At 42.9% G+C, this 1,153,433-nt stretch overlaps 3 protein-coding genes, 1 non-coding gene and 1 pseudogene across 4 annotated transcripts; all 5 read left to right on the top strand.

Moving 5' to 3' along the window:
- The first annotated feature begins 226,568 nt into the window (after positions 1-226,568).
- Positions 226,569-1,072,991, top strand: LOC126268115 (uncharacterized). Its single transcript, XM_049973639.1, has 14 exons — positions 226,569-226,821; positions 606,237-606,273; positions 849,509-849,573; positions 881,528-881,585; positions 894,120-894,282; positions 967,205-967,292; positions 972,909-973,014; positions 996,995-997,146; positions 1,003,256-1,003,432; positions 1,004,911-1,005,123; positions 1,026,255-1,026,375; positions 1,036,634-1,036,740; positions 1,062,465-1,062,592; positions 1,072,166-1,072,991. The coding sequence occupies exons 1-14, from the start codon at positions 226,698-226,700 to the stop codon at positions 1,072,175-1,072,177; spliced, it is 1,551 nt and encodes a 516-aa protein (XP_049829596.1). The 5' UTR covers positions 226,569-226,697; the 3' UTR covers positions 1,072,178-1,072,991.
- On the top strand, positions 678,816-678,933 carry LOC126268249 (5S ribosomal RNA; annotated as a pseudogene).
- Trnas-cga (transfer RNA serine (anticodon CGA)) lies at positions 907,227-907,301 on the top strand. The gene has a single exon. It is a non-coding gene; the product is annotated as a tRNA-Ser (tRNA).
- On the top strand, positions 1,019,020-1,021,450 carry LOC126268116 (uncharacterized). The gene has a single exon (XM_049973640.1). It carries the CDS (start codon positions 1,019,600-1,019,602, stop codon positions 1,021,304-1,021,306), a length of 1,707 nt encoding a protein of 568 aa, XP_049829597.1. The 5' UTR covers positions 1,019,020-1,019,599; the 3' UTR covers positions 1,021,307-1,021,450.
- A 37,617-nt stretch (positions 1,072,992-1,110,608) lies between the features above and the next one.
- On the top strand, positions 1,110,609-1,121,619 carry LOC126267537 (aurora kinase C-like). The gene is made up of 7 exons (XM_049972838.1): positions 1,110,609-1,110,979; positions 1,111,072-1,111,167; positions 1,112,007-1,112,198; positions 1,112,271-1,112,405; positions 1,112,512-1,112,670; positions 1,118,144-1,118,375; positions 1,121,049-1,121,619. The coding sequence occupies exons 1-7, from the start codon at positions 1,110,894-1,110,896 to the stop codon at positions 1,121,145-1,121,147; spliced, it is 999 nt and encodes a 332-aa protein (XP_049828795.1). The 5' UTR covers positions 1,110,609-1,110,893; the 3' UTR covers positions 1,121,148-1,121,619.
- Positions 1,121,620-1,153,433: the final 31,814 nt, after the last annotated feature.

Genomic DNA, 1,153,433 nt, shown 5'->3' with positions numbered 1-1,153,433 from the left:
TGGTACACGCCCGCCTCCAGATCTTCTACAACGACCATCGGACGTCAGGTGGATCCTCTCTTCGGTGAAAACAGACCTAACACCACTGGTCCACATGCCACTCACACTTTCTTCGCGCACCACAGCGCTAGTGTGTACCTGTTGATGCTCGTAATATACGTGTAAAGACATGTTGAGCGTGTATGCTGTCTTGCTCCATGCGGTCCTGCCGGTTGCCTCTAAAATACCAAAGAGCGTTTCTGTTGCTTTCTCCTCGTAATAGCTTTGATCCATAATTTATAAATAGCGCTCTTCGGTTATTGTTACTGGCAGCGGGGGATGTCTACCGAGCAGATGTAAGCTGATTTTGTGCGTCGTCTCACTAGCTGACTACTTCACTTGCCTTTAAGTGGCAGTTTGGTTGGTTGGTTTGGGGAAGGAGACCAGACAGCGTGGTCATCGGTCTCATCAGATTAGTGAAGGATGGGGAAGGAAGTCGGCCGTGCCCTTTCAGAGGAACCATCCCGGCATTTGCCTGGAGTGATTTAGGGAAATCACGGAAAACCTAAATCAGGATGGCCGGACGCGAGATTGAACCGTCGTCCTCCCGAATGCGAGTCCAGTGTCTAACCACTGCGCCACCTCGCTCGGTAAGTGGCAGTTTAGTAGAGATCTAAGCTCGAAATGACCCTTCGAGACATACCGACATAATGAATAATTTATAGAAACAGTATTGCCAGTGTACTGCTGGAGACAATACAGGTCAGTGAAAGTGGAACAGGAATACATTTAGACAAGGCATTGAGAAAGGAACGTCCATAGTATGTTTGAGGACCCATTCCAGCCCTAGCCCAAAGTGATTTACCGTAAGCCGCCTGGCCTTGCAAGTTTTTTATTACCAGTCCTCTCGTATGCCACAGTTGCAACCCGTGCTCCAGAGATCTTGGTGGTTTACTACTGTGAACTGACATAAGGCAATTCGCGTTTTAGCAACGCCGACTGCTTTTGAATTAATTTTGTCAGAGCGTCAATTGGAATAAAACGACCGTTAGGGCGGGTTAAAGTTCACTGGAGACACTTTCAATGATGTGGCTGATGAGCCAAACCATTGTGAGATCCCGCTTAATAGCGAGTCGGTGCACCTTTGGAACGCAGTGCAGCTGCGATTCTGCGTTGCATGGATTCATCAAGCCCTTGGTAAGTTTCATGGCACCAGATGTCTACAAACAGGAGGAGCGTTTCCCCTAAATTACGCACCGGTAGTTTGTGGGTACAGAATTCATGCCTGATCCCATCCCTCATGTGTTCCACAAGGCTCAAATCGAGCTACTTTGGTTGCCAACACATCATTGAGAAACTTCCTGGCAAATTTAAACTGTCTGCCCGACAGGAGAGCTTCTGTAAAGTTTGGAAGGTAGGAAACGGATACTGGCAGAAGTAAAGCTGTGAGTACCGGCCGTGAGTCGTGCTTCGGTAGCTCAGATGGTAGAGCACTTGCCCGCGGAAGGCAAAGGTCCCGAGTTCGAGTCTCGGTCGGGCACACAGTATTAATGTGCCAGGAAGTTTCATATCAGCGCACACTCCGCTGCAGAGTGAAAATCTCATTCTGGAAACATCATTGAGAGTTCACTACCATGCTCCTCAAACGACGTTAGTATGATTCTGGTCTTACGATACCGTTAGCGTCGTGCTGAAAACGCCATAGCCGTTGGGGAGGACATCAAGCGTGAATGATGCTTCGGTTACTACCACAAGTAAATGGAAGCCCGGGTAAATGTACCCATAGCGTAATACAGGGTGTTTCAAAACTAATCATCCGATTTGGCACGTCTATATTACTGAAACTAATAGAAATATACAATGATTTTTGTTTTTTGATGAACGAGAAACTCAAAAAGTTTTTTTTTTTCATGCCTTTCCATAGGTGTTCAGTATGCCCTCTTGAGGTGCACGGCATGTGTCAGTGCGGTATTCAAATTGTTCCCACACTGCAGCGTGTCTTGAGTTACAGCTTCCACAGCTGCTGTTATGCAGTTTCTCAGTTCACTTTTTGGTGTTGGTAACGGAGGCACATAAACAGAATATTTTATAAACCCCTACGAGAAATAATCACTTACAGTCAAGTCCGGTGACGTCGGAGGCCAGTAACGCAATGCTGAATCATTTGATCCAGTGTGACCGATCCATCGTTCAGTAATCCTTTGATTTAAAAATTCCCACACTTCCAGATGCCAGAGTGACGGTGTCCCATCCTGTTGGTAAATAAAGTCGTTCGAGTCAGTCTCCAGCTGTGGGAAGAGCAAGTCCTCAAGCATATCGAGATATGTACTCTCGCAACAATGTTCTCGGCAAATAAAAATAGACCATATACCTTTTCCCGTGAAACTGAACAAAACACATTAAATTCCGGGGATTCCCTCTCATTTTGTAGAAGTTCGTATTGTTGTTACGTGCCCCATATTCTAACATTATGACGGTTCAGCTTTCCATTTAATTCGAATGTTGAGCCGGCCAGTGTGGCCGAGCGGTTCTAGGCGTTTCAGTCTGGAACCGCGTGACCGCTACGGTCGCAGGTTCGAATCCTGCCTCGTGCACGGATGTGTGTGATGTCCTTAGGATGGTTTGGTTTAAGAAGTTCTAAATTGTAGGGGACTGATGACCTCAGATGTTAAGTCCTATAGTGCTCAGAGCCATTTGAACCTTGTGGAACTATGGCGGACGCGTCTGTGTCAGACACTCGGGGACGGCAAGGCGATTTGCCTTTACACAAACAACCTGTTTCTCGGAAGAGTTCACGCCATCGTGTAATACTCTATGCTGTAGGAGGATCCACACCATACCTAGTACGGAAGTCACGCTGAACAGTTATTACTGACTCTGACTGCGAAGAACGTAGGACGCAAAACGCTTCCTGTCGTCACGACACCAATTTTAGTAGAACTGAAGTGGGCGCGCACTGCTGCTACCTAGCGGGAACTATGTAAAACTTGACAGTTTGCTCTTTCCAACAGTTCGTTGTTCACTCACATACATCAAGTAACATACAACTTATGATTTTTTTTTAAATCGGATGGTTCTTTTTGATACATCCTGTACTGTGCCGCCCACCCCCCTCTCTCGACCACAGCCCGTGGCGCAGCAGTCCATGTTTGCAGCAGCCTTTCGCCTGGGTGACCATGGTCAGGACACGATCGTCTACCTGGTGTAACAGGAATCGTGATTTATCCTACCAGCTGACATATTGTCATTGGTATACGGTCCAATGCCGATCATCCGTTGGCGACTGCTTCAGTAATTGACGATGTCGTTGTGTTGACATGGTTATAAGTACGAATCGTCTGCTCCGGAGCCTCGTGATAAACAATATGTGCTGACGGCGTGGTCAGAATGACTTGCGACTGCACCAGAATAGTATTCTACTTTCAGTTCTTCCACAGATTACCACCTATTCTGTTGTACTGAACGTGGAAATCTCCGACGTGCACGTTCTGAGATAAGGGTCTACGGCAGTCGTCTTGTCGCCTATTTGTGGTTCCGCCGTCATTCAACTAATTTCCACAGAAGCTCGCCACAGCAACATGCGAACAACCATCCACCTTTGCCGTTTCCGAAACAGGCGCCGAGCCATAACAGTCTGCTCTTTGCCGAAGTCGGTTAAATTTCCCGATCTGCAGATCGACACTAAAATAATTCCCCATTCGTCTCTCCTCCTTATACATTGAAGCACCAAAGAAACTGATATAGGCATACGTACTCAAATACAGAGTTTTGTAAACAGGCAGAATTCGGCGCTGGAGTCGGCAACGCCTATAGAAGACAACAAGTGTGTGGCGCAGTTGACAGATCGGTTACTGCTGCTGCAATGGCAGGTATCACGATTTAAGTGAGTTTGAACGTGATTTTATAGTCGGCGCACGAGCGACGGCATACAGCATCTCCGAGGTAGCGATGAAGTGGGGATTTTCTCGTACGACCATTTCACGAGTGCACTGTGAATATCACGAATCCGGTAAAACATCTAATCTCCGACATCGATAGGACCGGAAAAAGATCCTGCAAGAACGGGACCAACGACGACTGAACAGAATCGATGAAGGTGACAGAAGCGCAACCCTTCCGCAAATTGCTACATATTTAAATTGTGGGCCATCAATAAATGTCAGTGTGCGAATCATTCAACGCAACATCACCGATATGAGCTTTCAGAGCCGAAAGTCCACTCGAGTACCCTTGATGGCTGCAAGACAGAAAGCTTTACGCCTCTCCCGGGCCAGTAAACACCCATACTGGACTGTTGATGACTGGAAACATGTTGTCTGGTCGGACGAGCCTCGCTTCAAATTGTATCGAGCGGATTGACGTGTACAGGAATGGAGACAACCTCATGAATCCATGGACCCTGCATGTCAGCAGGGCATTGTTCAAGCTGGTGGAGGCTTTGTAATGGTGTGGGGCACGTGCAGTTGGATTGACATGGGACCCATGATACGTCGAGATACGACTTTGACTGTAGACACGTACGTAAGCATCCTGTTTGATCAGCTGCATTCATTCATGTCCATTGTGCATTCCGACATACTTGGGTAATTCCAGCAAGACAATGCGACACCCCAAACGTCCAGAATAGCTAGACAGTGGCTCCAGGAACACTCTTTTGAACACTTCCGCTGAACACCAAACTCCCCAGACATGAACCTTATTGCGCATATCTAGGATGCCTTGCAACTTGCTGTTAAGCAGAGATCTCCACCCCCTCGTACTCTCACGGATTTAGGGACAGCCCTGCAGGATTAATGGTGTCAATTCCCTCTAGCACTACTTCAGTCATTAGTCAAGTCCATGTTACGTCGTGTTGCGGCACTTCCGTGTGCTCGCGGGGGTCCTACACGATATTAGGCAGGAGTACCAGTTTCTTTCGCTGGTCAGTGTGCACGCGTTTCCTAGCGTGTTACATGACCTCAGCGCTACCAGGAGGCAGTCAGTCTCGCGGTAGGCATTGGTCATATGGCTTGGTTAATGACTGGAAATCAAAATGTCAGTAAACCAAAAGTCTAAGTAACATGCACTTTTACTAATAGGTTACACGTTTTCGTGCACTGATCAGCTTCAGACTTGTTGAACATCCACCAGCATCACGCAGCTACTTATCAGAACCTTTGTAAGATATCGCTGTCATTAAGTGACATGTACCAATTAGATATTGGTATTACTCTCCCCCCCCCCCCCCTCCTTCCTCTAGTGTCTGCGTTACTATGGTGAAATGCTACGTAGAGTCCCGATAACGGTCAGCCCAAAGAAATCCGTAACCTATTACTAACAATGAAATGTGACTCAGACTTTTGGATTGTTTACGTGACTTCTTACTCCCTCCGTTTCAGTTGAACGTATTAGGCACTTTATATTTTACAGATTATGAGAACTGTCATCTAATTTGTGTGTGATTCTGAGAGCAAAAAAAGGTGGAAAAGATTATCCTTTCTTCGCAGGGGGACAATAGCATCGTGCATCGTGCATGGTACGTTCTTGTGGCTTAATTTGATGTTCTTTACGAGGCCGAGACTGTCAGAATGGTGTGCATAGGTTTATTATTACAGCCGACAGATATGAAAGTAGTATCAACAATCTTGAAGTTTCCTTTGAATGTGTAGACGAAACGCAAAGCTGATAGACAGGGAGCAAAATAAATTAATAAGAATCTTGAAATACACAGTTTTGCTACTAACAAGAACAGCTATGTTAAAAGAATATTTTCAATTCACAGATGAGGAAGAACAAGCAAATAATTGTTCCCATGAGAAATATATGTTTTTCACTTCCGTTAAGATGAAAGAAAGGTCTCTATGCTTTATATTTTATCGTGTGCTGAAGAGTATTCATTTGGGTGAGACAGATGAGTCTGGAAAGCACTCTTATTTTGTGGCGACCTTTGTTACCTTTCGGTTACTATTTTCATATTATCCTTTTATCTGCGAATGCTCCGTCTGACACGTGAAGGTTCTCCAAATCTTCAAAGCCAAGTCGAACAACATGACATACTCTCACAGAAATATTTTTTTACAAAAAATGTCTTTGAGATTAACTCGTTGTTGTAAGCAAACGTGGATGTCAGCGGCTGAAGTTTTGTAGGGGAGTCACAGCGAGACGCGTTAGCACGCTGGTTCCGGGGTTCGGGGTCCAATCCGCCCAGGGAATTAACGACGAGGATGCGGTCTTTAGGCAGCTTCCCTCATCTGATAAGGCTAACTGCGGGCTGGTACCCCTGAGTCCCTCCTGAGACACACGATCGGCAAACTTTTGTAAAACGTTCACATCCTACCATACCGGATAACACTAGGCGTAGACACTGGCTGTAGATTGATAAAAATGAAGAAAACAAGATCAAGTCGCATGTTCCGTTAGAACAAATGAAAGACCATGGGTTTTTCATATTAACATGTAGAGAAACTTCAAAATGGAGAGGCCATGGGATGAGTTGCAGCCGCCAAGCTAGTACCAGTCAGTCGCCCAGCTCGTTGATTGGAAAGAGGGAAACATTACATGCGTAAACTAAGTTGACACTCGGCGCGGGGGCTGATGGGAGCGACTGTAAATTGGAAATGCCTTTAGGTCACGCCCACTGGCTAACACGCCGAGTGTCAATTTCGTTTGCACTCCGTCTTCAGGCCACAAGTTGCCCATCGGGACCATCCGCCCGCCATGTCATCCTCAGATGAGGATGCGGATAGCAGGGGGGTGAGGTCAGCACATTGCTCTCCCAGTCGTCAGGATGGTGTTCTTAGCACTTGTAGTAAATGGTTCAATGCAGCCAGGGAAGTTTCATGATTGTTCTGAGGACTGATAGAACAGCTACAGAACTACGGAATACCTACTTCACCATGACACATTCTCAACGGACTATACAGCGAAAATTTGCGCTTGGTGATTTTAGTCAAATGACAAGGACAAATTCAGATAATTCGTACGATTCATGCTGCGATTTACCTGTAGATTAAACCCCTTGTAATGAAAGAGATTTGGAAAAGAAGTAACTAATGTCCAACCACTCGCAATTTCTAAATAACGCACAAAATGAACATTTAGAATTTTGGTTCTAGACATCGTAACAAGATTTCGTATCGCTGAAAGTTTACCTAGAAAAGGAGAAAAGGGTAATAAATAGCAAATTTGTCAGGAAAAGCAGCGCGAGATTAGCCGAGCGGTCTCGGGCCCTGCAGTCGTAGACTGTGCTACTGGTCCCGGCGGAGGTTCGAGTCCACCCTCGGGCATGAGAGTGTGTGTTTGTCTTTACGATAATTTAGATTAAGTAGTGTGTAAGCTTAGGGACTGATGTCCTTAGTAGTTAAGTCTCGTAAGATTTCACACACATTTGAACATTTTTTGTCAGGAAAAATAAAACCAATTAAATAATTAAAATGTTTGTTTTCCAACAGAGTCACAGCTACGTTAATGGATGACAGGTTTCGACTGTCTCAAACGGCCCTGTTCAGCTCTATTAATGGGAATTAAAACTTCTGTATAGTTTTAGACCTCATATATAAAATACATTCTGTTTTATAAAATAATGATATAATACAATACTTGCGCTCAGCTACAGCATAGGAAGACCACGAACTGTCGCTGATGCACACGTATTCTGCTATGTCTAGTGTAACAGGATCTAAAACTAAAACTGGAGTACAAATTAATCCACTATCAACATATCCCCCCCTCATGAACCATGGACCTTGCCGTTGGTGGGGAGGCTTGCGTGCCTCAGCGATACAGATGGCCGTACCGTAGGTGCAACCACAACGGAGGGGTATCTGTTGAGAGGCCAGACAAACGTGTGGTTCCTGAAGAGGGGCAGCAGCCTTTTCAGTAGTTGCAGGGGCAACAGTCTGGATGATTTACTGATCTGGCCTTGTAACACTAACCAAAACGGCCTTCCTGTGCTGGTACTGCGAACGGCTGAAAGGAAGGGGAAACTACGGCCGCAATTTTTCCCGAGGGTATGCAGCTTTACTGTATGATTAAATGATGATGGCGTCCTCTTGGGTAAAATATCCCGGAGGTAAAATAGTCCCCCATTCGGATCTCCGGGCGGGAACTACTCAAGAGGATGTCGTTATCAGGAGAAAGAAAACTGGCGTTCTACGGATCGGAGCGTGGAATGTCAGATCCCTTAATCGGGCAGGTAGGTTAGAAAATTTAAAAAGGGAAAAGGATAGGTTAAAGTTAGATATAGTGGGAATTAGTGAAATTCGGTGGCAGGAGGAACAAGACTTTTGGGTAGGTAAATACAGGGTTATAAATACAAAATCAAATAGGGGTAATGCAGGAGTAGGTGTAATAATGAATAAAAAATAGGATTCCGGATAAGCTACTACAAACAGCATAGTGAACGCATTATTGCGGCCACGATAGACACGAAGCCCACGCCTATTACAGTAGTACAAGTTTATATGCCAACTAGCTCTGCAGATGATGAATAAATTGATGAAATGAATGATGAGATAAAAGAAATTATTCAGGTAGTGAATGGGTGTCTGGAATTCGAGAGTGGGAAAAGGGAGAGAAGGAAACATAGTAGGTGAATATGGATTGTTCCTAAGAAATGAAAGAGGAAGTTGTCTGGTAGAATTTTGCACAGAACATAAGTTAATCATAGCTAACACTTGGTTCAAGAATTTTAAAAGAAGGTTGTAAACATGGAAGAATCCTGGAGATAGTAGAAGGTATCAGATAGAGTATGTAATGGTAACACAGAATACTCTCTTTCAAATTCTGAAGGTCGCAGGGGTAAAATACAGGGAACGAAAGACTATTTACAATTTACACAAAAAACAGATGGTAGCTATAAGTGTCAAGGGGCATAAAAGGGAAGCAGTGGTTGGGAAGGGAGTGAGACAGGGTTGTAGCCTCTCCCCAATGTTATTCAATCTGTATATTGAGCAAGCAGTAAAGGAAACAAAAGAAAAATTTGGAGTAGGTATTAAAATCCATGGAGAAGAAATAAAAACTTTGAGGTTCGCCGATGACGTTGTAATTCTGTCAGAGACAGGAAAGGACTTGGGAGAGCAGTTGAACGGAATGGACGGTGTCTTGAAAGGAGGATATAAGATGAACATCAAAAAAAGCAAAACGAGGATAATGGAATGTAGTCAAATTAAGTCGGGTGATGCTGAGGGAATTAGATTAAGAAATGAGACATTTAAAGTAGTAAAGGAGTTTTGCTATTTGAGGAGCAAAATAACTGATGATGATCGAAGTAAAGAGGATATAAAATGTAGACTGGCAATGGCAAGGAAATCGTTTCTGAAGAAGAGAAATTTGTTAACATCGAGTATAGATTTAAGTGTCAGGAAGTCGTTTCTGAAAGTATTTGTATGGAGTGTAGCTATGTATGGAAGTGAAACATGGACGATAAATAGTTTGGACAGAATTGGGGAGAAGAGGAGTTTGTGGCACAACTTGACAAGAAGAAGGGACCGATTGGTAGGACATGTTCTGAGGCATCAAGGGATCACAAATTTAGGATTTGGGGGCCAGCGTGGAGGGTAAAAATCGTAGAGGGAGACCAAGCAGATTCAGAAGGATGTAGGTTGCAGTAAGTACTGGGAGATGAAAAGCTTTCACAGGATAGAGTATCATTGAGAGCTGCATGAGCCGGCCGCGGTGGTCTCGCGGTTCTAGGCGCGCAGTCCGGAACCGTGCGACTGCTACGGTCGCAGGTTCGAATCCTGCCTCGGGCATGGATGTGTGTGATGTCCTTAGGTTAGTTAGGTTTAAGTAGTTCTAAGTTCTAGGGGACTAATGACCACAGCAGTTGAGTCCCATAGTGCTCAGAGCCATTTGAGAGCTACATGAAACCAGTCTCAGGACTGAAGACCACAACAACAACAACAACAACATCAAAATCTTGTGATGGTTAAAAAGCAATATAAATCTAATTCATTATCTGAGTTAAACTGTTAAGATGAAGAGCATAAAAAATTATGTCTAAAGTATCATTACTTCGTTGTTACATACGTAATTCGTACTTGTTTTTACGACGCAAATAGCACAGAAATTGTAAAAAACTGACGGATTGTTAGGTCAACTACACTAGAGGACGCTTGTTCTTCGATTGTTGTTTTGTTTACACCGCAGTCAATTGACTCTCGTAAGCGTCAGCAGCAGGTTGTGCCTGTAGGAGCAACAGTTGTTGGTTGGTTAATGCCCAGCAGGAAGTCATTATGTATATTGTAATACTAGTCCATGACGAATTTATTTCGTTCATTCAATATTTCATCCGATTCCTTCCTTGTAGCTGAATAAATTTCTAGCTCCTCCATTGGATCCAGATCTTAAATTTTACAGAAGATTTAACTATTATTTTGATATCTGAAAATGGCCTTACGAAAGAGTGAAAACTAATCATCTGTAAAGATAATTGTGATTATATTTGAAAATAAACATTTTAACTATTTTAACAATCACGGGCACCTCCAGACGATAAATTAGGAAAATTTTGTACTTTATACAACAAAAATACTGCTTCAAATCAGCACATTGTTTCTCGTCGTTGCTCTGTTTGTCGAAGCGAAATCTGTGGATTATCGTATATTAACATTTACGTTAGTAAAACCGTCCGCCGAAGCTTCCAAAACTTCAGCAGGAATATTTCCAATTTTCGTGAGACGTTAACTGTGTGTTTCGCAATCTTTGGGTAGGCCGGTTCTCAGCATGTAATTGCAAGTAATCAGTCTTCCGACTAGAAGACGTAGTGGCAGTTAATATGGCCCTGTGACAATCCTATTGTATGCATAATTAATGAAGGCACCGGCGACTATTCGCTAAGCATCAGACATACATTTGCGTATGCACAATGAAATTATATGTTGCCATTCATCAATTATATGTGTGTAAAGAGCTAAAAATGTGATATATTAATATTTCGTAAGCTCTTATTTACGAAGTTTGTATCGTGCAATTGAAACTTTAAGCATCCCGGTATACTCTGTATGGAATAACTTCTGCACATCTGTGGCCATAGAAACCTATCTCACAGAACTTTTCTATTTCACTGATGTATCCTTCGGTAGAATTTGACTATACAAGAAATCTATAGCTTTCCCCGTAACCGGATTTCAAGCAAGACAACCATTTCCAAAAATTTGTTAACAACTACCGCACATTCTGCGTGGCTCGAAAAGTTATTTATTTCTTTGTAATGGACGTCGCTTAATGAAACCATTGAGGCTTGCTAAATGGTTAGAATTTCATAACAGGAAACTTTCTGAAAGTTAATAAATTTTCTCCAAGTAAAGCTTTTAGTCGAGAGACAACATTTTCCTGTAAAGTCTGTTGGAACAACATAGTGACTCAGGTTTCCATAATGTTTTAGAGGTTCTGCCACATCAGTGACGAAACAACGACGACTCCAGAGAAAGAATGTTGATCGTGAAAAAACGTCACTTTTTCGCTTTCAGAAGCAAGTGAGATGTTCACTGAATGTCTACACGATACTGTTTGAGGAAGGCATTTGGTCACTACATGAATATGTTATTCAGTGTAGGAAGCGAAAATGAGCGACTTTTTTTAAACAGAATTATGTTGGTATTTGTTGTGAAATGGGAAAAAGTCTTCACAAAAATCGATGGCAATGAATATGTTGCTCAGAGGTCACAGACATGAGGATTAAATTTATTTTCTTCCTTCCGATAAAATCTGATTCTCTCAGTGGCATGACTGAAACAGATTCAAGGCATCATATTATACTGTGCTTACTAAAGAGGAAATGTTGGTCACAGAAAATATCTACATCTACATGTAGATATTATCTACATCTACATGACTACTCTGCAATTCACATTTAAGTGCTTGGCAGAGGGTTCATCGAACCACAATCATACTATCTCTCTACTATTCCACTCCCTAACAGCGCGCGGGAAAACGAACACATAAACCTTTCTGTTCGAGCTCTGATTTCTCTTATTTTATTTTGATGATCATTCCTACCTATGTAGGTTGGACTCAACAAAATATTTTCGCATTCGGAAGAGAAAGTTGGTGACTGAAATTTCGTAAAAAGATCACGCCGCGACGAAAAACGTCTTTGCTGTAATGACTTCCTTCCCAATTCGCGTATCATATCTGCCACACTCTCTCCCCTATAACGTGATAATACAAAACGAGCTGCCCTTTTTTGCACCCTTTCGATGTCCTCCGTCAATCCCACCTGGTAAGGGTCCCACACCGCGCAGCAATATTCTAACAGAGGACGAACGAGTGTAGTGTAAGCTGTCTCTTTAGTGGATTTGTTGCATCTTCTAAGTGTCCTGCCAATGAAACGCAGCCTTTGGCTCGCCTTCCCTACAATATTATCTATGTGGTCTTTCCAACTGAAGTTGTTCGTAATTTTGACACCCAGGTACTTAGTTGAATTGACAGCCTTGAGAATTGTACTATTTATCGAGTAATCGAATTCCAACGGATTTCTTTTGGAACTCATGTGGATCACCTCACACTTTTCGTTATTTAGCGTCAACTGCCACTTGCCACAGCATAGAGCAATCTTTCCTAAATCGCTTTGCAACTGATACTGGTCTTCGGATGATCTTACTAGACGGTAAATTACAGCATCATCTGCGAACAACCTAAGAGAACTGCTCAGATTGTCAACCAGGACGCTTCCCTGGGGAATACCTGATATCACTTCAGTTTTACTCGATGATTTGCCGTCTATTACTACGAACTGCGACCTCCCTGACAGGAAATCACGAATCCAGTCGCACAACTGAGACGATTCCCCATAGCCCCGCAGCTTGATTAGAAGTGGCTTGTGAAGAAAGGCGTCAAAAGCTTTCCGGAAATCTAGAAATACGGAATCATCTTAGGATCCCCTGTCGATAGCGGCCATTACTTCGTGCGAATAAAGAGCTAGCTGCGTTGCACAAGAGCGATGTTTTCTGAAGCCATGCTGATTACGTATCAATAGATCGTTCCCTTCGAGGTGATTCATAATGTTTGAATACAGTATATGCTCCAAAACCCTACTGCAAACCGACGTCAATGATATAGGTCTGTAGTTAGATGGATTACTCCTACTACTCTTCTTAAACACTGGTGCGACCTGCGCAATTTTCCAATCTGTAGGTTCAGATCTATCGCTGAGCGAGCGGTTGTATATGAGTGCTAAGTAGGGAGCTATTGTATCAGCGTAATCTGAAAGGAACCTAATCGGTATACAATCTGGACCTGAAGACTTGCCCGTATCAAGCGATTTGAGTTGCTTCGCAACCACTAAGGTATCTACTTCTAAGAAACTCATGCTAGCAGATGTTCGTGTTTCAAATTCTGGAATATTCCATTCGTCTTCCCTGGTGAAGGAATTTCGGAAAACTGCGTTCAATAATTCCGCTTTAGCGGCACAGTCGTCGATAACAGTACCATCGTCACTGCGCAGCGAAGATATTGACTGCTTCTTGCCGCTTGTGTACTTTACATACGACCAGAATTTCTTCGGATTTTCTACCAAATTTCGAGACAATGTTTCGTTGTGGAACCTATTAAAGGCATCTCGTATCGAAGTCCGTGCTAAATTTCGCGCGTCTGTAAATTTTAGCCAATCTTCGGGATTTCGCGTTCTTCTGAACTTCGCATGCTTTTTCCGTTGCCTCTGCAACAGCGTAGGGACCTGTTTTGTGTACCACGGGGGATCCGTTCCATCTCTTACCAATTTATGAGGTATGAATCTCTCAATTGCTGTTGCTACTATATCTTTGAATTTGAGCCACATCTCGTCTACATTTGCATAGTCAGTTCGGAAGGAATGGAGATTGTGTTTTAGGAAGGCTTCTAGTGACACTTTATCCGCTTTTTTAAATAAAATTATTTTGCGTTTGTTTCTGATGGATTTGGAAGAAACGGTATTGAACCTAGGTACAACGACCTTGTGATCACTAATCCCTGTATCAGTCATGATGCTCTCTTTCAGCTCTGGATTGTTTATGGCTGAGAGGTCAAGTGTGTTTTCGCAACCATTTACAATTTGGTGGGTTCGTGGACTAACTGCTCGAAATAATTTTCGGAGAAAGCATTTAGGACAATATCGGAAGATGTTTTCTGCCTACCACCGGTTTTGAACAAGTATTTTTGCCAACATATCGAGGGAAGGTTGAAGTCCCCACCAACTATAACCGTATGAGTGGGGTATTTATTTGCTACGAGACTCACACTTTCTCTGAACCGTTCCGCAACTGTATCATCGGAGTCTGGGGGTCGGTAGAAGGATCCAGTTATTAACTTAGTTCGGCTGTTAAGTATAACCTCCATCCATACCAATTCGCACGGAGTATCTACTTCTACTTCAATACAAGATAAACCACTACTGACAGACACAAACACTCCACCACCAATTCTGCCTAATCTATCTTTCCTGAACACCGTCTGAGACTTCGTAAAAATTTCTGCAGAACCTATTTCAGGCTTTACCCAGCTTTCTGTACCTATAACTATATCCTCCTCTGTGCTTTCGATTAGCGCTTGAAGCTCAGAGACTTATCCAGCACAATTACAACAATTTACAACTATAATTCCGACTGTTCCTTGATCCAAGCACGTCCTGTATTTGCCATGCACCCTTTGACATTGCAGCTCACCCCGTACTTTCCCGAGGCCTTCTAATCTAAAAAAACCGCCCAGTCCACGCCACACAGCCGTGTAGCCGCCAGCTGAGTGTAGTGAACTCCTGACCTATTCAGCGGAACCCGAAACCCCACCACCCTATGGCGCAAGTCAAGGAATCTGCAGCCAACACGGTCGCAAAACCGTCTGAGCCTCTGATTCAGACCCTCCACCCGGCTCTGCACCAAAGGTCCGCAGTCGGTTCTGTCGGCGATGCTGCAGATGGTGAACTCTGCCTTAATCTCGTAATTAAGACCGGCAGCCTTCACCAAATCAGATAGCCGCTGGAATCCAGAGAGAATTTCTTCAGATCCAAAGCGACACACGTCATTAGTGCCGACATGTGCCACCACCTGCAGCTGGCTGCATCCTGTGCTCTTCATGGCATCCGGAAGGACCCTTTCCACATGAGGAATTACTCCTCCCAGAATGCACAATGAGTGCACACAGGATTTCTTCCCCTCCTTAGCCGCCATATCCCTAAGGGCCCCATTACGCGCCTAACATTGGAGCTCCCAACTACCAATAAGCCCACCCTCTGCAATTGCCCGGACCTTGAAGGCTGAGAATGATCCTCTGAAACAGGGCAGGCAGCTGCATCTGGCTCAGCCAGAGACAGTGCCTGAAACCTGTTTGTCAGACGCACCGGGGAGGCTTTGTGATCATCTGATCAGCCTCCGGGGACGGCTTTCGCTACCTGCCACGCCTTGGAACGACCTACCAATCAACCACAGGCGAGGGCTCAGCCCCACTGCGGGCAGCAACCGGGGCAACCACAGCGGCAGACCGATCTGGGGACAGACGGGACGAGGTTGACATCCCCGTGATACCCGAGTCCGGCTCCCCACAGTGGTGCCCATTGGCAACAGCCTCAAGCTGCGCGACCGAAGTCAGTGCCGCTTGCAGCTGTAAGCGAAGGGATGCCAACTCAGCCCTCATCCGAACACAGCAATCGCAGTCCCTGTCCATTCTTATCGATGTTGAACAACAGTTACTGAAACACGAGTCCGTGCCTAGATAACGCAAGCAAAACACGCAAAGAATGTATCGACTAACCTGTACAAATGCCCAACGACTGCAGTACAATCTGCCTGAATTTACGATTACAGTAACTGAAACTCGAAATTACACCTCCTTTACAAAACTCACACGCAATTTAAGTAAGAATCTACCAAGTAAACACTAAAGCGCGATTCTACAACTCTCAAATACTATAATACGCCCTAAATATATGAATTAAACAATGCAAGTACCCAAAAAGACGAAAAGAAATTAAGAATTAAACTATGTAGCAAATAAGTAAGCTAGGGGTATACGAGTTGCTGCTGGCAGCTGCTTATCCAACGGCGGCAGGGAGCACACTCACTAAAAGCCTATGAGAATGTATGAAAAGGACGTACAGTTCATGACACAAATTTCCAAGTAAATCCATTCTGTGACATACCTCTATAACCAAAATCATAATAAGTCCATATTCATTGAATGTGTTTGTACAAGTAACTACGGGCACCACTGTGCTCCAAAAGAATTTCAAAACATGATACGAATAGGTGTATGGCGGAGCTGGAACGCTCCTGTCTTACATTTACTGACTCGTCGTTTCACCTTCACTATGGACAGCGTAGTTGTGTGTAGGATATGACACAATTACTGCTGTATAGGTATTAGAAAATAATGAGAGAAGTTTGAAAATCTTCGGAAAAAATATGCTGTAGAGAGAACTGAAGATATTGCGCTTCAAAGTTCACACAACAAGAGCTCCAAGTGCTGCTTCGTGTTGTGTTTAGTTCTCCACTGTTACTACTGGTCACGGGTTTGGACCGGCGGGCGGTAGCTGGCAAGGCGGTGAGGATGGGGAGACTGGGAGGTTGAGGAGGAGGAGATAAAGTTTTCAAGATAATATAGAAAGTGTGGATACTAACCTTGCCTTTGGAAGCCACAAAGTTATGGAACTGAGTAGAAGGGAACGCATTTTGTTCGGATAGTAACAATTATCATTACTGAAGAAACATTTTTAATTCGTTAATGAAGAAACATTAGTTTTTATTTTAAGCAAACATCATTACTTTGAATCTAATATAATTTCACTGCACAAGAAACAAGAAAATACTTTTGTGATGAAGATACTTTTCCAGGTGTTTATAATTGTGGTGAGTCCTTTGGAATATGGCAGATAGCTGATGACTGCAGTTCTCACTGGTTCACTTCAGTTAGCTGAGATAGATATTTAAATTTAATTAACTTCACTGTTACGTTCAATGGATGACACACGTAAGTGAACCCATAAGCTCAGATTAGCCTCTTGGCATATTATGTTGTTGGTGAGTTTTTTTTCTGGAACGTTTAGTCAAATTGCAATCGTAGGACAACCTCTTCGTTTCTGTACCTTTATCCTTCGCCCTATTGCAGGTCCAGTAACTCAAACTCTGTTGCTACTAAGTCCTTCATAGTCGGCAGTGAAACGAGACAGCCATCATTCGCAATCATCATAATTAATCTTACATTTCCAACTGAGGGGAGAGGGACGAAGGATACGGTATTTTTCTTCAGTAATTTGATGTGAGCGGATATTTTAGTGTCACGGCCTTTGCGAAACCGTCGCTAAAAACAGTCTGCTCGTGTACAATATTGTCAAGTCGACAAGAGGCGCGCTACATTCAAGCAAGATTTCCATGCCGTTCACGAGTCGGCTTGCGGCCACCCCGTAATGTGGCGTGCCCATAAGGTGTTCACCATAGTCAAGAGTAACTTTAAAGTTACATGAAACAGAATATTTTTATACAGTTGTACTGTAGTACGCTATTCCATAGGTCATGGCTACTGTAATACAACCACGAGATAATGCTGAACAATACGGCGTCACGAATCAGCGTATTGGGCGATGCAGTGTAGATAAATAGTAATTATTAAAAAATAATGATTGTTATTATTAATGGATTAGGGGATTTGTCGTGAAGTCATTTGAGTCTCAGAAATCCAATGGCTGTCCACGTTATGAAATTTTTTAAGTCAGTTATAAAGGCCTTAGCATTAATGGTCAATTTCAGCTTAAAAACAGAAACTTTTTCGATGGATTTCGGCCTGTTCTTAACTTGGCGTAGCGGCTGCATCGGGTTTCCGCGCTATTTCGTAGCGTTAATTTTCTCAGAGACCCCATCTGTCATTGTCCTACTATAATTTGCGTCGTAGCTTTGCTCATTACTTGCATATGTTTATTTGCTTTATTGTAATTCTGGTTATGTTACTATTTCTGTAATGTTATTTTAACGTAATTTTATTAAAATGTTAGGGCTCTTTCCTGGTTGGCACCGTTTCTGATTTGAGCGCTACCAGGGCTTAAGTTTCGTGCTGGCTTGTCTCTTCTGTCCTGTTAGTTGTCTGTATGCAAGATTCACGTCTACCTTAGATTTTATAGTGATCATTTTTACTATTGACTAAGCCATGTGGCTATGCCAAAGTATTTGTATCGATCATTTTATTGTTGACTAGTTCTATGAGTTCGTTTATTTTTCGCGCAGTATGAAACATATTTCCACTGTATGTAGTTTTTGATGTTTCTTTCTGCTGAACGTATGACTTACATGTACTCGTTGCAATATATCTATTTTTAGGTGTTATTACTATTTCTGAGGAAGGCAGGCATGTATCTATCAAATGGTTGAAATGGCTCTGAGCACTATGGGACTTAACTTCTGAAGTCATCATTCCCTAGAACTCGTTGTAGTCCTTTCGGAAGACGTATGTAGGGGGGAATTAATTTGTTGTTATATTCTTCCTGGGAACCACTCTCCCAAATTTCAACAGCAAGTCTCTCCTTCATGCAGAACGTCGCTCTTATTGCGTCTGCGCTGGAGTTTGTGGAGATTCTCTGGTCAAATGGTTCAAGTGGCTCTGAGCAGTATGGGACTTAACAACATCTGAGGTCATCAGTCCCCTAGACTTAGAACTACTTAAACCTAACTAATCTAAGGACATCACACACATCCATGTCCGAGGCAGGATTCGAACCTGCGACCGTAGCGGTCGCGCGGTTCCAGAGTGTAGCGCCTAGAACTGCTCTGCCACCCCAGCCGGCATGTATCTATCGAAACCTACGTAGAGGTCTGAAGAAACTTTTGACGTGCACTTGTCTCGCTCCATGATTCCCATTGTATCCATAAATCTACAGATGCTGACTGCTGCCGCTTTCAAGATTTTAAGTTTTTAAGTCACAGTGCCGCGAATAGTGGCGCCTTCGCATCGACACGCTTAGAAAAACACAAAAACTGTGTACGCACTGGCATTCCAAAGTGCGAGCAGAGCGATGCCTGTTGTGGGAAGCAGTCGCTCTTGGTGAAACCCTCAGAGACTGGTTTCAGTCTCTGGATGCACTTAGGTCTTACCGGTAGTAACAGTGGCGAACGATGACAACGAGGTTCCGTAGGCTATCGACAGCGCGCACAGTCACGTCTGCTTTTGAGCTCTTATATCTACGAATAGAGCTAGTTACAACGGCACACAGAGATTTTGTTTTTAGTTTATTGAACAGTGACTAATGTTTCTTCAACACCGAATTGGAAATCTTAGCCTTATGTAAAAGCAGAAAGTATGCGCAGAACTGAAGTTCTCTCACTGATTGTAGGACATCAGGCATTCAGTACGAATCGAACGTTGTTACGAAGAAACAGCACAAGCAACGCTAACCATGCTGAAGCCAATCTGTGTTATTGGTATCATCAATAGGTTTTGATAGTTATAACCCAGGTAACATTCAGATTTCTCACTCTGATTCAAATTCACTCCACGTTTGCTGATCAAACCCAAACGATTAACACAATGGCTTCCTCGGTCTTCTGCTATAACTCTAAACGCGAGATTTTGAACTTTCACGCAATCGCAAATAATAAAGTCCATATTGGTTCCGTTTCAAGATTGAGTTGGTAGTGGAGGGCCCGTCAGATCAGTCTAGTTACCTGCAGGTATGTAATTAAGAAATTAATATCCATATCCAACATAAGGTATTATGTCTAACGGGAAAGCAGGAAGGGCGTGGTTTACGTCCAAACTTTTACCATCCAGATGTCCTTCAGAGGGATAACGAGACTGAGATGACTCGTTTTAAAAAGATCCCATTCACCCCAATCTGGGCTCGTCCGCCATCTCTAACGACCTCGTCGTCAACGGTAAGGTAAACGCTACTTTCTCGTCCTGTTTTTGGTTCATTTTCTATAAGTAGGGGATAGCCCATGCTTCAAGCACGTGAGCCAAAACATAATGACCACTGTCCACTACGATAAAGAATGACGTCTAGCTGCGTTGCAGGCACGTGATGCGGTAATAAAAGCAGATAAGCGAAACAAAGATGAATGAGGAAACATTCTAGCAACGATAAGGGCTGCAAATGGGGAAATAATCTGACGTAACCGATTTTCACATAGGGCAGATTATTATGGCCCGGCTCCCGGAACGAGCATCTCGAAAATTCCGCTACTGGTCGGGTGTTGCAGTGCTCCTGTCGTGAGCAGAGGTGTGCAAAATAACTTATTGGGAGTATTTAAATTCAAAATAGAAATACTTTGTTATTTATTTATTTCAAATGCAAATAAAAATGGTTTTAAATAAAAGCATTCAAATACGCAATGCAAAATAAGTATTTTCATAACAGCTTTATTTAAATAAAATACTTCTAATCAGTGAGCAATTTATATGCTATTTATCCATTTATTTCGCTGATTTTTATACCAAGAACTGTTCAGATATTTCATCCTCCATGTTCCGTTTATATGGCTTCGTTATTATTCCACTAAAGAACATACTCGTTCAATAGGACCATAATTTGGTAAACAAGCATCATACTTAAGGGAAAAAAATTTGCGGTTGGATATCTGTTCAAGGAATATAGACTACTGCCATTACCTTTTAAACATTTTAGCGTTTTCATATCTATTGTTGTGTTACCACTGTCACTGGTTACAGAAGAATGAAAATCCTAAATAAACATATGATAAAAGACTGAAACTTTTTTTATCAGGATGTTGCTTGTTATTCCCATCTTCTTCTTCTTTCATCTTCTGCACTTCTGAAATAAACTGTTTTTTAACGTATTCTCCACTAGACTTTGGCAGCCATTTCAATTTGAAAAATGTTTAACATATGGATGCTAATATGCTACACTTTGTTTTTGGTTCCTCTAATCTGTAGAACCTCTCAAATTGTCTACTTATACTTTCTTAAATAACTTCTATCAGTTCACAACAGTACGTAGGTATATTCGTTTGCAAGCTGCTTTGCATTCTTTGCATTCTCATTAGTTCTGACAGAACATCCATAGCAGATATCTTTGTCCTCTTCTAAACTTCTGACGTCGTCAGCATTAGGTTTTGAACAGCTTACGTATTCATTAAGAAATTCTATTTCAATTTCTTTAGAAGCTGCTAATACAAGTTCTAATACAAGTTTCTCTTAAGGTATCCTTGATTGTGAATAGATCTTGAAAAGAATTATAGAATGAATTTCATAGTGTGGAACATGGATGAGTAGGGAATTTTCCAGTTGATACTAAGTATGTTCCATAAGATGTAGGAGATTCTGAATACAGAATCCAAAGTTCTTAACATTCTGACATGACTGCATCATAAACTCATAGACTTTTTGTATGAATTACTTTGATATCTGGCCGTGTACCTATCTCTTGAAGTTATTAAACTCCCTTCTTCATTCAATTTTTGTGGCGTTATTAGATGATTTCGGTACGTTTTACATTAAACAAGCAACATTGGTAAACTTAAAACGTGTACTTATGTCTTACTGCCTTATCTGATAATTAGGGTCATGGTCATATTTGCTTGACAGGTATGCCTTTGACGCTTACTGCGCCATCTGCATCCGTCGTGGAACTACTTTTGTTTTACAAATGGCTCATTAATTGAATGAAAACTACCAGGTATAAAATAAAAGAATTCAAGAGAAGCATTTTACGTTTTACAAATACAAAATATCTATATTTTAAGTATTTCAAATTAAATAGAAAAAGCTTTTTGAAAAAAGTATTTAGATTGCAAAATAAAAGCATTTATCTTACTTTTTATATTTGCATTTCAAACACATGTATTTCTCATAATTCACATCTCTTGTCGTGAACATATGTGGAAAGTGGTTGAAGAACACTGAAACCTCGGGTATGAGACGTCCATGCCTCATCCCAGAACGTGGAGGTTCGCGTGCTCTGTAAACCAGGATATGTGATGATCTACGGCAGATCACACAATGCTAGTGCAAGGATACGGGTTTCGCGGCACACAGATCAGTGTACAGTGTTGAAGACGGGGCTACGTAGCTGACGGCTCCTAGGTATTCCCTTGTTGACCGTGGATCGATGTAAACATCTCTCCTGGTCGGATGAATTGCGCTTCTTATTACACCAGGTCGATGCTAGTGTCCGGATACATCGTCATTCAAGCTATCGGTTGCTCGAAATATGCACCGCGCGACGGACGCAGACCAATGGGGACATTCACACGGTCTTCCACCGCAGCTGCGGTAGTAATCGCAGGCGCCACGACAGCTGCGGACTAAGTGAGCATTATCGTGGACCACTTCATTCCTTCATGCTTGACGTCTTCCCCAGCGGCGATTGCATCTTCCAACAGGACAACTGTCCGAGTTACTAGGCCAGACTCGTGCTGTAGTGATGTTCTGTGCATCATAGTGAACTCGCTTTAATTCTTGGCCCCCGAATTCAACTGATGTGAACCAGATGGGACACATCTGAGTCGTTATCGGGTGCCTTATCCACGCCCAAAAGCGAATGGTACGTATTTTACGGGACTTGCATGATCTGTGAAGAGTCGTTTGGTGCCACAGACGTCCAGAAATGACCAATTAAGACCGTTTTTTAACTTAGCAAACATATCTAAAACTCCAGTTATCATTGTTCTGTCTTATTAGAAGTGTGTACTAGGGAACAGGCAGCGAGAGAGTTCTTACGCGGCTTGCGTTTTTTAGGTGCACTGCACTTTCCCGGAATTTTCCGAAGAAATCGAAGTCTCCCTTTCGTCCATTGTAGAAATGATTTGTTGTGGTCTTTAGCGTATACATTAATAGCGTCAAATCCCTAAATTTAATCTTTTAGACAGTTTTCAGAATTTAATAACTTACGTCGTAAAACGCTAGCTTTTTTCGGCCTATCGAGTGTTCACATAACTTATAGGACTTCAGCCATGAAACTTCCTTTAACAACTTCCGATTATTCGTTACGTGAATATCGTCCTGTGTTCAAGGCAAAAATAAAATCAGAGATCGCTTTGCATGACAACTTCAACAAAATCAACATGAATGAGCGGTGCTAACAGCAACCGGAAACTAAAGACGGTGAGTATAGAAAGGCCATACATGCTGTTCACAGTTAACACCTCCACACAAATAAAGACAACCAGCTTCAGTTACTGACAACAGCGAAATATTAATTAACGGCGGGTGCGTGCGTATTACGAACTCGTCCTTCTGTTGTTCGACTGCGAAGAGGGTAGGATTCCAGAATGAATTTAAGCACAACCTCCGTCACTCTTTATAAGGCAAATTAGCAGTTTCACCTCAACAGCTTCCTTGTAGCGCTATCCCTGTAACTGGAAGTGCGCCTCAGACTCTCTGTCTTGCACATTCCGTGGGATGGCCAGTGTCAAGACAATGTCCTGCAGCTGCTCGACTCTTGTAAGCGTTTGTAACACCACCTCCACAATTTTTGATGGCTCTGAATATGTCCTATCAACCGATGCCTAATTCGCTCAGTCCGGAACCGCGTGACTGCTACGGTCGCAGGTTCGAATCCTGCCTCGGGTACGGATGTGTGTGATGTCCTTAGGTTAGTTAGGTTTAAGTAGTTCTAAGTTCTAGAGGACTTATGACCGCAGCAGTTGAGTCCCATAGTGCTCAGAGCCATTTGAACCATTTTTGTTGCCTGATTTTACTCAAGGTTAGGCCTGGACTTCTAGTCTTCCAAACTCTGCTCAGTATCTCCCCATTATCTGCGCGATCCACCCTGCTAATTGTCAGTATTCTTCTGCAGCACCACATTTAAAAAGTCTCTATTCTTTCCCTGTATGAACTGCTTATCGTCCACGTTTCTCTTCCGCACAAGGCTGCTCTCCAGGCTGACAACTACCGGAAATAATTCGGACAGAAGGTTGTCTACTCCAGGAGCCTTGATTCAACTTAGATGTTTCAGTGCTTGTCATATTCTTTCGACATTTCATCTTCATCGACTGCCTCTTTCGTTTCTATAAGATTGTCTTCAAACACATTTCTTCACAGTTTCAGCTTTCACTTCTTTGCTTAGTTCTGGACCGCCACCTGAGTTCTTGATATTCTAATAGTTTCATCTCTTCTCTCCAAAGATCTCTTTAATTTCCCTCTAAATGGTTTCTATTTTTCCTCTAGTTATACAAGCTTCCACTGCGTTACATTCGTCCTCTAGCCATTTCAGCTTAGCCATTTTGCACTTCTGTCAATCTCTTTTTTAGACGCCTGTATCCTCTTTCGCCTGCTTCATTTACTACATTTTTATATATTATGCTTTTCTCAGTTAAAGTCAATATATTTTGTGTTGTCCATGAATTTCTACGAGACCTCGTCTTTTTGCCTATTTTAACCTCCGCTGCCTTCACTGTTTCATCTCTCGAAGCTTCTCTGGCATTTTATTACACTGTTTCAGACATATGTTGCCTAACACTCCCTCTGAATCTCTCAATAATATCTCTTTCTTTCAAGTTATCCATGTACCATCTCCCTAATTTCCTATCTTTGTGCAATTTCTTAAGTTTTAACTTAGAGTTCGTAGCCTATAAATTTTGGTCAGCGTCCACATCTGCCTCTGGAAATATCAGACATTTTAAAATGGGGTTTTGCAGTCCGTGTGTTACCATTATATAATCAATATGAAACATTTGTGTCCCCAGGTCTCCTCCATAGGTACAACCTTCTTAAAACAATTGTTAGCGATGTGCAAAATTCTACCAGGAGGGCTCCTCTTTCATTCCTTTCTCCTTGTCCATATTCTAAACTTACATTTCCTTCTAGACCTTTTCCTACTATCGGATTCCAGTCTCCTATCACAGTTATATTTCTCTCCCTCTTAACTATCTGAAGAATTTCTTTTACATTAGCGTGCATTCTTTCAATATCTTCCATCATTTTTGGAGCTAATACTCATATAAACTTTACGACGGTTAAACCAGTTAAACGCAGTTATGGCCTTACTACCAGCTCTGGCGAGTAAAACCAGTTACGACACTACGGATAAATTGTTGTGGGCAATGTAAAACTAAAACTTCACTAACATGTTTGCTTCAAGTCTATAGGAGGGGAAATGATGACGACGTGCGCCGTCATTTTTAAGCCCAAATCTTTGACAAATAAACGTTGAAGAAACCGTTAAATACCAGAAAGAACCAGCCAGCAAAAATGAATATGAGTCTAATATATAAAAGTAATTAAAATATGAAGCCACTGATTGAAAATCCAGCAGGGTAGGTTAGTAATGTAGGCTAAAGCAAACAGCTGAACATGTTTATTAAAGAAATATGCACAAAAGTGAAAGTTACCATATATAAATTTTAAAAAGATAATTCTGTTGAACAGTAATTACCTAAGCAGTGGGAAAAATAGTCATGTGGTGTGAGGAGAGTATTTAAACACAAAAGCAGCCAGGAATGAAGTACATACACCAACACACTAACTCTGAAACATGAGCAGCAAATTCTTAACGTTCGTCAGCGTGAAAACCTAAATAATAGTCGATACGAAAATTAGTGATCATTAATGACCATTGTTGTAGCGGCAGATACTAACGATTTCGTTACTCTATTATAAATAATAAGAGCATCTAAATATTACAGTTAACAGATTTCTTAAACTAGTTAATCAACGTTGAGGCCAAGTGGTCTCACAAAACCTATCACTGAAGACCATACAAATATTTCTAAGTTTCTTCAGAATTTACAGCCCAGAACTCTCAAGAATTTTTTTCCAAGATTCTTTAAATCTCTAAGTATTCAACCTGTAAAAGTTTTTAAGTTCAACAACCTCTCTCTTAAGCTATATGGCATGCTGGCCGCACCATATAATTGACCAATTTACCACTGTCAACGATCACCCCACGAAGGACCCTAACAAAAGCCTGTGTTTAATGTGGCGTTTACAAAATAACCACCATTCAATTATAAAAGACAAATACATAATGTCAGAACTCTCCATCACATTGAAAACAATATAGTCAATCTAACGCCATTCCTTGCGTGGTATAAGGATTCAGATGTCGATAGTAACAATCTGAGGGCAAAACAGAGGAGGGCAATTCTAAGCATTGTTATGAGACGAGATTTGTCTGCGAGAGTGGAAGTAGTAGCGTCGATCGAGAGCTCGGAGATAGAAGACGTGTCACGCTGCCCTCACGTCGGTGATGGCATATCTTACCACACTCGAGGCCTGATTTCATTTACATAGCCAGGAGAGATTTAAATGGTTTAACTGCGCTTGAAGATGGACTTCAAGACAAAATTCGCAAGCATAGCGCAAAAGCAATTGCAGGGTTAGGCTCGTGATTGTTAGTCTGAGTTTGCAATAATCCCATGTTTACCTGTCAGTTAAAGAAGCTTCCTTATCCGCCACATAATAATAGTTATTCCCCACATCCAAATATCGTGCTGTGGTTACTAAATGTTATGTAACTTTGAAATAGAAATAATTTGTTAATCTGGCTCTCAGCCATTATTGACACATATGTCGTTGTCATTGCTATTATTAATACTTGTTCATGGTGATTCTGAAGTGTTAAACAGACTTAATTGATGAAATCCCTTCTCTAAAGTTATTTAGTAGTTAACAAGATCCAAGCAAACTCCTTTTTATTCAATTCATTCTTTGTAACAATAAGCTTTATCCGCTGCTGCTGCATGCTGCAGGGAATTGCTGTAAACCACATGGAAAAAGGCAGTCATCTAAAGAGATGAGTGCAAAATTTAGGGCCAAAACAGAGACACTGACACACCACATGTCATGTCCTCTAATCAAGTAAATTCCGTTGCACAAGTCAGATTCTGTATGATTTGTAAATTCTTGTTCAAAAATGCATGCAGATAACTTAGATATTTACTGTCGCAGGTTTCTGTAGTTTTTCATATTCAAGCACGCACTCAGATAGCTTATCCGAATGATAGTTTTAAGTTTTTTATGTAACGATGTGTTGAGGGCTGAAATGACAGTGAAACTGACACTCCTACAACAAGCACACAGTGTTATGCAGGTTAAATTACATTTACTGATAGCTCAGGTTGCTTATCGAGTCCATTTTCACTGACGAACATAGGCATATTGGTTGCAACTATGTTACAATACATACAGTACACTAGTACGTAGGTAAATGTCATGGTCAGTTTGCGACAGCCGGCCTGGGTGGCCGAGCGATTCTAGGCGCTACAGTCTGGAACCGCGAGACCGCTACGGTCGCAGGTTCGAATCCTGCCTCGGGCATGGATGTGTGTGATGTCCTTAATTTAGTGAGGTTTACCTAGTTCTAAGTTCTAGGGGAGTGATGACCTCAGAAGTTAAGTCCCATAGTGCTCAGAGCTATTTGAACCATTTGAACCTCTACCAGAATGTCTACAGATTGTTATAAAAGTCATTAATAAATTACGCAAGTTAACATCGAATATAGATTTATGTATCAGGAAGTCGTTTCTGAAAGTATTTGTTTGGAGTGTAGCCATGTATGGAAGTGAAACATGGACGATAACTAGTTTGGACAAGAAGAGAATAGAAGCTTTCGAAATGTGGTGCTACAGAAGAATACTGAAGATAAGGTGGATAGATCACGTAACTAATGAGGAGGTATTGAATAGGATTGGGGAGAAGAGAAGTTTGTGGCACAACTTGACTAGAAGAAGGGATCGGTTGGTAGGACATGTTTTGAGGCATCAAGGGATCACAAATTTAGCATTGGAGGGCAGCGTGGAGGGTAAAAATCGTAGAGGGAGACCGAGAGATGAGTACACTAAGCAGATTCAGAAGGATGTAGGTTGCAGTAGGTACTGGGAGATGAAGCAGCTTGCACAGGATAGAGTAGCATGGAGAGCTGCATCAAACCAGTCTCAGGACTGAAGACAACAACAACAACAACAAATTACGCAAATGCTTGCCCACATCTAATCCTACAATATGTTGAAATTAATGACATAGTACAAATATGTCTTAAATCATAGGGTTGCTTTAATGTCAGGAATATTGTGTAATGGTTTGGGATACTCATACCAGAGCACGTTACATTTATATGACGAGAATGCGCAAGAATGGCACTATTTACACGTAAATTTAATAAATTGTTTATAATTGTTTATACATATGCTTGCTTCTAAAAGTACAATGTTTTGCTTATTGTACATATATATTGTCAACTTTCATAAGACATTTTGCTTGTTGATTCATTTGTTATTAATTTTATAAATTATTAATCTTATTGCCAAATTCTTCCTGGAAATGTAAGACGTTAAGCAAATAACTCAATCAATTTTTCCTTCTTGTTCTTCCAATAGGCTTTCATTCTTTCCGAAAAGGCTTGTTTGCGCTCATACAACCACCTTGGTGTGTACTGTTTTTCTTTTGGTTGCTAAGATATACCTTCCCATTTGTCTACTTTGTGTCTGAACATGTCTTTTTCTAGAATGTCCACTGGTCTTACTTTTGCATTATTTATGTCCTTTCGAATTTTATCAAGTCAAGGTGTGGAATTCTTAAGTGCGCTTACATAATCTATTATTCTCTTCGTCAATCGATTTTCTGGTAGTCGGCCGAGAATTTCATTCGCTTTTCTTAATATAAATTTCGATGTTTGAAAACTTTTCTGGTGTTTTAATTGGTTGTAGCCTATAACCGTCTTGGGTATGTCTTCCTCCTACAATTTATCTGATGATCTTTCTCTCTTCTTTACTGATGTCTTCAAGTTGTTGAATTCTGTTAAGGGTTAGCGTTTCACTTGCGGAGAGGGTTGCTGGTTTTATGACAGTATTGTAGAGTCGAATTTTTTCCCCTCTTGAGACTGGTTTTTTGTTATAGACGCTTTCTGTTAACCCTAAACCTTTATTAATTTTTTGGAGGCGGTGTTACTGTATAATTTTTTCAACACCTGTCGGTTAGGTGAATTCTTCAAGGAATTTAGATTATGGCGCCCTGTTAATTTCACCATATTTTCTTTTCAAGCTTGGAATTCCTGTTTTTGAACAAAAGAATTCAATTTTCTCAAATCAAATTTGCAAACCAATTTTTCTGCACATTCTTTGAGTTTTTCCAGCTGTTTCACTGCAGTCTCCTCATCCTATGTTAGTATCACAAGGTCGTCCGCAAATGCAAAATATGGTATGTAGAGATTTTTTGGCAACGCCCAGTCCCATCGGCTTCCAAGTCCAACATTTCTAGAGCTCTTTCTCCCATTCTCCAATAACTTTATCTAGAACTGCGTTGAACAGAGTAGGAGAGAGACCTGTTTAAACGTCGAGGGTTCTGAGATCTCGTCCATAAATTTTACTTTCGATTTCGTGCCCATTAGTGTTTGTTTTATGATTTCTCGTATTTTGGGTTCTAATCCTCTCTCTTCTAAAATCTGGAATAGTGAGGACCTGTCTATTGAATCGTATGTTTTTGAAATCTACAAATCTACCGGTTTTTGACACAGACCTCGCAATTTGAGTATGGTTTTGAAGTTGAAAATTTGCTGCGGGCATGACCTGTTCGGTCTGAATCCTGCTTGATATTCTACTACTTTGGTTTGTAATTGCTGTTCTATTCAGGAGACAAGCTGATAGAATTTTGTAGGTGACTGGCAGGAGAGAGATCCCCCTATAGTGGTCTACATCTGATATACTACCTTTTATATGTAGTGGATGAAGAAGAGCAATCTTCCAGTCATCCGAGATTTTTTCGCTTTGCCAGATGTTTTGGATTATTTAAGTAATTTCTTTGAGCCAATTCGGGCCTATATTTTTCAAGAAGATTGCTACAATTCAGTCCTCCCCTGAAGCGTTATAGCTTTTAAGTTTGTTGATGTGTGCGTTACTTTCTACTTGTGTTAGTGGCGACGAGTTCGGTGGTGCCATTTCTAACTGAACTTTCGGGAATCTCTCTTTGGGTTCTGGACAATTTAAAAGCTGTGCAAAATATGTGGCTGCGACTAGATAATTTTCTTTACTTGTCAGGGCCAAATACTATCTTGTTTTCGAAAGCAAAGGTTTTGTGGTGGGTACCCTTTGACCTGGTGTGCGAAGCTCTTGTAGATTTTGGAGTTTTCTTCTATTGGCTTCAGTTGCTCACTGACTTATTTTCGTTTAATGTGTCTTAAAATCTTAGAAGTCTGTTTGCGCATTACGGGAAATTTCTTCTGTGTTTCTTCTGATTTGTTGCAGCTGTAATTTTGAAATGCCTTTCTTCATTCTTGTAGTGCGTTCTCGCATTCTTGATTCCACCAAGCGTGTTTATTTGAGAAGAGGAATCAGATGTTTTGCTGTTTTGATGATTTTTGTTTGAAATTTCTCCCAATCTTCTGCGTTTTGTTCTTCCCATTTTCCAGTGATGTTGGAGTCTTTATTTTGTGTAGCTCAAATTTTGGGATCAGTGTTATTTTTCTTTTGAATTTCCTCTTGGATGTGAATTTAATTTTTATTATGGTTAAATAACGATCCGAATCGATATTTGCCCTCTGCATACTTGCACATCGTGAATTTCGTTTTGGTAGTCATATGATATTGCAAAAATATGATCAATCTGAAATTCTCCCAAATGATGGATGAGTGATCACCACGTTTTCTGTTTTTTTGGGATGTTTCCGAAGTGAGGTTCACATAATTTTTGGGTTGTTTTGTTCGCCTAATTCAATGAGTCGTGTGCCATTTCAATGTGAAAATTTGTGTGCTGTATAGTTTCCTACTGTCTTCTTGTATCTCTGCCAATTTGTGGATTGAAGTCACCGAGTAGAATTTTCACATCTTATTTTGGAATTTCGGCCATCTCTGTTGAAAGTTCTTCCCAGAATCTTTCTGTTTTTTAATTTTGTTACTATCAACTTTTGTTGGTGCATATACATTAATAAAGGTGTAGGTTTTGTTTGTGTGTTTGATTCTGAGGGTCATTTGTCGATTGTTGATGGGTTTCACATCTGTTACTGAGTCCAGAGCTTTTTGTCTACAATAAACACCATTCCAAAAGTGCTGCTCCTTTGCCAATTTTCTTGTTTGTTCCACTTTTGAAGGTCCTATAATTATTGTAGTCTATCGTTTCTGACACTGTATAACGTGTTTCCTGTAAGGCGAAAATCTGAATTTTCTCCTTCGTGAGTTCTGTTGTGTGACTGTGTAATTTTACTGCTTGTATAAGCGTCTGAATATTGAAAGTGCCCATACACCTGTGTGTTTTCCGCGGAAGTTTACCAGAGCACTCCGACTTGCTCTCTCGTATAAGTCTAGAATCCGAATGCTTGGTTGCTACTTTGGAGTGGGTGAATAGACCAGCTGGGGTAATTTTGTCATTACTTGTACAAGTAATATTTGCTTGTCATCAGTTGTCTAGCTTTGCTAGTTGTGTAGAACCAGGGATTGTGAGATCCGAGAACATGAAACTTCCTGGAAGATCCCAGAACATGTTTAAAGCCGCACCTCCTGGTGAACAGACGCTGGCCATACTGCCTCTTGCTCCAAGTCAGACGCAGCATGGATTCTGGTTATCATTTTGGTCTGCGGGTTGTATTTTATTTCCCACCTACCCGGAATATCTACCCAGCACTCCCCTATCCGCCACCTGGGACGTGCCAGATGGGGGTTGAAAAACCCCCACATTGGTTAATTTTATAAATTATTTTAATTAAAAACATTTGATACTTGTAAAGTGTATGATTTACAATCAAGGTAAAAGTTGCAATGATCTCGTCTCATAGCCCTGATTTCTTTGGTGTACCTAGTTTTCTCGTAGAATGTCTGTAAGGGCTGTTATGTATTTTTCAGTCCAATGTGTTCGCTTCCCTCCCTATCCTCCTGGGATTTTCCCTGTGCACCGACTGTGGCCTGCTATGTCCTGCATGCTTGTACCCGTACCTGGTTCCTCCAGCCAGCTACCTGATTCGCCACAGCCGACCAGCATCATTACCAAATACACTCGTCACTGCCTTTCGTCTCCAGCCCAGCCAGTCATAATATCACAACTTGTACAACTGTGGTGAGTGTTGGCTTCTTGTCTGTCTTGGCTACGATAATACGTTTCCTGTGCTGTCCATAGTAACTCACCTGCATTTATAGTTCCTTGTTCATTATTACACCTACTCCTGCATTATTCATAAGTGATTTTGTAATTATAATCACATACCTACGTGACCAGAAGTCCTGTTCATCCACTGACCACACTTCATTCATCCCACTATATCTGATTTCAACCTGTCCGTTACTGTTATGAAATTCTCTAACCACTCTACCCCTTAAGCGTTCTATTATTCCTTGCTACGATCCATCTGAGAACGACATAATCCTGAACAGTCCTCACCCTGAGAAACGAATGGGAGACTACTTTACTTTCATATTTTACCCAATATGAAAGCATCACAAGTTAATCATGCAGAAGAACTACTTTCCCTCAGATTTCAGCCGTTTGCAGTACCAGCACAACAAGGCCACTTTGGTTGATGTTACAAACCAAAATCAAGCATGTAGACTGTTGTCTCTGCAACTCCAGAATAAGCTGCTATCCCTCTTCAGGAACCACTTGTTTGTCTGGCCTATCCACCTTCACAGTGGAGGGTATATCAGACGGATAGAACTGGGATGTTTTTACAAAACTGGCTAAGCGTGAAGGGGACTTGAACACTGGGGGTTCCATACAAACTTAATCATGTATATGTATATGGTGACTCAAGAGTAATTGAACACACCTCGTGGGTATAATCAATGCATCAAAACAATAGATAAAGTTAAATAAAGTTTTATCTGAAATTGCTTTGTTTCCGAGTTATGACGCATAATGTCATTTGTGAAAGGAATCACATCATGACGGCTTTTGGTATGCTATGTTCGCCTGCATATCGACTGATGTTAATTTGTACACGCCTCTACACTGCTGTGGGTGTTCCTCAACCATCTGCATGACGCCTCCTTTGGAGACAGCAATTCAACCCATTTCACCTGCAGAAGGTACAGGAGCTGACACCTGCAGACAACCCTAGACGTTAGAATTTCTGTCAGTGGTTACTCGAGCGCTGCGCTGGTAATCCACTGTTCGGTCGTCCGGTACTGTTTGTGGATGAGAGCCTCTTCACCCATGCGGGTAACGCATAACATACATAACGCTCATAACATACATTTGTGGGGGTACGAGAATCCTCGTGTAACTATGGTAGGACGGTATCAACACCGTTTTGCAGCGAACATTTGGAGAGGAATAGTGGACAGTCAGTTTACTGGGACCGCACGTTATTCCGCAGCGCCTGGCTATGCAGAATATGCCTACAGTTTTTGGAACATGAATTGGGTGGGCTGCGTCATGATGTCCCACTCACTACACCAACCAACTTACAGTTTATGTACGATAGTGCCTCTACACATTTCAGTCGGCAGGCAAGAGAGTGTCAAATGTGTTCATCCCGATAAGTGGAAGGTCGTGCAGGACGAGTTACTTGGTCAGCCAGATCTCTGAATCTTAACGCCTGAAATGCTGTTTCTCGGACTGTCTCAAGGTGCTTGTATATGGTGTTTCAATTGATAATGTAGCACAACTACAGCAGTGAACTGAAAATGACTGTGCAACTGTGCAGAATGAGAAGAGTAGAACATGCAACATCCCGAGAACGGGACTACATCGAGTACGCCACTAGCTCCGTATACATGGACATCATTTTGAACACGTTCTGCGTTATAATTACAGCATGCAGTTTTGCTGAATTTCGGATCCCTATGTGTGTCTTTGCTTTCTGACAGGAATTAATTTTGTATTGTTTGTGTTGCACTTGTAACTAATACTCTACTGGATAACACTGAAATAAAGCTATTTCAGACAAGACTTTATTTAATATTTTTAATATATTTTGATGCATACATTACACTCGTGATGTGTGTACAGTTACTTTTGACTCACCCTGTGTATATACTTCATCCATCCTGGGAATCGAGAATATTAATGATTTTTGCCTTTCATTGGTATCGATACTGGGAAGATATTGATTCCAGGAATACCAAGGCCATATTAAAATCTCTTTAGTAGTTCCTCATACTAACCAAAACATACAAAAAGAAACGAGCAGGGGTCTTCAGTTTATGAATCTCGAGAGAGGAGATTTAATAAAACATTATTATTTACTTACTTAAACATAACCACAATTTACATTTAGGTATATTAGCATGCGGCAATGTTCGTCTATTATGCTTATGATGGATGATGAATGCAGCGTGTGTTCAAATGTTAAAAGATTTTTTGTGTCATATAATTTCACTTTAACATTTTTCAGATGGTTCAATTCACTTGTCCTGTGAAACCTTGCTTCTTGTCCAATTTCATAATACTAGATTAGCGCGAAGTATCCGGTAGGTTTCTATGAGTGAGTTGCTAGTTTCAAAATATGTCACAAAAATGGTCCATGCTTACAATTTTTGCGCGTCAAGAGATCATAGACCTTAATATGTGTTATAAGTTTGAAGTTGATACGCCAAACTGATCCAGAGAAAAACGGTCTTAACAGACAAACAGATGGATAGATGGATTAAAAAATGAGAAAAAATATTTTTTCGTGCTATGTAGTAACAAATCGATAATTTTCGGTTATGCTTTTGCTTGCACTGTTAAACCTTGCGTCTTGCCTAATTTCATGATTCTAAGTCAACAGGAAGCACCCTATAGGTTTTGATGTGTGAGTTTTCGAGTATCGAGTGACATCAATGGCCGTTTCTTTTGATTGAAGTGAACTATAAGCTTAAATTTTTTACCCTTCCAAGGAACCGTAGACCTTAATAAGCGACTTAAATGTGAACTTGATACTCCTACCGGTTCTTGAAAAACGAGTTCTCAACAGTCAGACAGACAGACAGGTAGACAGACAGACGGACAATAAAGCGATCTTGTTTTTACAGAATGAGGCATGGAACCCTAAAACTATGCATATACTCGCTGCCATAAGATCAAATAACAAAATTATGGTCTACCTATATGCAAACAAGAACGCATGAAAACTCCAATCCCACCAACTCCATAGCAAAGTCTTCCAGAAAAGGACTGGCAACAATAGGTGACAAAGGGCTCATTACTGCAACTCCATCTGCCTCACAAAACTGGTCACTGAATAAAAGGTAGTTGGAAGTCAACACATTTAGTTAGTTGAATAGCAAACCTAACTTAGTTAATCGTAACGAATCCGATAGAAGAATTTGAGAGAAGTGTGAGACACAGGAGATAGTCAAGATAATCCCTGTAGTATTGTCCAAAGATCGTGGTGGCACGCCAAAGTCTGAAACACACATCTATACCACAGACAATCTGTAACAGCGAATGGAAGGTGCTCCTGTAGACTTGTCCCCTCTCGCTGTACCGCAGGGCCATCGCATGGGGGTCGATATAGAGCCGAGCACGGACTTGCGCTGTCCCAGCTCGTGACCTCCTATAGAGCAGTCAGCATCATCTAGTTAGGATACCACAACTATACAAGTGTCAGATGAAACCGTACTTTTGTAAACCTAAAACTTGTACTAAAGAGAAGAGTCTGTAATTGTGTGCATCAAGTGATGCTTTACTATTCAAAAACAGTTGTAAATATTTGACCCATTCCTGTGGCAATGGATTGTATAAATTTAAGTAAACCTTTTTGTCATACTTGTAACAAAGCGAATTAGTGTTTCACATACTGTAGTTACGATCAGCCATCTTCCAGAGCGATCAAAGAACTCACAGTTACGACTGAACGATTGTAGTTTTGTCAGGTCATAACAATCCCTCTAATCCCTCTAATCGTCCCATGACATCTCTTGACTGTCTAATGTCATGTAAAACTGAACTACTAATAGGCTAAATAGAGTATCAACGTGTTTTGCTACCTGGTGTGTTGGAGTACCTGTTTTACTGACAATGGGCATAAGAGGTTGTCAGTAATAGAACAGCTTCAGCATACCGTGCAGGAAAACACTTTGCTACTCTATACAGCCCACTAGTAGTTCATGTGTATATCACATGCCTGGTGAACTCTTTAGAAAAATGTAGCGAGGAATGGTTCGGCTCAGTAAGTAACTATGAGAGTACAGATATAAAGGTATCGAGGTATTTGAGTCACTTTCACTTTTTCAGATGTGGCAATATTTGTCAATGTGAATAACACCGAGTTGCACCGTGATTCGGAATCCACGTTAAACTGCAGATCCCCCGAAAACTGGCTGGGTAAGTGAGTCAACGGTCTGACGAAGGAATTGGCATACCACTTCCAATAGCACCGTGCCTACCTAAGCAATGTGGCGTTCAAACCAACCTGCGATTTGATTACAGCCTTGTCTGCTCATGCTCAAAAACTAAACTTGTTAATATGTTGCGCCCTCCGTGTTAAGATTCACAATTGTTCAAGGAGCTCCGTACCAGCTGAAATCCTCAAATTTTCAATTTCTGTTTTTTACATTGATCTTAATCTACTGAATTTCCTGTTTCCGCCATTATATTTTTTGCCTTATTTCTGGTTTATTCATTCATTTAAACAAACAGCTGTGTGGACGTAACCATTGTCGATAAATATGAAGAGTTGAAGAAGCTAAGATTCGTCTGTTATTTAGGAAATGGGGATTCAAAAGCTTTAGTGGTGTTAAGGAAGAGAAGTCATTTGGAGAAAATATAACCATCACTAAACTGGAGTGTCGAGATCATATACAAAAGCGAACGGATATGAGCGTGTGACGACTGAAAACTGTTACAAGGGAAAGACATTGGAAGACAACAGAGGACTAGATGGTAAGAACAGATTCACAGAATCTATCATGAGTAAAATCCAAAATAATTATGGTTTAACCATCGGGCAAAATGTCAGTAGCATATTAAGGTATGAGAAAAGCTGTATGGGCAGTTTTGTTTCGCCTCTCTTCAAGAAACGATAAGTCCATTCATGGATTATGCCCACCATTCATGGTGCAAATCCAACAGAGCACAGAATAATGGTGAGAAATTTATTCATAAACCAGCTAAATCTTTTGAAATAGTTTAGGTCTCGAAAGAAACTTTTAGAGATTTGTCAGATTATCGAAGAAATTTCTTCATGGCCGCACCCAGAATCCTAACGGGTCCATCAACAAAGTAATCTGAGCCAAAATTCTCAAGACACTGTCTGTGTCAATAAGTACGCTGCATTTTGGTGTCATTGATGCAATGCCAACTTTCGATGAAGCAAATGTTGCAAAATGTGAAGTTCTGATAAGATTACTACAAACTGTTGGTCGTTTCGCAGTGAAAAAAAAGTTACATTTAGTTAAATAAAGAGTCAGGGTCTCAGGGAGAGCTATTAGAGACCTTGAAACAAGGGCAATGTAACGCAGACGTGCAGGAAACACGATTGAAGAGGATGCAAACAATCCATCTTATCGAACTGAAATGCACTGATAACTTTAATGGCTGTTTCCCGCAAGCTGTACTTTCTAAGAATAAAATGTACTTTTTCTCAGCTATAACTTGTCAGAATTTGTTCAAAATTACATGATACACTAATCGGAGAGTTGTGCATATTTTAACGCAGGTCTTTTACTACTTCGTAGATCTCAGAGAAGTTAGGAGTTTCCATGCATAGAAAAATACACATTTTTTTATTTTGATGCCCACTTTCAACAAAAAATAATTATTTTCGTAAAACTAGTCAACACTTTTAGAAATCCTTTTGTTAAAGTTGCTAGAACCGTGTAACCTAAAATTCATAATTTTGTACAAACGTTTATTCGCAATAGTTTGTGGCAAATGATACCTTTCATTTCAATGTATTTTACGTTATTTAATACAGGGGTTACCAACATGCCCGGACCTCCTTATTACGTTTATGTTCCTTGAGACATCAGTCAATAAGCTATCGACCGCACTTGGTGCAATTCTTAATCTTACGTGCACACCACACACGGCTGCTGTATTTAACCCCTGCAGTCCGTCGCTTCTCTCTGTCCTTTAGCATTAGGTACAGGTAAACGTTTGAGCGGGCAGCTAATGACTGTACCGCTATACTGAGATGAGCAACTGCAAAAAACACGAACAAATGAGCCAGTAAAAGAATTGTGACGGCTGGCTGCGACGCCGTTGTAGAGTCAGTTCCACAGGAAAGTGTACGCCGCTCGTAAATACATGTTCACATGAAAATACATGTTATTTCTAATAATTAATCCAATTGTCATTATTATCAATTATAGCTTGGCCCCTTTTGACATGCTTTCCACGAGATTTTATGCATATTCTCTCCGCAACGATCTCCATATCGTCGTGATTTTATATGACAGCTACTTTGGCTTTCCTTTAAGCTTCGTCTAAACTTACGAGGGTGAGTCAAATGAAAACCTCAAACATTTTTTTAAATATTATTTATTGTGCAGAAGTGGTACAAAGCTTATCACTTTTCAACATAATCTCCCCCAGGCTCAATGCAAGTCCTCCAGTGCTTACAAAGTGCATAAATTCCTTTAGAAAAAATTCTTTTGGTAGTCCGCGCAACCACTCACGCACCGCGCGGCGTACCTCTTCATCAAAACGAAACTTCTTTCCTCTCATTGCGGCTTTGAGTGGTCCAAACATATGGAAATCACTTGGGGCAAGGTCGGGTGAGTATAATGGATGAGTAAGACACTCAAAATGCAGGTCTGTGATTGTTGCAAACTGCTGTACAGGCAGTTTGGGACCTTGCATTGTGATGTTGCAAAAGGACACCTGCTGACAGCAATCCACGTAGCTTTGATTTGATTGCAGGCCGCAGATGATTTTGTAGGAGATCTGTGTATGATGCACTGGTGACTGTGGTCTCTATAGGCGTGTAATGCTCCAAAATGACGCCTTTTTCTTCCCAAAAGAGAGTCAGCATAACCTTGCCTGCTGATGGTTCTGTTTGAAATTTCTTTGGTTTTGGTGATGAGGAATGGCGCCATTCCTTGCTCGCCCTCTTCGTTTCCGGTTGGTGGAAGTGAACTCAGGTTTTGTCCCCAGTAACGATTCTTGCAGGGAAGGCATCACCTTCTCGTTCAGAGCGCCTAAGAAGTTCTTCACAAGCACCAACACATCGTTCTCTCATTTCAGGAGGCAGCTGCCGTGGCACCCATCTTACAGACACTTTGTGAAACTGGAGCACATCATACACAATTTGGTGTGCTGATCCATGAGTAATCTGTAAACATGCTGCAATGTCATTCAGTGTCACTCGGCCGTTTTCCTTCACTATGGCTTCAACTGGTGCAATGTTCTGTGGAGTCACAACTCGTTGTGCCTGACCTGGACGAGGAGCATCTTCCACTGAAGTCACGCCATTTGCGAACTTCAAACTACTTGCTGCTGTGACAAACATGCATCACCGTACTGAACCTTCATTCGTCGATGTATTTCAATAGGTTTCACACATTCACCACGCAAAAACCGAATAACAGAACGCTATTCTTCCCTGGTGCAAGTGACAAGTGAGTCGGCCATCTTTATACTGATACTGCGACGGCATGTGTGAATCTGCACTATGCTGCCACCTACAAGCCATTATGCACGCTGTTTGTAGCACGCCTACCAACGTATAGGATAACGGCGCGAAATTTCGATTTGTTACTACAAACTTAAGGTTTTCATTTGACTCACCCTCGTACGACCAAACGTTGTCGATCGGATTTGCATCCGGAGGCGTTACAAGCCAACCCATCGGGGGCACCCCACTGTCTTGCTTCCACGCTGTACAGAGACGGATGCGATGTTTCGGAGCATTATCCACTTGAAGCGCCCAATTTGTCTCCTTCGAATCAAATAGCTTCTTAACGGACCTCAGAAGGCATTTTTGATAAGTACTGCACATTTTTTCAGCGCTTCAATTCGCTGTAATAGCCAAAACTGCAACCGATAAAAAGAAACATTCAGCTGTAACACTGTTCATCTAAGCGCACTGACAAGGGGAGGCCACGACGTTAGGAACGCGGTTTTACTGCAAACTTCGTACACTCGTAGTACTCCACGAGGATATCAAAATGTGTAAGAAGTAGCGCGTACTTCTCAAGCGTTGTTGAGAAAATCACTAAAGAATTTCTGTCGTCAGATAGATACACCTGTGCGTGGCCATTTTTACCGTGAAGCGCCGGCAGCGGAGTGGATGCCGGAACGGTAACTAAGCGTGTTCGGAAGAGGGTTATCAGCCCGCTGTTATAAAAGAAAATGAGTTAACCGATCAAAGACGAACTTAAAGGCACGTTTTACGACGTCCGCTCCGAGCACATACAACGAATGAAAACGAACAAAAATGAGAATTAAAAAAAGTGGTTAGCGTTCAAGCCTCATAATCGCTGGGTCGCTGGATCGAGGCCCACTTGTCAGGTTTTTTTTCTGGCACAGTCACTTTCTTTACTATTTATATTACAGTTGATGTAATGAGAAAAATACGTGTAATCGGATGAACCTTTATTAAATTTACAATGTTATTTGGCAGTCTACAAATTTTTATTATCACAAATAATATAATATTCATAACTACCGACTATTAAACGGCCAAACGCATCAAGTGATACTGAAAATGTCTGCTCGTCCGTAATTTGAGAAATCCCTTATACCTGGAAGGAGCCCAAAACGACTTGTTACCTCCAAGTTTTGACCGGCATAGACGGTTTTCGAAAGATGTACAATTAATCGTCGCTTTCGACATTAAGATACAAGTTGCGGGATAGTATTTTTCCTAAAAACATGAAATACAAAATTAAACGGCACCAGCTGGATTGCATAAATGTTATGTTTCCGCGGACGCTAGGTCTTTTGAGGTTTTCCGTGGAAAAACAAACCTTGTTAACATTTTCAATAAACCTCTCTTTCAGCCTATAATTTGGAAGCAAACCATGCATAAAGCAGCATTTCCTTAAATATCGGCGCTGATCATTGGTCTTCACGAGAAGCAATTTCTCGCTCTCTTTCGATTAAATACGAACAATTTTGAAGACACGGACAAGCATACATTTTCAGTATCATTTGATGCGTTTGGTCGTTTACTAGTAGGTAGTTATGAATATTATATTATTTGTGATAATAAAAATTTGTAGACTGCCAAATAACATTGTAAATTTAATAAAATGTTCATCCGATTACACGTATTTTTCCCATTACATCAACAGTAATACAGGGTGTTACAAAAAGGTACGGCCAAACTTACAGGAAACATTACTCACGCACAAATAAAGAAAAGATGTTATGTGGACATGTGTCCGGAAACGCTTAATTTCCATGCTAGAACTCATTTTAGTTTCTTCCACCTACGCTCAATGGAGCACGTTATCATGATTTCATACGGGAAACTCTACCTGTGCTGCTAGAACATGTGCCTTTACAAGTACGACACAACATGTGGTTCATGCACGATGGAGCTCCTGCACATTTCAGTCGAAGTGTTCGTACGCTTCTCAACAACAGATTCGGTGACCGATGGAATGGAAGAGGCGGACCAATTCCATGGCCTCCACCCTCTCCTGACCTCAACCCTCTTGACTTTTATTTATGAGGGCATTTGAAAGCTCTTGTCTACGCAACCCCGGTACCAAATGTAGAGACTCTTCGTGCTCGTATTGTGGACGACTGTGATACAATAAGCCATTCTCCAGGGCTACATCAGAGCATCAGGTATTCCATGCGACGGAGGGTGGATGCATGTATCCTCGCTAACGGAGGACATTTTGAACATTTCCTGTAACAAAGTGTTTGAAGTCACGGTGGTACGTTCTGTATGTTTCCATTCCAAGATTAATGTGATTTGAAGAGAAGTAATGAAATGAGCTCTAACATGGAAAGTAAGCGTTTCCGAACACATGTCCACATAACAGATTTTCTTTCTTTGTGTGTGAAGAATGTTTCCTGAAAGTTTGGCCGTACCTTTTTGTAACACCCTGTATAAATAGTAAAGAAAATGACTGTGCTAGAAATAAAAAAAAAACACTGAAGAGCGGGCCTCGATCCTGCTACCCAGCGATTACAGGGCTTGAACGCTAGTCACTCCGTTGCCGGCGCTCCAAGGTAAAAATGGCCACGCACAGGTGTATCTCTTTGGCCATCGAAATTATGTTGAAATTTTCTCAATAACGCTTCAGAAGTATGCGCTACTGGTTACACATTTTGTTGTTCTAACGGATTACTACGAGTGTACGAAGTTTGCAGTAAATCCGTGTTCCAAACGTCGTGGCGTCCCCTTGTGAGTAGAGATTCTACACCACTACCAGAGGTGTCGCTGCGAACGTTACATTTAAAATTACGGCGTATGGTTTCTTGTGGAACAGACTGTAAGTTGCGCTTGCCCCCAAACGATCGTTTTTCTAGTCCACACGTGTTTAAGTAATTTTTGTACATTGAGACTCCGGGTCGCCTGGCGCTTCTTGCACAGCAGAGAAGCGCCTGGCGGACATAAATGTTTCGTCCGCCCGCACCGCGCGGCGTCGGCACCCCATGATGAACGGCGGCGCTTATGGCTGTTGGCCCTGCGCGTGCCGCTTGGCCTAAATCTTGTTACGGCTGGCGCCGCATTCCACGATCCCCGCCTGTCGCTGCGCCCTCACTTTTTAGCTTTCTGCTGGGACCGCCGCACCCCAGCTCCGCGTCGGGCTGGAATTAACGCCCTGTGTCAGCCACGCGCAGAAGACCGTCTGTTCGCGGCCAGCACTTCCTCATACAGCGCCTAAACCTCTCAAGGAACCCCTTACTCATCTTCTCGGAGAGTTTCGAGACCTTGTTTTCACCCGTCGTGACAAGAGCCCCGAATAACGACACTGTAGTTAAAACTGGCTTCTCCTGAGTTGTAGGACGCGCTGACATCTGACAGTGGTTTATAGATTCGGCAATGAATCGTGAGTTGTTGCTGTGAAAATCCGAGACCAGTTATTTCAACGAAAAGATTCATGGACATCTTGGCGACGACATTGGAAAATAGTTATTCACTTTCTGATATATGCAGAAATATATCTCTGCGTACACCCTACGCTCGGGGTCCTGAATAATTTGTGCTGAAGGTTCTAGGTTTCGCCGCCCGATTATAAATTTACCCGTTCACTGCTCCATCTGCTCACTAACTCAGAACATAAAAAAACATTAAAGCAGAAACGCTTAAAAAAAGATTAACGCCACCTAATACCGTGGGCCCACAGAAATACTATGTCGTTTCACGCACTTTTTGTAACACCGAACAAAAATCGATAATACGAAAAGATTTCGCTTCTCAGACGAACAAATGCACTTGCTTTCTGCAGTCGCCACATCTTTCAGATTAACTGGCTATTCCTTTTCGTTAGACCGAAAAAAGTAAACAATAGTTACTAATGTTAATATGTAACACTAGTTTTTAGGTCAAAACACTTCTATCAGTTTTCGAATTCAATATTGATGAGTCAAAGCCGTTGAAATTTGTGCCTTAATCACGGAATTTTGTATAATTTTTTGTCATGTTTCCTTCGGTATCGGTACTGTAAATTTATTTTCTACGCACAATGGAAGAGGAGTGTAGACGAAAACGAACCACGATATCGACGAACATGAAGATCGAGTTGGTGAAGGCAGTTGATGAAAAACGGAGACTAAATCGGAAATCTGTGTAGAGTTCGGCATTGCCGACTGTTCTGCCGCAGCTAATTAAAAGCAGAGCTCAAATTACGGCAATGTTTACGAATAATAGGTTCAAGGCAGGGAGAAAACTTATGAGGACGTCTAAATAAGGGGATCTATAGATTGTGTTGCTTATTTGCTTCATACAAGTTTGTTCGCAGAATGCTCCCTTATATCGATCTTTATTGCTGAGAAGAGCTCATTAACGTGAAAAACAATTGAATATATAATTTTCTCCAAACTCAGTATGGATGGAACGTTTCATGAAAAACAACAACATCTTTTAATAAATGTTTGCCATGAAGCTAAATAATGATTTAAGCAGTAAAACACTGCTTCAATTGTAGTTCTTTCATGCACCGCACGACTCTTTTCGAGAATTTATTCTCATTATCAAGTGGAAAATCTACATTTGCATTCGATGGTTGCATGTGTATTGCTATGCTTTTCTCGCCCCGCAGTCGTTATTTTGTATTTATAAGGTAACGTGCCGGTTCATTGAGTGGTGGTTTGCATGTGTGTGGATTTTTGCACAATTAAGAGGGCACAATACCTTACAGCCACAAAATAACGAATAAGGCAGAACAACACAGATGCAAAATCACATAAAATAACAGTGAAAATATTTGCTCTTGATAATGAGGATAAATTCTCTTAACAAATGGATTAGGCTTTCAACAGATGTCGATTACGCTGAACTAAATTAAGGTAAATAAGTTTTACTGTCCTTGACTGCAGACCGGTTGTAGTGTAGTTTGCCGGCCGCTGTGGCCGAGCGGTTCTAGACGCTTCAGTCTGGAACCGCGTGACCGCTACGGTCGCATGTTGGAATCCTGCCTCGGGGATGGATGTGTGTGATGTCCTTAGGTTAGTTATGTTTAAGTAGTTCTGAGTCTAGGGGACTCATGACCTCAGATGCTGAGTCCCATAGTGCTTAGAGCAATTTGAACCAGTTTTGGAGTGAAGTTTGCCTTCAGTGCAGGAACTATAAGACGCGACAGATGACAGTCGATAAAAAATGGTTTATTTTACAGCCGTGTATCCAATAAAACTATATTCTTTAAGCGAAAATAGCGTACGGTGCGGAAATCCTCTAAGGAGAGATTTATTGTACTGGTAAGACGCAATTAAGACTGATCTTAAAAACAGTCCATATTTGTTTCTTGAAGTTTCTCCCGTAGATAAAATTTCGGGTACAGATAGCCGTACCGTAGGTGCATCAGTAATGCTGGGGTATCTGCTGAGAGACGAGAGAAACATGCGTTTCGGAGAGGGGCAGCAGCCTTTTCAGTATTTGCGTAGGCAACAGTCTGGATGACTGACCGATCTGACCTTGTAGCATCAACCAAAATGGCCTTGCTGTGCAGGTAGGCCTACCGCGAACGGCTGAAAGTAAGGGGCAACTGCAGCCGGAATCTTCGCCAAGCGTTTGCAGTTCTGCCAGCCGCCGAGCCGAGAGGACGCGCAGCAGAGCAGCAGCAGAACTTCTGCGATAAATTGTAAATTAATTTAGTCTTTGTTTTTTGTTCACGTGCTTCTGCAAAGAAGTGAACTGTACGTGTGTATTTTACTGCGTAGACTCGTAGTCAGAAAATTAATCGTAGTTTTTATTGTTGCGTAAGTCTTGTGAATAGAGAAATCTGCTCAACAACTTTTAGCGTTGCGTTGTTCACCTTTGCCCGCAGCTCGTGGTCTTGTGGTAACGTTCTCGCTTTCCGCTCACAGGGTCCCGGGTTAGATTCCCGGCAGGTCAGGTATTTTTCGGGTTGACGGGGTGTTGTGGTGTCGTCTGCATCATCATCATCCTTCGTTCACATTACGGTCTGAGGAAGGCAATGGCAAACCACCTATGCTAGGGCCCTAACTAGTACGGCGGTACGGGTCTTCCGCGTCGTCCCCTACGCTCCTCGGAGTATGGGACCTCATCATCATCATTCTCCTTTGGTATATTTTCAAACTCAGTAGCGCCATTTGAGACCTTATATCTAATTATACACAGTACGATATGGCTAGGGACTGTGCTTGTTGTGATCGCACACAAAGAGAGTTGGCTGCTTTCCGTAAACACCTGGAAGCTGCGTTGGCTACCGTCGACGAGCTTCTAGCTAATGCTCGAAATTGCGGTGACGTCGGGGTGCCAGTGATGAGTCATGTGACACCTTTGGTGTCACTGCAATCCTCTGATAAGCCGGACGTCACTGCGGCTTGCGATGCGCAACATCTGACCGGTCCGTCCTCACTCCAGAGTGGGTGGTGGACAGTGGTGGGTTCGCGTGTCACTGGACGGAAGGCGGAAGAGGGAGCAGGCTGGCTCCGTACGTCTTAGTAACAGGTACGAGGTGCTTACCAGTGTTGATGATAACTCTGAGCCAGCACGGTATGCCTCTCCTGTTGGGCCAGCGGTCGATTTTCCTGCCCGGTCCAGACACGTACAGAGGGTAGATATGGGAGCTCCAATGTTGGGCGGGTGATGGAGCCCCTCAGGAAGATATCAGGCAATGCGGGAAGGAATATGTGTGCGTTATGTTTGCCGAGAGGTCTCATCCGTGATGTGGAAGAGGCCCTGACGGTGGTTATCGAGTGCATTGGGTGCAACCGGCTACATGTAATGGCACATGTCGGCACGAATGACGGCTACCACTTGGGTTCTGAGGCCATCCTCGACTCATTTCGGCAGCTGACTGATTTGGTGAAGGCAACTAGCAACGCGCGCGGGGTGCAGGCTAGGCTATCTCTTTGTAGCATCGTACCCAGGTTGATCGCGGTCCTCTGGTTTGGAGCAGAGGCTAAGACGGCTCTGCGACGGTATCGGATGGCAATTTCTCGACCTCCGCTGTCGGGTGCAGAATTGTAGGGTTCCCCTTAACAGGTCAGACTACTAGGGGAGCGGAGTACGTGTGGCGTGGACATGGAGATTATTTTAGGTTAGAGGACCCCTCCTTCGGGAGCAAAAAACGATTTGCCTGTTAAATCAGCCACAGCGACGTCAAAAAATCTTTGTCCTCGCAGATCAGAGACAGAAAACATTAATATGATTTAAGTAAACTGCAGGGACATTCAAGGAAAGGTCCCAGAATTTGTATCGCTTATTGAATGTTATAATGTACAGATAGTATTGGGAACAGAAAGCTGGTTGAAGTCAGGCGTCAATGACGAAGAAACCCGCTTCTGAGTGCTACTGACAACATGTCTCGTGCTATGATGTTATTTATACACTCCTGGAAATTGAAATAAGAACACCGTGAATTCATTGTCCCAGGAAGGGGAAACTTTATTGACACATTCCTGGGGTCAGATACATCACATGATCACACTGACAAAACCACAGGCACATAGACACAGGCAACAGAGCATGCACAATGTCGGCACTAGTACAGTGTATATCCACCTTTCGCAGCAATGCAGGCTGCTATTCTCCCATGGAGACGATCGTAGAGATGCTGGATGTAGTCCTGTGGAACGGCTTGCCATGCCATTTCCACCTGGCACCTCAGTTGGACCAGCGTTCGTGCTGGACGTGCAGACCGCGTGAGACGACGCTTCATCCAGTCCCAAACATGCTCAATGGGGGACAGATCCGGAGATCTTGCTGGCCAGGGTAGTTGACTTACACCTTCTCGAGCACGTTGGGTGGCACGGGAAACATGCGGACGTGCATTGTCCTGTTGGAACAGCAAGTTCCCTTGCCGGTCTAGGAATGGTAGAACGACGGGTTCGATGACGGTTTGGATGTACCGTGCACTATTCAGTGTCCCCTCGACGATCACCAGAGGTGTACGGCCAGTGTAGGAGATCGCTCCCCACACCATGATGCCGGGTGTTGGCCCTGTGTGCCTCGGTCGTATGCAGTCCTGATTGTGGCGCTCATCTGCACGGCGCCAAACACGCATACGACCATCATTGGCACCAAGGCAGAAGCGACTCTCATCGCTGAAGACGACACGTCTCCATTCGTCCCTCCATTCACGCCTGTCGCGACACCACTGGAGGCGGGCTGCACGATGTTGGGGCGTGAGCGGAATACGGCCTAACGGTGTGCGGGACCGTAGCTCAGCTTCATGGAGACGGTTGCGAATGGTCCTCGCCGATACCTCTGGAGTGTCCCTAATTTGCTGGGAAGTGGCGGTGCGGTCCCCTACGGCACAGCGTAGGATCCTGCGGTCTTGGCGTGCATCCGTGCGTCTCTGCGGTCCCGTCCCAGGTCGACGGGCACTTGCACCTTCCGGCGACCACTGGCGACAACATCGATGTACTGTGGAGACCTCACGCACCACGTGTTGAGCAATTCGGCGGTACGTCCACCCGGCATCCCGCATGCCCACTATACGCCCTCGCTCAAAGTCCGTCAACTGCACATACGGTTCACGTCCACGCTGTCGCGGCATGCTACCAGTGTTAAAGACTGCGATGGAGCTCCGTATGCCACGGCAAACTGGCTGACACTGACGGCGGCGGTGCACAAATGCTGCGCAGGTAGCGCCATCGACGGCCAACACCGCGGTTCCTGGTGTGTCCGCTTTGCCGTGCGTGTGATCACTGCTTGTACAGCCCTCTCGCAGTGTCCGGAACAAGTATGGTGGGTCTGATACACCGGTGTCAATGTGTTCTTTTTTCCATTTCCAGGTGTGTATGTATTTGACGATAGCGGTGCTTATTTGGCATTTAACATTTGACAATGCCAAAATGGCTGCAGTACGTTAGGACTTTGTTTTTATAAAACAGATCAGATGATGGTCATTATAGACCGAACCCTGTAATCTATTAACAAAAGGTTTGTGACCATAGACGTAAATTAAAGGGAACTTATTGAAAAAGTGTTTTTTTTTCTTCTCAGAACAGTGTAATTTATAATTTAGAGCTCGCGCAGCCCGAAAAAATGGTTCAAATGGCTCTGTGCACTATGGGAGTCAACTTCTGAGGTCATCAGCCCTCTAGAACTTAGAACTACTTAAACCTAACTAACCTAAGGACATCACACACATCCATGCCCGAGGCAGGATTCGAACCTGCGACCGTAGTGGTATCGCGGGTCCAGACTGTAGCGCATAGAACCGCACGGCCACTCCGGCCGGCCGGCGCAGCCCAGGATTGCAATTTTCTTGCCTACTGTGGTCATCCCTTTCCCTTACAATACATACTCCTGCATAACAAACTGACAGTACTATGAAGTATGTCAATCAAGTTACTGTACAGCGTGATTCACCTGCACCAGCCGACAGAGTTTATACAATCTGGAAAGCCTCCAGAAACCAAGCACGAAATTGTCATATTCTCTTGCCCACTATACGCAAACTATTATACAGGAGAAAATATGAACAGGACCTTTTTTCTAAGGAATTTAATGTAGTTAAAATCTATACTTGAATACATTTTCATTGGAGGCAGCGGTTTTCGAGTTACAAGAGAAAAAAAAGTGTTTGAAGGTCACTTCTCTACGTGTTTCTTCAATAATTTTAAAGCTACGGCCTCTAGCAAAAACGTATCCCAGTATGAAATTTAACTATATTACATTTCTTAAAAGATATACTGTACTTTTTCTGTAGGATTAATAATCAGCGTGTAGTAAGTGAGAGAATATGATATATTAAAACATTGTGTGTTGCATAAAACCCATGGGTAGTGGCAGCTAAATCGCCCTGAACGTTTGTGTCACTTCGAAAAATGTGCCCCACTAGCAGGTCACAACAGACAGGCCGTAAACGAAAGGAATGTAGTTGAAAATGTAAATCAGGTACGTCCTTCAAGATGTTCTTCTAAAGATGACGATTTCTTCTTCGCTGCAAAAGATACGCTCGGCCCTCTCTTGGTGATGTAACGGTTATGATTACAGGAAAATGAAGATTTAGGTTCAAATGGCTCTGAGCCCTATGGGACTTAACGTCTGAGGCCATCAGTCCCCTAGAACGTAGACCTACTTAAACCTAACTAACCTAAAGACATAACACACATCCATGCCCGAGGCAGGATTCAAACCTGTGACAGTCGTGGTCGCGCGGTTCCACACTGAAGCGCCTAGAACTGCTCGGTCACAACGGCCGGCGAAGATTTAGGACTCAGTAAAGAGCGCTTCAATGTACTTCTTTTCGGCATTTTGTCATCTATATTGCGAGCAGTGAACCAAGCTACGCAGACTGCCTTTCATAACATAAACAAGGCTCTACAATCGCCACCGTAATTCGCTTCGGCCATTACAGACACGTCCGTTCTTGACAATGGACAGCACACAAGTCATGAAATGCACCCTTGTGATGTAATTAACACTTTGAATGGAAATATTCAAATACATGCGACCGTGATTGACTACTTCCGTCACATATGCGACCATTCACCTCGGCATTCGCCTCACGAGAATTGTCAAATGTGATGAACTGTGGTCATTCCACTATCATACGACATTTGTGTGGAAAGTGGAAGGTCGCAATCTCCAAAATTGGATATATTGGTACAGCATGCTCAAGCCAAAATCACAAAAACCAGTGGGTGGACAAATGTGCATCCCCGCTCGTTCGTTATTAATTCACTCGTGAACAACATCGACAATATCTTGTAACGAGGACTGGTGTCCTTATGCTAACAAGGAAAACAAAAGGAATGGCTTAGACCAAACAAAGCAGCAATTCCTCGTACAATGACCTGCACGCTTCCACAAAAGAAAATGGTATGCTTCTGGTGGAACAAGGGCGGTGTGGTATAGAACGAACTGCCTTCCCCAGGTGTTACCATTCGTAGACAACAGATAACACAGACTGCGCGTGACGTCATTATACCCTGAAACCAACACCTAAGTCACGTGAGTCGGGGCAGGACGCCAAGTTTATGTTACTACGCACGGTGTGATGTGGAGTTGACACGGTTATTCTCATTTATAGCTGTATTTAACAAGAAAATAATTTGCGTTATTGCTATTACACATTTAGTAGTGCAATTAATCTGATTTCTCTGAAATTCTAACATTAATGCGATGGTTATCGTTTTTACATGTGGCCAGGTGAAACGTAAGGACAGTTCTGTTTACGAGCTACAAAATAACAGTTCTTCAGTTAATGTACATCCAGAGAAGCCTTGTTCTGACCCTACACGCTTCATAATCTGATGGAAACCTCAATTGTGAGAGGGAACTATTTCAAAATCCTTGCAGAGGTATTTCCATGAGTTGAAAGTTTGGTTGACTATTAATCCTTGGATGCAAAACTAAGATTTTAAGATTAATATCTAGCTCACTACACAAATATAATCAACGTTTAGTAATATATTATGGTTCCTATCTTGATATCGTTTCGGTATCTGTACTGGACAGAGAAAAAGTCAGAAAATATATGCGCTTATTTTGTGTAAATATCTGGCATTATGTACATAAACGAATTTCCTTTCTTACAACAGCATATAAAATTTCACACACGTTCTTGTGGAATGGTTAGAAACCTAATGCTGCGTGTGGAATTATTACTTTGTCTCCCACTCATGTGGAAGTGGTGAACTACTAGAATTCATAGTGCCAAAAAAGTCTATTCACAAAACAGCAATTATTCTGTCGCTTGTTAAAAAGAACTTTCAATACGTTTCAACTTGATCACACGTAAAAACGATAACCATTGCTTTATTATCAGGAATTTCGGAGAAAATACGTTACTGTACCACTACACGTGTAACGGTAGTATTACACTTCGTTGAATTTTCAAAATCGTTGCTTGATTTCAGCTATAAATGGGAAAAACTGTAACTGTCAGCTTCACTTCACACAGGGCGTAAAGACAGGAACTCGGCATTCTGTCCCGAGTCACGTGAGTTAGATGTTGGTTTCAAGCCTCAACACGCCAGAGATAGGGACATGTGTGGCCTATGCTATATATGGTCTATTTTATCATCACTGCTCACTTTGTCGACTACTGAGACGTCTTGGAGACGCAGTCCATGAACAACGACCGGGAAGGCTGCGGGAAGTAATGCTACGATCACGGCCACACACATTCTGCAACACTGACAAAATACGCTGTACAAGAGTTCGATTGGGAAGTCATTCCGCAGCCATATTATTCACCTGATCTTGTACCCCCAGATTTTCATATTTTTGGCTCTCTATCGAACGACCTTGGAGGAACCTCCTTTCGGGATGAAGATGAGCATCGAACATGGCTCGACGAGTTCTTCGTCTTAAACCACGTCATCTCTGCGGCTGCAGAAGTGGCACACTATAGCAAATAGTGAAGGAGAAAATATTATTGATGACTTAAGTCTGTGTTATCAAATGGCTGCAAGCACTAAATCATCAGTCCCCTAGACTTCGAACTACTTAAACCTAACCAACCTAAGCACACCATACACATCCCTGCCCGAGGCAGGATTCGAACCTGCGATCGTAGCAACAGCGCGGTTCCGGACTGAAGCGCCTAGAACCGCTCAGCCACAGCAGTCACTGTTGTGTATTTCTGTTGTGTTTATTAAACTTGTGGAAAAACGCTATGAATTTATGCACCAACCCTGTAATTCGATGGATATTCGTATACCATAAATGTTACAACTAGCCACCTACCAATTACGGTGCTTATCAGAGTTTCTTCACTGGTAACAGCATTCAGAGAGTGAAAAGTTAAAGAATGTTCATGTTCTTCAGCACTGTAACATCACATCTTAGCTGACTGCTATTGAAATCGAAATAAATGCGCATTAACATGGAAAATCAGGACTAATGACTTCCAGTATAAGGGTGCTATAGAAACGCAGCGAGTTCAACAGGCGACAGGAAGTCACCCGAAGGGTACTTCTTGGAACACGCAGTATTACATCGAGAGAAAGCTCTCCTCTGGACAGGTAATCGGGAGAAACCACATTTCATTCCGTCGTTATAGCTGATAGACACCGGAATTTAGATTTTAGTCTTGTGATTGGCACCATGCGCCATAACGTTCCGTGAGATTAAAAAAAGGTGACGAGGAAGTGAATGCTGACGGGCGGTGTGTCCGTGATAGACGTGGCGGCTGTGAAGAAGAGCCGAGCCGCCTGCTGCCGGGTAATTGGTGGCTCAGCGGGGAGCTGGCGGCCTCTTGTGGTGGAAAGAAGCTTCCCAGGCGCTCTCACGTGACCGTACAGGCACGCCGTGCAAGTCACCGCCCAAACACCGCGCCAGCCGATCACTGGTAACGCTCTGAAGTCCAATAACATCGCCTCGATCATGCACACTCACACGAGCAGTGTAAGGGCCACAGGAGCACGAAAGAATTATCATCCTAATGAGAAGATGAACAAAGTGAATAGTAATTGAAATAAGTTCTCAGTGGAGTCAGTACATGTTATTGAGGACTTTTGCCGATGGCCATTAAAATTGCTACACCACGAAGATGACGTGCTACAGACGCGAAATTTAATCATCGGGAAGAAGATGCTGTGATACGCAAATGATTAGCTTTTCAGAGCATTCACATAAGGCTGGCGCCGGTGGCGACACCTACAACGTGCTGACATGAAGAAAGTTTATAGCCGATTTCTCATACACAAACAGCAGTTGACCAGCGTTGCCTGGTGAAACGTTGTTGTGATGCCTCGTGTAAGGAGGAGAAATGCGTACCATCATGTTTCCGACTTTTATAAATGTAAGATTGTAGCCTTTCGCGATTGCGGTTTACCGTATCGCGACATTGCTGCTCGCGTTGGTCGAGATCCAATCACTCTTAGCAGAATATGGAATCGGTGGGTTCAGGAGGGTAATACGGAACGTCGTGCTGGATCCCAACGGCCTCGTATCACTAGCAGTCGAGATGACAGGCATCTTATCCGCATGGCTGTAATGGATCGTACAGCCACGTCTCGATACCTGAGTCAACAGATGTGAACGTCTGCACGACAACAACCATCTACACGAACAGATTGACGACGTTTGCAGCAGCATGAGCTGTCAGCTCGGAGACCAGGGCTGCGGTTACCCTTGACGCTGCATCACAGACATGACCGCCTGCGATGGTGTACTCAACGACGAACCTGGGTGCACGTCATTTTTTCGGATGAATCCAGGTTCTGTTACAGCATCATGATGGTCGCATCCGCGTTTGGAGACATCGCGGTGAACACACATTGGAAGCGTGTATTCGTCATCGCCATACTGACGTATCATCCAGCGTGATGGTATGGGGTGCCACTGGTTACACGTCTCGGTCGCACCTTGTTCGTGTTGACGGCACTTTGAACAGTGAACGTTACATTTCAGATGTGTTACGACCCGTGGCTCTACCCTTCATTCGATCCCTGCGAAACACATTTCAGCAGAATAACGCACGACCGCATTTTGCAGGTCCTATACGGGCCTTTCTGGGTACCGAAAAAGTTCGACTGCTGCAGTGGGCAGCACATTCTCCAGATCTCTCACCAACTGAAAACGTCTGGTCAATGGTGGCTGAGCAACTGGTCCGTCCCAATACGCCAGTCACTACTCTTGATGAACTGTGGTATCGTGTTGAAGCTGCATGGGCAGCTGTACCTGTACACGCCATCCAAGATCTGTTCGACTCAATGCCCAGACGTATCAAGGCCGATATTACGGCCAGAGGTGGTTGTTCTGGGTACTGATTTCTCAGCATATACGCACCAATATTGCGTGAAAATGAAATCACATGTCAGTTCTAGTATAGTATATTTGTCCAATGAATACCTGTTTATCATCTCCGTTTCTTCTTGGTGTAGCAGTTTAAATGGCCATTAGTGTATGTAGGAATACTTGATGATGATCAATTATTTCCGCCTTCAAAAATCTCGTGAACTCATTAACATCGGGGTTGGTAATAAAGTTTCAATTATCACCTCGTAATATACTCTTTAAAAAAGAAAAAAAGTAAGTGCTTCAGCAAGTTAATACCGCTTTGGCCTACCATGGCCCTTACACAAGCAATAATTCGGCTTGGAATTGATATTCTCAATTGGGGAAATATCCGGCGATGTTGCTGGCCAAGACAAGGTTTGGAAAGCACGAAGACTAGGAATAGAAAGTCTCGCAGCGTGCGGGCAGGTATTACCTTGCTGAAATGTAAGCTGAGGATCGCTTGCCATGAGGGGTAACGAAACGTGGCGTAGAACATCGTCGACTTACGGCTGTGCCGTAAGGCTGCCACTGGTGACAACCAACGGGATCCCGCTATGAAATCAAATTGCACGCCAGACCATCACTCCTGGTTGTCTAGCCGTATGGCGGGCGATAGTCAAGCCGGCATCCCCCCGACGTCCAGGAAGTCTCGAGACAAGTCTTCAGTGGTCATCGGGACAGTTCGAAGCGGAACTCATTACTGAGGACAATTCTACTCCAGTCAATGAGGTTCCGTCGCGAATGTGCCCCACGTTACTGCATACTGGCTACTACTTGGTGTAAGGTCCATGGCAGTCGACGCAAGGGGCACCGTGAGGTCAGCTTCCTTTCTGTGATTCGCCTGTTACTGGTGTTACACTCACGCACCAGCTGCATAATGATGAAAGAGGGATGCTGAATGCCTCTCTGACGATTTCTCAGTCCTCTCGTTCTGCCGTCTCTCTAGGTCGAGAGCTTCGTTTTTGACGCTGTCTTCATCGATGGTTCATCCATTCTTGCCAACATCGGCGGATAGTGGCATCGCTCCTACTCAGATGCCGAGCGATTTCCCGAGAACCCCAACCAATTCGTTCCTTTTAGCCCAACTAAGATTTTCCGTCTCAAATGCTGACATCTGTGTGTGCTGTTCACGCACCTGGCACAAGAGGCAAGGTTCCTGTCCGACTGAGCAGACTGAATGAAATTCGCAGAGAAATTATACCGTGTTATCTAAGTTTACTAGCCGTGCCAGTTGCGCCGTGAAATTGCCCTAAGCTTCACACATTCATCCATCGGCCGCTCAATTTTACAAGTTTGCGTTTGCCGTCGATACGTGTATAAATATCAGTTTGTGATCAATTAGATAAACCCTTTATGATGCGACGTTTTTTTATGTCTTAGAGTGCATGAAGTTTCTTAATCAATTTTTGGTTGTTTGCAGTTATATTCTGTAGTCTTGGAACCACTGAAATACACATGGTTGTAGCACTTCGCTAGATGAGGCAAAACAAAAAGATAAAGTGGCGTATCATGCGGTGATTCGTGTTCTGCATTGTAGAGAAACAACACTGAGGTGAAGGAAGTGCAGGGCATCAATGCAGCATCGTATGAAAGAGAGTTTAGGTGTTTCAGACGGCTACAGAGCAGTCACACAAGTCTCAATGAAGAAGAAGGAAGAGGAATACCATCTATCTATGAAAACCGGGAATCGTAAGAGGAGTGGCGGGCGCTATATTACAATTAAGCCGATAGAGCAGGAAGTGAAATCTGCGATACCTCACAACCGTCCAAGCAGCCCGCCATCCGATGTAGCAGCGGAAATGTTGCAGCTTTGTCAGGGGAGTACAGGTAACTGCTTTAGCCACCTAATCATTATGTCCGAGTGCTGGATGAACCAGTATGACCCAGAAACAAAGAAGCAAAGATAGCACTGGAAGCATGTGGGTTCTCCACAGCCGGAAAAAGGCCCACAATCATCGAGCAAGACACTGAGTGTTTGTTGGGTGCTGCCATAGTGTGGCGCTACCAGCGTATGCTTTTAAGGGGCCAACCATCACAGCAGTATACTGTCGAAATCTACCGACGAGACGAACGCGGAAAGCTGTCCAAGGGGGTGTTGTTGTTGGATTACAACATCCCACCGCATTTTGCACGGTATAAAGTGCTGCTTCTTTGGACTCAGCCTCTGCATTCTCCGGATATGGCGTCCAGTAGCTTTATTCCCTTCCTCGGATGAAGGAACCATTTCGCCGCAGGCATTAAATCTACATCTACATTATTACTCTGCGATTCATAATTAAGTGCCTGGCAGAGGGTTAAATGAACCATCTTTAAACTACTTCTCTACCGTTTCACCCTCGATCAGCGCGCGAGAAAAACAAACACTTGAATCTTTCCGTGCGAACTCTGATTTCTCTTATCTTGTTATCATGATCATTTCTCCCTATATAGGTCGTTGCCAGTAGAATATTTTTACACCCTGAGGAGAAAATTAGTGAAAATGGACTGTTGACGACTGGAACATGTTATCAAATTGTATCGAACGGATGGACGTGTACGGGTGCTGAGACAACCTTATGAATCAATGGACCCTGCACTTCAGCAGGGGACTTTTTAAGCTGGTGTAGGCACTTTAATAGTGTGGGGCGTATAAAGTTGGACTGATGTGGCACCCCTGATACGTCTAGATACGACTCTGATAGGTAATACGTGAGTAAGCATCCAGCCTTATCACCTGCATCCATTCATGTCCACTGTGCATTCCGACGGACTTGGGCAGTACCAGCAGGGCAATGCGACATCCCTCAAGTCCAGAATTGTTACAGAGTGGCTCCAGGAACACTCTTTTGACTTTAAATACTTCTAATGACCGCCAAACTCCCCAGACATGAACGTTATTGAGCATATCTGGGATGCCTTACAACGTGCTTTTCAGAAGAGAACTCCACCCCCTCGTACTCTCACGGGTTTACGGACAGTCGTGTACCGCAAGTCTCTAGAGGAACTGAAGGTTCCAAATGATTGGAAAAGAGCACAGGTAGTTCCAGTTTTCAAGAAGGGTCGTCGAGCAGATGGCCTATATCTCTGACATCGATCTGTTGTAGAATCTTAGAACATGTTTTTTGCTCGCGTATCATGTCATTTCTGGAAACCCAGAGTTTACTCTGTAGGAATCAACATGGATCATGTGAGACCCAATTCATTTTATTGGTTCATGAGACCCAGAAAATATTAGATACAGGCTCCCAGGTAGATGCCATTTTCCTTGACTTCCGGAAGGCGTTCGATACAGTTCCGCACTGTCGCCTGATAAAAAAAGGAAGAGCCTACGGAATATCTGATCACCTGAGTGGCTGGATTGAAGAGTTTGAAGCAAACAGAACACAGCATGTTGTTCTCAATGCACAGACGTCTACAGACGTTTGGGTGGCCTCTGGCGTGCCACAGGGGAGTGCTATGGGACCATTGCTTTTCACCATATTTATAAATGACCTAGTAGATAGTGTCGGAAGTTCCATGCGGCTTTTCGCTGGTGATACTGTAGTATATAGAGAAGTTGCTGCATTAGAAAATTGCAGCGAAATGCAGGAAGATCTGCAACACATAGACACTTGGTTCAGGGATTGGCAACTGACCCATAACATAGACAAATGTAATGTACTGCGAATACATAGTAAGAAGGCCCCTTTATTGTATGATTATATGATAACAGAACAAACACTGGTAGCAGTTACTTCTGTAAAACATCTCATATTATGCGTACGGAACGAATTGAAGTGGAATGATCATGTAAAATTAATTGTTGGTAAGGCGAGTGCCAGGTTGAGGTTCATTCGGAGAGTCCTTAGAAAATGTAGTCCATCAACAAAGGAGGTGGCTTACAAAACGCTCGTTCGACCTATACTTGAGTATTGCTCATCAGTGTGGGGTCCGTACCTGGTCGGGTCGATATAGGAGACGGAGAAGATCCAAAGAAGAGCCGCGAGTTTCGTCACAGGGTTATTTGGTAAGGGTGATAGCGTTACGGAGATGTTTAGCAAACTCAAGTGGCAGACTCTGCAAGAGAGGTGCTCTGCATCGAGGTGTAGCTTGCTGTCCAGGTTTCGAGAGGGTGCGTTTCTGGATGAGGTATCGAATATATTGTTTCCCCCTACTTATACCTCCCGAGGAGATCACGAATGTAAAATTAGAGAGATTCGAGCGCGCACGGAGGCTTTCCGGCAGTCGTTCTTCCCGCGAACCATACGCGACTGGAACAGGAAAGGCAGGTAATGACAGTGGCACGTAAAGTGCCCTCCGCCACACGACGTTGGGTGGCTTGAGGAGTATAAATGTAGATGTAGTATTCATGGTGTCAATTCTCTCCAGCACTACTTCAGACATTAGTCGAGTCCTTGTCACATCGGATTGCATCATTTCTGTGTGCTCGCGGGGGCCCTGCACGATATCAGGCAGGTGTACAAGTTTCTTAAGGTCTTTAGTGTATAAGATGAGAGGAATTATATTGAACGTGAACTACGTCCTAGAGCCAATACCCATGATATCACGGTCCAGTTACATTTGGAACAACTTTCCTCAGGAGAGGACACAACGCCTCGATGACACCGTTTCCAATCGAATCCACGCCAGAGAGGGTGCAAAGTCATACCGATAAATGGGCTCATTCAGTTAAGCTCCTTGTAGATTTTACTCGATAGTGTAATCATGAAACAGCATCACATATCCTCTGAGCCCGAGATGTTTCATTTCTTTTCCTCCTCCCATTTTGGGTAATTCACTTTTTCCTAGGCAGCGTATAATAAACCTCCTTGAATTATTTCCCTCTCTGTAAGATTCACAGAATACAAATCATGTAATGCTGCATAATTCCACTATATTGCAGCTAACAAGAGCGAAAAAGACCTCACCGATGGATTACCTTCTTTGGCAGTTATTTATCATTTAAGATTAGTAATTTCTGATAGGTTCAGGTACCTATTTATGGAATACTGATATTACTGGAACATTCTATTTATGGCTATCAGGCAAGCAGTTCAGAGCTGTCAGTACTTCCAAGTACTCAATGTACGAGCCTTCAGTATTAAGTGTTAGTTCCTGCTGACGGTTCTTACGTCGCATTGGTACTTGACTCCTTATTTTACATGTCAGTATTCATTCAGTTGGGTCGTACTGTGATATCGGGATTGTATTTATCATGCAAAGACAAGCAAGAGAAATGGACAAATCTAACACGTAAAACCGAACGTTTTTTAAGTCAATAAGTTGGAAAGATACCAGTATCAGTAATAGCAGAACTATTTGGAGAATAGATCCTCAATAATAAATAGACATGAACTACGCAAATTTGCCTCTTTCAGAAATTTTAAAATTACCGGTACATTTCACAGAAAGAAAGACGTTCACAAGTGCACTTGGAGTGCATGAGGATTGAGGCTATACACTAATTGACGATAAAATTAGGAATCGTATGCAAGATATCCACCCCCAATGAACCATGGACCTTGCCGTTAGTGGGGAGGCTTGCGTGCCTCAGCGATACAGTTAGCCATACCGTAGGTACAACCACAACGGAGGGGTATCTGTTCAGAGCCCAGACAAACGTGTGGTTCCTGAAGAGGGGCAACAAACCCTTTCAGTAGTTGCAAGGGCAACAGTCTGGATGATTGACTGATCTGGCCTTGTAACAATAACCAAAACGGCCTTGCTGTGCTGGTACTGCGAACGGCTGAAAGGAAGGGGAAACTACGGCCGCAATTCTTCCCGAGGGCATGCAGCTTTACTGTATGATTAAATGATGATGGCGTCCTCTTGGGTAAAATATCCCGGAGGTAAAATAGTCCCCCATTCGGATCTCCGGGTGGGGACTACTCAAGAGGATGTCGTTATGAGCAGAAAGAAAACTGGCGTTCTACGGATCGGAGCGTGGAATGTCAGATCCCTTAATCGGGCAGGTAGGTTAGAAAATTTAAAAAGGGAAAAGGATAGGTTAAAGTTAGATATAGTGGGAATTAGTGAAATTCGGTGGCAGGAGGAACAAGACTTTTGGTCAGGTGACTACAGGTTTATAAACACAAAATCAAATAGGGGAAATGCAGGAGTAGGTTTAATAATGAATAGGAAAATAGGAATGCGGGTAAGCTACTACAAACAGCATAGTGAACGCATTATTGTGGCCAAGATAGATACGATGCCCATGCCTACTACAGTAGTAGAAGTTAATATGCCAACTAGCTCTGCAGATGACGAAGAAATTGAAGAAATGTACGATGAAATAAAATAAATTATTTAGATAGTGAAGGGAGATGAAAATTTAATAGTCATGAGTGACTGGAATTCGAATGTAGGAAAAGGGAGAGAAGGAAACGTAGTAGGTGGATATGGATTATGGCTAAGAAATGAAAGAGGAAGCCGCCTAGTAGAATTTTGTACAGAGCACAACTTAGTCATAGGTAACACTTGGTTTAAGAAACATGAAAGAAGGTTGTATACATGGAAGAACCCTGGAGATACTAAAAGGTATCAGATAGATTATATAATGGTAAGACAGAGATTTAGGAACCAGGTTTTAAATTGTAAGACATTTCCAGGGGCAGATGTGGACTCTGACCACAGTCTATTGGTTATGACCTGTAGATTAAAACTGAAGAAACTACAAAAAGGTGGGAATTAAAGGAGATGGGACCTGGATAAACTGAAAGAACCAGAGGCTGTACAGAGTTTCAGGGAGAGCATAAGGGAACAATTGACAGGAATGGGGGAAAGAAATACAGTAGAAGAAGTGTGGGTAGCTTTGAGGGATGAAGTAGTGAAGGCAGCAGAGGATCAAGTAGGTAAAAGGATGAGGGCTAGTAGAAATCCTTGGGTAACAGAAGAAATATTGAATTTAATTGATGAAAGGAGAAAATATAAAAATGCAATAAATGAAGCAGGCAAAAACGAATACAAACGTCTCAAAAATGAGATCGACAGGAAGTGCAAAATGGCTAAGCAGGGATGGCTAGAGGACAAATGTAAGGATGTTGAGGCTTATCTTACTAGGGGTAAGATAGATACTGACTACAGGAAAATTAAAGAGACCTTTGCAGAAAAGAGAACCACTTTTATCAACATCAAGAGCTCAGATGGAAACCCAGTTCTAAGCAAAGAAGGGAAAGCAGAAAGGAGGAAGGAGTATATTGAGGCTCTATACAAGGGGGATGTGCTTGAGGACAATATTATGGAAATGGAGGAGGATGTAGATGAAGATGAAATGGGAGATACGATACTGCTTGAAGAGTTTGACAGAGCACTGAAAGACCTGAATCGAAACAAGGCCCTCGGAGTAGACAAAATTCCATTGGAACTACTGACGGCCTTGGGAGAGTCAGTCCAGACAAAACTGCACCATCTGGTGAGCAAGATGTATTAAACAGGTGAAATACCCTCAGACTTCAAGAAGAATATAATAATTCTAATCCCAAAGAAATCAGCCGTTGACAGATGTGAAAATTACCGAACTATCAGTTTAATAAGTCACAGCTGCAAAATACTAACACGAATTCTTTACGGACGAAACGAAAAACTAATAGAAGCCGACCTCGGGGAAGATCAGTTTGGACTCCGTAGAAATACTGGAACATGTGAGGCAATACTGACCTTACGACTTAGCAGAAAGATTAAGGAAAGGCAAACCTACGTTTCTAGCATTTGTAGATTTAGAGAAAGCTTTTGACAATGTGGACTGGAATCCTCTCATTCAAATTCTAAAGGTGCCAGGGGTAAAATACAGGGAGCGAAAGACTATTTACAATTTGTACAGAAACCAGATGGCAATTACAAGATTCAGGGACATGAAAGGGAAGCAGTGGTTGGGAAGGGAGTAAGACAGGGTTGCAGCCTCTCCCCGATGTTATTCAATCTGTATATTGAGCAAGCAGTAAAGGAAATAAAAGAAAAATTCGGAGTAGGTATTAAAATCCATGGAGAAGAAATAATAACTTTGAGGTTCCCCGATGACATTGTAATTCTGTCAGAGACAGCAAAGGACTTGGAAGAGAAGTTGAATGGAATGGACAGTGTCTTGAGAGGAGTATATAAGATGAACATCAACAAAAGCAAAACGAGGATAATGGAATGTAGTCGAATTAAATCGGGTGATGCTGAAGGAATTACATTAGGAAATGAGACACTTAAAGTAGTAAAGGAGTTTTGTTATTTGGGGAGCAAAATAACTGATGATGGTCGAAGTAGAGAGGCTATAAAATGTAGACTGGCAATGGCAAGGAAAGCTTTTCCGAAGAAGAGAAATTTGTTAACGTCGAGTATAGATTTAAGTGTCAGAAAGTCTTTTCTGAAAGTGTTTGTATGGAGTGTAGCCATGTATGGAAGTGAAACATGGACGATAAATAGTTTGGACAAGAAGAGAATAGAAGTTTTCGACATGTGGTGCTACAGAAGAATGCTAAAGATTAGATGGGTAGATCACATAACTAATGAGGAAGTATTGAATAGGATTGGGGAGAAGAGAAGTTTGTGGCACAACTTGACCAGAAGAAGGGATCGGTTGGTAGGACATGTTCTGAGGCATCACGGGATCACTAATTTAGTATTGGAGGGCAGCGTGGAGGGTAAAAATCGTAGAGGGAGACCAAGAGATGAATACACTAAGCAGATTCAGAAGGATGTAGGTTGCAGTAGGAACTGGGAGATGAAGAAGCTTGCACAGTATAGAGTGGCATGGAGAGCTGCATCAAACCAGTCTCAGGACTGAAGACCACAACAACAACAATATGCAAGATATATGTGTTTTTTGGGGAAGCTACATATGTAGCGTCCACTTTTCTTTAGGCCGTGAGACGAGGCTACTGTCACTTCGGAAGAAGACAAAGAAATTCCAAAAAAGCCACTATGTGAGGTATTGAAAGTACATTTCATTTTGGCATATAGTATTAGGAAACTTTATCAGTACAGACTCAAAGAAAATCGTGTTTCACTACCGTACCAAAGAGATTTCAATACGGAATTGGATAATATCAAAACCTGCATCATTGAAGCAGCCTCACAAGCACTTGGTAAAATGAAGGTAAAAGACGGTACGAAACGACTCAGAATTTGGAACACAGAAATTAAGGAAGCCATTAGAGAAAAAAATAGCTGATTTGAAGTTTCTACTGACAAAAGCAACAGAAAGCTGGGAAACTTACAAAATAAAAAGAAATGTAGTGAAAGATTTAGTGAGCAAAGCACTGCAAGAGTCTTGGGACTCGAACATAAATGTTTTAGAAGACAACGTACACGGTAGACAACAATGTACATACGAAGTCATCAAAGCCCTCGACAAGGAAGAAAAAGACACTGCCTTTCTGAACATTATACCCAATGAATAATGCATAAATTATTGTACAGACTTGTTGTGTACACAGAAGGCCGAAGATGACCCAGAAAGAAGTATGTACAGGGAAACAGTAGATACAGTTAGAGGCATTGAAACCCATGAACGACAGAACAGCTACTGGAATAGATGGAATAAATGCAGAGCTAATTAAATATGGAGGGTTACCACTAGTTGAAAGACTTTTACAATTAATAAATGATCGTTGGGCGAACTGCAAGATCACAGAAACTTGGTGCACAGCAGAAGTAATCTCTCTCTTTTTAAAAAGGGAAACGCAATGACTGTAAAAACTATTGATTGCGGCATCAGTCTTCTAAACAATGGCTACAAACCGCACATAAAGATAATCAATAACCGCACAAAGAATATCACAGAAGTTATTATTTCTGTGGAACAAAATAGATTTATATTAGGTTGTTCACGCACAGACGATTTGTTTGCAGTTATAAACGTTATAGAGAAATACAGAGATGTAAATATAGAAACCCATGCCTTTATTCACCTTGAGAAGGCTTTTGACCAAGTGAGCCGTGATAGCCTATGGAGGGTTATGTCTGAATGTACATATCCGTATCACGTAACAGAAGTGAAAAATTTTCACAAAATATAATTATTAGAAACATAGGTATTAATCGATTATCACAAGTAATTATTAACCAAGGAGTTAGACAAGCATGTGGACTATCATGTAGTATTTTTAATATTTATTTTTACTTCATTTTTCTCAAATGGAAATTTAAATTAATCCAAGAAATTAGATAAGAATAAGAAATACCTTAATGTACTTTTGTTTGCTGATGACATTGTTATAAGTCAAAAGAATGCAGGTGACTTCCAGAGATCAGCATACCAGCTGAAAGAAATTTGCAAGAAGTACAGCTTTAAAATTTCTAGCAACAGCACAAAAATAATCGCATTATGAAGAAAATATCCAGTCAAATCAAAATTTTTTTGTGTAATTCAGTTTTAGAACAAGTGTCTGAAATCTTTTGTTTAGAAGAAAATTAAAAATTTTCACCATGAGTGAAAATTTTTAACAATTTCGTGAAGATTGGAGACAGGCCCTCACGAGAATGTCAGGTCACAAAATTCCACAGAAGATCCTGAACTACAAGCCGAATGGGAAAAGAGGTATTGAAAGACCTCGAAAAAGATTTGTGAGTTCGGAACAAGCAACACCGTAATCCCTGAAAGGATGGTTCAAATGGCTCTGAGCACTAAGGGACTTAACATCTGAGGTCATCATTCCCCTAGAACTTAGAACTACTTAAACCTAACTAATCTAAGGACATCACACACATCCATGCCCGAGGCAGGATTCGAACCTGCGACCGTAGTGGTTGCGCGGTTCCAAACTGAGGCGCCTAGAACCCCTCGGGCACAAGGCCGGCCATGTTTCATTGTCAGATGCTCATGTGTGTGACAGTGCTGAAAGAGGCATCCCTAAATTAGCTAATAATAAGGCAAATCGTTTTCAAGGTCACTTCCAACTACTAGGTGGTTACAGCGCTGCTACTCACCGAGATCCAGTGTGGATGGGAATTATCGTATGGTTAGCGACACTTGGTAAATATGCTAATGCGTTAATGAGGAATCGATTTACTACGGTAAAAATTAGCTCCAGTTTTGGAAACCACGTGCAGATCTGGCGCTGTACACTGTATGTATGACGGTATGACATCCACGCTTTCATTTGACAAGTCATAACGTGAGTCAGAAGTATGTCTATAGGGAAGAGAGACCGTGTGTTTTTAGTGAAACTGTTTTATGTGAATAACAGTGCTGCACTGACAAAGTATCGTCGACTGAAAGATCTGAGTATAGGTTCGACGTAATTAAATGCTTTAAAGAAGATGGCATGAAATTCGAAAACACGGGTGAGCTTCGCGTGGTCCTTGGAAGAGGAAGGCATCATATCCCAGAGGAAGATATTGACGAAGTCTCTGGCATTTTTCTTCCATTCACAGCACTAAATTTGCATCTGGTGGCCAAAACTGGAACTAATTTGTTTTCCAAGGTAAATCTGTCCAGTATTAACAAATTAGCGTATCTATCAAGTTTCGCTGCTATACGATAATTACAACCGACGCTGGACCTCCACCAGTAACTGCACTGTAATTACACCAACTGATAATATAGGTTCGTTTTACGATGACTAGCTATGCGAATTACTGTTTGTCATGTGTTTGTAGGGACTTAAAATATGAGAGGAATATTATTAAGTTATCGTCATTTGTCGGAACATTCGCAAAATCATTATTTAAATATTATCATCTTGCGAATGTTTAGGTTGGGAAGGGAGTGAGACAGGGTTGTAGCCTCTCCCTGATGTTATTCAATCTGTATATTGAGCAAGCAGTAAAGGAAACAAAAGAAAAATCCGGAGTAGGTATTAAAATCCATGGAGAAGAAGAAAAAAAAACTTTTAGGTTCGCCGATCATATTGTAATTCTGTGAGAGACAGTAAAGGACTTGGAAGAGTAGTTGAACGGAATAGACAGTGTCTTGAAACGAGGATATAAGGTGAACATGAACAAAAGCAAAACGAGGATAATGGAATGTAGTCGAATTAAATCGGGTGATGCTGAGCGAATTACATTAGGAAATGAGACACTTAAAGTAGTAAAGGAGTTTTGTTATTTGGAGAGCAAAATAACTGGTGATGGTCGAAGTAGAGAGGATATAAAATGTAGACTGGCAATGACAAGGAAAGCGTTTCTCAAGAATAGAAATTTGTTAACATCGAGTATAGATTTAAGTCTCAGGAAGTCGTTTCTAAAAGTATTTGTATGGAGTGTAGCCATGTATGGAAATGAAACATGGGCGATAAATAGTTTGGACAAGAAGAGAAGCTTTCGAAATGTGGAGCTACAGAAGAATGCTGAAGATTAGATGGGTAGATCACATAACTAATGAGGAAGTATTGAATAGAATTGGGGAGAAGAGAAGTTTGTGGCACAACTTGACAAGAAGAAGGGACCGGTTGGTAGGACATGTTCTGAGGCATCAAGGGATCACAAATTTAGGGTTTGGGGGCAGCGTGGAGGGTAAAAATCGTAGAGGGAGACCAAGAGATGAATAGGCTAAGCAGATTCAGAAGGATGTACGTTGCAGTAAGTACTGGGAAATGAAGAAGCTTGCACAGGATAGAGTAGGGTTTGGGGGCGGCGTGGAGGGTAAAAATCGTAGAGGGAGACCAAGAGATGAATACGCTAAGCAGATTCAGAAGGATGTACGTTGCAGTAAGTACTGGGAGATGAAGAAGCTTGCACAGGATAGAGTAGCATGGAGAGATGCATCAAACAAGTCTCAGAACTGAAGACCACACAACAACAACAACAACAACAACAACATAAAGAAAGGATAGTGGCCTGAAATACGATAAGCTCTGCAGAAACAACTCTGAAGTACCAATATTTGTCCATTTCAGGAAAATGCAGAAAACCACTGATATTTCAAAATCAGTTGTGAGAATTATGCAAGAACAGTTAGTGAACATCAAGTAACTGTAATCATGCGAAATTCAGATAGGACAGCCTGGATTACGTTACCTCATGTTAGCGTATACTTCAGTGCGCACTTTAATTACGATTGTTCTGAACCATGCGAATCTTTATCTATCAAGATTTCAGTACAATAAAGGATAAACTCATACACCTACTAATAACCGCAATATTTTACCATATTTGCATAGAAAATGTTTGATAATATTGAACTAGACAAATAATTGAACATTACGAAAAGAAATTATTCTTCGCAAATAGTAATGAAGCACATTGTTAATAAATTCTGAACTGAAATATACGATGTTAATTTACTTAGTGATTTAAGATTAGTAAGTTTTTGGACTAGACAGAGGATTACACACAATGTCCACTGATTACGTGTATATAAGCATACAAAATTCAATTTTCACTTAATATATTGACAAACGTTGCAAATATCAGTGATCCATGTCTTAATACAGTTTTTGATATAATTAAGACAAGCAGTAGGCATTCGTAAGCTGGCGCAGATACTGTCGTCGAACGCTGAATTCAGTTCTGGAGCAATCAGCCCATGGTTCCTTCATCAAAAGTTGTAGATATCGAACGTCCTATGCAACTGTCGAACGAGGACGGCGTCTACTGTGTAGGTTCTCAACACTCCCTGTCAATTAGAACTTTTTCCATGTCCGCTCCGCAGCATTTTTACTCCCGTACACACTTGAAGCAACTACCTTGATTGATAAGCTTTCTGCATGTGATGTGGCATTGTGGGTCCGATAGGTAGGTAGTTATCATTGTTACTGTGTGTATGTTTACAAACTACGTAAATGACGACCTTCCGTTCGGTACAGGAACGGTCACTATAGCGACACACCTGCTTAATTATCTGGGAGATGTAAAACTTAATAGTTTACTGGTACGTCCACTTCATGCAATTGTGTTGTAGCAAGTGCAGATAAGTTGCAATTAGTCTATACAAGAAAATACTCAATTCCACCAAATCGGTCACCTTAGAGATTTTTTGGTCATTTGGACACTCATAGAGCATGACGGCAGTACATAACATACAGATTTTCAAGGACTCCTGACTTTAAAACGAACACAATTCGGAAAGACTACTGGTCAGCCCGTGTCTTGGTTTTTTCTTTGCTGTTCGGGTGAGAACTCTACTGACCCTATTCTTCGCCACAGGAAATTAAAGAAAAGTTCATTTTGCTATTATAATGAATGGAGGAACAATTTTAGTATTGCAACTTTTGAAAAGGCAATTATTGCTCTGATCAAATGTGAGCACGATAAATATTTGAAATATTTTTCAGTGTACTGTTTTATTAGGAAACGTTTAGGATGGATTTCCATTGTCGATATTCCGATATTCGTATCAGAACCAAAGAAATCCTCCTTATAATCTTGGTCGGAACTGAAGGAGTGGAACTACTTTTAATCGTTTCTAAAACAATGTGGTCCACTGTCCCAGACAAAAATATGAAAAAAGGGTGAGGATGTAAGTGTTTTTTATTTCGCTAGAGAGATTTTTTACTCAACGGAGTAGAGTGGGCTGTTTGAGAACAGCACGTCATTACAGAGCCTGGGTTCTTTTCAGTCAGGCATCAGATTAGCTAGCACCGAGGTAAAGTGGTTCCCAATTCGCAAAAAAACGGGAGGGACATGCCAGTTACAGCATTTCTTACAACCAAGAGGAACTACCCAAGGAACTTGGTCAGAACCGGGGGATATAAACTATTTTTAATTTATTTGTGGGACAATATTGTTGATTTTAAATCTCGTTCAGTGACCTAAATTCTCGTATAATATATCGAATCAGTACAACACATTAGGTTAACTACATATTCAGTGTGGGACACAGGCTACTAGAGGCAAAAATAAAACAAACACAACTGCACAAAGTTAATGGAATATTTTTTTCAATCGTCTTTTGCACCAATGAGTACTACAACACTTCACTTCTGCGATAGTTAATTTACAATAAAGTGGAATTTTCGAATTTCGCTGTATTTACGAAGAATTTAAATGAACAGGACCATTCAGAATAACGGTAGCTCCTACTTACAAGTTAGTTTAATCAAAATTACTTCGGTTTTGTATAGAAGTTGCCGACCTTATCACCCTTGCCTGCACAACGCAAAGGTTCAGCTTCCTCATTTAATGTGGTGGGATTTGGTGGCGTATTCAATAAAGAACAAGTTTCAAACGATAGCACTGTTGTCTTTTCAAACAGCAAGCGGGGCGTGAAATCGCAGTTTCCGGTTTTGATTCCTCTAGTTGTCTTTCTATGGTAGGATAATTTCAAGAAGTGGTCAGCATAGTTACCTTCCCAAATGCTGCTGGATGCCAGTGACAATTTTTGTCAGATTACACTCTCAAAAAAAAAAAAAGCCTCTGAAATCGTTTAGCAAAACAATGACGGCTTGCGCAAGTGAACTATATGCAGGATTGTAGGGGCTTGTTCATCGGATGATGTCTAAAGCAATGTTCTGTACAAAATATTACTTTGACACACATTTTTCACTTATTGTACATGTTTCCAGCCATACAAGATTATTTACAACGCATATGGGAACAAAAAATGTATTTTCACATTAAACCCATTTATTTTCGTGCTTGTACCGCACCACAAAAATAAAAAAAAAAATAAAAAACAGGAAATGTTGGCCAAATGGTTTACTATAACAAAGGTGCTGCATCAATATTCTTTTTATTTCAGTTTCGTCGAACTATGGACCACATGGAGAAATTTTCTAATGATTTTGTCTTTTTTTCTGATTTTCGGTCTTATCAGTATTTCTTCATTCTTTCACTGTGTTCTTCATGAAAATCTCCAAACTTCGTAATCTTGTTCCGAATCGTCATCTTTCTAGTATTGCTACTTTCGTAATGTTTTTCACTTCCCTGAACCAACTGATCTGCTTTGGGAGATTTTTGTCGAAATGGTCAAATAATTTTTTATCAGTCTTTCCGGGAACATTCGAACCAAGTGCCAAGTGACCGTAAACCCAAATTCTTCTTCGCTTGAGAGCATCACATAATTTTCCAGTTTGTGTACTGATTTCTTCATTACTTCTTTTCGTCCACAGACACCCAATTTTTCTCGGGCCGAGTATTTTCCGTAGTATCTTCCTTTCCTCTTTTTTTCAACTCTTCAATTCTTCTCTTTTTTGAGAACTAAAAATTCCGATGCATAGTGGCACTCTGCTTTTATGACAGCACTATAGTGTCGGATTTTTTTATTGAATGTGTTTTTCTATTGTAAATGTACGCCGTTAACTGACACGAGATTTCCAATTTCTGTGCTCTGTTTTTGTATGCTACTTTATCTAAACCGTTTGGATGTATTATTTCCGCTAAGAACATAAATTTACTCACTTTGTTGACTCTGCTATATCTTATGCTTAGGAATCGTGTAGTATTTTTAATGATCGTTACGACTTCCGTTTTTTAGGAAGAAATTTGTGATCCATCCTCTTCTGCCGTCTCTTTGAACAAGTGAGTTTGCCGAGTTGTATCGGCATTTTCTGAAAATCTTGCTAAATATTCTGCAAAAACTACATATATCAATATCACGTTCGTGGTTCTTATATCCCAGTCTGAATGCTTAGATTCAGTTTTCTTGATGTCTAGGGTGCATTTCCCTCGTTATTATTTATATTAATACTTAACGAACACTTGTTGATCTCCTCGCCGGCCGCGGTGGTCTCGCGGTTCTAGGCGCGCAGTCCGGAACCGTGCGACTGCTACGATCGCAGGTTCGAATCCTGCCTCGGGCATGGATGTGTGTGATGTCCTTAGGTTAGTTAGGTTTAAGTAGTTCTAAGTTCTAGGGGACTAATGACCACAGCAGTTGAGTCCCATAGTGCTCAGAGCCATTTGAACCATTTTTTTGATCTCCTCCACGCAGTTTTCCAATATCCATTATTTGTTGTATTTTCTAATTTTAGCTACCATTCAGTGTACACGACATCTTGTGTCAAGGTGTGAAAAAGAAACATTCCAATACTGGTTACTCACTTTTATATGGACGATAGTGGTCTGTTTCTCCAGTGTCATGGTACTGTCACGCACAATGAATATGTTCCCCTAGAGCTCTTCAGAGCAGGCGATAAGTAAACACATACTTCATGGTGCGCAGTTATGTGATTTGCACACCCTTTGCGGCTAGATTTTGGCGTATACGAATATCTAATTAGCGACCTCATAGCTGAAAAGCATACGATTTTGCTCCTTTCGGAGAGTCGGAGTTGCTTTGGTTTTTCTGACATTCGGATGCTGTATTTTTAAGGCACTCCATACTTGATGTTTTTTTCTCCATGCTACCCCAATTCTATTTCCCTCTTGCATGTGCATGCTGGTTCATTCGTTTTTAAGCCCGCTACAACAAGGCTTGAAACGCACTTGTCAGAAACGTCAGAGGCCAAATTAGTTCTGCTAATGAGCAAGTTAATTAGAAAATCCATTCAAAATGTTCTGAATGAAGCTGGAAATTGAGGTTTTACAGACGACGAAATTGCGTCCGCCCTGGTGCGCGTGTTTTCTTGATAAAGAAATCATCATATTTAAAAAAAACTACAAATGTACTAAACAGTTCTACTTTGAGTGTGGTTGGTACTATATATTTTTGTGAAAGCCTATTTGCATGTGGAGATGGATTACGTGACAATGATGGAACAACATTACTACACACTACAATAAATACCCACAACAATAAAAGAAACGGAAGAGTCCTTCGGTCATGGAGTACTCACCCGCCTCCTCAACCTACTATACTACTTCTATAAAGCAAAGTGAATGGTTTACAAAGCTTGGATGATATTTGTTATCTTTCTGAAATGTTTGATTTGCATAGTGATATATTAAATTGATAAATTTTTTTTTTACTTCGCCGGCATTTCGTGGTCGTGCGGTAGCGTTCTCGCTTCCCGCGCTCGGGTTCTCGCGTTCGATTCCCGGCGGGGTCAGGGATTTTCTCTGCCTCGTGATGGCTGGGTGTTGTGTGTTGTCCTTAGATTAGTTAGGTTTAAGTAGTTCTAAGTTCTAGGGGACTGATGACCATAGATGTCCCATAGAGCCATTTGAACTTTTTTTTTTACTTCACGTTATTTATTTCATCAAAATATATTTTTTATATGTGTGTGCAAACGTTATACATTTATAAGTGTTATAATTTAAGTATTTGCGCAGGAAAACTAGTATCATTGTAGTAAGAGGAAGAGGGAGGTGGAGACAGCTGAAGAAAACTGGCCGGCCGGAGTAGCCGTGCTGTTCTAGGCGCTACAGTCTGGAACCGAGCGACCGCTACGGTCACAGGCTCGAATCCTGCCTCGGGCATGGATGTGTGTGATGTCCTTAGGTTAGTTAGGTTTAATTAGTTCTCTACGTTCTAGGCGACTGATGACCTCAGACGTTAAGTCGCATAGTGCTCAGAGCCATTTGAACCATTTTTTTTTTTTTTAAGGAAACTGATGTGAAGAGACGATTAATGACATTTGTTGGACTGGTTGGTGGCACGAGTTGGGAGAAGCACAGTTATAGTAAAAGACACTAAGAATTTACTGTTGTGTAAAGGGAGTGCCGAATGTTGAAGGACTGTGGAGTTGGGAGAATAGCAGCGGCTTTCTGAGAGACAGATCGGAGACTTATTGCACGAAAGAGTGATTACGTAAAGTTACAATAAAGGACGCTAAAATAATTAATAATTTGTGTATAAAGTGATTTAAAGTGAGCCTTGATGGAGTTCGAAGAGAAAGATTTAAAAACAACTGCTAAAATGTGTGTGTTCTCCGTCTACTATGCTTGAACAAGAACGAATGTTATTTGAAAAGTTACTTATACGAACAATATCTTGGAAAGAGAACATCAAGTGAATAAATTTTGAGGAAACAGCACGTCGAATTCAGTGTAATTATTAATCAATAAATGACTACCTATTTTATTCTATTAAAAAGTCCATTAAGTCCCACTATCATTTAAAAAATCTCAGCTTGCAAACTATTAGAGCATCGTGGTTCCTTGCATAACTTTTAGCAGCTCTCAGAGTTCTTTCCTGTTATGCCATTATTTCAGTCTGTGTCTCACGTTTTGCTCGTAGATCATAAATGCGATATTCGAATTCTGCACGTGTACGCTTCAGCACTACAGCAAACACAGTTTTTATTGTTTCATTGATTCGTGTACGAAGGGTGGCAGTGTAGCTGAATGGTGTTGTGAAAATCTGATGCTTGACGTAACCCCACAGAAGGAAGGCTACTGGCGTGACACTGGGAGAGCGCGAGGTCATGCGAGGGTATCATTGCGACCCAACTACATCTCAAGAAATGAGTCATTCAGCACTTCCCGCACGTTCAAACTCCAATGTGGGTATGCACTGTCACGCTGGATGATACCGAAGGCTGCACTTTTGTGGTAGCAAAACTGTTCGATCGTGTTGATTAACAATATATCGTAGAATATTAAGGAATAAAAAAACAGAAAAATATGTAAAAATAAATAGTATAATTTCCTGTTATGATTTTCTCTATGATTAAAAATGTGCCTATCACTCTATCTTTCATTAGGCCGCTTTAAACATTAACGTCCGGAATATTACGAATGTGTTGCGTGGGTTTTCGGAGTCTAATGTTGTGACGAGTCACCTGTCCAAAAATGTGGAACATTGCTTCATCTGGAAACAGACACTTTTTCAGGAAGTTAACGTCAGCATCTATGAAGGCCCAGCATGGAACACGAGAATGTATACCGCAGAGGACGACCGTCTGGCTGCAATGCTTGGCCCATTTGAACTTTGTACGCCAAAAGTTGAATTGCTTATGTAACACTATATGGACACTTGATCTTGTTCCCTACAATTCGCGTGATGCACGACGAATTGACTTCTGGGGGCCTCGTTGAAATGCAGTTTGCTGTCTGCCAAAATGTGTTTCAGAGGCAGCCAGCCCGCTACGAGAAAAGTCTTTGACGCCGTCTGTATCTTTAAAGTTTTTGAACGACCTCAGTTCATGCCGGTGGTGTACTCCCGTGCTGTCTTTGATAACTCGGCAGCACCGTTGTCAAGATTTAGACCCTGCATACCAGACGACGTATTACGCTTTCTCTGTCGTCCTTTTCACGCACCTCAAGCCAAATCTGCAACAAAAGTCAACGGAAAAAACACTGAAAGCTGCAGAACGTTTTGCAACTAATCACGAATCTCTGTCTCTAATAGTTTCCAAGTTATGATTTTTTTAGTGTTAGGAGCACTAGACATTGTATACTCCTGGAACTGGCGTTTTAATATCAAGCAGTATCTAGCACGACCTAACATACAGCTGATTCTCATAAACTGATAAATTACAGCATTTAATCTCTTATTCGCCAACAATCAGTAATGTTAAGGGCAAACTTCGTGATATTCAAGAAGCAGAAATAGAGAGCCAATGACAGGCGCTTCAGACGCTCATAAAATACGTTACCAGGTAGGACAGATATTGTATTCACATAGTGAACTCTCTCGAAAGAAGTACCAACAAACAGCGTCGTGATGTAAATAAACGAAACCCTGTATCAATTACGAGATCCATCAGCTCATTCAAACTGTTGAACTACTATTACATTACAAAGACTGCTTTCATTAATCGGACGAGATAAGATGAAGTCGTACGAACTCTCTCACAGCGAAATTGCACGAACACTAGCCATATTTAGTGGGTAGTTCTGGATTTTGTCAGAATGCACAGGTGATAAAAACGTATGAGACAGGCGAAATACCTTCAGACTTCAAGAAGTATATAATAATTCCAATCCCAAAGAAAGCAGGTGTTAAAATTCTTTAACATCGAGTATATATTTAAGTGTGGTGAGCAAATGTATGAGACAGGCGAAATACCTTCAGACTTCAAGAAGAATATAATAATTCCAATCCCAAAGAAAGCAGGTGTTGACAAATGTGAAAATTACCGAACTATCAGTTTAATAAGTCACAGCTGCAAAATACTAACACGAATTATTTACAGAAGAATGGAAAAACTGGTAGAAGCCGATCTCGGGGAAGATCAGTTTGGATTCCGTAGAAATGTTGGAACACGTGACCTTACGACTTATCTTAGAAGAAAGATTAAGAAAAGGCAAACCTACGATTCTAGCATTTGTAGACTGACAGAAAGCTTTTGACAATGTTGACTGGAATAGTCTCTTTCAAATTCTGAAGGTGGCAGGGGTAAAATACAGGGAGCGAAAAACTATTTACAATTTGTACAGAAACCAGATGGCAGTTATAAGAGTCGAGGGGCATGAAACGGAGGCAGTGGTTGGGAAGGGAGTGTGACAATGTTGTAGCCACTCCCCGATGTTATTCAATCTGTATATTGAGCAAGCATTAAAAGAAACAAAAGAAAAATTTGGAGTAGGTATTAAAATCCAGGAAGAAGAAATAAAAACTTTGAGGTTCGCCGATGACATTGTAATTCTGTCAGAGACAGCAACGGACTTAGAAGAGCAGTTGAACGGAATGGACAGTGTCTTGAAAGGAGGATATAAGATGAACATCAACAAAAGCAAAACGAGGATAATGGAATGTAGTCGAATTAAGTCGGGTGATGCTGAGGGAATTAGATTAGGAAATGAGACACTTAAAGTAGTTAAGGAGTTTCGCTATTTGGGGAGCAAAATAACTGATGATGGTCGAAGTAGAGAGGATATAAAATGTAGACTGACGATGGCAAGGAAAGCGTTTCTGAAGAAGAGAAATTTGTTAACATCGAGTATAGATTTAAGTGTCAGGAAGTCGTTTCTGAAAGTATTTATATGGAGTGTAGCCATGTATGGAAGTGAAACATGGACGATAAATAGTTTGGACAAGAAGAGAATAGAAGCTTTCGAAATGTGGTGCTTCAGAAGAATGTTGAAGATTAGATGGGTAGATCACATAAATAATGAGGAGGTATTGAATAGGATTGGGGAGAAGAGAAGTTTGTGGCACAACTTGAGCAGAAGAAGGAATTGGTTGGTAGGACATGTTCTGAGGCATCAAGGGATCACAAATTTAGCATTGGAGGGCAGCGTGGAGGGTAAAAATCGCAGAGGGAGACCAAGAGATGAATACACTAAGCAGATTCAGGAGGATGTAGGTTTCAGTAGGTACTGGGAGATGAAGGAGCTTGCACAGGATAGATTAGCATGGAGAGCTGCATCAAACCGGTCTCAGGACTGAAGACCACAACAACAACAACAACTGGTAAAACTACAGTGTTGGAAATTCATGCATACAATGTAAATTTACTAGACATCGTTGCTCGCTATAAATCGATGACAAGTGTGTATTTTGTTGAAAATTATATGTATGTTACACAAAAGTAAAGATTACTATAAGAAAATGATTGTAAGAAATGGGAGGATAGCTATAAGCTGGTATAGTTTTATAGTATATTTACAGTTCCCGTTCAATCAGATGTGCGTACTATGTGATCAAAAGAATGCAGACACCTATTAGTGACATTAATATGGTGTACGTCCATCCTTCTCCTTCATCACGTCTTCAGTACTGCTCGGGACGCTTTCTGTGAGATGTCTTGAGTGTCTGTGGGGGGAATGGCACATCATTTTTCGTCCAGAGCTGAAACCAGACATAATAATGACGTTGAATCCTGGGATCTGGAGAAAAATTGACGTTTTAACTAATGACAAACATTCTTCCTTGGTTTCAGATCGGAACTCTGAGCAGTCGAAACCAATTCAGGAATGCTATCTATCTATCTATATCCGAATTCCGCTCCAGCTACTGCCGGGCCTGGGTGCTGACGAGTCCTCTCCATTTGGCTCGGTCCTCCCACCACTTTTCTTCCTCCTCTTGCCGCGATGTCACACCTCTCCTTTCCACAGATATTCTCTCTCTCATTTTCCACCATGTTCTTGGGCGCCCTCGAGGTCTTTCCCCATCCATCTTTAGTTCTTCCATAATTTGGGGGAGTCTCTGCCCATGCATCCTTTTAACATACCCATACCACCTTAATCTCTTTTTTTCAATTTCTTCTCTCATACTTCTCTACATTCCTTACTCTGTTCATTCTTGTTTTCCCTTAACTGCCCTGAGAAATTTCATTTCCCCTGCTTGCAGTCTGCTCCAGTCTCTTTCTGTCATTCTCCATGTTTTCCCACTGTAGGTGACAATAGGGAACTAAATTCTTATACATAAGGAGTTTTACTTTTTCTGAAACTTCCGTATTCCAAATCAGGTGTTTTATTGTTTGGTATAAATTGCCTCCCTTCTGTAACCTCCTATTAATTTCGTTAGTTATTCTTCCATCCCTAGATATTTCACTCCCTAAATCAGAGAAACTCTCTACCACTTTGAGGGGTTCTCCATTCAAGGTAATAATTCCGTTGATCCCTTTCTCTCTTCCAAATACCATTACTTCACTCTTATCTTTATTTATTTTTAATCCATACCTTTTCATTATTTCCTTCCACGCATCAACCTGTAACTGTACATCAACCTCTATATCACTCTGTATTACCATATCATCTGCAAAAATCATCTTCTTGTCTTTTTCTTTTACTATATCTTTAGCTGCCCTGTTTATTCCCTCCATCACAACACTAAAAGGTGCAGGAGATAGAATACTTCCTTGCTTAAGTCCTTGTCTTATTTCTAAACATTCAGAGTTCCCCAATGGTGTTCTAATTCTACAATTGTGTCCTCTGTTCCTTTGTCTTTATTACATTAATGTAACCATATTCTATATCTATCTTCTTCATTTCTTCCCGGTGTCTTTCCCTGTTAACTGAGTCATATGCCTTTTCTATGTCTATCAAAACCATTATCACCCTTTTGTTATACTTCCAACTTTCTTCCATCAGTTGACGGATAGAAAATATCAGGTCTATCGTGCTTCTTCCTCTCCTAAACACATTCTGTTCTTCACTCAGCTCATGTTCTATCTTTTCAATTCGATTTAGTAAAATTCTTTCAAAAATCTTGGCTGTATGACTCATAAGAGTTATTCCTCTGTAGTTTTTCAAAGTCTTTTATTGCCCCTCTTGAAGATGGGAACAATGTCTCCTGTTCTCCAGTCGTCAGGTATTGTACTATTTCTCCACACGCTTGATAGTACTCTATACAGCGACTGCATTCCCACTGGACCTGCTGCTCTTATCGTGTCCACTGATACTTCATCAGGTCCTGGGGCTTTCCCCCCATTCATCTTCTTCACAGCTTTTTCCATTTCTTCCCGTGCAATTTGTCCTAATTCTGCTTCCCAACTTCTCTCAATTTCTGCATTATTTTTTGTTTCCTCATGTACCTGCTCCTCAGCATTTAACAGTTTCTCAAAATGTTCTTTCCAGAGATCTTTTATATTCCCTGGATCTTCAATCACGGTACCGTCCTCTTTTTCCATCTTTACTGGTACTTCGGAAGCCTTCCTTTTATTTTTCATCACTTTATAGAATTTCAGGAATGCTATTGTTTATAAATACTGCCTCGAAGATGCCGCTTTATCACTCGGTGCGTTGTACTGCTGATACAAAAGACCGTCGTCTTTGAACTGTTCCTCTTCTTTTCGCAGTACAGAAGGCTTTAAAATGTGTTCAAATCCTTCCGAATTTGGCGTTTTCTGATGTTCAGTGGTGGACTATACCCTGATCATGAAGAGCACCTCCTTCGTTCATCAATGTTGTTACTACACATGATACTCCTCGCCCTTAACATACCAAGGCTAAGACGTCAACATCGTTTACACAGCTGCCCTCTTCTGTCGAACCCATGTAACACCTCAACATACTAGTATAGAAGGTTACTCAAACTAGGTTCTTCGGACATCAAGAAGTATATTTAAATTAAACAATTGTTGTTGGCGTGCTGCTTTATCGTCAAAGCTGACGAGCTGAAGAATATGTAAAAATCAATTCCGTGCCATGGCAGCAGTGAAAACTACACGACGGATATTTTCGTCTGTTCTTGACGTTGCAATAATTATTTCATTTCGACAGCGAAGAGGCCAAGCAAACAGTAACACTCCAAAAGACGCTCTCAGTTTGACAGAATCTACATCTGTTCAAATTCTCATTCTGTTCAGACTAGCATTAGCACTGTAATGCTGAACGACATGTGTCGATTTAGCATCAGTGAAGGTGTAACTCGTATCGTATTTACAATTTGGTTACCAAATGTCCTGTCGAAAACTTCGGACATTGTGGGGTGGGTGCGAGATTACCTACGTGCGTTGGCACGCGAGATCTTTTGGCAATGTTATATTGACGACTGTGAGTCACCGCTAAACTGAACTTGTTGAATTACGTCCTGACTTTGCTATAAACTCCTATCCTACATACGAAACCTCAACAGAATTTTCACTATCAGTATTACTTTCTTCTGAACTCATCTACATATACATCTACATCTACGTGATTACTCTGCCGTTCACAGTAATGTGCGTGGCAGACAGTTCAATGAACCACCTCCAAGCTGTCCCTCTACCGTTCAACTCTCGAACGGCGCACGAACACTTAGATTTTTCTGTGCGAGCCCTGATTTCTCTCATTTTATCGTGATAATCATTTCTCGCTGTGTAGGTGGGTCCCAACAGAATGTTTTCGCAATAGGAGGAGAAACCTGGTGATTGACATTTAATGATAAGGTCCCACCGCGACGAAAAACGCCTTTGTTCTAACGATTGCCACTCCAATTTACGTATCATGGCTGTGGCACTATCTCAACTATTTCAGGACAATACAAAACGAGGCGTACTTCTTTGTACTTTTTCGATGTCATACGTCAGTCTCGCCTGATGCGGATCCCACACCGCACAGCAATACTCCAGAATAGAGCGGACAAGCGTGGTGTCAGCAGTCTCTTTAGTAGACCTGTTGCACCTTCTAAGTGTTCCGCCAATGAATCGCAGCCTTTGGTTTGCACTAACCACAACACTGTCTACGTGATCGTTTCAGTTTAGGTTATTTTTAATTGTAAACCCTAAGCATTTAGTTGAATTTACAGCCTTAATATTTGAGTGACGTGACGCGTAATCGAAATTTAGCGGACTTCTTTTGGTACTCATGCGAATAACCTTATACTTTTCTTTATTCAGGGTCAATTGTCACTTTTCACACCGTACAGATATCTTATCTAAATCATTTTACAATTCGTTTTGGTCATCTGATGACTTTACAAGACGGTGAATGACAGCATCATCTGCAAACAATCTAAGAGGGCTACTCAGATTATCTCATATATCGTTAATATAGATCAGGAACAATAGGGGCCCTATTCCACTTTCTTGGGGAACGCCGGATATTACTTGTGTTTTACTCGATGACGTTCCGTCAGTTACTACGAACTGTAACCTTTCCGACAGGAAATCACGGATCCAGTCGCACAATAGAGGCAATATTCTATAGGCACGCAGTTTGGTTAGAAGACGCTTGTGAGGAACGGTGTCAAAAGGCTTCTGGAAATCTAAAAATATGAAATCAATTTGACATGTCCTGTCGATAGCACTCACTATTTGATGAGTATAAAGAGCTAGTTGTGTTGCACAAGAAAGATATTTCCTGAATCCGTGCTGACTGTGTGTCAATAAATCGGTTTCTTCGAGGAAATTGATAATGTTCGAACACAGGATATATTCCAAAACCCTGCTGGAAATAGACGTTAATGACATGGGCTTGTAATTCATAGAATTACTTTTATTTCGCTTTTTGGGTTCTGGTGTGACTGGAGCAATTTTCCAGTCTTTAGGTACGGAACTTTCTGTGAACGGGCAGTTGTATATAACTGCTAAATATGGAGCTACTGTACCAGCATACTATGAAAGCAACCTGAACGGTTCACAATGCGGACCGGAGGCCATGCCTTTATTAAGTGATTTAAGCTGCTTTGCTACACCGAGGATGTATTCTTTCTTGTTTCATTAAGTGGCACTGTCATCAGTGACTTCAACGTTGTTATCGCGCAGTGAAGGTATTGATTGCGTCTTGCCACTGGTGTGCTTTATGTACGACCAGAATCTCTTTGGGTCTTCTACCAGATTCAGAGTCAGATTTTCGTTGCGGAAATTACTATAAGCATCTCTCATTGAAGTATGCGCTATATTTCGAACTTCTGCAAAACTTTGCCAATCTTGGGGATTTTACGTTCTTTTAAATTTGGCATGCTTTTTTCGTTGCTTCTGCCGCAACGATCTGACCCGTTTTGTGTGCCATAGGGGATCAGTACCATCGCATAATAATTTATTTCGTATATATCTCTCACTTGTCGTCGATACAATCTCTTTGAAATCATTCCACATCTTTTCTACGCTTCGAGGTTATCATCCGATTGTGACGCATCTTCTTGCGGAATAAAATTCTCACTAGGTTCTCTCATAGATATTCCAGATCACTGAGGTCCCATTCAACTAGCATCTGATGAGTGTCATCATCTAAGATTTGTTTGAAGGTCATTTTTAAAAATTTCTAGACTTCGCATTAGGAAACATAGCAAAAAATAGTCCATCATAATACGCATGATGAGCCTACTTACGTAATAAATATCTTAAACTGATGCAGGAAATACACAAACCATGAATAAATTTCTCCTTACAGCTGCAGCAATATCACCAAAAGTTTCTCTTTGGGGCCCCAAGAGATCCCCGCTTGGCATGTTAAGAAACAGCGTATTGCAAGTACCGGGCGATTAAAAGTCAGTATAAATTTGAAAACTGAATAAATCACGTAATAATGTAGATAGAGAGGTACAAATTGACACACATGCTTGGAATGACATGGGATTTTATTAGAACCAAAAAATTACAAAAGCTCAAAAATGTCCGACAGATGGCGCTTCATTTGATCGGAATACCAATAATTAGCATAACAAAGTAAGACAAAGCAAAGATGATGTTCTTTACAGGAAATGCTGAATATGTCCAACATCATTCCTCAACAATAGCTGTAGTCGAGGAATAATATTGTGAACAGCACTGTAAAGCATCTCCGGAGTTATGATGAGGCATTGGCGTCATATGTTGTTTTACAGCATCCCCAGAGATGTCGATCGATCACGATACACTTGCGACTTAAGGTAACCCCAAAGCCAATAATCGCACGGGCTGAGGTCTGGGGACCTTGGAGGCCAAGCATGACGAAAGTGGCGGCTGAGCACGCGATCATCACCAAACGACGCGAGCAAGAGATCTTTCACGCGTGTAGCAAACTCTTTTTTTTTTTTGTTCTAATAAAATCCCATGTCGTTCCAAGCATGTGTTTCGATTTTTACCTCTCTATCGACATTATTCGGTGGTTTATTAAGTTTTCAAATTTATACTGACTTTTTGGTCACCCGGCACATTACTGGCGTCCCGGAGGACAGGCTCATTGCCTGACCTGGCAGCAGAAGGACGACGCTGCTTACGGGGCAGGCAGCACGTCGTCTTGTCAGACGACTCCCAGTTCCGAGGTTTAGCGTAGCGCCAGCAACCGGTCTCCAGCCTTGCGTTATCTATTCTGCTTCTAGTGTACGGGTAGCTTATTTTTCTTGCAATGAATTTTGTATTAGGAATATTTTTAATCTTTTATTTCCGATTTAAGAGTTACAAAAATAATTCTATAATGAAGCTAACTGCAATTTTCAGTTCCAACAATCATTTTTACGTTGTGATTGCCGCTCAGGGTAATCTCAGTTGTCAAGTTACTAAGTAACGTACTTATGTACGCATATTTGTTCTGGTACTTTACTCTTCCTGTATTTCTTTCTTTTTAAGCGGATCATCTAATGATAACTTCGCAGTAAGTCTATATTGGTAATGATGCCATTTGAATGACCTGAGGCTGAAAAGTATAACAAAAGAGGTCACCATTTTTTCCTATGACAGTAATTACTAGGCTTATACAACTAGGCTTAGTCTGTGTAAATCTCACTGTAAATGCTGAGTGTCCCTAAACTATCTTTAAAACTTTATACTGTGAGAGCTTTGTAATAATAATAGATGATACTAACTGATGACACAAGATAACTCATTAAATTTTGTTGCTTCAGTCATACTCGTCAGTGCATACACCCGCAGTGTTACGAACAACGTCCAGTCTGTATTCAGTTTTCCTCCATGTATACTTCAGGATACTTCATGTATACTTCAGGACATGTTCAATTTCATTGCGAAAACGTGTCTTCAAGTTCCATAAGTCTTTAGCCTTTGTTCAATGCGCGTAATCATCTACAAAATTCCATAGTACCATAGTACAATTCCTGTGGATGGTCCTCTTGCAAGGGCTCGATCGTATGTTAAACTGTTGTCGAAAACGCCTCTGAGTCACAACAAGGCTTTTCGTTTCATGAAAAAGTAACACAATTGCAGATCGTTGATGTGTCGTCAGTCTTCCATTGTCAGCCATTGCTGCTTACTAGTCTCCTAGCGTCAGTATCGAGAATTACACGTCATTTCGCAGCTCATTTGTTTTTTCAAGCTCTGCTGGTTTTGCTGTAGAGATACCAGCGGGATATCTAATGTTGGTCGTAAATTGTGAAAGAAATAATTGGTAACACATTTCGTGCGCCACCCTGTATGTCAAGCCTGAATAATTTGTATGCATGGTGGATCCCTTCCCTAGTGTGTCGGGAACTGTCGCTGTACTTGGATGTCGGATGAAACGGGCTACTTACTGGGCTTTCTCGTGTGTCGTTTTTCTCTACAGTAAAGGAAGTAATGGGCTATCTTTTCACTTGTTGAAACCACTTTTTGTCACCACTTTTTGTTATCTAATATAACTTTGTAGTTGTTAAAGTCTGAAGTTTTAACGATAATTTATAGGCGTCCTGCATTCTGAAAGTTAAGAATAACGTTTTTTTATCTTTATTTTGGCATTGTTATAACTTCTGACTAGCACTCTACAAGTATCATGAGCAGTGGAACCTGTCGAGACGCAAAAAATGGCTGGTGGTCGGTGGCCTCTGCGACGGCGAAGTGTTTTCTGAGGCAGCTCTCTGGGGGACCCCTGTTCGATGGACGATGAATTATGAAGGATGCCTGATTACAGGGGCGCCGGCCCGCTGGGTGCTCGCAAGTCGCGGGCACAGCGGTTGAACACTCCCAACAGTGAACGGTACAGTTTGATAGTTCGTAGCACCTTTAGCTAGCAACGAATGGCAGAACTGCTAGAATGTAACATCCTAATGACACCGTGATCTTAATCATTATTTATGATCAGTCCAGGGAAAGGTTTGCCCGCCCCATTGGTGAAAAGCTGTTCTCGTAACTTGTATAAAGTATTTTAACGTGAGGCTCAAGCAGTGGTCGAACACACGCGAGCGTTGCGAAGTCGCAACATGGAACATCACGGCAATAAAGACATGAAGACAAGATATGTACAGAGCTATAACATACAGACAAATCATGCGCACCATGATGTCGCACCGAAATAGTTCACGCCTGCAGACAGTCAAAACAATAAACAGTGTTCCAAAGCGGACCGTAGTCGTTGTACTTTCCCCAGCAGCACAGACATAAATTAATTATACGCACATTCCTCTCGGGCAGTGGGTGTTGTGTTGTCCTGTCTTCGTACCATTAATACTGACCTCCGCGGTAGCTACACGGCCAACGTGGCGGATTGCTAACCGAAAGGGATAGATTTCGATTCCCGGCCATATCGTAGATTTTCTCCCCTCGGTAGCTGGGTTTTGTGTTTTCATTACGTTCATATCGTCATAGATAGTATTCCACTGTTGAGATGGCTGTAGGAGCACGTCCGGAAACTCAATAAATTTAAAAAAAAAAACATCATCACTGACACGAAAAAGACGTGTCACTGGCGGCGCATGACAAGTCTTCAATATACGTAACTTCGTACCAGGGTACGATTTCACACTACTGTATGTTCTGAGATGTCGAAATAAATGCTGTCGTATTGTCTTTCCACAGTCGAAATGGCTATATAGGCAAGGTTCGAAAACCAACTTAAAAAAGAAAGATTACACGCAAGCCACAGACGTTGTCCATATTGAGCACTATTAATGTCAGTAAAAACCTGCAGGAATACTCTATATACAGACATTTGAGTTTCTGTGTGTCCTGTTTTCGTGCTGTTCACTTCGGAAACCACGCAGGTACTTATAAACACCGCTCTAAACCTAGTTCTATAAGTCTAGTAACTTCTCTGTGAAGACAAATAAAGTTAATTTTAGCCATAATACAGCATATAAAAGAAGAACGTTACAATTTAGTTTATAATACTTATGAACCATTGAAGATATCTTACACTGATTACGACGTGAACTGTTAAACATCAGGGTCCAGAGACTTCGCCTGCATCCTGCAGTAACTGATGTAAAGCAGCGCCACCCACGTCATTGAAATACAAAGTCATGCTCCTAATTTCATCCGTGAAAACTTATAATGATGTTAAAATAAAAAAAAACTATGTTAACTTTCTACATCTTTATTCTTCGTGTCTACGCCTCTCTTTCTGGACGCAGTCACCCCGGCGACGAACACATTTCTGCCAAAAGAAAGAGCAGTTTATTGACATCATCACTGTAGAATGTTTGACATTGCTGACGGAATCGCAACTGCACCTGTGCTTACACCGCTTCATCAACTATCAAAGTGAAGTTCTCGAAGTTGTTCCTTATATTTTGGAAACGCTCCGAGCACTGACACACACTGTGAGGTCAGTAACACTGTTTCCCTCATTACGTGCACGAACAATCCAACAACGCAGATAACTAATGTCGATAGAATCATCAATGCACACAGGTTTCATTTTTCTACGGACTTCAGTCGGAAAGCAAATTTTCTGTACTTAAAAACTCTCACCGACGTAGTTATGTTAGACATCACAGATTAAGGGCTACAATTCGAAGACCTCTAGCAGCAGAGGGTTACAACTTTGGTCAGCAAAACGGAGTAAGTCGACCGAGTAATGTGTCTGACAAGTGATACCTCAACCGATATTGAGCACAGAGTAAAAATTCGGAGGCTACTTTTTAGCGCGGCCTAATATTAACTTTTTGCTCTGTGTTGTTGCCCACTGCTGTATCCAGCTTTATGAGCTACATCCATATATCTTGCTTATACGTTAGATAATTACTCACGAATCTTCAAAATGTTATCGAATGGCAGTCATATGGTTCATCACATTCTCGAGCAAAAAAATAAATAAATAAAAAAGTGGTTCAAATGGCTCTGTCCACTATGGGACTTAACATCTTAGGTCATCAGTCCCCTAGAACTTAGAACTACTTAAACCTAACTAACCTAAGGATATCACACACATCCATGCCCGAGGCAGGATTCGAACCTGCGACCGTAGCAGCCCCGCGGTTCCGGACTACAGCGCCTAGAACCGCACAGCCATCGCGGCCGGCATTCTCGAGCACTATCATCCACTGGCATTATTACGTCTACGTAGAATGCTGAAAATTTCTCAAAGCTTTGTCAAGCTGGGCCTTGCTTACAGTTCATATAAGTGACGTCAATTCCCACACAAAAAAATTCAAATGGCTCTGAGCACTATGGGACTCAACTGCTGTGGTCATTAGTCCCCTAGAACTTAGAACTACTTAAACCTAACTAACCTAAGGACATCACACACATCCATGCCCGAGGCAGGATTCGAACCTGCGACCGTAGCAGTCGCACGGTTCCTGACTGCGCGTCTAGAACCGCGAGACCACCGCGGCCGGCTAATTCCCACATATTGTTTCAATTAGGCTATCTTTCACAGTGGTAATTTGCTAAGCACTACTACCTAACTGTGACGTGGTCATTCTCAAGTTCATGACACATGTTGGTATTAGAGAAAAATCACACGCTATACGTAACTGCACGTCACCTGGTCCTGTTTATGTATCAACACTTACCAAGCACTTCAGAATGAGCAATTCTCGTCGCTGTATGGTTATGGTTAACAGGGTACCAACAGCCTGGCGTAAACGGCGTCGTTCTTCAAAAACATTCACATTTTTGGGTGGTCCGTCCTATTCAGCTATTAACACGGCGGCGTTGGTTTAGTTCCAGCATCTTAGTTACAGATTTTCGGGACGTAGAATGTGTCTGAACTGACGTTTGCGAACGGTTTCAATCGAATCACTACATTTATCTAGAAACTGCATTAATGAAACACGAATAAAAAAATCTAGGATCCACAGAAGTAGCACCGTAGTTAGAATAATCGACTCGCATTCGGGGGGAAAACGGATCAAATCCCTGCCGAGCGATCCAGATTTACGTTTCCGACGATTTCCCTAAATCATTCCATGGAAATGCTGGGATGGTTCCCTTGAAACGGCTCGGCCTACTTCTTTCATCATCCTTTCATTATCCGAGCTTGTACCCCGCCTCTAATATCCACTCTCTAGACGAGACGTTAAAAGTCTACCTCCCTTCTCTAAGAAATCTGTAGAATCTTCAGTTTCAGTTATGTCGGCCAGGGATCACTAATAAGTCCTTGGCGTCAACCGAAGTAAATCACTGGCAGGTAATACTGTTTCAGACGGAAACTATTTAGCTTATTGTGAATGTTTGCGGAGGTTGCATACACACAAGCTCCTTGCATTCAAATTTTTATTAAAAATACTGAAGTTAATTATCCATTTTAATACGTAATTCCGTTCTAGCACGCGTAAGACTCTAGTACCCTCACAAAGTGTCATCTTCAAAACAACTACTGACACTTTTGCAATTCTACACAGTTCAAAATAAAGGAATCATTCTCTTATAAACCTTCACCAAATTAGGATGAATTTCTGATGGCGATGAACCATCTGAAATAAGAAATACATTAGTGCATACACGCCCGAAAGAACGTTGCATTGAACTTTGCAGACACGTTCAGATAATGAAGTGCAGTAACGTATTTGGTTCCAAAACCAAGGCAATTTGACGAGAAAACTATATGAGTCTCTCTCTGCAGAGGAATCACAGAAAGTGTGATAGCGTGGCAGTTAAGGTTAAAAAAAAAATGGTTCAAATGGCTCTGAGCACTATGGGACTTAACAGCTTAGGTCATCAGTCCCCTAGAACTACTTAAACCTAACTCATCTAAGGACATCACACAACACGCAGCCATCACGTGGCAGAGAAAATCCCTGACCCCGCCGAGAATCGAACGCGGGAACCCGGGCGTAGGAAGCGAGAACGCTACCGCAAGACCACGAGATGCGGGCGGCAGTGAGGGTTATCCACTTGAACGAAACATGTGAGGTGCAACTATTTGAAAATATGATACTTGACCTACATTGTTGGGCGACATTCAAGAGCATAACAAAAACAAAATTTCGTTGGCATGAACAGCATCTTTGAATCTGATGAGAATTTATTTTCTTTTTGTCCTCCACATGACTGTGAGCAGTGCTTTACGCGTTACGATACTAGTCGCTCCTAGGTAGGATGATGGGTTTTACGGACTTCGCCGCTCACCAGTTTTGTGTTATCAAATGTATACATGCAATTATGGTCTACCGGGTTTTATCGCTACGTGCTACTAGTGCAGTATGTTAGCTGGAGTTACGGAGGAAGCGAGCGTTTTACTGTCGCTTGTTTACATGTCCTACTCCGTGTTTCCGCGCAGTTACAGCGCTCGCCTTATCTCGCAGTATTGTTTACCGGAGCGCAGGGGGTAATGACCACGAGCTGAATGCTGACGGCTCGTCCCTATGTTTAGCCGCAGAGGCAGCCTTCAAAGTGCGCTGCCAGAGGCCATCCGGCCCACCTGCTAGCAGCTATCCCCACTACGTCACTGTCAAATGTCAGCCCGGCAGCCGTCGGACGCTGCCGAAGGCACACAGTCCGTCACAGCGCCACACCAGAGACCGCTAGGGCAGTTAACACCTACCGACCGAGGACGCAGCCCAGCCTAATACTACAGACGTGCACTTGCAGAACTAAAACAGTGGGATGTCTTGCAAAAGCACAACAAGATCTTATAAAACATTGTTTGCTAGAGGAATCTGCTGCCTGAGCGTATGGGCTGAATGACAAAAGACTTCCAACGCTTTAATTTCATGAAAGATTCAAGATATAGAAACGAAGTTTCTTTCAACTCATAGTAAACGGAGAAGTGTATAATTCGGTTGGCTGGGCAATACTGATAAACCTTGTATTAATCGAGATACTGAAGAAGGTACGACTTTCCACACGGAAGATGTCCTTTTTATTAATGGCTTTCCAAGGCTCTTGAGAACATGAGTACAGTGATACAACGTTTGTTAATGTTGACGTTGAAACTTCTCGCAAAAACATCCGGAGTGTTTGTTAAAGTCAGAAGGCTGTTGTAGTGAAACACGGCAGTAGCATGACAGTGGAGGTTCTGGCTCAAGAGATGCTACCAAACCTCATTCCCCTCTGCCTCTACTGGTCGAGAATAAAGTGTTTTTGTTCAGTAATTCCCCTATTATTCTGAAACAATATTGTTCTCTTATCATTTCTGTTGACTGGTTTTTCACGTCCCCCCTCCCCTGTTTTTCTGGAAAAAAAGGGTACTGCCACCAAAGGTCACCCCTTCAACTCTGCGTTTCCCGGTCTAGAATAGAGAACATTATCCCCCATACCTGTGCTTGTGACCTGGCAGTGGTGTGGCATAGTAGTACACACAGAGCTACAGTCACCTAACATGGAGGCTTGGAGACGCCGGGAGTGGAGTGGCAGACTGACAGTGGCAGTGGCAGCAGCAGCATCAGTGGCACAGAACGTGAAATTCCTTCCATGGTGTAATGATTGTTTAAATAAAGATGTCATAAATATCCCTGTCATTCTCCAGCATAGTACTGCTGGACACATCAAAACTTAGGGGAATTGGACTTTCAGTTAGAAGAAGCAGTTTGTGTGACATCAGGGAGGTGGAAAACACAGTGACTATCTTGAGTTCCATAAGTTACTTGACTACAGTAAATAACCTTGCATGTCTGAGTGAATAATAGTTTGGGGAAAATAGGTTAAGTAATGTTTCATGTTCTTGAAAGTAGGTCAGCAGTAAAGTTGAGACTTGTTACTATCTGTAGGGAAAAATTTATGTTTACGTGTCCTGGAAATAGCCAACAGGCTAAAACAAGTGGAAAACAAACATTTTTTATCTAACAAAAAGGTTTGGATCTACAAGGGAAATGAACACATTTTGTCCTAGTTTGAACAGCAGCCCATAAAGGCTCAGACTGCCACGAGCGCTGGGGAAATTGCAGGAAATCTGGCAACAATGCAGGCTGACCCAGTATCCCAAGCCAGCTCTCCTGAAATTTTTTGAATTTCACACCATCAGGACAATACACCATCTTGGATTTTTCAGTCTCCCACCAATGTACACATACAGCCCTACTTCCACAGTGACATCATTGGAATGCTGAGACATTCAACACCACAATTCGGATATTTTGAATTTCCCATCAAATTTTGAATTTCCCACCACTGAGTTTCCTGCAATTTTATGCATAGGGTGAAGGAAGTGCAAATTGCAGTAGTGTTAAAATGAAAAAGTATTTTACATTAAATGCAGGGCATTTAATACAGAAAGATAACGATAAATAAATAGGATTTTGTGAATTTCCGTCCTACAAACTTATTGTATACGAAGATAGAGAAATAAACGTGGGCAATAAAGTATTGAAATTCTTATCTACTATTTGAACAGTGATGACAGTAAACTGAAATTTATTAATATTTACTGCTATGAACAGCATTGACGATTGTACATATACACTATACTATAAGATTAGTAACCAAATCTGCTGATAGGTGCACAAACATTATTTATGTTGGAGTAGCGAAAGTGCTTTCTAGAACTTTTTCAGAAAAGGAACATAGACAACTCAGTGTGCCCATTAAAGATATTACAAGGGGAAGTGTTTTTATGTCCACATATTTCTACATCCTGTAACAGCTTCATATTGGCTCTCTTGTCTGCTCAAAGGAATATTTTCATGTTGCTCTCAGTGATTCTCACTGAATTGTATTCTTCTACAATGTGAGCTGCAAATGTAGATTTGTTCAAGTTTCCAACCCTTAATGCATCAAGATGTTCTTTGTACCTAATCTCAAAACTTCTTCCTGTCTGGGCAATGTCGAATTTTGTGTACAACAACATATTCCTGATGTACTGTAGGGGGCCTTGGAAAGACTTATATCTTCGATCACTTTTTGCTGTAATTTCCTATTAGAAGAGAAGCTTATTTTAATATTTGTCTTTTTAAATAAATTTGAAGTTTGGCATGAAAGTGGGCCTACGTATGGGGTAACGGTATATTCAGATTTGGCTTTGCAGGAGGCCAATGTACATTGAACTGCTATTCTGTGCAGCTGTAGTTTTTCGTTTTTATTTTATTGAGGGGTTTGTCTATTATTATAGGATCATAGCCATTATTATGAGCGACTGTTTTAACTACATTGAAATCATTGAGTTCATCTGTGTGAGTCATAGCTCCTTCTTGCATTTGGTATATCATGACTGAAATATGACATTTTGTTTCACTGGGATGACGTGAGGCATTGTCATTTCTGACGACTGTGGTGGTCTGAGAAAAAGTATTTAACTCCCTAATACTTCTGTTTAGCACTTTGTCTCCACTAGTGTAGTAACATGCAGATGAATGTTCTATTTTCTCCTCTCAGATTGTTTGCCAGTGAATGATCATGTGAACTTATCCATACTGTAAAGTATAATGGTGAAATTATTAGCTATGCAGAGTGGTCGCGCGGTTTGAGGCGTCATGCGCGGCCACCCCCGCTGGTAGTTTGAGTCCTCCATTGGGCATGGATGTTGTTCTTAGCGTAAATTAGTTTACATAGTGTGTAAGTCTAGGGACCAATAACCTCAAGAGTTTGGTCCCTTAGGAATTCTCACACATTTGAACATTTTGATTACTTAGTTGTTTTACTATATGTACACACATGACATTTTCTTTTAAAAACCCCCTGAATGTTCCACCAGTACTGACCATCATTCAGCTCCCTCGTTTTATTGTTATCCGAAAAACTGTACCGTGAATGATTTCAACAATCCCCAGATAAAGTTGCAAATTCATTGAATATCATGTCAGTTCCTAGATGTGCATTCTAAGGCAGTAATAAATTTCACTTTTTCTGTCCATTCTCGAAATGAACACTGTCTCGATCGGTTCACAGTGAAGTTTTCGCTGTGCAGCAGAGTCTGCACCGTTATGAAACATCCTCACAGATTAAAACTGGAAGTCAGGAAGAAAGGAAATGAGGTACCAGCAGAAGTAAAACTGTGAGTATGCGCAATGAGTAACGCTTAGGTAGGTCAGTCAGTAGGGCACTTGCCTGCAAAAAGAATAGGTCCCAACTTCTAGACTTGGTCTGGCTCACAGTTTTAATCTGACGGGAAGTTTCACCATCTTGATGCATTAGCAGGGACATGGTACATTCATCTTCCCACAGACACACAGGCCAACAGTATCGATCGGACACTGTCTGGCAGTAGTGATCCAGTCTCCTTATTCTGTTTTTCTGAACTATTCTCGGCCCTATGAGTTACAACGAAGTCCTCGTGAAGACATTTCGTTCACCCACTCCTGTTGAATACTACAGGACTACACTAGCATATAGGTTTTTTTATGGAATAAAGTATAGTAGTGTCATACACATATTTCTATTATTTCGACAAATATCATGATGTATACACATACTCGAATAAGAATGCAGTTCTGTACCTGCCTCAAGTGTAGTAAACTCATAGATAGTTATGTGTACTGATGTGCAACAGGCATAGAAATATTTAGCTACAATTTCTTCTGTACAATTCGGAGTTTTCTGTGACAGTCCACAGAATTACTGTAAGGTTTACAGCTAAATCTCTGGGTACTTTTTAGTGTAACCGCTATACATCAAATTCCTGAATCTCTGATCCTAAATGGGAATCGATTCCATTTCGTTAAAAATTGAGATTGTTTGTGGGAAGTAACCATCAATTATTTTTTGATCACCTAGTATCACTGCAGGTGTCTGAGTATTTCGAGGATCATGCCTGCAATTGCGATTGAATTGTCACCCAGACTGTGTCACTCTATAGAGGGTAAATTCACTTGGGCGCCATAATAACATGGGTTTTCAAAATCTTCTGATGGCCTGAACTCATAAAAAAAGAGCTTTCTGATGCTGACACATTTACTTCCACCTGAATTTAGAATGAAAGACATATTGAAAATTTATATATGTACTTCTGTTGAAATGTCTTCAGCAGATGTACTGCACAACATCATCTGGAAATAAGAAAATAAAACGAGTTTTAACGATGCACATGTAGAACACACATATATGCAAGAACATTGGTGATACTTACAAAATGTCAGCTGTTTAGATGGAGCCTGACGTTTCATCTTGACTAGTCGATCACACGTGTCTAACTGAAATCATTACATATCAGATTGAATTGGTCAATTTAGCAAAAATATGTGTCATTCAGCTATTGTGGTTACATGTGTGGGAGTACTTAATGTTAAAATCTTTGCTAGTACAGAAGATTGTCTTCAATGTATAGAATGGAATAGTCCTACAGCACTATTTGGAAGCTACTACAACTGCTACTAAATCAACTGTGCTACACCAACCACACATCTTTATTCACTATTTAGAGAGATAATGGTCTATGAAGACGGCTGTTAATATATGATTATCACATTCAAGCTTCTTTATTCGTTTATTTGCTACTAGTTTTGAATACTGTATTCTTTGATTAGCTCATGGGAAGGTTTATGTATTATTATTTGACGAATTTTCTCGTTCTGGGTGCGCTAAAATTTATGCATTATGTGGAATAACTTAAAACAGTAAAACCCTGGCAAGTGAATTTTTGTGAGTCTGCCATAACTAGGCCTGCACGTCGCCATATAACTGAGTGTTTTCCCTTGTGAATGAGTAATAGAGAGAGGAAAACATATCTTTTATGTTCGCTGGAAATGGGTCATAAATATTTAATCAGGCTGGTCTCTACCAGCAGGGTGAAACAAATCATAATTGGGTTCTTAAACATAACCCGCAGTTTAAACAAACATCCTTTATATTCGTTATAAGTAGCATCCATGCTAACTGGATTTCAGTTTGGAATGTGTTACAGGCATAGGAGGAAACCGAAAGCTTAGCCTGAAAGATAACTTGTTTCCAACAGGCAACTTTGAAGATGTAAGAGGAAACAAACATCTTTTGCCCTGGCTGTGAATAACAACTCATGCAGATGTAGACATATCTGGGAAAAACCATATTTTTTCTCAGCTATGAATAGAAATGAAGCCATTGTAGTGTGTTTGATTAGTAATTGAAATGTGATGGGTTCTTAGTTCGAACCAAGCCGTTGCTTAAATTTTGAACAAAAATCATCAGTAATGATGGCCAAAGACATCTGGCATAAGAAATCAACCTCACTTTAACATACCTCTTGTTAACCGTCCTTGTACCACTGGGGTCGATACGACCTCACAAACACATTTGAAATATATATCTCCCTTGTTTCACAACGATTATTTTCAAAATTTATGATTTAGTCTCTCTACGTTGCTTGTATGCAATGACATATTGTTTAGTTTTACATTTAAAACATATTAAAGCTTATTCATGGGCTATGCACTAAGTACCACAGGAGTCAGGATGACCGCAATCAAAATTTTTGTTTTGTTTCTTGATTGTAACATTATGAAAACAGAATGACGAATGTTACATTGAACAGATATTATACAAAGCATCTGCATCAATGAAACTGCCATGTACCACTTATTATTTATACCCATTGTTGCTATTTCTTGCCTCAGCCATTGTTGTGTATTGCCTCACTTGTTGCTAGTCTTCTGCCTCAGTATGTGTAAGAACTACATAATTACTAGGAAACGTTTGACTAGTGCTGAAATATAAGCAATTCTGAATGAAGATGAGGAATTAGGAGATATAGCGTGTGATTATGATGAAGAAATTGATGGTATTATTTCTGGAGGTAGTAAATCAACTGAATATTCTGATGCAAATATTGAAGATTTGGAAACTCTATTCCCTGAAGTTGCTGACATCTCAAATCAGAATGTTGTGAAAAAGTTTTATCTATTATAGTTTGGATTTAAACTTGGTGATCAAGATAAATCTTGGGCGCCACATAAGGCATGTTATGTATGTGTTGAAGATCTGAGAAAATGGTCAAAAAAGGAGAAAAAAGCCTTTAGATTTGCTGTTCCTATGACATGGAGGGAGCCAAGAAATCATTCCGATGATTGCTACTTTTGCAGTGTTGATATTACTGGTAATAATCCGAAAAACAAGAAGGTAATAAGCTACCCTAACCTTCCATCCGCCATCCGACCAGTAGGGCATGGTGTAGATTAGCCGATTCCTTAAATTCTATTCCAACAGAAGTATTTTCTGATATACAATCTTTTAGATGACCCAGATCATGACGAATTCCATTGTAATACAGAAAGTTTAGAGCCCAAATTGTTTACTCAGACCAAGCTTAACGATTTGGTTAGGGATTTGGGCTTAACGAAAGAAAAAGCTGAATTGCTTGGCTCTAGATTAAAAGAAAAGAACTTATTGACAGTTGGAACCAGTATATACATGTATAGAAAGAGAGAGAAGAAAATTTCCAAGTTTTTTCAACTACAAAGTGATTTAGTGTACTGCTCAGACGTTCCCGGTCTGATGAATCTGTTTTGTACTGAATACAAAAAGTAAGACCGGAGGCTGTTTATTGATTCATCCAAAATTAGTGGTGAAAAAACGCTACCAATACAACTGGAACACTAACAGGTTGGGGACTACTATGGGACACTTCGCCGAGAAGCTCAGTAAGTGACTCATCGTATAAAAAGCTACACAAGAAGCTTCAACGAAAAAAGAGAAAGAAAATACAAACCAATTCCAGCTGACATGTGAAACCTCTGTTAACACATATCAATGGTTTAAGTAGCTTACTGTAAATACAAACCATGCTTATATTGTAACAAAGCATTTCATTAATTTCCTCATTTACTGTATAGCATGGGATTTTTATACTACATAAGAAAAAGCATATTGATCGAAAACTATGGGTGATACAAAAAAAACTAAGGCTAGATTTATATTAAGATCATTAAAATCTATAAAGATCAGCAATCAAAGGAAAAAAAGGTTTTTAAAAAATATTTTTTCGTTGGCCTGTTTGCAAAACTTTAATGATAGTACTAATAATAATAATATGTAAGTACATACGTAAAATAGTAATCCCTTTTTTCAGGTCAAGAAATGGAAATGTTACACGGGAAAAAATACAGTTAGATTACATGGGAGACAGCCAGCACAAAATACATATGACGGCTCCAGGTCCCATGTGTCATACTGTAAGAAACGTAAATACTGTGCTGTCAGGTTTTGAATTATTTATGAAGCCCAGCATTTTCCAGATTATTTTGAAGTGGACCAACGAAGAAGGTAACATTACTTTCGGTAACAAATGGACAGATCATGATAGAGAAGAATTTGAATGCTTTCTTGGCCTACTTATTCTTGCAGGAATGTACATAGGTCACAATGAGGGCATCAAAGGTCACAATGAGGGCATAGTGAATTTATGAAACTAGGAGGATGGCTAGAAACCGCTTTAAAGAAATATCTCGCTGTATTCGGTTTCATGATGCACAGCACCTGCGACAGAACCGTAGCCCTGATAAATTGGCTCCTATAAGGGATTTATTTGAACAGTGAGTTAGCACATTACATTATGCATACGGACCACACGAGAATATTACAGATGATTAACAACTGGTAATTTTTAGAGGTAGGTGTCCATTTGGCCAGTAAATCCCCTCAAAATCTTGACAGTATGGCATAAAGATATGGGCGGCATGTGACAGCAGTGGTAGAAATGTTAAAGCATATAATTTCTTTAGAAATTTGGAGTTGACAGAGGAAATAGAAGGAAAACAAATGGCACTGCTAGGAACACTAAGAAAAAGATGTCGTGGACTAGCTGCAGAATTTATGAAAGTAATGGGAAGAACTGCAGCTTCGTGTCTCTTCTGATTCCAGGAATCAGATACAATAGTCTCCTTTTTCCCAAAAAAGGGTAAGATTGTGACATGGTTGAGTACTAAGCATTTCAGAGAGGAAATAGGTGATGGCGAAGCAGCAAAACCTATTATAATTCTAGACTATAATGCAACTAAATCAGGTGTAGACACAGTGGACAAGTTAGTCAAGACCTACACCGCAAACGTATGACAAGAAAATGGCCCATGGTTATTGTTTGTAATATTTTGGATATTAGTGTCCTATAAATCTTGATTGGATTAAAAAAAAGAAAACAGCTACAAAAGAAGGGAATTTCTTCTGGAAGTGGGTACAAGTCAAGTACAGGAAAATAGAAGTCGGCACAGCAAAGCTTCTCTTCCTCGTCCTCCTCCTTCAGCAGAAGTGCATACGGGGGCAAAACGTGGACGGTGCTCCCTATGCGCACGTTCAGTGGATAGAAAACATTCAGAAACGCGCAGAAGATGCTTTGCTTTTGTCTGTAAGGAACATTCAGAGTTGCTTTGTTTTAAATGTATGGACTTATAAGATCAAGGATTAAGACAAGATCTGTGCTTGCGAACATAGTTTATCTGGTTTTAATCAGTAATGTATGCTTTTATGCCAGTTCATTAAAGTGAATAAAGTACTGCCACTATATCCCGTGTTAATTACTTGGGGTCGTATTGACCCCAACGATACTCAGTGTAACAAAAAAATTCTGGTAGCAGCAGCGTTAAAAGCACTTGTAGTTGGCAACAGGCACTTGCAGGTGGGCTCTGTGTAGGTTAACGTGAGGGCTGGTCCCTTAACTGCGTAGTCCCCAGAAGGGAGGACGGAGGGAGGGGGCGGCGGTAGTGGAGCCCGCAGCTTTACATGCTTCCCGGGGCTCTCCTCGCATTTTCCTGCATCCTGTTTGCCTTCTAAAACAGCAGTAGGATTCAGTTAGGTTTTGGCACCTTTGCATGAGAAGATGCAACATTTATCGTCAGGATCAGCCGATGATTCTCACTGATCGTAGCTGCACTGCATTATCTAACACATTTGACGAAAGGAATTACACTCATGCAGTATGGAGGACTGGTAAATATGCACATACGCACTCTGATGTTCAGTAAAAAATTTGATCTGTAAGGCACATCTAATTCAAATGCTCTATGAATCATTCTACTCCAAACTTAGCCCCCAAAAGTACAAACATATTCTAACTGTACCAACCTCATCACGAGAAACCTACAAAAAAAGAAAAAAAAACACTTACTGCTAAATACATACAACAACTTTGACAATTTGAACACCTATGACAAGACAAATTGCTTCCTTAGTGATGCTCATCTCTATCAAAAGATCGTCTCCGAACTAGTCATACACTGCCGGAAAAAAAAATTGTGTCCATCGAGAGACGACATCGATAGTAAATAATGTACTGGTAATGATCTCAACGTCACCCGCCAGCAGGTAGTGTAGTGGTGTAGCTGCCAGAGCGCCATTTGTCTGTTTTTTAATGGGGAATGCACACAGCCAGATGGATTTGTTGGGGGCAGTCGTGTGGGGCAAGCAGGCAACCATGCCACAGAGATGCGCAAGTGCTACCTACAGTCGACTGAATGAGTTTGAAAGGGGTGAAACAGTGGTCTTCCGATTGACAGGGAGGTCCTGTCAAGGAAATGCCACGCAAGTTGGATGTGCTGCGTTAGTTGTGCAACGATGCTGGTATCAGTGTTCACCCGAAGATTCTCACATTCACAGCTCAGGCTCTGGACATCCACGCAGCACACGCACCCGCCAAGATCGTCGTATTGAAAGAACAGCAGCGGCAGATCGTATAGCTACCACAGCTCTGATAAGAGGGCTTTCTAGCTCAGACTTGTCAACAGAAACTGCTGCGAACTGATTGTTAACAGTGGGACTGCGGGTACTCACACTTCTAGCCTGATTTCCACCCACGCTAGGTCAACATGCACTGCTCGACTGGGTCCGTCAGAGTATCACTTGATAGATGGACTGGCGCACCGTGGTTTTCGGCTGTAAAAGCAGATTCTGCCTCCACGAAAATGATGGCCGCTGTCTCATACAGTGTATTTGTCTAAGACACGTTGGCTCCAACCCAGGCTTTATGATCTGGGGTGCGATAAGCTGTGAGCTGTGCACGGCTCGCGTTTATCGCACTTGTTATTTGTCATCTTCTATTATGGTACTGCCGCCTCGTTTTGTTATTCCATTTACTGGCATCAATAACTTCCTGCTTAATTTGCCCGTGAGCGGCAGCAGCAGCACGTATCGATAAGAGCACTGTCGTACCATCTCTGGAGCGACCGATAGTGTTTCCAGGTCATCGGGTGTCTCGCAGTCAGTTAGAGACGGACCAGCAGTGCAGACGGGATGCGGCAGCAGTGAAGTCGGGGACGGAGTGCCGGTGAGGCGCCGACAGCCAGTGCTCGTCGACCGCTGGCGACGCACATGAACTGTCCGATGGAGGGAGACTGGAGCAGAACGACCGTTGGTTGGTCGTTTGTTTGGTCGTCTCATCGGACGACGTATATTTGGTCCTTGCACCGTTTCCGGGCCTGGGCAGTTGGTCGGTTGACGGGGAGCAGCGAGGAAATCCCCGCGGCGAGTATTTTGGCCGGGCCTGCTGGTGCCCTCTATGCAGTGTCGGAGTCTCTGGTGATGTTCCCATTGCTACGAGGTCCGTGGCTCACCGATCCTGGACATGAAAGTTGAGTTTTGACTTAATCTACCAGCAAGTCACGATTGCTCACATTGTGTCGCTTCGAGTTCTTTGTTGGCTGTTTGGATATTCCCGTGAGCAACAACGTTTTCAAGTTGGCAAATTTTAGCCATCCTCTGGTAGAGTTTGACTGTTCTTGGTTATTTGAACTGAAGGGCCTTGTGGCCGTTAATGTTGCGGTTACTTGCTCAGGCTGTTGATGTAAATTCAGGCATTGTATCTTCCTCATCCTGTTGTCACTGTCCAGAATGGTGCGTAGTTTGACAGGTCAATGAATAATTGGTTGTGGGCGCCAATACCTTCTACGTTGTTCCATTGAACTCCCTGTTGTGTGCTGGTCGGGTGAAGCAGAGCTTATCTTGTTGGTGGGTCCATTTACTGTATGTCAGTTGTGTTGTCGTCAGATCGACAATGGTTGGGCCGACTTCCTGTCTCACCTAAGCGAGCGTCAGTGTTTGAATTCCTGGCCGACCCTCGGAACTTCTGAGCGCCCTTGGGTGTTCTGCCTTTTCTTGTTTGTTCTTGTTGTTTGTACTTGTATGGCTTCTAGCCGATTTTTAGATTAAGGTTGTTTTGCCCTTAAGGCGTCAGATGGTTTGGACCTTTAGTCTAATTTAAAAATTGTTTAAGGCAAAGCCTATGGCATTTTCGAAACTAATGTTGTTGAGTCTTAAGTGTTAGGCCTTCAGCCGATTTTCAGTTTAAGTTGTTTTGCTCTTAAAGTGTCAGATTCTTTGGGCCTTAGCCTAATTAACAAACTGTTCTAAGATAAGGTTTGGCCTTTTAAATTTCTGATTTTGGTTGAGCTTTAAGTTATTGGCTTTCAGCCGTTTTTAAAATAAAGTGGTCTTGCCTTTAAGGCATGAGATTGAACGGCGCATTCAGCCGCTAATTAAGTTCCAACACTAAAGCTGTGTTTGTTTTAAATTTCTTTGCTCTTGTAATGTTTGATCAAATAAAAGGTTGTATGTTCGTGTGTAACTGACAGCCGCGTATTTTGTCCCCTTTCCACAACTTAAACTACCTGTCCTGTCCTGCGGGTTTAGCAGGACGTCTCAAGCTGCAAATCTCTTTCACCTCTACACAGTAGGTGTAGAGTGTCGTTAGACCTGCTATTTTGCCGTTCTTCCGATAGGAAGATGATGTGTTGCTCCAACAGGATCAACTTTGCCAAATCTGCCTGTGAAGGTGAACATTCTCTGCCAGATTTGCAGCAAGTTTCCGGCAAGGACGATCGGAATTTTCTCCAAGCTAGTATGTGTGATATATGATGGGACGGGAAGTGATTCATGCGACTCGTCAGCCAACAACTCTTACAGAACAACGTGAGCGGGTCGAGGAGGTGTGGACTAACGTATTCCAGGACAGCGTTCTCCATCTGTACAAGCGACTGGATTCCGGAAGCAGTGCCTTCATTGCTGCGCATGGAGGCTCCACCACATACTAATATTAGTGTTTCAGCATGGTTCAATACCTGGTACCTCAGAACCGCTAGTACTTTTCATCTGTAAACTTAATCATTTCATGTACACCATATGCGTTGTTGCAAAAATAAATCTTGATTGAATTGGATATCTCTGAAAGGATGTACTATTTTTTTCCCTGGCAGTGTATTTTACCATACTCATATTGCAGACATGGTTCTTACTTGCGCTCGTTTTCTGTTCATTATTTATTCTATCTTGCTGACTACGGCCCAGAGATGGGTTCTGTATTTCAACTATCTCCACTGCTCCATTTTGCCACTCCTCCATCCGTTTTTACGTGTCATTGTTCAGATGGGGTCTCTTCGCATGATGTCTGGGTCTCTGACATCTCTAATTACTCCTCTGATTTTTAAACCTGCTGCTGTTGCTATTCTCTAATGCGTTGCCACTCATGCGCTCATTATCCTGTGAGTCTCTGTACTGGTATCTTTCTGTCTCAGAACTCAATCACCCATCTTCTCACACATACTCATCGCGATCCATTAAGATTAATTTAAATGCCTTTTGAGCAGAGAACTCTTGTGCTATGTACGCACTGTGTTAATGCCAGTTGAATCAGATCACCCCTGCCGTATTGATGGTCAAAATGCTAATTCCATTTTAGCGACCCTTCGAAATACTTTGAGAGATGTCTGAGGCGGAGTGTTTATTATGCACCACACTTTTTTATATAGCAGACCTCTACAACTTCATAACTTCGGATTACATTTCAACAAAGGCTTTACAGTGTCTTGTGACTGGCAAAATTTTTGCGATTACATCTCCACTTATGTGGCTACTCGTGAGTTCCAAGTACCTCTGTGTTGGTCACGAGATCAGCAGGCTCTCCTTAGACCGCCTAGTGCATACCTTGAAACGTCCCCTTAGAAAAATTATACAAGACTGTGCTTATACTGAAACACAATACTTTTGGCGCAGAGATTTGGCAAATCCTGAGCTACTAAAGAAGTGCTTACATGGGAAGATTCAGAATGTGAATGAGTCCTTAAATAAGGTTGTGTAGTGTCGTGTACCTAAAAATGTATTTGTTGGCCTTATGACCCTAAAGTTAGCAGTTCTGGAGAAGCTAGTGGTAAGGTTTGGACAGACCACAGCTAAAGGACTGTGGGAACTGGATGAGTTTCGTGTATGTGAAGCAGAGTTAGCTTCTCAGAAAATGACAAAAGAAGCAAGAAAGAAAAAGAGGGGGCCTAGCACTGGACTGTTGTGATACTGAAGAAGACACAGACTATGGGCCAGGGCAAATATAACGCATAAAAGACGCACAAATGTAAGTCTGTATAAGAATTTATAATAAGAAAGTTTTAAATCTCAATATCTCTGTACATTTTCTGCAATAAATGACCCATTTTCTAAAAAAAAAGTGCTGATCGTTGAGACATGAAATTCTCACAGCATGCCAAGTGTGAGATTAAACACGTATGTAACTATAGTCATTAAAATATCCTGAGTTGTGTTGTTTTCATGTTCATTTATTTAGAATATTTTCTTAAAAAAATTGAGTGTTTGAAAAAAAAAAGATTACATGCTCCCCAATACAATTTTAGTAATAATTCTAGTTCAGTGTATCTAGAAAGGTGCATTCCATAATTATGGAAAATTGTAAGATGGTGTCTTAAAAAGCTTCCAAGATAATGGGTCATAAAATTTGATAATTTAACATTGGCGGCATAGGACATGCAATGTCCCCTTAAAGCAGATGAAGAGCAGAAAAGCAACATGACGAGATAATATCAATGCATAACTTCTAAAATGCAGAGGACTAATGTTAGAACCGAGGCTGTTCCATTTATTAAATGAATATCAGACTATCAAGAATGAAGGATGATTCCCCACTCTTGGAGGGTGGAGGATGTAATATCAGTCTATAGAAATTGAACTAGAAATGGTTATGAAAGTTACAGAGGAGTAAGCCCTTGAACACGGACTGTAAATTATATACTGAAATAATTAACAACAGACTGAAAAGAATAGCTTATGCCCTTTTACTGGAGGAACAAAATGGTTTTAGGAAAGGACGATCATGCAGTCTACGTCTATATCATATTCAGCAAGCCACATAATAGTGTGTGATGGAGGCAGTGACAGATTACAGTAGTGCAGCACACAACTGAAAAGTGAGCACAACGTAACCTGGAGATTGCTGTTGCTAAACCTCTGAGGTATAGGGTCGTGGTCCAAAACTTTTCTGTTCCTAACGTTTCGTCCGAAATTGCACTGGAATTCTTCAGAGGCATTGGTATTCATTTGAGCCTTGCAAGACTCAACGCAAAAGCAAGATCTGCAGCATAGTTCTCTCCTCGATAGGTTGGCCTCCCTGTACCAAGCATGGTGGTGGGGCTTCTCAGTTCGACTAAATGACCAATACTATGGAGTGAAAGCTACCATCTTTGACATGCTGGTTGAGCAGTGGTGTGTCATATCTACCTTTGATGGTCGACCAGAAAAGGCAAAAATGTCATACTCAATTGCACTATGGAGGCAGCACTTCCTGCCCTTCAGCCACGCCAGGAGCCAGATATTCCCACCAAAGCACAAAGTAGGACACAGTCTTACTTTCGCATAAACTGCCCATCTCCTGGGCAGGCTCGCCTCTCCTTCTGAGATTCACTGACTGCCTTCTGCCGACGACATGACCTAAAGACTACAAAAGATGTACACATTTCCAGTGCTAAAAACGCAAAACCTTCCTCCGAAATAACATATCCTGTACTCTCAATAAATAATCACCAAACAGTGAGAGAAAATGAAACAACACCGCTTAGTGATACGTGACAGTGATGTAACATATGAACGAAACACAAATATGTACGTAGGCAAATAAGCATGAGAGTTTGTAGGACTGAAAAATGAGATTGGATGGAAAATAATTTAAGTTCTAGGGGACTGATGACCTAAGGTTCTAAGTCCCATAGTGCTCAGAGCCATTTTTTTGACTAGGGGTCCGCCAAGGATTTTCGGCTGTAGAAAGGGACCGCCAAGGATTTTCGACTGTAGAAGGGGTCCGCCAGCTGAAAAAGTTGGGAAGCCCTGCTGGAAGGCAATAAAGTGTAAGACGACGAGTATCAGATGACTCAATAAATGGTAGATATTGGTTCTCGCATATTTAAATAATCACTTGATCGAAAGAAAGGCTTGCTCTCATGGATAAATAATTGCAAAAGTAACTCCCTCAGACGCACCTGAAAAGTCATGTAATACTGAATAACGCCAGTGTAATGCAAGCAAACAATGATCTCACGATAATTATGGGCGCTGCAGCTTAGACATGCACAGCTCAGTAAAGAACAATGCACATGTCTGAACTTTCAAAGAGCCAACAGGCTGTGTGATGTCAATAGCTTCAGGCGGCGACCAAGAGAAGTGTTCCCCTCTTCATACGGCCATATCCAACTTGAAGCTCTGCGTCAAATCACCTGATTGGCTGACGAAGCTTCGCACTCAAAATACAGCTTGACGATATTCTTTTACGGCGCTCAACCAAATATAAGACTTTTCTAGTAGGGGAAAAGATGCACGACGGAATTTTAATTTCAGGTTCACTAACCTTTCTACCTAAATTGAACCCTTACTAAAATTCAGGGCAAATAAATCCGTAATGGAGCAGTGGACATAAGAGTTTTCTGACGAGAGTGTCGTATGTGGTGCAATACTCAGAAAGCTTTTGTCTCAGCTGATTCTGCCAGCGAAAGCTTACGCAATTACATAACAGACAGATTTCGGACCTACAGAGGAACAGTCTCGGGGAATCTGATTGATGCAGCTGCCATTTTGAGAGGTTTTAACGATATGCCGAAGATGACGGAGGCATTTAGATTCAACGTAAAAATTGCATCTTTCTATTACTCGAGGAGGCGCAGTGATACAGTGACGTCTGTGTTTCGGTGACTGAGGCCAAGACAGGCTGTTAAACGTCTGTGGACATAAAACCTTGTCTGTCCTCCAAGTGGCAGCCAGAAGTCCTTGGCCACTGCTCCTCCCAGTATTTGGTGCTGGGCCTGTTTTCTGAGGTCGGAATCTCACTACAGAGTGGACACTCCGAGGTCGTAAAACCCCAGAGTACAGCCTCCTGAGCCTCACTTTCTGCCAGTTTTCGGGTCAACGGTTCCAGAGAGACAACTCCGACACTAACACTCTATGCTCTTAGCACTTACTGCCTTGAGCCAAATTACAGTTTATTAGTCCATTACGTTGAGCAGAAGATGGGAATATCACCCACATGCAATATGCGTGACTACGTCATCCGTTTCTGTGAAATGACTTTTCAGACATGTAGTTAAGAAGTTACTGCAACCTTTCCCCCCTCCTTTCTTTCCCACCCCTATCGTTATATCACTGGTTCACCCCTGTCTAGCGTGTTAGGATTCACACACGCATTCAAATGTACACATCATCTTAGTAGCGTAAGTTGGGTTTAAGGCATTTTGTAATTCGTGTGTTGTCGATTCTCTGCCAAAGTCTGTCTCGTAAGTAATAGTAGAAGTCATCGAAAGCACTTCTCGGCTGTTTATTTGTGAACTTTGATAGGGCACACTTCAGTTTTAGTCATTACTTTGTTTTATCAGTGTCGTATTCGCTATCCACTTTGCTCAGTCAATTAATTAGGACCCCTGAAAGTAGGGACTAGCTCAATTGCCATCCACGGTCTAGACTGACAAGGAAACGACGTGACATCGTCTTTTACAGAGAAGAAAATCGCACTAGTAAAATACCAGCCCCAGAAATCGAGCGTGCATGAAACTTTCGGCCATAATTCTAGCAGTATGCTGTTATGAAGTTCTGAATTTACAACCTTTAAACTTCACGCGTTCCGGTTGTTTGTCATTCGCTCCTGCCTAATGTCCGACACGAAGTGATAAAGTGAGCTTTCCTATTGGGGGAATGTTGACAGCACGGGGAAAAAGTGAGGGGCGGATATCACGTCTGCCAAATGTGTTTTGAAACCTTGTTCAACTACACGTTGTTTTTCGTGAAAAGAGTGCGTAATGTGTCAGCATACTATGTCTCAAAACACGATGAATGTATATCTAAGCAACTCAACAGTTATTGTGAAATGGAGTAAATTATTTTCGATTTACAATTTAATCATGACGAACGCCGCTACGGTCGCAGGTTCGAATCCTGCCTTGGGCATGGATCTGTGTGATGTCCTTAGGTCAGTTAGGTTTAATTAGTTCTACGTTCTATGGGACTGATGACCTCAGAAGTTAAGTCCCATAGTGCTCAGAGCCATTTGAACCATGACGAACGCAACTCCTTCGCTTTAGCAGTGTCAGCTATTCAGTCCACAGATATTAACGCACAACAGCGATATTGATAATTAAATAGCACTACGCTACTTCTTTAGTGACGCACTCATTCATTTCATTAATTTACACTGCTTTTGTGAGTCGCAACACAGAATTGTTGAAGGCAAAGAGATCTCTGACACCAGGCACTGTTTGGAGACGGCGCACTTTGACACAATGAACAAAGTCGTATCGCTTGTTAGTTCACCGACTTTGTGAACGTTAACCTCTCATTCACTTCGCTAGGGGAAATACTTGGTGCTTGGGCGTTAGGTGACTGCAATGGGACGATGGCCTAGATTTTCTCTCAAAATCGCTGTGGCTGATATGTTTCTAGAGTGTTTTCTTGTACTTAAAATACGAGGTCAAGTTGGTGACGTTCCCTTGTGAGTAAGATATCAAATAAATCCTTGTTGGTTGCAAATTTCCCCTCCAAAAGGGAGGGCCAGTTAGCTGCAGCCAGGGAAGTCTGGGATGAGCTGTTTACAGCCTGCCGCCTGGTTTTGGACATATAGGAGGGTTACAGGTTCACTAGTGTCGGTTCCAGGTAGTGTTTGAGAAGACAGCACTCCCGATGTCTTTCTTCATTCTTCCCAAATCTGTGCTTGTGTTCCGCCTCTAAAGGCATTGTCGCCTGTAGGCATTTTGGCACACTATATGAGAACAATAACAGCTTACAATGATAACACATCAATTACAGTGCATCAGAAGTTTGTTAAGTAATAATCCGTCACGTTTCCTCACAAATAAAATTGGAAGCGCGAGTAGGACTTGCGCACTTGGTGTTCCGTACGGACTTAATTATGTATGTAAATAGCTCATCCATTTGGAGAATCCAGAATCTCTAAAATTTTTGCCTCTTATCGGCATTGATACTGGAAAGTTATCGGTCCCAGGGATCCAATAACGTATACAAATTTGTAGAGTACTTGCTGAGACCAGTCCGGACATACAAAAAGAAACGAGCAGGGGGAGTTTAGTTTACGTATGTAGAGAGAGAGTATTTGATAAAATATTTTCGTTTACATAAAAGACATGACTAAAACTTACATTTTTTTTATTTTGACGGATGATGAATGTGATATAAGTTCTAATCACAAAAATATGTATATTTTAAGTGATATAATTAAATATTAACAATTTTCTAATTTTTTCATTTACTTGTGCTGTGGAACCTCGCTTCTTGCCAAATATCATGATCCTAGGTGAACGGGACGTACTCTCTAGATTCTGATGGATGAGTTTGCGAGTATCAAAATATGTGGCATGGGTGGACGTATCCATTTATTGCTTTGACCTAGAAGCTTAAATGTTTTACCCGTCAAAAAACCGTAGACCTTAGCTTGTGACATAAAACTGAACTTGATTAGCCTTCCCATTCCTGATAAAACAGCGTCTCAGCCTAAGGAAAGGGACACAGGCGTATAAAAACGACAAAAATATTTTGTCTTGTGATTCAATAAAGAGTAACAATTTTCTGAAGTATTCCTTTACCTGTACTATAAAACGTGGCTTATTTGCAGATTTCATATTCTAAGTGAAAGGAAGCTCCCCATATGATTTGATGGGTGAGGTTCCGAGTACCAAAATGTGTGACACAAATGGTCGTACCTTTCAACTACATTGCTTACAAGCTTAATATTTTTACATCACCAAGGGACCGCAGACCTTAGCATGTGACATAAATTTCAACTTTATAAGCCTACCAGTCCCTGAGAAAAAGCGTTCTAAACAGTCGGACAAACAGACAGGCGGAAACACAACAAAGCGATCATGTAACGGTTCCGTTTTTACCGATTGAGGTACGGAACCCTAAAGAAACAGCAAGTAAGTAGCAAATTAACTAGGGGATAAAACATGAGAACTCAACAAACTATAATGTCTCTCGGTTATCGAGTGAGTGTACAGTAGTCGGCTTCTGTTTTATTTCCGCTTCTGCGTCACTAGCAACAATTTGGGCGAAAAATCTGAGGTTTAAATTTTACCTTAAGATTAGATTACATTAGATTTACTTTCATTCCAATTGATCTGTAGTGAGGAGGTCCTCCAAGAAGATGTCAGAGAAACAATAATACATGACATATATTTACAACTAAAACAAATAAGCTAATGTACCTTCCACAGGTCCCAAGTGGAATGATCGTCCGTTTTTTTCTTTTTAATACTTGTGAAGATTATTTTTATTTTTAGTATTAATTCCATGAACTGAGCTGTTGGTTTGAAACAGTGATATATCGTTAATGACAAATTTCATTAAGGAATAAATATATTGGGAAGCAGTAGCTAGTATTCCTAGTTCCCTAAACAGGCCTTCGCAGGATGTTCTTGAGTTCACACCACGTACTCGTAAAACTCTTATTGCACGTTTTTGTGCCCAGAAAACTTTAGCTTGGCTTGATGAATTACCCACAAAAAATAATCCGATAATACATTATGGACTGAAAGTAAGCATAGTATGCCAGATTTTTCATTTTTATATCCCCTATGTCTGACAGAATTCGCATTGCGAATAGAGATTTGTTTAGAAGCTTCAGGAGTTTTGTGGTATGCTCCTCCGAGCTGAATTTATTACCAAGGAGTAATCCCAAGGATTTAACACTGTCCACTTCTTCTACCTGCTTGTCATCACATGTCAGGCTTATACTCATGTGCCTTAACACACATCAAGGTTAATTTAGACGCTTTATATTCGTACCTTCTGGAAAACTATGGAATCTTCTGATTCTGGAAAAAAATGAAAAAACTCACGTGGGTTTGAATCCGTGAAGTCTACGTGCAAAACAGTAATCCAATAGTGGTAGAAATAAGAATAACCACATAATTTCTAATTAAGCTTGTTGGTGACTCGATGTTTTCAGATACTGTGTAATGGTCATTCTGTCTTAGGTTACGGCTTCTTACTGTCAAGTCCTATAATTCTTCTTGAAGAAATTGTTGCAGTTGTTGGCCCACGTGAGACTCTGATGCATATTTTTATTGCAGACGCATTCTTTTACTTGTTGTGCTCTAGTCATAACCGCCTTCAGCGTGTGTTACTAATCTGAGTAAAATTGGTATACGCTGTGTTAACTACTGTTTGCCTATGCTTTTAGGCTCACCTTCATACTGTGGCATTTTTTTCCTATTTATTCAGAGATAGCCAATGCAAGTACTTGATTCTGCTGATTTACGTTAACGTTGCCCTGGGCGCATACATTAGTGAAATACTGTAGTGCCTTTTCCAGTACTGTCTTGTTTTGGGTGTGTCATGATATATTTTTTATACTTTATTAAGGGCCTGGAAACCAATCTGATGAGAGGCCAGACCAACGTGTGGTTCCTGAAGAAATACAAAATCAAAAATGGGTAATGCAGGAGTAAATTTAATAACGAATAAAAAACATAGGAGCGCGGGTAAGCTACTACGAACAGCAAAGTGAACGCATTAATGTAGCCGAGATAGACACGAAGCTCACTCCTATCACAGCAGCACAAGTTTATGTGACAACTACACTCCTGGAAATTGAAATAAGAACACCGTGAATTCATTGTCCCAGGAAGGGGAAACTTTATTGACACATTCCTGGGGTCAGATACATCACATGATCACACTGACAGAACCACAGGCACATAGCATGCACAATGTCGGCACTAGTACAGTGTATATCCACCTTTCGCAGCAATTCAGGCTGCTATTCACCCATGGAGACGATCGTAGAGATGCTGGATGTAGTCCTGTGGAACGGCTTGCCATGCCTTTTCCACCTGGCGCCTCAGTTGGACCAGCGTTCGTGCTGGACGTGCAGACCGCGTGAGACGACGCTTCATCCAGTCCCAAACATGCTCAATGGGGGACAGATCCGGAGATCTTGCTGGCCAGGCTAGTTGACTTACACCTTCTAGAGCACGTTGGGTGGCACGGGATACATGCGGACGTGCATTGTCCTGTTGGAACAGCAAGTTCCCTTGCCGGTCTAGGAATGGTAGAACGATGGGTTCGATGACGGTTTGGATGTACCGTGCACTATTCAGTGTCCCCTCGATGATCACCAGAGGTGTACGGCCAGTGTAGGAGATCGCTCCCCACACCATGATGCCGGGTGTTGGCCCTGTGTGCCTCGGTCGTATGCAGTCCTGATTGTGGCGCTCACCTTCACGGCGCCAAACACGCATACGACCATCATTGGCACCAAGGCAGAAGCGACTCTCATCGCTGAAGACGACACGTCTCCATTCGTCCCTCCATTCACGCCTGTCGCGACACCACTGGAGGCGGGCTGCACGATGTCGGGGCGTGAGCGGAAGACGGCCTTACGGAGTGCGGGACCGTAGCCCAGCTTCATGGAGACGGTTGCGAATGGTCCTCGCCGATACCCCAGGAGCAACAGTGTCCCTAATTTGCTGGGAAGTGGCGGTGCGGTCCCCTACGGCACTGCGTAGGATCCTACGGTCTTGGCGTGCATCCGTGCGTCGCTGCGGTCCGGTCCCAGGTCGACCGGCACGTGCACCTTCCGCCGACCACTGGCGACAACATCGATGTACTGTGGAGACCTCACGCCCCACGTGTTGAGCAATTCGGCGGTACGTCCACCCGGCCTCCCGCATGCCCACTATACGCCCTCGCTCAAAGTCCGTCAACTGCACATACGGTTCACGTCCACGCTGTCGCGGCATGCTACCAGTGTTAAAGACTGCGATGGAGCTCCGTATGCCACGGCAAACTGGCCGACACTGACGGCGGCGGTGCACAAATGCTGCGCAGCTAGCGCCATTCGACGGCGATCACCGCGGTTCCTGGTGTGTCCGCTGTGCCGTGCGTGTGATCATTGCTTGTACAGCCTTCTCGCAGTGTCCGGAGCAAGTATGGTGGGTCTGACACACCGGTGTCAATGTGTTCTTTCTTCCATTTCGAGGAGTGTAGATAGGTTAAAGTCAGATATAGTGGAAATTAGTGAAGTTCGGTGGCAGGAGGAATAAGACTTCTGGTCAGGTGAATACAGGGTTATAGACACAAAATCAAATAGGGGTAATGCCGGAGTAAGTTCAGTAATGAATAAAAAACATAGGTGTGCTGGTAGGCTACTACGAACGGTATAGTGAACGCATTATTGTGGCCAAGATAGACACGAAGCCCACGCCTACCACAGTAATACAAGTTTATATGCCAACTAGCTCCGCAGATGACGAAGAAATTGAAGAAATGTATGATGAGATCAAAGAAATTATTCATATAATGAAGGGAGACGAAAATTTAAGAATCATTAGCGGCTGGTATTCGATAGTAGGGAAAGAAAGAGAAAGAATAGTAGTACGTGAATAAGGAATGAAAGAAGAAGCCTGTTAGAATTATGCAAATAGCATAACTTAATCATAGCTAACACTTTGTTTAAGAATGATGAAAAAAAGTTGTTTACGTGGAAGAGGCCTGGAGACACAGGAAGGTGTCGGATAGATTATATAATGGCAAGACAGAGATTTAGGAACCAGGTTTTAAATTGTCAGACATTTCCAGGAGCAGATGTGGACGCTGATCATAATCTATTGATTGTGAACTGTAGACTAAAACTGAAGAAACTGCAAAAAGGTAGAAATTTAAGTAGATGGGACCTGGATAAACTGAAAGAATCAGGGTTGTAGAGAGTTTGAGAGAGATCATTAGGGAACGATAGACAAGAACGGGTATGAGAAATAAAGTAGAAAACGAATAGGTAGCATTGAGAGATGAAATAGTGAAGTCAGCAGAGGATCAAATAGGTAAAATGACGAGGTTTAATAGAAATTCTTAGGTAACAGAAGAAATAGTGAAATTAATTGGTGAAAGGAGAAAATATAAAAATGCAGTCATGAAGCAGGCAAAAAGGAATACAAACGTCTGATCGATAGGAAGTGCAAAATGGCTAAGTAGGGATAGCTACAGAACAAATATAAGGGTGTAGAGGCATGTATGAATAGGGGTAAAATGTAAGATGGGAACCACCTGTACGTGTATCAAGAGCTCTGGTGGAAAACTAGTGCTAAGCAAAGAAGGCAAAGCTGGAAGGTGAAAGGAGTATACAGAGGATCTATGCAAGGGCGATGTACTTGAGGGCAATATTATGGAAATGGAAGAGGACGTAGATGAAGATGAAATGGAAGATACGATACTGTGTGAAGAATTTGACGGAGCAGTGAAAGACCTAATTCGAAACAAGGCCCCGGGAGTAGACAACATTCCATTAGAACTACTGATAGCCTTGTGAGAGTCAGCCGTGACAGAACTCTACCATCTGGTGAGCAAGATGCATGAGACAGGCGAAATACTCTCAGACTTCAAATTGTTCAAATGGCTCTCAGCACTATTGGCCTTAACATCTGAGGTCATCAGTCCCCTAGTCTTAGAACTACTCAAACATAAATAACCGAAGGACATCACATACATCCATGCCCGAGGCAACAGTAGCAGCAGTGCGCTTCCGGACTGAAGCGCCTAGAACCGCTCGGCCACAACGGCAGGCCCCTCAGATTTCAAGAAGAATATAATAATTCCAAATCCAAAGACATCAAGTGTTGTCAGGTGCGAAAATAGCCGAAGTATCAGTTTAATAAGGCACGGCTGCAAAATACTGACACGAATTCTTTACATATCAGTTTGGATTCCCTAGAACTGTTGGAACACTTGAGGTTATATTAACTCTAAGACTTATCTTAGAAGAGAGATAAAGGAGAGTCAAACCTACGTTTCTAGCATTTGCAGACTTAGAGAAAGCTTTTGACAATGTTGACTGGAATACTCTCTTTCAAATTCTGAAGGTGGCAGGGCTAAAATACAGGGATCGGAAGGCCACTTACAATTTGTACAGAAGCCAGGCGGCAGTTATAATACTCGATGGGCATAAAAGGGAAGCAGTGGTTGAGAAGGGAGAGAGACAGGGGAGTAGTCTATCCTAGATGTTATTCTATCTATATGTTGAGCGAGCACGAAGAAATAAAAGAAAAATTTGGAGTAGGAATTAAAATCCATGGAGAAGAATTAAAAACATTGAGGTTTTCCGATGACATTGTAATTCTGTCAGAGACAGCAAAGGACCTGGAGGAGCAGTTGAACGGAATGGACAGTGCCTTGAAAAGAGGATATAAGATGAACATCAACAAAAGCAAAACGTGGATAATGGAGTGTAGTCTAATTAAGTCAGGTGATGTTAAAGGAATTAGATTAGGAAATGAGATACTTAAAGGAGCAGATGAGTTCTGCTATTTAGGGAGCAAAATAACTGATGATACTCGAAGTAGAGAGGTTATAAACTGTGAACTGGCAACGGCAAGACAAGCGTTTTTGAAGAAGAGAAATTTGTTAACATCAGGTATAGATTTAAGTGTCAGGACATCTTTTCTAAAAGTATTTGTTTGGAGTGTGCCATGTATTGATGTGAAACATGTACTATAAATAGTTTGGACAAGAAGAGAATAGAAGCTTTCGAAATGTGGTGCTGCAGAAGAATGCTGAAGATTAGATGGGTAGATCACGTAACTGATGAGGAGGTACTGTTTAGGATTGGGGAGAAGAGGAATTTGTGGTACAACCTGGCTAGAAGAAGGTATCGATTGGTAGGACATGTTTTGAGGAATCAAGGGATCACCAAGTTAGTATTGGAGGACAGTGTGGAAATTAAAAATCATAGACGGAGACCAAGAGATGAAAACACTAAGCACATTGAGAAGGCTGCAGGGTATAGTAGTTACTTAAAGAAGCTTGCACAGGATAGAGTAACATGGAGAGTGGAATCAAACCAGTATGTGGATTGAAGACCTCAACAACAACAATGGAAACCAATCAGATGAATATTTGCACCTAACGAACGGCACCTGGAAATTGAAGGAGCATTGCAAAAGGGAAGGAAACGTTTCTGATGATTTTGATTGATGATAATAATTTCTAACGGTGATTTGGCTGCCAGGTGAAATAGGCAGATTTTGTTCAACATACGGTTATGCTCATTGATAGTTTGTGTTCTGAGTACAATCGGTGTAAGATATTGATGATTAAAACCTATTTTGTGGTGTCATTACCTACTTTTACGGTGGAGTCTTTCTTTTAAAACTTCAACCTTAGTAGAATATTATCAGCAGTACCGTTACCTTACCCAAAGATTGTAACTTTCGAATATTCCGGTGTTTGTAGTGCGAGTTCAATTCAGACAGGTTACTTGATGCTCTTGTGAATAACTGTTTATTGACTTCAACTTACTTTTAACTCTTTGCTACTGAATCAGTAATTGTTTTAATAGCAGTCTATTAATATTGAGCTACTGCTGGTTTGAGTAATTATCATGTTTTAGCACAATAATTTGTTCTTTTGAGATGTTTGATGAGTACTGTTCATTCGAGCACACAGTTGTAATGTAGGTGTGAATTTTTTAATAAATCTCTTTTATTAATGTGTCTGTCAATGAATCATTGCTACCCTTTCCTAATTTATGGACCCCTTGTTTCTGCAACGTATACTACTGTCCATAAGAGCATTTCGACAGAGTGGTGATATGCAAATGAATACAACTGTTCGGTGTTTAGGAGTCTGCCTGCAACACTGCGCGCCATATACGTAACTGTGTACACATTCTGGTTGCATGAAAAAACTTTCTTCCACAGGCCATTGGTTTCCAGTAGCAGGCGCCTTGCTTACAGTATTGGTCGTAGCGGAGAAGTTGTGCGTGCAGTGCCCGAAAGGTTTCGGTTATCGTTTGCGGGTGTTTCTGCGAAGCGCGACCAGCTCCCGCGCCGGAGGCGGTTCAGGAAACTTTTCCCATTAGTGCGGCAGCCCTGCAGGTGGAGACCCCTAAACGCGAGGAAACGGGTGCGAGGCCTCTCGCATATGCAGAAATTCCCACTGTGCTTGTGACGTCAACTCGAGGAATGCTTCATCTCCATCTACATCTGTCTGAGAGACGAAGGTATTTAAGACTATCACATAGTCTTTACAGAGGGTTGGTGAAAATGCACCCATCCCATCCATCCCTCATTTCAGTTACTCCTCTAACGGACAGAATTAATCCCCCACATGTTCTGTTAGGGACAGATCTTGTAGGTGACGGACTTATCTGAGCACTACGAAGCCAGTTCATAGAGTCACATGCCATGAGTAGAAAACAAATTGTCATGTTGAAAAATGGCACCACATTACTGTCGCGTGAGAGTTAACACACGAGGATGCAAGACGTCTATGATATATCGATATGGCATCAGAGTATTCTGAAACACTACCAGCCGTGAACTGAAGTGATACCCGATATTTCTCCACACCATGAAGTCTGGAGTAACGCTGCTGTCCCTCTCCAAAACACTGGAAGAGCGGTACCGCCACCCTGCGCCCCCGCCACCTCAGGTCGCCGTTGACGATGATCATCTAGGACAGCGCAGAACACTGAGTGATCACTGACCAGTGCGACGTCATTCATCAGCAATTCATGCTCTCAGGTCACGGTACTAGTCCAACGCACACTTTTTTGTTGCGGTGTTAAAGGCAACCTACACATGTGTCGGTAATTCTCTAGCCTGACTGCTGCTTGTCTCCAATCAATTGGGTGGGATGACACAGGATGTTGGAGGAAGTTCATGACCTCTTGCAGTAAGGCAGGGGCGAATATGAAGGGGTTATCTTGAGCCTGGTTCACAATACGACGACGCTTCCTTCTGCTGGCCAGATGTGTTGGACCAGAAACTTGATGACGAGCACTGCTACTCTCACATTCGCACGTAGTCCAACAGTTGGCGACGGTCACATCCAAACGCCCCACAGATCTGTACATCGCACTTTGCGACCCTGACGGTCGGAAGGGGACCCACAATGAGGCCCCTTTCAAACTCTATCAGCTGCTGATAACACTGTCTCACACGTATGCAGCATCACTGTATCCTTCACACTGACCGATAATCATTTGACACTGATCATGCCCCTTATACACGTTAACAAGCTTGTTCGAACGACACTAAAGTATTCTAGTGGCAATTCTCCGAGGCCGTGCTCAAAAAATGCTTCCTGTTCTTAATATCAGTTGAGGAATTACATGTCATGCATATTACTCGCCCGTCTTTCCCACTTCCCTGACACAAGTTGTTGCCTTCTGCCGCTACAGGGCTCCCAATGCGTGTAACCTGGTGACGTGTAGCGTAACTATGTCGTTGCGCGAGAGAGGTTTAGAAAACTGAAAGCACTAAATCGAAGGTTCTGTTCACACAAGGAGCATCTTCTTCTTCAACACGAAAATGCCAGACCACACACGAGCGCTACGACATCTGCAACAATCCGACGCCTTGGGTTCACTTTCACTGGTGATCGTCCATACAGTCAGACTTGGCTCCATCCGACGTTCATCTGTTTCCAAAACTTAAGGAACACCTTCGAGGACTTCCCTTCGGTACTGATGAAGCGGTGCAGCCGGAGGTGAGGCTGTGGCTCAGTCAACAAAGTCGAATATTCTACACTGATGGTATCAACAAACTGGTCCCTCGTTGCGAGAAATGGATGATTGTTTTGAGGAATTAATTTGTAGATATGAAGAATAAAGATGTAGAACGCTAATATAGTTTGTTTTATCTCAAAAGCTTTAGGAGTATTCACATAAAATATTAGGAGGCATTACTTTTCAGCATGCCCTTGTACCTATTACAGAGAACTGTAACTCTAAACATTTACGTACATGCCGATGGGGTGTATGCATACGAAGTTCCATTGATATAAGATCACATCTGCTGTGTGCTTCACTTCTTTTGTAATACAGAATATGTTACTTGTCCTTACACCCTGGAATGTTACGAAGAAGTATTGGTGGTTAGCAAATTTCTGCCATAAATTGCTAGACGAGGCACCTGCGGCGTTATTACGAAGCAGATAGAGGCTGCAGAGGACAATGGTGATGCGGGCACTGTTCCATGTAAATAGTGAAACGATTCTGGACTTGTGTGTGTGTGTGTGTGTGTGTGTGTGTGTGTGTGTGTGTGTGTATGTGTGTCTGTGCGTGTGTCTGGGTGTATATGCTTACATTCAAGGTCTGATGATTCCTTCTGTTTGTTACATATGGTAGCAAAAAGCAAAATTTACAAATTTTTCATTGGGTCTGATGGACGACGATGTGATGTAAATGTCGTGTGACTAGGGCCTCCCGTTGGATAGACCGTTCGCCGGGTGCAAGTCTTTCGATTTGACGCCACTTCGGCGACTTGCGCGTCGATGCGTATGAAGTGACGATGATTAGGACAACACAACACCCACTCCGTGAACGGAGAAAATATCCGACCCATCCGGGAATGGAACCCAGGCCCTTAGGATTGACATTGTGTCGCGCTGACCACTCAGCTACCGCGGGCGAACATGGACAATGATGATAGGTTCATTGAGTAAACATCCATTCTCACTTCCGTACTGTATATGTATTTGGGACACAAAATATAAAATGTATACTTACACAGTACTTTTTAATGATTATTACGCGATGAGAATCAGCCACCCACCATGCCAGCAGAGTGGTGAGTGAGGGTTGCAGAGCCAACATCAATGACCGATGAAGAATGTGTCTGTATCAGTCAATATTCTATATAGCTACTGTTGCTGTTGTCAAAAAAATCACACTTACATGATTCTCGCCTTGTTTTTGTGCGGGAAAACTGGATGATGAGTTGCTGGTGTGAACTCTGTAACTGGCACCAATCATCTTATCTTGAATTCCTGAGGTCGGAACCAGGCCTACTTGGGCTCCGGAACCAGTGCCCAGCAGTCCATAGCAGACGTCAGAGTCACTAGCCGACCCATTGTGGACTGCTGAACTGGCGTCTACCTCACCTAGAGGGTTTACAATGGTAATGCACATCTGTAGGCCAGAAACAGTTCCTCAGCCTGTATTAAAGGCCAAAATCAGTGGCACCAGGTGTGTGATGCCACAGAATTAGCTTTACAGTGACATGGGATGCACTTGGGCATAGTGTCGTTCAGTCCAGACTCGACAATTTCGTTGAGCATCAAGATCCAATCCTGTTTCGCTATGCATGTCAATATATTTGGGAACGAGAAAGGCCGCGCTGGATTAGCCGAGCGGTCTATGGCGCTGCAGTCATGGACTGTGCAGCTGGTCCCGGCAGAGGTTTGAGTCCTCCCTCTTGTGTGGGTGTGTGTGTGTTCGTCCTTAGGATAATTTAGGTTAAGTAATGTGTAAGCTTAGGGACTGATGACCTTAGCAGTTAAGTCCCCTAAGATTTCATACACATTTGAACATTTTTTTTTTTGTAAGATGGCAAGAACTATTCTCCTTATATGAAGTCATTAAACATCATATAACTCACGTTGAGCGAACAGTAGGGCGAACAAAAATGACTGACAAGGCACAATGCATCTTGTAGAGGGTACAGTATGGACGTATTGGAATAATTAATGTCGGGTGATGGTTTTAAAGTAATTCACACGACATGAAAACTTTGTGGAAACGCATCGATTTACTGGAGGTTAGTTTACCCCAGGGAAGTACTCAGAATTGACCGTGGCCGCCTTGGGAGTGGCTAAGGGAAGCGACAATAGGCAGCTTATGGTGGCTCATGCTCTGAGAAAGCGGTAACGCGGCGTGAAGAAGAGTGACAGTGAGTGGGTGGTTGATCACAACTCCATGCTGGTGTACTGGGAAACAGACGGAGAACGTTACACCTGTTGATAAATGTCCATTGTACCGTTTCCTGTGAAACATGCGAGAAAGCTGCGCAAAGCTACGGTGGAGCGGTCAACAGAGGTCAAAATAGGCCCGTTTGTGACTATAGCAACTTCACGGTGAATTCACGGTCCGCAGAGTCTGAAGTAAATCAGGTGAAGAGCGACAGCATGAAATACGCCGGCCTTCGCTGGGAACGTAGGACCAAGGAATTTGAGGTACTCTCCTGGGAGTCAGAATTCCGGAAAAATTGGTGTTTGTGCAGACGCTAACCTTGATGGGTGGTCTGGGAGGAGCGAAATAGCAGAATTTGAGAGGAAGGGAAATTTTGTAGGAATTTGTTCACTTCCCAGAGCAGGCATTGGTCGGCACTGGGAAGCAACGGATAATTAACGTGACCTGCAGTGCAATTGGCGTAAGTGATTTTGCTGGAGGGCAAATCGAGGCGAAGAGCGGACTGTGAGAAGTCTCCATAGAGGTCTTCCATTCCCAGCTTGCCTAGAGTGCGGATGTGGCGTTCTTGACTCAGCTTGCCTGAGAAAGAGTGAGCATCTCTGCAGTTATGGACTTAGCAAAGGGAACGATTGAGCTTGGAGATAGGATTCAAATGGCTCTGAGCACTATGGGACTTAACATCTATGGTCATCAGTCCCCTAGAACTTAGAACTACTTAAACCTAACTAACCTAAGGACAACACACAACACCCAGCCATTACGAAGCAGAGAAAATCCCTGACCCCACTGGGAATCGAACCCTGGAATCCAGGCACAGGAAGCGAGAACGCTACCGCATGATCACGAAATGCGGGCTTGGAGATAGGAAGTTTTGGTTCAGCTATGTACTGAGCAAGATAGCTACGAGTGAATAGACGAGTGGAGCCTTGCAGCACCACAAGGTCGGCTGACGTCCACACAACGACGATGCTCTGCCACGCTGTATTCGGTGATATTGCGCCTGCTCCGGCCACTGATTAATTTGTTGGATCATGTCAGCAAAGTTTCCACGAGGGTTTCATGGGCCATGTATTGTAGAATTCTTCTCGGACTTCGCATTATGCCTGGGTCAGTTGATAGGAATTACTTTTGAGCATCGCGCTTTACTCCACGCAGACGCAATTTCAATGTTATGTCATGATTGAAGGTCTTGAGTTAAAATAAATTTATGCTAGTCGACTGCATCTGTTTTCAATCAAGTAGTTGAAATCCCAAGTCACTTTCTTGATTAATTTTATGTTCCACATTTGCATCTGGTGTTCAATAGCTGAATAAAACATCAATGTGCATTCCTTTTTAATTAAAACTGATCAATTCTGAACAAATTAGTGTCAACACTGCCACCGCAGTTCAATCAGGAGTCATACGGCCATATTACTTTTTTTGCTTTATCCGATATTGCAGCAGTTTGCACTCTGTGTTGATTTGTTAGTCAGTTAGTTGGAGTGAACACACGCCAAAACCAGCTACGTGACAGGTGAGGTGTTACATTTTGAACGAGAAAGATCGTTGATGATCCGTGATTTACCGCCATAAAGTACAGCACTATATTTTGTTGCGACTTAGCCATCATGAGGAATGGAGTCGTTGCTACAGTGCCCATACATTTGTTGAGGCAGACTGGTGAGATACCATGGGCCGCTCCACTTTCAGCGTGGTATGAAAAATCTATAAAAGAAACGATACAGACCCGTTTCTCAGAGTTTGAAGAACATGAGTCAGGGTAATCCGTAAATAGGGTTATGTGGTTGGGCTTTCGAGTATGTATTTATGATCCATTACGTGGAGGTTCTTCCTATTTCCCTCGTCTGAGAAATATAGCTGATAAAAGAAAACCATTACTAACGTGAAAAATTCTGACAACGTGAAAAATTCTGACATTTACTTTGCATGGTCTCTTCCACCTTACAGGAAAAATTCGCTTTGCACAAGTAAGTACTACATAGCCTACACGGTATTCATACACATTATAAACATTATGGAATTGAAGTCACATCTAACCTCAGGAAGACGCGAAATTTGCAAGGTAAAATCACAGCCACATTTTGAAATGTGGGAGATAATTCAGGTGTAGGAAATGTCTTGGAGGTAGACTTGATGCATCCTGACAGTTCACATGACGAGCACACGGATATGCCGCTGAGTTCAGAGCACCATATATCTTCCAAAGTTCAGCGACGGATAAAAATATAATATATTATACATTATAGGAATCACATCCGACGTTACAATTTAGATTTGGGTTTGCTTAGTGTTACCTGCATTATCCATTCCAACCAGAGCCCCTGGTTGGAGGACTATGTACAGATTTAAACACCAGTAAAAGATCTGTGCATTGTACATTTTAGAAAGATTTCTTATAAATTAAATCACAACGCATTTCTTGTAAGACGATGGAGAACATTCGAAAACACCATAACATTTAGTCGGATGAAGCCATAGGGGTTCGGGACAGGACAATGCATCGCCAAGCCTCATTTCAAATGGGCTACCATCTTCCACGAAGAATTTTTTGTGGCTCTAGAAATGGCGAAGGTTGCAGTACAGTTCATGAAACCTGTTTCTGTTTGTATGTGTGTATTGGACTTATCAAAGCTGCACATGTATCTTTCTCATGAAACCTGTTTCTGTTTGTATGTGTGTATTGGACTTATCAAAGCTGCACATGTATCTTTCTCACTATGAGTTTGGAAAGAGTCATTTTGAAGACTCAAAGTTGCGCAGCTTGATTTACCGGGTGAAAGACAGTGAACCATATAAGGTGATAAGGTGCCATTGGAATGGGGGAGAGACTAGGGCTGGGGTTGAGTGGGTTGTGATCTGAGACATGACATTGAGATATGACCTTGAGGAAGACCGAGAAAGAGGTGACCGTAAGCTGTTCTTTAATACCCCTTAAATAGACTATTACTTAACGCTATTATATCAGTTGGGCTTCAGAGAAATCAGAGGAACAGCCACATTAAGGTGTTTGTACACACAAACAATTAACCTGGGAACGCGTGGTTGGATCGTGAAGTCGAGTGGATGGCTCAGTGGTGTCTGGTCTTCTGTGAAGCACACAGTGCAGATGGTCTCTGAATGCCAGTAAGTATGTATGTATCATTTATTAACAAATGTAAAAACCACTAATTGTAATTACTTCATTTCTGAAGCTGCAATTCCTTAAATAACTTTTCAACAGAAGCCGACTCTTCTACAAAGTCGGTCATTACGACACATTTGCTTCTGCCGACCATCTAACAGAGACTGTTAGGCCTCGAAAACCGTTGACCTCTTCAATGATTGCCTTCATAGATGTTTTTGCCCCTATGTTGTCAATCCAATTGGCCTTTTTATGAGCGCTCCTCCTCCTCTCTAACACAAGAAAGACAGAAAAACATGTCTTTCTTAGGTTTCCTGGTAAGGTCAATTTCTGCACAGCGCTATGAGTGACATCATCTTTGTCTCCTTGACTGACTCTATTCTTAACAGAGGCGCTCTCTTTCCCTGCCCCAAAAGATTCAATTGCGCGAATTTGTCTCAGCCCGAGGAATTGAATACTAATCTCGCATATTCCCTCATCTACAGTTTGATTACGGAATTACTTTAAGGACTTTCTCTATAAATATGTAATGATTCCTCATTAGCTCTCGCCTGAGTGTAAAAATGAATCAATATATCTGTTTCGCTGCATCATGATTTCTAATGAAAAAGACACTTTTATTGGGAAGTTATCGCAACTGGTTTCTGATCTAAAAACCAGCCTTTCGCTGTTTATTACAAACTTGTACATTGAAGCTTCGCCCTTTGGTCATATAGTGGTGTGATTCCGTAAGATGAAGACAGTATTTTATGTTTTGAATTGAAAAATCAGAGGGAAATATTTTGTGTTTGACCAGTCGCGCTGGCAATTGTCTTTCGTTCGATAACTATACCGTTTGACGAGTAACTTTGATATCGCATGTTCCCAAGCTAAGCAGTCGTTGAATATTTAGAATGTAACTTTCCAGAACGGACTCTGATAATCGTGCAATAAATGTGGATTTCCGCAATTTTCTTAATAATGACGATAAAACCACGATTCTCATTTCATAACACACGGTGCACGGCTAAGATTACATTTCAATACAAGTTTTATAGATTACCTGTAAACAGTTGTTGTTTTTAAGTTATAATCCTTATAACTGTTCTACACCTAAATGTTTTCAGTTTCTAAAAAGTTTTCTTCGTGTCTGGCTACGCAACAGTACAGCATAGCTGTAAGCGACCAGCTCTTGAAGGAGAGGAATAGCGTCGTTAACGTAGCTCGTGATATACACTCGTCTCAATATTATGCAGGTTTAATGACGTGCGAGGCAAATGAAACTGTACGATGGCTTTAACGCACCTGGAAGGGATATTATAACTTAACGACTTCTCTGCTTTAAGTGCAGTTGTTTCATATATCTAATTTTACCTCAGAAACGAACTGTACATGTATGTTCTATGGTACAAAAGCATAAACCGCTGTTCAGAAGGGCCATTGAAGTGGAATTTAAAGACAATAGATATGGAATCAGTACTGTCATCAAGGAAACTTTCTTAAGGATTTTCCAAACAAGATGCAAAGTAGTGACAATTAACAATTTACATGAACGCTAGTCTGTCAAAATGAGAAAATTTTGGTATGCACACAACGGTAGCCACTTACGATGTAGTCACTAAAGTTAAACGCTTCTATTATTTTTATGAAAAGTGGATGTAATATTCCAACTCTCCCTCTCCCTCCCTCATCCCCTCCAACAAATACATATTACTATGAAATATCAGTTTACACAAGATTCTTGGTTGCTTTTACTTTATGTAATTTCAATTATTGAGCATGCACGAAAGTAAAAGCTTATAATAATGACATGATTACCATTCCATCAATGATAAATGAGAAATCATTTCCTCAAAGTGACATTCTAACTAGTGCGCTTTATACAGTTTAGTTTTGAACTAAGACTGAATGATATTCAGTTTATAGTCACATTAGCATTAAGGGTAGACCCAGTGTGTAATAAACCATTTCCCTCAGGGTATAATCCAACCAGTATCCGTGTTATTCAAATCTAGTTTCTTTTAGTGCATACACTCAAGTGACGGACATTCTTAAGAGCATAACAGTCTCTACTCGCTACCGGTAGAAGACTTTCCCCTGACTCTAGAAGTTAGTTGGACAATCGCTGGAATCGTTAACGTAAAAAAAAAACCCTCTGCAATGGATATCTCACACGTAATACAGGAAAGTAATCGCAGCAATTTTCAAAATAATCAGTCCATTCGAAAAATTAGCAGGAAATTAATGAAAAATGGTAAGAATATGCAATAGAAAACGCTGATAGCGAAAACTAAGAAAAGAATGCTCACGCATCTCCTCTTATAGGCATGTGAAGTTCTGTGGGAGGCTGGTTAGCTGTTCGAAATAAACCTGGGATCTGGGGTGGAACTTAAGTCGACATTAGCACCGTAGCGGTATCAACAGAGCAACACAATCAGAAGTAAAATACGTAATTGTTCACAGGCAAACGAGTACTATTCAAGACAACTGGAACAAAATACTTTTTGCAAATGATCTGGCTTTTTTTGGCAAAGTGTTATCTAACAAAACTATGCAGTGGAAAGCTTTCAGTAGTAATGTGACGGAACATAAATATGTTAAGGTGTCAAAAGAATTTTGTCTTAAACGATGCGACAAAAATTAAAATAGCAAACCTACGGAATTTTTTATGTGGTAAGATTACAGAGCAGTAATTCGATGTCCTGGGAAAATGTACTCTTACAAGTGTACAGAGAACGTGTAAAGTGTAATACAGTACAATACCAATTTTTGGAGAAAAAATCTCATATGGTTTTTTTCAGTGTCTTCTTAAGCATCAAATTTTCATCAAATAGTTCGATAATCTTCACCATTGTACTCATTTCGCTATTCTAAGGCGCGTCAATACCTGGGTTTTCTTTTCATGGTGTTAGTCATTTCTGATGTAGAGGCAAGAGGAACTGCAATGTTGATTTCATTGTCAAATTAGCCATCGCAGTCGTCTACATCAGTGCGATTTTTTGACCTCCGAAAGGTCTTCATCAGTCTTAATTCTCTCTTTGCACAGATCATGACCGACTGTAACAAATTTACCCAGTGACACTAAATAACAATCTAATAAGATGCAGCCTTTCAATATTTCTCTGCCAGCGTGCGTAAAAATATTAATTTACATTATCTGTATTTTAAAATAAAAAACACGAAATTATGTTGACACCAAATTTATAATTTCGACACACGGTTCACCTACTTCGACATACGCACCATAGTATTCGAAGACTAAAGTGTTCTGACAATGTAAGTACGTGAAGATAGGCGTTTATGTAATAACTATTGTTTACGGAAAAAGATAAGCCAACATACATTACCTGCAGAAATCAGGTAAATTTTTTTGCACGAGAGGAAAATTCTTTGCGTGTTAAACGATTCTTGTTGCGTTTTAACGATAAAAGTACGAAACTACACAGTATTTTGTAGGTACTGCAATATTACTTAGGGTTAACTGATTCTTCACGTTAAGCATTATGAATGTGTTTACTGCTCAGTCAAATGCTGATAAAATATCAGCCTTCTGGAAAGAACGGTCGCTGGGCCCCTGATGTTGAGATATATGAAAGCATAAACCTAACGAAGTGTTTAGTCTTTGACTACACGAATAAAAACTCATAACTGAAGCCAATCATGACGAGGTCTTTGGAGGAAGAATGAATCGGAAATGGAATACACAAACTCTGTTGTAGGTAAATGAAGCTATAGGCTTCTTTTTATTTGTGAATTACCGGGAAACAGTGGATTGTATACAAAAGAGGGGACATTATTATATTATGGGGCCGAAGACGTTGCCGTGTTTGATTACTTGTTTGTTACTACAGGCCTATCGGCGTAATTGGCACCTTCAGGTTGTCTGTGAAAAGTACGTAATTTTGTAAAATATTTCAAATTTTTAAGTAGATATTGTTGCCTATTATGGAATTATGGTTTGCAACGTACATGAAGTCCTTGATGTCCATATATCATCGATTTTTTCAGTTGCTGTCGCACTATTGGACAAAATTTCTCCTTTGATGCTGTTGGAACTATATTAGATGTTAAATTTTTTGGAGTAGTTACACATGTACTTGTTGAATTATGACAGTTTATTACATAATGACATTTCGTGACAGGTATAATGACAACTGAGTCGGCAATGTTACGTGTTTAGAAGCTGTTTGCTTCTTTGTTATTCTCTAGGTCATATCTTTGACCCTGTCACCCAGTTGTATTACTTGTATGAATCTAGTTTACGTGATTCCAGGTCGTATGTAATATAATACTATTGTTTTTTGTGGAATTTGAGACATCTATGTCGTTTGGATTTCAAGACCAGCCCACATACGTAGCAAACCATAATTCCATAATAGGTTACGTTATCTACTTAAACATTGTACAAACTATGCACTTTTCGTGGATAACCTGAAGAAGGCAGTCATACTGAAATAGGCCTATAGTAATAAACAATATAATCAAAGACAGCAGCGTCATAGGTCTCGTAACATAATAATTTCCTTATCCGACATATGCGACGCAGCGGGGCCAAAAGTACAGAAAGTGAAGACGTTTTTCGGTCTATACTGGAATACTGCAAAGAGCGTGGGAGATCTACATTCGGTTGACCTAATGTGGCGTGTTTCCTGAACGGTGGTGCTGGGGGTCATAGACTTCAGTGGACTCTGGGAAGTGTCCTGCAGGAACCTCAAGGAAAATGTCATACACCTTGTAACACAACTGCTAGGAAAAGTACCATAAACGTTTTCCAGAGCAGAAGCTAAGTCTATTGCTTATTATTCCACTTACCTCAATCGTGAAGTCCTGAAAGCCAAATTAGAGTAATAAGCCCAAGCATAGAGTACATAATAGTATTCGCGCTTCTTATGCTGTGAACTTTTGACTGAAGTGAAATGAAAAACCTTCATATTTGATACAATGAAAGCTACCTTTGAAAATAGTTATATGCAAAGTATAAAAGGAGGAAGCGGAAAACAACTTAAAACCGTACTACAAGGAAAAGAGATAAATTATTAATTTATGTAAATTAACTAAAGCTGAGTCCAAAATTCAAGAAGCATTTGGTTGTAAAACTGACGGGAGCCTGCTTGTTTCCGCGTTTCCATCGGGATAGCATTTTCTTAGCTCTTATTATTTCTGCCTTCCCGTGGTGTTTTAACAAAGTGTATTTTGCCAGCACTAAACTGCAGAACTCACTCCAAATTTACGAACGATAAAAAGAGGATTCTGTTGCGAATTGGCAGCGAAGAGAAAGTGCCAGCAGCGGCCCTCGTAAAGAAAATATTATAATGTAGAGCCGCGAGGCGGCACTTTTTCCTTTTTTTGCTGTACTCCCCTCCCCCTCAGTAAAACTACGCGCTCATTCACGACTCTGTTCAGCCTGAATTGTGTTCGAGGCATTTACAACCTACAAGAAGCGTCCTGCCTTGATATTCACGGAAGGGTGAAGCGCTATTTCTGTGGATATAATGACTTTAGTTATAACCGAAAAGGAGCTTTTTAATTGCTCGTTAAGCTGAAGACCATATAAAATCAGAATAAACGAGATCATTACATTAGGAAACTGTGTTAAATTGTTAATGCATCAGGAAGAGAGGCTCTCGTCCACAATAATCAAGGTATTTACGAACTAAAAGGAACGTCTAATGAAGCAACATTCTGCCATATATTTTTATCACTGCCTCCACAACCTGTCCTAAAATAAGGATTGTGCCTGCAGAAATGTATTCTGTTTATTTTACGGAGTTATCTTTCTCTATCGATGAAGGCTATTGTTCAGTGACTCCTACAAAGTAAAAACACATGTACGAGGCAATACCCAAAAAGATCGGAATTACTTTTTAAAAGCTATATATTTTCAAATTGTTTACAAAACAACCGCACGCCCATTACAATTAATACATTTGTTCAACCTGTGCTTCCAACAAGCGAAACATTTTTATAGTCATCTTTAGAAGTTGCTAATAGCTCATCCATCGTTTCTTTCTTGACTTCTTCAATATTATCAAATGTGTTCTTTCATGCCCCTTTTCATGAGTTAAAATAACAAAAAGTCACACAGAGCCAGGTCAGGCGAGTAAGGGTCGTGGGGCAGCGGTACCATGCCATTTTAGCCTAAAACTGTCTAACAGAAATGACGGGATGTGCAGGTACGTTGTCGTGGTGAAAGAACCTGTCTCCTATCTGCCACAAATCTGTTGAACAATTTTGATCAATTGTCTGTCGACCGTCTGTGAGCTCAATTTCTCTCGTTTTTTTCAGTATTTTCGTCGATTGAGGCAGTTAACGGACTTCCAGGAGAGGTTTATCATCAATCGACATGTCGCGACTTTTAAATCGAGCAAACCATTCGTACACTTGAGTTTTTTCCGTAGCGCCATCTTGGTAAGCTGTTTTAAACATTAAAACGGTTTCAGCAGCAAATTTTGCTTAGTAGAAAACAAAATTTCACAGCTACACTTAAGGTTGCCAACATAAGAAACGAAACAAGAGCAAAACAGGGCTAGCAAAAACAACCACTGCAGATGAACAGAACAACCAGGTCGACAACACAGGCGGCACTGAACTGGCAAAGGGATATACTGAGGCATCAAGGGATCACCAATTTAGTATTGGAGGGCAGCGTGCAGGGTATAACTCATAGAGGGAGAGCAAGAGATGAACACACTAAACAGATTCAGAAGGATGTAGGTTGCAGTAGGAGTGGGAGATGAATTTTGCACAGGATAGAGTAGCATGGAGAGCTGCATCAAACCAGTCTCTGGACTGAAGACCACAACAACAACATATATATATCCCTCGTAACACATAGGCGGTGTGTTTAGAACTATAACGAAGGAGGTTAATAAAGTACTCCGGAGTTTTACGAAAATAATACATGGGAAAGTGTCATTCCACTCGTTCAGACTCCAGTAGGAAAGTGGCGTGTATGGTAATACCATACCAAATCTACATTCTCATATACCATAGATACTGATGTGTCTAAGGAAGGAGTTGAGCACAACCAAAAATTGCCGAATGGCTATTATTTCTGTTTATTATGATTAGCGATAATGAGCAAATCAATCTCTAGACGCTAAATTTTCTCTCTAAGTGATTGTCGCCGCGAGGAGTGGCCGAGCGGTTTGAGGAGCTATGTCATTGATTACGCCGCCCCTCCCACCGGGGCATCGAGTCCTCTCTCGGGCAAGGATTTGTATGTTGTTCTTAGCATAAGTTAGTTTGAATAGTGTGTAAGTTTAGAGACCGATGACAGCAGTTTGGTCCCTTAGGAATTCACACAGATTTGAACATTTTTTAAGTGACTGTCCCTGGCCCAGCAGAGTGAAATTTATTTAGGGAAAGCCCACATTCGCGCAGCTTCAAAAGAGAAGGAACGATTGTGGTTACAGAGGGAGCAACATCTCAATCTGACAAGAATGAATAAGGAGGTAGTGGCACTATTTGAGCAACTCACAGACATTCATCTGGAGTGGTCTAAAAATACCTAGGTACACCAGAGTTTGGATTACTGGACAAAGATTTGACTCTCGCTGCTCTGCAAGGACGAAAGGAAAAGGTAATTAGCGACGAACAGCGATTTCATCTTTTGCGTCTTATGAAGTTTAAACTTCAAGGACAGCAGATTTTTTTGCACTTCACCAACTGCAATCGTTCAAATTTGTTCGTTCCTGTTTCACTTCCTTTCGGTCTTAAGCTAAATTTGATACTAAACAGTATCTCCAATTGATTTAATTATTCGTTCACCAAATCCCCACCATCGAACAGTTATTCTGTAGTTTATCAGTATAACCGTTGCGTAGGCATGTCGTTCCTTTATATACTGCTTCGATATCACCTCTAGGTAGCATTTCAGTGTAACTGACAATATAATGCTCTCGAAAATCGGTATAAACAATCCGCTTTTACGTGCAAGGTTTACGGTATGTACACCAAAGTAAACAGGCACCGTCTTTCAGGTTGCACAACATATAGTATCACTTCGTGGACAAATTTATAGAAATTTTAACGGTATTTGCTGTTGTCTCATTTGTTGAAACTACAGACTCTGAAGACCAGTTCCACCGTAGGATAATTTCGGAGATAGCAAATTTCATACATTGTTAATGTTTCAGAAACTACACTCTCATTCTCTTAGGTACACAAAACTCTAGTCTTAAACTCACACATTGTTTGTAAAACTTAAGTACATCCAACTCGTTCACGTTCTGACCGAAGCCACATTCAACACACGATGGTCCGTGTTAGAAACAAATATTTTGTTTCGCACTGTGTCACACGTCGGCTGGTGATGTACTACGGTACCAAATTTGAACATTCTTATGTTATTGTGTTCGACTGTTATTTTCACGGTATCTCATCTTTTTCAGTAGAAGCAGTTTAGTTGTGGCTTTAGTCGAATAATAAATGCGATCATATCATAAGGCACGTTTAGCGAGGAACCTTACAGCACACAAAACAGCGTGATTTCGTAGGTTCTGGGACAGTGTTCTACGTTTCAGGTTATTTTTTCAGTTAATTTCAGACACTTGAATGTTTATTTGTTAAGTGTAATCAGTTCAGCTTCTCTCTCTGATACGTTTCATGAGATCATTGTCGACTAAATAGGAAAAGCAGATTGCTACTTCCTTCATGACAGATCATTCCCTGAGGATGAACCTTGGTGTAGAACATACTTTTTCTATAACTAATTGTATATGCTCACCCCACTTCAAATAAATCCGAAAAAATATCCTCTAGAAATTTTACTGCCGTGATTGTTTCAGTAGTTTCGTTAGGAAAGATGCAATCAAATTAACATAGAACTTTTCGCCCATAGTTACCTTTGTCTGTTGATCAAATAATTAATGCTTACGTACATGATCAAGCGATTGTTTAAATTTCGTGTATTGTCAACTTATTTATCAGTTTTCTCCGTTGTTTGATGTGTTTCTCAAACAATTACAGTATTTGACGTACTTGAGAGAAATTCTTTTATATGGCCGCTTTGGCAAATAAGTTGACCACCTAAGTTCCCTTTGTTAAACGAAGCAGAGTTACTTACTAAACTTCGAAGCTGGCGGATCGTAGAAGTTTTATATTTCGCAGCGCATTTTGACGAAAAAGGATTGTAGTTTTTCTCTTTGAATCGTGAGTTATGGAAACTAAGATCAAAGGATTACATGGCCAAAAACCAAAAATCATAAGACATTACGTAAGTTGTACTTCCCTACATAAGTATTACGCAGAATGATGAGGTAATACACTCCGAGGAGTGTAGGGGACGATGCGGGAGACCCGGACCGCCGACTAGGCAAGTTCCTAGCGGAGGTGGTTATTAAGCAAGAAGACGTACGGAAAATAAACAATTTTCTAGGCAGGACATACATTGATGACCCAAAACATTATGGCCACCTGCAGAAAAGCTTATTTGTCCGTCTTTGTAATGAAATACATCACTGATTCTGCGTATCAAGGATCCGACAATTTGTTAATAGGTTTATTTGGTATTAAGCGCATACGCACAAGTCATGTAATTCGCGTAAATAAAGGGCCGCTCATTTGCGAACGCTCTGATGTCACCTGATAGCGACGCAAATGGATTCCACAGGATTTACATCAGGCAAATTTGTCGCGAGTTCAGTAAAATGCTTCTCAAACCACTGCAGTACGGTTCCGGTTCCGAGACACGGACAACTGTACTGCTGAAAGATGACATCCATATCTACGTGATTCTGCTGTTCACAATAAAGTGCCTGGCAGAGGATTCAATAAACCACCTGCAAGCTGTCTCTCTACCGTTCCACTCTCGAACGGCACCCGGGAAAAACGAGCACTTAAATTTTTCTGTGCAAGCCCTGATTTCTCTTATTTTACCGTGATGACCATTTGTCCCTATATAGATGGGTACCAACAGAACGTTCATGAAATTTGATCAGAAGATCCTGTCGCATCGAAAAACGCCTTTGTTTTCATGATTGCCACTCCAATTCACCTATCATGCCTGTGACACTATCTTTCATATTTCGCGAAAATACAAAGTGAGCTGCCCTTCTTTGTACTTTTTCGATGCCATCCGTCAGTCTCAACTGATGCAGATCCCACACCGCACAGCAGAACTCCAGAATGGGGCGGACAAGCGTGGTGTAAGTAGTGTCTTTAGTAGAGCTGTTGCAACTTCTAAGTGTTCTGCCAGTGACTCGTCCTGTTTGGTTTGCGCTACCCACAATATTATCTATGTGATCGTTCCAATTTAGGTTATTTGTAATTGTAATCCCTAAGTATTTAGCTGAATTTAAAGCCTTCAGATTTGTGTGATTTATCGCGTAATCGAAATTTAGTGAATTTTTTTTCACACTTTTCTTTATTCAGGGTCAATTGTCACTTTCACGCCATAGAGATATCTTATCAAAATAAATAATTTTGCTAGTCGTTTTCATCATCTGATAATTTTACAAGACCGTAAATGACAGCATCATCTGCAAACAATCTAAGACGGCTATTCAGATTGTCTCCTATGTCGTTAATATAGATCAGGGACAATAGAGGGCCTGTAACAGTTTCTTGGGGAACGGCGGATATTACTTGTGTTTTTCTCGATGACTTTCCGTCTATTACTACGAACTGTGACCTTTTTGACAGGAAATCACGAATCCAGTCGCACAACTGAGGCGATACTCCGTAGGCACGCAGTTTGGTTAGAAGACGCTTTTGAGGAGCGGTGTCGAAACCCTTCCGGAAATCTAAAAATATGTAATAAATTTGACATCCCCTATCGATAGCACTTATTACTTCAAGAGTGTAAAGAGTTAGTTGTGTTTCACGAGCACGATATTTTCTGAATCCGTGCTGACTAGGTGTCAATAAGTCGTTTTCTTCGAGGTATTTCATAATGTTCGGATACAGTGTATGTTCCAAAACCCTACTGGAAATCGACGTTAGTCATACAGGCCTGTCAGTAAAGACATCAAGCATGAAGGGATGCAGGTGGTTCGCAACTGTCAGCGTTTCTTCGATTACTTCGTTAGGTCCCATGCAAGCGCACGAGAATGTCTCTCACAAAATAATGCTGATCCCATCAGCCTGAATCAGATCCGCCGTTCACCTGGAGGAAAACGTTCGTGGAGACGACCAGAGATCTAGTGTAGCCACGCCAGAGACGCCACAGTTCACCGTCTCTCCTACTATACAGAGCAGGCGAGTCTCCGAACCCCACATTCGGTGAGGAGCCGTCGACGTCCAACCATTTAGCGCCTTGTCGTGAAATTTCCCGTTTGTTGTCACTGTGTGCTGGGGTACTGCGAACACCATTTTCTTGTGTGTATTTTCAGTCAGAAAGCCGTGTATGCAAACATGTGCACGATCTCTTGTTTGCAGTTTGTTAGCGGTAATATTAATTATTTGCATCCAGAAAGTTTTTACAATTTTGGCGACTACACAAGATAACAGGCTCAGATATATTTTTTTTATTACTATCGCATCAAGCAGTTATGTAATTTATACTTGACTCTTGAGACAGCTTTCAATCTCAGAAACTGTGGTGTATTCAGCACTCTTATTTCACTTCTTTTTCCGTTTTTATAATATTTATGTTATTTGCAACTCGCCAGTACTTAAACCTGCAGATACTTCCACACTATTCCGACGACTAGCTCCAATATGTAATCATGGGTTTAGTGTATCTCGCAATTTTATAAAAACATCATTACTTCACGTCTTTACGTTTTTATGCTCCTCGCAAAAAAGATGAGAATCTGTCAGCATAAATTCTTCTTTTCCAGGTTTCACAAACAAAAACTTACTTTCAACTTTTTTCAGTAAGAAAACTGCACGGTTACAACTAGTTGCTTTCATGATTCATGTGAACTCCACATCACAAACATCCTTCAGATCAGGAAGCAAATAGCACCTCAACATTACAAAACTTAAAATTATACATCTGTTTTCGTTGGTTATATTAAAATTTGAAATTTTTTCCTTTCTCTACTTACATTAACAATGCCCACAGAAAAACAGAATAAATCGGTGCTGTTTTCTCACAGTGACTGCCTGTCAGCAAAATACGTCCCTCTGGCCGGCAAGGCAGCGCCATGGACGACCCCAGAGTACGTGCAGCCGTGTTGATCCTAAATCCGCAGTTCAACATAAAAAATAAACATTTTCTCATTATTTCATACAAACCATAATCTGTAAAAACTGTTTAGTGACATTTTTAAAAGTCTGCCTTATATCGCCCATGCCGAAAAACTAGCAGTGTGATAAAAAAATTTCTCATCACATGGTTCACACGTTTTCACAATAAAGGCACTCAGTGTACGAGATACAGTGTAGGACATAAATTTTAAATCTTCGAAATCTGCTCCAGTTTCCAGATATATCACTGTTATAGATAATTGTTGGGAAATTGGAATAGATTTGCGCAAAACTGTGTCTTTTTTATAGTGAAGATGAAGTAATTCTAACCAATTATTGAAAGTCTGACGTCCATTCGGAGAAAACTGATGTAATCATAAACTTCTGCTTAATCATAAACTTCTGGCCAGCCGGAGTGGCTGCGCGGTTCTAGTCGCTGCAGTCTGGAACCGAGCGACCGCTACGGTCGCAGGTTCGAATCCTGCCTCGGGCGTGGATGTGTGTGATGTCCTTAGGTTAGTTAGGTTTAATTCGTTCTAAGTTCTAGGCGACTGATGATCTCAGAAGTAAAGTCGCGTAGTGCTCAGAGCCATTTGAACCATTTGAACTATAAACTTCTGCTTAATTTGTTTTTATACACTGTCAGAAAAAAGCGGAAACACCAAAAAACAATTAATGTAGAGTAATTATATTCCGGAATACATTGGTTTAGGTAACATATTTAAGTGATTAACACTGCAACATCACAGGTTAATGTAAGTGCGAGACAGATCATTGCAAATGTGAAATGTCAGTTTGTGGGAAGGAGTTCGATACCTCTAGCACTTGGTCGGTCAGTAGAGGGACGTTTAACGCTGTTTGTGGATGACAATGAAATTTTTTCCGGTGATGGCCCATATGTGCTCGATCGAAGAGAGTCTTTGTGACCGAGCAGGCTAAGCAACATGTCGACACTCCGTAGAGCTTGTTGGGCTACAACAGTGACACGTGGGCGAGCGTGTACCCTTTGAAACCCACCACCGGGAATGGCAGCACAACAGCTCGAATCAGCAGGTTGACGTACAAATTTGCCGTCAGGGTGCGTGGGATACCCGCGAGAATGTTTATGCTACCATACGAAACCGCACCCTGGATCATAGATCCAGCTGTAGGCCCAGTGTGTCTAGCACACAAACAGGTTGGTTGCAGGCCCTTAGCTGGCTTCCTTCTGACCAACACACGGCCATCACTGGCACCGAAGCAGAACCACCTCTCATCAGAGAACACAACCGACCTCCACCCTGCCCTCCAATGAGCTCTCGCTTGACACCACTGAAGTCGCAAATGGAGGTGGTCTGAAGTCAGTGGAAATTCATACTACAATGAGTCTGGGTCGGAGCTGTCCATGAAGTAATTATGGTACCAATTGCTGCTCAAACTGGTGCACCAGAGCTCCACGCAGTACTCGATGGTCGTCCCTCTGGTGCCACGTGGACATCCGGAGCCCAGTCTTCCTGAGGCCGTAGATTCTCGTGACCATCGCTGCCTGCAATCACGTACAGTGGCTACATTCCTGCCAAGTCTTCTTGCAATATTGCAGAAGGAACATCCAGCTCCCTGTAGCATTGTTACACGATCTCGTTGAAACTCTGTGACGTGCTGACAATGGCGTCTTTGTTGCCTCAAGCACTTTCTTGACTAACGTCATCTCACCACGTTCACTCTCAAAGGTAACTAATGTTCGCGATCTTTACGCCGTTTATTTAAAGCAAACCTAATTTACATTCTCATATTTGCGGTACTAACGTCGTTTTTATGCCACTGGCGCGAAAGCTGAATAGACATAAGAGGAAAACCGTGCCAACCCCAGCTGTCAGTTGGTTTCCTCCGGAAGACGATGGCGGGGATCGTCATAGAAAACTCTAGAATTTTATTCGAATTGACATGAATTAAAAACCGATAAGATTTTATTCAGAAATCATATCTCAGATGTAGAAATGAGTTTCGTTTATGTTGAATGAATGGCTCTGAGCACTATGGGACTTCTGAGGTCATCAGTCCCCTAGAACTTGGGACTACTTAAACCTAACTAACCTAAGGACATCACACACATCCATGCCCGAGACAGGATTCTAACCTGCGACCGTAGCGGTCGCACGGTTCCAAACTGTAGCATCTAGAACCGCTCGGCCACCGTTTATGTTGCACAACTCCTTCTTTGTGCTGTGTGTTTTTTTTTTTACGTCTGTGTAGTTCATAAACAGTGCTAAAGCCAATGCCAGAAATTCTTTCTGTTTAGTTTTTCACGATGCGGTATAGAGATCATAAGAGTTGCTTCAAAAGTGAGGTTAACTTCGAAAAACTTTGTTTGTACACCTCACCACTTGTTTGACAAGTTCGTGAAAAGCGAAGAGCGAATTTGAGACAGATATTTTACAGTTTATATGGACGTCTTTATGTTCCACCGACGTACCTGTATACCTACAATAATAATAATAATAATTAAGCAGCTTTGAATGTTTCATACTACCACACCCTGCATATTTGGACCACAAGGTGCAAGGAAATAAAAACCTGGTACAATTGTATAAGTTGGGGAATCCTTGCACTAAGTGTCTCTCTCTCATCTCCAGATTTTTAATCCTATAGAACGCGCTAAAACTTGTGTGGTGGTAGAAACTATTAACTTTATCAATCTGGCCCTGAGTGAGCCACACTCGCACACAAAACTGAACAACTGGGAGAGGAAACGAGCAGTAGCCGTGAGTAGCAGCCTCCTGGTTTTAACGCTTGAGCTGCACTGATTTACTGCACGTCTGGACGGGGTGTACACGCCACACTGACGCCAAATGTGGCAGCGCTGAGGTACCGTTACTCTTTCACCTGCTCAGAAACATCCAGTTGTCTGGCGTTAGTTGATCCTCTGATCCCCTTTGTAGTGGTCTGCTTCGAAAATATTTCCCTTTTTATTTAACGTGTAAATGGCCCACTTCTTCGAAACTGCAGCGGCGGTGCTACTTCTAAATGCACATTTTTTTCTTCATTGTGGCAGTTTGCTATTTTTACTTGACACTAATAACAAAGAAATGCAGTGTGATAGCATTTTCATGCTCACTCGGCCTCACCAAGTTGATCCCAGTGGTTACCGTCTCCACCTGATGGAGGTATACATATACAATGTGTAGGGGGCATAACTATAAATTTATGGTGGTTGTTTTTATTTCTCTCCATCGAACAATCGTCGACAAACATGTCACAAACATTACGACCTGATATTTCCTGCTATAGCTGCACCATTAAGTAAACTACTCATCTCATTATAGACTTACCGTCTTACGTCCACGCATCAACACCTGAGTTGCTGGCCAGGGAAAATTGAGCATTAATGGGTTGCTCTTGCCACATGCCCTGGGAGGTACTACGAGTATCGGCCTAAAAACTTATGAATTGTAAGAGCTATAATTATTAGTCTGTAAATGAAGTAAATACTGATTTAATGTCGTTCAGTACACCGTCCTAAGTCACCAATCGATACATCTGCTACACCCTGTATTACCACATAAAACACGGTTAGTGACTGCTTTTGAACCATCCACTCATTTACAATACACAATTAGAGAAACGCCCTCACACTGTGAACTACACATCTAAAATTTGATAATGTTGTTGCTAAACTCTAATGGCGTTGCTGTACTTGAGTTTCTCCAGGCGCATAAAATGTTAAGACAATTTATGGATATGCAGACACTGACATTTACAGATGGCTGATATTGCGACAAATGTATAAAACGTCATTTTCAAGCCAAAAATGCAATAAAAGAGTGCTGTGCAAGGAACCTGTAACTTCCATAGCGGAGCCAAGCTCACCAAGAATCACAACACGAAAACTGCAGAATGTAAACAACCAGTGCTACCATACACCCAAAGACGACCAACCTAAGAAGTAATCAATAGTGAACATTAGTTAGCAACGAGTGAGCAGGGAGCAATAGCTCCATCCGTTTATTGTTTGTTTGTTGTTACTTGTTGTCAGAAGGTAGAGAGGAGCAGCTGTCAACAGTTTCATTCCCATGTTTTCTGTTCCACAAGTAGGTATGTCACAAGCGCTCCGACATACTCTCACTCACCACTGCGACTTTCACACTGTGTGTTAAGAAGTTATGGCCAGTTCGTGGTTAGAGGTCGGCCAGCTCAATACACAATTTTCCGCTCGCCGTTATACTTGCATGCCATTTTCTAAGCCATTATTGGATATCCAATTGGAACACACTTGCGAAAACTGGCACCACGCAGGGAAGCCGTACTGTACACTACATGCAGACAAAGCTATACACACCCCCCACACAGCGAGAAGGAGTTGTTGTTGTGTTGTTGTGGTCTTCAGTCCATGCTAATCTATCCTGTGCAAGTTCCTTCATCTCCCAGTACATACTGCAACCTACATCCTCCTGAATCTGCTTAGTGTATTCATCTATTGGTCTCTCTCTACAATTTTTACCCCCCACGCTGTCCTCCAATGCTAAATTTGTGATCCCTTGATGCCTCAGGACATGTCCTACCAACCGATCCCTTCTTCTAGTCAAGTTGTGCCACAAACGTCTCTTCTCCCCAATCCTATTCAATACCTCCTCATTAGTTACGTGATCTACCCACCTAATCTTCAACATTCTTCTGTAGCACCTCATTTCGAAAGCTTCTATTCTCTTCTTGTGCAAACTATTTATTGTCCACGTTTCACTTCCATACATGGCTACCCTCAATACAAATATTCAGAAACGACTTCCTTACACTTAAATCTATACTCGATGCTAACAAATTTCTCTTCTTCAGAAACGCTTTACTTGCAATTGCCAGTCTACATTTTATATCCTCTCTACTTCGACCATCATCAGTTATTTTGCTCCCCAAATAGCAAAACTCCTTTACTACTTTAAGTGTCTTATTTCCTAGTCTAATTCCTTCAGCATCACCCGACTTAATTCGACTACATTCCATTATCCTTGTTTTGCTTTTGTTGATGTTCATCTTATATCCTCCTTTCAAGACACTGTCCATTCCATTCAACTGCTCTTCCAAGTCCTTTGCTGTCTCTGACAGAATTACAATGTCATCGGCGACCCTCAAAGTTTTTATTTCTTCTATCTGGATTTTAATACCTACTCCAAATGTTTCTTTTGTTTCCTTTACTGTTTGCTCAATATACAGATTGAATAACATCGGGGAGAGGCTACAACCCTGTCTCACTCCCTTCCCAACCACTGCTTCCCTTTCATGCCCCTCGACTGTTTTAACTGCCATCTGGTGTCTGCACAAATTGTAAATAGCGTTTCGCTAGCAAAAAATAAACGAAAGTTGGTATAGGTGAATCTACATATGAAAGATGATGTCTACTTACATTTCGTGCCAGTCGCATAAGAGTGACTCTAGTATCGCCACTTTGAGGATGAAGATCAAGATTGCATTAAATAGACGCTGTTATGGTCGTGAGCGTTAGTTCCCTTTGACACTGGAGGTGGTGAGTTGTTAGTCAAGGATGCCTCCACGATGAGAAAGACGCCATTATCAGCACCAGAACGAGTTTGAACGAGGCTGTGTAACAGGACTGCGAGAAGCTGTATGTTCCTTCGGTGATAATGCAGAAAGACTTGGCGGGAATGTAGCCTCTGCACATAATTGCTGGCACTACCGAGAGGGAAGACCATGTTGTTCTCATATGGCTCTGTCGCATCGTATTGCGTGTGCAGCTGCAGTGTGAGCAGCAGTTGGTACCACACTCACGCGAGGAACTGTTACAAATCGGTTACTTCAATGACAGCTCTGAGACAGACGCCTTATAGCGGGCATTGCAATAACCCTAAACCACCAACATTTGAGACTTCAGTGGTGTCTAGCGAGAGCTCAGTGGAGGGAGGGTGCAGGTCTGTTGTGTTTTCTGATGAAAGCTGGTTGTGCCTCTGTGTCAGCGATGGCCGCTTGTAGGTTAGAAGGAGGCCAGTTGAGGTCCTGCAGCCAAGCTGTTTGCGAGCAGGACACTTGACCTGTATCTGGAGCTACGGTGTGTGGTGCGATTTCGTATGACAGTATGAGCACTCTCGACGTTAGCCCACGAATCCTGACTGCGAAATCCTACATCAGTCTACAGATTCGACCTCACGTGCGGCCATTTATGGGTAGCATTCCAGGGTGAGTTTTCCAACAAGGTAACGTTCACCCATACACCACTGTTGTAATTCAGCATGGTCTTTAGAGTGTCGACATGTTCCCTTGGCATGCTCGATCACCAGATCTGTCTCCAATCGAGCACATATGGGACAACTCCAGCTTCATTCACAAACGCATTAACCATGCTTGTATTGACAGACCAAGTGCAACAGGCATGGAATTCCATCCTACAAACTGACATACCTCACTTGTACGTGACAATGCATGCACGTTTGCATTTCATATTATGGCGCTTACAGCTGTTACTAATGTACCAGCATTTCACTTTTGCAATGACTTATGTCATTCCAACATTAACCTGTGATCCTACATTATCATTCACTTACAAATGAATTCACGAAATTTCAGTACTATCCGTTAATTAACTCTCGGTGTTGAGATTTTCTTCCTTCAGTTTAGTCTTTGACTGACAAGTCGTCCGACAGCTTCGCTGCAGCCCACCACGAATTGCTCCCTTGTGCTAAGCAGCAGCGAAGTACTTAAAAACTGAATGTTTGAGTTCAGCTGTAAAGCGTTGCTAGGTAACACATCTTGTAAATGCATTGGAAATGGTAGAAGAAGATTCGGTCTCTAATTCCGATCCGCCACAGAATTAGTCTTCCACGAGGTTTACTTCTGATTCTATAGAGTATTTTGTGTAATCTCCGTAACGACGACACAAAAGATAAAAGATATTTTGGACCGTGGCTGACGCAAATATTCTTCCTGGAATGCACCTACAAACTAAGGAAGAAATGATACGATTCATAATTGTATTAAGTATGATCTGCAACGCCCTGTTCCATAATTTCGGATGCTTGTACACTGAGGTTACAAATACCGTGGGCCAGCGGTACGAACATATACAGATAACGGTATAACGGTAGTATCGCGTACAGAAGATGTGAAAGGGTAGTGCACTGGTGAAGCTGTCATTTTTTCACAGGTTATTCATGAGAAAAGGTTTCCGGCTGGATTATGGCCGCGCGAATTAACAGACTATGAACGCCTGATGAGACTTGGAGTTAGACGCATGGGACATTCCATTTCGGAAATCGTTAGGGAATGCAATATTACGAGATCACGGTGTCAAGAGTGTGACGGAAATATAACATTTCAGGCCTTATTTTTCATCACGGATAAAGCAGTGACCGAAAGCCGTTGTTTAACGACAGAGAGTAGCGGCGTTTGCGTAGAGTTGTCAGTGCTAACAGACAAGCAACACCGCGTGAAATAACAGCGGAAATCAATGTGAGACGTACGACGAACGTACATGTGAGGACAGTGCTGCAAGATTTGACGTTAATGGGCTATGGCAGCTGACGACCGATGCGAGTGCCTTTGCTAACAGCGCGACATCGCTTGCAGCGTCTCCCCGAGGGTCGTGTCCATGTCGGATGGACCCTAGACAAGTCGAAAACTGTGGCCTGTTCAGATGAGTCCCAGTTTCAGTTTTAGGAGCTGATGGTAGGGTTCGACTGTGGCGCAGACTCCAGGAAATCATGGATACGATTTGTCAATAAGGCACTGCGCGAGCTGGTGATGGCTCCATAATGATGTAACCTGTGTTACGTGTAATGGACTGTGTCCTCTGGTCCATCTGATCCGATCACTGACTAGAGATGTTCGGTTCCTTGAAGTCCACACAAGCATGGAATTTTTATGGATGACAATGCACCATGTGACCGGGGCACAATCATACGCGACTGGTTTGGAGAATATCCTGGACAGTTAGAGCGAATGATGTAACCACGAGTTCGCCTCACATGATTCCCATAGAACATTTGTGGGACATAATCGACAGCTAAGTTTGTCCACAAAATCCTGCACCACAAACAGTTTCGCAATTATGGACTACTACAGAGGCAACTTGGCTCAACATTTCTGCAGGGGACTTCCAATGATATTTTGAGTCCATGCCACGTCGGGCAAAGAAAGGTCCTTCACGATATTAGTAGGTATCCCATGTCTTTTGTCACCTCAGTGTATGTCGATGCATGTGTGGATGTATACAGTAACACTTAATAAAGTCTCAACGATTCATAACCAACACTTTCATTTAATTTAACAGTTTAGTCAGGTTCCTCATAATCGATCAATAACAGTTCATTTGTATTAAAAAGCGAAAATTTGTTATTTATCTGTTGCTTAACTGAACACATTTCTTTCTTTTTCCGCTTACGAGATTTAGAGTGGGAGAAGATTTTTATGCAATTTCTGTGATAGGAAATACTGACACTTGTCTTCCATCAACCAATTCTTTTTTCAAATCTAGACAGTGAGAATGTAAATTTAAGAAGTGACCCACTTAGTTCATTGTTAGTTTTGTTTTCAGATTGCAGGAGATCTCTATCCTGGGCCTTACGTCTGCTGGAGTTTTGTTAAACACCATTACACAACATCCACTGAGGCCAGTGCTAGGAGGCACAGCTAACATGATCATGATTTTCATGCATTGTACTGTGTTCTATGTAAATCGCTGATAAATTGGAAGCCTCCATAAACATTATTAAGGCGTAAACTTGTCGGTAAGAAACAGTCTCGGCAATAATAATAAGGTTATGTACTTTACAGAGTATTGTTATTACTCCCTTCAGTCATGATAAAAAACATTAAACTAAATTTGTGAACCCTGAAAATGCAGATTTCTTCCTGAAACAATAAAAGGACAATAAAAAATAAGATATGGTTAGATGATGGACTTTTTTCATAATTTTTTTATTGTATTAACTTGTAAAATAGGATGGCAGAAAGCAGGCAGTTCAAGTATGTTCTTTAAGCTAGGACCATTACCGCCAACCAAATACAGTGAAACAAACGTCTGATTTCCAAATCTGCTTACCTATATTCCATCCTTAGTTTATTAATTCATTTGTTTTTTATTGTAGACTGATTGAATATTACTCTTAGCAATTTGACAGAAAGAGTCTCAGATAATGTCTGGTGCTGGGACCATAAAATGACCTGTATTCATCTGAAGTACTCCCGACCGCGTCCACATGATACTGAGAATTAAGCTGTTTGCTGAGAATCAGTTTCAGCTTTGTTCAGTTATCATACAGATTTCGGCTTGTCATTTAGCATATCTGCATTTGCGTTTATGACCAATGTAACTGTCATTAACAAATACTACTGTTTATGATAAATCGTTTTAAAAACATTTGAATATGATTAATAAAATCTAATAAAAATGCAGCAGTCATACCATCATACCTTAATACTGTTGTTTTACAAGTAGTATTAAATTTTAATCGCATCAAAAGTCCTGAAAACATTCACCTAAAATACCAGCAGGTCATTCCCAGAGCCCCCAATCAAAAGGAAAAGTATAGTTCTACTCCATAGCATAAGTAAAGTCGAGTAATGTTTAAATGCACAACCGTAGGGCACGGGCGATAAGAACATCTTTCTTGGTTGTTTATCTGTTTGGACAATATAGTGCTGCAGTGAACGAGCCAATTGTGCGTAATAGAGGACAGCGTTGAAAATGAGGAAGTTTCCGCATGGGTTAGTTTCTGTGACGCATGAGCTACGCAATTGGCATCTCTTAACGTGTGTAATGTGAAGCAAGGATCAGCAGCTCAATAACAGGGAAGTGCTACACACTTTTCCTCCACGAAGTAGGCGTGTTGGATATCCAAAGAATCTCAGTAAGACATAAAAGTTCTTCATTTTTGTTCTTCTGTTAATTATCGGGATAAAACTAGCACAAAACCAACTTTTTTCCGATTCCTCGGCACTTTCTAATTGTATGCATGCTTCTCATATCTACTGCTAAATGGATTCCTGACTTAAATACAAAAGGCATTTCATTAGCACATGTCACACCACCATCTCATTCCATCTCATGAATTTCCAAGTACTTCCTTCATCGAGAGATCTGTAGAACATCTTTTCATGTTCAGTTTTTAACATCCTCCGTAAACTCTTCAAATGCCAATAAAATCTTTATTGTCCTTTTTCGGCTATCTATTTTCTGTCTTGAAATTAGAAATATGCACCTTATGTACAGTTTTTTGAAATTTCTTTCACACTTCTGGTTCACAGGCAGACATTATAAGGTTTATTTTGTTCAAGAAATTGTTTCCTGTTTGTTTCTCATTTACTTCTGTTATATCCCTTGCGGTCCCCAAGTACACTAACTACGGTGCTATCTTACCTGACGTAGTATAAAGGCGACGTTGATAGCTGTGGAAAGGAACATAGAAATATACAGTGTAGCTACAAATCAGCGTTAGCTGCACATCAAGAAGCAGCTGTAAAAGATGTATCGCATTCTGATCAGAAGGCCAAGGAATCGACTAATTGAAGTGTTTCAGCTCAACTACATACTATTCTGGTCTTCGTCTGGGGTACAATGAAAATGAAAATGTATTGAAGGATAATAAATATCTCTGGCGGACGACGTCACATCCTTATCTGCTCTAGGGTAAACGAAAAAAAACAACCTAAATCAGTGTCACCAAACAGCAGTTTAAAGTCTGCTCCTCACGAATATGCTGACATCAGCACAATTTGTTCCAGCAATAGGAAACGGTAGAATTTACATTAAATGCAAACTTTTGGGATGTTGCGTGCGATTTCTAGGAAATAATGATGCTACAGATCGCAAAGCACATAAACCATGGCAGTCAAGGACAGGTTTCTGTTAATATGACACTTATCATCGAAAATATCGCAAGAATGCTGCAGTGGTGCCCATATCGATAAGATACATACCCCCCCCCCCCCCCCCCTCATGAACCATGGACCTTGCCGTTGGTGGGTGGCTTGCGTGCCTCAGCGATACAGTTAGCCGTACCGTAGGTACAACCACAACGGAGGGGTATCTGTTGAGAGGCCAGACAAACGTGTGGTTCCTGAAGAGGGGCAGCAGCCTTTTCAGTAGTTGTAAGGGCAACAGTCTGGATCATTGACTGATTGGCCTTGTAACAATAACCAAAACGGCCTTGCAGTGCTGTTACTGCGAACGGCTGAAGGCAAGAAGGGGAAACTATGGCCGTAATTTTTCCCGAGGGCATGCTACTTTACTGTATGATTAAATAATGATGGCGTCCTCTTGGGTAAAATATTCCGGAGGTAAAATAGTCCCCCATTCGGATCTCCGGGCGGGGACTACTCAAGAGGATGTCGTTATCAGCAGAAAGAAAACTGGCGTTCTACGGATCGGAGCGTGGAATGTCAGATCCCTTAATTGGGCAGGTAGGTTAGAAAATTTAAAAAGGGAAATGGATAGGTTGAAGTTAGATATAGTGGGAATTAGTGAAGTTCGGTGGCAGGAGGAACAAGACTTTTGGTCAGGTGAATACAGGGTTATAAACACAAAATGAAATAGGGGTAATGCAGGAGTAGGTTTAATAATGAATAGGAAAATAGGAATGCGGGTAAGCTACTACAAACAGCATAGTGAACGCATTATTGTGGCCAAGATAGATACGAAGCCCACACCTACTACAGTAGTACAAGTTTATATGTCAACTAGCTCTGCAGATGACGAAGAAATTGAAGAAATGTATGACGAAATAAAAGAAATTATTCAGGTAGTGAAGGGAGACGAAAATTTAATAGTTATGGGCGACTGGAATTCGAGTGTAGGAAAAGGGAGAGAAAGAAACGTAGTAGGTGAATATGGATTGGGGCTAAGAAATGAGAGAGGAAGCCGCCTATTAGAATTTTGCACAGAGCACAACTTAGTCATAGCTAACACTTGGTTTAAGAACCATGAAAGAAGGTTGTATACATGGAAGAACCCTGGAGATACTAAAAGGTATCAGATAGATTATATAATGGTAAGACAAAGATTTAGGAACCAGGTTTTAAAATGTAATACATTTCCAGGAGCAGATGTGGACTCTGACCACAATCTATTGGTTATGACCTGTAGATTAAAACTGAAGAAACTGCAAAAAGGTGGGAATTTAAGGAGATGGGACCTGGACAAACTGAAAGAACCAGTGGTTGTACAGAGTTTCAGGGAGAGCATAAGGGAACAATTGACAGGAATAGGGGAAAGAAATACAGTAGAAGAAGAATGGGTAGCTCTGAGGGATGAAGTAGTGAAGGCAGCAGAGGATCAAGTAGGTAAAAAGACGAGGGCTAGTAGAAATACTTGGGTAACAGAAGAAATATTGAATTTAATTGATGAAAGGAGAAAATATAAAAATGCAGTAAATGAAGCAGGCAAAAAGGAATACAAACGTCTCAAAAATGAGATCGACAGGAAATATAAAATGGCTAAGCAGGGATGGCTAGAGGACAAATGTAAGGATGTAGATGCTTATCTCACTAGGGGTAAGATAGATACTGCCTACAGGAAAATTAAAGAGAGCTTTGGAGATAAGAGAACCACTTGTATGAACATCAAGAGCTCAGATGGAATCCCAGTTCTAAGCAGAGAAGGGAAAGCAGAAAGGTGGAATGAGTATATAGAGGGTCTATACAAGGGTGATGTACTTGAGGACAATATTATGGAAATGGGAGAGGATGTAGATAAAGATAAAATGGGAGATACGATAATGAATGAAGAGTTTGACAGAGCACTGAAAGACCTAAGTCGAAACAAGGCCCCAGGAGTAGACAACATTCCATTAGAACTACTGACAGCCTTGGGAGAGCCAGTCCTGACAAAACTCTACCATGTGGTGAGCAAGATGTATGAGACAGGCGAAATACCCTCAGACTTCAAGAAGAATATAATAATTCCAATCCCAAAGAAAGCAGGTGTTGACAGATGTGAAAATTACCGAACTATCATTTTAATAAGTCACAGCTGCAAAATACTGACACGAATTCTTTACAGACGAATGGAAAAACTAGTAGAAGCCGACCTCGGGAAAGATCAGTTTGGATTCCGTAGAAATACTGGAACTCGTGAGGCAATACTGACCTTCCGACTTATCTTAGAGGAAAGATTAAGGAAAGGCAAACCTACGTTCCTAGCATTTGTAGAATTAGAGAAAGCTTTTGACAATGTTGACTGGAATACTCTCTTTCAAATTTAAAAGGTGGCAGGGGTAAAATACAGGGAGCGAAAGGCTATTTACAATTTGTGCAGACACCAGATGGCAGTTATAAGAGTCGAGGAACATGAAAGGGAAGCAGTGGGTGCGAAGGGAGTGATACAGGGTTGTAGCCTCTCCCCGATGTTATTCAATCTGTATATTGAGCAAGCGGTAAAGGAAACAAAAGAAAAATTCGGATTAGGTATTAAAATCTAGGGAGACGAAATAAAAACTTTGAGGTTCGCCGATGACATTGTAATTCTGTCAGAGACAGCAAAGGACTTGGAAGAGCAGTTGAATGGAATGGACAGTGTCTTGAAAGGAGGATATAACATGAACACCAACAAAAGCAAAACGAGGATAATGGAATGTAGTCGAATTAAGTCGGGTGATGCTGAGGGAATTACATTAGGAAATGAGACACTTAAAGTAGTAAAGGAGTTTTGCTATTTGGGGAGCAAAATAACTGATGATGGTCGAAGTAGAGAGGATATAAAATGTAGACTGGCAATGGCAAGGAAAGCGTTTCTGAAGAAGAGAAATTTGTTAAAATCGAGTATAGATTTAAGTGTCAGGAAGTCAATTCTGAAAGTATTTGTATGGAGTGTAGCCATGTATGGAAGTGAAATGTGGACGATACATAGTTTGGACAAGAAGAGAATAGAAGCTTTCGAAATGTGGTGCTACAGAGGAATGCTGAAGATTAGATGGGTAGATCACATAACTAATGAGGAAGTGTTGAACAGGGTTGGGGAGAAGAGAAGTTTGTGGCACAACTTGACCAGAAGAAGGGATCGGTTGGTAGGACATGTTCTGAGGCATCAAGGGATCACCAGTTTAGTATTGGAGGGCAGTGTGGAGGGCAAAAATCGTAGAGGGAGACCAAGAGATGAATACACTAAGCAGATTCAGAAGGATGTAGGTTGCAGTATGTACTGGGAGATGAAGAAGTTTGCACAGGATAGAGTAGCATGGAGAGCTGCATCAAACCAGTCTCTGGACTGAAGACCACAACAACAACAACGTACACCACAGGAAAAAAACAATAATAATACTATTAAAGCACCAAAAGAGAGAATTTGTGTCTTATATAACGACACAAGTTAGCGATTAACTCATCTAAACTCATATAACTGTATGTTAAAATTAATAGTCTCAGCCGGCCGATGTGGCCGAGCAGTTCTATGGTCTACGGTCTACGGTAGCTGGTTCGAATCCTGCCTCGGGCATGGATGTGTGTGATATCCTTAGGTTAGTTAGGTTTAAGTAGTTCTAAGTTCTAGGGGACTGATGACCTCAGATGTTAAGTCCCATAGGGCTCAGAGCCATTGGAATAGTCTCTTAATGTCATCCACGCCACAATTTCGTTAACTACTGCTAAAATTTTAATTGCAACACTCATGTAAGTTATAAACATCATTATTGGGTATTCATTAGAGTACAAAGACTAATTAATCAACATTCATAGATTGTACTGTAGGCACTTTGAAGAGCATAGATTCTTTTAAGAATTAAAATAGGCAGTATTAATGTTCCACAATGTTTATTTTATACTTCATTATGAACTGGTTTTAAGTTTTTCGGACATCATCAGACAACTGAAGACTGAACAGACAGTCCACAAAATATCAGAGACCTATATATAGGTTGCTATTTCTAAAGATAGGTGACCATTTTAAAACTATACATACAGGAAAAGCAAACTGCAGTGCATCATTTTATATGGCTACAAAACAAGAAAAATTCTGTAATGATGGACTGAATCTTTTAATCTCTAAGAATGTGCATATAAATCTCTGAGGCCACTGACTGACTGACTGACTTGAAAGTATTGTTCTTCTAACGGTGTACAGATATCGGTTACGATCTCTCTACTATATACAAAAATATGTTTTTAGATGCTATTGTCGTTTGTAATTCCATTATTTAAAATTCAGAAGTCTTCAGAAGAGAAATGAGAACGTGAATGAAAGTAGAAACGATATTCGAGAGTCTGTCATGTGGCAATTGAGAAACCCCTCTGCTTTTGTCAATGCGACTTATTTCATAACGCAGTCCGAAACTATTCACTTGCCGTAATAAAGCCTATATACATCTGCTAGGAAGCAAATAGAACAGTTGTCGCAAATGAAACGGACCCCAACATTCATAAAACGTTCCAAGAATTCCTAACTTTAAATTAGGAAATATCCCTTGACTTTAACAAGCAAAAAAGTTTACCAGTATTTTGTGTATAGTTACGAGACCTTGACAAATATCTTTATAACTTGTTCAATACAGTATATCTTACTTGTAACTGTAGAGTTTAAAGCATTCAATGCATCATTTCAGAATATTTCTTGTTTTTGAAACTGAAGCATTACTGTTTGTGTTTTTGATATATACAGTAGTAAAACGGTCACATATCTTTGGGAGAACAAACTTTATACAGACAGAAGCCGTCTCTGATTTTTTGAGAACTTTCTGTCCAGTCTTAAGTTGTCTGGTTATGCTCTACATAGCATGCCAGTGCGTAACGAAATGTAAAAGAAATATTGTGGAAGATTAATACTTTGTTATTTCTCTTCGTAATAAGACTACGCCATTGTTCTGCGTATACTTATGTTAAGTAATGTCTTTTTACTGTAAATGTCTGATAGTGATACATCAATATAACTTAAATAACGAATCAACATGCTGTGACTGTTAATGGCTAGGAGAACATACCAAAATCTAAATTTTCTGACGAAATAACAGCCACACAATTTGTGAAACTACCACGACGTAGCAAGATAAGTAGTTAAATCGAAAAGGTGAAACGTTCGGTTCTGCTGGGGTACTGGCTAACAGACCGGTTAGAATAGTCTACATAATTTATTTTCGTTTGGAACAATGAGAGGACAATTGGCGAGTGACCGTTGTATAACATTCCCACTCACTCATACATCTGCCAATTTATCGTTATAAGTACTGAAATTTATTCGGACAGTTGTACTAAGATTCGTCGACTGACCCTCTTCTGTGTTCCTGGAACAGCTTCATTGTCTCGTAAACGACACGCCACGGGTTCCAGTCCTATCGGCGGCATTAACGTGGATTTTACTGTCCAGCTACAGTGTGAATACTTCAGGGTGACAGAATACTACGATATAAACCTTATCTATATGTGGGACCAAATAATATAAAGGAAGCATGAATGTATCATTGGTACAAGCTAGCTTAAAAGTAAGATTGCCAAGCTATTTTTTTTAACCAGAGATTCACTCCTAGAGTACACCCTGTAAGATTCAGTGACGCTGCAAACGCGTGCTAGACGCAATCTTCAACTTTGATAATTCAGTCTGCAACAGATGCAGACTGAATTATCTCGGACTAGAAGATCGCTATGTGTAACGTTTCAGAATGTCGTAATGGGCAACTCGCACGATGTGTCTCGTTTACCATCGTCAATTCACACTGCTACAAATAATATCCAGAGCAAGAAGCACGACCGTATGACGATGCTTTCACTTCCGACTGTCCGACTGCCGCAAAAACTCACAAACGGATGATACGGGAATAAGCACCTGCGTTAATAGAAAACAAGGCACCAGTGTCTGATCACATTCATACACTATTTTACGTTGAATACACCAGCGAGTTAATCCCCTTCTCTAGTTCATTTTCACTGAAAATCTCGCGAGCAGTGAGTACTGCGACGCAACATAAAGAGCTCATGTCACACAGGATTGCAAAAATTGTGAAAGATAGGTATTCTTGAAGTAACAGAAGAGTCCCTTAAAAAACAGTAACCATTGAGAACTAGCTAGGTTTTTGTTTACGGACCATATCTTCTACTTAAACGACTTATTACGTAGAGTCAGCACCACTATCAGATTATTCGCTAACAACGCTGTTGTCCACAACTTTTTACATCCTGGGGCTGGAGTAGAACTCGTCTCATAAAGGGTACAGTGTTATTTTAAATTATAGTATGCATATCTCTCACATTTCCTGCCACTATAACAAGTGATCTGTTGCTACTATCTTGAATTTCTTATATCTGGAGTAGGGGGTTAACACAAATTTCTCACCTTTTTAGCTTGAAGTAATTTGCGAATTCTCTGACAAGTTTGCAAATTCCTGTCATTTTTACATAATATAAGATCTCTACACTCTCTATCTTGGATATTTAACTACGTAGTACAAGTGTATTATTTCCACCATCATGGATTTTCCCGCAGATTATAACAGAAGTGGGCGGAAGGGGCCGACTTCAGCGCCACTATATGTGACGTCATTGGTGATTAGTCAGACGTACCGACCGTAATCATACTATATAAGTAATAACGGCATTCTTTGAACGGTAACTAAATGCATGAATTAATATACAGTAGAAGACTGTTTCAGGAGACTGCAGTTAACCTTAGCTCGATTCTGAATTGTGACGGCTAACGTTCTGAGTGACACTTTCAAAAGAAGTCAAGATTTGTCATTATCAATTTCGTGTGTTGAAATAGTCATATTTTACAAGAAGATTAAATATTCCCATTGAATACGAATCCAAGGATTATTACACGCTTCTCGAAGTAACTGCTTTATAGTGAAATTCGCGGTAATCAGAGATTATGCTCTTTGTGTATAAATTAGCCGTGCACTCCTGTTTTACAACTCTTGCATACAGTATATTTCCACATATCATACCGCCAAATGATACGTAATTTCTAGTTTCAACGTCATAAGGTCCGTTAGCTCCAGTACTGACTTAAATAATGCAATAGAAAACAGTGGCGATGTAACAAGAAATGTTAGGAGTTACAGGGCTTAGTCTTATCATTACTTCAATCATGGACTGTATTCGCTAAAGCGAGCACCATCATACGGAACGTAGAAACTTCCGTTACGACTTGGTAGAAAATCCTAAGAAATTTTGGTCTTATGTCAAAGACAAAATGTCCAGACAATCTGTGATCAAAATGGTACTGAAACAAAGGATGACAGACTAAAGGCCGAAATATTATATGTCTTCTTCCAAAACTGTTTCACAGAGGAAGACTGTACTGTAGTTCCTTCTCCTGATTGTCGCACAGATGACAAAATAGTAGATATCGAAATAGATGACAGAGGGATAGAAAAACAACTAAAATCACTCAAAAGAGGAAAGGCCGCTTGATCTGATGGGACACCAGTTCCATTTTACACAGAGTACGCGAAGGAATTTGCCCCCCTTCTTACGCCGGTGTACCGTAGGTCTTTAGAAGAACGTAGCGTTCCAAAGGATTGGAAAAGGGCACAGGTCATCCCCGTTTTCAAGAAGGGACGTCGAACAGATGTGCAGAACTATAGATCTATATCTCTAACTTCGATCGGTTGTAGAATTTTGGAACACGTATTACGTTCGAGTATAATGACTTTTCTGGAGACTAGAAATCTACTCTGTAGGAATCAGCATGGGTTTAGAAAAACACGATCGTGTGATACCCAGCTCGCCCTATTCGTCCACGAGACTCAGAGGCCATAGAGACGGGTTCCCAAGTGGATGCCGTGTTTCTTGGCTTCCGCAAGGCGTTTGATACAGTTCCCCACAGTCGTTTAATGAACAAAGTAAGAGCATATGGACTATCAGACCAATTGTGTGATTGGACTGAAGAGCTTCCAGATAACAGAACGCAGCATGTCATTCTCAATGGAAAGAAGTCTTCCGAATTAAGAGTGATTTCAAGTGTGCCGCAGGGGAGTGTCGTAAGACCGTTGCCATTCATAAACATAAATAACCTTGTGGATAACGTCGGAGTTCACTGAGGCTATTTGCGGATGATGCTGTAGTATATAGAGAGGTTGTAACAATGGAAAATTGTACTGATATGCAGGAGGATCTGCAACGAATTGACGCATGGTTCAGTGGCAATTGAATATCAATGTAGACAAGTGTAATGTGCTGCGAATACATAGAAAGATCCTTTATGATTTAGCTACCATATAGCAGGTCAGCAACTGGAAGCAGTTAATTCCATAAATTATCTGGGAGTAGGCATTAGAAGTGATTTAAAATGGAATGACCATATAAAATTAATCGTCGGTAAAGCAGATGCCAGGCTGAGATTCATTGGAAGAATCCTGAGGAAATGCAATCCAAAAACAAAGGAAGTAGCTTACAGTATACTTGTTCGCCCACTGCTTCAATGCTGCTCAACGGTGTGGGATCCGTACCAGATAGGGTTGATAGAAAAGATAGAGAAGATCCAACGGACAGTAGCGCGCTTCGTTACAGGATCATTTAGTAATCGCAAAAGTGTTACTGAAATGATAGATAAACTCCAGGGGAAGACTCTGCAAGAGGGGCGCTCAGTAGCTCGGTACGGGCTTTTGTTGAAGTTTCTAGAACATACCTTCACCGACGAGTCAAGCATTATATTGCTCCCTCCTACGCATAACGCACGAAGAGACCATGCGGATAAAATCAGAGATATTAGAGCCAACACAGAGGCATACCGACAATCTTTTTTTCACGAACAATACGAGACTGGTATAGAAGGGAGAACCGATGGAGGTACTCAAAGTACCCTCCGCCACACACCGTCAGGTGGCTTGCGGAGTATGGATGTAGATGTATGGTTCAAATGGCACTGAGCACTATGGGATTTAACATCTATGGTCATTAGTCCCCTAGAACTTAGAACTACTTAAACCTAACTAGCCTAAGGACATCACACAACACCCAGTCATCACGGATGTAGATGTAGATTATATACATAGTTCCTAATAGTCTCTGCCTATTCTCCGAACATTTTTCTGTTAGAAACATGCAGCATAATATTTATCAGGAATGTTTTCCAGTTAATAGTAGTAGCTTCATATCACAAGCACGGCAAGTTCTTCTTTGATATGGTGTTTCGAGTGCATATAGCGCCTTACTGCTGGGTGCAAAAATGTAAGAATAAAGCATTAAGATAGTTGTATTAGCTGTAATTGCTGTTTACCTCTTTTATGACTAATGTGACATAAATTTTGTGCTTCTCTTCCAGAACATAATTTTATTTGCCCGATAGCGTACATTTGTTGCCTAGTTATAGCTTGCTCATATATTTTATTCGCTCAGTTACTTGCTTGCGATAAGTTAGACCCTTCATAACCTATCTTAGATGGGAACAGACACTTTACACGCTAGAACAAACCTTTTTACAACACTCCATAACAATTAACGGCGATTCATGGGACGGAAGAAGGTGAAGTATTAAAGAATATTAAAAGAGAAAGGCAGAAAGAGAGGCAGTGAAGAAGAGAAGAGTAAAGGATCCTGGATAACTAGTCAGAAGAGTTGAAAGGACGTCATATTCCGCTTATTGGAGCCAAGTGTTTCACTTTTGTAATTGCAGTTTTAGAGTTAACACTATTATCAAGCACCTACAATAATACAAATGCACTTCCAGAAATATAGTGACGTTTGTAGGACTTGATAATTGCGTAAACGATGAAAGTGCAACAGCGAAAATAAAACCCTTGGCAGCGATAAGCAGGATATAGCGTCCTACCAACGAATTATACGGGCTGTCTACCCAGATTACAATACATTGAAGTGACAACAGTCGTGGGATAGCAATATGCACACAAGGTATAAATGGGCAGTATATTGGCGGAGCTGTCATTTGTGCTTAGGTGGCTCATGTGAAAAGGTTTCCGACTGATTATGGCCGCACCAAGGCAATTAACAGACTTTGAAGGCGGATCGGTAGTTGAAGCTAGATGCATGGGACATTCCATTTCGGAGATCGTTAGGGAATTCAATATTTCGAGATCCTTAGAGTCAAGAGAGTGCCGAGAATAGCATATTTGAGGCATGACTGACGGTCTTCACTTAACGACAGAGAGCAGCGGCGTTTGCGTGGACTTGTCAGTACTAGCACACAAGCAACACTGCGTGAAATAACCTCAGAAATCGATGTGGGGCGTACGACGAACGTATACGTTAGGACAGTGAGGCGAAATTTGGCGCTAATGGGCTATGGCAGTGGACGAGCGACGCGAGCGCCTTTGTCAGCAGCACGAAGTCGCCCGCAGCACCTCTCCTAAGCTCGTGTCCATATAGGTTGGACCATAACCTACTGGAAAATTGGTGCCTGGTGAGATGAGGCCCGATGTCAGCTAGCAAGAGCTGATGGCAGGGTTTGAGAGTGGCGCAGACCCCACCATGGACCCAACCTGTGAATAACACACCGTGCAAGCTGGTGGTGACTCCGTAACGGTAACGGGCTTTGTTTACATGAAATACACTTGGTCCTCTCAACCAGCATGAAACAATCCTTGACTGCAAATGTTTATGTTCGGGTAGTCGGAGACCATTTTCAGCCATTCAAAAATGGACTTTTTATGGATGACAATGTGACATGTCAGTGAGCTCCAATTTTTCGCTATTTGTTTGAAGAATATTCTCGACAAGGCGAGCGATTGATTCAGCCACCCAGGTCACTAGATGTGAATCGCATCGAACATTTATGGGATACAATCGAGAGGTCAGTTCGTGCATAAAAAGCTGAACCGGCAACGCTTTCATAATTGTGAACGACCATGCATTCAGCATGGCTCAATATTTCTGCAAGGGAGTTCCAAAAACTTGCCGAGTCCACACCACATCGATTTGGTGTACTAGGCCAGGCAAAAGGAGATCCGACACGATATTATGAGCTTTCACATCACTTTTATCTCCTCCTTGCAAATTAATAATGTAGCGGGTTACCTCCTCCAGTGGGTAGATGAGGCATTTCCAGTCCGTTTATTTACAACTTACTATAGAAGACCTGTGCCCGCATCTCGTTCGTTAGTGGTGGACGTCGAACCCACGCAGTGGGGTGTTTGGCTTCCTATTTGACGTCGTGTTTCGACATTCCTTATGTCTTTGACTTCTATATCTTGTTATCTAGTATTCAGATCTATGGACGCTGATTTTTATTCCCTTTCATGATTCTGTGTGCAGTTGGTTATAGGACCACTATTTCCCAAAATAGGTGTAGACACATCTCCAAAGTTGTCCCATCGCTAAAAATTAACACAGCATTCCTTGTGCTGTTATTGTGCTATCACTAGGTTTATGAGTTATCTTCGTTGTACCTACAGACGTTATATTACTGTGTGTTGCGCTGGCTGCCGGAGGTATGCGTAAGATTTCCACTACAGCATCTTGGTGGAGTAGTAGCCTATTTTTACGCTGTAACATGTTACTCGATTGCGTGTGAGTAGACATTCTTATTTTAGTGTACTTGAGGGATGTCAAGTGTAGTGACGGTACTTACGACTACAGAGAGCGGCGCACCGCAATCGATAAGCCACACTCGAAACACTCGTAGCACAGCACCTGTATGGGTTGGCGTTATGAGCTATACCGAGGTCCACCAGGAGCCGCAGCTGCTAGCCCATGGCCTTCACGTGTGTGGAAAGCGATTGGTCGATGCCTCGTTAAATATCGGAGCACTGAGCTACGGTGGAGAGTTCTCTGGAGAGCGCCGAATCGTGTACAGTCTCCAGTTACCACCGAGTCTACAAGTTGCAGTGTTTGTCCGACGTCTGCGAGACTTAGGCTCCGTAGGCGTCGTAAGCTAGAGGTACTGTGACAGGACTTAAATATTTTAGAGAACTATTAATAATTGTGCTACACATCTCACTAGAAGAAGCCTCATTTGAGTATTTCTTCATATTTAATAAATATCATTTTTTTACTAAGTGTTGGGAATCTTTCTGATAGAAGATAATCTACACCATACTCCCGCAGTCTCAACAGCGGAGTTAATCACAGGAGATGTAGTGCTGTACTATTAAAACTACAATAATTTATAAATTATTCATAAAGCACGTTTCATCACATACCTGTACTGTGTTGTTATCTTATTATACATTGTATTTACTATCCATCAAATGCCATTTCAATGCCTATTGTTCCTTGTATGACATGAGTATGCTAGACCGTTTAGTTCTTCTGCCAGCCAGAAATGACGTACAATTATCTTGGGTCACTCAGCTCCTCATTCCGAGATTTGCTCATTATTGCGTATGCTTTTTCAATACGTGACCCCGTCGATACAACTGAAAGCTGTTGTATGTGTGTTCATTGTTTTGCAACTGCTACATAGATGTTGTGCCGTGCCCCCGTGTTTAATTTCGCGTAATTCCTGCGCATTTGGAATACCTCTGGCCGCAAGAGCGCATAGAGCGTGACTGTCGCCGGTAGGGGGCAGGTCGGAGGAGAAGGTATTTAAGGGCTGTGGCGACCTTTGGAGAGTGTGGCACGGGTGTCGAGGAGCGCAAGGGAGGGGGCGTGTTGTTGTGGCTGAGGTCTGCCGTGGCTCCTTGGCAAGAGTGGTGCCTTTGCTGGTTTAGCAGGGCCGAGTGTTGGTCGCAGCCATAAACATTGCTCCTTAAAGGCTACTGCGGCAGGACGCACAGTATTCGGCATGTCCTCTGCTATTGAAGTTGCAAGCAGTTTGTGTCCATTGTGGTGCCGGGTTGGAGTCCGTTCTGACCTTTGCAAGTACTGGACGCGGTGGCGTGTGCTGGATTATACCGGTAGGTTGCCGACTACGAGTAATCTTTGTTACATCCTTCCCTCGGCGCTCTCTCAGCAAGATTTTGTCAATGGGCGCGGGATTTTACGAGAAATCACGGTGATCATCAGATTAGTGTGCACATCACTTGGTGTCGCGCGGTGGCTATTTTGACTCCATATCCTGATTGCCCGTTGTTATGTACATAAATCTGTTATTAATGAAGGTTTTGCTTGGTACTACTTGAGTCCAATTCTTGATAGAATTGTGTGTGTGGGGCTTGTGGCTGTCACTATCCCAAAATGATTTTAGAATCTAAGGGTATAGAATGTAGACGAAATTCTTCTGACTTACGAATTGTACGAGGGCTGTTCAATAAAGAATGACTATAATTTTTATGATCATAATTTCTGGCGCTAAAATTTAATCTTATGATATTCTGTTAGCTTAATGTGCAACAAACACGCCGTAATAGTTTCATTGTTGGGACTCCTGGTTCCCGCTTGCGAGCGGCAGGCAAGGTCAGACATGTTCATATCGCATACTGCTGGAGGTAAGACGCGAGGAACAATATGCGGCTTTGAAATTCTGCTTTCGTCTCATCAAATCTTCAGCTATACAATGTAACAGGAGGCCTATAGTGAGAGTGTTCTTCCCTACAGCACAGCTCGAACGAGGTTTAAAATGTTTAAGGATGGAAGACAATAAATTTCCAAGGAAAGGGGACCCGGTGCTCCAATTACTGCTCTCACCGAAGAAAACATCAACACTGCTGCTGTCATTATGGGAGAGGAACGACGGATTACCTTAAGATCACTTTCTGAAATAGTGAACGTTTCATTGGGTGCCACCCACACGTTGGTGACAGAAAAATTACATATGACACGTGTTTATTCGCGATGGGTTCCAAGACTGTTAATTCCCTAACAAAAGAAGATTTGCGTGCAGGTCTGCATGCAGTTAAAGTTAACAGAAGATCCGGAGAGTCTTTCAAATGTAATCACTGCTGATGAAACTTGGCTTCATCATTTTGATCCTGAGAGCAAACAGCAAAGCGCAGTGTAGAAAATTCCTTCGTCACCAATCCCCAAAAAAGTAAAAGTGGTTGCTTCTGCTGGGAAAGTTATGGTCATTTAATTCTCTGATATTCATGGAATGGTTTATCAGCAGTTTATACCTGCACACACATCAGCAACTGTGAAATAATGCAGGGATGTCCTGAAAACATTGCAAGTCATATCAGGCGCAGAAGACCACATTTCCATGAAGCAGGCTGGATGCTGCGCCACAATAATGCGCGGCCGCATACTGCCAATGTTGTTGCTGAATATCTTGCAAAAATCAACGTGAAGTCCATCCCTCACCCTCCCTATAGTCCGGATTTACCCACAATGTGACTTTTTTCTATTCCGTAACATGAAGAAATGCTTTCGTGGAAGGCATTATCAATCATCAGAAGCAGCGGTGAAGACTGCGGAGGCTATTTTGAAGGACTTCTCAAAAAATGGTTTTCAGCATGTATTTGAAGATTGGCAGAAACGCTGCGACCAGTGCATCGCATTCATGGGAGACTACTTTGAGAAGAACCATCAAAATTATGAGGATGAGTAAAGGTACATTGTCAATATATATATACATAAAATCATTCTTTATTGAACAGCCCTCGTATTTGATAGTCAGTGAAAATGGTTGAATCTAGCTATCTTATTTCGGAGGCATGTCTATAGTTACCAGTTGGCTAGTATCACGAGCTCGAGCTGCTTACTAAATTCTATGCATCTACAAACAACACTAAAGAATTTCTGCATTAGTAGTACGTTAATTTTTTTACTGAGTAATTAACATGTTCTCTCTGTTTTACAGGATACGTGATGTTATCTCTTGCTAACTGTGATCTCGCCAGAGATGCCTGAGTACTATGACTGAAAATTTTAATGACGGTTTCTAGTACTGTGGTAACGGCAACGGCCGTCCTATGTTAGTAGAGAAGTAGGAATTATTCCTACTGTCGTCACCTCTGCCACGACCTCTGTCATCATAAATTTGAACCTCTTTTGTCAGTAATTTTGCCTTCTTCGAAGGCCAATGGTTGATATTTGTGACATAATCATTTGGTCAAATGTTTCACTGTCTGTAATGTAAATGTATGTTCTTTCTGCATTTAATAATCTGTACACAAAAGGAAATGATTTTTTACTGTTGCGCTTTTGAGGCGTTTATCATCAGTTGGTTATTGAAATTTATTCTTTTCGGTCAATGTTATTCTTGGATTTTTGCCTTTTAAAAATAAATTCATTAGTGTTTTTAGAAAAGTTAATAAATTCATTACGGCTCAGTACCTTTCCACTCGATGCCAGCTCCCTACCGCATTTCAGATGGCTATCTACAGGTTTCCTGTCAAGTATGTATCATCTGGCTGCTAGTGGTGTCCTATTTCGTCTAACACGCAGGTTCTAATATAGTTTTCTTATTTGCCATGCGTTGTATGTGGGTATATGTATTGGCCACCCTACGACCGATGGTATCATAAGAGACTTTTGTGGATTAGTTTTGTTCCTGTTGGTTGTGCTGTACGTTCACTGGAGTTCTGTCCATACGTTATTCCTTACTTCTCATGACTTGTTACTTATTCTTAATAATTTACCCTATGCATGACTACATTGTGTGCATAGATTTATTATGTATTTGTCATGAGCTGGAGAGGTTGTGTTTACAATTACTTTAGAGTATCCTACGCATTTTTAAGGTTGTCGTTTTTATGTTTACTGTCCATTTAAGAATTTTCATTTTACTCATATATGTACCTATTCTAGATGCGATGGTTGGATCTTAGTAAGCAGGCAGTCTAACTTTGAATGAACGTATAACTGTTACACTGAGTGCGTCTACTGTGAGATAGAATTAGTCTGAGTGTTCACATTTCACTAAATATTTGCGACTGATTCAACATATACGATTGACTGCTCTTACTGAGCAACGCACCTGTTGTAGCTGTTTGGGGTTTAACACAGAATTAATAGCGGTTATTTTATGGTTTCATGATCTCCCTGGTAACGTGAATCGGTGTAAGTGGTTTGTTCTGTTTACTGTTAACATAATTTTAATCTGTAAAAATTAACTTTGACATTGTTCTCTTTTTTTCTAGGATAACTAATGCTTTTATCATATTTTCTGTGCGCAGGGCATGATGACGATGGATTGCATCACCAAAACCGGTAGATAGATACAGATAATTCTCATGTATTCATCAGCTGTTGTCCCACTATCCACGTGAGGTTGAGCATCGTCGTTCGAAGGTGGTTAGCAAACTGGGCAGGTGGCCTGCCCTATGGCGTGTGTCGGCAGCAGAAACATCTGGGTACAAACCCTAACCTCTTTTCTGGCTCGTGGCATCTGGCATCGCCAGATGTCCTGTGGATCAGTGGCTGGGGGAGAAGGGGGCGGGCTCGGTTGTTCGACCCTCATTCTCTCAATCCTGTAGTTTGACCTTCAAGCAAGTGGTCCTATAGGACTGCAAATGGAGATAGCTACTCCACTGAATGGCGGGTGAAGGACGACAGCGGTTGCGGATTCGATGCCATTTGCTAGCTAAAACTCCATATGAACAGGTCTCGAAAGGCTCAACGGTACCGACCGCCCACCTTGTATTCCTCCGCTAACAGGCGCCACTGGATGCAGATAGCGAGGGGCATGCAGTCAGCGCACTGCTCTCGCGGCCGTTGCCAGTATTCATGACTGGATCCGCCTACTTTTCAGTCAAGTAGATCCTTAACTGCCCTCACAAGGGCAGTCTGCACCCTGCTTACCAACAGTGCTAAGCAGACCAGAATCGTCACCCATTCAAATGCCAGCCAAGCCCAACAGCTCTTAACTTCGGTGATCTGATGGGAACCAGTGTTGCCACTACGGAAAGGCCGTTGGGCACTTGTCAACTGGAAGGCCAGCATTTATACTCGCCAGCGCAGGAATGTCTGTGAGCAGACAACCAAGGTGTCACGTACTCCGGTTGCTCCAGTGCTGCTGAAGTGTATCGAGTTTTGATAATATCTTTGGTTATTGACGGACTGGTCCTGCTGGTCTAGCGAGATGGGCGTGGTGACGAAGTGCTGCACTAACTGACTGTCGCAAGCCGCACACTTAAGGATATGAGCGTTTGTAGAGGTCTGTGTCGCTACAATAAGTGGCAGAGATTGTCGATAAAAACTGAGAAGTAAAGTTGTCTTGTTTTCTCATGTTAAGTAACAAGTAGTTCCAAAGTTGTGAGTTTTAAACAGTATGCTTAGATGTTTCTGGTATAGTGTGGAAGAAATAATGTTGTAGAATGTGAGGATTGGTTGTCTTTAGTGTGATTTTTTGTAGGAATGCAATGTCTGACGAGAGAACTTTGGTGTTGTGATTACTGGAGGAATGATGCAGCAATAGCGCCTGGAGTGTACTATATTGTAACCAGGCTGTGTACATTTGTAGTACATTAGTAGTCAGCTGTAAGCGACAACTGTCCCGGAGCTCATTCAGCTAACGTATGCGACCACCAAAGGGTGCAGCTCGCCGTGCTGCGGCTTGATTGGTGGGATCGCCGCCAGCTGCGCCGTGCCGAGAAGAGAAGAGAAGAGAGCTGTCTCGGCTCGTGACGGGAGTGTAGGGCGGCGGCCCTCCTCAACGGCAGCTGCCTCAGCCCGTCCGCTGGCGAGCAGCACGCACACATTTTTCTCGCCTAAGCCCCGCCACGGCTGTCCGTCTCGCTGTCACTGCACAGTTGTATGTGGCACAGCAGGTGCCGGGCCGTTTCTACCGCCCCTCACCTAAGGGACGGCACCGCATCCGTCTGCTGTCTCTCCACCGTGGCGTCTGCGTACCGCTGTCACCGGGAGGACAACAACCATTTCCTGTTACCGGGAGAAACTGAGGACATCCTTTTCCACAGGATTCAAGGAGTGATCTGCAATCCACTTTCGTTAATCTCTTATGACTATGGGAGCGTATAATCTCTTCTTTCTCATCTTATTATATAACTAGCTGTATCCACCCACGCTTTGCTGTGACTCAATCTGCTTGAATGGAAAAGAAAGAAAAGAGAAAGCATACATTTCTAATATGTGTGGGAACTGGATATGTGTCCTAGTCACCTTTCCTCTCTGCTCTTTCCATCTCGCCCTCCCCCATTCCTTGCCCATCTCCTACTCCTCCCCTCTTTGTGACCATCATTTCCTGCTCCTCTCTCTGTCCATCACCTCCTCCTCCACTCTCTGTCCATCTTCTCCTCCTCCTTTCTCTCCATCTCTTGTTGCCCCATGTCCCCTCCCTCCTCTCTCAGTCCATCACATCCTCCCTTTTTCATCTTCTTCTCCCCCCTCTCACTCCATCTCCTCCTGCCCCATCTCTCCGTCTATCTACTTCCATCCGTTTCCTGTGTCCATTTTCACCCGCCCTTCTATCTTCTCTTCTTTCTTCCCTTTACACTGAACATTGTTTATTGCAAATTCAGATTCTGTGGTAGTATTCTAATCATAAACCAATAAGCTATAAATACAAATTTCCTGCTTGCTAACAACGTTTCACTATTGTATATTTTATTTATATATTAAAAAATATAAATTCAATTTGTGTCTAAACGTTAATTACTGTAGTGTGTAAAAATTTGAAAGATGCGTTTTGAGTTTATTGGTTACATATATTGTAGAGAATTAGGTACCTAAAAGCACACCTGTATTAGAATTCAACGTTGTGTCAAAATTCGAAAACAATTGGTCAAGAATTTTCATAGATGAACGTTTTGAACAAACAAACATTTATATTTTTATTTATATAGCTTTACTTTGCAACATCTCAGTATATGCGCCAGTGCTACGAAAATAACCAACACTGTCACCTGTGAAAATATTTCAATTTTTGTAATGTCTATCTGAAAAAGTATTCTTTTAAGTATATTTCACTGATTTATTTTGGATCCTTTTGTTAAAGATTTAAATTAAATATACTCTGCCTGACAAAAATGTTAAGCATCCTTTAGACATGTTTGGATGTCTTCACACTCAAACGCACCTTAGCGTCTGTGTAAATCCTGCAATTCTCTGTGACAGGTAGAAAGACCAGCAAAGCACATGAGTATTGTTTGAATTTAGTATTGTTACCAGCCGTGGTACGGTATATGAAGAGTGTGAACAGCATCAAATGCTTAGTGGCCACTATGATGGATAGGAATGTACGCGTGTGAGGAAACATTATGAGTGCCTGACAGAGTTTTAAAGGCTAGTCGAATCGCTCAATATCAAGATTTCTGATGCATCCAGATCTGACAGAGGCCTGATAGTAGACTCCATGGAACACGAGGGAAGGCTTATTCGTCGTCAACATTCCTGTCGATAACGTCTGACCACCATAAGGAAACTTCGCCGTTTCGTGCACCATGCATGTCGTAACGCCGTCAAGGTATTCTTCTGGCATCCGAGAATAAATAGACGTCTGTAACATTCTGTGTCATCCTGCACCATTGGTAGGAGACTAGCAGCAGCCAGTCTACAACATTTATGTCCCATGCATAGGTTGCCATTAACAACACAAAATAAACGGCTGTGTTTGGAATGATACCGTGACCTCAAAGCATGAACTGCTGATGAAATTGGTCATTTTGTGTTCAGGGATCTGTTGCTGTTCTGCATTATCCCAGAAGACCATCGTCAGCGGCGACCTTGGAGGCGGTACCCCTCTTCCATTGTTTTGGAGAGTCACAGCGGTGTTACTCCTAACGTCTAGGTGTGGGGAACCATTGCGTATGACTTCAGGCCATGGCTGGTAGTTACTGAGGGAACTATAACGGCACAACGATACGTCATGGACATCCAGCGTCCTCATGTGTTGCCTCTCGTGTAGTGTGAACATGACTTTGTGCCATTTTTCAACAGAACAACTCCTTCCTACAAATAGTGCGTGACTCTATCAATTGACTGTGAGGTGTCTAGGTACCCCCATGGCCAGCACTCCTGTCTCTGATAGAACATTTGTGGGGGCAGCTCAGAGGTCAACGTCATCCCATTAGCAGCATTCCGGATATCAAGGATCAGCTACAAAACTTGTGGGCGAGCTTGCCTCAGTAGAGTATACGATGGATTTGTGACACACGTCCTAACCGAATAGGTGTATGCATCCTGCCCAGAAAGGGTACAACATTTTGCTAATAAGTGGGGTCATGCAGCCAAGTTCTTGCTAAATGTGACTCGAATTTACAGTCACTGAAGTAACATCACTCATTTCCTCAACCGTTGAACTTTCATTTCGCTTCCTCCTCCCCTCTTGGGTTCCTCCAATTCCTTTGTCAGCCAGTGTAAATAGTAGTATGTATAGTATGAAAGACAATATCTATTTGTAGATATTTCGTTAGAATTTAAGTGAGACCAACACTAGGTATTTTCTCGTGTGCAAGAATACGAACACTCTGTCAATAGCCGACTTTGTCTCTGAATGACAGTGCTATGTAATGTGGGTGCTGAGATGAAGAAATGTGGATCAACATAAATAAAATGTCGGTATGCTTAGAGGATGGGAAGCTGTCTGTTTGAAACCAAGTCATTAAAGAGCTGAGTTTCTCTTCAGGCAAATGTCCTAGCAGGCTGGTAGTGAGGGGATGAACCCCTATTGGGAATGTGTAGGTATGGATAATTCTAGTTCCAGTTAAAGCCTGATGGCCAAGGGAAAAGTAGCTGTTTAATGCCCTGGAATATTACTCACAATATTTCATCTGAGACACTGCGATAGAGAGAAACATGCCAGTCCACCATTTCAAATTAAGGTGCCTACTTCAGTAACACGTATGTCCAGCAACACATATACCCTATTTGATCAAAAGTATCCTGACACCTATTAGCGTACGTGTTCCTCCCTCTACAGTTTGAACCCTGTTGGGTACACTTTCAATAACGTGTCTCAACGTCTGTGGATGAATGGCAAGACATTCTTCCTCAAAAGTAAAAGCCATAGAAGGTTGTGATGCTGAACGTTATGGTCTAGAGCGAAGCAGTGGTTCTGACCAATTATAAAGGCATTCCTACGGGTTCAGGTGGGGGCTCTGAGCACGAAAGTCCATTTCAGGAAGGTTATTGCTCACATACCTTTTCCTCAGAAATGCTGCTTTTCGACATGGTGCTTTGTCATGCTCCTACAAACTATCATCGTGTTCGAACTGTTCGCCTAATGTATGGAGCACATAATGCAGTAGAGTGCCTGTCTGTCAGGGTATCAGGTCTACCTGATCTTGATTTGGCTGTGGTTGTTCTTGTGGTGTCACCGCCAGACACCACACTTGCTAGGTGGTAGCCTTTAAATCGGCCGCGGTCCGGTAGTATCCGTCGGACCCGCGTGTCGCCACTATCAGTGATTGCAGACCGAGCGCCGCCACACGGCAGGTCTAGAGAGACTCCCTAGCACTCGCCCCAGTTGTACAGCCGACTTTGCTAGCGATGGTTCACCGACTTCTACGCTCTCCCTTGCCGAGACGATAGTTATCATAGCCTTCAGCTACATTATTTGCTACGACCTATCAAGGCACCAGTATCCGTACTATTGATATTGAGAATCATGTAACATAATGAGCGACGTTCTCCACGAATAGATTAAAGTTAAATATTCCACCATCTACGTCCGTTTTTCTCAATTCTAGTTCCCTTGTCATGTTCCAGACCTCACGCCAGCGTGCGTGAGCTAAAACGCGTGCATTTCGTCCTCCTTTAGTTATACGGGTTGGCTCTCCTGCCAACCACAACACTTCCTTCTCGTTTCCACTTCACAATCACGTCACCAACAGTCGACATGGCTAGCTTAGAAGGGTTGAAACGCTGCTTCTCGATTTGTTACTTAGATGATATCCAACGACTAGTTCACGTTAGACACTTGCTGTCTTACATAGGCATTGCCGACCACAGCGCCGTATTCTGTCTGTTTACATATTTCTGTATTTGAATTAGCATGCCTACACCAGTTTCTTTGGCACTTCAGTGTGTATATTGCGGATACGGGCAAGTCTTCGGTGTCTCACCTGAAATTGATTGGCAGGTCATGTCGTGCGATGAATTAAAAGACGACCGGTTACATGCCCAAAATTTGTGTGAACGATATTTTGGCTACTTGCAGGTGGTGAGCTACCCTTCTTTTTAAGCCCCAGTGCTAGCCCTGTGAGAGGCTGGTGGTTCTTAGTGTACAGCTTATTGAGTATAGATGTAGATGTAGGATATCCGTCAAAATTAATAGAAATGTAGCTCAACCTGCCTCCAGATCGTAAATGTATAAACCTTAGTGGAAAGTTGTAATCCACTAGCACGAAAGGATTCTCATCAGTTATAAAGATAATGAAAGATTTAGGGTCTTTGAACATCATGTGACTCAGTAACATCATGTCTTACATTCAGAAACTTTCTGCACTGCTATGTTATGTGCTTACAAACAGTATTCTTGCCCAATCAGACTGATCAAAAAGGAAAGCAAATCATACTTCAGTGACTGAAGAGAATTTACTGTGTCTCATTGCACTCATGTTATTTCCAGTGTATCACGGAAAGTGAGGGCGAAAGCGGTGTTTAGAAATCGCATCTCAGCCTGTTGTCTTTGCTTCTGTAACGTATTTTTCCCGGAAGACAGTGCAATATGACTGAATCGTTCCTTACAAAACACAGTAAATAGTTTCACAGACGTATGGTAAGTCGCAGCTACAGATCCATCAAAGTGAACTAGTTATTCACTGGACTCCACAGCACAACAATGATTAAAGTGGAGGAACTTGGTACAGGTCCTCAGTGGAACCTGATGCGCTACTCGCTGGTTCAAATGGCTCTGAGCACTATGGGACTTAACATCTGAGGTCATCAGTCCCCTAGGACGTAAAACTACTTAAACCTAACTAACCTGAGGACGTCACACACATCCATGCCCGAGGCAGGATTCGAACCTGCGACGGCAGCAGTCTCGCGGTTCCAGACTGAAGCGCCTAGAACCGCTTGACCACTACTTGCTGAACAGAATAGCACTATCCCTTCCTGTCACCTGCTCGTTTAGAGCGGACATCACAAACTTGGCTTGTGAAGTGAGAGTATCATCGCGACAATGTTCAATTTCAAATACTTTATCAACAACAGTCGTTCTCGTAAACAGGTCACCCTTTTTGTAATTTCATACTGTTTTACACACTGAAGACGTATGTATGAACCTCCTTTTCCGCCCCAGTATCCTAACATGTCATCAGCTTGGATCATGACTTCAAGTAGGTCTGAGTTTACACGAATCACGAACAGGTTGCGATCACAGTTTAATCTCTGACCCCTTCCTCCTCTCCAAATTTGCATTTCAGCAACACGACTTGCGTTTTACTAAGAATCACGTAGTACCGTTTCACAGATTCGAAAACGGTTGTAACCACTTTTACGTTGATTATTTCATCTTTTTCAGTGATTTATTTCCAGTGTTGCCTGGTTAACAAATTATTTTGGTGATTATAAAAACTATAGACTCAGAAGGCGAAAATTTCTACACCACTTGACTGTGTAAGACACTATACAATTAAATCATTCGTTCTCAACAACAGTTCTGTGCCACCTACATCTGCACAACACGATGTTTGCATGTGTATTCTTCTGAAATTCACTGGATTGTAATTTATCTGCGTAAAGGGGGAAAATCAGGGGACGTCTTAACCTTGTGGGCAGATGGGATATTATGCCAACTTTATATCCTGTTTTGCATCTGCTTCCAATTCCAATGACTCTGTTTGGCCACAGAAACTCTGCTACAGAAATCACAGTAATATTTCCACCGGCTAACGCACACAGTACAAGATGTTATGTTGTCATGGAAAGCCCGGAAACCTGTATTTCAGGCTACAGCCTAACAGTGAGATTATTTATCTACATCGGATTCTTGCTTACCATAAAATGTGGAACGTATTATCTTGTAACACTGATTATTATTGTCCCAGAAAAAGAAACATGTAAGGAAATTAATGTATTTGGTGTCACATTTTTAGTTCCGAATTTTGGTTTTTGATTCATTGTAATTTCAGGTTGCCAAGCAGCGATGAGGTGTAGTAAAGAACAACCTTTATATTTCTGAGTAGATGTTCGTTGTTACCTCTGTGTATTGCTTTACTAAAAATATGCTCCATGAATCACTTAGAATATAACACGTGTTGGACACAGAACATCTCACGGAAAGACTTCTGACAGTTTAACTGTTTTACTCAAATTATCGGTAATCTTCAGTGATCTAGTGTATATTACCTTATCGTAAGTTGTGAATGTAGTAACAGGTGGAAACAATAGAGTTTGTGTTACATACATGTCTTGTAGGAGTAGTTCCTCTCAGTAAAAGAGCGAAAATAATAGTTGCTCGGGGAGGAAGTTGCAATCAGCAACTTCCTCTCTGGTAGGTATCTGCGGAACTTTCACTACATGAGGCTATCTGGGTACGAGCAGAAAGTTTGCTCTTAACATACGGTTGGGCTGTCCCCAGTCTTTTATGCATACAGACTGCTTTGGTAGGTACCGTCTATCCAACGAAACCTTTGCTACAGTTTCCATGAAATAACTGTGCTTTTTCTGGGTGTACCTAAGTCACGAACATCATTAACTGAATTTATTGAGCTTCTACACTTCTTACTCCAAGAAATACTTGAACAGTCGTCGAGTAATATTTGTGGATTTAGCACGTCGTTATTTCTGGGGTCCCCTCAATGTGATTTTTATATCGTGTGAGTGAGTGACACACACACACACACACACACACACACACACAGAGAGAGAGAGAGAGAGAGAGAGAGAGAGAGAGAGAGAGAGATGGAGAAAATCTTCATCCCAGTACCTTCATGTGGGGAGACTAGTCAGTAAGTTCACATTTATAGAAAGAGGAAACTGGCAATGCTGTTAACTGAAAGCGTGAACCAATTTGTAGGTTCTAAAAAGAAATCATTTATAAAAATAATACATGAGTTCGTTCAAATGGCTATGATCACTATGGGACTTAACTTCTGAGGCCATCAATCCCCTAGAACGTAGAACTATTTAAACCTAAGTAACCTGAAGACATCACACACATCCATGACCGAGGCAGGATTCGAACCTGTGACCGTAGCGGTCGCGCGGCTCCAGACTGTAGCGCCTAGATCCGCTCGGCCACAACGGCCGGCAATACGTGGGTGTCTATCAGTTTAAGAGCTTGCTGTGCAATTTTTGTATTGGATAAATAGTGCGTAGTGTAGTCAACACAGGAAGGTCGCGTTACAACGTGCCCTCAACACAGGTATGCGCCACCGAAACAAAGTGAAAAAGTCATAATTTTCTCAGAGAAGTATTTATGCGTAGTTCTAAAGAAAGGAAATATATTTAGCATAATGTGCAATCTCCTTAATTAACGTTGATTCAATGGATTCTTCATTTGCGACTTATAAAACTTGTACGAATAACAGTGTATCTAAACGCGGCGTCTTGCGTTGCTAGGAAACGCCAGCTTGAGAACAAAAGCGTTTTCTTCCTAGCAGCTCAGCTTCTATAATTGGTTCATGCTTTGTGCGGTCTATAAATAGTGAAACAACCAGTCATACAAGTGGTCTACATGGTGTTCCGGATTTTCCTAAATATGTTTTGGGGTTATTTGTCGTAAACAGAGTATATTATTACTCATCTTACAAGCTGTTAAACATCTATCAGCCTTAGTATTTTATGTCGTTCTGTAATATGAATTTTAATGTCTGTTACTTGTGTTTAAGCTAATGTGAAGATTAATTAACCAGTCGTTACTAGCCTAAGGATGAAAAGTAGGACTTTGTCAAAGATTTGGTTCTTTTTCTTGACACGCCTTCCCTGTGTACTTATAGCCTATCAGTCACTGATTTTGTAACTAACATGTCGTAAATTGTCATCCTGTTTTGTAATGAATACTGCTCTCCACCGGCAACATGTTAGACTGTATATCAATGCTATATGCTGTTTATTACTTTAATACATCAGCGAAGGTACCAGTGGCATGGATGAACTATCACATATGCATTAGTAATAAAATGATTCCATGTAGCTGATATAATTTGTAGCGTGACTTATATAAGGACCAAGATGGCGTATATTATACTGCCCCAATGTCTGACGCGGTATGAAATGCGAGTGATTCATAGTGTCGAGGCGCATAAGAAATGAGCATCCAGAGAGTGCCGTAATTAATAGCCGACACCGGCACGGGTGAAAGCATATGTTAACAGGAACAAACACATTCCATTAATCATTGATCCGAAAAGGAGGCGTTTGTGAGATAATTTCGAAAGTGCTTTCACGGTCCATCACCAACTTTGGTATGAATTATTGCCCTCGCTAGTACAAATTTGCTTGAGATGTGAACCTATTCCGTTTAATTGAGCTCAGATTTCACAGATGTTCTGTATTAAAAGAATTACAGTGATAGAAAATTTTTAATCTTATGCTTGAAATGGAGGAGGTTAGTGTTTAACGTCCCGTCGACAACGAGGTCATTAGAGTCCGTTGCTTTTAATCCTCACAATATTTTGAAGTAAAATTTACACAGACGTTAATCTTGTATGTTGTAATATTCAAAGACGATTTAGCCAACATCTCGAGCAGCGTGCTTGCGTTGTAGTTTAGGTGGCTTTCGTAGGTCGATGTGAGGCTGTTTCCCGGCTTGATACCCCACAAGTGTCCTATATCAAATTGTCCGTCTCTACTCCATCCAAAACACTGCGGTATGTTGTAAACAGTTCTCGTTTACTCGCTGTATACACAATACAAGTTGAAACTTACGCAGCTCAAGTGAATAAAATCAGACAATGTAGCCTATATGTACTTGGTTTAAACGCTTCAGAATGTCGTTATCTGTACTGCTTCAAGCGTTTCTGTTAAGATTTGCCATATCTTTCACTGCAACACAGTAGATGTGCTAAGAAGCATAAAGGCCTGAAGCACACTATCGTCGGGCTCATGTGGAATTGAATATAAGGGAAATCGGTTAGACAGCTATCTGTGAATGTTCACAAATACGAGGTGTGTCAGAAACGTCATGAGACTAACAACACTGCGAGTGAACGATCTACCAACGCTGTGTTGATTTGCTTGTGTAGACCGGTGTACTCATCCCTTCCAGATGCTCAGCCAGAGTTTAAGCTCCGTACAGCCATATTTTTGAGAGGACCATCAGTGAAGTTGTGTTTTTGTTGTGTGTTCTGAAAATAGAACAGCGGAATTTAGAGCAAGTTCGGTCATCAAGTTTTGCATTAAGCTTGGAGAACCCACGAGCGTGACTGTTTAATACTTGAAACAGGGCTATGGGGAACATTCCTTATCCAGAGCACAAGTTTTTCGTTGGCACAGATCATTTTTGGAAGGCCGAGAACACGGTGCAGAAGAACCTGACGAAAACGCTGGACGTGGCCGTGCTCTTGTGAGATTCATCCAGGACAGGCTTCAACAGAGTGCTCTATACAGATATCTTTGAAAGGCTTTAGAAAAGGGCGAATAGAGTGCGATCGGACATTGCAGATAAATAGATGTCCATCAGGACGATTCGCCATGCCACATGGAAACCTCCATCATGGAATTTTTCACCTCAAAAGGCCTTCCTGTTCTTCCACAGCCCCCCTTTTTACCTGATCCGAACTCTTGTGACTTTTTTCTTTTCCCGAAATTGAAAAAAAAATGACTTAAAAGGGCGTCATTTTAGGGCTCTGGAGAACAATCCGAAGAATGTGACCAAAATGTTCAAGTCCCAACCAATTGAAGCCTTTCCGCGCTACAACCAAGTCGGGGAACAAGTACTCTGCTGGTGTATAGCTGCCGAAGGAAACTACTTTAAAGGGGACAATACTGTTGTTTAAAAATTACTGAAAGCTCTGGTAGATGAAAAATCGGACTCATTACTTTTAACACAAGTCGTTCAATAGTACTTCAGCAAGTTACATGTCGCAATCTACTGTCCGCCCGTACGTGGAGTACTCCTCGAATTTAAATCCAATGCTGCACTCACCTCTGCAGCGCATAACAAGTTCTTTCAAAGACCCCACTCACTCCAGATCATCTCGAAAATCTTGACAAGACTGCACAATTCGCTGCTACATTTCTTTAACAGTATCCACGGGAGTGCAGTATACTTCACTTCAGGAATGATCCCAGGGAGAAAAATTCAGATGAGTGTGATCAAGCGACCGTTTACGTCGAAGTACAGACCCTGCACGACCTGTCCATCTTGGAACACACTGGAGCGTTAGATGGCGTCGTACGTCACGATCAGTATATGGCAGTGCCCCATCATGCACGTTCCTCATTTCCCAAACATAAGAGGCGTATGGAATTTGAGCGCTGTTAAAAGGAGAGTTGATGGAATTATGTTAATACTTTATACTGAAGTCAGTGGCCTATCGTAACCACAGATTGGCAGTTATCTTGCAAACGGCTCGTTTGCGGACCCGAGTCACGGGTACGTTGCTTGTATACATTCACCCTTGTCAGTTTACACTACTAATTACGATGCACTCTGAATAATATTACAGGCAAGAGAACACGAAATAAAACGAGTAGTTAAATATGACGTGTTAACGATAACCGTTTATAACGTGCCACAGTGATGCACACAGAGATGAACAATTTGATATAGATTTGCGGGCCGCTAAGCCGGGAAATAACCTTAAATTGGCCTACAAAAGCCATGTAAACCACAGTGTATGTGTGCCGCGCGAGCTTTCCAATACCCTCTAGTTCTCTTACGCCACCGGCTTAGTCGGCTGTTTTAATTAAAACTTTTCGGTAAGGGTAATGAAACAAAAAATTATGGTAGACGTTAGGCAGAAACTAATTATGTTTGCAATTCGATCTAAGCTTAGCCCTTACAAGCACAGTAGTTTCGTAGTTAGAAGCACAGACAAACTAAACGATATAATTGTTAATTTTATGCTATTAATGTTCACAATATTTTGAGGCAAAGTTTACACAAACGTCAGTCTTACATTTAAGTGCAAGGACAAGAGGTTATTCATGACCTATTTTAGCCAGAATTGTGAGCGGCGCACTTGCGCTGTGGCACAGATGGCTATTGCATGTCAGTCTGTTTCCCGGCTTGATAGACCACAAGTTCCCGATATAAAATTGTTCGTCTCTACTTCGTCCACACCACTGCGGCACGTTGTAAACAGTTGCCGTTTTTACCCAGTGTGGGTAAGAGTTAAAACTTTTGCAGCCCAGGTAGACTACAACAGGTATGTGTTTGATTTCAATACGTCAGGATGTCATTAGCTGTATCGTTTTCAATAATTTCTGTTAAACTTTGCCGTAACTGAGAACCATAAGAGCCTACAGCACACCGTCGAGGGGCTCACGTGGAAGTGAATGTCAAAGAAATCAGTGAGACACCTATAATGAAATTTTCACTCTACAGCGGAGTGTGCGCTGATATTAAACTTCCTGGCAGATTAAAACTGTGTGCCGGACCGAGACTTGAACTCGGGACATTTGCCTTTCGCACGCAAGTGCTCTACCGACTGAGCTACCCAAGCACAACTCACCCCCTCTCCTGACAGCTTTACTTCTGCCAGTACCTCGTCTCCTACCTTCCAAAGGTTCGCAGGAGAGCTTCTGCAAAGTTTGGAAGGTAAGAGACCAGGTACTGGCAGAAGTAAAGCTGTGAGGACGGGGCGCGAGTTGTGCTTGGGTAGCTCAGTCGCCGGCACGGTAGCTCAGCGTGTTCGGTCAGAGGGTTACGTGCCCTCCGTAATAAAAAACTGAGTTAATCGATCATCAACGAATTTGAAAGGATGTCTTATGACGTCCGCCCCGAGCAGACGAAACGAACAAAAGCGAACAAAATGTGATTAAAAAATAAATAAAAAAAGTCGGTGGAGCACTTGCCTGCGAAAGACAAAGGTCCCGAGTTCGAGTCTCGGTCCGGCACATAGTTATAATCTGCCAGGAAGTTTCAGTGAGACACCATCTTCTTAATATTCAAATATATGACGTGAACCCAGAGCACAGATAAAGCTAGCTCACCATAAGATAAACAGATGTCAGAAGCATGCGTAATTGCTGTAATCTCAAAATCGACAATGGTGCTCCTTAGGCTCTTATGCTTCACAGCGCCACAATTAATTTCTTCTTCACACTCCAGAATAATCAGGGAAGTAGTACTGTGTATCCCATAAACACAATGCTTCGATAGATCCAGATCCTTTTGCATGATCTAACATTACTTGCAGTAACGCCGAATTTAAATAATACCTACGTCGTAATTTTAGTTAGGCTATCCAGCATAATGTGAAATTATGTTACCACTCAAATGGTTAATATATTCCTTATCTTTAAACGTGTATTTACGTGGATTCAAATGAAATTTGCCGTAATTTGTAGTTATATCCTGATGTCAACTTGTTCGCTATCGGGTATAACAGAAAAAAATATGCCATGCTAAAATTAAACATCGTAGATGTTCTGTATATGGTTAACACACATATTCAGCTCATATCAACGCTAACAATTTTGAACACGATTCTGTATAATCCTGTAGTTAACAATTGCGATAAATGTGATGAACAAATCCTAGTCTGAAAGTTCACCTCAAATGAAAGGTAACATAATTCTGAACACAATTCTGATTTATCCTGTAAATCTGGTAAACAAATATCATTCTTTCAGTCACTCGATAACTACATAGACCTGATGATCTTGCATACGCTGTAAGCTAAGAAAATTATTCTGTTCTTCAGTACAGGTAGGCTCCAAAGAGCAAGATAGCTTCAGCGTTCCATCTCCTTGGCCCCCTTCTACCCCCATTTCCTTCTCCTTCTCCTTCCCCTATTCCTCCTCATCTCTGTCCACCTCCTCCACTTCCCCACCCACTGTCCATCTGCCACACCCCCTCTTCCTGCCCATCTCATCCTCCCTCCTTCTCTGTCCGTTTACTCCTCTTTCATGTATATACTCCTCTTCCCCCTCGCCCTGTCCATCGACTCCTCTTCCGTTCCTTTGTCCATATTCTTCTTCTCGCATATCTCCTGAGCTATGTGTTACAAAATGAAATAATTTTGTAGGTACATTCAGCAGCATATGCGCATACTGCCCGCTAAATGCGATGCGAATACCGTTAGCAGCAATGAAACTATACATGTAAACGTACGACAGTTTTACTGCATGAACAGCGAAAATGTAGTAAGCGATAAAATGTTTTCTTTTCACAATTTTGTACGAGTTGTCGGCGAGAAGACGTTTCATAATGGTTTGAAATTATGTGTAAAGTTTGTTGCAAGTCATTAAGTTCTGTCTTTTTTGAATAGTTCAAATGGCTCTGAACACTATGGGACTTAACATCTGAGGCCATCAGTCCCCTAGACGTGGGACTACTTAAACCTAACAAACCTAAGGACATACATACATCCATGCCCGGGGCAGGATTCGAACCTGTGTCCGTAGCAGTAGCGCGGTTCCGGACTGAAGCGCCTAGAATCGCTCGGTCACAACGGCCGGCTTTCCGAATAGTCTGTAGTGCACATAGCAGCTACAATCGCTTAGTAGTGGAGAGGCTTCAGGACCAGATGACATGCCTATAAGATTCTATAAAGATTATGCGAAAGAACTTGCACCCCTTCTAACAGTAATTTATTGTAGATCGGTTGAGAAACGAAAGACACCTAACGACTGGAAAAAGCGCAAGTTATTCCCGTTTTTAAGAAAAGCCGTAAGACAGATCCACAAAGACCTATATCGTTGACGTCAATCTGTTGTAGAATTATGAAACGTGTTTAATGCTCAAGAATTATGACGTTCTTGGAAAATAAATAGCTCCTCTATGAAAATCAACACGGATTCCTCAAACAGAGATCCGGGGTGACTCACCTCTCTGTTCCTCCATGACATCACAGCGCAGTGGTAAACGCGCTCAGGTTGATGTCGTCTTCCTTGAATTCAGTAAGGCATTTGACACCGTCCCGCATTGCCGTCGTTTAATGAAAAAAATACGTGCTTACTGGGTATCGGAGCAGACCTGCGATTGGATTCAAGACTTTTTTGCAGATAGAACTGAACACGTAGGCCTTAACGGAATTAAACCGACAGATGTAAAGGTAATATTCGGAGCACCACAGGAAACTGTGATAGGATCGCTGCTGTTTACAATATATATAAATGATCTAGTAGAAAGAGTCGGATACTCTTCAAGGCTATTCGTAGATGATTCAGTTGTCTATACCAAAGTAGCAACTCCAGAAGATAGTAAGAATCTGCAGAACGACCTGCAGAGAATTGATGAATGGTGCAGACTCTGGTAGTTGACCCTGAACGTAAATAAATGTAACATATTGCGTAACATAAGAAAGAAATCCACTACAGTAAAGCTATACTATTGATGACAAACAGCTGGAGACAGCGTCTGCCGTAAAATATCTAGGCGTAAATATCCAGAGCGACCTTAAGTGGAATGACCATATAAAACAGTGTGAAAAGCAGACACCAGACTCAAATTCATGCGAAGAATCTTAACTCATCCACGAAAGAAGTCGCTTTTAATGCACTTGTTCCCTGAATTCTTGAGTATTGTTCATCTATCTGGGATCCCTATCAGGTAGGACTGGTAGAGGAGATAGAGCAGATCCAACGAAGAGCGGCGCGTTTCGTCACAGGATCGTTTAGGTGGCGAGAGAGCATTACGCGGATACTAAACAAACACCACTGGCAGACGTTACACGAGGCGTTGTGCATCACGGAGAGATTTACTATTGAAATTTCGGAACAGCACTTTTCAGGAGGATCAGACAACATATTACTTTCCCCCACATACATCTCGCGTATTGACCACGAACAGAAAATTTGAGAAATTAGAGCCCGTACAGGGCTTACTGACAATCATTCTTTCTACGCACTATTCGCGAGTGGAACAGGGTTGGAGGGATCAGATAGTGATACCGAAAGTACCCTCCGCCACACACCACTAAGTGGCTTGCGGAGTATGATGTAGATGTAGCAGCTACAAAATTTGCAAAGAGTACATTATGTAACAACTCGTGTGGAAGTATGGAATAAGTATACTAAAGTTAGTATAAGCACTGTGTTCATTACTCTGAACAGTATCACATAGCGCATATCCAAGAAAAACAGTGTAACAAATGCGATAAAGTTCAAAAGTTTAAGAGTAAATAGCTCTTTCAAAAATTTAATACACTTACGGGAGAAAATCAGAACAATAAAAAATAATGTAGAGTCATATTAATTGACTAACATTGCAGGGCCACAGGTTGATGTAAGCGGGAAATACTCCATCGCAAATGTGAAATGCTGGTCATTAATAAACGGCGTAACCACATTGAGGTTGTATGCAAGGATGCAGATGTGCATGTATAGTACTATATAAACTGGTGCCGGATGTCCGTTTGTGGGATGGAGCTCCACGTCTTTTGTAATTGGTCGGTCAATCAAGGGACTGTAAAGGCTGATTGTGGATGACGCTGGAGTTTTCGTCCGATGGTGTCCCATATGTGCTCGATTGGAGACACATCTGGTGACTGAGCAGGCGAAAGTAACGTGTCGATACCCTGTAGATTGTGTTGGCTTACGACGACGATATGTGGGCGAGTGTTCTCTTGTTAGAAAACACCGTCTGGAATGCTGTTCGTAAGTGGCAGCACAACACTTCGAATCCGCAGATGAGCATACATATTTGCGTACAGGGTTAGTGGGTTAATCACAAGAGTGCTCCCGCTTTCGTACGAAATGACACCGCAGACCATAACTCCAGGTGTAGTTCCAGGGTGTCTACCACGCAGGCAAGTTGGTTACAATTAAGCAACTGGCCTCCTACACAATTCTTCCTTTGTCAAAGTTGCTTATGGCAGCGAATTTTCGTATTTAAGGCCCGTTTCTTCGATAGAGTGATTCTCTATTCGCTCTGCTCCGCTTAAATACTTTCCTTACAGCGCCACGTCACGTGTCCACAACGCCACCACGTAGCGTTCAAGCTCAGTGTGGACAACGTTCGTAATACAAGGTGTTTGTAAATGAATATCTGGGCTTTAACGCTTTGTAGTATTTATTATATTAAACTTACAGTTTTAAATGATATGTCAAATGAAAGAGCAACTCAGTTTTATCAAGAACCTTATAAATTTTAAATAATAGCGAAGTACGCGATTGGTTGAACTTCACTGTACCCAAGCGCTGGATGGGTCGCAAGGGGCCCGATGACAGGTCTTGCTTTGCATGGCCTCCACGTTCTCCCGATCTAACGCTATGCGATTTTTTCCTTCATCAAGGATCGTGTGTATGTGTCTCCACTACCGGCAGACCTCCCTGAATTAAGAAACCGGATTGAAGCAGCTGTTGCTACAATCACTGAAGACTCACTTATCAACGTTTGGGAAGAACTCGGCTATAGACTTGATGTGTGTCGTGTGACAAATGGTGCTCACATTGAACATTTATAAGGTTCCTGGTAAAACTGTTTGAGTTGCTCTTTCATTTGACATATCATTTATAACTGTAAGTTTAATATAATAAATATTACAAAGCGTTAAAGCCCCGATATTCTTGTATTTTAGGTCTTCAGAGTATATTAAGTAAATTTTGTATGCGTCCTGGCTGCCACGTAAATTGGCAGTCCTCGGAAAGAATGGTTGTAATCTAGAGACGTCTTCGTCATTTAGTTTAAATGCAGCGTAAGATCGGAAACTCTCAACCATTAGGTGGCTGAGCAGGTTAAACATAACTGAAAGGTTTACACGTGTTGTCAGTAAACTCTCAAAAGAACTGATCAACTCTGAAAAACAAACTTGCAAGGGGCGCAGTAAACCGTCCTCCACTGAACATTTAGTTTATAGTCTTCGCCCATGTACAGTCAAAGGCTCAAGGTTATAAGAAAGCAGTTGCAGTGACATGGTTTCGAGAGACTGTTATGGCATTCTCTGTGTTGATTTATATTGTCACTGGTGGAAGGCGCAGATCGCGCAAGATCTGGAAGGGGACTGTTAACAGTTCCAATTAACGTATGGTAATTAATGTAGATATAGATAGCTAATGACTGTGTCTCTGAACAAAATGTCGATGTCAAATGAAGCCCATTTGCATGTAACAAATAGACGAAGTAAAAAACAAATAATGAATAGTACCTACAATTGAAAAAGTGTCAGAGCGGGATTCGAACCTTTCTTTCCTTCAACTGCAAGTAATCGCCTTAACCATTAGGAAACTGATCAGGCAAGCACATCTCATTGTTTACACGTATAATTTCATGTCATGGTGTCTTCACTGATTTCATCCCGAACGATACATTCACTTCATTTCACTGCGTGTAAATTCAGTTAAAAAAGAAGTGTCGTTACTCGATTCTCATTAACCCTTAACGTCCTTTAGAAAGCAGGAACCGGATAGTATGGCGTGAAGCTATGTCTGATGGGATCATTGGGCTATGTACTTTATTTTTCAAATGACGAGCAGAACGCAATGACTACCACTTCGAATTTTTGCTATTGACACGCTGCAGTGTAAAATTTATCATGACGCAAGGTTTCAACTGAATGGTACGATATTGCACACTGTAAGGCGATCGATGACGGCGAGAATTTTTTGGTAATCGTGGCATTTCAAGATCTTGTGACAACTTAGGATACAAAAATTACCAGGTTCTTTAAATGCTGGTTAATTTCTTGTGAGGGTACCGAAACTGTCGGATATACACGAGTCAGCCAAAGACACAGAGTATAATAAGCCAATGAACTCACAACACCAGAACTGATAGATTCCAGCGTTGAAAGGGTGAGTCAGCACCAGATTCAATCAATTTATACTTACAGGGGAAAACCAACCAAATAACGGAAAATCAAATTTCAGACACTTAGTTATAATTTTGTAATTTCTGTTGCGAATAAGTGTTAATTGTAGGTTTCCTGGGTTGTTAAAAGTTGAATCATGCTTGCAGATTACATCTGTATGTCTGAGCAGGACTCGCACTTGGGATCTTTGTCTTTTCTGGGCAAGTGTTCCACCGACTGAGTTATCCAAGCACTACTTACCACCGGCGCTCACAGCTTCACTTCCGCCAGTATCTCGCCTCCGGCCTTCAAAACTACACAGAAGTTGTCCTGCATGTTTTACTGCACTAGGACACCAGGAAGAAAGGATATTGCGGAGACATGGCTTAGCGAAATCCTCGGTTGTTTCCAGAATAATTTTTACTCTGCAGCGGAGTTTAAGCTGATTTGAAACTTCCTGGCAGATTAACGCCGCATGCCGCACCGGCATTCTCGTTTGTTTTGTCTCATTCTGTAATTTCTTGTTGACATATTTTTGGGCCTCCTTTGCTGTTCATAACGAAGTAGCGCACTTCATAATCGTAAACAAGTATCATAAACTTCTGAAGTTTTTTTTTTTTTCTATGGGACTTAACATCTGCGGTCATCAGTCCCCTAGAACTTAGAACTACTTAAACCTAACTAACCTAAGGACATCACACACATCCATGCCCGAGGCAGGATTCGAACCTGCGACCGTAGCAGTCGCGCGGTTCCGGACTGAGCGCCTAGAACCGCTAGACCACCGCGGCCGGCCATCTGAAGTTACTAGAATGTAAAGCGGTCTCTCAGCAGTAGCGCTAACCGATACAGGACCAATCTCATCTTTTAGCTGACTCTCTCTTAGCCCTGTATCATAGTGTCTCTTTTATCGAGAGTTAAATCTGAGGACCATATTTCCTGCGTCTGTTCTTGGTGTCTCTAACTGCCTCATTTTCGGAATACTCACTGTGACGGGAGCTCGTGGGCTTGATAAACATGTATTTACTATTTGAGAAAATTCAGATACTTTTTCTCCAGAGGGGAAAGGACGATGGGAATTCATAGAGAATGACACTCTGTCGTGATTTGGGAGCGCTGTGGGGACCACGTGAAACCCGTTTTGGTAGGCCCTGTTTCAGTTATGACTGTAACCCCATAACTTAATTTCCTTTTCGAGAAAAACTTGTTACACGAGGTGCGAGATGCCACGGGATTATAGAGACTATTATAACGGACACCAATCACTGTTCATTAGGCAATGGGCAATCAAGTTTTGAAAGAAGACATATACTTTGAAAGGAGCGACAAAAGACGTTGGGCAGGAGTTGGTACGATTTTACGGCGCTCCAGAGAGCATTTAAGTGCATTTACATTTTGTGCTGTCTGGCGACATGCCGGAAAGGGTTACACACCGAATTCATTTGGGGAACGTCAGCAATTCAGCTCTCGGCCTCAAAATCATAATACATGTTCCGCACGTTTTATACAGATGTTTTCCACGTAGTTTCAGATGGTCAGTCACTAGGTAGTATAATGAATTTATTGTGAACCATTCCTGTCAAGAATGCGACTTCATTTTAGTACTTCGTTAGGCGGTACTGAAACACATCGGAATAGCATTACCTCTGTTGCCTTGAATGATTTCTGTTAATCTTATTGTAGGTCCCATGGCAAGAAAGTTGTTATTTACTGACAGTTATGTAGTTCACATCGTTAACTTAGCTAAAAATGGCCAAAATTCCATAGCACAATTTAACGCTATGAGGAGTAACGCCGAATTTTAATAAAATTTTTGCCGAATTTTGGTTAGGCTTTGTTTAAGAATTACATTAATTATTATACTTCCAGAGATTCGGTACTATTTTTAATGCATTTCAGTTCGACAAGATGCATTTTCTGAAAATCATTCAAGACCTGTCACCAACAGAAATAACTTTCAAATATCCTATTAGAATCTTCAGTATAACGTCAGGAATATTACCCTTTCACACCTCCTACGTTTCAAAGGCCCAGGAATAAAACTACAGTTGATATGATAATGAAATTTCACCATATACCAGGGCATCTCAGTGAATTTATTTAATAATCATCAGGCCACATCTACAAGTAAACCATCTGTACCACGAAGAATATCGAATCTGTATTTAATTTTTCGCCATGTTCTTTGTAGCATGTCCTCTTTAACCGTTACAGTCGCATCAATGATACGTCTTAACATAAGAATATTGTTCACTTTGGTCGTATACACGCATCCCTTCACGAGTCCCCACAAGAAGAAATCCAGTGGGGTGGTGATGGGGTAACGTGGTGGCCAGACAATGGATCTCTCGCTTCTGATTCAGTGATTGGGAAATTTCGTATCCAGCAATTTGTGAACAAACGTTGACCAGTGCGGCGGATCTTCATCTTTATGTAAGATAATGTTGGGTTGTAAGCTTGTACCTGAGAGTATGCAAAATCATACAACAAGTGCGATACACCGACGCATTCACTGCGTTTTCTGCAAAGAAAAACCATCCAACAATCCTTTCGTGCATGCGTCTACACAAGACGTTCAGTATAGTGCTATCACAAACGTGTTCAATGATAGCATGCGGATGTTGCGAGCCACAAACGCGAACATTATGCCGATTAAAGATGCCTGTAATATGAGAGGTTGCATCATTTGAGAATAAACATCTTCCCAGGAAGCTGGCATTCACGTCAATACGCTGCACCATATCCGTAACAAGTTGTTGTCGGCATGGTTTGTCGTTCGGCATCAGATGTTGCAGAATATGAGGGTTTTAAGCAAACACACGAAGACGCTGGTATACTACACATACTAAAATACTGCCTTCACCGGCCTGTGTCCTTAGTACAGTGCATGTACCAAGTAGCAGTTCGCCTGGGAAGCGAAGTATCCGGAGACGAACACCGACTAAGTGTAACAACAAACGTGATTCATCCGACGAACTGACACTCTTCCTTCGATGCAGGGCGCAATCAATTGAAATGTCTCGCTCCCCAAGCTTCTAGATGCAGAGCACGTTTTTTCGTAAACTCCGTGTAGAACCTTCTTGCTCCAGTGTCCTTGTCTCTGTAAAGCGATCTCAGTTTCTTTTCTACCTCCTGGTCGCTTATTTCGATATGTGTTATTTTGACGTTCGTGCGACGATGTAAAAGGAGAATCATATTGCAATGCGTTCAGTCGAATTAACATCAGCCGAATTTGGTGGCTAAAACGTCAACTGGGATTCACTCTCATGCTCTTGAAACTATTTTATCAAGATTCTGACCTTGTGACACAAACATTTACCCTGCTCGAAGAAGCCATCGCTGACATGCAATACTTAAAGAATGTTTTGAAAAAAAAAATGTTCTGTTTTGTAAACGGTTTAGAAAAGTTGGAAAGTGTTTTATTTTGGAGAAAGGCGTGTCCGTATTTCGGCCTTCTCTGAGTAATGCTCCGTTTCGACGCCATAATGATCACAGAATGCCTCAACAGATGGCTTCAATCGATGTTCCGGTTTAATGTGAAACCGAAACTACTTAGAATTTTCTGGCGAGTCGGTAGACACAGTCTTACTTTCGAATTCGTTGAATGGTTCATGCTCATTTCGACATCGTTTGTTTTAGTCTGTCTGTGAGGCTTTTGCTACATTTAAATTTGCAGTCACACTCTCTTTTGCTCCCGTAGCACCTTCATATTACGGCTATTGAACCACAGTGGGCGTTTCCCATCCTTCACAACTTTTCTCTGCTCATACGTGTCTAAAATGTATTTTACAGTATTCTTGAACTTGTTCCATTGGTGCTTAACATTGTCAGTCATGGAGATGAAAGTTTCATGCTGACAGCTCAGGTTATCTGAAATCTATTTCTTGTCAGTCTTGCTGCACTGGCATTTGAAATGGCAAATTTTGACTGGTTAAATTCTATTAATAACTGTTGAAACACTGCGTCACCTTTACGCAAATCGGAGCGACGTAAAATCTGTTAGCGGCAAATACTACCTTTCTTTATATCCCCATTCACAACCGTATTCAGTGACTTTACGGCCTTATCATCACCAATTACCTGTTCTACGCTGAGTCGAAATGTCTGTCCTGTTGGTGCCCAAAAGATCTTTTATTTTCAGAAGTCCATTTTCTAATTAGTTACTCAAGGTAATTTTTGGATAAGGCATTTTGAACAATTTCCCTACCACCTGCATTAATCACTTGAGGATCCCAGTCTTTAACTGGTAAGTTGAAATATCCACTTGGTACTGTAACATGACCAGGGAACTGACGTGAAATCTCCTCCGTTTCCCCCTCAAACATTATGCTACTATCGTTTCTGAGGCAGGGGGTCTATAAACGCATCCTATGGCCTTGTTTGATCCCCCTTTAAAACTTATCTTCACATGAAGTATTTTGAATTATTAATCAGTACTAACCTTGCTAGTTGTTATAGTATTTTTACGGCTAAACACCACTCCACCACCGGCGTTCGTCCTATCTTTCTGGTATACAGTCAAATCAATATTTAGAACTACAGTGCTGTTAAGATTGGGTTTGTCAGGTTTCTGTCGCTACTACTTAAAGTTGTAGCCGTTCATAAGAGAGACTTTCCGGGACCTTTCCCTACAGGCTCCTGCACTTAACTAATACTACACTACTGGCCATTAAAATTGCTACACCTACGAAGATGACGTGTTACAGACCCGAAATTTAACCGACAGGAAGATGTTGTGATATGCAAAAGATAAGCTTTTCAGAGCATTCACACAAGGTTGGCTCCGGTGGCGACACCTACAATGTGCTGACATGAGGAAAGTTTCCAACCGATTTCTGATACATAAACAGTAGCTGACCGGCGTTGCCTGGTGAAACGTTGTTGTGATGCCTCGTGTATCGAGGAGAAATGCGTACCATCACGTTTCCGATTTTGGTAAACATGGGATTGTAGCCTATCACGATTGCGGTTTATCGTATCACGACATTGCTGCTCACGTTGGTCGAGATCAAATGACTGTTAGCAGAATATGGAATCGGTGGGTTCGAGGGGGTAATACGGAACGCCGTGTTAGATCCCAACGGCCTCGTATCACTAGCAGTCGAGATGACAGGCGTCTTATCCGCATGGCTGTAACGGATCGTGCAGCCGCGTCTCGATCCCTGAGTCAACAGATGGGGACGTTTGCAAGACAACAACCATCTTCAAGAACAGTTCGACGACGTTTGCAGCAGCGTAGACTATCAGCTCGGAGACCATGGCTGCTGTTACCCTTGGCGCTGCATCACAGACAGGAGCGCATACAATGGTCTACTTAACGACGAACCTGGGTGCACGAATGGCAAAACATCATTTTCTTGGATGAATCCAGCTTCTTTTTATAGCATTATGATGGACGCATCCGTGTTTGGCGACATCGCGGTGAACGCACACCGGCGTGATGGTATGGGGTGCCATTGGTTACACGTCCCGGTCACCTCTTGTTCGCATTGACGGTACTTTAAACAGTGGACGTTACATTTCAGATGTGTTAGGACCCGTGGCTCTACCCTTCATTTGATCCCTTCGAAACCTTAAATTTCAGCAGGATAATGCACGACCGCATATTGCAGGTCCTGAACGTGCCTTTCTGGATACAGAAAATTTTCGACTGCTGCCCTGGCCAGCACATTGTCCACATCTCTCACCAACTTGAAACATCTGGTGAATGATGGCCGAGCAACTGCCTCGTCACAATACGCCAGTCACTACTTTTGATGACCAGTGGTATCGTGTTGAAGCTGCATGGGCAGCTGTATCTATACACGCCATCCAATCTCTGTTTGACTCAATGCCCAGGCGTATAAAGGTCGTTATTAGGGGCAGAGGTGGTTCTTCTGGGTACTGATTTCTCAAGATCTATGCACCCAAATTGCGTGAAAATGTAATCACATGTCGTTTCTAGTATAATATATTTGTTCAATGAATACCCGTTTATCATCTGCATTACTTCTTGGTGTAGCAATTTTAATGGCCAGTAGTGTATATTAACCTTTTCCTTCTCCGCTCTGTTATGTTGAATGCTGCAGTCTTTAAATAACAGAGTTGTATTTTTCCCTGCCTGAAATCATAACATATCTTATCCAGCCTGTGAAAGGATTTCTCTATCCCATCTATGGAGAAGATCCAAGAATCTTCTCCCGAATGCCTTTCCCTGATCGAAAGCGAAACTGTAGAAGATAAGTTGATTTTGGATCACTCCATTTTCATTTGAAAAAGCGCACTTTGACTGTTTCTATCCTGTTAACAACTGGTGAAACACTGCGTCACCTTTATTTGGAAAGGAATGACGTAGAACCTGTTACCGACAAATACCGCAGCTACAGTAGTTGGCGTGTCTAATGAGCAGAACGACATTTTTCGCCGTCTTTTATAATGCTATTCCAAGTACTGCAATACACTGCAGACACAACATTCATTCTTCGAGTTCACGGAATTATTATGGTTGACTTAGTTGATACAATTTTATTAATATGATTGGAAAGTGTATTTGACTATATGTCGGCCATTTAGAATGTGGTAGATACTATAACGACGTAAATGTAATAACTAATATAAAAACACACACACACACACACACACACATATATATATATATATATATATATATATATATATATATATATATATCGTTTATTGATAACAATTGGATTGGTATTTGCTTTTTATGTGATAACTGACTCAACCGAGAAATCACTCTTTATAAGTTTTTGTTATTTCAGCCACACATCTTTCGTTTCTCGGCCGTCTACAGCGAAATGTAATTAATAACTTGTTTTCATGTAAATATTCCAGAGGTTGGACAAGATATTTGTGAACAGTTTTTACTTTAATTTCAAAATTATGTTGTCACATTATAAGTACCAACCAAATCATACACTACAAGAAAATGAAGATACTTCACAAACAAAAAAAGCTACATGAAAACAGCTGACATTTTAAAAAAATGTTTCATTTTATCACACAAGTCCATATAAAGGAAAATAAGAATATTGAAGGTAGCAAACAAAAGTATCTATGTTACTCTTTAAGGCTAAGTATTTATTATTTTTATCAATACAGATGCTAATTAAGAATTATTACTTTCACATGGTAAATATTTGTCTGCTATTCTATTTCAGGGTTCTTTACAGTTACCTGAATCCGTCACGTACTGTACGTAATTTTCGATAAATATGATTATTTAACAGCAACATGCGAGAAGCTCATTTGCATTAGTAAAGTATTTATTTGGTAGAGGTAGCAGTCAAATTCGATTTATGTCTGAATCAATGGTAACAGGTATGTGATCATTCACAGTTTTGTAGGGACATGGACTACATATTTCGTGTAGTATATAAATATCTGGCCAACGGCCTTGCCGCAGTGGTAACACCGGATCCCGTCGGATCACCGAAGTTAAGCGCTGTCGGGCTGGGCGAGCCCTTGGATGGGTGACTATCTGCTCTACCGAGCGCTATAGGCAAGCGCGGTGCACTCAGCCCTTGTGAGGCAAACTGAGGAGCTACTTGATTGAGAAGTAGCGGCTCCTGTCTGGGAAACTGACATACGGTCGGGAGAGCGGTGTGCTGACCACATGCCCCTCCATACCAGCATCCAGTGACGCCTGTGGCCTGAGGATGACACGGCGGCCAATCGGTATCGTTGGGCCTTCCAAGGCCTCTTCGGACGGAGTTCAGTTTTTAGTTTTAGTATATAAATAACTACATGCTATCTGTAGGGTATACGTCGTTGGCTAAAATCTCGAAGGGTATCCCGTTACACAGTACTCCAATAAACATTTGGACGGACATAGGCTATATATTTTTTTTAACTAATCCCGTACAGGTTTTCAGTTAAAACTGACTTCGAGAAAAAACTGCTGCGCTGTGTAAATGTGTTGTTTAGTTTTCCTTTTCGCAGTCAATTTTAGCTACGATATCAATCCATTTAAACCGTCAGCCAAATTGTTTCTTCTACATATTTTTTCTCCTTGCAGATAATTTTCAAGAAAATTTACATACACAAGAATGTGCTGTTCGTTTTATTCCTCGCAGTCTGTTTTAATAGAAAACAGGGAAGATGCATTTAGGCTTATCAGCTAATGATTAGAATACCGTTAGAAATTTGAACATGGTAGTCCGAACGGTTTGAAGATTTAAAAAACAAAAAAACAAAAAAAAACGCGAAATACTATCGTTGAAGCTACTATCCTCAGAGAGCCAGCAGATGGAAAGGCCCTTATCACATCACCACGTATATTAACGACCCAAATCGATTTACCCACTCATTGCAAGCAACTTCAGTTTCGCTTCAAGGTTTCCTTTGGAAGACCGATAAACAAGGTTCAAAGTCAGAGAGCTGGGGATGGGGATGAGGGGCGGGTGGACAGAGAGGGCAGAGGAAATGAACGTAGAGAGAGAGAGAGAATGGGTAGATGGACAGAGAGAGTGGGGAGAAGGATAACAGAGAGAGAGAGAGACAGGAGGAGACGATGGACAAAGAGAGGTGGAGGAGATGGGCAGAGGAGAGGCGACGGAGATTAGGACGTACATCCGATTCCCATACATATGTAGCAACTGCGGGGCATTATGGGATTCGCTATCGTCTAGTAACTGCAGTTAAACTTCGGTTTTGCTTCAGTACAGAGCTGTATAGCAAGCACGTGACTCGAAAGTCGGGAAGAGCGTTGCACTCTGGGCGAGTTTTCGGAGTATAATAGAAATTTAATACATTGTAATACATTTGGAAATAACAGCTTTCACTTTATGTTTGTTGTATACTTTTTCTGAAATTACAAAATTACTCCGGATATGTAATATTTTTCCAATTGTCAAAAACTGTTCCAAGGTATGATTACTAACCTACGAAAAAATAGTCTGTTCGAATTTAAAAGTGCTGCAATCGAGAAAATGTTAAGAATGCCGTCTCTAATAGACTACTACACACCAATAATCAGTAAGTGAAATCAAATTAAGAAAAAGTATTATCAGAACCCATTTACAAGCTAGAAACATTTTGAAAGAGTAGATTTTGAAAACTAACCAAAATTTACACTTTCAAAACGCGGAAAATTGTGAGGAATTAAAGAAACTCCGTTCATTTGCAACTATCTCGTGTTCCACGATAAAGTTTCCATTTCAACGTACAAGATGGAGCATGACTGACAAAGTACGCCTTAACTGCCCATGGGACCAATTTTAGAAGTATACAGAATTTTTCCAACCACAAAACTCTGAAGAGTTAACAATATGCTCCAAATAGATTTAATATATTATACTTCCTTTAAATACAACGAACTTTTAGTAAGAGTATTTACAAATGCTTCAGAGAAACAAACTCGTGTCTCACAACAACAAAACCAGTGGAAAATGCAACAAACTGCTCACGGCAGTATCTAGCGCGTTTTCCTTAAAGTTGTACTAAAATCAGTCAGTAGACTGGAACACCGACCAGGAAACATATGTTGCTATGAGTACTATCTTCCAGGTACAGCACTCTCGCCTACTTATCGAGTTTAATTCATCGAGAATGTCAAAACAAATGCATTCGCAATCATAGTTCTTAATACTGTAAGGTGAAATGTAGCACAAATATTCAGTTCAGCAGCTATATTGACAAATTTATCTTTTCTAACAGAAAAAAATTATGTTTCTAGTAAATGTTTCATCAAAACGATTTCGAATGACATTAAGCTGGAGACAAGACGAAATCTGGATTAAATTTCGTAGACGATTTGTGTTGGCCTGATGTTAGAAAACGCTAGCAACCAAATATTCACTGATATAGACGGTATTCCGTGTGCAGATCAAGCGCAGGTCCAGCGCGGCGTGGCTACCAACACTGATGAGGTAGACTCCGACCGCCCCCATACGCTCCGGTCCGTTCCTCTGACTCTTTCGGATGCAGTACCCGTTTCATCCAGACTAGAAGAGGTTGCGTTTGTGCACGGTTTCGTGGTCAGATGCTACGCATACAGCAGTGTTTAGTGCTATACAACGTAACGATTTTCTCCGACTTCCTTCCGAGACCACTACAGATTCGGCTAAATCGATATTTCCCTTACAAAAACAGACGGACGACCGAATGTACATGCGGCGACCGCATCCCAGTTTCACGATATTGGTTCTCGGACAACGCCGAGTACAGAGCTTGCATCACTCAGTAGCCACAAATTTGTAATCGCAGCAGTTAAGTATACCACATTACCGACTGGAAACACATTTTCTTTAATATGAGAGATCCTCTCAGCTCAATGGCAACCACAACAATGTGCATTTCTTGAGCGCAGTAAAGCTGAACGGCATGCGCTCGGTGTTTGACCGGGACACCACACTGTTTAAGCAGCTATGATCACACGGCTGAGAATAACTCAGTGCTGTTTCGTGCCGGCATTTTAGCAGGTTCTTCATCTAGACGCGGTCGGACGAGGCAGTGGTGGCCAGCCGGGATGTCTCGGGGACGGTGTGCTGGCAGTTCATCACAATTAGCGCCGTGGCTCTGTGACGAGACGACAGCGACTCAGCGAAAGTCTGCGCAGCCAGTGCTTACGGAAAATTATGTTTGGCAAAGAGATCTAAGGATGCTACTGCAGCACCAACAATCTGAAAAGAAGGTGCAACGTACTTCTATACAGCTTAGGCTCAAGGAAAGGTTTAATTTTGGATCACGAAGTATGACAATGGGTAGACACAAAAGCATATTTTGTAAGTCGTAGAGCTAGTGTGTATTTAGTGAGAGAAAATAGGAGTGCAGGGATCGATGACCTATGATGCAGTCGAATTATTAGAACATCATCCCACGATTCCTGATGAGCCACTGATGGTATTAAGATATGGTGTGAGCGTAGGCTACACATTGAGGATAGCAAAAAGTAATGTTCTCTTATGGTAGTTTGTTGTCTAACTATCTTGATTAAGTTTGAACTGTTTATGAATACCCATACCAATATATACTGCTATATTTTAGTATCCTTAATAACACGTTGTTGAATCCTGCTTAGTCCTCGAATATAGGGTGTCTAGGAAACCTCCTTTCTCGGATCGCTAGACAACAATTCAAACAAATCATATTAATGAGTTTTACTACGGAAAGCAAATGATAATAATTAACCTCGAGAATTACAGAGATGTTTCGAAAGCAAAGGGCAATTAAACAATAGGCAAGTTTCTTCAGAATAGACATTGCTACGTACCAGAAGCGAAATGGCTAGTCTTAAAGCTATTCTTGAATTGGGCTGCGGCCAGTCGCAACTGCTGTTGCGTTGTCGTCCTGGAGATTTCGGTCAGCGTGCGATATGCTGACGACTTCTTCACAGCCATCTCTGCTCTCATTTCCAACTGGCGTGCCGGCGCTTGACTTTACGCCGTAACACACATGATGTTTCAAATGCTTCAAATGGCTCTGAGTACTAGAACTTAAGAACTACTTAAACCTAACCAACCTAAGGAAGTCACACACATCCATGACCGAGGCAGGATTCGAACCTGCGACCGTAGCGGTCGCGCGGTTCCAGACTGTAGCGCCTAGAAGCGCTCGGCCACCCGGCCGGCCATGATTTTTCCTGGTCGGCGTTTCACCTATTTTAGAATCACATTAAGGAAAGCGCACTAGATACCGCAGTGAGCAGTTTACAGCGTATTGTGACGTTTCTGTTGTTGTGAGACGTTGTTGTTGTTGTTGTTGTTGTTGTGGTCTTCAGTCCTGAGACTGGTTTGATGCGGCTCTCCATGCTCTATCCTGTGCAAGCTGCTTCACCTCCCAGTACCTACTGCAACCTACATCCTTCTTAACCTGCTTAGTATACTCATCTCTTGGTCTCCCTCTACGATTTTTACCCTCCATGCTGCCTTCTAATACTAAATTGGTGACCCCTTGATGAATCAGAACATGTTCTACCAACGGATCCCTTCTTCTAGTCAACTTGTGCCACAAACTCTTCTTCTCCCCAATTCTGCTCAATACCTCCTCATTAGTTATCTACCCATCTAATCTTCAGCATTTTCTGTAGCACCACATTTCGAAAGCTTCTATTCTCTTCTTGTCCAAACTATTTATCGTCCATGCTTCACTTCCATACATGGCTACATTCCATACAAATACTTTCAGAAACGACGTCCTTACACTTACATCTGTACTCGATGTTAACAAATTTCTCTTCTTCAGAAACGCTTTCCTTCACATTGCCTGTCTACATTTTATATCCTCTCTGCTTAGAACATCGTCAGTTATTTTGCTCCCCAAATAGCAAAACTCCTTTACTACTTAGTGTCTCATTTCCCAATCCAATTCCCTCAGCATCACCCGACTTAATTCGACTACATTCCATTATCCTCGTTTTGCTTTTGTTGATGGTCATCTTATATCCTCTTTTCAAGACACAGTCCATTCCGTTCAACTGCTCTTCCAAGTCCTTTGCTGTCTCTGACAGAATTACAATGTCATCGGCGAACCTTAAAGTTTTTATTTCTTCCCCATGGGTTTTAATACCGACTCCGAATTTTTCTTTTGTTTCCTTTACTACTTGCTAAATATACAGATTGAATAACATCGGGGACAGGCTACAATCATGTCTCACTCCCTTCCCAATCGCTGCTTCCCTTTCATGACCCTCGACCCTTATAACTGCCATCTGGTTTCTATACAAATTGTCAATAGCCTTTCGCTTCCTATATTCCAGTCAACATTGTCAAAAGCTTTCTCTAAGTCGACGATTGCTAGAAACGTAGGTTTGCCTTTCCTTAATCTATTTTCTAAGACAAGTCTTAGGGTCAGTATTGCCTCACGTGTTCCAACATTTCTACGGAATCCAAACTGATCTTCCCCGAGGTCGCCTTCTACTAGTTTTCCCATTCGTCTGTAAAGAATTAGCGTTAGTATTTTGCAGCCGTGGCTTATTAAACTGATAGTTCGGTAAATTTCACATCTAACAGCTGCTTTCTTTGGGATTTGAGTTATTATATTCTTCTTGAAGTCTCAGGGTATTTCGCCTGTCTCATACATCTTGCTCACCAGATGGTAGAGTTTTGTCAGGACTGGCTCTCCCAAGGATATCAGTAGTTCTAATGGAATATTGTGTACTCACGGGGCCTTGTTTCGAATTAGGTCTTTCAGTGCTCTGTCAAACTCTTCACGCAGTATCATATGTCCCATTTCATCGTCATCTACATTCTCTTCCATTTCCATAATATTGCCCTCAAGTACATCGCCTTGAATAGACTCTCTATATACTCCTTCCACCTTTCTGCTTTCCCTTCTTTGCTTAGAACTGGGTTTCCATCTGAGCTCTTGATATTCATGCAAGTGGTTCTCTTTTCTCCAAAGGTCTCTTTAATTTTCCTGTAGGCAGTATCTATCTTACCCCTAGTGAGATAAGCCTCTACATCCTTACATTTGTCCTCTATCCATCCCTGCTTAGCCATTTTGCACTTCCTGTCGATCTCATTTTTGAGACGTTTGTATTCCTTTTTGCCTGCTTCATTTACTGCATTTTTATATTTTCCCCTTTCATCAATTAAATTCAATATTTCTTCTGTTACCCAAGGATTTCTACTAGACCTCGTCTTTTTACCTACTTGATCCTCTGCTGCCTTCACTATTTCATTTCTCAACGCTACCCATTCTTCTTCTACTGTATTTTTTTGGCCCATTCTTGTCAATTGTTCCCGTAAGCTCTCTCTGAAACTCTGTACAACCTCTGGTTTTGTCAGTTTATCCAGGTCCCATCTCCTTAAATTCCCACCTTTTTTCAGTTTCTTCAGTTTTAATCTGCAGTTCATATCCAATAGATTGTGGTCAGAGTCCACATCTGCCCCTGTAAATTTCTTACAATGTAAAACCTGGTTCCCATATCTCTGTCTTACCGTTATATAATCTATCTGATACCTTCTAGTATGTCCAGGCTTTTTCCATGTATACAACCTTCTTTAATGATTCTTGAACCAAGTGTTAGCTATGATTAAGTTATGCTCTGTGCAAAATTCTACAAGGTGGCTTCCTCTTTCATTTATTAGCCCCAATCCATATTCACCTATTATGTTTCCTTCTATTCCTTTTCCTAATTCGAATTCCAGTCACCCACGGCTATTAAATTTTCGTCTCCCTTCACTATCTGAATAATTTCTTTTATCTCATCATACATTTCATCTTCATCATCTGCAGAGCTAGTTGGCATATAAACTTGCACTACTGTAGTAGGCGTGGGCTTCGTGTCTACCTTGGCCAGTGTAACACACTGCAGAGGAACAGCAAACTTCGTAACAATATGTTGACTAAGAGACCATTCCATATAATTATAGGCAGTACCACAAGTGCCAAAGAAGACCTCAACAATAGAATACCTGAAGGCTGAGTCCTAGCTTCGGTGCTACTCAGCTTGTATATCGCAGATATAGCAGTCAATCAGTCGTGGAAATTTGGTTATGCTGATGACTGGTTGATAGCAACAGAGTACAGACAAATCGAAGCCATCGAAGAAATATTAACAAAAGACTTTAACGTGCAACGGAACAACAGCATCTAACAAAGACTGCAGCTAAACTGGGGTCAAGGAATAATAAGCTTTACAAATTATGTGGTACAACATGAGAGTCAGCAGTTTCTACCTTACGAACATCTGCTCTTGTCTTTGTCTTTTCATCGACAGAATATTCCAGACTTGTCTGGATAAACGGCAGCCATACGAAGCTATTAGATACACAAATATATCAGACAGTAGGGATTGTTACTAGCACAATGAAGTCCACACCAGTATACCAGCTACCTACTCTGAGCTGCTTTCCACCATTTAACCTGAAAAGAAAAAAAATAATCATCCGTGGGAATATAAGAAAATCTGCAACAAACAGCAGCTTTGTGAGTACATACCTGCTTCCATAATCAACAAATCCTCTCCATACATTCTCCACACAGAACAGCTAGCTATCTGGTGGACCATAGCTTCAATCTCCACGAAGCTCGGACGCAAGAACGGTATAACGACACTTCATCACAGCTCCATAGCTTTCTAAAAACCAAAAACAAACCATGAGAACCTGATCTGCCCCAGAGGCGATGGAGTATATTCAACAATGCATGGACGAGCCGTAGGAGATGAAGTGACCTACAACTAACTATGGGGACAGACTGCCACAGCGAAGCGCAGCTGTTGCTCTCTAAGATAGACAGTCAGATATATTGTTGAAGAGTGTCCTCAAACTTCGTACCCTGGAAACCCCTTTGAACTTCTTGGACTGTGCGGCATGTGTGATAAATTGTGTAAATAATACGTGCATAAATTGGTAAATTATGCACTATGTTATTTGTATTTCTGAAGTGATGAGTAATTTCTCTATAAATGATGATAAACTGGCAAGGTTGTTTACTGCAACTTGCTCTTACAGTACCTTGGTTCGTATAAATCACCTGAAACGAGCGAATATTCGTGTTTATCGCAACACTGTGAACACGATGGTAGATTTAGACATTTATTTAGAGACATAGGGCTCAATCAGTTGGATAAGTGATGTGGAGGAAACAGGCCCTTTGCTTTATGAGGGTAAGATCCCTAGAGTATCCTGCAGCGATTCATGGAAACGTCGGAAAGCCTAACAAGAAAGGCAGGAGAAACGGTGGCGAGTTCTAATCACGTTCCTACCAAGTAATGCTCCAGTGGCTTATTTAACGTTGGGTCGTTTTCGATGTTCCTTTTAGTAGAAAGGAGGGAACAGCTACAAGGTACGAATTCGAAACCTCTGTTTAAGATTCATTGCATATTAACCTAGCTTTGTAAACAAACACATCCCGTTAAAGAATGGATACAGCCTATACTGTATATCGGACTGATGTGGTATCTTCGGTCAGTAAAACGGTAACTGTTGTGAACCGCTGTCGTTCATATGTTTACAAGTAATCTAGTTGATAATGTGGGAAGTTCCATGAGCCTGTTCGTGATTTATACTGCTGTATCACAGATGTCCGAACGCTAGAAAATTATAGCGAAATGTACGAAGACTTGCAGAGGATAAACGCTTGGCGCAGTGTTTGGCATTTGACCGTCAACATAAAAATATGTAACACACTGCGTATAAATAGGCCGAAAGACCTATCATTGTGTGATTACACGATTGACATGCAATGACTGGAAGAGATCACATTTGCAAAAATCTGACAGTAAATACACGGAGCAATTTAAATTGGAACGACCTGATAAAATTAATCGCAGGAGAGATAGACCCCAAACTGAGATTCATTGCAAGATTCCTCAGGAAATGTAGTCCATCCACGAAGAAAGTTGCCTCATTCGATCGATACCTTGAATGTTCCCGTCAGCTTGAAATCTTTAGCAGGCAGAACAGACAGAGGGAACAGAGACGATTCAAAGAAGAGTGGCACATTTCGCCACTAAGAGCGAAAGCGTCAAACGGATACCTGTCCAGCTCCAGTGGTACATGATGCAAACGAGGTTTGACTTATAATGGTGTGATTTACTTTCTACAACCCAAGAGCGTACGTGCAAGAGTCAGTCAGTACGCTTTTGTTACTACGTATATCTTGCGATAAAATGATGAAGGCAAAATTACAGAGATCACTGAGACTTATCAACAATTATTCTTCCCGCGAACCATTAGCAAATGGAACAGAGAAAGTGAAAAACGACACGGGTACACAAAGTGCAGTTGCCACACACAGTAAGTTGTCTTACAGAGTACAGGCGTAAAAATCGAGGAAATTTAGGACTTCGAGATAACAGGGAATGAATGCACTTCATGACACAAAGACGTTACCTACTCAGTTATTTCTGGATGCTCATTTATACATCCCATTTACAATCAACCTCCATTCGATATTTTCCTATTCTGATTACTTCTGCGACTGAAAGTGAAGAAGCGAGAAGTGACAACAAAACGAACACTGCTACTTACGACCGTTGCAGTGGTCAATCAAGTCAAGCTGCCTCCTTCGAAAGTGGTAGAAATAGCATTAGGAATTGCTGTGGACTTGCTGACGCTTTTCTTTTTTTCTCTCTCTCGTCTTTTCTTTCTAGCGGCAGCCTGGCGCCGTAACACTTCTGACGCACGACATCGTATTTCAATATTTCAAGTTAGTTTTACGACAATTAATTACAGAACAAGAAGAAAACAAGCAACTGTAGGTATGTGTCGTCAATCAAGTAGTTAGCAACTCCGGTTCGACGTGAGTTTATCTCCAGCTGACTGGACAAATATCTCGAAATACAGTTCGTATGGAAGTTTCTACGCATCGTTTGCCGTACAGGTTGCTGGGATATGGGAAATGAAAACTGACGAAAGGTAAAACTGCAGTGTTGTGTTAATAATAACGTTATTCATCATCGTTGTCCCCACCTTTAAACCAGCAACTTGAGAAGGCTTATATGGACAGGGTGACCAGAATGGCAGATCTCCAGTAAGATATTATCAGTTAAGTTTTAAACCTACTACTTGCACAAGTATTGGAAGATAAATGTTCTTCCGCTTCGTAAGCGAGGCCCCTTCCCCCTTCATAACGTCGGTACACCATTTTCGTGGTATACAGATGAATGTACGTCATTTACATTAACCAACGATTCCATGCATACGAGTATCGATGACTGCTTCATGGATTTAAATGCAGTTTGAAACGACGTATTTAAATGTTTCTTATCTGTACTACTACATAAAGACCAGTCGCAGTTTAACGCTGTTACTAAATATCTCGAAAAGTTCTTGACCGATTTACTTGGGATTTTTTATGATACTCTAGTAAACGTTCGGGCGGTCAGGGACGACCCATGTTTTATAATACATATGATACATAAATACACTTGGTGTTTCACTATTCATGTCGCAAACTTCTAGAGATTTTATAGGCGACTTAGTAGATCAACGTTTACACAGAAATCGGTATTCATAGACGTCATCCAATGACGCTGCAGAGCGTCAGAGTTATAGGTGCCGGCGCTTGTAAGGGCTTGTATATACAGGGTGAAACCGTGATGGTGTTACAAACTTTTAGAATGATGGAAAAGGATAAATGTACCAATATGAGATGAGGTTCCCTGTGCCAGAATCGAACGAGTAGGAAGTTGAAAGCGAAAACCGTTCTGATACCTCTGACAGCGGGATACACGTACCGGTATTGTTGTTGGTAAGATTGGCGGGTAGAAAACTTTCAGAAGTGGTTGTACGGACCTAAGGAAGGAAAAAATGTCCACTGAAGATGGGCTCTAAAATGCATACCTGAGGGGCTGTGAGCACTTGTTCACCTTCGCTACTGTGAAACACATCTGCTATATTCAACAAGTGCTGATACTTCTTAAGGCATGCATTTTAGAGATCATGTTTACTGGACATTTTCCCTTGTTTTCACCCACACTACCACCTCTGAAAGTTTCCTACCCTACAGTCTTAGCAACAGCAGTAGCAGTGCATGTATTCCACTGTCTGAGGTAACAGAACGGTTTACGCTTATAACTTTAGACTCGTTCGTTTATGGTACAGGGACTCTTGCCTCAGACTGATACATTTATCCTTCTCCATCATCCTAGAAAGTTTGTAACATCACCATTGAATCACCATCTATATACACACATTCACAGGCCTCGGTGCTTATACTTTTGACGCTGTGTAGCGCCGTTGGATGATGTCTCGGAATGTGGATTCCTGTGTAAAATGTGGAATGTGGATTCCTGTATAAAATTTTATTTACTATGTCCCCTATACAACCTCTAGAAGTGTGCAACTTGATTTGTGAAACATCTTGTATATACAGGGTGCTCTAAAAGTTCCTTTGCAAACTTCTGTGGCTTCTGGATGGAACTGAGTAAATACTATTTTGAGTTGAAACCCATGCCCAGGAACGTACCGTTTCCGTTGTACAATCACTTAGAAACAAGTTGAATATGAGACCACTTTTACAAGTAATTTATAAGGCGTGACCTAATGTACGAATTGTTTTACAATTCCACTCATTAAAAAAATACAAAAGGAAAATTAATCAGTTTTCATAAGCGCTGTTGTTTACAGATACTGTTTTTGACGTTTTCAAATGAGAGTTAGCATTTTGATACACTACAAGTGAAGTTCGTCGTAGCGATCACCAATTTCGGTGCACACGTATCTACGAATGATGTTATGGTACATATGCTCTATCACACCTGGTGTCTGTGCAGTTTGTATTGCTCGAGTGTTTGGGATCCGTATCAGCTCAGCTTAAGGAAAGACATCGAAGCAATTCAAAATCGGGCTGCGAGATTTGTTACTGATGGAACCCCGCGACCGCTACGGTCGCAGGTTCCAATCCTGCCTCGGGCATGGATGTGAGTGATTTCCTTAGGTTAGTTAGGTTTAAGTAGTTCTAAGTTCTAGGCGACTGATGACCTTAGAAGTTAAGTGGCATAGTGCTCAGGGCCATTTGAACCATTTTTTTTTTGTTACTAATCGATCGAACAACACGCATGTGTTACAAAGATGCTTCGGGCACTATAATGGGAATCCCTGAAAGGAAGGCGACATTCTTGTCGAGGAAAATTACTAAGAAAATTTAGAGAATCGGCATTTGAAGCTGACTGCAGAACTAGTTGCCTCCAACATACAATGCGTGTAATGGCCACGAAGATAAGATACGAGAAATTAGAGCTCGTACGGAGGCATACAGACAGTCGCTTTTCCCTCGTTCTATCTGCGAGTGGAACAGGAAAAGCAATGACTCAGTGGTGCGAGGTACCCTCCGCCACGCGCCGTAATGTGGGTTGTGGAGTATCATGTAGATGTAGGCGTAGATGTCAATGTAGATGTCTTGCAGTGTCCACAACTCGTGCCACCAGATCTTCTTCTATCTATACAGGAGTCTCATCGACAAACCCGTCATTCGACTCCAGAGGAAAAACTCCAGTGGAGTGAAATTCGGTAACCAAGGATGCCATGCGATTGAACTACCTAGGCGTATTCATTTGTGTCCGAATTATTGGTCCAGGTGACCAGATGATCATGACGTGAAAAGTGAGCGGATGAGCCGTCATGCTGAAACCACATGTCTTGGTCAATGTTCCACGGCACAGCATCCGACAACACGTCTACTGCTGGTAGGAAAGTGAAGCAGATGGGATCCGTGAACGTTCATGGAAGCAATTGCGGTCCAGTCACATGACCATCCAGAATAGACCTGCCCACAAACTGATACTAAATCTGTGCTGGAATCCCTGGACATGTGTGGCACTAGGGCTGTCGTCCGCCCAGACATTGCTGTTTCGAGAACTGAGAACACAATCCCTAGTAAATTTACATTTATCTATAAAGAAAATGTGCCAGGGAAATATTAGGGGCTTGTTGATGCACCAGCGTGAAACTGCGTACAGAACTCAACACATGGTGCACAATCGGCTAGCATTAGTGACTGTAGGCTTTGGAGGTGGTATGGATGTAGTTGTTGGTCATGCAGAACATACCAGACGTTGCTTGGAGCAACACCCATTGCGCGCACACATTTGCTCGTGTACTCGTTGCCGCATTGTCTTCAACGTGATTCAGTACGATCTTTTGCATTTCACGTGTGCGGCGTCTCGTTGAACCACCGCAGTCACGCCTGCCGACGCTGAAGGCACTCCTTTGTCAAAGCCGTTGTGTAATTGTGACGAAAAGGGTTTGTGATAGAGTCGGAGGTAGTGGATGACGATCATTCTAAAGGCGACGAGCAGCCCTTCCATTAACGTGAGCTTTGCAAAGCAGAAGAATCATGTAGTTCTGTTCTTCAAACGTGTGCTCAACCATGTTGCTCTAAGACCCATAGACACATGAAATGGGGCTCGAGCCAGGTTGTTGGGTACCTGCCTGGCAAACATGTTTTCAAACGGCAGCAGCACCGAAACGGTACTTTTCTAGATATGGGTTCCAATGCAGAATATTGCCTACTCAATCCCCTTTGTAAGGGAATTTTGAAAGTCACCTGTATACACTACATAAGGAGAAACGTGTTTGTCAATAACCTCGGAAAGTTCTTGACTGATTTACGTATATTTTAAAACGAATTTAATAAACATTGGCAGACGTAGGCTACATATATTGTAACATATGGGCTATATAAGTATGTACGTATAAAATCTACACATCTAAATAAAGACAAGTTGTAGTTGAAAGTTTTTACCAAAAATTTCGAAAAGTTGTGGACCGACTTACTTCAAATTTTTGCACGATACGCTAATAAACTTTCGTTCGGATTTAGGTTACACTTTTAATGTATGTGGTATATAAGTATGTATGTACTATATAAATGGGAAACATTGTTAGCAAAAATTCTCGCTATCGGTTTACTTCACATTTGTACACGATACTCTAACAACCATTCAGGCGGAAAAATGCTACATATGTTTCTTAAATATCTATGGTATATAAGCGTATGTGCACTACATGAAAAAGACTTGTTGCTAAACATCCCGAAAAGATTTTGGAGGATTTTCTTATACTTCTTGTACAATACTCAAATGTTTAAATGGACATAGGCTACATATCTTTTCTTTTACCGTTTATAAATATGTATTACTATGCAATTGGGAAACGTAGTTAGCAAAAAACTCGAAATGTTCTTGGCCGATGTACTTCAAATTTTTGTTCAGTACTCTAATAAACATTTGGACGCACAAAGCCTATATTCATTGTAATATGTGTAATATGTATGTATCAAATAACAGATATACGTTGTTAGCAAAAAAATCGTAAAGTTCTTGACAGATTTAGTTAAATTTTTTCACAGAATCCTGCTGAACGTTCGGACTACGTAAGGACAAGACGTAGTTTAGTGTTATTACTAAAAACCTCGAAACGTTCAGATTGTTACTCAGTACTGTAATAAAGATTCAAATGGTCATAGGCTATATATTTTTTGGACGAAAGTGCACAGGTTTTCAGTTAAAACCGACTGAGAGAGAAAAATTCAATGCCGAACAGTGGAAATGTGCGCTTTATTTTTCTTTCTCGTCGTCAATTTTAAATACGATATAAGGGCACTTAAGGGGGGTAGGACGTCAAACGGGCCAACTTAGAGCAGGAGAGGCACCACAGGACATTTTAATTTCCACTGTCTATACTTTTACAAATAAATTCATAAAACTTTAACAGCATGACCACGAAGGATTCAGGATTCATACTCATAGCAGTGGAAGCTCAAAAAGTAACAAAACACTTTTTTTTACGTGTGACATTTCATCATTTTTTTCACTTACTACTGGCTGCATTTGTTGCTATAGTTACACTTTTCTTCCTAAGTAAGACAGATTCTTCAATGACTTTTGCACAGTATACAAACCATACTTGCAGGTGTCTGAAACTCTAGAATCTATTTAATTTATGAAAAAATGATTGAGCTGTTACGTTTTAAACTTTATGTTTAGAAAAAAATCAAATTTTGTAGTTAATTATCTCAATTTTTACCACGGTGTGTATGCTGTGCAAAATTCATCAAAGAATCTCTCATACTTGTGAAGAAAAATGTACCTATAGCAACAAATGCAGCCAATATTAAGTGAATAAATGATGAAATTTCATATCTAAAAAAATTATTTTGTTATGTTTTTGAACTTCCGTTGCTACGAGTGTGAATCCTGAATCCTTCATGGTCATGCTGACAAAGTTTTATGAATTTATTTGTAAAAGTATAGACAGTGGAAAATAAAATGTCCTGTGGTGCCGATCCTGCTCCAAGCCCCCCCTTTTGACGTCCTACCCCCCTTAAACCATTGGACAAATTGTGTTACCTGTATACATATTCTTTCTACTTACATATGACTTTAAACATAATGTGTATACACAACAATGTACTGTTTCCTTTAATTCTTCGCATTTGATTTTAACAGAAACCAGGAAAGTTGTATTTATGGGCTAAGAGCTTAGATTAGAATACTACCAGCCATTTCCAGGCTACGTTTATGCAAAATACTGTCACTGAAGCTGCTATCCTCACAGACCTAGGGGGCCGAGAGCTTCATCTCATAACCCGTATACCAATGAACCCAAATGATTTACCCCTTTATTTTAATTGACTTCAGTTCACAATCAAGGTTTCCTTTGCAACACCAACGAACAAGGCTCAGGGTTGGAAAGAAGAGGAGGCGGACAGATAGGTGGAGGAGCAGATATATATATATATATATATATATATATATATATATATATATATATATATATATATATATATATATATATGAGAGAGAAGGAGATGGGCAGGGAGAATGGCAGGAAGAGATGGGCAAAGAGAGGGCAAGGAAGGGATGGCCAGAGGGAGAGGTAGGAGGAGATTGCCAGAGGGATAGCAACAAGAGGGAAAGCGAAGAGGAGATAGCCAGAGGAAGGGGCAAGACGAGGTCACCAAAGGGTGTGCAGGAAGATATGGCGAGACAGAGGGGAAGGAAGAGCTGGCCAGAGGGAAGGGGAGGAGTAGATGGCCAGAGGAAGGGGCAGGAAGAGATGACCAGACAGAGAGGAAGAGGGGATGGCCAGACAGAGGAGGAGGAGGAGCAGATGGCCTACAGGAGGAGGAGGAGATGGCCAGAAAGAGGGACAGAAACAGATGGTCAGACAGAGGGGAAAGAGGAGATAACCAGGCAGAGTGGAACAAAGAGATGGCCTGATAGAGGGGAAGAATAAGATGGTGAGATAGAGGGGCAGATGTGAAGGCCAGACTGAGAGGAAGGAGGACATGGCTGGACAGAGGGGGAGAAGGAGATTGCCAGAGAGTTGGGCAGGAAGAGATGGCCAGAGAGATGGGCAGGAAGAGGGGGCCAGACAGAGGGTAAGAAGGAGATGGCCAGAGGGAGGTGGAAGAGGAGATGGAGGGGAGGTGGAGATGGCCAGGCAGAGAGGAATGTGGAGATTGCCAGACAGGGGGGAAGGAGTAGATGATGAGAGGGAGGGGAGAACGAGATGGCCTGAATGAGGGCCAAGAAGAGATGGCCATAGGGGGAGGAGGAGATAGCCAGAAAGAGGGGAAAGATGACATGGCCAGAGAAGGGGGAAGGAGGAGATGGTCAGAGGGAGGGGCTGGAAGTGATAGCCATAAAGAGGGGGAGGACGAGATGGCCAGACAGAGGGGAAGGACGAGATGGCCAGACAGAGGGGAAGGACGAGATGGCCAGACAGAGGGGAAGGACGAGATGGCCAGACAGAGGGGAAGGACGAGATGGCCAGACAGAGGGGAAGGACGAGATGGCCAGACAGAGGGGAAGGACGAGATGGCCAGACAGAGGGGAAGGACGAGATGGCCAGACAGAGGGGAAGGACGAGATGGCCAGACAGAGGGGAAGGACGAGATGGCCAGACAGAGGGGAAGGACGAGATGGCCAGACAGAGGGGAAGGACGAGATGGCCAGACAGAGGGGAAGGACGAGATGGCCAGACAGAGGGGAAGGACGAGATGGCCAGACAGAGGGGAAGGACGAGATGGCCAGACAGAGGGGAAGGACGAGATGTCTAGAGAGAGGGAGGAGGAGGTGATGGGCAGAGAAAATCGGGAGACAAGATGTACATTCAATTCCCAAACATATACAGCAATTGCGAAGCATTGTTCATTTTTGCCAGTATAATACAGGGTGTTTATAAATGAATATCGGGATTTTAACGTTTTATAATATATATTACATTAAACTTACAGTTATAAATGATATGTGAAATGAAAGAGCAACTCAAACAGTTTTTCCAAGAACCTTATAAATGTTCAATGCGAGCACCATTTGTCACACGGCACACATAAAGTCTATAACAGAGTTCTTCTTATTCATTGGTACCTCTGGATGTGTCTTCGGTGAGGTTGTGCTATAAATTTATTTTTCCCCAATCGATTGATTATTTATTTCATCTGTCCATATAATACTGAACATTCTTCAGAAGCACATCATTTTAAGACCTTCCATACTGATGTTGTCTGTACTACTTGTTTTTCAGATTTCACTGCCTTGTAAAACTACACACCTTCAGAAGTAATGATTTCTTGACGCTTAAACTTATACTCAGTGCTAATAAATTCCTTATTTTCAGAAAGGCGATTCTTGCTATCGTAAGTCTTAATTTTATACCATCTTTACTTCGGCCATCGTCGTTTATTTTGGTATTTAAAATGGGAAACTCATCTGCTGTATTACATTTACTGTCTCATTTCCCAATGATTCCCTCAGAGTCGCCTCATTTATTTGGACTACATTCCATTACCCTTGCTTTACTTGTGTTGATGTTCATCTTATAAGATATTTTAAGACGCTATCAATTCTATTCAACTGTTGTCGGAGTCCTTCTCCATCTCTGACAAGTTTATAATATCGTCACCAAACCTAAGATCTTTTACTTCCTCTCCCTGAAATTTAATTGTATTTGTTACGTCTCTTTGGTTTCCTTTACTGCTTGCTCAGTGTACGGATAGGATAATATGTAGAACAGACCACAACCCTTTCTCAGTTTTTTGTCAGTTAATGCCTCCGTAGCAAGTCTTTAGACTTATATATAACTGCAGTCTGGTTTCTGTACAAGTTATAAAGCTAGAATCCAGGTGTTAATGACTCCTCTTCCTACGAAAATCATTCTCGTACTTATGACTCTTACTTCATGATACAGTTATGGCTAATAATATATAATAGTGCGGGCCACAGATGTTTCTTCCAAATGGCGTTTGGAAAGTGTGCTGTGATATTACATATTCTCGGTACATCCTAGTCTAAAGTCGCTTCTACTTTCGTTTAGTCGTGTGTGGACACATCTCATACATTAGAAAACAGCTGCACCAACCTCTGAAGACGCCCTATATATCTGGTGGGACTTTGTCCGTCGTAGAGGCGAATAGCTGCTTTACTTTTGTTATTAGTTAATGTGTAATTCTGATTCTAAATCCATCGAGGAGTTTGTCAAAACTTTATTTCACGCTTTCTTACGCGCGATACAGAAGCTGTGACTCTTGTTTCTTTACAACTCTTGCTCCTCTACTGATAACGAGAAGGAGCTGCCCGGCGCATTTTCTTGACAGCGCATCCGGTGCCTGTATTAAATTAACATAATGTCTTAGTTTATCTTCCGGGAGGTGAAGATCACAGATATTCCACTCACGAAATACACTCCTGGAAATGGAAAAAAGAACACATTGACACCGGTGTGTCAGACCCACCATACCTGCTCCGGACACTGCGAGAGGGCTGTACAAGCAATGATCACACGCACGGCACAGCGGACACACCAGGAACCGCGGTATTGGCCGTCGAATGGCGCTAGCTGCGCAGCATTTGTGCACCGCCGCCGTCAGTGTCAGCCAGTTTGCCGTGGCATACGGAGCTCCGTCGCAATCTTTAACACTGGTAGCATGCCGCGACAGCGTGGACGTGAACCGTATGTGCAGTTGACGGACTTTGAGCGAGGGCGTATAGTGGGCATGCGGGAGGCCGGGTGGACGACGTATCGCCGAATTGCTCAACACGTGGGGCGTGAGGTCTCCACAGTACATCGATGTTGTCGCCAGTGGTCGGCGGAAGGTGCACGTGCCCGGCGACCTGGGACCGGACCGCAGCGACGCACGGACGCACGCCAAGACCGTAGGATGCTACGCAGTGCCATAGGGGACCGCACCGCCACTTCCCAGCAAATTAGGGACACTGTTGCTCCTGGGGTATCGGCGAGGACCATTCGCAACAGTCTCCATGAAGCTGGGCTACAGTCCCGCACACCGTTAGGCCGTCTTCCGCTCACGCCCCAACATCGTGCAGCCCGCCTCCAGTGGTGTTGCGACAGGCGTGAATGGAGGGACGAATGGAGACGTGTCGCCTTCAGCGAAGAGAGTCGCTTCTGCCTTGGTGCCAATGATGGTCGTATGCGCGTTTGGCGCCGTGCAGGTGAGCGCCACAAACAGGACTGCATATGACGGAAGCACACAGTGCCAACACCTGGCATCATGGTGTGGGGAGCGATCTCCTACACTGGCCGTACACCTCTGGTGATCGTCGAGGGGACACTGAATAGTGCACGGTACATCCAAACCGTCATCGAACCCATCGTTCTACCATTCCTAGACCGGCAAGGGAACTTGCTGTTCCAACAGGACAATGCACGTCCGCATGTATCCCCTGCCACCCAACGTGCCCTAGAAGGTGTAAGTCAACTACCCTGGCCAGCAAGATCTCCGGATCTGTCCCCCATTGAGCATGTTTGGGACTGGATGAAGCGTCGTCTCACGCGGTCTGCACGTCCAGCACGAACGCTGGTCCAACTGAGGCGCCACGTGGAAATGGCATGGCAAGCCGTTCAACAGGACTACATCCAGCATCTCTACGATCGTCTCCATGGGAGAATAGCAGCCTGCATTGCTGCGAAAGGTGGATATACACTGTACTAGTGCCAACATTGTGCATGGTCTGTTGCCTGTGTCTATGTGCCTGTGGTTCTGTCAGTGTGATCATGTGATGTATCTGACCCCAGGAATGTGTCAATAAAGTTTTCCCTTCCTGGGACAATGAATTCACGGTGTTCTTATTTCAATTTCCAGGAGTGTATTACATGTCGAATGTTATTTGGGGCACTAACAGACCTAGCTCTTAAAGGGCAAACCGTCACAGTAGCGTACTACCGAAATCTGCTACGGGATAACTAGAGGCTGTCAAAACGAAGCGCCGCAGAAAGCTGACTGAGGGAGTGTTACTCTTTCTAAACAACGCCGTACCTCATTCTGCACAGGACACTAGCACATGCTGCTTCTTTGGGCTATCAAATTTACCTTATCCCCCGTATTCCGTCAACGTGACATCCAGTGACTTCTTCTTTTTTCCCCGACTGACCAATGCATTGTGCTGTAGACAGTTCCAGAAAGACGGTGAGGTGATTTTCGAGGTGGAACATTTTCTGACTAGCCAGAACCTTCTGCAACGAAGGTCTCCACCAAATCATCCACTGATGGGAAAATTTATCGCTCTGAAGGATAATGAACATGAAGGATGACTAACAGATCACTAAGTTTCGGTGGAGCAACTTTATTCTTTTGAGGTGTCAATCAAAACTTGATTGCCACCTCACGGAGATGATGTTTTCATGAATATTTTACAAATGTACAGGGGTAATGGAGAACAAGTGCATGAATGTGCATTAAGGAAATTTTTTTCATGGAAAGATTGAGCCGAAAACTATGAAGCCAAATGTCTTGTGAAACAGTTCTGCCAACGGAATGCGATAAACTAAAAATCCATAGTCGTATGACGCAATAAACTGATTTATTATGAATGGGCAGATGTCAATGAAGTAGGATAGATAGATCAGACCAACATGTAGGTGTCCGTCATAAGAGTTTGGGTAGAGTATAATCGTGTAATGTGGCGCAGTGGCAAGCCACTGGGCTCGAATCCAGAAGAACTAAGATACAAATTCCTCTTCACCATACATAATTACACTCATGAAACGAAACATTATGAAAATCTGCTTAATTCCGCCGTGGTCTATCTGTGGAACTCAAGGCAGCAGCGATTCGACAAGTCCTGGGAATGTTTCTGGACTATAGGCACCTGATGCCTACGCATAGATCAAGCAATTCTCATAAATTACGGACAGGTGATTCGTGGGCGCAGCGCCCGATAGCGTCTCACGCGTGTTCCATCAGCTCGAGATCAGCTGTATTTGGCGGTCAAACAATCAGCGTGAGATCACTATAATGGTCCTAAAATCACTGTGTTGCGACACGGACTGTTATCCAACTAGAAGATGCGGTTAAAATCTTTCCTTTCTCAGATTAGATTGTGTCAGAGGATTTCCATTTTTCCGACACGTATTGGCGCTTGAATGATTTGCCATTTGTGTGTGATTTTTTTTTCCACCGTGTACAAACTCAAGGGATTGATTGATGAGAGGATACGGAACAAGAAAAATCTGATCAACTTATGTTTGAAAATGCATGGCTTCCAAGCTAGACACCATTTATTCATTCATACATTGTTATAGAGTCTGCGGTCTAATACGCGCTGTGCCATACAGCCACAGTTACAGTATGTGTTGAAAATGGTTTCCATGTGCCTTAACGCATGCGTGTACGCGTCGTAGTGTGTTCTGTCTCGCACGTGCACATCGGCCAGGCTCCATCAGAAAAGTGTCAAAAGCAGCATCAATATGCTGCTTCAGTATCTCCACATCTAGAATGGGCTCTGGATAAATGATGTTTTATAGACGGCCCCGTAACCAGAAGTCGCATGGCTTGAGATCCGGTTAACTAGCAGGCAATACAGCTGGATCCCCTCGTCGATCCAACGATCAGGGAAGATACGATTGAGTTGCGTCCGGACGTTAACGGCGAAGTGGGCTAGAGCACCTTCATGTAGCAGCCACATAACCCTTCGAATCACCAATAGTACTTCCTCTAGCAGGCGAGGCCATGTCTCCCGCAAGAAAAGTCGATAGTTCCGGCCTGTTAGGCGACGTGGAAGGAAAACTGGTCCCAAAATACGGTCGCCAATTTTCCCGGCCTACACATTCCGGCAGCACTGACGCTGGTGATTCGCTGTCACCATATCATGGGGGTTATGCATACTACCCTAAAGATGACTATTATGGAAGTTTGAGATACCACTTCAGTGCGGAACCACGCTGCTGCTACGGTCGCAGGTTCGAATCCTGCCTCGGGCATGGATGTGTGTGATGTCCTTAGGTTAGTTAGATTTAAGTAGTTCTAAGATCTAGGGGACTGATGACCTCAGATGTTAAGTCCCATAGTGCTCAGAGCCATTTGAACCATTTTGAGATACCACTCCGCGTAAAGGTGGCCTCATCTGTGAATAGGATGGATGACACAAATCACTCAATCGTGATTGTCTGTTGACAAAACTGCTTCCGTTGTGGAAAGTCTGTCCCTAGCAAGTCCTGCACACGCTGTAAGTGATAAGGGTAGTGGGGAATGTTCCACACCGTCGTCTGGCTTACCCTGTCCTGGCGGGCCAACTGCCTGGTACTGACACAGTGGTCGCCTTCCACAGTGTTAACCACATTTTCCTCCAAGTCTGGCGTTCGAAAATTTCTGCTACGTATTTCATGACTTCCAGCTTCCTGAAACGACCGTGCCTCAGACAAACGCCGAAACACTGTTGCAAATGTTGAATGCTGTGGTTGCTGATACAACCTTGCTGCCCGCCGCCCGTTGCCATTTGCCTTTCCGTAAGTAAACGTCATGTCGGCCAGCTCTCGATTCGAGTACGGAACCATTGTATACAACGCTGTATTCCACTACAAGATGAGTTAGCAAGAGAAATGAATCGCACACAACATTACTAATTACTAAGGCACGAGAGGGCGCTAGGGCATGCCGTATAAGGAACGGTACCACCATCAAGGAGGAAACCATTCATACTGCAACTGTGTCTGCGTGCTACAGCGCATACTAGACCGGAGTCTCTGTAGCATTGTACGATTGAGTAAATCACCTCTTTGATGGAAACAGTGCATTTCCGGACATAAGTTCGCTAGATCGTTTTTGTTCCGTATCGTCTCATCGATCAATCCCTAGAGTTTGTACACGGTGCAAAAAATCACCCTGTATACTTTCCTTGCCGCGTTATGTCTTCACAGCACCACCAGCCGGCAGTCGCAGCAGGCATAATGTTGTAGTTGGTCAGTGTAGATTGGCCACGGTTTTCATAAATCACTTAAGGAGAATTCCAGGATGGTTCCCGCTAAAGGGCACGATCTTGCCCTGAAACTCCAGAAGTCACGTCGTTGACAGGCTGATAAACGCTAATCTTCCTTCCCTTCCAACTACGCATCGCTGACGACATGGTGTGCACACTGAGATGGGCGATACTGATGTAAATCTTTATAATACGACACAGTTTTGAAATGTGTCGTCGAACAGTTCCAGTGAAACGCTCTTGCACTCGTTTATGGAATTCGCGGACATCATTTAGATGTACGAACAAGCAATCGGGCACTGTACGGCAGCTGACAAATTCTATGGGGCTATGAAACTACCGAGGATATACACTACTGGCCATTAAAATTGCTACAGCAAGAAGAAATGCAGATGATAAACGGGTATTAATTGGAAAAATATATTATACAAGAACTGACATGTGATTACATTTTCACGCAATTTGGGTGCATAGATCCTAAGAAATCAGTACCCAGAACAACCACCTCTGGACGTAATAACGGCCTTGATACGACTGGGCATTGAGTCAAACAGAGCTTGGATGACGTGTACAGGTACAGCTGCCCCTGCAGCTTCAACACGATACCACAGATCATCAAGAGTAGTGACCGGCATATTGTGACGAGCCAGTAGCAAGGCCACCATTGACCAGACGTTTTCAATTGGTGAGAGATCTGGAGAATGTGCTGGCCACGGCAGTAGTCGAACATTTTCCGTATCCACAAAGGCCTGTACAGGACCTGCAACATGCGGTCATAACTTATCCTCCTGAAATGTAGGGTTTCGCAGGGATCGAAAAATGCTTCAAATGGCTCTGAGCACTATGGCACAACATCTGAGATCATCAGTCCCCTAGAAATTAGAACTGCTTAAACCTAACTAACCTAAGGTTATCACACACAACCACGCTCGATGCAGGATTCGAACCTGCGACCGTAGCGGTCGCGCGGTTCCAGACTGAAGCGCCTAGAACCGCTCGGCCACACAGGCCGTCTTCGCAGGGATCGAATGAATGGCAGAGCCACGGCTCGTAATAAATATGAAATGTAACGTCCACTGTTCAAAGTGCCGTCAATGCAAACAAGAGGTGACCGAGACGTGTAAACAATGGCACACCATACCATCACGCCGCGTGATACGCCAGTATGGCGTTGGCGAATAAACGCTTCGAATGTGCGTTCACCGCGATGTCACCAAACACGGATGCGACCATCATGATGCTATAAACAGAACCTGAATTCATCCGGAAAAACGAAGTTTTGCCATTCGTGCACCCACGTTCGTCGTTGAGGACACCATCGCAGGAACTCCTGTCTTATGCAGCGTTAAGGGTAACCGCACCCATGGTCTCCGAGCTGATAGTCTACGCTGCTACAATCGTCGTCGAACTGTACGTGCTGATGGGTGTTCTCTTGCAAACGTCCCCATCTGTTGACTCAGTGATCGAGACGTGGCTGCACGATCCGTTACAGCCATGCGGATAAGATGCCTGTCATCTCGACTGCTAGTGATACGAGGCCGTTGGGATCGAGCACGGCGTTCCGTATTACCCTCCTGAACCGACCGATTCTATATTCTGCTAACAGTCATTGGATCTCGACCAACGTGAGCAGCAATGTCGCGATACGATAAACCGCACTCGTGATACGCTACAACCCGACCTTTATCAAAGTCGGAAACGTGATGGCACTCATTTCTCCTCCTTACGGTAGGCATCACAACAACGCTTCACCAGGCAACGCCGGTCAACTGATGTTTGTGTACGAGAAATCGGTTGGAAACTTTCCTCTTGTCAGCACGTTGTAGGTGTCGCCACCGGCGCCAACCTTGTGTGAATGCTCTGAAAACCTAATCATTTGCATATCACAGCATCTTCTTCCTGCCGTATAAATTTTGCGTCTGTAGCACGTCATCTTCGTGATGTAGCAATTTTAATGGCCAGTAGTGTATAAGTTGCGATCATGTTTCCAGGACTCTTCCGACGAAAAGGGAGTCCATGTGTTGCTACCATACAAAGACCGACTTTAAGGAGCAGTATTTGCTGGCGCAGATGGGAAGTTTTCGCTATGAATTGTCGTGAAACATCCTGATGAACCAGAACACAAAGACTCTGTAAAGAAAGTACGAGGGCTGCACAGAAAGTAAGGAACGATCAGTCACGAAATGGAAACCACCATGAAAATCATAAGTGTTTTATTTGCCGACTTATACATTTGACGTCCTCCCCATGAACCATGGACCTTGTTGTAGGTGGGAGGCTTGCGTGCCTCAGCGATACAGATAGCCGTACCGTAGGTACAACCACAACGGCGGGGTATCTGTTGAGAGGCCAGACAAACGTGTGGTTCCTGAAGAGGGGCAGCAGCCTTTTCAGTAGTTGCAAGGGCAACAGTCTGGATGATTGACTGATCTGGCCTTGTAACAATAACCAAAACGGCCTTGCTGTGCTGGTACTGCGAACGGCTGAAAGCAAGGGGAAACTATAGCAGTAATTTTTCCCGAGGGCATGCAGCTTTACTGGATGATTAAATGATGATGACGTCCTCTTGGGTAAACTCTTCCGGAGGTAAAATAGTCCCCCATTCGGATCTCCGGGCGGGGACTACTCAAGAGGATGTCGTTATCAGGAGAAAGAAAACTGGCGTTCTACGGATCGGAGCGTGGAATGTCAGATCCCTTAATCGGGCAGGTAGGCTAGAAAATTTAAAAAGGGAAAGGGATAGGTTAAAGTTAGATATAGTGGGAATTAGTGAAGTTCGGTGGCAGGAGGAACAAGACTTCTGGTCAGGTGACCACAGGGTTATAAACACAAAATCAAATAGGGGTAATGCAGGAGTAGGTTTAATAATGAATAGGAAAATAGGAATGCGGGTAAGCTACTACAAACAGCATAGTGAACGCATTATTGTGGCCAAGACAGATACGAAGCCCACACCTACTACAGTAGTACAAGTTTATATGTCAACTAGCTCTGCAGATGCCAATGAAATTGAAGAAATGTGTGATGAAATAAAAGAAATTATTCAGATAGTGAAGGGAGACGAAAATTTGATAGTCATGGGTGACTGTAATTCGGTAGTAGGAAAAGGGAGAGAAGGAAACGTAGTAGGTAAATATCGATTGGGGCTAAGAAATAAAAGAGGAAGTCGCTTGGTAGAATTTTGCACAGAGCACAATTTAATCATAGCTAACATTTGGTTTCAGAATCATGAAAGGAGGTTGTATATATGGAAGAACCCTGGAGATACTAATAGGTATCAGATAGATTATATAATGGTAAGACAGAGATTTAGGAACCAGGTTTTAAATTGTAAGACATCTCCAGGGGCAGATGTGGGCTCTGACCACAATCTACTGGTTATGAACTGTAGATTAAAACTGAAGGAACTGCAAAAAGGTGGGAATTTAAGGAGATGGCACATGGATAAACTGAAAGAACCAGAGGTGGTACAGAGTTTCAGAGAGAGCATAAGGGAACAATTGACAGAAATGGGGGAAAGAAATACAGTAGAAGTAAAATGGGCAGCTTTGAGGGATGAAGTAGTGAAGGCAGCAGAGGATCAAGTAGGTAAATAGACGAGGACTAGTAGAAATCCTTGGGTAACAGAAGAAATATTGAATTTAATTGATGAAAGGAGAAAATATAAAAATGCAGTAATTGAAGCAGGCAAAAAGGAATACAAACGTCTCAAAAATGGGATCGACAGGAAGTGCAAAATGGCTAAGCAGGGATGGCTAGAAGACAAATGTCAGGATGTAGAGGCTTACCTCACTAGGGGTATGATAGATACTGCCTACAGGAAAATTAAAGAGACCTTTGGAGAAAAGAGAACCCCTTGTATGAATACCAAGAACTCAGATGGAAACCCAGTTCTAAGCAAAGAAGGGAAAGCAGAAAGGTGGAAGGAGTATATGGAGGGTCTATACAAGGGAGATGTACTTCAGGACAATATTATGGAAATGGAGGAGAATGTAGATGAAGATGAAATGGGAGATACGATACTGCGTGAACAGTTTGACAGAGCACTGAAAGACCTGAGTCGAAACAAGGCCCCCGGAGTAGACAACATTCCATTGGAACTACTGATGTCCTTGGGAGAGCCAGTCCTGACAAAACTCTACCATCTGGTGAGCAAGATGTATGAGACCGGCGAAAAACCCTGAGACTTCAAGAAGAATATAATAATTCAAATCCCAAAGAAAGCAGGTGTTGACAGATGTGAAAATTACCGAACAATCAGTTTAATAAGCCACAGCTGCAAAATACTAACTCGAATTCTTTACAGACGAATGGAAAAACTAGTAGAAGCCGACGTCGGGGAAGATCAGTTTGGATTCAGTAGAAATACTGTAATACGTGAGGCAATACTGACCTTACGACTTATCTTAGAAGAAAGATTAAGGAAAGGCAAACATATGTTTCTAGCATTTGTAGACTTAGAGAAAGCTTTTGACAATGTTGACTGGAATACTCTCTTTCAAATTCTGAAGATGGCAGAGGTAAAATACAGGGAGTGAAAAGCTATTTACAATTTGTACAGAAACCAGATGGCAGTTATAAGAGTCGAGGGACATGAAAGGGAAGCAGTGGTTGGGAAGGGAGTAAGACAGGGTTGCAGCCTCTCCCCGATGTTATTCAATCTGTATATTGAGCAAGCAGTAAATGAAACAAAAGAAAAATTCGGAGTAGGTATTAAAATCCATGGAGAAGAAATAAGAATTTCAATGTCATCGGCGAACCTCAAAATTATGTCAGAGACACCAAAGGACTTGGAAGGGCAGTTGAATGGAATGGACAGTGTCTTGAGAGGAGTATATTAGATGAACATCAACAAAAGCTTAACGAGGATAATGGAATGTAGTCGAATTAAGTCGGGTGATGCTGAGGGAATTAGGTTAGGAAATGAGACACTTAAAGTAGTAAAGGAGTTTTGCTATTTGGGGAGCAAAATAACTGATGATGGTCGAAGTAGAGAGGATTCAAAATGTAGACTGGCCATGGCAAGGAAAGCGTTTCTGAAAAAGAGAAATTCGTTAACATCGAGTATAGATATGTGTCAGGAAGTCATTTCTGAAAGTATTTGTATGGAGTGTAGCCATGTATGGAAGTGAAACATGGGCGATAAATAGATTGGACAAGAAGAGAATAGAAGCCTTCGAAATGTGGTGCTACAGCAGAATGCTGAAGATTAGATGGGTAGATCACATAACTAATGAGGAAGTATTGAATAGGACTGGGGAGAAGAGAAGTTTGTGGCACAACTTGACCAGAAGAAGGGATCGGTTGGTAGGACATGTTCTGAGGCGTCAAGGGATCACCAATTTAGTATTGGAGGGCAGCGTGGAGGGTAAAAATCCTAGAGGGAGACCAAGCGATGAATACACTAAGCAGATTCAGAAGGATGTAGGTTGCAGTAGGTACTGGGAGATGAAGAAGCTTGCACAGTATAAAGTAGCATGGAGAGCTGCATCAAACAAGTCTCAGGACTTAAGACAACAACAACACATTTGACGTACCGTTGTAGCAACTCTCTAGTACCCTCGTCGTAGAACGCAGCCTCCTGTGCTTTGGGATCCTTTTTCTACGCTGGATTGCAGCTCATTGTCTGTGCCAAAATGCTGTATTCACAGCCACCGGTTCATCTGAGCAGAGATGAAAAACAAAGGTAACCAAGTCCGGGCTGTATGATGGGCGATGAAACACATCCCATCGGACATGCTACCGAAGTCATAACCTCAAATGGCTCTGAGCACTAAGGGACTTTACATCGGAGGTCATCAGTTCCCTAGAACTTAGAACTAATTAAACCTAACTTTGATAACGACATCACATACATCCATGCCCGAGGCAGAATTCGAACCTGCGACCGTAGCGGTCGCGCTGTTCCAAACTGAAGCGCCTAGAACAGTTCGGGTAGAGCGGCCGGCGAGTCATAACCGTATCTGACATAATGCTGTTAAAAAATAACAGGTTTCAGTCGCAGTCTTCAAAGATGTGTAACCAGAATTCTTGGGGGATATTCTTTTGGTAACACGACGTCGTATGTACTTTCAGCACGACATAGCTCCTGCATATTCCTCACTGAAACGTGTCGTGGGTGCTAGATCGGTCAACGTGGAGTCATATCTTGGCCACCGAGGTCACCCGATCTCACTCCATTATATTGTTTGTGCGGTTGGCGTAAGAGCAAAGGCCACGGGCGCAGAGTGGACAGGAAGGAGAAACTCGTCGCTCGTATTTTGAATGGTTGTGTTCACGTAAAAGACCCATACGAATGAGCTCAGATCAGCTTCATTTACTATCACCTGCATTTGTCCTGTTAGCTATTGTTTTCTTTGATTCCTCGGAAATTTTTAAGAACAGGAAACACGTTTATATGAATTTTTTCAAAATCACTAATACTATCATCCCTCACAGCGTGAAACTTCCCTTCAGACTCTCCTGCAACTATGTATGGAGGTTCCGAAAAGAATGAACATTGCCGCATGACATTCGTCGTATTCGTACGGGCGCAGCACCTGGTTTTATGACATAAGGAGTCACTGGGTACACAGGAGGGTCACATCTGGCTCGCATAACTGGCAATTTACACAGCAGGTGTTGAAGTGCTGACGTTTAAAGCCTGGTTGTTCTGTTCTACAGTGGAGGGGACCGTGACGTTATCTTTCAAAAGTAATGCAAGACGACATGTTTTGCGTGCTATCCTGACCTACCTCCACAAGCTGTTGCTGTTGCTGCACATTCTTCATATCTCTGACACACTGAAAACACCTTATCGTGGGTTGTCGAGAGTTCGACGCACCACCACTCGCCAGCCAGTACGACTGATGGACTCTGCGTTTAGTTTAACCAGCATGGAACATAGAACCCGGATGTGTTATGCAAGCACATTTCTATTCAGTCACTAGTCTGGTTATAGCTACTGGTGCGGCCAGAGGTGGCATCTCTGCGTACTAAATGACGCCCACTATGTAGTCCAAAATCACATCCAATGTAATCATGTATTGTATTTGTTATAGTGTACACCCACAATACGAGCGGCGTACAATTAGTAGTACAGCACTTTTCTTTTTAAGCAGGTTGGTTTTATTCAGGATTCCAATACACCAAATTATTCCCCTCTCCTTTGACTGAAAATTCCTATTTTGCAACATAATCCCTGTTCACTTCGACGACCTTAACATATCTCACTGAAAGTGTCTGTGTCCCCACGTTTTACCATTCTACTGTCGACATCTGAGCGCCGGCCGCTGTGGCCGAGCGGTTCTAGGCGCTTCAGTCTGGAACCGCGCGACCGCTACGGTCGCAGGTTCGAATCCTGTATCGGGCATGGATGTGTGTGCTGTCCTTAGGTTCGTTAGGTTTAAGTAGTTCTTAAGTTCTAGGCGCCTGATGACCTCAGATGTTAAGTCCCATAGTGCTCAGAGCCATTTGGACCATTTTTGGACATCGGAGCCAACATGTTGCTGATTAAATAAGTTCCCTGTCATCCACGTGTTGCTTCCCCCTGAATGTATCCGTCGTTGGTCAAAACAGAAGGAAGTCAGTAGGTGGGAGATCCAGGCTGTAGGATGGATGAGGAAGAAACGTCCGATGAAGTTTTGTGAGCTCCTCTAGGGTGCACAGACTTGGGCGGGGCCCAGCGTTGTCATGGAGAAGGAGAAGTTCGTTTGCATTTTTGTGGCAACGAATAGGCTGAAGTCGTCCGCCTGCTTAGCTGGGTGGTAACATGCTCGCCTCCCATGCAAGTGAGCCCGGGTTCGATTCCCGGCCGAGTTGGAGGTTTTCTCCACTCGGGAACTGAGTGTTGTGTTGTCCTCCTCATCATTTCATCCTCATCTCTGGCGTCGGCTGATATAAGACTTGCACTTGGCAGCCGAACTTCCCCGGATGGGGCCTCCCGTCCAAGGATGCCATACGCTCATTTCATTTCACGCTGAAGTCGTTTTTTCAGTTTCTTGAAGGAAACCCAATACACTTCTGATGTAAACGTCGCACAATGAAGTTGGACATCAAACAGACTGTGACTATGACATTACTGGCTGATGGTGCGGCTTTCTTCAGTTCAAGTCACGTATGGAACGTGGGAAGAAGAAAGGCTTAAACGCCTCTATATGCGATGTAATTACTCTTATCTTGTCCTCTCGGCCCCTTAAGCGGAATACTTAAGAGCTTGTAGCATACTCCTAGATTCATTAATTACAGTTGGTTTTTTGAAATTTAGTATGTAGTCTTTCACGAGATATTAATATTTCATGACAAACCACAGTCTGAAAATTTGAAGTTTTTGCCTGAAATTCAACTCAAGTGTACTGTGCAAAGTGATACATGGAAATTTGTTCCGGACTGGGACTCGAACCCAGATTCCCCGCTTATCGCGACCGGTCGCCTTACCATTTAGCTTATCCGAGCACGTTCACTAGACTGACGCAAACTTCCATAAGTTTGCACACTCATTTATTTCTTCTCATAGATTATTAATTCATGGGCGAGAGTGTGTAAATTAACAATCTATGAGAAGAAATAAATATGTGTGTGGCATGTGGAAGTTTGGGTCGGTTTGGGGAAAATGCTCAGATAGCCTAAGTGGTAAGCCGACCAGTCACGATGAGCGAGAAATCCGGTTCGAATCCCAGTACAGCAAAACTTTTCACGTGTAGCTGTAGGTAGTACATGTATACATGCTACAGTTAAACTGAGTTTCAAGAATAAAATTTACGATATATTTTGCGTCGATCTTCGAGAGGCGGGCAGTTCAAGTCTATCAGCCTCTTCACAACTCACTGCCCTGAGTCAAACAAACCTCTGTCTTTTCGTGCTAGCCTACTTCGTATGCGTTCAGTACATCCTGTTAGACCCATATAGTATGGGTTCCACACATTTGAACAGTGTTCTAGGATGAGTCACGAAAGTGATTTGTAAGCAATCTCTTTTGTTGATTGCATTTCCCTAGTACTCTACCAATAAACGGAAATCTCCCAGGTGCTTTAACTATGTGATCGTTTCAACTTAACAGCAACAGCAACAGCAACTTCAATAAATTGCACACACATTCTGATGTTTGCCATCTTATGCGAGTTAAGAACTTGGAGAGACGCTCCCTCCACACGTCTCTGGTTTTGCAGCCCTACTGTTCCGTGCCCTCTTGTGATGTGATTACAGAGGAGTGCAGCATTGACATGTGTGTGAATAAAATAGAAAAGGTTCCTCGAAGACAATGCACTTTATTAACACACTTCATGTCACCTGTACACTTTTATTGACCATTTTAAAAATGTACTTGTACAGAGGCAACCTGCGACATATTCCCAGGCATCTGGAGGCAAGCTACCCTTTCGACGCCTCTCTGATTCTGCATACCTGCCAGCAGGTGATAACGAAGCAGCGTAGTGTCACTGACGTGAAAGGTGTGAAAGCGTTCCCTGCCTCGGCCCCTCCTGCCGAAAGTTGGAGTCTTCCCTCGGGCATGGGTGTGTGTGTTGTTCTTAGCATACGATAGTTTAAGTTAGTTTAAGTAGTGTGTAAATCTAGGGATCGATGACCTCTGCAGTTTGGTCCCTTAAGAACTCACACACATTTAAAACATTTTTTTGTTCCCTGTCTGCATGCACCTGGGATTCGGTCAAGGGTTGTCTCTGTATAGGAACAGCTTTAAGGTGCTTAGCAAAGATGCGCAGGTTCGAGCTTGGAGGATCTCTGAGAGACCTTTGTCGCTTTATTCATGCATATATCGAAGTCACAGTTCTTCGTGATCACGACACAGGAGGGCGTGAAACTGGAGGTCTGAAAAAGCATGAAAACTCGTTGCTATTTCAGTTCATGTTTAAATTTCATTGAATGGTTTAGGAACGACCCTAGTGGTTTAATGCTGTAAAACACAGCAAAAATTATGATAGCGCTACACTCCAAAGAGTTGTAATCTCGTTCAAAGGGGTTACAGAACCACGGTGTCCTCAAAGAAGGTTTGAATCGTCCATTGGGTTTCGCAGTTTCGAAGGTCGTCAAAAATGTCATCCTGTTGTTCATTATACTGCGTACTGAGTGGGAATCAGCTCCCCAAAGGAAAGAGTCTTATTGGCGTCCACGCCTCTGCGGTCTTATCTTATCGATTCTGAGCGGCGGCCTGTCTGAAATAATGTCCTCTGTTACTCGTAAGAAAAAAGCGTGATTTCAATGCTGGGTATTACGGTTCTGACCTCTATGATGGAGGCGGAAAAGGGGCTAAATGTGAGTAAGTGCTGGGTGGGGAAGTGGGGGGGGGGGGGGGAGGGGGGGAAGAGAGGTGTAACGGCCTTCCCATCCAATGTGATATCATTAATCCACCTTACACCTCACGTGGAACTTATAGGCTCTGGCCTTTTTTCTCATGTGTTGACATATTGCTATTTGAAGAGTTGCCTAGCGTGAGGATGACATCGCAAGGCGCCACGTTTTTGTGCCATCACAAGGAAATGTTCCAGGCACTTTGGAGCCAAAGTTCAAACTTCTCCGCCGCAATGGAAGATAATTACGGAGTTGCGAAAAAGTGACCCATTAACTGTGTTGCACACTGTAGGGAAGTGCATCATTTACGAAAAGTCTGCGTTGACTCTTAACATTGACTGCCAGGTCACTCATATACAACATGGATAGTTGGGGTCCCATACATTTCCGTGAAACCCACCCAAAGTTACTTCTATATCTGCCGATGATTTACCACCCAATATACGAGGGTTATATGGAAATTAAGGTCAGATAGATCACGAAACGGAAACGAAAGTGAAAATCGGACGAAGCTTTGTACAGATGTGTTGGGCGGTGTCTCTGGTACAGCTGTCGATCGCCTCACGCCGTTCTTTTCAGTTCTGAGCACACAGTGAGTGCGTAAAGATGCCTAGAACAATAGTCTCTCGCCAAGTATGGGTACCCACTGTGAGGTTTCGCCTGATTTCAAGCAACCTTACATAACGTACCTGTTAAGCATATCCTTCTTCATGAGAATTCTCTGCCACAAACTGCAGAGACAATGAGAATGCCCCTATAGCGTTTTAGATGGGAACTATTTCATTGCCCACCATACAGCTCGGATTTGGCTCCCTCTGATGTCCATCCCTGCTCACTTGAACCGCTGGATATGAAGACACCATTTTGGGACAGACAACGAACTGCACATCGGCGTAGAGAAGTGGCGGAAAACACAGGCGGATGCTTTCTATGAGAGAGCATTGAAAAGTTGGTACAACGCTAAATGTGTTGCATCACCGTGGTTCTAGGAGCCCCTGACTTTTTACGAGGGTCGTAACTTAATTAGTGGCTACTATTTATTCACGTTGTTGTTGTGATCTTCAGTCCTGAGACTGGTTTGATGCAGCTCTCCATACTACTCTATCCTATGCACGCTTCTTCATCTCCCAGAACCCACTGCAACCTACATCCTTCTGAATCTTCTGAGTGTAGTCATCTCTTGGTCTCCCTCTACGATTTTTACCCTCTACGCTGCCCTCCAATACTAAATTGGGATCCCTTGATGCCTCAGAACATGTCCTACCAACCGATCCCTTCTTCTGGTCGAGTTGTGCCACAAACTTCTCTTCTCCCCAATCCTATTCCATAGTTCCTCATTAGTTATGTGATCTACCGATTTAATCTTCATCATTCTTCTGTAGCACCACATTTCGAAAGCTTCTATTCTCTTCTTGTCCAAACTATTTATCGTCCATGTTTCACTTCCATACATGGCTACACTCCATACAAATACTTTCAGAAATGACTTCCTGACACTTAAATCTATACTCGATGTTAACAAATTTCTCTTCTTCAGAAACGCTTTCCGTACCATTGCCAGTTACATGTTTGCACCTGTCACTGTTCTTCGGAGTAGTCACCAGCGTTGTGTAGAACTCGTTGCCAGTCATGTGGAAGGCGTAGTATACCGTTAGCAGAGCCAGTTATGTTGATGGTGCGAATGTAGGGGTCTATTGCCTGTCGAATCTCTGGAACAGTTCTGAAGCGAATGCCACGAAGTGGTTCCTTCATCTTCGGAATCATATCAAACTATGGTTGAAGGTATACTACTTCCAGTTCTATCGACCGGACAGAGCAGCCTCAGCTTGCGCTGTATGCGCCCGCGCATTGTCGTGCAAAATGATGGGTGGATTGCGCAGAAAGTTCCGCCGCTTCTTTCGCTAAGCTGGTCACAGTTGATGCTCCAAAAACAAACAGTAATACTGTGTATTGACGGCCTGCCATGGAGGAACGTAATGCGTTAGGATAACACCATCACAGTCGTATACGAGAATCACCAAAACTTTAGACCGCGCCATTCGCACCATCAACAGAACAAGCTCTGCTAACGGTGTACTACGTCTTCCACACTGCTGGCAACAGGTTCTTCACAACGCTGGTGACTACTCTGAAGAAAAGTAACAGGTGCAAACATGTGACTCTTTTGTATCGGTTGTGAATAAATAGTTACCACAATTTAAGTTCCAAACCTCGTACCTAAAAGTGAAATAGAGGCATGCAAAAACATATAAGCTCTTCTTATTGCTCTTGGAAACAAAAAATCGCAAGCTGTACAATAATAATCTACATTACCTGAATTTGTGTTTCAGATTGCAGCTTACACCAATATCTCTAATACCTAGTAACACCTACTCTTTCACTGATGTGTCCCTGTATTCGTCGTGGCATACTGTCCAGTACATCATCAAGGCACTGTTGGTCCAGATTGCCTCACTCCTAAACGGCGACTTGGAGTAGATCTCTGATTGGTTGGTGGGTCATCTCGTTCATAAACAGCCCTTTTCCGTGTATCCCAGGCATGTTCGATTGGGTTCATGTGTGGAGAACATGCTTGCTATTCTAATCGTGCGGTTTTGTTTTCATGGAGGAACGCATTCACAAGCTGTGCACCATGAGTGCGAGAATTATCGTTCATTAAGACGATTCCCTCTCTGAAGTACTGCCGATATTCTTGCTTGCACTATATGGTGGAGCCCGGCATCCCTGTATTGTATAGCTGTTTGATTGGCTTCAATGACCGCCAGTGCCGTACGTTAGCCCCAAATAATACCACCCCAAAACCTGAGGGAACCACCACCATGGCGCACTCGCTAGACAGTGTGCTTAAGAGGTTCTGCGTGACCAGACTGCCTCCAAAAACGTCCCTGTCTATTGTTTGGTTGAAGGAATATGCGAGTCTCATCTGCGAACAGAACTTGATGCAAGTTCTGATGGTCGGCCGGGGTGGCCGAGCGGTTCTAGACGCTACAGTCAGGAACCGCGCGACCGCTACGGTCGCAAGTTCGAATCCTGCCTCGGGCATGGATGTGTGTGATGTCTTTAGGTTAGTTAGGTTCAAGTCGTTCTAAGTTCTAGAGGACTGATGATCTCAGAAGTTAAGTCCCATAGTGCGCAGAGCCATTTTGAACCAGTTCTGACGATTACATTCAGCATGTTGTTGGGTCCATCTGTGCCGCGCTGCATGATGTCTAAGTGTCAAAGATGGACCTGGGCATGGACGTTGGGAGTGAAGTTGCACATCACGCAGCCTATTTCGCACAGTTTGCACCGAAATCATTATTCAGCTTGGTGGCATACCTCTCAGGGTTCCTCCGAGCTAAAATACGTAAGTACCAGTTATCAGCTGTAGTAGTAGCCTTTGGACGGCCTGAAGGAGGCAATTCATCGAGAGTTCTTTTATCTCTGCACCTCCTCCATATGCGAACGACATTGCGTCGGACCATTCTGAGACATCTAGACACTTCCCATGACGAGATCCATTCCGGACTTTGGAAATGACCTTCTAAGCATGGTGGAATTGCAGACATCAGGAGTGTTATGACTGGAACAGATTCGCTGTCTTACCCATTTCGTCGGAAAAGGCACCGCGAATGCGTGATTGTTTACATCTTTGTGCGGGTTGACAAACATCTGTGAATCATATAAGAGGCTGTGTTTTTTATGCAGGTTGAAAAGTATTTAAACCGACAAACTCTGGGAGGTTGTAGGGGAGATCAAAACAAATATTTTTCCCTAATGTCATTTTTTCCTATGAGGAGTATTTAAACCGGTAGAGGAAGATTTCTCTGGTCGCAAATTAATTAAACCAAGAAACACTTTTCCATTTTTTTATGACCAAGCGACGACACATTAACACAACCCAATTTCAATTACATTAGATTTTCAAAAATGCGTCCATAGACACGTAAACAAAGGTTACACCGTCGGATCATGTTCTGTCTGACACGGGCAAAAACCCCAGGAGTATCCTGAATTGTTCCTGCTGCTGCTGCTGCTACTATCCGGGCAAACAGATGCTCTTCTGATGCAACAGGAGTTGCGTAAACAGGAGTGCCCATCTAGCCCCAGAGAGGACATACCTGTGGATCGAGAAGGCCATGGTGCAGGACCACCTCTGCCAATCCACGTTTCTGGGAACCGTCGGTCCAGGAATCGACACACACGACGACCGAAATGTGCCGGCGTCCTGTCATGTTGGAACCAAATGCGCTGTCTTGTAGGGAGCGGGACGTCTTCCAACAATTTTGGCAATGCTCTGGCGAGAAAATTGTAATAGTGCCTGCCATTTAATGTCCTAGGTAGCAGATACGGCCCAATTAAACAGTCCCCAACAACACCGACCCACACATTAACGAAGAATTGCACTGATTGCAGCATTCCGCTCCACATGCTGCAAGACAACTTCCTCAAATTGCAGCGTTCTTACAGTGCGACGGCGTCCCTGTCCTGGTAATCTGCTAAATGACCCCGTCTCACGCAGACGTTGGTACACAGCAGCAAAGGTCGTATGATGCGGGATACGGCGATTAGGATATTGTTGTTGATACATCCGCTGTGCAGCTCGTCCGTTGTGGTGCGCTACGTAGTACCCACCAACCATATCAGTGTACTCACTCCGGGTGTATCGCTCCGTTAGTAAACATAGACAATGCACTACTACACTGGTGGACAGCAGTTGCCTACAACTGAAGAGCGTAATACGCACTCTAACAAAATATCGTAATACGGCCTCTGACAACTGACGAGTGTGATATGGCCTCCACCGATTTAGATAATGCTCAAGGAAAAAATGACATTAGGGAAAAATATTTGTATTGATGTCCCCTACAACCTCCCAGAGTTTGTCGGTTTAAATACTTTTCACCCTGTATAATATACACATTCAGAGTGAATGTTTGTTAGTGGAACCGAGGTGATGCAACCCTTTTTTTATGTATGTATATAGAGAAGTAGCCGGAATATGTAGCGAACTACTGCAAATGGAACATTTTGATGTTCACCGTGGTTTCCGTTTCGTGACCTATCGGGCCTGCCTGTCCGTAGAGCCCTCGCAGCATTCTGTGTCCTACCTACCGAGGAATCCTCGAGCCAGTCACGTGGTGAGGGACTCCCTCCACGGAGTGGCATTGAGAGTGCATCCTCGGGACGGGGACGGGGACGCCCGCCGGCGGCGCGGCGCGGTGCGCAGGCGCCGCCTAGCCGGCGGAGTGTCGGGCCGAGCTGGCGCGGCCCGCCGCCGGAGTGGGCTCAGTCGCGATGCGGCAGGCACGCGCTTCGCACGCCACCGGCGCGGTCCGGCCGCCGCTGCTGCTGCTGCTCCTCCTGGCGGCGATACTGGCCGCTGCCGGCGCTACGGCGCACGCGCTCCAGGACCCCGCCGGTGAGTCCCGCCAACACTCTCACCTCTGCCGCGCGGCGCCTTATGATTGCAGCTCACCTGTTCACGTCTTAACTGCGGGACCCTGTGCAGTCCTACCTGTGTCTTCAGATATTATAATAAAACTGTCATAATCAAGGCACCAATGTCGTCTGTCGCCAAGCCATAGTACAGGTGGTACACGAAAAACCGGGCCCGAGTACAGACCGCTCTCCAACTACACACGAGCTGATACAACAACAAAAAGATGAACATGTAATAATTAGATACAAAAACAATAACAAATGAGCCAACGCAAGCGACAGCATTGAAATAATAGATGACAATTGACTGGCAACAATGAGCAGTCTAGTAGTCGGGGCTGGTTTTCCTTGCGCCACCTTGTATGGAAATTGGTATAAAGGCACTCAGTGCCCTGTTGTATTACAGTTCTGTTAGTATTTTGTCCAACCTCTGTCATTCCTAGTTATGTCACAATTAATTAACACACAATTGGTTCACCTCTTACTTTAGCAACAGGCAGCAAAAGGTCATTATTCACAAGGTTGATAACGCCTTTGATGTGGATCTGAGTGGGGTCCTGTCAAGTTTGGGGTGCCCCAGGGGTCAGAGTTGGGGCCACTCCTGTTCCTTATTTATATAAATGATATGCCCTTTAGTATTACAGGTAGCTCTAAAATATGTTTGTTTGCTGATGACACTAGCTTGGTAGTAAAGGACGTTGCGTGCAACATTGGCTAGGTTTCAAATAGTGCAGTAGATGACCTCAGTTCATGGCTTGAAGAAAATAAACTAATGTTAAATACAGTAAGACACAGTTTTTACAGTTTCTAACACACAATTCAACAAAACTGACCTTTTAATTTCACAGGACGGGCATATGATTAGTGAAACTGAACAGTCCAAATTTCTAGGTGTTAAGATGGCTAGTAAGCTGTCGTGGTAAGCCCACGTTCAGGACCTTGTTCGAAGACTTAATACTGCCATTTTTATTATTCGAACGGTATCAGAAATGAGTGATATTCCAACACCAAAATTAGTCTACTTTGCTTATTTTCATTCGCTTATGTCGTATGCTATTATATTTTCGGGTAACTCTTCCCATACTACAAGGATATTTTTGGCTCAGAAACGGGAGGTTCGGGCAATAAGTGGCGTGAGTTCACGAACCTCTTGTCGACCTCTGTTCACGAGTCTGGGTATTTTGACATTGGCCTTTCAATATGTATATCCCTCATTGTCGTTTCTTGTTACCAATATTAGCTTATTTCCAAGAATAAGCAGCTTTCACTCCGTCAATACTCGGCAGAAATCAAACCCTATTTGGATCGGACATCCTTAAATCTAGTGCAAAAAGGTGTGTAGTATACTGCTGCATCCATTTTCAATAAGCTGCCACTCGAATTCAAAAATCTTAGCAGTAATCCACGCGCTTTCAAATCGAAACTGAAGAGTTTCCCCATGGGTCACTCCTTCTATTCTGTCGAGGGGTTCCTTGAAAGTTTAACCTGATTCTTATTGTATTCTGACAGTGTTTAGTTAAACTTATGGACTGACTTTTTCAGGTTCATGAACAGTTATTTTTATCTGTTATTACTTTTGTGTTGTAATTTCATGTACTGACACGTTTCATGATCTTGGACATTTGCTCCTCAATTTGGTCCTACGGAACTTGACGTGTGAATAAAAAAATAAATAAATAAAAAATCTCAAATTCTCTTCGGCACTGATATTGTTAGGGCTTCTATTTCTTGCAGTAAATTTGTACCCCACCCGTCACACATCGCTCTTTTCAGCTCACATACGACCTCAAATTTCCTTTCATTGCGATGATCACGCCTTGCCAGTATTCCCCCAAAGTTTTTCCGTGGCGTTCATATCCGGGATACGTGCCGGCCAGGGCAAGACATCGTTATCTTTACCTTCAAACCACTTTTTTGTTGCAGCAGAAACATGAACAGATGCATCATCTTGTTGAAACATTACACTTAAGTCCCCTAGTAAGTCATACGTTCTGATCAGTACTGTCGCTAGCATTCTAGTGTTCAGCCAAGGAATGCGTGATCTACCTTTAGCGCAGGAGGCTGCCGAAATGCTAACACTTCCACCACCAAAATGTCTGCCCATTCTTGCCTGATAGTCAGATCCTGCCAGTAATACTGAAACGCACCCGGTGCATCTAAATTAAACTTATTCTCATAAATGAAGATCACTTCATCCCATTCTGAAGTCCATGACAAGTATTTTTCAGCAAACTCCGCCCTAGCCTATTATGTTTGGGTGCTACAGCACTTTGCTGCAGTCGTTAGCTGAATGCAAGATGTTTGTAATTTAACAAAATTTGTTGTACCCTTTCTGGCAGTAAATCAACAGCAAGTTGAGAAGAACAACGGTTTGTCCTCCTTGCTTTCCGCAAAAGTAACCGTTTAGATGTCTAAGATAATTTACTACTTTGCCCGTATTTTCCGTTCTGTCCATATCGGCCTCCCAATCTAACGAAATTATCGATGACAGTACTGGAACGGTTCAACTTCTTGGCAATTTCACGATCAGAGTGCCCCCCATTGCCTTGCACGAGCTGAGTTTTGCGTTTTCATCACACGATAACTGTTTCCCGCGTGGCGTGTCACAGTCGTGGCATATGTATATAACACGCATTGCCATTAATAGTCTCTTTCCTACCCTTCATTAAACATGCGTAAGCATACACTAACATTACACAGAGCCGACTGCCTTTATGCCAAGTTCCACCCTCTACCATCTGAATCCTTGATGTTTTGTTATATGCTGTACTACTGACATCAAATGCGACTCTGTTTGACTGCATTAGTCGGTATCTCATACATTTGCATATAATCCGTGTACAACTACTCCATCCTGCAAATATCGACCCAATTATAATGATGTCACTACATCAGTTCGGAGATTACGATGCACCAGTTGTCCAAATATTTTACTTACTTTAAAACATCAAGATGTTCTGGAAGACATGATGGTATTATCAAGATCTTAAAAGTTTCATGCCACTAGGCACAGTCAACAATAAGCAAGCATAACAAGATGCTATAATTTTTGGTAGGTAAACGATAGTTGACTTCCTTATTTATCAGAGCTCTGTGAGAGTTTTAAATGCTAACAGTAATTGCGAACGTTATACTATGATACGTAAATGGAGTATTAATACAAGGTGTTCGGAATTTCCCATTACAAACTTCTAGGACTTGTACAGGACAGTAAGTAAATAATATTTTCAACAAGAACCCATGTCCTGAAACGTACCGTTCCCGTTCTCGGCAGTTTCAATTTAGATGTTTAACTCATCCACTCCTGCTTGAAAAATTGTGTTAGAGGAGAGGTAGTACAATTATTAAGTAACTATTCAAAAGGAAACATTACGAAACGTTCTTTTATCACTTGACCACACTTGTTTGTATTAACACTTAAACGTTAGGTTCTGTACGTACACTACGCTGGGTTGTTTTTTTTTTTTATTAATGTGAACACGTAATGTTTAAGCGTTAATATAAACGGATGTGCTTAAGTGATAAGTGAATGTATCGCTATGTTTCCTTTCGAATTATTATCCAACAACTGGCCTGGTTCACGCCTAATTCAATTCCTCGAGCAGAAGTGAATGGGTTAAATATCTGAATTGAAACTGTACAAGAAAGGAAATGGTGCGTTTTCGGAAATGTGTTCCTGCCCAAAATATTATGTACTCACTCCCCTCTACAAGTTCTATAAGTTTGTAATAGGAATTTCCGAGCACCGTGTATATTTGACAATGCATATATGCTGCTTGTTTATGTTGCATTTTTAAATTAAACAAAGCCCACATTTGGACAATTGGTACACCACATTACCCAACTGACAAGACACCTATATGTGACAGGGATTTTTCCATAGGTGTTATGTTGAAAATGGTGATTGATATCTGACTGACAGATTGTATTTATCATGCAGGTAAGAATGTATTTTCAGCAGATGAAAGTGTAATGTAAAGAGAGTAGTGGTAAATTTCATGTCGCCACGTTAGACGTGCGCGGCGTACTTCCCGTACCTTTAGAAGAAGTAAATAAACGTCAGCTGATGATGACACGACTATAATGAAACATCTTTGTGGTAGAACAAGCAAACAGTGTCTCCTTTTATGAATACAGATACTATTAGAAAGATAACTTCCAGCTTTATGAAACCGCAAATGTTTGTCTTATTGCCAGCATTTGCAGCAGTTCTTCCTAAGTTCTTCTTCAATTACGATCAACGTGTAAATAAGAACAAATATTATCCATCGTTTGCAACTGAATGTTTATTTGGGTTTCTTCATGATAGACCAGCAGGCAAGGCTATGTCCAATGAAATGCCTAATTGTGACATGCCGGGCGGGGAAGCCCTAGACCTAGGGCGCCTTGTCACAGCTTCCCCCGTCAGAAGCAAGAGTCCCCTCGGGCATGGATGTGTGTGTTGTTCTTACCATAAGTTTAAGTTAGACTAAGTAGTGTGTAAGCCTAGGGACCGACGACCTCAGCAGTTTAGTCCCATAGGAACTTATCACAGATTTCCAAAAAAATTCCAAAATTGTGACATAAGACCAATCGGAAACCTATATTGTGTTCTCTGAAAGTATATTAAACAGCACCTTCCATTACGGATATTCGCTTTTTTATACCCTGTGAGCACATCTACAGGTGTATCTAGGTAGGTACTTTAGTTTTCTTGCTCTGGAGCGATATGATGCTTCAGAATAATGCGTTCCGAATAATATGAATAGATCATTCGTAGGAATCATGTTTTTGTTTAACACCGATAACCGTGTACCACTACACATCTGTTCGCGCCAGCCGGGGTGGCTGAGAAGTTCTAGGCGCTACAGTCATAGTGCTCAGAGCCATGTGTTCGCTCCTGTCGCAAATGTTTGTTTATAGATAATATCCAGATATATTCTGCTCAACCTATCAAGAGGGCACTATTCTGAAGCAGCATCTACCTCAAGAAGAAAACTAACGTAGCTATATAGACACATCTGAAAATGAGGCCACAGGGCCTGAAATGCTAAGAGTAGGGTAATAAAACAAAAAATGTTAGTGACTGATGGCGGTATTTAATAGTTTATTCAGTACAGTCATTTCCGCAACCGCTGAAGAGGCCAATGGGCACACGGAGAAAATAGGAAACATAAAAGTAAGGGATTATCGAAATTCAGGTGCGCCCTTTATACAAAACAACCATTCTTCTTCATGCCTAGACGCCTAGACATGTTTCAGCTCCTTTGCGCTATTATCATGGGGTACTTTTAATTAGATCTGTGAAATGCAAACATGTTTTAAGTAATAATTATTGTTAAGGAATTTGGTCTAAATAAATATTATGTATTGTGGTTATCACCTTGTTTACCACAAATTTGGGTTTTGCAGGGACTTCTTTACGGTATTATGTAGCTTTCCATCTACAACGAAATGATGGCAGTGCGAGTTTGATTGGCAAACAAGTCGCTTTATGTGTAGCAGATGTATATTTCCACAACAGATAAACACAGAGACGAGAGCAGATATTACATCTACATCCATACTCCGCAAGCTACCTGACAGTGTGTGGTGGAGGGTACCTTGAATACCTCTATCGGTTCTCCCTTCTATTCCAGTCTCGTATTTTTCGCGGAAAGAACTGTCGGTATGCCTGTGTGTGGGCTCTAATCTCTCTGATTTTATCCTCATGGTCTCTTCGCGAGATATACGTAGGAGGGACCAATATACTGCTTGACTCCTCGGTGAAGGTATGTTCTCGAAACTTCAACAAAAGCCCGTACCGAGCTACTGAGCGTCTCTCCTGCAGAAAGAATTCACAAAATGTAGTCGCAAAAGATTTTCGTGCAAAAAAATTAAGTTTATGAATAAAGTTGTTTTTCATCTCACTAACCGAACATTTTACAGAAATTAATAAAATACCCAGCAATGATGTCACGAGGTGCTGAAATATTTTTGGCCATTAAGAACAGTTGTTTTATAACAGGCATTGTGAATATCCACAACACTTACTTTTGTGTGTCCCTTATTTTGGTGTACCCTGGCCGTTGTCTCTTACGTAGGCACTCGCTGAACCCGATGTATGTTTCCAGTTAACTGTGAGTCACAGTTAGGGATTTCGCTGGACGTGATCTCGCTTGCAATACTAATACAATCATTGACTACAGCAATATTATCCTACAAGGCCTCTCTCAGGAAAACTCGCGACGTCTGGACCTGGTCATGAATTCCTGCGTCCGATATATCTGTGACGTTCGACTTTCTGATCACATTTCACCAGCATATGCAAAATTGTCCTGGCTGCGAGCAGACAAACGCAGAGATTTCCATACGCTCTGTCTCATCTACTGCCTTAAAAGTGTACACTGTCCTCATATCTCTCTTCGTCCTTAATGCTTATGTCGGAACAACATGACAGACTCACGTTCCCTTCATAATAAAATCCTCTCTGTTCCACTGCATCGCTCAGTCACCTTCTCCAAGTCCTTTACAGTAGTAGGAACCCGACTCTGGAATAACCTCCTTCGTTATGTTAGAGAACTTAAAAACATGTCCGGCTTCAAAAAACAGTTAATGACGTATCTACTTAAGCAACAGTAATGCCTTCCTCAGTACATGAATGCACTTCACCTCATTACTTCCCTCTTCCCCCTCCTTAAATCTCCCTTCCCCAAAACTCGCTATAGTAGTAAACATCTACTTTACACACCAACATATTAATGTACATCTGCACAAATCTTCATTACTATTGCGAATTTTTCTCATGTTTATCATTATTATTTGATCTTTTTTTTTTACTTTTATTGCTTTTATCATAATTTGTATGTATCGCACCTGTTGTAAAAATACTGCCAGCACTTACTTTATTAGGTCTTAGTCATTGCTCTTTAATCATATTGTCACTAAAGTAATCTAATTTTCTTATTTAAACTATTGTCATGATGTAACTCTGATGTGTGAAATGCTGCATGTGTGAAACAATGGTCCGATGTAAGAGAGGGCCTGATGGCCCTAATCTAATCAGGTTAAGTAAATAAATAAATAAAATACAAACAAGTGAAACAAGTCTGGTTGAAAATGAAATATACATTTAGTTGCTAACGACGAATAATATTTATTCACAAAACTCGATAAATTGACTGAAGCAGCAAATAAGGAAGAGTCTTTGCTAACATTATCAATATGACTGACAAATATTTGTAATTTCATAAACCTTTTACGTAATGTCTGTACAGAAGAGGAAGCAAATATTTTGGAGTTATTTTTATAATATTGCTGAATACAAAACGACTGGCTTCGTATAAGGACAGATGGTTCGCTTATTCTAGCATAAACATATATCACTGTCGCAGTGTCATCACCAGTTGATGCTACTGTTTCTCCTAAGGACACGGGAAGTATGTGAAAGTGTGACCTTTTGCCAAGAAAATTACTGTTACTTTTCACATTACACGTACGTCAGTAAAATATCACCTTACTTTACATGTTGTATAAACAGGGACTGTCTGGCTTTGTCTATTTCAGGGCACTTATACACGGAGCATGCCGTCCACAAAGTTAATAACATTGGGTTTAAAACTTGTTTCGGCGACCGTTTCCTATCTTCACATACATCCATAGGCAGTACCGTATTTTGGGTGCAGCACTGGATACAACTTTCAACCACGAAAGGCTCGACTGGGAAATGGGCGGTTTACTCGGAACATCGCTTGAAAAACTACGTTCGTAACTGATACCTGAGATACAAAATATTTTTCGAAACTAGCTGTAATCCACGTTCATAATAGTATTTGTTTGCAATATCATAGGTCGGATTGAGTTTATGCTCCGTATTTCAAAAACTGAAACCACAAACAGCTGAGTGTCATGCTTCGCTAAATACACTGTGGAACAAGTGGAGAAAAGAGTTATTCACAGATGCAAAGCTGAATACAGTTGGCAGTACTGAAATATAGACAAATATAGCAGTTTTCCACATATGATCGAATAAGTTTATTGGTTACTGGAAATTATTCTAATGACTCAATTTATAATGCCCATTTACATGGCTTCAATACTCGCTTTCTCCATTACGTTTAGTCTAGGGAGTGTTAAACTGCGTGCTTGTTAATAATTAATTATACTCACGTCATGTCACATAATCTGCGACTTTTGCCAAAGATACAGAAGCGCACTTTTGCCGCATTCATAAAAGCCTTATCCGGCATAGTTTCATTGAAACAGCTTTACAGATGAGGCAGATTCTTTGAGTTCCTGATCACTCAGTCTCGCAACTACGTGCATGACTTGGTGTTCTCTGAAATTAATGCCAATGTACTGAGTTTCCTTGCGGAACTTCCGCCACTTAGCTAATCAGCTAATTCCACGTACAGTTCTGTGCTACAGATTTGCAACTGTTCTGTATAGTTCCTCTTTTTGAGTTATCGTAACTACGATAAGTTAATAGAATCTTTTTCCTCGTTTGACTTCTTTCACTAAACAGTTTAGCATGGCGGTGAAATAGTGAAATATTTGAATTGGAAGAGGGTTGGAGACCCGGTCTTTCCCTGCAGAATTATATCGTTCTACGAAAAATCGAATAAGATCTATTTGCACAGGCCATATACTATATTATACCCGACCAAGAGGATTCTCTACCTCGATAAATAAAAGATCGAAGTATTCAGTTCATTCGTGAAATTGTTTTCAAAGCTCTGATTGATCAGCAAAAAGATTTAAGGTAAAATTGACACTTGCGTGACTCGTATTTACTGTGTAACGACTTTCCAACCGTGAGATCTCCCAGTAGGTACCTCTGGGATCTCGCCAATAGTCACTTCAGCTACCAGGAAAAGTATTTATCTGTGATGTTAGTCCTTCTACGGTTAGCAACCCAGTCGGAGTATGCTCGAATACGGCAACAATTTCAAACCACCGGAATGTCTTCATAATCCTTAGGCAAAATATTAAGCAAAAAAAATCATTATGTCGGTTGCCAAATACAGCGACATGTGCACCATAACAGAATAATTTTACACACTTACTAACAATTTCGAAAGCTGTACCACTTTCAAAAGACACTGAGGCATAAGGACATAATCCACATAGTTCTCGAGCACATATTTAAGAGAATATCAGAGAAACTGATGAGGTAGCTTTTCGAAAATGTTCATATCTACAATGTGGTCCTAGAGTACAGATAAACCTGATTCACCATAAGATTAACAGATGTCAGAAGCATGAATAAATGTTACAGTCACAATCGACGATGATGTACCATAGGTGTTTATGGTTCTCTGCGACTCATATTTTAACAAGGATGCATTTTATGCATCCTCAGCAACCGTAGTTGCATATAATGAAGTAGTACGTTTTTCAGATGAAATTAAATTTCTTTTATGCAACTGGTTGCTTATTATTTCGTTATATACATGGAGTGATGAAAGCAGTTGTATCTCTACGATCTTGTGCTACGCGGGACGTCTGGTGAATTACACATTGTTAAAAGCAGCCAACGGCATCTCCATAGAAGTGACAACTAAGTAAGCACTTGATACGGATGTCAGGATGTATTGATCGACTTCCAGAGTCCAGTGTACTGAAACGTATAATGTTGGCCCAGTGGAAGCACTGATGGTAACTAAGGCAGTACAAGGACGTCATAGTCCATAGAATAGATATGTTGTATGATGCCCCCAAACCTTTATGGTAAAAATTATGCCGACTGTAGAGCATTACAAACTGAATACTTCGAGTTTAGAAAATACTAATTACTTTGTGTTCTGCCTTACGGCAGATCTTGTCATGGGGGAAGCCTCGTCAGAGAGGTTCACCGCATGAGCGTCTAGGAAAGTGATTCCAGTGGTGGTTTCCCGTTGCCTTCCAGTGATGATGATGAAATGATAATGAGGACAACACAACACACAATCCCTGAGCGGAGATAATCTCCGATCCACCCCGGAACCGAAACCGGGCCCCTTGACGTGACAGACCGCCGCGCTGACCACTCAGCTATCGAGGTGACCGGAAATGAATTCTTAGTATTTTTCATTTATTTATGAATGTGAACAACTCACGCGTTATATGAACAAAACTATAGTCGCTCACAGCAGCTGTGAGGGCCGTCGTTGTCTACGTATGCATTAGAGTGGTGAGGTCGTCTACTGCCCAGGCGCTCAGGAAGGCTGATATCAAAACTGGACGGTGCACTGCCGTGTTGCTACATCCTGTCGCGGACTGTAAACAGCCAGTTTCTGTGGTAGCGCATCTAGAAAGGACAGCCAGTTCTTTCAGACGAGGTCGCACCAGGCAAAGTTCCTTTAGTTGATTTTGCGCAAATCCAGTCCACAATTTGTTACAGATCCGTCACTGGTAGTCCGACAGAAGCGTGGCGAAGATATTTTCCTCACTTCAAACACAGTTTTGTAGCAGATGAAAACATCACGTTTGAACATCCGCGAACAGTAGAAACTGAAAAAAAAAAAAAAAATTGTCACTGTAGATCTGCAAAGGGTAACTCACTGATAGGACTGAACTGTTGGTTCCAAATCGATTGGTTCCATTGCATGCACATTTTGTTTGTATATTGTGTAATTGTCGCTCCACCATTACACTCCGCCGGCCGGAGTGGCCGAGCGGCTCTAGGCGCTACAGCCTGGAGCTGCGCGACCGCTACGGTCGCAGGTTCGAATCCTGCATCGGGCATGGACGTGTGTGATGTCCTTAGGTTAGTTAGGTTTAAGTAGTTCTAAGTTCTAGGTGACTGATGACCTCAGCTGTTAAGTCCTATAGTGCTCAGAGAGCCTGAGTCAGCATTTACTCTCCACACTGCATTCTCTGATGAGTCTTCTCCTTCATGATCCAACAACGTCTCGTCAAATTGTACTGTGCGAACAATTCGCTGTCGACAACGTTGACCAGCGCCCTGTGGATTCATCGTCCTCGTTTCTATACGTTTTTGTTCACCGTAATAACTTTCATCTAGTTGTGATGACGCCTGTTGCGAAAATGTTCAGGGTTCGTCCGGCTTTCTAGGCATCACAATCAGGCTGTACCGTACAGTTGAAGCATTTCTGCAAGTTTCTGTAACAAGTACTGCAGCATATCCAACAACCAGTCATCGTAGGGTAACAACCAGTAACAATATTTGTGTATAGTAATTTTACAACTTTACCGTATTTTCGACACATTCCGAGATACTGTGCACATCTTCGCACATCAAGTGATACAAAGTACTCGGCGCCTAATTACGAACCAGCACGTCGTTTTGGCAAGAAATATGGTATATGTATACTTATTTCCCGTTTCTATGTAGACAGGCATATGAAACTTCCTGGCAAATTAAAACTATGTGCCAAACCGAGACTCGAACTCGGGCCCTTTGCCTTTCGCGGAGCTACCCAAGCATGGCTCACGCCCCTTCCTCACAACTTTACTTCCACCGGTACCTCGTCTCCCACTTTCCAAATTTCACAGAAGCTCTCTTGTGAACCTTGCAGAACTAGCACTCGTGGAAGAAAGGATCCTGCGGAGAGCTTCTGTGAAGTTTGGAAAGTAGGAGACGAGGTACTGGCGGAAGTAAAGTTGTTAAGAGGGAGCCTATGTCGTGCTTGGGTAGCTCAGTGGTAGAGCACGTGCCCGCGAAAGGCAAAGGTTCAGAGTTTGAGTCTCGGTCCGAAATACAGTTTTAGTCTGCCAGGAAGTTTCATATCAGCGCATACTCCGCTGCAGAGTGAAAATCTCTTTCTAGACAGGCATATGATGTTTAACTAATTTAAAACATTGCAACTAGACAACAAACTAGGCATAACCAAGTTAAGAGTTTTCGTAATAGTGTTTTAAGTATTTTATGTGCCTCGGTACCTGAACATGGGCACCAGTTGTAACGAACCTATAACTCTATTCTTTACTTAAATGTCATGTACTTTGATCGTTTCACTACGAGTAGCTGGGAATGCTTGCTAAACTGCGTGACCTTGCTACAACCTTGAGTGGCTGTCGCACCGTCTAACTACGAACTCGCAAAAATTAATAAAGTTTACACGTCGAGAACTGTTTATACATAAACTGAATTCTGTTATTAATGTCAGCCGCGTGTGAACCTTTTGATTATTGATAAAATTATAATTATAGGTTTGATAATCAGATTTTCCCATTAAAACACAGTGCCAGTATTTAGGACCGGGCCTGGAACCAGTACAGTTCACCGTGAGTATTTTCCTTCTGAAAATAAATAATTCTGCCTTCAGATTCGGTCGTCAGTCCGGAAGGGACAAATTATTAACATAATTCTGTTCATTTAACTTGAAATAGTTAGTGCATTTATCTTCAAATAAATGTAGCTTTAATTCTAGGGCTAGAATTAAACTTACAAGGTATTTAAAGTCTGTCTTTCTATATATATCACGTTTAGGGACACGTTTCAAACAAGGTGACGCAGTTAGAAGTGAAACGGTTCAAATCCGTATCTAGCTATCTTCGTCTGGCCTTCCCTAAATCGTTCAAGGTATATCCCGGGATGGTTCCTTTAAAGAAGGGCACGGCTGATTCTCTCTCTCATCCTTTCGTAATTCGAGGTTAGGTTCCACCTCTCGTTACCTGCTGTAGACGGGACGTACTCTAATTTTCCTTCCTCCCTTTCTTCCTTCTTCCCTTTTCAAATAGAATTAGTTTGTTTATTAATATCAGATTGAATTTAGATTTACATGAAACGTACTCCCCTTTCTCGAGTACTGACAACCATGAGCTATTTAACGGAATGACGACAGTGAAACTTTGTGCCTGTCCGGGACTCGAACCCAGGTTTCCCGCTTATCGCAAGCGGTCGTCGTACCATTGGCTATACGAGCACGACTCACAGCCAGGCCCATACTTTCATATGTCGTCACCCATGTATTTCATAACGCCTACAATCTCCAAAGTTCCTGTTTCTGCATACCGTACTTCCGAACAACACAGGCACTGTAATATCGATTTACTTTTGTCATGGAAAACTAAGCAAATTAATTTAACCAAGTTCTGTTACAATACCATCCATAAAATTTCCATTTCTCCGCTTCCTTGTGTAAATTAATGACACAAATTTTACATTAAATGCAGTCCCTTTCCAAGTTAATAAATAATATTTTTATACGGAATCTAAGCAAACGCTACTATAAGGCATTTGCAAAAAGAAGGTAACGCTTTCGAAATTAAATTATTATTGTTCCGAAACAAGCAAGCATCAACCTTACTTTCAAAAAAGCACTGTATCTGCTGTGACAATGCTAAGTACGAAGTAAACTGTTAGTAGCTCGCCTTTTCAGATGCAGATGAGTTCAGAGCATGGTGCAAATGTGGTTTCGTAGTATCTTCAAGTCTCATGTTGGTTGGTTGGTTAGTTGTTTTCGGGGAAGGAGACCAGACAGCGAGGTCATCGGTCTCATCGGATTAGGGAAGGAAGTCGGCCGTGCCCTTTCAGAGGAACCATCCCCGCATTTGCCTGGAGTGATTTAGGGAAATCACGGAAAACCTAAATCAGGATGGCCGGACGCGGGATCGAACCGTCGTCCTCCCGAATGCGAGTCCAGTGTCTAACCACTGCGCCACCTCTCTCGGTGGTCTCATGTTATTCAGTTAGCAAACACTACTTATTCTGTATCTTTTGAAACCATTCTTGATATACTAATGGTGAAATTCTTGCAGCACCGTATTATGACTGAAATATCTTGCATCCACAATTACAATTTACATGAGACGACTTATTACTGCAAAAAAATGCTAATTATCGACTTTTTCCATCAACAGCACAAAATAGCAAAATCTCGTAGAGCGCACTATAACGTGTACCTTACCCAACCACTGCTCGCTGGGTACTCCCTCCACTGCAATCTGTCTGTCTCTCACTTCAGCCAAAGGAAAGGTCCGTCGAGAAATGGAAAAGACAAGGCCGCCGCCAAAATCTACGACGACACTGTGAGCTTCACATTTCTCCCAAAGCAAAGGCGTTCCAGAAACGAAAGCGACAGGAGAGACAGTTAAAAGGCATAATGGCTTCCCTGGTCCGATAGTTGAATGTCACCATTTTTTTTACATTAAGTTGTTGATTCCTCTGGAAGACAGCAGACATTGAAAATTATGATTGTTGAAAATACGTATGTGCATGAAATGTGCCGGCTGCTGTACCGAGCTGTTCTAGACGCTTCAGTCTGGAACCGCGATCTTGCTATGGTCTGAGATTCGAATCCTGCCTCGGGCATGGATGTGTGTGATGTCCTTGGGTTCGTTAGGTTTAAGTAGTTCTAAGTAGTTCTAAGTTCTGGGGTACTGATGACCACAGAAGTTGAGTCCCATAGTGCTCAGAGCCATGTGACCCATTTGAACACAATCATGGGAAACTAAGTCGGGCCTGGTATTCTAGCTGTAAAGCGCTTGCCTGGAAACCGAAATGTCACGGTTCCGAATCCCGATCGAACCACGGAAATTTTTCAGTCCGCCTTTAAGTAAGTTTTCACCTCTGAGTGGTCTGAAGATTTCCCAGAAAGGGCTCGTGGTTCGCGTTCCAAGTTGAACTGTAGGTCCCCTTTTCCGATTATGATTACTAGGGTAGGTTAGGGACATGCAAGCCGCCGATGGGGCGACCAGTTCCAATACTTACACCAAGAGGTTCAGCCACACCGCGTTATTATTATTGTTATTTTTATTACATTATTGTTAGGGGAAAGCAGCAATGCCAACCTTGCAAGTGATTATTTGGTAAATCCTACACCGTTGCAATGGACACATCATATAGGACTCTCCATTGTTTTTCCAGGGTAATATTGATGCAGTAGATAGTGAAACATAAGCAGTTTACAGTTGTTTGATTCACAGACATTGTTGAAATATTAATTTACTATCATTCGTTCCTTATTTCAAAACAGCCAATTTTTTATCCTCTACCTACTATATAATTAGTGCCTTAGCATTTACTACACGTTGTATACTATGCTAATCAAACTGGTACAGTGTCTGATGACTTGACAGGAGAAGAAACAGGAGTCGAGAGGGAAGATATAGGGGATCCAGTATTAGAATTAGAATTTAAAAGATCTTTGAACAACTTAAGATCAAATAAGCAGAAGGGATAGATAACATTCCATTGTAATTTCTATAATCATTGTGGGAAGTCATATCAAAAGGGACCATTGACTTGACGTTGGTATGCAAATATATGAAACTGATGATGCGCCATTAGAATTCGAAAAAAACATTCACACAATTCCGAAGGCATCAAGCGCCGTCTGGTACGAGAATAATCGAACAATCAGCTTCACAGCTGATGCATCCAACTTTCCTATAAGAATAATATACAGAAGAACGGAAAATAAAATTTAGGATTTGCTAGATGACCATCTATTTGGCTTTGGGAAAGGTAAAGGCATCAGAGGGACAGTTCTGAAGTTGCGGCTGATAATCACGGCAAGACTGAAGAAAAATCAAGACACATTCCTCGGATTTGACGATCAGAAAAAGAATGTCAAATGTAAACACCTTTCAGGCTGTGACATATAGAGGGGCCTGAAGACGGCGTAATATGTCCCCGAATTGGTTCCTCAATAAAATAATGATTTAGAAATTTAGACGCCTGAAACGTGTTTGGATTTTACAGTATGTACTGAACAGCCGAGGTCCTGCAGCCATCTGTAAAAAAGATGGACTTACAGAGACGTAGAAAAAAGCGTACGACAATGTAAAATGGTGTAACGTGTTCGAAGTTCTGATAAAAATAGAAGTAAGCTATATGGAAAGAGTTTTCATGTACAACATGTACAAGAACCAGGAGGGAACAACAAGACTTGAAGACCAAAAACGAAGTGATCGAATTGAAAAGGGTGTAAGGCATGGCTGTAGTCTTTCGCCTGTTTTGTTCAGTTTGTACATCGAAGAAGCAATGACGAAAATAAAAGATAAGATTCGAGAGTGGCATTAAAATTCAAAGTGAAAGACTATCAACGATGCGTTTCACTGATGATTGCTATCTTCATTGAAAGTGAAGAATTACAGGATCTGTTGAATGGAATGAACAGTCTAATGACTACACAATATGGACTGAGAGATAAACGAAGAAAGACGAAAGTAATGAGAATCAGCGCAAATAGCAATAGCGAGAAACTTTGAATCAGAATTGGGGGATCACAAAGTAGTTAAGGAATTACGCGACCCAGGCAGCAAAATAACAAAGATGTATGGAGCAAGGCGGACATAAAAAGCAGGCTAGCACTGGCAAAAAGGACATTCCTGCCCAACAGAAGTCTGTTGGTATTAAATATAGGCCTCAATTTGAAGAAGAAATTTCTGAGACAGTACGTATGGGGCACAGCATTGGATGGTAGTGAAACATGATCTGTGTTAAAACCGGAACAGGAGAGAATCGAAGCATTAGAGATGTGGTGCTACGGAAGAATGTTGAGAATTAGGTGGCCTGGTAAGGCAAGGTCTGAGGAGGTTCTCCGCAGATTCGGCGGAGAAAATAATATATGGAAAACACTGACAATAAGAAGGGACAGGATGATAGGCCACTGTTGAGACATTAGGAAATAATTTCCATGATACTAAAGTGAGCTGTAGAGAGTAAAAACTGTAGAGGCAGACAGAGATTGGAATACATCCAGCAAATTAAGAACGCAGGTTGAAAGTGCTACTCTGAGATGAAAAGGTTGGCACTGGAGAGGAATTCGTGATGGGCCTTATCAAACCAGTTAGAAGACTGATGACAAAAAAACTGTCTGATGTCCGTGAAAAAGTATGTCTCTATGAATGGTGTGCACAAAAATGGTTGGCTAATGGGGCGACACGAAATGTAGCGACCTCTGCACAGCATATAACTCACAACCAGGCCATGTCCGCGACAACTGCAAAAGAATCTTTTTGTTCTATATTCACGGAAATGGCGGACTGTCATTTTCGGTACCAAATGATAATTTATAAAGCAGGCATTATGACTGGTTCTCATCTAACTGACGAACAAGTTCCAAACTATTCCCAGTACGTGCCTTTTTCTCTCCGTCGCCAGTTTTCACAGCTGTGGTATACTTTGCATTTCACGAAAGAGGAAAGGCTGCACCATGAAAACTTGATTGGTTAGTGCTTTATATGCGCCAGCTCGCACATTTAGCGAAGGCTGAATAAAAATATTTTTTCTTTGGTTTGCTTCGATATATTCATCAAATCATGCGCTATTCGGGACCTCATTGATCAGTTTACGTATGATCTTCTTCGTTTTTATAGCATTTGCAACGAAAGGAGACGTTTTCTATTTCTTTATACTGATGCTAACTTCGAGCGCGATCTGTGCTGGTTAGTTTTCACGCGGCGGTACTCTGCCATCTCACAGGAAAAACGGCAGAGATGTTTGTTTACAGATGCAGCGATGGAAGAGCTAGTTGTGATGACCTCTGCTGACCAGTCAAGCTCGTTATTCGCAGAAACGTAGCGTAGTTTCCTTCCTTTTCTCCACGCATTATGGTTTAGTGCGAGCAAATGAATGATTTCAGCTTTTCCCGAAAATGAAAGGAGAGACTGTGCTTCACGAACGTGTTGTTTGTTGATGCGCTGAGAGTCTCAAGAAGTGCTTACAACACTGTCTTCTACTCCTTACATGGTACTATGCGCAGTTTTAAACATGATAGAAGCTTATCTTTAACACATTTTGTTCCAGCGTCGATTTCCTTCACTTTGAAAAGAGTCCTTTAATACGTCACTGTAGTTTGCGTCACAGTGCATAAAAATTAGTTACTAATGTGAATTACTTGCTAGAACTGTTTTTCGTGTTTGTTCTTGTGGCCTTCTTCTGCTTGTCGTACACACGGATGAAGCTGAAATGTGGGTGATCACGCCGGTAAACGTAGGGTCAGCGGCGACATATTTTCCTTGCATGTGACTTTCACAAAGCAGAACGCGACGTATACATCAGACAATATAGCTTCCCTAAATATCTGCCGCGTACTTTCCAATATGGCTGATAAAAGAGAGTGAAAGGAAAAAATTAAAACACCGTCACCCACCGATGTAGGAAGTGATGAAATGTTTACGCGAGGAATCGTAACGTAGAAGCTACTCTATTGGACAATTAGTATTTACTGTTGTAGTGGTGGTTTACGTACGGAGAACTCTCTTTGTGAAAATGGCACAGAGGAAGCAATTTATTTCTAACAGTCTAATAAAAGGGCCTGCATCTCTATGTACAGTTGTACTATTATTTTCTAAGCACCCGACCTTGCTGACGTTTCTTAGTTATTAACACGAATGTAACTAATGTGCTGCCGTTTATTCTATAATATTAGATAACTGAACTGGCACTGTACATTTTAGTCAAATGTAATTCTGTTTTTATTCTTTGAGCTTGGTATTCGTATACACATGTCAATATGTCCATCACTTTTATTTATACCCTGGTAGCGACATGAACATTAACAGAAAATTAAAAATACACACCCACGCCAGAGGCGGGGCCGAACCCATGACACTTGCAGTTGAAGGCTGTGACTCCACCTCAACACCATGAATAACGACTTCATATAGCGGAAGGCGAAATCTAAAATAGTAAATATATTCTTCTTCGTCTCGTTCTTCTTCTGCGGTTCTACAACTAATGATGAGTCTTGGCCTCTTCAGCTATCTTCTTCTGTATATCTAGGTACGTTGCAATCATTTTTCTGTTCCTGTAGCCCATCTTCCGAAGGTCTTCTATGACTCCGTCCTCTCATCTAGGTTTTCGGTCGAGCACGTTTTCTCTGTCCACCTGGCTTTCCATGCAAAATCTTTTCTGAAATTTCTGTATCATTCGTCTGTGCCACGTATCCAATCCACCATAGCCCTGATTTCTTCACGGTTGTTCTAAGAGGCTGGTCTTTGTAGAAGGCGTACAACTCATACTTGTAGCTCCTCATCCATATTTCCCTTTCCCAAACTGGGTCGATGATTCCCCTGAGTATTCTTTTTCCGAGTGGATCCAGCGATTCAGTATGCTTTGCTTCCCAGGTTTGAGGCGTAAGTAAGCGCTGGTCTGATCACTGTTTTATAAATGGTTATTTAGTGGTTCTGGACAGGAGCCTTGAAGATAGGAGCTATGTTATGGTGAAATAAGCTTTATTGGCTGCAATTAGTCTCTGCTTTCTTTCGTATGAGGTATCATTTAGCCTGGTTACAATCGAGCCCAAGTGCTTGAAATGATATTCTCTTTCAAAAGTATAACTAACCATCGTTATTTCGGCTGGCCTGTTCTCCCTTTGCGCTTTCCCAGCTGCTAAGTATTTTGTTTTCTGCTTATTGATATTTAGTCCTATATTCCTGCCGACCTGTTCAAGTGCAGTGAATGTCTATTCCATTGCCGCCAGAGTTCTTGCTACTATGTCGATGACATCCGCATTGACCAGTATCTGCACAGTTTTATGAAAACTCGTTCCCTTGTTCAAGATATTTGCTTTTATCATCGCCTTCTCCAAGGCGGCGTTGACTAGACGGCATACCAGCGTATCACCTTGGCGTACTCCATTTTTAATTTCCAAAGTATTGGACAACAATCCTCCAGTTCTTAAATCACTTTGCATTCCTCTCATTGTCATCCTTAGTACTGTTATCAGTTTTTTTGGATTACGCAATTGACCTAGAGGTTGATATAGCTGCTCTCTGTCTTTGCTGTGACTCCACCTCAGCGCCATGAAGAACGGCTTCATATCGCGGAAGGCGAGATCGAAAATAGTAAACACATCACCCTGCACAAAATTTATCTTCTTGAAGGTATGAATGTAGCGTCTCGTCAATTCGTCGACGTTGCGATCATTAAATTCGGAGCACTATGCGAGGTGAACAAGCATGGAGGGGTGCCGTGGCCTTGACGGAGCCTTCCTTCTATTCGTCTGAAGCTATAAAGGGTACCAACTGATAACCTATATCGGGAGGGCTGCGGCTCTCACGTAAACAGGTATAAAGTATTAACAATTTCACATGATAACCTTCTTCCTTCTTATAATTGTAGAATCTTTACACAATTATCAGTTGTTTGCGCGGGCTGACGGCGTTCCTGAAGCAACAATGACATCTTATGGGCTGGAGGAATCCTGTGTTCCTGATTTGTCAAAATGGATCGAATTAACCGCAGCCACCACCTTAAGACATTTCCGTGATGCACAGGGCGAAAAAAACTACGTATGCAGATTTTGATAGTATTTAGAGGAGATAAAAGGAAAAACTTTTTTACATAACGAAACTGTCATAAAAAAATTTCAAATGTGTGTGAAATCTTATGGGGCTTAACTGCTAAGGTCATCAGTCCCTAAGCTTACACACTACTTAACCTAAATTATCCTAAGGACAAACACACACACACCCATGCCCGAGGGAGGACTCGAACCTCCGCCGGGATCAGCCGCACAGGCCATAACTTCAGCGCCAAAGACCGCTCGGCTAATCCCGCGCGGCGAAAATGTCATAAGTAGGCCGTTTCCCAGACAGGAATGCTTGAAGGTTCTAATGGTATTGATGTTCACAGACGGTGTTGAAACCAGTATGCGATGAATATTGTTTTAGAAATGTTACTGAAAATATCGTCTCTTTGCATTAATACACAAGTAATATTTGCTTTTTAACGATTGTTTAATACGCTCAAAAGAACCACGTGTGTCCCAGATAATGACTGCAGCTTCAGCAAAACAGTCAACCAACCCTTCTGGAGTGTTATCTGTGTCTCGTGCAACAAATGCTTCACATACCCCACAAAAATAATCTCCTTAGCAGTTAGCCGGTTCTAACATGATGACTATGGTACTGGGCCACCCCTCCCAATCGAATAAGAATGGAAAACGTTGTTTACATGTCGTTCGATATCAACGGCGAAGTGACCCCGTCATGTAGGAACCATAATCGTGGCCCGACTGCTAGCCAGAGATTCTGCAACATTTCCGGTAGCTTTGGATTGGTGCATACGTTCGTTGCGTTTTCCGATAAGTAACACGACAAATACACGAAACAGATACTTTATTCATCGATAGTATATTCTCCTTCACTATTTTCAACAGTCTCCTAACGAAGAGTTAGCTTTCCGATTCCGTGACTGTAGAAATTACATGGTTTTGAGGCGAAGAACTCGTCGAAAAACGTTCGGAGCGCATTTTCATCCGGAAAGGAAGTTCCTCGAAGGTTGTTGGATAGAAAGCGGAAAAATCTGAGGGCGTAAGACCAAGTGAATGGGCTGGGTAAGGAATGACTTCCTGGGCCAACCCCTATATAGTGTTTCTCGTCAGTCTAGCAGAATGCGGACAGGTGTTAACGTGGAGTAGCATCACTTCACCCGGTCTTCCTGGTCGTTGTTCCTGGATTGCGTCTGCAAGCTGTTGACAATAAATGTCAGCACTGACGGTTACTTCTCGGGTAAGCAATTCGTAATATACCACACCGTCGCCGTTCCAACAGATGCTTAACCTTATTTTTTGTGGATGTGCGCAAGTCTTTCTACGGGTAGTTGCAGCTTTTCTTGGGTTCAACCATTCCTTTCTTTTCCTTACGTTAGCATTAAGACACCATTTCTCGTCACCAGTAACGATAGAGAACAGGAATGGTCTGTGTTGTTCGCGAACCAACTGATAATGAGCAAGCACAGATGCACATACGATCACCTGCTGTTCTTGTGATTTTGGCTTACATCATTCGGCGCCCAAACATCGGTTTTTTGAACCTTCCCCACTGCATACAAATGTTGGACGATGGTGGTATGATCGCACTTCATCACATCTGCGTTATCGAGTAAACTGACATGAACCATTGTCGCTTAATGGGTTTAAACGATCTTCATCAGATCCCGAAAGTCTTTCTGAATGTACAGAGCCACTAATGTTAAAACGATCCTCCTTAATACGAGAAAACAATTCTCTTGCCGTGCTCTGTCCAATGGCGCTATCCCCGTACACGGCGCAAATGTTTGTGGCTGCCTCCGCTGCTTTCAGCCCTCTATTGAACTCAACATGCGAAACAAAAACGCTACCAACTTGTGTACCAACTTATTACTTCAATGAGAAAGATACGATAATTTCCGCGACTGAGCCTGTTAGGCAAAATATACATCCCAAATGGCCAGAGGGATATTATCCCTGACATGTACTATAATTGTATGTGAGAGTGTAACACACGAGCTGCCTTAGCACTTTCGAGCGCAGAAATGGCTACTGCGGCTGAACGTTAGTCTAACGTAAAACCAGCGCCGAATCCTTCAAAAATTCCTAGCGCTGAAACGATGCAATTGTAACATTTTTGTCACATAAAAAATTATTTTCTTATCTATTCTAAACAATCTAAAATTTTGTATACGTAGTTATTCGCACCCTGTATGTTGTGTGCTCTAAATGCTGCCACGCCTTCTTTCACCTGAATGAATATGGTTCAAATGGCTCTGAGTACTATGAGACTCAACTGCCGGGGTCATTAGTCCCCTAGAACTTAGAACTACTTAAACCTAACTAACCTAAGGACATCACACACATCCATGCCCGAGGCAGGATTCAAACCTGCGACCGTAGCATTCGAATGAATATGGAAATCCATCTAAACATCGTAATCGTGCTGTACGGTATACCGGAGCAACGTTCTTTAATCCACGACTCGGATTGGAATCATGTGGATTTCACTCTGACGCACCGCTTGCTAGCGCTCAAAGCCCGGCAATACGCGAGCAGGTGATGCCATTTCATTGTGAGTGGCAAATCCTCGCTTTGGCCCAACACGCCTTGATCCGTTATCAGCGGATGAGCGGAAAGCGGCAGGCGTCAATTTTTTACCGCGGGCCACGACGGCGCGTGAATTGCCGCGACCTTGCGCCGTCATTGCGAGTGCTCGCCGGCTGCGGCTGCAGCGGCGCACGTGTTTGACACAGAAGCGGCGGGCGTCGCGATGCGCCCGTGACAGTGCGAAGTTATTTTGGCCGCCCTCAGGTTTGCCAGGGGAGTCGCCCCCGTTGGCAAAGGTGGCTCCCCGCTAGCTGTCCGCCGACTCACATTCAGAAATCTCTGCGTTACGGCGTGGAGCAGCACTGACGGTCCTACATTTGAAAAAAAAAACACTGAAGCGCTAAAGAAACTGGTATATGCATGCGTATTCAAATACAGAGATATGCAAACAGTCAGAATACGACGCTGCAGTCGGCAACAACTATATACTGTAACAAATGTCTGGCGCAGTTGTTAGATCGGTTACTGCTGCTACAGTGGCAGTTATCGAAAGTTAGGTGAGTTTGAACATGTTGTTACAGTCGGCGCACGAGCGATGGGGCACAGCATCTCCGAGGTAGCGATGAATTGGGATTTTCCCGTACGACTATTTCACGAGTGTACGGTGAATATGGTTAAAATGGCTCTGAGCACTATGGGACTAAACATATGAGGTCATCAGTCGCCTAGAACTTAGAACTACTTAAACCTAACTAACCTAAGAACATCACACACATCCATACCCGAGGCAGGATTCGAACCTGCGACCTTAGCGATCGCGCGGTTCCGAACTGAAGCGCCTACAACCGCTCGCCACAACGGCCGGCGAATGACAATCGAGAAATACAGGAGTTGAATTTCTACGTTATAACTGGCGAAATTAAAAATCTTTCTTAAGCATGTCACTCAAATATATGCAATTGCAGCAAACGCAAGTGCATTGGGACGTATTGCCTGATTCAGCGTATCTCCGCTATGGAGAAACAGCATCCCGAAAATAATAGGTCTCAACGCTATCACTGCCAACAGAACAAGATGAAAGAACCAAGACTTTACTGGCTTGGTTCATTTATCCGTAACAGCGTTAACTCAGGATTCCAAAAAGAGATCTCCTCCACCCCCGTACATAGGACCAAAACTCCATGCGGCATATTACGAAACCTACACAATTTCCATGTATATAGACACTTTACAAGGTGAACAGATGATGCGATCTTGCCACATTCCCTAAAAGTGTTGGACCCTGCACGGATTCGTCGATAGCTAACCAATATTGGTTCAAATGGCTCTGAGCACTATGGGACTTAACAGCTGTGGTCATCAGTCCCCCTAGAACTTAGAACTACTTAAACCTAACTAACCTAAGGACATCACACACATCCATGCCCGAGGCAGGACTCGAACCTGCGACCGTAGCAGTCGCACGGTTCCGGACTGCGCGCCTAGAACCGAGAGACCACCGCGGCCGGCTTAACCAATATTGGATCGCAAGAAATATATTCGGAGATATGTGATTGGCGAGAGGAATATTTGGCTGATATAACCCAATACATTGTACTGAACTGCGAGTGCTCCACAGAACCTAAAGTATCATCGTGTATACCCAAAGGAAGTGAAATATCACTTAAAAATTTCAATGTGCATGAAAGATAGATCAGCGGTGCTTCCCGATGCATTTGTGAACAGGAAAGTATCGTTATTAGACGATCGTATGAATAGCAGAAAGACCTGGAGAAAATTTCCGCTTGAAAGTTACCACTCCTCCTTTTCCTAACCACAATTGTTCGTACAGGAATGTTTGTAGTACTGTTTATTTCCTGACATATACCATCATCATCATTTTTCTGGGCCGTTGTCCCACTTCAACGCGGGGTCCGTCCTATTACTATGGATTTGGCAATGTTAGTGTCAGAGGGTAGCCAGATGCCCTTCATGTCGCCACCCCCTACCCCCCGGGACAGAAGTAGTGTACCCCAGCTGTCTGTGTAAGCCACGAAATAATGCGAACGTTTTCAGATGTCTGCGAGTCGTGTAACTGAGGCGGGACACATGGACGAGAACGGTATTCACCTAGCGGGATGAGGAAAACCCTTAAAAACCACATCCAGGCTGGCCCGCACACAGGCCTTCGTGGTTAATCCTCCTGGCGGCTTCGATGCGGGGATTCCCTGACATATACCCTACAACAGAAAACATGACTTATGCACAACGTGATCCGAGTTTACGACTAGTAATATGAAGATGGTAAATATACCACAACGTGTAACAACCAGGGAAAGTTACTCGGTCGTAATACCATTTGAAATACATATCTGTAGTGCAAACTGTAAACTCCACGCTACACGAGCTAAAAGCATGATAAGATGCACGTTGTATGTCCAACAAGCTCCAGTAATGTACCTTACTAGCGCTCACATCTCACCACCCAATAAACTGAGTGCATAATTCCTATTGAAGAAAATTATGAATTGCCAATTTGTCGTCTCCACCGTCGGGGGACCTCCGAATCCTTCATCAGTGACAATCTTACCGTATGTGCTGAAAGTCACCCATAAAAAACAAATCTAAGAGAACACGCCTGAGCAGTGTGGCCGTTAAGCAACATGCAGCGTATATTCTATAGATACGTTGTCCCACGGGACCAAGTATTGAAACTCCAACAGGGTGTGGTTACACGTCGTAGAATTGGTAAATCAGGAAAAATGGTGCCAGACAAGAATTCACATAGATAAATTAAACTCAAATCCCGCATAATTGACAGGAAGTTAAATTTATAATTCATCCCTGGTGGCTGTGAACACAAATTCGAAATGGGCTATACTTAAATCCCCTCCGTGCAGTAGCTTAGAACCACGCCATCGAATTAACATTCTCTAGTCTGTAAAACGTAATTTCAAGTTGAACGTTGAAGTGACATTCGAGTGCAGGATATATGCGAAGGTACGTGAATTTAAGTGACAGCTACCATCAGTACGGAAAGTGATTACAAGAAACAGCAACATAGTAAAAAATAGCAGTATGTGAAGCCTTAATGGTTGTGCCTACGTTCAATCTAAGTTGGTATAATTCTTCATACAATGTCGGTCTCAGCATTGGGGAAACTGGGTAGAAAATCTGCAAGAAGCAACAGACCTCAGGAATGCGTGCCAAACGTACTGTTTGGAATTCACGTTGAGATACCGAGCTGGTCATTCCACACGTTGCGTCGGCTGCCGTTCGAGATTGTCATTCTCATCATGTGCCGTAGCGTTGTCGCCTTGTGGATGATTTCATTTTGTACTGCATCGTCTTATGGTAGTGGACCAATGATATTATTTCTATAGACTTTCACAATAAAAGCATGATGGCCGGCCTACACTGCCAGATCAAAAGTAGCCGTACACCCCTATTTACTGCGGAATTCACCGTTAGATGACGTGAGAGGTCAGTATGGAAGGAAACGGGGAGTATTGTCTTGTCAATAGAGAAGTAATAACAGCAGAATGGGTCTGTCAGGAGAGCTTACTGATACCGTACGTGGACTAGTCGTTGGATGTCATCTGAGTAACATCCATCAGGGACCGTGTTGACTGTGACTGTGACTGTGAGGCAGAAAACTAAGGGAACGACCACAGCTAAATCAAGCCCAGCACAGGTACCGTCGAGCATTGCTGATGATGACTATAAAAAATTACATGAAATCTGAAGGAATCACTTGCTAGTTTCGAAATACTGGTAGCAGTTCAGACATCACAACGACTCTTGAATAGTCTCTCTTCATATTCCACATTTCTCACTCTCTTAAATGAATGTTTGACAATTCGGGTAATCAATCATCTACTTGTTGTTTCACTTGCTGAGCGGATAATTTTTCTTACTCTTTCCAATACACCTTTTAACAAATATTCACAGAAAAATACATCATTTTTGAAAGTAGTACACCAACTGGTATTGAGAAAGTGAGAGAGCAAGGCTCGGGCAACTAACTTGAGTCCAGCTCTAGTGTCCAGCACCCGACATCACTACCTCCCCTGGTTCGGTTCTTTGGAGAATAATGGGCATCATTCCTCCACAGAAATTCAGACACCTCACTGCAAGCATCACCAGCAGAGTTCAAGCCTTCCTGAAGGTGAAAGGTGGACACGTCCCGTATTAATATCCAGTAATAAATGTTCGGACACTTTCGATCAGACAGCGTAGCACCACGCACCTACGGACACCATCACGTCCGGCTGCATCCATTTTATGTCTGTTTGGCGGATGGTAACGGCTTCCAGCACTTTGTCAAATCAAAATAATCGTGTTTTCACTTTCTAAAATGAGTCTCATCTATGCCGAGAACGCTTTTCCATTGAACTGCAATGCTTTGAACGGGTTCAGGTGACCACAACTCACGTTCATATTTGACAATCAGTGGGCGGTACACACAAGGCTTATACACACCGCCTTCAGAGAGCTATCTGCACACAATACTGGGTGATATCACACTTCCGCCGGCTGCAGTAAGAGGAGGCAGTGATATTCCTTCTCGTAAGTAACAGCTAATGTCGGTCAATGGCATGTAACGTAGACTTTGTTTATGTTTCCCTTGCGCTTCAAAGTGCCTGATCGGTAATCAGGATTTCGTGACGCCGTGTATCAACAGCGGAAGAGCAAATCTTTAGTGACGTTAGCACCTGTGTGTACGTTATATATGCCTGCAGGCAGTTCATCGGGTACTTGATGCCTCCAGGTTCATTGTAGGCATATATATATATATATATATATATCAAGTAAAGTGAAGAAGCTCCACAAAGTTACACACACACTCGTCTATCAGGCCGACAGAGACACCAGTTATCACAAAGTGGCGTAGACATCGCTGTTCCATTTAAAGCGTCATTACCATGAACAGCTACATATAGTTGCGTTTTGTGTCTATGCATCAAGAGATGATGCACTTTGTAGATGGTGGTGAGCACAATTAGAGCTAAGCATGGCACATGATTTTTCTAAAACAAAACGAGGACGATGTTCTCACACCCGTTATTTATGGATTTGAAAATGGACCATGTCCGAAACCATTGGTGCTGGAAATTTTGGAAATTTTTGGTAGGTTCTATGGGACCAAACTGATAAGCTCATCGGTCCCTAGGCTTACACACTACTGAGTCTAACTTAAACTAACTTGCGCTAAGGACAACACACACACAACCATGCCCTAGGTAGGACTCGAACCTCCGACAGGAGGAACCGCGCGAAGCGTGGCAATGCGCCCAAGACCGCACGGCTACCGCGCGCGGCCATCGGTACTGTATAAAGTTAGTTTTTAAAACACAACCCTTTTGAATAATGTATTTCCTCAAAGGTTTAAAATACTTTGGACGCCGTTTCAGCAGAGCAGAGAACCAGTGTCCAAACACTCTTGCTACAGATCGTTTCGCTGCAGATAACGTTCTGCTACGGACGCAGGCAATATGACATCGTCACGGTGTTTCTTTCTTTTCGTCTGCCAGGATATTTTTCATTTATAATGTTTTTGTCAAAAGATTAACTATCATATTGATGACTGCTCAGTTAAACTGTCGTATGAACCGTCCCTTGCTTCATGAAAATAAACTATCCGTTAGACCTGTTGGTAGCAAAAGAATTCATTGACAATTTTTTTTTCATTTTCGTCATTTTTGTGGCTATAGTGTTCGTAGTTGCTGTGAAAGTATTCAAAGTATTTCAAATTCATCTTTCCATTTACCATGTAAGGCAGTTGTAATAAGACATTATCAAATATTAAGACGGGAAACCGTTCCCATGTTAGGTTGGAACTGGAAATGCACTGAGGTGACAAAAGTCATGGGATACATCCTAATGTCGTGTCATGCCTACTTTTGCCCGGCATAGTGCAGCGACTGAACGTGGTGTGAACTCAACGAATCGTTGGAAGTCCGCTGCAGAAATGTTGAGCCATATTGCCTCTGTAGCCGTCCATAACTGCTGAAGCATTGCCAGTGCAGGATTCTTTGCACCAACTGACCTCTCGATTATGTCCTATAATTGTTCGATGGAAATCATGTCAGCCGATCTGGGTGGCCAAATCATTCACTCGAGTTGTCAAGAATGTTCTCCAAATCAATCGTTAACAATTGTGGCCCGGTGACATAGAGCATTATCATCCACAACGTGAAGTCGATGACTGGCTGCAAATGGTCTCCAAGTATCTGAACATAACCATTTAGAGTCAATGATCCCTGTGTTGGACCAAAAGGCCCAATGCGTTCCTTGTTAACGTAGCCCATACCATTGTGGAAACACCACCAGCTTGAACAGTGCCTTGTAGATAACTTGGGTCCATGGCTTCGTGGGACTTCGCCACATTCGAACACTACCATCAACACCTACCAACTGAAGTTGGGACTCATCTGACCATCCACGGTTTCCTAGTCGCCTTGGGTCCAACCGTGATGGTGACGAGCGCAGGAGAGGCGCTACAGGCGATGTCGTGATGTTAGCAAAGGCTTTTGCGTCTGTCATCTGTTACCGTAGCCCATTAACACGACATTTGGCCGCAGTGTCCTAACGGATACGTTCGTCATACCTCCCACAAGCATTCCTGCTGTTATTTCACGCGGTGTTGCTTGTCTGTTAGCAGTGACAACTCTACGCAAACGCCGCTGCTCTCGGTCGTTAAGTGAAAGCCTTCGGCCACTGCGTTGTCCATGGTGAAAGCAAATGCCTGAAATTTGGTCTGCTCGGCACACTCTTGAAACTGTAGATCTCAGAATATTGAATTCCTTCAAGATTTCCGAAACAGAATGTCCCATGCTTCTAGCTCCAGTTACCATTCCGCGTTCAAATTCTGTTATTCCCGTCGTGCAGCCATAATCAAGTTGGAAACCCTATCACGTCAGTCAGTCACCTGAGTACAAATGACACCTCCACTAACGCACTGACCTTTTGTGCCTTGTGTGTGCGATACTACTTCCATCTGTATTTGTGCATACGGCTGACCCATGACTTTTGTCACCAGAGTGTACTTTGATGTAACCAAGCGTTGTCTTGCAGACCATTAGCACGAAAAGATCTAAAAATTTTGTAAAGTGTATTTCAAAGACAGCACTGCAATTTCCAGAAAATGTTATGTAGTATTCTGCTGATATTTAGAGAATTCACCTAGGCGCGAATAGTATAAAGAGTAAATCTATTTCGTTACTTGTATGTGCATTGGTCACGGTGTTTCTTCTTTCTTTTCGTTTCCAGAGACGTTTTGCATTTGACAGTTTGGTCTAAACATAACGTGTGACGCTGAAAACTGCTCAGGCAATATGGCCCTGTTTCATAAGAATAAATTATCTATCAGACGAGTGGGTAGCCAAAAAATTCAACTGACCAAATTTTTAAATTTAGCCATTTGTGTGGCCACAGCGTCCGCAGTTGCTACAAGATTATTTAATGTCTTTCAATTTCTTATTTCCACCTACCAAATAAGGCAATTACCCGGGGTTGGAACTTTAATAGTGGCAACCATTTATTTACAACTTGTACAAAATAGATACGTGTTTCAAAGTTTTACTGAACTTCAAAGTAGTCACCAGCATTGTGTACAACCCGTTGCCAGCGATGTCGAAGTCGTAGGATACCCTTAGCAGTGCCAGTTGTGTTGGCAGTTCGAGCGGCGGGGTTTATTGCCCGACGAATTTGTAGCAGTTCTGAAGCGAATGCCGTGAAATGTTTCCTTCAGTTTAGAAATCGAGTTGCACTTACTAGGGTTTAAGTCAGGGGAGTGCAATAGGTAGTATAGCATTTAGCAGCCCCATCAGTCAAACAAATCAGTAACAGCTTGCACTGTACGTGTTTGAGCATTGTCCTGCAAAATGATGGTCAGGTCCTGCAGAAAGTATCATCACTTCTGTCTCTAAGGTGGTCGTAGGTTGTGTTCCAAAAATGAACAGCATAGAGACAGAAGTGTTGACACTTTCTCCAGGATCTGATCATCATTTTGCAGGACAATGCTCAAACACGTACAGTGCAAGCTGTTACTGATTTGTTTGACTGATGGGGCTGCTAAGTGCTATCCCACGTACTGCACTCCCCTGACTTAAGCCCTCATGAGCTCAACTCGATTTCTGAACTGAAAGAAACACATCACGTCATTCGTTTCAGAACTGCTACAAATTCGTCGGGCAACAGACCGCGCCGCTCGAACTGCCAACACAACTGGCATTGCTAAGAATATCCTACGACTTCCACATGGCTCCAACAGGTTATACACAATGCTGGTGACTACTTTCAAAGTCAGTAAAACTTTGAAACACGTATCTATTTTGTACGAGCTGTAAATAAATAGTTGCCCTATTAAAGTTCCAACCCTCGTATAAGACGCTAACAAAAACAAAAACCTGCACCGTGTTATGGTGCAATATAACGAAGAACTTTATTACACTAGGTGTTACAAAAGCGCGTTACTATGCTGTCACAATTTTTAACGAATTTATAAATAATTCGGAGAGCTCTTAGCGTCCTGCAACAAATAGCGATCAAATAACTTTCCAAATCAGCTTTAGGACATCACACCGTCATCTTTCCTGCTTCAAAACCAGGTTTCTTCCAGTTGATCTTCCGGTTTGTGGAGCGAGTGGGAGCGGTGTCGCGTTGTAAACGGAATTATGGGTCACGGGGTAACGCACTGCAATGTGGCCGGCTATTGTATGCAGACGGTTCGCTGCCCGCCAGCATTCTCGTGGCCATTCAGGAGCTCTCACTGTTCTCTGGCGCTCTCCCACGTTTGTCCTCCGAGCCTCGCCGCTATGTCGCTCGCGCGGGCCTTTTGACGGCATTCAGTTTCTCCGCGTGGCGCCCTTAACAATAGACGCGACGTCGACCCACAGAGTAAATTGTGCAGCGGCCGTCTTCAGTGTTTACGACTTCACAGAGGTTGTAAACAAGGAGACTATCACGTCCCCTCGGTGGCGTCCCCTGCTAGGATCGCAGATATACGAGAATGAGGGCTCGGGAATTGAACTGTCCGTTTAGGAATGCCATGCATCAAACAGAGCACCTCTTTAAGATGTCAGGCGCTATAGGAAGACGTTTCGTAACCGTGAATTACAATGTGGCTATTACAGGTAATTCGCCGGTGAGAATATTTTTACATAGAGGAATAATTGGAGAGTGCTCTAAGTTTATAACCTGATACATATATGAAGATGGTATCTGTTCTTTCTGACATGACCGAAAGAACAGATACCATCTTCATATATATATATATATATATATATATATATATATATATATATATATATATATATATATATATATATATATATATATATATATATATATAGTGTTAAGGCTCACCGGTCATTTGACCATATTCTTCTGTGCGAATGCACGAACAGTGCCCTAACCCTTAACGGAATTGGCGGTAAAGCCGCGAGTAATGGGTATATGGGTATAACGGGCAGGAGCACTATGAATATAGTGCGGGACAATAAGTTGGGTCACACGGGCGACGTTCCAGAGACAAGTCCCTGCAGTCGCACTATCCTCCGTGTCCTCGGTGGCTCAGATGGGGCCGGCACGGTAACTCGGCGTGTCCGGTCAGAACGTTAGCTGCCCTCTGCAAAAAAAAAAAAAAAAAAAACGTTAATGGATCAACGACGAACTGAAACGGGTGTCTTGCGACGTCCGCCCCGAGCAGATACAACGAACAAAATGAGATTAATAAAAAAAATGAAATGGATAGAGCGTCTGCCATGTAAGCAGGAGATCCCGGGTCCGAGTCCCGATAGGGGCACACATTTTCAGCTCTGCCCGTTGACTTACTTCAACGCTTGTATGCAGCTAGAGGTATTCATTTCACTCTAATTTAGAAACTGATTTTCTTGTCCCACCAAAACACATCTAAACAATGCGCCTCCACTGTCCTTAAATGATAAAGGCGTGCTCACCGAACTTTACCTAAGATGTCACTGAACAGTAGTATTGATGCGCCACGTAGCTGACATAATTATTTCCCGGCCGTTAACGACAGCGTTCGAATTTGGAGCCGCTTCTGTTTTTTCAGGTAGCTGTTCAGTAGTTCTTCTTACGCTAAGGGGACCTCATTTCACTACTCTAATCAAATCGTAATATCTAGCTCTTTTTTTTGTGAAACCAGGACCTACGTATGGCGCTCATGTAAGCTGACCAATCAGGTACGGAGGCGAATGCTTGCGATATTGGTGCGGGTTTCGTACAAACTGAGAACGATTTTATGTTGTCGTTGTGGTCTCCATTCTGAAGACTAGTTGGGCGCAACCCACCTTGCTAACGACACAGTAGAGTTTCACGTCCTCATTAATATGGCCGTCAGTCAAAAACCTGAGTTACCATCTTTTGCAGTGCAGACCTGCAGGAAGAATCTCAGTGAGGTTCTGGAAGGTACCGACATGGCTCCCATGCTACTCTAGTGCCGTGGCCAGTAACGCTAGGTTGAGGATTCAGGCGCGAACAGCCCGATCGATGTGGTCCCACAGATTCTTGATTCGGTTTAAATGAGGAATCTGGTGGCCAGGTTAGTACGGTAAATTCATCCTGGTGCTCTTCGAACAAGTGCACTGCGAGTTGTGTGATACGTTGCGTTATCCTGCTGGTAAGTGCTCCCGTATTGAGGAAAAATCGTCGGCCGGAGTGGCCGAACGGTTCTAGGAGCTACAGTCTGGAACTGCGCTACCTCTACGGTCGCAGGTTCGAATCCTGCCTCGGGCATGGATGTGTGTGATGTCCTTAGGATAGTTAGGTTTAAGTAGTTCTAAGTTCTAGGGGACTGATGACTTCAGAAATTAAGTCCCATTGTGCTCAGAGCCATTTGAACCATTTTGAGGAAAAATCAAACTGCATGTATGGGTCGACATGGTCCCCAAGGATAGACGCATACTTGTGTTGATCCTTGAACCTTCCAGAATGACGTGATCACCCAGTGAATGCCGCGAAACATTCGCCAAACCATAATGTTCCTTCCTTAGGCTTGGACTCTTCAGACGATTGTTGTATGGTGTTTGCTTTCAGTACAGTGAAGCATAGAACGTGATTCATCTGAAAGAAACTATATGTCCCACGCTCGGTATACGTCAAGTCGCTGTATTGACATGCAAATGCCCGCCTTCATCGGCGATGAACAGCCGTCAACAGGGGTACATGGACCAGGCGCCTGCTGCCGAGGCCCATACGCAGCACGGTTCGCTGAACAGGCAGCCCCTTGGTTCATCTGAGTGACCAGTAGCTCAACAGTTGCACGTCTACTTCTCCGCAGCCATCGTCCACCCCTGTTACCTATGGCATCTTTCTGCACCACAGCTGCCCGCTGTGACCGAGCGGTTCTAGGCGCTCTAGTCCAGAACCGCGCTGCTGCTACGGTCGCAGGTTCGAATCCTGCCACGGACGTGTGTGTGATGTCCTTAGGTTAGTTAGGTTTACGTTGATCTAATCTAGGGGACTGATTACCTCAGATGTTAAGGGGGGTAGGACGTCAAACGGGCCGACTGCGAGAAGGAGAGGCACCACAGGGCATTTTAATTTCCACTGTCTATACTTTTACAAATAAATTCATACAACTTCAACAGCATGACCAGGAAGGATTCAGGATTCATACTCATAGCAGTGGAAGCTCAAAAAGTAACAAAACACATTTTTTTACATGTCAAATTTCTTAATTTATTTCACTTACTACTGGCTACATTTGTTAGTATAGGTACACTTCTCTTCCTAAGTAAGAGAGATTCTTCAATAACTTTTTCACAGCATACAAACCATACTTACAGGTCTACTAAACACTAGAAGTTATTTAATTTATGAAAAAATGAATGAACTGTTACGTTTTAAACATCATGTTTAGAAAAATTCAAGTTTTATAGTTAATTATCTCATTTTTTCCCACAGGTTTTTAATAGATTTGGAAAATTCTAGTGTTTTATACACTTGTAACTACTGTTTGTATGCTATGAAAAATTCATCGAAGAATCTCTCTCACTTAGGAAGAAAAGTGTACCTATAGCAACAAATGCTGCCAGTAGTAAGTGAAAAAATGATGAAATTTCACATGTAAAAAAAATGTGTTTTGTTACTTTTGAGGTTCCAGTGCTATGAGTATGAATCCTGAATCCTTTTTGGTCATTCTGTTAAAGTTTTATGAATTTATTTGTAAAAGTATAGACAGTGGCAATTAAAATGTTCTGTGGTGCCTCTGCTGCTCCAAGTCGGCCTGTTTGACGTCATACGCCCCATAAGTCCCATAGTGCTTACAAGGGAACCTCCCCATCGCACCCCCCCTCAAATTTAGTTATAGCTTAGCACAGTGGATAGGCCTTGAAAAGCTGAACACAGATCGATCGGAAAAAAGTTGTGTGCAACTATGAAAAAAATAAGCAAAATATACAAACTGAGTACTCCATGCGCAAGATAGGCAACAACAAGGATAATGTGAGCTCCGGAGCACCTTGGTCCCGTGGTTAGCGTGAGCAGCTGCGGAGCTAGAGGTCCTTGATTTAAGTCTTCCCCCGAGTGAAATGTTTACTTTCTTTATTTTCGCAAAGATATGATCTGTCAGTTCGTTCTTTGACGTCCCTGTTCACTGTAATAAGTTTAGTGTCTGTGTTTTGCGACCGCACCGCAAACTCACAGTTCGGAAAATATTCGTTGACCTTGTTATTGAAGTAGTGAGCTATATTTGCTGGATTCATATTGCGCACGGAATAAATCTCGCGTATTTAATGCACTCTCGTCCAAAGTAGCGAACAGCCAACTGCCAGCCAGGGAGCCTCGTTAGCAGGAATACTGTCTTCCGTGCGCTGTAGTTGACTGATGTCGTGTGTTTCGAAGTTTGTTTAGGTGTAGCGTCCCCATACTACGGTGCAGTTACCTCGCATCAGACGGACGGCCGGACAGATAATAATTATCTGAAAATAAAAAAAATCAAACTTTTCACTCGAGGGAAGACTTGAACCAAGGACCTATCGTTGCACAGCTGCTCACGCTAACCACGGGACCACAGCGTTCCTGAGCTCACACCGTCCTTGATGTTGACTATCTTGCGCATGGAGTACTCAATTTGTATATTTTGCTTATTTTTTTCATAGTTCCACAGAACTTGTTCCTGTTTTCGCAGTTGATCTGTGTTCAGTTTTTCAAGGCCTATCCACTGTGCCAACTTATAACTAAATCTGAGGGGGGTGCGATGGGGAGGTTCACTTGTTAGAGCCATTTTGTGCACCGCAGCTGTCTCGGCGCCAATTTTGCGCACTGCCGTTTAACCACGGCGGAATCCGAAAAGTTTACAAATACAGCCGTTTCGGAAATGCTTCCACCCTTAGCCCGAAAGCCAATGGTCAAATCCTTCAGGAGACATCAGATGAATCGCCCCATTTCCACGTTATGACAACGATTGCATTGTTTTCCGCCCACTCTCCCCCATGCTTTATATACCTTCCATTCCTACTGCTGCCATCTGCCGCCTGTGAGTGGTTACTGCACTTTGATGTGAAACGTAGGTGGTGATGACATTAATATGACTGTACCCGTGTAATAGCTGTAGTTTCCCTTTACCTATGGCTGTGCTTTAGTATCATCATAGCAAACCCATGTTGGATAATGCTAAGAGGACAGATCAGTGATTCATCCAGACGGCTGCGCATGCAACTACTGAAAAGGCAGGCACGATATGTTAGTCCGACCTCTCCACAGACACCCCTACGATGTGGTTGTTGCAACTACGATACGGCTATTCGTATCGCTCAGACACGCAAGTCATCCCACCAAGGTACGGTCCACGGTCCGTGTGGAAAACAATTTTATGATCGCGAGACATTCGATTCCATGCTGACGTAAGCGTCTCCCAAGTTATCGCTCTCTTGACACACCACCTCTGCAGCCCCCGGAGGACGTATGAAAACTCTTATTCAGACATGACCTTCAAACGTTCGCCAGTTTTTACATCGAAGTTTGATGAACCGAAATGCTTGCTGAAATTTCAGATCGCAGAGAATAAATAGGGTAAAAGCGAGGCTAGATCCTGGACTATGAGGAGGTTGTAAAAAGCTTTGTAGTTCATTTTTGGCCGACCACTGTACTAAACTGGTCGAAAATTAATGGTGTGCATCATTGCGGAGTGGTCGACAGTCACACAGACACATATGTGAGCGTTTTACGTGAACATTTTCAGCGAAGAGTTCCAGAAAATGGCAGAGTTATGGTCTGGAAACTAATGTTCATGAAGGAATTTCATTTTGATAAATCTTTCGAGGATAATCAAAGAATGAAACCGATCTAGATGGCACAACGGGTAAGTTGCAAAATGGATGTTCGGAGGAAGCTAAATATCCTCATGAGACATCCAGAATCGTCCCAAAAAAAAAACGATCACAGCCGCTTCCTCTCCCTGTTCTGATCAACTTCTCCTGCACCGCAACGAATTTGACATCGACGAGATTTTATTTTTAAGCTTTCTTCCTTCATCCTACAAGAATAGAAATGAGCATAACTAACATGTTTGACCTTCTTTGGTAGCGACATGTGCCGTGGTACTTAAATACTGCGCTTGCGTATTGGCTTGGGGTGGTAATGATGCTACCAGCTTTCATTATCGTGATTATGAAACTTACACAGGAAATTGCATCTACTTTCATCTACATCTACATACACGCTCCGCAAACCACCGTACGGTGCATGGCGGAGGGTACCTTGTAACAAAACTAGTCGTTTCCTTTCCTGTTCCCCTCGCAAATAGAGCGAGGGAAAAACGCCTGTGTATATGTCTCCGTAGGAGCCCTAATTTCTCGTATCTTCGTGGCCCCTATGCGAAATGTATGTTGGCGGCAGTACGATCATTCTGCAGTCAGCTTCCATCGCCGGTTCCCTAAACTTTCTCAACAGTGTTCTTCGGAATGAATATCTTCTTCCCTCTACGAATTCCCATTAGATTCCCGAAGCATATCCGTAACATCTGTATGCTGATCGAACTGACCTTCTGAATATCTAGCAGCTTGCCTCTGAATTACTTCTGTTTCTTCTTTCAATCCTACCTGGTGCGAATCGCAATCATTCGAGCAGTACTCAAGAATAGGTCGCTCTAGCGTGCTATATGCTGTGTCCTTTAAATGTGAACCACACTTTCCTAAAACTCTCCCAATAAACCGAAGTCGACCATTCGCCTTTCCTAACACAATCCTCACATGTGCGATCCACTTCATGTCGCAACGCTACGTCCAGATATTTAAACGACGTGACTGTGTCAAGCAGGACACAACTAATGCCGTATCCGAACACGACGGGTTTGTCTTTCCTACCCATTCGCATTAACTTACATTATTCTACGTTGCCGGCCGGTGTGGCCGTGCGGTTCTAGGCGCTTCCGTCTGGAACCGAGTGAACGCTACGGTCGAAGTTCGAATCCTGCCTCGGGCATGGATGTGTGTGATGTCCTTAGGTTAGTTAGGTTTAAGTAGTTCAAAGTTCTAGGGGACTGAGGACCACAGATGTTAAGTCCCATAGTACTCAGAGCCATTTTATTCTACGTTAATATCCTCCTGCCATTCATCACACCAACTAGAAATTTTATCTTGGTCATCTTGTATCAATCTGCAATCACTTATCTTCGAAAGCTTCCTGTACACCACATTATCATCGGCGAACAACCGCAAATTGCTGCCCACCCTGTCTGCCAGATCTTTTATGTATTTGGAAAAAGGCAACGGCCCTACTCACCGTCGAGGACAACATATGGAGTTCTATTACTTAAGAAGTCTTCGAGCCAGTCACATATCTGGGAGCCTATTCTGTATGCACGTACCTTCGATAATAGTCTGCAGTGAGGTATCGTGTCGAATGCTTTTAGGAAATCTGGAAATATGGATCTGCCTGTTGCCCTTCATCCATTGTTCGCAGTATACCATGTGTGAAAAGGGCGAGCTGGGTTTCGCACGAGCAATGCTTTCTAAAGCCGTGCTGATTCATGGATATGAGCTTTTCTGCCTCTAGGAAATTTATTATAAAATTGTTCAAATGTGTGTGAAATCTTATGGGACGTAACTGCTAAGGTCATCAATCCCTAAGCTTACACACTACTTAACCTAAATCATCCTAAGGACAAACACACACACCCATGACCGAAGGAGGACTCGAACCTCAATACGTTCTAGAAAGTTTGCAAAATACCAATTTTAAGGATATTGACTTGTAATTTTGAGGGTCCTTTCTTTTACCGTTCTTATATACTGGAGTCATCTGCGCTTTTTTTCCAGCCCCTCTCAACTTTGCGCTGCTAGAGAGATTCGTGATAAATGCAAACTAAGTAAGGGACTAATGACGTAGAGTATTCTTTGTAAAACCGAATTGGGATTCCATCTGGACCTGGACACTTATTTGTTTCCAACTCTTTCAGTTTTTCTCTACGCAGGTATGCTTATTACTATGTAATTAATACGGGTCTCAGTTCGATGGTCAAACGACGATACGATTCTCCTGTGTGAAAGATTTCTTAAAGGTGGAATTTAAAACTTCGGCCTTCCTTTTGCTGTCCCCTACTGTCAAACCAGACTGGTCAACGAATGACTGGACGGAAGCCTTAGACCTGCTTAGCGATTTTACATAGGACCAAATTTTTTCGGGTTCCGCGCCACATCTTTAGCCAAGGTAACACGGTTGTAGCTGTTGTATGCTTTGCGCATAGATATTTTCAGACTCACGAATCTCTACTAATCTACGCCTGTCGTTCATTTTACGGATCCTCTCTTGAACCGAGAGTACAGCAGCCTTTGCTTCCTTAGAATTCTCCAAATTTCGTTATTAAACCGCGGTGGGTCTTCTCCGTCCTTAATGCATTTACTAGGCACATATTTGTACAGATCATGTTTTACAATCTTTTTAAGCTATGGTCATAATTTCTCTATGTCCAACATTCTGAAACTAAATGATTGCAGTTCATTGCCTAAGTGAGATGCTAACAACTGCTTGTCTGCTCTTTTTAGCAGCAACACTTTCCTAGCCTCTTGACTGATTTATTAACTGCCGAACCACAGTCGCTATGACGACATCGTCACTAGTTACCGTCTCCATACTGACACCGTCTATAAGGTTCGGCCTGTTTGTAGCTACAAGGTCCGAGATATTTCCCTTGCGTATGGACTGCCAAACTACATTCATGCTCATAAATTAAGGATAATGCTGATACATGTTAAAACAACGCTCCGGTGGGCGGTTTGCGGGCTTAAATCACATCGGGGTATGACCATGCAGTGCATTTGACCTGCGGTCGCCGCACGGTGGCGCTGGCAGCAGTCCCCACACGCAGAGGTGTGTTGGTGCATGTCAGAGTACGGTGCAGCGAGTAAGTGTGCAGACGTTTCCAGACGTGCTAATGGTGACTGTGTGTTGAAAATGGCTCAGAGAACACATATGGATGACGTTATGAGGGATAGAAAACTAGGGCAACTGGAGGCTGGTCAAACACAGCAGGTCGTAGCACTGCCCTCAGTGTGCCACAAAGTGTGATCTCAAGATTATGGCAACGATTCCAGTAGACAGGAAACGTGTCCAGGCGCTACAGTACGGGACGTCCACAATGTGCAACACCACAAGAAGACAGATATCCCACCATCAGCGCCCGCAGACGGCCACGGAGTCCTGCAGGTAGCCTTGCTCAGGACCTCACCGCAGCTACTGGAACAGTTGTCTCCAGACACACAGTGTACAGACGACGGAACAGACATTGTTTATTCGCCCGGAGACCTGCAAGGTGCATTCCACTGGCCCCTGGTTTCAGGAAAGCCCGTAAGGCCTGGTGTCAAGAACATAGTATATGGTCATTCGAACACTGGTCCAGATTATGTCCACGGACGAGTCCAGGTATAGTTTGAACAGTGATTCTCGCCGGGTTTTCATCTGGAGTGAACCAGGAACCAAATATAAAACCCTTAAGGTCCTTGAAAGGGACCTGAATGGAGGTCGTGGTTTGATGGTGTGGGATGGGATTATGATTGGTGCACGCACACCCCTGCATGTCTTTGACAGACTAACTGTAACAGGTCACATGTTTCGGGACGTCATTTTGCACCAGTATGTCCGCCTTTTCAGGGGTGCAGTGGGTCCCACCTTCCTCCTGATGGATGATAACGCACATCTCCACTGAGCTGCAATCGTGGAGGAGTACCTTGCAACAGAAGATATCAGGCGAATGGAGTGGTCTGCCTTTTCTCAAGACCTAAACCCAATCGAGGATGTCTGGAACGCTCTCGGTCGACGTATAGCTGCACGTCTTCAAACCCCTAAGACACTTCAGGAGTTCCGACAGGCACTGGTGCAAGAATGGGAGGCTATACCGCAGCAGCTGCTTGACCACCTGATCCAGAGTCTGCCAACCCGTTGCGCGGCCTGTGTACGTGTGAATGGTGATCATATCCCATATTGATGTCGGGGTACATGCGCAGGAAACAGTGATTTTTTGAAGCACATGTGTTTCGGGACCGTAGACTTACGGATGTGTGTAGTGTGTGTTCCCTAGGTGCCCATGCTATTAGCGCCAGTTTTGTGTAGTGCCACGTTGTGTAGTACCACATTCTGCATTTATCCTTAATTTATGAGCATGAGTGAAACTACTCAAGACAGGTTTTTGAGTTGGAAATTCTCATAAATAACTTACGAGGACATATCTTGCGTGTAAACGAATGTGAAAAGAGATGAATCTACATCCACGAGGAACGTTTATCTCTGCCAGTGTATTTAGCCTTTTTCATGGAGAACCACCTTCACTAACTTCAGCCATACTGCTCATGATCTAGAATGTGACATTGGTCGTAGCAGTTGGTACAGGTTATTCATCTTCATATCATCTATAGTTCAATATTTTCTGCTTCCATGATGGATTTCTACAGAAGGAAGCAATAGTTCCAAGCCATTAAGTAACTCTACTTTTTGCTGTTTACTTGTAATACTAAGCGTCGATGTTTATTGTCAAGAGCATCTCTCTCTCATCGTTATATTGACATAATTATGTGGCACTCCCTGAGAAAAGAAAGGAAAATGATCTCGCTCTTTGTTCATTTGTCCTCGCACCTAACAATATTCTGCTCGTATCATGATGGCAATACAGGCATCAAACATCATTGTTTATTCACTCTTCACTGCACATAATTTGAAAAGTCCCCTGTGAAAAATTATACACGACTGTGCTTAAACTGACACACAATATTTTTAGCGCAACGCAATCTGACTTTCAATAATCCCTACAAAAGAATGGCCCTGACTAACATTAACCTATACCTTTCACAAATCACTTACCTCACAAAAAATCTTCGTTACTCGAACTACTGCAATACAGCGAGCACCACTACTGCCAGCTAAATAAAAGATTCTAACTACGGAAGGCACTAACTACTGATAGGTATAGTTAGCAAATGAAAGATTTTAATAGAGAACAAACAGTGTATTTACCTTAATAGTCAAAATATATATGATAGTTCATGACATCCAGACTTACAAATTACAAAACTCCGCCATCTCTCTCCCCACGTCCACCACCGCTGGCGGCTCACCTCCAACTGCACAACGCTACGCGCTGTTAGTTTCCGGCTGCCGCTGCCCAACACTACAATGGCGAGTATTACAACAATGCCAACCAGCCACAGACTGCATACGGCACAGCCAGTGATTTTTATACAGAGCGCTACATGGCGGCGGCGTTACCAATTAAAAAACCTAAACAGCCTACTTACAAATTAAAGATCATACACTACACATCAATATTATAACTTACAGAAGCCATCAAGTGAAGTGGCTCTTTGGATAATATAGTGAACTGGCACTAGGAAGGCCCTCAAAATATTGACTTTCCGTGGTTCACAAAAGCCGCCTGAAGTGAATGTTGGGATTTTTCCTTCACCCGGTATGAGCCTGGTCTTCATCTGTAATAGTCTTGTCGTTCACTGTAATCTGCCTCTCCCTCAATCAGAATTCCTCAGCTTGCGTGGTATCTCTCCACATATGTCCATATTGTAATTCTGAACATTTGTTAAGAGGGTCAGCCTCGCTCATCGAGCGTCGGATCTGCTTTCTTTTTTTATCTATTTATTATTATTGTGATGTGTGCAAAAAGGAAAAGTGTCATATGCGCAGTACTTCGGTATCCAGTCCAGAAGATCAGAACATACTCAACCAGCAAAAATTTGGCTCAAGCTCACTGTGCAGGTTGACAGTGAAACACTTTCGAAAGTACAAGCGTACAATAGCAGGAGTGAGAGACCCAGTACAAAAATAGCATGCTGTGTTGAAGGTGAAAAAAAGGTCGTTACTTGGCAAGGCGCTGTCGATTGTTTATTAGGGCACTCAAGGTTTTGTGTACGTTGACTTTATGGCTAGATGCACACGATCGAGTAACAGCCGCACGTGATTCGCAGCGTCAGAAATCGTTTCAGTGCACACACGGCGGCATCGCAGCAGTAATCGCGCAGCAGTACTGGCCTGGGAGGATGCCAGTATGGACTTAACCAGAAGATATACAATAAAGCAGCGATGACACTGTATCGAAGGAAGTAACAGAACATGTTTGTTACTATGGAAGACTTGTATGTTTAGATGAAAAGGTTTTCGCTAGGAAGCAAAACATTTGCTGATTAGAGCTATTTTAAGTCCCGAACAACTACATTCTATCAAAAACGCCATCATCAGAACATAAACATAAAATAGTTTAACATAGATTAAACAGAATCCCACTCAGCAAGAGAAACTATGAACAAAAAATGAGTACAACCACACAAATAGGTAGGAACAACGGGTATGATATACATGTGGTACACAGGATCAATCAAAAAATAAAAACACAAATAAAAAACAAACACAACATTTCCACAATACAAAAGAACTCACAAGCTGAAAACTTACAAACACGCACAATGACAACACGACACAGAAAAAAACCAGATGGTACACGATGACCTACATACATAAACCAACACACAGAGTTGCAAACATCCTAAAGAGACAGGGCTTCAAAATAGCATATAAGCCTGGGCAAACCCTTCAATCACACCTAAGCCAGCCAGCTACCAAGAGGGACAAATTCCAACAATCAGGAATATATAAACTTGAATGTCAAAGTTGTGATACAGTATACATAGGCATGGCATGCAGGAATTTTGAAACAAGATAGAAAGAACATACCAGATGGAAGTATGAAACAAACCATTCCACATTTGCAGAGCATTTAAAACACTACAACCATCATCCTACAAACATGGAACAAGAAATGAAAATAAAAACTTCCACATCCAGAAAGCCATAGCAGAAAACAAACAAGTGATAAATGAACAAACACACATCAGCACAGGCTCCCTACTACACTTAATAAGGGAAATGATAACATAAAACAAAAAAAAAAACCTTCCCCACACCAGAACAGACCACAGATACTTCAATAGTTACACTCATAAGTTTGGCAATAACATTCGATCTTTGACAAAAACATTTGACAGTCGGCAACAGAAACCAAAACATTGCATTAAAACAAGCGTTCAGTGCATAGTGCTGTGGAATGTGGAAAAAACTGCATATTAGCGTTCATAAGAAGAACAACAACACCAAAAATTCAACAGGAGCGTAATATGTAAGAAATTGTCCACGCAACCTGTAAGTACAGTTCAAAACATTACTACTTCATAGGAAATACGAACCACCAGAACTGATTATAACCTATAGGCACAGTGACGAAAATGTAAATAAATTAGCTAACATATGTACATATTCCAGGCTTCTGATGATGCCTTGCAGAAAATAAAGGCGAAACGCGTATGGCACTAAAATTGTGTTTTACTCAGTTGCTGTCAGACGGTCTATAAGTAAAAATTATCAATATACCGTAATAGTTTAACAGTGTTACTTGCCCATACTGCTACTGATCCGGTTTCGCAGAAAACCCTCAAAAATCCCGGTGTAAAGAGTGTTTTGCAAAACACTCACCTGATGATTGCCGAATGGTTGTCAGCCGAAATACCGTGGAAAGAAGTCGACGTTATCCGGCTGAAATCCCGAAACTTCACGGAATACTCTCACAGTACTTTTAATGATACATCCCGCAAGTGAGTAAAAGTACGCAAATGTCATAATTCGAATTCCGAAACGCTGAACGACGCCCCATACGAAAGTCGCGAAGTGACACTGCAGATCGTTCTTAACCCTTTTCTGGGATAGGAATAGTCTGTAGGAATTCAAGAAGAAAGTACCGTAGGATGTAACAGAGTTAAAGGAAACGAAGTACACGAGATATGAGGGAGGGTCGTCAGTCGTACGTGGATAGCTCAGTAAGAGCAGTGCCCGTTGGAAGCAAGTGCCGGCTTCGAGTCCCAGTCCAGCGATATCATATCTCACAGAAAGCGCAAAACAGTAGGCATTGAAATGTGGAGGGCGAGAGGTTCTAAGGCTTGGGCTTGCTGCTTACGATCCTTAAAGTGATTCTTTCAAGAGAACGTAAAATGTTAGACTTTGTAGATGATCTAATCATCTTATGATAACAAATGCTGCTTTCGGGGAAATTCTTTGAAAGAAACTATTGGCATTTTTAAAAATAAAACTAGTGACTTGCCCTGGATTCTCACAGGTAGCAGTAAGTGTCTACGGCCGGATGACTTGTGTGACATAGCGGTATTAAATTCTACGTATTAACCTTCCTCGTGAATTAGTTTATCTATTACTGAAAATCGTATCAAGCGAGTTCAACAGATCTTGAGGATAGCCCTCACACGCAAACATAAAAATGTGTTGGGTACAGGTGCTGTATGTATAGATATGTATGAATTCTGGTCAAGCTTCATCGCTCTCGGTACTTGCGGTGCTGATTACATTACGGCTTTTCCCGCCAGGTACCATTTCCTCTTGTAACGTCTCCTTGTTTGTCTTCGGCTTATTTTTAGCGTTATCTTCTCTATGACGGCGCACTTGCATATGATATTCTCATTAGATACAATAACGTCCAGAGAGATGAACTAGGCCGTGTTGAAAATTGTTATGCCAGCGCGGGCCTATGTTGGTCTCTCATGAAAAATTAGTAAAACGTTTCACTTTCTTGAGTAAAAAAAATTAAACAGCTTGAGGCATGTAAAGCTCTCTTGTAGCGCTTTTTAAAATAAATACGTAAGTTTGATTTACAACTGTTGTTGTGATTTAATTAAGGTTGAAAGTCAGTATTGAATTTTGTAAGAATTTTTTCCTTCTGTTTCCAAGGATCGGCAGCATTACTTCCCGACCGCAGTTGAGATCATACACAAACAGATATTTGATAGATTTTTTGAGGCCTTCTACATCAACAGACGGCTGAGGAGGTGGTACCCTGTAGCTGACCAGATAATAGCTTCCGTGTTGCCACGAGATGTCATTCCAAACGCCAATTAAATGTACACACTCATCATTGTACACTCTTTAAAAAGATAAAAAATAGAGAAAGAGAGAGAGAGAGAGAGAGAGACAGAGAGAAGAAAAAAAGCTTCACAATTTGTCCAAGTCAATTAAGTGTTGGTACACCTCTGGCCCTTATGCAAGCAGTTATTCGGCTTAGCATTGCTTGACATAATTGCTGGATGTCCTCCTCAGGGGAGCAGTTCTAGGCGCTTCAGTCCGGAACCGCGCTGGTGCTACTGTCGCAGATTCAGGTCCTGCCTCGGGCATGAATGTGTGTGATGTCTTTAGGTTAGTTAGGTTTAAGTAGTTCTAAGTCTAGGGGACTTATTACCATATTTCCATTATTATTTTCATAAAATATCGGTTCATATCGGCGAAAATTTTCTCACCGATACTTAGATAACGAAATGTCAGTATCAGGTGCTAATATTTTTTTTTATTTTACATTATATTCTTTCGTATTTTTCGGTAAATGTTGGCAATAATTATTTTGAAATTGTATTACAACACAGTTTTACTCTTACCGTGTGAAGGAGTCTTCCTATTCTTGAGCTTTCGTCACGTCCAGTCTATGTGATGAAGTATAGGTGGCACAAAAAAGGAGTCCCATTAAAATGGGGGTGGCGGAGTGAACAAAATAACAAGATCTCCAATGTGAAGCAATAGCACACTAGACGCTTTAAAAACCAATTTTTGGCGCAACTAGCGTTTTATTTCTTCACGTCGGCAATCTTCAAAAACAGGTGTTGAAAAAAATTAACGAAGATCTAAATGACAAGGTCGGTCTTTCTTCGGGCAGAGACGTGTGAGGGGAAATTCTGACGTAATCGGCTCTCGGCGCTACCAACGGAAACTGTAGCATATAACTTCACCACCCATTTTTGACACTAGAACTGCTACGTCGCTGGCGTATGGAGAAATTAAAAACCAGGGATGTCGACATGAATTGTTCCGGACATATCCGATAAGTGACGAAACCGAAAGACGGACCCATCGGACACCTTTTATTGTGCCACATATACGCTGTTACCGTCGCTGGCGAAGTGCTAATCGCCAAGGGTGAACGTGCATTGTTTTACTTTCAGTTCTTGCTCTAAGGGGTATAAGAAGACTGCTAGCTTGTTGATGTACAGAATATCTAATAATAAATAGGCACTTAAATATACAGCTCTAAAACTGGCAGTATATTTACAATGTGCAGCTGATAAAGGCTCGTAAGTAGATACATTTTCCGTATCGTGGGCCGACAGCGATATTTTTCAAATATCGATGTATTAGATTCCAGATCTTTTTAAAAAATATCAACAGTCCTAGTAGGAACTCTCCCGGTGTGCGAGCCGACGTTATTTTGCTGAAAAGTAAACGCAAGATGCTTGCGACGTTCCGATCTTTGATAGCCACTGCGCTGTAAGGGTGTTACTTATGACAATACAGGAGTTCTGCAATGAAAATAAATGGCACCCCAGACCATCGCTCGTGGTAGTCGTGCCGTATGGCGGGCGAAAGTGATGCTGGTATCCCACTGCCGTCCAGGGCGCCGCCCTGCAATAGTTTCCGAGATTAGCCTTCACATACGGACAGGGCACTTCAACTTACAAGGGGAGGCCACGACGTTTGAAACGCGGATTTACTGTAAACTTCGTACACTTGTAGTACTCCACGAGGACAACAAAATGTATATGCAGGAGCGCGTACTTCTCAAGCGTTACTGAGAAATTCGCAAGATAATTTTGGTCGTCGAATATATATATGTGGGTGGCCATTTTAACCATAAAGCGACTGCAGCCGAGTGGTGACGGCACGGTAGCTCAGCGTGTTCGGTCAGAGCGTTAGCTTCCCTTAAACAACTGAGCGAACAGATGAACGAACAAACTGAACGGGTGCCATCGGACATCCGCCCTGAACAAATTGAGCGAACAATATAGAACAATTTTCTTAAGGCGCTATTAAAATACACTCGATACTGCATAACCAATTATCAGCGCCGATTTTTAAGGAAATACTGCGTTATGCATGGTTTGCTTCCAAACTATCGTCTGAAAGACAGGTTTTTGAAAATGTTAACAAGGTTTGTTTTTCCACGGGAAACGTCAAAAGACCTTGCGTATGCGGAAACATAGCATTTATTCAATGCAGCTTGTGACGTTTAACTTTATTTTTTCCATGTTTTTACGAAAAATAGCGTCCTGCAAGTTGTACTCGTAATGTCTAAAGCGACGATTAAATGTACATCTTTCGATAGCCATCTGTGCTGGTCAATACGTGGAGGTAACAAGTAGTTTCGGGCTCCTTCCAGGTATAAGGGATTTCTCAAACCACAGACAAGCATACACTTTATGTATCATTTCATGCGTTTGGTCGTATACTTTTCGATAGTTATGAATATTACATTACTTGTGATAATAAAAATTAGTAGACTACCAAATAATATCGTAAATTTAATAAAATTTCACCCGATTACACGTATTTTCCCCATTATATCAATTGTAATGTAAATAATAAAGAAAATGACTGTTGAAAATAAAAAAAAAACTGACGAACGGAACTCGATCCAGCGATCCAGCGGCTTGAACGCCAACACTTCAAAAAAAAAAAAAAAAACTTGTTCGTTGAATTTGTTCAGGGCGGACGTTCGTTGACACCCGTTCAGTTTGTTCGGTGATCCGTTCGCTCAGTTCTTTTATTATAGAGGGTAGCTAACGCTCTCTCTCTTTTTTTTTAGTCTCATTTTCTTCTAATTTGTTCGTTGAATTTGCTCGTGGCGGACGTCCGATGGCACCCGTTCAGGTTGTTCGTTGATCTGTTCATTCAGTTTCTTTTATTACAGAGGGCAGTTAAACCCTCTGACCGAACACGCTGAGCTACCGTGCCGGCAGGCTCTGGCCGAACACACAGAGCTGCCGTGCCAGCAGGCTCTGGCCGAACACACAGATCTACCGTGCCGGCAGGCTCTGGCCGAACACACAGAGCTGCCGTGCCAGCAGGCTCTGGCCGAACACACAGAGCTGCCGTGCCGGCAGGCTCTGGCCGAACACACAGAGCTGCCGTGCCGGCAGGCTCTGGCCGAACACACAGAGCTCCCGTGCCGGCAGGCTCTGGCCGAACACACAGAGCTACCGTGCCGGCAGGCTCTGGCCGAACACACAGAGCTGCCGTGCCGGCAGGCTCTGGCCGAACACACAGAGCTGCCGTGCCGGCAGGCTCTGGCCGAACACACAGAGCTACCGTGCCGGCAGGCTCTGGCCGAACACACAGAGCTACCGTGCCGGCAGGCTCTGGCCGAACACACAGAGCTACCGTGCCGGCAGGCTCTGGCCGAACACACAGAGCTACCGTGCCAGCAGGCTCTGGCCGAACACACAGAGCTGCCGTGCCGGCAGGCTCTGGCCGAACACACAGAGCTGCCGTGCCGGCAGGCTCTGGCCGAACACACAGAGCTACCGTGCCGGCAGGCTCTGGCCGAACACACAGAGCTACCGTGCCGGCAGGCTCTGGCCGAACACACAGAGCTACCGTGCCCGCAGGCTCTGGCCGAACACACAGAGCTGCCGTGCCGGCAGGCTCTGGCCGAACACACAGAGCTGCCGTGCTGGCAGGCTCTGGCCGAACACACAGAGCTGCCGTGCCGGCAGGCTCTGGCCGAACACACAGAGCTGCCGTGCCGGCAGGCTCTGGCCGAACACACAGAGCTACCGTGCCGGCAGGCTCTGGCCGAACACACAGAGCTACCGTGCCGGCAGGCTCTGGCCGAACACACAGAGCTGCCGTGCCGGCAGGCTCTGGCCGAACACACAGAGCTGCCGTGCCGGCAGGCTCTGGCCGAACACACAGAGCTGCCGTGCCGGCAGGCTCTGGCCGAATACGCTGAGCTACCGTGCCGGCAGGCTCTGGCCGAACACACAGAGCTACCGTGCCGTCACCACTCGGCTGCAGCCGCTGCATGGTTAAAATGGCCACCCACAGATATATATTCGAGGACCGAAATTATCTTACGATTTTCTCAGTAACGTTTGAGAAGTAGTGCTTACACACGTTGTTGTCCTCCTGGAGTACCAAGAGTGTACGAAGTTTGCAGTAAATCCGCTTTCCAAACGTCGTGGCCTCCCCTTGTTAGTAATGTGCTTCGATCTAGCCTCGTGAGTTCGTTTCTTTTCTGGGTGGGTAACACCGTATTGAAAGGTGGCTACACTGAGTCACAGCGCTATAGATTGTACCAAAGAGTATTATTCAGCCGCCTCCACTGGCAGTGATTGTTCAGAAGTTGCTGTGGGCAGTTGGATAGAGTACTAGTTGTGAGCATATCGTGTGCAGTTGTTATGTTGGGCAAGACACCATATGTTGTTCGATGGGGGATGTTGTAATGATCAGCGTGTATTTTTCGTCAATATATATGAAGGTAAAGAATTTTTTATTTCAAATGTCCTAAATAACAATGACTCTGGGTCACAGGTTCAGTCAACAAAGCATCTGGCTCGTGCTCTTGTATTAGACTGTAATTCTCGTTTCTATATGCAATTATAGTATTTCTGGTTTTTTTAATTACTTCATTGTAAATGGCGTTTAAAGCATGTTGTCGTATTGAGGAAGAACAGTGCCAGATGTGTACGTTGAATCACACTTCCACACTCAGAACAGTTACACTTATACTTTCTTGTTTTGTAGCTTTTATAGTTGCTGGGGACTTAATTAATTAATCGTGTTAACGGAAATTTCTTTTCATTCTTGTTGTCATTCTATGCAGTCAGATTGCGAAGTAATACTAGTCAGGACCAACCGGTTACAAGACTTCGTAATCGGACAAACAGCGACTAAAATTAATATTATTTGCATTTTATTTAATTAAGCCCCCATGCAGTATCTTTCCTTGATCGAAGTGTTATAGACTACGTAGTTAAGGTAAGATAACGATCTGAAGTACAACATACAGCCGATATTTTTCCTCCGTACCCACAATGAGAGGTATCACTGCAGATTGATCGGAACAGCACTGATACAGCTGATACAGTAGCCTACGGTATGCTATTAGCAGTAATGCGCGGAGTACAGTTGTGGGCAAAAAGCGCCTGATCATGCTTTTTGCGACGTAAACAATGCAGGGTATTAAATCTGGTGGTGGGGACGGGTTATCGGTGAGCGCCGCGCAATGGGTGTCCGCCCAACTGTGGCGACAGCTAATTGACTCCGGCCCGCGCTCTGTTTATCGCTGGGACCGGCGCGCTCTTGTTCTTTTTGCACGTGAACTGCACCCCGGCCATCACGGCTGCAAATAGCTCACGCAGCCCAGCACTGCCGCCGCAGCTAGACGACTTTGATTAATGGCGAGCCGGCGCGGCTCTAGCCTGCGAACTCCTGCGTTCGCCCGCTGAGGCTGCCTCAGCTTGGGGTAGGAACTCGGCTGCATTCGACAACGCTGGCCACCTCGAGACGGCGCCATTATTCCTACACACACCGCTCCCTCCCACCCTTCCTCCTCCGAACAACATTCCTGTACGAATTCTTTCCAAGCAATCCCATTAAAGTGCTTAGAGATAATCGGACAGCCAAGTTAGCCCGCACTGCGGAAAGGCCAGTTAGCAGTTTGTACATATTTGGGAATTCTACGAGAACCGGTCAGACGACGGTTCCATGAGCTTCAAGTAGATCTCTCTGCCTCTGATTACGCAGTTTGTAACACGCCCGGGAGTACAATTGGGGTTGGGGGACTCTTAAACTGGTTGTCGTTTCTGCTTTTCTTGACCGTGCGCCCTGTCTACACCTGGTAATCCCGCGGCGGCCGTACTGCTCTGCTCCACACTGCTACTGGCTTGCCTGAAATTATCTATCGAAATATGCAATCGGGTTTAGGGGAGCCACTCAACGTTAAAACACAATACTGTCCTATGTCTGGTATGAACACCTATATTCTGAGACGATATGGAAACCACAAATTGCGCTATTTACACTCTAGATCGTAAATGTTATCTCAATTAACAATCTTGATGATTAACAGTATCATTCGGAACAGCGTACACGCAACCGACACGACGCGGGTGATTGTTGACGATGCGGAAGCCGAATGATCGAACGAAAGTTCTTACCCTCGTCGCACATACAGATACCTGGTAATAGTCCTCCCTGTCACTAGTAATGGTATAACACTGTTTGTAAAGTTAATTTTTCAGTTCTCACTTGTACGAGCGTGCGCGTAACGGTCGCAGCGCGGCTGATTGTAGATAATCGGAAACGCGATGATCGAACGCACGTCCTCACGCTCGCTACAAGACACTGGCACTTGACTCCACTCGTTTATGGTAACTAATTTGTACTGATTCACATCAGTTCATTCTGGGAGACCGAACTCGGCGCGGATGATTGATACTGAGCGACACGCAACGAAAGGATACACAAATACATTATCGGCGGCACTGCTCATTTTAATTACATCTTGACGCACTTTCCTCAGCATTACTTCCATATTTAACCACTTTACTGTAATAGCACTTGTAGCAGCACTTCAACCTGAATACTAACAATGCTTCTTACACGCAGAGTTACACACTACACAACATATGTTTCGTGTCCCGTGCTCGACTCTCTAGACGCGGCTGCCCGCAAAGATACTCTACAACTAAACCAGCGATATGACAGTACACTTACAAGTTGTCGACTGGGTGTACGCGTAATCTGACACCTTTCTCTGTGTCCTCCTCCTTTTCTTCGTGTAAGGGTCCCGCGGTCTCTCCAGTTACCCGTTACAGAATAATAATGTCATTATGATCTATTCGATTTGTTACCCAGTCACCTTTGTCTGCCTGAAAATACCCTGCAACAGAGAAAAAACTGTAATATGAAAACACGAAAACGTGAAATACAGATACTGAGTAACGCGACAGTACCGTAATGTTTACTAGCAGGGCGACAGTTATTGAATAACGTGAAATAAAATCGCCATAACTTCTGGACTGTTTGCGTTAGGACGTTCAAATTGCGTGGTTGGCCGCGGGACATGAGAATTAGTATGTGCTGTATGGTTGGGCTTAGCGACGAAGCCCACTTTCATTTGGATACATTCGACAATAAACAAAATTGGCACTTTTGGGGAACTGGGAACCCGAATTTCCCGCTCGAGAAGTCTCTTCACCTTCAACGGGTGACTGGACTCGCATTCGGGAGGACGACGGTTCAATCCCGCGTCAGGCCATCCTGATTTAGGTTTTCTGAGATTTCCCTAAATCGCTGCAGGCAAATGCGGGGATGGTTCCTTTGAAAGGGCACGGCCGACTTCCTTCCCCGTCCTTCCCTAATCCGATGAGACCGATGACCTCGCTGTTTGGTCTCTTCCCCCAAACAACCCAACCCAACCCCTCAACGGGTGACTGTATGGCATTAATGTCCAGTCAGGAAATAGCTGGTGCGATATTCCTCGATGGCACGATGACTTCCGGATGGTACGTTAAGGTTTGGAAAATTATTTCATCCCCATTATCCAAAGCGACCCTGATTCCGACAAGATGTGGTTCACGTAAGACAGAGCTTGACCCCATCGAAGCAGGAGAGTGTCTGATGTCTTGGAGGAGCACTCTGGCGACCGCATTCTGGCTCTGCGGTACCCAGAAGCCACTGGCATGGGCCTCCATTGGCCGCCATATTCTCCGGATCTCCTTTTTATGGAGCTGTTACGAAGACAAGACGTACTGCAATAACCCCAAAACCATTGCTGAGCTGAAAACAGCCATTCAGGAGGACATTGACAGCATCGATGTTCCGCAGTCCTGTGCGTCATGGATCTCTATTCTTCTGCGCCACATCACCGCCAATGATGGCAAACATGTCATAACCTAAATCGTAGTATCTGTAGTGATGTTCACATGTTGAATAAACTGTCTACGCGCCGTAGTTTTAACTAATTTGCGTTTTTTTCATATAGTTCAGTTATTGTTACCCTGTATAATGTTATTATACAGTGTGTGTAATGGAAATACGGCTTATACAATAACATGATGTGTTTTACATGCCTGGACGGGCTAAAGGTAGTTAGCTAGCCGTTAGTTACATGTTCCGTAGATCACGTTAACGATTCTTTTTATCGAAATGATGAGGAACATGTCAGTTTACAGGATGTGTATACATTATTAGCTTTAATATTAATTAAAACATTCCCATTTTTAGTCCCACTCATGTAACTGCGAATAACCTTTTTTTTTCCATTGGCTGCCAGTATGCCAGTATTTAAGTAGAAACATATTGAACTCTTTTCTGAGCCACTGACAGCTTTAACATGGCGTAATAAAGGTATTTTTTCCCCATAGTGTTGTTGGGACGGACAGCAGTGTCCTCAAAGTTCGATGGATTACCTATGACGAATTTCGTTGGCGAATATTTGTATTGTGGCGACGCAGGTAAAATGCCTAGCCCCTTTAAAAGGTACCTACATGACGTTCGTGGATGAATACCATACATATTCTGACTGTCCTCTTTTGTGCAAGCAAAGCTTTCTTATTCTGTAAGACATTACTGAGTGGAAATATGCAAAATATGCCTCGAGGTTGATACGTTTGTTTCCAAGAATAGCAATTATATGAAGAGCAAAAGTAGATGAACTTAATTGTTTGAGAAGCTCAGTAATATGCTACTTCCAGTTAAAGTTATCATCAATACGTACCCCCAACAATTTGGAACACTGCCGTATTTATTTGACACCTACTCATGTACTAAATCAATTGTTGGTTTGAGTATTTGTTGTAGATAAACCAATATAGCGTGTTTTTTTTCAAAATTTAAGGAGAGTCCATTTTCAGAGAGCCACTTGATTATTCTTTGGAAAATATCGTTTACCAGCTGTTCTATTGCTTCGCCTCTAATGAGATTTATTATAACGCTACTATCATCTGCAAAAAGTAACAATTTTGCTTGTTGAGTGTTAAATGTAAGGTCGTTGGGCCCAAAATTGAACCTTGTGGGACTCTCTTTGTGATTATTTTTCGTCCGATTCATCAAAGTTTTCTACTTTTTAGACGTTTCTAACTTATAAGTATTACATGCCTCGAAGGATTAAAACGACTATCACATCGAATGTCCATCTATAGCGCTTGTCACATTGTGTGTGTGTGTGTGTGTGTGTGTGTGTGTGTGTGTGTGTGTGTGTGTGTGTGTGTGTGTGAGAGAGAGAGAGAGAGAGAGAGAGAGAGAGAGAGAGAGAGAGAGAGAGAGAGAGAGAGAGAGAGAGAGCATTACGAGATGTGGACAAGTGTAATGTATGGATGTTTGGGTTAGCCCTGGAGGTGTCTTTGCATAGCCAAAGTTGTTAAAGTGACCCTCTCTTTAAGCGGTAGATCTGGGTTCGAGTTCCGGTTAGCGCAAATTTTCGTACGTCTCCGATAAACAGTACAGCTGGAATTAATTCTGATTTTCAATTTGCAAATTAAATTTCGTAATGTGTACTGTAATGTGGCAGCCATCGCTGTGGGGTTGACTTGGCAAAGCGTCGTTGTGCCGCTCTCTGACTGCATTCATTGAACTCATACGTGCGGTACAAATCGGCCAACTTATCGATAAGTGACCTATTCACACTGCTGCGTATCAGTGTTAACGAAGAGATAACACTGCCGGAAAAACAAATCCGGGACAGAACGAGCAGTAATGAATGCAAAGTAGGCATAACTGCTGTCAAGAGCATTACCGTGACTGAATGGAACGAGTTTTTTTTCCAAAGAAGACACAAGCGCAAACCGCCGATATTGCATTCTTGTGCAGATATTTTCGGATGCAAAGATGAATTGGAGTAGGAAAGCAAAACAAATGCACTTGCTCTGTAATGGGCCTCCAGTGACCACGGATTTCTTATCTCAGAGTACTTAGAAAATACAGACTTGAACAACGTCCGAAATGTTGTCTGAGGAACTCCGATTCACCATGTACTGCACATTGAGAACGAATTATATGTACACTGGTGACTGAACTTACCATCTACAGATTAGCTGTAGACTGTCTTTTTTCTTGGAGGATCGAAACTTCCAACACGTAGCGTTACTGGCGGCATAAGACAGATTTCAACATCAAGACTGTCGTTAAATTAAAGAAACGCTGACTGAATAATGTAAAGGCCGATTTCCGCTAGGGTTTCATGAATTTTCAGCAGCTTGTAAAGGAGGGTAGCTCCTAATTAATCAAGCTTAATTAGATGGCTCGTACCGGTCTTGTTTAAATTATTGAAATGTAGTAAATCTTCTGTTCTTTATTTATGAGGTACTCCGATTAAGTGTCAGACTTCCTACTCTGTGACTGTGACTGAAAACACAAAAAGACCTCGGCTGTTAAAGGTTAGCGAAAAGCTGGAGATTCGAGAAACTACGCATTAAACATCTAATAAAATATCATAAATTATACATTTCAGTTATATGCAATGTGATTTTTAGGGTTCCATACGTCAGTCGGTAAAAACCGAATCCTTATAGGGTCATTTTGCATGTCCGTCTGTCTGTCTGTCTGTCTGTTTGCTGTCTGTCCGACTGTTAAAACAAATTTTCCTCCGGAAATGATATCTCAAACATTGAGGTGTACGGCGTCTTGTCACTGTAAAACATTTAAACTGCTAAGTCTATGCAATTAAAAGGTACGGCCGTGCATGTCCAATGTTTTAATACTTGCAAACTCACTCATCGAAACCTACAGCGTACTACCCGTTGACCTTGCATCGTGAAATGTCCCGAGAATCAAGGTTTTACGCTGCAACTAAAGGAAAAATACCCCCAAATTGTCAAATTGTAATTGTTTCACACAAAAAATATCTTTTTTGCCATTATAACTAACATTGCAACCATCATTCGTCAAAAGCTTAATAGAAAAATATTACTGCATGTAGACAAAAAGTTTAAGTTGCAGCCGTGTTTTAGTAAGTAAGTAAAAACATTTCGTTAAATCTTTTCTCTCTATATTTCTAAACTGAAGTTCCCTGCTTGCTTCTTTCTGTATGTCCGGGCTGGTCTCAGGAACTGCCGTGGAGATTTCGATACGATCTTGGAATTCCTGTGAGCGATGTCGTGCCAATATTGATATCGATAACAGGCATAAGTCATAGAAATTCTCGATTTCTGGGATTGATGAATTACATTTCTACATAATTCAGTTTGTACCAAACCCTGACCGGACGAGTCCTACCTGCTATTGGCCAATTCTTTTTTTTGTACTATTAGTCATTGTTTTCAAATATATCTGCAGTAGCGACATATCCTTAAAATGGTAACTTGTACCAAAACAATTATTCTTAAAAATACGTCAGCGGATTTTCTTGCACACCCAGTGCACTTAACATGGTAAGAATTGATTTACCACTGTTTACCTGCATTGTGAATTAACGTAATATTACTGCGTAATTCTCAAACCAGAAATTTAAAATATCTAAATTGTCTCAGTTCTTTATACTAACACCTGCATTAACAACTTTTGCAATTATAGTGCGCTACAACCTCAAAACTCACTCTAAGACTCAGCACAATATAAAATTAATTTTAGCGAACGCTTTCCTACAGCAAGTACACAGTCTTAAAGATGGCCCTTAACATTTACGCCATCACTTCGTCAAGTAAATTGACCTACACAATTATAAGAGACACAATTAACTTTGCCGACTTCTTTCAATAAATATTAAAATGTTCCTAAAAAGAATATCTTTTGATGCGCATTCGCGTTCAGGGACACATTCACGACCTTTACTAGAGTCGTAGTTATCCACGCCATCCTCAGGTTCGTACAAATCGTCCCTGAAAAGCATTCTCCTGACACAAACACCACACACACTACTACTAATGGCAGCCACGTTTCTGGCACTTTAACGCTGTTTATACGCTCACGTCCTGAGAGAGCTTCCATTAGCAAGAATCTGAAATTAGAGTTAGAGCTACCATTTCTCGGTTTATCGTGGAACTACCAACTGAAAATAACAAAAGAACATCATATAACATGTTTTAGTGCAGTAACTCTGTTTCTCAACGACTTCCCCTTACTGTTGCTTATAGATGATGTCTTTAATTGTGGATGTTTCCCTTGAATTGACATATTTTAAGAGTGGTATTCATTCTGACAATTCGTCCTTAAATATTAGTTTAGTATCCTCGTCAAACACAATACTTCGGGTCAAGACTCTGAAGCGGCGTATTAAATGCCAATCATACCAATTGGTAATCAATATACAGTAAAAACAATCCTCAGCCAATTAATCCTGACTGAACAAAACTAGGTAACGCAAATTGAAGACGAGGTACAAATAATGTATCACTTTCAAGACACGAGAACGGTAATTCGGCAGTACTACATAAAAGAACTGGGACATACTTGTGGAATCAGCTGTAGAGGAATCATTCACCATACATCGCAACGACTGTCGAAATTACACCCTAGGGGAGTACAAACGCAAATTGCTGCAGATTTCAATGCTGTGCCACAAACAAGTGTCAGGGTGCGAACCGTTCAACGAAACATCGTCGAATTGGGGTTTCGGATCCAAAGGTCCACTCGTGTACTATTGATGACTGCAAGCTTTACGTATCACCTGGTCCCATCAACACCGACATTAGGCAATTGATGACTCGAAACATATTGCTGGTCGGACGACTCTGGTTTCAAATTGTATCTAGTGGGTGGACGTGTACGGGTATGGAGACAACGTCATGAATCCATCATATAAAATTACTTATTGGTAAGGCGGGTGCCAGATAGATTCATTGGGAGAGTCCTTAGAAAATTTAGCCCATCAACAAAGGATGTGGCTTACGAAACACTCGTTCGACCTATAATTGAGTATTGCTCATCAATGTGGGATCCGTACCAGGTCGGGTTTACAAAGGAGATAGAGAAGATCCAAAGAAGAGCGGCGCGTTTCGTCACAGGGTTATTTGGTAAGCGTTACGGAGATGTTTAGCAAACTCAAGTGGCAGACTCTGCAAGAGAGGCGCTCTGCATCGCGGTGACCAGGTTTCTAGAGGGTGCGTTTCTGGATGAGGTATCGAATATATTGCTTCCCCCTACTTATACCTCCCGAGGAGATCAGGAATGTAAAATTAGAGAGATTCGAGCTCGCGCGGAGGCTTTCCGGCAGTCGTCCTTTCCGCGAACCATACGCGACTGGAACAGGAAAGGAAGGTAATGATAGTGGAACGTAAAGTGCCCTCCGCCACACACCGCTGGGTGGCTTGCAGAGTATAAACGTAGATGTAGATGTAGACCCTGCATGTCAACAGAGAACTGTCCAAGCTGTCGTAGCTCTGTAATGGGGAGGGGGGGTGGGGGGCAGGGAGGATGTGAAGGTGGGTAGTGCAGGTGTGGGACCTATGATACGTCTAGATACTACTCTGACAGGTGACACGTATGTAAGCATCCTGTCTCATTACCTGCTTCCATTCATGTCCATTGTGCATGTCGAGTGACTTGGGCAATTCCAGCAGGACAATGCGACACACCACACGTCCAAAAGGGGGTTGCTACGGAACACTCTTCTGGCCACCAGACTCCTTAGACACGAACATTATTGAGCATATCTGGGATGCCTTTGGATCGTGCTGTTGAGATCTCACCCCTCATACTCTTATGGATTTGTCGACATCCCTGCAAGATTCACGGTCTCAATTCCTTCCAGCACTACTTCAGACATTAGTCGAGTCCATGCCACATCGCATTGCAGCACTTCTGCGTAGCCACGGAGTCCTACACGATATTAGGCAGGTGTAGCCTACCAGTTTCTTTGACTCTTGAATGTACTTATAGCGCATATTCTAGTCCATTGTCAAAGAGTTGCTCTGCCGGCTAGATTATACTTCTTACACCGTATTACATCCGGGGCTCAGCCAGCAAGATAAATCGACGCTCGTGGTGAACGCCCGCAGATGTTCGCTGTGCACGCCAGTAACGCCGATGCAGCATCGATGCAGCCTTATGGGTGGCCGGGGTCGAGGCGAGCGCGGTAGGGTGCCATCTATTATGCAGCAGGGTCACCGGCCACCGGATACGGCGCCAAATGGCCAATTAATCCTGGCTGGCGCTCGGTTTTGCACGATAATCAGCGGCGGCGCCGCGGGCAGTTCGGGACGCCGGCTGCGAATTTACTGCGACACGCCGCCGCAATTGATTCGGCTCGCCTACTTGCTTCCGACGACTACCGCGGTCTGCCCAGGGGGGACGCAGATCGGCTACTTACAAATATCCACATAACCGATGCATCATTGCAAGCTAGAAAATACACTACCTAACAAAAAAGTAAAACCGGCAGAAGACGTGGTCGGATGTCAGAGTGACTAAGTACATGTACACACTACCGGCGGCTATGCAAGTGACTACGATTTCAGTTATCTGTAAGTAGAACGGGCACCAGAGTGGATTAGTGTTCTGCGTGTCTAGTGTAATTACCCAGCCTGGTAGGGTACATAAGAGGCGTGAAATGAACCAAACACTGAGGCCACAACAGCCGTGGGACACCTCCTAATATCGTGTCGGACCTTCTTTTTCTCAGCGTGGTGCAGCATCTCAACGTGGCATGGACTGAACAAGTCATTGGTTGTCCCCTGCAGAAATATTCAGCCATCCTGTCTCTATAGGCGCTCGTAACTCCGAAACTGTTGCCGTTGCAGGATTCTGTGCACGAACTGACCTCTCGATTGCGTCCTATAAATGTGATTCATGTTGTACGAACTGGTGGCCAAATCATTCGCTCGATCTGTCAAGAACGTTCTTCAAACCAGTCGGGAGCTATTGTGGCCTGGTGACATTGCGCATTATCATTCATAAGAATTTCATTGTTCTTTGGGAACATGAGTCCGTGAATGGTTGCAAATGGTCTGCAAGTCGTCTACGGTCTAACTGATATGGTCACGAGCCCAGGAGATTCGTTGCAGGCGGTCGGCCACTGCATTGACAGCGGTGAGAGCTAATGCCTGCAATTTGGTATTCTCGACTCATTGTTGAAACGTTGACGATGATCCGTCCGTCGTAAGGGGCAGTTAAAATCTATCGTCCTCTTGGTGTTAACTGAGAAGATAAGCTGTGTTTAGACACTGCATTTCAGCGTTTCCCTTCTCTCATCATCACACAACATAAACGTCTCACCTTACTATATACGCATCCATACGTAAAGTCACCTAAACATAAAACATTTAATACATATATTTCATACACAGACAAAAAAAAGAGGCCATTTTCCGCCGAGGATGAAAACCTTACATATTGCTAGATTTCTTGTGGGACGATGCTAGTAATAACTTTCTGTACACGTACATAGTAGCATTATCAAATACTAGGCATAGAGGACTCAAAAGAGTTGAAACATTGTATAGTATTACAGCCCCAGCGCTTATGACTTAATTAAATGTTAGGATGCATGAAAATGTTCTGGCGTTAAAGATCTTGTTACTGCAAGTCTAGCTGTAATAGCGTGATGCTCTACATACAGAAACAGGTAGCTGTAAGTCAAGCTCCTTATTCACATCTATCATATTGCTTACAGAACGCGTGCGCGAGCACAGTTCGTACCACTGAAGTTTACTGCAGCCACATACTCACTCAAATTCTTTAAGGGATGAACCAATTTTGGATGATAAATCGTTTTCAGATGTCCATAGAAACACCTCGGCCGATGGCTGCGTCTGAACACGGGGGGATTCAACATTTGCGTCAAGTTCCTTCTAGAAGAGTGTCTATTGTTGTTTTCCATGACGCCGAAGATTCGCCATAAAAGAAATTTCCTTCTTCAATTCAAAACCCGCCGTTTATGTTTCATCTGTGTTTGAGTTAACTGGTCAGATTAAGCTGTAAAATACGCACGATGTCTTTGCCAGTGCCGGCCGAAGTGGCCGAGCGGTTCTACGCGCTTCAGTCTGTAACCGCACGACCGCTACGGTCGCAGTTTCGAATCCTGTCTTGGGCATGGATGTGTGTGATGTGCGTAGGTTAGTTAGGTTTAAGTAGTTCTAAATTCTAGGGGACTGATGACCTCAGATGTTAAGTCCCATAGTGCTCAGGCCATTTGAACCATCTTTGCCAGTGCTATGGCTTCAAACTCATTAGTTTCTATCTGAAGCGTATTTTTTAGTTGGAACTGTCTAAATGGTAGTACATTTCTTAAATATTTCGGGGACAGAATGCATTGATTCCAGGAGCCCTTGTAGGTAAGATGTGGAGGAACACATTCCTCATGATTGTAACAGAACCCCTTGTTTCTAATTGTTTTTGGATTTTCAGCTCTGGAAATATGAATCATGACATAGCTATATTAATTTCACTGCTAAATAACTAGTTATAGCTCACTGATTTCTATACTATTCCAGATGAGTTGCTAGTTTTGACATAGCAAGTTCTGTCTATCATCGAACGGGGCGTTAGGTTCTCTCTGACCACATACACTCGTCAGTACGTATTATCTATCGTTGTAAATACAATGACTTTACAAAACATTCGACGGACCATCGTAGAATGTTACTGAAATGTATATACATCATAGATACATTTGTTTCAAAAATAAAAAAAGGTTCTTCAGAGACAGTCACAAAATTTTCTTGCTCTCTTAAATTATTTAATGTAGCAACATGACCGAACGAGGTTGGGGCAGTTCTTAGCACACTGGACTCGCATTCGTGAAGTCTACGATTGAAATTCGCGTCCAACCATCCAGATTTAGGTTTTCCGTGATTTCCGTAAATCGCTGCATGCAACTGCCGTGATGGTCCCTTTTCAAGGGCACAGCCGGTTTCATTCCTCATCCCTGAAAGGATCAGAGCTTGTGATTCGCCCCTAAAGTCCTCGATGTCGACGGGACGTTAAACCCTAATCATCCTTCCCTTCTTTCTTCTATAGCAACCTGTTTCCAGATATAAACCGCACCTTCAGGCTACAGTGGCAATGAAAACCATTAAACAAAAGTACATATAGTTGTCATATAGTTGTTAAATTTGCTCTGTTAGTCTTCGCTTGTGTTGTGGTAATCTTTTTTCATATTGCCACTGTAGTCTGAAGATGAGGTTTGCACCTCGACGCGTGTAGCTCCATGGAGTAATTTAAATAAGTAAAGAAATTTTGTGACTGGTAGCGGTCTCTCAACACTTTTCATATCCCACAAAAGCCTATTTACCAAGGATAGCCACTTTAAGTGACGAACGTTGGAACATACTGCAAATCCCAATGTACAGCTCGCTTCCAAGCGAGAGCCGGCGGGGTTGGCCGAGCGGTTCTAGGCACTACAGTGTGGAACCGCGCGACCGCTACAGTCGCAGGTTCGAATCCTGCCTCGGGCATGGATGTGTGTGATGTCCTTAGGTTAGTTAGGTTTAAGTAGTTCTAAGTTCTAGAGGACTGATGACCTCAGAAGTTAAGTCCAATAATGCTCAGAACCTTTTGAACCATTTTTTCCAAACGATAAAATAATTAGTTGGTGCACACCTACATATGTAGAAATGATCAATGTAATAAAATTTGAGACATTAGATCTAAGGGAAATGGGCTAACCCTAGTAAATGTTAATATGGGAAGTACCACCTGCCATGCACTTCAGTGTTTTTTATAGTTGTGAATGTAGATCTACACTGCTCCCGAACAAGTATGAGAGCCTTGATAAAATTAATCCCTCCCGATTTACATGAAAACTCTTAAGGCTTCCCAAATAATAAAAAGATTATTGATATTTACATCTATGTTCTTTGTGTCGACATGTCTGAAGTTCTCGCTGCCAGGAGGCTTCGAATTGTAGCTTATAACATGACAGCGTGTAACGAACTACATCGGTGCGTGAGGAACAGCTTACTGTTATAGTGTTCCGAATTCGAAAAGTTCGTCCATACATGGAGCTCCCTCTCCTTCAGCACGACAATGCAAGACGACACGCGAGCGCTGTGATATCTGCAGTAACCTGACTCTTTGGGTTCACTGTCTTCGATCGTCCTCCATACAGTCCCGACTTGGCCCCATCCGAATTTCACCTGTTTGCAAAACGTAAAATGCGCCTTTGAGGACTTTAGTTTAATACTGGTGAAGCTGTGCAAGAAGAGGTGAGATTGTGGCTCCGACAGCAAAGTCTGACATTCTACAGCGACGATATCAAAAAGCGGATCTCTCGTAGGGATAAATTTGTTTCTCGATATGGTGCTTACGCTGAGAAATAAATATGTAGACATAAATAATAAAGATGTAGAAGGTCGATAGCGTATGTTTTATTTAAAAGGCTGTAAGAGTATACACATAAATATTCGGAGGCATTATTTTCCAAGAATCTCTCGTAAAAGTCTGCTAAGCTTCAGTGGTTACATGGCGGACTTGTCTTTGGAGGAGTGTGCTTTCAAGAAAATGGTTCAAATGGCTCTGAGCACTATGGGACTTTACATCTATGGTCTTCAGTCCCCTAGAACTTAGAACTACTTCAACCTAACTAACATAAGGACATCACACAACACCCAGTCATCACGAGGCAGAGAAAATCGCTGACCTCGCCGGGAATCGAACCGGGAACCCGGGGAGTGTGCTTTCATTCGCTATCTAGCATACTGAATTGTACAAATTCGAAATAGTGGTGCCTGTGTTATTAAGAAGTATGAAGCTCAATGTTCCTTGGGACATGTATGCACGTATTTATTCGCCAATATCAGGCCCTCGATTCTCAACAAAAGTAGCATTCCTGGACTGAAATGTACGTACTGTGCGAGTGCAGGTTGTGCGAGTTAGACGACGACATACTGAAGTTTAGGTCTGGCCGTGATTGGTGCACTGATAGCCGAAGCGCCTAAGACGGCCGCTAGCGTAAAACGGGAAACCTGGGTTCAAGTCACGCTCTGGCACAAATTTTCATTGTCGTCATTCCAATATACAGCCGACGGCGTTTCATATTCACAACTGGGAATGTATTTCCCTTACTGAACTATGTCTCCAGTTACTTCTCTAGCGCTTCGTTTAATATGTGATAATACGGGTGGTTAGAAACCATTTCACCCCTATTTCTGACGTTAAAACGTAATGGGCGTAATGCAGTTTAGGACACTGTATCGCTCCGCAAGGTAGTGGAGAAGACAAGAGAGCTCGACGGAATGTGGACGGGTGCACGAAGCGTTAGGAGAGAGAAGTGCGAGGTATGCATGTGGTTGTGCCGGAGGTCGTCATATTGCGGGCGGTGAAGCGGCACCGGCGGTCTCAGGCCCTGACGTAATGTTGGGCAGCGCTCTCTCGTTTGCACTCCGACGGTCCGCAAATACTTGTGACCGGCGGCCCTGGTCAGAGCGCAGTCTGCAAACAAATGAGCGGCGCCTAGCGGCCTTGCGCCTCCCACGTAGCACGTACGTCCGGCTGGCGATCGTCTTACGCGCACACGCTTGCACGCGGGCCAAGCGCGAAAGCGCAAGGCCCCGCAAACAAACACGCGGCCGTTTACAAAGGCGGCATCTTACACACACCGTGGCGCCACCAAGCGCAGCGGACGGGCTATAACTGTCCGTCTTCCAGAACGGTGTGGGAAGAATCTGACCTAGAAGACGGTTGCGTTCGCAGCACATTCTGGAGCGTGTAGCTCTACCTAACAAGAGAAGCACCCCAGGTGGGTGCCTATAACAAATCATAAGTGGAAACTTTTTAGCAAAATCCGGCTACCGTCTTTTACAGCATTTTATTATGCCTTGGTGCATTTGCCATTCACAGCGTGACCACTAGGACTTCACGTTTCATGTGATGACCCTGACTGTGAGGTAAAGACTTAACTGCAGTCTGAGAAATTGTGCTGGAATAGACACTGCCTGGTAAAAAAGTAATAGGTCCAGAGGATGTGGTTGGTTGTCAGCGTAGTTTCTTACACACACACACACACACACACACACACACACACACACACTGCCGCGAGTATCTAAATGATAACAGTTAAAATTCCTGTGACAGGTGACAGGTAGAACGGCCATCAGACTATGTCTTGTTACCAGGCCTATATGGGTATATGGTGGACGTGACCAGCGTCAGATGTTATCTCTGAGAAGTACAATGAGATACCGCATACTCGTTTGAGACAACGTTCAGCAACCGACAGACTTTGAAGAAAGTCTCATTTTGTATTTGCTGATGAGTATTCCGGGCTGTATGGCCGTGGTCGAAGAAACTTCCTGACGTTTCGTCCAGAGCTGCACTGGACATCCCCGGAGGTGCTCTAGGCGAGGCTGAGTCTTGCCGATTGACGAGTCGGACGTCGGTGAGCGAAATATGTACTGTGTAAAGTGGGCGTGGCCGAGTTTCCAATTGATCAGCAGAGATAAGTTTTATCTGTGACAAAGATAAATTATCTTTGCCGATTACGTGCAAACGCGACCACGTCCCCTTTACATAGTACGTACACTCAAGAGCCAAAGAAACTGGTACACCTGCTTAGTATCGTGTATGGCTCCCACAAGTACGCAGAAGTGCCGCAACATGACGTGACATGGCTCGACCAATGTCTGAAGTAGTGCTGGAGGGAACTGACGCCACGAATCCCACAGGGCTGTCCGTAAATCCGTGAGAGTGCGATGGGGTGGAGATCTCTTTTTAAGACGACGTTGCAGGGCATCCCAGATAGGTCAATGATGTTCTTGTCTGGAGAGTTTGGTGGGCAGCGGAAGTGTTTAAACTCAGAAGAGTGTTCCTGGAGCCACTCTGTGGAAATTCTGGAAGTGTGGGCTGTCGCAGTGGCCTGCTGGAACTGCTCACGTCTGTCGGAATGCGCAATGAACATGGATGTATGCAGGTGATGAGACAGCATGCTTACATACTTGTCAACTGTCACAGCCGTATCTAGACGTATCCGAGGGCCCATACCACTCCAACTGCACACGCACCACACCATTACAGAACCTCCACCAGTCCCCTGCTGCCATGCGGGAAACGTGGACTCATGATGTTGCCTCCATAGCTGTACACGTCCATCCGTTAGATACGTTGTGGTTGGCAGAAGAGCTATCCGTGTTCCTAAAGGAGGCTGTAATGCACGCGTTTTATCTCACGCAGTCTGGCGTGAGGTCTGGAACATGACAAGGGAATTAGAATTGAGAAAAACGGACGTAGCTGGTGGAATACTTAACTTTAATCCATTCATGGAGAACGTCGCTCTTTATGGTACATGATTCACAATATCAATATTACGGATACTGGCGCCTTGCTAGGTTGTAGCAAATAACGTAGCTGAAAGCTATGCTAACTATCGTCTCGGCAAATGAGAGCGTATTTTGTCAGTGAACCATCGCTAGCAAAGTCGGCTGTACAACTGGGGTGAGTGCTAGGGAGTCTCTCTAGACCTGCCGTGTGGCGGCGCTCGGTCTGCAATCATTGACAGTGGCGACACGCGGGTCCGACGTATACTACCGGACCGCGGCCGATTTAAAGGCTACCACCTAGCAAGTGTGGTGTCTGGCGGTGACACCACAAAATACAATCTGAAACGAGACTCGTCCGACCAGGCATTTTCTTTTCAGATATCGACACTCTAATGTCGGTGTTGACGGGCAGAGGAGAGGCGTAAAGCATTGTGACGTGCAGCCATCAAGGGTACAGCATTGAAATCTGCAGCAATTTGCGGAAGGGTTGCACTTCTGTCACTTTGAACGATTCTCTTCAGTCGTCGTTGGTCCCGTTCTTGCTGGATCTTTTTCCGGCCCCAGCAATGTCGGAGATTTGATGTTTTACCGGATCCTGATATTCACGGTACACTCGTTAAATGGTCGTACGGGAAAATCCCCACTTCATCGCTACCTCAGAGATGCTATGTACCATCGCTCGTACTCCGACTGCAACACCACGTTGTAACTCACTTAAATCTTGATAACCTGCCATTGTAGCAGCAGTAACTGATCTAACAACTGCACCAAACACTTGTTGTTTTATATAGGCGCTGCCGACAGCAGCGCTGTGTTCTGTTTACATATATCTGTATTTGAATACGCATGCCTATAACAGTTTCTGTGGCACTTCCGTGTATTTCGCTCTCCGATATCCGACTCGTCAGTCGCCAAGCTTCAGTGTCGCCAGGAGAATCTCCGAGGACGTCCATAGCAGCAAATACGACATCCAGTCGTGAAAGTCTTCAGTGTATGAGTCTCATTGTGGGTCTTCATTTGGCTGGCTGGTCGAATCGTATAATATTCAGATTTGTGAGGCATTCGAATGTGACAGTGGTCCGATGTCGGGTTGCATTGTACGTGAGGGAGAAATAATAGTCGTCAAATCTTTGATTGACCACGACTGACCACCACAACTGGATGGCAGTATTGTGTATCACCAGCACACTAACCCAGTCACATCTGCACCTGCCATCCGTGAACAAATAATAGATTCACTACAACATCCTGCATCTTCGGAGAATAGCAGCCGCTGGGCTATGGAATAACCGTCCCATGCGTAGGTTGTCGTTAAAACCACACGACACGGGAAAATCCCCACTTCATCGCTACCTCAGAGATGCTATGTCCCATCGCTCGTGCTCCGATACCTAATACTAGAATGCTGCGTCTGGAATGGAGCGTGACCGGGAAACAGACCGCTGATGAACGGCGTCGCACTGTCTTCAGCGATAACTCGCTCTTCTCCACTATCATCGATGACCATCGTCGACTATTATGGTTGCGAACTGAGGGAGATTCCTTTCTCCAAATGTTCTGGAGAGGCACAGCTGCGTTATTCCTGGTGTACAGAGCTACGAGCCACCAGGTACAACTACAGGAGATGGGTAACAGTAACTGAGGAAACTCTGATGACCCAGCGTTGCGTCACAGACATGTTGCATCCTTGTGTTACCTGTCATGCGACAGTATCGCTATACTGTAAGAATTTTACAGGACACTCTTCATCCACACTTGCCACGTGCCTGTACGAAGTGTATGCGTGATGTTGAGAAACTGTCTTGGGCAGCGAAATCCCCACATCTGTCCACAATAGAACATGTTTGGAATCAGCTCGGCAGTCAATTACGTCCCAGTGCCAGTATTAGAGCCCGTTACTACAGTTTTAGGCCATTTTGCCTCAGGAGAGGATAAAACAGCTTTATGACACCCTTTCCACTCGAATGACTGCTTTCATCCAGGTCAGAAATGTTGCAATGTCATACTAATAAGGGTAAATCTAGTCTTCCTTCCTTCTAATAAGTGGGCTAACACTACCAAATTCTTTATAAATTTGACTCGATATTGTAATCAATGAAATAACATTGCATACCCTTTCAATAAGAGAAGTTTTATTTCGTTTCCCCCTCCCTTTCTGGATACTTCACTTTTTCTGTCAGGCAGTGCAGACTGACTTATACACAAGGTAGATTTTTTAAATTTGTGGTATACTTGCAAACTTTATTTATTTATTTTGTACAAAACATTACAACGAAGTGATTCCTCATGTTCCACAAATTCAGTCTTCAATGATCCCGCCACAAGTTTCAAATATGTCACAAACTGTCTGGACCTTATAGTACTACAAAGATACAAATAAGTTAGATAAATGGAAATGTCGGGTGACTAGGGCTTCCTGTCGGGCATACCGTTCGCCGGGTGCAAGTCTTTCGAGATGACGCCACGTCGGTGACTTGCGCGTCGATGGGGATGAAATGATGATGATTAGAACAACACAACACCCAGTCCCTGAGCGGAGAAAATCTCCGATCCAGCCGGAAATCGAACCCGAGCCCTTAGGATTGACATTCTGTCGCTCTGACCTCTCAGCTACTGAGGGACGGACAATAAGTTAGATGTAATACACTCAATGTGTAGTCAATTTATTTACTTACATAGTCTTGAGAAGAAAATTATATCGTCTGTTTCTGTCAATGTTTGTAATTAAACAGAAACATCTGTATTAAGAGTTAAAAAAAGATAAGTAACTTAATTAACAATGTATGGCTGAATACTAGTATATGCAAGAATTTAATATCTAATATAATACGCAATAACTGTTACTTAATACAAAAGATTGGACCAGTCTATTAATAGCGAAGTTATAGTGTAATCAGACTGGGTGCTGTAGGAGATAGTGACTGGTAGGAAAGATCATTTGTGTGTGGTCGATTTTCGAGTTCGAATCTATAGACTGGAGATGGACGTGTCGCCCAGTACGCCATCAAGCCATTATAATAGATAGACCAACGTTGTGCGAGTGTAATCCAGCAATTGTTTCCGAACGACAATGACGCGCATCCACTGCTTGAAATAGGACTTGAGGGGAGTTTCGTAAGACAAAGCGTCGCCGTGGTAGGCTTCGCACTTGTCAGAACCCAAGGTCTTAACACTCTGTTGTTTCCAAGTGTATTTTCAACACAGTGGAAACTAGTCCCGTTTTGTTATTTCATGGCTTATTCCTTGATACAGTTATTTACTAGGAATATCGTTAGTAGTATGTTATTCAGTCTGTATATTGAGCAAGCAGTAAAGGAAACAAAAGAAAAATTCGGAGTATGAATTAAAATCCATGGAGAAAAAATTAAAACTTTCAGGTTCGCCAATGACATTGTAACTCTGTCAAAGACAGTACAGGACCTGGAAGAGCAGCTGAACAGAATGGACAGTATCTTGAAAGGAGGATATAAGACGAACATCAACAAAAGCAAAACGAGGATAATGGAATGTAGTCGAATTAAATCGGGTGATGCTGAGGGTATTAGATTAGGAAATGAGACACTTAAAGTAGTAAATGAGTTTTGCTATTTGAAGAGCAAAATAACTAAGGATGGTCGGAGTAGAGGAGAAATAAAATGTAGACTGGCAGTGGCGAGGAAAGCGTTTCTGAATAAGAGAAATTTGTTAACATCGAGTATATATTTAAGAGTCAGGAAGTCATTTCTGAAAGTATTTGTATGGAGTGTAGCCATGTATGGAAGTGAAACGTGGATGATAAATAGTTTAGACAAACAGAGAATAGTAGCTTTCGAAATGTGGTGCTACAGACGGATGCTGAAGATTAGATGAGTATATCACATAAACAATGAGGAGTTATTGAATAGGATTGGGGAGAAGAGAAGTTTGTGGCACAACTTGACCAGAAGAAGGGATCGGTTGGTAGTACATGTTCTGAGGCATCAAGGGATCACCAATTTAGTATTGGAGGGTAGCGTGGAGGGTAAAAATCGTAGAGGGAGATCAAGAGATGAATACACTAAGCAGATTCAGAAGGATGTAGGTTGCAGTAGGTACTGGGAGATGAAGAAGCTTACACAGGATAGAGTAGCATGAAAGTTGCATCAAACCAGTCTCTGGACTAAATACCACAACAACAACAACAACGTCGTTAGTAGTACCCTATATCTCTCTGGCAACGAGTCCCGTAGTCTCTCACGGCAATGAGTTGACACGGATCGAAACAGACCACTGTCTTCCCTCGTGAATTTGAAAATATTTTTTTACTCATTCCAATATTTACTCTGGTCAGATTGTGCTCTTTCTGCAATCATACTAGACACCTTACAGTTTACAGTGTGGACATATTTATTTTTACGCGACAAGGACAGCCAGTTGCAGAAGCTGTGAGTTTGGTTGCCTATCTTAGAGTGCATGAAATTATCTTCTGGACCAGTTTTATTTTGACCACCCTGAACATCATAGTACGTAAATTATTTGAAATATAGCTACCTTACTGATTAAAGTAACTGAAGTACAGTCTAAACCCTAAAGATAAAAGGAACAACAAAGAGAACAAAAAAAGGGGTTGTTCTGAAAGAAGGCAAGAACTTAATATATGTTTAAAAACTCGTTAATTTTAGATAACGGTGCCAATGGACACAGTGAGAAGTACAAGGAGAGCAACCCTTAATCCAATATATCAGCCAGTATATTTTTAATATTAGCAAAATTTGTACTTGTTCTGAATTTAAGGGGCAGATCACAACATAGTCGAGTGCCCACAAGATAGAAAGACGTGTCTGAAAGTAGTTATGTCAGAAAGGAAAACTTGAAGTTTTGTAGAATTCAAAGTTTGTGTGTATCGCGATTGTTGTTGAAGTAAGAATAGTATATTTGAGGACAGATATTTAGAGTCGAGGTCGTGAAGGACACAGTGAAGTAATCACTTTCTCAAACGGAAATGAGACAGAGGTAAGGTGCCTGGCTGTGTCATTTTTCACATCTCTTCACAGTAATCGATGAAGGGCAAGATTAGCCCTTAACCACTTCTCTTTTGATGTCTCTGAAAAAAAATATCCCTTTATATATTTTGTGAAAGATGAAGTGACAATTTTCATTAAGAGAAAAACGTTTTAGTTTCATCCTGGCCACCATTAGTAAGGCTTTACTGCTTGCAGCTCAGAAAAGGAACAGTCGCGGGAGTGTTTATGTCGTTCTTCTTTTACGCGCGACCTCAGACAAGCCGATGGGCCAGGTGGCCAGGTAATTTTTCGAGAAGCCAAGACAGATAAACTGCCGCTTCTTAAAAACATTTTCTACCCGTGTTCCGAAAGCGATGTCATAAGCGCTCCTCGCGGGTGTGGAACTATTCAAAGCGTTGCTCATGCGGTTGCCCTTTAATCTATCTTATGTAAAAAGCGGCAGCGTAAAGTGACGTGACTCAACCACTAGGCACTTCATATGGTACTGAAGCTATGTAACGTGTTGTTTATTGCGAATGAACGTCCGATTAGTTTCCTTGTTGCTCAGAAGTATGGTAGGATTACTGGAAAAACTGTTTTTGAAAAAACAAAAATAGTAAAATGTTTTATAAAATTATTTTTCTAAAAACAAGAAACAAAATAGATTAGAGAATCATATGATGTGCCTTAGAATGAAATCATGTATAGCAAATGAAGTTTTTTCTTAGTTTTAGAAAAATAATTTGACTGGTTTTGTTTCTTCAGTTTTTCTTTTTTTTTCAACTTTTGTCCAGAAAGCATGAAATATAATATATTTAAATATCGATGGCTGTTCTAAAATTATTACGACTATATAAGTCTAGTGGAAGAAGAAATGTTTCAGTTTATGCTGTAATTTAATATTTATTTTATCTTTTTAACATGAAAGAACGAAATACACAAATACTAATCCAATGTAACTTTTTAGACGCAAAATAGCTAGCCCTAGAAGAGATGAAATTTTTGACATTCTTCGTGAAATATTTCAATTTTCCCTCAAATCACTTATTATTTTTCTTAATTACCCTGTTTAGTCTCAAATAGTTAAACTATTTTTCCTCAAAACAAGACTTAACGCTGATTAGTTTGATACCCTATTTGTCTATTTCCAAATTTTCGTTTGGCTATGAAGATTCTGAAAAACCCTTGTTTTATTTCTAGAGAGACTTGGTTTCGCTCTGCCAAAATATTTGACCAAGAAACTGAAGCACTGATTTTACTGAGGACAACCCAGCTAAACTAAGAGGTTTATGAGCACCAGATTAAGATTTATAAGCCTAATCTGCTTGAGACCTGAATGACTTATTGTCCACTGTTGCTACATCAATATTACTACTTGTAGAAACAAGCCGTCAAGGGACATTGTATTTGACAAGACTTTGATAAATTCTTGCACTAGACACACGTCCTAGGTACATTATCCTCCTGGAATTACAAAACTTTTGATGGTGTAAAATAGCAGTAGTTCTCTTGGCTATAGCGCTGGAAGTGTTGCTAATGAGATTTTGATCTCGTTTACGGCAATACCACTTCAAACGCCGAGGGCATGTATAATAATACTTAAAGTTTGGCAACGACTTTATACGGTCCCGTAAACTACGATTAAGCGCAACGGACTACGGGAAAAAGATTTGAACCACCTTAATCACTTGTATAGCTGCTGGTTTTTGATCGAAAATCTCTCGATCAAAGGAAATACACTGACAAAAGAAATGAAGTATCCAGAACGGTAGGGGAGAGGAAACGAAATGAAACTTACTATTTCAGTGGTTGCCAATCGGTTCATATTTACAATGAGCTTGGCAATAAGAACAAAATTATCTTCATAGATCTCCCCCCCCCCCCCCCCCCCGCCATTGGCCTGGATGAACGCACTGATTTGGTTGGTAAGTAGGTCTTAAAGTCGTTTTATTCTCTCCTTAGCCAAGCTGACCCACAACTCTTCTGATTGATCCATGATATCCTGGATAATGGGACTAGGATGTAAATCACGCTGCGTATCATGCCACGAGAGTTGCTCACCATCATGCAGACAGTTCGTAGAGATACCTGTAACGCGTGGACGAACGATGTCCTGTTGAAAGATGGCACCATGGTACTCTCGCGTGAGAGGGTAGTACATAAGGACACAGGATGCCCGTGGCGTGCTGATGTTCCATTTGAGTTCCGTCAGTCACTATCAGCCATGACGTCAAGTGCTACCAGATCGCTCCCCACATCGTGCTACCAGGAGCAACACCACTTTGCCTGTGCAAAACTGGAAGAGTAGGACCTCACTCCATGTCGCTGCAGTACACACTGACGATGATCGTCTAGGTAGTACAGAACCGCGATTCATCGCCGAACACAGTGCGACAGCATTCGTCAGCTGTCCTTGCCTCGCAGTCACGACACCACTCCAAACGTGACCGCCTGTGTTGTGGTGAAAGTGAAGAACACTAAACCTGCATTCTCACCACAGTTCGGTAGAGTGCGCTCTGTCTCCGATCGTAGATGCAACAGCGCGACTTGCGTAGATTGTACAGTATCACTTCAAGCTTAAACTGTGTATACATTGTCACTTCACTGTAAGGATTGCCAGAACGGGGAGTTGTCCTCTGAACTGGCGTACGCTACACCTACGTCATTAGAACATTCAGTCGCTATCGTGAGACACAGATCATTAATGAACTGCTTCATAATGATCGTACGTTATCAATAAAGAAGGGAAAATCTCAGAACCATCAGCTACTAGCCGAAAACCGCCATCTAACAATTATGGTTCGCAGATAACCTGAGGACAATGCAACAGAACTGCGCTCTTTCATTTTTGGAAGCAACTGGGAGGGCTGTGTCAACGGTGACAGTCCACAAACCATCTCCATACGACCAATTTGGCCTCTAGGAGTCCATTTCGAACAACAGAACAAATTGCCATGCAACGAGGTGTATCAAGAAGGTGGAATGGAACCAGGATCAGTGCCGTCGGGTGCCCGCAATCGACGAGGGCCGGGTTTCTCTGACGCCTGGTGACCGTCGTAAAAGAGGATGGAGGCGGCCAGGTACCAATTCTGGTCTCAGCACGTAATCTCACAATTTCAGCTTGTTGGTGGATCAGTCACGTTTTTCGGCCAATATCAAGTAAGGATGTCAGATACATCTCATCGCTACTGAGGGTAATTTAAAAGTTGTGCAGTATTAGAATAGTACTATAGTCAAAATTTCAAAGATGCATTCGTGTTTGAAACGGGCAACGACCTTGCCGCAGTGGATTACCCGGTTCCCGTGAGATCACCAAAGTTAAGCGCTGTCGGACGTGGTCGACACTTGGATGGGTGACCATCCAGGCCGCCATGCGGTGTTGCCATTTTTCGGGGTGCACTCACCCTCATGATGCCAATTGAGGAGCTACTCGACCGAATACCATCTTACGACCGTGTTGGGTTGATTTCGGGGGAAGAGACCAAACTGCGATGTCATCGGTCTCATCAGATTAGGGAAGGAAGTCGGCCCTATCAAAGGAACCCTCCCGCCATTTATTTGCCTGAAGGGATTTAGGGAAATCACCGAAAACCTAAATCAGGATAGCTGGACGCGGGATTGAACCGTCGTACTCCCGAATGCGAGTCTAGTGTGCTAATCACTGCGCCGCCTCGCTCGGTGCATCTTACGATGGGGAGAGCGTTGTGCTGCCCCACGCCCCTCATATCTGCATCCTCCACCGAGGATGACACGGCGGTCGGATGGTCCTGGTAGGCCACTCGTGGCCTGAAGACGGAATGCTTTTAATCGTCTTTGGAACACGACAATATAGAAAGACACCGTGTCCAATTCGTGAACACCTCCTTCCAGCAGGAAGGAATCCACCAAATGGAAATCCCTGCGGTATTTGCTGTCATGAAACCGAATGAACATTACTACGATCTGTTTAGCTTTGCAGTGCATCGTCACGAAGAACCATTTCACACAGTGGATAACCTGAGGAGAGCCGCCATCTAAGAGTGGCACAAGCTGCACCACCACGGTGTGCACACGTTGCGTGGGACATCCCAAGAAGGATCTAAGGCTCGTGGTGGAGTAGCACCGTGCTGAAGAGCTACCCAGCAGAATTTTGGTTTCACAGATGTCCAAATACGTACAGTTCCGAAGGAATGCCTTTGTTTTGTTCAGTTTTAGTTTTTGTATCACGATAATTATTTTTTTATTACATTGTGCCTATTGCTTCATTCGCTGCTCCCCTGGAATGTTATCCCACACATGTTCACAGTCATGCAGGTGGTGAAAATCTTTTTGGAAGACTTTGTGATAAATTGTCTGTCTTCAAAAACGGTTCAAATGGCTCTGAGCACTATGGGACTTAACATCTGTGGTCATCAGTCCCCTAGAACTTAGAACAACTTAAACCTAACTAACCTAAGGACATCACACACATCCATGCCCGAGGCAGGATTCGAACCTGCGACCGTAGCAGTCGCGCGGTTCCGGACTGAGCGCCTAGAACCGCTAGACCACCGCGGCCGGCTGTGTGCCTTCATAGCCGACTGGTCAGCGCATGTGCCTCTCATGCAGAGGACCCGGTTTCAACTCCCAGTGCTAAAATGGAGTTTTTCTTGGTGACAGGACTAGGACGGGGTGCTCTCAGTCTTGCGATGACAACTAAGGAGCTACTTGAACGACGAGTAGCGGCTCCAAGGTCTACGAAACTGTCAATGGCCGGGAGAGCGGTTTCATGGAGCTTCTAGATAGTACCTAACATTCGCACTAAGCGCAATATTTCACACGATGGCGACCGACCGCTGTATTATTATTCGCCAACGGCGTCATTGGACATCACTGTTTAGAGACCCTATGGCTTGGCTCTCCCGGCCGTTACTGTAGGCTTTTTAGAATTGCTGCCACTTCTTCTTCAAGTAAATTCTGAGTTGACTTTACGAAATTCACGTTTAAGTCCTTCCAACCAAGACAAAAGCAGTGGTAGGCCTGGGAATTGAACTAGTATTGAGGCACGCTGATCTGACTGTCATCAAGGCGGACGGTTGCTCCTTAATTTAAATTAGGAGGAAAGAAATCACAAAAAATTAACAGCTTAAGAAAATACAGAGCAGTTTTGGAAAATCGAGTATAATGTGATGAAAAACGAAGGTTTATTGTTTGAGGAGCCTTCTGCCAGGATCGTATATAGCATTTAGTCAATTTGCGGTAGCAGTTTATTGAGATCACTGGTGTAACAAGGACTGCAAGTGATTGGAAAAAAAACGTATTCATTTTCAAGAAGAGTATACTATTTTTCCTAAACTCTTGGCCATCTGAAGCTCGCACTTCCGTCTCATTCTTTTTTATTGAGCCCTGCTTATACAATAAATCAGGAAGGAATTGGTGATGACGAGTAGGCGCGGTCCTCTTTTGTGTGTGTGTGTGTGTGTGTGTGTGTGTGTGTGTGTGTGTGTGTGTGTGTGTGTGTGTGTGCGTGCGTGCGTGCGTGCGTGTGTGTGTGTGTGTGTGTGTTTATGTACTGAACAACAATGCATCAGTCTCTAGTTCACTTTAATTTGCAGACTAATAATTATAGCCATTATGAGTAGTGTATTTTTAGGTTGGCTGGTACATCCAGGTACGCAAGGCACACTTATTCCATTAGTGTTTATTTTCTCCTGGGCAGCACGTAAGGTGTTGAGGTGTGAACACGTGGACGCAGAATGAGTAGTCCAAAAGACAGTTGTAGTCCTCTTAGTGGCGCAGTTCCGACCGTGCAGAAAACATTGGGCAGTAAATTATGTGACATTTTTGAGAGAAGACTGTTAGACACAAAAAAAACTAACACACTGAACTGGGGTAGGCTGTTGTATAATTGTGGAAAGATCTTGGAGAACGTAAGTCTCCTTTGCAGGGATCAACATGAGTTCTCTGCTATGTAGTGAAACTCACAACGCTCTGTTAGTCCATGAGATCTTGAGGCATAATCTGATGCCGTGTTCTTTGACTTTCAGAACACATTCGATACAGTTCTGTAGCTCATGGAATATCAGAGCAGCTTTGTGGCTAGAGATAATTCCTAACAGAACTTCCTAGTAGATAGAGCTCGACGAGGCGTAATCGTCAGATATACAAGATTCATTTTGAAAGTATCTGATGAGAGTATTAAAGTGTCGTGAGTATACAGGATGTTACAAATCGATGCCGACAAACTTCACGGGGTTGTCGAGGGAGTCTTGAGGAACACGTTGAGGATAGAAAGCCGCGACTGGAAACACCATCCAATGACGCTTCATAGCATAAAAGTCATATAGTCATCGGCACCTGGCGTTAGAGCACCCCTCCAGCAACTGACGTGAGTCTGTACACTGTCGGGCCGCAGGCGGAGTGTGTCTCAATGTTTTTGTTGTTCAGTGGTCGCGATAGGTGGGCACGGACCCCAGTGGAGAAGAGGGCGCTAGGTGCTGAGTAGACATAAATTGTCTTCTAAGAACTGGATTCTCTGTTGCCTCAGTGGCTAATGTTTCCGGACACAGGATCCTATCCTAAATTTGTTCTTCACGACACACTCTAAAATCTCTCGAAGTTTGTAGGTATCGTTTTGCAGCATCCTGTAAACGATTTAATGGATAACGTGGAAAGCTCCACGACTAAATCCACATGTGATACTTTTGTACGTAGGAAAGTTGCAACCTCAGAAAATTGTAGAGAAATGCAGAAAGACCTTCCGAGAATCGACGCTCGGTGCAGGGGCTGCTAATGGACCATCAGCGTCAACAACTGTAACTTCATGAGCGTAAATAAACAGAAATACCTTTTGCTGCACTATTACGGGGAATGACTCAGTAAAAATTGTAAAACTCCAAATAATTCTAGGAGACTCAACACAGAGCGACTAAATTTGGAAAGACCAGATAAAACAAGTCGTTGGAAAAGTAGACAGCAGGCTGAGATTAAGCAGCGTTGAGATTAGCTGGAAGAATATTAAGGAAATGTAATTCATTTAGGAAAGTAGTACATCACCTGATCAAATGTTTTCGGACACCCCCGTGTAATGCAGAGCTGACTAGAAACGAGTGATCTGAAATAATGAAACCCGTTATACCGTGTGTCACGTTTTAGGTTTGGAAGGTTTTAGGTTTGGCGAATGTCTGGAGAACATCGCTTGCCATCACATGTAGCGCTAACAGTGAGTTACGCAGGAAGTGGTGTATGGGGTGACTCTTTCTTCAGGTAATGGAGTGGTCCGGTTATTGTGCTTAAGGTAATTCTAAATGCGGAAAGATATGAACACATTTTCCAGTATTCTGTAGAGGAATGTTTTGCAGATGATGACCGACCCGATCAGCAGGGCTGTCATATAGCAGGGAAATAGAGAAGCGTCCGATACCAACCGTCTGCTTTGACCCATGACGTCACAAATATGGCGAAAACGACCATACACTACGACTCCAATATGGTGCCTATGACGTCTTTACGTAAACATGACCACAAACACGAAAATACATTGAAAAACCAACACACACACGTTCCACGAAAAACCTTAATGAAACTAACGGGACAAGCGTGAAAAATTGGAGGTTTTTGGGTCGGGACAAAGTAAATATAAACAAATTTATACACACAACACCATACCAAAACACACAAAACGACGAAAAAACCCAACAACACAAAACTCCCCAAATTCCACTAAACACAATTTTCTCTGGAATCTGACACTTCCCTTGACCTATATAGCTCAACAGCTGCTCCCGAAACCACAAATAACACTTCTCTTGACCTACATAGCTCAACAGCAGCTCCCGATCCCACAAATTGGAATCGAACACTTCCCTTGGCCTATATAGGTCAAAAGAAACTACCAATACCAAATCATAAAATCCAAAGCTACAACCACGTCCACAATCATCACTACCTCAAAATCCACAACAAACGAACAAAATTGGAATCGAACACTTCCCTTGACCTGTTATCCTTACGACATCGCCACATACAGCCGTCCCTGATCCGAGACGACGGAATTTTAGTAAGCGTCATTTCTTCACGACATACTGAACACTTCCCGACTTCATCCAAAAATCCGAATAGTTGAAAAAATTTTACTAGAGACAATGCACTCTCCCCTATCATCGCCGACAACCGAAAACTGTTGACCTTGTCAGTCATATCCATACCTACCAAAGACATAGAAAACGCAATTTACCAAAATTCACACACGACGAACAAAAAAAAAATTACAACAACGTCGAAATAACAAAACTAAAATCGTTAACTCACTGAAAAATATTCCGCTGAAAGCACAGTCCCGATACCACACACGTGCAATGCTATCACGCAAATGAATTCCATAACCACCGACCGCAACAATACGCCACCTATAAGCACGCCACACAGGCAAACTAAACCAGAAACATCACCTAACACACCACGAGAGAGCACCACCGATCACATCAAAACGATACCTACAAACACGCCACTCTCACAAACTAAATTCCGCACCAGGGTAACGTCACACACCACAACAGCTTACGTCTCGGGTCAAAGCCGACAGGTGGGATCGGACGCTTCGGTCGACCTTAAAGCAGCATCTTGAGGCAATGGTTTGTGGGCAGTAACATTCCTGAAAAGGTTTGACCTGTCCAGAGTCCCGACCTGAACCCAGCTGAACACGTCTGGGATGAGTTATGTCGTTGGCTTCGCTCAGATCGCAGCGTCCAACATCACAGCCTTCTCTGGTTTCAGCTCTTGAGAAAAAATGGCTACCACTCCTCCGCAGACATTCAGAAACCTCATCTAAAGCGTCCCCAGCAGAACTCCAGCGGTCATAAAGGAGAAGGATGGACGCGCACCCATATCAATGTCCTTTAATAGCTGTGCAGATACTTCTGAGCTTATAATGTTGGTTACAAAATCCTCGTGTGACTGATCCTTGTGTACTGTTCAACAGTTGGGATTCATACTAAGTAGTATTAACAGGTGATGTAGAGGAAGTCCAAAGAAGATGGACGCGCACCCATATCAATGTCCATTAGTAGCTGTGCAGATACTTTTGAGCTTATAATGTTGGTTACAAAATCCTCGTGTGACTGATCCTTGTGTACTGTTCAACAGTTGGGATTCATACTAAGTAGTATTAACAGGTGATGTAGAGGAAGTCCAATGAAGAGCGTCAAGATGGTGCCAGCGAACTCCAGTTCCAGACGACGTGTACAGGGTGTCCGAAAAGCCTTTCCCTGAATACATAAATTGATAACTCAGGCTAGAAGTAAGATACAAATATGAAACTGGTGCATAATTCTTTACAAACTATCAAAGTTTTTTTCACACATCAGTAAACTTCCTCATGAGCACCCTTGGTAGCACGTAGCACATCTAGCCGATATTCAATTTCCGTCCACACATTAGCCAGCATCACTGAAGGGACCGATTCAACGACTGTGGTTATCCGTTGCCGCAGGGTTCCAAGATCTGGTACACGTGTTCGGTAGACCTCGTCCTTGACATAACCCCATAAAAAGAAGTCTAATGGAGTTATGTCAGGAGAGCGTTGAGGCCAACCGTTGACCCATCAAGACCAATCCATCGCCCGGGAGAGGTCATATCGAGATAGGCACGGACGTCCAAACCCCAATGAGGCGGTTCACCGTCTTACTGAAACAAGACATCGGAGTGACACTGAAGCAGCCGAGGAACAGCATGTAGTTGCAACACGTCCAGATACACTGCAGATGTGATGGTAGCTACAGCGAAGAAGAATGGCCCCATAATTCGATCGTGCAATAGCGCTCACCAAACATTCACCTTTGGACGTGCTGCCAAGGGTGCTCATGTGGAAGTTTACTGACGTGTGAAAAAAAACTTCGATAGTTCGTAAACAATTAGACACCAGTTTCATATTTATATCTTACTTGTAGCCTGAGTTATCAATTTATGTAATCAGGGAAAGACTTTCCGGACACCCTGTATTTCATTGATGTAAAGTAATTAGGACTGATGAATGGTACTTATTTTTACCGTTTCGTAATACCGTCGACTGCGATTAAAACTGCAAAATTTTGTTGCGGTAAATAGGGCCACTAACCTCTGTCTCGCTCAGTGGACTGTAGTTCCAAAAAGTCGGTCACCCATGCTGTTAACTACTAGTGTTCTCCGAAGAACAGCTGCCATTGTATTCATAACCTGGTGCGAGACATGCCACTGGCGTGCGTTAAGAAAGAGACAAATGAGTGTCGCCGGAGTCAGCCTCTCTGGCGGCGCCTTTGTCGTCGGAGCCGAGTGGGTGAGGCAACGCGGCGGAACCAGCCGGAGGCGCGCAGACAAAAGCGGCGCCGGGTTCGGCCTGTTCAGTTAGCGCAGACAAATCTCCTCCGGTGTCACAAGCGCGACGGCCGGGGGCCCGGCTGGTCGGTGGCCGCGCGAGGCGTTCGCGGATTTTCGAGGCCCTGCGTCGCGCTGCGCTCCGCAGCGTCGTATTTATAGGCCGGGCGACGTCGGGGGACGCGGTCGCCAAGAATGCGGTCGAGCCGGCGCGGAGCGGCAGACCGGGGACCTGCCGGCCGGCGGCGCGGGTCTTGCCCTGCCCTCAATGGCCACCGGCTCCCATTCACTCATACGACGAGTCCGTCCCAGACTCTCCACCTCCACATTTCGCTCTGCGCTTCAAATACTCAAGACACCGTCGTTTTCGGAATTTAAAATGCTGCGAATTAATGATCAGGGCTAAGGGTCGCTACGATACATCGGAAATATCGATGTTTAGTAGGAATAATATCGTGTAAAATTTAAAATTTTCCGGGCGAACTAAGTATGCTTACGGCCAGTCGCCGTTAGCTTACATCCATGATATTTCGACTGACCACCTGCCAGCCATCCTCAGGTGAGCCATCGAAGACTGACGAAGACGCCCTCCGTTCCGTACTTTATAGTGTGCAGCGAGTATTCCGCGCATGCGTCAAAATCATATGGACAGACAAACCACACCGCTCGCCAGCAGCGCCCTCGCTGGTGGAACTGCAGAACTCGGCTGTCTTCGGCGTTGTCAATTGCTGCGGCCATCGGAGTACTCTAATGTCTTCGTCTGGATCAGATCTTAGAGATGACGGGGTTCCACGCATTATCTAGCACGTAGCCATTGTCACGGTTGATAAGATTGTCTGTCATGCGAACTTCCACTGATTCTTTTATGACGGAGTCCCAAAAGGATGTTGCTGTCGCCAAAGTTGTTGTTTTGTCATACTCCATTGACTGTCCAGTGGAAATCTTCGATGGTGTACGGAAAATTACTTTCACTTCGAAACCGTGGAGGATTCTTGCAATTTTGAAGGAAATGTTGCCAACAAAGGGAAGAAAAGCTAAAGGTTTAGTAGGCGTGCACTCTTCTTTCTCCACTCCCTGTTTCTTTGACTTAATTGCAAGTGTTTTGCTAATTTGCCGGGTAGAATATCCATTCTCTTTGAAAACCTTCTTCAGATGGGCAAGCTCTTCACGTAAACTATCTGCATCTGACACTACATGAGCTCTGAGTACAAGAGTTTTAAGTACATCTACATCTACATTTACATTTATACTCCGCAAGCCACCCAACGGTGTGTGGTGGAGAGCACTTTACGTGCCACTGTCATTACCTCCTTTTCCAATTCCAGTCGCGTATGGTTCGCGGGAAGAACGAGTGTCTGAAAGCCTCCGTGCGCGCTCGAATCCCTCTAATTTCACATTCGTGATCTCCTCGGGAGGTATAAGTAGGGGGAAGCAATATATTCGATACCTCATCCAGAAACGCACCCTCTCGAATCCTGGCGAGCAAGCTACACCGCGATGCAGAGCGCCTCTCTTGCAGAGTCTGCCACTTGAGTTTGTTAAACATCTCCGTAACGCTATCACGGTTACCAAATAACCCTGTGACGAAACGCGCCGCTCTACACTCATTGGTTGCGATGGGTGATGGCAGCTGGACGAATTTAAATACAAATCAGTATGTGTGGGCTTGCGATAAACCGAATGCTCCAGAGAGCCATCACTCTTCCGTCTAACTAGCACATCCAAGAAATGGAGGCAACCATTTCCTCTAATTCCATTGTAAACCGAATGTTCTCATGTTCATTCATGTTGAGGTGATCTAAAAACTCCAATAATTTTTCTTCTCCATGAGGCCACACTACGAAAGTGTCATCCACGTACCTCCAAAAAACAGTGGGTTTGAGGGCTGCCGATTCAAGTGCTCTCTCCTCAAAATCCTCCATAAAAAGGTTGGCCACCAAGGGAGACAAGGGGCTACCCATGGCGACGCCGTCAATCTGTTCAAAATATTCTTGGTTGAACGACGAAGCTGCAAGCCCGAAATCTTTTTGAATAGCAATAATATCAATATACATACAACGATATTACACTATAAAACTATCGGTAGTATCAATACGTTTTCTTAATATATCGAGTATTGTCTACGACTTCGTAGACAACAGTAAGGAGAAGTGGGCTACAGAGTGGTGCAGCAACTGTCGTTGTAGGAAGCTGGAAAGGAGCCGAAGTGATTAGCGTACAAGATAGCACAACAAACAGAAAATTTACTTAGTTTGTACTTCTCCAAGCGTACAAGGACACATTAGAAATAATGCAGCAAGAAACAGAGTCCGCCTGTCAATGTCAACAAGGAAGAGGCTATTCTACTAAGCACTAACAGTGGTGTGGTGGCGAAGAGGCGACAAGTGCAATTGGGTTGCGTGGCTACCGCCGGCCGTCTTATATCGTGACGGGAGAGAGCGCTTATGGAACGGATACATTGGAGGCGTGGCTCAACAGGCATGCACCATTGGTCCGCCAGATCCTGCACGACCGCTATCGTCGTCAGACGGAACCTTGCAATTCCACTGGCAACTTCAAGACTTCGGTAGAGTGGTATCAATACGTCATACCACATTGGTTTTTCGAAAGAGGATATAAAATGAAGACTGGCAATGACGAGGAAGGCGTTTCTGAAGAAGAGAAATTTGTTAACATCGTGTATACATTTGGGTGTCAGAAAGTCGTTTCTGAATGTATTTGTATGGAGTGAAGCCATGTATGGAAGTGAAACGTGGACAGTAACTAGTTTAGACAAAAAGAGAATAGAAGCTTTCGAAATGTGATGCTACAGAAGGATGCTAAAGATTAGATGAGTACATCACAAAACTAATGAGGAGGTATTGAATAGAATTGGGGAGAAGAGGAGTTTGTGGCACAACTTGACTAGAAAAAGGGATCGGTTGGTAGGACATGTTCTGGGGCATCAAGGGATCACCAATTTATTACTGGAGAGCAGCGAGGAGGGTAAAAATCGTATAGGGAGAGCAAGAGATGAATACACTAAACAGATTCAGAAGGATGTAGGTTGCAGTAGGTACTGGGAGATGAAGAAGCTTACACAGGATAGAGCAGCATGGAGGGCTGCATCAAAGCAGTCTCTGGACTGAAGACCACAACAACATTTATGACTGTTAACAACGAAAATTGACAAGGGTAAATGGTTACCATAATACACTATCTGAAAAAAGGGGGCTCAGAATGGGAGCAGGAAACTAAATGAAACTTGACGGAATTAGAGGGTAAGTCACGTTATTTCAGAGATTAAAATATCGTGTCAAATTTACAAAGACTTGACTATGATCCCACTTACCAGAATGACATTGTGTCCAATTTGTAGAGGATGCATCCAAAAAATTTTTAGGGAAGAGTGTTACAAATCAACTGTAACCTCTTATGAGGCAAGATGGCCCACAGCCTTGATCTGAGTACCGACACTGGGATGAAGCTGAATCTGAAATGGGCTCATAGGTGTCCCACCCGAGACAGATCTGGGGATCTGGATGGCCATGGAAGTACTTCAACATCAAGTATCCAGTTCACAGAGAGACCTGCCATGTGCAGGCGAGCCTTGTCCTATTTAAATATGGCACCACCATACTATCTCATGACAGATGACACATGAGGATGGAGGATGTCCATGACGTGCCTAGTAAGTACACTCAGTCACTACTGTTACCCACAATATTCTGTTGTGATATCAGAGTTCTTTCAATTACTACCAGCCACGACCTGAAGTCATACCCAATAGTTCACCACTCCCTGACGTCAGGAGCAACAGCGCCTTGCCTCTGCAAAACATTGGAAGAATGGAACTTCTCCCCAGGTCTCCACCGTACTCGGCAATGATACTCATCCATGGTTGTGCAGAACTGCGATCCATTGCTGGACACAGGGAGACGTGTCCATCTGCAGTCCATGCTTTCCACTCACGGCAGCGCTCCAAACGCGGCCGCTTGTGTTGTATTCTAAATGGCATCTCACGTATCAGAGAGTAATTCCCCGTTCGAATGCTTTAGTCTTCGACGAAAGGTGCGGCTTGACACAGAATGTTCCAAGGAGTCCATTATTATTTCTGGGATAGGCGCAGATGTGATGGGGTTGCGATGTGTTTGGTTCGCAGTACGGCGATCCCGCCTTACGGGGTCAGACGCGTGTACCAGGAAACCTGACGACAAGTATGCAGTCCAACATCGTACCACTGTCACACCCGAATGTCGCACAAATCTGGATACTGCACGATTCAGCCAGCCGTCCACATGGATGCTCACGTTGAGGCCCATTTCAAACTCTGTCAGGTGCTAGTAGTGCCGTGTCACACAAAAGAAATGGCTGCAGCCGTCGGCACACGGACCGTGCATCCGAACGTTAAGCGTACAGCGTGCCGAGTTTCTGATGTCATAGCGTGGAACAGCACGTTGGGGACTCTTTCCGAATGTGCAGAGCAATATCTAGCATGTCAGGTATTCTGAACGTGCGTTTGGGCGTTGACCAATGAGATGGCAGAACGCCACCTACATCACAAGCATGCCATGGCTCTTCAGTGGTGAGGCGCCATATCGGCTCCAGTTGAAGCCCGTATGTATATATGCTATTTCTGAGCACTAGCAAACTGGGGAGCTCTCGAAAACTCGCCGTTAATTGTATGATTCGTTGTAATATAGTGACGAGAAACATCATATTCGTGGTAAAAGAATTATTGTAACCAGCGTATTATGATAGAACGTCACTTGGAAGCAACGGCATGTTGAGGATACATTAAAACGCACTGTTCTAAATACAGTTTGTTATAATTAAATTTCAATTAGTAATATAACTGAAACTAAAGCTTTTGGGGCATTTTAACAAGCTGCACATGGTAGTATAATATTTGCGGTCGTTGTAACGCAATGAGTGCCGGTGCGGTAGCTTAGCATGTTCGGTCAAAAGCTCGATTTTCCTCTGTAATAAAAAAATATATAAAAACTGAGTAAAACAATCAACGCTCAACTTGAACGGATGTCATTCAACGTCCGCCCAGGACAAACGAACCTAACAATACCGAACAAAATTTTTAAAAAAAGTGAGTAGTGTCTTAGATTGGCAGTACAAATTTCACGTGTTGGTGGTTCGCGTCCCACTGCATCCTCACCTTCGTGTTTTTAATAGGCACTGATACTTAGATATAAGTATATGCTGTAATATTCGATGTTATGTAATTATAAGTGGGCTCGTTTTGAGGAGTGAGTCTATTAGATTGGCTAAATCTACAGTACAGCTTGCACTTATCGCAGTAAGATATTTTGTCCTTTAAGTTTTGCCATTCACATGTAGGGATTCTGCTACTGAGTAGGAACAGTGATCAAGTAAGAATGACCAAAGGGTTTTACTAATAAGTGAGACTGATGTCCCACGCCCGGGTTCCCGGGTTTGATTCCCGGCGGGGTCAGGGATTACCTCTGCCTCGTGATGGCTGGGTGTTGTGTGATGTCCTTAGGTTAGTTAGGTTTAAGTAGTTCTAAGTTCTAGGAGACTGATGACCATAGCTGTTAAGTCCCATAGTGCTCAGAGCCATTTGAACCATTTTTTGAGAATGATGCAACAATTTTTATCTTATATGGAGAACTGTTGTAGATTTGTTCCGCAGTATTTGTAATGGAACGTTTGTAAGCCGATATCCTTACTGACTGGACATGGCGCTTTCCTTTCTGTCTTATTTTCGCGGATAATGAAGTTCTCATTTATACCTACTGAAGGCAGAACAACCTGGCTAGCCTATCAACAAGGGAGAAAAGTACGCTTTAATAGAGGTAGTATGGGAGTCTACCGCCCATCCAATTCGTAAACAGTGTGATTTACAAGCCAGGTACACCCGACTACTGCCGCTTGAGCATGTTGCCATCGCTTATACTACGTTGGGGCTCACGTACCCAATGCACATTTCGCATCGTTTCTGAGCGTTTAGCAGCAGTTGAACTCAGCACGCTCAACGTTGACGTTCAGCAGCACAGTCGCTGTGCTGACGGCTTTACGGAACTCTTATTCGACCGATCCTTGGGCGTTGTTCTGGAGACCCTACCAGTTTGGATTAATAAGAGAGACAGAGAAAGTACAATGAAGAGCAGCTCATTTCGGCACAAGTGTGAGGGCAACTCCTAAAAATACGTCGGTCGAATTCTGGATCATCCGGAATATACCTATACACCGTAAGAGACCTTGGTGGATGGTACTTTTGGAGCCACTTCTAACATTCTGCGTGGTGTCTGTTTGTTCTAAGTCGTGTCTCCCTACAACTTTCGCGCAACGACGCTCTGATCGGTTTTTTTTTTTTTTTTTTTTTTTTTTTTTGGGAATTGACTAGTTTGAACCTGGAACCTGTTGCTGGTAAGGACACGCCAGACCACACATGACATGTAGAGTTCAGAAGAGTTCAGTGAGACTATCGATGATATAACCAAATACTTAATGATTTCAGCGTCAGCTCCACTGCACTCCCTGTAAAAGAATCTTAATTCTAACTAAATTTAGTTGAAGGGGTTCAAGGCCATCCTATTTTTAGTTAGCTGGTAAAATAACGTCGAAAAAGCAGTTAAGTTTACCATTGGAAATTTTATTCTACTCAGAAAACATTGTTTATAAATTGCACTATTGATAAAAGGAAATATTTTAATACAGGATGATAAAAACCAACTGCGTTCAACAAAAATGTGAACGAATATTCCCTGAGTCGGTTTCCAAGTTCTACAATGGGTCGAAGGATGACTTATGCCATATCACATCTATAATCTAGGTTTAAATTAACTTTCACAAAAGAGAAAACTACCAAAATGGTCTACAATGACCCTCAATTATCTTTAATTACTTATCTAACTTGTCGTAAATTACAGTGGCTGATGTGGTTTCTCAATAATTATATAACAGAAAAATCATCGCGTTTTAGATTTTAACTTACGTAGCAAATGTGAATACCATGAGCTTTAATTGACGATCGACACTAGTATTACGCAAAAAGGGGGTGTAACAGATGACACTTCTGCAGTTCAGAGTGAAGCTTTAAGCGCTGTTATGCGGCAACGCGTACGTTCATTACCTTGTCGTTGGTTAGGCAGTGTCAGGGGGCGGCTGGCAGCGCAGCTCCATACAGCTTGCCGTCTCGGAAGCAACTCTCTCCTAACTTCTCCTTACTACAGTTTACCAAAGTTGGCTTAAAAAAACTATCTGGCTCTGTTTTCATCTGACCAGTCAGGGTCTCAATGTTAACCTTAAGCTCAGCCTACAAAAATTCTGTCTATACAATGAGAAACGTTATACTTTTCGTGGTGGGGCAATGTTTTTAACGTTTGCAACGTAACAGAGACGCGAAAAAGTCTCACGCTAAAACTTGCAGCTGGTGTGGCTCTTTGAGTGTTACCGTAACATCTATACTGTTCTTCTGGAGGGCTCTATCTTTTAACATGGGCTGGAGGGTGGTCCTGGCGGTTACTTTCCGTGGTGGGGCAATGTGGGTGTCCGTCCCTTATCGTAAGGCCTTCTAGCTTAACGCGGTTCTGCTCTCGGCTTCTGTTCTCGTTTCTTCCCTTGGAACTGCATCTGTCTCACGGTGGGAAGGTATGACATGCATTTAGGCATTCTTGTGTTAGTCTGTGGTATTCCATTTGCTCACTCATTACTCGTATTACTTTGGTTAATTTAACGACACAATTTATTCGGAACTATGTGACATACTTCTGGATTTACTTATCATGTCAGGGTTTTCATGGAAGGTGTTGGATTTGCCTGACACCTTACACACTGACATTTCCCAGGTTCCTTGTTCCATCCATAAATGATACGCTGGAAGGCTGGTTGTCTCCAGAACTTCGTATGAGGTTTACTTACACTGATTTTCTTGCAGTGGTAATTTCGCGAGACATTTTTGGGAGGAAGTAATGATAACGAATTCTTCTTCGAACGAGAGCTAGCGGAATTTCAACAGTAGCCTCTCTGTTATATACAAGGTCACTGAATGCAAGCTTGAGGGCAACGAGATAGGGAGGCCACTACTGTTGTGAAGGGCAAGTACTGTGAAACAGTAAAACCAGGACACACAGCGCATACCGTGGACTTTTCACTGCTGTGCGCCATTTTCAGTAAAATACAGATAAAAAGCTAACTGGGGAAATAAACGGAACGCAGTGCAAAAACTCTGTGACGAGCCGCCGAAGACCGTGTCTCCCTCATACAAAAACACTTAGACGGTAACCCTGGACAACCTTTGAAAGTTTGTGGGTGCATTTCTCTGAATATGAATGTAAGCTTTAGTTTGTCTGTTTTCCCCGTAATAATTAAAGCGCGGGATCTATGTCGAAGGTACGCTGTCGGAAGGAAGATTTCGATTTATCGTCCATGAACCAAAAGTTGTTAGAGACGAAGAAGAACTTTGGATTGAGTAAGGATGTATAAGGAAATCGGATGTGTCCTTTTTAAAGGAACCACCCTCGAATCTCACACGAGACCTACGAAAACCAAGCAAAATCTAAATCAGGGTACATGAAATGTATTCGCATTTGCGAATACGAGCAGGCACCAGCTGTATTAAGGAATAACGACCATGAAAAGTCCCTTCTTAACAACACAGGGACTGCAGTGCCGTAGTTATCAGCCTGTGCCAGCCACTGACGTATTATTAAAATGTCCTCCCCTATACAAGTTTCACATAATGTGTGCACGAGTACAAGTCTTGGGGCAGGAACGACGATATGTGGATGTTTGGGTCTGGCTGTGAGTCATGCATGGACAGCCGGAGCGGTTAAGGCGGCCGCTCACCTAAAGCGGTAATTCTGGGTTCGAGTCCCGGTCCGACACAAATTTTCGCTGTCGTCTTTCCATTGTACAGCTGATGGTGGTTCGTATTCGCGACTGCGAATGCATTTCATTCATTAAACAGAGATGACTGGGAGGGCTTTGAACCATAGTTCGTCCAAAATCCAGTCCTGTATCTTAAGACTACGACACCACGCCTTTTCTTCTGAGAGTGAGTGATTCCAAAACAAAGAAGTGATCAGTAATAACACTAGCAGTCAACTGAAATTTCTCCGAGCAGACACTTTTCGAATCCAGTAATGCGTCAGATTGAGATTTCATTGCAACAAATTAAATTAAACATGTTTTCGAAGCAACTTGTTGAACTTCTTCCGTTCCTTGGTACGTCACTAACCGCTACATCATTTGAGTCACCCGTCGAGGTGACACATTGGAGACCGTACCCGTAGTCTTTGACGGTATGGATCAGATTGTCGTCCAGCCATCCTAACTTACGTTTAAAATATTCAAGAGGGCAGGTGCCGCATTCTCGTAGAAAGTTGAGCGAGGTGGTGACGCCACTACACCAGGAACTTGAGAGAGAGTAAGTGGGCTGTTCTGCGGGAGGCTAGGCAGACTGATGGAGTCGTCAGGTGAGTACAGGAGACAGTGTGGGAGAGCGGTAAACAAACGGCTGCAGGTTTTCGTGAAATACGGTCTCCCATGTTCGTTCATTAATGCTGCTCCCACACCTGCTGTCGGAATGCCGTCGTCGGCTTTCGACGAGGTGAACGGTGTCTGTCCAGAACAGCTGCCCCTCTATTGCTGGATTAACTGGTCTAACAGGAAGCAATATAATATTTGTACACAGCACGTTTCTGCGCAGCGCTTGACAGAGAACGCCGTATCATTAGTTCTAGCGCCATTTTATAATACATTCCCGAAATGATTGAGGAGAAAATGATATGCTCCTCCCCTTAATTTTCCTTGTGCAAAAGGCACACAAATCGGAATACGTGAATGAGAAATATCTTTAAGTTTGGCTACTGTATTTGATGGACTGTAAGACGCACTTTCTTCTTCGAAAAATTGCCTCCGAAATTCAGGTGCATCTACACTAGAAATAAATGTAAAAATATCCAGTGTTTGCCTTAAAATTCCAACGTCTTAAAAACCGCCATATATTCGCTGCTGTGGGAAACCTATCTCCTGGCAACATTGGATTCAACTGGCAGCAACAGCACACTAATGCGACGAACATGATTTGCTAGTATTCACAAACTTGATAACATTGTCTCCCTCTCCGCTCCGCCATCACAACCCCTGAACACTGTCTAGCCTATGATGCATCATTGCAGTCTATGATGCCAGTGAACTTGAATTGAAAGTGATTTATGTTACCGGTAACAGTACATTATTTTTGTCAGTACCGAGTTTCGTAATGGAAAAAGATAAAATGTATTCATATGATCCGGGCTGTAAATTGAAAGTAATAGCATATGCATAACATGGAAACAGAGTAGCTGAGTGGCATTTCGGCTTTCCACCAACAGAAAATACCTTTCGCGATTGGCGGGCTAGTAAACAAGAACTGAAGAAAATGAGGAAGACTAAATGTGCAAATAGACGACTGATTGAAAATGGCCAAAACTAGAAGATGACGAAATGGATTCAAGGACACCGTCAAAATGGCACTGGAATTACTACAAAAATGATTCAAATACACGATCGTTAGCTAGTGCTGCAGTTGAACTCGACAGAGTTTAAGGATGAAGTTGATTGGTGCTACAGGTTAATGAAACATCCTGGACTTAGTATGCGACCAGAGCAAAAATATCTCAGAAATTGCCACAAGAATATGAAGAGAAAAGATTATCTGTATATCGTTTTATTACTCGACATCGAAAGGAAATCAGTGTGGAACTAAACCAAATAGCGAATATGGACGAAACTCCTCTGACATCTGATGTGCCGAGTAACAGAACTGTTTCCATGAAAGATGCTAAACCTGTAATTACAAAAACAAGTGGACATGAAAAAATATACTAAATTATTGTCCTTTCATGTGGCGCTGACGAAACTAAGCTCAGTCCAATGGCAAAACCTTCTGAAATACTGCCACGTGGTGTTGTCCGCGTACATGATAAGCGTTCAATGGACGAGGCTGGTATGAAATTAGGGATTAACAGAGTTTAAGAGAGAAGGAAAGGCGTTTTATTGAAGCAGAATTGTCTTCTTCCGCTAGATCAATTTAGTAGTCATTTGAAAAATTATGTGAAAGAGAGGTTATTGAGACAGGGAAACACAGAACTTGCTGTTATTCCGCAGGACTTAATTCACAATTGCAACCTCTTGATGTCTCGATAAATAAACAATTTAAAGCGTATAGGAGAGAGGAATGGAACAAATGGATGATGGATGAAACCCAGCATGAATTCATGCAGAATGGAGGTTTAAAACGACCTGCAATGAAAGAAGTGTATCAGTGGATAAAACAGTGGTGGTGTAGAGTGAGAGAAGACATTATCGTTAAGTCTTTCAAGAAGTGCGGTATAAGTAACACTATCGATGGCAGTGAAGACAATTTTGTGTATGTAAAACACAACGAATACGACGAAGAAGACGACGACGAAGAAGACGACGACGACGAAGAAGAAGAAGAACATAATTCAGATGACGATTTTAAGGGATTTAAAATGTCAGTTTGGTTTTACAAAATAAAAATTCCTTTAGCTTACACTTGCAATCTAATAATAAAAATTTTAGTTTTTCAAAAAACTACTTAAAAATTAAGGTGTTTCTTGCACTCCGTGGCGTATTATAATCCGTAAAATATGGTAAATAGTTCTGCGACGACACATTCTTTCTTCAAACGAACCAATTAAAGGTTTTTCAGTATTTATTAATTCGTTGCGCACCGTGCTGTTAGAGCCCAGCCGGCCGCGGTGGTTCCGCGGTTCTAGGCGCGCAGTCCGGAACCGTGCGACTGCTACGGTCGCAGGTTCAAATCCTACCTCGGGCATGGATGTGTGTGATGTCCTTAGGTTAGTTAGGTTTAAGTAGTTCTAAGTCCTAGGGGACTAATGACCACAGCAGTTGAGTCCCATAGTGCTCAGAGCCATTTTTTTTTTTTTTTTTTTTTTTTTTTTTTTTTTTTTTTTTTTTTTTTGTTAGAGCCCAAACACCATGCTTCTACCTGACTTGATTGTGGTTTCAAAAATATGTTCTGTTCTCAAGAACAGGTTTCCTCAGAATCAGGTATGTAGGTTTCTTTCTTTGTTCGCCATCCCTACACCAGATTTCGAGTGTCCTTTTTTCTTCACACTCCTTTCTAATATTTCCTCAAGATACGTAATCCATATGATTGAAATCCTGTGCCAATCGGTAATTCTGTAATCAAACGCTACTAAAGATTTTCTCCTGTCTACGCGCTCTTTAGTAACATTTGTTGACCTTCAAGATAAGTTTTCATTAACAACCAAAGAGGAAATTTTCTCTAACAAGGGGGACTTACTGAATAAGCCTTCAGATTTTCTTCATACTTCCAAAACGTTGTGTGGCCGTACTTCACATCCTAAAGCAGTACAGCTCAGCTCTCAAATAAAACTCAAAAATTCCTCTTTGCAAAATACGTTTCCGAATGCTTTTAAGTATAAAATATTTGTAGTCTATTAAGGAATTCATCGGTAGTTAAAAAAGCGCATAGCGTAGTGGGAGTGTAACAACAGAGATCCGCAACTGCTTGTCATATTAAAATAAATTAAAAATGATACAGTGTGATATAATGAAGCCTAATAGGTATTTTTAACCTTCAGATCCTGATGGATGTCAATATCTTCATTTATACATGACGAAATTCATGTAAATCTTATGTTTTCTAAAATGCATTACTTCGTGCTACACTGTTTACATTATAAGTGATTTAGGTAAAATTTGAAGTTCTAATACGAATGTACATCATTTATACATGACGAAATTCATGTAAATCTTATGATTTCTAAAATGCATTACTTCGTGCTACACTGTTTACATTATAAGTGATTAAGGTAAAATTTGAACTTCTAACACGAATGTACACGCATTTAATTTTGCTAAGTTCTCTTAAATGTATCACTTGATTTAAATAAGATCTGTACCAGAGATGTAAATAATCAAGTTCTTTGCATTTGTAAGTGGTCTTTGGTCTCTCTGTCTCTCGTACTTGGCGGGAACAGCAGCTGTGAAAGAGTGCCTCGAATGGACAGCAGAAGCAGTCGGACAGAATTGTGCAAACGTAACAAGAAGAACTTTGTAGCTGATATACGAAGAGTATCATAATTAATGGCGTAAACGCATACAGTTTAAAGTAAACTATAGTAGAAGCAAAAAAGTCTAGTAAAATTGGACTCTAAAATGCATACCTTAAGAACTATGAGCACTTCTTCACTAGAAGAGATGTTTCACAATACCGTAGACAAACAAGTGCTCGTAGTTGTTAAGGAAACATTGTGTAGTGAACATGAGCTCTGAAAGCATACCTTGTTTTATACCACATTAGCTTCTCCCAGAATATGGAAAGCAAAGAGATTGAGTGCAAGAGATTCGTTTCACAGATCAAAGGTGAAGAAGTGCTCATGCCTCTTGTGGTATGCATTTTAGAGCACACTTTTACTACGCTTTTGTGCTTCTAGTATCGCGTACTTTCAACCGTATGCGTTTAGAACATTAATTATGATACACCCTCTATTTTGTGAATCGATAAATTTCCAAATAAAGAATACAGGGGATATAATGAAGAAACGGTTTTTTTCGTAGCTAGTGAATTCTTGAACTTTACAATCCTAGAAATAGTGTGATTTCTTCGTACAAGCAAGACCTTTGGACGTTTTCATACCCCTGATACGAGGCAACTAATCCAACATTCAGACAATCAGCTAAGGAGAAACCTATTGGTGCAATAATTACGCACGTCTTACCAGTGTTATTTAAAAATAATTTACAATTATACCTTGAAAAAGTTATTGTACAAATATCATCGAAAGACACGTGTTACAACAGTCACACGAAATGCTTTTATGTTAAATGAAAAAAAAATTGGTATTCATCAATAACACTGTTCACTCTCCACAAAACAACAAAAGTATTTCATTTTCTATTTAATGTTTCTCATTCTTGTACCAAATTTTAATTAGTTGCGTATACTTGCGTTTTCGTGTTACATTTCTTTTAATAACATGATACCATACTTGATAATTTAGTTTTTCATATGTAAAATAATATGGAATTAAAAAAGTAAAAAATGTTGTTGGCAGCGACTTTGTTTACAATTCAGTTTCGCTAAACGATGGGCGGCCAACAATTTCGTTAACAGGCGGTAAGTGTTTTATACTTAACAGAGCTCGGAAATATTCTTATCTTAAAGATAGCTTTATCGAATTTCTTTGAGAAATGCGTCGTACTGTTTTAAGAAATTGATGCCCAGACAACGAATTATAGATCCCGTAAGTTTGGAACCCTCGGATTATTTCACTCGGTAAGATTCCCTAGTGGGCCATGAATTACAGTTTCTCGGTAGTAAGGCTTTCATGCCCATGACAGCGTATTCAGCGATTACCGTGCCTGGTAACAGTTTTTCACGCACTGAAAACACGAGCTCCTTTGGTTGAACTCCTGGTGACACCTTTAGTTCTGGTATCGCTGGCAGTCCATGAACTACAACAATTCTAGCATATCTAGCTCTCATTTCGATGACGTTTACGCGCTGTCTCCTTCTGTCTCCATTTCTGAAGCACAATATGCGTTTTACCTTCAACGTTTTCCACCCCACTTCATTCCCATCCACTTTACAGCCCTTGGCAATCCAGATACGAATAGCTATTTTGAAACTATTCTGAAATTAAATTGGAAACATTCTAAGTTATTGGGATGCATGGAACGCTATATAGTTACATTTATAGAACTTGAAATGTAATTCTAACTCCAATCAAAATCTTTTATTCGGGTGTCGTAAATACTTCCAACGTTAATAGTAAATATTTCCAGCATTAGCAATTGCTGTCGAGCTCTTGATTTACGAGGAGCGATCAATATGTAACGCAACACTTTTTTCTGAAATCAGGTTGGTTTTATTAAGAATTCCAATACACCATTTTTTTCACAATCTTTTCGCTACAAAACCATATTATTCAACACAATTTCTGTTCAATGCGACAGTATTACGCCACCTGCTGGGTCGACTTTAGGGCCAACGACTTGCTGTTATGTTATGTGAATGAATGGTGGCCAGTGATAAATAGAAACACACAAATCTCTTTTTTGCAGATACAGCAGGTTTGTCAGTGAATTCGATAAGGAGCTGGATACATGGTCTGCGTTTACAACGACTTTGTACCTAACTGGTGGCAGAGGAGTCTTCACAGTCAGGAGAAATGCAATTACAAACAGAGAGCTATAGAGGCATCACAAAGGCCATACTTTAAGTGCCTTGTTGGAGGTTGCTTCCTATCAGCCGAAGGCTATACTACTCTCCTACTTGACGTCCCCGAACTAGAGATTTCTTAGCTGCCGCGGAGCGGTGCTAGTCTCGACTCGCGGGTCCAGCGATACTTGTTCAGACCGCGGTCGATAACTGCAACCCCTAACAAGTGTGGTATCGAACGTTGATACCACACTTCCTGCATCGATAAGCTCCCCATCGTTCACATACTGCTTCCTGTGGAGTTCATCATTTAGTGGGCCAAACGGAAGTAAGCGGGTAGGTGCGAGATACGGGCTGCAGGATGGTTGAGCAAGAACAGTCCAGTGAAGTTTTTTGATGTCCTCTCGGGTGCGCAGACTTGTGTGAGATCTTACGTTGTCAGGCAGAAGCAGAAGCTGGTTTGCGTTTCTGTGGCGACGAACAAGCTGAAATCGTTTCTTCAATTTCCTGAGAGTAGAACGACACACTGAATGTTCATCTTTCCCCTATAATGGAGGATACAAAACAGAATAACACTTTCAGAATCACAGAAGACATTCGCTATAACTTTACCGGTTAAAGGCGCGGTAATGAATTTGGTGTGGCGCCATTCCATGGATTGCTGTTCTGTTTCCAATTCGAAGTGATGAACCCATGTTTCATCGCCTGTGACGAAGTTCGACAAAAAATTGACACGATCAACCTCGTAATGCGCAAGCAGTTCCACACATATGGTTCTTCGTTGCTCTTTATGTCTTCTGTTAGGTGCCGAGAATCCCAGCAGACGCACAATTTTTAGCACCCCAAATGATGGACGATTGTGTCAGCTCTACCAACAGATGATTCAAATGGTTCTAAACACTATGGGACTTAACATCTGAGGTCATTAGTCCTCGCAACTTAGAACTACTTAAACCTAAGTAAGGACATCACACACATCCATGCCCGAGGCAGGATTCGAACCTACGACCGTAGCAGCAGCGCGATTCCGGACTGAAGCGCCTAGAACCGCTCGGCGTTTATCAACAGAGACGTCCAGTTGTGTAACGAGGGGTTTGATTCTGATTCGTCGATCACGGCGAATGAGAGTGTCCACACGTTCCATCATTGCAGAATCACTAATGTTTATGGTCAGCCGAAATGCAGGAGACTGGACAGGTTTGTACGACCTTGTTGCGAAGATGACAGATCCGTCACCCAACGACTCCACATGGTTTTGTTCAATGCCAGCTCGCCTGTGAATATCTGCGATGGTGTAGTGGTCGGTCAACAGAAACTCAGTGACAGCTCTCTGCTTGGAACGCATCTCCGTTATAGATGTCACTTTGAAGGCCGCGTATAGCGCCGCCACCTATACAGTCTTCATGAGACTATAGGGGCTTAATGCTCCTCATGTGTAGATTATGACTGAAACCTGGTGATACATAGGGCTAACCAGAATTCACCGATGAACTCTCGAAAGTTTTTCAGGAATACCTTCTGAATATTTTGGTATAAGAGACCCACGGTCTCTGGCGGTTCGCTACAGAGGTGTTGAATTTCGTTTTGTTTGTTGTACAAATTAGCTTTGTATCTGCACTGCACTGAAAATAGTGAACAACAGTGCAATTGCAAGCGTAAGCGCTCTCCGTCTTGTTCCCATTCGTTCATTGTACCTGCTGTCAACAACAATAATGCGTCCATACCATTACATTCAGTACTGCTGCGTTCTATCTAGTGTTAATTGTGCATTAACAGTGATACATATCAGTTCTATGGTTAGGGTTACTCATGATGACATGACCGATATGGATCTCAGGAACGGCTTCAAAGAATGCAATGGAAGAGCGACACAGCGACGCCTATGCTGAGCTGTTCTCGCACCGACGCCAACGACATCAGAGACCTTTGCAGCTGCATATAGGCACCTATGAGAAACTGCATCCTTCCGTGTTAGAAAGGAATATACTGGCTGTCTGAGGCGCGGCGGAGAATGTGTTACACGCAATTGCTGACAATCGTGCCTCAAGCAGTCGGCGTGTTGTACGAGCGCTGAACACAAAACAGTAGCTGCACTCACATCACCCACACTTTAGTGTTGCTTACAGACGAGGCCGTGATGGCAAAAGATGGTATGTTCAACTGTAAGAATGGCTGCATATGGGATGACGAAAATCCATTTGCACTGGGATGTCCATCTCATCAACAGAAGTTTGCTGCGAACGTACAGGTTGGTATTATCAACGATTTTGTAATTGGGGCTTACTTCATGATGCACTGAATGCAGTCCAGTACAAAACGTCTCTTCATCATGTACTCCTACAGTTCCTAGAAGAGCGCCGTTGAGAATTCCTCGGCTTACGTGATTTCAACATGAGGAGGCGCCGAAACACTCTCACTCGGTATAAGGAAATACATTCAAGTAGAGGCTAAATGACAATGAACTGATCCCGATGATCATGCCCCATGGTCACCTTGGTCGTTATCCAGAAGGAAGTCATTCACAAGTCGTGCACGATGGGGGCGCGAATTGTCGTCCATGAAGACGAATTTCTCGCCAATATGCTGCCGATATGTTCGCACTATCGGTCGGAGGATGGCATTCACGTATCGTACAGTCGTTACGGCGCCTTCCATGACCACCAGTGGCGTACCTCGGCCTCACATAATGCAACCTCAAAACAGCAGGGAACTTCCACCTTGCTACACTCGCTGGATAGTGTGTCTAAGGCGTTCAGCCTGACCGGGTTGCATCGAAACACGTCTCCGACAATTGTCTGGTTGAAGGCATATGGGACACTAGTCAGTGAAGAGAACGCGATGCCAATCCTGAGTGGTCCATAAGGCATCATGTTGGGCCCATATGTGCCACGCTGCATGGTGTCGTGGTTGCAAAGATGGACCTCGCCAAGGACATTGGGAGTGAAGTTGCGCCTCATGCAGCCTCTTGCGCACAGTTTCAGTCGTAACACGACGTCCTGCGGCTGCACGAAAAGCATTATTCAACACGGTGCCTTTGCTGTCAGGGTTCCTCCGAGCCATAATCGGTAGGTAGCGGACATCCACTGCAGTAGTAGCCTTTGGGCGGGCTGTGCGATGCATGTCATCGACAGTTCCTGTCTCTCTGTATCTCCTCCATGTCCGAACAACATCGCTTTGGTTCACTCTGAGACACCTGGACACTTCCTTTGTTGAGATCCCTTCTCGGCACAAAGTAACAATGCGGACGCAACCGAACAGCGGTACTGACTGTCTAGGCATAGTTGAACTACAGACAACATAAACCGTGTACCTCCTTCCTAATGGAATGACTAAAACTGATCGGCTGTCGGGCCCCCTCCGTCTAATAAGCGCTGCTCGTGTATGGTTATTTACATCTTTGTGTGGGCTTAGTGACATTTCTCAATAGTCAAAGGGACTGTGTCTGCGATACAATATCCACAGTCAACGTCTATCTTCAGGAGTTCTGGGAACCGGGGTGATGCAAAACATTTTTTGATGCGTGTACAAAAGCATATATTAAAAATATAACCAAGGTATATAAAGAATTTAAATGTAATAACTTTTTAAAAACATGACACATAGTTGTCATGTATGAAAGGAATAGACCAGTTTTCACATTTTATAGGAGATTACATACAATCAAATAGTGGCTGTTTTAATGTAAGCTGATCATTCAATAAATCTTTTGAATTTAAGTGAACATGTTTACAAATTTCAAATTCTTTTAGATGTGTTCCCTGCCACTAGCACAACAGATGCACAGTTACCGTAGACTGTCAATCAGCTTTTACATACAGTATGTACATTTCCAGACGCACCACGGCATTATACTTCTATGAAGAAGATATTGACATCTTCTAAACCAATACCAAGTATATTTCTCTAATATACTTTTTATATTTCACATTAATGTATAGCCAATGTCTAAAGCTTTATAATATCCCTAATTTGGCAGGCTTTTGAAGATTACAACTTAATTTTTCGCAACCGGTAAAGCATAACAAATCTGCAGCTGATAATACTAGAGTTGTTGAAAATTACAGCATGAATAAGATAAAAAATCATTTTTCCCTTAGATCACATTTTGTTCTAATCTTGTATAAAACTCCCGATAATGGCATTTATTTACGTTAAAACTGCTGATTATAGCATTTATTTACGTTAGTACAAATTTTGTTTCCTTCTGGGGAGGTTTGTGCTCTCCTATAACTACTGTGTGTCACACTGTTGGAAAATGGGGAAGGGTTTACAAAATAAAAAAATAAAAATATCGAAAGCGCTCTTTTCGCTCAGTACTCACTAGCTTGGAAAACACTCTTTACATTAACCACTACGATCTAGAAATAAATTTAGTGGCTGGTTAGGCAACCGAGACCAGGAGAGTGTCATTCTGTTTGGTAGGTATTCTCATAAGTATCACCGGAGGGGCCATTGTGAGGGCAGGAATTCATTCAAATTACTTTAATAAGGAGTTTACAAAAATAGCCATTCGACCACTCTCGAAATTCTTCAACAGACTCCACTAATTGAACTAATTGAAGTTTCAAGCAAATTATTCTTCTTTCTTATCATCTCTACCATGATGTGCTATGACATGTAACTGACAGAAAAATTAAGGAGGTCTACCTTGAGCTAGACTACATCATAATTACCAAATCAGATCAATGTATGCAAACACTCAGAATTCAGCCACAGTATAATACCCAGTAGTAATCGGATACCTAAGTTCATGATTCTACTATTCACCATAAAACTGACAATTCCTACGCTTCTGTAGTGCGCACAAGGCATGCATAGCCACGCGTGAGTATGTTACCGCCAATAATCACAAAGAACATATACAAAATAGTCATCATACAACAAATCATTTTCACTAGGCTACTATTATTTGTCGCAACCGTTGTACGTCGATAAAGAAATGCGTTAATGATCAATGACCACTGTGAGGACAGGCTCTCGCACTTAGAACCGAAACACATATCTTCACTACACACAAAGGAAACATGTCCCGAATTCTGCAATTAATTCTGGAGAATTAAAACCGTCATATAATTAAAGCAGTAGAGATTCTTGCTGGATCCCACCAACTTCAGAAGTTTAATGTTCGTTACCAACAAGTTGTACGAACCGTTGAAAGCTCAAGTTACAAGAAAAAACCCTTGAGATATCAATACTGACCCCGTTAAGCTATTCACATTATCTTTCTCACACATACGACACACATTTCGGGGCGATTACGAATCCAAAAACATTGAAATTCAATATCGTAAGCCACGTAGAGAGTTTGGCGCCAAGTGTGTTCAACACTACCATACAAAGAAAGATTCGTCAATTCCAACTGTACATGAAAATACACTATGTGATCAAAAGTATCCGGACACTCCCAGAAACAGACGTTTTTCATATTAGGTGCATTATGCTGCCACCTATTGCCAGGTACTCCATATTATCGGTCTCAGTAGTCATTAGACATCATGAGACAGCAGAATGGGGCCCTCCGCAGAGCTCACAGACTTCAAATGTGGTCAGGTGATTGGATGTCAATTGTGTCATACCTCTATACGTGAGGTTTCCACACTCCTAAACATCCCTTGTTTCACTGTTTCCGATTTGGTAGTGAAGTGGGAACGTGAAGTGACACGCACAGCACAAAAACCTACATGGTGACTTCGTCTGTTGACTGACAGAGACCGTCAACAGTTGAAGAGGGCCGTAACGTGCATTAGGCAGATATCTATTGAGATCACACAGGAATTCCAAACTTCATCACGATCCACAGCAAGTACTATGACAGTTAGTCGAAAGGTGAGAAAACTTGGATTTCATGGTCGAACGGCTGCTCATAAGCCACAAATCACGCCGGTAAATGCCAAACGACGCCTCACTTGGTGTAAGGAGCGTACACATTGGACGATTGAACAGTGGAAAAAAGTTGTGGGGAGTGACGAATCACGTACACAATGAAGCGATCCGATGGGAGGATGTGGGTATGGCGAATGCCCGGTGAACGCCATCTGCCAGCGTGTGTAGTGCCAACAGTAAAATTCGAAGTCGGTGGTGTTATGGTGTGGTCGTGTTTTTCATGGAGGGGGCTTGCACCACTTGTTGTTTCACTTGGCACTATCATAACGCTGGCCTACATTGATGTTTTAAGCACCATCTTCCTTCCAACTGTTGAAGAGCAACTCGGGCGTGGCAACTGCACCTTTCAACACGATCGAGCACCTGTTCCTAATGCACGGCCTGTGACCGAGTGTTACACGACAATAACATCCCTGTGATGGACTGGCCTGCACAGGGTGCTGACCTGAATCCTATAGAACACCTTCGAGATGTTTTGGAACACCGACTTCGTGCCGGGCCTCACCGAGCAACAGCGATATCTCTACTTAGTGCAGCATTCCGTGAAGAATGGGCTTCCATTCTCCAAGAAACCTTCCAGCACCTGACTGAACGTATGCCTGCGAGAGTGGAAGCTGTCATCGAGGCTAAGGGTGGGCCAACACAAATAGAATTTCAGTATTACCGATGGAGTGAGCCACGAACTTGTAAGTCATTTTCAGTGAGGTGTTCGGATACTTTTGATCACATTTGTTAACTCATTTTGCGCGGTGTTCTTACTGAGAAACATTTAAATGAAGATTTCCTTAATGAAAAGGTGCCAGGCTGAAGGCCAGTATCAGTTTTAATTTTACGCTTACTCTGAGCTAATCAGTCAAAAGGGCAAAAACACTGCATTTACAAGCGTTTCGCTATCAAAAGTAACTTTAACTAGCAGGTTATAAACCTGACGGACGATGACGAATAAGTAGTTAATTTTGCTACACAGTTTTCTTACCAGTTGGAGACCTGACGTGAAGATATCTGCAGCCTGGGCCCTCCGAATACACAGCGATGACCTTGGCGAATCCCCATACCATTATCTCCTCGATTTGAATCACCGCGAAGAAAACGACTCCGATTGGATGAGCGAGCTCCCTCTCTCTATACTATCGATACTTGGGGAAAGACGCTGCTACTCTGTTTCGTCAGCGTTTTCCACTTATCTTTCTTTGCAAACCACCACCTTCTAGCTTGGTTAGTTTTCTGCTTTCTGCTGTCTTCACAAAGACAGTTTCAACCGTTCATACATTTGAGAGGAATGGAAAGATAGGATAAAGGAAGAGTGGTTGAAAGAATAAAACACTATTTATTAGCATTTCTGTATTCCAGTGGCCATAGTGTGACGACATTTTAACTTGTATCTTCTCATTCTTCTATCTTAAACTACTGTAATCACTACTATAATCACCCTCAAAGGCACAAATGGAGCGCATTACCAGAAACGCTTCATTGTTCTTAGGTTAGTTAGGTTCAAATAGCTCTAAGTTCTAGGCGACTGATGACCTCAGAAGTTAAGTCGCATAGTGCTCAGGGCCATTTGAACCAAACTTTTTATCTAACAGTATCCTATGTTTGTAATTACTCTCTTCCAGAGCCTTATCGCATTTAAAATTCTGTTTGTTAAGCGATTGCAAAGACTTTTACGATGACTTATTCGACACCAGTAGCACACACGTGGGTGTGTTCTTTTCCGCTGAAGTCCTAGAATTGCTTGTGTAGGCGTAGCGGTATTCCAAGAAGTTGTGTGCTCGACTTTACAGGCCTGCCAAGAGACTCTTCCTGGCTCATAGCTTCTCTTTTCAAGCAGCTCAAAGAGTTGCGTAGGCACTACAGGGAATCCGTGCTGCAACGTTAAAAAATGTAACAACGCTGCTAAAAGGAAGTACGCATGCCTTACGTTTACTGGGAAATACTAGCTCCCTTTCACTTTACCAGCTACGCCTAGCTACACGTGTAAGAAACGTCGCTGTTAATGTTAGCTCTTCAACCGTCTGACTCTCCTAAGGAATGCCTTGAATATCGCAGATTGTTGCAGTTGTGTTGAAAACAATACCTGCTAATTAAATTCTGTCGATCATTGTACTAGAAGTACCTTTTCTCCCTTATTTCCCCTGAACTAAGTCGGAGAATAACAGTAAATTTTGTGGAAATCAGCAAAACCAGTGCAACATTTATCGTAGACACACAATTTTAGATGTGCTGCATTACGAGATCCATGCATTTCATGACCCCATTATAAATTTGTTGCCCATTAAATACCGATTTTCGTACTGGAACTTCAGTTAAGAGTAGCTCGAGGACAAGAAAAATCTGTTATCCAAACGGAAATGTTTAGCATATCCGCTGACAACGAAGTCATGAAGAATCTAGGATTTTTCTTAGATAACAAAACCAGGAATTGGATTCATTATTAACTGTGAGATCAAATGAGAATTTCTCTGAATAAATAAGGAGCTATACTAATATTCATGCAACTGAAAAGGGGCCAAGCGGATGGACTTGTTACAGAAGGAGGGTATCATGTCTTATTTAAACCAATAAATGCCACCAATTTTTCACAACAAAACTACTATTACAACTGTATAAGTTGTGACATACAAGAAGAAATTCATAAAAGTTATTTTTGGCAAGTGATTCTTTATTTGCTTCATTATCCTCTAAAAATAAAGGGTGATTTGTAGCAGTCTGTTGCTAAGATATCATAAGATATTATATACGTGGAAATTTATAGTGCAAAGGTTGCTCTAGTATTACCGCTCAAGGTCATTAACATTTAAATTACTATAAATAAAACTTTGTAGCTTAGTTTATCGTTTATTTCGTACAGAATTGCTGTAGTACTTCGCAGCGTATATTATTTCCTTAATTTACCAGAAGAGATAGAAACTAACTCGTAATGTAACTTGATAGAAAGTTAGGAGAAACCTCTTAGCGAAGCACCTAATTAGAGCTATAATTCAGCTGCAAAGGCATTAGCATCCAGTGGTTTATGAAAATCCTGTTCTATCTAAATCTAGGCACCAAATAGTAATTTGAACCCTGGCTGTGGCGAATGAAAGCTGCGCCACATCACTCTACCGTTTCAGGCACCTCGCCAAACTGTGAACACGATCGTTGACGAGAGAAACCTGCCCAGATAGCGCATCGCATTAGACGCTTACTTTGGAGTCGTGGAGGCGAGCCAGAAATGCGAAGTATAGCCACCCTTCAGTCTGCACCACGCTTTTAGGTCGTTCACATACGCATTTCGTCGAAAACTGCTTTCGTCACAAGGTCGACATTTTATCATGAACGGCTACAGAAGACAGCTTGATCAACAAAAACACAGATCGGGAAACGTGCCATATGAAGAGCCTTCTGTCGTAAATGTCATCGATAATTGCGTGATAAGTAAATATATATCAGAAACGTGACTAGCGAAAAAAAAAGAACGAAGGATACGGAGAGACGAAGCAATGAGAAGCAATACTTTTCCAAAGATAACAAAGCTTTGAGCCATGTTGTAGAGTCGTGTGCGTTGAATCAGTAGACAAATATCTGCTGCTCACGACTGACGAAAAGATGTTACAGAAGACTTCGCAATCAATAACCACTAAACTCATTGAGAACTATTTCCGGTATTAAATGCAAACATTACCCCTACATCCACATATGTGCTATGCAGTGCACCACGGAAGATATTACCGCTTTTCCATTGCAGGAGTACTTTGCGATCCTTACACAGTAGCTCAGTCGCTGTTTTGTTGAATCTCATTTCTTAGATTTGAGCTAATTTTGTCATCTAGGTCCTAGCATCACTCTTTCGTACGGCACAACAAGCTATTTCTAGATTCATCACACCACGTCTGTTCCTCGGATTTTAAAAATAATTGTGGTGAAGACATGGAGATGTTTCTTTGAGCTTTTGCCAGTTCAGGCTCACGTGATCTGCCATACTACTGCAAAGACTAGAAAAGATCATAACGTTCAAATTTACAGTTCTCTCTAAATTTTAGATATCCTGTTGTTATAATTTTATTATTTCAAATAGGTAGACAAGATCTTGACTGATTGATTCAGTCAATACTAAATCCATCAGTTAGCTTTTTGACGACGACATGCTCGTTGACCATCCTGTATTGATAATTTTATCTTCCTTTACTTCTCAAAAAAAAAGTGAAACTCATCTGAAAATATTTTCTGAAAAATTAATGCCTTGGAGCAACAGTGTCTCTAAATGAGATTTTGCGCATCTCCCAAAAATGTCACTAAAGTGCACTGGAATTTTATGTACTTCAAAGCAGCGCTTTAAAGCCCACGTCTCATTTTTATTTGCACAAAATATCACGAATAGCTCCAAACACATTCAGACGCGAAGGCTACATCCGGAATGTCCTTGATATGTGTAAAATGCACAAAATACGAACACAATTTTCTAATTACAGAAAATGGCCGTAAGAATAGTAACCAAAAATACACTCCTGGAAATTGAAATAAGAACACCGTGAATTCATTGTCCCAGGAAGGGGAAACTTTATTGGCACATTCCTGGGGTCAGATACATCACATGATCACACTGACAGAACCACAGGCACATAGACACAGGCAACAGAGCATGCACAATGTCGGCACTAGTACAGTGTATATCCACCTTTCGCAGCAATGCAGGCTGCTGTTCTCCCATGGAGACGATCGTAGAGATGCTGGATGTAGTCCTGTGGAACGGCGTGCCATGCCATTTCCACCTGGCGCCTCAGTTGGACCAGCGTTCGCGCTGGACGTGCAGACCGCGTGAGACGACGCTTCATCCAGTCCCAAACATGCTCAATGGGGGACAGATCCGGAGATCTTGCTGGCCAGGGTAGTTGACTTACACCTTTTAGAGCACGTTGGGTGGCACGGGATACATGCGGACGTGCATTGTCCTGTTGGAACAGCAAGTTCCCTTGCCGGTCTAGGAATGGTAGAACGATGGGTTCGATGACGGTTTGGATGTACCGTGCACTATTCAGTGTCCCCTCGACGATCACCAGAGGTGTACGGCCAGTGTAGGAGATCGCTCCCCACACCATGATGCTGGGTGTTGGCCCTGTGTGCCTCGGTCGTATGCAGTCCTGATTGTGGCGCTCACCTGCACGGCGCCAAACACGCATACGACCATCATTGGCACCAAGGCAGAAGCGACTCTCATCGCTGAAGACGACACGTCTCCATTCGTCCCTCCATTCACGCCTGTCGCGACACCACTGGAGGCGGGCTGCACGATGTTGGGGCGTGAGCGGAAGACGGCCTAACGGTGTGCGGGATCGTAGCCCAGCTTCATGGAGACGGTTGCGAATGGTCCTCGCCGATACCCCAGGAGCAACAGTGTCCCTAATTTGTTGGGAAGTGGCGGTGCGGTCCCCTACGGCACTGCGTAGGATCCTACGGTCTTGGCGTGCATCCGTGCGTCGCTGCGGTCCGGTCCCACGTCGACGGGCACGTGCACCTTCCGCCGACCACTGGCGACAACATCGATGTACTGTGGAGACCTCACGCCCCACGTGTTGAGCAATTCGGCGGTACGTCCACCCGGCCTCCCGCATGCCCACTATACGCCCTCGCTCAAAGTCCGTCAACTGCACATACGGTTCATGTCCACGCTGTCGCGGCATGCTACCAGTGTTAAAGACTGCGATGGAGCTCCGTAGGCCACGGCAAACTGGCTGACACTGACGGCGGCGGTGCACAAATGCTCTCGCAGTGTCGGGAGCAAGTATGGTGGGTCTGACACACCGGTGTCAATGTGTTCTTTTTTCCATTTCCAGGCGTGTAGAAATCAGCCTCATTATAAAGATCTGTTCAAAAAATTCGATTTTTAACTTTGCTATATGAGCACATTCAACAATCAATTACGCACATTAAAAAGAACCTTGCAATTACTGTGCAAACAGCTCTGTCGCTCACTATGGAACAAAATTTCCACAGACCTGACATTTCCCCAGAAAGAATGAACATAAAATAGTTTGCTAAAACAAACTTATTTAGAAAGGTAGTTAAAGGGTACTTCTTCAGCAATTCGTTGTATACAGTCAAGAATTACTTAGATGAGGGAGAAGAGAGGTCCAGTAAAAAATCTAGCGCAAGTAGATAATGAGGCAACTCTGTCATTTTACAACACATTCGGGCTATAATTTTTTTTCTGGAAAACTTACATGAAACACCTGCAATAGACGATATTATCCTCTTATTCCCTTTTTGAACACAACACTTCATTCATTATGGAGGGATACTGACTCATTTTTCATGCAGTCCAATGGGAAGTGGCGACATGCAAAATGGAAACAAAGAAATAGTCTCTAACGTTGTGACGTCAGATGATAGTGTGTGTAGTGTTCTTATGAAATTATGTTTGTATAGCACAAGCAGTATGTATACTGACCGGCACTGGGAAATGAATGATAAACATAACATTAGTTTTTTACGTTGATAAGTAAGTTCGTTATAAGAAAGTATAACACTCGTGATAAAACGAATAGGTTTGTGCTGTTTTACTGACACTGTCCTTGTTTTGTGGAGGATGAATGCGGAATTCTTCGAGCGACGATCCTGAACTATGTTTCTCAATGTTTCCCCAAATAACGGCAGATAAATGTCGAGATGATTTACACTATAAAAATACAGCCACAGCTTACTACTTCACCAACTGTTTTTCAAAATAGACGTGTAAGTATGTAAATGTCTACATGTATGAATTATTATGGTTTTTTTTCCTAAACAGTAATACCACATGTCAATGATCCATGGAAAGGTGTTATCAGAATTTTAAGAACTATGTAAGTAAAAAATACATACATTTTTACAGCTCTAGGTAGCCAAGGGAATGAAACGGTGGCAGTCAGTATACCAGAGACCACAGGCGGTTTTTAACGTAGTAAGACATGTCTGTGACTCCGCCGCACAGTAGTTTCATGTAACTTGCACTGATGCATTGGAGCTACCCTGCAGGCGCCAGCGGGGGCAGGTGTTACAATAATAGCTACAAAGGTGACAACTGAGGGAAGGTAAACGTTTTGTGAAACAAAGCTCTGAAGTAAAGGAAAAACAGTTGAAGCACGGACCAGTTTGCTTTATTCCAACTACCGAAGTCACCACTACAATACTTTAGAAGATAATTAATTATAATAATTTGTATTTGTTAGATGTGTTCGTCAGAAACAATTTACATGACGAATATTAGTTTTGAAAATGTGTGCGAACAGCCTAATATCCTACAGCTACTCAATGAAACGGCTTCTACATGTGCATTCAGTATTGCGTAGAGTTCGAACAATCATATTATAAGAAATGACAATTTTAGATAGCTAACAAACTGACAAATGTAGTATAAGTTCGTAAGCTTCCTCGGCGAGAGCAACATTTCATAAAATATTTCAGGATTCTAGGCGTTATTTTTATGAAACTCTGGAACAGCTACACAACCCCTTTTCGACCTTCTTTGCAACCTTTCCTCCCGGAGTGTGAAACTGCCCTGAAAAGCATAGCTGCAAAGACGGTTATGTAGTTGTTTTAGTGTTTCATAATGACACGGCATCACACCCAAATCAAACATGTAGCTTTCTTTATTCACGACGTGGCACCTGTGACAGATGGGGAATCCCTGCAGGGACGGCGATGTTCTTTTCGAACAACGCTATTGAGAATATTTAAGAAACCGGCATTTGAAGTTCACTGCAGTACGATCGTGCTGCCGACAACATACATTTCCCGTACGGACCACGAAGATCAAACGCGAGAAATTAGGCCCCATACAGAGGCATATAGACAGTCGGTTTTCCCTCGCTCTATCTGCGAGTGTAACAGGACGGGTAACGACTAGTCTTGGTACAGGGTACCTCCCGCCACGCACTTTACGGTGTCTTGCGGAGTATGTAAGTACATGTAGATGTAGAGATAGACTATATATCGACATGTATTGTAATACCAGCAGCTTCGATGTAAACGAAGGGCGTTCAGTAAGTAATGGAACATACTTTTTCTGATAGCAGGTGGGTTTTATTCAGGATACCAATACACCAGATTTTGCAATATAATCTCCGTTCAGTGTGGTGGGCTGTGTTCAAGCATGGTCCCGCTCTGCTTGTCGACGCCGGAGACAGCGTCTTGCTGCTCCCCATCATCCACGTACTGCTTCCCGCGGAGTACAATTTTCATTCGTACAAACAGATGGAAGTCTGAAGGGGTAAAATCCAGGCTGAGGGGTGGACGAGGAAGAAGAGCTCAGTGAAGGTTTGTGAGCTCCCCTCCGATGTGCACACTTGTGTGAGGCCTTGCGTTGTCGTGGAGAAGGAGAAATTCATTTACATGTATTGTAGAGACGAACACATTGAAGTCATTTCTTCAGTTTCCTGAGAGTAGCACAATAGACTTCAGAGTTGTACGTTGTACCGTGAAGGAGGACGTCAGAGTAACCCTTTCAGAGTCCCACGAGACCGTGGCCATGGCTTTACAGGCTGAGAGAGCGTCTTTGGACTTTTTCTTCGGAGACGAGGTGGTGTGGTGCCATTCCGTGGACTGACGTTTTGTTTCCGGTTCAAAGTGATGAACTCGCGTTTCATCGCCTGTGACGATTGTCAGCAAAAAAATTGTCATGATTAACCCCATAACACCCAAGCCGTTGAGAACAGACGGCCCTCCGTTGGTCTTTATGGTCTTCTGTAAGGCGGCGAGGAACCCAGCGGTCACACATCTTCGAGTGCCTCAACAAGTGGACGAGAGTGTCAGCACTACTAACAGAGACGTACAGTTGAGCAGCGAGGTGTTTGGTTGTGATCCGTCTATCACATAGAATGAAAGTGTCCGCAGGTTCCAACATGTAGGAGTCACAGTTTTGTGCGGCCAGACAGCACACGGGAGATCGAACAGATTTGTCCGCCCTTGTTGTGATGATGACAGATTCCTCGCCCAACGACTCTCCGTGCTTTTGTTCACTGCCAGGTCTCCCCAGACATTCTGCAAGTGTCTATGAATATCTACGACGTTCTGCTTTTCCGCCAAAAGAAACGCTGTAATAGCTTTCTGCTTGGAATGCAGCTGCGTTAGCGACGCCATTTTGAAGGCTACGAATAACACCACCACCTATAGGGACTTCATGAAACAATGGGGCTGAAGCGGGAATATTCCACGATGTCTCACAACAAATTTCGTATTTTTTCAACCGAAATTGGCCGAGAAAAAACGTGTTGCATTATTTATTGAACATTCCTCGCATGATTCCTGTTGAGACTTGATCATCTGACGAAGTCCTTTAGGTCATAAAATAAAATAGGTATATTTTCTGCGGCGTTAACTGGATCCAAAGCTTTTCCTTGATGATGGTGCCTGCTATGAAAATCAAAAAGAGTACTGCAGTCGTGGTGATGGCAAGTAGTGTGCAAATTTGCTTTGAGGAGAATGTTCCACAGTCAAATTTAACCACAGTGAATGTGATCTTGAATTAACATAATGTTAAGGTGAGATACTTTTATTTACTGTTTTCTTCGCAAATGAATAACAGCCAGTCAGGCAGCAGCGACCGCCCAGGCAGACGGAGCAACAGGGAAGAACCTAACAATGTTCCGAAACGATAGGCTAAACACAGTTCGCGGTGGCGTGTTTGATGCCGTTACAAGTAGTTTACTTTGTCACGAAATTAAAGTAGATACTTCCAGTCAGTTAGTATGGGCTGAGGTCATTGTTGGAAACTTGAGTAAGATAAGAACTTGATCCTTTTACCCCCCCCCCCCCCCCCCAATTCGGATGATACAGTTGCTGAAAGGTTCAATAAAATTTGAGTTTGAATTCAAATACGTATATAATTATAGTTGGTGGTGACTTTAATTTGCCCTAGATGTGTTGGCGAAAATACATGTTTAATTACGGAGGTACGCATAAAACATCATCCGAAATTGTCCTAGACGCATTTCCTGAAAATTATTTCACGTATTTAGTTCATGAGCCCACGCGAATAGTAAACGGTTGTGAAAACACACTTGGTATCTTAGCAAAAATAGTCCTGAGTTAATAACGAGCATCAAAACGGATACAGGCATTAGTGAAGACAGGGTTGTTGTAGTGAGATTGAATATTGTAACCTCGCAAATCCTCCAAAAATAAACGAACAATATAACTATTCAAAAAAGCAGATTAAAAACTCACTTGATGCCTTCCGGAGAGACAATCTCCACTCCTTCCAAATTAACAATGAAGTGTATACCAGATGTGGGTTGAATTCATAGAAATAGTACACTCAGCAATTGAGAGATTTATACCAAATAAATTAACGAAAGACGGAGCTGTCCCCCATGGTACACAAAACGGGACAGAACACTGTTGCAGAAACAACGAAAAAGCATGGCATGTTCAAACGGATGCAAAATCTCCGAGATTGGCGATCTTTTACAGAAGCTCGAAATTTAGCGCGGCTTCAATGCGAGATGCGTATAATAGTTTGTCTTGAATCCTGGCAGAAAATCCAAATAGATTCCGGTCGTATGGGAAGTATGCTAGCGGCAAGACAAAATCAATGCCTTCTCTGTGCGATAGCAGTGGAGATACTATCGAAGACAGTGATGCCAAAGCAGAGTTACTGAACACAGCCTTCCGAAATGCCTTCACAAAAGAAGACGAAGTAAATATTCCAGAATTCGAATCGAGAACAGCTGCCAACATGAGTAACATAGAAGTAAATATCCTCGGAGTACTGAAGCATCTTAAATCTCTTAATAGAAGCAAGTCTCCTGCCCAGACTGAATACCAATTAGGTTCCTTTCCGAGTATGCTGATGCATTAGCTCTATACTTAACAATCATATACAACCGTTCGCTCCACGAAAGATCCGTACCCAATGACTGGAAAGTTGCACAGGTCACACCAATATTGAAGAAAGATAATTTGAGTAATCCACTAAATTACAGGCCGATATCACTAGCGTCGATATGCAGCAGGATTTTGGAACATATATGGTGTTCGAAACTTATGAATTACCTCGAGAAAACGGTCTATTGACACACAGTCAACACCGATTTAGAAAAAATCGGTCTTGTGAAACACAACTAGCTCTTTACTCTCATGAAGTGTTGAGTGCTATTGACAAGGGATTTCAGATTGATTTGGTATTTCTGGATTTCCGGAAGGCTTTTCACACTGTAACACACAGGCGGCTTCTAGTGAAATTGCGCGTTTATAGAATATCGTCTCAGTTATGTGACTGGGTTCATGATTTCCTGTCAGAGAAGTCACAGTTTGTAGTAATTGACGGATAGTCGTGGAGTAAAGCAGAAGTGATTTCTGGCGTTCCCTATGTAAGTGTTATAGGCCCTTTTGTGTCCCTTGTCTATATAAACGATTTGAGAGACTATCCGAGCAGCCGTCTTAGGTTGTTTGCAGATGATTCTGTCGTTTATCGACCAGTAAAGTCGTCGGAAGATCAAGGCAAATTGCAAAACAAGTTAGAAAAGATATCTGTATGGTGAGACAATTGGCAATTGACCCTGAATAACGAAAAGTTGAGGTCATCCACACGAGTGCTAAAACGAATGCGTTAAACTTCGGTTACAAGTTGAATCATCCAAATCTATAGGTCTTAAATTCAACTTAGTAACTAAGAATTACAATTACAAACAACTTAAATTGTAAGGAAGACATAGAAGATGTTGTGGGGAAGATTGCGTTTTATTGGGAGGACGCTTAGAAAATGTAACGGATCTACTATAGAAACTGCCTACACTACGCTTGTCTGTCCTCTTTTAGAATACTACTGCGCTGTGTGGGATGCTTACCAGATAGGATTGACGGAGTACATCGAAAAAATTCAAAGAAGGGCAGCACGTTTTGTATTATCGAGAAATAGAGGAGAGTGTGTCACTGAAATGATACAGGTTTTGGATGGTCATCATTAAAACAGAGGCGTTTTACGTTGCGGAGGAATCTTATCACGAAATTCCAATCACCAACTTTCTCCTCCGAATTCGAAAATATTTCGTTGACGGTGACCTACATAGGAAGAAACGATCACCATGATAAAATAAGGAAAATCAGAGCTCGCACGGAAAGATATAGATGTTCTATACGAGATTGGAATAATAGAGAATTGTGAAGATGGTTCGATGATTCTGCCAAGCACTTTAATATGATTTGCAGACTATCCACGTAGCTGTAGATGTAGGATGCTATAAGTAGTTGATCAGACTATCTCGGTTCTGCCTTACATAGCTTTGTGCATTTCGTCAAGCTCCCACGTAAAATAACAATCTAACTGTTTGTCCTGTGAATTCAAAATAAACTTGGAAATACCAGTAGCAAGAAAAAAGGTATAGAGCTATTTCAGCTGACTAGTTTGACACACTGTAAGTGAAAATAACTGTCACCAACGGTCTGATACTGCCGTCTATGTTCAACTGAAAATGATACTATTATGTTTTAAAAGGAAAATAATTAGCTTTAACTTTGTAATACTAGGATAAGACAAGGTCTAAAGAAGCATTTTATCTTGAATGTGATCTGTCCATAAGTTGTGTGTTAGAGCGTGTACTGTGGTAATACCTGTGAATGGACACCAGGTTCGAGGGCATATTATGCTCTTATGGTAATATTATATGAGAATCAGTGGAGCAACTCACTTTCCTTGAGATACTATACGACGAGCAGAACTCAAAATGCGTGGAAGGCAAGCTCAGAAACTAGTTCTTTCAGTCGAAGCCTGTTGTTACGCAGTCAAGATCTTTGGTAGAAGTTTCAGAATCATGAATTGGATCCATGAGTGAAGCAAGCATAACATCCCGTTTTAAAAGTCGTTATCGGATCAGATGACGTCTGCCACATTGCGAAGCGGCTGCTGCGGTTTACTCAACAAAGACTGATAATTTTTCCACAAACTGGTGCAGCTTTGTTTTCGTTTTACTCCTTGAGATTGCTTGTGCAGCTCCGGTCCGAGCAAGCTAACACAAGATGAACGTTCTATTTGGAACGCCACCTTGTACTCCTTAGTTTGAAAAGATGCACGTCGCCACCAGCTGCAGCTAGATCCTCAGACACACAAACAAGCAGGGGATTTGTAACAAGCAGCAAGGACGTTTAAATGCGCAGTTACGTCTCTGAGAGGGCATCTGTGTCTCGAGGTTTGCTGCTTTGTAGCGGACTGTTTAGTGATCTTCGGCAATAAACCAGAGGGAAAGGTATTTGACTGAGGAGTGTGCTATTGCAATAATCTGCCTATAAATACTATCTTCTATGCGTTTCTAGCCACGAAAATATTATGACCATTAGCTGCAGTAAATTTACGATTCAGCGATATTTTGAAGAATTTGGTTCGTTTTCTGTCAGGGGCTTTTATTTCATTTTCCATTTTTTTCGCCTCACAGTAGCGTCAAAATCAACACACGTTTTTAGTCTGACAGATTAAGAATCTGTGCGTGTCCCTGATTTTCCAGTCCGTAAGCTACTTCCCAGTTACTATATCCACCAGTTGTGTGCTGTAAGAGCTGTAACGGTTCGTATTCTACGTTAAACGGACCACCCCCGCCCCCCCTGCAACTACCAGGCTGAGCCAATTCTCGAACAGGTGAAATTCAAAGATACAGCATCAGCAACACACCATAGTTGACGAAGCACCGTGCTATCCAAACAAATCGTCAGCCTGATTGTAATTGGACTACAATTCGAGGAGGAGATTGTTTAGAGACGGGGCACAAGCTCGGATTACGGAAGGATGGAGAAGGAAATCGGCTGTGTTCTTTCAAAGGAACCATCCTAGCATTTTCCTTAAGCGGCTTAGGGAAGTCAAGAAAAATGTAAATCGGAGTGCCTGGTCGCGCGTTTGAACCTTCATCCCCCCGAACGCGAATCCAGTGTTCTAACCACTGCGGTACCTCGCTCGGCGCCGCCGTTGGAGAATAGCCCATTGAACAAGAAGTCACCACTGTTACAACGACAAGTACGCTCATAAATGAAACAAATGAGTAATTCTTAAAGTTTTATTTATTTATTTGTAGTTTTCAGTTCTTTCCCCAAAGAGCCAAGTGGGCTGTTTGAAATCGGGTGTCTTAAGGAGTCATTGTCCTCTTCAACTAAAATTTCGGCCTGCTGCGATTAGTGGAAGAGTGAATCCTAGCTGTAAATATTAGAGAGGCGAATACAGCTCCGACATTCACCTGATAATCAAGGGAACCCTCTCGGAAACCTTGGGTGGAACCGGGGATTGGTATTATGTTTTACTAATGGGACACTGTTACCAATTGTCTCAGAAGATATTAAAATTGAGTGTAGCTGACTGTGTGTGTGTGAGCGCGTGTGCGTGTGTGTATGTGTAGGTGTACGTGTACGTGTGTGTGAGTGTGTGTGTGTGTGTGTGTGTGTGCCAGTAATGCGAAAAAACACTGAAATTCCATGTGCCTGCAGAATGGCTACCTAAATTGTATGTTATTTGCTTGTGATTGAACAGTCAAGTTTTGCTTCTGGAAGCGACAAAACTACACCGACGTATTTCAGTGACAGACAGGCAGGTTAGGATAAATGGCCAGATAATTTTCTGAAACTGCAACGATGAGAGCCTACACTTTGTAAGATTCCTGCAAGGTTTTAAAATATGGATTAGACGTGACAGTAAATCAGAATATGCTCTCATCGCCGGCCCCAGTGGCCCCGCGGTTCTAGGCGCTTCAGTCCGGAGCCGCTTTGCTGCTACGTTCGCAGGTTCGAATCCTGCCTCGGGCATGGATGTGTGTGATGTCCTTAGGTTACTTAGGTTTAAGTAGTTCTACTTTCCAGGGGACCGATGGCCTCAGAAGTTAAGTCTCATAGTGCTCAGAGCCATTTTATGCTCTCATCTGAAAAATATACCCTTTCATATGGAAACTATTCATTCATGAATCAAATTCAGCAAAGCGATATGACTACAAGATTTTCAAGGAAATTACCTACGTAGTGAACACTTACTCTTTATAGCGTAACGATTTACAATTGGCCTCCGACACAAAGCACGTCTTCCTCCAACATGACAGAATTTATGACCCAACTGTGTCCTCAAACGAGCCTTTACCTGGTTGGTCGGCTCTCCCGGAACTCAAAGATGTCCTCCTCGATGTCTCAGACATTAACTTAAAAGACAATTAAGTTGTTTGTAGTCGAAATTTGACTCATACAAAATCGCAACTTTGGAGTAACTCAGTGACAAGTAGTAAGCGAAAATGATTGAACTGCAAAGTAAGAAATTTAATACTGGAAGTTGTAATTTAACAGCGTTTGGCACGGTACCCCTCTGAAGAGTGACGAAAGTACGAGCACACGGAATAGGTGACCAGATATGTGAGTGGTTCGAAGATTTCTTAAGTAATAGAACTCAGTACGTTGTCTTCGATGTCAAATGTTGTAGAATTATGGAACATGGTTTATGCTCAAGAATTATAACGTTCTTGGAACATGGACAACTCCTCTATAAAAATCAACATGGATTTCGCAAACAGAGATCCTGCGAAACTCAGCTCGCTCTGTTCCTCCATGAAATCCACAGCGTAGTGGACAACGGCGCTCAGGCTGATGCCGTGTTTCTTGATTTCAGTAAGGCATTTGACACCGTCCTGCAATCTGAGGAGACCTGCGATTGGATTCAAGACTTTCTTGCAGATAGAACTCAACACGTCGCTCTTAACGGAACTAAATCGACAGATGTAAAGGTAATATTCGGAGTACCACAGGGAAGTGTGATAGGACCGTTGGTGTTCACGATATATATAAATGATCTAGTAGAAAGCGTCGGATGCTCTTTAAGGCTATTCGCGGATGATGCAGTTGTTTATACCAAAGTAGCAACGCCAGAAGATAGTAAAAATTTACAGAACGAAACGCAGAGAATTGATGAATGGTGCAGACTCTGACAGTTGACCCTGAACGTAATAAATGTAACATATTGCGCATACATAGGAAAAGAAATTCACTACTGTACAGCTACATTATTGATGACAAACAGCTGGAGACAGTGTCTGCCGTAAAATATCTAGGCGTAACTACACAGAGCGACCTTAACTGGACTGGGCATCTAAAACAAATAGTGGGAAAAGCAGACACAAACCTCAGAGTCATCAGAAGAATATTAACGAAATGTAACCCATCCACGAAAGAAGTGACTAATAAGTCGCTTGTTCGCCCGATTCTTGAGTATTGTTCATCTACCTGGGATCCCTATCAGTTATGACTGATAGAGGAATAGAGAAGACCCAAAGAAGAGCGGCGCGTTAGCTGGCGAGAGAGCGTTACGGAGATCCTAAACAAACTCCACTGGCAGACGTTACAAGAGAGACGCTGTGCATCATGGAGAGATTTACTACTGAAATTTCGGTACAGCACTTTTCAGGAGGAGTCAGACAACATATTACTTCCCCTCACATACATCTCGCATATTGACCGGGAGGAGAAAATTGGAGAAATTAGAGCCAATAGAGGTTTACCGACAATCATTCTTCCCAGCTACTATTCGGGAGTGTAACAGGGTTGAGGGGATCAGATAGTGGTGCCGTAAGTACCTCTCTACCACACACCAATAAGTGGCTTGCGGAGTATAATGTAGATATAGATGTTCAACAGAGTGTAGGGTATCGCCAAAAGTGGCACATGGGAGTGTGATAGGGAAAAAAATGCCGCAGCGCGAAGAAATTATATGAATCGGGCTTAAATCGGTAGATGTGACATACATGTACAGACAAACGAATGATAACAGTTTGAGAAAAAATGGATGATTTGTTCAAGGGAAAGAGGTTCAGAAACTGAGCAAGTGTATAACGCCTTGGTTCACCTCTGACCCTTACGCAAGCAGTTATTCTGCTCGCACTTTATTGATGTAGCTGTCGGATGTCCTCCTGAGGGATGTTGTTGTTGTTGTGGTTTTCAGTCCTGAGACTGGATTGATGCAGCTCTCCATGCTACTCTACCCTGTGCAAACTTCTTCATTTCCCAGTACCTACTGCAACCTACATCCTTCTGCCAAATTCTGTCGGACTGGAGCGTCAGATCGATAAAATTTCGAACAGGTTAGAGGGCCCTGCCAATAATACTACAAACTTTCTCAGTTGGGGAGAGATCCGGCGATCTTCCTGGACAAGGTAGTGTTTGTCAATCACGTAGACAAGCAATAGAAATTCTCTCCGTGTGCTCAGGGGCATTATATCACTGCAATTCAAGCCCAGGATGGCTTACCATGAAGGGCAACAAAACGGGGGGTAGAGTATGATCAACGTACTGCTTTGATACAAGGGGGCCGTGGTTGACAACCAAAGACACCCTGCTATTAAAGGAAACGGCATCCCGTTGACTAGAGTAGAATTGTTTTCAGTGATGAGACTCGCCTCTAACCAAGCCACGATGATCAGCGAAGATGTCTGGGATGTTGTCTCTTCTTTTCTTTTTTTTTTCATAGCAGGACCCATTTCTTTGTCATTTGTGGCACCCTTACAGCACAGCAAAACGTCGATGACATGCGATTTGTTGCCCTTCATGACAAGCCATCCTGGGCCTACATTTCAGGAAGATAATGCCCGCCCTCACAAGGCGAGCGTAGAGTGCTGCTTGACAGTTACGTCAGTTAAATATCTGGGCGTAATGTTGGAAAGTCTTATGGAATGGAACGAGCATGTAAGGATTTTGGTAAGTTAGGCGAACGCTCGACTTCGGTTTATTAGGAGAATTTTAGGAAAGTGCGGTTCATCTGTAAAAGAAAGGCGTATAGAAGATGAGTACGAGCCATTCTTGAGTACTGCTCGAGAGTTCGTGATCCTCACCAGGTCGGCTTATAAGAAAGCATGGAAGCGATTCAAATGCGGCCGCTGGATTTGTTGCCGGTAGATTCGATCAACATGCAAGTATTGAGGAGATGCTTTGTGAACGCAGATGGGAATCACTTTAGGGAAGGAGATGTTCTTCCGGAGTAACACTATTGAGGAAATTTACAAATGGTTCAAATGGCTCTCAACACTATGGCACTTAACTTCTGAGGTCATCAGTCCCCTAGAACGTAGAACTACTTAAATCTAACTAACCTAAGCACATCACACACATCCATGCCCGTGGCAGGATTCGAAACTGAGACCGTAGCGGTCACGCGGTTCCGGACTGAAGCACCTAGAACCACTCAGCCACACTGGTCGGCAGGAAATTTACAGTACCGGCATTTGAAGCTGACCGCAGAACGATTGTACTGTCGCCAACGCACATTTCGTGTAAGGACCACGAAGATACGATAACAGAATTTAGGTCTCGTACGGAGTCATATGAACAATTGTTTTCTTCTCGTTCTCTTGCCGAGTGGAACAAGAAAGGAAATGGCTGGTAGTGGTACAAGGACCCTCCGCCACGCGCTATACTGTGGTTTGCGGAGTGTGTATGTAGAGATGTATATAGATGTAGATCAGCTAACTTTCAGTCTTTTCTGCTTCCTATACGTTGGTTAACACACCTTGGCAGTAATAAGTTACGCTGGTGGTTAGATCAGGTAGCTCGGCGGTATGTTAATCTGTCCTCAACCCAAGATTGTCAAATATTTCATATTTCAGTGCTTTACTAGGCGTGTTCCTATTGTAGGCAGTTTATCATTGCCTTCCTTTGACTTTTGAACGGACTTCCGTGGCCAGTTATGGGAGAACTATAGTTACTATGGACTCCGAACCATGGTGCAATTTTGGCATTTCACACCCACAAATAACTGCCAGAAATGAAGGAGATGGTAGGTCAGTGAGAAATTACTAGGACCGCCGGAGGGCTGAAAGCAGGGCCTTTACTCACTTAGTCACCGAGCCAAACTCGAATTTGTCTGTTCTTACAAGAACGCATTAACTTCCGTCGCGTTATAAGACAATTTTTTTATTTCTTTGGCGTTTCAGTGACCACACTAACACAGTCATCACCAACCGTATGTCTCTGTGTCATACAACTTCATTGTAACTATACCAACGCAGGCCTCATACGATGATCAATCGGGATCGAATATAATATTGACGCATTTGTTTGCAGTGATGTCAGTAGCCATATTTGTGGAATGTGGTTGATTTATTATCAAATATTTTGATTCCTTTTCACGATTAAACAGTTACTAAAGAGAGGTAAGCGACTGGTAAACTAGCTTACGACTTCACAGCGGCGTTTACCTCTTGTACTGGCGTAATGGTAAGGAAGCTGCTGTCTGCGTTCCTGATCATGATCTCCGAGCCACAGGCAGTGCAGTGTAATGGAGGATGTATTTTAAACCCAAGAGCTGCATTTGCCTGCTAGGCGCTCAAGAACCAGTTCTCCGCAAGATAGCACTCACCTGCAGTGGCCACCAGTTCATTCCACTTGTTTGCAGCGGCTAACTATAGGTATAGAAGCTACGGTCGCAACGTGTCTCCGTCTTTACCACTGATATGTACCTCTGATGCGTTGCACGACATTCTGTGGTAGGTAATCGCCCTCTGTTTGTGAACATCTCGGCTGTGTCGTGCCCTGCATTATTGTACGATGACCGTACGCGTACCTGGAAAACTAGGATTACAGAATCGTTCTGTTGTTTCCCTTAAATTATTTAAAGGAGGACTGTGAACTCTATTGGTAACTGGACTTCCATATACTACAGTTTAAGTGGCACTCACATGAAAACGAGAAAGGTCCAAAAAAGTAAGTAAACTTTATTATTTCAAAAGTATTCGCCATAACTGTTGATACTTTTATCATACTGTGAGACATGACGATCTATATCTTCATGCGAAAATGTATACGGTTGAAAACGGATCCATGATTGTATACAGGAGTGCACATCTTCGACCGAAGCAAATCGACGGCCACGAATATTTTCCTTCTGGGCACCAAAAATATGGAATTTGCATAGGAGAGATCGGCACTGTGTGGAGGATGTGTAAGGAGTCCCCATTTATACTTCTGCAGCGTAGTCGAAACGACATCATAATGCCTGCCCAAACGTTGCCAGAGTCGTTTCAACTACCCTGTAAGGTCCCAACCTAGTTGACCTGGAGTGTTCCCGCAGAACGCATTGGTAAGACAGACAGCTTTTTGTAGGATCTGTAGCTTAGACTGGCAATAGGAAATAGAGCCTACACTGGCAGTCTCCTGTTTTCTTGCTGACACCGAGTTTTTAGAAAAAACTTAGTAGGATCACCCAGCCTCCCTGTCGCCGATGTCCATGTGCAGTTAATAAGTGGCGCCATTGTCCACCAGGCAGGTCATCGTGGAAGACCGCCAGCCACCGTCAGAACAACATGACGAGATGTGACGGCCTACAACTTACGAAACACGTCATCGTGCCTCACTGTCGTTGCCATACTATCGTTGCCCCGCTGTCGCTCTCTCTCGCTCATTTCAACTTACACGGGCTTCACTCATTACAGTTTTGGAGCTTTTATTTTGCTGATGATTGATAAGATGTTAAATTGATACTGAATACTAGTGCACTCTTTCCTTCCGATTTCAGTGCATAGTATTCGTTTTCCGTTGCTCTGTAAAGCTTCAGTGCAAAATGTATAGGTATCAATCAGTCGAATTTTGGCTTTCCCCTTTGTTTTGGTGTCATATTGTCGTTCCTATTCACCTACATTGTCATGAATAGCTTCGATTAATCAGTGTTCCAAGTGACAGTTTGATTCATACCTACATCTAGAGTCGAGTCAGATACTTCATAGGCCACACAGTGTGACGTCACCTCCCTCTGGTTCTTTTGTTAACGGAAGAGGTGGCCAGGCGAGGGGTAACACCAGAAACACATCAAAAACTAAAAAAGGAAGATTACGGATTAATGTCGTCACTTGACAGTGGATAACTGGAAACGAGTGAAGTAAATTGATGAATCACGCTATACTCAGTGGCCATCCGATGGAAGGTTCGGGTTTGGCGAATGTCTGGAAAAAGTTACCTGCCGTCATGTATAGTGCAAATAGTGAAGTACGGAGGAGATGATGTTATGAGGGACGTTTGAAAAGCTGTGCAAAAATAAACACTGCTTACGAGTTTGGGGTAAACCATTCTTATTTTTCGACATTTTTAGACTTATACACTTCGCCCAACGCTGTTCTAATGTTTTGATCCCCTCGGAATAACAGGATTTGTCCAAATCTGCAAAATAGCTATTAGTGTCTGCAATCACCTCCTCGTTTGAAAAATATCTTTTTCCCACCAGCCATTTCTTCAAATTGAAGAACAAATAGTAGTCCGAGGGGGCCAAGTCTGGAAAATATGGGGAATGTGGAACGAGTTGGAATCCTATTTCCATTATTTTTGCGACCACAACTGCTGAGGTGTGTGGTGGTGCATTGTCGTGCTGAAAAAGGACTTTTTTGCGGCGCAATCGCCGGCGTTTTACTTGCAGCTCGGTTTTCAAACGGGGCAGTAAGCATTAATAATATGCAGCAGTAATAGTTTTACCATTTCCCAGACAGTCGATGAGGATTATCCCTTGCGAATTCCAAAAGACAGTCATCACAACCTTTCCGGCCGAAGGAATGGTCTTCGCCTTTTTTGGTGCAGATTATCCCTTGATAACCCACTGTCTAGATCGTTCTTTAGTCTCAGGAGTTTAGAAATGTATCCATGTTTCACCCACAATGACGAAACGACGCTTAAAGTCCTGCGGATTCTTCCTGAACAGTTGCAAACCATCCTAGCAACACTTCACGCGATTCCGTTTTTGGTCAAGCATGAGCAATCGCGGAACCCATGTTGCGGATAGCTTTCTCATGTCCAAATGCTTATGTAAAATATTATGTACCCATTCATTCGAGATGCCCACAGCACTAGCAATCTCAAGGACCTTAACTCTTCTGTCATCCCTCACCGTATCATGGATTTTATCAATGATTTCTGAGGTCGGAACCTTCACAGGGCGTCCAGAACGTTTAGCATCTCTTGTGACCATAAGGCCATTCCGAAAATTTTGTAACCACTTATTAACTGTTCTAATAGAAGGTGCAGAGTCACCTTAATATTTATCAAGCTACTCTTTAGTCTCCTGAGGCGTTTTGCCTTTCATGAAGTAATCTTTAATCACCACACGAAATTATTTTTCGTCCATTTTTTGACAATCACTCGACGTCTTTGATTGACACGAATGCCAAACACAAAGAAATAGACCAATATGGCTGAAACTTGGTGTGTGTTCTCTCCAAAGATGCTACTAACTAAACATGACGTCCATACGCACCGGTGGTGCCATCTCTCCGACTTTGCATTGACTATTCAAACTCTTCTCGTATGGTATTGGGACATTTTCGGTGTTAAGGTGTGGTCGCCTTATTGCCGTTAAGAATACTCTAAATGCAGGAAGATATAAACACATTTTATATCGTATTGTACTGCACACAGTAGAGAATATTTCGTAGATGATGATTGTTTATGTCAACATGACAAAGCAGCCTATGAAAAATCAGCATCTGTGAGCGAATAGATTCTGGACACTAACAATCCTGAAATAGACGACATGAAACCGATGCAGCACATTTGGAATGAGTTATAAGGCCTCTTCGTTCCAGACTCCAGCATCCAACATCACTATCTCCTCCGGTTTCGGCGCTTGAGGAAGATCGACAGACATTCACACACCTCATTGAAAGTGTCGCAAGCAGAGTTCAAGCCGTCATAAAGACGGGATTCTTTTAATCACATAATGCATTCTTTGTGCTGAACTAACCTCGAACCCGCCACATTACTTGCACAACGCTCTAACAAGATCATTAGAAAATTATCCCTCTATTTTTGAACTACCAGAAAACACTGCTCAACTTGCAGTTAACTTCGACAAAGCCCCAATTCCGATTACCTGGCCAAGAAGTTTAAAAATATCGCCGAGTCAGAACATTATCGAAAGGAATCTGCTTCTATATGCATACATTGTTTGGTTATGCGTGTTTTACATGTGCACTAATTCATTTCTACTGGTAGCTTCCATGTGAAATGGTTTCGGTGTGCTTTTTTCCTTCGTCTTCCATTTGTTCAGGATATGTGAACTCACAGAACACGCACAATTCTGCAGAAAAAAAATTCAAATGAGTACGTTGAAGAGCTGTAGCATAATGTTAGGAGTGGAGTTTGATGAGCCTTTTGTGGGCCACTTTCATCTGACCCTTCTGCGTACTTACAGTTGCTACCGTTACTACGGGTGGCTGACGAATGGACTGACTGAAATTTGTTCACCTCTCTTTGATGCTGTTTTTCCATCAGAAAAAAGCCATACAGTCGTGAAAATACTTTATCCTGCTTAACATGAGTATCTTCACCGCTCCGCTCACATGGTAACTGAAAACCATCCTCTTACGTCTTTCAGGTGCGTCCGACATCTCTCTAACCAGTTGCTTCGTAGAGCAAAACCTTTTTCGCAGCCCTTCCGTCTTCCTTTTGCAAAACGGTTGTCATAACAATTACATTTGTTTTATTCTGTTGTTTTTGGTGTTGTTAAGTATCTCATAATTCCTGTCTATTGTTTCTGTTTTCTTATTTCGTTTCTAAGGGTGCAGCCAACCATTCTAGAGAATTTCATTCCCAAGATTCCAGTAGTTCTCTTCTTCATTATTCTGAAAGCCAAAGTCTTCTGCTCTAAATATTGTCTTTGTCCTACCATATGAGACTGTTTTCTTATCTCAAGATGCTGAAATTTTTTTGATGTTTAGTTTTAGTGCAGTTGTTGCAAAATAATTTACACAACTACTGAAGTTATACTCTTAGATTCATGAATTATACTGCGTAACTGCGACCCCCTTAGTCACAATATGAAGACAAGACATAAAGTGAAAGTCAACAGAAAATCGCACCACTCCGTGTTCTGAAGAAAACTGATTAACGACGTTATATTGCCTCCAGCAAAACACACACATACACACACACACGTGAAAGCAATACACTATGATCTCGTCTGCTGTTGAGACAGCTTGATTTCTGTACGCGGCCTTAGTCCGGAAAGGATGACACGTCTGCTGTGAGCGCGTGTTTGCTGCCTATTATCGCATCTCAATTCGAGAATGAGCAGTACGCATGGTGTCCATTCCGCATAGTTTGTAGAGCAGCAATTTCAAGAGATCAGCGTACAAGCTTTATGTTAGCGTAAGCGTAATTCTGATTTTTAGTGGGCTAAATATTTTTGAATGTGGGACACGTTCGAAAAATGAGAAACGCATTGGCACTGTTTTTGCAAATGTTTTCAAATAATGGACTAGCGTTTCCCAGGAAACGTCAACCAAGCTATTCGCATTTGTAAGTGGGGTCGGAGGCTGTGATGACGGAGAAGTGCGTGCTTTCTCCCGACTGGGCGCCGTTGCAAGTCGCTGTCCAATTCGACATCAGTTTCAGGTGGGTACCCATAAACTTTATAATAGGGTACTTTATAATACCGAATGTACTGGTGTAGGTCGATGGCAAATTTGCTATATTGATTTCAGCTCGAAGTTGCGTTTTAATTAGTTTTTGTCCGAATAGTTAAGCCACTACACACGATGAACATGGAACGTGAAGGCTTCGAAATCAGAGGCGACCATTCAGTGTTGATGTATTTGTGAGGTGTATATTTCAGATATCATGCTAGCCGTATTTCGGGTTGAAAGAACTCCCAACACGAGAAATTAGAGACGGATTTATGTTTTAAGCAAGTATTTTCTAATATTTCTGCCTTGTTCTGGAAATGATCAAAATTTTCGTCTTCTGTAACGGCGATTAGGCACGAAATTTGTGTTTTAAGTTCACTCCTCCTACTATAGTTTGTCTCTAGTTAGTTTTCGTGGCGATGCTCTAGTTCACTAAAGATGCATTTTAATTTGTATTTGATGTATTTTTTTTAAATTTCTAATGCTCTCTGCGTACCCGTTAAGTGCTTCACCATTATGGTCATCAACCAACAGATATATATTGTTGGATGAAGGCTCCCCTTAGGAGTTCTATAAAATTTGAAAGCCATCATCCTATAACGCAACTGACTTAAGCGGTACTTTCAGAACATACACATGAACTGTAATTTAGCGTCAGTTCCTTCTTGAGCAAACGCTTAAGTAGGCCACAAAGAGAATGCTGCCCTGCGGTTGTGTACCAGCGTGTCTGAATGTTGCATGTGCGCTGATGAGCCAAGACATTATGACCATCTGCTTAGCAGCTTGTTTGTCAGTCTTTGGAAAGAAATACATCACTGATTCGGCGTATCAGTGGTCCGACAGTTTGTTGGTAATTTTGTAGAGGTATGAGGCATTAGACGTATTCGCACAGGTCATGTAATTCGCTTAAATAGCGGGCCGCTGATTTGCGTACGCGCGGTAGCGACCCTGATGGGTACCGTAGGATTTACATCAGGTGAATCTGGTCGCCGAAACATTGCCGTCAGTTCACTATAATGCCCCTCAAACCACTGTAGCACGGATCTGGCCACGAGACACTGAAAGATGAAATCGCCATCGAGGAAGACACCAAGAGTGATGGGGAGCAGGTGGTTTACGGCTATCAGCGTGTCTTCGGTTACCACCAAAGGTGCCATGCAAGCATAGGAGAGTGACGCGTTTCACGTTTCGAGCCAAAGTTCGCCACGATGATGGCGTTTGCGGAGACGATCATCGATCTAGTCTAGCAAAAATGTGATTAACCCGAAGAACCGACAAGTTGCCATTGATCGTCAGGCGAATCCGGTTGATCCCGTGCCCACTGCAATCGTAATTTACGACGGCGTTGAGTCAACATGTGAACACGTTTGGGTGGTCTACTGCGGAGCGCCAGCCGCTGTGGCCGAGCGGTTCTAGGCGCTTCAATCCGCAACCGCGCTGCTGCTACGGTCGGAGGTTCGAATCCTGCCTCGGACTTGGATATGTGTGATGTTCTTAGGTTAGTTAGCTTTAAGCAGTTATAAGTACAGGGGACTGGTGACCTCAGATAGTCCCGTAGCGCTTAGAGCCATTTGAACCATTTTTTGCTGCGGAGCTCAATGTTCAACACTGTGATGAACGGTGTGATAAGACAATAATCCAGTTTGATTATCAAAGCAACCTAGTCCTAAGCTATAGATACTGTAGTCCCTCCAAAACTTCTAAAAAATTTTGGATAATTAAATGCTATTGAATCTTTCTCTTGCCTCTTTCGGATTAATTATGCTGACAATGCTATTGCTATATTTGTTTAGCATAGAAAACACAGAAAGTCAGTGTCAACACTCAGCTACGCGTTTCAGGAGCCCCGCTTTCGTCATCTCACTGTCTGTGTGTAAATTGCCAACCAGTAGTACTTCAATTTTTTGAATCAACTGTCATGATATGAATTTATCTTAATAAAAAGTTTTCATCTTTTTCCAAAATCTCCAGCTTCCGTTCTGCTGTTCTTTCCCATCACACTATCACTCGTTGACCAGTGCACTGCTGCTTCTTTTACTGGTTTCCAATCGTGCTCACTTGTCAGAACAGCTGATTTCTGCAACGTGTGATGGCACCATATAGTGGAACAGAAACTTGAAACCTTAAGTTAAGAGGACTCCTTTCATCCAAATAAATTTATTCTATGAGAGATAGTTTTAAAAATGCAAGTACTTCTGAATGATGACTTAAAATACGAACATCGAAATGATTAGAGCGTGAGTCTCGAATCACTTAGCTATATATCAACATTGTTTCACACTGTGATGCGCGTTGAACAATAATAACAACTGATTTAACAACTTCTACATCAGTAAATTCCATAAGACGGATAACATTTTTAAAAATTAGAGCTTATCGTTGTTATGGCTTGGCATTATTGTTTAATGGTGTTACGAGAGTAGAGTATGACTCGATATTATTAGTTAATGTTGTCATGAGGGGAGTTCAAATGTTCAAATGTGTGTGAAATCTTATGGGACTTAACTGCTAAGGTCATCAGTCCCTAAGGTTACACACTACTTAACCTAAATTATCCTGAGGACAAACACACACACCCATGCCCCAGGGAGGACTCGAACCTCCGCCAGGATCAGCCGCACTGTCCATGACTGCAGGGCCTCAGATCGCTGGGTTAATCCCGCGCGGCATTAGGGGAGCCTATGACTTGGAATTCTTACTCAATGTTGTTTTGAGGAGAGACTATGGTTTGATATTCTTACGGTTCACAAGGGTGAAAACAGAATTACGATGGAGAGAGAGACAGAGACATAGAGAGAGAGGGTGTGGGGGGCAGGATGGACAGCGATCTCTAATCAGAGCACAATCGAATAATTTCACTGAGCAGCGTTCACTTTCAATTACCGATCCTTTTGTCCGCTATCATCTTTTGAAATAAGCTTTGTTTATCCGACAGAACAGTAAATTTCTCATAACAATATTATCTGTACTTTTTAATGCTACTTAGCTTTAATCGTTCCCTGATTTTTCGTTACAGTTTTCGTTACTGAGCAGTTCTCAGGCTACAAACTGTCATTACCGAAACTGGGGCTCTCTAGCAGCGCCAGTAGCCACAGATTTTTCCATCACTATTAGGAGTGTTTACCTCTTTAGTCACTGCACGTGAAAATGACTATCATGTTTTAAGTTTTCAGTGACTAAGATACCATAGTTTCCCCAATTCTATTAGTCCAGACTGTAGCGGCCAGAACCGCTCGCCCACTCCGTCCGGCCGATGAACACAGAAGAAGTGAGGACAAACAAGGAAATCAAGCACGACAAGAAAAATGTCAGTGAATTTGAACACGAATTTAAAATTGATTAATATTGACGTAACTTTGTCTTCCCTTCATGGGATCCCACTCCATCATCCTCTGCTTCTAGTTTCAAAAAGCATTTGGCGCTTGTGATAGGCGTACTAAGCACGGCGTCATCTGCCTCCACCTAAATACGGCCGTGTTGCAGGTGTACCAACCGTGACTAGTACAACATTTACAGAGACGCATTAGCATTTACGCGCAGAGTATCAGAGTACAAGCGTGCAGTACCAGACACTTGTAGATGGTAGCGCCGTGTGGTGGTGGGCTTGGACGGGTCGCCGCAGCTACCGCGCCGCCGTGTCCGCGTTGCCGCCGGCACTAGATTACGGCGGCGCCACGCCGTGTAATCCCTCCTAAACCCCGTTTGCTTCGCCTGAGACGCGCCTCCTGCCTGCTGCTCTGATTAACGGCCTCTTTCTTACGCCGTCGCGGATCTGAGTCTGCAAACAGCCCCCTAATCCTGTACACGCCTCGCAAACCGCCGTGTGTCGTATTACACTGCCGCCCAGCGGCGAAGTGAAGTACGTAAGGAGGTGTGGGTTTACGCTGCTGAAGGCTGTATTTATTTCACCTATTTCATCCAAAGTGTATGTGACTTGACATCTAGAGGCCGAAGCGGGTTCTTGCTGACATTTACCATTTAATTTTCGAAACACCCAAAAACAGATTACCTCTTAACGCGTTCCAACTTAAAGGACTAGTAGATCAGACATCTTCATACACACCCACATGTACGCTATCTGGTCAAAGAATCCGGACATCGCTTATCTATCTGATCAAAATATCCGGACACCACTATGTAACGCGAATTTGACCACTAGATGTCGTCAGTATAAAAGTACGCTGAAGAGCTAAGGAAACTGGTACTCCTACCTAATATCGTGTAGGGCCTATGCGAGCACGCAGCAGCGCCGGAAACACGACGTGGCATGGACTCGACTGATGTCTGAAGTAATGCTGGAGAGAACTGACGCCATAAATCATGCAGAGCTGTCCATAAATACGTAAGAGCACGAGGGGGTGGAGATCTCTTCTGAACAGCACGTTGCAAGGCATCCCAGATATGCTCGGGAGTCCGGTGGCCAGCAGAAGTGTTTAAACTCATAAAGTGTTCCTGAAGCCATTTTGCAGCAATTCTGTACGTATGGGGTGTCTCATTGTCCTACTGGAATTTCCCAAGCGCGTCGGAATGCGCAATGGGCATGAATGGATGCAGGTGAGCAGACAGCATGCTGACGTACATGTCACCTGTCAGAGTTTTATCTCGACGTAATCAGGCGTCCCATATATTCCAACTGCACACCCCCGTCGTCGTCGTGCGTGACAACTCGTGCATTCACTGCACGTTTTGGGCAGGTTAAGCAGGGCCTGCTGTTCCTGCGTCAGAGATCGCAATTTGTCGTTGTGGTCCTCACGTTTTGTTCGTCTTCACGTCTTCACGCTTCGTAATTTTTCTTCTCTTGCTGCTTGGATTACTCCAGCAGCAGGTCTGGCCATCTGGTCACTGGGCGCCAGTGGGGTTGGTTTCCCAGCCCCCTGACCAGCGGGTTTTCGGAGGTCCTCGTCAACTCATAAAATGGTGTAGCGAGCGCGCGGAAGCGGCGCTCCAACATCTGGACTCCAGCGGCGTCGTGCAGCCTGCGTGTGCCGTAGTCCCTCGGCAGGTGTAGAGCCAGCCGAAGGGCTTTATTCTGCACACGCTGCAGCGTCTGGATGTGCGTTTCTGCCGCGTTTCCCCACACCACGGCCGCGTACTCTAGCACTGGCCTGATGAGTGCTAGGTACAGCGAGAGGCCGCAGTGGGGGGGCAGTGTCGTCGTTGGGTTGAGGAGCGGGTACAGCAGGCGCAACCTGCCGAGCGCTCGGCCCCTCAGCTCTCGGATGTGTGGACCCCACGTCAGGCGTCGATCGAGGGTGACGCCGAGGTATTTTCCTGTGCGCGACCACGGGATGGGGCCTCCCATGATCCGCACTTGCAGCAGCGCGTCGGGAATGCGGCGGCGCGTGAATATCACCGCCTGGCTTTTCCCGGCGTTGAACTTGAGCCGCCATTTGGTGGCCCAGTCTCCAATCTCGTTGCAGGAGAGCTGCAGCCGGCGGCGCATTAGCTGCGCGTCCTTGCTGCGAGTGTAGATGGCGGTGTCGTCCGCGTAGAGCGCCAGGTGCACCCTCGGCGTCGACTTTGGCACGTCGGCGGTGTACAGAGAGTACAGCAGTGGGCCAAGCACGGACCCCTGCGGTACTCCTGCTCGGATGTGGCGCGCCGTTGACACGCCACCGTCAGCGCGCACATGGAAGGTGCGCCCGCGCAGGTACGACTGGAGAAGGCGGACGTGCGACACAGGAACCCCCTGTACCAGCAGCTTGTACAGGAGGCCGTCGTGCCACACGCTATCGAAGGCCCTAGAAACATCAAGGAAAACGACTGCACACCCCCCACACGATTACAGAGCCTCCACCAACTCGAACAATCCTCTGGTGACATGAAGGTTCCCTAGATTCATGAGGTTTTCTCCATACCCGTACACGTCCATCAGCTAGACACAGTTTGAAACGAGACTTGTCCGAATGGTTCAAATGGCTCTGAGCACTATAGGACTTAACATCTAAGGTAATCAGTCCCCTAGATTTACAACTACTTAACCTTAAGTAACCTAAGGACATCACACACATCCATGCCCGAGACAGGATTCGAACCTGCGACCGTAGCAGCAGCGCGGTTCCGGACTGAAGCGCCTAGAACCGCTCGCCACAACGGCCGGCGACTTGTCCGACCAGGCAACATTTTTCCATTCATCAACAGTCAAATGTTGGTGTTGACTGTCCTGTGCGAGGCGTAAATCTATGTGTCGTGCAGTCATCAAAGATACACGGGTGGACCTTCGGCTCCGTAAGCTCGTATCGATGATATTTCGTTAAATGGTTCGCAATCTGACACTTGTTAACGGCCCAGCATTGAAATGTGTAGCAATTTTCGGAAGGGTTGCATTTGCGTCACATTGAACGATTGTCTTGAGTCGTCGTTGGTCCCGTTCTTGCAGGATCTTTTTCCGGCCGCAGCGATGTCGGAGATTTGATGTTTTACCGCATTCCTGATATTCACGGCACACTCCTACGGGGAAATCCCCACTTCATCGCTACCTCAGAGATACTGTGTCCCATCGCTCGTGAGCCGACTATAACACCACGTTAAAACTCATTTAAATCTTAATAACCTGCCATTGTAGCAGCAGTAACCGACCTACCAACTGCACCAGACAATTGCTGTATTATTAAGCATTGCCGACCGTAGAGCTGTACGCTGCCTGTTTACAGATCTCTGTATGTGAATACTCATGCCTATACCAGTTTCTTTGGTTCTTCAGTATAGGTGGGAGTATTTTGCTGCCAGTAGAGAACCAGTAACAACAGGATGTCTCGGTCAGTAGAACCCAGGATCTTTGAACGTGTGGTAGTGATTGGTTGCCATCTGAGTAACAAATCCAGCACAGATATTTCAGTCCCTCTAAAGCTGCCCAATTTGGTTGTTGGTGCTGTGGCTGTGGAATAGAGAAGCAAAAGTACAACGACAGCTAAATCGAGCCCAGACAGATCTCATGTTTTAATCGACAGCGACCGTCCAGCATAACGAGAGGTTCTTGTAAAAAAATAACTTGAAATCAGCAGAAGGAATCACTCGTGAGTTTCAAAGTGCTGCCACCAGTACAGCTAGCGCAGTGACTGTGCCAGAGTGTTAAAAAGACTGTGATACAATAGTCTAGTGGATCGTCATAAGCTAAACGCATCTATAGCCAGTGTTAAGCGACGTGCGAGGTGGTAAACCGTTACACCATTGGACAGTGGACGACTGGAAACGAGTGCGTTGGAGTGACGAGGTTTGAGTTTGGCGAAGGGTGGACACACCTCATGTGAATGTCCACTAACAGGTGTCCTAATAATTTTGAACAGATAGTTTAGATCAACATACATTTCTTCCATAGCTGCGAGTGAAGTAAATGGCTGTTCCATTTGTTGCAACTTAACATAATCTACGTTGCACTAGTATTAGGAAACCTAAATTTTGTGCCTTGCAAGAAGGCTTGTGTTTACTCACTACGTATATTTATTGAACACCGAAAATCTCGTCTTCAAACAAGGTTAGATTAGATTAGATTAGATTAATACTTGTTCCATAGATCATGAATACGACACTTCGTAATGATGTGGAACGTGTCAGGTTAATGAAAGATGTCTGTACAAGATATTACTTTACACAAACTATTGCATGACACTAATGTTCAAGTTAGTTCTTTTTCCTCCCTTAATTTATATCTAAAAATTCAGCCAATGAGTAGAAGGAGTTGTCATCTAGAAATTCTTTTAAAGTATTTTTAAATGTTACTTTCATTCAGCTCCTGGAAATTGAAATAAGAACACCGTGAATTCATTGTCACAGGAAGGGGAAACTTTATTGACACATTCCTGGGGTCAGATACATCACATGATCACACTGACAGAACCACAGGCACATAGACACAGGCAACAGAGCATGCACAATGTCGGCACTAGTACAGTGTATATCCACCTTTCGCAGCAATGCAGGCTGCTATTCTCCCATGGAGACGATCGTAGAGATGCTGGATGTAGTCCTGTGGAACGGCTTGCCATGCCATTTTCACCTGGCGCCTCAGTTGGACCAGCGTTCGTGCTGGACGTGCAGACTGCGTGAGACGACGCTTCATTCAGTCCCAAACATGCTCAATGGGGGACAGATCCGGAGATATTGCTGGCCAGGGTAGTTGACTTACACCCTCTAGAGCACTTTGGGTGGCACGGGATACATGCGGACGTGCATTGTCCTGTTGGAACAGCAAGTTCCCTTGCCGGTCTAGGAATGGTAGAACGATGGGTTCGATGACGGTTTGGATGTACCGTGCACTATTCAGTGTCCCCTCGACGATCACCAGAGGTGTACGGCCAGTGTAGGAGATTGCTCCCCACACCATGATGCCGGGTGTTGGTCCTGTGTGCCTCGGTCGTATGCAGTCCTGATTGTGGCGCTCACTTGCACGGCGCCAAACACGCATACGACCATCATTGGCACCAAGGCAGAAGCGACTCTCATCGCTGAAGACGACACGTCTCCATTCATCCCTCCATTCACGCCTGTCGCGACACCACTGGAGGCGGGCTGCACGATGTTGGGGCGTGAGCGGAAGACGGCCTAACGGTGTGCGGGACCGTAGCCCAGCTTCATGGAGACGGTTGCGAATGGTCCTCGCCGATACCCCAGGAGCAACAGAGTCCCTAATTTGCTGGGAAGTGGCGGTGCGGTCCCCTATGGCACTGCGTAGGATCCTACGGTCTTGGCGTGCATCCGTGCGTCGCTGCGGTCCGGTCCCAGGTCGACGGGCACTTGCACCTTCCACCGACCACTGGCGACAACATCGATGTACTGTGGAGACCTCTCGCCCCACGTGTTGAGCAATTCGGCGGTACGTCCACCTGGCCTCCCGCATGCCCCCCACTATACGCCCTCGCTCTAAGTCCGTCAACTGCACATACGGTTCACGTCCACGCTGTCGCGGCATGCTACCAGTGTTAAAGACTGCGATGGAGCTCCGTATGCCACGGCAAACTGGCTGACACTGACGGCGGCGGTGCACAAATGCTGCGCAGCTAGCGCCATTCGACGGCCAACACCGCGGTTCCTGGTGTGTCCGCTGTGCCGTGCGTGTGATCATTGCTTGTACAGCCCTCTCGCAGTGTCCGGAGCAAGTATGGTGGGTCTGACACACCGGTGTCAATGTGTTCTTTTTTCCATTTCCAGTAGTGTATATTGATTTAAAATATGCTTCAATATTTCTCCTTTGCAAGTGGTCTAGTTTTCTTAACCCATACTTTCCCAGCTCAGTATATTCTGCATTCAGTGGGCTATTAATTTATTTTTCTACCAGAAATGTCTTCATACGGTAACGGTTCTTTAAACTGTCTATAAAAGTTATTCCTTGTATTATTTCTGGTAAGTTATAGGCACCGTCTGTACTTTTTACATAACTATGAAGCTTAAGTTTCAAACTAACGTTTATTAGTGTTACGAGAGCTATACAGTGTTACCCACATACTTTAAAGCTTATAAAAGTTACGCACAGAGAACGAGATAAGTAAAAATAAGAAAGTATAGTTATTTAACACATAGCTAGCTACTGTTCTGCGTGAGAATCATCGACAGTATAAATTCTTAACCTTCATAATTAATGAGGTGTGATAAAAATGAAATAAATAAGTAAAGCTGCTTCATACCACAGTGTTCTACTGGACACGGTCAGTTTGGAAGAGGTATACCCTTGCTTCCGTTTAATCTTTGAACTGTTATAAGAGGGCCTCCAATTTAGCATTGATTCCTAACCACGGTGAAACTAGGTGTTACCTAAGTTCAGAAAGATGAATTTTAGCTCTTGTGCGGGTGAGTCCATAGGATTTCGCAGGTCCCATATAAGGTGTTAAATTTTCTGGATGTTGCTGCAGTGCTACGCACGAATTTATTTCAGAAGAGGAAAAAAAACAGACTTCCGATTCGAGCTGTACTTGCGGTCACTGATCACGGAATTACTGCTTATCGATTTCATATTTTTTGCACTCAGGTTCCTCTGGAAATGACTACCAGCCTTAATGCGGTCGTAAAAATGTACTGCATGTAATATGGCGATCAGTGAAATTCGATTGGCCGTCCGTTGCTGTAATTTCACTTATACACGCTCCACGTCGCTCTGTAATTGACAGACGAAACGTCGACAGGTCGCGCGAGTTTTAGAACTAGTTTTACAAGCCCTTCGCCTGACACTGAATCAGAAATAGTGCAATGCGACGCGCTTTTTAATTGTGTTTGCAGTACTATATTTTACCTTTTACGTTAAAGTGCAATAGTTCAGCATACTGCGAGGTACACTCACTTGTTAGCCTGGAGCTAGTTCTGTCCGCTCGCTAGATTGGTAGGGAGCCCTGCGGGTCACGCATAAACTATCCAAAATCGAATTCATCGCTGTCAACGCTAACGTAAATTACAAGTGCAAACACACTTCATTTTACCCTCTCTCCGTTATTAGGTTCAGCAGTACTAAAGTACAAGCATCCTCTATTGACGCATGTGGCTAGTAGCACTGTAAATTAATATTAGGGAATCGTGTAAGTAAATGGCTCTGAGCACTATGGGACTTAACATCTGAGGTGATGAGTCCCCTAGAACTTAGAACTACTTAAACTTAACTAACCTAAGGACATCACACACATCCATGACCGAGGCAGGATTCGAATTCGCAACCGTAGCGGTCGCACGGTTCCAGAGTGAAGCGCCTAGAACCCCTCGGCCACTCCAGCCAGCCAGTCGTGTAACTAGTGGTGGGACTTGGGTACCAGTCCAGCACTCACCAGGTGAGATGTAGGAAACCACCAAAAATTACATCAAGGCTGGCCGGAATATCGACCCTTTTCATTAATCTGCCGGGGTTTCAATCCGCGTCGGCGAATATCCCCGTCCCGGAAGCCTCGTTTTAAAGCTCACAGCTATCCGGACGGGCGTCCGTGTAATCAGTATGACGCCACAAAAGTAAAAGTTTTCTGTAATTTAACGTACATGAGGCTGTTCGCTAAGCACGCTCTCTCCCATCCTGCGTTCTTGAGGTGTGTTCAAAATTTATTTCCGGGTAGGTATATGGTGAGAATTTTCAGATGGAGGAGAAATTATGTGGCCAACGCTGATGATAATTGCGTGTCCAACCGCTTCGATCTAACACATAAAGACTAATGAGGAGCGCAATAATTTTTATATCCCACACGAAACTTCGCTAAAGAGCTCGTTACTTGCGACTACACTACGGTCAATCAAAATTCCAGTTTGTACAAGGTCGTCAGAGGCAAGAAATGTTCAGAATTCTTAGTTAACGCACTATAATTCTATCTTACTCAATACCTGAACGTTTTCGTAACGTAGCGCTAGCTGTTCGCATTTAGGCATTGTCGCCGGATTTGGCCTGTTGCCAATACAAACAGGCGCCAATAAGTCATTCGGAATCTGGGCTTTGTGAAGCCCCTACCCCCTTATTTTTTTATCTATTTTTCGAATAATAATGTTCATTCAAGTTTTCACCTGTCGGGCAAGTGAAAGGGGTTCCTTATATGGGATACACAGGAAGCTGTAGAATTGAACGATGTGCTTAAACTAAACTGTTCACTGCATCCTACACTTACAAAGAACTATAAACAACGTTGTTCTAAAGCCATAACTCATTCATTTTTAAGCACAGTTTAACTTCCCACAGAGCAGCTTTATGTTCACTGATTAGCCTCTCTCAGGTCAACATCACACATAAATCTGTTTGTTTCATTTTTTTCCCTTCAAGAATATTACAGTTTTTCAGTTACTTCATGGGAAATTGTGTAACATTCCTCCGCTAACCAACTTTTACAGACAGTCGGCTATGAGGCAGTTCCATTGCCATGTGCTACTAATGGCAACCACACAAGTCTAACTGCGCTGTCTTTAAACTGCCCATAATTCACTGTTCTTCGAGATTAGCTTTGCTAATTTCAATTTCTGCCACGACTCAGATAATTCTTATTACCACATTCAGATTATTTATTTTTCAAAATTAATGTCTCGTCCCGAAAGCACTCCCCGTCTGACCGAAAATGTTCGGTCAGCTATTAATGGACACCAGTATGCGCTGTGTCCACTCTTCGCCATTATCAAACACTTGAAATCTGCTGGGGACATTTTCGCCGAGGTGTATGAACGTCTCTGGAGAAATGACAGCCCAGTCTTCCTGAATATCCGACACCAGATAAGTTAGCGATCTCGGACGCTTCGGTCCAGAGCGAAATCGATATTCTGACTCCTCCTAAAGGTGTTCCATTGCGTGCAATCTGAGACTCTGGGCAGGCCAGTCCGCTCCAAGAATGTTTTTGTACACAAACGCCCTTGTGGCCGAGTGGTTCTAGGCGCTTCAGTCTTGAACCGCGCTACCGCTACGGACGCAGGTTCGAATCCTGCCTCGGGCATGGATGTCTGTGATGTCCTTAGGTTAGTTAGGTTTAAATAGTTCTAAGTTCTAGGGGACCGATGGCCTCAGATGAGAAGTTCTATAGTGCTCAGAGCCATTTGAGCTATTTTGTACACAAACTATGGCCCCACAGGTGTTGTTTTATGGCAGTCTGCATTTTCATGCTGATACAGTCATCGTCTCGGTGCTGTTACTCTATAGTACGCAGTACACAATGCTGTAATAAGTGTTCATATCCTTCCGTGTTTAGCGTTTCCTTAAGCACCATAAGGGGACCACAATGTAACCACGAAAAGCACCGCCATACCGTTACATCACCTCCGCTGTCCTTCGCTGCTCGCGCTACTCATGATGGCAGGCAGGCCAAACCTAAACACTTCCATGGGATTGCCACACGGTATAGCGTGGTTCATTACTCGTTTCTAGCCGTCCACTGTTCAGCCACGCTTTACATCACCTCCAGCGTCGATAACACTGATTACGGAAATGTGCGGCCTGTAATGAGCTGCTTGACCACTGTACCGCATTGTAACACTTTTTTTCCATACAGGAATTTTACCAGCTGGAGTTCTGTTAGCACTTTGGAACTCACGAGTTATTTCTTACGCTGATTTTATGCGATTTTTACAACCACCCTCCGTAATGTCAGCGGCCCCTGTTCGTCGGAAGATGAGGTCTGCCTGGTCTTGGTTTAGCTGAGGTTGTTCCTTCTCGTTTCCACTTCACAACCAAATCGCCAACATTTGGTATGGGTAGCTTTGGAAGGGTTGAAATGCCCCTGATGGATTTTTTACTCAGGTGACATCCAACGACTAGTTTACGTTCGAAGTCACTGAGATCTCCTGACCCACCCATTCCACTGTAACTGCTTCACTACTGACGACACAGTGCTCCGTCCGCAGCTCGTGGCCTAGTGGCTAACTTTGCTGCCTCTGGATCACGGGGTCCCGGGTTCGAAACCCTGCCGGTTTGGGGATTTTCTGTGCCCGGGGACTGGGTGTTTGTGTTGTACTCATCATTTCATCATCATCGTCATCATTCGTGATGGAGGCTAGATTGGATTTTGTAAGATTTGGACTGAGTAAAAATTAGGACTTTGTACAGGCGCTGATGACCGCTCAGTTGAGCGCCCCACAAACCAAACATCATCAACACAGTGCTCCCTGCCTCCTTTTGCATGGCGGTCCAGCCTCTAGTGACGTAGTAATGTAGTCAGTCCTGCGTTAGAGAGGTGTGTTCTGATACTTTTGATCAGAAATTTTAGTTGGGATTTCCCGACCGTTGGTGTAAAACCGTAACTTCCAGAACCTTCCAGCGATATCACAGCCACCAGATTTGCGCTGCTAACAGTGATCTTTAGTAAGGCTATCGTTAACGGTATCCACACAGCTTGGAGAGAAGTAAAAAGCGATGTGCGGAATGTCGCTACGTTTCTGCTAAATATTATTAATTTTGTGCTATGAGAAATAGTATGAATTTTTTTATAGAAGTGTGTTGGATCTATAGAGAATCTTTATGACACACGTAACAGTTTTAATGGGGAACTGTTTTATTGTTACCAGATTATTCTGTGACTTCGGTCTAGAAACGTGTTGACTGACAACCGCAAGCAGTACTTGTAAACAGTTTTTTGGTACTAGATCGTTAAATATTCGGCGTCTACTTCTACGATAACACAAACCAATAATACGATCTGACTATAATCGTGAGCCTGAACGTCTAAGGGAACTGTTATCATTTTCACATCTTCAGTGCAGTTCGAAAATTTCATTGAAGGTTTGTCAACACGAACTCGATTGCATTTCTAAACTACTTGCTTTATTTTACTTTCCGTGTCCAGGCGAGAAGCTGTAAACTGTCTTCCTCCAAACCCCTGCAGCTTTAATGGACCTGTCATTGTCCAAAAGTTCATCTTCCGCTGTGCAAATAAACTCCATCCGTAGGTGCTCTGTGTTTCTCCACATTCGCACTGGTCATCTCCAGAGCAGTCCCACTTAACCGTGTTTAATGGTGCTTTGCATTCTTGGTTCAAATGGTTCAAATGGCTCTGAGCGCTATGGGACTTAACATCTGAGGTCATCAGTCCCCTAGACTTAGAACTACTTAAACCTAACTAACCTAAGGACATCACACACATCCATGCCCGAGGCAGGATTCGAACCTGCATTCTGGGACTCCTGTTCTTAATCTATTCAGTTCTCTTCACGTACTGTACTGTAGTTGATGCTCTTGTCTGATTTCTTATTTGGGGTGCACGTTTGTATTTTGGAGAGAGTCCAAACATGAAGACAGGCGGCAAGTTTCAGATCGGCCTTCTAACGGTACTGTCCGTTGGATAGAGCTCTTCCTTGATTTACGACGAGGTGAAGGTGTTTGTTGTTTGTACATTAAGTGCCGAGGGTCGGTTTGTCATCTTCTTCTTCTATAGGATGAACGTTAATAAAACCGACAAACTGCAGGGACACATTCATGACTAGAAGCGGACGAAAAAAGATGCTATGAATATGGACACAGTGCGTTCAACGACAACAAGTTTTTTTCCGGAATACAGTACAGTATGTCACAACAAAGCGGCCGCACTCTTTTGCACGTTACACTATGTTGGCGATCTACTTGCCTGGAGCTTGTACTAAGGTTCGTCTCAATATCCTGTAGAACCCGGTCCTCCAAATCTGGTGTACACACAGTCCGCCACCTCCCTACACGTTCGCCTGTCTGAAAGAACCCATGAGCAGACAAACGCCTAAAAAGAGCTTGAAATGTTGTGTGGTGTGGTTCGTGTCTGTGAGGGGACATGTTTCGAAATGCCGGGCTGCCTCTAGACCGTTTCCATCTGCTTGACATTACATCAACACCATCTCGGCTTGTTACCAACGTGAAGACCGGGCCATTCTGCTGCGTCGATCACACAAGGAACACACTGCACTGGAGTCAGAGGAACTGGTATTTGTCAAGTCCATCTACCCTGGCAGCGATGAATTTCCGGACATTTGTTCATAGGACCTTTTTCCCCCATTTCCAGTCAGGAACTTGTCCCTGCAGTTTGTCGGTTTTATTAAGTTCACCCTGTACATTTCACTGACTGTCTGATATGTGGTATTACTACGGCCGCAACTAGGTAAACTTCGCGGACAGATGTAGGCTTCAGACATCCGGTGACAATACTAATAGTCATTTAAGGCGACGTCTGCTTGTTTGGAGTGACGAAACGTCTCCAGTATTAACGCCGCTTATTTTACGGCTCCAAAACAGACCTCATTGCTGATGATCGAAAGACTTCACTTTGCGCTACCCATGCTGAACCACTCACTTTACTTATAATACTGTTTCTTGCACATGTTCTCCATTTTAGATCAGTGTGCTGCTTCTTAAATGACAGTGTAGGATCTAGGCTGACTCCCAAGTAGTTTAGGTTGTTGCAGTTTTGTAGTATAACACCTCTCCATTCTGTTTCTGAACTTGTGGTACCTTATTCGAAGGTCTCTACATTACCTGTGTGGATAGCAGATTCAGCTATAGTCTGTTGTGCACACAGCACCATAGAAAAGTGAGTGTCTGATACAAACTGTGATGGGTTACGCTAAGGCAGTAACGTAGAAACATCTCATATAACTTTCAGTTCGTTTTGCGTCGTATGCAGGTACTGGCAACACGGTTGAATATTCTATCGGAGCAGTACCATCCCAACACGAAAGGCGCTTACAGATTTGCTAGCAGCACACAAGCACAAACTGCAGCCAAGCGCTTCGTCAGCCTTGGAATAACAATCCACTCGTAAAAATCCAAAGTACGGCAGTGTCGTTGTAGTTAGACGGTATACGGCGCGCGACTAAAGGTTTCATAAACGGTAAACTGGCTATGGCGCAGTGCATAGCGGGCCAGAGTCTGTGCACGTTGATAACGTACGCGGTGGTCGCCTCTGACAGTACGAGACTCAAGTTTAGAAGAATAGTTGACCAGGCACTGCACTGATAACACTGATAAGCCATAACATTATGATCACGACGCAAAGCGTGGTGTGGTAAGGAAAGTGTATCAGCGAAGCAGAGACGAAACAGAATCATTCCAGCGAAGATACTGGGCGCAATGCAAAAATCCACTGGGAGAGGCGACTTTCGCAAACGACAGATGGTTATGGTGCGATTCCTGGAATCGACCAGCTCGGAAACGGATAAACTAATCAGCTGTTCGCATGGTACTGTCACGAACATCCATGGAAAGCGGTTGACGGACGGTGAAACCACAAGTACGCGAGTGTTCAGTTAACCAGGAAACACCAAAATATCCTGATGACGATCCCAGCAGAGGGGTCGAAACGTCATATGTGTAAGAAGAAACTAAAGAGCAACATGACGCGAGATAGAAAATTTTACCTTCAATGATGACGGAAACGGAAGCCTGCAGACTTACAAAGACTACAATGTACTGAACTTACACGCCTCTGTAAAGTGGTATAGACGGTGACCTGTGCCATATCTGACGACAGAGGACAATCCTGGCGCTGGACGAAGTGCTTCGGAGCACGCCGTTGAAAGCAAATTTTGACCATCATGCCCTATGTCTCTCCCGACAGTGATAGTATTCTTCAGTCCATGTCACTAGACTAGAAGTGCTACGGTGATTTGAGAAGCATGATAGTTAATTCGCGTTAATGTCTCGGACATCCAATTCTTCTTACCTAAACCTGATGGAACACATCTGTGATGGGACGCCCGCTCCAAGCCCACAGGTGAGCGCCCCGTAATTTACGGAAATTGTGTGAGCGGCATATAGACATATCGTGCCGCATACATGTGGAAACCTACCAAGGATTGTGGATCCATTACACCCAAAAGGGCTGCTGTATTGCGGTCCAACACGTTGTGAAGCAGGCTGTCGTAATGTTTCGGCAATTCAGCGTATGAACCCAGTAGAACAATTCATGATAGGAGGGGTCAGCGTATGAACCCAGTAGAACAGTTCATGATAGGAGGGGTGCTGCGTGGTGCAAAATATTCTCACTAAACAAAATTACAAAGTAACAGCGATTACTCCCCAATTAAACAAAGCACAGCGCTACAGATGAGGAGGTACTACATCTCACGCGGTTGTCTGTCAGATGGGCGGTGGGAGAGATTTCAACGCGTAATCTAGCAGAATAATGTCACAACACCCCTTACAAATCCCAGAGATATTCTGGTCATACGTAAAGAATATCGTTGGCATCAAAGTTACTGTCGAGACACTCTTGGATGAGACAGAAAATGAAACTGAAGGTAGCGAAACAAAAGCAGAAATGGTAAACCAAACTTCAAAATGTTCGTTTACAAAGCAAAATCTAGAACTGCTTCCCTATGTTAACTCTCTCACCATTTCAAAACGCGTAATACAGTTACTAGTATCCGAGGCGTTGGCAAACTGTTTAAATCCACAAAACTGAAAGTAAATCCAGTACCCGATGGGATCCCCATCAGATTCACTACAGAATTCGCATCTAAGTGAATCCCAATATGCTGTAGATTACACAAACAAGAAACTCTAGCGGTAGTTGGCAGAAGCCACAGATCACAAACGTCTACAAGAAGGGTAGCAGAAATGATCAACAAAAAATTTTTATTCCGATCTCTTTTACATCCATCATCTGTTTTAAAATCATAGAATATATTCTGAACACAAACGTAGTGTCGTATCTCTAATACACAGACTGCTACATGCCAGCTAGCACGTATTCCGAAAACATAGGTCATACGAAAGATATACCCGTTTCTCTCACATGATACCCTGGAAGCCGTGGATGTCGACAGTCAGGAGGGTATGGTAACATTCGATTTCAAAGCTCAATATTTTCAAAACTCTCATATGTGCAAACATGATTAATAGAACCACAAACTTATCAAGTTTATATTTTGTATTGTATACATTTTCTATGAGTGCCTCTCTGGTCACACAACACATGTCCAAGTGACAATCAAATTCGTTCCTTACCTTACGTGACAACATCCTGTCAAGGGTCATGAAAGCAGCATTGATGCGCTCTCTGAGCTGTGGGAGGATGCGCATGCAGTCTTCAATGTAACCCCAAAGGAAAAAAGCTTACATCAGGTGAACTGGTGGGCCAAAGGAACAAAGCCGCATCATCTTCATCATTACTCCCAATCCAGCGCCTGGCATACTTGATCACCCGGCACCTTTTGTTTAGAGAGACGATCAGTGTCCCTAAACTGTCGATACCAACACACAATGTTCTGAATATACGGCGGTTGTGTTCCACAGTTCCTTCTGAACGCAAGCTGATTGCGACTAATAACCATCTCCCATGTTCCAACACATCAAACATCTTTCCTTGCTTTGTCGCCATTTTGTGAAGGCACTGCACTTGAAATGCCAACTGTCGAGCACAGTTCAAACTGTACAGGTAATACTTTTTATTTCTTGACTTCCAGAAAGCATTTGGCTCAATACCACACCAGTGCCTGTTCAGAAAAGTTTGATGTTGCAGTCATGTATGATGAAGTACTGTCTGAACAAAATCTGCCCAGATATTCACTCAGATGTTGATAATATTTCAAAATGGTGGAAAGACTGGCAATTTGCTGTGGATATTCCAAAATGCAGAACTCTGCACTTCACAAAATGCAACAACCTAATACGAGGGGGTTCGTAAAAAAACAAATTATATTCTAAAAGCTTCATATTTTGAAAATGATTATACTCTGAAGACAAAAAAAACTGGTACGCCTGCCTTATATCATGTAGGACCCCCGCGAGCAGGCAGAAGTGCCGCAACACGACGAAACATGGCCTCGACTAATGTCTGAAGTGGTGCTGGAGAGAATTGACACCATCGATCCTGCAGGGTTGTCCATAAATCCCTAAAAGTACGAAAGGGTGGAGAACTCTTCTGAACAGCACGTTGCAAGGCATCCCCGATATGCTCAATAATGTTCATGTCTGGAGAGCTTGGTGGCCAGCGGAAGTGTTGAAGCTCAGGAGAGTGTTCCTGGAACCAACATGTAGCAATTCTGGACGTGTGGGGTGTCACATTGTCTTTCTGGAATTACCCAAGTCCGTCTGAACGTACAAGGACATTAATGGATGCAGGTGATCAGACAGGACGCTTACGTGTCACTTGTCAAAGTCGTAATTAGACGCATCAGGGGTCCCATATCACTCCACCTGCACACACTTCACACCATTGCAGAGCTTTCACCAGCTTGAACAGTCCCCTGTTGACATGGAGGGTCCATGGATTCACGAGATTTTCCCCATACCCGTACACGTTCATCCGCTTGATACAATTTGGAACGAGACTCGTCCGACCAGGCAACATGTTTGCAGTCATCAACAATCCAATGTCGGTTTTGACAGGCCCAGGGCACGCGTAAAGCTTCTGTCGAGCAGTCGTCAATGGTACACGAGTGGGTCTTCGACTCGGAAAGCCCATATCAATGATAATGTTTCGTTGAATGGTTTGCACGCTGACACTTGATGGCTCGACTTTGAAACTGGCAGCAATGTGCGGAAGGTTGCACTTCTATCACGTTGAACGATTCTCTTCAGTCGTCGTTGATCCCGTTCTTGCAGGATCTTTTTGCGGCCGCAGCGATGTCGGAAATCTGAGGTTTTATCGGATTCGTCATATTCACGATACATTTGTGAAATGGTCGTACGGGAAAATTCCCACTTCATCCCTATCTCGGAGATGCTGTGTCACATCGCTCATGCACCAACTATGACATTCAAACTCACTTAAATCTTGGTAACTTGCCGCTGTAGCAGCAGTAACCGATCTAACAACTGCGCTAGACATTTGTTGTTTTATATAGGCATTGCAGACCGCAGCACAGTATTCCGGCTGTTTACATACCTCTGTATTTCAATATGCATGCCTATACCAGTTTCTTTGGCGCTTCAGCGTAAAACAACCATATTACCTTTAAAACACTCTCACTTGTCCCAACGGTGCTTCCACCGTTCGAAACATTTTTTAGTCATCTTTAGATATGGCTGACAGCTCCTACCCTGTTTTTTCTTGATTTCTTCAATGTTGTCAAATCGATGTCCTCTAATGCCACTTTTTAGGTCACGAAAATAAAAAAAAGTCACACGGAGGCAAATCAGGTGAGCAAGGTGCGTGGAACAGCAGATTCATGCTATTTTTAGCGAAGTACTGTCTAAAAGAAATGGTTGTGTGGGCAGGTGCGTTGTCGTGCTGGAAGAAGCAGTCACAGATCGGATCTTTTTTGGCTGAACCGAGCTCCAAGATAACCCACTAATCCCTGACAGTTGATTAATTGTTAGCCGTCGGTCTGTGAGGACAAGCTCTGGAATTTTTTCTATATTTTCCTCGATTCGGGTAGTTGGACGTCCAGAACAAGGTTTGTCACCAATCGACGCGTCACCAGTTTTAAATCGAGCAAACCACTCATAGGCTTACACTTGTGTTGTTTTTTTTTTCAAAGAATCATCTTGGTAATCTGTTTTCAACATTAAAGCAGTTTCAGCAGCATTTTTACCGTGTAGAAAACAAAATTTCACAGCTCCAAGTATTTGACTTACAGTTGTCATCATAAAAAACTAAACTACAGTAGAACAAAACAGCGCTAGCAAAAACAATCAGTGGCAATGGGTTGCGTTTTACACGCCTAGCAGCCCAAATAAATGCTTACTGCGAAAGCTCCACCCATGGCAAGGTTATTTCGTCTTCTTTTTTGTGCCTCTCTCATACTGACTTAATTATCAATGAATCACAATTTAGACGTAAGAGTAACCTTCTTCATCCCTCACTTCTTTTTTTGCGTTGCATACTCATCTTCTCGTTGCACTATGGTAGCAATCTGGACTACGTAACGTTTTTTATGACGACGTTGTTTAGTTGTCCGTGACTATTTTGATCGTATATTCACCAGTCTTGTCATTGTAGTACGGTCATCATAAATTATGCAGTTCTTTAATCCCCTAGAACTGCTAATAATTAGGTCGCGACCGGTCGTGGTCGCCGAGTGGTTCTAGGCGCTTCAGTTCGGAATCGCGCTGCTGCTGCTACGGTCCCAAGTTCGAATCCTGCCTCGGGCATCGATGTGTGTGATGTCCTTAGGTTAGTTAGGTTTCAGTAGTTCTAAGTCTAGGGGACTGATGACCTCAGATGTTAAGTCCCATTCTGCTCAGAGCCATTTGAACCATTTGAATTAGGTCGCAATCTTACCTAAGTATCAATGCGTGCTTCCTCATTTAGAAACAACATACAATTACAAAAAATCGCAATGTCCGTTGGCAAAGCACGATTACAACAATAATCCTATCTGTGAATAGTTTAATTTTTCGTAGATCTCATTCGATTTCGTATGAAGTGGGATGTCAATTTGAAATTTTTAAACTGTCCAAATTCCATATAAAACCACCATCGAATTGGAATGTATTTAAGACACCAGATCTTTAATGCGTTGTGTAGAGGATGTGGAGTATCGTCATATGTATTACCAGGAACATTTCTAAATTGAGAAAGAAAGTGAACAAAATTAGCTCTAGCTCCTTACAAGCAGAGTTTCAGGAACGATAGACTGTTTAGCAAAAGTTAGAAGTTAGAATAACGTCAAAAGTCCTGAAAAAACGGGGTCTAATGTGAAAGCAGAAGCAATAAATTACTTTGGCTGATGCTGATGTATTTCTCCTGCCGACCAAATATGAAATCGAATCGTGCGTTCTAATACAGTTTCTTACGTCGTCGCTATATCTAGATGAATGCTTCCATTTATTACAGTTGACTTGACATGGAGGTCATGAATCACAGGTGGAATGAAACTTTCTCATAATCCGCTTCAAGTTCTTTAATGATGCAGTGGGAGCGTTTCGACACGTTTCTGCTTTGCAAGCGATAGCGTGACTTCAACGACGACATCCAGGAGAATTAATAATTACTATTGTTATTGCAGTTGAGTATACTGCCTTCCATTTCGCATCCGGTAAGATGCGCCCAGACAATGTAAATACAGCTCTGCTTCGCTAATAATTTACGAGTAATACTCAGAACTATTACCGGCAACGTAAGCCAGTAACAATAACGCTCATACAAACAACTCGATTGCACAGTCCTAATAATGAGCGCTACATGACGTACATGCCGCATATGACATTACGCTTGATTCTCGTACGAGCGAGACGGTACTGAGACACTGTAAGTGTAGTGTTGCGTACATAAAGTTAATCACATCCATTTATGGGACACCACATTATGCACACCGAATGGAGGACCATTCTAGGAATGAAACGGACCGCGAATGCGGAAATCCATTGATGTAACCATCTTTGGCAAAGGGCAGATTGCTAAGGACGGAGCCTTGGAACGAGCATAACGGAATCGGCGAATTTGGTAGACTGTTTGCATGCTCCTGTCTTGAGCGTCAATGGAAAGTGGTAACAGGGCAGTGAAACCACGAGTATGTAACATTGTGTTGGAGTTCCAGCCTCGTCATAGAACGAAGAGGTCGGAGACTCGCCTGTTCTGTTAAGCCTGACAGGTTGCGATCTGTGGCGAATCTGAGGACAGAGTGCGGCGCTGGTTTAGTGTTGCAGAGCACACCCTTCAACCAACGGTATCGAACATAGGATTACTCAGCAGACAGTCATTCCGTGTTCTGATATTGACCCAACATCGTAAAGTGCGATTGCAGTGGGCTCGGGATCATCGATACCGAACGACTGTAGTTAATAGCTGTCCGAGTGCGGAAGTCATTATTCGTTGCGGTTGTGTTATTGCAAAACCCGCAACCGACACAGGCAGTCGTTACACTGGTGCGGAGATACAAAAGTGTTTTTTAATTACTGAGGTTGCGAAAGTCAAAGGAAACATACTAACATCCAGTCGGACATTACTTTGTCCTGCGTTGTGTAACAACTCGACGTGGCATGGATTCAACAGGTCGATGGAGATCCCCTGCTGAAATATTAAGCCATGCTGCCTCTATAGCAATGCATAATTGCGAAACTGTTGCCGGTGCAGCATGTGCACAAACTGACCTCTCGTTCATGTCCCATAAATGTTAGGCGGGATTCATGTCGACGCAAACATTTGTGGCCTGATGATACGATATCATCATTTGGTATTATGAAATCCACGAGTGAGTGCAAATGGTCTCCATGTAGCCGACCATGAGCATTTACAGTCAGTGATGGCTTCAATTGAGTCAGAGGACCCAGTCCACTCCATGAAAACATAACCCACACCATTATGGAGTCACCACCAGCTTGCACAGTGCCCTGTTGACAACTTGGGTACGTGGCTTCGTGGGGTCTGTGCCACACTCCAAACCTGCAATCAGCTCTTACCAAGTGAAATCGAGACTCGTCTAATCACGCCACCATTTTGCAGTCGTCTAGTGTCCAACCGATAGGGTCACGAACCCAGTAGAAGCGCTGCAGGCGATGTCGTGCTGTTATCAACGGCACTCGCGTCGGTCGTCTGCTGCCATAGCCCATTAACGAAAATTTCGCCGCACTGTCCTAAGCGATACATTCATCGCACGCCTCACATTAATTTCTGCGTTTATTTCACACAGTCTTCGTTGTCCGTCAACACTGACAATTTTACGCAAACGCCGCTGCTCCCGGTCGTTAAATGAAGACTATCGCCCACTGCCTTGTCCTTTGTGAGAGGTAATGCCTGTAATTTGGTATTCTCGGCACACTCTTAACGCTATGGATCTCGGAATCTTGATTTCCCTAACTATTTCCTAAATGGCATGTCAAATCCGTCTAGCTCCAACTATCATTTCACTTTCAGAGTCTGCAAATTCCCATCTTGTGGCCATAATCACGTCGGAAACCTTTCCACATGAATCATTTGAGTACAAATGACAGCTCCACCAATAGACCGCCATTTTATATCCTGTTTACGCAGCCGGCCGGAGTGGCCGAATGGTTCTAGGCGCTACAGTCTGGAACCGCTCGACCGCTACAGTCACAGGTCCAAATCTATCTCGGGCATGGAGTGTGCGATGTACTTAAGTTAGTTAGGTTTAAGTAGTTCTTAGTTCTAGGGGGCTGATGACCTCAGAAGTTAAGTCCCATAGTGCTCAGAGCCATTTGAACCATTTTGTGTACACCTTAGTATACATTGATGATGATTAACAGTCGTTCGAAATTATATCGACATGAATTCGGTGAATGCGAGTAACTTGGCGTCAACTGTACTAGAGACAGATGTTCTGCTTCTTAGTGATACATAAAAATTCTTGTCGGGTCAGGACTCGAACCTGTATTTCCCACTTCTTGCGAGCTGTCGTCTTATCATTAGACCGTCCGTGCGTACATCCCGGACGAGTCTAAACTTCTCACTACTCTGAGAATACAGAATTAAGCCGCGAACATGCAGAGATGAAAGTAAGGGAGTATTGTATAGGGACGTAGTTGGTGTGGGATGGAAGTTGGGGTCGGTGAGAGAGACTGTGCACGGATGACCTAATTGTTCAAAATGTCTGAAATGGCTCTAAGCACTATGAGACTTAACATCTGAGGTCATCAGTCCCCTAACGTTAGAAATGCTTAAACCTAACTAACCTAAGGGCATAACACACATCCATGCCCGAAGCAGGATTCGAAACTGCAATTGTAGCAGCCACGTGGTTCCGGACTGAAACGCCTAGAATCGCTCAGCCACTGCGACATGTTGGCCAAATGGTAATGCAACCGCTTGCGATAAGTGTGAAATCAATGTTCGAGTCCTGTCCAGTAAAAATCACCAACAGGTTGTTCATCTGTACCTTGTACAACTGACCAACCGACGCCAAGTTATTCGCATTCGGGAATTTATTTCTATTCAAGAACTGAATTGAAAACATAAACAGGAATCCAAGATGAAGCGAAATTCGTCTCGAGCCGAAGTCTGTAATACCAATTTCTAAGGCCGTGAACGTTAACAGGAAGAGAGCTCCATGACGTTGTTCAGGATTACGATGCCGCGTTAGTGGAGACTTCATCAGTACACTGCAGGGCTTGACGGCGTGCCACCCCCAGGTATTTATCGCCTGTTGTTCGGACATCAGCTCTCATCGGTCGTGGTGGCGTAATGGCAAGACACTGGACGCGCATTCGAGAGAACAGAGCTTCAAATCCCCTTCGGGCCACACAAATTTATGTTTAACTTGTTTCTTTGAATCGCCTCAGGTGAATACCGGACTGTTTGTGTCCAATTTCTAATGTCCTTCCTTTATGCTGAGACGACTGGTTCACATTTATGTGAGACTGTTTCTAGTGCTACTTTCTTTCTTTCTCGGGGCCTTTGTCCCGCTCCTACGCGGGGTCGGCTTTGTTATTACGGATTTGGCAGTGGTAAGTGCAGAGGGTGGCCGGACGCCCTTCCTGCCAACACCCCGAACCCCCCGCGACGGAAATAGTGCACCCCAGCAGTCTGCGTCTAGTGGAAGTCATGAAATAGTGCGAACGTTTTCAAATGTCTGTGAGTCGTGTAACTGAGGCGGAACTTTGGGACCAGCCCGGTATTCACCTAGCGGGATGTGGAAAACCGCCTAAAACCATATCCCTCGTCGTTAATCCGCCGGGCGGATTCAATCCGGGGCCGGCGCGCCTACCCGAGTCCAGGAAGCACCACATTAGCGCGCTCGGCTACCCTGGCGAGTCCACTGTTTCTAGTGCTACATGACTGCTATATGCAGCGCGTAAACGAACATTCAGGGAGGTTTCAGCTTGTTGTGAATAAGTAAGATCATCTCACTGCTTATTCCCACCACTGTGCTTCCACGCTCTTGGCCGAAATCGCTAATGCACTCTCATTTGATCCATTATAAATGGTTCTGAAAGCCTACAGCTATGAAAACAATAGGTTTGTTTATAAATAATTCTTCTGCTACCAGTAACGATTTTTTTTATTTTTATTTTCACACGACACGTTACGTGAAATGATTCCCGTTTTCTAGTGCGTTATTTTGTGTTTGTTATGCCTTTTCTATGTGATGTTGTCGATGTGTGAGAGTCTGCTTCATTTCGTTGACTTTACTACAATACATAAGAAACACGCGATTTTTAGTTGTTTGTAGATGTTTTTATGAAGTTAGTGGTGAAATTTAGAAGAATTTGTACTTACAGTTTTCTTACGGTCCATTTGTGCAGTGTACATCAAGTTGTATGTGATGTTTAGTGTGTGTGAGGCTGCACAAATCGACTATAAGAATACTGTAAGTACAAATGCTTCTAAATTTCGCCACTAACTTCACAAAAAGATCGACAACCAACTAAAAATCGCGTGTTTCTTACATATTGCAGTAAAGTAAACGAAATATAGCATCACAGAGAAAAGGCGTAATAAACACAAAAATACTCGCTTGAAAATGGGAATAAACAAACCTATCGCTAATGCACACTAATCCAGTGACACTTGCCCTAGAATTAGTTTATTCTGACCCTACTGATCTGGGAGTCACTTTTGCCATGTAGTAGATCACTTTAAAATAATGAATAACACTATACCAGACACAATGTTCCTAGCAGTTACCGTAGATAATGTTCTTCAGTATTGGCGCAGCTGACTGTGGAAGAAGAAATTCATATTCCCACATAAAAAAATGGAAAGTAAATAACATTGCATAAATCATACGAATAAAAATCAAAGTAAAAGAAAATGAATACGAACACTAAACAAAATGAATCACACGCTTTTAAAACGAAACGTCGATGAAGTACAAGTCTATCACGTGCTCGTCACTTTCAATCATAAACAGTATTTGGTCAGGGAGAGGTAACATGTATTAACTGAATCAGTATTAGAATACACCACTTCAGTTTTTAGCAGAAGTCACAACAATCATCGGGATATTCCATCAAGAGTGTACACCACGTGTTTGCTTTGTAAAATTCAAAAAATGGTTCAAATGGCTCTGAGCACTATGGGACTTAACTTCTGAGTTCATCAGCCCCTAGAGCTCAGAACTACTTAAACCTAACTAACCTGAGGACATCACACACATCCATGCCCGATGCAGGATTCGAACCTGCGACCGTAGCGGTTGCGCGTTCCAGACTGAAACGCCTAGAACCGCTCGGCCACACATGCCGGCTTGTAATATTCGTTTTGCACAAAGTTTAATTAATACTTACCTAGGACTCCAGTACGGAATGAAGTTATAGTTCCTTAAATGAGCTTTTAAATAAGGCGAAACGTTTTAAGCGTCTCAACAGTCAACAACAGCCGAAAGGAATAGCGTTCCACATTTTATATGTATGGCACAAAGTGGCTATTCTCGTTGTGATGGTGTTCGGAAAGATTCGTTTACATGGTTTTATGTTGCTGCGGTGGCCGTATTTTCATTATAATTGATTTCCGCTGCACTATCGTAACGTCCAAAATAAACGTGAGGCTCATTTGTTGCGAGGCTTTGTTTATTCACTCCTGACGTGCAGTTTTAGCAGCAGCTGTTGGCTGTGCTTGGACTTCAAGGAATAGCGCTGTCGTTCTCTGTCTCTGTCTCTCTCTCTCTCTTTCTCTCTCTCTGCTAGCGAGTGTGTGTGTGTGTGTGTGTGTGTGTGTAGGGGACGGCACAGAATCCAATAGATAACGCAAGAAATCTCTCTAATTAAACGAACTTAAACGAAGTCTCCTTTAGTTGTGTGTGTGTGTGTGTGTGTGTGTGTGTGTGTGTGTGGGTTTGTTTGTGCAGCGTTATTTCAATACCGATCCGAACAGGAACAAGCTGCAGTATACTATGTTTCTCATGTTATTCCCATTTTGCTGCACTGTGTGGTACAACTTAAATGCTCTGATCCTCTGGAAGACATTGCTCTAATCTGCTATGTTGTCTAGGCACGACACAAGACTCACGCTCACCGTTAAAATTGGCCCACGGGAACGATGTATCCAGGATTCGCGTCTCAGTTCAGTACAGAGTTTTGACCTATCGCCCTACTATTTTGAATACAAACTGACAGAGCAGTGAGACTATGTACCAAACCATTCCACATTTTCATCATTCATATACTAGTATGAACTGCCAGAGACAGCAAAAGGAAAGAAAGTATCATGATCCCACATGTAACACGTCTCCGGCTCTTTTCTTCTATATTGTTAGTGAACGAACAATGCATATACACGGAGGCGATAAAAATCAGCCGGCCGGTGTGGCCGTGCGGTTCTAGGCGCTAAAGTCTGGAGCCGAGCGACCGCTCCGGTCTCAGGTTCGAATCCTGCCTCGGCCATGGATGTTGGTGATGTCCTTAGGTTAGTTAGGTTTAATTAGTTCTAAGTTCTAGGCCACTGATGACCTCAGAAGTTAAGTCGCATAGTGCTCAGAGACATTTGAACCTTTTTTTTTTTTTTTGATAAAAATCATAGTATACCGATATGCACATGTAGAGATTGCGGGTATATCGCGTAAACAAGATATAAATGGGCAGTGCATTGACCGAGCTGTAATTTATGCTCAGGTGATTCATGTGAAAAGCTTTCCGAATTAGTTATGGCCGCAAACGAGAAGTAACAGATTTTGACGGGGAATGGTAGTTGGAGCTAGCAGCATGGGGACATTCCATTTCGGAAATCTTTATGGAATTCCGAGATCTGGATTGTTAAGAATGAGCCGAGAGCACAAAATTTTAGCATTACCCTCACCACAAGGTGGCCGATGGCCTCCACTTAACCACTTTAACGACTAAGAGCATCAACGTTAACGTAAGGCTGTCAGTGCTTACAGACAAGCACCACTGCGTGAAATAGTAGCAGAAATCATTATGGGACGTATGACGAACGTTTCCGTTAGGACAGTGCAGTGAATTTTGGCGTCAATGGGCTATGCTAGCAGACGAATGACTCGAATGGCTTTGCTAGCAGCACAACGTCGCCTTTAGCGCCTATCATGGGCTCGTGACCATATCGGTTGGATCCTAGGCGACTGGGAGTTGCAAGTTGATGGTGGCTCCATATTGGTGTGGGCTGCGTTTATATGGAATGGATTGAATCCTCTGGTCCAATTGAACCAATCATTAACTGAAAATAGTTACGTTCGGCTACTTGGTGACAATTTGCATCCATTCAAATGGCTCTGAGCACTATGCGACTTAACTTCTGAGGTCATCAGTCGTCTAGAACTTAGAACTAATTAAACCTAACTAATCTAAGGACATCACACACATCCATGCCCGAGGCAGGATGCAAACCTGCCACCGTAGCGGTCGCTCGGTTCCAGACGGTAGCGCCTAGAACCGCATGGCCACTCCGTCCGGCTGCATCCATTCGTTGGCTTCATGTCCCCAAACAACTATGGAACTTATATGGATGACAATGCACCATGTCACTGGGCCACAGTTGTTTTCGATTCGTTTGAAGAACTTTCTGTACAATTCGAGCGAATGATCTGGCCACCCAGATCGCCCGACATGAATCCCATCGAGCATTTGTAGGACATAATCGAGAGGTCAGTTCTTGCACAACACTTCTGCACTTTCGAAATTACTGGCGGCAATAGATGCTGCATGGCTCACCATTTCTGTAGGGGAGTTCCAAAGACTTCTTGAGTCCATGCCACGTCGAGTTGCTGCACGAAGCCGGGCAAAAGGAGGTCCTACACGATATAAGTGTAAACTTGTAGCTGTTCCATAGCATACAGACGACACATAAACGAACGGTATGAATAATTTAATCTTCTGACAGTGCACAAGAGATGTATTACTGGGGAAGTTATGCAAAGATGCAAATGAAAATTCGAAGTTTAATGGGTAAGGCCAATATTCGTTCATGGTAGAATTACAGCAGCAAATGTCCATTATAGATGGAACGTTGTGACTGGAAAGTTCTTGATATTTAAAATGGGTGTACATTAAGATACAAAAAAATTCCTTTCAGCGCTACTTTTGCGACAAGTGAGTTGCTGCGTTGGAGACTAGAATATAGATTACGTTGGTATAGGAAAAGAAATTCCAGCACGAATGAGCAATTTCATTGATAAGTGCGTGTCAGTGACGGTTCTATTCGAAATAAACAAGAGAAGATAAAGAAGGTTTGTGCCTATGGTCTGGAGCTCCAAGTTACGAGGACGAAACGCGCTGCTCTGCTTTGTATCTTATCTTTTTCCTCTCTCGATCGATGTGAAACGGATCGCAGACTGACGAGTAATATTCACGTCTTGATCTAACGTGGGTTTTGTAAGCTACCTTCTTATTGGGTGGACCTCTTTCCATGATGATTCTTCCAATTGTCAGTCTGAGATGTCATTTACCTGCTATTATTCTTATACTGTTGTTCCACTTTAAGTCGCTCCGTACCAGTATTCGAAGATATTTATGGATGTGAATTCTTAAAATGATTGTTCTGCAATAGTGTAATTATACAATAATGGGTTTTCCTGCCTACTCATGCGCAATAAGACATTTGTTTATGTTGAGGGTCAACAGACGTTGCAACAAGAGTCGATCCTCTGCAGGTCTCTGTGCAATTTGCTAGAATTTTCTAGTGTTGAGACTGCCCTACATACATCTGCACCGTGCGTGAGAAGGCTCATGGAACTTCTAATATTATGCAACGGTTCATTCATATACTGGGCGTTAGGGGTATAAAAGCAGAGATCACTAATATTTTAATACGTACCCATTTCAGTGTGTTAGTGGTTTTTTTCTCTAACAGTTTTCCCTCGGACACGTCACATAATTTACTACCTGATGTTTTCTGCACGGTCGTAACTGCACCGCTGAATGGATTATGCCAGTCAGTATAGACTAACTATTTTGCATCCATGCTTCAGCACCTGACCTGCTGCCCTGTGAAAATAAAGCCTTAATGACTGGCTGTTGACACATTACTTGGAGGTACTAACTAAAATAAAAACATACTACTCCTAATAGCACTCATTACTAGCCTGCAACTGAAGTAAGTAATGATGTAATATTGTCCAGCACACTGTTCTCAGTCACCAAAAAAGGTTTCTGCACTCAGACCCTAACGCCCTATATACAGTAAAAGTTATGATCCCTAAACGCTCCCTTTGGGCATGGCTGCAGTTACTTTTTTCTTCATTGAGAAAGAGAAGCTATGTTCTCTTTGCTATAAGCTCTTTAGTGCAGTGACACAGCTTCTTTAATTTTCTGGACGCTTGTAGTTTCTCAGTTTGGTGGCAGTACGGAACCGCTTCGAATATATCCCGGATGTCCAGGAATACGGCCTCAGCGTGGGCGTTGGTATCTACTGCTCTCTGGGTCTCACAGACGAACAGAGCGAGCTGGCTTTCTAACGATCGTTGTTTTCGGAAGCCATGTTGATTCCTAGAGAGGAAATTTTCCGTCTTCAGAAATATCATAACACGCGAGCAGAAGCCATGTTCCAGAATTCTACAACAGACTGGCGTCAGAGATATAGGTCTGTAATTTTAAGCGTCTGTTATACGTCCTTTCTTGATATCGGGAATGACCTTCTTTTTTTAATTATCAGGAACGCTTCGCTCCTCCAACGAATAGTACTACAGTGCTACTAGAAGAAGAGCTAGTTCTTTTGGATACTCTATGTTGAATCGCGTTGGTATCCCGTCAGGGTCAGTTGCCTTTCATCTGTTGAGTGTTTTCAGTTGCTTTTGTATCTCGTGGCTATTTAGTACATCCTTTGTCATTCTGACGTTCGCGCGACGATTTGAAGACGATCTAGAACGTGATCTTCGTCAGCGAAATAGTTTTCGAAAAAGACGTCTAAAATTTGGCCTTCTCTGTGTCATCCCTCGTTCTTGTGCCATTATGGTCACACACTGCCTGGACAAATGACTTTCATATACTGATTTAACGTAGGAGATGTCTACACGTCAAAGCATCTTACTGGGATGTTTCCATACAATCGACTGGAACGTACACGTAGTTCCATTACCACGACATACGTGAGCGGTCGAGGATCAACTGACAGCCACTGTCTACAGCGCTCCAGAGTTACCATGTGCTCTATTAAGGAGGTTACTGATACACTGCACAACAGAATTAAAGGATCACTTTCTTGAACTCCATAGTTTTCTTCTATTTCGACGCATAATTTTGAAATTTGTCTCAAAGGTGTCAACAACGCCCTTCTGTAATGGTGCAAAAGCACGGCGTCCTGCGACGCTGGTGCTCTAACTCTTGAAGGCATGCAGCCCCTTCGACACCCCTCGGATAAGGGAGCACAACTGAGCTGAGCGACAGTCGAAGTCTCTGTAGAGTTACATCAAAGGTACGTATGTGGCACAGAGGGTGTTGCCAAATTGTAGCTATCTTAGAGGGAACATCTGCCGTGTGTCATTGTTGCACCCTTCCCCCCTCCACCCCTCCATGTGATCACGACACATGAGGGTGCGAAACAGGAGAGCTAATAAAAAAATAAACTTTCTCCGCTGCTTCGGATCACGTTGAAATTTCGTCGAGTGGTTTAGAACGATCCTTATTGATTCCACCCCGTGCAACAGACTCCAAAGTAATCAGGTCGCGTTCATTGGTGTAGCAGCCCCAAGATGTGCTTGGTGAAGGTTTTAATCGTCCGCGGGGGTGTCAGCAGTGGCGAACATTCTCGAGAACGTCGTCCTGTCGCTCATCGCATTGCCAATTGCCGTTTTAGACCACGACCGCGGCTAGTGTGGGAAGTGAAGGGATGGTTTCCTCGACGCACTTTACGCAACCTCTTGAGGCCTTGTCGCAAAGATTATGGTTCCTCGGCCACTCATAAGACAAGCGCTGGACGTGGTGGCTGGTGAGGCGCGCGCGCTGCAGGTGCCGCTCTGGTGCAGGGCGGTCTCGGGTAGGGCTGCCGCAGCTGCAGCCGTTGGCCGTGAGGCTGCTGGGCTGCTGTGGCTCGCGTGCGACCTTGGGCGGCGCCCGCAATCAGCGCTCCGGCGCTGCGCTGGACAGCCGTCGGCGCCGCTGTAGCCGGGGAAACACTTGCCGTCATTAGCAGGTCTGGGCGCTCCTCGCGGCCACTTTGGGTTCGCCGAGCCAGAAAAACGACCGCCTCCCCCTCACCCTCCCTCCCCAAACTTGGGTACTCCGCTCCGATTATAGCCCTAACAGCGGCGCTTGTTTCGCTCGTACGCCATCTCATCGTTCCCTCTTTATTACCGTCCATATTTTGCCTGCTAAATACTCGTTAGGAAACCGCATCGTTCTTTTGTTTGCCCTCTAGTGTCAGACGACCGGCTGTACCCCTACATGTTCTTTTTAATGTTGCGATTTTAGAATACCGGTTCTGCCAGAGCGATCAGTTATATTTGCATCTCTTCAGCATTTGCCTAAACGAGCGTGGAAAACGGTCTAAAAACCGCACTGAGGCTGTCTGGTGTATCAGATCAGCGACTGTGAATCCGCCGTGCGAATTCGATCCGGGTTTGCATCTACTCCCTCTCTCGACAACTACAGCCTTGCGCGTTGCGCTTCTGTTTAGTACAGACCCCACATTAGGGCAACGACACCTGCTATAGTGCTTGGCCATCCGGTGCGGCTCCCCCCGTCGGAGGTTCGAGTCCTCCCTCACCATTGGTGTGTGTTGTCCTTAGGTTAAGTTAGTTTAAGTTAGATTACCTAGTCTGTAATTCTAGGGACCAATGACCTCAGCAGTTTGGTCCCATAGGAACTTACCACAAATTTCCAAATTTTATTTTGCTAGGAATGCTGTTTTACGTTTTGCCATTAGTTTCGCAACCTGTGGCTGAATTATTCCTGTCTCTGCTCTGTCCAGAGGGCACCTGTCTAATTTATTGGTGGTTTGTCCTGGAACGTCACTTGTTTAAGGTTTTTCCTGCGAGATATCAGGTGTTTTATGTGTCGTTCCTTACCACCCACTTCCGGCAATTCTTTTATCACTTCCATGAATCAGGGTGACTTGGTCTTTCCCTTTCGCCGCTGTGCGAGAAGCTGATTGGTCAACCTGCTGAGAAGGGTCCTGTAGACAAATCCATCCTGTAGATGTCCCTTCCTAAACACATCCGTGATTTTTTCACAGTATCGGTAGAGCTCCTCGTTTGTCGTTTTTCGCGTTCGTTGCCTTCCTTGACTGTTCCAAGTACATTCCTCATTATATTTCTCTCCTGAATTTCTAGTTTGTTCTGTGAGATCCTCCCACTGAGTACCTAATACTCTGAAGCATGTAGGGTTTCACGGTGGATATTTGTCTCATAATGCTTCATTTTTGTGCTGTAGGATGGACATGTTTTTTTATACGTGCTCTCGGTCACTTGGAGGGCCAGTTCCATCTTGGTTGTTCGAGACAATAAAACCTCTTCCTTTTATTGATTTCTCCTTCTGCCAAATGGAGTGTGCGAGGAGAGTCTCTGATGTTCGTAGCGCACTGAGATTTATCACGTGTCACATTTATCCCTACCTTCGCTCCTTGTTGTCTGAGAAGACTGAGCTGATTCGCTTAAGGTTTTATTGAATTAGACAGATGTCATCGACACAAGCCAGGAAATCACAAGTGAGTCCAATGAGCTTGTCTCCCAGAAAGACACCATTTGGAATTCGCTGTCTAGCTAACATCTTTCGCCTCTCTCTCTTTGTCACCGTTTCCAGTGCACAATCTGAGAAGAGAGGAGACAATCTCCCTATATTACTCCTTGTCTTGATTTCAGAACTTCCTGAATGCGTTCCTATGAACTTTACTCGTGATCTAGTGTTGTTTAAAGTATGCTGGATAAAATTGTGTGTCTTCTGATCTAGTCCTAGTTCCTGTAGGATCTTTGTGAGAGCAGGGGTGTCAGTTGAGAAATGAGCGTCTTAGGATCAACAGAGACAACACATTTTTCAATATTTTTAACCAGCAACTTTCATTAACTGTCGCAATGACTTCAGGTTCAGTGTCTGATCAGTACAGTTCTGAATCCTCCCTGGTATTCTCCTTGTTATTTGCCTAATTGTCATGTGGCTCTAATATGACCTTGGAGAAAATCTTGTATGTATCAAGTATCAGTGAGATCCCTCGATAATTGCTGATGTCAATCAAATCTCCTTTCTTATGCAAGGGATGAAGCAAAGCAGAAACCCAATCAGTAGGTGATGTCTCAGTCTCCCAACTGTTTATTGTATCTTCGTCAACTTACTTACAGCCCTATCTCCTGTTAAGCAACGACTATTTCATTCAGAACCGTCTTCTTGTCTATTTTTCGCGGTTGGATACATGGCCTGGAACCATTTTAACGCTTGTAGCGTTGCAGGATAGGACAATTGAAGAACAACGTGTCATTCTTGTAAATCCAACAACTTCTCCAGGCAGAATGTCTTATGGTTCCTCTGAGCAGGTTGACACTGGTGCCAGATGTTTAGAGGAAGCAATATGTCAACGAGGTTCGTCCGTGTTGAATGCATCGCATAGTAAGGCGACTGAACGAAGCGAGGCACCGTCTGAATAGGACCACTGCCACGCGGGATTATCCGAGCGGTCTCAGGCGCTGCAGTCATGGATTGTGCGCTGGTCCCGGCGGAGGTTCGAGTCCTCCCTCGGGCATGGGTGTGTGTGTTTGTCCTTAAGATAATTTAGGTTAAATAGTGTGTAAGCTTAGGGACTGATGACCTTAGCAGTTAAGTCCCATAAGATTTCACACACATTTGAACATTTTGCACAATGGAACCACTAACGCTACACCCGACTTGCCACAGTCAGCAAGTCAGGTAGTCAGTAGCACCACGCATTTCTCTCCACATGATCAAGTAGTCACTCGCTTTCTCTGTCATGAACAGGGGTCATTAAGTGGCTCCAATTACTTTTGATGTCAGTGTCTGTTTTCATAGTATGGTCATCCCATCGTAGAATTTATTTACTTTTTAATGAATGTCTCTGATATGTTGCAAGTTAGCATCTTTGACTACTTGCCGCTGCTTGTCATGTTTTCGTACAATGCATGATAATCCAAACAATACTCACCGCGACCATCAGTTTAACAGCGTTTTAGTCCACCTTTGGAACGCAATACAGCTACGATTCTACGTTTCATGGATTCGACAAGTTCTTGTTATGTTGCTGGATGTATGCAGCATCGGATGTCTACACAAAGGTTACGCAGTGGCTGCTGAAAGATGTCATCGCCTTCGGGGAACACATCAAGATGAATAGATACAAGTGGTGCGCAATAATGTTTACGTAGTTCACAGCTGTTATGGTTCCTCTGATTTCTACCACAGATGCAGCTGAAGCCCAGGTGAATGTCCCCCACTGTATAATACCGCCCACGTCGGCCTGCATCCGTGGCGCGGTTCATGTTCCGAGCAGACGAACAGTTGGGTAACAGTGCATCCTTACACGATCATCGACCCGAAGTAACCAAAAAAAAAAGTTATTTGTCCAACCAGACGACGCGCCTCCATTGGTCAACAGTCCAGTCTGGATGATCCAACGCTCACTGGATAGTAACTTATGATGCTGTTGGGTCATCATTGGAACACTGATGGGTTGAACGGTGTGCTCTGAGACGCTTGTGCCGACATCAGCATTGTACCCTACCGCTAATCTACTAGGATCGCCGCCTATAGTGCTTTAGAGAGCGGGCAAGTCTCCGACCTCCAGGTTCTGTCACGCCCAGCACCTTGTCGCCTACTCGTTGTTTCGCCGTCCTTCAACCCATAGTTGCTCACGACGCTAGCGTGCAAACAATCGATGCTCGTGCCCCGGCGTAGGACAATAACAGTTTACCGTTCGACAAAATCACTTACGTCAGCGGATTTCTCCATTTGCGACCCATATCATCGCTAAAGCGTATCTCCAATCTTCTCTGCTCCACTCATATACTTTCCGGGAATACCTGGAGGTATTCAGTCCCGCGATTGGCAGTGTGCATCTTTTCTTACGAACCTAAGCTTTACTTGGTTTATTTGTAATGTTGCTGATCTTTTCTGTCCGTAAGTGTTAAATTATGTATCCTTGATAATATTACCTGCTAATAGGAAATGTATTGCAATGCTTTATCTGTTAAAGATCCACAGTCTCAGACAATTCCTTTGCAACTTGTGGAAATTTCTTTCGGTTCGAACGTTGTATTAAAGAGCCATAGGCCAGAAATCCCGTAGACATTAAAACTTGTTCCAAACAGTATGGCTAAAAATAGACAAGACTCAATGGTCGAGTTACGACTTTGCAAAAGATTGTAACCCTTTTCCACGATTTTAGAGTGAGTGTGTGTATGGGTCCGTGCTTTAAAACTGGTTCTGGAAATTTAATAATAAATCTATAACAGTCCTCCTCCTTAGCGGAACGGCCAACGTACAGAATGCCACACAAAGCATACGGGTTAAATCCATGTTAGCGTACAGGAGTTTTGCTGGATCGGAGCAATAAGAAGTGTTCCTCGCATTTTGATGAAGACAACTGAAGGTCTGCAAAAAAGGAGAAAAGTATTGGCTCTGATTCAGACGCTAGAAGACTGGGTTGCTATCCATTCGCCAATCCAGTATTGAATATTCGGTTAGTCGCTGTCGCTCCATCTCCTAGTCCTGAACGTGGAGCGAGAGATCAGATTTTCTTCGTCTCCAAAAGTCGAAAGGAGTAGTCATCAGACTTCTGGCTGCTTTGATGCTGGGATTCACATCATCTCCTCTTGTCCCAACGCCTTCATTTGAAGGCAGCGGTTACACCCAACGTCTCTGAATCACTTGTTGGTCTTGCGCTAGATTCTCTGTTATCTGCTTCAGGTAGTGGTACCATATAAGTTAGTCCCTCTGTTCTTGACATAATACAGGTCCTATCATCCTGTCTGTTGTTAGATCAGTATTTTCCACATGCAACTTTCCTCGCCAATTCTGCGGAGAATCTCCTCATTTAGTATCTTATCAGTCTACCTGATTTCAACATACTTCCTGAACACCACATCCCTAATGCTTCGAATCTCTTTTTTCGGTTTTTCCATAGTCGAAAACTCACTTCCGCATATAACATCTAATGTCATTTAGAAGTTACGGCGACCTTAAATTACGGTTTTAACAAATTAACATTCTTGATTGCAAGAAATTACTTGTTTTTAATTACGGTAAGCGGTTTCGGTTTACATGACCATCTTCAGACCAGAAGCTCAGATAAGGTTAGGTTCAAATGGCTCTGAGCACTTAACTGCTGAGGTCATCAGTCCCCTAGAACTTAGAAGTACTTAAACCTAACTAACCAAGGGACATCACACACATCCATGCCCAAAGCAGGATTCGAACCTGCGACCGTAGCGGTCGCGCGGTTTCAGACTGAAGCGCCTAGAACCGCTCGGCCACTTTGGCCGGCATGACGTTAGGAGCCGACTGCAGCTGGTGACGAGTACCAGTAGGTACGCACAGCACCTCCGTGTACCGGTACCTCAAGCCATCTGCGCCTCTCGCTAAAAGATTGTCATATAGATCGAGACCGCATACGAGAATTAAAAATAACTGATTTCTTGCGATCTCGGTTGTTTATTTTTATGTGTGTGTGTTATCACTTCCATATAATACGGCGCTCCAGGTGTCCGTCCTCAGCTGATTCTTCCTCAAATTTAGGCCTATGTTTGAAGCTACAAGAATCTTTTAGGCGATGAATGTTCTATTTGGCTGTCCTCTTTCATCTTCTTATATCCTCATTTTTCGCCCGTTATGCGTTGTTTTGCTTTCAGAGTAGCAGAATTCCTTCATCTCTTCTATTATTTTTAACCCTGATTTTGGCGTTAAGTTTGTCGTTAGTCTCACCTTCTGTTTCTCAATGCCTTCGTCTTTCTGTAGTGTACTCACAACTCATCTTGTGTGTTCAGTAGACTGTTCATTCAGTTCAACAAGTCCCGCATTTCTTCCACACTCTGAATGAGGATAACGACATTTTCTCTCGGGTGCAGCAATTGCGTCACAAACAGCGCCTTACTTCTTCGTGTTGTTTCATCACGTCTTGTTAGTTCAGAATAATTCCGTCACCATAAGGTCTACAACTATCTGTGTACTGGTATTTATGGTTATTCTCAAAGTCCCTCTTACTCCGTCTACTCCTCCTTGTGCTGAATCTACAAAATGTACAATTTTTTAACTTAACGAGGAAAAGCAAAATATAGTGGATACAAGGTAAGAATCGTTTCCGTATGCCATTTTCTTTGCTAATGAACAGGGGAGCCATATGCTGAAGGTATTCCTTTGGAATACAGTTAAAATCACATTAAAACACTAGAAATTGTATGTACTGATTGCCGACTTTTGAAATCAACGAACGATTGGGCCATAAGGCAAAACCGCATAAATCAATGAGAATGTCAAAACGCCGTTGTGACAAACTAGAGCAAAGTTTCAGCATTCGAGATTCCCATTGACGGAATTCATCACATAAGATAGGTTATGTTTTGTTTATTGACTATTGCAGTAGCGTTGTATGTGTACGAATGATTCGTTGCTCTTTTTAAGTTACATAAACCAGGTGCTGCAGATGGGCTGTAAGTACAACAGATGATGTCAGTCGGTGCCCAACAGCATACGACACTGCCGCATTAGCAGCGAGCTCGCTATCTGCGGCACGTTTGCTGAGTTTAAAGCTCTCTGCAAAAACTGTATATCGCCGTCTGACTCACACGAACGGTATCCTCTGCCGCATTTGCCTTTGTTTCTTACACTCACGTACGTCACGATGACGCAATAAACATCGCTGTTAGTCACAGGACTGATGAGATGACACGTAATCCGCTCTGATGAAGCCTTCTTCACACACTGTTAGCACGGTTCTCTAAAAGCATAGCCCGTGCAAAACACAGCTTGCACTTTCCTCATATAATACCCTGCGAACTATGGAAGAAGAGCAACCGGCGGATTCCGTATTCCTAGATTTCCGTAAAACATTTGACACGGTATCACACCGCTCACTGTTAATGAAGTTAGAAGCCTGCGGAACAGTTTCCCAGATATGTGAGTGGTTCGAAGACATCGTAAGTAACACACTCAGTATGCTTCCTCGACGGCGAGTATTCATCTGAGACAAGAGTATCGTGACGAGTGCCCCACAAAAGCGCGATAGGACCGATGTTATTTTCTATATGCATAAATGATCTGGCGGACAGGGTAGGAAGCAGTGTGCGGCTGGTTGTTATTGATGATGCTGTGGTATACGGTAAGTTGTCGCCGTTGAGTGACTTCAGGACGATCACAAAATGTCTAGTTAGTGAGATGAATGTCAGCTAACTCTAAACGTAGAAAAATGTAAGTTAATGCCGTCGAGGTGGAAAAACAAACCCATAATGATGGAGTACAACTTTAGTACTGTGCTGCTCGACACAGTCATGTCCATGAAATACGTAGGCGTAACGTTACAAATCAATGTGAAATGGAATGGGCATGTAAGGAATGTAGTAAGAAGCCGAATGGTCGACTTCTGTTTGTTGGGAGGAAAGCGTGGTTCATCTGAGAAGGAGATCGCATATAGGACACAAGTACGGCGCATTGTTGAGTGCTGTTAAAGAGTGTTTGGGATCGCCACCAGTTTGGATTAAAGGCAGACATCAAAGCAGTTCAGAGGCGGGCTGTTAGATTTGTTACTGGTAGGTTCGATCAACCCGCAAGTACTACGGAGGTGCTTCGAGAATTCAAATGGGAATCACTGGAGATACGACGTTATTCTCGATAAGCGCTATTGAGATAGTTTAGAGAACCAGCATTTGCGGCTGATTGCAAAACTATTCTACTGCCGCCAACATACATGAAGATAAGATAAGAAAGACTAGAGCTCATAAGGAAGAATATAGACAGTTATTATTCCATCGCTCTATTTGCCAGCAGTACAGGAAAGGAGTCTGGCCTGCACCTTACAGTGGCTTGCAGATTATGTATGTAGATTTAGATTTAGATATAGATTGATTGCATTGTGATTTGGCGCCACAGAGGTCACCCTTTGCTAGAGATGTAGTTACAATAGTAATTTACCTAAATCAGTATCTTTTTCGTGTACTAAAGCTCTATCACACCATATCTTGTACCATTCTGCACCAATACGACGCTCATGAGGACCAGTTAGACGACTAAAACAATAAGCGTGGACAGAAGGGATTCAAGCTTTGAGGGTGGGCCTTGAGACGTGACTGGATAATTCATTTGGTAAGAACATTGGCCGCGAAACACAACATACCAAGTTCGAATCCTGATCCGATACACAGGTTTAATGAATCAATAAGTTTTATCAATTACTGAAAAAATTCCTTGTCGTTATTGTTCAAAATGTTCAAATGCATGTGAAATCTTATGGGACTTAACTGCTAAGGTCATCAGTCCCTAAGCTTACACACTACTTAACCTAAATTATCGTAAGGACAAACACATGCACCCATTCCCGAGAGAGGACTCGAACCTCCGCCGGGACCAGCCGCACAGTTCATGACTGCAGTGCCCTTAGACTTCTCGGCTAATCCCGCACGGCTGTCGTTATTGACAGCAAACAACGCAATGGTGTGTAGAGACATACCCCCGATGTGTTCTTACTGCGAGACGAATGACACCCTCTGCCAATTCGTAAATGGTATTAAATGAAGCATTTCCTGGAAACTAATTCCAGGCTATACGCATTAAGCTCATCATTCTGCGGAAAAAAAATTCCGGACGTCTACTGCAACAAGGTATGAAGGTGCCGGCCGCGTAATTCTGTTTATGATCTCCTTCACTGTGGTTAGAGTGTAATCCTTGGCAGAGACTTAACAGTAGGTTCTCTCACACTGCAAGTGTGATTTACTTCAATTACTTATTAAGCAATATGAACACTCCAGAACGAATTTCCACTGTGCAGCGGAACGTGCTCCGATTTGAAACTGTGGGGACTCTGAGCAGGATAGTCCATTTCAGGATCGTTATTGTCCACAGACCATTGCCTTGCACGATACATTGTTACGCTGATACAGCCAATCATCGTCTCCAAAAACTCTGCATAATGTGTTGAAATCGGTCCACATTTTGTGTTACCACTCCCGAATTCCGGAAAAGACCCCCATACCAGAACACCACCTTCTCCGTAATTACTGTTGACAATGCACTTGATGGTATGCAACGTTCTCGAGGCAATCACCCAACCTGAATCCTTTCATCGGACTGCCACAGGCCATAGTGTTATTAGTCACCACCATATCACTCGTGGCGTCGGTCTTCAGACTACATCAAGCGTCGCTTGGGATTAACTACATAAACGTGGGCTTGAGAGAAGTTGATCGACCACTGTACCCAATTCTTTTTACGTGCCGCCGTATATTAATTGAGATAGTTGGACTGCTGGTAGCACATTCGAACTCAGGAGTGATTCATTCCGCTGATTTCAGGCTGCTTTTAACAACCACCCTCTGCTCCATGATCTCTCTACGTGAGTAGATGAGGTCCGCTTGCTCTTTGTTTACCTGTGGTTGCTCATTCACGTTTACACCGCACAGTCATGTCAACAACAGTCGATTTGGGCAGCTTTAGAAGGTCTGAAATCTCCCTCATGACTTTCTTGTTCCGGCGACATCCAATGACTAGCGTACCTTCCAAGTCCTGAACGTTCCTGGGCGACCCATTCTGGTATTACTGTTCCTCTGCTGACAGTACAATACCTCTCGCTTCATTTTATACTGGAGGGTTCGCCTCTCGTAAAACCAATTCCACTTTAGATAGGGTCGCCCGGGTATTTTTGATTAGATAGTGTACGCCGTATTTCCGCCCTGCGATCGTTAATGGAAACCAAAATCCAGGTGGTCACCAAGTCCGTCGTAGGGCAGCCTCGTCACATTAGGATTCGGAGCACTGCGGCGCCCTCCTCTACTGTGGGCGTCGCCCACGGCAGGGGAGGTGGAGGCGCCGTGGCGGCGGACCCCGGCTAGCGCAGGCGCCGCTACGGGTGCCAATTAGCGGCTGTCAGGTGCCGCGAACTAGTGGAGAGCCGGTCAGTCCAGTGGCGGCACCAGTGTAGTGGAGGAGCCTGCCTACCTACCTGCTCCGGAACGCACGTAATGGGCCACCTCCTGGCAGCCAGCTGGCCGGTACAGTTTGCTGTATCTGCAACTACCCGTATAGGCGCTGGTGGAAAATTTGGAAAAAGTAAATAAAAACAAATTAAGTGATTCATGCAGGAAGCCAACATTTAATGTCACTTAACCGGCCCTCTCTCGCTCAGTATTGCCGGCACAATAATATTGCGTCAACGTATCGCCTAAAAGTTCGAAGTCAAGAGCCGTACAACATTACCGCCAATTACTTAAGTGCGGAATGTGTCAGCTAAAACTCTGCCTTCATAGCAAACAAGTCGGTGGTCGACAATGTACACTACTGGCCGTTAAAATTGCTACACCACGAAGATGACGTGCTACAGACGCGAACTTTAAGCGACAGGAATAAGATCCTGTGATATGCAAATGATTAGCTTTTCAGAGCATTCACACAAGATTGGCGCCGGTGGCGACACCTACAACGTGCTGACATAAGGAAAGTTTCCAACCGATTTCTCATACACAAACAGCAGTTGATCGGCTTTGCCTGGTGAAACGTTGTTGTGATGCCTCGTGTTAGGAGGAGAAATGCGTACCATCACGTTTCCGACTTTGATGAAAGTCGGATTGTAGCCTATCGCAATTGCGGTTTATCGTATCGCGACATTGCTGCTCGCGTTGGTCGAGATCCAATGACAGTTAGCAGAATATGGAATCCGTTAGTTCAGGAGGGTAATACGGAACACCGTGCTGGATTCCAACAGCCACGTGTCACTAGCAGTCGAGATGACAGGCATCTTATCCTCGTGGCTGTAACGGATCGTGCAGCCACGTCTCGATCCCGGAGTCAACAGATGGGGACGTTTGCTAGACAACAACCATCTGCACGATTAGTTAGACGACGTTTGCAGCAGCATGGACTATCAGCTGGGAAACCATGGCTGCGGTTACCCTTGATGTTGCATTACAGACAGAAGCACCTGCGATGGTGTACTCAACGACGAACCTGGGTGCACGAATGGCAAAACGACATTTTTTGCGACGAATGCAGGTTCAGTCTACAGCATCATGATGGTCGCATCCGTGTTTGCCGATAAGACGATGAAGTCACATTGGAAGCGTGTATTCGTCATCGTCATACTGGCGTATCACCCGGCGTGATGGTATGGGTTGCCATTGGTTGCACGTCTCGGTCACCTCTTGTTCGCATTGACGGCACTTGGAACAGTGGACGTTACATTTCAGATGTGTTACGACCCATGGCTTTACCCTTCATTCGATCCCTGTGAAACCCTACATTTCAGCAGGACAATGCACGACCCAATGTTGCAGGTCCTGTACGGGCCTTCCTGGGTACAGAAATGTTCGATTGCTGCCCTGGCTAGCAGGTTCTCCAGATCTCTCACCAATTTGAAAACGTCTGGTCAATGGTGGCCGAGCAACTGGCTCGTCACAATACGCCAGTCACTACTCTTGATGGACTGTGGTATCGTGTCGAAGCTGCATGGGCAGCTGTACCTGTACACGCCATCCAAGCTCTGTTTGACTCAATGCCCAGGCGTATCAAGGCCGTTATTGAGGCCAGAGGTGGTTGTATGGGTACTGATTTTTCAGGATCTATGCACCCAATTTGCGTGAAAATGTAATCACATGTGAGTTCTAGTATAATATATTTGTCCAAGGATACCCGTTTATCATCTGCATTTCTTTTTGGTGTAGCAATTTTAATGGCCATTAGTGTAGATGTACAGTGCGACTGACAAGGGGACCGCACATGTTCGTTATGACCGATTTCGTCCAAATCACGGTAGATGCAGGACTTGACCAGAAATGAATGTAACAAAAGTGGAAGCTCCAGATGGCCAAGAGTTTGGAGGGAACAGGGTTTCTGGTGCGGATCAGGTGAGACTGGAGCAGTTTTTTGTCAGCGTAGTTTTCAGACAGCCATTGGCGCAGCGGAAAGAGTACACGACCGTAATACGATGATCGCAATTTTAGACTGCAAATAAACTCCCAAGAACGATTTGTAAGGCGCACACGAAAACTTAGTATATAAAATTAAATACTTTTATTATTTTACAGTTGATGGTTTACACGACATACTACATAAAGGTGAAGGCATGATTATCTCGACATCTTGTGCACGTTATAAACCTCACTATTTGACAAATACGTGATTGTTTTAACGCTTTTTTAAAAAACCAAACTTGAGTCACATTCATGAAAGGTTCTTTCACATAGGACAGTTCAAGATCAAAACACGCGATAACGCATAGTGTCGGAAAATATTGGCGACGATAGCTGTGATGTGCATTGGAACGTATTTTGATGCAGTCCTCTAGGGATGTGATGTCTTTTTCTCTCTTAATGCCTTACGAGCAGTTTTGAAGCTTTTCTTTCAATTTCTGTACCTGACAAAAATAGAGATCGCCGGTTTGCACTAGCGAAGTACATTTGGAGAGAATCACTTTAATACTGCACGATGCAAATCCTTATTCACCTTAAAAGACCTCGTCGTATAATTGTAGATTTCTCTCTTTGTCGCCTCGCCCCCCTCTGCCCCCCCCCCCCAACCAGCACCCAAGGAGTCAATTAAGAGAAGAAATTTGTTCTGCTGCACATAGTGTTTTATTTGCAATGTAAGTAACCAAAAAATTAAAAATAAGTAAAGAGGTCCCCGACAGAGATTCGACCCAGTGACCCTCAGATCACTGTTCTGCGCTGTTTCAGTTACGCCATCCGTTGCCTGAAAACTATACTAACATACGTTTTCATGTCTCACGCCTCATCCGACCCGTGCCAAAGATGCTATTTTTACCTAAACGCTTGTCCATCTGTAGCTCCAGGACCTTTCACTTTCATTTCGGGCCAAGTCTTGCATACACTGTAAATTCAGACGAAACCAGTGATGACGAATAGGAGCCGTCTCCTTATAAGTTGTTTACACTGCAAAACACAGGCACTTGTAACTACTCTATAAACGTTCACTCTGTGGCTCAGTTGTTCTATGGCTAGAAATCATGTTTGCTACCTGTCTGTCTCGTATTTCAGTGATTTTGTACTTATCCACACCCTGGGACATCCAATTCAATACATCCTGACGATGATTTCACTCAACAGTCCAGTTATATCCAACATTGTTGTACTTCACAATGGCTTAAGGCTGAAATCACGATAGGAAAAAAATTAAGAAGGCTGTGCAGTCAATGGCAGAAATGTTATTTAAACATTATTACACTACTGTGGCCCAAAAATATGAATACATTATTAACAGCTTGAAATTATTTGTTCTCAGAACTGCTACAGGTAAAAACTTATTTAAATAAAAATCACTTTTTAATATACCATATTTTTAATCTGACAAAAAAGCTTACATTAATTTCTCCTAGCCTATCACAGATTCCGAACCTCATACAAAAATCCCGAACGTTTGTTTTTGTGTATTTTAATAGCTTTGAAAATACTAGTTAGTTTTAAAACGAAAAACTGCGGCGCATACCACAGCTAACAGTAAGGGGCTGAACTATACATGCATCGTTTATGTATTGCATGCACCTCACGTTTTCCGTTTTAAATCGTACAAACATTTTCATAGCTATTACTCACAATCACAAATTGTCAGGACTGTCTGTGTGGGGCTGGAAATCTGTGTGCGACTAGAAGGAATTATTTTATACTTCTTAGACCGATTAAAAAACGTGATAAATTAAAAAATGAATTTTATGTAAATAATTATTTTCTGTTTTTTAATGTTGCGTGTGTGAAATTTTTCAATCGTCTTCAAATATTTTGATGGGGTTTCAACAGAAACCTGTGGACAGTTACAGGTTTATTTCAGTTACTCTTCAGATGAGTCAACCAATATATTGTTTCCTCCTACGTACATCTTGTGAAAAGATCACTAAGGTAAAAATTCAAAAATGGTTTAAATGGCTCTGAGCACTATGGGACTTATCATCTATGGTCATCAGTCCCCTATAACGTAGAACTACTTAAATCTAACTAACCTAAGGACATCACACAACACCCAGTTATCACAAGGCAGAGAAAATCTCTGACCCCGGTGGGAATCGAACCCGGGAACCCGAGAGCGGGAAGTGAGAACGCTACCGAACGACCACGAGCTGCAGACAGGTAAAATTTATGGAGGTCCGAGATCACACACTTCCCAGCAATCGTCCTTGCCGCGAACCAATCACGAGTGGAAAAGGAAAAGGGACAAATGGCAGTGGTACACGAAGTACAATACGCCACACAGCTATCCTGAAAGTTCAAGTCTCTAGCCCATGTAGAAATAAAATTATGCGAGGGTGAAAGATTATAGTTTTTTCTGAGTGGTCATAGTAAAAAAATAATATTTATTTTTCCCGCGAGCAAAACGAAAGCATATCACCGTTATGTCATTTCTACGTTCCTACATCTTAACTCCATTCCACTACTCGTAACCGGCGTATTAAAGTGAGTCTCTCCAAATGTACTGCGCTAGTGCAAACCGGCGTTAGCAACACGCACGTCGACGTAAGAGCGTGGACGGCTGGTCGTTGCCCTTGCGATTTTCGCTAATGTTAGTGTAGTTTCCACTTAAAGATGTAGTTAGTTCTCAAAATACCTGTGATTTGTACATGAATGCGTGTAGCCTATTCTGCCGACTGTACTACCGATTCCAGTTTATCCCGATTGTCTTACGTTCTGATCAGTAGTGTTCCATAATTTTTTACGCCTCCACACCAGCAACTCATGACAGTGGAAAACACGAAACAAAAGCATGTCATAGTGTAGACAACCCGCATGCCGCCTTCTTTCTCTCGGCTTCCCGAGTGGCTGCTACCGGCCTTTGTGCCGTGCTTCCCGAGCAACTGGTTGTAGATATGAAGAACTGACAGGCGCTAATTGGTGTTTCGTGATGGAACCTCTATCATATAGTGCTCAATCAGCGACGGGCAAATAAATTCGAAATACATTATGATTTCAACACGGCCACTCCGTTTATCAAAGGACTATGCATATTCAGTCCCCTCGGATCTTCTTAATTCACAGAAATATTTCAAAGTGATGTCTCGCTATTATCCCAATACGTGGTCTAGTGACATGCAAATTAGTTACAGAATTAACTACCTTAATTTTGAAAACGGTTGGTCGTCTTAGATAAAACTACCATGAATATGTCTCTTCCTCCTGCTTTTTAAAATGTACGTACCGTATTTTCTCTAATCTCGGCCACATCAGTACATTGTCGTTGCGGCATCTTGACATCAGAACGTTGTCTGAATATCCAAGTATGGAATTAGTTTTACAAGTTTTGGGTTTGCAGAAGAATTACTTTTATCTTTACACGATGTCTCGACAACTTTCCCAATGTCTTCCTCAGGTGATGCTCTCTGTTTATGCTGGGTGGTTGGAGTCCGAACAGCTTGCATTACACAAGGAGACATCCAGGAGGTAAGGAATATTATAACTCTGCTGCAGCCTCACAAACTTTGTGACCACCACTTCCACCGAAAAAACCTAAGAAATCACACTCTGGGATGCCATCTGCGTGAACTACATCAAAACATCAGCTCACAGGTTCTCAGTCGTTATAGAGTTTGAAGAGTTTGACAAACATCTTACAGATGCTCAGTTACCGTCAAGAATACGGTAGCACTGGAAAGCATCTAAAGGGCAGCTATTCAGCCTTTATGTAGGGCGAAGGTGGACCGCTCAGTGTCTATTGATCTCGTGGAATCCAGTTAATTCCGTATGTTCAGCTCATTCCGTATGCTCGCGTTTGTGTCTGGAGCTGGTAGCTCTTATCGCCAGCTAAAGATTTCACACTTCAACGTGCGGATGGTATTCTCAATGCCGAATGAGATAAGTTATTATCTCCATAGGGTGGATCATATAACGTTACCCTACATGCACATAACATGCTCATTAAGTCTCGATCCGATATCAGTAACATTTCCTGTAGATTAACCTCTTCGATTGATTTTCAAAGGCATCTAGATAAACACCAACGAAATTACGGCTCGATTGTCTACTTGCTTTCACGAGGTCAGCAAATGACATTTCTGACATAGCTGTTCTCACACCTTAGGGTCGAACCAAATCTTTCGCTAGCATTCCTTCTTTCTAAGATTGCTCTTTTTTCATTTAAAATGTGGAGTCCTACTAGTTTGTTTTCTGCGATAAAACAGTGTGTTCCTAATCTCCTGTACCCTTTTCTGGTTCCAACGAAACTCTTCCATTCCTTGCAGAATGCAGCCTAGTGCGAACAGTCTATGAAGAGAAGTCATATAAATCCGATTTCGTGGCATAATAGTGTCTTGAGAAGATCCACTGTCTCACAGGTCGATAAAGTGAAGGAGTTCAGACGATGAAATTGTCTTTGCAAGACAGAAGAAACAAGAAATTGTGGAAACAATAAAAAGTCTGAATGAATTTCAAGCGTTACACGAAGATAAATATTCGTAGCCAACTGAGAAGCCAGCATTGTCCGGATGTTTCTTTATAGTTGTGCCCGAGACTTTGTAGTTGTGGAATTTATTCTCGATTTTATAAAGATTCTTTGTATATAAATTTGGAAGCAATGTGACAAGGGACGTGAAAGAAGAGCTTTCTTGTGTCACCAAGACGGGAGAAAGCCAGGTAGAGCTGGCTGTGCGAAAATCAACTGAAGATCTACGAACGTAATATGCAGGTGTCTTGCCTTGTGCTATGTCGGTCATTTCATAACGGGGAGTTGTACACTTTTAGAGCGAAGTGGTAAATTGTTAGGAATAAGAGGGATTCGGAGTACAAAAAGTAGCCGCCTGCTGCACTTCCCGTCAAAATGTCCACTTCTATGATGTTACATTGGAAATAAGGAACCACAAAATTACGGTGGGCTTAATTTTTTTCTTTGGTGCGATACGCCATGATGATTGTGTCACTGAGGTAAATATCCGAAATAATAAGCTGAGCAGACGATTTTAAATATAATTTTAAATTAAGATTTTTTTTATTGTTCAGATTTTGATGAAAAAAAAGTCTATACGTTGCACAAGCTATGCTCAAGAAAGTCGTATATTAGTTTTAGACATAGCTGTTCAGACAGACAGGAGAAAAAACTTAAAATTACGATATCCTTTTTTCCGTGTTATGATTTAGATTAAATAAAGCCTATATATGGTCCCAAGTTACTTGTGAAAACTCCATGAAAATTCTTCTAGCAGTTTCAGAAAAGCTTGTTCAAACAGACAACCAGACGGACATGAAAGTTTTATAGATTTATTCATAGTGTTGATGGGTGAAGGTGTTTCAATAGGCAAGGTTCGTCTCCATAAGCGGGAGATGGTAAAGTATCGTCTCAAATGGCAACTATAGCGAAGACGTTAGACAAATTAGGAGTTAAGACTTTTTCAAAACCATCGTGACATTCGCCTGGCGTGGTTCAGGGCAACTTCGAAAAATCTTAATCTGGATGGCCGAAGGAGGATTTGAAAACCTGATCCTACAGAATACGAATTTATCGTGTTAATAATTCCCCCTTTTACTGTCGCTAATATACAGAGATAACTATCTAAAACTTGAAATGGCTGGAATTATACCAAAATACACTACTGGCCATTAAAATTGCTACACCACCAAGATGACGTGCTACAGACGCGAAATTTAACGGACGTGAAGAAGATGCTGTGATATGCAAATGATTAATTTTTCAGAGCATTCACAGAAGGTTGGCGCCGGTGCTGACACATACAACGTACTGACATGAGGAACGTTTCCAACTGATTTCTCATACACAGACAGCAGTTGACCGGTGTTGCCTGTTGAGACGTTGTTGTGATGCCTCGTGTAAGGAGGAGAAATGCGTACCGTCACGTTTCCGACTTTGATGAAAGTCGGATTGTAGCTACCGCGATTGCGGTTTATCGTATCGCGACATTGCTGCTCGCGTTGGTCGAGATCCAACGATTGTTATCAGCATATGAAATCGGTGGGTTCACAGGATAATACGGAACGCCGTGCTAGATCCCAACGGCCTCGTTTCACTAGCAGTCGAGATGACAGGCATCTTATCCTCGTGGCTGTAACGGATCGTGCAGCCACGTCTCGATCCCTGAGTCAACATTTGGGGACGTTTGCAAGACAATAACCATCTGCACCAACAGTTCGACGACGTTTGCAGCAGCATGGACTATCAGCTCGGAGAGCATGGCTGCGGCTACCCTTGACGCTGCATCACAGACAGGAGAGCCAGCGATGATGTACTCAACGACGAACCTGGGTGCACGAATGGCAAAACGTCATTTTTTCGGATGAATCCAGGTTCTGTTTACAGCATCATGTTGGTCGCATCCGTGTTTGGCGACATCGCGGTGAACGCACATTCAAAGCGGGTATTCGTCATCGCCATGTATTACGACGCGTTGCTCTATCCTTCATTCGATCCTTGCGAAACCCTACATTTTAGCAGAATAATGCACGACCACATGTTGCAGGTACTGTAAGGGCCTTTCTGGATACAGAAAATGTTCGACTGCTGCCCTGGTCAGCACATTCTCAAGATACATCACCAAATGAAAACGTCTGGTCAATGGTGGCCGAGCAACTGGCCCGTCACAATACGCCAGTCACTACTCTTGATGAACTGCGGTATCGTGTTGAAGCTGCATGGGCAGCTGTACCTGTACAAGCCATCCAAGCTCTGTTTGACTCAATGCCTAGGCGTATCAAGGCCGTTATTACGGCCAGAGGTGGTTGTTCTGGTACTGATTTCTCAGGATCTATGCACCGAAACTGCGTGAAAATGTAATTACATGTTCTAGTATAATACATTTGCGCAATGAATACCCGTTTATCATCTGTATTTCTTCTTGGTGTTGCAATTTTAATGACTAGTAGTGTAGAAGCGTAAACGTTCCAGTAAACTCAGACCCGAGTGTGCTTACCAGACACGACTGACATGGGTATGAAATATTGTACAAATGTATTTTGTATGTAAACATTTGGATTAAGTCCCTATGTAATTGCGCTCATGCACTCTAAGAAAAGAAAGAAGGAAACGATGTACCATGAAGGAGCAACCCGAATGGAACGAAAATCGGTAGACGTGATGTACGTGCACACACAAACAAATGATTACACTTTCAGAAAAATTGCACGATTTATTCAAGACAAAGACCATCACATATTGAGCAAGTCACTAACGCATTGGCCCACTTCCGGTCCTTATCCAAGACAGTATTCGGCTTGAGATTGACAGAGTTGTTGGACGTCCTTCTGATGTTTGTCGTACCGTATTCTGTCCAATTAGCGCGATAGATCGTCAGCATCTCGAGCTGGTTTGAGGGTCCTGCCCATAATGCTCCAATCATTGTCCGTGGGGAACGGGTGAGGCGACCGTGCTGGCCAAGATAGAGTTTGGCATGCACGAAGACAAGCAGTAGATACTCTCGAGGTGTGCAGGTGGAAATTATCTTGCTGAAATATAAACCCAGTATGGTCTGTCATGAACGGCAACAAAACGGGTCGTCGAATATCTTCGATGTACCGCTGTGCTCTAAGGGTGGCGCGGATGACAAATAAGGGGTTTTACTGTGAAAAGAAATGGCCCCCCCTCACCATCACTCCTGTTGTTGGTCCGTATAAAGGGCGACAGTCAGATTAGTATCCCACCGCTGTCTAGCGGGTTTTCAGACACTGCTCATCGTAGCTCAATTCGAAGCGGGACTCATCTACTGCAGTCAGTGAGATTCCAGGCCCAAGACGTGCCTGGAGATGCCCCGGGCAGTGATGGTGTACCAACCTGACTGTCACTCTCCGTAAGCCCGAATAAAACAGTAGTGATGACCGGGGGTGCTGCTGCTTTTCATACTAGGACCTGTTTTGTTGTCATCCGCGGTACCCTTACAGCATAGCGACAATATTCGACTCACCGCTTTGTTGCCCTTTATAACAAGCCATCCTGCGCTTAGTTTTCAACAAGATAATGCCCACCTGTCTTCGTGCTTGCCAAATCCCACCTTGGCGGCCAACGTCCTGGATGTCTCCGGGACTTAAAACGTTCGGAGCATTAGGAGCAGAGCCCTCCAATATAAGGATTTTGACAATCCAACGCCCCAGTTGGACAGAATTTGACACGATATCCCTCAGTACGCTGTCCGAAAACTCTTGTCAGTAAAACCGAACCCGAATAACTGCTTGTACAAGAGCCAGAGGGAGACCAACGTGTTACTGACTCGTTCAATTTGTGAAGGTCATTCTCTTGAATACATCATCCAGTTTTCCTGAAAATGGAATTATTTGTTTGCCCGTACATGCACATCACATCTATCGATTTCCGTCCCATACGGATAATCTCATAATGGAGCGTTGTTTTCCGGTTTTTGTCTTAGAGTGTATTTCATCAGTCTGCGTTAACAAAAATGGTTCAAATGGCTCTGAGTACTATGGGACTCAACTGGTGTGGTCATTAGTCCCCTAGAACTTAGAAATGCTTAAACCTAACTAACCTAAGGACGTCACACACATCCATGCCCGAGGCAGGATTCGAACCTGCGACTGTAGCAGTCGCACGGTTCCGGACTGCGCGCCTAGAACCGCGAGACCACCGCGGCCGGCAGTCTGCGTTAACCATAAATACAATATAACTTCAAAGCGTTACATGTGCCACTGTACTGTACATTGATACCTATCTAAAGTACATATCCCGCGTATGTCTTCGCATTTGGTTGTAATACTGCACTCGTCTCTGGACTCTGTTACGAATTCATTCAAACATTCCCGAATCTCCTCGTGTATCTCCTACTCCAGTTTTTCAACCTTTGCATTGGGAGTGCTGTACACTTCACTTTTGGGGCGATGTCCGGCAGAAAAAGCTGGAGGATCGTCCTCAGGTGATCCTGGAGGCCTATCCATCATGGCGGATATTGGAGCGCTAGATATCGTCTTACATGAGCAGCAGAATGTGCTGGTGTACCATTATACATGCACCACATCACCAACCGTGGTCAGTGGGTGAATTATAAGGAAATTCTGTAGGGACGTAATGGAAAAGTTTACATTTCTAATACTTTTGGACGTCGCAATTTTCTCGAAACCAGTTAGTTTATGGATGTATAATTATTTGAATTTTTTATTTATTTATTTATTTATTTATTTATTTTACTATCGTATTCTTTTATCAATGTGTGTTTTCGCTGTTCATCATGACACACACACTGCGGAATCCTAAGGGAGCGCCGGCCAGAGTGGCCGAGCGGTTCTAGGCGCTACAGTTCAGAGCCGCGCGACCGCTACGGTCGCAGGTTCGAATCCTGCTTCGGGCATGGATGTGTGTGGTGTCCTTAGGTAAGTTAGGTTTAAGTAGTTTTGAGTTCTAGGGGACTGATGACCTCAGAAGTTAAGTCCCATAGTGCCTAAAGCCATTTGAACCTAACGGAGCGAGTCTGTCAGGCCTTCTGTCTTTCGTCAGACTTACATTTCGTTTCGTGACTGTCACAGGCCGACAGTGCGTTTAAATTATATTTGTTGTCCAGCATTGTTGAGATCATCGCCGTAATCTTACTCTGCAAGCCGGTTTGCAGTATTTATTCAACTGCGGCGTATCACGTAAATTAATTCCCCCGACTTTTCTTATTTGTGACATGAATTATGCTCGCGTTGACCTTTCGCTCGACCTTCGCCACTTTTTTTCTGAGGTCACTATGCTACAAAGTCGTGCCCCATGCATTCAGTACCTATCTTTAAATTTCTGTGCTCACGTGACCTTTCGCTCTGGCTGGCTCCAGCAAAGCTACAGAGCGAAGATAAGAGTCAGAAGCGGACAAATGCCACCCCGTTTAGAATGCGAGCTGGCTGCCCGTATTTCTCCCGTGCCCAGAAGCATAAACGCACGTTTTAGTCGGGCTGAAATAGTATCGCTATGCTAGCGACCATTTCATATATTTTCTTTGGATAAAAGCACCAAAATTGAAAAGAGAATATGCAATTTGAGTGTTGATTTGTGACTATCAGGTTAACGCAGTGCAGAATATTTTTCACTTATCGTGGATTAGCGACCACCCGACTGAACAGTGTGGCAGTTGTGACGCGTGCGATACAGTCCCCCCCCCCCCGTCCTCCCCCCTTCCCCCCGCCCCCACACACACAGATCTCTCACTATATAGATGTCGACGTGTGACGAGTTCTAACCTTCCTTCTACGCCGCCCACTCACAACCATAAAACAGAAAAGATGAATATCGGACGCTTTAAAGATGCTGAATCGTCACACTCCAGCGCTGCAGGCATTCCTGCACAGAATGTGTCCAATTAATGGTCCATTTTCGTCTTAAAACAAATAAATAATGCATAGTTACCGAGTTCACTCATACTGCAAGGAGACCTAGAAACCAGAACCACTTGGTCTTCTCGTCTAGGAGTCAGAATTCCGATTTCTTGCCATGTAGGCCACCAACCTGACCCGAGTTCTGGATTCTCAGGACGAGGAGTACAAAAACTCACGTCGTTGACACTAAATATCATTAGAATTTGGCTAGAAAACTGATTTTTCAGAACAACGTATGTTATACATAACACATGGTGTGCAGTTTATCCAAGAATGTAGTTTGTTAATGGCACTCGCCTGAGGTCTGATTGGTTCAATGACTGTTTGCTTTATTGCTGTAGTTAGAGTACACTAATTTTTTTTAATTTAATTTCTTTTTAGGTGGACGGTAATAGTTACACAATTACCCGGAACAATACAACCGTTTGTATCCGCTTCTCATTTAAGGCTATCCATCCTTTCGTTTTCCTCCTCAATTGCTTTATCTTCTCTTGTCTAATGTTGGTCCACAGGCCATGTCTTTCTAAGATTGCTTACAAGAAAACACTTTGTTCTTCTTACTGAAGATTTTGTTGATATTCTGTAAGGACGCTGGTAGCCATGCCGCTGGGTGTCCTGCAACCAATGTAATCATCATAGTAACCGCCGTCGTTTGTCACCCATTTAGCCGACATCCTGTGAGATCCCCAGCATTTGCAGCCGTTTGCGAGATCGAAGCACCACAATGCCGTGTGTAAATCACCATCTGTAACTTTTGTCTCACCATCACACTACAACGCTAGGTATATACTGACAGCTCACGCCAGTGACCATCATATAAGCTGTGGCGTTCTGTAATAAATCACTTGTCTGGTCGTGATGCGGAGAGACAACAGAGTTAAGACACGGTGAGACCAGTATTAAGTAGTCGCTTTGTGTATAAGCGACCACTGAGTAAATAAACTGATTTTCATTAGACATCACGCTAAAGGAAAAATGTGTAAAGTAACTTCTAGTGTTTTTCGCTACGTCTTTGGTCAATGCCGTCGGAGATAATGTGCAATTACAGTTAGAGATTTCAACACAATTCGAAAACAATGCACACTTATTTTTTTCAAAGCAATAACCGGGATGATTCGGGATATCAGGGGCCAGAAGAGGTTTGCTTGGATTCAAGATAACATAGGAATCGTGGATGTGTACAACGATAAATATGAACATCTTTCAAATTTCTTGACTCTGTCTGTTTAAAAAATAACGAATAAATTTTTCCTAAATTACTGTTTATTACTGATAAACAAACATTATTCTATAACCTTATTTATCGACTTATGGAACATCCTGTTGAGCACAGTTGAAGTCATATTTGGAAAGGAATGTACACTCCTGGAAATTGAAATAAGAACACCGTGAATTCATTGTCCCAGGAAGGGGAAACTTTATTGACACATTCCTGGGGTCAGATACATCACATGATCACACTGACAGAACCACAGGCACATTGACACAGGCAACAGAGCATGCACAATGTCGGCACTAGTACAGTGTATATCCACCTTTCGCAGCAATGCAGGCTACTATTCTCCCATGGAGACGATCGTAGAGATGCTGGATGTAGTCCTGTGGAACGGCTTGTCATGCCATTTCCACCTGGCGCCTCAGTTGGACCAGCGTTCGTGCTGGACGTGCAGACCGCGTGAGACGACGCTTCATCCAGTCCCAAACATGCTCAATGGGGGACAGATCCGGAGATCTTGCTGGACAGGGTAGTTGACTTACACCTTCTAGAGCACGTTGGATGGCACGGGATACATGCGGACGTGCATTGTCCTGATGGAACAGCAAGTTCCCTTGCCGGTCTAGGAATGGTAGAACGATGGGTTCGATGACGGTTTGGATGTACCGTGCACTATTCAGTGTCCCCTCGACGATCACCAGAGGTGTACGGCCAGTGTAGGAGATCGCTCCCCACACCATGATGCCAGGTGTTGGCCCTGTGTGCCTCGGTCGTATGCAGTCCTGATTGTGGCGCTCACCTGCACGGAGCCAAACACGCATACGACCATCATTGGCACCAAGGCAGAAGCGACTCTCATCGCTGAAGACGACACGTCTCCATTCGTCCCTCCATTCACGCCTGTCGCGACACCACTGGAGGCGGGCTGCACGATGTTGGGGCGTGAGCGGAAGACGGCCTAACGGTGTGCGGGACCGTAGCCCAGCTTCATGGAGACGGTTGTGAATGGTCCTCGCCGATACCCCAGGAGCAACAGTGTCCCTAATTTGCTGGGAAGTGGCGGTGCGGTCCCCTAAGGCACTGCGTAGGATCCAACGGTCTTGGCGTGCATCCGTGCGTCGCTGCGGTCCGGTCCCAGGTCGACGGGCACGTGCACCTTCCGCCGACCACTGGCGACAACATCGATGTACTGTGGAGACCTCACGCCCCACGTGTTGAGCAATTCGGCGGTACGTCCACCCGGCCTCCCGCATGCCTACTATACGCCCTCGCTCAAAGTCCGTCAACTGCACATACGGTTCACGTCCACGCTGTCGCGGCATGCTACCAGTGTTAAAGACTGCGATGGAGCTCCGTATGCCACGGCAAACTGGCTGACACTGACGGTGGCGGTGCACAAATGCTGCGCAGCTAGCGCCATTCGACGGCCAACACCGCGGTTCCTAGTGTGTCCGCTGTGCCGTGCGTGTGATCATTGCTTGTACAGCCCTCTCGCAGTGTCAGGAGCAAGTATGGTGGGTCTGACACACCGGTGTCAATGTGTTCTTTTTTCCATTTCCAGGAGTGTATTTTCACAGGGCAGTGTCCCCCGGCAGAGAGAGAGATAGGGAGAAAGGGAGAGAGAATATGTAAACAAATTCACAAATCCTAGTAATCTGACCGAGGGCAGGATTCATGCTCGTCTCTTTTACAAGAATTACTTCTTTGCGACTGCGTTGTCGTATCGTCACACAACTTGCGAAACTGTGTGTTTGAATTTCTCCGTCGTCCTACTTAAAATTTCATATCACTTTTCTTAATGACAGAAATAAATTGCCGAGATGGCCTCTTCGACACTCCACGTCTGATTTCCAGGTGTCCCGCATAAAACCGATACGCCACATGTACTGGTTCATCATCTCTAGTCGAATTGCTTGTGAAGTGGCAATACTGCCTCGAAAGTTGACTACACTTTATTTTATCGGAAAGTTAAGTGCAGCTCTGTGTTCATGCATCAGTTGTTGTAAGAAGCTCGTGTTGTTGCCGGCTGCAGTGGCCGAGCGGTTCTAGGCGCTTCAGTCCGGAACCGCGCGACTGCTACGGTCGCAGGTTCGAATCCTGCATCGGGCGTGGATGTGTGTGATGTCCTTAGGTTAGTTAGGTTTAAGTAGTTCTTAGTTATAGGGGACTGATGACCTCAGATGTTAAGTCCCATAGTGCTCAGAGCCATTTGAATCATTTGTTGAGTTGTTACAGAACAGCGAATTGGTGTTGTGGATTATTATGTAAAGACAGGCTCCATCAAGGAATGTAAAGAAATGTTTCAAACGAAGTATGCTGATAGGAAACTCCTCAAGAGCAGCAATATTCAAGATGTGTACAGGAAATGGAGGGCTGTAGGATCCGTTCAGAATGTGCAGAGGAATAGGCGACGGACAGTGAGGACCTCTGAAACTACAGACAGGAATCGCATGGACATTCCAAGAAGTCACCGTAAGTCGGTAAGGGGATTAATTCAGCGTTTTGATGTGCCGTGTCTCGTACATCGTGTCATCGTGTACTAAAATATATAAAATTAAAAGCCTATCGTGTGGGTGTGGTGGAAGAGTTGAAATCTGAGGATCAGGAAAAAAACAGTTCATTTTTGTAACTTCTGTTAAGATCAACTGCTAACGGTTACTTGGACCCCTTGCTTTACTTTGTCAGATGAGTCCTGGTTTCATTTGGAAAGTTATGTAAACACCCAGAATTTTAGATAATGGTCGCAGGACAACCCACATATTCTGCATGAAGAACCTCTCCAGTAAGAGAAGATATATATTTGGTGTGTGTTCTGCGACGTGTGCTTTATTGACCTCATATTTTTTAGTTGCACATTAACAGTGCCAGAGATCTAGGCGTCGCTGAGTCTTTCTAGGCACTGTTAACCGATGTTGTACACAGTTTTCCAGCACTATGGAGCAACCTCTCGCACATCCTACCAAAGTATGGCCCACAACACCAATTTCTTCTTTGAAGAGAGACTTGTCAGTAGAGTTCTCAGGCCTCGTACTTAATATGGTGTGATTTTTTATTTGTGGGGCACACTAAAAATCAAAGTCTATACTGGCAATCCACGCACAGTAGGCGATTTTAAACCGAAAATTACTAAAAAAATTAACAACAACACGTCTGCACAACTACAAGGTGTTTCTGAAAACGTCATCACACGAAGTAAGCAATGCTTGGATGCCCATGGCTCCCGCTTCCAAAATCTCTTATAAACAGGTAACTACATGTTTTTAACGTTACTGTTACCTGTTGTCGTTTAGTTACCTCATTGCTACTTCAATCGCGGGTGTGAGGCGTACCGGTTTTGTATGAGACACCCTGTCTTTTCCCATTCTCGTCCTACTGAGCCAGTGCATCGTCTAGAATGAGATCGACGGCGCTTTGCGCTGTACGAGTTCTGAAAACGTATTATACACAGCAGAACAGAAAACTCCCGAGGCCCACCGCACGGCGTACGTGGAGGCGAGGCGCACGCCAGAGCTTAAGTCAAGTCACGGATGTTGACTTAATACTTATGTACCGCATTTTTAATATGTGACTACGCCTATTCAGGCTGTTTTAGTTTTACTTCTAGACCATGCCCTCTTAGACAAATTATAGAAACAGGTATATCTTCTGAAGAAGGCTCACGTATTTGGGCAGAAACCTAGGTAATGTTGGTTTCATTACCGCCATCGAGGCTGATAGTTTCTTATATATCAGATTACCACGATTGCTGACTGTGCTGCAATGTTGAAAGTACAAAAATTATATTTTTGTTCGTTTGTAGTATTTGTCTACAGTTTTGGGACACCTTAGTACCATAGCGCGCCGCTAGTGTAGCCAAAACAATATGGCGTTACCGATCTCCACTTTATTGACGGTCTGCGCCATTTTACTCTGGCTACACGAGCGTGGCTCTGCGGAACTGTAGCGCTGATATTTCAACGTGAAACATAGATATAGATATGTATCTGTAAACAAACTACAAAGTAATTACATAAATTTAGGTTTTAGCTGCTCTAAACTCAAACGTTATGACAACCCCTCGCCGACCGTGGTGGCCGAGCGATTCTAGGCGCTTCAGTCCTGAACCGCGCTACTGCTACGGTTGCAGGTTGGAATCCTGCCTCTGGCATGGATGTGTGTGATGTCCTTAGGTTATTTAGGTTTAAGTAGTTCTTAGTTTTAGGGGACTGATGACCTCAGATGTTAAGTCCCGTAGTGCTCAGAGCCATTTGAACCATTTTTGACAACCCCTCGTACACTGATGGTTTTCTAGGACTGTCCCTACGCAGTCAAGATACAAAGCGATGCTGACCTCCACGCGAGAAATAAGAGTTATATGTCTCTCAGCGTAATGTCCTTCGTAGAAAACATCGGAGTATGAATATGCTATGACATCATATCTAACGGTGTAGTTAATGCAGTTTTGCATCGCGTGAACTTTTCTACGTTACACAACGATATGAAATCTAAACAAATGAATCTCCTACCAGTCGACAGTGCCTCGTGTGCCTGTTGTTGGATGAAAGTTCACACTCTCGTCATCTTTCTCACAGAAACTCATCTGCTCTAAACAGGAAAGTACAAAGATAAATAATACCAAATTTTTCAATATTCCGTGCCTTACTTGTTGCGTGCCCATTGTCTTTCCGTTGAAACAACTTCTTTTAAATAATATGAATTAGAATGAGATTTTCACGCTGCAGCGGAGTGTGCGCTGATATGAAACTTCCTGGATGATTAAAACTGTGTACCCGACCGAGACTCGAACACGAGACCTTTGCCTTTCGCCGGCAAGTGCTCTATCATCTTTTTGTTTTATTTTTTATTTTTTATAGAATGACAGCTCCGCCAATGCACTGCCCGTTTTATACCTCGAGTGAATAAAATGAAAAAGGAAGGAAAGAAAAAAAGAGTGGGTTGGAGGGATCTGCAATGGTGTGAATACGGTGCGAAGAAGGCCGACGTGCGGCTGTCGTGTCTCAAAACAGACGTGGCGCAGTCTAACAGCAACAGGTGTGGACGGTGGCGTGCTGCCGTGTTGGCTGAAGCCCCCCCCCCCTTTTTTTATTTTGTGCCCCGACCGGGACACGAACCCGAGATCTCCTGCGTACATGGCAGACTCTCTGTCCATCTTCTTCTCTTTTTTTTAAGTAGTGGACCGGTGGGGTCTCGGGGGCAATGCGGGCAGGGGTCGAAACCCGAGGCCTGGCCACAGTGTCCTCCTCACCAGCACCCAGCCTGTGGTGCTAGGGAAATGGGAGACACAGGAAACAACAGCAGTGGAAGGCGTTGTTATTTATTTATTTGCATGTGTTTTTGTATTATTCACTAATATCATGAAATTATGTGAACATATCGGCGAAAGAGAAAGAAATATAAATTCTGGATAAAGAAAAAGAGAGGAAAAAGGAAAAGCAAAAAGAAATAAAATCCGCGCAATCTGCGACGCGCTCTCCCATCCGCGGAGGTCAGAAGTAGAATAGATCGTAGGCGGTTGAAACTCAGACACCGCCGGGGGAGGAGGGGTAGGTGCCCTTTGAGCCAGGCACCCCCCAACTCAGTGGAGGTCTAACAAACACCGTTCGAAGATAGTTAGCAAATAATGTTCGGTAACGTGGCGTGTTTTCGAGAGCTGCATGGGCTGTTCGTAAATAGGTCCAGAAGTCGAGATGGGATTTAGGTCCATCATGAAAGAGATACGCGACCGCCCACCCTTTCACCCACGTAATAGCATGACATTTGGCGGCGGGAAAATGTCGGTCCTCTGGATATAGAAACATTCGAGGTTCAATTGTGTCTGGTATCACCCGGAGATAGCAGGCAATGATTTGCTGCACGAAGCGCCATACATCTTGCGATGAGGCGCATGTCAGACAGTGTTCATCAGTGTCCAGTTGCTGGCAAAGGAGACAGAGAGGGGATTCTGAAAAGCCAATGTTGCGGAGTCACTGCTTCGAGGAAAATTTCCTGTTGACCGTGTGATACCACAGTGCCCGGGCGTTCGTAGGGAGGAAGGGCTGGTGGACAGTAGTCCACACTATGGGCCACTGGATGGAGGGATGTTTGGTCTCCATCACATTCTGGGGAACACAGCGCAGCAACAGGCTGTAAAAATCCTTAGTCCTGGGTGGGCGTGTATCTGGGAGACTGGTATTTATGTAACTGTAGTTGACGAAAGAGGTCGAAAGATGGGAAAAATGAGGCACGATATGGCCGACAGACACCGGTGGTGAGGAGGAAGCAGGTAGGAGGACCTCAAGCAAGCTGCGGGTTAGAGATGTACCCTGGCCCATCCACTGTTTTCTCATGGTATTCATGTACAAGGCGGCAGCTCGCAGACGGACATTGACGAGCCCGACGCCACCATACCGTGTGGGCAGGGTAAGTGTCTCATAACGGACTTTGAACATTGAACCAGCCATGAGATAATAGCCAAAAGCCGCCTGAAGGTTGCGCCCAATTGCAGTTGGCAGAGGGAGAACTTGCGCGATATGAACCAATTTTGATGCCACATAAAGATTAAGAAACTCAACTCGTTGAAGTGTGTCCTGGCGGCGCAAGAGGTTCTGGCGTATGTCGTTGCGGATGACGTGTAACAGGCGACAGAAATTCGTTGCCGCTCTGCCTGTGACCGTGGGGGTAAATGTAATGCCCGGGTACCGGAAAGTCCGCACAAGCGGCAGGGGTGCCATTTCACCCCCCTGGAGGCCTCGTCCAATGTGCATCGCAGAAGATTTAGCGACATTCATGGCACTGCCAGCGGCAGCCCCATAGCGGGTAATCAATTCGAGGACTTCTCGAATCTCAGAGCCGGAGCGAATGAGGAGGTGGAGGTCATCAGCATATGCCCGACAGCGAAAAGTGTGTTGGCGTAGGGTGAGGTCAGAGAGCTTGGTCGTCAAGCCCCCATTAAGGGGCTCAAGGTCAATGGCATACAGGAGGGTAGAGAGGGGGCATCCCTGCCTTATCGAGCGGCAGGTAGGTACCGGCCCTGCTAAACGTCCATTGACTTGGACACGTGAACTGGCACTGTCGTACAGACGCCGGATGACGTCGAGAAACGGAGGGGGGATGCCCATTCGGGCTGCCACCGAAAACAGGAAACGATGACGCACTTTATCGAAGGCGTTGTCGAAGTCTATAGCGACGACCGTTGCACGGAGTCTGCAGGCCACCGCCATCGCAATTAAGTCTCGGCATTCTCCTGTGGGGAATTCTGTATGTTAACCTGTCCTTCAGGCGTCGTTTGCTCTGGCGAGAGGATATGAGGGAGTACTTTTCGGAGCCGCGTTGCCAGTAAGCGCGCGAAAATCTTGTAATCGGCATTGAGTAGGGTGAGCGGTCTGTAACTCGTGATTACCGACCCACGGGTTGGTTTGTGGACTGGGATGATGATGCCCTCACCAAAGGCGGGTGGGATTGCTTGGTCAGATGTCATAAGTTCTTGATACATAGTCGTCCACCGTGGTGCCATGAGATCCCGAAAGGTACGGTAAAACTCAATCGGTAAGCCGTCAATTCCGAGCGATCTGTTGACAGCGCCCTTGGCGATTGCGTTGTTGACTTCGTCTAGGATGACCGCCACTGTCAAAGCATCCGCCTCCGTGTGGGGGAGCGTGCGTGTAACGTAATGCAAAATGGAGTCGTCTGCTGCAGTTTCAGCGTCTTCTTCACTATATGTACGACGGTAGTGCTCGACGAATGCGTGGACGATGTCATTCTGAGTGGTCACCTGCGTGCCATGAGGCGTGGTCAGAGTGCTGATGATCTGCCGATGACGCCGTCGTTTGTCGGACACTATATGATGCATGGATGGAATTTCTAAATTCGCGTGATCGTGGCCTCGCGTCCGTATTACTATGCAGTTTCCGGCGAGCCAGCGCAATTATCTTCGCCTTAGTTCTTTGCCGTTCCAACTGGTTGTCCGGGGATGGCGGTTGAGCGTCCAGATCTCGGAGAATGGCATAATAGAACTCAACAGTGATGCGATGCCTGTCGGCCAAGTCCTTCCCGTATCTCATCAATATTATCCGGATCGCCGGCTTGGTGCAGTCCAACCACCATGTCAATGTCGAGTGGTAGCGGGCAAGGCGTCGTTCGCAGGTTGTCGCGTCCGTATCACGACCCCATGCAGTTTCAGGCGTGCCAGCGCAATTATCTACGCCTTAGTTCTTTGCCGTTCCAACTGGTTGTCCAGGGTTGGCGGTTGAGCGTCCAGATCTCGGAGAATCGCGTAAAAGAAGTCAACAGTGGTGCGATGCCAGTCGGCCATGTCCTTCCCGTATCTCATCAATATCCTCCGGATCGCCGGCTTGGTGCAGTCCAACCACCATGTCAATGTCGAGTGGTAGCGGGCAAGGCGTCGTTCGCAGGTTGTCCACGTTTCAGTGACTTGTTGGCGACACGCCAGGTCATGCAAGTGTGACGTATTGAGTTTCCATGGCGCACGGCTGCGCCATACTGATTGCGGCGGAAGGAGGACCGTACAGATGTAGGCGCAATGGTCGGAAAAGGCCAGCGGCCAGCGTTCGGCGCTCCGTATCGCAGATCTGAGAGTTTGTGAGACATATATCCTGTCTAGTCGGCTTGCGGAATGACTGGTAAGAAAGGTATGGCCAGAACGGTCGCCGTGTTGAACTTCCCAGGTATCGTGAAGCAGGAGATCTCGCACCACTATACGTAATTCCTGGCATGTAGTATAGTGGGGAATCTGATCTTCAGGTTGCAGAACGCAGTTAAAATCACCTCCTAGTAGGCAACGGTCGTAACGCCCTAAAAACAGGGGAGCGATTTCCTCGGAATAAAACTGGGCTCTTTCATGCCGTCGGTCGGTGCCTGAGGGAGCGTAGACATTAATGATGCGTGTCCCCATGGCAGTGAGTGCCATGCCCCGAGCTGAGGGAAGGAAGGCGACATAGGTCACAGAAATCCCGTGGCGGACGTAGATGGCCACTCCGCGGCCCATAGGATCACTCGCGGAGGCATGGGCGGTATAGCCATTGATATCCGGGAGACTAGCCAAGTGAACTTCCTGCAGAAGGGCGAAATCGATATCCGAAGCCCAGAACATCTCCTTCATAAGGCGGATTTTCACCCTGGAACTGATGTTGTTGGTGTTGATAGTTGCTATCCGGTAGGCCTGGTGTCGAATTGCTGGAGGCTGGTCCACTCCGCTGTCCGCGCAAGGGCGAGGGCGTCGCAGCGGAACGTTATCCCGCTGGCCCGCAGGGGAGTCTGGGGAGAGTACGATTAGTGGTGCGGCCGTGAAGGCGCAGGGCCCCGTAACGGGTCCTGCTCCTCGACCTCCTCCTCGTGCCACGCCGTGGAAGCGAACACTGGTGTATCTTCCATTTTGTCTGCAGAAGATGTTGTAATGGTGCGTGGTGTAGTGTCGCCTGTGATACGTTCATGATTTAGTTCAGCACGGGGCGCAGGCACGCCGATAGATGTCTCCACGCTTCATCAGCAGTAGCGGGTTCCGAGGCCTCGTGCTGGTCGACGGGTACGTCCTCCTCGACTTGTAACGTCTCCTCTTGGCTTGAAACTGTGCGACGTCTTTGGTTGCGACGTTTCGGAGAACGTTGTTTCCTAGTGCGATTCTCCGTGTCCGACGACGGAAGGAAGTCGCGTCGTTCTGCAGAAAGGCCGCTGTAGGAACTATGAGCGAGTCGATCTCCATCGTGTTTCCGAGGTCAGGGCCAGCGTCCGGTTGCGTCGGCATCGTCGCAGCGGCGTCGTTGGCCGGCCGAGGCGGCGGGCAGTCTGAGGCGCTCTCCGTCGGCGTCGTTTGTGGTGACCGGGCGACGTTGCGAAGCGGTAGGAGACGCTAGAGCAGCGGCATAGGTCACCGGTAGCACTGTAGGTTGCGACATGGGTGGTTCTTCGGCAGCTGGAAGTTGCGTAATACGCCGTTGTAGGCATTCGGATCTAAGGTGGCCTTCTTTGCCGCACCCGGAACAGGTCCGAGGCTGGCCGTCGTATATAATTATTGCACGGCATCCGCCGATCTGTAAGTAGGACGGCACGTGGCTTCGGAGTTCAATGGTGACCTGGCGGACCCCGTTTAGAACAGGATACGTCCGAAACTGTGTCCACTTCTCCGCAGTGTGGCCGTGGACTGTGCCGTATGGGCGGAGTGCCGCGACGACTTCCTCAGCAGGAAGTTCGAATGGCAATTCGAAAATGCGTATCGTACGCATACCTAAGCTTGCGTGGTCGACGGTTACCTCCTCTACATTGCCATCAGCATGACAGAAGCGGAGCCCCTGTTTGGTCTCAAGTAGTATGCGTTCGCACGCCGCGTCGTTAATGATTTTCACATAGACCGTGCTGTTCACGATTGACAAATGTATGCCGACAATATCGGTCGCCGGGATCTTCACTTCCTCTCGCAGAAAACGCTCCACCTCGAGTGCTTTGGGTCGGGCATAATCGTTGCAGAAAGTAAATCGGAGTGTAGATTTACGGCGACGGTTCGCCATGGATCTACAAGGTAAGCCGGCACTTAAGCAACGGCCGTCAGAATGTAAACAAGGCGAGCTCGCGCTCCGCACTCAGTCAACACGTACGCGTCCGCTCTGTTGCCCTGCCGAAGGCAGACTGTGTCATGTGAGCTACCGAAGCATGACTCACGCCCGGTCTCACAGCTGCACTTCTGCCAGTATCTCGTCTCCTATCTTCCAAACTTTACAGAAGCTCTCCTGCGAACCTTGCGGAACTAGCACTCCTGAAAGAAAGGATATTGCGGAGAATGCCAAGAAGTGTACCGTTACAGAACACTATTTATTTCCATGACGTTTCACGGTTTAAACCTCCATCATTGGATGGATTTAAATGGATTAAAATGAGATTTGTACTGTTACGGTTTTGGAGTAACCCGTGGCAATGTCTTCAGTACTCACAGGATCCTTTTTAATTGTTGTTACGTCACACGCACAATTGAAAACAATAACAAATAAAATAATAACAATTGCCAGTTGCGAGTAGGACTAGCGCACTGAGGGTACGCACAAACTTAATTATGTTTATAGACAGTTCATCTATTCCAGGAAGTGAGAATCTCAACCATTTTTGCCTGTTATCGACATTAATAATGGCTAGATGTCGGTCCCAGAGAAATCAAGATTTTCGAGAATGTTTTTACTTTCAATAATATAACATAAGTCATGCAGAAGGGCGGTGACCATTATTATAATAATCAGCGATTCTCCAATCTGGCTGACTGGGCCGCAGTGGCAAAAGTCAGACATCAGGAAAGGAATGACTTCATTGCTTATATAACGCGTTTCGGAATTTACCCGTCATCAGATATCCAGTAACGATAACTGCATGTAGGTACGGCGTTCCAAGTTGTTTGTGAAACACCATATCTACGTGCAGCAATAGCGCCTGGGTATCTAATGATGGATAAATTCCAAAGCGCGTCACATGAACACACTTAAAGAGATTTAAGTGCACTGACATAAAATGAATAAGCTGATGGGGATGAAATCAATTAAGAAGCAACGACATGGAATGATATGTATGCTAGCTGGTGAAAACTTTATGCCTTACCCATCTCTCGTTGCCACAGATGTTTCCAATTATGATTTCCGAATACCATTGCCAGAGGTTCTTCCATGGCAGAACCTTCGTTGGGAATGTCGTTGACAATGAAAGTTTGAGTGTGACTGACGGAGCCTAATGGTTAAAGCGATAAGCAGGGAAATGGTTTCGAGTGTTCCTCTACATCTACACACATAGTACGGAACCCATCATACGGTGCGTGGCGGAAGGTACATTGTCCCACTACTAGTCAATCTCTTTCCTGGTCCACTCGCAAATGGAGCGAGAGAGAAACGGCTGCATGTATGCATCCACACGAACCTTCATTTCTCTTATCTTGTCTTCGCATACCTTACGCTAAATGTACGTTACTGGCAGTAGAATCGTTCTGCAGTCAGCTGCAAGTGCCAGTCCTCTAAATTTTCTAAAAGTGTTTCACGTATAATTTCCGTAATATTCGCGTCTGTGAATCGCTCCGATGTCCTCCATTAATGCAAAGTGATGGGGATCCCAAACACACGAACAGTACTCAAGAACAGTTCACAATATGGTTCAAATGGCTCTGAGCACTATGGGACGTAACATCTCAGGTCATCAGTCCCCTAGAACTTAGAACTACTTAAACCTAACTAACCTAATGACATCACACACATCCATGCCCGAGGCAAGATTCGAACCTGCGACCGTAGCAGCAGCGCGGTTCTGGACTGAAGCGCCTAGAACCGCTAGGCCACAACGGTCGGCAACACTTCACAGTTGTTCTATATGCGGTCTCCTTTGTAGATGAGCTACACTTTCCTAAAACTCTCTCTATAAACAGAAGTCGACCATTCGCCTTCCCTAACACCGACCTTACGTGCTCGCTGTATTTCACATCGATTTGCGACATTACGCCTCGATATTTAATAGACATGCCTCTGTCAAGCAACATACCGTTAATACCGTGTTCGAACATTACAGTCTTGTCCTTCCTACTCATGTGCATTCACTTACATTTACTCCATTTAGAGCACGCTGCCATTCATCACACCAAACATAAATTCCGACCGTCATTCTGTTCGCTCCTGTAGTTACTCAACTATGCCACTTTCCCGCACACTACAGTCTCCCTCTAAATGGAATCGATATCCCAGAAACATGCAGCTAAAATGTGTAGACAAGGATTATGAATATGCAATATCGAAAGAATTATCATAATTTTATTATTATCACTGATGTGCCAAGGGTCAAATAATTTGCAGTTTAAAATGTTGAATCAATTATGTTAGTTCATAAGAGGATGATAAAAGATTGTTGAAAAAATCCGACAGATCGTTTATGTATACAGAGAACAAGGGTGGTCCTATCACAGTTCCATAAGGCACTCCTGACGAAACCCTTGTCTCTGATTAACACTTCCCGTCCATGACAAAGTACTTGCATAAGGATTTTATGTTAGTAACTTCACGTAGCGCTCTGTATGAAAATCACTGTCTGTGCTGTGTGGAGTCTATGGCTGGTTGGCATTGTTGGAATATTAGCTATTGTAGTGTTGGGCAGTTGGATGTGAACAGCGCGTAGCGTTGCGCAGTTGGAGGTGAGCCGCCAGCAGTGGTGGATGTGGAGAGAGAGATGCCAGAGTTTTGAGAGGTTGCTATAAGCGGAAGATCTGGACGTTTGTCCGCCAAAAAATGGAAATTTGCAAAGATGGATGTCATCAGTTGATAGATGTATATGTATGATGACTTTTGAACACTATTAAGCTAAATACATTGTTTGTTCTCTATCAAAATCTTTCATTAGCTAACTATGCCTATCAGTAGTTGGTGCCTTCCGCAGTTAGACTCTTTTATTTAGCTGGTAGTATTGGCCCTCACTGTATTGCAGTAGTTCGAGTAACGAAGATTTTTGTGACGCAAGCGGTTCATGAAAGGTATAGGTTATTGTTAGTCAGGGACATGCTGTTGTAGGGACTTTTGAAAGTCAGATTGCGTTGCGCTAAAAATATTGTGCGTCAGTTTAGCGATAATCTGAATAAGTAAAGAGAGGTATGTCTGAGTAAGCTCAGTTTTGCTCAGTTGTTTGAAAATCAAATAACGTAATAGGTTTTCCAGCACTGTCATTTTTAATTTTTTTCTAAGGGGACGTTTCACTGGGTTCTATTATTTAAGAAGTTTCCTAGCGACTCACATACCTGCGAATATATTCCGCTTTCTCGGACGTTCGTTAATAGCCTGCAGCAGAACACTGCGTCAAACGCTTTCCGAAAATCGTGGAATATGGAATTTGCTTGTTGCTCTTCATCCGTGCTTCATAGAATATTGTTCGAGAAAAGGGCAAGCTGAGTTTTCCACGAGTTTCCATCTGGCAGAAATTTTCAACTGTCACACCATGTTCGCAAATTGTTTTAAGATGAAATGATGAGGTAAAAAAGTGATAATTTTTTCTTTAATGTTAAATGAACGTATAAAGATTCACTAGATTATACAATGTAAACATGAACAGAATTTTCAAACACCAGAAAAGAGCCATAAAAATAATAACCGAAAATACTAGTCGAGGTCATTGTAAAGATCTGTTCAAAACACTGGCGATTTTAACTGCTCCGTCTGAATACATTTACCAGTCAGTTGTACACATAAAAAATAACATTGGTAATTACTGTACAAATAGCTATGTCCGTGACCATCCAACAGGAGATAGACTCAACTTACATTTACCAACAAAAATTAAACATAAAACTCAAAACAGCATTTTCTACCAAGGAATAAACATGTACAATAAATTACCAAAAGAGATTAAATAAATTGCAAAAGTACACTCATTTAAAACGGCAGCTAAAACGTACCTGTCATGCAATAAATTTTATACATTGAAGGACTACTTAGATAAAACAGAGTAGGGGCTTGATAAAAAAAGTGGTATACAAATAAATAACAATAATAATAATAATGATTATAAAACACCAAACATTCCACATAACACCTTCACTTTATGCTTTCTTCCCTTCTTTCTTCTTTCTAGAAATAGTTACTTCCAAGCTATGCGTAGCACAATACTAACACCTCTCCCTCTTTCTGAGGTGAACATCTCACTCGAATGGAGGGATGCTGATTCAGTTTTTCAGGGTACCAAATGGGAACCTTCGGTAGAGAAAATGGCCCAGAGATCGCCAGTGTGTGTGTGTGTGTGTGTGTGTGTGTGTGTGTGTACTGAGTGAAGTGTTATGAAACGATGTGTGTACAGTGTGTGTATTGACTGATAGTGAGATATGAGTGAACAGTGTGGCATTACATTAATTAATAAGTTATTTGTAAAAATAGAATTGTATACCAGGAGTAAATCTAATAATAGTTTCTAACTAGAAGTCTGTAAATATATGTGCATACGAATTAGCGTATTTTAAATTGATTTAAACTTGTACATACTTTGACATGTCCTATACCCTTGTAAAATGAGATCTACGGATAAATAAAGCTACTAATACTACTACTACTACTACTACTACCAAGCTTCGCCACTACAGACTCCATGACACGTCGGGCGCGTGGGGTAACACTCGTTTCACACTACTTCCCGCAAACGAGACGTCGTTTTGACGTCATACGCAATATCGACGAGCGCAGGAATTGCTATCGACTTGTGTTAACGTTCGATATGGGCCTCTCACAAATCTTCATGCATGCGTATCGGAAACTTATGAAAATATGACTACTTCCTTCTTCGAATGATTTGTTGTAATTGTTATTAAAGTTAAATGTCACATAATGATATAAAGACGGCTAATGCTTGCATATAAAGTGGTATCTCTGAAGTGAGCTATCGTCAATAATTTACAAATTAAGCATGAAACACGTTTGTATTAAAATTTGCAGTACGGTACTTCAAGGCAACAGAGCACTATAAATTTAGAAGAAAGACATCTCCATTATCATTAAATGTCAGTTAATAACACATCAGTGATATAAACCTTCAAGAGCTAATATGATAACAAAGACATGAGATAAATATTAAATGACTAAATGCTAGTGTAATAGGTAACTTCGTGGTTTCTGGCATCAATAAGTGTAGGTTCACATCTCGCCACATACAAATATTTTTTTTTCATGCCAGCGTTGTTGACACATTCCGGGACTTTCTTTTGAATCTAATACAGGTATGTTCTGCAACATTCGATGTTATTTACATTTCCGTCTGATAAAAGATGGAAGAATGAAATAAATTTTTGGCGTTTTCCGACTGTGTGGTTAGTTAGGAACGTAAGAGAAGAGCTTAAATTGATGCAATAATATTTATATTCTTCCTTGTCGCAAAGTCTATAGCAGATCACGCGCTCGTCGATATTGCCCGTGACGTCAAAATGACGTCACGTTTGCAGGGGTGGTGTGTGAAATGAGTGTTACCTCTCGACACGACTCCGCTATTGTAGGCGGCGGTCCGTGACGTTATGATACGATCGTTGCGTAGATACGCATAAAAAAATCGGCTTGCTGAGTTTGTTTAAACTTGAATCTGCTGTCTTACGATTTCCACGCATAAGAAGACGAACGTTAGGTACAGAAATAAACTTTGGACAACATCCTAATGCCCACAGAACAAAATTCTCCAAGGACGCTTTGATACCTTCCCAGTTTTGTTGTTGTTTGATTCTAAAAATAAATTCCACAAACATACAATAGGTGCCTCTGCTTCACACACATTTTTATTCAGTTAACCATATTTTCATCCTTGCTGGAGCGTTGGTTACGTCACAGCGCTTGTTGGTAAACGAGTAGTTAGCGCCAAATTATTATGTAAGAAGCTGGCGCCGAATTATTATGTAAGAAGCTATCGTTCCTCTGAAATACAACTAACACGATTATACGGGAAGTGATCTTGTTGCCCACAGTGAATACTGGGACTCTCGAACGACGTGAGGACTTTTTTCTTTCTATTAAAAAAAAAAACAAGTTTGAGCGAGTAGTGACCCGATAAATTTGCAAAGCGGTGTGTAACTTACGCATTTTACGAGGAGTTGCCAACGTGCTCATTAAAAGCGGATTGCGCTCCACATTTGGGTCGTGAGCTGTGTCTGTGACGAGGATTACTCTGTAATGATTGTGGGGCAGCTACTTAACAGCTTTCAAACAGTGAAGGTAACTTTGTTAATGCATATATGTTTGCTGTTCGGACGGCTTTTCTAGAGTTTATGCACCGAGATTGACAACAGTCTGGCTTACACTGTAGCCAGAGATAGCAATGAAAATCTGTTGCGCACAAACTTTGTTAAGTACCTCTACCTGAACTCGAATACCAACAAGAAACACGAGGTAAAATACGACAAAATGTTATTTAAAAATGATTTCTGAGGTCTTTTATGACTCACCTGGCGTTGTAATTGAATATGATTTAGATAGAAAGAAATGTTAGCTTCATTTTTACATGATCCCTTCAGTGAACAAACTTTCTACATTCTGACAAGCACATAATATCTCTGTTTTGTTCTTGCTCTTACTCGTTGTTATATTATGTCGCTGCGCCCTTCGAGTCAAAATTGAACACCACGAGGCATCATTCTGTTCCGGTTAACAGGGAAAGTGGTTGAAGGAGCTTTTAAATCCAGCTGTATTTGTACCGAAGTGCATTTTATCTCTCCGATACGCATAATGAATCGTACATTATCATTCTTCCAAAACTCTTTTGTTAATAATGATGAGTTACACGAGTACTTATCATAAAACCAAGCAAAATACACCTTTTTCATGTTGAACACAATGAAATAACATGATTTCATACGCTACGTGACTAAAAACCTTTTTGCCATACTATAAGAACCATACGCATTCAGAAAGGTGTTTTTCCCCGCGTTAAACAGTGACGTCTAGCAGGTGTTCAACACATCTACGTCTAGAAAAGTAACTCAACGTGGAATAATATCCTCTAGCCAAAGTTTCCTCCTTCCTGTATCATATATCCATACATATCATAAGCCATCCAATATTAATTACAATTCAACCAAAAAATGAGCCTCACTTAATTCCTCTAACCTAGAAATTCTTCTAGTTCGTGGAGGGATGATACAGCAACCACTGACAAATGTTTTGAAAAGATAAACAATCTTAGCCGCGAAACAAGATTTATTATTTTATATTTTTCGATAACGCGTTTCGTCTTGTTTAAGGCATCTTAAACTGGCTTACAAAGAAAACAAAAACTTTTCTTAAAAGTGGCATGACCCCGATTTAGTAAAACAAGGTAATCTGTTGTCTCGTTATTTTGCAGCACGGGGCTTAGGGGCATAAGCAGATTACCCAACTTAAATGCCGTTTTGGTTATCTTTAGGTTCTTTTTTATGTGAATAGGGCACTGCGCCAAGTCTCGTAGAACTCGACAAGGGCGACTACCTACTGAGTTCTTTTTCTATTTTATACGTGGCTACCCGTGTACTCACACTCTGTGATATCACAAAATGTTTAAGAAAATTTTCTGTTGTGTGTATTGGTGTCTTTAATGGACAAGATCGGTAACTCAATTCTGAGTACTTTCGGCTATTATACCCCATCTATTTTTGTTTTAAAGAAGAACAACACAATGTTGTTAAAATATTGACAATGGTGTTTGCCTTTTAAGACATTTGCATGGACGACAGCCTACGAACATAGACCTGTTGTGCCAGTAATTTGGTTTTAGTATTTTCATTGTTAGTCAAACGTTGTACTACATCGAGGTGATGCCAATTTTAAGAAAAGTTTGAATTTCATTTGTGGGTCAGTGGGTCAGTCTGCCTTAAACAAGCCGAAAGGCTTATTGGCAAAATATAAAATAATTAAGCCTGTTTTGCAGCCAAGACTGTTTATGTCTTCGAAAATTTCTCTAATCTGTCACTGACATAGTGGTCGGTAAGACCGAATTCTTACTGAGTTAAGCTGATAGTGCTTAAGAAAATCTGCCACGATCGGAGCCGTCGCCACATTCCTATCAAGTGAGTTAGGGACAGCCGGCCTGTGTGACCGAGCGGTTCTAGGCGCTTCAGTCTGGAACCGCGCGACCACTACGCTCGCAGGTTCGAATTCTGCCTCGGACATGGATGTGTGTGATGTCCTTAGGTTACTTAGGTTTAAGTAGTTCTAAGTCTAGGGGACTAATGACCTCAGATGTTAAGTCCCATAGTCCTCAGAGCCATCTGAACCATTTGAGTTAGGGACATCATCACTACTGAAGGACGGTGATTTGAACTACTCTCTTTCAAAAGGCGAAGACGGAAGGAAGATTAGAGTTTAACGTGTCTTCGACAACGAGGTCATTAGAAATGGATCCCTAATTCTGTTTGAACACAAATAAAGAAGGAAATCAGCCGTGTCCTTTTTCAAAGAAAAGGGCTATGCCTTGGGCGATTTAGAGGGAACTGTGAAAAACTCTGTTCCAACTGCAAATCCATATTCTTAAGCTCTGTGCCGTCTTAACGAATATGCCAGAAGCAGTGAATCAGGTCTTAAGACTTCGGTTCCTGTCAAGAGTTGAACCTACAATTTTGAGGGGTCACATAACAGTAGTGATGGGTCCTGTGGGTCCCAGTCCTATTCTTGAAGTCAAAGAAATTTCGATACCCTTATGCGGTCTGTGCACGGAAAATAAATGATAGTGTCTTAATCTTGGTCATCAGACTGAACGTCAACGTCCTTTGTTATAAACAATAGCTGTTGTGCAAGACTTCATACACAAGGCGACGGAGAGGTGCGATACAGTCATCATAGGAAAGTTGGACAGGAGCAAAAATGATTAGTGAGCAAATAAACAGACGACTTACTTAACTTCTACTGTTCCAAGCATACAGAGACTCATTACAAATAATGGAACAAGAAATATAATCAAGCTCATACAATAGCAAAATGGATGAGGCTTCCTGAAATCAAGCGCAAATGATGATGTCAGAGCTACAACTAGGTGGCGTCTGCATAGCATCACGTGGCTAAATGGCTGTGAGTGCGAGTGGGTTGTTAGACTGCCGCCAGCCGTCCTATAATGCGGCAGCAAAGGGCATTCGTAGTCCAGAGCCTCTTGGAGACGTGGCTTAGCGCACCACTGGGTCTGCCGGGTCCCGCACGACCGCTGTCGCTGTGTAACGGAAACATGTGGGATAGTATCGATACGTGATACCAAATAGCTGACCAGCATTACCAACAAAGTACACTTGCATCCCTATATAAAATACACTGCTGCTGTATAGTGCATAGCGAAGGGTATATAACACCAGTGTTATGGATTTTCTATCATATTCCATTTGCGTATTGAGCGAGAGAAAAAGGACTGTCTCTGCACCTCTGTATTCACATTAAACTCTATTATCTTATTCTCATTATGCCTCCAGGAGATACACGGTAGTACCAACAGTATGGCCACACAGTCTCCCTCACGTACATCTGTTCAAGTTCTCTGAATTTACTCAACATATTTTTATGAGAACTATGCCACCTCTCTTTCAAGGATACCTACACTCCTGGAAATTGAAATAAGAACACCGTGAATTCATTGTCCCAGGAAGGGGAAACTTTATTGACACATTCCTGGGGTCAGATACATCACATGATCACACTGACAGAACCACAGGCACATAGACACAGGCAACAGAGCATGCACAAAGTCGGCACTAGTACAGTGTATATCCACCTTTCGCAGCAATGCAGGCTGCTATTCTCCCATGGAGACGATCGTAGAGATGCTGGATGTAGTCCTGTGGAACGGCTTGCCATGCCATTTTCACCTGGCGCCTCAGTTGGACCAGCGTTCGTGCTGGACGTGCAGACCGCGTGAGACGACGCTTCATCCAGTCCCAAACATGCTCAATGGGGGACAGATCCGGAGATCTTGCTGGCCAGAGTAGTTGACTTACACCTTCTAGAGCACGTTGGGTGGCACGGGATACATGCGGACGTGCATTGTCTTGTTGGAACAGCAAGTTCCCTTGCCGGTCTAGAAATGGTAGAACGATGGGTTCGATGACGGTTTGGATGTACCGTGCACTATTCAGTGTCCCCTCGACGATCACCAGAGGTGTTCGGCCAGTGTAGGAGATCGCTCTCCACACCATGATGCCGGGTGTTGGCCCTGTGTGCCTCGGTCGTATGCAGTCCTGATTGTGGCGCTCACCTGCACGGTGCCAAACACGCATACGACCATCATTGGCACCAAGGCAGAAGCGACTCTCATCGCTGAAGACGACACGTCTCCATTCGTCCCTCCATTCACGCCTGTCGCGACACCACTGGAGGCGCGCTGCACGATGTTGGGGCGTGAGCGGAAGACGGCCTAACGGTGTGCGGGACCGTAGCCCAGCTTCATGGATACGGTTGCGAATGGTCCTCGCCGATACCCCAGGAGCAACAGTGTCCCTAATTTACTGGGAAATGGCGGTGCGGTCCCCTACGGCACTGCGTAGGATCCTACGGTCTTGGCGTGCATCCGTGCGTCGCTGCGGTCCGGTCCCACGTCGACGGGCACGTGCACCTTCCGCCGACCACTGGCGACAACATCGATGTACTGTGGAGACCTCACGCCCCACGTGTTGAGCAATTCGGCGGTACGTCCACCCGGCCTCCCGCATGCCCACTATACGCCCTCGCTCAAAGTCCGTCAACTGCACATACGGTTCACGTCCACGCTGTCGCGGCATGCTACCAGTGTTAAAGACTGCGATGGAGCTCCGTATGCCACGGCAAACTGGCTGACACTGACGGCGGCGGTGCACAAATGCTGCGCAGCTAGCGCCATTCGACGGCCAACACCGCGGTTCCTGGTGTGTCCGCTGTGCCGTGCGTGTGATCATTGCTTGTACAGCCCTCTCGCAGTGTCCGGAGCAAGTATGGTGGGTCTGACACACCGGTGTCAATGTGTTCTTTTTTCCATTTCCAGGAGTGTATTTAAGTTCCCCCAGAGTCTTTGTTATACCTTCGCGTGGGTTAGACCGACATGTCATAGTGCAAGCAGTGTGATCTTGAATTCGATTAGTTTGATGTCTGTTGTCATGCTTACTAGATGAGGACTCCAAACGCTGAAACATACTCCAATATTCCCCCCCCCCCCCCCTTCCAGGTCCTTTGTGCAGTTTGCTTTACAGACGCCGTGTACTTTCGAAGATTCCTTCAAACGAAACCAAGTCACCCATTATCAGTCCCTAACACTGATTTTAAGTGTACATCCCATTACATGTCGCTTCGCCGGCCGTTGTGACCTAGCGGTTCTAGGCGCTTCAGTCTGAAACCGCGCGACCGCTACGGTCGCAAGTTCGAATCCTGCCTGGGGCATGGATATGTGTGATGTCCTTAGGTTAGTTAGGTTTAAGTAGTTCTAAGTTCTAAGGGACTGATGATCTCAGAAGTTAAGTCCCATAGTGCTCAGAGCCATTTTGAACCATCCGGTTCAGTTGGACGAGAGGAACCAGTCAATTCCATGTAACCACAGCCCACACCATTATGCACCCACCAACAGATTGCACACTGCCTTGTTGACAGCTTGTGCACGTGACTTAGTGAGGGCTGGCCCACACTCGAACCTTTTCATTAGCTCTTAACAATGGAAATCGAGACTCATCTGACCACATCCCGGTTTTCCAGTTATCTAGGGTGCAACCCATACTGCCAGCAACTCAGTAGAGGCGCTTCAGGCGATGTGCTGTTAGCACAGTTACTCACATTGGTTGTCTGCTGCCATAGCTCATAAATGACCGATTTCACGCGTTGTCGTAACGGATACGTTCGTCGTACGTCTTACATCGATTTCAGCTGTTATTTCACGCAGTGTTTCTTGTATGTTTGGATTGACAACTATACGGAAACGCCGCTGCTCTCGGTTGTTAAGTATAGGCCGTTGGCCACTGCGTTGTCCGTGGTGAGAGGTAATGCCTTAAATTTTATATTCTCGGCACGCTTTCGACACTGGTGATCTCGGAATATTCAATTCACTAACGATCCCCGAAATGGAGACTGATGACCTAAGATGTTAAGTCCCATAGTGCTCAGAGCCATTTTTGAATCCGAAATGGAATGTCCCAAGCGTCTAGCTCCAACTGACATTCCGTGTTCAGACACTGTTATTTCCCGTCTTGCGGTCACAAACACGTTGGAAACCTTTTCACATGAATCATCTAAAGTGCAAATGACTACTCCGTCAGTGCACTGCCCTTTTATACTTTGTGTATGCGATACTACCATCATCTGTATCTGTGCATATCACTGCCGCACAACTTTTGTTACCGCAGTGTTTATAGGCTATGTGCTGTGCCATTAATTGCATATCACCCAAACATTCCAGTCGAACAAGTGACAGTGTGACTTCACGAACTACGCAAAGGTCGTCTTTTAGAGGGACGTGGCTGGGAGAGGACGGGTAACTGATATCGTTAGTAATTTCATGTTCGTCCTTTTTCAACCTGCCTCATCAGTTCAGTGTAAGTCTCGACGGCTCCTTTCGCCTCGATTGTGTAAAGGGCTAACGGAAGGGTGAGCACTCGCGCCTGCGTGAGACGGTGGATGATATGCGGCGCTCCGCCGCGGACACTTGCCTGCCAGCGGTGGCGAAGTTGGGCGAGGAGAGCTGCGGAAGACGCATGCCTGGCACACGGGCCGCACCTTCAAAAGCGCCCGCCGAGACGTATGGCCGCGGCGTGCCAGAGAGCACACGCCTGCTCTCAAAATACCGACCCGCCTCGCTGCCGGCTCACCTTCGCCAATTCCAGCTGGCTGGGTATTTGCACGGAGCGTCAACATGGAACAGCTGGATTTGCCGCACACTCCTTTGTCCCACGTCGAGAAAAAGGAGATGAGCGACTGCCGAGATGCTGTGTTCCAAACTTGGTGGTTCCCAACTTTGTCTGCACTAGAACGTCGCGAAACTGATCTCCAAATCAGTCGATTGAATTCGCTTACAGATCGTAGCAAATGAAACGAAGGAGCAGGAACGAAAGTTAAGATTCGTTGTTTCGTCGACAGTGTGGTTGGAGACGGGGTAGCATCTCAGTTACAGAATGCTGAGGTTGACCTTCAGCCTACTTCAACTCGCTTATTTGAGAAGAACGTTGACAGAGATGACACACCTGGAAAAACCTGGAACCAAAGTTCATTTCGGAACGATGATAAATCAATACCGGCGGGAGTGGCCGTGCTGTTCTAGGCGCTACAGTCTGGAACCTAGCGACCGCTACGGTAGCAGGTTCGAATCCTGCCTTGGGCATGTATGTCTGTGATGTCCTTAGGTTAGTTAGGTTTAATTAGTCCTAAGTTCTAGGCGACTGATGACCTAAGAAGTTAAGTCGCGTAGTGCTCAGAGCCATTTGAACCATGTGACAGATCAATAGAAAGTTACTTCCACCTATCCCGCCCGCTTGGCCGTGCGGTGTAACGCACGGCTTTCTGGGCGGGAAGGAGGCCTGGTCCTCGGCACGAATCCACCCGGCGGATTTGTATCAAGGTCTGGTGAACCGGCCAGTCTGTGGATGGTTTTTAGGCGGTTTTGCATCTGCCTCGGCGAATGCAGGTTGGTTCCCCTTATTCCGCCTCAGTTACACTATGTCGGCGATTGCTGCGCAAACAAGTTCTCCACGTACGCGTTCACTACTATTACTCTACCACGCAAACACAGGGGTTACACTCGTCTGGTGTGAGACGTTCCCTGGGGTATCCACGGGGGCGAACTGCACAATAATCCTGGGTTCGGTGTGGGGCGGCGGAGGGGTGAAGTGGACTGCGGTAGTCGTCGTGGGTTTGTGGACCACTGCGGCTGCGTCGGGGACGGAGCCTCTCCGTCATTTCTGGGTCTCCTGTTAAAATACAATAAAATACAATACTTCCGCCTGCGAACGTTTCACTTAATAATCATGACGGTATCTATTCCTATACTAATAATAAAACTGTAAAATTGTCCTGTCTGTCAGTTTGCCTGTTTGAACACGGTAAATTATAAAACTACTACACAACTTTCATGTAGTTCTCCCAGGCAAATTGGGCGTATCTTTGGGTAGCATATAGGCTTTCTTTCAGCAAAATCGGAACTCGGAAGAAAAGATCGTAATTTAAAGTATTTATCTAAAATCGTCTGCTCTGCTTAGTAATTCTGATGATTAATCGTCATGCCATAGTACATCAAAGAAGCGATACATGGCGCTGTTGTTCTAGTAGCATACCAAAGAGCCAATAAATGGAGCTTTATCTTTTTTAACTCAGTCGCAGATGTATTATCGGAAGTTTGCGTCAGTGACATAATTACGCGCCTCAATCTTATCTTTACTAATAAACTAACAGCGAATTTGCTTGGCTAGGATATACGGATTTATTGATTTCGTTATGTGTATTAAACACTTAACGACAATGTTTTTCTCTTTCGATAGCTTTTGTTTATATTTCACTTCTTTCGTAGCAATTTTTTGTAACCACAATAAGATTGTGTCAGTCAAGAGCCTACTTTTAGGAATACGAACAGGCATTGAATTTACTTGGCTAGGATATACGAAATTACTGATTTCTCTTTGTGTATTAAAAACTTGGCTAAGCTGCTTCCTTTTTAGATAGGTTTTGTTCATATACTTCTCTAGGAAAAACGAATTTATTAAGTGTAATTTGGGTGACTGCTCATTACATTTGGATTTCGTAATGTTTGTGATTAAAATACTTAGAAAACGATCGAGGCTTTCAGAATACACAAGAATGGCGAAAAAAGGAGGAATACGCAATATCAAGAATCCAATTAAGACCTAAGGCGAGAATTTCTGCACCTCAAAAACTTTAGACTTTAACTAGCTTTTTGGGAACTCCTTCCTAAGGTGAGACATGACGTAAGTCTCAGAGCATCGTGCATTAACTCGCTCCTCAGAACCCTCCACGAACAGAGGCTTAAAATTACTTCTTTACAACGTAACATCATAATGCCAGAAACTTTTAAAGGAAATGGAGTAGGTGGGAGGCTATTTTATGCCCGAAGTCCCACTCAGTCCTAACAATTTACCACTTCGTCTTTAAAAGTGCACAATTCCCGGTAAGCTTACGTTACACCACGACCGTAAACAATGCACAAGGACAGTCGTAGCACGTTTGGATCTTAGTGTCAGTTCATTTTTGCGCAGCCAGCTCTACGTGGCTCTCTCCCATGCTATTGAAGCAAACGAGCTCTTTGTTAATGTCTCCAATGACGCTGCTTCAAGCTTTGTAAACAAAGAAGCTTTATAACTCCAAAATAAAATCCACACGTAGGAAGTCGCGGGCCCAACTATAATGGATACCTGGTCAGCGCCAAGTTTCTGATCTAGTAATAACGTAAATCCATACTTTCATGTAAGGACACTGGTAGTCTTTGCTTAAGGACTCCAAATGAAATATAAGTGGAGTATGTTTATAATTTCATTTGGGACAGGAACGCATACGTTTGCGGTACTTCTGCTCCTGATGACGGCACAGTGGTTAGCGAAGCAGTCATCTTGCTGCTATTTGATCACGTTCCAAACATGTTATGACGTTAAAGTTCGCTTCCTAGGCTCTTTACAAATCCACAGAAAAAATAAATAGTTTCATTAAAAACAGTTGATGTGATAAATCTGCAAGTACAAATGTTAATTACTTGTGTTCGCCTGGGAGTTGCGAGTTACCATTGAGGACGCAGAATCTGAGTTCTGGACACAACCGACTTACTCACCCCCACTTGCGCGAATCGTGCTGACGCTCCACCATGAATGAAAACGCCGACGACAAGGCATGATTTGAGCTATGACATAGTCAAAATGGCGGAGTTAAGCCATTTATCGAAATGCAATACGCTTATTATCATGACGTCACATTCGTTGTCTTCGCCAATGACGGCAGTCTTCCGCTGTTATAGTGTGTGTAATTAGTATACACTGGCGCCGTTACTGACTATGACGTAAGCCAGTCATCAGACAGAGTACGCTTGCGGTTCCCTTGTCTCCGTTACCACAAATTTTACGTAGCTCTCTCCATCTGTATCAGGTACCTGGTCGAATAAATCATTAACTGTTCTTGTTACTCACAAGTATAATCCTTCTACACTAATGAACATGATAGAAAGTATTGTTAGTATTCCACAATGTAAATTACACTTCCTGTACTCAATTTCTCTATGCGTTGCTTGCAGAGGCGCGATTTTGAAAGTGCGCTGACAGCCTGGCTACTTTAATACTGGGGCCCTACATAACGATTATAATGAATAATACGAACCGCTTGACACACGAAGTGATTCTGCTCTATCTCGATACTCAGATATTCTCCAAACATTGATACTAAAATAAAGTGTTGACTGTATGATAATAGTTTAGTCTTAAGAGACTCTCTTCTACTACTGTAAACAAAATCTGATTTACACTTTAGTAATAATCAGTTAATGGAAGCAAGAGCTTTGGCGCGCTGACCCAAGGGAAATCCTTCAGTCTTCTACCAGAGCAGCCAATCAGTCCAGACTATTAACTGGAGAAATTTCTAACGACAGGTGTGCTCGTAGTACCATGTATTGTTCGGACCTCACTCCACCGTATGACGTCATGCGCCAGCTACTGTTCTTTGCCCAGCTGAGACATGAAGCTTGGGAATAAACGGTATGGCTCCCAGAGCCAAAAATTCATAGCCAAACTGTCGCCTTCCAAGCTAACCTAGATCTTTGACTTTTCTACAGGTCACAATAATCACGCCAAAATATTTAAACAGAAGTATAATAAATATCGTCAGCGTTCCGTTTTAGCTCTGTTTGCGCAAGTAGGACGTCACGTACCTCAACATTATTTCGTCACGAATTACAGCTGAGGTCCTGTATCGCAAGTTCAACAGACCCAATTATATCACTTCATTTTCTGTAGTGATAACTTCTTCACAGTTTCCATATAAATCTTAATCACTATTATTATCGTCAGCAACAGCAACAATAGTTATTTAATACTCACTGTTGGATGATTTCGTCCTCCAGAATTTTCCAAGCCTTACAGTCTCATGGACCGTACTAGCAACGCCACATTTCTTCCATGTTCTGTCACAATCTTTTCATTCTCGTAATGAGGCTGGTGGCCATTAGCTTAATGATGACGGTATTGTCGGTATGTTCTTCCTTTATTAGAACAGTGTTTTGGAAGTCAGCTCTGTCGCTGGGGCACCGAAGAGACCCAGAATGCCAATAGATAACAAGTCAGCTAGCTGGTCCGGCGCCAAGATGGCGAGTAGAGCAAGAGAAATGAACCTGTCCCGTCGTCTCTCGCTAGGGAAGGCAGCAGCGAAATATGTCAGCAACATAATGTGACAAGACGTCTGGAACACGGAGAGGAAATAAATTGCCGCATCCATCGACCATCTGTCTTCGCTGCGTTGTACATTCCAGTAATTGAGTGGCACTGCCACACACATAGCTCTAAGGGCAGTACTCAGTTTGAAATTTCTTAACCGTAATCAGGTACAGTTACACGAAAGATATTTGCGATTATTCAGATTTTTCGAGACTCATTTGATCATTTAAAGCCACCCAGTTCAGTCTGTTCAGTTACGTAGGGACGTGTCTAATAGTAAACAATATTTTCATAGCTATCGGTAGATTTTGACAACGTGATGATAAAACAAAACTGAAAAAATTAAGTGATTTGCGTAAGCAAGTGTCTTACAGCTTTATTACACGGTCAGCGATTTTACTCGTTACCGTATTGCGGAATAATTGTGTTGTAGAAATCAAAGTAAATATTCTGCTTCTGTCTTTTGCACAAGAAACTCAAAATTGCCGAATACGCTCGACAGACAAGTATCATTACTTTTGATTGGGAGTGCAGTTACATGACTTGTAAAATTCAAATCGTCTCTCAAATCATCATCCTACCCCCAAAGACTGCAAGTTGTAGTTGCACAGACGAATTTAAAGTACTTTCAATAACGATAAAACAACAATAGCCACTACAGCCACACAAATGAAAAGTAGTAGTAAAAGTAGTTTTAGATTAAAATAATAATAACCGACCTCTGCCTTCAGTCACTCTGCTTAAATGTCTACGAAACACATTGCAGATAGAAGCACAGCACAACGAAAACCGAAAATTGCTTACATTGAACATGAGTGGAAGGCTTCATTTTGTAGAGAGAATTTTTAGAAAGCTTAACATCTGCTAAAAAGACTGTGTGAAACATCTTCTTGAAATGTGTAAATATCTGGGTCGATTATCAAACCATGCTGAAGGCAGATGTCGGAGGAATTCGGAGACATATTGTTAAGATTTCAATAGATCAATTTACTCCCTAGACAGAGCGAGGGAGATAATCAAAAAACGGGAGTAGCGGTAGTCAACTTAGCGGTAGTCAACTTAGTTTCGAAAACTGATGTTTCATGTTGTCTAATACTGATATCGCTACCACAGAATAATTTGTATTTTCCAAAAGGCATAGAATGGCATTACAAGAGGTATTACGGCTCGTACTGGGGCTTAGAGGGAACAAAGACTTCCGTTAAATGTCCCGTCGACGACAAAGTCATTAGAGACAAAACACAAATTCGAATACAAAAAATTGCAGGGAGGAAGGAGGCTGGATATCGCACGATAGTTTTTGGATCACATCTGAGACCCTTATATACACGGATGTGATCTCTTTTAAGTACCGAGAACGGTCTTTTGTTCGAGAAATCGACGGATTCAATCGGGCCCTGGTGCTGTGTTCAGTTTTATCGTCTTCTGCATTTTCTCAATGCCACCGACAATAATACCTATATTACTCATTAAATTAGTGTTAAACGAACATTTGAAAAAGTAGTTCAGCGTTTCTGTTTTAGTTTTGCTACATTCATTTTTAATTTCTGTCTCGCCCACAAGTGTCTGGACCCTACCTTCGTTAACATTAATAGCCAGAACTTCGTTGGGTTTTGTAGGGATCCTTCTATAGTGTTCCTCTGCGGTAGCCGTTAAAGGCTTCAAGCATAGTCCTCTTGACAGCCAAATACGTTTCTTTTAGCATCTTTCTATCTGTATTCGTTACACCTATTATACAGTAGTCTTTGTTTCTCAGAAGTTTCTGCACATTGACTGTATACCATTGGAGGGTCCGTCCTACCATGGTCTGCTTACTAGTATAGGTAAATGTCTTTCTATACTTCTAAATCTAAGCCGCAGATCTGTTGCATGCTCCTTTCCAGAGCCAAATGTTTCGAATTCCACAATGAGATACGAAGATACGATACTACAGCTTTTTTATCGAGTTTGCAGGACACATATCCTTCTAGTTCTTTTATTTCCCCTTTGTTCTGCAGCAATCACTGTTACTACAACTGCTTCATGGTCACTGATATCAGATACCAGTGATACCAGCTACAAGCCACCAGGCTTGTGTCCGCCACATAACCACTGAGATGTTGTTTACAAATATTGTACCTGCTTTGACGACTACAGTCAATTTAAGTCTGATGATAGCCTTGAAAGTCGAAAACCGGGTAACAAAGTAAATAAATACTGTAGAACATACGCGATATTGTGCTTTTACTTTACAGGGTTGTTCTGCCAAGTAACGGCGAAAGAATGAGTTAACATGAGTAAATTAAATCGATAAAATGTGATTCTGGTAGATTAACGGCTATCAGACATTCTTTGTTGGATTACAAAATTTTTCCAAACTAATTTCTGCACATGTGGAAACAGTTCGAAGTCAGAGTATGGCAAATTTGATGATGTGGGCAGTGATCCTAATAAAAAGTATTTCAAATATCTAACTTCTACCACTGCCGAAGCACCTAATGGGAAAATTCATTATCAGTAAGGAAGCTGTTTCTTCCATGTGCGATACTGATATCACTTCAGATGTTTCCTCATCCAGTTGACCCTGATGGTTTGCAGTCAATTCACAAGTTATTGATTAATTTCTTGATTGGGAAAATGACATCTGGGGCTTTAGCGCTCTTTCTAAAGTCTTTCATGGGAAGTGTGTGATTAAAAGAAAAGCGTGAGACCTTGAACACGAATGAAAATATTCCAGTTTCCTAAAAAGAGATATTACTCTCTCTCTCTCTTTCTCTCTCTTTCTCTCTCTCTCTCTCTCTCTCTCTCTCTCTCTCTCTCTCTCTCCACATACACACACACACACACACATTAAATTCAGTTCAGCTGTCAGCTCTATAACTTTCGATTAAAATTAAAATAACGCAACGAAATACCTCAAACCTAGTACAGTAGATACGCTAAGAAACGTTCTCAGTTACGTCAGGACTGTTCCAAAAAGAAATCAGCAGTTGTTATGTGCCGATTTCTTACTGTGAATTAAATGTGGATGCACTACCTGGTCGTAAACGGAAGATCCATTATATCAAAAACTCTAACACAGTCTCTCTGAACATACTAAAACCTGTAACCTAAGACCATAGACAGGAGTCCGGATAATCGACCAAACTGAGATAGAGGGCATGTCTCCACTATATTGCTGTTGTCTCATCAGAACACAAAATCCACATGCACTTCATCGGAAATATGTACGTCACAGGAATTGAAAACTGGTGGATGCGCCCGTCGGAAGAAAATGTCAATTGTAAGGCCACTCTGTCCAATACGAAATAGGTAAGTGAGACTTCACCTCGCTGATGTGACAGAAGGAGGCACTCCAAAGACCGGTAATTGGTTTCACGTCCGACAGCTTGTTACGTTTTACCACAGCCACTCTTCCTCCCATTTATGGATGACCTTCAGGCTCAACAGTAATTTCATAGCCTTATAGGGTGACGGCATGGTTTTAACTCTAGCAATTTTACAGGCCTCCTTGGGTACTATGTCAGCTTTCTCGTTTCTGTTGATTTCCTCATGCTCAGGCATCCGGCAGAGTACCACTACCTCACCAGACTGGTGCTCCAAAAGCAGAGCAGCTTGACTTTCTGTAGAATTTTTTCTATGTGGTACCTATGGTACAGAGATGAGAAACGCCTCCTCTAGATCCCTTTTACTTTTCTCCAGTTTATTTAACTTTATTTCTTTTTTATTTATTTACATCATACACTATTACAATTTTTATAATACTACACATACCTATTGTGTGAAATTATTGGAGCCAAGTCTGGTGATCAGGAACTGTACACTACCACCTCTGTTTCCCTTTCTGGCGAAATCTTGGTAGTGAAATTTTTTTCCACCACCAGGATTCGATCTTCTTACCCCTAGGTTGAGCACCACTACACTTGCTTGCTTAGCGACATTTTCTTTTGCACAGCCACTTTAACCCTACCATAAAAAAAATCAATGAACTAAACTCTTTCTTCTGATATGATTCATACACCTCGATCCACCGATCGTCTGCAACCACATTTTGCACTTTTTCGATGTTTTCTTTTGTAATCACGGTGACCATCGTCAGCAGACTATGACCCCGGTTTGATTTCAGGTTGCTTTTTATCACGTGCTGAAGAGGGTGGACTGACACCCTAAACATTTTTACGGACTTATCATGAATTTTCTTTAGTGATAAACCATCCACAATAAAGATTTATATCACAGGACGATATCTCAATCTTATCAGTATGAATGAGACACGTCCGACTATTTTAGAATGCTTTTCAAACATACCCCCATCAGTCCAAAATGTTTCGTGACTGAATTAATAAAATATAGAGAAAAGTTAAGAAGGTGGTTCTCATGGCTCAGGTGTTCTACATAGCCTCCCGTTGAATACCAACCGTGTGAAACAACCAGAGAAATCCTTTTCTGAAATTCTGTTCAATTTGCAGCACATTGCTTGAGTATCGGTTATGTCGTCAAAGCGTTGATCCTTCACGTGAATTTCTGCGTTGTGTTCTTTTGTGATAGGCTCGTATTGATCGACATTAAGTCTCGTCACCCGTGATGGTCTTTCCCAGAGCAGAATTGTCCACATTTCTCATTGGAATCAAGTCGCGGGAGACATCCACACGTTGTTGCTGTTGTTGGGGAATTAAGGAGCAATGGACAGACTTTGCACAAACTTTTCCCTTCTTAAAAACATTTACGAGAATATCATTCTGGGGAATGTATTGACGCTTGATTCAGATGTGCTGCTACAGCGCTATTTGTGTCATAACAACGTTGACACACTACGGCCGTACGTCCACTGCGTAACACTGGATGATCACAACTGGATTGACGAATGCATATCTCTTACTTAAATATTGTTACTTCAAGGTGCCACCGTAGTTACTGCGCTGACGTCTCTTGTACGCCAGGAAAACTCCAGATATCTTGGGCTGACGGTGTAGATATTCTGCACACCAGTCTGATATTTTACGTACGCTGTTGCACATCGGTACCAAAACAATCTTATATTCGCATCTACGTCGTCACTGTGCAAGTCATACACGTTTTCACGTTGCTTTCGTATGTTTACATATACTGTTCCAAGATCCATTATATCTAGACGGTCGGTCATTCACTCACTCAATCAAAATGGTTCAAATCGCTCTAAGCAATATGGGACTTTAACATCTGACGTCATCATTCCCCTAGAATTAGAACTACTCAAACCTAACTAACCTAAGGACATCACACACATCAATGCCCGAGGCAGGATTCGAACCTGCAATCGTAGCAGCAGCGCGGTTCCGGGCTGAAGCACCTAGAACCGCTCGATCACAGCGGCCGGCTTCCACTCGTTCAGCCATTGATTCTATGATCCATTTCTTCACACAAGACATTCTGTAAACCCCATCATGAAGGAGAGCCTTCAGAAATATGAAGCGAACAAGGTACACATTAACTGGACGAAGCAGCTCTTTCAGGCTGCGTCTGTTAAGTATACTAACAACAAATTATAACGGACAGTCAAAAGTAAACGATACACCGGGAAAAAGTAGGAAAACAGTTCATTACTTTAAAAGTACTTCCATATCTGTTAATAAATCACCCCACTGCGAAACAAGACGGTCAGTGCCTTCATGCAAAAATGTTTGCGGTTGCCTATTTAACCATGATTGCACGCAGGCATGCACTTCTTCGTCCGAAGCAATTCGACAGCCGCGAAGGTCTTCCATCAGGGCACCAAAAATATGGAAATCGCATGGGGAGAGGTTGAGACTGTGTGGAAAATATGTACGGACTTCCCAGCGAAACTTCTGCACCGTAGTAGAAACAACCTTGGCAACATGTTGTTTAAATTTTAGAAAGAGTGGCTTATGAGGTACCCATTTACGTTGTTTTTAAATAACTGGTGGTTTCCAATTTCCAGTATTACCTCGGCTGGTAAACTATTACTAATTTTTGCACAATAACATAAAGATGGAAGAGATGTAACTGAATTATTTTACTATTGCAGTGTTTATGTCAGAATACGTGTTTCATTATTTGGCTATGAGCGCCATAAACGACGCCTCCTCAATACTGTCATACTAATATCTTGCCCTTCTAAAAGGATTAAACATTTACCGTTCGATTAAGAAGAATTCACCATTCCGTGTCTCTCCCTCTCTGTCCTCCCGGTAATTATTTGTCACTGGCTAGTATTTCCAAGTGGCTGTCAAGTTGTTTCATAGTTTTGGCCTAGCATTAGCAACGAAACTGAGGCACTACATCTTTCTACCTTCTTCTCGCATGTTGCTTAACAGCTCCCTCGCCTTTTGTCGAATCAATAAACACGCGAAGCGATGCTGTACCTAGTTCGTTGCCAGAATGATGACTTGCCTTTCGTCGTTTCCAATATGCGTTTTATTCTCTCTTTCATTTATTTGTATTCTTACGGCTTCGTAAAACCTTCCGAGACAGCATTCCAAATTAGTGTAACGAAGACATTGTGTCTCAATCTGTGACTCGGGGATTACGACCAACAGTCTGCAGCTTAAAACTAGTTCTGTGTTTGATCGTCTGCGAATCCATAAACAAGCTGTCAGCCTAGTCACCAAAATTAGTGTCAACGATGTCAAAGCAGAACGTGTTAATTAAGGGGCTGGACGCCAAACATGTGCCATCTAAAGGTTTTCTGCCAGCCATGTTTTCGAAACTCTGAACGTTATCTTCTGTCACTGACATCTCATTGACGAGCTACAAGCGTGAAAAAAAATCCGTTTCGAAATAGACGTCACAATTTCCCTGACATGTTAACCCGTCTTACTGGATAAGTGAGAGAGAAATATTGTATAATCTACCGATGTTTACTTAATAGAGTCGAAAAAATTTGTGTGTCCGTTATGAAAATAATAACTGTCTAAAATCAACTAAACTTATTACAAGTTGAGAATGGAGATATTGTTAGTAGTTAACAAATAAAGTGAAGTCTGTCTTAGAATAGAATACCGTTTACTTTTGTGGTCTCCAGTTCAGAGACTGGTTTGATGCTGCTCTCTCTGCTAGCCCATCCTGTGCAATCGCCTTCGTCCTTGCATAACTATTAAAACCTACAATAACCCTCTCAATACCAAGGGAGCGAGCGGGGTGTACTTTATGCCCACCTTATGAAAATATTGTTCTAGTCACTCACTTTATATTTTTAAAATTTGAAGAAAAGATTCATTGGTTTGAATGAATTCCCCTACCAGGTTCTATGTATATTTTTAATTTCTCAATTAAGCTTAACCCAACAATTTAAGTTTCAGTAGCTGATATCACTTTCCCCTGTGAATGTCATATCCAATACCTTCAGGAAAGCCCTTACTTAAACAACAGTATCTCTTTAAAGGTATGTTGAGAGTAAAGTCAACAAAAGTGAACGAAATGTACAATTTTCAGATTTTCTGTGGTGACGATGAAGTCGATGTACACGATACTGAAGGTGCGTTGGTATTGTTAACACTATGGCAAAAGTTATTTTTCAGGTTTTGGGCCCTACTTACAGATTAAAACTATGGTATTAAAATAATTTAACAACAATTAACGAATTTCCATTTTTAAAATTTTTCTCGAGTGTGATAAAGTACTCTAGCCCCCCCTTCCTCCCCTCTTGGTAATGTGCGTTATGGAAAATGCCTTGGTATTGCTAGGGTTCATTTGAACCTGCTTACTGTATTCGTCTATTGGTCTTTCTCTCTATGACGTTTATGCCTATCACTTCCCTCCAATATCAAACTGAGATTCCTTGATCCCTCAGGACGTGTCCGTCAACTGATCCCTTCTTTCAGTCACGTTGTGCCACAAATTTCGTCCTCCCCAGTTTCGTTCGGTACCTCCTCATCACTAGTTCGATCTAACTATCTAGTGTCCATCATTCTTCCATAGCACCACATTTCTGAAGCTTTTATAGCCGTCTCGTCTGAAATGCTGATCATCCGCGTTGCACTCCCCTATAAGGCTACACTCCACACAAATATCTTCAGAAAAGAATTCCTAACACTTAAATCTATGTTCGACGTTAATAAATTCCTTATCTTTGTGCCTGATGATAGTGTAACAGCCGAAAGCCGGTTTGTTCAAATGGTTCTGAGCACTATGGGACTTAATATCTGAGGTCATCAGTCCCCTAGAACTTAGAACTACTTAAACCTAACTAACCTAAGGACATCACACACGTCCATGCCCGGGGCAGGATTCCAACCTGCGACCGTAGCGTTCGCGCGGTTCCAGACTGAAGTGCCTAGAACCGCTCGGTCACCCTAGCCGGCAAAACAGGTTTGTGAAATAAATAATAAATATTGTAGAATATTACACCAGTTTTGTGTGTATTTTCATTCATAATGTATAAAATATCCTACCAAGAACGGATGTAAACGTCAATCAATGTAATAAATTCTCATTTTTCAGAAATACTTTTCAAGCTAAAGCCAGTTTGCTTTTTTATTTACTTTCTAACTCGGTTATTATCAGTTATTTTGCTACCCAAATAGCAAAACCCATCTGCTACTTGTAGTGTCTTATTTCCTAATCCAGTTCCCTTAGCATCACTTGATTTAAGGGGAATTAGAATGGAAAAACTTTTTTTCCCATTTTCAGATCTTCATCTCATTATAAAATTTGCAATTTTCCGAATTATATATACATATTTAAACTCACATGAGATCTATTTTATTTTTTTAAATATGATCTACAGTGGTTGAAAATGTTAAAATTTTTACTTGCTTTTGTTCAAGATCTAATAAAACCGGCAAATTTTTATACAGAAGGCTGTGGAGTGCTGTGTTATAACGGTTATAAAGGTTAAGAGTGTTGTTGGTCATGTCAAGAAAAGGATGGGCACTAGGACGTTGAAACAAAGTTCGATGGACAAGAAACTTTTTGATGGTAAACCATAAGAAGAAGGCGGACAGACAAAATGATTGATGAACTACAGCAGTATTATGGGATGGCCACTAGAAATTATACTGAGGATTTGTTGAAAGTGAAGCTGACAGTATGGGCTACCTTCTTCCACAGACTGTCAACTGATGGAAAACCAGTACACCACCTTTGCCCTCCTGGACTTGATTCATGGTGCAATTACCGCAATGCCCAGTACTCAAACAGTTCATACAGCCATAAACATTCCATCCTAGCAGCTGCCATGGACATCGTAAAACCTATTTACAGAGACCTGGCAAATCTTGAATTACTGAAGAAGTGTCTGCATGGTCAGACCAAAAATCCCCATGAGTCGTTCAATAATGTTATATGAACTCGCTTACCAAAAAATGTTTTTGTTGGAATGAAGACACTACTGTTTGTGTTTGTGTGTGTGGGGGGCGGGGCGGAGGGGAGTCAGTGATGCTGTTACTGCTTTTAATAATGGCAACGTTGGTAAGGTGAAAGTGCTACAGCATATGGGAACTAATCCTGCAGCAAACTGCATTAGAGAACTTGAACGGATGGATGAGGTTCGCATTGATAAAGCAGAGTATGCAGCACAGTTGGCCACTAAGGAGTCCAGAAAGAAGAAAAGAAGAAAAAACTTTGAAAAAGATCAAGAGGGTGATATGCAATACGGTGCAGGGTGCTTCTGAGTGACTAAAAATAAAAAATAAAGCATATATTAAATGAGTTACAGTCTCTTGAAACTTACGAAGCCGTTACGGGAAATTTACAATTTCTGTGGCATTTTTCCCTAAATCTCAGAAACCATTACGAGTATTAAAATTTTCAGGGAGTAATGACATACATATCCTGAGTCTACTGAACTGCGCCAGTTTCGTTGTTCAGCAAGAAGAGTTTTGTGCTGAAATTCCGAGAGCATAAGTTCCAAGAAAAATCGAGCAGCATAGTAATTCCTCCTACTTTAGCCTCGCGAAATGGTTATGACAAGAAAATCAGAGAAATTGGAACTGATACGTAGGCTCACTAATAGCAGGTATATGGAGAAAAGACAGAGATAGGTTATCAGAAGTACAGACTACCAAATACTACGAGGTGACATGCGGAGTATAAATATAGATAGTTCATGATATTTCTCGTTTTTTTGTTACCAATAGCAAACAGTTGCAATGAAAGACTGCGGAACGTTTGGGCATCTTCGTCGTCCACGGGTAATAAAGATGCTTTCCAGCGTTTCCAAGTGTAGCTTCTCTTACGGGGGTTCTTACTGTACCGTAGAGCGTCCGACTTACGCTAACTCAAGTCGACAGCTCTCCTTCACAAGGGTTGGATCATCCACATTCCTGAGCTAAAACAATTGTCACCAGAGAATTTTGTGAAACTGATTTCACCCAGTTTCATATAATGGTGAGAGTAAGCCAACTCATTAGCGACTTCTCAGAGAGCGCGTTCTATAAGCCTCGAAACGTCACAGGGTTGCTATGTTATATAGTTCTGTAGAGTGATTTTTCTGTGACCAGCAGAGTGCTTTGGGGTTGGAAGTCTACTCTGATTCCTCACGCCCCAAACTCTCCGCGGGTCCAGACAAACCAAACCAAAGCTTTGACATTGTTTTGATAGTGCAATCTCTCTTGTGTTTCTAGGTAAGTGCAGCCATCTTGATCCGCATCCGAGACTATAAAACTCTACTGGCTAACAAATTACAAGTTTTGACGGTGTTCATTCAAGTATTAAGTAAGTACAAATGTTTCAATATATTTGTAGTGATACTAATATCTCTGGGATGAAGAAGTAGCTTTAGGAGTGACCAAGGAAAGTCCGTTGGGACCCTTGCAGCTCCTGTTGTATGTTAATGACTTAACAGATATTGTAAATAATAACCTCACGCTTTTTCTAGATGCATTCTATATCAACGCAGAACTTACTTTCAATATTCAGAAATGTAAAATTATGTACTTCATAAAGTGCAAAAAGGAGTGTCCTAAGACTAAGATGTCAACGAGTCTCAAATGGAATCAGCTAACTCGTACAAAAACTTGGATGTAACACACATGTGACCCTCCCTAAAATATTACTCAAAAGTGTGGGAGCAGTACCATATAGCCCTAACAAGGGATAGCGCAGCAGCACGAATGGCGACCGACGCGAAAGTGTAACGAAGATACTGAAGAAACTAAACTGGTAGAACTTGAAGGTATACGAAAACTGTCTCCAGAAAATCTACTTCCAAAGTTTCAAGAACGAGCTGTAAGGGATGATTCTAGCGATACATTACAAACACAACGGAACTCTCCTACAAAGATCGCTAGGAGAAGATTCGTACAATTACAGAGGACACAGAGGTGTTTAAGCAATCATTCTTTCCGCGCACCATACGTGGATGGAACGGGCAGAAGCCCTAACAGCTGGTATGGCGGGAAGCAACCTGCACTACGCACTTCACAGTGATTTTCAGAGTGTAGATTCATCCCAATCTTAATCATGCACAGTCCTCATTGTGTAACACGGTGGCGGTATCCCGATAAAGCCTCTTTGGAGGGGAGAGGCCTCCGCTACTAACGTCCTTGTGAAAAGTTAGATCTGTATATTTAATGAGGTAATATATACTAGAGCACTGAGATATGTTATTTAATATTAAAAACACAGTACAAAGTGAAACATGACTAAAAAGCATGTAAGAAAGTGCTACACATGCTTGACCGTTGCAGCAGCCAGTTACACTACATCTACATTGATTTTCGCAAGCAATCTTATGGTGTGTGGCGGAGAGTACATTGTCACTTCCCCCCTTTCCTGTTACCTGTTACAGTTGCGAACTGTCCGCGGGAAGAATGATTGTTGCTATGCCTCTGTGTGATCTCGAATCTCTTTTTTTATCTTCATGATCTTTCTGCTAGGTAAACGTAGGAGGGAGCAATATACTTGCTGACCCTTCTAGGAAAATACACTCTCCGAAATTTATAGTAAACTTCATCGTGATTCCGACCGCCTCTCTTGCAGTGTCTGCCACCGAAGCTGGATGAGCATCACCGTGACGCTTTCACGCATACTAAATCAACCTGGAACGAAACTCGCTGCTCTTCTTTGAATCTTCCTTATTTACTCTAAAATCCCTGTCTGGTACGGACCCCAGACTGAGGAATAGTATCCAACTATTGATTCACGAGGGGTTTTAAGTTACCTCCTTTGTGGATGGACTGTATTTTCTGGGAATTCCAGCAATAAACCTCGTCTTAGCTTCTGCCTTACCTGCAATTACTCTTTTTGTGCACTTCACAATTTAAATCATTCCCTATCCACAGCCTCAGATATATAATGAATGTGACTGCTTCCAGTTAGTGTTCTGCAAACACGTAATTATACAACAGGTCTTTCTGCCTGTTTGTGCGCAATGCGTTACATATGTTTATGTTGAGAGTCAGTTACCACTCATTGCCCCAAGAGTCCAACCTCTGCAGAATTTGCTGTATTTCTCTCCTGTTTTTTGTATTGCAACATCGCTGTATACAACAGCATCATCTGCGGAAAGCGTCATCGAACACCCGACTTTGCTTACCGGCTCAATACGTGTAGTACTGTGAAAAATAATGACTCATAACACTCTGTTGGATTACGTCCGAAGTTATTTTTACATCTGAAGATTTCGCTCTGTTAAGAATTACATGCTGTGATCTATTTACCAGAACTCTCAGTGGTGACTCAACAGCGGCAAAGGCAAATGCCAAGATGGTACCTTTGAAAAGCGCACACCCGAATTATTTCCTCATTTTTGTGCAACCTACACTTGTGCCGTCTCACTAACCAAGTAATCGTCGACGAAATATTGAAGCCTAATTGCCTGTCGCTGATGACCACGCTGTTTAGCGCCCGTAAACCTCCCCCCCCCCCCCCCTAATTGCCTGTATTTCCTTCTTGCTCCGTCCCGTTATAGGGTCTCGGTTCTATACGGCCAGTCAGCCAAATGCCGATGAGTTTCTTATCGGACGGAATCGACGTTGTGTCTCATCTCCTACGACCTACGATATCGGTCGACAGCGACAGGAGCATACTTTACGACCGACAGCCAGGCGTACACCGGCGGTCTGCGTATGACAGCCCATTGCGAAGAGGGGAGGGACCGGGGGCAGGCACCTTAGCCAAGCCACACTGAACCTTTGCATCGATGTGACTATGCATAGTTATCTGTACAGTAAGTATCACGTCAAAATGGGGCCCATACAAGGCTACAAAACGTAGTTGACCAAATTTGCCCACTATCGAACCTCTGAGCACTATGGGACTTAAGTTCTCAGGCAAATAGAGAGATCAGGGAGCAAACCCGTCTACGTGAACTGTGAAAGGCCTATGCATACCGAACGTCATGGTTCAAATGGCTCTGAGCACTATGGGACTTAACATCTGAGGTCATCAGTCCCCTAGAACTTAGAACTACTTACACCTAATCAACCTAAGGACATCACCCACATCCATGCCCGTGGCAGGATTAGAACCTGCGACCGTAGCGGTCTCGCGGCTCCAAGCTGTAGTGCGTAGAACCGCTCGGCCACTCCGGCCGGCCGTAGAAGACAAATTACCTCTACCACATATCTTATACTGCCTGAGAATCCACCCTAAGCAACGGGTATAGATAGTTTCAGACCGTTTCAGGGAGTTGCAGCGTGCCAAGGAGTTGCATCGTATCCGAAAGTGAACTGGGAAACTAGCGACTACCACGCGTGCCCCGAAATCTCAGCCGACTTCCCCAACAACCATGTTTTTCCCTGCCGTAGTATGTATTCGTATCGGCAAGATTCCTTTCACCACATCTGACGAGTCTGCTGTCGCGTTGATTCTGTCTGAGATCTAGATTTACCGGAGAACACCCGTTGCCTTAGTTCTTGGAGCTGTCGTTTGCGTGTAAACACCTGCCGTTTGGGGAGGGACTTAGACCAAAAGCTTTCGCCCATCTAAACGTGTACGGGCCGGCCTTACATTCTTTTAGAGAGACAATTACTGATCTTTCCTGCCCGCCGCTACCGATGCCTATACAAGGCAACGAATCGTGACTCAGGGGCTCTTCGTAAGAAAATGGGAGAGAAAATTACGCTTCGCAAATCGTTAGAGAAGATTTGCGGCATGACGCGGTTAGAATACCGAGAAGCTGTTGTTTCATCGACTCGTCGCAAAAACTTGCCAGTAATACACAGTCATTTTCTTATTTAGATCAGACAGTAAAGGGTCTTTTTAAGATTCCATTCTCTAATGTATTTCTCTTGACTCCTCTGATGGAAAATACTTATTTCGCGTTGCATGGTGACTTGCTTTGTGTGTGAGTAAGGCTGATGTTAAAATCTAATTATTAAGGCTGCATAGATATTGGGTACTGCTCTTCAGGCTCGGCCTCTTACCAGCCTAGATTAATAGAACCTAGAGAGAATGTCCAACGAAGAGCGGTGCATGCTCCGTGACGGGGTGGTTTAGAAAGCACGAGACTGTTGCGAAGATGCTGGATAACCTCCAATGGCAGACGCTACAAGAGAGGCGTTGTACATCACGGAGAGGCTTACGGCTAAAATTCCGAAGGCGTATGTTCCAGGAAGAGGCAACATATCATTTACTCCCCCATGTGTATAGCCAAATGACCACGACAAGAAAATCACAGAAATTAGAGCACATACTGAGTAGCTTTATAGACAATTGTACTTCCCATATGCCTTTCACGAATGGAACAGGCAATAGGGGACGGGATGGGGTCTAAGTGATAGTGGTGTCAGAAGTAGCATGCACCAAAAGCCGGAAGTTGGCTTGTGGTGTATAGATGTACGTGTGGATAGGTTAAGTGACAATGGTCCGTTGAGAAAAGATGATAGAATTTTACAAAGAAAACGGTACTAGTAAGCTTAAATAGTAAAGTTGAGCTCTTAAGCAAACTTGAGATCTTAATAAGGATTTTGTGTCGCGCCAGCTGTATTCCAGAAATATTGAAAATAAAAGTAGCAAAAATTACATTGTTTACAATAGGTTATGTTCGTTCTTGTAACACATTGTAACGTGTAATAAAAGCATAATGGTCAATAATTGTCTCCAAAAAGTACGAAAGTTTTGTATTTAGAGCTATACTGCTCGTAGGATACTTCCAGTATATATATGTATGTATAATGAAGAGCCAAAGAAGCAGGTGCGCCAGCTTAATATCGTTCGGGTCCCCGCGAGTACGCTGAAGTGCCACAATACGACGTAGTATGCACAGGTTCGAATCCTGCCTCGGGTATGGATGTGTGTGATGTCCTTATGTTAGTTAGGTTTAAGTAGTTCTAAGTTCTAGGGGACTAATGACCACAGCAGTTGAGTCCCATAGTGCTCAGAGCCATTTGAACCATTTTTTTCACCTCAGAAGCCGAAAGATTTGTTGATAACATGTTCGTTGTTCTATCGACTCTATGATAACGAGAGATGGACTAGCTTCCAGGATGTGATAAATGTGCGGCAAGCAACCTGCAATAGCATTGTTAAATGGTGATGACGATGAAGACGATGATGATGTTGTGTGGGCGCGCGGTAACAAGGTCTTACGAAACCTTAATAAAAGTAGTATGGAGGAAGATGGTAAAATAATTAATATGGTAACTGCGAATAAAAACGTAAAGAGTTATTAAAACATTATCATTTCTAATACACGCTAAAAAGGGAAATAAGGGAAAACCAGAGGAAAAATTAAAAGGAGATCAGTGGCAGATCGTTTTGTCAAAGGAACAATTTTAGTTTCTGATGTCAAATTCTGTTGAAACAAGCGAAGATAGTATGATGAAAACCTACTTATCACAATGTCATTTTTATGTGCAGTTGTCACTCTACTTCATGTTAAAACGTAAGTGATGATATCCTTATTTGGCTTTCACAACACGATTTACAGGCGTGGTATTGTACACAGACGTAAACGCTATAGATGGGATACTGTTTTTATTCTCGATATAACATAATGGGTAACTCGTCCACACACCGATGCGGTCTCTCAGTGTGATTCTACACAGTCCACCTAGACGTAACGGTATCAACTGATGGGCGGAACCTGCTCCTTGTCCTTAGCAGCATTCCAGAATATATTGTGCCAAAGATTCCTGAAACAACTTTCTCGTTCACACACAAGTAAACACAGCACGTCGCAGATGGAACTTAATCTTATTTCAATTCTTTACTTTGCCTAATACAAAAATTTTTGTTTTTCGCTCTTGGCCTCCTTAGCTGGTGTATCTGGGATACAAACGATCCCACTTGAAAAATGTAAGTGGGAGATTCTACCCATTCAACTTCTGCCTCAGAAATCATCAATTTGATTAGAGCTCCGTGTTCTGATAAAAATTTAATTTTGTCCACTTACCACGAATTCGCGTGAGAATGAAAAAAAGGTCTATTACATACCTCTTTGTAGAATGACACTATGGACTTTTGTCGCTAATGTTGGTACAGCAATGTCTTCTTTTTTATATGGTTCCACTGTGCCGCATAGATTTACATATAGGTGGCCTGTATTTTCTGAAAACATTAAAAACTCTTTCCTGGTATTAATTAATAAAACTGGCGACGCACACAGCAAACTCGCTTACTATTGCCGTATACTACAAACTGACTCTTACTGCCACTAATTGACCCATACTACAGGATGGTTACGTATCTCAACAAAGTTATTATTTTTGAAATGTAAATTGCTTTCAGGGAGAAGAAATTAAAATTTCGTTGTTTTCTGATGACATTGCTACCCTGTCAGAGACGGAAAGGGACTTGGCGACCAGATGAAAGGAATGGGTAATGTTTTGAAAAGAAGTTATAAGATCAGTACCAAAAATACTAAACCGAGCGTAATTTGGCGTAGTCGAATTAAATCAGGCGCTCCAGCGGGAATTAAATTTGGAAGTGAGACACTAAAAGTAGTAGATAAATTTTGCCATTTGGGCAGAAAACTGATTATGTACGAAGTGGAGAGATATATTAGCTTCGTACATAAGTTCATAGAGTTTTTGTTTTGCAATATTGGTATTCTGGAGACTACCGGTTTATGTATTGATTGTCATTTTTTATTTGTAGTCACTGTTGCTATTTGAGTTTCCATAATGTCATTTTGTCATTTGGAGATGATGAGTAGAGATGTGGACGCAATAAAATTGAGTGGCAATTGGAGAAACAGGAAAGTTTCCTACATGTTCTTCTGAGTTCAGTAGAAGGGTAACAGCGGCGGAGGCAGCTAGAAACATTTGCGACCTGTATGGTGGTAACGCCATTGGACAGAGCTCGACAAGAAAATTGTTTTCTTGTTTTGCGGAGGATTGTTTTGACATTAGTGACTCCCCAGGTTCGGGGAGACATTCGAGATTTGATGAAGATCATTTAAAAGCATTAATCCACAATGATCCATGTCAGTGTACTCGAGAACTGCCAGTTGCGATGAACTATGATCATTCAACAGGCTTGCGACATTTACATGCAATGGGTAAGACTCAAATATCGATGGTATAGTTAACATATGGTCTAAGCCAAAATCACAAAAATCTAAGACTGGCCATATGTTCATCTCTGCTTTCTCGTCATCAACTGGCTCGTGAACAACACCGACTATTCCTAATTCCTCCGTAAGGAAAGGAAATGAGTGGTTGAGCCCAAACTAAGCAGCAGTTCCCAGTACAAAGACCTGCATGGGTCGACAAAAAGATAATGTTATGCATCTGGTCGAACAACGACGGTTTGGTCTACTACGAATCGGTTCCCCGAGGTGTAACCACCACTGCTGACATTTATTGACAATAACTGGGACGTCTTGCAGACGCAGTCCAAGAACAAAGACCAGGAAAACTCCACGTTAATGCACGCGTCATTCCGAAAAATTGGCGAAAATCACAGTACAGGAATTAGGTTGGGGAGTCATTCCACACTCGCTCTTGCGCCCTCAGATTTTCACCTTCTCCGCTCTCTATCGAACAGGTTTCAAGGAACCGCCTTGCCGTATGAGAATGCTCTCCGAAGATTGCTTGACGAGTTCTTCTCACAAAATCACGTGATTTCTAAAGTCGCGGAATCGGAAAGTTATCCCGCGTTGGGAAACTGTTGTAAATAGAGAAGGAGAATACGTTATTGACGACGAAAGTCTCTGTTATTTGTATCTGTTCTCTTTAATAAAACTGTCGAAAAACGTTACGAACTTATGCAACAACTCAATAAAATGCAGACTAACAATATCTGGGAAAGAATTTCTGAAAGGAACTTGTTAATATCTACTCTAAAATTTAATGTTATGAAGTCTTTTCTGGAGGTACTTCTATTGACTTCAGTTCTGTATGGAAGTGAAAGGCGGGCGATATGCAGATCTGACAAGAAGACAGCAGAAGGTTTTGAAATGTGATGCTAAGGAAGGGTACTGGCTCTGAGCACTACGGGACTTAACATCTATGGTCATCAGTCCCCTAGAACTTAGAACTACTTAAACCTAACTAACCTAAGGACATCACACAACACCCAGCCATCACGAGGCAGAGAAAATCCCTGACCCCGTCTGGTATCGAGCCCGGAAACCCGGGCGTGGGAAGCGAGAACGCCACCGCACGACCACGAGATGTGGGCAAAGGGTACTGGAGACTAGATTGGTAGATCGAATAACTAATGAGGAAGTACTGAATCGAATTGGAGAAAAAATTGACTAAGAGAAGGGATCCTGAAGTATCAAGGAATCGTACAAGTAATCGTTAATACAGTAATAGTGTGGAGCTTGAGGGGTAACAGTTATAGAGGTAGATCCAGGGATGAATACAGTAAGCAGGGTCAAATGGTTGTGTGTTGCAGTAGTTGTTCGAGATGAAGGGGCTGGAAAAGAATAGACTAGGCTGGACAGCCGCCTCAAATCACTCTTCGCAGTAAAGAACACAACAACAACATGTGTTTCACGTAACATCACTTTCAATCGATAACAAGTGATTTTCTGTTCAATTAATATTTTGGCAATAAGTCGCACCCATTCATTTTCATAGAATGTTATTTTGATCGTTCCCAACGATACGTACGTAACTTTTACAATTTACAATTTATATTTAATACACCGAAATATCGAAGTTTATAGATTTGTGTTACGAATTAAACTAAAACGTTGTAATTTACATGAAAACACAAGAACCAACAATATTTCATTCAACTGTTCGGAATTTGTATAGCTCCACGACAAACAAATTAGTAATAAAGCTGTCTTTTCTTTCATTGTATATAATTTCAATATTTTTAATTAACTCCTAAAGTCTGATGATCGCTCAATAAACTATCAGCATATTATAAAGCTTCCTTCCTCCAATTTCACAAAAAAGTCTGCGGTTTTAACTTATTGGCTTGGAGTGGGCGCTTTTGTCGAAGGCGACCATTGCTATCTCTCAATTGGAAGCCATAAAGACAGAGCGACGATGTCATATGCACAGAAACCTGAACTTGAAAGAAGAGCCCTGCTGCAGGTACTTAACCGTATTCTCCTCTGTTTGTGTCATGTTTTAAAACATGGCAAAGCCGAACCTTTCTTCTTCTTCACTGAAGCCCCTGCTTTCTCAGTCTCTTTGCAATTATATTCATGTTAATATTAAGGCAATTTGGTAAATGTGAAGAAATAATCTTGGAATAGAAAATTAATAAGCTATATCAACTTTTCTAAATAACTTCACTCCAACAACGAAATAGTGTATGTAGCGTCAGGTCAAAACGCATGCAGCATTTTATCATCTTACGATTCTTTAAGATAAATAAAACTGATGTGCCTCAGATTAACGTAGTATTAGGATACGTAACGTGATTAAGAACTGAGGGAATATCTGGAAACCCCTATCGAAAGAAGTTAGTCCGTGATAAACTTTCCGGAGCCAGCCCCTCTGGCAGTAGAGCAATTTCTGAAGTTCTGATAATCGAACGCGATGGAGCAATCTGACTTCTACAAGAACGAGAACTTCAGTGAAGGAAAGGGAATCTTATTAACTCTAGTTCAGCGAAAATTTACACATAGGAATTGCCAGAGGAGATGTTAGTTTCTTAGTTTTTGAGTTGCCAAAAAAATAAATGTAAAGAAGTTATAAAGTTCGTTGGGTCATAATATTGAGTTTAAAAAACTGTTGTTATTGTTGCTGACAGACGCAACCTGTAACTTTCAGGTTTTACACTAAAATAACGTAATACCTCTAGATAACAGCAACTGTACGCACTGCTGAATTATTCGTTGCTAAAATATCGCCGAACCAAAATAGTGACATGAAGAAACTACAGAAAGATTTAGCCTACATTCTCCCCCCCCCCCCCCTCTCTCTCTCTCTCTCTCTCTCTCTCTCTCTCTCTATCTATCTCTCTCTCTCTCTCTCTCTCTGTGTGTGTGTGTGTGTGTGTGTGTGTGTGTGTGTGTGTGTGTGTGTGTGTGCGGTGTATTTTTGTAAACATCTGAAACTATCTGACACATACCGTAAATTATAATGTACTTCGTCGTAATATCTTTAAATAAACGGAAGTGAAAATGTCAAACGTACTAACGTTTCCAGTGCAATTGTTTTCTCAGTATTCTGGGTCATGTTCCTAGTCTTGTTTCAGGAGCTACATCAATGAGATAACGTGTCAAACATGAAATAGTAGTGATGCATGGTGTTTGTTCTTTGTTCCATAACACTAACACAAAATTGGCTGAGTCAGGTAAAGGAATGCCAAAACATACAGCTGATTTTTTGATTTTTAAAGAACCTACTGGAACATTTTTGTCAAAGAAGGCGTGTAAGATCTCCAGATGCAATATGATCGAAGTGTGTTATACACATCCATCTCAAATAGCTATCAAAAATTCCTACATCTAAACAGAAGAATAGAACACTGAAGAGGCAACAGCATGACAGATGTATGCCATACGCTACTTCATCTGAAAGACCAGTCATGTTCTATCACTTGCCAAACAGAAGGACTTGTTGGTCATGTTGCCATTTGTTCTTCAACAGCACGTGAAACTCTATAGAAAACTTTGCAAAATCTTATCCCCAAGGATGGGACCGTGAAAGAAATAGAATTTAATACTGAGAGATTTTTGTCTTGAATTTAAGTTTGTTATTGTCTCCTAAGATTTTAAAGGAAAATGAAAAATGTTTTCCATTTACTAAAATTCTGATAGATGAAGTATTACTGATGTATTTATGTAATTGTACTATCACAAATAAAATATGGCACAAAGGAAAATTTTCTTGTTGATGTTTCCTGGTATGGCAACTAGAATGTTCTTAATGTTTCCGTCCTAATTTGTTTCATTATTTTTAGCATTGATAAAGTGAGAAGCATAATTCTGTGTTATGAGAACACCTTCTCAGTCTTTTGATAGAAATAAGGTACGTACAAAAAGCGATGCATTGTTTTCTGATGGCCGGCCGCGGTGGCCGTGCGGTTCTAGGCGCTGCAGTCCGGAACCACGGGACTGCTACGGTCGCAGGTTCGAATCCTGCCTCGGGCATGGATGTGTGTGATGTCCTTAGGTTAGTTAGGTTTAAGTAGTTCTAAGTTCTAGAGGACTGATAACCATAGATGTTAAGTCCCATAGTCCTCAGAGCCATTTGAACCATTTTTTTCAGCAGCAATTAGTCTGGCACCACGTGACGAGGAATGTGCTGGGCTTCTTCAAAGAACGTCTGCCACTTCTTTGGCGTGTAGGTCCAAATGGCATGTCGCTCATGAGCATATGTCTTGTACACGCATGGTCGACAGTTTGTTAGTCACTATCATCTACGAAATGCTGTCGGTGCTTTATAGACCGTAGCACGGCTTGGAGAAGATAGTCTCCCTAGAAACGATTCAAGCCATCTTTCTTCCCATACCACAAATTTTCTGTGATGTAATTAGAATATATGAGAGAACCAAACGACACCGAATCCTAAAACTCAGAGGTCAGTTGATTTCTAAAATTTTAATATTTTGTGTTCTGTCGTGTACCTAACCTGTAATATAAGGTTCATTTTTTGTACATGTATTCTCCTTGGTGCTCGGAACGTTAGTTCATAATTGCGTCCGAGTGAAGTGGCCGCGCGGTTTGAGGCGTCACGTCGCGGACTGCGCGGCCCCCTCCTGCCGGAAGTTTGAGTCCTCCCTCGGGCATGGGTATGTGTGTTGTTCTTAGCATAAGTTAGTTTAAGTAGTGTGCAAGTCTAGGGACCAATGAACTAAGCACTTTGGTCCCTTAGGAATTCACACACATTTGAACAGTATAATTACAGGTATTAATCAGGCTTCCCAGTCCCCCCCCCCCCTCCCCACAATTCTTTCCTGCCTAGTATGATTCCTAAACAGCACAGTCTTTTCTTGAAACCCCACTCACTGCCTTCATTAAGTAAGTAAATCATTCTACGGTTCCAGGATGAAAATTTCACTCTGCAGCGGAGTGTGCGCTGATATGAATTTCGTGGCAGATTAAAACTGTGTGCCGGACCGAGACTCAAACTCGGGGCCTTTGCCTTTCGCGGGCAAGTGCTCTACCAACTGAGCTCCCCAAGCACGACTCACGTCCCGTCCTCATAGCTTTACTTCTGCCAGTACCTCGTGTCCTACATTCCAAAGTTTACAGAAGCTCTCCTGCGAACCTTGCAGAACTGGCACTCCTGAAAGACAGGATATAGCAGAGACATGGCTTAGCCACAGCCTTGGGGGATGTCTCCAGAATGAGATTTTCACTCTACAGCGGAATGTGCGCTGATATTAAACTTCCTGGCAGATTAAAACTGTGTTGCGGACCGAGACTCAAACTCGGAACGTAGGAGACGAGGTACTGGCAGACGTGGCAGACGTAAAGCTGTGACGACGGGGCGTGAGTCGTGCTTGGGTGGCTCAGTTGGTAGAGCACTTGCCCACGAAAGGCAAAGGTCCCAAGTTCGAGTCTCGGTACGGCACACACACAGTTTTAATCTGCCAGGAAGTTTCATTCTACGCTTGTTTGCGTCTTTCCATATCACATACGTTGTTCATTAGGGTGGCTCTGAACCACTGAACGCCTATCAACCTACTAAACTTTGTTAGGCCATCTAAATACTTCAGTCTTCAAGATCTGCGACTCGTTCGTTAGCTCACATAAATATGTGGAGATTACCATCAAACAACTTTATACACAATAAAATGAACTGAAACTCATGAGGATGTACCAAGTACAATGGAGGGAAACCATGAACAAAAATTAAACTACAAAATTATATTTCCTTACATTAACGCCATGGTTCTGTGTTCGCCACACTTACGTACACCACCCAAAACCTGGTAACGTGCTTTAGTGGGAGCACTTCCGTCCCAGTCTGCAATCGAATACTCTGCTGTTCTGTTCCTAATATGCCTCTCAATGCTATAAAGCCTCCGTGTTTTCCATTAAATGTCACACATCTGCTGAAGAGGAAATGCTTCGGTATTTTACCTTTTTACCAGTCGGAAGGCTGCTTGCTGCCCATTCCTGCTCTTGTCCCCTGCTTCTCCAGCACCTTCGCTCTCTCGCCATCCGTGTCCGCACTTACCAGCTGACACTTTTCATCTCTAGTCCAAGTCCCTTCTCTCTTCCCCCAATACTTCCTATCCTCCCCCCCCCCCCCCCCCCGCCTTCCCCCTTCTTACCACAGTATACCGTAAAACCAACTGATTGGTTGCACAAGGATTGTATATAATAATCTTCTTATACTGGGATCCAAATTTCCATTCTCTGAAAAACTTGGATTATGCCCTGTCAGTTCCATTATTTCAGTTTTGCCGACCGTGGAAAATTCGTAAGCCATTGTAAGCATGTTTTACTGACTCCCTTTCATCAAGAGCTCCCAGAACTCACTAACATGATAGACTAAGCCGGTAGGAACAACCTCAACTCCTTTTTCTCACCTTATATGTCAATTCCTATTGAGACTCTTTCTATAATTGTCACCGTCAGGAAAGGTGCGCGGTATTTTTTTTCCCTTTTACGGTCGATCGCTTCCTTTCGAATTAACGGAGAAATACGTGCTTCAACCCACACATATTGGGGAAAACCGACATAACAGTGTCGGAACAGTGTAGGTGACGTCAAATAGAACGAGATTTGCCTGGCTTTCACTGTTCCGGTGAAGGCATTGTTGGGTTGATAGATTGAAAAATGAAGAGCAACTGAGAAGAGTGGGGGAGCAAAGAAAATTACTGAATGTAATAAAATGAAAGAAATTAAGATGGTTTGGACAAATATTAAGAACGATGGCCGGTCTGTGGAAGGAAAGATCAGGCGAGGGCGGAACACATTTCGAAACTTACAGCAACATTAAGAAGGAAGAACTGGATCGCAGGAAACAGTGGCACAAGGAACCTGCTAGTATAGCGGAAAGAGATGGTGACCTGTAAGTAAACAAAAGTTAATTACGTAAATTCCTTTTTTCCGAGGTGATAATTAAAACTTTCTGACTACCCTCTTACCCTCTAGAATTATAAACAGGACTGTAGGTGGTACACAAACTACTAGAAGGGAGGATAGAAATCCTATTGCGAGCATAACACGACAAAGTGAGTTGTTCCCACCTTCGAACTAACGTAAGAGAACAAGACAGAGAGAGAGAGAGAGAGAGAGAGAGAGAGAGAGAGAGAGGAGGAGGAGGCGGAGGCACAGTGGCGCACCTCGCGACGACGCCGAGAACCGAGTTCTCTGTGCCACGCAATTCCCGACCGCGACGCGCCGTCACCGCCTCCAGGGCTCCAGTGTCGAATGTTTGCACGGCAGGCGCAGGGCGCAACGTGGAAAGGTTTAATTGGCAGAAGTAATCAGGGCTTGACATTTGGGCGTCGTGGTGCCGCCGGCGACGGAGAAATTAATCATGCTCTCGGGTCGGCGTGCGCGCCTCGGCGCGGCGCGGTGCGGCGCAGGGCTGCCAACTTCCGCTATTGAACAGCGCGCTCTCCGGGGAACCCCCGCTCCGCACTCCGGAATATTAAACGGCTGCTGTTTCGCTTGCAGCGGCGGCGCGGGAGGGCGGGGCCAGTTTCCTCATTATTCACGGCTACAGGCTGCACGGCGACCCGCCTGTTTCCGTTTGCTGGCGGCGGCTCTGTCACGCTCTCTTGTTTTCTTTCGCCTTCTTACTACGGCGTGCGTCCTTTGTGCGCGTCAGAACGTAGTCGGATGGCAGTTGTGGCAAAGGGATAACGCTTTGCGTCAGCCTCAGAGCAGTTTGCACCACCTGCGTATTCCTGCACTTTCCACGTTCAGATAACATCTGAAAAGTCATTGCTCCGTACCCGATAAGTATGTATCATGTTTGTGGGTGTTTCTGATGTTATTGTTTGCTGTGGTCTTCAGTCAGATGACTGGTTTTATGCTCTCCGTGCTACTCTGCACGGTGCAAGCCTCTTCATCTCCGAATAACTACTGCAACCTACATCCTTCTGAATCCGCTTACAGTATTCATCTCTTGGTCTCCTGTACGAGTTTAACCCCCCGCCCCCTCTGCCACCAAACGCACAGACTTCTCTCCAGTACTGAAGTGGTGATCCTCTGATGTCTCAAAATGTGTCATATCAACCGATCCCTTTCTCTAGTCACGTTGTGACACAAATTTCCTGTCACCCGAGTTATGTTCAGTGCCCTCTCATTACTCACATGATCTGCCCATCTAACGTTAGCATTCTTCTGCAGCATCACATATCAAAAGCCTCTATTCTCTTTCTTGTGTGAACTATTTATCCTCAATGTTTCCCTTACATACATGGCTACACTCCGCACAAATACTTTCAGGAGAAACTTCCTAACTCCTGACTCTATATTCAATGTTATCAAATTTCTCGTCTGCAGAAACGCATTTCTTACTATTGCGAATCTACATTTCATATCCTCTCTACCTAGGCATTCATCAGTTATTACGGCTCAAATAGCAAAACTCGCTTACTACTTTAATTGTCTCATTTCCTAATCGGATTTCCTCAGTATCACCTGATTTAATTCTATTGCGTTCTGTTATCCTTCTTTTGCTTTTGTTGATGTCCATCTTACATCCTCCTGTCGAGAAATACAGACTGAAATACAGTGTCAGAATAGTGTATATACTTGTTATGTGGTTGAGGATGATTAGCGCTAGAGCATTATAATGTTGCTTTTACTAGTGCATGAAGTGATGAGGCATAGTGTATAGAAGCCGATGGTTTAATGATGATAAAAATATAGGGTTTGAACTATTGTGCAAAGTAAAAGTAGGGAAATTGTGAAAGCAGATCCTGGTACATAACTTGTTCATCTCAAATAGCAAGCAGTAGGCACGGAACTTAACTCTCACATGAGCGGACTTGAAAAGGTCGTATCATAATAACTATCCTTCAGACACGGGACTGCCGTTGAAGTAGCCTCATATTATGCAAAACAAAGAAATATATATGTTGTGTTTCAAAGTCTTTGCATCAAACGTCTAGGAGTGATAGTTCATGTCATTGGCAACAACTTTAGTTGGAGGCAAAATGTTTGCTGACGCTTCCCGACGACGTTAGGCGCCATTCATTCTTACTTACGTCCCCGAAAGGCACAGGTTATAGGTAGACTGCAGCGTCCGTATGCAATGTGGCAACGCGTGTTGCCTATAATTCAGAAATCTGCTCTGCGTGAAAGGGAGTAGGACGAGCTTCTGTCTCCACTTACAGACACTCATTCTTACGGTTTTCTTGTTGCAAATTACTCTATCAGTTTACTGGGGTAGGCACTACGTACATGTCACACAAACGCTTACTAAACTCTGGTGTTTCGGTGAAATATCGTTATCCCAGTGCCACAGCATTCAATAAAATGATGTCCAGAGTCACCAGAAAGGGCCAGCGAATATTTTTCCTCTGACAAAAGTTGTTCCTCATGAGGTGGCCTGTCACATACGGGGTGATTCAGCTACCCCTGTCGCTGGGTTTATGCAACTAGCAACGCCTTCAAATACCGCCCGCAAAACTCTCTCACTTGCTACGCCGAAACTATTACTCCTACAAAAAAATGTACAAGATCAGTTGTAGGAAACATAACGCAGTTAAACTTTTGTTGTTGGATACGTTTTTTCTAGAGATCTAAGTTTTCAAGTTATTAAAGAAATCACACAGAAGTAATTGCCAACTCGTTTTTCTTGAATAGCTCGAAAATAATGACCTCAAGCGGAATCATAGCCTAGTACAAGATTTAACTCCATTACATTTCCAATAAAAATCTCTAGTTCATTTTTTTCTGTAGAATATGAAAATCTTGTGGATTGTTTTTGAAGGCATTGCAGGTTGATTAAATCAATGTCTGGGGCAACTGAATCTCACTGCCCCTGTGGGCCTGGTACATGGGACGACGTCGTGAAGAGGGAAATACTTCTCCCCTCTCGTTCTACCATTTGTCAAAAATCTTTTCACTTGGAGTGTACGTATTTTACTAGCTGCACATGTGTAGCGTTGATAAAAGAGTTACATGTCTTGGTTGTGAAGAGGTAAGGTAAATGTTTTTCGAAATGAACAGCAGTATTTCTCTAACAGCGCGGTTGGTGCAGCGTTCGTCTACTGTACTGCAGAAACAATGTTTTCAGTGGCCACACATTACGACAAGGAATGAATCACTGAACAGCTATGGATAAGCGAGTTGTTTTTCAGGTAAGATCAGTGAACCCAGAAGCATTTGGGGCTTCCTGGATGACACGATTTCTGCATTGCACCTATGTTATCGAGAGTGCTATGCAAACGGAAGCCTTTTGTTTATACATAGAAACACATCTACAAGCAAAGACGTGAATGAAGCCGTTTACCACTTTTTGTAAATGCCTAACGAATAATGTGTAAATGGATAGTAATTTATCAGTGAAAACAACAACACAGAGCTAGTTTCGTTGTCATATCTGCCTCTAGCACTAGGTGCAGCAACAAAAACACTTCGACGAAAAACCGCGCGTTTACCGTTAAGCAAGTGTTGTTCTCACTTATACTGGCTTACATTCAAAAAAAGCTAAAGAAAATTGTAAATAAATCATTGATACAACTGACATGTTTAAAAAAAACCTCAATTCATAATTACTGTCATCTCAAATGTGAACTGTCTGAGCGGTGAATTTTCTGCCTGCTAGTGTGCAAAAGGACAGTTCATTTGCCGTAATCAGCAGAAGGTACTATTATGTTTCAAGTCGTACTTCTGCCTACGATATACACCCAAATCAGCGAGTGTGATGTGACCTAAATATGATAATTCCATTGAGACGCCTCATAAGGCATGAATTTATTCGGTACTTAAATGATGGACAGGCTCGAGTGTAGTTGTTGTGCCAGACCTAAAAGCAGCACTAGGACATCTGGTTGCAGGGGCTCGCTCCTCTATTTTTCTTTTCAGATCCTTAAGCCCGGAGAACGAGAACAAGCGCGTTTTGACGGATGGTGTAGTCCAAGAGGGCACAGTGGCCCTTTAAGCTCTCAAACGAGAATGAATGACACTCAGTTACCGAGAAGCAACACATCAGCCACAGAAATAGCCTTACGTCAGTTGTGTGACGCCGGTAACATGCCATTCACGGTGTCACGGAATTGCGAGGCAGTGTGCCGTTCGAACAATTAAATTGAGAGCCACTTGGAATCACGGAGAAAGTACTGCATTGTGGGTGGTCGCTACTGTTCCGCGTTAATGAGTATATTTAAAGAGTTGTCAGATCAGCGAGCGCTTTCCACGATAACTGGAACTGACATAACTAATAAACTCCTGCTATAAAGTTCTGGTAATAGGTAAGTCCAAAATTCTGCCAGATTAGAATAATGGACCAGTATTCCTGAAATATTCACCAGATTGATATCTCCACCACCCGCCCCCTCCTCGCAGCCTCACAATGACTGATGCTTCCTGTCGTGTTGCAGTGACGTTGCAGAGGATGGAAAGGAATAGTGGCAGATTAGGATTTAGTATTTCAATGACGAGGAAGTCATCTGAAACAGAGTACAGGATCCAACTGGAATTTTAAGATAACATTTACCTCCAGTAATTTCATAATCTGATTCGCAGAATGTGTAAATGATCCACTTTATAGGTAAATCGTGTTCAGTGAGCATGATGGCCCTTCCTGATTACTTAACGCCTTTCTATAGCTAACATGAAACATAAGGACGCGCAATAACCACGTCGAAGATAATCTGATGGGCAACAAGCAACCTCGTAGCATCCGCACCGTCACTTACCTGCCTAACTGTAGTGTACGTGAAGAGTAGCAAAAGGCTTTTGCTCACTGCAGTTTTGGAAAAAGCTTATGCTGAATGCAGTTTTGTCTCGCACTTGCTAACGTGCATGCTGAACACAGAGTATGGATGGCCATTCGTAAACTTCAGTGTGCGAGGGCTATTCAATAGATAATGCATCCCTTAAAAAAAATAAAAATCACGTTGGTTTCATTCAGAATTCCAATACACCATACTACACCCCATTCTTTTGGCTACAAAACTCTGTTTTTCAACGTAATCTCCGTCCAATGCGACAGCCTTACCCCACCTTACTGATAAGGCCTCTGTACCCGCTTTATACCACTCTAGTTGTCCACGTCGGACCCAACGTCTCGCTGCATCAAAAATAGTTCAAATGGCTCTGAGCACTATGGGACTTAACTTCTGAGGTCATCATTCCCCTAGAACTTAGAACTACTTGAACCTAACTAACCTAAGGACATCACACACATCCATGCCCGAGGCAGGATTCGAACCTGCGACCGTAGTGGTCACGCGGTTCCAGATTGTAGTGCCTAGAACCGCTCGGCCACCTCGGCCGGCCTCGCTGCATCAATAACCTCGTCATCACCCACGTACTTCTTGTCTCAGAGTGCATATTTCATTGAGCCAAGCAGATGGAAGTCGGGAGGTGCGTCCGGGCTGTAGGGTGGAGGAGGAAGAACAGACCAATGAAGTATTGTGATCTCCACTCGGTTTCACGGACTTGTGTGACACATTGAACTGTCAAGGAAAAGGGAGAAGCTCGTTCCCATTTTGGTGGTGACGAATATGCTGAAGCAGTTTCTTCAACTTTCTGAGGGTAACACAATAAACTTAAGAGTTGATCGTTGCATCACGAAGGAAGACATCAAACAGAATAACGAATCAGAGTCCAAGAAGAGCGCCTTCGTGACTTTATCGGCCGAGCGTGCAGCTTTGAACTTTTTCCTCGGAGGAGAGATGGTGTGCCGCCACTCATTGTAGTGTCGTTTTGCTTCAGGTTCGAAGTGACGAAGAGATATTTTATCACCTGTGACGATGTTCGGCAAAAAGTTGTCACGATCAGCCTCGTAACGGGCAAGCAATTCCACGCATATCGTCCTTTGTTGCTGTTTATGATTTTTCTGTTAGGTGGCGAGCATCCCAGCGGTCACACACATTTTTAGTACTCCAAGTGATGGACAAGTATGTCAGCACTACCACGAGAGATGTCCACTTGAGTAGCGAGGCATTTGGTTGTGATCCATCGATCACTTCAAACGAGAGTGTCCGCACGAGAGTGTCCGCACGTTCCAAAACTGCAGGCGTCACAGCTGTGTGCGGCCGGCCAACACGCGGGAGATCGGACAGGTTTGCATAACCATATTTCGATGACAGATGCCTCGCCCAACAGTTCACTGTGTGTTTGTTTTTTTTTTCACTGCTAGATCTGTGTAGATATTCCATAAGCTCCTACGAATTACTTTCTTTCTTCTTTTTCTGGTGTCTTGTCCTGCAGTTTCGCAGGGTCGGCACGGTTAGGAACGGATTTGGCAAGGTTAGTTAGAAGGGATGGCCGGATGCCCTTCCTGCCGCCAACCCGTACCCCCCAGAACAGAATTAGTGTACCCCAGCTCTCTGCGTCCAGTGTAATCCATGGAAGAGTGCAAACGTGTTCAGATGTCAGCGAGTCGTGTAACTGAGGCGGAACGTGGGGACCAGCCCGGTTTTCTCCTAGCGGGATGTGGAAAACTGCCTAAAAAGCACATCCAGGATGGCCGACGCACCGGCCGGCGTCGGTAATCCGCCGGGCGGATTCGATACGGGGCTGGCGCGCCTACCCGAGTCCAGGAAGCAGCGCATTAGCGCTCTCGGCTAACCTGGCGGGTAAGCTCCTACGAATATCTGCGATGCTATTTCGCCAAACGAAATACAATGACATCTCTCTGCTTGGAACGCACCTCCGTTACAGACGCCATTTTGAAGGTTACGTATTGCCGCCACCTATTGACACTTCACGAAACTGTTAGGTTTAAATAGGGAAGTTTCCACGATGGCGCACAGCAAATTCTGAATTTTTTTCAATGCAAACTGACCGAGAAAAAAAATGTGTCGCGCTACTTACTGAATGCCCATCATAGATTGGAAAATGTACACAAAATCACACACATAACTGGTGCTTTGTATGTAAATTTCATAGTGATAAGGTAATGGAAATAAACCGTAGAACCTTCAGTTAAATATGACTATTACCACTCAATCCACAATCACAGACTGTTCAACTCCACGTCCGGATATCCTGATTTAGGTTTTCCGTTATTTCCCTAAATCGCTCCAGGCAAATGCCGGGATGGTTCCTTTGAAAGGGCACGGCCGGCTTCCTTCCCCGTCCTTCCCTAATCCGATGAGACCGATGACCTCGCTGTCTGGTCTCCTCCCCCACACAACCCAATCCAATCCACAATCACAAAAACAAGAAATAGTGCAGTTGTCCGTGCGTGTAGCATGTGGCATACAGAGCTACTACGTTAGAAAGAATTGAACAAAGGGAGGCTACATATACATTACGAAATCCTGGACATATTTAAATGAACGTCAGTGTGATGTAGCTAACACACCTACTTAGTGGAGGAAATAATGAAAATCCGATGCTGTATCACGTGTATAGAAAACTCGCCTCGCCTCCTCACCGAACAACGGAAATTAGGTTTGAACATAAGTAAAGGCACAGTAAATATATGAAATTGCTGCAAGCAAATATTACGCAAAGATGTAAAACGTAAGCTGCAACCTCATCATACTTTTCATGGCTGGTTGCATGAGAATAACCATCACAAAGCAAGCCCAATGTCATCTGTCACTCGCACAATTCCGGCCAGAAACATGGACATGAATAGATTAGACAGCTTTGCCCGGTCACGAGCGCTTCATATCGCCCAGCCTTCTCATTCGTCTCTACTCTGCAAAGCATTTCCTGCTAGACATGGCTCTACTCAACTAGTCAAGCACCTGTGATACCTTCAAGTACATTTGTGATTCAGAACTGTGGAAGAAACAATGATTTTTAAATCTGACATTATGACAAGCAACTTTCAACCTTTTCGAAGGCATGATCTCACTATTCCATTGATCAGTTAAGAGAAAAAAACACAAGGAGCTTAAATCGGCGTATCCGAGTTTAAATTTGTGGCCAGGCCCCCTTTAACGTGAGACCAGTGTTTAACCACAGCGTCAGCCCGTTCAGTCAGAGGATCGTTCCGGTCAAGTCCCTGGATAAAGATGAGAACAACATAACGCTCGGCATGCACAGGCCTTTTCGCAGTTCACATACACGCGTTTGCTCCCTGATCTCTCGATTTGCCAGAAATGCCTTCATTTGAACGATCATAGGATGTCATTCCTCAACAGGACAATGGTTGTCCCTCATCTTAAAGGTAAAATAAGAACTACTATACAAATACCCTGGAAAAATATAAATCATGAATAATTCAGAGGTCTCTTTTATTCGTTTCCGTGACGTGAAGAAGTTCTTTTTAAGGCTCCGTACCTCAGTCGGCAAAAAGGGAACCCTTATAGGATCACTTTGTTGTCCGTCTGCTTACCTGCCTGTCTGTCTGCTCGACTATTTAGACCCCTTTTTCTCAAGAACGGGTATAGGTATCAACTCGAAATTTATGTCACTTACGGCAGTCTGCAGACCCTTGGTGGTGCAAAAATTTAAGTTTCTTAGTGGATACAATAAAAGATGTGGCCATTTTTGATACTCGAAAACTCACTCACAAACTCTGTGGGAGGCTTCTCATTGACCTATAATTGTTAAGTTTGGCAAGAATCAAGGAATTGGAGTGCAATTCAAGGAAAAAATCCAAAAATTGTTAATTTGTAATTATAACGTAAAAATATTTGTTGCGACTACAAGATTATATTTCATCCCTCTTCTGTCAACAACCTCAGAAAATTCTGTAGAGTTTTTCATGTGGTTTTCAGTAATAGATAGAGTGATTCACGAGAGAGGTTTATGAATATAATTTACAGGGTATTTTACGCTAACTGGGTGTGCTACGATGAAGTGAAGTTCCCGCCGCTGTGAAAATGATTCGTTTGTTATCTAGCAGTGACAGGCTTAAGGTCATCAGAACAGACACCACATATCCATCCAACCATCGACTCGGTGGAACAAGAAACGCACCCATCCAGCTACATCATTCGTTTCCATTGATTTACCGACCACCATCGATGATCCCGTGGTCAATATGTAATCACATACAGGTAGAGGTCGTCTGCAGCGGAGCCGCATGTTCGCCCGTTTGCGCTGAACGATGTGCTTCGATACATTTGTGCCTGCACCAGCACTGTAGTCTGTCGTCAGATTTGCCACACGCCGCCTCCTGTCCCGCTTTACGGTGAGGGCAAGCCTCCGACCTCCAAGTACCGTGATGAGCTGTGGGCGTCTAACACCTTGTCGCTTACTTATGGTTTCAACGTTTATCAGCAACTTTTCATAGATGTACATGACCGTAGCACGGAAATTATCAAACAGCACCACTATTTCTGTGTGTCTCGTTTCCAGGTGCCAGGCCTTAACAACCTGTCCTTTGTCAAAGTTTCGTTTGTTTGTGGATTTTTCCCTCTGCAGGCCGTATCATCGCCAGAATAATATCCCTTTCGTTTCTGCTCTGCTTCAAAGAGGTACGTTCAATAAGTAATGCAACACTTTTTTTTCTTTGTCGGCCAACAGCGGTTAAAAAAAAAAGTGAAATGTCGTGGGACACCGTGGAATATTTGCGCTTCAGCCCTATAGCTTCATGAAGTGCAGATAGATGTCGACATTATACGTAGTATAAGTTTCTCTTGAAAACCAGAGTATCGTAGACATTCATAGGCGTTTGCAGAAAGTCTACGGTGACATGGCAGTGAGCAAAAGCACGGCTGTCTATTATACCGCGTGCCGGCCGGCTAATCACAAGTGTGACTCCAACCTTGTTGGAATGTGCAGATACTCTCATTCGAGGTGATCGATGGATCACAATCAAACACCTCGCTGCCCAGCTGGACGTCCCTGTCGATAGTGCTGACACACTCGTCCACTAGTTGGCGTACGCAAATGTGAGTGCCGGCTGAGCTTCTCGCTGCCTAACAGAAGAATACAAAGAGCAACGAAGGACCATCTGTGTGGAATTTCTAGCACATAACGAGGCTGAATGTGACAATTATTTGTCGGACATCGTCACAGGCGATGAAACACGCGTTCATCACTTCGAACCGGAAACAGAACGGCAATTTATGGAGTGGCGCCACACCATCTGTCCTCCGAAGATAATGTTCAAGGTGAACCGTCGACCGGTGAAATCATGAGGACGCTCTTGTAAGACTCTGAAAGGGTTATTCTGTTTGATGTCCTCCCTCATGGTGCAAGTGTCGACTCGGAAGTGTGGTGTGCTACCCTCAGGTAATTGAAGAAACGAAATTAGCATTTTTGTCGCCACATAAATGCAAACGAATTTCTCCTTCTCCATGACAATGTAAGGCCCCAGACAAGTCTACGCCACGGAGAGGGACACAAAACTACATCGGACTGTTCTTCTTCACCCACTGTACAACCGACCCCGGATTCGCAGCTTCTGACTTTCATCCGGCGGGTTACTGGTGCAGCAAGACGTTGGTTCCGATGTCGACCAGTAGAGTGGTACAAAGCGAGCATACAGACCCTCCCAGTAAGGTGGCGTAAGTTGGTAATTCGCAGAGATTATATCGAAAATTACGGTTTGTAGCCAAAACAGAGGGGAATAATTGGTGTATTGGAATAGTGGATCAAATCAACCTGCTTTCAGATAACGCTCATAGTACAGGTATGTTATGGCGTCACGTGTCCGGAAAGCCAACAGGCAGTGTTTATTCTCGCGGTGGGCAGTGTAACGCATATGCAACCAATATGTTCTACCTAAAACTAATATGCTTATGTTCGTCAGTGAAAATGGACTCGCTAAACAACCTGAGCTATCAGCAATCGAAATCTAACCTGCAAAACACTGTACCCGTGTTGTATGAGTGTCAGTTTCCCTGTCATTTAAGCCCTCAACAGATAGGTACATGAAAAACTTAAAATAAATATTTGGATAAGCTATCTCACTGTGTATTTGAATATGAAAAACTACAGGAACAAATGAACTTGTAACAATTAATACCTACGCTATCTGACTACGTTTTTGAACAAGAATTTACAATTGATACAGAATCTGACTTGTGCAACGGAGTTTACTGGATTAGAGTACATGGCATGTTGTGGTGTGGCAGTGTCTCTGTTTTGGCCCTAATTTTTGCACTCACCTCTTTAGATGACTGCATTTTTGCGTGTGGTTTACAGCAATTCGCAGCAGCATGTAGCAGCAGCAGCACCTAAAACTTATTGTTACTAAGAATGAATTTAATAAAAAGGAGTTTGCTTGGGTTTTATTAACAACTAAATAACTTATGAGAAGGGAGTTCGTAAATTAAGTCTATTTAAAACTTCAAAATCATCATGACAATGACATACGTGTCAATGATGACTAAGAGCCAGATTAACAAATTATTTCAATTTAGAAGTTACATTAACATTTAATAACCACAGGAGTTATTTATTAATTAATGTCGAGAATAATTATTATTACTTGGAGGATAAGGGAGCTTCTTTAACTGATAAGGAAAACATGGGATTATTCCAAATTCGGACTAATAATCACGAGCCTGGCCCTGCAATTGCTTTTGCACTATGCTTGCGAATTCTACCTTGTATTGCATCTTCAGGCGTAGTTAAGCCACCTAAATCTGTCCTGGCTATATAAATGAAATCAGGCCTTGAGTTTGGTAAGATCCACCATCACCGACGTGAGGGCAGCGTGACACATCTTCCGTCTCCGAGCTCTCGACCGACACTAAATGGTTCAAATGGCCCTGAGCACTATGTGACTTAACATCTGTGGTCATCAGTCCCCTAGAACTTAGAACTACTTAAACCTAACTAACCTAAGGACATTACACACATCCATGTCCGAGGCAGAATTCGAACCTGCGACAGTAGCAGTCGCGCGGTTCCGGACTGTGCGTCTAGAACCGCTAGACCACCGCGGCCGGCGACCGACATTACTACTTCCACTCTCGCAGACAGACCTCGTCTCACAACAATGCTTGCAATCGCGCTCCCATGTTTCGCCCTCAGATTGTTACTATCGATATCTGAGTGATTACACAATGCAAAGAATAGCTTTGAGTTGGTTCAGATGGCTCTAAGCACTATGGGACTTAACATCTGCGGTCATCAGTCCCATAGACTTAGAACTACTTAAACCTAACTAACCTAAGGACATCACACACACATCGATTCCCGAGGCAGGATTCGAACCTGCGACCGTAATAGCAGATCGGTTCCAGACTGAAGCGCCTAGAACCGCTCGGCCACAGCGGCCGGCTAGCGTTAAATTGACTCTATTGTTTTCACTCCTTACAGCAGTCGAAAAAAATGGTTCAAATGGCTCTGAGCAATATGGGACTTAACATCTATGGTCATCAGTCCCCTAGAACTTAAAACTACTTAAACCTAACTAACCTAAGGACAGTACAGCAGTCGACATAACGTTTTGGTTCATCGGTATATTTGTTCGTATATCGCTAAAGAGGACCACGACTCACTTGAGGCACGTATAGACGTGTGTCCTGAGGCGCCACTCTACAACATGAGACTGCTCAGCTGAGGGAAGCAGTAGGGCAGCTACGGTGGCGCAGAGCCACTGGCGCTGCCCCGCCCACTCGGAAGGCCGGCCGCTTCGCGGAAGAGAAGGGGGAAACTGGAGGACGCGGGGGAGGCCCTGTAGCAGCGGCGCCGCACCGCGGAAGCCGGCAGGCTGCGCGTGGCGGCTGACAGGTACAGGCGCGCACCTTGCCAAGGTCAGCGCGGTTTACTCGGCTCATGGGTGCATGCAGCGGGCAACCAGGAAAATATCGAATCTCCTCCTTACACGCAATCGCAATAACTTATGGCTAACCATTCGACGCGATCCATCTGGCAATTCTCTAAGCTGAACAGGGCGTTCATAAATTATATTTACAATTTTAAACTTCAATAGCTTTAAAATTACACTAGTGCATGGAGTTGTGGGAGGAAGAATGGTTGGTGGTGACGGCCAATAAACTGCGGTTGGTGAAGTTAACAACCCGGCCGTGGCGTACCTCCTACCGGGTGCTTAGGCGGGAAGAAGTGACCCTCACGCGTCTTCGGATCGGGCACTGTTCTCTCACACATAGATGGCTATTACGGCAGGAGGATCCCCCGATTTGTGAGCCTTGTGGCGTGCACATCTCTGTTAGGCACATTTTAACAGACTGCATTTTATACCGTGATGCAAGGGCAGAAGCACAAGTTGATGGGGATCTGCACTGTGTTTTAGTTAATAATGAGTCAGGTGTGTGTAGGGTTTTAAAGTTTTGTGATGTGTCTGGACTCTTGCCTAAACTTTTACGCTGGAGGTTTTAGTGTATTACAAAGTGACTGGCTCCTTCCTTTTTCCTTGCGGTCAACCAGCCACTACCATCTGCTATATTGTTGTAGCTCCCTCTACCACTTTCTTCCTGGAATGTCCATGTTTTACTGCTGGCGGCATGCTTCGTCCCACGCTTCGGTGTAGGTAGGCACATATTTTTCCAAGCTAGTTTCCTGTGTCCTACGTTCTGTTTTATCTTATTGTTCTGAATCTTTTCTTGATACCCATCTCAATCTGTTACTGAGCGGGCGCTGAAGACCTTGTCATCGTGCGCCCTTAAAACCCTCTCCATCCATTCATCCAATAGCAACTACACTAGCCAGCATCAAAAAGGCAACACTTCAATTTCTTAAAACCTTTTTATTTTAAAATCAATGTACTTTTACGTCAGTAATCTACTACTGCATGACAGAACTAACCGAGTGCCCGACGTTGCCTGTGTATGTATGTGTTCCGTTTTTCTATTAGTGCATCTCCTCCTTTCCCGACACACTGTCCGTTTCCTAGAGCCCTTCTCTTTGTCCATCTCTCCCTCCCGCGCTCTCTCACTGCCCTTCGCCTCCTCCCCCTCTCTCTGTTTGCTCATTCCGTCTTATTCATTTCCCTCTCCCCCTCTAATGACATTACCTCCTCCCCCTCTGTTTGTCAGTCTCCTTCTCTCCCATCTCTCTGTCTATCTCTTCCTCCCCCCTGTCAATGTCCCTCCCCTCCTCTTTCCTTTCTCTGTCTGTCTCCTTCTCTCCTCTCTCTCTCTCTCTCTCTCTTTCTCTCTGTACATTTCCCCCTTCCCCTCTCCATCTTCTTATTCTTTTGTCTGTGGCTATCTCCTCCTTCTGCCAGCTGATGTGGCCGAGCGTTTCTAGGCGCTTCAGTCCGGAACCGCGCTGCTGCTACGGTCGCAGGTTCGAATCCTGTCTCGGACATGGATGTGTGTGATGTCCTTAGGTTAGTTAGGTTTAAGTAGTTCTAAATTCTGATGACCTCAGATGTTTAGTCCCATAGCGCTCAGAGCCATTTGAACCTCTTCCAGGCAATAAGGTTTAGATTTTTCGTGGTTTCCCTACATAAGACGAATTCCGAGTAGGTTACTTTGAAATGCATAGAAATTAAACTACTGTACGGGAATTCTACAGGGTGAAGTTCAAATCCTCGTCCAGGAGCCGGCCGCTGTGGCCGAGCGGTCCTAGGCTTCAGCCCGGAATGACGCTGCTGCTACGGTCGCAGGTTCGAATCTTGCCTCGGGCATTGATGTGTGTGATGGCCTTAGGTTAGTTAGGTTTAAGTAGTTCGAAGTCTGGGGGACTGATGACCTCAACTGTTAAGTCCCATAGGGCTTAGCGCCATTTGAACCTCGTTCTCCCTCGTTCTCTCCATCTCCACGACCTCTCTTCTCTCCCCATGTTGCCACACTCACTCCATAGGAGGCTGGTGGTTCTTGCCCCCCACAATATATCTTTCCTGATTGTAAGTAACGTGTGTACCAAATTTGTTTGAAATCGTTCCACGGATTTAGGATGAGATTTTTAACTATGGACTAGTCCGCATAAGCTATCAAAATATTTCCCACATATTTAACAAATTTCACGCGTATTTATAGTATTTCACTCGAATCTCCTGAACTATGTGCCTTTGCGATGGCGAAGTTAAATAAACTGTCACTAACCGATGACAGCTACAAGACGCAAATTTCTGCGATAGGAATGCACAAAACCTGTTATCAAACTACGGTAAACTGTTTTGGATTTTGGAGAAAAATCTGTAGAAATGTAGCGCACTACGTGTACTTGTGTGTCATTTCTTCGGCGTGTCATGCAGAACTTCGCTATTCGTCCACGCCACATCATCGTCAATGGTGGCTGCCATACCGAACATGTCATTACCTAAATCCAAACATCTGTAGTGACCTTAACATGATGAATAAAGTGTGTGTACGCAGTAGTCTGTAACTAATTTATGTTTTTTTTTTCGTATAGTTCTATAATAGTCACCCTGCAGTTGTTTGCGAAAATTCAAAAAGCCATATTTCACAGTATGTTTTCAAATTCATCTACATGATGGAACTATTTTAACCACAGCAGGATGTCAATTTTATTTCTTTACTGAACCATGCATATAAATTACATTAGTGGCCGGTTTCTGCCTTAAGCTATAATCAAATGTCCGCAAATAATACCAAAACATTTAATTTTTTTTATTTCGTGTTATGTGGAGATAGGCACTTTCCGAGACATACTGGAGTAATGTTTGTCTTCCTCACAATGACGGTACTGCAATCATATCAATGTGTTGTGCGTTGAAGGCGTGGCGGTGCTCCGTGCTCCGAATTAGAGTCCTCTAGGATGGCAAGAAGAACAGTGTGGCGGTACCAGTGCCGGGGAGGCGTAATGCCAGTGTGTTGCAGTTCATTTACCATGTTGTGTAGGGCGTCCATTGTATGATACAAGCGCCTTACCTTCTCTCGACTTTAGAGAGCCCATATTGGTCTCCTCGCACAAGTCGAATTTTACAGATATAGTCTTGCAGTTATCAACCAGCTTACATGAATATCTTTCACAACACGTCATATAGGCAAAAACATTAATAACGGCTAGCGTACTAGCCCTTGCACATACCTTGCACATTTCCACACTCATACGTACACATAACAATTACAAATCGCGGGAAATATCCAGCAACCAAGAAGCATGCTAAGAACTGTTATTTTGCTGACAGAAAGCGGTCGCCACAGGGAGCTGGCTGCAGTCATGTGGTCACAGTCTAGCGTATATGCCGTTAATTCTTATTTAACGTTTTTCATTATGGACTCTGGCAATACTTACAATCATTATAGACATAATTAGACTTCTGTTATCGCTACAATGATTCTACGTAGTCTTACTACATTTTTCTAAACACGGCCTAGTTTTGTACGGCATTTCTGAAAATAGTATGTCTTACCTATTTACTGTCCGGGTATTACGTACACGCATTTGATAATAGCCTAAGGCTGAAACTAACAGTTCCATCATTTAGACGAGCTATTGACACTGTGGACCCAAACACGAAGAAATTATTTTCAATCCAGTTAGGTGAGATAACCTTTTGCAGCAGGACAAGATGCGGATGCCTTGGGAAGGGTATTCCACGCCTTTATCTTGGAAAAGAAAGCCTTTGAAAGGTATGAAGTGCGTTTAAAAAAGCAAGAAAGAAGTAGTGTCCATAAACATTTTATGAAACATTACCTTACAGTGATTTGTGCTGCCATAGGACCTGTGTACAAAAAGATTATTTATTAATGTTCCGTGTTCCGACATGTAAAAGCTCTTAATTTGCTACAAATTAATTTTGTGTGATTCATCATAAACCCATTTAGTAATTGTAAAGCCAGCGCTTTCATCACAACTGACTTTAGGATGCGTTTTCACCTAGTACACCTACCCGCTAAAGTCTTTGCGTCTCATTATCTTCCCCATTCCTCATTTCCAGCAGTGTACATGCACATTTTTGAATATCGGGCTAATTAAATTCGCACCATACACGATTTGCAGCTATAGGAAGCTTTTTTGTTCTACGTAATAAAATATGTTTCACTGGCTGTACAGAGAGAAGAAAATCACGATTTTGAAACCGTAGTAAATCATTAAAAGCTTGAGGAAAAAACTTGTAGCCGGCCGCTGTGGCCGAGCTGTTCTAGGCGCTTCAGTCTGGAACCGCGCGACTGCTACGGTCGCAGGTTAGAATCCTGCCTCGGTCATGGATGTGTGTGATGTCCTTAGGTTAGTTAGGTTGAAGTAGTTCTAAGTTCTAGGGAACTGATGACTTCAGATGTAACGTCCCATACTGCTCAAAGCCATTTGAATAAAACTTATAAGTTCTATTAATGCGTGGTGTCTGTTCTTTCGGACATGTCATTTGTACTCAGATGATTCATATCAAAAGGTTTCCTACGTCATTATCGCCGCACGACGGGAATTAAAAGACTCTGAACTCGGAATCGTAGTTGGAGGTAGACGCATGGGACATTGAATTTCATAAATCGTTATGGAATTCAGTATTCCGAGATTCACATTGTCAAGACATATCCGAAAGAACTTACAAGTATGTAAATTGAAGTTGATCAGTGCTGTCACCTACAGCGGGACATTACGCGGAATCAGCAGCGATGAGCGAAACTGGGTAACAGACCGGAATTCGAACCCGGGATCTCCTGGTTACTAAGCAGGTGCGTTAATCATTGCGCCATCCGGTACACAGCTTTATCGCAACTGCGTGGACTACCTCGGCACGCGTCACTGTCGATCCACATTCTCATTGAGCGCTACCTGACCGCTGTCTCTGTCCAGACTCCATGTTCGCTACTCTGAGATTCCTACTGGAGATAGGACGAATTTGTGCAACGGCATTTGAAGAAGGTGGATCCATTGCCCAGATAGGCGCATCAGTTATATTAATGCGTACTGTCTTATTTCGGACAGTTTCGCTCGTCGCAGCTCATTCCGCGTAATGTCCCACTGTACGTGACTGCTGTGATCCCCTTCTATTTACGTACTTGCAACCATTACGAAGTGCCATGTTCATTATATTTTGTTTGGATCTCAGATTTATATCAAACAGCTGCTGACAACAAAACTGAAAGAAATTCTTGAAAACAAGTTATTGACGAAGAAAAGTGTGAAATTACGGAATACAGTTTCACATACTGCTGTAGCATCTGTCTGCTGGCAGTTCAGTTCCATCCAGTTTCAGCAATAATAATGTTTCATCGAGTACGTTCCTTGGTGGAGACAAGAAGTCTCCTAACGAAGCAAAACTGAATTCGGATGGAGTCAGACATTCACGGTCTGTGGTTCGACTTGACAAGAAGTTGCATTAAACAGCCAAAGAGCCCAGCGGGCGACTCCGCGATGCGGATGTGGAGACAGAGCCGCCCGATACAAAGGGAGGATGGGAAACCGGCCTGCGAATGATTTGTGACGCTTCTTTGTCCCGCGACAGCACAAAACAGCTTCCTGCAGCGAGGCTGCAGACACCGGTGGCAGCCGCCAAGGTCGGGCCGCATGTTGAGAGCAAGTTCTCGTGAAAATTGCAGCAGTGCATTTAATTGAAATTCACTCAGTCGTGCGTTTTTTTCACAGAATTTTTCAAAGTACACGGTTTGCCAACGCTGACGTAACTTACGCTGAGACGACAAAGTCGTGGGATAGCGATATGCACATATACCGATGACGGTAGTATCCCGTACACGAAGTACAGGGTGAGAGTTTCACTCTGCAGTGGAGTGTGCGCTGATATGAAACTGTCTGGAAGGTAGGAGACGAGGTACTGATAGAAGTAAGGCTGTGAGGACGGAGCGTGAGTCGTGCTTGGGTAGCTCAGTTGGACACACGGTAGCTCAGCGTGTTCGGTCAGAGGGTTAGCTGCCCTCTGTGATAAAAAAAACTGAGTTAATCGATCAACAACGAACTTAAACGGATGTCTTACTACGTCCGCCCCGGGCAGACACAACGAACAAAAGCGAACAAAATGAGATTAAAAATTAAAAAAATTAAAAAGAAAGTTGGTAGAGCACTTGCCCGCGAAAGGCAAAGGTCCCGAGTTCGAGTCTCGGTCGGGCACACAGTTTTAATCTGCCAGGAGTTTCTTAAAGTACAGGGTGTTTATAAATGAATATCGGGGTTTTAACGCTTTATAATATTTATTACATTAAACTTAAAGTTATAAATGATATGTCAAACGAAAGAGCAACTCAGTTTTACCAAGAACCTTATAAATGTTCAGTGTCAGCACCATTTGTCACACGTCACACATCAAGTCTACAGTCGAGTTCTTCCCAAACGTTGATATGTGTGTCTTCGGTGATTGTAGCAACAGCTGCTTCAACCAGGTTTCTTAATTCAGGGAGGTCTGCTTGTAGCGGAGTCACGTACAGATGATCCTTGATGAAGCCCCAAAGGAAAAATATCTCGAGGCGTTAGGTCGGATGAACGTGGAGGCCAAGCAAAGCAAGCCCTGCCATTGGGCCTCTTGCGGCCTATCCAGCGCTTGGGTACAGAGTTGTTCAACCAATCGCGTACTTCACTATGCCAGTGCTCACATTGGACATTTATAATGTTAAAACTTGCTGGCAGATTAAAACTGTGTGCCAGACCGAGACTCGAACTCGGAATCTTTGCCTTTCGCGGGCAAGAGCTCTACCAGCTGAGCTACCCAAGCACGACTCACGTCCCGGCCTCATAGCTTTACTTCTGCCAGTACCTCGTCTCCTACCTTCCAAACTTTTCAGAAGCTCTCCTGAGCAATTTGCAGGAGTAGCACTCCTGAAAGAAAGGATATTGCGGAGACACGGCTCAGCCACAGCCTGGGGGATGTTTCCAGAATGAGATCTCATTCTGGATTTATAATGTTCTTGGTAAAACTGTTTTGAGTTGCTCTTTCGTTTGACATATCAATTATAACCGTAAGTTTAATGTAATAAATATTATAAAGCGTTAAAACCCCGACATTAATTTATAAACACCCTGTACAAAAGAAATTACATTGGCGGAGCTGTCATTTGTACTTAGGTGATTCATATGAAAAGGTATCCGACGTGATTAAGGCCGCACGTTGGGAATTAACAGATTCTGAACGACGAATGGTATTTGAACCCACACGTAATGACATTCTATTTCAGAAATCATTATGGAATTAAATATTCCAAGATCCGCCCTGTCAACAGTGTGCCAAGAATACCAAATTTCAGGCATTATCTGTCACCACGGGCAACGCAGTGGCCGACGGCCTTCACTTAACAACCGAGAGCAGCGCCATTTCCGGAGCATAGTCAGCGCTAACTGACTGCGTGAAATGACCGCAGAAATCAATATGGGACTTACCAAGAACGTATTAGTTAGGGCAGTGTTGCGAAATCTGGCGTTATGGGCTTTGGCAGCGCCGCCGCGAATGCCGTTACTAGCAGCACGACATCGCCTGCAGCACCTCTCCGTAGCTCGCGACCGTATTAGTTGAACCCGACGACTGGAAAATCGTGGTCTGGTCAGATGAGTCTCGATTTTAGTTGGTAAGAATAAATGGTAGGGCTCGAGCTTGGCGCAAACCGCACGAAGCTGTGGACGCGAGTCGTTAACGAGACACAGTGCAAGGTGGTGGTGGTGGCGGCTCCACAACGGTGTCGGCTGTGTTTAAAGGGAATTAACTTCATCCTTTGGTCCAACTGAACCGATCGATGAGTGTAAATGGCTATTTTCGTCTAGTTGGAGATGATTTGCAGTTATTCATGTACATCATGTCCCCAAATAACGATAAATTTTTTTGCGAATGACAATGCACCATATCACTCTGCCACAGGTGTTCGCGATTGGTTTGAAAAACATTCTGGACATTTCGAGCGAACGATTTGGCCACCCAGAGCACCCGACGTGAATCCAATCGAACATTTATCTGTTAAGAGGTCAGTGTGCGCACAAAATCCTGCACCGGCAACCCTTTCGCTAATTTGGACAGCTACAGAGACAGTGTGGCGCAATATTTCTACAGGTGATTTCCAACGTCTTGTTGAGTCCATGCCACGGCGAGTTGCTGCACTACGCCGGGAAAAAGGAGATCCGGCGCGATATTAGGACTATCCCATGATTTTTGTCACCTCAGTGTAAGTTTCTCCACGAGCTGAAACATTTATTCAGTATAGCCGAGGGCACGGGAAATAATCACTTTAAATTAAAGATCGAGATAATTACAGTACGACTTTACAGTAACTGCAACTAGTTGCACCCCGGTGGCATATGCTAGCAGCAACTATTTTCAGTTTAGTTAAAAGGGTTTGTATTTGGCCCAAATGGCTCCGAGCACTATGGGACTTAACATCTGAGGCCATCAGTCCCCTAGAACTTAGAACTACTTAGGGCTAACTAACCTAAGGACATCACACACATCCATGCCCGAGTCAGGATTCGAACCTGCGACCTCAGCGGTCACGCGGTTCCAGACTGTAGCGCCTAGAACCGCTCGGCCACCCCGGCCGGCGATGTAAAGTAAACTCTAGAATTTTATCGTACCAAGACTATGCATTCGTAAACAATTCATGAATTTTGTTTAGTATTTAATTTCTCGTTGAAAGTTTTCTGGCAAGTGAAACCGACATCAGAAAAGAACTGATGATGACGTAATACTTTACCTGAAGAGAAATACTAGTGGCTCGGAAGGCGTCGCAAGTAAACGTACCCGATTGACACATATAATCTTTGTTAGATATTGTGAAAAAATGTGTAGTTTAGTTTGTGTGTGTATGTGTGTGTGTGTGTGTGTGTGTGTGTGTGTGTGTATGGTTTGTTTGTTTGTTCTGTGTATCTTATTCACAACAACTCACCATGTTGTGGAACGTGCCAATAAGTTTACAAAGATACATCTTCTCTATGAAACCATGCTTGCCGTTTAAATAACAGGATTTTTTAAATCTTAATCTACAAAAAATTTGATAAATTAAAGCTGATCCGTTCATCTCCCATTCAGAATTCACCTCTGGAATACATGGAGTTGTTAAGTACAAATGATTTCAAATTGTTTTTAAGATTTTCATATCTGCTTCCACTTTCAATTCAAAGGAAGGGCCGGCCGCTGAGGTATTTGTCGATAACCCTGTGTAAACGCCGCGAGCGCAAATATTTTGGACTAAACTTGTGTTAAAATAAATTGATACTGGAATACAGTTGATCCTCCTAATCTTTTTCCGATTTTGCCATAATTTCATTTCTTTGGGCCGTCCGCTGTGGGCGAGCGGTTCTAGGCACTTCAGTCCAGAACTGCACGCCTGCTACGGTCGCAGGTTGGAATCCTGTCTCGGGAATGGATGTGTGTGGTGTCCTTAGATTAGTTAGGTTTAAATAGTTCTAAGTCTGATGACCTCAGATGTTAAATGCCATAGTGTTTGGAGCCATTTTTTTTAGAAGGGAGGAACACAAACATTTTTATGGCTGCTTACTTTGCTCCTTTCTGTGTAAGTTCAGCGGACAATGGAGGCTATTTTTGTCCCTAGTATTGTAGGCGTGCTTGATACAAAGTATTGATAACATTGCTGTAACTTCAAACCGGTGATTCGAAGAGCTACCATCTGTGTTGACACAACGAAGGCATATGAGACGAGGTTGTACAGAGAGCGGGGACAGTTACTGTCAATCTACTGCAATGTGTAAACCGTTAAACGTCATAGCAATAGCGCAACTACCTTGCACTATGTTTACGAATACAGAGAAACTTTCTTGATTCAAAACTGAAGTAGCACGAGGGTGGAGTACGCAAGAATATTTCCAGGGACTGCGTCAAGCATATGGGGACGCAACGTTGCCGTATAGCACGGTTCATGACGGGTTAAAAGCATTCAGATTAGTCAGAGATGCTGCGAAGGATCACTCCGTACAGGACGACCTCGCGTGGAGAACAATACAGTTCAACTCCTCGATTTCTTGTTGGACGTTGATCGTCGCTTGACTGCACGTTAGTTAGCAGCAGAATCGGAGTATGCCACAAAACCGTGCTCCACATTCTAACGACATTTGGGGTACCGCAAAGTTGCAGCACGTTGGATACCCCATGAAGAGTCGGTGCTGCAATAGTAGCTCCGCTATGCCATTGCACAGGATTTAGTGGGCTCGTAGCAAAGGAACAATCCAAAGAATGGAGATATCCCTGTTCTCCTCATCCTTAGAAAGTGCGCACGACACCAAGTGCTGTGAAGGTGATTTTTATTGCGGCGATGACACAGCATCACGCTGTACCACTAAGGGTGACGGTAGGCACTAGCGACGATATATCACAGGAAAGCACCCCATCATTTTGCATGACAATGCACGATGCCACAGCACTGCTGCTGTCCGGGGCCTCCTGCGCAGCTGGCAATGGGAGAGTCTGCAACACCCACCATACCCACCCGAATTCAGTCCCTGCGATAATGATCTATTTGTTAAAGTGAGAGAACTCCTGGGAGGGATCCGGTACAACACCAGAGATGACATTATCCATGCCATAGGACGGCCAGTACAGAACATCAACAGAAACAGACGTGCAGATGGTATACTGCTTCTTTCGGACACTTGGAAAAGGTCATGAAATGGCGGCGATTATAGTGAAAGTGTGTAACTATGAGTACCTCTGTCAGTAACGTTATTACAGAGAAAACTAATAGTTCTAATTACTTTTTATCCAGCTCTTGTATCTACAGATGCCACATTTTTTTTTACTTTATTGAGTTTCGATTCCCCTCCAAGGGCGGTTGGGGGCTGGCAGCAGCTCTTCAGCCTACAGAATTTGTTTTAAAAAGTTGAAGATAATAAATAATAAAATCAGGTGACTTAAATGGTAAAATCGCGGAAACTTATGGAACTTAAAATATAAACAAAGGGTTGATGATGTTAAAGAAATACACGGGAAGGAGACAGGTAAAATAATAGACAGACAATTAAAAAACACGGCGACAGTCTGGTTTCTGTTCGCAACAGACATAAAAGGCCCGTACAGAACCTGAACGTGCATTATCCTGCTGAAATGTAGGATTTTGCAGGGATCGAATGAAGGGTAGAGCCACGGGTCGTAACACATCTGAAATGTAACGTCCACTGTTCAAAGTGCCGTCTATGCGAACAAGAGATGACCCAGTCGTGTAACCAATGACACCCCATACCTTCACGCCGGATGGTACGCCAGTATGGCGATGACAAATACACGCTTCCAATGTGCGTTCACCGCGATGTCGCCAAACACGGATACGACCATCATGATGCTGTAAACAGAACCTGGATTGTAATTTCTTAGACTTTCCCGGCGATTCGCTGACATCTCGTGGAAATCGGGTTTTCTGCCGAATATCAGCGTCTTCCAAACACGATATTTCGACGTCATTACTTGACGTCTTCATCAGGTGTTCCCTGAGACTGGCTGCTTGCTGCTGCTTCAGCCTGACAGAGACAGATTGGTCTCTGTTGTTCGGTGGAGTCTAAGCTGGTTGGCTATTCCTCCAAGCTGGCGGTGTGTGTAGGTTGTCCTTTCGTTGTGTTTATGTCCTTTCAGTCTGCTGGGACGGCGTTCCTGGCGTGCTTGCAACTTATTGGTCGCGAAGCAGATGTGGCCATCTGGTGGCGTTGAGACGTTGCACACGGTGGCCTAGTGCTCGGAGGAGCGGATTTGTTGACTGCGTGGTCTTCTCGTAGAAAAGTCGTGCAGCCTGGCGAAACCTCTCTCTAACAGTTGGAATGTTCGAGACTCGGTGAAGGTCGTCCGACGGGAAGTCCCGAGGGAGGTGCAACGCCAGCCGTAGGATCCGGTTTTGGAGTCGTTGTAGTCTTCCGACATGGCTCGCTGCGGCATTGCCCCAAACCACAGCGGCGTAGTCGATGAGTGGACGGATTAGAGTCAGATACATCGCAACACCCAGGTCAGGTGGGAGTGCAGTTGATGGATTGAGGAAGGGGTAGAGCTGTGTCATTCTACCCCTGACCTTTTTGACTACATCATCGATGTGATGTCTCCAAGTGAGCCCTCTATCCAGCGTTACACCCAGGTACTTTGCTGTAGTGCCCCAAGGTACGGCGGTTCCCCTAATGGTGATCTGCGGTAGAGCAGCTGGAATATGTTTCTTCGTGATGAGGAGGGCTTGCGTCTTAGCCCCATTGAAGCTGAGGCGCCACCTCCTGGCCCACTGACTAAGTGTGTCAGCTGCTGCTTGCATGCGTCGTTGGAGTAGAGCTGCATTCATGCTCCTTGCGTACATCGCTGTATCATCTGCGTAGAGGGCAAGATGGACCCTGTCCATCCGCGGTATGTCTGCAGTATACAGGATGTAGAGTATGGGGCCGAGGACGGAGCCTTGGGGAACTCCAGCCCTGACCAGACGGCGCGTCGACAAGTCCTCCGTGCGGACATGGAAGCTTCTGTTGGCGAGGTAAGATTGTAGAAGGCGGACATGCGGCAGGGGCACACCGAGGTCCAGAAGCTTGAAAAGGAGCCCCTCATGCCATACAGAATCGAACGCCCGTGAGACATCCAGGAAGATGGCCCCGAAAAACTCCCGTCGTTCGATGGCATCAAGGGCCTCTTCGACTAGTCGAAGCAGTTGGTGCGTTGTTGCATGACCAGGGCGAAAACCACATTGTTCGTCCGGCAGTAGACGTTCTTCCTGAATGTGACGTTGTAAGCGTCGGAGATAAAGTCTTTCAAAGACCTTGCTGACTGCTGGTAGTAAGCTGATAGGCCTGTAGCTACTTGGTAAACGAGGGTCCTTTCCAGGCTTCTGGATGGGCACTACCTCCGCATGTTTCCATGCTTGAGGATAGTGTCCAGTGCGGAGAATGTTGTTGAAACGTCGAGCCAGGTGTTCTATGGCTGCTGGTGGCATCTGTCGCAGCATTTCATTTGTGAGCTGGTCAGGGCCTCCCGCCTTGCGCTTGTTGAGTCGCCGAAGTTCTACGGAGACTTCATCAGCATCCACCTCTTCGATGTGATCGTCGCCCACAGGTGCATTGAGGAATACCGGAAGACGTTGTGCAACCAGTCGAATGTGATCCGGATCCATGGGGTCCATGATGGGCTGGAAATTTCGTTCAAAAACATCAGCGATGGCGTTGGCTTTGTCCGCTGGGCTGCTGGCGATGTTTTGACCGACTTGTAGCGGCGGTATCCTCTGTCGTCGGCGGAGGAAGAACTGCGTGGCTTTCCAAGCAGTACCATCATCAACCCGAAGAGTGGCCAGGCGGTTGGACCATTCCTGATGGCGGTGATTTGCAACGGCAACCTTTATCTCTCTCCTCATCCGGTTTAGTGCCCTCTTCGTTGCTGCGTTTCGTGTCAGCTGCCATTCACGGAATAGGCGATTTTTGGTGGTTATCGCCTCCATTAGATGTGGTGGCAGTTGCCGTGATCGGTCAGGTGGTTCGGATCGCGGCCGCGGTGTGGCCCGGTGCACCGCCTGAATAGCACAGTCTTGAAGGAATCGGGCATAGCCATCAACTCCAACCTCAGCAGCATCTGGTGCATCTCGGAGGCCCTCAGCGATCAGCTCCTGGTATCGGATCCAGTTGGTGTTCCTGGTCTGGATTCCTCTCCGCGACACTGGCTGAGCATCGACATCGATGTCAAAGATAACTGGAACATGGTCCGAGGATAAGGCGTTGCGAGTGCTGGCAGATATAACATAGGGCACCCCCTTGGCCACCGCAATGTCAAGCACGTCTGGAGGTCCACCATTGTTAGGAAAGTGGGTGGGATCATGAGGTCCGAGGATGATGGCGTTCCACCGCTGTGCGACTCGGAGAAGTTTTCGTCCGTGGTTGTTGGTAAGACGAGAATGCCATTCAGTATGTTTTGCATTAAAATCACCGCCGGCAAAGACCTTTCCAGGTAATGTCAGCAGCGCTTCAGCGTCCTGTTGGAGTAACTGCCTGCCAGGTGGACGGTAGACAGCCACAAACGTGATGCGCCCATGTGAGGTGTCAACAGCTACAGCAGTTGCCTCCATCGCTTGTAGTGGCGGAAGCTGAATCTGATGGTGCGCCAGTGAAGTCCGGACGTAGACCGCAGTACCTCCGCCATGAGTTGGTCTGTCAGTCCGATAGCACACGTAGTTCGCTGCTCGGACGTGAACTCCAGGCTTGAGAAAAGTCTCCGAGACGAGGCAAATGTCAACGGCTTCATCTCGCAGCAGCTGACGAAATTCGCCATCTTGGGTGCGGATGCCCTGGGCATTCCACACGCATACAGTGACTCCTCGTTGACTACGGGCCATGCTGGGTCTTCAGTGGTCCGGTGGTGATTGCCTGAACGGCTGCACTAACAGCGGCGATGAGTTGCCGCGGGATATCCCTGAGAAGCTCCCGAAGTTCTTGCAGGAGGAGCTTCATTTCTTCCATGCTGGAATCGGCCGCCTGGGAGGGTGCAGATGCAGCGTGTGGGTGTTGAGCTGGGGTTTCCACGACGACAGCCTGGCGTCCCTGTTGGGAGCGGTCGTGTTGTCCCTGGTCTTCACTCTGTTGCTGATCAGGACGCAGTGCTGGTGGTCGCGCTGTGCCTCGTGGACGGCGGGCCTTCTTGTTGTCTGCAGCTGTTGCAACAGTGGCTGGCGCCGTCGCAGGTATGGGGGCCTGCGGAGAGGAGCCAGGGGAAACAGCAGCAGCAAAACTGACTCCAGGTCTGACTGGTGCAGGCCGCTTTATTGAGCCAGGGCGTTGGCCACGGCTCCGTGCCGCAGCCCGTTGGAAGCTGGAACAGCCGCGGTAAGAGGCAACATGTTCTCCCCCACATCCAGCGCATTTGGGCGGTCCATCTGTCCGCTGCCGTGTGCAGTCGCGACTAGCGTGCTCCCCTGCACACTTAACACAGCGTGGGGGTAGCGTGCAGAACCGTGCTACATGCCCAACCATTTGGCAGTTGTAGCACTGAGGTTCTCCCCTCTTCGAGCGGAGTTTTTCTGTAGTGACTGGTGTCGCCGCTATCTTCGTGACCTGCCACAGCCCACGGTTGTGTGGGATATCACAAGTGACCACTAGGACCAGCGGCGTCTCCTTTCTGGTTCGGCGAGACGGTAGGCGGGTTATCGATCTGAGTCCAAATCCATAGCCCATATCCTCCAGTTGCTGCCGGATGTGATCCAGGCTGTAGTTTCGAGGGAGCCCTCGAAAGACGATCTTTAGCGTCTTGTCCGTTGCCGACGGATAAGTGTAGAACGGCTTTTCCTGTTCTCCGAACGCAGCCGTAACCTTTCTGTAGTCATCAGCTGTTTTCAGCGTGACCTTGTACAGGTTGGTGCCAGCAGGCTTGATGACAACGTTGTCTTGGCCAACAAGACGAAGCAGCATCCTGTAGAGGCCGTCGTAGTCTTCAGTATGTTGGACCACAATAGGCGGCGGCCTTGGTTCACTCTTCTGAGTAGGTAACTCCACACCCTCAGCGAGCTCATCATAACTGTTTGTCGTCGGAACCGGCGGTGCAGATGACAGTTGAGCCTTCCTCGCCGGCCGTTTGACGAGTTGAAAACCATCCTCATCGACGACGACGTCCGCCGGTTTTGCCTTCTTTCCCTTAGGAGGGGCTCGAGTAGTTCCTGTGGCGGTGGTCGCCCTCCTTTTCTTCGTCCTGGTGGAGGTGGACGCTTCTTGTCGTGCCGCCGTCTCGTCGTCAGATTCGGGCAGCGGTACTTGCAGTGCAGCCGACTCGAAATCCATAGTCGTGTCCAATGACGATGCCTGGGTCGTCTTAGGTGGGGGGCCGGATGGGGCCGCCGGCAAAGCAAGCTCTGCCGGACGACGATCCGCCACACCCTTCGCTGTACGGACATCCTCTCGCTCCGACATCTCAGCGCAGACTCTGCGTGCGTGCGTGCGTGTGGCCACTGGCTGCTTGCTGGACCGGGTCGCATATTTATGCCTGCCCGGTGCCTGGTGTTCTGTTTGCCGTTCCCTAGTCGGTCCGCGCCCGCTAGTCGCGCTACCCTGCCGCTCTAGGTGTTCTCTATTCCGTCCGCGCCCGCTCTGGCCGTCTCCAACTGCGGTCGTGGCCTCCTGGTGTTCCCTTCTCGGTCCGCACTCGCGAGTGGCGCTCCAATGCCGCTCTGGACGTTCCCTATTCCGTCCGCGCCCGCTCTGGCCGTCTCCAACTGCGGTCGTGGCCTCCTGGCAGAGGCTGCTGAGATGCCGAACCGAGCAGACCGCTGTGAAGATGTGAAGGGTGTGGCGGATCGTCGTCCGGCAGAGCTTGCTCTGTCGGCGACCCCATCCGGCCCCCCAACGGCAACAACCCGGCAGATGGACATGGACCACGAGTCGGACAGCTCTACGGACCGGCGCAGTCGTTATGCGACCTCAGCCACGACTGAGGCAGCGAGTGGTTCGGCGGACGGCTTGTCGGCGGGGCCTGCCCCGTCGGCGGCCGCTAACCGCCGGCCACCTACGACTGTCCGGCCCAGCAGGAACGGAGATACGCAGAGGAGCCGACGGGCACTTTCGGCGGAAGGGGGCTTGCCCCTGCACGCCTACGCCCGCGTACTTGACGTTGGCGGCCCGTCGGCGTCGTCCTGCGCTACCAAGGAAAACAGCAGCGCGGCCACAGTGCTGGCCGTTCAGCAAACGAGGGCCGAAACGGATGCTTCGGCAACTGTTCCGGAGCAAACCAAGTCACTGGCGCCAGTGGCTTCAATGGATGCAGCGCATACGCCGGAGGCAGAAAGGCAGCTTGCCTTCCTGATGGGACTCATCCCAGGCACAAAACCGGCAGCTGAAACCATGGAGGTGGAAAAGCACTCGAGCAAGCGGCCTGCCGACGCGAGTGCTGCCACCACCTGCAAGAGGTCTGCCACTAGCTCGAACAGCAGCGCACCCACGCTCCGCACACAGCGGAAAGCATCGAGGAAGGGTAACAAGACCCTTCCCCCGGCCGCTGACGATGAGGGCTTCACACAGCCCTCCCGCAAGCACACAGCCAGAGCTGTCGTGCTCGCCCAACAGTCGGCCATCAACACCGGCAACCGGTACTCCGGCCTCTCAAATGACGCTGGAGAGCCCATGGAGAGCCAACAGCAGAGGAAGTCGCCCCCACCGCCCCCTGTGGTCATCAAGTGGACCGGCGGCTTCAAAGAGTTCCGAGAGAAAATCAAAGCGGTTGTTAAGGGGAACGTGACGTTTCGAGTCGCAGGGCGCGACTTACATCGCGTTATCACCAAAACAGCGGAAGACTACCGTGGGGTCATGGACCTCACCGAAAAGGAGGGGCTTCACAGCTTCACCTACTCCTCGGAGCCGGTGAAGACGCTGAAGGTCGTCTTTCGCAAGCTCCCGTTCAGCATGGACCCAGGGTACCTGCGGGAGCTGCTTGAAGATCTGGGCTTTCCCATCCGCGCCACAGCGCGCATGAAGTCGCCCAGGGACCACTCCGACATGCCGCTGTTTATGGCGGTTCTCGATGACACCATCGAGAACCGCAAAATCTTCCAGCTGACGCACGTGGCCGATGTCGGCGTCACCGTGGAGAAGCTACGCAGGAGACGAGGCCCGCCGCAGTGCTTCAACTGCCAGGCCCTCGACCACGTAGCGAAGTACTGTAAGATGCCTCCTCGCTGCGTCAAATGCGCGGGGGACCACGCCACTAAAGATTGTAAGATTCCGAGAAAGGACGCGCCCACTTGCTGCCATTGCGGCGAGAAACACGTGGCGTGCTACCGCGGCTGCACTGCCTTCCGGCGTGCCACCGCAAAACAACGAGGACAACCGGCGCACTCCGCGCGGGTGCAGTCCGGGAGAAGTTACGCAAACGCTGCCACTGACAAGGCACCCGCCAAGTCAACTGAGCAGCGTCCTGCCGACGCCGCCGTCGAACGGGGGCGTGGCAACCAGTCCGAGCCTGCTCCAGAGGCGGTAGTCGCTCACGGGCGCGGACCGCCGAGAGAGCAGCCTGCAACAGCGAGGGGCGGCCGCCGGCGCGGTCGGCGGAGGGAGCGTCCTGCCCGCGAGACGCCAGCTCCACAGCCTGCTGTTCGAGACCAGGCAATGGCACCACCCCCAGGCACTGACAGGACTTCTGCAGCGAGTGTCGCGGAAGAAGTCAGGGCCATGAGGGAGGACTTCAAGCTGTTCCTGACACAACTTCCGCAGATGATTGCGTCTGCAGTGCAGTCGGCCGTTCAGGCCATCACCACACCAGCTGTCCCCACACCCAAACATGGATAGGCACATCCAGGGCCTAACCGTTTGTGTGTGGAATGCGAACAGCATCAGAACCCAAGCGGGAGAATTCCGCCAGTTCCTGCGTGATGAGCACGTGGACGTTTGCCTCGTCACCGAGACCTGGCTGAAGCCAGGCGTGGACGTGAGGGCTGCAAATTTCCGCTGCTACCGCACGGACCGGGCAACCCATGGAGGCGGAACGGCGGTGTACGTCAAAACGTCGTTGCGCCATCACCAGGTTCTACTCCCAGAGACGCCGACTCTGGAAACCACGGGCGTCGTCGTCTGCACTTCCGCAGGCCACGTCACGTTCGTGGCAGCGTACCGACAACCGTCGGGACACCTGCAATCCAGGGACATCGAGACGCTGCTGTCGATGCGCGGGCACCTCTTCATCGGCGGCGATCTCAATGCTAAACACCCGGAGTGGAACTCCAGGGTCACCACCATCAGCGGCAGACGACTACTCCGGGTCGCAAACCTCCACGACGCCATAGTGCTGGGTCCCTTCGACCCCACGCACTACCCGAAGCGTGGCCGTCCCGATGTTCTAGACATCGCGATCGTGAAAGGGGCAGCTCACAACGCGATCGCGACCACGCGCTGTGCCCTGTCCTCAGATCACCTGCCAGTGATCTTTGACATGGACACAGACGGGATGGCCCCACCTGAGCACCGCAGCGCCCGCCTCAACACCAATTGGGCGCACTTCCAACAGCACCTAGCAGACACCCGATCCGGACGTGGAGGGGGTGGACGCCGCGCTAGTTGCGTTCACCCACTACACACTCGCGGCGGCAGATGCGGCGGCGCCACAGCGACCAAGGAAGCCGATGGACAAATCCAAGCAGCTTCCGCCGGATATCTTGATGTCCATCCGTGAGAAGAACCGGGTCTTCCGTGAGTGGCAGATCACGAGAAGCCCCGCCACCAAACGCCTGCTAAATCGCCTGCGCCGCGAGATATCGGCGGCCGTCAACCACCACCGAAATCGGGACTGGGCTGGCAAAATAGCCACGCTCAGAATCGATGACGGAAGCGCCTGGGCCGTAACTAAGAGCTTCCTGAGGAAGGGTCAACGCATCCCGCCGCTGCAAGTTGGCAGAGACGTCGTCGCGGAACCAGATGCCAAGGCGAGCGTCCTTGCGGACGCCTTCGCGGAAAACTTTACACCGGTGGACGACGTCGTCGATGACGACATGATCCGCGAGGTGGACGAGCGCCTCCCACTGTACCTGACCCAGCAGGAAGAGGACGACATCCTCACAGAGACAACAGAAGAAGAGGTCCAACATCACCTCAACTTCCTGCAGCCCAGGAAGGCAGGGGGATGTGACAAGATGGGTAACGCACTGCTGAAGAAGCTGCCGCCGGAAGCAGTGCGTGTCGTCACAGCGATATTCAACGCCATCCTTCGCACTGGCGTCTACCCTGCTGCGTGGAAACACGCAGAGGTGGTCGCCATCCCGAAGGCTGGCAAAGATCCTAGGCTGGCGCAAAGCTATCGCCCAATAAGCCTCCTGCCTTCCCTCTCGAAAACCTTCGAGAGGATTTACTCGATCCGACTGCAGCGCCACGTCAGTGAAGAAGGCCTGCTTCCTGACGAGCAGTTCGGATTCCGCCGCGGTCATGCTACGCAGCATCAGCTACTACGACTGGTGGAGCAGGCAATGGGGGCCCTGGAACATCGCGAGTACCTCGGGGCGGTTTTCCTTGATGTTTCTAGGGCCTTCGATAGCGTGTGGCACGACGGCCTCCTGTACAAGCTGCTGGTACAGGGGGTTCCTGTGTCGCACGTCCGCCTTCTCCAGTCGTACCTGCGCGGGCGCACCTTCCATGTGCGCGCTGACGGTGGCGTGTCAACGGCGCGCCACATCCGAGCAGGAGTACCGCAGGGGTCCGTGCTTGGCCCACTGCTGTACTCTCTGTACACCGCCGACGTGCCAAAGACGACGCCGAGAGTGCACCTGGCGCTCTACGCGGACGACACCGCCATCTACACTCGCAGCAAGGACGCGCAGCTAATGCGCCGCCGGCTGCAGCTCTCCTGCAACGAGATTGGAGCCTGGGCCACCAAATGGCGGCTCAAGTTCAACGCCGGGAAAAGCCAGGCGGTGATATTCACGCGCCGCCGCATTCCCGACGCGCTGCTGCAAGTGCGGATCATGGGAGGCCCCATCCCGTGGTCGCGCACAGGAAAATACCTCGGCGTCACCCTCGATCGACGCCTGACGTGGGGTCCACACATCCGGGAGCTGAGGGGCCGAGCGCTCGGCAGGTTGCGCCTGCTGTACCCGCTCCTCAACCCAACGACGACACTGCCCCCCCACTGCGGCCTCTCGCTGTACCTAGCACTCATCAGGCCAGTGCTAGAGTACGCGGCCGTGGTGTTGGGAAACGCGGCAGAAATGCACATCCAGACGCTGCAGCGTGTGCAGAATAAAGCCCTTCGGCTGGCTCTACACCTGCCGAGGGACTACGGCACACGCAGGCTGCACGACGCCGCTGGAGTCCAGATGTTGGAGCGCCGCTTCCGCGCGCTCGCTACACCATTTTATGAGTTGACGAGGACCTCCGAAAACCCGCTGGTCAGGGGGCTGGGAAACCAACCCCACTGGCGCCCAGCGACCAGATGGCCAGACCTGCTGCTGGAGTAATCCAAGCAGCAAGAGAAGAAAAATTACGAAGCGTGAAGACGTGAAGACGAACAAAACGTGAGGACCACAACGACAAATTGCGATCTCTGACGCAGGAACAGCAGGCCCTGCTTAACCTGCCCAAAACGTGCAGTGAATGCACGAGATGTCACGCACGACGACGATGGCCTCCTGGTGTTCCCTTCTCGGTCCGCACCCGCGAGTGGCGCTCCAATGCCGCTCTGGACGTTCCCTATTCCGTCCGCGCCCGCTCTGGCCGTCTCCAACTGCGGTCGTGTCCTCCTGGTGTTCCCTTCTCGGTCCGCACCCGCGAGTGGCGCTCCAATGCCGCTCTGGACGTTCCCTATTCCGTCCGCTCCCGCTCTGGCCGTCTCCGACTGCGGCTGAGGCTTCCTGGTGTTCCCTTCTTGGTTCATGCCCGCAGTGTGCGGATGTCTGAAGCTCGTTGTTGGTGTTGGAAACATATTTTCTCCGGCATTGCTTCAGCAGTTCAAATGCCGGGTTCCATGCAGTGCTTAGCTGGTATCCTGCTTCCCGGTTAATCAAGTTTTGTGCCATCTTTATCTCTATAGATTCAGTGATGATACTATCCCAGAATCTGGGGGTCTGGACCATGACCTTGGTGTTCTCATAATCCATGGAATGTTCCAATTCTAGGCAGTGTTCTGCTACTGCTGATTTTGTGGCCTGCCTTAGCCTGGTATGTCGCTGGTGTTCCTTACATCTGATTTCCACCGTTCTAGTCGTTTGGTCAATTTAGGACATACCGCATTCACAAGGAATATTGTAAATGCCAGGCTTCCTTAAGCCCAGGTCATCTTTGACTGTTCCAAGTAAAGCCCTGATTTTGCTAGGTGGGCAGAAGACACTCTTGATGTTATGTTTAATTAGTATTCTGCTGATCTTGGTAGAGACAGGCCCGACATACGGTAAAAATGCCAGTTTCTTGATTTATTCTTCTTGCTCGTTCTCCGGTGTATCCTGACGTCTGGTACGTTGTAGGTGTCGCCACCTGCGAGAACCTTGTGTGAATGCTCTGAAAAGCTAATCATTCGCATATCATAGTATCTTCTTCATGTTGGTTAAATTTCGCATCTGTAGCACGTCGTCTTCGTGGTGTAGCAGTTTTAATGGCCAGTAGTGTAGATGGAACTACGAAAATAACTTGCGAATACGACTACCTAAACAGTCTTCATTTAGATTGGTTAATACCTCAATGGTCCAGAAAAGCACCACTCGCTACGATCACGGATTAGTAGTGACACTAAACAGCCAATTTAACTTTATCCTTGCCTTTCCAGTTGACAAGAAAATCCGGGGAGGTATTCTAGGCAACCGAATCCCCGAGACGGAAAGATTGTATCAACGAAGACTGAGAGCAGTTTGTCAGAAGGAATGAGGGAAGATTAGAGAGCAGGCAGTCGGGTTTTGCAGCGAGATACAGTAGGCTGGGGCGTGATGGATTTTCGGGCGTCGCGACGCGCCGTCCAGGTCGCAGTGCGCGGTGGGGGGACGTGGCGCGTAATCTCCAGCAGGAGGCCAGTGGCGGCAGCGGGATTAAGCGGCTGCCTGGCCCTGTCCGGGCTGGGCTTTTTGCGAGTGTCCGCCGGCTCCATCCATCACGGCCGCGCGGCGCTCAGCTCGCTCATCCCCACCACCGCCTCCGCTCCCACCTCCACTGGCCCCTCGCGCTCTTCAGAAAGGTATTCCGAGTGCCGCCAGCGGCGCGGCGCGGCACGGCGTGCCTGCCCAGCTTCGCTTGGCAGAGACAACGCGGTCACTGACACCTTGACAGCTGCTGGCCGTCGAACTCGCAGCAAATTGGCAGCCTGCGATCCCAGAAGCTCCTGGACGCGCCGTAGGACTTTTCCTACTAATGGGGTGTCTGCGTAATTAGCTCGGCTGAGTGACAGTAATGATGTTATTATATTTAATAGTGGAATTGGAGTCGTCTGTTCCGGTGCTCATTACTCCGGGGAAGATTAATGTGGTACCTAGCTTGCTGCAACGGATGAAGTCGGCTCACGAAAAGTGTAGATGCTAAGCTGCTGACGTCCTCCCAGGAACAGGTATATTCAGCATATCTGAGGATACCTCACAGCTGTCATCAAACTGGAGCTTGAAGGTAACATCTTCTAGGTTGCTAGGCCATATTATGTTATTCTTCAGTTTCTTCTATACGGCCTACGTTTCGACTCCTTCACTGGGATCTTCTTCATGATCTTGTGATGTTCACGGTTAGCTAAACTCTATCAAAGATCAGTGACACGCTTATAAACGGGAGTTCCCCGCGCTCGTATTGAAGAAGTGGGATGATTGGGGAAAATTCCTCTGGCTACTACTAGGTGGCCCATCATCATTGAATAGAAACTAAAAGACATGAATTGTATACGCAGTTGCCAATACGGATCACCATCAGCTGCAGAATGGAATGACAACAATGAAAATTTTTGCCACACGTTGACTCGAACGCAGATTTTCCGCTTATCTCGAACTGTAGCCTTACCATTAGGCTATCTGAGACTACTCACTACCAGACCCCAACTTCCTAAGTCGTCAGCCATGGGTCTGACTGCAAATTGAGCTCGGATAGCCTAACGGTAAGGCAACCAGTCGCGATAAGCGGGAAATCCAGGTTCAAATCCCACACAAATTTTCATGGTCATCATTTCATTGTACAGCTGATGGTAGTCCATATGCATGCCTCTCCGAAGGAACATTGTATCGCACTTTTGAACAACTCAGGCACTGCAGTATCGAAAGTGGAACAGGTTTATGCTGAATAAAAGGGGTTATTGTATAAAATTCTTACGGCTATTACTGGTGGGCTATCATCACAGGATGTAAAGAGAGTATTTCTACGCTTGTTTCGAAGAAGAGTTATTAATTAACAAGTTCACACCGGCGCAGAGAGTTGTGTTTCTCACTGTAGGGCGGCGCTGGTATTGACGCTTTCCATCAACAGGCGACACGGCTTTTTTGTTTCTCGCCGTGGTGCGGCGGTCGTTTTCAAACGCCCTAGGCTACTCTTTTAATATCTTGACCTATTATTTTGATAGTCGTGTAGCCCATTCTTCAGTAGAGAAAAAAAGAGATCACATAAAATAATGTTACATTATTTTAATCACAAATTATATGATATATCATTTATTCCGAAAGCTCACACATAAATTGTATACACAGCTGTTCGTTTCGCCTGACTGACAGGCAATACATCGCATATTACTGTATCACTGGTAGCATATGTGGTAGAGTCGAGCGTGAGCCACTGGTGGTACACAGCGAGTTTAAATTCTTCTGGCTTCTACTGGTAGCCATCGTCATTGGACAGCAGCGAAATGGGCAGAGCAAGAGAGGGGGAATGTTTACCAAAAATAATATTGCCCGCAGAAGTGGCATACTGGTTATTGTCCGTATTCATCGCGCACCGCGGCCGCACATTCGCTTCCTTGACGGAGGAAAGCCACGGAGCCGGAAGGCTATGGCAATGTTCTCTATTGATGTTACATTCGTTCTCAGGAATCTCATTCCCTTCTCGGACTTCAGTAAATATAAGTTTCCTTGGCCAGTACACGTACGGTTTTTAAATCAATGTCTTGGCCTCAATTCTGATGTTCCTCTACCGCAGATTTCACCCTTTATTTTAACTGCATGGGGCGCTGGTGTTCCTTAATACACTCTTTTACGGTCCTTCCCTTTTCGCCTACATGCATACCGCCAAAGCCACACGACATGTACGTCACTTTTCGGTCAGAAAAATCTTTTATTTTGCTCTGATTGTAAAATGTGATCAGCTCTCCATTTTCCGTAGAGTTTCGCTGAAGCTAACAGTCACTCCAGAAACTATAACTAACGTAACCAAGTGAGAAGGTACTTCCTCGTCCTTGTTATTAGCGTAATTAATGTTTCATTTGAAAGCCCAGTCTATGGACATACCATCTTAACTGTTCACCTCTATTGCTTTCTTTAAGAAATCTAACTCCGCTGTTATTGTCACTGATATAGAAGGCATATGAAGACAAAGTGTTGAGCTTCGCTTGCTTCTGAACTGGGTGTTGGTGCGAAGTGGCGTCTAAATACCTATTTGTATTATACTGCGTTGTCCAGCCTAGGATCTACCTCCAACGAGAAGTTGATTTTGTGGTAAATCTCATTTAAGAAATTGTGGAATTTGCGAAGCTGTTTCTTGTTGTGTGGCCTTATAACAAATGCGTCATCCACATAGCGCGGTCAATAAGAGGACTTCAATGGAGCATTCTAAATGTTCAAAATGTTCCATAAAAATATCAGCTGCTACTGTTACCCCACAGAAAAACCATCAGATTTTTTATAAAATTCCCCTTTATTTTTAAAACTCCTTGATAGTAGGGATAATTCGTTCCGGTCAAAAGCATGTGAATCGAATATTTTCTGTTGATAAATTAATTCTTCTCGGGTTATCAGCCAAGTGATGGCCTCGCCTTGTCGCAACGTTTCAGTGAGTTTCGTACCCATCATCGTCTACGGTCTCCATAATATCTGCTACCAGGATGTTAGTAGAGAAAGATTACAAGTCGAAGTTTACAACAATGTCACACACGGATATCTTCAGCGTATTGGAGGTTGCTTGAAACACTGCAATGCCTTACTAAGAGTTGTCCCATTGGAGGAGGTATGCCGCTGCATTTGCAAAAAAATGGTAAAACGTTAACATCGTGTGAGGGGTAACAAAACTATACTGACACAGTTCGCGAGGTCTGTTGGGTGCCTTGAGGAACAAATTTAAAATAGGAACCGATGCTGAACGAAACGTTATCCAGCGACACCATAGAGCATCGAAGCTATTGAGGCCGACGTCTGGTACTCAGCCCCCGTCTTCAGCAGCAAACGAACGTTTGCACAAAACTATTGAAGCTTGCTTGAGCATTTGCTGACAAACTGCCTGTTAGCTTCTATCCTGGGCTTTTTGACCGACGTTTGATTGATGAGTTTTCTGTCGTTGCGGCAGCACGACTGTTCCAGGCATCGAAGAGAGAACCTCAGCTGAATGACCACGGAAAAGCCCTCTGGCGTTGGCGCGACAGGTACACATAAAATGCGGCTGCAAGCTCGACTTTAGTCTGACAGCAGCAATGGACGGTGGATCTCTGACCGTGCCAACCATTCCTGCTGGTGGAAGTCAGATAAATCATCAAACAAAAGACGGCCGAGGAATCCTAAACAGAAGCCAACAGGCAGTTTGGCAAACATTTGTAGACTGTCGGGCAGCCAAGCAGAACTTCGTCAAAACCTCATAATGAGTCTCTGTAGGCAATGGTGCATAAGTTTATCACTCATCCACACATCCTTCAACTCTTCTTCGAGGTGAATCAGGACCGCTTTCAAACATACCAGGCTTCATTTGGATAGCAACACATGCATTGGTCTCCCGCTTCTGTAATGTGGACGGGTTGGGTGTACAGCAGTCTTTAAATGTGTCCATAGCCGGTGATCCAACGTATTCTGACCCGATGAACGAACAGACTGTGATACTGGGCCTCCTCGAACAATCCATCGTCGACGAAACGTTGCGGTGGGGTGCTGGCGCACGATCAGTAGAAACAACAGTTCTGCAATGGTAACGTTCTCCATTAGCACCGGTAATTCATCTCGCAGAAATCAGTGATACACACCATCTTTTATTCTATATGCTAAAGTGCATGCCTGTATGAGACTGCTACAGAAAATTCTTGCCCATATGAAGATACTGAAGCGATTCCGAGACCACACCCCCACGAGTCCTCGAGAATTTGCAATTGTCCATTGGTGCGTATTGCAGTAATTTACTATGACATCTCTTCTGAATCCTGTCTTACCTCATTTCTAAATAAAAAGTAGGCTGTAATCTGCAGTCAAAATCTCTACATATACTGGTTTCCTGACATATATTTATGGAAACTTTTCTTCTAGTTTGGCCATTACCACCTTTTGTATGAATAACTGACTCTTTCTAACACTCTGTATATTAATGATATATGCTACACTTAAAGTAGTAAAGGAGTTTTGCTATTTGGGGAGCAAAATAACTGATGATGGTCGAAGTAGAGAGGGTATAAAATGTAGACTGGCAATGGCAAGGAAAGCGTTTCTGAAGAAGAGAAGTTTGTTAACATCGAGTATAGATTTAAGTGTCAGGAAGTAATTCCTGAAAGTATTTCTATGGAGTGTAGCCATGTATGGAAGTGAAACATGGACGATAAATAGTTTGGACAAGAAGAGAATAGAAGCTTTTGAAATGTGGTGCTACAGAAGAATGCTGAAGATTAGATGGGTAGATCACATAACTAATGAGGAAGTATTGAATCGGATTGGGGGGAAGAGAAGTTTGTGGTACAACTTGACCAGAAGAAGGGATCGGTTGGTAGGACATGTTCTGAGGCATCAAGGGATCACCAATTTAGTATTGGAGGGCAGCGTGGAGGGTAAAAATCGTAGGGGAGACCAAGAGATGACTACACTAAGCAGATTCAGAAGGATGTAGGTTGCAGTAGGTACTGGGAGATGAAGAAGCTTGCACAGGATAGTGTAGCATGGAGAGCTGCATCAAACCAGTTTCAGGACTGAAGACCACAACAACAACCACATGCAAAATTAACACGAAAAATACTTGCGGCATGAATAAAAGCACGGTACTCATTTACAGACAGGGGAATGCAATAGAACTAAGATAAATTAGCTGCTGACGTGACGAATCGCAAAAATTAATTGACCACGAATACATGCGAAGAGCGTGTGTGACATTGTCACGGAGAATTTTTTCGTACTTCCATTCACATTTCTTGATTTACTAGTGTCAAAGAGTCATTGTCTGCCGTGTCAAATCATATGGCAGATTACTTGACGCCCGAATTCCTCGCATTTAGGTAACAAACGTACGCTGACAGTAAATATCTGCAGCAGAGAAAATGTGTAATTATTCTCATCTGGATCGTCAAGCGCTATAAAAAAGTTCACCATCAAGTACCATTGCTTTTGTGTGAACTAAATGATAAATATGCCTAACTTGGGTTCGACAGTGGATACTTTGTGTGACACGGACTTGGGACTATGCTCACTGCATGGATGTTTCCTTGGTATCTATTCAGCGTTGGTATTACTCGTCAGATTTTACTGTTCTTTGGTGACTAAAGATGCATGTCTAACATCTTACCAGGGTGACTTTTCTAGACTGTTTACTGAGGCTGGATGAGAAGATTAGGAAACTCAGAATTGACCGGAGTCAAATTGGTTGACTGTTTACTGGCGAAAGACTCTTTTAGTCCTTAGGGCTGTTTAGCATTCAGGTGCACAGAGGTTCTATCAAAAATGAAAACTGAACTTTAAAATTCCTATTAATCTACCAGTCAGTGAACATAATCTGCAAGGTCGATTCCCTATTGTTTCTAGTCTGATTTTCGGACTCCTTCCAAGCAAACACATTTGGAATAGGAACTTTTCGTTTCTGAGGTCAGTTTTTGATGCTGGGGAACATTTAGAAAAGTGTTGTAGAAGATCGTGTAGGCTAATATCACATGAACGGTAGTCATGTTAACAGGACATGCAACAATAATTTTCTACTTACCATGTACAACTTCAGAGCCCTGACTGCCGTGCACGTTTTAGCTTTATTGGAGTGACCTGAAGGAACTATTAGGAACAAAGAGATATTTTCTGCTCAGCTGAAATTTCATACGCTATCTTTTGACACATCCTAAGCACAAGATGCTTAAACGTCAAACGTCAGTTAATCTCAGTGAACATGCTGCAGGATTGCCTTGATAATTTCATTGGTTCCATACCGTTCTATATCGTGATCTCACAGTACCTCGACAAAAAAAATGCACTGAGAATAAATGACAACATAAATAGAAGTCGGAAAACCGCTTTTTTAATGTAAATTACTTCAACAAAGGAGCAGTCAGCTCTACTGAAGGAGCAAAGCAATTATTATTGCGTTATTTGGCAGTTATAATGAAAACAAAACGTAATTGATAAAGCAAAAGAGCAGTTTGCACCTTCCAATTAACATTGCTGTAATGTTTGTTTACAAATATTTCATAGAGCTAATAAACGTGGACTTTTTGAAATGTTTGTACGACAGTTTTCGTGTTCTTTCAGTTCTGATTAGTATGTAGATTTCAACTTACGACCTATACCAGGAATAATCATTATGGTTTTGGCTATGCCAGTTGATAATTTCTCCTGCCATTGTTCGTTCATTATTGCTGAGATGTAATGTGAATTTGTATACAATGGTCCCTCATAACGTTGCTTGAACGTTTAGTAACGGGCTGTGTGACTTGACGTGTTGATGATGTTACTACCACATTTGCCATTCCATGGTGTGAAGTTCCTTGAAGAGTAATTCGAATAATCCTTTTCTGTGATTTTCTATCGAAGTCATTCCATTTAAGACCACTGGAGCCGCCAAATACCTGAGGCTAGTTGTGTGTATGCTTGTTTCAGTGCTCCGTAATGTGTGCAACAAACATCTTCCTTCGTAACATCATCATCTCAGCCCCGTGATGTTTGTTCGCTACAGTAATGACTGAAATTGGGCCCATCGCTGACAGAGGTCTAGGATGGCTCGTTTTATGAGAGCGCCGCTGAAGTTGGCATTCTCCTATAGCCGCCAGTCGACCATGAACGAATATTTCGCTCGGTGTGAATCCAGCGGAACGTTAATGGGTCTGCAACGACATGTAGATCTTTCAGCGTTTCCTTGCAAAAAGAAATAGAAGAAAAGAGAAAGCACACAATCTGTCACACGAGTTTCTTTAATGAACGTAGGTCTTAGGACGCTGCCTTGATACAATGGTACAACGAAAGCAACTTACGGCATAGTAACGTCACCGAAGGAAAAGGAAATGAACTTCCAGCTCTGAGAGGTTTCCATGTTGTACATTTTCGCGATTATATTTCACGTTAGCACAACACTAAAGGTGTTACTACCCGCAGTTCAAGGAGATGGCCCTGTCATTACGTCGTGGCGATCGACGAGAGAGCCTACCGTGTTTATCGGGTCCCTTACATCAATCGGAGGTAACGCGGGAAATGTACGGGCTGGCGTTTAACCTTCCAAGTCGGCGAATGCAAATTGCAAAATGGAGTTGGCGCGCTACAAAGCGGTGACCGGTAAGCCTGAATCTAATTTATCGACGTCCGCTCGCGGCACCTGTCAGTGCGCCGTGTTCGCACGCCGGCCGCGATAGCGCCACCGCGGGCCGCTCCTTGTGGTTATGCAAATGCCCATTGTGGCAACTAGGGCCGGCGCTGCGCGTTCATCCCGCGGAGTGCTGACAAAGAGGGCGCCACAAAAGGCCCAGCCAGCCCTGAGAGACTGCGGGGGCGTAGCAGCGCGCTGCGGCCAGGCGTCAGGCAGCCCGCCGCTCCACCGCCTTCTGCAGATCGCGTCGCGATAGACAACGGCCCGGAAGGAGCCACTGGTGCACGAACGCGCTACCCTGCATCTCTCCGATCCTTTTGCACGGTCCTTTTGTCTGGCTACACCGCTAGAGACCACGGCAGACAAGCATCCGTGCTGACTGCTCTCGTTTTCCGCCTTTATTTTGATTTTCTTCCAGCTGCCCTCCGCTACAAATCCCGGATGACACTTTTCAGCGATAAAAGCTATAAGCACCAGAAAGAGGTAACCCGCTAGAGACATAACACTAATACCGTGTTATATCGTCTCCATTCTTGATGTTGTTGTTGTTGTGGACTTCAGTTCTGAGACTGGTTTGATGCAGCCCTCCATGCTACTCTATCCTCTGCAAGCTTCTTTGTCTCCCAGTACCTACTTCAACCTACATCCATCTGAATCTGCTTAGTGTATTCATCTCTTGGTCTCCCTCTACGATTTTTACCTTCCACGCTCCCCTCCAATACTAAATTGGTGATCCCTCAATGCCTCAGAACATGTCCTACTAACCGAGCCCTTCTTCTACTCAAGTTGTGCCACAAGCTCCTCTTCTCCCTAATTCTATTCAATACCTCCTCATTAGTTATGTGATATACCCATTCTTGATAATGACCACAATTTGTCGCCTAACCCTGTCCAAACGTTTATCGAGATATTCGATCTCCATGTAAGACCAATCACTGATAATATGATCCCGCTGAGCAATGGCTCCCAACTTGGAGGTAATTCCTCCTGAGGGGTAAAAATCAAATTTTATGAGCCGATGAAAGACAGGAAGGTCTGACTTCAGTCAAGTATCTAAATTATTATTACACAACTGGCCATTAAAATTGCTACACCACGAAGATAACGTGCTACAGATACGAAATTTAAACGACAGCAACAAGAAGCTGTGATAGGCAAATGATTAGCTTTTCAGAGCATCTAAATTATTATTAGACTACTGACCATTAAAATTGCTACACCACGAAGATGATGTGCTACAGACGCGAAATGTAACCGACAGTAAGAAGATGCTGTGATAACAAAATGACTAGCTTTTGTTGTTCTGGTGACATCCAATGACTAGTGTACCTTCCAAGTCCTGAACTTTCCTGGGCGACCCATTCTGGTATTACTGTTCCTCTTCTGACAGTACAATACTTCCCACTTCATTTTATACTGGAGGGTTCGCCTCTCGTAAAACCAATTCCACTTTAGGTAGGGTCGCCCGGGTATTTTTGATTAGATAGTGTACGATCGTTAATGGAAACCAAAATCCAGGTGGTCACCAAGTCCGTCGTAGGGCAGCCTCGTCACATTAGGATTCGGAGCACTGCGGCGCCCTCCTCTACTGTGGGCGTCGCCCACGGCAGGGAAGGTGGAGGCGCCGTGGCGGCGGACCCCGGCTAGCGCAGGCGCCGCTACGGGTGCCAATTAGCGGCTGTCAGGTGCCGCGAACTAGTGGAGAGCCGGTCAGTCCAGTGGCGGCACCAGTGTAGTGGAAGAGCCTGCCTACCTACCTGCTCCGGAACGCACGTAAAGGGCCACCTCCTGGCAGCCAGCTGGCCGGTACAGTTTGCTGTATCTGCAACTACCCGTATAGGCGCTGGTGGAAAATTTGGAAAAAGTAAATAAAAACAAATTAAGTGATTCATGCAAGAAACCAACATTTAACCACGAAGATGACGTGCTACAGACGCGAACTTTAAGCGACACGAATAAGATGCTGTGATATGCAAATGATTAGCTTTTCAGAGCATTCACTCAAGGTTGTGGCCGGTGGCGACACCTACAACGTGCTGACATGAGGAAAGTTTCCAACCGATTTCTCATACACAAACAGCAGTTGACCGCTGTTGCCTGGTGAAACGTTGTTGTGATGCCTCTTGTAAGGAGGAGAAATGCATGCCATCAAGTTTCCGAGTTTGATAAAGGTTGGATTGCAGCCTATCGCGACTGCGGTTTATCGTATCGCGACATTGCTGCTCGCGTTGGTCGAGATCCAATGACTGTTAGCAGTATATGGAATCGGTGGGTTCAGGAGGGTAATACGGAACGCCGTGCTGGATCCCAACGGCCTCGTATCACTAGCAGTCGAGATGACAGGCATCTTATCCGCATGGCTGTAACGGATCGTGCAGCCACGTCTCGATTCTTGAGTCAAAAGATGGGGACGTTTGTAAGACAACAACCATCTGCAGGAACAGTTCGACGACGTTTGCAGCAGCATGGACTATCAGCTCGGAGACCGTGGCTGCGGTTATCCTTGACGCTGCGTCACAGGCAGGAGCGTCTGCAATGGTGTACTCAACGACGAACCTGGGTGCACGAATGGCAATACGTCATTTTTTCGGATGAATCCAGGTTCTGTTTACAGCATCATGATGGTCGCATCCGTGTTTGGCGACATCGCAGTGAACGCACATTGGAAGTGTGTATTCGTCATCGCTATATTGGCGTATCACCCGGCGTGATGGTATGGGGTGCCATCTGTTGGTTACACGTCTCGGTCACCTCTTGTTCGCATTGACGGCACTTTGAACAGTGGACGTTACATTTCAGATGTGTTACGATCCGTGGCTCTACCCTTCATTCGATCCCTACGAAACCCTATATTTCAGCAGGATAATGCACGACCGCATGTGGCAGGTCCTGTACGGGTCGTTCTGAATACAGAAAATGTACGACTGCTGCCCTGGCCAGCACATTCTCCAGATATCTCACCTAATGAAAACGTCTGGTCAATAGTGTCCGAGCAACTGGCTCGTCACAATACGCGTCACTAATTTTGATGAACTGCGGTATCGTGTTCAAGCTGCATGGGCAGCTGTACCTGTACACGCCATCCGAGCTCTGTTTGACTCAATGCCCAGGCGTATCAAGGTCGTTATTACGGCCAGAGGTGGTCGTTCTAGGTACTGATTTCTCAGGATCTATGCACCAAAATTGCGTTAAAATGTAATCACATGTCAGTTCTAGTATAATGTAGTTGTCGAATGAATAGCCGTTTATCATCTGCATTCCTTCTTGGTATAGCAATTTTAATGGCCAGTCGTGTAAAAGGTTGTTACCATTATCACATGTTCGTAGGACTGTAATACTGATTATATAAGTTATTATTCATAACTTTTTCTCAATTGCTAGGAGTAATGCTTGACACTATGTAATGGAGGTAATAGGTTACCTCACATAGTCCACCCGCTACCCACAAAAAAAAAAAAAATTAAATGAAATGATCGTACGAAGTTGATAGCCGAGAGCCCCTACCTGGGGATGCTCGGCCGCCTAGTTGTAAGTCTTTTTATTTGATGCCACATTGGACGACATGCGTATCGCTGATGACGAAATGGTGTTAGGGACAACACAACACCCAGTCCCCGGGTGGAGATAAATCTACGAGCTGGGCTGAAATCAAACCCGTGTCCACTGCATGGGAGGCAGACAGGTTGACCTTTTTTTTATTCGACAAAACAGTAACAAAATGACTAAATTACAATGAATTGACATCAACTGCAGTCATAAATTACAGCATTCACAAAAGAGGATTGATATTTAATCTTTGGCAGTAGCACACATTCGGCATCTTCATTATCACCTTCAACTGGTGGCAGTTCAGCATGCACATTTTCTTCTTCTGCAGCCTGAGATTCATCTTCGTCACTTCCCAGACCCAACTTATTCATTAAACCCATGATGTATGTTTCTAAGTCTTCTCTACCTAAATTATGGGGACAGAAAGCAGCCCCGACCAACAACATCGCAAAGTGCTTCATTGCCTTGTTATTTTTGTCTGTTTCAGCCTAACCGTATCCTTAAGGAGTTTAAGAACTTCCTTTATGACAGGTACTAGATGTTTGCCGTCATATTCCTGTATCTGCTGCTCAACTCATTTATTTTTTGTGTGTGACTTGGGGGCGAACACACACACACACTATGCTTCTCACAATAAGAGGCGCTCTTGTCTTCTGAAAATTAAATGGGAGCTACATGACCTCTGTCGTAACTACCCCCTACCTAATTCATCCGGGACGGAGCTATAATAGAATCGTGTAGGAGTGCGCCTATCGAGCTATAACAGAATCATACAGGACTGCGCCTAGCATACATAGTATTAAAAGGAATTAGGTAAGTGGGACGTGTGACAGAGCCATCCGCACTTCGTAAACCGGGGAGAAAACGTCAATTATATTCACACTACCGCACTATCAGTGGACAATATTCTTCCCCTCATCAAGACTAAATTTTTATTCACAAAACTTGCGCAAAGAAAACGCATCTTCGTTTATTCCGGCGAGGAGTTTACTCAAGGAAACGAGAATCACGTAACACTTATCCAGGGTTACAGGTTCTTACTTATGAGGTTGATCCACTCGATGATTAGGGAGTAAATTTTCTGAATTGAAAAGGAAGAGATAAGAGCGTCACAAAAAAAATTATTTTTCGGATACTGGAATAAGAAAAAATGTACGAAGAGGAGCTAACAAATTAATGTTCGGAAAATAAAGTCCTACTTTACACACGACTGCACAGAGTTCTCGTGCAGTGCCATACCGAATTCGTTAAGATGATCTGCAAGAATGTACTACATATCATCTATGAAAGGTAGAGCTAAGATGAAGGGGGAGACAAGGCAATATGGAATAGCAGCGTGTTCCGTCTCAAGTACAGCACACACGTTAAGAAATATCATCATAAGCTTTCTCGTTACGGTACACGGAATATCACATGAAAAACGAGGAAGAGAGAAAGACATTAACCGACAATGGACAATCGAACTGCACACGTGGGGTAATCGGTTTACGCAAGGGTAAAAAATGGGTATAATGATCCACTCGAAAAAATTTGGAAGAGAAATGTAATAAATGTAACTGACAAGTTGAAAGCAAGGAAGGCGCTACATCTGAGCGTTGAGATTAATGGTTCAAATGGCTCTGAGCACTATGGGACTTAACTTCTGAGGTCATCAGTCCCCTAGAACTTAGAACTACTTAAACCTAACTAACCTAAGGACAACACACACATCCATGCTCGAGGCAAGATTCGAACCTGCGATCGTAGCGGTCGCGCGGTTCCAGACTGAAGCGCCTAGAACCGCTCGGCCACACCGGCCGGCCGCTGAGATTAACACTGATATCTGCCAACAGCGCAGAAGCTGCAGTATGGTTCAACGAACAAGTCCTCGACTTAGAAGTTGCATCATTTGGATTCTCATTAAAATTTGACCGAAAAATTAACATAGGACGATTAATTGCAAAAAGGAGCAGCGAAAGGTGCTGATATCAACATAAAACTGATCCCCTGCTCAAACCACATCGCGAAAGACTTAAACTAGTGATGCTCTCAGCACACGATACTCACCCACTAAAGACTGTAGTAACAGAGTCTTCAAATGAAAGCAGGAAGAATGTGTACTGAACTCCGACAAAAGAAGCGAAACAGGAACAACGAGCGGTCCAAGCTCACGATGTGCAACATCGAGCGGACTTCAACAGCCATGGCGTCGCAGTTGTGTGGTCACGATGTTGAACCGCAAAGCAAGAGATTTAGTATTATTATTATTATTATTATTATTATTATTATTATTATTATTAGAATGCTCAGATAAAAAGCACTAAGGGCCCCTTCGGGCGTAACCACTTAGTAACGCTTCTTAACAGCGCTGCCGATGGCGAATGCTGCAGGTATATTAGCGGTTTCACACGTAGCCACAGCCACTGCGCAGTGACGTTGCTGGCCTTCTCGGTGGTCTGCTTTGATGCGAGGGGTGACCACAAAAAATTACTCCGCTAGGGACTATACAAAGAATCTAATGGCGGCGTTCAGACTGAGCCACAGCCACACCACCGACTCAAACACGCGAGCGCAGCGTTGCTAACACACCAAGCGTGGTCCGCTTTGTCTCTAGCGCAGTATATGCTGTGAAGCGGAAGAGGCTGGTTGTGCGCTGTTGTAGACAGTGGAGGATCTGGATAGCCGGCCGGGTGCTCGAGCCGTTCTAGGCGCTACTGTCTGGAACCGCGCGACCGCTGGTTCGAATCCTGCCTCGGGCATGGATGTGTAGTTGTAAGTTCTTCTGAAGTTAAGTCCTATAGTGCTCAGAACCATTTGAACCTTTTTTTTATAGTCTGTATACGGGTATACAAAAAATGTTTCAAATGGCTCTGAGCACTATGGGACTTAACTCTTAACTGCTGAGGTCGTCAGTCCCCTAGAACTTAGAACTACTTAAACCTAACTAACCTAAGGACATCACACACATCCATGCCCGAGGCAGGATTCGAACCTGCGACCGTAGCAGTCGCGCGGTTCCGGACTGAGCGCCTAGAACCGCGAGACTACCGCGGACGGCATGCGGGTATACACTGACCAATCTTCGATACATAAGATTGTCCCTGAGACTGAAAAGTGGATTGCTACATAGGATCTAAAACACGACGATTACGGCAACGAGATCGAGAAGAAGAATGTGTACTAGTACATCATACCAAAATCCGAAACAAATTTCACTGCCGTGTCCACAATATAGCAGAACTTAATCGATAAGAAAAATAATGTTCATTTTCACCAGATTTCAGTAACACAGCAAATACTTTGCAAATTCGGTACATACAAAGATATATTTCGAGAAAGCATTTCAGCGGCCTGCTAATACTGATTTCAAATTTGATGTACATTTAAGCCACATCCACATCCATCCTTCATTCATGAAATAATCAGCAAATGCTGTACCTATGCATTTAGTAGCATTCCCAGGTAGTGCGTTGTCTTCTGCCCTCTCGTTCTCGAGTTCATCAATACAAAGTGTTTCTTCACACCTATAACCATGTCTTTCTCCGTCGAAGTTACGCAGAAGGTAGCAAGTTTCTGTTGTAAATTTTGCCAAATGTTGTTGAACGTTTAATGAAATAGCCTAGAGTTATTGCTCAGTATTTTACACAAAGTGAGGAGAGCTTGCAGCGACACTAACGTGCCTTTGGAGCCCCACTAACGCGCGTTTGGAGCCCCATTCACACTCGGTAGCTGCGCCTCTAAAGTCAGCTCAAGAGCTGCTTGCGAACCACTGAGCAGCTCTGCAAAGTGGCCCCGTGTGAAGCCGACCTAAGAGCCTTAAGTCTTCAAACTTCTGCCAGTTCAGGATTAAGGAGTCCGGCAATCAAGTGATTTACAAACAGTAAGTGCAGTGCACGCATGTCGACGCTGTTGGTTTTAAATGGGGATGAAGGGTGCAGGTGAAGCAAGCCCCACCTCAGAGAGGAGGCGTACTTGTTTTGTAAGAAGTGTCCACCCCAATGTAGACTGTTAACGTTTTTATATTACGATAGCCTGTAGAACAGCTCAAATACACTGACGGAAGAAAATCGCAACACCAAAAATAATTAAATTAGGGTAATGAAATTTGGGGAATACATCTTTCTAGGTAACATATGTAAGTGACTAACATCGTAAGATCACAGAGTTAATGTAAGCTCGAGATATGCCATTCCAAATGAGAAATGCTGGTGCATTAATAACCTTTATAACCTCCAGAATGTTGAATGCAAGCATGCAAAGGTGCATGAATTGTTTTATACAGGTGCGGATGCCAGTTTGTGGGATGGAGTTCCATACCTGTTGTGCTTTGTTGGTTAATACAGGGACGGTTAATGTCGTTTTGTGGATGACGTTGAAGTTGTCATCCGATGATGTCCCATATGTGTTCGACTGGAGACATATCTAGTGATTGAACAGGCCAAGGCAACATATCAGCACTCTGTAGAGTATGTTGTGCTACAACAGAAACATGTGGGCGAGCTTTATCCTGTTGGAAAACACCACCTGGAATGATCATGAATGGGAACACAACAGGTCGAATCACCGGACTGATGTACAAATTTGCATTCCGGTTGCGGCTACCAGTTTTCGTTTATGCCGCACAACTCCTTCTTGGTGTCGTGAAATTTTTTTTCCGTCAGCGTATAAAGAAAATTGTTAGACATTAGCAGTGCCAACTGTCTCATTGATCCATTAGTTCGTGGCTTAGTGAAACAGCAACAACAACTAAATATTATTCACTGAAGAACTGGAAGAAAATTCTTTTCTCATTATGAGGTTTAGTTAGTTGCTAAAGTCTAAAGTTGGTGACTGGAACGAGGAACGAGGGATGCACTAGCTAATTGGTGATTGCACTGAGGGATAATGGTCTAAGAAAGGTTGTTAACCTCTGCTATAGAAGTTCCAAACTGCGGAGACGTTGAATGTTACGTTTCACAGTCCCAGAGTCGTTCTACGCTAATGATAATATTTTTCGTCTTGGACGCTATTATGTGTATTCAGTTATTATCGTGAATTACGAAGACGCGTTTCTTGTTATGTACGTGGAATCTGTAACCGTGGTTGACACGAGAGCATTGTTTCTTTAAAAGAAACGATCATACATTCACGCACTTCGTAATGACTTGTCGCTTTATGGCATAGTACACTGAAATTGCGATCGTGAATAAATACTCTTATGGACTGTGTGGCTGATCCCGGTTCGAGTCCTCCCTCGGGCATGGATGTGTGTGTTTGTCCTTAGGATACTTTAGGTTAAGTAGTGTGTAAGCTTAGGGACTGATGACCATAGCAGTTAAGTCCCATAAGATTTCACATACATTTGAACTTCTTTATTTTTATTTTAAACTAGTGATGGATGAATGGCTCGCTGTTTATTGAGTTGAGAATCGGCGACGGACCCGAGCGCAAGGGTGTCGGTCCACCTCCTTTATGCAGCCCGACAAAGGCTGAACGAGGAAGGGAAAGAAAAAGATTAGAGATATTATTTTGACACAGTTCGTAGCCATATTGACTGCATACCACCGCTGGAACCGCAGCCGCACCATGGAATCGCCATAATTTCTCGTGAACAGAGTGGCAAGTAAGAAAACTCAGGATATAGAATGACTGCTAAACTTGCAGAATTTCTCGACTTGGTCGGCAATATTACTTCTGCAGTTTGGTGAAAGTGCAGACAATGACTGCTAGAAATTCTAGAGAATTATGTAATGAATAAAAAGCGTGTACCCAGATTCCTGGTGCGTACGAGCGACCACTCTCCCCCCCCCCCCCCCCCCCCCTGCACCCCATCCCCTAACCCTCCTAGCGGACGTCTGTGAACAGGACGACTGGTCTCCATCAAGAGTTTATCGGAACGAAGCACGCGCGCACAGTGAGGTCGAGGCGAGGTGCACTCGTCGTATTACAGCTCAGTTTGAAGTCTGGACGCAACCAGCTCGCTAGTACAGATGGCGCCAGTTTTAGTCACTCACTCACTCATCCTGCTGACACCGTCTCTGCGTGGACGATGGATGACACAACGAGGTACCCACGTTCAAACGACAACAGCTGCTTCTCATTAGCAGCTGTCTCGTGGATTTAACGAATAATCTGTAAAATTGAAACTAGGTACAGGCGACTCCTCTGCCTGGGCATGTTTCTGGCAGTTTTCCTTGTTCAATCTAACGAGATTAAACATACAGGATCCCAGAATTTAAGGACGAAACTAATTTTCGCATGATGTGCCACTCCAAATAACATAATTCGATAAATAATGGATCGAACTGCTGTTGTAGAGTACATAAGGTAACCGAAAGAAATACGCTATGAGACGAATATGAAGAAGGCTTCTATTCAAAGACAATAATTACAATGATGTCACCATGATTTATGATGGTCCCATGGACATTATAAAAGGCGGAATATGGTCCTTAATGAGATATGAGACCACCACGGATGGCAACGCATGCTCTGCAGAGAGCTCCCACGGCGGCCAGAGGTTTGGTAATGATTTACTGTGAGAGTGTACTTCCTTTCCTCCACAAGAGAGATTGGCAACTGCTGCATGGTCGTTGGTCCATGAGGGTGTGTTGTAATATTTCTCACCACAGCATCCCTTACATGCGAAGTAAGATGTAACTAGTGGAAACGGGCAGGCCAGTCTATTCTCCAAATAACCTGGCATTCCAAGCGCTCCTCCACCTAAGCTATTCCATGCGATCGCGAACTGCTACGCACAAAATTTAAGACAATAGTGAACGCACCCCTAAAAACACGCCGTTGGAGAAGGGGTGTAGAGTCACCGTAACATTGACCAGTGAGTGTACTGTATTCAAATATTTGAAAATCAGTGCTCCCATGAAGCTAGAAGTACCCTCATTTGGTGAGAGGTGGAAACAAAACACGTAATGCACGCAGAAAGGCTGACGAACATCATTCTTATCGTGGTCCAAATGTTATGCAGTGGGGAGACATAAGGTTGCTTCAGAGTATTGACCTCAAAATTTATAATCACGATACAGTCAGTATCAGCATTATTGTAACAATGTACTGCTTTCCCATGTGCGTCTTTTCAGAGGTACGTTCGGCCGCGACTTCATTTTTATGGAAGACAGTGCGTGACCGCATCGAACTGCACGGTTGGAAGAGCTCTGTGAACGACAGGACATTCGGCGAATAGACAGCCATGCCCATTCTCCGATCTAAATTCCACCGAGAATATGTGGGACTTGTTGGAGAAACGTACTGTATCACTTGCACATGCACCAAGGCAAATCTACATCAGCAACTAGATACACACTGCGCAAGCCATCTTAAAGTGCGTGGCGAAGGGTATCTTGTACCACTAGTCGTCATTTCCTTTCCAGTTCCACTCGCTGACAGAGCGAGGGGAAAACGAATGTCAATATGGCTCCGTACGAGCAATAATTTCTCTTATCTTATACTAGAGTTCCTTATGCACAGTGTATGTTGGGGGCAGTAGAATCGTACTGCAGTCAGCGTCAAAATTGCGGTTCTCCAGATTTTCTCAGTAGTGTTCCTCGAAAAGAGTGTCGATTTGGCTCAGTGATCCTCATCAGAGTTCCCAAAACATCTCCGTAACACTTGCATATTGATCGAACCTACCGGTAACATACCTAGCAGTCCGCTCTCTGAATTGCTTCGATGTCTTTCTTTAATCCGTATTGGATGGAATCCAAAATACTCGAGCACTACTCAAGAATGGGTAGCACTAATGTTCTATAAGTCATCTACCTTACAGGTGGCCCATACTTTCCTAAAATTCTCCAAATAAAATGTCGACCATTCGCCTTCCCTACTATAATCCATACATGCTCTACTTCATATCGCACTAACATACATTTTTCTACATTTAGACCTAGCTGCTATTTAATGTATCTCAATTCGCGAAGAACAGTGATGTTCATACAACACTAGAGGGAAAAATGACGTTACCTATCCATTATTGAAGGTGTCAGTTGCTAAAAAAGGATTACATTATTCAGCAAAGAAAATGTTTGATCATTTGCCCAGCAACATAAAGTTAATGGCATGTAGCGGATCAAGTTTTAAATCTAGCTTAAAATCATTTCTTTTGGACAACTCCTTCTATTCCATGGACGACTTTCTCTTTCAGAACTGGTAAAAAAAAATTGTACCTCTAAATGGAGTTGCATGTGTAGAACTAAAAATTTCAGTAATATTAATATTAGCACTATTCATGTGAGTATATATATCTTTTAATCTGACTTGTTCCACATCAATATCGATAAAATAATAGTAAAAATCATCTACGGAACATGACATAACTAAACTAAACTAAACTCACATCGACTATAAATTTTGTCAGTGTTATCTTGCATTGTCCTGCAGTCACTCAAGGACAACACCCTCCCATACACCACAGCGTCATCGGTAAACTGCATCAGATTATTGCTCACACTGTCCGTCAGATCTTTTATGTTTATCGAGAATAATAGCGATCCTGTCACACTTTCCTAGGGCACTCCTAAAGGGTCTCTCAACACTCGCTGTCGTGGGCAACGTACTGGGTTTTATTAATTAAGAAGTGTTCGAGCGACTCACATACCCGGAACCGATTCCATATGCTCGTGCCTTCGTTAACAGTCTGCAGTGCGGCACTCCGTCAAACGCTTTTCGGAAATCTAGCAATATGAAAATTGACTGTTGTCCTTCCTCCAACTGTTGTGAATCGCGCTGATGGAGGAATACAACATCCTACCAATCTTGTGGTCAGTAGGGAGCACGTTGGAGAGCATGCATTGCCGTTCGTGGTGATCACACACCTTATTAAGAGCCACGTCCAGCCTTTTGTAATATCTGGGGAACCATCATAAATCGCGGTGACTTCAAAGTAATTATCTTCTTTGAATAAAAGTGTCGCTATGTCCGTCTCATAGTGTATTTCTAAAGTTTTTTCCTATGTAGGGTCCAAGTTTCATCGAGCTACGTTACATGGCAGTGTCATATCATGAAGTGACGTTTTTCCTTAAGTTATGCACTCCAATAAAAGAAAAAGTCGGTCATTAACTGAACTAATTACATTATTATACACTGAGGTAACTATAGTCTTGGGATAGCTCCCAGTATCGTATCGTGCGTCCTTTTGCCCGGCGTAGTGTAGCAACTCGGCGTGCCGTGGGCTCAACAAGTCGTTGCGAAGTTCGCTGCAGAAATACTTAGCCATGCTATTGCTGTAGCTGTCGATAGTTGCAAAAGTGTTGCCTGTGCAGGATTTTGTACACGAACTGACCTCTCGATTATGTCTCACAAATATTCGAAGGGATTTATGTCGGGCCATTGTGTGGCTAAACAATTCACTCGAGTTGCCCACAATGTTCATCAAACCAATCGCGATCAAATGTGGACCAGTAGCAGTGCGGATTGTCATCCATAAAAATTTCATCGTTGTCTACGAAGATGAATAGCTTCAAACGGCCGCCATGTAGCCGTACGTAACCATTCGGGGTCAATAATCCATTGGACCACAGCACCCAGATGATTACCCGTAAAAACAGTCCACATATTATGGAGCTTACACAGTGCTTTGTTGGCAACTTGAGCTCAGCTTCACGGGCTGTGCGCTACACTCGAACTCTACCACCTGTATCGCGACTCATCTGACCATGCTACAGTTTTTCAGGATCTCCCAGGTGACAAAGCAATCCGGCCTTTCTTTCCACGTGAGAAACGTGCACAGCAGCCAGACGGCGGCGCCAGAGAGGGGGTCGGAACGCGCCATCCTCCGCAGGGACGGCTAATCTGCGGTATTTAATAAAGGAGAAGGCGCCGCAGAGCGGGCCGGAACACACGGGCCGCCCACCGCCTAACGAGGGGCGTCAGAGCGTCTAATCTCCCGGCAGCCTCCAGGGCAACGAAAACAAAAAGCGCCCCGGAGACGTATCACGTATTTACGTCCCACACGTCATTCCACAGAGTGCGATGAATTATTTATCAGATTCTCGCCGGGATGTTATACACGGGTTCCGCACCTAAAGAGGCCGACCTGCTTCCCATTTAGTGTCGCTTCTTTCTCACGGTCTCAAAACATACACGCCACCTCAGTGCACACACGCACAAGCCGACGACCACCGATCCGATCTAGTTTCAAGCAGTCCCTCCGCCGTCTGATCCACGCCATAGCGTGTCGCCTGGACGAACGCGAACATAGAAGGGTTTTTACAGGAACGTCTGAAGTCAACTCGGACCAGTCTGCTTCCCGTCGTAACCATATATTCTTATTCTCTGCCTGAAATGAAAGTACGAAGAAGCGAGTTAACGATGGACGAGCAGGCGCTTAATGATTTGATATAATTTAGCGAAACTCCCTTCTGTATATACACTCTTAAGACAAAAAAAAAAAAAAGACTCACCACGAAGGAACTATCCGACCTCGTCTCGACTGGTAGATGTGATGTACATGTACAGACAAAGAATTGAGTCCAGTTTCAGAAACTGGATGATTTGTTCAATAGAACGAGCTTCATAAACTGGGAAAGCCAGTAATGCATCCAGCTCTGGTCCTTATGCAAGCAGTTATTCGACTTGGTGTTGATAGATAGATTTTTTGGAATTAGAATTATATTAATACCTTCAGCTGCTGACGGCCTTTGATATATATAAACGGGGACAGGTGAAAACGTGTGTCCCGACTGGGACTCGAACCCGGCACCTCCTGCTTACATGGCAGACGCTGTATCCATCTGAGCTCCGAGGGCACAGTGGATAGTGCGACTACAGGGACCATCTCGCGCACGCTTCCCGCGTGACCCACATTCTCACTTTGTATGTTCACACACTACATTCGTAGTGTCCTACCCTAACACACTCATTACTCGTGGAAGACATTCTTACCAAGCCCCGAAAGAGGTGAGAAAGTGAGTCCCGCTGGAAGCGTGAGAGAGATAGTCCCTGCAGTCGCAGTATTCTCTGTGCCCTCGGTGACTCAGATGGATAGAGCGTCTGCCATGTAAGCGGGAGATCCCGGTTTCGAGTCCTGGTCGGGGCACACATTTTCACCTGTTCCCGTTGATATATACCAACGCCCGCCAGCAGCTGAAGGTATTAATGTAATTCTTATTTCGTTCTAGACGGCTGCAGGTCATCAGTGGTGTTATATCCATATCAGATTTTTTGGATGTCTCCCTGGGAGATATAGTGGAAATTCTCTCCAATCGTCAAAATCTGTGCTCCAGTTACTTTTTTCACAGCGCCAAGTGCCCCCAACGCCAACAGTCGGTATTCAGTTCACTGTCGGCAAGAGTCATAATGTAAAAAAAATGTAAAAACAATGTAAAAAAAGCAACTGGAGCAGCGATTTTGACAAAGGGCATCTTCTTATGGACGGCACCTACGAACGAGCATCTCCGAATCGGGAAGCTGATTGTCTGTTCGTATGGTACTAACTTGAGCGTAACTGGTTGGAGAGCCCTACCCGTAATGCTCCAAACGTCCTCGGTTAGGGAGAGATTCGGCGACCTTGCTAGCCAAGCCAGGGTTTGACATTCATGAAGACACACAGCAGACTCTCTCGCCGTTTGCAGGAGGGTATTATCTTGCCGAATTGGAGCCCAAGATGGCTTGCCATAAAGGACAACTAAACGGGACGTAGAATTCCGTCCACGTACCGCTATGCTGTAAAGGTGCCGCGGATGACAAAACAAACGATTCCTGCTATGAAATGAGATGACACCCCAGACCGTTATTCTCGCCTTTTGGACGGTCTGGCTGGCGACACCACGTCTGGATCGCTTCCAGACACGTCTTCGGTCTGGAATGTCGTTGTCTGGCGTAGAATTGTCTTGAGGATGAGTCCCGCTTCCGAAACAGCCCGACGACCAGCAAAGAGTACACAAAGATGAGCCAAAACATTATGACCCCAGCTGACAGTGAATTGAATACCGACTGTTGGCGTTGGTGTCACTTAACACTGTAAGAAAAGTATCTGGAGCAGAGACGAATGGGTAATCATTCTAGCTACATTACCGGCCGCAAATGGTGAAAATCACTGGCGTAAGTGATTTCGACAAAGGGCAGATTCTTAAGGACGGCAACTACGAACGAGCATCTCCGAATCGGGAAGCTGATTGTCTGTTCGTATGGTACTAACTTGAGAGTCTACGGAAACTGGTTAAAGGGCAGGGAAACCACGGATAAGTGACCAGACATTGCACGTCCACGCCTCGTCACAAAAAGTTGAGATCGAAAGCTTACCTGCTTTGTAATACGTGGCAGTCTGTGGCAGATCTTACGACAGAGCACATTGCCGGTGTAGACACTAGTGTTTTGGAGCGAACAGTTCAGGGCAGGTTGTTGAACATGCGGTTCTGCAGCTGACGACTCTTAAGTGCCCTCCTGTTGACCTAAAGATGTCGCGAATTATGACCTGAGTGGGCACGGGATCATCCACATTGGACGGTGAATCAATGGAAATGTGTCGCCTGGTCGGACGAAAAATGTTTCTTGCTGTTCGAAACATGCACGGTGCCACACATGCAAGCTGGTGTGGATAGCATTCACCTGGAATTCAGTGGGACCTGTGGTGCTGCTCTAAGGTATCATTGCCGTTGTGGACTACGCGTACATAGTTACGCACAAGCCTACATCCCCTCGAGCTTGACGTCTTCCTCTACGACGAATGACACCTTCCGGCAGGATAAGAGTCCGTGTCACAGTACCACAATTATGCTAAAGTGCGTGGAGGAATTCACGCTGATGTCTTGGTCACCAAATTCGTGTTAGCTGAACGCGATGAAAGTTATCTCGGACACAATCGGACTCCAGCTCTGTGCAGAGTGAGCTCACTTATCTGTATAACGTTGCAGCACCCCCGCCACCTCGCCGTCCTCCCTGCTGGTCTGAATGATGATCTGAATGCATGCGTTGATTCGGTCGCGAAGGTTATCATAAATCCATTGTATCTCCTCCTGAGGAAATCTGGCTCACAACCGTTCTAACCAGTCCTTGATACCACTGGGACGGATTTGACGTTCGAGCTGGCCCCATACGTGTTCTATCGAGGATCGACCTGGGTACCTTGCTCTCCACAGAAGTTCTTCAGAACCACGCAGATGACTTATAGACATTCGTGCCATGTGTGGACGAGTAAAAATGGCACAACAAAAGTGTCGGATCATAGGTAACACATAGGACGCAAGATGTCCATGATGTACTGTTGTGCCATCAGAGTTCCCTCAGTCACTACCAGCCATGTCCTTAAGTCATACCCGATGGCTCCCCATACCATGACGGCAACGGTAATACCGCTGTACCTCCCCAAAACTTTGGAAGAATAGGACGTCTCCTCAGGTGACCGCCATACTCGCCGACAAGGGTCGTCTGGGCTAGTGCAGAACCGTAGTTCATCTTTGAACACAATCCGATGTCCTTCATCAGCAGACCATGCTTCTCAGTCACCGTGCCACTCCAGACGCGGTGCTTACTGTAGATCATGCAATGGCCGGCAATACCCTAGTCCGGTTGCTGCTAGTCTACGATCGGTATTGCGGGATGACACACAAAAGTCCAGGCAGTTCATTACTTGATCTTGGATTGCAGGTGTAAATGTGGAGGGGTTACAGAGTGATTGGTGCACAATACTGCGATCTTGCTGTTGGATGATTAGTCGTGGCCGACTGAACGATGACGACGAGCATGCGTGGGCTCATGTACCCATGCAGCCCAACTGTCACATCCGAACGCTGCACGTATCTGGATATTGCACCATTCGACCAGCCGATCAGCCAGTCTCTGCTAACGCCATCTCACACGAGTCGGCGGCATCTTCGTGCCCTCACATTGACCATTCAACATCTGACGCCGTTCATTCATCTTATAATATTTCCTACGAGGTCTAGAGACAATACTACACGGGAACGACGCTAATGCACTTTGGTGGCTTTCCTACCGGTGACACACCCAATAACAGCTCTAATTTTTCACATACCCGCTTATGGTGTGTACGTGGGCGAAGTTACATTGACATCCGACCCTATCTTCTGGACGATTCACTTTTTATTGTCAGGCAGTATAATGTAAGCAAAGATTAAAGAAATAATAGCAAAAGCTTAGACAGCGGGGGAACAGCCCCTCTGGGACTGGCTGGCACTTCTTAAGTCACATCTGGCTAGAACTGTGTCTCACTTTCCTGGGAGGCGTAGTTTTCTTCTAGCGATGAGGTGGTAGCTTTGGCTTTTCGTGTAGGCTTCACGGACTGAAGGAGGAGGAGTTCTATGCCGTCTTGGTAGTTGGCGGCGGCTTTGAAATTTGTTTCTGCCTTCAAAACTTAAGATATTTACGTTTATTATACTTGTGTATGATTTTTATGAATACAGTTACGATGGGTCATATTTTAAAACCAGTACCGTATTAGGATTATTGACATTTCTTATGCTACGCTGATCTGTAATCGCGTTACTAATATGAATACAATACACTTCTGTGCATTTGATCTAGTGGTTCATTGGACTGTTCACCCTTCTGGCGACCTGGTCATAATACTAATTTTGATTCAATTGCCATGTTTTCAATTATCTTCCTCTGGTTGCGTATTGACTGTTCAGCACGGGAACCAACCTAGATATAAGTAGACGTTCTAAGGCTTTTCACACCAAAACCACGTTAGTTTATAGCGTATGGTCACTGATGAGACGCAACAAGCGCTCTAAATCGACACAGTAAGCGATCAACAAAACTCACTGATTGCAACCCGTTTTGTAGTGATATTCCGCATTTTCCTTATAAAAAAAATCCCCGTCACTTGTCATATTTAACTTTTGCAAATTGTTCTCATAACTTGCTTCAGCCTTGATATGACATCAGTTTTAGCCCATGTTAGGCAATCATGGACAATGAGATTTACATTTTCGTTCCGTTTACTTCTTATCTGTCAATTAATGATATCCGTACTCTTTGCAAGCTCAGAAAACCTGATTCGCAGTGACCTTGGACTTGTTTGCAAGCGTGACGGCCCCTTAATCGCAATTCTTGGCTCAATTAATATCAGTGTTCCATTTCAACGCCCCTCAACGAAGTGTTCTGAGACACTGTCTGCAATTAGAGATAGCGATCTCCGCTCCGCTGTAAAATAACGTTTCTACGGATCCGCCTTCCACTCATGGACTGGAATACGCCTCGCACTTTGGTTAATTTGAAAGACTGCCCTGACTACTTCAGACGGTATAATTATGGTAATCGCTTAGGAGGTACGCTGTTGTGGCATCACACTGGCGCCTGAACTGACATTAATATTTTTCGTGCAACAGACCAGTCCGCTCTGTGTTCATTCAGTATATAACAAGCTATAAATATTCATACACCAGCTCTGTAAATACCAGTGTTACATTAATGGAAAAGTCACCCGACAATTTTCAGACACATTCATAATTGTGAATGAAGCAAACTTATTTTGATTCAACAGGGAGGCAGCACGGCAGAGTTTTTGCTACATTCGAAAGCTGATGGCGTGTGTTACAATTATTTTAAATTTCCATATAGATGGTTATTTGGGCAAATAAAGTAATAGATGACGGTATAATAGAGATGTTGCTGCTCATTGTGTGGTCAACGATGTCCGAAGCTATAATGAGAACAGATGAACAAGGTAATCGGGTGCTGAATAACTATATGATGTTGCGGACGGAGGCAACGAATAAGCTGTGATGACTCTGACAAGACTGGGAATAATGGAGAGGGGGAGAGATTCGAGAAGTTCCACGTATGATAGGATAGAATATTGTGACGTTTCAGTGCTATAGCCAACGGCCTTATCACAGTGGTAACACCGGTTCCCGTCAGATCAGCAAGTTAAGCTCTTACCGCCTGGGCTAGCACTTGGATGGGTGACCATCCGGTGTGTCGAGCATTGTTGGCAGGCGGGGTGCACTCAGCCCTTGTGATGCAAACTGAGGAGGTACCTGATTGAAAAGTAGCGGCTCCCGTCTCGGAAACTAACATACGACCGGGAGAGCGGCGTGCTGACCATATCAACATCTGGTGACGCTTTGGGCCGAGAATGACACGGCGGCCGGTCGGTACCGTTGGGTCTTCATGACTTGTTCGTGCGGACTTTCAGTGCTATAAGCGACAGCCAAATGAAAACGAGACAGAGGGAAAAAAGTAAGTCATCTGTTTATTATTTGAAAATACGTCTAAAAACGGTCAATGCCTGCGTGGAAAAATAATTGCGGTTGCCTGTGGAACCACAATTGTGTCCAGATGTCCACTTCTTCGTCCGAAGCAAATCGACGGTCACCAGTGTCTTTCTTCAGGATTCCAAAAATACGGAACTCGCATGAGGAGAGACCTGGATGTAATGGAAGGTGTGTAAGGTCTTCCCAGCGAAACGTCTGCAGCATAATTGAAACGAACTTGTCAACAGGTGTCTAGGCATTATCCTGCAACAGACTGATGCCGTCTGTCATCATTGCTTGGCGTCTGAACAAGTTTTTTCAAAGTCTCCACGTACCGCTGTGCGTTAATTGTGGAGCCGTGGTCCAGAAAGTCAATGAGCAGCGTGACATTGCACCCAAAGAAAAAGATCATCACCACTTTCCCACAGCTGGCATGCACGGCTATGACCTGTTTTGGTGAGGGTGACGCATGTGCTTCCATTTTTGGCTCTCACGCTTACTCTTCCGCTCGAAATGATGGCCCCGAAATGATGCCTCCCGCGACAAAGCGGGGAGAGATTGCCACTGTATGAACTGTGTGTAGGCGTCTCCCCGCAGAACTTCTGCAGCGTACTTGAACGTACTTGAAATAACGTTCGAAACATGTGGCCACGGTACTTGTCATCGTGTGTAGTGCTACCAGTAAAGTACAGTGGAGGCAATGTTACGGTATGGAGGTGTTGTTCGTGGTTAGGTGTAGTCTCCTTATTGCGCTTAAGAAAACGCTAAATCCGGAAAGATATTAAAATGTTTTACAGCATCATGTACTGTGTGCAGTAGAGGAACAGTTCATTTTCGGTTGTTGTATACGTCACGGGGAAGGGTTTAATAAACTCTTTCTGTGGTATCCAAGTTACTAAATTATGAACTACATATATAAATTAATAACTGGCATTTATTGGTTGTTATTTCTGGTCTTCAGTAAACACAAGGAAAATGCGATCCTTATATGCCAGTAAATTTAAATGAAATAATTACTGATACCACAGCATTTTACTTTGTCGACATCAAAGGGTCTAAAGATCGCTCAATACGGAGAGTGAGAGCTTACGTTGGTGATACGACCTTCTGCGCCAGTTGGATCTTGCAGGTTCACTGTGGTTCCGGTTTTATTATTACCACAGGCCAACACGTTTGAAACTATTATGTCAATGTGGAATCAACTGGATCCTCGAAATAGGAAAATGGTCATACAGAACAGGGGTGGGAGAGCCGAGCAATTTACTGGAACTGCTGATTAGTATGGGACACATCGGACGATTATGTTGGGTTTCACAGGTAATGAAAACCTTTTAGACATTCTCCACTAAGGAGAGAAATTTAGTTGTGCAACTGAATCTGTAGAAAAAGCAGCACCTGTTTAATACTCAACGGTCACAAGTGGCCAGTTGTCAAGCTGAAATGAGCGTTAGAGACGCCCCTAAAGCAAAATAAAGGGTGACATTTATTGAACTGTATAAAATAAAATCGTCTTAACATCTGAATGGTTTGCGTTAGGACGTGCAAACTGTACGGTTGGCAACGTCACACGCTGGGAATTGGTATGTGCTGTGTGGTTTGGTTTAGTGACGAAGCCCACTTTCATTTGAATGGGTTCATCAATAAGCAAATTTGGAGCATGTGGGGGACTGGGAATCCACATTTCCCGATCGAGAAGTCTTTTCACCCTCAACGGGTGACTGTGTCGTGTGCAATGTCCAGTCACGGAATAATCGGTGCGATATTCCGTGATGGCTCGGTGGCTACCGAACGATACGTGAAGGTTTTGGAAGATGATTTCATCCCCATTATTCAAAGTGATCCTGATTTCGACAAGATGTCATTCATGAAAGACGGAGCTCAACCCCATCGAAGCAGGAGTGTGTTTGCTCTCCTGGAGGAGCACTTTGGGGACCGCATTCTGGCTCTGGGGTACTCAAAGGTCGCTGCCATGGGCCTCGATCGGTCGCCACACTCTCCGGATCTGAACCACGCGTCTCCTTTTTATGGGGCTATATTAAGGACAAGGTGTACAGCAATAACCCCAAAACCATTGATGAGCTGGAAACAGCCATTCAGGAGGTCATCGAAAGCATCGGCGTTCCGACACTTCAGCGGGTCTGCATAATTTCGCTGTCCGTCTGCAGCACATCATGTCCAATAATGGTATGCATAACGAAAACGTCATAATCTGAATCCGAATATCTGTAGTGACGTTTACCTGTTGAATAAAGAGTATGTACGACGTAGTTTGTAACTAATTTACATTTGTTTTCATGTAGTTCATTAATTGTCACCCTGCATGTACAAAGGGTGTATCATAATTAGTAGGGAAAACCATCCCTTTGCACGGTCACTATACATAGATTTACTTTTAAAGGTCTTACCAAAAGCCCAAGGAAAGGCAACTACCGCGTAAAGGAGGGAGGACACGGCGGGCGCCAAATGATATTTCGCAAGTGTGAAAACATGTGTTTGAATTAACCCTAAGTGAAAGAGGCTGGTTGACGAATATAGATGAATGTGGAAAGAGAAGTACCTGTCTAAGCATTTATGAAATTTTAGATGTTCTGACTTTCACGCTTAATTTGTGAAAATCTGTATAGAGCGAATGAGGTAATTGATGGGAAGGGATAGTGGTAGAAGTACAGAGGTGACTAGTCGTGCTTTTAAGAATTTCGAGTGCACTGAATAGAGATTGTAGTTTATTTTTATATCTACAAATAATGCTCCTAGTGTAGGTTAGACGACCGCGTTAGTAGACAACTGTTAAGCATTAATCATATTGCGTGTTACGTTTTTATACTGCAACATCAAAATACCACATAAACGTATATCGATTATACCGACTTCAGTTTCGCAATAGGAAATAGTTACGAGCGCACGAATATGCAGTCAGTACAATATTGTCCCTCCTCCACAACAGTCTGTGGCCCACGGCAAACACCACTGGAGGATCGTGGAACTACTCCACGAGGTTGCTCAAATGTCCTGCACGGGTGTTGCCACGTGCGTCTTTCAATGAGATTTGCAGGAGCCGAGTTCAGATCTGCGTAGGATGCCGTCCCAGAGAATACGCAGAACACTCCATTTTCGCAGTGTGCTCTATCAGCCGTTTCTCAGCGAAGCTTGCCGTTCAGCGCAGACGGGCATTGTTCCTCAGACGAATGGTACCACGGTCTACAAACACTACTGAAACGCCACTGACTCAATACGCTACCGTTCATTTCTGCTATGAAGGTACTAAGTAGTACTTCTGTGACGGTCTTAGTGCCCATTGAGGCAACGACCTCGCAACCATTGTATCTGTCAAGTTCTACCACACAACGTGTAACAAGGAGTACGTCTAAGCTTTGATGACACATTCCTCACACACAGTAAAAGAAAATGTGTCATGCAGACACGGATACGGAAACGCTTTATTTCCGTTTGAGAAAACACTTTCTGCTACTCTTCATAGTACATTGATCATGGAAAACATGAAAGTGCTTGTATAAAAAGTGAGATTCATTCTTACATGAAATGTTCAACTGTCCTCTTCGTTATGTCAGACATTATTGGTGCCACATTGAGTTCCACCTGGCTACACGGAAGAACACACAACGCTTATTGTACCCGATCCTCACATCGAAAAGTAATATACACACTCTTAAGACCATGAAAGAATTATCCAAATTGGACCGAATCAGTAGATGTGATGCACATGTGCAGACAAAAAAAAAATGAAAAAATCAGAAAAAATTGATCATTTATTCAAAAGGATGAACTACACAGTCAATAACGCTTTCGTTCACCCCTAACAATTTTTTTATTTATTTACTGTTTTATTTTGGCTTTGGGTTACGAGGACTATACAGACAACAACGGTTATGAAGTGCCACAGAAACGTAATTGCAAAAAAGCAGAATAGAACAAAATTACGAAGTTGGCATACAAACACACTCTTAAAGTAAAATAAAAGCGCAGGTATACAAACGCCAGACAGCCAGTGGCAGTGATAACAATGAATGAAATGGAGAACACCATAAATCATACTATAAGTAAACACAATACGCTAGCTGAAGAATGAAACTGCAATTAACATTATATAACAATATGAGAAACGTAGGATATTGATAGAAGTACTTAAAGCAAAAGAAAAACTCAAAATGACAAACACAGTACAATCAACGGTATGTACAAAAGTCCCAGTAGAACAGTGACATTAAATGCACAAGAGATCAATATTGAAAACTTAATGTACAAATAGAGGTCTGTGCGCATTGAAACACAAAATTACGCATCCGGGTACGAACCGGGCTGATGCCATGTGCCTCTTACAATTATACAAGCTGCTGTTTGGCTTAGGATCGAATGACAGGGTTGTTGGTTTTCCTCCTGATGGATATTGTGACTAATTCTGTCTAATTAGCGCATTTGATGGTCAAGACTCCAAGAGAGTTGGAGGGCCCTGCCTAGAACGCTCCAAAAGTTCTCAACTGGGGAGAGCACCAGCGATCTTGCTGGCCAAGATAGGATTTCGTAAGCTTGAAGACTAGCAGTGGAAACTCTCGCCGTGAGCGGGCGGGCATTGTCTTGCTGAAATGTAAGCGCTTGACGGTAAGGATGCCGCTGACCATAACCAAGAGGTCCTGCTATGAAATGAGACGGTACCCCGGACTATCACTACTGGTTGTAGTGCCGTATGGCGGGCGACACTCAGGCTGGTATCCCGCCACAGTTCGCGGTGCCTCCAGACACGTCTTCGCTAGCAATCGACGCGAAGTTCGAAGAGGGACTCGTCACTGAAAACAATTCTGCTCCTGTCAATGAGATTCCAAGCCGAATGCCCACCGCTGCAAACAGACTTGTTGGTGGGCAGTTGTTAATGGTGGCTGCGCAAGGAGCCCCCCTTTCCGCGAGCCGCCTGTTAATAGTCCTTGTGATCACTGAAGCACAATTTACACGTCGGATCGATGATGATGATGATGACGATGAATCTTGGACTCTGAGTGACTATCTGACGATTGCTCTGTTCTAACGTTCTGTCATCTCTCTATGTGGATCGCTTCATTATTGACGCTGTGTTCGGCCATGGTTCACCCATTCGTGCCAATATAATCGAATAGTGGCATCGCCCCTATTCAAATGTCGAGCGATTAGCCGACTACTCCTGCTTCTTTGAGCCCCATTAGTATCCTCGCCAGCTGCGTATTTCATTCATCCATCTGTTGCATTTTCCATCGATAGCTGTTTCAGAATTAATTTATAACCAGTTTGCACAACTCCATCGAGGTTCGTCGTTTTTTTTTTTTTCATAGACTCTATGTGTGTGTGTGTGTGTGTGTGTGTGTGTGTGTGTGTGTGTGTGTGTAATATGTATTTTATTCTATTTCACAACGCCACACACACACACACACACACACACACACACACACACACACACACACACACACACACACACTTATAGCATACGCTCAAAATGGCTGCTCCGTTTACTAATGGATGCACGAACTCGTTTTACCATGTTTGAGGCCCCTTTGCGGAACACTTTAACACTCATGTTGTTAATCCTCAGCGTTATGTTAGGCTTCAGTTCCACGTGCGTGTGCAGCCTGATTTTATAGACCTTTCCTTAAAGCTAGCCCCGCTGCGAAGAAGTCGACGAACGTTGAATCAGAAGCCATAATTCTTTAGAAATGATCCGATCACCAAAAACTTTGCTAAAGAAAACAATAACATTCATCTGACTGGAGGAGCGTATTAAACTGTAATTATGTCTGGGTACACAATAATGTTGACTCTAGTCTCAATAAAAATTCAACAACACAGTACAGAAAACCACATTTCAATCTTATGATGGTGCAAGGTGTTTTCGTTCCTCTAAATTGTTGTGTTTGAACTGTTCTAGAATTCACTGGAGTGAAACCACGCCTTATCAGTGTAGAAAACACCGTCCAGTTCGGTTATTCCACTGATCTCAACAAATGACCGAACACTGTACGTAGGCAATACGGCGCCTTCAGATCCTACGCACTACAAACACAATGTGCACGAAATTTCAACTTTGGCATCGATTTCTAAACACTTCCTTCCGAATGACTCAAAATTTCTGAAGATGAACGGAAGCATTACGTTCCTCACGTCAGCCGCTTTAGCGTCCGTCAAAATGCCCCGTCTTCCGGTTCTCTTGTTTGCAACCTACCCACATTCCCGGAAACGGGTGCCTGATCTCAATATTGTTGAACGGTCTGGTCCTATATCTGGATCTTTCTCATAAAACGCATCTACCACACGTACATATGAACGACTTGAAAAACACTGTCCAAGAATGCAAACTCTTTGCTCCTGGCTAAACGGCATGTTTATAAAGTAGTGAAATGCTCAGTACTCAGTGTTGCCAACTCACTGTTCAGTAGTCAGTGCTGACAACTCTTAAGCCTAATTTCCTCCTATATCGGAACTCAGATTCCCCTAAATCGGCCCAAAATCCTCTAAATAGTTTCTCAAACTAAAAAGCATTATTACTAAATTTCTAATTTTTGGGGGGGGGGGTGGTAGGGGGGGTAGGGGGGAGGATGAGGCGGGGGGGGGGGGGTCGGAACCATTTAAATAACTTGTAACACTTTAGTAGACCAACTGCGAATTGCACTTATTTCATAATATGCCACAATCTACCTCATTGTTTAAATCATTAGAAAGAACTTACAGTTGTGTGAAGTTCTTGCAAGAAATTTTATTACATTGATAAAGATTATGGTACCTTTCGTGCGATGTATTTTTAGACGCTGCAAAATTTGAAGGTCCTAATATTTGTAGCAGTTCTCCTAGGCGATTAACACTACAACTCCAAGAGTGTTGAACAACATGAACAGCAACTTTTAGTTACGCTCATTTAACATGGTGCTTTATTTTTGGCATAATTTTGCTATTTTTTACATTACAGGAGTTCCCGGTTTACTGTAATCGGGGTAATCCCCAATTCAAGAACAGTTTAAGTGGTAGAAGCAGTCGTAAAGGAGAACTGCCAACCAAAAATGAAGAAAGAAATATTTAGCTAGGGCTAAATAATTTCTAATTGCTATGGTTTATTCATATTCGAAAAGAGCTGAAAATTTCTTACGAAGCACACTCCCCCTCATTTCCCTCCGAAGCACTTATCCCTCTAAATTCCCCCTAAATCACCTGATTCCCTTTAAATAAAAGGGGAAAACCCCCAAGCTGTTAACATGGGCAATACTACATATGTCATACGATTTCTACACGTTATAACGGCGTTTTCGTTTGTTGTCGGTAACACCCTTGATGGTATCTTGCGATGTTTGAACGAACGAATGCAGTGCGACTCCTATTTAAAGAGACAATTATTTTAATGTGCACGACTTTTCGATCGCACTGTACATAGTGTTCCTCAATCAGTGCGATGAAACATGTACTTTATGAACTATTGAACTCCTCCTTATTTCAGTGCTAATGTCATCGATATCCGCATAAGAAATTCCAAGACAGATGAATGGAAAGATACGGGATGAGCTCCCTACACTCGACGTTCTCAGTATATTAGCGGACTAGACTTTTATTTCTAGGACTTTTTAAAGGGACTTGTGTAGAAAAGTCCGGTGGAAAATGTACACAGTCTTCGGTCGCGTATGGCGGAAAGGCAGTGAAAACGATACACAGTACTCCATGAATAAAGTCAGGGCTAGGAAGTAAATGCGACGGCGGATTTGATATGTGTCGATCTGCAATAAGAGCATTTTGACAGTTCTGCGTAGGGATGATTTGGGTTCGGTATTGCGTGTACACGCACATCTTTACTGACGGCGTGCTAGTTCGAATTGGTGAAAGACAGGAAAGAAGACCGCAAGTTCCTTTTCAAAGAAACCATACCGACATTTGTATTCAGCGATTTAGGTAAATCTCGGATAACATAGATCTGGATGCCATGACGGGGATTTGAAGTATGGATACGAAGCGTAAATCAAGAGTTCGTTCCAAACGTTTACCGCTGGTAATTTTTAAGAACTGTGGCCCGACTAAAAAGTTATATTGCAGCCCACACACTGTTTCTTCAAATGTCGAAGTAAACAAAACATATTCGTACATTTTGGTGTGCGCATGTTCAAGAAACCCTTTGCCACGGACCCCACAGCGGCTGAAGTATTTTACGGAGTACAGAATTCGTATGAAGACACGTCCCCACCCACCGTGGAAGTTTTTGAAATCAGTCGAAATGATCGACGCATCTTTAGAAAGCTCGATCCCCGAACTCGTGCTAATCGTTCTGAAAATTCGTTGAGGCCACAACCCGAAGAGACATTAATATATTCCTCGTGACAGGCAGCTATTTCATCTCATAAGTATGCAAAGCGCAAAAACACATAAATATTCAGATATTACCTCTGTAAACATCAGCGATCGCTACTCAAATATATCATTATTGATTATTAAACCTATTCAAAATTACGACAGGATACTTATTAAATGTTTTCATTGGCATTATTAACCCTACTAACGTTTTGTTGACTAATGTGAATCCGTCAGCGTCAGAAATAGTGACTGTGTCCTCAGAAAACAGGCACAGTCCACGATCTGGGAAATCAGCACACAGAACCAATGAAAAACGTCTTCAGAATCTGAGTTAAGCTAACTTTCCAAACAATTCCGTGTATAGTGTCAGTGGCATAGCCACTACGCGTAAAGAGTCAAGCTTCGGCTAGAGATGCAAAACATACATCGATATATCGTGTATATCTACGTTTTGTGGAAACTATGTTAATACATATACACCGACCTCATATTGTCAATATATCAAACATCGATATCTTTCACCATTATATCGGGTATTAATTATTGTAAAATCAGTGTACTCTTTCTGTTGCCAGCCTGTGTGGCCGAGCGGTTCTAGGCGCTTCAGTCTGGAACCGCGCTACCGCTACGGTCGCAGGTTCGAATTCTGCCTCGGACATGGATGTGTGTGACTTCATTAGATTAGTTATGTTTAAGTAGTTCTAAGTTCTAGGAGACTGATGACCTCAGAGGTTAACTCCTATAGTGCTCAGAGCCATTTGAACCATTTTTCAACTTCCTGTGTGCAGGATGTAAAGAATCCTGTTTTTCATACATACTGTCAAATATATCCAGCAAAACGGATATCCATTAAGTATTTCTAGTCTCAAGTTGATATATGAACCTTCACATCTATATGGGAAATACTTCATTATTTTCCAATGACTTCATTTTTACCTCTAGGAACTCTAGGTATTTCATATGTATTCGCATCTTTCAAATCTACACAAACGGTCAAAAAATCGTTTCATTCCGAATATATTTCAAACTCCCTAGTGAGTGAAATTCCCTGTCTGTATCGAGTCGGGAGCTCCCCTTGTTTTTTGTTTCTTTTTTTGAAGTTTGTGGTAAGTTGTATGGGACCAAACTGCTGAGGTCATCGACCCCTAGGCTTACACACTACTTAATCTAACTAAAACTAACTTACGCTAAGGAGAACACAAACACCCACGCCCAAGGGAGGGCTCGAACCTCCGACGGAGGCAGCTGCAAGACTTTAGGCCGTACGTCTCCTTGTTTATGAAGACGTTCGAGGTAGTCATGCGTCTCCATCTGTTCAGTTCGGCTGTTCTATTTAGTGAGCTTCCCATATGATCTGTTGCTTTACCGTTGGTAAATTGATGTATTGTGCCTTTCGATTAGTTTTTACTGAGTGTGGCGTAGGTCACTAAGCTAGTTCAGTTAGTCGTGGCCCCTGAAGCTGTGGTGTGGTGACAATTTACTTAAAAAAAAAACTCGTTGTAGCATTTGTGACAACATTTCGAAAAATCCTGTAAATATTTTTCATGGAACCACAGTTGAAACTTCGGAAAATAAAATAAAAAAGTTACGAGTATAAGATATAAATTCAGAGCCACCAAGCAAGTGTGACCGGTATCTGTAAACTAGTGACTATTCTATTCTTGAATTGATTATTTTAGAGTATCACAATTTTTCAGCTGCATGCACTTGAGCCAAAATTGAACTGTGATAAGCCGAACTTTTTGAAAATGTTTATGATGTTTATTTCCAAATACTGTTTTCTTTTTAAAAGAATTATTTACTTTCTCAAACCTGTATTAATATATAAATTTTATTGGAGGAAGCAATTGTTTTGCTTTAAAATAAACACTTTATTTCATAATTTAGCAAGTAGTTAATTTCTCCACCTTGGGCTTATCAAGCTACATCACATTAAAAATTGTTTTGTATATGGCGTGTTATTTTCCACGCAACCATAGTAGGTATGAGCACAATTGTCACGGATACTGTGAAGCCCGTATGTAAATTGAAAAAGCGTTACTCTTCATGGGTTTTGTCATTGAGCCAACTAACAAAACATCAAATTTCATTGAAAACATTTTATAATAAACGAATCTATGGCCAAAATTTCTGTCTGAATAAACAATGACAAGCCTTTCATGCAAAAGACATAAATAATTATAGTTTTCTGTTTCAAACCGAACAACTACTTTCTAATAACGACCATCGATTTTCAATAAATGGAAAATTCGATGTATCGAAAGTACCTCTAACATCCCTGTGATGTATCGAAAGCTCACACGATTTATCGCAAAGGCAGTATGTCGATATTTCAGGAAGTTTCGCCGTCCCTAACTGTGGTTTGCGAGACAGAGATGCGCCGCATTCGTATCGAATTTGTGCGTTCTATTAACACGACCAGTGGTCTAATTTAGTCGGAATCCTGGGTATGGAGGTGGTAGGTGTGTGTTCCGCTATGGTCGTGAATGTGAGTTTGAAATCCATCCTTATTGTATGAACACTCTCACAGATGGAGAAGTTTAAAAAGAAACAGATAAAATTCTACAAAAATCACTATCCATAAGTTTCAATACAGTCAGTGACTCTCAGAATCAAGAAAAAGGAAGCTTTCTTGATTGCAGAACTGATTTACTAGGTATTTTCTGGTGTTCCTAACATGCCCTCAGATTCATTCGAGAAGTGGTGTGGAGGAACCTAAAACTTGAACTGTAATACTAATTGTGGAACAAATTAACACTTTTCACATACACAGTCTTTCTGATAGCAATTATAAAAATTCTCGAAAGCGAATTCGATAGTAACGATTTGACTCATCTACATCGTTTTCCGATTAATGTAAGGATCGTTTAGGAAGCTAAAAAATTGTGTATTCTGTTTGCGAATTTTTTCCCGTGTACAGTAACCGAAAGCAAAACTCTTAGATCAACAGAATGAAAGTGCCGCAGTTAAAAGTTGTGCAGCCGGTAATCAGAATGCAGACAGGAGTGTTCCATTGCGGGCCTTCCAAGAAAGCAGGCCACGATTGCTGTGGGAGCGAAATTACGGATGCAGAACGGAGCAGGTCACGAGAGGAGAATGCTTCTTATCTCATCAAGAATGTGCGCGCAGCCTCCAGGGCAGCGAGATAAACAGCCCGTCGGCAATACCGTGCCTAAAATCTTCATGAGTGGCTGCAAGATTGAGGCCCGGAATAGATCACATATTAATGAAACCGTGAATGCTGCCTGGCACACCAACAGGGAGTACACAAATGAGATGAGAAATTCGCTTCGTACTGAACAAAGCTGACTTTCTATTAGCCGTAAAAAGTAAATACTTAAATGTAGTAGGCGTTAAAAATATTGCCTGCCTAACCCTGAAATGATGATCAGTTCTGGTGAGTTTATTGGTTTGTTTCCATATTTGGTGACCCATATTTCTTATGTCATTTATTTATCTTCGTTTAAACAAAACCGATGTCTTTGTATTTTCGGGTTTCTTCTGACGATATTAATTATCATATGCAACTAATTATATTCTCACTTATCAGTCTTCAACAGAGAATTTTGATCTTAACAATACTTGTAGAGAGACGTTATTGTTTCCACAACTAATTTCGTATTCAGATTTAACAAAAATGCAGTTATTATTTGATGTAAACTATTCTGTTTAAATGTCATCAGTGAACAAACATCGATATGGATAAAAATTCTTGAGTTACGGATGTAAAACGTTTGTATCTTTGGTTTTATGTTAGTCTTGTCTGCGGAGAGTTGGTTGACATATGTGGCGGAGAAAGGTCATTTTGTAACCGTGTGCGTCATCTAACGTGGGGAGGGAAGAGTGTAACTTGTCTCCATTGCACCCATGTGAAATTTGTTGTCGATGTATGAAAAAATGAAAAATTTTGTTCTCTGATTATTCAAGACAGAGAATATATTCAATGATACCTTCAGCTGACGTTTTATTTGAAGGAATTTATATTTATACCTGGTTACATTATTTTGAGAATACGACAGAACTGCATTGTTGACGATTTTATTAGATAAATAACGACTGAACATTGAGACCAAAAATAAGATTAACATATTGTTCTTAATCAATTTTAAGATCCCGGCATCCTCTCGGCGAAATCATTCTGTTTATTTCCAGGACAACAAGCAGCAGTAGGTACAGCGGGAATCATGAGTATTACTTTCAACTAATGACTTTTCAAAATTTTATTACGCCAGTTATTCAACAATATTTCAATTACACTAAGACCAGGGTCTCGTTAGGCAGAGCAGAGGCGAATGGGAACTATTCTAGCAACGATACGCTCCGTTAGTGGGAAAATTCACTGAGATAATCAATTTTGATAGAAGTCGGATTTTTATGGCTCGGAGCCTGGGAATGAACATTTGGGAAACGGTGAAACTCTTTGCGTATCTACGGAAAGCGGTTGAAGGTCGGTGGGACCACGAGTAGGCAGCAAGGTGGTGGACGTCCGGCCCCATCACGGAACATAAAGGTCAGAGACGTGGCCGCTTTGTAGAGCAGGATGGGTGGCAGTCATTGGCGCGAAAGGGTGCGAGCACAACGCTGGTGGAGGCACATATTGCGAAGCATACCGTTTAGCGCATGTAGTAGTACATGTGGTAGACGACGACTACTTGATTCCACATTGACCATCAACGATGTCGTTACTTACGACTGCAGTGGACAGAGAATCATAGAGACTGGACCGTGGATCACCAGGTCAATGGTCGTGTCCGGATACGTTAGATTCCAGGCGAAGAGCTTTGCGAAACGTTCCCGCAACACGGACGCAGGCCGGTCGGGGCAGCACTGTGCTACGGCGAGGCACTGAACTTAGGTCACATGGAACTTGGAATAACAACGCAAGGCACCATGACAGATACGGACTTCGTGAAACTTTAGAGTAGACTCCATCCATCACTTCGTGCTTGAAGGCTTTCCCGACAGCGACGGCATCTTCGAGTAAGATAACTGACCGTGTCACGAACTCAGAATCCTGCCATAGCGGTTTGAGGAGCATGGTAACGAACTCACGTTGATGTCTTCCAAATTTGCCTGATCTGAACCCGGTGGATCACATTAAGAACGTCTGGCGCCAGACCCTCGACCACGTTCTGTAATTAGCGGCAGTTACGTCACTTTTACGTAGGCGTCTTTTTCCAATACCTCTGAAAACATAGTGACAACTTGTCCAATCCATGCCACCCAGAATCGTTGCTCTATTGCGCTTCAGAGGTGCACCAACACATTACTAAGCAAGTGGCCATAATGTTTTGCCTCATTAGTGCATCTACATCGACGTCTGTAATAGCCAAGTTTCTCTCTAAACCATGTAGTTTATACTGTAGCTGCTTTCTGAACTGACTGGAGTTGATGCAAGGGGCACAGCAGCATCTTCACAGTCCAGGAGACTCCAGAGGCTGTCCTTAGTGTGTTACTCTTTGAAGAATAGAACTGTGTTTCATATTGCGACTTACCTGACACAAATTGACAAATCCTGTGTAAATCAAGGAACATTGTAAAACAGACACCTACTGTAGGGGCAACACAGCTGTTGAGACACTGACTTCATCTTCGGGAGCATGGAGTTGCTTTGTCCCACTGTCCTGATTTGGGTTTTCCGTTGTTTTTCTAAATCACTCATGGTGAATGCCGGAATGGTTCCTTCGAAATGGTATGTCCGCTTTCCAACCTCATTCTTCCCTAACCGAGCTTGGCTCCGTCTCGAATTACCTTGTTGTCGACTGGACTTTAAATTCTAATCTGCTGCTCCTCCTCCTAAATTACTTAGGCAAATGCCGGAATGGTTCTTTAATCGAGGCCACGGTATTCTGCGTGTTATATGTTTTCAGCTATTGATTTGTATTGTATTACCTTGACAATTCCGATATCGTTGTGAGATGATCTTTACATGAATAAATTAAATAGTATTAACAATGATAATAATAATAATAGTGATAATAATAATAATAATCATATCTTTTGGCCCTTAGTTTTCCGTTTGTCGATGGTACATGAGACAGAATGTCTTTAATTACTGTAGCGTAGTGGTCACTGTTGGCGAAAGCTTTTTCTGTTTTCTGTATCGCTTAAGAACGTAATTTTGTGAGTTAGGCTCTCCGCGTCCCACGTCTCACCGTCTCATTTCTAAAATTTCCCGCTACAGTTATTCGAAAATTATTGCGATATTATCGCGCTGACGAAGCAGTCGCCTGAAAGATAGTAGAGTTCTTTCAATATTTTGTACCATCATCATAAAATATCCAGTTCTAGTTTAGGCACCCTTGCCTATTCCAGTTTAAAATAGACTGCAACAGATCTTTCCATCTCTTTTAGGGCACCCATCCCATATTTCCTCTCCCTTGAGGTGTGTAGTTGTGTATTATCTTAGATGATCTTTCGTCTGACATCCTTTGAATGCGTTCTTGCCATTTATTTCTGTACTACTCTGTTTTCTGAAGTATTTCTTTTCACGCTCATTTTCTGTCCATTTTTTCTACTTGATTTTTGTGAGTAATGTATTGATCCCCCATTACAGGATGCTGACCTGTAGCCAAGTAGCTAAATAGTGGCGCTGTCACCTTTAGGTAACCCAGCACACCTATTTTTTCGGGGTGGATAGGGGGGGGGGGGTGTTGTCCCTCTCTTAGATGGTTACCTTCACTACAATCATAGATCCAACTTTATAGGATGTCCTGTCCTTCCCTGGTACTTTTCTGGTGGGCTGCTCTAGGATTGTCTGCTTCCCCATGCTTAAGAGCCCCCGCCTGACCCGCTTTAGTGTGTTCTCTTCTTAGTGTGACACTTCTGCCCAAGAGACCTATCTAATTAGGGTGGCCTTTCCAACAGTTAAAGCTCCTGCCAGCAGAGCTCTCTGGGTCATAGCAGAACGCACAAACCTCATCGCCACAATAAATCGACAGTCCTCGAAGAGGACTTGATTATCGGCATCTCGACTCGACACACATTAGGTAATAAAGGAGGGAGTGAGAAAGCTAGCTCACCAGAGCGAGCCGACTGGCAACCAAATGAACCAGTAACAGATGTCATGGTAACAGCTTTGTTTCGATACACGAGTTACAAACCACTCTAAATTTCTATCTTCATTCGTATACAACATGCAGGGTAATTTTGGTAAATGGTGGCAAACAGCACAAAACGCTACCTGAGAGGACAAGGAAGGAAAGAGCTCATGTGGATATATTTCACTGGAAATTAGGTCCAAGGGCAGCAGACCCACTTGCAGATGAAGACAGAGCTAAAAGATCTTAGACAGTGATTCCGGTATCAGACCAGGCAGATGCTGTGTTTCCTGTCATCCATCCTGTTCACAGATGGGGCTACATTTACGAGGGGCCACATAGTCAACCTTCATCACCCGATCTGTTTGCAATGGGGAATCCCAAGGGTATGGTGGCAACGAATCATTAGCACCAGTTCAGCCTTAGTGTGTGGGTGGGGATTACTAGCGACTGTCAAATGGGATCAGCAATTCTTCCACAACGCTTCACAGGTGAGACCTGGACTTCCTTTGGGTAGCCCTACCTCCCATGCTGGAAGACATGCGTTTTGTGGTATGAAGGGTAATGTGGCTACTACGGGATGGTGCTCCAGCCCACTGTCCCTCTTGAAGTACAGGCACAAAATTCTCACTTGCCTGTTGTATTCTCATGTGTTTTTTCAGTCATTCGAACGTAAACTGTCAAAAGTCTTGTCTTCACTTTCAAGTGCCTCTATCTCCCTTGAAATGTATTTCGGACCATATATCTAAACGCCGTTTGTAGCTTCTTCTCCTCTAGGGATCATTTCCTGCAGTTTGCCCCAATTTAGCAAATTTACCTTGTTTAGTCTTGTGAAGTCTGCCTCCTTAGCAGAGTGTCAGAGCGGTCGACTGGCGTGTGGGGGACTGGGGTTCGATTCCCTGCATGACGACCTGAAAATGCGAAAAGTGTCATCCAGGTGGATGCCATGAATGCTGACGGACGACCACATGGCTGCCCGTATGGCATGTTGCCAAGCAATGTTGACGCACAACGACAGCATGAATGGGACTTTCTTTTCGTCGGTTGTGACAATGGATGAGACGTGGATGGCATTTTTCAATCCAGAAACAAAGCGCCAGTCAGCTCAATGGAAGCACACAGATTCACCGCCACCAAAAAAATTTCGGGTAACCGCCAGTGCTGAAAAAATGATGATGTCCATGTTCTGGGACAGCGAGGGCGCAATCCTTACCCACTGCGTACCAAAGGGCACTACGGTAACAGGTGCATCCTACGAAAATGTTTTGAAGAACAAATTCCTTCCTGTTCTGCATCAAAAACGTCCGGGAAAGGCTGCACGTGTGCTGTTTCACCAAGACAACGCACCCGCACATCGAGCTAACGTTACGCAAGAGTTTCTTCGTGATAACAACTTTGAAGTGATTCCTCATGCTCCCTACTCACCTGACCTGGCTCCTAGTGACTTTTGGCTTTTTCCAACAATGAAAGACACTCTCCGTGGCCGCACATTCACCAGCCGTGCTGCTATTGCCTCAGCGATTTTGCAGTGGTCAAAACAGACTCCTAAAGAAGCCTTCTCCGCTGCCATGGAATCCTGGCGTCAGCGTTGTGAAAAATGTGTACGTCTGCAGGGCGAATAAGTCGAGAAGTAACGCCAGTTTCATCGATTTCGGGTGAGTAGTTAATCAGAAAAAAAATCGGAGGCCTTAGAACTTGAATGCACCTCGTAGAAAGGCCGATCAGGGAGACTATTGGTGATAGATCGTCTGAACTCGACGAGGTTGCATGTATAGATACACACGTTCGTCTTATCTTGCTGTAGGTACCTGAAATATACTGACCTGTGTCTTTCATATTGATGCTGTCCTCTCTGCACAGTAGAAGCTCTGGTAGGTGACTGGCGAGGCTCAGGATCTGGATGAGTAGCTGTAACAGTGAAGAATCGTGTCAAGTCTGACGGGACTTAGTGGTCTAATAATAGCGCGCACGTTTTTTGGAGGGATGCCGTTTTTAATCCTAGTATTTTCCTTTGTGGTGGTTTACAAAACATGTCTTCACAATCACTTTTCATGCATCTGCGCCGTATGCAAATTAAACGGTCTTACAGTCAGTCACGTATCGCGCTGAAACAATTACAGTTACGTGTAACAAACTCTATAGAGTGCCACAGTTTAACCGATAAGTCATGTTCCACGGTGATCAGTGGTATTTATGACCAACACGCAACTGCTCACCACCGCCGTCCCTTCCCGACTGCCGCTCTGTTACCTCGCCATAGGGTTGGAAAGTGCTTCCTTGGGTTTTGGGCCAACCAGATCCATCCTTTCTGTTGCCTGTATATCTGTTGCCTTCTGGAGTCGACCAATGGCCGTCTTCTTATGTGGCTGATGTAATACAATGTCACCTGGCCCACTGTGCAAATTTATTTGCCCTCTCGCACAATCCAGTGACAACATATTACTCAACGTTGCATAATGTTAGTAATCATCACTTACTTTACTTTACATGTGGCAAGGGCCTTATCGACCATACGCCTGCTCTATGAGCCTCTTCCACTTCTGCCTGTCCAGGGCGCTGTTTTTCCAGTTGCTTTTGCCGTTCATCCTAGTTATGTCCTCCCGAATGTTATCGCGCCATCTGATTGTGGGTCTCCCTCTTCCTCTTGTTCGATCTATTTCTGAATGCCATTCTAGGTAGTCTATTCTCTGTCATTATTGCTATATGGCCAGCCCAATTCAACCTTCTCCTCTTGAGCACTTCGACGATGTTACGGTGCTTCTACAGCCCTCTTAATTCTTCATTTCTTCTTATTCTCCATTCCATGTTATTTTCGTCGTATACAGGTAAAAAAAATTTCTTTCGAATATTAACAGTTTTTTCATCTTTCTTTCTAAATATTAATGTTTCACATCCATATAACATCACAGGTATAATGGTAGATTTATATAAGCGGATTCTGAAGCTGCTGCTAAGTGATATTTTTCTTATAATTTTTATGAAACTAAAAAGTGTCTTGTTTGCTGTTGATAAACGGGTATCTATTTCTATATCTGTTCTGTTGTTATTACTAAAAAGACTTCCTATGTACTTGAAGTGGTCAAAAATCTTGGAATTGAATCCATCTACAATCAGAGGTGCATCATTTATGGGTTTCTTCATTGACATATAATCCTGTTTTCTCAGCAATTTTGTAGTTCAAATGATTCAGACGGCTCTGAGCACTATGGGACTTAACTGCAGTGGTCATCAGTCCCCTAGAACTTAGAACTACTTAAACCTAACCAACCTAATGACATCACACACATCCATGTCCGAGGCAGGATTCGAACCTGCGACGGTAGCGACTGTAGCGCCCAGAACCGCTCGGCCACCACGGCCGGCTAATTTTGTAGTAGTTTTGCATCATTCTGATTAATTATCTATTGGAACTTCTTATTAGTGCTACATCAACTGCGTAGGCAATTCTTGTAATGTTCACATCCTGTAGCTTGATCCCTTGTGGACTGGTTTTAGAAAATACTGTAACGATCTTCTTTAGAACGCCACTGTGCACCTATATTAACATTATTATTATAACGCCAATGCTTGACTGAGCAGTAGCGGTTCCAAGGTCTAGAAACCCGACACCGGTCGGGAGAGCGGTGTGTCGGCCTCATGCCCTTCCAACCGCATCCGATTACGTCATTGCCAGAGGATGACACGGCGGCCGTCTAGGGCCAGAACGTGGAACTTTACCTCACCAATCCGGATGTATCTTTTCGCAATATCCTATCGCTTATTTACGCCCTGGACAAGAGTGCAGGCGGAAGTCCGCTCTCCGCTGGGAGTCGGCAAGGCCTACGGTGCTCGGCCAGAGATCAGGAGGCGGCGCGTCCCATTACGAGTCACGCACGGAGCCCCAATTACGGCGGGGAACGCGAGGCGGTTGGCCGCTGGCCTTCGTAATTACGGCAGCCACGGCGGCTGGCGTTGACAGGCCCGTTGTGTGCCCCGGCCGGCAGGTAGCATTACGGCCGCGTGGACACCGCATTACTCGCCACGTCCGGCCCATCAATAATTGGTAATCGCCGGCACGGCGCGGGCGCCGCCGGCTGGTGGTGCGAGGGCGGGCCTCGCTCCGGCGTACGTCTTGCGTAACGACCGGCGCCAGCACCGCCGCCGCCGCCGCCGCCGCCGCCGCCGCCGCTACTGCCGCTGGCACCTCCCTCACCTCACCTCACCTCGCACGGCCACGGCGGCGCCGCCTCCGCTGTCCGCACTACACTGTGGGAGCACGCAGCCACTAGTTGCGGATCGCTTTCCATCATGTGCGTGACAGAGTAATCATACACCGCCGGGCCATTTAAATTGCAACACCCGGGAGAGTAGAGTATAATGAAATTTTATCTACCGTGCGCATACATTACAGGAGGAGGAACGAATCACTAAATTTTTGTGTGATTTGGGGGTGTGACGGGTGCCAAATTTAGTATACAGGGCTGCCTCTTCTGACACCAACGATGGGTCTAACCTACTTGGGCATAGAGGTAAACTGATCTTAGATGGCAAATATGGGTCCGTCATCCTCTGATTCTATGGCAGAGCTCATCAATCGTAGTGTCTCACCACACAACGACTATATGTTTTCATTGGGTGAGATATCTGGGGAATTTGCTGAATAGGACAATAGCCGATCACCCTCTGTATCCAGCAAGATCAGGTCAGCACATGCCGGCCGCTGGGACCGAGCGGTTCTAGGCGCTTTAGTCTGGAACCGTGCGACCGCTACGGTCGCTGGTTCGAATCCTACCTCGGGCATGGATGTTTGTGATGTCCTTAGGTTAGTTACGTTTAAGTAGTTCTAAGTTCAAGGGGACTGATGACCTCAGATGTTAAGTCCCATAGTGCTCAGAGGCATTTGAACCATTTGATCCAGGACAGCACGGACAATATGGATTGGATTGGATTGTTTGGGGGAAGAGACCAAACAGCGAGGTCATCGGTCTCATCGGATTAGGGAAGGACGGGGAACGAAGTCGGCAGTGCCTTTCAAAGGAACCATCCCGGCATTTTCCTGAAGCGATTTAGGGAAATCACGGAAAACCTAAATCTGGATGGCCAGACGCGGGATTGAATCGTCGTCCTCCCGAACGCGAGTCCAGTGTGCTAACCACTGCGCCACCTCGCTCGGTCACGGACAATATGCTGTCTCGCGTTATCTTTTTGAAAGTCACCGTCTCAGTGGGAACCCCTTCTGTGCGAAGTCGAAAAGGCAAATGATGTTTACAGCCCTTGACGCTCCACATGTCTACCATCCAACTACAATATTGGGTGCTAATGACAGAAGGGGGCAGGACTGCAAGTATCCATTGGTGAACACAGCATTCGAGTACGAAGCGTAGTTGAACTACTTAGTCCACGAATAAGTCACAACAGTGCTAATAGTGTTGATACCAAGCAGAGAAATGACAACGCCGCGCGGTTTGAGGCGCCATGTCACGGACTGCACGGCCTCTCCCACCGGAGGTTCGAGTCCTCCCTCGGGCACGGGTGTGTGTGTTGTTCTTAGCATAAGTTAGTTTAAGTAGTGTGTAAGTCTATGGACCGATGACCGCAGCAGTTTGGTCCCTTAGGAACTCACACACATTCCAGCAATGACAACGATAAACAAAACAAAACATTATATCTACAACAACAGTTGCCAAAGTTGTCATGTCAACAGGAAGGAACCCAATGAATTTTGCAGAGTAAGAAAGAAGTGGCAAATGAAATATTACCTTTTCTACAAGATGAGTTGGTGGTATGTGTGGTGTCGTATAGGCTCGATTGTGCGGGCAATGGATATGAGGAGTGCAATGATGACGGCACGTCTTGAACAAATGAAAGTGATACTGAAATGGGTTTCGAGCAATGTTTCTCATCATCCATGGAGGCCAAAAATCTCGTCTCTAGTGAAAAGTAGTAAAGGACAATCTCTGTCCAAGGAGCACATGGAATCTTTCAAAAAGACGGAACTGCAAGTAAATAACAATGACAGTAAGATATGAATGTGGGTAACGGTGAAATCTGTAAATCGCCCACTAAAATAAATCATATTTTCTCACTTTTTGATGAGTCAACTATATATTACGTTAAATATAATGACATATATTATTGGAAAGATCATGTGCGACTGAACAGTTACAGAATTACACCTTTACTATAACACTTAAAAAATTCATAAGAATGTTAGACATATTTCATACTCTAGTGTTCAGTGCTAAAACCAAAAGATCTAGAGAATAATATGGCTCTTATTCAAATATTTCTTGTTTCTCACTTTCTGCAAATTTCTTTGGATGTTTTTTAGCATTATTTGTAAAACTGAAGTACCCTGTAATTTTCTCACTGTTGTTATCAAGTATAAAGGGTTAACATTAATAAAACCGACAAACTGCAGAGACGGATTCCTGGCTGGAAATGGAAGAAAAAGGTCCTATGAAGATGTATCCGGAAATGCATCGTTGCCACGGTAGATGGCGCTGACGAATGAAAGGTCCTCTGACCACGGGCCGTTCGTTCTCCGTGTGTTGCAGACCGTGTGACTGACGCAGCTTACTGTAAGCAGCAGAATGATCCGGTATCAATGTTGGTAACAAGCGGAGATGGTGTTTGTGTGCAGTCAAGCAGATGGAATTTGTCGAGACGCAACACGGCTATACCCTCATAGAAACCTACCACATCGCATAGTATTTCAAGCTCTTTTCGGGCGTTTGTGTGACCATGACGAACTTTCAGGGAGGCGTCGGGCTGAGCTTACACCAGATTTGGAGGACTGGGTTCTACAGGCTATTGAGACGAACCTTTGTACAAGCTCCAGGCAAGTAACCCGTCAACAATGTGTAAGCCGAAGTACGATGAAGTGCATCCTGCATAACATCCACTACTAACCTTATCACCTGCAACGACTACAAGGATTATCAGCGGCGGATTTCCCTCCACGAGAAGGATTTCTTCGATGATTTTTGTACCAGATCATCATAATTATGGGATTTCTGCCATCTGTTCTCTTTACCGACGAAGCCACTTTTACTAGAACTTGCATCATCAGTATCAGTCTGCATATTCGTCATCTGTAGGCTGCAGACACGGCCCTTGGTCAAAAGAACTTCCATCACTCAGTGCCACCTGCCGGGGTGACGATGCATTTCCGGACACATGTTCATTGGATCTTTTTTTTCCCCCATGTCGTGGCCAGAAATCCGTCCCTGCACTATATCGGTATAGTCCAAACATCTATTTTAATCGTATGTCCCATTTCTCAATACAAAAACAAAATCACCGGATCTGCCGTCGTTTGCAAAAGTACGAGTACTGCGACAAGCGTACCACGTACCACATAACTGGAGGGACTCGTACTACCCATAACATCCCCATAGGCGATATTAGGACTGTGGAACACTTTGCGCTGGCTATTCCCTCGGAGACCAAGACGGGAATAAACCACTGTTCCTCTGCCCTCTTGAGTAACTCTTAAAAGTGTATGTAATTTCCGGGCGGACGTGGCCGAGAAAATGTACAAGATATCCCGCTGGCGGCGCCGTTTGTCTTGGAAAATTATTGAGGCACTCCCAGCTGAGCAACGGCATGAAGACTAAGCGCGTCTGCTAATTTGTAGCCTCAAAAGATTCCTTTGGTGACGAACGACCCCGGAGCGTGTTACAGATTTCGTGTACAGCATTTACTGGACGGAAAAGCGTCATCGTTCCGAGATATCCCTTACTAATGTCTTTTAGGAATTCGGCTTAACTTAATTTTGCGTATTTTCCATGTGATGTGCGAAATTAACAGAAGTTAGCTTCCGCAAACCTGACAGTGGCGTCTCGCAGTTATCTATGTGAATAAACACTATGCCTGCCGGTGTGGCGGAGCGGTTCCAGGCGCTTCAGTCTGAAACAGCGAGACCGCTACGGTCGCAGGTTCGAATCCTGCCTCGGGCATGGGTGTTTGTGATGTCCTCAGGTTAGTTAGGTTTAAGTAGTTCTAAGTTCTAGGGGACTGATGCCCTCAGCTGTTAAGTCCCATCGTGCCCAGACCCATTTATAACACTATGTAGTGAATTATTGAAGGAACTTGGTTAAATGACAATTGCGAATGCAGCGCAACATCAGGAAACTGTAAATTTTGGCACATCGCAATAACGTATAGACAATAAAAATGTAAATGTTGTAACAAAAGGTAATGTAAAAATGAATTAAGACTGTCAGCCTGTAGTGACAACAAGGTAGCCGGTTGTGCATTTCGTTGTCACAGAGATCCGGGAACACATACGTAGTTACAATAAGTCGCTCCAAGAGGAGCATTGGTTTTATTTGTATCTAATTCCCATGGTTAAAACAATCACAACGCCTGCCAAATCCATCAAGTGTAAGAATGCTTCGATGTACCGTCATATGATTAGCAAGATACGCATTTCAAGTGCGGTTGTAGTGGAACAAAAGAACGATCTCTCTCACCCCATATAGCTTAATGAATGATTGAAGTGTAATGGCTTTGAAAAAGCACAGTCACAAACAAAATCTTACGTAGTAGTATTAGAACGCCATAAATTGATTTCTGAAGAAATTACCATCGTATTCACACCGTCACCAGTCACAAGCCAGTGTGATGATTTCATTAGTCGGCATATATTCACTTTCCTAGATCACTAACCCATAGTCGCTGGGCACAAAATAAATATTATAACGTACCCCTTTCACTACCAATACTTTTCGGAGTGAAAGACATTAATTCATGGTTATTTTAATTAATTTCAGAGCGAGAAGTAACAAAATGAAAAAAAATATATATTTCTCAGAGTTTCGTTTTCCAACACGGAGATTAGGGACGTATACGGCTGTTCATAGATACATCCGGAATTTGAGAAGACGACAGCGCAAAAACAAGTTACGCAGAAAACAGATTTACATCAGTGAATAGAGCATCTCTACAACTTCGTAATCACGTTACAAGTGCTCGGCATTGGCAACGTTTGTGATGTGGCAAACGTCAGTTAGAGCGTGAAATTCATTGACACGAATCTTCCCTTCATCAGTGGGACATTGATACATGACAATAAGATGCAGTAAAGTTCCACTGTTTCCCTGGTAGCCTATCGTGGGATACATATGCCCTCAATCATAGTGAAAGTTCTATGCAGAAATCTTTCTCGCGTAATTAGCATTTATGATTAAGAAGCGCTGAGTAAGTGTGATTTCTTTTGTGTTCTACTGTAAACTTTTATGATAGCGTAATCATAAAAATTACGTAAGCTATGCTGCATTGAGTTTTCTTTGAATTGTTACAGATGATTTAGGCACAATGTACTTGGTAATAGGTCTGTCACAGTAATAGCCAGAGAAAAAAAAATACTGTACGTAGAAGTGGACATATCACATCCGATCATTTGTCAGTCACGTACGAAAACATGGAACAAAGGAAAGAGGAAGGAAGATTAATCTTCGATGTTCCACTGACGAAGGGCTATTAGTGTCGGTGTATAAGCTCTGACAGGGGAGACACCGGAACTTAGATCGGACGCGTCCTTTTCAAACGAACCGTTCTGGTACTATCTTCACGCGTGTGAGGCAAACCACTTTAAACCCAAACCTGGATGGCCGGAAGGAAATTTGAACTGACATGCTCTCAAATGTGAGACCGTTCTGCTAACCACTATTCATGTACTATACTTCATTTCTATACTGTATTGATACACTATACTTCATTTACATAGCCCAGAAAACTTTTGATTGAGGTACCATAAAATTTGTACGGGGCACAGAATAAACATTTGTAAGTATTGTGAAGAATATATGCATCAGTTCTACGCCCCCATTAGACTACAAGAATATTGATTGATGCAGAATTGAATAAGTCACTAAAGTATTCTCAGTGGCCTCATCAACAGTGTTGTCATCAAAGACAGAGTAGAAGCCCAGTAGGAGAAGCATGAGGAAGGAAATTGGTCGAGGTCCGGATGAAGGATCCATCCCATCAGTCACCGTTGGTGATTCACAGATATGCGAAAAGAGCTTCTGCAGATCAATTTCTTATGTGCCACATTAAGGAGTTTATTATGTTGTTATTTTAAGGTTCTTGGGTAATATGTGATGTGTTGTTGTTGTCTTTAGTCCAAAGACTGGTTTAATGCTGTTCTCCATGCTACTCTGTCCTGTGCAAGCCTCTTCATCTCCGAGCAACTAGTGCAACATACATCCCTCTGAATCTTGGTCTACGATATTTACCCTCCACGCTTCCCTCCAGTGCTAAATTGGCGATCCGTTGATTGCTCAGAATGTGTCCTACCAACCGATTCATTTTTTTGTTCAAGTTATACCACAAATGTCTCTTCTCCCCAATTCTCTTCAGTACCTCCTCACTATTTACCTGTTCTACCCATCTAATCTTCAGCGTTCTCCACATAAATAGTTTCAGAAAGGGCTTCCTGACAGATATGTACTCGATGTTTACAAATTTCTCTTTTCAGAAATGCTTTTATTGCCATTGCCAGTCTACATTTTATATCCTCAGTACTTCGGCCATCATCAGTTATTTTGCTTCCCAAATAGCAAAACTCATTTACTACTTTAAGTGTCTCATTTCCTAATCTAATTCTCTCAGCATCACCTGACTGAATTCGACAAAACTTCATTATTCTCTGCTTTTGTTGATTTTCATCGTATCTCCCCCTTTCAAGATACCGTCCATTCCGTTCAACTGCTCTTCCAAGTCCTTTGCTGTTTCCGACAGTACATATAATACTATAAACAAATTTTAACCATTTAGTACTTAATCTAGCACATTGCAACATGACTGTCGCATATCGCTCTGCGATTTTATTTCAGATCTGTCACAGTTACACTATAATTAATTGTGTAAGCTTGATGAATATTGCAGGGAGTGTCAATATTAAGATTTCTCGCCAGAAGGGAGTGGGTCCGGAGGGCTCAGCGTTCCCGTTAGGTCGGCGTAAGGCTACTCACGCTGTCTGAATACCAGGGAGCGAGTGCCATCTGGATGCCCGGCAGTTTTTACGGAAATGGTCACGTCTCCCAAAATGCTCATTGTGGACAGCTCCTGGTACTAATCCGTTTTAACAGGCACGAATGCTGCAAGTCGCCACAGCTTTCCCGTGAGAGTGGTGCGTGTTATTTGATTTTGTCCGCACATCAGGGCGGAGACATGTACTGACTTCCTGCTGTGAGAAAGTTTGCTTCCGTGCAAAATAACGCGCTTTTCAATCCAAAGTAAAGCCTCTGTAACCAGACACTGCGCGGTCGATGCTGATCGATGGAAAGAGTGTGTTCGAAACCAGTACCAACGTTATAAATAGTAATGACGCTTTTTGCAAGGTTTGAATGGGAATTTTCTGTTGTTTTCTCCTGTTTTTATGTAAAAAAGAAAACATATTCGTTTGTCAACTTTAGCAAGCAGCATTCAATCTCCTCTCCAAGTGGGGCTTGAGAATTGCAGAAGATTTAGGAGAGAACTTGGCTTTTAAAATATATTGGCTTCCCAGCTATCGTCTGGTGATGAGTGGCTCCCCCTCACTTTACCTGAAGAATGTAAGTTTTGATCAGGTAGTAGTTTAAACCATTTTATGAGCAGCTTGACTTCCGGAAAGCGTTTGATTCGGTGACCCATTGCAGACTCCTAACTAAGGTACGAGCATATGGAATCGGTTCCCAAGTATGTGAGTGGCTCGAAGACTACTTAAGCAATAGAACCCAGTATGTTGTCCTCGATGGTGAGTGTTCATCGGAGGTGAGGGTATCATCTGGAGTGCCTCAAGGAAGTGTGATAGGTCCGCTGTTGTTTTCTATCTACATAAATGATCTTTTGGATAGGGTGGATAGCAATGTGCGGCTGTTTGCTGATGATGCTGTGGTGTACGGGAAGGTGTCGACGTTGAGTGATTGTAGGAGGATTCAAGATTACTTGGACAGGATTTGTGATTGGTGTTAAGAATGGCAGCTAACTCTAAATATAGATAAATGTAAATTAATGCAGATGAATAGGAAAAAATGTTTGAATTCTCCATTAGTAGTGTAGCGCTTGACACAGTCACGTCTATTAAACATTTGGGCTTAACATTGCAGAGCGATATGAAGTGGGACAAGCATGTAATGGCAGTTGTGTGGAAGGCGGATAGTCGTCTTCCGTTCATTGGTAGAATTTTGGGAAGATGTGGTTCATCTGTAAAGGAGACCGCTTATTAAACACTAATACGACCTATTCTTGACTACTGCTCGAGCGTTTGGGATCCCTATCAGGTCGGATTGAGGGAGGACATAGGAGCAATTCAGGGGCGGGCTGCTAGATTTGTTACTGGTAAGTTTGATCATCACGCGAGTGTTACGGAAATACTTCAGGAACACGGGTAGGAGTCTCTATAGGAAAGGAGGCGTTCTTTTCGTGAACCGCTACTGAGGAAATTTACAGGACCAGCATTTGAGTGTGACTGCAGTACAATTTTACTGCAGCCAACTTACATTCCGCGGAAGGACCAGAAAGATAAGATAAGAGAGATTAGGGCTAGCACTGAGGCATATAGGCAGTCATTTTTCCCTCGTTCTGTTTGGGAGTGGAACAGGGAGAGAAGATGTTAGTCGTGGTACGAGGTACCCACCGCCACGCGCCATATGTTGGATTGCGAAGTATGTATGTAGATGTAGATGTAGAGCTCGTTGACTCATTTGGTTGTGCATCTTGTATGCTCAATAATCCGTATCGCATAATTTTCTCATTTATTTTCTTTTGCAAGATGCCCAGGTGTGGAAGTTTCTGCAGTCTTCCGATTAAACCTGGGTCACGCAGAGTTTAGAGAAATTTCATTTCAATTTGCAATTGTTTTCAAGACATTTCTCTTTATTACCCTTTCCTGTTTGTTCACTTGATTAGATTAAAGAAAATTTTTGCATTCTCCATATGACTTTCGTTTTGAGATATCTAATGTCGCACAACATCCATATGGTTAACCGACCCTTAAATAATAAATGTAACCAGTGGCATTTCTAGACTATTTGCTGAACTGTGACTAATTTCCGTTATGTACTTTGGCCAAGCAGTATTTTTAAACATATAAGATACGCATAACTATTAACAGGTGTCAAGCACTCACAGGTTTTTACAGCAAGAGTAGTTGGTGCACAAACTATTAAGCCTGCTTTCGATCTCTTACAGGTCTGTTAACTGCCCAGTTATTCATGTCAACTGTGTCATGCATCCCGCACAGTAATATTCTGCATATTTTGCATTTAATTTCATCAGACACTATACCAGATTATTGCAAACGAGCTTCTTTACGACGAGCAGCTAATTTTCAACATACACTAGCAAGTGGCAGTTGCGATTAAATATGCTAACAGGATAATGTGCGCTAGAGACAGGATTGGAATACAGATCAGTAATTTTCTTTAATTGTTTCCTTTACGCCACAAGCTGACAGCTAAATTCTGCAGTGATTACTTTCTTCACTTCACTGCAATTCCTGACAAACTGTGTTCATAGTGTTTAATAATTTGTAAATTTTTCATACAGAGTTGGTATTTAAGCCAATTGTTGCCAATTTTAAATATGATTTCAGGGTCCTTTTCCTACGTATGGAACAATTACCACTTCAACGCAAACTTTAAACAATAGAGTGTAAATTTTTATTTTTGTGCACTGGGTCAGTAGAGGATTTTGTGGCAGAGAATTTTTCCAATGTAGCAGACGCAGGGCTTAGACACAGCAGTCGATTTATGAGGTTATTTCGGGAGACTGCTAGAACGTGTCAGAAAATTCTAGGCAAATTCTGAGACAGAAACCGTCAATTTAAGTCGAAACACGGAAGAAATCTATGTTTGTCTCAGATTCCTATATTTGCTGTGACAAATCTCATTCAGGATATGACTTGTATTCAATTGGTCAGTATGTGTTTTCAGTCCCACAAACCAAATTATTTATTAAAAGCAATCGTCGTGTTAGGCGACACCATCTACCAACGGCATACTTGTTTATAAACCATTCTTCTCTCAACACGTCTCAGTAGCAAAAATCCATTTCGCCAAGATTATCACACCTTGAAATGGGCGCAAGGCTATACAATTTAGAGCCTGCTTTTACACTGCTAGAATTCCTCTCCAGATACGCAGATGGCCATTCGAAAGGGCACTGGTTTGCATCTCTGACGAAATACCTCAGCTTAGGTCTTCTGATCTCTCCCTCCGTGGATACGTAACAACAGGAATTCAGGATGTAATAGCTTTATGTCACTTACGTGTTAAGCTACAGGTAAGTCCTTCTTCGTGTTGCATCTTAGATGTACAAAAAGATAATAGCATTTTCCTGATTGAAGATATCACTCCAAAATTCTCCTTATGGTATGAGGGACAGTAAAATGAAAACCGAATAGACGTCACAACGGAACGGTGGAACGGTTCCATTCAAAAGTAATCAGCACACGTGTTAACACATTTATCCCATTAGGAGACGAGGCGATGAATTTCTATTTCATAAAAAGTAGTCGGCCACTGACGAATCCATAACAGCACCCGCTATTGTACTTCCTCGTGCTGGAAAAATCAACGTCCACGCAAATCTTTCTTTTGGTTATCAACGATTGAAAATCTGTCCGGCAGCCCAAGGGCAAATGACATAGTCAGTAGTTGAAACATCGCACATCTTCTCCGCCAAAGAAATCCAGAGCTGTTCACACATGTTCCGGTAAGGTCATGATGACTGTTTTCTTCGACTGTAGTAAATCTCTGCCCATGAAGGTTCTTGACCGTGGAGACACAGGCAACACGAGGTGTTAACGTCCAGGAATACGGTCGCATGGAATTACCCAGTTGCACCATAACACCCACCACCACACAGCCAATCGGACGACGCTACGCTTCAACGATTTGGTTTGGAAACACTGCAGCATGTTCCGTACGTCCTGGATCTTTCACCGTGTGATTTTTACATCTTTTGCGATCTGAAGGAAGTTATGTGTGGACATCTGCTTTAGTCGGACGACGAACTGCAAGAGCGGATGCGGCTAAGGATCCATCAGCGGCCGACCACGTTCTACAAAAATGGATTACATAGTCTTCTCTTCCAATGGTAAATGTCTTAATGTGTGTAGTGATTACTTTCGGATGGAACCATTCAATTGTCCCGTTGAGACGGGTGTTCGGTTTTCATTTGACCACTCCTCATATTTAGTGAGCCCTCTGCGGGCGTAAATTAGGGTATGCAGATGGGTACGCTCCTCTGCGGCTCTCGTGTACTCGTGAAATACCTTTGGATACAATTAGAAATATTCAAGTCACCTCATATGCCTCAAAATAAATTGTTTTATGAAGACGAAGCAAAGCTACACCAGTCTTTAGAATTAGTTTTTTAACAAAATTTTACTTTTCGCGTGAAAATTTGAAAATCATGTTTTGGGATACGCATGTCCTCTGCTACGCAATCTTTCTCGTTCGATTTTGAGGAAACTATTCGATAAAAAATGCATCTTTAGTCTGACAAAAGAGCTTGGTAGTGCACTGCTTTCCTTTTCGCTATTGTCCAGTTATTGCAATTTATCCAAATTACGTAAAACACAGCTGATATTTTGAAGAGCTTACAGTGAAAAAGGTAATCGCTGGCCAGTTTGCGTTACGTGCATTTTTGGGTCACACATTGCTGCGTGTCAAATGTAGCTAACATATCGAAATTCTTTTTAACGCTGGAAGGAATGCCACACCTCTTTCCTCAAGTAAATATGTCAAATATCTGGAAGTTGTCCGAGACGAGTCTGGCACTGACACACAACTATAGCTGCCTACCGTGTCTTGTTGACAGTCGTATTACTCCTGTGGGAACGAGGATTCGTGCAGATAACAATAGTTCGCACAACCTTTATTGCAACGTGTCATATCGCATGCAATTTCGCCGCAGTAAGAAATGCTTCTTACACAACATTTTGAACTTGACGAAGATGGCCGTCCGCTAGATTCCGTGTCTGCTCACATCCTTTCAAAAAGCCTGCCGAACCAAGGCAGCAGCACAAAAGCCACTGTGCGGTCCTAAAGCGTGGATTTCACGCCGACCAGAGCAGCGCCGCGAAATGACATCAAGGAGATGCTGACCCTAGCTCCAATGGAAAGAGCGGGCAGCGCCTTACCTCCAGGAAGACAGAGTTCAGCGCCCCCTGTCAACACTGACTTAACTAACCGTCCATAGCTGGTAGGGCACAGTTCGGTCGCAGACGTCGAGAGCATCAGTACTGAGTAATAGGAAGACGATACTTAGCCTGCCTTCTGCGATTAGTAATAGTGTGTAAAAGTAATTGTACGTGGGAGGCACAGGAAGCACAGGAAGCACATCAAGCCACCTCATAGCGAGAATTAACTTACGTTTCTTTTCCTTTTGTAAATGAAGTGTTCTGTTAATCTGGAACTTTATGTACAGATTACTCTGCATTCCTGCTACCGGCCGTCGCAACTTCTCTCCTTCCTTGTTTGTGTCCGTGTGGACTCGCACAGTAGCCGATACAACAGTAACAACTGTGTCAGACTAATACATACTACCTCTTTAGCTGCCTAATCACAGTGTTCAAGTGCCGTGGTAACGCTACAGCCTGGAGACAAAGGATCAAAGCGAGTAGTGAAAACATGTGGATTCAGCACTGTCCGAAATTAAGAAGAACCAACCATCACGAGACAAGACGCTGATGAGTGTTTTTAGGAACTTCGGTGTGTGGTGCTAACAAATTATGCTTGTACGCAGTAACTGTCACAAGAGCATACTACCGAAATGTTCTGACGAGGTTACGGGAGGCTGTCAAGACGAAGCGTCACGGGATATTGTCCAGAGGGATGTTTTCACTCCACGACAACACCTACCTCATTCCGTACGGGGCCCAGTCAGACATGCTGCTTCTTTGGGATGTCAAATTTAGTCTCAGCCCTGTATTTTCATGTCTTGGCAGCCAGTGACGTCTCCCGCTTTGCGCGGCACACTCTTCCAGAATGACGAGGACGTGATTTTCGAGCTTTAACATTTCGTGAACAGCCAAAAAGCAGACTTCTACAACCCAAATTTCCGCCAAATCATTCTCTAGGGCTGGGTGGGAACGTGCCCATTGAAGAGCGAACATTTAGACAGCATTACATTAACATTCAACTAAAACCATCACCAGGTTTCATGGTCACAGCTGCATTTTTCGAGGTGATAATCCCAGAACTACGTGTAAATAACATATAAGAAACTGGAAGAATGGAAATAGCCATTCTACCTTTGCTGAACATCTGAAATAACACGGAAATGAACCAACTAACATGAAACAAGGGCCGGCCGAGGTGGCCAAGTGGTACTAGGCGCTACAATGTGGAACCGCGCGACCACTACGGTTGCAGGTTCGAATCCTGCCTCGGGCATGTATGTATGTAATGTCCTTAGGTTAGTTAGGTTTAAGTAGTTCTAAGTTCCAGAGGACTGATGACCTCAGAAGTTAAGTCCCATAGTGCTCAGAGCTCTTTTTTTTTTTTTGTAAACGAGGCATGAAGATTTTTACGGTAAACAACTGAAACAAAAAACACCTGACGTTACAGGAAAGCTTTCATATACAAAGAGTCCTAGTAATGAAAAATAAAGTAATTAATGATCAAATGAACTTAAGCAGTAACTCACTGATCATGTTAGCCACTAAAACAATAGCAAACAAAATTGTGAAACATAAACGGAACAAATAACTAATAAATCTTCCTCCTCCTCCCTCCTCTTCCCTCTCCCCTTCTCTCTATCTCTCTCTCTTTACACACACACACACACACACACACACACACACACATGCGAACGCAACTCACACAAATATGACCACAGCCTCTGGGGGCCTTGACTACCAGCGATGTGGTCATGTGTGTGCGAGTTGCGTTTGCGTGAGTGTGTGTGTATGTGTTGTCTATTCTGATGAAGGCCTGTGGTCATGTGTGTGCGAGTTGCGTTTGCGTGGGTGTGTGTGTATATGTTGTCTATTCTGATGAAGGCCTGTTTGGCCGAAAGCTCTGGTTAACTGTCTTTTTGCTGTGCTTATCTGCAAATGAGCATCTCTGCTATATTGCGAGTAGCAACTACACCTTTTGCAATTTGATAATGAAATATTTAACAAAATAAATGTTCAAATGTGTGTGAAATCTTATGGGACTTATTTGCTAAGGTCATCAGTCCCTAAGCTTACACACTACTTAACCTAAATTATCCTAAGGACAAACACAGATACCCATGCCCGAGGGAGGACACGAACCTCCGTCGGGACACGCCGCACAGTCCATGACTGCAGCGCCTTACACCGCTCGGCTAATCCCGCGCGGCAAATATTTAACACACTAATTCATTCGTAATGTAATAAACCGTCTTACGCTATTTCATACATAGTAGTTCTGTTCTTTAAGGATACGGGGCTTACTGGAAAACACTAAGGCAATACTCTGATGAAGTAAAGATCACCAAGAAAAATAACAATAATTATCAACAGAAAAGAGGGCATTTAAATCCTTATGCTGCATAGTTCATCACACGCATGAAGTCAACAAAAAGCTACAGACCATTTTATGGAAACGCATATTATTGTGTCACATTTTTCATAGCTGCCGCAGTTTACGAAAGTCCTCCACATGTTAGCTGGTGCTATCGCAACAGCATTTGCAATGTGACAGGTTTCTGCTTACACTCGGCTTGCAGTTTCTAGATCGCCAGACTCGTTCAGCCTTGAGATATTCCTAGAACTGTAAACAGACCAATGTTCTCATTTAGTTGTAAATACCAGCAAGGAGTTTTCTATTGATGCTGTATCTTGTTACTGAAGATCAGTCACGCTAAACATGTAGCATTACTCCACATAGTACATCGAGCGCACAGGGTCGCCTTCTAGTGCGGATCAAATTGTTTCCGTTCATGAGTACTTGATCCAGGGTACACGTTCAGTATACAGCTTAAACTATTTTAACTACCCAAATATGTAGTCAACACTTGCAAGAGCTCACTTTTGTTATCTCCCAGTTAATTATAAAACGCATACTCAAACTGCACCTGAAGTAGCTTACTAATTTCTCAGTCAGACCAGAAAGGAACTTCTAGATATGTGTGCAGGCAGACTAACACCAAATTAAAATTCGTAGTTCACAGAAAGTTTCAAAGTCTAAAACATCCTTGTTGCAAAAAAAAAAAAAAAGAAAAAGAAACACCACCTCTAAAGTGAACGGCAGAGGTATTTTTTTTTCTCTTCATTCACAGAAAAAGCGTGGAAAAGTAATTCGTGTCTGCCTCTGTACGAACTGTTACTACTATAATTCTTATTTTCAGGGTTTCCCTAGTAGGAGTCTCCAGTAACTGAAAATTATTAGTACATTCTACTGAAACTTCAGATTTTTGAGCATTTTTGTTACACTTCCCCTGAATCGCTCAAGCTCATGACAACTCACACCACACTTTGTTTTGGATTTTAGGGGCTTCATGTTCTGTGCCACATCTTCCCATACACCTGAGCAGCATCCAGTATATGCTATACACAAGTTTTTTTAAACTATCTCACTGGTTCAAAGATGCTGGATGATAAACAGTTTGTTCTGTGTAGACATAAATCTTTCACAAGTAAATGAAATGCTATGTAGGATCGACCAAAGAAAACTGAGATTCATGTTACACTCATCAAATGTTGATAATACTGACTGATTAAATATTTACACTAATAAAACTACATTACTGTACGAAAGTGCGTGTTATTCTCAATGTACATTTACCACAATCACCGCTTATAAGCCTCAAGTATATACGTTAATTCGTTGCGTGTAGCCAGTCCAGAATATCAACGTACATATTCCACATACCACTGCAATATGCACGATTACGTAATTCGTTACAGTATTAAAGATCTTATGTTTTGCTGCATTCGCACACTGATCGAGGTAGAAATGAGTCTACATGCTTCGCTATAAGCCCCAATCGTTCTTAGCTTTTTCTCGTCTTAACTACTTCAGATGTACAGAGCCGTCGCACCGTCAACCTCCAGCATCAGTTCCATAAATTGGTGCAGTACGGTTTCGCGAGAATAACGTCGCTTTTCTTCGAAAGATTTGCATTTATGTTCCTGAGAATCTCTATTATACTTTGGTATCTGTTTTATCGACATGTTACGATCCTGGTTTCATTCAGTGTCTGCTGTCATTTCCAATCGATAAGGGCTCCAAACAAATTTGTTTTTGGGTTAGTTCGGCCGTGAGCAAGCGCTATTTATTTCTTCTTTTTTGCCCATATAAGTTTCTCTAAGGGTTACAGCATTTTTAGTGCGTATTTTATTTGCTTTCTCTCAAATATCAGAAAAAAACAATTTTTTACTGTCTGTGCATATAGATTTTCAGTTTTTAAATAAAGTTTTCACGAAATTAAAAAGATTTTTTTTATGTCTTCTTGATACACGCTGTGCTTTCTGTAGCTCCCTGAACTGTGCAGTGTAGCAGCTACTTCTTGAGAGTTTGTCATCTGCAACCGTAGTGAAGTTATTATAGAAAATGTTTTAACATCGAAAATTACGCCTGAAATTTTAAACTGTTATACCTTACATTATTTTACGTTATGTTAGACATTTTGTGTGTGTGTGTGTGTGTGTGTGTGTGTGTGAGAATGTATTATTTTTACACTTTTACAAATATTCACATGTTCCCCTCCGTGAAAGTGCACTTGAAACTTACACTGTCTCGCTGTTTACAAAATACGAAACAAAGGCGGCGAACAGTTGAATCTATTCTGGGCCGGAGTGCTGAATCTTCTTTTGACCTTAGACTTTGAGAGGTCTCTCTTTCTCTCTTTTTCGTGTGTTTGTCAGCCTGTGTTTGTGTGTCTGTGCGCGCGCGCGCTTGTGTGTGTGTGTTTGTGTGTGTGTGTGTGTGTGTGTGTGTGTGTGTGTGTGTGTGTGTGTGTGTTGAGTAAGAATGCCTCACGGAGACCCCCTCTCAAAGCCTACAGATGCACTCGTCCTTCCCAGAAAACTAAATATTACTTGAAGAGAAACAACCAGACACTTTTTACACTGCTTTATTTACACCTAGATTTGTTTCCTCCCATCTTCAGTTGGCGTAATACATATATTTTGAACGCAGCAGCTGCCTTTAATTCTGTAGTTTGTAGCTCCTTTTCTCACGTTTATATAGATAGAACAAACACTTTTAATTTCACTGAAACTATGATGGATTGCTGCAATTTCCACGTGGTGCACTTTGACCCTAAGGCTTTCTCATAATTTTATCTAGAACTGGTAAAATAAAATTACCTTGGAAAATACACTCCTGGAAATGGAAAAAAGAACACATTGACACCGGTGTGTCAGACCCACCATATTTGCTCCGGACACTGCGAGAGGGCTGTACAAGCAATGATCACACGCTCGGCACAGCGGACACACCAGGAACCGCGGTGTTGGCCGTCGAATGGCGCTAGCTGCGCAGCATTTGTGCACCGCCGCCGTCAGTGTCAGCCAGTTTGCCGTGGCATACGGAGCTCCATCGCAGTCTTTAACACTGGTAGCTTGCCGCGACAGCGTGGACGTGAACCGTATGTGCAGTTGACGGACTTTGAGCGAGGGCGTATAGTGGGCATGCGGGAGGCCGGGTGGATGTACCGCCGAATTGCTCAACACGTGGGGCGTGAGGTCTCCACAGTACATCGACGTTGTCGCCAATGGTCGGCGGAAGGTGCATGTGCCCGTCGACCTGGGACCGGACCGCAGCGACGCACGGATGCACGCCAAGACCCTAGGATCCTACGCAGTGCCGTAGGGGACCGCACCGCCACTTCCCAGCAAATTAGGGACACTGTTGCTCCTGGGGTATCGGCGAGGACCATTCGCAACCGTCTCCATGAAGCTGTGCTACGGTCCCGCACACCGTTAGGCCGTCTTCCGCTCACGTCCCAACATCGTGCAGCCCGCCTCCAGTGGTGTCGCGACAGGCGTGAATGGAGGGACGAATGGAGACGTGTCGTCTTCAGCGATGAGAGTCGCTTCTGCCTTGGTGCCAATGATGGTCGTATGCGTGTTTGGCGCCGTGCAGGTGAGCGCCACAATCAGGACTGCATACGACCGAGGCACACAGGGCCAACACCCGGCATCATGGTTCATGTTCTTATTTCAATTTCCAGGAGTGTATTTCACGCACCTTGAGATAGGCAACCCGAATTACATCATCTGCACCCGGAGTGGACCGTGTAAGATGGGTTGCCCACCTCAATGTGCGTGAAATATTTTCCCACCAAGTTTTATTTTCTCACCCCGTATTAGGGACCATACTTTATCAGTCAATAATCTTTTATCATCGTTTTAAGACGGCGATGATGTACTCATTATGGATGACCAAGTGTGATAGGGCAGATGACTGTGAATGGAAATGAGAGTAGTCTACGAGTTTGATTTCAGGTGAGCTCATAATATGTTACGTTTAAACGTTTAAAGTACATCAGCTTCCGGCAATTTTAGCAAGGGCACCTATAACCCAGCCGTAATGCTGTTCAGTTCAAAAGACAACACCAATCAAAAACGTCCGCCCCCGTAGGCGAGTACTCAGTGTATATGTCTTCCGTCTGTAAGAGACGGGTTCACTTAGCGGTAATGCCAGAGATGTTCGCTTGGTGGGAGGTCTGGATCGTGGTCAATTTTGCCTCGTAATCTCAATTGAGAGGAGCTACTTGAATGAGAAGTTACGGCTCCAAAATCTGCAAAGCCGACAACGGTCGGAAGGGTGGTGTGCTGAGCCCACGCCCTTTCATACTACATCCAGGTAATGCCACTGGCTGGGGATCGCGGGCATTCATCTGTGGTCACAGGGGCGGAGCTTTGGCTTTGGGCCGCTCAAAAATGCGTATTTCTTGACGTAACCATAAACAGCTTTGCACCAAGAGAACTTACTTTTTAAGGGCAATGTAGTTTTGTTTCGATTGCCAGTTTATTGGTACAGACTTCTTCGTGACAATTATATGTCACGTCTCATCATGAATTAAAAGTTAGCGGATAGTTATGTAACAGAGGCGGCACCTGCTGTGCAGCGAGGACGACAGCTGAAGTCAGCGCGAGAAGAAGTTGGAGAGCGCTGTCATGGATCATAGAATCCCGAGCTACTGAAAGCAAACTGGGGCGACTTACACACACACAAGTGATTCCGTATATGGCATATTATCTTCAGCTTGGGGATGCAGTGGACTCGTTTTCTAAAAACGAATTATAAAGAAATAATTCTCTACTCAACTATATGACTGCGAGTTTTAAAAATAATTCTCTAACGTCTCCTAACAACTGTTGTGAAATGCAACAGACATCTTGCCGCTGCAACTGCGTGATCAGCAACATGCTAAAATATTTCAAAAGCAGAGTACAGTGCAAGGACTAACTGCAGCAATTACATCCATATTTTTATACATAGAAATTGATCAGGAGGGGTTTTGGCAACTAGCCTTAAACAATGTAAAACAAAATGAAAGAAATCAATAAAGTCTATAGTTTATTATTTTTGCAATATATTATATAAACACTAACTTAACACAGAATTTTACATATTCCACAATGTATATACTCAATAAAGACGTTTTTAGCCACAACAAAAATACGAAAATTACTCTCAATGTATGTATACACAAATCTGACAGAATCCCTACAGTGCGCAAGCAACCAACAACTGCGTGCAGCAAAAAGGCAAATTACCAAATATCCTCAGTTAACAACAAATTCTCCTCCGGCGCTACTAGCACGATTACGGCAGGCTGCGACATCTCATGCCGCGCTGCGTCCGACCACTTCCAACCCCCTCCACAACTGCTCGCCCGCTACTAATCGCGATAATAATATAATCAGTATCCCTGGCAGTAAATGTCAATGAGCTGCGGTCTTTGATCGCAGCAGCCGTAGGAACACTCCAAATGCATCTCGGATCGTATGTGGCGACGCGAAGGACCTCTGATTTCAGCTCATGGTAGCTTCAAGAAAAACAGATCATATGTCGTTCAATAAGTTCATTGGTCTGAACCATTACTCACTTTTGGTACCCGTTTCGCTACGAACAGTGATTTATAGAGCGCACTGCAACATTTCAACTTGGTAATGCTGAATTGATTCTCAAAAAAGGATGGTGACTTTCAGCATGACTATCTTATCTCTCTCTCACGTTGCAGCCGCTAGCTATAAACCCACTTTCGTGACCCGTGCTGCACCGCTGTGAACTTGCTCGTGTCGTCGTGTCGTAGCGCTCAGCAGCTGCCAGTGCTGGGTGTTTATGAGCGGTCTCCTTCCGCGTTACAGAGACGCTTTCACTTATTCTCAGTTTGTCCCTTTCTTTATGGTCCCCATTGCACACTACACTGCGCTGCAACTACGAGCCGCTGCTCCACGTTCGCTTATTTCTCGTCTTGTTAACTTTCTCCTTCCTAACTGAGCGTGGAATCCGGTAGGTAATGCCACTTCCCTCCATGTGATGTGAAAACATGACACGCGATCGGACACCGAACCTAATTTCTCCTGCTACGTTACTTAGCAGAATTATAAATACTCGTTGACCGTACTGCGTTTCGTATTATCGTTAATGATTCATTTCAAACGAGCACACTGCGCGGCAAAAATACTGTAACACCAGAGAGGAACCGCCGAAAAAGGTCTCTTTCTGGAATACAATTATTCATGTTCCAAACACTGTAACAAAGAATCCCGTAATAGTCTCTTGGATTATGCTGGAATGTGTGTAACCACCGCTGGAAATTGATCATACGAGGTGCGACAATAAAGTAATAAGACTGATGTGAAAAAAATGTTGCTTACCGTTTTAGTCAAATTTAGTGTTGTCTCCTTCAACGTAGTTCCCTTCTGATTGCACACACTATTACCAGCGCTTCTGCCATTGATGGTAACATTTCTGGAACTCATCTTCTGTAATATCATCCAAGACTCTCGTCACAGCTTTTTGGACATTTTGTGTTGTTTGAAAATGATGTCCCTTGACCGCCGTTTTGACTCTTGGAAATATAAAAAAGTCGCACGGAGCGATATCTGGTGAATAAGGTGGCTGTGGTAGTACTTAAATTTGTTTTGAGGTTAAAAGTTGCTGCACTGACAGAGTAGTATGGGATGGCGCATTATCGTGTTGCAGAATCCAATTATCAGCAATGTTGACACGGACACGAAGAACTCTTTGACGAAGTCTTTCTAAAATTTCTTTGTAGTAATACCAGTTGTCTGTCCAGGAGGCACTCACTCTTTATGAACAATTCCCTTGGAGTTATATATTTTTAAGCATCACAAAATGCGCTGAAGGACATTTTGTTGTTTTTGTATACCTGTAAACTAAAAAACCGCATTTGAGGTTACGAGATGGATAGGGTAAGGTTGCTCAAGTCGTACCCCTTAAGGAAGAATTATTGTACTTCATAAGATAACTTGAATAACTTAGTTTTCGTATGCGGAATCTTTATTTTTAAGCTATCAGCCAGCTTCCTCACAAATACAAAAATCTTCTCAAAATGAGTTTACAGCCTTTTTTGAATCTGGACTTTCGGTAGGATTAATGTGCCAGGATTCGTAATCTATACCCTCTATAGCCTAAGTCGTACTTAGGATACGAAGTCAGCGACACACAATAAATCTATGGAATAATGTAACAAAACGTCACAAAAACAAATTACAAACTATAAACGTGACGTTACTTCTAAATTTCCGAGGCTGGGAAAGCCCCAGGACCTCAGGAAGTATCAGTGGACAAGAGCAGCAGGTCCAGTGGGAATGCAGTGGCTGTATAGAGTACTATCAAGCGTGTGGAGAAATAGTGTAATACCTGACGACTGGAGAATAGGAGACATTGTTCCCATCTTCAAGAAAGGCAATAAAAGACTTTGTAAGAACTACAGAGGAGTAACCCTCATGAGTCATACAGCCAAGATTTTTAAAAGAATTTTACTAAATCGAATAAGTGAAAAGATAGAAAAGGAGCTGAGTGAAGAACAGCATGGGTTTAGGAAAGGAAGGAGCACGATAGACCTGATATTTTCTATCCGTCAACTGATAGAAAAAAGTTGGGAGCATAACAAAAGGGTGATAATGGTTTTTATAGACATAGAAAAGGCATATGACTCAGTTGACAGGGAAAGACTCTGGGAAGAACTGAAGAAGATAGATATAGAAGATGGATACATTAATGTTATAAAGACAATGTACAGAGGCCACAATTGTAGAATTTGAACACCATTGGGGAACTCTGAATACTTCGAAATAAGACAAGGACTTAAACAAGGAAGTATTCTATCTCCTGCGCTTTTTAATGTTGTAATGGAGGGAATGAATAGGGCAGTTAAAGATATAGTAAAAGAAAAAGACAAAAAGATGATTTTTGCAGATGATATGGTAATATGGGGTGATAAAGAGGTAGATGTGCAGTTACAGCTTGATGCGTGGAAGGAAATAATGAAAAGGTATGGATTAAAAATAAAGATAAGAGTGAAGTAATGGTATTTGGAAGAGAGAAAGGAATCAATGGAAATATTACCTTGAATGGAGAACCCCTCAAAGTGGTAGAAAGTTTCACTTATTTAGGGAGTGAAATATCTAGGGATGGAAGAATAACTAACGAAATTAATAGGAGGTTACAGAAGGGAGGCAATTTCTACCAAACAATAAAACATCTGATTTGGAATAATGAGGTTTCAGAAAGAGCAAAACTCCTTATGTATAAGAATTATTACATCCCTATTGTCACCTATGGTGGAGAAACATGGACAATGACAAAAAGGGACTGGAGCAGACTGCAAGCAGGGGAAATCAAATTTCTCAGAGCAGTTAAGGGAAAAACAAGAATGGACAGAGTAAGGAATGTAGAGATTAGAAAGGACCTCAAACAAGAAAGTATGAGAGAAGAAATTGAAAGAAAGAGATTAAGATGGTATGGGCATGTTAAGAGGATGCATGGGCAGAGACTCCCCAAAATTATGGAAGAACTAAAGATGGATGAGAAAAGACCTCGAGGGCGCCCAAGAACACGGCGGAAAATGGGAGTGAGAATATCTGTTGAAAGGAGAGGTGTGACCTGGCAGCAAGTGGAGGAAGAAAAGTGGTGGGAGGACCGAACCAGTAGGATAGAGTTTCAGCTACAACACGCATTTCTAAAATATAGTTTACGCCGTTTACAAAGGAGTAGGATAGATCGTAGTTGTCCTTATCAGTTTGTGAGGGTCCTTCAATAAATAATACCCCAGTTTCATTTTACTGACGAAAAAAAATCGCAACACCAATAATGACTGTGCGACGTAAACGAAGTTTGGTAGGCGGGTTTATAGATCTGAAACATGATGTCTATTCAAATTTCGCGCGTAGCGCAACATTGAGAATGCAGATCAAGTTTGCTTTAAATACACAATGTAACGGCCGTGAGCATTAGTTAACTTCGAGACTGGAAGTGATGAGCTGATGTTAGTCATGAAAACTTTTGAAGCGACAAAGTTGTCTTTATCATCACTTTACTACGTTTCAACGAGTTCGTGTAATAGGGCTACGAAAAGCTAGATGTTCCTTCCGCGACAATGCAGAAAGACTTGGCAGGATTTTAGGCACTCTACATGATCGCCGACAGCCGCTGTCACTGGAATGACCGGTCGTAAGAAGACCGGGCTCCGGACGGCCACGTGGCACTACCGAAAAGGATGACCATCGTGTCCGACGTGGAGCTCTGAGGCATCGTAATGCACCTGCAGCGGCAATCAGACCAACAGTTGACACCGCAGTGACACAACTAACTGTTACAAATAGATTACTTGAAGCACAACTTAGTGCCAGACGCCCTGTTATGTGCATTGTGCTGACGCCAAACCATCACCATTTGCGACTTCAGTGACGTCAATTGAGAGCTCATTGTAGGGCAGGGAGGAGTTCTGTCTTGTTTTCTGATGAAAGCTGGTTCTACCTCGGTACCAGTGGTGGCCGTGTGTTGGTCAGGAGAAGGCCTGCTGAGAGCTTGCAACTAACCTGTTAGCGTGCTGGACACACTTCACCTACGCTTGGAATTGTGGTCTGGGGTCGGGTTCGTATGACAGCAGGAACACTCTCGCTGCAAATTTGTACGTCAGTCTGGTGATTCGACCTGTTGTCCAGCCGTTAATGTACAGCATTCCAGAGGATGTTTTCCAACAGAATAACGCTCGCCCACATACTGCTGTTGTAGCCCAACATGCTCTACAGAGCGTCTACCCGCTTCCTTGGCATGCTCGATCACTAGATCTGCCTCCAATCTATAACATCGAATGACAACACTAGTGTCATTCACAAACAGCATTAACCGTCTCTGAATTGACCGATCAAGTGCAACAAGCATGGAACTCCGACTCACAAACTGACACCCGGCTCCTGTACAACACAGTGCATGTACGTTTGCATGCCTGCATTTAACATTCTGGCGGTTACACCGGTTATCACTGTGCCAGCATTTCATGCTTGCAAGCCTTACCGTGCACTTGCATTAAACTGTTATCTTGCAATGTTAATCACTTAAATATGTTACGTAGATAAATTCATTCCCGTAATTTTATTACTCTACATTAATTTTTTTTTGGAGATGCGTTTTTTCCGCCAGTGTATACAAGTAGGAAAACGTCGTTTTGGGTACTTAAAATCTGATGATTCATCTGCAAGTGTTCTCTATTTTCTACAATTCCGCCAAAAGGCAGAGCAGAAGTGAACCATCAGTGTGGGTTGTATGCAAGACGATCCTTACAAACACCGTGCTTTAACTGAAATTTTTGTTGCGGAAAAAGAAAACTTGTTCAAAATCCACAAATGTTTGTGTGCAGCGTATAGTACCGATGCAGTTGATAGGAGTACTTTTGGGCGATGGGAAAAGAATTGAAGCTTCGAAAGTGCGGAAATTGAGCTCCATGATCGGCCACATTTGAGACGTCCTGTGGCAACCACTGCCCCCGATATGGTGAGCCACGCGGAAACTATTATTCATGCAGACAGGCACATCACAACTCGAAATTTCGTTCCACAGCTATCGGTGAGTATTGGAAGTACGAGTGTACTGAAGAATTCTTGGATATCCAGAGCTATGCTCGAGATGGATTCCTCGAATGCTCACAACACGTACAAGATTCAAAGAAACGTCACATCATCGGCACTGTTCGAGCAGTTTAAAGCCAGTGAAGAGACTTTTCTGACACTCATCGAAACCTGGGTACACAATTTTGGTGCGGAAACAAAAACGCATATGCTAGAGTGGCACCATTTTCAATCAAGGAAACAGAAGAAATTCTATGCAGTTCCTTCTGCTGCCACTCATGGTGACAGTCTTTCGGTATAGTGATGATAGATATGGATGTGTTGCCGTAAGAGTCAGCCATTCTTTCAGCCATATATGAAGTCTCTCAGCAAACGCGAGAACCGCTTCTGACGTATTCGGTCTGATAAGAGTCCTAAAGAAATCTTGCTCCATCACGACAATACACACTGACACACAAGTCTCAGAAACTGGGAAAACATCGCAAAATTGGATGAAACATCATTGCCTCATCTAACTGTAGCCCATTCCTGGGCCCTGAACCTTACTTGTTCGAGCCACTTACGGATTCTCTACCTGGGCACACTTTTAAGACGATGAGAGCGTAATTCAAGCCGCGAAAACATCGCTGCGAGGACAGATCAACAGCTTTTACCAACAGGTCATACATGCTCTTACACGACTCTGGCGTAAGGCTATAGAAGGCAGTAGAGACAATGTAGAAAAAGAGTTCACGTAAAAGGAATGTTGGTTCATATTATGAGGAAATTCTGATTCTGAATCATAAATAGATTCGGACATTATTTACGTAACGAAGCTCGTACAGTTGTTGAAAAAACAATCACCAAACCAGAGTTATTCATTAATTGGTTGCAACCAAAAACTCTCACAAGGCTAATCGTACGTAAGTTTTCACTGCCTACAGTTAAACAATAATTTTCCCGTCCTTTTCTAAGATCGATAATCTTTAACTGAAAATATTTCATGCTAGATAAATAACAACATTGTTCTCGACGCACCTTTGCCTTAATTAAAAACAGGAACAGAACCAGGATAAGCTGAACTCTCTAAATCCACAGCCAAAGAAATTCGAGTCAGCCTATCCACATTCCAGTCACACTTAGCACGAAAATATCCTTTGAACAGAACTTACAATGAGGTAACTAAAGTCATGGGATGCCTCTTGTCTGGGATGCTTTTACCCGGAGTAGTGCAGCAAATCGAAGTGATGTGGACTCAACAAGTCGCTGGAAGTCCCCTGCAGAAACACAGAGCCTTGATGCCTCGATAGCCGTCCAAAACTGTGAAAGTGTTACCAGTGCTGGATTTTGTGTACGAACTGACCTCTCGATTACGACCCACAAATTTTCGACGGGATTCATGTCGGACGATCTGAGTGGCCAAAGCATTCGCTCGAATTGTCCACAATGTTCTACAAACTAATCACGAACAATTGTGGGCCTGTAACATGACACTTGTTTGGGAACATAAAGTCCACGGATGGCTGCAAATGTTCTCCAAGAAACTGATCATAACCGTTTCCAGTCAGTGATCAGTTCAGTTAGACCAGAGGGTCCAGTTCATTCCATGTAAACCCAGCCCACAATATTGTGGAGCTATCACCAGCTTGCACATTTCCTTATTGACAACATGGATCCATTACTTCGGGAGGTCTGCGCCACACTTGAACCTATCATCAGTTCTTACCAATTGAAATGGGATCACATCTGACCAGGCCATGGGTTTTCAGTCGTCTAGGATCCAAGTGATATGGTCACGAGTCCAGGATGAGCGCTCCAGACGATGTCGTTCTGTTAAGGCACTCTCCTCGATCGTCTGCTGACATAGTCCATTAACGCCAAATTTCGCCATACTGTCCTAATGGATATGTTAGTTGTACATCCTACGTTGATTTCTGCGGATATTTCACGCAGTGTTGGTTGTCTGTTAGCACTGACAACTCTACACAAACGCCTCTGCTCTCGGTCGTTAAGAGGAGAATGTCGGCCACTGCGTTGTTCGCGGTGAGTGGTAATGCCTGAAATTTGGTATCTCGGCACACTCTTGACACTGTGGGTCTTTCAAATTTGAATTCTCTAAGAGTTTGCGAAATGGAATGATCCTGATGATAGCTCCAACTACCATTCCGCTTTAACAATCTGTTAACACCCGTCGTGTGGAAGTAATCACGTGGAAAACCTTTTCACCTGGATCATCTGAATATAAACGGCAGCTCTGCCAATGCATTGCCTTTTTATACCTTGTATATGCGATACTACCGTCATCTGCATGTGTGCATATTGCTGTTCCAAGACTTCTGTCACCTGACTGTAAATGGTACTGTATGATTCACCAGTGCATAGAGTTGCAACATTTACTATACTCGAAAGTCGGCCTAATTACGCTGCAGTTGTGCAATGCAGAAAGTTAATTGAAAAGCAGTCAAGTAAAGATACTACTGGTGCTCCAAAGCTTTTATCTTTCTGTGATCACTTTCATGTGGAAAGGAGCATCTGGAATGGAATAATGAATCGAGGCAAGTTATAAACGTCACGAAAAATTAATTTGTACCTGAAAGCAGTAATTACTGAGAATACTTCACCTTAACCCTCTGCCAAGCACTTAAATGTGAATTGCAGAGTAGTCATGTAGATGTAGATGTAGAAGTGCAAAAAGAGCTGTGCAAAACTGGTAGAATTGTCGTGATTTCATCATCTTCCAATTTTCACGTGGCCTCCACTTAGAACGAATATCCTGTCGTTCATTATTCGTCCACCATGACCTATATTTGATTACAGCGTCAGCCAGGTAAAAGCAAGCGTACTCGACGATTTAGTGATTGGTTCACTCTGAGCACTATGTGACTTAACTGCTGAGATCATCAGTCCCCTAAAACTTAGAACTACTTAAAACTAACTACCCTTCGGACATCACACACATCCATGCTCGAGGCAGGATTCGAACCTGCCACCGTAGCGATCGCGCGGTTCCAAACTGTAGCGCCTAGAACTGCTCGGCCACTTCGGCCGGGTTAGTGATTGGTAAACGGACGCTTGTGCTGTTACTTCAGTGTACAATTTTCGACCAGCAAGGCCAACTAGCATGTGCTACAATGACCGATGCTTAACTCTGTTTCATAATTTAATCACTGATAACTTATTTACATAGATACATAGACAGTTTAAAATGTTATACAGAGGAATTAGTGCCGGCCACGGTGGCCGAGCGGTTATAGGCGCTTCAGTCCGGAACCGCGCGACTGCTACGGTCGCAGGTTCGAATCCTGCCTCGGGCATGGATGTATGTGAAGTCGTTAGGTTAGTTAGGTTTAAGTAGTTCTAAGTTCTAGGGGACTGATGACCTCCGATGTTAAGTTCCATAGTGCTCAGAGCCATATGAACCATTTTTGAGAGGAATTAGAGATCACATTTAACGTGAAAGTTTTACCAGTTAATATTTTTATGCTATGTCACAACCGAAGTTACATGGCACATATGAAGCTCGCTGTATTTGTGCTTCGACCCTCAGCCACAGCTTTCTACCTTACCGATGCTGGGGCAAAAATTTCCTATTTTACGAAGTTAGTAGTGGTGCAATAAATCAATAAATGATAACTGAAACGTATAAGCTAAAGAGGACTTCTTGTAGAAATGTGTGTGTGTGTGTGTGTGTGTGTGTGTGTGTGTGTGTGTGTGTGTGTGTGTGTGTGTGAGTGTGAAATAGAGAAAAAAACATAGCATGTCGGGAACAGGATGAGAGTGAGAGAGGTGAAGGTGTGAGAGAAGTGAGTGGGACGACCAAAGACTAGGTGGATGCTTGGATGCCATGCAGAGGTGAGAAAGAAGTCAAAGATGAGAAGACTAGAGAGGTGAGATAGGTGAGAGACAACATATGTGACAGATGAGAGAGCGATGGCAAGAGGTGAGGGAGATATGGGAGAGGTGAGAGAAAGGTGAGAGTGTCGAGTGTGGTGAACGTGAGTGGGCCAAAGAATTGTAGCTGATTCCTAAAATATACTTGTGCAATGTCTGTTAGAAGAGCTGATGACTTGCCGCGATCTAAAACCAAACAAAATAGAAAACGAGTTGAAAAAGATACTTCGGTATTTTAAGTCTCACGAAGGAACCCATATTCATTGACATGAGTTCCGATATTGTACCCATTTACTGCACCATGTGATGTCTATTCAAAACGGTTTGTCCTTCCGAAGGTCTCTTTCGAAGGCAAGCATTTCTCAAGACTAACAGATATACCACATTAATTTTGCATGTTTGGTGATAAAAAAGATTGAATACTTAATATTTAATGAGTAGTGGATATCTTTAGCAAAAAGCTGACAAAGTGTTGACAATGCGAAAGCTGGACACGCAACGTGAGTAGATCTGAGGTCTTTGAGAGGTGTTCGAGTTTCTGTCTCGTACTCGTGGTGGACGGCAGGATATTATATCTGCGTGAGCTATCTTACCTCATCATGTTGAAACTATTCTGGGTGCTAATCAATACCTCCAAGTGGTACTGATATTATGAAAGTGCACATCTACTAGATGTGATTCATATTTCCTATGAACCCGTCGGCACATTTGTTCTGCTCTTGAGGATAGGGTAAAACGTGTCGGAGCCACAGATGTAGCAACGTTCTGACAGAGAAGACACCTGTGTTTCCTCCCTCTTTTATTTTTAATCGAGCCATCTCATAGTAGCATGATGCTGGGGAGGCATGTAGTGTCGTTATGTATAATCTTTCTACTTAGGCGTATATTTTTGTTGTAATTTCCTTTCTTTATCTATTATCATGACGAACATTGCGGAATGTATACGGTCGTTTGGCCGCTTTATGTAAATGTTCTGTTTTAGTGTGCAGAAAGGCCATGAGATGGCGCAATGAATGGATTGGATGGCAGTATTTTACGACGTGGAAACCGACTATGATCGTAAAAGCTGCATTCATCGATATCATAAGCTTCTGTAATGGCACAATTACCTGGAATTAAAAACCAATCCTGACAAAGCGCATAGAATTCGCATCAGAAGCCGTAAATTTCAACAGTTAACGACAAAGCAAGAGTCATAACGAAACTCTTTTTCCATGTTTCATTTTCACTACCATTCATTTACATTCCCTACAAAGTAGTAGACTAGACCGACGAGTGGAGCGTGATTCTCTCGCGCAAGCAGAACACTAAAATTACAGAGTAATTTAAGCCTCTTTTAACGGCTCCTACATATGCTAAAGCCATAAGATCAGATGGAAAAGACGAAGTTAGCACTGTGGAACATAAACATTGTTGTAATACTAACATCGATACAGGGCATTACCATCTTGTTGCTTACATCGCTTGCTTACTACACGAGGTGCATGCTCCATAGATAATATAAATGAATATTGAGTCAGAGTGCCTCTAATGATGCACCGAATAGTTGTAGAGCATGTGTTTAAACATTACCCATCTCAAATATCCTCTACAAATTCATTTGTCTGTAATGTATTGTTCTTTAATAGGTAGAATTTATGTGTAATATTTTTGGCATTTAATTAGAGATACAAACATTTTAGAATAGTAAATGCCTGGTCTTCATTATCGAATATTTCAGCAATATCATCTGTTTACGATAAGTCAACACTTAATGTTCTTAATGGCGAAATAATAAACATTTATTCACGGAGCAGCTCATGGGTGTTCCGTCGGTTCATAACGCCCAGCGGGCGCAATATTTCGGCGATCACATATATCGCAATTGTTAGAAAAACTGAAATTTCTTGACTTCGCACACGGGAAAGAATATGTGCCCTTTAACAGATTTGAAAATAAGAGCTGTAAACACATTCCAAAGCAACTAGTGAATCTTCGTATTGAACAGTTTATAACTTTAGGCCAGAAGTACGCGGAGAAACCGAGAACGGTAGAATATAATGTAAGTGTCGGTGACATCGATATCATCGAAGACAGTGTCAGCCTGATGCCCAAATACGAAGAACGAAATCAGTTGTGGCTTAGCCAAAGAAAACACTGCGATATTTATCTGAAACAAAACAACCGAGCTTCTAAATATTACTGGGAATTTGAACCCCACTGCAACTGAATGCACTATACAACGAAACTGTGTAGAATTTAAGATATGCATTTATTACATAGAGTATTGACCAAATAATGGCAATTAGTATTAAATGTTTGAATCCAATACGCGTAGCGTTCAATACGTAATAGAATACTTTTTTTCTGAAAGCAGGTTGGTTTCATTCAGGTCTTTTTATATATAATTAAACAGTGAAGAACATTCCTTATGTTTAACAGCTATAATAATAAAAAGAAACCACTGATGATACTGCAAGTGCAGTGAAACATATCTGGGACAAAAACAAAATTATGTTTTGCTAAAGGCAGACCCCACCCAGAAACATATGTTATTGTTAAAGCAAACCGAGCAACAAATACAGACTTTTCAACGTAAACTGAAAAGTGGAATGACCACTCCTAAAGACTGTGAAGGAAAACATTTCAGTAGGGCACATGCCATACCGAATGATGACAATGCTCTGATTCGGGAACATATTTAGAATTTCCGAAGCAGATGAGCCATGAGACCAAGCATACAAAGCGCTAGAAAACCATTCGGAAATGGCTAAAAGGAACAACAAAATACAGGACGTCGTAACCATATGACGTGCTAACCAGATTAAAACTCTCACCAATAGTGTACCTTTCAGTGAGATGTGAAGATATTCTTCTAATGGTGATGTTTATATGGGATTAAATGTAGTGCTTGACAATTCTGCCACACCTTTTACTGACGAATGACGCCACACGGTACAGCCCGATTAAATGGCTCCGTTTATCCACTTTCTGTATCCCACTGGCTACCTGTACATTCAGCAAGACAACTTTTCCAACTCATCCCTCGTGAACTGAGCCAGAATAGCTCCAGGAATACTACTCGTATGTGATTGTGTTCTTCAGAGTCGTGTGTCCTCAGCTATACTGCGGCGTGTGTTGAGCTTACGGATAATGGACGTCCTCTTTGATCGACGATGTAATGATGATACGGCCAGTGACATCACATGCTCGCGATTTAGGAAAATCGTGGAAAATGTAGATCTGTTTGGTGGAATTTGGACTCGTATTGGGAACGGCGTCGGTTCAGATTCCCGTCAGGCTATCTATATGTATGCTTTCTGTGATTTTCCTAATTAGCGTAAGGCGTAGATCGGTATGTTTTCTTTCCCCACCCTCCCTCAACCCGAGCTCCTGCGCCATCTCTAATGGCATCGACGTTTCCTTAAACCCGAATCTTTCTTTCCTTCAGTATGTGCCCAGACAGACAGTACGAAGAAATGACAATATTTATTTTGCTTCTGTTCTATTTGAAACGTAGGTTGCGGTGACTGACTGGTCTGTAACGTAGCTCGAGATCCAGGTTAAGCTGAAATGTGGTATCACATGAATAGGTATCATTCTTGCTCTGGCGCGTATTTTACGCATATTGGATTTCGATTCGATGAGCGGTTTATGTCAGTCATTCTGATGGCATCACGGGTCAAAGCAGACAGATGGTATGGGCGGATGCCATGGATGGAAATAAGCCTGACTTGGACCTAGCTCCGACAATCTACGTGGATTGTGTTTGAGGCCTTAGCGATCGGAGTATTGTACCTGTATGGGTCCCCATTGTTTTCGATGGCACGTGGTGTTCACGTTGCCGTCATTAGAGCTGATGTGGTTGTTACAAGCTAGTAGGTAGTGCTTTACAATTGATTGTCTCTGAAAGTATTGTGCCTGGTCAGACCATGTGTCAGTTACTTTATTTCCGAAAAACATTGTTCGGGTTCAGACTATAGCCTGAAGCGGGGTAGGACGTCAAACGGGCCAACTTGGAGCAGGAGAGACACCACACGACATTTCAATATTCACTGCCTATACTTTTACAAATAAATTTATAAAACTTTGTCAGCATGACCAGGAAAGATACAGAATTCACACTCTTAGCAGTGGAAGCTGTAAAACACAACGAAATAATTTTTTTACATGTGAAATTTCATCATATTTTCCCTTACTAATGGCAGCATTTGTTGCTATAGGTACACTTTTCTTCATAAGTAAGAGAGATTGTTCAATGAATTTTGCACAGCATACAAACCATACTTAAAGGTGTATGCAGCTCTAGAATTTTCCAAATCTATTAAAAACTGTGGTAAAATTTGAGGTAATTAATTACAAAATTTGTGTTTCTTCAAAACATGAAGTTTAAAATACAACAGCTCATTCGTTTTTTCATAAATTAAATAAATTCTAGAGTTTCATACACCTGTAAGTATGGTATGTATGCTGTGCAAAATTCATCGAAGAATCACTCTAACTTATGAAGAAAAGAGTACCTATAGCAAACAATGTAGCCATTAGTAAGTGAAAAAATGTTGAAATTTCACAAGTAAAAAGAAATTAGTTCGCTATGCTTTCGAACTTCCACTGCAATGAGTGTGAATCATAAATACTTCCTGGTCATGCTGACAAAGTTTTATGAATTTATTTGTAAAAGTATAGACACTGGAAATTAAAATGTCCTGTGATGCCTCTCCTGCTCCAAGTCGGTCCGTTTGACGTCCTACCCCCTTAAATTGGCAAGCAAGCCATAGTGTTACAAGATGCATTTCAGGAAGTTAAAATCGAATCGACTGGTTTTGGACTGCGGATAAATAGTCGGTTGTTGGAGATATAGAAACTGCCGTGTGCATATTGCCGAGAAATTACTGTGACTTACGCAACGTCGCCTCAGACTTACTAGCATTTCTATCGTCGTTTGGAATCCTTTTGACACAGATGACCGCAAAAGGTATAATTACGGCAATGAGGTGTCGTAACATTAACATGAAATCATATGACGCGAGATTTCATTCCGATACAATCACTGGAATGTTCCCAGTTCGGACGTGTTTTATGGATACAGCTCCTGCGCTGTAACATGCGAGCGCGTCCATCCGACTTATATGGCGTACCGTCCAGAGTTCGGATGACATAAGGGGAGCCCTGGAAGACGAGTGACGCAGTGGCGGACTGCCAGCCACGCAGTGAACGCCTGAGGTGCGGGAGGTCCGCTGTGGCAACCGGTCCGCGTTCGAGGAAGGCATCACTTTTTTTCTCCTCGCGCTGCAGCCGTGAGCGCGAATGGCACAGCGAATATGGACATAATTGCCTTGTACCGGTCAATGGGCGTCACATACGTCGCCGCACGCGTAAAATTGCTCCGAAAATAACCGGCGGCGGCCCCGAAAAGGCGGGCCGCCTCCGCGCACGCCTCCATTACCGAGTTGGGTTTCCGCACTGAAAGGCCGCAGCGTCCGCACGGGAAATATGCGGCCATCTGTTGTTACGACCTCCAGTCGCTGCGGACGTGCTTCACGGAAACGTTGCGAATGGGTGCGGTTACTGCCCACTGTCTGGGGCCTCCCACTTTCAGCGGAACGTGACCTGTTGCCCAATTAAAAGGGCCCATTGCGAGGTAGCGGTGGTGGATGGCTTACCGCTTCTGAATGGGGCGACAACCTCTGGTGGAGTCGTTGCCGGTCAGTTATCTCTGCCCACCAAACTGTGCCCGTTATTTCCATTTTTGTGCGCAATGAGGCTACCTGACTGTGTTTTCAAAACAATCGAGTGCCAAATTTTTGCTGTAACTGCTTTTGCTGACAGCAGCACGAGAGCAGGCAAAACTAAAGCTTACCTCGACCTGAAGCTTGCTCGGAATACCGCAGCTGATTATCAGGCTTGGACGTATTGGAGATTGCATGCCGCCGGTTATCTCAGACCTCCAAATTAACTTACCCACCCAGTTATAGGGGGAGCTACAGATTAACACCAATTACGTGGCACGGTGCAACCTGACGTCTTTCATATTAACAAATCATTGCAGGAGGGGAAGGAAGCGATGAGAGATACAAATCCTAAGACTTTAAATTTAGTTTTTTAAATTATTTTTCAAGCTATACATTGACTGATGACTGGAAATGAAAAGTCATTATATTGTATTTGTAATCTGGCTCTTATTCACTAACCCACCAAGCACACAGTCGGCCTGACTGGCTGAGCGGTTCTAGGCGCTACAGTCTGAAACTGCACGACCGCGACGGTCGCAGGTTCGAATCCTGCCTCGGGCATGGATGCGTGTGATGTCCTGAGGTTAGTTAGGTTTAAGTTGTTCTAAGTTCTAGGGAACTGATGAAATCAGAAGTGCTCAGAGCCATTTGAACCATTTTTGAACCAAGCACACAAATACTGGCACATGATGAAATAGCAACGCTGATCACAATCTGAAGCTTGGCTTGAACAGCAAGATCGTCTTGGAGGTGGCTTCATGACGAACGCCTTCGTGATGTCGATTGGCTGTGCCATCATTGAAAGTTTCTGTAATACGAAACGACATTTAGTTACCAAACTGCTCTTACGGCCATTACTAGAGATTTTCCTTCTTCTTATTCTTCTTTTCCAAGTAGTTATTGAAGCTAACAGGCAATTTAGTAACGTACGTTTGCAAAATACTGACAAGAGATACTTACAGAAGAGTGGAAAATTGATAAAAGCCAACTTCATGGAAGTTCAGTTCGGACCCCAGAAAAAAGTAGGAAACCGCGAGGCATTATTAACTTACGATTACCTTAGAAGATAGGTTGCAGGAAGGCAGACCTACGTTTATGGCATTTATAGATTTTGGAAAAGTTTCTCCTATTGTGGGCTGGATTACACTTTTCAAAACTTTTAAGGTGGGGAAGGTAAAATATAGAGAGCGGAAGGTTATTTAAAATTTGTATAGACACCAGACTGCAGTTTAAAAGTCGAAGGAGATGAAAGGGAAGCAGTGGCTCAGAATGGAGTAAGAGTTGTAGCCTATCCCCAATGATATGCAAACTGTACATTCAGCAAGCAGTAAAGAAAACCAAAGAAAAATTTGGAGAAGGAATTAAAGTTCAGGGAGAAGAAATAAAAACCTTCAGCTTTTACAGAGACATTGTAATTCTATCAAAGACAGCAAAAAACTTGCAAAAGCTGTTGAATGGGACGGACAACATCTTGAAAGGAGGAAATAAGATGAACACTAACAAAAGAAAAACAAGGACAATGGAATTAAGCCGAATTAAATCAGGTGATGTTGAGATTATTAAACTCGGAAATGAAACACTAATAATAGGATAACTGTTTAGTTTTTTGGACTGAAATATAATTGTCGGTGACTGAAGTAGAGAGGATACAAAACGCAGACCGGCAATAGCAAGAAAAGTATTTCTGAGAAATAGGAATTTATTAGCATCTAATATAAGTTTAAGTGTTAGCAAGACTGTTCTGAAAATATTTTGTATGGAGAGTGGCCTTGTACGGAACTGGAACATGGATGATACGCAGTTCTGACAAGAATGTGGTGCTACAGAGGAATGCTGAACATGGGTTGGTTAGAGTGAATATCGAATGGAGGTACTGAATCAAACTGGTCAAAAACGTATTTATGGCGCAATTTGACTATAATAAGAAATCCATTGATAGGATATGTCGTGTGTGTGTGTGTGGGGGGGGGGGGGGGGGGGTATTGTAGAGGGACACCAAGTACAGTAAGCAGGTTCAGATGGACGCAGATTCGAATAGTTAATCGGAGATGAAGAGGCTTCCACAGGATAGACTAACGTGGGCAGCTGTATCAAACCAGTCGCCGGTCTGAAAATCACAACAACAACAGCTACTGAATAGTCCTCGAGAGCCTAAGAACACTTCACTCCAGGCATCCCACTATGGAAAGTTCATTGACGACATTGGCGTTGTTTCGAACCTTTCTCCTACCGGTCAGTTACGCTCAACATTTGGTTAATTAGGCATTTAAATGAAAATAATTCCTGTCGCATACTGTCTTCTTTCAGATGTGCGTTCTAATGCTGTCGCCAAGTATTTTCGATCGGCTTTATCTCTTGCGCCAAATAAGTCGACAAGAAGTCCTCAATAAACTTCACTCAAGATCCGACCGTGCAGCTCCTTACGATCAATATGAACCAAAATAAATGAGATGAGTGGCAAAAGTGTCACCAATCAGTCAAACGTAAATTGGTGTCATACAACAGTCATTCGCTGAGCTTTTGAAATTTGTTTTATTGTCTTATGTCAGAGTGGTGATTGCATATAAAAAATAAGACGTACAAAAGTGTAGTACGGAATGAGAGAGGAGCAAACTGTACTAGATATGATAGTCCTAAACCAGTTTCAAAATACTCTTGATCGTACATTCGCAAGATTCACAGTAAAAATGTAAACAAAGCAGGAAAGAGACTGGTCAGGGAGTCAGAAGAGTAGATTTTCAGAATGCACGTAAGAATACGGAAGTACACCAGATTAGATTAAGCAATAAATTCAGCATCGTAGAAAATGAGGGTTATGCGGACATACACTCATGGAAATTGAAATAAGAACACCTTGAATTCATTGTCCCAGGAAGGGGAAACTTTATTGACACATTCCTGGGGTCAGATACATCACATGACCACACTGACAGAACCACAGGCACACAGACACAGGCAACAGAGCATGCACAATGTCGGCACTAGTACAGTGTATATCCACCTTTCGCAGCAATGCAGGCTGCTATTCTCCCATGGAGACGATCGTAGAGACGCTGGATGTAGTCCTGTGGAACGGCTTGCCATGCCATTTCCACCTGGCGCATCAGTTGGACCAGCGTTCGTGCTGGACGTGCAGACCGCGTGAGACGACGCTTCACCCAGTCCCAAACATGCTCAATGGGGGACAGATCCGGAGATCTTGCTGGCCAGGGTAGTTGACTTACACCTTCTAGAGCACGTTAGGTGGCACGGGATACATGCGGACGTGCATTGTCCTGTTGGAACAGCAAGTTCCCTTGCCGGTCTAGGAATGGTAGAACGATGGGTTCGATGACGGTTTGGATGGACCGTGCACTATTCAGTGTCCCCTCGACGATCACCACAGGTGTACGGCCAGTGTAGGAGATCGCTCCCCACACCATGATGCCGGGTGTTGGCCCTGTGTGCCTCGGTCGTATGCAGTCCTGATTGTGGCGCTCACCTGCACGGCGCCAAACACGCATACGACCATCATTGGCACCAAGGCAGAAGCGACTCTCATCGCTGAAGACGACACGTCTCCATTCGTCCCTCCATTCACGCCTGTCGCGACACCACTGGAGGCGGGCTCCACGATGTTGGGGCGTGAGCGGAAGACGGCCTAACGGTGTGCGGGACCGTAGTCCAGCTTCATGCAGACGGTTGCGAATGGTCCTCGCCGATACCCCAGGAGCAACAGTGTCCCTAATTTGATGGGAATTGGCGGTGCGGTCCCCTACGGCACTGCGTAGGATCCTACGGTCTTGGCGTGCATCCGTGCGTCGCTGCGGCCCGGTCCCAGGTCGACGGGCACGTGCACCTTCCGCCGACCACTGGCGACAACGTCGATGTACTGTGGAGACCTCACGCCCCACGTGTTGAGCAATTCGGCGATACGTCCACCCGGCCTCCCGCATGCCCACTATACGCCCTCGCTCAAAGTCCGTTATCTGCTCATACGGTTCACGTCCGCGCTGTCGCGGCATGCTACCAGTGTTAAAGACTGCGATGGAACTCCGTATGCCACGACAAACTGGCTGACACTGACGGCGACGGTGCACAAATGCTGCGCAGCTAGCGCCATTCGACGGCCAACACCGCGGTTCCTGGTGTGTCCGCTGTGCCGTGCGTGTGATCATTGCTTGTACAGCCCTCTCACAGTGTCCGGAGCAAGTATGGTGGGTCTGACACACCGGTGTCAATGTGTTCTTTTTTCCATTTCCAGGAGTGTAGATGAAAGAGGTAGTTATTTATCGAAGCTACTTATACAAATATCAAACGATGCCGCAGGTGCGTGAAATTATTAATTCCAGAGAATTATTGCAAAATAATAATTTAATGGCATTTATAAATTGTGTGTGCATACAAACAGTTGAAAATACTTGGTTGTGCTTTTTAATATTGCGCTAAGCATAGCTTTTTAAAAATAAGCAAGTATTACAATGGAAAATCGCTGTATATCAACGGATATACAGCATTGGTCCACATAAACTGTTCTCTGCTGCCTAGAATCCAGAAATTGCAAGTAAGGAAATTATAACAAGATACAAATTAATATTTATTGCAAACTTATTACTTTAGTCTTAAAAAGATAACAGAATATGAGTTTTGCTATCAAGTTGAGACACAAATCTCGTACATTAAACTCAGTTGTCACACTGTAGGTTATCATAAAAATACCTGTATTTTGGCTTCATGTGTTTGATCATGCCCAATAGGTCGCTTTTCTTCCCCTTATGAAGTTTCAGTGCCCCAATGTAGAGCAATCGAAAACCAGAAGGCAACGGAAACTTGTTTACTTCATGTTTACAACCATGTTTCACAATACGCTATCTTTGCCATGGGCGAAGCACATTGTGATTATGAGATTGCGGCACAGGCTTATGCCTCGATGATCGTTACTACATAGCTTCAACCAGAGGACACCAGTAATTTTCAAAGCAGGTGGCGTTTTGAAAACCAACTTAATGGACCCTATACCGTTGAAGTCTTCCATCATCGTCTCCTATATGATCAGTTTTGAAGGACTGACAAAGGCCTAACCAATGACGTGCTTCCAAAGGAACCATAACTTTTGAAAATTTATTTCTTTACTCGACGATAGCGAAATTCCTGTCACGAAGTAGGAAACTATGACTCGAACATCAAGACTTTTCTCAATAAAAAATTTTCTGGGTATGTGACTGCATTGTCAATATATAAATTTACGGACGTTTCGGTCCTTGTTGCAAACATCCTGAAGAATGTCACTTTCAACGGGGACCGAAACGTTGGTAGTTTTATATATTGACAATACGGTCACAAACCGAGAAAATTTTTATTGGGTGTTACAATGGACCCGGAAGCCTACGTTTATATAAAAACTTTTGACGTATTTCTGTAAAGTACTGGCAGCTGACCACATAGGAATAAAGCGCCAAAGCCCTCCAGTTATTGTTCCGCCTGACACAGCGATCAGACCATACAATCAGTTTGCGTTCCATATCTTCTTCAAGCGTCACAAATTTAATCAGATGGGAAACTACTTTGGCTGAACTTCGCCTTGCGGTGGATTCATCTCACAAATTTACTGGGTTGTTGCCAGTACCAACGCCATGAACCGTGAAATTATACGACGGAAGCTATCTCTGCCAGAATACCGTGGAACGTGTCGATGTAGAACAAAGTAAAATCTGTTGTAGATCAACTCTTATACTCTCCTTCGACCGCCGTACGTCATAAACCACGTGACGAGCAGAACTTTTTCGTTCGTTCGGCCATGATAATTTCTGTGCTATGTAACATGCTCCGAACCGACGTAGGCTCTACACGTGTGGCGTTGTGCCTCCTGTATCCTCTACCGAGTAAAAGGTTCTTTGTGGGGTACTTTCTCACCAGTAACTGTTGTCCGGCACTGAATTACTCACTTATGATTTGTCCGCTGTCGAAAGCACTGAGTTGGTGTGTCCATCCCTCGATTGTCACACGGACGACAAGTCGGAAGTCTGCCCCGGTAAAAATTTGTACGTGTAACAAATGCTAAGGTGAACCGTCATCTGCAGACTACGATACATTGTAGTACTCCTTAAAAATGGTATGTGCATATGACTAATTGGCCGGGAGTCCCTTTCCAAAGGGTTCTGCAGCCTGGTGCAATTTTTTATATTTGGCACCACTCTGGCGACTTGCGCGTCGATGGTCTTGAAATGGTGCCGACAATGCACACACCCGACATGGACGGGAGTCAAACGCAGGGCCCTGTTGTCGACAGTCAGCAATACTAAACACGTGACTGTGAACTGGTGACGTAGTTCCCTTTAGAGCTCGTGTAGTAATCCACTTCAGTGGTGGGAATAAGGCCATGGTCACACCACCTCCTATAACACGCGATCTTCAAACCAATCGTCATGACAGTTTAACCTTGCCATCCCCCACAGCCGACGGTGCTGAAAGACTTCAGCGCTGTGGCTACTCACCCAGTGGTAGTCTGGTCAACTCTTTCGCTTAGAAGATTTTATGTTAACTGAGGGCGTAAAAGAGTAGCCAGTCTATCGCATGGGAAGTCTAGGCTCGACAGATTTTTCGGTTTATTCAAGATGAGTAGGTTATGAGCTGGCAGCGGGTTTCACCGTCCCCTTTTCTCTGCATCCATCGTTAACATCATTTTGTTTACTTTGCATCATAGATTATTACTTAATATCCTACAACAAGCAGTATTTACTCTTTACAGTTTTGTTTCTAAGCCCACTTAACACTTACAATAAAATAATAACAATTCTGTGGCCAAATACAAATTCTAAGAGAAAGAAAGAGAAATCGACGCACCACAAACGACTTCTGTGAATGGGACAGAAATCGGTAAATGTGGAATATAGACAAGGAAATGATTACAGGTTCAGAAAAATTGGATGATTTATTCAAGAGAAAGATTTACACAAATTGAACAAGTCAGTGATGCGTTGGTCCACCACTGGCTCTTATGCAAGCAGTTATTCAGCTTGGTGTTGATTGATAGAGTTGTTGCATGTCCTCACGAGGGACATCGTGCAAATTCTGTCTAGCTGACGCTTTAGATCTCAATTGGAGAGAAATGGCTCTTAGCACTATGGGACTTAACATCTGTGGTAATCAGTCCCCTAGAACTTAGAACTACTTAAACCTAACCAACCTAAGAACATCACACACATCCATGCTAGAGGCAGGATTCGAACCTGCGACAGTAGCGGTCGCGCGGTTCCAGACTGAAGCTCATAGAATTGGAGAGAAATACGGCGGCTTTGCTGGCCAAGAAATGGTTTGATAAGTACAAAGACAAGCAGTAGAAACTCTATCCGTATGGAGGCGGGCATTATCTTGCTGAAATGTAATTCCAGAATGGATTGCCTTGGGGGAAAAAAAAACTAGAATATCATTGATGTTCGGGTGTGCTGTAATGCTGCCACGGATGACCACCGGACGGGGCCTGTCATGAAAAGAAATGGCCCTTCAGACCATTACTCCTGGCTGTCCGTCCATGTGGAGGACAAGAGGGTGCTTGGTGTCCCAACGCTGCACAGAGCGTCTTCAAACACGTCTTTGCTGGTCGTCAGGGCTCAGTTCGAAGTGAGACCCATTCGAGCCTACCGGTAATAAATCTAGCACCCCGCCTCTGAGCTGCTTCGATGTATTCCTTCAACCCGACCTGATATCGATCTCAAACACTCGAGCCGTACTCAGGAATAGATCGCACCAGCATCCTATATGCGGTCTCCTTTACAGAAAAACCAATCTTTCCTGAAATTTTGCCAATAAACCAAAGTCAATATCACTTTGAAGCGTTACGCCCAGATATTTAAACGACTTTGCTGTGCCAAGCAGAACACTACAAATCCTGTATCCGAACATTACGGTTTGTTCTTCCTACTCATCCTCATTAACTTTCATTTTTCTACATTTCTTCCATCTGTTTGGCGAAATGAAGAAAGCAGGCCGCGGGAAGTACGTAATGTTTGATGATGTTTGGTTTGAGGGGAACTCAACTGCGCGGTTACCAGAACCCGTACAAATTCCCTCTCTTTACCAAGTCCAATCTCGCCACTTTCATGAATAATGATGAAGTAATGAGAACAACACAAACACCCAGCCCCTCGGCGGAGAAAATCACCAACCAGGCCGGGACTCGAACAGGGGACACCGTGGTCCTCAGGCAGCAACGGCACTCTCTAGACCACGAGCTTCGGACGGAGCAGTACGTCGATGATAGGGAGGTTACTGATGTAGGAAGACGTTGGATCCGACGTCGACCAGCAGAGTGTACCATGTGGGCATAGGGGCCCTCACGCACTGAACGGAGATTATATCTAAAAATAAGGTTCTACAGCCAAAAGAGTGAGTAATAATATGATTATTGGAATCCTAAATAACACCAGCTTGCTTTCAGGAAAGAAATGGCTTACATTACTTATTGCATGCCCCTTGTAATTTGGCAGCCGAATGAAACGAAGAGCGTCCCTACCGGCAATGTCATACAGACTTATCTTCCTTTTAGGATGTTCAAAAATGTTCAAATGTGTGTGAAATCTTATGGAACTTAACTGCTAAGGTCATCAGTCCCTAAGCTTACACACTACTTAACCTAATTATCCTAAGAACAAACACACACACCCACGCCCGAGGAAGGACTCGAACCTCCGCCGGGACCAGCCTCACAGTTCATGGCTGCGGCACCTTATACAGTCTGGAGGCGAGCGACCGCTACGGTCGCAGGTTCGAGTCTTGCCTCGGGCATGGATGTGTGTGATGTCCTTAGGTTTGTTAGGTTTAATTAGTTCTAAGTTCTAGGTGACTGGTGACCTCAGAAGTTAAGCCGCATAGTGCTCAGAGCAATGTGAACCTCTTTTTTCAGCGCCCTAGACCACCCGCGGCTTTTAGAATGTAAGCAAAAGGAACGAAGAAGAGATGTCGACCATAAATTAGGATAAAAAATGGGCAAATCAAACGAAAACATAAAAAAATCTCATCCCCTCCTATTATAAGAGTACTGCCCGTTATACAAAATGAATACGCTGCAGAAAAGGCACTTAAAATTGCGATTTTAACGCATTAGAGCCTCATATTATATATCTCCCTTTATAATACATGCAAATCTTCAGACCATCAAATTTCACTGACGGTAAATACTTGTACAACAGGCCGATTAAGTCTCACATAAAAGTATGGCCGGTGTTACAGGAATCAAATTTACATTTGCATTTACATTTCGATTCGAGCAAATTGAAGCAATCAGTTCGATTCAGTTGATGTGGCGACCGGATCGCCTCTTGTTGTGGGGAGCGAAGAAGGCTAGCTAATGAATAGCGGCCAATCGGCAGATCAGCTCGCGCCAGAGGGGCCATTACAGGCGCGCTCCCACCTACAAGTTGACCCGTAATGAGCTTCATTACCGTAATCACGGCTATAATTGCGCCCTATTTGCACCGGACTAACTGCCTTTCGTAATTGCGCAAATTGGCGATCGTGTTCTGAATGCGGACGCCACGCGGTGGACAATCAAGTGGAGCAGGTAGGCGGTAACACTGGCAAATTTGTTGGGCAGGGCCCACCCTGAAGCCAGCAGCGAACGTGAAGCATGCAGTAAGAGCGCGGGTGACCAAGAGAGTTCGATCTGAACTGTAAGACACAAATTGCTCGTCGAGTTTGGCGTCATTTAAATTGCGCGGTAAACGCACCTATTTGTTTCAGGCGAGATCCCATGGTTGTCGATCATGGATAGTCATATTTTAAAAAATTACACGGATTAATCTCTATGACGAGACAGCAAGTCATGTTCCAGAACTGCAAATGGTTCAAATGGCTATAAGGACTATTGGACTTCGCATCTGAGGTCATCAGTCCCCTAGACTTAGAACTACTTAAACCTATCCAACCTAAGGACATCACACACACCCATGCCCGAGGCAGGATTCGAACTTGCGACCGTAGCAGCAGTGCGGTTCAAGACTGAAGCGCCTATAACCGCTCGACCACAACTGCCGGCTCCCGAACTGCAACTTAGATTTCTATACACCGAGCTTTAATTAATATGGAAGTAACATTTCTCTGGATCTGAACTTAACGAGACGTCTGAGACACATCCGGCGGTAGTGCGAGAAAACAAGCAATTAACTTCATCCAGTGAGCAGGGAGACCAGAAAAAACTCTCAGTTCATATTGGTAGAGGCCGTTTAGACTGGACAGAACACGAAACTTCAGTCTGTAAGAAGATGTCAGCGTCACTACGTTCACTACAGAAATATAAAAAAGTATTTCCTTTCGAGCTCAAAAACACACTCGTGGAGACACTAACACTTCGCATACTTGACTATGTTGATGCCGTTCTATAAGGACATTCGTAAGAAAGCTCATGCAGGCTGACACTGATGATGAATGCTTGTGTGCGATACGTTTGTGACATACGATTTTTCGCCCATATTACATCAACCTATGTACAATTATTTTGACTATGTGCCGATAAGGGTAGAGAGTATCATAATTTATGTTTGCTCTATCGTCTTCTCAATCATTTCACTGACTCTTATTTGTCCTCAATTATTACTGTACTAGCTGAACAGCATAGCAGAAATACCCCAACAAAAAAGTTATCTTTGTACCATCACAGAGCACTGCCATGTTCTCTTAGTCATTTTCTACACTCCTGGAAATGGAAAAAAGAACACATTGACACCGGTGTGTCAGACCCACCATACTTGCTCCGGACACTGCGAGAGGGCTGTACAAGCAATGATCACACGCACGACACAGCGGACACACCAGGAACCGCGGTGTTGGCCGTCGAATGGCGCTAGCTGCGCAGCATTTGTGCACCGCCGCCGTCAGAGTCAGCCAGTTTGCCGTGGCATACGGAGCTCCATCGCAGTCTTTAACACTGGTAGTATGCCGCGACAGCGTGGACGTGAACCGTATGTGCAGTTGACGGACTTTAAGCGAGGGCGTATAGTGGGCATGCGGGAGGCCAGGTGGACGTACCGCCGAATTGTTCAACACGTGGGGCGTGAGGTCTCCACAGTACATCGATGTTGTCGCCAGTGGTCGGCGGAAGGTGCACGTGCCCGTCGACCTGGGACCGGACCGCAGTGACGCACGGATTCACGCCAAGACCGTAGGATCCTACGCATTGCCGTAGGGGACCGCACCGCCACTTCCCATCAAATTAGGGACACTGTTGCTCCTGGGGTATCGGCGAGGACCATTCGCAACCGTCTGCATGAAGCTGGGCTACGGTCCCGCACACCGTTAGGCCGTCTTCCGCTCACGCCCCAACATCGTGCAGCCCGCCTCCAGTGGTATCGCGACAGGCGTGAATGGAGGGACGAATGGAGACGTGTCGTCTTCAGCGATGAGAGTCGCTTCTGCCTTGGTGCCAATGATGGTCGTATGCGTGTATGGCGCCGTGCAGGTGAGCGCCACAATCAGGACTGCATACGACCGAGGCACACAGGGCCAACACCCGGCATCATGGTGTGGGGAGCGATCTCCTACACTGGCCGTACACCTGTGGTGATCGTCGAGGGGACACTGAATAGTGCACGGTCCATCCAAACCGTCATCGAACCCATCGTTCTACCATTCCTAGACCGGCAAGGGAACTTGCTGTTCCAACAGGACAATGCACGTCCGCATGTATCCCGTGCCACCTAACGTGCTCTAGAAGGTGTAAGTCAACTACCCTGGCCAGCAAGATCTCCGGATCTGTCCCCCATTGAGCATGTTTGGGACTGGGTGAAGCGTCGTCTCACGCGGTCTGCACGTCCAGCACGAACGCTGGTCCAACTGAGGCGCCAGGTGGAAATGGCATGGCAAGCCGTTCCACAGGACTACATCCAGCATCTCTACGATCGTCTCCATGGGAGAATAGCAGCCTGCATTGCTGCGAAAGGTGGATATACACTGTACTAGTGCCGACATTGTGCATGCTCTGTTGCCTGTGTCTATGTGCCTGTGGTTCTGTCAGTGTGATCATGTGATGTATCTGACCCCAGGAATGTGTCAATAAAGTTTCCCCTTCCTGGGACAATGAATTCCCGGTGTTCTTATTTCAATTTCCAGGAGTGTATATTAGGACCTCGACTCTGAAACAATCTTCCTCAAAAAATAAGAGAAATTAAATTCCTCCCAAATTTCAAAAGACATCTGATGGTCCACCTTCTATCACAATAGTCATCTCTTCTACATTCTGTTCAGTTCATTCTCGTCAGTCTCCATCCCCCCAGAACTTGCCCCTAGAGTGCTGGCCTAGACGCCGTCGTGTGCGGAGCTCGCAGCTTGTGAGGACAACATAACTATCCATTTGTGGAAGCTCAGTTTCGGAAGTATGCGTTAAAATTTTCGTTCCCTTTCCCATATGACAGGCCGAAAGTTTATGAAATCGACGCTTCGTTGTTCCTAAAAGATATGTTCAAAAATCATGACGTTCACGGTTTGTCAAATGATTTCCTTGGTAATGTAGAGTACTTTAAAGTGCTAGACGTTGGAACATGTACCCGTATTAGGACAAAAACAGGCAGTTTGGCGAACTTTCTTTATTCCAATGGTAAATCTAGCTCAATTGCGATCAGCTGCGCTGGTTTAGGGTTGCGATCTGAGCCCATATTCAACCTCCCATTTGAACTGGTTTGATCTCATCAAACAAGCGTTGACGCCTTATGGAGCGGTTTTTGCAGGTTACTGTTGAAAATGGACAGGCAACAAACATTTCAACGTTGACAATGGTTTGAGCTTCATAAGCATATCTGGTCGTATATTATGGTTGAAGGCTTCACAGCCTTAGTTGTTTAATATAGCCAACCAGGACCTGCGTAGTATTCGGATCCACGGATTATTTTAAGGCAACCTGTCCTCGTATTAAATCTTTATGGAGGGAAAACCAGGCACTCACCTCCGCGGGCGATGGGCGACATCAACAAAAACTGTCGTATGCGGAGACCTTGTCGTCCCCATTACAGGAAACCGGGAATGGGCAGGGCCCTGACATTTCACGTCAGGGAGAAAATGAAAGAAATCAGGATGCAACTGCACGTAGCTTATTGACAAATGAACAGAGTTCGACGGTTATCCTGCCAAGATTTTCGAATCAGGCCTCTCCAGGAGAGACTAATCCCCAGACCTTACACGGTGTCAAGACACCTGGAAAAGAAATTACTGCCTGTTAAACATCCTGAGGTACCACTAGGTTGCAATCCCGATGATGTTCCAGTGTCATCAGTAGGTAGTGACATGCTCATTGACGAGGACACAAAACCAAACAACCCAACATTTTGTGACCGGTCTGGTCGTGCGGTAGCGTTCTCGCTTCCCATGCCCGGGTTCCCGGGTTCGATTCCCGGCGGGGTCAGGTATTTTCTCTGCCTCGTGATGGCTGGGTGTTGTGTGGCGTCCTTAGGTTAGTTAGCTTTAAGTAGTTCTAAGTTCTAGGGGACTGATGACCATAGCTGTTAAGTCCCATAGTGCTCAGAGCCATTTGGATCATTTTTTTTTTTTTTTTTTTGTGACCGGTCTGATCACCCAGTATCAAGTAAGGACTATTCAAAAAAGTAGCCTAAACAAACGAAAGGGCCTCCTAGAATACGAAGTCAGGAAGAGAGACAGAAATTCGAAAGGAAAATAACACGCATAACAGAAATCCTTAAGAAATCTCAGACATGAAAAACGGTTGTGGTTAATGAATTCGGAATGAGGTCGTTCAGATGGAATTAGAAAATCACATGACTACAACCTTGACAGCATCTTCCGGGGTTCTTCCGGTTCCGAGCACCCTTTTGTCGGAAGATACGGAGCAGTGGTAAACAGTTATACGCACACTTACAAGCTGGCTACAGTTAATGTCTCTCGAATAAGTTTGGCGGCAAAGCCACAATGTTTGAAAGATTATCTTTATGCCGCTGACATAGATGTTGCCATGTTACAAGAGGTTGCAACAACTAAAGTAGCGGACATAACAGGTTATGAAGCAATCATCAACATCAGAAATGAAGGAGGAACAGCGGTTTTATTCAAAGAAGGTATCGTGTGTCAAGCTCAAGCTATTTTAGAGACTGGTCGTGGTATAACTGTCCAACTTCATGACCTCATTTTAATTAAAGTATATGCGCCACCTGGGACTAATGAAAGAGGACTCAGAAGTAACTTTTATCGGAATGGGGTAGTTGAACTGTTAAAGAACGTCGGGGCCGCCGCCACGCTTGCCGGAGATTTAAACTGTGTGTTGCGCTGTGAAGACCAGACGCCCTATTTTAACACTTGTCAAGAGTACAAACATTGCTGACTCAATTAGAGCTGCAAGACACCTGGTCTTACTTGAATCCCCACCATATCGGATATACTTACGTCAGTAGCACGTCAGCAAGCAAATTAGATAGAATCTATATTACTAAAGAATTCATGTGCAATGTTGATGACTGTGAGATATGGCCTATTAACTTCTCCGACCATATTTCATTCAGGTATATCCGATAAAAAACTTTTCGTGGCCGTGGGGTATGGCAATTTAACGTCTCACTATTTCAGGATGTTTAACTTAAGCAACAAATTAAACTGACTTGGCATAAATGCTTACGCTCCCAAACAAGGTATCGGGAGCGGATCATTTGGTGGACCGAATACGCAAAACCCGTACTTCGTAAATGCATTATACAGTATGCAAAGGCCCAAGCATATTGGTGCAGACAAACTGCGGAATATTACTTCTCTTGCTTGTGAGACCTTTATCAACAACCAGATGGCCTTTCGGCTAACATCATCAAACTGAAACGCTTTAAGTCGAAAATAACGGCCCTAGCCCGAGGGCGCTTGGACGGGGTGCGTATTCGGGCGCGAGTCTTGGACGATGTTATACAGGAATGTACGTCGTTACACCACGTAATAAGCGAGACAAGTAAAGGGAAACTGAGAATAATAACCGCCCTAGCCGACGATTACGGAGGAAAGTATGCTACTCAGACCGGAGTATACTACTCATACCGCCATAAAACAATATATGGCGGAATATTATAGGGATCTATAAGCTGGAACGGAAGTAGATAGACTGTACGATGAATAACTTTGAGCAAACGTTACGACGGGAATACATGAGGAGGATAATGCCAGTCTAATCGAACATATAACTCAGGACGAAATAAAACGATAATTTACGACGCTCCGAGGAACAAGTCAGCTGGTCGCAATGGGCTCCCGAGCGAATTTTACGTACGCATGTGGGACATAATAGGGAATGAGGTCACCGATATGTTCAATGAGTTATTAACTAACCAGTCGTTCCCTCCTGTATTTGTGGAGGGAATGATTGTACTCATTCCGAAAAAACCAAGCAGCAAGAGGATTCACGAATTACGACCACTTAACCGTACTCAACGCTGGCTTTAAAATTCTCACTCGCACCCTGAAGAGAAGTATAAAGCTACTCCTGCAAAATGTCATAGGTCCTTACCAAACCAGTGCAATAAATGGAAGAGCAATGCTAGACACCTTATGTGAGTATAGGGACGTCATAAATCTCACTTGGATAAGTGACAACGGTCTTTATTTATTGTTTTTAGATTTGGATAAAGCCTTTGGTAGGTCATGGATTCTTATTCAGCACCATGCAGAAAATGGGTTTCAACCACCACTTTTTGAATGTCATACGTAAATGTATCAGTGGGGTTTTTTCAAGAATTAAAATCAGTGGACAACTGACTGAAACGTTTCCAGTTCAACAATCAGTACATCAAGCATGTCCACTGTCTATGACATTATATGCGATCGCGGTGTTACCTTTGCTTTCGACAATGCACCACAAATGGAGAGGACTACAGATCTTCAATATTAAGACAGTTTGTCACGGTTATTGTAAATTCAAATAGTGAGGTCGATGAAGTGCGGCGTTTGGTACACCGGTACTCACGGTCCTTTGGAGCAAAACTGAATCTTCAAAAATCCAAAATAATGCATCTCGGTTCTTACAATAGTGCAATAGGTGCGCACTGGTTGGATGTAACTGAAGAGAGACTCCAGCTCTGATTATGGTTAAGGGCGAATCCCAAGCTCATGGCTACGAACAATTGGGAGGCAAAACATAATGTCATCAGAGTCTAGCTGTTGACCATAGCTATCTGCACAAGTGTCTACAAGGAGACAGTGCAGACACACAGCAGCACCAAACACGATGACTTAAGCAGACTGAATAATTCAGTGCAACGCCACCTGACGTGTCTCACTGTCCAGTGTCTTCACCAACAAAACACCCTTAAACACGATGCTTTACACACATTAAATATGTACTACAACGCCGTCTAACATGTCCCAAGATTTCTCAGAACATTGCTCCAACAAAATACTCTTACCAATTTGATACTCTAGACTGCCACTGATTCGTCGGATATCGGATTCTTGCTATATATCGCAGATATGTTCAATAATGTTCATGTCAGGGGAGTTTGGTGATCAGCGGAAGTGTTTAAACTGAGAAGAGAGTTGCTGGAGCCACACTGTAATGCACAATGCACAATGGACATGAATAGATGCGGGTGATCAGACAGGATTCTTACGTACGCGTCACCTATCAGAATCGTAACTAGACGTATCAGGAGTCCCACATCACTCCAACTGCACACGTCCCACACCATTACAAAGCCTCCACCAGCTTGAACAGTCCCCTTGCTGACATGCAGGGTCTGTGGATTGATTAGATTGTCTCCATACCCGTACACGTCCATCCCCTCGATACAATTTGAAATGATGCTGGTCTGGCCAGGCAACATGTTTCCTGTCATCAACATTCCAATGTCGGTATTGACTGGCCCAAGCGAGACGTAAAGCTTTGTGTCGTGCAGTCATCAAGGGCATAACAGTGGGCTTTAGGCCCGAAAGTCCATATCGATGATGTTTTGTTGAATGGTTCCCACGCTGACACTTGTTGATGGCCCAGCACTGAAATCTGCAGCAATTTGCGGAAGGGTTGCACTTCTGTCACGCTGAGCGATTCTCTTCAGTCGACGTTGGTCTCGTTCTTGCAGGATCTTTTTTCGGCCGCAGACTTGATGTCGGAGATTTGAAGTTTTGCTGGATTCCTGATATACACGGTACATTCGTGAAATGGTTGTACGAGAAAATCCCCACTTCATCGCTACCTCGGAGATGCTGTGTCACATCGCACGTGCGGCTACTATAACACCACGTTCAAACTCACTTAAATTTTGGTAACATGCCTTTGTAGGAGTAGTAACCTATCTACCAACTGCACCAGACATTTGTTGTCGTATATAGGCGTTATCGACAGCCGCACCGTATTCCGCCTGTTTACATATCTCTGTATTTGAATACACACGCCTCTACAGGCTGGAACCGCGAGACCGCTACGGTCGCAGGTTCGAATCCTGCCTCGATCATGGATGTATAGTGCTCAGAGTCATTTGAGCCATTTTTGAATACAGACGCCTTCACTGTATTTGTTACTTTTGTAGAGGAGATTGCAGCTGGTGAAAACACGCTAGTAAAACGGTTCTTCCGTTTGGAACAGATGTACTTTGGTGGAAATGATTCTCCATGTTGTTGAAGGTCATCCCATTCAAGCCCTTGAATCAATGATGATGTAAGTCAATCAACAGTAAAATCATCAGACTTGATGACGTTCAAACACATATTCATTGTGAGACACTTGCACGTAAAAGGCATTAGCACAAGTGTGTCGCATGGGAAGTGAGCGACAGCCAAAGAATTCGTCAGGTAATCGGTTCTGCAGTCCTTTCTGCTCTTTTTGAGTTACCTTGTGAGTGATATTGACGCACCCAAGATTGCTGCTGGTTACTCCATCTAAAAACGGTTCAGCACATCACCAGAAGGTGGAAGATATCCATCTCGTGGAAAAAAAATTGCTCTTCAGCAGCAGCTGCTGATATTTATTGCTAACAACTCAGACATGCTGCCATCTCAGCAGAGAAGGATGGCCCGGGGAAACTGAATTATGTGCTGCTGCAGCACTATATTGCACGCCCACATTTCGTCGCGCAAAGAAAACGGTTTTACGTTAGCATGGCCGAAAGATGACACCACATCATCCATATTACTCTAACATTGCGCCCTTACACCTCTACCTTTTCTGAGATTTCAGTGACGACGATTCTTTTTATACTTCGCCTAATCACCGTCAATAAAATTCTTTTGGGCTGTTAATCGCGTTATCAATATATAAAATTGTCCGACGTTGTTTCGGCCGCTATAGCTAGTGGTTCTCCTCGGGGCTAGCGCTGAGCTGTCTGCTAAATGAGAAACTTTAGATCTTATGCAGTAGCGGAGGAAGCTGTTTAAGTAATTTGATAGGGCACCTGAGAATAGGAGGAGGGGTGTTAGGCGTTCTTTATGCGTCTTTATACTCTGAAGAGCCAATGAAACTGCTAAATCTGCCTAACATCGTATAGGACCTCCGCGAGCACGCAGAAGTGCAGCAACGCGACGTGGTATTGACTCCACTAATGTCTGAAGTAGAGTCTGAAGTTGTGCTGGAGGGAAATGACATCATGAATCCTGCAGGGCTGCTCATAAATCCGTAAAAGTACGAGGGGGTGAAGATCTCCTCTGAACAGCACGCTGTAAGATATCCCAGATAATCTCAATACTGTTTATGTCTGGGAAGTTTGGTGGTCAGCGGAAACGTTTGAACTCAGGAAACTGTTTCTGGAGCCACTGAGTAGCAATTATGGACATGTGGGGTGTCGTATTGTCCTGCTGCAAGTGCCCAAATCCGTAGGAATGCACAGTGGACATGAATGGATGCAGGTGATCAGACAGGTTGCTTACGTACGTGTCACCTGTCAGAGACGTAACTAGACGTATCAGGGGTCCCACAGCACTCCAAATGCACACGTCCCACACCATTACAAAGCCTCCACCAGTTTGAACAGTCCCCGTGCTGACATGCAGGGTCCATGGTTTGATTACGTTGTCTCCATACCCATAAACGTCCATCCGCTCGATACAATTTGAAACGATACTAGTCTGACAAGGCAACATGTTTCCTGTCATCAACAGTCCAATGTCGGTGTTGACGGGCCGGAGTGAGACGTAAAGCTTTGTGTAGTGCAGTCATCAAGAGCACGACAGTGGGCCTAAAGTCCATATCGATGATATTTCGCTGAATGTTTCGCACGCTGACACTTGCTGATGGCCCAGCATTGAAATCTGCAGAAATTTTCGGAAGGGTTGCACTTCTGTCACGCTGAACGAATCTCTTCCGTTTTCGTTGGTTCCGTTCTTGCATGATCTTTTTCCGGCCGCAGATTTGATGGGGATTTGAAGTTTTGCCAGATTCCTGATATTCACGGTACACTCGTGAAATGGTCGTACGGGAAATTCCCCACTTCATCGATGCCTCGGAGATGCTGTGTCCTATCGCTCGTGCAGCGACTATAACACCACGTTCAAACTCACTTAAATTTTGATAACGTGCCATTGTAGGAGTAGTAACAGATCTACCAACTGCACCATACACTTGTTGTCTTAGATAGGTGTTACTAACAGCCGCGCTGTATTCCGCCTGTTTACATATCTCTTTATTTAAGTACGCATGCTTATACCAGTTTCTTTGCTGCATCAGTGTATTATTCCGCAACGTGTGAGTAAAATTCTCCGCCCATCCGACATCAGTCCAATCTTTAGAAGCAATAACAAAATAAAAGATATTCTAGGCTCAATGAAAGATGTGGACGACAATCTAAACGCTGCAGCAATCTACGAAATCGATTGCAAATGTGGACTGGTGTATGCAGGCGAGACAGCGGCGGTCAATCAGCAGACGAATCGCAGAGCATGAAAGATATACCCGTCTGGCACAACGCACCAGTCAGCGATTGCGGAACACCAGCGTACTGACGAAACAGCCATTTACTTTAAGATGGAAGATTAGAAAGTAGATGTAAATAGCCATGCGACCCGCCAACATGAACTGAGAGGACGGGTATAGGCTTCAGGTGTCCTGGCTGCCAGCAGTGACAACGCTATGTGAGGACAGCGCGCTCAAAGCAGCTCACACAGGGGCGCGGGAGACCGCAGTGGTCGTACGTACACAGAGCGCAGCCACGCCGTAGCCTGCTCCTGGCGTCAAGTAAACAGCGCTACGTCACAGCTACCACCCGTTTCTAATTCACCTTTTTCCACCAATGGCAATAAATAATGTAAACATCAACCAAGCAAGTCTTTATCCAGCAATGACAAGGAATAGTATAAAGACCAATAAAAAAGCCTAACACCCCTCCTCTTATCCTCAAGTGTCATATCAATGATATGAAACATATACCTTCCTCAACTACTATACAGGGTGTTACAGAAATGTACGGCCAAACTTTCAGGAAACATTCCTCACACACAAATAAAGAAAAGATGTTATGTGGACATGTGTCCGGAAACGCTTAATTTCCAGGTTAGAGCTCATTTTAGTTTCGTCAGTATGTACTGTACTTCCTCGATTCACCGCCAGTTGGCCAAATTGAAGGAAGGTAATGTTGACTTCGGTGCTTGACATGCGACTCATTGCTCTACAGTACTAGCATCAAGCACATCAGTACGTAGCATCAACAGTAGTGTTCATCACGAGTGTGGTTTTGCAGTCAGTGCAATGTTTACAAATGCGGAGTTGGCAGATGCCCATTTCATGTATGGATTAGCACAGGGCAATAGCCGTGGCGCGGTACGTTTGTATCGAGACAGATTTCCAGAATGAAGGTGTCGCGGCAAGAAGACGTTGGAAGCAATTGATCGGCGTCTTAGGGAGTACGGAACATTCCAGCCTATGACTCGCGACTGGGGAAGACCTAGAACGACGAGGACACCTGATTAGGACGAGGCAATTCTTCGTGCAGTTGACGATAACCCTAATGTCAGCGTCAGAGAAGTTGCTGCTGTACAAGGTAACGTTGACCACGTCACTGTATGGAGAGTGCTACGGGAGAACCAGTTGTTTCCGTACCATGTACAGCGTGTGCAGGCACTATCAGCAGCTGATTAGCCTCCACGGGTACACTTCTGCGAATGGTTCATCCAACAATGTGTCAATCCTCATTTCCGTGCAAATGTTCTCTTTAGGGATGAGGCTTCATTCCAACGTGATCAAATTGTAAATTTTCACAATCAACATGTGTGGGCTGACGAGAATCCGCACGCAATTATGCAATCACGTCATCAACACAGATTTTCTGTGAACTTTTGGGCAGGCATTGTTGGTGATGTCTTGATTGAGCCCCATGTTCTTCCACCTACGCTCAATGGAGCACGTTATCATGATTTCATACGGGATACTCTACCTGTGCTGCTAGAACATGTGCCTTTACAAGTACGACACAACATGTGGTTCATGCACGATGGAGCTCCTGCACGTTTCTGTCGAAGTGTTCGTACGCTTCTCAACAACAGATTCGGTGACCGATGGATTGGTAGAGGCGGACCAATTCCATGGCCTCCACGCTATCCTGACCTCAACCCTCTAAACTTTCATTTATGGGGCCATTTGAAAGCTCTTGTCTACGCAACCCTAGTACCAAATGTAAAGACTCTTCGTCCTCGTATTGTAGACGGCTGTGATACAATACGCCATTCTCCAGGGCTGCATCAGCGCAACAGGGATTCCATGCGACGGAGGGTGGATGCATGTATCCTCGCTAACGGAGGACATTGTGAACATTTCCTGTAACAAAGTGTTTGAAGTCACGCTGGTACGTTCTGTTGCTGTGTGTTTCCATTCCATGATTAATGTGATTTGAAGATAAGTAATGAAATGAGCTCTTACATGGAAAGTAAGCGTTTCCGGACACATGTCCACATAACATATTTTTTTCTTTGTGTGTGAGGAATGTTTCCTGAAAGTTTGGCCGTACGTTTTTGTAACGCCCTGTATAAAATCTGAAGTCTCTCTGAATCAGCTCAACACTAGCCCCGAGGAAGGCGACCTGCAACAGTGGCCGAAAAGTTGGACAATTTTATTTATTGACAATGTGCTCAATAACTCAGAAGAATTTAATTGACAGTGACAACGACCGCAGAAGCCTATGCATACAAATTCGCTTGATTTCTTCTTCAGTTCCACCAGGGCTCAGAAACATCGCATTTCTGTCTTTATCGTACAAGTCGTTAGAACTTCATAGACCGCTAAGTGCCAACTGTCATTCCACTCTCCACCATGTTAGTCCTGAGCAATCCCACAATGATAACGCTAACCAAAGAATCGCTTCTCCAGTAGTGACACTATCAGTAGCACTACGATTATCATAGTTGAGATTAGCACCAGCAAATCAATACCAAGTATCTTCAAGTTGTCATATTGCATATGATTCCTAATTTTTAATTATTTCATTGTAACTAACTACTCTTTAGAAAGTTTTATATAAATGAGATAGAAAATCGACAAATTAATTCCTGGCAGAGTTCTCCCACTTAAGAATGAAAAGCGATGTTAACTGCCTTCCGTGTACAAACCGTTATTGATGTACGTACATGGAATCTAGGAAACAACGAGTTAGTTTTCTCGGAAGTAATCACCTCTGAGTACAAAAAGAAAGACACTTTTAATCTGCGACCACTATCTACTGTAATCATCAACCATAAAGTCTCCATTTAGCTGATTGTTAAATCGATATTGTATTGGAAGTTCAGTCAGACGTCATTACCTGACTCCTTTGTAGCAGTAAATAATATACAGTAATTCCATTCCGGATGACTAGGTAGAAGCGTTTCATTTCCATTCTGCGAAAAAGAAGTTGTGGTAACTGCCGAACAGTGAAAACTTATCACACGTGAACCAATCATCAGCTGATCGAACTACTTCCACGTACTGTAGCTAAGACAGTTAATGACGATTCAATAACAAATCAGAGTCAATTAATTATTCTTACTAAAATTACTTTGACTGTAAGCGAGTAATGTGGGACCTGTTATAGGGCAGTGAGTAGGAGAATTTGAAGCCAATCTTACAGGAAATATTTTCACTCGGAGGGAGGGGAGAGAGAGTCTAATGGACAGAGCATTGGGTAAGCTGCAAAGGCCTCTTCTGGAACTGCTGAGTATGCAGCAGGAACATTTTTATAAAGAAGCAGAAAGAGGTGATCTGTGTCCTTAAGGTACAGTTGGAGGACACAAGGAAGGAACTGATCAGGATCAGGGGAGGCAGAGGGTAGGGGGGTGGTTGGTGACTGGCAGTTAGTAGGAATGCACGGAGAACGAGATTGCAATCTGATAGTTTCATTGAATTTATTTATTTATTCACTCTGATCTCGTAAGGTTCATCAGGCCCTCTCTGACATGGGACCAGGGATTCACACATGCAGTACATTTCCTTACATCATACTTACCTAAGAACAATTTTAATATGACATCTAGGATTGAAATGATTTGAGTGTCTGAAGTGGCAGTGTGAGTAAATTACACTGGCTATGAACTGCATAAGTTAATACTGGTAGTCCTTGTATTACTTCAACTGCTGCCACGGATAGTAATAACAACAATGATATTGGCAGATATAAAAAGAAATTAAAGCTGTGCAAGATAGATGTTTTCTGATATAACAAGTCCTGGCGAAAATGAAATTTATGGAGACTGCATCGGCTAAGAATACCGTGAAATGAGGAAGATTAGGTTGAAAAGAGGATGTAAAAGGGTAGTGAATGATACATCCTTAAATTTGCTTTAGCAGGTATGCCATCAACTGCGCATCTTCATGTTTTCGTGGCGTGAAGACTGTCCCATTAAAAATTTCGGGCGCGCAGCAGCATAAATTCAGCTTTTTCTTCTAATATTTCGGCTCAATACCGTCCAGCCATCTTCAGAGTGAGTCGAGGTGACTAACGTTCCAGTACTTGCTCCGTCCTTTCAGATCTGACGATCGAACCACTGCGTATGCGGCCAAAGATACACAAGGCGCCAGAGACGTTGATAGGCGGCAAACAGGCGTAATTTCTGTAATTAAATCACTAAGGAGTCGCGACGGTGCAGCTCTCCGTGACAATCGATATCACCGTGTGTATCGACTGCGCAGCCATAGATTTACTTTCCATGTATATGTTACATATCTTTGCCGCCTATTAACGTCTCTGGTTCCTTGTGTATCTTTGGCCGCATACGCAGTGGTTCGGTCCTCGGGTTTAAAATGACGGAGCAAGTGTTGAACCGTTAGTCACCTCGGCTCGCTCTGAAGATGGCTGGACGGTATTCAGCCGAAATATTAGAAGAAGAAATTGAATTTATGCGGCTGCACACCCGAAATTTTATGGAACATGTCATCAACAGTCTTCTGAAGCTGTAGATATTATTCAATCTTCTAATATAATGTTTGAGTTTATTCCAGAGTAAGTTCCTGTCACTGAGAAAACTTCGGGAGAATGGCTGAGTGATGGAGAGGGGCAGAAAGGATTTTGCTCTGATAGGAGCGTGTGTTTGTTCCATGATTTCTTTAAAGACAAGAACGTTAATGTTGAGGGGAGATAAGAGGGGCACAGTGTTCGTTGATAAGACTGTAGAGTAGACAGAAGGTGTGCAAATCTCTGTGTTTGTCTGCACGAAGCTGTGCATGAACCCTAAGAACAGGTTCCAAGGGGAGGTACTAAGTGGAGAGAAGATCCTCTGGTAGGGACTAGGCATAGGAAATGCGTAGCACATTTCGACGGAAATCAGGAAGCTTAGGATTCTGTCAAGTGCTACGAAGAAGAAAGTGCTGCTGCTACGTAGTAGCCGTGGGTCACGTGTAGGTCTTCATATAGTAGAATTTAAGGCATCGTTCAGTCACCAGCATATTGCAACCAAATGCAGGACTAAGTCAAATGACAGAGGACATAGGATCTTTATGCAAAAATTTTAAAAGAGGACCATGTCGTCACAGTGGTGGAGTGGGGAACAGTTGGGTAGGGACAAGTTTCATATAACATAGGTGGTGACTCGTGGCACAAATGTACTCTTTATCGAACTATTTCGGCATCATAATCTGCCCCACTTTAATGAAACAGTGGGGTGGTTAATGTGCGATTATAAATATCGCTGATAACAGCTAACTTCGCGCAAGTTGCTCTGGTACCATTCGGGACCATGGATAGATGGAGTTCCACTAGTCATGGCTTACATCTAACTAGGGAATAGAAGGGAAAATTGATGCAGCTGATTCATGGAAGTATAGAAGATAGATCTCGGATCATACATGTCCATATATCTGTTGGAGTGGGTATAAGAAGTAGGTTGTTTTGGGATAAATCCAGACCACTAGTTCCCCCGCCTAAACACTAACTCCTTCATTTCAAAAAAAATCTACAATTATCACCCACAAGGTATATTCTGACACGCCAGATGGCACTGTTAGTACATGTCACAAAAAAGAAACCATTGGAAAAAGTAACATGGGCTTTTTCACAGACATAAGAAAGCTTCATCAAAACATGCGATCAATAAAAAATAAGGTACCGATATTTGGAGTTAAGCTTCAATCTTTGAACTGAACAGTAGTTTGTATGACTGAGTACTGCCGGCCGAGGTGGTCTAGCGGTTCTAGGCGCGCAGTCCGGAATCGCGCGACTGCTACGGTCGTAGGTTCGAATCCTGCCTCGGGCATGGTTGTGTGTGAAGTCCTTAGGTTAGTTAGGTTTGAGTAGTTCTAAGTTCTAGGGGACTGATGACCACAGTAGTTAAGTCCCATAGTGCTCAGAGCCATTTGAGCCATTTCACTGAGTAATGGTGTATACACACATAAATCTAGTCTATAGTATTATCGTACGCCGGGACAGAATCTTGCTGTAGGACTACTTCAAAGGATGAAGGATCAAGCATCTACATTATAAAAGGTACCCAGTGCAATAAATGAAGACAGACACTTTAAAACATGTATAAGCTACTGAATTAACAGGGATCGACGTCAACAAGAACTGTATAGAAATCAAATGTATTTTACATTTCCATAATATTAAGCTTCCGTTCAGTACTGTGAGCCTGAGTCAAAGTGAGAAGAGTTCAATTTGTGGCTCAACGGAGCTGTCTGAGGTTGTGGGGTCTTTTGGAGACACATGTTTAAGTCACGCGCTAGAAACGTTAGTAGTTGTATTCGCTGTACTTTAAACTTAAAGATGTGAACAAAAATACTATTATCGTACTTTCTTTGCCCTGGTGGAATGATGTTGTGACGCAACTGAGCGAAGAAAAAAAATTTCTTACACTAAAACCTTCAGAAGAATTCATACGTACTTTAATCAGCTTTGAATGATTTTTTAAATATTTTCGAGGGATAAAAAACATCGCATTCTGTTGTCGAATACAAAAAGCTAACTATAGGGGTCATTCAGTTATCCGTATTTCTTGAAAGAGGTTGAGTGAGAAATGATTTTCCACTTGCAGCGAGTCAGAGAATGATTATACAAGTTACAGTTTTAGTTTCTACATATCGAACAGACAAAAGTGAGATTCTAACTTATGCTTTCCTTCTATTGCAGATACCACTAAGTCTACGTACTGGGGATCCGACAATCGGTAAGTACCGAACCACTGAACTTGTTTATTTCGAGAGTTATTATATGTACTGCATATTAAAACACCTCAAGTAACAGTTTAGGTGACACCTAGCTAAATTCATTTGATAAAGTCCATTTTTCAGGTAGAAAGTAATTGTCAGAAAGTTATTGAAATATTCCTCTCGCCCCACCAATAGTCTCCCAGTACATTAAAAAACACTTCGGTATATTTTTTAACCAAATGAAACAATTCTACAGTAAATAAAGTGACAATCTAAAGTCGTATATCTGCCCTTTAAGTGTGCTCCACTTGAAGAGCACTTTCTAGCGAGTCAGGCAACCAAGTTCATGTCTCGGTCGAGCACAAGGTTTCAATTCGTCACAGGTACCCACTGTTCATAATGATCATCATAATAAAATAAGAAAAATCAGAGCTCGAACAGAAAGATTTAGGTGTTCCTTTTTCCCACGCGCCATTCGAGAGTGGAATGGTAGAGAAGTAGTATGAAAATGGTTCGAAGAACCCTCTGCCAGGCACTTGAGTGTGAATTGCAGAGTAACTACGTAGATGTAGATGTAGATTTAGTTGTAGATGTTACTGCGAAACGCTTTTTTTCTGTCTAAAAGTGTTAAGTCGAAGTTTTGCCACCATCAATTGCTAACAGCGCGTAGCGTTGCGCAGTTGGAGGTGAGCCGCCAGCAGTGATGGACGTGGGGAGAGAGATGGCGGAGTTTTGAAATTTGTAAGAATTGGTGTCATGAAATGATATATATATTATGACTATTAAGGTAAATACATTGTTTGTACTCTATTAAAATCTTTCATTCGCTAACTATGTCTATCAGTAGTTAGTGCCTTCAGTAGTTTGAATCTTTTATTTAGCTGGCAGTAGTGGTGCTCGCTGTATTGCAGTAGTTCCAGTAACGAAGATTTTTTGTGAGGTAAGTGATTTGTGAAAGGTATAGGTTAATGTTAGTCAGGGCCATTCTTTTGTAGGGGTTATTGAAAGTCAGATTGCGTTGCGCAGAAAATATTGTGTTTCAGTTTAAGCACAGTCGAGTATAAATTTTTCAAAGGGGACGTTTCACAATGACCATTTTTATTTTCTGAAAGGTAAAAGGGGAGATGATGTCGCTTGCAGTTTGTATAAACTAACTTACATACCTTACTTTTGTAACTAAATGATGAAAATACCTTATTTCTATATGTGAGTGCTTTTCGTTTTTCGTATGATGTAGGTGCTATATTTAACCATACAGTACGACAGGAATATTTATTACTTTCTTAAAACCACTAAATTGTGTAAGTTAGGTTTATATTTCTAAATATATTGATTAAATTGCAAAATATCGAAATATATGTTCAGTTTCTCAAAGAAACCCAAGTGACAAAAATTTTCACACCCCCAAAACGTAGCAGCTCCGATTCGCTGTGACACGGGTTCCTAACGAATTTAGCACAGAACATGAGACATCAGTGTCCTCCTTTTCCCGTCACGACCATTCGCGCAGGTGGGCCAGACTACTTAATCGCCGTCCCTGGCCTTTAGTGCAATCTCTTAGCACATTCGAGAGACATCCAGCCGGGTTAAAGACTGGACACCTTTCGGAACAATCAAAATGGATGAATCCATCTTGATGTTCCTTATTCCACTCAGTCTCAGTTTCTCCTGTCGGACGCCCATAATATATTCTTGGAGAATGGAACCAACAACACACTGGTCCTCTACAGGTTAATTAGGTAAGAGCTAAACCTTTTTGATCGGCTCCTTGAAGACTCTGTTATGATTCAAGCCACTCTTCACTTTGGTAGGGGGATCCAATTCTAAATAATTTAAACAGTTTCATCCACCTTGTACAACTGTTGGCCAGATATTTCAGAATGTAAATTACACATTTCCCGCACTAAGACTATGGGCAACAAGAGTAGCGCATTGTCAGAAGAGAGTACATGTTCTGGATTTCATGCAGGCACAATTCTCCTGCTGTACGGATAGCATGTGCATCACAGTGTGCGATTCAAACGGCGCGGCGGCTGGAAACGTACTCCAAAGCTGAAGTATGCGGGACAGTACGATTGTTGTGGCAAAAACGTCTGAACTGCGCACAGATTCGCCGTGAAATTCGGGCGGTGTGTAGACCAAAAGAAATGTCGCATCCAACCGTAGTGAAATTTGACCGAGGTCGCACAGACGTGCATGATGCTGATCGGGAAGGAAGACCATCGACATCGAACATAGACAACAATGTCCAGGGTATCGAGGAACTGATTTGTAGCAGCCGCAGAGTGACTCTCGCGGATATTGCCCAGAATCTCAATAGCAGGTGGTCATTCCATCGTCCGAGATGTCTGCAGCATTGTGCTCACAGTTTGTTCCGGAATCACCTGCTGACAAAGGCGCAAGGTTTATGGCGTCTCTAAACTTTCTTGAACTCAACTTCGTGGAAGTCAACGATTGTTTAAACCACATCCTTACAGGCTATGAGACATCTCACACCCGCAGGAATCCGCCATACGGCCAAGATTTTGCATTATGGGACCCTATCTTTTCAGCGCACTGAAAGAACATCTAGGCTTGAGAGATTTTCTAACGATGACAACGTTCATACAACAGTTCTCGAACGTGACCAAGGAGCGGATTTCACTAGCTGAGGAACTGAACAGCTGGTAGAACGTTACGACCATTGTTTATAGAGAGTTGGTGACTATATTGAAACATATTGTGTCATGTATACGTATCGCTTTGAAGTACACTGCAGCATTCAATAACAGTTACTTGGTCTGACGCTGGTAACTTGCTTTTTGAAGTCCCAGCAGATGAAAGCCTTGCTGAAGTATCCAGTTGCCCATAGCTCTCTCATGGTGAGCTTCGCCCACTACAATTGGACACCTTCGGGGAGCAAAGCGAGTCTCCTTTGTGGTCGTAGGTGAGCAAGAGTCTTTTGCGACAAACTTCCCTTCAAATGTGCATACGACATCATTCTCCCCGAAATATCAGATTGGTAACTGGTCTGGAATAATCAGCGATTACGTTGAGCAGTACTTTTTACATGGTAGAGAAACGCCTTTAGGCGTGACATTCGCTGGCGGATGCGACCCATCACGCTCCTGACGTGCTTTCCTTGTAGACCGTGACTTTACCGCTTGCCAGTAGAGCAGAAACTCTGTACGCTGCGATAGACCTGCTGAGTCCACTATTTACTTCACTGGACGACCTTGTGTGCATCGAAGCCAATCACCCTCATTTTCCGCTCCGTCACACAGGCATTGCTTCCCACGCCACATACCACGAGAGAGACAATAATTCTGTCGCATCGCCTCCGTGGATTCTCTCAGGTGCTGCTACTCTCCCAATGTTGTTCTAGTCGATAGAAAAGTGCCTCAAGCTACTGTTAGATCAGCCAACCTAGGCAGCTAATATTTTTGTCCAGTAAGATTATATTACTGGCTACTGCTATATTTATTATTAATACCTTTCGTCCTATATGTCAAAGGATACAGCGAACAATCTGAGAACCGGCCCATTGTGGAGCCTTGGATCTTTTCAGTCAATGAGCAGGCAAGATGGTAGCGGGGCAGAGAGGTCCCAAATTGAGAGCATTTTAAATGTGCTATTTGAGAGCCAAAGTTAGAGCCAGCCGTTCGAGCTTTGGGGCGTTGTTAAGTCAGAATCCTTCCGCCAAATACCAGTAGAGCTGCTAGCTGCTCCGATGGTGTCCCAGTTGCGAGGATTTTGGAGAGGATTCTGGTTATGGCATTTCTCTTTCAACCAAGGAAAACCCACGGATAACCATGTTCAGAATCGAGGGGCGAGAAGTATATTTAAACTAATTTTCCAACAACATGACTCAGAAAAAAATCACAATAAGCGAGAGCATATTTGTCAAAATAATGCTTCAAATGGCTCTAAGCTCTATGAGACTTAACATTTGAGGTCATCAGTCCCCTAGAACTTAGAACTACTTAAACCTACCTAAGCTAAGGACATCACCCACATCCATGCCCGAGGCAGGATTCGAACCTGCAACCGTAACAGCCTCGTGGTTCCGGATTGAAGCGCCTAGAACCACTCGGCCACAGCGGTGTATCTGTCTATGCGTATACAATATCAATTGCTAATTCAACATGTGTTCGCTGGCAATCACCGGCGCTGCGATCGACGGCGTTTACTTGTTATTAAAAACCAAACTCCGCCAGAACAGGGCTTGGAAGGCTCAACGGTACCGACAGACCGCCGTGTTATCTTCATCCCACAGGCGTCACTGGATTCGGATATGGAGGGGCTTGTGGTCAGCACACCGCTCTCCTGGCCGTATGTCAGTTTACGAGACCATTATTTGCTATTAGGGTTTTATAAATAGCAGCGACAGGCAAGTACCGCACCGTGTGTCTTTCGACACAGCCACCAGCAGCCTTAGGGTTAGGCCCTGCAGTGCCTACAAGCCTGTGAGAACCATAGCATAACTATCACTCCACATTTATGGTACTATACTGAATAAGCCAACTTTGCACCAGCACTGTGCTCAATCAAACAACCACAAGTGTCTGTAGAGGATGTCGTGAGAAAAGAGTCAAGTGGTTGTTACTGGTCAAACCTCGGGCAGCAGAGCAGTCTGTATCATGGCTTCCCTCCTTCAGATAGAGCAGACGCCTTCCTGACGACTGCCTCTCCCGCACTTTTCTTCTATCTTTCCTGCAGAATAAGACGGATTAGACAATCTGCCCCTGTCTCAATTCGTCAGGACCGGCCACCAGGTAACTGGGACGTGAAGCGCCTCCTCTCACGCTTTTCAGAGCATTCACACAAGGTTGGCGCCGGTGGCGACACCTACAACGTGCTGACATGTGGACAGTTTCCAACCGATTTATCATACACGAACAGCAGTTGATCGGCGTTGCCTGGTGCAACGTTGTTGTAATGCCTCTTGTAAGGAGGTGAAATGCGTACCATCACGTTTCAGACTTTGATAAAGGTCGGATTGTAGCCTATCGCGATTGCGGTTCATCGTATCGCGACATTGTTGTTCGCGTTGGTCGAGATCCAATGACTGTTAGCAGAATATGGGTTCAGGAGGGTAATACGGAACGCCGTGCTGGATCCCAACGGCCTCGTATGACTAGCAGTAGAGATGACAGGCATCTTATCCGCATGGCTGTAACGGATCGTGCAGCCTTGTCTCGATCCCTGAGTCAACACATGGGGACGTTTGCAAGATTACAACCATCTACACGAACTGTTCGACGACGTTTGCAGCAGCATGGACTATCATCTCGGAGACCATGGCGTACTCAACGACGAACCTGGGTGCACGAATGGTAAAAGGTCATTTTCTCGGATGAATCCAGGTTCTGTTTACAGCATCATGACGGTCGCATCCGTGTTTGGCGACATCGCGGTGATCGCACATTGGCAGCGGGTGTTCGTCATCGCCATACTGACGTATCACCCGGCGTGGTGGTATGGGGTGCCATTGGTTACACGTCTCGGTCACCTCTTGTTCACATTGACGGCACTTTGAACAGAGGACGTTACAGTTCAGAATTGTTACGACCCGTGGCTCTACCCTTCATTCGATCCCTGCGAAACCCTACATTTTAGCAGGATAATGCACGACCGCATGTTGCAGGTCCTGTACGGGCCTTTCTGGATAGAGAAAATGTTCGACTGCTGCCCTGGCCAGCACATTCTCCAGATCTCACACCAATCGAAAACGTCTGGTCAATGGTGGCCGAGCATGGGCAGCTGCATGGGCAGCTGTACCTGTACACGCCATTCAAGCTCTGTTTGACTCAATGCCCAGGTGTATGAAGACCGTTATTACGGCCAGAGTTGGTTGTTCTGCGTACTGATTTCTCAGGATCTATGCACCCAAATTGCATGAAAATGTAATCACATGTCAGTTCTAGCATAATATATTTTTTCGATGAATACCCGTTTATCGTCGGCATTTATTCTTGGTGTAGCAATTTTAATGGCCAGTAGTGTATAAAGCGATAGTCGCACACATCATAGGTGCCAATCACACACAGACAGCTTCCAGATGTCTGTTACGATGCACAACTGAAAGTAACTGATCGAGAAACGGCCGTACTGTCCACATCGAGGTCAACTTTTGCTGTTCGTACGTATATACGCTACTCCTGCAATACAGCACGGGCCCTCCAGTAGCGCGAAACAGGGCAGAGGGAGAAAGAAATCATGTGACAATGTCCATCAAAAGAACAACACGACAGTCTACTAAGAAATGCTGCTACAAAAATGGAATCACAATATCTCTAAGTATCTCATTATCCCTTTCCATTATACATTTTTGGTTCCTTAAATTCTTAATTACATTTTAATGTTATCTTTCAGCGTTTCAAAATTATTCCAAATTATTTACTTCGCATTATTGAGCTACATTAGTTGTAATTTCTGTTCACCCTATTTCATATCATTAGATATGCAGAAGTTGAGGAGAGTTTGGTTTTGTAACAATATTCGGCATAGCTATACTTGTAATCAAAACGACACCACTATTCTACTCGTAGTTTCGACGATTCTTTCAGTTCACCATCGGTACAAGTTTTGGCAGTCGGAAATTCTATAATGCGGTACTTGAGCAAATTTAGAAACTACTTCGTAGCGCGAGACATGTCTTTTTGTAAAAAAATAAAATTAAAAAAAAGATTAAAAATAAACAAAAAATATGGAGTGAAAAGAAAGGTTGAAGAAGTCACGATTCGTCTAGTATAAACCTTTGTGTGTGTAATGGTGCTGGAGAGAATGGAGTGGGCGATTGGTTGACTGCTGGAGGTGGGTCGACTTGACCATGACCAAGGCAGACAAAAACTCTATATTGTTCATAGCATGAACAGACGTAGTGCAGCGTTCCTTCGTTAAGCAGACGACATGCGAAGATCGATGAATAATGCACCCATGCATGCCGGTGCAGATGCGCTACCATAGGCTCTTTTCAAAGTGCAACCCAATAGCGAGCGGCCTGGGCTATCGACGCATTCGGTGTAGCTTACTGTTGGTGAGATATCATCCTGTGTCAGGTGTAAGACAGAAGCATGCCAGTGGCCAGGCTAGTGGGAGACTGCAGTCTTGACGTTTGTAAAGCGTGTCAGAGGACGTGGAAAACAGAGCAGGCGTTGTCATAATGCAGAAACCGAGAGATTTATCTGATGTCCAAAGGCATGATCAATAGCTTTCGGGCCGAGCGTGGAAGCATTTCCGAAATGCGTAAGTTTGTAAACTGTTAGTGTGTCACTGTGGTTAAAGTATATTATTCATGCCAAAAAGGCGCTATCTTAAAACGGCGGCGATGCAACTGTTGTGCAACACTTCCATATATGACAGGTGTGAATAACGGCTGCGAAGATGTGCAAGGGGGAATAAACATGCAGTTGTTGAGCAACTCAACGACCGTATCGCGAACACTGCTGAATATGGGCCTTCGCAGCAGGCGCCTGGCTCATGCACCCATCCAGACTGCTGTTCGTCGGCGACGAATGCAGGAATTTGCACGCCAGTACCCAAGAAGCCCACATATTGCCGACAGGGGCGTTTCAGATGAATGATGTTTATGCTCCATCAGACAGATGCAGAGGATAGAGCGTTATGGTCTGGGGAATTCCCTGGGAGATCTCGTCATTCTGAAAGGCACAAGTATGCATCCAGCCCTGCATGCAATTTGTTTAGCCTCGCAACGATGCAACGTAACAGCAAGACAGTGCAACGCGTCACACAGCTTGCAGTGCACGTGCGTGGTTCAAAGAGCACCAGAATGAGTTCACCGTACACCGCAGGCCACCAGAATCCCCAGATTAAAACCCAACAGGGAATCTGTTGGACCACCTCAATCAGTTGATCTTCCATTGAGAAACCTAGCGCATCTGGCCATGGGAAAGGTGTCGGAATGGTGCCACATCCCTGTCGGTACCTTTCAGGACCTCACTGACTCTCTTTCTGCACGTCCACACTGCAAAAGGTGCATATTCAGGCTTCTGGCAGATGGTCACATAAATGTGACTGGACAGTGCAGTATGCGCTATTTTTCCGTATATTCTGTAGCTTTTGCACAGTCACCTTCCGAAACCATGGGATTCTTTATGAATAACCCTGCATTATATACAAAAAAACCGACAAAATTTTTCCACGTCAAAAATCTTTATGGGTGTACAACAGCTTGGTACTATACATCAGTTGTATACCACATGCAGGATGCTGGCTTGTTTCTATTGGCCCTTAGTGATAACAGATTAATGAAAACAAAAAGTTATTGATAGGGAATAGTGCTTAAGTCTGCGGTCGAATGGCTAAGGCGGTGGAAACTGGCAGATGAATAACAACATCAACTGCGTCCATTCTGCAACTGTAAGTAAATAATTTCAACTTTTAACACAGCTTGCCAAGTAACTACCAAATTGTTCGAATGGTTCTAAGCACTGTGGGACTTAACATCTGAGGTCACCAGTCCTCTAAACTTAGAACTACTTAAACCTAACTAACCTAAGAACATTACATACATCCATGCCTGAGGCAGGATTCGAACCTGTGACTGTAGCAGCAGCTCGGTTCCAGACTAAAGCGCCTAGAACCGTTCGGTCACAGAGGCCGGCAAGTAACTACCATACAAGGCGGTACGTTAAAGTGATTCCTATCTTCTTGTCACAGTGAAACAACCTATAATGCCCAGCATTTTGTTGTATGAATCTGTAAACTTCTGTAGGTGTCATCTGAAAATGAGGCTGAAAGAGAGTTCACGTAAATGAAAAAAAAATTAGCAAACAAACTGGTGGTATCTACCCGAAGTTACAATTTATGTTTTACATTTGCAGCGGAAATAATCGCTTCATTCATAACATTTCAGGGACGAGCGTTTGTTGTTTTTAATTTCAAATGTTGTTCATTCTAGACTGAGCATTTCTTTAATTTCACTTTTTTGGCCGTTGCCTGTATCCTGTGCTAATGTTACACAAGAAAAATTTAATTATGCTTGATTAAAGTGCTCACAAAACCAAACTAGAGTGTTCCCTCAATAATTGTTCTAGTATACATTTCGCATTGTAAACAATTTACTTTTTATATTTCAGTTAATAAATCATTCGGGATATAAAACATCCACCTGAGCACGTGTTATAGCTACAAGAAGCACAATTTCACTCTGAGCATTTCGCGTATGAAAATCAGAATCTTTTGAATTCCTATGCCGTCCAAAAATGTCCCAGCGGAAATTGACACCCCGAACACTTACACGTGTCCTGTGCGGATAACATAGGAAATTAAGCACATTCGCGCGAAATCCCTTTCACAGCATCAGGAAGGATTGCTTTTTCGGTGCAGGTAATCGCGGGAGGGAAACTCTCATGCCGAAACAATTTCATATTTTACGGCTTCCATGGAACACATCATTTACTCCCGGATAACAGGAATGCAATGCTTTCGTGACGGGCCTTTCATTTATTACAAGCGGTAAATAGAGTTATCTCTGACCAGTAATGAGCCGAATACGCATAAAATTATTATACTGTACTCCGAAAATCAGAACAATAGGCCCTGAAATTCCAACCGTGCGCGGCCGTTGCTACACTGAATATTATTAACAGTTTTACCAAATTTCACTGCGGACGGCAAATTAAATGCCAAAATTAATTAACGTGGCACAATATCTATTCAAAAGTTTAAAGAAGTAATCGCTATTCCAATTACGGGAGTTCATTGCTTCTGTCCAACAAAATCGTGCAGCCCCTTTTTTTTTTTAGTTCATGCAATAGACATAAGTTGCGGTTCGCCGGTTTTTACAAGCTCTGTAAAAGCAGCATCTGTCTTTTCTAAAGAACGTGGGAAATTTTTTTTGTGTACTTTTGATATAAACGAAACATATGCGATCATGTCCATCAAACTTACTACATATTTCCATTGATTCCCATGCTCATACAATAATTAATCGGAAATTTCCAGTCATATCTTGTATAGACAAAAAAGGAAAATGGAGACGCACAGCGAGAAATATTTCTTTCAAAAAAATGTTCAAATGTGTGTGAAATCTTATGGGACTTAACTGCTAAGGTCATCAGTCCCTAAGATTACACACTACTTAACCTAAATTATCCTAAGGACAAACACACACACCCATGCCCGAGGGAGGACTCGAACCTCCGCCGGGACCAGCGCCTGAGACCGCTCGGCTAATCCCGCGCGTCTACTTCTTTCATTTTACGCATTATGATAGATACAGAAATTTTTAACGGTTTATCCCAGGGCACACGTTTTGTAGCAGACACGAAGCACTTTATTTCTGTATGTAGGAAACCTTGCTGTGCTGTGTGTGGATGTAGTTGCATGCATCAGCCCAGTTAGTAACAGTGTGAATATATCGAACATATTCTATTAGGCAGGCTATGAATAAAATGACAGGTGCGAGTAGGATTCGAGGACTGAGTATTCCGTAAAAATGTAATTATGTATATAGACAGTTTATCCATTACAGGAATCGAGGATATTGACGAGTTTTTCCTGTTATCAACATTTATACTGGCAATATATCTGTCCCATACATTCCAAGACTTTTGAGAATGCATTAATTTCTAGTTTGAAGTCGGATAACAAAAAGCAAAACAAAATTTTTTGTGTTACATATATCTGAAAATCAACAATTTCGGATTTTTCTCTTTGCTTGCAGTGTGCAATCTCGCTTCGTGGCAAATTTGGTGATTTCACGTCGACGTGATATTTTGATGAGTGACTTTTCCAGTATAAAATATGTGACATAAATAGCCATATCATTTGATTAAATTGACTTGGAAGCTTAATTTTTTTACACTGCCAAGGGACCTTATATATTAGTATGCGAAAAAATTTTTAACTTGAGACTCCAACCTGTTCCAGAGAAAAAGGGTCTTAACAGTCAGACAGACAAACAGGAAATAGATAAAAATGACAGAAAAAAATTTTTTCTTGTTACATAATCACAAATTAACAATGTTCGGGGGAGAGCGGAGGTGAGAGGACAGAATCTGTAGACGAATGTCTCGCTCAGGGTTGGGTTGCCTGCTTAGTATCTTAGACTGCATATTCGAAGCACGCATACACATCAGCACTCAGAAGGAAACATACCCATACACGCATTTGTTACTATCTACACAATATTTCAGTAAATATAATGAAGAGGATGTCAAATTTATACATGAAAATTAATAAGAATAGTTACCATAGTTTGTTAGCTTCATCTCCAATGTCAGCGATTGCAGTTTGGAGAGTAGGACCGTTTCCATGTGGAAAATGTCATGCTTCAGCAAACGTCAATAAATTTAAGCAATGTCTGCCATATACACTGCCTGATAAAAAGCTCCCAGCATGACATGCTATGTCAGTAATTACAAGATCGAGTCAAATTTACTTGGCAGTATAAGTCCACTTATCAGTATAATGTTGTAGGCCCTGTTGCATGGATGTATACACAAGAGTGGGTAATGAACTTGTGTCCAGAAATGGGTGATTTCCATGCTAGAGACGATTTACTCAATGATACATTGTTATAGAGACTGTGGTTTAATACGCGATGTACCATGCATCCACAGTTACAGTATGTGTTGAAAATGGTTTCCATGTGCCTCAATGCATGCGTGTACGCGCCGTAGCATGTTCTGCCTCACAGGTTCACTTCGGCCAGACAGCATCGGAACAGTATTAAAGGCAGCATTAATACGCTTTTCCATTGTCTCCACATCTCGAATGGGCTCTGCATACACGATGCTTTTGAGGTGGCTCCATAACCATAAACCGCTCGGGTTGAGATCCGGTGAAAGAGCGGCCATGGAACAGGGAAGACAATACTGAGATGAGTCCGGACGTTATCGGCGAAGTGGGCTGGACCGCCATCATGTAGCGGCCACATAACCCTTCGAATTATCAATAGTACTTCTTCCAGCAGGGGAAGCAAAGTCACCCGCAAGAAACGCCGATAGCTCCGGCATGTTAGGCGACATGGAAGGAAGACTGATCCCAAAATACGGTCGCCAGTTATCCCGGCCCACACATTCCGGCTGCATCGATGCTGATGATTCGCTGTCACAATATCATGGGGGCTCTGCATACCATCCCACAGATGACTGTTTTGAAAGTCGAAGATAACACTCCATATGAGGGTGGCCTCATCTGTGAATAGCGCATTAGCGACCATTTAATAGGACTATTCAAACAGCAGCCACCAAAACATTCCCGGCGCCAACAAACCTGATACTTGAACTCTATCAGTATGTATGTGCTAGTGCTCACAGCGATCAATCGTGCTGTGAATTACAGCTCAAATGACTCCACCAATCTCGCTCTCCACCCATCCTGAAGCAGAAATATAGCGACGTCACCTCAGCAGAAAAGCACCTTTTCTGCAGCACAGGGGTAAAGCCCCAATTAAGCAGACTGCGATATTTACTTCCATACAAATGCACGGATTCCAGACGGGACCGAATCAACAGCCGTCGTTACAAAAGGTACACAGCAACCGGTTCACGTAACTTCACTAGCACTGCCAATCACATATCTCGTTTCACACAGCATCTATCGCCATGCACGAGTACTCTGAGAGGACAACCACTTTCGTGCTCACTCGACGGTCCGGACACACACCATCGAGACGGTCTATGAGCGCTCTTCAAACCTCTGCGGCCCCAACTGGCACGCTATCGGTGAGGAAAACCTCGCGCGTAAGGTAATCATCGCTGCCATCGAGCACATACCGTAAAAAAATTGCATGCAATCAGCGGAAAGAATAATTCGTAAGTTTCGAAGTGCTACGAGAGATCATGCTATCACAATGACTGTGTAGGGAGTTAAAAACGACGGAATACAGTGGTCGAGCAGTTTCTCATAATACACAAATTTCCATAGTTAAAGCTAAGTGACTGTTGAGCTGGTGTAATGAGCGTCATCACTGAGCATTGGATGACTGGAAAATAATGATTCGCAGTGATGGCTAACATTATGCCTCCTAGAAATCCGATTGAAGGTTTTTGGTTTGACTAATGCCTGGAAAACGTTACCTGCCATCAGTGGAGTTGGTGTCATTGTATGGGAGAATTTCTTGTAGTTAGGGTATGGTTCTTTTACTGCGCTTACGAAAACTCAAAAATACGGTAGTATATGAACACATTTTACATCTTTGTGTACTGTGCACAGTAGAGGAACAGTTCAGAGACGATGATCGTTTGTAGCAGCATGAGGATGTTGTTGTGGTTGGCAGGAGAGCCAACCGTGTTAGTAAAGGAGGCCGAAATGCACGCGTCTCTGCTCACACAGACTGGCGTGAGGTCTGGAACATGACAAGGGAATTAGAATTGAGAAAAATGGACGTAGCTGGTGGAATACTTAACTTTAATCCATTAACGGAGAACGTCGCTCATTATGGTACATGATTCACAATATCAAAAATACGGAGGCTGGCGCCTTGCCAGGTCGTAGCAAGTGACGTAGCTGAAGGCTATGCTAACTATCGTCTCGGCAAATGAGAGCGTAGAAGTCAGTGAACCATCGCTAGCAAAGTCGGCTGTACAACTGGGGCGAGTGCTAGGAAGTCTCTCTAGACCTGCCGTGTGGCGGCGCTCGGTCTGCAATAACTGATAGTGGCGACACGCGGGTCCGACGTATACTAGCGGACCGCGGCCGATTTAAAGGCTACCACCTAGCAAGTGTGGTGTCTGGCGGTGACACCACAGATGTACCCTGACATGAAGCAGCATCTGTAAGCCATGTGGACTGGCCTGCGCGGAGTCCAGCCCTCAACCCCATGGAACATCTTTAGGATGTTGAATAATCGGTATTTCTGCAGAATGTTCGTGCCGTTCTCGCACGATATTTCGACCGCGTGACTCCCTGTCTTCTTCAAGGGCTACCCCAGAATGGTCCTTGGCTGGATCTAGTCCAGTATTTATGCCTGAATGGTACTGGACGCTCCGTAACCGGTCCGCGCCGACTCGAGTGTAGCGTCTGCTGTCTTCTCTGGTCGCTGGTGATCTGACTGCCGTCCGCGACAGACAGACAGACAGACAGACGTGACACACATGCATTCCATGCACGGTCGATGCAGGTTAAGCACAGGTGCTGTTCCTGCTTCGTAGAATCATAGGGTATTCATTTTCTTCTCCTTCCGTCTCGTCTTCTTGGTTGTCACTGGGTTGTATGCTTCTTCTCTTGCTGCCCGGTTATCATTCCAGGAGTAGGTCCAACCATCTGGTAGCCGGCGCCAGTGAAGTTGGTTTGCCAGTCCACTGACCAGCGGGTTTGTCAAAGTCGTCACCGACGCTTGGAATCTCGTTGCGAGTTCGCGGAAGCTTCGCTTCAACGTCGGGATTCCCGCGATATCGTGTAGCTACCCAGTCCACTGACCAGCGGGTTTGTCAATCTCGTTGCGAGTTCGCGGAAGCTTCGCTTCAACGTCGGGATTCCCGCGATATCGTGAAGCTACCTCGCGACGAAGTCTCGGGGCAAATGAAGCGCCAGACTGAGGGTTTTATTCTGCTCTCTTTTCAGTATCTCCTGATGGGTTTTTGCCACGTTTGCCCACACCACTGCCGCGTACTCAAGCACTGACGTGATGAGAGCTAAGTACAGCGAGATGCCGCAGTGTATGGGCAGAGTAGTCGTGGGGTTGAGTAGTGCATACAGCAAGCGCATCCCTGGGCGTAAACAGCACTGAACTTGAGCCGCCATTTGGTGTCCCGAGCCCCGATCTTGTTGCAGGCTGCTGCGCATAAGCTATGCGCTCATACTGCTAGTGTAGAGCGCGGTGTCGTCTGCATAGAGCGCAAGTTGAACTCTCCGCGTCGTCTTCGGGACGTCGGCGGTGTATAGAGAGTGCAGGAGGGGCCCGAGTACGGACCGCTGCGGTAGACCAGTTCGGATTTGGCGCGGTGTTGACACACCACCATCTGCTCGCATATGGAGTGTGCGCCCACTCAAGTATGACTGAAGCAGGCGGGCGTACCTGCAGCTTATACAGGGGGCCACAGTGTCACACGCTGTTTAAGATCTTCGAAATGTTAAAGAGTACTGTCCCAAGGTACTTGTGATGTTCCAAGGGCCCCATCGCTTGCTCCACCAGTCGCAGAAGTTGGTGCTGCGTCGAGTGATTGCGTCGAAAGCCAAACTGCTCGTCAGGAAGCAGGCTCTCTTCGCTGACGTGACTCTCCAGCCGTTTGACGAATATCCTCTCGAAGGTTTTCGAGAATGAAGGCGGGAGGCTTATCGGGCAATAGTTGTGCGCCAGCCTTGGGTCCTTTCCGGTCTTCGGGATGGCGACCACCTCGACGTTTTTTTCACGCAGTAGGGTAGACGCCAGAACGAAGAATGGCTTTGAAGATCACAGTGACGATGGGCACTGCTTCCGGCGGCAGCTTTTTCAGCAGTGCGTTGTCGATCTTGTCACATCCCCCTGCTTTCTTGAGCTGTGGGAACGTGAGTTGGCGCTGAACTTCTTCCTCACAGGAGGTTTCGAAGACTTCGTCCTCGTCCTGTCGATTCATAAACAGGTGGAGACGCTCACTCGCTTCCTGGATCGTGTCGTCGTCGACGACGCCGTCCACCGGTGTAAAGTTATGAGCGAAGGTATCTGCCAGCACGTTGGCCTTGATGGCTGGCTCTGCAATGACGTCACGACCAACTTGTAGCGACCAAAGAGAACCATTGGAGCCGCGCCTGGTGGGTGCGGACCTCAGACGGAACACTCGACGCGGCGCGGACCGGTTACGTAGCACCAGCACTGTCCAGTCATAAATTACTGGACTAGATCCATCCAAGGATCATTCTCGAGTAGCACCTGAAGAAGACAGCGAGTCACGCTGTCGAAATATCGTACGAGAACGACGCGAACGTGCGGCAGAAACCCCAATTATTCAACATGTCAACAGATCGCCTACAAAGCCTGAAGAATTACATCTTTAGGATGAGTTACAACTATGACTTCGCTCCAGAACCCAGTGCCCCGGGTGTCGGGTCGTGAGGAAGGACAGGCTGTCATTCCTCTAGAGACATTCAGACACTTCATTGAAAATATCCCCAGCAGAGCTCAAGCCGCCACACAGGCAAATGGTAAACGCACTCGACAATAACGTCCACAGAGAGACGCCCCGATACTACAGATAGTGCATATGAACAATATACTGCAACCTTTGACGAGAGCACTAGTAACTAACGAAATGTCCTGTGGGCATTTCATAGAGGACAGGGCAAAAGCATGCACCGCCGCTGGATCTGTAACAGCATTATGAGGATAGCGGCTATTATCAGAAGTATCTCTTACAAGGAAATGTTTGTCGAAGCAGTATCGTTAGTTTGTAGTGAGATGCTACCACATTAGTCTGATGTGCTGAAGGTGAAATGAGTTCCTCAGAGTTCTTTGCTGCAAGGCCACTGCTAACTCGTCTACTTCATCCAAAACCAGTACGCCACCTACTGTAGTGAGAAGAATGGACCGGGGCGTTTGCGACGTTCCCCTCCCCCCTCACCCCCACCCCCACCCCACCCCACCCCTGTCACACGCTGGACACGGGAAGTGCGACGTAGGTAAAACACCGTAAGTAATCTGAGATATATCAAAATTTGTAGTAGATGTATAACAACTACCAGCCTTGAGTCAAATGAGTTTAAATTTTTGAAATTGCAGTTTAATAACATGATATCATACCAAATACTTCGCTTTTTTTCATTTTTGTTCTTTTCTGATGGGTTAATCACCAACGAGCCACAGAAATGAAATTTTAAAGTCCGTCGTCTCCGAGACGACAAGAAAGGAAATTAAAAAGAAAACTTCGCTATAAGCGAGAGTGTCACAAATCAAGTCGACTGTAAATGTAGCGTTCAACAGCCACCCATTCTCCTTTAGTAAAAATAGATTCTCCGCAGCTAGTCGTATTACGACACGTCCGTTAAGGCTGAGACAGCCGGCCCGCTCCTCAAGAGACTAGAAGCCTTTATCCGCTGGCGGACCACCCCGGGCAATTTGGCAGCAAAGTTGCAACACTCGGAGAATTCCAATTAAAATGATACACCGCCCATCGTCGGCCGCGATTAATTAATCCGGAGCGATCTGCTAGATTAAAAGTATCAGCCCTCTCAAGTGAACTCCTTCTTGTGCGCTGCGCCGCGGTCGCAGGGCAGATAATATTCTCCGGCGCGTGCCGTTACTCAGTTTCCGCTGCGCGTCTGTCTCCGGCGTTATGCAGATTTACGGCAGTGCGTGGCAGTGCCGGCTCGCCTATATTTAGCAGTGCAGGTCTGCGCGGCACATTAAGGGGATTAAACCACCGCGGAACTGCGTCGCCGCGGCCGTTTCGTCAGCGCGTGACGCAACGCGACTTTTGTGCGCATGCGCTCGAGCCACACCTCTCACACGGGTCTTCGGCTCAGTGTGGGGGCAGAGATCCGGTCACGTTGCGCAATTATTTCATCCGGCGTTCCCTCGTTCAAACTATTCGTAATTGTAATCCATTTTTATAGTGCCGGCTGATGATTAACTTGCCTTAAAAGTAGCGAAATGATGTTAGATCTCGCCGAGAGACATGTCAATTCGTAATTTATAGGTCTTCTGTTTCGCTTCCTCGTTCTTATTTACTAAGAAAAACCTAGTTAGTTAGTTACACTACTGACCATTAAAATTGCTACACCACAAAGATGACGTGCTACAGACGCGAAATTTAACCAACAGGAAGAAGATGCTGTGATATGCAAATGATTAGCTTCTCAGAGCATTCACACAAAGTTGGCGCCGGTGGCGACACCTACAACGTGCCGACATGAGAAAAGTTTCCAACCGATTTACAGCAGTTGAACGGCGTTGCCTGGCGAAACGTTGTTGTGATGTCTCGTGTAAGGAGGAGAAATGCGTTTGCAGCAGCATGGACTATCACGTTGGAGATCGTGGCTGCGTTTACCCTTGACGCTGCATCACACACAGGAGCGCCTGTGATGGTGTACTCAACGACGAACCTGGGTACACAAATAGCAGAACGTCATGTTTTCGGATGAACCAGGTTCTGTTTACAGCATCACGATGGTCGCATCGGTGTTTGGCGACATCGCGATGAACGCACATTGGAATCGTGTATTCGTCATCGCCATACCTGCGTATCACCTGGCGTGATGGTATGGGGTGCCATTGGTGACACGTCTCAGTCACCTCTTGTTCGCATTGACGGCACTTTGAACAGTGAACGTTGCATTTCAGATGTGTTACGACCCGTGGCTCTACCCTTCATTCGATCCCTGCGAAACCCTACATTTCAGCAGGATAGTGCACGACCGCATGTTGCAGGTCCTGTATGGGCCTTTTTGGATAGAGAAAATGTTCGACTGCTGCCTTGGCCTGCATATTCTCCAGATCTCTCACCAACTGAAAACGTCTGGTTAATGGTGGCCGAGCAACTGGCTCGTCACAATACGCCAGTCACTACTCTTGATGAACTGTGGTATCGTGTTGAAGCTGCATGGGCAGCTGTACCTGTACACACCATCCAAGGACTGTTTGACTCAATGCCCAGGCATATCAAGGCCAGTATTACCGCCGAGGTGGTTGTTCTGGGTACTGTTTTCTCAGGATCTATGCACCCAAGTTGAGTGAAAATGTAATCACATGTCAGTTCTACTATAATATATTTGTCCAATGAATACCCGTTTATCATCTGGATTTCTTCTTGGTGTAGCAATTTTAATGGCCAGTAGTGTACATGCTCTGAACCCCATCTGCACAAATTTTATCGAAATGATATGAAATGAGTCAATTTGCAACGTAGGTATACATCACATTCATGTATGTTTCGTTACACGGTGAGGGTATACAGGCTATTAAATAGAATACTGGCTTAAGTTTAATATCAATGAACATATTGTTCCTTAAGACTACTCATACGAGGTGGAGTAGAGAAAATAAATGTCTTTTAAACCGCTTGTACTCGGCGACGAGTAGGGGTACTGACGTAGAGCGACCGTTGGCAGATAGCGACTGGAAGTGCGTTATCCAAGCTATGGAGCGTTGGAGTGTAGAGCATTGTGTCAATGCGGTCGAGTAGTTCTTTAGAAACAATGATTCTTTGGTCACCGTTCAACGTCTTTTCCGTCGAAAGTTTGATGTCTAACATCGAGACGCAGTCCCAGATCAAACACTATACTTCGATGGGTTGCAGTGTTTAAAAGTACTGGATCTGTCATGGAAGAGAACCCACCAGATCTTCTCCATTCAGTTCTAACTCAAAAAAACGAAAACTGAGAGCGAACGGCAGTTCTTGTTAGTCCAAAACGATCAGCTACGGGACAAGCTCTACTAGTATCTCCAAGACAGGAACTGTTGGACCTTACTGTTCTGAAGAAGAAGAAACCACAGTTACTGTGACACCAGTGCACAACGTCGAAAAGTTGAACCACTTTCTTGTCCAGAAGTTGAAAGGCCTAGATCGAACATGAGGGAAATGTAGTTCCAACAGGATGGCGCACAGCTCACTTAGCGAAAGCATCTATGGAAGCGGTTTGATACGTAGTGATGTTCATTGGTCCCCAAACTCACCCGATCTGTCGATCTGTGATTTATTTTTGTGGGGCTACTTAAAATCAAGAGTGTAGGTTTACGTGAATTAGTTCTGCACCACTGATGAGCTCAAGATCTCCATTCATGAGGAAACTGAAACTGAGCCCAATGAAATATTGGAGAGAGCCATGTGTAACTTCCAGGGCATATCCAAATTAATATCCGGCAAGACGGAAGTCGTCTCAACAAAATTATTTTCCAAACCTAAGGTACGTACATTTAAAAAAAGGGGAATAAATGTACTGTTACTGAGTGCAAGACATTTATTTAATAAAACCAGGTTTCAGTCATTCAATAGTAAAAAACCATGTGTTTCCTATGTTCCATCCCGTAATTAATTACAAAAGTTAAAGTAGTCCTAAACTGGAGGTTGGTCTGAAGACTGCAGTGCTTTCCTGACATGATCCCGTTGGAGAAGTAACATTTTTTTTTTTTTAATCTGCTCCTTATACGAATGCATTAGGGTAAACAAAGCCAACTTCGTCACGAACAGAATGCTGAATGTAATCCAACAACCAGAACAAGAGATTCCAAGTACAATGCACGGCCGAAATCCAATCAACAGAATGGACTGCACTAGAGAGAATAACAGCTGACTATCAGGCCTCATTGCTACAAGCAGCTTGGCTTATGTGACGTGCTGTGGACACCCCTTGTGGTAATCGTCCACCATAACCTGTAGTATCTTGAGCTGCAATCGATATCGACCATTGATGGGGATGTTAAAAGTATATTCGTACAATTTCCCAACATCTGGACTGACTTACCCAGCCAGTTATAGGAAAGTGGTGGGGCATAGTTTAACATGGACTCTGAACCACAGAGCACTTCGCTGTTTTCCACATTAACAAACATTGGCAGAGGAGAAAAACGGCATAAGTGATAGGTAAAAATCGAAGAACTTCAAGTTTAGTTTTTTAAGCACATACGCTACCAGATTTTATTAAATATTCATCTGTGATGTAAGTGTTTCCATAAGAAAGAAAATTAAGCTACATTAAAAATTTGATTTGCTGTCTCTCAGATATTCTGTGTTTTTGGGAACATGTGAAAGACATTTATGGCTGCATATCGAATTCCTTTCTGAACAACTGACAGCTTTAGCAATGAACAATACAGGTCATTATTTATTCTATTGTTGCAACTGTGGATGTCACTATTTTTCTCAAATATAATATATTATTTAGGACGAATTCCATAAAACAGTGTTGTGAAGAAAAGGTTAAAATGCCTAACTGTTTGAGGATGTGCCTCCACAATTCTCGCTTTTTTGCAATAAATACTTTCTTTGTAAGTGGAGTGTGGCCCCAGAAAATTGTTCCATAAAACATTATGGGTATAAAATCGACAATTATTATGGCAGTTATTAAGAAGATGAGGCATGTCAATACATTTTACATGGATAATTCAGAAGACCAGTAATAATGCACGAATACAAATAATTGAAGATGGTGAGAAAAGAAAAGAGAACATTGACTTACTGGTTCAAAAACGTTGCAGCCTTTCACCATTGCCTTTCAGTATAATCAATGACAAAATGGAAAATGAAGCCAGAGAATTACGGGAAATTAAGTAATGACAATGCTATTTGCAGATGGTCAATTTTTAGTCTTGAACGGTAAAAATGTATTATAGAGAGCTGTCTGTGTACTACACAAAATATGTCAGATGTACAACATATCAACATCAACAAAAAAATCAAAAGCCATGGTTTTCTATGAGAATGAAAATCAAGGTCATAGAGCACGTATATAGATCTATATTTCTAGGGACCATGCTAACATACAGGAGACCTAGACCGAAAAGACAAAACTGAGAAATACAGTTACTAAAAACAGTACCATTACAATATCTCTTAAAAATAAAATAAGAATAGAAACTTATCCCAAAATTTGAAAATTTATGTTAGTATGAACTTTCCTATATTGATGCGAGACATGGGTCACAAAAAAATAAAGGTAAAATAACATTACAGGCCAAACAAAATGAAATTCCTTAGGAATGTAGCAGGATACATTGTTAGTTTGTTAAAGAAATATATATGTTCAGAAAGAAATGAAAATATTTGATGTAGTGAAGAGAAGGAAGAAAATATTCAAAAAGGGATATCCCATCTGTTGCTGATAGACATGTCAAGACTATCATGACATTTTCGAGAATAACTGTCAATAATTCATGTTTTTAAATAATAGATGACATGATTTCTTTGGATTTGCAGTACACATGTTTCTAATTTTCTAATGATACTTTTCTGTAGTTTCAGTATGTGCAATATGTTAGTCCAATTTCTCCAAGAAACAACAACGTACCTTGTTGGAAGTAGATACACTACGCAGTTTCCCTTGTGTCAATGTCAGTTGCAATATCTAAATTTGCACTGCTAATTCAAAGCTATGTAATTTGTTTAATAGAGACTCAACAAGTTTAGCCTAATTTAAATTCTAACATAGGTTTGACCTTACAAAATTTCACAGAGCCCACTCTATCTATATGTTGAGTTTTTAGACTTACTTTAATTTCCTGAGGTTTTGACTGTTTATTCTGAGCTAAATCATATGTTTTTTGGGACGCTCAGGGTTAATCCACTGAGCTGAAACCACACTGTTGGATTACTCTATTGATGAAGCAGACATGAATGTACTCATGGTCTCCAAATAGTACAGATACATCACCTACAAATAAAATAGACAGGGCACTTAAGTTTATGGGAAATCATTAATATAGAACAATACGAAAATAGGCCCTAGACTAAAGCCTTGAGGGACACCACTTGTTACCTTTTTCCACTTGGAAATTGCCTTGCAAAGCTACCTCTCGTGTCATTCGAGCAACGAAAATGACTGAGAATGACAATGTGTTAAGCTGTCGAAATATTTACAGTTGTCGAAGACATTACCCCACTTCATACCCATAAGTTATATGAATGGATGAAGTGGTAGTTTCACTTCTACCTGTTTCTCATACAGTCCTTTTCGCTGGCTATCAACTTTGACCGTCGAATTCCTAATTTTTTAGTGCCATTGAAAAAGCAAGTTTTATCAAAATGCAAATTACTGTGGCACAGGAGCACAAATTTCCAAACCTTAGTGTTATACGTTTTTCAAGGAAAATGACTGAAGTCAGTGACTGTTTCACGATCTTTGCAAAACTTCACACGTTCTCTGCATTAGTCAATTTTTATTTTAGACAATAGCCAGCAAAAAGGGTTTCGGCACCATCTCATCTTCTGGTGCCTATATATGACATATGTCATTATTACACGAGAAGTACATTATTTAACGTAGTATACACTCACCTCAGCTGCGAAGTTTCAGTTGGTTATGCCAATAGGGTTGAAGGTGACACATCAATTTCAGACGTATGTATACCTCACCAGAGATTGTAATTATAACATATGGGTGCATGAAGGTAGCAATATGCTGTTACGATGTGTTCTGTAACGCTATTATAGAAAATAAAATGACTGAAACAGGAGATGTGTAAGTTGTTTTAAACCACGTCCTACTGTGATGACCATTATTTTTCTGCAAGCAAAGTTTTAAAGTTAGTAAACACGAAGTAATCACTTTGAAATAGAACAAACGAATAAGGATGAACGAAGGAATATCTCGAATTCCAAAAGGTGAACGTCCAGTAGGTTGTTGCTGTTCTGTGGGATGGAGAACTACACGTTGTGTGTACAACATCTTTGTTTTTTTACACTTAAATCCTGTAAAAAACGATCCAGGCTAATAAATCATTAACACTCATACCGTGTTCTATCTTTAATCACATGGTCTTTTAATAGTATATCTTGGAATAGACATAAAAAGTAGCTCCTGATTTTTACAGCTGATGAATCGGTCTTTGACTGCTTTGGTCGATTCTCAACAGCCTCTACATATTGCACTGCTTCTTATACATTAAACGGTATCACTGCAGTCATCTGCAGTGGGACATTACGCGTATTGGCAGCGACAAGTGAAAATGTGTACACAACTGGGATTCGAACACGGCAACTCCTGCTTATGAGGCAGATGTGTTAACCACTGCACCATCCGGGCAACAGTATTATCGCAACTGCGCGGACTATCTCGGCCGATCCACACTCCCACCGAACGACACCTATTCGCAGTCCCTGTCCATTCACCCCATGTTCGCTACTCAGAGATTCCCACAGGAGATCGGACGTATTTGTGCATCCGCATTGAAAAAAATTGGATTCATTGCCCAGCTAGACATATCAGTTACATGATTGCGAGTTGTCTGTTCTTCCGGACATGTCTGAAGGAACAGATATCATGTAGTCCTGCTTCTTACTTGTACTTTGCGTGAAATCTACAATCACGAATCTACACAAAAAGTGCCGTGAATTACGATTGAACACTGCCAGTTTTCGACGTGAATTTTTTCTTCTCAAACCTGTAGAGCTGCGACTCACAGACTGCAGTCACCGTGTTTAAATGTCCAGTTTTTGAGATGTCCTCATGCACTTGAGATACATTATGATTCTCTGTCGTTATGTGAACTCCCGTTGCCATAACATGGCATTATTTAATATTTTGCGCTGTCATAATCTCACCTGTTGTCAGGGGGAGGAGTGAGGTGACCGCGGGGTTGTGGGTGGGGGTGGAGGGCGCGGATGGGGGAGGGGGTTGTCCAAAACGCTAAGCATGCTCATTAGTAATGAATGGGTCTGCACGGTTGCAAAGCATTGTAGCACGTTGTCATACATGAAATTCCGGATTTCATTGCGTATTACTTACGTTTCTTAAATACGGGCAGATGTTTGCAGAGTACTGGGAAGTGGACAATAAATAAGCTAACCTGTTTTATCAAGCTACTGTGACCACATATAAATTTATTCACATAGATATTAGCAGGTTTGTTACTGAATACCGGTACGGAGTCCACGTATTTTTCATCCCATTTGATTTTGATCTCCTTCAAATCAAAATATTTAGTAACATCAGAAAATTGGTGAACAAATCGACAAGGCAGCATCACATAAGGTCCCTATTAGTTGATGTTCTGTAATTCCAGTCTTGCTCATTCAGAGACATCGTAACGCAGCAATATTTTCATTTCGACCAATCGTTTCTCATCTCAAAATACTGGGTTCAGGGTATTCTGCGGTTATTATAATTTTGAAGGTAAAGGTTTTGAACACTATATAGTACTGTATGATCAACGATTACAAATGTCTGGAATAGCTGACGCAATATAAACATCGAACTAAGACGTGAAATAAGTATGAGAATGCTTTACTCAGGACACGGCCCTAATTTGTAGAGTCTGGCCGAAAGGGAATGCGAAAACCAAGTCATCAGCCATGTTGGGGTCGTTTTACAAATATTTCAGTAGAAATGAATGCTTACAAACAGTAAAAACAGTTACCAGTGGCTGATTTTGCTTTCTGTAAGAATTAACCTGTAGTACACTGCCACAATCACACCATGTTAATATTCGATCATAAACCTTACTCCAAAACGTGTTATGTACTGATTTATTACGGTGAATGCCACAACGTTCCACCACTTCACTGCAGAGACAAAACAGCAATCAAAGCTGCGGCTGTAATCCTGTGACCCTAAACAACATGTCTGACACACGAGATAGTATAATTGGATGCAAGAGCAATTAACCTTATTCGTGAATGATTACCTTGTAAAAAGCAAATCAGCCACTAGGAAATACTGCACACATATTATGAACCTAATTCATTTAAAAATGTTTGAGTTGCAAAACCAAAATATTCCTTTTTATGAGAAAAAAGCACTCGCCACAAAATAGTGAAAAATATAAAGTACAAAGTGTTGGAACATCTAATTAAGTGTTGGAACATCTAATTTGTCCATCAGGATTGTCATCTTCCTCTTTCCAAATCCAAAGAGATCGATGGCACGAAAATGTGTCAAGTCTAACGAAGTGATGTCAGTTGTACATGAGTACTTGTAAACCTTCCTGAATCTTATTGTTGTGATGCGTCTATTCGCAGGATCGGTGTTAGATGAAGTGTTTTTGCCTACAGGCCACTATGTCAAAAAACACATGAATTTCTTGTTCTAAAAAATACCCCGCATACCTAACCGACGTTCATTATGCTTTTTAAAGTAGTTAACACCTACATTGTATGGACTAAGTTTTCGTATCGTAAATATACCCATTTACAAAAATTCAAACTTAAAAACAGGAAGGTTGGAGAAGGGCCGAGTGCAGTAAACTCTTGGTTTCCATCCCACTACGCTTCACATACGGCGCAGTCAGCTGTGTCCTTAAAGAGAACCTGAAACACTATCTGCAAATTTTACTGCCCTGTGGGTTCCTCCGTGAGTTTTAAGTAAACCATTTGTTTACAGCCTTAGCAACAAGTCTTTGATTCCCTTCAACACATCCATCCTTCAGGTTGACTGGCGAGCGGTGCACCCACTTAAATATGCGCGTTAGTTCTCCGATAAAACTTTTTTTTTTCAACGTGTCACTATTGTCAGGACCCTAGGTGTCAGCATTCAACTCAAAACATTCATCCAAGATACACGTACCCACAAGTAATGTAAACATTATAAAATATAAACACTTATGAAAAACGGGTTACATACTACTATATCTACGGATGACGTCTACTTGTATCTAGTTTGCTGTCTTGTTAAAATTAACAGCAATGACCAGTTCTCTTACTATGAACGTTTATGGAAATGTGGATAAGACAGATATTAATGGCACAGCGAAACTGTATAACTTCCATTCAAATTTTGGTATTGTTTATCGCCAAACATTATATGAATATAATCAATGGTGACGTTCGCAAATATTGACATTATATTACACGTTCATTGAAAGTAGAGATAGCTGTGAGATTGCCTACGAAATATTAGCTCTGACTCAAACAGGAAGAATAATTATTTTCTTAGTTTGTAAATTCTGTGCTAATTAAGTTTTACCCCTGTTTCACTAACGTATTTTTAATAATTAATTCATTTTGTGCCCATGACGCACAACTGAATTCTGCGAGTTGCCTTCTGTTCCAAAGCAGCTCTCCTTCACTTCGTTTTGACCAAGTTGACATGTCTATATCTATAAAGAGAGCATTCAGAAGGCTGTGATTCAGATGTGCAGAACAGACTGTCTGCAAAGTCACGTAACTATGGTACTATCCGTCCTGTAGACTTCGACTTCATTATATTGGTAGTACAGATTGTTCGTCTTCAAAACTATCGTGGATTTTGTACACATGATTCATAGCCATCTTAATAATTAACATTCTATACGTAGAAGCTTTATAAAGAGAAACGCAAGGGCATTCCGCTTGTTTGCGACGGCTGTAGAAGCACAGATATTGCCATTTCTCCAGTATAATATTTTTGGGTTACGTACAATACTTTTCCGAATTTTTGAGGCAGTTTGAATAAATTATGTTGCGTCGGAACTGCGAAATGGCTTCCCAAAAAACTTTGATTTTGGAGCAATGACATGTAGCAAATTAGCGACTTGAAATACTTTTCAGGGGCGAAATTTTTCCGCTTTTACATAATCATTCACCACTTTCTGGGTACTAATAGTATAATCACCAATTTGCACGTAGTTCCTTGGTGATATGCGTAATCAGGAGTAAGTAACTCAGACTGTCATGACTAAATTTTTTCTGCCTGTGAAAATTGCTACAGATAACTTATACATTAACGAACTGACTGGCTGCACAAAATTTGTCCAACACTTGTCTCTTAAAAATATGACGATGCTGTCACATAAACTAGCCGTACGGTATTAATTCGTTATTACACTGTTTTAGATATTTTTCAACACCTAAATCGCCACTCACTAATATGATAAACATATCTTTGCGGTACTTACTTATAAATAGTAGTTTTCTTGCTTCGTTGTATTCCGTAGCAACACAAAATTATTCACCATTTCTGTTATAAGTAAATAAATGTGTAAACACAGCGCAAATATGTATAATAATAAAGTTTCGCTCACAGCACCAAGTAATAACGAAAAGCCCTATACGAAAGTCACGCAACAATTCCAGTTCGGTATTGGGGACATGCGCAGTACGCTATACAAATTCCACAGATATTATCACGCTATGGGGATAGCTTCTGTTATCTCTTTGCTTCGTTCGCTGAGTTTGCGAAGATAAAGCGGCGCGTTCTTTGGTTTTACGTGAATTCGCACCAAAATTATGACTGACGATCTTAGTTGTGAAGTGAGCTTGAATTAAAGAGCTTGTCTGGGAAGTATAAATACATAAAGAGCAATATACTTGGGGCAGGATGAAAATTTTCCACTTTACTCATTATCGCAGATTTTCAGTCACGTTTGGTCGTAACGCCCGATATATAATTGTACGGGCCGGTATCGTTCATTAAATAAAAAATACACATACAAATCAATATTATATGTTTACAAAACTATTTTCTGACGACTATTAACTTAAAAGGAGCCAACACGAAGCACTTTCCTCCTCTACCTGTAGCTCATACGGTAGCGCCTGATGTTCATGTGTTGCTACTAAGTCCTTAAACACATTTTCACCATTTAAAATCATACAGCGTGTCCTCCGCACGTATACACCGTTATCGCTGTTATCTCTTCAGTCATTCAGATCCACATTTTCATTCATTCAGTGTTTAGTCCTACCAAATTGGAAGACAGTCTCGTGCCAACTCACTTTATCCCTTCCTTCATCTGATCTACTCCCCAGATATCTATCTCTCTTACTCAAATTTGACATTAATACTGAAAGTTGGGCCCTGTTCTTGATCAGAATCGAAGGGAATAATCGTAATGCTAATTATAAAACAAATCTTTGATCATACAATACGAGTCAATACAACTGAACATTGAGTTTAGACACTGCGTCACAGTGAGAACAATATGCTTAGGTGCGTACAAGGCTATACTTATTACTAGTGGGTCGCCTACCATGGAACATTTAAGGTCGATGTAATGTATCTTGGTATCTAACTCATCCTGAGATTAACAGATATTTATTTGCTATAATGACAGACAAAAAAATTAACAGAAACCAGATTTCCCTGTAAATCAAATTACAAAATGACTGTGGGAAGATACGAAAAATTGTGGAAGACTGCACGGAGAAACCGCAACAAGATCTGCACATCTGCGGAGTTCTCAAAAACAAAGCTAACAATGCTAGAGGATGCTGTAAATTATATCCAAATTCAGCAATAGTTGTTGCATGGCAGAGAAAGCAATTAGCTAGTTGCTCAGAAAGTCTATCACACGACCACAGTTGTGACACGTTTTCCCAGAATCAGCAAATTGTAGCAAACGGCAACGAGACGAGTGGCCCTCAAATAAGGTGGCGACCAAATGACCATAAAACATCGATCCCCCTACAAGACTCTCTACTATCAAGAAGAGCTGTATATGGAGGGTATAATTCAGTGCTATAGCTAAGGTGATTGATGAGAACATCAGTTATTTCATGCCCAAAAACCGAGAACGCTGCAGAAACTTCCTACTCTTGCTGTACAAAACGCATCTTGGTACTGGGATGGAGCAGCGTCCCATCCGTTGGTCGGCTTCTTTATGTCAAGCTCTGTGGCAGAGCAGCTCAATAAGACCCAGTGTACCAAATTTTGGAGCACAAGCAGTGGACCTACCCACACTGGTCGTGCAGCATCTCAGTGTTGTCGTCCTTGGATGCCCTAACATACATCAACTCTGCCAACAAAGGCGCGAAGCAGGCCGCAATCTTACTTCCCCAAAAACTAACCCACTCCGAGGGGACCTTTGTACTTCCTAATGACCGCCCTGTCATCCTCTACCAATGGCTTCTTTCGGATGCAGTATGGAGGGTCCGGGGAACAGACTGTTCTCTGCTTTCTTGACCTAGAAGCCGCTACGTCTCGCTCAGCTTCTTAATTAGATCACCAGGCAGAGTGCACCACCCACCTACTAAAAATCCCTGGCAGTGCCACGAATCGAACCTGGATCCTTTGCATGGCAGTCAAACGCGCTGATCACTGAGTTATGGAGACGCACTTAACGTTATATGGTTTGGACAAAATAAAACTGTCCGCGAGGATAATACGCGCAGCTTAATATTGGCGACTTCAGTTACTCCGTCCGCTCCCAGGGCAGATACAGATAATGTGCACTGATGTGACAGAAGTCACGCGACAGCGACATGCACATATATATATCACGGTAGAATAGCGTACTCAAGGCATAAAAGAGCACTGCATTGGCGGAACTGTCATTTGTACTCACGTGATTCACGCGAAAGGGTTTCTGACGTGGTTATGGCCGACCACTGTCACACCCCCATTTACAGCTCCAGTCGCGAATGGTTCGTGGGAAAAACGATTGTTGGTAAGCCTCTCTGATTTTATGTACATGGTCTTTTCGAGAAATAGACGTAACAGGAAGCAATGTATTGGTTACTCTTATACGAACGTACGCTCTCAAGACTTTAACATAGTGATGCAGAAAGTCTCTCTGATAGCCTTTCTGTCACTGGAGTTTGCTGAGCATCTCAGAGACTGTTTCGTGCTTGCTAAATGAACCTGAAGGCAACGGCTTTACCGCAGAGAATACACTGATTCCCGTCAGATCACCGAAGCTACGCGCTGTCGGGCTTGGCCGGCACTTGGATGGATGACCAACTGCGCCGCCATGCGGCGTTGCAATTTTTCCGAGGTGCACTCAGTCTCGTGATGCCAGTTGAGGAGCTACTCGACCGAATAGTAGCGAACCCGGTCATAGACAACCATCATAACGACCAGGAGAGCGGTGTGCTGGCCACACGCCCTTCCTATCCGCAACCTCAGCTGAGGATGACACGGAGGTCGGATGGTCCCGATGGAAGACTTGTGACCTGAAGACAGAGTAAGTAAATGTACCTGTAACGAATCGTGCTGCACTTCTCTGGATCTCCTCTGTCTCCTTTATCATTCCTATTTGGTACTGATCAAATACTGAGGAGCAATATTCAGGTATTGGTCGAGCGAATGTTTCGCAGGCTACCCAATTTGTGGGTTGAACTACGCTTCATGATAATTACTCCGATGACTCTCAGTATGGTATCTGCCTTACCCACGATTAGTTTTATGTGGTCGTTCCACTTTAAATCGCTCCGTAAGCATACTATTAGCTATTTATTGGATGTGACTCATTCCAGTGATTGTTCTGCAACCGTGTAATCTTACACTAATGGATATTTCCGCTTTTATGCACAATACGTCACAAATTTTTAGGTTTAGGGGGCAAAGGAGACGAGTAAGAGACATCTTGCTATAGCAGTATCGAATATTCCTCTTCTCGAGAATGTGCTGACATCCTACACGACGTTCAACGAAGATAATAATAGTAGTAGTAGTGCTAGCAGTGGTAGTAATAACACCATCAGTACTTTCATTAACCAAGTTTGCAAGCGTATTGCATATTTGATGGTGTTTCTATTTCAGAACATATATATATATATATATATATATATATATATATATATATATATATATATATATATACTCCTGGAAATTGAAATAAGAACACCGTGAATTCATTGTCCCAGGAAGGGGAAACTTTATTGACACATTCCTGGGGTCAGATACATCACATGATCACACTGACAGAACCACAGGCACATAGACACAGACAACAGAGCATGCACAATGTCGGCACTAGTACAGTGTGTATCCACCTTTCGCAGCAATGCAGGCTGCTATTCTCCCATGGAGACGTTCGTAGAGATGCTGGATGTAGTCCTGTGGAACGGCTTGCCATGCCATTTCCACCTGGCGCCTCAGTTGGACCAGCGTTCGTGCTGGACGTGCAGACCGCGTGAGGCGACGCTTCATTCAGTCCCAAACATGCTCAATGGGGGACAGATCCGGAGATCTTGCTGGCCAGGGTAGTTGACTTACACCTTCTAGAGCACGTTGGGTGGCACGGGATACATTCGGACGTGCATTCTCCTGTTGGAACAGCAAGTTCCCTTGCCGGTCTAGGAATGGTAGAACGATGGGTTCGATGACGGTTTGGATGTACCGTGCACTATTCAGTGTCCCCTCGGCGATCACCAGAGGTGTACGGCCAGTGTAGGAGATCGCTCCCCACACCATGATGCCGGGTGTTGGCCCTGTGTGTCTCGGTCGTATGCAGTCCTGATTGTGGCGCTCACCTGCACGGCGCCAAACACGCAAAGGACCATCATTGGCACCAAGGCAGAAGCGACTCTCATCGCTGAAGACGACACGTCTCCATTCGTCCCTCCATTCACGCCTGTCGCGACACCACTGGAGGCGGGCTGCACGATGTTGGGGCGTGAGCGGAAGACGGCCTAACGGTGTGCGGGACCGTAGCCCAGCTTCATGGAGACGGTTGCGAATGGTCCTCGCCGATACCCCAGGAGCAACAGTGTCCCTAATTTGCTGGGAAGTGGCGGTGCGGTCCCCTACGGCACTGCGTAGGATCCTACGGTCTTGGCGTGCATCCGTGCGTCGCTGCGGTCCGGTCCCAGGTCGACGGGCACGTGCACCTTCCGCCGACCACTGGCGACAACATCGATGTACTGTGGAGACCTCACGCCCCACGTGTTGAGCAATTCGGCGGTACGTCCACCCGGCCTCCCGCATGCCCACTATACGCCCTCGCTCAAAGTCCGTCAACTGCACATACGGTTCACGTCCACGCTGTCGCGGCATGCTACCAGTGTTAAAGAGTGCGATGGAGCTCCGTATGCCACGGCAAACTGGCTGACACTGACGGCGGCGGTGCACAAATGCTGCGCAGCTAGCGCCATTCGACGGCCAGCACCGCGGTTCCTGGTGTGTCCGCTGTGCCGTGCGTGTGATCATTGCTTGTACAGCCCTCTCGCAGTGTGCGGGTCTGACACACCGGTGTCAATGTGTTCTTTTTTCCATTTCATATATATAAAATACGGGTCTAGTTTGACAATGATGAGACAAGTAATAGCTATCGCGGCTTTTTCCTGTAGTTATGACGTAACTCAAATGGGAAATCCTTGGAGCCGGCCAGTGTGGCCGAGCGGTTTTGGCGCTACAGTCTGGAACTGCGCTGCTGCTACGGTCGCAGGTTAGAATCCTGCCTCGGGCATCGATGTGTGTGATGTCCTTAGATTAGTTAGGTTTAAGTAGTTCTAAGTTCTAGGGGACTGATGACCTCAGATGTTAAGTCCCATAGTGCTCAGAGCCATTTGAACCAGCCAGTCCTTGGAAGAATCACGATGTAGCTCTCGCGAAACATGGAGGATAGGAATGACGAAAAGCAGGCAACAGCGATTAGGACACACACAGAAGCATATAGCAACCACGCACGAGTGTTATAGGACGGAAAGCTGATGATATTGGTACGATGGAGGTACCGCCCTGCACTGTACAGTGGTTTTCGAAGTACCGACGTAGATGTCGATTAAAACCGAATTCATGGAGGCGGTATGGTGATTACAGCTTCCGTCTCCCCTAAAAACAGCGCCATCTCATACAGTCTTGTTCATATATAGTTGCAAAGAAGTTATTTCACAATGTGAAAAGCTATTGCTGCACTGTTCATCTATTTGTCAACACCAGTCACTGCACACACTATAGACACATCATTTCGTAATGGAAAAAGCTGCTGCTAAACTATTTAACACGGCAACAAGTTGAACTAAACAAGGTACTACCTACCACTTTCTCTGTGCGGGGCTTTTTCCTCGAGATTATGTTATTTTCGGGGCGATGTAACCGAGAAAATGGTGTATTATGTATGACGTCCTTACACGTGCCTCAGTCTTGTAAGCTTACACTTTTGCATTAAGTATTCTCGAAGTTGTTTTTTATTCTTTTAGGTGGTGAAGATTAGATCCCGTAACACAAAAAATAAAACAGCTCCTCACTCGTCGAGTGGAGGAGTACGAGCTCCTCTGGCCACTGGTAGGCAGCTGCGTCTCAGGAGACTCCCCATTAAACAAGCCGCACTTCATTACAGTGTGTTAATCGAATAAGGAACGAGGCTACTTGCGGGTGGGAGGAGGTGAGGCGGCCGGGCCCGCGTCAGCTATTTATTTTGTCCGGCGGAACCGGCCGGCCCGCACACGAGCGGGACAGCGCACCTACCGGCTGAGCAGCGGCCTGCCTTGAACCGCGGAGGTCGGCCCGTAGCAGTTAGCAACGGGTGAGGACGGCGCTCATGCACTCCCCCCAGTCTCGGCCCGCCGGCAAGCAGAGGGTGGTCCGTGACGGCGCAGGACGCAGTTGCGTGGGTAGCTGCGCCGGGGCGGTTCTCCCGCTTGGACACCGTCCGTAGCTACAGCCCGGTTCAAATGGCTCTGAGGACTATGGGACTTTAGAGCAGAGGTCACCAGTCCCCTGGAACTTAGAACTACTTAAACCTAACTAACCTAAGGACATCACACACATCCATGCCCTATGCAGGATCCGAACCTGCGACCGTAGCGGTCGCGAGGTTCCAGACTGAAGCGCCTAGAACCGCTCGGCCACACCTGCCGGCAGCTACAGTCCTGCTCAGAGCAGCTGGCATCCGGCTGTTAAGGAATAACAACAGGTAACAGACTAAAAATTCTTCAAATTCTGAATGTCTTTCTCCATACTGTAATGCAATAGACAAATGGCCTTGGCTACAATAAATAAAGCATACATTGAAGCGTTTATTGGTGATTTTTATTGAAAAATGTTGGAACACGTGAGGCAATACTGACCTTACGACTTATCTTAGAAGAAAGATTAAGGAAAGGCAAAACTACGTTTCTAGCATTTGCAGACTTAGAGAAAGCTTTTGAAAGTGTTGACTGGAATACTGTCTTTCAAGTTCTAAAAGTAGCAGGGGTAAAATACACGGAGCGAAACGCTATTTACAATTTGTACAGAAACCAGATGGCAGTTATAAGAGTCGAGGGACATGAAAGAGAAGCAGTGGTTGGGAATGGAGTGAAAGAGTGTTGTAGCCTATCCCCGATGTTACTCAATCTGTATATTGAGAACGCAGTAAAGGAAAGAAAAGAAAAATTCGGAGAAGGTATTAAAATCCATGGAGAAGAAATAAAAACTTTGAGGTTCGCCGATGACATTGTAATTCTGTCAGAGACAGAAAAGGACTTTGAAGAGCAGCTGAACAGAATGGACAGTGTCTTGAAAGGAGGATATAAAATGAACATCAACAAAAGCAAAACGAGGATAATGGAATGTAGTTGAATTAAGTTGGGTGATGCTGAGGGAATTAGATTAGGAAATGAGACACTTAAAGTAGTAAAGGAGTTTTGCTATTTGGGAAGGAAAATAACTGATGACGGTCGAAGTAGAGAGGACATAAAATGTTGACTGGCAATGGCCAGGAAAGCGTTTCTGAAGAAGAGACATTTGTTAAAATTGAGTATAGATATAAGTGTCAGGAAGTCGTTTCTGAAAGTATTTGTATGGTGTGTTGCCATGTATGGAAGTGAAACATGGACGGTAAATAGTTTGAATAAGAAGAGAATCGAAGCTTTCGAAATGTGGTGCTACAGAAGAATGCTGAAGATTAGATGATTAGATCACCTAACTAATGAGGAGGTATTGAATAGAATTGGAGAGAAGAGGAGTTTGTGCCACAACTTGACAAAAAGAAGAGACCGGTTGATAGGACATGTTCTGAGGCATAAAGGGACCACAAATTTAGCATTGGAGGGCAGCGTGGAGGGTAAAAATCGTAGAGGGAGACCAAGAGATGAATACACTAAGCATATTCAGAAGGATGTAGGTTGCAGTAAGTACTGGGAGATGAAGAAGCTTGCACAGGATAGAGAAGCATGCAGAGCTGCATCAAACCAGTCAGGAGTGAAGACCAAAACAACAACACACTCAAGAGTCAAAGAAATCCTTACACCTGTCTTATATCGTGTAGGACCACCGCGAGCATACAGAAGTGCCGCAACACGACGTGGCATGGACTCGACTAATGTGTGAAGTAGTGCTGGAGGGAATTGACACCATGAATCCTGCATGCCTGTCCATAGATCCGTAAGAGTAAGAAGGGATGGAGATCTCTTCTAAACAGCACGTTGCAAGGCATCCCCAGATATGCTCAATAATGATCATGTCTGGGGAGTTGGTGGCCAGCGGGAGAGTTTAAACTGAGAAGAGTGTTCCTGGAGTCACTCTGTAGTAATTTTGGGCCTCTGGGGTGTCACATTGTACTACTGGAATTGACCAAGCCCGTCGGAATGCATACTGGACATGAATGGATGCAGGTGACCAGACAGGATGCTTACGTACGTGAAAACTGTCAGAGTCGTATCTGGACGTGTCAGGGGTGCCATATCACTCCGACCACATCATTACAGAGCCTGCACTAGTTTGAACAGTCCCTTGCTGACGTGCAAGGTCCATGGATTCTTGAGGTTCTCTCCATACCCATAGACATCTATCAGCTCGATACAATTTAGCAAGATTTGTGAGAAAGGCGAAATACCCTCAGACTTCAAGAAGAATATAATAATTCCAATCCCAAAGAAAGCAGGTGTTGACAGATGTGAAAATTACCGAACTATCAGTTTAATAAGTCACAGCTGCAAAATACTAACACGAATTCATTACAGACGAATGCAAAAACTGGTAGAAGCGGACCTTGCGGAAGATCAATTTGGATTCCACAGAAATGTTAGAACACGTGAGGCAATACTAACCTTACGACTTATCTTAGAAGAAAGATTAAGAAAAGGCAAACCGACGTTTCTAGAATTTGTAGACTTAGAGAAAGCTTTTGACAATGTTGACTGGAATACTCTCTTTCAAATTCTAAAGGTGGCAGGGGTAAAATGCAGGGAGCGTAAGGCTATCTACAATTTGTACAGAAACCAGATGGCAGTTATAAGAGTCGAGATACATGAAAGAGAAGCAGTGGTTGGGAAGGGAGTGAGACAGGGTTGTAGTATCTCCCCGATGTTATTCAATCTGTATATTGTGCAAGCAGTAAAGGAAACAAAAGAAAAATTCGGAGTAGGTATTAAAATCCAAGGAGAAAAAATAAAAACTTTGAGGTTCGCCGATGACATTGTAATTCTGTCAGAGACATCAAAGGACTTGGAAGAGCAGTTGAACGGAATGGACAGTGTCTTGAAAGGAGGATATAAGGTGAACATCAACAAAAGCAAAACGAGGATAATGGAATGTAGTCAAATTAAATCGGGTGATGCTGAGGGAATTAGATTAGGAAATGAGACACTAAGTAGTAAAGGAGTTTTACTATTTGGGGAGCAAAATAACTGATGATGGGGAAGTAGAGAGGATATAAAATGTATACTGGCAATGGCAAGGAAAGTGTTTCTGAAGAAGAGAAATTCGTTAACATCAAGTATAGATTTAAGTGTCAGGAAGTCGTTTCTGAAAGTATTTGTATGGAGTGTAGCCATGTATGGAAGAGAAACATGGACAATAACTAGTTTGGACAAGAAGAGAATAGAAGCTTTCGAAACGTGGTGCTACAGAAGAATACTGAAGATTAGATGGGTAGATCACATAACTAATGAGGAGGTATTGAATAGAATTGGGGAGAAGAGGAGTTTGTGGCACAACTTGACAAAAAGAAGGGACCGGTTGGTAGGACATGTTTTGAGGCATCAAGGGATCACAAATTTAGCATTGGAGGGCAGCGTGGAGGGTAAAAATCGTAGAGAGAGACCAAGAGATGAATACACTAAGCAGATTCAGAAGGATGTAGGTTGCAGCAAGTACTGGGAGATGAAGAAGCTTGCACAGGATAGAGTAGCATGGAGAGCTGCATCAAACCAGTCTCAGCACTGAAGACCAACACAAGAACAACAATTTGAAGAGAGATTCGTCCGATCAGGCACCATGTTTACAGTCATCAACAGTCCAGCGAGGCCACAGACGGCGCAGTCAGACCCAACCGGCCGCCGTGTCATCCTCTGGAAATGACGTCACCGAGCGTTATCGGGTTAGTAGAACTGTCGGCGGTACTCCTCGGTCAAGTAACTTCTCAGATGTCATCACGAAGCTTAGCTCTCCCCGTTTCAATCCTCTAACCAAGAAAAAAACTCTGGCAGTACCAGGTATCAAACCCACATCCCCGGCATGGCAGTCAGCTATGGAGGCGCACGGAATTAGCTCCTTTCCTATCTCATATTTATCGACAATCTGTCGTCCTGCGTTTAGTGCCGTTCGACTGGGAATTCTTGTTTATAAGGAGATTTAGACACTGATAGGATCGTAAAAGGTCAGCAGAGACACGGCAACAATTTTATTGCCTCATTCATGTATGGATAAACAGAATAAGAACAACTATGGATTCTATCACGGCATACTCATTATGTGATCAAAAATGTACGGACACCCTTATGTAATGCGGAACTGACGTCACGAGAGGCAGATCCGCAGATATTAAAGGAGGTAGGGAGAATTGCGTTGCCAATAGAGAAGCAGTGATAGCAGAATGGGTCGGTTAGGAGAGCTTAGTGACTTAAGTCGTTGACTTGTTATTCGATTTCACCTTAGTCACATATCGATCAGAGACTTTCAATCATACTAAACCTGCTCAAATCAACTGGTGGTGATGCGATTGTGAAGTGGAAACAGTAAGTAACAACCACAACCAAACCAAGGCCAAATAGACTTCACGCACTAACGAACATGGAACCGTCGAACCTTGCAGAGGGGGGCTGGTTGTAAGACGTAGCATGCAATCAGCAGAAGGAATCACTCGTGAGTTCCAGTGTGCTCCCAGCAGTCGAGTTAGCACGATAACTGTGCGCAGGGAGTTAAAAATAATCGGGTACGGCGGTCGAGCAGCTCCTCATAAACCACACACTTCTGCAGTCAGTGCTAAACGACGATCGAGATGGTGCAAAGTGCATCACCACTGGACAGTGAATGACTGGAAACGAGTGATAAATCACGCCTGTGGCAATCCGACTGAACGGTTTTGACCTGGCGAATGCCTGAAGAACGTTACATGACACCGTTTTTAGTGCCAACAGGGAAGTACGGACGGAGTGATGTTAACGGTATTGGCGTGTTTATTGTGGTTAGGGTGTAGTCCCCCTTACTGCGCTTACGAAAACTCTCTGAATGCAGAGGGAAATTAGCACATTTTAGGGCTTTGTGTGCCGGCCGTGGTGGCTGAGCGGTTCTAGGCGCTGCAGTCCGGAACCGCGCGACTGCTACGGTCGCAGGTTCGAATCCTGCCTCGGGCATGGATGTGTGTGATGTCCTTAGGTTAGTTAGGTTTAAGTAGTTCTAAGTTCTAGAGGACTGATGACCTCAGAAGTTCAGTCCCATAGTGCTCAGAGCCATTTGAACCATTTTTTGAGAGCTTTGTGTACGGTAGAAAGTAGATTAACAGTTCGAAGACGAAGAGTTAGAACGTCAGCTTCGCTCCAGATCCCAGCGTGCAACATCACTACCTGTCCTGGTTTCGGCTCTTGATATCAATGGGCTGCCACTACTCCACAGACATAAAAGAGAGAGAGAGAGAAACAGAAAGAGGGAACGGTCGAAATATAATATGTGCAATATCGAGCAACGGTAAAGACTGTCGTGTCGTGGTTGTTAGGTCACGCTGCTAGTCTACGAAGGGGGAGGTCCGGATTCAATTCTTCCTGTGTCCAATTTTCTTTTTTTCCACAAAATTACGAACTTTCCGTCTGGTCATTTAGCACAGAATATGAGTGATGTGGTAAGAATATATTACCGTCACAAGTAAATGTGATGAACCGCGAGATGCCGCATTGACCTCCCACAAAAATTAAAGCAACAAATAAACGCATATGAACTATGTTACAACGAAGGAATTCAAGAGTCAAAACTTCCAAAACTGAACGCAAGAGGCATAACATGTGGTACCGGTGTAGAACGAATAGGAGGTACGGACACCTGGAGGTCCCTTCGTTACACGTCGCTCTTGCAAACTGACATTACGCCACCACACATACACACATTTGAATACAGCGAACAGACACGTCAATGACAGAACGGAAAGTTCGTAATTTGTAAAAATAATAATAATATTAATAATTTACCGAGTGAGATTTGAGCCTGAACCTTCCCCTTCCCCGTCCAACATCGTGCCCACACAATCACGATACGACCACGGCTTATTTTGCTCAGTACTGCATAAATTAAATCTGGACAGTTTGCTGATTCTGTTTTTCTTCATTTCTCCACAGTTCGGTACACCTTCTTCTGCTTTTGTTGCTTGATGTGTGTTCAGTTTTTGATGGGCTATACAATGGGCCAGCTTACCACTAAACCTGAGAGGGGTGGGATGGGGAGTTTAACTCGTAAGAACTGTGCCTCACACTTAGCTGCTTCTGTACAAACGTCCCTTCTCCCTTTATACTACGAGGTTATTTTCAGGAACGTCACTTCCTCAGCGTAGCGCTGGGTGTTTGGTAAATCGGCGCGAGCGGATATGACATAGCAGCTAGATGATGTAAATCGTCATCTGTAGCACAAATCTGACGAGGTCTAGCAGTGGCTGGATCTGGCAGCTTTACCGTGTTTAGAGGCTGTCACATAGGTGGTAAAAATTTTGACGCGTTATGAACTAAAACACGCGCCTCCGTCAGTGGAGCAGACAAACAACACACATTTCGTCGTCAACGTTGCTCAACTCATGTTTGAAGTTGACATTGGCGTTCATTATGCGTCTAGTGCCAATTCGTTAAGCTGCTCTTCTGGCGTAAAAACATTTTGTCCGCAAACGTACACTCGGAGAGAAAACAGGAACCGCGTTCGAGCACCCTCGGCGCGAGCTACACAGTTAACTTCGTACTAGAGCGCGGCCCGTTTGCTGACACAACCGCGAACTCTGACGAAACGTTCCGGAATTTGTCGATAAAGGGAGAGGCGGGACGAGCAACGGTGTAGTCTCTGTTATTCTTAAGCCTGGCTTACACAGGAACGAACACAGGCTAACGAGCATCAGTGAGCAAGCAGTCTTCCTCGTTAAGCCGTTGGCACACGGACCGTGCATCCGAACGCTGAGCGTTGAGCGTACCGAGTTTCTGACGTCACAGCGTGGAATAGCACGCTCGGGAGTCTTTCCGAACGTGCAGAGCAATATCTGGATTGTCAGATATTGTGAGTGTACGTCTCAGCGTTGACCAATGAGATGGCACAACCCCACCTACGTCACACGCAGGCATTCTCTCTTCAGTACAGAGTTGTAAGGCGCCATATTGGAATTCATTTCAAGCCTATATGTATATATACCGTTTCTGAGCACCGGAAAATTGAGAATCACTGGAAAAACCTTTGTTCACTGTGTGATTCGTTCCAGAAAATGATGAGAAACATCATATTCGTAGTAAAAGAATTATTTTAACTTGCATATTATGAGTGTAGGCTATTTGAAGGCAGCGGCACACTGAAGATCCACTCAAAACCCATTGTTCTTGGTACAATTTGTTATAATTAAATTACAATTAGTAGCATATCGACGATTAAGGTTTTCAGCAAGTTGTAACATACTATGATTTAGAGTAAGAGGAATTTTGTTGGCTTAGCGTATAAGTACAATCGCCATTTCCGACCGAGTTGTTTGACAGGGCGGCGTTTCGCGTCGTGACACATCGAAATTTATCTTCCTATCATTCGCGTTTTTATTAGGTTCTAATAGTTTACTATTAGTTTAATATAAGTATATGCTATAATATTTGGTGCTATGTAAATATAAATTGACCATTTTTTGAGGAGTGACTTTTTTCAATTGGCTTAATCTACTAGACAGCTTGCGCTACTTGTATAAAGATATTTTGCTCCTTTTTCTTTTACGATTCGTAAATCACATATTGTATACATTCTCCTACTGGGTAGGAACAGTGATCAAGTAAGACTGGCCTTGGGGTTTTACTAAAATGTGGCAATGTTGAAATAATAATCATTATTTATTATTCTTATGCGGAGAAGTTTTCCAAAATTGTACCGCACTGTTTGTAATGGAACTTTTATAAGCGTGTGTCCTTATTGACTGGACATGGTACTTTCCTTTTCGTGCACGATGGAGGAAATGTGCGTTTTAATAGAGCTAACGTGGAAATTTTACCCATTGATTAAACAGTGTGATTTACGAGCTAGAAATCCCTCAACTGCCGCTGAAGTGCGTTGCGATTGCATATACCACGTTGGGGCCCACGTACCGTATGCACAAGTCGCATCGTTCCTGAGCGTTCAGCAGCACGTTGAACTTCGCACGCTCAACGTTAACGTTCGACAGCACGGCCCGTGTGCCGACGGCTTTTGGCCACAAAAATTAAGAGTTCGGCTTACTAAAATTTTTGGAGTTCTGAAAACTGTTTTCATCACTTAATCATGACCCCTTTACAATTAAATCTTTGTATGTCTGTTCTTGTAATAGATGGTTGCAAAGACTTCAGCTTTCAATATGAAATGAAAATTTAAAACACCTACAGCCGTGTCCTGCATTTGATCTATTTACTCAGCCAGTTTCGGTGTTCCATTACACCATCTTCAGGCCACTTGACCAACGTAAATTGGCAGTCGTCGGTTGATGAACGAGGAGACAGTGGCGTGTAAACCAGGGATCTAAGGACACCGATTATTTAATATTGGCTCCCACTATGACTGCACGCGAGATTGGATTCCTCCCAATTTACGTTGGTCTACGGGTGTTAAGATGACGTAATGGAACACCGATACTGATTGTGTAAATAAAGTAAACGCAAAAGAGACGGCTATAGGTGTTTTAATATATATTTCCTCTACAATTAATCTAAGTTTGCGCCTTTTTCCGAATACAGTTTTTGCCGCCGTCTTGAAGAATCTTTTCGCACGTGAAATACAGAGGATCAGATTTTAACTTGATGAAGTAGTAAAATGTTTCAATTCGAGAAAGCAGTGTTGTGGAAAACTATCTCAAAAAAGGTAATCTTTCCAACTTTTATCCAAAACTAAAACTTACCTGCGCAGTACGTATAATATTAAAGAAATGACTACATTTCGAGCTAAATCTTCTGGATCGATGATTAGAGATGTCAGTTTTGTATTCCAGGAAGTTCAAGGATAATAACAAATAAGGAACCTCTATCCCCGACAAAGAAGATTGAGAAACTGAGGCAAAACTGGATAATAAGAAAATTTCGAGATGTTTCAAGACGGCTGCGGAATCTTTACGGGAAAATCTGAGCAAAATCAGATTAATCGTATGGGAAGCATTATTTAGTGTTTAAGTCTATAGAACTCTACCATTCTTTCGAAGAATGCATCTAATTTTACTGGCTCAGGTGTGAACGTTAGGTAAGTGCGAGCGAAAAGCATTCCGCCATGTTCGGCCACATTCGCAAGTGCTCTCGTGTTCCACTGTTTTTCGATCTTCAAGTTATGAAGAAATATAGATGTTCATTTCCCAGAGTTACACAAATCATAATTCGTATGGAAATAGGCAACTGGACAGTTATAAAACCGGAATAAAAATACTTGTAGAACATCAGCCCTGAATACTGCCGCTAGATGGGCCTTTCAAATAATGGAGGCGAAACGTGAACGACTCGTAAAATTTGTTTCCTTCAGTGGTAATTAGACTATTAACATAATAAAACTTTTAGACATATTTTCTCTAGTCTGCATCTTTTTGATCCATACAGCCGTTGTCTAATGTTGCGATGGTTTATTCCTTTGTAAAGTCCAAACTTATTGCATAGGAAACTTCTAATTACTGCATATAATACCCTGATAAGCCTACTAATTGACCACTGCTCACAGCGAGACTGACTGCCGCAGGATGGCCTTGTGGCCAGATGATGCAGTAAGGAAACTACACTACTGACCATTAAAATTGCCACACCACGAAGATGACGTGTTACAGACGCGAAATTTAACCGGCAGGAAGAAGATGCTGTGATATGCAAATGATTAGCTTTTCAGAGCATTCACACAAGGTTGGCGCCGGTGGCGACACCTACAACGTGCTGACATGAGGACAGTTTCCAACCGATTTATCATACACGAACAGCAGTTGATCGGCGTTGCCTGGTGAAACGTTGTTGTGATGCCTCTTGTAAGGAGGAGAAATGCGTACCATCACGTTTCCGACTTTGATAAAGGTCGGATTGTAGCCTATCGCTATTGCGGTTTATCGTATCGCGACACTGCTGCTCGCGTTGGTCGAGATCCAATGACTGTTAGCAGAATATGGAATAATTGGGTTCAGGAGGGTAATAAGGAACGCCGTGCTGAATCTCAACGGCCTCGTATCACTAGCAGTCGAGATGACAGGCATCTTATCCGCATGGCTGTAACGGATCGTGCAGCCACATCTCGATCCCTGAGTCAATAGATGGGGACGTTTGCAAGACAACAACCATCTGCACGAACAGTTCGACGACGTTTGCAGCAGCATGGACTATCAGCTCGGAGACCATGGCTGCGGTTACCCTTGACAGACAGAAGCGCCTGCGATGGTGTACTCAACGACGATCCTAGGAGCACGAACGGCAAAACGTCATTTTTTCGGGTGAATCCAGGTTCTGTTTACAGCATCATGATGGTCGCTTCCGTGTTTGGCGATATCGCGGTGAACGCACATTGGAAACGTGTATTCGTCATCGCCAAACTGGCGTATCACCCGGCGTGATGGTATGGGGTGCCATTGGTTACAAGTCTCGGTCACCTCTTGTTCGCATTGACGGCACTTTGAACAGTGGACGTTACATTTCACATGTGTTACGACCCGTGACTCTACCATTCATTTCGATCCCTGCGAAACCCTACAATTCAGCAGGATAATGCACGACCGCATGTTGAGTTCCTGTACGGGCCTTTCTGGATAGAGAAAATGTTCGACTGCTGCCCTGGCCAGCACATTCTCCAGATCTCTCACCAACTGAAAACGTCTGGTCGATGGTGACCGAGCCACTGGCTCGTCACAATACGCCAGTCACTACCCGTGATGAACTGTGGTATCACGTTGAAGCTGCATGGGCAGCTGTACCTGTACACGCCATCCAAGATCTGTTTGACTCAATGCCCAGGCGTATTAACTCCGGTATTACGGCCAGAGGTGGTATTTCTGGGTATATGCATACAAATTGCGTGAAAACTTAATCACATGTCAGCTCTAGTATAACATATTTATTCAATGAATACCCGTTTATCATCTGCATTTCGTCTTTGTGTAGCAATTTTAATGGCCAGTAGTGTACATAGGCGGATCTGGGACGAGTGAGGAATCGTTCCAGGGAACGAGAATCACGAAACCGGCACAGCTGGTCGGCTGCTCTCGTACTGCTGTCCAGGACATCTATGAAAACTGGTTGGAAACGGTGAAACCACAAATAGCCGACAGGGTGTTGAATCTCGATGTATCGTTACGGAACGTGGCGGTCTGAGGTCTGCTCTACTTGTCGGGCACGGTAAGCGACAATCCGTGACATATCTGGTGTACATGGGCACCGGATCATCGAGACTGAACCGTGAATCAATGGTAATGCGTCACCCGGACTAATGAAGGGAGTTTCTTATGTCATCAAGTCGATGATCGTGCCCGGATACTCAGTCATCCAGGCGAATGGCTGCTCATAACATGCACCACGCCGTGGACCCAGGTTGATGTGGTGGTATTACACTGAGGAGACCAAAGGCATGGGGTGCCTCCTAATATCGTGTCGGGTTTCCTTTTGGCGGTGTAGACAAGCACCTCGCCGTGACATGGACTCAGCAAGTCTTTGAAAGTCTGCTGCAGAAATACTGAGCCATGCTGCGTCTATAGCCGTCCATAATTGCGCAAGTCTTGCCGCTGCAGGATTTTGTGCACGAACTGAGCTCTCGATTAAGTCCCATAAATGTTCGATGGGATTCATGTCGTGTGATCTGAGTGGCCTAATCACTCGCTCGAATTGTCCACAATGGTCTTCCAACCCAGTTCATTTCATGTAAACAAAGCCTTCACCATTGCCGAACCACCAACAGCTTGAACAGTGCCTTGTTGACTACTTCAGTCCATGGCTACGTGCGGTCTGCTCCATACTCAAACCTTATCATCAGCTCTTACCAACTTCAATCGGGACTCATCTGAACAGGCCACCGTTTTCCATTCGTTTGGTGTCGAACCGATATGGTCACGAGCTAGGAGACGCGCTGCAGGGGATGTCGTGCTTACCAAAGGCGCTCTAGTCAGTCTTCTGCTACCACAGCCTATTAACGTCAAACTTTGCCGCTCTGTCGTAACTGATACGTTCGTCATACGTCTCAAGTTAAAGTCTACTACTATTTCACGCAGTGTTACCTGTCTGTTAGCACTGGCAACTCTACGAAAACACCGCTGCTATCGGTCTTTAAGCGAAGGCCGTCAGCCAGTGCGTTGTCTGTGCTGAGGAGTAATTCCTGAAATTTTGTATTTTTGGCATGCTCTAGATTCTTTGGCTCTCGGAATATTCAAATCCCTAACGAATTCTGAGATCCAGTATCCCATGTGTCTAGGTCCAGTTACCATTCCGCGTTCACAGTCTGTTAATTCCGGTCGTGCTGCCATAATCAGGCTGGAAACCTTTCCACATGAATCACCTGAGTACAAATGTCAGCTCCGCCAATGCATTGACCTATTAAACTTTGTGTAAGGGATACTGTTGCCATCTGTATATGTGCGCACCGCTATCTCACGACTTGTTACCTCAATGTATGTTGCGAAGACGCGGCATGGGCTTCCGTGGGTCCTGTGATAGTAAAAGAAGGCACCACGATATCTGTGGAATACGTGAACATGATCGTTGACCACTCTTCATGACTGACACCCACCTACATAGGGAGAAATGATCATCATAATAAAATAAGAGAAATCAGAGCTCGAACCGAAAGATTTAGCCCGCATCTCGTGGTTGTGCGGGAGCGTTCTCGATTCCCACGCCCGGGTTCTCGGGTTCGATTCCCGGCGGGGTCAGGGATTTTCTCTGCCTCGTGATGGCTGGGTGTTGTGTGATGTCCCTAGGTTAGTTAGGTTTAAGTAGTTCTAAGTTCTAGGGGACTGATGACCATAGACGTTAAGTCCCATAGTGCTCAGAGCCATTTGAACCATTTTGAACCCAAAGATTTAGGTGTTCTTTTTTCCCACGAGCCATTCGCAAATGGAATGGTAGAGAAGTAATATGAAAATGGTTCGATGAACCCTCTGACAGGCACTTACGTGTGAATTGCAGAGTAACCATGTAGATGTAGATGTAGATGTAGATGTAGATGTAGATAACTTTTCCAACGGCGATGGCGTCTTGCGGCAAGATAATTGTCGGTTTGACAACATCAGAGTCGCGTTACAGTCGTTTGAGGGGCATGGTACTGACCCGTAGCTGACATCCACCAAATTCGCTTGATCTGAACCCAATCGAACACGCTTGGAACTATTTCGGGCTCCACCCTATGCGCTCATAAACCACCGTCCCGTAATTTATGGGAATTTCGTGATCTGTGCATAGACATCTGGTATCAGATATCTCCGAAAACCGACCAAGGACTTTTCGAATCCATACCACGTAAAAATTTGGAGTAGGTATTAAAATTCATGGAGACGAAGTAAAAACTTTGAGGTTCGCCGATGACATTGTAATTCTGTCAGAGACGGCAAAGGACTTGGAAGAGCAGTTCAACGGAATGGACAGTGTCTTGAAAGGAGGATATAAGATGAACATCAACAAAAGCAAAACGAGGATAATGGAATGTAGTCAAATTAAATCGGGTGATGCTGAGGGAATTAGATTAGGAAATGAGACACTTCAAGTAGTAAAGGAGTTTTGCTATTTAGGAAGTAAAATAACTGATGATGGTCGAAGTAGAGAGGATATAAAATGTAGACTGGCAATGGCAAAGATAGCGTTTCTGAAGAAGAGAAATTTGTTAACATCGAATATAGATTTATGTATCAGGAAGTCGTTGCTGAAAGTATTTGTTTGGAGTGTAGCCACGTATGGAAGTGAAACATGGACAATAACTAGTTTGGACAAGAAGAGTATAGAAGCTTTCGAAATGTGGTGCTACAGAAGAATACTGAAGATAAGGTGGATAGATCACGTAACTAATGAGGAGGTATTGAATAGGATTGGGGAGAAGAGAAGTTTGTGGCACAACTTGACTAGAAGAAGGGATCGGTTGATAGGACATGTTTTGAGGCATCAAGGGATCACAAATTTAGCGTTGGAGGGCAGCGTGGAGGGTAAAAATCGTAGAGGGAGACCGAGAGATAAGTACACTAAGCAGATTCAGAAGGATGTAGGTTGCAGTAGGTACTGGGAGATGAAGCAGCTTGCACAGGATAGAGTAGCATGGAGAGCTGCATCAAACCAGTCTCAGGACTGAAGACAACAACGACAACAACAACCACGTAAAACCGTTGCTGTATCGCGTTATGAAGATGGACCGGCCGGTGTGGCCGAGCGGCTCTAGGCGCTACAGTCTGGAACCGGGCGACCGCTACGGTCGCTGGTTCGAATCCTGCCGCGGGCATGTATGTGTGTGATGTCCTTACGTTAGTAAGTTTTAAGTAGTTCTATGTTCTAGGGGACTGATGACCTCAGCTGTTAAGTCCCATAGTCCTCAGGGCCATTTGAACCATTTGAATGATGGACCAACAATCTACTAAGCAGAAGACCGTAGTGTTTTCGCTCATCAGTGTACATTCAGTGATAATCCTAGCGAACACCATAAAAGTCCCTTGCTTATTTCCCTTGTGGTCATGCCAGTTATCTACAGCGAATTGACACAAACATCAGTACATTTGCTTTTCTGTAACGTGCTGGGTCAGTTTATCATAGCGTTAACCTTAAACGAAAATGATTGGCAGTATATTTTTAATGAAGGACTACAATGAAATGTATCTCATGAGATGATGATGTACGCTAGTGAATGTGCTCTTTTCTTCCACCATACAATGACAAAAGTTACTTCTACTAGTACATTCAAATCTCAGTAATGATTCATCTTTTGGATCTGCAGCTCTTGACTTTCCTTCCATGTTCGCAGTTAAAGGATAGCACACAGCTTCGGCCTTTTTTCAAATACATTTTTTTTCTTTTTACCCAAATATGTTTCAGCAGCACTGTGCCGCCTTCCTTCGGGGGTCGTTTAGTGAAAAACGTAAAAAGTGAACACATTTTAGGTTGTAAATGGTATAACGAAGTGGAGCCTAAAAAAAGTTTCTCTTCGTTTTCCTTCTTACAGTGATTTTACAGTACATGGTTTTGCGGGACCATCTGTATGGTGTCCTACACTGATAGCTGATGATCTGCAGACCAAACGATGTAAATGGGAATTTTATCAGCGAGTTAACATATCCCTTGATTATTAAAAAAACTGGTTTGGCGTGTCAAGATGTTTTTCGTATGTATTTGTTACTATTCACGTTTTGTTGTGACTGATCCTTCTTTTTTTGTATTCTGATAACACTACACACACGAATTAATGTACTTTGTGTAATTTCGTTTTTTATAAACTCTTTTTTTTGCTTCCCAAAACGCCGCGAGCACTATGTTGTTGTGTTAAGTAAAAAGAAATAACAGCGTATTTGCAAAAAGGTGGAACCTATATCCTATAGTAAGTAATGATATTGTCGGCCTCTAATCGACGCTGCCATGAACCTAGTCTGCTGCAACCCTGGCCCTGCTGGAGAAATGAAAAACGTGTTTGGCATTTACTGCGGTGTCAGCTTGCGGGCACCTGCTGTGTATCAGTTTAAACTTCGTTCGCGTTTTATCACTGTTCCGTACTCGACCAAACATGTTTACGCTTTGTGTCCCTACTGTGGAACTGAAACTGGGTTGCCAGTGGCTCTTCTCTTTTGAAAATCATAAGCGTATCACCATAATCAATAAAAATTGCTCTTCGAAATGAATTAAAACGTCAGCACCGTATCGTTTATTTATGAACTTCGATCTCATGTATTCAGTGCATGTCGCGTGCGATATATCAGGAGAACAGTGAAATAAATTAAATTTTTTAGCACCACGTGGCTTATTTATGAGTTATGGTGTTTCGCGATGGAAGTGGGATCGTGCGATAAATTAGTACGAATACATTTACGTCCTAACCACATTAAACCTTTTAATCTCTTACAGCACAACTATTCTACCGTTAGTTATGGTGATAACTTGCAGAAATATGTGAGGATAAAACTTCGATCTTAAGGGCACCACATACTGTACTAAGCCTCAGCGGTTCCGCTTAAGGCTTCACGTGCGTTGGACTCCTACATTTTTAAATTAGTTTCATAGACAATGCGACAGCTGACGTTCAGAATGGTGAGAGATTTTTATTTAAAATCGGAGTCGACCTCTATACCAGAGGGCCATAGTATTCAAGGGACTGAAAATTTCTTAGACACTCATTAACAATCAAAACATTTTACTTTAATAATTGTATAGTAATAAGAGAAATGGTTGTTTTTAGACTGGCTAATACGCCTCTGTCACAAGGAGACAACGCATTCGTCATTCATTTCAGGAATGTCCACTCTTTAAGAAATGTCAACCTTTGATTTGATACAAACAAAATTTTTTTCTTAAAAATGAACATACTACCGTTCATGGGAAAAACGCGCGTTTCCATGTCACCCCTACATCAAACACTATTAATGTAAAAGATGAATTACTAGCATACAGATTAGGATTCAGATTAAAATTTTAAAAAATATGGAAAATTTAAAGTAAAGCTACAGTACGCTTTTAATTTTTGTTTTTGTCTGATAATGGAAGACTGAGAAAAGTATGCATCATTTTTAAAGCTAGTAACAATTTTCATTCAAATTCAAATAAATAAATAATTTCCTGTCTGTACTTCGCAGAACATAATAACAATATTAAACAGGAAACGCTTCCTAATGTTCTGCAAACTTACATTTATTTGGTAAGTAATCCGCTTTCGGTGTGTTAGGCTAGGTAACTCCTACATCGCTCATTTCTCCATTTAGCTGACAAGACATAAAAATTCTTTCTCAGTGTGCTCACATCGAGCTTAGCGCACGAGTTTTTTTCCAATGATTTGTTGAGACATCAAACAAAACTGTATTTCGTCCGCTGACGAAGATAGAGCGCACCTTGGCTCGGAGGATAATCTATGATTGAGGAAGCCTGGCGTTTACAATATCCCTTAGGCTTTTTGGGAAAACATATGGTGGCCAAATAATTCGCACCATTCGCCACAGTTGTACTGACTACCACCGCCACCTACGACTATTGCAGCCTGAGAAATCTTCAATGGCGGAGCACTCACTTTCTTACAGAGAGCACATAGAATGTTGTATGATGATACGCAAGCAATTGCTCCTGCGTCTTTCTGCTGGTACTGTGTTTAAAAAGAATCACTTGGCAGTTAGCAGACAACACTATAAATAGAGACAATAATTACCCATTAAGTAATGTTTGAAACCCTGTTTTATCTTACATTAAAAAGAAAACGGTCGATGACTCAGTCGGAAGGTGTATTGGCAGTGGTACGTTTCCGCCAGGTTTCACCATCTGGGCGATGAACGTTCACTTGCGTTAGGGGGCAGCGGGCAACGATATCTGGCGCGTGCGATGTTAGTTTTTCGTGACGTATAACAGAGCCGCCGTTCACTGTATGAATGCCCTCCTTTGACACTGTTAACAGTACCAATGCTCCTGTCTTCCGACCACAGCTGGAGTGCCCCAAGGCACCATTCTCTCTCCATTCCTTTATATGCTCTACAGTGCTGGTACGCCAAGACTACCCTCACCAGCCCACCTCCTTCAGTATGCTTCCCTCGTCCTCTACCTTACACTCCGGAAATCCCAATGACCTTTCCAAATCCACAAGAATCAGTTTGCCTTCTTGTGTAGCTAATGGCTTCTCAAGATCAACCCCTTCAAAACAAAAGCTATAAATTATAGGACAAACCACCCACACCTTGTGTCTCCATCACTTCTATGTTACTATTTTAGATCGTCCTATCCGGTTTACTAACACACTAAAACTCTTGTACTAACCCTGACAAGCAACTAGTGTGGAAACCTCACCTACTAGCCCTCTAACAGAAAGCCCACAGTACATTAAAATAATAAAACTAACTCCTCGCCCACATCGAACACCTCCGCATTTCCTATACTATCCGCAAACAAGATTCCAATAACCCCATTTTCTCCCCTCTGATTACCAAGCCTACTATGATGCCGCGGTTTCACAAATACATCCCTCTATCTCTACACCTACACACTCTCCATATCCCATCCCAACACAACTTCAACAATATTTATCCCTCCTACCACCTTTAACCCTTCACCACCTAACCCAGGGCCGGCCAAACGCTGCACGGTGTGCAGACGTGCGGAAGTGCTTCACATGTGCGCACGTCTGCGACAGCGAGCGACAGCGACATGTGTTATTAGACATGTTCCTAAATGAACGGCGGTGGCTCCACTTCCCTGTTTATGTGGTACAAGCAAGAGCGCAACATATCCAGTCTCGTTTACCCCTGGTGACCGTACCCTTAACAGAGAAATACTGAGAAACGGCAAGTACTATGAAAAAGCAAAGGACGGGAGATCTATGTTCTCAGTCGTTTAAAAATGACTAGGAACTGCAATTCTTTTTTGTAGCCGTTGTTGAAAACTAACAGTGTTTGCTGTGCCGCCGAATAATAGGCGGCCAGTGTAATTTTTCAATTGAAAGACACTACAGTACATATCACAGAGACGAGTGTAGTGTACTCAATAGTGAAGAACGGCGTGCAAAATTAAATGTCCTTAAGAAAATGGATGAGACACATCAACTCGATTTTACTGTTGGTAAAAGTAACTGATACTTCTTGAACTCATAGTTTTTGTGTTACATTTATGTCTGTTTTGGCTCTGAGCACTATGGGACTAAACTTCTGAGGTCATCATTCTCTATGTCTGTTTTACTGTACATTGTACTGTTTTCAATTTTCCAGAATGACAACCACACTAAATCTTCACTGCGAGCAAGTTTTAAAATCGCATTAAGAATTGCACAATCTGGGAAACTCTTTTCCGAAGGGGAGTTTGTGAAATGGTGTCTGATTGATGCTGCAGAACTTGTGTGTCCCACGAACCTTACCAGGTTTCAAGAAACCAGTCTATCCAAACAAACAGTGACAAGACGTATCAGTGATATGGCTGGCGATCTGCACAGGCAGCTTATAAATAAGACTTAAATACTTTGTTTCTTTCTCTGTTGCTCTCGATGAAGCAGCACATCTTACAGATACAGCCCAGGTTGTGATATACATACGAGGTGTAGATAACGCACTTTGTGTAACAGAGGAGCGACATATGTGCGTAGAAATATGCACTACATGAACGCTGACGGCTGCGGCGTGCACGCTGTGACCCGGAAGTTGCACATGTGCAGGAGCACCACACTCGTGCAGAATTTCTGGTCGGCCCTGACCTAACCTATACCACCCCTCTCTTTTTTTCCTTCTCCATCCAACGCTATGTGTTTCCACTATAACCACTACCCTGCCCACACACCACACACCATCTAACCCTCTATCTTTCTCACTTACTGTATTCCCACTATCAATCTCTCCTTCTACCGATCATCTCCGTAGTTTCCCTACCTAACAGCGCTGTCGCTTTAGCCATACCTCTCGACGCTTTGGAACATTTTCTCTCCTCTCAAAATACTTCTCACACAGTGCACGTCCTTCAGATTTTAAGTGAATGTGCAGTGCTTCAGTGCTTCTTCATACAAAAAAAAGCCACATTGCAATTATACTTTTTAAATTGTATATATTTTTTGTCCTTTCAGCTGTTCATCACTAATATTTTTTAATTTAAAACGAAAACAGTTCTCATATTCTTTTTTCTCTGACTTCTGTTGCATTTTTAAGAATGCTCTTGGTGAAGACCTGAGTATTGTACTGCTGATAGCCCACCCCCTCCCGCCCATAAGGGGCGAGGGATGTGAAATGACAATAAAGAGAGAAGGGTATATGAGTCAGTTCCGGCGACGTTAGCAAAAAGAGTTTTCACCTGAAGATGGCGGCCAGGTGCATCCCAGAAAAGTTTTATCTAGATGGTTGTATAGTCCGGCTGCATACCCGACAAGAATGTCATCATTTAAAACGCCGGGGATGTCTAGGTAGTCACTTCATTACCCCCTGGTCTGTAGTTCCTACAAACGGAAGTGTGGTAACCTGTGCAAGACGTGAGTGTGGTGGGCAGGAGTTCAGCGAGAGCGGCTGCTGGTAGCTGAGCAGCTGCCGGCCCTTGACCACTGCCCAAACTCTGGCAGCTGCGGCTGCGGCTGCGGCCCGGTCCAGCAATAAAAAGCCAGCGGGGAGCGAGTTCCAGGCTGCGTGCAGGCCCATATATTACCGGCTGCCCGTACACCTGTACACCTGGCCCGCAGTTCGCAAACTCATAGCCGCTCCCTCTGGAGTGGAAGCTGAGCCTTCATTCACCCGGCTGGTACAGAAAATACAGCGCTGCTGTCTTGACGACGTGTTAAGGCGTGGCCTTCTTCGTTATTAATTTCGCCAGCTTAATTTAGATCCTCCCAGCCACCTTGAACTTTACTTCGCGAGACCTCTTCTTTTGATGGATAAAGCAGTTACACGTTTATGAGACGAGCAGGAGGAGCGCGAGGATTATAATTTAATGTCTAGTCAGCTTCAAGGACTCTGGAGGTAAAGCATTAGTTCTATTGGATAAATACTGGTGAGTAATTAGACCACGTTGGAAGTCACGAGAAGTAACTTTCACGGACGCGCGCAAGAGGGTATTCTAGCTGGCACGCCAGTGAGGTGCGCTTACTGTGGCGATATATACTGGGTGAACATTAGTAAAACCTACAAACTGCAGGGACGGATTCTTGACTGGAATCGAAGGAAAAAAGATCCTATGAACAGGTGGAGGAGGAGATTACTGTTTAACGTCCCGTCGACAACGAGGTCATTAGAGACGGAGCACAAGTGCGTATTAGGGAAGGATGGGGAAGGATATCGGCCGTGCCCTTTCTAAGGAACCATCCCGGCATTTACCCGAAGCGATTTAGGGAAATCACGGAAAACCTCAATCAGGATGTCCGGACGCGGGATTGAACCGTCTTCCTCCCGAATTCGAGTCCAGTGTGCTAACCACTGCGCCTATGAAGAGGTGTCCAGAAATGGCTGAGCTTATATGGTGTTAGTGTACAGCCAGGCAGACGGAAACGTTCGAGAGGCAGCATGGCTATACCAGAACAAGAACCATCACAGACACCAACTACATCACACAAAATTTCAAGCCATGTCCGGGGGCTTGTGTGGTCATGGGTTCTTCCAGAGAGACGAACGTAGAGCGAGGCAGCGGACTATGTGGACACCAGATTTGGAGGACCGGGTTCTGTTGGATATTGAGACGAACAGTAGTACAAGCTCCAAGTAACTGGCCCGTCAACAGGGTGTAAGCCGAAGTACGAGTACAGTTATCCTACACGATAACCGCTACCACGGAGGTCACGTTGAACATCATCTGTGATTTGGCAGCTCTAAACTGTGTTCTGGGACGATATGCTATCGTTGCACGCACACGGTCCATTTCCGGACGCATATTCATAGGATCTGCTTCCCCCCATTACCAGTCAGGGATCCGTCTGTGCAGTTTGTCGGTTTAACTAATGTTCATTCTGTATACTGAGTCGACCTCACTGGCGTGCCAGCCGTAACCTCTCTGCCATGCGTTCGTAAACGTCACTTCCGATGACGTTTTCGAAAATGAAAAATTCTGAGTACATTATCCTGTAGCATTTATGATGCTTACACCAAACTTATGGTGACCGGGGTTCATTTATTATTTATTACCGATTTTTATAGTCAGGAGATTAAGCGACCAATTTCAAATTTATGTCATTGCTATTATGAAGGAAAACTTCAACTTTTGTAACATAGTCTCAGCGCCAGACATTGACTTTCGTCACATAATTTCAATGATGACTCAACGTCATTTTTGACCATTCTGCCTGGCTGTGGTTACTGATCAGTAGCGTCAGCCACTAATCAGTCGCCGGCCGCGGTGGCCGAGCGCTTCTAGGCGCGCAATCCGGAGCCGTGCGACTGCTACGGTCGCAGGTTCGAATCCTGCCTCGGGCATGGATGTGTGTGATGTCCTTAGGTTAGTTAGGTTTAAGTAGTTCTAAGTTCTAGGGGACTGATGACCACAGCAGTTGAGTCCCATAGTGCTCAGAGCCATTTGAACCACTAATCAGTCGAGAGTACTCCGAGAACCGGGGAGAGCATGGATGCAACAGTATTGTTTGCCTTGATTTTAAAAAATGGTTCAAATGCCTCTGAGCACTATGGGACTTAACATCTGAGGCCATCAGTCCCCTAGAACTTAGAACTACTTAAACCAAACTAACCTATGGACATCACATACATCTATGTCCGAGGCACAATCTCGAACTTGCGACCGTAGCGGTCGCGCGGTTGCAGACTGAAGCGACTAGAACCGCTCGGCCACTCCGGCCGACCATGCGAAATGAATCAGGGGCCTTATTTCATTCTAACAAATCATAACAAATAGAATGCATTGCATCATTTGTACTGACGTTTACCGCGATTCATCAAAGTAAAGCTTTTCCATCCTTTGAGCGTCCGATTTCCTGCAACAGTTCTAATCTCTTTACCTCATAAAGAGGAGGTTGTACTGGGTGGTACAGTCATATTCCACCAGTTGTTGTTGTCTGGCACTGATTTGGAGAGTCATTTGATGTCCACGAACCGTCAAATTTCTGTTATAATTCGCTTCAGCCGACGCTGGCCTCGGTTGCCCAAGAACTTAACACCGGCGCCTCAACATTCCCCAAATCGAGATAGTCGCTTTGTACCACATCGTGGTATTACGACAGCCGACACCAGCAGAACAAATTACATCTACGTTATTACTCAGCAGTTGCCAATTAAGTGTCTGGCAGAGAGTTCATCGAACCACCATCAATCTGCTTCTTTCTCATTCCACTCTCGAACAGCGTGAAAGAAAACGAACACTCAGATCTTTCCGTGCGAGCTCTGATTTCTCTTGTTTTGTTATGATGATCATTTCTCCCCATGTAGGTGGGCGCCAACAAAATATTTTCACTCCGGAAAAGAGATGGTGATTTAAGTTTCATGAGAAGTCCCAAATTCAGTGAAAACCGCCTTTTGTTTAATGACTGCCACCTTAATTCATGTTCGTATCGGTGGCACTCTCTCCCCTACTTCGCCGGTCAAGGTGGCCGATCGGTTCTAAGCGCTTCAGTCCAGAACCGCGCGACTGCTACGGTCGCAGGTTAGAATCCTGCCTCCGGCATGCATGTGTGTGTGATGTCCTTAGGTTAGTTAGGTTTCAGTAGTTCTAAGTTCTTGGGAACGATCGAGCCTTAATCAAATTCGCTGATATTGCACGTTTAGCGCATACTGCTCTCGGCAGTCACGCAGACGGTCCGTACACGATTTGCCGATATCCCTAACTGGTTATAAGCTTTACATGTAGGGTAGCTCTCTCTCTTACACACCAGCTGTCGCTTAACCATAATACTGATGACTGTGTATACATATGTGAAGGACGGCTCAAACTACGCTATGAAGATATGTTGTGTTCGTGCATAACTTCGTAGCGGTATTTCATAAGTTTTATAAACACAACAGATACACATAATAGAGACTTCAGGTAAATGCCGGGATGATTCCAGTGAAAGGGGAAGCCGACTTCCTTCCCCATCCTTCACTAATCCAACGGGACCGATGACCTCCCTGTTTGGTCCCTCCACCGAATCAACCAACCAACCATATTCTCTTTCATTACTTACAACAGTCGGCCAACGCTGGGGTAACTTTTCGATTCCGCGACTGTAGAAATCACGTGATTTTCAGGTGAAGAACCCGTCGTACCATGTTCGGAGCTCATTTTCATCGGAAAAGGAAGTTCCTTGAAGGTTGTTCGATACAGAGCGGGAAAGGTGAATAACATCGGTGTGTGGTGACTTCCCAACTCAGCTCCTGTATACTGTTTTCAGTCAGGCTAGCGGAATGGGGGCGGGCGTTATAGTGGAGTAGGATCACTTCACGCAGTCTTGCTGGTCGTTGTTCTTGGACTGCGTCTACAGGACGTCTCAGTTGTTGACAATAAATGCCTCGGGGAAGCAATTCTGAGTACACCACACTGTCGCTCTCCCACCAGATGCATAACGTTACCTTTTGTGAATGCGTGCAGGTCTTTCATCGGGAAGCTGCTGCTTTGTTTGGACTCAGTTATTACCTTCTTTTCCTTATGTTAGCACATAGACAGCATTTCTCGTCACCATTAATGATACAGGATAGGAATGGGCGGTGTTTTTCACGAGCTAATAGATAATGAGCAAGCAGAGATGCGTATATGGCCAACTGCTGATTTTTGTGGTTTTGTCGTTCAGCATGCGGTACGCATACACCCGATTTTTGAACATTCCCCATTGCATGCAAATGTTGCACGATGGTGGAATGATTAGAGTTCATCAAATTTGGCAGTTCTTGAGTACACTGACGGAGATCACTGCTGATTAATGCGTTTAAACGAACTTCAAAAAGCCCCGAAAGTAATTCCGAACGTGGAGTGTCAATAATGTCAAAACCATCCTCCTTAAAACAAAAAACCCTTTTCTTTTTGCCGTCCAGTCGCATTAGCCGCACACATGGTGCAAATGTTTCTGGTTCCCTCACCTGCTATCACCCCTCTATTGCACTCAAACAGAAGGATATGTCAGAAATGTTCCGATTTATCCACTTGGCACTCCATTTTCTAGTGTTCACCGCTCCACTCACTATCTACAAATGACACAATGACAATATGTAAACCCAAGTAGTGACAGTGAACTACAAATAAAAAATGACAATCGATAGATAAAACCATAGAAATTGGAATACCAAGATCCAAAACAAGAAACCTAGCAACTTATGCAACAACCTAATAATCCATCGATCGAACAAAATATTAGTCACTTTTGTACAAGAGCAACTTGTTGTCATCCACCACTGACATTCGTCACGACAGTGAAGAGTTGTATATGTGTCAGTTCACTGTATAAAATCAGCGTACTAAAATCAGTCCACGTAGTGACATGACATAATAGCTCAAAGGAGCTATCATGTCTGAGTGTGCCCATAACCACACCATGAATGAAGACGTTGTTGTTGTATCAGATCAGTCCGTCCAAGTTGCCTACAAGAAATAGTGTCGCACACGTAGTCGTGTAACGTGGCTTAAGAACACTGGTCTTGGAAACATCTTAACCGAAAAGGAGAAGGCACGAGTGTCAAGCCTTGCCAACAAAGATCCCTTTCATATCCTACAGGAATTGCTGCTGTCAGTGACGGTAGGACCATCTGAACCAGATTCCGAGCGATCGTTGCGAAGGGAACTGCATGCATTGGCCATCTGGAGTCGGGTATTTCGGGAAAAAAAAATTTCGCACAGGGGCACATGAAGCTGCACGTGTTCAATGTATCAAACAACAAAGTCACTGGACAGAAGTTGACTGGAACCGTGTAGTGTAGTCCCCTTATGCCACAAAATAGTAAGGGATAGAAATCATAAAAATTTTATTTAAACTCATTCATACTGTCGCAGACAAATTTAAGTCATGCCACAAAGAAGGAGGAAGCGAGTCAGTATATTGCAAATGGATCAAGTCTTCAACCTTTATGATACCGTCTGCCGACTGAAGATGCGCATTCAGCAGTAAGGAGACTGTGACAGAAAACCAAACAAACCGAGGCAAGCATATTCGTTAGATCGTGAGACATGGTGCATATCTCTTTCAGAAGAGCATATAGTAAGGAACGGACACAGCAGTTAACAGCCTATTAAGAGAATATAGCAGAATAAGGAGGCCAAATGCGATCATTGCGAACCCAGCATTGCGTCATAGCTCCCTTTAAATACCCCAGCTCTCCAACTCTTCTCATGAGTCGATCTTTGGGATTCATTTATCGTGTCAAAGGAACAGAAATACATATATAAGTGTGTGTGTGTGTGTGTGTGTGTGTGTGTGTGTGTGTGTGTGTGTGTGTGTGCATGTGCGTGTGTGCGTGTGTGTATTGACATAATTACACACAAGAAAAGGCCAAAAATTGGACACTTCAAGTGTATTTGGTGTAGCTCTCATAAGGTTTTGCATGGTGCAGGTGGTTGGTGATGAGGAACACTGAAGAAAATGGCTGTTAGTCTACTCAACGCCCCACTGGCAAAGAATTGAATCCACAGAGAAACTCCAAGTCTGCAGATTGGTCTTGCATCTCGTTGTGTTTGATCGTAATCTGTTGAGAGACATCCATATTGACCACTTCTCCTAATTTCAGGGGGAAGTTCTTCCTTTGGAGCCATCCTTTCCGCATGTGGATTCTCGATGAGACCCTCAGTAGTTGTCCGCTACAGTCGCAGGTTCGAATCCTGCCTCGGGCATGGATGTGTGTGATGTCCTTAGGTTAGTTAGGTTTAAGAAATTCTAAGTTCTAGGGGACTGATGACTTCAGAAGTTAAGTCCCATAGTGCTGAGAGCCATTTGAACCACTCAGTAGTTGTCAAGAAGATCTTTCTTGATTTCAGCCTAGGATGTGCGGGCTGACGACCATATAGTAGTTGGGCTTCCTTCGTGGTGGCCTTACTTTTCTCATATCTCGCAGCTACCTCACGTCTGATTCCAAGAGGAGCTATGCCAGCGAGGCAATGGAGTTTATCCACAGGAGTAGGTCTTAAGCAACCCGTGATAATCCGGCAAGACTCATTTAGAGCCACATCTACGTTCCTGGTATGACTGAACTTGTACCACACCGAACAAGCATATTCCGCAGTGGAGTAACATAGAGCAATCGCGCTTGAGCGCACAGTGCATGGATTAGCACCCCATGCTGTACCTGTCAATTTTCGCACTACGTTATTTCTGACTGCTACTTTCTGTTTGGTATTTAGGCAATACTTTTTATAAGTTAGTGATCTTTGGGATCGCTGCCATTCGCAATAATAGCACTCGATTCCATGGTTATGATACTGTGGAGAACCTATATCCTAGATGCTCGAGCACAGTCTATGAATTACCCGAAGATGCACTCGGCTGATAAACTTCATGCTGTTTGTTGCTTGTCGTCCGACAACATTACATGCAAGGTGTTACCAGCACTGAACTTCAACGCGGAAGCCAGCAACAGAAGATCCTGGGGACAATGTTCCTCAGCACATAGGCTCCTCGTGGTCCCGATATCTACCAGGGGTAGAGAGGAGACAACCGACTACATGACTACAACATCGCGTTGCGGATGGGTCATCGAGGGGCTTCACAGAATTCAGAGTGGAACCGAGGACACTCCAGTAGTCAACCTGAGACCGGTTTGCGTTGGGCAAGGCCGCGCCTGCTCGCCGGAAAACCGTGGCGGCAGTGGGGTTGCTAAACCTCGCCTGGGCGTGCAGTTGACGTCAGCATGAATCCAACACGGAACACAATGGACAGCAACTAAGGCCAGTGCGGAAATACGACGACTTCTAAGCGTTAATAATAAATTATTCAACTGCAGTATGTTTTACTAGCGTCGTTGGCACTTTAAAGGTCCCAGCAGCTATCCTGGCTTCATGCTCGGCCCTCTATAGTCTGATGACGCGATTTTTCCTCTTTTCAAATGATACAAGGTGCAGAATGCACTTAGCCCTATGAGGTCTTTAGCTAGCAGCATGTGGAGGTTATAGTTGAGGCCGGAAGTTGTTCTATAATATTTCAGAGTGTGTTTCCTACCACGAATTTGGCCCACACATTTAAGGTATTTATTTGAACAAAGTGTTGCCCTACCTCTACATCTTCTTAACAAGTATTCTGTCAACACACCCGAGTTTCAAAATGAATGTAGTCTTCTTCGCAGAGTTGCTCGCATGCGTTCCTGGTCTGACAAACATTCGGACCCCTTCTCGCACGTCACTGGACCAGCTAAATCACCCCACTTTCATCTAACAGAAAGTGTGAGGGACTATCCGGAATAACGTAGCAGCCAACATCCTCGCAATTTGGTCTAATGATTACTAAGTGACTTCAGTTGTACATGCAGAGCGTAAGATATTTGTGGACACTCTTCCTGACCAAATTAAGGCCACTAGTTTCTACATCAGCATCTAGATACATACGTTGCATCGTGGAGGTCACATTCTACTGCTGCTAGTCATTCCCTTTCCTGTTCTACTATCAAATGGCCGGCCGCGGTGGTCTTGCGGTTCTAGGCGCTTCAGTCCGGAACCGCGAGACTGCTACGGTCGCAGGTTCGAATCCTGCCTCGGGCATCAATGTGTGTGATGTCCTTAGGTTAGTTAGGTTTACGTAGTTCTACGTTCGAGGGGACTGATGACCTTAGATGTTAAGTCCCATAGTGCTCAGAGCCACTATCAAAGGGTGTGAGAGAAAAACGACTGTCTAAGTGTTCCCGTACGATACCCGACACTCATACCTAGTCTTCGCAGTCCTTACTTGAAGCTTACGTTGCTGGCAGTAGAATCGTTCTGCTGTCTGTAGCAAATACATATTCTTTAAACTTTCTCAGTAGTTTTCGCTGGTTGTGTTCCACAGCTTTGAGAAATCGTAGAAATTACATATTGAAAAGTGTGAAGTTGTTGAAGAACTTACTTTAACGGTATATTGTGCATATATTACTACAATTTTCTAATATCATTTTTGGCATGAAACTTGTCGTATATCCATAATGTTGTGCAGCAGGTACCGGAAGATGGTCTCTCACTGAAATCGGTCAGCACATTTAAAAATGTTATTCATCGATTTCACACCTTACAATATGAGACTTGAGCTCTGTATTCAGTCTCCTTTAAAGGCGGGCTAAGCATTCCTAGAATTATCTCAATAAACTGGAGTCGACCATTCACATTACCTACAACTGACTTAACATGCTCGTTCCAGTCCATGTCGCTTTGCAACACGACGCCTTAATATTTAATTCGTGCGACTGTGTCAAGAAGCGCATCATTAATACTGTATTCGAACAATAAAAGATTGTTTCCCTACTAATCTGCAGTAATTTACATTTTTTCACATCTAGAGTTAGCTGCCATCCAGCATACCGAATAGAAATTCAGTCCAGATCATCATATAGCCTCCTAAAGTCGCTTAAAGACGATACTGACCCATATACTGCAGCGTCATCCGCAAATAGTAGCGGACTGCAGCTCATCTTACCTGTCAGATCGTTGGTGTATATAAAGAGCAAGAGCAATCCTGCCACACTTCCCTGGGGCGCTCCTGTTGATAACGGACGTTGATAACTAAAGTGCAGCTACTCACGGAGATCCATTGTGAGTTGTAATTACCGTATGGCGCTGAAACTTGGTATATATGCTAATGTGTTATTGAGGAACCGATTTACGCTGGAAAAAAATAGTTTCAATTTTGGCCACCAGGTGCAAATCTGGCGCTGCGCAGCATGTCGTCGACATCTCCGGCTGTCGTATTGAAAAACTATGTAAGTGGCGGTTAATAGTAAAATCAACATTATACCTTTCTCGTTTGATTCACCTTTTCTGCCCACGTCTCGCTCCTAATCCAATGGAAACATTTCTGTGCTTCAATATGTCTTTTTTGCATTCACAGCATCACGTTTAGAAATGGTGGCCCAAATGGGAACTAATTTGGTCCAGATTAAAACGGTCCCGCATTAACGGATTAGAATGCCTATGAAGTTTCGCTGGCGTACGATCCAAACTGAATCTCAGACAGTAGCTACACTTTCACTTTATTTAGAACCATACGGTACCTTTGTCTCCTACGGACACTTGCCGTATAAGTTAGAAGGGAGTGTTACATGGAGAAGCCTCATGTTTTGTTTGTGCTTATGTATTTTGTGAAACATTTTCCACGCCTGACTTTCGATAAACTACAGTGGCGACCGACATTTGTTTTTCAAAACTCAGTCGGTGCCGCTTTGTTAGTTTTATGTCCTCTGTTTTCTTATTTTCTTTTTGTCCTTAATTTACGGTACAGAAAGAGCTTGTCACGGCTTTATAAATTAGTTGACTGGTGAGACGAAGCGCCAAATATAACTGTGGTGTTGATAAATCGTCGCTGAGTTCCTGATATATTTTGTGTTTACTTGACTTAATGAGCGTTCCATTTCATACTTTCTAAAGCATTCGTCTGTAGAATTCTGCACCTTGTAACCTTTCTGTCTCTACTTCCCTCATACATTCATTTTTGTGTACGGTGAGGCACTTTCTTCTATGGCACGATAAAAAAATATGAAATACATCACATTGCCTCGAGGGTAAATTTGTTTTCTATTTGCCATCCATTCGTTTATCTTGCCCTGGTGGAGTCTAAAGTATCCGAGAAAGACCAATGAAAGACACAATGTTCCATTGAACATGCTTGTATTTCTCTCACTTGTCTTACATCCGCCGTAGTGGGATCTTGAATAGGGTGCCGTTGGTATAATCATCGAAGTGGCCATCCAGTTCTATTTTCTAGCATTTTTACTAAACTAGAAGACTGTTATTATTATTATTATTATTATTATTATTATTGGGAGAGCCAGTCCTGACAAAACTCTGCCATCTGGTGACCAAGATGTATGAAACAGGCGAAATACCCTCAGACTTCAAGAAGAATATAATAATTCCAATCCCAAAGAAAGCAGGCGTTGGCAGATGTGAAAATTACCGAACTATCAGTTTAATAAGCCACAGCTGCAAAATACTAACACGAATTCTTTACAGACAAATGGAAAACTGGTATAAGCCGACTTTGGGGAAGATCACTTTGGATTCCGTACAAATACTGGAACACGTGAGGCAATACTCACCTTACGACTTCTCTTAGAAGAAAGATTAAGGAAAGGCAAACCTACGTTTCTAGATTTTGTAGACTTAGAGAAAGTTTTTGACAATGTTGACTGGAATACTCTCTTTCAAATTCTAAAAGTGGCAGGGGTAAAATACAGGGAGCGAAAGGCTATTTACAATTTGTACAGAAACCAGATGGAAGTTATAAGAGTCGAGGGACATGAAAGGAAAGCAGTGGTCGGGAAGGGAGTAAGACAGGGTTGTAGCCTCTCCCCGATGTTATTCAATCTGTATATTGAGGAAGCAATAAAGGAAACAAAAGAAAAATTCGGAGTAGGTATTAAAATCCATGGAGAAGAAATAAAAACTTTGAGGTTCGCCGATGACATTGTAATTCTGTCAGAGACATCAAAGGACTTGGAAGAGCAGTTGAATGGAATGGACAGTGTCTTGAAAGGAGGATATAAGATGAACGTCAACAAAAGCAAAACGAGGATAATGGAATGTAGTCGAATTAAGTCGGGTGATGCTGAGAGAATTAGATTAGGAAATGAGACACTTAAAGTAGTAAAGGAGTTTTGCTATTTGGGGAGCAAAATAACTGATGATGATCGAAGTAGAGAGGATATAAAATGTAGGCTGGCAATGGCAAGGAAAGCGTTTCTGAAGAAGAGAAATTTGTTAACATCGAGTATAGATTTAAGTGTCAGGAAGTCATTTCTGAAAGTATTTGTATGGAGTGTAGCCATGTATGGAAGTGAAACATGGACGATAAATAGTTTGGACAAGAAGAGAATAGAAGCTTTCGAAATGTGGTGCTACAGAAGAATGCTGAAGACTAAATGGGTAGATCACATAACTAATGAGGAAGTATTGAATAGGATTGGGGAGAAGAGAAGTTTGTGACACAACTTTACCAGAAGAAGGGATCGATTGGTAGGACATGTTCTGAGGCATCAAGGGATCACCAATTTAGTATTGGAGGGCAGTGTGGAGGGTAAAAATCGTAGAGGGAGACCAAGAGATGAATACACTAAGCAGATTCAGAAGGATGTAGGTTGCAGTAGGTACTGGGAGATGAAGAAGCCTGCACAGGATAGAGTCGCATGGAGAGCTGCATCAAACCAGTCTCAGGACTAAAGACCACAACAATAACAACATTATTATTATTAATGGTAGTAGTAGTAGTAGTAGTAGTTATTAAAATTAATCGTACATTCGACGACTTTACTACATTTTACTTTGTCAGTGACCGATTTACTGCTGCCAGAGCCAATATCTGTTATAAATATCTGTATTACACATTACTGACGCGTTTGTTTAATAATACGACAAGTATTTCTTAAGAATAGAAGTGGATTTTAGATGTGTGTTAGACAGAAGCATTTTCACCATGTTTCACACAAACAGTAGTATTTTACTAAATGTGCGCTTCCGAGCATACAGTCTAGCCTGATTCAATCGCCGCGAAGTGGTTCTGGGAAAGTGTACTGTTAGCGGTTGCAAGTTCTGCAGCGATCTAACTGGGAGTGAGATATTTGTTCCAGGCCTACGTATCGACCCTCTTGTAGTGTGGTGGTTGTCCGTCTACTACCACAGACTTGCTGTGTATACTATTACCACCTTGAGCGGTCTTGTGAATCGCGAGATCACACTTTCAGACACACCCGTTATTGTGGCCGTAGCAGTGACACTCTGGCTGCGAGCGATCGAACTGCTTGTCCACGATCGTGGCCACTCAACTGCCGTCTTGCAGACATGTTGCCGTACCACCAGAAATGTCGCACTAATCGGTTCCACAACAATCCCCGTCAAACATCGAACTGCGTAAACTGTCGAATGCATGCAGAGCGTGCCTGCATAGGCTTCGTTGCAATAGCACGTCCCGTCCTTCACATTTAGCTTTATTATCCATGGTCGGGTTTTCCTTAGCAATTGTCGGTTACTACGCAGTAACTGGTAGTGGTTCCTTTTCAAATGCCAGTTGTTCCGTATCACTTGTCAAGCAATGTAACTACTTTGACAGAAAAACGATCGCAAAATCAAAAATAATTAATATACAGTAATGAATTTCGAAAATACTTTTGCGTAGGTAACATATGGAATTGCGAGATACTGATACATAATAACCGGTGTAACCGCCAGAATGTTGAATCCAAGCATGCAGATGCGCACGCATTCTCTAGTTAGACGATGGATGTCAGTTCATAGGATGGAGTTCCATGCTTGTTGTAGCCGGTCGGCAAATACAGGGACAACTAATGATGTTTGTGGAAAAGGCAGGAGTTATCGTCCGATGACGTCATATATGTGCTCGCTCGAAGACAGGTCAAATGATCGAGCAGACCAAGGCAACCAGTCGACACTCTGTAGAGCATGTTGGGTTACAACAGCGGTATGTGGGCGAGCGTTATCCTTTTGGAAAATACTCCATGGAATGCTGTTCATGAATGGCAGCATGACAGATCGAATCACCAGACCGACGTACAGTTTTGCAGTCAGGGTACTTGGGATAGCGACGAGAGTACTCCTGCTGTCATACGAAATTGCTTCCCAGATCGTAACTCCAGCCATAGGTCTATTCTGTCTAGGAAACAGACAAGTTGGTTGCAGGCCCTCAGCTGACTCAACAGACCTAACCAACTCACAGCCATTACTGGCACCGAGGCAGGACCGGCTTTTATCAGAAAGCACAACAGACCTCCACCCTGGTCTCCATTGATCACTCGCTTGACTGACTGAAGTCGCAAATGGCGGTGATTTGGATCAGTGGAATGCACGCTACCGGACGTCTGGCTCGAAGCTGTCCCTGAAGTAACCAATTTTTTACAGATTGTTGAGTCACTGTGGTGCCAATTGCGGCTCATATTGCTGCCGCAGATGCAGTACGACGTGCCAGAGCCATAAGCCGAACACGTTGGTCTTCCCTCTTGCCCGGCTTTCTCGCGATCGTACATTGTCGTGACCACAGCTGCCAGTAATCATATACAGTGGCTACATTCCTGCCAGTTCTTTCTGCAGTATCGCAGAAGGAACATCCAGCTTCACGTAGCCCAGTTACATGGCTTCGTTCAAGCTCAGAGAGGTGTTGATAATTGCGTCTTTGTCTCTTTGCAGGTATTCTTGACAAACGTCAGCTCACCACGTCCAATGACAAAGGTAGCTCAGGCTCACGGACGTTACAGCGTGTATTTAAAGAAAATCTGATTTGCATACTTATAGTGGCGATAGTACTGTTACTCCCGCTCGACTGTCGCGAAATTGGAACATATATCATCTGCTAAATGACTGCTGGTTGGCTGTATGATGGTTCTTCATATATTTTTTTTTCGTTTATATTGAACCTGTGTGACCATCTCCCCGCGTTACCTTAGAGAATTGTACCCGACTTTGCCTCCTGGCTGCTAATATACCAGGCCCATAAGAAATGGTGTCTATATTGTGACCCTTATTTGATTAACTTGATAAACAAATTAATTATTTTTGAAATATGCACAACGGAAACTGGTGCGAGTTTCTCTAAGATAACACGTTCTGGGGTGGTCGAACTCAAAGCCGTCCTATAGCAGCTGGTAGCCTATCTAAATTCACATTTCAGATTATTTCTGTCTTTCATTAACTTTAGAAAATGGGACTGAATAAGATACATCCTACCCATTTCATGTGTCAGGTGACGGGGGGACTATTTCTTAACTGAAATGCTGACTCTCATTTAATAGATTTATTTTCTACTTTGATGAAAACTTTAGAAGCCGACACATTACAATTTTTCTTTAGTTACAAAACTTCTGCGTTACCTCTTATGGGTAGGACAACGACAAAACGAAAACGCGACACGAATAAATTCATATATGACAAATAATTTCATAATAACACAAAAAATACATAAGTGTGCTACACCATCTTTAGCGGGAAAATCGTCATTCATTCTTTAAGATTCACTTATCGTCATGCATGAATTACACCACTAGAAATTTAAGGTAGGCCACTGCTGAAGGTAGATAACCTCTATCAGAGAAAAGATTCTGGGCAAAAATGATGTACTATTGGCGCCAAAATGAAGCGCGAACTGAACTCACAAAGAAAGTACCAAAAATAATTAAATTTTGCGACAGAAATTTCTCGATCTACCATCCGATACGCAATCTCCACTCATTGAGCTAAAGTGAAGGTTATAACTCGGGAAATAGCTACATGAACTGATGGTTCCTGTTGCATGCTCACTACCACAAAGCAAAATTTCACAAACACATTTCAGAGAAAACTACTGCAAATAAATTAAAACCGTAACCTGTATCGATGATGGTATGTTGAATGCGTGCTATGAGCATACCCTGTCTTGAACTTTTAGCCATATTACCTCATTTCTATCTCATAAAATCTGCGAGCTGCTGTGCTCCCGCGTCCGGTCCGTCTCATGGCTGGCCCCACAGTGCTCTCATCGAGCCAAAATTTGACCGACGTTCCTATTCAGATGCGGTGGTGGGGAGACTCACCTCACCCCCGCACCAACTTTGTAACCTACCCCCGTGCCTGTTTTCATCATTGCCTGCTGCTCTGGCCTACCTGCCATTATTCTTGTAATGTTGGCAATGACTGCTGTTCCCTTAAACTGTTCCCTTTGGTCGATGCTCCCGCTACATTTGACTTCCATTCATACCCATGCACACTCATACAGGATGGAATAAGGAGTATACATATAAACGCCGTGTGACCTCTTTGTGAAATGATGAAAAGAAATAAACAAATGCGTCAAATATTCCTTTCACCCATCGAAGTATTGAAGCTGCTAGCAATCAAAGAAAAAATTATATCTCGATATAGAAAACATAATTACTTCCTATTGTAACCTGAGGCAAAACGAAAGTAACGCCTCACATCTTTCAGATGTAGAAGCACGTCTACCTGTTTTCCTTTATGTCGCAAACTCCTTCTTGGTACTGCGATTTTTCCGTCACTGTAGATGTAGATGTTCGATAACAAACCCTTTTACAGTTTCTGTGAGAATCCCCACAGCTTATTGTCGCATATTGATAACTGAAACAAAATCCTTTGATCGTATGGAACAGAAGGAAGAAAGACGGAACGCCCAGTATTCCGTTGAAACTAATCACCCAAGGTCACACAAAGTAGACTATAGAAAGACACTGAGGTGGCAACAGTCATGGGATACCTCCTAATATCATATCAGGCCTCCTCCTGCCCGGTGTAGTGCAGTGATTCGACTTGGCATTGATTCAACAAGTCAGTGAAAGTCCTCTGTAGAAATAGTGAGCCATGCTGCCTCCATAGCCGTTCATAATTTCGAAGTATTGCACGAAATGACTTTTCGATTTTATTCCACAAATATTCAGTGGGATTCATGTCGGGCGATCTGGGTGGCCATACCATTCGCTCAAATTGTCCAGAATGTTCTTCAAATCAATCGCGGCCCGGTGACATTGTGCACTGTGATCCATAAAATTCCACCACTGTTCAGGAATATGAAATCCATGAATGGTTGCAAATGGTCTTCTCGTCGTCGGACATAAGCTTTTCCACGATCAGCCGCGCGGGATTAGCCCATCGGTCTGAGGCGCTGCAGTCATGGACTATGCGGCTGGTTCAGGCGGAGGATCGAGTCCTCCCTCGGACATGGGTGTGTGTGTTTGTCCTTAGGATAATTTAAGTTAAGTAGTGTGTAAGCATAGGGACTGATGACCTTAGCAGTTAAGTCCCATAAGATTTCACCCACATTTGAGCAATTTTTCACCACTGTCGAAACCTATTATCAGGTTCTACCAACTGAAATAGGGAGTCACCTGCCCAGACCATCGTCTTCCTGTCCTTTGTTTTCCAACCGATATGGTCACGAGCCCAGGAGAGGCGCTTCAGGCCATGTCGTGGTGTTAGCAAAGGCACTCGCGTCCCTCGTCTGCTGCCACAGCCCATTAACGCCAGATTTCGCCGCACTGTCCTAAATGACACTTTAGTCGTATGTCCCACATTGATTTCTGCGGTTATTTCACGCAGTGTTGCCTGTCTGTTAGCACAGACAAGTCGACGCAAACGCCGTTGCTCTCGGTCGTTACGAGAAAGCCGTCGGTCACTGTGTAGTCGGTGGTGAGACGTAATGGCTGGAATTTGTTATTCTCAGTACATTCTTCACATTGTTGATCTCGGAAAACTGAATTCCCTAACAATTTCCAAAATGATATATCCCACGCGTCTAGCTTCAACTAACAGCCCGCATTCAAAGTCTGTTAATTCCCGTCGTGCTGCCATAATCACGTCGGACAACTTTTGCACATGACTCACCTGTGTACAGATGACATCTCCGCCAATCCACTGTACTTTTACAACTTGCTTAAGAGATACTACCGCTATCCGTGTATGTGAATATCGTTACTCCACGATTGTTGTCACCCCAGTGTACAAATACAAGAGAAGCTGTCATGGAAACTATAAGCCAGTACAGCTAAAACAATGGATATATTTCTGGATCTACGTCTTCATTAGTTTAGGAATCCTGATGGAAGTGGCAGCATTCGCGAATTCATTGCATCAAATGGAAGAGTTGTGGCACGTAAAGAAAGCACGGACGTCATTAGGTAAGGAAAGGCAAAGAGTTGGCAGGAGTTTCTGAAACACTACACAGAGAACACGCAGTAATTTCGAAACAGATCGGAAAAATAATTAAAACAAAGTATTGAGAAGTCAGAAGCTCAGTTACTGCTTATAGAATGTGGCGACAATTAATATTAAGTACTTAAATGGTGTCGGCCTTAGATTTACGTTCTAGTTCACATTCAGGTCAGCAATAAGCGGGTGAATGCAATGGGAGTGGAACCCTCGGCGCGTCTTCACTATATTTGTTCGTAGAGGTCACTGCTTAGAGCAATTTTTTGTGTCCTTTCTTCGAAGTTCCAATTCTGATCCATTCTGACAGTTAATTTTCATTTGAATTCTGTTTATCTTCCCGTCTCTTCCTGTCTAGAGTCCCTAATGTGACGTTCGACTTCAGATTTTAGGTCAATTTTATTATCTTTAAATTCTCTTATAGACTTATCAATTTTAATTATCTTTTTAGCATTAGCCTCATCAAACTTAGTTTCAGTTGTTTCAAATAAGCTTTCCATGGTGCTGAGCCCCATGATAAAATCTTCTCGGGTTGACAGCAGAGTCAATGCGTTGTTCTCCGGCAGCGTTTCAGCAAATTACTTACTTGCCATCTTCAGGACTGAAATCGTTGCCGGAGAATAAAGGATTGAATCGGCTGTCAACCCGAGAAGATTTTATCATCAAGATTCTCCGAGAAATCCTGCATTCTCATATGTGCTGAGCCACAAGCATACACCATCATATATTTCCTGTGTACAATCTAGATTTCGGCTTTCACGCCATTATCGAGTACAGTGCTAAACGTAAGGTTATGCAAATAGTAAGACAAAAAGAATAAAACTGATAGAATTAAAAAAATATTAGATGCAAGCTAGTATAAATTACGAGATATGCATTTACATCAATAGGCCAAAAAGTAAAAAATATTAGATGTAAGCTGATATACAGTTACGAGAGATGCACTTACTTCTTAGATAATTAACATAATTTTGCTGTGTAATGTGCAGGACGACATATATACGGTTCAACACATTCGTTTAACATTATATACGTGGTACAAAACTAACGTTTTACAAGAATGCAGCACATTTCCGTACAAGCACATCGTAAATGAAAAAAACAGGCTAGAGCCGGTAAATACAAGACTAGAACATGCCGTTACCACGTAACTGCGAAAGCGATGTCAAAAAATGTAGACTCTAGAAGACTTGACACATTTAAATATAGAATTATCACAGATATAATGTTGCTAGTGTTAGGTGTCATCGAATCGTACGTGATTACCACTGTAAGCGCCATTGTAAATTATCATCTTTGCATTTACATGTAAACATCAGATCGTTAATGATATGAAGTGAACATGTCATGTAGCATGAAGAAAGCAAAGTCCGTAAGGAACGAATGAAATAAAATACAAAAGCCAATGGATCACACATAACGGTTCAAAATGGTTCAAATGGCTCTGAGCACTATGGGACTTAACATCTAGGGTCATCAGTCCCATAGAACTTAGAACTACGTAAACCTAACTAACCTAAGGACATCACACAACACCCAGTCATCACGAGGCAGAGAAAATAACGGTATAATAAGCTATTGTAATAATATAAAAAATACTAAATATACCAATAGGAGTGAAAAAACGGGGGGGGGGGGGGGAAGGGTGAAGAACAGGAGAAGTTATTGTTACGCGAAGGTCGTATAAGGCCAACGGCCTAGCCGCAGTGGTAATACTGGTTCCCGTCAGATCACCGAAGTTAAGCGCTGTCGGGCTGGGCTAGAACTTGGATGGGTAACCATCCGGTCTGCCAAGAGCTGTTGGCAAGCGGGGTGCACTCAGCCCTTATGAGGCAAACTGAGGAGTTACTTGATTAAGAAGCAGCGGCTCCGGTCTCAGAAACTGACATACGACCGGGAGAGCGGTGTGCATCTAATGACGCCTGTGGGCTGAGGATGACACGGAGGCCGGTCGGTGCTGTTGGGCCTTCATCGCCTGTTTGGGAGGAGTTTTAGTTTAGATGGTCGTATAAGAGAAAGAAAAAGATGAAGAGTGTGATTAAAAGGTGAGAGGGAGGGAGACGGCCTTGGAAGGCCCAAGTGTGAGGGACAGTTAGTGAGATGGATAAGCAGGAAATGCGGTGTTAGATGTAGGTGCATGCGGGGGCGGGGTACAGAGTGATAGGAGGGGAGTGATTTTGGAGGAGGGGGGAAGCAACAAAAGAAACATGGATGGATATGTCATTGAGTGTGGAAACTGGGTAGATTAGAATAGGGTGAGCGGGGTTGGAGAAGGCTTGGGAGGAAGGGGGAGGGTGAGAAACTATGACGGACAGAACGCTAAGAAGTTAAAGAACGGACTTTGGGGGGGGGGGGGGGGAAGAAGAGTAATCCATTGGACTGGATTTATATAGTAATTAGTTGTTTAAGTTAGTCAACATTAATGCCATTTCGGGCGTTGTGATAAGTTCCTTCTCTTCCTCCATCACTACTGACACCAACACTATGTTCTTTTCTCTCAGATGAATTACTCTTTTCCCTTCCTTTTGCAGTATGAAGTCCTTCGCTCGTAGTTACTTAAACCAGTAGGTAACTTTCCTCTTTTATCTGATCTGGCTCCATACTTTGTAAGTAGGCTGTTTAGGTTTTCTTATTAGTAACGCCACATAGCACTCTGTAAGAAAATCACTGGCTGTGCTGTGTGCAGTCAGTGGCTGGTTGGCATTGTTGTAATACTCGCCATTGTAGTGTTGGGCAGCTGGATGCTAACAGCGCGTAGCGTTGCGCAGTTGGAGGTGAGCCGCCAGCAGTGGCGGACGTGGGGAGAGAGATGGCGGAGTTTTGAAATTTGTAAGAATTGGTGTCATGAACTGATATATATATTGTGACTATTAAGGTAAATACATTGTTTGTTCTGTATTGAAATCTTTCATTTGCTAACTATGCCTATCAGTAGTTTGTGCCTTCAGTAGTTTGAGTCTTTTATTTAGCTGGCAGTAGTGGCGCTCGCTGTATTGCAGTAGCTTGAGTAACGAAGATTTTTGTGAGGTAAGTGATTTGTGAAACGTATAGGTTAATGTTAGTCAGGGCCATTGTTTTTTAGGGATTTTTGAAAGTCAGATTGCGTTGGGCTAAAAATATTGTGTGTCAGTTTAAGCACAGTCTTGTATAATTTTTCTAAGGGGACGTTTCATAACTTGACACATTAATTTCCCACCCTATAAATTTTACACGTCAGAATTAATTTCAGTTTACACTAACTTCACATTCTCTAGGCCGACACTAGCGTTGTTTAAGTCTCAGCAGACCTTGTACGGTTTTGTCATATCTCGGCGTCCAACAGGACTCGCACAGCCGCTGACCGCTTAACATGATGACTATCTCGGAAGACGGCCCAATGATCTTATTCAACAAGGACTCACCGCGGTACTTGCGACTGAAGAGACTGAATGGCCCACAGAAGGCATACATTACTGGTAGTAGCACAGCTCTGCCAACTCCACCTGGACAAGGAAATGCGCGTGACACCCAACTTGCTATTCTCCACTGTTGGCTCCTTCGAAAACCGACTGTCATTGTCTCGGCTGCCAGAACGTCGTCATACTGTCTAGTCTTCCATCAGGTCCCGGCGCAATGTGGCAGCAATAAGCGGGTGAATGCAAAGGAAGCTGATGCAGACACACGTCGTCATGTTCACTACGATGGTTCGGAATGGCCACTGTTCAGAGATATTTTGCCTTTCTTTATACTTATACACTGAGGTGACAAAAGTCATGGGATAGAGATGCACACATATACAGCTGGCGATAGTATCGCATACACAACGTATAAAAGGGCAGTGCATTGGCGGATCTGTCACTTCTACATAAATGATCCATATGAAAAGGTTTCCGACGGGATTATGGCCACACGACTGAAATTAACAGGCTCTTGAATGCGGTATGGTAGATGGAACTAGACGCATCGGAATTCAGTATTCGGGATCCACTCTGTCAGGGATATGCAGAGATTACCAAATATCAGGCATTATTTCTCACCACGGGCAACGCAGTGGCCGACGGCCTTCACTTAACAACCGAGAAGAGTGGCGTTTGCGTAGGGTTATCAATGCTAACAGACAAGCAACACTGCGTGAAACAACCACAGAAATCAACGTGGGGCATACCTCGAACGTATCCGTTAGGACAGTACGGCGAAATTAGGTATTAATCGGCTACTGCAGCAGATAACCGACGCAAGTGCCTCTGTTAATAGCACGATGTCGCTTGCAGCGCCTCTTCTGGGCTCGTGACCAATTGGTTGGACCCTAGTGTACTGGTAAACGATATCCTGATTATATGTGTCCCGATTTCAGTTGGTAAGACCTGATGGTAGGTTTCGAGAGTGGCGCAGATCCCACGAAGCCATGGACCCAAGTTGTCAACAATGCACTGTGCAAGCTAGTGGTGACGCCTTAATGGTGTGGGCTGATTTCACATGGTGTAGGCTGTGCCCCCTGGTCCATCTGAACTACTTGGAAACCATTAGCAGACATTCATGGTCTTCGTCTTCCCAAACAACGATGTAATTTTTATGGATGACAATGCGCCACGTTACTGGACCACAATTCTTCGCGATTTGTTCGGAGAACATTCTGGACAATTCCAGCGAATGATTTGGCCACCCAGATCGCTCGACATCAATGCCATTGAAAATTTATGGGGCATAATCGAGAGGTCAGTACGTGCACAAAATCCAGCACCGGCAGCACTTTCGCAATTACGGACACCTATAGAGGCAGCAGGGCTCAGTATTTCTGCAGGGTTCCAACGACTTGGTGAGTTCATGCCACGTCGAGTTTCTGCACAGTGACGGGCAAAAAGAGGTCTGACACGATATTAGGAGCTATCCCATGACTATTGTCACTTCAGTGTATGTGTGAAATATTCCCTTCACGCATCTTCACGGATGCTTCTTAGGTTGTCGTAGAGTTAAACCACTGGGAAGAAGACTGTGCTGTCGCTGAAAACTTTTTTTACATTGTGGCGTTTCTTTGGAAATGCGGATATGTGCAGTGATTCACACTGTTTCGAAGGGACTGCATACAACACATCTTCCTCCATCCGACGTATCATTACTGAATTTTGATTTATACGAATTTTTCTACTGATAAAAGACATTGCCTGTAGCTTCGTAAAAATTAACGGGTACTGATGTCTATCTCGGACTATCCATTTCCCATCCTTGCTTAAAATTACTTTAATTGCTGCAAAATTGCTCCATTAGTCATGTAATTTTACGTAAAATCAGTTAACAAGAGATGTTCGTTAATAGTCTTTAAACTTTCTTCTGGTAAACATCTTTAAATGTTTCTTTCTTTCAATCGTCGTATACAGGGTGTCTGTACTAAGAGTCTTCAGGCGCGATTTCTCTAGCTTTTCATCAGATGTTTGAAATTTCATTTTTGCATTGTGTAGCTGGAGTCAACCCAAACAAACAGAGCTCACCACGTCTTTCACGCAACGTCCAGTGTCGACCGAAAGCGTCGGTTTGTTTCTCGTTACAAATAAAATTACATTTAAAGCGTAATTTTACGTGTCTATTGGAGAGAGCAGTCCTTCATAAGTATACTGTGAGATAATCTTTTTATCGATATGCACTGACAGGCACAGCGAAACTCGGAGAATAACTAGTACTCCAGTAGAGACAGCACTGCACTGGCACGGCGTAGCTGCTACCGCCAAGCGTCTTGCACTACTGAGTCGCTGTTGGATTGCTGTTTACTCTTCGTGTTTTACTGTCCCTGTTGATACATATCGATAAAACAGATACTGGAGTAGACTAATTTGGGAGAGCTCTATCGAATAATTACTGAAAATTCCAATTTTTTAAATAGGAATTTTCAGTAATTTTGTTTATAATGGGAAGCGAACCGACGCTTTCTGTTGATAGTGGGCGTCCTATAAGAGACGTGGCTAGCAGTAATGGTTTGAGCTAACTGTACCTATACAATCCAGAAACTAAACTCCAAATAACTGCCGAAAGATCAGAGAAAATGTGCGTGACGCTTCTTCGGAGAGACACCCGGTATATTGAAGTTGTTGTGACTCGATTTTATACTCATCAAAAGTTATCATATACAAAATTCAATAACTTTGTGGCTTAAAGACCCTTTCAATAAAATTAGTAGTTCGCCAGATAAAGATAGACTTTAGAGTTCTGCAGAGGAATACAGATTATCTGATGAGCAATAACTCATAACAATTCCTACGTATAATATGGATCACAGACAATAGGTTTCGTATGGCGTGAGGTGCCCCGGCGACCCCTCGCCTTTTGGGGAGGTGCGGGTTGGCTTTTTAAAGATGCGTAAAGAGCTCGCCGCGTCACGATCACCTCTCTGACCCCCTCCCCCCACACACACCACAACACGAAGTCTGTGCCCACGCACGTCGAGTCACGAAGTGGCCAGGCTGGCGTATCGGCTATACATTGCTAAGGCGCTCCCACGGACACTTTCCCCAAGGGTCGTGGGTTGACACCCAGAGGTGCGCGACAACCGTATCGTCCTCACACCCCGCACGACTTCACATCTTACCGTTTCACACCCACCTACACCTAATAAACATTGTTGACGTTAATGTCGCCTACACATGATGTCATCTGTATTTGAGTGAACTTATATACAGGGTGCTGCAAAAACATTATTACGATTTCACAAGAAAATTCTGCTACGTGAATGGAATGGAATCTTTGGGTAAATTTTAACTTGTGCAGTAAAATGTTCATGTTGTTGGCGGTAGCGGCATCCCTGGTGCAGATAGCTCGCTCATTTGTTCATTACCACTGTCCATCGAGTCACGATGTCGATGACGCAGCAGCAAAGTATGTTTTGCGTTCTCTATTTGCGCAAGTGCAATCCAGCTGCAACTGTGGGGAGTGGTTTTCGTCGAGAATACGTTACTGCACCTCTCGATTATGTCCTATACATGTTCGATGGGATTCATGTAGCACGATCTGGATGACCAAATCATTCGCTCGAATTTTCCAGGAGGTCCTTTAAACCACTCGCGAATAGCTGTTGCTCGGTGACAAATGGTTCAAATGGCTCTGAGCGCTATGCGACTAAGCTTCTGAGGTCATCAGTCGCCTAGAATTTAGAACTAATTAAACCTAACTAACCTAAGGACATCACACACATCCATGCCTGAGGCAGGATTCGAACCTGCGACCGTAGCAGTCGCGCGGTTCCGGATTGCGCGCCTAGAACCGCTAAACCACCGCGGCCGGCTACCCAGTGACATGGCGGATTGTCATGGCAACATGAAGCCCATGAATGGCTGTGAATGGTCTCCAAGTAGCCGAATGTAACCATTTTCAGTCAGTGATCGGTTCAGTTGGACCAGAGGACCCCGTACACTCCACGTAAACACAGCCAATACTGTTATGGAGCCACCATCATATTGCACAGTACCTTGTAGACAATTTGACTCCACGGCTTCGTGTGGTGTGCGCCACACTCGAACCCTACCATCAGCTCTTACCAACTTAAATTGGGACTCATCTGATAACGTTGAAACGTCTCCTTAGAAAAATTAATGAATTACTGTGCTGATAAACCTCTTAGATTATTTGATTTTCAAACAGGTGAGCAAAACTGAACGTACTCAGACATTTCGCTCTTTACCTAGTCTAATCAACACTAAACTGACACACAATTTTTTAGCAGAACGCAATCTGACTTTCAAAAATCCCTACAAAAGAATGGCCCTGACTAACAATAATCTATACCTTTCATCAATCACTTACCTCACAAAATCTTCGTTACTCGAACTACTGCAATACAGCGAGTGCCAATACTTCCAGCTAAATAAAAGATTCTAACTACTGAAGGCACTAACTACTGATAGGCATAGTTAGCCAATGAAAGATTTTGATAGAGAACAAACAATGTATTTACCTTAACAGTGTTCAAAAGTCATAATATATATAGCAGTTCATGACATCCAGTCTTACAAATTTACTGTCTCTAATGGACACACGTCCAGATCATCCGCTCTCAAAATTCCGCCATCTCTCTCCCCACATCCACCACTGCTGGCGGCTCACCTCCAACTGCGGAACGCTACGCTCTGTTAACATCCAGCTGCCCAACACTACAATAGCCAACAACAACGCACAACAGGCACGGATTGCACACAGCACAGCCAGTGATTTTCATACAGAGCGCTACGTGGCGTTACCAACATAAAAACCTAAACAGCCTGCTTACAACGTCACAGTTTTCCAGTCGTCTGTGATCCAACCAATATGGTCATGAGCCCAGGAGAGACACTTAAGCGATGCAGTGCTGTTAGCAAAGGTACTCGGGTCGGTAGTCTGCTGTCATAACCCGATAACGCCAGATTTCGCCACACTGCCCTAACGGTTGCGTTAGTCGTACTTCCCACATTGATTTCTGTGGTTATTTCGCGCAGTGTTGTTTGGCTGTTAGCATTGACAACTCCAGGGAAATGCCGCTGCTCTCGGGCGCTAAGTGAAGGTTCGGCCACTGCGTTGTCTCCCGTCTTGACACTTTGGATCTCGCAATGCTGAATTCCCATGCGTCTAACGCCAACTGCCATTCCTCGTTCAAAGTCTTAATTTCCAAAGTGGGGCCTCACCTCGGGAACCTTTTCAGCTGAATCACCTGAGTACAAATGACAGCACCACCAATGCACTGCCCTTTTACACCTTGTGTACGCTGCACTAATCCCATCAGCATATGTGCATATCGCTGACACATGACTTTTGTCACATCAGTGTACACGTACATCTCGCAGTGCACTTTTGTGCCTCTGCTTACATCAGCTTTCTATCAACAGAGACGCTGAACAGCCTTCTCAATTGAAATGTGCACATACAGTTTTCTTACCCATTTCTAATTTACCTCACTCAGTCAGTTTTCCCCACTGCATGTGCCTCTGTATTGCCTATGGTAGGGTCCGCTAATCACGGAAAATCAGCCATAGTTTTCTTTATTGTTATTTGTTCATTTGTCCGTCCTGTTGGCACAACGGTCACCTTCGAGCGAGGTGGCCCAGTGGTAAAACAGTGGACGAGGAATCAGAATCACTGGAGTTCATATCCCAGTCTGGCCATACAGATCTAGGTTTTCCCTAGTTTACCTAAATAATGTAATGCAAATACCGCAACGGTTCCTCTGGGAAAGGAAATTGCCTAAATAGCTCCCTACCCTTCAACGATACGAACTTGTGCTTCGCATCTAATGACGTTGTCAGCTACTGGATTTTTAATTCGAGCCTTCATCCTTGACTTACGCTACTGAAAGAAACTCATATAAGCTCCCGTCTGTGTATCGTCACAGCTTTGTTCTATATTTGTGCTGTTTTTTTCTGTTTGTTTTCCGGAAGAAGGTATAGCGAACCAGTGCGCCATTTGCCAAGACAAAATTGTCAACCACGATCAGGTTGGCCGGTTACCAGACAACAATCTTCAATTAGTCTCGCGGACTGGATGCAGATCTCGATAACCTCCATACCTCGTTGCGCTTTACATTTACACAGGGGGACTCGTGTGAGACTTTCGCACTTTTATAGTTTTAAGTAATGACAGTATTTGGAATAATTTTAGTCGATGGGATGAGGGCAGTTGTGAGAATGAAGAGAAAAAATGTTTTAAAATCAGCCGAACGACTTGAAACAATAATTAGGAATTTATCATACATCCTTGTATATACATATCCATGTGTTCAAAAAAGTGTTTTGCATTCGGGATGTTTGTCCCGGGCAGAGGTCAGGGTCTGAAAGTAGGGCCACATAACCTATAACTTTAACTTGAAAAACGTTTTCAGTTACAATAAGCCAGTTACGTCACTGTAGTGTTAGATAAATTACAATTCAAGGTGACAATGACAAATATGTTTGTTGTTTCGGAAAGTATATTAGTTTAGAAAACTCTGCTTCTACGACGGTCAAAGATAATGGACTACCGCAGTTTTCAAGGTTGTCATCTATGACAATGCTGTATGTAATTTATCCAGTTAATAAGTACTGTAAAACAAATAAATGGTATTTGTACTAAGTTACTATGAAAAGGGAATTTTTATTCGTGGTTAATAATTTAGCTTCGTAAAATGTAGGTACGAATCTGGGTATCCATGATGCCCTTTTGCCTATGTCTCTTTTATTTTAATATATACCGCAAATAGTAAGCTGTAGCGCAAAAATTCCTATGCTACGTCAGAAGACGGTTAAGAAACCTTTCTAACGACAACTCATTCATCCCTATACGATTAGAATGTTTTGAGAAAAATGTATGTTGACTTGAGAAATAACATTCATTATCTACATCTACACTCTGCGAACCACTGTGAAGTTCTTGACAGAAGGTACATTCCATTATACCTGTGACTAGAATGACAGTTTAAATGTCTCTTTGCCTGATGTAATCAATCTAATCTTGTCCTCGTGATCCCCACGGAAGTGATCTGTGGGGATTGTATTGTATTCTTAGACTTACCCTTTAAAGCCGGTTCTTGGAACTTGGTAAGTAGGATCTTTCGGGATAGTTTACGTCTACCTTCAAGAGTCCGCCAGTTCAGTTCAAATGGTTCAAATGGCTCTGAGCACTATGCGACTAAACTTCTCAGGTCATCAGTCGCCTAGAACTTAGAACTAATTAAACCTAACTAACCTAAGGACGTCACACACATCCATGCCCGAGGCAGGATTCGAACCTGCGATCGTAGCAGTCGCGCGGTTCCAGACTGCGCGCCTAGAACCGCTAGACCACCGCGGCTGGCCAGTTCAGTTCTTTCAACATCAATCTGACAGTCATAGGCGGGCCAAACAACCCCTGACGTTCGTGTTGCCCTTCTCTGGATCCGTTCAATATCCCCTGCCAGTCCTGCTTGGTATGGGTCCTACACACTTCAGCAATGTTCTAGAATGTTTCACACCGGTGATATGTAACCAGTCTCTTTCGTAGACTGATTCCATCTACTTGGTATTCTACCAATAAACCGAAACCTGTCTCCTGCTTTACCCGTGACTGATCCTATATGAACGTTCCATTCCTTACCCCTACAAAGTATTACACCCAAGTATTTGTATGAGTTTGCCGATTCCATCTGTAACTTGCTGCTGATGTAGTCGTAGGATACTACATTTCTTAGTTTTGTGATGTGCACTATTTTACATTTACGAACATTTAAAGCAAGCTGCCAATCTACGGGCACCTTTAATCACATAACGAAGATCACACAATTCCTGCAGTTCAACTTCGCACCTACAACGTAATTAATATTCACTTTATTCTGATGAAAGCATGTTGACACTGGGCGTTACTTTGCTAAACGGTTGTGTTTAGATACTTGTTATTCACTTTCATTAAATTTCTGGACGAAAAAATAAATGAATAGTCGGTACTGGATTAAGCTGAAATACCACGTACAGTGTGTAATGCAACGAATTAACATACCACGCAAAGTGGTCATCCCCAATATTTGATTAATGATCTAGATCCATTTTTATTGATCTTGAAAGTGATTGCTAAAATTAATCAGTAGGTTTTCAGGCACTATAAGTCACAATTTTAAGGAGATGTCAAAAAATGTGGACTGGTTGTAGCTGAAAGCAACTTTCATTACTTCATCAACGGTTTACAATGTCGAAAGAAGTTTTTCTACAAAGGATACTATGGAGAAGAATATTTAGGCGTAAAGATCCTGTTCTATGTGCTAATATACAGAGTGAGTAACGAGGTTTTCCCCCGGTTTCTGGAGGGCATTCCTTAGGTTATTTGGAACAAAAAATATAAATAAAGTAATGGGATCAGATGCATAATTAAGAACCTACAGCAATTGAAAAACTCAGGAAAATGGCAGTAAAAACTTTATTTGTAGGTTTTTGCTATCAAAAATGCACATAATAATTAATTTAAACAATTTTGTAGCAGTCTCTTGCATTCAGGGTGGATTTAAAGCAAGTTTTCAAAATTTCCTCCCTGCATTTGAAGGCAAAGATTCGCACGGGAGTGAACTGCGCGAGTAGCATTTCGTAATTTCATATGCTCGTTCCTTATTGACGTTGCGGCATCGAAATTATGTTGTATCAGTTCTTCTCGCCTTTCCATCTTAACTTCGTACGCTATGTCTTTCATCCACCCCCAGATAAAGTAATCCAGGGGTGTTAAATCTGGGGATCTGGCAGGCCAGTCGATAGGGCCCCCGCGACTTATCCATCGATGTGGAAATCGCTGATAAAGATAAGCTGTTACCACATGGTGGACATCTGCAGGTGCCCCATCATATTGGATGTACGTGTGGCGTCTTGTTTCCAGAGGAACATTTTCAAGAACCTGCGGTAAGATTCAAATTTGGGGGGGGGGGGGGAGAATAAACGGCCCCAGTAACTGGTCACACATAACACCACACCACACCAGACACTGACACTGAATCTGCGTTGAAATTGAGATACTACCGTGGCATGGAGATTTTCGTCTGCCCAGAGATGCAAGTTATGCATGTTGTTGACGCTATCTCTTGTAAAGGTTGCCTCATCACTGAACATTATGTAGCGATAGAGCTGCCAATTTCCATTTAACCAGTTACAAAAGTGCAAATGGTTGGCACAATCATGTGGCTCTAAATGATGAACTTTCTGCACATGAAAAGGATACAGTCCATTCTCATGAAGAATCCTACATACGTTCAATCGTGTAGCTAGGCGTCTTGTACCTGAATGAGGACTTCGCTCTACTGAATTAAGAATGTTTTCCTCTCCTTGAACGCCACGATGTCTTTCGGAATGAACACGAATACTGGGAAGAGTACCAGTTTCTAGCAATGTTCGCTATGCGCCACTAAATGTTTTGGCACTCGGAATCCTACGATTAGGATACCGACGGTGATATTCGGCAACAGCATTTTTCGCACTACCATCACAGAAGCCCAAAATGTACACCATCTCTCCATACACCTGCGATGAAACCTTGTACGGCTGAGCAAGGTATACTGTACACAGAATCCAGTAACAGTAAACAGTGACTGCAGTGTAAGAAACGTGGTTGTTATGAAAACGTACCACTCGCTGCACTTGTCCATCTAAGACTCGTCGAGTGTCCTGTGAACACAAGTGTAGCTCTCCATACACCGTGGCATGTTTCGGAGGTCTGTTATAGCTCCTTAATTATGGATCTGATCACATTACTGTATTTACATTATTTTTCCAAATTACCTAAGGAATAACCTCTAGCAACTGGGAGAAAACCTCGTGACTCACCTTTTATAGAAGTATATGTAAGTCTTGAACAAATCAGTGTGCCCTCTTAGTGAATTCTACCGTTCTTTGGGAGGGAAACATAGCAACACATTTACTTTTGTCCCGTATTTACACGAAAACAGATGTGCAACAGCACTAGGCTGGTTTTCTTATCCCTTACGTATTGCTCGATCCCTCTGTTCTTGCGAAAAATGTTACTGCAATCCCCCCACAGTCTTTAAAAAGCGTCATACCATCAGACCCTCTTTTAAAGTGCCACAAGAAGAATATCGAGCCATTAAAACCCAACATGATCCTTCAGTATCTCGGTACAGTCGTCAGCGCTGACCACAACTAAGATATTCTCCGTCCCTTCTTTCTTTACTATAACTTGTCGGCAACATCGTTTCGATATCTTGAACTACTTATCGAACATTACGAGTTTCCGCATTATGTGGAACATCTTGCTTCCGATTAATTTGGAAATAAGTACACTATCACAGTTACAGAATAATAAACTGTCAAATATACGTGATTTATGCCGCTGCGATGTTTGATATTTTCCTTCTTCTAAAGAAGTGGAGCACAGCGAAATAGAGCGATTCTCAACACACTGGACTCGTTTTCGAAGCAATGCAAGACGAAATCCATGCCAGGCAATTTTCCTTGATTTCCGGAAACCACTTTAAATCAAAGCTTCAATGGTTCCTTCAAACTGAACAAGCCAATTCGAATCTCATGTAAATGATTGGGTGGCTCCGAACGAAATTAAAACGCACACATATTTCGGCGGCAGGTAGCACTCATTGACAGCAATGCTAATTGCATCAACACATTTCGCCATCGTTGACAATGCTGTATTTATGTACTGTGGGACTATTCTGAAGCATAGTAGTTGATTTTGATTCATTTGTACTCGTGCACAATAAATATACATATAGTCACAACAGGTGTGTTTCAGTTCAACCTTTACCGTGACCTGTACTGGAACCCTATTTTATGTTGACATTCAGATACACACTCTATACCGGTTCAACGCACGTCGTGGAGTTCTCATGTCGTCGCATTATCACGTGTATACCATAGTTGCCATGACTTATGGGATGATCCTCGGAAAAATGTTAAGATAGCGGTTTTAATGCTTCAGGTGTTTTACAGTCTCCCCTCACTAGGAAACAACGCACAGAACGATCATACAACAACATGAAATTGTCAGAAGAGTCCTTTGGCTTTAAGTTCAACTCCCGCGTCGCATTGGCCTTCAATCTTGGTCATGTCGTCAAAGGGTTGACTCTTCATGTGAATTTCTAGCCCGTGTCGTTATGTGGTAGGTTCGTATTGGTAACACCAAACCTCCACAAACGCAATGGTTTTTTCTGGAAAAGAATTGTCCATGTTTTGCATATCAAGCGAATCGTAGCAGGCATCCATGCGTCGTTGCTTTTGTCCTGGAGTCAAGATGTGTGGAACAAACTTTACACACACTTTTCTCGTCCCCAAAACTTCTGGTGAATGTCTTTAGGACACTTTATTTAGAAATGTAGCTGCATTGCGATTTGTGATAGCAATTTTGACACACTATGGCCGCACGTCCACTATTCTGTCTGCTTACAATTGGCTGGTTGAACGCACATCTGTTGTTTACAGTTGTTAGTTCAAGCTGCCACCGTAGTTATTGCGCTGAACGTCACTTATACACCAGGAATAAAATCATTCCCGGAAGTTTTTGGACGGACGATGTTTGTAAACGTGCACCTAATTCTCGACGTTTGGCTACCTCTCAACATTCCAGCTAAATATTTTTGTGTTTTTCTTTACGAAGCACTAAAGTGCGCACTTATGCCTGCGTGCCATTCTAGAATGTATGACTCTGGCCGTCGTAAGAACGTGGTTCTAAGTAATAAGTAGTTTTTAAGAGACTCTGATGGCACATGTTTATCAGCAAGCGTGTTTTCTTTTAGCTTGGTGCCAGAAAACGACCACGTCTTAATGCAGTTTGGCCCATCGCCAAAGAAACATTGTTTTCAAATAGAAGTACCACTAAAGCGATCTAATTGAATAAATGCCTCATGCTGGTGGCAGCGCACGATACTAACATGTTCGCAAAGACACACCTTTATCGTAAGAACTTAGCGGCAAAAACATTGTCCGGGAAGTAAGTCTCCACAAGGGCAAAACATGACCCCAGATTATTTTTTCCTTTCTCGACTACGAGGATAGAACTTTGATAACGTTTTCGAGCACAGCTTTTTTGATGAATGGGAAACTCAAGAAGCTTTTTTTTCATACCTTTTGATAGGTGTTCAATATGCCCAGTTGAGATGCATGGCATATGTCAATCCGGTATTCAAATTGTTCCCACACTGCAGGGAGAATGTCTTGAGTAACAGCTTTCACAGTTTCTGTTATGCCTTGTCTCAGTTCACTCATTGTGTCTGGTGACAGAGGAATAAAAACAAGAGTCTTTCATAAACCCCCCACAATATTTGGTAACCTTGGAGGCCAGTAATGTAAGGCTGGATCATTTGGTCCAGTGCGACCGATCCATCGTTCAGTAATCCTTTGATTCAAAAATTCCCGCGCTCCCCGATGCCAGTGCAGCGGTGCCCCATCCTGTTGGTAAATGAAGTCGATCGAATCAGTCTCCAACTGTGGGAAAAGGAAGTTCTCATGCATATCAAGATGTGCTTCCTGTAAAAGCTTTCTCGGTAAGGAAAAATTGACCATACATCTTTTCCTGTGAAACTGCACAAAATACATTAAATTTTGGAGAGCCCCTCTCCTGTTGTACAACTTCATGTGGTTGTTCCGTACCCCATATTCTCACATTATGGTGGTTCACCTTCACATTTAAATGGAATGTTGCCTCATCACTAAACACTAAGCGTGAAAGGAAACTGTCATCCTCCATCTAGCCAAGTACGATATTACACAACTCCACACGTTGTTGTTTGTCACCTTCACGAAGAACTTGCAGTAGCTGAATTTTGTATGGTATCACGTGTAAACGCCAACGCAACACACGCCAGACGAACATCGGGAGCATGTTGAGCTGTCGAGCTGCACGGCGAACGGACTTCTGCGGACTACTTGTGAAACTATGGCGGATGCGTTCGATGTCTGTGTCAGATATTTGGGCACAGCCCGGCGATTTGCCTTTACACAAACAACCTGTTTCTCGGAATTGTTCATGCCATCGTCTAATGCTCTGTGCTGTAGGAGGATCCACACCATACCTAGTACGAAAGTCACGCTGAAGTGTTATTACTGATCTGCACTGCGCAAAACGTAGGCCACAAAACGCTTTCTGTTATCCCAAATCCATTTTTAATAGAAATGAAGTGGACGCACACTGCTGCTATCTAGAGGAAACCATGTAAAACTTGAGAGTTTGCTCTTTCCAACAGTACACTGTTCACGAACATATCTCAGATAAGGTAACAGTTACGATTTTTTTAAAATCAGATGGTTCTCTTTGATACCCCCTGTAGTCCCAAATTTGATTTCATATACTGGTTGTGATAAATCGTTTCACTAGGGGCTTCTCTTAGAGCGCGCTGTGCAGACCTTGAAATGATGCCTTTATATATATTTTTCTATCATGTAGAGACAGTTTTCTGTAACTAGCAAAATGCTTTGGGGTTCGCTGTCTATTCTGATTTCTCAAACGGTAAGTATTTTTCCAGTCCATAGACGCTATAACACAGCTTTAAAATTATTCTGACTGTGCAATCTCTTCTATGTTTCTAGGTAAGTGCAGCCATCCTCATGGACCTTGAGAGGGTAAGAGACATCGCCGACCATGTTACACGACTGTACGAGATTCATTCAGGCATTACGTAAGTACTAGTGTTTCAGTAGTAGTTGAACTGATTCTGGTTTCTACTTGGTGAAGACGTAGCTTCAGGCTGTCCGTGTTGTGCATTAAAAATCAGATAGACAATATACATAGTGACTTTAGACATTTCGCAAATGGTACCAATTACCTACACTGTTTGATAATTGCTAATGAACAACTGCCAGTTGCTCCGGGACAATCGACTATTGCTTAAGAAACCCGACCAAGGAAAAGACGGAACATGTTAAATGCAGCGAATCCTGTGCACGAACGCTCTTTATGCATTCGATCGTTCGTGCAGTACGATGTTTGACGAAGGTTGTTGTAGACCGATTAGTGCGAGAGTACTGGTGTTACGGCAACATGCCAGCAACAGATCATTTGAATGTTTGCGGTCTTTGACGAGCAGTTCGAAGGCTCGCAGCCAGTTCAAGTGCCATTACTGTGGTCGCAATAACGGGTTTTTCCAAAATTGTGGAGTCGCAATTGAAAAAGGCCGTTGAAGCGGAAAATGCTATACGAAAGAATAGTGGTGACCACAGGCGGATCACCACATTGTATGCGGGTCGATACGTAGCCCAAGTGGCGAAAGGCAGCAGACATCTCACTCCTAGATACATCGCTGAATACATTCCATCCGCACTTGTCACTGCCAGAGCCATTTTGTGGCGATTAAATCAGGCTGGTTTGTATGCTCGGAAACATGTTAAATGCATCCCACTTCAACCATCATCGAGAAAGAGTTTATTGTTGTGCGGAGCACTTTGCTTGGGGTCAGTAACAGTGGTCCAGAATGACGTTCTCCAACGAATCCTACTTCACTGTGGAGGTGATTCTGGCCACCAGTTAGTCTGCAGAGAGAATGGAATACGTTACATACCGCAGAATATTCATGAACGTCGTCTGTATGGGTTAGGCGTTACAGTGTGGGCAGGCATTATGTACAATGGCGGAACACCGCTATATTTCTTTGCGCGATGTACCGTTACAGGTCAGCGGTATTGCTGGGTCATGTCCATCTGTTTAGGAGTACGGTAGGTCCCGATTTTCTGTCTATGGACGACAATGGCTGCCCACATAGGACCGCTTAGTAGTCACACACACTGGAAATTGAAGATATGAACCTATGGAATGGCCTGCGTGTTCCCCGGACCTAAACCTTAAACCTGGGATGCTCTTGGCACACGTGTTTCTTAGGGAACACCCTCTCCCCCAACAGTGCAAGAACTGAAAACCGCCTTGAAAGAGGATTGCGACAATATCCCACAAGAGCTCCTCAACAGTTTAGTTGCCAGCATGAATAACAGGTGCAAAATGTGCATTGGTGCCCGCGGAGGGCAAATTGCTTAGTGAGAATTCGATATAGACCTATTGCTGGGAGTCTGGCTTCAGTCAGACATAAATGTTATTTATGTCTGTTATCCTGCTTTCCCTTGTGGTGAAATCTGTCATTGTTCGTTGTAAAAATGCTACCACCCCCCCCCTTCCCCCCTCTATAACATATGACCTGTGTTTCATGTCTCTATCATTGCCTGAGATTAGTCTTATCGAACAGCGTCCTCGTTCCTTAGAAATTGTCAATCTGTGTACAGTGAAGTACTATGTGAAAAGATCTGTATAAATATCTAATCAGATCTTTCGGTTTGAATGTGGTGCAGAGATTGTCAGCTTGCTTTAAATATTCATAAATCTAAAATTGTGCGCTTCAAAAACGGCACCGTAGTATCTCATAGCTACAATATCAATTAACTACAATAGGAATCAGTAAACTCATAGAAACACCTAGGTGTAACAGTGTGTGGGGACGTGGAAGAGTTTTATAAAATAGCCTCAGCAGTAGGATACTGGGAAAATATAGTCGGTCTGCAAAGGAGGGTGTTTACAAAACCCAACTAGAGCTTTGCTGAAGTATGCGGGACCTATACCAAATAAGACTCAAAGGGAGCCGGCCGGAGTGGCGAAGCGGTTCTAGGCGCTACAGTCTGGAACTGCGCAACCGCTACGGTCGCAGGTTCGAATCCTGCCTCGGGCATGAATGTGTGTGATGTCCTTAAGTTAGTCAGGTTTAAGTAGTTCTAAGTTCTAGGGGACTGATGACCGCAGCATTTAAGTCCCATAGTTCACAGAGCCATTTTTTACCTCAAAGGGATCATGAACGGTCAAATCATACAAATATCCGTTTGCATCAATATTATGAGACTCCTGTAGCCATCCACGTTGGTATACTTGATGCATTTTGTGACATGTTTTGTTAGTTTATTGATTAGCGTTATCGCCAAGTATGGGTTATATATTACTGCAGTTACGAACAACGTGTTTAAATTTCGTAGAGTGGCTAACATGCGAGTTCCAGCGCTCATTGCAGCAACCAACGCTAACTCGGCCGTCATATTGACGGTGGTCAAAACACTGAGAGGAGCGCCTCTATCGTTTCTCTGTGTGGAAAGTGAACTGCTTTATTTGGTGGTCGTTTAAGTGCAATTTGTTTACCTAAAAATAAATTAAACATGCCTAAAGTGGGTTTAGCATTCAATTGCATGAATCGAAGTGACAGGAGCTAACGTAGAGATGGGCAACAAATACGAAACGACACAAATTGTTTCAAACAACAACGAGCTACATCTGCTCAAATCACTTTGATGAGAAATACTGTATACGACACAAATGATCAGAGGCGCCTTTTCTCTGGAAAACCCCAACTCTCTTTAATTTAACACGACATGTATAAAAAAAGATGAAATAAGCACAACCAGGGCTCAGAAAGCGAACTGGCGACAATTTGATCAGTAATACCCTTAATGAATTATCAATAGTACATAGTAAATGTGTAGTTTAATAAATATACGGTTTTACTCATTTTCATACAAACAAAAATACTGTTTCTGTTAGCTACCCACAATGCCTTTTGAAGTTTATTCCATAAACTTAAGGGGTTACCTTTTCATTTTGCATTGATTTACATTCAGTTTGTGAATAACGAGAAGTTATTTTGGGTAGAAGAAAAGTTTTGGGTCGTCTTGCAGTTCTATCCACTTTCCTTGTTGCTGCCAGTTTACACAGAAGTCACCGCTGTTTTCTGAGGAAAAATAAAGTTTTCATGACTATTTGAAGTTAGTGGAAGTCAGTTTCAAGTGGAGTGACATAGCAGACAACGCCATAGACTACAGATGAAATAGCAGAAGGGTATTCAGTTGGCTTGAAACATGGCGGACGTATAGCTACTCTATGGAAGCTTAAGTCAGTGGCTATGAAGCTCCTCCTTGGTAGCTCCTCCTTGGTACAGCTACCTCCTTGGTAGCTACCGCTGGTTTAGCCGTGTCCTGCGTTTAACTGTAATCTTCTCCCGCTGACAGAGTATTTTTAGAATGTGATTGCTGTCTCCTGTGAGTGCTTGGAGTAGCGCTACCAGTTTTGCCAAATCAGCTTTTTTATACCTAACTCCTTTGTAATATCATTTGGCTGTCAAATGAGTGATTTAGCTAAGGTCTGGGTGTATTGTTTTCTCACAAGTATTTTGCTTTTTTTATCCGTGTTGATTAAAGGAAAATTATTTGCATTGAACTGTGATTACCAGACACACTTCAATGTACCATGAAAATGTGTTATTAGATTGGATAAAAAACCACAACGAAGTCAACTAAAGCTTTGTTGGTGGGCGTTCCGGGCTCGTCAGCTTACTCATAAAAAAAAATCATTACTACCATATACAAGTAGAAATAGCTGAGAGCGTTAGTGGAAAAGCTGTTGCAGCATAGCTAACATCAGCAAAGTATTACAACCTCACAATAATGAAGGAAGTTGTTCTAAGCAAAGCAGACTGATTTATGCAGGATGAATTAGAAGTCGCACGTTTCACTGTTATAATAAACAATGTGCCTGCGACAGAACTTGAGTGCAGTAGACTGCTAAGATGTCAGCCTCACTCACTACAATGTGCAGATGATATGGACGAAGCAATACTAAATATAGGTTTCATGAACACAAATTAATGTTTAAATTAACCTGTATAGAGATGTGTATCATCTGTTTCGAACTTTAAAAATGTAGGTGTGTTGTTTCCGTATCATCTACGACATGAAAGTCAAATAATGTTTTACATTCATGGTAATTGTTTGTTTCCCTGAAATGTCCAACAAATTCCAAATCAGGAAAATAAATATAATTTCATGCTTGTCTGTTAAGGAGTATAATTACTACAAAAATAAAACTGCATATAATACACATTACTTTAACTCAGATTTTTTTCTGGCTTCTTTTTGTAGACGCATCAGCTAATTTCGTTTTCGAGAGTTGTCACCACTGATCTCTATTGAAGCGACTAGATAGTGGGAGGGGAGGGGGAGGGGTATAGTTGCAGTAGCTATTCGCCACTAGTCGGTCACAATTGATAATGTGATTGTGCTAATTACTCGCACCGCGTTCTTAATGTCTTAAAGTCTCATTGTGGCGTTATTAATGTTGTATTGTGGCATATGGGATGTAATTGAGCAGGTTTTAAACGAATAATAACTTCGGTAATTAATCATACAGTCGGTGATCCGCTAATTACTGTTATCAGCCGAACCTTTCAGCAAATCCTGGCGGTGAAGAGAAATGAGGCAGCAACTATCAATATAGCACACCAGCTGGTCGTGTAATAAAATGAAACAGAATCGCCATACAGTCGTATGTGAAGTACCTAGTGTACTTTATTTCATTGGCAGGATACTGGGAAATTGTAGGAAAGCTACAAAGGGTACTTCTTATAAAACAGATGCGCGTCCCATCTTAGAACATTAATACACCTTAGACCAAAGAAAAAAGACGCATGATGACGGAATTATTCGAATGGGACGGAAATCGATTGACGTGATGTACATATACAGACCAACAAATGACCACAGTTTCAGAAGAACTGTATGATTTATTTAAGAGAAAGAGTGTCATAAACTGAGCTACTCAGCTGGCCCTTTTGCAAGCAGTTATTTTGATTGGCATTGGCTAATAGAGTTGATGGATGTCCTTCTGAGGAATATCGTGCAAAATTCTGTCCAACTAGCGCGTTAGATACCGAGCTGGTTCAAGAGTCCTGCCCATAATGCTCCAAACATTCTCAACTGGGGAGACTTCCGGCGACCTTTCCGGCCAAGGTAAGGCTTCGCAAGCGTGAAGCAAGTATCAGAAACTCTAGACCTGTGCGATCAGGCATTATATTGCAGAAATATTACCCCAGGACGGCTTCCCATGAAGGAAAGAAAAAAAAAGGGAAGTAGAATATCATCGACGTATCGCTCTGATGTGAGGGTGTCACGGATGATAACCAAACGGGTCTTGAGTCGTGCTTGGGTAGATCAGTTGGTAGAGCCCTTGCCCGCGAAAGACAAAGGTCCCGAGTTCGAGTCTCAGTCCTGCACACAGTTTTAATCTGCCAGGAAGTTTCTTAGTTGGAGATTGTGAACGTTTTGAAAGAAAATAACACAAATGGTCAAGGTTTGTGAGAGTTCATGGAAATTCTGGAAATCTGAATTGACAATTTCGAAAACCAGTATTAAGTGAAGAATCTAGAAGTATACTATTAGTCGATCTCAACATAATTGCATCGGTGTGTGATTGCACTTGCGTGGGCTTAACGCGATTTTTTATAGTGACATATCACGAGGACATGATGAACCACTTTATAGTATATGCAAAACTGTCCTGAAATCATTCACCGCGCGATGTGCTTTTCTTAGTCCCCAATGTACTTCTATTCCGTAACGTATTATTACTTAAACATCGATAAACTATCGATTAACCGATAGTGTCTGCACTGTCGACGCTATTGATAATCTTCGTTAACTGTCGTGTCATATCGCTTATAATATGATGCCTCTTAAACTGTAGAGCAAACCGTTTTCCGATCCCATTACCTCCATGGTGTGCGGGTAACAGAGGGAAAGTAGATAGCAAGGAGGTATTGAATCAAAATCAAGTATGGCAATGCCTTACCCAGTCTATGGATTTTATATATGTTGTTAGTAGATTCACTGCTGTAGTGAAGGTGATGTAAGAAAGGGCATTTTCTTGTTTGTCTTCTAGTGCATACAACTCACATATCGATCAGCTGCCATGGTGAAGTTCACACACATGTAAATAACGGATTCGTGGATGCGCATAATATAGACGGCCATCTTTAAATGTGTAAGCCTACTTATTTGTAGCAAGAAATACGAATTTAAATAATGGTGTTGTAATACAAGGCAGTCAGTAGAGGAAAGCATGAAATTTTAAAGATATATTAAAAGTTAGTGACAGTGTAGCGTGATACATTTTGAAATAAATACGGTTATGATGATTATTAATTAAGTACACCCAACACTGTCTTCTTCTTCCTCTTTCCACGTACTACTAAGAAACTGAAGGTCAACTTAGCATCGACAAGTAATGGGCTGGTCCAATTTTTGTGAGAATTATTATTTCTTGGTTACGAAAGTAACTTTTAAGATTACAATACACTAGAGAAAAATATGTTGTTTTGAATATGATACAAAATTTCGGACATCTTGGCGCTGATGACCACGCTGTTTAGCGCCCGAAAACCTCAAACCACACACACACACAAACACACACACACACACACACACACACACACACACACACACACACACACACACACATCTTGGTAGCTGATTTCAACATTACATCTTTTACCAGGTCATCAATTAAGTGTTAATATAATACAATACTTGTTATAAGACAGTAGTTGTAGTTACAGACAACGCTGCAGTTTTGAAAAAAACTGCTGAAATCTAAAATATTCGACATTCACCCCGTTTTGCCTGCTGAATCAACATAAAAGCACAAGAGTGTTTCAAAGTAGAATCATTTAGCGAAATTTTATTGGAAACAATAGCAATTGTGGCTTGCTTTCAGAACCTTACACTAGCCAGTGACAAACAGCACAATTCTCAGAAAAAAGCACAGACTCGTTGGAGCAGCTCACACTACATGCTCAAAAGAATTTTGGAAGTACGAAGTGAGCTTGCGATTGCGATCGATGAAACTTTAAAAGCACCCCCCCCCCCCCCCTCACAACAGAATATTACTTAGTTATACAAGAGATAAGAAGTCTTCCTTTGAGGTAGCAGTAACAAGAATCTCAGGGCAGCTATGTGTCATTCCTTTCTTCTTACATGTGGTATTTTTGTAAAGTAGTTAGAAAGCACCTTAACAGTTAATAAAGCGAGAAGGCTCTGGATTCCTTGATTACACCAGTCAGTGAAAGACTGAAACCATTTCACAAATGAACTGTTAATATGCTTACGATATTATTAGATCCTAGGTTTAAAAACCTTGGTTTCAGGATTTTTCAACAGACGAACAACACTGCACAATCAGATCTGAAGTATTATGCTGATATTGTCGAGTCCATGGGAAAATTAATTTTGATTTCTTTTCCAGTCTTGTGTGTATAAGGCGATCTAATTCACCGCTACTTTTTGGTGGTTCTAAACTGATATGTTGGAACTGAGGAGATGGAGGTGGGTTATAATTCGGAAAGAAAAAGGTTATCATTAAAATATTCATTTATTAGAATCGGGACATTTCACACTGTCACGAGCAGCCTTCATAAAGTTACGGTCACAGTAAAGAATTCACTGCAGACATATGTAAATAAAACCCTGATCGTAAAGGGATACAGGTTTGTTAACAATTTAGTAAGCAGGTAGCGATCACGGAATGACGAACAGTGGGGAGGCTAAGGGCTCAGGGGGTTACGATGTCTTCTTACGAAATGGTGACGTCAAACATTGCTTGCAGCATATAGATCGTTACTACGACGTCCCTGCCCCCCACACAGTTACTCGTGCCGCGTTAAAACGGTGGAGCATTATCGCGGGCTATATTATGAGCCTCTGTTAAGGATAATCAACGACAAATTTCTAATGAGATTCTAGGTGGCAAGCGCATTCGATAGCAGTTGTCGTCTTCCAAACGTATCATCTGCCTGCAACTGCTGATAGCCAAAAGAGAAGTATGGGCTTGAGACGGTCGTATTCTGCAATTTCATGACCGCAGGTTGATCGCTCTCGAGTAAGCAACAGAAGTCAAAAAACTGGTCTCATGCCACTGATGAGAAAGTCCATATTCTGTCTTCTAGGGTATAGAAAACGGACGATGCTTTCGCTCCTCGCGGATTTCCCATCCTGCCTTAGCGCTAACCTACGCAGGGGAGGACGTCTTCTGTATCAAGGCGGCTCTTTCAAGATGAAGGAGCCGTTCAAAATTCCATCGGATGTCGCCATTTTGGAGAAACTGCCGAGTTATGTCATGACGATGACTTCAAACATACGATTCGGGTCACTATTTTGTAGTATGTAAGGAATCTGGGGAAAATCTGCATTTAGTGTTACACAGGCGTCAAAATTTGCAAAAACTAGACATCAGAGTGTTAGTTGCAACAAGGGTATCAATATTTTGCAGGAAGTGAAATCTGATTTTATTTGCTTGGGACCTCATTCTTTGTTATTTGGCTTCACGTGAGCGTTCATTTGCGATTCTCGGTACCTGTGTACTGGTCACAGGACCAGTGTTGTAAAACAACCGTAGTTTACGGCAGACCATCATAAGTAAATGTAGACTAAGACAGTTGTCGTGGTAGCCTTGGTGAGTTAAGATCGTGACTGCGTTACGAGTATGTTATGTGTGTTGCACAACTATCTTGCGTTACCTCATTTCGATCGGTTTGCATGCGTATGCGATCAGTGTCTTACTGGGTCCCCTAGAAATCGGAAGCGGTGAACCGTCTAGGAACTGAGAGAGAATACATAAAGGGCTGCGTAACTTATGGAACATATTTGCCCTACACAGATATGCTCGTCTCTATTACTTAAAAATAAATACTATTTGCAGCAAAACTGAAATTGTCAGTGTTTAATTCAGGTTTATAATAGGTGAGTTGTAACGTGAAGCAGAGGGATTTTGCAGCAAAATTTTAAAAAACTGTCAAGATTTATCATGTAGCTTATCGTTACAAAACGCAATTATCTCAAAAAAAGGAAATTTAAAAAAAACTGGAAAGTAAAAACATTATCAAACATGGCTTCAATACTTCGTCGAGCTTATGTAAAACATGTTTTCTGTTATCGACAAATGACTTTCGCAGTTATCAATAATAACAGGAAACTCTTGCCTTTGATCATGATGAAGAACATTCCATGGAGTACAAAATAATAAAAAAAAAATATTTAGATATTTTTGCTTGTGCATGTAAAGTGTACTGAATTGGTTTGGTCATCTAAAAGCGTAGAAGTTAGACATCAGCCAGTTTTGCTTATAAAATGCAGTTTGTATTTTGCAAGGATATAAAACAAACAATGGACAAACACTGAATGATGGGTAGTTCTAACTATGTAATTATGTACGAAACAAAAAAAAAGGAAAACACAAACAGAAGTCGTCGCTTCCCAGTTTCTCTCTCATGCAATCATTTATATCTTTTCTCTACCATTGTTACTGCTAATACCGGTAATCCTATCATTTACTACGACATTTATGCACTGAACCAAAGCTACAAATCGATAGTTTTGGTAGAGCGTAACTCTACACAAGACACATCCTGAGGTGTCAGGGAATGCTCAGATTAGTCTTCAGACTGAAGACCACAATAGTAGTCAGACGATATTATCTGTGTTAGGCAGCAATGCTATACCGAGTTACATGCCCGTTAAAACAGTCTAACGTCATCGAGCGAGGTGGCACAGTGATTAGCGCACTGGAATCCCACAGGGGAAGACCACGGTTCGAAACCACGCCCGGCCATCCTGCTTTCGGTTTTCCGTGATTCCCTATCGCTTCAGGCAAATGCCAGGATGGTTCCTTTGAAAGGGTACGACGACTTCCTTTCTCATCCTTCCCTGATCCGATGGGACCGATGACCTCGTTTTTTGGTCTCCTCCCACAAATCAACCAACTTTAACTTCTGGGCAGTATTGATCTTAATAACATCTATAGTTGAAACAGCGGCGTTTTCTAAAGTGTCGCCTTCGTTACAGAGTACTAAAAACGGGGCGAGGAGAGAAATCAGTGGTGGCAGCAGCAGGCAGCGTGCTCGTCGCGTCCTGCGTTGGCGTAGGACAGGCCCAAGGCGTGGCTGTGCTGTCGCGACAGGACAATGGCCGTGGCAGGCGAGCAAAGCACTGCGCACGCGACTCAGCGAACCCGCAGTAGGTGCGCCCTCAGCTGCGTGTTCAGGCCGGTACCGTCGAGTCCCCGGTAACTGGACACCCCAAAGCTGAACAAAAATTGCACTATTACAAGACGTGACACCAGACAGCTCTACCAAGACGGAACCAACCGAACTCTCTGCGAAAAATTAGTACAACGTGCTTAACGCTACCGATACTAAGAGCACAGAGAGGCCTCATTACGTGGCGATTGCTCGAGGGACGATTCAGGTGTTACGAGTGAAGTTACTACTTTAAGTGTTTTTCTCTTTATTAAGTTTTAGGCTTCCGTAAATCAATCGGTAAAAAAATGGTTCAAATGGCTCTGAGCACTATGGGACTTAATATCTGAGGTCATCAGTCCCCTAGGACTTAGAACTACTTAAACCTAACGAACCTGAGAGTCGGCCGGAGTGGCCGTGCCGTTGTAGGAGCTACAGTCTGGAACTGAGCGACCGCTATGGTTGCAGGTTCGAATCCTGACTCGGGCATGGATGTGTGTGATGTCCTTAGGTTAGTTAGGTTTAATTAGTTCTAAGTTCTAGGCGATTGATAACCTCAGAAGTTAAGTCGTATAGTGCTCAGAGCCATTTCTAACCTGAGACCATAGCGGTCGCGCTGTTCCAGGCTAGAACCGATCGGCCACTTCGGCCGGCTCAGTCGGCAAAAGCGAACCCCTTATGGGATCACTTTTCTGTGCGGCTATCTATCTATAGGGAAAGACGGGTAATATAAAATATGTACAAGAACCGAGAGTGAGTAATAAGAGTGGACGGCCAAGAACGAAATGCTCGGATTAAAAGGGTGGAAGGCAGGGATGTAGAGTTTCGCCTCTACCGTTCAATCTGTGCACCGAAGAAGCAATGATGCAAATAAAAGAAAGGTTCAGGAGTGGAGTTAAAATTCAAGGTGAAAGGGTACTAATGGTACGATTCGCTGATGACATTGCTATCCTGAGTGAAAGTGAAGAAAAATTACATCATCTGCTGAATGGAATGCACAGTCTAATGAGTTCAGAATATGCATTGAGAGTAAATCGAAGAAAGACGAAAGTAATGAGAAGTAGCAGAAACCAGAAGAACGAGAAACTTAACATAAGGATTGATCGTCACGAAGCAGATGAAGATGCGGTATTCCGCTACCTAGGCAGCAAAATAACCAATGACGGATGGAGCAAGGAGGACATCAAAAGCAGACTAGCACTGGCAAAAACCGCATTCCTGGCCAAGAGAAGTCTACTAGTATCAAACATAGGCCTTAATTTGAGGAAGAAATTTCTGAGAATATACGTTTGAAGCACAGCATTGTGTGGTAGTGAAACATGGACTGTGGGAAAATCGGAACAGAACAGAATCGAAAAATTTGCGATGTGCTGCTACAGACGAATGTTGAAAATTACGAGGACCAATAAGGTAAGGAATGAGGAGGTTCTGCGCAGAATCGGAGAGGAAAGGAATATGTGGAAAACATTGACAAGGAGAAGGGAGACCCGCCAGGTTCACCGAGAGCGCTAATGCTCTGCTTCCTGGACTCGGGTAAGCGCGCCGGCCCTTCGAATCCGCCCGGCGGATTATCGATGAGGGCCGGTGTGCCGACCAACCTGTATGTGGTTTTAAGGCGCTTTTTCACATCCCGCTAGGTGAATACCGGGCTGGTCTCCACGTCCTTCCTCAGTTACACGACTCGCAGACATTTGAAACACATTCGCACTCTTTCACGATTTACACTAGACGCAGACAGTTGGGGTACACTACTTACGTCCCAGGGGGTGGCGACAGGAAGGGCATCCGGCCACTCCTTCGAACTAACTGTGCCAAATCCCATTGTAACAAGGCCGGCCCTGAACAAACTGCGGGACATGAGCTCAAGCGATAGACAGATTGACAAAGAGAAAGAACAGGATGATAGGACATCTGTTAGGCATTGACTTCCGTGGTACTAGAGGGAGCTGTAGAGGGCAAAAACTGTAGAGGAAGAAAGAGATTTTAATACATCCAGCAGATAACTGAGGAAGTAGGTTGCAAGTGCTACTCTGAGATGAGAAGGTTGCCACAGGAGAGAAATTCGTGGCGGGCCGCGTCAAACCAGTCAGAAGACTGATGACTCAAAGAGGAGCTGTCCGACATGCATTAAGTTGAAATTTATGACAGATGCTAAAGTTTATGGACCGTTAGCGTCGTAAAAAATTTACGCTCCTACGTCAACGCAGTCAGATGACACGGCCATTTACGTTGCATATTTTGATGCTCGCAAACTTACTCATAAAAACGTGTAAATGAACTACCTGTATAGATAATTAAGTTTGTACGGAACCCTGAGAGAGCCAGCCTGCCCATACTTTTTATTTATCGTTCTACTTAGTCCACGTCCGTAGCCGAGTGGTGCCGACACGGTAGCTCACGAGTATTCGGTCAGAGGGCTAGCTGCCTTCTGAAATTAAAAAAAAAAAAAAGAACAATACCTGAGTAAAGTATTCAGCGATGTACTTGATGTACTTGAAGGGCGTGACGAACAAAATATAAAAAATAGTGGTCATTCTGTCTGACTGCCATGCGGAGGATCCAGCTTCGATTCCCGGTACTTCATCTACATCTACATCTACGTGATTACTCTGCTATTCACAAGAACGTGCCTGGCAGAGGGTTCAATGAGCCACCTTTAAGCTGTCCACTCTAGAACGGCGCGCGGGGAAAAGGAGCACTTAAATTTTTCTGTGCGAGCCCTGATTTCTCTTATATAATCGTGATGATCATATCTCCCTATGTAGGTGGTTGCCAACAGAATGTTTTCGCAATCGGAGGAGAAAACTGTTGATTGAAATTTCATGAGAAGATCACGTCGCACCGGAGAACACCTTTGTTTTAACAACTGCCACTCCAATTCACGTAGCAGGTCCGTGGCATTATCTCCCTTACTTAGCGATCATACAAAACATGCTGCCCTTCTTTGTACTTTTTCGATGTCATCCGTCAGTACCACCTGATGCAGATTTTTGCCTGGTAGGAGGACTGGAACGCTGTGCGCTCAGCTTTGTGACGCCAATTAAGAAACTGTAAGGACTGGAAAGTTGACAACGGCCCGAAGAACGGTGTGGTGATTTATCGCTCCATAACGCGTCCGGATAATATGGTTGTCTCTTAGGATCGCCTGATTATCCAGGTCTGATCATGAAGCTATTGTACTACTGAATATTTTTAACAAAATTTCTCGACTTCTATGGTTCAGTTATGTGTAAACTGAAATACTACTGTGAGGTTAATTACAATTACCATTCAAATAATAGGTACTTAATAACAACAATAACAGTGTTACAATAATAATAATAATAAGAAGAAGAAGAAGAAGAAAGAAGAAGAAGAATATCAAACAATGGGGATTTTGATACTAATTATCAGTTTAGTATTTTTTGAGCTATGTTTAATAGAAACAAGAGGGATAATAACAGAGCAGATCACTGGTATGATAGTGGTGATAAATGACAGAAAGAGGGTGGCGGGGTGTGGGAGGAGGGAGGCTGGACTGTTAGACTGGAATGTGAAGGAGATAGATATTACGTTAGAAAGTGGACTGTCAACTCTCTTCTGAATCTGGAAAGATCGTGCCAAAATTCCGTTCCAGAGACAGAAAAACGTTTTGAGGAGATAACTGTCCAATGAAGTGATATGGAGGAAGTTTTTGCTTCTCGAGAACGAGTATTTATGCTTTGTTTTTCATTTCGAAGTGTTAGAGTTGAAGACAAATAAGGGGCAGTCTAATGACTGAGTACGTAGTACACACAAAAAGAGTGTCTGCACGTAGCCATGATAATTGGTCATAGGTTCGTATGGTCGAACAAATGAATGTTACAGGTGTAAATCAGACATGTTATCATCGCCAGTGCCTTCCAACATGAGCTCTCATATAAGAAGTACTGATGAAAAGAATCATCTTAATCGATAGTTGGGAGTACTAGTGATTTCATAAGTTTCACTAGTTTTCATCAAATACACTTTCAACCAATTCTGAAATTCTTCTAACGACACCAGCTGGGTATTCCCCTAGTGATGAAACTTTGGAACCAGAAACGCAACAGTCTTCTTTCATTTGATTGTAATGATGCTCCTGTCACCTACAGAGAGATATTTAAAAATGTCTGCAGTGTGGAACATCCTGCCGCAGTTTTTCAGGAGTGCAATATCTTAACATCTTTGTATTTGAGCCACATTTTCAGTTGATTGGGTACCGTGAAATACCTCAGTGAATATTCTCTCAAGCTGCGAGCTAAACACTATGTTGCTATATGATTAATATTTAAAATGTTTATTTGACACCATTACCAGTCGTCAAGCCTAAGTTACTAAAACAATAAAATTTTTAAGACGTTACGTTACTAGTTTCGACGTCTACTTCGGCAGTTTCAAATGCAAGGACAAAATCGGAGTCATTAACATTACATTCTACAACAGAGATAATAAAAATCATAGATAATGCAAAGATGATGTTCCCTTTTCTTATGCCAGGAGTAACGTATTTGTTTCTTATACACAGATTAGAGAGTCTCTGGAAAACACAAATACTTCACTCATAAAGGGTGCAGACCGAACACAGGAAAAAACGTAGATACAGCAACCATCGGTATAACAGTGGTAAATTGTCGTAGCTGTGTTGGGAAAGTACCAGAGCTCCAAGTGCTAATAGAAAGCACTGATGCTCAAATCGTTATAGACACTGAAAGCTGCCTAAAGCCGGAGATAAGCTCGCCCGAAATTTTTGAGAAGAACCTAAGGTGATCCGAAAGAATTGGCTAAACACGGTTGGCGGTGGCGTGTTTGTTGCTGTTAGAAGTAGTTTATTTTGTCGCGTAATTGAAGCAGATAGTTCCTGTGAGTTAGTATGGGCAGAGGTCATTGTTGGTAATCGGAATAAAATAATAATTGGTTCCTTTTACGGACGTTCCAATTCAGATGATGCAATTGCTGAAACGTTCAAAGAAAACTTGAATTTGATTTGAAGCACACACCCGACTCATACTATTATAGTTGGTGGTGACTTTAATTTAGTCTTAATGTGTTGGCGAAAATACATGTTTAACAAGCATCAAAACGGATACAGGGATTAGTGAACACAGGGTTGTCGTAGAGAGACATAATATTGTAACCTCCCAAAATGCTCCAAAAATAAACGAAAAACATAAATATTCAAAAATTAGATAGAAATTCACTTGACGCCTTCCTAAGAAAGTCTCCACTCCTTCCAAATTAACAATATAATTGTAGACCAGATGTGGCTTGAATTCAGAGAAATAGTATCGACAGCAAGTGAGAGATTTATGCCAAATGAATTAACAAACGACGGAGTTGATCTTACACAAGAGGGGTCAGAACACTGTTGCAGAAACAACGAAAAAAACATGCCAAGGTTAAACAGACGCATAATCTCTGAGGTCGGCGATATTTTACAGAAGCTCGAAATTTAGCGCAGGCTTCAATGCGAGATGCTTATAATAGTTTCCACAATGAAACTTTGTCTCGAAACCTGGCAGAAAATCCAAAGAGATTCTGGTCGTATGTGAACTATGCTAGCGGCAAGACACAATTAATGCCTTCTCTGCGCGATAGCAGTGCAGATACTATCGAAGACAGTGCTACCAAAGCAAAGTCACAACACACAGCCTTCCGAAATTCCTTCACAAAGGAAGACGAAGAAATTATTCCAGAATTCGAATCAAGAACAGTTGCCAACATGAGTAACGTAGAAGTAAATATCTTCGGAGTAGTGACCGAGCGAGGTGGCGCAGTTGTCAGCACACTGGACTCGCATCCGAGAGGAAGACGGTTCAATCCCGCGTCCGGCCATCCTGATTTAGGTTTTCCGTGATCTCCCTAAATCGCTCCAGGCAAATGCCGGGATGGTTCCTTTGAAAGGGCACGGCCAACTTCCTTCCCCGTCCTTCCCTAATCCGATGAGACCGATGACATCGCTGTCTGGCCTCCTCCACCAAATAACCAAACCCCAATAGTGAAGCAACTTAAATCACTTAATAAAAGCAAGACTGTCTACCAATCAATTTCCTTTCAGAGCATGCTGATGCAATAGCTCCATACTTAACGATCATATACAACCGTTCGCTCGATGAATGATCCGTACCCGAAGACTGGAAAGTTGTACAAGTCAATCAATATTCAAGAAATATAGTAGGAGTAATGCACTAAATTACAGGCCCTTATCATTAGCATCGATATGCAGCAGGATTTTGGTACATATATTGTGTTCGAACATTATGAATTACATCGAAGGAAACGGTCTATTGACAAACAGCCAACACGGATTTAGAAAACATCGTTCTAGTGAAACTCAACTACCTCTTTAGTCGCATGAAGTGTTGAGTATTATTGACAGAGGATTTCAAATCGATTCCGTATTTCTGGATTTCCGGAAAGTTTTTGGCACTGTACCACATAAACGGCTTGTAGTGAAATTGCGTGCTTATGGAATATCGTCTCAGTTATGTGACAGGATTCTTGATTTCCTGTCAGAGAGGTGACAGTTCGTAGTAACTAACGGAAAGCCATCGAGTAAAACAGAACTGATTTATGGCGTTCCACAAGGCCATTTATTGTTCCTTATCTATATAAACGACTTCGGAGACAATCTGAGCAGCCGTCTTCGGTTGTTTGCAGATGACACTGTCGTTTATCGACTAATCATGTCATCAGAAGATCAAAACAAACTGCAAAACGATTTACAAAAGATATCTATGTGGTGTGAAAATTGACAATTCATTGTAATTCCATAAAATCGCTTTTCATTTTCAGTTCCAAAAATGCAACTAATGATTTCTTGCCTTGTTCTTCATAGAACACGGCCTTATCTGCCCACAAACTTTTTACTGCCAACTGTGTCTCTATTTTTCCCTAGAATTCTTCGTTTAAGCGTATTACGTGGAATATTGAATCGTTTTACCGCTGCTAAAAAAGGCATGTTACCATTCTTTACTGCTTCAATTGAATTTTCATCGCAACATGGTTAACGTTTGTTGCTCTGTTTTTCGAATGTATTTTCTTGGCATCTTGAAGCTCTTACAAACCCTTGCAGAAGAGCAGAATAAAGGATTTAGTTTCTAATGTTTTAATTTGAATTGTTATATTATGCTTAAAACATGGTTAGCTACTTCTCATTGGGATAAACATATTGGAAATGAACTTCGGCATTAGTGGTCATCTGTCGATAAAAGTGGCCACGTTGGCCGCTTTTCCCGACTTGTAGCGTGGCCGATTTTCCCTATTGAACACTATGTCTGTATCAGTGATTCACACGCGAAACATTACCGATGGATGCAATGAGGCCTTTGTAGGTCGCTGGAGGGAGTTGTCACCATATCTTCACATACAAATCACCTAACTCCCGTAAATTCTGGGGAGGGGGCCATGAGCTCTGACGCCACATCCAATCCCATGCCAAATATGTTATATCAGGTTCAGATCTGGTGAGTTGGGGGGGGGGGGGGGGAGGGGAAGGGGGCGGGGGGGCATCACATCAACTGGAACTCACCACTGTGTTCCTCAAAGCACTCCATCATACTCCTGGCCTTGTGACTTAGCGCATTACCTTGATGAGAAATTCCACTTCCATCGGGAAACATGATCATCATGAAGGGGTGTAGATGGTCTGTAAACAGTGCAAGATACTCCTCGGCCATCATGGTGCCTTGCACGAGCTCCACTGGCCCCACGGATGCCCACGTGAATGTTCCTCAAAGTATAATGGAGCCACCGCCAGCTTGTTTCTATCCCACCCATAGAGGTGTCGAGGTGTTGTTCCTCTGGAAGATGACGGAATCGCACCCTCCCATCGGCATGTTGAAGAAAGTATCGGGATTCAACAGACCGTGCAACGCTCTGCCACTGCGCCAACGTTCAGTGCCGATGGTCACGTGTCCATTTCAATAGTAGTTACCGGTGTCATGGTATTAACAGCGGCACATGCATGGGTCATCGCCTGCGGAGGCCCATCGTTAGGAGTGTTCGGTGCACTGTGTGCTTGTTGTCCGCCTATCCTGTTTTACCAGTCTCCCTAGACTACGACGTCTGACATCTGGAATGAGAGCTGGCCGCCCAATGCCACGACATCTGGAGGTGGCTTCAGCCTGGTTTCGCCACGAGTTGAAGACACTCACCGCACCACTCTTCGACCCACCGACAAGTCGTACAGTTTCCTAAATGCTAGTGCCGAGTCTCCGTGCCATCACAGTCTGTCCTCGGTCAAACACAGATAAATCACGCACCTTCCCCATTCTGCACACGGACAGCACGTTCACTCATCCTGCGTGCACCGTGCGTGTGTCTGACTAGCAGTCACACCTCGCCAGATGAGGATGCTATCGCTGGACGTATTTATGATGATAATAGGTTAGTAGTCATATGTTCTAGCTAATCTGTGTATATTTGTAAGCCAAAAGGCATCGCGTGAGCCGTGATATCGCAAAAAATCTATTGCTCTACATAAAGCAACTAAAGTAATTTGAGTAAGTTGACTTACATCAATTGAGCGACAAATCTAAACATTTTCACAGAAAGATAATGAAGAAGCTTCCTTCGTCAACGTCACTGACAACACTAACGGTGTTGATCACACCTAGTCTGGCCACTTCTCGGTAGGAAGCAGCAGTGCTGAAGACGTCAAATAAGCAGTGGCCACTTCTCCCAACCTGGCCGCTTTACTCTTCTTTCTCCTACAAGTAAAAACACAGCATATTAATTTATCAGAATCTTCCGCGTTGATGCGAGGTAAAACGCATTGAAAATCAACCATATATCCCATCAGTCCAAAACGTTTACACATTGGATTCATGAACATAAAGGAAACTTTGGATGGAAGTTTGAATGCTTCACGTGTTCCACTTAGTTTCTCCCCACTTGCGTACAACGTACGCAATGTTCATACAACCATGTGAAACTATCCAAAAAATCTTTTTTTTGAAATGTTGCTCAATACGCGCGTCATAGTGGCTTCAGTGTCGGCTATGCCGTCAAAGCGTTGACTTATCACGTGAATTTCTGCAATTTGTCGTTTTGTGATAGGTTCGTTATGATAACACTATGTTCCGTCACCCGTGATGATTTTTTTCAGAAAATAATCGTCGGCGTTTTGCAGTCCAGTGAAGTATCCACGTGTCGTTGTTTTTGTTCTGCAGTCAAGGTCTACGGGATAAACTTTGCACTCACTGTTCTCTTCTTCAAAACAATCTGGAGAATGTCTTGAACACTTGATGTAGAGATGTTGCTCCATTGCGATTTGTAACACAATTACTTTGACATATACGATCGTACCATTACTTAACATAGCCTGCTCGCAACTGACTGGTCGAAAGCACTTCTGTTGTTTGCAATTGTTAGTTCAAACTGCCGCCGTAGTTACTAGGCTGCTCTAGCTTATACGACTTGAATAAATCAGTATCGGAAGTTTTTGGACGGATGATATACGTTTCAAAGAAAAAAACTCTAGTCTTACTCAGTAATATTTTTATGGTGGTTTCAGATCTCTCACACACGTAATAGAAGAAGAGAAATCATTTTGGTACTTTGTCTAGGCTGTTACAAATAGCCTTTCGATGCGAAGGTTCATCTGAAGTATGTCCGCGAAAATGAAATTACCTCATATCCTCACGTGGTAATAGATTCCATGATGCAGTAGATTCCATGATGCAGTCTAGCAAATGTTTTTCTGTCGTACTGATCCGCCATGAAATATATGCAGTTACGTAAAATCGCCGAAACGAACATGTTTGATGTGATATACATCCTTAAACTATGTTTGACAAGGGATCATACTTTTGATTCCCAGATTTTCCTTATCTTTCCCACAAATTTAGTACACATTTAGATATACCAGCAAGAGGCGACAGACTACAAGTCTACCCGTTCTACGTTCGAGTCTCGTCTACCCATTTTCTTCTAATTTTCCACCATACTCTTGCATCATCATGGTTTTTTTCCGAAAGGAACAATGACGGTAAGGATAATAATCATAATGGTGACGAGTTTTAGTCAAGGTATAATAAGGAATGAACATTTCTTTATCGACACGGTCTTGCACATATCGCATCGGTCATATCGAGATGTACCAGCTTCGAATAATGTACTGCCGACAACGTAGGTTTATATATCACGCTGGCACATATGGAACGCCCCAGTTAGTGTGGACTAGTTTTAAGTATTTGTACAATATAGTACAGAATTAGAAAACAGACAACAGCGTATTAACCCAGTAGATAGCTCATTAATAAAAGGAACACCTAGAATGAATAATGAGAGCATAAGTAAGAGACGCTGATAGTGGAGTAATAACATAACAGAGTACATAACCTGTAGTAAAACAACGTAGCTGCAGTTATTATAAAGTATGTATAGAATTAGGACCCACTAACGAAAAAAGTACACAACCTGTAGACAAACAACGTTGCTGCAGTAACTATTATGTATATTTAGAATTAGGACCCACTAATGAGTAAGGTAATGGATTTTTTAAGTACCAAATTGGTGTTTTTTTAAAAAAGGTGTTTCTTGTGTTTCTGTAATAGAACTGTTACCAGGACCTTCAACGGCGATTGAAGAATCATCATACGAGTATTTGGTGGAAGAACAGATGAAAGCCGAACAAATGCTAGTAGGATTACCGCTCTGATGCTTTCCTACAAACTTAATTATATACATAGACAGTTCATCTATAGGTGTTGCTGGGTGAGTGTGCGAGTATCAAAACATGTGACGTAAATGGTTGTATCTTTTGACTAGATTGACTTGGAAGCTTAAATCTTTTACACCTCCAACGGACCATAGACCTTAGCATCTGACATACATTTCAGTTTGATATCTCTAGAAAAAGGCCTTAACAGGCGAACACCAAAGCGATCCTCCAAAGGTTCCGTGTTTACTGAGTGAGGTACGGAACGCTAAAAACGATGACGCTCCAAAGCACTGTTTTGGCTCTCTCGTACGGTAGTCAACAGCCTCATAAAACTTTGAATCTAGATTTCTCGAAAACGATAGAGAACCACACCATTCCAAAAGAGCATTTGTTAAATCTACAGTTCCTGTCAAAAAAAGTGAAGCACTCTGAAGCCATGTTCGAGTGTCGAAGCAACTTCGTACACATAAACACCGTTGGCTGGTAAGTAAACGATTGTAGTGTTGTAAGCGATTAGTGTTGTTAACATGCCTGATAGGGTATGTAAGAATCATGAAGAAGATTACACGTACTGGTATGAGACAGCATTATCAGCACCTGATGGAGTTTCAAAGACCGTTATTGTGGATTTCTGTTTGGCCAGCTGGTAATAATAAGATCTGTGAGGCACTCGGATGTGACAGTTGAGACTTGTGGTGTTGCAGGGGAATGTGACGGCAGGCATACTCTCCACAGGGTTCCGATCTATCACGTCTGGCCACCACAAGGGAGGCTCGGCGTATTGTGCACCAAGCACATCGTAGCACCCTCTCATCTGTGCCGTGCCGTTCGTCCGAGAACAAGTAGTGGACTCCCTGCCACATAAAGTGTCATCAAGCACCATTGGTCGGAGGCAATCAGCAGCCGCACTAGGGAATTACATTCTAGTGTGTAGACTGCCGTTAACACCATAACACAAACTGCAGCGTTTGGAGTGATACCTTGACCGTGAACTATGGACTGCTGATGAATGGCATCGAGTTGTGTTGAGCAATGAACTGTAGTTCTTGGGGCGACCATCATTGGTGAATATCGTATGTAGAGATCCCATTCTTCCAATCTTTTGAGGAGACACAGCGCTGTTACTCCAGGCATCATGGTGTGGGGAGTCACCGGGTATGGTTTCAGGTGATGCCTGGTAGTGACTGGGGGAACTCTGACGCCACAACGGTATGTCACGAACATGAGGTGGAGCTATGTGCTACCTCTCATGCGAGAGTATCATGGTGCCATTTCTCAACAGGACAATGCTCGTCTACACGTGGCAGTTTTCTCTGCATGGTCTGTGTAATGTCGAGATATTGCCACGATCAGAAAGATCCCCATATCTGTCCCCGGCAAAACATGAGTGGGACCAGCTCGAACGTCAGTTACATCTCACCACGCCCGGGTTCCCGGGTTCGATTCCCGGCGGGGTCAGGGATTTTCTCTGCCTCGTGATGACTGGGTGTTGTGTGATGTCCTTAGGTTAGTTAGGTTTAAGTAGTTCTAAGTTTTAGGGGACTGATGACCTCAGATGTTAAGTCCCATAGTGCTCAGAGGCATTTGAACCATTTTTGGAGGATACAAAGGCGTCAAGACACCCTTCCGAACTGACAAGTGGGCTCATACAGAGTCTTTGTAAATTTGACTTGGTTTTGTAATCAGTGAAATAACACTACATACCCTCTGCACCAGTGAAGAAGTTTCATTTCGTTTTTTGGGTGCTTAACTTTTTTTGCCAGGTAGTGTAAATACAATTGTGCGAATGACGAGCGAATTCGGTGATCCTTCGGGATGTGTGCTTGCTTCGTGAAACGCACTCGAAGTAATAGCTGCTCACAAGTCATACTGTGTATTTTACAACTAAGTACATTTTACTGCGGTGATGGTATTACATACAGACCGATTTAGAAACAAAGTAGTGCCTTCAGAAATACGCAAGCGTGTGTTGCCTCTGTCAAATCACTTGCTTTTAACGCAGTTTAGCAGCGGCCTATTCTGAAAAGATAGGGTAATTTCCTCACATCAGACTATGTTTCTCATGCTATCTCTAACAACATTTATAGTCCCTAATGAAACGGCTCAAGTTATGGGGGCGCTGAGTTCGGACAAGCTTCATTAAGCAAACTGGAGACGCTGCGTGTCTAGTACTACTAATAAAAAAGAATACTCGGCTCCATTAGCATTTGTAGCGGTACGGCCGACTACAGAAACGAGCTAATTTCGCGAGGCAGGCACTCGGCGCCAAGTAATGAATGATGTTGGCGTACTCAAGGCCGCAGGAGGCCGTTTCCGGCCGCGGAACCCGTTTGCCGCGGAGCAAACAGCCAGCTAGGCAGGCGAGTTGCGCGTGACTGGCCGACCACTTCTCGGGCCCGTGCTCAGGACACTGCGGCGGGGCACAGCAGCGGACATCACGCTACGCGGTCGTAACGTTCACATCGCATGCCGAGCTCGCTCACCGCCTGCACCGCTCATCTCCCCAGTTTCGCGCAAATTGCCCTACCTACGAACTGACTATCAGCAGCGGTTTCACGATGTAATTATAACCCAAGCGAAAGATGACAGAGAGGAGGCCGAAATATTCAATTCGCCCTTCCGAGACTGTTTTTGCAGGAGGAAGACTGTTTGAGGGACAGGAGTAGATATGGTTTTGGCTCGTCAGAAGCGCCTACGTAGTGTTTTCTTCTGACCCCCTCGCGGTGGTGAAACGTTGTTCATCCCTCCGGCTTCTTGTTGACACCGCCGTAATGTAAACGAGATAGCGTCGCTCTGGTACTGTGAAAATGTAAACTATTTGCTGCCTTGCACAAGGCTGGCATGCGACAGTTACTTCACGGAAGTTCGTAACACAGTCCCTCATTTCAGCCATCGGACGATTCCGTACATGATTGATACTGAGTGGAAACTAAAATAGGTTCAAATGGCTCTGAGCGCTATGGGACTCAACTTCTGAGGTCATCAGTCCCCTAGAACTTAGAACTACTAAAACCTAACTAACCTAAGGACATCACACACATCCATGCCCAAGGCAGGATTCGAACCTGCGACCGTAGCGGTCGCGCGGTTCCTGACTGTAGCGCCTAGAACCGCTCAGCGGAAACTAAAAGGACTGGCATCTGGACCAGCTGAGATGTCTGTTATATTCTACACAGATTGTTTTCCTCCCAGCATCAGTTTATCCTAGGTCGCTGGGGCAACAAAGGATACCTAACAACTGTGAGAAAAACGCAGGTCATACCCGTTTTCAAAAAAGATCGTAGGACAGATGCACGTAATTAGAGGCCTAGATCGCTGACGTCAATCTGTTAGGGAGTAGGTTTTATGCTCACTTATTCTGGCGTTTATGAGGAACCAAAATCTCCTCTGTAAAAATCAATGTGGATTCCTCAAACAAGCCGGCCGGTGTGGCCGAGCGGTTCTATGCGCTTCAGTCGGGAACCGCGCTCCTGCTACGGTCGCAGGTTCGAATCCTGCCTCCGGCATGGATGTGTGTAATGTCCTTAGGTTAGTTAGGTAAAGTAGTTCTAAGTTCTAGGGAACTGATGACTTCAGTTGTTAAGTCCGATATTGCTCAGAGCCATTCCGCAAACAAAGATCTAGCGAAAATCAGGTCGCATGCCGTGTTCCTTCACTTCAGGGAGGCATTTCAAACAGTTCTGTACCTTTGTTTAATAGAAAAGCACGAACTTACCCAGTACCAGGCCACATTTTGACTGGATTCAAGACTTCCCTGCCGACTCAACTCCAAATGTCACTCTCAATGCAACAAAATAGGTTCATTTCAGGCGTACGCAAAAAAGTACAGTAGGAACATTACTGTTTACAGTACCTGTTATGATCTAGTGGATAACTCCGGAAGCTCCATAAGGTTGTTTGTAGAGGGTGCAATTTCCCGTAATATGGTAGCAATGTCAGAAGACTATAGCAAACAGCATGAAGACCTGCAGAAGACTGATGGAAAGTGAAGGAACTATCAGTTGTCCCTGCAAGTTAATAAATGCAACACTGTGCATACATAGGTGAAAAAATTAATTACTTTATGACAACCCTATTAGTGATAAATTTCTGAACACAGTAACTAATGTACACTACTGGTCATTAAAATTGCTACGCCACCAAGATGCCGTGCTACAGACGCGAAATTTAACCGACAGGAAGAAGATGCTGTGATATGCAAATGATTAGCTTTTCAGATCAGAACACAAGAACACAAGACTGGTGCCGGTGGCGATACCTACAACGTGCTGACATGAGGAAAGTTTCCAACCGATTTCTCATACACAAACAGCAGCGCACCGGCGTTGCCTGGTGAAACGTTGTTGTGATGCCTCTTGTAAAATACGTACCATCACGTTTCCGACTTTGATAAAGGTCGAATTGTAGCCCATCGCGATTGCGGTTTATCGTATCGCGAAGCCGGCCGCGGTGGTCTCGCGGTTCTAGGCGCGCAGTCCGGAACCGTGCGACTGCTACGGTCGCAGGTTCGAATCCTGCCTCGGGCATGGATGTGTGTGATGTCCTTAGGTTAGTTAGGTTTAAGTAGTTCTAAGTTCTAGGGGACTAATGACCACAGCAGTTGAGTCCCATAGTGCTCAGAGCCATTTGAACCATTTTCGTATCGCGAAATTGCTACTCGCGTTGGTCGAGATCAAATGGTTCAAATGGCTCTGAGCACTATGGGACTTAACTTCTGAGGTCATCAGTTCCATAGAACTTAGAACTACTTAAACCTAACTAACCTAAGGACATCACACACATCCATGACCGAAGCAGGATTCGAACTTGCGACCGTAGCGATCGCGCGCTTCCAGACTGTAGCGCTTAGAACTACTTGGCCACCCCGGCCGGCTGGTCGAGATCCAATGACTGTTAGCAGAGTATGGAATAGGTGGGTTCAGGAGAGTAATACGGAACGCCGTGCTGCATCTCAACGGCCTCATATCACTAGCAGTTGAGATGACAGGCATCTTATACGCATGGCTGTAACGGATTGTGCAACTACGTCCCTGAGTCAACAAATGGGGACGTTTGAAAGACAACAACCATCTGCACGAACAGTTGGTTTTATTCAGCATTACCGGACATGATGTAATTCCTTACTCTTTTGGCTACAAAATGCTATTTTTCAACAATGCATTAAACTTAGATTATGCTGAAAAACAGCATTTTGTAGCCAAAAGAGTGCAGAGTAACCTGATTTACGGTAATGCTGAATAAAGCCAATCTGCTTTTCAGAAAAAAAATGTGTTGCATTACTTATCCTACACAAATAGCATTTTCTTTCAACCATTATCAGATCATAGCAGTGCTTCAGCTATGAATTCTATTTGTTGCTACAGTCGATTTGTGACTCAATTTGGCATTGCGACATCATCTCGTGGTACATGCGGCGTGCAGTCTGGTACAAACGTGGTGCTGGCCGTAGAGCAGAATGCTTTTGACTATACAGAATGTTCGAAGATTCCCGTTATAAAAGTATTGGACATGTAGAGTGGAATGAGTGCATAAGATTTTGAATAGGAACCCATACTTTGAATAGGAACTCGTCCACTTCTGGTTGAGAAATTGAATTAGGTGTGATGCAGTACAACTGTTAGATAAGAATTCGAAAGGAAGCATAACGAATCATCTATTTATCACATAAGCTCATTTTTTTGTATTAACAAACATGACGTGTTTACATTATTCCAAAACAAAAAAGAACCCAGCATACTGCAGGTACAGAATAGTACTGACGCATTACAACAGCGGTTCGATGTGACGACGATCAGCGTGTTTTGGTACACAGTCTCCGCCCCACCTGGTGTCTCTTCAGTTTCTAGAGGAGCGGCCAGAATTCGTCGCAGCATATCTTCCTCTGTGTCTACAGGAGTCTCGTAAATTAAACTTCGCATACGACATCACAAGAAGTAGTACGTCTACCGTACTGCATATCAGGACAAGCAGCTCGGAGACTTTCCTCTTTCCCTCAGCACACATGGACCCGTTACACATCCGAAATGAAACTGTTGTAGAACGGAAACGGTATGTTTCTCGACATGGGTTCCTATTCAAAATATTGTGTATTCACTCGTCTCTAAAAGTCCTAGAAGTTCGTAACGGGAATTTCCGAACGCCCTGTATAGGTTCTCCAGTGGTCATAATACACTGGAGCTACAAAGAAACTGGTATACGCATGCGTATTCAAATATAGAGATTTGTAAACAGGCAGAATACGGCGCTGCGATCGGCAACGCCTAAATAAGAGAAGTGTCTGGCGCTGTTGTTAGATCGGTTACTGCTGATACAATGGCAGGTTATCAAGATATAAATGACTTCGAACGTGGTGCTGTAGTCGGCGCACGAGCGATGGGACATAGCATCTCCGAGGTAGCAATGAAGTGGGGATATTCCCATACGACGTTTTCACGAGTGTACCGTGAATATTAGGAATCCAGTAAAACATCAAGTCTCCGACATCGCTGAGGCCGGAAACAGATCCTGCAAGAACGTGACAAACGACGACTGAAGAGAATCCTTCAACGTGACAGAAGTGCAAACCTTCCTTGGAGCAGATTTCAATGATGGGGCATCAACAAGTGTCGGCGTACGAAATATTCAACGAAACATCATCGATGTCGGCTTTCGTAGACGAAGGCCCACTCGCTTACCCTTGATGACTGCACGACACAAAGCTTTATGCCTTGCCTGAGCCCTTCAGCACCGATATTGGACTGTTGACGACTGGAAACATGTTGCCTGAACAGACGAGTCTCGTTTCAAATTGTATCGAGCGGATGTACATGTACGGGTATGGGGACAGCCTCATCAATCCTGTGACCCTGCATGTCAGCAAGGGACTCTTCAGACTGGTGGAAGCTCTGTAATAGTGTGGCGCTTGTTCAGTTGGAGTGATATGGGACCCCTGATATGTCTATATACGACTCCGACAGGTGACACCTACGTAACCGTCCTGACTGATCACATGCATCCATTCATATCTATTGTGCATTCCGACGGACTTGGGCAATGCCAGCAGGACAATGCGACAACCGACACGTCCAGAATTGCTACAGAGTGTCTCCAGGAACACTCTTCTGAGTTTAGACACTTCCGACGGCAGACAAACTCTCCAGACGCAAACATTATTGAGCATAATTGGGATGCCTTGCAACCAGCTGTTCAGAAGAGATCCCCACCCTCTCGTGCACTCACGGATTTATGGATAGCCCTGCAGGATTCGTGGTGTCAATTCCCTACAGTACTACTTCAGACATTATTGGAGTCCATGCTACGTCGTATTGCGACACTTCTGCGTGCTCGTGGGAGCCCTACACTATATTAGGCAGAGGTACCAGTTTCTTAGGCTCTTCAGTGTACTTTCACTTGATACGGAATGTGTCAGTATTAGAGGATCATAGAATCATTCGACCTGTGTTATAAAGAATCTTGTATCAGAAAATGTCGGATCGCGCTCGTACCTTCTACAAGCAGTCTCCTTCCACACTGTGGCGGACAAGAGTAAAGAGAGCGGAAAAGATAAGAGGGAGTTGGTAAAAAAGTATCAGTTGAGAGCTATACAGTTACCGTTTTCAAACTGCGTGTAATGAATAGTGCCCGCTTGTCTGTATTACGGGTGTCGGTTGCCACACGACTGCACGTCCGCAGCAGCTCTGTAATCTGCCGTCAGTTCTCAGATGGCGGTCGTCTGCACGCTGCGTGCTGGCCTGAGTCGCCGTTATTTATCCAGCCCAGAGGCTGGAAGCGCTCGTAAATTACCATTGGCTGTGACGTTCCCGGCGGAGCCAATAAGAGGCGACGACGGCGGCGAATCCATTTGTAAACACGACGCGCCGCCCGCGACGGCCACTAAATCCGACGGCCTGTTTCGTTCCCTCTCTTCCATCTCGTCTGGACGTCTCCCAACTCTTTATTACGCCCGCATAACGTTGTGTTGCCATCTGGGATATCAATAGAAAATGTGGCATCGATCACATTCCAGACGTAATTATATCCGGCAGCGATGCTTTCGAAATAACAGTTGTTGTTGGAGTGTGTCACGAAGAGCTGTTCTCAGCTCTGTAAGTTCAATAAACTGTGTCGCAGCGTATGCAATTTATCCGCGCGCTCGTTTTATAGCCGGAACTTCTACCGCGCCACAGCCAGATGTTTGCCTGGACATATGGCTCCCTAGATTCATCAGGAGAAGGTGTCAGCAAAGCTCAATTTATAACTATTCTCAAGATTTATTTTTTCATTTGATGACAGCATGCCCTAAAGCTAATCTATCGTAGTTGCCAAGCATAACGTTTCTTGTACTGATATAGTCAGTTTTATGCAGAATATATGTCACGTAACACCTATACTTCCAATAATCCATAGAAAGATTTATAACTTCAATTTGCTGTCGAACGTAATTTATATTGGCGTATGACGGCTCTGTTAGAGACCAAACATCTCTTCTGTGCAAAACAACGTGGAGACCGCTATCATCGATCGACTCAGTTTCATATTACTTCGCTCTGCTCGTCCACGATCTCCAGTAGTTCGAGTCCCGAACCCACACATCGCTGTCATCCGGTATGATGTTCCATATCAGCGCAAATTTCACTGCAGAATGAAAAATTATTTCTGAATACATCTTCTAGGCTATGGCTAAGCTACACATCCGGAATATTCTTTCTTTCGGGAGCTCTAGTGCCGCAAGTTTTGCAGGAGATCTTCTGTCAAGCTTTGAAGGCAGGAGGTGAAGTACTGGCGGAAGCAAAACTGAGTCGTGCGTGGGTAGCTCCAGTGGTGTACAAATAAACCTTCCAGTCTGCCTGCCCGTATCTCCACCGCAACCATTGAAGCTGCTCAACCTGCCGCAACGGAGACACAAGAGTACATGTGTACTGAAGCACAGTTGTTGAAGCAGGCCATCTTGGGTTTCCACTACCTTGGCAAGCTTCACGAGCCCCTTTCAGACCGCTGTACCTGACAACAGGTTGTGCTATCAATCCAGCGAGACTAGCCAGATATATATTTCCATAGGTAGCTTCACTTCAGCTCAGCTACTTGACGGTGGAAGCAGCAAATTGAACAAATCAACCTTAAAGAAGATTGAGACGAAATTAAGAATTAGGGGATGTATACCGTCACGAAACAGAGCCAAAGTCGGGCAGATGAGATGCTGTCATCTATTTATCACGAAGCTTCAAATAAATCAGTAGATGCCTCACAATGCAAACTGCGTAAAAAGTTGCTGAACACTCATTCGGTAGCTTGAGTATGCTACGAAATATTTGTAAATCTGCCCAGCAGTTTCCTCACTACATAAAATTTTTTAAGGGGGACAAAGTCTTAGTGGCTGCCAAGTGTGTTGAAATGTATGCTAAGGACTTGAGCCCACTATATTGGATTTCTAAATTTAGGGCGAACATTTATTGAAACAGGAAAAAAATCTGACTCAGTAGATACTAAAAACCGCAATCTGGCGTTAAGCAACGTAGCGCGAAGAAAGCATGTAATGAAAGAAAAGCTGCTTCTTTCAGACGTTGACTTTTTAGGTTAGCATAACATGAAAAGTGAACTTCATTTTTGCTAAAATGCATGTGGTGTATTTAGAATGAACTGTTTCAGCGACTTAGGATGAATTCAGCGGATGCTCAATTCACATCCTGGAAAAAGCAATTAAACTGGTATAAAGCACACCGTCTTCAGGCCACAAGTGGTGCATCGGGACCATCTGACCGCCGTGTCATCCTCAGCTGAGGATGTGTATAGGAGGGACGAGTGATCAGCACACCGCTCTCCCTGTCGTTATGATGGTTTTCTGTGAGCGGAGCCGCTACTATTCGGTCGAGTAGCTCCTCAGTTGGCATCACGAGGCTGAGTGCACCCCGAAAAATGGCAACAGCGCATGGCTGCCAGGATGGTCACCCATCCAAGCGTCGGAATTAAACTCGTATAAATGGGGTCATATTTGACTATTACACACTAAGGTTACAGAAACTAGACTTCCAAAACCTTACTTTAGTTTGCGTTGCAATATAATGAATATCTTCAAATTCTTAGTGACAAAGGATCTCTACTTCCAGAGGTGGTTCTCATTACTACAGAAAGTGTGTATTACAGGTGTCTGATGATGGCTCGAATTGAGAACAGGCAGTATTAGTTGAAAGGGGATGAAGCTGCAGAGAAACCGTTTATACTGAACTATATCAATAAGCCAGAAATACGAAGGAGAAAGAGGATAAATAAACTCGACCATTTTCTGGTCTGCAGCGAACCAAAATGAATATGAAAATATTTCATTGAGCCTCGTCTTGTGATGCTCGGCCTTTCATCTACTTCCGAGCCGGCCGGAGAGGCCGAGCGGTTCTAGGCGCTATAGTCTGGGTCCGCATGACCGCTACGGTCGCAGGTTCGAATCCTGCCTCGGGCATGGATGTGTGTGATGTCCTTAGGTTAGTTAGGTTTAAGTAGTATTAAGTCTAGGGGACTGATGACCTCAGAAGTTGAGTCCCATAGTGCTCAGAGCCAGCTATTTACTTCCGAACCCTTTTCATAACACTACAGAAAAAAATGTAAATGTCATGTGACTAGGGTCTTTCGATTTGACGCCACTTCGGCGACTTACACGTTCAAACACTACAGTGAAAACGTACAGAATAAACTGCTACGTAGCGGGAAGGTGGGCAGGCAAGCAAGACTCCTTTAGAATGCTTGGACTAGGGCTAGTTTGTGTTGAATGGGATGAAAGTAGGCTGCCCACTCTGCTCATATCGGGCGGTAGTTTGCCTGCGTGGCTAACAAGCAACCTAGGTTAAAAGCGGAATATCTACACATTTGGGTAGCTAAGATAATAGAGCACTCGTGCGCGAAAGGCAAAGATCCAGAATTCGACTCTCGTTTGTAATCTGCCAGAAAGTCTCATGTCAGTGGAAACTCAGCTGCAGAGTGGGAAATTCATTCTGAATAGTGGTGGCTGTTCTGCCTGTCATATACAATTGCAAATTTAATTGTTTAGCTTTTGTTGTCGCGCAGTGTATATTTCTCACTGCATTACGAGTGAAGAAACATATTACTTTCTCCAACTTATATCTCACGCAACAACAAATATCGGGTTATACAGAGAGCAGTACCGACAATCTCTCGTCCAGCACACCATTCACGAATGTAACAGCTAGGGAATGGGGATGGTTTTGAACTACCGTGTCTTCTCCGACACTATACGGTGGCTTGCGGAGTATAGGCGTCAATTCAGCAAATGGAAATTATGTTGAGGAAAGGAGTAGCAACCGGCTAGTACTCAAAAAGGTGAGTCTCGTAGCTAATACTCTTAACTTTCATACCTGTCACGCTTTCGAAGCAATTATGATACTTTAAAGAGAACGATGTGGTTCATTTAATGGGATTCGAAGGTTCCTGAGATAGTAGAAATTCTTTGATAATCTCAATGTTCACGGCGAATAACCCACCATCGTGATAAATCTGAGACCAGGCTCTGCCGGAACAGGAAAAATTATGAGTGAGGATTCTGCATTCCTCTCTTGTCTCAAATGCCACCTGTTACATTAAAATTCATCTTCGCTGTCCCTCCTTCCTCTCTCCCTTTCCTTCTCTCCCTCCCCTCTCTAGATCTAGAAGGCGAAGTTCTCGAAAGCAGTTGAGAGACATTCGTGCTGTAAGAGGACGAAACAAATTCTGCAGACGTTTTATGTTCTGTAGAGGTTTAAATGCTTCAGGTCCGCCTCCGTGGCTGAGTGGTCGAAATGGTTAGCAGGGCACAATTTGTTGACAAATTGCTCAGCATATATCTGCTAGACCTGAGGCACGTCGAAAACGGGCCGTTGTCATATAACGGTCTTGCGCAATTCCGTTGACACCACAAATTGTGTGTGTCAGTCCTTAATTTTAGTAGGAATTAAGCTGAAACCGGATTTAATATCAGTGTTGCAATGTCGTTCATTGTCGTGTTGAGTAACAGACATTTCCTGATTTCCATATAGAACTTAACATACTATAAGTGTTTTCCAAAACAGTAAAGGCCCTGACGAAAAACATGGTATTTGGGTAGGGCATTGACAGAAATTGTTGTATACACTGATTAAAAGTGACGTACTTGGACAAAGTAAGACAGCGCCCGTTAACACGATTCTCGCTCTAGCTGACACGCTTTCCCAGACAGTGTCGGCTGCCCTGAACGCTACCAACACCGGGCCTCTCCCCTTAGCACACACGTGAAACATGATCGCGCTGTTGTTAACACTCACGCTGCAAGTTAATGGCCGTCGTTTCGCACCGGTTCTGCTTACATCTGTTCTAAATACGGGACACTGACTTTAATAGCGGTAACTCCGTTAGACAGGTACGCGATCCATTAGTTATATGTAAAGCGCCTATTTCACACACCTGTGCATTGCGTGTCGAGATCAACGTACTGTTTCTCTCCTTCTCCAGTGTTCATACAGTCCACTAGCTCACGTAACTGACTACTTGATGTTAAGTGCGGTTCACTTGTACGATGACCACCGCAGAGTCGTGACCACCAGATATCGGCAGTCTATCAGACACTGTTGACGCCGGCAATGCGACAGCTTTTCTATTATTCTCAAGAGTAGAATTCTGTTGCACTGACTGAATAATTATTTGGACATCACAAATCCGTTATTTCAATCGTTTCAGTGTCACTAGTAATATTTGTAATTAAATTTCAGGCAACAGTTCGTAAGGTAACCGACTTTTTTTTCTAAACCTTTGATCTTACTGAGGTCCACATGACATAACTTGCCTTGTGCCCGGCGTATACAATGTTCAACTAACTTACGGGAATACAGCCGAGTGACGTCTTCGACCCCGCCCATATTTCGACAGATGTACACTCTGCCATTTGCTCCTGTTAAAAGCATGTTAAACATGTGTGGCGCTTATGAGCAATACACTGGCTTTTGCTTAAATTCTACGTGGGATCCTGCTCCTTCCCTTGTCAAAAAACAGGTACTGAGTTAATACTGCTCCAACCGTTGGCTATTAATGTTCACTATCGATAAGTTTTGATGCCGGTCATCTTTGATTGTGTAGTGTCGATATCGCTTATATTGTGTGTATAAGCGTGTATCTTTCGGGGTATGCTGTGCATACTGAGGTTTTAAATTCCTTTGCACACCGCATCCTGGCTGCATATGTGCCTTGAAAATTACAGGGTGCGCACCCATAGAAATATCGGCTGTTGTCGAAGTCGTCACCCGGCATCATTCCCGTAAGTTCTATGAATGAATGTCTTCTATCAATTTCTCCTGTCTTTCTTTCCAGAAATTTTTCTCTCTTTTTCGGTGTTGCTCTCTTCTTTCAACTGTGCATATTGCACTTGTCTTTTTCTTTGGTTTGTCCTGGAACCCTTTCGAATGTGTTACTTTTGCTCTGAACTTTTCTCTTATTTTCTATTTCTTCCTCCGTTCTTTACATTTTCCTCAGATCTTCTTTAACTTCTTTGACCCACGTAATTGATATTTTCGGGTTTCTGTAAACAAATAATTAAAATTTTTTTTGGTATTCTTTCCTCATTTAGACTTTTTAGGTGTCCACAGTATATACTGTTCTCTTCCTCATTGTGCTTAAATTTCTATTCTTTCATAAGCATCTTTATTATTTCTTAATGTGCATTTCCCAATGCCATATTTTGCTCCCAAGATTATCCTAACTAATTTCCTTTTCTTCTGTTCTGTTTCACAAAACTGTTTGGTTATATTTAACGAAAGGCATTTTGAAACATAAAGGTAATGTGGTCGAATGACAACGCTTTCACAAATGTGGAAAATAGTGTGTGAATGGTAGATAATAATTGTTACGAGTGACTGAGAAATGGATGCGTAACAGATCACTAGTATTAAAATTTTCAGTGATTGTTAACTAAAAATTGATATAAACTGTTAGCCTAATTTTGCTTAAATATTGTAGATTTAGAATTCTACTGGCCAAATCATTATGACCATGAGAAAATGGAGAATAATCTTCCCTGTTTATGAATAGTTACCACTCCACATCAATTATTTTAGAAACTAACTAAGATGGCTGACAACTGATTTCAAAAGACGCAACAGTGCATGCCTGAAAAGACAGTCGCGCGGAGCGATTTTCTGATGGTTTTCACTAAAAAAAAAAAAAAAAAAAAAAACAAATGTTGTGAGGTCCCCTAACGAATACGCCTCCGCAGCTGCCTGGTCTGTTTTTTGTGTCTACAAAAGCAGACAGACCCCTGCTGTCCCTAGTGTGCCTTCTCTTATGACTCGGTAGTTCTCTTGGCATAGGGACACGTTGGAGAAGATTACTTCTTACGTCAGTCCTCTAGGACTGGGGTATTAAAGGGACGTATCTGATATGATTCTCTTCTCTCTCTCTCTCTCTCTCTCTCTCTCTCTCTCTCTCTCTCTTATTTACTTCACTCATTTCGTTCATTTCGCTCATTTTCTCATTAGTCTCCCGCGGCGCCAATCACGTTCGTTCTCCGCACTTCATTTCATATTAGCATGTTTTGGACGCCAGCCCTTGGTGTTCCGAAATAGTAAGAATAGTCATAAGCGATTATCGGAATTAAATTGGAATGGCGTCCGATTTATCGCGCACGTGCAACGCTGGGCTATGCTTCAGAGGCCGGCTGCGGTGGCCGTGCGGTTCTAGGCGCTCCAGTCCGGAGCCGCACTGCTACTACGGTCGCAGGTTCGAATCCTGCCTCGGGCATGGGTGTGTGGGATGTCCTTAGGTTAGTTAGGTTTAAGTAGTTCTAAGTTCTAGGGGATTGATGACCACAGCAGTTGAGTCCCATAGTGCTCAGAGCCATTTGAACCATATGCTTCAGAGCGCTCACGCCGGGCTTCGGCAACTTCATCCGCAGCCCTACTGACGCAGACTTCACCAGCTAATACTGCCGCCCTTGACGAGCTTTCCTTTTTTCTCGTAATTCTGTCTGTGAAATCTTCAGGCAACAAAGTTTCCCATTGTGACCAGTCGTTTGTTTTACCCAACACTCGTTTCAGTTGCTCAGCGGGCGAACTTTTGTCCCAAATCCAATCTCAATTCAGTAATAATCAAGTTGGATTAATGAAAGAGATAGAAGGAAAAGGAAAGGAAGATTATGGTTCAGTGTCTTGCCAACTGCTGGTCCTCTTGTGGAGAGAAAATAGGTACAGGACTCACATGAGAAACCCAAGCTTCTGTTTCTTCTTCTTTTTCTTCTTTGGCACTACAGCTCTTGATGGGCCTCGGTATATTCAACAATCTGCATCCATACATCTCTGTTCTCTTCTTATCTTTTCCATCCTCGGATATCCATCTTGATAAGGCCCAGCTGTCTAGGTCTTGGATGTCACTTCCTTCTGGTGAAATAAAATCAGCCTTTTTATTATTCGTTTGGGCATCCTGTTATCTGTCATTCTCTTCATATGTCCTAAGAAGCGCATTCTTTGAGATTTAATATATTTTGTACAGTCTGTTTGTTGTATTTAATGGTTGTACCTTACAATTCAACCATCTGCCTCTCTCACAGACCCAAAATATTTTTCCCAGAAATTTTATTTCAAATGCCTGCAAGTTGTTCATATCCGCTTCTGTCATTGATCCCATTTCTTAGCCACATATAGCGATTGGTGGTGCAAGGGACTTGGCTGTTTTTGTATTTTGAGAATTCTTAAATACCGGTAAGTTATCATGATATGCTTTATTCTCTGCTGGTATCATTTCTGTAACACGTTGTCTCATATAACTGCCGCTGGTTAAAAGACGCCCATATAATGGAAGCACCTGTTTCAATAGGGACCTATGACCTCAGCAGTTTGGTCCCTCAGAAATTCACACACATCTGAACATTTGACTGTTTCAAATACATTATTAGAGCCCTTCAGGTCATTTGCGTTCTTATAGCCTTAGAATTGGACGTTATTACATATTTTGTTTTGTATTTGTTAAAGTATAGTCCAATATTTGCTCTTTGTGCATCCGTTACGTCGTACATTTCTTTTAGGTCAATTGCAATATCACCTGTATATGGACATACCTGACTGGATGGTGTCATGATTGTACCCCACTAGTCCATTTGTTTTTGTCTCGGACTGTGCTGCAGAGAGAAAACCACCCTGTTTCACTTCATTTGTAATGTTAGAGTTCTTGGTCGTTTTGTTGTTCACACTTAATTCCACCTTTATGTCTTTCATTATTAACTCAACTATGCATCTAAGCTCGTCAGAGGTGCCTAATTCTTTTAGTGGTTTAAACAACCCTGGGTGGCCTGTTAATGCTATGAAAGCACTGCTTAAATTCAATAAAAAGGAAGTGGATATCCATATCACATTAATAAAATTTATCCATTATTTGTGTAATAACAATCAACTGGTCAGAAGTGCCTCTGCTTGGCAGGAAACTACATTGGTATTCTCTGAAGGTTTCTTCCATGCACTTTTTTATGCTTTCGTTCAGCACCCCTGAAAACACAAGTAGTATATTGCAGGCTATATTGAATAAAGTTACGCCACTATGATTTTCACAGGCTAACGTCTCTCCTTTCTTGTATACAGGGACGTTGTTCAAGTTTTACAGTCCTCTGGCATGCTTTCATTTTCCCATATGTTAGTTATGAGTGCGTGTATTTCACGTTTTAGATGCTGACCACCAAATTTTATGTCATGACATTATCCCATCGCCACCAGGTGCACGTTATTTTTCATTTTAACAGCAATTTGCTTTTCTCAGATGAACCATCTCAGCATTCGCTTAATCCATGTAGTGAAATTACTTAAAATCTAATTACGGATAGTGGCATATAGATGTTAACTGCACTCCTTTCAGTACGGCCATGAGTGAGCCATCTCTCGTCTCCAATCAGACAGAAACTATTCAAAGAATAGCTGTGCCTTTCGTAACGGTTTAGTTTAGTAAACAGGGTATCATCATCCTCATCATCATCATCTAAGACTGATTATGCCTTTCAGCGTTCAGTCTGGAGCATAGCCCCCCCTTATAAAATTCCTCCATGATCCTCTATTCAGTGCTAACATTGGTGTCTCTTCTGATGTTAAACCTATTACTTCAAAATCATTCTTAACCGAATCGAGGTACCTTCTCCTTCGTCTGCCCCGACTCCTCCTACCCTCTACTGCTGAACCCATGAGTCTCTTGGGTAACCTTGCTTCTCCCATGCGTGTAACATGACCCCATCATCTAAGCCTGTTCATCCTGACTGCTACATCTATAGAGTTCATTCCCAGTTTTTCTTTGATTTCCTCATTGTGGACACCATCCTGCCATTGTTCCCATCTACTAGTACATGCAATCATCCTAGCTACTTTCATATGCGTAACCTCAACCTCGTTGATAAGGTAACCTGAATCCACCCAGCTTTCGCTCCCATACAACAAAGTTGGTTGAAAGATTGAACGGTGCACAGATAACTTAGTCTTGGTACTGACTTCCTTCTTGTAGAAGAGAGTAGATCGTAGCTGAGCGCTCAGTGCATTGGCTTTGCTACACATTGCTTCCAGTTCTTTCACTATGTTGCTATCCAGTGTGAATATGCATCCTAAGTATTTGAAACTGTCCACCTGTTCTAACTTTGTTCCCCCTATTTGGCACTCAATCAGTTTATATTTCTTTCCCACTGACATTACTTTCGTTTTGGAGATGCTAATCTTCATACCATAGTCCTTACATTTCTGATCTAGCTCTGAAATATTACTTTGCAAACTTTCAATCGAATCTGCTATCACAACTAAGTCATCCGCATATGCAAGACTGCTTATTTTGTGTTCACATATCTTAATCTCACCAAGCCAGTCTATTGTTTTCAACATATGATCCATAAATAATATGAACAACAGTGAAGACAGGTTGCAGCCTGGTCTTACTCCTGAAACTACTCTGAACCATGAACTCAATTTACCGTCAACTCTAACTGCTGCCTGACTATCCATGTAAAGACCTTTAATTGCTTGCAAAAGTTTGCCTCCTATTCCATAATCTCGTAGAACAGACAATAACTTCCTCCTAGGAACTCGGCCATATGCCTTTTCTAGATCTATAAAGCATAGATACAATTCCCTGTTCTACTCATAACACTTCTCCATTATTTGTCGTAAGCTAACGATCTGGTGCTGACAACCTCTAAGAGGCCTAAACCCACACCGATTTTCATCCAATTGGTCCTCAACTAATACTCGCACTTTCCTTTCAACAATACCTAAAAAGATTTTACCCACAACGCTGATTAAAGAAATACCTCTGTAGTTGTTACAATATTTTCTGTTTCCATGTTTAAAGATTGGTGTGATTACTGCTTTTGTCCAGTCTGATGGAACCTGTCCCAACTCCCAGGCCATTTCAATTATCCTGTGTAGCCATTTAAAACCTGCCATTCCACTGTATTTGATGGGTTCCGACTTAATTTCATCCACCCCAGTTGCTTTATTGCACTGCAATCTATTGACCATTTTCTCCACTTCCTCAAATGTGATCCTATTTCCATCATCATTCCTATCCCATTCTACCTCGAAATCTGAAACATTACTGATCGTATTTTCACCTACATTGAGCAACTCTTCAAAATATTCCCTCCATCTGCCCAAGGCATCCACAGGATTTACCAGTAGTTTTCCTGTCCTGTCCAAAATACTTGTCATTTCCTTCTTACCTCCCTTTCGAAGACTGCTAATTACACTCCAGAATGGTTTTCCAGCAGCTTGACACATAGTCTCCAACCTGTTTTCAAAGTCTTCCCAAGATTTCTTCTTGGATGCTGCAATTATCTGTTTGGCTTTGTTTCTTTCTTCAACATAACTTTCTCTGTCTACCTGAGTTCTAGTATGTAGCCATTTTTGATACGCCTTCTTTTTCCTTTTACAGGCTTCCTTGACTGTGTCATTCCACCATGCTGTTTGCTTCATCCTACTTTTACACACTACTGTTCCAAGACATTCTTTAGCCACTTCTAGTACTGTGTCCCTGTACCTTGTCCATTCCTTTTCCAACGACTGTAATTGACTACATTCAACTAACTGGTACCTTTCTGAGATCGCTGTCATGTACTTGTGCCTGATTTCCTTATCCTGAAGTTTCTCCACTCTTATCCTCCTACATATGGACCTGACCTCCTGCACTTTCGATCTCACAATCCCAATTTCACTGCAGATTAAATAATGATCAGTGTCATCAAAGAATCCCCTGAATACACGTGTGTCCCTCACAGCCTTCCTGAATTCCTGATCTGTTATTATATAGTCAATAACACATCTGGTTCCCCTGCTTTCCCAAGTATACCGGTGAATGTTCTTATCTTTAAAAAAGGAGTTTGTGATTACTACGCCCATACTGGCACAGAAATCCAGGAGTTGTTTCCCATTCCTGTTGGCCTCCATATCCTCTCCACATTTACCCATAACCTTTTCATACCCTTCTGTTCGATTTCCAATCCTGGCATTAAAATCCCCCATGAGCAGAACACTGTCCTTGTCCTTTACTCGCCTGAAAAATGCCCCATAAACTCCAGTGGAAGATGCTGCCAGAAAGTACGAGGGCCATTCGTAAAGTAAGATCCGATGGGGTGCGAAATGAAAACCACTGTGAAAAATCCGATGACGCTTTGTACGTATATGTTGAGCAGTGCCTCTAGTATGCCCGTAGACATCGTCGGTCTTCATGTCTGAGCGTACCGTGACACTTAAAGACGCCTATGTAAATAGTGTCTCCTGCCAAGTACGAGAGCCTTGTGCGATATTTCGCCTGAAGCTATGTAGCCCACGTAACACAACTGTCATGCGTTTCCTTCTTCATTAAAATTCTAGGCAGCACTCTGCAAGGACAATGAAGACGCCCCTGCAGCGTTTTCGATGGAAAGTGTTTGATGGCTCACAACACAACCCATAATTTGCTCTCACTAATTTACATCTATGGTCACATGAACCGCTGGCTATGAAAAAGACAACATTCTGGCACAAACAACGAGCTGTAGACCAGTGCAGAGAATTGACAGAAAGCACAGGCGGCATCCTTCTATGACGAGGGTACGGAGAAGTTGGTACAACGCTACGACAAATGTCTAAATCGGAGAGGCGACTACGTGAGGAAGTATCTGGAAGATGCAGCTAACTGTTGCAAATAAAATATTTTTGATTTCCACAGTGGTTTCCATTTCGCGACCGATCGGATCTTACTTTCCGAATAGCCCTCGTAGTTTTGTGTCGTGGAAACACTTACTTCTAAAAGTGAAAGAATCTATACATTCCAAGACGAACTAAAAGAAATTCTTTAGTTCCTCCTACATACACCTAGCGTAATTGGAGTGAAGGCAAATTAATGAAATTTGTCTTTCATGCTTCTTATTTCCTCAGTCACAGCTATATAAGTAATATAGGTTATATACCGACTTTTAAGATTGCAATAAAAATCTTATTTAGACCACACGCATTTCAGTCTGTTTCAAAGCATCTTCATTGGTCACTGCAAAAATCTGTTTGTCAAGATCGTTACCAATTTTGATGCATTGTATTAATGTTATTACTTTTTGCTTCCCAAATATTTCCTAACGTTCACCCACACATTTCTGTTGTCTGCGTTTGTGATACACCACACCCGAACACAAACACGAGCGCGCGTACACACAGACGTACGCTTGTACTGAGAGAGAGAGAGGGGGGGGGGGGGGGGGGAGGAGGGAGGGAGGGAATGGCAGACGCTTCAACAGCCACGGAAAATAAAACAAAAGACAATCGTTCCTTACAATATCAAAACGAAATACAGGACGTGTAACAGCGTCTGCCAAACATGTAAACAAAAATATATAGGATATTCAGGAAAAGCTTACAATCTGATATGGCTCAAAGGGCATACAGCAAGGATCAATAATCAGTAGAGGCATGCGTATTTGAAGCATGCGGGTTCACATGCGCCCACGTATGCAGGTTGTGAACATCCATCAGACCCTCGAGTGACAACGCAGCGTCGTCAGCGAAAAGAGCTTCGACCTCGTGACCGTAGCACCCTCTCTTGGCGTTTGCGACCATCGGTTCATACGTGATTATTGATCCTTGTTGTATGCCAGATGAACCACGTCAGTTTGTAAACTTGTTTTACATCACCCTGTATCCAGTGACAGTGGACTGCAATGTTCTAAAAATGGAGCACCTATATGTGGATGAATGGATGAATGTTAGGAATCTATAGAGAAGCATAAAACGTGAGTCATACACAGAAGAGCCAAAGAAATTGGTACACCTGCCAAATATCGTGTATGGTCCCCGCGAGCACGCAGAAGTGCCACAACACGACGTACCATGGACTCGACTAATGTGTGAAATAGTGCTGGAAGGAATTGAAACTATTAATCCTACAAGGCTGTCCATAAATACGTAAGAGTAAGTGGGGGGTGGAGATCTCTTCTGAACAGAACGTTGCAAGGCATCCAAGATACGGTGAATAATGTTGATGTCTGTGGAGTCTTGTGGTTAGCGGAAGTGTTTAACCTCAGAACAGTGTTCCTGGAGCCGCTCTGTAGAAATTCTGGACGTATGGAGTGCCGCATTGTTCAAATGCTAAATGTGTGTGAAATCTTATGGGACTTAACTGCTAAGGTCATCAGTCCATAAGCTTACGCACTACTTAACCTAAATTATTGTAAGAACAAACAAACACACACACACCCATGCCCGAGGGAGGACTCGAACTTCCGCCGGGACCAGCTGCACAGTCCATGACTGCAGCGCTTGGCTAATCCCGCGCGGCCGTCGCATTGTACTGCTGGAATTGCTCAAGCCCGTCGGAATGCATAATAAACATGAATGGATGCAGGTTATCAGACAGGATGCTTATGTACGTTTCACCTGTCAGAGTCGTATCTAGGTGTATCAGGGGTCCCATATCACTCCAACCGCACACGACCCACACCATAACAGAGCCTCCATTAGTTTGAACGGTCCTCTGCTGACATGCAGGGCCCCTGGATTCATGTTGTTACCTCCATATCCGTACACGTCCATCCACTCGATAGAATTTCAAAGGAGACTCTTCAGACCAGGCAACATATTTCCATTCATCAACACTCCAATACCAATGTAGACGGGCCCAGGCGGGGCGTAAAGCTTCGTGCCGCGCAATCACCAAGGGTACAAAAGTGGGCCTTACGCTCCAAAAGCCCATATCGATCATGTTTCGTTGAATGGTTCGCACTCTGACACTTGTTGATGGCCCAGCATTGAAATCTGCAGCAATTTGCGGAAGGGTTGCACTTCTGTCACGTTGAATGATTTTCTTCAGTCGTCGTTGGTCCCTTTCTTGCGTGATGTGTTTCCGTCCGCAGCGATGTCGGAGATTTTTTACCGGATTCCTGAAATTCACGGTACACTCGTCAAATTGTCGTATGAGAAAATCCCCATTTCATCGCTACCTCGGAGATGCTGTGTCCCATCGCTCGTGCGCCGACTATAACACCACATTCGAACTCACTTAAATGTTAATGAAGTGCCATTGCAGCAGCAGTGACAGATCTAACAACTGCGCCAGAGACTTGTTGTTTTATATAGGCGTTGCCGACCGCAGCGCCGTATTTTGCATGTTTACATATTTTTGTGTTTGAATACGCATCCCAATACCACTTTCTTTGGCACTTCAGTGTAGTTGTAAATTAATACTGTTTAGCAGTGTAACGTAAACCTTGAAAACTGCTTACGATCGCGCCAAAGAGATTTGCACGAAAACTAGGATTTTTACAGTGGCCACTGAAGGTACTTTGAAATAAATAAGACTGTTGTTACAGTAAAAAAAAAAACGGTATATAACCTTGTAGCGAAATTAAACCTTTAACAGAGGAGTGATGACAGTTTATCTAGCCGCTCACCGTCCACATGGTGTAGAGATACTGGTACATACGCAACATCCGCCACTCACGGTGTGGGGGGTTGTGGAGACCCGGCGTGGATGCAGACGTGACTTGAAGAGCGCCGCTGGGAGGCCGCCAGTCAGGCGTCAGCTTAATGGAAATCTCGCCCACGTGGCAGCGGTCAGCGGCTTTTTGCTCGCTTTAAGCCTGACGCGATAGAATCGTCCGCCGCTTGACACCGTCTGACACGGACAGCCGGCGTGAAAATCGCGTTCCGCGAAGCTAATTTCGTTTCCAGGTCCTGTAAAATGTGATCACCGCTATTTCAGAGCGAAGCTTCGCAGTTAACTCTGATTTTAATTCGGGGAAGTGGTGTCGGTCATTTGGAGCGTTAGCCCGCCTCGCCGACTGCGTGCCCCCGGGCTGACGGGGGCGTCACCAGTTTCCTAATTTCGAGCTGACGGCCCCCGTTGCCACGGCCGCTGAATACACTTCGAGTCTCTCAGTCCTTATGAAAACTGCGCCCTCTCGTCATAGCGGCCATTGGCTTCGTTAAGAATCTGGACGCCCCCTCGTTAAACTCGTAAGCGTCGACAGAAATGGAGAATCCGAGGCTGCTTCTTTCATTTTATGAGAACCTACGAAATGTGTACAGGGTATAATAATTCGCGCCCAAGCTTTTCATCGTTCAATGCAGCATTGCATTATTTTAAAATTAAAAACACTCTTTTCCCAATATTTCATCTACACATTCTAATCTCCCCCCTCCTTCCTTCTTCCATCTATTGTCCACATTAAACAATGCCCTGTGAAAGTAATTAATAAGCAAAGTCTTTTATGAAGATTTGAGAGGAGCGAAGATTACAATAAACTTTGAAGTTTACTTAGCTTGTCATATTGAGATGGCTCCAGTAGTTCTTGTCTGGGGGTCTGACTCCTGAAGCTGAAAATCTAACATTAGGTCCCACGGTTGGTTTGAATTAAATACATCTACATCTACATTTACATCTACATACATAATCCGCAATCCACCTTACGGTGCGTGACGGAGGGTACCTCGTACCACAACTAGCATCTTCTCTCCCTGTTCCACTCCCAAACAGAACGAGGGAAAAAATGACTGCCTATATGACCTATTCTCTCTTATCTTATCTTTGTGGTCTTTCCGCGAAATATAAGTTGGCGGCAGTAAAATTGTACAGCAGTCAGCCCCAAATGCTAGTTCTCTAAATTTCCTCAGTAGCGGTTCACGAAAAGAACGCCTCCTTTCCTCTAGAGACTCCCACCCGAGTTCCTGAAGCATTTCCGTAACACTCGCGTGATGATCAAGCTTACCAGTACCAACTCTAGCAGCCCGCCTCTGAATTGCTTCTATGTCCTCCCTCAATCCGACCTGATAGGGATCCCAAACGCTAGAGCAGTACTCAAGAATAGGTCGTATTAGTGTTTTATAAGCGGTCTCATTTACAGGTGAATCACATCTTCCCAAAATTCTACCAATGAACCGAAGACGACTATCCGCCTTCCCCACAACTGCCATTACATGCTCGTCCCACTTCATATCGCTCTGCAATGTTACGCCCAAATATTTAATCGACGTAACTGTGTCAAGCGCTACACTACTGATGGAGTATTGAAACATTACAGGATTCTTTTTGCTATTCATCTGCATTAATTTACATTTATCTACATTTAGAGTTACCTGCCATTCTTTATACCAATCACAAATCCTGTCCAAGTCATCTTGTATCCTCCTACAGTCACTCAACGACGACACCTTCCCGTACACTACAGCATCATCAGCAAACAGCCGCACATTGCTATCCACCGTATCCCAAAGATCAGTTATGTAGATAGGAAACAACAGCGGACCTACCACACTTCATAAATTGGAAGATTGTGGTTGCAGAATCTTTTAGGTGAATATATTTTCCACTGATTTTCTCACATTTTAGTATATCTTACAGTATTTCAATTTTTCACATTAACAAAGCCATCATTGCATTGTTCGCTCCTATCATACAAAAATACGTCTGATCACATCAGAGGCAAGCCCACGACTCTCACACTTTGCGGAAACAACAATACTCCAAAGGATTTTCAATTTTTCTTAACAAAAGAATTCCTTTTAGTTTTCGTTACATTATTCACATCAATTATTATTTCATAAATGAATCTAGAAATAAACATACTAAACAATACAGGATAGCGTAATTAATAATAGAAATTTTTAAGTGTGCAAATAATTCGTAATTTGAAATGTTTTTATTTGATTTGATTTTAACAGGGAAGCTAAAACAGCTTATGTCTAACCCGCCACTGCTCGCAGCGAAACTAGGTTTATTGTGCGGTATCGCTCCCTGTATATCTAGTGAAGCCAACCAGTGCCCTTAAATAGTGCAAGCACTCCCTCTATCAGTTTTCTGTTAGACACCATTTCTTCAGTTCTAGTTGTCCCGAAGATTCTGTATCTTGAACTCTCCAATGTCATGCATTCGAAGATTAGATGTGATAGAGTTTCTTCGCCCTCATCACAGATCCTACATTTAGGGTCCTCTTCCATGATACCCATTGTGTGTTGGTGTTTTTTTTTTTTTTTTTTTTTTTTTTTTTTAAATTCCATGGCCGGTCATGAGTCCAGTCATGAGTTTGAGCTCTTTCCTGTTCAATCCCAAGATTACAGAGCTTCTTTTGGCATCATTACCTTACCATGTTTTTGTTTATGGACCTTGGTCCAATATACTACGTGCTGTTTCCTCTGCCAATTCCATAGTTCAGTTTCAAATGTTTCTTAAATAAATAATTTTCACTGTACATTCAAAACTAGTACTTATCGATTATAACATCGGAACTACAACATTTTATAAAGGATTTCCTTTTCATAGATTTTAGCTTGATTATAACATACTGTGTATAAAATTATATATGAAAGTTTTCAAAAAAGCAACTGAGATAATACCGACCTGTCCAAAATACGAAAAATAATATTGATATCGACAACTACTGTTGAGGAAAAGTAATGCTAGACGAGAATGTCCCCTTACAACATGCACATAGAGGGGCCAGAAACAGCCTGAGAAGCTTGTAAGGATCATGCAAAGTACTCTGTATTGAGAAATAATTGTTAAAAAAACAGTTTTCCTAGTTTCCGAGTTAATTAGCATTGAAATAAACCACACAGGCCGTTGCGTGAGCAATTTCAAGCTGCCCGGCAGACACAGTTATGTCAGTTGTTCTCACAGCATAGATGTCTGCACACGAGACAGCTCAGCCTTCGGCTCGGATTCGATTCTTATTGCAGCCCTATGTCTAATTTTTGTGTCACTGTCCAGTTCGGTATTCGAGAACCAAATGAAGAACACGTTTGATACTTTGTCTCTGGCGGGCCGCTTGAATTTGCGTGCAAAATGGCATGATTGGCTAACTTCTATGATAATTAACTCGGAAACGTATCGAATTTTTTTCTCAATAGTTGTTCCTCAGCACAACCTACTCTGCCACACGATTAGAAGCTTTTCACACCGTTTCTGACCACCCTGTATAATTTTAAGTTCCTCAGTCCGTGCGATTATTGGCTTTGGGGTTACCTGAAGTCGCAAGTGTATCGTGATCGACCGACATCTCTAGGGATGCTGAAAGACAACATCCGACGCCAGTGCCTCACCATAACCCCAGACATGCTTTACAGTGCTGTTCACAACATTATTCCTCGACTACAGCTATTGTTGAGGAATGATGGTGGACATATTGAGAATGTCCTGTAAAGTACATCATCTTTGTTTTGTCTTATGCTAATTATTGCTATTCTGATCAGATGAAGCGCCATCTGTAGGTCAGTTTTTGAACGTTTGTAATTTTTTTTGTTCTAATAAAACCCCATGTCATTCCAAGAATGTGTGTCAATTTTTACATCTCTATCTACATTATTCCGTGATTTATTCAATTTTCAAATTTATACTGAATTTTTTATCAGCTGGTACTATATCGGAAAAACTGTCAAAAATTTCAGAACTCACTCTAAAAAGTATATGACCTGCTGCAGAGTAGAGAAATGTAACAAATCAGCATCAGCAACACATATTAAAGACAGAGGCTACTCTTTGAAAATCGAGGAGAACCTCTAAATTTTTCTTCAAAATTATTTTTGTAATATATTATATATATAAAAATATATGTAATGTATGAGGGAGAAATATTGTTACCAAAAATGTCGAATTGATCTTGAGAGATTTACTTCAAATTTTTACGCGATACTCTATTGAACATTCAGACCTAAATGGTCGTAGGAATGGGGGAGGAGAAGGAGACGGGCAAAGAGAGGCGGGAGAAGGTTACGCACGGAGAGAAGGGTGAGAAAATTGTATATCCAATTTCCATTCGTGTTTAGAACTTGAGAAGAGTTGCCAGGTTCGCTAGTAGACAATACAATACGCCACAGCGACATCAGCTCTCTTCCCCTCTCCCCCACAATTTCTTCAGCTGTGTGGAAAGTAGTTTTTGTCCAGTAGAATGTACTCGTGGCCCTTTTACGGTCGAGCGCTAAGCGGGAGGGAGGGCGCGACCCGCGGCGGCCGTGTGCACATGTAGGGGACGCGAAGCGCAGCTGCCCCGCTGACTGCTGACCGCCAACAGCTGCGCTGGGACCTGGCCGCCGCTGACAGCCCGTGTCGCGTCGCAATGCGTCCCCGCGGAACACACACTCTGCACAACGCCCCCACACCCTGCGCCATTGTCGCCATCTCTCCCCTTTACTGGCGCCAGTTCCCTCCTCCGTTATGGCTCCCTCCAGTATAGACGTAATGCCGTGTAGACAGAAATAGCGCCACACGGTTCGTCTCGGAGTAGGGCTTCTCGCCTTTACAAAAAAATGTGCCCCACCTCCGCAGTTTGCAAATAACCAAGCGAAGCATACGAAGGGCGGTTAACAAGTCAAAGATTTTTAAATATTTTGAAATATCTTCTCTGTTTAACCTAATTCTCTCAGTTGCTGTCGTACAATAAAGGAGCGAAGTGGCACCGTTGTTAACGCATTGAGACATTGATTTCTCGTAGTTTGGTTTGCTGGAATGCTTCCTTTGAAATAGTAGCTTCAGATGTCCTTTCCCATCTTTGTACGTTTAGAGCTTGCGTTCTGTCTCTACTGAGCCGGCCAGTGTGGCCGAGAGGTTCTAGGCGCTACAGTCTGGAGCCGCGCGGCCGCTACGGTCGCAGGTTCGAATCCTGCCTCGGGCATGGATGTGTGTGATGTCCTTAGGTTAGTTAGGTTTAATTAGTTCTAAGTTCTAGGGGACTGATGACCTCAGCAGTTAAGTCCCATAGTGTTCAGAGCCATTTGAACCATTTGTCTCTACTGACTTCGTCGTCGACGTGACATAAAAATCTAATTTCCTCTTCTTCCCTATAATGACAGCTCAGACAGTATACGGATTTAATTATCTCGTGACTGCGGCAAACCACTATTCTTCTACTGCAGGGTTCGATATCGGACCCGCTGCTTTTACGATATATACAGGTCACGACATATACTGTGCTCGTAAAGCAAACGTATGAAATCGCATGTGAATATTTCTCAAGAATTGTTGACTGTGTTTCTATAAACGGTCGACATCTGAATAAAAAATAGGAAACAAAAATCTCGGATTATATAGATGGCAACACTGTGAATGGAAATAACTTATTGGAAATTTTCTCAAATAACTATAGTCAGCAACATTTTCTCTGTTTAAGATTCTTAATTTCTGCACTAAAAACATATTAAAATTTGTTTATCTCGGGTGCTGACAAACACTGATGTCAAATCAAATAAAATTTTGATGCAATTCCGCACACAAAGGAGCCATTGCGTGAAACCAGATCCTGAAAACAATACGTGGCGTACATAATCGAAACTTACGTAGGGGATTGATTAAAAGATATTAGGTATGTTAATAAAGTGCTTACAATACGTGTACTGTCTTATGAAATTCGTAGGCTGAGATACGGACACTGTTTTGAAATTAATAGCATCATTTATAACACTAGAATCAAAAATTACTTCCACACAATATAAATATTTAGTCACTTCTCTTGTGCATTTGAAGTACGAATACGCAATGAAAAGAGTTTTGAAAAGAAATGGAATTTGTTTTTGAAACTTCCTGGCAGATTAAAACTGTGTGCCCGACCGAGACTCGTACTCGTCTCGGTCGGGCACACAGTTTTAATCTGCCAGGAAGTTTCGTATCAGCGCACACTCCGCTGCAGAGTGAAAATCTCATTCTGGAATTTGTTTTTGCTTGATAACTTCTCCTACTCCTTGGACCAGTTTCTGAATATATCTAGTTATTAAATATAAATGTAGGTTAATATTAACGTAATCGCCAATTTTGAGAATGTTTACTGATAAATTGTGTGTTATTTTATCCATTCTGCATTTTATAACTACATAGCTGTTACTCCGATTTAAATAAATCGAGGACAATTATATTTGTACATCTATTTACTAGTTCCTCAAGTCATAGCAAGATGTCACAAATACGATCCATCAAACATGCAAATAACCAGTTTAAAATGAAACAGAGTAATGAAGTGAAGAAAACAGCGTTCCTGTAAATATATGCGTTTCATACTTTCACTTCATTCTACCAAAGTATGATCAGTAATGTTTAAACACAAATTTGTGGTTCAAATAGATCAGAGCACTACGGGACTTAACATCTAAGGTCAACAGTCCCCTAGAACTCAGAACTGCTTAAACCTAACTAACCTAAGGACATCACACACATCCATGCCCGAGGCAGGATTCGAACCCGCGACCGTTGCAGTCGCGCGGTTCCGGACTGAAGATCCTAGAACCTCTCGGCCACAGGGGACGGCTACAAATTTATCTTGCAACTCATGGCATAATTGTGTACGTCTAGAATATAAGTGATTTGTGGCCGGATACATAGTTATTCTGTTGCTTGTGGTGGTTCCCTGTAAGTTTTATTCGTGCCACGTTTGCGTTTTAGTGCCCGTTCTCATTTTTCTTCGTCAAGCGACTATTCTGTGGTCGCCTAGTTCATCAACCGCCATTCATAGCTCGTCTTACAAATCTGTACCGGTGGGCAAAGTGCGACCTAACTAAAGAAATGGAAGTATGAACGAAGTTATTTCAGTCAGTTTGTTTCGAAAGAAGCTGTACCGGCAGTCCTTAATCTCTCAGGGGTAGTGTAACTTCTGTAGCTAAAAAGACCGTCGCAATCGCCTTTCAAAGACAAGGATTCATCAGACGGATTATGTCGTCCTTGTTTCATTGTATACAGTCATCCGAATTGTTGTTTCTTGCGAATTTAAGAGTGTGTTCTGTTTTAGTCATGTTCCATTGCTGAAATGTTGTGTTCATTTAGTAACAGCAGAAGATTAGGAACTCCGAAAAAGATAGACAATTACTACACTTAGAAAATTTTATGGCTTACAGCCTTACAATGAATATTTCATAGCCTAACATACACTCCACTTTTCGCTATCCATTTTTTGCCAGGAGGAAATCAGCAGGAGTCCAAATGAGTAATCAGACAATAGATCATTTCACGTGATGAGGTACTCTGAATCTGTTTGGAAGATTGTAACTCCTGTCGCTTTTTTGGCAGAAGGTTGTATCCCACCACCGTAAAACTCGATGGTTGTACCCTTAAAATCAGATGACTGGGTGTTGTGTGATGTCCTTAGGTTAGTTAGGTTTAAGTAGTTCTACGTTCTAGGCGACTGATGACCATAGATGTTAAGTCTCATAGTGCTCAGAGCCATTTGAACCATTCTGAACCTTGAAATCAAAATCTGTATTCGAATTTTTTTAAAGTTATGACGCTTTCTCATTTCAGTTTCTTTAGCAACCTTGGATATAGTTAATAAAGCATTAATAACATATGATTATACTTATTTAATTCTTTTGCTAATTACTGATATATTTAATATTTATGAATACAGTTCAAGAAACAGTTGTAAGTAGGCTGTTTAGGTTTTTTTATTGGTAACGCCACATTTCAGCGCTCTGTATGAAAATCACTGGCTGTACCGTGTGCAGTCAGTGGCTGGTTGGCATTGTTGTAATACTCGCCATTGTAGTGTTGGGCAGCTGGATGTTAACAGCGCGTAGCGTTGCGTAGTTGGAGGTGAGCCGCCAGCAGTGGTGGATGTGGGGAGAGAGATGGTGGAGTTGTGAAATTTGTAAGACTGGATGTCATGAACTGCTATATATATTATGACTATTAAGGTAAATACATTGTTTGTTTTCTATTAAAATCTTTCATTCGCTAACTATGCCTATCAGTAGTTAGTGCCTTCCGTAGGCTCTGAGCACAATGGGACTCAACTGCTGTGGTCATCAGTCCCCTAGAACTTAGAATTACTTAAACCTAACTAACCTATGGACATCACACACATCCATGCCCGAGGCAGGATTCGAACCTGCGACCGTAGCAGTCGCACGGTTCCGTACTGCGCGCCTAGAACCGCGAGACCACCGCGGCCGTGCCTTCCGTAGTTTGAATCTTTTATTTAGCTGGCAGTAGTGACGTTCGCTGTATTGCGGTAGTTCGAGTAACGAAGATTTTTGGTGAGGTAAGTGATTTGTGAAAGGTGTAGGTTAATGTAAGTCAGTGATTTTTGAAAGTCAGATTGCGTTGCGCTAAAAATATTGTGTGTCAGTTTAAGCACATTTATGCATAATTTTTCTAAGGGGACGTTTCACAGGATAACATTGAGTGACTTACATCTTCGCTAGTACATCGTTGTTAGTGGTTTCATTAGTAATAGAATATGTAGAGAAATGGGTGTTCACGTGTAATACCTTTGTCCTAAACGCTGAGTCTCTCATCGCAATTCGACGATATTTGGTCGTCAGCTCCTAGTTGCAATATCATCCAGTAATGTGTTAGATCTTTCAGAATAACAGGAAACCTTCTTAATAAGAAGCCACCAAGGCCTAATAAAAAAGTGACAACGCCTGGAAACATCGTCATTAGAAAACTGCTACCTTTTTATTTAAAATGCTGTTGGTTCAGCAGGTCAAATACAGAGACTTCTAGCAATGACACGACCAGGCTGTGAATACGATTGTGATTTTTAAAGACGATCCAAGCACAGTAGTGTTTATGAGCAATGAGATGCATTTTTACTTAAATGGGTCGTTTAACATACAGATCTATCATTTTTGGGCCCGTGAACAACGTGGCGTAGTTCATGAAAGCTCTCTTCACTCCCCACGTTTGACTGTATGTTATGTCCTAGCTGCTACAGATATAATCGGGCCTTACTTTTTTGAAGATTACAGAGTTACGTACACATGCAAAACACGTTCCTTCTATCAATTCAAGACAAAGTCTCTCAAAGAGTCCACGATTATGTTTAACACTTTATTCAAAAACACCGTCTTGATCGCATGCAACAACGTCATCCCCAATGACCGGAGACGGCTTACCGCCACCATCAGATTATTAAAGGTATTCTGATACAAAAATGAACATCAAATAATTGTTACTCATGTTCAGAAAAAAAAACAGAACACTTTGAACGGCTACAGATAGGATGTTCATAGTCACAGGACCTGTACATTAATATGTTCTGCATAAATTATTAACATTTCATTTACCTCTGTTCCGTATGTGTCCTGTTGCCTAGTAAGCACTTGTTCCATGCGTGATGGTTTTGACGCATACCAGGCGCGAATGGTGTCCTGTGGTATAGCCATCAATGCTGCATTCACCTGGTTCCAGAGTTCATCTTTGGTTGCTGGCACTGGGTCACAGCGCTGGTACCATCGTTTCACCATATTCCACACCTTTTCTATTGATGTCTAGTTTGGTGGCCTCTCGGGCCAGGGCAAAAGGCTGACATCTTGTGACACCAAGAAGGCAATTGTTCGTGCAGCAACATGTGGTCGTGTATTGTCTTGCTGAAAAATGGCGTCATTCAGGTAGGGACACACTGGTCACAGTGCCCTGGACATGCACCAACTATGGTTTGTGGCAGTACCCAATAGCACCCCACACCATAAGGCCTTGAATTGGCACTATATGTCTTGTGCAGATGCGGTCACTGTGGTGTCGCTACCCCTGTCTGGCGCGAACCAAAATACGGCCGTCATTTTCAAACAAAGAGAATCAGGATTCGTGTGAAAACACTATCTGATGCTCCTTCTGTCCCCAGCGAAGTCTTTCCACACATCATTGCCGTCTAGAATGTTTCTGCACATTCGTCAGTGGTGGACGGAGAAGCAGACGAGGTGCATGTAACCTATGCCGTAATAAACGGCGAGGGACTCTCACCCCTTACAGTGTACAATGTGTTACACTGTTGCCCCAGAGCCGAGAAAGGCAAAGATCTGTCCTGCAATGCGATTCGGGTGAGGTGTCGATCTTTTCGGAGTGGTGGGGAGGGGGGTGGGATCTGGGTTTTGACACCTGACCCATCTCGCCGTATTCTACGGCCTACCGTGAAAGATCCTGCACACATCCGTTGCACTGCCGAAACACTTCGTCCCACATTAGCAGCAGTTTCCCAGATGGATGCATCACATTCTATCATGCCAATCATTCGCGCATACGTCTGCGGGGCATACTGCACGTCTGAGCAAGTCACACTGATCCATTATCTTCGGTTTATAGCAACAACGAGAGCCGAAGGCATATTTTACCGGTAGGTGGTGCTGCGCCGCGATATCTATGTTGACCTTGAACCCGCTGGCCGACTTCGATCAAATGCTAACCATTTCTACAGAACGTTCTAATACAGGTCCTGTGAATATGAACGTCCTATCTCTAGCCGTTGAAGGTGTTCTATTTTCACTACACATGAGTGTACGTACGACCAAAACGGATATTTATCAATTACGTCTTTTTGCCTGAATAGCGGATACAACCGATAAACACTAAGAATGTTTATTTTCAGCAAGATGGAGAAACATCGTACGTTGCTAAAACATTCACGGCAGTTGGGAGAAACATTTTCCCTGGAAGCCTCATTCCTTATCTTGTGGAACTATTTGAAGGAGCGTGCCTGTGTTAACAAACCTCAGGGTTTAATGGAATTGAAATCTTTCGTTAGTGAAGAGATAAGTTTGATTGCCCAACGACTCTCGACCAAAGTTATTAGTAACTTCCAACACAGAGTCGAAAACTGAATTCGAGAGAATGGCCACCAGCTGTACAACACAGTTTTTCGTAAGTGATCATCCATATGAAATAGAAGATGCTAGCTTTTGATTCCATACAAATAAAAGTTTTTCTTAGCAATCAACATACAACTGTTTATCTAAAAATCACCCATTTCCCGCACATCATTTCTTAGATTGTAAGAATCTCTGGCAGCAGAAATCATCTTTTTAAAGTTGCCACGTATTCATCACAAGGTGTTTACGAGATCACTAACACTTCACTCGATTGTAATACGACGCGAACTGACGTTTTGTGTATATAGTACAGTAAACACGAGGACGTTCCTGTATCTTAAGGGAAGCAGAAACAGATAGTCCATTCACCCTTCCGCCCACACGTCCCTCTGGAGACATGACCACTTGGGACCGGCGTGTCAGCGACGGCCATGTGTTTGCCTTGCGCCAGACAACAGGGCATTCTTCAGACGTGTTGTGTCTACCGGTGGCGCCTAGCGGGAACAAACACCAAACTGAAAGAATAAGATTGGGTTACGTTTACCGTCCTCCGACAGCTTAAGCCTTCCGGCACCATCTGACGACGGTTCTTTTTGTTTTCCCCCGTCAAGCATGAGAACTACACTACTGGCCATTAAAATTGCGACACCACGAAGATGACGTGCTACAGACGCGAAATTTAACCGACAGGAAGAAGATGCTGTGATATGCAAATGATTAGCTTTTCAGAGCATTCACATAAGGTTGGCGCCGGTGGTGACACCTACGCCGTGCTGACATGACGAAAGTTTCCAACCGATTTCTCATACACAAACAGCAGTTGACAGGCGTTACCGGGTGAAACGTTGTTGTGGGACCTCGTGTTAGGAGGAGAAATGCGTACCATCACGTTTCCGACTTTGATAAAAGTCAGATTGTAGCCTATCACGATTCCGGTTTATCGTATTGCTATATTACTGCTCTCGTTGGTCGAGATCCAATGACTGTTAGCAGAATATGGAATCAGTGGGTTCAGGAGAGTAATACGGAACGCCGTGCTGCATCTCAACGGCCTCGTATCACTAGCAGTTGAGATGACAGGTATCTTATACGCATGGCTGTAACGGATTGTGCAACTACGTCTCGATCCCCGAGTCAACAGATGGGGACGTTTGAAAGACAACAACCATCTGCACGAACAGTTCGACGACGTTTGCAGCAGCATGGACTATCAGCTCGGTGACCATGGCTGCGGTTACCCTTGACGCTGCATCACAGACAGGAGCACTTGCGATGGTGTACTCAACGACGAACCTTTGTGCACGAATGGCAAAACGTCATTTTTTCGGATGAATCCAGGTTCTATTTACAGCATCATGATGGTCTCATCTGTGTTTGATGACATCGCGGTGAAACCACATTGGAAGCGTGTATTCGTCATCGCCATACTGGCGTATCACCAGGCGTGATGGTATGGGGTGCTATTGGATACACATCTCGGTCACCTCTTGTTTGCATTGACGGCACTTTGAACAGTGGACGCTACATTTTAGATGTGTTACGACCCGTGGCTCTACCCTTCATTCGATCCCTGCGAAACCCTACGTTTCAGCACGATAACGCACGATCGCATGTTGCAAGTCCTATATGGGCCTTTCTGGATACAGAAAATGTTCGACTGCTGCCCTGGCCAGCACATTCTCCAGATCTCTCACCAACTTGAAACGTCTGGTCAATGGCGGCCGAGCAACTGGCTCGTCACAATACGCCAGTCACTACTCTTGATGAACTGTGATATCGTGTTGAAGGTACATGGGCAGCTGTACCTGTACAAGCCATCTAAGATCTGTTTGAGTCAATGCCCAGGCGTATCAAGGGCGTTATTGAGGCAGAGGTGGTTGTTCTGGGTACTGATTTCTTAGGAACTATGCACCCAAATTGCGTGAAAATGCAATCACATGTCAGTTCTAGTAAAATATATTTGTCCAATGAATATCCGTTTATCATTTGCATTTCTTCTTTGTGTAGCAATTTTAATGGCCAGTAGTGTATTAATTCCCGCCAAGAATGCTTATGTTAAACGTGGTACATAAGTCCATAGCGTTTTTCATAAGTTTAATAGCCGCAACGGATACACTTGACTGAAACTTAAGTCATCCCCTTCACTATTAACAACAATCTGCCAAAGCTGGGGTAACTTTTCGATTACGTAACTGTAGAAATCACTTGCTTTGAAGCGTGGAACTCGTCGAGTCATGTTTGGAGTGCAGTTCATCGGGAAAGGATTTTCCTTGAAGGTTTGTTCGATAGAGAGCGGAAAAGTTGAAATTCTGAGGGCATAAGACCAGGTAAATAAGGTTGGGCACGGAATGACTTCCCCAACCCAACTTCTGTATATTGTTTTTTGTCAGTCTAGCCGGATGCCGGCCGCAATTATCGTGGAGTTGCATCGCTTCATACAGTTCTCCTGACCCTTGTTCTTGAATTGCGTCGGCAAGACGTCTCCATTGCTGACGATAAATGTCAGCAGTGATGGTTAAACCGGGGAAGCAGTTCACACAGTACACAGCACCGTCACTGTTCCACGCGACGCATAACATTATCTCGCAGATCGTTATAAGGGGAGTTGCTGCTTTGTTTGGACTCAGTCTTTCCTTTCTTTTCTTTATGCTAGCATAAATAGACCAGTTCTCGTCATCGGCAACTTTACAATATAGGAATGGGCAGGGTTGTTCACTTGCCAATTGATCACGAGGAAGACAGAGACGCGCATGTAGCCACCTGCTGATTTTTGTGATTTTGGCTTAGAGCATGCGGTACCTATAGACCCGATTTTTGAACCTTCCCCATTGCATGCAAATGTCGCACAATGGTGGAATGCTCACATTTCACCACATTTCGAGTTCTCAAGTACACTGACGTCAATCATTGTGGATTAATGCGTTTAAACTATCTTCATCAAACCCCCTAGATCTTCTTGAACGTAAAGAGTCACTAATATGAAAACGATCCTCCTTAGAAGAAAAAATCATCTGCTTGCCGTGCTCTCCATACATGGAGCAAATGTTTCTGGAATCCTCCGCTGCTATTACCTCTCTGATGAGCCCAGCCGGCCGAAGTGGCCGTGTGGTTCTAGACGCTGCAGTCAACCGCGAGACCGCTACGGTCGCAGATTCGAATCGTGCCTAGGGCATGGATGTGTGTGACGTCCTTAGGATAGTTAGGTTTAACTAGTTCTAAATTCTAGGGGAATAATGACCTCAGAAGTTGAGTCCCATAGTGCTAAGAGCCATTTGAACCATTTGTTGAGCCCAAACAGAAGAATAAGTCGAAAATATTGCAATTTCTCCTCTCTGCACTCCATTTTCCAGCGTACACGGCCCCACTCACTATCTCAAAGCGACAAAAATGACAATAAAATAAACTCAGATAGCACAGCGAACTACCAATAAAAAATGACAATCCATAAATAAACCCGTGGCAACCGGAAGCCCCACATGCAACACAAAAACGCTTCACTCCAAATTATTATTAGTGATGACGTATGACACAAGTAACAGCCATTCACCTGACCACGTTCGAAGCCCGTGAGTTCCGCGGAGCGCCCCAATCTGCTGACTCACGATGTCTAATGACTACTGAGGTCGCTGATATGGTGTACCTGTCAGTAGGTGGCAGCACAACGCACCTAATATGAAAAGGTATGTTTACGCAACTGTCCGGATACTTTTGATCACATAGTGTAATTCACTCACAACCACAAAGAATACTCTTCTGACCACGACTGACAGTTGCAATGTATGAGGGCACTGCACAGGTGCCATCCGAGCCCGCAAGCTTAGCTAGCATCTACATTTACGTTCAAACATGAATTTCTCGCGGTGTTTCCATATTTTTGTCGACCCCTTTATCTACAAACATACATAATCACCACATGGATCGACAAAGTTGTTGTTAGTATTCTTCGCTAAAATGTCTCTTGTCTGTTTGTCGAGCCATGTCGTTTGTCTTGTTCGCGCTGATAGACTTACGAATACTTTTCACTCCGTATGTACACATAACGATATAAAGCCGTGTTCCAAAGCTTACTGCACGAGGTGAACTTCGTCGAAACTCCAGTAACTCAGTTTTCTGTTTCGTAAAGCAAATGAATAACTACAAAAAATAAGAACTACTCATTCCATTGATATTTTTCTTCAAATGTACCACAGTTTATTAACTTTCTTTTTCCAGATAACTGCTTTCACCAGCGGAATAGTTTCATCGCACACAGACGAATATCAGCTTTTTCTCAACATCATGTAACAGTTTTATTTCATTTCATTTATACTGATCAGTGCGTACGATATACTAAATACAAAGATTTATTTGTCGGCACTCAGTTGGAAAAGATATCAGTGTCACCAGCAGTAATTTGTGGCACTGCAACTTCCGATTCTAAAGTTGCATCATCGAAAAAATATTCACCGAAAAATTATGTGAAGGCCAAAGGAGCATTTGGAAGTTACTTCGAACAAGATTGAGGCTACGCAGTGTGTAATGAGAACTTACAACTTGAAATTTCGCAACGTCTCATTTCTCCTGTTGAGAATACGACGACCGGTGTTGTTAAGAAAGAACAGCATTCCTTTCGTAATCAGTCATTGTCGGTACGTTGAACGGCCTTATAATGTCTCCTGTGGAAGGCACAGTGTGTATTTACAATTGACAGTTGTTCCGTATAGCGTATGTTGTGCATCATGGCAGTGGTGAAAATTCTGAAACGGCAGGCAGAATATGTGGTGATAATTGAAAACTTGTGTCACAGTGATTTCCAAATCATAGGTGGAAGCACCATTTGTAATTTGTGTCTATATCATTATTTGTAGACTAATCAGTCATGCAAAATCGTGCAGGACATGGCTTTCAAACATCCAACAGCAGAGACTACTGTCCCCATCAAATCGTTTTAAATATGCAACTTATTGCACATTTGCCTCTATTTTCCGTTGACCAGTCACATCCCTGTTCCTGTTCTGTACTTGTCCTAGATTGAGAGCACTTCTGCATCGAACAGGTTGAAAGGGTACAGCACCGCCTGACATTGAAAATAGGTACAACATTCTTCGTTATTCTTGTCAGAACAACAAATTTTTTGCAATAATAACTCAGTTTCACTTAATACACCAAAGCCGGAAACCAGTGTAGGAAAGAATGACAATATATACATTTAACTGACCACATGTGCACTCCTACAAAATAGATCCTTACATCCAATTTGGTGAGATCTGCGAAATGAATGAATGTATGGTCATCTGCTAACCGTACATAGGGAATGTGCAATATATGGTCATCTTTGAGACGGTCCTTTGGTCACCTTTGGTAGAACCAAAGAGATGAAATTTACCTGAGCTTTGAGCGCCTGAAATGTGGCTGACCAATACGGTAGCAAGGTGCTCCCCCACGTTGACGGAGGTGCGAGCTGACGTGAAGAATGGCCACGTTTCAGTACTCTGGCGGTGGATCTTGTGTTGGTAAGACATGTCTTAGATGTGTTCCGTAAAGACAAAAGAGTGGAGAGAATGGTATGCATGTGAAATACTTAAGAGTAGTTTGGAATAATAATTTCTCTATTTCAGGAGCTTTTATGGGGAGAATTAAATGACAGGCAGGTAATATTAAGGGGATCGTAGTAATCTTCGCAAGTGACAAACGGTCACAATGAAACCACGTGTAGCAATAAGTTGAAATACTTCCGAGTGCATAAGTTAAGCTGAATTACTGGCGTGTGTACTATAAGTTGGAAATATTTAAGAAATGGCGTGTGCAGGACTTGAAATTAGATACGAGTACTTCCACGTGCTGAATACTGTGTGAGTCTCAATCTGTGTGTGAGACAAAGGATAATGAGAAGTAATCGTCCATGGTATCAATTGAGGACTCTCGTGTGTGATACATATGTTTTTAATATTTCTTTGTGTGTTATGTTTCCGTGTGACGCTTGGTTCAAACTATAATACTCTGAGAGTGAAGCAAGGTGAATCAGCCGTCTATCCAGCAACGCCACTTGGCTTGCATTGCACAAGAAGACGTGCGTATATCCTCCAGAGTTCATAGTAGGAAAGAAAAGTTACAAAGTGGGGCAGTGTCGTGTGAAACTGGGATGAATACTAATTGAAGTGGGAAAGCTGAAAGCGATGTTATTATAACGTTGTGACTATTCCTTGTGTTGTATTCCATGTTGCCAGTGTGGTGTATTTCATGTAATTTAAGTATGTGTGGTTTGCATGGGAGAGTAGCAACACAGGTTCAGAGGCAGTGGGTTATGCATGTTCCTTTTTGTACCGCTCGGTCTGGAGGAAATTTTCGTGATGATGGGTGTGAAAGTCGAAGTGTGAGATATAGCAAAAGATCCACCATTTTATCCAGAAAGGGCACTGTAGTATTACATCTACATCTACATCTACATGACTACTCTGCAATTCACATTTAAGTGCTTGGCAGAGGGTTCATCGAACCACAATCATACTATCTCTCTACTATTCCACTCCCGAACAGCGAGCGGGAAAAACGAACACCTAAACCTTTCTGTTCGAGCTCTGATTTCTCTTATTTTATTTTGATGATCATTCCTACCTATGTAGGTTGGGCTCAACAAAATATTTTCGCATTCGGAAGAGAAAGTTGGTGAGTGAAATTTCGTAAAAAGGTCTCGCCGCGACGAAAAACGTCTATGCTGTAATGACTTCCATCCCAACTCGTGCATCATATCTGCCACACTCTCTCCCCTATAACGCGATAATACAAAACGAGCTGCCCTTCTTTGCACCCTCTCGATGTCCTCCGTCAATCCCACCTGGTAAGGATCCCACACCGCGCAGCAATATTCTAACAGAGGACGAACGAGTGTAGTGTAAGCTGTCTCTTTAGTGGACTTGTTGCATCTTCTAAGTGTCCTGCCAATGAAACGCAACCTTTGGCTCGCCTTCCCGACAATATTATCTATGTGGTCCTTCCAACTGAAGTTGTTTGTAATTTTAACACCCAGGTACTTAGTTGAATTGACAGCCTTGAGAATTGTACTATTTATCGAGTAATCGAATTCCAACGGATTTCTTTTGGAACTCATGTGGATCATCTCACACTTTTCGTTATTTAGCGTCAACTGCCACCTGACACACCATACAGCAATCTTTTCTAAATCGCTTTGCAGCTGATACTGGTCTTCGGATGACCTTACTAGACGGTAAATTACAGCATCATCTGCGAACAACCTAAGAGAACTGCTCAGATTGTCACCCAGGTCATTTATATAGATCAGGAACAGTAGAGGTCCCAGGACGCTTCCCTGGGGAACACCTGATATCACTTCAGTTTTACTCGATGATTTGCCGTCTATTACTACGAACTGCGACCTTCCTGACAGGAAATCACGAATCCAGTCGCACAACTGAGACGATACCCCATAGCTCCGCAGCTTGATTAGAAGTCGCTTGTGAGGAACGGTGTCAAAAGCTTTCCGGAAATCTAGAAATACGGAATCAACTTGAGATCCCCTGTCGATAGCGGCCATTACTTCGTGCGAATAAAGAGCTAGCTGCGTTGCACAAGAGCGATGTTTTCTGAAGCCATGCTGATTACGTGTCAATAGATCGTTCCCTTCGAGGTGATTCATAATGTTTGAATACAGTATATGCTCCAAAACCCTACTGCAAACCGACGTCAATGATATAGGTCTGTAGTTAAATGGATTACTCCTACTACCCTTCTTGAACACTGGTGCGACCTGCGCAATTTTCCAATCTGTAGGTACAGATCTATCGGTGAGCGAGCGGTTGTATATAAGTGCTAAGTAGGGAGCTATAGTATCAGCGTAATCTGAAAGGAACCTAATCGGTATACAATCTGGACCTGAAGACTTGCCCGTATCAAGCGATTTGAGTTGCTTCGCAACCCCTAAGGTATCTACTTCTAAGAAACTCATGCTAGCAGATGTTCGTGTTTCAAATTCTGGAATATTCCATTCGTCTTCCCTGGTGAAGGAATTTCGGAAAACTGCATTCAATAACTCCGCTTTAGCGGCGCAGTCGTCGATAACAGTACCATCGGCACTGCGCAGCGAAGGTATTGACTGCGTCTTGCCGCTTGTGTACTTTACATACGACCAGAATTTCTTCGGATTTTCTACCAAATTTCGAGACAATGTTTCGTTGTGGAACCTATTAAAGGCATCTCGCATCGAAGTACGTGCCAAATTTCGCGCGTCTGTAAATTTTAGCCCATCTTCAGGATTTCGCGTTCTTCTGAACTTCGCATGCTTTTTCCGTTGCCTCTGCAACAGCGTTCGGACCTTTTTTGTGTACCACGGGGGATCCGTTCCATCTCTTACCAATTTATGAGGTATGAATATCTCAATTGCTGTTGCTACTATATCTTTGAATTTGAGCCACATCTCGTCTACATTCGCATAGTCAGTTCGGAAGGAATGGAAATTGTCTTTTAGGAAGGCTTCTAGTGGTACTTTATCCGCTTTTTTAAATAAAATTATTTTGCGTTTGTTTCTGATGGATTTGGAAGAAATGGTATTGAGCCTAGCTACAATGACCTTGTGATCACTAATCCCTGTATCAGTCATGATGCTCTCTATCAGCTCTGGATTGTTTGTGGCCAAGAGGTCAAGTGTGTTTTCGCAACCATTTACAATTCGCGTGGGTTCGTGGACTAACTGCTCGAAATAATTTTCGGAGAATGCATTTAGGACAATCTCGGAAGACGTTTTGTGCCTACCACCGGTTTTGAACAAGTATTTTTGCCAACATACCGAGGGTAGGTTGAAGTCCCCACCAACTATAACCGTATGAGTGGGGTATTTATTTGTTACGAGACTCAAACTTTCTCTGAACTGTTCCGCAACTGTATCATCGGAGTCTGGGGGTCGGTAGAAGGAGCCAATTATTAACTTAATTCGGCTGTTAAGTATAACCTCCACCCACACCAATTCGCACAGAGTATCTACTTCGACTTCACTACAAGATAAACCACTACTGACAGACACCAACACTCCACCACCAATTCTGCCTAATCTATCTTTCCTGAACACCGTCTGAGACTTCGTAAAAATTTCTGCAGAACTTATTTCAGGCTTTAGCCAGCTTTCTGTACCTATAACGATATCCGCTTCTGTGCTTTCTATTAGCGCTTGAAGCTCAGGGACTTTTCCAGCGCAACTACAACAGTTTACAACTATAATTCCGACTGTTCCTTGATCCAAGCACGTCCTGTAATTGCCAAGCACCCTTTGACATTGCAGCCCATCCCGCACTTTCCCGAGGCCTTCTAACCTAAAAAACCGCCCAGTCCACGCCACACAGCCTCCGCTACCCGTGTAGCCGCCAGCTGAGTGTAGTGAACTCCTGACCTATTCAGCGGAACCCGAAACCCCACCACCCTATGGCGCAAGTCAAGGAATCTGCAGCCAATACGGTCGCATAACCGTCTGAGCCTCTGATTCAGACCCTCCACCCGGCTCTGCACCAAAGGTCCGCAGTCGGTTCTGTCAACGATGCTGCAGATGGTGAGCTCTGCCTTCATCTCGTAAGCAAGACCGGCAGCCTTCACCAAATCAGATAGCCGCTGGAATCCAGAGAGAATTTCCTCAGATCCAAAGCGACACACGTCATTAGTGCCGACATGTGCCACCACCTGCAGCTGGCTGCACCCTGTGCTCTTCATGGCATCCGGAAGGACCCTTTCCACATCAGGAATGACTCCTCCCGGAATGCACACGGAGTGCACACTGGATTTCTTCCCCTCCTTAGCCGCCATATCCCTAAGGGGCCCCATTACGCGCCTAACATTGGAGCTCCCAACTACCAGTAAGCCCAACCTCTGCGATTGCCCGGACCTTGAAGGCTGAGAATGATCCTCTGAAACAGGGCAGGCAGCTGCATCTGGCTCAGCCAGAGACAGTGCCTGAAACCGGTTTGTCAGACGCACCGGGGAGGCTTTCTGGTCAGCTTCCGGGGACGCCTTTCGCTGCCTGCCACACCTGTCTAAGTGCTAGCCAAGCCCGACAGTGCTTAACTTCGATGATCTGACGTGAACCGGTGTTATCACTGCGGCACAACGGAGCACTATTCCTGGACTTTTCATTCATTTACACAACCATTAGATAATTGCGAGACCATAAGATAGAGAATCACCTACGTAAAGCCATGCCCACTGGGCGGAGATTCTCATGTGCAATTGCTGTAGAAAATGTAGTTGTGTGTTTAGGTTATAGAATTTATCGGAATAAAAAAGATAGTGAAAAGAAAAAGATTGGTGGCCTTTTCCTTCGAATAGTATGTTGTCATGAGATCCAGAATTTATAATGTGTGCGCCATTCATACTCAGTGCGATGGCCACGTGTTAATCAAAGCCGTTGGGTAAGAAAGAAAATGTGGTATTGCCAGTGCATAGTGAACAGTTAGAGTTGTGTAAATTCCTAATAGTCAGATGTGCGTTATCCGTTTCCATTGCGTAACATTCAAACAGGAGAGTAATTTGTAACTTAATTGTGAGTACTAGAGCTCATGTTACTCGATAAATAAGAATGAATCCACTCGCTTGGCAGACCACTCATCTTGCAGGCCTGATTGCTTGATGCCACAGTATGAGCAAGGCATGCGGGTGCCTCTCAAGGTAACAGTTTGATGCAACCATCACGTCCCACTGGAAATAACAAGCGCCTCTTCACGAATGTTCTTTAATTCCATAGCTTTTGTCGACCAAATTCGTAGAAAGGGGGACTCTAACTTTTAACTCCGTCCGAACAGGCCTCGGAAGGCCTAACGGTACCGACCGCCGTGTCATCCTCAGCAGATAGGCGTCACTGGATCCGGATATGGAGGGGCGTGTGGTCAGCATACAACCCTCCCGGCCGTTGTCACTTTTCATGACCAGAGCCGCTACTTCTGAATCAAGTAGCTCCTCAACTGGCTTCACAAGGGCTGAGTGCCAACAGCGCTCGGAATACGCGGATGGGCACCTGTCTAAGTGCTAGCCAAGCCCGACTGTTCTTAACTTCGATGATCTGACGTGAACCGGTGTTATCACTGCGGCACAACGGAGCACTATTCCTGGACTTTTCATTCATTTACACAAGGTATCATCTTGCCGTCTCTGTTTCGTTTCCGTAACCTAACGTAATCTCAGAGAGTGAGGTGGCTCTTTGGTCAAGTCACTGCAACCGCGTTTTACGCAGAGATCTCAGATATCGTCCCTATCATCCAAATTTGTAGGTTTTCCGCCATTTCCTAAACTCTCTTAAGGTGAGTGCCGGGATAGATGCTTTGAAAATATTGCGACCAGTTTCTACCTTTTCCTCGTCAATCATGAGTTTCTAATGCCATTTCGAAGGGAAGGGCAAAACTCAATCTCTCGTGCTTAAAAAACTCTTCTGGGTTGTAGCCATCATCGTAATGTAAAATGCTGAGCCAACGATTCGGAGATCATTGCAAGTGGTCTTGATCAGGGTACGTAATTTTTATTGTTACTTGGTACGCTAATTATTACAACTGGCTACAGCTCTCAACAGGTTGGTTCAACAGATTACAATACAGGGCGCTCCACAAAAATATAGAAGTTAATTAATTTTGTGGTAATTGATACCGGTCGTGGAAGCCTACAAACAGGCATCACTGAAATTTCTCATAATGATAAATAAGTAGGAGTATTTTAAAAAGATTTTTTGCAGCGAACGTTGAGTCCAAAACTGTTGTTATTGACCAGTTCAACGCGTAAGAATCTCATCTTCAGATCTTTAAAAATTTTTTTGGTTGTACGTCATGTTCCATTGTGCGTTTATTATTCATGCCTTCTAACATTTTAGTGGATATTTTGTTACTCATGCCACACAGTTTTTGTGAAAATATAATTAGAAATAAGTTGGTCAAAAGTTGCACTATGTATTTCGAATGACAAGGTTCCACGATGTGCTTCACTCGTCATGCAAATGTAAACATTGGCATAAATGTGCACTTTCACCATATATTGTGGATTTGTACAAATAACAAGTACCAACGGAGTGCTATATACAGCATGTTTCACAATTCGTGCTACACACTTCTAGAGCTTAGATAGAAGGGAATTAGTAAGTCAAGTTTTAGATAGGAAACTATGTCAGAAACTTCAGCCAGCGACGCCACAGAGTGTCAAAGTTATAAAGTGCAGGCGCCTGTAAATTTATGTACATAGAGACTGATTCTCTGATTATACTAAATACTCTCGAGGATAATGGAGAATGATAAATGTATCAATTTGAAAGTTATGTGCGAAAACAGTTGTGATACATCTCACAGTGGAATGCATGTACTGGTACTGTTGTTGATAAGATAGGCAAATTTCAGAGGTGTTAGTATGGACTGACACAAGGGAAAAATGGCCAGTAAACATCGGCTGTAAAATGCATGCCTGAGAAGCTACAAGCACTTGCTCGATAGATGAGATATGTCCCACACTAACGAAGTTTGTGAATTCCTAAGGGACCAAACTGCTAAGGTCATCGGTCCCTAGACTTACACACTACTTAAACTAACTTATGCAAAGAGCAACACACACACACACACACACACACACACACACACACACACACACATACCCGAGGGAGGAATCGAACCTCCGATGGAGGGGCCGCGCAGTCCGTGACATGGCGCCCGAAGACTGCGCGGCCACACCGCGTGACGATGAACAAGTGCTCATAAGCTCCTCACGTATGCATTTTAGAGCCTATGTTTACTGGACGCATTTTCCCTATTTTGGTCCACCTCTGAAAGTTGCCTACTCTACAATCTTAATCAATAACAGTACTAGTACATATTTCCCCACTGTCAGAGACATCAGAACGGTTTTCACTTTTAACTTTCGACTCGATCGTTTCCGGCTCAGGGACGCTTACCTCAAACCGATACACTTATCCTTTTCCACCATCGTTGAAATTTTTTAACATCTTCATGGATTCACCCTGTATAGACACACATTTACAGGCGCCGGCACCTATAACTTTGACGCTGTGTAGTATCGTTGGATGACGTTTCTGGACATAGGTTCATGTGAAAAAGTTTATGTAATAAGTCCCCTCTACAAGCTCTAAAAGTATGTAAAAGTAATTGTGGAACACCTTGTATGTAGACATGCCAAGTTCCTCAAGCTGTTTATATTTTCATTTGTGACAAAGCTGACTGTACACCAAGCTTCCATCCTTTCTATTCGACTGACTCGTGTAGAACGATATTAATAACCAATAAGAGAACGTAGGTATCTTTTAGCGATAGCTTCATGTGCTCCATTCAGGCATGTCGTACTGCATATCAATTTGAGACAATCGCAAACGACCCAGCCTCGTAATTCACGACGTTTGTGCGACTGATAATAGTGACAGCGCTATTGTATTTTTTTCGCCATTAGCCGTCTTAAGCGCTGGCCCGCCGCCAAGAAGACCAGCGCACGCACGCCGCCCGCTCTCGTTGTGGAGTTACTGAGAGAGATATCTGATACGACACGCCGCCGTCTCCTTGAAGCGGCCGGTAGCAGCGGTGGCGATAGAATTGCAGATACCGGCTGCCCGCCTCTGTGATCAGATAGCGCTCCAGTGGCTGCGACAAGTTGCAATTCTCCGCAATTTTCTGCACCCTTCCTCCCTCCCCCCTCCCCTCCCCCAACCATATCCCCTCGCACATTCCACCACAGTCCTCAGGAAAGCGGCGTGCCTAGACTACAGATCCACTTTCTGGACGACGACTTGATACATCGTATTGGAAATTCAGTAGATGCCTGACGCTGATTTGTAAAAGAGTCCCCTTCTCGATTTCTGTATCTGTACTACAATACTATTTTTTGCAGACTGCAGAGGCAAGCAGCACCAGGGTTTTGAAGACTGTTCTTCAGTGTCTCATCGATAGCCTCACAATCGGAAACGTAAGAATCTCTTCGTTTCGAATATATAAGACGACAAAATCTCACGTACATTCGATGCATCGAAAATCCTGCGTCCACATAACAGTTATTGACGAACCATTACAAGACATATGTCTGGATGACGAAAGAAATATCAGACACTTAGCTGCAGTGGGGCTCTGAGCGAATTCAGTGGGTACAGAAAAAAAAATTATGCTGGGCCAGGAGTCGAAACCGGATTTCCCGCTTTAATCGCCTCGGCCGAGCACGTCCCAGGCATCCCCGTCCGACCCAAATCTCCATCTGCCACAGCTACAGAGTAGTTTCTCCTACCCTTTACCCCATTTGCTCACTGCCTAATTGTACACTCCTGGAAATGGAAAAAAGAACACATTGACACCGGTGTGTCAGACCCACCACACTTGCTCCGGACACTGCGAGAGGGCTGTACAAGCAATGATCACACGCACGGCACAGCGGACACACCAGGAACCGCGGTGTTGGCCGTCGAATGGCGCTAGCTGCGCAGCATTTGTGCACCGCCGCCGTCAGTGTCAGCCAGTTTGCCGTGGCATACGGAGCTCCATCGCAGTCTTTAACACTGGTAGCATGCCGCGACAGCGTGGACGTGAACCGTATGTGCAGTTGACGGACTTTGAGCGAGGGCGTATAGTGGGCATGCGGGAGGCCGGGTGGACGTACCGCCGAATTGCTCAACACGTGGGGCGTGAGGTCTCCACAGTACATCGATGTTGTCGCCAGTGGTCGGCGGAAGGTGCACGTGCCCGTCGACCTGGGACCGGACCGCAGCGACGCACGGATGCACGCCAAGACCGTAGGATCCTACCCAGTGCCGTAGGGGACCGCACCGCCACTTCCCAGCAAATTAGAGACACTGTTGCTCCTGGGGTATCGGCGAGGACCATTCGCAACCGTCTCCATGAAGCTGGGCTACGGTCCCGCGCACCGTTAGGCCGTCTTCCGCTCACGCCCCAACATCGTGCAGCCCGCCTCCAGTGGTGTCGCGACAGGCGTGAATGGAGGGACGAATGGAGACGTGTCGTCTTCAGCGATGAGAGTCGCTTCTGCCTTGGTGCCAATGATGGTCGTATGCGTGTTTGGCGCCGTACAGGTGAGCGCCACAATCAGGACTGCATACGACCGAGGCACACAGGGCCAACACTCGGCATCATGGTGTGGGGATCGATCTCCTACACTGGCCGTACACCTCTGGTGATCGTCGAGGGGTCACTGAATAGTGCACGGTACATCCAAACCGTCATCGAACCCATCGTTCTACCATTCCTACACCGGCAAGGGAACTTGCTGTTCCAACAGGACAACGTACGTCCGCATGTATCCCGTGCCACCCAACGTGCTCTACAAGGTGTAAGTCAACTACCCTGGCCAGCAAGATCTCCGGATCTGTCCCCCATTGAGCATGTTTGGGACTGGATGAAGCGTCGTGTCACGCGGTCTGCACGTCCAGCACGAACGCTGGTCCAACTGAGGCGCCAGGTGGAAATGGCATGGCAACCCGTTCCACAGGACTACATCCAGCATCTCTACGATCGTCTCCATGGGAGAATAGCAGCCTGCATTGCTGCGAAAGGTGGATATACACTGTACTAGTGCCGACATTGTGCATGCTCTGTTGCCTGTGTCTATGTGCCTGTGGTTCTGTCAGTGTGATCATGTGATGTATCTGACCCCAGGAATGTGTCAATAAAGTTTCCCCTTCCTGGGACAATGAATTCACGGTGTTCTTATTTCAATTTCCAGGAGTGTATTCCCTCAAGCGTTCCCATATTGATGTGCATTTGCATTTTCATCAGCCGCCGTTGTGTTCATTCAGTGCCCCACACCAGCTAAATGTCTGAAATTTCTTTCGTCATTATTGAATATAGCTGTTGATCGAATCAATGGTGTCTATTCTTTCGGACATGCTTGTCCGGGAGGACAGACACCATTCATATACAATAAGTCCGGATAGCCGAAACAGGCTAACTGTTGTCGTCAATCAGGTCTTGCTTCGCTCGCAATATTATGAACAATATTTCCATTAGTTTTACTGTTAATCGAAGTTCCAGTATTCAGGAAGAAGAAAAGAGAGGCATCAACATTAAGTCGTAAAAGTGATCTCTGAATCACTAGTCTCTACCGAGAAACTGCAAATGTGCCACTCGTGACTTAAGAAGAGATTCGCACTCAGACTGGACGATCTTGAATGTTCCTGCATCCCACAGTAATAACCTATTCATGAGAAACATACAGATTTTTTTTAAAAAAAATACTTCTACAGATCATTGCCTGTGACCATTCTTCTGATGTCATTTTCTTCGAGAAGTGCGATGTTTTAATCTTTTTCTTAGAACTTTTGTCAGACTTTTTTTCCTCTTTCTCTTCCACTGTTCGAATTTTTCGTCGTCACATTACCCACGCACATAGTTATTTACTACGAGTTTTCGTAACTCTGCGGATAGCCAAAAGTGCACAGCAACCAAAAAAAATATTTTTGTGTCGTTCTGACTGGTTATACACTCCTGGAAATGGAAAAAAGAACACATTGACACCGGTGTGTCAGACCCACCATACTTGCTCCGGACACTGCGAGAGGGCTGTACAAGCAATGATCACACGCACGGCACAGCGGACACACCAGGAACCGCGGTGTTGGCCGTCGAATGGCGCTAGCTGCGCAGCATTTGTGCACCGCCGCCGTCAGTGTCAGCCAGTTTGCCGTGGCATACGTAGCTCCATCGCGGTCTTTAACACTGGTAGCATGCCGCGACAGCGTGGACGTGAACCGTATGTGCAGTTGACGGACTTTGAGCGAGGGCATATAGTGGGCATGCGGGAGGCCGGGTGGACGTACCGCCGAATTGCTCAACACGTGGGGCGTGAGGTCTCCACAGTACATCGATGTTGTCGCCAGTGGTCGGCGGAAGGTGCACGTGCCCGTCGACCTGGGACCGGACCGCAGCGACGCACGGATGCACGCCAAGACCGTAGGATCCTACGCAGTGCCGTAGGGGACCGCACCGCCACTTCCCAGCAAATTAGGGACACTGTTGCTCCTGGGGTATCGGCGAGGACCATTCGCAACCGTCTCCATGAAGCTGGGCTACGGTCCCGCACACCGTTAGGCCGTCTTCCGCTCACGCCCCAGCATCGTGCAGCCCGCCTCCAGTGGTGTCGCGACAGGCGTGAATGGAGGGACGAATGGAGACGTGTCGTCTTCAGCGATGAGAGTCGCTTCTGCCTTGGTGCCAATGATGGTCGTATGCGTGTTTGGCGCCGTGCAGGTGAGCGCCACAATCAGGAATGCATACGACCGAGGCACACAGGGCCAACACCCGGCATCATGGTGTGGGGAGCGATCTCCTACACTGGCCATACACCTCTGGTGATCGTCGAGGGGACACTGAATAGTGCACGGTACATCCAAACCGTCATCGAACCCATCGTTCTACCATTCCTAGACCGGCAAGGGAACTTGCTGTTCCAACAGGACAATGCACGTCCGCATGTATCCCGTGCCACCCAACGTGCTCTACAAGGTGTAAGTCAACTACCCTGGCCAGCAAGATCTCCGGAGCTGTCCCCATTGAGCATGTTTGGGACTGGATGAAGCGTCGTGTCACGCGGTCTGCACGTCCAGCACGAACGCTGGTCTAACTGAGGCGCCAGGTGGAAATGGCATGGCAACCCGTTCCACAGGACTACATCCAGCATCTCTACGATCGTCTCCATGGGAGAATAGCAGCCTGCATTGCTGCGAAAGGTGGATATACACTGTACTAGTGCCGACATGGTGCATGCTCTGTTGCCTGTGTCTAAGTGCCTGTGGTTCTGTCAGTGTGATCATGTGATGTATCTGACCCCAGGAATGTGTCAATAAAGTTTCCCCTTCCTGGGACAATGAATTCACGGTGTTCTTATTTCAATTTCCAGGAGTGTATACCGACCCCACTATGGTGCGCCAGTCTCTTCATCTCAGAGTAGCATCTACCACCAACATTCTCAGTTACTTGTTGCATAATTTCTTGCCTTCTAAAGCAGTCTACAATACCATGGAGCTTATTTGCTGGTGTCTTAATAAATGTAGTATCATCCTGTCATTTGTTCTCGTCAGTATTTTCGACTTATTCCTTTCTTCCACGATTAGGCGGGGAATCTCCTCAATTCTAACCTTATCATTTAACTTAATTTCCAGCAACCTTCATTAGCACCACATCTCAAACGCTTCGATTCTCTTTATTTCCGGGTGTCCCTCAATCCCTGATTCATTACCGTACAATGTTGTGGTCCAGACGTACATTCCCAGAAATTTCTTCCTCAAATGAAGCCCTCAAATTAATTGCATATTAACTACTTTGTGACAAATACCAAGTTTTACAGTCCCTTGTTGTTGTAAATAATTTAAGCTTCTAAGTCAATGCAATCAAAAATTGTGTCACAAATTTCACATATTTTGGTACAATCAAAGTTCCTCATCAAAACCTGTAGGTAAACTATTTGTATACCTGTCGAGCCTGGTGATCTAGCGATAAAGCGCGTTCTTGAAAACGAAATTTAGCGTGGACGAATCTCGGTCGAACCACACATTTTTTAGTTTTCGTTTGGCCCTAGGCTTCAGCTCTCAGCAATGTGAGGAGTCGCCAGAAGGAACGCGTGGTTCAGATTCCATGTAAAACTGTAGGTCCCCTCTCCCCAGTTGGATAACTGAGGTAGTTTAGTGACACGCATGTCGCCGAAGTGGCGTCCAATTGAAAGGCTTGCATCATGCCATTGAGCAAAAATTAGTATTATTGTTGTTATGTTTATACATAATTAAGTTTGTACGGAACCATAAGTCACCGAGTCCTACTTGAACATGTTCGGCTTTTTTTTCAGATCAATATGGATGTCAACTGCTATAAGGCCTTAAGAATAAAAATTGTCTTATCGCTGATATTTCACATCTGTTGGGGTTTTCATTTGCAGCATCCATTCTGAATTATAAATACAGATGAGCAAGTGGCAGCACAACCTCCCCAGTAGCACAGCTGAATGAGCTGTGAACTGCTTGACAATCGACACAGGAATTCTTTTCGCTTCCCCAATTACTTCTTACTATATGTGGAAACGGCGGCTAGTTTTCGGGTAGATTTGGTTCATTTGTTACGTTTAACAATCGGGAAAATAACTATATTAATAGTAGCACAGAAACAGCCAATTATATAATTTGGAAGTTTTAGAATTTATGCTGTAGGAAGGAATTAGGGCCGGCCGCTGTGGCCGAAGGGTTCTATCTACTTCGGTCCGGAACCGCGCTGCTGCTACGCTCGCAGGTTCGAATCCTGTCTTGGGCATGGATGTATGTGATGTCCTTATGTTGGTTAGGTTTAAGTAGTTGTAAGTCTAGGGGACTGATGACCTCAGATGTTAAGTCCCATAGTGCTCAGAGCCATGTGAAGGAATTAGAGATTATTATTGTGTGCATTGCTACCGGAGCTGTGCTGTAGTGAGGGTTGTATTCGGTTTTTTTATGGTCTCGAGCCACCATTTGTGGTCTAGATACTAACTTCCTCTTAACACGTTATGTGGCAATGAAATGCCTTAATATACTGGTGACAGTTAATTTTAGGTATTTTTTACCTCAGTGAGATGTAACCTGTTTATCTTATTTTAATGGACAGTCTTTTGGGTCTTGAAATATTTAATAACTAGCGAAATGGTACTTATGAACTATTATTTATTTATTCCTATGAAATTATTGGGTCTACTTCTATTTTATTAGTTCCTGAGATACTAACTGATATAAATTGTCTTTATTATAAAATCTTTGATTATTCTTATATCAAAGAATACATTTCTATAACAGGTTCAAAAGTATTGTCAGTGACAATATACATCGAGAATGCATTCATATAAATAATCTAAATATTTCACACAAATGTAAATGGCTAAATTGAGTCTTTCTTGTTTGCCCAATACTTGGTTCTTTATTTTTGTGGTTATATATCTGAACATGGAAGATACTTTCTGAAACACGTAGTATAAGCAACGAATCATCTCAGTGGTGAAGGCTGATTCCTCTGTCTTGTAACTATGAAGTAATCTTTTATGCCTTTTTAATTCATTGTACAGTGTTCTTCAACCAAATGAGTTCAGCTATAGCTTACAGCAATCTACAGAAGAACAGAATAACAACACTTCGTGCAATAAAGGCAAACCTAAACGACATGAAGTTCTGCAACAAAAGCGGAAAAAGAATGTAAAGCCTTGAGCAAGGAAGTAAAATCCAATGAAAAACAATCCCAAGCGAATGTTACACACACGTACAAGTACGTAGAAAAACCGATACCTGACCATCAGCAATCCTACAGAGCGCGTACATTGTTACTGCATGGTTTCAGTGAAGATAATGGTGTAAAAGTAAACCACGTAAAATCGAATGGTGTTCTCGTGATATGTTGCAGAGCTCGCTAGTGGCACAGATCATGATATCGAATGGGATGTGGTGCGCCGCTATCAGATCCTCACTCAGCATTGGGTGATACTGCTTCCACGCAGCAAATGTGATTCAGTGCTAAAGCTGTTAGGCGTAAAACCATAGCGAATGATATTTCTTCGTCTGCATCCGTTGTCTGGATTTTTCCCTTTACGTATCATTTAAGGCCTCTAAAATGTATCGGAGCGGAGTCTGTGTAAAATTATCTGCATTCCCACACCTAACTGTAGCGCGTCCGTGACGAATTGGTAAACACACTTAGACAACGCCCACGTTGCCGACAGAGAGTCCTCTTCGCCTCTTGGAAGCCATTCGTCTTCCTGCCAATGCATTTTACGGGGCGGCCATACGTTCTTCAACTCTCTACATCAGCTATTCATTTTTGTAAAGTGGTCTGCGACGTATCAGTGAGGTTAACAAATGGAACACAGCAACACTGTGCTATTCCTTAGCGTGAGAAGTGATCTCTCATTTGTCAGTATGCTCATATAAGCAAAGATAGCCGTTGAAACCTGTCTGCCGTAGAGAAGCTCAAGTGACGTGTTCCGATAAGGCGAAGAACAAATGAGCTGAAAGACTGTGCCAGCTGCTACTATTATTCATTCAATACGCTTCCGGTAAATAAATACGAAAAAATTGCCATAAGTATTGGTTCAACTCCTCTTTTAACTTTTGGCTTGTTGGAACTGAAAACGTTTGATTTTGCTGGCGCATATTTTTCCGATCTCATTATGAACTCGTGCAAGGATGGCTCTTACATGTCTCTTGCACTGTATCTTCTTCGTTTACGCCTCCGTCTACATCTACCCTTCACACACAGGGCGTGGGGAAGGAGTCGTCAATTTTCTGTTTTATGCCGGTGGCAGATCGACCAAGATAAAAAAAGAAAGAGTGCCTACCACCTCTGCACGCACTACAATCTCTCTTGTCTTATTCTCGTGATTCCAACACGAATCGAAGCAGGAGGCAGAAAAAAGTCATAGTTTTCGGTCAAACGGGTCTTTCGTGGTAGAATTTTAATTATGAATTTATCGTGTGTTCTCCTGTCTTCACCACAGCTGCAACTGATATTTAATTCATTCAGGTTGTATACGATACTAACCTGACTACAGCAGATGTTGGAAGCGACCACCATTCGTCTCTTGGTACTTTTCGGCCCTTGTCAGCACATTGCTGAAGACGAATCGTAGCTGGACTGTCGGAATTTCTGCAGTCTCATCCGAAATGTGCTACCACAGTTCTTGATATATCTTAGACTTGAGGGTTACCCATACAAGGTAATCGCAGGCTGAAGATCGGGTGACCTGGGTAGTGACCTAGGGGCGTGACCAAATTGACGTCTGCTAACAACTCTGTGAGGCGTGAAGATTGAGTAAATGTGCTCCAAGGTTTGGCCGGCTGTATGAGCAGCTGCTCCATCCTGTTAGAAGTTGTTGTTGGCGTGGTTACATGCATAAATTCACGTCAAGTCGTATCCACTCCTCCGGGCCACTTTTATTTTCACCGCCCTGTACGTTCAGTATCATCATCAGCAGACACTAAAGGCAACGCGTCATCGCCGTTGTCATCGTCTCCTGCCCGTCGCCCTCTGCACCATCTGGTCGTAGTTGCTAAATCGGTGTATCACGCCGAAGAATTATTGTCTGCACCCGGGACGTTGACTGATGCGTATTGTCAGCTGCACTAGTCTCTTCCTCTTAGCGCTTTCGAGGTTGTAGGATAATGTGTTAAAATCTTTCATGACGAGATTATTTATTTGGGAGCATGGGGCTTCAAATGTCCCTCCACCCAATCATATTTATGTTTTTCGTAACCTCCTATATCACTTACTGTGGATCCTAGGAAGATTACTCTGAAAAGACACGACCGATATCCTTCCACACCCTTCCTATGCTGAAAATTAAATACTGGCGCAGTATGGTGGTGCGAATAATGTGAATATTTCGAGGTGTGTGGCTGGCAGATATTTTCACTAGCAGTGATTCACGCGTCTAAGTTCGCACCTTCACAGTCTCTCTCTACTACTACCGCTGAAACAGTCGCACGCTGGCACTTGCAGCAGTCCACATAAGCAGATGTCAGAGTACGGTGCAGCGAGTAAGTGTGCAGACGTTTTCAGATGTGTTAATGGTTACTGTGTGTTGAAAATGTCTCTTAGTACACATACTGATGACGTTATGTGGGGTAGAATACTAGGGCTACTGCAGGCTGATCAAACGCAGCAGGTCGTAGCACTGGCTCTCCATGTGCCACAAAGTGTGATCTCAAGATTATGGCAACGATTCCAGCAGACAGGAAACGTGTCCAGGCGATACAGTACGGGACGTCCACAGTGTATAAGACCACACGAAGACTGATATCCCACCACCAGTGCCCGCAGACGGCCACGGAGTACTGCAGATAGCCTTGCTTGGGACCTTAACCGCAGCCACTAGAATAGTTGTCTCCAGACACACAGCCTACGGACGATTGAACAGACATGGTTTGTTCGTCCGGAGACCTGCAAGGCGTATTCCACTGACTCCTGGTCACAGGAGAGCCCGTAAAGCCTGGTGTCAAGAACACAGTACATGGTCATCGGAACAGTGGTCCCACTTTATGCTCACGGACGAGTCCAGGTGTAGTCTGAACAGTGATTCTCGCAGAGTTTTTAACTGGTGTGAACTAGGAACTAGATACCAACCCTTTAATGTCCTTGAAAGGGACCTGTATGGAGGTCATGGTTTGATGGTGTGGGGTGGGATTATGATTGGTGCACGTACACCCCTGCATGTCTTTGACAGAGGAACAGTAACAGGTCAGGTGTACCCGGATGTCATTTTGCACCAGTATGTCAGCCTTTTCAGGGGTGGAGTGGGTCCCAACTTCCTCCTGATGGATGATAACGCACGGCGCCACCGAGCTGCCATCGTGGAGAAGTACCTTGAAACAGAGGATATCAGGCGAATGGAGTGGCCTGCCTCTTCTTCAGACCTAAATCCCATTGAGCACGTCTGGGATGCTCTCGGTCGACGTATCGCTGCACGTCTTCAAACCCCTACGACACTTCAGGAGCTCTTCAGGCACTGGTGCAAGAATGGGAGGCTATACCCCAGCAGCTGCTCGACCACCTGATCCAGAGTATGCCAACCAGTTGTGCGGCTCGTGTACGTGTGCATGGTCATCATATCCCATATTGATGTCGGGGTACATGCGCAGGAAACAGTGGCATTTTGTAGCACACGTGTTTCGGGACGGTTTTCTCAACTTATCACTAATACCGTGGACTTACAGATCTGTGACGTGCGTGTTCCCTATGCGCCTATGCTATTAGCGCCAGTTTTGTGTAGTGCCACGTTGTGTGGCACCACATTCTGCAATTATCCTTAATTTATGAGCATGAGTGTACATGCAACTCGTCCACCCAGAATGACAAACGGGAAGAGACAGATAGTTGAAGAGCGAAAAACTTTATATCGGTTTAAGGAAACATTTGGATACAGATATACATCCATCTTTCTTTTCGCATATATCTCTTTTTTGGCGTGGGCATGTTTATATTGCATATTTGCCCCGCACAGTGGTCCGATAACTGTTTAATGTTCCGATAACTGTTTGATGACATATACTTCATGCCTAAACGAAAATAAGATCTGCCATATTTCCCAGTCCTAGTTTCATCGTCTTTAATGAAACCATGGTGGACGGGACGTTTCTTCCTTCTTTTGTTGACATTCCTTATCTTTTGGATGAAGCCTCTCGACACTACTATGTAATACGGTGTATTTTTCTCTGACGTTGAAAAAGCTTGCTTCGCTAGAATGTCAATTATTTCACTGCCTGGTATGTGGACGTGCGGTGCTATGAAGCAGATTCCGATTTGAAGTCCTGTCCTAGTCGACCGACAGATAGTGCTCACCATCGTCTTTAAGCAAGAAAATACCTAATTTTTTCTTTGTTAATCATACGGCAAACTTTGCAGCTTTCACGGCAACCGTAAGCTTTGCTGTCACGATGGTGGTATCGTTGTTCAAATTGCACTTGACATCAGAAAGTTAGTTTTCTCGATTCTCTGTTCAAAGATTACGCACAATACTTTTTCTGATATTATGTCACTAGCTATGCGCCTCTCTCAAAGCTCTACTTTCTCGTGGAGGTATGTACCGTCTATGCAACTAAATGAAGGCAGTTTTTTTTATTGCCATACGCGTTTAGCTTCTTTTATTTGGGAAACATCATCACTGGCTTCAAATACATGTTTCCTTTTATACATACAATAAACGTACGTATTATGTGGTAGATATAATATGCTGCTATATTATATTTTGTCGTATTTTTCTCTTGCTTTTTACGTTAGAAGCAACTTTTGTAGCACAAGTCCGTATTTTGAATGTATCTTTCGGTGTGACCTACGATTTCCAGCGATCTTAAGACATGTGTGTGGTCCTGGAGATGTATTTGCTAGTTTTCATACGCCAGCTGGCCGATTTCTGGCGTTCTTTCATCCACATTTGTCACATCGCATGTTTCACTTTCACTTTCCATTTGGTGATCAACATATTTGTGTTTTTGGTGTGTAGTGTTACCAACTGTTGCGTGTTAGTCTGTCATTTGTTGTGTGTGTGTGTGTGTGTGTGTGTGTGTGTGTGTGTGTGTGTGTGTGCTGTGCTGTGCTGTGCTTTTTATTTTGAGTTTGTGTGTGTGTGTATGTGTGTGTGTGTGTGTGTGTGTGTGTGTATGTGTGTGTTTAATTTGCTGTGTGTAAATGTATTTTTTAAATAATAAATATGGGTTTGAATATGTGTGTGTGTGTGTGTGTGTGTGTGTGTGTGTGTGTGTGTGTGTTTGTAAATGTGTTTTTTAATACAAATAAGTTCATGTGTGTGTGTGGAGAGGGGGGGAGGGGAGATAGAGAGAGAGGGACGAGAGGAAGGAGATTCATTAATTATTTATCCTGGTTATAATTCGGTTTGTTATTGTTTTGGTGGCTGGCATGATCAGAAAGTTATTGTTTATATGGATTTGGTCGTTGAGTACCTTCTTTTCCATTGCCATGGCTTTTTGTATGTGAAAGTTTTCTTGCAATGTCAGGAGCTTTTTGTTGCGATTATTCACTCTGATAATTGTCATGCCACTATCCATGTTCGATGGGTCGTGTCCATGTTTTATCAGGTGTTCGGCGAAGGTAGAATGGCTATTTCCATATTTCCAACTTCTTATATGTTTTTTATATCTAGTTTTAAAATTCCTGGTTGTCATCCCCAAATATACTGATATACATTCTTGGCACTCTAGCTGGCATATACCTGCTCCTTGGTATCTGTCTGGTTTGTCTGTTGTTCGTAAATGTGATTGGAGTGTGTTTCTTGTTCTTTAAACTATTTGTAATCCCTGTTTCTTTAGTATATTTGCTGTTTTGTGTCTTATTTTGTGTTTGCATGTAAGAGTGTACCATTTTTTCTGTTATTCATGGCATGAGTATTATTGTTTTGTGTTTCCGCGTGTACTGTAGTGTCTGAGGAGTTCTGTATTCTGTGCTTGTTTTGATTTTTCTTTAGTTGTGATTTAATTTTTTGGTTGAGTTTTTGTACTATATGTAACCATTATTTGTGGGTTTGAGTTGTACTGTTTGTAATTCTTTTTCATAGTTTTCTTTGCTGAGTGGGATGTTATCTAGTCTGTAACATTTGTCGTAGGGCTGCTATTTTTTTATTTTGTGGGTGGTTGGTTGAAGCACATATAATTATGTCTGTGGCTGTTGGCTTTCTAAATATGTGAACGTATGTTTATTATTCTGTCTCTTTATTGTTATATCTAAGAAACGTATTTGCTTTTGTGTTTCTTTTCCATGGTAAATTGAATATTTTTATGTATGTTGTTTGTATCTGTGTGAAGATTATCAGTTTTCTGTGTTGGTTCATGTACCATACAGTTTACGTCGTTCATATATCTGTACCAGTAAACAATTTTGTATCCTTTCTTTGTGATGACTGTATCAAAAATTGTGTTTTCTGTGTGGTTGATGAATATGTTTGCCAGTGTACCTGAGATGGGGTTCCCATTTGAAGCCTATCTTCTTGTAAATAAAATTCGAAGTAGTTTTGGTATGTGATTGATTTGAAGGTTCTAGTTATTTCATTAATATTGTCTTAAGGTAGTTTGTTGTGTGTCAGTAAGTTTTCTTTAATTAGTTTCATTGTGTCTGCAGTGGCAATTGAGGTGTACATGCTCTCCATGTCAAAAGAGGTGAGTGATGCTGTTTGTGGGATGTGTAAGTCTTTTACTTGTGTTATGAGTTCACTTTTGTTTCTCACTGTTCTGCTGTTTTTCATTTCATAATGTTGCATTATGATTTTGTTCATGTGTCTTGCCACATGGTATGATGGTACATTACTGAAGTAAATAAGAGTCCTCAATGGAATGTGCTGTATGTGAAACTGACCTTGGATTGACTTCTGAGTGTTGGTGCTTTTGGGTTCTTCTGATGTCTTTGAGGTTGTTTTCTATGTATGTCGACAAGCTTCCTGCTGGATCAGATTTTAGTTTTGTGATGTTGTTAGAAGAGATGAAATCTTTAGTTTTTTTTCTATACATTGTTCTTTATTGATCAGTGCTGTGTTGTTCCCTTTCATCAGCTCTTATGACTATGATGTTGTTAGCTTGTAGTTTTTCTTTTAATTTCACAGTGTACTATTTTGCTCTGAAATATAGTCAGAACAAATAATTAATGAATGTCCTTCCCCTCTTCTCCCCCCCCCCCCCCCTCCCCCACACACACAGACACAGAATATGTATTAGAGAACACATTTACACACAGCAAAATACACACACAAACCCATATTTATCATTAAAATGAATAGATTTACACACAGCAAATTACACACGCACACAAACTGATACTCGCAGCAAATTACACACACACAAACTAAAAAAAAAAGAAGAGGGAGAGAGAGAGAGAGAGAGAGAGAGAGAAAGAGAGAGTTGGCTTGTGTCGTTTCATTTTTGTAAAATCAAACTGCAGACCGCATTCCTCTTACAGAGAGGTATATACAGGGTATTTTAGAAGTGATGGTCAAAAATTCGCACATATAAAGTACAGGCCAAAATACGTAAACAGCTCCAATAAACATGGGTCTACAAATCAACCGTTGTCGAAATACAACATATTTTCTGTTGTGACACATCAGCATCTAGGAATATGTGGCATCTCTAAACGATAAGGTAAGTGTTTGAAATGTTGTCCATGCGTCTGAATGCAACATTGAACTCGTGTCTGAAATGAGTTGCGAATCCTCTCAAGCAGTCTTGGGGAATTCTGTAAATTCTGGAAGGCTGCTTCAATCCGCAAATGTAATTCCTCAAGGAATTTGACCTCGGTAGCATAAACTAGGCTTTTGACACGACCTCAGACAGAAATCCATGGGTTTTAAACGCGGAGACTTTGGAGGCCATAGCACAGGCCCTTCTCTACCTCTCCAATGTTGACCATACGTCCGAATTAGAAGCCAGCTCACTCGTAAATGCAAATGTGCTGGAGCACCGTCATGCATGAACCACATGTTCAGGCGTTGGTTCAGTGGGACATCATCATGTACATCTGGAAGTACAGTCCGCAAAAACCGCATGCACTGCTGTCCGGTTAGTCTCTGTGGTAGGAAGTGCCATCCAACTATGTGGTCTCCGAACAGTCCCGCCCAAACGTTCAACGAATAACGCTGCTGATGTCGTGATACGTGTATTGCATTAGGATTGACATCGGCCCCAATGTGACAGTTATAGTACTTAAAATACCGTCATGTGTAAAGCCAGCCTCATCCGTGGACAGAATACTGATTACAAACAGGGCATTCAGAGTACGCTGTTGTTGCTTGCGCCCGTTGGCAGAAATTCTCCCTAGGGGGTACTCTGCATTGTTGAGGGCTTGCACTCGTTAGAGAGATGTGGATAGAGAACTTGCCGTTGTAAAATCTGCGACAAACTGATATGGTACAGAACGCGTTCTTAGGCAGCAATACTCCTTGTTTAACTAGTCGGACGTTCTTGTACAACGCGGATGTTATGGATCTGGGTCGGCCTTCTCTCACATGGTGTGCGATCTCCCGGTTTTTCTAAGGCGCTGATGTAACCGGGTAAATGCACGCCTGTCGGACTGCCCGCAGAGAGCAAAAGCTTCTTCATACAATATTGCAGCCTCAAGGGCACTACTGTTCGCTTTGCCATAAATGAAGTACATATCAGCGTACTCTGGCATAACTTCTGTCCATGGTGCCTTCACATTCGTAACTGATTGTGAGCCCAGTACGGCATAGTGCACGGAGAGAGAAAGGGAATTAGTTGCACGTGCGTAAACAAACAGATGGTCGGTCCGAAATACCAATGTAACCAGCGCGGTGTCCAGGGACGCTTACATTTGATTCCCAACTCGAATTAATGCAATACCTCGGCAAAGCTTGATTTGCAGACCCATGTTTATTGGAGCTTTTTAGCTACTTTTGGCCCACACTTTCGATGTGTGAATGATTGCCCATCACGTCTGAAACACCTTGTATATCCATCTGTTTGCTAATCACTTGAAACATATTACATCGTTCGTGTGTATTCTGCTTGCATCGCTAACCGCTGTTGCCGAGCAATTCAGGCGTTTCTGTCCGGAACCGCGCTGCTGCTACGGTCGCAGGTTCGAATCCTGCCTCGGGCATGGAGGTGTGTAATGTCCTAAGGTTAGTTAGGTTTGAGTAGTTCTAAGTCTAGGCGACTGATGACCTCAGATGTTAAGTCCCACAGTACTTAGAGCCATTTGATCCATCTGCTTGCAACAACTAGAAATTCAATATACACTACTGGCCATTAAAATTGCTACACCAAGAAGAAATGCAGATGATAAAAGGGGATTCGTTGGACAAATATATTATACTAGAACTGACATTTTCACGCAATTTGGGTGCATAGATCCTGAGAAATCCGTACCCAAAACAACCACGTGTGGCCGTAATAACGACCTTGATACGCCTGGGCATTGAGTCAAACAGAGGTTGGATGGCGTGTACAGGTACAGTTGCCCATGCAGCTTCAACACGATACCACAGTTCATCAAGAGTAGTGACTGGCGTATTGTGACGAGCCAGTTGCTCGGCCACCATTGAGCAGACTTTTCAATTGGTGAGAGATCTGGCGAATGTGCTGGCCAGAGCAGCAGTCGAACATTTTCTGTATCCAGAAAGGCCCGTACAGGACCGCAACATGCGGTCATGCATTATCCTGCTTAAATGTAGGGTTTCGCACGGATCGAATGAAGGGTAGAGCCACGGGTGGTAACACATCTCAAATGTAACGTCCACTGTTCAAAGTGCCGTCAATGCGAAGAACAGGTGACAGAGACGTGTAACCAATGGCACCCCATACCATCACGCCGGGTGATACGCCAGTATGGCGATGACGAATACACGCTTCCAATGTGCGTTCACCGCGATGTCTCCAAACACGGATGCGACCATCATGATGCTGTAAACAGAACCTGGATTCATCCGAAAAATGGCGTTTTGCCATTCGTGCGCCCAGGTTCGTCGTCAAGTACACCATCGCAGGCTCTCCTGTCTGTGATGCAACGTCAAGGGTAACCGCAGCCACGGTCTCCGAGCTGATAGTCCTTGCTGCTGCAAACATCGTCGAACTGTTCGTGCAGATGGTTGTTGTGTTGCAAACGTCGTCATCTGTTGACTCAGGGACCGAGTGGTGGCTGCAGGATCAGTTACAGCCATGGGGATAAGATGCCTGTCACCTCGACTGCTAGTGATACGAGGCCGTTGGGATCCAGCACCGCGTTCCGTTTTACCCTCCTGAACCCACCCATTCCATATTCTGCTAACAGTCATTGATCTCGACAAACGCGAGCAGCAATGTCGCGATACGATAAACCGCAATCGCGATATGGTACAATCCGATCTTTATCAAAGGCGGAAACGTAATGGTACGCATTTCTTCGCCTTACACGAGACATCACAACAACGTTTCACCAGGCAACGGCGGTCACCTGCTGTTTGTGTATGAGAAATCGGTTGGAAACTTTCCTCATGTCAGCACGTTGTAGAAATCACCACCGGCGCCAACCCTGTGAGAATGCTCTGAAAAGCTAATCATATGCATATCACAACGTCTTCTTCCTATCGGTTAAGTTTCGCGTCTGTACCACGTCATCTTCGGCAGTTGTAATAGCCAGTAGTGTATGACTGCAACAAACTGAATCCTGCAAAGTCAAAGACATGATAGGAGATTCGGTCGCCATCAAAGTTATTCTTCATCTTTACTTTAGAGCCTTCGCAAGCGTCTTTAGGCTCTTCTGTCCCTGAGCTGCCTTGCTGTACTCATGACTTGGGTTACATGTGGCACTTCCGCAAGTGATTCAAGAATAATGCAAAATAAGTTGTAGCGGAAACGGTAAGCTATGTGTGTGAGCGAACAATATATTGAGCAATAAATGTTATTATGATGCACTATCGCAACGGGTACTTAGTATTTGTCATGCAATAAGTGCCAAGGTATAAGGAAATAGAGGCGCTGACAGAGAAGGTACTAGAGGCCTGGGTAGGACACTGACACCAGGTTTGGAGGGCGACTGGTTTTTCAAGTTTGCATTGCTAAAGCACACTGCAGTCAAAGGTGACCAGCGGTCTGTGTGTGTGTGTGTGTGTGTGTGTGTGTGTGTGTGTGTGTGTGTGTGTGTGTGTGACGCAAGCGACGAGAAAAGAAATCCGCGAAAGCGAAGCCTACATCAAGCATTGCGGCGACGGGCGGCGCCCGGCAGATGTGCGGGCCGCGTGTGGGCGGAGGCTGGTGGCTGCGCCTGTGACACTCCTGTCACGGTCGCCACTCGCGGCGCATTCCGCACACAGCGCTGACTCTGTCAGCCACACCCAGGCACAGCTGGCAGTTGCACCAGCAGCCCAACATCTTTCTGCAAGGCGCTGTGCAGATCTTAGCTAAGTCGTATATGGAGGATGAAACACGTGTATAGTTCGTTTATTCGCTCACAGTTCATTTACATAATGTATTACGATGACATTTCAAATATAAAAGGCATAATATAGAGTAACAATTATTGAACTACTATGTCTATAACTTTGCTTCCACCTCTTTTGCTCGAAGTTCGAGATTTTATTGTGAAAGACTTACAAAAAATTTACGATTCAAAGTACGGGCCGCCATTGGCCACTGCTTTCTCCTGGCTTTAGAGCAGCATACGAATCCGGTAGTCTATAAACTGGGCACCTTTTGAGGGGAGCCATGAATCTACCCAATTTTGCACTTATTCATATGACCGCAAGTGCTAGTCAGCTAGGTCGCGTGTCATAGATCGAGAAAGGTTGCAGTCAGGGGGAGGAATATCTGGAGAATACAGCGGGTGGGGTAGAACTTCCCATTTCAACGTTTCCAAATATGTTTTCCTGGGATATTCGACATGGGGTCGTGCACTGTCATGCTGCAAAATCATTTTTTCATGTCTATCGCTTTAGTGCGACCGTTTGTCTTTCAGTGCTCGGCTCAAACACATCAATTGCTTTCGATAACGATCTCCTGTTATTGTTCCCGTCGGTTGCAGTAGCATCGAAAGCTTTCTCTCTTTCACAACCATGCCGGTCTTCAACGTCAAAATCACCATTCTTTAAGCATGGAAACCATTTTCTGCGAAGTTCTGTCACTAACAGGCGTCTCACCATAGGTCTTACCCAGCATTTTATGAGCCTCAGGTTTTTTCATATCAAAGCAAAAAATTAAAACCTCCTGCAGATGACCAGTATTTGGCTTGTAAGTTGACGTATTATGTCGAGAATAACTTTATGATGCAATCAAAAATCGACTGATATTTCGATGGCGTTATGTTCTCAAATGCCTGAGCTTAGTCTATGACACTTACGACGAACGACTTGCACCACTACTTTCCAATACCGCCGTCTATTGCAAAACGGCGGAAGCAAAGTTGTAGACCTAATACATGAAATAAAATCGTCATAGCTTCCGAACGGTGTGCGTCAGAACGCTCAAACCGCACGGTTGACCGCGGGGCACGATGGGAATTAGTATTCGCTGTATGGTTTGGTTTGGCGATGAAGCCCACCTTCATCTGGATGTCTGTTGGTCTATCATGGCCAGAGGACATCGACCAGTTAAGTAATTGTCAAAGTCAATAAAATTCACTAAAAGCCGTGTACTTGAAGATATTATTTTTTTGTATTGTGATGGCTACCAGTTTCGGCATTTCGTTATGCCATCTTCAGGCCCCACACGCATCTATCCAAACAAACGAAGTGTCGTATAGCGCCATAAGTCTCTGGATATCGTTAATTCAATCGTTGCATTCGAAGAGTTGCTATCACGTCTTCACAGTCCATCACGGTACGTCGGCTACGAGACTATCTCTGGTAATTCCAACATTCTCGATTGAAAATAATCGTTGGTCATTCTCACATTGCAATGTTGACATCCAAATTTTATCAGATTTAACATATTCCGCTTTTCTGTTAAAATTTTTATGGTTCTTATACATCCGAATAGCCTCTTTACACAAAAACGCATGATAATGTGAAGTTTTCACTGTGACACTAGTCTCAGTGAATTTTATTTCATCATCACCCTCTTGGTAAACATGTTCCTCTACGGCCGATTTATCCATAGGCCCCACGGGGCAATTCCTCTTGTGCTAGCCAAACTGGTGTTAACACTTCGTTTTGTGGCACCAATGTAAACTAGTCGACAACTACAGTGAATTTTATGTACACCCGGTGTAGCGAAAGAATGTCGCATATCTTTTGGCGATCTAAGACATCTTTTATCTTCCTGATGGGTCGGAAGGTAGTTTCCACACCATATTTTCTCGGCACTTCCCCAATGCCATCTTTAATCGTAGTTGTTGTGGTTGGCAAGAGAGCCAATACCGTTTTACTAAAGGAGGCCGAAATGCACGCGTTTTAGCTCACGCAGGCTGGCGTGAGGTCTGCAACATGACAAGGAAATTAGAATTTAGAAAAACGGACATAGCTGGTGGAATACTTAACTTTAATCCGTTAATGATGAACGTCGGTTTTGACGGTACATGATTCACAATATCAACAGTAACTGATAATGGCGCGTTCCTAGGTCGTAGCAAATGACGTAGCTGAAGGCTATGCTAAACTATCGTCTCGGCAAATGAGAACGTAAGTAGGCAGTGAACCATCGCTAGCAAAGTCGGTTGTACAACTGGGGCGAGTTCTAGGAAATCTCTCTAGACCTGCCGTGTGGCGGCGCTCGGTCTGCAATCACTGATAGTGGCGACACGCGGGTCCGACGTATTCTAACGGACCGCGGCCGATTTGAAGGCTACCACCAAGCAAATGTGGTGTCTGGCGGTGACACCACAATACTGATGAACGGAAATTCCTTGTAGTTGTGGACTAGTTCATATTAGTATCACAAAAAGAAGTGTTAACACCTGTCCTGTTTAACACAAGAGGAGTTGCCGCCTGAGGCACAGATAAATAAACCGTAGCGGAATATCTTTATGAAGACGGTAAAAAAAAAGGGTTCAAATGGCTCTGAGCACTATGGGACTTAACTGCTGAGGTCATCAGTCCCCTAGAACTTAGAACTACTTAAACCTATCTAACCTAAGGACATCACACACATCCATGCCCGAAGCAGGATTCGAACCTGCGACCGTAGCGGTCGCGCGGCACCAGACTGTAGCGCCTAGAACCGCTCGGCCCCTTCAGCCGGCTATGAAGAGGGGTAATCACGAAGTAAAATTCACTGAGACGGACGTCATACTGAAAACATCGCATAATGATGCGCATATATACAGAGAGGCTATTCGGATTTATAAGCACCGTAATAATTGTAACTGGAAAGAAGGAGGTGTTAAATTAGATAAAATTTGGATGCCAACATTGCAACGTAAGAATGACGATCGATTACCTACCTTCAACAGAGAATGTTGGCATTACCGGAAATAATCTCGTAGCCCACGTCACGAGATGGACTGTGGTGTCATCTACACTGCGCATATATTCGGCGCTCCCTCCAATACTGTTTGCAGTTCGCCAGTTTACCTGTTAAGATGTCTCCCGCAACCGAAGAGGAAACGATAGCAAAAATTTTCATACTTCGATCAGCCGGCCGTTGTGGCCAAGCGGTTCTAGGCGCTTCAGTCTGGAACCGCAAGACTGCTACGGTCGCAGGTTTGAATCCTGCCTCGGGGATGGAGGTGTGTGATGTCCTTAGGTTAGTTAGGTTTAAGTAGTTCTAAGTTCTAGGGGACTGATGACCTCAGATGTTAAGTCCCAGCCGGCCGCGGTGGTCTCGCGGTTCTAGGCGCGCAGTCCGGAACCGTGCGACTGCTACGGTCGCAGGTCGAATCGTGCCTCGGGCATGGAAGTGTGTAATGTCCGTAGGTTAGTTAGGTTTAAGTAGTTCTAAGTTCTAGGGGACTAATGACCACAGCAGTTGAGTCCCATAGTGCTCAGAGCCATTTGAACCATTTTGTTAAGTCCCATAGTGCTCAGAGACATTTAAACCACACTTCGATCACGGCCTATTAACCCGGATGTTTTAAACGATGTTAGAACAATACAACACCCTGGGGCCTCCAGCCACGCCAGGCGGTTAAAGTGCTTTAAGCCAAGCACTTGTTGGCCATCGAAAAGTGCAGTGACTGCTGATACGCTGCAGGTACGCGTGTCCTGCTTTACAGACAGGGGAGGCCACCAACATCTTCGGTCTGCAGTAAGGCGTTAACGTCCAACACCTTATCGCTTGTTCACGGTTTCACTGTTCTTCAACCAATCTCCATAGATGCTGACGACGGCAGAACGCGAACAGTAGAGCAGCTTCGCCGTTTCCAAGATGTTCGTTACCAGATGCGAGACCATAACAATCCGCCCTTCGTCAAATCAATGTATTTCCCCGTTTGTGGCCCGTATTGTCTTTAGAATGATTCCCCATTCACCTCTGCTCCCCTTATAGAATACCTTCCTTACCGCGTCACTTGACCGCAACGCCATAGCGCGGCATTTAATGTCGCCGTTTGTGTTCGCCATAATGTTTTGGCTCATCAGTGTACTTTACAACAACTTTTAGTAGTTTACAGTGTCATTTTTTATATACACTCCTGGAAATGGAACAGAAAGAACACATTGACACCGGTGTGTCAGACGCACCATACTTGCTCCGGACACTGCGAGAGGGCTGTACAAGCAATGATCACACGCACGGCACAGCGGACACACCAGGAACCGCGGTGTTGGCCGTCGAATGGCGCTAGCTGCGCAGCATTTCTGCACCGCCGCCGTCAGTGTCAGCCAGTTTGCCGTGGCATACGGAGCTCCATCGCAGTCTTTAATACTGGTAGCATGCCGCGACAGCGTGGACGTGAACCGTATGTGCAGTTGACGGACTTTGAGCGAGGGCGTATAGTGGGCATGCGGGAGGCCGGGTGGACGTACCGCCGAATTGCTCAACACGTGGGGCGTGAGGTCTCCACAGTACATCGATGTTGTCGCCAGTGGTCGGCGGAAGGTGCACGTGCCCGTCGACCTGGGACCGGACCGCAGCGACGCACGGATGCACGCCAAGACCGTAGGATCCTACCCAGTGCCGTAGGGGATCGCACCGCCACTTCCCAGCAAATTAGGGACACTGTTGCTCCTGGGGTATCGGCGAGGACCATTCGCAACCGTCTCCATGAAGCTGGGCTACGGTCCCGCACACCGTTAGGCCGTCTTCCGCTCACGCCCCAACTTCGTGCAGCCCGCCTCCAGTGGTGTCGCGACAGGCGTGAATGGAGGGACGAATGGAGACGTGTCGTCTTCAGCGATGAGAGTCGCTTCTGCCTTGGTGCCAATGATGGTCGTATGCGTGTTTGGCGCCGTGCAAGTGAGCGCCACAATCAGGACTGCATACGACCGAGGCACACAGGACCAACACCCGGCATCATGGTGTGGAGAGCGATCTCCTACACTGGCCGTACACCTCTGGTGATCCTCGAGGGGACACTGAATAGTGCACGGTACTTCCAAACCGTCATCGAACCCATCGTTCTACCATTCCTAGACCGGCAAGGGAACTTGCTGTTCCAACAGGACAGTGCATGTCCGCATGTATCCCGTGCCACCCAACGTGCTCTAGAAGGTGTAAGTCAACTACCCTGGCCAGCAAGATCTCCGGATCTGTCCCCCATTGAGCATGTTTGGGACTGGATGAAGCGTCGTCTCACGCGGTCTGCACGTCCAGCACGAACGCTGGTCCAACTGAGGCGCCAGATGGAAATGGCATGGCAAGCCATTCCACAGGACTACATCCAGCATCTCTACGATCGTTTCCATGGGAGAATAGCAGCCTGAATTGCTGCGAAAGGTGGATATACACTGTACTAATGCCGACATTGTGCATGCTCTGTTGCCTGTGTCTATGTGCCTGTCGTTCTGTCAGTGTGATCATGTGATGTATCTGACCCCAGGAATGTGTCAATAATGTTTCCCCTTCCTGGGACAATGAATTCACGGTGTTCTTATTTCAATTTCCAGGAGTGTATATTGAACTGCACTTTTTGAAAGAAAAAAAATTATCTGCGAGAAGGTGATAGTAAAGAGATATGTAAGACGGCACAAACAGGAATTTTATGACCGCAGGCTTAGCAGAAAGACTATATTTTGTGGAATCTCTAAGAATTTTGCATAAAACGGCGGCGTCTTTGATGTGGCTTGCTTGGTGTTAGCCGATCGGATCTTTTGGCGCGGTCGACTACGCACAACACATTCTCTGTATTCTACAATTATCTTTAATTATCACTCAATCAGCTGCCAGAATGCAACAGGTTAAATGTCAGTTTTTGATGATGCGCCGAGTCCCAATTGAAGTCTCGGCAGCATGACATAGGCAATGTATGCCACGTTGTACCCAGACCGTTGTTATCCTAGGAGAAGATACAAGGTTTTTCGCTGATCAATGCCTCTCGATGAATAAGCGAGAGGCCTAATCCGTCGGTAGCTAATGACAGAAGCGACAGTCCGAACACAGTACAAACTATCGCAGTTGCATTACGGAGATCTGCAAGCTTTACTTCGATTTTATTCTTAGCTGCACCTGCAATATTTACTACTAGTTAAGAAAGTCAGAGCCTGGGTATTTATTCGATTCCGTCTTCTATTAATCCATCTTCTCCTCCGTCCTCTCTCCATCCACCTCCTCTTTCCCCTCTCTCTACCTCTTCCCCCACTTTTTGTCAATCTCTTACTCCCTTCTCTGTCCAACTGCTCTTTCCTCCTCTGTCTATCTCCTCCTCTCCACTATAATTCCATTTCCTCCTTCGCCGCCCATTGTCAATCTCCTTCTTCCTCTCTCACTGTTCATCTCCTTTCCCTCCCCCTGCTTATTTCTGCCTGCCCCTATCCCTGTTCATCTCCTCCACTTTCCTGTGCCCTTCTCCTCCTCTCCCCTCTCTCTGTCTGCCTCCTCCTTCCCCACTGTCTGTTCATCACCTCCTTGCTCATCTTCATGCCTGTCTCTTCCTCCCCATGTATTTGTCAGTCTCCTCGTCTCTCCTCTCTCCATCCTATCTGTCCATTTTCCCCTCCCCTATCTCTGTCCATCTCCTCCACCTCCTACCTGTGCCTATCTTCTCCTTTCTCCTCGCTCTCTGTCCATCCCCTCGCCCTCCTTTCTTTCTCCACATTATCACACTCACCCCAACACGGGGCTGCTGTTTCTTACGTCCTCAGTATATCTTTCAGATTGCAACTAATATGTATACAAAATTTGCTTTCAATCGTTCCAGGAGTTTACGCATATGTCGAATATTTCACACATATTTAACATATTTCACGCTTATTTGTACACGTTTTTCACCTGTTCGTCTAGCGAAATTCGCCATGCAGTTCCATTTTGAAATGGCTTAATGTTTATGACTTCGTATCTCCTGAAATATGTGCTGCACAACAATATAAATTTGCAGGCACACCTATTGGTGGTGCCTACTGCCTACGAAATGTGTTACGAATAGAGTTAGTAGGAAAGAAATAAGAAATTATAACCTCATGAATGATGTGGCACTTCTCCAGGTATCTCGTTATTTGACGTTATATATCCTGAATTAAGTCTCATACAATGATGCGATTTTTCTCCTACATTCAGTAGTATATTTGAACACTGTCTGCAAAATATGTCATGAATACAGTTAGAAGTAAAGAAGTAATAAATTAAAACGTCATTTAACGTGGCAGTTTTACTGCATGAACAGCAAAAATGTAGTAAGGGACAAACTTTATTTCCTTTCATCGTTTTGCGGGGGGCGTCAGCGAGAAAGAGTTTCGTAAACGTTTGAAATTGTTTCTAAAGTTTGTTACATGTCTCTAAGCGCTCTCATTCTCAAATACTGGATGACTAAAGTATGAGTATTCTCGCGTGGAGGGCTACACTGCTGTTTCATCATTGAAATCAGTCCAGTTTCTAAGGAGAAGGTGTTGAATATGCAGGGCATAGGCAAAATAGTGTGAATAGTGGTGGTAATGGGATGGTTGTGTTTGACAGTCAACAACGCACGTAAGGCAAGTGTCGCGCTGGACTATGCGTGTTCAGTACGGACTAAGCATCAGTGCAGGTTGCACACTTCACATTTTCATTCAAAAGCCGAGGTCGACGTGCAATGAAAGATCTAACGGAGTGCCAAAGAAAGCAGATTGTGGGGGCCCGATTAGCTGAAGCGTTAGTAACCAAGACAGCCAACTTATTGAATGTTTCAAGAACAACTGTTTCAACAGTCATGAGAGCGTCCACAAAAGTAAACGTAACAGTGGGAGCAAATCAAAACTAAATCACAGAGATCGTCGTACGCTAACGCGAACTGCCTCAAAACAACACGAAACTACGGCTGCTAATGTTACTGCAGAGCTCAATAGGGATTTTCGAGACACCGTATCTATCGACACTGTACCCTGAGAACTCCATAAAGCGAACATTCATGGACGAGTTGCTACACCGAAACCATTAGTGACGACAATCAACGCAAAGAAGCGTAAAACATGGTGTCAGGAGCATAAATCCTGGACGGATGATCAGTGGAAAGACGTCATATGGTTCGACGAATGAACGTTTTCGTTATTTCCATAATCGCACCGAGTTTACATCTGGAGAACGCTAGAAGAAGCCTACAATCCTCATTGCTTCATTCCAACGGTTAAGCATGGAGGTGGAAGTGTGATGGTTTGGGCAGCCATGTCATGATATTCTCTTGGTCCCATCATTACTCTAAAACGCCGTGTTACAGCCAACGTTTATGTGAACATTTTAGGTGATCAGGTGCAACCATGATTCAAATATTGTTCCCCAAAAATGATGCCATATTTCAGCACGATAATGAATCCATTCACACAGCCTGGACAATACAATCGTGGTATGAGGAGCATGCAACTGAACTGCAGCGTCTTCACTGGCCAGCACAGCCCCAGGACTTGAACATTATCGAGCCCTTGTGTGCGGTATTAGAGGGCAGACTCCGGAGCAGATTTTCGCCTCCTTCGTCACTACAGGAGTTAGAAGAGGTTCTGATCGAAGAACGGCATAACATTTCACTGGAGACTATACAATCATTGTATGCCACTATTCTAAGAAGAATCGCAGCTGTATTAGGGGCAAATGGGGATCCAGCCCCTTATTAATAAAGCATTCCCAAGTAAGTACAAGTGTTCACATTATTTTGCCTATCCCCTGTACATACATAGATATGTACATACATACGTATGTACGTACATCCATTTTTTAAATAATTTGCATGGATTCCAGTGTTGACGTCACAGTGGAAAAGTAGCGAGTCACTAATAATGTTTTGCAAATCTTGATATTCGAAACTTGACCACCCAACAACATATCGTTTATGATCATGTACTGCACGCTCGCGCGTTTGGGTCATCCCGACAGAGGCTGATTGCGTCAGCGGCTCACGTGCTTCCATCAGCATAAGCGACCCAGCTGGTGCAGAAAGAATACCAAGTGGAAGCATGACGATTGTGAACCTTCTGTATGTACGTTACTCCGCAGTTAGGTGTGTACGAGTTGAGAATTTGATGTACAAGGATAAAATCGAGCGAGGGTGCGCAGTGGCTAGCACGCTGGACTGCATTCGGGAGGAAGCGGTCATCCAGCTTCAGGTTTTCCGTGATTTCCCAAAAATCACGACAGGGAAATGATGGGATGATTCCTTTAAAAGGGCGCTGTACGTAAACAAATTGTATTCTGCGTGCACGTCTTCGTCCAAAGCAAATCAACGGGCACGAATGTCTTTCTTAATGATTGCAAAAATACGGAAATCCCATGGAGATAGAGATTCTACGGAGGACGTGTAAGGGCTTCCCAGTGAAACTTCTGCAGCGTACTTGAAACAACCCTATCGTGTGTGGCAACATACAATGCACCACCCAGATAGCAATAACCCTTTGTTCAAATGTGTTTTAGAACGTGGGAAAAAAGCTTCCTATTCAGCTCTTGCAACACAGTCAAAAAATAAACGGCACTGGGATAGATGGTGACAACAAGTTGTTAATCGCGACTTCAGAACGTGATCGAAACTGAAGTAACAACAATGATTGATCTTTACGTTGAAATTTGTGCTTCCAAAACCAAATTTATCAGGAAATGCCATATGAAATGATACATGCATAGTATCCATTGTAAGTGGGTTGCTTCTGTGTTGGCAGCGCTGTGTAGCGCTTTGCTTTGGATCTCTGACTGCGCTTTCTTTGTAAGAGACTCTGTGGCTATTTGGACTCGTTGTCTGAAGTTAATCGCCAGTGGTGTTGGGCAGATGGAAGTTAGTCGCCAGCAGTGATGGAAGTACTGTTGGGCAGTTGGAGGTGAACAGCCAGCAGTGATGGATGTCAGATGTGAGAAGTTAGCATTGAGGGAGGGTAGAGGTCTGAAATGTTAGCGTAGACTAACGATGTGTATATGTTCGACTTGGAGACTGAATATTATTCACGATTATATACCTTTGTGCTACATGTCAATGACGATTTATACTCGTGTCTGAACTGGATGTCACATTATTAAGGTAAAAAATACATTATTTGGTTTGCAACAAAATCTTTCCTTTGCTAATCACATGCCTATTAGTAGTTAGTGGCTTTAGTAGCTAGAATTTTTTATTTAACTAGCAGTGTTGACGCTCGCTGTATTGTAGTAGTTCGCGTAATGAAGATTTTTGTGAGGTAAGTGGTTAATGAAATGTATACGTTGTTGTTATGATTTCTTTTTAGCCCGGACCATTCTTCTGAATTAATTATTTGAAGTCAGATTGTAATTTTTTTTTTTTTTTTTTTTGGCAGTCAGATTGCGTTGCGCTAGAATATTGTGAGTCAGTGTTGACATGATAAGAAAAAGTAAAGAGAAAGGAGGCTCAGTACGTTCAGTTTTACTCAGCTGTTTCAGAATCAAATAACGTAGAAGTTTCATCCTCTCAGTCATTCTCCAATTTAAGTACAGACCCAATCATTTAAATAAAGGAGTTTCACCATGTGACCTGCCGTATGGACTACAGGCTCCATCCGAAACTGTAAACCGACATCTCAGACAAATTATAAGAACGTTTGGTGTAGCTTAAACACCAATGAAGATACATGCGGCTGAAATTAACACCACAGATTAGGCACAAAACAATACACAAATGATGCGAGGGCGTGCTAAAAAGTAATGGCTCCCGATTTTTTTTACGCGAAAACTGTTAAAGCTTTTTGAATAGAACAAACTTTATTCTACATTTTCCTTCTTCGTGTCTACTCATTTCCCCCAACGAGAGACCAGTCTGTTGATACAATCACTGTGTAATGTATGACTTGTTGACAGAGCCAAGGCGTCGGATTGTTGCAGATGTCGCAACGTTCATGTGTGTTCTTGGCATTGTCATGCTGAAGAAGAGGTGTTCCATGTGTGGACGAACTCTTAGAATTCGAAACTCGATTGCTGCGCGCGTCAGAGCTGTGTGCCCGCTAGGTTCCTCGCCGACTAACGGAAGACCATATAAGAACAACGAATGACCATCTGCCCGGAATTACTTGCACCTTCCGTAACTGATTGTGACAATTTTCTGTCGAACATCGTCACAGGCGATGAAACATGGGTTCATCACTTCGAACCGGAAACGATACGGCAATCCAGGGAGTGACGCCACACTGTCTCATCTCCGAAAAAACGGTCAAAGCCACACACTCTGACGGTAAAGTCATAGCGACAGCCTTCTGGGACTCTGGGGGGCGGGAACCTGTTTGACGTCCATCCTCACGGCACAAAGATCAACTAGGAAGTGTATTACGCCAATCTCAGGAAATCGGAGAAACGACTTCAGCATATACGTCGCCACAAAAATGCAAACGAATTTCTCCTCTACATGACAACGCAAGAACTCACACAACTCTACGCACCCGAGTGGAGCTCACAAAACTCCATGAGTCTCTTCTTCCTCATCCACCCTACAGCCCGGAACTCGCATCTTCCAACTTCCATCTGTTTGGCCCAATAAAGGAAGCGCTCGGTGGGAAGCAGTATGTGCACGATTGTGAGGTTACTGATGCAGGAAGACGTCTCTGACGTCGACCAGTTGAGCGGTACCATGTGGGCATAAAGGCCCTCCCAGGAAGGTAGCGTAAGGACGTCACAATGACGGGTTCAAAAATACTTCAAATGGCTCTGAGCACTATGCGACTTAACTTCTGAGGTCGTCAGTCGCCTAGAACTTAGAACTAATTAAACCTAACTAACCTAAGGACATCACACACATCCATGCCCGAGGCAGGATTCGAACTTGCGACAGTAGCGGTCGCTCGGTTCCAGACTGCAGCGCCTAGAACCGCACGCCACTCCGGCCGGCCGTTGAACGGGGATTACGTTGAAAAATAGGGTTTTGTAGCCAGAGTACTGGGGGAGTAATATGGTCTAGAATCAGATTTTCACTCTGCAGCGGAGTGTGCGCTGATATGAAACTTCCTGGCAGATTAAAACTGTTTGCCGGACCGAGACTCGAACTTGGGACCTTTGCCTTTCGTGAGCAACTGTTAATGGCGGAAGTAAAGCTGTGAGGACGTGATGTGAGTCGTGCTTGGGTAGCTCAGTTGGTAGAGCACTTGCCCACGAAAGGCAAAGGTCCTGAGTTCGAGTCTCAGTCGGGCACACAGTTTTAATCTGCCAGGAAATTTCATATCAGCGCACACTCCGCTGCAGGCTGAAATCTCATTCTGGAAACATCCCCCAGGCTCTGGCTAGGCCATTTCTCCGCAATACGATTTCTTCCAGGAGTGCTAGTTCTGCAAGATTCGCAGTAGAGCTTGTCATGTTTGTAAAGTAGGAGACGAGGTACTGGCGGAAGTAAAGCTGTGAGGACGGGGCGTGAGTCGTGCTTGGATAGCTCAGATGGTAGAGCACTTTCCGGCGAAAGGCAAAGGTTCTGAGTTCGAGTCTCGGTCCGGCACACAGTTTTAATTTGCCAAGAAGTTTCAATAGTATGGTCTGTTGGAATCCTGAATAAAACCAACTTTCTTTCAGAAAAAACTGTGAACGTCCCTCGTGAATGGAAGCTTCAAAACTTTTTTGTTGTTGCTAGAAACGCAGTTAGAAATCCACTTAAAATGATACATGTGTAGTAATGTGTTTCACCTAATTGCGTTACTCGCCCAAGGACAGTAGAACCCTGAAAATGTTATGTCTCTTGTATCTACATTATACATTTTTAAATCTGTGTAAACAAAAAAGGATTCATGCTGCCAGAAACAACATCTGAAGTTTTTTAATATGATGCGCTGTCAGTAAATGAGGCAGAAAACTTATTAAGCGTATTCTGTCTGGATATTTTAATCTCCTCAGCAAAGCACTAGAAAGGTCAACTACATCACTAGTAAAGCAGCTCACAACATGTATTTTCGCCAACATTTTGAGGGTACATTAAATTCACCACCAACTATAATTGTATGAGTCGGGTACGTGTTTGAAATTTAATTCAAGTTTTCTTTGAACCTTTCAGCAATTGTATAATCTGAATTGGGAGGTAGGTAAGCGGATCCAATTAGTATTTTATTCCGGTTGCCAGGAATTTCTTCTGCCCGTACTAACCTTGGAGTAAGATTCCAGTTGTTGTCCCGTTTCAATGGTGCGACGTGTTATCTACTCCGCACCAAAGAATACACTCTGTTCTCGCAGTGTGCCATTCTTGTTGCGCGATGGTCTTAGTGGAGGCGACATGTGTAACTCACTTTCTGAAGGCCTTACGAATAAAGAAATAAACGTCACTCACCCCGAATCAATAACTGGTTAATTTAGATAGGGCTGTATAGTAATAACTCGATTCCACATAGTCTGCCCATGGACTGAAATTTCATTGGCGACACATTGACGAAGCGGAATGAATGTTCACGGTTTTTGGAACTAATCGTTAAGGGCAACAGATTTGACCACCTACGACAATGATGGATGAAGAAGATGGAGATCGAAATGACGTGAAATTCTACTCACAGAGGCAAAGCGAGGGCTGGCGCAATAAAAGTGGTGCTGCTGTGTACGAAACGGTAGTTTCGAAATTTATTTTCGCGTACGAAGAACATAAATTTCGTTCAGCTATGTTTTGTGTATCGTGAACAAAACACTGATGTATGGACAGTAAGCAATGATTTAATGGGCTGCGGGCAACCGACTGCTGATCTGTACTGTTGCAGAAAAGTCTAAAATAGCAAATATCTTTTTTATAAAATACTGGTTAATCCTTAAAAGTAAATAAAACAGCAAACACCCATAGCTGATAAAGCTGTGTATTAAAAACAAACGGCGCCGTTACCAATTTGAATATGACTGGTTCATTCTCAGACGGCTGTCCACATTTAAAATTACATTATGCTCCACATGTGATATTCGCTGGTTGTGGCGAAAGGAACCTACGACGGTGATGTACTACTGCAATAGAAGAATGTAAGAAAAAAAAATTAATACGAAACTAATTCAGTTGTAATCTTACGAAGTTCTTTACGTCATTATAATACACTGTTTGGTTCTTTTACTATAATACAGTCCCTTTTATTTACTTTTTTAAAGGGAACCATCACTACCCCAAGAAAGATTCTCCACAATCAGCGAACATCGTAAGTGCAGCGTAATGTAATTTTAAATGTGAACAGCCGTTTGAAGATGTGAGAGGAGCGGGAACAATCCCTCATACCTGGTACAATGTGACTTATCGTCTGCACAGTGGTATGCAGAGAATGAATGTAGATATAGAGGACGAACCAGTCGGTTCGAAATCGGTAACGGCGCTATTTGTTCCTATAAATGACATCGTTAAGAGTGGTTGGTTGATTTTTTTGCTTCATTTTCAGAATTAACCAGTATTTTCACCTAGCCACCCTCTCACTATCTCACTTTTCAATAAGTAGCATAAATTACATAAAAAATTCAACAGTGTAACGTTTAAGCTTCCTGACACATTAAAAGTGTATGCCGGACCGGGACTCAAACCTTGGACATTTGCCGGGAAGTGCTCTACCGAGTGAGTTATCTAAGCAATATTCACGAGCCGCCATCACAGCTTTACTGACATCGGCTGCTTAATGGAAATTTCAAATCAGAACACGCTCGACTGCAGCGTGAAAATTCGTTATGTTCTACATCTGCATACATAATCAGCAAGCCACCGTATGATGCGTGATGGAGGGTAGACTGTACCACTACACTTTCAAACAGAGCGACGGTAAAACGACTATCTACAGGTATATGCCTCCGCACGAGACCTAATCTCTCTACACTTATGTTCGTTGTCCTTACGCGAAATGTACGTCCGCGCCAATAGAATCGTTCGGCAGTCAGCCTCAGATTCCGATTCTATAGATTTTCTCAACACTGACCCTCGAAATGAGCATCACCCTCCCTTCAGTGATGCCTTCCCATTTCAGTTCCCGAAGCTTGTCCGTAACACTTGCGTGTTGTTCGAACCTACCGGTAACAAATCCAGAGCCTCTGAATTGCTTCCTTCAGTCCGATCTAATGCAGATTTCAAACAGTCTAACAGTACTCAACGATGGGTCGCACTAGTGTCCTATATGCGGCCTCCTTTAAAGATAAGCACGCTTTCCGAAAATTCTCCCGCTAAACCGAAGTCGACCATACGCCTTGCCTATTACAATTCTTACGAGCTCATTCCATAACATACTGCTTTGCAGCGTTACGACTAAATATTTAACTGACGTGACTGTGTCAAGCACCACCCTGTTATGGCTGTACTCGAACATAATGGGTTTGCTTTTCCTACTCACCTGCCTTAACTTACACTATGTGGTCAAAAGTATGCGGACACCTGGCTGAAAAAGACTTAAAAGTTCGTGGCGCGCTCCATCGGTAACGCTGGAATTCAGTATGGTGTTGGACCACACCTAGCCTCAATGACAGCTCCCACTCTCGAAAGCACACTTTCGATCAAGTGCTGGAAGGATTATTGGGGAATCGCAGCCCACTCTTCACGGAGTGCTGCACTGAGGAGAGGTATCGATGTCGGTCGGTGAGGCCTGGCACGAAGTCGGCGTTCCAAAACATCCCAAAGTTGCTCTATAGGATTCAGGTCAGGACTCTGTGCAGGTCAATCCATTATACAGATGTTATTGTCGTGTAACCACTCCGCCACAGGACGTGCATTATGAACAGGTGTTCAATCGTGTTGAAAGATGCAATCACCATCCCCAAATTGCTTGCTCTTCAACAGTAAGAAACAAGAAGGCCTATGCTGTGATACTGAAACGCAAAAAAACCAGGGATGCAAGCACCCTCCACGAAAGATGCGACCAAACCATAATACCAACGCCTCCGAATTTTACTGTTGGCACTTCACACGCTGGCAGATGGCGTTCACCGAGCATTCGGCATACCCACGCCCTGCCATCGGATCGCCACATTGTGTACCGTGATTCGTCGCTCCCCAAAACGTTTTTCCACGGTTCAATCGCCCAATGTTTACGCTCCTTACATCAAGCGAGGGGTCGTTTGGCATTTACCGGCGTTATGTGTGGCTTACGAGCAGCCGCTCGACCAAGAAATCCAAGCTTTCTTACCTCTAACGCAACTGTCATTGTACTTTCAGTGTATAGTGATGCAGTTTTGAATTCCTGTGTGACGGTCTAGGTAGATATCTGCCTATTACACATTACGACCGTCTTAAACTATCGGCGGTTTCGGTCAGTCAACAGACGAGGTCGGTCTGTACGCATTTGTACTGTACGTGTCCCTTCACGTTTCCACTTCACTATAACATCGGAAACAGAGGACCTAGGGATGTTGAGAAGTGTGGAAATCTTGTGTGCAGACATATGACACAAGCGACACCCAATCACCTGACCACGTTTGAAGTCCGTGAGTTCCGCGGAGCACCTCATTCTGCTCTCTCACCATGTCTAATGACCACTGGGGTCGTTGATATGGAGTACTTGGCAGTAAGTGGCAGCACAATGCACGTAATATGAAAAACATACGTTTTTTTGGCGTCCGGATGTTTTTGGTCACATAGTGTACATTTTTCTAGATTTAGAGCTAGCTGACATTGATCACGCTAAATAGAAATTCACTCTTGTTTTAGTCCAACTGCAATTGTAAATAATGAGAAGATGACGAGTTGAGGTGATGCATTGAATCAGACAACGGACTCGCATTCAGGATGTCGGTGGTTGCAAACCACCTCTGGATATCATCAAGATGTACATTTTCCATGATTCCACTAAATTGCTTAACGAAAATGCCAAGATTTCTCCTCTAAAGAGATCGCCGTCGCTTTCCTATCCCGATCAAGCTTGTGCTCCATCTCTAAAAGACCTTGCAGTCATCGAGGCGTTAAACACAAATCTTAATTTGTTTTAAAAAAAAAGATGGCAACGAACAAAGCCTTAGTGTAGATCATATACTATAACCATTCTTTTCAAGACTGTATCTTGGTGTCCATCAGCCCCATTAGATCGCAGGTCTTGTGATCACGAGTGCTATTTTAACAGCGCAACATATCATTCGACTCAACTTCCATATCAACGTTGACGCTACACGCCGCATTGCAGGGCATCGTGTTTCATAAAACCACCAACCAGATACCGACATCTCTTTATAGCTCTACCGTGACAGAGAGCCGCAGAGAGAAAAGCGATAAGCGGACGTGCACAGCAATACACATAGGTAATAAGTCAGTCTTAACACATTAACTCGATGACGTCATACGAATATTGGCATACCTGCCGCCTGCCGTAGTCGACGGTAGACCGCTGCGCTAACGAGCCCACCTAACAGCATCAGCTCGCCACATGAAACGGACCGCCGACCTCTCTATGCCCCAGCATGTGCCCACGCTACAACACAAACATGTAAATGAATGCATAGCGTATTACCCTTGTCTTCTGCAGAAAATAGTCTCCAGAACAGACAACTATGTTATTATACATATTTATGGACTACATGTATCATAATTTCAATAAAATATTTCTCACTATCCCATACTTCATTTGCTACTTCTTTTTCTTCATTTCATATTGATTATCTAGTAACATATTACAACACTTCGATTCGTCGTCTTTCTTCGTTGTTTTCAATGAATGTAATATTCTTTCTGAATGATTTCTTTCCTTTATTTATATCTCTGCGACACAGTCGGATTAGCATCTCAGGATGCTGTAACCTATTTCCACCAGCCAGCACCGGCCGGTGTGACCGAGCGGTTCTAGGCTCTTCAGTCTGGAACAGCACGACCGCTACGGTCGCAGGTTCGAATCCTGCCTCGGGCATGGATGTGTGTGATGTCCTTAGGTTAGTTAGGTTTAAGTAGTTCTAAGTTCCAGGGGACTGATGACCTCAGATGTTAAGTCCCATAGTCCTCAGAGCCATTTGAACCATTTGAACCAGCCAGTGGTCATCTTCAGACTATAAACAGGAAAAATCTTTAAAATCTGACCAAGTAAGTACGTACGTGATGATAAAAAGGATTAAAATACTACCTAAAGCGACATTGTGCAAACGTTTACTCTGTCTTGCCAACAACTGGAATCAACATTAGCCAGAAGTCGAGGTTTTGAAGGCGAAGTGAAATTCTCTGTAAACTGAGAAATTCCTACATTCACGTAAGAAATATCTACTTCATCCGATTTTATACTTACATGCTTTAGAGTAATGCATATTAGCTCTAAGCAACTATCAAAAACTATAAAAAATTTTAATAACGCTGTTTAAGTTCCAGCATTTAACAAACAGCAGTAGGAGAAATGACGGGGTGGAGGATGTGGTTCGCAGGTGCATGATGATGTGGATACATTAAATAAGGAATTTATTATAAAAGAATAATATAAGGGAGAGTCAAATGAAAACAAGACAGATGAAAAAAGTAAGCAAACTGTTTATTATTTCAAAAGTAATCGCCATACCTGTTAACACGTTTATCCCTCTGTGAGACAGGAAGGTCACTGCCTTCATGGAAAAATATTTGCGGTTGCCCAGGGGAACACGACTGTACCAATGCGGGCACCTCTTAGTCCGAAGCAAAACGACGGCGACGAATGCCTTTCTTCGGAGTTTCATAAATACGGAAATCGCATGGAGAGGATGTGTAAGGGCTAATTAACGAAACTTCTCTGGCGTAGTTGAAACAACCTCGGCATTACCCTGCAGCATTTTGAGTGATGCCGTCCGTCAATATTCAATAATTCTGTTTTTTAAGGACATCAGACTATATTACGATGGCTTCTTTTGCAGTGTCAGCTGAGAGTGCTACGGTGAGAACAGAAGGTCTCAAAAACAGTTTTCGTCTTTCCACTGAAGTAGCAAGTTTCAGCACTGTATATTGTGTCATTCAAAGTTTATCACTTACACGCCACTAATTAACAGTGTCATACGCCAAAGAATTTTAGAGACAAAAAATGTAGATAATGTTATGTCCGTTAATTTGCATTAATTTTCTGTCTTACTTTTGCTTATGATTCACGAAAAGATAGTTGTAAAACGTTTGTCGACGTTCTTTCTTCAATTGAGGCTGGGCTGGAAAATGAAGCAGCGTGGAACAAGTGTTTTCAGCGAATATTGAATATTGGCACTTTAATAAAAAATTGTGGCCACCAGGTTGTGTGAAGCATGTGAGCTGTGAGTCAGCAAGTGACGCTATTGTCGGTTGAATAAAAAAAACGTCTCTCTTAACTTGTGCGAGAATTCTCATTATGTGCAACGTCTTGCTGAGTCACGATAACTGAATGAATTCATTACGTCGCCTGTCGCTCAGAATGTGAGCCGTTAATGGCACAATAGAATGCAATTTCTGTATAAAGGAGAAACATGCAAGCCTGAAGCACAATATACCCATTATTTAATATTTTCGAAGAAGTGCATGAAAGGATAATGTTTACATTCTCGATTAACTTGTTGTCTCACATGAGTGTTACCCGTGGCAACCACAAAAAGGTGCCAGCACAGTGACCTAATGACATGGAGCTCTGTTAAACATAATTATCAATCGTTTTAAAGATTTTTGGTCTGGTACCACAGTTAGCCAATGTGTGACTTCTCACAATCACTTGAAACGCTAATACATGCGGAGAAATCTTGACACAAGCCACAGATATCACACACGACTTTATTCCCATAGGGAACCGATATAGAGAAACAAATGCCACTGATAATATCGTTGATGATTGGCTGAGGCCTCAGCACGCTATTTTTTTAGAGCTATGCCATTTGTTTCTCCTAGCGTACCGTTTAGGGTACTGCTGAAAATTTCAGAGCGCCAGATACCGATGGCATGATACAGCTTTGTTTATGGAAATATAATATGTCTTGTCACACAGTTGCAAGTCTTTCGTCATTCCACTCAAAATACATTAACACCGATAAACACTCCTGCTGTAATTCGGTTATAAGGCGATAGTTTACGTATTAGAATTGTACTGCAGTTTTTGAAAGTTAAATTTTTGTCCGAATGTGATCTGCTGATTGTAGCTGGTACGACTTGTATGATAATGAATGACAGTCTGGAACCATGAGCTCCAAAAATAAAAGTGAAAATGCTTTCATGATCCTGCTATTTTCAGAAAATAAAAATGGAAACAGTCGACAACGGTAGTTACTAGGGAGAACGGAATGGAAATTTGCCTTGTATGAACCTGCAAATAATTTCTTTCTGTACAAACTAGTAACGGCCAATACATACACTGAGAGGAAAAAGGTCATGGGATATCGCCTAATATTGTGTCGGACCTCCTTTGTTCGGCTTAGTGCAGTAATTTGACGTGGCATGGACTCGGCAAGTCTTTGGAAGTCCCTTGCACAAATATTGAGCCATGCTGCCTCATAGCCGTCCATAACTACGAAAGTTTGCTGGAGCAGGATTTTGTGCACGAACTGACCTCTCGATTATATCCCATAAGTGTTCGATCTGAGTGACCAAATCATTCCCTCGAATTGTCCACAATGTTCTTAAAAAGAAATCGAGAACAGTTGTGCCCGGTGACATGGGGTATTACCATCCGTATAAATTCAATCGTTCCTTGGGAATAAGGAGTTCACGAATGGCTACATGTGGTATCCAGTTATCCGAACATAACAAGAGGACTCAGAGTGCATTTCATGTAAACATAGCCTACACCATTATGGAGCCATCGCCAGTGCCTCATTGACAACTTGCGTCCATTGCTTCGTGGGGCCTGCTCTTACCAACTGAAACCTGGACTCATTTGGCCAGGCACGGTTTTCTGGTCGTCTAGGACCCAACTGATATGGGCACAAGCCCAGAAGAGGCGCAACTGGTGGTGACGTGGTATCAGCAAAGGCCCTCGCGTCGGTCGTCTGCTGCCATGACCCATTAACGCCATATTTCGCTGCTGTCTCCGTTAGGACGTAGTACCCCCCACATTGATTTTTGCGGTTATTTCACGCATTGTTCCTTGTCTGTCAGCACTGACTACTCTAAGCAAACGCCTCTGCTCTCGATCGGTCGTTAAGTGAATGCAGTCGGCCACTGCATTGTCCGTGCTAAGAGGTAATGCCTGAAATTTGATATTCTTGACACACTCTTGGCACTTTGAATCTCTGAATATTGAATTCCCCAACGATTTCCGAAGTGGAATGTCCCATACGTTTAGCTCCAACCACCATCAGCTTTCAAAGTCTTAATTCCCGTCTTGCAGCCATAATCAAACCGGAAACCTTTTCACGTAAATCACCTGAGTGCAAATGACAGCTCCGAAAATGAACTGCCCTTTTATAGCTTCTGTACGCGATAGTATCGACATCTGTATACATGCATATCGCTGTCCCATGATTTTTGTCATGTCAGTGTAATGATAGTCAAAACATTATGAGCACTGCCCACCGCATGCAGAAATTCCTCCTGGTGGCGTTGTGATAACGTGACACGGTAATAAAAGAACTTAAACGCAGCAGAGATGAAGATCGGAAAATCCACTGACATAAGCGACTTTGATAGCAGATGGATTACTATGGTGCTGCGGCTCCTGGCAAAGAGTATCTCGGAAACGGCGAACCTAGTTCTCCGTGCGCTTGCAACTGTTATGAGCATCTATGGAAAGTGCCCTGAACGAGGAGAAACCACAAATAGGTGACAAGATGTTGGGCATCCACGCCTCATCATGGAAAGTGGATGTCAGAGGCTTTTCCTGTCCTGTAAAGCAGGAGTGGTAGCGATATGTGGCAGATCAGAGGTCGGAGTACAGTGCTGTTCGAGGAACAAGCGTTTTGGAGCATGGCGTTCAGCGCACATTTTTGAACATAGGACTCCACATCAGACGACCAGTACGTGTTCCCACGTTAGTCCAATGTCACTTTCGATTTCAGTGGGAACGGGTCTGGATACTCCGTCGTCCAAATGATCGGCAGGTCGAAACGTGGGCCGCGCCATAGGCGCAGGACAGTAGGAGCAATATAGTATTATGCTATGAGAACATTCACCTGGACTTCCAAGGGATCTATGGCAGTAATCGAAGCCACATTGACAACTATGGACTCCTGCGGACTACCTGCATCTCTTCATTCTTGATGTCATCTTCCAGTAGGATAACTCTCCTTCCACATGGCCGGAATCGTGCTGCAGTGGTTTGAGGAGCATGATAGTGAATTCATTACACTGTCTCGGCAACAAAACTCGCCCGATCTGAACGCAGTGGAACACAACAGAGAGTCAGCTCCGTTCCCACAAACTACCGCCCCGTAATTTATTGGAATTACTTGGCCTGTGCGTAGACAGCTGTTGACACATACCTCCGGAAACCTACCAGAATCTTGCAAAATCTATGCCATGCAGAATCGCTGCTGTGTTACGCTCCAAACGATGGGCGACATGTTGTGAAGCACGTGTTTTTGCTCTCCAATGTACATATTTCGTAGTATTTGTTGATAAAGAGCACGTTAGGGTATAAATGTATAATTTAGGTGTTTCTAACAGAAAAACAAAAATTCCATACTTTTAACACCAAAGTGTCGTCTTGCTGTAATCTTAGCAGGACAAAGATAATTAATGCTTTGTTCCAAAATAATGGGTTACCGAATCACTTTTCGACGTTTATTCATATTTCCACGAACTTAATGACCAAATTTTGTAAATTATTCACTCCTATGTATGTCTGTCGTTTCTTATCGCATTTGGCAATTCATCCATGAGACATGCAAGTGCGTCAACATTGATATGTTTTAGTGTTTCGAAATGAAAGTATTGGTAAACGTTTTCTGGAGTCTCCCACTACGGCGAAACAAATGATTACAGCCACTGTGATACATATGACATACAACCTTTCAGGGTTAAGTCACAACTAACATAGAATACCCAAGCAAGGAAAACTGCAGCAGCTTCAGTCTGTCTGAAATGAGACGAGGGAAACTTTGCTCGTTTTTTACTATACCGGATGCTGTTGTTCTCATTTCCAAATTATCGAACTGTATAATACATTTTTCACTAATGCGACTGTTTATCCAGTACATGCTCCGTTTCACGACAAATTGTTTCTCCCACACTTACATACATGGTGATTCATATTAACGTTTAAAAGCGACGTAGATGACGCCGAGACGACTAATATAAGACACATGGGGCCGCAAATGCCGTGAAATAATCCAAACGTGGGTGGCAAATGTTGAACATGTGACGTCAACAGATGACGTACCTTACCGCACGTGCAGCGGTTGGGCTTGTCGATCCTACACTTTCCGGTACAAGCAGTGCTACACATAGCTCCGCTAGGGTACTCTATATTCGTTCTTGCACTATCCAGAGTTATAGCGTAGTGCTCGCTGTACGTACTGGTAGTACAAAACTATGATGAATCTGTTTACATTTACCAAAACAGAGTAGCCTAGCTGAGCGACGTGTAGCACTGTCCCCTGTTAGCGAGAGTAGGATAGACAAGCACAACCGCTGCACGTGAGAAGAGCTACGTCATCTGGTGACGTCACATGTTCAACATGTGTCATCCACTTTCTGGGTAGTTCCCGACATCTGCGGCGCCATGCGTCTTATATTAAATTACTTGTCTCAGCATCATCTACGTCGCTTCTGGGATTTTTAAACGTTAGTAAGAATCACCTCAATTATAGCCTTATGGGAAAGATGTGCGATTCGATCTTTCTTCAAATAATATTGCTGCTTTGGTGTCACTTATCAAATATATTCCTTGTTAAAAGAAGTAAGTGACTGCTATTCACGTTTTACATTCGGTTCCCAGTCTCGTTGCCACCACACAGTTTGATACTTTTTGGCTATGTAGCCTCTATATATTCCCTAACGGTAACTGACAATCAGAACGACAGTGTGGGCATCAGGTGAAGCGGTCAGATATTGTTTTCGGATACGCAGTTTCAAATTCCCGTCAGGCCATCTTACACTTTAGACGAATGGCAGTAGAATATCACGTCTGATTCCCTCCCTATCATTATATAACAGTAAGCCGAAGTAGTGCTGCGTATCTAATGGTCTCGATGTCAGTGGGACTTACTTCCCTTCCTTTTTCAGTGAATGTATTACGCCACTAATAAGACTGTGCAAAGACAAGCATTGACCCTGTTAAGCTTTCTTCAGCTCGTCTCAAGCATATACCAATGATCCTCCGTACCTGGAACACAACGTCACACAGACGTCACGATTCTCATATTCACCCACTCACAAAACAGCCGCACCGCTGGGGATTTACTCTTAAAATTTGCAATAACGTTTCCTCGACGTAGTTCTTAATGCACTCATACATAGGGCCACGATATTGCTGGGAATCATACTCGCTCGCATTTCATCAGCCTCTCTTTCAGTGCTTCGTGCTACTGTCGTAATATGAAGCAAAAGGTAGTAGTCGTCTGCATGTCCCAATTATGAACCATAAAGCGCAAAATCCTACACCTGATGTCAATATAAATGGACGAAGATCTCTGGCAATCCTTTATACTCTCCTTTTTTATTACTGCAGCTTTCACTGAAACTAGTTACGCTTCAGAGCATACGCTTTGTCGTGTTCTGCAGACATAATCTCTTGAGAAGTCTAGTTGCGGGAGACAGTAGAGCAGAGCATTAGCCGCAGCACATGTAATGGATATAATGAAAATCTCTCAAAATAATTGTTACGACCACCATCTTTCGCAATCAGGATAATTTTTTTCGAATAAAGTTTCGCTTTCGCACTATCCTTCATCTTCCTTTCATGTGCATAATCCAGCTGTAGGCGACTAAAAGGGGAATATTCCGAAATATAAATAAAAGATCTTGATGAAACTTGCTGGGTATATAGAGAGAGCGAAACAATACTGTATAATGCGTACCTTTTTTTACAGTTTTGCTTTTAAGGGATAAAACATGCCCCAACGGGTAATTTGGCATATTAGCTTTCGAGGGAATTTCTTCGATACAATGATTTACAAAAAATTTGTTTCATATAAAAGTTCAAATGTAATTAACGTACTTGAAAACTGTTTAATCAGCTTTTGCAATAATTTGAAAATTTTTAAAATACCCCACCAAAATTAATTAATTTAGAAAAATTAAAATTTCTCTTGGAACTCAAATTAAAGAGACATGCAAACCATATAAATCAACATCTTAATAAAGCTGGTTTCTGAAATACCGTTTTTGGAAAATAAGCTGCACACAATGCGCTGTCTGAGTATTTTCAGCATGCCTGATTAAGGTATACGTCCAACGGCTGTACCTGTCCTGTCTAGCCTTTTAGGATCGCCAGTTGAACAACTTCCTTTTCCTCAGGCATATTACATATGGTCCGCATCTCGTGGTCTCGCGGTAGCGTTCTCGTTTCCCGAGCTTGGTGTCCAGGGTCCGATTCCCGGGGGGTCAGAGATTTTCACCTGCCCCGAGATGACTGGGTGGTATTGTTTTGTCTTCTTGATCATCATCATCATTCATCCCCATTACGGTCAGAGGAAGGCAACGGCAAACCACTTCCATTAGGACCTTGCCTAGTACGGCGGTGCGGGTCTCCCACATCGTTCCCCTACGCTCTGGGACTTCATTTCCATATTACACATAGGCAGATATGGTTTCTTACAATTTATTTTGTAAGAAAAGTTCTAATTTTTCAGAGTTAATTAATGGTGGTTGGGCATTTTGCAAAATTTCAAAATTACCGAAGTTAGTTACACAGTCTTCTAGAATGTTAATTACATTTCAACTTTATATAAAACATTTTTTATGTGTCACTGTTTCGAAGATGTTCTATCTAACTCCAATATGCCAAATTATCTTTCGGGGTGTGATTTACCCCTGAAAAATAAAATTGGGCTGGGAATGCTCCCTTAGGAGTGTCGCTCAGGTAACTACAGTAGACGGCCGGGCAATCAGAACATGCGATGCTTGAACGAGCGTCATGGTAGTTGAGTGTAGGTGATCCCAACGGCCAGAACAGCTATATTCACATATGGCGGACTTGTGCAGAACTACATGCATTGAGCAATTCGAGCTACCATAAACTTCAGATGAAGACCTGAAGTTAGGATACCGTTCAGGACGGTTGTTACGAAGTTCTTAGGTAACAAAAAGGAACAATATTGAACACTGCATGACAAAAAAGCAAAACATCCACCAGATGGGACGGAAATCGACAGATGTGATGTACATTTGCACAGAAACATAATTACAATTTCAGAAAAATCTGATGATTTGATTTATTCAAGAGAAAGATTTTCAAAAATTTAAAAAGTCAGTGACGTGTTGGTCCACCTCTGGCTCTTGTGCAAGCAGTTATTCGGCTTGGCATTGATTGATAGATTTTTTGGGTGTCTTCCAGAGGGATAACGTGTGAAATTAGGCGCGTTACATCGTCAAAATTCTAAACTGCTTGGAGGGCCTAGCCCATTTTACTCCAGACGTTCTCGATTAGAGAGAGATCCGGCGCCCTTGATGGCCAATGTGGGGTCTGGTGAGCACGAACAAGAGCATTAGAAACTCTCACCACGTGTGGCCACTCTCTTGCTGAAATGTAAGCCGAAGATGGCTTCCCATGAAGGGCGACAAAACAATGCGTAGAGAATAGTCAACGTACCGCTGTGCTGTGAAGGTGCCGTGAATGCCAGTTTCCTTGTCTCTGACCAATGGTACGGGATGACATGAAATGATGGAGGGAGTCAATTACTTGTTCTTGAGTGACAAGTGTTGTGATGTGCTTGGTGCACCGTATGGCGATCTAGCGGAGCAGTGTTACCGTCTAGCTCCATTGATCAGTGACGACGTATCTGGAGACGCCCTGGATAAGCGTGGGATACCAGTCAGGCTGTAGTCCACCTTATAGATCGACAGCCAGGAGTGGATGGTCTGCAGTTCCATTTCCTTTCATAGCAGGAACTTCTGGTTGGCATCCACGGCAGCTTTATAGCAGAGCGGTACGTTGACTATTCTCGACGCATCGTTTTGTCGCCCTTCATGGCAAGCCAACCTGGGCTTACATTTCAACAAGAGAATGGCCACACGTGGTGAGGGTTTCTAATGCTCGCGTTCGTGCTCACCAGACCCCACATTGGCCATCAAGGGCGCCGGATCTCTCTATAATCGAGAACGTCTGGAGTAATATGGGCTAGGCCCTCCAACAAGTATGGAATTTTGACGATGTAACGCGCCTAATTTCGCACGTTATCCCTCTGGAAGATACCCAAAAAATCTATCAATCAGTGCCAAACCGAATAACCGCTTGCATAAGACCCAGAGGTGGACCAACGCGTCAGTGACTTTCTGAATTTTTGAAAATCTTTCTCTTGAATAAATCAAATCATCAGATTTTTTGAAATTATAATTATGTTTCAGTGCAAATGTACATCACATCTGTCGATTTCCATCCCATCTGGTGGTGTTTTTTTTTTAATATCTGTGTGATAAAGAGGTGTTTTCATATGTATGCTACAATAAAACCTTTGTCTGTACTGAAAATTTAAGTTACTCTCCATTCCAATTAAAAGGGTTGTGCAAATTGTTTAGTATAACGGAGTCGCATCACGACAAAACTAAAGGAAAAATCCATGACCTGAGATACGAGCCGGCCGATGTGGCCGAGCGGTTCTAGGCGCTTCAGTCTGGAACAGCGCGACCGCTACGGTCGCAGGTTCGAATCCTGCCTCGGCCATGGATGTGTGTGATGTCCGTAGGTTAGTTAGGCTTAAGTAGTTCTAAGTTCTATGGGAGTGATGACCTCAAATGTTAAATCCCATAGTGCTGAGAGCCATATGAACCCTATAATTTTTTTTTTTTTTTTTTTTTTTTTTTGTGATATGGATTCGGTGCCAAGAAAACGTTGAAATTAAACTGTTACCTATCAAAAAGTAAACACAAATATTTTATTCATTGGCCTTCGTTCGTGTTACTGCTCTTTTTCGAGCCCCTCCTTTTTTAAGATCATATTTCATAGCAAAGGCTTTGAAACAATTTGCCTATTTTTTCTACTTTGTGGCTAAGTTACATGTAACGATAGAGCCACCAGAGAACAGAGCGAGTAATTTGCAACGCTGAAATGCGCGGATCCTCCGAACAAAGAGGCGCTCTGGCCACCACAGAGACGCCCGCGCCACGGCCACGCACGCGCGCGCCCGCCGCCGCCAACATTGTGCTCACCGACTGCCGGCCGCTGCCTTTGCCGAGATTTACTGGCGTCGTAAACGCCGGCTGGCGAGGCGCCAGGGCGCGCCGCTCGCGCCGGCATTTAATTCGCGACGAGAGAAAGCCGCGCCGGCGATCCCGCCGCGCTCACGCGGAAATATTCCTAATTGGCAAAACGCTCGCTCGCAGCGCGGCAGGTTGGACGAGGCGCCTCTGCCGGGCCGCTTTTGAAGCTGCCGCCGGCGGATGCGCATGATGGGTATCTGCGGCGCCCGTAAAACCGACGCCGCCGCCGCGGCGTCAGCGGCACAAAGCGCCTGCCCGCACCTCCCCGCTTTGACGGCCGCGTCTGCTGGTCGCTCTGTGCGCGCTGGTACTGGAGGCCACAAAGTGGAGTAAGGCGTCCGAATTCCAGAAGAGAATTGCGACCCACTGCAGAGACAGACGTATGCATTTACCGAGTTGAGTGGTTAGTTCTGGAGATCAGAAACGGAACGAGTACGAGTCTAATGTTGCGGGTTGCATCCTTTATAAATCAAGGCACTGCTCTTACGTGAGTGCTATACCGCCCGAGGCCCAAGGGAAACACAAGCCCCGGCGCTTACGTCACAGCACGTGATACTGCAGGTCTTACGAGTGCCGCGGGGAGCGAGTAACTATTTGAGACAAGTTCATCAAATGTTGACTGAGTAGTTAACGGCATTCAAGTTCTAAATATCACACGACGAAATTAAGATCTTTAGTCGGTACCTTTTCAATTACATATTGATTTCCCGTGGGCCCTGTACGGAGCAGAGAGTTCCCAACATGTGACGGACAAGCCTACTAGTGTGACGTCACAAGTTCGTTGCAGGGCCCGTACATCCCCGGGGCCACGAGAAATATGGGCTTTTGACGTCACACTAGTCGCCTTGCCTGTCATTCTTCGTAAACGCTTGGCTCCGTGCCGGTCCAAATGGTTGAAATGGCTCTGAGCACAATGCGACTTAACTTCTGATGTCATCAGTGGCTTAGAACTTAGAACTAATTAAACCTAACATCACACACATCCATGCCCGAGGCAGGATTCGAACATGCGACCGGAGCAGTCGCTCGGCTCCAGACTAGCGTCTAGAACCGCACGGCCACTCCGGCCGGCCGCTCCGTGCAGGGGCCACAGGAAATCACTATATCAGTTAAAAGGTACCCATTAAATGTCTTAACTTTGTCATGTGCTATTGAGAGCTTGCATGCGTTTGAGCGCGTAGTTAAGAATTATTGAAATTGTCTAAAATAGTTGCTCGCTCCCACAAGAGACGGCTGCTGGCACTCGTACGACCTGCAGAGTCACGTGCTGTGACGTAAGCACAGCTGCCCGCCTTTCTCGTGAACCTCGACACCATCTTCCTTCCTTCCACTATAGTTCCACAAGTATGATAAATCTGAGAATGTTTGCGCTGCAGTAGCTTTATACTCATCGACTCTTTATGTCTTACTGACGCGTACAGGAGTGTATGACCAGTTGTGAGTTACAAGTAGTACAAAAGTTCAGTACATCATCTTCCTCCTGTACCGTAACATTGAAAAGGCGAAATGTTCTATTGTCAGGATCAGATGCCCTTTAACGAATCTATGTTTTGAGACACTATGGATGGTGTAAAACTAAAGAGTGGTCAGAAAGAGTAGGTTTAACTTACAAAAATCGAACCTCCCGTTCCCAAGCGCTCACTTCCTAACTGCTTACAACGTACCACAGTGGTGTAAAGTCGAGACAAACAAATTCGTATGGGGCACTTGTGGTCTGTCAGTCCGGGAATCAGCATCACATTGCACTTATTAAAATATTCCGGTCTACTGTGCCGTGGTCGCGGGAATTTCTTGGTGATGTACAGCGTTTCGTCTCCGTCTACGGAGGACATATTCACGGGACTCATCCGACCACGGAATAATAGCCCCCCGTATTTTAACAAGTACTACATTTTCGGACAACAAAATCTGTGTTATGCAATAATTAGTCTAACAGTGGCGTAAAAAATCCATCTAAGCTGCAGCAAATGCGTGCTGCTCGGCATTTTGACTAATATCGTTCTTGGATTCACACTGTCCACTCAGTGCCTTGGCCAGCAGCACTATGCTTCTCGGTTTGTGGTCCATGGCGTGAACAGCCCTGTCGAGGTGGTCCCACAGATTCCCGATTGGGTTTAAATAAGGGAAGTTAGGTGCCAAGACGAGTACGGTAATCTTGTCCTCTTTGAACCACGCACATACACTCCGAACTGTGTGACACGTTTAACTGCCATACTGGTAGATACCACTGTGCCGAAGAAAAGACAAACAGCTTGTGGGATGACATGTTCCGTAAGGATAGATGCATACTTCCGTTGATCCATTGTGGCTTCCAGAACGACGAGACCACCAACGGAATGCGCTCCAGTCTGGACCCTTCTGCAGGGCGTTTGCTTTCAGACGTTTGACGCCATACACGCCAGCCACCATCTCTTCGACGGAGCATAAAACGTGATTCATCCGAAGAGGTCGCCAGTCACCACTCAGTGCCCGTCCAGTTGTGATATTTGCGTGAAAATTCCAGCCTTCGTAGCCAATGAACAACAGTCAGCGTGGGTGCACGAACCATGCACTTGCTGCAGTGGCCCATAAGCAGCTATGTTCGCTGAACTCTCTTTGGGGAGACACTACTGGTAGTTCGTGTTTCATCTGGGCATTCAGTTGCGCAACAGTTGCTCGTCTATTCACCCTACGCATTTCCGCAGCCGTCGGTTCACCCCTGCCATTTATTGCCCGTGATAAACCACACTTGCTTCGGTGCCAGTTTCGGATACAGCCTTTTTTATATGCGCAGTTTAACCATGACGAGAGGACAACAGTTTACAACACCCTCTTGGACGTCATATAAATCGCTCCGTTTCCCCATTACAACAACGACTGCACTGGCGTCCATTCCCCTCCTCCCCCCCCCCCCCCCCAACTTTATGTACCCTCCACTGGTAGCGCAACCACCTGATCTGCCGTCTGTGAGTGGTTACTGCACGTTGACATCGAACGTGGTCATATTAACGTGACTGGACCATGTAATAACTTCTTGTTGCTGCACTCACAAAATATAAAACTGACGTTTGTGTAAATTTTACCTTAAAATACTGCGAATTTTAAGAGTATAAAACTAATAAAACGGTTTCTTTGTCTGCATTTCTTACTACGAAACTACACTCCTGGAAATTGAAATAAGAACACCGTGAATTCACTGTCCCAGGAAGGGGAAACTTTATTGACACATTCCTGGGGTAAGATACATCACATGATCACACTGACAGAACCACAGGCACATAGACACAGGCAACAGAGCATGCACAATGTCGGCACTAGTACAGTGTATATCCACCTTTCGCAGCAATGCAGGCTGCTATTCTCCCATGGAGACGATCGTAGAGATGCTGGATGTAGTCCTGTGGAACGGCTTGCCATGCCATTTCCACCTGGCGCCTCAGTTGGACCAGCGTTCGTGTTGGAAGTGCAGACCGCGTGAGACGACGCTTCATCCAGTCCCAAACATGCTCAATGGGGGTCAGATCCGGAGATCTTGCTGGCCAGGGTAGTTGACTTACACCTTCTAGAGCACGTTGGGTGGCACGGGATACATGCGGACGTGCATTGTCCTGTTGGAACAGCAAGTTCCCTTGCCGGTCTAGGAATGGTAGAACGATGGGTTCGATGACGGTTTGGATGTACCGTGCACTATTCAGTGTCCCCTCGACGATCACCAGAGGTGTACGGCCAGTGTAAGAGATCGCTCCCCACACCATGATGCCGGGTGTTGGCCCTGTGTGCCTCGGTCGTATGCAGTCCTGATTGTGGCGCTCACCTGCACGGCGCCAAACACGCATACGACCATCATTGGCACCAAGGCAGAAGCGACTCTCATCGCTGAAGACGACACGTCTCCATTCGTCCCTCCATTCACGCCTGTCGCGACACCACTGGAGGCCTGCTGCACGATGTTGGGGCGTGAGCGGAAGACAGCCTAACGGTGTGCGGGACCGTAGCCCAGGTTCATGGAGACGGTTGCGAATGGTCCTCGCCGATACCCAGGAGCAACAGTGTCCCTAATTTGCTGGGAAGTGGCGGTGCGGTCCCCTACGGCACTGTGTACGATCCTACGGTCTTGGCGTGCATCCGTGCGTCGCTGCGGTCCGGTCCCAGGTCGACGGGCACGTGCACCTTCCGCCGACCACTGGCGACAACATCGATGTACTGTGGAGACCTCACGCCCCACGTGTTGAGCAATTCGGCGGTACGTCCACCCGGCCTGCCGCATGCCCACTATACGCCCTCGCTCAAAGTCCGTCAACTGCACATACGGTTCACGTCCACGCTGTCGCGGCATGCGATGGACTGCGATGGAGCTCCGTATGCCACGGCAAACTGGCTGACACTGACGGCGGCGGTACACAAATGCTGCGCAGCTAGCGCCATTCGACGGCCAGCACCGCGGTTCCTGGTGTGTCCGCTGTGCCGTGCGTGTGATCATTGCTTGTACAGCCCTCTCGCAGTGTCCAGAGCAAGTATGGTGGGTCTGACACACCGGTCTCAATGTGTTCTTTTTTCCATTTCCAGGAGTGTATTTGTGCTTGTAGCGGTAAAGTTCAGAAACAACTGTAAACATTGTTTTTGTGTGACTTGCGTAACTCCCCTTCCCGGATGTAATGAACAGATACTAAGTGTTATTGAGAAGCAGCGGTTGACTAAACACATTAATACTTCTCCAGTGTAGTTGAAGTCAATTTACTTGAACATTACTTGCTAAACTGTGCTACTGTCCTGTATCTTATCAACAAAACAGAAGTTTAGTATCAAGCAAAGTCAACCCACATAGTTAACTTTCTTTATGAACCATGCTAATAATAGGGTACAACATTGCCTAATTGGGCTGGAGACTGTTTCTTTTTACGTAATTGGAGTTTGCTTGATAACTAACAGAAACTTGATTCGATTCTCGTTTGTTTTCTTTTGCTTCCTCTCAATAACAATCTTTCCAGAGTCGGAAAACAGTTCGATATCTTTCCACCGCACACAGTCACAGTCACAATTAAATGTTTATCACAGAAATATCATCGGTACATTGCAAATTTAGTAGTAGCCGGTAGTGCTGTAAGTGCCACAGTCATTTTTCTTCCTTATCCTTGTCGATAATGATCTGGTGCTCCACTACTTGTCATTTAAGTCCGATAATTAAAAATAAATTAAACTCTGTCCTTCTGTCTTCTTTGTTTTCTGACCTAACAACTTTTATTGAGGCTAAGACCCCTAGTTACTAGCTCATTTGCGCCGTCATACGATGTTAGATGACGTCGGATTAACTCAGTCTTAGAAATGTGTTCTCCGTATACGTGTTTAGTCAAGTTCCACTTTTTTCTGTAATTCTAACCTCCTGTCGATACAAGGAATAAAGTGAGGTAGAGCGCCACACAACGCTTTCTAACAACATTCATGTTTTAAACACGTACCCGGCCTCTAACACACAGAGCTATCCTCTCAAAAGTTGGTGATGAAAGCTCTAGGTGGTTGCAGACTTCACTAAAATATATATGATCCGTAAGAGGCAGTCAAATGAAAACAAGACACACAAAAAGTAGATAAACTATTGATAATTTCAAACGTAGTCGTCATAGCTGTTAATACATTTATCCCACTGTGAGACAAGACGGTCAATGCATTCATGGAAAAATGGTTGTGATTACCTACGGAACAATGCCCGCCCGATTTGCCGTTCGGTCTAACGCACGGTTTTTCGGGCGGGAAGGAGCGACTATGTGTCGAATTCCGGTGAACTGGCCAGTCTGTAGATGGTTTTCAGGCGGTTTTCCATCCGCCTCGGCGAATGAGGGCTGGTTCCCTTATTCCACCTCAGTTACACTATGTCGGCGATTGCTGCGCAAACAAGTTCTCCACGTACGCGTACACCACCATTACCCCCCTACCACGCAAACATAGCGGTTACACTCGTCTTGTGTGAGACGTTCCCTGGGGTGTCCACCGGGGGCCGAACAGCACAATAACCCTGGATTCGGTGTGGGGCGGCGGAGAGGTGAAGTGGGTTGCGATAGTCGTCGTGGGGTTGTGGACCTCTGCGGCTGCGGCGGGGACGGAGCCTCTCCGTCGTTTCTAGGTCCCCGGTTAACATATAATACAATACAATACGGAACAATTATTGTACCCAAGCGAGGACCTTTTCGTATGAAGCAAATCGGCGCCTATGGATGTCTTTCTTCAGGGTCCAAATATATGTAACTCGTATGTGTAGAGAGAGAGATATATATATATATATATATATATATATATATATATATATATATATATATATATATGGGTATAGTGGATGTATGGGCTTTCCTATGTGTTGCTCTGCTTATTACACTGCAAACGATCGACGGGAATCCCTTTCACATCCTCCATTTAGTGCCTACCTCTCCCCTTACGATTTCCATATTTTTGAAGCCCTGAAAAAAAATATTAGTCGCCGTCGATTGGGTACTATCATAGATCCGTAGGCAACCGCAAACAATTTTCCATGAAGCCATTGACCGTCTTGTCTCACAGAGGGATAAATGAATTAACGATATGTCGATTACTTATGGAATAATAAACAGTTTACTTACTTTTTTCTCGTCTGCCTCGTTCCCATTTGACGCTCTTATAGTTTCACTCTCTTCTTATTCTCTTATCATACAACAGAAGGATGACACCACGTTTGACACATGCCATTTCCGCTGGACAGTGAAAAGATTCGTACACTGCGAGAAAAGAGGACATCGCGCGTGGAGGAAGAAAAAGCCTTTCCGATTAATCAGCTCAGCCTACCTCTCAAGCCTCCATGCCAACAATGCCTCATGACTGTCTTTCTTTATCGCAGTATTGATGTTGTTAGTTGTTGCTAAACCAAAGAAGTGTCGCGCGAGTAGAACATAATTCTCCTTATATTCCCAAAGTCCCATATAAACATCTCCGAAGGAATAGAAATCGGGCATTCATATAACTGATCCCGCTCGATGGGCAATGAATCCATAACCTTTACTGCAGATGTACCATACGTTCGACCTCCAGCGGAAATCTAAAATTACCGAGCATGGAAAACATGGGCGGGGACTTCAGATAGGTTGCTCTAGGTGGGAATGTGAGTCAGATGGAGAACGTGCCGAGATATTCCTCGTATTTGCGATGGACGCGGTGTCCGGGTGGTGCAGTGTTTAACGGAACCGCCTCGGTCTGGCACACATTTCACTCGCGGCCGCTGATTCCTCAAAAAGTCCCGATACAATTGACATCATTAGTTTCTTCCTTTCCTTTCTCCCCTCTCTCCCTCCAGTTTACATAAAACCATACATGATTCTTAAAAAATAACGTTGAGAAACTGTGGACAGTTTTGACATAAATAATGTTTCAGTACGTCGGCTGTTACAGATCTGTGTGCCTTCTTGTAGTTCGTCCAAATCATGCACCGATTTATAGTGGAAATTTCTTCGGTTGTTGAAGTATCTGTAACATCAAATTATTAAACCTTTAGCTTATTTATGGGAATTCTGATCCTCCTCTTATAGCAATAAGTCCTTAAAATGAATTTGTCTGAAGTTTGGGTGAAAATTTGGCCGCTGCTGCGACTTCAAAGCCAACTATGATTATGACCTTCAAGGGCTGAGCTGTTCGTAGTCAATCTCTCGCCACTAGCAAAATGAAAGTTAGAACTAAAGTTGAAGGTAAACAATCGACACGAGCAACTCGAGAGAAGGCGTTCGCAGAAATACGAGTTCTTGTCAGTCGTCACCTTGAGCAACCAGACTTCCATTCATTAGCGGCGCACGCTTCACTCCGCGTCCAGTCACTGCCTGGTGCAAACAGGAAATAAACACGGCACCTACGGGTGCAAGGCGGGCGCACTGCGGAAACCCGCAGGTAGACAACTTTGTGAATAATCATATTCGAAAGTCCACTCTCAGTGAGTACCCTGTCAGGCATGCAACAGTATAAGATGTTACTCCGTATTCTGTGTCACAGGTAATTTCATTTGATTTCATTTACATTTCGATACTGCTCGCCACTGTAAATTAACGCTTACAATTAACACGATTAGCCAAAACAACATGACCATCTGTTTAACAGCGTGTTGGCACACCTTTGTAAAGCAATACAACAGAGAAGAAGTGTGGCATGGACTAGACAAGTCCTGAGCAAGTTTCCGGAGATCTGTGGCATCTGCGCACAGGTCCCTCAATTCCGTAAATTACGGGCCAGTGGTCAATAGGCGAAGAGTTTCGGGCAGAGATGGGGCCCGATAGCGCCCCAGATGTGATCCATTGTTTTCAGGTCAGGTAAATTTAGTGAGCAAGGCATGAACGTCAGTTCAGTATGTTGTACGTCAAACCACTGTAGTATAATTCTGCTACTGGAAGATGCTGTTTTCTTCGAGGAAGAATCAAGCAAGAAGACATGCAGCTAGTCTGCAATAACATTCATTTGAACGATGACGGTTTTCAGTGACCGGATGTCACAGTCGCTGATGAGTCTTCCGAGGTGTATGGCCGTGGTCGAAAAAAACTTTTCGGTTCCTGATATTTCGTCCAGTGTTGCGCTGGACATCTGCTGAGGTGCACCTGGTGACGCTGAGTCTTGCCGACTAACTTTGGAAAGAGACATAAATACTGATAGACGGGGGTGGTTGAGATAAAAATTAACTATCGATTGTCGCCTGTAACAATAAAAATTGAGCTATCGATTCATCAGAGCAACTGTCCACATATCACTGCGTTTTATGACTTCTTTTTTTCTGTAAAAATTACCTCTATGTTATATGATATTTCGATTGTTTCTCTATGTAGTCACGGATGAAATGAAATGTCGTGCGGCGAGAGCTGCTACAGCTGATTTTTTTTACTTTTCCTAGTGGGCAAAGACTTCTATGTTCTTACAGTCATGTATTGACGCTTCCCTTGGCATTTCCAGTAGAGACCTTTCGAAAAGTACACAGAATTTTATATACACCACTTGCTAACAGGGGAAAGCGTTTATCTTTCATAGATCTGAGTGCTTGACATTTTTTCTTAGTTGGATAGAACATAACTATGGAAGAACGGGGTTTCTCTCCATTCTATCAAAAAATAACTGATCATGTAACCGAGGTTTTAGAGAAATATGACATCAGGCCCGTTTTTAGGCCAACTTAGAAAATATGTCAAGCACTCCGATCTGTAAAGGACAAACGCTCTCCTCTGTCATCAAGTGGAGTATATAAGATTCCGTGTACTTGTGGGAAAGGTCTGCAGCCGAACTGCCACGACAAGTGTGAACACAAGACTGAAAGAACATAGAAGTCTTTACCGACTAAGGAAAACAGAAAAATCAGCTGTAGGAGAGCATGCTTTTCAATGTAAATACATAAAACTCCAACCAGTCACTTTTTTGAAATAGTTATTTATTCCATGAAGCGGTTTTCGAACCTTTTCAGGCTCGTTTTCAGTTGGTGTACAGGATGTTACATAGCTATTTCAAAGCATAATGCTGGGTGCTGGGTAGCGACAGTATGGGCGGCTTTTGTTGTTAATATCCATCTGTCTTCTTCCATTGTGATGGCCGGTTAGTACCACATCACTCACTTTTACAGTATATGTATGCATATACACTGCAATAACTATACTTCGCCAGCTTCCAGCATGTGCTATACAACTGTTCAACACCAAAAACCTCCCATACACTCTCAAGCCAGCACCCAGCATTACGCTTTTAAACAGCTATGCCGCGCGGGATTAGTCGTGCGGTCTCAGGCGCTTCAGTCGTGGACTGTGCTGCTGGTCCCAGCGAAGGTTCGAGTCCTCCCAGGGCATGAGTTTGTGTGTTTGTCCTTAGGATAATTTAGGTTAAGTAGTGTGTAAGCTTAGGGACTGATGACCTTAGCAGTTAAGTCCCATAAGATTATTATTTTTTAAACAGCTATGTAACTCCGTGTACGACTTCTAAAGAAGAGCCTGAAAAGGTTCGAAAACGGGTTCTTGAAATAAATAACTATTTCAAAAAAGGGACTTGTTGTAGTTTTCTGTATTTACATTAAAAAAACAGTCACGGGTTCTCAACCATCCGTAATGGATAAGCTTAATCTGCATGATCGTCAGTCAGGACATCAAGAAGTAAAGTTTTCCGACAGCAAAATTTTATCTACTATAAGAAACTATTATCCATGACTAGACAGAGAAGCAATAGAAATATTAGGTAATAGTAATGATAGTTTTAACACAAAAGAAGAAGCCATAAAACTCAGTGGTAAATGGTGTAGATAAAAAGCAGTGGCAACGCGGTTATCATTCATAGCAGACGTTACCCACGGATGTTCACTGTACTAAATGCCCTCAATATAATCGTCCTGCATCTCTATCACCTTCCCCCACATAAATTGAAGACGTCATACACCGTCAGCGTATCCATCTCTGATGATGTCTTGGAAGCACCCCCACTTGCACATATGATGTCTTCACTTGTGTAGTAGCACGAACGACGAAAAGGTTCCTTCATTTTGGCGAACGGGTCGCAGCCGCACGGACTGATGTCATGTAAATACGGTTAACGTACCAGTACCTGCCACCCCCACGAACGCAGCAGCTCATGCACAGAAATGCCGTGTGGCATCGTGCATTGTCATGAAGGACGATGGGTGCAAATGCCAGAAGGAAACACTGTCGTGCTCTCCGACCAGCGCCACTTGAATATTGCTCCACGCACGTTGTTCGTGTTTCCTAAACATACCGTAAGGGTGAAACTTCCTGGCAGATTAAAACTGTGTGCCCGACCGAGACTCGAATTCGGGACCTTTGCCTTTCGCGGGCAAGTGCTCTACCAACTGAGCTACCGAAGCACGACTCACGCCCGGTACTCACAGCTTTACTTCTGCCAGTATCCGTCTCCTACCTTGTACTCCGAAACAATTCTACCTGCACCAGTAAGATATTCTGTAGCCAGATCTGCCACAGATTGCCAGCTATTCCTGGATTACAGAGCGGATAAGCCTCTGACTTCCATATTATGTAATGAGGTGTACACTTCCTAAACCTAGTAGTCTACTACTGGTTTCCCAGTCCATTAAAAACTTTTCATAAATCCTCACAACAGTAGCAAGAAATTAGCTTTTCCGTTTCCCAAATGTTCGCTCCCTGGGATCGGGTCATAAAATACGTTCTTTTCCGAAGTAGTTATATCAGTGAATTTCCCCATTTGCGACCATTATCCTCGCTAGAATTTTTCACCATCCGTCTTTGCTCTGCTTCTACACTTTTCTTACGGTGCCACTTGCCCACAAAACGACCAGGCATTGGGCAATGGCCACCAGTGTAAATATTCTGTAGTAAATACATACAACTGCGTAACAGTGAACGCGAGGCACATCAAGGGTGAAGAGTAATTTACGAAGTAGAGTCGACACGTATGAGGTCTTTCTCGTAACTAAATATGGGGGAATGTTGTAGAATTAAATCAGGTGATGCTGAGGGAATTAGATTGGGAAATGAGACACTTAAAGTAGTAAATAAGTTTTGCTATTTGGGGATAAAAGTAACTGATGATGGCCGAAGTAGAGATGATATAAAATAAAGACTGGCAATGGCGAGGAAAGCGTTTTTGGAGAAGAGAAATTTGTTAACACCGAGTATTGATTTAAACGTCAGAAAGTCGTTTCTGAAAGTATTTGTATGGAGTGTAGCCATTATGGAAGTGAAACATGGACGATAAATAGTTTGGACGAGAAGAGACTAGAAGCTTTCGAAATGTGGTGCTACAGAAGAATGATGAAGATTAGATGGGTATATCACATAACTAATGAGGAAGTATTGAATAGAATTGGGAGAACAGAAATTTGTGGCACAACTTGACTAGAAGAATAGATCGGTTGGTAGGACATGCCCTGAGGCACAAAGGGATCACCAATTTAGTACTGGAGGGCAGCGTGGAGGGTAAAAGTCGTAGACGAAGACCAAGAGATGAATACAATAAGCAGATTCAGAAGGATGTAGGTACTGAGAGATGAAGAAGCTTGCACAGGATGGAGTAGCATGGAGACTGGACTGAAGACCACAACAAAAACACGTGGAAATCCCGATAACGTTACACTTATATATGATATAATTGGAAAGTGTACCCACCTGCATTTAAGACTAGCTGCATCAGTTCCATTCCGATCGTTCATTGTTGTCTGCTGTCTTATTTCTATGACAGATGGTAACGTTCTTATGACGAACTTATTTGATTGTGGTTTCCGTCATTTATATTTAAAGCATTTATATGGCATTATTGTTATACATGACGCGGTTCAGAACACACTGAGTCGACAAACGTCATGGGATACCTCCAAATATCGTGTCGGACCTCATTTTACCCGGCATAGTGCAGAAGGTCGAAGTGGCATGAACTCAACAAGTCATTGAAAGTCTCTTGCAGAAATGTTGAGCCATGCTGCCTCTATAGCCATCCATAATTGCGAAAGTGTTGCCGATGCAGGATTTTGTGCACAAGCTGCCCTCTCGATTATGTCCCATGAATGTTCGATAGGATTCATGTCGGGCGATCTGAATGGCCAAATCATATCCTCGAACAATTGTGGCCTGGTGACATGACGTATTGTGATCCATTAAAATTCCATCGTTGTTTGCGAACATGATGTCCATGAATGGCTGCGAATGGTCTCGAAGTAGCCGAACGTCCAAAAGACCCAGTCCGTTCCTTGTAAACACATTCGCAACACCCCGGATATTTTTCCTCAAGATTTCTCCTCTATTTCCGTTCTCCATCAAAAAAAAAGTTTCATTAACGAAAATCTTTTTGAAACATCATCTGAGGATTTTTTGAACTACAGAACAAATGTGAAATCGAGAAATTGCTCTGACGTTGGTAGAGAGTCTAGAATAACGAAGTAGATTTGAAAAACGGTAAAGCCGTCAGCAAAACGAGGGTTGTTTTAAACACCAAACACCATAGTGCTTTACTAGGCCTGTGGCTGTTGGACGTGGTATGCCGTTGCCTTCCCCCAGACTTTGAACCGACTTATCCAGCCAGTTACAGAGCGACCTACAGTTTAACGTATATTTCGAACCGCGGTGCACCTCGGCATTTTTCCACTAACAAACATTGCCACAGGTGAAAGAAGTGATAAGTGGTAGATAATAATGCTAGGACTGAGCGTGAATCTAACCTCGGACCTCGAGACACGTAGTTTGTCACTTAATCACCGCACCACCTAAGATTTCAGCTCGGTTCATACATTTTGATAATTTCAATTCAAAAATTTTGTACGAGTTTTACTTCAACTCAAAGTACCGCGTCTTTCAAAATAGCAAAACGAGGACTCACTAGAAAGTGGACTAGAGCCAGAAAAATAGTTGTATGCTATTAAAATCTAGAAACATAGGAATAGGTTTGTTGTGAATGATAATTCGCAATTTTTCACAAACACAACTGTTATTGATGTAAGTTCACATGGTTGAAGACTGAACAACAAACGAAATAGAGTCCAATTCAGATACGAAGACGTAATCTTCAGCGGTCGAAATACACGAGGTCGGCATCCGCAGTGAACTGAACTTTGGGGCTGGTTCCAGCCCCTAAATAGCTGTCTCTAGCCAGTCAAGATTTGGCGTAGTGATACTTCCTGCATGCCATGGCTTGAGCTCCTCCTGCATGAAGTAGCGCTCGGAATGTCTGTTTCCATTATCTTATATGTAAACAGCTGGTGTTTACCATGGTGCTTTTGGTACGCCTTGGGCATAGACAACGCCGTCCTCTGTGGTGTAATATGGGTTGCCGGCCCTCAGGGGCTGCCTTGGCTCTGGCATAACAAGGTTTATTTTCTTGATTACAATTTAAGAACAACAAAAATAAAGTAATTCACATATACAGACATTTACATACTTGCCGATCTAGTATGACAAGGATGAGATAGGTAGCGGCCGTAGGCTTATAGTAGGAACCATTCCAGCATTTGCCTGAAATAATTTAGGTAAACACGGAAAACTAAATCAGGATGTCTGGGTGAAGATAGGAGTCTGCAGCCTCCCGAAAACAGACTGCATTTTCAGTTTATCCCTAATTTGCAACAGTTTGATAAAGAAGTTATTTAGTAATGTAAAAGGCTAGCGCTACACTGTTCATTCACTTCTCACTCCCAGTTTCTGCACACACCACACACACTGAACACATATTATTTCATAGCACTACGCACTATCAGCTGACTTCGGGACCACTTTCTATACCATAACTTTTCATTTGCTAGCCAGAGAAATTAAGTCAGCTTCGCTCCGTAATGACTGAGATGTAGAGCCCTGAAAGATGGTGTTAGTGTTATACATGTTGATGGCTAGAAAATTCCTTTGCCGATTTTAGGTTTCACGTTTGTTGGAATTGGCCGTAGTTCGTTATATTTCGTTGCATCGTAATTCCTGTGTTTATTTCTTTTCTCTGTTTCACCTCCACTCCCTCCAATATTTTTAATACGTTTGCCTCCAATGCGTTTTTATTCATAACACTCCCACTACGCTCAGCTGTAATTCTGTTCAACGATTCGTAAAGGTTATTCAGTTACTCACCAAGTTATATACATGAAGATATTGTGCTCGCCAATGTTTGTAAAGCAAATACAGTTTTCTCCACGACGATCAGTCATAGTTTGGAAACTACTGAAAACTGGTTCCTAAATATAAAATGTAAAATATCATTGTAGAAGTAAAATGCACTAAAAAGGGAAATCATCTTCCATTTCCTTGTATAATGTAATAAGCAGGAGAAATATTGGCGTGTAACGTCCCACATGCACCGATATGGTGGGACGTACTTCAGGCGGTGTCATCAAAAGAGATGCCTATTTCACTGTCAGGATAGTCATGGAACGTAAGAACACATGTAAGAGGAGTGAAACTGGAAAATCCGAAAAAAGAAGTGGACAAAGGTGCAGTGAACATGATATGTTTAAGTGAAGTGAGTTAGGCAGGTAGTGATGAAATAGTGTCAGATAATTACACAATGTTTTATTCCTGTGGAAAAAGTTTTGGACGTGGTGAAGTAACAGTGATGGGAAGTCAAATAGTTCAAAGTATGACGAAAGTGGTGTGCCACAGTTATCGTTTAATGGTTGTGAAAAAAAGTGCACAACCAGTGGACATTCTGATAGTTCAAGTGTACATGCCAACATCAGAACATGATGACGAAGCCGTGTAAAAAATGTACGACGGAAATAAGACATCATCCACTCTGACGGCAGAGAAAGAGTAAACACCATGATAATGGTTGACTGGAATACTTTAGTTGGACTAGGTAGGGAATCAGACATTGTGGGACAATATGGATTAGGAAGAAGAAAGGATAAGGGAGAGATACTAGTGGAATTCTGACTGCGAAACTTATTGGTGGGGCCGGACGGAGTGGCCGAGCGGTTCTAGGCGCTCCAGTCTAGAAACCGCGTGACCGCTTCGGTCGCAGGTTCGAATCCTGCCTCGGGCATGGATGTGTGTGATGTCCGTAAGTTAGTTATGTTTAAGTAGTTCTAAGTTCTAGGGGACTGATGACCTCAGACGTTAAGTCCCATAGTGCTCAGAGCCATTTGAACCATTTTAACTTATTGGTGGGGATGAACACTTGGTTCAAGAAAAGGAAGAGTAAATTGTACACATGGAAGAGCCCAGAAGACATTAACAGATGTCAATTTGACTATAGCCTCTTCAAACAGAGATTTAGAGGCAACGTGGAAGATGCAAACTCTATGTCAGCTGCCAATGTCGATTAGTATCACAACATTTTGGTTGTAGACATCAGTACAAGGTTGAAGAAGATTCGACAGAGTGGGGGAAGAAAGCAGAGATAGGACCTGGAAAAGCAAAGAGAGAACATTTAGGTAGCAAGAGAATCCTTGGAGCAACAGTTTCGTGAAGTGAGAGGTACAAATGCAAGTGCGGAATTGCAGTAGCAAAAGGTCAAACTGATTTTGTGGAATATATTAAACAGTGAAATTGGGAGGGAAGCGAAGAGAGCGAGGAAGCATTATACTACCGGTAAGATGCTGGAGAAGATGGAGGAAAGGAAGAAGTGTAAAAATAGTGAGGAATAATAAAAAAAAGACCTAACAAAGCACTCAGGAAAAAAACAGACAAAGCGAAGAGAAATTAGATAGAAGAAATGTACAAAGAAATAGAGGAATTGCAAAGAAGAGGGAGATATTACCTCATGTTCCAGAAAACGAAGAAGCTGGGAGTGAGAGAGAACAAAGGAGTAAGGATCTTTGGAATGGAAGACTCTACATGAGAATTGGTTACTGAGCAACCCGAGGTGCTAAAAATATAGGGAGAATACATAAAAGAACTCTGCGATAAGAAACATCCTTGGTAAGTCATCGAAATAGAGACAGGGATGGCTCTTGACGAACACGAAAAAGGGCCTAGCATATTGACAACGCAAGTACAGAAGGCGATTAAGGACATGAAGAAGAGGTAAGCTATAGGAGACGACGACATACCCGTAGATATTCTGAAAGAAATCGGAAACGGAGGTTTGAGAGCGTTGACGCATCTCGTCAACACAATTTACGAAACTGGAGAATGACCTAAGGACTTTTTGAACACCACAATGGTTTCTCTTAAGAAGAACAAACAAGCCTAGAAATGTAGTGATTACAGAACAATTAGTCTGATCTCACACGTGCTGAAGATCAACGCAAGAATTCTGAACAGACGGCTGGAACACAAAATTGAAGAAGGAAAGGGAAAAGGCCAGTTTAGATTTAGGAAAGGAAAAGAAACACGGGACGTCGTCGGCGTGGTGAGGATTTCGTCGGAGAGAGTTTCGGCTGTTGGTGAAGAAGTTTGTGCTAGTTTTATAAAATGGAAGAAGACTTTTGACAGAATCAACTGCACAAAATTGATGAACATCCTCAAGGAGATAGAAATAAAAACGGATAATAATTCTCAACTTGTACTTGGGACAAAGAATAAAGGTCGGCCGGCCGATTTGGCAATGTGGCTCTAGGCGCTTCAGTCCGGAACCGCGCTGCTGCTACGGTCGCAGGTTCGAATCCTGCCTCCGGCTTGGGTGTGTGTGATGACCTTAGGTTAGTTAGGTTTAAGTAGTTCTATGTCTAGCGGACTGATGACCTCAGATGTTCCCATAGCACCTAGAAAGTTTTGAAATGTGGTGCTCGAGAATAATAGAGAAGATCAAGCGGATAGATCGGGTGACTAACGACGATGTACTGAAAAGAGCAGTAGAGAAGAAAACTATTCTTAACACAGTTCTTCAGAGAAAGGCCAACAGGATCGTCACATACTTAGACACGAGGGTCTAATGCACGACGCCATCGAAAGGAAGATCAAAGGAACTAAAGGACGAGGAAGAAGAATAATTCAACATCTGGATGACGTGAAAAATGGAAGGAGTTACAGGAGACTGAAGGAAGAAGCTGAAGACAGGGAACGTTGGCGTCAGAAATCCTCTGTATGAAGACACGGACCTGCCTCTAGGCAGAATTCTGCATAATAATAATAGTAATGGAGAGAAGCGGAGAGCTGCCGCAGCTGTACAAGATTGATGAAGAATTTACGAGAGAGACTTTTCCCTCATTCGCCTGAAGTGCTGTGAGGGACCATGGAAAACCTAAAGCCTCTCTAACAAGTGTCCTGCGCTTAAACCATTGTTTCACCTTTCACAGCAAATGAGAGGCCGTGGGATCAAAAGCGGATCGGATCGCGGACATTTTCAGTCCGCCTTTAATGTAGCCTTCACTCTCAGTGATGTGTGCAGTCGTCAGGGTCGACGTGTGGCTCGGGTTCCATGTTAAACAGTAGCTACCCTTACCCCAGTTGAATAACATGTCGGTTACGGACACGCAAACTGCCGAAGTGCAAATTGAAAAACTTCAACCTGACTATAGAGATAAAAACGCCCTTCTCGCTTCATTTAGTTAGCCAAAGTTAGGTAAGGAAGGCTTTCTTTTAATAGCCGCAGTGATAGCACAATGTTTCATCCTCTGTGAAGCGAGCCGTCATTATGTCTATTTTCCTCTTGTTTTTCCGTGGGCCATGCCTGGGTTCACTCTGCTACTCCGTTGTCAAATTCATCTTAAATTATTCATATCTTCGCAAATTTCACAAATCTCAAAATGCATAATGCACACCCTTATCTTTCCTTCAGGATAGAGCGGTACTGTGCAGAGTAACTCAGAATTGGAAAGGGGGGGGGGGGGGGGGAGGCGGGCTCTGTCCACAATGAAGTCAACTTAAGTCTACACTCTAAGTAAGTACTATACCTCACCTTGAAATTGTATAGCATTTCCAGAAAGCTATAAATCTTCTAGTTCACCGTTTCTAAGTAATTATTTCGTGCAGAAGACATTTTCTTTAATGTACATTATGCTAATGCTTTTCGGTAATAACAAGAACGCTTCAAATTCACTCTGTCTCTCTAGATAATCGCAACTCCCGCATTCGTATACGAAGACCATTCCGAAGCAATATAAATCTCTTCAAGTAATCTCATAAAAGAAGAAATAAAACTCTGATCGACAGGAAAGAAAAGCAAAATCGCAACGCTAGTCTCCTATCACGAAGACGTAATGCATGCGGACTTTCCCATAACTGTTAAGATTCTTAATCGACAAGATAAGCTTTCTTTGCTGCTCACGTCTGTAACAACATCGTCCCTTCAATGGCGTAGTTAGTATTAATGGCCCCTCTCATTCACGCTTCAGCCGACACACAACACTAATCGCCGCCTGAATACTACTTCTCTTTATCCTTTAGGAGGCACTTTTCTCGTTTCTCAACGCGTAACAGTTAAATCTGGCGATTAGCGACTGCTTCAACCTTGCAAGTTGTGTACTCACAAGTTTAAATGCTGAGAGAATCTTAAAGAGACGATGTTGGCCTTCATTGTGTATTACTTTACCATCAATAACAGAGAAAAACGAAGAAAACCGTGTGATGAACATACTTTTCCTCCATCACTATTTGTCTCTGTCACCTCTCTTTTCCTCCTCCATCCACCGCTCCCCATCTTGCCCCAGCACCAGACCAGGAAGAAACTTCTCCTAGAATTCTGATAGGAGAAATGATCTGGAAACTTAGCAATCGCGCTATCCTTAAACTGAAAAAAGCGTATTTTGGAACACTTAAAACATCTTATTTCAGCGACATCTGCACTTATAATCATTACAAATCCTAGGGAGAGAGACGTCATTAATTCGACATATTTTGCATATTTCATTCAGTAAAGTCACATGAAATAATGTTCTGGGGTAGCTCATCTTTAAGAAAGAAATTCTTAATTGTTAAAAAAAGTGCTGTAAGAATAATATGTGATGCCCACCCACGACATCTTGATGACATCTATTTACGGAGCGAGGCTTTTGATTACTGCTTCACAGCATATTTATTCCCTCATGAAGTTTGCTGTAAATAATCTACTGTGACTCAAAAGTAACAATGATGTATACAATTACAAAAAAAATGACGTTCTGTACTCAACATTAAGGTTGTCTTTAGCACAAAAAGGGGTGCACAATGCCGCAACCAACATCCTTAATCCTTTATCCAGTGTTACAAAACGTCTGATAAACAACAGAGTTGAATTTTAAAGAAACTGAAAAGGTTTCTTCTTGATAATTCCTTCTGTTCCGTAGAAGAATTTCTATTAATATCATATGCGCACAGTATGTCCTAGTTCTGTTTGGACTGTGGCTATGAAATATAAAAGTAATGGGTTATGTTCACAAAATCACTGTATTTATTCGAAATAGTCATCCCCTAAGGCAAAACTCAGCTAAAATAGTTTTAAAAGTATTTTGAAACAGTCACTGTAGTCCTCTTTTGGAGTTGCATTTAACACAGCAGTACAGTTTTTCGGCTGTCTTTAACTGCGACGTAATGGTGTCCTTTCGTTAATTTGGGGAACAACCAGAAGTCGGCTGGTACCAAATCCGGCGAATACGGTAGGTTATCGAGGACTGTGATCCATTTTCTGGGCAAAAGCTCGTCCACAGTCTTGGCTTTGTGGTCTGAGGTGTCATCACTGAGCAACCAGGAACTTGCCTCTGTATTCCGGTCGAATTCGACAACTTGTCGCCCAGAAACGATGGAGGACTCTAAACGCTTGATGTCTCCTCACTGCTCCACTGCCATTTTCCGAATAGTGTCAGGCACGTACTGTTACATTCGTGGCCAGGATGCCTGCTGCAGCAGTGTTAACGCTTTGATTTCTACACAGCTGTTTTTGAAACTTCAAGGATCGCGACGCCGCAGTTCACCAGTCTGGAATTACACACTGGCAGTCCTAACTTATCTGGGACACATTATGCAAAAGGTGGTGGGTAGAAATTACCAACTCACCTCTGTATATTTTAAAACAAAGCCAGCATGAATCCATATCTACAAATTAATTTTTTATCTCAATGTAAAATGACTCGTTACGCGTCATTACCATTCATCGTGCAAATGATCCATGGAACATGAGACTGGCTAACTAACTAACTAACTAATGAACTGCGAGAAATGCTTTCGGGAAAGCTCGTCCCAACTTATTTTTACTTCCAAATTCCTACAGCAACAAGAGTACAATGCCGTAGCCGTCAATAATAACCTTTTATTGCTACCAGCGAGTACTATAACTGATCCTATACGTGCTCATCTTCGTTTCCGATTTTCAGCATTTTCGCTTTTAAGGGATCTGTCTGGTTACAATTAAGAAACAACAGTAATTTGGTTTCGTTTGTTAAAATGCAGTTTATGTTATCACACACTTACGGACATGGAAGGTGTGCACAATGAAACACCAGACCGATATTTTTCAAACTTCGTGGAGATGTAAAATTTGAAATTTTCCCGGCGAATCAATTGTTCAAATAGATTTCGGGCTTGCCGCCGTTGTACCTGCATTTTTCCAGTTGCCATCACCCATCCCAAACCATGAGTGTACTTAAAACCCTTGTGCACAGGGCACACACGGTGTCGGATGCAGAAAATTTGCCTAAGGAACTTGCACATTTAAGGACGGTGTTCAGAGACAATGGTTACTCGACCCGGCAAATTAACAGGGTCTTCGCAACTAGAGCCAGGAACCGGGAAGTGGATAAAGAAGAGAGTGCGCCAGCCAAGTCTCTAGCTTTTCTTCCCTTCGTTGGTAATATCTCTTTTAAAATAGCAAGGATTCTAAATACTTTTCATGTGAAAGTTGTTTTTCGTCCGCCTTCTAAGATTTCAGATTTGCTGGGTTCGGTGAAGGAAGATCTGTTGCTGCGGAAGGCGGGAATTTACAAAATACCGTGTCAATGCGGTATGGCCTATATAGGACAGATAACACGTACTGTGGAAGAGCGTTGTACAGAACATCAACGTTGCACCCGTCTACTGCAACCCAGTAAATCTGCAGTTGCGAAACATTGTATTTCTAACGGACATTAAATGGAGTACGACAAAACTTCGATTTTGGCCACAGCAACAACTTTTTGGGACTCCATTATTAAAGAATCCGTTGAAATACGCAGTGCTGGAAATTTAATGAACCGGGACAGTGGTTACCAATTGAATAATGCGTGGAATCCCGTCATCACAGAAATTTTCTCGAGACGAAGACGCCAGAAGACATCGATACCTGCGGCCAGCGACAATACCGACGGCACCTGAGTTTCGCAGTTCCACCAGCGAGGGCGCTTTTGCTGGGCGGTGTGGTTCTTCTGTCTCCGCGACTGCAACGCATGCGCGGCAGTACTATCAGCGCACTATATAAGACGGAACGGAGAACGTCTTCGTCAGTCCTCGTTCGGCTCACCTGAAGATGGCTGGCAGTTGTCCAGCCGAAATATCGTGCGAAGAAGTTTACGACGACCGGCGGGAAGCCCGAAATCTATTCGTGGAGATGTTCACGGCTTAACAGGTATTACATGATTAAATGTTAGGAAGTGTGTTCTTAAATTATTTTTTTGGAGTGTAGACTATCATGGATGTGAAAGGCGGACGACAAACACTACAGACGGGGAAAGGACAGGAGATTTAGGAATATGGTGTTAAAAAAAAGAGCTGAAAATTTGATGGATAGATGGAGTAACTAATGAAGAGCTACTGAACAGCAATGGGGAGAAATGAACTTTACTGCAGGACTTGACTAACGGATGAGATAGACTAATAAAGCCCATCCTGAATGATCATGGAATAGTTAAAATGGTAATGGAGGGAAGTGTGTGAGGTAAAAATTATAGAGAGAGACACAGACTTGAATGCAGTATGGACGTTGAAATGAGTGTAGGGTGCGAGAGTATGCACATATGAAAACATTTGCAGGAAACAGAACAGCATGGGAGCTGCATCAAAGCAGTCTTCAGACTGATGGCTACTACTGCAAGTACAACAACGACGCATTGTCTTCGATTCTTCACTGCGTAAGTATACGCTGAGGTGACAAAAGTTATGGAATATCTCCTAATATCGTGTCGGACCTCCTTTTGCCCAGAGTATTGCAGCCATTCGACGTGGCATGGACTCAGCAAGTCGTTGGAAGTCCCCTGCAGAAATACTGAGCGATGTTGCCTCTATAGACGTCCGTAATTCAGGACGTTTTGCCGGCGCAGGATTTTATGCACGAACTGACCTCTCGATTATGTCCCAAAAATGTCCGATGGGATTCGTGTCGGGCGATCTGGGTGGCTAAACCATTCACCCGAATTGACCAGAATGTTCTTCAAACGAATCACGAGCAAGTATTGGCCGGTGACACAGCGCGTTGTCATCGATAAAAATTCCATCGTTGTTTGGCAACAGGAAGTCCATGAATGGCTGCAAGTGGTCTCCAAGAATCCGAACATGCAGAGCATCCAGTCCGTTTCCTGTAAACACGACCGACACCATTGTGGAGCCAACACCAGCTCCCCAGAGCCTTGTTGACAACTTGGTACCACGACTTCGTGGGATCTGCGCCACACTCGAATTCTATAATCAGCTCTTGCCCACTGAAATCGGGACTCATCTTACCAGGCCAGGGTTTTCTGATCACCTAGGTTCCAACCGATAAGGTCACGATCCAACGTGCGCTGCGGGCGGTGTCCGTCTCACATTGATTTGTCCACGTAGTGTTGCTTGTCTGTTAGCACTGACAACTCTAAGTAAACGCCGCAGCTCTAGGTCGTTATGTGAGGGGCGCCAGCCACAGAGTTGTCTGCGGGTAAAGGAAATGCCTGATATTTGGCATTTTCGGCACACTCTTGACCCTGCGGATCTCCTAATACTGAATTCCCTAACGATTTCCGAAATAGAATGACCATTCGTCTAGCTCCAACTACACTACTGGCCATTAAAATTGCTACACCAAGAAAAAATGCAGATGACAAACGGGTATTCATTGGACAAATATATTACACTAGAACTGACATGTGATTACATTTTCACGCAATTTGGGTGCATAGATTCTGAGAAATAAGTACCCAGAACAACCACCTCTGGCATAATAACGGCCTTGATACCCTGGGCATTGAGTCAAACAGTTCATCAAAAGTAGTGACTGGCGTATTGTGACGAGTCAGTTGCTCGGTCCCTGTTGACCAGATGTTTTCAATTGCTGAGAGATCTGGAGAATGTGCTGGCCAGGCCAGCAGTAGAACATTTTCTGTATCCAGAAAGGCCCGTACTGGACTTGCAACATGCGGCCATGCATTGTCCTGCTGAAATGTAAGGTTTCGCACGGATCGAATGAAGGGTAGAGCCACGGGTAGTAACACATCTGAAATGTAACGCCAACTGTTCAAAGTGCCGTCAATGCGAACAAGAGGTTACCGAGACGTGTAACCAGTGGCATTCCATACCATCACGCCGGGTGATACGCCAGTCTGGCGATGACAAATAAACGCTCCCAATGTGCGTTCACCGCGATGTCGCCAAACATGGATGCGACCATCATGATTCTGTAAACAGAACCTGGATTCATCCGAAAAAATGGCGATTTAGCATTCGTGCACCCAGGTTCGTCGTTGAGTGCACCATCGCAAGCGCTCCTGTCTGTGATGCAGCGTCAAGGATAACCGCAGCCACGATCTCCGATCTGATAGTCCATGCTGCTGCAAACGTCGTCGAACTGCTCTTGCACATGGTGGTTGTCCTGCAAACGTCCCCATTTGTTGATTCAGGCCGTTGGGATCCAACACGGCGTTCCGTTTTACCCTCCTGAACCCACCGATTACATATTCTGCTAACAGTCATTGGATCTCGACCAACGCGAGCAGCAATGTCGCGATACGATAAACAGCGATCGCGATAGGCTACAAACCGACCTTTATCAAAGTCGGAAACGTAATTGGGCGCATTTCTCTTCATTAAACGAGGCATCACAACAGTGTTTTACCAGGCAACGGGGGTCGACTGCTTTTTGTGTATGACAAATCGGTAGGAAACTTTCCTCATGTCAGCACGTTGTAGGTGTCGCCAACGGCGCCAACCTTGTGTGAATGCTCTTAAAAGCTAATCCTTTGCATATCACATCTTCTTCTTCCTGTCGGTTAAATTTCGCTTCCGTAGCACGACATCTTCGTGGTGTTGCAATTTTAATGGCCAGTAGTGTACTAGGTCGTATTCAAAGTCTGTGAGTTCAGGTGCGTGTGGCCATAATCACGTCGGAAACCTTTTCAGACGAAGGACCAAAGCGCAAACGATTGTTACGCCAATGCACTGCCCTTTCAAACCTTGTGTGCCGGTACGCGATACTGCCACCATCTGTATGTGTGCATTTTGTTATCCCGTGACTTTTGCCACATCGGTGTAGCATTTGGATAGCAAGCTTAAATTCTGGTGCGCTACTGATGCGCCTGTAGTAACCACCGTTCTGTACTCGTGACTCAAGCGTCTCCCATTGTTCACAATTCACACTGTTACAGTTTCGATTAAGGTCACCACTAAACACTCTAGCGACGCGTTATACGAAAAGCTTTGTATTGGGTCCATCAGACGACTGTGCTTGAAGGCTGAGCGGCGGGCGGCGCTCGTCCGCGGCAGGTGTTGCACGCTGAGCCCGCCGGCGGCGCAGACAGGTGTAGTGGCGCCAGCCGGCCTTCAGACGTGGACGTAGACGTAACGAACTCCGGCAGAGTGGCCGGCGCCGCCGGTAAACACGCCGCCCTACTCCCGGATACTCGCGTCGTCGCCGGCCTTTACCTGGCTCCTCACGTCGACAGCTGCCGGCACAGGGCGCGCATACGCGTCTGCTCGGCCGATGCGCTCCTATTGGCACCATTCACACGTCGCTATTGCGCTCGTCGCTGTAGCCGTACGATTAAACTTGTAGTCGTCCCTCGCTTTTACGCCGACACCGTAGCTGCGCTAGTACATACCAGTAGCCAATGATTACCTCTCCAGTTATAAACAGAATAAATTAGGTTGGAAAATTTCTGAGTTTCTGAGGTAGTGCTGATTGAAAAGTCATTAGCTAAGTTAGCTAATCATATGTTTTTGAAGCTTAGGTTTCCGGTTATTAGCCGATTGTCTAGCATTACTGAGAAATATGTAGTTGTACATAATGGGACATATACAAATAGTAAGGAATTTACGACCACGAAAAAAATTAATTATGCAAAATAATTCATTCACAACCATCGAAAACTAAAACAAGTAAATAATTGGTACAACAATTTATGTGAGAAGAATCAGGTAATTCCAAATATTGTTGAAAAATACGAACAAATGACACAGGAACAAAGAATTTACTATGATTAAAGGAGACACATCCGTTAACTTTCTAGATATTAATATTGACATCGCTGCAGGAAGCCAGCAGTTTCAATAATCCAGAAAAGACACATACACAGCCTCCTTCCATTGTAGCTTCACTAGTGGACGTTACCTCTCATAAAATCATTTTATGACTTACCATGTGGTGTCAGTTCCAATGCCCACTCGTACTGAACAAGAACTGCGTACATTCGAAACAATAGGTAAAACAATGGCTACCAGACCTCAGTTTTATTTTAATTTTTTCAATAACAATGTTTCATCAAGTACCTATGCTGAAAGCAATAAATTTTCTTTTTTTTAAGAAAATTGGAAATTTGACGAAAAGGTTTGCGAGCTAAGTAAAAGAGGTAGTAATACGTACGTAGCTAAAGCAAGCCTTGTGTTTCATACCGATTTTTATCGTGAACGAAATTTCGGTCAGACGGGAGACTGTCATCTATAAATCCTAGTGATATCGGGAAACGTAGTGCAGATGACACCTCTCAGGTGTGATTGGTTCTGAGCACTATGGGACTTAACATCTATGGTCATCAGTCCCCTGGAACTTAGAACTACTTAAACCTAACTAACCTAAGGACATCACACAACACCCAGCCATCACGGGGCAGAGAAAATCCCTGACCCCGCCGGGAATCGAACCCGGGAACCCCGGCGTGGGAAGCGAGAACGCTACCGCACGACCACGAGATACGGGCTCAGGTATGATTGAAGTAAGCATCTCCTTTGTAGTAACATAAAAAGTCAAATTTGGCTTGCAATGTAGCACACATTATTAGGTTTCGATATTAGTGTCATAGATCTATGTGCAAAACTAGCCTTTATTATAAAAAGAAAGAAATTTGGAATAATTTTGAAAAAATCGGTCGAATGTTTTGTGAAATGTCTAACAGCAAGAAATGAAAAATTTTATAGATACATTTGATGTGTCCTTCAATTATGCTCGAAATCATGTAAAGTAAATGAGGTGCATCAAATGTTTCCCTAATCTATTTTATTCCTTACTTTTAGGCAAATCATTTCCCAAAACATTTTACCGTTATCTTGTTTTTCAAAGTTTCCCTCTAATTTCAAGTTTTGTTCAGAAAGCATGAAATACAATATATTTGAACGTCGTATATAGATCAATAGAAGGAACAAAAGTTGCAATTTATTCTATTTTTCAACATGAAAGATATAATTCCACATTTTTACACCAATGTAACTTTTAAGCGCAAAATGACTAGGCCCTGAGGAGATGAACTTTCTTTGACAATGCACTTACACTGATAGCAGCAGCTCTTCGTAAAATATTTCAATTTCCCCTCAAATCAAAAATTTAGTATTTCTTTATTATCTTTATTACTTTTAAGCAAATTAAATCTTTCTTTGAAAATCTACTACTCACGCTCGTCAGTTTGATATCCACTTGCGCATTTCCAACTCTTAGTTTGGCTATGAAAATTCAGAAAAAAAATCCGTTACGTAATTCATAGGGAGTCTTGGTTTTGCTCCTCTGAAACATTTGACCAAATAGGCTTTTCTGATAAGCAAAAACTTCTTACAATAACTTTGTAACATCGTCCAGTAGCCTAAAAACGTATTTACGTTGAAGACATCAACAAGAGACGTAGAGAAAGCTTCACGAAAAAGCCTACACGTGATCATTACGCATTACAAGTTGCAGCCGTACGACAGAATCGAATACGGATACAGAATACCGAATAAAGCTAATCCATCATAGAGGAAATTGAGTACTAAGTCGACGCATATCTTCTTTATGTTGTAAACTACTATCAACATTGTTTTAATCAGCATGACAACGAAGACCTTGCCCACCGAAATTTCCAAGAGTCTTCGTCCTTCGGCACAATTAGATTCTGCAATGTTTTTAGAGTTATCGAGTTGGCAAACATTGCCGCCACCATAGTCGTAAAATGTTGATGAAGAACTACCGAAGAATGCACTGTTTGATTGTGTACGCTAGCTGTGCTCGGTATAATGGCAATAAGTCTCTGGGTGATCCGAGATAATCGTCCATTGTTTTAGGTTTAGCATACCGTAAAGCACTAGGAGAATGGCATGTTAATTACTATGGCAAGCGAAAACATAATAATTTATTACTACTATAACATCTGCGTTGGTACTGTATGTTAATTGGTCCACACGAAAACAGCATATCATTCGAATTACGTGAGTAACTTCTGTTGCCAATCGGTACTCAGTCTCTAGGTTATGTCTTTCTAACTAAGAGATTACGAAAGAGGGTATCTGTTACATTTATAAATTTGTCAACATCTTATATTTCTCTAGGTTTATTATTTTATTACGGACACAGGAGAATGTCATGACAAAGCACAAAGCATCCGAGTTTAATTTATTCAACTAGTTTTATGACAGTAATATCAAATCAATATCTTAGACGTTATTGTTGTATCTACAAACATTTCAAAGTTGTTACATTGTTATCTCTTTGTCAAGAATTTCTTACTACAGCACGCAATTCCTAAACGCACGACTGTGTATGTAATTCAGCTATGTCAATATTTTATGTAAAGAGAAGCTCCACGCAACATACGTTCATAGAGGTCAAGTTAAGCAGTTGTTTCGTACACTTTTCTTAGATTTGGACACACACACACACACACACACACACACACACACACACACACTAATACACAAAGCTAAGTGCTCGGAAGTTGGGATGGAAATGAAATTAGATGTTTGTATCACGTGACTTCATTACTATTTACAGAAAACCACATGCATCAATTCCCTTTTTTTCCTCACACACATGCACAAAGATAAGCACCCTGAAAGCGAGGCGGATATGAAATTTTAGCACTTGTGTGTGGAGGTCACGTGGCTTTAATTCGATAACTTGAAAGTCAGAAGAAATGGGCAATGGTGTCGCCAATACAAGATTACAGGTGGTAATAGGAAGTACTGTTTTTTGGTCTTGGATACATTCACTGACACAGTTCAGAAAGCAGTTCTGAAGTCAATGAGTCACACGTCCCTTAGCTGCAGCTACCTTCCCTCACGCCTCCTCTGTATCGTGGAGACTGGAACTAGGTAACAGGTTATTATGAGACCGTGCTGGCCACGGGAAATAACCTATTCCGGCGCAGTTACTCCATCGACATGTCCGCTGTTCGAGAGCGAATGCTTTCTTACTGAAATATTTGACGGGATAGACTCCCTGGTTAGAGGGAGGCACTTCAGAACGTGGCGTGTTTATGACTTATCACTTAGACCCGAATCTCCCGACTCAATACCACACCAGAGGTGACACGGATTTGTGCATGATATATGTAGGCTCTATTATGTCTAGGGATCCTACGTACTCGGTTTGTTAGACAAACAATCAAACAACTCGTATTAATGAGTTTTATTTGAACAAGGTAAGTACAAATACATAACTCTGATAGATGTGCCGCAAGCAAAGGACGACATGCAAAAGAGTCAGTCTTCTTCAGAATAGACAAACACAAATCTGTGCTACATAGAGATGGCTAACGAAGTGGGTAACTTTGAAGCTGCTGTCGAAAGTGAGCTGCCACAAGTCAGGCGCGGTGCTTATGTCTCTTCACCTAGGAGCCGCTGCTGTTGCGTTGTCGTTCTAGAAGGAGGTCAGTCAGCGTGCGATTGGCTGATCTCTTTTCACTGCCGTCTCTTCTCTGTCGTTCCCGACTGACGTGCCAGAGCTGACTATAGGCCGTAACAGACTCTGATGCCAGAAATAACGCCGTTGTGTCTCTCTCCACGAAACTTTATACGGCCTAATCTTCTTTCTCCGTCATCACCAAAACTCTGCAAGCAACCAAAAATTGACAGACTCCACATACGAATTCAATCAGTAGCAAACTCCAGTAGCGCTCTCACATACAGGTGCCTACAGTGCGATTTTTGGTGTATTACATGTTTAAAGCACTACTGACACTACATTTTAGTCACTTCTGAACAATTTTTTTCTTGTCGTTCTGTCTCTCCTGGTATTCTTAATTGTCATTGATCTTTCAGTAATTTCTCATCCAGATTTAGGTGTTTCATTATTTCTTTTCCGATGTCAGTGTCTTGATTTCGCGCTTTTCCTTAGTCTCGTTTTGTATGTATCTCACTGTTGCGGGTGTGGAACGTTATGTTTTTCATAACATATCATGAGAATTGTAGAATAGCTCGTGCACTATTCAAAGCGTAGTTATAACTATAACACATCATATTCATTCATGGTTTCTTTTAATATAAGACGCAAATAATGTATTGCGGCCAGCAGTTTCCTGCATGGTGATTTGATTTTTGTGTGGTATATGTAACGTAGTACCCAATGAACATTATCTCAGCAAGTTTAAACAGGGCTAGAGATTGATTCCTGGTGGTAATCATACATCATAATTTTAATGCAACGCTGCGTTGGCTGGAACTAACATTAAAATAACGCCAAAAGCGCACGTAAGAAGTTAGAAAGACAAAAACCATCGTTTCACTATTATTGAACACTTAAAACACCACAACCATCACTGCATGAATATAAAATAAGACACGAAAATGTTGAGAATATGCCTGCATCTCGTGGTCGTGCGGTAGCGTTCTCGCTTTCCACGCCCGGGTTCCCGGGTTCTATTCCCGGTGGGGTCAGGGATTTTCTCTGCCTCGTGATGGCTGAGTGTTGTGTGATGTCCTTAGGTTAGTTAGGTTTAAGTAGTTCTAAGTTCTAGGGGACTGATGACCTCAGATGTCCCATAGTGCTCAGAGCCATTTGAACCATTTTTTGTTGTTGAGAACAATCACAGAAAAATAGTTCATCCCAATGCAAGAGATCCACCATATCTATAAAGACACAGCCCAAAGCAAGAAAGGGCTAAGTGGTCAAGCACGTATGAAGAATAACTATTGTAGAACTGAACTAAGTGCAAAAAAAGCAGAGGAACCCTAAAATCTTTGACCTTGGGCATCACGCAAAAGCATTCAACAGTTGGTAACACTACAACCCAAGAACATACTGACATCAGATTGCGCTAACAGAGTAGAAAATTCTAAATACAATGTGTGTACTGTGCTGGCAGGTGTACGCATAAAATTTATTATCACAACAAAAAACGAAAATTACCCAATCGCTTAGACCGCCAAGATACTGAGGGATAAATTAGGAAATTCGCTTAATTTGACAACAGTGTGAGGAAAGCATATGAAAACATGCAGGGTGAACCAGAACACTACCGACAAAATTTCGGAAGATGTTCAGAGCATTCTGATATCAGAAACACGTGGTCTCCGGTGTCTCATTAGATAGCGATTACATTTCACTGGTTGCTTAGCCCTTGTATCGGTATCGCGTTGGAAACATCTACAAAACAGTAGAGATGTCGACGGTATGTGCTGAATGTTTTGTTTGAAAACAAAATTGATCCATTCGTTCACGGTACTTGCTGTTGACAACATGAGGTCTACTTCACTCTTGGACGTCAAGTATGCATTGCATTCAGAACTACTTTCAACCTGTTAGCTCGGGGCGTCTTTCTGACAGTAAACTAGCCCGCTGAATCTACAGTTGTCCATGGTGTGTCGTGAGTGAAGTAGTGCGAGGGACTGGGAATGTATCGAAGAGAAACACAGGTTCACTGGGTTTGTACACGCGCTAGCCGAAATGCCACACATTTACACAAATGGCTGCTGTCGAAGAATACTGTAGGTACTTTTCGACAAGTCCAATTCCTGATCGCAGGGTGTGTACCAGAAATGGAAATGAAATGAGCGTGTGGCATCGTTGGCCGGGAGGCCCCATTCGCGGAAGTTCGGCCGTCGTTGCAAGACTTACTTCATTCGACGCGACACTGGGCGACTTGCGCGCCGTTGATGAGGATGAAATGATGATGACAACAACACAACACACAGTCCAGGAGCGGAGAAAATCTCCAACACGGCCGGGAATAGAACCAGGGCACGCTTGCACGATAGCCAACCAAGTTACCATCCAGCTAAGCAGTCGGACTGTTTACCAGAGTCTTCAGCACATTGCGTGAACCAGATTTTTTTTTCCAATTTCTCATATTTCACCTGAACGGGTAGTTCAACAATGTGCAGGAAAAGCAACGCATTGCTGAAATGGTGCAGTGTAGTCCTACTACCACAACTCGGCTGTTTTCTGCATGTATCAATGTCCCACGTTCACACGTATGGGAACATTACATCCGGAAAACTTGTACATATTTCACGTACAGCGTGTCCACAATCTTCACATTGGCGACAATGTCAAACGACTTGAATTTTGGCACTAGTAAAGTGACAATCACCAATCGCGCCCATTAATAATATTCACTGATGAAGCCATGTTTACACTGAATGGAGACACCAGCACATAAATAATTTCCAACAATGTTTGGTGCGGCGTTGTCTGTAACACGTTGATAGGCTCAGTCATTCCAGAACAGTGAATGATGGGACAGAATTACTTGCATTTTTTGGGGAATTCGTTTGTTTAATACCTTGAGAACATTCCTTTGGCCACGCGGACTGCAAAGTACTTCCAGAGTGATAGAACCCCTCCACACTCCACCGAACGCGTGAGGGAACATCTCAGCCACACCTACTCTAATCACGCGTCGCGGTCAAGTGTGCTGGCCAGCCTGGGGATGGTTGTTAAGGCGGTTTTCCATCTACCTCGTCTAATCTGGGCTGGTTCCCCTTATTCCGCCTCAGTTACACTGTGTCGACAATTGCTGCGCAAACACCGTTTCCACGTACGCGTACACCATAATTATTCTACCGTGCAAACATTTGGGTATGAGACGTCCCCGGGGGGTCCACTGGGGGTCCGAATCGCACAATAACCCTGGGTGCGGTATGGGTCGACGATAGGGTGGGTGGACTGGTGTGGCCTGTTGTTTGGTTATGAACCACCGAAGGCTCCGGCGGGACGAAGCCTCTCCATCGTTTCTGTGTCCCCGGTTTAATATATACATACATATATAAATACACTAATCGCTGCAATGACGCGAGATGAACTACGTGGTCCCATCATGGACGCTGCTGGCTTCATTAGGCAACTTGCAGCAACACAATATGTACTACTAAGGGTGCACAAATGCACTGAAACTGACGGTGAGGTATTCGAACATTTATTGTGAACTGTATAACAGCTGTAATGTGACGTGCAGGGTAATGCTTAAAGGTGAATATATTAAAGGTGCCTGTTTGTCAATTGATACTTCGTAAAGCGCTTGTTGTAATGTTTACTGTTGTAAACGTGTAAACCTGACTATGTATTGAATAATACAGAAAATAAATAACAATGTATATTAAATATGTTCTATCTCGGAAACTATTTGGAATACGGCACATGTCCATATTTTTGCTGCAAATGATCGTTCATATCATATCCCTGACTATTGACCATGAGGACATCCTGTATCTGATCGAGGAAATGATTCAGGATAATCGAGTTTTTGTTGGGTATCTCTTCAACACTTGCCTCTCAGAGAACAGAAAATGTACTTTAATTTGCCGTGGGTAGCAGACGGCAGAAAAATGAACATCGGAGAATGAATAATACGAAAACAACAGTTGCGACGCACAGTAGCAATATCAAGCGGAAACATTGACAGTGACGAATTTGTGTAAATACAGAATACAGTTTCCTCGTCACGGAAATGTTTACCATGTGTTGCCTAGTGATTAACGCCATGTACGAAAGTGCCTAGCAAATACTGGGGAGACGAAAAATAAACACAAAACGCAGGAGTAAATACAAAATAAAGCAAAAAAGTAAAGCTGATATGTTTTGTTCATTTTGCAGATTGAATGTTCCTATCACCCGATTGTTATATTACGTGAAGACTACTGTAGACATTTGTAAAGACAACGTGCTTCAGGTTAGAGGTAAAAATTGTAAATTTGAACGCTCGTTCTTAATTAGATGCTCTTGGGCGTATTACATTTTCATCTTTACTAGGATCATTTACCGCGTGGAGACTATCTTCATGAAAACACATCCAAGTTGCGACACAAATCTTTAGCTGACTATTAGAGCTGAATTTCATTTAAGAACAAAAAAATTGAAGTTTCACTCATTCCTTTTCGTAAATAAATAGTGAAATAGCAATTAATGCAGTAATTTATAATTAGCATCTCGGAGAGAAAGTATTATCTCTTTTTGGGCAGGTATAGAATTACTTTCAGCTGCGGAAGTCAAGCATTCAGATTGCATCTAACGGTAGCATGGCGTAAACAAGAAAAGATGTGTACGTAACTGTGTTAAATGAAATACGTTTATACCGCTGAGGTTTCCAAAATACATAATTCTCAATAACATGTTTTATATGCTACAAAAGTGTCCTCTGTCTCCAGTACTGATTTTAAGCTTCACTTTTTTTCGAACAGTTAGCAGTTTCGGAGAGCAAGTAACGATGTTCTAATTACCGTACATTGAAATACGCCTTCGCTGGGGAGAAAAGATTAAATCCGCATTGCCTATCAATTAATTAGTCTTCAGACAGATGTTATTCTAAACACGCACAACGCAAATTACTGCAAGTCGTCATGCTGGCAAGGTAACAAGAACGCAAGTCTAGACTAAAGAAAGCTCGCGCGGTTATATTAATTGAATGGGCCACCTGAAAATAGAACGCAGTGACCTTTAAACACCAAGGCTAAAGAGTTGTTGAGAAAAGTTTGGCGTCAGCAGAGTGCTTCCATTGAAACTAGTCTGGTAACTAAATATGAAGTGCTAGGGAGAACAGAACATCATTAAAACCTACGGGTGTGCACTATGCCTTTTACAGTAGTTGCGCACTATTATAAGAAAAATTACAGGTAAAAGGAAAGAGTATCCCTGTACACCGACAGAAAAAGTTCTACGTAATGTGTAAGACCTCATGCTATTATCATCTTTGGTAAACTATACTTAATTTAAAAAAGAAATGGAGGTAGTTGCTGGTTTCGAAAATTCTGGTGAAATAAAACATGACTGAAGGCTTATGACAGTTGTGTTATTCAGTTGCATTCGTTTATCGTAATCTGTTGTTTGCAGGAAAGTATTGTCATTGGACGATTGTAAGGACATACAGATAGAATTTGATGAAATTGTCATTCATTGTAATGAATGAGAGCTTTCTTTAAATGTGAATAAATATACAATAACGCTTTCAACAAAGAGGGAGAACGTTATAATATCTGATTACGAGATGAGTGGTGAACTTCTTGAGCTGCTCGCCACATCGTAAATGTAAATGGCTCTGAGCACTATGGGACTTGACATTTGAGGTAATCAGTCCCCTAGAGCTTGGAACTACTTAAACCTAACTAACCTAGGGACATCACACACATCCATGCCCGAGGCAGGATTCGAACCTGTGACCGTAGCGGTCGCCGGTTCCAGACTGAAGCGCCTAGAACCGCTCGGCCACAAGGGCCGGCCTCGTAAATATATTTACGGGTAGCACTAAGAAGCGATTCTAAACCATTGTTAAGGAAGATAAATGGAAGACTTAGATTTTCTGTAAGGGTTCTAGGAAAATAGAAAAAAGTAAATACTGAATAAATTTTCAACCGCCAAGATGGTTAAAATCATTTATTCATATAGATAACCGGCTTCGGGAATTTTCTGTTGCCGTCTTCGGGTCTGTAAAAGATATGAGCGAAATGCTAGGACACAGTAACTAACATTACAGCACACATAATTGTATCCACGATCTGCAATGCGTGGAATAACAGCATACTATGTTTACATCAACACACAATCTTTTCCTGCAGTGCAGTAAATATAGGTATATACAATGTATATCCACGTTGCTATCGTCAGCTATACTAGAATTCGGCATGACAGTTTTAACATAACAGCTATGTACACACATGTTACTGCGCTGATTACAAGTGCTCACACTTAATCGATAATATCGATTCGTACTACCACTGCACCATCTGATGAACCACTGCATTACTAAGGATGTTTACGTTGGAATCTGTGAGTGTGAAGAGGTCATGAATATGAGCACTTGTAATCGGCGCAATAACATGTGTGTGCATAGCTGTTATTTTAAAACTGACATGCCGACTTCTAGAATAGCTCTCGATACCAACATGGATATACATTGTATAACACCACTTACTGTACTGAAGGAGAAGATTGTGTAATGATGTGAACGTAAGTATGTTGTTATCCTATGTGTTGCAAATCTTAGATATAATTACGTGTGCTGTCATGTTAGATGCTGTGTCCTAGCATTTTCTGTCCTATCTTTTGCAGATACGAACATGACAACAGAGAACTGTCGAAATCGGTTAGACTTAGAACTACTTAAACGTAACTAACCTAAGGACATCACACACACATCCATGCCCGGGGCAGGTTTCGAACCTGCGACCGTAGCGGCAGCGCGGTTCCAGACTGAAGCGCCCAGGACAGCTCGGCCACATTGGCCGGCTATCGGTATGAATAAATGATCTTAGCGATCTTGGCAGCTGAAATTTATTCAGTCTTCATAATACTACATATTGCTCTCACACTGACGATGTCAGAAGTGTGTAGGCATCTGTAAGGCAGATCACCTACAAGACGCAAGTGTCGGCAAATCTATAGTAGCTTTCCAGTGTTTGGAGTCCTCATCATGTAAACCTGACAACAGACACCGAAAGAGTTCACACACATGCTGCTAGAGTCGAGACAGGTCGTTACAGGACACATGGAAGCACAACAGTAATTCCCCAAGAATATTTCTTGGAAGACAGATGATGCAGTTCTCGAGAAAGTCTGTTGGGTAAATCCCATATGTTCAAAGAAGACTGTGTGACCGCCATGCTGCCACCACCTTATATATCGCGTAGGGATCGTGAGGAAAAAGGTAAGAGATATTAGGACGCACAGAGGCGTATAGATAGTCACTTGTTCCACGTTCAGTATACGAATGAACTAGAACAGAAGACCGCTAATATTGGTAGAATATACCTTCAGCTACGCACTGTACACAGACTTCAAAATGTTCAAATGTGTGTGAAATCTTATGGGATTTAACTGCTAAGGACATCAGTCCCTAAGCTTACACACTACTTAATGTAAATTATCCTAAGGACAAACACACACACCCATACGCGAGGGAGGACTCGAACCTCAGCCGGGACCAGCCGCACAGTCTATGACAGCAGCGCCCGAGACCGCTCGGCTAATCCCGAGCGGCTACAGAGACTTGCGCAGTATTATATCGATAAGGATCTTCTTAAGAAGTGGACTGTGGTATCAGTAGTAAGACATTACGGTTGGTCTGGGTTCTATCGAAACGTTATACGGTCCAATGACATTAATGTGGCCACCACTTATGTTCGACGTCAACGTACAGTAGCCACTCACAGACGGCAGATGGCAGCACTAACAGTGGAGGGAACATAAAGGGTGTCGGGCGATGCAGAAAAAAGGAAAATAGTTGTTGCAATGTGAAAATGGAGCGATTTATCTGACGTTCAAAAGGCCATGATCATTGACTTTTGGGCCACGGGTGGAAGCATTACCGAATCGGCCAATTACATTAATTTTTCACATGTCGTCGTGGTAAAAGTATACCGTGCATGGCAGAATGGAGCTGTGTAAAATCAGCGCAGAGGTAGCTGTAGTGCACCACGGACAGTAGATAACAGAGGTGAACGGCAGTGCGGAGATGGGTACTGGCGAACAGACGTGCAACTGTAACTGTTGCTCACCTGACGGTCAGATGAACAATGGGGCTAGCAACAGTGTCCATCAATTACTTTTCGGCGTATGTTACTTCGTACGCTTCCCAGGATTTCTGAAGATAGACGTTGACTGTGGATTTTGTATCACAGACACAGCCCTTTTGAATGTTCAGAGATGTCACTAAATCCGCCCAAAGATGTAAACAACATTTCATGGTCAGAGCCTATTACATGGAAGGGGTCCGACAGCCGATCAGTTCCAGTCATTCCACCAGGAAGGACGTACACGGCTCCTGTTGTCTGCCTAGACAGTCAATACCGCGGTTCTATCGCGTCCGCATTGTTACTTTGTGCCAGGAAGGGTTCTCGACAAGGGAAGTGTCCAAGCGTCTCTGTGTGAACCAAGGCGATGTTGTTCAGACATAGATGGGATACAGAGAGACAGGAACTATCGGTGACATGCCTCGCTCAGGTCGTCCAAGGGCTACTACTGCAGTGCTCGGAGGACCACTGACAGCAACGCCACCATGTTGAATAATACTTTCTCGCAGCCACAGGACGTCGTGTTACGACTCGAACTGTGCGCAATAGGCTGTATGATGCGCAACTTCAGTCCCCACGTCCATGGCGAGGTCCATCTTCGCAACCACGACACCATGTAGCGCGGTACAGATGGGCCCAACACCATGCCGAATGGACCGCTCAGGATTGGCATCACTTTGTCTTCACCGCTGATCGTCGCATATGCCTTCAAACAGAAAATCGTCGGAGACGTGTTTGGAGGCAACTCGGTCAGGCTGAACGGCTTAGACACACTGTCCAGCGAGTGCAGCAAGGTGGAGGTTCCCTGCTGTTTTGGGATGGCATTATGTGGGCCGACCTACGCCGCTGATGGTCATGCGCCACAACGGCTGTACGATACGTGAATGCCATCCTCCGACCGATAGTGCAACCATATCGGCAGCATATTGGCGAGTCATTCGTCTTCATGGACGACAATTCGCGCCCCCATCGGGCACATCTTGTAAATGACTTCCTTCAGAATAACGACATTATAACATCCCCTTAGAAAAATTAAGAATGACTTGATTTTCAAACAACTGAGCAAAACTCAACGTACTCAGACAGTTTTTTCTTTACATATTCTGATCATCACTAAAGTGGCACACAATATTTTTAGCGCAACGCAATCTGACTTTCAGTAATATCTACAAAAGAATGGCCCTGATTAACAATAACCCTTACCTTTCACGAATCACTTACCTCACTACCGAACTACTGCAATACAGCGGGCGCCAATACTGCCAGTTAAATAAAAGATTAGCAAATAAAAGATTTTGATACAGAACAAACAATGTTTTTAACTTAATAAAGTTCAAAAGTCACCATATATATATATATATATATATATATATATATATATATATATATATATATATATATATTACAAATTTACTCTTTATGATGGATACACGTTCAGACGTTCAGATCGTCCGCTCGCAAAAGTCTGCCATTTCTCTCCCCACACCCACCACTGCTGGCGGCTCACCTCCAACTGCGCAACGCTACGCGCTGTTCAGATCCAAATGCCCAACACTACAATAGCTAGTATTGCAACAATGCCAACCAGCCACAGACTGCACACAGCACAGTCAGTGATTTTCATACAGAGCGCTACGTGGCATTACTAATATAGAAACCTAAACAGCCTGCTTACAACATCGCTCGACTAAAGTGGACAGCATGTTCTCCATACATCAACCCTATCGAAGATGCCTGGGATAGTTTGCAAAGGGCTGTTTATGGACGACGTGCAGGGCTGTTTATGGACGACGTGGCTCTCCAATCACTCTGAGAGATCTACGCCGAATCCCCGTTGAGGAGTGGGAAAATCTGGACCAATAGTGCCTTGATGGACTTGTGGATAGTACGCCACAACGAATACAGGCATGCATCAATGCAAGAGGGCAATCTGGACCACCACCTCTGAAGGTCTCGCGGTACGGTGGTACAACATGCAATGTGTGGTTTTCATGAGCAATAAAAAGGGCGGAAATGATGTTTATGTTGATCTCTATTTCAATTTTCTGTACAGGTTCCGAAACTCTCGGAACCGAAGTGATGCGAAACTTTTTTTGATGTGTGTATGTGCCCATTCGATAGGGCGACCACAGATTAGTCTAGTGCAACATCAGTTTTATCGATATGGATCAAAACGGACAGTAAAACTCGAAGGAAACCAGCCCTCCAGAAGTCACGGCATTGCTCTCACACGCGCTGACTGTTACTGCCAAGCAGGAAGCGCTGAGTCGCTGCTACGTTGCTATTTATTCATCGTGTTTTACTGTCCCCGTTGATACATACCGATAAAACAGACTAATTTTGGCGCGCTATATCAAATGGGTAAGAAAGATCCCGATTAAAAAAGAAATTTTCTTAAAACGAGAAACAAACTGACAGTGTATGTCGACACTGGACGTCGCAAGAATGACGTGAAGAGCAGTACTTATCTGGTCTGACTCCTGCTACACAACGCAAAAACTAAACTGCAAATATCTGTTGAAACACCAGAGAAAATAGAGAAAATGTACCTGACGCCTCTTAGGGGAGACGCCCAGTATAAACCACACTCTCTTTCATTTTTATTCTGACTTTTTTGTAGCTATATGTGTTGTTGTACGTTTTTAGTACTTCTGTCCGTGCGCCAGACATATTGAGTCAGTATATAGTAACAGGCAATCTATTACTGTTCCTGAATTACATTTTGGTCCACTGAATCACAATGACAACTGCCCTTTAGCGTCATTTGAAATTACACACTCATAATTTGATTTATAGAGCATGTTGTAATTCTGACATACTGCTGGTTGACGCCATAACCATCTTAATAAATGAAGCTGCCTAGGCTGAAAGTGGACAGTTTTCAGTGAGTTAGGCCATTTACTTGCACAGTGACAGCAGCACCAGTTCCAGATGATTCGATACCAAGAAAGAGTATAGTAATAACACTGACGACGACAACATATTGAGGTGGAGCAATATTTGTTTTATTTTCTTCTGAATAATAGAAACAAAAATTACCCAAAGTCATTGTTTATAATTTACAAATTTATGATCACATCAAACATTACATGAAACCAAAGACCCGCAGCCTTGGACAAATCAGTGCCCACAAGGTAAGTATCTCCACGAGATTGTACATCTGAGAATATGCTGAGATGCGGCTCGCTTTTCATGCCAAAACAATACGCGTAGATAGGATTCAAACGCTATTTAATTTTGACCATCTACGCTGACATCTGATATCTAAGCTGACAGCCGCGCGAGGTTGCCGCGTGCTCTCGGGCTTCTTGCTGCGGTTCGCGCGGCTCTCCCCGTCGGAGGTTCGAGTCCTCCCTCGGGCAGGGGAGTGTGTGTGTTGTCCTTAGTATAAGAGAGTTTAAGTTATATTAAGTACTGTGTAAGTCCAGGGACCGACGACCTCATCAGTTTGGTCCCATAGTGACTCACCACAAATTTCAACACTGTCACCTGGAGCATTTGTTCTGTGTAATGTTCCGCCCTACATCTGCCATTTTAAACCAGAATACACCCTTGACAGTTTTAGTAATCTTATGTATCAGTGTACTAACGCACTGCCGTTTGTGTTTCAGGCTTATCCAAGGCTATACGGACAGCAAGGGGCGCCATTACCCACGGCTGCCCTACTATCCAATTGGTGAGTTGTTGTTGTTAATTTACTTATATAGTCGGATAAGATGTGAACTGGTAAATGTTCTATGAAAATTGCAGGTGGAGGGAGGGGGGGGTAAGGGAAAGAAAGAGTAGGAAATGTTGATGTCAGTTGATTCGCGACTGTATGTGGATTCATCGGCGACCAGCGAAAGTGTGCGCCAGACCGGGATTCGAAACCGGGATCTCCTGCTTATTACGCACCTGTGTTGACCACAGCGCCATCCCGACACAGGGTTTATCGCAATTGCGAGGATTATCTCGTCACACATCCCGACCAACGCACATTCTCACTTAACCCCTCTTATCTGCAGTCCCCGTCCATCACCTGCTTGCTCACTAGTTTGAGATTCCCGCAAGAGGTCGAACGTAATTGTGCATCTGCACCAAAGGTGGTAGATGCGTTGTCCATCGAGGCAACTCAGGTATATGAACGCGTGGTATCTGTTCCTTCGGACGGCATTTACAAATAATATGAGGAGTTCTGCAGTCTTTCGCGACTGTATAATGTACTATTCACACCAAACGCTCTTCACTTTATTTAAGAACATTGTCACTGATCATTGTAACAATTGTGATTTTTATTTAAGTGTCAGTTTAACGAAATTACAAACACACTAGTGCCAAAATAAAAAGCTTTAGCAAAGTAATAATCAGAACAGACATACACACAAACACACACACACAGAGGCTAGGACATATCGCCTTCCCCTCCCTCTTCCTCCCCTCTCTCTTCCAACCCCTCCCTCCTATCCCATTCTCCGTCACATGTGTAAAAAACTGTACATAAACACGTACACACATCCGGCCGGAGTGGCCCTTCGGTTCTAGGCGCCACAGTCTGGAACGGAGCGACCGCTACGGTCGCAGGTTCGAATCCTGCCTCGGGCATGGATGTGTGTGTTGTCCTTAGGTTAGTTAGGTTAATTAGTTTTAAGTTCTAGGCGACTGATGGCCTCAGAAGTTAAGTCCCATAGTGCTCCGAGCCATTTGAACTCGCACACACAAGTTAGAACATGTCACTACCTCTTCCCCCTCTCCTTTCCACACTATCGGAACGAAATTCAAATTACACAAAACCATAAGGTGAAGGTGAGTATATAAGCCAAAACACTCAAACGAGAAAATATTCTGGCTAGTGTAACGCAGTGCATTTAAAACCGGACACCTGCGTATAGTACGACACGTTCGAATAATGTAAGCCAAAAAAATGTGATTTTCAACACGATAGCTGTTTGTCATCTCTTAACATCTACATGTAAACAGAACAACAAAGATCACTGATTTACCTGTGACATAAAGTGAAACTCGTTTGGTATAAACGAGACTTTATACAGTCGGTAATGACGATATATGTCGCACATTAGATCTAAAAACTGCGACTTGAGAAGAGAGGCCACAAGGGCAATATGTATACACTCAGAAGTCATATGATACCAACGTAATATAATGAAAAATGTCCTTTTGTCCGTCTAAGTAAAAAACGGAAAATGTAAGAACTGTACAAGCATCAGCAGTCTGCGGAAAATTTGTTTATTTACCTCGTCTGAGTCATCATCAGCATCATCACTACCAGCAACAACAGCAGCCATTGGTCTTGCATATCAGAGTACATACTTCTTCCAAACGTCCCGATGCATCAAATTCTTCAGCCATAGTATCCACATTGTTTCTATATATTCCAATGCCATCTACCCATCTCCCATCATCGTCTCAGTTTCCTCTTATTTCTCAGAACCCAGCAAAAACTATGTAAGTACCCTCCTTGATCTATTGGCTGTCCGTTCGCATGGTTATATGTCCTGTCCTTCGCCGCCCAGACAAATTTGTGTCATCCACGTCTTTTCTCTGCTACATTTGTTTATTTCCCGGCCTCTCCTGGTAGTTGTTCCCAAATTCGTCTCTTCATCTCCTCACGTGCTGAATATGTATTGATTTTTTCATGATTTTTGTACTAAAAATCCATGTCAGACTAGCAATACAAGCTGATCGCAAACTTTCAGAAACACTGGAAGCTTAGTTTTCGGTTCATTGTATAAGAACTTAAAATCTGTCAGAATACTCTAAAAGTGGCATCCTTGGAAGTGGAGTACCGAATAAAAAATATATGGTGTTATTCAAGAATATCATGCTTCTGTTCTTATCTTCATAACAAACAAAGTTACAAGTAAATCAATCATAATTGTTAATGTACAACCTGAGAAGTTCAAAAATTTGCTTGCCTCTGAAAAATGTTTGTGGGCGAGCTGTTGCAGGCGCTTCAATCCGGAAGCGCGCTGCTGCTACGGTCTCAAGTTCTAATCCTTCCTCGGCATGGATGTGTGTGATGTTCGAAGTCTAGGGGACTGATGACCTCAAATGTTAAGTCCCATAGTGCTTGGGGCCATTTTAACTATTTGAAAAAAGTTATTTGTGGGCGTCAAGTTGAGTACCACAACCTCTATATTTCACGCGTCTGTTTTCTTTTCTTTTCTTTTCTCTCTCTCTCTCTCTCTCTCTCTCTCTCTCTCTCTCTCTCTCTCTCTTTTTTTTTTTTTTAAAAAAATCAGAGTTTTATCTTGCTGCTAATGTACTGTTCTCTCACCTTTGGTGACTTTCTTCGATATTTCTTCACTGATGCTGTGCTTGTTGCAAACAGACGTGACTCTCAACCTGAAAAAATAAAAAGCAGTTTTTTTAGCATACACCTCTGACCACACAGCACTTTTCACAAAACTATCAAATTTTCTCACTACACGCAATTGCAGTCTTCTCATCTTGCCAAGAGTGGATAGTTTACCTGTACCGTCTTTCCCTTTCTGCTCGCCTGATAGACTGAGGTGACAAAAGTCATGGGAAAGCGATATGCACATATACAGATGATCGTAATATCGTATACACAACGTATAAAAGGGCAGTGCATTGGCGGAGCTGCCATTTGTACTTAGGTGATTCGTATGAAAAAATGGTTCAAATGGCTCTGAGCACTATGGGACTTAACATCTATGGTCATCAGTCCCCTAGAACTTAGAACTACTTAAACCTAACTAACTTAGGGACATCACACAACACCCAGTCATCACGAGGCAGAGAAAATCCCTGACCCCGCCGGGAATCAAACCCGGGAAACCGGGCGCTGGGCGCGAGAACGCTACCGCACGACCACGAGCTGCGGACTATTCGTATGAAAAAGTTACCGACTTGATTGTAACCACATAACTTAAATTAACCGACTTTGAATGGGGAAGCTGGACGCAGGGGACGTTCCATTCGGTAATCCTGAGAGAATTCAATATTCAGAGATCTACAATGTCAAGAGTGTGCCGAGAATAGCACATTTCAGGCATTACCTCTCACCAGGGGCAACGCAGTGGCCGACGGCCTTCACTTAACAACCGAGAGCTGCGGCGTTCGCGCAGAGTTTTCAGTGCTAACAGAAGAGCAACAATGCGGGAAATAACCGCAGAAATCAAAGTGAGATGTACGATGAATGTATCCGTCAGAACAGTGCGGTGAAATTGGGCGTTAATGAGATATGGCAGCAAACGCTGACGCGAGCGCATTTGCTGACAGCACAATATTGCCTGCAGCGCCTCCCCTGGGTTCCTGACCATATCGGTTGACCCTAGACGACGGAAAAAGCGTGGCCTGATCATATAAGCCCACATTTCAGTTGGTAAGAGCTGATGGTAGGGCTACAGTGTGGCGCAGACCCCACTAGGCCATGGATCCAAGTTGTCAACAAGCTGGTGGCAGCTCCGTAATGGTGTGAGTTGTGTTTACTCGGTCCTCTGGTCAAAATGAACTGCTCATTGACTGGAAAATGTTATGTTCGACTACTTGGAGATCATTTTAGCCATTCATTGACTTCATGTATCCAAACAACGATGGAAGTTTTAAGGATGGCAATGCATCATGTCACTAGGCCACAGTTGTTCGTGACTGGTTTGAATATCATTCTGGACAATTTGAGTGAATAGTTTGGCCACACAGATCGCCCGACATGAAATCCATCGAGCATTTATGGGACATAATCGAGAAGTCATTTCGTTCACAATATCCTGCACCGGCAAACTTTCGCAAATTATGGGCGGCTATAGAGGCAACATGGTTCAGTATTTCTGCATAGGACATCCAATGTCTTTTTGACTCCATGCCACATCGAGTTGCTGCATCACGCCCGGCAAAAGGAGGTCCGACAAGATATTAGGAGGTATCCCACGACTTTTGTCACCTCAGTTTACACGCAACACAGATGCTCCGGTAAACTCAGATATTTTTGCTTAAATCTATCATGTCTGTAACGATGCATTTTTTTTAGTTTCTCAAATACATTAAGCACAGTGTACTTCTCGCTGCGCAACTTTTTAGCAGTTTTCCTCGTCTGAGTTTCACTAGGTAACAACAAGCAACTTTCACACGTATTCACAGCGTATACGAGCAAGACCGCATGAGCACAGGTGGTGAAACAGAAAAAATGAGTGAAAGAACTACATGTGTTGAAGATGTAACACGCTAATTTGTAAAAAGAGTGAGAGTTCCAGTTCTTTAGCGTGCCTCATTACGTTGCGCATGCTAGAACAACGGAATAACTAATACATGAGTGGGGCCTATTTCCATGTCTCCAGAAGATGGGGTGTAGGGGGTGCACTGAGCCCACAGTCAATCACTCGTAGTGCTGCACTAGCGTTTGTTTACTTTAAGGTTAAACGTAAGATGAACACGGTACAGTTTATAGCCGGAGCAGATATACGCCTCTTGTGGAAAATATATGCGCTAAATGGCATTTGTTCTGATATTATTTCGTAACAAAAAGACAATAACATTGATTTACCAGTACGATCTCAGGGTGGTGATTAGGTTGACACATAAGAGCAGAGTCTAATTTTTTTAAGCGTTTCATTCTACAATCCTAGATCACCGTACATATTTATATGTATTTTGTGTTGGCGGCGTAGGACAGCTTTTGAGAACGTCAGGATCTGCATTATACAACACAGCTGCGCTAGTTGTTTTATTAACGACTATCGATTTCAGTCCATGCACTGGTATGAATCCAATTCAACTGTGTATTCCACAATTGTAATGCTGTAACGGAACTTCGCAGACTGAGCAAGAATTACAGTTGTGGAATTCACTGTTGAATAGGTTTTATGACCCGCGGATGGTCTGAAATAACTAAAATCAACACTCGATAATAAAATAACTAATACAGCTACACATTGCATAATGCAGTTCTTAATATTTGTATTTCATTGTGCCGCCATGTACCTTCCCACGGGTAACTTCACGATGACGTTTATCGAACGAAAATCTGTCACTCCTTCCGCCATCTTATGTAGTCAGTCATAATATCTGGTTGCCTAAGCTATTTCGCAACTAGCAAATTGTTCATTAAAGCAATACATTACTTTCATCGTATGATAAGCTTCATTTTATGATTTGTAGCAGTAAATAAACATCTTTCATACATTTCAGTAATACATAATGTTGTGTGTAACATATTACCATGTGTTTTACTCTGCTTCGGACGTCTGCGAAAGTTTTACCCAACAATGAATACTCTAAGACTAAAATTTATTCGTTAGAGTTATAATTTTAAATTTAAAAATTTTTAGAGTATATCGCGGAGGGAGAGCTTCTCAACCATTTAAAATTTTAACTGCAATGGATCACTTAACTGTAGTTGATGACCAACGAATTCTCACGTCGATGATCCTTACGCAGCCACCATGTAGCGTGCTCATTATGTTCATTTCTATCACCACTGATAGTCTTGAACTGTACTAGTTTATCTTGATAGTAGTAAACTGAAAGTTAATTAGCCACATCTGTTTATTTTTTCTGAGCAAAAGGTAGTAGCAGTCGTGTGCACAGCTATTATCGGATGACACTGATAGTTCACATCGCACTCGCTACCCATAATATGCTAAACGTTCCACAATATTACCATTTCGGTGCCGTGACACTTAAAGTATCGCTGTAAAACCGAAACACTTTGTTTGGATGCCCTTATATGAACACATTTAAGTGTTTCAAAATGCACGCTCCTACATTTACGTGACATGAGAGCAACCTCACATATGTGACAAGCGTTTACTACTATTCATTCTTTCAGAAACATTTTGCTTTTACTGAAACGACAATCGATAGTTACGATGTTCTTACTCTCTTTCGCAAAGTAAATCTAGCACGCAAATATTTACCACAATTTAAGTAAAGGAAACATTTTGTAATACAGACACAAACAAATATTAAAAATAATGTACATAAAACAAAAAACTGTTGCTCAGGAAAGAGCAAAGTATTTGACAACCATAAAGGCACAGAAATAAAAAAATTGTTACAATTCTGACTTAGGCTACTGATGTTATCTTCACTGAGTGTAGATTTACATAAAAGTAATACGTAGACTACAATCAGTACGGACAAGCTTAAGAAATGCAGTTTGCCACAGCAATGCTGAAGATACGAGAAGATGGGTAGTTGGAGAAACTAAAAATAAGCCACTGAATAAAATTGTAGGGAAAGAAGGTTTTATGACAATTTGACTAAAATAAGGAATAGATTGGGACGACAGATCTTATCATAACAAGGAATAGTTAAGCGTGAGGTACTAAAAATTGTGGAGGAGTAACAAGGGGTGACGGCAGTATGCAGGTTCAAACTGATGCAGATCCTAATACATATGTAACGGTGAAAAGGCGCGTACAGGATGGACTAGCGTGGAGAACTACAGAAAACCAGTCCTCAGGCTGAAGACTGATAAAACATCAGCTTTAACCTAGTACAATAATTATTGTAAGGTCTTCATACTGCCTTAGACATAAAAATATGATTTTATTGTTGTGTTTTTCAACTTTATAACTTCATAAAAAATACTTGACGTAACTAGATAATGGTATTTTGTTGTATGGCATGTGAAACACATGTCCACCGGCAGGAGAGGTTGGAAAGTATTAATGACGGTACGTCAAGTATAATTCGTAGAAGATGCAAATTATTACCCTCGAATACTACACAGTGGGCTCCTGAATACACCTCATTCCACGGAAAACATGTGTCAGGATTAATAAACGCGTAGGATTTCAGTAAATAACGTCCACACTCACTATCCGTAGCATAAATGGAGGCAACTTGCTCACCTGCCCTCTAGGTTTCTTCTCCAGTGGTCGCAAGCTCTGAAGTGCATGCAGTAAATCAGTGTATAACAAAGTGTCCAATGGGAAAGAATTCGGTGCTATTAAAACTGAAATTGAAGAGCACGGGGATGCCACTGGATTTTATTTCTATTTATTGCAAAAAACGCTTCTGAGAGCCAGTCTGTCGTTACTATTCATAACAAAATTCTCTGCCGTTAACCGCCCGCAACTCGTGGTCGTGCGGTAGCGTTCTCGCTTCCCGCACACGGATTACCGGGTTCGATTCCCGGCGGGGTCATGGATTTTCTCTGCCTCGTGATGGCTGGGTGTTGTGTGATGTCCTTAGGTAAGTTAGGTTTAAGTAGTTCTAATATTTAAACAGTAAATATAAACAAGTAGTTCTAAGTTCTAGGGGACTGATGACCTAAGATGTTAAGTCCCATAGTGCTCAGAGCCATTTGAACGATTTTAGTCCACCGTTAACCATTCGTTACCGAGCACCCCAAAACACAAAAACACTTCACATGATCCTAGAATCAAGATGAGATCGCACAACTACGTTTTGCTAAGCAAATTTAACGATTAATTCCGTCTTTACGCGGAGTTGCACGACAACCAGTCGTAGGCTGACTAGTAAGCTATTTTAACAGTTTGGCACCAGCCCTTTCAGGGGCACTTGTGATTGGTCAATTATTTTAGTCAAAAAGCACTGACAGTAACTAAAGTTTGTAACTACCACTCCCCGATGATCTGATTGATATTGAAATTATTATTAACAAGTTCTCAGCGCAAGTAGCGGTGTCAGCACTGTTGGAGCTTTGTATTAATATTTAAACAGTAAACATAAACAATAAAAGATTCCCTTCTTGGCGGCTAGTGTGGTAGGTGAATTCCCCCCCCCCCCTCTCTCTCTCTCTCTCTCTCTCTCTCTCTGATCGCCCGGTCCTTCTCATGCTATGAGACCATCTGGCACGTCGTTCGATGAGCCTTATTTGTGATCTTACCTACTCACTGGTCTCCCGTAGCAAAAGTTTCTTAATAGTGTACATTAAAACATAGCAACTAAAAATAATGTAATAAACATGATAAGTGACATAGAATGAACGCCATAACGTAATTGTCAGGTGCAGAATGTATAAAGCTGTCATAGTGTTCAAATGCAACTGAATATATACCGTGACGTTACTAAAAGATAAATATTATTTCTTAGGACGTTGACAAAGGAGGCTTTCCAGGTAGGTCAAGTTTACTCCAGAAACAAAACGTCGGAATAGAGGCTAAGTTTCTGCAGACTAGAAGTCAGTTGCGGGCCTCACTAACGTGCCAGAGGGTTTGACTCTTCAGTGTGTGCAGTTATCTGCACCAAATGAAATACGCACAGCGCGTTGAGATAAGTCACGAACCCTGTCCCTAGTGGCGCCTTATCAGACTGCACTAGCGTCAAAGTACGGGCAGAATAGCAGTAGCGTTCCAAAAGATAGCAAGGCCTCTTCTAAACGTACTTTAGCGGTCAGAGCGAACTATGTAATGTTACTCCTATAATATTGCCTTTAGCCAACTTCCCTAGAAAGGTTACAACAGAATCGTAACACGTTAGAAGGAACGATAGCGTAACAAGCTATGAGGCGTGGTTAAAGTAATGCACCGTCTTGTTATAACGCCACAAATTGCTCGTCATTGAATTAATGCAGTTTATGATAGTGATCTTTGACCTTCACGTCGGAACTCGTTTCTCGGCAAGCTACGGCTTTCCGTGATCTGTAAAGGAGTTCCTCAGCGACTTAAGAGTCGGGCGGAATTTTATCGAAAATCTTTCGAGCGTGAACAAAACTGTCCGATTAAAAACTTTGCGAGTACGATCGGTAACAACTGGTACTGATACACGCGATTTATATCGCGATGAAAAGAAATGATTAGCTGCAGAACTACCGTTCGTGATCTATTCTGATTTTTATTTATTTTTATTCTCGAATCAGAAACATACAAATTTACAGTTGCCATACACATCAATAAATATATACACACAAACTGTATTTATATTACATGTGCCCAGTACTTTGCAACCTCCAAGGCGCTTGGAGTGGCTTGCAGGAGGTCAATCTTCGTGCAGAATGTAGGGCACAAAAGGCACTGGAGCACATGACTTGTGGTTTGTTCTTGTCCACATGTAGTATAGATAGATGAGTGTAACAAATAATTACAATACTGACATATTTCTTCTTCGCAAGGTACAATTTTCTGGACTTACCACAGATGCAAAAAAAGATTTTCCTCTTCTCGTTGACAGTCCTGCGGTTCACTATCGAGAGCTCTCAACACGAAAATTTCCTGCATCACTTGCTGGCAGCTATCTAACATGCGCTCTCTATATCGCTCTGTTCATCGTTTCTTCTCCATTCTAGCTGCCAAAAAGGTGTGGGGTAAGCCCGTTGCTCAAAATGAATCCCAGGCTTTTCGTCGAAACACAGTCGGCAGTTCAGATGGTTCTTGTGGCGGTACCTAACCTGCCTACCACTTCCTCTAATTAACTGAACCCTCAGAAAAGGATTCCGTTCCATGTACCATCGGTAGCATGGCACTCCATCACACTTACAGACATGAATTCAACAATAAATCGCAACATTGATCAATCCAGGTTAATCATAGGGATTTAGTTAAGAATAGACGTATCAGTCATAACACCAGGAAAAGCCCAAATTTGAATCGATAGTGAAATATGTGGTGCGCCGAAGATTTATGTGTACTTAGGCAAACAAATAGTTTGCAGGATGAACTTTTCACTCTGCAGCTGAGTGTCCGCTGGCAGATTAAAACTGTGTGCCGGACCGAGACTCGGATTTGGGTCCTTTGCTTTCACGGCAATGTGCTCTACCAACTGAGCTATCCATGAACGACTCACGACCCATCCTCATAGCCTTACTTCCGCATGTGCCTCATCTCCTACCTCGCAAATGTCACTGAAGTTGTCCTGCGAAACTTGCGACATTAGCGTTCCTGTATTCTGGAGATGTGGCTTAACCAAAGGTCCCGAGTTCGACTGTCTGTCCGGGACACAGTTTAAATCCGTTAGAAAGTTTGTTATTGCGCTGATTCTGCTGCAGAGTGAAGAATTCATTCCAGAAACAGTTCCCAGGCTACGGCAATCTATATCTCCGCAATATAATTTATTTCAGGAGTGCTAGACTCGCAAATTTCGCAAGAGAACTTCCGTGAAGTTTGGAAGCTTTGCGGGATGAACTACTTGCGGTAGAAAAGCGGCAAGGAGGAGTTATGAGTAGTGCTTGGATCACTCGGTTGGTAGAGCACATGCCCGCGAAAGGCAAAGTCTCAAGTTCAAGTCTCGGTCCGACACATAACTTTAATCATCCAGGAAGTTTCAAATAGTTCGCACTCAATTCATATGAATTAGGGTACTAGCACTGATCACCAAATATAAGTCATTGACAAAGACATCGACTATAAAAAAAAGACACAAACAGATTATTTTTTGGTACTTAGGAAAGTACTGTGGGGTTGATTATATGAGACGGACCGAAAACCGGAGTAATTCCTCAGCTTCATCAGTACATAGATTCGTATTTCAAGTTGTGCAAGACCCGGCGCAGAAAATATAAAACAGTTTTGTTATGAGTGCAGTTCCCCCGAAATTACTGATCGTGAAATAGAAAAGGTGAAAATTTGAGATCACGAGATGGGCAAGCTATCGGAACTGTGAGATTATCCTGCACCTAATACGCTGGGCAGCTGCTTCTTTGGTTTCGCGATAAGCGGGCCTGCACTGTCGTATTTCACCAGCATTTGTTGGAGTCTTCTGTTTGTTTTCTGCATTTGCGGTAGTGAGGTGTCTTGAGTTCTGGGTAAAAAATGTCAGCAGTTATTGTCTCACGGTGAGAAACGCTGTGTAGTTTATGACTGCTTCTTTTTCCACTTATCAGCCTTAGATCATCTTCTGTGAATCCGTAGAGACTGTTGTGCAGAGCCTTGTTTATTTGTTAGGTTTCTTCATGTTGATGTCAGACACCTTTCCTCGATACCAATGAACATTCTTTAACAGGAATGGGCGATCATGTTCACGTGATAATTGATAACGAACCGCTAATTATCAGGTTAACTGTCAACATGGTTTAAAATGTTCATAGAACTCCTACAGTCCTCTCGAAGTTGGCGAATCGTTCACTTCAAAGTGACCTAGTCTAATGCGACAGAACTTTTTTATTTATTTTTTTTTGCATTACTTTCTTCATTGGCACCCTCCCCGTAAATACGACAAATATGTGTAGGCTCCTCAACTCGTTGTGCATCTGTATTTCTCTCAAAGAGGAAACACATGTTAGAGGTATTTGTTTTTTTTCTTTTCATTCAAACGTTCCAGAAAACAAGATCTCTAACATGTTGCCTGTTGGCTTCTGTCCCTGGTTCTTCGGCCGTTGGTTTTTCTGACGTTTCGCCAATACGAGTGCTTGGCATTCTCAGAGCTTCACGCTTCAGTGGTGGTCTGCCATAAGCAATCGAGAGTGAAGCTTTGACAATGCCAGCCACTCGTGCTGGCAAAACGTCAGAAAAATCGGCAAACAAACTTTTGAAACAGAACGCGGGCTGGGAGTCAATAAGCAATTGTCAGCTAGTGCCCACGAAAGCCTCAGCAATTTCGTAGCAAAAACTTTCTTAAAGGCTGCAAAACGCAAGGAGAAAATACAAAAATAGCACTTCAAATGATGAGTGACGGACGAGACATGGTTCTGAAGGTCCTAGAAAGATATACCAGTGGTAATAAAAATTTAATCATACAAATAATAAATTCTGATTGTCAGTCAGTACGTGAACGTTTAAAATCACTTTCATCACTTTTTTTTGCGTTTGAGATCTCCCTTCATTGCCTACAGTTCTGCTTCTTGAAGAGTGTCGTTCCGCTTTGACCTTTTAGAGAGGGCCAGATCTTCTCCAGGCGCTAAGGTTTACCGTTTCTCTTCTCTGTCCTCCATCTTTGACCATACAAACATAACTCTGTGCTTTGCACCCCCTCGCCTACTCAGAATGCGCATCAGTAGCTTTCCGCAGTGTACAAGTAATGGTAGCAACATTGACAGAAAAGCTCACCTATTCGGTACTTTCTCATGGGAATCTTACAGCTGGAAACGCAATTCGTTCTTTTCTTCTTCAGTCTGAAATGTTAAGCGTCTTCCACTCCTAACTACTCCATACTATCACTCCTGTATGTCAATAGCTTACGAAGAATACCTTGGGTGGCGACAGTCAATCGGATGGACCTAGGTCAGAACGAGCATTTAGAGAATTCGTTCTATTGAGCCATTCCTGTCGTTTCCACAACAGCGGCAACTTTCGAAGACCATTCTCTGGAAGAATATTACTTCTTCGTATGACTAATATCGTTTACTGGTAGTTTACACTGTAGGCTTGCGGTTTCTGGTTCCTTCAAAAATAGCCTATGAATTTGTGACGCTACCATGTACAATGAGGTGACAAAATTCAAAGTCACGGATTACCTCCTAATACCGTGTCGAACCTCCTTATGCCCGGCGTATTGCAGCAGCTCCTTGTGGCATGGACACAAAGAGTTGTTGGAAGTCTCCAGCAGAAATACTGAGCCAGCAATTGTGGCCCAGTGGCATGGCACATCGCTGTTTGGTAACATGACGTTCATGAATGGCTGCAAATGTATCCAAGCAGCCGAACATAACCACTTCCAGTCAATGATCGGTTCACTTGGACCAGAGGACCTAGTCCATTCCATGTAAATTCAGTCGACACCGTTCACCACCAGTTTCCACAGTGTCGTGTTAACAATTTGGGTCCATGGCTTCGTGGGGTCTACGCCACACTCTAATCCTGCCAGCAGCTCTTACCAGCTGTAATCGGGACTCATCTAACTAGACCACTGTTTCCTATTCGTCTAGGAACCAACCGATGTGGTCACAAGTCCAGGAGAGGTGCTACAGGTGATGTCGTGCTATTAGCAAAGGCATTAGCATCGGTTGTCTGCTGTCATGTCACAGTGACACCAAATTTCTGCTGTTATTTCGCGCAGTGTTGCTTGTCTGTTAGCACTGAGAACTCTACGCAAAAGGTGCTGCCTTCGGTCGTTAAGCGAAGGCCGTTGGCCACTGCATTGTCCGTGGTGAGAGGTAATGCCTGAAATGTGGTATTCTCGGCACACTCTTGTTACTTTGGGTCTCACATTATTCAACTCCTTAACGATTTACGAAATGGAATATCCCGTGCAGCTAGCTCCAACTATCGTTCGGCGTTCAAAGTCTGTTAACTCCCGTCGTGCAGGCATAAGCACATTGGATAACTTTTTACATGAATCACCTGAGTCCAAATGGCAGCTTCGCCAAAGCACTGCCCTTTTACACATTGTGTATGTGATATTACCGCCATGTGTATATGTGCATAACGCTATCCCATGACTTTTGTCACCTCTGTGTGCATATTATACGGGGTGGTCAGAAACAGTCTGAAAAGCGTGTAAGGGTGATGCAGGGGTCTTTGTACTCAGAATTAATTGTTCGATACTCTTCGTCGTTTCCTAGTTATTGAGCAGTTAAGTTGGCAAATCAGGTCACCGCGCGCGCAATTTCAGGCAGCCTGCCAAACAGTGTCGCCAAACGTGTCCTACGTTTGGTTTCGTCAAACCGAGCATATGTAGCTTTTACTCATCTAGCTTAAATTTATCACTTCCGAAAAAGACATATTTTAAATGGCAATGAGCATTTTGAGGAATGGTAATTCGCGGACCCACAAACGTCTATGCATTTGCGCATTTTAGCGCGTGCAGGTACTTGGATTTCCACGTGCAATGACTTGATTGGGTAATTTCAGTGCAAAATGACTCGTAAACGGCACAACTTTCCAAATTTTGTCTTAACAATTATTCTTCAACACAACCTCCCCTGTAACACCCTTAAAAACTTTTCAAGCTGTGTCTCAGCATCCTGTATTTCATTTTTTTTCTTTTTTTCGAAGGTAATACAGAAAAAAAGCCGGCCGGGGTGGCCGAGCGGTTCTAGTCGCTACAATCTGGAACCGCGCGACCGCTACGGTCGCAGGTTCGAATCCTGCCTCGGGCATGGATGTGTGTGATGTCCTTAAGTAGTTTAAGTAGTTAAGTAGTTTAAGTAGTTCTAAGTTCTAGGGGACTGATGACCTCAGAAGTTAAGTCCCATAGTGCTCAGAGCCATTTGAACCATTTGAACAGAATGAAACGTTATTACAAAGCTTCCTTATGATAAACGTTTGACAAGAGCTAGTCATTGGATGGGGTTAAATCATTAGTGATCCGGAGTTTCTGATTGGACAGTTCCCTTGGATTATATTCGGTACCACCGAAGGAGTTCAGATGCCAGCCGGAGTACTCGCTTATCTGTCCGAAGCAGAGATGGACGACTAGTGCGCTCTAAATAAGTGGTTCTGTCACTGTCGTGTGAGGATATGAGGAGACCGAGTCGCCATTCCTAAGTGTAAAGAAGGCAAAGGAAAGCGTGTTCCATATGCATCGTGTGCCACATTTGGATGAATTTTCTGAGATACTACTCTGTTTCAAATGAGAACGTAAAATATTTCTTAGTTATTTTATTTGTCCACATCTGGCTTCGCACAGTTATCAGTAAGGATCTATGGCCAGACGGGTAATCTGGCGTAGCTGCAATTTTTTTTTTTTTTACGAGACAATGCGGAATTATGGTGAAAATACAAGGAACATTATGTAACAAAATATCATAACAATTGTATTAACTTCGCCGAACTAATCAGTACGTACGAGGAAAGTTCGCAGGAGGCACAAATGTTAACAGTTTGATATTTAACTGGCGCTTGGAGTGACATCTCTTGGCAGTCATAGACCTGCAAACTCCGCTGTCCAGTCTACCCCATAGCAATGCCAGTGAGGCGCGAGCTACGGCCGCCCGTCTCCAGCGACAGTCCAGAAAAAAAACAAAATTTTCTATGTGACCTTCACGCAATTGTATACCAAAAAAAATTTGATCTTATCAGCTTAACACCTGATATGTCCTGTCTCGTAGATCTTTTAGTAAGTTTCTGTTAGCTCACGCCGCCGTCTAGGTGGTAGCAGCTTGCACCAGACTTGTTCTACAGTTGGGCGGGGGTAATACGTATGGATGATTCCAAGACGTTCTGCCATTCACTACTGGATGCTGTAACATGGTTTTCACAGCAGTGAGGGACTTGAATTCATTATAGTTCAGTCAATTAACATGAAATATTTATAAATTATATTCACAAACTTTCCTCGTGAATTAGTCTACCTGTTAGCGAAAAACTGTACCAGAATCCCTGCAGCAGTTCCTGAAATTAGCCTGAGAATCCCTACAGCAGTTCCTGAAATTAGCCTGAACATACAGACAGAAACCTTAGTAATTCATATAAGCATAGATAGCACATACAAGAAGATAGACAGAATAGATGGAGATAGGAGATAGAAGATAGACTGACTTAATCTAATCAGATAAAGGCAGTCACGCCCTCTCTTACATGGGACCGGAGTTTGCATCTAACAAACGTACTTAAGAAATAACAATAACTGTAGTATCATGAACAGTACTAAAATGGTTGATGAAATCTTGTCGGTATATCAGCCCAGTGGCAGCACCGTTTTGTAGCAATGTTTCAACGAGTTTGCAACCCACCATCTTCAAGTGAAGTCTTCAGCAGAGGCCGACGAGTAGGAAATTCATTCCAATGTTTCTACAAGACGTCGCTGCTAGTCGGCTGATTTCTCCAGAAGATTACATTGCTGACATTCGCCTAGAAAGCCTACAATCCCATATAGCAATAAAATGATATTAACTGAATTAAAATGTTTTTAAAATCTTTTTTGATGTATCTAATGACAGTATTAGTAACAATACTAACTGAGAACTAGTATCGTTACCAGCAGTGGTACTAGTGCTACGGCTGTTGCAAAAAAAGGATAATAATTTGGTTCAAAAGACTCTAAACGCTATGGGACTTAACATCTGAGGTCATCAGTACCCTAGACTTAGAAACTTCTTAAACCTAACTAACCTAAGGACATCACACACATCCATACCCGAGGCAGGATTCGAACCTGCGACCGTAGCAGCAGCGCGTTTCCGAACTGAAGCCCTAGAACCGCTCGGCCACAACGGGCGGCGAATAATAATAATAGTAATAACAATAATAGCGTTAGTGATAGTATCAGATATAAAATGTATTTGTTCATGTGCAAAGGTGATATTTTCTGATATAGAGAGGTCTAAGGAAAAGATATAGAGGTAGTCTGCATCAACTTAGGCCACTGGGGAATGACGATGAACTTGTTCTAAAGTAGGGTACTTATTTGATTCGTAGTAAGGGGTGCGTACAGAAACAAGGGCAGATGTTATTGTCGTTTCAGTAGATATATCATTGTCTTTTGAAGCTGGAGGTATTATTTAATTGTTTGATTAGTAAGGGAGAAGATTCTAAAGCCCCGTTACTGCTACTGAAAGTGGTTGAGTGATGTAGTGGTACAGAAGGGACTTTGCACTAAAGGGAAGCAGTGTTTCTGCACGTTTTTCAGACGAGAATTTTAAGACCGAAGAGAGATATGAGGGACTGTATATTCTGATAACACGGTCGAGGAGACAGAATATAAAAAAAATGGTTCAAATGGCTCTGAGCACTATGGGACTCAACTGCTGTGGTCATTAGTCCCCTAGAACTTAGAACTACTTAAACCGAACTAACCTAAGGACATCACACACATCCATGCCCGAGGCAGGATTCGAACCTGCGACCGTAGCAGTCGCACGGGGAGACAGAATATATGGAAATCTCTGCACTTGTCTGCACATAGCCGAACTAGCTGTGCATAACATGGTGAAATATGATAACAAAAGTCTAACGTCACAGACACATGGAACACATAATTCATCAATTTCAGACGCCTTGTGCTTTCCAGAGTTATATTAAGGAAAGATCAGATGAGTGTCGGTCTTTTTTTTTTAACTTAGTATCGAGTTAATTATTTTTTACTTAAAATTATTACTTAAAATTTAAAAAAAAGATATAGAAGAAAAATAAATATGTGTTAGTGACGCCTGGCTCATGGAGGGGTCACATCTCTGAGACGGATGACATCATACATGGCTAGCCTTATAGGTTGGAGCCTGAGACGTGCAGGGGTTGTGCTTTTGCTGCACAAAACAGACACTGCAAATCGTGGTTTTTAAAGTTTTTCTTTAATTGAAATTTAAGGGTACTGAATAGATTTAAAAGCCAATTGAATAGCTAGTGAAAGCGTCATTCTGCTCTGCATCTCTATTAACAGAGCTATGCTATACAATTTTTCTATAAATTACACATTTCGTTTGAAGCCAGTGTATATTAATCAGTGGTTTCAACGTATTCATTCGCACATAATCTCTCAAAGACTAAAACTGCCATGATTTGTTATTTATGCTCTGTTACCGTATGTAATAGAAATGAGTTCTTCGAACGAGGCGACTCTGCCATTAATTATTCAACCGGCTAACTTACCTCCGTTTCTTCGGAATTCGCATCCTCTCGACAAATTGATAATTAACAGGATAATTCCGGTCACGTATTCGCATCCACATTTCTACAGCGCTTCTCAATTCAAACGGGAACAAGATGATTAAATGGACGTATTTCGTTAACAGTTTCGTTTGACACATTGTTTGAGCTTTTAATTAAACATTCAAAGTTATTTGGTTTTATGCGTGATGAAGCCATTCTAAAGAGCTAAAGTTTGTAACCTGACTAGATGTGCCAGTCCACAACATTTGAAAATAGATGCAATGCCATCTGTTGATGTAACAAGTAAATGTCTTAGTTTTCTACATCTCAACGGCAAATATTCATAGATGCTGTTTGCGTGGACGAATGCCGATGAAATCAAACCTATACGTTGCTTGATGTTCCACATAATACGCAAATGAAAACGCCATCGTACTCGATACGATATTGAAGAATAACAATGCAATTTTCCTTCGGACATGCATGCTTGTCCGAAGCAACAGGCGCTAATGCGACTACGGCCGTTATCTAATACATGACATGTACACTGATCAGCCAGAACATTGTGACCACCGACCTACTATCGATATAAATCAGACACACGCAGGTGCATGTAGTATCAGTGAGGGTGTTGTCAGCGTGTAGAATGGGAAAGGCAAGTGATCTATCTGAGTCTGACAGAGGGCGAATTGTGATGGCCCCGAGCATCGACACGAGTATTTCGGAAGCTGCACGACTTGTCGAGTGTTCGAGGAGTGCTGTGATGTCTTCAACATGTGGAAAAATGAGGGTGAAACCCGTCCAGACGTCGTGGGGTTGGGCGGTCATTCCTCATTACAGATACCGAACGTCGAAGGCAGACTGGTAAAACAGGATAGGGAGCCAGCTGTGCAAAACTAACATCAGACTTTAACCCTTGCCAGAGTAAAAGTGTGTCTGAACACACGGTGCTCCGATCACTCCTAATGATGGGCCTCCGCAGCCGACGAGCCATGCATGCGCCAATGTTGACCTCACGACATCGGCAGCGACGAGTGAAATAGGCACGTGATCATCGGCACCAGACATTGACAGAGCGGTAGAGCATTGAATGGTCTGACTAATCCCAACACCTTCTTAATCATGCCGATGGCGGGGCGCTAATCCATCGTCTTCCCCGGGAACAGCTCCTTGACACCTGTATTGCGGGACAAAGACATCCTGGCGTTGGCTCCAATATGCTCTGGGAAACATCCAGGTGGGCATCCGCAAGTGCAGTGGAGCTGGTCCAAGAGACCATGACTGCCAAGGGGTATCGTACACTGGTTGCAGATCACGTACACCTCTTCGTGACGATCCTGTTTCCCGAAGGCAGTGGCATTTTTCGACAAGACAACGCTCCACGTCACAATGCCAGGAGTGTGATGGAGTGGTTTGAGGAATACAGTGGCGAGTTTCAAGTGTTCTGCTGGTCCGCCAATTCGCCAGATATGAACCCGATCGAACGCATGTGTGATGTGATTGAACGTGGCGTCAGAGCTCATCGCCCCCTCACTCGGAATTTACGGGAGTTAGGTGTACAGATGTGGTGCCAGCTCCCTCCAGCGTCCCACCAAGGCCTCATTGCTTCCATGCCATGACGCGTCGCCGCGGTTATCCGCGCCAAAGATGGACAATCCAGCTGTTACGTATGTGGTCACAACGTTCTGGCTGATCACTATATTCGGAGTTGCAAATAATAAAAACCATCAGCTGTTAAGTGAATGAAAACAATGAAACTTTATTCCGAACCGGAACTCGAATCAGGATTTCCCGCTTTACGCGAACGGTCGTCTTAACTGCTTTCGCTATCCGCCTACGACCCACGGACAGACCCAAACTTCCGTGTGTCGTCGTTCCTGCGTCACGACCTGTACCCGTACACGCATCGTGTAATTCCCGTACAGGGAAGGCCATTTTAATTGAAAGTTGCTGCTTGGTATCGGCGGATACATACGATATTGTAGTGCCTGTGTTGTTAAGAAAATTCGCCGCAGTGCCTATTCCCTCGGAATTACATCACGTGCGAGCGAGTAAAGGTTGTGACGCAGGAACGACGATATATGGAAGTGAGGGCCTGCCCGCGAGTGGTGCGTGGGTAGCCAAAGCACTTAAGGTTACCGCTGACGTAAAGCGGGGAATCCGGGCTGGAGTCCCGGTTCCGCAAAAATTTTCATAGTCGTCATTCTCTTACTCAGCCGATGGTTGTAAATATTCGGAACTGCGAATACTTTTTATGTATGCCATCGTATTCCTTATAAGAACCGTACGTTAATTGATAAACATACATAGTCATTTCAGAACATGAGCTAATGACAGTGCTTTAAATTTCCGTAACAGTATATATATTGCGGCTCCTGACTGCAGCTCTCTCCAAAGGCAACCACTAACAAGTTGAACAATATCCCTCTATCGGTCACCCATTATGGCTTTCGCTTCAACTTCTCTGCAAATGATCAAGTTCTTCGCCTACTTTACCTCCTAACCAAAAAATAATAGACGTCTCATTGCTCTCTCTTCCTCTCACTAAATATTGAAAAAAACTAAGAAAGTATGCACCACTCCGGTCTCCTGTACAAATTCCGCTGGTATGTACTTTGATTGACCTAGCTGTATCTTTCTGAATTACCGTCCGTTCTGTGTAACAAGAGCCGGCCGGGGTAGCCGAGCGGTTCTAGGCGCTACAGTCTGGAACCGCGTGACCGCTACGGTCGCAAGTTCGAATCCTGCCTCGGGCATGGGTGTGTGTGATGTCCGTAGGTTAGTTATGTATAAGTAGTTCTAAGTTCTAGAGGACTGATGACCTCAGAAGTTAAGTCGCATAGTGCTCAGAGCCATTTTTGTGTAACAATTTTCCAAACAACTGTCGATATGCCACAAAGATCTGTAGAGTCGCCACTAGTTAATTTTCTATACACCCCCTCCCTCCCACAATTTACCAGAATATGCTGATGACTCGCCACACACAGATCTTCTATTCACCCCAACAACCTCTGCTGCTACATTTCCGCAACTACATCTCGTGGTATAAACAGTGTTACCTACCCACGAAACCCACAAAAAAACAGACATTTATAGGGAACACCACTGCAGTCTTCCGTCGCCGAGACTAGTCCACTAAATTAAAACACCAAAGAACTTTGCGCTAATACTCAACAAACACTAAGCTTTAGCGCGTCACGTCGTGCAAGTATTTGGAGGCGACAGTAAGAAGTGATATGAAATGGGACTATGACGTAAATTCAGTGATAGGAAAGGCGAATGGAGGACTTACGATGTTGAAAGGGATAAGTATAAATAATGCTAAGTAATGCAACATTTCGGTTGAAAAAATGCAAAATTTGTTGTGGTCCATCGTGGAATATTTCCGCTGCAGCCCCTATAGCAGCATGAAGTTCCAATTGGTGGCGGCGCTATACATAGCCTACAAAATGGCGTCTGTAATGGGGGTGCGTTCCAAGAAGACACATGTCATTGCGTTTCTTTTGGCGGGAAACCAGAGCACCGCATATACCCATAGGTGCTTGACAAATATCTGCGGAGACTTAGAAGTGAAGAAAAGCCTAGTGAATCGTTGGACGAGGCGTCTTTCATCGTCGCAACAAGGTCCTGCTAACCTGTAGGACCTCCAGCGTGCCGGCCGGCCGCACATAGCTGTGACTTCAGCAATGTTGGAGAGTGTGGACACTCTCATTCGAGGGGATGGACGGATCACAGTCAAACACCTCGCTCCACAACTGGATACCTCTGCTGGTGGTGCCGACACAATCGTACACCGGTTGGAGTATTCAAAGGTGTAAGCCAACTGGGTTCCTCGCTGCGTTACAGAAGAACATAAACAGCAACGAAGGACCACGTGTTCAGAATTTCTTGCGTGTTACAAGGGAGGTTATTGACCCAGCAAGACGTTGGTTCCGACGTCGACCAGTAGCGTGACATCATGCGGGCATACGGGGCCTCTCAATAAGGCAGCGTAAGACCAATTCGCTGAACGGAGCATATGTTCAAGAATAGTGCCAAAAATTCAGGAGTATTGTTTCAGTCCTTGGAGTCCTTAGACTCATCCTCACGTCCACCAGCGTTGCGAGGAGCTCCACTCTTCCCAAGTATTACCGTTCAGACCAAAATCTGGGAGTGGCATGCAATTTACGTCGCTTGCAATATGCGAATACGTTCCACGTCACGAATCCTGTCCCTAGTCATAAAATTCCCACGTCTCTTAAAACAACTTGAGCATCTTCGTCTGTGCCGGCCGGGATGGCCGAGCGGTTCTAGGCGCTACAGTCTGGAACCGCGCGACTTCTACAGACGCAGGTTCGAATCCTGCCTCAGGCATGGCGTGGATGTGTGTGATGTTCTTAGGTAAGTTAGGTTTAAGTAGTTCTAAGTTCTAGGAGACTGATCACCTCAGAAGTTAAGTCCCATAGTGCTCAGAGCCACTTGAATCATCTTCATCTGTCTTACACTTCCCGTAAACTCGAGTCCCGGCACCCTATTTTACGTCTACATCTACATCTACAGCTACATCCATACTCCGCAAGCCACCTGACGGTGTGTGGCGGAGGGTACCCTGAGTACCTCTATGGGTTCTCCCTTCTATTCCAGTCTCGTATTGTTCGTGGAAAGAAGTATAGTCGGTATGCTTCTGTGTGGGCTCTAATCTCTCCTCATGGTCTCTTTGCGAGATATCCGTAGGAGGGAGCAATATACTGCTTGACTCTTCGGTGAAGGTATGTTCTCGAAACTTTAACAAAAGCCCGTACCGAGCTACTGAGCGTCTCTCCTGCAGAGTCTTCCACTGGAGTTTATCTATCATCTCCGTAATGCTTTCGCGATTACTAAATGGTCCTGTAACGAAGCGCGGTGCTCTCCGTTGGATCTTCTCTATCTCTTCTATCAACCCTATCTGGTACGGATCCCACACTGCTGAGCAGTATTCAAGCAGTGGGCGAACAAGCGTACTGTAACCTACTTCCTTTGTTTTCGGATTGCATTTCCTTAGGATTCTTCCAATGAATCTCAGTCTAGCATCTGCTTTACCGACGATCAGCTTTATATGATCATTCCATTTTAAACCACTCCTAATGCGTCTCCCAGATAATTTATGGAATTAACTGCTTCCAGTTGCTGACCTGCTATTTTGTAGCTAAATGATAAGGGATCTATCTTTCTATGTATTCGCAGCACATTACACTTGTCTACATTGAGATTCAATTGCCATTCCCTGCACCATGCGTCAATTCGCTGCAGATCCTCCTGCATTTCAGTACAATTTTCCATTGTTACAACCTCTTGATACACCACAGCATCATCTGCAAAAAGCCTCAGTGAACTTCCGATGTCATCCACCAGGTCATTTATGTATATTGTGAATAGCAACGGTCCTATGACACTCCCCTGCGGCACACCTGAAACCGCTCTTACTTTGGAAGACTTCTCTCCATTGAGAATGACATGCTGCGTTCTGTTATCTAGGAACGCCTCAATCCAATCACACAATTGGTCTAATAGCCCATATGCTCTTACTTTGTTCATTAAACGACTGTGGGGAACTGTATCGAACGCCTTGCGGAAGTCAAGGAACGCGGCATCTACCTGTGAACCCGTGTCTATGGCCCTCAAGTCTCGTGGACGAATAGCGCGAGCTGGGTTTCACACGACCGTCTTTTTCGAAACCCATGCTGATTCCTACAGAGTAGATTTCTAGTCTCCAGAAAAGTCATTGTACTCGAACATAATACGTGTTCCAAAATTTTACAACTGATCGACGTTAGAGACATAGGTCTATAGTTCTGCACATCTGTTCGACGTCCCTTCTTGAAAACGGGGATGACCTGTGCCCTTTTCCAATCCTTCGGAACGCTACGCTCTTCTAGAGACCTACGGTACACCGCTGCAAGAAGGGGGGCAAGTTCCTTCACGCACTCTGTGTAAAATCGAACTGGTATCCCATCAGGTCCAGCGGCCTTTCCTCTTTTGAGCGATTTTAATTGTTTCTCTATCCCTCTGTCGTCTATTTTGATATCTACCATTTTGTCATCTGTGCGACAATCTAGAGAAGGAATTACAGTGCAGTCTTCCTCTGTGAAACAGCTTTGGAAAAAGACATTTAGTATTTCGGCGTTTAGTCTGTCATTCTCTGTTTAAATACCATTTTGGTCATAGAGTGTCTGGTCATTTTGTTTTGATCCGCCTACCGCTTTGACATAAGACCAAAATTTCTTAGGATTTTCTGCCAAGTCAGTACATAGAACTTTACTTCTGATACACAACAAGCCACGCCTACTGGCGCACCTCTATGAAGACGTCCGACTTTCTCTCTACCTTCCCTCGTTTCCAAACGTAATATAAATCGCCTCTTCCCACCCCTCGCCACCCCGCACCCGGCCCTCCCAGACTATGGTACCTTCCACAAGATCTACATTTCTTATAAAACATAACGCACCATACTCCTCTCATACCCAAATAATGGCTTCAGTCCTTCTTTTCCCTCATCAAGTATGCACGGCTACGGACATGATGTGAATTCAAAAGTGAACTGCTTGGATTGTATGAGGTAGGTATAGGACATGAAAAAGTATAGCAGGAATGCTCGGGAAACATAAATAGGAATCCTTGGAAAAAGGTCCTGTCACGTAAATTTAGGCAATTTATATTTGAAGAAGACTCTGCGACCATTGTGAGAAGATAAATTAGGGGGCATGCAGAGACATATAGAGAGTCGTTTTACCCTAGCTCAGTACGCAAATGTAGTAGGAAAGAAAGTAGATAATACTGGTACGATGTATCGTCCGCCATGCTCTGTACACTGGCTTGTGGCGCATTAATATAGAATTAGATGTAATAGGCAGGAGAGCAGTGTGATAAGCCCTAGTTCCTCCTTTTTGATGTCTACCAGAAGTGTGAGATAACCTTCCCTCGGCATCCGGTGACCGTCTGCATCTGATCGCTGTCTTCTGTTTTTGTTACATCAGACAACAAAGGGAGGTGGTTGGAAGGGGATATGAATGGAGAATATGTGGAAGGTTGAGATAAGACAAAGTAGAGCTAGAAGATGAATGCAATTGAATATTCAGTAGATTTTATGTCCTTCGGAGTTAACATCCTGGTCAATAACGGTGACAGAGAGAGGATAACGTCAGTTGGCACTGAGTAGTTTCTACAGGAGAAATACGTCATGCTGCTCCATCATTACGTTGTACCAATACACTCTCCGCCACAAATTACTTAGATGTTGAGGGAAGCGATACTAGAACCTTTCTTTTCTTACTTATTGTTCTGCCTCATTTGTTAATCCAGTCCCGAGTTAATGCAATGCTTATCTGGGTGCATTTTTTATATACGCATTCTTAATTGTAATACTTGCGAATCCTATCTTAATGGGCCCTCAAAGTACTTCATAACAATTAGGTAATTGCTAGTAGATTACCATTCAGATAAGTTCCAAGTGGAGAAATCGGAACATTTCCGACATATTCTTCTGTTTGAGTTCATAGAGGGGTGACAGCAGCGGAGGAAGCCAGAAACGTTTGGGCTACGTGTGGGCATAATGGCACAGAACAGAGCACTGCAAGAAAACGGTTTTCTTGTTTTAAGGAGGATCATTTTGACATTAGTGACGTTCTGGAAGACCTTCGGGGTTTGATGAAGATCGTTTAAACGCATTAATTCACAATGGTCCACATCAGTGTACTCGAGAACTACCAATTGTGATGAATTGTGATCATTCACAATCGTGCGACATTTGCATGCAAAAAGGGAATGTTCAAAAATCGGATGTATACTCTAAGCCAAAATCAGGAGGTGGCCATATATATGCATCTCTGCTTGCTCGTCATCAATAGGCTCGTGAACAACACCGACCATTTCTATCCCCTATCGTTACTGGTGACAAGAAATGATGTCTTTAAGCTAACATATGGAAAAGAAAGGACTGATTGAGCCCAAACAAAGCAGCAACTCCCCGTACAAACACTTGGGCACATCCACAAAAGATAATGTTATGCATCTGGTGAAAGACCGACAACGTGCTGTGCTACGAAGCGCTTCCTCGAGGTGTAACCATCACTGCTGACATTTATTCTCAACAACTGAGACTTCTTGCGGAAGCAGTCCAAGGGCGACGTCTAGGGAGACTGCGTGAGGTGATGCTACTCCACGATTATGCCCGCCCGCATTCTGCTAAACTGACTAAAAACACTATACAGTAATTGGGTTGGGAAGCGATTTCGCACCCACCTTACTCGCTTGACCATGCGGCCTCAGATTTTCACCTTTATCGCTCTCTATCGAACAGCCTTCAAGAAACATCCGGAAAAAAGTTCACTCCAAAAATGTGATTTCTACAGTCATGGAATCGAAAAGTTACCCGAGCGCTGGCAGAACTGTAAATAGTGGAGGAGAATGTATTATTGATCACTAAAGTCTCTCTTAAGTGTATGTGTTGCGTTTGTTAAACTTATGCACGCTAAGAACTTATGTCCCAACCTAACATTTGAATGATCCTGAAAATTCGAAAAGGATGTATTTTATATCGAGTATTTCTTTCATTTTTAATGGAAAATGTTGCAATTTCTCCTACTGGTGCACCATTACAAGTGTGATTTGAAACGTTCTTTGACTTTTGAAGAAATATGTCCATTTTGATGGACTATACCCGTGCACGCATTCGAAAATGGTTTCACAGCCTAAACTCATCAGTAATGGAAATAAATTAAGATGAGGTGTGATAAAATGTTACCATTCGAACAGCTTGTGGTGGATGTGGGCGCAGTTGTAACCAAAATATGCAATTCTTTATCGTAGTAGAAAGTACTTCTCTGTTGTCATCTATGTACGCCAGTCTGTAGAAGCCGATTTTCACAGGTGAGCGAAACAGCGTAACGCATAGCGCAGAGAGCGTTGGCTCATGGGATATGGAGGTGAGCTACACCCGGATCTAATTCACGCGCTGGCTTAAGCAGTGATAGTTCGGTATAATGGTCATCCTCAATGTGGTTTATAGGCGTCTTTCCTGACTTGTTTCAGCTAATACAGGGCACATTCGTTACTGCCGTCTCAGGAAGAAAATACATGAACTACCAGGAATGAAGCGTGTATTGTAAGCAGGCAGATGGCACAACCGTCTCCCTTAACGTGAATGAAGTCAGCGGTATTCGACCACAAAATTAATATAAAAATAAACGCGAAATCGCGCCTGAGTGAAGAAAAAAGATATTTTACGTCAATTCTGAATTTTGCAGCGTGAGGTAGCCAAATGACAATTAAAGCTAACGAACGTATAACACGATTCATATCGCTGTTTCATGATGTTGCCCGCCCCATAAAGAACAGCAGTCACTCGTATTTGTGTTAGCGACGTGTTAAATCTCTCGAATCCCGTTTGAATGCTGTTATAATGTATGTATATTTGTCTTTCAAAGCCTTCAAGGAAGTCGTGTGAAGTGAATGAATCTGTCCACCTTCCAAAGATGGTAAGGCGAGCGGGAATGTCAATGGCAAGAGGCTCGGCTCGTGCATCACGCAGATGGCTCTGCTTGGCTGTGACATCAGCTGCTTGCGCTTCCATCCACGTATAGCCTCACAGCAGAGTGAAGGCGCATCGCCCATAAAATATACGAGTCGTACCCGTGTGGCCCACGCCACAGACGCGTGCAGTCTAGCGAGAGCCATAAAGCCGTCTTATGCACAGCCCATACAAAAAAATAAAATTGAACGACTCGACGGCGGTACGTCTTTAAAATCCTCACCCTGTACTAATCTACATCTAAATGTACATAGATACTCCACACGCTACCGTACGGCAGGTGGCGAAGGGTACACTGTACCACTAATAGTCACTTCCTTTCCTGTTCCACTCGCAAATAGAGCGAGGAAAATCAACTGTTTATACGCCTTTACCTTCGTGGTACTTACGCACGGTGTACGTAGGGGATAATAGAGTTGTTCCACGGTCAGCTTCAACTGCAGGTTCTCTAAATTTTCTCAGAATTGTTTTTCTAAAAGAAGGTCGCCTCCCGTTCAGGAATTCTCGTTTGAGTTTCCGAAGCATCTCCGTAACCACTGCATGTTGTCGGGACCTACCGGTAACAAATCTAGCAGCGCGTCTCTGAACTGCTTCGATGTCTTCCTTTAATCAGGCCAGGTACGGATCCCAAACACTCGACCAGCACTCACGAACTGGTCGCACTGGCGTCTTACATGCGGTCTCCTTCACAGGTGAACAACAAATGAACAACAGTTCTCTAAAATTCTCCCAACGGCGGTTTGATTTCTAGGAAAAAGATACGCCCACTAATTCCTCATCACTGCCCTATGTGAGCTCATGTCCCTTCTCTAATGATCTTGTCACTGTATGTAAACTCCAAAGAATCTTCCTCTCCAGAAGTTGGAAGGATTGTATCAGTCACGTGTACCAATAACAAAGCGAAGAACGTACTAGAAGCTTCCTGCTATAGCCTGCTTGTGTATGAACATGACGAACTGTACATTGCTGTTTAGCTTACTCCGGGACTGTCCCTGTCTATACTCTACGAAAATACGTTGAGACGATCCGCTCAGTGCCTTCATTTAAGATGTGTCGCCTGATCTACTGACTCAACTCATTTCATTTGAGGCGAGAAAACTCTGTCGGAACATCCATGTCAAAATTAGATTCTGTTTATATGTATTATTTCTCAGGTTCGGTCATTTTTCTTCTCCGACATTTACTCTCAAGACACGTTTTGGCAGCATGCTGCCATCATCAGGTGCCTACCTGCTACTTATAAATCAAGTATTAATTGCCAGTGCAAGTGAAGAGATGAGAACGTTTGTTGCTATGTGTACCAGTGAGGTTATGTTCGGAATGTTATTGTCCCTGTCCAGGAAAATTATTTTATGTGCAAGGTCTGTAATGTTCTGTCAATGATATCAAGAATTACAAACAAAATACCTTTACTGGCCTCAGCGTTATCACCGTAAGTTCCTACACATTTCTGACATTGTTTGTAAAGCTGTAGAAAACTGTCAGGAAACGTTTTTTGTACAATCGCTCGATGGACAGTGTCCACGAGTCACTGGATATCAGCATCATTACAGGAAATGAGTCGTGATGCGTCCAGTACGATCTGGAGACAAAGCGATAGTCAAGGGAATGGTGTACATCGTCTTATCCGCCTGCCAAAGGAAGCTGGCTCACAAAATCCAAGATTAAGATGATGTTGGTCGCCTTTTTCGACAGCTAGGGCTTGATCCAACAAAAATGTCTGTCGGAGGGAGGTGTAGAGGACGAGAAACACAATGCTGTTGACTGTCGCTTGGTCTTCTGGTTGTATTTGTAGCGCCAGGCTTCATTTCCTGTAAAGATACGGATATCTAACAATGCCAGATAATGACGCAGCGTGTGTTTCCACGAGAAGCGTTTGCTAACAGTATCCAACAGCTTTACAACGGATGTAAGAAGTGTCTTGTAGCTGAGGGTGATTACTGTGAAGGCCAGCAGACGTATTTTGTTTGTAACTTTGATCTCCTATATTTTCTGATACCATTCACCGAACTTTATAGACGCACATTATACATGTACATTGTCCAATACAATTAAAGGATCACTTTTTCCAAATCCTGTAACTGTCTCCCATTGCGATGCAGAAGTTTGAAATTTGGGTCAAAGTTGCCTACCACATCTCTGTAATGCTGCCTTGTGTGCCCCGCGAAGTCACCCTTTGGCTCAGCTTCAAACAATAAGGTGTCGATACATGCGAAAAAAGGCCACATCTCAAAAGTTCATGTGAGGTGTTAGGTGAGTTAAAGACGTCACATTAGTAAAGAACGTGAAGCTGGAGGACTGAAAATGTACAAAAATCCTTTCCTGCTTCACATCACACTCAAATTTCGTCGAATGGTTTTGGAAGGTCGCTAGGTGGTTCTACTCTGTATACCAGATCTACACTCCAAAGGAATACGACAACGTTCATTGGGGTTCTACATCTACATCTACAGGCTTCTGTGCAAGTCACACTTAAGTGCCTGGCAGAGGGTTCATCGAACCATTTTATACCACTTTTTTACCATTTTCCACTCTCGAATGGCGCGTGGGAAAAAGGAACACCTAAATCTTTCCGTTCGAGCCCTGATTTCTCTCATTTTATTATGATGATCATTTCTCCCTGCGTAGGTGGGTGTCAACAAAATAAACAAAATATTTTCGCATTCGGAAGAGAAAGTTAGTGATTAAAATTTCGTAAATAGATCTAGCCTCAAAGAAGACCGCCTTTGTTTCAGTGACTACCACCCCAACTCACGTATCATATCAGTGACACACTCACCCCTATTTTGCGATAACACCAAACGAGCTGCCCTTCTTTGCACTTTTTCGACGTCCTCCGTCAATCCTACTTGGTAAGGATCCCACACCGCGCAGCAATGTTCCAGCAGAGGACGGACAAGTGTATTGTAGGCTCTCTCTTTAGTGAGTTTGTCGCATCTTCTAAGTGTCCTGCCAACAAAGCGCAGTGTTTGTTTCGCCTTCCCCACAATATTATCTATGTGGTCCTCCCAGTTTAAGGCGCTCGTGATTGTAATACTGACAGACCTTAGATTTGTACGATTTATCGTATACCCAAAATTTATCGGATTTCTTTTAGTACCCATGTGGATTACCTCGTACTTTTCTTTGTTTAGTGCCAATTGCCACTTTTCGCACCATACAGAAATTCTCTCCAGTTCATTTTGTAATTGAAACTGATCGTCTCATTACTTTACTAGACGGTAAATTACAGCGTCATCTGAAAACAATCACTTTATCACGCAGATCATTTATGTAAATCAGGAACAGCAGACACTACCTTGCGGAATTTCGAATATCACTTCTGTTCTACTCGATGGTTTACTGTCTATCGCTACGAACTGTGACCTCTCTGAGAGGAAGTCAGGAATTCAGTCACATAACTGAGACGATACTCCATAGACTTGCAATTTGATTATTAGTCGCTTGTGAGTAACGGTATCAAAAGCCTTCTGGAAATCTAGGAATATGGAATCGATCTGAGATCCCTTGTCGACAACATGCATTACTTCATGGGAATAAAGAGGTAGCTGCGTTGCACAAGAACGATATTTTCTGAATCCGTGTTGGTTATCTTGGGTTGCATGCCCACAATGTCCCTAGAGAAGGGTTGAATCGCCCGGAAGGTGTCAGGAGTGTCCGTCTTCCTGTTACTCGCCACACTGCAAAGTGTCGTTTTCGATCGCGAAATGCCACAAGGGAAGGGATGCTTTCATTGACGTCCCTTATGCCACACCCTCAGGCTTTTCCGTGTCTTTTCTGAGCGACAGAGTGTCTGAAATGTTTTCCTCGGTCATTCCAAAGAAAACTGTGTGATTTCAACGCCGGACATCGCAGATCTGTCTTCCGGCATAGAGACGTCAAGAGAAGAGGTGAAACGTCTGTCAGAGGGTGTGTAAGACCATTCTTTCATGTGACACATGCACAGTTGCGCTGGCCAGAATTGTGGTGAAATCTGGAACTAATGTGACACCATTAACTCCCCTTACACCTCACTAGAACTTCTGAGCTCTGGCGATGTTTCCGCATGTGTCGACACCTTGCTGTCTGAAGCGTTTCCAAGCCCAAGGCGACGTCACAGAGCCGCATGCTTTTACAGCATTACATAGGAAGGTTGTAGGCACCTTAGAACCAAATTTCAAACTTCTGCGTCTCAATGGGAGACGATTGCGGAGTCCCGAAAAAGTGAGCCTTTGCTTTGCGCGGTGTAACTTTAGATACTATTGATAGAATATCGAATTACGCCTTGTGGGAATATATCATTATCTGGCACACGAACTCCAGGAACAAACACAACACCATCACCTCACGCAGTTGTTTACGTGCCACGTATTCACCAATGCTGAGATATCATTTACTAAAGAAATGGTTCAAATGGCTCTAAGCGCTATGAGACTTTACATCTGAGGGCATCAGTCCCCTTGACTTAGAACTAATTAAACCTAACTAACCTAACGACATCACACACATCCATGCCCGAGGCAGGATTCGAACCTGCGACCGTAGGTGCCGCGTGGTTCTGGACTGAAGCGCCTAGAACCGCTCGGCCACAAGGCCGACTATTATTTACTCTTAACTGCTTTGACAATGTATACGCTAAGAATACAGGCATTATTGAACAAGCACATTTGCATATAGGAGTACTGGGTGTCCTCTGACTAATGAATATTGCATAAGTTTTCTTTAATTTTCAAAAATCGCGATTGAAATTTCAATTGGTTCTGTTTTATATGTTGCAGACGACGACGACAATATGGACAACCGCATATCACCGCCGTCTGCGTCGCTGTACGAGAGGTGAGTGCACAGCCACGCGAAATGAACCACAACAAAACAAGTTATTGAAAGTCTCCTCGAGTTTGCTGCAGGATCCTAAAATCAACACGATTCAATATTTCGGCGATCCAATTGTTCGCCATCTTCAGGCTGCAAATCGACGTCCTTTGCAGGGATCCTACCGTGCACGGCGCATGCGCCACTCATCACAGTTGCTGCCCTCCAAGACTTGGCAGGTGGCGCCGCCCTAAGTAGAACACCGGCGGCAGCGATATATCGCACTCAGAGGCGATTTTCAAACACTCTGACTGGTCGCACCGAAGAACGTTCTGTTTTGATGCTTGGTAGTACAGGATTCCACGTCCTGCTAAGAGGAAACCCATCGTCTCTATTGATTAAATTATCTCCGAACCTAATTTCAATTTTCTCTTTATAGACACCGTTACAAAAACAGGAAGTGTTGGCAACTATCACAGTTTCGTCAAATATCGTACTATGTCCCTCAGTTAAGCATTGTTCTGCTACTGCCAATTTTTCCGGCTGTTGTAGCCTCGTAATGACGGCCATGTTCCACACACCTGTCATCCACTTGTGCGAGTCGAACGGCCTATGTAAGCCTTCCCACATTGACATGGAATTTTGTATACACTGGGTTTCTTAAGCTCAAAATCATCTTTCACAGAGCCCTTATCTTGGAAGGTGGACGGAGCACACTGTTAATCTTAAAATTCCTTGAAATTCTTCCAGTCTTAAACTACATGCACATAGAATAAGGAATAAAGGCCACCGATCTATGTCCATGCACCTCCGGTGATGGTCCCAACTCCATAGTCTTCGAGAACAGCAACCTTGATGGGCGGCGCAAGCGCCGTGTACGGTACGGATGCCTATCTAGGAGTCCATTTGCAGCCTGGCGTCATTTCTCAGAGGAACTTCTCAACGAAGAAGCATTCTCCTGAATATGGCGAACAGCTGGATCGCCGAAATACTGAATCGCGTTCATTTTAGGATTCGGCAGCATACCCGAAGAGACTTTCAAGAACTATTAGCCGTGAAAGCCTCCGAAGTCACAACAACACAAGTTGCTTCCAGTGTTCATAAACGGTAACTGTGGCAGCCGGCGGACGCAATTGTTTAAGCTTTGTATTATATTCATCTACAGCAGGATTCAAATCCCATTTCGGCTACCCTGCATCAGACTATTCGTCACTTTCCCAGATTATTTCAGTGCCAGAAAGATTCCTCTGATTAGCCGTGGTTGAAGGCTTACACAAAAAACAACATTTATTATGCCGCTAAAAGTTCCCACGGTTCACATCATGATCTCAGATGGAAAATTACGCAGTGATATAATAAGCAATTGATGTGAAAAAATGTTTCATGTGCATTTAATTATCAAATGCAACCCTCATAGTGCCGTCATTTATGGAGGAAATAGTTATAAGGGCTCCAGCCACCCATCTCCTATACTGTACAAAAAGTGAAACAGTCACGATTTGTTTATTATTACAGATATTTCAGTCCTATGATATTGCCGGGATAAAAACTCTCCTCACTTGGATTGTTTTAAAATCAGTCTTATGCAAACACCGTATATATTTACCCAGACTTGTTTTGACACTTATGTGTAATCTTATGTGGGTCAATTTTTTTTTATTTCTGTAAAGTACAGCATCAAATTTATAATAATTCCTCTATCGTAGGTAGAATTACAATATGTGGATTTTGGTTTGTTTGATTTTTTTAGGCGCATACCTTAAAATTACATCGCTAAATGAACTTTATTATTATACATCGGTTTTTGTGCCCTTTTTCGTCGTTTTTTTTTTTTGACAGCATGTCATCTGCAAACTAGCCATGTAGAAATTTATTGTGTATTTGTGAAGACTTGTTTCGTGTGTGGGGGTTATGTGCGTCTCCGTATCTCTACCCACGGAACAGTTCTTCACTTGCAGATGACATGCTGTCAAAAAAACGATGAGAAAGGGTTCAAAAACCGCTGTATAAAAATTCAGTTCATTTAGTGATGTAATTTTAAGATGAGCGTCTACACAAAACAAAACAAAATGCACATATTGTAATTCTTAAGCCTACAATCGAGAAATTATTAGAAATACTTAAAAAAAATTGTCCGGCTACGATCAGGACTCGCGCTCTGAGGGTCAAGTAAAAAATTAATTATGTGTATAAACAGTTCATCCATCCCGAGATCGAGAAGCTCCACGATTTTTGCTTGTCATTGATACTGAAACTGGCAAGATGTCGGTCCCGGTAATTCCAAGACTTTCGAAAATGTTTAATTTTAACTTTGAAGTCGAGCAACAAATGACAAAAGAAATAGATTTCCGTGTGATATAATTACAAATAAACAATTTTCTGATTTTTTCGTTTGTTTGTACTGTGAAAGCTTGCTACCTGACAAATTGCATGATCGTTGTTCAACAGGAAATACCCTATTGGTTTTTATGAGTGAGTTTTCGAGTATCAAAATATGTAACATAAATGACCGTATCTTTTGATCTCATTAACTTAGACGGTTGATTTTTTTACGCCGCCAAGGAACTACATTCCTTAACATGCGACATAGATTTCAATTTTGTACGTCAACCCGTTTCTGAGAAAATGCGGTCTTAACAGACGGATGGACAGATAGACAGTTTGATAACAAATGACAATTTTTTCGTGTGATATAATGACAAATTAACAGTTTTCGGATTTTTTTTTTCCTTGTACCCTGAAACCTTGCTTGTTGCCAAATTTCATGATTCTAGGCTATAGGTTTTGACGAGTGAGTTTGCGGGTATCAAAATATATGACATAAATGGCTGTATCTTTTAATTCCATTGACTTAGAAGTTTCCATTTTTAAACAACCAAGACACCGTAGATCTTACTATGTGATCTAAATTTCTACTTAATACGTCTATCTATTCCTCAGAAAATGGGCCTTATACAGCCGGACAGACAGACAACAAAGTTTCGCTGTATGGGTGAGGTAAGGAACCTCAACAATACACAGTAGTTTGTGATGGGCTCACGACGACGTTCACTATTGCTTACGGTTTATGGGTGAATGTAGATTGTGAATTATTACTCGTAAAAAGAATTTGAATACGTTCTTGTAACGTATGGCGTAGATGCAGCAGGATGAAGGTCCGAAAAACCAAACGAATGTACCGACAAACGTTCAGCTTCAGGCATCATCCTAAGTGGAAAAATATATCGTCATCAATAGAAACGTACGAAAAACTTGGCGGTCCATGCTGCAGAGAGGTGGCCAAAGTTCTCGACAAATAATGGTTCTCACAGCAGTATTTTTAGAAGATCATATTGTGTCATTAGGAAGAAAGTTCATCAGTGAGCCTCCCGACCACTTGCCCAGGAATCGCAACCTTCGAAAAATGCAATGGGGAGCATATGGAGCAACAAGAACATAGCCGGCCGGTGTGGACGTGCGGTTCTAGGCGCTTCAATCCAGAACCGCGCTGCTGCTATGGTCGCAGGTTCGAATCCTGCCTCTGGCATGGATGTGTGTGATATCCTTAGGTTAGTTAGGTGTAAGTAGTTCTAAGTCTAGGGGACTGATGACTTCAGAAGTTAAGTCCCATAGTACTTAGAGCCATTTGACTTTGAATAAGGACATAAACAATGTGGGCATGCAGTGGTATCAAACCAGGGATCAGTTTTGTCAGTAGATTACTATATAATTCATATGTTGAGAATACTGGTCGTTACTTCGAAGATTTTCTATGAGCTTAAGTTCTAGCATTACGGCGAAAGTTGTTTACGTTACAAAGAAACAACTAAATATTCATTTCTGACCATTAGTCCCTTGTGATAAAGCACTCAGTTTCAGGCCGTCTACCATCTAAATAATTTTGAATCTACAGGTATTGTTGACAGTGGATTTTAGGGAACATTTAAAAGTACATTAAGATGATAATGATGATGAAATTTGAGAGGACGTTGAGGGTGAAGCTGATGGTGGAGTTGATGGCTAAGTTGATGGTGGAGTTGATGGTGATACTGCTATGATATGAAATCGATGGTGGTGATGGATGCAAATCACGTTCATGATGCAGGCAAATAGATGCTTTCCACAATGTGTATCCTAAAAATAAGTAAAGAGGCATTTAATAGTTATTGAGAAATGGGAAAAGTGGAGGAGAAAGCAGAAAAGAAAGGATAAGAAGAGGCTAGGGTGCAATGCTGTTGGTTATTGTTGATAGAAAAGCAGTATATCGGGATAGATTAGGAGACAGTTGGAGCTCTGTCGGACAAAGTGGATAAAGCATGGACATTCATGGAAAGCGGGATATATCTGTAGTGGACCAGCAGGGTACTTGGATTGGAAGATATTGGATGCGAAGTACATTCACAAGCCGCCAAATATGATTAGTCGATCGCGCAGCAGTCTTAATGTATCGTTCACCATTCACATACATTGCACCAACAATTTTCTACCCATCGGCATGATATCAAAGGACGTTTTACGAAACAGATTATCTTTTATGAGCACCCATTAACACCTCAACGGTGGCTGTATATTTGGCTGATATGCCGTTGTGACCAGTCACCGCGATCGCCATCAGAATGACGTTATCTATTGCCCCTAAAGGAAATAAGTGTGATCTAGACTTAATGACAGATATATGTTATATGAAGACGTCACCACAAAAATCAAAACTTTGTTGTTGAGTGTAGCACTGCGAAATCGTAAGTTCAAATGGTTCAAATGGCTCTGAGCACTATGGGACTTAACAGCTGTGGTTATCAGTCCCCTAGAACTTAGAACTACTTAAACCTAACTAACCAAAGGACATAACACACATCCATGCCCGAGGCAGGATTCGAACCTGCGACCGTAGTAGTCGCGCGGTTCAGGACGGCGCGCCTAGAACCGCGAGACCACCGCGGACGGCAGATCGTAAGTAGTCCTGGTGGGGGATAATATATTTCCGATCTCAAACGCTGCCTATCCACAAACAAAGTTTATTCATAGGATCCATGCAACTGAATGTCCTCCCCCATTAGGCAGGTCAAAATTTGTCAGTTCCAAACTAATCAAATTCAGTCCCACATAAATCTGGTGCCTCTCGACTTCTTTCAAAACGATAACATGTTGATTTGGCCTGCAAATTCTCCAGGCCCAGGAGTATATAGGCCGATAGTTTCTATAAACAACCAATCTGTCGAGTCTGAAGTGCTACTAGCAACATTTATACAATGACCAACCTCCACTCGTCTCTGGGATTCTTTGTCCATTCTTACCTCCTCATCTCATTGTGCAGGAGCTAATTTAATACACCCACCCGTTAGATCGCCGGCAGTAGTATTACATGCCATGACTTCCACAAACACCACCGAGTTGTTTGGAACTTTGTCATGCTGCTGGCGCCAGGTCTGGTGATCGCCAGCAACGCCCCTTTAGTTTCGTTCCTTGCTGACTTCTGAAGGTGAAGATTTTTCCACCACTTGGATTCGAGCAGATATTTCCAAGTCGAGTATCACCGTATTAGTGTGCGTTAGTGGTCCGAGCCACGGCAAGTGGTGGCTCAAACCACGTGCGACATTATAATAAGGGAAATGTAGGTTGGGGAAAATAAAAGTGTCCCAGAGTACAGAGTTCCAGGATACAAAGAAACACAGCAGAGGAAAGGAAATACAGTACGAACCTGACTATAGTAGTCGTTTAAGCGATCACTATTCATTTCTTTGCATTTTTAGGGCCAGGTCAGTAAGTTGCTGAAGGCGGATGGAACCTGGGCCGCTGGAATTTCTGCAGCCACAACCAAAATGCTGTGCTGCAGTTTTTGAAGACTATGAGGGCTGTTGCGATACACCTTGGACTTGAGGGCTCCCCACACAAATTAATCGCACAATAACAGATCGGGCGACCTGGGTGGCTAGCTAGGCTCTGGTAACAACTCTGTCAGACGTGAAGATTGAGTAAATATACTCCGAGGTGAGGCCGGCTGTATGGGTAGTTGCTCCATACTGTTGGAAGTAACTGTAGGCTTTTTCCTTCTCCGTTAATTCTGCCATAAGTGTTTCCAAAATGTTGGAAATGTAACGTGTCGAAGTGAGCGTCTAATGAAAGAATATGGCACCAATAATACGGCGTTCAGACACTGTACAGCAAACCCCAAACTTCAGATGATGCAGAGGTGTTTCGTGGAAGTTATGCGGATTCTCCGCTGCCGAGAACCTGTGACTCTCTGAGTTGACGTAACCAACGTAACCACTCGAGTGAAAGCAGGCTTCATCAGCCATAAAAATCAGATCCATGTTCAAACCATTTAGTGTTATCTCAGTGAACAGCCACTCATAAAACTGGAGGCGCTAAGGTGAAGTTTAAATGCATGAATAACACGCACTCGGTAGGAATGCATGTGCAGATCCACACATGGGCAGGTGGAGTATTCGTCCGCATGATTTGTAACAGGCGTTGGTTTGATTTCGTAGGCCCCTGAAGGATCTCTGGTGAAATGCAGCCACATTTTCTGGTTTACAGGCACGTTTCCGAATGTTTTTTTTTTGTCTTTTTCAAATCAGATCCTATCTGGCGCCATTTTTGGATTAAGCGTCGCATGGCAATCTTCGCTGGCACTTTGACACCACTAAACTTCTCAGCAAGCAATTGACCAAACTCTTTCCACGACTTTGTTGTCGCGTAGCTTTCCACAATGAACATCCGCTCTTCTAACTGAGTACCGTCTTCCCCTTTGCAATGCTTTACTTACACTGACACATCCTGCACTGTGCTCTGAATCGATGTGTATCGCGTGGCGGACGTACACGTGGTGAGCTCGTCACAGGGTGTGGTTATATGCGGACATTCACGTCCAATCGTATCCACTCGTCCGGGCCACTTTTATTTGCTCCCACCCTGCACTTAAGCGAGGATAAGCGAATGTGAAGACCCTTCTATCCCACCACTCACATCGTAAGCTGATCTTTCCATTTTTGCTGTAGAGCACTTAAAGTCGTAGTTCACCCCTAGTGAATGAACGTTCAGAACGAGTTTTACATGCCTGATAACTGTCGATATTATGTCCAATAAGTAACGGAGAAAGAGTGGTCATTTTCCGTAGTTCAGTCTCAAACCTATTGGGTCTTGATTGCAGAAAAACATTTTTCTGACTGAGTCAGGCTTCTAACTTAGCATCTTCAAATATACTCTACAAACTGCAACTGTAACGTGCCATTCAGTATCTGCTAATTGGCTTCACGTAGCATGCTCTATAGGAGCATGACGACTCGAATTAGGCGGTATGAATTGACACTTTACAGGTATAACGAAGCGAAGACAGCTAATTACCCATGAAAGGTAATTATTGTGGTCGTGACAGTAAATAAATTTCGTATTTATATATATCTGGACAAGTTTTATACATAACGACGCACTCCATAAAAAGCTGCTTTGACCTAATACTCATTTCACATTTAAGTGGCTCAATCGAAGAAGGCTCTTTACCCTTTGTCAAAGCCCACCAAATTAGTCCAGGAAGTCAAATTAATATTTAAGGAACTCCCACGCCCCCAGGGAGAGTACGAGTTTCTGAAGAAAGCAGAATCAACAACACTGAAAGGCCCAAGGGTATTTAAACCACTTCAGTTACATCTCGAAGTGTTTCCTCAGGAGATTCTTTCTGCTCATTTGTATTATCTGTTTGATTCCAGAAAAAGTTTCTGAGCGTAAACAAGCTCACAATCTCAAGATAGGAACTGAGCAAGGAAATCACAGAGAGAAGATGTAAAGTTAAGAATTAAGAAAAGAGAGAGAACGAGAGAGAGAGAATGTTGATCGGACGCCGGTTAAGTAACAGTTCCTTAAAGTATGATTAACATGAGCAAGCAAAGTGAAGGACTGGAAGTTTTAACACAATCTCAACTATTGCTAACAGTTTACTGGAGAACTTTATTTCGCTGAACTGAAACTGAAAAATCTGGTAACATATTGTTGTACATGCGACTAGTCGTTGTCACGATTGATGCTTAATTCTCAAGAACAATCTTTCTATTACGCTTTCATTCATTACGAAACATCATTAACGGCCTGCTATATAAGGAATGAAGAACAGTTTATAACACCCGTGGGCAATGAGTTCATCAAGGAGGAAGCAAAAACTCGAATAAGGTAAGGATAAGAAGTAGCAGCTGCGACATTAACAAGAACTACGACTCAGAGGCTTTCTGAACCGGTTCCTAATGTCATCTTGAACCTCTGATTTGAAGATGCTCTCATAGAGTGAACCGGTTACCCAAATCAAAAATAAGCACTTCATTGTGATTTTGACTGATCTTTAGGGTTCCGTGCCACGCTCTTTAAAAACGGAAACCTTATATGATCGCTTTTTTGTCCATGTGTCTACCTGTTTGTTTGTCCAACTGTTAAGAACCCTACTGTATCAAGTTCAAATTTATGTCACGTATTAAGAGCAATGGTGCCTTAGTTGTGTAAACGTTTTAAGCTTCTACGTCAATGCAATCAAAAGATACGGCCATTTATGTTACAAATTTTGATACTAGAAAACTCATTCATCGATTCTAATAGGGTGCTTCCAGTTGAGCTAGATCATGAAATTTGGCAACGAACAACGTTTCAGAGTAAAACTAAAGCAAAAATCCGAAAATGGTTAATTTTTAATCTAAATATCTTTGGTCATTTTTATCGGTCTGTCTGCCTGTCTGTTAAGACCCTTTTTCTCTATGTCACTTACTAAGGTCTATGGTCCCCTGGCGATCAAAAATTTTAACTTTCTGAGTCGATTCAGTCAAACGATATGGCGATTTAAATCATATACACTGAAGCGCCAAAGAAACTGGAATATGCATATATTCAAATACAGAGATATGTAAACAGGCATGATACGCCGCTGCGGTCGGAAATGCCTGGCGCATTTGTTAGATTGGTTACTGCTGCCACAATGGCAGGTTGTCAAGATTTAAGTGAATTTGAACGTGGTATTATAGTCGGCGCACGAGCGATGGGACACAGTACCTCCAAGGTAACGACCGTTTCATGAGTGCACCGTGAACATCAGGAATACGGTAAAACATCAAATCTCCGACATCACTGCGGCCGGAAAAAGACCCTGCAAGAACGGGACAAACGACGATTGAAGAGAATCGTTCAACGTGACAGAAATGCAACCTTTCCGCAAATTGCTACTGATTTCAGTGCTGGGACATCAACAAGTGCCAGTGTGCGAACCATTCAACGAAACTTCATCGATGTGGGCTTTCGGAACCGCTCATGTAACTTTGATGACTGTACGACACGAAGCTTTACGCCTCGCCTGAGCTCGTCAACATCAACATTGGACTATTGATGATTGGAAACATGTTGCCTGGTCGGACGAGCCTCATTTCAAATTGTATCGAGCGGATGGACGTGTACTGGTATGGAGACAATCTCATGAATCCATATCAGCAGGGGACTGTTCAAACTGGTGGATGCTCTGAATGGTGTGGGGCGTGTGTAGTTGGAGTGATATGGTACCCCTGATACGTCTAGATACGATTCTGACAGGTGACACATGCGTAAGCATCGCGTCTGATCACCTTCATCCAGTCATGTCCATTGTGCATTCCGACGGACTTGGACAATTCCAGCAGAACAATGCGACATCCCAAACGTCCAGAATTGCTACAGAGTGGCTCCAAGAACACTCTTCTGAGTTTAAAACACTTCCGCTGGCCACCAAAATCCCCAGACATGAACATTAGTGAGCATATCTGGAATGCCTTGCAACGTGCTGATCAAAAGAGATCTCCAGCTTCTCATACTCTTACAGATTTATGGAAAGCCCTTTGGTGTTCAAGGTGTCAGTTTCCTCCAGCACCACTTCAGACATTAGTCGAGTCCATGCTACGTTGTGTTGCGGCACTTCTGCGTGTTCACGGGGGCACTGCACGATATTAGGCAGGTGTACCAGTTTCTTTGGTTCTTCAGTGTATTTTGAGACTAGGAAACTCACTCGTTAAAACCTATAGGGTACTTCTCGTTGCCGTAGAATCACGATATTTGGCAAGACGCAAGACTCACAGCACAAGTAAAGGAAAAAAAATTGGAAATTGTTGATTTTTATAAAAAACACGAAAGAATATTTCTTATGTCATTTGTTATCCTACTTCAGACTTGAAGTTAAAAGTTCTCGAAAGTCTTGCAATCCCTGGGGCCGATCTCATGCGAATTCCAACGTCGATAACAGGAAAAAATTGTCAATATCCTCGATTCCCAGAACTGATAAACTGTACGTAACCTTCAGGCGTGACTCCTACCCGCACCTAGCCGATTTTTATTTCAAAAAATAAAAAATAGTATTTTATTCTTGTGGTGGGCGCTCCTTTGAGAACTAGGAATCCTGCGCTTAAATGTGAAACTTCTTTATTTAAATGTGTGTATCTGTACTTAAACTGCTGAATGACTGAGAAGATGAAACTTCTACCCTATTTGATTCTAAAACAGCTGAGTAAAAGTGAACGTACTGAGCCTACTTTCACCTTATTTTTTCTTATCATGTCAACACTCACCCACAATATTATACAACAGAATATGACTGCTCAAAAAAATTACAACCTGACTTCAAATAATTAATACAAAAGAATGGCCCTGAATAAGAAGCAATCCTGACAATAACCTATACATTTCATTAAGCACTTACCTCACAAAACTCTTCATTACGCGAAGTACGGCAATACAGCGAGAGTCAGCACTGCCAGCTAAATAAAAGATTCTAAGTACTAAAACCACTAACTACTAATAGGCATGTGGTTAGCAAAGGAAAGATTTTGTTGCAAACCAAATAATGTATCTTTTACCTTAACAATGTGACATCCAGTTCAAACACGAATATAAATCGTCATTGACACCCAGTTCAAAGATGTATAATCATGAATAATTTTCAGTCTCCAAGTCGAATACTTCCAGATCGTTAGCCTATGCTAACACTTCAGACCTCTACGCTAGATCAATGCTAACTTCTAACATTTAACATCCATCACTGATGGCTGTTCACCTCCAACTGCCCAACAATATTTCCATCACTGCTGGCTACTAACTTCCAACTGCCCAACACTACTACCGATTAATTTCCAACAATGAGTCCGACCAGCCACAGAGTCTCCCCCAAGGAAAGCGCAGTCAGAGTTCCAATGCGAAGCGCTACACAGCGCTGCCAAGAGAGAAGAGGCCACTTACAAATGCAGCTCTACGCAGGGTGTTACAAAAAGGTACGGCCAAACTTTCAGGAAACATTCCTCACACACAAAGAAAGAAAGTATGTTATGTGGACATGTGTCCGGAAACGCTTACTTTCCATGTTAGAGCTCATTCTATTACTTCTCTTCAAATCACATTAATCATGGAATGGAAACACACAGCAACAGAACGTACCGGCGTGACTTCAAACACTTTGTTACAGGAAATGTTCAAAATGTCCTCCGTTAGCGAGGATACATGCATCCACCCTCCGTCGCATGGTATCCCTGATGCACTGATGCAGGCCTGGAGAATGGCGTATTGTATCACAGCCGTCCACAATACGAGCACTAAGAGTCTCTACATTTGGTACCGGAGTTGCGTAGACAAGAGCTTTCAAATGCCCCCATAAATAAAAGTCAAGAGGGTTGTGGTCAGGGGAGCGTGGAGTCCATGGAATTGGTCCGCCTGTACCAATCCATCGGTCACCGAATCTGAAATGTGCAGGAGCTCCATCGTGAATGAATCACATGTTGTGTCGAACTTGTAAAGGCACATGTTCTAGCAGCACAAGTAGAGTATCGCGTATATAATCGTGATAACGTGTTCCATTGAGCGTAGGTGGAAGAACGAAACTAAAATGAGCTCTAACATGGAAATTAAGCGTTTCCGGACACATGTCCACATAACATCTTTTCTTTATTTGTGTATGAGGAGTGTTTCCTGAAGGTTTGGCCGTACCTTTTTGTAACACCCTGTATAGTGGTGTATAAAGAACAGGTGTATGGCTGTCGCGTGGCTGACGTTGAAGATCTGCTTGGCGATAGGACTTGTTACAACAGCAATGTTTGCGAAGGTGAGGCAGGAAATCGCGTATTACGTAGAAATAGTTTTACTGATAACGGCGCTCACGTGGAAGTCTAGTAAAGTTCTCGGAGTAAATACAATGAAATAAAGGCGATTGTTTTTCGTCATCTCATTCCCGGCCACCCTGTACTTTAGATGAAAGTTGCTGCTGATGGCCGGCCGCGGTGGTCTCGCGGTTCTAGGCGCGCAGTCCGGAACCGCGCGACTGCTACGGTCGCAGGTTCGAATCCTGCCTCGGGCATGGATGTGTGTGATGTCCTTAGGTTACTTAGGTTTAAGTAGTTCTAAGTTCTAGGGGACTGATGGCCACAGCTGCTCAGAGCCATTTGAACCTTTTTTTAATTTTTTTTATCTTTTTTTTGCTGATGGGAAGAGTTCATTTCTTTAGCGGACACACTGTGGTTTATAGGTAGCTAGTGTCATCAGCTTGTAAACACTGTGTGGTGAGCAGTTCAGAGAGCCGGCGGCGTGACGTGTCCGCAGGCTGCCGTCGCCGCCCCCGCAGCGCCGCCCACAGCAGCCACGCAGACGGATGAGGCCGGCCGGCCCTCGCGAGGGCGTCTTCCGCACCTCGGGCCACGGCAGCGTGCGCATCCCGTACCCGGGGGCCCACGTCCACGTCAACAACGACGCCCCTTCGCGCAAGGTAAGCCGCATCAAATGTGTGAGCAACCGATACCGACTCTGTCCTCAGCGTCTCCAGAAACGAAGACTACCATCCTTTTGTTTGCACTAACCACTTTACAGGGCATTTTGCTAAATGGAACGAAACTGGAGGAAACGCTCCATAAGACCTTCATAATCATCATTATTTAAGACTGATCATGCCTTTCAGCGTTCAGTCTGGAACATAGTCCCTCTTATAAAATTCCTCCATGATCCTCTATTCAATGCTAACATTGGTGCCTCTTCTGATGTTAAACCTATTACTGCAAAATCATTCTTTACCGAATCCAGGTATCTTCTCCTTGGTCTACCCCGACTCCTCCTACCCTCTACTGCTGAACCCATGAGTCTCTTGGGTAACCTTGCTTCTCCCATGCGTGTAACATGACCCCACCATCTAAGCCTGTTCGCCCTGACTGCTACATCTATAGAGTTCATTCCCAGTTTTTTTTTGATTTCCTCATTGTGGACACCCTCCAGCCATTGTTCCCATCTACTAGTACCTGCAATCATCCTAGCTACTTTCATATCCGTAACCTCAACCTTGTTGTTAAGGTAACCTGAATCCACCCAGCTTTCGCTCCCATACAACAAAGTTCTTCGAAAGATTGAACGGTGCACAGATAACTTAGTCTTGGTACTGACTTCCTTCTTGCAGAAGAGAGTAGATCGTAACTGAGCGCTCACTGCATTAGCTTTGCTACACCTCGCTTCCAGTTCTTTCACTATGTTGCCATCCTGTGAGAATATGCATCCTAAGTACTTGAAACTGTCCACATCTTCTAACTTTGTTCCTCCTATTTGGCACTCAATCCGTTTATATTTCTTTCCCACTGACATTACTTTCGTTTTGGAGATGCTAATCTTCATACCATAGTCCTTACATTTCTGATCTAGCTCTGAAATATCACTTTGCAAACTTTCAATCGAATCTGCCATCACAACTAAGTCATCCGCATATGCAAGACTGCTTATTTTGTGTTCACACATCTTAATCTCACCCAGCCAGTTTATTGTTTTCAACATATGATCCATAAATAATATGAACAACAGTGGAGACAGGTTGCAACCTTGTCTTACCCCTGAAATTACTCTGAACTATGAACTCAATTTACCGTCAACTCTAACTGCTACCTTACTATCTATGTAAAGACCTTTAATTGCTTGCAAAAGTTTTCCTCCTATTTCATAATCTCGTAGAACAGATAATAACTTCCTTTTAGGAACCCGATCATATGTCTTTTCTAAATCTATAAAGCATAGATACAATTCCCTGTTCCACTCGTAACACTTCTCCATTATTTGCCGTAAGCTAAAGATCTGGTCCTGACAACCTCTAAGAGGCATAAACCCACACTGATTTTCATCCAGTTTGTCCTTAACTAACACTTGCACTTTCCTTTCAACAATACCCACAACAAGACCTTAAGGGGAAATAAAAGGTCATATGGACGCACACTAAGGTGACAAAAGTCATGCGATAGCGATATGTACGTATATAAATGATGGTAGCACCGCGTACACAAGGGTAAAAGGGCAGTGCATTTGCTGACCTGTCATTTGTACTCAGGTGATTCATGCGAAAAGGTTTTCGACCTGATTAAAGGCGCACAGCGGGAATTAACAGACTCTGCACGCAGTATGATAGAGCTGGATGCATGGGACATTCCATTTTTAAGTCGTTAGGGAACTTTATATTCCGACATCCACAGCGTCAAGAGAGTGCTGAGAGTGCCAAATTTCAGGTATTATCTCTCATCACTGGCAATGCAGTGGCCGACGCCCTTCACTTAACGACCGAGAGCAGCAGCGTTTGCGTAGAGTTGTCAGTGTTAACAGACAAGCAGCACTGCGTGAAATAACCACAGCAATCAGTGTGGGACGTATGACGAACGTATCCGTTAGAACAGTGCGGAGAAATCTGGCGTTAATAGACTATGGTAGCAGACGACCGACGCGATTTCCTTTGCTAACAACACGACTCCGACTGTTGTACCTCTGTTGGGCTTGTGATCACGTCGGTGAGACCCTAGGTGGCTGGAAAACTGTGGCAGGTAAGATGAGTCCCGATTACAGCGGGTAAGAGCTGACGGTAGGGTTCGAATGTGGCGCAGACCCCACGAACTCAAGGACCCACGTTGTCAACAAGGCACTGTGGAAGTTGGTGGTCGCTCCATAACTGTGTGAGCTGTTTTACATGGAATTATGTCCTCTAGTCCAGTTGAACCAATCATTGACTGGAAATGGTTATGTTCGGCTCACACGCGATATTATGAGGAATCTCATGACTTTTCTCACCTCAGTGTACGGCCAGAAATGCATTCCAAGATACGTTCACACTGAGCGTGAACAGCTATCTGCGACTGTTTGCAGATGACGCTGCAGTATATGGGATGGTATCGTCAATGAGTGACTGCAAGAGGACACAAGACGACTCTAAGTTTCTACTTGGTGTAATGGATGGCAGCTTGCTCTGAATGTGGAAAAAAAACGACGCGGAACATTAGGAAGAACAATTCCATAATGTTCGAATATAGCATTAGTAGTGTGTTGTTTGACACAGTAACTTCGATTAAACATCTAAGTGATTTCCAAGCAGAGAGCTGTCACTGAGTTTCTTTTGACGAGACACCAAAGCAACGCAGATATTCATAGACGCTCGATGAATGTCTACAGAGACTTGGCAATGAGCAAAAGCATCGTGAGTTGTTCGGCGAGGCGTCTGTTGTCTTCGGAACAACGTCGCACAAACCCCCCGATCTCCCGCATACTGGATGCCCGTACACTGCTGTGCAAAGTTGGAACGTGCGGACACTCTCATTCGAGATGTGATCACAATCAAACGCCTCGCTGCTCAGCTGGACGTCTGACAAGTCTGTGTACTTGAGAGGAGCTCACAGAACGTCATTGAACTGGATGTCCTCATCATCATGCAATCCGGATCTGACACCTTCCAACTTCCACCTGTTTGGCCAAATGAATCTGCACTACGCTGGAATCAGTAAATGGGTAATGGGGTGGTTACTGATGCCGAAAGACGTTGGATCCGACGCCGACTAGAAGAGTGGTACCATGCGGGCACACAGGCCCTTCCAGTAAAGGGCGTAAGGCCGTCGCATTGAACGGAGATTATGTTGAAAAATAGGGTTCAAATAAGAAGTAACATGGCGCACTGAAATCCTGCATAACACCAACCTCCTTTGAGCAAAAAAATGTGCATTACTTGTTGAACGCCACTCGTACAATACATAAAATATTAGATCACTTTATTACAACAAGAGCAAGATGAAATACTTAACATTGAAACTGTCCTTGTCTACAGAAATGTCTTGAGTATTTGTTACTGCCACTGAGCATTTATGTATCACTTGTTACAAAACAAGATACAAGTCTCTTTTTACAGAGTACAATTAACGATCAACATTTTTGCATATCGCCCTGCTGGCTCAGTAGAAAAACCATGGTGTCTTCTTTGGCAATGAGTGCAGACTGGGCTGAGCAGGATTGCGCTCAGGCGTAGATAAGCGTGCTGATGCTGTGGCGTACGGAAACTCGGAGTCTGTCTACTCCGACGCGGTTCATTCGCGACTGCGACTGGCTTCGACTAGGCTTACTTGTGTTTTCGTAGCGAAGTATCACCCTCGTCTCCCGCCAAGCTGGACTGAAGGAAGACGTCGAAGCAATTGAGTAGCATGCTGATCTGTTACTAGTATATTCGATCACCACTCGAGTGTTACAGAGATGCTTCGCGAACTCATATGGGAATCCCTGGAGGGAAGAGGACGTTCTTTTCGCGGACTGTTACTGCGAAAATTTAGAGAACTGGCATTTGAAGGTGACTCCAGAACTGTTCTACTGTTACCATATACTGCCGGAGGCATATAAAACAAACACAGTGCAAACAGGCCTTAAAGGGCCAACGGTACCGACCGGACGCCAAGTCATCCTCAGACCTTGAGCGTCACCAGATGCGCATACAGAGAGGCATGAGGGTAGCACAATGGTCTCCCAGCCGTTGTCAGTTTTCGTGACCGGTACCTTTACTTCCCAATCAAGTAGCTCCTTGACTGACCACGCAAGGGCTGAGTGCACTCCGCTTACCAACAGCACTCGGCAGACCCGGACGGTGACCCAAGCCCGGCAGCACTTGGCTTCGGTGATCTGACGGGAAACGGTGTTAGCACTGCGGGAAGATTGCCGTAAGCATACAGATTGTCATTTTTCCCTCGTTCTGTTTGCGAGTAGAATAGGAAGGGAAACAACTAGCACTGATACATGGTACCGTCCGCCATGTTCCCATACAATGGCTTGCGGAGTGTGTATGTAGAAGGTGGACATAAAAGATCTTTGAGAGTCACCCCTCTATCAGCACCAGGTAGCTGGCCTGCCATCGTGGGGTAAGCCAGATGACGGTATTGGACGTTCTCCTCAACTGTCACTGTCCGTATCGCTTACAGCTCGTCCAGGCGTTATTACCTACGAATTTGTCTCCATGGCGAAGGTTTTGTCGCTGGTTCATAGCACAGGACATCACAGTGCTGTATTTCTGTCATTGAACCCATTAACAGATGAGACTCCCTTACGAGGGATAATTTCATCAACATTTACAACACCCAGCTGAGAGCAATGGAGATTCCCCATGGTACGGTGGCAGCGAGCCACCAGTATCAATTCAGCCTCAGCATGCGGATAGCAATTATTGGCGACTGCCTCGTGGTGCTAGTAATACTTCCACAACGCCTCACAGGCGAGGCATATCTGCACTTCCTGTGGCTGACCCAATCTCCCCTGCTTGAAGAGTGCCTTTGGTGGTACGAAGGGTGGTGTGACGACTACATGGTGCAGTTACAGCCCACGGCCATCCTGAGCGTGGAGCTGAAGCACTAGTGCAGACAGGATGTTAACCACTCGCCTGGTTTGTTCTCATATCTGCTTTCAGTCTTTGAAACCTACACTGTCGAAGATCTGTTATATCCATCATAAAGTGAGTGTACTTGCTTTGGAACGCAATTCCGGTCTTGTGTCCATATGACCTTCCTTGTTCTCATAAGAAACATTTCCAGCATTTTGTTCCTATGTAACAAAATCAGCCAGTATAAACAAAAACCTTTCACTGTCGCTTTTCTGGGTATATTGTTAGTCGAGGGCAAACATAACATTGACAGGACAGTATTACGGTTGTGATTAGGTTCATGTCTTTACAAGACAGTGGTGGGTCAGTTGGCGGTATGGCTATCCATGAGGGACTGCTAGCATTATCTCAGGAGACGAATTGCGTTGCTTGACTTCCGGCTGTGGTCAGAGCTTGGCGTGAGTTGGCACCGACTAACTATGATCCTCGTTGTCACTGCATTCGGAATAAAAGTACTGAGCAACTTCGGAGCTCAAGTAAAGTCCCTCCATTATGACGATCTCACATTTACCGTTTCGCAAAAGTTTTGTATGTATCTGATTGAGAATCTAGGTTTTTCTTCTAACAATTAGAAATATTTAACAGCACCTTTTGTAGCTGCTGCATAACAGCCTCTTTTTCCCTACCAAAAATATAATATTAGAGTTCTACTCTTAAAGCATTTAATAATCGTAATTCTTTTTGGCTATTACTTGCAAGATCCGTTTCTGGTGTCAGTTTGTCATCTCTGTCTTTGAGAAATGCCTTTGTTCGTAGAAATTTTTGCGCCACAGCTACCTACAAAAGCAAGTACTGGGGCGTGCATCTCCGAAGTGTGTGAGAAAAGTAATGAGACTGATTTTTTATCCACCAAAGCTTTTTTTTCAGACAGCAATATTGTCCCATTCAAAGTAGCTCACGTCGGTAGCTGTACACTGGTGGAGTCGTTGTTCCCAGTCTTGGCAGCGCCGAAAGGCTTCAACTGGTAGGGCCTTTAACATGTCGTCTCTTATTTTTCAATGTTCTCCAGAGTCCCAAAACGACGCCCTTTTAAGATATTTTTCAATTTCGTGAAAAGAAAAAAGTTACAATGGCTCAGATCAGGTAATTCCGTGTTGGAAGTGACCGTCTGACATGAGGCGTTGTCATGATGCAGCATCTTCTTGTCTGCAATGTCCGACCTCAGTTCGATCCACCCTTTTTCTAAGCCTTTGAAGCACATCTTTGTAAAACACTCGAGGAACAATCTCACAAGAACACGCGCACGTTCCACGTGTTCGTCGGGTTTTGAAGTTTAAAGTCCCACTCGACGAGGTTCATCTCCAGCATGTTCTCGGCCTTCCAAAAACGATTTTTGCCAACGCAAACCTTTTGCTCTTAATACTAATGTTCCCCATCGGTCTGTTTCGACTTTTTAAAAGTCCCACTAGCGGATTCCCGAAGTTTAACACAAAACTTGATGGCATAACGTTGGTTTAATTTCCGCTGTTCCATTTCGTAACACACAACAAAAGCACAAACTTGACGAATGGCGCACTCAGACATCACGTGATAGCTGTACAAAGCTGAAACTGAGCATCTTGAAGGGGTTAACACACCAGTCTACACAAGCATAACAACACAGCGTTGCCAGATAATTCGCAGTTTTGTTAGTCTCATTATATTTCTCACGTTGCCACACATAGTGTTTGTCTGCTCCATGCTCCAGACGGTTCTTGTTCGCTAATGCACATAGTTTCTGGTTTCGCCTGGGATTCATTGCATAAACTCCAGACGGATATCCGTTTATGGCTCAGAACGACTATGCTTCCTCTCTGGCTCCCTACCTGGCACGCCATCTAACCGATATACACTGCCTCACAAAGAAAAAAGAGAAGCAGCCAGATGACATGGTCAGATGTCGAGGTAACTTTGTACACATGCACATCATCGGCGGAAATGTGTTTAGAGTTGGAACCATCTGCGGCAGGTAGAACGGCCATCAGCGTAGATTAGTGTTGTTCATGTATAGTATTGACACTAAGCATGGTAGGGTGCATAAGGTGCCTGAACATGGTCATATGTTGAGTGATCGTTATGAATGACACAGACGTACTCTTGTGAGACAGTGTTATCGGCACATAACGGAGTTTGAAAGGCGCCTCATTGTGGGCCTCCACTTGGTCAGCTAGATGAATCGTGCAACATTCAAATTTGTGGGCATTCGAGTGTGACAACTGTTCTATGTTGGAGTGCATGACAAAGTGAGGGCAGGCACACTCTTCGTTAAGGCTCTGGTCGGCCTTGTCTGACGACCACAAGAGAGGAATACCGTATTGTGCCTCAAGCGCATTGTGAGCCCTCCTCATCTGTGTCTGCCATCCGAGAACAAGTACTGGGCTCCAGACATCAAACTGTGTCATTTTGCACCATTGGGCCGGCCGCTGTGGCCGAGCGGTTCTAGGCGCTTCAGTCCGGAACCGAGCTGCTGCTACGGTCGCAGGTTCGAATCCTGCGTCGGGCATGAACGTGTGTTCTGCCTTTAGGTTAGTTAGGTTTAAGTAGTTCTAAGTCTAGGGGACTGATGACCTCAAATGTTAAGTCCCATAGTGCTTAGAGCCATTTGAACCATTTGAACCTGCACCTTTGGTCCATTGGTCCAAGACCAGCAGCCCCCCATGCGTAGGTTGCCTCTAACACCACGGCACAAACTGCTATGTTTGGAATGGTGCAGTGATCGGGAAGCATGAACTGCTGATGAATGGCATCGCATTGTGTTCAGCGATGAATCGTTGTCGTGCACTACCACGGACGACCAACATCATGGAGTAAAGCAACCACCTGAGGGGAGGTGCCATACTTCCAGTGTTTTAGAGACGCACAGCGGTGTTATTCCAGTCGTCATTTTGTTGGTAACTATCGGCTATGACTATAGGCTACGGCTGTAGTGATCGACGGTTTTCTGACCGCACAACATTACGTCACGGAGTCTTCATATGTTACGTCCGAAGCCACAGTGTCGTGGTGGCATTCTTCGACAGGACAGTGCTCGTCCACACTGGGCACGTTTCTCTATGAACAATCTGCGTGATGCTCAGGTGTTCCTGAGGCAACAAGACTATCCCCGACGGAACGTGTGAGCAACCAATTCTGACGTCAACTCCATTACCGAGCCACTATCCAGGATATGAAGGACGAGTTACAACTGTGGGCCAACCTGTCTCAGGACCGGATACAAAGGCTTTGTGACACTGTTACCAACCGAATCAGAGCATGTACTCAGTCCAAAGTGGTACCTCGTCGTACTTATAAGTGGGCTCATTTTTCTAAGTTCACAGTAAATTTGACTCGACTATTTAATATCTGAAACAACATCACATACCTTGACAACCCGTGAAGTTTCACTTCGTTTCCGCCTCTCCTTCTACATGCTCCACATTTTTGTCAGGCAGTATATTACAACCATTTTATTAAAACTGTATAGAAAAAAAAATCTGGAAGAGTGGATACGTACACAGACAGTACGAGCGTTAAAATGCTACTATAGAATCACAAAAAGGGCGAGTATGCCCCTGTTTATTTAAAAGAATCTGCCTGAAAACTGCGGTACTAGTTGCCTCATTCTACCTTAAGCTGCACATTTAAAAATTTTCTGAAAAATTTTGGCACGCGAACATATTCGCTCTTTTCTTAACATGCAAATCACCTCAGACTCCCACAAGCTCCGCACTCACACCACTAATCCATCGCTCTAAGTCGCTCATGGCCATACACTTCGAGTTGCCCTTACTCACTTGCTCATTTATCCCAACTACTTGTCATTATCTCTCTGTCACTGTCTCCGGCGTGAGGGCCACAGGCCCCTTCGTTCTGTCCTCCTACTACAGTCCCCTCTCACTTTCACCGTCTCCCTCTAGTTCTCTCTTACTGCCAATACGTCATTCCTTCCGTCCTACTGATGTTCTCTCTTCTCACTTTCACTGTCTTTCTCTTTCTCGCTGTCACTGTCATATAATTTGTCTCTAATTATCACTATTTCTCACCCACTTCCACTTTTCTCTTCCTCTTTATCCTCTCCCCCCCCCCCCCCCTTTCCGGCAATATCTCCTTCACTTGTTTCCGAGCACTGTTCTGTCACTGTCAACTATGTTCCACTGCCACTGTGTCTCCCTCTTTCTCTCACACTACCATTGTTTCCTTTGTTCTTTCTATAGCACAACAACTGTCTACTATTTTCCAGTATTTATTACTCTACCGTTTCTTTGTCACTACCACCGTCTTCTTCTCCCTCAGCACAAAAAGGCGCGAATAGGTTCAAATACCAAATTTTTTGAGAACATTTATAATGTGCTGAGAAATGTAGAATGAGTCAGCTGGTACCCCCATTTCTTAATCAGTCTTTTAAATAAACAGCAACATGTCTTCATTTTCTATGTCCGACAGGAGCATTTTCCCGCTGTTTCACTTCTTTTCACTGCTGCAGTAGAGCAAGTAAAAGAAATGTATTGGTCAGTAAAATGTAGACAGTTTATTTATGTGAAACTGAACTAATTTTACAACTCTGAACGAATTTTACGTGCAAAAAAAATTGCATGTACTTCGGTACTAAAACATAGGGTTCCCAGATGATAACGGAGGCACTTCTCCGTGCTGTGTTACTTCATCAACTACGTTTTAGCAAACATCACATTTTACGTGCGTATTTCACTTGTACAAGTATGGTAACTTTGAACCTCTGTATCTTGGAAACGGATAAAGGTACCAAGAAAATTTTTTAGGATTTTAGAGATCTGGATCTTAGCAAAATATCGTAAAAATTTGAGTCATTTGCATGCCGTCTTGGAGTCCTCGGCTGTGTTTTGATCCGCTGGTGACGGCAAAATATAACAGAAGAATTTTTTTGGGATTTTCCGAGGAATCGTCCATGAACTAACGGTGCCTCCATAAGTCCCATCAAGCCCACTGTAGACCACGTCAATCGCAAAAAGAACCAACCGATTTGCTCCGTTTGGCTAAGCAGGAAGAAGTGTATAATATTTGTACTTTGACCCTGTGCTGTAAGATAGTGACACTAGGACCTAAGACGCTTCTTCTACTTGGTATCCAAATGGTCCCTAGCCCAAGGGCTACCCAAAATACTTGTCCCTACCTTTTTATTACCAGTAGGAGACCGACGTATGAACACCGGGAAATCCAGTTTTTATGCGAAACGTTTTTGAACATATTAGGTACGCATGATGACGCATGCTTACCGATACGCCAAGGGTAGTCATAGTAGATTAAAAGGAAATGAAGTATCCCAAGGAAAACCTGCAGTCTGGAGCATAAGTTCCAATCCAGAACCACATCCGAACAACAGTTCAAGTACAAAAAGTCTATGACCATGAGCCAAAATACTAGTGTACCGACAAAGTAATGACGGCACCCACTTCAGCACGGCACTGATCGTAGGCTGCTGGACCGCCCGAATTCTTTTCTAGCCACAGTCAGAGAAGTTGCCACAACATGTGATGTGAGCAACACATACAGTGACGTGTGGCATTGGTAAAAGCAAATATTCAGCCACGAGAACCTGGAGCATGTATAAATCTAAGTTCAGTGTCAGTTACGATAAAAGCTTAAGTTTTGGCATGTAATTTTTAATATTGTCTTTCCTTCTTGCAAGCTGAAACATATAGATAAACCAACGTACGAGGGCTATTCGCAGAGCAAGGTCCGATCGGTCGGGCTTATGAGCAGCAGCTCGACCATGAGATCCAAGATTTCTCACCTCCCGCCTTGCAGTGGATCCAGATGCAGTTTGGAATTCCTGTGTGATCGTCTGGATAGATGTCTGCCTATTACACACTTGGCGACGGTCTGTCAGTTAACAGTCGAGGTCAGCTGTAGGTGTCCCTTCACGTTTCCATTTCACTATCACATCGGAAACAATGGCCCTAGGGATGCTTAGGAGCGTGGAAATCACGCGTACAGACGTATGACACAAGTGACATTCAATCACCTGATCACGTTCGAAGTCTGTGAGTTCCGGCGGAGCGCCCCATTCTGCTCTCTCACGATGTCTGATATGGCGTACCTGGCAGTGGGTGACAGAACAATGCACCTAATATAAAAAACGCATGTTTTTTGGGGTGTCCGGATACTTTTGATCACATAGTGTACTTGATTGAGAAGTAATGGCTCCGGTCTCGTAAACTGACATACGGCCGGGGGAGCGTTGTGGTGACCACACGGGTATTGGCTGAGGATGACACGGTAGTCGGTCCGGACAGAGAGAGAGAGTTTTTAAGTTCAGGGAGAAGAAAGAAAAACGTTGAGATTTGCCAATGATACTGAAATTCTGTCAGAGAAAGCAAAGGTCTTGGAAGAGCAGTTGAGTGGAATGGACAGTATCTTGAAAGGAGGATATAAGATGAACATCAACAAAAGCAGTCGGCCGTTGTGGCCGAGCGGTTGTAGGCGCTTTAGTTCGGAATCGCGCTGATGCTACGGTCGCAGGTTCGAATCCTGCCTCGGGCATGGATGTGTGTGCTGTCCATAGGTTAGGTAGGTTTAAGTAGTTCTATGTCTAAGGGACTGATGACAGATGTTAAGTCGCATAGTGCTCAGAGCCATTTTGAACAAAAGCAAAACAAGGATAATGGAATGTAGTCGAATTAAATCCGGTGATGATGAGGGAATAAGATTGGGAAACGAGACACTTAAAAGTAGTAGATGAGTTTTGCTGTTTGGGCAGCAAAATAACTGATGATGGTCAAAGTAGAGAGGATATAAAATGTAGACTGGCTATGGCAAGAAAAGCGATTCTGAAGAAGGGAAATTTTTTAACATGAAATATGGGTTTATATGTTAGGAACTATTTCCTGAAAGTGTTTTTCTGTAGTGTAGCCATGTATAGAAGTGAAACGTGGATCCAAAACAAGAGTGATAAAAAGAGAATGGAAGCGTTCGAAATATGCTGTTACAGAAGAATTCTGAAGATCAGATGGTTCAATCAGGTAATTAATGAGGAAGTACCGATTAGAATTGGAGAAACAAGAAATTTGTGGCACAACTTGATCAAAAGGAGGGATCGATTGATAGGACATATTCTGAAACAACAAGGGCTCGCCAATTTAGTACTGGAGTGAATTGTGGGGGGTCAAGTCGTAGACGGAGACCAAAACATCAATACAGCAAGCAGACTCAGAAAGATGTGGCACTTCTCATATTTATGTAACGTGAATCTTAGAGATTTGCTGTTTTAAATGAAAATACATTAAGCGATCTTGACGCATTATTCACAAGAATTCAGAAATATCGCTGACGCTTTCAAACGGTTTATTGCCTTCATTAACAATTCCACCACAGTTCTCACTGTAGGATTAGGAGGCAGATAAAGTAAGAATATACAATGCGCCGTAAATATTTTTCATTGCGTTTTTTAACACTTAATCATCTACATAACGTAATATCTTTGACACTTCACGCCTACGTTATTTCAGCAGTGGCAGCCTTTTAGGTACTTGGGACGACTGTATGTTTACGTGATTCGAGGAATTCGCTGGATCTTCGATTGGCAGCAAGTTAACACGATGGCCCGTAAATAATGGCGACCACAGTCATGTCGCAGCAAGTGGCTCCGCCCCAATGTCTCCTCGTGACTCCGGCTCAGAGGTCGAACATGGCCAAACAAACAGGCGCTCACTCTGGACGTGACGCTATCGTCCAGTTTATACGCAGTGCAGATCGCGACACCACAACAATAAACTAAGTTACGTGCTCTGAATCTCCGCTCGGTGATGTCAGCCTTACATTTCTGATCTTATTAATAACGCATTAGTCATCGAAATGGAAACATACATAGAACGACAAGCTCATATCCGACAGCAAACTGCTGGCACTACCACTCTGTAGAGTGACGTTACAACTGTTCTCCACCACACTGGTTCTCAACCTTTCTGAGTCCATTACCGCCGAATGAGATTAAATAATGTCCAATACCCATGAAATCTTAGCCACCTAGCAAAACTTTAGACTGAAAAAAAATAGGTCACGTACATAAAAATCAAACGTGCTTCGGTGGCTCAGTTGGTAGAGCACTTGCCCGCGAAAGGCAAAGGTCCCGAGTTCGAGTCTCGGTCGGGCACACAGTTTTAATCTGACAGCAAGTTTCATATCAGCGCACACTCCGCTGCACAGTGAAAATCTCATTCTGGAAACATCCCCCAGGCTGTGGCTAAGCCATGTCTCCGCTATACCCTTTCTTTCAGGAGTGCTAGTTCTGTAAGGTTCGCAGAAGAGCTTCTGTAAAGTTTGGAAGGTAGGAGACGAGATACTGGCAGAAGTAAATCTGTGAGTACTGGCCGTGAGTCGTGCTGCGGTAGCTCAGTTGGTAGAGCACTTGCCCGCGAAAGGCAAAGGTCCCGAGTTCGAGTCTCGGTCGGGCACACAGTTTTAATCTGCCAGGAAGTTTCATCAAACTCAAGTGCTTTTGCAGATTTCTTGCTAATCCAAGAAATAATAAATGAAAGGGATGGTTCCTCCTGTTTGTTTCTAATCTTTATATGCATGGTTTGGTGTCGGTTAACGTGAAATGTACGCTGTTGACCAATACAATTGTGTTATCGTGTAGGTGACATGAAACAGATGTCAGATTCGAATGATGTGTACCACATCCTTGGAAATGCAAATGCTAAATGTCAGTGCACAATGAGACGGCAGAAACCATACAACAACTTTTTGGTTGCAGAATCAGAAAAGGAGATCCTTTCTTGGCTGTTTGGCTATCATCTTGTGGCACACTACCTTCTAACTACCAAAATCCTTCAAAATACTGGGTATTGGGTATTCTTCATTGGCTTAACTTCAATATTCTGCAGATTTAGCTATCGAAAAGTAATCGAAATATTTACAATAAATTACCACAATTAATCCTCAGTTCAAAACTCTAGATATCTAGTCGGTTACGGAGTCTTGGACGTGATTTCAGCGTAAATGAATGGTGCTTGTTTAGAGATTCCAGCAGTCTGAAAGCAGTACATCTCCACAGAGGGGAAAATTTAATTCTTTTCTGATTGCTCATAAAGTTAATCTGAAGCAGATACGTGAGAACTCTACTGCTACTCTTGTAGGAGTAGAGTTGCGCTCTATAAAAAGTATGGTTCGGTAGTTTTGGTAAAATACATAGATGACATAGTACATGATGATTACCGATAGTACTGGTAACATTGGTAAGGAAAGAAACATACATGAATATGAGTGAGAAACACTGAGAGCCGACGACGCTTCTTTGTCTCTTGTTTGTTTGTTTGCACATCATTAGAACTTCACATCGCTTACTGTTTGTCCATTTTGTATTTTATATCCTTACAGAATATAAATTTTATGAGTAATAATAATGTGTTGATCGAGTAAGTTCTGCTCTTTCATGTAACCAAAGCAATTACATTTGAAGCAAGTACAGTTTACATGCGTAAATATAAAAAAAATCTGTACAATTATTGTTGTTATTCTATATTCAATGGAATGTTCTTCAGAATGATCAAAGGCAAGAGTCTCCTGTTATTATTGATAGCAGTGAAGGTAGTTAACGAACAACAGAAATATATTTTATATAAGCTAGATGAAGGATTGAAGCGATGTTTGAGTTTCGTTTTTCTTTTTTTAACCTTTACTCAGGAAATTGCGTTCTATACCGCTATATGATTAATAGGTGTATTTTTCTAATTTTTTCAACAACATCTCTCTGTTTCACTTCATCAATCAACTGTTTTAGAAGGAAAACTGGATTAAACGCTGATAATTTCAAGTTTGCTGTATATAATGTTTATTTTTAACTAACAGTCTGGAAGATAACTACGTAGAATAAAAATGTTCCGTAGGTCACGCCGGCCCTTATATATCCTTACTTAATTTTTAGACGGTTTCCTCTTATGGTTTTTAGTTGAATCTTGTAAGACACTGATGGCATACAGAAACAAGAAGACCAAAATTACGTAACGCCTAATAGGTATGCAATACACTTAACATACAGGTAACGTGATTGTGATCGTAACAGAACAATGCTACTAGGAAAACTGCCGTAGCCTAAGCTGGCCTACACTGATGAGCCAAAACATTGTGGCCACCTGTTTAATAGCTTGTTTGTCCGTCTTGGAGCGAAGTACATCACTGATACTGCGTGTCTGACAGTTTGTTAGTAGGTTTGTGGAGGATTGTGGAATTAGATGTCTACGCACAGGTCGTGTAATTCGCGTAAATAACGGACCGCTGATTTGCGTAAGCAGTGATGGCGCCCGATAGCGATCCAGATGAATTCCGTAGGATTTACATCAGGAAAGTTTGGTCTCCGGGACATCATAATGCTCCGGACATCTATAATTCTCCGGAAACTGCTATAGCACGGTTCTGCCTCCGAAACACGGACAATTATACAGCTGAAAGATGACATCGCCTTCGGGGAAGACATCAAGCATAAAGGGATGCAGGTGGTTCCCAACTGTCAGCGTGTCTTCGATTACTACCACAGGTCCAATGCAAGTGCAGGAGAACGTCTCACATAGCATAATACTACTCTCACCAGCCTGAGTCTGTGGCGCGCTGGACGTTTCGAGCCGCAGTTCACCTCGATGACGGCGTTTGCGGAGACCACCATCAACCTAGTGTAACAAAAATGTGATTCACCGGAAGAGCCGACACGTTTCCATTGACTGACGGTAAAATCTCGATGGTCCCGTGCCCACTACAATCGTAATTGACGATGTCGTTCGGTAAACATGTGAATACTGCTGTGGAGATCCTGTTCAACAATGTGCGTTGGATGGTGTGCTCTGAAACGCTTGTGCATGCAGCAGCATTGCGCTCTTTCGACGGAGATACCACAGATTACCATCCATCGTATTTACAGGTCAGACAAGCCTCCGAAACACACGTTCAGTGAAGAATAGTGGACGTCCCATCTTTTAGCGGGGAGCGGTAGTTTCGCTGTCCTTCTCCTCTTTCCGTAGGTACTCAAGACAGTAGCACGTGAACATTCGACCATGTTCGCGGTTTTCGAGACACTCGTTCACACGCTCTGCGTAATAATAATCTGCCCTTTGTCAGAGTCGCTTATCTCAATTGATTTCCCCGTTTGCAGGCGATATCTTCGCTAGGGCTATCCTCCGTCCGTCTCTGCTCCGCTTACATACTTTTGATACAGCGTCACTTGCCCGCAACATCACCAGGCAGCATCCAGCGTCGCTGTGGGCAGTGGTCGAAATCTTTTGGCTTATCAGTGTATGATAGTCTTCGGTAGCCTATGGTAGTTTCACAGCTCTACGCATGAGCAATACAAATGGCACATATGTGGAGATATAAAGGTAACTGCAATTTTTATCGGGGTGCAGATCGGGGGCACAGAGTATTGCCGGTTGCTATGCGAGTGGGAGAGCGTAGGCATTAAACAAAACACTATAATGGGAAACAACGTCCTGGTCAGTATGAGCTACTGCCCGAACAGAAGTGTGATATGAACACTGTTGTTAACCCCAAAATCTTGTATCTACTTTCGATGAACATTCAATCGCCTTGTCAAAAATATTGTGAAAGTCATGGGTAAAACCTCACGTGGATTAACGTACTTGCGAGAGAAGTTTCCACAGATCAGTGAACAAAAAATAGAGGAAGATATATTTGGAGAACCAGACACTAATGACTGATAAGCTTTCCTATAATTCATTAAGTGATGTTAAAAGAAGACACGGCTTTATTTCACAAGTGTTTGCAAGAACGTTTTAGGCAACCATGGGGCATAGAACTAGGACAATATTGTACGACTGAGATCATACTACCTTATTAAATTTAATACGTCACTTAAACCACATTTCTTGAATGATCATTTGCACGTCTTCCCGCACAATCTTCGCGCCACTGGTGAAGAACATGGACATAGGTTCCACCTGGAAATTTCTAAAATGAAAACAGCATTTCCAACTCAAATTGAGTACTACAATGTTGACTGACTACTGCTATTTCCTACAGAGTGACGTTCCTGAGACAAAGTATACACGAAATCGGGACATAAATACTTTTAGTTGTGATTCCTTATTTTTCTATACTCTTATATTACCGGTTATCGTTCCTTTGATTCTTATGTGTGTTTCTGTTTCCATTTGTAAGTCTTGTTGTGAGTGCAAATCATTTTACCAGCCACATTCATAACACATGGCGGTAAAAAAAAGTCATGGAATACCTCATAATATCGTGTCGAAACTCCTTCTTTCCAGCGTAGTGCAGCAGCTGGATGTGGTATGGATCTAACAAGTCGTTGGAGGTCCCTTGCAGAAATATTGATCCATGCTGCCTCTATAGCCGTGCATAATTGCAAAAACGCACCAATGCAAGATTTTGTGCACGAACTGACCTCTCGATTATGATCCATAAATGTTCGATGGTATTCATGGTGGGCGATTTGGGTGACCAAATCATTCACTCAAAGTGTGCAGATTGTTGTTCAAACCAATAGCGAACAATCGTGGCCCGGTGACATTGCCTCCAAGTAGCCGAACGTAACCATTTCCAGTCAATTATCGGTTCAGTTGAACCAGAGGACCCAGTCCATTCCATGTAAACACAGCCCACGCCATTATGGAGCTACCACCAGTTTGTACAGTGCCTTGTAGACAACTTGGGTGTATGGCTTCGTATGGCCTGTGCCACACTCGAATCCTATCATCTCTTACCAACTGAGGTGTCCGCCTGCTTAGCTAGATGGTAGCATACTTACCTACCATGCAAGCGAGCCCGGGTTCGATTCCCGGCTGGGTTGGAGATTTTCTGCGCTCGTGGACTGGGTTTTGTGTTGTCCTCATCATCAATTCATCCTCATCACCGGCACGCAAGTCGCCCATTGTGGCGTCGAACGAAATAAGACATACACTTGGTGGCCGAACTTCCCGGCCAACGATGCCATACTCTCATTTCATTTCATTTTACCAACTGAAGTCGGGGCTCATCCGACCAGGACACGGTTTTCCAGTCGTCTAACACTGACAACTCTCCGTAAACGCCACTAATCTCAGTCGTTAAGTGAAGGCCAGCGGCCAAAGCGTTGCCCACTGTGAGAGGTAATGCCCGAAATTTGGTACTGTCGACACACTCTTGACATTGTGGATCTCGGACTATTGGTTTCCCTAACAATTTCCGAAATGGTATGTCCCATGCGTCTAGCTCCAGCTAGCAATCTGCTTTCAAAGTCTGTTAATTCCCGTTGTGCGACCGTAATCACATCGGAAACCTTTGCACATGAATCATCTGAATACAAATGACAGCTCTGCACTGCACTTTTAATACCTTGTGCACGCAATTACTACAGCCATTTGCATATGTGCATATCGCTATCCCATGACTTCTGTCACGTCAGTGTACGTCAGTGTACACTAATGAGTCAAAATATTATGACCACTGCCCACAGCGAAACTGAACGCCGTCTGGTGGTGATTCAGGCAATCCCGGGTTCGATTCCCGGCGGGGTCAGGGATTTTCTCTGTCTCGTCATGGCTGGGTGTTGTGTGTTGTCCTCAGGTTAGTTAGGTTTAAGTAGTTCTAAGTTCTAGGGGACTGATGACCATAGATGTTAAGTTACATAGTGCTGAGATCCATTTGATTCAGGCAAAAACTTGTCGGAGCAGAAATGAATGGGGAATCATTCTAGCGGCAATACAGTGTCCAAATGAGAAATCCACTAAGATAAGCGTCTTTGACAAAGATCGTGACCTGACGCCTGGCAACGAAGAAGGTCGGCGGTCGGCGTGCTACTGTGTTCAGCACCTATGGGAAGTGGCTGAAGGCTGAAGGACGGTGAAGTCACGAGTGGGCGACGAGGAGCTGGACGTCTGCACCGCATCACAAGACGTGGAGGCTTCCCCACTGTGTAGGGCAATATAGGTGGCGATCGGTGCTAGATCTGACGACAGAATACAGCCATGGTGCAGGCACAAGTATTTTGGAGCACAGCATTCAGCACACGTTGAACGTGTATCTCCGCAACAGACAACCCATGTTAATTCAATATCATTGTCAATTACGATAAAGTAGGCACTAGATCATCGAGACTAGACCGTGGATCAATCGAAACATATCGCCTAGTCGTATGGATCACGATTCTTGTTGTACGAATCACGATTCTTGTTGCGCAAGGACGGACACGCGTCATACAGGCGAAAGGCTGATCCTAACATACGCCACATCATGGACGCAGGGCGGTGGGGACAGTATTATGTTATGGGGGATGTTCATCCAGGCTTCCACTTAACTTGTGGTAGTAAACTAAGGTCGCATGACAGCTGTCGACTACGTGAACATTATTGTAGACTACCTGGGTACCTTATGCTTGATGTCTTTCCTTACGGCGATGGCATCTTCCAGCACGATAATTTTCCATATCGCAGAGCCAGATTCGTGCTGAAGTGTTTTGAGGAACGTGATAGTAAACTCAAGGTGATGTCTTCGCCAACAAATCTGCCTGAACTGAGCCCAATGGAAAATATCTGTCGGGCCGTAGCCCACAAAAAACCCGTCCATAATTTACGGAATTGCTTGGTATGCAGGGAGACACCTGGTGCCACGTACCTCCAGATACCTGCCGAATGCAAGCCATGCCAAATTTCTGTTTTATTAACTTCCAAAATAGAACAATTACGCTATTAAGCAGGTGGTCATAATGTTTTGGTTCGTCTGTGTTACTGCTGATAACTGAAGATGAAACTCATCACTGAAATGTCATAACGTGTTTTCGGTCCCCTAAGTGCCTATTTTGAAAAATTAACTCGTTCGCATTTTGTAATCGCTTCAGGAAATATTAATACTCGTCAGAATATGTATCACTTGTTACACAAACTTGTACACTATGATGTAGCTACAAAACATAAATTAATTTATTAAATAAACTATTGTAGAGTAAAACGTTATTGCACTTTCTCTTTCATCTCTATGAAATTTAATTGGAAGCAGAAACATCTTATAATACAAACAGTTACGAATTTAAACAGTTAATACTGTTTTGTAATCAAAATGTCGGTGGGAAAGGTCTACCCTGGAAACATTCTACGTTCACAATGACTCACACGTTTTTTTGTAGACTTCGAAAGTCAAGGGCCCTGTAGGAGATTGGCCTTATAAGTAACACTTCTCAGTACTTCATTTTTCAATGCGGGAATACTGTGATCAAGTCATTCCCTAATAACAGGTGCAGCAGCGCTCATAGTAGGGTATTAAAAACACACCATCAGACAGTAACTGTAATTTATTTATTACCTCTTATGTCAATTAATAATTGAAGGTATGGCATTTACTAATGTGTAAATCATTGTCCATTGCTTGGATTACTTTTTGAATATGATTCCTGTCAAATGATGCCCCCTCTGCAGAACACATTCATCTAGGCGGCGTTAGACGCTATCCACAACTTGGCATAACGTTGTGAGGTAACGGGCGAGTCGTGGCACCCTGAAAATATTCTGTGTTCGGAGTTAGCATGGCCGCACGGGCCGCTCACCATGCCGGGCCTTTTCAGCGACCGTGTGGTGCCGTACAATAGCTGGAGCAAGAAGGGTGGCCCTAGCGCATGGTCCAGCTGCGTGGCTGGGAACTCCATGGTGTTGATGAAAGAGACATACAGGGAGTGCCAAATATGACGGACTTTGTGAAACATAATGGCAGACATTTCACAGTTCATACACACTCCTGGAAATGAAAAAAAGAACACATTGACACCGGTGTGTCAGACCCACCATACTTGCTCCGGACACTGCGAGAGGGCTGTACAAGCAATGATCACACGCATGGCACAGCGGACACACCAGGAACCGCGGTGTTGGCCGTCGAATGGCGCTAGCTGCGCAGCATTTGTGCACCGCCGCCGTCAGTGTCAGCCAGTTTGCCGTGGCATACGGAGCTCCATCGCAGTCTTTAACACTGGTAGCATGCCGCGACAGCGTGGACGTGAACCGTATGTGCAGTTGACGGACTTTGAGCGAGGGCGTATAGTGGGCATGCGGGAGGCCGGGTGGACGTACCGCCGAATTGCTCAACACGTGGGGCGTGAGGTCTCCACAGTACATCGATGTTGTCGCCAGTGGTCGGCGGAAGGTGCACGTGCCCGTCGACCTGGGACCGGACCGCAGCGACGCACGGATGCACGCCAAGACCGTAGGATCCTACGCAGTGCCGTAGGGGACCGCACCGCCACTTCCCAGCAAATTAGGGACACTGTTGCTCCTGGGGTATCGGCGAGGACCATTCGCAACTTTCTCCATGAAGCTGGGCTACGGTCCCGCACACCGTTAGGCCTTCTTCCTCTCACGCCCCAACGTCGTGCAGCCCGCCTCCAGTGGTGTCGTGACAGGCGTAAATGGAGGGACGAATGGAGACGTGTCGTCTTCAGCGATGAGAGTCGCTTCTGCCTTGGTGCCAATGATGGTCGTATGCGTGTTTGGCGCCGTGCAGGTGAGCGCCACAATCAGGACTGCATACGACCGAGGCACACAGGGCCAACACCCGGCATCATGGTGTGGGGAGCGATCTCCTACACTGACCGTACACCTCTGGTGATCGTCGAGGGGACACTGAATAGTGCACGGTAAATCCAATCCGTCATCGAACCCATCGTTCTACCATTCCTAGACCGGCAAGGGAACTTGCTGTTCCAACAGGACAATGCACGTCCGCATTTATCCCGTGCCACCCAACGTGCTCTAGAAGGTGTAAGTCAACTACCCTGGCCAGCAAGATCTCCGGATCTGTCCCCCATTGAGCATGTTTGGGACTGGATGAAGCGTCGTCTCACGCGGTCTGCAAGTCCAGCACGAACGCTGGTCCAACTGAGGCGCCAGGTGGAAATGGCATGGCAAGCCGTTCCACAGGACTACATCCAGCAGCTCTACGATCGTCTCCATGGGAGAATAGCAGCCTGCATTGCTGCGAAAGGTGGATATACACTGTACTAGTGCCGACATTGTGCATGCTCTGTTGCCTGTGTCTATGTGCCTGTGGTTCTGTCAGTGTGATCATGTGATGTATCTGACCCCAGGAATGTGTCAATATAGTTTCCCCTTCCTGGGACAATGAATTCACGGTGCTCTTATTTCAATTTCCAGGAGTGTAGAAATTAATAGCAGGCAGAGGACTCATGATACCTTAATAAGAAACATGTACATTACCATTATTTGCACGGCGATTCTGATGGGGTAATCAGATTTTCAATATCTTTGTTAGTTTAAAGTTTAGTTACAAGTAACACCCAGCAACAAATTTACAAAATCTAAATAGTTCATCCGATTTTGTCGATCAACGTGTCTTTAGAAAGCTATTAGTATAAACCTAAATTGGTATAAATTACACGCACGTAACATGAATTGTTATTGGAGGCCAAAGTGGCTGATTACTATCGATCACGTCAGGCCATAAGTACTCCACAGTTACACGGAAAAACGGTAGCTGCATGTTTATAAACATATTTACTCATCTATGTCTTTGTTTATATCCGATATATAGGATGGTCCATTGATAGTGACCGGGCCAAATATCTCACGAAATAAGCGTCAAAAGAAAAAACTACAAAGAACCAATCTTCTCTAGCCTCAAGGAGGAAACTAGATGGCGCTATGATTGGCCCGCTAGGTGGCGCTGCCATAGGTCAAACGGATATCAACTGCGTTTTTTTTTTAAATAGGATCCCGCATTTTTATTACATATTTGTGTAGTACATATAGAAATATGATTGTTTTAGTTGAACCACTTTTTTCGATTTGTGATAGATGGCACTGTAATAGTCAGAAACATATGGCTCACAATTTGAGACGAACAGTTGGTAACAGGTAGGTTTTTCTAAAGTAAAATAGAGAACATAGGTATGTTTGACCATTTTATTTCGGTTGTTTGCAATGTGATACATGTAGCTTTGTGAACTTATCATTTCTGAGAACGCGTGCTGTTACAGCGTGATTACCTGTAAATACCACATTAATCCAATAAATGCTCAAAATGATGTCCATCAACCTCAATGTATTTGGCAATACGTGTAACGACATTCCTCTCAATAGCGAATGGTTCGCCTTCCGTAATGTTCACACATGCATTGGTAATGTGCTGACGCATGTTGTCAGGTGTTGTCGATGGATCACGACAGCAAATATCCTTCAACTTTCCCCACAGAAAGATATCCAAGGATGTCAGATCCGGTGAACGTGCGGGGCGACGACCAATCCACCTGTCATGAAATGTTCTATTTGATACCACACGCGAGCTATGTGTCGGACATCCATCATGTTGGAAGTACATCGCCATTCTGTCATGCAGTGAAACATCTTGTAGTAACATCGGTAGAACATTACGTAGGAAATCAGCATGCATTGCACCATTTAGATTGCCATCGATAAAATGGGGCCAATTATCCTTTCTCCCATAATGCCACACCATAAATTAACCCGTCAAGGTCGCTGATATTCCACTTGTCGCAGCCATCGTGGATTTTCCGTTGCCCAATAGTGCATATTACGCCGGTTTACGTTATCACTGTTGCTGAGTAACGCTTTGTCGCTAAATAGAACGCGTGCAAAAAAATCTGCCATCGTCCCGTAATTTCGCTTGTGCCGGGTGGCAGAACTGTGCACGACATTCAAAGTCGTCGCCATGCAATTCCTGGTGCATAGAAATATGGTACGGGTGCAGTCGATGTTGATGTAGCATTTTCAACACCAACGTTTTTGAGATTCCCGATTCTCGTGCAATTTGTTTGCTACTGATGGATTAGCCACGACAGCAGCTAAAACACCTACTTGGGCATCATCATTTGTTGCAGGTCGTGGTTGACGTTTCACATGTGGCTGAATGCTTCCTGTTTCCTTAAATAACGCAACTACCCAGCGAACGGTCCGGACACTTGGGTGATATCTCCCAGGATACCGAACAGCATACATAGCACATGCCCGTTGGGCATTTTGATCACAATAGCCATACATCAACAAGATATAGACCTTTTCCGCAATTGGTAAACGGTCCATTTTAACACGGGTAATATATCACGAAGCAAATACCGTCCGCACTGGCGGAATGTTACCTGATACCACGTGACCATTACAGCGCCATCTATCACAAAGCGAAAAAAGTGGTCCAACTAAAACATTGATATTTCCTTACGTACTACACGAATATATAATAAAAATGGGGGTTCCTATTTTAAAAAACAAAGTTGATATCCGTTTGACCTATGGCAGCGCCATCTCGCGGGCCAACCATAGCGCCATCTGGTTTCCCCCTTCAAGCTAGACGAGTTTCGTTCTTTGTAGTTTCTTCGTTTGACGCTTATTTCGTGAGATATTTGGCCTGGTCACTATCGATGGACCACCCTGTACACCATTCATGAAGAAATTGGTTAAATATTTACTGTGTTTTAGAAAGCACAGAGACATTAGGCTACTGGCCTATTTTTTGTTTCTATTCCTTTGATCTATGTTTATTTCATTTATTTATGTATTTAATAATGAGTGCCCTCCCGCGAGAGGTTCGAGCCCTCCCTCGGGCATGGGTGTGTGTGTTGTTCTTAGCATAAGTTATTTTAAGTAATGTGTAAGTCTAGGGACCGATGACTTAAGCAGTTTGGTCCCTTAGAAATTCAAACAGATTTGAACAACTTGTGTGTTAGAGCGTGTTTATGGTCCAGCCGTAGGAATATTTATTTCATTTCAAGTTATTTAAATGTAAATCCAATATTTCGAATGTCTTTCAAAATGTGTGTGACTGTGCGTTGGCTTGGGGACATGGCGGGAGCGCTATTGCCAATCACAGCGCTCGTTACTAAGAGAGGCGACTACCAAAGTAAATGGAGAGGCAGTTCGGGACAGCGCGGCACGAGGGACAGTACGGGACAGGACACGGAGGGTGCTGGACTGTACGGAGCGACGCACAGTCGTGGGAAAGACTTGGAGAGTGGAGCAGTTTGCACGTGGTCGCGAGAGAGAGAAATATTTCGTAGTGCCGACCCGTGCACTTGTGAGTTTTACGTGGCTTCCCTAGTGAAGACGTAGTATACGTTTAGAAGTGAATATCTTGCGAGCTATGTTGTCGTTCAAAACTAATTACGTGAAGTAGGAATCTATTGTTTCCCTGTTATTCAACTTATATTTTATTTTGTTGCTGGGCCATCGACACCAATAATTGTTTTACAGTAATTAAGGGCATTCTTAAAGGTACTTCTGCTATCGTACTCATCATTTGAAGTCGTTAAAATAGTACCTGCAGAATTTATTTAATTGCAGTCTTTCATTTGTAAATGTCTATATTACGTTCAAAATTCGCAATTGATAGGAACCTTCGACCATTCAATTCATGTGTATATTCATATTGTATACTGTACACTCAGCAGTATTTGGCTTGTAATGCGGCAACTACGTATCCCAGCCTCTAAACGAAACCAGCCAAAACTTTTAATATTTCAACCCTGAATCTGAGGGTATATAGTTGAGAGCCACACCACGCATTTCAATTTTATTTGGAAGCCCGAAGCGTACCGCGGGACATTGCCGACGACAGTTCTGATGCGATCCTTCAACTCATGGTGGCACAACGTGTTCGGAACACTTCCTGCTTCAGGTAGCCCCAAAGGAAAAATCCTGCACATGGAAGGTCAGGTGAGCGAGGCGGTCAGGAAATGTTACAAAAACGGGAAATTACTCTACAGGGAAATGTCTGTCGCAAGTAATCCATGCAAATTCTGGCCACCATTCCTGAGTTGACGGATCGCATCATAACTGCCGTCGGTACTGTCCCAGTGGATACGTTACGAAGAGTTATGGAAAGCTTCCAACGCCGCCTAGATGAATGTGTTGTGCAGAGGGGCATCGCATCATTTGACAGGAGTTCTGATCAAAAAGTAATCCACGCAATGGACAATGACTTACACGTTAGTAAGTGGCGTACCTTTAACTATTCATTGACATAAGAGGTAATAAATAAACTACGGTTACTGTCTGATGGAGTGTTTTTAATATCCTACTATTAACGCTGCCGCACCCTGTATAATCGTGTGCTGCATACGCGGAATTGATGCAGACACACCGGAAGGTCTACGACATATTATATAGTCCGTAAAACAAAGATTTCGGTGGTGGTGTTTAACGTCCCGTCGACAACGAGGTCATTAGAGACGGAGCGCAAGCTCGGGGTAGGGAAGGATTGAGAAGGAAATCGGCCGTGCCCTTTCAAAGGAACCATCCCAGCATTTGCCTGAAACGATTTAGGGAAATCACGGAAAACCTAAATCAGGATGGCCGGAGACGGGATTGAACCGTCGTCCTCCCGAATGCGAGTGCAGTGTGCTAACCACTGCGCCACCTCGCTCGGTTCAAAGATTTCGCTCAGATTTTTAACTGCAAAACATTTTTTGGGTTAGAAGTGCACTCTGACCACAGGTTACTGGTTATGAACTGCGGATTAAATGTAAAGGAGTTGCTGAAAGATAAGAAATGGGGCTTGCATAAATTGAAGGAGTCAGAGTTCGTTGAGAATTTGAGAGGGAGCATTAAGCAACGGTTGGCCGAAATAGGAGAAAGGAATACAATGGAACACGAATGGGGAGCTTTGAGTGACGAAATAGTGAAGGCTGGAGGGGATAAAATAGGCAAAAAAACAAATCCCAGAAAAAATTCTCGGATAACACACGATATACTAAATTAAATAATGAAACGAAAAAATACAAAATGTCAGCAAATGAGACAAGAAAAAGGGAATACGAACGTCTAAAAAATGAGATGGACATAACGCTCAATATATCAAAGCGGGAATCGCTGGAGGACAAATGCAAGGCTGTAGAAACATGCGTTACTAGGGGACACTTAGGTGCCGCCTATAGAAAAGAGAGATCTTCGGTGAAAAGAGAAGCAGCTACACAAATATCAGGACCTCAGATGACAAGCCAATACGAAGCAAAGGAGGAAGGCTGAGAAGGAAAATAGAGCGGTACTGTAAAAGGACACTAAATTGGTTGGCTCTGAGCACTATGGGACTTGACATCTATGGTCATTAGTCCCCTAGAACTTAGAACTACTTAAACCTAACTAACCTAAGGACAGCACACAACACCCAGTCATCACGAGGCAGGACACTAAATTCTAGAAAGAGAAGAAGTAGATTAAAATGAGATAGAATATAAGAATTGAGCGCTACGGTCTCAGGTTCGAATCCTGCCTCGGGCATGGATGTTTGTGATCCTTAGGTTAGTTGGATTTAAGTAGTTCTAAGTCTAGGGGACTGATGACCTCAGATGTTAAGTCCCATAGTGCTAAGAGCTATTTGAACCATTTTCACAGTTGGCATCGGCCGACTCATACGAATATCTGAGTGTAAGACTTTGTAGGGATATGAAATGAAATAATAACACATATTCAGTTTTGAGTAAATCATGTGGTAGACTTCGATTTTCCGAGCGGCCTTTCCCGCTGGGGGTTCGAGTCCTCCCTCGGGCATGGGTGTATGTGTTGTTCTTAATATAAGTTAGTTTAAGTGGAAGTATAGGGACCGATGACCTCAGCAGTTTGGTCCCTTAGGAATTCACACACATTTGAACATTTCTTTGCAAACTTCGATTCATTGATATAATACTGGGGAAGTGCAATTAGTCTAAAAATCACTCGTGCGACCGGTTCTAGAATATTGCTTAACCGTGTGGGACCCGTACCAAATAGGACTAACAAGGGATATTGAACATATACAGAGTAGGGTAGCACGAATGGTCAGAGTTCGTTTGATCAGTGTGAGAGTTTCACGTTGATACTGAAGAAACTAAACTGGAAGACTCTTTAAGGTAGACGTAAACTATCCCGAGAATGTCTGTTAACAAATTTTCAAGAACTGCCTTTAAATGATGACTCCAGGAATGTACTACAAGCCCCTGCGTACGGCTCACATAGGGATCGTGTGGATAAGATCAGAATAATTACTGCACGCACAGAGGGATTCAAACAAACGTTCCATCCGCACTCTATACGTGAGTGAAACTGGGAGAAATCTTAATAACTGGTACAATGGGACGCACCCTCTGCCGTGCACGTCACGGTTGTAGATGTAGATGTCTGATATCCCTGTCTAGCAAGTTAGCAGGCTTGGTTTAAAGTTAAATGAGCGCATCACCCTACGATGAAACAGTATTACGTAATATCATCAAACCGTTAAATACATCAGCAACGAAACGATATTGCAAAAAAGGCTGCGGTTGTAGTGAAGACAATTAATAATCAATTCTGCTCTGTCAGCCTATAATGGCGTCAATGTCTGCGAGTAAGGAAATATTTCGTTGTGTAAATAATTGTTTATGTGTAACTTAATTTCAGTCACATTTACTTCCAAACTTACGAATGTAATATCGGAGGAAATGATAGTTTATCTGTTTTGTACCAGTGCAATAACTCCTATTAAATTCTCTAGACTTAATTGCATTTTAAGATATAGCTACGAGCTCTTTAAAAGTACGATTATGTAATATTCTGCGGAATTCGCATCCCGTGGTTTCAAAGAGACCGACTGAAAATTCATAGTATTGGTTCATCATTTCCTTTTATACACAAACACATATAGCAGGTACTTTGAGTGAAAGGGCTTAACTTTTACTGACGAATTTTAACTATTGGACACTACAAAAACATACAGTTACGTAAAATACTTCATATTTCTTCCAGTAAGTTTCACGTTTCATATCACTTACACGAAGTCAGCTGCTGAACAACTAGTAAGAATCGTTCACGATTCTTTTTTTGATTTTTCATCCACGCGAAAAATTAATTTCTATTTTCATGAGTATTCCAACAGCAGCCCCGTTAACTTGAGTTACCCCATTTATTTCTCCTTCTTTCTCTGCAGGGGATCGTTACTCCGGAAATACGTTGCCTTACAACAGAAATTAAATATTTACGAGCAATAAAACAATACGACCCCTCATTTCTTCTTTTCCTGTCCATAAAATTTCTCCGTTAACATAAAACTTGGACGACTGGGGAGGGATCAGGGGCGGGGGCAGGGGGGGGGGGGGCGGCGAGGAAATAGGCAAAGCAATATTGCGCCTCCGTTGAGACACTGGACTCGTATGACCAGAGACGGTATTCAGACACACGTTCAGGTGTCCTGATACACGTCTTACATTTTCCCTGCAAATTACAGCAGTAATGACGACAAACTTCTTTGCTAAAGTCCATAACTAATGTCTCTTCCTGATTTGACCAACAGAGGTAAAGCTCCGTCTCTTAAAAACATCTACATCTACATCTACATCCATACTCCGCAAGCCACCTGACGGTGTGTGGCGGAGGGTACCCTGAGTACCTCTATCGGTTTTCCCTTCTGTTCCAGTCTCGTATTGTACGTGGAAAGAAGGATTGTCGGTATGCTTCTGTGTGGGCTCTAATCTCTCTGATTTTATCCTCATGGTCTCTTCGCGAGATATACGTAGGAGGGAGCAATATACTGCTTGACTCTTCGGTGAAGGTATGTTCTCGAAACTTTAACAAAAACCCGTACCGGGCTACTGAGCGTCTCTCCTGCAGAGTCTTCCACTGGAGTTTATCTATCATCTCCGTAACGCTTTCGCGGTTACTAAATGATCCTGTAACGAAGCGCGCTGCTCTCCGTTGGATCTTCTCTATCTCTTCTGTCAACCCTATCTGGTGCGGATCCCACACTGCTGAGCAGTATTCAAGCAGTGGGCGAACAAGCGTACTGTAACCTACTTCCTTTGTTGTCGGATTGCATTTTCTACGTCGTTGTTACGTTGAACTGTTGTCGTCGTCCTGGATTCCTTGTTCGTATTAGAGTGTTATCTCTCTTAATGAGCGCTAATAAAAATTAAATCCCAATCTTTTTGCCCGTGGACTTCTCTGTCAAATTTACGAAAAAGTCGTTCTCTAATAGTCTCTTCAGCACTTCATTGTTGAGTATAAACTAAACTGTGCGGTCAGTGTCAGGAGGCCGTCCGAGTGACGATGGACCTCTGTGATGTCTTCCACTCTTGACGTCACTGGACGTTACAGAAGACTCGCATACGGTTAACGCACCACTCTTCCGGATAATAATATCGCCTTTGTCAATTCAGAGCCAACAAGTTTTCTTCAGGCAGGTGCTCATAGTCCTCCCGAATCTAAGCAGATCCTCCTCCAGCCCCACCATCAAGGAAAATGCCTTGCCAGTGCTGCGAATCAAACCAGACTCCTCTGTAAGCCAAGAAATGGTAACTGCAGTGCTTCGGAATCGGATAATTTTATAATTGTTTGCCACGTGTCACTTATGACCATTTAAGCTCAACTATTAGCCTCACGTACACGTTCAACTTTAACTGCATCTTACTGCAAGTAAATAATATGTTGCAATGTTTAAGAAATATTTGAGAACAGCGAGCTCAAGATTTATTTACTTATCATTTGTTCGGAGTGGTCTCCACGAAAGTTCATTGTTGGCAGATAATTTTTAGTTTCAGTTATAATCGTGGAATTATGTCTTTTTTTTTTAATACTGTAAGGGGAACCTGTAATATCTTGTTATTTATAAACTGATTTTTGTTGTTTTCGTCGGACACATTAATTTATTTGCTTTTAAGTATAAAATTTTGGTTTTTTCCATAGATCTAAACTTCTCAATTGATTCAGACTAATTCAGGACTTGAACTGTAATTAATGTACCACACATCTCCTCGCCAGAGATGGTGTACTAATCAGCGATGTTTACATTATTCAAAGTTTCACGGCTAGTGTTTAAAAGAAATTAACCTTCTTTAATAAAATGAGCTACAACTTTAATTTTTGTATATTAATATATCAATGTGTGTTTGTATATATAAACAAAACTGAAGTAACTTTTTCAGACATTGTAATTTTACACTGAAGTGACAAAAGTCATGGGACACATCTTCAGCAACTCGACGTGGCATGGACTTAACAACTCGTTGGAAGTCCACTACAGAAATATTGACCCTTGCTACCTCTATAACCGTCCATAATTGTGAAAGAGTTGCCCGTGCAGGATTTTATACACGAACTGACCTCTCGATTATGTCCCATAAATGATCGACTGGTTTCACGTCAGGGGATCTGAGTGGCCAAATCAGTCACTCGAATTGTCCAGAATGTTCTTCTAACCATCATCATTTGTGAGCATGAAGTCCATGAATGGCTGAAAATCGTCTGCAGGAGTTGAATATAACATTTGCCAGTAAATGGTCCCAGTTCATTCCATGTAAACGCATCCCACACAATTGCGGAGCAACCACCAGCTTGCACAGTGGTTTATTACATGGATCCATGGCTTCGTGCGGTCTGCACCGCACTCCAACCCTACTGTCAGCTCTTACCAATTGAAAACAGGACTTATCTGACCAGGCTACTATTTTCCAGTTGTCTAGTGTCCAACCTATATGGACACGAGTCCAGGAGAGGCGCCGCAGGCGATGATGTGCTGTTAGCAGAGGAACTCGGGTCTGGTATCTGCTTCCATAGCCCATTAATGGCAAATTCTGGCTCACTGTCCTAACGGATACGTTCGCTGTACGTCCCACATTGATTTCTGCTGTTATTTCAGGAAGTGTTGCTTTTCTGCTAGCACTGACAACTCTACGCAAACAAAACTGGTCTCTGTCGTTAAGTGAAGGCCGTCGGCCACAGGGTTGCCCGTGGTGAGAGGTAATATCTGCTAATTTTGAATTCCCTAATAATTTCCAAAATGGAATGTCCCATACGTCTAGCTGCAACCACCATTTCACGTTAAAAGTCTGTTAATACCCGTCGTGCGCCCAGAATCATGGCGGAAACCCTTTCACATGAATCACCTGAGTACAAATGACAACTCCGCCAATGCACTGTCCTTTTATACGTTGCGTACGCTATACTACATCCGTCTGTATATGTGTATATCGCTATCCTATGACTTGTCACATTAAGAGTACGTTCTGTTGAAAAAAATATTAATAAATGGTTTTTAATGTGGCGCAAAACACCCGCTAGCGGTATTACACGACTATTACTTCAAAAAGAAACATGTAATAATAAAACTGAACACCTCGTTACGAAAACAACAAAAGGAATTGATAGATACCACGTTACGACAATTAATGAAGAGATCGATACCCCACGGAATCGCGATATGTACCTCTAAAACCTATTATAAGCTGCACTTTGAGAAGCTATTTCAAGTCATAGGCGGTACAAATAACAAGCAGAGGCGAGTGTTGTTAACTACTGCTCCAGCTACCGCCTAATGCGAGAATTCTTCCAAGCAGTCTCTCATAGAGCAGTCTGCTGTAGAAACTGAAGTTAAGGAAAGGGTATAACTGAAGAAAAGGGAAGCTATTCTGATAGTCGACCGGAAAGCATGAAGGAGTGTAGCGCGTCGGAGGGAATAGAGTAAACATTTAATGGTGAAACAAGTCTTGAAAAGTGGAATGATAAAAACGATTGTACTCTCATGTCCATATTAGTGTTAAATAATTGCACGTCTTTTGTATATAAGACCACATGCAATACCTGTCAAACTATTAAGAAGACAGATTTCATATCACGTAGCCTACAGTCAGAGAATTAAATAAAAATTACACCTAGAACAGGAGTCGAAACCTAGAACCTGAATATTCAAACGCAAAACTCTACCCACAGCATTGACTGAGCAGCACAGGTACAGAGTATGGAATGATACTTTTGATTACGTTTACGAACATTGATCACAAAAGGATTCAGGGGATTCTTGGTCGCTGAAGGTTTTTTCAACTCTTGCAGTATAATTCACTTCAAAGCTATGTTTGATTTAAGTGCCCTATTGTACAAGGGGTAGTCATAAACCTTAAGCTATCATCTCGAAGTAATAAAGTTATTCACCTGCGGGTCGATGTCCCAGTCCTGGTACACTTAGAAATTCTCACGGTACAGTACCGTAACATGTCGCTAGAGGAGTCAAAATAAGATGACGCAAACAAAACATATGAACTCCTGGTGTACGTGTAAATGTATTTATATGCATACAGAGTAAAGTCGGTGACTTGCTCGACAAGTGCAGTTTGCTACACGTATGTCGCCACTGATCGCATGTGACGTTGAATCACATGGAACGAATAAATCAAGTACTGTTCAGTTGGGAGTCTCACTTGAGAGAGTCAGAACTGACACCGAACTACATCACGAAGGCGCCCTACGAACGCATTGCGGTGGTTCTTAATGACTGTTCGTGTATGTGGAACGTAGCGATAACTGCCAATATTTCGGCAGTAGAAAAAGCGACCAGTAACTGGCTTTGGCTTTGCTTCGCACATATAGTGGCCGTCTGGCCTTGAATATTCTGAATAACGCCACTGTAAAGTCCATACGTTTGCTTCTGAGTCGTGTTGACGCAGTCACTTTTTATCCACCGTTATCGCCCTCTGGAAGCGCTCCGAATAGTCATTGACAGTCTCTCGTACGTCAGTCGTGACCTAAAATAGCGGTTTTTTTCTGTGACCGTGTTAGCACCTCGAGCATAATTTATGCTTAACTCTGCCACCGCCACTCTCAAATGGCATAGAGCTTCGACAAATCTAACGTCTGAGTCAGGAAACGATAACAGTGTGTGCACACTCTCCACAGTGTCCCTGAACTACATTGACATGTTTTCAGGATTACTTCTGTCTGTTTTGATACCTGACCACGTTATGAATCAGTTGTACTTCATCTTAAACGTAGAAGTTTCAGAACATGGTCACCGATTAACTTTCGAATCAGACGAAATGTTTCAGTCTAAATGATCGAACACTTTCTGAATTGTGTACTGCTGTAATGTAATGATACAGCATGATTCGCACCAATGTTTTTTCCATTTCTGAGCAATTACCTAGTTCAACAGTTAAGGGAGCACAGTGTTCCTATAAGAATCGGTTAACTTACTTGAAATCCTACACGGTCCTGCTGGAAGTGTATAACACATAAAAATTTTCTAGAACACTCTATTCTGATATTACGTAAATAATATTTATCATACAGCTGTAGTTACTTTCTGTTTAATCACCATTAGCTTCCATATTGTTTGTGACCCCTGATGTACGCTTTTCCTTTCCATTTTCGCAAAAGTAATCCGTCTGCGCTTCATTCGCTTCATATCGCTACTTCAGAAAAACTGACAGCCATCTGTAATGTAGCCTGATCTGTTGCAACTTCCTACCATTTTTGTTAGACTTGAACCTTATCTCTCCGAACGATGATTACTACTGCTTTCGGGAAATTTGACGTAGTTAAATTTACGATCACGCGATTTTCCTGTGTTATACAACACTTTCTGATACGTCAATTCGCTACAGTTGTTACGAGACTGTCGGTTTTGAATGCTATACGTACTCCTCTTTAGGCCATACAGAGGTTACCGTATCAACTCGTCATAGTTGTCTAATCATAAATTGTGTGGCTTGAGATGACCGTCTACAATGGTCGAAATTTGTAGTAACTGCAGCGATCTAGATTGATTAGAAAATTGTATATGTACTATTACTACCAATACGTTCTGAATATTAGCCGACATCGCCACTCAAACACGGAGGTCATACGGCGTTTGGATACTCGTACTATATATTATTCCTTATCAAATATTTCTTTACAAATGCTATTTATGTTATGTAATTACCAACTTTATCCTAACAAATAAACTATCGAACTATCACCAATACCAGCAGCACTATTAAGCTTTTTAGGTTTTAATAAGTCAGGGTACACCGCGAAACACTCCATTGTACGCGTTGATCATTTGGACACTTCGTGAGTTGTTTTGGTGATTGAGGAACACGGTGGATACACTTTGGGAAGTAGGGCTCCTTTCGTTTCTATGGAATCAGGACATACAGGTAAGTTAACGTAGTTGTCAATGCGATCGCAGGATATTTTGAAAACATTCTATGCAATAGCACTCTTACAACACTGTAACTATAATTTGGAATCAGACCTTTTATGTATCTGCTGCTGCCCCAAAGGACTCATAATTAGAAGAAAATAACATGGACTTGTTAGATTCACCTGCTCGAGTCTGCAATTTAAAACGTCAGTGTATCTTTGGAATGAACTATAAAACATCGGTTGCGTACCAGATCAGTTCCGCCAAACACACGAAAGTAACTGTCCACTGCGCCACTAGGAAAATAGGGACAAGTATCACTCTAAAAGCATAAGCAGTTGTTGCGAAGCCTTCACCTAATATTAAATACTGAAACAAATATACTTATGAAATTTATAACCTACATCACAAAGTTGACCATAATCGATTTCGTATGCAATAATCTGTCTTCAGAGGCTTCTATAGGCTTTTTTGCTGCACCTCTAATGGTATGCACCTGAGATGCACAAAATATTTTCGTTTTGAATTGAGTAATTGAGTAGAATTGCGTTTTAAATTGAATAATTACAATAACAATGAATCAGGTCACACAATTACTGTTTAGTTGAACCAGCAATTTACATGGAGTATCTTCCTGATCAACATAGTCCTCATGTATTCCGAATGTGGCTTTAGAGATAGTACTATTACAAATGCACTAGATACGTGTCTGTGCAGTTCGCCTATTAATGTAGTAATGCGAGCTGCTCTAGTTTGTAGGGTGTCAAATGCTATCACGAGACTCACAATACGTGTACTAACTGCACATGAGAAATAAAAACAATAATTACAAAGACGCAGATTTACGGAAGACATTAGATTACAGAAGAACGTATTTGTAAATAAGTGAATAATAAAATATCGTTGTTAGGACGGTGCAGATTCTAAATTGTGGAAGTCACTCAAATTTTATATTTATCAGCTCAGTTTGTACAAAAAACGAGCACCTACAGCATTTTTCCGTGTTTAAGCCATTGCTGTAGTGCGTTATTAGAAGAGAAACTATTTTTAATATTCCTACTTTTGCCAGGTTCGTAATTTTCTGTGAAAATGGGCCAATATATGTGGTGGCTGCATACTTTTGTTGTTCTGTGTGTGTCGTAAACTGCTTCGCAACATGATGTTTGTTGAGGATATTTCATTATCATGATTTCTTTTATCTGTTTTGTGTAGCTGACTGTGATCTGATACATGTCACAAGACGTCTCACATCTATTGTTCTCCGTTATACCAAAGTGATGTTGTTTTATTGGCTACTATGTAACAAACCCGAGATTGGCAGGCAGAGTGTTCATTTTGCCAATTTTCTATTAAAAACGGACGAAAATGGACTGCATTTGTAGTGTAATATCGAAAAATTTTCGTCTCCATGTATTCATAAAAACATCTTTGAAATTATGAAACAGTCGTCCAAAGAAATGTGCATAATATACGAACGTATACGTACAGATCCTTTGCGTGTCTAGAACACGATTTTGTAATCGACGCTATGACAACGCCTCTTCGTAGATCTGTTGACGGCTATTGTAAGAGTGTCTTAGTAGTAAAGCATAAATGTTCTGTGTTAATACTTCATGTATGAGGCGCCAGTCTTTTACGCACCTCAGTGTTGATGAAGTTATATCCCTTGAACTATGTGTCGTACAATGATGTATTTGTGTAGGTACATTCAGCGGTATATATGTATACTGTCTGTGAAACATGTTGCGAACAGAGTCTGTAGCAAAGAAGTAATACACTTGAACGTCATGCATGATGCGACAGTTTCCCACAATTCTCAGTGTTTACGACGTCATATCTCCTGAACTATGTGTGGTACCATAATATAACTTTTAGGTGCATTTAGCGGCATATGTGAATACTGTCTCCGAAATCTGTTGCGAGTAGAGTTAGTAACATAGAAGTAATAAATTTAAGCGTCGTGAAAGTAGGTAGAAAATTAATGTCGTTATTGAGTTCATGCTTCAGTTGTGTGAACCTGATTTGTATGTCATTCCTTAGGTCGGAAATTATGACATAGATTTCACTGCTGAGGCCATCAAATAGTATAATTGAGTCAACAGTGTATCGTCTGCTGTAGTTGATTTTCTCATTTATTTGACTACTGGCCAACAAAAATTTTTATGGAAGTACTTTGCGTAAATTTTAGCTAAAAATACAGTCACACTACTTCCCACAGCATGGTCATCACTTTGCCTAATAATATATGTAGTTGAAGGCGAAACAATTATGAGGAAGTGCAAATGTGAGAATCTCTTTACATACATAGAAGTTAGAAAGCTGATCCTTTTATGTTTAGGTTTTTTTTATTATGTTCACAGTTTCTGCTGCTGAAAATTGGTTCAGCGATTTACCAAATTTAGTGATGGAAATCTAGTTGCTGCTTGTATGTTGATATCTTCATATGATTTCTCAAATTTTCTAGGCGTGATTGATTGATTAATGTCGTGCTTCCGGACGTTCTGCCCAATTGTTGTTTCCATCTTATGCACAATATTTCTGCGAATGATTCAGTCGTCTTCCTCAGGTGTTGTGAGTTGTGCTGTAACTTATACTCGCTGTGTCGAATCAAATCAGACTTAAATACTGTTGGACTCGCGCCGCTATTTATAGCTGATTTAGACTCCAGACGCGCACTATACCCTTTGATGTTCTATTGTCTCTCAGAGCCCGCAATAATGTTTCGAAAAACGCACATTTTGCCTGCTTTTTCCAGCTCAATGGGATGTGATAGCCAGCTAGATATTAATAACTGAGTGACGAACCCCCAATGTCGTTGAAACTGAAATCTCCGTCCTTGTTTATGAGGTTTTTCCGAGTTCTTTATTTCGACAGACTCCTTAATTACGCTGTCCCAGAAACTTTGTGCTTGGACGACGATGTTGATCTCATCCTATTTCATTTCATGATTACGTTCGAGACAGTGATGTGCCTGGATGTTTTACAAGGGAGTCACGGTGGTGCTCCTTGCATCTCTTCTCGACTATTAGAAAAGTCGCAGAACGGGTGTAATGGTCGTCGGAATTGAGGTCACTCGTAAGCAGGGGCGCGAGAGCAACGACATTTTACGATCTGGTTGGAGTCCTGGCAGCGAGTATACATAACAGCAAAATGCGTAGCACCTGAAGAAGAGCCGGCCGGTGTGGTCGAGCGGTTCTAGGCGCTTCAGTCTAGAACCGCACCGCTGCTACGGTCGCAGGTTCGAATCCTGCCTCGGGCATGGATATGTATGGTGCCTTAGATTAGTTACGTTTAAGTAGTTCTAAGTCTAGGGGACTGATGACCTCATATGTTCAGTCCAATAGTGCTTAGAGCCATTTGAACCACTTCGAAATTGAAGAAGACGGATGGATCGGCCGTCGAAACGTTGTGCATAATGTGGAAACGGCAACTCGGCTGAATACCCGGAAGCTCACTACTGATGCCTTAAGATATTCTATGGATACGACTGTCTTTCAAATTTTGTAACTGTTTTCAAAAAACACAGTAAAAGGTAGTTTTATACGTTGTTAGTCACATTTCATACATATCTGAAACGGTGAGCAGTGGATGACGGGAGACTTTCGGCTGAAAAGAGCACTTACAGGTTTTTTTTTATAAACTCTCAAACAATTAATAATTTTAAAAAAATCAATGTTGAAGGATGGCTTGCACTGCATGAAATACTAGGCCATGCTGAAAGGTAATGCCTCACATTTTTTATTCTATTCTCAATGTCAGATGAGGTATTAGACGTCAGGCATTCTACTAGTCCCACTTTCCCACTTCGCTTACCTAGTTTTAACCCTCTGCCGCTAGAGGGATCTGAATTGTAGCGTGTAGCGTGGTGGTATTTAACGTAATTATGTCGGTGAGTGAGAGCATGACAGAAAACTGAACGCATTAAAGCTAAGAGTTCGTCCAAATATAGAGCATTCTCTCCTTCAGCATAACAAAGCTAGACCACATATGATCGCTGCTGCAACAACCCGACGCCTTGGGTACATTTCAGCGATCATCCTCCATACAGTCCCGGCTTAGCCCCAGCCAATTTGCATTTTTTCCAGAACATAAAGAACGTCTTCGAGGACTTCACTTTCATAGTGATGAAGCGGTGCCGGCAGAGGTGGGGTTGTGGCTCCGTCAGTAAAGCCAAACACTCTTCAGTGACGGTATCAACAAACTTGCCTCTCGTTGCAAGAATTGTGTTCGCCGTCAGCGTGACTATATTGAGGAATATAGAAAATACTGTATGTAGACATGGAGAACAAAGATGTCGAATGTTAATAAAGTTTGTTTTTTTAAATGGCTTTCAGAGCTCTCACATAAAAACTCCGGAGGCATTACTTTTCAGCACTCCCTGCTAATAACTTAAGGTAGTTGTATTCCAGTAGGACTACAGAGGTCTGCGCTGTTTTCCTTTAGGAAACATCACAGCGTTGCCTTTCTGTTGTGTTTAGCACACCTACCAGAAGCCAGTTTAAATACAGGCCCGTCCATCCTGATTTAGATTGTTTATGTTTTCTGTAAATCGCTTAAGATAAGTATTTGGATGGGTCCTTTTGAAAAGGGCACAACCGATTTCCCTCCTCATCTTAGTCAGAGTTGATGTTTTTCTTCGTCTCTAATAGCTTCACCGACCACAGGATGCTACACCCTAATCTTTCTTCTTTTTTCCGTTGCAGGGCTTACCTAAGTACTTGTGCAGCACATCACTACTACACGCCCCCAGTTGTCAGTCGCAGCGTAGACCCCTACAAGTCAATTATTTTGATTCTCTTTTCATTTCATTCAGTACTCAGTCTTTCCACCCAGCTACACGTCCCGCTATAAGCCCACTGAATCGATGTACCAAAATCTACGTGCAACATAGAGTCCGCACTAAGACGTAGCACAGCCCAGCGTTCCTCGAGTAACTAATCAGGAAGCGTGGGAGAGAGGCAATGTGACTGCCTCCCTCCTCTGACTGCACAGACTCATTCTTGAATTATGTTTGTAATGCCATCAGGTCAATAACACAATAAGGAACCTAATGTACCACTGTGTATCAGTACCACCAATTGGATGTAAACAATTTCGAATATAGACATACTCATACAAAGTTAGATGTTTCATATTGCCACAGAAGAAGCTAAGTAGCTGTCAGACGCCGGCACGGTGGCTCAGCGTGTTCGATCAGAGAGCCTCTTGGCCTCTGTAATAAAAAAACTGAGTGGAACGATCGACCACCGAACTTGAACACGATGTCTTGCGACGTCCGCAACGACCAAACGCAACGATCAGTAAAAAAAGAATGGTGTAGTGGTTATGATAGTAGACTGTTCCCTGGAGGGTCGTCAGTTCAAAACTCACCTCAACTGTAAAATTTTAATTTCTATATTCGGTTCGAGTACATTCTAGAAGTATACACAAGTGGCAAGAATCACTGCAGTGGAATGTTCTGTAACTGTAAATATACCGTATGTGTTCTGGTCGGAGGCAGTTCGCTCCGCGCTCTTGTAGGTGCAAGTGCTAAATGAACTTTCGTTAAGTGGAGTGACAATTCGTCATTCATCTAATTACACCTTCTTCTACATGACAATATTTAAATATTTATATTTATCCGTATTTAAATTAATGTTGGAGAGTTTCATTTGAATCTCGGTAAATTCATGTATATTGCTTCAATGATGTACCAGCCATTATTATCGACAAGGCTTTAAACTCTTCTTCCTTGTTGTGCAGTCTTAGCGGCAGAGTAATTTTAAATGGACAGTCTTGGCGGGAATCGAATGTGAAGTGGACAGTCTTGGCAGAAGAGCTATTGTTAATGGAGATAATGTGTTTCTGTATTACTGCTGAAAGTAGAAGTATCTTTTGTTAGTAGTTCAGTGTGAGCAGATATTAGTGAATATAATTGCTCCAAAGTTCAGAAACTTTATTTCATTGAATGATCATTGTAAGCCACCTGAATAACGTAATTATTTCTCGAGTTGGTGTTTCTTCGAATCAGAAATAGGATCTGAACCAACATCATATCCCACGGAAGGCACCAACGAAATAAGAAGGTAACTAATATATTTAACCGCTAGATGTGGGTGAGGGGTCCTTTGCAATTTCATTGAAATAAATGATCAACGTTTGTTGCGAAAACATATCATTCACCTTTAAGCACTGAAGACTCCGTTACATGCTGTCTTGTGTTCTGGATCTCATCCTGCCTCTGTTGTATTTTGGCGCCTCGTACAGAAGAGACAGCTTGACGGCGCCTGTTCCGCCTCTCTTGTAACATGCGTCTACCCCTCTCTCTACCACTCAGCTTTCGCCCTTCAAATTTCACTGTTCCTTTTCTAAAATCTTTTAATTTTTGGCAACGCACCCCTTTTGCCTATACGACTGGCGCATGGTGAAGTACACCCGTGCTGGAAGGGCTCAATGTAGACTCTAATTTACAGTAAACGCAATGATTTTCTTTCAGTGTATGACTTTAAATCGTCCTGACTACCAGATCTTCCATTCCACCCACACCCCACTCTCCCGTTTGTATACAACGCACTGATGCTACCTGGAACTAGTGATGATTATAAAGAGAGAGACATTAGGCGGGCGAGTAATCCAGAAGTTCTGATTAAAATTTCCAAGAAGTGCTGCGTTATGAACATGCAATACATTGGCAGTTAGCAGTAACTTTTTCCTAGGTCTATCAGAAAGGCTACATTTGCTGTTGCAAGTGGTGGCCAAACCGTCAGCCTTTTAGGCACACTTACGATATAGAGTGTTTCACTGAAGATTAAGGACAGCGCTTCTCTTGTAATCTCACAAACACACTTTCCCAGGACTTCGCGTCTGATTTTCTTACACTGTCTGCATCTCCACAGGCCTTGCCCCTCTCCCCCTCTTCTCAAACTCTGCTCACAACAAGGCGCTGACTGCGTAGGATTTCTGTGGCTGGCTGCTCGCGACCGTACTACACTTGAGCCACCCTTCGGCCGTCTCCAAGAGCTCTAATGGAACACTACATCATCCTGGGATTAGCCATTGGTCAAAATGGCCCTATTGGCGATAACGATGCTTCTGGCTCTGGAGAGCTCCCCTTCCTCCGGCTGGCTTAGCAGCCCTCTCTGGTCTGGTAGCGGTGGAGTTCTTGACCTTTGTGTCTCTTAACTGCCGAATAAATCGTACTCCTTGGTAATTTCGGCGTAACTGCAGTATTAAGTAACATTTCGGCTTGTGACCTCTCTCCAGGCCAGAAAAATGGTCGTCAAATGCACAACATCTTTATCGGAGCCTGTTCTTTCAGGTATCCATGGTAGGTCTAGTACCATCGTTGTAAATGAATACGTCGGTAATGTAGATAACCAACTTTTTTAATTATTCATGGAAACAGAAGATGACAATGTGCTGTTAGTTAAAAATTCAGCCATAATATTTGATGTTTCAGACATGCAGTATTTACAGCTTACACAGATAAGACACGCCATACGTTGTGATCTGTATGTACTTAAGGGCAGCTCGGAAGTCGAATAATTGTTACAGTACAATAGAACAAACTGCGAAGTATGTGCTACACTTATCTCGTTGTCGTAGCCATAGACTATACTTAATGCGCACGAATCAGTAATACATATACTGATAAGCCAAGTAGCGTGCACGTGACGCGGTAAAAAAGTAAACATGGAGAGCAGGGACAAATGGAGAATCATTCCAGCGACGATACGGGCTGCAAACGAGGGAATCCACTGACCTAAGCGACTATGGTAAAGGGCAGATTTTTATGGCCTCGCAAACGGCGAGGCTGGTCGGCTGGTCGCCTTCGACTGTCCGCCACTGATCTAGCGACAGAGTACAATGCTGGTGTAGGCATACTGAAACGCCCCCTTAGAACAATTATAAGTGACTGCATAAACTGACACACAATATTTTTAGCGCAACGCAATCTCACTTTCAAAAATCCCTACAAAAGAATGGCCCTGACTGACACTAACCTATACCTTTCATGAATCACTTACCTCACAAAATCTTCGTTTCTCAAACTACTGCAATACAGCGAGCGCCACTACTGTCAGCTAAATAAAAGATTCTAACTACTGAAGGCACTAACTACTGATAGGCATAGTTAGCGAATGAAAGATTTTGATAGAGAACAAACAATGTACTTATCTCTCTCCCCACATCTACCACTGCTGGCGGCTCACCTCCAACTGCGCAACGCTACGCGCTGTTAACATCCAACTGCCCAACACTACTATAGTATGTACTCCAACGATGCAAACCAACCACAGCCTTCACACAGCACAGTCAGTGATTTTCATATAGAGCGCTACGTGGCGTTACCAACATAAAAACCTAAAAAAAACAGCCTACTTACATAGCCCCCATACTCCCCACAAAAAATTTTACAATTTCTTTTGGGCAGTGGCCATTATAGACTTGGAAAAAAATTCATACTTACAATAATAAAGAAATCAAATGCACACACTTACTGATACAATGTTGGTCAAAAGCTAAAATTTTCTCACAGTCCATAAAGACAGTCCTGATCATTCATCACAGTAACATTGCAGTGGTTTTTTTCTCAAAGTCTGAGCAGTAAAAGAAAATGCACACGGAAGTAGTGGATTTCCATGCAGTCTTGAAGAAGTAGTATTGTCCTTCCAACGGAAAGACAGTGCTGACTCTTGACATGCAGACAGGTAATGGGCCACAACAAATGAAAGATTTTGATAGAGAACAAACAATGTATTTACCTTAATAATGTTCAAAAGTCATATATATATATATATATATATATATGACATCCAGTCTTACAAATTTACCGTCTCTGATGGACACACGTCCAGATCATCCGCTCTCAAAACTCCGCCATCCCTCTTCCCACATACACCACTGCTGGCGGCTCACCTCCAACTGCGCAACGTTACGCGTACGCGCTGTTATCATCCAACTGCCCAACACTACAATAGTATATACTCCAACAATGCAAACCAACTACAGCCTTCACACAACGCAATCAGTGATTTTCATATAGAGTACTACGTGGCGTTACCAACATAAAAACCTAAACAGCCTACTTACAATACGTCTTTCGGGACACGCCATTCAGAAGACGTTGTTTAACATGGGGCTCTGCACTGTACGACGCTCAAGTGTTCCCATGTTGACCGGAGGACATTGTCAATTACTATTGCAGTGGGTATAGGATATCGAGATTGGACCGCGAATAAATGTGAATACATCGCCTGCTCGGATGACTCATATTTCTTGTTTCACTAGAGAGATGGTCGCGTCCGTATAGGTAGTCATTCAGGTTATCGCCAGCTCAAAACATGCACAGCGCCGCTGACGCAGGCTGGTAGGGCAGCGTTATACTATGAGCAACATTCTCCTGCGCTTCTATGGGACCTGTGGCAGTAATTAAAGATCTAAGTCACCAGCTCAGCTGAGGAGTAAGCTAACTTTATTGTGGACCAACTGCATCCCCTCATGCGTTACATCTTCCCAGACAGTGATGGTATTTTCCAGTAGGACAACTGTACGAATCACAAAGGCGCAATCGTGCTACAGTGGTTTGACGAGCATAATAATTATCTCAACGTTGATGTCTTGGCCACCAAACTCGCCCGACCCGAACAAAGTGCTAATTCCGCACCCACAAACCACTGACCTGTAATTTACGGGAACTGTGTGACGTGTGCGTAGGATTCTGGTATGACGTACTATGATAAATCAACCAAGGATTTATCGAATACACGTCACGCATAATCGCTGCTGTATTCCGCTCCACAGGTCGACGAACACGCTGTTAAGCGGATGACCATAATGTTTTGGATATCGGCTACTTTTATTGATTTGTAAGTATTTTGATTTACCGAGTTTTGGACAATTGGACTTTTCATCCTTACTGACCGTTCTCAAGCACTATCTACAAATCTAAAGAACAAATCACAAATGTAGAAAATTTTGTTAAATGTGTTTTCTTCCCGACACGGCGTGGCAAATCAAGCGGGTGTAGGGTACAGAAACGATCAGAAAAATACCCATTGTAAATCTTGTCACATAAAGTTGTAAGTGCAATAATTCTTCTCTGCTTCCTCGGAGTCTTTTCATAGAGGTATGACTCAATAAAATGATTCCTGTTTTCAAGCCGCATCAGTTCAATTACAAATCTCGATTTTTCGACCGCTGTCTGCACAATACTCTTTCTCATCAATAGTGAACGGTACCAAAGCCCTCCGAAGAATATCAAAGCCTGATTTTCATTAATCACTATACTTCGCTGCCTAAAACCAACTTTATGCGAAGCGTCAAAAAACTGTCGAAGTCCACCACTTTCGCAGAAGTAACTTCAATCAGCAAACATCCAGACCGATTAATGTCGATAAAATAATTTAAATTTTCACATTTGAAATGTTAATCCGTAATTCAGAACTAGGCACCGAATAGCATTGTAATTAATTAACTAGAGACACTTTGCTCCAAGATGGATCACAGCTATAATAGCTTGGAAGGAACGGAGAAGGCGTAGAATGAAGAGAAGGGGGTGTGTGGCCCGGTGTACTTATTGAATGCGGGACCTGTACAACTTTCGTTGATGCGGAAAGAGACGTAATTCAACGAACAGAGAATACTTACTCTTAAATCTCAGCTTCTCATTATTCTATGACAATTGTCCATTTAAATACGAGCAAATTATATTGCACCAAATTCGGACTAGTGTGGTCGATATCTGTGTTACACCACTTACAAATCGGACGGAAGATATCAGTTACTATTGGCTTTTCCGTCTTAAGCTTGTTGCACTAGTATTTTTCACCTGACGCCTTACGCTTTTGTTTATAAAGCATCTTCTGCGGTGATTTTGGAAATACGGAGTACATAGTAAGTCCATACAGTACAGTGTTTATAGATTAAAAATAAATAAAAGTGAACAGCGTCTGACGAAAAATACTCTTTAACTGCAGTAAACTCAAGACGAAAAAAACCAAGAGCAATTGATATACGGGGCGTGTTTTTTAAGCAAGTACCGTTTTGTAATTTAAAAAAAAGACGTGCTAAGATATCTCAATAATTTTATTTTTACATGAAAGCCTGTAAGTTAATCTACTTTTCTAAATATTTTCCGTCAATATTGAGGCACTTGTCATAACGTTGTACTAGTTTTTGAATACCCTCCTCATAGAAGTTTGCCGCCTGATTTCTTAACCACTGCATCACCATTGTTTTGAATTTGTCATCGTCTTGAAGACGCTGACCGCCCAGGTGTTTTTTCAAGTGCAGGATCACTGGGCGCAACATAGGGGCTGTACGGAGGATGATCCAGAGTTTCCCATCGAAAAGATGTGATGAGATCTTTGGTCTGATTCGCCACATGCGGACGAGCATTGTCTTGCAGCAAAATGATGCCCTTGCCCAACTTCCATGGACTGTTGCTTTGATTCTGGTGTGACGTAGGCCACCCATGTTTCATCGCCCGTAACAATTTGGCTTAAGAAATCATCACCGTCGTTGTGGTACTGCTCAAGGAAAGTCAATGCACTGTCTAAACGATTGGTTTTGTGCACATCCGTCAACATTTTCGGTACCCAACGTGCGCTCAATTTTCGGTAATTCAAGTACTCGGTCACAAAGCCATACAAAACACTACGAGAAACATTGGTTCAAATGGCTTAAGAACTGAGGTCATCAGTCCGCTAGAACTTAGAACTAATTAAACATAACTAACCTAAGGACATCACACACATGCATGCCCGAGGCAGGATTCGAACCTGCGAACGTAGCGGATGCACGGTTCCAGACTAAAGCGCCTAGAACCGAGAAACATTAGGAAAGTCATCCAGCACGGAGGAATTCGTAAAGCGTCTGTTTTCTCTCACCCTGTTGTATACTTCCTGCACCAAACTTTCATTAACGACCTAAGGACGCTCACTCCGTTGTTCATCATGCACATTTGTGCGGCCATCTTTAAATGCTCTCACCCACTTTCTTACCATTCCATCACTCATAATGTTTTCTCTGTAAATTGCACAGATCTCACGATGAATATCGATCGATTTTAGGCCTGTAGCACTAAGAAATCTTATAACAGCCTGTACTTCACAGTCGGCGGGACTCACAATTATCGCAGGCATCTTAAACACTCAGTAAACAACGTAAACTAGAAAGAATCAGACTGTAATGGCGTCAGTGCGTAGATCAAGGTACAGGCTTTCATGTAAAAATAAAATTATTGAGATATCTTAGCACTTCATTTTTTTAAATTTCAAAACGGTGCTTACTTAAAAAACACGCCTCGTATAACGGCTACTGCGGAACACTGCCGCAAACAAACGTATTACAATGTTAGACTTTGGCAGCGTAGCGAGTGCCCTGAAGCATTATGCAACCCACACTACTCGCCAGCGGCGCACTACGTCGCGACTCGTCGCACAGGCGCAACGATTTACGAGGATGCTCGTGGTAATTACTGTATTTTGTCTCACTCAATTTAAAACTGTCATATTCCATAACCTCTTAAATTTTCATCCTTATGATGAAAATAACAGCCAGTAAAAGTGATATTTTCTTGATTAACATTAGACACAAAGACAAAAATAAATGTCACTCACGGATTAGTCCAGAGGTCTGTTCCGACTTGCCGACTGCTGCCTTCAACGCAGTACGAGAAGCAGCTTGTGATCGTAGGATATGTGATCAGCACGTCGCCAATTCCTCCTGAAGTTGTTGCCAATACATAAACCCTAGTGATACCACTGCTTCTTTATCCAAGCAGCTGTTCGTTTGCCTCACGAGGCTGATTAGAACACTTCGTTTATATCACAATCTTTCTATATCTCTCATATCTGTTTGGAGAGGTAAAATAAAATCGATAAATAGAAGGTGACTATAATATACTCAACTGGCATAATGTTTTTTATATAAAAACTGTCACAGAAACTTCAAAGACGATTTCTATAACATTTTTTTCAGATTCCGTGTTTTTCAAATAAAATTGCGATTTGCGAAATTCTTTTTGAGATTCGGGGACTGTTTCATTCGCCTATGCGCCTCTCCCACATCAACTTGAAATGTGTTAATGTTCTCTTCACTGTTTCTGTATGTAATATAGTTCACTTAGTTTCCGAATGTACATATCACAGTATTGTTTTTCAACTGTGGGTAGAAATCCGAGTCAGGCCAGAGGAGTATTGTGTTTATGAGTGTTGTAATTGGTTTCCGCGCTTCTTGCGAGGAGCGCTGATCTCTTCCTGGCGTATTTCCAGTTCATTAAGTGCCCGCAGCAAGTGAATCTATGTCGCAGCAAATCAGCTAGACCACATTTTGAGGATTCATTAGTATCGCTTAGTCCAGTCCGACAGAGTTTTTCACTACTTTATACCATGTCGAACCCACTTTTAATGGATGAATTTGTAAGCTAATGTTCCCCACATTGTCTTTTTCGTTATTTGTGGGTACTTCTACTTGGCATCTGGCTAGTTCCATGCATCAACTAAAGCCTTAGTAATTAAAACAGTCTTTCGTAAATTGGCAAGTAACCTAAGTAACTCAATTAAAGACAAAACTCACTGATATGCTTGAGTTTAAAAGTTAACTTGCCTGGTGTTATTGACAGTTGTACATATGCGGACCGTACTATGTTGAATAGTTTCCAGTGGTGGTATTTGGCTCCTTGTTAATGATCATGATTGTTCTTTTTATGAATAACGCATTGGCCTTCCTACTGATGTCCGTTAATTCCTAGCCTCCCTCTGCTTTGACTTTGTGATAGTGTTATAGTTTAAATTGAAGATATTGCCTATCCACACATACCTGCTGGACAATTGCCTTATCCCTTTGGCTTGGATTTTTGGCACCAGGAATAACTGAGCCTTATAAAATGCTGCACATAGTACGTAAGTGTCTAAAACTATTTTTTATGAGATTGGTGGACTCCAGACATCATCTGTTATGGTACCTTGTATGTTGTCCGTTCCATGTTTCCAATTGTTCGTATGGACACCTACGTATTATAATTGCCAAGGTTTTGTGGTCTGTCTCTATCACCGTCCACGGCACATTGACAATTCCAATTCCTCTGATGTCTCCCTCATTTATTTTTGTACCAGTTTTTTTCAGCCCCTTCTTCGAGTCCTGTTTGTTTCAGTAATTGTTCTAGATAGCGGTGATTAATACAGTCAAAAGTATTACAGAAGCCAACACAGAGTTTAACGCATTTTATGTTAGTTACTACAGCTAATGACAGAATGTCTCCATAGTCTGAGATTGGGGTCGTGCTGAACCATCTCGCAAGGTAGAATTGATGTTTTATTGTCATATTCTCAAGTAGATGCGTCATTCTGCTATTAACTGCTGTGGCAATCGTTTTATAATAAAAATAAAATAAATTTAATTGATGTACGCTATCTATTTTCTTCTGACTTTTACCTTTAACCCTGAAATATTTTTACCTTCTTTGAAATATTAATATTTCGTTTAAACTCGCTGTAATAGTTGTTCTGATAATATTCCAGAAACTAAGACAAAATTCCTTTGGAAGGCCGTTTGGTACGGGTGACTTGTTTGATGGTGACTTGGTGATTAACTCTAAAAGTTCGTCTGCATTAAAATCAGATAAAAATTCACTATTCTCATCATTCTGTGTCTCTCCGTGAAAATTGTGTGCGATTTCATCCGTAGTGGCTTCATCTGCTTCATCATATGAGCTCAGTTGTTCGTAATGTTGTTAGATTTGTCGGACAGTTTCGTTCTGGTTTGTGAGCAACCCCCCAGTGTCTGTTTCTAAGCTTCGTTGAATGTGTGTCTGCAGTTTTCCTGGTGTCTTAATAAATGGTACATTGAAGTCAATCCTTCTTGTAAAAGAGATTTGAGTGTCTATTTTATCTCGAGTCCTTCCTTTGTTTCCGTCTGATACTCAGAAGTTTAGCCTTTTTTCGCTTTATATGCTGAACGTGTGTGTCTGTTCACTCTGTTGTTGTTGTTGTGGTCTTCAGTCCTGAGACTGGTTTGATGCATCTCTCCATGCTGCTCTATCCTGTGCAAGCTCCTTCATCTCCCAGTACTTACTGCAACCTACATCCTTCTGAATCTGCTTACTGTATTCATCTCTTGGTCTCCCTCTACGATTTTTACCCTCCACGGTGCACTCCAATGCTAAATTTGTGATCCCTTCATGCCTCAGACCATGTCCTACCAACCGGTCCCTTCTTCTTGTCAACTTGTGCCACAAACTCCTCTTCTCCCCAGAGTGACAGACACACACGTTCAGCATATAAAGCGAAAAAAGGTTAAATTTCTGAGTATCAATACCTCCTCATTAGTTATGTGATCTACCCATCTCTCTGGATTTATGAATATAGTTCTCTCAGTTCTGTGTGATAGAACTTGTCACTTGTTGAGATGTACATCAAATTAAACTTTGCCTAACTTTCCTTATGGCTAAACTGTTCTATTGCAAAGGAATATTTATTTACTGTGTGTACATCAGTACTCCACGTCTCGCTGATAAAATCGACGCTTTCTCTGTCTTCCAGATCCGAAACGTTGGCCTTGCACTGTGATCTATGCACTTTCTTGGGCTGTTTACTATAGGGGCACAATGGTTAGGGGAATAAACCGGTATCACCTCAGGTGCAAGGATTCTTTCATTTGTTGTTTCAGATGCGTACATTACTTAGCCGATTGCATGAAGTTGAGTTGAAAAACGTATATTTCACTATAGTGGAATGCTTTAATTCCCAAGTGTATTCAGTTTTATGTTGTTAACTAGCTCATGAAGTTGGGCGCCTGGTCTTTTTTGTTTATTATACAGTTAAAATAACATGCTATTAGAAGGCTTTGGAGGCTTCTTCTTAAGAGATAAGTAATATCTTCTTCGTAAAACCAGGATCTTTCTAACCTGTTGCTGTTACCAGAGAGTGCTTATAGGATAATTAAATTAAACTGGCCCAACGTTACCGACCGACAGCAGTGTCATCCTCAACCGATAGGCGTCAATGGATGCGGGTTCGCAGGGGCATGTGGCCAGCACACAATTATTCCAGCTATTATCATTTTTCGTGACCAGACAGCTACCTCTCAGCCAAGTAGCTCCTCAAATGGCCTGACAAGGGCTGAGTACACCTCATTTGCCAACAGCGCTTGGCAGACCCAGACGACACCCACACACGTGCTAGGCAAGCCCGACAGCTCCTAACTTTGGTGATCTGACGGTAATCGGTGTTACCATGGCGGCAAGGCCGTTGGCATAGGTTAACTGAAGTACCATCATAAACTGTACAGCCTATTCCTCGAATTTAATCTAAAATCTCGACATTGTTTACTGGAATACCATCTGTTAACAAGACAGCTGTGACTGTACTTTCTTCAGGCACTACGGTTGGTACTGTTTTAAATACGGTATTGATAAAGTCAAGGGGTATGAAAGGGAAGCAGTGGTTGGGAAGGGAGTGAGACAGGGTTGTAGCCTATCCCCGATGTTATTCAATCAGTATATTAAGCAAGCAGTAAAGGAAACAAACGAAAAATTTGGAGTAGATTCTAAAATCCATGGAGAAGAAATAAAAACTTTGAGGTTCGCCGATGACATTGTAATTCTGTCAGACGCGGCGAAGGACTTAGAAGAGCAGTTGAACGGAATGGACAGTGTCTTGAAAGGAGGATATATATAAGATGAACATCAACAAAAGCGAAACGAGGGTAATGGATTGTACTCGAATTAAGTCGGGTGACGCTGAGGAAATTAGATTAGGAAATGAGACACTTAAAGTGTAAAGGAGTTTTGCTATTTGGGGAACAAAATAACTGATGATGGTCGAAGTAGAGGCGATATAAAATGTAAACTGGCAATGGCAAGGAAAGCGTTTCTTAAGAAGAAAAATTTGTTAACATCGAGTATAGATTTAAATGTCAGGAAGTCGTTTCTGAAAGTATTTGTATAGAGTGTAGCCATGTATAGAGGTGAAACATGGACGATAAATAGTTTAGACAAGAAGAGAATAGAAGCTTTAGAAATGTGGTTCTACAGAAGAATGCTGAAAATTAGATGGGTAGATCACATAACTAATGAGGAAGTATTGAATAGGATTGGGGAGAAGAGAAGCTTGTGGTACAACTTGACTAGAAGAAGGGATCGGTTGGTAGGACATGTTCTGAGACATTGAGGGATCACCAATTTAGTATTGGAGGGCAGCGTGGAGGGAAAAAATCGTAGAGGGAGACCAAGAGATGAATACACTAAGCAGAGTCAGAAGGATGTAGGCTGCAGTAGGTACTGGGAGATGAAGAATCTTGCACAGGATAGAGTAGCATGGAAAGCTGCATCAAACCAGTCTCAGGACTGAAGACCACATCAACAACAACAACAATAACAAGAACATTGATAAACTGAAAATCCTCCTGTAAAATAACTACATTTGATTCTGAGTCGCAGATAACGTTATAGAGATGCAATGTTTAACTCAGATTTAATTCCATTTATATTCAGAGAGAGTATTTTAAGCTTGAGCCATAGCCACAGTAATGCTGATTAAATGGTCGTGGCCTCATTCCATCTACATAGAGCACCTCCGTTCCGCCGTATCGTTTGGAAGTCGTCAGTACTGTTCGTTACCTCTGCGTCCTGCTTACATGTCCGGTCCTACTAATTGTCGTTCTGTTGCAGCATTTGTGTTTTTCTTTGTTTGGGGTTTCGGCTGCTTTATAGCCGTAATGATATCAGGAATGTTTTCCAAGACATGCTCACTCTGCGTCGAATTCGACAAGACAACAAGAAACGTTCAGCTAAATTGTAAATCCACTTTTGGCTACCACAAACTATCATAAGCAAGCCTAGACTACGGCAGTTTCCCTAGTAGCTTTGGTCAGTTAAGGTCGTACCCGAGTGTACGTTAGGTGTCTTGAATACCTACCGGGCGTTTCCTCATAACGACTGCTTTGTTTACGTATGCGACCAGTGTCTTACTAGATTCCCACGTAAACTGGAAGCGGTGGACCATCTAGAAAGTGACGGAGGATATGCAAAGGGCTAGAACTGACAGTTGCAACTTGTACACCGTTTGATGTTCCATTGCGTACTGTCTTTTCTTTGTGTTGTAGCAAGCATCTGTGAGTGATGCATATATGGACACGGGCTTTTGCGCAAGATGCTTTCTATTTCTTTAGTCATGCAAACCTTTTATAATATGCTGATTTTTATTCACATGACAACTTGGCGTGAGGTCCAACGTAAAATGAACACATTCCACAACAAAAACATTTTTAAGACCTGAAGATGACAGCAAAGTCTGTCGAAGCCGGTTGTCTCGAATAAAGAAATATTCTATGTGATCCAAGCTGTTGAATTCTTTTAGCAAGTGAAAAAGATCGCTCCTCCAGTGTTCTCAAAGTGAGAAAATTCAGTCAAACAGTCTGGTCGACTAATATTTGTTGCGCTTCTGCTTGTTTTGATGTAGGGGCTCGCTTCGGCGAACGAGACCTTTTATAATGTGCTGATTTTTATCCACATTTCAACTTGGGGCGAGTTCCAAAGTAAAATGAACAGGTTTCGCAACAAAAACATTTTTATGACCTGCTTGTTGTCGTTCTGGCGCTGTGTGCACGTTGGCCAGTGTGAGGTCCTGTGCTCCTACTACCCCTGCTGCTGTTGCTGTAGTTTTTGAAGCGTTCGTTTCAGCCACCGGTCGGTTCCAACTCGGGTACGTCTTTGTCCGTGCTCTTCCCCATCACACATCCGACGCCTGTTGTTGTTTAGCGGCTGCGTATCAGTTTTGGGGTGGCTTTTCGGTTTCCGGTTTTTATAATGATGATGATGATGAGGTTCCATACTCCGAGGAGCGTAGGGGACGATGCGGGAGACCCGCACCGCCGTACCAGGCAAGATCCTAGTGGACGTGGTTCGCCATTGCCTTCCTCCGACCGTAATGGGGATGAATTATGATGATTCAGACGACACAGTACCCAGTCATCTCGTGGCACGAAAAATTCCAGATCCCGCTGGGAATCGAACCGGGGCCCCTGTGCGGGGGAAGCGAGAACGCTACCGCAAGACCACGAGCTTTGGATGTTTTTAGGGTAACAGTGGATATTCTGCAGCTGGTAATTGTGGCTCCTGATGTTATAGTTCACCAGTGATTGGCCCTTCTGTGTCCATCATTTGGTTCTACTTGACAAGTTCAGTTAGCGTCGGTTTCCTGCGCTGCGCTGACGAATTGAGTCAAAATATCAATTCGTTCTCTGATGGGCACTTTAGTTACAGATGAAATACGCTCCTATCAACGCCGCCCCGGTGGTCTCGCGGTTCTAGGCGCGCAGTCTGGAACCGTTCGACTGCTACGGTCGCAGGTTCGAATCCTGCCTCGGGCATGGATGTGTGTGATGTCCTTAGGTTAGTTAGGTATAAGTAGTTCTAAGTTCTAGGGGACTAATGACCACAGCAGTTGAGTCCCATTGTGCTCAGAGCCATTTGAACCTTTTTTTTTCCTATCAGTCCACTGTAAACAGCATTCACCTTGTGTCCACAAACACTGGGATGGGAGGCAATATTGTTTCGACATTCATTTACACCGGCCCGACACCGCTGGAACTTTGCAATTTATGCTGGCTAGACAAATGTTCGTTACGGATTTGTTTCATTTCCCCACACCTGGTCCAAACCTCTATCAAATACTAGGTCTCATCCTCAGGAGGCAGATTAAACAGACGTACATTTTTATGCTCCACGTCAGCGTTAGAAATTATGGCAGCACTCAGTGAGGCGTCACGGTGACGGAATTCAGTATGCCTTCTATGTTTGACCAGAATCCTTTCCTGCAACACAGGGTTTAACAGTTCCACTGGAAAACAGTAGAGCTCTATGTCCTAGTAAGCAGTGTGAACTTTGATATGATTCGGGTAACTTCCTCAATACAATCGTCTACTTCTGACGGACAGTCAGAATATTTCTTGTTGCCTTGTCGAACTCGAAACAGAGATTGAATTTCCTCAAGTCGTTACTATTATAGAGCGGCCGAGACCATTAACAAAGAACAATGCAAAACACTATAACAGAATGACAATGAGCAAGCACTGGACGTTTACGCAGAACACAGAGTTAACAACTGGTATTTGCGGCTTGCAAACGCTACGGCGGAACGGAGGTTTAATACGTCCAAGCTCCATGACGTTTCAAGTGGAAACGGCTAAGGCTACACTAGAAACAAGTGACTTAAAAAGTCTAGCTTTTTAATTATGTATATTTGATCTTTTGGGCTCATCCTTAGAAAATTTCAGGCAAAATTTATTTAAACGATTTATTACTTATAAAAACAATAAAAAAGGGCATACCTGGTAAAAAATAAAAACATATTGACAAAATTAAATTAATCGAGCAGCAAACTTTGATTTTGAACTGAGCAATAGGAATAAATGTTTGCCCTACTTAAATAAAAAATGAATAGAAAGTCAAACAGTGATTACTTACCATGTCCTGGATATAAGAATTCTGGATTTAGGAGCACATGCTGGAGGAGTAATGCGAATATGAAATGTCGTAGTGTACTACTTTATAACAAAAAGACAAACGCCATTCTCTTTACCTCATGATACTATTACGGCGTTCCTTCACTCCAAAGACGCACTAAAACTCTACAGGATGAGTGATGAAGTACATCGAGAAATACTTTAAATTGCGTGAAGGCGCCTTGATAATATTAATGGATATACAAACATAAAAAAATGGTTTGCATCACTTCGGTTCCAAGAGTTCCGCAACCTGTGCAGAAAATTGGAATACAGATCAACATAAACATCGTTTCCGCCCTTTTTATTGCTCATGAAAACCACACATTGAATGTTGTACCACCATACAGCCAGACCTTCAGAGGTGATGGTCCAGATTGCTGTACACACCGGTACCTCTAATACCCAGTAGCACGTCCTCTTGCATTCATGCTTGCCTGTATTCGTCGTGGCATACTATCCACGAGTTCATCAAGGCACTGTTGGTCCAGATTGTCCACTCCTCAACGGAGATTCGGCGTAGAGCCCTCAGAGTGGTTGGTGAGTCACGTCGTCCATAAACTGCCCTTTTCAGTCTATCCCAGGCATGTTCGATAGGTTTCATGTCTGGAGAACGAAATCGTTCAAATGGCTCTAAGCACTATGGGACTTATCATCTGAGTTCATCAGTCCCCTAGACTTAGAACTACTTAAACCTAACTAACCTAAGGTCATCACACACATCAATGCCCGAGGCAGGATTAGAAGCTGAGACCGTAGCAGTAGCGCGGTTCCTGACTGAAGCGCCTAGGACCGCTCGGTCTGGAGAACATGCTGGCCACTCTAGTCGAGCGATGTCGTTATCCTGAAATAAGTCATTCACAAGATGTGAACGATGGTGGCGCGAATTCTCGTCCATGAAGACGAATGCCTCACCAATATGCCGCCGATATGGTTGCACTATCGGTCGGAGAATGACATTCACGTATCGTACAGCGGTTACGGCGCCTTCCATGACGACCAGCTGCGTACTTCGGCCCCACTTAATGCCACCCCAAAACAGCAGGGAACCTCCACCTTGCTGCACTCGCTGGACAGTGCGTCTTAAGCCGTTCAGCCTGACCGAGTTCAAATGGCTCTTAGCACTGTGGGACTTAACATCTGAGGTCATCAGTCCCCTAGAACTTAGAACTACTTAAACCTAACTAACCTAGGGACAACACACATCCATGCTCAAGGCAGGATTCGAACCTGCGACCGTAGCGGTCGCGCGGTTCCAGGCTGAAGCGCCTAGAACCGCTCGCCCACACTGGCCGGCTACTGACCGAGTTGCCTCCAGACACGTCTCCGACGATTGTCTGGTTGAAGGCATATGCGACACCCATCGGTGAAGAGAACGTGATGCCACCTGAGCAGTCCATTCGGCATGTTGTTGGGCCCATCCGTACCGCGCTGCATGGTGTTGTGGCTGCAAAGATGGACCTCGCCATGGGCGCCAGGAGTGAAGTTGCGCATCACGTAGCCTAATGCGCAAGGTTTGAGTCGTAACACGACGTCCTGCACGAAAAGCATTATTCAACATGGTGGCATTACTGTCAGGGTTCCTACTAGCCATAATCCGCAGGTAGCGGTCATACACTGCAGTAGTAGCCCTTGGGCGGCCTGAGCGAAGCATGTCATCGACATTTCCTGTCTCTCTGTATCTCTTCCATGTCCGAACAATATCGCTTTGGTTCACTCCGAGACGCTTGGACACTTCCCTTGTTGAGAGCCCTTCCTGGCGCAAAGTAACAATGTGGACGCGATAAAACTGTGGTATTGACCATCTAGACATGGTAGAACTACAGACAACAGGAGCCATGTACCTCCTGCATGATGAAATGATTGGAACTGATCGGCTGTCGGACCCCCTCCGTCTAATAGGCACTGCTCATGCGTGGTCGTTTACATCTTTGGGCGGGTTTAGTTACATCTCTGAACAGTCAAAGGGATGTGTCTGTGATACAATATCCACAGTCAACGTCTATCTTCAGGAGTTCTGGGAACCGGCGTGATGCAAAACTTTTTTTGATGTGTGTATGTAGAACGCTTGAAACGGAAAAATAGTTCAGTGAACAAAATACGAGCTTACCAAATATCGGACCAGATTTGTGACTGGATTCAGGACTTTCTTGCAGACAGAATGAGCAGTCGCTCTTAAGAGAAAAATAATCGACAAAGGTAGTTTCAAGAGCACCCGAAAGAAGTGTGATAGGACCGTTACTGTTTACAGTATATATAAATGATCTCAAGGATAACGTCGAAAGCTTTCTGCCGCTGTTTGCAAATAATGCAATTGTCTGTAAGAAAGCAGCAAAATCAAAAGACTGTAGCGAATTACAGAAAGAGCTACTGACGATTGATGAATAAATGTAATGTGTTGTACAGAAACAGACGAAGATACGCGTTGCTCTACGATTATGCTATTAGTAATAAATTGCTGCAAACAGTAATGCTAAGGGGTAGCCGTCTGCAGTGACCTTAAGTGAAATAACCACATATAAAAAATCGTGGGAAAAAGAGTTGCCAGATTAAGTTTCATAGGAAGAGTAGAAGGATATGTACTTCATCGACAAAAAAAAATTGCTTGCAAATTTATTGTTTACCCAATTCTCCGTCATCAGTCTGTGACTCTTGCCACGTTGAATTAACAGAGGAGATGGACTTAATCTAACGAAGATCGTTTAGTTGGCACGAGGGCGTTGCGGAAACGTTCATAACCTAGAGTGGTAGACGCTACAAGAAGGATTTTGAGCATAACGAATAGATTTACTGTTGAAATTCAGAGGGAGTAAGTTCCGGGAAAAGTCGGAGAGCATGTTACTTCTTTCCACACACATAACAATAAATGAGAAAATGCAAGAAATTGGAGCCAATACGGAGATTTGCCGACAAGCATTCCTCCTACGCGCCATTTGCGAGTGGAACAGAGAAGGGGGGATCAGTTACTGGCACATCGTCAGGTGACTTGCTGATTCCAGATGTAGATGCATATCTACAACACAGATTTTAAATTATCTGCCACAGATAATATACAATAATGAAACTGTTTCGCTTTATCGGCTGATATATACTGTAATTAAACTGGTTTTCGATAAAATACCAGCAGTAGACCCAGGGGCTTACGAACGGCCAATAGCTGAAGACAGCGCAGAGCGCTATTAATTTTTGTAGAAACTACAACAAATGCAGAAAGCACAATAACACACTTAAATGGAGCTCTCTCCCAGCTACATAGTGCCATTTTCCACAAAGTCACCACCATTCGTTGTGCACTTCCTTCCAGTAGTGAACGCAAACCTGCATCCCGGGCTCGTAAAAATATGAACCAGCTGACGCTACCACTCTGTTGTCAACATATGAGTCTGGAAAATGTTGGTCACGTATTCCACCAGTCACAAACCCAAAGAGAGGGACCCGTCTCGCACACAGATCGTGTTGTATAACATTTGTTTAAGGCGTTACAGCCAACATTCAGCTGTGAACACAATTCATTATTGACCATCTGCCGATCATCACACATGAATTGATGGAGACGCTATTCATTATGAGGGAAGGCAACTGAGCAAGATCGATCGAGGCTTGGCTTGTCGTGCAGATGGTTTTCACAAATATTGAAATTCAGCACCCATCGCTTCACATTAGTCGTGTCTAGTTTATCGTCTCCATACACATTTAGCAAATATCGATGGATTTCAGTTGGCATAATTTACTCAGCAGTGAGCAATTTAGTGACCTATCTCTGTTTTATTCACACCTCGTTCCATTTTCTAACGCTTCCGTCTTGCTGCTAACTGTTTCAGGATAACGAAACCAGCATTAACAGAGAGATTCAATAATTAGTACTCCACCAATATAATATTCCGGAGGCAAAATAGTTCCTCATTCGGAACTGCTGGCATTGGACTATTCAGCAAGATGTCATCAGGAGAAACAAGACTGGCGATCTACGTATTGGACGTGGAATGTCAGATCCCTAATCGGGCAGGCAGGTTAGAAAATTTGAAAAAGGGAAATGGATCGACTTAAGTTAGATATAATGGGAATTAGGGAAGTTCGTTGGCAGGAGGAACAGGACTTCTGGTCAGTTGAATACAGGGTTATAAATACAAAATCAAATAGGGGTAGTGCAGGAGTAGATATAATAACGACAAAGACATTGGGAATGCAGGTAAACTACTATGAACAACATGGTGAAAGCATTAGCGTAGCCAAGACAGACACGAACCCCACACCTACAGTGATACGAGTTTATATGCCAACTAGCTACGCAGATGATGAAGAGATTGAATAAATTTATTATGAGGCAAAAGAAATTATTCACATAGTTAAGGGAGACGAAAATTTAATCTTGATGGGGACTGCAATTCAATAGTATGAAAAGGACGAGAAAGGAAGGTAGTAGGTGAATACTGACTAGGGAAAAGGAACGAATGAGAAAGCCACTGATAGAATTTTCCACAGAGCATAATCTAATCGTCAACATTTGATTTAATGATCATGATAGAAGGCTGTATAAAAAGAACAGGGGAAAGGGATGCGGTAGAAGACGAATGGGTAGTTTGAGATATGAAACAGTGACGGTGCACAGGATTATATAAGTAAAAGGACAAGGTCTAGTAGAAATCCTTTGACATCATAGGAAGTACTGTATTTAATTGATGAAAGGAAAAAATATAAAAGTGAAGTAAATGAACCAGGCGAATGAGAATACAAACGTCGAAAAATAAGAGTGAGGGCAAGGGCAAAATGGCTAAATAGGAATGCCTAGAGGGCAGATTTAAGGATTTAGAAGGATATACTGTATCACTAGAGGAAAGATAGGCAGCACCTACATGCAAATCAAAGAGATCTTTGGGGAAAGAGAATCAGCCTTATGAATATCAAGAACTCAGATGGAAAACGAGTCCTAATCAAAGAAGGAAAATTGAAAGGTGTAAGAAGTATATAGAGAGTCCATACAAAGGACACCTACCTGAAGGCAGTATTCCAGAAATGGAAGAGGACGTAGATGTAGACGAGATGGAAGATGTGTATTGCGTGAACAATTTGATAGAGCACAGAAAGACCTACGACGAAACAAGGCCTCTGGAGTAGACGACATTCCGTCAGAACTCGTGATAACGTTGGGAGAGCCAACCATGACAAAACTCTTCCATCTTGTGTACAAGGAGTATGAGACAGGCGAAATACTCTCATAGTTTAAGAACAATACAGTAATTTCAAAGAAAGCAAATGCTGACGGGTGTGAATAATACCGAACTATCAGTTTAATAAGTCATGACTGCAAAATGCTAACACAAATTCTTTGCAGAAAAAAAGAAAAACTGGTAGAAGCCGACCTCGGGGAAGATGTGTCTGGATTCCGGAGAAATGCATGGCGATACTAACCCTGTGACTTCTCTCAGAAGATAGGTTAAGGAAAGACAAACATACGTTTATAGTACTTGTAGACTTAGAGAAAGCTTTTGACGATGTTGACTGAAATGCTCTCTTTGAAATTCTGAAGGTAGCAGCGGTAAAATATGGGAAGCGGAAGGCTATTTACAACCTGTACGGACAACAGAAGGCAGTTATAAGAATCGGGAAGCATGAAAGTGAAGAAGTCCTTTAGAAGGGAAAGATACAGGGTTGTAGGCTATTCCCGATGTTATTTAACCTGTACATAAAGCAAGCACTAACGGAAACCAAAGAAAAATTTGGAGAAGGGATTGAAGTCCAGTACGAAGAAATAAAAACTTCCAGGTTTTTTTCCGGTGACATTGTAATTCTGTTTAAGTCAGCAAAGGACTGGGAAGAACAGTTGAACGGAGAGGACAGTTAAAATGTTTTTAAAAACTATTCCAGGTACTAGAGTGGACAGTGTCTTGAAAGGAGGACACAAATGAACAACAACAAAAGGAAAACAAGAATAATGGAATTTAGTTGAAATATAGTCGAATTAAATCAGGAGATGGAGAGGAAATTATATTACGATGTCCGAAGAAGAGAGGATATGAAACGTAGACTGTCAATGGAAAGAAAAGCGTTCCTGAAGAAGAGAAATTTGCTAACGTCGAATATAGATTTAAGGGACAAAAAGAAAATAGAGGCTTTTAAAATGTGGTGCCAGAGAAAAATGCTGAAGGTTAGAAGGGTAGAACATGTAACTAATGAGTAGGTACAGCATAAAACTGGGGAGAAAAGAAATTTGTGGCACAACCTGACTAAAAGAGATCGGTCGACGGGATACGTTCTGAGATATTAAGTGATCACCAGTTTAGTATTGGAGGGAAGTGTGTGTGTGTGTGTGTGTGTGTGTGTGTGTGTGTGTGTGTGTGTGAGGTGGTAGTGGGGGGGGGGGGGGTGTAAAGGTCGTAGAGGGAGACCAAAAAATCAATACAATAAACAGATTCAGAATAATGTAGGTTGCATTAGTTATTCGGAGATGAAAAGGCTTGTACAGGATAGAGTAGCATGGAGAGCTGCATTAAACCAGTATTCGAAATGAAGACCGCAACAACAACAATATTTTGGAACATACTAGGTACATTTGTTCATAGAGTTAGTAGTTACACACTGCTAAAAATTTCTTTTGATTGGTGCGGGGAAACTCTGGTTCACTTTTTTCCTGATGTTTCACTGTGACACAAAACCCATAGGAGAAACAATTTTGTGTGCTATGCTCCACAGAAAACTGGTCATTGTACTGCAACTTCAGTTCCTTCGCCATTTCATCAAATTTACAAAAAGCAAAAACGAACTATGTTCAAGGTTGCATTTGTAAGTTTTATAGTTTTTACAAATTCACTATTCGTGCAAGTGCGGAACTTTGATTTCCCAAGGCAGCGGTATGGTAGGTTTTTCGGTACTGCCTTAGCATGAAGCCCCTCAAAACGAAGTTGCTACAAGCACTAGTTTCTAAAACAGCATTGGTTGACTTTCATGATTCAGCTCTGACAGATGAACGCAAGATGCAAAATTTTCTTTTGCGGTAGTCTTTCTCAAATGAATAGTAAGTTGACCTTAAAATCTAGAATACTGAACGTCTTGAATTAACGCTGAACTTGATATAGATTCTTCAGCTGTGTTTTACCTCGTTGATGCTGGTTGCCTGTTAACACACATTCTTTGCGAGAAAAACCGACTAGCGTTATTTAACGTGACTTCCTTCTGCAACAATTGATTACTTTGCTTTAAAAACTCTGTAATTTAGCGACAGTCACCAAGTGTAACATCGATTTGATGAAAGTCTCACTAAGCTCGGTACTAATGTGAAACATATGAGTACACTATGGGTATGAAACTTTAGTCTTCTTCCTGTCATTTAGTCCACAATAAAAGCTTTTTTGTGTCTTCGTCGGTAATAATAAAAAATGAAATATTCTTTTCTTTTAGAAGACACTGACTGAGTATTGTGCTATAAAAACATAAACGGGCAGTGGTTAGCAAATGTGGATCGTCTCATCTAGTCGGTTTGAGCAGATAAGAGACCATAGAAAAAAAGTAAAAAAATCTTAATGTAGTAGTAGAAGTATTCATTATGGTGGTGCCAGTGGTGGTGGTAGAGGTGGCTGTGGTGGCGGAAAATTGTGATAATAGTGATAATAGTGGTAGAGACAAGAAAGTCTGGAGATGGTAGTGATGAAGCGTAGTGTTGGTCGTGATGGAGGGACACTGTGGTGGTGATGGAGATGGTGATGCTAGTAATGAGAAAATGTTGTGATGATAACAGGCTATATTTTGCAAAGAAAAAAAGTCAACCAAATGACTATTTTACTGAGCCACGGTTAGTCTCATAAAGAAATAAAAATTATTTTGTACAGTTACACAACCTTGTACTATTATGTAACTCTATTTCCGCTTCATATTCGCATTGTGCGATACCAACAATTAAAAAAGTCGTATCAGTCACACGGATTGAGTTCCTTTGTGTCGTATTAGAAATGGTATGAAACATGAGGCAATTTCGGAGACTGTACTAAGCCAATTAGTTTTCTAATCAATGGGTATATTACATACACCGATTTCGCTGAAAAGAGGAAAATCTGTTTAACAACTGCTTGAGTTAGTTTTTGTGTATGAATGATTATACAGTATTAATGACTCACGGCTTTCAAAATTCACCTTCAAAGAAGAGGATTGAACCTAACGGTACCATTTATATTGGATTATATCAGTTATAAATTCAAGTGAACACAAGATATCAAGTTTCATTACCGCAGTACATATATTTATCAGAGTAGCGCGCAAAAAAGTTAATATGTTTTCGAACATAAACGTGTAAAAAAATCCATCCTCTGTGTATATGCCGATGAGTTATTTTCATCAAGACCAGCGTTTAAGGTAGCAATGAATCGATCTTACGAAGCAGCTTACCGCTAACTCCTCCCGCTAATTTGGCTACTCTCAGGGGTTGCTGGTCTATCACTCGTTTTTCCTTTCTCATTGACGTCACCGTTTGATTGATTCGACGCGAAGTGTTCCAGATAATAGCTCACGGGATATATATTCCCGGTGACGTTGACTAACGACCTCTTACAGAAGGTGTCGAAGATTTGGAGAACGAGATGGTAGTTCTTGCAAGCTTACATCCCCCAAGAGTTCAGTCTCGAATTAGTTGTATACAAATTTATGTGATGAAATCACACTGTCTTATTTTCGCTGGTTTCCAAAGGTCTTTTACCAAAATTACAAAACAAGCAGTTTCACAATGTTTTTGTTGCATAGTTCCTCTGACTGCTTGAAAGAAGTGTTTCCTACATCAGCTGTTAACTGAGTTCCATTTTATTTTTTACTTTGTGTACTGCATACACATCAGAAAACACGTAATTAGCGTACAACTTACAAAGCAAGTATTGATTACAGTCATATGATTAACAACAAAATAGAAAGAGCACTTAACAATGTTTAACCTATTAAGTGCATATGTTCTCGGTTACAAGCACATTTTTTGTGTTGGGAAGTCCATGGTTGACCTGATATACAATAAAGTAAAATAAAATGATAAACTGTGGCAGTACAGGTAAAAATAGTAAGTAAGTACTCGCTGAAGACGTCATACAGTAGAGTAGTTACCCACCTTACTGAGTTTGCTAACCATAGCTACGATATTCGGTTTAGTGTAAACAGTAGCACACAGCCAAGCTATTTACTGTTGTGAGGGAGCACTGAATTGTGTGCAGCGCCACCTCGTGACAAACAAGTCAAAGATAAACCTATGACAGGAAAGCTCTATGTGTGGTCTATGTTATCTAAGATATTAACAGAAAAATTAGGAAGGGAATACCAGAAAGATTATTTTCTCTTTTGTCTGTGTACATTCTATCGAAGTGTAAGTTGTTCCAATAATATCATTTTTAAACAGTTGTTATACATATTTTACTGTAGTAAAATGAATTAAGATAATTACATATTGTTATCTTCCTTCTTAAGAACAGAGACATTAGAAACATGAAGATACAATGATACACTATATAACTGCACGTGACACTATTTTTGTGACATTTTTGCCTTGACGTCGTGTGTAATAGAAATACAAAAAAATATAAAAAATCAAAAATATGAAACAACATAAAACCGGAGGCTTACTCCCTTAACGACTTGGAAATTTTATTTGAACTTACTGAACCAATACGCGTGCCCACATTCACTTTTCTTATCTCTTATTCTACCAATGAGCCCTTGCAATAGAGTGAAAGACGGAAACAAATAAATAAATAAAATTAACCAAACTGATTGACCACTACATATTTTTAGCCCACCACTACGCTTAAAAAGAATATCATCCTATTGTTACCAATGTAACTATCAGCACCACTAAATCTTATGATAAGAAGAAATAGGTTGTTCATTGGTGTTACAGTGCGTCATCATTGTCGTCAATCATTAACCAACACACATCCACTGCTGTATAAATTCTCTTCCATAATTCTACGTACATACTTTCTTCTTTTACATGCTTTTACGTTTCTCATCAGTGTTTCCTAATGTCATCTTCCCACTTTCCATTAATCGTCGTCTTGGTCTTTCTTATATACTGTAAATCTACGGATCACACTGTTGGTGCAGTTACTGTTAGTTCACTTGCTGAAATCTCTGTCAATCTACGAATCATTTCATTACAGTCGTAACTACGTCTTCCGTTCCAGTTTACTATATGATTCATTTACATCTTTTTTTCTCTCTCTCATAACGATTCCTAACATTCATTTCTCCATTGCGCTGAACAACCCTTTGTTTTTGAATGGATTTCGCAGTAAAAGTCCATTACCACTGCCGTGAGGCGAGACAGACAGAAAACATTGTCTCAGATACGAAAGAAACGGAGGTTTGAAAACTCTTCTTAGTCTACGAAAGGTTTAATAGATCGTTTTCACTCTCTATTTATTCCTTTTGTTAACATTCTAGTTGTTTTCTTCAACTGGTCTAAATAAAAAAAACCTCTTCAACTGGTTCAGTAACATCGGTGTTAATTTGTACTACTTCGTTTTTAATGTGTTGGTTGTACATTATTTTTATCTGTTTAGCTTATAGACCAGTGTCTAGATCTATATTCCGAATGCCGCCTTACAGGGGAAGGAGGGAGAGAGAGGCTACTTCTCGTACTACAATCTTTTTCTCCCTTCCCTGTCCCATTCACGAGCAGCGTGTGGGAACAATGATTGTGTGCAAAACAGCTCCGTGTGAGCTCTAATATCTCCAATTTTCGCGTCGTGATCCTTTCGAGAGACATACGTGACAGGAAGTAACTTGTTTCTCGACTCTTCTTGGAAAGAAAACTCGACAGTAAACATCCGCGTGATGCAAAACGCCACTCTTGTGCCTTCTGTCACTGGATTCTGTCGGCCATCGCTGTAAGTAAGCTCTTCGTTTGATCTTGTCTATCTCTTCCCTTAATACAACTTTGTAACAGTCCTAGATAGTTGAACATAGTCAAAAATCGGATGAACGAGTGCTTCGTAAGCCAATTCTTTTACGGATGAATTACATATCTGTAAGTTTCTCGCAATGGATCTCGGGCTGGCATCTACTTTTCTTACTATTTGTTTTATTTGGTCACTCCACTTTGGGTCGCTCTGGTTGGTTACTATTACCTAGTTTACACTAGTTAGTGTTTCCACCGTTTTGTCACCAACAGCATACTAGAACAGTAGTGCATCTCATCCGCTATTTATGCCCAACACGTCACATTTACATTCAGAGTTAGCTTCCATTCTCTGCAGAAAAGGTCGATCCTCTGAAGGTCTTCTTGCATTTCGCTGTAGACTTCTGGCGTTGCTACCTTCTCACAGACAACAGCATCGTCCGCGAATAGCCTCACGGGGCCTACAACATTATCCACTAGGTCATTTGTACACAGTGGTCAGGAGCAATCTGAAAAGCTTGTAAGGATGTTGCAGGATAGGTTGTGCCGAGAAATAACCGTTAAGAAAAAAATTCTATACGTTGCGCTGTTTGCGAGCTACATCTACATCTACATGACTACTCTGCAATTCACATTTAAGTGCTTGGCAGAGGGTTCATCGAACCACAATCATACTATCTCTCTACTATTCCACTCCCGAACAGCGAGCGGGAATAACGAACACCTAAACCTTTCTTTTCGAGCTCTGATTTCTCTTATTTTATTTTGATGATCATTCCTACCTATGTAGGAAGCATTGAAGTTGTCCAATCAGGTCGTTTGGCGCGCAAACTCAAGCGGCCCGCCAGAGACGGTGTCTTGCAACGTGTTCTTCGTTTGGCTTCCAAAAACCGAACAAGAGAACGATACAAAAATTGGACATGGGACCTCAGTAAGGATCGAACCCGAGCCAAAGGCTGAGCAGTCTCGTGTGCTATCGTCTACGTTACGAGAACAACTGGCATTAATTGCATTGACGGGCAATTGAATTTGTACGCACAACGGCCTGATTGACTAACATCAACGTCAATTAGCTCGGAAACGACGCAATGTATCGAATTTTTTTCTTAACAATTATTTGCCATCACAACTTACCTTGCAACGCCTTCACAAGCTTTTCACACTGTTCCTGACCACCGTGTACATATTGTAAACAGTAATGTCCCTAACACACTTAATTGAGCCACTCCCGAAATTACCTTCACATCTTTGAACTTTTTATGTAAAGAGTGATTTGACGAGTTCTATCTACAGTCACAAGTCCGGTCCGATACTTGTTAATTTCGTATTTTGTTAACTAAATGTCATTGCGGAACTGTATCGATTATCTACCTCAGGTCAGGGAACACGGCAACAACCTGAGAATCTTTGTCTGCTGCGCTCTGGATCTCATGGACAAACAGAGAGCTAAGTTTCGCAATACGTACTGTTAAATGTGTTGTATAAATATATTCCACTCATTGCTGTCGTGTATTTGCGTAGGCGGCAATCAGCTTAATGTCGACAGCGAAAATAGGTAGTTAGTTTTATTAATCCGTATGCCTTCTTCGTTTTATCAGTTTACGGATCTCAACTATTGGTCTGGGGCTGGTGAGAAGACTTTTGGTGATACGCAATTATCTTTCCGAGCTTCTGTTTCAGATCTTAATTTCCCACAGTCCTGATGGAACCTATTGGAAGCGTAGCTCCGACTACATATTCTTCGGTATACTAGAATAGGAGTTGCATTAGTATCTGGTTACTTATGTTTGTTAGTGCCGATTTTGTTGTCAGAAGCTCTCTCAAAACGTGCGTGTATAAAACCGAGGCATACCTTTTATTCACACTTAGTGCTCCGATCCACAACTTCGCGTTGGACTTTGGAATGGTGCAATGTATTTGCGTGTTACTTTGCCTGATTAAACACTTATATTGAAATTACATAAACCTGTCGTCATACAGAATTTTAAGAAAAAATTCCTCCCCCAAACTTACATATCGTTCGTCAGGCACAATGATAATTTTCGTGGAAATGGGAACATACAAAGGCGCATAGACTTGCTTTACCCAGGTTATTTCTTGAACCCAATAGAGAAATAACTATAATCTTCGAAACACCGCACTGTAGTTTGTAGAACATAAATGTCGTCGTAAGTGACATTGATGTCAGTGGCCGGTAAGGTTATTTTTGGCTATTAAATAGTGATCGTCCTAAAGTTACTATACTGACGTCCGGCATGCCTCTTGTTTAAATAAATTTAATTAGAGGGCATTGGCTTGCAATAATGTGTTCTCTTCTTTTACAGATGTTCTCATCATCATTATTTTGCCACCTGCATTTCCAACGCAGTGATTCCGTTGAGTAGGGTACCGTCTTTTTGGGTCAACTGGAGTTTCTAGACAGTAAAGTGACCGTGCGCGAGAATTTGCTATCCAAGTATATTCTCTTCCCTTACTGTGAGCTAAAACTACAAAACGAGGAGCCTACGTTAAACTACTCTGATATGCAGTCTTTAATAACTTAATATTTGTACAAAAATGTTTAATATTCCCACCAGCTTTTTTTCCTTGTTATCTCTGCCGATACAACAGCGCTATTACCAATTCCAACAAAAGTGGGTTCAGCTAAAGGGAAAAAGAGAAAGTCATTGTATCATTTTCTGAAATTAAGTGTACGCAAGAAGAAATAGAGTTTAGACGCGCGTATGAGACAAAACACCGACGCAAACAGTATAAAAAGTAGCTTCAATGGATATTTATGGACAATGATTATGTTTTGGATGGATCCGGATTTTGTTTTCGAAAGGAACGGTGCAGGCCGGAAATGAGAAAATAGGGAAGAACGCTCTTTAACGACGCTTCATACCAAGGTCATCAGAGACGAAACGTGTATAAAGCCCGATTGAGTAGGAAATCGGTCGCTTTTTTCCATAGGACTAACCCTGTGATTTACGGAAACCATCAAAATCTGTACTGTCAAATGGGAATTTGGACACCGCTCCTGCTGATTACGAGTACATTGGTTCAAAATGGCTCTGAGGACTATGGGACTTAACATCTATGGTCATCAGTCCCCTAGAACTTAGAACTACTTAAACCTAACTAACCTAAGGACAGCACACAACACCCAGCCATCACGAGGCAGGTAAAATCCCTGACCCCGCCGGGAATCGAAACCGGGAACCCGGGCGTGGGAAGCGAGAACGCTACCGCACGACCACGAGATGCGGGCTGAGTACATTCGTTCAAGCACTACGCCTCGTAATTCTGTTCGGAAATGCCTGTACGAGGACAAATGGTATGTAGCATTCTCAGGTCGCTCATCCGAAATTCAAGGAAGGAACCTCCAGACATACGTACCTTCTATTTGTTCTACTCATGTACCATTTTATGACCCTTGCGTCCAATTTTGGGACTTTATGCAAACAGACCCCCCCCCCCCCCCCAAGACATAGACACAAATTTGAATACAACGAACAGACACGCCAATGACCGGACGGACAGTTCACAATTTCGTGGAAAAAAATAAGTATGTGAGGCACGACAGAGATCTGAACACGGATCTCCCTCTTCGCAGTACGACGGCGTGACCACATAGCCACGATGCCATGGCTACTGAACTTCCCTCGATGTTGCACATCTTGAGCTTGGACCGATCACTGTTTTTGTTTTGCTTCTTTTTTCACAGGTCAGTACACCTTCTTCCTGTTTCCGTGCTTAATTTGTGTTCAGTGTTTGACGCGCTATTCACTGGGCCATCTTACCACAAAATCTGAGGGGTGCGCAATGGGGAGTTCCCCTAAGTCAGGTGCAGTTCGTGTGTTTACCTGTGCGCTTCAAGCCAATCCGTTTCTGATGTGCTCTTGCAGCTGCCAGAAAATTTGACCGTAAACCTCTCCCGACTTTCACAGTGTACACGGCAATCGAAAAGCAGACACAGCTTTCGTTTATGGTGGATGTCGCCAGGCTGTTAGAGCAACGGTGTGGCTATATGCTGACGGTATCCTGCTCCTGTCAACCCTTTGCACAATGTCTTTGAAAACACAAAATAATCAGTCAAGAAACTAAAAGTTTGAAGACGCTCTTAATCCTTTTCACAAGTCACTTCATTAGCAGCTTCGTGGCAAAATCTGTTACAATAATCCTAAATGTGTGTATGAAAACTGCTAAGTGTTGTGGCGTTATTAGGCAAGATACAACGGGCACTACTGAGGAATGTTGATGTGCGTTCCGTATTGTCTGAGGCTGTAGATATTCCGATGATGAATACCACAATAGTTCAAGTGAGCAGGAATAGACATCACTATAAACGGAAATCACGTAAGTTGAACAGACAGTCAGGTACGGTACAGCATTGTGGTCTCGAGGCCTAAGACCGGTTTGACACATCGCTCAACGGCAGCCTGTTCTGTATAAGCCTCTACCTCTCTACCCGACATATAGCCTCTTGAACCTAATGACCGTAGTCAAACCTTGGTCTCCCTCTACAAAGTTTATTTCTCCACACTTATACCGATTACTAAGTTAGGTTTCTCTTGATGGTTCATGTTGTGCCCTATCAACCTATCCCTCCTTTTAGTCAAATTGTACCACAAACTCCTTTTCTTCCCAGTTCGATACAGTACAGTAAATGCATAAAACTGCAACCAGTGACGTTTTTTGAATAGTTATTTATTATTCCATGAGCCGGTTTTCGAACCTTTTCGGGTGCATCCTCAGATGGCTTTCCAGAAGTTACATATATATTTCTAGCGTAATGCTGAGTGCTGGCTCTGTGACAAAAAGATGGAACATGCTTTAATGTATCGCCATGAGTATTGTTTATCTGTTGACATGGGCGCAAAATTTTAGTTTTGTACTTGGTGTCCATCTGTCTACTTCCATTTCGATGGTCTCTTATTAGTTGCTGATTCTACCCATCTAATCTTCAGAATTCTTCTTTAGCACCACGTCTCGAAACCTCCTACTCTCTTCTCGTCTCTGCTTCTTATCGTCCACATTTCACTTCCGTATAAGATTAAAACTTCGGAAAAATACAAACTTTCTAAGAGTTTCCAAAAGTAAGCAACTTTCGAACACTTGAATGCGTTTGTCTGTGTGGCCATCCTCCGCACCAAGCATATAAATATTTGCTTTGCAAATCAAACTGCCTTTTCCTGCTGCTAGTTATTTTATTAATCCCATACGCGTTTCGCCTTCTCCTTTTCTAAGGCATCATCAGTGGGATCTATAATGATACAATTTTGTTAGTTAGAGATTATCAAACAGTTCACTTCGAGATTTTTCTGTAAAACAGTAATTACTTACGATTTGCTGATCTGCGTTTCCTCACATCTGGTCTGGAGGTCGCACTACCACTTTTATCACTGCCATATAACCACATCTTCGTGTGTTCTCCATCCACACACTGTTCAGCATGTTTCTCACTCTTTTTTGTGGTGGACTATCGTTCTTATGTCACTTGATACAACTATTTAGTCGTACACTTCTTTTCACAGCGTAAATATTGCGACCCCATTACGTATTTCATCGTCTTTAGTATGTTTACTTATGTGTTGCCACCCTAACGAAGTATATGTTCGTTACTAACTTCTGTTTACGATGTTTATACCGTGTGTGTGCGTATGAGTGAGAGAGAGGGGGTAGGGGGGGGGCGTGGTTGTACTAGCTGTTAGCGAGTGGCTGAAAACTTTGGTGACAGCTGTTTTGACTTTTCGTTTCAATATTCTGAGGAGGGGTCATGGATGAGTGAGTGTAAAGATGTTGGGTTCTATTATTATTACATTGAACAGTTATTATATTTATCCTTTTTGCGAACATTATTCTATTATTTTGTCTATTAGTGTAAATAATGAATTGCTTTGCATGTGTACTTGGTCATTCAACAGGATTTTCCCCTCTGCTTTGGTTTTATGTGTGTAGTAATTTTTTGCATGGTCAGAAGGTGCTTTTTGTTGTTGATTCTAATTATTCTCATGTCATCTTCTCTAATGGTTGGTTTGTGCTCATTTTCTCTCTTACTCATACGCACACACACGGTATAAACATCGTAAACAGAAGTTAGTAACGAACATATACTTCGTTAGGGTGGCAACACATAGGTTATCATACCAAAGACGACGAAACACGTAATGGAGTAGCAATATTTAGGCTATGAAAAGAAATATACGACGAAATAGTTGTATCAAGTGACAGAAGAACGATATTCCACCACAAAAAAGAGTGAGAGACATGGTGAACAGTGTGTGGATGGCGAAAATACAAAGATGTGAATATAGAACAGTGATAAAAGTGGTAGTGCGACCTCCAGACCAGATGCGAGGAAACGCAGATCAGCAAATCGTAAGTAATTTCATTTTTACAAAAAATAGCGAAGTGTACTGTTTGATAATCTATAACTAACAAAACTGTATCATAGATCTCACTGATGATGCCTTAGAAAAGGAGAAGGCAAAACGCGTATGGGATTAATAAAACAACTAGCAGCAGGGAAAGGTAGTTGGATTTGCAAAACAAGTACTTGAATTTGTATTGGATTTTAGCAAATTTATCTTGTTCAGAAACGCCTTCCTTGTTAGTCTGAATTGCATGTCGACTTAACTTCGTTAATTATCATTTATTTTGCTGCCAAAACAGCAAAACTCATATCCTACTCTAAGCGCCTCATTTACAATCCTCATATGAGTGTTAGTAAACACTCTATACTTCGAAATACATAGAGTTAGTAAAAAAATATTGTTTTACGCTATGAACTTTCTACGTGGATATTCGTGCAATCACGTTCAGATTTATTTTCTTCCCTTTGTGAGCTGTCGTTTTGTGTTCCAGCTGTACTGGGGCGCCATCAATGCGTCTGTGACGCCACCGGAGCAGGCACCTCTACGCAGGTACCCGCCCGAGAAGCGCAGTGGATCAGGTAAGCATCGAGAGCGTGAACGCGTTGCTGCATTTCGCGCAAGTGCTACTCATCCGGAGGTATGCATCTCTACTGTCCACACTGCGATGGAAAGGGAATGCATGACTATTACAGAGTTTTCATTAAAAAGCTTACAGAAGATTCCAGTTATTATTGCAGTATCGAACCAGTTTCCTTTGGTCGGAATCATCTCAGTTTCAGACTCTGCTGAATGTGACGGGCAGTACCGTTTGATTTTAGTTCAGGTTAGTTTCGTATGTCTAAGACCACATACACTACAAAAATTATGAAGCGAAACGTATGGTTTATACAAAATTTTAATGAAATATTTTACACAGATAGTACTGGTGTCAATCTTTGATGGCTCAGTATTTGACCTATCAACCAATCTTTTTCTTTGTTCACCGTATGCCATAAACCTGTTTTCTCCCCATTTCGATGCAGTAACTCTTTCGGTTGCTCGATTTACCCATCCTACTCCTACATATAACTGTAATTACCTTATTTTAAGTAATGAACGCGGTTTGAAAATCAAGTGTCCCAAAAATACTGTATCATGGAATAATAATCTGTGATATATTTAACTTAGGATCTAAGAGCGTTAAAGAGCACTACAGTATATTTGTCTGGTGATTATGTAGACCGTGCAATCTGCTGTTGTGTGGCCTTGACATATTTCTATCGTCTAAGTCCTAAGGTGTAAAAAAATTCCAACAATTTTTCTGTCCCAGAAATTTTTCAATAAAGAATTCTTCGAACATCAGCAAACAGACAGCGTTTGGCGCAGGAAGTAATGTCTTCCTTACAAGTGCTGTCAACATTGTTCTTGCTCACCCACTTTTCCAGATAAAAAGAAGAAATTTGGAACCGCAAATCAGAGAGCAGTTCCAGTCGAACTACGGATTCTACTCACAAGGAAACATGAGCATATTTCTTGCATATTTCTGGGTAAAAAAAAAGCACACTTGTAAAATATGTGCTCCAGCAATCTACCTCGCAAGAAAAGTTGAGCCATAATTGTGACTGTATGCAGTTACTACCTTCTGAATGTTTTGCTTTTATACATTCGAGCTGTTTGTCACTCGCTCCATCAGTTGTCTAATGCCCGAGCGCGAAGTACTGTACATAAGAATGAGAAAGGCGTTGATGTTCATAATGTCCTTCAACCAACAAGCGATAGTGTTTTGTTCATTATGTCAATGAAGCGGTTTCTAATCTGTATCTGGTGCCAGAGATCACTGTGCTTTGAACACTTTCACGTTTTGATTCACAAATGCAGTGTAAATTAATCAAATGTGCCATTAAAGAAATAGCGTTGCGCAATATACTTGTTAAAATCTTTGCTGTACGCTTTTTTCTTTAGATTGAAAAGCTGAAACTGTTAAAATGAAGCACATTCCCAGAAGTTGGGCTATTCTTCACCGTGATCGGCATGACTGAATTGTAAATCCAAAATCATTAATTCAATTTGGTGCCATATTATGTATTCTTTTCGTTTAAAACAACGTGTTGTGGAACAAGATTTCAAAACACATTTGGCAAACGTGGCCCCCTCCCCACGTAATCTTCCATCACCTTCAACATCCCACAAATAGGAGGGCGCGAGTGACAAACTACCGCAGCACGCGAATGTTTGATACAAGTCACAACTACGTACCATTAGAATTATGGTCCAACCTGCCACGCGGGATCGATTGCTGAGATTGATGACTTGCTTCTGTACTTCTTTCTTTTGAAAATATAAGGTCAAGTTAGCGATGTTTCCTTGTTAATGCTCCTTCTACATCAGTAACGTATGAGCCTTCTAACTGATTTTTTTATGATGTTAAACGTTTAAATAATTCATTTTGCTTATTTATGCCACCTAAAGGTGGCAGGAGTAAAATACAGGGAGTGAATAGCTATTTACAGAAACCAGATGGCAGTTATAAGAGTCGAGCGACATGAAAGTGAAGTACTGGTTGGAAATGGAGTGAGACAGGGTTGTAGCCTCTCCCCGATGTTATTCAATCTGTATATTGAGCAAGCCGTAAAGGAAACAAAAGGAAAATTCGGAGTTGGTATTAAAATCCATGGAGAAGAAATAAAAAAATTTGAGGTTCGCCGATGACATCGTAATTCTGTCAGAGACAGCAAAGGACCTGGAAGAGCAGTTGAACGGAATGGACAGTGTCTTGAAAAGAGGATATAAGATGAACATCAACAAAAGCAAAACGAGGATAATAGAATGTAGTCTAATTAAGTAGGGTGATGCAGAGGGAATTTGAATAGGAAATGAGACACTTGAAGTAATAAAGGAGTTTTGCTATTTGGGAAGCAAAATAACTGATGATGGTCGAAGCAGAGAGGACATAAAATGTAGACTGACAATGGCAAGGAAAGAGTTTCTAAAGAAGAGAAATTTGTTAACATCGAGTATCGATTTAAGTGTCAGGAAGTCGTTTCTGAAAGTATTTGTGTGGAGTGAAGCCACGTATGGATCTGAAACGTGGATGATAAATAGTTTGGACAAGAAGAGAATAGAAGCTTTTGAAATGTGGTGCTACAAGAATGCTGAAGATTATATGGGTAGATCATATAACTAATGAGGAGGTATTGAATAGAATTGGGGAGGAGTTGGTGGCACAACTTGACTAGAAAAAGGGCTCGGTAGGTAGGACATGTTCTGAGGCATGAAGGGATACTAATTTAGTATTGGAGGGCAGCGTGGAGGGTAAAAATCGTAGAGGGAGACCAGAGGATGAATTCACTAAGCAGGTTCAGAAGGATGTAGGTTGCAGTAGGTGCTGGGAGATGAGGAAGCTTGCACGGGATAGAGAAGCATGGAGAGTTGCATCAAACCAGTCTCAGGACTGAAGACCACAACAACAACACAAACCGTTACTGGCTTCAATGTTCTATTTAAAAATTTTAAGGGTTTGGTTGTTGGATATTGTCACAAGACTCAGTGCTGCTGTGTGACTATGACATATCTGTTTGATGCGTAGCAATAGATGTGAAAAAGCGTCAACAGTTTTAGAGCCTGAAAAATTTTTGATTAGAGAACCGTCCAAATACTAGAGAAGGTAGTACATCTCTTCTCATTGCTGTTGACAACATTTTTGTTGTTCACTACCGTTCGTCAGTAGAAAAAAACTTAATTGAAAGAATGCAATGAAATTGGAATCTGCTGTCAGATATCAGTTTAAATTTCTTGTCGAATTTCACCCAGTTGTCTCCTTACGTTAATAACATAATTATGAGCCTCTCAGCTGCTAAAGTTAATGATCTGCATAGCAATAGCAAACCCGTCGGTAAAACATTTAACCGCTTGACTTCACATAGCAGTCGTATCTCAAGGCAACATAATGGCGAACTGCGCGGTCTCCATAAGCCACCAAACAAATATCTTCTAGTACTCTTCCAAGTTCGAAATTAAACACTGAACTTTAAATTCTCAATCAGCAGCTCATTTTCTGTATATGATTGCGAGCACCATACAAAGTCAAGTCAATATCTCTCTATAATGAGGTGACAAAAGTCACGGGATACCTCCTAATATCGTATTGGACCTCCTATTGCCCCTCGTAGTTCAGCAATTCGACTTGGCATACACTCCACAAATCGATAGAAGTCCCCTGCGGAGACTTCGAGCCATGTTGTCTCTATAACCGTCCATAATTGCGAAAGTGTTTCCGATGTAGGATTCTGTGCACGAACTGACGTCTTGATTATGTCCTATTTATGATCGATGGCCAGACGCTGTGACCGAGCGCTTCTAGGCGCTTCAGTCCGGAACCGCGCTGCTGCTACGGTCGCAGGTTCGAATTCTGCCTCGGGCATGGATGTGTGTGATGTTCTTAGGATAGTTATGTTTACGTAGTTCTAAGTCTGGGGGACTGATGACCTCAGATGTTAAGTGCCATAGTGCTTAGTAACAACTGAACCATTTTTTATGATCTATGGGATTCATGTCGCGGTCTGGGTGGCCAAATCATTCCCTCGAACTGTCCAGAATGTTCTTCAAACCAGTCGCCAACAATTGTGGCCCGGTGTCACTACATCGTTGTTACGAACATGAAATCCATGTACAGTTGCAAATGGTCTCCAAATAGCCGAACGTAACCATTTCCAATCAATGATGGGTTCAGATGGACCAAAGGACCCAATCCATCCCATGTAAACACGCCGCACACGATTATGGAACCACCACCAGCTAGCCCAGTGCCCTGTTGACAAATTGGTTCCACGGCTTCGTGCGGTCTGCGCCACACTCGAACTCTACTTCTAGCTCTTACCAAGTGAATCAGGACTCATCTGAACACGCCGCGGTTTTCTAGTCGTCTAAGGGCCAACCGATATGGTGACGAGCCCAAGAGATGCACTGCAAGCGATGCCTTCCTGTTAGCAAAGGGACTCACGTCCGTCATCTGCTGCCATAACACATTAACGTCAAATTTCGTTACACTGTCCTAACGGATACGCTTATCGTATGCCCCAAATTAAATTCTGAATTTATTTCACACAGTGTTGCTTACCGGTTAGTACTGACAACTCTGCGCAAGTGCCGTTGTTGTCGGACGTTAAGTTGTGGATCCCGGAATATTGTAATCCCTAACGATTTCCGAAAACGAATGTCCCATACGTCTAGTTCCAACTACCATTACTTGTCGTGCATTCATCGTCACGCCAGAAACCTGTTCACATGAATCACATGAGCCGGTATCAGTGACCGAGCGGTTCTAGGCGGTTCAGTCCGAAACAGCGCTGCTGCTACGGTCGCAGGTTCGAATCCTACCTCGGGCATGGATGTGTGTGATGTCCTTAGGTTAGTTAGGTTTAAGTAATTCCAAGTCTAGGGGACTGATGACCTCAGATGTTAAGTCCCTTAGTGCTTAGAGCCATTTGAACCACATGAGTACAAATGACAACTACACCAATGCACTGCACTTTCATACTCTCCAACTCTATATCTGCATATCGTTATCCCATGACTTCTGTAATCTCAGTGTAATCGATTTTATTTCTGACTTTTACACAAATCATTTCCCAAAACATTTGAATTCTTTTTGAGATTTTTTCCACTATCTCGTCTTAAAGTTTACGTAGCTTTTTGCGCCCTGCATGTGCACTACCAATTGCGACTGAAGTATTCTTCTTAAGCAACATTGTTTTGCCTAGGTCCTTGCATTCATTTTCAGTCAATACAAATTTGCCTCATTTCTCAGTGATCGCAGTCTCTCGTTTGTTTAGAAGTATTTTTCGGTAGTCCTGCAAGTTAATTTCTAACAAGACCCGTCTCTACCGAGGGTATAATCCCAGAGCGCTCGCTTCTGTGGACCCTGTCGGTGTGCACCAGACTGTTATTTCCTCGAGGTCGGTCACATCGTCTCGGAAAGGCGGCGGCGCTCCACAGATGCAGGACGACTGTAGAGGGCGGTCTGTCGCTTTGGTTTAACGAGTCGCCTGCCCTGTGTATGGCGTATAAAGGCAGTGGCGCGGTGCCTTTATCTCTGCAGTGTCCTCATCAGCAAAGTGGAGGGCGTCTGCAATGCTGCCTGCGGCGCAGAAACAGAGAGCGCCTCCACTAGCGACTACGGATGGTGCAGAGGGTAGCCTGGTGTGTGTGTCTTGCAGGTGCGCGGCCGTGCGTGAGGTGCCCGGGCAGCCGGGCAGTCGTGGCCAGCCGCGGGAAGCGGAGGGTGCTCGTCGAGCAGCCGGAACTGTCGCCCTGCCCCAACAGGTACTGTACGCCTGCAGCTGCTTATCCTCTACGTCTGCACTGAACACTCGCCTCCAGGCGCGGACCCAGAGTGGGTGGGGGAAGCGCCAAATGGAGTCATGCGTCTCCTGTCGGTTCGTAGTAACTGACAGAACGTCATTGCGTAAAACAGAAGTGATTTCTGGTGTTATAGACTCTCTGGCGTTCTAGAAACCAGATGGCAGCTATAAGAGTCGAGGGACATGAAAGGGAAGCAGTCGTCGGGAAGGGAGTGAGACAGGGTTGTAGCCTCTCCCGGATGTTATTCAATGACATTGTGATTATGTCAGAGACAGCAAAGGACTTGGAAGAGCAGTTGAACAGTATGGATAGTGTTTTGAAAGGAGGATATAAGATGAACATCAACAAAAGCAAAACGAGGATAATAGAATGTAGTCGAGTTAACTAGGGTGATGCTGAGGGAATTAGATTAGGAAATGAGACGCTTAAAGTAGGAGTTTAGCTATTTGGGGAGCAAAATAACTGATGATGGTCGAAGTAGAGAGGATATAAAATGTAGACTAGCAATGGTAAGGAAAGTGTTTCTGAAGAAGAGAAATTTGTTAACATCGAGTAGATATTTAAAAGTGTCAGGAAGTCGTTTCTGAAAGTATTTGTATGGAGTGTAGCCATGTATGGAAGTGAAACATGGACCATAACTAGTTTGGACAAGAAGAGAAAACAAGCTTTCAAAATGTGGTGCAACACAAGAATGCTGAAGATTAGATGGGTAGATCAAATAACTAATGACGAGGTATTGAATAGAATTGGGCAGAAGAGGAGTTTGTGCCACAACTTAACTAGAAGAAGGGATCGGTTGGTAGGACATGTTCTGAGGCATCAAGGGATCACCAATTTATTATTGTAGGGCAGCGTGGACGGTAAAAATCGTAGAGGGAGACGAAGAGATGAATACACTAAGCAGATTCAGAAGGATGTAGGCTGCAGTACGTACTAGGAGATGAAGCAGCTTGCACAGGATTGAGTAGCATGGAGAGCTGCATCAAACCAGTCTCAGGACTGAAGAGCATAACAACAACAAGACCCTCTGCTGTTCCTTATCTACATAAAAGATTTAGGAGACTACCTCAGCAGCCATCTTAGGTTGTTTGGAGATGATGCGGTCATAAGTCATCAGAGAACCAGAACAAATTGCAAAACGATTTATAAAAGCTATCTGTATGGTGCGAAAATTGATAATTGACCCTAAATAATGAAAAGTGTGAGGTCATCCATGTGAGCGCTAAAAGGAATCCGTTAATCTTCGGTACGAGAAATCAATCAAATCTAAAGGCCGTAAATTCAGCTAAGTACCTAGGAATTATAATTACGAGGGTAATTCAATAATTAAAGATACAAATTGATCTGAAGAAAAAAAAGGTTTATTTTTACAAAACAATACTTTTCTACTTTTCAAAATAATCCCCTTGAACATTTATGCACTTGTTCCAACCGGCTACAAGCTTTTTTATTCCGGCTGCAAAGAACACTTTATCTTGATGTTTGAACCAATTTCACGTCCTCGTTGTCCTGGTACCTCTTCACACGAAATGCCTTTATCAGTGCACCAAACAAATGGAAATCACTAAGTGCTAAATCAGAACTGTAAGGCGGATAAGGCTGTACTTCCCAGCCGATTTTGACGATGATTTCCCAGGTTAGTTGAGCAATATGAGGACGTGCGTTGTCCTGCTGGAGAATGACACCTCTCCTCTGAGATCCACGACGTCTCTCTCTCACTTTGTTTATTCTGAGTAGTATTCGCTGTCCATTGTATGTTGCTCTTCGAGATAATCACAAAAACTGGACCTTCAGCATCCCAAAACACCGTTAACATGACTTTTCTTGCTGATACTTGAGTTTTGAATATTTCTTGACAGGTGAGTTGGTGTGGTTCCACTCCATACTTTGTCTTTTTGCTTTTGGCTCATAATAGTGAACCCAATGTTCATCACAATTTAAAATTTTGTTGAGGAAGTGCTCACCTTCTCTTTCATAACGTTCCTTTAGCACTGTGCACACTCTCAACCTTGTTTCCTTGTGTAGCCACGTCAACTCCTTTGGAACCGATCTTGTGCATGTTTTGCTGTACTTCAGCTTGTTACTGTACAAACTTGAACTTTATCAACTATCATTTCCACAGTCACAGGGCGGTCGACACGAATAATGTCATCAATTCGACTTTCAAGTGAGGGAGTTGAAACTAAAACTGGTCGACCTGAACGGTGTTAGCCAGTCACTGAGTCGAGAGCATTTTTGAACTCCTGTACCCACTTGTAAAAATTTGCACGATTCATACAACCTTCACTATACACTTTAGACATTATACAGTACATATTCACTGGTTTAACGCCCCCAACAAGTAAAAAACGAATAACAGAACATTGTTCAACTAATATGGACGTTTCAAGCGGACTCACCAGCTTGAAACGTATTTTTGAGGTTATAAACAAAACAATGTCGATACATCAGCTGACCATGGCTCATCCCAGTGATGCCAACTTAAAGCCATAAAAGTACCAAACTTACCCTACTAACAGATTTTCCCCAGACCAATTTGTCTTTTTAATTATTGAATGACCCTCATACCAACAAACTAAATAAAAAAGAACACATATAAAATGTTGTGGGAAGACAAATCAAAGACTGTGTTTTATTGGCTCAAAACTTAGAAAATGTAACTAATCGACTCCAGAGACTGCACTTAAGTGTGATTTGCAGAGTATCGATGTAGATGTAGGTGTAGACTTAGTCTGTTCAAAATTAGTTTAGCAATATTAGGAAAAGGTTAGATTGCCACTCACCGAGAAAATGACCCGCTGACAACAGAAGACCACGAAGTTGGGATCACGGGTTTACTTCAGACTTTGTTCACCTTTAGTGGGCCATTAACACAACACAACGTGCAAGGAGAAAGGTGCACTACTCTGGCAATTCGGAGAAAATCGCAGCAGACGGTTTACGCGTCTTGTATCTAACTGGAGCATCTGTGTGAAGGCAGCGGCGTTAAGAAGTCATTGCGGTCAAATGTTTAACGTTCGCGCTTTGCAAGAGGGTCGTAGACGACGCTACAGTCCCAACTCCGCTAACACTTATTTTCTTATCTTTTTTTTTTCATCACTGGTCACTTACATTTTCATGAAGTTGCAGCGAATTTCATATGTCATTTGACTATTTACTATTTGTAACTAAATTTTCAAAGACGAGAGGCAGGTTTGCAAAGCCCAAATCAAACCTCTATAAATAATAGTGCAAATGACTTTATTCACTACCAGCCACAATGTGCCAGACCACAAGAGTAATGTGCAATTACTCGTCGGACGTGCTCTCTACATCACACATTGCAGGATGGTATTTTTCATACAGAGTTGGGAAACATAAATTAAAATTTCATGCAAATACACGTAGTTTTTGCATTATATTATCTTTCGAATGTCATATAAATTAAAGAATATGACCAATGATGAAAAAAGTAGAGTAATACTTAAGTTTGAGCGGGAGTTGCGCCGTCACCTCATAAGTTCGTCTTACGAAGCTCGTATGCTAATTACTTGATCACCATGAACTCTAACGTCCGATGCCTACACACAGATGCATAAGCCACATAATACACGAGTAAAACTTCTAGTGCGATTTTTTCGGAACTGCCAGAGTAGTGCACCTCACTGCTTGAACATTATGTTGTTTTAATGGTCTAATAAAGGTGTACAAAGTTTGAAGGAAATCTATAAGTCCAGCGTCGTGGCTCCCCTTGTGAGTTGCTGGGACGACGAAAAGACTGATACATATTATAGCATTCAGACAAAGCCTTCATCAGCAAAGAAAACACAGACACATTCACACCAGTACCCACACCTCCTCCACACATGACCGCTACACCAGGCAGCTCCGATGGGAATGAGCTGTCACATGAATAACAATCTGGAGTGTTGTGGCGAAGGTGGAGCGATAGTGGGTACGTATGGAGAGCGGGGTAGGGAGGAAGCAAAAACGCTGCTTGGCAAGGAGTGCAGGGACTAGAGACTGCCACGTGTAGAATCAGGACGTGGGAGAAAAAATGTGCAACAGAAGGTGATAGGAGGATGGGGCAGAAACTGTTGGGTGAAGTGTGCGGGGACCCCCAGTTACAGAAGGTTGAGGGCAGGATAATTTTGGGAGTGAGAATGTGTTGTAAGGATAATTCCCATCTGCCCAGTTCAGACAAGCTGGTGATGGAGGGGAGGATCCAGATGAGCCGGATTGTGAAGCAGCCATTGAAGTTTTTATTTCCCACTCGCCACCTCCCGTTTCTGTGCCCTGAAGCATCTACTTCCTACATGCCCCCACAGACAGCGCTCTTCTCTACTCCCACCTGTACCCTGCTATCCCTTCCCCTTCCCCACGGAACTCCAGATTGCTGTTTATGTGACAGTTACAGTCCGGTCGTAGCTGTCGGTGATAGCGGTCATGTATACATAAGTAGTGCTTGCTTGTGTGAGTGTGTGTGTGTGTCTTTTTTCTTTGCTTCTGAAGGCTTAGGCTGAAAGTTATAATGTGTAACAGCCTTTCGTTGTGCCTGCCTACAAGTCAGTCGTTCATCTTTACAGTGAACAGCAATCTGTCCTTTTCCTAATATTGTTAGCCGGCCGCGGTGACCGAGCGGTTCTAGGCGCTTCAGTCCGCAACCGCGCGACTGCTACGGTCGCAGGTTCGAATCTTGTCTCGGGCATGGATGTGTGTGATGTCCTTAGGTTAGTTAGGTTCAAGTAGTTCTACGTTCTAGGGGACTGATGACCTCAGATGTTAAGTCCCACAGTGCTCAGTGCCATTTGAACCATTTGAACCTAATATTGTTAATATTCCAACCTGGTGTTTCCATTGTTCAAAATTACTTGAGGATCGATAGCTCTGACAGAAGTAGTAGGGGAGACATGGAGGGGAAGGGGTGGGGCGGAATCCCAAGGACCACTTTCCGCCAATCCCATGATACCTGTAACTGTAACAAATCCTCCAAGTTGCCAAACCTTCACTGCACCATCACAGTACTCCCCATCCCTCCCTGTGCTTCAGTTTAAGGCAGCCTGTGATGTTTGTTTTTTTATACTGTTGCAGGAGCTATTATTTTATTTTCTGTTACTGTTGTTGTATTCTGGTACAGAATAAAGTCAGTTAGTTATGAATGGAAAAGGTCTAAGTCATTATCTTGATCAGCGGATTGTTATACAAGATCAGTCCAGATAAATGGTTTGCGCACTACATGCTTACTTTGAGCCTGAAAAACTGAATAGTGGCCCACTGCTCTCCTTTAATAATGTAATCGATAGAAACACTACAGCTCTGAACATAAACAAAAACGTTATTATGAAGATCGGCAAGAGAATGCTCGAGAGATTAAAGTAAGCTGGAAAAACAGAAACTTGAAACTCTTGAGGAAAAAACGTTCTGTGGATGCATGAATTACCTCTACAGATTAATTTACTGAGAATGCGGTTCATCGTCGTATTTATGATTATTATGACAGAAAGGAAAATCCAACACAGCTATTGGTCACCCTTAAGGACTCAGCTCTTTTTCAAGGCGGTCACAAACAGTTTTTTTTTTCTTTTTTAATTTCCTTACAAAACAACAGTGACACGTATAATTACGCTTCAAGCATCTGTCACAACGATGACAGTAATGTCAGTGGAGTTTCCCCGGATTCACCTGCATGTTTGATTTGCGCACTTTTCAATGGTAAGCAGCTACAAAAGAAAATATTTCCGTAAGTTCTGTCATTTTAATAACAAGGCATCAACAGCGATCAACTGCAAACGAAGTTCGCCTCAGAAATTCAATCTGCATTAGCCAAAGAAGTATTATTGTCTGCAACATAACTGCTGCAATACTGAAGTAAGTAGGTAAGTCAGAAAAATTAATAACAGATTAATGATAAACCTAGAAATCAATTTCTCGTAACAAAACCACATGGGTGAGCACTTGCAAGGGAAACTCCCCATCACGCCCCTCCACATTTAGTGGTAAGATGACCCAGTGGATATCTCGTCAAAACCTGAACACAGATTAAGCATGAAAACAGGAGGGAGGTGTACAGAACGGTGAAAAAAAGAAGAAAAATAGAAACAGTGAACGGCCCAAGGTCGAGATGTGCAACATCGAGCGAACTGCAAAAACCACGGAGTGGTGGTTGTGTGATCACGGTGTTGGACTGCGAAGGGGGAGACCCATAGTGAACTATCGGTTTGGTCACTGACGTGTCCGTTCGCCGTATTCAAATTTGTGTCTGGGTTGTGATGTAACGTCCATTTGCAACAGCGAGGTGTAAGAAAGGAACCTCCAGACGTACGTGCCTACTATTAGTTCTACACAAGAACCAAATATTGCGACTCTTGGTTCCGTTTTGGGAGTTGTAACTCTTGATTACTTTTGTTGTAACATAGGTCACACTCAATTATTTGTTGTTTTCATTTCTGTGAGAGGTCTACGCGGTATCCAACCTGTTGTCATTAGTCATCACATTTACTTGCGGTGGTAATAGATTCTTACCAATTACTCATATTCTATAACCAATGAAAATATGGAATGTCGTGTGACTAGGGCCTCCCAGCCGGGAATCGAACCCCGGCCCTTAGGATTGAGATTCAGTCACGCTGACCATTCACCTAACGGGGACAGACTTTCTATGACCAATGTATAGAACGACAATTGCCAAGGCTGGAGAAGAAGAACAAACACGTCAATAACCGGACGAGAAGTTCAAATTTTCTGGAAAAAAAATGGGGCTGGATGGAGATTTGAACACGGATTCCCCGCTCCAGAGTCGAACACCGTGACCACACAACCACAACATCGTTCTTCTGGCAGTTAGCTCGATGTTTCACGTCTTCAGCTTTGACCGTTCACTGTTTCTATTTTTCTTCTTTTGTCACAGTTCAGAATACCTCCTTCCTGTTCTCATGCTTTATGTGTGTTTTTGACGCGTTATCCAGAGGGCCATTTTACCACTAAATCTGACAGGGGTGCGATGGGGAGTTTCCCTTGTTAGTGGCCTTCTTGACGCGCGACCAGTCCAGTTGTGTGTCACATTTAACTGAAATTATCTCGTGTCAGAAAACTCTGCGAGATTTTCGGTTTGGAGTAGATGAAATTTTGATGTATTCTTAAAATTTCAGTGGCTTAATGTGTCCACCTAACTTGAATAACAAAAAGGTTTTCCACATATCTAAAATTCAGTTACGTCGTCACAAAATGCATTCTCGTAAACTTTCTGTATAATATCTCAAAAATGTATTTCTGCAAATAAAACTAAAGTGAAAAAATATTGCAGCTCTCCCTGGCCACATTGATGCAAGCTCTAAATTTATAACGCGAACAATTCGTCTGTATGAGCGAGTTGAACGAGATGTAAGATTACTCACGTGTTCCGTGCCGGACGTGGCAACTTTGCCCCGCACCTCCATGTGTTCATGTCGAACAGTCAATCCTAAAGTAATTTGGAACGAACTATACAGGGTGGTCCAAAAGTCCGGAAACACCCTGATAAAATCCAAATGGAGTAGCAAACAAGGAAACAGAGTACCTACACACGAGGAACGGGAAGGGGGAAACTTTATAGGCTATGCCACCAACATGGCGTCCATCTTGAAAGCCGCCATCTTGGATTCAACTCCAAAATTTCAAATGGGAATGTGGTCATGTGACATATCAAACAGATAGAGAATTACACCAGAAAAACAATGCCGTTGTTAATTTAAACATGGCTTTATTCATTCTCGGGTTATAGCCAGTTACTTGCGGCAGCAGTTGGACACTCGGCAGCGTGAGTACTACGTACTGAGAAGTCATAAAATGGAGTCTGGAACGGTTCAAAGTGACTATCCCATGCCTGATATGTTACATGTGTTTAGCTGTTAGGTCTCATTTACTCTTGCTAACGTTTTAGTTATTGTTTCCTTATTTACAGGTTACAAAATGTCCTTAACACACGAAGAACGCATTGAAATCATCTTGATATCAGGAGAAACAAGCACACGGGTCATTGCTGAGGATTTAAACAGTCGTCACCCAACCAGACAGCCCATCATTCACAGCGCAGTTGCCAAGCTTTTGGCCAAATTCTGTCGCAGATAAACCTAAGGCTCGAAGACCAAAATCCACCACCGATGAAGCAACAACAGTAAGCGTGTTGGCATCATTTAGCAAGAGTCCGCAACGGAGTACTCGTCGCCTGTCACAAGAATGTGGGGTTAGCCGTACCTCCATACTGCGAATTTTATCGCAGCACAAATGGCACCCATACAAAATTCAGGTGCTCCAACACCTGAACGAGGATGACCCAGACCGTCGGGTACAGTTCGCAGAATGGGTGACACAGCAGCTGCAGATACACTCACGTTTCTCCTATCAGGTGCTGTTTAGTGATGAAGCAAATTTCTTTACCAATGGTAAAGTGAACAAGCAGAATCACAGATACTGGTTCGACACAAATCCGCACTAGATTGAAGCTTCCAAAACGGTCGACTCACAAAAAGTGATGGTCTAGTGTGGTGTGCGGGGTACCAAAGTCGTTGGAACTTTTCTTATTGATGGTACGTTTACAGCCAACGGTTATCTGAGGTTATTCTATGAAAAAGTGTTTCCCTCGTTGTTAACGGAGGACGGGACATTTCCGGAATTCTTCCAGCATGATGGAGCCCCACCACGTTATGGGCAGAATGTGTGAGCATACCTGGATGTGCAGTTCCCTCAAACGTGGATTGGTCATAGGGGTGCTGTTGAGTGGCCACCACGTTCACCAAATTTGACTCCTGTGGATTTTTATCTTTGGGGTCATGTCGAAGCACTGGTTTATTCTGTGAAATTGCGGGATTTGCAGCATCTAAAGCAGTACATTGTTGATGCATGTGGTCAAATTCAGTCAGATGTTTTGGTCGAAGTTCATCAGGACTGGCTTCAGAGGATAGCATTAATAATCCAACATAATGGACAGCACATCGAGCCATTCCTATTGTGACTGTTGGTGGTCTCTCGGGACTGTGTAACATCGGCGTAATGCCTCTTCGGCACACAACACACATGCTTCCGAGCGTCCCAAGGCTGCCACATGTAACTGGCTATAACCCGAAAATGAATAAAGCTATGTTTAAAATAACAACGGCATTGTTTTTCTGGTGGAATTCTCTATCTGTTTGATATGTCACATGACCACATTCCCATTTGAAATTTTGGAGTTAAATCCCAGATGGTGGCATTCAAGATGGCCGCCATGTTGGTGGCATAGCCTATAAAGTTTCCCCCTTCCCCTTCCTCGTGTGTAGGGACTCTGTTTCCTTGTTTGCTACTCCATTTGAATTTTATGAGGGTGTTTCCGGACTTTTGGTCCACCCTGCACAGGGGGTTTCCGTAAGAGCGTGCAAAAATGTAACAGGACTTAGAGAATACTTCACTGAACAATTTGAGGTACGGAACCTGGGGTCGAGAAGCTAGGTTAAGGAGATACGGAAATAAACTTGTCTACTGCTTTGTCTAGGATTACTGTCTTCCAGCTTATTTGCAACTAATATGCGGACACATTTACAGGTGTTTTCCTGTTTATTGACATGTATATTCTTTATTTCCTGCAAGGAAATGAGAAGGACGAGCCTGATTACTAGAATGTATTTCCTGGTCACCGGATTGGAAGGAAAGGTCCTGTTCCATAGCCTGCGACGTCACCTGACCTGAAACCCCGTGATTATTTCCAACGGTGATATCAAAAGTCACTTTCGTATGAGACCCCAGTGGATGCAGAGAGGGAATTAGTTGCCAGAATTGTAGCTACCTGTGTTGTGATTTGAAACATGTCAGGGATATTTATCAGAGTGTGCCAGAACTTCTTCACCGATGTTATGCATGCATTGAGGTTGTTGGCCGTCAGTTTCAGCACATGTTGTAAGATACAGTACAAATGGTATGTTCATTGTGTCAATGATGGTATTTGCAGTTTGTTGTAACAAATGTAAATAAAAAAGTACATGGTACTGTGAGTTTGTTCCTGTTATCTCCTTAAGCTGGCTTCTCTGACCCCCGGTTCCTTACCTCAAATTGCTCAGTGGAGTACCGTCTGTCTCCTGTTAAATTTTTACACGCTCTTACGCAAACATCAGTAGAGATCAGAATCGGAACCGGTATGAGGCCAGTGTTGAGGGTTACATACGTCAGAAATCAAGGCGCCGCTATTGACGGCAGTGCTATACTGGCTCCCATCCTTCATGCTTTAGTTTCGCGAGTAGGCCGAGTCTGAGAACGGTGGCACTTCGGTACGTCCTACACGTCGACTTGTTCCCTCTTGTTAAGGGGGTAGTCTTGTTCGAACGCGTGACAAATAGGAGTTTTTTTCGTGACTTTTTTCAAGTAAAATAAAAAGTAATGCTAAATTGATGATATACTTTTTTCCTTACATCTTTGTCTTAAGAAATCACTTTTGTGTCCACATCGGATCCTCTCGTGACCACTGCCTCAGGTGGAAGGACCTCTTGCTACCGGAACATTGGTCGCTTGCAGGAATTCCAAAAGTCCTCATATTGTATCTGTATCAAAATAATTTTATATGTGGCATTGTCAATATATTTTCTATCAACGTACATAGGATAATTGAAAAAAATTAATTTTAACATATTAGTGACAGGGTGATTAAAATTTCATTTTCTTCACTCAAAAAATAGAGACAAAAGTGTGGAACGAAAATAGACCATCGAAGATACAGCAAAATGGCTATGTATACTGACAGATAATTTAATTGTGTATATCAGCATCAAATTCTGATCAAAATCGTATATACCTTAGACAAGTTATGTTTCCCACCAATTTGAAAAATATTGTTTCTATAAAAAGTTTAAATAAAATGTTTAAAGTTTTGGGTCACATTTTTTGTAGTGAAGTTAAACATACCTCCAGCCAGCGTTCCCTGGACCATACAGAAATCCTTCCAGATCCAGAACAAGGTCCCCCTCCATCATCTTCGTGGCCATGATGGTCCCGCGGGCTTCTGTCAACTGCTGCTGTGCCCGCTCGATGCCCTTTTCGTATGCTGTAGCGCAGAAATTGTAACAGGCTGATCCTGTCCCAAGTCCAAGCACTTCCACAATATCCATAATGCTTGTTAGGCTGTCGTTGAAATTACATGCTGCCACATTGGCCGCGACCTCGAGTATTGTTTTTCCCCGATGTGAATAGTTTTCGCAGGCACTTTTCACAAATCTGCATGTAACTCGATAACGGAGTTCCTGGCGAGCTTTGAATGAACGCTACAAGAAAGTAGACATCCCAGAGAACATTTTTAGTCACAAAATCGAGTTTTTGATATTTTAATAGAGTATTATCCGTTTAAACTGTGCAGGTGAGTAAGGATAAAACGTAGCACAAAAACCGAGTGCACGACCTTGTTGTTGTAGTGTAGGACGAAAAGGACCGACTCTCGGTATCAGATGGCCTCCACCGCAATTGCATTTTGTGAGACTGTGGAGGGTGTAAGGCGAAAGTTAAGTTATGCAGTGTATACAACGCAAATTTGCTCATAAGAGGAAGCGCGATTCCTGGACAAATTTCTAAGGAACAGTTCACAATTTATGGCACTCTGCTGGTAAGAAATCAAACGAAAGCAACTACTCGCTAACGAGTCACCAGACACCAGCAGTCCCTTGTGGCAAAACACTCAGAAAACATCCTTGAACAACTTCCCACATTTTGTTGGCAGCGTTCGACAGAAATATATAAACACAGCGAAAATCCATGCTTGAACATAAATGCAAATACTAACAAAGCTCGCAGGTTGTATTTGACCGAGAACGGCAACTGTGCAATGACCTCAATACGTTGCAGTTGTCAGTCGTGATCAGAACAATGTTCCGTGTGCGTTACGTCGCAGCCAAGTGTTTTGTTTTGTTTTGTTTTAGGGCGAAAAAACAATTAGGGTGATACGCGCCCATGTTAAAGCTGTAGAACACAAGACAAAGAGAGTTGTTAAAAACAACTACTCGTCAATTCCAATCGACGGAAGAGAAGACAGCTAAAAACAGGGACGTAGAGAAAGATCTATAAAATACGCCATAGAGAAACGGAGGTCGAGAACTAAAAATTAAATTGCCTTCGTCGTATTGCTACGGCCGATAAAAAGTAAACGCGGCAGACAGCCCGCGAATCGTTCACTAAAACAGCCAATAACTCAGACGGCAAACACAAATGGGAAGGTAAGCGGTTAAAAAGAAAAAAGGGCATTCCGTCATGAAATCGTGGACAGTTAAAAGTTGTCGCAATGTGCACAAAGTGGTGGGAGCACTTAACAAATGGCGATGGCTAAAAAGACAGTGTCCAATATGCAACCCAGTTAAAATTATCTCTTCGCGGAGAGAGGGCCAAGAGGAGCTGTCCAAGTTGCGGAGGGAGGCTTAATAACCTGAAGCTTGTTCCCATGAAGGGAGCACCAGTGGTAATGCCAAAGTGACACCACCTGCTGATAGACGGCAACACAGAGATCATCGGAGGGAATGTAAGAAATAGCGGGCTGAGGCACGAGGACTGCAGCCTCGACAGCTGCGTCAACGGCCTCGTTTCCTGTCAGGCCGACGTTAACAGGAACCCACATAAACAACAGAGTGGCTCCATCAAGAGTGAGCAAGTAACAGCTTTCCTGGACCCGTTGCACCAAGCGGTGCACGGTGTGCAGCCTACATAGGCTTTGAAGGGCGCTGAGAGAGTCTGAGCAGATGACGCAATTAAAAAACCTATTTCGCCCGATGTACTGTGTGGCCCGACACAGGGCGAAGAGCTCTGCTCTAAATACTGAGCTTTCAGAAGCCGATTTCGAAAAAAAACGGGTGCCAATGACGAAGGCACACCCGACCCAAGGTCAGTCCGTGTACACAGAGATACTATCGCGAAATTCCATGCGAAGGTCGTGGAACTGCAGGCGATACAGCGAGGATAGAGTTGTGTTGTTAGGAAGCGAATGAAGGCCAAGGCGAATATGGGCCGCCGCACGTAGCCAGGATGGTGAAGGGTTCACACCCACCCGAAAAGTTGCAGGTAACGTGAAGTTAAGCCGCCGCAGCAAGATCCGAAGGCGAACTCCAGAAGGTAACAGAGAAGAGGGACGCACCTCATGCTGGCGATAAAAGGAGTCATCGAAGAAGGAGGCATAGGACTAGTAGCCACGCATGGCAGACAAACGGCATGGGTATCCGCTGAGGAGAACGTTACGGCCGTAGGACAGCGGTAGTTTGACAGCTTCTGCATACAGACTCTCAGCCGGGCTAGTGTAAAAGGGCCAGTAACCAAACGGATGCAGCGATGGTGGACAGTATTGAGACGGCGTAAGTGGGACGGACTTGCAGATGCATAAACGAAATACCCATAGTCTAGTTTCGAACTGACAAGGGACCTGTTCAAATGAAAGAAGGTGGTTCGATCTGCACCCCAGGAAGAACCAGTGAGGACACGTAGGACACTGAGGAACCGCGCACAGTGGGCTGACAGGTAAGACAAGTGGGAGGGCCAAGAAAGTTTGCTATCGAGCATGAGCTCCAGGAATTTTGTAGTTTCGACGAACGGAAGAGCAACAGGCCCAAGATCTAAAGACGGTGGAAAAACCATTTGCGCCACAGGAAATTCATTCAAACGTTTTGTCAGTGGAAAAATGAAAGCCGTTGTTTATGCTCCATGAGTAAAGACGACCGAGACATCGCTGAAGACGCCGCTCAATGAGACAAGTCCTTGGAGAACTGCAATAGACGGCAAAATCGTCAACGAAAAGGGAGCCTGAGATGCTCGGCGGAAGACAGACCGTTATAGGGTTAATGACGATTGCAAAGAGGACGACCCTCAGGGCGGAACCCTGAGGCACGCTAAGTGAATTCGAACGTGGGAAGATTGTTGGTGCTTGTATCGTAGGTGCTACTACAACCAAGGGAGCCGAAGTGTTGCAATAGGTGCCGTGTCGAAGTTTCATACTCCATACAGGAAAAGCGGCAAAATATCACCCGCTAAGTCACAACGTGGAAGAAAGTGTGCATTGAGTGATCGTGACAGATGATCATTGAAGAATATTGTGACGAAAAATAAGAGGACGACAGCTCAAAATTCACTGCAGTAATGAATATCGCACTTGTGAATCTCTCTATGGGCGTTGGAATATAGGGCGACCTGCAATCCCAAAACCACTCATCACCGAAGCCATAAAACCTGGGCTGTGCAATGGAAGGAAGTCATTTGGTCGGATGAGTCTTGCATCACACAGTTTCCAACTTCTGGCCGAGTTTACATCCCAAGAGTGACACTTGGTGGAGGTTCAGTGATGATTTGGGCAGTCACACTGCGCTATTTCATGTGCCCCATGGCTATTCTGCAAAATCGCATTACTGCTAAGGATTATGTGATAATTTGGCTGATCAGGCCCATTCCATGGAACAATGTTTGTTCGGCAATGGTGATGATGAGTTCCAGGACGACAACGCCCGTGGTCATACAGCTCTCATCGCCTATGACAGGTTTTGTAAGCACAAGGCATCCTGGCCTCCGAAGTCATCAGATCTCTATATTATTAAGCCATTGTGGTCTACTTTGGACAGAACGGCGTGTGATCGCTACCCACCTCCATCATCGTTTCCTGAACTTGCCTCTTTTTTGCTGTAAAAATAGTGTAAGATTCACTAGAAAACCATACAGGTCCTTTATTTCTCCATTCTGAGAACAGTGGAAGCTTTTTTGAATGCGTTGGGTTTTCTACACAGTATTAGGCATGGCGGTGTGTTGCGATTTTGGTGTTTCCATACTTTTGTCAACCTCCTGTACATCTACATCTACATTTAGATTTACCTCTATAGTCTGCAAACCACTGTGAAGTGCACGGCAGAGGGTCAGTTGTTAGGGCTTCTTCTCGTTCCATTCACGTATGAAGCGTGAGAGTAATGACTGCTTAAAAGCCTCTGTGCTGCTTTTATTACTCTAATCCTCTTCGCGATCCCTATGCGGGCGAGACAAAAGAGTTTGTAGAATATTCTTAAATCCATCGTACAGTTAGTTATAGAAACTTTCTAAGTAGGTTTCCATGAGATAGATTGCGTCTACCTTCAAGCGTCTGCCAGTTCAGTTCTTTCAGAATCTCAGTGGAACTCTCCCATGACTCAAATAAACCTGTGAGCGTTCGTGCCGTCCTTCCTTTTCTTTTTCCAATATACCCTGGTACTCCTATTTGGTACGGATCCCACACACTTGAGCAATATTCTACACTATTGGCCATTAAAATTGCTACACCACGAACTTGACGTGCTACAGACGCGAAATTTAACCGACAGGAAGAAGATGCTGTGATATGCAAATGATTAGCTTTTTAGAGCATTCACATAAGATTGGCGCCGGTGGTGACACCTAAAACGTGCTGACATGAGAAAAGTTTCCAATCGATTTCTCATACACAAACAGCAGTTGACCGTCGTTGCCTGGTGAAACGTTGTTGTGATGCCTCGTGTAAGGAGGAGAAATGCGTACCATCACGTTTCCGACTTCGATAAAGGTCGGATTGTAGCCTACCGCGATTGCGGTTTATCGTATCACGACATTGCTCCTCGCGTTGGTCCAGATCCAATGACTGTTAGCAGAATATGGAATCGGTGGGTTCGGGAGGGTAATATGGAACGCCGTGCTGGATCCCAACGGCCTCGTATCACTACCAGTCGAGATGACAGCCATATTATCCGCATGGCTGTAACGGATCGTGAAGCCACGTCTCGATCCCTGAGTCAACAGATGGGGACGTTTGCAAGACAACAACCATCTGCACGAACATTTTGACGACATTTCCCGCAGCAGGGACTATCAGCTGGGAGACCATGGCTGCGATTACCCTTGACGCTGCATTACAGACAGGAGCGCCTGCGATGGTGTACGAACTTGGATGCACGAATGGCAAAACGTCATTTTTTCGGATGAATCCAGGTTCTGTTTACAGCATCCTGATGGTCGCATCCGTGTTTGGCGACATCGCGGTGAACGCAAATCGGAAGCGTGTATTCGTCATCGCCATACAGGCGCATCACCCGGCGTGATGGTATGGAATGCCATTGGTTACACGTCTCGGTCACCTCTTGTTCGAACTGACGGCACTTTGAACAGTGGACGTTACATTTCAGATGTGTTACGACCCATGGTTCTACCCTTCATTCGATCCCTGTGAAACCCTACATTTCAGCAGGATAATGCGCGACCGCATGTTGCAGGTCCTATACGGGCCTTTCTGGATACAGAAAATGTTCGGCTGCTGCCCTGGCCAGCACATTCTCCAGATCTCTCACCAATTGAAAACGTCTGGTCAATGGTGGCCGAGCAATTGGCTCGTCACAATACGCCAGTCTCTACTCTTGATGAATTGTGGTATCGTGTTGAGGCTCCATGGGCAGCTGTACCTGTACACGCCGTCCAAGCTCTGTTTGACTCAATGCCCAGGCGTATCAAGGCCGTTATTACGGCAGAGTTGGTTGTTCTGGGTACTGATTTCTCAGGATCTATGCACCCAAATTCCGTGAAAATGTAATCACATGTCAGTTCTAGTATAATATATTTGTCCAACGAATACCCGTTTATCATCTGCATTTCTTCTTGTTGTAGCAATTTTAATGGCCAATAGTGTAGGATAGGTCGGCCGAGTGATTGGAAAGCAATCTCCTTTGTAGACTGACTACTTTTCCGCAGTAATCCTCCACTGAACCGAAGTCTGCCCACTGCTTTGCCTACAACTGAATTTATATGGTCTTTCCGTTTCATATCCCTACAAATTTTTACACCAAGATATTTGTGTGAGGAGACCGATTCCATTTGTGACTTATTGACCTTATAGAGGTAAGACACTACGTTTTTCTGTTTTATGAAGCGCAAAGTTTTACATTTCCGAACTTTTAAAGCAAGTTGCCAATCTTTGCACCACATCCACATCCTATTTTGACATCTTATCGACATCGGGCTGTATATTTGTGCAGATTTTTTCAGACAATATCTCATTGTAAATAACTACATCATTTTCGAAAAGTCTGAGGTCATCATTAATATTGTCTGCAAGTTGATTAACATATAACATGAACAGCAAATGTCTCAAACCACTTGCCTGGGGCACACCTGAAGTTACTTCCACATCTGTAGGCGATACTCCATATAAGATTATATGCCGTGTCCTCCGCATCAAAAAAATCATCAGTCTATTCACAAAACTCACTTGATACCCCACATGGTCGTATTTTCGATAATAATCGTACATATGGCACAGAGACAAACGCCTTTCGGAAGTCAGGAAACAGTACATCTGTAGTTGAGTACCTTGCTCCAAGGCTTTCAAGATGTCCTTTGAGAAAAATGCGAGTTGGGTTTCACATGATCGATATTTCAGGAACCCATACTAGTTGCCACGGAGGCCACTCTGTTAGAGATATCTCATTACATTTGAGTTGAGAAGATGGTCTACGATTCTATAACATACGGATGTCAAGGATATTGGACGGCAGTTTTGTGGATTGTTTCTAATAACCCTTCTTATAAATTGGTGTGACATGTGATTTCTTCCAAATACTGGACACAGTCTGAGGGATCTTCGGTATACTTCTGTTAAAAGAGGAGCTAACATAGCCGAAAATTCGGTGCAGAATCTGCCAGGGATTCTATCAAGCCCTCGAGCTTTGCTCGGTTTTAACGATTTCAACTGTTTCTCAACGCCAATTGCACTAATACCTATTTCGCTTACCTTTGTATTGGTACGAGAATGAAACTGGTGCAGTGCTTCTGGATTTTCCTTTGTTTTCTGCGTTTGTTTTGCTACAGAAATTTCAGTTTCTGTCTCGTCCATGAGCATCTGGACACTAACTGTGGTGCCACTACAACCTTTACATATCCTTCCAATTTCTTCGGGTTTTTTGAGATATCATTCGATAATATTCTACTACAGTAGCCGTTGAGGCTTCACGTATTGCTCTCTTGACAGTCAAATTCATCGCGTATAGCATCTCTCTATCTGTACCCCTATACTTTGTTTTACAGTAGTCTCTGTTCCTGTAGGAGCTTATTTACGATTATTGTATACCATGCAGGGTCCTTCTCATCACGAACTGTTCTACTGTGTACATATCTATCCAGTGCTTTGTTAATTGTTCTTTTAAACTCAAGTCATAATTCCTCTACATGGCCCTGTCCTGAGATAAAAGTTTCAACTTACACTGATACTTCGGTGTCTCCTACAGGTACCGTTATCTGGACTGGATAGAGAGTCGCCCAATCTAAAGAAAACTTTGTGTACATCCTACACACAATCAGCTGCCTTGGTAGCAGCCTCTGATGCGTAGCGCATATCTGACCGATTTAGAGGACCTTGTAGTTCTCAGTCCTATGGCGCAAGTCTTTGCAGTTTCTGGTTCAATCCTTCCACTCGACTTAGAACCAGAGAGCTACGATCAGTTCTGGAGCAATGCTGTAGAGAGCGAGTTTCGTTGAAACTCCTTGAGAAAGGCTGGTATTTTCAACCTTCTCTGTCCGTCGCTGGAATGATCCAGATACGACTTCGGAGCCCAGACAGGCATCATTTGACCCAACGTCTGCCATAATCTGCAGTTCGTTGCTCTCTGTTCCATCAATGAGTACCGGAATCATTTCTTCAGAGAGTTGTATAATGGTCCCAGGCACACTCACTGTGTGCACCTGGTGTTCTTTTTCGCCCCTTGCTGAGATTATTCATCGTACTTGTGAACTGTCGACGAGTAATAGACATCAAACTATCGTGTTTGCCTCCACTCGATATTGGACACAACACGTTTCCTGACAGTTGAAGTGAGTCGCACCGGCTCATCTGCAGTTTCAGTTTAAGACAACACTCCGAACTTGTTCGTTATGAGGTGGTTATAACGCCCTGATTTCTCCCTGGTCCCTGTCGCATCTTTACAGGGTGCCTGGACCTACCATTGACACACCACTCACAGTCAAATGATCAAGCACTAATAAATTCTGTATTTGCTATGGAAGAGACCGTATCCACAGGATATTGTCTCTTCTACCTTTGATATTTCTGATACCAGGACATGACTCTCGGTAGCTTCCTCAACACACCGATCTGCAACAACTTCCAGTGTCTGATTGTAGTCAACGAGATTTCCAGCCGCTTACTGCCCCCATCGGAGATTTAGAGTCCTCTCTCGGGAATGGGCGTATGTGTTGTCCTTAGGGTAAGTTAGTTTAAGTTAGATTAAGTATTGTGTAAGCTTAGCGAGCGGTGACCTCAGCAGTTTGATCCCATAGGACCTTACCACAAATTTCTAAATTTTTCCAGCCGCTTACGAACAGCAACGAACACATCTCCTGCCCGAGGACACAATGGAGGGCTACATTGTGTTTGTTGCAGTATTTTATAAAACCTTAAGTGAACAACTTTAAACTAATCTTTCTGATACTCTTTCAATTTATAGGTATGATATGGTACAAGCCCGCAGCTCGTGGTCGTGCGGGTAGGGGTTTTCGCTTCCCACGACCGAGTTCCCGGGTTCGATTCCCGGGGCGGGGTCAGGGATTTTCTCTGCCTCGTGATGGCTGGATGTTGTGTGATGTCCTTAGGTTAGTTAGGTTTAAGTAGTTCTAAGTTCTAGGGCACTGATGACCATAGATGTTAAGTCCCATAGTGCTCAGAGCCATTTATGGTACAAGCATTGCCAGTTGCCTTTAAATACTGAAGCGTTAACAACCAAAACAATACATCTACACTCCTGGAAATTGAAATAAGAACACCGTGAATTCATTGTCCCAGGAAGGGGAAACTTTATTAACACATTCCTGGGGTCAGATACATCACATGATCACACTGACAGAACCACAGGCACATAGACACAGGCAACAGAGCATGCACAATGTCGGCACTAGTACAGTGTATATCCACCTTTCGCAGCAATGCAGGCTGCTATTCTCCCATGGATACGATCGTAGAGATGCTGGATGTAGTCCTGTGGAACGGCTTGCCATGCCATTTCCACCTGGCGCCTCTGTTGGACCAGCGTTCGTGCTGGACGTGCAGACCGCGTGAGACGACGCTTCATCCAGTCCCAAACATGCTCAATGGGGGACAGATCCGGAGATCTTGCTGGCCAGGGTAGTTGACTTACACCTTCTAGAGCACGTTGGGTGGCACGGGATACATGGGGACGTGCATTGTCCTGTTGGAACAGCAAGTTCCCTTGCCGGTCTAGAAATGGTAGAACGATGGGTTCAAATGGTTCAAATGGCTCTGAGCACTATGGGACTCAACTGCTGTGGTCATTAGTCCCCTAGAACTTAGAACTACTTAAACCTAACTAACCTAAGGACATCACACACATCCATGCCCGAGGCAGGATTCGAACCTGCGACCGTAGCAGTCGCACGGTTCCGGACTGCGCGCCTAGAACCGCGAGACCACCGCGGCCGGCGAACGATGGGTTCGATGACGGTTTGGATGTACCGTGCACTATTCAGTGTCCCCTCGACGATCACCAGAGGTGTACGGCCAGTGTAGAAGATCGCTCCCCACACCATGATGCCGGGTGTTGGCCCTGTGTGCCTCGGTCGTATGCAGTCCTGATTGTGGCGCTCACCCGCACGGCGCCAAACACGCATACGACCATCATTGGCACCAAGGCAGAAGCGACTCTCATCGCTGAAGACGACACGTCTCCATTCGTCCCTCCATTCACGCCTGTCGCGACACCACTGGAGGCGGGCTGCACGATGTTGGGGCGTGAGCGGAAGACGGCCTAACGGTGTGCGGGACCGTAGCCCAGCTTCATGGAGACGGTTGCGAATGGTCCTCGCCGATACCCCAGGAGCAACAGTGTCCCTAATTTGCTGAGAAGTGGCGGTGCGGTCCCCTACGGCACTGCGTAGGATCCTACGGTCTTGGCGTGCATCCGTGCGTCGCTGCGGTCCGGTCCCAGGTCGACGGGCACGTGCACCTTCCGCCGACCACTGGCGACAACATCGATGTACTGTGGAGACCTCACGCCCCATGTTGTGAGCAATTCGGCGGTACGCCCACCCGGCCTCTCGCATGCCCACTATACGCCCTCGCTCAAAGTCCGTCAGCTGCACATACGGTACACGTCCACGCTGTCGCGGCATGCTACCAGTGTTAAAGACTGCGATGGAGCTCCGTATGTCACGGCAAACTGGCTGACACTGACGGCGGCGGTACACAAATGCTGCGCAGCTAGCGCCATTCGACGGCCAACACAGCGGTTCCTGGTGTGTCCGCTGTGCCGTGCGTGTGATCATTGCTTGTACAGCCCTCTCGCAGTGTCCGGAGCAAGTATGGTGGGTCTGACACACTGGTGTCAATGTGTTCTTTTTTGCATTTCCAGGAGTGTATTATGACAACATAAAACGTGACAGGGCAGACACCGCTGCTAAAATCGTATTAAGCATAAGCACTCGCAAGCGTTGGAAAATTCTCAAAAGTACATTTTTTTCACATGAAGATACAAATAAATTATGGAACGATCATTTTTGAACGAAGACACTGTTGTCAAAAATATTACGTTTACAACTGGCGACATAGTACGAGCTTGTCGTGCATTTGCAAATGTTCGAAAGTACTCAATATATCGTGATGAACATGAGTACTGACACAATCAATGAAAGATTATGCGAAAATGACACGACCAGCAAAATATTAAAAGCTTGAATATCGAATCGGACCTTTGCGGCACACGTGATCTCAGCCAATGGAAAATCCGGTAGTCAGTTTATATCAGTAGATAAACTTGAGAGTTGTATGGATTTATTTTTACTTACAGTTGGCTGAATCTTGTGACACTATTTATTCTTGCATCCCAAGAATGAACACAGCAGTGTCAGTATACCTGAGTCAAAATTGCAAAAATTGTGTAGCACCAACAAAGCACTTCTTCGACTTGAGGCATCCAACAATATACATTAAGTTCCGATGTATACTATACATATAACAAAAGCAAAAATTCACTCAATGCTTATAACATGTGCATGTGATGCTAATATAAACTTTTCATTCTTGCATTACTTTGATCAGGACTGGGTGATGACAGTAGCAAAAACATTAACAGGACAGCTTGTGCACATTTACACGTTTCTTAAGGCGTACAATAAAGCGCGTGCAAAAGCAAACAGGAAAAGTCGCGTGTTGTTGCACGGGGCACAAATTGCAAGCGCAGAGAAAAAGCTATTATGGTGGAAAGTGCTATTAGGAAATTATCAGTTCTTGATTACTGTGCAGAAGCTGCATTATATGCTGCAGCACTGGTCAGCACGACAAGAAGAAAACGGTCAGTACGGGTGAAAAAATGGAAGATCAGACGAGAGGATAGAGGAAACTTGAAAATAACTTCTTTTAGAGGATGAATAAGAAGGTATGCGATAGCGACTGTTGGTCAACTATGCACACTGGCTGTTCCTCACACTGTGGCAAGTGGAGGAGAGGAGAGAGATGTATTACATTGTACACTGATGAGGAAAACATTATGACCACTGCCCACCGCCAGGTTATATGCTGCCTGGTGGCGCGGAGGGCACGTGATGCGGTAAGAGAAGTATGTGATCAGAGCAGAGACGAATTAGGAATCATTCTAATGACAAGAAGTGGCGCAAATGCGGAAATGCGCCAACTTAAGTGACTTTGACAGAAGCCAAAATGCTGTGGCCCGGTGCCTGGGAGAGAGCATCTCGGAAACGGTGAAGCTGGTCGGCTAATCGCGTGCTACTGTCGTGAGCATCTGTGGAAAGTGGTTGAGGAATGGTGAAAGCACGGGTAGGCGACAAGAAGTTGAACGTCCCTACCTCATCACAGAACGTACGGATAGGAGGCTTGCCCGCTCTCTAAAATGGCTTAGGCGGCGATCTGTGGCAGATTTGACGACAGAATACAATGGCACACGTATTTTGGAGCACACCTTTCAGCGCTCAGTGTTGAACACGGTGTTCCGCAGCAGAGGACCCCTACGTGTTTCCATGTTCATCCAACAACATCGTCAGTTTGGATTACTGTGGGCGCGGGATCGTCGATATTGGACCGCGGATCAATGGAATCGTGTCGCCTGGTCGGATGAACCCCTTTTATTGTCAAACCAGGTCGATGGTCGTGTCCAGATGAGCTGTTATCCAGGCAAACGGCTGCTACAAACAAGCACCCAGCACAATGACGCAGGTTGGTGGGAGCAGTATTGTAGGCTTCCATGGGATCTGCAGTAGTAGTCGAAGGCACTATGACTCTTGCGTCCTACATGAACATTATTAGGGAACCTCTGTAGCCCTTTATGCATGATGTCCTCCCCAACAGCGATGGCATCTTCCCACAGGATAACTATCTGTGTTACAAAGCCAGAATCGTGCGGCAATGATTTGAGGAGCATGATAGTGAACTCATGTTGACATCGTGGCCATCTAATTTGGCTTATGTGAATCCAATGAAACCCATCTGAGACGCTATGAGGTGCCAGCTCTGTGCCCTCAAATTAATTGTCCGTAAATATTATGGAAGGTGTATGACGTGTGAATTGGCATCTGGTGCCATAAACCTCTGGAAACCTATCAAGTACTTGTCGAATACATGGTACACAGAATCACTGCTGTATTGGGTTCTAAAGGTGGACCAACACATTTTTAAGTAGGTGATCATAATGTGTTGCCTCGTCAGTGTAGATTACATTACATTATAACATTGTGTCCATTGGCAAATCAGGTTTTAGCTTAATGTTCTGTATGTGTGCTATAAGATGTCTTTTCAGTACTTTGTGTGCTTCACAATATAACATGCTGCTCACACAATCCAAGCTGACAGTCAGTGTGGCAGCTTAATGGAGCGACCATAAATGGCATCAGCCACCGTGTCAGTTATCATCTTGGACTTCCCAAATAGATCATATTTTTTTCTGGGACAGCTTAGAAGGTGGTAATCTTGAGTAATTTATTTTGTGAATTCTGATTTCAGCCCAGTGTTCCCACTGACAGAGCTCATGCTGGACTGGGTTCATGGACCAAAGCCTGGAACTCTGGCTGAAGAGGGTGATCACACCGTTGTTGTACGCATGTTGTATCGTCGAAGGGTGCTGCAGAAATGCCGTTATCGCTACAGTGTTGTAGGTTAGTCTTAAATTATAAAATGTATTTTGCTTCTTTCTATATGTATCAAATGAACCAACAAGACACATTCTTTATTATAAAATGCTGAACACTTCAGTTTTCTCCTGTGGTCATCTAATGAACTGCCTTCTTCTGAAAAATTGAATTTATGTACCTTGAAGTATGCGCCCAATGGAAAAAATGTCTAGCAGGCATCAAGCTTTGGACAACAGTGACTAGAAACACTCTATGAAATTCTGAAAGTAGCATGATTAAAATACAGTGAGTCTCATCACATAAACTTATTGGTGTAGTATTTTAGATTATTTTACAATTGGAAATAGCAAGGAGTCTTTTGTAACATCAAGTCATTTCATTGTATTCCACTTCAATAAAACATATGGTCTGACTACTTTCTGCATCCCAGAGACCGTTCTTCACATAATCCATGGAGTATGACTAATGTGATGTAAAAATGTAATGAGGGCAGTAGGTATTAGAGCAGTGAGACACCCTTGTAGCCTTTGTTATTTAGTATGTGCACTGAACGGGCAGTAAAGGAAACTAAATAGAAATTTGGAAAGAGAATTAAAATTCAGGGAGTTGAAATAAAAACTTGTAGGTTTGCCAGTGACATTGTAATTCTGTCAGAGATGGCAAATGAGTGTGAAGATCAGTTGAATGGAATTGGTTGTGCCTTGAAAAGATGTTGTATGATGAACATTAACATGTGTAAAAGAAAAGTAATAGAAATAACTGAACTGAATCAGGTAATGCAGAAGGAAAAATAAGGAAATGAGACTCGCAGTTGCAACAAAAGGTTTTCTGAAAAAAAAGAAATATGTTAACACCCAATATAAATTTGAGTGTTAGGAAGTATTTTCTGAAAGTTAGTTTGAAGTGTCAGTAGCCTAAACATGAGAGGTATCAAGAGAACAGAACTTTTGAAATCTGGTGCTTCAGAATGAGAAGATTGTATAACATATTAATGAAGCACTACTGAATGGAATCAGGGAGAAAAAGCTTTACAGCAAAATTTGACTATGATAAGTGATTAACTGTGTTGTATACACCTACGATATGCATCCAATATAGAGGTAACAGCAAGCGAACATCCTGCCGCAGGTGTATGTTATCAAGCGAAACTAGCCTGCTGACATGCTAGAAAATAAACTACCTAGACCAGTACAACAAAGAAGGCTTAATTGAAGTGACAGGCATTGAAGTCCACACCAAAGAGTGTAGAGAGGCTATGAGAAAACATAAAGTTATTGGGATGCCAAAGGCAGAGTAGTAGTTGGACGTTGTGATCCCAGTGACCTAACTATACTTGGTGATATGAATATTGAGGCAAAATCTTCCAGTTTGTGTAATATTAGGTTATAGATACTCTTAACCCATATACTCTCATAAATGTAGTAAATAGTGATACCAGGGTAACAAAGTCCACATCTAGCAGAATTGATTACAAGGATCTGAAAACAAATGGGCCAGATTCTATGATACTATGCTAGGACACTTTGACAGATGCTGCCCTGTTAAGAAAATACAAAGAGTGTTCACCCATAACCAAAGTGCAAAAACCAACAGACTGATACTTCCAGCAAATATGATAAAACTCAGGCAAAACATCCAGGTCCTGGATGGTAGCAACTGAGGGATTATGTCAAATAACTACTTATTTCCAAGATCAAGGTTTGAAAGTTAATATCAGTAAATCTCAGTTATTGCCATTTAAACTTACAAACTCACACCAAACCTCTATCAGTAACATAGGTGGAATTGAAGTAGTGGACACAGAAGGCTGCAGATTTCTATGTATTCATCTAGATGAAAATCTAAGATGGGTAAACCATATCAAATTTTTATGCAATAAAATCAGCAGTACATTACATCTAATCAGCCAGTTATTAAAAGTAGTCCCACATCAGACATTAAAAACAATTTATTATGGAACCATTTTGCACAGATTAATTACGGGATAGAGATATGGGGTTGTGCTGCCGACATACATATGAACAGAATATTAACCCTACAGAAAAAAGCAATCAGAATTATCCATGGATTAGGGTATAGAGATTCATTCAGGGAAATCTTTGCTCATCATAAATAGCTCACAGTGTACTCACTGTATCTTTACAAATTAATTATATTTTTTGTGACACATCAAAACGAAGCAACAAAGTGCTCTGATATGCATGCCTATAATACAAGAAATAAAGACTGCTACTACAGACAAAGAACAAAATTATAAACAACAGACCATAGTCCATGCATTAGTGCTCAAATATGGTACAACAGATTACTGAGCTCTATAAGGTGCCACAAAGGGAACTTATTCAAAGTGAAACTGAAATATTTCTTGATTGACAAGTGTTTATAAGTTGTGTAAAATCTGCATATTTGTAATAGGTACAATGTAACATCCAATATTGTGCCTTATTAGGTACACCGAGCGAGGTGGCGCAGTGGTTAGCACACTGGACTCGCATTCGGGAGGACGACGGTTCAATCCCGTCTCCAGCCATCCTGATTTAGGTTTTCCGTGATTTCCCTAAATCGTTTCAGGCAAATGCCCGGATGGTTCCTTTGGAAGGGCACGGCCAATTTCCTTCCCAATCCTTCCCTAACCCGAGCTTGCGCTCCGTCTCTAATGACCTCGTTGTCGATGGGACGTTAAACTCTAACCACCACCACCACCTTATTAGGTACAATGGTACATTTGTATCATGTATATGTAATCACTTATGTATATATGACTGTACTAAACTTGTAAAAAAATGCTATGACGTTTGCAAAAGACACCAGTTGGTGTCTCCATGGAAAAAAATACAATAAATAAATAAAATAGACACACAGTCTTCATTAGGCAAAAATCTCAGAGATGAAATCATTAGTGACAACACACAAGTACAATAACAATCATATTTTAAAAGAAGATACATCGTAAAATCTATACTCAGCCTTTTTTTGTGAGCAGGCGTGGTACTTATGAACCTAATCTAACCTAACACAGTTGATAATTTCTATCTAACTGAAGTTCAGGTAGTTCGATTTCAGCCTCTTACCATGTAAGCAGTTTTACTATCATTTGGAATAATGTTACGCACTCGGCATAAACTGTCCAATGACTATACTGGTCGAAACTTACAGATAAATAGGGCAACAGCAATTACAGTGTTGGCTGTTGAGTGATAGCAGAGTGGTAAATGTCTGAGAACTGCTGGAACTTGAACTCCAATAACTGGAATTGGCTGAGTCTCAGCGTGCAGTTGCTTAAATCATGCGTCCTGCATATGAATGTCATCCAGAGATCTATTTGGTGGACGAATCAAATAGTTCTGGTAGCAGTACTCCCTATGATGGCAGATGTGACTATTCAAACAATGGAAAATTCAGGCTGAAATAATGGCAATATCGGTATATTGCCAGATGTAACTACTGATAGATGACTGGCCCACATGAATGTCTTTAGTAAAATCACGAAGTAGTTCCTCATACATGTGCCATCTAGGATGAGACATGATATTGTATGTGAGGTGCCATACTATTATTGCCTGAACACAGTACCGTGTATGTGTCTTGCATACACAGGAGATTGACAGAACACATCCCAAGGGATCAAAGAAGACCACATTTTATGGACTATAACATGCACTTTTTTCTTCGAAAAATTGCCTCCAAGTTCAGGCGCATTTTATACTCGAAATTAGTATAAAAATTCCAGTGTTTGATATATTCAATGTCACAGGAAACCTATCTCTATCTGGCAACACTGAATTCAACTGCCACTAGCCGTGCATCACACTGATGAACATGAGTTGCACGGATTCACAAGATTGATAACACTGTCTCTTTCCCACCCCGCCTTCACAAACCCAGAACATTGTCCAGCTTATGATGCATCATTGCAGTCTATGATGCCAGTGAACTGAACTGTCAGTGATTTATGTTGTCAAAAATGATTCAAATACATGTTCATAAGCTGGCTCTACAGTGGAACATAACAGACTTCGAGGCTTGTGAAGTGTCATGGACTTAGCGTGAGAACCAAAACCAAAATATCTCAGAAAATGCCACAAGAGCATGAAGAGAAAATATTATCTTTTGCAACATCAGAATAAAATCAGTGTGTAACTAATCCAAATAGCAAATCTGGACGAAACTCATATAACATTTGATGTGCTGAGTAGCAGACCTGTTGTCATGAACACTGCTAAAACTGTAACTATAAAAACAAGTTGAGATGAAAAAATACACTTCACTATTGTTCTTTCATGCTGTGCTGATGACATTAAACTTATTCCAATGATCATTTTCAAACATAAAACAATGATAAAAACTTCTGAAATACTGCCAGGAGTTGTTCACATACATGACAAGGGCTGAATGGACATGGCTGGTATGAAATGAAATATTAACACAGTATGGGAGACAAGGAAAGGAGCTTCATTCAAGAAGAGTTCTCTTCTTGTGCTCTTTCAATTTAGTAGTCACTTGAAAAATTCTGTGAAAGAGAAACTGAGAGAGGGAAATATAGAACTTGTTGTTATTCTGTCAGGACTTACTTTACAATTGCAACCTCATGATGTCTCGATAAATAAACCATTTAAAGTGTATATGAGAAAAGAGTGGAGCAGATGAAAGATGGATAAAACTCAACATGAATTCAATCTGAAAGGAGCTGTAAAACAACCTACTATGAAACAAGTGTGTCAGTGGATAAACCAGTCACAATTTAAATCTTTCAAGAAGTGCATCATAATTAACGCTCCTGATTGCAATGTAAAGGTCAGTTCGGTTCTATAAACTAAGAATATTTTGTACTCCGGCTTTGAAATCTAATAATAAAAATGGTAAAAAAAATTTTTATAAAAAATTGCTTAAAATTAATGTGCATTTTGTAGTACATAGTGACTTGTACTCACTAAAATATCGACTAATTTGATAAAGGATGAATTGTGGTCAGGTAAAAATTGTAGGAAGAAAACAAGACCTGACTACAGCAAGCAGGTTCAAGCATATATGAGTTGCAGAAGTTAGACAGAGATGAAGAGACTTGCACAGGACAGGCTAGTGTGGAAAGCTGCATCACCATTCTTTGAACTAAAGATTACAAATATAGCAATGAGAACAACGACAGACATCAAAAGCGAAAAAATTTTCTACTTGAGTATATATTCTACAGAACAAACCATTTTTCAACATTTTTGAGCTATGGGTATATTGTATGGTTGTCAGAGCAGGTGTCGATGATGAATAAGAAGGTGAGAAGAGGTCTGGGAGGGCAGCAGTAAGGTGGGGTATTGGAGGGAGGGGCAAGAAAAGAGAGAGGGGGAAGGGAGGCATGGAATTTGTATATGAAACTATGGTATGCAGAAATAACATAGTTTGTGTTTGGACCAATACTAAGCTTCAGCATTTAATGCAGAGCTGAGTAGCTTTGATAATAAAGCACCTTTGTACAAGATACATATGCTTGCATCTTTCTTTTCTCTCTCTGATAGCATATTGCTTACACAAGTAGTAAGAATATCATCATTTTCCACCCAATGTAAGTGAGGTATAAATAATGCTTGGTCCAAAGATAACCAATCATTTATAGCTAAGCAAACAACAGACATGTAAAAATGTTACTCACCTTTAAGACAATGTTTGCCATCACACCACTGAATCTGGAAAGCTGTAGCAGGTCTGACAGACCTTGTCTGTTGTTGCTCATTATTCATTTACTCCATGATGAGTGTCTCCTTAGTAAGGATTTGGATTCATTTCTCTTTAGTTCATGTCTTTCATTTCCCCATTCCTCAGCTTTTTCATAATGAAAGAATTTCAGATGCATGCCAGAAGAACAATGGATCACGAATAACCTACTAAGAAATTAAGACCCATTCAATAGCTTAAATAACTAATTTTTGTTGTGCATAACCAGAAATAAGGGGTGAGAGGGGGGGGGGGGGGGGAAGCTCAAAACTTTGTATATTCTTGTGTTACACGTGACTATGTACCACAGAGCAATCATTTACAACTAAGATGTTGCATTTCCTCAGTTTTATTTATTGTTTCCACCCTGAAATGCCTACTATTGTAGCATTTTATTTCTAAAATATACACTGCTATTACTTTACAGTTAGAAGATGTCCTGTGCTCTCTCTGCCCAGCACCTTGATAGCAAACTGCTCAATGGATAATGTCTGGGGAAGCACATGCGACTTGAGATGTCCTCATGGCTACTTTTTGAAGGGGCATTCAAGAATTGAATGTGGTGATTCACTAATGTGGTCACATCCAATTCCTCATTGCGAAGGTAAGAGAAATCAGCATGATATGAGATTTACCTTAAAACCTGTCAAAATATTCTAAGTTACCTAAATGGGGAAAATACTTCATTTCCAATTCTTAATTTTTTGTCATAATACTGGTTGTATTTAACATCAAAACTTATCAGTAGATGTAATAGAAATAAAATATAAGAATAGTAATAATGTGCAAGTCAAACTAGGTGTTCGCTCCTCTTTACTGTACTCTGAAAGTTGTGAGGTTACTTAAAGAATTATTGTGTAGGCAAGACGAAATTACTTTCAGTTCATACTTCATATTTTTATTATATAAAGTTTAACTGATACTCTTATGATTAAATAAGTGACTAAATATCAACAAAGTTAATGGAATGTAATCTATTTAAATCAGGCGATGCTGATGGAATGAGATTAGGAAATGAGAAAATAAAAGTAAGAGATAAGTTTCCTGTTTGGGCACTAACTGATAATAGCTGATGTACAGCGGGTATAAAATGCAGACTGGCAATAGCTATAAAACATTTCTGAAAAAGAGGATTTTGTTAACATCTAATATCGTTTAAGTCTTAGGAAGTCTTTTCTGAAGGTATTTGTCCAGAGTCCAGCCTTGTACAGAAGTGAAGTATTGACAATAAGCAGTTCAGACAAGAAGAGAATAGAAGCTTTTGAAATGTAGGGCTATATTAGAATATTGAAGATTATTTCACTATTTTTAATAACAAATAAGGAGGCACTGAATCATATTGCAGAAAAAATAAACTTTTATACAGTTTGACCATTAGTTAACAGACCTATGCTGAGACATCAACGAATTGTCAGTTTGATTTACAGAAGGAAGTGTGTGTGTGTGTGGGTGGATGGGTGGGTGGGCGAGGAGGGGGGGGGGGGGGGGGGGAGAGGTGGTAAAAATTGTAGAGGGAAACAAGGGCTTGAATACAGTAAGCAGATTCAAATGGATGTAGGTTGTGGTACTCATGCAGACATGGAAAGGCTTGCACAGGATACTCTAGCATGAAGAGCTGCATCAAAACAGTCTTCAGACTAAAAACCACAGCAACAATAACAACACAAATATAATAAGTAAAACTATCTTCAAAGTGTAATTTCAGTTAGAAAGGTAAAAATCTCTATTCAATCATGGAGCAGCAGAAACACTCACAAGCAAAAAAACTATGTAAATGCAAAGAATTAAAATCAGTTTCCTTCATCCAGTAAGAGAGAGGAACCATGGGGAAAAATAAGACAAATTAGTGATTAAGTGGGAATCCTATTTCATCTAGCAAAATAGGTGTTAAATTGGAGGAAATGAGAATGATCAGAGATTCAGTAGAAACCCTGTTTCTGCCAAATGATGCAATCTCCAATTTTGAAACATAGTGATTAAGTGGCTATTCATTTGCACCTGTGTCTGCAATACCATGAAATATAATTGCCAAAACGTATGTCACCAGATTGTGTGATCATTTAATTTTCATAATTTTTCCAGAGATGTCAGCATGTCCAATGCCTATGAGTCCTGAGCATGGTCGCCTCAGCTGTAAGACTCTTGGAAGCAGCCCACCTGGCACACTACCTGAACATAGTGTTTGTCGTTACGAATGTGATGACCATTATACTATACCAGATGCACAGCACAGCTTGATGGTTATTGAATGCAAAGGAGGGGAATGGAACAGTACAGCTGATCCAAGTTGCCTTGGTATGTAGCAGAAAAATAGTCAGCTATGATATTAACCAGCCCGTAAATTTATGAATACAAATTATCACAGAATTAAGGAGAGTGTGTTGTTTATGTCACTCTTATTACATATTGTTGTGTAAGATAAACATTGTATCAAAATGTAGTATTGCTTTAGAATATTATTTCAAATTATATTGCAGAGTAAAAATAGAGAACATAGGTTTTGTGTTTTGGAGGTTTTGTCACCAAAATCAGAAATGACATCCTATGCTTGACAGAATATTCCATTAATTAGGTGAGCTCTTGGAGGCAATATTTAAGCTTGAGATGAACACTTCACGAATAAAGGAATAAATATAAAGCTGCTAGACATACATATAGTTACTGATATCAGTGCATTTTCTTGGTTGAAAATTAGATGAAGTAGTTTCCAGTTGTACAATTAATGACATTTATCATATTTATGACAGCAAGTCATAAATGTTTGTTTCTCATAGTCATGTTTTATGCAGGTCTCAGAGGATATCACTCAAAAAGATTTTGTTATCCAAATGAAGTGTTTCATATTTGATGAGCTGCTAAATTACATATATATTGGAAAAGATCGTTCTGGAATGAAAATTGTAGTTGACAGATTATGTAATTTTCGAGAGGATGTCAGCCAGAAGATCTGATTATTAATTATTAATATGTTCTCTAGACTCCATTTTTCAGAAAACTGCAGCAAAAACATTGTCCTGTCTTTTTGCAAAGATGACCTATTAATAGTGAATAGTGATGTATTCGTCTCATAACATATGTTTACATATAATCAGATTACAATGCAGAAGACACATCAAAATATTTGGTATGTTACAGTGTGACAGAGTACAATGAAAAAAGCTTTAAAAACATTTTGATACTTTTCTGTACGTGTAATCAACTTTTTGGGAGTTTTTACAAACCTCTACTGGCTGTCTGGGACATTTCTTCTGTTGAGCTGACTGCAAGAATTTTCTCCTTTATGTTCAGGCAGTTATTACAAATTTAATTTTTTATGATTTCATTTGTATTTTTGTTACTTTATCATCTCATAAAATAGCAGTCAGGCCAATCTGTGCTGTCAGTTCATGAGCTGCATGTGTATCATTGTTGCTATTTTAACTCTACCTAACTTCCATGTTTAGACCCACATGAAATAAGTGGTTAGTAATAAGGATTCCTTCAAAATGGACTGTAACATTCATTCAATGAACACTTGATCTGCACTTGAAAAACTCTTCCTTAACAGTTCTGCAGGAGTGAGGGAACTGTTCTGTGGTTTCATCTGCAATAGACTTGAAGCGAAGCTGAAACGTTTTAATACAAACAGGTGCTACAGTAGTTTGGATCTTTTCACTGTAATTAATTTAAGTAATATCATAAGAAGTAACTTCTCAGTTATTTATTTCATTTAGTTTTATTTTACCAGTATTCTGTGACTCAAATAATGACTCATTCCGTTACTGAATAGTTTTGGTTGATATGATCCCAAGGAACCTGAGAAAGACAAATCATTCTTAACTGATCTGGCCAAGTCCTGTTTAGTTAATTACCAAAGAATGACATTCACTTTTTATTTATTTCCCACCCTTCATTATAATCTGTTTAGAATAGCAGAACTATGAAATAACATCCATTAAAAATTTTAACTAATGCTTACAACAAAAGAACAGTAAATGTTACAAATAACTCCTCAGACTACTTTTTGGAGTTCCCTCTTCTTGCTACATTAAATTTTCAGTTCTTTAAATATGCATTTTTTCTTTTACATTGCATATGGGTCACTTAGCCATTAATATTTGAGTACTTTCTAATGTACCTTCTGGCCAAATGTACACAGCACCACCACTGTCATTAATTTAAAACAATCATGTTCAGACATAATGTTTTCACAGCAGAAATATGCAGAAACTTGGGTTCATTCGAGCAAAGGTATCATGATCAATCATCACTGTTTGCAAACTGTCTCTACTTCACATGCGCAGCTTCAAGATCGTCTTGATCATCATAATACCATTACATTATCAAATCTCATATTCAGTATGTTTTGCTGTTTGACCACTGGCAGCACTAGTTGGCACTTTTATTCTATTTATCATTGCTCAAATTATTCTACTCACAATTTGTGGTTGTCACTTCTTGAAGCAGTCATATAATTCAATGAGCAGAATTGATACAAAATGTTAATTGAAGTAGTTCTGAATTAATCCTGTCACTTACCTCTTTCCTCATTAACATCACATTATGTTTTACATATTTTGATTATATGCATATTCTGACAAATTTGATAAGATTGTCTCATCAGTTTTAGTAATGCATAATTTTGATGGTAATTGGTATTAATTATCTTCTGACTGATGTAGTTGTTGATAAACTACAAGGTAGTAAATGACCAAACATTAGAGTTGCTGGAAATTATCTAATTTCAAGAAAAACTGTCACTGGTTGAGTTGGTAGACAATGGCTGCTGTGTATCCAATGTACAAACGTATGGTTAGTGTTATTGTCATTACTTATATTAATGACCTTTGGTGTTCCCAGCTAGTATCAATGAATTAATTACATTTGAAAAAGTTACTTGTATTTAGAAAGCTAGAAACAACTAATGTAACATCAGTTTTAATGGTCAAGACCATACATCAATATGCTACTAAGAAGTACATTGTCACATGCTTGTCTTTCAAAAATTTATCATTACAATGACAGGCCTTTTGCAGTGGCAGTGTAATATTATTATAATTCTGAGCAAAACATTAAGCAAGTATTTCATATTTGTGTGCACTTCTGTTGATTTAAAAATGAGTATTAAATATGCATGTTTGTACATCCATCCATTTTGAGCAGATGATGCTTTGTGTGCTCATTGCCAACAGTGGTTGCAAATCTGGTATGCAGCTTAAGTGAACCAAGTTACTGTGCACATTTAATTATAGCAATAATTGTAGTATGTGAGCCACAACTGTCAGCTTTTGCGATCTCACCATTTTATAGAAGAGGGAAAAATTATTCGTTTTCCATACCCTAGGATCCATATACACAGTATATTTCTGCTTAAAAAAACCTCTTAAGGCAATAGAAGTGCACTGTGGTGTATTAAATTTTCACAAGGGGGCATGTACTGTCCCTTTAAAATACCAATAGGAACCTACCAGTTGACTTCTTCAACAAGAATACCACCAGGCCAAATAAAAAATGTTATGCAGATGTGTTGTCTTTTTCTTTGGAATAACATTATTAAATGCTTTGGAAATGTCAGATGAAATTCCTGTGACCAGTCAAGACTTGTCATGACCATCCATTGGCTGGTACTCAGACAGCTTTCAGATAGTCATGACACACTGGAACTGCAAGAAAGTTTCAACTGAACACATTCACACGATCATGACTGATTGTCATTGTTACTTGAATGTTAGCAAACTGGCTGTATTGTGCATGCATGGTGATGAACAGCTGTCAAGCCACTGGAACTTTTCACACTGCCTGAATGCATATCATATCTCTTTCGTTGCTTGGTCAGCTGTAGTGCCAGTTGTCAATCCAAAATTGATTTTTATGCCAGGTTTAATTTCATTCTGTATTTGGTAGTTTTTGCATTACTATTGGCATACAAAGAGAGTGCTATACTTAGATACACTGACGCCTCAAAGGTCTATCAGAAGGATGTCATTTTTGAATAACTTGATGTAATTAAAACCAAGAAATTTGGCATCAATGTATAAACATGTTACCTTCAATCTGTCTCTGATTAGAGTTCACAATCAAGCTACTTCTTTAATCTTATACACCCCATTCTTGCACTTATATAATGGTCATAAAATACCTCTACAAAGCACTTAGAACAAGACCAGTGTTATAGTTGATCAGAACAGTGTACCCTGCATTGTTATCTCTCTTTTAGTTCTACAAATCTTTTCCAGAGCAGTTATGTACATCCTGATGTACACAATAGGTGTATTATGATATGAGAAATGTTGTGACAGATGACAATGATGTAGTGTCATGAAAATTTGTATATACATTGTGCCAACAAAAACTGACTCAATTAAATGCAGTGATATGGGAAACAACATATCTTTTCAATTTCATCCTACCCTGTGTCTTGCTGCCTCTCTCTCTCTCTCTCTCTCTCTCTCTCTCTCTCTCTCTCTCTCCCTCCTCTCTCTAAGATTTTGCATTATTGCTTGCCTCTTTTATTCTTACATTTGTTGGTGTAATCATGAGTTGCAATGTATTCACAATAAGGTTTCACAGCAAACCAGAAAAAAAAATATTTTTTTATAAACACAGTCATGGATCACAAAAATTTTATTAACCAGTTAATTAACTTGTCATTGCATATGTGGATGGTACAGTCACAGTAATGTGGGTGATTAATGTGGGTGATTAATGTGACTGTATCATCTGTATCGATAATGAAACAAATTATATAATGTACTGGATTCACTTTGGTCTAAACATAAAATGTCTCACAAACAGCAAAGCAAGTTTTGGATCTACCTTAAAACAATTTTTTCTGGACAGATCCTTCTAGTTTATAGACAAATTTCTGTTTAAAAATTGGTAGCCTATAAAGAAAAAGAAAAAAAGAACACACTTGCTTTTAAGGGTGGTTGCTGGAGTAGGACAAAAAAATAATTTATTCATTAATACTAAACACACACACACACATATATATATATATATATATATATATATATATATATATATATATATATATATATATATATATTAAAAACAAAGATTCCAAGACTTACCAAGCGGGAAATCGCCGGCAGACAGGCACATGAACAAAACACACAAACACACACACACAGAATTACTAGCTTTCGCAACCGATGGTTGCTTCTTCAGGAAGGAGAGGGAAAGACGAAAGGATGTAGGTTTTAAGGGAGAGGGTAAGGAGTCATTCCAATCCCGGGAGCGGAAAGACTTCCCTTAGGGGAAAAAATGGACAGGTGTACACTCGCGCACACACACACACACATACATGTGTGTGTGCGCGAGTGTACACCTGTCCATTTTTTCCCCTAAGGGAAGTCTTTCCGCTCCCGGGATTGGAATGACTCCTTACCCTCTCCCTTAAAACCCACATCCTTTCGTCTTTCCCTCTCCTTCCTGAAGAAGCAACCATCGGTTGCGAAAGCTAGTAATTCTGTGTGTGTGTTTGTGTGTTTTGTTCATGTGCCTGTCTGCCGGCGCTTTCCCGCTTGGTAAGTCTTGGAATCTTTGTGTGTTTTGTTCATGTGCCTGTCTGCCGGCGCTTTCCCGCTTGGTAAGTCTTGGAATCTTTGTTTTTAATATATTTTTCCCATGTGGAAGTTTCTTTCTATATATATATATATATATATATTAAAAACAAAGATTCCAAGACTTACCAAGCGGGAAAGCGCCGGTAGACAGGCACGCTAAAATAACACACAAACACACACACAAAATTTCTAGCTTTTGCAACCAACGGTTGCTTCTTCAGGAAAGAGGGAAGGAGAGGGAAAGTCGAAAGGATGTGGTTTTTAAGGGAGAGGGTAAGGAGTCATTCCAATCCCGGGAGCGGAAAGACCTACCCTAGGGGGAAAAAAGGATAGGTATATACTCGTGCACACACATACACACTCACATATCCATCCATACATATGCAGACACAAGCAGACAAAGACGCCAATATCAGCATCTCACTGAGTATGAACAAGGTCGTGTAATAGAGCTACAAGAATCTGAATATTATTTCTGCAAGATTGCGGAAAGACTTGGCAGGTATGTAGCTGCTGTACATGATTGTTGGCAGTGGTGGTTATTAGAATGTTTGGTAACAGAAAGACTGGGCTTCAGAGGGTCACTACTTCCGAGACAGAAGAACATCATTTTCAGCAAATGGCTCTGCCTCATTTCACTGCATCTGAAGCAACAATTTGAGTAGCAGCTGGCACCACATTGATACAACAAACAGTTACAAATCAGTTACTTCAAGAACAGCTCTGAGCGAGACACTCTATAACGTGCATTCCATCATCACCAAACCACTGTCACTTGCAACTTCAATGGTGTCAAGTGAGAATCATTGGAGGATGGGTGAAGTTATATCGTGTTTTCTGATGAAAGCTGGTTCTGCCTCAGTGTAAGCTATGTGGCAGTGTGTTGGGTAGGAGGGGGTCAGTTGAGGGTCTGTAACCAACCTGTCTGCATTCTAAATACATTGGCCTGGAGTGCAATTTTGTATTACAGTAGGAGCATGCCCATGGTTACCCCATGCATCCTGACTGCAAATTTATGCTTCAGTCCAGTGATTTGACCTGTTGTACTGCCATTCAGGAACAGCATTTCAAGGGGTGTTTGCCAACAGGATAATGCTCACCCACAGACTACTATTGTAACCCAACATGCTCTGCAGAATGTCGACATGTTGTCTTGGCCTGATCGATCAGCAAATCTGTCTCCAGTCGACCAAATATGGGATATCATCAGGCGACAACTCTAGTATTACCCACAAACAGTAATAACCGTCCCTGTATTGACCGAAAAGTGTCAGTAGTACAATCTCCAGATAAAGCCAGGGTAGCTAACCCAGGAATAGGCTAACCACAGATTAACTTGGAGTGCACGTTGTATGCTGCCATTTTATTCCCTGGTTAGTTATTTCCCAAATAGTGTTCCTGTCCTGTTAAGTTGACAACTACTGAAGAGGACTCTAGGTATATTCATATATGTCATTTTGCATATTCACTAGAGGATATTTTGAGGCTGGCAGTAACTGTAAACGAGTTCAAGAGTTAAATAAAAACACAAAAACTGCTGCAGTCTCATACAGTGAAAATATTAGTGCAAAACATTTAACTAAATTGTTAAGATACTTGTACACGTAACAAAATAATGGTACCTTTTTTGTATTCAGCTGTGCACATGCATATAAATTTCTAACAGCACAACTATGCACATGCATTTGTGCATGCTTAATTTCCTGGAAATGGAGGCTGTATGCAAAGTGCATTGCTACCCACCTGCAGTGAGAATCTTTGCACTTTTTAGCAGACGATGGGTAGCTGATGCCCATGTCCATTAGATTGTGTAATGTTTTGAGGTTTTGCTGTGAAGCAAATTATGTGCAATAATGTCTGCTGACTCTGAAGGAAGTGTACTTGGTTTATAGATGATTGCTAAGAAGAAAATCTTATGAGTGCCCCTTCTGAATATTTTTTGAATAAAAGTTCAAGATCTGTTGCCATGATTGTTACATATTATATAAAAGGTTTCTGATTATATTCTTATAAAGAATGAGATACCATAAATTTAGAAGAAAAAAACTGAGAATATTAAGCCAAATATTAATGAAAAGTGAAAGTTTGTATGAAAACTGCATCAATATTCATGCTATGGTGACTTAAAAGCATAATAACTGGAGAGACTGATATTTGAACAAAAAAAGTGATGGAGTATGTTTAACTCTTCAAAAAATTACTAAAAACTGAAATGAAGTAATAAATACAATCTGCATTCTCGTTGATTCTAGCATATATGAAATTCCCAAATTTGTCAAGTGTGATGATGTTGATCTACATATCATCTTTCATGACTAAAGCTGTGTAAATAAGTAAAATATAGCTGAAGCATTGGAGGTTAATTAACTTACATGCAATGACTAAGAACCTCACTTCGATATTTCTCAGTTTCAGGATTAATCACTCAAATACTTTGTTTTGAAATGAGAAATGAATAGTTCAAACTGGTATATAAGGTGCCATTTACTAGCTAACGAAGTTTTCTTGCAAGCCTAACTGCTACAGTTTCCCCAAGCATAATTTCTAAAATATCACTGTGGCCTCCTTTGAAATTTGCAAAAGAAACATTGTCAACACTTCATATTTCTCACACCTCTGTTATTTAGATAGTTCTTTACCTACAGTTGCTTTTGTGTTTTCTTTTTCTGTCACCTTTCCATCACAATAAATGCAACAGAAGCTCCCAAGCAAAGAAGAGAATTCATAGCAGATTGTTTGCACCCTGAGGCAACATGGGAATGCCCATGCGTACATGCATTCTTTCCAAATTTTTGTGCAAAACCCTTTATTCCAATGCGTATGTGATTTCACGTGACAAGAGAGACATCACGTGGAAATTAGTTAAGGGATCAGATATTTGTTGTTTGACGAGTAAGAGATCTTGAATCGAGCAACACGTGCTTCTTTGCCACTTTCAAACCTGCCATACTGTTGGCTGGCTTACTGCCATGCCCATGCACTAAGACTAAGCTGTAGACATGGGTAATGGTAATTAAATACACATAACCATCTGTATTTAGTGAACAACACATTTATTCACAGCAACATATATAGATACACCAAAAAGTTATAATAATTAGACTGGAAATGTCCAAGTGGGTGATTGTGTGACCTTAGTGAATGGCTTGAAAAACTGATACTGTAGGGTATACACTCCTCAGTGATTGAGTACACAGTACAGACTCTTTGCCACAGAAGACAATGGATGCATGTCCAGCTGAGTGTGGAAATGTTCTCTCATCTCAAGGATGCCATTTAATTCACAGCTGTGGAAAACATAGCTAACAAGTGGCAGCTGTCCAACAATTTGCATGCGCAATGGTGGAGAGCACACATATTGCTCAACCCTTGTGGACCATGGCTAGGGAGACCACAGAACAATGCAGCCGCCCATTGAGTAGCAGCAGCTGGCTTGCACTGATGTTGCTCTTTGTGTCCTCTGTGCCCGTCCGCACTGCATTGTTGCTGTACTTAGGCCTAACTGTAGTCTTGCAGGGGTGAGCGTGCAGAGGAATGGTAACCCATTGACTGTGTAATCTATAATTGCTGTGCTGCTGCCCAAGGCTGCCACATAGATACTCCCTTGAGGAGCAGAGCTGAGTAGGCACAATAGGCAAAAATGTTCCATCTGTGGCCAACACACGTTTGTGCTTTTAATGCTTGTGGAGACATCCATACAAGTGCGGTGGCAGCAGTGCGCGACATCAGTGCAAGTGCAAAAAGAGTCTTGTGTGACACCACGAGTGGCTGATGGGATGCACAGCAGTGTGTGTTCCTGTGTGGCCTCCTAAAACAACAGTACCTGGAAGTGATATGCAGGAACTGTCTGTAGCAATGAGTGGCTGCAGATCTAGTGTGCTCGGAGAACACTGATGCACGAACAAACTCTGGTTTACTGCTATGAAGGATAAGAAATGAAGCATTGGTGAGGACATGCTGTTCATAACACTGAATTCATATGCAAAAATCAAACAATGGAGAATCCAGGATGAAATGTAACAATACCAGAGAAAGAAAGTTGCTTCTCACCATATAGCGAAGATGCTGAGTCGCGATAGGCACAACAAAAAGATTCACACAATTATAGCTTTCAGCCATTAAGGCCTTTGTCAGCATTAGACAGACACAACACACACACTCATGCAAACACAACTTGCACACACATCTACAGTCTCAGAGTGCTGGTTTCAGCTCTCTGAGACTGTAGACATGTGTGCAAGTTGTGTTTGTGTGAGTGTGTGTATGTGTGTCTACTGCTGACAAAGGTCTTAATTGCTTAAAATCTATAATTGTGTTAATCGTTTTGTTGTGCTTATCACGACTCAGCATCTCCGTTATATGTTGAGTAGCAACTTTCCTTCTCTGGTATTGTTGAATTCATATGCAACTAAACAAGGTATCATTAACTGTGAGATAAAATTAAATGTAACGTTCACAGAGACATGATGTTCATAAAATGCTTTTGTTTTTGTTTGAAAAAGTTGGTGTGGGAGCATGACATGGCACTTGATCTGCGGCCAGTGCTCACAGCAGTGGAGACTACGGAAAGTTTAACACACATGAGTGCGGTGTCATTAGGGTTCAAATGTGGCTTCCGGAACTGTGGCGGTGTCTGGAGCTCAATGGGAACATGATGAGGAAACCAGCACGGGACTCAATCCGGCCTCGACACCTGACTTGATGGAGGCACAGAGATGTGATGGTGATTCCAGGAGCTGCAACAGCCAAACAGCCAGTGAGATGAGTAGCAGTGTCTGGATCTTGACTGGTGATTTGCTGTCAGCTGGTGAGGGGCCCATCTCAGACAGGGTCTCAATTGCAGGCAGCAGGTAGTGTGCGTGCGGGCTGCTGCCAGTATGATGCAGCACGGGAGTTTGAAGCGAACGCTGCAGCCGACGCACGAGACATAGTCCGCTGGCCACTGTGTTGGTGCTGGAAGGAGTGCATGTGTAGGGCATGGTCTGGGTGGCTGTCTGTGTGGGGTGCGGGTAGGTTGGGGCACATGTGGCTGCTTGGTGATAGATGGCAGCATGCTTGAGTCACTGACAACAGCTGGAGCAGGCACTGCCTGGCTGGTTGTTTGTGGAGTGTCATCTGTTACTAAGTCCCCCACTGGGTGGAAGAAGTGCACAATGTGGGCTCTGTGTAGATGTACACTGGTTTGAGCCTACTGACCAACATTTTAGCCGGCCTGCCATTTCACACAATCTCAAATGTCTTCTCACTGCGGGTTTTCACAGGGTGCAGTACTGAGGAGGGCACTCAAAGTGGTGGCTATACAGTGTCTGTTTGCAGCATTGCATGCATTCAGTGCTGTAAGTCTGTGTGGACAAAGCCTTAGCCTGTGCCATGTTGCATTGCTGGGTGTGGTCGGAGGCTAGACATGTGGCTGCACAGATATTCTGCTAGTGGGGAGGCTGAGGTGTCATGTGAGGGCAGTACTTCCTCCATGGATTCTCAGGGGATGGTGAGCGACTGACCATAAACGAGGTCTGTAGGTGAGACACGGACCTCTTTTTTTGGTGTCACTCACAAACCAAGGGTATGAACAGTAGTTCTTCCATCTGGGCAGTGTCTTGGCATGTCAGGGACGCCTTCAGCATCTGATGAAGCTGGCTGACAGTAGCTTGTCATGTAGTGAAGCTGCATGCCACACAGTCAAGTGATGCTTCTGAACAGCACGTAGTCGAACTGGCAGCCACAATCCATAGTTATATGGTTGGGGCAGCTGAAGTGTGCCACCCAGGTGTGGGTGCAGTAGCAGCCATCTCAGCAGTGATGTCCACTATGTGTGTTGTCTCTGGCTAGTGGGTGAAGCATTCCACCATTCTAAGGAGGTAGTGTTTGGCTTGGGACATAGGAAGTTGGTCTATGTCTGTGTGGACATGACTGAAGCAGCTTATCGTGTCAGGGTAGGTGCTGATGAGCACGTGGGTGTGTCTCCCGACTTCGGCGCACTGGCCCACACAGTCACACGCCCACTGTCAACAATCCTTCTTGAACCTGGGCCAGATGAAACATGCTACCATGAGTGGCACTGTGGTGTCTGCACTGGTTGCAATAATCCATGGACAGAGTTGAAATTGCTGCGCCGGAATTTTTTTGGGAGAAACAGGTGATGCGTGTCTGTTGTAACGTCACACCAAATCTTCCATGAGAAGCCAGGGATGGGCACCAGTTGTAGATGTAGGCTGCTGGAGGAATCATGTCCAGTTCTCTGTTGCCCTCCTGTTCTTGTGTGATGTCTTTGATATTCACCGGCAAGGAGAGGACTGCATAATCATGGGACAAGCAGTCAGTGATGACATTGTCCATCCTGCAGATGTGTCAGATGACACACGTACTCCAACTGCTGTTCTTGGTGGGTTGAACACTTGGTTTGTTGGTCCAGAAAGTGTGCGTTATAGGTTTATGGTCAGTGAAGAAAATGAAGGTGCGGGTTCTACTGATGAATGGAAGTGTTTCACTGCCTGATACACGGCGCGCGGTTCAGGGTCATATGTGCTCCAAGAGTGCACCACTGCTGACAACTTTGGTGAGAAGAAGCCGAGTGGCTGCTGGTTGCCTTCAGTGTATTGTTGAAGTGCTGTGCTTATAGGGGGCTGGCTGGAAACCAGGCCAACGCCTAACTCTGCATTATATATTGGATGAGGATCAGTGCCACTTTGGTGAGACACTGTTTAGTCACAGTAAAACTTTTCCCCATTTTGTGAGTCCAGGTAATGGAAGCCCTTCCTTGTTGTGCAGCAGTCAGGGGTTCGAGCACAAAGCAGCATTATGCACATGGCGCCAGTATAAGTTGGCATGTACATGACGCCAGTAGTAGTTAGTGTGGCATGTTCAGGATCGCCTGAACTTTGTCCAGCAGAGGTGTGGATCTGGTAGGGGTGATTAGGTGACTGAGAACATCAATCTCACTAACCCAGAATACACATTTCAATGGGTTGATCACTGTTCAAGCCTCACTGAGGCGCCAGAAACCGTAGTTAGGTGACTGTTGTGTAGTTCGGACATCTTTGAGAACATGAGGATGCCGTACAGGTATGCTAAGCAGCATGGTAACCCTCACAATATGCTATCCAAGAAATACTGACAAGTCTGGGCAGCAATCTTAAGGCCAAACCTCGTGAACATTCTCTCAAGGACCTCGAAGGGAACGGTAATCATGATTTTTCTATGACCTCAGGTGCCATGGGGATCTGTATGTATGCTTTCGTGCAGTCGTTTTTACTAAACACAGTTGCACCTACCAAGGTACAGTTGAAGTCCAGCTACTGTAACACTCGATTTCTGTCTGGCACTGTGCTTGAATTTAGCATGTGGTAGTCCCTGCATGGGCACTGTGAATTGTCCTTTTTGGGCATCAAATGTAAGGCGGAAGACCATAAGCTATCTTCAGACTTATTGTAGTGTCAATCAACTGGGCATTTGCGATATCTGCAAGCAACTAGTAGTGTCTGAGGAAATCTGTACCCACGATCAGCTCGTTGACATCAGCCACCTCCATGTGAATGTGCAGTGCGGTCCAAGATCCACGTTCTGATGATGAGTGCTGTATGTTTTTATGGTCGAATTGTTTGCTGCAGTGAGGCACAGTGTTTCGGACTTCCAATGATCTGTTCACACGATGCTGGGAAAAATCAATAAATTCTACTCATTGTCTACCAGGTACCTCATGCCTCCACTTCCTTCTGCCACAAACAGACGCTTCAGTATAACACTGCAGCTAATAGCATCTAGGTCCAGTCACCTCTGGCGACTGGATACGAGCTAGGAGCGCAGTACTTAGTCACTTCACTGCTGAAACGGGTGTGATATCATCAGATTTGTCTGATCTGATGTCAGTGGGTTACCATTAGAGCAGCTATTTCTGAGGTGCCAGCCGCGTGAGCCACACTACCCATAGCCTGGTCTGTTCCTACTGTGATGCCTGCTGCTCTCTTGCCGTGAGCGCGCCAGTCAGTCGACTTGTGTGCTGAGTGCTGCCAGCTGGGCGACCAAGTTGTGCATGAGCTGCTGAAGGTCAGTTCCCATTGCTGGGGCTAGGAAATGCATGTGCCACCATGGAGTGAAGGTGGCTGGTGGGTGTAAGGGCATGTAGTTGACTGCAGATGCTGTGCATGGAGTCATTGCCTATGGTATCTATCTGCATGTTGCCAAGTAATAGTTCGCGTATAGTAATGTCAGAAGGAACAATAAAACCCGTTACCTTGAGAGAACAACTGTGTTTTGAGATGGATCATTTAATAAAATATGTCTGTGGCTGAAGGAGACAGAAAGAAGAGAGTTCTGAAGGTAATTACGAGATAACGATAGACAGGCAAACTTTTACAGAGTTATGTCAAAACTATCTGTTTTGGAGATATCCTATAGACCCATGTCATCAAAAACTATTAGTAGCAATGAAAACATGAATTTTTGATTACATGTGTTGCGTATGATTTCACGCATATTTGTTTCGAAATTGCAGTAGAAAATTCTAGGTCCCTGTAGATTCTTCCTTTTGCCAGGAATATTAACACCACCGTCAGCACCTCATTTCTTCCGTTTTTTTTTTCGAGGAGTTATGAGAGTTAAAAGATAATTATGTTTCAAAATACATTACGCCAGTCGTTAGGTTCGCCATGCATCTTGCGGAGTAAATTTATGTGCAAAAGCTGTCTCTGCTTAAACGGCGACTGTCTAGATCATTTTGACCAGTTTTTCTTTCTTTTTTTTTTGTAATACAAGCTGAAAATACAAGCTGTAATAATATTTCCACATTTGAGAATTTCTGATTAAATGAAGGTTACGAGATCGTAATCGTTTGCTGTTGATATTATTTTCCCACGCCGACAGATGGCGGGCGAGCAGTACATTGGAATTTTATGTCGTGTGAACGCACATGTGCAGCGGTTTCTTTCATGCTCAGACATTTGCGCAGTTATTTGAGCAGAGAGTTCGTTGCGTATAAAAGGTCTTGCGTTCGTAGACGCAAGTGATTTGACATATTTTTTTTAAGATCTTTGAGTATTTTGGTATAGCGCGAGAAATATAATTTGTATATGGCGACTTTCTTGTTGATATTTACGTGCGTTAACGAAAATGATATGAAACTGTGAATTCGTTGTATTATGTTGCGAGGTGTCTTAACCTCCCTAAGGGAAAATGACGTCAATAATGTAATTCATAATTCACGGGTGCCTGTCAGTGATATATAGTGGATGACAACCGTTGTTAAAACACGCATAAATAAAATGTCAGGTGTTGAGGAGTTTGTACCATTGTCATATTGCCCCATAATTAAATGTTATGCAGTACTGAAAAGTATTCATTTAGAGGCTACTGGACCAATACCCGATGTTGTTGTGTGTACAGACACTGGACAAATCGTTGAATTTTTAGAAAAACGTGTTGTTGGAATCTTTGACTCTGAAAATACCAATGTAGAATACATAACGCCTTTTATAAAGTACACACCTCCTCGTTTGTATTACATTTTGAAATCAGCTGATAGTGTCATCGTAATTTCAAGAACAGGAAGACTTCAGCTATACACAACATTTAAGAATGTTTATAAGATACAAGTGAGTGATTTTAAAGGTACTGGCACTCCACAGGTGGGGATATGGCAGAAAAGTGAATTAGGAAACAGTGAACCGTCAGTGGTGACAGACTTTTCGGAAGTTACTGTTGAGCAAGATGCGTCCACATCTAGTGAATTTCATAATTTATGTAGCAGCATGCTTCAGGAATTGGCCATAAAAGTCAAAGAAGCACAAGTAAGGCTTAAGGAAAAGCAGCAGTTCAGGACAAAGTTATATTACATTGCATCGAATACTAATTTTGCTGAAAAGTCTGAAACAGAAACAAGTCTGGTGTCTCTGGTGGGACAGAAATGTGGGTATGTAGACAGCAAAAACCATGAACTGGACAATTTGGTAGTTACAAACACTTGGCATTACGTTCATAATGACAAGTGGATTGTTGGTGCATGTGTCAACAACACCAGTAAAAGATGTATCACTGATATTAATTTGGTTTTGAGTAATAGTTGGAAGCAACCGGTAACATATAGCTCTTTTGTCATGAATTTTGAGATCAGGAAGGTTGAAACCCAACCTGGTAAACTTCTCAAATTAAGCAAGCCAGTTAATCCCATGAATCAGTGGAAAAGGATTTCTGAATTGCCAGCACGTGAACAGGCCTGCATTGCAGGTGTTTTACCACTGCCGAAGTTTGTTGAACAGAAGAAATTTGAGATATCTGGAACCATAAAATATTCAGTGAAGGATCTACCATCAGTAGATTATCAAACTACTCTTCCTAATTACCAGTTGAATGTCTTAGATGTTGTTTCTGGTAATCTGGCTCCCTTTTCTTGCAGTACTGGGAAGGATTTGGATACCCTAGCTGTGAGATTAGCCAGTGAACATGTGTCACTTGTCCTCAGTAACTGCTGTGCAGAGGTTAAGAAGACTATAGTGAAAGATCTCTCGTTTGAAGAAAAATCGCATGGTATTCTGTGGAACAGTGGTAAACAGAGTTCTGAACTTCATGGAACAATGTTGTTAGTAAGTGGGACAGTTGGTCAGACTACATATCTTCATGTATATGCAAGAGATGTTTCCCAGGTCATCTTACTAGTGCACTGTTTGTATAGTGTGTTAACAGTGCAAACAACAATCGAGCTGCTGATACCTAAGGGAACAATAAAACCTATGGCTTTGTGGGAAGCACTGTGTTCTGAGATGGATTATCTCATTAAAAATATCTGCAGTTGGGAGAGACATAAAGAGGATAGTTCTGAAGGAAACTACAAGATTATAATAGACAGGCAAGCTTACACAGATTTTATGTCGAAACTATCTGTCCTGGAACAATCCACAGATGCATGTCATCAGAAACTTCTGGCAGCAATGAAAACATGAATGTAAATTATATCTCCATCTTGAGTGCTTGTATAAACCTATGAATCCTAGAGTGTGATTATTTCATTTGATGTGTGTATGAAGTGGAAAAATAGTATATTTATTATTTTCATGTATATTGTAATAAAATGTGTTTTCTCTTGACTTGCGAAAAAGTGATTATTTGCTGGAATACAGTCCAGTGGTCTGATCCCATGTCAGTTCCCAGTTTTTTTTTTTTTTTTTTTTTTTTCTCTGCTGCTTCATCGTATGCCTCTGGCAGTGTCTATGCAAAATGCTGAATTTTTGAGGGCAAGGAGTAAAACTGAATCACATAGCTGCGGTATTTGAGATACAGTACAATATAACTGTCACTTTATTCGGTGAAAAGTCTGCAGTGGATCATACTATATGTTAAGAGGAAGAGTATATGAAGAAATTCCAGTACCAACAGAAAATTAAGCTAACAGGAGTCACAATGCATTGAGGGTAGCATTTATTGACAATGTATTAAGGCTTACATAAAAACAGTTACAAAGTTGGAATAAATTTATGAAGTGTCAATTTGAAAGCCTGGATTTTCTTTTCATTTCTTTTAGTTTCAGTTTCTTTTTTTTTTTTTTGGGGGGGGGGGGGGGGTGGAGGAGGTGGTGTCACAAATTGGCCTGATACTAGATTCCATAACAGAATTTCCATATTTAAGTCTGTATTAGAACAATAAATGAACAGGAATGTAATGACTAATATTTTGAACTACCTTTTATGCAGGGCATGCATTTCAAAAAAATTATCGGATCTTATTACAGTGTCAACACTATATAAATTTGGGATGACAAACTGTATTGTAATCATAGGTTTTGAAAATAAGAATGAATTGTGGCTTCAGGTGGGCAAATAGCCTCTGCCCATTTTCCCTAACTTCCTGCTTTGTTTTATGCATTCCAACTTCAAAAAGTTTTGACAGTGTTTTTGCTCCACAGTACATGAGATGAATGTAATAATTGTAAAGGGCATCTTAAAATGATATTCTGTCATGTGTGAATGCTTTCTTGGTCCTTTTCTTAATGTACTCATAATATAGTTTCAAATATTTCCAGTCACAGTTTGTCTCTGTGTTCTGTGAATTAGTCAACAACTGCTTTCCATTCCTTTTCTTTGTTGGTTATAGTAATTTCATCAGGTTTCTCTCTTCCTATTGTGTCTTTATACTGGCCCAGTACAGTGCCCAGCAATTTAACAGTGTGTTTCATGCTAATGCAGTCCAACACCAAACCACCTTCAGTAAATCCACATTCAGTGATATCTAATAGAGCAGAGTAGTCCTCAGTGGAGTTTAATTTCTGAACTGTAGTCAGAATCAAATTCCATTCAGTGCCATTTATACAATTGGCCCTTGGTGTCAGGATAAGTCCAGTGGTGTATGTCAGCTGAAAAACCAGAATGGGCACATTACTGGAGGGAGCTCACTGGCATGTTCCTCCTCTGGCATTCATGAATTCAAAATTCTCGTTTCACTCTGTATGCCTTGTTCCTAGCTCCTGAGAAGCACTATTTCCATCCCTTCTGTACATTAGATGCACAGCATTTTCCTAATAAAGTTTCCTATGCTCTGGAGATCAGTGGCCCCAAGTCAAAGAGAGCTGAATGGAAAATCATCATTTACATAATGTGTACCAGTAATTTCTGTCTGGAAGAAAGTGCAGAGCACAAGTTACAGGATTCTTCCAAGCAATGCCATTACAATAGAACCACTGTTCATTGAGTCCTTATAAAATATAGTTCAGGCCTGAAGAACTGTGTTTTTATTACATGATGTTAACAAAGTACCACTTTTCATATTCTGATATATCTGTATGAACATTTTTACAGATTCCTCAGTGCCTAAGTCTTGTCATCATTTATACACACCTTTTCTGCTGCAGATTCCAAATAAGAATTTTACATCTGTTGCATAAACAACTCCTCAGTATGTGTTTATTTAAAGTATATTGACCAATTTCTTCATAAACAATAATTGTGGCTGATAAAATATCTTATGATTGTGGCGTCATTGTCAGTTGATGATGCTGTCGTAGAGAAAAAAAGACCTATTTACACAAACACAGTATGTGACTATGTCTCTCCCAGACCATAGTGGAGCAACAGATATGCGATTACCTACTGCCTTATCTCTTCCGTTAAACTGAGATTTGCTGATTGCTCAAAATAAAAGCTACTGGAGTGCAAACTGTGCAGCTCACACAAGAGACGTACATAGAAGATTTCATCTACACTCAGTAACCTACATCTGGATGAAAATGTTAGACGGAAAAGGCACATACAATTTTTTTTCTTTATCATCATTGAAGGGTTCATTTTGAATCATTTAACAGTAAACTGGATATAAGACAAATTTGATAAACTGTTTGCAAACAGTGAAGTGTAATTTCCAAACATAAATATGACAGGCAAATAGAAAACAAATCAAAATTAATGCAGTTTTCCTTGCAGGTGGGATTTGCCATTGCTCTAAATTCACTTTGCAGTTTGAGACTCTAGTGTCCTGGCAGTTCATGTAGGAAAAGGCAGATGGTGGCTGGGGGTATTTCTTCCTATAATAGAACAATGGGATACTGATTCTCAGTTTCTTAAGTCTTTTAGCATGTTGATAGCTAATCTAAATAATAGTAAAGGGGATAAAACCAGAGCTTTACAAAATGCAATGCAGCTGAAGCAATAGGCTGGCCTGGTGACTGACCGATTGAATGTGCTGGGAAATCAACAGGATGGTGAGGCTCATCAACACAGCTGAATTGGCTCAACGGCTTGCGATCAGTTGCGCAGTACAGCAACCCAGCCAAGTTAGTTTGTGCTCAATACGGGGTACCAAGAGAAACATGGGATGGTCTGAAACCTGAACTGTACATTACTCTACACAGTTGTAGGGAAGCAGCGTATTATTGCTGATGTTATAAGCACTGAGGCTTCATACTGTACTTTGTCTCTAAAGGAAGTTGCTCTTGGTGTTCACCTTGCTTCCTGTCTTGAGTCAATGCTGTTCAGTGTTGGAGATCTGTTCAAGGTTACTCCAAAATATTTCAATTAGAAGATAGGTTGTAGGACCTACTGACTCCCAGATATATTCAGTGTTCTATATGCTTCACAGGTTTGCAGCTGATAGGTGCACACTGGGTCCTTGTATAAGTTAAGCTTCAAGATGTTCTTACTGTACTAACTTGACACCCCATCTAGAATGATTTTAGTTCCTCTTTGAAGTTCCAGCCTTGTGCAGCTATGACTGTATCATTTGCATAAAGAAACTGACCTACATTCAATTAGTTCACTCATCCACTTGTCTTCTGTAGATCCCATCAAAGAGAACCTTCAAGATATGGACGGCAACTCATAAGGAACTTGTTCTGTGGGCTGTATAAACAATAAATTATCACTATTTGTGCTTTTGATAGCTGAATGATACCCAGTAAATTAGATGTAAAATTGCTACATTGAAAAAAGCTGCTGCTTCTTCAGTTATATCATTCTGTTAATAAGCTGTTCATTTGCTTAGACATTATGTAACTCTAGAGTGAGTATAAGAGAAAAGGCAATCATTCTGGCTGTATCTGTGGAGAAAAATAAAAATTATGAAACAAATCATTTATTGCATTACTGAACATGGCTCACAAGTGTGCAACGGGGGAAATATTGGAATGTCTCATTTAAAGGAAAACTAAATTGAATAAGAATAAAATACTAAAAGAAAGGCTACTAACATGAAAGCAAAGGAAGCACAGGACCAATGAACTCTTTAATGGTGGTTTTAATTATTATTTTGGCTTTGAAATTATTATTTAATTTTACATTATTCTGGGTTTGGCTAATTGAATCTTCATTTAAATCAAGAAAAATTACATACTTGAAAAATCATGTAAAAATATTTTTAAATATTGAAATTTAATTACCACAATCATGGTCCATATTTTTTAGCTAGGCTCCTCTACTGGGATTGTCTGTTGGCGAATATAATTTTGAGATGTATTCACGCCTAAAAGGTATTGGACTACATTTTGTGAAAAGTGAAATTTTTAATGCAGGTTCCATTCTGAAAGCAAACCAAACATTGCGCTGGTTGGTGCTGTTAATATGCGATCATTCACTAACAGACATCGCCACACAAAGTAAGCCACATTTAATTATCAAATTTATGAAAAAAGCTGAGGGAGAAAAGGTATGATTAGTCATAATAACAAACCCAATGAAATTAAATATTTATTATTATGCAAAAGAGCACAAATAACAAAATCTCTTAATAACATTGAGCAAGCATTAATTTTTTGACCTTACCAGACAATGGCTGACCAGGAAGAGAGAGAACAAAAGGTTGTGAGTTCTACTTTACTTAAAACTACATTAATAATACAATTATAGTGACATTAATTTCATTATAATCACAGTGTCTATTAAGCAGCGATAAAATCGTCTCAGTGCTGCTGCGTGAAAACACAGTCACAAAATCTGCAAACACTTGGGGAACATTACGACTTAAGTATGAAGAAATCAAGAAGACAGGAATGCAGACCATACAAATGGACACAGCACAGCAGAACATAAAGTTGTACTATATTTTGGCACATCCCTAAGACCCTATTATAGATGTATGAAGGAGATATAGTAGGAAGAATAAGGCAACAGCCTGATATTAACAGAGTCATGAGGCATATTTGACGCAGAAATATTACAGATACTATCTGTTTGTAATTACAGTGTCTGTAAAGACTAAATTTCTGCATTAACTTGCCCTTTCTGGTTACTATTTATTTTTACATTGGTTTCATTTAATTGCTCATCCATGATTCTTCAGTTCTAAAATCAAGACACATCTTCAGTGTAGTGCAAGTTTGAAACATTTGCTAAACAGGCTTATGTAATGCATTTAACCTTTGTATTATCTATTTGTCAAGAAAATATAATTAGTTTCAAATAATTGCAGAGATGGTTGACAAGAGGCACAGCCCACAAGTTCCTGCAAAAATACGAAGACATCGTAGAAATCGCCGCAGGCATCGAGCACATAGAAGCAGAATTCCATTTCCAAGAGCAACTGCACAGGGGTAAGCAAATGAAGCCAAAAGTAGAACATTCTTTGTGTGAAGGGCATAAAGTCACAGATAATCAACAGAAATACACAGTAGTAGTCAAGCAGCTCCTTGTAATAAAAAAAAAAAAGTAGTAATTCACATATATAGACACAACTAGTGTGACAAAGGTGGGACTGGTAGTTGGCCATAACCTTACAGTAGGAACTATACTGGCATTTGCCTGAAGTAATTTAGGCAAACCACAGCAAACCTACATCAGGATGCCCGGCTGAAGACTGGAGCCTCCTCCCACCCAAATACAAGACCACTCTGTTTAAAACAGTACTATCTCAGTGAGTTTACCCCTGGTGTACAATAATTACAAACAAGTTACTAATGTTAGTGGCTAATGATACACTTCATTCATTTCAAACACACACACACACACACACACACACATTGTTTAATAGCATCACACACTATTAGTTGATGGCAGAACCATTTTATGCACTGCAACTTCCCATTTGCTAGCGTGAAAACTGAGTCATGTCCATCTATAACAAGTGAGATGTTGGGCTCAGAAAGAGGATAAGGTGTTGGTATTATACATTTCTTATATTCGGTAATAAGCTGTCCCAGGAAAAAAAAAAAGGAGGAGGAGGAGAAAAATCGTAGTGTGAAACTGTTTTGTACAATGATATGTATTTCTTCCACCTACTGGGCATAGTTTTTTGTGTGAGGAATCTGTGATAGACCATAGTTAAAGAGAGGCAAATGCAGCTGCGGATTGGGTATAGAATCTGATAGGGATTCCACTGGGCCCTGGAGCTTTGTTCAATTTTAATGAATTGAGCTGTTTCTCGACACCACTGGTACTAATATCTAATTCACTCAGCTTTTCAGTGCTATGAGAATGAAACTGGGACAATACTTCTGTGTTTTCCTTTGTAAAGGAACCTTTGAAAACAGAGTTAAGCATTCCTGCATTTGCTTTGGTACCCTCAATTTCAGTTCCTGTCTCATCCATGAGCAACTGGATACTAACTGTGGTGCCACTAACAGCCTTTACATGTGACAAGAATTTCTTTGGTTTTAGGAAAAATCATCTGACAGTATTCTGCTACAATAGTCATTGTAGGTGTCACATATTGCTCTCTTGACAGCCAGAACATGTTTCATTCAGCATCTACCTATCTGTAGCCACATGCTCTGTTTTATACCTATTAACATATGTTTCTCTAGAACTTTCTCTACAGTGTCTATATACCTTGGAGGATCTCTCCCATTATGAACTATACTACTGGGTACATATCTGTCTGGTACATTGTCAATTATTCTTTTAAACTGAGCCATAGTTTCTCTACATGCTTGTCTCCTGAGCTAAAAGTTCCAAGTTTCTCTGTCTAGTTTTATGAGCATATAAATCTTCCTGCTTGTTTTAATTCCACTTGTGTTTTTGTATTCACAGTTGCTATAACTGCCTCTTGGTCTCTGATACCAGTTTCAGTGTGGACTCCCTCAAAGAGATCAGGTCTGTTTGTTGCCATTAGGCCTAATATATTTCCATTGTGAGTGGGGATATGAACTATCTGTTTTAGACAGCTTCAGAGAAGGCATTTAGTAATGTTTCACAGGACATCTTGTCATGACCACTAACAAAACTATAATTATCCCAATTGATTGGGATAATTAAAGTTTCCTCCAAGGATTGCAATATCATTAGCAAACTTAGGTACAAATACTCTCAGGTATTTTTCTAAAGTTTTCGGTTACATTACGAGAAGAATCTGGTAGTCAGTAGAAACACTCTATTATAATTTTTTGCTCATCCTTGATATGGAGCCTTGCCGAAACAAACTCAGTTTCTGTGTTGGTGAATTTGAGTTTCTCATCTACTGTCCACTTCAGGCATTAATCAGCTTTCTGTGCTTAATATTATGTGATCCCCAGTGCTTTTTAGGAACACTTCAAACTGCAGCATTTTGTTGTGAATGCATCAGTAGTTAATCACTGGGACACTGATACTCTCTATCTGTGGGAGGTATTTCTTTGGGGTTCTCACAGCTATCATCACGTGGATTGGATGGAGCATCACCTAATCTAAAAGAAACCCTTGTGTGCACCATTCACACAGCCTGTTACTTAAGTAGCTATCTCTGATGTATAGTGCACAACTGACCTATTTATGGAGACCCTGCAAATCTCAGACCTATGGCACAAGTCTAAGAAGTCACAGCCTAGCTTGTTGTAGAACACTTGGGAGTCTCTGGTTCAAGGTTTCCTCTTGACTGAGAATCAGGGAGCAATGGTCTGTTCTGGGGCATTGCTGCAGATTGTGAGTTTTGTTGAAACTCCACAAGCAAGGCTGATATTATTCTTGGTATTATCAGATCATATTGTGCCACTCTCTGAATGATGACAAGTCCTGTATGAAACCTTACGTTGAAGGTGTAAATGTAGAGTTACGTTGAAGGTGTAAATGGAGAGGTTCACGAGTCACTCGACAGATTGAAGTGATCATCTTGAGTGTGAGTGATGCATTGCCCCTCACACAGTTGCACCATCAAATGCTTGGTCTAAATCTTAATGTTTCTGGTAAGAGGTTACTTGCACAACTAGTTTCCAGAAGCATTCATTGTAACCTTAACAGTAACTGCCCACTCCTTGTGATTTCTGACATTTTCTGAAAGACAGAAGTGTAGAATAATTACAGACACAGTTACAAAAATAAATGAAAAAACAGTACAGAAGTTAAAAATCAAAATATATTTGGACTTTTCCATCAAAACATAAAAAGCTTTTTCAATAAGAAAAGTGAGCTTTTCACCTCAATACAAGACAGTGAAAAATCTAAATGTATTTCTTTGGATGTGCTATGCATAACAGAACATCATCTGGACATCACAGCCATTGAATAGATGCACCTGTATGGACACAACTTCGTATCACATCACTGTAGCTGTAAGATGAGAAAAGGGGGAGTGTCCACATGCACAAAAAGTGGAAGAAAGTCCTGGATAATAGACCTCAGTGAATATTACATTATACACCTATTTAAGTGCTATACTTCAGTAATAGACTTGGAAACATACAAGGTAGCAATTCTGAAAATCTGTAGCTGTGGTTGCCATTTTTTTTTTTTTTTTTTTTTTTTTTTTCTTTCTTTCTTTCTAGAAGCTATACTGACATTGCAAGTCAGCAGCTCGAGCTACATATGTACTGATCTTGTTATTGATTGGCAAGATACATGAAGTAACATGTTGCGAGCCCCTAATAGGCCACTTATAGTAAGGGCACAATAAGTTGGCTGCCAGCCCTGAAGTACTGATCGTTTAAAGTCAATACAATTCGGAACACTTTGTGTCAACTGTTCTGTTTCAAATCGCTCCCATCCTCAATGACTGCAAAGTTGTGGCACTGTAATTACTTGACAAAATGAAGTTTTGTTATGTGTATGAGAGTACGATTAATTAATTAATTAATGCCAGTAATTGTACTCGCATTTAAATGCATTATGTGATACGAGACAATAACAAATGTCAACTGAATATTTTGAATGCCATTTTTCTTCTACTCATTGCATTGTATTAAAATAGCCTTAATTTAATTTCATATGCCGTGCTACAAATTTGTGCAGCAGCTGACGATGCCACGTTTACATGTCCATGTTAACTCAGTGTCAAAATTTATACCATAGCAGCGGATTAGTACAAGTTAAGTTGCCATGACTACCACCAGGTTATCATTCAGACAGAAGGTGTACACTGGCAACACACAGTATCCCGTTGCATAGCATGCTGTACAACCTGACAGCCGTGACCTCCTTTCCTGTTTCACCCCACATGTCATCTGGATTCTACAACCAGACACTAGCTTCTCAGAATTCCAAACATGGGAACTGGCATTAAACATGTCTTTGATTCTTGCTATCCACGTGGTCCTAATTTATGTTAATTTCTTCTCGGTAACTATTCCTTTCTTGGCCCCCTTTTAGTTTTGTATATCATTTATTTTCTGTCCTATATTTCTCTGCTCCTCTCCTCTACCATCTTTCTGCTCTTATTAACTCTTGCACAGTGCTCTGATCTCTGATCTCTGTCTTGCTTACTACCCCATCTTCCAGCTCTAAGCTCTCAGGTTTTAAATCTCATCTGGTGCTGTCTCTCATCCCATCCAGTAAGTCTCCACTGACCTGCAGTTCTTTGCAGCTTTTCCAAGCTCTCCTCGTTTCCTTAACCTTGCCATTCCTCTTTCTTGATCCTTCTTCCTTCCCCTTCAATCCTTCTGCCAGAAGAAGGGGCCACTGGCTCTGAAAGTTTGGGAATTCCTTAACCTTTATATGTGTGTGTCCCCATGTCACCACTTGACAAGTAGATTTTTTACCTGTTCAGTTACAGTATATACATATAAATATACATACATACTTATAAAATTAATGGATGTTTATGTATGTGTTGGTGTATAAGCTCCACATCGCCTGCTACACCCATGGATCAATTAGAACCAAACTTGGTACACGTAACAGTTATTGTCTGGAAAGAAATACTGCGGGGATAAGAGGATGAGGAGGAGATGGGTAGACAGAAGGGGGAGTGGGGGTGAGGAGAAGATAGACAGAGAGGGGGGGAGGATGTGGAGGAAGCAGGTAGAAGAGGGACAGAGTGTGATGAAGCAGGTGGAAGTTGCGAGTGAGAAATAGAAGGAAGAAGGTAGATTAGGAAGGGAGATTTTTTTTTCCTGAAACCTTAACTAGTGTCTGCCATTATGGATTTAGCTGACTTGGAATACTTTCAAAAAATAGGAAGTCCAATTTGTGCTGTTCAGACCATCATCCAGGTCATGAGAATGAGGACTGCAGTGTGCAAATATTCTTACAGACATGTTTTGAGGCCAAAAATCATGCCATACTGCTGAATAACACAGATAAATGTAACATCTTCTCTGAAGTCGTATGAGGTAAAATATTACATTTTTGAATTCATACATATGTGTTTGTAATGTATGTGGTTCATGCATATGTAGGTGAAGCCACAGGTAGAAAGCTAGTATTATTATAAAATGTGGCTGAGATCCACAGTTCCCAGAGCTGCTTGATTTGGGCCACAGGTTGCAGTTTGACAGCCACTGATCTATAGGCTGCCAACAGGAAATATTTTAAAATTCATTAAGCAATTAGAGGGATACTAATAACACTTAGTAGAAATAGCTGGGATGTGATTGTATACAGAGATTTCAACATATATTTTATCTTGGATAGTTTTGAATGAATAATTTTGGCCTAGAATTAATGATGTCAAACATTTGGTTGACCCCACAGTAACATTCACAACAAGACTAGAAGGGCATAATACAACAGTGTCTACACTGAATAAAATCATCTTGGTTTTCAAGCTGCATCACTTCGAATAAAATTCTCAAGCTTTCCATGGCCATTCCTGCCATTGTCATCAGGTGTAAATGGTTGACAAATGAGCCAAGACTCTCAAGTTTTCAAACAGTATTTTGTGTCCATTTTCAAAGCAGTGCTCAGCTATGGCCGACTTGTCGAGCTCCCTTTGTTCAATATGTCGTTTGTGCTCAGTACAACAGTCTTCAACTGTGTGAATTGTCTGACCTGTATAGATGCTGCTGCATTCACATGGGACACAATATACACTGGGCATAGCTCTTCATGAGCAGTATTATAGAACCAGTCACACTTGTTATTTGTAAGCAATCTCTTGGTTGCACTTACCTAGTATTATACCAATAAACCAAGGTCTACCACCTGCTTTACCCTTGATTGAGCCTATATGATAATTACGTTTCATATCCCTACGAAGTGTTATACCTAGCCACGTATTTGTATAAGCTGACCGATTCCAGTAGTGACTCATTGATATTGTAGTCACAGAATACTACTGTTTTTCATTTTGTGAAGGGCAAAATTTTACGTTTATGAACATAAAAACAAGTTACCAGTCTTTAGGTACAGAAAAATATTGTCTTGGTGGCACAAGTTATGTTTATTTAATCTTCACATGTGACACTTTTCACCTGATCTAGGCACTGTCAGACAATCTGGGGAAGTTACAAATTGACATAAGTATAAATTGCTATTAAAGATAATAATAAATACAAATTAAAAATAACAGAAGAAAGACATAAATCAATTGGAGTATAGAGCATAGGGCCATATTTGTGTTTCAGGGGGTGGTGAGAGGTATAAATTTCAATTCCTAAAATATTGCACCATTGTTACCGAATAAAAACTTTTGTGACCATGGTGTTAAATGTGATTGAAAGTCCCATAGAAACGAGAGGTAACAGACAGACAGTCAAAGTCGATACTTCATTACATCACCGATAAAATTCTTCCTACTTATATGCAAGGCCTCAAATGTGATTAAAACTGCCAAAGAATTGCAAGGAAGCAGCCAGATAGCCACTGTAAATGCTTCTTTATATCACATAGAAGCAACACAAAAAAAGGTAATGACAGAAGGAAAAAGGAAGTTACTAAGGTGTACACTGGGTACCTAACTTAAACAAATATGGAAAATCAGTGACCAGAAAAACTCACAGGTGCAAAATACTCCCATATAATGGCTAGGCCAAAAGGTGCAAAATAGTCCCATATAATGGCTAGGCCAAATACACCTTTTTGGCAAATGAATGGACACTAATAATAACAGAAAACCAACTGAAAAGTTTTTACTAAAATATGAAGCAATGAAGTAATAAGTGACTTAAACTGGAAAACTGACTGTATTGATGATAACTTACTCATAAAGAATTCATCCCATGGACACAAATATGTTCTGTTTATAAAACTTTGAGTACCCGATGTCATGCCAGCAACTAGACTGCCAAGCAAGTGTCAAGGCCCCATGGAGCTTCAGTGAGGAAAGGCTCACTAGGTGGTGTGCCAAACTGTAACTAGCTGATTTCTAAAGCTTAAATAAAATATTCAGTAAGTAATATAGGTGGCAAGCAAAATTTAAAGGGATGAGTCAGCGTAGAATCCTGTTTGCTGAACATGTTACTATCTCAAAAGCATGCATTCAGCCAGTAACAGTTGACATGTTAAACAAAGGCTTAAAGTATCAATTAACACCACATTTAGATAATACGGCGGCTACTGCTTTCCCCACTGATGTAATATTGGCCTTAGATAAAGCCTCGATTGGAAAAGAAATTTTAATTTGTATTTATTATTGTCTTTAATAGCAATTTATCCTTATGTCAATTTGTAACTTCCCCAGATTATCTGACAATGCCTAGATCAGGTGAAATGTGTCACATGTGAAGATTAAATAAATCTATCCTGTCCAATTTCATTTGGTACCCATATGATCATACATTGGACAATAAGCTTAGATGTGCTACCAAGTCGAATGCTTTTAGGAAATCAAGAAATACTGCATCTGCCTGACTGCCCAGATCCAAAGCTTTAGTGTGTTATATCGGAGGAAGTGTGAGTTGGGTTTTAGATGTTTGATGTTTTTGGAATTCTTGCTGGTTGACAGTGAGGAGGTCATTCTTTTCAAGATATCTCATTATGTTTGAGTTCAGAATAAGTTCTAAGATTGTAGAACAAACCAGTGTCAAGAACATTGGATGGTAGTTTTGTGGCTCACTTCTATTACCCTTCTTGTAGACAGGTGTGATCTGTGCTTTCTTTCCCAAGAACCGGGCAAAGGGATCTACTATAGGTTATAGTTAGAAGAGATTAACTCAGCCATAAATTCACCATATACTCTCACAGAGATTCCATTGGATACTGGAGGTTTGTTCAATTTTAACGATTTCAGCTGCAGTTTTCAGAGATGAAGAGGCTTGCACAGGATAGATTAGTGGGGAAGTTGCATCAAACCAGTCTTTGGACTAAAGACCACAACAACAAGAGGTACAAGAAGTGGAGATCAGTGGGCGTACACCGAATGTCTCCATCTCCATGTGAAATTTCTGGGTCTTGAGGTAAACAGGGATGGAACGAGCGCATGGATAATTTAATCAAAAAGCTCAATTATGCAGTCTTTGCATTCAGAAATGTCCCACACTGCAGACAAGATTGCTAGAATACCTTCACTCAATAATGCCCTGTGGCATAATCCTCAGGGACATTACAGACAGCTAAGATGAAAAAAAGAGTTTATTCTACAGAAGTGTGTGCTATAAGAATATTTGATAATGCCGATAAGCAAACACCTTGCAGAAGCTTCTGCAAAGTCCTGGGGATTCTTGCAACTACATGCTAATACTTACACTCCCCAACTTTATTTGTAGTGAATAACAAGAATGAATTTAGGATGACTCAGCAGTTCACAATCACAGTACTAGAAGCGGAAATATTTCCATGTACATGGTGATTAAAAACAAGTTTGTAGACTGATATGGGGCATTCAGCATACAACAAGGATCAGTAATCACATAGGAACCAGGGGTCATAAATGCCACGAGAGGGTGCTACAATCGCAAGAGGGCATAGCTATACAAACACTGGTGGAGCGCACAGAGAGCATTGCCATTCATGCTGTGGAAGTATCGGTAGTAATGTGGCTACCTACAGGTACTGTAATATTGCTGAGATGCATTTGACTCATGACGTGGGCACTGCAATGGACGAGGAGCCATGCGTTTGTATTATACAAAGTATTCTGTTGAAAAAGGTGCCATGCCACATGTTATTCACCACTCTGCTTCACCAATTATGTGAAACCGGCTTGTTCCGTGTGCACAAGTTGGATGATGGTCAACAAACAACGTGGACAGTTGTGGCAGAAAAAAGCATTCTCAAAAGGGTGCAGCATATGCCATCAACAAGTACACGAGGTGTATCTCATGCTGCTGATATCCTTCAGCCCTCTGTCTGGCACATTGTACATGACAAAGGATTGTGTGTGTTTCATTTCCAACATATCCAGGCATTGCAACTGGGAGACTGCAACAAGTGCATGGGATTTGTGTGGTGGTTTCTGCTGGAATCCACTGCAGACCGAAGCTTCATAACGAGTGTCCTCTTCACTGATAGGGTTGCATTCTCACTTGAGGGTGTGGTGAACATTCACAACCTACACACGTGGGCACATATGAACCCACATGCTACACATATGCTTGCCTCAAAACACAAATTTACCCTTAACGTGTGGGCTGCCATCATCAAACATGGTTTAATTGGGCCATACATTCTTCCAACCAACTTTATGATCACACGTATCTCATATTCCTGTGAGAGGTTTTGCAAGATGTGGTGAATGATGATCCCATGCCTATACATCACCACTTGTCTGAGCCCTCGCACCTTTCAGGACAGATGTGTAAGGGAACATCTGGTGGCAACTTTTCCCGGCCCCTGGATTTGTCGCGGTGGGCCAGTCACGTGGCCGCCATGATTGCCTGATATGTCCCCAATTGGTTTTTACCTGTGGGGTATCCGAAGGGCCTTGTGTATGAAACATCTGTTACATCATCGGAAGATCTAGTGGGCAGGATTGTTGCAGCAGCAGGATCTCCTGGAGATACACCAGCAGTGCCTTTGAGAAGGTGTGCTGTTCAATGCAGCGTCAATATCAGGCATTTATCGATGCATCTGGACAAAATTTGAGCATCTCCAGTAGTGACTGTCCATTTGTAACATGTGACTAAATAACTGCAGTGCCATTTACTAGCCCCGCAGGGCCTTTGTGAGTCCCAGTTCTCAAGAGATTACTAATCCTTGTTGTATGCCAGATGTGGCATGTGAGTTTGTATATATATTAATCACTCTGTAAGTTGTGCATCCATTTCTATGATTCAGATTGGAGTTTTAAATTCTGGAACGAAAGTCTGTAACAGGGTTCCAGTGGATATCAGCCAGGAAATTGAAAATCTCCAAATAGTTAAATACTAAATAAAAGAATACCTAACCAGCCACTTCTACAAACTATCTGAATATTTGGGTGTAGAAATGTAAATTCTGCCTCACTCAAATATTTGTGTGAGATAGATCCTGATTTTACTAGTGTTAGTGGCCTGTGTGGAGATGAAATGCTTTGTTTCAATTATTAAATAATAGCAGCAGCTGAGTAGTGTAGGATGAGGAGCAGTACATTTATGTAGAAATAATTACCATAATAATCAGTTTGACTGGTTAACACAAGTCATAACACACTTAACAGAAGCAACCAGCTGTGGTTATTTCTGCCTTTAAGTTTATAACTTAACTTGTTCCACATCCATGGGGGTTCTCCTTTGTGATGCAATGTATGAAACATGATATGTGAAGAATGAATGACTGAATTTCAGCTGTTTATATTTGCGTTCATTTCAGGTTGACTGCTGATCCGTGCAGGCCCAACCCCTGTCAGGGAGGGGGCACTTGCTTGCAGGGTCCTCCTTACGCACCAGTTATCTGCCTGTGCCCACCTCACAGACAAGGTAAAATTATGAAGCTGTAAGAATATATAGAGGTTCCACAAAAGTAATTAGACTATAATAAGAGGACAGAGATGTGCAGTATGATGCTGGAAAGTTCTGGGTAGAATACAAATAACGGAAGGAGTAATCAATCAATCAATCTCTTTATTCATCCGTTAACAATATAGATTGTATGGATGTAGTCAATTACAATATAGTTTCTGATATTTTATGTGTTGCAAAAACTTGCATAATAAATCCAAATATTTTACATCACTTTATATAAATAATCTTACTTTCCCCTATTAGACAATTACAATATAATTTCTGTTATTTAATGTGTTACAAAAATTTGCATAATAAATACAAGTATTTTACTTCACTTTATATAAATAATGTTACTTTCCCATATTTAGATATTCTTCAATGATGTAAAAACTGTTTCTTATTAAAAATTGTTTAAGATCTACTTTGAATTTATGACATTCTTTAATTTTCTTTATTGCAGCAGGCAATGCATTAAAAAGTATTTTGGGCTGGTAGTTGACACTTTTTTGGTATAGTGCTCCTTTGTGGGCCTCTCTGTGAAAATCATCTCTATTTCTTGTTTCGTGTTTATGAATCTGATTATTTACTGTTGAAAATTCCTGGTGAGTTTTCAGAAAGCAGACACATTCATATATGTATAAGCTAGGAAGAGTCATTATTTTAAATTCTTTAAATATTTCCCTGCATGACATTCTACGGGGAACCCCTTTCATTATTCTAATAGCCCTTTTTTGAAGTTTGAAAGCTTGTTTTGCCATACCTGTATTTCCCCAGAAGATCACACCATATCTAAGCAAACTGTTCATATAAGCATAATAGGCACACAGCAATGATTCAGTGTTGCAACAGTCCCGAAGCATTCTAAGCACATAGCAGCATTTACTTAGTTTTTTACTCAAAGCTTCTAGATGCTTTTCCCATCTCAAGTGCTCATCCACCCATATACCTAGGAATTTTTTATGTGGAGCTTGTGCAATAACATAGCTCCCTAGCTCAGCTTTTACTGTTCTTCTAGTTTTACTTTTAATATTACTGAAATTCATCAATGCTGTTTTATCCTTATTTATGATCAACGCATTATCACTAAACCATTTTCCTGTCTCATTTATTGTCCTTGAGACACTCTGTTGTAGATTATCCTCGGTGGATCCTTTTATGAAAATGCTAGTGTCATCAGCGAACATCACCGTTTCTGCCACTGTCAGATGCTTTGGCAAATCATTTATAAACACCAAGAACAACAGAGGGCCTAACACGGAACCTTAGGGCACTCCATAGCTAGTTTTTTTTAAGTCAGAAAGATACTCTTTGCCTTCATGGTATATTTGTACTTTCTGTTGTCTATCCGAGAGATAAGACTTGAACCATTTGAAGGCAAGTCCCCGGACCCCATAAAATTCTAGTTTCATAAGCAATAAATCATGGCTGATTAGATCAAACGCTTTAGATAAATCTAAGAATATCCCGCAGCTTAACTCATTCTTGTCCAAGGCATTTAGGACCATTTTCATGAATTGGAAGACTGCCGTTTCTGTGGACCTGTTCTTTCTAAACCCATTTTGAGCATTAGTCAGTATTATATTTTTATTCAGAAAGTCAGCTAGCCTTTCATACATTACTCTTTCTATTACTTTAGAGAAACCTGACAATAATGACACTGGCCTATAATTATTTATGTCAGCTGTACTATCCTTTTTGTGTAGTGGCTTTATTATGGAGAGTTTTAGTTTTGATGGGAACACCCCTGTCCTGAAAGAAGTATTAATAATGTCAGCTAGGTTAGTATCTATACTGGTAGAACTGTGTTTGATTACCTTGTCTGGAATTCCGTCAATACCACAAGACATTTTATTTTTTAGTTTATTAATAGCATTTCTAACTTCACATTCTGTTACTGGGTACAGAAACATCATCTTTTCACAAGTTGGTACTTTTATGTTTTTGTTGTTTGAATTGCATAGACCTTTAATTAGGTTCGGTGCTATGTTCACATAATGTTCATTGAATATATTGGCTATCTGTAGAGCATCTTCTATCACTTTCCCCTCACTTTTAATTTTGAAGTTATGGGTCTTGGTTTTACGTTTTCCTATGCTATTGTTTATAACCTTCCAAATAGATTTTGATTTATTGCTTCCCTTGTTAATGTATGAATCATTGCTTAGCCTTTTTGCTGCCTGTAAAACTTTCCTATAGACCCTTCTATATTTCCTATAGTATGGTTTAATTGTTGTATTTATTCTAGCATGTTTGCTTAGGTTTCTAAGGGTGATTGCTGACTTTTTAATCCCTTGTGTTACCCATGTTTTTGTCTTCTCACTAACTTTAATTCTTTTTAACTGGAATGCCACATCGTAGCAATATTTATAATCAGTAAAAAAACTGTCATACTTTTTGTCTACATCATCAGTTTGTTCTACGCCCCACTGCACCCTTTTTAGCATACTATTAAAAACCCTTATGTTGTTTGCATTAATAAGTCTTCTTTGTACATATTTTTCAGTGATCGTGCATTTCTTAGTGTTCTCATTCCTTATCATCATTTTTAAAGCCATATGGTCAGAAAAGCCTGTATCTATTACTTCAATATTGTACTCACAGCTTTGTTTGTTGGTAAATATCTGATCAAGTGTTGTTCCAGACCCCTCCCCATATCTGGTAATTTCCCACACAGTAGGTTGCATGTTGTATGAGTTAAACAGATGTAGTAATTGTGCCTTGTTCTTATTACTTTTGTTAAAATTAATGTTAAAGTCACCAAGAACTATTGTGCATTTTGACCTGCCTCTCAATTCATTTAAAAGATCATCTATATAATATAAGAATTGGTTAAAGTCACCTGATGGAGACCTATAGATGCAAGCAATGATAGTTTGACAGTCTGTAAGTTCACAAATACAACATTCAAAATCTTTTTCTGCACACTTCACCTTGCTAGGTTTTATCTCTTTAGATTTAACATTGCTTCTAACATAGATGCATACACCTCCACATTTATAATTTTCCCTGCAAAAGCGACTTATTAAGTTAAAGTCTGGTATACTTGCTGCACAAATCTGTGTGTCCCGAAGCCAGTGCTCATTGATACACAGCACAGAAACCTCCTTAACATTACAATTTAAAATTACTTCCAGCTCACTCATTTTGTTGCATAGTCCTTGTACATTCTGATACAGCAGGGTCCAGCTACCTAGATTTGGTGCACAGCTCACCGTAGTGTCCCCTTCAGGCTGCCTGGTAGAAAAAAATCCTTCAAGTGTGAGGGTCTTGTCACTCTTCTTCTGATTGGCAGTCTACTAATTGTGTCTATTGGACTGGATGCTGTTGTTGACGGTGCTGGTGTGTCTGCTGCAGCTGCTAAAGCTGACAGATTCTCTGCTGCTACTGGTTGTTGTTGATCTGCAGCTGATGATGATGATGCTTCTGTTGCTCGTTGTTGTGCTGCTGCTGTTTCTGGTAATGTCGGAGACCCAACTGTTACTGCTGATAATCCTGGTTCTACTGTTACACACGAATCTTGTTTTGGTGGAATTGGGATTGGAGTCCCTTGCTCTATCGACGACTCATTAATGAATTTAATTATTTCGGCACTCATAATTTTTTTCCCTCTTGTGTTCATGTGGAGACCGTGACTTGTAAAGTGCTCTCTATTCACACTTTCTATCTTTATAAACGTCGCATTCACGTAACCTCTACAGATTTTCTCATATATTGTGTTTGCTCTCACAATTTCAATGTTTACGCACGAGTTTTCCATCAGATCGTGCCTTCGTGGAACACTGACAATGTAGAAATGTACTTTAGGCATTCTCTTGATTTTCGCCATATTCTTGAGGTGCTGAATGGTTAACAGGCACATAAACATAATTGAAAATGTTGCTGATCTTTCAGTTTCCTTCTTTGCAGCTAACTCACACACAAGGAAAAAAGTAGCCAAAAACTATACTCTCAAAATTTTATAGGTTAATTGCCATCTTTAGCAACTGTAATAAAAGCCTTATTAAGACCAGATGTGTTTCACCTATTTTAAGGCATCTTCAAGCGGTCACTGTAATGATATGGCTTTTTCTCTTAAAATTTTGTTTGTTGTGATCATTAACAGTTCACATGATTTACTTATTACTATAAGCAGGTTTTATTCTTTTTATTAATCATGGTTGCAGGTATGTTTGAATACATGTGGCTTTTTTTACGATGATTGTCTTCTTGTGCTTCTCAGCTTCCATAGTTTTCTACCTGGCCAATCTTCTTCCTGAAGACCCCTTGAATTCATCGCATTTTAACATCTGGAAACCATATTCTAGGTGATCTCCCACATTTTCTTTGCTCCACTGGTATCCATTCATAGATGCTCCCCCCTGCAGGTCCGGGGGTTAGAATAGGCCTGAGTTGTGCCTGTCGTAAAATACGACTTGAAGGAATCTCTCACCTTTCGGCCTTTATGTGATGGTTCCCTGTAGGGCCTGACCTCCATTTTTCAAAATTTTCCCAAAGAGTGAGCCAATTGGGGAAGTGCACCTTACATGGTGCATCGTGTCCATCACCCGTTGAGATCATTAGCCCACTTTCTCATCGTGGGATTCCTCTGTCTCTTGAGCAAGGACACCTTCCTGAATGCAATTTCCTTCACCCACTATGCAGTGTCATTTTCTGCACCGACAAAGACCTCCACCACAGTCCTCGTCGGCGCCGAAAACGACATTGCACCTCATATCCACGGTAGCCAGTCCGTTGTGGTGGGGCCGCCATGTACTCTGTTGGTTGTAGCCCCCTGACAACACAGGGATCGCTCTGCTGATGCCTGCACCGTTAACTCCCTACATATGCCATGGAGTAGATGCCCATCTCTCTGGGGCATCGGGACTCCCAGAAATGGCCATCCTGCCATGTGGCCCTTGCTGAGGCTGGGTGGTGTTCGTGAGGAGGGCCCCCGGTTGGAGTGGGTAGCATCAGGGCAGATGACATGCCATGAAGCATAGTGCGTCATCTCTTGCTGGTGGTCTGCCGCCAGCAGTCTCTAAGCGGGCAAAGTCTAATTTCAATGCTAAAGAATATGACCCCAAATCGCTCCCCTCCCTGGCCAGGCCAAGGATGGCAGTGAAGCATATTCGCCGCAGTACCTCGGATGTAGGAGAGTTAATGGGAAATCTTTCTACATCTACATTTATACTCTGCAAGCCACCCAGCAGTGTGTGGCGGAGGGCACTTTACATGCCGCTGTCATTACCTCCCTTTCCTGTTCCATTTGTGTACGGTTTGTGGGAAGAACGACTGCAGGAAAGCCTCCGTGCGCACTCCAATCTCTCTAATTTTACATTTGTGATCTCCTCAGGAGGTATAAGTACGGAGAAGCAATATATTCGATACCATCCAGAAACTCACCCTCTCGAAACCTGGACAGCAAGCTACACCACGATGCGGGGCGCCTCTCTTGCAGAGTCTGCCACTTGAGTTTGCTAAACATATCCGTAACTCTATCACACTTACCAAATAACCCTGTGACAAAACGTGCCGCTCTTCTTTGGATCTTCTCTATCTCCTCTGTCAACCCGACCTGGTACAGATCCCACACTGATGAGCAGTACTCAAGTATAGGTCAAACAAGTGGTTTGTAAGCCTTTGTTGATAGACTACATTTTCTAAGGACTCTCCCAATGAATCTCAACCTGGCACCCGCCTTACCAACAATTAATTTTATATGATCATTCCACTTCAAGTCGTTCCGCACGCATACTCCCAGATATTTTACAGAAGTAACTGCTACCAGTGTTTGTTCTGCTATCATATAATCATACAATAAAGGATCCTTCTTTCTATGTATTCGCAATGCATTACACTTCTCTATGTTAAGGATCAGTTTCCACTCCTTGCACCAAGTACCAATCCGCTGCAGATCTTCTTGCATTTCACTGCAATTTTCTAATGCTGCAACTTCTCTGTATACTACAGCATCATCCGCGAAAAGCCGCATGGAACTTTTGACACTACATACTAAGTCATTTATATATATTGTGAAAAGCAATGGTCCCATAACACTCCACTGTGGTACTCCAGAGGTTACTTTAACGTCTGTAGACGTCTCTCCATTGAGAACAACATGCTGTGTTCTGTTTGCTAAAAACTCTTCAAACCGGCCACACAGCTGGTCTGATATTCTGTATGCTCTTACTTTGTTTATTAGGCGACAGTGCGGAACTGTATCGAATGCCTTCCGGAAGTCAAGCAAAATGGTATCTACCTGGGAGCCTGTATCTAATATTTTCTGGGTCTCATGAACAAATAAAGCGAGTTGGGTCTCACATGATCACTGTTTCTGGAATCCATGTTGATTCCTACTGAGTAGATTCTGGGTTTCCAGAAAAGACATGATACATGAGCAAAAAACACGTTCTAAAATTCTACAACAGATCGATTTCAGAGATATAGGCCTATAGTTTTGCACATCTGCTCGACGACCCTCCTTGAAAACTGGGACTACCTGTGCTCTTTTCCAATCATTTGGACCTTCCATTCCTCTAGAGACTTGTGGTACACCGCTGTTAGAAGGGGGCCAACTTCTTTCGCGTACTCTGTGTAGAATGGAATTGGTATCCCGTCAGGTCCAGTGGACTTTCCTCTGTTAAGTGATTTCAGTTGTTTTTCTATTCCTTGGACACTTATTTTGATGTCAGCCATTTTTTTGTTCGTGCGAGGATTTAGAGAAGGAACTGCAGTGCAGTCTTCCTCTGTGAAACAGCTTTGCAAAAAGGTGTTTAGTATTTCAGCTTTACGCGTGTCATCCTCTGTTTCAATGCCATCATCATCCCAGAGTGTCTGGATATGCTGTTTCAATCCACTTACTGATTTAACGTAAGACCAGAACTTCCTAGGATTTTCATGTCCATGAAGCCTCAGTTTTTTGTAGAGCATTTGGAGGACAAGTTTAGGAAGGTGGTGTGCTTCTCCAAAATGCACTCTGGGTCAGTCTTGATAAAAAGAGCATCCCCAGTCATGGGAATTACTCGCTTGTGACAAGTTGGGGGGATGTTTCTGTTACCATCACACCTCCCTCCCCCCAACACCCCCCCCCCCTCCCCCCAACACCCCCCCCCCCCCTCCCCCATGAGAGCTTAAATATGATCCAGAGTATTATATTCCACAGGGACCTTCTTTTGCAGTCTGATGACAAGCTGCGCACCAATTTTGAGCAGCAAGATGTTCATTTCGTCCGGCGCCATCCGGGTCCGAGGGATAATCAGGTTTCCAGTGGTGTCTTCGTCTTGGACTTCGATGGTGGCACATTGCCTGAGAAGGTCAGGGTGATGGTCTATCGCTGTGATGTCAAGCCATACATCCCTCCCTGCGGTGCTTTAAGTGCTGGAAGTTCGGCTGTATGTCTTCTCACTGTACTTCCAGCGTCACATGTCAAGATTGTGGACGTCCATTACATCCCAATACTCCATGTGCGCAGAGACCGTCATTTACCTTGCTCATCAAGTTGCAGGATTTTACAGAAAGAGAGGAAAATCATGGAATATAAGACACTTGACCAACTGGCCTACACTGAGGCTAAGAGGAAATTTGAGTGCCTACATCCTGTGGCTATGACGACCTCTTACGCCGCCACTATGAGGACAGTTGTCACCCCATCAGTTTCTCACATTCGTGTTGCCTCTTGGAACCAGAAGACTACATCAGCTGCTTTGATTGTGGGGGGCTCTTCCCTACCTGCTGCCCCCTCCCCCCCCCCCAACCCCCCAACCATCAGTGATATCAGTCCCCACTTCTGAGCTGGAGAAGCATAAGGCTTCAGCTCCTCTCGCTAGGAAGGACTCCCTTGGGTCTCTCCCTTTCCGGGTTTCTGCTAGTGGGAAAGACGACACCTCCTAGTAGCTGAAGAGCCCAAAAGCAGCTGGTCGTAGGGCTTCATGTTCATCCTCAGTCCTGGAGACTGAATCAGTGAAGTCCTCCCAGCCAGGGAAACCCAAGGAGCAGTGAGAGAAGCCCAAAAGGTCCCCAAGACCAAGGGAATTGTGGTGGCACCCACACCACTGCTACTTACAAGCTCTGTATCTGCAGATGAGGTGGAGATTCTGGCATCCACTGAGGACCTAGTTCTTGCCAGATTCTCAGACACAATGGATATAGACTGCTCAGGCAAAAAGTCAGTGGCAGCAGCTGACCCCAAAGCGTAAACTGCCTCATTCCCAGTCTCACGATGACATCATCCTCCAGCAGAATTGTGGCGGTTTTTTCCACCACTTTGCTGAGCTACGGCAACTGTTAAGCTTTACACCCTCTTTCTGCATTATCCTCCAGGAAACCTGGTTCCCGGCCATGTGGATTCCTGCCCTCCGCCCCTATAAGGGATACTTCAGGAACCGTAGTGACTATAAAAGAGTGTCAGCTGGAGTGTCCATTTAGGTCCTCAGTCTGTGGTGAAACTGTACCCCTTCAAACCACTCTTGAAACTGTGGCTGTCAGAATAAGGACGATGCAGGAAATAACTGTCTGCAATGTATATCTTCCTCCAAATGGTGCAGTATCCTTGAATGTATTAACTGCACTGACTGATTGACTCCCTAAACCTTTCCTACTTTTTGGAGATTTTAACACCCATAACCCCTTGTAGGGTGTCACAGTGCTTACTGGACAAGGTAAAGATGTCGAAACTTTACTGTCTCAGTTCAACCTTTGCCTCTTAAATATTGGGGCTGCCACACATTTCAGTGGGGCTCATGGTAGCTACTCAGTGATTGATAAATCAATTTGCAGCCCAGGACTTCCCCCATCTATCCACTGGAGAGCAAATGACAACCTGTGTGGTAGTGTCCACTTCCCCATCTTCCTGTCACTGCCCCGGCGTCAGGCCCATGGACACCTGTCCAGATGGGCCTTAAACAAGGTGGACTGGGAAACTTTCACCTCTGCTGTCACCATTGAATCTACCCCACATGGTTACAAAAAGCAATTAAGGAGCTTTGGCGAGCTCTACAGCATCATCAGCAGCACCCTTCCCTGGAGCACTTCATAGCCTTTAAACGGCTCTGTGCCCACATTTGCCAACTTATCAAACAACCATTGGGTGCCATATGTCACCTTCCCAAGTCTGGCCAAAGATCAAATGTATTTTAGGGTACCAGTCCCCAACAGGTGTTCCCGTATTAACATAAATGGCGTGTTCTCTATGGACACAAACGCGATTGCCGAGCACTTTGTTGAGCACTATACTCGAGCCTCTCCATTGGAGAATTACCCACTAGCCTTTCGCACTCTCAAATTGCTGGAAAGGAAAGTGCTCTCATTTACTACATGCCACAGTGAATCCTATAACTCCCCATTTACAGAGTGAGAGCTCCTCAGTGCTCTTGCACATTGCCCTGACACAGCTCCTGGGCCAGATCATATCCACAGTCATATGATTAAACCTCTCTCATCCAACTACAAGCGACACCTCCTCGCCATCTTCAATCAGATCTGGTGCGATGGCATCTTTCCACTGCAATGGTGGGAAATCACCATCAATCCAGTGCTCAAACCCAGTAAAAACCTGCTTGATGTGAAAAGCTATTGGCCCCACCAACTTTCTTTGTAAGCTGCCGGAACATATGGTGTGTCAGCGGGGGTCCTGGCATCACATGGCCCACTGGCTCCATGTCAGGGTGGCTTCCGCCAGGGTCACTCTACCACTGATAATCTTGTGTCCCTCAAGTCTGCCATCCGAACAGCCTTTGCCAGACACCAACACCTGGTCGCCGCCATTTTTGATTTACGAAAAGCATATGACACCACCTGGCAACATCATATCCTTGGCACATTATACGAGTGGGGTCTCTGAGGCCCACTCCCAATTTTTATCCAAAATTTTCTGTTGCTTCGTACTTTCTGCATCCAAGTTAGTGTCTCCCATAGTTCCCCCCATATCCAGGGGAATGGGGTCCCGCAGGGCTCTGTATTGAGTCTCTCTCTTTTTAGTGGTCATAAATGGCCTAGCAGCAACTGTAGGGCCGTCCATCTCACCCGCTCAATATGCAGACAACTTCTGCATTTCGTACTGTTCCAACAGTACTCGTGTTGCTGAGCGGGAACCATCCACAAGGCGCAGTCATGGGCTCTAGCCCACGGTTTCCAGTTTTTGGCCACAGAGTCATGTGTTATTAATTTCTGTTGGCATCATGCTGTTCATCCAGAACCAGAATTTTACCTTAATGACGATCTACTCACTTTAGTGGAAACATATCTATTGTTAGAACTGGTTTTCGATGCCTGATTGACTTGGCTTCCTCACCTTCGTCAGCTTAAGCGGAAGTGCTGGCAGCACCTCAATGCCCTCCGCTGCCCGAGCAACACCAACTAAGATGCAGATCACTCTACACTGCTGCAGCTCTACAGAGTCCTTGTTCAATCCCGCCTTGACTATGGGAGTGTGGTTTATGGTTCGGTGGTGCCCTCAGCGTTGCGTTTACTCGACCCAGTGTACTACATGGTGTTCGCCTAGTGACAGGAGCTTTTAGGACGAGTCCGGTGACCAGCGTCCTTGTGGAGGCCAGAGTCCCTCCATTGCAGGTTAGGCATGCACAACTGCTGGCCACTTACGTTGCACACATTCATAGTTCTGCTGCGCATCCAAATCACTGTCTCCTTTTCCCACCCATGGCGGTTTATCTCCCACATCGGCGGCCCAGGTCAGGACTTCCAATTGCAGTTCGTGTCCGATCTCTTGTTTCCGAACTGGAGTCCTTGCCTTTACCACCTATACTTGAGGTCGATTCATGTTCACCTCCATGGTGTACACCTAGGCCGTGGCTTCGCCTGGACCTTTCACATGACCCTAAGGACTTGGTAACACCGCGGCTCTCCACTGCCACTTCCTCTCGATTCGTGACGTGTACCGAGGCCACAAAGTGGTTTACACCGACGGCTCAATCCGTCAGCTTCGTGTATGTCCATGGAGGACATATTGACCAGCATTACTTGCCCGATGGCTGCAGTGTTTTTATGGCCAAGTTGGTGGCTATATCTTGTGCTCTTGAGCACATCCATTCATGCCCTGGGGAGTTGTTTCTTCTGTGTACTGACTCCTTGAGCAGCCTACAAGCTATCAACCAGTGCTACCCTCTTCATCCTGTGGTAGCGACCATCCAGGAGTTCGTCTATGCCCTGGAATGGTCCAGTCGTTCAGTGGTGTTTGTCTGGACCCCAGGTCACATCGGAATACCAGGCAACGAACTTGGTGTCAGTCCTCCATGCGGGCCGGCTCTGCATTGGCCACACTTGGGTGACACACACGACTGCCCTGCAATGGACTCTTCAGTTACTGGACTCGTTGCCATTAATTTTAGCTGACAACACCTCATCGGCTAACAGAGTTTTACGTTTTATACGTGATGGTGGGTTTTATCATTCTGTATAAGTTATAGTGCATGTCCTTTGTCCCTTTGTGTTCTGCTCTCTAATGCTTTAGGGTGGATGTTTTAATGTGTTGCAGAGTGACTGGCTTTTCCTTTTTATTCTCATGGTCGGCCCGCCATGGTCATCTGTTCTCTTGTTTTTACCCCTTCTACCTGTTTCTTGCTTCTCTCTGTGGTTTTCTTTTCCTGTTTTGTCCGTAGTAGTGTTGGTTGCCCTTCTGTCGTTCTTCTGGTTCTTACTTTCTCGTGTTATTGTGTAGTACTCCTCCTTTCTTTTCTTCTTACCCTTATGTAATTATTTTACCGGGAACAAGGGACCAATGATCTCGCGGTTTGGTCCCTCCCCCCCCCCCCCCCTCCTATAAACCAACCAACCAACCAATCAACCAATCATAGATGCTTTTTGGTCATTGGTTATCACTCATTCACTGGATGTGACCCTATCAAGTTAATATTTTGCTATCTATGGAATTAAGAATAGTCTTTTCCCCACATAATTTCCTGTATTCTATCATTTCTGATGTGATGTGTTCTAGTCTGGAGATTCAAAAACTTCATCACCAAAAATCCATTTGAAGACTTACACTCCTACATCTGAATCTTCTCGATGATCTTGTTCCACTATAATGTATTCCATCTATTTAGTGTTTATTGTCAGGCCCTATATTAAGTATCCTTCATGTAGTTTCCTGGATATGCAACAAGAGTCATCCTTGTCTATCACAATCTTTGGTGAAGAACAAATTATACAGTATTTATTGTTCTCATTTCATGGCAGCTCCTCTTCAAATTTTGCAAAACTTTTTATAAGCATACTATACATAATGAAGTGAAATTAAACTTCATTTAAGTTAATTTCACTGCCCTTTACCTCTTTTACATCACTGGGTAGGTGGTCAAAGATTTTGTGACTGAATATGTCACTCTTATGCCACATTTAGTCTAAGTGATAGTGTAAATCCTTTCTCCTTCTCATACTAAATTTGTGAATAGTATTGTTATTTTCAAACTGTGATTGACAACTGACAACAAACCTTACATTGGAACACACATACTATAGGGCTGTTTAAAGAGCTATCAGCAAGAGGTTCTAGAGTGGACACCACATATTACCCTTATTACTTTTTCTGTAATGACAGGTTACCCCAGAATATGATTACATAATTCATTAGTGAATGAAAATAGGAAAAAAATAAGTCAGATTTTCGACATTTTCATCTCCAGAATGTAGTACTGTCCTTAATACAAAAGTTACACAGCTAAGGCCAAGCGTAATCCTTCATTTATTGTGTCAGCTAACACAGTAATAAATTGTGTTGTCCTATGGCCAAGTTAGCAGCAGTAATATAAAATAAACAGCGAGCTAGGTGAGAAATATTTTACAATCTGTGCAAGGAAATGATCCAGATAATGAGCTAGCAGCACAATCCCACAGTGAGGCAGTTGTCTACAAGATAATTAGTAGTTGAATAGGCAGTTGTCTCACATTTGATGCAACTGTGCTAAACAGCTTTGCATGCGTCAGTACTATGGGGTAACACTTGTACACAGTGAAAGAATGATATAATGAAAGTTCATTTTATTGTTGTGTAAGCAGACCATGCTGTAGCTCATATAATGTAAATTTATTTTATCATTGTTTAACTGAATGAAGATTAAACTGTGATTTTGCCCATATATGTTTACCATGGTAACATAAAGACAGCTGTTCCTTACTTTTGTACAAAATACACCGTGCGCCTCTCATGTCATGAGAAATGGTGTGCCTGCCAGAGAGTTAAGACCTGTAACCTGTGGCTACCAGTTCGTCTTCTTGTCAATATAAACATCTAAGAATTAAAATATTCTATTTGATGCTTTGCTTAACCCTTGTGCATTATTTCGAATCCAATGGTCAGGATTTTTGCTCTAGAGAATTGCATGTATTGTGTTTTATCTAAATTCAATGATAGTCCAGGTGCAGAGAACTAGTTACTAATTTTCAATCTTCTTCTTTTTCTTGTGTCTTTGTTCCACATCTATGCAGATTGTCATGGTTATTGATTTGGCATGATTAATTTAAGAAGTGGCCGTATGTCCTTCCTGTTGTCACACTGTTACCTCCCACCCTCCCCCCTCCAGGATGAAATATATATATACATGTACCCCAAAAGTCTGCGTGTAGGGTTATTCATGTGAAAGCAGGCAAAGGCGTTTGTGAATTGTGTAACTGAGGCAGGTCTATGGTATCACCCAGTATTCACCTAGTGGCATGTGAGGAATTGCCTAAAAACCACATCCAGGCTGGCCAGCACACTGACACATCCACTGGGGAGATTCCATCCAGGGCCAGCCCAGAAGGATATTTTAACATGTGCCACTGTCCATGCAGCTTAGTCATTAACTTGCAAGTGTTTAAGTTACTACATTAGGCTTTACTACATGCTTGCATCATCAACAAAGACTCCGAGAACTATTTTTGTTTCTTGGCTATATATGAAGAGCGAAAATGGAAAATTTTCTAATTGCCAAATGTCACGTTTGCCTGAACAATTAACAGTCAATGTGTATCTGTACATACCTGATTTGCATCCAAAAAATTGAGAAGGTATTGCAGTATCACAGAATTAAGCTGCTCACTGCAAAAATAATAAGCCAAATTAGAAAATAAATACTTTATTAAGAACAATCTAAGTGTCATATTACATTTTTATTGTTGATTACATCAGTTGTTGGGTGTATCTCCCTCCCTCCCTCCCTCCCTCCCTCCCTCCCTCCCTCCCTCCCTCCCTCCCTCCCTCCCTCCCTCCCTCCTCCTTCCTCCCCCTCCCCCCTTGTTCTCTCACCCTCCCTCCTCGTCACTTGCCTTTATTCTTCTTCTTTCCCCCCTCTCCCTCCAACCACTAATGTAAACAACAAAAACTCATATGACCTGAAAAGGAGAGACCGATTGTTGGGGATTGCACTGGACAATGTCTGAAAATTGGAGAGCTTAAAGGTTGATGACAGGGTAGTATGCAAGACAGAGATTGCTACTAAAACATCATGCACAAGTTAATAAAAGTGAAAAGCTTAGTGCATTGTACGTAACAGAGGCAAGAGGGAGGATGGCGAAAAATAGACAAATCAGAAAATGAAAGATGCAGGAAATTAAAATGGAGTGAAGAAAGGAGTAGTTACTGTGAATAAATGCTGAGATGGAAGGCGTTAACGTAAATTAAAGCCAAATGGGTGGCGAGAACCAAGGACATTTTGTAGTGGTAGTTCCCACCTTCCAAGTTCTGAGAAACTGGTGTCTAGGGGAAGAATCCAGCATTTATTCACACTAACTACTACTTTATTCTCTCCGTTTTAGTTTCCTACATCTTTCATTTTCTGACTTGTATGTTTTCCACTAGCCCCTCTCTCACGTGTATTACATACAGTTCACTTAGCGTTTCACTCTTATTAACTCGTGTACGATGTTTCAGTAGTGATTTCTGTCTTGTGTATTACACTGTCTTCCACCTTTAAGCTCTCATGTTTTCAAATCTCTTCCAGTGCAGTCCCCAACAATCAGTCTCTCCTTCTCATCCTGTCCAGTAAATCTCCTCTGACACGCAGTTCTGGGTGACTTTTCTCAACTGTACCCCTTTCCCTAAACCTCTCCAATCCTTTTCCTTCACCCCTCTCCCTTTCACTCCAATGCTTCTGCCAAAAGAAGGAGCCACTGGCTCCGAAAGCTTGTAAAAGTTAAATCTTTTTATGTGTGTGTTCCCCTGCCACCACTTGGTGAGTAGATTTTTTACCTATCCGTTCTATTCTTTTGCATATGTGTAATGAAATGATATCACAGTAATCTATTTAGAAATGGTAAACCTGCAGTCTAATGAATATGACATGAAAAGTGAAAATTCGCCCCATTCTGACACAAATTCGTAATTTGTCACTACATATTCAGTACAAAAGATATGTCCAGCTAGCTACATCATGTGTTCTGTCACTGTTTCAGAAGGTGATTTTGTGCATTATCTCTGCAGCACCCTGTCATTTGTGACCTGGTCTTGGAGAGACAGGCCAAGGATTCTCCTAATGCAACATGTTTAGAAAAGAGTAATTTGTTTAGTTATGTTCAGTGTAGATATCCAGATTTTGCAGCCTTATAAAAATCAGTAATCTTGTTAAGTTTGTAATTGATCGGTGACAGCCTTAGTATCATCATGAGGCAGTATTATGCTGCTACTTTAATTGCAGGGCTTCCTTTACAGCATATCCACGAGACAAGGTACTGGCTGATCACACATATAATGACACAGTTTTCAGGAGCATGTTATTTTCAGTATTTTTGCACAAATGAATCTATTTCATTATTTTAACTGCCAGAACTTCATTGTGGGCTCAGGGATTACTACTATGTCATTGACAATGTTGCTCCTCTAGCCATAATTTCAGTGGAACTTCACTTTTATGTTCACTGATGTTATGCTTTTTGCCATTCTATGCTATAAATTTGTAGCCCCTGTGAGAAACCCAAAAAGATCAATGCTAAAAATTCTCCAATTTTACATTTCTTCCTAATAATGTTTACCTCGATTCTAAGTTCTTACTTGACGTCTTGCTTGACTTCATCCTGTTTTCTTCCTACTGACATTTGATATGACAACAAGTTATAAACAATGTAGGAAACAATAAATTGCAAGCAGTAATCTGGAGGGAAAGGGGAAAGGGAAAGGATAGGAGTGTATGGGTGGGAAGAGAGATGAATGCTGTCTGGTGGAGTGTGCAGGTGCTGTACAGGAGGGTGTGGGACAGGGAGGTGGGGAAAAAAAGGAGAGGAGTAAGGAAAGATGGGCAGATGCATTGGCAGAGAGCTGAAAATAAACAGAGAGGGAGATGAGAATGGAAGGGATATGATAGAAATTAGGGGGTGGAAACTGTTAGGTGGAGGGTGCAGGGACAGTATTTTACCATTGGTTGAGGCCAGGATAATTATGAGAGTGGAAAATATGTCATAAGGATAACTCCCATCTGCACAGTTCAGAAAAGCTGGTGATGGAGAGAATCCAGGTGGCTCAAGCAGTTCTGGCTTGAGATGCTGGTGTGTGTGTGTGTGTGTGTGTGTGTGTGTGTGTGTGTGTGTGTGGGTTGCAGCAGTAATGGAAAAACAAGACAGTTGACAGGAAGTGTTCTGGACTGAGCTAATACATGATGAAGTGGCCCAGCCAACACCTTTTCTTGTGTCACTTATAACTCAGTCTCATCCTTTTGTATTTCCGATGTACTGTATTCAGCAACAATATCAGTCATCAAACTTTTAAATTCAAACACTGAGTCTTGAAGAATATGCTCTGTCATAACCGAGGAAACAGCGCTCATTTCCGGCTAGTGAACTCTTATTGTCTAATGACTTGTTAAGTCACCAATAGCCTGTGCAGCCACCGCAACACTCTAACATGTGTAAAATTAATCTCACCCACTGGATGTGTGGTGAGGGGGAGTGGCCGTTCAACAATGGGAGTGCAGGTAGGGGTGAAAGCATTTTGTGAAGTGCTGAAAATATACTGTTCATGAAGATGATGTGCTAGACAGAGATGTCGCATGGAAATAGGAGAAAGGTTTTGCGACAGTACATTTCAACGACTTTCGCGTTCAAGTCTGACATGATTTTGTTGCAACAACTACTACACTTCCTACTTATATACTTTGCACCAAAAATTGGCAGCATTGATAGAGGGAATAGAGCAAAACTGTAGCACCTGAGCTTTCGTACATATTTACATTTTACTGTGCACCACAGATTGGCAGCAGTGATAGCGGGCATGAAGTGAAACTGTAGCACCTGAGCTTTCTTACAAATTTACATTTTACACAGTGTACAGAAATTCATTGAGCCAACCTCTAATAAGGTTGTAACGTCAGTTTGGGAAGTGAACTCATTTTTTCGCACCTCTGTTTCTCTCTTCAAGACTAAAATAACACTTTAACGGTGGTGAGCATATGAAGTACAGCTTGTAAGAAAAGCAGTAAATAATAACAGCAATTGCAACAAAGTTTATCTTTAATCAGATGTCTGAATTTATGCTTATGGTTTAACCATTTAGCTGATGTGATGTTTTCAGTTTAATTCAATATGTTCATCAATTTTTGCCTTTTTCTGGGTGAGCACAAAGGATGATCTCTCAAAAATGTGTGGTTTGAACATTTGTGGTCATAGCATGTCTGAAAATAGCTTAATTACCTTGTACCCAAATACTAGTTTCAATTATTTGATTAGTTTTTACTTGCTGTTATACATCTGTGATTTTTTAAGAACTGATGAAATCAAATTACCACAAATTATTGTGTAACTATTGTATAGTACATTTAATTTCCCTCAATTAGACAGATTTTATAAAAGTGTTGGAGGGGATTGCAATATTTAATCACATACATTTTGCTCGTATTTTGTGGGGTTCTTAACACTTTCCTCAATTCTGCATTTCCTCAGTTTTACTTTTTTTAAGTCTGGACTACATGAAAACATAAAATAGGGGTTTCACAGTAAATATAAATTTTTCTGCACAAGCACCTATGCAAAGCAATATGGTGATGTATGTTTCTGACAGACAAAAACTATTTGCCATACCAATATTTGAACATCCACCCTTTCCTGGCAATGTTGTGTTTTTACTTTCTAGACATGCCTCACCACCCACGTCAGAGTTAACATCTGCTTCCATCTTGGACAGCTTTCAGGAAAACTGTGAACTTGGGTGCTATGTGTTGAATATAACTTTGTAGATTCAATAAATGAAGATACCTACAAACCTCTTCTATACCTCTCGTTTTGTCTCCGACTTTGGTGCTGCAGCTGATGATATGGAGGTTACAAACTCAGAAACAATCATCAGTTTTTGAAATGAAATCTTTTACTCTCAGTGGAGAATTCACTGTTCTTAAATAATTTTAGTACTTAAATTTACATATCAGAATGTGATTTAAACCATTATACTTGTCTTGTTGAGAGGATTTTTCCATATATAAGGCTGTTATCTAAATTATAGACATAGTTTGACAACCTTCCTTAACTTGTCTTGCCCAGTTTTCACTTTATGTGAAATACATATGTAGTTCACTAATCTCAGCTGCAATGATTTGACCCAATTTTGGAGTTAGATGTGCAATGCAATGTCAGATAGCTTAATGCTATAGAATCACTGCAGATGCCTCAACAGTGAGTCCTAAAGCACAGCTTAATTATGACTAGGTTATTTGTAGGTCAGTAATGTCTTATTTCCAATGTGGGGCTGCATTACAGCAATATTTGACCAGTGAATGTTTTTCATAGTGATATTGCAAGATTAAAAGTCCCTTTCAAGCAACAGATGTTATCGCTGTAATACCAGTATCAGTCTCTGTTTACTGAGGCACAAATTTATTTCTATTTGTCTCTACTGTTATTTCAAGCAAGCCACCTAAGAACTATGTGGCCAATGCAATTTGATCAAAATAAACATAATACTCCAGCTAAAACTGCTTAGTGATCTACATTTCCTTAGTTGAGTGGTAGGGTCCAGTCGCCATCCAATTGTGATTCTTCCTTGAGCACCACTTGCTTACTATGTTGCCTGTTTTGTAGGTTGCATGCAGCACCATGTGAAGTGTGCCTGGCTGCCCACTGGAACACTACCCCCACCACTACAATCTGTCAATCACAATGTAATTTTAATCAAGTATAGGTCAGATATATGTTGTTAAATACTAACTTTGTTAAGCAAGATCAGTCAGCTTTTCCTTATGATTCATAAGGTGATAAAGAATTATGGAAGTAGCAATCTCTGTTTAACTGACTGGCTATATGAAGGCTGTGTGTGTGTGTGTGTAGGCATTACACACACACACACACACACACACACACACACACACACACACACCCTCCCCCCCCCCCCCCCCCAAGGCCCAATTGCTTGCAAAGCTAAAACCACAATGAAAATCCAAGGATGCTTTGCGCAGATGTTTTTTACAGTGTCTCTAATAGGTTTGTCGATTGCGACGTATCCCACTTTTCAGTTCTGAGTATACAGTGAACACATAAAACTGCCTAGAACAAGTGTGAAGTGCATGCTGTCAGACACTTTATTCATGCTATGGGATTCTGCCTGACTGATGCAGCCCACATAACGTAACTGTCATGCATGACAGTGAAGTGTGGGATTAGTGCAACAACTTTGAAGTTGGACTTACAGATGTTCTTGACACAAACGGTCAGGAAAGGAAGCGGGTGTCAACTGATGATCTTGTTCAGCAAGTAGATCAGGCAGTTCGAGAAAATCGCCCAAGAAGAATGATTCAGAGCAAGCGAAGAGGAATGTTTTATCAGGCAATGTCCTCCTTCATGACAATGCTCAGCCGCAAACTGCAGTGATTTCGAAGGGAAGTGTTTGGTCACTTACCATATGTCTTGGACTTGGCTCACTTTGATTTTCATCTCTGTGATCATGAACCGCTAGCTATGAAGACAGCATTTTGGCACAGATGAGAAGCTGCAGACCAACACGAATAATTGACAGAAAGCAGGGATGATGAGCATTTTGTGAAGTTGCTACATTCCTAGGAGTGTCTAAGTAGGAGTTGTGCCTATGTAGATAATTAGTGGGAAGGTCAGGAATGTGGAAAAAGATCGGACCTTGAGAAAAAAAAAGAAAGAAAAAAGGTCTTTACATTGGGAGAAATGGAAGACAAAGGATCAAGTCCAGGTCCTTGTTTATACCTAAAGTCACCTAGATATCCACTCTTTCTCAGTGTCAACAGAATTGTGATTGTTTTTAAATTTCTAATCTATCCTTCCATATTGGCTTTTAAAATTATGACAACAAACAAACCTTCTGCTCATGTAAAGGGACACTTCCATACTTTAACCAACCACAAACTTAACTAGCCAGTTACTGTACATGTTGCATACACAAACACCAATGACTTCAGCAACTGTGTCAAGGCCTGTGCCATTTGCCATCCCCCTCGCTCCCACTCCCTCTCCTCCCTTCCCAGGAACAAGTCCTTTCAATAGCACAGTGGGGAACTATTACAGCTAAATTTCTTCCATTCTCTCAATGCCCTGGCCTAAGTCTCCATATATCTCAATTCTCAACTGTCTCCTTTCCCCATCTTGCCCTGACCCTTTTCTCACCTGTTATTCTCCACTCCATTCCTCCCCCATACCAGCATTATTCTCTGTTTGATGTGCATTTCCCTTTCTTCTTTCTTTCCCTCATGGCTCCAAAATTTGTTCCAAAATTGTTTAATTCAACCAGAAATAACGTCGCATAGACATCGCTCAAGAACTGCTGAGTGAAATCAGTACTGATCCAGAACATCTAAAGAAGCTCATAACAGGCGACAAAACATGGCTATACTGGTATGATGTGGGAAACTAGGCTTAGTCTTCTCAGAGGATCCTGCCAGAAGAGACAAGACTGAAAAAAATCACCTGTGAAGGTTTTCTCACTGTTTTCTGTGATTACAATGAGATGCTGCAACATGAGTTCCTGCCTTACAGTCATACAGTCAATGAGGTTTGCTACCTGGAAAGTATACACCATTTGCATGAAGCAATGTGAAAAAACCGACTGGAATTGTGGCAAAATCACTCATGGAAATTCCATCATGATAATGCTCATGCTCACACCTTAGTGCTTGTTTATGATTTTTTGGCAAATAAGCTAAACCGTTCTGTTGCCTCATCCACTGTATTTACCAGATATGTCCCCCTGTGACTTGTTTCTGTTCCTGAAGCAGAAGGGAACCATGAAAGGTCATCATTTTGCCACTGTTGAATTGGTTAAGGAGCTGGACACCATAACGAAAACTGAGTTCCAGAAGTACTTCCAGGATTGGTAAAAGTGCTGGCGCAAGTGTATTATATCTGAAGGAGATTACTTTGAAGGGGACAAAGTTGATTTTGTTGAATAAATCAAACTTCTTTAACAAAAATTCCCATTCCTTTTTGGTCGCATCTGATATATTATATTCAACAACTGTAAAAACTCACAGATAGCACATTGTTTGGATAAACTTTTAGTGTTGAAAGCACATTTTTATGTATGTGTCACATATAGTTATAGCTGCAAGAATAATTTTTATGATCACAGCAGCTTATTTAGGCAAAATGTATGAGAAACTACACTTTAATTACTGTGCATGATATAGAATTATAAGGCAGTTATGATCAATACATTTTGCTGTATGTAGGTAAATTGTACGTGCCCATGTTGGTGCCATTTGAAATGCTAATTTTGTAAACTTGTTCATATTGAAGCAGTATTTTGCAATTTTATGTATTGCGTTTGCTGCCTTAAAGGACGCTCTTATATCTATGTGACTAGATAACTAAAAGTAACATATTCTCCATAACTGCTACTTCATGATTAGCAGCTGTAGTTCCGTGTGGACTTTTGAGCTGAATTTGCAGTTGGAGCCCCACCCCACTGTGGCAGAAATTTTATTGCAACTGACATTAAATTTAGTTTCACAATTTTTAAGTTTGGTGGGTGAATTTTTACTGTTTTTAATTGGTAATTTATACACTCCTGGAAATGGAAAAAAGAACACATTGACACCGGTGTGTCAGACCCACCATACTTGCTCCGGAGACCGCGAGAGGGCTGTACAAGCAATGATCACACGCACGGCACAGCGGACACACCAGGAACCGCGGTGTTGGCCGTCGAATGGCGCTAGCTGCGCAGCATTTGTGCACCACTGCCGTCAGTGTCAGCCAGTTCACCATGGCATACGGAGCTCCATCGCAGTCTTTAACACTGGTAGCATGCCGCGACAGCGTGGACGTGAACCGTATGTGCAGTTGACGGACTTTGAGCGAGGGCGTATAGTGGGCATGCGGGAGGCCGGGTGGACGTACCGCCGAATTGCTCAACACGTGGGGCGTGAGGTCTCCACAGTACATCGATGTTTTCGCCAGTGGTCGGCGGAAGGTGCACGTGCCCGTCGACCTGGGACCGGACCGCAGCGACGCACGGATGCACGCCAAGACCGTAGGATCCTACGCAGTGCCGTAGGGGACCGCACCGCCACTTCCCAGCAAATTAGGCACACTGTTGCTCCTGGGGTATCGGCGAGGACCATTCGCAACCGTCTCCATGAAGCTGGGCTACGGTCCCGCACACCGTTAGGCAGTCTTCCACTCACGCCCCAACATCGTGCAGCCCGCCTCCAGTGGTGTCGCGACAGGCGTGAATGGAGGGATGAATGGAGACGTGTTGTCTTCAGCGATGAGAGTCGCTTCTGCCTTGGTGCCAATGATGGTCGTATGCGTGTTTGGCGACGTGAAGGTGACCGCCACAATCGGGACTGCATACGACCGAGGCACACAGGGCCAACACCCGGCATCATGGTGTGGGGAGCGATCTCCTACACTGGCCGTACACCTCTGGTGATCGTCGAGGGGACACTGAATAGTGCACGGTACATCCAAACCGTCATCGAACCCATCGTTCTACCATTCCTAGACCAGCAAGGGAACTTGCTGTTCCAACAGGACAATTCACGTCCGCATGTATCCCGTGCCACCCAACGTGCTCTAGAAGGTGTAAGTCAGCTACCCTGGCCAGCAAGATCTCCGGATCTGTCCCCCATTGAGCATGTTTGGGACTGGATGAAGCGTCGTCTCACGTGGTCTGCACGTCCAGCACGAACGCTGGTCCAACTGAGGCGCCAGATGGAAAGGGCATGGCAAGCCGTTCCACAGGACTACATCCAGCATCTCTACGATCATCTCCATGGGAGAATAGCAGCCTGCATTGGTGCGAAAGGTGGATATACACTGTACTAGTGCCGACATTGTGCATGCTCTGTTGCCTGTGTCTATGTGCCTGTGGTTCTGTCAGTGTGATCATGTGATGTATCTGACCCCAGGAATGTGTCAATAAAGTTTCCCCTTCCTGGGACAATGAATTCACGGTGTTCTTATTTCAATTTCCAGGAGTGTATGTAATACTTGCCAATTTTTGTGATTTGATTTGACAGGATCTTTTGATGACAGTAGCCAAACCACGTCATGGAATAACATAATAAATAAATAAAAATCAAATGATTGAAAGAATTCAATCCATTATTGACAAAATAATATAACTGGATAGATAAAAAATCTACTCACCAAGCATTGTGGCGGAACACACACATGAAAGAAGGCTATAATTAGGCAAGCTTTTGGAGACATTGGCTCTTTCTTCAGGCTGAAGGGGAAGGAAGAGAGGTGAAGGAAAAGGACTGGAGTGGTCGAGGAGAAGGAAGTAGATTTCGGGAAATTCACCCAGAACCGCAGGTCAGGGGAGACTTATCAGACAGGATGATAAAATCTTAGTTTTTCCTTCTCATCCTGTCTGATAAGTCTCCCTCGACCCATGGTTCTTGGTGAATTTACTGAAATCTACCCTTTTTCCTTGACCTTTCAAGTCCTTTTCCGTCACCCTTGTTCCTTCCCCTTCAGCTCTTCTGTCTGAAGGAGCCACTGTCTCTGAAAGCTTGATTGATTGTAACCTTTTTTGTTGTGTTCTGCCACCGCTTGGTAAGTAGATTTTTTATCTATCCAATTAAGTGATTGAGAGGGTGTTATTCACAAATGTTTGTAATAATTAAAGACTCATTCCATCCTTTTATTAATAATTTCTGAGTGGAACTTCTGTTCCTTCAAAATTGCCATAATGTTCAGTATGCTCTACAATCCTGTTTTTGTAAACAGAAATGACTGTGCACTTTTTAATACAGATTTTATCCGAGGAAATTTCATTTGGAGTGAGGAGTTTCTGAAAATCTTTTATTAGTAATAGACTGTAGAAATCATTCTTGGCTTCTTGCATAGCTATTGTTATGGAAGCATGAGTTACCATTAAATTGTTCTATCAGTTTTCTCTGCATTGTTGGGTATATTGTAAGTGTTACTCTTTCTGTTTTCACAGCAGTCTAAGTGGTTCTGTTAAACTGATGTATGTTTTTGCAGTCCATTATTAATTTATTTAGCACATGTTTAACCAGTATGTGATTTATCATATGTTTGAGTTTCAGCTTCATCTCTTCCCCCTGTTTACTGTAAATGAAGTAAATATTTTCAGTTTCGTCTGTAAAACCATGTCATTTCCTAGCTCTTGTTTGTTGATAATACCTATGCAGCAAATAGCTCCATGTGAGTGGAAAAGTACATAGTCATTTCTGTTTACAAACCAGCATCAGTTTTATAAACCACAGATGCTTTCCTAACATTCTTCATAAATTCTTCTGCTTAGGGGACAGTAATAACCCAATTTATAATAAACTAAAAACATAGAAGTAATTGTCATAGTAAATTGTAACACTATTATTTGGCATTCATGTTAGGAGCCAGTACCCAGCATCATGATACAGACATAAACATGTTATTTCCATACTCACCATCTGAAGATGAAACTGGAAAAGTTCAGAAATTAATTAATGGGAGAAAAAGAAGAACAAAATATTGGTTGCCATTTTCTATGTTTTATGGGAAAAATATCAAGTTGCACTGTGTTTTGGAATCCACATTAAACTATAGTTCGCCGTATAACTGGTGGTCAATTCATAGTTTGAAGGAAGGCAACAGTTCTAATAGGACCACACCTAAAAATCACTGTGGTGTTCAAACCAATTTTTGAGTTGGTGACACCTTTTCTTACTTACTCTGTAAAGTCCTAGTTTCTAAACATTCCTAGGGGATAAACTTAAACAGATAAATAATAGTTGTAATTGATTGTTAGTGTATTTTAGTAAAGCTGCCTGCAAAGGCTGCTTCTATCTGTTAATATATAATTTGACTCACTTCACATCCTTGAAGGGATGGGATTTTGAGGCACAGCTCATTTGTTAGAGCTCACAGCCTGTTCTAAGATTCTACAACAAATGGATGTCAAAGATATTGGATGTTAGTATTGTGAGTTACTTCTCCTACCCTTCTTGTAGATGGATGTGGCCTGTGCTTTCTTCCAACTTCTGGGCACAGCTTTTTTGTTTATCTCTATTAAGATATTTCAGTGTCAAGTTGCAGGTCTTAGTGATTCTTCAGTGAACTGCTGTGATATGCCTTATCTGAATTATGATTGTGTGCTTGTCTTCTGCCTTGATAGATATGAAATATAGGTCAGTTGCATTCTGTACAAACATACCAAAATTTGTATCTCAGAGAGTTGTTCATGAGACTCGATCTATAAATATATTTTATACACCCCATTATAGTTTAGCATACAGATATGTGCCAACTTTTACTTAATATTCTAATAACGAGTTTCATAAAAATTGTAGTATGTTTTTATTTGTTTTTCAAAAACTTGTTTCTTGTATTTTCAGGAGATCTATGTGAAAGGGCACAATGTCATAATGATACATGCCAGAATGGAGGAAAATGTATGGTTATCGCCAATGAAACTGCTTGCTACTGTCCTCCTGGGTATTCTGGATCCCAGTGCCAGTTAAAGGTAATTTCAATCATATTAAAAGTTCCTTTGCAGCTGCCAAAAACAGGAATCACTGGAGCAAGGCTAATGGACATGCAAATTTATAAATGCAGTTGAATCTACATCTACATACTCTGCTAGCTACCAAGTGGTGTGTGGCGGAGGGCACTATTCACACCAAAGTCATATTCCCCCCCTGCTCCACTCGCGGATCCCACGAGGGAAAAACAACTGTCTCAGTGCCTCAGTACAAGCTCTAATTTCCCTTGCCTTTGAATGTTGTTCATTGCGTGATTTGAAAGTCAGTGGTAATAAAGTATGCTCTGCATCCTCGGCGAAGATCCGATTTTGGAATTTAGTGAACAGCCCCTTCCGTTTAACTCATCGGCTAAATGGCCAAATGTACCAGTCACGAATCTTGCCACTCTTCTTTGGACCTTCTCAATCTCTTGAATCAGACCCAACTGGTAAGGGTCTCATACAGATGAACAATACTCTTAAGACTGGCCGAACTAAAGTATTGTAAGCAATTTTCTTTGTTAAAGGACTGCATCACTTCAGGATTCTACCAATAAACCGCAATCTAGAGTTTGCCTTGCCCGTTTCTTCTGTACTCTGATCATTCCATTTGAGATAATTTCAAATAGTCACACCCAGATACTTGACGGATGTTACTGCTTCCAAAGACTGGGAAGTTATTTTGTACTCTTACATTAACGGAGATTTTCGCTTTGTTATATGCAGTAGGTTACACTTACTAATACTGAGAGATAATGGCCAGTCATCACACCACGCATTTATTTTCTGCAAATCCTCATTGATTTGTTCACAACTTTCAGGTAATACTACTTCCCTGTAGACTACAGCATCATTGGCAAACAGTCTAATGCCGCTGTCAGTACCATCAATGAGATTGTTTATGTAAATCGTAAAAAGCAGTGGGCCTATTACGCTGCCTTGGGGCACACCTGATGTTATGCTTTTTTCTGTTGAAGTCTCCCCATTCAGGATGACATACTGTTCTCTGGCTGTTAGAAAACTTTCCATCCAACCGCATATGTCATCAGATAGACTGTAAGCGTGCACTTTTTGGCACAAGCAACAAGTCGAGGAATATGGCATCTACCTGGGAGCCGGTATCTCGAGCCTGTTGTATATCATGCACAAAGACTGCCAGCTGTGTCTTTCATGACCACTGTTTCCTAAAACTGTGCTGGTTTCTGCAGATGAGCTTCTCAGAGTCTAAAAAGGTCATTATGTCTGATTACAAAATACGAGGGTCACTCCAAAAGAAATGCACACTATTTTTGTAAAAATACAGTTTTCACTCTGCATGTGTGAAAGTTTTACAGTGTGTAGATACACCCTTCCCACTTCTTTTCAAACTTAGTTCAACCTGTTCCCGTGAGTGGTGCCGTCACAGCATGTCTTCAAGATGGCTGCTACACTTGACATTCGTCAGAAGCAACGTGCTGTCATAGAATCCCTGTGCTGTGAAAACGAGACAGTGGGAAACATCCGCAAGAGGTCGAAAAAGGTGTATGGACATGCTGCTATCTTTCACAGTACAGTTAGTCGGTGGGCAAGCAGGTTACGTGATGAAAGCGGGCACGGCAATATTGAGGATTGTCCTCGCAGTGGCAGGCCTTGTAGTGTACACACTCCAGACAATGTGCAGAGAGTTAACAAATTGCTGCCTGCTAACAGACACATCACGGGGAATGAATTGTCACACTACATTGGGATAGGGGAAGGAAGTGTTTACAGAATACTGTAAGTGTTGGCGTAAAAAAGGTTTGTGCCAGGTGGGATCCCAGGATGTTGACAGTGGCTCACAAAGAAACAAGAAAAACGGAATGCAGCGAACTTTTGGAACAGTACGAGAATGGTGGAGATTAATTCCTTGGAAGAATTGAGACAGGTAATGAAACATGGCTCCATCATTTTTCACCAGAGACGACGAGGCAATCAGTGGAGTGGCATCATGCAAATTCACCCATGGGGGGGAAAAAAAATTCAAAATCACACCTTCTGCTGGAAAAGTTATGGCTACAGTGTTTGTTTATTCCAAAGGACTCTTGCTTGTGGACATCATGCCAAGTGGAACCACCATAAATTCTGATGCATATGTGATGACACTGAAGAAACTTCAAGCTCAACTGAGTCATGTTCAACCACATCAGCAAAAGCAGGATGTTTTGCTGTTGCACGACAATGCACGGCCACATGTCAGTCAAAAAACCATGGAAGCGATCACAAAACTCGGATGGACAACACTGAAGCACCCGCCTTACAGTCCTGACCTGGCTCCATGTGACTATCATCTCTTTGGGAAACTGCAAGACTCTCTTCACAGGACAAGGTTTGAAGATGATGACTCCCTTGTGCACATTGCCAAACAGTGGCTCCAACAGGTTGGTCCAGAATTTTACCATGCAGGTATACAGGTGCTGGTTCCAAGATGGCGTAAGGCAGTTGAGAGGGATGGAAATTATGTGGAGAAATGAAAATATTGTTCCTAAAGGATGTATCTACACACTGTAAAACTTTCAAACAGGTAGAATAAAAGATGTATTTTTTAAAAAGTAGTGTATTGCATGATTCTACAACAAATCGATGTCAGTGAAATTGGCCAGTAATAATGTGCATTCGATTTTCTACCCTTTTTATAGATTATTATGACCTAGACCTCCTTCCAGTCACGTGGAATCTTGAAGTTATAACTTTTTTTTAAAAAAAACTGTGTGTTTGTGATAAAGAAAAATCAAAGGATATGTGTGCAGATAGGGCAAAATCTCTGCAAATCTTACTTTATGAGTAACGCAGAGTACAGAGAATGAATGGAATGTAACAAACCCAATTTGCAGACTACCTTAGTAATGTACTATATGTGATTAGTAAGTCAAAGGTGAGACCTTAATTGAAAGTGTTGTAAGGCTGCTTCTTCAACAATGCAGATTTTATCAAACACAAAGTATGTACAAATAAATTACAAAAGATAAAAGTTCCTCACTCTTCTGCAAACACACAAAACAAATTATTCCCAGAGATGAATATCTCTTGGTCGATACAGTACTTTAGAAGTTTGTTGAATGACTCGCACATTAGTGAAGCAGGACACTGTGTATGTTTGATTGGGAAGCACTCAAATTGAACCATCCTCATGGCATGTCCATATATCATAAGTACAACAGTCATTTGAACAATGTGCAAAAATAGTACTGTGTTAGGCAGACACAATATTGACAATATCAATGATTTAGAACAGTAATGTTCAAATCACAGTCATGGAGAAAACTATGTATCACAATGTCATCATCTACAGGTGCACTAAAGAGCATACTGTAGACATTAACTGGTTAACAAGTGAGACTGTGAAGGTCCACTGCAGCTTTTAAATCTTTCACAGGTGTTTTGCAAGTGACATGGGTAGCAGGTGTATCCATCCACACTGTGCCTAGTGAGCTTGCTTGATGTATGCCTATTAATATTGCTTGATTCATTGATGTGTCCAACTGGATTACAAACTCACTCCACCTTTGAATTGGCCTATAGGACCAAAAATGTCTTAGATTGTGCAAGGAAGGGCGAGGTGCGTATGGACTGTTGCAAATGCTGGGTTGCAGCTTTGGATGCTGGTGGTGGCAGAAGAGCTGCTCCTTAGTCCAGCATTGGAGAGACAGGAGGCAATGGCAGTTCACACTCACAGCTTGCTACTTGTTCTGGAGAGGGCTGTGGTTCTAATATCAGACCCAACACATGCTGGAGGGCCATCTGTGTCTCATCTGCGTCCAGGTCCACAAGTATGATGCATGATGGTTGGAGAACTGGGAATACCAGATGTCAACTGCCTGCGAAGTTCTCCTTTGACTGGACCCTTTATCTCTATTGTTGGTCTATGAGGTGGGCAAGACAGATTGCCCTTGCTGCTGTGGCAGATCCAGAAGTGGAGTTTGCACCAGATGGTGCAAACAGAATTGATTCTGATGCTGACAAAAAATGCCTTAAAGTGACCACCAGGACGAGCTACAGGCTTTGATGGAGCCACATATCCAGCCAGGTGTATGTTCAAGCTTGTTTCCCCAGATGGGGATATCTATTTTAAAAGGTGTGGCAGCTTCTTCCAGTCCAGAATGGTACTGGGTGATGAAGGGGACAAGTTGTTGGGGGTGGTGGGAGGAATATGGGTCTGAGGCAAAATGGCACAGGAGATCTGGTTACAGACTAGGTCTGGGGGATAGTGCCTGTCAGTGAAGGCCTTGGTGAGAGCCTCAGCATACTGAGCAAGGAAGCTTTTGTCACTGTACATACGCTGTCCCTTGATGGCCAGGCTATATGGAAGGGATTTTTTGATGTGAAAGGGATGACAGAAGTCACAATGTGTGCTGTTGGTGGCTGGTGGGTTTAATGTGGACAGAGGTGTGGATGAAGCCATCAGAGAGGAGGGGTTCATCATCTGGCATGCTGGGTTGAGGAGGACCATGTGAAGTGGATGGTGGAGAAGGTGTTGGTGTTGTTTAGGAATAAAGATATGGTGTCTCAGCCTTGAGTCCAGATCATGTAGGTATCATCAATGAACCTGAACCAGACTATGGGTTTGGTGTTTTGGGAGGGTGCCATGCAAGTGCCCATAGCTGTGCTGCAGGTTTGTTTATATACATACCCATCAAATTAGAAGTAGTGGTGGTTTACGATAAAGTTAGTAATGTGTATGAGGAATGAGGTAGTGGGTTTGGAGTCTGAAGGACACTGGGAAAGGTAGTGTTTAACAGCTTTAAGACATGGGCATGAGTGATGTATGTAAAGGGAGGTAGTGTCAAGAGTGACAAGTAGCAATCCAGGAGGTAAAGGAGTGGGGATGGTGGAGAGTTGGTGAAGGAAGTGGTTGGCATCTTTGATATGGAAGGCAATTGGATGGAGATGCTGGTCAATGAGGGCTGAAATTCTTTCAGTGGGGGCACAATAACCAGCCACAATGGGGTGTCCAGGAGTGTTGGGTTTGTTAATTTTGGGGAGCATGTAGAAGGTGGGTGTGCAGGGTGTCAGGGGAACATGTAGAAGGTAGGTGTGCAGGGTGTCATGGTAGGGGGGGGGGGGGGGGGAGATTGAATTCAAGAGAGAAGTTCTCAGAAGAGCCTAAGGCTTTAAGGTAAACTCCAAATCCTACATAAAGCCATAGGCCCTTCCCAGAACATCTCTCAAGCCCATAGTCTTACCACTATTGAACACAATCTTTCCCAGTGTCCTTCAGACACTACCTCTTTCCTCATATACATTACTAATGTTATCATAACCCACAACTATTTCTCATTTGAAGGGAAGGTATATAAAAAAAAGTCTATGGCACAGCCATTGGCACCCACCAACCTTTTTATGGACCATTTAGAGGAGACCTTCTTAGCATCCCAAAATACAAACTCCATAGTCTGGTCCAAGTTCATTGATGATATCTTTATGGTCTGGACTCAGGGCTGAGATACCCTATTTTCATCCCTTTGTAACCTCAACACGTTCTCTACCATCTCCTTCATGTGGTTCTTCTCAATCCAGTGTGCTAATGTCCTAGATGTTTACCTTCTCATCTCTGATGGCTTCATCCACACTTCTGTCCACATTAAAACCACCAATAGTACCTGCATTTTGACAGCTGTCATCCCATACACACCAAAATATCCCTCCCATATAGCTTGGCCACCTGGGGAAAGTGTATCTGCAGCGACAAAAACTCCCTGAGGGTCTCACCAAGACCTTCACAGATGGGCACTAACCCCCAGACCTAGTCTGCAAACAGATCTCCTGTGCAAATCAGTACAAAAAATGTGTTTAAATTTTATGTCAAGTATTTATACCTAAGTCTTTGAAATGAATTTATGTGATGCACATAGTTTTAGTCAAAGACAAAGGAAATGCCATATCCTCTCACACCTCCAATGTGCCCACCACCCCAAAGAACCAGCCACAAAGGATTATTACCCAGTACCACTTCAGACTTGGAACAGCTGAACCACATCCTTCGCCAGGGCTTTGATTACCTATCATCATGCTACAAAATGAGGGACATTCTACCCAAGATACTTCCCACCCCTCCTAAAGTGGTGTTCTGTTGTCATCTCAATCTCCACAACATCGTAGTCTATTCCTATGCCACTCCAAATCCCAACTCCTTGTCACGAGAATCATACCCCTGTGAAAGACCCAGGTGCAAAACCTGCTCAATCCACCCACATTACACTTACTATTTCAGTCCTGTCACAAGTTTATCCTACCCCATCAGGAGCCAGATCACCTGTGAAAGCAGCCATCTCATTTACCAGCTCTACTGCAGTCACTGCACAGCGTTTTATATTGGTATGACTACCAACCACTACCAACCAGCTGTCCACCAGGAGCAATGGCCACTGACAAACTGTGGCTAATAGCAAAATGGACCACCCTTTGGCTCAACATGCAGCTGAACATAACACACTTGAATTCAATGGCTGCTTCACTACCCAAGCCATCTAGATCCTTCCCTCCACCACCAGGTTTCCTGAAGTACGCAGACGGGAGTTACCCTTACAACACATTTCCACTCTCATAATTATCTCAACCTCAACCTATGGTAACATGCTGTCCCCACACTGTCCACCTAACAGTTTCCACCCCCTCTGTCCTATCACCTCCTTCCCATTCTCATCTCCCACGCTCTTTATTTGCTGCCCTACCAATGCCTCCGCCCATCTTTACCCACTCCTTTTTCGCTCCTTTTTCCCCCCATCTCTCTGATCCACAACCTCCAGATGTCGTGCCATTGGCAGTCTGGACACAGCACATTCCACCAGACAGTGTTCGTCTCTCTCCCCATCCATACACTACTATCCCTTCCTCCTCCAGATTGCTGCTTCTGTCCCACGTGATGTTGCATTCCAGCCCGAGATGCTGGAGTTGACAGTTGTGTATGCTTGAGGCGTTACTGCTTGTTTGTGTGTCTCTCTTTTACTGATGAAGGCAGTGGCTGAAAGCAATATGTGAGTGTCTTTTGATTCCACCTGTTGGGCAACTTGACATGTCTTCTTTGCAGTAAGTAGCAATCTATTTTTTCCTAAATTGTTCATATTCCTACTTGAAGTTTCCATTGTTTGTTTAAACAATATTCTGAATCATATGACAATTGGAGATTTACTGTTTTAACCTTTTTTGGGTTTTTTAGCGTATATGATGAATGAAAAGTTCTAGCACAAAAGGCTGATTCATCAAGACATATCTACATAACATGTTGACAAAATAGTGTGCATGTTTGCCTTGAAGACCCTGCCATTCATCTAAAAACTTTTCATCTAATTACTGTTTTCACAATCTTTGTGTCGTGGAGCAAAAGAAACCAGATTATATATATAATCAGTGAAAGTAGCTATCCGTCCTGCATGTGGTGCTCAGTATTTTGACTCTCATACACAGAGAAATAAGATTACTACAAAAAGATTATGTGTGATTAGTTGCATAGAAAGTATGTAAACTGACAACAGCCTTTAGAAAAATAGCAATAAAAAGTGGCAGTCTTCAGAAGAAAGGCAGAGAAAAAAGGTGAAGACTGAATTCATCTCTTACATATGTGCATCTATAACTGGACCAAAATCGTTGTCAGCCATAACAAAATATCAGGTGCTGTCTCAACGCAGCTAATGATTACCTTGGGGTTCAGAGTTGCAGTTGGTTGCACTCCTGAAAATGTGGGCTGAGTTATGATAGCAAGAAGAAACTGAGCACATCCTATTGCTATGTGTAGTACACGGGAAAATTAAGGGTCAGCTACTGAGAGAAAAGTGAGATGTAGCAAAATATTTGTTCACATGGGGCTATACTTTCAACTCCAGACAAACAGGAGAAAGGTCACTGACACAGGAAAATCAACTGGGGTTGGGGGGAATACAGGAAAATTCAAGAGAACACCGTGTATACCAATGAACTGACATGATCTGCTGCTTTGTGTACCAGTGGAACAGTGTTATGAGACCTTTTAATCCACAACATGCCACCAATTTATGACTTGACATCAGATGAACTAAATTAATGCAGCAGACAGGGACAATTTAAGTTTCAAGTCTGTGAGGGGTAATCATGAAGCTTTCATTATCACCTCAAAAAATAAAGTAACGTAATTAATTTAAGAAACTTCCTGGCAGATTAAAACTGTGTGCCGGACCAAGACTCGAACTCGGGACCTTTGCCGGTAAGTTTCATATCAGCACACACTCCGCTGTAGAGTGAAAATTTCATTCTAGAAACAACCCCCAGGCTATCGCTAAGCCATATCTCTGCAATATCCTTTCTTCCAGGAGTGCTAGTTCTGAAAGGTTCGCAGGAGAGCTTTTGTGAAGTTTGGAAGATAGGAGACAAGGTAATGACAGAATTAAAGCTGTGAGGACGGGGCGTGAGTCATGCTTGGGTAGCTCAGTTGGTAGAGCACTTGCCCAAGTTTGAGTCTCGGTCCGGCACACAGTTTTAATCTGCCAGGAAGTTTTATATCAGCACACATTCCACTGCAGAGTGAAAATTTCATTCTAGTAATTAATTTAAGTTTCAAGTCTGCGAGGGGTAGTCATGAATCTTTTAATTATCACCTCAAAAAAATAAAGTAACACAATTAATTTTTTGTTTGTTTCCAGATACTTGTCTGCTGTACTGGTACACAATGAAATCTCTATGCCACACAATTACACCACACTACTAGATGACAATAAAATGGCTCAGCTCATTGATAAAGTGGAGTATTGCATGGTAATTCATTTTTGGTACCAACAGAAACATTGCAGACGTGTCCAACCAATCCAGATGGCTGAAGAAGTCATCTCGATTAGCCTACAACTGCTACATTTCCATTCCTGCCAAGAACAAATTACCACACATTAGTTCACTTCATCAATGTGCTGTGCCATTTTATTGTTGCTCCTATAGTGGCTTACTGTAGTACTGGGGCATGGTATCTCAATGTGTACCAGGACTGCAGACATGTATCTGCAAATAATCAAAAATTTAAATATGTAACTTTATTTTTGGTGTCATAATTACAACTGTATCACTACACCTCATAACACTGCTGTCACTCAGTCATATTTCAGTCTTGGAATTGGCCCAATAATTTATCAAAAGTTTTGCTTGAGGCATTTCCTTTATTGCTCAAACAATTACTTATCAGGTCTACATATACAGTTATAAATACCGTGTAATGTTTTTAAAATTTCTATCTGGGCTTGAGAGTAATGTGTGTTATTTCAAATAGTAACACCAGCTGATTTTTTATGCTTAAGAGATTACTTCATCACCAACATTGTCTTTATTAATTCCATTACACTTTTCCTCTGTTCAGTTGTACCCAAGTTTATATCCAATAATTATTGTTTCTGAAGCTCTTGTTATAACAATGTTGTTACTCAAAAATTTGTATCTGTGTCTCATATGTAATCACACAGTACAGATAACAACCATCTATGTATATAAGTGTCTGTAAGAGTTTATACTGTTGTAAATGAAAATGTAATTTTGAGTTAATGGCATTACTAAAGATACTGGAGTTTAAATCTAAAGACAATAACGACAATATTTTTTATCCAACAGGATGCCAGGTAGCTGATATGATGTATTAACAAGTCTTGCCTGAAGTACAACCATTGGCATATGGAAACGTATCAACTGTCTCCTACAGTATCATCTACAGAACCAGTAGTGCTATCAAAGTAAAGAAAAGATTGTGAGAGTGGAAATAAAAGATTCTGAAATCTGTAGGAGCCAGGAACTCACCAATCTAGTCTACTTATATATAAGAATTTTAGCCTTAAGGAGAAATCAGATTTTAGAATAAATGTTAAATAGTGAGATCCTCATGAAACCTAACACCTTCTGAATATGTAGAGCGAAGCTTTTAGTACTTAGAGCACCATAAATAATTATACAAATACAGCAGATTTTTTTTGTCCAGTACATAATAAACCTATTTGTGAACTAGGATATAAATAGCGCAAGCATTCTTTCTGTGATTTAGCTTTGAATTACATACATTTTAATAATTCCATACATTATAAGTTATTTTTATTGTTTCTTGTTAGTAGAGAAGAAAATACAGCTGCACTGTTATCATGCAGTCTCTTCAGAAACAGTAGTCTTAATGAGTATTCCATTTAATACTCATCATTTACTTATTATAAATCCTCCAAAACAATAATTTGAAGTCAAACTCAAGGCAAAGCATCTTTTGACCACTCATTGACACTGAAACAATTTCAATAGGGCTGATAAAAACATAGCGCATTAAGAGACAATAAATCTTGATCTCAGTGAAGCAGTGGCCTCCTTATCAATAAATAAATAGAAGGCAGAGGGAAGAAAAACATTTTTTGTAAGTAGTTTCAGATAACAAAAGGTAGATGTGCCAAACAGAAACTAAGGTAAAAAAAAGACAGATTTGATGAATCATTAGAATCAGGAATTATCAGTTGTCAGTCCTTCTGTCATTGTCTCTATCACCCAGAGAATGTTTAGACAGCTCAAAGTTTTCCATGTTATACTAATATTTTACATTTTTAGCTCTTAACCAGTTTTTCTAGTTTCAATAACTAGTAGATGCTTTTTTGCTGTTTTATTTATTATTTTGTATCCTTCTAGGGAGGACACAGCAGTATTTTCTTCCTATTCGCTTTAGAATGTCTTTTATGAATGCCATATTATAACATTGTATTAAAACACAGCAAAATGTGTTCAGCAGTAGAAAAATGTGTTCAGCCGTTCCAAGATGCTCTTGAATGGTGCTGTGGACCTGCCTACACTAAGTATGTTTAGTTTCCTAATACTGCATTTTATACCCAGCATTATTTTGTTGCCTCTTGGTAACTGTGATAAGGAAAGAAAATCTATCAAATAATTTTGTAAAAATATTGACTCATATCTTTCATGTGACAAATGAAATGTGTACCTTAAACTCCTCTGTATAAAACTATTCAAATTTTAATAACATTTACCTAATCTTCTTAATTTTAATTGTGTATTAACATGTTAGTCGATATTATTAAAATGTATATGTTTCCTCTAAATGAGGAAAGATTATGTAATAAAACTATATTTCAAAATAATTTCGTGTATTTTTCTCCTTTCCGAGTCCCACATCAAGTGAGAGAGAGACTGTTGTACTTGTGTTCTTAATGTATGAAGGCAATTTAAAATCAAAAATTTTTTTCTTATGAGTGTACAGGTGCCAAATAAAATAACAAAAAAGATGTATAATTTTTATGTCTAATTTCCAACAACAGAAATGCATTTTTTCCACAAGAGTGTCAGCTTTGCGAACTCTGTCAGATTCATTGCATAGATTCAAAGCCATGTTTTCTGGCATCTGGAGTCAGGTATAAAACATGTTGCTTGTCCTATTAACCATGGGGTAAATATGCACTGCCTTTCTTCTGCTGTAATATTTTGACACAATGACAGTGGGAGCTAGACATTTATACTCATAGATTGAATAGAGTAAAGTTGTGTGATGCAAGAATATGCAATATCATTGAAGTTCAGAGTATAGACTTTCTTTTATAGGAAGTGCTATTTTTCAGACAGTTCTATGCTTGCAAAATATTTTACAGCTATATTACTTAAAAAGACATCCAGTGTGGTTCTTGGACAATCTACTTTGACAAATATTAAATCAGAAGTGATCATCCTTCTTGACTGCAATATAGTTTTTGTATTTTAATGCCATCACACTGATCTTCTTTTGTTGATTACTGTTAATAATTCACCTGTTTCTGCCAGTATGCACTTTTGAACATTTTTGAGCCCTTCATACTACACACATGGCTTCAATTCTTTTGCAATAAAAATTAACAAAACTGACTGATAGTTCCATATATTTTTTCCTTCTTCTTTGTATAACGTAGCCTTTAAATGAAAATCTATAGTTTAATGGGACATGTACTATATATGAGGTCAGACACATTTGTTCAATTTTGTACATTTCCTGTAATCACTTGATATCAAAATTTTATAGTTAGGACCAAATTACAAATACTGTACTTGAACAGATAACCTCAGATCCAACAAAGCTTATATTTTCATAATTTAGTCCCCATTACTTCTTTGAGTGTATCCACACTAGACAAACAGTATTATGTATTCCACACTGTGTGACAGCTTTTAATTCAGAGCTCTCATTAAAATCGCAAAAATAAAATCAGTCACTATTATTAGTAGATTGTCTCTTTCAGTTTATACCGTTGGAACACCTATTAATTAACAATAAAAAATATTTTTTTCTATTTAGGGAAATTGAAGAAATAAAGAGGAGAGGAAAAAATTCCACAGAATGCTTTTGGTAAATTAAATACAGTTCTGAAAACTAAGTTTCAAGTGTGTTAAAAAAGGAATGTCACTAGTTTTGACTTACAAGAGTGAGTCACAGGGCTGCTCAGCAAACAGTGGAGGGCTGCATTGTGGGAATTACTGTAAGGCACAGGAAAACAAATACAACATGGAACAGAACTAAATAGAAAATGTAATTATGACCACAGTGAAAAAGAGATTTAGGAGGTCAGGATGTGTAGCCCAATGAATGGGTAGCAGGTGGATCAAATGAGTTCTCTGCCAGATCTCAAGACATTAAAAAAAAGACTACACCATAGCATAATGAAAGGTGGGCAGATGACATTAGGAGGCATGCAGGCGTAACAGATGTATATAGCATTACATATTGAAAAGTCTTAAGGTGATCTTTCATCCAACAATAGATACTGAATGCATAAAGATTTGTTTTCTCTAGCTACTGAAAACATATCGCAAGATGTATATTGAAATGTTGCTTACCAACATTCAATGTTATTCAGAACGAATATACACGCCTTTTAGCATTTCAGGTCTTCCACTGTGTCTACACTGCAAAATTACTACCCTCAGCTATGCACACTCCCAGTATGTGAAATAAGAGAAAATAAAATTTTCCTTGTACATTCAACATCACTTTTCAACTATCATACAAGAATCAGGCAGTGGCTTGCTTTCCTGTGCTTCTCTCAAAACTACTCTTTATCATATATGTCTCATAAAACATAGGCTCAAAAGCTAGCACTATTATAAGAAAAGCCTGTGCTGATTGCATTCTATTACATATGTATCCACCTATATCTGAATGATCAATTTATATCAGATCATGCAGCTTCATGACTTGAATCATAGTATTTAGAGAAAATTTAATAATGGTGATACATTCTTTACAATGTCATATATAGGGTGTCTGAAAAATAACTCCCTAGTTTTAAATTAAATTGGGAAATAAATGAAAAATTACATCAATGAGTACTTATCATGAAAGATAATTCCTTCAAGTTTTATTTAATATTAATAGATATCAATATGGGATTCATCTGTTGCCCTGCACACATCGAGACAATATTCCACTTCTCGCCATGTATTCACCAACATTTCAGGTGTAACTGTCCCAACTGCCGTGATGATTCTTTCCCATAAATTATTGATGTCTCTGATCTTTTCACTGTACACAGCATTTTTTATGTGGCCCCAAAAGAAAGCCAAATTATCTGTTGTTTCTGAGTTGCTCTGCACTGCACTGCTTGCATGTGTGGACTGAATCTAGGGAATAGAGGAAAAAAGATGGCACAGGTGCCGTCTTGAGGTCAAGCAGACTTGGAGAGTTGATGAATCAAATACCACAAACTAGAATAGTGTGTGTCACTTTGTACAGATTCTACGACACATTAAAACTTGGGGGTTCTTTTTCAAACACACTGTATTATGAAGAATGCTGTAAATCATAACAGCAAACAACATGATCTTTTATTTTCTGTCTCCATAGAGGTTCTGAAAAATCATATGTAAAATTCATTAGCAGGTGGCAGACTTTGGTTCCTTGGTAGAATCCTAGGAAGAAATCAGTCAACAAAGAAGATTGTTTATAAAACACACATGCAACTCTTCTTATTATATTGCTGAAGTATGTGAGATCTATACCAAATAGTATTAACAGGGCATACTGGACACACACGAAAAGGGGAGTACTGATGGTCAAAGGTTTTTTTGGCCCATGGGACAGGATCATGGAGACGCTGAGAGAATTAAACTGGGAAATGCAGACGCATACTACCCTAGGAAAGTCTACTTTGCAAGTTTCAAAAACCAACTTTAAGTGATGAATCAATAGTGCTGCTGGCTTCTATCGTGTATGTCCTAGGTTCAACTACTGATGACCAGCTCAGATTCTTCTGTAATATAAACATGTGGAATGGGATCCACTTAGCCCTGAGAGGTCTAATGGAACCACTGACTATAGTCCAAACAATTTTCTTTTTCAGTGAAGATTATGCTATTTGACTGTAAATTACTATTCACTTATTTTACACAGTTATGATTTTGGCATTACAGCAATTCTCAAGTGCAAGCTGAAATGCCACAAAATGTTAAGCATAAATGACATGTCATCACTGAAATATTTTATATTTGGTCTTATAAACAATTTGTCATGTTACAGGACATGATTTTTCTGTGGCTCACTGAGACTCATTGTGATATCCTGTGTATTTTTTTAAAAAAAATGATGGGAACACACTCAACACTTAAGCTCATCACTGATAAGATCTCAATGCCTTAAGCCTGGGTCATCTTCCACAAGATTCTGAATGCCAGCACAGTTGTCATTAGTGGCACTGGACCACAGGCAATATTTGTGAATTTTATTTCAATAGGATGTAAATGGTGTTTTTCCCCATCCAACCCCACAAATTGACAGATGTATTAATTGAGCTTAAGTTTAAAGGAAGCCAGAACATGTAATGGATTTTAGCTAGTAGCAAGTAAAGTTATTTGTCTTGATATTTCAAAAGGTGAGGTTCTTGACAGAGTAGCATGTCCAAACTGTGCTTTTAGTCAACCCAAAATTTTGAAGGATTTCTTACCTTCTGTCATCCAAAAATGAATAATAAAGTGTTGTGCAATAAAGGGCTGTACAATGGATGAAAAAAAAGGTGTTTGCACACCTTGATAAGCTCTGGTACCTTCGGTTGTGTACTGCTCGCACCAGTGGTAATGCAACACACACTGGCAGTGGTGGCAGTACCACTTGCAACATACTGTCAGCAATTTGTTCCCTTCATATTGTAACAATATTACTTGTAGACTTATGTGCCACAGATAGGTATATGACATCCATTTACTGCCAGGATGTCTCAGCATTCACAGGTCATGAGAGAGAGTATCCTGGCACTCATCCAGAATGATAGTTTCAGCATGTGTGAACTGACAGCCAGGTGAGGTATTCAACCTTGCTTATGCCGAGACATGCATGAACTAGTAGTGCAAGACTGGGTAATTGGCCAACTTCACGGGTCGGGCTTAGGAAAGGTGTTGACGCCTCAGCAAGGCAACGTGTTGGATGACACCTGTGTGGGATGCCTTTTTAAAAGCCATACAACAAAAGAATGAGAGCAATTTCCCTGGATATCAAACTGTTCACAACTGCTTACAATATTATGGCCTTAAAGCCCATAAGAATGCTAATAAAGAAGCCCTTTCTGACAATCACAAACTTTCAGGTGAGTCAATATTAAGCTTAATGAAAGAGGGTCTGCTGATGGTCTACACACTACGATTAGCATGTTACGACTCACAGTATGTGGTGCAACATTCATGTGTTGCCCACCACAGTCTTGTGCTGAGGTTGAATGTCATCAGATTGGGCCGGGATACTTCACCAAATTTATGGCTATCTTGTGGAGGATCACTCTGGGCAAATCATGGAACAAGCAATGGTGCCAAGTGTGAGGATGCATTATCCCAATGGAGTGAGCCAGTTCCAGCAGTCGAATCACGCAGCAATGGTTTTGCAACAGTCTGACATTGACCTGGTTGAATGGCCTGTTCAAGTGCCGGACTTGAATTGCACTGAAAATTTGCACAGGCCCCATGCACTCCCAGCCAACTGTGTGTCCTAGTGTTGGAGATGTGGGAGAGTCTTGTGGATGATGAGACATATTTCTAGTCTTGTCAGGTGAGGCAGGCGATTGATACCAATGGTGTGTGGACCTAATACTAACCTCACCCACATGTGAAATTTTCCTCATCTCTCATAACTCCACTATATTCAATATTAATATACGTTCAGTAATTGGAAATCTGTGAGATAATTGTACTTTAAACTGTATTTATTAATTTGTGCTACTTAACACAAAGCACAAATAAGTCATTTTGGATTGAAATAGAAAAGGTGTCCTAATTTGAGACTCTCAGAGAAAAAACGTTTTATTGACCAATGTAAGAACAGAAAAACCCTAAAATAATAATATTTTCTTCCTTACTGCCTTCTTTACCTGTTATGAAAAAGAAGTGCAATCTCTTTTTCAACTTACAATTCTTTGGAAACCCGAAATAGCATTCAATGCACTGTGCCATCTTTCTCTGTTAGCCTTCAGAGAAACGACTGCTGCAGGGTACGCATTCAGTGTCTTCTTCTTCAGATTGATTATCTATAGTATTGTCCACAATTAAATTTGCATAAGACCCCAAATTAGGGGAAGTTTATGTTTCCTCTGTTTTTCTCTCTTTATTTTTCAAGAAAAAAATTGTCACTTCTGTCTTGTTTGATTCTCTTACAACTTTGTTCTCTCTGAACTGTTTAAAGCATTTTCTGTACGAAAACTGTGTTAGCTACTTAAGAGATTCAAAACATGCTGAATTTGCTGGAGCTGGTGGTTCTTGATGTGGCCTGATGACTGTGGGAGATGGCAGGACCATTCGAGCTCACATTTACTCTCGTTAGCATTCTGTATGTCAAACTCCTGGTGTATTGCAAAGTCGTCAATAAGTACATACTCGTTGCATGTGAAAAGTCCCATTTTCCAGAGGCTATTTATGGAATTTTCCATTGTAACTGCTTGCAAGTAGGATGCTCCATAGAATATCATAATCAAAAATGAGGTTACCACATGACTTGTGGATTTGACAGCAGATTTCTATTTACTGGGGATAATGTGTTTTAAACAGTCCCATCAATTTCACACAAAGGCTGCATTTTATGTGTGGAATGGGGTGATAAACAGATGATGTGGACACAGTTTTTTCTTGCTTTGTTAGGGCACAAATGTGATATTATGACCATCAAGTATTAGCACAACAAGATCATCACTAGATGGTATCACGCAGTCCACAGATTTGCTAACCACTTAGAAAAACTATGAGTCTGAATTCCACTACAAGTATGGCAAGTTGAAGTTATCGTAATATGAGATTATGTGTCCCAATATTCAATACAGTCATGTATTAGGATACCTGTAGTATTGCATATTAGGAATAAGCCATCTTACACTAGAAACCTAGCCTCATAGTCCCGCTGCTCTGGTTGAAGAACAGTTTATTATAGTAAATGAAAGAGAACTTTGTCAAGAATAGAATCATATGAATATTGTAGTAAATCTACTGCAATTCTGATATTATAGCTCTACAAATACAAACAATCACAAAACCTGAAATTCAACACTTTTAAAATCAATAATTCTTGACAGTGTCCAGCTCCATAATCTTCTTCTTGTCGCTGCTCTATGCCCGAGGTGCTTTGAGAAGTTCTGATACTTCACAAAACAGCTGAACTGAGCTGTCTTACATAAACAAACTCTCCCTGCTTGCCAGCAGCCATAAAAAGCTTAACAACCAAGGTGTGTGTGTGTGTGTGAGAGAGAGAGAGAGAGAGAGAGAGAGAGAGAGAGAGAGAGAGACAGAGAGAGAGAGAGAGAGAGAGAGATCCCAGTAAATGAGTGTTTGTGAAATCATTATTTCATATAGTGTTCATTTTAAAAAATTATGATCATTCCACTTGGGACCATAGGAAGGTACATTAGCTTATTTGTTTCAGTTGTAAATATTTGTCATGTATTATTGTTTTTCTGACATTTACTACATCCTGGAGGACCTCCTCACTATGGATCAATTGGAATGAAAGTAAATCTAATCTAATCTAATAGGCACCTTTCATCCATATTCTAAAACATTTTCAGTAATGATAGTTTATGATGGGTAAATTAAAAATTGCATCAAAACAGAACATAAATAGTCATTTTCTAAAATTAAATTATAACTGCAGTAAGGCAAAGTGTAGTGCATTCCATCGTATGGCATCTTTAGTGTCACACTCACAAACCACTGAAACAATAAGAAACTTCCTGACAGATTGAAGCTGTGAGGATGGGGCATGAGTTGTGCTTGGATAGCTCAGATGGCAGAGCACTTGCCTGTGAAAAGCAAAGGCCTTAAGTTCTCGAGTCTCATTCTGACACATAGTTTTAATCTGCCAGGAAGTATCATATCAGTGCACTATCCACTGCAGAATAAAAATTTCATCTGGAAACACTGAAGCAGTAGCTCTATTTTTCTTAAAAATTAGTAATTTTACTTGGGCACCAAAGTTTTTGAGCTCATTGTTAAAAATTTATTTTCTCTTACTCGGTTTCATTTCAGTCATTACCAGTTTCATTCATGCCAAAGAACTGAACAATTATTCTATTAGTTACTCTCTCCTACATTTGAAATATGAACTTCATTGTTGTTGTTGTTGTTGTTGTGGTCCTCAGTCCTGAGACTGGCTTGATGAAGCTCTCCATGCTACTCTATCCTGTGCAAGCTTCTTCATCTCACTGTACCTACTGCAACCATTCTTCTGAATCTGTTTAGTGTATTCATCTCTTGGTCTCCCTCAATGATTTTTACCCTCTACGCTGCCCTCCAATACTAAATTGGTGATCCCTTGATGCCTCAGAACATGTCCTACCAACTGATCCCTTCTTCTGGTCAAGTTGTGCCACAAACTTCTATTCTCCCCAATCCTATTCAATACTTCTTCATTAGTTATGTGATCTACCCATCTAATCTTCAGCATTCTTCTGTAGCACCACATTTCAAAAGCTTCTATTCTCTTCTTGTCCAAACTATTTATCGTCCATGTTTCACTTCCATACATGGCTTCACTCCATACAAATACTTTCAGAAAAGACTTCCTGACACTTCAATCTACACTCGATGTTAACAAATTTCTCTTCTTCAGAAATGCTTTCCTTGCCATTGCCAGTCTACATTTTATATCCTCTCTACTTCGACCATCATCAGTTATTTTGCTCCCCAAATAGCAAAATTCGTTTACTACTTTAAGTGTCTCATTTCCTAATCTAATTCCCTCAGCATCACCCGACTTAATTCGACTACATTCCATTATCACTGTTTTGCTTTTGTTGATGTTCATCTTATATCCTCCTTTCAAGACACTATCCATTCCGTTCAACTGCTCTTCGAAGTCCTTTGCTGTCTCTGACAGAATTACGATGTCATCGGCGAACCTCAAAGTTTTTATTTCTTCTCCATGGATTTTAATACCTACTCCAAATTTTTCTTTTGTTTCCTTTACTGCTTGCTCAATATACAGATTGAATAACATCGGGGAGAGACTACAACCCTGTCTCACTCCCTTCCCAACCACTGCTTCCCTTTCATGTCCCTCGACTCTTATAACTGCCATCTGGTTTCTGTGCAAACTGTAAATAGCCTTTCGATCCCTATATTTTACCCCTGCCACCTCCAGAATTTGAAAGAGAGTATTCCAGTCAACACTGTCAAAAGCTTTCTCTAAGTCTGCAAGTGCTAGAAACGTAGGTTTGCCCTTCCGTAATCTAGCTTCTAAGATAAGTCGTAGGGTCAGTATTGCCTCACGTGTTCCAACATTTCTACGAAACCCAAACTGATCTTCCCCGAGGTCGGCTTCTACTAGTTTTACCATTCGTCTGTAAAGAATTCGTGTTAGTACTTTGGAGCTGTGACTTATTAAACTGATAGTTCGGTAATTTTCACATCTGTCAACACCTGCTTTCTTTGGGATTGGAATTATTATATTCTTCTTGAAGTCTGAGGGTATTTCGCCTGTCTCATACATCTTGCTCACCAAATGGTAGAATTTTGTCAGGACTGGCTCTCCCAAGGCTGTTAGTAGTTCCAATGGAATGTTGTCTACTCCGGGGGCCTTGTTTCGACTCAGGTCTTTCAGTGCTCCGTCAAACTCTTCACGCAGTATTGTATCTCCCATTTCGTCTTCATCTACATCCTCTTCCATTTCCATAATATTGTCCTCTAGTACATCGCCCTTGTATAGACCCTCTATATACTCCTTCCACCTTTCTGCTTTCCCTTCTTTGCTTAGAACTGGGTTCCCATTTGAGCTCTTGATGTTCATACAAGTTGTTCTCTTATCTCCAAAGGTCTCGTTAATTTTCCTGTAGGCAGTATCTATCTTACCGCTAGTGAGATACATCCTTACATTTGTCCTCTAGCCATCCCTGTTTAGCCATTTTGCACTTCCTGTCTATCTCATTTTTGAGACGTCTGTATTCCTTCTTGCCTGCTTCATTTACTGCATTTTTATATTTTCTCCTTTCATCAATTAAATTCAATATTTCTTCTGTTACCCAAGGATTTCTACTAGCCCTTGTCTTTTTACCTACTTGATCCTCTGCTGCCTTCACTACTTCATCCCTCAAAGCTACCCATTCTTCTTCTACTGTATTTCTTTCCCCCATTCCTGTCAATTGCTCCCTTATGCTCTCCCTGAAACTGTGTACAACCTCTGGGTCTTTTAGTTTAACCATGTCCCATCTCCTTAAATTCCCACCTTTTTGCAGTTTCTTCAGTTTTAATCTACAGGTCATAACCAATAGATTGTGGTCAGAGTCCACATCTGCCCCTGGAAATGTCTTACAATTTAAAACCTGGTTCCTAAATCTCTGTCGTACCATTATATAATCTATCTGATACCTTTTAGTATCTCCAGGCTTCTTCCATGTATACAGCCTTCTTTTATGATTCTTGAACCAAGTGTTACCTATGATTAAGTTGTGCTCTGTGCAAAATTCTACCAGGCGGCTTCCTCTTCCATTTCTTTGCCCCAGTCCATATTCACCTACTATGTTTCCTTGTCTCCCTTTTCCTACTACCGAATTCCAGTCACCCATGACTATTAAATTTTCGTCTCCCTTCACTATCTGAATAATTTCTTTTATTTCATCATCCATTTCTTCAATTTCTCCGTCATCTGCAGAGCTAGTTGGCATATAAACTTGTGCTACTGTTGTGGGTGTTGGCTTTGTGTCTATCTTGCGTTCACTATGCTGTTTGTAGTAGCTTACCCGCATTCCTATTTCCCTATTCATTATTAGACCTACTCCTGCATTACCCCTATTTGATTTTGTGTTTATAACCCTGTAGTCACCTGACCAGAAGTCTTGTTCCCCCTGCCACCGAACTTTTCATAATAGGTAAAATTATGCTATAAGTCTGACTGATTTAAAATCACTTACTCCTGAAAATAATAATATTCTCGTACTTCTATAAAACAAATGCTCATAGAATAACATGGACGAATTTTCTTAAAAAAATTGTGAGCTTTGTGATACAATTTTTGTTAACTTGTACTACAATAGTTATCTGTAGGGTTAATATATTATGCACTAATGTTTCACTCATCAAGACAAGGGAAGCTACCACAGAAAGGCAGTTGGCACCTATCATGACAGGGATATAAAAACTATTGCACAGATGTTAGAATCAAATTCTAATTCAGCAAGTAATGACTAGGCAGTTTGACTGTGAGCTTCTCACCCAATGATGCTAACACTTCCTTCAGATCGCATCTAGTGCTGCCGGTCAAATCACTACACATTTCACAATCACTGATGACATCCTACACTTCCATGTGTAATGTTTAATTGTTATTAGTTTCCAATGTTGTGTATTGTATGTCTCACTGGTATGATAATATCGCCATCTTGGTACAACAACTAGGCAACTTAAAGCAATTGTTACTGAAAGAAATGCATTTGCAAATTTCCCACAATTTTAAAGCTTTACTATAGACAAAGTGTTAGGAATAATTCCGATCTGATGTTCTTATATAGTTTAAAAATGTCAGATCCTCAAGTTTTTTTCTGATTTTACTTTCAAAATTGATTCTTTATTACTACAAAGGAGATATCTTGCTTCATTGGTTCACAAACATCGCACCAGATAATGTTGTGGAAGCCGCACAATATTTCGATGACACAGTTCATCGTCACCTTCAGGTACTTAGTGATGTGTACACCAATATACTATGCTGACTCGCAAGAAAAGTGCAAGCACCAAAGGTTGAAGCTATAATGTCATCATAGAAGAATCATAGAGGACGGCAACATCCAGTGCCCCCTGCTGGACAAATGGGCCACAGGCTTCTCATTAGTGATGTGGGAAAAGTACGGCCGCAAATAGTGGCCCAGTGCGCATGCGGGCGAGTGTTGGCGCCCAGTTTAAGAGTGTAGGCTTTGATTCTCCATCTGTGTTGACTTGGATTCGTTCATCTGCGGCCCACCATGCCTTAGTACTGCCAGTGCTGGTTCTCATGCCTTGCTGATATCCTGTGTCCCTATTGATCAAGTCATTACGTAAACGAATTTCAACTGATTCTTTAATGATGGAGTCCCAGTAGGGGAAGCGGAGGAAAGGATCTTTGTCTCACCATAGTTTATGCTGTGTCTCATGTCAAGACAGAGTTCAGCCACAGCTGACTTTTCTAGCTGACCCAGTATGGTGTGACGTCTGTGCTCAGCACATCTATTCTTAACAGTGTAACACATCTAGCCAATGTATGATTTCCCACACTGGCATGCGATTTTATATATCTCCGATCTCCATAGCCCTACATGTCTTTAACAGAAGCCTGCATAGGTTGCACTGGCGCTGGAGGGTGGAAGACACATTTTATTTGATGTTTTTTGAACAAACTACCAATCTTAAAGGACACACCACCACTATACGGGAGAAAAACCATGCTCATGGAGCTCTCTCTTTCTTCTGTATGTTCTTGAGCTTTAGTGCTTGGAGGTTTAATTGTATTACAGATCTGTTTATCAAAGTAATCATTTTGTACAAACACAGAGTGAAGATGGCTAAGCTCTGCTGATTGGGTTTCTGTATCTAAGATCATTCTAGCCCTACGAATGAGAGTCTGCAACATGCCACTGCATTGAGATGGGTGTTGGCAACTCATAAGTCATAGATATTGGTCAGTGTGAGTCAATTTGCAAAACACACTGTGACCCAAGGAACCATCTCCTTTTCTGCAGACTAAGACATCAAGAAACGAGAGGTCTCCGTTTTTCTCCACTTCCATGGCAGAGCAAATGCTGGGATGGAGGAAGCATTGCTGCTCCATGTGGCCAAACTACAAAAGTGTTGGTCACATATCTTCAGAAGCATTTAGGTTTAAACACTGCTGAATGAAGTGCTTTTTCCTCAAAGTCTTCCATAAATTATCAGTCTGCTCAAAATATTGTCCATTAAATAAAAAGTAAGTCAAGTTAAGCACATGTTTAAAATTGATGTAAGATGTCCTCCTCCAACTTAGTTTCTACAAGTTGTAATGAATCCATCAAAGGTACTAATGTGACCAAAGCAAGTCGGTGCATATATTGGCAAGCCATTGGAGCAACATGTCAGTGAGCACCTGAAGATGACAAGCAGCTTCTCTCGAAATATTGTGCAGCTTCCACAACATTATCCAACACGATGCCCACCAATGAAGCAGTTACTACATCGAGAAAGTCTTAAACAGCAGAAGATACCTTATTGTTGGGCTGGTCCAAATAGTGAGTTAACCACTTTGGTTCCGATATAAGCCTATTGGTAACTATCATAAATATCTTTATTTGTAATGAATTACATAGTAACATTGAAATATGCAAGAATTGTTTTAATTATACACTGAAATGTCAAATCTCTGACATTCACTCTATTCATATGATTCACATCCTTCTGGGTCTCCTTGATGTGGAAAGTTTTCATAAAATAGTTGCTATTATGATCCTAATGGAGGAAGCACTGACTTGGAAAGAACAGTGAATCATTGTACTTTTCCTTTGTTATAAGCAGGACAGATGTAAACCAAGAATTGGCTCTGAGACCTTGTTGACTTTTTTTACTGCAGTCCACAGCTCTAGACTCTCTTCAAAGTGTTCTTTCAATTGCATAATAAATGTATGCTGTTTTGTGAATCCTTTGCCATCCAACTTTCCTTCCTATGTACCATTCTGGTTTGTGTGGGCAGGATAAAAGGGTGGATTTGATTGAATAAGTTCAAATTAACATTTGCACACTCACTTATTTATTAACACTTGAGTCAAAGTGCCCTTTTACATGAACAATAAACTTGTTGTAACGACTGAAATATCTAATAGAAATAATCATGTAAGAACAGTAAAATGTTTTAACATTCTGACTCAATGAAATTCTGCAGCATTTAGCACCACATGAAATTGAACTTATCACAAATGACCAGGTAACAAGTACTTTCAGTATCTACTCAGTTTAAAGGAAAATATTTACAAAACATAATTGCATTCCTTAAATTAACAAACATCAATTTACTTTAAAATTTAGAAAAAATCAATTTAATTGTATTTTAGAAAACCATATGCTTAGATCTTAATTTACATATAACCAAAAAAACAAGTCATAATAACTGGAATTTGACAAGACCAGTAATGACTTGAAAAACAGTGGAAACAGGCCCGTTGGAAGAGGGTGTCACAGCTAGTCACCAGAGAGTAAATGCGGACAACAACTACAGAAAGAGAAACAACAAAGATGCCATGGCAAAATAACAATCCCAGTGACTAAACAAAGATTAAAACCTAAGACATAGTGAATTCAGAACCAACACAATTATTTGTAGTGAGATGAGTACAATAATACAGAGAAATCATGGCTGGCTGTTGAGCTGATAAGCTGGCAACATGGACATGTTTTCATGGCAGCACTTGCAGCAGTGATACCAGTGCCTGTAGATGTGGCATCATCATGGAGCAGCTGTCATCAAGTTCCATACCCTCAAACGGGTGTTCAAACTCACCAGGCTGGGATACCTGAAATGGACATTCAGGGCTGGACCTGCCCCAGACAGTGCTTGGAGAGGTGAACTGATGGCACGGGTTGAGTCCTGACACAGAATCCTGCTGTCTGGGAGGAAGAAACTGAGGCACTGAGGCACCTGGTCGACTGGGACACAGTGGCATAGGCAACAGCAGTGTCGGTGACAATGGCTGAGAAGGCAGAAGATGCACTGAGACTTCTGCTTCCATGCCTATGCCCACAGAAGTCGCCCTGGAGAGCAAGTTGTACCTGTGCAGGTATGAAAGTGGCTAGGGAAGGCATTCCAAGTCTGACTGAGCCAGACAGCAATGCTAATGCAGTCAATAGGTGTGGACATAGCTGTTTGCTATGCCAGCCCTACAAACCCCTTGGAGTGGAAACTGCAGCGAGTTGCTGCCCATTGTTGACAACTGCTGTGGACAACATCCACAAGGCTTTGGCCTCATATGAGAGTACTAGAGTACCCATGCAGCAAAGCCTGGCTGGGATTCCATGGCCTGTGGGGCCAGGAAGTGGAGGAGAGTACATGGCTGCTGCTTCCCATGGAGGAACTCTGTCAGTCTACAGTCGTGGACAGGGGTGGACCCCGTAGGTGTTCCAACACATCTCGAGTGGAGCTGTGTTGTTGGAAGAGCCCACCACTTTCACTGCTCCACTTGGCCATTGGAGGATGGGTGAAATGTTGGACTAAACAGGTGCTTGATGCTATTGGACGTTCAGACCTGTTCCAAAGCTGTCACAGTGAATTGGGGCCCATTGTCTAACATGATGGTGTAGTGAATCCCTTTGATGGCTGGAATCTGGCTGAGGTCATTGAGGGTGGCATCAGTGATTGCAGACACCATATTGACCACATATGGGTAGTTAGATTAAGACACCACAACAATGAGCAATGTAGGAAAAAAAAGCCAGGAAAGCCCAGGTGAATGTGGTCTGGGGAGGGGGAGGGGGGGGGGGGCAGGGTAAAAGAGTAGGGATGAGCAGCCTGGTTCTGGAGACAAGCTGAACGTCTATGCGTTCCATGCCTTTGCTCAGTCTAAGCCAGGAGGCATGTCACCTTGCAAGGGCTTTGCTTAGGTGGTTCATTTGAGGGAGCGGACCAAATACTGAGGTCATCAGTCCCTGCACAGGCTTTCATCCACGACATACCCCAATGCCCACAATGTAGTAGCTGAAAAGCCTGGGGTCACAGGGTAGACAAGATGATGACATAATGAGTTTTCACTTATGCATGAAACAGGAGAACACCAGAGGTGACTGACAACTGGTAGGAGATGTGAGCCCAGGCCAGGAGTTTCAGATAGGCAGACTTTGAAAAGTAAATGAGCCTCCCACAGAGCACATAGTGCATGATGAACCATAAGACAGTGTTGCAGGACATTTCTGCTTCAATGTGAATAGCTGTAATGGGAAACCCATTCAATGTATGCTATCATTCCATGTTGATGTGGAAACAGGTGATTTCCTGCTGGTCAAATGCTGTGTTGGTCCCCAAGAAGAGGCGAGAGTGACCTTCTGCATCCGTGTGTTGTGCTGTGGGCACCAATTTAATGGTATAGTTGTAGGAGCTAAGGAAAGTGCCAAATGCTGGAGCCATTGTATTATCCACTCTGGCAGCTGAGAGTGTGGTCCAAAGAGTAATACCAGTGATCTGTGATCTGTAATGAGGGTAAACTTAATCCTGAATAGGTAAACATGGAACTTCTTAATGGGAAAGATGACTGCCAAAGCTTCTTTTTCAATTTGCAAATAGTTTTTCTGAGCAGATGTCACCATCATTGATGTGTAGGCAACCGGCTGATTGGAACAATTATCATGGGGCAGCACTGCACCAATGCCATAGGTAGGGTTATCAGCAGCCACAACCAGTGAATATGATGGAGAAAAAAGATCATAACACAGGTGCATAGCACAGCAGATGCTTCAGCTATGTGAAAGAGCACTCACAGTCGGCCATCCAATTAAACTGAACATGTCTCTTGTGGGAGGAATTTAGAGTAATAATTCACCTTTCCCAAAACAGCCTGCAGCTTTTGTCAGTTTTGGGGAGCAGTGTAGAGTGTTGATGGCAGAAACATTGTGGTCAATAGGCTGGCTTCCTTCTTTGATGAACACGTTGTAGAGGTATTCAACTTGCTCCTGAAAAAATTGCCACTTGTGTAAGTGGCACTCGAACTCTGCATCATGCAACATAGTAAAAAGGCTACAAAGTGTGTGTGTGGGGGGAGGGGGGGGGCTGTTTATATTTGTATAAGCCAAAGGGAGTTTTTAAGACCATAATGTGCTGCATTTCCAAGTCCAGTGGGATCTGCAAATATGTGTCAGGAAGATATATCTTAGAAAAACATTCATCCCAATTATCTTCGTGAGAAGATCCTCTATATGTGGTGTGGGGTAGGCTCCATTTGTGCTTGGGCATTGATTGTCGATTTACAATATCTCCATAGCCAGAGAGAAGCATTGGGTTTCTTGACTACAACCAGGGGTGTGACCCAAGCACTAGTTTCAATTGGTTCAATTACCCTTGCTTTGTGGAGTCAATTGTTTACTTACTCAATGGGTGCCTGTAAGAAGACAGGAATATGATGTCCCCAGCAGTAACAGGGCACTGAGCCTGGAAATCTGTGGCACACACCAGGCCAGGTTCAAATAGAGGTGCAAAAGCAGTAAAGAAGTCATCAAGCTCCTGGATGGAAATCATGTCTGAGATGACAAAGAACCCAAGCTGCAAGATGGCATCTAAACTGAAAATTTTGTTAACTGAGTGACTGTTCACAGCAAATGGAGTTATCAGCAGCACAACCTTTCCATATACCATGTTGATTGTGAATTGATCCTGGAGGGGAACTGATCTGTCACAGAACATGACCAATGTGTGGGAGAGGGTGGGGGCAAGTCAGTGGGACCAAGACAAGCATACATTTGAAGGTTAATCAAAGAAAAGGTAGCTCATGTGTTCACTTGAAAATAGACCTCCTGTTTTGCAGTCGTGATGTGGAAAACAAATTAGTGATGGAAAGATCACACTGAGAAACAACTGACTGAAGTCCATTCCAAGACAAATGTAGGGAGTGGCATCTGACTGTCCTGACAGTTGATAACAGACGATTTGGAGATACCCATCTTTCCCACAATGGGTACAGTGTGGTCAGCAATCCAGACAGTAAACTTGTGTGTGTGCCGTAAAGTAGCCAGGCCATGATAGGAGACGCTGCTGCTTACGATCTCAATACCATCAGGTGAAAGGGTTACAAGAATGATGGCCCTAGCGCAGAAGTTGGACTGCTGATTTTGGGGTTAAGCTATTAGGCACTCATTTGCCACATGCGCAATCTCAAAAGAGTGCACCATTTTCAAAATATTATCTAACAAAGGGTTGTCTGTTTTGAGGGCTCCAGTGTGTCCTTCGAGATGCAGAGCCAATTGGACCACTATGTTTTGGATCTAAGGATCTTCACATAAAGCTCTGCAGGTCAGGTACATACAAGTTAAATCACAATGTTGTCTCAATTCAGGCAATCCCATGTGTGGTTCACTGGCCAGGTTGCTTGTGGCTTTGGTGAAACTTGAGGCATGATGTGACCACATGGAATAATTGTGAATAAATATTTTACAGCAATGAACATACCTCCTTGAACATGAGTACAACAGGATTATAGAGCGGAGCCAACTTCTTTAGTAAGAAAAACATCTCCAGTGTAGCCCAAGAAAAGAAGAGTGATCACTGGGGAGTGTCGTCCAAAAAGTGGTTAAACACTGTTTCAGTCACTGCAAATAAATGTCCCAATTCTCTTTCGTGTAATTAAACAGCAGAAACAAGGGTAGGCAGGTCTCTCCCTGAAGTGGCGACAGCCTGGATGGGTTGGAACCCTGAACCTGTAAGCAATCTGACAAAAGTTGAATTTCATGATAGAAGAATTCAACCTGTTATCAAAACTGCTGTTGGAACAAGTCCAGCATGTAAACCAAGATTAAAACCTAAGATGTAGCAAATTCTGAATCAAGACAACGATGTGTAGTGAGGTCAATACAATAGCGCAGAGAAATCACGACAAACTGTGGAGCTAGTGTACTGATGGCTTTAAAGGGCAGACACAGGTATTGAGAGGCCAGCAAAGCTGGTGGGTCCTCATGGCAGTGTATACAGTGGTGACACCAGTGCCCGCAGATGTAGTAGCACTGTCTACCAATTGTCATTGAATTCCATACCTTCCGGTGGGCCTTCAAACTCATTAGGCCAGGATACCAGAACAGTAACTTTCCTGGCAATAGACCACTGGGTCACAAGCACTTTTTGTGTCATAACATGTATTTCAGCATATGAAATTAGTCCATTCCAGCTCATACAAATATACATAAATGTCACAGGCTACCCTGAAACAACTCAATATTAGCAACAGGAAACCACAGCTTCCTGGCACAGACAGACAGTGTAGCATTGCCATCTACAAATTTAACAAGCCAATTGTGCATAAATTGTGTGCACTTGTAGGAAGCCTGTTGTTATGAAACAATATTAAAATGCAGTGAACAGTTGAACCCATAGAAACAGTATAGAGTACTCAGACAATTTTCCATGACCGGTGTACATTCATACAAAGTCTGTCGTTATACAGAACCACATAAACACAATGTATGGTGAAGACCATGAATACAGTTTAAATACCATCTACCAATACACAATCTGCGAGAGGTAACTGCAAGATGGCGATAAAATGGTGCTATGGCTATAACAAAGTGCAGTACCTGTTTCAATCAGAAACATGCATGGATCATGACTAGAATTCACTCTGTGCGTCAAATGTGAGTAGACGCACTATAGTCATTGCTTTAAGGTCAGGATGCACTGCCTTCAGAATCCACAATACTGCAGGCCCACATTTGCTTAGTGTGTATGGCTGCCCACATAAATAAATCACATTCACAGCTTGTGACAAAGCTCCACCCGGGTGAGAGAGCAAGCAACTGCCTTTCCTCATGGCTTCATCCACTAACTGAGTGACTTCTTTAGTGTCCCAATTGCCACTGGGTAAACACTTCTGCAACCAAAGAGAGCAGACCACAAGGCAGAAGGAAGCGTGGCCAAACTATGATTTATGTCTGACAATGCAAACCTAGGCAACAGTTCCATACACGAAACATACTCTCCCCCTTAATTTGACAACCTTCCAAGAAACCTAGATTTGCCCTGAGAACTGGCTTAATCTCAGACAGACGAGTCCTAACTTCATTGACTGTTTGAAGTCCTTCAACAGAACAATGACTGTGGTCAAAAATGTTTGAAACTCAAACGGATATTTAAATTTTGGCAACAACTTCCTGGTAGTACTTTCAGGGGCTTTTCTGACTCCCTAAAAACTCTTCATAAAAACCTTGTCACCAACTTGGTAATTATTTGGGTGCTGGCCCACATTGCAGCACATGGTCTCCCTTGTAAGAAGGATATTCCTTTTTGTCAGTCTCCATTGTTTGACCATCTGTCTCTTCTCATGCAACAGGTCATTGATAGATCATAAATTGCACAAGACAGTGCTATCCAATATCTCAGAAGCAAACTTGCAGGTGTGAACTGATGGCCTTCATGGTATGCAGTGTTAATCACCATTGTTAACAATGTCTGTCTGTCCATATGAATGGCCACCAACAAACTGTGGCAAAGAAACAGGTGTTCTCCATCCACATGAATGGCCACAGATGAAATGTGGCCAAGGAACAAGTGAACCATCCTGTTGCTGTTCATGCTGCCAAATATGATATCCTTCAGTTCAATAACTGCTTCACAGCTTGTGCCATATGGATCCTTCCCACCAACACCAGCTTTTCTGAATTGCACAGGTGGAACTTTCCCTGCAATACATCCTACATTCCCGTAACCCTCCTGCCCTCAACCTTCGTTAGTCACTGTCCTCAACCATCCAGCCCCTTCCCTATTCCCATTCCAGCACTACACAGCCGCCATTCCACCACCACACCCAATCTTTTTATTTCTCTCCTTTTCCACTACTTCCCACCCCACCTCTCCCCAGCCCTCCATTTAACCTGCAGCACTTCCCTGTCCACCACCCCTACCATATTATCCCTCCCCCTCCCCACCCTAACCTCCTCCTTACCCCCACGCAGTCGCCACTCCCATCATGCACTGGTGCTGCTGCTCGCAGTGTGCTCTCAGTTGTCTGAGATTTCAGTTGTGTGTGGGAGAAAGCTATAGTTGTGAGAGACTTTTTGTTGTGCTATCTGGATCTCAGCATGTCCACTATGTAGCAGGTAGCAACTTTCCTTTTCATAATATTGTTAACAAGGGTAGTTATCAATCCCATCCATTCTGATTATCACTGTGATACGCTATCAGGGCCAACCTAAGGTTTCTATTGATATACTCTGTGTATAAGGGGTTCAGATAACAAGATAGTGTTGTTATCTGTCACACTCCCACACCAAGGCAAAATTGTTAAATTTCTGATGGTAAATGTGGTTACATTATCTGTCACTATACACTGAAGAGGGCCAGATGTGCCAAAAATTATCTATAAGTTTTGGATTACTGCTTGAGCAACCAGTCAAATCAAATAAATGCATCCACACAAACTAAAATAAATGTTTCCTGTGTACAGTATAGACAGTGGTCTCACAAAGTGAATGTACATTCGCTGAGAGGGTGTTCCTACTAATTTGGATGCCAAATAGCTTATTTTGCCAATCTGTGCTTATTTATTAACAGCACACAGCCCACAATAACTATTCACTTACAAATCTTGCTATCCACTCCAGACCAAATAAATTGCTATCTCCTCCACACCCCTAAATATTCTTCCACAGGAGATTCAAGAAAGTAGTGGAGCAGTAAGGGAACATTTCCTTGGAATAACTATCTTGAACCCATTACTGCCCATGCTTTGTTTCATCAGTTCTGATAGTACCACTTTTTTCTGAGGTCAAAAATGTAACTTCCCGGGTAGGCCCTGACAGAAATTTACACCCTTTTTTGTGCCGTTCATTATGGGGAGCTCCTTTCTCTGAAAAGCCACTACTAAATTTCCTGAAGAAACTGACCATCCCGGCAACCTGCTTGACATTCTGTAGTTGCAGGAACTCATCAATGGCTTCCACTCTCTGTGTCAATATAAATTCCTCCTCTACAAATTATGTCCTAGGAATTTCATGAAAGAATATGCAAAAACAACCTTCAGAGTACTGATTTTCACTCCTACCTTACTTAAATGCTTGAACACCTCACTCAAGTGCTTCATATGTTCCTGAATCTAGCTACTACAGGCCAGAAGATAGCCCAGATAATAGTAAACATACCTAAATTTTATATCAGAAAACACGGCATCCATGAGCTGTCAAGTAACTGGTGCCCCTATCACCAATCCCAAATCCAAATAAGTTCCAGTCCATCATGAACCCAGTAACTGGCTTTGAAGCTTCATCTAAAGGTATTTTATTATCAGTCTAGTTAAGATCTAATGCAGTAAATACCTGTGCTCCCTTAAACTGCCTGAAACATGAATGCAAATCCAGTAATGGCACTGATCTCAATATCTCAGTTTTATCTTAGTTTTGTTTAATACATGTAGTCCACTTCCAGATGGCACTCACCATTAGATTTAGGAACAACAACATGGGAGCAGCATACGGGGTTTGATGGTTAAGCCACACCCCTGTCGCTGCCGCCGTCCCCCTCCCCCTCCCAATTCTAGCATTCTTGCCACGTGTTCCCTTAATATCTTCATATATTTTCACACTCAGAGGTGACAATCTATAGACTGGTTTCTCGAATGGAACCAGATCCCTTAATTCAGTCTGCCATGTCATCCTAGTATCTAATGTCAAACCTTTACAGCACTACATGTTATGATGCTTTGTGAGTGATGTTTTGTGAGCTATGATATATTAGCAGTGGCAGCTCATGAGTATACATTCTAAGTGTTCACAAATTTTTAGATTCAGATAAATCTGAGAGTGTGAAATTAATAGCATCTTCAGTATAAGAGTTGTGCTTACCAACAAATTTATACAACTGCGGCCACTACCAATAATAACAACAATATAAATAATAATAATAACAATAATAATAAGATGCATACTCATCTGACAAAAGGAAGAATCATTTTTGTGGAATTTTGTTGTTTTGCATGTTATTAAGTACAGTTTAGGGCAATAACAAAATAATGTTTAAGCTTTCACAACTCTCCATTTTGCATTTTTGTGTTTTGTGTAAGTAAGAGTTTTGTGCTTTTTCCATTTTTTGGACAAATGTACAAGATCTAAGAGATGCATTAGTACATGAATTTACTTCTGGCCTAAAAATCAGATATTCTTATGCTGCACCCACTCAACAGCTTGTGCTAACTGTATACATCCTTATTAAATGTTCGCCTGTTCATCACCCTCTCAATCAAAGAATCTGTTCTCTGAGGCCCTAGTTCCTTTGTCACTAACTTTTCCTGCTAATTTACTTTTCTGTTCCCAGAATGAGATTTTCATTCTCAGTGGAGTGTATGCTGATATGAAACTTTCTGGCACATTAAAGCTGTGTGTCGGACTGAGACTTGAAGTCAGAACCTTTGCCTCCCGGGAGCAACTACTCTACTGACTGAGTTACCCAAGGATGAATCGCTACTCATGCTCACAGCTTTACTTTCCTGTTAACATTCAAGATAGATTCAACATAGTTCATGTTTACACTGCACATGAAAGCCAATTCCTACACAGTAAACAACCAACCCCACATACAATGTGTCGTTTGTGGACAAGATTAAACTCAAGTAGTAATGTCTACCAACACTGTCACTTGATTAGAATACAAATGAGGCGCTGAGATCCATAAGGGCCTAAAGCACACCGCCACGGATCCCCCCTTTAAGTGAATATCAGAGAAACCAGTGATACAGTTTTTCGTGAATTTTCAAATATGCAATGTAAGCCTACAGCCCAGATAAACCTGACTCACCATAAGATCAACAAATTTCAGAAGTGTGAATAAGTCGTACAAGTTCACAATCGATGGTGATGTGCTTTAGGCCTTCATGATTCTCACAAAGGAAACTCCCTATTGCACCCCCACCCCCTTCCCCTTAGATTTAGTGTGACAAGATGGTCCAGTGGGTAGTCCATGAACAGACGAACACAGATCAAGCATGAAAAAAGAAATAAGATGTACTGATCCAAGAAATAAGATGTACTGATCCAAGCTCAACAAGTGTAACATTATGCGCACATTCAGAGGTGCAGCATTGTGGTTAAGTGGTCATGGTGTTGTACTGTGAAGCGGACCAGCCATGTTTCAAACTCTCTCATACCAGTGTTTTTATTTATTTATTTATTTATTTATTTTCATGCTATTATGAACTGTCCATTCGGCCACTGAAATGTTTATTCTCTTTCTGTACCCTTTGCAGTTGTTATACTATACTCTGTTCATGTTAAGAATAAAGCTGATGTAAACAAACACAAATGTGATGGTTGGTCAGAAGCCATGGCACAAGAACTGTACACACAAAGTTGGCACTCGACACGGTGGCTGATAGGAGCAACTGCAAAGGCATTTCCCATTTACAGCTGCTTCCATCAGCCAACATGCCATGTGTCAACTTTGTTTGTGTGTTTAATACACTGGTGTTGTTACACACTTGGAAGTATGTCTACTTACGTATATGATATCTTATTACTGAGTTACATTATATGAAAATTTAAGATATTCTAATGTATTAACAGCCATCAACATCTTTCTTAATCACACTTTAGCTATGTACTTTTTATTTCAAAATTTGTGTACACTCACACAGTCTGTACCATTTGCTCTGATTGTCATGCTGTTAATATGCATTATGAAAACGGCTGAAGCTGCTTACTGCTCGGTAGTGAACATGGTTAATAAAAAGTGTTGAGACATAGGTTGTTCTCAATCTTTTTTATAAATTTACAGGAAAAATTGGCTTTCAAGTTTTCCAAGGGAATGGATTATACAGTTGAGATAGAAATACATAATGGATGTATAGCAGAATCAGTGGCATTGTGAAAGTGACAAGCTCACTGGTTCAAGTCTCGTATTTGACATCCTTTTTTTCATTCAATTTGAAATACCTGCAAATCATAATTGTAAAATTCATTCATTTTTTATGAATAATGCATGTCTTCTCGTTTTTAATTGCATATTGCACACAAAATTCCTGTTTTCATTTCAAATATAAGTCATTAATAATTGATATTTTATGAAAGATTGTTAATAAAGGTTGTTTAAATTAATAAAACACAACAATTTAATTTTTATGACAAAAATAAAAAACAAATGCTCTTTATTTGGAATACATTGTTCTATACCACAGATGTACTCTCTCATGAACCACAGTGACAAGTGTTGTAGAAACATGAAAAGCAATTATTTTCACAGTATTCCTGTTTTCATTTCAAATATAAGTCATTAATAATTGATATTTTATGAAAGATTGTTAATAAAGGTTGTTTAAATTAATAAAACACAACAATTTAATTTTTATGACAAAAATAAAAAACAAATTCTGCATTTTTATATTTGCCTAAATCAGGCAGGGAGGCATATCTCACTCACTTACCAGGCATACAATTTATTTGCATTGGTAAAAGATTCCAATCATATGACACATATACAGTTACTAATGCCATGTACAACACACCAGACATGTTTTACCAGAGGAGTAGTCGGTCGACTTGTCACCTTGTCATCAAACATCTGCGGTTCTCGTTCAAAAGCCACTTCCTTTTGGCTGCTAATAGAGTATTTGTGAAGAATGAACTGTTATTATAGGTCCCTTTCTTACATCTTGCCTTTGGAATTGGACATTACACCATGACACAGACACAAATCTGAATAAAGCAAACAGCGGGGGGAAAAAAAATTGCCCCAATTAGAACACGGCTCATCTGTATGGTTGTCTGTGACGCCGTCACTCAGCTTGCTCTATATTGCACTTCTTGTCCTTGGAGCGTTCACTGTTTCTATTTCACTTTTTTTCACATTTTAGTACACCTACTTCTTGTTTTCATGCTTGATCTGTGTTCAGGTTTTGACAGGCTGTCCACTGGGCCCTCTTACCACAAAATCAGAGGGGGGTACTATGGGGAGTTTCCTTTGCCAGTCCTCAAATGGATTACTGTATGACAGAATATGTCATATACTATAACTCATTCAGAAATTCACAAAATAGGTTTACTGTCAGTAAAACTTTAACATATACTGAAATCAAATCCAGTTTTCCTACAGTATGTAGCAAGTGAATTAGCATATCGGAGCAATGAGCTATCATCTAGAAGGATTTCTGCCACGCGAATGGGGATAAAAGTATGCCGTAGTGTGCTACCACCTGGTGGCACTGATATAAACTTCTAGTTGAGTGGCAAGGGCTAGCTGTGCACTTTGTGAATCGTCCATGTTATTAATCAAGTCCATATATATTTGGTCCATAAGGCAAATATGTCACATGAGTTGCGCATGAACAATAGCTACTTAAAATGTGCAGAACAGGAGGTGTATTCTTGACCCTGTCACCAAGTTTCACGCAGTAAACAGAAAAAATAATTTTAATTTTATTACAGCTAAAGAAGTGTTAATTATTATGAAAAACAGGAAAAAAGGTGTTAGTCGACCATAGCAATAGGGTCAACAGTGAAAGTTATTCACATGCTTAAGTAACCTTTGACACTTGAGTAGAGGAGAATTTCAACCACCAGCAGGTTATTCTGTGAAGAACTTTAAAAACACATTTCACTGACTTTGTGTAGTTGCATCAAAACATTGTGGCATGATTTAAGTGCTACACCAGTTTGCACTAAGAAGATGGAAGAATTAACAGCTCTCATGAAGCTTCCAGGAGAGAAATTAAATAAGTTAGATGAGTTGTCTAATAGTATTATAGATTTAAAAATATGAGCTGAAGAATCAAAAGCAGAGAAAAAATTAAAAACCCAAGGGGAGGAATTAAACAAGTTGGATGGATTGTCGAATAGTATTACAAACCAAGGCAAGTATTAGAGGAAGTAGCTACAAAAGTAGATAGAATCTGTAATATAGATGGGACCTTATAGGTTGAGATAATAATGCAACTTAATCAGGAATGAAGTACAAGAATAGTTAAAAGAGTAAGTGATAAGATGCAACAAACGGATGATTTGTCCAATCAGGAAATAGAAAGTGTACATAGTCAAATCTCAGATATGCAAGGCTGAGTAGAGGTGTTAGAACAAAGTAAAGAATTTGGTGAACTAATTTGTGCCCCAAACACTTTGACTAGTTAGGTGGAATGTCTACAGGAGTTAGCTGACAAAAAAGAACAAGATAAAGTAGAGAGTCTACTCGTGCTACCACCAGTTCTTTGGCAATACTGTAGAACACAAGAAGGAATTTCATAAATCATGGGAAACATTAAAAATACCCCTTGAGAACTTAGCAGGAAAATGACTATCAATAATACTGGGGTATCTAGGGATTTAACAGAAGAACTTCAACTCGAAAATTGCATAAATTTATAGAAACAGTTTCTTAAGTTCAAACCTGATGGGTAGGTACATCCAGTAGCAGATACATATGCCCCCCCCCCCCCCCCCTTGCGAGCCACACATTGCCACCCGCACCAACTCTGCCAGTCACCCTGCATGCTATTTGTTCATTTCTTTCATTAGTCAACTTGACTGAACTGAGTTATCGAGTAGTTGTACTTTCCTATGTAGCACGAGTGTTCATGTTGTCATATTTTATACGTCTCTGTCTGGCACACAGATAGCTAACACACAGCTATGAGAAGAGTTACGGCCATTCTAGTGATCTCGATACAATATTCTGTCTGGCATTTGTTTGAGCAAAACTGTGAATATTCTACTGTTTCCTTGTACAGAGAACCTTCGATACATAGTCTCATAAATACGGACTATTTGCCAAATAGGAAGCTAGTTGACATTCAGAAGCAGAAATACTAAGACTGAAGAATGAATAAGTAAAAAGTCCTAGTTGTAGCAAGCGCAAGTGTGAAGATTAGTCAAAGAGTGAGAGTGATTAGGTGATTTTGAAGTATTAATAATAGCAATTCACAGTTATTTCTCAATAAAAGTATTGTGTTGTTGTTGTCTTCAGTCCTGAGACTGGTTTGATGCAGCTCTCCATGCTACTCTATCCTGTGCAAGCTGCTTCATCTCCCAGTACCTACTGCAACCTACATCCTTCTGAATCTGCTTAGTGTACTCATCTCTCGGTCTCCCTCTACGATTTTTACCCTCCACGCTGCCCTCCAATGCTAAATTTGTGATCCCTTGATGCCTCAAAACATGTCCTACCAACCGATCCCTTCTTCTAGTCAAGTTGTGCCACAAACTTCTCTTCTCCCCAATCCTATTCAATACCTCCTCATTAGTTACGTGATCTATCCACCTTATCTTCAGTATTCTTCTGTAGCACCACATTTCAAAATCTTCTATTCTCTTCTTGTCCAAACTAGTCATCGTCCATGTTTCACTTCCATACATGGCTACACTCCAAACAAATACTTTCAGAAACGACTTCCTGATACATAAATCTATATTCTTTGTTAACAAATTTCTCTTCTTCAGAAACGCTTTCCTTACCATTGCCAGTCTACATTTTATATCCTCTCTACTTCGACCATCATCAGTTATTTTACTTCCTAAATAGCAAAACTCCTTTACTACTTTAAGTGTCTCATTTCCTAATCTAATTCCCTCAGCATCACCCGATTTAATTTGACTACATTCCATTATCCTCGTTTTGCTTTTGTTAATGTTCATCTTATATCCTCTTTTCAAGACACTGTCCATTCCGTTCAACTGCTCTTCCAAGTCCTTTGCCATCTCTGACAGAATTACAATGTCATCGGCGAACCTCAAAGTTTTTACTTCGTCTCCATGAATTTTAATACCTACTCCAAATTTTTCTTTTGTTTCCTTTACTGCTTGCTCAATATACAGATTGAATAACATCGGGGAGAGGCTACAACCCTGTCTCACTCCTTTCCCAACCACTGCTTCCCTTTCATGCCCCTCGACTCTTATTACGGCCATCTGGTTTCTGTACAAATTATAAATAGCCTTTCGCTCCCTGTATTTTACCCCTGCCACCTTTAGAATTTGAAAAAGAGTATTCCAGTCAAAATTGTCAAAAGCTTTCTCTAAGTCTACAAATGCTAGAAACATAGGTTTGCCTTTTCTTAATCTTTCTTCTAAGATAAGTCGTAAGGTCAGTATTGCCTCACGTGTTCCAACATTTCGACGGAATCCAAACTGATCCTCACCGAGGTCTGCATCTACCAGTTTTTCCATTCGTCTGTAAAGAATTCGCGTTAGTATTTTGCAGCCGTGGCTTATTAAACTGACAGTTCGGTAATTTTCACATCTGTCAGCACCTGCTTTCTTTAGGATTGGAATTATTATATTCTTCTTGAAGTCTGAGGGTATTTCGCCTGTCTCATATATCTTGCTCACCAGCTGGTAGAGTTTTGTCATGACTGGCTCTCCCAAGGCCGTCAGTAGTTCTAATGGAATGTTGTCTACTCCGGGGGCCTTGTTTCGACTCAGGTCTTTCAGTGCTCTGTCAAACTCTTCACGCAGTATCGTATCTCCCATTTCGTCTTCATCTACATCCTCTTCTATTTCCATAATATTGTCCTCAAGTACATCGCCCTTGTATAAACCTTCTATATACTCCTTCCACCTTTCTGCCTTCCCTTCTTTGCTTAGAACTGGGCTGCCATCTGAGCTCTTGATATTCATACACATGGTTCTCTTCTCTCCAAAGGTCTCTTTAATTTTCCTGTAGGCAGTATCTAGCTTACCCCTAGTGAGATAAGCTTCTACATCCTTACATTTGTCCTCTAGCCATCCCTGTTTAGCCATTTTGCACTTCCTGTCGATCTCATTTTTGAGACGTTTGTATTCCTTTTTGCCTGCTTCATTTACTGCATTTTTATATTTTCTCCTTTCATCAATTAAATTCAATATTTCTTCTGTTACCCAAGGATTTCTAGCAGCTCTCGTCTTTGTACCTACTTTATCCTCTGCTGCCTTCACTACTACATCCCTCAGAGCTACCCATTCTTCTTCTACTGTATTTCTTTCCCCTATTCCTGTCAATTGTTCCCTTATGCTCTCTCTGAAACTCTGTACAACCTCTGGTTCTTTCAGTTTATCCAGGTCCCATCTCCTTAATTTCCCACATTTTTGCAGTTTCTTCAGTTTTAATCTACAGTTCATAACCAATAGATTGTGGTCAGAGTCCACATCTGCCCCTGGAAATGTCTTACAACTTAAAACCTGGTTCCTAAATCTCTGTCTTACCATTATATAATCTATCTGATACCTTTTAGTATCTCCAGGGTTCTTCCACGTATACAACCTTCTTTCATGATTCTTAAACCAAGTGTTAGCTATGATTAAGTTGTGTTCTGTGCAAAATTCTACTAGGCGGCTTCCTCTTTCATTTCTTAGCCCCAATCCATATTCACCTACTATGTTTCCTTCTCTCCCTTTTCCTACACTCGAATTCCAGTCACCCATTACTATTAAATTTTCGTCTCCCTTCACTATCTGAATAATTTCTTTTATTTCATCGTACATTTCTTCAATTTCTTCATCATCTGCAGAGCTAGTTGACATATAAACTTGTACTACTGTAGTAGGTGTGGGCTTCGTATCTATCTTGGCCACAATAATGCGTTCACTATGCTGTTTGTAGTAGCTTACCCGCATTCCTATTTTCCTATTCATTATTAAACCTACTCCTGCATTACCCCTATTTGATTTTGTGTTTATAACCCTGTAGTCACCTGACCAGAAGTCTTGTTCCTCCTGCCACCGAGCTTCACTAATTACCACTATATCTAACTTTAACCTATCCATTTCCCTTTTTAAATTTTCTAACCTACCTGCCCGATTAAGGGATCTGACATTCCACGCTCCGATCCGTAGAACGCCAGTTTTCTTTCTCCTGATAACGACCTCCTCCTGAGTAGTCCCCGCCCGGAGATCCGAATGGGGGACTATTTTACCTCCGGAATATTTTACCCAAGAGGATGCCATCATCATTTAATCACACAGTAAAGCTGCATGTCCTCGGGAAAAATTACGGCTGTAGTTTCCCCTTGCTTTCAGCCGTTCGCAGTACCAGCACAGCAAGGCCGTTTTGGTTAATGTTGCAAGGCCAGATCAGTCAATCATCCAGACTGTTGCCCCTGCAACTACTGAAAAGGCTGCTGCCCCTCTTCAGGAACCACACGTTTGTCTGGCCTCTCAACAGATACCCCTCCATTGTGGTTGCACCTACGGTACGGCCATCTGTATCGCTGAGGCACGCAAGCCTCCCCACCAACGGCAAGGTCCATGGTTCATGGGGGGAGGAAAAGTATTGTTACGAGACTTGTAACAATATTTTTACTAATAATGTAACAATAGTTTCCCATACCCAACTCGTAATATGTCGCAATGACAAAAGCAAAATTAGATTCCATTCCCAAGCTGTATGACGGCATGAGAGCTAATGCTGATAGCCGCTTTGATTGCATTGCTGAAGAGGTGAAGGCACTTATGGAAGAGTTAGATGTGGAGATGAGTGTTCCTCGTCTTACAGGCAGACAAAGACACAGCGAAAACTGCAATCATAATGATGATGCTATGTCATATTGGAAAAGAACTGCTTTTATTCCAACACTGGACCATGTTACGCCCTTAATGATAGTGATTCTGTTATGCAAGTGTTGTCTGTTTGTCCTAGATCTGACTATCCTACTTTGCACATGCTGCACAAAATATTTGCTTGTCTATCTGCATCTATTGCTACAGTAGAAAGAAGTGTTTCAACACTGTGGCTTATAAAGATATGGCTGAGGTCGACAATGAAAGAGGATCAACTTAATGGCTTAGTTCTGTTGAACACTCACCCTGACATTAATTGTCCTATTGACGATGTAATTAACCAGTTTGCCAAGAAGAATAGGTGCATAGAATTCATCATTCAAGGAAGAGAACGACAAGTGTAACTTTTTTATATCATTAGATGGCATTGTCTTGTATATGTGTGTAATCAGTTTAAATAAAACTTTCCTAAACTTTGCATGTAGCCTGATTATTTTTTACTACGGTAAAAGTAAAGGTAGCTCAAGATATCTTTAGTGCTCCCTCCTTGAGGTTTTTCTGTATCCACCACTGGGTACACCCAACTCATTTTTTTTATTTTGTACAGGACACGCTGGAAAGGGAAACGGCTTGTTCAGACCTTAGATCATAGGATGATTGTCAGGAAAAATTCAGAAGTACTAGTCGTACAGTGCACAAGAAAGGATGATGCTACCATTATCAGACCCAAAATACTATAATAGCTCTTGTGAAAGTAATAAGAAGTTTGAGGAAACCAAACGTAGGACACGTTTGGCGACACTGTTTGGCAGGCTGCCTGAAATTGCGCGCGCGGTGACCTGATTTGCCAACTTCACTGCTCAATAACTCGGAAACGACGAAGAGTATCGAATAATTAATTCTGAGTACAAAGTCCCCTGCAGCATCCTTACACGTTTTTCAGACTGTTTCTGACCACCCCGTATAATATGCACACAGAGGTGACAAAAGTCATGGGATGGCGTTATGCACATATACACATGGCGGTAATATCACGTACACAATGTGTAAAAGGGCAGTGCTTTGGCGAAGCTGCCATTTTGACTCAGGTGATTCGTGTAAAAAGCTATCCAATGTGCTTATGCCTGCACGACGGGAGTTAACAGACTTTGAACGCCGAACGATAGTTGGAGCTAGCTGCACGGGATATTCCATTTCGGAAATCGTTAAGGAGTTGAATAATGTGAGACCCAAAGTAACAAGAGTGTGCCGAGAATACCACATTTCAGGCATTACCTCTCACCACGGACAATGCAGTGGCCAACGGCCTTCGCTTAACGACCGAAGGCAGCACCTTTTGCGTAGAGTTCTCAGTGCTAACAGACAAGCAACACTGCGCGAAATAACAGCAGAAATTTGGTGTCACTGGGACATGACAGCAGACAACCGATGCTAATGCCTTTGCTAATAGCACGACATCACCTGCAGCACCTCTCCTGGACTTGTGACCACATCGGTTGGTTCCTAGACGAATAGGAAACAGTGGTCTAGTTAGATGAGTCCCGATTACAGCTGGTAAGAGCTGCTGGCAGGATTCGAGTGTGGCGTAGACCCCACGAAGCCATGGACCTAAATTGTTAACACGACACTGTGGAAACTGGTGGTGAACGGTGTCGACTGAATTTACATGGAATGGACTAGGTCCTCTGGTCCAAGTGAACCGATCATTGACTGGAAGTGGTTATGTTCGGCTGCTTGGATACATTTGCAGCCATTCATGAACGTCATGTTACCAAACAGCGATGTGCCATGCCACTGGGCCACAATTGCTGGCTCAGTATTTCTGCTGGAGACTTCCAACAACTCTTTGTGTCCATGCCACAAGGAGCTGCTGCAATACACCGGGCATAAAGAGGTTCGACACGGTATTAGGAGGTAATCCGTGACTTTGAATTTTGTCACCTCATTGTACATGGTAGCGTCACAAATTCATAGGCTATTTTTGAAGGAACCAGAAACCGCAAGCCTACAGTGTAAACTACCAGTAAACGATATTAGTCATACGAAGAAGTAATATTCTTCCAGAGAATGGTGTTGTGGAAACGACAGGAATGGCTCAATAGAACGAATTCTCTATATGCTCGTTCTGATCTAGGTCCATCCGATTGACTGTCGCCACCCAAGGTATTCTTCGTAAGCTATTGACCTACAGGAGTGATAGTATGGAGTAGTTAACAGTGGAAGACGCTTAACATTTCAGACTGAAGAAGAAAAGAACGAATTGCGTTTCCAGCTGTAAGATTCCCATGAGAAAGTACCGAATAGGTGGGCTTTTCTGTCAATGTTGCTACCATTACTTGTACACTGCGGAAAGCTACTGATGCGCATTCTGAGTAGGCGAGGGGGTGCAAAGCACAGAGTTATGTTTGTATGGTCAAAGATGGAGGACAGAGAAGAGAAACGGTAAACCTTAGCGCCTGGAGAATATCTGGCCCTCTCTAAAAGGTCAAAGCGGAACGACACTCTTCAAGAAGCAGAACTGTAGGGCTGAAGGGAGATCTCAAACGCAAAAAAAGTGATTTTAAACGTTCACGTAGTGACTGACAATCAGAATTTATTATTTGTAAGATTAAATTTTTATTACCACTGGTATATCTTTCTAGGACCTTCAGAACCATGTCTCGTCCGTCACTCATCATTTGAAGTGCTATTTTTGTATTTTCTCCTTGCGTTTTGCAGCCTTTAAGAAAGTTTTTGCGACGAAATTGCTGAGGCTTTCGTGGGCACTAGCTGACAATTGCTTATTGACTCCCAGCCCGCGTTCTGTTCCAAAAGTTTGTTTGCCGATTTTTCTGACGTTTTGCCAGCACGAGTGGCTGGCATTGTCAAAGCTTCACTCTCGATTGCTTATGGCAGACCACCACTGAAGCGTGAAGCTCTGAGAATGCCAAGCACTCGTATTGGCGAAACGTCAGAAAAACCAACGGCCGAAGAACCAGGGACAGAAGCCAACAGACAACATGTTAGAGATTTTGTTTTCTGGAACGTTTGAATGAAAAGAAAAAAAAAAAAATACCTCTAACATGTGTTTCCTCCTTGAGAGAAATACAGATGCACAACGAGTTGAGGTGCCTACACATATTTGTCGTATTTACGGGGAGGGTGCCAACGAAGAAAGTAATGCAAAAAAAAAAAAAAAATATTCTGTCGCATTAGACAAGGTCACTTTGAAGTGAACAATTCGCCAACTTCGAGATGACTGTAGGAGTTCTATGAACATTTTAAACCATGTTGACAGTTAACCTGATAATTAGCGGTTCGTTATCAATTATCACGTGAACATGATCGCCCATTCCTGTTAAAGAATGTTCATTGGTATCGAGGAAAGGTGCCTAACATCAACACGAAGAAACAAAGAAATTACTGTGAACCTAACAAATAAACAAGGCTCTGCACAAAAGTCTCTACGGATTCACAGAAGATGATCTAAGGCTGGTAAGTGGAAAAAGAAGCCGTCATAAACTACACAGTGTTTCTCACCGTGAGACAATAACTGCTGACATCTTTTACCCAGAACTCAAGACACCTCACTACCGCAAATGCAGAAAACAAACAGAAGACTCCAACAAATGCTGGTGCAATACGACAGTGCAGGCCCGCTTATCGCGAAACCAAAGAAGCAGCTGCCCAGCGTATTAGGTGCAGGATAATCTCACAGTTCCGATAGCTTGCCCATCTCGTGATCTCAAATTTTCACCTTTTCTATTTCATGATCAGTAATTTCGGGGGAACTGCACTCATAACAAAACTGTTTTACATTTTCTGAGCCGGGTCATGCACAACTTGAAATACGAAACTATTTACTGATGAAGCTGAGGAATTACTCCGGTGTTCGGTGCGTCTCATACAGTATATGGACAGACAATTGCCAAAACAGCATGTACCAAATTTCTTGGACTTCATCTAGAAGACAACTTGAAATGGAAAGCACATATTGAGCAAATGAACAAAAAATTAAGTATTTCTTGGTTTGTGTTACATACATTAAAAAATTGTACCAGCTACAACACCCTTCAGTGTGTATATTATGCAGTTGTACACTCTCACCTCCGGTATGGACTTATGTTTTGGGGAAATTCTGGAGATGCCATCAAAACATTCAAAATTATATATATATGAATAATGGAAGGGGTAGATAACCGCAAATCATGTAAACCACTGTTTCAAAAAAGGATGATTCTGCCACTTCCTTTAATATATTTGAAAATATAATGTGTTTAAAACAAAACTTACATACAAAAAGACCACTCATCACTCAAAATCACACAATGAACAGCTATGATACAAGACAAAAATTTTTATGTACATGTTCAAAGTGCCAACACAAAGTTATTTCAAAACGGCCATATCCATCCTAGTATCAAACTATACAATGCCTTACCAGTTGCCATTAAACACATACAAAACATTGGTCACTTCAAATCTAAACTGAAGTCGTACTTGTTGATCACTGCTTTTACACAATAAATGAATACCTACAAAACTAATTTTTTCTGTGTTAACCCAATGTAGAAGAAGAACATTCGTATTTTATCTCTCTGTATATAGTGTAACAACATTTATTTAAGTATTCATCATTAGTTGATATATTAATGTGTGTTATTATGTACAAAGGTATATTATATGTAAAACTGTTAATATTAACATAAAAATCCAAATATCTCTTCCACATTGTGCAGCTGTAGATGAAAATGGATCAATAAATCAATCAATTGGTTGTTAGATGAGAATGAGATAGTAGAAGTAAGTCAGACAAAGGCAATAACAAATGGGGAAATATAAGGTTGAAAAGTGGATATTTATATCGATTCTAATAGTGAATTTTCACTGATCTCGCAAGATTTATTGCAAACATTGAGAAATAAAGTCCTGTGTCCCATACAGTAGGTTACGTTTATATACTGTACTGATTACAGAGAGTAAAGAAGTGTTAATGAAACATGAAGTAGAGTACCAAACAAGAAGTACAGAAAATTTTCAGTTTATGCAAACTTTACTCGTATTGCACAATGTTCATTTAAGATTATTGTTTGATGTAGATTAGTTATTGAAATATAATGTGAATTATATTCTGAGGCTCAACTACTATCTAGGAAAATTGGCGGCTATTGGGTGGTATGGTCTGATCCATAAACAATGGCAGTTCTGGCAGGTAAAGAGACGGGCAGGGATTCTATTGTTGCCGGTTCCAAGCGACAGTTGCAGTACGCCCATACACTTGCTTTGCCCTTGATGTAAGGGTGTATCACGCAAATTACGTCACTCACTTGCTTGAATAGAATTTATCACTCAGCATCAACTTCAGCCATCACAACTCACAACAAATGGAATAAAAAATCATGTTTAACGTTCGCATAGAATACGACATTCACAGCATAGAGCTTAGAACACTACTGAAAGCTCATTGGCTATCGGACAATGCGCGACATAATATACAGCAAGAGCCTAAACTCGATCATCATCGTTTGTTACTCAAACTATAGTACCTTTTCAAATGAGTCCAACAATGCATGAACAAAGTATAGTGGTAAACTGTATACGCTTAGTTGCGAGTGCACAACTGGTGAGCGAAGACGAATCTGTAACCAATTTAAAGAGCTATAACGGCAAAATAAGAGTTCGATCAAAAATTATCGTGAGACTTTGTTTTCCTTAGATAATCTTTACTTATTCATTGTCATCAGCTTCGTCCCCTTTAAAATTTTCCTGTTGAGATGCAATGCGCTTGTGCCAGTGCTTTTTCCGATCTTGGACGCACTCCTGGCCCTCACTTTTCGTTACGGTGTTCAACTCCTTCAGCGATTCTGTTTCCATCTCATCAATAGTTAAAAAAGACGTCCTCTCATGGTTCTCTTCCTTCCTGTTCTTTTCAGCCTTGGGAATAGAAAGAAGTTACAGGGGGCCATGTCCGGGGAATACGGTGCCTGAAGCAAAATACAGATTTTGCTTTTTACAAAAATATCATGAATGAGCATTGTGGTGTGAGCGGATGCATTATAGTGTTGTTCCCACGATTTGTTTTGCCATAAACCTGGATCATTATCAAATTCATTCAGCAATTCCTGAGCAATGTCTATGCGACGCCATTTTTGTAGAAGTTGAACAATTTCGGAACAAAACATCCTAAAAAAATTGGCATGAGTCTAATGAGATGCCGACATCATCGGCATCCTCTCTGGTGGTGATTCGGAGATTTTGCAAAAACATTAACTTTACTTCTTCCACACTGTCGTCGCTAACTGATGTGCTAGAACCTCCAGGGCGGTCATCGACTTCAACGTATTCTCGAGACGCGACCCTCTTTGAAAGTTTGAAACGTTTATACAAGTAAACTCTTGTGTTAGATTGTGATAGACACAGTTGTTAGACTGTGGTTCGACCATAGGTTCGACCAAGGTTACTAAATAGGTTCGACTAAGATATCGACTTGTTGCATTGGGTACCATGCGGTAGCCAATTAGGTGTGTATAGACAAATGACTGTTGCGACACAGAGCCAATAGCAAACAGGCACACTTTCCTTTTAAATGCATCTGGGTTTAAAACACTTTTCTGTCAGATACATGTGGTGTCTGTAGAATAGTAAGTTTCGAAGTATTTGGCTCGTTTTGTAAAAGCTGGTACCGTGTAAGACGCTGCATGATTTGAATGTACGCAGAGCAGTCGTGCTTGTCGAAACAGTTCAGTTTTAAGTGTTAAATAGGACTTGCCGTGAAATGTCAACAACAGTGAAAGAAACGCGTAAGAAAGTTATTAAGATCCTGGACATCAAAACTTCTGAAAAATTACGGAATCCACGAACGTAAATATTGTATTGAAATAATTACTTTTTTTTTTCAATACAACTATAATCATAAGGAGCAATATCAGAGGTAGACGTGGTCATGTTTTCAGTGAGAAGCCGGAAAAGGCAGCCGGAACGGCTACTCAAAAGGCGCCTAATGTAGAACTTAGAAAAGAAGAAGCTGCAAAAGATGCGCGGGCCAGCAGGTAATTTTTTCCCCCGCATAACCTCCCACTGTTAACGTAAACAACTATTTATGTATTTATTTAATGAAATCGTGGGTTACGTTTATGCTACATTGTTGGCACACTTGAGAAGAATTTCTTGATTCCTAAATGTGATGGTGCTTTTATATTAATTTAATTGGTGTTAAGGCATATGGATAAGGAGAGCCCTGTACATTTGTGTATTTTAGATTTCTTAACAGTAGCGTTGTTCGAATGCCTTTTATTTCACCACATTTCTCGGACCAGTTTTTTTTTAGTCTTGGGTCATTCTTAGAGGAGTAGTTACTGGTGCTATAGATAAGTGCTAACGACAAATATCGTGGTCATTATAATTACAATGTGTATTATTGCAATTCCTAGACTTGCACCCTGTAGTAGGTCCATATATGCAACCATGAAAGTTTTCTTACATGGAACAAGTTTATCATATAATTACACCGTAAAAAAATCTTTGTCAAATATATGTCAGAAAAGAATGGTTATAGACTATTTGATGGTACCTATACTGTGGTATTTCTTTATACTCTACATAAAGTGTTTCTAGCTCTTTTTACTTAAAAAAAAAAAAAAGTGAAGTACTCTTTCAGTGCAATACGGGTCATATGATGTCAAAATAGTATTAATGACCAGACCCATTTTGAAACTGTCAGTAATATTGTAATGAAGAACTAACAGCTACGAAGACATTTTAGGAACGTTGACTGTTGAAATGTGACAACTTTCATATTACTTTGACTTTTTGATTCCTTTGTTGACCTTAGCAAATTTCTTTCTCTATATAAAACTATTAATAACGTAAACGTTAAAATTAATTTCAGCAAGAGCTGGACATTGTCTGATTTTGAAATTGGGAGAGCACTGGGGAAAGGGAAGTTTGGGAAGGTTTACCTTGCTAGAGAAAAAAATTCGAAATATGTAATCGCACTCAAAGTTCTAGTCAAATCCCAGCTGGAAAGTGCGAATGTTCAGCACCAGCTAAGAAGAGAAATTGAAATACAGTCACACTTAAGGTAAGTTGCAATGATTATACTCTGCAGTTGCAGCATAAATACTTACTTCATAATGTTCCTCAAAATTTGCAGGCATCCAAACATTTTGAAAATGTATGGTTATTTCCATGATAAAGCAAGAGTATATCTTATTTTGGAATATGCTCCTAAGGGAGAACTTTTCAAGGAAATAAAATCTCAGCCACAACAAAGGCTAGATGAAGGAAGGTAAAATTCACTGGAGGGTTAATGTACACAGATGCAGATTATTTTGTAAGAACTGAAATTAAATGTTGCAAATTTTTCTCAAAATACCAAAAAAAATAATTTTCAGAACAGCTACCTACATAGCACAGTTGGCTGATGCTCTTCTGTATTGCCATGGTAAAAGGGTGATTCATAGGGACATCAAACCAGAAAACTTGCTTATTGGTGCTAAAGGTGAACTGAAAATTGCAGACTTTGGCTGGTCAGTCCATTCACCCCATTCAAGGTGTGTATAGAACATGATTCTAGAGTTAATTTTAGCTATCTACCATAACAGAATCGTATTTAACAAAGTAATTTACAATCCATAATTTTGTAGCAGTAGTTGACAGTTTCACAATAAGTTGTCAGTGTCTGCTTGCATTTGGTTTATATGCTCCTCTGCAGTGACTTGGATTGATTTCCCCATTCCTTCCCCCTCCCCTCCCCTCCTAATTGTAAAGTGATGTCAACCCTTGCAGCCACTTGTCCTAGAAAAGTGAGTTGTCATTTTATGTACTATGATGCATCACAATTTTTAAGCAACTTTTCTTAAATGAAAAAACATTTTTATAATTAGATGGCAAAGCCACCTAAAATCTTTCAGTTTACAAAACCGAACTGACCTTTAAAACCCTTGAAATTTGTCTGAACTTCATCCTCCACCTCTTCATATATAAGGCAGTCTTCATTGCCATGGAGACTATTAGTTAAGATGCACCTCTAGAGGAATTTAACAGGGTCTGTCCTCACTGTAGACCATGACTGTTTTATTCACTGACACACACATTTGACTGTAGGACATTTTTAAAGCTCCCTTCAGTGTAAACTCGTTGGGTTTCATCCATCATCTGCTTGTTCCCCTCCCCTCCATGAACCATGGACCTTGATGCCACTGCAGGAGGCTTGCATACCTCACCGATACAGATAGCCATACTGTAGGTGCAACCACAATGGATGGCTATCTGTTGAGAAGCCAGACAAACGTGTGGTTCCCGAAGAGGGGTGGTGGCCTTTCCAGTAGTTGCAGGGACAACAGTCTGGATGATTGACTGATCAGGCATTGAAGCATTAATCAAAACTGCCTTTCTATGCTGGTACTGCAAACAGCTGAAAGCAAAGGGAAACTACAGCCATAATTTTTCCCAAGGACATTCTTTACTGTGTGGTTAAATAATGACATCCTTCTGGGTAAAATATTCTGGAAGTAAAATAGTCCTCCATTCTTATATCTAGGTGGGGACTACTCAGGACGACGTCTTTATCAGAAGAAAGAAAACTGGTGTTCTATAGATTGGAGCATGGAATGTCAGATCCCTTAAGGGGGGAGAGGAGGCAAGTGGGCTTAAAAAAAACTTGATTTTTAGATTTTAGCATACTTGAATTGCCTGGTCTTTCACGCGTGAAACAGTTTTTCGTTTATATAAATACAATTTTTTTGTGACATGTAATAGTTTTCCTGACACTATATGCAATCTGACATTTAAATGCCACACCTTCCTTTTTGCGCCATGCGGAGATAATGCACAGCATTCTTATACTCCTTGTATATTATTTCATGCTTCTATTGTTTTATCACTTCAATGTTTCCTACTCTGTATCTACTATCAATACTCATTTTTCTGATCGTGTTTGTTATTGTTTTCAAATGTTAATCATTGTACTTAGTGAAGCTTGTTGTGAGTGAAGTACTTGTTGATTCGTATATTCTTTGGTTCTGCGTGTTTTCGTAAAAATGCCACGAATAAAGAAATTCTCGTCTAAATTAAAATTCAGAGGAAATAAATATGTGAAGGTAAATGAGGATAATGGGTCAAAGGACACAAGAATATTAGACGTGAAGAAAATCGAGAAAGAAACTGTAGTGTCTTCAAGGCATTTCCTCCCAGTCAGCTTGTGGAGATGAACTTTCGTTTGGAAATATTATGATGAACCTTAGAATGATCTGTGATTTCATTTCCAAAAATACTGTCTGCAGAATATGTGGTGGTGGTTGTGAGGTAATGGGCGAATTGTGGTGCCCCGAAAATATTCTATGTTCAGAGTTGGTGTGGCCGCATGGGCCCCTCGGCAGGCCGACTGCGTGGTGCCGGAGTAAGAGTGGTCCAGCCCAAGAGCATGGCTGATGAAAGATACTTGTATGCGAAGAGTGCCAAAGATGGTGGACTTTGTGAAACCGTCATGGCAAACATTTCACAGTTTGTATAGAAATTAATAGTAGCCAGATGAATCATGATGTCTAAAAAGGAAACATGTACATTACTATTATTTGCACAATGCTTCTGATGGTGTAATCAGATTTTCAGTATCTTTATTAGTTTAAAGTTTAGTATCTGATGGTAACACCTAGCAACAAATTTCTAAAATCTAAATGGTTCATCAGATTTCGTCGATCAATATGTCTTTAGAAAGCTAATAGTGTAAACCTATATTAGTGTAAATTACAGGCATGTAACTTGAATAGTATACGAGTTGTTGGAGGACAAAGTAGCAGATTACTACCGATCGCATCAGGCCATAAGTACTCCGCAGTTACACGAAAAAATGGTAACGGCATGCTTTATTCATAAGGAAATTGGTTAAGTATTTACTTTGTTTTAGAAAGCAGAGACATTAGACTACTGGCCTACCTTGCTTGCTGTTCCTTTGATAAATGCTTGTTTAATTTGTTTATGTATGTGATGTATGTTAGTGTGTTTATGGTCCAGCCGTAGGAATATTTATTTAATTTCAAAAATTTAAATGTAAATCCAGTGTTTTGAATGTGTTTCATTCTTTGTGAATGTGTGTTGGCTTGAAGACATGGGAGCGCTCTAGCCAATTACAGCACTCGTAAATGGGGAGACTGGCTGGAGGTGGGACAACAGTACGGGAGAGGTCACAGATAGTCAGGGACGGTACGGCACGATGGACGCACGGTCGTGAGAATGTGGAGCGGTTTGTGCTTAGTCACGGCAGATAGAAATACTTGAGAATGCCGACTTGTGCACTTGTTAGGTTTCCTGTGGCTTCTACAGTGAAGACATAGTGTGTGTTTAGAAGTGAATATCCCGTGAGCTATGTTGTTCATAACTAATTATGTGCCATAGGAATCTATTGTTTCCCTATTGTTCAACTTATATTTTATTTAATTGTTGGACCATCGACACCAATAAGTGTTACAGTAATAAAGGGCATTCTTAAAGGTACTTCTGCTATCGCACCTGTCATTTAAAGTTGTTAAAATAGTACCTGAATTTCTGTAATTGCAATCTTTCATTTATAAATTCCTACATTACCGTAGCAATTGTTGAGTGATAGGGACCTTTGACCATTAGATTAATGTGTGTATTCCTATTATATACTGTAGACTCAGTAGTATTTGGCTTGTAATGTGGCAACTATGTATCCCACCCCTAGACAACGAAACCAGCCAAAACTTTTAATATTTCAACACTGAGTCAAAGGACACGTAGTTAAGGCCCACCACACCATTCCATCATTTTATTTGAAAGACCACATGATGTATCTTTGGGTGAGAGTTGATGTCATTGTAAACAGGACTTTGTCAAACTTGACATTGACTTAAAAAAAAATGTGGAGCAGTTGCTACGATGACATCAAAAATGGCAAATAATTTATATGAGAAGAACATAAGGCTAGTTTATGGTCTCAGATCTATTGGTAAAGGGATGGAGATGGGCAAACTCTTACGTGCATTACCTGACTTTCTAAATCCTGCAAAATTTATGACTTAAAATAATGTTGCTGAAGTTTGACATCTCAATGAAGGAAGCAGCTGAAGAAGCACTCGAGAAAAGTGATGAAGTGAAAGAGGTGATATTTGTGCATATTTTGATGGCAACTGGCAGAAACATGGACAACACTTCACTAAATGGTGTTGTGACAGTTACATCATTTGATACTGGCAAGGTAATTGCTGTAGATATTCTAAGCAAGTACTGTAAAACTTGACAGTGGAACTGAGAAAGAGCATGAACATAACTGTCAGATGAATTATACTGGTCCAAGTGGTGGAATGGAAATAGCAAGAGTTCTCAGGATTTTTAATCGTTCAGTGGCAAACAGAGGTGCCAGATACACAGCATTTAGGGGACGGTGACAGCAAGGCTTATGACAGGTTATGTGCAGAACAACCCTATGGTCCTAATGTCACAATTCCTAAATTAGAGTGCATCGGGCATGTCCAGAAGAGAATGGGGTCCAGGTTGAGAAGATTCGTGAAAGAAAGGTCAAAAATAGTATTGGAAGATGGTAAGAAGATATGCGGTAAAGGTCGTATGACAAATGTTGAAATAGATAGATTACAGAATTATTATGGCTTGGCAATAAGAAGAAATGTAGGAATTTAGAAAACATGAATAAATGTGTATGGGCTATCTTTTCCCATAAGCTTTCCATAAATGAATATACAGTGCATGGTCTTTGCTCGAATGATCCTGACACTTGGTGCAAGTACAGGAAAAGTGCCAGATATGACCACAAACATTCTTTACCTGCATCAGTAATGAATGAAATTAAACCAATTTTTAGAGACCTTTGTAAAGATACCTTGTTGAAGAAATCTCTTCATGGGAAATCCCAAAATTTAAATGAATGTGTGAGTTGTCATTTGGAACCAGTTACCGAAACTGTATTTGTTCAGCTTCCAACCCTCAAATTTGGTGTTTATTATGGTATTTTATGCTTCAATGATGGTGTAATTAGAAAAACGGAGGTTTTGGAATTATTGGGCATAAAACCTAGTTCAGATACTGCAAAATCCTTGGTGCAAATAGAGAGAATCTGCAAAGCAGATATTGCTAATTTAAAATACACAAAAGAAGGTGGAAAGAAAAGAGGGACCAAGAGAAGAAAAATCAGTATGATTCAGATTATGCTCATGCAGGAAGATATTAGTGGAAAGTAACTCTCATCAATAACTAAACTAGAATTGCAGTATTAAACTTTGAATGTGTTTTCTCAAAACCACATTTTTTTAACTTTCAGGTACTATTATTTGATAAACTAAAATATAAACATGAAATTTGGTCAGTTTCTACTGCAGATAGTAATAAGTTATTACAAATACACTCCTGGAAATTGAAATAAGAACACCGTGAATTCATGGTCCCAGGAAGGGGAAACTTTTTTGACACATTCCTGGGGTCAGATACATCACATGATCACACTGACAGAACCACAGGCACATAGACACAGGCAACAGAGCATGCACAATGTCGGCAATAGTACAGTGTATATCCACCTTTCGCACCAATGCAGGCTGCTATTCTCCCATGGAGACGATCGTAGAGGGGGCGGAGGTGGGGGGGGGGGGGGGGGTGCGGCAAGAGGGAGACAGTGTTAGCAAGCTTATGAATCCCCACAACTCATGTTTGTCTCATCGATGCAGTGTTGCTGCCGGTTGAATCCAGTGTTAAATAGGACTAGCTTTCCTAAGGCATCAGAATATGGCTACTTTTAAAACTGGTGGGATTTGTAAATCACACTGGACCTTTTATATTAATTTACATTCTGGTTTTGTAATATGTGCTGATAAAATCGTGAAAGGCCAAAGCAATAGGTTCTTCTAGACAAAGGAAGAACACCATTTGGTGTTTCAAGGGACACAGTAATATTGAGATAGTTAATCATAATTTCATTGTGCCTTTAAGTGTGTTCATATTTGTTAGTTTGCACCTTGTTTCTGGCACATGAATTCCTGGCATCTTCACTTTCAGGAGGACTACTTTATGTGGGACGCTGGATTATCTTTCTCCCGAAATGATCAAAGATCACCCTCATGATGAAAAGGTTGATTTGTGGAGTCTTGGAGTCCTTTGCTACGAATGTTTAGTTGGCAAGCCGCCATTTGAATCTGCTGTTTATGATGATATGTGTCGCCAAATAAGCAGAGCTCAGTATTCATTCCCACCATTCATTTCAAATGATGCAAGGGATCTTATTGCAAAGGTGACCTTATTTCATAATTATATTAAATAAGAAATGTTGGTATAATAAAGAATACACATTATGTTGCAGGCATGCGCAGTACCAGCACCTCAGGCCGGAATACATTTCGACTAGAGATGCTGGAGGTGGCGGTAATGTATGTATGAGGTGTGCGTGCTTGTGTGTGTGAGAATGGTATGTGTTTCTCTTTTGCTGATATAGACTGTGGCTGAAAGCTTTATGTAAGTGTCTTATCAGTTGCAACGTCTTCTTTACAGTAAGTAGCAATTTATCTTTTCCTACATTGTTGATATTCCTACATGAAGTTCTCATTGTTTCAAATGTTACAGAACAGAGAGAAATTTTTCAAATTCTTATGAATTCAAACTTAGCTTCATGACAAATGTGAACCACCAATACCTTAGATCTCACACAAACAGTATTTTATTTGAAACGGTGACCTTCCGTACAGTCCATAATGAGAGGATGTTTATACAAATTTGAAACTATGAAATCTGCCAGTTAGTTGAAGTATTTTTAACTTTTGTTGTTTAACAGCTGTGTTGTCAGAATATTAGGATTCCCATTGCTGTTCGAGTAATGTTTTGTCCTCTTTTTTTTTTCCAGTAGTGTGCCACAGTTCTGTTTGGTTTGGATAAACAGATATATTTACAGTTGAGACTTTTTAATTATTTTAGTGAGATGGGAGCAAAACGGTTGACAATGATAGCTTTATGAAAGATGGTTGGACTATTACACGCAAGTAGTATAAGACACCTGGATTGACAGTTGACGTATTGGTAGAATAGCCATTTGAAATAGTATCTAGGCCAATAATGTGGAGATTACATAAAATTAAGAGCATGCAACAAACATAAGACAGCTTGAACTTTATTTTGTCGCGTATAACTAATTTGCTTTACCTGCTTCATTGTTCTTGGTAGCTGGAGTCTCTTCTTTTGGTCATTGTGACAGGCTGAAAACTGTTAGTGCAGAAGGATAATTCCTGTAATGTAGCCCACACAGTATGTAATGCCAATTATCACTCTTAACAACACATTAGAAGTGTTAACACTTGACGGCCAGTTGAGATTTCAGTTCTTTTAAATGCTAGTAAAGAAATTTTACATACTGCACTTGGTCACAGATCTTTTTATCTGATTATAGTGCAGTAGACCTACACTAAGACAAAAGAGTTGGCAATTGTCTGGCATGTCAAAATACAGTCAATATGTCACAATATTAGTAACTATATTGGGTGACGGAATACTTTAACAGGTGTAACAAACATGTTGAGCAAACGTCACACTTCAGATTGCACAGTGAACGTATCTTTGCACTAAGCATTGCTGTCTATTGCTGTACTGAATTGTTATCTTAGCAGTATACCATCATCAAAGTGAATCAGTCATCAAAGTTGAATGCAAATTTACAATGTGAAGTAATTACAAGATACCGTCATTGAGTTAATAAATGACAGAATATAATATTTGACTTGAACACATTACATTTTATGAGTTGTTATGACTGCAGTGGACTTTCCTGCACTGACTGATATAGTAATTTCTTCTATGCTTTCTGGCCACTGCCCCCTTTCAAATAGGTGATACATATTTCATATTTGAAGCTTGTCTGGTGATTTTAGGGTTGGGTGGACTATTTAAAGAATGGCATGCAAATATTTGTTGTGAGGAACTACATAATGTTTCAACAATCGGTTAGGTTAGATTTTGCTATTTTTGATGGACTATAGGATTTCCGTTACCAGGTTTACGAAAAATGTTGAAGGCTTGTAAAGTGTAAAAGTAAAATTGTTATGCTTCTACGTTGGGAATACTGTAACTAGAAGTATTACATCCAGCTTGAAAGTAATGTTACGTTATGGTAAATCATGCAAAATTTTTGTCAATGACCTCATCAATTAATAATGGGGTATCATCTGTGTTAGAAAAAATGTAGTAAGTACAGTCTTTATGTACACTGCACTGAGGGAAAATAGGCAACTGAAATTATGAAGGTTCGAACTTGTGATGTCAGTTTTTTAAGTTAATTAATTCCAGGTAATTAAAGTATACTCTCAGGAAGAGTGAATCGTCAACTTTCAAAGGAATGGTAAGACCTTTTAGTATTATGCCTATCATGTCACAATGTTTGTTTTTGCTATGTACTGTTTTATAATTGTCAGTTTGTTTTGACTTTTAATTATGTGAACATGTTGTCAAACTGATTGCATCATTGTAATGGGGAAGATCAATACAGTGAACTAGTCAATACATTTAAATAGAACTTTGCCTAAATAACAATTTTACACTTTCATGCACACATTACATATGCAACTGCACTAAAAATAGAAAAAAATTATGCATGGCAGTAAGAAACATAACAGATGAAAGTTCCAACATTTTACCTATTGCAAAGAACTGAGTATAAGCTATAATTAAAGTCGATGAAATGAATATTGTCTTACAGTAATTTGTGATATGCTGTGTCATAAATAGCTATTCATTGGGTTATTATATAAATCAGCTGATGATTGGCAACCTTCTCTCATTCTGATCAGTCTGACATGTCTTAGTTTGCCTCGTGTAAGTTTTTTAAATTTTGTTATTTTTAAATTTTATTTCCATTGGAATTGAATGGTTTACTGGCTGTAGGTTAACATCTGAGCTAACAAAGTTCATCTCTTCTTTGCAGCTACTTGTGGTTGTGCCACAGAACAGACTACCTCTGCAAGAAGTATTGAAACACCAATGGATTCTTAAAAATGCTGTTACAGGAAAAAATGTAAAATAAGATTTATACTGTTGTTGTAACAAGTGAAAGGCACATGAATCAGTTACCTGTGAACAGTAGTCTAGATACTGAATGGATCTAGGACACTGAAACTGCACTGAATTACTGTGATTAATGAATCCCTTTTTATGTGATTTGATTGTTTACTTAATAACTTTGTAATTTTCTGGCTTTTGTTTTTATTAATTATATTTAGATGTGATGTGGATCCCAGTTTTGTTGTCTGTTTTTCTACAGAGGTACTAGTTTCTTCAGTTCACCAGAGTAGCTTCCTACTGTCGAAAGATTTTAACTTTCAAGCTGATTTTTATGTTTTTAATTATGTATAAAAATGTAAGATATCAATTAAATGTAAATTTTGTTAAAAGTATTTATTGAATTATTCATTGTACAGATGTTGGTTTTAAGTTTGATTTGTAATTTATTGAATTCATTGTATTAAAAAACCTAACATTTTGCTGTAATGATTTAATTCATAAAGTCTTCCCTGCTGTCCCAACTGCTCCTTCCCACTAAACTCTGGAAAGCTTTGCATTAATCTTTGGGTAAGTGGTGAATGTTATGGCGGAAGTAATAGTATTGTGGTGCAAACTGAAGTGTCAACTGCCTTTTGTCATAAAGGCATCGGCTGTATGGTGTCGATGTAATTTTACGCTTCAGTCCAATGGTTCAGACACGGTATTTAAATGCATGAGAAAAGGCAAAACTGATAGAATTAGATAGAGGATAATTACTGCACATAATTTTCTTGATAACAGATTGTCAAGTAGACCAAAATAATTGCCCTGGAGTAATGCAGAATTTAAATACAATTTTCAGCATTATTAAATCCTTCCTCCCGGCCTACAAATTACTTTTCACTCGTTTAATAATTCTCACTTCAACATAAATTGCTTGTAAACACCTGCACTTTCTTCTCATTCTATAAAATTTAAATATAATTCTGGACACATTCCACCTTCTTCATACTAAGTCACCCACCTACTCACATTCAAATGCAGTCGTGTATTCATATATAAATAGTCTCTGCAAATTTAATCACATCTCCATAATATGAGAATCAATACATACTTCATAACTAATTGGCAGATACAAATTTCAATGAATCATTTACATGGAGAAAATGGGTATGTAGGGATGTAAATCAGTGGAGTTGCCCAGAACACTGCTCTGATGTAACTTGACTAACCTCTCTGGGCCTGTAGTTTCTGATCGATGTTTGTGATAAAATGCTTTGTACCTTGTTGGACAATAAAACATTTATATGGAATTGTATGAACTGTTAGTTGTTGCATATAACAACTATGAGTACTGTACTTCCTATAGTGGAGACCCTGAAAGTTTAACCATTTATAATGTAAAATCTCTTGCACCAGTCCATTGCCCTGCAAAAGTCACAGCCACCTCCAGCTCAACTGTTTCCTGCTCAGTGACATTGACCTCACCTCTTCATGAACGCCAGTGGATTCCATGAGCTTTGCATGCCTCAGTTTGATACAGTTTCGTCAAAACCTGTGCGGAGTTTCCGATTCGGCAGTGTTTACTGAACTGATGGCAATTCTTCCATTGTTTCCATGTCTGCCATGCCAGACTCTTGCCACTTTACACCAAACCAGCCAATGATGATTGTGTCGAATTCTTAGTGGTCCCTTACCTGTGACAGTGGTGTAATGATGCTGAGTGACTGTTAGCCTAGCAATTCTGCTAAAACAAGTGCTTCCGGGCAAACATTGACTTCCTCTCACCCCATTTATCAGTACACGTAGTGCTCTGAGCTTACGAGTGGGAAGTAATGACACTTATTCCCATGGACACTTCTTTAGTGCCAGTGAATCTACATGCATTAACATTCCTTGTGTTTTGCAAAACTATAAAGATACCCACCAGAGTACTGCAGTAATGGGTCAACACTGGCCCTGTGACATTATCCTCAAACCATTTTTAACTACTTACTACCTCCTGGACAAAGTGAAGATGGGTTATAGTGAACTTTCTGGACATAAAAGCAATCTGTCTGACATGGATTATGTGGTTGGGCGGCATTTGCCCATATCTTCATTGCAACTGCCATGTCACCTTAGTGACTTCACGTCTCTGCCACCTGCCCCGAGTTCGCTTGCAGCTGCAACAACGCGCACAGACTGCAACTTCTCCATGCGTGTCTAATGCCTGGATTCAGCACCTGACAGCTCCCATGGACCAGCACTACTTACCACATACTGCTGGTCATGCCCACCTTCATGCTCGGCTTATGTCTAAAGTGCTGCACATACCTTCATCACACACCACAGTAGACATGGAAGCATTGCATTCCATTGCTTCCATATCTGCTGCATCTACTGTACCAGGCAATACTCGCCAAATGATGGTGCCAGCCTCACATAACCATGGCCCTTACCACTCTACATGTCCTTAGCTGAAACTCCCTCTGTAGAACATGGACTGGCCTATGCTGCTGTTTACGCTTATGGAATGCATGATGCAGACCACTGGCATCACTTAGAACAACTACAAATTTGCAGTGCTTCTCAACCACATTGATGATAACGTTGATCTCGGTAGCGACTTTCTGTTTGATGTGTGCACATAAACAAGTATGAGATTGTCAAGACACTTCTGCTAAAATGCCTGTCGCACTCACCAGAGCAACAGCTTTATCTAGTGATAAGTGAAACCTCACTTGGTCACAGCATGCTTTCCGCCCTGTGGTGCAAACTTCACCTGCAAATTGATATGGCCTACTCCTGGATTGTGCCCTGTGGCTATTAAAACTTCAGAGAGCATTCAACAGTGATGCTTGCACCTGAGGATGCTACAATAAATTTCAAACTATGCCTGGTTGACAGAATACTAGAGCTCACACAGCACTGCTCATTGGTTAATTCTCATCATGGTCATGCTACAGCTGACAGCATCCCCACCTCCATCGCCGACATCACACAAGCCTAACGCCCCACCTGCACTTTCGGCCACTACTACACACCTACAGCACAGACGCAGGCCACAAAGTGTAGCGGAACTCACCAAAATGACGAGCAGCCACCAGCTACTGTTCCATGGGGTCTCCAGGGTGATAAACATAAACAAACACCTACAGTGCAGACTACAAACGGTGCACCTCTGCCCAGTCACTGACTCATGCATGCGAGTGGAAAGTCCTGCGACAGAAGCTGTCTATGAAACCATTCAAATTGGAGCTAGTGCAGAAGCTCAATGATGATGACAAAGACAAGCGTTTGGAGTTTTGTTCACAGTTGCAACAATTGAATGAGGATGGGAATTGTTGATCGCTTAATTTTTAGCGACGAAGCCACTTTTCACTCTAATGAGAAAGTGATCAGGCACAATTGTCAAATGTGGGGTACAACGCAACCACATGAATGCGCTGAATTTTGTAGCACGATTTCCCAAAGGTAAATGTTTTTTGAGCCTTGTGACATCGAAAACTGTACGGGCCATTCTTCTTTGCCAAGAGTACTGTCACTGGATATTCCTACTTTGACATGTTGCAGCAATGACTGGTGCCTTAAATGCAATTAGACTCTCCGTTCATCTTTGAACAGGATGGGACTCCATCCCATTTTCATTGTGAATTTTATGGATACCTGAACATGGATCTGCTTACTGATGGATCGGCTGTGCTGCAGAAGGGGTCAGCTGTTTCATGAAATGGCCTCCCAGATCACACTCCGTGTGACTTGTTTCTGTGAGGACACATTAAAGATGTGATGTATGTACCACCTCTACCACGTGATGTAACTGAGCTCTGGGAGAGAATATGGGAAACGACTGCCACAGTCGATGATACCATGCTGCAACAGGTGTGGCAAGAATTAGATTACCGTATTGACGTTTGCCGGGTCACTCATAGTTCACCTATCGAATGTTTGTAAAAAAAAGCTTTCAGAGTTTCTCTTCAAAATGCAATATGTATGACATCTTGTGCAATAAATAATTGAAAGTGTCCCTGGACTTTATGTACACCCTGTATTATGTACTTTATTATTCCCGATAAATTAGGAATTCTTTTTTACTAGGAAGCTATCTTAGTCATTTGTTTCTGCTGATGCTTCAACACCTGGCAAAAAATCAACACAGGATTACCATCAAATAAATAAGTAGCACATGTAGCGACTGTTTTGAGGGGTTGATGATTTTCGATGTACAATGCAACTGTTTCACATGCTTGCAGCATTTCTCTTATTGTACCAGAAGATTGCTGCTTTGCTGTTATCGCCTCCTCCTCCTCCTCTTCTTAAGAAATCTTCTCCACAGCTTCCTGCTGTGAAACACACTGCAACACCTTAAGCTATTTCCGTGGTCATTACTTGACTGTGATCTTTGACAAGCTCATCAATATCATTGTTATCCACTTCTCCTCAGGAACTGACTAAAATGTCTTAGAGTCACATTCGACAACACACTCTGGCCAAAGTTTCTTCCCAGCAGAAGTGAGAGTTCTCTTGGTAACCCCTTCCCATGCCTTTTTGATCATCTTAACGCAGGCAACGATGTTGAAGTGATATTTCTCAAACACTCTGAGAGTGAGATCGGTAGATTCAGTCAACTCAAAGCAATGCTCGAAGAGTGCTTTAATGTAGAGCTTCTTAAAGTTAAAAATAATCTGCTGGTCCATAGGCTGGAGTAACAGAGTGGTGTTGGGAGGCAGAAATTGGATCTTCATGAATTTAAATTCTTCAAGTGGGTGCTCTTGTAGGCCTGGAGAATGTGCAGGAGCATTGTCCATAATGAGCAAGATATGGAGTGGCTGTTTGATTTCAAGCAAACATTTTTTCACTGAAGGACCAGACACTTTGTTGATCAAATCACAAAAAAGACCATGTGCACACAAGCCTGTTGTTGGGCTTCCACGTCACATTAATCTCCTCTTTTGGACTTTGCACTTCTTGAAGCCCATGGAGTTTCTGAATGGTAAACAAGGAGCGGTTTAAGTTTCAAATCGCTGTGTGCATTGGCACAGGATAGCAGTGTGAGACTGTCTTTAATTGTCTTGTGATTGGGCAATGCATTCTCCTCTGCTGTTATGAAGGAACAGATGGCACCTGTCTCATCACAATTAAAAAAAAGAAATAATGTGGGGCAGATAACCATCAGAATCTATGAGCATCTTGAAGTTGCTGGTTAAGTTCTCTGTTGCTTTTGTATTGGAGCTGACTGCTTCACAGTGCCTCCAAACGCTGTGGATGCCGGTTCTTCTGTTAAACTTCTTGAACCACCCACTACTTCCCTTAACAGTTCATTGGTTTCTGGTAATCCTGGCATTTTCTTAACGACATTTGCAAAAATTATTCTCACCTTCTCCCAGAAGATGATACCATTAATAGTGTCACCTTGCAACTGCTTTTTGTTTATACATATAAGGATTAACCTTTTGACATCACAATATGAAACCATTTTTTAGATACTCTTGTCACTCCCTTTTAAGCATCTACCTCCTTAATCTTGTCCTTGTTCTTGAGGATAGTACAAATAGTTGATGTAGACTGAATGTATGTGCGTGGTAAATCAGCAATGCCCACACCATGTTCTTGTTTTTCAATGATTTTATGTTTCGTTTCTAAGGTCATTTTCCGTCTCTTATGGTCATCCTCTTGTGGCTTCATCTTCAGGGACATTTCTATCCGGTTATTAAAATTTGCACTCAAAAAACACTGGGTGAACATAACTCGAGAAAAATGTGTGATCACAATCTGCACTAAGATGGTAGCAGAAAGTGCACTAAACCCAGACAGCAGTTTGCACTAAAGACATTGCCCATATGCCACTGCCGACAATGAATGATGTTCATATTGTTAAACATTCATCCACCGTGCACGAATAGCTGGTGACATCACATGAAATCGTCGTCACTTGTTATGCAAAACATCACTCCTTAACTGAGTCATTTATTTACAATTTTGTTTTGCTCATTGTGTGAATGATGCATTATGAGAAGTGCTCACTAAGCAAGGCTCCATTGCACTTGTACTGTCAGTGATGGACAGTTCATCGCATCAACGCCAACCCTAGTCTGACATCGCCCCACCTCCTACCTCCCAACAAACGCAAAACGGCAAAAGCCGCCATGGATGAACTTTTGCGTGCTGGTATTGTACAGCCATCTGACAGTGCCTGGGCTTCTATCAAGCACGTCCTCAAAAAGGATAGTACATGATGATTTTGTGGCGATTATTGGTGCCTCAATGCCTGGACTATAATAAACGACTACCCTCTACTGAACTTCCAAACTACGCACACAAACGTGCTGGTGCCACTACATTCAGTGTTATTGACTGTAAAATGGCATATTTACAGATACCTATGGCTGACAATCATCCAATAATCATGAAATTTGATCTGTATGTGTTTTTATTTATGCTGTATGAGTTCAAAAATGCAGCCCAGACCTGGCAGAGGTTTATTTATGGCCTCTTATTTAATGTCCTTCTGCTCTGATTTCCTAGGTGACGTGATAATTTTCTTGCAGTCTCCCGATGAAAATGAGATTCATTTACACACCTTGATGGACAACTTAGCTGCACGAGGCTTCATAATTAATAACGACAGTTGCCAATTATGGCAATCATGTGTCACCTTTGTTGGACATTTGGTTGACATTTCGGGGATTCGCCTCACGCCAGAGAAAAGGGAACAAATCCATGTGCTCCCTCTCGCTCCCCACCCCTCGGGCTATCAAGAGCTATGATGTTTCTTTGGAGTGATCAGTGTTTACAGGTGTCATCTACATATGCTGCTGAAATGCTCTTGCCTCTTACTGAACCACTGCATGGGAAGAAACCACCAGCAAACAACACCTGATGTGGACACCTGAAAAGCAAATGGCCTTCAACAAGATTAAATTAACCTTGCACTGACTGTCACCCTCACCCTTCTGTCCCTGGACACACACCTTGTGATCGCTGCTGACACAGCGACCGCATAACTGGCATGGTACCAACAAGAGATGGCCAACATAACACAGTCGCTGCATTTCTTCTCTCAAAAGTTGACCAATACTCCGAAGAAGTGGTCAGATATTGTTAGAGAGCTCTTGGCCATCTAAGAGGTGGTCCGCTATTTCCAAGTGACATTGGAAGATCCCCTCCAACCATTTATACTGACCACAAGGCTCTTGCAGATGCGACCCCCTGTGAGGGGGGGCAACTCTGTTGGATTGTGTGTGCCATTGGAGATGCTGGCAATCATGGGTGATTTTCTAGCAATAAGCCAATCATCAACTTCTCACTCCACGTCTAACAAATGTAAATGGAATGAAGCTCCCAATTCAAAGACCCTTCCAGCTATACCATGGTTCCCCATAGTTTCTCATACTGAAGATCGTCAGTCCTTTGCAACGGTAAATCCAATTCTTATTCAGAAATTGGCGGCACTGTAAAATCCTGCTCTCGTTTACACAATGGCACTTTGCTTTTGGTGACTAATACTGATTTTCAAGCACAACTACTGCTTGCCACTGCATTTCTCTATGACTATCCTGTTTGTGTTGACGCCTATAGGATTTTGAATTCTTCCCGTGGTGTTATTTACACTAGGCTGCTCGATAGTCTGACTGATGCAGAAATTAAAACATACCTCTTTGGTCAGGGTGGCATTGCTGTCCATTAGGCAATGAAAAAGGTAAATACATCCCTAGTGCCCACATGCACTCTTTTTCTCACCTTTGAGAGAGTGGTGTTTTAGTCCAGTGTCAAAGCAGGCTATGAAGTTATCACAGTCTGACCATACGTTCCGAACCCAATGCACTGCTACCAGTGTCATCATTTCAACCACACTCGAATGTATTGTCGACACCTGGCCAAACCTGTAACCTGTGGTAGGGATGGACACGAGGACAACTTCCCACCTCCTTCTCCCCACTGTATCAACTGTAATGTGACCATGCTGCCTCCTCTCGAGATTGTCCCATGTATCTCAGTGAGTGGGCTGTCCAGGAGATCTAGGTAAAGGAAAAAGTGCTTTACCCAGTAACTCTAAAGTTGTTGGTCTGTCACAAACCCTGCATTATACCATCTGGCACCTACAGTACTGTTCTTGCTGCATCTCGCTCCATGAAGGGCATGGCTGTGCAGACACATGCCCTCAGATTCAGCACTTCAAGTTTGATATCGCTCAGTGTCATGGTAGCATCGCCGTCTCCTCTTCGAGCTGTACAACAAACCACCAAAAATTCGCCTCCCAGGGTTAAGTCACCTAATACACAACCGGCAGGCCAGAAAGGACAGAAAGAGTACTCCCACGAAGACTTCCTACGCCCCTCCAGCCAACAAACATCTGAGTCTTCCTCTGCCTCTTCTCTTTTGCCGACTCAGAGATCCTCTTTGACAGTGCACCTCATGATACCGTTGCCTGGCTGACCTACGTGTCGAAGGTGTGGACTGCCCACCGTTTTTCTGCCCTGGACCCCACAGATTGACACAGGGAGAATGCCGACACCTCTGTAGACCTCATGGAGCAGAATCCTCCAGCCTCTGTGCCCTGTAGCAGTGAGTCTTCAAAGGCTGACATTCGGAAGCAACCGAAGTGACACCCCTTTATTTTTTCCCTCCTCCCCTTGCCTCATTATGACTCTTCTTAAATGGAATGTCTGTGGTCTTCAATCAAACAAAGAGAATTTGTGACTGCTGTTAGACCCATGGTATCCACTTGTTCTCTACCTCTGGGATACAAAATTGCACCCTTACAACCGCTCTGAGCCCGGTCCAGTTTGGACATCCCACCATCTCCCAAGGATGGCATCCCATTTCATGGGAGAGTCATGCTGCTCATATGGAATGATTTTCATAGTCAACCCATCTCCCTGATTACCCACTTTCAAGCTGTTAAAGTTCGCCTTTTCCTTCCTCACTTGGCCTTTCTCCCTTGGTACCCTCCATCAATCAATGTCACCAGGGTAGACAACCTCCAGCTTATTGGGCAGCTACCTCACTCCTTTCTGCTGGTCGGTAACATCAATATGCACCATCCCCTTTGGGTGTTAAGGCAGAGGAGGTTAAGTTGATTGAGTAGGTCAGCCAAGAGGACACCTCTCGGACAGGTTCCTTTTAGACTCCACGCACACCTATTCCTCCACCCTTTCCCATCACCTCAAGTGGTCTGTTTTCTCTGACGCATAGTCAAGTGACCATTTCCTGTTTGCTGACTCCTACTCCACCTATGTAAACACACAAATGGCAACTTACTAAGGCCAACTGGACGCTTTACTCCTTCCTGGCAACCTTCGAAGAACATTTCCCCAGTTGGAATGACCAGGTAGAATATGTCACAAATGTTATCCTTACCACCGCAGAATGTTCCGTTCCTCGTATCTCTTCTTTACCATGCCCTCTCCTAGTCCTTGCTGGACCGAGGTAGACCGCAACACAATTCGCTCGTGGCGATGTGCTTTCCGCATTTTTAACTGTCATGCTATGATGGCATACAGCATTCATTATAAACAGTTAAATGCACATTGTCATCATGTACTTCGGGATAGCAAAAAAACTAGCTTGATTTCATTCACTAATTCTTTACACAGTTCCACTCCCTCTTCAATCATGTGGATCAACCTCTGATGGCGCTCTGGGACCAAGATCCATTCCCCAGTTTCCAGTCTGACAGTTGCACACTATGTTGTACTGGAGACTATTGCTGCCTCCAACACCCTGGGCCGCCATTTTACAGCGATTTTGAGCTGCTCCCACTGTCACACTGCCTTTCTCCATTGGAAAAGAGCGGAGGAGGCTAGGGCAATACCCTTCTCTTCTCAGAATCAAGAGTGCTACAATACTGCCTTTACTATGAAGGAGCTAGATCATGCTCTCGCTTCATCCCGATCCTCCACACCAGGGCCAGATGCTGTTCACATTGATCTCTTTGCTGGCAAGCACTTTCTCCTTCATACGGGAAACCGCATCTGGGCAAACGGCACGTTTCCCAGAGTCTGGCATGAAGACACTGTCATATCCCTACCCAAGCATGGTAGGGACAAACACTTTCCTAGCTGCCGCCCCATTTCCCTCTCCAGTGGTGTTTATAAGGTGATGGAACACGTGATACATGGCGAGCTGGTATGGTGGCTCGAGTCTCGCAATTTACTAACCACTGCACAGTGTGAATTTTGAGCACGCCGTTCTACAGTCGACCATATTGTCACTTTGTCCACCCATGTCATGAATGGTTTTCTGTGGAAATCCCAGACTGTGGCCATGGTTTTTCAATTTGGCGAAAGTCTGCGACACCTGCTAGAGGACTCTCTACATGTAGGGCTTCTGTGGCCGCATGCCCCGTTTCCTTCAAGAATTTTTAAAAGACCGGGTGTTCAAGGTACGGGGGGCTTCTGCCTTGTTGGACACCTTTATCCAGGAAAACGGTGTGTCGCAGGGTTCCATCCTGGATGTTGTCCTTTTTGCTGTCGCCATTAATCCTATAATGGCCTCTCTCGTGCCAGGCATCTTTGGCTCCCTTTTTTGTTACCATTTTGCCATCTATTGCAGCTCTTCATGGATGTGTCTCATTGAGGGGCATCTTCAGCAATGTCTGAATCTTCAACATTCATGAAGCATCAACATTGGATTTCGTTTTTTCATTGACAAAACCATTTCTATCAATTTCTAGTGGTGCAATTGTTTTTTCCCACTTTCCTTACATCTTGGGCCTGTTGCTCTTCTGTCTATTGAAACTACAAAATTCCTGGGGCGCATGCTCAATACGTAACTTTCTGGTCCTCTCACTTGTCTTATATGGCAGTTTGCTGTATGCGCGTTCTCAGTGGTGCTTTGTTGGAAGCAGATTGAACCACCCTCCTCCATTTGTACCAGTCCCTTGTCTGTTCAAAACTCAACTATGGGTGTTTCATTTATGCATCTGAACATCAGTCCCTCATATGCTGTCTCAATACTATTCATCATCGTGGCATCCAATTGGTCACTGGGGCCTTCTACACTAGCCCAGTGAAGGGTCTGTATGCAGAAGCTGACAAACTGCTGCTGTCCTATCGCCGTGACGTTCTCCTCAACCGATATGCGTGTCGTTTGTTTACCATGTATGACCACCCCGCCTAAGCCTCCTTCGTCAATGACTCCTTTGACCACCAGTGTGGGCCACGTCCCTCTTCTCTTCCACCTTCTGGAGCTCATTTCCGGCTCTTGCTCGGGCAGCTTAATTTCACACAACCTGCCACTTTCCTGATGGGTGTGAACCCTTTACCACATTGGCTTCGCATGGCGGCCTGTGTTCACTTTGGCCTTCATCTACATCTACATGACTATTCTGCAATTCACATTTAAGTGCTTGGCAGAGGGTTCATCGAACCACAATCATACTATCTCTCTACTATTCCACTCCCGAACAGCGAGCGGGAAAAACAAACACCTAAACCTTTCTGTTCGAGCTCTGATTTCTCTTATTTTATTTAGATGATCATTCCTACCTATGTAGGTTGGGCTCAACAAAATATTTTCGCATTCGGAAGAGAAAGTTGGTGACTGAAATTTCGTAAAAAGGTCTCGCCGCGACGAAAAACGTCTATGCTGTAATGACTTCCATCCCAACTCGTGTATCATATCTGCCACACTCTCTCCCCTATAACGTGATAATACAAAACGAGCTGCCCTTTTTTACACCCTTTCGATGTCCTCCGTCAATCCCACCTGGTAAGGATCCCACACCGCGCAGCAATATTCTAACAGAGGACGAACGAGTGTAGTGTAAGCTGTCTCTTTAGTGGACTTGTTGCATCTTCTAAGTGTCCTGCCAATGAAACGCAACCTTTGGCTCGCCTTCCCGACAATATTATCTATGTGGTCCTTCCAACTGAAGTTGTTAGTAATTTTACCACCCAGGTACTTAGTTGAATTGACGGCCTTGAATTTGTACTATTTATCGAGTAATCGAATTCTAACGGATTTCTTTTGGAACTCATGTGGATCATCTCACACTTTTCGTTATTTAGCGTCAACTGCCACCTGACACACCATACAGCAATCTTTTCTAAATCGCTTTGCAACTGATACTGGTCTTCGGATGACCTTATTAGACGGTAAATTACAGCATCATCTGCAACAATCTAAGAGAACTGCTCAGATTGTCACCCAGGTCATTTTTATAGATCAGGAACAGCAGAGGTCCCAAGACGCTTCCCTGGGGAACACCTGGTATCACTTCAGTTTTACTCGATGATTTGCCGTCTATTACTACGAACTGCGACCTTCCCGACAGGAAATCACGAATCCAGTCACACAACTGAGACGGTACCCCATAGCTCCGCAGCTTGATTAGAAGTCGCTTGTGAGGAACGGTGTCAAAAGCTTTCTGGAAATATAGAAATACGAAATCAACTTGAGATCCCCTGTCGATAGCGGCCATTACTTCGTGCGAATAAAGAGCTAGCTGCGTTGCACAAGAGCGATGTTTTCTGAAGCCATGCTGATTACGTGTCAATAGATCGTTCCCTTCGAGGTGATTCATAATGTTTGAATACAGTATATGCTCCAAAACCCTACTGCAAACCGACGTCAATGATATAGGTCTGTAGTTAAATGGATTACTCCTACTACCCTTCTTGAACACTGGTGCGACCTGCGCAATTTTCCAATCTGTAGGTACAGATCTATCGGTGAGCGAGCGGTTGTATATGAGTGCTAAGTAGGGAGCTATAGTATCAGCGTAATCTGAAAGGAACCTAATCGGTATACAATCTGGACCTGAAGACTTGCCGGTATCAAGTGATTTGAGTTGCTTCGCAACCCCTAAGGTATCTACTTCTAAGAAACTCATGCTAGCAGATGTTCGTGTTTCAAATTCTGGAATATTCCATTCGTCTTCCCTGGTGAAGGAATTTCGGAAAACTGCGTTCAATAACTCCGCTTTAGCGGCACAGTTGTCGATAACAGTACCATCGGCACTGCGCAGCGAAGGTATTGACTGCGTCTTGCCGCTTGTGTACTTTACATACGACCAGAATTTCTTCGGATTTTCTACCAAATTTCGAGACAATGTTTCGTTGTGGAACCTATTAAAGGCATCTCGCATCGAAGTACGTGCCAAATTTCGCGCGTCTGTAAATTTTAGCCCATCTTCGGGATTTCGCGTTTTTCTGAACTTCGCATGCTTTTTCCGTTGCCTCTGCAACAGCGTTCGGACCTTTTTTGTGTACCACGGGGGATCCGTTCCATCTCTTACCAATTTATGAGGTATGAATATCTCAATTGCTGTTGCTACTATATCTTTGAATTTGAGCCACATCTCGTGTACATTCGCATAGTCAGTTCGGAAGGAATGGAAATTGTCTTTTAGGAAGGCTTCTTGTGGCACTTTATCCGCTTTTTTAAATAAAATTATTTTGCGTTTGTTTCTGATGGATTTGGAAGAAATGGTATTGAGCCTAGCTACAATGACCTTGTGATCACTAATCCCTGTATCAGTCATGATGCTCTCTATCAGCTCTGGATTGTTTGTGGCTAAGAGGTCAAGTGTGTTTTCGCAACCATTTACAATTCGCGTGGGTTCGTGGACTAACTGCTCGAAATAATTTTCGGAGAAAGCATTTAGGACAATCTCGGAAGACGTTTTCTGCCTACCAGCGGTTTTAAACAAGTATTTTTGCCAACATACCGAGGGTAGGTTGAAGTCCCCACCAACTATAACCGTATGAGTGGGGTATTTATTTGTTACGAGACTCAAACATTCTCTGAACTGTTCCGCAACTGTATCATCGGAGTCTGGGGGTCGGTAGAAGGAGCCAATTATTAACTTAATTCGGCTGTTAAGTATAACCTCCACCCATACCAATTCGCACAGAGTATCTACTTCGACTTCACTACAAGATAAACCACTACTGACAGACACAAACACTCCACCACCAATTCTGCCTAATCTATCTTTCCTGAACACCGTCTGAGACTTCGTAAAAATTTCTGCAGAACTTATTTCAGGCTTTAGCCAGCTTTCTGTACCTATAACGATATCAGCTACTGTGCTTTCTATTAGCGCTTGAAGCTCAGGGACTTTTCCAGCGCAACTACAACAATTTACAACTATAATTCCGACTGTTCCTTGATCCAAGCACGTCCTGTAATTGCCATGCACCCTTTGTCATTGCAGTCCATCCTGCTCTTTCCAGAGGCCTTCTAACTTAAAAAAACCGCCCAGTCCACGCCACACAGCCTCCGCTACCCGTGTAGCCGCCAGCTGAGTGTAGTGAACTCCTGACCTATTCAGCGGAACCCGAAACCCCACCACCCTATGGCGCAAGTCAAGGAATCTGCAGCCAATACGGTCGCAAAACCGTCTGAGCCTCTGATTCAGACCCTCCACCCGGCTCTGCACCAAATGTCCGCAGTCGGTTCTGTCAACAATGCTGCAGATGGTGAGCTCTGCCTTCATCTCATAAGCAAGACTGTCAGCCTTCACCAAATCAGATAGCCGCTGGAATCCAGAGAGAATTCCCTCAGATCCAAAGCGACACACGTCATTAGTGCCGACATGTGCCACCACCTGCAGCTGGCTGCACCCTGTGCTCTTCATGGCATCCGAAAGGACCCTTTCCACATCAGGAATGACTCCTCCCGGAATGCACACGGAGTGCACACTGGATTTCTTCCCCTCCTTAGCCGCCGTATCCCTAAGGGGCCCCATTACGCGCCTAACGTTGGAGCTCCCAACTACCAGTAAGCCCTCTGCGATTGCCCGGACCTTGAAGGTTGAGAATGATCCTCTGAAACAGGGCAGGCAGCTGCATTTGGCTCAGCCAGAGACAGTGCCTGAAACCGGTTTGTCAGACGCACCGGGGAGGCTTTCTGATCAGCCTCCGGGGACGCCTTTCGCTGCCTGCCACGCCTTGGAACGACCTCCCAATCAACCACAGGCGAGGGCTCAGCCCCACTGCGGGCAGCAACCGGGCAACTACAGCGGCAGACCGATCTGGGGACAGACGGGACGAGGTTGACATCCCCGTGATACCCAAGTCCGGCTCCCCACAGTGGTGCCCATTGGCAACAGCCTCAAGCTGCGCGACCGAAGTCAGCGCCGATTGCAGCTGTGAGTGAAGGGATGCCAAGTCAGCCCTCATCCGAACACAGCAGTCGCAGTCCCTGTCCATTCTAATCGATGTTGAACAACAGTTACCGAAACACGAGTCCGTGCCTAGATAACGCAAGCGAAACACGCAAAGAATGTATCAACTAACCTGTACAAATGCCTAACGACTGCGCTACAACTGCTGAATTTACGATTACAGTAACAAACTCGAAATTGCACCTCCTATACGAAACTCACACACAATTTAAATAAGAATCTACCAAGTAAACACTAAAGCGCGATGCTACAACTGTCAAATACTATAATACTCCCAAAATATGTGAATTAAACAATGCAAGTACCCAAAAACACGCAAAGAAATTAATTAAACTATCTAACAAATAAGTAAGCTAGGGTTATACGACTTGCTGCTGCAGCTGCTTATCCAACGGCGGCAGGGAGCACACTGGTTGTGACCAACCGACACTGGCCGTTCAAAACAAAAACAGAAGACGGACGACTACGCGAATTTACACTATTCAGGTACTAAGGCGCGATGCTACAACCCTCAAATACTATAATACTCCCGAAATATATGAATTAAACAATGCAAGTACCCAAAAACACGCAAAGAAATTAATTAAACTATCTAACAAATAAGTAAGCTAGGGTTATACGACTTACTGCTGCAGCTGCTTATCCAACGGCGGCAGGGAGCACACTTCATTCGCTTCGCAAGGACACTACTCCAGCCTCACTCTATTGCCTTCAGTTCCCCAACCTTCACACAGGACTTTGTGATAGTACCTTTGTGTACACTGATGGCTGTCAGACTGAATGCGGTGTCAGGTGTGCCTTCGTCATTGGCACCAATGTTTTTCGGTATTGGCTTCCAGAACACTGCTCAGTATTTACAGCAGAGCTCTTCGTCCTGTATCAGGCCATGAAGTACATCCAGTGACAGGCTTTTCAATTGTGACATCTGCTCTGACTCTCTCAGTGTCCTTCAAAGTCCCTGTGTCCTCTATACCGTCCTTCCTTAGTGGAATGGTTCCTGGAAAGCTGTCACTTGCTCACTCTTGATAGATCCACTGTAATATTTATGTGGGTTCCTGGTAACATCAATCTGGGGGACTGGGGGAGGTGTAGCAATTTTCACTGTTAATGAAAGTAATTTTAATATTATTGATGTGAGTGCCTTCTGCTTGGAAGGAGTCTCAGAATTTGCTGCAATAAACCTAACATGGGGTAGAGATAACATAACAGTTATCGGTGTTTGCAGGCCACCTGCAGCAGATACAGATATCCTTTTTTTGTAAATCTATCTGACTTGCTTGTATATATAGAGACAACGTTTTCTGGGCCAAATGGTCATGTAAATATTATAGTTACAGGGGATATAAATATGGATTTATGAACTGCTGTTACATTTCCTGTGTGAATTTAACCTGACCCCACTCATTCGGGAACTGACTAGAGAAATTAGTAATAGTAAAACATGTCTTGATAAATAATAACAAACATGACCCACCTATCCCACAGTGCATCTGTTTTAAAACTAGCCTTCTCCATGAGGCCCCCACTGTCACCACAAAGCAACAATTTGTAACTAAAAGAATAATGTATAATGATAACATAATTAGACTAAACAGCATGCTAACACATATAAAATGGTTTGAAAATAATAGATTTTCATATGATAGCTTTGCTGCTGACTTCTACACTCCTGGAAATTGAAATAAGAACACCGTGAATTCATTGTCCCAGGAAGGGGAAACTTTATTGACACATTCCTGGGGTCATATACATCACATGATCACAATGACAGAACCACAGGCACATAGACACAGGTAACAGAGCATGCACAATGTCGGCACTAGTACAGTGTATATCCACCTTTCGCACCAATGCAGGCTGCTATTCTCCCATGGAGACGATCGTAGAGATGCTGGAACGGCTTGCCATGCCATTTCCACCTGGCGCCTCAGTTGGACCAGAGTTCGTGCTGGACGGGCAGACCACGTGAGAGGACGCTTCATCCAGTCCCAAACATGCTCAATGGGAGACAGATCCGGAGATCTTGCTGGCCAGGGTAGTTGACTTACACCTTCTAGAGCACGTTGGGTGGCACGGGGTACATGCGGACGTGCATTGTCCTGTTGGAACAGCAAGTTCCCTTGCCGGTCTAGGAATGGTAGAACAATGGGTTCGATGATGGTTTGGATGTACCGTGCACTATTCAGTGTCCCCTCGATGATCACCAGAGGTGTACGGCCAGTGTAGGAGATCGTTCCCCACACCATGATGCCGGGTGTTGGCCCTGTGTGCCTCGGTCGTATGCAGTTCCGATTGTGGCGCTCACCTTCACGGCGCCAAACACGCATACGACCATCATTGGCACCAAGGCAGAAGCGACTCTCATCGCTGAAGACGACACGTCTCCATTCGTCCCTCCATTCACGCCTGTCGCGACACCACTGGAGGGGGGCTGCACGATGTTGGGGCGTGAGCGGAAGACGGCCTAACGGTGTGCGGGACCGTAGCCCAGCTTCATGGAGACGGTTGCGAATGGTCCTTGCTGATACCCAGGAGCAACAGTGTCCCTAATTTGGTGGGAAGTGGCGGTGCGGTCCCCTACGGCAGTGTGTAGGATCCTACGGTCTTGGCGTGCATCCGTGCGTCGCTGCGGTCCGGTCCCAGGTCGACGGGCAAGTGCACCTTCCGCCGACCACTGGCGACAACATCGATGTACTGTGGAGACCTCACGCCCCACGTATTGAGCAATTCGGCGGTACGTCCACCCGGCCTCCCGCATGCCCACTATACGCCCTCGCTCAAAGTCCGTCAACTGCACATACGGTTCACGTCCACGCTGTCGCGGCATGCTACCAGTGTTAAAGACTGCAATGGAGCTCCGTATGCCACGGCAAACTGGCTGACACTGACGGCGGCGGTGCACAAATGCTGCGCAACTAGCGCCATTCGACGGCCAACACCGCGGTTCCTGGTGTGTCCGCTGTGCCGTGCGTGTGATCATTGCTTGTACAGCCCTCTCGCAGTGTCCGGAGCAAGTATGGTGGGTCTGACACACCGGTGTCAATGTGTTCTTTTTTCCATTTCCAGGAGTGAATTATTGCTTTGATACCACATGCCCAGTCGTAATCACAAACTGAAACATCCAAAATTATAAACAAAAATATTTGGATAAAGAGTAATGTCATTGAAGCTAGGGGAAAATTAAAACTACTACAGAGAGCAATGCTGAATAATAGAGAGATTCCTGAGCTAAAGGAAGCCTTCAAAGTACATCAAGCACGCTATAAGGACTTACTCACCAAATTATGTTGCATATAAGCTTCAAAACCCACACAACGTAACTGCTGGCATCTGGGCAATCATAAACAGCTTTAGAACTTGCAGTGACAAATCCTGTATTGACTTTACTATTAACCACAATGGCATGCTCATAAAATACCAACTGGAAATTGTAAATATTTTTAATGAATACTTTTCTTCCGTAGGAAGGAAACGACAAACATAAAAACATGCACTGCAGTTTTAAAGGTAATGCATGTGACCATGGTATATATCTAGCCCCACAAACTGTGCAGAAATAATGGACATCATTAGCTCTGTAAAACCCTCCAATTCCGCTGAGCATGATGGCCTAAACATTAATGTTTTAAAATCCTGTAGCCAAAATGTCTCTGTCTGTAGTAGTCAACAATATAATAGATCAGGCACCTTTCCAGATAGACTAAAAATATCACAGGTAACAACCAGTTTTTAAAAAAGGTAATAATAACAAAATGGAAAAGTACAGATGAGTCTCAATCCTTCCTGTCTTTTGCAAAATATTTGATAAAGTTATATACCACAGGATTATAAACTTTCTTAACAAACAGAACCTAATGTTTGAAAATCAAAATGGATTCCTAAAAGATAAATCAACTAGCACTGCAGCTGCTCAAATAATTGAAGACGTGTAAGGGGGTATCGAAAACAAGGAACATTTGGTGGGTGTATACCTAGACCTGGAAAAAACCTTTGATTGTGTGAATGTTGACATCCTATTAGACAAGCTATGGAACATGGGCATTAGAGACGCTGCTTATGACTTAATAAAGTGTTATAAGAGCAATAGAAAACAGTTTGTTCTGCTTAAAATGGAAAGTGGTGTCTACAAATCAGAGATCACTTACATAAAATATGGCGTACCCAGGGCAAGATGTTGGCCCCCCTTCTGTTCTTGATCAATGTAAATGATATTAAATACTGTACTACAAATTCCTAAATTGTTCTGCATGCTAATAACATGTCCATTGTGTGTGAAAAGGAATCATGTAATGAACTAGAGGCTGAGTGTAATAATGTGTCAAAAGAAATTGTTCAGTTTTTTAGTGAAAGCCATGTGGCGTCAATAGTTTGTATCGACCATGAAACATAATATCTGTGAACTCTAAGTGCTCTGTCAAGCCTCCATCTTAACTTTACTTCAGTCAGCTCTTTGTTATACTTCATGCTGCATGGACGCAGTGTCAAGAGTAAATATATACGACCTACGACATATATGGGAATTAAGTTTTCTATATCCTGATTATCGATCCCATTCCCATAGCCACTTAAATGTAAGCACCAGTAAAACATGTTTGATGGAGTTTAACAAAAGTAGTTTGAATAATGAAATTACCTTATACATTGGCAATGAATTGGTAAAGAAAGAGTCTAGTATAAAATTCCTTGGCCTAACAATCCAAAGCAAGCTGAAATGGGACACACATATTGACTCCCTAGCAACTAAGTTGTCAAAATAAAATATTTGCAATCAGTACTGTTAGAAAGTTCTGTAAAGACACTGTAGTCCTAAAGACTGCATACCATGCTCTTTTCTCCTCTCACTTGAACTACGGTATTGAAATGTGAAAGGCAACAGCCAAAGCTAATCTAGATAAGCTACTCATTCTTCAAAAAAAGGGTGTGAGAATAATCTGTGGAGCAAAATATAGGGAATCTTGTCGCAACTTGTTTCCAGAAACAGGTGTTAGCTGTTATAAACACATACATTCTAAAAGCCATATTGCTTGTGAAAAGACTGCACCCAAACACTTATTCAGTTTTCCACAAGTATAATACTAGAAATAAAGAAATATTTTACATTGACAGCCACAGAACAGCACTTTACGAAAAGGGGCCTCAGTACACAGGTATAAAATTAGCTAATGCACTGCCTAGTGCAGTCATGGCTCTTTCTACAATTAAACTAAAACATCAGCTTAATAAATTTTTAGTAAAACACCATTTCTACACATTAGGAGAGTACCATACTTATATGAAGAACAACAAATTCTCTGTGAAATTAAGTAAATAGAAATCAGTAAACATCTTATTGTAATTTTGTTGTAAATTAATGACGTATTCAGAAGAATGTGTCTTGTGTATTGTACAAATAACTGTATTATTACTGGTTCATTGTACATGTTCAGTGTACCATTAACTGTTGGATAAAGCTATTATTATTATTATTATTATTATTATTAATTTTAGTCAGGGCAAGTGTGATAACACCAGAATGCTCCTGGTGTCCTATGAAATTGTACCCTGGGCCATAACTCCAGGTATAGGTCCAGTGTGTCCCGTAGGTGGATAGGTTGTTTGCAGGTCCTCAACTGGCCTACTTCTAACAAACACATGGGTATCACTGGCACTGAGAGAGAACCAGATTTCATCACAAAACACAACAGATCTCCATCCTGCCCTCCAATGGGCTCTCGCTTGCACACCTGAAGCTGCAAATGGCAGTTGTTTGAGGTCAGTGGGGTGCATACTAGAGGGCGTCTGGCTTGAAGCCGTCCTTTAAGTAATCAGTTTGTAACAACAGTTCACTGTGTCACTGCGGTGACAACTTCTGCTCAAATTGCTGCCACAAATGCAATATGATTTGCAACACAATGTTCTTCCCTCTCCATAGTGCCACATGGCTGTCTGGAACCCAATCTTTTGTGACCATACATTCTTGTGACTACCACTGCCAGCAGCCATGTACAGTGGCTACATATCTATCTAGTCTTTCTGCAGTATCACAGAAGGAACATCAAGTTTCTCGTAGCCCTATTACATGACCTCGTTCAAACTTGGTGAGGTGTTGACAAATGTCATATTTGTATATATGTTTATTTATTAGCTGTTCTGTATGTTTACCATGCAATTAGCTTCATCAAAATACATTTTACATATTCATAAAAGAATGGTTTTTAATAATTTTTACATCTTTTGAGTAGTTACTAATTTTTATATTTTACACTCATCGTCATTTTACATATACACATAAATTTCTTACAAATCAGAAGATTTCAGTAATAATCATTATATGATCATAGAATGAAGGCTTTCACAACAGGTGTTGTCATCACTTAACGCTTCCAGGCTGAGATGCCATGGTCCATTCATAAAACTCTCCCCTTACGTTTCACCTTCGACTGAAGAAGGCATCCTCCGAGGACAATTGGTAACCTGCAATGAGAGAGCGCCGTATATATAAGCCATCCAGAGGGCGCCACTGTCGATCAGGTGACGTCGGCTGTGCTATGCTCTCTGACATTGCCAACTTTCTGAATTGAAATTAATCGATTGTCACGCTGTTGCTGCAATGTTGACAACCATATCTTATCCAGCTTAATGTTTTCGTCTTTTCTATTAAAATTATAGCAGTGTTTGGCAATCTCAATGGCCTCTCTGTACATTCGTGCATAATAGTGCGACGTGTTTGCTCTGATGGTCATCTCACAAGACTGGTGTTGACGCTTCTTTTGTTGTGCCTATATAGACCTTTCCACAACGGCACGGAATTTTATAGGCACCTGGTGTAGCTAGAGGATGTCATTTATCCTTTGCAAATCTGAAACATTCTTTTATTTCTGTGGTGGGTTTGAAAACAGTCTCCCTATCACACTTGCTTAAAAACGTTCCAATGCAATCAGTGACCTTACAGATGAATGATAAGAATACTTTCCCCTCGGGTTGGTGTCGATCCTCGTCCATCCTGGATGTCAGACTAGGGCATAATGCACGATCTATCTCACTGTTGGAATACCCATTCTTCTTGAAGGTCGCTCTAAGGTGTTCAATCTCATCATCTAAGTGAGCTGGTTCACATATTTTGTGTGCCCTGCCTATTAATGTTTTAATCACCCTTCTTTTATGTCTTGGGTGGTGGTTATAATCTTTCTGCAGATAATAATCAGTGTCTGTGTCTTTTCTGAAAACTTTATGACCCAATGATCCGTCCTCTCGTTTGATTACAGTCACATCTAAGAAGTTCAGGTGACCATCGATTTCCTATTCCATAGTGAATTGAATTCTTGAATTAATATGAACCGAAGGCAAATGAACGTGATTGTTGTCTGCAGCAACACACTTCGGCAACATGGACTTTGTGTGCCCTCTCTCTGCCACCACATGGGCAAACATCACCCCTCCATGCTTCCATATCCCTCTGCCTCAATCTGCGGAAGCGCCATCCTACGTGATGCAGGCTATAAGCAGCGTTCCTCCCTTGAGTTAGTAACATTAAATTATTGTCATATCAAAGCCATTAAATGCTCTCATTTCCAGTCGGAAATTGTCTCAGGTTTTTAGATGTTATATCTCTCGTAATATTCTCTGAAACAAGGTTGAATAGTACTGGTCAAATACAATCACCATGAACTGTCCGATTTTGATTTTGGAAACCTCTGTCATTTAAAACTCTGATTCTAGCTGAGGTGTCAGATAAGCACACTTTTATGAGGCTCCAAAACAAGTTTTTTTAAACAAACCAAAGTCATCTGGACTTTTGATCCTACTCTCTTGGATGCTACTGAATGCACTTAAAAAAAAGTTGAAAATGGCTCTGACTTAACATCTCAGGTCATCAGTGCCCTAGAACTTAGAACTACTTAAACCTAACTAACCTAAGGACATCACACACATCCACGCTCGAGGCAGGATTCGAACCTGCGACCGTAGCGGTCGCGCGAATATAAGAAATATACTAGGAATGTTGAGAATTAACACAAGCCAGCCAAGTTAACGCAACCACATATACTAGTTTGAGAATAAATGTAGCCCCATTGCCTGACAGTCATACAAGAGAAAGACGACAGATAACGAGAAGTGCAGAAGAGATGTCAGAAGTATTATTGAAAGAGTGTTAAAAATCATGGAAGGGCTAAAGACTTGAAACAAGTGAAGAGAGTAGTCACACTGTACACAATGCAACAAATGTGTCTGCCCACTTTATTATTCAGGAACGCTGTAATTAGTTGCTATCTTTATCCAAAAGTCCACTCATTAAGTCCTAACCTATATGGATGATCCTCGTTAAATCATGAAGCTTTAAAACAAGTGAAGGAAGCAGTCACATTCCGCAGGGCGAGCAAAGAGTGGGTCTGCTTACATCCTTATCCACAAATGCATTAATGGGTTGGTACCTGCAACCATAAACTTACTCATTAACTTTTGTTATCTATAGATAACCTTTTAATTCTTTTCATGTGTAATTTCCTGATTTTCATACTATCTAAGCTGCTGTTAATTATTGTTGTACAACAGTAATTGCTTGGCTGCAAGCTGGCTGAGAAAGAAAAAAGAAGAGGGAGGAGGGAAGATACAACCTTCAGATCCTAGTTTGATCGCAAAGATATACCTAGAGAAGGAAAATGGCGTCCAGAACTGCCCAGTATACAAAAACCGTCAATACTACATTTATATCAGACAATGGAGCAGATCTAATAGGTATACAGGCGGGACAACTTGCACTCTCTTCACTATTTTGTTTTGAGCAAAAAGTATCAGGTAAGGAACAAGTATTGGCAGCAAAAAAAGAAAATGTGATAATTGCAGAACTAGTTGATAGAGCTGGTCAGACAATAGAAGATATATGCAAGATGGCGTTTAGTGCGGTTGTGTGTAGTGATCAAGTGAACAAAAGTTACAGTTGTGCCTTAAAAACAGGTGTCTATGGGAACTATAGTAGTGAAATCGTGAAGCTAAAAATAATAATAATAATAATAATAAAAAGTAAAGTCCTGACAGGATCTGAAATTCCAACAGATTCGTCTGCCATAGAACTCACAGCTTATGTATCAAGTCAATGGCACTAGGAAGAAGACAAGAAGAATAACCAATGAAAGAAAATGTATCAGTAACAGTACTATAACAGATGGTGGAGCTTGTCCGACTCCAAACCTCCAATCCAATGTCAGCCAGCAGGGAATCTGTCAACAGAGAAAAGAAATTAACCTAGCTCTAACAGCTTAAGACAGACCAAATGAGAATATTGAGGAGATCATCAGCATCATTTCTCTGCTACCGATGTACTATCAGGGGAGAACAACCACGAATTACAACTCATAGTTACATCAAAAGAAAACAAGTGAATTCTGAATAATCTTCCATTGATTGTATCAATACCCGTTGGTATTCTGATATATTGTGAAATTTGGAACATTCGCGAGTGCCGCGAGAAAACAAGTACGGTTATCGTCAACCAAACTGCGCTTTTTTTAAAAAAAGGTTCAGAACAGTAGGCCTATCTTCGTTCAAAACAATCGCTCTCTTATTTCATTGTACGATTACGTGAGAAATAGTAAGTTTGAGAATTTTCGGTCGCTTACAAAACTACATTTCTGTAAGTTACCAGTACGAGTGTTATGGATGCGTCATTTATTTTCTAGCAAATTAGCGGTTGTGGTTTACAGTTCAGCCAAAGAATACGTCACCGGTGAATGTCAGTGTATATCAACGCAAATGAACGTGCATTTTTGAGAATTATCAGAAGCTACCTTTGTCCTTTGCATAATCTACGAGCAATCTGTAGCAAATCAAAGTTTATGATTTAGTTATTCTACAGATTTTCTAAGTAAAATATTGCGTTACATCTAATTTTACCCTTAAAGAGGCGTAGACCTATATAATATCTGTGTTTATCGTAAATTAGCTGTGTTTTCGAGTTTGCTAGCAACTATTATTAACCTCAAGACGTTTTAGGAAACTAGAAATTTTCACCACTGGGTCTTGTGTTGCCTTAATGGAAATCTCGTTTTTGTGTATCTGCATCTACATCTACATGGGTACTCTGCAAACCACATTTAAGTGCCTGGCAGAGGGTTCACTGTACCACCTTCACGATTCTCTATTATTCCAATCTCGTATAGCGCGCGGAAAGAATGAACCTATATCTTTCCGTACGATCTCTGATTTTCCTTGTTTTATCGTGGTGATCGTTTCTCCCTATATAGGTCGGTGTCAACAAGATATTTTCGCATTTGGAGGAGAAAGTTGGTGATGGGAATTTCGTGAGAAGATTCCGTCGCAACGAAAAACGCCTTTCTTTTAATGATGTCCAGCCCAAATCCTGTATCATTTCTGTGACACTCTCTCCCATATTTCGCGATAATACAAAACGTGCTGCCCTTCTTTGAACTTTTTCAATGTACTCCGTCAGTCCTATTTGGTAAGGATCTCACACCACGCAGCAGTGTTCTAAAAGAGGATGGGCAAGGGTAGTGGAGGCAGTCTCCTTAGTAGATTTGTTACATTTTCCGTGTCCTGCGAACAAAACGCAGTCTTTAGTTAGCCTTTCCCACAAAATTTTCTGTGTGTTCCTACCAATTTAAGTTGTTCATAATTGTAATACCTAGGTATTTAGTTGAATGTACGGCTTTTAGAAGGCACATAATTTCATTAGAAGCTGCCTGTGTGGTACAGCGTCAAAAGCCTTCCGGAAATCCAGAAATACGGAATCGATCTGAAATCCCTTGTCAATAGCACTCAACACGTCACATGAATAAAGAGCTAGTTGTGTTTCACAGGAACGATGTTTTCTAAACCCGTGTTGACTGTGTGTCAATAGACAGTTTTCTTCGACGTAATTCATAATGTTTGAACACAATATATGTTCCAAAATCCTGCTGCATATCGACGTTAACGATATGGGCCTGCTTTTTACCCGTTTACTGCTACTACCTTTCTTGAATAATAGTGTGACCTGTGCAACTTTTCCGTCTTTGGGTACGGATCTTTCAGTGAGCGAACGGTTGTATATGATTGTTAAGTATGGAGCTAATTTATCAACATACTCCGAAAGGAACCTAATTGGTATACAGTATGGACCAGAAGACTTGCTTTTATTAAGTGATTTGAGTTGCTTCACTACTCCGAGGATATTTACTTCGACGTTACTCATGGAGGCAGTTGTTCTCGATTTGAATTCTGGAATATTTATTTCGTCTTCTTTTGTGAAGGCATATCGGAATGCTGTGTTTAGTAACTCTGCTTTGGCAGCACTGTGTTCGATAGTGTCTCCATTGCTATCGCGCAGGGAAGGCATTGATTGTTTCTTGCCGCTAACACACTTCACATACGACCAGAATCTCTTTGGTTTTTCTGCCAGGTTTCGAGACAAAGTTTCGTTGTGGAAACTGTTATAAGCATCTCGCATTGAAGACCGAACTAAATTTCGAGCTTCTGTAAAAGTTCGCCAATCTTGGGGTCTTATGGGTAATTAGCAATGTTTTAGCTCAACAGATTAAAAGCTAATCAGTGGGCTTAATGTAAAGTTATTTGTTCACTGCCTTGTAATATATTGCACCAGCCAAAATGCTGCCCCACTGTGGATGATGTTCTCAAACATGAGATGAGTTGGTTGACGCTCATAAGCAGATAGAAATCGCCCTGGCTACTGGCTGCTCCTAATCAGTGTGCTGGAAGAGCTTCCAAGAATCGTGTACCTGTACCAGAGACACCTCAAGCACTATTCTCTTCTGTAGATCCTGTCTCCTCTGCAGAAAGTATAGGATCTTTCATTACCCATTCAATTGACTGCAGGTGGCATGTCACTAGTAGATCCAGGCGTCCTGTACAGGGTAGATGGGGAGTAGGGAGGACGCAGGGTGTTGCACCGACCCCCTAACCAACAAGTTAGAGGTGCTCTCTTCCATTAAAACTGAAACTGAGCCAGTGGGGCTCACTTCATCTGTTTTTGTGAAATCTGTTTTGTCCGGAGTCAGGGGGAGGAAAACACAAAAGGGTAGGGGTCTATTAATCATTGGCAGTTCAAACATATGGTAACTGATGATACCTCTTAGGGAAATGGCAAAAATGAACAAGAAAGGACACCAGGTGCACTCAGTGTGTATGCCTGGGGGCCTCATTCAGCATGTTGAAGAAGCTTTTCCAGCAGCCATTGAGAGAACAGGATGCAATCATCTGCAGATTGTGGCACACCTTGGAACAAATGATGCATGTCATCTGAAGTCTGAGGTCATTCTTGGGTCATTCCAGCCTCTGGCCTCGCACACGGAGTATAAACGAAGCTTGTCCCCAGAATTGAACATGGCCCTTTGGTTCCGAGTCGAGTGGAAGGATTGAACCAGAGACTTTGAAGGTTCTGTGACAAGCTAGACTGCGATTTTCTGAACTTGCACCTTAGGGTTGGGAACTGTAGGGTTCACCTAAAAAGGTCAGGTTTAATACACATCAGAGGCTGCTGCTCATGTAGCGACTGTGTGTGGGGTACACACAAGGCTATTTCCTCGATTAGGCGCCGCTCCATCCAATTCAGATAACGATAGCTGCAGGAAACCCAGAAGCATCGGTGTAAGATCGAAAGAAATGTCTCCCATAGGTGAGAGTATTAAAATCCTAATGGTAAACTGCTGAAACATTCGCAACAAAATGCCAGTTTGAAGTGCTCATGAAAAGCAGTGAATCTCACATAACACTAGGTACAGAAAGCTGGTTGAAAGCCGAAACTGATAGCAGTGAGATTTTTGTGAAAAATTGAAGTGTACATTGAAAGGATATGCAAATGGGCGTGGTGTATTTGTCTCAACAGACAAGGCACTCAAATTCACTGAGTTAGATATGGAAACTTCATGGGAGATTATCTGGGCAAGGCTCAGCATAAGAAATGGGCATACAATTATAATTAGACCCTTCTATCAGCAACCACACTCATCTCCTGATGTAAACAAAAGCTTCAGAACACCTCACTTGTAGATAAGTCCTCTAATCATACTGTAGCCATTGGTGGAGACTTTAATCATCCAACAATCAATTGGGAAAATTACAGTTTTGTTAGTGGTGGTAGTAATGAGATACCCTGTGAAACCTCACTAAATGCTTCTCTGAAAACTACCTAGAACAGAATGCTAGGACTCCTACTCACAATGGAAATATATTGGATCTAATGGCAATGAACAAACATGGCCTCTTTGAGGATGTCCACATCATTGACCATGATGTAGATGTGGCAACAATGATTGCTAAAGAACAAAGGACAACTAAAAGGAGTACAAAGATACACATGTTCAATAAAATAGATAAAAATCAGTAGTGTCATATCTCAATGAGGAACTTGAAACTTCCGGCACAGGTCACGAGCATATATAGGAAGTCTGGCTTAAATTTAAAGGAATAGTTGACCATGTCCATCTGTATATTGAGCAAGCAGAAAAAGGAAACAAAAGAAAAATGCGGAGTAGGTATTAAAATCCATGGAGAAGAAATAAAAACTTTGAGGTAATTCTGTCAGAGACAGCAAAGGACTTGGAAGAGCAGTTGAACGGAATGGATAGTGTCTTGAAAGGAGGATATAAGATGAACATCAACAAAAGCAAAACAGATTTAGATTAGGAAATGAGACACTTAAAGTGGTAAAGGAGTTTTGCTATTTGGGGAGAAAAATAACTGATGATGGTCGAAGTAGAGAGGATATAAAATGTAGACTGGAAATGCCAAGGAAAGCGTTTCTTAAGAAGAGAAATTTGTTAACATCGAGTATAGATTTAAGTGCCAGGGAGTCGTTTCTGAAAGTATTTGTATGGAGTTAGTCATGTATGGAGGTGAAACATGGATGATAAATAGTTTGGACAAGAGGAGAATAGAAACTTTCGAAATGTGGTGCTACAGAAGAATGCTGAAGATTAGATGGGTAGATCACATAACTAATGAGGAAGTATTGAATAGAATTGGGGAGAAGAGGAGTTTGTGGCACAACTTGACTAGAAGAAGGGATCGTTTGGTAGGACATGTTCTGAGGCATCAAGGGATCACCAATTTAGTATTGGAGAGCAGCGTGGAGGGTAAAAATCGTAGAGGGAGACCAAGAGATGAATACACTAAACAGATTCAGAAGAATGGTTGCAGTAGGTACAGTGAGATGAAGAAGCTTGCACAGGGTATAGTAGCATGGAGAGCTGCATCAAACCAGTCTCAGGACTGAAGACCACAACTACAACAACAGATGACCATGCACTGGATATACCTGTACCATGTAGAGCAGTTCATAATGGGACAGAACCTCCATGGTATACATTCACCACAAAAAAATTCTAAAGAAATGGAGATTATTGCGTAATAGCTGTAAAACAAGGTGCAGGAGTATAGATAGAGAGATGCTCAATGAAAAACGCTTGGCTATCGAGAGAGTAGTGCCTGATGCCTTCAGTGAGTGTCGTAGGAGAATATTGTCAACCGAAATTTTATAAAAACCAAAGAAATTACGGTCGTATGTAAAGACTGTTAGTGGCATCGAAGTTAATGTCCAGTCCAGGAACCGAAATTGAAGCTAGCAAAGCAAAAGCTAAAATGCATTAAGTTTACAAAGGAAAACCCAGGAGAATTACCCCAATTTAATCTTTGTGCCACTGTTAAGATGAATGAAATAAGTATTAGCGTCAATGGTGTTGTCAGCTGAAATCGTTAAACCTGAACGAAGTCCAGGCTTCGATGGAATCCCTGACAGATTCTATACTGAATTTATGGGCGAGTTGGTCCCTCTTCTAACTATAATATATCGTAAATCCTTCAAGTGAAAAACCGTGTTCAGTTCTTAGAAAAAGGTACAGGTGACACCTGTCTACAAGAATAGTAGTAGAAGCGATCCACAAAACTGCCATCCAATATCCTTGACATCGACTTGTTGTAGAATCCTAGAACATATAATGAGGTATCTTGAACAGAATGACCTCAATGCCGACCAGCATGGATTTCGAAAACATCGATCATGTGAAACCCTACTCGCACTTTTCTCACATGACCTACTGGTAAGCTTTGGATGAAGGCAACCAGGTAGATGCCGCATTTCTTAATTTACTTATGATTATTGTCAAAAGTACCGTCATATGGGGTCGCAAGTGAAATTTTTGACTGGACTTAGGATTTTTTGGTGGAGAGGACACAGAATGTTACCTTGGCTGGAGAATCATCGCCAGTTACAGAAATACCTTTGTGTGTGCCCCACGGAAGTGTGTTGGGACCCTTGATGTTCTTATTGTACATTAATGACCTTGCAGACAATATTAATGATAAAATGAGGCTTTTTGCAGATGATGCAGTAATCCATAATGAATTACTATCTGAAAGAAGCTGCATAAAATTTTTAAGACCTGGATAAGATTGTAAAATGGGGCAGGAATTGGCAACTTGCTTTAAATGCCCAGAAATGTAAAATTCTGGACTTCACAAAACAAAAAAGACATAGTATCCTATGACTATAATACCACTCGCTACTGAAATTGGCCAACTCATACAAATACCTGGCTGTAACATTTTGTACGGATATGAAATGGAATGATCATGTAGTTTCAGTTGTGGGAAAAGCAGTTGGTAGACTTCGACTTGTTGGTAGAATGCTGGGAAGTGCAATCAGTCTACAAAGGAGATTGCTTACAAATCATTCATGTGACAGGTTCTAGAATATTGGTCAAGTGTGTGGGATCTATACCAGATAGGACTAACAGGGGATATTGAATGTATACATAGAACGCAGCAGGTTTGTTTAATAAATGGGAGAGTGTCACAGATATGCTGAAGGAACCAAACTTGAAGTCTCTTGAAGACAGATGTAAATTACCCCAAGAAAGTCTATTAACAAAGTTTCAAGAACCAGCTTTAAATGATTCCTCTAGAAATATACTGTAACCTCTTGCAATCACTCACGCAGAGGCATTCAAACAATCATTATTCCCACACTCCATATGTAAATGGAACAGGGAGAAACCCTATTAACTGGTAAAATGGGATATACCCTCTGCCATGCACCTCATGGTGTTTTGCAGAGTATAGGTGTAGATATAGATGTAGCTGTAGATGCAGAGTGCAGCAGTCACATGAACAAAAGTAGCAAACTGGATTGGGGCAGGGAAGGGGGAAGGATAGAAGATTTGAGTAGGAGGAGAGAAACTAGCTGGTGGAGTTTGCAGGGGCTATATGATGGCAAGACAAGGCTGCTAGGTGCAGCATCTAGAAGCTGTGGGGGGATGGAACGAGGGAGAAGGGAAATCAGGAACAGAACAGGACAGTAGCAGAAAAGGGCACACGACAATTCTCTGCTGTTCAAAGAAATTTCCAGGCTGCAGCCGGTCGTCGTAAACTTCATTCCAAGATATTTCGGCTGGACAACTGCCAGCCATCTTCTGGTAGGCCGAAAGAGGAGTGATGAAGGCTTTTTTTTTCTTTATTGTTATTTTAAACCTATACATAGGTAGGCCAGCAGCGGCGTAACTAAGCCGCTCTTCGGCCACAGACATGAACATAGTACAGGCAGTAATAGACACACAGAGACATGGAGGTTAAAAAACAGTTGACAAAACAGAGTAAAATAACAGAAGCCGTTCACTGTGGAGCAGTCAAGTTAAAAGTGATTCACACAGCACATAACGGAGAGATACAAAGTAGCACACGTGAACGATGAAGCACGGAACAAGAGACACGGATGCACTAGCGGGACGACAAAACACATAAGCACTGCGGTGACAATTCCGGCGGTTGGTGATGTACTTGTCACACGAGTAAGGCCGGGGACGTGCCAGAGGGAAGGGGCGAGGGTAGGAGGGAATGGGGGAGGGGTTGATGCCAATGGGGAGAGGATGGGAGAGGGAGGGGTGGTGTGCGGAAGCCCAGGGAGAGGGGGAGGGGAGGGAAGGAGGGAGGGAGAGAAGGGAGAGAGGGTGCCCACAGGATAGGAGAGGGAAGGCAAGGCTCAAAGTTGGTAGGAGGGGTAGATGGAGGGGAGGAGGGCATCATCCGGGAGGGGGAGTTGGCGGAAGCCACCTTGGGAGAGGGTGTGGAGAGTGTGAAGATGGAGAGCAGGTGGGATACAGGAGTACAGGCGCGGCAGCGGGTTGGGGTGGGAGAGGATGGGAGAGACAAGCGGGTGGGGAGGATCAAGCTTGCGGGAGGTGTAGAGGATCCGTATCCGTATGAAGGCGTTATCTGCTCTGTCTTATA

The sequence above is a fragment of the Schistocerca gregaria genome, chromosome 4 (genome assembly GCF_023897955.1).
Source record: "Schistocerca gregaria isolate iqSchGreg1 chromosome 4, iqSchGreg1.2, whole genome shotgun sequence".
Classification (NCBI taxonomy): domain Eukaryota; kingdom Metazoa; phylum Arthropoda; class Insecta; order Orthoptera; family Acrididae; genus Schistocerca; species Schistocerca gregaria.
Note: the sequence above shows the minus strand (reverse complement) of the source record. Positions and strands in the feature narration are given on the sequence as shown.

What these genes read in the sequence shown, in the direction of transcription:
- LOC126268115 (XM_049973639.1), top strand. Translation starts at nt 226,698, where the DNA reads ATGCGGCAGGCACGCGCTTCGCACGCCACCGGCGCGGTCCGGCCGCCG. An exon ending in GCTGCCCTACTATCCAATTG is followed by an intron (nt 849,574 to 881,527) that starts GTGAGTTGTTGT and finishes TATATGTTGCAG; the next exon opens with ACGACGACGACAATATGGAC. An exon ending in TCCAATTCCTCATTGCGAAG is followed by an intron (nt 1,003,433 to 1,004,910) that starts GTAAGAGAAATC and finishes TAATTTTTCCAG; the next exon opens with AGATGTCAGCATGTCCAATG.
- LOC126268116 (XM_049973640.1), top strand. Translation starts at nt 1,019,600, where the DNA reads ATGACAACCGTTGTTAAAACACGCATAAATAAAATGTCAGGTGTTGAG.
- LOC126267537 (XM_049972838.1), top strand. Translation starts at nt 1,110,894, where the DNA reads ATGTCAACAACAGTGAAAGAAACGCGTAAGAAAGTTATTAAGATCCTG. An exon ending in AAATTACGGAATCCACGAAC is followed by an intron (nt 1,110,980 to 1,111,071) that starts GTAAATATTGTA and finishes TCATGTTTTCAG; the next exon opens with TGAGAAGCCGGAAAAGGCAG. An exon ending in CAAAGGCTAGATGAAGGAAG is followed by an intron (nt 1,112,406 to 1,112,511) that starts GTAAAATTCACT and finishes AATAATTTTCAG; the next exon opens with AACAGCTACCTACATAGCAC.